This window comes from Microcebus murinus, chromosome 5, assembly GCF_040939455.1.
Source record: "Microcebus murinus isolate Inina chromosome 5, M.murinus_Inina_mat1.0, whole genome shotgun sequence".
NCBI classification, from domain to species: Eukaryota; Metazoa; Chordata; class Mammalia; order Primates; family Cheirogaleidae; genus Microcebus; species Microcebus murinus.
In genome coordinates, this window is record NC_134108.1 from 79,090,001 (window position 1) to 80,205,000 (window position 1,115,000).

General features: G+C 35.6%; 2 protein-coding genes and 2 pseudogenes across 54 annotated transcripts in view; all 4 read right to left on the bottom strand.

Moving 5' to 3' along the window:
- The window catches only part of KCNQ5 (potassium voltage-gated channel subfamily Q member 5), a 510,994-nt gene extending 257,109 nt beyond the window's left edge, over positions 1-253,885 (bottom strand). For all 4 annotated transcript variants that reach the window (XM_012754013.3, XM_012754011.3, XM_012754012.3 and 1 more), the window contains exon 1: positions 253,402-253,885. In XM_012754013.3, coding sequence (XP_012609467.2) covers positions 253,402-253,796 — 395 coding nt within the window. In that variant the 5' untranslated portion in view covers positions 253,797-253,885. The remainder of the gene's footprint in view (positions 1-253,401) is intronic.
- Positions 253,886-316,645: 62,760 nt separating this feature from the next.
- Positions 316,646-317,033, bottom strand: LOC105865445 (small ribosomal subunit protein uS10-like; annotated as a pseudogene).
- A 134,532-nt stretch (positions 317,034-451,565) lies between these two features.
- On the bottom strand, positions 451,566-929,110 carry RIMS1 (regulating synaptic membrane exocytosis 1). Of its 50 annotated transcripts, XM_076003188.1 has the most exons (33): positions 928,665-929,104; positions 844,880-844,960; positions 738,412-738,625; positions 735,822-735,833; positions 675,518-675,858; positions 671,069-671,940; positions 621,425-621,492; positions 619,191-619,301; positions 617,450-617,549; positions 612,942-613,065; positions 609,598-609,644; positions 607,563-607,675; positions 603,039-603,169; positions 602,431-602,602; positions 602,151-602,304; positions 601,005-601,076; positions 596,874-597,030; positions 596,032-596,157; positions 594,341-594,403; positions 589,208-589,297; positions 581,399-581,482; positions 571,918-571,989; positions 565,473-565,655; positions 564,291-564,403; positions 560,305-560,334; positions 548,610-548,722; positions 541,780-541,946; positions 516,938-517,173; positions 466,621-466,759; positions 464,729-464,841; positions 458,866-458,967; positions 458,108-458,247; positions 453,934-456,756 (listed from the first exon to the last, which is right to left on the bottom strand). In XM_076003188.1, the coding sequence occupies exons 1-33, from the start codon at positions 928,826-928,828 to the stop codon at positions 456,538-456,540; spliced, it is 4,923 nt and encodes a 1,640-aa protein (XP_075859303.1). In that variant the 5' UTR covers positions 928,829-929,104; the 3' UTR covers positions 453,934-456,537. The 50 variants fall into 50 exon arrangements, with proteins under 50 accessions (XP_075859329.1, XP_075859328.1, XP_075859331.1 ...); XM_076003189.1 differs by lacking the exon at positions 581,399-581,482 and having other exon boundaries at positions 453,935-456,756; XM_076003196.1 differs by lacking the exons at positions 565,473-565,655; positions 581,399-581,482 and having other exon boundaries at positions 516,938-517,146.
- A 31,817-nt stretch (positions 929,111-960,927) lies between these two features.
- Positions 960,928-962,074, bottom strand: LOC105862208 (3-hydroxyisobutyrate dehydrogenase, mitochondrial pseudogene; annotated as a pseudogene).
- Between the last annotated feature and the right edge of the window lie 152,926 nt (positions 962,075-1,115,000).

The following is a 1,115,000-nucleotide window of genomic DNA, read 5'->3' on the forward strand; positions in this document are numbered from 1 at the left end:
AAAAACTTGAGACATAACCTCCTGGAAGAATTTGCATATCATTCCTAACAAAGATGTTATGACCTTTCATCAAAGCTCAATGCCACTCAAGTTGCCATAAAAGAACCAAGTTCCTACAGAGGTAATGGTGATAGGCGTTGGGTTGAATGCCAGTAGAGAAATGAGTAACCATGAAGCCACTGGGTAATTCTATGTATTCGTGGCTGTTTTCCAGATTACTTCCTTTTCAAATGGCCCCATGGGAGGGGTAAGGGTGAGTATAAGCTATGTTTCCTAGGAAACGTTAAAGGTAAAATTTCAAGCGTCAGAATAATTGCTTTGACTCATTTGAGTCGATAGACATGGCAAATGTTAAAGGGATCCATAAAAGACACTTGCAGGGTGATTATTTAGATTTCAGTATTTGAGAATGTTTCTATCCAGAAGGCTACTATAAAGCTCTAAACCAAATTATTTTTAATTTAATTTATAAGACAAGCAAACTCTTATAATGCTTTTAGAAATGATGGTGATTCACAATATCTAATAATTGTATAGTATTGGAACATCAGAAAGGCTGAGAATCACTGCTCTAGGAGCTGTGGGGTTGGGATCCCAGGATGACCTGGGAAAGCTCTTTGATACAGTTTCAATAATTGGGAGTTTGGAGTAGAGGCAATACTTTTTTGTAGCTATGCCAAGCACTGTGCCTCACACATAGTAGTTGCTTAATTAAAATTTATTAAATGAATGAATGATCATGGGTTGCCCACCTAACCTTAGTGAGCTGCCTTGAAAATGTCTACCTGGGTAACAAAAATCATATGCATAAATACCTGTAAATCTATCATTATTACTAGGAGAACAAATTCACATAAAGAAGATATCATTTTTCTCATAAGATATAAAGTTTACCAAGAGAAGAAAACAGTGCAATATTTAGTTTAACAGGATTCTAATGTGGTGCCTGGCTCTCCTAAAGCATTGCACTGCAGATTAGATTGGGGAGGGCATGTGCCAAAATTTTCTCTCAGGCTCCTTGCAAAAGCGTCTCTTCCAATCTCCTGGTTATTCCCACACCCTTTCTGTTGAAGACAGCCAGGTTTCCTGTCTATTGCTGCAGACACTGACGAACTGGAGGAAACATTCCACCACTCCTCTTTTTGATAGCCTTATTTTACAAACCAAAAAAAATAAAAAAAATAAAAAAAGTCAGGAATCAGCACTTTTTAAAAAAGCACAGAAGTCTGATACATCCACCTCAAATGCAGCCGAGGACAGAGAAGTCTCCAGCATTTTTATGGCCACTCTTTAGCTTCCCGTGGGCTCCGCTGGCCCCACACTGCTTCCCAGCAGTCCTCGCATCAAAAAAGTCGATTATACCACTCAGCCATACCCTACTCTTCTGCTTGCACCATGCTCAGAAAGCTGTTTTACAATCTTTATTTTCATTTTTGGAGATGAACAAGGGTGGAAAATTTTACTCAATATGGAAAGTTCTGGGGTAGGCAAATGGGAAAAACATGCTCCCCCCTTCTCCTGGGAAGTCCATATGTCTATTCTTCCCATTATAACTTTACAGCGACTGTGTTCACATGGTTCCACTTTATGGGCTTAGCAATCATGACTGATAATCAATAGAATTTGTTAAGGGGCACTATACTTTTTTCTTGTTTAAACTGAAAAAAAACCCCAACCTGGATACTTTAACTCAGAGCAGATGAGGCCCAGGAAACAAGTATTTTCTGCTACTGTTGTTCTGTTTCAAAATCTACACAAGCCAGGATATAAGATATACTGTCTTTTTTAAAATGAAGAGAGGTTCCATTCAAGGTACAAACTCATGATAAAAATTGCTGTAGCATGTGTCAGTCTGCAAATTGCTTTTTGGTTGGAGGAGCTTTGCTCCTCACTGAATAACAGTTCCCAGACATTTCTACTCTTATGATTAGTAGAGGAAATCCTCTTGTCATAACACATTAGGGTTTGATACATTTACTAAAATTCTACAAATTTGCCAGAGAGGTACCTCTGTAGTTAAGCCAAGGGCACAGTTGTTTGCTACAGGAATCTGGGTGAACTTTCATCAGAGATGTGAGATAGCAATGTTCCTTCTCAACACTAGGGAAGCCCTGTGTATGTCTAAGGGCTTTGATCAATTGAGACACTACAAATTATCTGATTGAACTTGACCTGTATTAGATCTGCTAGACCAGTCATGTGACAGCAATGTCCATTGTCCTTGCTCTCCCATAAGATAACCTATAGCAACAAGAGCCTTAAAAAAAAAAAAAGAAAGAAAGAAAAAAGAAAAAGGATTTCAAAGCAGGCATAAGGGGATACTGCTGATGGACATGAGTTCTGACCTCCCTGAAGGAAGATTCTAGTAAGGTGGTGCTCCTTTAGCAAACACCCAGTAAATGTTAATTGGTTTCTTTTTTTGGGAGAGCAGGAAATCGTTGTCCATTATTCTTTGATAGTGCATATATAGCTAATGCAATTGATATAATAGCATCTTACATAAAGATTAGGCTGTAAATCTAATGAGAGAGACAAACTATTAGACATGGTAAACGTGATCTTTAATCTCTTTTACATTGACCATAAAGTGTAGTAGTCACAGTGTTGTTAACACAGCAATAATTATTATTAACTCCAGATCTGAGAACCTCTTACAGCCTATCTGCAAATGTGTGGACATTCAAACCTTTCTGGCTTCAAGAATATGGTTAGATTTTGAGGTGAATGGGAGATGGATGGGTAGAGAATTCTAGAATGATCTTGATTATAGGGATTATATTTTTCTATTTTAAAATTAAGGCTCTAGAATCTTAGTATATGTTGATATATTTCTTTATTGTGATAAGGATTAAACAAGATGGTGGGGTTGTGTCTTAGGAAGGTGTTGAATACTAACTTCAGTGGATAAATTATCAACTCAATTATTATTTTTAAAACATTCATTACATAACTGTGGACTCTATAATAATGTTGGGGCCATGTGGAACAGGCAATTTCAGTTACATGGTGTAAAATCACTTTAATTTATCACTTTTTTCTAGGCATTTTCGCCATGATTAGATAGCATAGTTATCAGGTAAGAGTCTTGAAATCATAGGTTATCTGGGCATGAAGGGTCTTTTATCCAAATATTTCTATTGAAATGTTGATAATTCTCTACAATAGCTGAATTGACACTTTTTGAATATGTTCACCCAACCATTTATATATACTCAACTATAGAATGGAATAATTGAACATTTTCTGAAGACTTTCATGCTTGATTTTGTCAACAGCTTTACTGAACTCTGGATTTAACTGCAATAATAAGAGTTACGGGTGTAGTAAATCTATCAAACAAGGAATTAAGTGTGGTGTGATTTATTCTTGGTGAGCTCATACAGACTACCACTGACACTTGCTTTTCCAAGTATTCATATACCCATCTATTAACTAATCCATTCTAGAATATTGCTTTCAATCAATATGAAGCATGCTGGCTCTTGAAATTCTCTAAAATAGCAAAATTGGTAATAGCATTTGCCTAATCTCTAGTCTTCCAGTCCCTTTCTCTTTTCCCCAAATTCCTCCACAATTGTGGACAATGGTTTATTAATCTCATTTAAGAGTTTTGTAGATACTGGGCTAGAGTTCTTTCCACTCCAACTACTAGAATTCCCTCAGAATGTGTTCTCTTTACAAAGGCCACATGGTTGGCTTCTTTCTTGATGTTCTGTGTTCTTTCCAGAGTCTTCTGATATGATGTACTTATGTGATTTGGCAGTTTTGCGAAGTCTGTCACCAGGACCCCTGATTTACTTTTAGTTAAGACATGAAAGTTTTTATCTGATAATTTCTGAAATTCAAATCTATTTGCATGAAGAATAAGAACTGAGGCAAGCCGGTTTTGACCCTGGTGTGCCCTTGTATTCTACTCACTGTCAAAGGGTGCTAGTGCTGGTACAGTTCATGACTGCCAGGCACACAAGCTCCCACAGCGACAGCCACTGCCACACACCCACAGCCCTGCCACTGTTGTCAATGGCTTGTTTTAATGCAGCCTAATAACTCCCTTCCTCCCACATAAGAGCTCTTTAGTATGAGGAGTTGCCGTAGAAATGAACAATCCTAAAAACAGTTTCAGTTATAGATGAGTAATTTCTAGAGATCTACTGTACAATATAATACCTACAGTTAACAATATAGTATTGCACACTCTAAAGTATGTTAAGTGTTCTTAAAACGAAATAAAACAAAACAAAACAAACCCACAAAGGAACACAAGGAAATTTTGGGAGATGATGGATATGCTTAGTGCCTTGATTGTGGTGGTAGTATCACAGGTACGTACATATGTCCAAATACATCAAAATGTATACATTAAATATGTGCAATTTTTTGGTGCATCAATTATATCTCAATAAAGTTTAAAAAAATAAAGAGAAATAAACAGCCCACCTTCAGAGCTAATCTGGCCTTCGCTGGGCATAGGACGCTGTGACTGCTGGCTACTGCTGGCTGAGGGTCAGCAGACCCCCTCCTGGAGCCTGGACACATGACCAGCACCAGTCAGCTGTGACTGAACTCACTTCTCTCTGCCTTGTGCCCTTCCTGTCCATGCAGGTTTCTGCATACAGGGAGGTAAACAGCCATAGTGCCCTTAGCAATTGTCTGCTAGGGCTGGTGGAGACCTTTTCTTTTTTCCTTGACATATAATAGATGTACATATTTCTGGGGTACATGTGATACTTTGATACATTCATATAATGTGTAATGATCAAATCAGGGTAATTAGGTTATCCATCACCATAAACATTTATCTTTTCTTTATGCGAGGGGGGGGGACTTTTAAAAAAAAATTGTAGCTTACCATTTGGTAACTGTCTTTAAAATGTTTCTGTAAAGTGTGATTTGCTCACTTCTTTGTGCCATCAAAACTGGATAAACTGATTTTGCTGCTGAATTAAGACAAAGAGTAGAGTTTCTAGCATGGTGCTTGGCACATAGTAGATGCTCAGTAAAGGTAAGTTTGTTTCTCTTACCACGGCCCAAGTCTCTCCTTGCTAGTATTACTTCAGTTTCTACCTTCAATAATCGAGATGGTAAGAAAGGAGAGTGCAGGGAGGATGCAAGGCTTTACATGCATTCTCACACACTATAAATACATGCGTTATAAGCAGTTGAACAGTTCTCTGCCCAGAGCTTTCTGGTGGCTTCCTAGACTCCAAGGTCCTATCTAATCCGCTCCCCCAGAGTGACATCTCTACAACTGCTCTGGGTTCTATCCTTCTGCCTGTTCCAGCCACTGTGACTTCCTTGATGGTCTTCAACACACCAGGCACAATGACACCCCAGGGTCTTTACCTTTATTGTTGCTCCTGCCTGGAATACTCTTCCTTCAATAGTGGCATGGTCCACTTCCTCACTGCCTTCAAGTCCTAGTGCAGACACTACCTTAACAAGACCCTCCATGATCACCTACTTAAGATTGTAATCTCTTTGCTCAGGCACTCTTCATTTCCCTTACTGTCTTCTGTTTGTCCATAGTATTTATTACTTTCTAATATCCTATATAATTTACTTATGCATTGTGTTTATTGTCTGCATCTTCCTATACACACACAGGCAGACAAAGACAGACACAGACATACACACAGAATATGGGTTCCATAAATGCATGGATTTTTTTTTTCTTTTGCCCAGTGCTGTATCCCCAATGCCTACAAATGTATGCCCAGCGGTAGTAATTTGCTCAATAAATATCAAATGAATAAAAAGATGGGTGAATGAAGGACTATCCACAAATGCACTATGGCAGGAGAGCAAGACACCCTTATATTTGGCTGGGATGTGTATTCATCAAGACGAGGGGGAAACAGACACTGTTATTCTCTAGGCACTCCAGAGAGCAGTGAGGCCCACATCACGTGAAAGGCTTCATTTGGCTTTAAAGCTGCTGTCACTATTTCATTATCCCCTGATTCTGAGACCAGAGCGATATACGCTTCATCACAGACTCAGTCTGGATCCCTTGTAAGCCATTATGCTCAGCGCCACCAGCATTACTGGTCTCAAATTAAAAATTTGATAATGACTCTCATCTGCTTAAGATTCGGCAGTGATTTTCCATGTTTTTTTCCTAACAGTGCATAAAACTTCTACTTTCGCTCTTCATTTTCTCCTCATCATTACCTGCCCTCTGTGCACAGAGTCATATCAAAGTACTTGTGGTTTCCCAAAAATGCTATGTTCTCTGTGTCTGTGTGCTTATTTTCCCTTATTGGTTCTACCCTATTTATCTGGGCAAGGTCCAGGATCCTTTGAGTCCCAACACAAATACCAACTTTTCTGAGAAGCCTTCCCTGTACTGCCTAGAATGCATTAATTTACCCTCTACTTCTTAGCACGCCAAGACTTAGCACCAAGTCTTGGTGATTATCACAAGATCTGTCAATTTCTTCTTGTGGTTCTGCCATATTTTAATATTTTATTTTCTACATTAACCCTCTTTATCTCTGACAATATTTTTATGTCTTAAATTTTATTTTGTCTGCTTTTAATGTAGCTATATCAACTTCCTATGGTTAGTTTTCTTGGTACTGTGTTTCCCTGAAAATAAGACAGGGTCTTATATTTATTTTTCCTCAAGAAGACATCCTATGGCTTATTTTCAGGGAATGTGTTATATTCCCTTCAAAGCCTCAGCTTGCAGCATGCACAGGATGGCCGGGACCTGACAGGGGTTCTTTCTCTTCCTAGTTTTCCTGTCTACTAGTTTTAGAACTGTACTCTTGAATCCTATGATTTTAGTGTTTATTCTAATTTCTAATGTACATACATAAATAACTTAAAGCTTAAATTTAATCAATATATTTACCCTCTTTTGGAATAATATAAGGACCTTTGAACATGTTAATTTGATCACCACCACTATCGACAACTGATATACTGTTGCCCAGCTTTTTAGGTGTTTTATTTAATAAGCAAATTAAATATTATTTTCAATCATTTTATTTAGATTTATCCATATGTTTACTCTTTTCTTTGTTCGTCATACTTTCTTTCATCTCAATTCTTTCTTTGAGGAAATTTTTCCTTCTTCCTTGCAACATTTTTTATTCTGATAATCCCCTCAAAATTTATTTGCTATTGTTTTTCAGTAGATTTTAACACTATGATAATTAGATTTTTTTCCATTTATTTGCTTACATTTACATGATCACATTCACCACTCTTTCTCATCTTTCGGAGAAGATAGTCTTGGTGAATAAAACAAAAACTATCAATTTCTTGAAATTGACAGAAAATCCCAGAGAGGATTTTCCTTTGCTTATGTGAGGTGTGAGCTGAGGATCTATGGGAACATCTAAGACATCTCTTCTGGGATAATTTGCCTTTTCTCTTTAAGTACATCTTTTAGGATAAAACATGTGTGAGGGTTTCTTGGTAATAAATTCTTCAGTTTTAGTTTTTTATATTTATTTTTTAGAATGGCTGAAAATGCATTTATTTTGCCTTTGTTCTTGAAAGACATACAATTATACTTGTCAGTAATTTATCTCTCAGAACTAATTATTTCACTGTCTTCTGTATTCCATTGCTGCTATTGAGAAGTCAATTGTTGGTCTAATTGTCATTCTTCATTAGGTTATTTGCTTTTTTCCTCAAACTTCTTATAAGAATTTTCTGTGTTCTACAGTTAGTCTATGATGTGTATGGATTTCTTTTTATTAATCTATTTTGGGATAAATTTGGCTGCTTAAACTGGATAATTGGCATGTTTCTTCAATTCTGGAAATTTCTCAACAATCATGTTCTGAAATATTTCCTCTTCCCCGTATTATTTATTTTTTCTGGAATTCTGATTAAATGTAGCTTTTAACATCTCTTTCACATTTTTCATCCCTTTCTGCCTAATTTCTTCATGTCTAGACTTCACTAATTCTTCATGCTGTCTAATGTTTTACTACACAGACACACACACACACACACACACTATAATTTCTAGAAGCTATATTCATTCTCCTTTCAAATATGATGCCTAGGTATCTCTAATGTTCCCCTGTTCCTCACTCATATTTGTGGATCCTCTATTTCTTTAAGATGTTATTTACCTATTTTATATTTTGAAACTACTTGGTACAATATCTAAAAATTTTTAATGGCCTGATTCTGTCACTTGTTTCTTTTGTGAACCCTCACTCATTTACCTCACACTCTTTGGGTATTATCTGTGAGAAGTCTTGGAGTCCTGGAGTAAGGTGTATTCTCCCAGAGAGGGTGTTCTTTTACTTGTGAGAGATGTGAGCTTAGGTTTGGGGGGAACACACATGTAAGAGGTGGCTTGTAGTTATTAGTGGGGATTTTTTTCCTCCCTCCAGTCACAATCAAGGTCAAGAAAGATTGGTTTCTTTAGTCTCTCATTTTGTAAGGTGGTTCCCCCCATCCCATTTTACTATTTATTTGTGGCAATGATTCTCAAACAGCTTTTGCTTCACTTGGCACACTCTCCCCAGCCCCCTAGGCTCTGCCTTCTTTCCCCTGCTCACGTGTGATCTATGCTGTAGGCCACCAGGCACTGGCAGAAGCACATGGCACATGCCAACTGCTTTCTCTCTGGATTCAGGATTTCTCCTTAACTTAGGCCTTTGAGGAGCTCCCTTATTTTCTAGTGAGCTCAGCTATGCATTTTTTAGGTGATGTTATAAGAAGGATTTTCAGAGTACTTGTTCCATCATGATTTTAGAAAGATAAGTCTCTCTTATAGTGTTCCAAATTCCCCATATTATAATATTTAGTACATTCTTTTGTAAATGTCAATTAATTCCCACTCTTCTAGGTGATTGTGTTCATCCTGAGTGCAGGAACTGCTTCTTACCATGTAATAATTTATTCAGCCAAGGAATATTATTCAGTTTCTATTAGTCACTATGCACTTATGCACTGAGTTAGCTGCTGCACACACAAAGGTGGGCTCAACTGAAATGGGCCCTGCACTTGAGCAGCTAACAAGTTAAAAATAATAAAAGCTAATGTGTTGAATCATTTGTAGCTTAAAAATCACCTAGTTCTGATAAATGCTCTATACTTATTGTCTCATATAATTCCTCACAATTATGTTATGAGTTTGCCATTATTGTTATTTCATTTTACAGATGGGGAAGCTGAGGCTGAGAGAAGTGACTTGTATGTGGTAAGAGAGGAGTTTAATAACTATTATGATATGCCAGCTGTGGCCTAAATTTAAAAAAATTTAAATATCTTCTATTGAGTTCATGTAATGGTTGCCTATTGCTACAAACTCAACATTATATACATGGATTCAGAGATTCACTTGAATGTATTAAAAGGAAAGTGGGGAGGTGTATCCCTGAAGATGGACTCTCTACACATAGACAATGTTCTCTTTCTGATATTATCTCTTACTGTTACTTGCAATGCTCTATTCTACTGACATCTTTCTTTCTGAGTCAGCTCCATCCTAAGTGTATTTGTTTGGTATTGGACTTCTTTCTTTTTTATTTTGCTTTCTTTTTTCCTAAAGCCTTTAAAAGGTTTTTGCTCTGAACTGCAAGAGGAGTGTATAAAATCCAACAATAGAAGACTCAAGGATTTTTAATAGAGCTTGAGTTCAGCAGGGAAAGTAGTCTTATCAGGATTTTTTATGATCTAGGTTATGTGTTGGATTAAGGAGTATCTTCAGGCAAGAACACTGTTCTAATCATTGTATGAAAACTTTTTGTCAAAGAATTCAAACCTTAGTTGTTCCATATATATTAAGAATTTTAAATTAAGTCATGTCTTCAAGCATTTACCTGATGTGGCAGGGATTTATCTCATCATATAAATACTGAGAAACTGAAGAAGACCTATTGTATATGCCCTTAAGGGTATCAGTTCTTAATATGCATTAAGAAATGACCATGGTAATCTTTATGTAATATACAGTTACATTTAATTTAATTTATTTATTTATTTTTTCTGAGACAGAGTCTCACTCTGTTGCCCAGGCTAGAGTGCTGTGGCATCAGCCTAGCTCACAGGAACTTCAAACTCCTGGGCTCATGCGATCCTTCTTCCTCAGCCTCCCGAATATCTGGGACTACAGGCATGTGCCACCATGCCCGGCCAATTTTTTCTATATATTTTTAGTTGGCCAATTAAGTTCTTTCTATTTTTAGTAGAGACAGGGTCTCATTCTTGCTCAGGCTGGTTTCGAACTCCTGACCTCCAGTGATCCTCCCACCTCGGCCTCCCAGAGTGCTAGGATTACAGGCTTGAGCCACCGCGCCCAGCCTACATTTAATTTTAGTAATGGCATCCTTTCAGCAGCAACTTATACTTTATTCAGCCTTACTTGTGCTTTTTAAGTACATATTTTAAGCACCCCCCAATGCCTCTTAATCTACCTTACTATAGGTACCAGCCTTTTGTGTTCTTTGTTCTCTCTACTTCCTTATCTTTTACAGCTGCCTAGGTGACTGCCTAATCTCCTATTATTGTCACCTGTTGGCTGCTGTGGGTTGAGCTGTAGCATGAGATTTTCCCCTAAGGTTTCAATGGAAGCTTTTCTGTTCTTCTGTACCCCTGGCTTCTATGCATATGTGGTGCTCTCTCTTTTTTTCTTTTTCTGAGACAGTGTCTCGCTTTCTCTTTTTTTTTTTCTGAGACAGAGTCTTGCTTTGTTGCCAGGGCTAGAGTGAGTGCTATGGAGACAGCCTAGCTCACAGCAACATCAAACTCCTGGGCTGAAGCAATCCTCCTGCCTCAGCCTTCCGAGTGAGCCACCATGCCCAGCTAATTTTTTGTTTCTATTTTTATTTGATTGGCTAATTGTTTTTCTATTTTTGGTAGAGATGGGAGTCTCGCTCTTGCTCAGGCCAGTCTCGAACTCCTGACCTCAAGCAATCCTCCCACTTTGGCCTCCCAGAGTGCTAGCATTACAGGCGTGAGCCACTATGTCTGCTGCCATGGTCTCTTTATGATGTTATCTCTTATTTTTGCTTGCAAATGTTCTACTCTGATGATTTCTTCTTTCTTTCCAAGTCAGCTCCATTACAAATTTTTTGTTTTATATTGGACTCTTTCTTCTTTTTTCTTTCTTTTTCTTAAGCCTTTTAGGTTTTGGCTCTGAATTTTTAAGAGGAGTCTATAAAATCCAACAATGGATGCTTCAGGGATTTTTATTGATAATAGAGCCTGAACTCAGCAGAAAAAGTAGCCTTATCAGGTTTTTTCATGTTATAATTTCTCACTTTGTTTTACAAAGACAATATACCCAGAAAAAACATGTTCGTTTGAGAACAGGAGGCATCAACTGTTCTAGAAAGAAATGGTGGGATAATTAAATAGACAAAACAGTATAAGTGGAAAAATAATCTTGTTAAACATTTTGAGAAGTGCAGAGCATAGATACTATTCTTATTTTCAGTAGCTCATCAGACAATTACTAGACACACCTTAAGGGTAGAGAAGGAAGATTGGTGAACGTAAGACTCACAATTGCTGGAAATCTCACAGAAGAGTGGGTTTCTGATGGGTCTTAGGCCTGTAATTAATTACAGACCAACAAATGCATGAGTCATAACTTGTTAGTCACATTAAAGCTCTCTATCTAAAGCAAGCTGAAAATAAAATGGGATATAGGTCTATTTTTCCCACATGAAAAAAATAAAAGGTGCCTACAAAATGAAATACCTTAAAGCTCCTACAATGATGCATATGCTGTTGTCAAACATTCCTCTATTCCTTGGAAAGACACCTCATAATCAACATCAACCCAGCAGAATGCAGAGAAATGAGTTAAACCACCCCTAGAATATGTGCGAAGTATGCTGATAAAAAGAAGAAAAGAATAACAACGATATGCCCACACATGAGCACAATTACTTTAAAACACTTAAATGTGTGAGCAGTATTGAATTTTAGAAAAATGAATACCTAAAGGTTAAACACAAGCCAAGGAAAAGTATCAAAATTTCCTAGTATTTGAATTTGATTCTCTGGGTCAATTCACCAAGAGGATATAACAATTATACATATATATGCACCCAACACTGGAGTACCCAGACATATAAAGCAAACATTATCAGAGCTAAAAAGAGAGATAGATACCAATGTGATAATTGGTGGAGACCTCAACACCCCACATTTGGCATTGGACAGATCGTCCAGACAGAAATTCAGCAAAGAAACATTGGACTTAATCTGAACTATAGACCAAATGAACCTAATGGATATTTACAGAATGTTTCATCTACTAGCTACAGAATACAGGTTCATTTGTCAAGTTAGCTCATGGATCATTCTCAAGGATAGATCATATGTTAGGCCACAAAACAAGTCTTAAAAAATTCAAAAACCTGAAATCATATCAAGTATTTTCTCTGACCACAAGGAATAAAACTAGAAATCAATAGCAAGAGGAACAATGGAAACTATACAGACACATGGAAATTAAACAATGTGCTCCTGAATGACAAGTGAAGAGAGTAAGAAGGAAATTAAAAAAATTTCTCAAATAAAATGAAAATGAAAACACAACATATCAAAACCTATGGGATACAGAAAAAGTGCTACTAAGAGGAAAGTTTATAGCAATAAGTGTTTACATTAAAAAAGTAGAAAAGCTTCAAATAAACAACCTAATGATGAATTTTCAAGAACTAGGAAAAAAAGAGCAAACCAAACTCAAATTAGTAAAAGAAAGGAAATTATAAAGATCAAAGCAGAAATAAAGAAAATTGAAACAAAAAAATACAAAATATCAACAAAACAAAAAGGTGATTTTTTGAAAATATAAACAAAATTGACAAACCTTGAACTAGACTAAGAAAAAAGAAAGACCCAAATAAACAAAATCAGAGGTGAAAAAGGAGATATTACAACTGACACTGCAGAAATTCAAAGGATCATTAGAGACTACTATGAGCAACTATATGCCAATAAATGGGGAAACCTAGAAGAAATGGATAAATTCCTAGACACATACAACCTACCAAGTTGAACTGGGAAGAAATCCAAAGCCTGAATAAACCAATAACAAATAATGAGATAGAAGCAGTAATACAAAGTCTCCCATCAAAAAAAGCCCAGGACCTGATGGCATCACTGCTGAATTCTATAAAGTATTTAAAGAACTAATGCTAATCTTACTTAAGCTATTCCAAAAAAACCAAGGAGGAGGGAATATTTCCCAACTCATTCTAAGAGGCCTGTGTGACCCTGATACCAAAACCAGACAAAGATGTGACAAAAAAAGAGAAAACTCTATGCAAATATCTCTGGTGAACAAAGATGCAAAAATCCCCCCCCCCAAAATATTAGCAAATTGAATTCAACAACACATTACAAAGATTATTCATCATGATCAAGTGAAATTTATCCCAGGAATGCAAGTATGGTTTAACATACACAAATTAATCAATGTGATAACATCGTATCAATAGAACAAAGGACAAAACACATATGATCATTTCAACTTATGCTGAAAAGCATTTGGTAAAATTCAACATCCCTTCATAATAAAAACTCTCAAAAAACTAGGTATACGAGGAACATATCTCAACACAGTAAAAGCCATATGTGACAGACCCACAGCTAGTATCATACTGAATGGGGATAAACTGAAAGCCTTTCCTCTAAGATCTGGGATAAAACATTCCCACTTTCACCACTGTTATTCAACATACTGCTGGAATTCTAGCTAGAGCAATCAGACAAGAGAAAAAAATAAAGGGCATCCAAATTGGAAAGAAAGAAGTCAAATTATCTTTGTTTGCAGACAATGTTATCTTATATATAGAGAAACCTAAAGACTCTGCAAAAAAAAACTATTAAACTGATAAAAAAAATTCAGTAAAGTGGCAGAATACAAAGTCAACATACAAAAATCAGTAGCATTTCCATATGCCAAATGTAAACAATCTGAAAAAAAAAACAAGAAAGTAATCCCACTTACAATAGCTACAAATAAAATAAAATAAAATACATAGGAATACACTTAACCAATGAAGTGAACCAAAGAAGTGAAAGATTTCTACAATAAAAGCTATAAAACACTGATGAAAGTTGAAGGGGGGGGGAAGAAAAGAAAAGTGAAAGATATTCCATGCTCACAGATTGGAAGAAGCAATATTGTTAAAATATCTATTTTACCCAAAGTCATCTACAGAATCAATGCAATCCCCATCAAAATACCATGGCATTCTTCACAGAAACAGAAAGAATAATCCTAAAATTTATACGAAACCACAGAATAGCCAAAACCATCCTGAACAAAAGGAAGAAAACCGGAGGAATCACATGAGCTCACTTCAAATTATACTACAGAGCTGTAGTAACCAAAACAGCATGACACTAGCATAAAAACAGACACATAGACCAATGGAACGGAATAGAGAACCAGAAATAAATCCACACATCTATAGTTAACTTATCTTCAACAAAGTTGCCAAGAACCTTTATTGGGGAAAGGACAGTCTCTTCAATAAATGGGACTGGGAAAACTGGATATCCATATGCAGAAGAATGAAACTAACCATTAGCTCTCACTATATACAAAAATCAAATCAAAATGGATTAAAGACTTAACTCTAAGACCTGAAACTATAAAACTTCTATAAGAAAACATTGGGGAAATGCTTTAGAATAGTGGTCTGGGCAAGGAATTCTTGAGTAATACCCTTAAAGCCCAGGTAACCAAAGCAAAATTGGATAAATGGGATCACATTAAGCTGAAAAGCTCTGCACAGCAAAGGAAATGATCAACAAAGTGAAGAGACAACCCACAGAATGAGAGAAAATATTTACAAACTACCCATATGACAAGGGATTAATATCTACAATATACAAGGAGCTCCAACAACTCAATAGGAAAAAATCAAACAATCTGATTAAAAAATGGGCAAAAGATCTGAATAGACATTTCTCAAAAGAAGACACACAGATGGCCAAGAAGTATATGAAAAAATGCTCAACATCATTACTCATCAGAGAAATGCAAATCAAAACTGCAATGATATATCATCTCATCCCAGTTAAAATAGCTTTTATCCAAAGACAGGCAATAATGAATGCTGGGGAAGATGTGGAGAAAGGGGAACCCTCATACACTGTTGATGGGAATGTAAATTAGTGCAACCACTGTGAAGAACAGTATGGAGGTCGCTTAAAAAACTAAAAATAGAACTACCATATGACCCAGCAATTCCACTGACAGGTATATATCCAAAAGAAAGAATATCAGTATATTGAAAAAATATCTGCATTCTCATGTTTATTGCAGCACTATTCACAATAGCCAACATTTGGAATCAACGTAAGTGTGCACCAGTGAATGAATGGATAAAGCAATTGTGGTACATTTATACAATGCAATATTATATAGCCATTAAAAGAATGAAATCCTGTCATTTGGAAGAACATAGATGGAACTGGAGAACATCATGTTAAGTGAAATAAGCAAGCACAGACATATCTTGCATGTTCTCACCCATATATGGGAGATAAATATTAAAAAAATTGTTCTCATGGAGACAGAGAGTAGAAAGGTGGTTATCAGAGGCTGAGAAGGATAGCAGGGAAGGTGGGATAAAGTGGGGATGCTTAATGGGTTCAAACATGTAGTTAGATAGAATGAACAATATTTGATAGGACAACAAAGTGATTCTAACCAACAATAAGTTATGGTATCCTTTAAAATTACTAAAATAGTGGATTCAGAATGCTGAATAACTAAAAGAGTGGAATTGGAATGTTCTTAAAACAAAGAAATGTTAAATCTTTGAGGTAATGGATACCCCAAGTACCCTGATTTGGTTAATACACATGGTATGCCTATATCAAAACATGACATGTACCCTATAAATATGTACAACTAGTATGTACCCATAATAATTAAACATTAAAAAAAATCTGATTCTCTTAACTTTATACAATGTCAGTGTCTCTAGCTTTCCCTGAACACATCATCTGCTGATGGATTCTCTCATTTGTGCTGCATTTAGGGGCGTTTTAAAAAACTTTTATAACATTGTATGTATTTAGAGGAAGTTTCCCTAAGATTTGCTTGTGCAAGGTCAGGCCTTTTAAGAAGAGTATTTCCTAGTTGATGCCTGCACCCTGCTTTGCATTACTAACTATTATGCAAATGAACCTTAGAACCACCCACGTCCACTTTTAACATGATGCTCTCTTTGTACAGCAGGAATAAAATTCAGAGATTAAATATATCTGTAATAGCACAGACCTTTTAAAATTTAAATTGGGGTATTTTGGATTTTGGTGTGGCATTCTATATTTTATAAAGTTATTACTTAATGGGAAAGTATACTATCTTGTGTTTTCTATTCTGTTCATTAAAAAAAATACCAAGTGCATGGGCAATTCTCTAGAGAAATTCATCCATTTCTATCCTTTTACTTTTTTTTATTAGTGAGTACACAATCAGAAAGTCCAAAAGTAATGCCTGAATTGCAGAATCACCAGCTGAAAAATGTCAAAACGTAATTTAATCTATTCCCTGGCTTTTATTCCAAGTAGCATTTTGCTTGTACTTTTACTTATAACACTTCCTTTATTCTGCCTGAAATTCTAGTTGGTCATATTCTCATTTGTCTGCTTTGGCTTACTGAAATCTCTTTCAAGAACTGTTTTAGCTATCTTTGAATGTCTCATCATGCTTAGCATATAATTGGTGTGTGGTAAGTGTTTATTAAGTGGAATCTAAGACACACGGGTCTGTATTTTGTTTTTAAAAACCTCCAGAGAAAATAATCAGAGACATAGTTGAGGAAGACGTGAAAACGGGCTTAAAATCATTTGTACTAGAGTGGAACACCACTACCTCTATTTCTGTCCTTTGTAGAACTAAAGAACCAGTCAATGGTGTAATGTTGAAGGTTCTAAGGGAAAGTGCCTGGACTGGTGTCCTGTATCCATCAATCACTAGCTGTATGACCATGATAGAGGCACTAAAAATTTCTCTAGGAATCATTTTCTCATCCCTAGGTGGTAATAATAATAGTTAACCTTCCTCATATGGTTTTCCGAAGGTTTATGTATGATACAAATATAAAATATTTAGCAATTTGTGAAATGGAATAATATTTATTAAAATTTGGCTATTGTCACCATCATCAGCACTGTCCAGCTGGATTAACACAGTTAATAATTTCGAATATGATCTTATTGACATCTTTAATTTCCTTTTGTTCCACCAACCTTCAGTCAGTCCACTGTCTATGTTTTTGCTCTTGCCATTTGTCCTTTGAACTATCAATCCCACCATCTAACATTGTACTAGAGGTTCTAGTCAAAGGAATAAGATAAGAAACTGAGTTTTAGAAAAGTAGAGAAAAAAAGTTGACTTAATTTGTATGTAAAATTCAAGATAAATAAAATCTAGTGAAAGTAATAAGGCAATTCAGCAAGGTTGCAGGATATAAGACCAAAATATAAAAATCAATAGTGTTTCCATACAGCAGCAATAGCCAAAAAAAAAACAAAAACAAAAAAGATGGAATAGAATAAGAAGACAATATTCATAATGGCAGCAAAACCTTTAAGATTTCCAGGCATCAATATAGCAAACACATGCATGTGTCTGTGACTTCCATTGTTACTTGCAGAATACCAGAATGAATGGCAAAATAGGACAAATGCATGGATAACAAGTGCTATGGTCTGAATGACTGTATCCCCCCCGCCCCCATTCATATATTGAAACTCTAACTCTTAAGGTGATGGAATTAGGAGGTGGAGCCAATGGGAGGTTATGGAAGTGAAGCATCATAAATGGGATTAGTGCCTTTATAAAAGAGACCCAAGATAGTCCCCTCACCCCTTCTACCACATGAGCACACAGCAAGATAGCACCATCTATAAACCAGAAAGCAGGCATTCACCAGACACTGAATCTGCTGGGACCTTGTTCTTGGATTTCCCAACCTCTAGACTTCTGAGAAATAAATTTCCATTGTTTATAAGCCACCCAGTTTGTAGTATTTTGTTATAGCAGCTTGAATGGACTAAGACAGGAAGACATAATATTATTTTGATAGCAGTTATTTAAAATTCTTCATAAAGACTATCACTTTCCTAGCAAATCATAAGCAGGTTTTGTTTGGGAGGGGGCAGACTGACAAAGTGATTTAGTTATCATGTGGAAGAGTAAGGTCCAAGATTACAGATGATAATTAAAAAAAAGAAAACAAGAAGAAGAGAGTTGCCCTATCAGATGTTATAAATATACAGTGATCAAGAATATTGGAGGTCATAGGGACAGATGAAAAGTAGATCTGTGCAAAAGAATATAGAGCCCAGAAGCCTTCTCAAGCATATATGGATCTTGGTATGTGGTAAAAAGGCATTAAAAATCATCAGAGAAAATAGGAAAATGGAACTAAAAGTGACATTGGGACAACTGCCTCTGGAAAAGAATGCAAAATATATTAGATTTGTTTACCATACCATACATAAAAATAGATTCAAAATGATTTAAAGACCTAAAATGTGAAAAAGAAACTTGAAAAATCTTGAAAATTTAGGAGAAATTATCCACATTACATCAGGGCAAAAAAGAATTTCATATATACATATGACACAGAACAAAAAATAATAAAATATTAATAAGTTGGCTAGATAGAAACATTTAATGCATCTATAGTAAAAGATACTGATACTAAAAGAAACAATGCTAAAAGTAAAGTGCCTGAGAGAAGATATATATTTATATATATATATGTAATATTTATAATATATGACATCATTTAGAAGAATAAAAAGACATAAAAGAGAAATAAACAAGGGTATGGACAGGAAATTCACTAAACAAGAACTTCAAGTGCTAAATAAACACATGAAAAGATACTCATTCTCACTTGTAGTCAAGAGAGTGAAAAGTAAAACAATGAAGGGAAGCTATTTCTCATTATCAGAAGTAATAAAAATTAAAATGTTGACAATATCAAGTATTGGTCAGAATGAGGGGAAATTGGAAATCCCATATGCTCCTGCTGGGAGTGCAAATTGTCAACTCAGTTTGAAGGGTGATTTGTCAATATCCAGTAAAGTTAAAAGTGAACAGAACCTATAACCTAATAATTCCACTTCTAGATTTAGATCCCAGAGAAACTCTGGCACATGGTAACAGAGAAATATACAAGGACACTTTTTACAGCATTGTCTCTGATACTCAAAATACATAGTATACCATAGAAAGATCTTGAAAATATAATGTTTATCCAAAAATGACTATAAAATTATGATTCATGTAAGGAAAGAGAAGCCTCAGCTGCAGCTGAGAGAGATATAGAATCAAAGCAAATCACATCAAATTAACAAAGGTTAGACATTCTCATAATTTAATCCTATTGCTTGCTATGACACCTAATAAAATGGCATATTTGGAGTGGTGAAAGAATGATAGTCTGAAGGGAAATAAATGAGATAAAAAATTTTATACCATGACAAAAAGTCTTTAACAAACCATAATAAAATTGAATTTAAAGGTAAAATAAATTTTCTGAAGTTCACACGAAGGTCAAAAAGTGTCTTTCCTAGCTTAGTTATTAAGTAGCCTGGAAAAATGTCACTGTTTCTATCTCCAACTCTTATGAGTAGAAATTTGACATGCACTATTGATGCCCAGATTTTGATCTCCATATTCCATAAAAGGAGCCAGGATCCCTTCAAGAGCAATTGATTCCCTGTCATGGGGTAGAGAAAATAAAATTGTATTTGAAATAGGTAGTTGTTACCAAAAAGTGAGAATACTTTCAAAGATGTCTGGGTGCTTTATTATAAATAAGGGGAAAAAGTGCCTCCAGGGGTTGTGACAATCAGAGCACCCAATAAGAAAATAAGCATCCTGTCAAAGGCCATGAATTTATAATATATGCAAAGTAGGACAATCATATGAAATATATGGAAGCAAAGACATCTAGAGATTTCCAATGATGTCTACAGAAAATACATATCTTAACTGAAACTATGTAAGTACATTGTATTTTATCTGCATCAGCCCCATCAGCCAAAATTAGATGGTGAAAATTTAAGGAGGCGGTGGTAAAATGTTGTGTATAAGAGGTAAAAAAGAAAAAAAAATAGCTGATGGTGACAATTAAGGGATATATGTGGCATAGGCTGTGAGAAACCATTTGTCCCCAAAAGACCACTTGACACAGCAGTACATGGGGTTGTGAAAAATATCCCATCCCAGTAATCACTGGCTCTGCCATGTAAGAAAATACACTCAGGTTCCTATGTTTTAATCTCAAATCTCTGGCTAAGAATCCAAATCTATAAACACATCAAGGTTCTAATTCCATAATTTGTTTATCTTAATCTCTAACCAAACAACCAGTTTGAGATGGTTATTTTGCTTCCATGGCAAATGATTTTAACATTTGATCATATGACAAATGATAGAGATGATAAAGGCATGAAATAAATTAGTATTAATTATTAAATTAAATTAAAATTGCAATTAATATTTTTATATTAAGTAAAAGTGTAGTAAGATTTATAGTTGTTTTGTTAATTTATATTTGTGATATCTTCGTTAAGAGAGGCATTTAAAGGAATTTGACATAAAGGATGTGAGATTTTAATTGAAATACTCAGACAGATTTAACTTAACCTTTTAATCAATGTTTAGATGCTTAAGGCAATCAAATTTATTAGAACTATCCATTTAGGTTTATTGTATTTACAAGCAGTGTTTGAGTGCTTCGGAAGATTTTGTTGTTTTTGTTGAGTAGTTGAAAGTCTGTTTTCTGAGTGTTTCAAGTGCTGAAAACAGATTTCTCAAATTTGTGGTTTTAATTAAAAATGTTTATGAGAACTTGTTTAAATTTTCTTTAAATATTTTCAAATATTTAGGGAACTTTAATCTAGTAAATGCATAAACAAACTGAATATTCAAGAACAATTAAAATATGACATTTTAATTTATTCATAAATTGCTAGTTTTAAAAAAGTAGGATTTGTAAGTTTACTTTGAAATCTTATGAAAAGCTAGGCTTTAAAGTTAAAATTCTATTAAACAGGATATTAATTTAAAGACAAATAACTAACCATAGATACTCTTTTTTGTATAAAAAAGCCATCTACCCCAAGATATCAAAAAGGCAGTTGATTAGGTTAAGTGAAAAAGCAAGTTACAGAAAATAATATACCATGTGATATAATTTTTATAAAGAAAAGTAAAAATTATTTTTCAATTAATATATCTCTAGTGTAAAGATTCAAATAAAAATACATATACAGCCCAAGGGATCAACTGAAATAGTGAATTGGAAATAGACTTGTGCTACTTAAATAGATTAACCATGAAGATGATGGTTGAGTAATTATATAATAAAACATTTTCATTTATAACAAAACAACTTAAGAATGAAAGAAGTTCCTGCCAAGATGTCTTGCACATTATGACTGATGAACAAACAGTGTGACAACTTGACATTTGTTGTATGCTTTCAAGTAAAGTGGACAAAATAATGTGTATTTGAGGAAAATAGTAACTGGTGATGAAATATGTTGTTTCCCATAAAACCTGGAAATAAACCATGAACATTTGCAGTGGAAATTCCACCAGGGAGAAAAGTTTACTTGCCAAAATCTAAGTGAAATGAATGTTGATTTGTTCCTTGATATCAATGACGTTATTCATGGAGAATTCAGATTATAGGATAAAATGCTCAAGTGAATCAACTGTGGTGGAGGAATCACGAAGCATCTGAGAGATTCTGTAAAGCAAAGCCAAGGAATTGTCTGACCTACTTCACTATGGTGATGTCATAATGGACTTTCTATAAAAGAATTTTGAGCAATATTATATTAACTGCATTAATCATCACTTTATGCATAAAACAAAGTTCTAAATGCCTTCAGGCTGCTTCTAAAAATGAAATTCATCTCTACCAGACAAAAGATCTTCCATCGGGGAAGACAAACAAAGGGAGTGCACTGTGGGATTTTCAGGCAATTTCAGACCAGATTCCCAGAGTATTTCCATTAATGGCAACATTATTGGAAGAAATTTATACAGCAGTATTTTTTTAAAAAATGATTATAAAACCTGCTATGCTTTTTTGAGAAATTTGTCTTTCCATTTTTTACATATGAAATAATTTAATGTTATTTTTTGTGAACTTAAATACAAATATTTCAGGGGAGTGTATAACCCAATGAAGCACATAGGCTAGAGATTGAGTTCTTGTTCTGCTCTTTAACTGGCGTAGGAGACTCAAGTTCTTCATGGGTAAAGTGAGGATGAGAGGACTCATATTTCAGTGCCTGGTTTGGGGCAGGCACTAAATAAAAGGTAGCTATTATGATTATGATTACTATTACTTGTGTTAGTATTATTCATTTGACAAAATGCCTGTTGATTCTTCTTCCCATTAAATTATTCCCATTAGACTTGAGAAACAATAAGCTTTTCTGTTTTGGTTTTAGTTATTTCAGTGATTGAAGAGAAAATAAATTTCTCTGAAAAAAAATCTCATTATATTATTTTTAAATCATTTGCAGCAAATATTTATGTTGATAAACCACCCAGGTCCCAGAATTATATTTCACTCTATTCCACAACTTTATTCCCTTATTTACTCTAACAAATTCAGTGCACATTTATTTCTTCTAGATATATGAATGAATTAACTTTTATAAAATTTTACTAAAAAATTAAAATTGTATCTAGTTTATCTAACCAATTTGATGAAATTATTCATAGTATGTATTCCAGAAAACTAAAACCATGATATTTCTTTATTTTTGTACTCTGAAAATAGCAAAGATGAATTATTTTTGATATTATTAAAATATGTGTCCTTTCACGTTGGAAGAGGCATTCTTTTTGGCTTAAAAACTTTGATTTTTAATGCATAAAGGATATCATAATTAAAATATTAAATATAATATCAGCTGGATTTAGGTTTACTTAACATGTAATAGGAACTTTAATCAAAAGATACATTTCAGAGTGTATATATTCCTAAGTGTCATGGTTTATAAGGTATTTTCTCAACTCACTCTCAACATGCTTGCTGACTGTCATTAAAGTTTAGTAAAGAAAAAAAAATATATATATATCTAGGGGAAGAATTTCAAAATATAAGCATATACCAATTAAATTGCTATCTTAGAGTGTTTCTGGTTTGAGGGACATCTCATTGTCTAGGAAGCAAAAAACCAGTTTTTCTAGATTATTTTTAATGTACTAAAAACACTCTACTCCTATTGAGATTCTCTGGAAATGTAATTAAATACTAAGATTGCTACTAACATGATTAGGGAGAAAGTACAGCTAGGCTTTTGTAAGCCAGTTAAAACCATTGCGCCAGCAGCCTCACTCAGTAATAAATCACATCTGATATCTGGAAGCAGAAATACCATGTAAGCATTTCTGTTATTTTCCTGTCCATAAAAGGTCGGAGGATTGTATTAGAGTAAGATTTTTGATGGGGTCAAATGAAATCTCACCCAGATTGTATAGGTACCCATAGAACTGCTTTATTTAGTGGGATTTGAGTTTGTTTTGCAAAATTGATGGTGTACTTCAAAAGAAGGGCACACTATCTTTGTGGCAGATGTAATACAAAACAATATGACTTTTATTTCTTTTTTTGTGAGACAGGGTTTTGCTGTGTCGCCTGGGCAGTAGCGTCATCATAGCTCACTGCAACCTCACACTCCTGGGCTCAAGCATCTCGCTCTTGCTCGGGATAGTCTCGAACTTCTGACCTCAAGCCATCCTCCTGCCTCAGCCGCCCAGAGTGCTAGGATTACAAGCATGAGCCACCATGCCCAGCCCGCAGAACCATAAACTACAATAATTGTTCTTAAACTACCCAAAGTGAAAGGTATATCTTACAAGTTACAATAAGTAAACACAAATAAAAACATTAAACTTGAATTCATCTTCAATTGGTACATTTAGCTTTAGTAATATTAATGCCACAGAGAAAATGTGAATAGGAAAATTATGTGCACATAAACTATTTATAGAGAATGAAAATCAGATCTCATTGATTGAAGAAAGGGAAAGATATATTAATTTTAGGGAGGTTTAGATTAGAAAGAAAGGAGATTCTTCTAAGCGTGTAAAGGTGCTTAAGTAGGTCTCTAAGAAAAATATGAGCACTCTCATTTCTAGACACTTAGAGAAGAAATATCATGCATATTTTTCTGATTTTGTTTTAGTGGAAGATCTACCTGATTAAGTCTACAAGGAATATGTAGGTTCTCCAACACCTGTATGAATGAATAATTCTATACAAAAATAATTTAATGCAAAATATGGATGCCAATTTCAAGATTTTTTTTTCAATTTTAGACATAGAATATATAATTTGAATACTTCCCATAGATGGCAGTAATAAAGAGTATTTCATTAGAGTTGCTTTGAATGTAGATTCGGCCTGTTCTTGCACAAATTAGATATTCCCACATTGTAAAACTGCAAAGCAAAGGTTCTAGTGCTAGATGGCCTGGTTTCAAATCCTGGCTCTATCAATACTAGTTGTGTGACTTTGGTCTAGTAACTTAACCATGCTAGACTATAAAATAGGAATAACAATACCCGCCTAACAGAGTTTTGGGGAGGTTTAAATGAAATAATACATTTAAAGCTCTTAGAACAATGTATGGCATATAGAAATTATCTACTAAGTACCAACTATTATTGCTATTTCAGAGTAGTAGTTCAAACATTTTGTTTTTGCTGAGACTTACAAAACTAATAAGGTCCACATGTGCAACACACCTTGTTGGTCCATTTTCTACAGAGTAACCCTCCTTACTCTCTCATGACAAATATCATATTGGAATGCAAGTAAGCAACAGTGACATTAGATATCACAATAGTGACAAGAGAGATCACTCTGAATCTGTTTTAACTTAAAATAAGAAATAATTTTAAAATTTCAGTACTTAGGCCAGGCGCTGTGGCTCACGCCTGTAATCCTAGCTCTTGGGAGGCCGAGGCGGGCGGATTGCTCAAGGTCAGGAGTTCAAAACCAGCCTAAGCAAGAGCGAGACCCCGTCTCTACTATAAATAGAAAGAAATTAATTGGCCAACTGATATATATATATAAAATTAGCCGGGCATAGTGGCGCATGCCTGTAGTCCCAGCTACTCGGGAGGCTGAGGCAGAAGGATCACTCTAGCCCAGGAGTTTGAGGTTGCTGTGAGCTAGGCTGACGCCACGGCACTCACTCTAGCCTGGACAACAAAGCGAGACTCTGTCTCAAAAAAAAAAAAAAAAAAAATTTCAGTACTTAATTTAATACCAGGTTAATAACAACACATATTACACTAGCATATGACTCAAACAAGTGCTGAGAGCACTTTTTTTAGAAAGTAAAAGGGAAAGGATAAAGGAACATGGTGACACAGAGGCTAGATAAGGCTATTACATTAAAATCAGTTCTTTTTCCATCTGTCTTTCTGTCCATTTATCCATCAGTCCATCCATATAGATATTCATTCTTCTACTGACAAAATACTTATCAAAAATCTATATGGAGTTGCAAAGACTTAAGAAACTCTGTCAAGAAGTTATGCTTCCCTGGAGACCTAAGTTTATTTGTTTTGCTGTTGCTCTTTGTTTTTGTTTTCTGTGTTTTAGGAAAGTTTCCCATCCTGGCAAGAGGGAGGAAAGAGTAAAATTTTCTCAAGTAATTTCAGAATGAATATTTATCTCTTTAATGATCTGTCTGAGAAAAAATTATGAGGTTACAGATGAATGCCTGCCCAATCCCAGATTCTGATAGATGAAAAATATCCTTGGACCCATACTCAGAGGAGAGGGGGAAAGAGGGAGAGGCAACTTTATGTATGGAATTACAGTGCATTACATGGGACTTAGGGAAATTTCTTTGATTTTACTCTGGCTTTTATTATTCTGTGTATAGTGAATTAGCACAGTGGCTTTTAGCTTACACTTAGGTCAAATATTGTTCTTTTTGGATTAACACAGCAAGTATAATTCAGAATATTTTTGGTTAATTTTGCTTATTATTACTACAGTGGAGTTGTTATACTCAAAGTAAAAGTTTTTTTTTTCTTTTATTTCATCATATTATGGAGGTACAAATATTGTTAGGGTTACAAATATTGCCCCTGTCCCCTCCCTCCCCCCGATATGTCCAATCCCCTGGTGGTGTGCATCACACACGTTATGGAAGCATACACCCCTTTCCTCCTCACCCCTACCGCCTCCCCACCACCTGTTAAAAAGTTTGTTTTTTAACATTTTGGTTACATTGTATATCTTGCCTCTCCCTAAGAAGGGTTAGAGTTATGCCCTCCCCCTCCAAAATGCTCATCCCATCCCTAAGATTGGGTCCCCCCCACCGAATCTCTGGTGAGCATTGCCACCATTTGAAAACCGAAGTTTAAATTAGTCAGTACCAATTTGATGGCGAGTAGATGTGGAGCCCATTTTCCATGTCTTGTGTCGCCTCACTTTGGATAAAGGGCTTAAGCTTAATCCAGGATAGCATAAATGGTGCTAGCTTTAGTGAGTAGTTATTTCTTTAGTGACTGATTAGAACACACATTTGTTTATTTAACAGATTAAATCATGAAGCAGTTGGCAGCCATGTCACCACAGCATTCACTACATAAATGTAAATGCGTTACAAAAAATGAGAACAGAAAGAGGGAAAAGCTAGCACTCTATTTCTATTTCCCCCCTCACAATTTCCTACTAGGTTTCGCAGACTCAGAAACAGACTATGTTACATGGTCAAATTAAAAACTAGAAGTCAAACTATAGACATGATACATATTTAAATGATGTCTTCTTCAAAATTAGAAATTAATTTAATAAGGAAGACCTCTTATTGCTGCAGTTTTCTTCTTCTTTTTTTTAATTTTTCAGAGTATTACGGGGGTACAAATGTTTTGGCTATGTGAATTGTTTTTGTACAGTTTTTTATAAGTGTGCCTATCATTAGATAATGTGCATTGTACCCATTAGGTATGATTTCACCCATCCCCTCCTCCTCCTCTAACCTGCTTGATTTCTGTTGAGTTTTATTTACATATGTGTCCATGAGTGTTGATCGATTAGTTCCAATTTAATAGTGAGTACATGTGGTGCTTGTTTTTCCATTCTTGTGATACTTTAGTTAGGACAATGATCTCTAGTTCCATTCAGGTTGTTATAAAGGATGTTAGTTTATCAATTTTTTTATGTCTGAATAGTACCCCCTGGTATACATATATCAGATTTTATTAATCAACTCATGTACTCATGGGCACTTGGGTTGATTTCACATCTTTGCGATTGTGAACTGTGCAGCAGTACGCATTTGAATGCAATTGTCTTTTTGATAAAAGGGCTTTTTTCCTTTGGGTAAATAACCAATAGTGGGATTGCTTGATCATATGGTAGGTCTACTTTTAGTTCTTTGAGGTATCTCCATACTACTTTCCATAGAGGTTGTATTAGTTTGCAGTCCCACCAACACTGTATAAATGTTCCTTTTCTCACCAGCATTTGTTGTTTTGGGACTTTTTGATAAAAGCCATTCTCACTGGAGTTAGGAGATATCTCATTGTGGTTTTGATTTGCATTTTCCTGTTGATGACAGACGCTGAGCATGTCTTCATATGTTTATTGGCCATTAATCTATCTTCTTTTGAAAAATTTCTGTTCATGTCTTTTGTCCCCTTTTTAATTGGGTTGCTTGATTTTTTTCTTGCTGATTTGCTTGAGTTCTTCGTAGAGTCTGGTTATTAGCCCTTTATCATATGTATAGCATGCAAATATTTACTCCCATTTTGTAGGTTGTCTATGCACTCTATTGATTGTTTCCTTTGCTATGCAGAGAATTTTTAATTTAATCAAGTTCCATTTATTAATTTTTGTTGTTGCTGTGATTGCCTTTGGGGTCTTCTTCACAAATTCTTTGCCCAGGCTGATATCTAGAAGAGTTTTTCCAACATTTTCTTTAGAATTCTTATAGTTTCATGCCTTAGGTTTAAGTCTGTTATCCATCATGAATTAATTTTTGTGAGTGGTGAGAGGTGCAGATCCTGTTTCAGACTTCCACATGTGGCTACCCAATTTTACTAGCAGCATTTATTGAATAGGGATTCTTTCCCCCCTGTGTATGTTGTTATCTGCTTTGTCAAAGATCAGATGGCAATATGAGGATGATTTTATATCTATATTCTGTGTTCTAATACATTGGTTTATGTCTCTGTTTCTGTGCCAGTACCATGCTGTTTTGGTTACTATATAGCCTTACAGTATGGCTTGAAGTCTGGTAGAGTGATCCTCCCAATTTTTTCTTTTTGCTTAAGGTTGCTTTGGCTATTTGGGCTCCCGTCTGGTTCCATACAAAGCACACAATTATTTTTTCAAGATCTGCAAAAAATGACATTAGTATTTTAATGAGGATTGCATTAAATCTGTAAATCACTTTGGGTGGTATAGACATTTTAGCAATGTCAATTATGCCAATCCGTGAGCATGATATGTTTTTCCATTTATTTACATCCTCTGTGATATCCTTCCTCAGTGAGTCAATGCTTTCAAATTTATGTACATAGAGATTTTTAGAGTACATAGAGTATCTAGAGATGATACTTTGAATTTCTGTGGTATCAATTCTAATATCTTCTTTTTCATTTCCGACTGAATTGATTAGGGTCCTTTCTTTTTTGTTTCTGGTTAATCTAGTGAGAGGTCTATCAATTTTATTTATCTTTTCAAAGATCAAGGAAGAATCTAGGTGTAATAAAGTCAGCACTCCAGTCTCTTGTGGCATTCTCCCGTGGGTGTCCCTTACGGACACACAAACACCTGGGGTTTGCTGGTTCACCCCACTATTCCTAATTTGCTGTCATGCTGGTCTCATGCAGGATGGAAGCATCTTCAGTATACTTTATGTCCTGCTATTCAGTGAAGGCACCTAGGTGGGGGAGAGGAAAACCCTCTTTCCCTTTCTTTAGGCTCTGAGCCTCTCTGGATTTTATCCACACTGCAATCTTCTCCTCTTTATCTTCTTCTTTCTCAGCTTCACAGTTTTTCTCTGGTGGGTCCCCAGATGTCTCTGTTGTCTCTCTCTATGAACCACAGCTAAGCTTCAACTCTTCTCTGATCTTCTCAGTCCAATATTCTACCTTCCAGCTGGGACGGTCTGACAAGTGGTGTCTCCAGTCATCCATCTTGGCCCTCTCCTTCAGTTTTTTCATGAAATAGAGATGTTAGTTCATTTTCAAAAGCTTGTAGTGATGACAGGGATATAGAGGGCCAAGTACTCAGGACTGGGGCACAGAGGATGCTCATTGACAGTGATCATTACTGTATGTAACAGACCAGCCAATACAATCCTGGGCTTATGTGTGTGGCTTCTCAGGGTATTTACCTGGAAGCTAGAATATCTGTTCTTTTCCAGATATTGCTCCCACATGGTTAAAACATAAAAGGAAAAGGAAAAAATTAAGAGAAAACTGAAGCAGCATCATCCTCTTCTATTGAATATTTGATTTTGAAGAGCCTATATGACATATATACTGTAGTATAAATTACAGTCATTAGGATGATATACACAAGAAATCTGCATTACTGAATCATTTGTACACTGTATAATTTTTTCCTCTGACTATAAAATTTCTACCTGGTTACATCCTAGATAAAATGGCATTCAAAGAAGTGATATTTTTTTTTTCAAGACAATGAAATTAGGATAAATCAGTTTAAAAAATGAGTGGCTTTAAATATTGGGATGCAGTTTAAGAAAGATGAGGGATTTATCATGTTTTTGTGTTGTTTTTGGCCAAGCATGTAGGGCACATCAGCATGGAAATATTAAGAGAGACAGAATACATCACCCAAGCAGCAGGATTACTAATACTGATGTCATTGTAGTCATAACAAAAATTCAGGTATCTGATTAAACAATGTAATAATTATACCAAGATTCCAAATTTTAACATTTTAAAGAAGTAGTCAAATGCAATTATAATCAAAATACCAGCACTTAAGAAATAGTTGTTCTTTGTTGTATGAACATATGCAGGTGAAATTTTGATAGGGCCATTTTGATAGTGTGTACTTTTCAAGGCAGCAATTTTGGCAAGGGAATGTTTTGATACTCCCTAAAGAGAAAACCATTAAATTCTCAACTTGAAATACCAAGTTCTTTGCACAAAAATCATCTGTGTTCCCTCCCTGACCCACATCACACCCCTGGCTTGTGGGCTGTCCAGAAGTTGTGCCGCAACCCGTGTCCAACCTTAACCTGACACTGGGCGTTGCTCACCCCATGGAGAACATCCTGAAGGCTGGCACAGGAGTGAAAAGCACCCCTTATGTTATTACCTGAAAACACTACCCCTTTCAATTTATATATAAAAAAAATTACATCTTGAAGTGACTGGATATCAAAAAGGCTGTGTCAAAATGTTCTGTCTTTATAAGTGCTATGCTTGTAAAAGATGTGCTAGGAAGCCTGCAGAGGAAAAGGCATTCATGTATTTTATTTACCTAAAGTAACTGAAAGAAAGGAAAAACTTAAGTGCAAAGAAGTCCTTATAGAATTAGAATACTTAAGAGTTGGAAAATACCTAAAAGACCATTTAGACTAAATGCTATGCTAAGATTTGAATTCTCCATGTTGCCTGATTACCTGCTGTCAGGTAAGACTCACTTGATCCTCACCTGCAATGTCAGTCTGCCCCAAGCTCAGATGCTCAGATGGAGAGGATAAAAGGAATTCCAGTTTGATACTTGGGAAGATTCAGCCTCATCACAAATCCTCTACAGATAAGCAGGTAAACACTAATACTTATCTTTTTTTTTTTTTAAATTGGAGTCTTAAGTCCTGACCAGAAAGTGGCTCTCGACATTGTTTCTTATACTTGAATCTCTATTTCCATTATCTTCCTTAGGAAGTGGGACAGCTGCCTTGCTGTCCTCAGATCCCTCAGAACACCACCTTTCCACGGGAGCTCAGCTACCTCCAGACATTATCTTTCTGATGCAGACTGCCCATCCATTTGGCTATATCTCTAGGGTTTGCTGGTTTCTGTCTTTCCTATGATTGTGTTCTACATGTCTGTTACCTTTGCCTGGTTCTTGATCCCAGCCACAACTGCAAAGTCACCAGTTACCAGTCACAGTACTCACAGAATGCAGCATGACATCTGTCTAAATCCATTTCCTCCCACTCTTTCAGCAACCACAGCTAGTGTTGGAATCAAGTCTCAGGTTGGGTCCATTCCTAGACTGTCTCTGATTAATATGCCTCTGTGTATTGCAATTAAAATAAAATTTCTATTAAGTGGTTATCCATGTTCTTGGGCTTCTACATCCCACAGCCTAATCCAGGCCACAGTGGTTAGGAGCATGGGCAGAATTTCAGCTTCCATGTGCCTCCTTGGCTAGGTGTCCTTGTGCAGGACACAGTGCACGTGACTCTATGAGTTGGTCAATGCACTACTAGTCCTGGGTCTGGTCCTTGGAATCTCAAATAACAAGTCTAAATTGCTCTTCTGCACAAGAATCTCCAATTATTTGATAGGAGCTGTTCTATTTTCTCTGCAATTTCTTTTCTTTTGGTTGAATATCTCAGGTTCCTTCAATTATTCCTCTCCACAAATATTTTTAAATCCCTTCACCTTCCTGTTGGCTCTCTTTGGAGCATGTTTCCATTTATCTGTATTTTTGTTCAAATCCATTTATCTACATTTTTTTCTCAGACAAAGCACAGCTCTAGTCCAGCTGGTTTCACCAATGTAGATTTATAATTCCCCTTATTCTACAAAACTCTGTGTTTCTTTTAAAGTACCCCGAGACCAAAGAGAGCTGTAATAGGCTGGCAAGAGAGACTCTGAGCTTTACATACCCAGTATTCTAACTTAAATATTAATAATTATCAAATTAAACAAAACCAAAGCTGTTGTATTTTCTTAAGATCATTTTTTCAAAAGAAATATAAAGAAAGCTGAGAGAAACTCTGAAAAAGCAAACGTTAAGCCAATTTTGAGTGATATATTTAATTAGATTAAGGTTTTTAGCAACTTATTTCCTTCCATAAAGCAAATGCAGATTCACACACATAATTTCAAGCTCTTCCCTCAATTCTATGTACACACATATATTTATCACACATTTATTAAAGTAATATGCAATCTATGCCTGTATCAGTTGTAGCAGTATCAGAGCTTAATTGATTAGAATAATTTCACAAAGCATAGACAGAAAAATATTTAAATATATTTTGGGAATAAGTAATTTGAGCTCCTGCAGACAAAGGGGAGGTGGTAAAAATGAAGAGGTTTATGTAGTTTCCCATATTAAGGAAAGATATTCTAACTGTATCTTGAGTGGTATTGAGAAGGCTGATGATAGAGGTTATAAAGTCAGTGCAGTTAGATCATGGCACAGTCTGAATTCAGAAACTGTTTTCATGCTTGTAAATTAACTGACTGATGATGTATGGCAGGGATTGAAATGAACTAAAGGGTTTGACTACAGTGTGGTTTGGAGACAAACCTATGTGTTTATCTATTAACAAACATCTGTATCATTTCTTTAGGGATGGCGGGTGCTGAGGATTCAGGCTAAGATCTTCATAGAGGACCTGAGTGAGATAATAATCTGAAATAAAGAGGGGTGAGGGAACTATTATGTCCCAGATCACACAATAAAGTTGTAAACAGACTCCAGAATCAGACAGACATGGTTTCAATCCTGACTCTGTCATTTTACACTGTGTGACATCTGGCCAAGTTATCTAATTTATCTGAGTCTTAACATTCCTGTTTATAAAGGGCTTAATAATAGCTATTTTGAAGTACTTTGAGAATAATTAACATTATATCACGTAAAATTCCCAGGATATAGTATATGTTCGATAAAATGGTTGTTATCTGTCTGGCTACCAGGAAAGTTGACACAGGCAGTGTGGTTCTAGGAAGTGATTAGAAGGTTTAAATCTTTAATTGATAACCCTTCTCCGCAGAAAAGCAATATTTCTTTTCCTACTGTCTTATATTAAAGATTCTGAGGACTTAAAAGCAGAGTTAAATGATTGCTACACACTGATAGAGTGACTTGGAATCCCCCTGGATGAGGGATACATACGGATAGAAGACATTTATTAGTAATCTCCAGTTGTCATTTGTAAAGTGCGTAGTCAGGAACTAAGTAAATGATATGCCCCAATTTCAACACACTGTTGGCTTTGGAACTGGGGCCAAATTTTCATGACATGTCTCCAGCTGGCATCCCAGTAGTGCTGGTTTTCTGGATGGCAAAACATCCTGTTCAGGATCCCTTATGATCAAAAGAACTCAGCATAGGGATTAGGCTGTCAAAGAGATAATGCACTGAATCTTACAGTGAGTAGGGTGGCGACAGGACCATTATTATATGACCCTGAGATAGGTTCAATATTCTGTAATGAATCCAATAATTCCACTTAGTTCCTTTAATTATGCTGGATAAAGGAGATTATATCTATGAGGTACTTTGCTTGTTAATTTTCTCTATTTTGGCCAAGAATGCCTTTCAGGATACATTTTCATGATGACTTTCAGACATAGTCACACTTGAATGACAACTCAGTCTACTGGCAGAACATCAAAAAAGAGAGTGACAACACAATGGCATGGAAAGATCTTGAGATGTAGATTTGGAGGATTTGGGATTCAGGTCTAGATTTCCGCATACAACATTCAAGTATCATGGTAACTTCAGTACTTTAGACTTCAGTTACTTCAGTACTTTAGACTTCAGGTTCTTCATCCGCAAAATGAGGATTATGATATCTACCTCCAAAGATGCTGTAAAGGTTAAATGAAGGAATGTCACTAATGTAGTGTAATCCTGAAAGGTAGAAAGTTCTCAGCAAGTGTTTTCTGGATGAAAGACATGAACTATTTCTCATAGGGTGGTTCTCCAAATAGCAGAAACTTTATTAACTACTAATTAAAGCAATGTTCAAATATTGACTCGGATGTGAAAAGCTCTATGTAATTTTTACGACTCTAGTTTTTCCATGTCCATGAAATATGCATCAGTTCTTCTGACTAAGGAAAGCAAACATTTGAAACAAAAAAAATTGAGACTAAACTTTTATTATTCAAAATTCACAAAAGTAAATAAATGAGAAAGAAGTCCAAGGTTAAACTTTCAAATGATGTGTTCTGAAAGTTTGTAGCACTTATATTTCTAAGTTAGTTAAACTTAACACCGCACTAAGACTTTTGGGACCATGTGTGTGTGTGTGTGTGTGTGTGTGTATGTGTGTGTGTGTGTGAAAATTATGTAGTGATGTTATCATTGATAGAAACTAGCATTTTCAAATAATTCTGCATGGCTTCATAAAATCAAATTCACTTAATCTTTGGCTACTGCTAATATTTTAATATTTAATAAATGTTACCTTTCGAGAATATCAGGTTATTTTGCAAATAACCAGGCTAATACTCCAGGGGGAAAAATGAGATAAAGAAAAGACAAGCAGCTTAACTGAGGCCATGTACTGACCCAGATTTTCTCAGTGGACAAACATTGCTTCTGGGGAAAGAATTTGGCAGTTTGGAATTGGCATTAAGTTAGTAAGGCTGCTCGAACTTAGGAATTTATTACATATGTTTACTAAGTGGCTTTGTGTCTTGGGTAGTACTGCTGACCCACTATTACTTTATCGATAATAAAAATGAGAGTAGTAGCATAGAGGGAGCACAGGAGGTAGCATTCATAGGTGAGTCCTATGTGTATGCTGCATTTCAGATGGATGTAGAGTATAAAAAGGGCATAGGAATAAAAAAAAGCATAAGCAAAAGTGAAGTACATAGGAGAATGATATGTTGAGATACAGGAATTTATGAAACAGGCAGGAGGGTCTAGATAGTTTTGACATTTAGACATTGAGCTCAGTGCGAGGGGAGACAGAAATCCTCTGCAACATTAATAAGAAGGGGTGGATATGGATTGAGACGCAAACTGTTGCTACCAGGGACCCATTATTCCCTTGGTAGGAGAAAGTGGTGGTCAAAAGAAAGTTCTGATTTGTATTATTTATTTCCAATATATAATACTTAAAACTATTTGTGTAATATAAATTTAAATATTTGATATTCTCAGCTGTAATTTTTTATGTTATCCATATTCAACCACCGTTTTAAAGACTTTTTTGGATAAATAAATAAAACACCCTAAAAATTAAAAACTATATTCTAAAGAAATATTTGTGGCCAGCCATGGTGGGTCATGCCTGTAATTCCAGCACTTTGGGATGCCGGTATGGGAGGATCGTTTTGAAGCCAGATGTTGAAGACCAGTCTGGGCAACACAGTGAGACCCCCATCTATACACAAAATTAAAAAATTAACCAGGCATGGTGGCATGCATCTGTAGTCCCAGCTACTTGGGAGGTTGTGGGGGGCAGAATCGCTTGATCTTGGGAGTTACAGGTTGCAGTGATCCAGTGAACTGTGATAGCATCACTGCATTTTAGTCTGGGTGACAAAGGGAGACTCTGACTCAAAAAAAACCAATAAAATACAAAAAGACAGACAGAGAGAAAGAAATATTTATTATAGAAATAGCTATATGTGGAGAAAACTAATACCTTACTCCATGAGTTGTTTTTAAAAATTAGTTTTTATTATTTTTCAGAATGGTTGTCTAGCTCTCTTTGCAGCACCAAATTTTGCATTTCCTAAGCTCTCTCGAGTCTTTTCAATAAAATGTATTGTGTTTAATAATATGTGTGTGTGTGTGTGTGTGTGTGTGTAGATATAGTATAATCATATGCAGAACCAAGATATAAATTTTAGGAATGCATTATTGAGAAAAGGCAATTGGATCAAGGAAATACTTATTTCTAAAGCAAGCATGATTTATGGTGTTAGGATGGCATATCTTGCCTTCTGAAAAACAGACTTTTTTGACCCAGTTTGAGTTCAGCTATCTGGCAACTTGTTTACAAGGATTAAGATGTAAGGGTCTCGAAAAATTGTAGTCTCTATGTGGCTATACAGTACGGGCAGAAAAATAAGTAGATCAGGAAAAGACTGATTTTTCCTAGAAGCCTGGGATCATACCTTTACTATGTTCCCATCTAACCATTTAATGTGTACCTGGTTGCTAAAAAAATACATTCTCTATACTTTTTATAAAGTATGCTTATATACACAATATCTACTGAGTCAATTAGTCTGTCATAAGCTGCTTCTAGTTTTTAGCCTATGTTTTCCAGAAAATAATATCATTTCTCTTTTTTGGATATGCTCCTATGAATAATAGAGCAAAGGTATTCAGCTTAAAAAAACAAAGAAATGTAATATTTTTAGATGTAGAAGAGACATTGGCTGGGTTTATTTTCCTAACCTAATGGAGGGAAAGAACCTCTTGATTATAAGGGTGGTAAAACATTAGAATAAGCTTAAGAGATATTCTGCAAATTAGAAAAAATGTCTTTTGAAAGTTATTTGCTGAGAGATTTGGAAAATACTAAAAAGAAAAAAAATATATAAAGAAAGAGCAGGAAAACAGTGGCTTCCAAGCGCTTTGTGAATCATAATGAGAAAGCAAGTCACTTGCTATTACCCCTCCCTGTTCAGTTATTAGTATATCTTCAGTAGATTGAAAACACTGAGTCAACTTCCTTTTTAAATACAGTAAACATGACATTTGTTGCCTCCCCACTCATTCCTCCTTAGAGAGTTTGCCCATTCACTCTCTAAGAAATAGTTCTACTTAGTCTATGACAGGACCCTCCTCAATTAGTTCAGGACCCTCCACAGCTGACTGGATCGGGGTGACAACCAACTCAAACTGGACAGTCAGGTCCCCTCTCCAAGGAATTTAGAATTGGGGCAGACGGACTGGAGTCAGTTACTTGCCTGCGGAGGTTTGGTTTGAAAGTTCACCCAGAGTCTGAGCCAGACTTAGCACCACTGCCAGCCAGAACCACAAGCAAGACTAAAGATTTAGTGGGGCTGGGAAGCCATTAGTAGGCTGAGAAGATTGCTTTGCAGGGGCAGGAAAATGGAGGAGACACAGTCAGAAGAGTAGAAACAAGAAGCTAGAGACCCCACGAGACATGAGTTACTTGAGTTGGCTTAAAGGAGTTTCTATCCTTGACAGCTGAGGGTGGATCCAGGTTTTGTGGGGCCTGAAATATATATTAATACTATTTGGGGGGCCTTTTGTCAGAAGAACTTACAATGACAATAGAAAATTCGGTACAGGGGCCCATGAAGCTTAAGTGAAGGACCCTGAAGCTTAAGCCCTGTTACTTTACTTTCACCTCTGTTTCCAATCAAGTGATTTTTGATGAAGACATCAAAAAAAAAAGAAAAAAAAAACACACACTAAAAGGCATCTTTTGTAGTAGGTCAGGAAGAATCTGGACTGGATTTTAAAGGAAACTTTTTCTAGAGACCTTTAATTAGGGATATTCTGGTGAATTCTTTCTTCTGGCAGTTCCATCTCTGGAAGCTTATGTACTCCTGGGGTTCTGAGGGCTGCACTCACAACTCATTCTTTAATTCCCCACATACCTCACTGGCCCTCTTTCTACATATTTCAATTGTGCTTCTGGATCTCTGGGAATTTATTTGTGTTTTAAATTAACTTTTAAAGGAATCTCTGATGTTTATTTTCTGTATTTGGAATTTTGCTGGTTGGTCTGCATAGTTACAACCACCTGTTTTCTTCTTGAGTCATTATTCATAAAAAAGAAAATTCATGAGGCACATGCTGTTTCCCTGTTTGGCTGGACTTCTCCAGTCTCATCATGACCTTGAAGGGTTTCAAATTGCCCAGTGGCCACTCTTCTATCCTGTCAGCCTGGGAATGCATTAGGAGGCTTGACAGCAGTACTCATGTTGCTATCTAAAAATGTGAGCTCAACCCCAAGATACACAGGATACTTTAGATAAAGCTTCCAATTTGTGTATGTCAATACTAATCTCCATGAAATGGACAAAAAAATGCAATCAAAGGGAAACTACTCAAAGTAGTACCTCCATAATATGATGAAATAAAGGAAAAATAAATAAATAAATAAATGGTTCAGAGAAAAAAAGTCGAGTGTGATCTCTTTTCCCTCCCTCCATCTTCCCAATACACACATTCACACATACACATATTCACACAAGAGACTTGAAAGGACAGCAGTGAGCTAGAAATACATCAGGACCAAGAAAAAAACAGAAATAAAAATCTTAGGAATCAAATTCATACCCCAAAGTGTATCAAATGCAATAATATTTTTGAAGGAGGAATTATCCCTGGAACAAATAGATTTTTATAGTGAAAATGGATACTGCTTGATTAAAGTTCTCATGGTAGAAAATGAATAACTGATTCTCTACAAGTCACTGATGCTGATAATTTAAAAAAGAAGAAAAAAAGATGCACTGGGCTAATTTTCTTTGTGTGTCTTGTAGTAAGTATTTTCCATTAATTGTCTCACATAGTCCTCAGAACAGTTCTATATGATCACTCCCCCCATTATTTTACAGATGTGGAAACTGAAGCTTAGAAAAGATTAAGTAAGTAAGCCAAAGTCACACTGAGTAAAGGGTGAAGCCAGCACTCCAATGCCTGCACTCCAGGCCTTTTAAATTTTTTTTTCTTCCAAGAAACGCTGAGCACTTCGAAAAGGTCCTGTTGAAATGACTGAATTGGAGTAAAGTTTAAGCAGAACTGGAGGATCAGATATTTGTTAGGTTCTGCTACCTTGCAGGTGAGACTTCAAAGGAAGACAAAATCAGTCTGACAGAGTAAAAATGGGAATAGAGCTGGGGAGTATAACCACACTTGGGACACTTAACACTAGGAGCCTCATATCATTTGCATTTTTATTATCATTGTACCCATCTCTCTTCTTTCCACTTGGCCTTGGCTTTTTAGGAAAGGACACTGTCTTCCCTTTGGTGTCCTGCCCATATCTTACACAGAGAAGAAGGTTAATAGTTGCTTATTGAGGGCAGAAACAACAAAAGGGGAAAAATATTTTTTTGGTAAACAGGGTTACACAATGATAAAGAAATAACAATATGAGGACAAACAGGTATTTAAAAATCAGGAGTAAGTGAAGAAGGCAGGCACAAACATACAAAAAAAAGTACAGAGTTTAAATATGAGAAAAATAGAGGAAGGAAGGCATTTTAGGAGAAGCAAAGAGAAAAATATATATTAGAAAAATGATGTGTGATATAGTCAAATTGCAAAAAAATGAGTAACATGGGAAAAGTAATAATAAATTATTTGTCGACCATCTCTACACATTGGAGCAAGATTAACTTTTGTTACTTATGTTTAAAAAAATACAATTTATACCAATAGATGTTTTAATACCATCGATGGGATTTTTTTTTTCTCATAGCATTATGGAATAAAAGAATATATGTAGTTAAAAGGAAAAGTTAATTATTATTATAGAATTCTATTATAATAAAACATTATTGTCATAGGAGAGAGGCTTAGAATTTTTTAATGAGGAAGTTCATACTCTCTTTGAGTATATAAACATTTTAAATTATAAATTTACATAATATATGGCATAAAGAAGCCTAATCTGAAGAAAGATGAAAACTAGAGAATAACCTTAAAAAAATAAAACTTTTTACTTTGAAATACATATAGACTCACAGAAGTTACAAAGCTGGTATTGAGAACTCCTGTGTACCCTTCCCACAGCTTCCCACAATGGTAACATTGTATATAACTTTAACACTTTACTAAAACCAAGGAATTGGCATTGACACAATCTAATTAACTAAGTTATAGAAATCTCACCAGTTTTTAATGCTCTTTGGAATGTGTGCGTTTATAATACTATGAAATTTTATTACATGTGTACATTTGTACATCCACCACCACAAACAAGATGTAGAACTGGAGAAGACTGTAGCAAGGAAGGGTCTAATAATAGAGAGATGCTCTTAAGAAAGCTATCTTAAGAAAGATAAATAAATGGAATATAAGACCAGAAGATTTAAAAGAAAAAATGGAAAATTAAACATAAAGGACATAAATGTAATAAGCTGAAAATATAAATATAGAGGTTAGAGAGCAACCATGTAAAAAAATCATAGTTTGAATGTTAGTACTTTTAGAAGATTTGGAAAAATACAAATATTTTTCTACAATGTCATATTCCACAATGAGGAAATGGTCAAACCTCCTCAAAACCTACATGTTTCCAAAAAACAGTCTTATTTTTTTTTTTTTTTAAAAAAATGAAGTGACAGAAACATAGGAACATATGATCTCAGTCACTAATTAATATTATATAAGATTAATATATTTAGTACTACACTATGGCCTTCATGTCATTATCTTTTCTAATGGCTTATTTATGAATACATGGAATAAAAACAACCAAAAGTCAAGAATGGGCCAAAGAATGTCAATTTTATCCTTGAGATAGAAAAAAAAAATCTGTCAAGTTTTTTTTAATTTTTTTTTTTTTTTTTTTTTTTTTTTTTTTGAGACAGAGTCTCACTTTGTTGCCCAGGCTAGAGTGAGTGCCGTGGCGTCAGCCTAGCTCACAGCAACCTCAAACTCCTGGGCTCGAGTGATCCTTCTGCCTCAGCCTCCCAGGTAGCTGGGACTACAGGCATGCGCCACCATGCCCGGCTAATTTTTTTATATATATATCTGTTGGCCAATTAATTTCTTTCTATTTATAGTAGAGACGGGGTCTCGCTCTTGCTCAGGCTGGTTTTGAACTCCTGACCTTGAGCAATCCGCCCTCCTCGGCCTCCCAAGAGCTAGGATTACAGGCGTGAGCCACAGCGCCCGGCCTGATTTTTTTTTTTTACACCAAAGAATTTATGGTTTTGAGGCTGTTGGTGGTAAAGGCAGGTATGAAAAGGGAACTGGAGCAATAAAAAAGAAAAATGTAAATGTTCATTTTAAGGCTGTTCCTTTGTAAATATATTTGATGGCTAAATATATTTTTCAGCCTCAGAACTTGGGAGTCTTAGAGATTAGCTTTCTTTTGTCAAGAGAAAGGCTATTTTCAGTCTTTATGATAATGAATGATTCTGTGTGCTTCATATATACATATACATACATATTATGTGGGCCTGTGTTGTTTTCTTGTTCTTGAAAGGAGACAAAGAGGACAGAAAATTCTGTAAATATAGAAAAAAAATCTCCAAATTTGGAAGAACAATGGTAGTTCTCTTCAGGAATGGAATTCTCTTCAGTTTTACCAAAAGTTTGCACTCGTCTGGAGAAAGAAGTTGGATGTCGTTATTGAAAAACGATGGTTCAAAGCCATCAATCTTAACTATGCCTTTTGAAGGGGAAGAACTTATCCAATAGAAATGACTTTGTATAATGGCTGTCATGCACTTGAAAAGCACAGAAAACTTCATGATGGCTACCTCCCTGGCAACACTGCCATGCATATATTTTAGTAGAAATAGAGAAACAGTTTTAAAGCACAGCTCAGTATCTGCAAAAATTTTCTCTATATTTATAAATGCATTTTTTCAAAGTAAAAAAGTATTTTAAAGCTAAATGCCATGGGAAAAATTTAGAATAAGTTTATTCTAAGGTATACTCCATATATAGTTCTACTAGCCTATGATTCAGCTCAAATTCTACTTTCTCCGATGACTTCTCCCAACTCCTTAAGCCGTTACTATTTGCTCTCCTTTTTGATCCACATCATTTTTCACTTAACTGTATTTTTCTTACTCACTGCTGAGGAATGTAAGTTCTATGAGGGAGAGTTCTTTGCGCATTTTGTTTTCTTATGAATCTCAAGAGTTGGTTCAATGCTTGGTACATAGTAGGCACTCAGAAAATGTTTATTGAGTAATAATGAATGTTTTTATTCTCCAATTAAGTTGCAAACTCTCCAATAGTCATGTCCATGGCATGTATTTGGGAATCCTCTCCTGCATATATAGTGGGCTATAAGTAATAATTGTCAATAATAAGGTTGGGTGATGTAACACACACTGAGAGAATTCCCATTATTTCAAGTCACAAGTCAGTGTTGTGGGTCAAGAAAACCAACATTGTTTTCTCTCCCCTGACTTGTAAAATATGCAACAAACACAAATTATTTCACTGGGTAGATGCTCATTTACACTCTAAAATCTTTTAATTTTATGATTAATACCAAAGACAGGTATCAAGGTCAGTATTGAACCAATTGCAAAGGCTTCATCTTGTAAACTTGTTTTATATATAAACTGTCCTTCTTGTAGAAGATACCAACATTAGAAGTAGACTACCAGTCTTTGCTTTGTACAGTAGTGTGGGACTGCAAAAATGACTGCAAACTGAAACTGTGCAAAGTGTTCTTAATAATCAATGGGAAAAATTATGATTGATCTATGACCTTAAAAAATTTTTTTTAAAGATCATTAAAAATTCTCTCATTGTCAGTTATAAATATATAAGGAAGTGAAAAAAAGAGTAAAATGAATATTTGTTTAGTATACCATAACTTTAAACATCAGAAACATGCTTTATTTCTTTAAGAATAGTTCGAATAGTGCTTGCTTTCTTTTCTGGTCATATAACATACTGTTGGGCAAGGCAGTCATGCCCAGCTTGTTGCCCCCTGGATGGCCAGGCCATGTAAAAGTAGCTTTGGGCCCAGAACTTTTCCTTACTGGGAGGTAGAGAGTCCTCAGAGCCTGGGCTGGGCTTGTTACCTTGTGAGGGAGTATGTTTCCCCGTTCTAGGCCTGATTTATACACCATTGTTCTGCTTAAGCATGGCCCTCACCCCCAGCTTTCTGCACTTCAGACTCCACTCGGTGAGCAGTCAGGGTCTGGGATCCTTCTACTGCAATACAAAGCAGGGTGTGTGCAGCTATATTGCCCGAGTTGGCTGTCGAGTGGATCCACTGACCATGGCAACCACCACAATGCTTGGGGCTGGATCTTGTACATTCTCTCTCTCCTCTTGCTGTACCAGTTGAGCCTGGTGTGCGTGTTATCTGTTCTCTGTGACCTCAAATCACGCACTGGTCTCTTCCCTGGGAGGCACTTATCTGTCCTCTAACCTAGGCCAGATAGCCTGGCCAGTGAACGATGAAACACTCATGATATGGAACACGCATTTTTCTCTATGACTTGGAAAACTGTCATACTCCTAAGTTTGGATTTGCTTCCAACATTTTGTCCTTCATACTTTGCTGACATGAAATCTGGGAGTTCCGTTCATGTGAAATTTTTTTGCTAATGTCACTTTCTCTGGGACATCATCATTCTTTTCATCATATCCACTTTCCTCATGTATGTCAATAGGTTCGCCTTCACCAAGTTCCTCTGGCTGAACATCTAGAGTCTGCTGAATAGTGCCAGTGTGACCATTCCCAGCATTAGCTATTTCTTCCATTGGTTTGATTCGAATTTCACTCTTGGCATTATTACTTTTTGTTTCTTTTGCTGCATTTTCATTTCTGTTGGACAAGCTCCTCTTTGCATTATGCAGTTTTGTAAGATGTCACATGGTTTACCACTGGGAGACAAGGAAACAACAAAACTGTACTCTTTGCTGCCTGTGCATGAACTGAATAACAGATCAGCAATGACCAGTCATTGATAGTCTTGAAGGAAGTGCAATAATTGGCCACTGATTAGGTGAATCTGTTATTTATATACTGATTATTGAACTGAAGAACTGGCAGTGAAGTTTGTGCTTTTTACAATTATTCACAGCTAATATACTAACCTATTTTTTGGGATCTGCTGTCACTTACCTGAACATTGGTAACTGAAATTTGTGTATATTGGAGCTGTGAAAAGTGAGAATTTCACTTTCACTATTTCACCATATTAATATTAAAAGTTTCTATGAGAAACTTTTGGAAAGTGAGTTTAACTCTAGGAAAGCATGAACTAGAATCAAAAGAATACTCATCAGATTTACTTAATTAACACAAATATTTCTATATCATTAGGTGAGTTTTAAAAAGATTATTTATTGGTTATGTTTGGCACTATATATTAAGATTTAATGTATTTTCTTGTTCTGTAACTATTGACAAATTTCCATCAGTAGGCTAATATTTTTATGAAGATTCAATATGAGGCGGTGTTATAAAGAAAACAGTTCATATCATATTTCCTTTTCCCAACTTCTCTATCATGCTGAAAAGCATCTTTATTTAAATATACACACGTACATATATATATAGCTGTCAAGGATTGGTAAAATAATAATTGGCCTACTTTTATTATTAAATTTTTACCAAATCATACATTTCCCAACTATGAAATAAACCCTTAACTAAAAGACTAAAATTCATGTAGGGAATCTTTGAATCTTTTAAGGCAAGAGGCTCCCCTCAAATAATACCACAATAACCTCAAGATTATTGAAATAAAAAATTGAGCAAGGAAATACATGCCAGGTAGGTTGTAACCTAAACCAGTCTCATGTGTGTTGACTTTTAGAAGGCCTCTATTCAGAATGCTTAAAGAAGTTGAGAAAAAAGTCAATGACAAAAACAACAGAATCACTAACAGAACAGAGCCAAAATAGAAACACCATTTGTATGCAGCTGTGCCTAATAAGGATATTTTAAAATGTTCATTCAAAATTTACATAGTAAGAGTGTATACTTTCCTCAATTCACAAGGAACAAAACCTCTCATTTTTGCTTCTTTTGAGAGGTATGGATATAAATTACAATGGTTTTACACAGAATCCCATATTCCCGTATATGTTAGTATTGTCTGACTTCTTGGTTAATTAAGTCATGATAAATTCAGATATACTGACAAATTGAGGCAACATTTTCAGTTAAGATTTTCAGAAAATAAGCCTTTAGCTAAAATCTAATTTAAAATCTCATCTATACCAGAGGGTGAAATCTGCATGGTGAGTTTTACATCTCAGCTGGTAGCACTCATTATTTCTACAGCTTAATATGCTCCTGACTCAAAACCCACTCACTTCTAAGCCCTTGGTTTCCATAATAGTGCTTTCTCCCTCCCGCCTAATACTAGCTAAAATTTCACCTGAGTGCCTTTCCAAACTGCATTAAACCATATGAACATCATTTCCTTGATGTCTTGTCAGAATAACTGAGAATACTTGACCAAACTGAATGAAATTTTTGTATTCTAGCTTTGTCGACAAATATAATGGACTGCGGTGTATAAAATTAAGATTTATCCTCATCTTGGACTTCCAAGTATTGAAAAAAAAGACCTACTTATTTTTGCTTAAATTATATTTTGTGCATGTATGTTTGTATACTGATATAGACAGAAACATAGGTTGATTACCTTTATTTGCATTGCCATTTATTTTAACAATTGCTTCTTTAAACTCAGCATTTTAGTTAAATAATGCATTTAATGGAAGTAAGACTTGATGAGGGGTTTTTAAAGTATCCAGTTAATTTTTTTTTTTTAGCTTTTTAAAAAGTATCTTTTATTGAGTATTTACTGTGTTTCAGGCATAGTCTTTACAGTTTCATATTTCATTTTTACAACTTTTCCAGGAAGTTATTGATATCCTCATGTTATGTATGACAAACCTAAGTTTAGGGAATTTAGCATACATGGCTAGTAAGTGGTGGTAATGAGATGGTAACCTACCTCATGTTTTTCTACCCTGTCATTTTGCCTACTGCAATGCATCTATTAAAATGGTGCATACATTATTTTATATGCCATTTTTTTCCTTTTATTTCATCATATTATGGAGGTACAAATATTGTTAGGGTTACAAATATTGCCCCTACTCCCCCCACCCCCGATGTATCCAATCCCCCCCGTGGTGTGCACCACACACGTTATGAAAGCATACACTCCTTTCCTCCTCCCCCTCCCACCTGCCCACCACCCGATAAAAAGTTTTTTTGTTTTTTGACATTTTGGTTACATTGTATATCTTTAGCTCTCCCTGAGAAGGGTTAGAGTTATGCCCTTCCCCTCCAAAGTGTTACCCACATCCCTAAGATTGGGTCCCCACCCCCCAAATCCCTGGTGAGCATTGCCACCATTTGAAAACCATAGTTTTAATCGGTCAGTACCAATTTGATGGTGAGTAGATGTGGGGCCCATTTTCTATGTCTTGTGTCGCCTCACTTTGGATAACGGGCTTAAGCTTAATCCAGGGTAGCATAAACGGTGCTAGCTCACTATCATTTCTTAGAATTGAGTAATATTCCATTGTTAGCATATACCACATTTTAATTATCCACTCATGAATTGATGGGCACTTGGGTTGTTTCCATGACCTTGTAATGTATCCAGTTAATTTTAATCAGAGTTTTTCATGTTCCTTAAAAATAAACTTTTAAATTCCAAGTAGTTTTAATTTGCTCTGTTTAAAATGCTACAACTGATTTAAAATATCGGTCTACTATGGTTTTTTTTATCTTCCTATCAAAAGCATTAACTTAATTTGAATGTTTAATACTGGTGAGGCTTCATGAGAACATAATAATTTACACTGGGTGAGGCTAGGTGTTGTTTCTTTGTTTTTGTTTTTTTTCAGACTATTACAGGGGTACAAACATTTTGGTAACACACATTGCCTTTGAACCACCTAAGTCAGAGCTATAAGCATGTCCATCCCCCAGAAAATGTGCACCATACCCATTAGGTGTACATTTACCTATCCCCTTCTTTCAGCCCTCCTGACCAACACCTGATGGATGTTACTTCCATATGTGCACATAAGTGTTGATACATTAGTGCCAATTTAATGGTAAGTACATGTGGTGCTTGTTTTCTATTCTTGTGATACTTCACTTTGAAGAATGGGCTCTTGCTCCATCCAGGATAATACAAGAGGTATTGTTTTTAGTGGCTGAGTAGTATATTGCTTCTTTTCTAATGTGTGATAATTGATAATGAAACAATAGCCATTGATGAGTGAATGCTTGTGTAGCATTTCCTGTTCCTCTGAATGAAGGAAGAGTATCATTATCCATGGTACAAAATGTCAATATCAAGAGCCATTTGCTCAGTGAGACCAGGGACACTCAAAATGATAATTATGGCTTTTCTTCTACAAGGCCATGTAATTATAATAGGAAAATTGTGAACTCATAAATGACACTTCTCAACCAGCATGATAAAATTAATCTACTTGCTCTGATCACCCATATAATATGGTGTTTGTGTGTGTGTGTATGTGTGTGTGTGTGTGTGTGTGTGTGTGTGTGTGTGTAGATAATGAGAGAGGGAATGGTAGAGTTTGTTACCAACTTCTTAGCAAGTCATTTAGATATGATTTCTTTATGTTTTGACATTATAAAAAAGATGAATAGAAAAGACAGCACCTCAAAGGACTAAAGCATAAAAAAAGAATCCTTTAACCTATACTCACACTTATTCGTTCTTTCAAGAATTAATGATAGACATTGTAAACTTTTTTGGATTATTTAAAAAAAAACTATGGCAGAGGTATATAGTAATATTGAGAGTTTTTTTACTAAATGAACATATTAATAGGAAAAAGAAATATTGTCCTCAGTTAGAGCTATGTAATCTGCTAACCATTTTGCCACCATAGATAACACTCTGATCATTCCACATTTAGTGTTGTCTAAATATGTGTGTAAAATGTGATTATAAGTATTTTATATGCAACATTATTTAATTTGAAATTTCAATGCAAACATATTGTAAAAAAATGATTTATTCACATTCACACACCTTTCCCTCCCTTTTTTTCTAACTTTACTAGTTGAGTCAAGCATGCTTTTCTAGTAAGTTGTAAAGACCTGTCTTATATTCTAGGAGAAATCACTTAAGATCCCAATTTAAATCTCAAAGGTAATGCAGACTTTTAAAAAAGCATTCTCATGATATTTCCATTTATTGGGTCATTGTAACTTCATTACGCAGACACTGTACCACAAAGTAGGCATTGCCATGGTTTGGTTCGTTGTGGCCCCTGTTGGAAGTGTTTTACACAAAAAGACAAATTGATTCCATCCAGAAAGTGCACAGTAAGTCATAAATACAGCTGTACTTTAAGGTTTCAGTGTATATATTAATAAATCAACTATATCTTTCTCTAAATGTTTATAAGAAACATGATAAAATATGCTATAAAATAAAAATGAATGGAAACTGAACTGTGAAGACTTGGGGATATTGCTGGACAGACACTGCTGATGAATTACTTTGGTGAGTCACATTTAAACTGAGGGTCCCCCCCATTCCCAAGGTTGCTCCACTTCCCTTCACTGGATGTTGACTGAGTTTCACTTCTGCTCTTGGACACAAGGGCAAGTGGTTCAATCTGGTTGCCCATCAGCAAGGGCTACCCTATAGAAGGCTGCAAAAGCTATTTGCCAACATACACTGAAAGTGAAATTTTCAGTGTTGCCGAAGATCCCACCTGAGGTTCAAGTTTAGAAAGAGGGCTTAGAATCACAAAATTTCAAAGCACTTTTTTTACAGAATGTAAGAGAAATTCAAAGGTGATTGGAATATAAAATATCATACTTTACTCACTTTAAAGTTTACCTGAAGGAAAAGGAAAAATTGACAAAAAGAATTGATAGAATTAAGTGTTTACCCAGTAATTTAGTTAGTAAGTCACTGTTGTGCTACTGATTGTTAACAACCAACTCTTCAAGAAACAAACCAACTTCCCCTAATCTATAGCATTTGCTGATTTCCATGGTGTAAATACTCCTACTATGGCTGATTTCAAGCTTCCCATGAGATGTCACTGAAGACAAAGTTAGAAAGAGATGCACAGTAGCTCACTATTATATAATATTCCCATCATGTAGATACAATACATAACTTCAAGAACACAGACAATAAAATGATTAAGAAGTGATGACTTTTGAGTATTTATTTTGTTTTTAATATAATTTATTATAAGTTTATATAATCAATAATTTAATAATGTGCGTGTTTAACTACTGGCTCACAAAATTCCTGAAAATTTAACACCCAGCTCTCACAAGTTGGTGTGAGTCACTTTCAGCACACCACTGGGATAAGCAGACTTTCATGTTTTTATAAATATAATGAAATATGTGCTGCTTACTCATGTTTAAATTATTGGGTTCTCTTCAATACTGTTAAAGAGTTCATTTTAAATATTATTAGGAAGGCCACAGTGAAATTTGCTGTTTAATGATCAGTTTTAGTGAAAAAAGATGAGAATAGAAAGAGTTAGTTTTTGATCTACTAATATTATGTTTATGTGTATTTACCTATGGAATAAAATATCTCCATCTCTATCTATAAATTATTTATCTCTGTTGATCTAGATTAATATAGTAAAATTTATCTGTATCGATCTACCTATGAATACATATAACTGTTTTGGAAAAAAATCTCAGTTATTTTCAAGAAAACCAACTCTGCAAAATATAATTTTGTAAAACTAATCATAATTATTTTAATGTTATTAATAAGCATAAATAATTTTAAAAAGCATTAATTTGACCCTCTAGTGTTTACAGAATAACTTAAATTTTATGCAAATGATTGTAGAGGGTGGAGAGAGGTTGGTGGGACTCAAATTGATGGAATATACCTAAATTGAAATGAACTATAATCTCCCTTAGGTAGGATTTTATATTTGCCTTATGTATGCTGATTTCTTCAGAAAGTATTATTTTCAGTAAGTTAATTGTAAGAAGAGACTATAATAGTTTAGGTATTGAAAAAACATATGGGAATAAAGCTTTACCCAGAAATGTATGACATGTTGTGTCATCCATACATGGATGGACCAGTAGCCAGAATTGTTTAGATCATAGGACTCTTTGTTGAGTTGATCCCAGATTAACAGCTGGAAATAAGCTTAGTTCCTAACTGCTGAGTGCTAATTAATACCGATAACTGTTGACACACATTACAAGAAACACAAAATTGTATTTTGCAGAAAGTATCATTGAATTAATAATTTGAGATGGACGGTGACAAGTTTAAATAGATGTTTTTGGAAACTTACAAAATAAATTTACAAGCTATTCAGTGAATCCATTAAAACTCTTCATTTGAATTGCTTTCTAATGTTTGAAGTACTTGAAAGGGTGATAATAACAACATCCTTAATCTGATAACACATCATTTTAATGTGGTGATTTCTTAAATTGTTTTAGAATTCAATAGAACTTTAGAAATTATTCTCTTTGGTTATATATGAACCAGCTTTGAAGCAATCAATTATTTTGGGGTTTTGAATATCTTTGCAAGAATCTCCCTCAAAACAACAAGTATTTGTTAATCAAGAAGCAAGTTCTTGGCCAGGTGTGGTGGCTCACACCTGTAATCCTAGCACTCTGGGAGGCCGAGGCAGGAGGATTGCTCAAGGTCAGGAGTTTGAGACCAGCCTGAGCAAGAGTGAAACCCTGTTTCTACTATAAATAGAAAGAAATTAATTGGCCAACTAATATATATAGAAAAAATCAGCCAAGCATGGTGGTGCATGCCTGTAGTCCCAGCTACTCGGGAGGCTGAGGCAGCAGGATCGCTTGAGCCCAGGAGATTGAGGTTGCTGTGAGCTAGGCTGACGCCATGGCACTCACTCTAGCCTGGGCAACAAAGCGAGACTCTGTCTCAAAAAAAAAAAAGCAGCAAGTTCTTTCTCTCTCTTTTTAATGTATAATGATCACCAAGATTTGAGGTACTTCATCCCAGAGATGAAAGGGATTAGGAGACATTTAGTTCATGCAAAATATAATTTGATCTTCATATCCTTGTCTTCCACTGGGCCATGAATCAGGAACACATATTAATAATGAACATACCAGCTACCTCAGAATCACACAACCCCAGGCAGGTAGCACCCAACCAAAAAAACCTAGCTTTTTAGAGAAGCTCCAGGCTATTGCTATGACCTGGAAAGGCAGCATTCTTTCATGTTTACATAACACATTCATCTGAGGATTTCTTGTACTTCACAAATACTCATTTGTCAATTTTCACAGCATTTTCAGGAACAAGATAAGTGTGAAAGATTATTTCCACAGGAGAGTTGGGGCAAGAGTCAGATAGGAAACGTATCTGCCAGAAGACACAATGAAACTGATGGACTGCCTATGCTGAACATATAGTAAGTTCTCAATAAATACCATTTAATGGATCTGAATCAGAGCCTGAGCTAAGGAGCCACAGCTCTGCCTCTCCTTTACATAGAAAGCAAACCTCAAGCAAATCAAAAATAAATGTCATTCTAGATCGTGCCAACTGTGCAAGCCATCTCAGAGAAGTACTTTAGATACAAACTCAAGTCCAGACATTGACTCATATTTCATTTGGGTGTACAGTAATTCTGTTCTCCCTGCAATTGGCTGATTTAAGACTGAGGCAGCCTTGTATCTATTACCTGACAATAAACTTCCTTAGAACTCATACATGCTTCTAAATAAATATTTTCTTCCTTGGGTTAAAAAAACCCTAATGTTATAAAATTTCTTGTCTTCAAAAAGTCATAAACTAGTTAAACTTACAAGAAGGAAACCAGCAAAAGTTGACATCTTCAAAAACATACTCAGTAGACCAATATATTTACATAAGGAGTATGTTTGATGCAGAAAAATGATTTGAAATGTTAGAGTGTTTAAGATTTATTTCTGAGTATTTATTATAAATTCTAAGAAGCTGGAGCCTCCCGGTCCATTTGTGAATTACTGGAAATAAATCTACTATAGAGCTAGGGGACAGAAGGCTCATGAGTGGGGAATGAAGACGTGATAGGATTGATGGTTCAAAGACTCCCATTGCTGATGCAACACTCTTGAAGAGGAAGACTTCTCTCTTTACAAACAGGGAAGGCTACATAGAAAGAAACATGGCTGCACTGTTTAAGTTTTAAATTGCTGGAATCATTTAGCCCACTCAACTTGCCCCCTTTCCCTTAGATCTGTTTGATGGGTATTTATTTAATAGGTTTTTAGCCTCATCATCAATTTTTCACATGTCAACATGGAACCTCATGGCACTAGTTTATGACTCTCCTGTATCTCTCAGATATGCTGAAGAAGAGTGCCTTTTGAGAAATCAGAAATATCTGCCTTCATCTTCCTATGCATTTTAACAGCATTGATCCTGGATCATTGCATTGGTTCACCTTCATTTACTTGAACATTTAATAATTACTTTGGGGTCATTTAGATTTAATAATTCAAATTTCAAATTCTGTTGGATATATGTCTAGTTAAATTGGCCTACCTCTCCTTTTTTTTTTCTCTTTGAATCAATACATAGTTGGCAGTTTTACAGTGGAGCAGATACATATAGATATATTTAACCTTGTTTATCAGACAGCTAAAGGCTGAAATGATGTTTTTATAAGTTGACTACTAGTCATTTCCCATTTGGGTTATAGTTTAGACTTTTAGTGATGGGCAAAGTTATTTGAGTTACAAAGCCAGGTCAGCAGTCCCCTCTCTTCATTCCAAATTACACAAGAAAACTTTAATTTTAATCTTGTTAACTAAGTATATTTGTCATTAATGAATCAGCATTAGCCCATGTTAATGTTTATCAATGTTACATTTTCGTCAAGGGTAAACTTTACCAATATTAAAAAGCTGTTGTGAGAGTTTATCATGAAGATATTACATGAGGAGGATAGTGCCGGCCTTTCAAGAGCTTAGCAATACCATCCTTGCCTCCTCTGGGACACGGACTAGACTAGTTTCAGATATTTCCTTTGAAATTTCATGGTTTTTTATTGGGGATTGTCTTTTCTAGTTTTTATGGACACAATGACAGAAATTCAAGGTTCTCTTCAGGTAGTCACTGCTTGTGATATATTATTCTGATTATATCAGCATGTTTAATGTAAGCTTCTAAGCTATTTGGTTTTCCCTAAGAAAGGTGCGACATCATTTTGGAGTTTCAGAGATGGTTTGGTTTGCAAGTCTCCATCAGAAGTGGGTGCAGAGGATAGAAACTTTCCTCTGTGGCAGAGTTAGGCTGCTTTTTCCTTCTGTGGAAGTTTCTTGGTATAATGCAAATGTAAGTGGTTGGCCACAAACATAATGGTAAACTGCCATTACCTAGGCCTTTCCTGACAGCAAGCATTGAACAAGAATCGAAATGCTGGGGATGGGGACAAGGTCACTGGGAGAGGAAATAGGGTCTGAAGAGGGACTTAATGGGGGTTCAAAAGACAAAATTTTGACTTTTATACTTTGCCTAAGGCTGATTCTCAATCAAAATGCTTTACTCTTCCACTTCTGGTAAATAGCTGTTGACCACCCTTCTATCATCACTGCCACCATTAAAAGGCTTTTTTGTAGGGCAAGAGATTTTTTCCAGAGACGTCAACCTTATAACATTCTAGGGGAAAAAAATCAGTAACTACCTTTTTAACTTTTTATTCCATCCCTTATTGTCTAGCACATAACATGGGGCAAGGCACAGGTTTTCATACATGGGGTTTTAAAGGAATGAGGCCAGTTTTGGGGTCTTCTAAATAACTTATTTATCCAAAGAATAGGATACTCATCAGAGCTTTCAATTTAATGGACCACACATTTATAGTCCTTTATTACACAAAACATTTTTGGAATTGGTTAAAATAATTTACAATAGAACCTTCTGAATGCTTTGATAGTGAGAAAATTTTTACCCTTTGAGGGTAGATTTGACTATTTTTACAGCTGAATGTCATTCAGAGCCACCTTTGGTGAGAAAGGTACACAATCAGCCAGGATAATCCCCTTTGGTTTTTTAAAAAAAGTGGTGGGACTATAAAGCGATTAGGATAAATTGTGTTAAGATTACAGTTTATAAATCGGTTCTAAAGTCAGTTCTCAAGAATAACCCACAATTGTTTTGACAAATGGTGGTGACATTAGTATAATAAGGTGAAAGTGTCCCAAGGGACCTATTCTGAAACTATATACATATAAAACTAACATGACATATTTGTTTAAATATAAGTTTCATTGTTTTATACCATATTCTGTTATAGTTTAATGGTTTTCTCTAAGATGGAGTAGTATTCATTCATTCATGTGTTCATTTAGCAAAGATTCACTCATTAACACAGTGTTGATGTTAATAGAGGGACTGGGTGAGTACATATCCAATTTACTGTTTCCTCCCGTACAGGCTACCTAATCTTTGTGGCCCTTAGCCTCCTCATCTGAGTAGAATGGCTGTAACATTAGTGTTGGAGGGCTTCAGTGAGTAAATGCATGCATTGCCTGGTGCCCACAGAAAGAACTCTACAAATGTCAGCTGTCAACAAAGTTCAACTGACAGGCAATTTTATGCCACTCACTGTGCTGGGATTAGACTGAATCATAAAAATAATAACACCAATAAATTCAAATAAAAATAACAGTGAAATAAACACTTTAGTATGCTTATTTATTTAAAATTACATGCATATAAAATCCTAAACACATTCACAGAAGATTTGTCTAGGTAACTGCACCAGTGACCGTAATATGACTTGTTATGACAACAGTAGCTAGATGACTGGTATTTTAAATTCATATATGCTAATGGCCCTGATATACCTCATTAAAGCAACGGATGTTTCAATTTGTAAGCTTTTAGCATTTAAAGTGCAAAAAGCATATTACCTTTATATAAAAATATTTGAAGTCTGAGCTGTATAGAAATAGTCTGCATAAACCTCTGTTCCTATTCTTTTGGAAATGTGACACATCCATGGAGATGAAGTAGTATTTGGATCAAGTTGTAAGTGAGCTGGTGTGCTAATAAGACCTCTTCTGGTGTTTCTGAGAGCTGAATTCCACAGTCAGAATCCAAATCTGACCCCTCGGTTGGTGATGCTCTGCCTTGATGTTCACTAGAATAAGATTCTGGAGATTCATCTTCTAGTCACAAATGACCAATGCATACAGTTATTCTTTTTACTTGTATTTGTTTACACACTCACTGTATTTACTCTGCATATAAACAGTGCACCTGAACTTCTCATTAAGTGGACAATATTAGAAGTACCCTTTTGTTTAAGAGGATGTTAAAGAATAATAAAGCCTTTCCATAAGGTTTTCCAAAGAATAGTTTGAGTTTAAGATGGATCCCACCAAAGGTATGATTTCCCAGTTATTTTGGCAGTAGCAATTATAGTTTCTTGGACTTAAATGCTTAATTAGGAGCCTTTGGAAAGTTTCGTGTCAAGCTAAAAATATTTCTAATGTACACTTTCTGCTTACTCAAAGCTGCATGGAGCTGTAATTTACAAAGGAAACTTATTTCCTTAATTGTTGTGTCAGTCAGCAAAAGCACAGGGAGCAGGCACAGAATAATCCCTTTATATTTAGCTGTGTCAGTGGCCATTAAATGTCACAACCTTCATGTAATTTACGGGAAGGTTAGAGATGTCATTTCTATAGGATTGATTACTTTACAATTTGTTTTATTTTTTAAAATTGTGTTCTTTGTGGGATTTTTATGGAGGACTTTTATTTCCATCAATATAATTTAGCTTTTATGCAATACTTAAAAGGGAAGGCTTGGGTCAGGTTTATTGGTTCATTCCCATGCTTTTGTATTATAGTTACTCACAGAAAGTTAGATTAATACAAAATACAGATACGCAGAGTTTGAATAACAGTGGTTTATTATAATTCTACTATTTTTATATTGTCTTCAGTTACTGAAGAATATGTTTCATTATAGAACAGATCTAGGGATGAATAAACTGCAGAAAACCGCACATTTTCAGGATGACTCATCTATTTACCAAGTGTGATGAGAGAAAAGGAGAAAAACAAAGAAAAATGAGCAAACTAGAAAGAACAATGCCTTGTATCTTGATAGCACTGTCTAGCTTTCAAAGATTTTTTTCATAACTATGACTTGAACCTTTCTAGAGAGTACTTACAAGGTATGTTCTTATTAGATGAGATCATTCCCTCCAAAAAGCATTGTGCCACACAGTGGTTACAAGCTCAATCTTGAGAGCTAGATAGATGTGAGTTACAAGCCATTTCTATCAGTGTGACCTTGGATAAACTATATAATGTCTCTGAGCATCAGGTTCTTCCTCTGAAAAATGAGGGTTATGATAACTGCTTTACAGATAAGTCTGGCCAAACAAATGAGCACATCGTATGCACACAGTACACGTTTAATGAATCACAGTTGTTAATTCTTCTTGTTAACACTGCTATTGCTACTGAGTCCTACAGGCAGAGAGAATACTTTCTAGCTATTATATAAAGACAGTGGCCAAAGTAGAATGGACAGCGGATACTTGAAAATTGACTTATTAAGAGAGACAGTGTTTCTCTTTCTGGAAATCATTTCAACAGATAATGTCAAAATATTGGCATGCTCATTTCCAATCCCATCAACTTCCAAATGCTTTTTCTTTTTTTAGAGTTGACACTCCTCCACCTGAAAACTTTTCAGCCTGATCTCTCATGAACAGCTTTATGCTGCGTGTGAATGTCCAGTTAAATAGGAGTTACTAATCTTATGATATTTCTTATTTATTCCACTCTTGAGTTAGTTTTGATTAAAATTACTTTTATACTTTATGTGCATTAACAAAGAGGCAGTATTGTAGCCATCAAAGAATCCATGACAACCAAGATCCACAAAAAGCTTCTAAAAGTTATTTAACATCATCTTTTTGGCACACTTGTTTTGCGCTGCATTGGAGTCGAATATCAACATCCCCCAAATGTTTCATAGTAATTAAAGTAAGGTACACAATTAATCAGTTATTGATAGAAGTGGATAGATAAGTTTTGATATCTTTTAAGAAAGCACTGAGATTCAGTGTTTAATTAGCATTATATATTCAAATGAGAGAAGGGACATTTTCATGCATACATGATTCTTCGGGAACAATCTGGTGTAATATTGGCAGAGAAAGAGCTATGGTGAATAAAAACAGCAAGGAAGAAATACAGCACTATCATCTTTAATAATATTATTATTAAATATTACATAATTAAATAATTATTATTAATATTAAATATTATGTGATATTTCCTTCACATTTTGTAACCAAGTTCTGGGTGGAAAGTGATGTGGTATATCTATGACAGCATAAGGAAGGGGCAGGTCCATAACATAGCAGTAAAGAAAGTTGGAAAAATGGGATCAATTCAGTTTGATAAAGTCCTTTCAAACTAGATACAAGTTTTGACTCAATATGCTAAGTAATAAGAGGCACCTGGCTGGTCTTCACCATCAAAGGTTCACAGTCACAATAGTTTTTATAAAACTAATGGAAATTATGACAATTTTGCAAACAGCATAGGATTTAGCTTGCAAGTTGTGGCAGCGATGGAGGTCATAGGCTAGATTTATGTTAGACTTTCTTGGCAACTTTATAGTAAGTATTGCAATGCATTACTCAAAAGCATGATGAGAAAGCTCTTCCTGTAGTGACTTGAGAGCAGGACTGACTCTCAACAGACTGAGTGCTTTAGGTGAGTGTTGCAGTGGAGGTGAGGACCAGGGACAAATATAAAACATTACCCTAGATCTTGTATAAAACAGTCACTCATGGGGTTAATGGTATGTCTATTTCAATGTAACTGTGTGTTATGGCATAATCTGCATACATTATCGGGGTGCTGCACACGAAAGATCGTACACTGCCTGGCCCTAGAGGGAGCCACCAGAATCACAGACTTCACGGATTTATATATTATTGCAACATGTTTCTGGCAAATGTCAGTCAAATGTTTTGCTCTATAAATTAAATATAGGGCTTTCCATTTGTTGTATAGAGGAGTAAGCTCCTACCTGAATCCCCTTCAAATAATGTCAAATTTGACAAACTCTGGTCAAAATACAGAAGAGCAACTATTTGAGAGATTTGGAGAATAAACCAAAGTAGGAATATTTTGAAGGGAGTAAATACCTGGAAAAAGTGACTAGCATGGGTCCAGTTTCAGATTTTCACAGTTTTACCCAGAGGGTAGGTGGAGCAAGCAGAGGGAAAGAGCCACTGGAGAATGAAGTAGGGAGCTTCATAAAGGAGGAAGCATGAGAAAGAGAACCATAAGTTTTGTGTATAAAGCCTGCTCAAGTTGTTAACCCTTGAAGCAGGCAAGTGCAAGACACACTAAAAGCTTTGTGGAAAATAGTAATGGAGGTTCTTTAAAGACACTAAAAATAGAACTACCATATGATCCAGGAATCCCACTTCTGGGTACACATCCAAAGGATTTGAAGTCAGTATGTCAAAGAGATAACTGCATTCCCATGCCAAGACCTAAGTGTACACCAATGGATGAGTAGAAGAAATGTGGTATGTATACACAGTGGAGTACTACTCGGCCTAAAAAAGAAGGAAATTCAGTTATTTGTGACAACATGGATAATCCTGGAGAATACTATGATAAATGAAATAAGCCAGGCACAGAAAAACAAATACTACATGATCTCACTTTTATGTGGAATCTAAAACAATCAAACTCATACAGGCAGAAAATAGAATGGTGGTTGCTAGAGGCTGGGAGGGTGGGGAAATGGGAAATACAAGTCAAAGGGTTCAAGATTTCAGTCAGATAGGAGGAATAAGTTTTTGAGATCTGCTGCACAACATGGTGACTATAGTCAGTAATGTAGTGTATATTTCAAAATTACTAAGGGTAAATTTCAAATGCTCTCATCACAAAAAATATTAAGTATGTGAAATGATGGATATGTTAATTATCTTGACTTAGTAATTCCCTACTGAATACATATATCAAATACCACATTGTACCCCATAAATATATACATTTATAATTTGTCGATAAAAAATAAAAAAAAACAATAAAATAAGCAATCTGAATGGTAAACTGAGCTGCCAACAATGTAGGGGAGAGAGTTTGCAGTTTGAGTCTAAACAAGATGATTGCTTAGTCAAGCAAAAACATCAACGCCCTTTAGAGTAATATAACAGAATCCAGAGTCTTCACAACATAGTCCTTACAATGTTCAGGACATAATTCAAAATTATTTGACCAAGAGCCATGAAAACATGACCCACTTTCCAAGGAAAAACAACCAACAGATGTCAACCCCAAGATAACCCAAACTTTGGAATTATAAGACAAATATTTTAAAGCAGCTATTATAATATGCTCAATGTGATCAAACAAAATATGCTTGTAATGAATAAAATGATATAAAATTTCCGCAGAGAAAAAAAACCACCCAGTATATTAAAACAATCTCCAAACAAATGGAAGTAGTATCTGGAGGAAAAAGTATCTTTTACAAATTTGCACAAAGGCACTGTATGGACTATTAGTCAAATACATATGCCTGAAAAATATCTAAAACCTATTGCTTGAAAGGCAATAGAATAGTTAAAATTAACCCATAAAAATTCCTTTTAAATACCTGGACTCAATGCCATATAAAAAGTGAACTAAAACATTAGTTAGCAATTCTAGGTAAGAAGAGAAATATACAAACCCCACTCAGTTTCATATTGTAACAAACTTCCAGAAAATACAATATATAATGGCATTTATAAAGAGAATATGAACTATATAAAGTGGTGTGAAATTAAATTCCTTATAAATTTTTGGTCAGTAACTATTTTTTTAAATAGTGTTTCTTTTAGATTATATAATATAAAATTTACAAACTTAATTCATGAAAATTAAAGTGATATAATGTGTGAGCAATGTTGTTAAATTATGTTATGATTTTTTTAATGTATTAGTTACAGAAAAGATTGTAGGGAATATTTGTGAATGATTACCGTATCTCCTTTACTGATTTCCTTTTACAAAATATTATTTTGTTTTTTCTTGAGGGAATACAGAGATCTATTTTGCTCTATTGGATGAGAACTTTCTAGCACACTGTATAAGAAGCAAAGGAATTATTCAGTTAATAGGGATGTGCACAGAAAAAGAGTTACTGTCTTGGACATCGATAATCTATTTAGAGAGTTGGTGATAGAGCGTGGTGTTTGAAGAAACTGTGAAAAAGCTATCAAAAACTTTGGTGTCATAATATATGTTATCAGGTTTCTATTTAGCCATGTTAATTCAACCTGTAGTGTAGTCTCCAAGTATTAAAGGTAACTATATATAACATGACTTCTCAGATCTCTTTTGCCAGGATGGATAATATGAATATTTTATACTGGCAAAAGGAAACCCTGTATTACTAATTGAGAAGTAAGACCTTCATTTGTGCCTTTTATATTTGGTGTTTTTTTGTTGTTGTTTTGTTTTTTTGTAGCTCAATGGATATATACCCATCTTTTTAATGTATTCATTCCCATGTGTCTTTTCTTCAATGAAGCTGAAAGCTCTTTAATATTAATAACTATATTACATGTTTCTCTGACATTCCACTTAGCTCCTAGCACAGATGTTAAGTACAAAGGCAGGGTACTAGGCAGTTAGGAGCTCAAAATTAAGAAACAATTATCTGGGTTCAGATCTGGACAAGTAACACAAACTTTCTAAATGATAGTTTCCTCATCTTTTAAATGGGAATAATATTAACAGCTACTTCATAAAGTTGTTGTGTGTTTTGTGTAGGATGGAGCAAGTAATTGGTATACGTTAGAACCTGGAACATAGTAGGAGCTCAATAAATAGTAGCTACTATGCTTATACTATTATTGTACTTTATCAAAAATTCATTGAATGAATGAACAAATGAATGGATAATGATGTAATTTTAATACACCATTATCTTATTAACTTCGAAATTTTATCTCATTTTGATCTCCAGGAGGTGCTAAGTAGTTCATTTGAAGGTTTATATAAAAGGTAAACTAAAATATTTGGCAATTCTAGATAAGAATGGAAATATGCAAATTTTCTATTCAGTTCCATATTCTATCAGACATTCAGGAAATACGATATATGACATTTGTTAAGAGAACACCAGATTATGAATCTTATGACTGGATGAATGTCACAGTTATTTGTCAGCGTCTACAAGTTGCAATGTATTATCCAAAGACAGAGGGTAGAATGGAGAATGGAAATAGAAAGATTAAAAAAAAGGCATAGCCCTGTTCTCAAAACCTTGCAAAACTTTCCTTTAAAAACTGAAACAATAAATTATCTGGTATGGATAGTGGTCCCAGACATTGCAGGTAGCTGGAGACTGTAAAATAAATCATCAAACTTATATAAAAATAAATACATATACTATTAAATTGGCAAATTCTCCTCTACTTTTGCTCTGATAATTATAATCCATATTTCAGATACTCATTTGAGGTCATATAATCATCAGCTTATGCCCAGGACCCCATTTCCTACTTTCTTATTTGTCATCTAATAAATATTTCTATTCTTAAAATTAGGCCTGCTTTGTTAGTAACCTATAGTCTGGTCAGATAATCTAATAAGGCTCTTATCATTCTTCTCATTTTCTGATTAGATGCATCTACCAAAATCTCAAGTCACATTTAAAATTGTTTTATTAGTGAAGAATGCAATGAAGGCAAAACCAACTACAAAAATAACAAATAAACAAAAACAAGACCACTACTACCAATGTGGTCAGTGGTGTGCTAGTAAATGTCTCAAGAAAACAAAATAAAACCCTGATTTATAGCATTGGCCAACTTCTGTGGCATATATTTTCCATCCATGGCTGATTTCAAGCTACCAATGTGATGTCACTGAATTGGCAGTTGAGAAGAGAATTACAGTAATATATACTATTATATAGTCATTCTGCCATGAAGACACAATAGATATAAATAACCTATATATCAAAATGGAGTAAATAATTAGGAATATATGGGGTTTTAGTGCTTATTACTGTTCATAAAACTTATTTAATTTTAATTTTATATAATTTAATTTTTAATAATGGCCATACTTAACAACTAGCTTGCAAAATTCCTGAAAATTCAATGGTTCGCTCTTTAGAGCTAGTCTGAACAGGCTCCAGCATAGCACTGAGTATAGAATAATGAATGGTTAAGGGTATGGTACATGGATTTGAAACTAAACTTTGCCACTTCCGGGTGTTACTTGTCAAATTGACTAATCCTTCTATGCCTCAGTGTTTTCATCTGTATATTTATAGTTCCTACTTGGTAGAGTTGTCGCAAAGATAAAATGAGATACATGTATTACACTTAGCACAGTGTCTGAAACATAATAATTTATTCCATGTATTATTATAAATAGCACACTGTTGATAAAATTACTCTGTTGTGATGAAAAATATGAGTGGAATTTTATTGATGAGAAAATATACTTATTTTGTGATCTAAGAATCAAAAAATTTTAGTAAATTTTGCTTCCTAGACATCTGATGGAACTCTACTACTAGAAACTGTAAGGGAAAAAATGATCTTGACCAGTATGACTGATGCAATGTTTCATTAGCTAGATTGTGGAGCAGACCAGAATTCCATACATTCTGGAATACATCTGCAGCAAGAACAAATAAGTTTCGTCTTGGGTATAAATTCTGGTTAATTGAGAGTGTCATGTTGAGAAACATTCTGAGGCTGCTTCTAGGATTGGCAGGAAAGAGAACTTTAATATATAAGCAATACCAACTATGGTTAGCAAATGGAAGGAAAAGAAACCATTACATGCATTGAACATCCTTGGTCTAGGTCTATTCTTATGGTGCCTGAAAAAAATTCATGTACTCTGTAAAGGAAAGGGAAAAAAAAAAAAAAAGAAAACAACCATCATTTGAACATATTCCTGAGTAGTTAGGGGTATTACACATTTGAAATGGAGGTTAACTAAAATATGATGGTGACTTCATAAAAAATGTATATAATTTATAGTCACAGAGCTAGAAAACAAAGCTGGCTCAATTCAGATGTTTTTTGGGAGGAGGGCTTGCTGGAAAATGATACAAAGTAGATGGGACTTGCAACAACAAAAAAAATCATTCCTGGCTATTTTTTCACGTTCCATTTGAGAGCCATACAACAAAAATAGCAATGTTGGAATATTATTTGGGATATGTGTTAATGGAAGTTACACATGCATGTTAAGAAAAGAGTATAGGCCTTGCTTTTGGCTTTCCAAGTTGTATAACAATTCCATTTCCACATAAAATATGCAAGGCCAGTAGGGTCTCGCAGAAGGCAGCCGAATCTAAAGCTTCCTTAAGAAAAAAAAATAAAATTTAATTGTTCTTATCAAGGGGCAGCTTATGTTCTGTGGAACTATTCTGTATAAAACAATCGACAAGTGTCAGACTACCTATAATCAGGTTTCTCAAATTATAAAAATCAATTCCTAGATTTTGTAGGTATCTTCCAGCATATTCTCTTTAGAGCCTCTACTCAAAAAACCAAAATCATGTATCCTATTTAGGAACATCAGAGTCAAATGAACATCCCTAATATTCAATACTGAATGTCTTACTGGAATGGGAACAAGAATTACTTTTGAGCAGTACAGGTCTTGGCAAATTATCCTAATTTTAGGGTAGCTATTTTGAAGTCAATTTAATTCTTTTTTTTTGTACACTCAAGCCCCATTTAATGAAACACTCTTTTCTTTCTTTTTCTTTTTTAAAGCTTAAAAAATATAGAAAATTACAAAAAATAATGGAACAAATACTCATGTATCCAACCCCTACATTCACACCTGTTCACATTTTGTCATTTTTGTTTCTTACATATTTATTTGCTTTTATAAAAGAACTATGGAACTTTTGACAAAGTTGAGGTCTCTTCTTTCTTCCCTAGCCTATCCTCTACCTCCCTTCACCAGATACAACTGCTACCCATAATCGATTTATAGTATTGCATAATGCTTCTTATTAAATTTACACAAGTAGTTTAACTTTATATATTATTTTGTACCTTTCTTCTTTCATTCAACTTTTTATTTTTGAGATCTATTGATGTCAACAAATACAGATATGTCATTCTTTTTAATTGCTGTAAAGTTACTATCATATGGAAGTGCCAATTTATTTTCTGTTTTCCTATGGATGGACTTTTAGGTTTTTCTAAAAGAAATACTAAAAAAAAACCATGTAATTTTTCTTCTTTAAAAATTTGTTGTTTTCGTCAGAAGAGTAGGGGGTTAGGGAGGGATAGGGTAAGATATTTTAAAGGATACAAAATTACTGCTAGATTGGAAGAATAAGTTCTAGTGTTCTATACCACTGTAGGATGGCTATAGTTAATAATATATTATATATTAATAGTTTCAAATAGCTAGAAAGAAGATATTGAATATTCCCAATACAAAGAAATGATACACTAATCACCTCGATCTGATCACTATACATTACGTGCAGCAAAACATCACTATATACCCTATGAATATGTACAATTATTGCTTGTCAATTAAAACATTTGTTTTACAAATTCTAATTTAAAAATTTAATTCCAATGCAAACAATTTAAACAAGCAAAGAACAAAATCTCTTTCAAATCCCGCTATCTAAAAAGTTAAATAAATATTAAGACTCCATCAACATTTTTGGTATGGGGGATTTTTAGAGAAAGGTAGATACATACACATATTTACAAAATGACATCCCAATGAACAATCTACTTTTTTATGCTGAGCAATATTCAGTGATTATATTTTTGTATCTTCCACAGGGAAGAAATGATAGAAGTAAGCTTAGATAATACTTTTTGTTGCATGCCTACTATGTTCCAGATGCTGTTCTTATTTAATTTTTATAACTAGCCTATTAATCATAATTACCATGATAACTGTCAAAGCTAACAATTATTGTGTGGTTTCTAATATGCCAGGCACTTACTCCACTCAGGCCCCCCAGTAGCCCTGTGAGGTAATAAGCATGTTACCATTCTCACTTTGCAGATAAGGAAACTGAGAAAGATACACTAGGTAATTCACATTAATAACAAGTGTGACCAAGACATCCATCCAGTGGATCTGGATGGAACGGCACAAAATTTCCTCTCTTAAACTCTGTGCTAAACTGCTGTCACACAGACAATGTAAAGTGGCCTGTTGAAGAGTTCATGAATATTTTGAGTCTTCCGCCTTTACTTATTGTTCCAATTTTATATCACATTGAATCAAGCAGGCATCTCTCAGGGTAAGTTCCAAGAATAAAATCTTACTTCCAAGAGCAGAATTACTGGGAACCTGTGCAATGAAGTACACAGGCACACCACAGCCTGGGTGGATCGATGCTGCCACCGGCACCAGGCGAGAAGGATCAAAAGCATCGTGCACCTGTGAACATCCTGAACTAATATGACCAAGTGTGAGCTTGTTCCTAGCTTTCCTCCTACTGGTTTTATCACATATGTGTACAGTTGGAATTACTTGGGAAAAAATGAGTGTTTGCTTGCTTTCGTGAAAATAATTTGTTCCCAAACCTTCATTCTTGAGTATTTAGTTTTTCCTTTATAGGGAAAGGCGAGGGAAGAGATGGAGACTCTTGTAGGAGACCTTATTTGGTTCTGAAAGCATTTCTATTTTTCAGTTCTTGCCAGAGATGAGCGCATTTAGAAGATGGTGTTTGTTTGACTAAATGAGATGTGGAAGGCAAACACAGAGCAAAGTTTATCAACCTTGGCACTAGTGACATTTGGAGTCAGATAATTCTTTGCTGCGGGGGATGTCCTGTGCTTTTACAGGCTGCAGAGGGGCTTCCCTGGCCTCTGCCTGTTGGGGGCAAGGGGCATCGCACCCACCCTCTCCTGCACTTCTAACAAAATCACCCTCAGTTGAGAACTGTAGAGAGTCATCTAAAACAGGGAGGACGGTTAAAGCTAGGACTGGTTACCAGAATTTGGTTAAAACCAGAAGGATTCTGCTCTCGGTTATTCTCTCCCCTCTCATTCTTTCAAACTTCTCATCCATCATTCTCATCCGCCACATCTCGTCAATTTCCATCTCTTTGTGAGTGACTACCAAATATGCACCTTCAGTCCAGGCTCTCTCCCAAATCCCAGTCCTCTCTGTCTTTCCTGCTACCTGCTGGATATTTCTCTGTGGACAACCTATTATCACCTCTAGGAAATTGAGATTGCCCTCTTCCTGATCTTCTGATTCCATTAAAAGCCCCACTATCCCACCAGACATCCAGATTAACACCTTCATTACCTTGGACTCCTGCCTTTCTGTTAGCCCCATTTTCCTCCTTTACAATTCAGGATTTCCCTGGCAATTACATATTCCTTGAAACCAGGCCCACGCCACTTCACCAAAGCCCCACTCCAATCTTCTCTGTACTCCCGTTTAACCCTAGTAAAGGAACTCTCCAATCATCGCAGTCCCTTAGAGACATCTGTAATAATGGCTTTCTTCACCTAAGGATATACAAATTAAAGTTGCTCAGCCCGCATTTGGAATAAACCACACTCTGTCCACCACACGACTTTCTAGTCCCACTTTCCCACCACTCTTTTAGAGAAACCTTCTATTTCCCATGAGCTTGCAAATTTGTCTTGTCTCAAACATCTATTCACTCTCCTTCATGTGCACTTTTTTTTTTTTTTACCAACTTTTCCCTTTGTCTTCTCATCCACTTACTGAACTTCTGCTTATATTTAATGCCCTCTTTTCTAGCTCTGATAACACCTCCTCCCCGAATGCTACTCTGATCCTTTGGGCCAGAAGCATTCTTTTTCCTGGAACTCCTATGGCACCTGTAGAATTGTTTAAACTGTTCGTGTTGTAAGTTCATACCGTAGAGTTTTGGGTATGTGGCTTATGAGTCTAAAACCTTTCCTACAGTTCTTAGCATCATGCCTTGTACATAAAATGGATTCATTAAGTATGTGCTGAATGAATGAATGAATGAATGAATGAATGAATGAGAGAGAAAGAGAGAGAGAGAGAGAGAGAGGCTTTTAATACTATGGTAAAGTCATTTGTAAGCAGAACCAAAAAGGCTCCTTTACCTGGTTTGAACTACAAAATGCCTTGGGCCAAAAATATTTCTCATCTGTCTAATTGCTGTATGAAACTCCATTTGAAAAAAATTACTTTGCTGTCTTGGTTTTTCAGATTTCAGGAATGTATCAAAATAAGCAATAGTTAGTTGGTAAGGGCGTCTTCATAAGAGATCTTGCTGTGGAATGGGAAACATGTTGGGTTTCTTGGAAGAAAGTATGAGAGCATCTGTAAGCATACATGTTTATGTATATATAAATTTATATAAAGAGATATATACATACATGTGTAATATATATTCTTATATTTATTTTATTTTGCAAGTTGTATTAAAATCATGAGCAATTTTAAGAAAAAAAATTTTAGATCATAGCAAGAACACTTGGGTGATATTAAACATAATAAACATGCTTATATTTAAGCAGATAGGCATACAAGGCAGCTGAAATAAAAACCATTTTTCAACTAGAAGTATGACATTCTTCTTTCTACTCATTATTTCTTATAATTTTCTTGTAGCTTTTGAGGTGGAAAGATTGATAAAGAGACACTGACTTTCACTATTTCTAATCCTCAAAAAATGACTTTTGTTTCTAAATTTAGCTCATTATAATTATCTGCTTTTTCCCAAGGCATTAACAAGGCCAATCAGGGGATCTAATGACTAATCTCACAGGAAGAATGACTAAAGCATTTCTGATGTCATGTATGTATCTTTTGATGGTTAGAGCAAGTTGAACTGGTATCTTTACCTTGTAAGCATGCAGTTTTGCTTTTATATCGTAAATTGGTATGTGCAAATTACAGTCTCCAGGGCTGAAGCTTTTTGTCATGGATCTATGAAGGGGGAGGTGGAAGAATGGCTTCAAAATCAGAGAGTGGCTTTTCAATCAGGAAAGTGCGATTGCTTACTGGAACACCTAAGGTTGACCCCTGAAAGCAGTTGTGATTGGGCAACTGAGTCAGCCTCCTAGACCCCAAATATCCCTCCTGTATTTGCTGACTTTGGTCTGACTTTGGATTTCTCTCTAAGATTAAACATTTCAAGACATTTGTTTACCTTATTATACAAATGACTGGTTTCATTGAGATGTTCACTCAACAAACACAAAGCATCTCAAGTGCCAGTGCAGGTAGACAAACAGTAGCGATCGATCCTAACAACTATTTCCAGGTGGACCAGGAATGAACTGAGGAATTGAATTCCCTTCCCCAGGCAAGAGGGCCTGCTCCCAAACTCAGCTTATCCAAGGCCCTCAAAGTTGCACATGTTGCACATTGGGGGTCCCATAAGCTTCTGTGAAGGGCTAATACCATGTTTCCCTGAAAATAAGACAGGGTCTTATATTTATTTTCCCTCAAGAAGATACCCTAGGGCTTATTTTAAGGGGATATGTTATTTTTTTTAAAGTATGGTACAACAAACTACATTTATTCAAATATAGTCAAGTCGTCTTCTTCTGGAACATCATCATAACTCTCCAAACCCCGAATTCCATCCTGAATTTCTTGCAACTCTATTTCCTTTAGAACCATTGGCCCCAGTCTCTCATGTCGAGCAATAGAGCTTTCATGGGGCAGATGAGAAGGGCTGCTCGTCTTCTTTACCGCTCCCCACAAAATGCATGGGTTGTGCAGATAGACTGCATAGCCACACCCATCACTAGGTCTTATTTTCAGGGTAGGGCTTATATTGCCCAAATGCTTAGAAATCCTGCTAGGGCTTATTTTATGGGTAGGTCTTATTTTTGGGGAAACATGGTTCCTTAGGACAAACTATTATTCTAAGCCAATCCATCTTTGTCTTTCTTATAAGACTATTCCCACTCTCACCCATGAGAAGGAAAGAATTCTCCTAGTGAAAACCAGATGACCATTCCTGCCTCAGTTCTAGTCTGCACCCGGTGACTCATGTTGGCATTTCCTTGTGCCCTTTGCCAGTGGAACTATGCTAGTTACTGGAGATACACGTACAAAACAAACAAAAATCCTTACCCCCAGGTACCTTACAATTTAGTGGGGAAGCCAGACAACCAGTACATTAAGTAAATAAATGAAATACATAAAGTGTAGTACGTACAAAAGTAATAAGTGCTCTGGACAAAAAAGAAAGCCGGGAAGAACAAAAGTGTTGGGGATGGTGGGTGGATGTCATCGTGTCATCCTCTTTGCAGAGTAGATTTTGAGGGGTGATAGGGAGAAAGACAGGCTGAAGGCATGGAACATTTGGAGATGTGGGTGAACATTATCCCAGGTGAAATGAGTAAAGGATGTCAGAGTATACTGGAGATGCACCAGGCAAATGTGTTTTGTTGCTTTTTGTTTTTTCCTAGCCTGCTCCTTAAGCAGTGTTTACCTGGCAGTTATGGGCTTGGTGTGGATGAATGACAGCACCACTCAGAGGTCCTTGAAGACATCGATGCTTGAAGCGGTCTTTTCATGCATCAAAATGGGAATATTATGTCTCTCCTGTCCACCTCTCAGGGTTGTTGTGAGGATCAAAGGAGACAATGGCTATAAAAGGTATGTTGAAAACAATGAAACTCTACACACTGGTAAGGCATTACTATTGCAGAATTGTGTTAGAAATAAGTGGAGTGACTATTCCTGTATCCAAACATTATTAATTGTAGTATAAATATAAGAGAGAGAGAAAGAGAGAGAGAGAGAGAGAGAGAAAGAGAGAGAGAGAGAGAGAGAGAGAGAGGCTAAACACGGGAGGATGTGGCTCGTAATCATATATATCGAGCTGTTAGCTGACTATGTCCAGATGAAGAGATACCCTTCCTTACCTACCTGCAAATCACCACTGATGGCCGGCACAGCCTTGTTCTCCTGCAGTTACTTTGCTCCTTACCAACAGACTGTAAAGCACATAACCAATTTTGGGTAAAGTATTGATTTTTACCCTAATAAGTAAATGTGTAAATTGAAAGGCAGGTTGACTTTGCAGGCTCTTAAGTTACCCAGGCAATAGAAAATAACAATAATTGCCAAGTGAAAAAGAGAAAAACGAATGAGAAAAATATTCCCTTTAAGAACACATAAAATGGCTGGGGATGGTGGCTCACATCTAAATCTCTAGCACTTTGGGAAGCCAACGTGGGAGGATCGCATGAGGCTGGGAGTTTGTGACCAGCCTGAGGAAGAGTGAGAGACCCTGTTTCTACAAAAAATGTAATAATTAGCCAGGCATGGTGAAGTGTGCCTGTAGTCCCAGGAGGCTGAGGCAGGAGGATCGCTTGAATCCAGTTTGAGGATGCATTGAGCTATGATGAGGCCAAAGCTCTCCAGCCTGGGTGACACAGTGAGACCACACCTCAAAAAAAAAAAAAAAAAAAAAAAAGGAATGTGTAACAATGGCAAAATTATTGAATATTTTGTTCTCTTTTCAAAACATCAATTTTTTCTTTATTATTTCTCAGACACTCCCTCTCCCCCCCCCCAAAAATTTACTAGATATCAGGAATTGGTAAATTTGAAGATTATTTGTATTGCTCAATTGCTTCTAAAATAGTAAGTAGGGAGCTTGCAATTAGTTTATGATTCATAATCTTCAAATATTAGCAGCTGTTTTAAAAGGGAAACTAATTCTCTGAAACAATATTAGAGTCAAACTTTTAATATTTACTTTTTTTAAAAAAACTGGAATATAGTGATTTTGGATGAAAACAACAGTTACAGGAAAGAACATTTAAAATTTCTTACTAATAGAAATAATTACAGCTCTGTCTATACCTATATTTTAGCCCCACAGGTCCCATTTTGGACTTCTGAGCTCCAGAACTGTAAGATGATAAATTTGTGTTGTTTTAAGCTCTAAGTTTGTGGTAATTTGTTACATCAGTAATAGGAAACTAAAAGTTTATAAATTGATGTGTTGCCCCATTCTCCATAAATGCTAGATGTTCAATAATAATGGACAGAAGATAAAAGTTACTTCAGAAAAAACCAGGCTGGGTTTGGTGGCTCATGCCTATAATTCCAGCACTTTGGGAGGTCGGAGGTGGGGGGTGGGTGGGTGGAGAGGGAGGATCGCTTGAGGCCAGGAGTTCGAGACCAGCCTGAGCTACATAGTGAGACCCTGTTTCTACAAAAAAAAAAAAAAAAAAAAAAAAATTAGCCAGGCATGGTGGTGTGTGCCTAAGTCCCCAGCTACTCGGAAGGCTGGGGCAGGAAGATCCCTTGAGTCCAATTGGAGGCTGCAGTGAACTATGTTGCCCAGGCTGGAGTGCAGTGGCATGGTCATAGTTCACTGCAGCCTCCAACTGGGCTCAAGGGATCCTCCTGCCCAAAGAAACAGAAGCACCTGAAAGTTCCCAGATGCACAGATTGAGAAGGCATACATTGTGGAAGCATCTTGTGCATATCTCTCCTATTGCTACTTTGTAATTTTAATACCTGGTCACCATGGTGACCATCCTTATGAACAAAGCTGGCAGATAACACACAAGGAATGGTGAGTGGAAAAAGTTCTAAGGAAAATATGCATTATTATTCTATAATTTTTATGAATCAGTGAATTCCTAAATGTTTTGTGTGAAGTGGAAAATTTGCAGAAATATAGTCACTCAAATGGCCATACATAGCATCAGAAAGCTGGCTGGGAAACAGCAATGTCTCCTGTGAGGAAAATCCAAATTGGTATTGTAGGGTGAGGAGACCTAGAAGTTACATCCGTGGTCATTTCACGGATTTGATCCTCTCTCCAGCTGGTCAGAGAAGGGTGTACGCAGGACATAGATTTGCAAATATCCTTTGGGGAGGAAAGAGGGTGGTATGGAGCTTGCTGTGAACCTAGGCCCATAGGGAAAAGACTGACCAGGAAACGAACAGCCTCTTTGGGAGTCCCAGAGAGGAGGCATGAAGGATGAAAGAGGGCTGTTCAGGGGCTGTGATTGAGAGCCTAATGCACAGACTGAATTCATTGTTCTTATTTTATTAGGTAATAAGAAGCGCAACCAAGAGCCCAAAGAGAAAAACTGGAAATCACTAAACAGAGCTGCACAGGGCAGTTTTAGCAGCGACACTAAGGTACTGCAGTGAGAAGGTACTAGAGACCCAGAATCCAAGAAATGCAACAGAGGAGTAAAATAGTCCAGGTAAGACTAAAAATAGTGCAAGTAAAATAGTCCAGGTAAAAACAATTAAGTAATTGTTTTTAAATAAAAGTAAAAGCAAAGGAGATGGAGGGATGATTTAAAAGATGAGTAATGTCAGAAACTACCAGATAGAGAGAAAACTCCAATGTATTTTTTAGATTTCCCTTGAAACTTCATGAGTGGCCACCCTGCCATAAACACTACTCAGAAGGAGAGATAAATGGCTGTGGCACTTCAGTTGTGATGGCATATTTAGCTCAAAATGTCTTCCACAGTGACAGGACATAATATGTGAAATTCAATGAAAGACAATTTGGGAGGTAGGCAAGTAAATTTGTGTCTCATTTATATGCATGCTGCAGTTGAGCGCAAGGAAAAGAGAGGATAATGTCTGTAAGTGTCCAAATGTTAGAGAAGAGGATTACAGCCTAGGATGGCTCTCTGGTATCCCTTCCTTAGAACAGCTTTCTGGGGGGAGAGGTTGGTAGAAAGCACCTTTTGTGGAGAGTTTTCAAATTGCTTAGAGAACACGAATGTTAGGTGATCATGCCGAATATTCCACCACTGTTTATAAAATATAGTTGCAACCCCTGATTCACCCCTAGCATCTGTCTCTCAGAGTTACCAATTTTATCCATCTCTTTGTCTCAACATCCCCACATAATCTTCCCTGTTCCATCAGCCTTTGAAGCCACATAGTCCTTGGTGGTATCTGCTGTCTTTTGTCCCTCTGCCCTTGCATCTGTGTCACAACATGCCTAGTCCCCATCTGTATATCAGCTTTGCTTCCAGAAGCCCAGCCCAAAGTCCAGCAAGACAATTTATACATGTCCTCACAAAATGTTCTAGCAAGTACAAGATGAACGTACAAAATGCTATTTGGAAAATGACAAATCTTATAATACTTCTAAAAAACCCTCAATTCATAAACACCACATGTGTGGCTATGGCTCTCAGCCTCTGCTTGTGATCAGAGCCAGGTCCTCACTGCAGAGGGAAATGGTACCTTTCACTGATATCTCGAGGGTTGCCTGTCCTTTTTTGTGTCTGTCTTTGATCTGATGCCAGGGAGAGCAAAAAAGCTGCCATCCTTTCTGAACTTTTCCCCTAGGCTTACTCTGTCTTCCTATTTTTAATGTGTTTTATTATCTCTCTAGTATAGAAAAATGAGAGATTCAAAATACACTGCTTATTAAAGAACATACTACTTTTTGGAATTTATACATAAACTCACAGCCTATTAAATCTACTTATAAAAATAAAAAAAGAAGAACCTGCTGATAACATGTAAAGGGTGAATAGGTTTGTTAGTAGGATCCTCAATAATCCACCCTGTCTGCATACCCTCATGTTGTCAAGGTACGTGCTTAGTAACACACCCCTGGGCATCCTGACTCTCTGGGTTTGAATCCCAGCTGTGAATCTCACAAGCTGGATAGCTTGTTCAAGTGACTTAACCCCAGTTTCCCTAAATATCCAGTTGATGATAATAGTCAAATGGGAACCACAGGTCTTCTACTTGGTCAATCTAAACTTCCACACACTATGACAAGAGGAGTTGACATATAAACTTATAAACTAAGACACATTACTGTGGTAGAGAGTGGAAGCATCTGTCCCTAGTGAGCCTATAAAAGTACATTGGGCTCCAAGGTCCCAGATCTGAAGAGTGAGAAAAATGGAGAAGTAATACCCACCTAGAAGAGCCTCATAAAAGGTGATCTGAAAAGCAATGGACAGAGGAAGGAATGAGAGCAGAGGAGATCAGAGAAGAGGCACAGAAAGAGTAAGCGGCAGAAATGAAGTATGGGGCTCTACTCCCAAGTCAACAGGCTGCCCAGGATGTGGAAATCAGGTGCCACTGCAACAGGCAGACAAACAGGAAGCTCAGGTCACCTTTGGAGAAGCTCAAGAGGCACTGGACCAAAGCTGAGATGGCGAAAATGATAGGTGAGAAGCTACTACAGTGAGTGAGATGTGCCAAAGATGTATGATGGGTCAACCCAGCCTGTTAGGCAGAGTCCCTGGGACTTTGGACTAGAAGCTGGGAGATGAGGGAGAGGAGTCCTTCCAGGAGCAAGGGGACCCATCTACAGGACCTAACAGTTTTACCAACTATTCACTTTAGATATTCCTCACTTGGGGTACTTTTGTAGTATCAGATAATTCTTACTCTTGAACACTCTTGGAAGAAACACTAAATAGCTTTGATTTTAGTAGTGATTTTGTAAAAAAAAAAAAAAAAGGGGCTTTAAATTATGTAGAATATGAATCAAGGTATGTAATATCATGATTTCATTTTAAATTCTTCATACTTTTATTTATAGATATGCTGATTTTTTGTAGCTTTATTGCTGGATGAATATTAATTCCCTATATCTATTGCACATCTTACTGGCTTCTTAGTTTTTCAAATCATGAAATAACAGAATCAATAGTAGTAAGAACTTTCCACCCCATAATGAATGCATGCACATTCGTTAACTCTCTTTTCAGAGCACGTGTCACGTCTAACAAAGCATATGCATGCATTCAACTGAAGCATTACTGTGAAATAAAAAACTTTGAAAGTCTAATCGTGTTAGTAAAACAATTAAATCTTTATTAAATAATTAAAGATTACTTAAATAAAAATACTTAAAAATTATTAAAAAATATACAAATTTATTTTAAAATATTTCAAAATTAAATATAAACATTTACTCTTTAAAAAATTAACATATAATTAATGATTGGTGTTTATTAAAGAAGTATTAATTAACTAATTCTGTTATTAAAAATTTCAAAATATTTCTAAAATAATTGATAACACATAATAAAGGTTAAGAAAACCACTTATATTGGGTCATACTTCTGTAAAATATATATCAAATATAACACCTTTAATTTAAGTAATGTATAGATTTTTGTTAAATATTAATGGCAATGTTTATGAATTTCAAATTAGCTGATGTTAGCTTTCATAAAACCGACAATTAAAATAGTCACATAGGCACTACAAACACAACTAAAATGTATAACACACAGAAAAATACTGTTCGTCGCTGTTTTCTCCTTATAATTTGCTTAGTGTAAAAAATAGTTTTTTAAAGCTATAAAAATTTCTTAATATAACAGTGCAGTTCGTATTCATAAATACCCATAAAATTTATTAAATTAGGAGATTTATGGTTTTAGTCAATAGAGAAAGCAAGTTAAATTTTTAAAACCATGCTGACATTAACATATGACTTAATGAAATTTTCTTTTTATTAATCAGCATTTCTTAACACTTAATACAAGTTTAAATAAGTATGTGTGAACGCTTATTCATAATTTTCTCAAACTCATTAGGTAGAATGGCTAATTCCATTGCTTATAAGTTAAGGTTCATTCAAACTGAGCTTAGATATTTTTTAAAAATTAACTGATCAATATAAAAATGTAAAATCCATCACAGTGTTGGTGCCCTACTGATTTATGGAAGATATTTTCTTGATTTGTCTGTAAGTATTCATTTAATGGGGCTCTTGGACACCTTGGGCCTCAGTTTCCCCAATAATAAAACCAGGAGGCTATCAGGGGAAACTTTAGGTCCTTCCCAGCTTTAATTTTGGTTCCATGATTGCACCAAGAGGTACTTTCTCAATTGTGTTCAATTTTAATGCATTTTTCTGAAGTATTACCCTAACTTCTATAATTCATTTTAAGCTGCCTTTGTACTTGTGCTGTAGCATCATGTTTGTTTCATATTGTTAGAATCTAATTATGAATAATGCACATTAAAATAAGTATTTGGCTTAAGGTATTCAAAATGAACATGCAACAGTTTTCTCATATGGATTGAATCATTGTTAAACTAGGATAAACTGAGCCTTCTCCCTACCATTTCTCAATGTGATATATAGTAGCAAATGGGAATATATGTTTACACCATTTCTATTAGTGCTGATAATAATATTAATAACCACATTAATTTGTAGCATTTAAATGTGATTTTATTTTCAAGATGAACTCTTCTATATCTACTTTCTTAGTTGTGGAAATAGGCAGACCTTCATTTTTACTTCCCCCAATATTTTACTCTTAGGCAATTCTTACTCTCATTGCCAATAAACACATCCTAGCAGGCCCTGAACAATACCCTAGATGTCTTTCTGTGTTTCTCAGGTTAGTGAAATACTTACATCTGACTCCTGTCTTTCATATGAAAGGAAAGTTTTAGAAGGACTGTTTCTCACTACTCTTTGCAGAATGTATATTGAGAGTCTGGTTTCCTTTTCCATCTTGAGGAACTTTCTTATGAAGAGAGTACTTAGCTACTTCTTTGATAGTACTAAGACAATGACAATGGAAAGACAATGGTAATAAAGAAATAAGGTAATTAATTTGTCCCTGGGAAGACAGGCCACATCCATGGGTGACCATATGGCTGGATCATAAAATGACTCACCCACCACTGGGATTCCCCTCGTGGCCAATTCTGAGCTGTTTGGGACACCACATTGTTACATAACGTGGATTTCGTAAAATCAGTACTCAACAGTCATGTCCTTGATCCCATATTTTCCCACTTGCTTTTGGGATCTTGCACTGTCTACTGTTATTTTTCAATTTTCCTCCTTTATGGGGCACTGGAGCCTTTCTTCAGTTTATGGGCCTGTTGAAGTCTCCCTGTTCTTACAAAGTTACTTTAATTTTGCTATTCCTTAAATTGTCAAAGTTGGTGACTTTTAAAGGAATTGTAGAATTGAGATAATTCTAAGATATCTTTCCTTTTACTACCAAAGGTCCTGGAAACAGTTTTCTGTGCTCATTGTTTCTACTTTCTCACTAATAGTCCCCAGTCTTTCACAGCATGGCTCTGGCCATCACACTCATGAAAGGTCACCAGTTTCCCCTTGGTCACCAAACTTGGCATCTCACCTCAGGTTCCATATTCATTGGCAACCATAAAATTTTTGTCTGATCTGACCTTTCTGACACTTTTTCTACCTATGACTTCTGTAACACTCCAAGGTGTTCACCTCATTTCTTGCCATTCCCTCTTTATGTGCTATTGTTCTGTAAATGGGATGTTCCTTAAGGAAATGTCCTTTACCCTCTGTTCTCAGGCACTTTCTCCTTTGGTAATTCCAAGGCTTCAATTATCTTCTGCACGTGAATGATCTCTTCACTGAAAATCTCTCTCTTGAGTCCTAGTGTTGTATGTCCTGCCAGCACCTTCAACTTAACGTGTCCCAAGTTAAACTCTTCATCTTCCTGTCAAACCAGCTCTTCTTTTGGGGCCGCCTGTCTCTGCTAATGGCCCCATCATCTGTCACTTAGAGGCTCAAAATGAGTCATATCAATTTTATCTTTTAAGTGCCTCTTGCATGGATCTCCTCATTTTTAAACTCACTGCCAGATGGCCCAACTCTCACCCCCCTCCCCGGATTCATCATTCAAAATTTGCTGATCCATTTTAATGAATCATCCTCCTGAAGCTTAACTGAATCATGCCATTACCCTGTTCTAAAGTCTTCCTTGGGCCCTCATTCCCTGTGGAATCAAGTGCAAATTTCTAAGCCTAACTTTGAGGGTCCTGATTGGTTTGGAGCCAATCTACTTTTCAACCTGGTTTCTCACCTCTTCCCTTTTGTCACACTAATCTACTCACAATGACTCCCATGTTTCCTGAATCCCCCCATCTCATTGCCAGTGTTCACGTGCCCTCTGCCCACAAAGCCACATAGCCTGTGTAACACCAAAGAGCCAGCTCACGCACATGCTCGTCCATGTCTTTCCCTCAGCTCCCCTTTTTGCTGCATACAACTTTATACCTCTCTTAGGGTGCTTGTAAAAAATCTGTTTTTAACCTTTTATAACATTTCTTCATTTTGCTGTGTTCTGGGGATAAAAAGTGAGTGATTTCATTGTTCTTACATGCCAGGTATGTGTTAAGTCCCAGGGTGGTAAAGTCCTCATGTACATGTCATATAATGCCTACTAGACTCTATGGGCTCCTTGGGAGTAAAAACTCTCTGATTCTTCTTTGCATCTCTAAAACACCAAGCCCTGGAAAGCTGTATATTCATATATGATCTAAAATGTTCTAAAACTGAATCCCATGCTTTATGGGCTTTAGTTACCATGGTCTACTTCTCCAGTGCACTCCTCTTCCCATGCACTCCCCTGTCTGATATTTGCTGTTTGCTTTTTGAATTCGGCTGACAAGATTCAACGTAGAAACTCATGCAAAATGATGAACATCAGACCAAATTGTTTCTTATTTAACACTCTAAGTAAGTGCTCTATTCTGACAAATTGTCTCCTACTTAAAACTCTAAGTAAGGGTATCCTGCTTTAAAAGAAATGCATACAGAAACACTCAAGAAAAGTTACTCTGCTCATTGTCACTGTGACCTGGATGGGCAGTCCCCAGTGCCTTTGTCAATTAACAAGATGAAAAAAGGAAAGACTGTGACTACACTTCTATGCTTAGATGTGTTCCACCTGAGCAAACAGCTGGATTTAAGTTTAAAAATTAATTTACTACAAGGATTTGACAAGGAAACAAAAGACCATAGCAAATACTAGTGGTAGAAGAAAGCTACCGAAATTAAAGAGTTCAATGGTATGTGCTTGAAATTACAACAGACAATACAATGCAACAATACTTAACAACTTCCTGTGTCAGGCACTGCTCTTCAAAGGAGGGAGCTAGAGTATTTTGTATTTTCTAAGTAATCTTCACAGGCATCCATAAGGTTGGTAATGATTTTATAACCCTTATTTTATAGATGAAGAAACAGGCGCTAGGCGAGCTTGAGTAACCTCCTGAAAGTGACACAGTAAGTAGTAAAATGAGGACTGGAAGCCAGGCAGCATGGCTGCAGGTGGGCAGTGAACTGCTACACTGCACTGCAGTGGAGGGGGGACATGGAATGTGCCCAATTCATCCCACTCTCAGGGGCTCCTCTTCCCCATGGGCACTCTTTTCCTAGGGTAGACAGGGCCACCACCTTGGGGCAGGATAGCTCTGCTCTGCCTTCTCCAGTTGAGATCCAACCCTTTTCTGCCCTTGTGGCTCTTCTGTGACACAAAAACCATTCTTTGTCTTCCGCCCCTGGACTTTCCTTCCATTCTGTTCCTTTCCCAAAGTGTTGTCGTTGCTGTCATCAATGGCCTTGGGCCTGGCTCTGTGCTGGGCCATGCTTTTGTTCTGGTAGCAGCCCTGCCTACCTCCTTTCTTGCTCTGATCCTGCCTAGCCCCGCAGGTTCTGGGTGACAGGGGCACAAAGCAAAACTCAATGCGGCAGAAAATCCAGGATATCCTAGCAATAGCCAGCCACTGCTCCTAAATGCCCGCCCAAGGAATAAAACAGGATACAGTCAGCCCTCTGTATCCACAGGTTCACATCTGCAGAAACAATTCACCACAGATTAAAAATAATTTGAAAAACAAAATATAAATTTACAACAATAAGAAATAACGCAAATAAGAAAACATACTATAACAACCGTTTACATAGCATTTAAATTGTATTAGGTATTTATAAGTAATCTAGAGATGATTTGCAGTACATGAGAGGATGTGCATAGGTTCTGTGCAAATATTAACACTACATTTTATATTTTATATCATTTTTATATTATTTTCTATCAGGAACATGAGCATCATTTGGTATTTGTGGGGGTCCTGAAATCTCTCACGGATGTTGGGGGACAACTGTAATTCAAAGTAAAGGATCCACTTTCTTTCTTTATTTATTTTGTTGAGATGAAGTCTCACTGTGTTGCCCAGGCTGGACTCAATGAACTCCTGGGTTCAAGCGATCCTCTCCACTCAGCCTCCTGACTAGCTAAAACTACAGGCTAAAGCTTTCACTTTTAAAGGGGATACATGAGGTGATCGTGAGATAAAGTAATGCCTATTATTAATAATTGTGAGAAGTAGAGGAAGCTGCTCATTTGGATAAAAACAGTTATATTTCTATTCCCAGATACATGCAGCGTGTTAACAAACTGATGGAAAACCTTGTAAACTCATATTACTGTCACCAAGCAATAAACTATACCTGAGTAGGATTCAAAAAATAAACATTTCCTCAGTTGGCCTAACATATCTTCAGGGTGAGACCTTCACACATGGAGAATCTTGGAAATAAGCCTCTGAAAAGAAGGTTATTTTAAAAGTTTTATTTGGTTTAAATATATATTTCTCAGACAGTTCACTTTTGTCACAGGTGGCCAATAAAACAATACCATGAACTGCAAAATCAAGTAGATGAAACACCATAGTCTCTTAAAGGTGAATAAACAGCATCTCTAGGTAAGGAATAAAAAAGAAAAATAAAAACTATGCTTGATTTCATCAGGAAAGCACTCTCGCTTGGAATGTTTCCAAAATAGTGTGTATTACATTGTAATTCTATCTTGTAAATAAATTCTCAATGGATTTTAAATAGCCCAAGCATTTCAGTCCATTTAAATTAAAAAAAAAAATGGTAATGCTTCTTATTTAAAATGCCTCTTCATTGACTCAGTAATTGTCATGACAGTAGGTACCCTGGTTTGCTGCTTATTTTGTGCTTTGCTCTCACTTGTTCCTAAAACTTTGCAATATTTCCTTACATTTAGAAAGGAAGACTGGGTGTACTTCATGTGCCACTTACTATGCCTTCTAAGTAGATCTAGCCTCTGAAGCCAGTCCAATTAACCTAGCTCCATTCTACACAAAGTTAATACGCCTCTGTGCCTCCATTCCGCGCCAGGAGTGATGTTCCTCATACAAAGTGGCTCTTTAGTCCTTTCTTATCAATTTTTATCACAACAGTTCCAAGGAACCCTGTGTACACCATTTTAGCACCAAGTTCATGACAGCATACACAGGGGTTTTGCCATTAAATGCATCCTAACATTAAATGCTTTTCAGCAGAGTATAAACCATCTTCCCTATGGGCTCCCTGTTCAATATGATTTCTTTCAGTAAACATGATTTGAGCACCTACTACAGGTAAGGCGTTTGTTTGTGCATGTAGGGAGTCCAAGGATGAGTGACAGTTGGAACTAACACCCACGGGCTCTCAATCTAGTGGGGCAGAAAGAATCATCCTTAAATAGCCCTAATACATGTCGACCGTGAAACACGCTGTTACTGCTACAAAGCTGTGGGAGTGTAGAGGATTATTTCTGAGAGGAGTCTCTTTTAAGAAAACTGTTGGTGGAATAGAGTGTTCTTTTTTAGAGGGAAAGAGATGCTTAGATGTATCATTTACAGTATACTTATCCACAAACATAGGAAAAATAAATTATGATCCTTTCCTAAGAGGGACTGTATAGAACTTGAGTAGCAGATGACATTCAAATGAGCCTTCACGATTTATTCTCTAGAATTCAGAATTTATTAGACTTCCTTAGATTCAAGAAGCAAAAGCAAAATATTCTGGGGAGAGGGGAAAAAAAATCTCCCTCCACGATTCTTCGTTTCTACCAGGAGCTTACTTTTCAGAACTGACCATCAACAGAATTTTCCTTCACTGCAAACCCAGCACAGGGAATTATGTAAATTTGATGCCAATGGTGGCAGTTTATTTAGCACACAGGCTTTGACCTTGGCAACTTCCAACTTCCCCTGCATTTTGGAGCTACTTGGGGAGATCTTTGCTTAAGTAATGCCACGTGCAATGATGCCATGCATGAGCTTTAGGCAAGAAGACATTTTCCTGCTTTTGTATAAACACATGGAAATGAACCATCAGTTTATACAAGTGAATACTCTGTACCAGGGAGAACCAGACACAGGGTATTCTTAGCACTCCAGGTTAGCCAATATAAAATGTTACCATGTTGTTTTAGTAAATAGATAGATTAAAAGATACTAACCCTTCATAGTTGTAGCTGTGGAAAATAATGTTAACTCTGTATGTCAGAATGAAAAACACATGTTTATGTTTCAGATAGTTTTTTTTTCCCCTCTCTTCACTTTAACCCCAAAGTAATGACTAAGCATGCCCAAAGAGGCACTTTATTTTTATAGCTATGCTTATGGAAAGCCAAAATGGCACCTGGATGACTTTTCTCCTCTAATTGCTCACAGTCATAATTTCTAGTATTAACATTATAGTAGCTGGGAGTGTTGTCAAAAGCAAGCATTTCCTCCTTCATTTCCAAACACAGTAAAAGAAATAGAAAATTTCCTTGCAGAACTGGAGGGTGAGAAAGTTTGATACTCTCAGGAATCCTACAGTAAGAAAGGAAAATAGATTTCTACTCTGATCCAGATACCAGAATTCCTTGTTCTCTAATCCTCAGAGGAAAGCCAGTCCCAGGGACATACCAGAATATCACAGTATATGAATTCAGTGCAATAAAATGTCCTACTATATCTAGTGTTTAGATTCCTGTACTTTGTGTTCTCTACTTCCCACTTCTTCTCAGGAAAGAATTCCTTTACTTGGTAGGTTAAGAGGAAATTCTTGGAAACAGGGATAGTTCCCTAGAGTGAGTGACAAAGTTTACCAAAAAATTCAGAAAACTAACTAAAATATTTCCTCAAGGAAGCAAGCATAAGCGATATGACACCACTATTAACGGGCATTTAGCAGTAGAAACCCAAAAGGAACGATCTGCTCTTCAGGCACAGGGAAATGACAAACATGTTCAAGACAGTAAAGCTATGTGCGCTGGGAGCTGGTTTAACTGGAACACGGTTTAATAACATATTAGCTTGAGCCCAATGCGTAATAAACATTTACTGCCCATAGTATGTAATGAAGCAGTGGGATAATGCCTTTTATCAGAGGCTATTTCTTAATCATTCAGGGCCCATTAACAGTCACAACAGAGGCAAACAGAAACAGTGACATGTGCCTCTAAAAATACTGCTTATTGGCAACTGCTCTCTGGAAGAGGTATTTTGTGTTCATTGGAACCATTAGTGTGTGAGTGAAATTTTCCAGCAGTTCACAAAAATACCCGGACCACAACAAGGGCACATCTGTGAACTTTATAAAAGAGTGAAAGTAAGGGGAAGAATTAGAAAGCAGCATACCTCTGTTATCCAGGCAGGGTGACTCTTGCTAAATGCTTCTTTGTCTTGACATTGTTAGGATTAAATAGTAGAGAAGGGCTCTATGTGCAGATGTACATCAGATGTGGTCAGCATCCAGCCCACATGGATTTTTATTTTTACATGTGTTCTCTGGGCAAGGTTTTACCTAGTCAACATAGATGTGACTCAAAAAATGTAGTGTCACCTTTACAATCATTCTTCATTTACTACTTGGCTTGGGAAAAGATCCTTGAAAGTGCCATGGCACAAGACATACAAATAATAAGTAAAAGGGGCTTTTCATTTATCAATTTACTTTATTTATTTATTTATTTATTTTTTGAGACAGAGTCTCACTTTGTTGCCCAGACTAGAGTGAGTGCCATGGCGTCAGTCTGGCTCACAGCAACCTCAATCTCTTGGGCTCAAGCAATCCTCCTGCCTCAGCCTCCTGAGTAGCTGGGACTACAGGCCTGCACCACCATGCCTGGCTAATTTTTTGTATATATATTTTTAGTTGGTCAATTAATTTCTTTCTATTTTTTAGTAGAGACTGGTCTCGCTCAGGCTGGTTTTGAACTCCTGACCTTGAGCGATCCACCCGATTGGCCTTCCACAGCGCTAGGATTACAGGCGTGAGCCACTGTGCCCGGCCTATCAATTTACTTTAAATAGATACAGTGGATCATCAGGATGAGTCACGTAAGAAACAGGAGAAAATTTATGGCTAATTAAAAGATAACAAGTTTAAAAACAAAGATAACAAGTTTTGGTGATGGTTACACCTCACACAGTAAATGGAAGCTTAATAGATATGTTTTGATTTGGTTGATGTAGACACCTTACCTAAATGTTCCACACCGAAGAAAAAGAAATCAACAAAGTCTCTGCTTCTTTGTTTTACATCTCTTCACTTTTCCCACCCTCAAAGTGATACTCTTTTTATGTCTCCTGTCTTAACTGTGCATTTAGTTGTTTGCAGTAGAATATTCAAAAAGCATACTCAACACTTCCCTTTCCTTAGATATTCCTAAGTATCACTCAATGCAGTCCACTTCTCCCCACTTCCTTTGCTACTAGCCCAAATATGGCCGCCATGGACTCTTTCCTTCAATTTCTATACCTCACTCTGCCCCTAGTCAACTCTCCATACTGCTGCCAGTAAAACATACAAAACAAACATAGATCACATCTATCTCCTGCTAACTCTTCTTTGGTGACTTAATAATTTCAGGATAAAGTCCAAGTTATTCAACGCTACTTACTTCCTTTCCTACTTCCTTCCTATAAAACAGCCATACTGAACTTCTTCCAGTTATCACTAAAGACCATGTTCTTTTGCTCTGTAGGCCTTTGTACTTGCAGTTTCCTCTACTTGGAACACTTTCCTACATCCTGTCCCAGTCTCTCACATAGAGCAACTCCTTATTACTTATTCTTCAGGTCTTATCTTAGATGTCACTTCTAGGAAGCTGATATTAGTGAGCACCAAAGAACGAGGAATGGCATGGTTGGATGCTTACACCATGCCACACAACATGTAAGAATGTTAGACAACAAAGATTTACCTCAGTGGTTTGTAATCTCTAATGAGCCTCACAGTTGCTGAGCCCAACTATTCAATAGATTTGTGGTATATCCTGGACATCTATTTCAAGATCCCCCAGGTGGTGTGATACACTTCAAACTTTGAGAACCAGGGCTTCATTTCAAAATTACTCAGGATAGGAGATACCCTGATATTAAGTGAAATAGAGAAATAATTTCTAAGTATGAAAAGATGTTGACAGTAGATGATAATTTATCATTTATAATTGAATAGACTTTAACCCTTTTAAGAGTAAAGATAACTATTGCATAAATTAATTACACCTTTGAAACATCTACTATATTTCTATACACATGGTAAATACTAAGTCAACATGATGACATTCAAAATAAAAATTTATTGAGTACTTACTATGAACTAAGTCTTGTGGTATGAATATTATATGGATTAGCAAGATGTAGCTGGTAATTGAACCCAGATTTACTGATATCAAAACCTTCACTATGTCATGACTAATTAAATAATTCAACTCTTAAAAATAGAACTGTAGGGTGCCATGATATAAAATAAACAACTGCATAAACAAATAAATAATCAGAATAAAGCACATTACCACACAGGGTGAGAGAATTCTCATTGGCAAATGTCCATGAGAGATGAGACATACATAAAATAAATAAGAGGAGAAACAAAGGCTGCTTATAGTACTGAATATTCATTATGTATAGAAAAGCTATTTTCAGACTGTAATGCTATTTGTAGATCTTACTCTCATACAAGGAAAAAGTAAAACTGAAAATTAACCAGTAAAATTAAAAGGAAGAAAAAGATTAATCCTCAAAAGGACAACATGAGGAGTTAGAGTCAGCTCAACAAAAATCTTAAGGACCAAAACTGGAGGAAAAAAATTAGCAACAGGAAAAGTAGGGCAATAAGCAGAGAGTCATAATGCTCAAACAACTTCAAACCTCTTGAGATGTCCTGCCTGAGAAATAAAACTTTGTCTAAAAATTCCAAGACTCCGAGATGTTGGGCCAATGTATCTATATAACTAGTGAATTAATTTGTATCTTATATTTCCCGTGATTTTGATTCAGCCTGTACTTTAGTAATGTGTTCCCATTCTTACTTTCTCAAGCCAGTCCCATTTTTGCTCCCTGCACTGTAAACCACTGGCCTGGAGCTCACAAAGTTTTCCTCAAAGTCCGTCTGAAGCATTCAAGAGGCAAGAGCAGCATGCTCTGTCCTGCTCTGTAAGATTCTTAAAAAGTCATGCAATGTAAGAGGAAACAAGAAACAAACAACAGTGACAACAAACAGGATAAAACAGCACTATTTTTCATTAGTCTGTACTAAATTTTTTTAGATTCTGAATGCTTATATTCATGCAAATGATGATGTAACTCACTAATGATAATCAGTACCTGGCAATTAAGTAGTGCATCTTTTCATTTCTATTAACATTTCTATATTTAATATGTCACTCTGGAAGAGCATACCAGCTAAGTTTCACATTGCCAAGGAACTTTTATATAAATTCTTTTTTAAAATTCATATTTACATTAATACTTGAAAACCTACCCCTAGCCTGCTGCACAGGTAGATTTGGTAATTAAGGTAAAAGGAGTAGTGATAGGGTAAATTATAAATTACTGTAAATGTTTGATAAATCAATTTTATAAGATGTGTAGAGATAGCTTTAAGAACTAGTAATTCCTCTTCTAGAAATCTATCCCTAGGACATAACCTGAGATACACACACACACACACACACACACACACACACACACACACACACACACACACACAATGTTTTAGCACAAAGGTGTTTGCCATTGAAGACTTTATAATTGTGAAAAAGTGGAAATAACCAAAATGTTAAGCACTAGGGGAATTCCACATGATAGATTATTACTAAGCCATTAAGAATAAGTTTTATAAAGAATTTTCAATAACACAGAATGATTATGTTTCAAAGTATAGTAATTATAAGCAGAACATATAGTGTGACCAAAAATGGGCAAAATGCATACATTCTAAAAAGATCAGAAGGAAATATGGTAACATATTAAATAGTGGTGGTACTTAATGGGATTATTGGAAAACTTTGTTCTATTTTTCTTAGTTTTGGAACTTTACCCAATAACTGTATGTTACTTTTACAACCAGTAGAATAAGATAAGGGAGCAAACTTATTTTTAAGGGCATTACTTAGATGAGGACTGACTCCTTCCTCATGGGATGCAAGTGTTGTCATTTTTTGCATTTTTGCCTATCTCATTTCTTGTGTCAACTGAGTTTACCAAAATTGTCTAAAATGATGCCTAAAACCCCTTTTATGGTTATAATTGTAGTTAAGAAATTAATGCTGTACAGTGAGGATCCCAATCAATAGGAACTCAAAGAGAAAATGCAGTTGCAAGCTTCAGTTTCTGTCTAGGCACAGAGAACATGTTTAGCATCATGAAACTGCAGAAGACCACCGAAGAAAGAGATAAAGTTAAAATCCAAGATATTTCTGTGCTCCACTTCCACCCTGACTCTTTCTTTAGGTCTCTATCACCAGTTGCCTTTCAGCAGATTTCAGGCACCAGGAAAAACTGAAGTATACTGTGAAACATTTCTCAAAAAAAGCCAGAACAGTGACATGTAAGGTCATATAAATGTGACTTATAAATGCTTTTGCTTATATTCAATAGTCTAAGTTTTATAATTAGCTATGCATTCTTTATTCCTCCCCTACAATATATCTATTTATAGCTACTATAATTATTCAAGGGAAGATTATTGAGCTTATATTACTCACAAACAAAAGTGTTATTTCTAAGAGTAAAGAAGAATCTTTTATTTCTTGGGGATCTCCGAAAAGCCACTTCAGGAAAACAAAAAAAGATGAGAAAGATCATGATATTAAGTATTTAGTCAAAAAATCAACTGAGTAAAAAGTATTTGATGGCAACAAGTAGGAGCAATATTTCCTAGTGATTTGTGCAGATATGATTTGTGAACATATTAGAAATATCTTTTCTTTTCCTCAAAAGTATATAAAACAAAGTCATTATACAATGTTGCCAAAGCTCCAGAATTCCGAGGGGAAATGTGGTAGGAACTAATTTACAGGACAGATGCACTGTCTGTGTAGGCACACTGGGCAGACCTAGCTGGTATAGGCTCTACTTTTGGAAACTGAAACCATTAAGCATAAACTCTTGGAAAAGCCTGTGAAAGTTAAGGTCTGTGGAGAAATGCATAAGCTTGGCAATTCCCACACCAGACTTTGAGAGACACGGCTCTCAGGTCCCAGCAAGGAGGCAGTGCGGTGACTTTTCCCTCATTAAGTATCTGTTCCTGGCCCAGATTTTTCTTGAATCTATCATGTAATAGATTTATACATACATTTATATATGCAAAAATTAAAATATGGAGAACGAGCCTATACATGATGACATTCCATACCCCTCTTCACTTCCGAAATGAAGTTTCTTTTAAAACATGGAGAGCAGTGGGAGCATGACAATAAGACTGTGTCCAGGACAGTTATTGATGGTGGTTGTCAGCCTGAGACTGGACTCTGAGGTTGCCTCAAGAACAAAGTCAAGTACTGCTGTTAGAGACCAGAACAATTGTACTGGTGCAATCTCTTAGGAGAGCTCCCTAATTATTTCCAGAAACTCTGACACTGGTGCAGCCTAGGAATTGATAGGGCCATGGAAGAATCATGAGGAAATAGGGGCATTCACTGCAATATAGTGGTCGTGTTATAATTCCTTAAGTTCAATGCAGAGGTGCATGTTTATTTGAGGAAAGAGTTTACAAGGAGAAATAAGTTTTATGAGACTCAGCTCTATTAAGACCAGAATGCAGTGTAACTGCTACAGTTGGGGTAGGGGATGGGAGGTCTGAGTTCTGGTCTTTGCTCTATTTTCAACTAGCAGTGGACAGACATGAGCTCTTGAACCTTAGGACGATTACTCTATGTGTACTCTAAGGCTCTTTCTAAACCAAATCACTTGATTAAGAACTATACAAAAATTTCATCCTCAGAATTATGTCTTATATTGATCTTTGTTACTGAAATGAGACTATAGCCAACACAAACAGAATTCTTTATAAGCTAAAATAATGGTATGAGGTTGGGTTTTGCTTTGCCTGCATGAGGGAGAGAGCTGAGTCAATGGTTCATTTTAACATCAGATTAAGTAAAAAGAGGATTGTTTATTTTGTTTTATAAAATATTTGAGTGATCTAAAGTTGCTATCATTGTTTTGATGCATAAAGAGCGAGAGGTCAAATAAAACTTCATTAAAAATGTGTGGCTTTATTCTTTGAAACTCAAATTGTAATTCAGAGAGTCTGGCATGTGGGTGGGAATAAAGGTAGGCTTTCTCTTATAATTATTTATTAGTCTGGTTATTAAGAGACAGGTCTAAAAAAGCACACAACAAGGTGCTAGTAACCAAAGTAAACTGTTTTTTCTTCTTTGCTTTAATATGAATTATTCTAGGATGTGAGGGCGATCTGGCTGTGACATCTGTCACCCCATTGATCGCCAGGGTTGAATTATTCTAAATGGCCTTAAAATGTAGAAATTAGACCATTTTGATACAATAAGGATAAATAAATAAAATTAGAAATACAGTTTTTCAAAGTAGACTTGATACTTCTTCAGCATCATGGGGAGGGCTGCAAATCTAAGTCTCTGATACACTGTTTGGAAGAGTTTTATGTGGTTGCTGTGAGAAGTGAATGAAAGGCATGACAAACTCTTGGCCCGGCTGGGGTCTGGCACATGGAACATGCTCGGGGAAGGGTGGTTATCATTCTCATTCAAGAACAGGACTCCAGGGCAGTCCTATAAGTAAGGACCATTATGCCAAGAATGAAATTCAGTGTCTTCCTCATACTCATGTAAAATTCTAAGTCTGGAGCCTCCATTCTGACCTCAAAAAAAAAAAAAAAAAAAAAGCCTCTAGATTGGGCTGTAGAAAATACAGGGTCTGTCTTCTTCATGGGGGTATGCAACTTAATTAAGCTTACAAATGTATTCTCTTGTTGAAGCTATGTATATACTTTTAAATTAATAAAATTACTTGGGGCATAGGGAAGATCTTCTTAAGCAGAATAGGAAAACAAAAGCCATGTATTATTATTAGTTTTTTAATTATTAGAGCATTTACTCTTCAAACCGCTCATGAGTATCACAAAATGCTTTGTATATTTTAAGTGTTTTATATCTTGCATCCCTTTAAGAAATCAACAATTTTTATATTTATTTGTTTCCCCACACTGACTAGCTTAGCATCTTACACATGGTGACATTCGTATTTTAGGCACTCAAGAATTTTGATTGAAATAATTTGATATATTGGTTGTTGCTAATAATGAATATAGAAGGCATCATTCTAACGAGAAATTACTGAGGGTTTTGAAAATTGTAAATAGCCTAACTGGATTTAATATATTGATTTTTTCCTGCCCCAAATACTAGCCAAAATTTGATCCTTATTTTATTATTATTTATTCATACCATAATCTATGGTATAGCTAATGGAATAAGTCACTATTCTATAAAAATATAATAAAATGTCTTACATTTATAATGTATCCTATCTACACAAATTAAAATCCTATTTACACAAATGTATCCTATTTACACAATTAAAACTTCAGTTGACTAAATAATATCACTATAATAATGTATTTAATATAACATTAATTTAGCTGGCTGATTTCTGATAGCATATTGGGGTACTTGTCAATGTAAATATAACAAAAAGTATGTTAAGATTTTGATAAATGGAAAAACAGTATAGTTTAGAAGTACTATGAGGTTTTATTTGATATGTTTTTCTGACTAACTAGAATAGTAATGGATTAGTTAATGCAGATAAATTTGGGATTAAATAAAAATTTACTTATTTCCATGAAGCTTTGCTGAAATTATGACAAGTATTTCTGTTTTCCAAAAAGAAATCGTAATTAATGTATATTAAGAAAACGTAAAGGCAATGATTTCATAGCAGTTACAATATTACAGCTCTGCTCTGTAGAGCTCATTTTCTTGTTTAAGCTAAGGACTCATCTGCCTGAGAATAATCTCATTATATTCAATGAACAGATTCACCATTAGCTGTTCTTGCCCTTTAATCCTATTACAGTATCTATTTGTATTTCAATTTTTGACCTTTGAAATGTCTTAAATCAGTATTTCTTGCAAAATTTAATATCACTGTCTTTAATATGACAAAAACATCTAATTATATTGAAACCTCAAATCAGCTTTCATGGGTAAGCAAAAATCCCCATCATTTTATAATTCTCATTTATGATGTGAATGCCTCTGGAATGAATAGTCTGGCCACTAGCACTGGACAGCATGCTATGTAGATGTGCTTGTAGGGCTATTCTGTCCATATCCTTTAAGTCTTATTCCCCTTAAGGACAGAGACTGTGCTATGGTCTGTGGACTCAGATCCAGAGCTTAGGGCACTCTCAGAGATCAGATCCCTAAAGCTGGCCTCATTATCACCAGCTTTATTGAATTGAGGTAACCAGTTACAGACACAGGAGTTCCTCTGGCTCCCTGTGGTCCTCGCTAGCTTTGAAATATGACACCTGCTTCACATCATTATCAGGGCCCTGGAGTGGGGTTACAGACAGTCACATAATTTTCAAACGTGGACCTGACAATGTTAAAACCTCAAATAATGGGAGATTATTAGTTTGGGGTCAAATTTTTCTTACTTTGTATAAGGGACTCAGCAATTACTTCTAAATATATTTAATATTTTGTAACTGCTTCCATAAATTATACTTAATAATGACTTGCTTACAATAGATAAATTATAAATATTTATATACTCATTACTGATTAGAAACATAAATACTTCTCTCATAAATACTTCTCTATTTAGTGTGACCTATTAGAATTTGGATGCTTTAAATGTCTATCTGTTTGGGGTTCATTTTAGGTTCCTTTTAAAGGTATACATTTTCCGAAATGAACACATATAAATACATATTTATGAAATGATTATTTTTGGTTAGTAAAAGGGCATACCATCTGTGCTTATCTGCAAAAATTAGCAGAAATAGTGATCAGAGGAACTAAAAATATAAAAAAGAAGAAAAGAAGTCAATTGCTTTTCAATAAACATTTTAGACTGAGCAACACATTACTATAATATAATAACAGAAACTTTACAAATGATAACATAGCTGGGAAAGGAAAAAGATAGCATTTGTTTTTTAATTTTGTGTAAACTTTTGGTAATAATCCCTAAAATCAGGAGTTACTCTAAAACTATCTTTGGGATATACACCAAACGCTTTTAATATAATTTCGATTCATATTTTATATTCCTCCTCTCCAGTACTTTGCGTGGCTGTAAGATAACTAGCTCTTGCAATTAGCAAGACAATTTAAAGATGAGCGAATTCTCATAAAATATTTAAATTGATGGTGCTCGATTACATAATTTACAGAATCTCTTTCAGTTCTAAAATTCTTTCACTCTCTAACTATGCATTCTTGCATGTCAAGAGGAAGATGAAAAACATTAAGATTTATGGTAGTGTAATTTATGTTAAATGGATTTTTGCAAATCCTGGCTGCTCCCTCCTGGACTGGGCTTCCAGCAGTTGGAGGGTGTAGAATCTCATCTCCTTTAGTCTTGGTGCATTTGGTTCAGGTTTTGGTGAAGCTGACAGTTCCCCCCACCCCCACCTTAAGGGCACATGACCTTGGCCTGGCACTCAGCATCATCCATCCCCCAGGCCACAGTATTTGCTTCATGGGCACGCGATCCAAATTCATTCAGTAAGACACCATCCCCCATTATTTTTTAATTTTTGGAAAAAGGATGTTTCATTTTGCTTGGATTAGGATAATTTAGCATAATGCTTCTGTCCACCAATATGCTGAAAGGGTCTACTTTAGAGTGAAGTCAATTCAGTGGTGTCAAGAGAGAGACACCAATTTAATAACAAAAATTGATTCCTTGTGTCTAGCTAGCCATGGCTGAAGTAAGTAACACCCTTGGACTTTTCAGTTAGGTGACTTGGCACATTCTCTGTTTTGCTTAAACCGATTTTACTCGCGTTTCTGAAACCAGCAACCTCTTAAGAAAGAGGTTTTTAAAATTCCAGTCATCTTCATTTTATTGCAGTGGCTGCAAAATGCCATCCTTAGCACAGGTACCCTCTCTTCTGAACTCAGTCTCTCCTGCCTTGTTTTAGTTCTTCTTATGGCAATACTCTGGTCAGTAAAAAAAAGAGATGCATACATACACTCCTCGTTAAATACTAACCTTTAGCTTTACTTGGGCATTTTAAAAAGAAAGCAATCTGTCATTTACCCAAAATTATAATATATTTAAATCGACAACTCTGAAATGTTATACAGTAAAATTATCTTCAAGGCTTAAAAATGCTACAGCAATGCCTATGTATCAGAAAGGTCCTATTCGCCAATCCTTAAAAACTATAAGCAACCAAAAAATAAGGGTTAGTAATGAATTCTAATACATTTTATTTTTAATACAGTACTTTTAAAAAATAATTTTGTGTCAGATTCGTGATTGCTTATCCCTCTCGGTTTTTGTTTTCTCTTCTTCTCTTCTTTGGTTCATTTTAGAAGTTTTAAATTTCTTGTACTTTCTAAATGCCTGGGATTTGGCTCGGTGGAGATACCACTTTTTGAAACAACCCCATAGCTAAAAGTGGATATAAACATATGTGTAACATTTCAATGTTCATTTATCACTTTCTGATGTGTCCCGAAAGCTATAAATAGGAAGCACGAGCACACACCGATGTGCACTGATATTCATATGCATATGGATTTGTGTGTGCATCTACTATGTTTTTTTTTCAAATTTCATGATAATTATTTCTTTGGAAAAATTTCATTAACTTCCATAGATCAGGCGCTGAGACTGCCACTTATTTAATAGAACTTTAAATAATTCTAACACTCCAGCAACGTCAAGAATATTCATCTACTCATTTCCTCTCAGTCTGTGCTCTCCAAATGTCAAGCAGTCAGCTCTGAATGTGGCACTCCGGGGCTACGAGTTTCAAAACAGACATGGCATTTCTCAGTATTGCGCACAAAAAAATGAGATCATGCATTTGAATGGCTGGGCACAGGGCCTGACAGAATAGGAGCTGAAATCAAGGCTCATTCTCTCATCTCCCTTTCCTGCCTTTCCTTCCTTTACATAAAGTGCACATGCGTGTACACTACACCATCACCCTTTGCCTTGGTGAAGAGATATGTTTTAGAAGAATTGTTTTTGACCTTATTCTACCTAACTCTCCTTTAAAAATATAATTAAATTCTTCTTTAATATCCTGAAAATAAATTCATAAATAAAATGATTTGCCTAAACCCATAATGCCAACAATCCCTGTAATATAAAGAAAAAAATAAGGCAAGTAATTCATAATGAAAATGTATTTCAATAGGTGAATGTTTGGGCTTGATATACTTGATTGGAGGGTATAATTAAATTGTTGGGTGGTGACACCTAAACACAGGATCCTTGCAACTGCAACTGTTGCAAATGTCTAATAATTTGGGCATGTTTTATTAGCAACTCAAATGCCACAAGCTGTGCTGCTATCAATGGCTTTTTTAATTTTTTGAAATGGTGACCAACTCTTGGTGAAGTTCTAAAACAAAACTAACTACGATTGTCCCTTGATTTATACAGTAGTTGCACTCCCCAAAAATTTAGTGAGTATTAAAATAGTGCAAAAATACTTTGTGATTATTTGCAAAATGGAGATAGGATTAAGCTCAGATGGCTGTGAACAGACTTTTTACCTACATAAATGTCCAGCATGGTATTCAAAGTGCAGTGCCCCATGCATTGCAGACAGGTATTTAGTACTTTTGATCTCTGCCCAGACATTGTGATAATCTGAAAACATTTTGCCCATTAAAAATGACTCTCCCAGGATGGAAGTGATTCTATTCCCATGGAGACTTTTTAGAATGACATGTTTAATTTTAAACCACATCTTTCATTATAATAACATTTTTTGCAACCCAGGATAACATATTCTATATTCGCCTTCACAATTCCTCTGGCATGATTGTCTGCTGCAATGAATACATCGCAAGCGTTCCTATGCATCTCTAAATATGTATGGATAGTCTTTAGGTTTTGAATTTGCTGAAATAGCCTTGAATAGAGACATTAATTACATGCTTAGCCGGAGACAATGTAATAAGGTTCCTTTGCTAGAGTAATTGGAACCCTGTAGCTATGCTCTCCCAGTTATTATACAGAAAGAAGCAACAAGTTTTAAGGCATATGAAACACCAGAGGCAGGTTGAGTTGTAACAGCATCTGAAAGTCATCTGAAAAAAATTTCTCAATTATGATAAAAAGGACATGACCCCTTATTGAAATGCTCTGATTTCATGACTCTGTGATTACCAGAATATAGCCATTTTAAGGCCCATGCTTATTTATAGATCTACTTCATTCAAGAGCTGTTTTACTTGTAAGACACCTAGAAAACATTGATTCCAAAATACTGGCACAAAACATTGTCTCTACTATTTGTTTTATAGTGCTTCAAAAGGAAAAAGAATGCCATGACAAGATCGTCCCCTGCCAAAGCAGAAACACGAAGAAGCTTGAATTTACAACCACGTACTGGAAGTTTCATGAACAGTGTTCTCAAGAAATAAGTGAGTATGGTAAAAAAAAAAAAAAAAAAAAAGGAAAGAAAAGAAAAGAAAACATGGTAAAAAAACAAAAAACCCCAAATATTTAAAGATTTTTGGTATGTAAAACAGTAGCTTTCTCCATAATTAGAGAGTCACAAATGTATTCAACAGTTTGATTTGCTACTGTGACTAAAGAATGAAGCTCAAATTAGAATTTTATACTCATGGTATCCAAAGAAGTTTATTTTCTGTGAGTCTCAATTTAGACAGTATCTTATATTAGTCTTCTTTCTATGAAAATATAGTAGCTTTCTCTGTGGTTTGAATGTGTCCCCCAAAGTTCACGTGTTGGAAATTAATCTCCATTGAAATAGTGTTGAGAGTCGGGACTGTCACAAAGGGGACATGGGGACAGAGCTGGATTAATGGATTAATGCTGTTATTGCAAGAGTGGAGACCTTATAAAGAATGAGTATAGACCTTATAAAGAATCAGCCCCCTTCCCTCTCTGATGTGTGCTCTCTTGCTATGTGATGCCTTCCACCATGCTATGACTTACCAGATGCAGCCCCTCAATCTTGGACTTTCCAGCTTTCACAACTGTGAGCCTATGAATTTCTGCCCTCTATAAATTACCCAGTCTCAGGTATTCTGTTATAGCAGCACAAAGTAGACCAAGACTCTTTTGTTGTATGTTAGTCCTTTGGAAACTAGTGTTTTACAAATAGTTGAATTTACAAAAGCCACCCACCACCCAAGCATAGGCAGGAATTGTTTGATATGACATTCTATAGTAGAGATAATGATACACCTTTCTGGAAGTCAATACTTTAAATCTTTTCCCAAGTTATATGTGTGTCTGGGATGAGGATGAGAGGAGGGTATGGGGTAGGAGAGAAGGAAGTTGAAATACTTCAAAATATGACATCCAAGGAATTTATCCAGCCTGATTTCTGGATACTAGATTAGTTGATGTTCTCACTTTCTCATCATACAGTGTGTGTGTGTGTATGTGTGTGTGTGTGTATGAGTGTATGGCTTTCTTTTTATTGCTCTCATATGCAAAGCTGCTATCTCAGGCATTTACATAAACCACTCTCTCTGATTAATGTTCTCCTCTAGCTCACCCAGTGGCTGGCTCTTTCCTAGCTTTTAGATCTCACTCAAATGACACCTCTTCTGAGAAGCCCTTGATGATTCTCTGTGGAAGGAGCCATTCTCACTCATCACCAGCCATTCTCCATGACCACACCTGTTCATTTTCTTCAGAGCACATAAACAGCTATAATGATCTTCTTTATTGAGTTATCGTTTGTTTACAGATGATTTGCTTCCACTAGTATGCAAGGCACTCGGGGGCAAAGTCTTTGTCTTACTTGCCATTCTTACCTCCAGACCTAGAACAATTTCTGGCACAACAAGGATATTAACAAAATATATTTCTTGAATAAATAAATATTAAATGCATTTCTTTGGACCTAAAAATTTTGTTTTTATCTTCATATTGAATACTTTTTGCTTTATTCTTTTAATTCCCTTAACTCTCTAAATGACTTTAATTTTCCCAAGTAGAAACATTTGTACAAGTTATTTTTCTATACTTAATCTGTAGTTCAACTTGATGTCAAATTGCATTAGCCACTAAATTCATCTTTATTGCATTCTACTTCATGTGAAGTTGGATGTGGCCACCCTGGGCTTCAGTGGCCTTATCATTTCTGCAGAGGAACTTCCATGACTTTGGTAGCTTATCTTGTGATTACAGTCATTCTATGGAGAACAAAAGAACTAGATTTCAAGGAAGAATAAAGAAAAACTTGCTAATATCACTTTTTAAGCACCAGTAGTATTGTTTTAAGAAATTGTTTTAAATGTTTAAAACAACATTTTTTTTTTGTATATATATTAGTTGGCCAATTAATTTGTTTCTATTTATAGTAGAGACGGGGTCTCGCTCTTGCTCAGGTTGGTTTCGAACTCCTGAACTCAAAGGATCCGCCCGCCTCGGCCTCCCAGAGAGCTAGGATTACAGGCGTGAGCCACCGCGCCCGGCTTAAAACAACATTTTAATGAATTCTGGAGAGCATGTCAATCTTGACAAGTTGACTCTACTTCTGATTTTATTTGGACACTGCATGATCCCCTCATCTCAATACACTTCTTCCCCTAGTCTCCTGTACTAGGACCCATCCGAGTTCACTATAAAATGGCCCTTTGTGAGACATAAGTGCATTCTGCTCACCACTCTTATCCAACGGGTCCTTGGGTCCTTTACACTCAGCCTTCAAAAAGGAAAACAAAACAAAACGACACATCCCGCCAACATACTAAATTTAACAGGAAAATAGTCCTATTAAAATATTCCTGAGATGCCTTAGATGATTTTTAACTATCAGGTACATCCTGCAAAATTTACACATTCACATTTTCAAGTATCTTTCTCCAGTTTTCTAAATAAATAAAACTTTGCCATTGAGTTAACTAAATTTGTGACCAAAATCAATTAAGATGCTAATGTCTTCAGGGGGGAAAAATCGCAAAAGACAAAGAATTGTAGAAATATAAGATTTTATTTTTAGGAAGGGAAAAGAAAGATGGAACTAAGTATCCTATGATTTGGGTTCATTTCCTGACTTTGCCACTCACTAGATATGTGACCTAATGGAAGTCTACCCTCTTCGTGTATCAATTTTCTCATTTAAAATATGAATGTGTGAATCTGGATGGGATTGGAAACCATTCTCCTAAGTGAAGTATATCAAGAATGGAAAGACAAACACTACACGTACTGACTATTAAATTGGAGTTAACCAATAATTACACATGCACAGAGGGAAGTAAAACTCAGTGGAAATTGACCAGTGGGGAGATGGAGGCAGGATGGGCAAAAACCTACCTGATGTGGACAATGAACACTAGCTGGATGAGGGGCAACCCTGCAGCCAGGACTCAAGCATTACAAAAGCAATCCATGTAATCTAAAACATTTGTACCCCCTTAATATTTTGAAATAAAAAATTAAAATATGTGAATAATATCTACCTCACAAAACAGACCTAATGATGAATAACTTACCACTTCTAATACATAAAATTGTGCTTGAATGAATTGAAAAATGAATTAAACATATACTTTATTAATTTTTTAGGTTTTTTTTTTAAATGTCAAAATACTAAATGGGTACAAATGTTTTGGTTTCATGGATACAATGTACAATTTTTTTTTTTTTTTGAGACAGAGTCTAGCTTTGTTGCCCAGGCTAGAGTGCCCTGGCGACAGCCTAGCTCACAGCAACCTCAAACTCATGGGCTCAAGCGATCCTGCTGCCTCAGCCTCCCAAGTAGCTGGGACTACAGGCATGCGCCACCATGCCCGGCTAATTTTTTCTATATATGTTAGTTGGCCAATTAATTTCTTTCTATTTTTGGTAGAGAGGGGTGTCTCGCTCTTGCTCAGGCTGGTTTCGAACTCCTGACCTTGAGCAATCCACCTGCCTTGGCCTCCCAGAGTGCTAGGATTACAGGTGTGAGCCACCGCGCCCGGCCAATACACTGTATAATGTTGAAGTCAGGGCTTTCAGTTGCCTGCCACCAGAACAAAGTTCATTATACTCACTAGGTAAGTTTTTGTCCCTAACTTCCCTCTGACCATGCCCCCTTCTTAGTTTCCATTGTCCTTTACATCCTTTTGTGCCTGTGTGTACTCATCTATTAGCTCCCACTTATTAGTGGGAACATGTGTTGTTTGGTTTTTCCATACCTGAGATATTTCACTTAGGATAACGGTCTCCAGTTCCATCCAAGTTACTGCAAAAGACATTTCATTCCTTTTATGGCTGAGTAGTACTCCATGGTGTGTGTGTGTGTGTGTGTGTGAGTGTGTGTGTGTGTGTGTGTGTGTGTGTATCACATTTGCTTTATCCACTCATGAATTGATGGATATTTAGATTGATTCTTTATCTTTGCAATTGTGAATTGCGCTGTGATAAACATTTGAGTGCAAGTGTCTTTTTGATAAAACGATTTCCACTGGATAGATACCCAGTTAATTCTTCTATCACTGATACACTTTCTATATCCATGTATTTAAATTAATTTAAGCAACATTCCACATAGTGATGTTTTCATATGCATCAAGAAAACTGCACATCCTAATATTCTTGGTTTAGGGGATTAGCCTGAAACACTGGCCTTGGGGTAGAAAATCTGGGTTTTAGTTTTAATTCAGATGAGGGGCAAATTGGGCCAATCTTTTAATCTCTAGGCTTTATTTTCCCTCATATGTTACACATAGAGGGTGGGATAAAATAGTTTTCCAACCTTGCCTGCAGATTGGTATCACTGTGCTGGAAGATAATGCTCTGGCTCCACCCTCAGAGACTGTGGTCTGGGGTGGGGCTGGGCATTGGTATTTAAAAGTATCTCCTTAGGAGTTTCTAATGTGAAGCTAGGTTCAGAAACTTCTTTTTTTTTTTTTTTTTTTTTTTTGGCCCTTCAGTATCTATGACTATTCTGTAATCAACAAATACAATAATGACAATATTTTTTTTTAGGATGGAAATTTTTTTAGTGTATATAAAATATGAGACATGGGTTCAAATGAAGTAAAATCCCACCTTAAAACTTAAAACATCATTGTAAAAAATTTATTATTGGAGCCATGAACTATAATGTTAATACAGACTTTTATCATCTAGAATTATTTGAAAAATTATGTTATAAAATACATGCTAAATAAAATATATTTTACAAGTTACCTTTAATAATGCTACTATCAGCTGAATAATTTAGTAAATAAGACTGAAAACTATTTATAATTATAAATGGTGCAGGGCCTTTCAAGTGCAAAAAGATGCCTTAGCTGGACGGAAGGAAGAGGGAACTTCCTATTCTATAAGGAGCTATTGCGGGTCAGGCATTATGCTAGGTGCTACTGTATTTGATGTCATCCCCATACTATTCTGTGAAATAGGTGTTGCTCTCCCCATCTTGCAGATATCCAAAATCTTGTTCTGAGAGCAGCAAAGAGCTCTTCCCTTGGGGCTTTCCAGGAAAAGTAGCAGAGCCAGGATTTGAACCTGGACATTCTGATTTTAAATTCACTATACCCATAACACATACTCTGCATTTTTTTCTGTATTTTTTCTAACTTTTCTTCCCCATTCATTCATCCATTCAAGCATTCAACTACCAATGAGCCCATCTACTAAACTAAAGTGACTAGTGTCAGTTTGGGGACGCAAATGTGCTTAATAAAAGCAGCAATTGCTACATTGTCTAAGGCACAGGCACTGAGGCAACCAAGAAATATTTTTGGGGAAAAAAAGGGAAAATTAGATTGGTCTGCAGAGAGCTATAAAAGCAGCACATAGTGACTCAGAACAGACATAAACAAAATCATGTTAGAGAGACAGAACGGCCCGCAGGCTGATAAGGGTGGATTAACTGGTGAATGCACAGGAAGAATGTGTCAATCAACAGAGAAGCTGGTTACGTTTGGAAGTGGAGGAACATCAAGGTCACAGAGGTGAACACAAACGGGGATGAGCAGTGACTTGGAAGAATGTGCCTTGGCATGCTGATTCCAGTGGCTTGTGCGCTGGCAGGACTAGACTGACTGTGAGGACGGATGCTCAAGTTACCCTCCTGACTCTTTGTTCTTGGTCCACGCTTTCCATACAACCTTCCGGTTACTTTGGCTTCTTACATAGACTGGCTACAGTATTAAAATCTTTTTTTTTTTTTTTTAAATAGTGACACTTAGACCTCACCAGAGATTAATTAAATCTGAATGACTGGAGGGTAGTGCTGGATATCTGTACTTCTTTAAAGCTCCTCAAGTGATTCACATATACGACATGGGATTGGCAAACATTTTCTGTAACGGGCCAGATAGTAAATATTTTAGGCTTTGCGGGCCATATGGTCTGTGTTGCAACGACTCAACTTTGCTGTTGTAGCATAAAAGCAGTTATAGATAACACTTAAATGGATGTATATGGCTGCATTCCAATAAAACTTTATTTATAGACAATAAAATTTGAATTTTGTGCGTGCAATTTCCCTCTATCACAACATTTTATTCTTCGTCTGATTTGCTTCATTTAAAATTCAGAAATGTAAGAACCATTCTGAGTTGGTGGCTCTACAGTAACAGGTGAGGAGGGGGCTGGATTCGTTTCACAGGCTAAGGTTGCAAAACCCTGGTCCACGGAAAGGACACAAATGCAGGGACTTCCTGACGCGTTCCATCGCAAACGGACTGGGATTCTCATTTTTGTGCACCAGCCTCCCAGAATTCTGTCATCAGAAGCCAGCATTCTGAAGTAAATCAATTTTAGGTCTTTGAACAAATCAAGTTTTTTTAAGCCCATGTGGCTGAGATCTAGACTCTAGGCAATGGTGAAATTGCTAAGACAAATGACTTCATTTGGGGAACTGACTAGAGAAGCAGCTGGCTTTCCTCACATGAGCCTGCTTCCCCATTACCACATGCTGCGAGCTCGCTATATTAGACATCTATTAGGCATAATTAACAAGTTCTATAATAAATCATTATTTATAGTCTCTAAGCTCTAGAGCGGTGTTGTCCGATATAGCAGCCACTCACCATATGTGGCTACTGAGCGCTGGAAATGTGGCGAGTCTGAACTGAGATGTGCTGTTTAAGTATAAAATACACGCTGAATTTTTTAGATTTGATATGAAAAAAAGGATGCAAAATCTCTCATTAATAATTGTGATATGTGATTATATACAATAGTATTTTGGATATACTGGTTGAAATAAAATATATTATGAAATTTAATTTCACCGTTTCTTTTTGCCTTTTTTAATGTGGCTACATCTCCTGGGCAGTGCTGCTCTGGAGGGCAGAGGCTGAGCTGGCCTGGACCCAGGGCCCACGGCACAGCTTGGAACACGGTAGATTCGAAGCAACTGTTTGTTGAGGGAAGGGTGTTGAGGGAAGGGTTATTCTGATGAAGGCACACACCAGCCGTGATGTGTGCACGCAGGAGGGCAACTCTTTCAGACCACAGGAGAAAGCATGAAGTGCAAACCGACTCCAAGGAGGAGGTGATGATTAAGCTTACACTTGAAGGCTAAGAGTTAATCAAGTGCCAAAGAGGAAGGAGAGATGAGAAAAATACGTAATTCTGACCTTCTCCTATTCTTTACTAACGCCCTAGCTCTGTCTTATTTTCCAGTCACTGTCCCAGCTCCATAGCGACTCCACCCTTCGCTGCTAGAAACTTTGCCCCAGACCAAAGGAGCATAGTCACAGTTCCAGGGACACTCAGGTGGGCACATGATCCTACAACATCCCAGGAGAGAAAATCGCCTGCGCCTATTCTTGTTGTATCGGTCCTCATTGGTGTAAGAGTAGAAATATTTTACAAGACAAAAAACAAAAAGCCAAGAAAGCCTAAAGCACTTTGGTATTGGTCGATCGTCTTTGGTGGTTGTTACATTCATTGGCTACTGTTGTTGCTCTCTAGCTACAATGGCCTTTGATCATTCTAACTCTTGCTTAGTTTTAAGTAGTTTGGTGCCCAGATTTACTCCTTTGATTATTTGATAAGTTGGCTTTGACCCATGGTGGTTCATTCAAAATCCATTGCCATCACTTTCTCTCTTTTGGACCAGCCTCTACCACAGAGGCCAGAAAAGTAAATCTCCAAGTTTTCAGACTTCCGTGCAGGTAAGAGTTACCATGTGACTTAGCTCTGGCTAAAGCAACATGGAGAGAAATTCCTGGAACAGCACCATTTCCCATACAAAGGCAAAGCTTTGCTGGTAGCCCCTTAGTTCCTTTGCCACTGGACTGGAATGCAGCTGTAAGGTTGGAGGTGGAGCAGCCATCTTGTGACCACGCGAGGACAAACATGAGGATGACACACTGAGAAGGGCAGACCGGACACAGCCCTAGTCCTGGATGACACTGTGGAGGCCTAACTTCTTCCAGATTTCTTATTGTATGAGAAAAATAAATCCTGACTTTGTTAAGCCACTATTAGTCTAATTTTCTATTACCTGTAGTGAATACAACTTAACTAATATACTATTATTTATAATAATTTTATATTATTCTGCCCCCCCAACCCCCCCCCACCCCTGGAAATCTCAATGACTGTGCCTCTCCTACATCGTTCATCTACTTATCTTTTCCCCTCTGCTCTCTTCCTTCTCTTCTCTCTGTCAGGTATTACTTCATCTAATTTGGAATCCAGGAAAAGTTGTATGTAGAAGAAACATAGTGCCCTGAACAGGAGTGGCGGTTTAGAATCACAGTCAGGGACACAGGCAGCGCCCTCCTTCATGCTCCCCTCACATCACAATTGCGCCCCCCCCCCACGGGAAAGAGCATCCGTGAGAGCACTGTGCTGTGTGCCCAGACCCTCGGCCAGACAAGTGGAGGATGGGAGGGCAGGTGGAATCGCCACCAGAGGTATTGAGGCAGGAGAGGTGGTGTGGCAGTTCTCGGTGTTGGAATGTTGATCTTATCTCCCTATTTGGTAAGCCCTTGAGCATTAAGGACATATTTCAGTTTTTTATGGGCTACACAGCCTTTTGTGTTCTGCGGTAAAACCCACACAAGCCTTGTCAGCCCAGCAAAATCATAAGGCTCTAGTTGGAAAAGCATTCCTCCCCACAGATAAGAAAAAGAAGCCTCCAATCCAAAAACAGACAAGTCAACAAAAGAAAATTGAAAAGGTGCCCAGACAACAGCACAGAGATATATTAATTCAGAAAAGGAAAATGTCTTTTTCCCCTCAAGCTGTTCTAGTCAGAACTTTTTAATGTAACTAGGTGACAACGGGTAATGTTGATATAACTACAAGTCTCCATTTCTCTTTCAACACAATGATATCCCCTGCTTTCTTTCTATAATTTCTTCATCTAGCAATAAATACCTAGGGTATTCTGGGTGAAATAAGCCATTTTTGTTTTTGATATAAAGCCATGTGGGATGACAGGGAGAGAGAACAGGCAAAGACACATCCCATTGACAGGTAAATTTACCTGAATATTTGTCGAATGTGTCTCACATATCGTAATTAGTTACTTCACTTCAAAGTCTAAATTAGTTTTTTTTCTAGCACATTATTGCACTGCACACCACTGCTATATTATAATGCCATTTGCCATGGAGTGTATACATCAGCATAAATAACAAATTTCACAATGTCTACTCTTATTTTAATATAAAGCCCTTGAAAATGGTGCTTGGGAATTCAGCAGTTTCCTTTTTTGATAGTCTGATTTGCTTGTCACATTTTATAGGCCAGCTTTAGAAATATTCAACCTGCATACCCCCCCCACTGCCTCCCCACACACTGAAGGACATACCTTTAGGAATTGCCCTTGTGTCCATCAGCCATAGCTGCTTTGTGAGGGTCTTCTGAACGCCTCCCTCCTTTGTTTCTGCAGCCCCTGAAGCCAATTCCTCCCCAGCATTACCCATGATTTTTGCTGTGGGTCCCTGCCCGAGACTCTGCTTCTGCTCTGCTAAAGAACCTCTGTCTTCAACTACTCACAGTGTCTATCACCATTTCTTTCTCTCAATCCTCACTCCTTATAGTTCCTGGGCTATCTCAGCTGCATTCACTGATGCATTCATTGGTCAAACATCTGATTATCAACAGGTACCATTTTAGACTCTGAAGATAATGCAGTGAATAAGGAAGATAAGAGTATGCAAGTCTGGACAGACAGCCAACAGATCAGTGAATAAATTAAAAAATAACAAAATCAAGTAAGTGTTATGTTACAATATAAAATGGGGATCAGGTGACACAGAGGGACAAAGGACCTTTCTGAAGAGGAAACATTTTAGCTGAATCCTGAATGTCAACAGCCTCTGCATCACTGACCCTAAGATCTGCATCCTGGTTAATTCATCAAAACAACAATCATAAAAAACCCCGAAGGAGTGAATTTTATAAGGCAAGTGGTGCATGCTTTGTGATACTCTATTGGTGTTTCTGAAGAAAAGGATAATCATATACCTCAGTATGTGCATACAACTCACAGTACTCTTATTCATGGGGAAGCATGAAATGAATTGCATCGTGGGATTAGAGTAGCGGGTGTGAAGATGCTGTGAGCAGATCTTCTCTAGTCACCACGTGTCTCTCTTTATCATCAGGATGTACCCCCAAAGCCCTTGTAGGAGGGTGTGTGTGCATGCATGTGCAGGCGTAGAGCTGTCTCCGTGACTGATGAGTCTGAGTAGGCAGCCCTAGAAAACCTCAAATGCATTTGTGTCTAGCTTTTCTCTGTGAAAAATGGATGCTAAAGAGAACCAATCCCAGAAACATTTGTCAAGTAGGTAACAAATGTTAAGTGACATAGCAACAAAAAAATGATTGGCAGCAAAGGGACAAATGATATAAGGTTAAATTTTAAGTCAATACCACTGGTTTGGTAGAAATTAAGATGATTTGGCCTCCCATTCATTACATGTCAATTCTATTTGGCTAGCTCTAAAATTCTACAGCTCTATGTTGTCAAAACTCAAGGTTTCAAATAAGATGTGAAGAGACTTTCTTTGTGTTCGATTGCCTAACTGGCTTATCACGCACTTTGCAAACAGTTCCTGATATTTCCAGTCTTGGGTAAGAGCAGATTCTGTCAACTCCCGGGTCAGTGCAAAAGTCAAGTCGAAAGCAGACTGGAGCGTTTTATACCTTTTTTCAAGCATAGAGGTGATGCTTTGGTTAAAAAGTCATGTTACTTCCAGACGAGGGTTAAAAGAGAATTCTGCTTTTGCAACCCCAAATGCTTAAAGTGTGGGTAGCAATATCAGCATGAAGATAAAAACAAGATTTGCTCCAGGAAATCCAAATAAGATTAATCTATCAGGCAAATGACAGTGAAATGCAATAAAGATAAAAATGCATGCCCATGAGATCATCAACTGTGAGCTATTTTTCCCTTAAAAACCATGCACTTATTTGTATGCAATTATAAAAAAAATATGAGAATGTAGCTCTAACTGGAAATTTAATTTGAGTAAAGAAAGGTGTTGTATTAGTGTCCTAGGGCTGCCAAAACAAATTACCACAGAGTGGGTGGCTTCAAACAACAGACATTTATTCTCTCATGGCCTGGGGCTAAAAGTCCAAAGTCAAAGTCAAGGTATTGGCAGTCTCATGCTCTTTCTGAAGACTCTAGGAATGAATTCTTCCCTGCCTCTTCCTAGCTTCTGGTGGGTCCTGGCAATCCTTGGTGTTCTCTGGCTTGTGGCTACATCATTCCAATCTCTGACTTGGTCTTCACATTCCCCTCTGGGTGTCCTCTCCTCTTCTCCCAAGGAAACCGTCTTTGGAGTTAGGGCCCACTCTCTTAACAATTTCATCTTAACAACTAATGGCATCCACAAAGACTGTATGTCCAAGTAAGAACACATTCTGGAGTTCTGCATAGACACAAATTTGGGGGGAAGATACTATTCAACCCATTACAGGTGTCATAAGATCTATGTTCAGATATAAACAAAGAAACTGAAAAATAAGAAAACAGTGGAAAGAACACTGGCTTCAGAGCTAGGGACCTGGAGTTGGTTCTTTCCTTTCTAGCTTCACTGCTAGTGCCTTAGGCCTGGTCCTCAGCATCTTTTACCCAAAGCCATTGCAATATCCTCCCAACCAAGATCCTGTCTTAGCCAGGATGCCTGCCTGGGTTCATGTTCTACATCTGCCATGTTTTAGCTTTGAGACCTTGAGCAAGTTAATTAACTTGTCAGGACTTTGGTTTCCTCACCTGTGAAGTGGGAGTAATTATAATCCCCTCACAGGATTTCTATGATTAAATCACTGAATCTATGAAAATCATTTACTTAGTGCCTGATCCAGAGTGACAGCTTATAATTATTATAGTTATTAATCTCCCTGTTCTATGATCTCTCCTGCCCGTTATTGATAGAGCCATGTTTCCAAAACTCAAATCTGGTATCATTCTCTTCTTTAACACTTTACATGTCATCCAGTTGATTATCAGATAAAGTAAGTTCTCAGTAGATAGAATCCCCTTATTATATGGTCCCATATCTCCCCCATGTCTCCCAGCCCTTACCCAGCAGTCACTCTATGTCCCAGGTGCACTGAGCAAAACTGTGATGCCTTCTTATGTCTCCTTGTCTTTGTGTATATGGTCCCAAAGTCTCGGATACCCCAGACCCTGCCTACCTGGTGAATTTCAACTCAGATCTGGTCTGTGCTCAGGTGTCACCTTCCTAAGAAGGCTTCCCTGAAGCCTTAAAGTGATGGGCTCCTCTTTTCTACTCTTTGAGCACATTAATCCTTCACATTTGCTTATGATTATTTATTGGCATATCTTCTTTTGTGCAGTAGGAGTTTCCTGAAGCTAGGCAAAATGTCTTATCAATACTTAAAGCTCCATCTCCTTGGAAGGATATATAACATATGGTAAATAACATATGGTTTGGAGTCAGACAGGCCTGTGCTCTGCCTCTTTACCAGCTGTGCAACCTTGGAGAAGTCACTTAGCCTGTAATTGGGGTAATAAAAGTACCTACATACCTACCAGAGTTGATGTAGTGTTTGCAATGTATAATGCCAAGAATATAGTAAAGGACACTTAATAAACACCTTTAACTAAATAATGGTAGCTGAGTACAACTGAAAAAAATCATACAAGCCTACAGATTGTTGCTGCCCAAGTTAAGTCTCCCACTCTTAACGCCTTCAGTTTAAATTTTTATTTTTGTCCTCAGTAACTCCCTTGCCTACTCTCCTTGGTCCTTATCCAAATACTCACTGCTCTCCTAGAACTCAACCTCATCCTCAGCAGATTACCTGACCTCCTACTAGAAAAAAAGATATGAGTAAATAAATAAATGACAGTTGAAGTCTTCAAACACACGCACTCCTGCAAACTTGTCTACATATTCAATTATGCTGGCTTGCTTCCTTCCTTTCTGGGTCTGAAAAAAAATTTCCTTCCACTGTTGAATGCTAGCCCCTCTTCTGTGTATCCCTGACCCTGGCCTCCTTGCTTCCTCTGTGACTCTGATTGTCATGTCCTCTCTTGTCAACATCTGCTTTCTAGCAAGCATCTTTCCTTGTAGCCTACAAATACACCAGACATCTCATCTCACATCAGACAAACAAGAGTCTCCTTTTGCTCTGCCTCTAGATGTGTTCTTGCCTTTCCCCTTTCAATTCCCCCAAACCTTCAAAGAATAGCCTAGAAAAGCATCTCCACTTCTTTATCACCCACACAGCCATCAATCCACCTCACTGTAATTAAGTGCAATCAACTTCAGTTGATTGTCTCACCAAAGTCACCTATGTCCTCTTCACTGCCAAATTTCACAGACATTTTTACAGGAACTGTTTATAGTGGTACCTCTTCTATCTATATTCAATACAATTGATCACTCTGTCTTGAAAACCATCTAAACTTCTATGCTCTGGGGTACCACTCTCTTCTAGTTTTTCTGATATATTTCTATTTTGTTAAATTTCTTTTTTAAAAAAGTATTTTTCCTGATTTATTGGGGGTATGGTTGACAAATATAAGTTGTATATATTTACGCCATACAATGTGATGCTATATATGTACATATTGTGAAATTATTACCACAAGCAAGCTAATTAATATATCCATCACCTCACATAGTTTTTTGTGGTTTTTTTTTTTTTGGTGTCATAAGAACATTTAAGATCTACTTTCCTAGCAATTTTAAAGTATACAACATATTGTCATGAACTATAGTCACCATGCTGCACAACAGATCTCCCAAACACATTCATCCATCTTTCCATCTTCTACTGAAGAGTTGTACTGAAATGTCGGTGACCATGTGACTTGCACATTGGGGCTGCTATTCTTTCCACTAATCTTCCCATCCTAGAGGATGTCCTTGAGAAATGGTATCCACTTTCAAGGTTTTTTTTTCTTACCATGATCTATAACTCTTTAATATGTCTCCCTTGAATTTTAGAGTTGATTATCTGACTGCCATTTTAATTTTCCTAACTGAATATTCTACAGGCATTTAAAATTTAGCTTTTTGGAACGTGAACTCATCATCTTTTCTCTTGATCCTCTTCCCACAGTCTCTCTTTCACAGGCAGTACAATCATCCACAGTCACCAAAGCCTAACGCAGGCTGTGCCAGGGCAGAGATTCAAGGTCGTGCCCCTTATGGGGCATATTTGAAATTTAGGGCAGGCTCGCTGTAGCCTAGGAGCAAAGTCAAAAGCCTTAGAAGCAAATTCTCTTAGCTTTTCAAAGAAATCACCTCAATGATCTCCTCTGCTTGTGTGTACATAGGGCAAGAAGAGAATTTTTGTCCTTAGGATAAGGGTAAGAGTTTTGTTGCTGTTTTTTCTTTTTGAATGCTTATCAAAAGCTGCTTCACTTTCTGTTATTCAGAGCTGCTTGGGGGGGGGGGAGGATGGAGGTGAAAAAATGTGTACATGGAGCCCAGGGCTAATGTGTGCTCCTTGGTACAGACTACCATCTGCTCAAGACTCCTTGGCCAATACCTTCATCTACCCACCCCACTTTTCCCACCCCCAACCAATAAATCACCAATCATTTTTCTTAAATAGTTCTTGAATCCACCTCCTCTTCTCCATATTGACTACACTTTCCCAAACCAGCCCTTTACCATCCATTCTTTGAGCACTACAGTAACCTCTTTGATAGGATTCCACTAATGAGTCTTGTCCTTTTCAAATCTATCTTTCTCTAAGCCATCTGAGTGACCAAATTATAATTCAAAACCTTTCAATAACTTTCCATTTCTTACAGGATAAAGATTCAGCATACCAAATGGCACGAAATCCGCTCCATGATCCAGCATTTTCAGTTTAATCTTTCCCTGCTCCCTGCTTACGGTATTCTGCAGAGTTTCCTGCACAACACATTATTTCACCTCTTCTACCTTTGGCTCAAGCAATCAGCTTTGCTTGGAATATCTGTTCCTAGCCTCCTCCCCTGGGTAAATCCTATCCATCTTCCAAAGGCTCAGGTGATGTCTGGGTTGCGTCAAGTGATCTGTTCCTTCATTTTCATGGTACCGTGTTCTTATGTTTCCACATTGCACTATATTCATCCATCCATTTCCCTGCCTCTCCCTGCTCCTGCCTCCTCCTCTTGAAGGATAAAGTCTTACTCATTTTTATATCTCTTGCACTTATCATAGTGCTTGAAACATAATAAGTACGTACTACTAAGTAAATGCTTGTTCAACTGAATAAGTGAGTTCCAGCTCTCCCACCTATTTATTATGACCCTGGGCAAGTCCCAAATTCTCTGGCACTCAAGTTATTTCATGTAAAGTTAAGGAGCTGAACTAATCTCTTAAATGTCCCTTTCAGTTCCAACATTCTATGATGCTTCTATTATATTTATTGAAAGAGTGTAATGGAGTGAAAGTTAATTTTTAATAGTCCATAATTACTAACAAAAACATTCCCTATTTCAACACTCTTCCACATGAAGATTGATACATAAAAAGTTTAACTTAAATATCTGAGTAAGTAATTGTCCATAAAGCTCTCACCTTAATGTGTTAGAATAAACAGAAGTAATTCACATTCATAAAATTTAATGACTAGAAATCTATTCAAACTCGTAGAGAAAACAAAGAATAATTACTGCGTTTTAACTGGCTATTGGGTTACGAAACTAGTCCTCGTTTCCTACCCTTGTATTCTCTTATTGTTAATAACTTGATGTTGTAGGTCATGCTTCCCAGTTTAAGTGTAACCCAGTCCTTACTATGTAGGTTATTTTTATTTTTAATAAACTTTTAATTTTGGAATAATTTTAAGGTTTATAGAAATTTTGCAAAGATAGTACAGAGAGTTTCAGGATATCCTGTACCAAGTTTCCCTTATTGTTAACATCTTACATTAGTAGGGTCCATGTGTCCTAATTAATGAACCAATACTGATATATTATTATTAAAGTCTATACTTTATTCAGATTTCCTTAGTTTTTACTTAATATCCTTTTTCTGTTCCACAATCCCAACCAGGATACCACATAACATTTATATGTCTCCTGAGACTATTCTTAGTTCTGACAGGTTCTCAGGCTTTCCTCACTTTTGATGACCTTGACAGTTTTGGTGAGCTACTTTGTGGAATGTCTCTCAACTTGGGCCTGTCTGATGTCCCCATGATTAGACTGGGGTTATGGTGGGTTGGTGGGGGAAGTCCACAGATGTAAAGTGCCATTCTCATCTCGTCCCACCATGCCGAGGTTGCGCATTGTCAATATGACTTACCAGTGATGATGTTCCTTGCTCACCTGGCTGAGGAAGTATTTGCCAGGTTACTCTATTATAAAGTTACTCTTTTCTCTTTTCCACACTGTACTCTTTGGAAGGCAGTCACGATGTGCACACTGCCCTTAAATGGCAGAGGCATGCTCCACCTCCATGAGGGCAGGCATCTACATGAATTATTTAGAATTGTTCTGCATGGGAGCTTTATCTCTTTTCTCTCATCTATTAATTTATTCAATCATTTACTTACGTCAGTATGGACTTGTGAATTGTAGATGGCTTTTGAAACACCAAATTTACATTAAATAGAAGTAAAAGGGGAACAAAAGGAACATTAAGCAGGAATGGGGACCAGGAGCCAAGCACCATAACCTTCATTAGCTTAATACCAATCTAATTCTTTTCAACTGACTTAAGTCCCTGTACAGAAACTATAGCAGAGAGCAGTGTAAATTAAAAAGTGTACTTAAATGTACATCTCAATTAATTTTCACAAACTAAACAAGTCTGGGGAACTAGTACTTGTTCAAGAAACAGAATATTACTGGTTCTCCAGGTACTCTCCTTACACTTGTTCTTTTCTGGTTAGTATGTCCTCTCTACCCCAGTGTAACCGTGATCCTCAATTCTAAAAGCATAGATAAGTTTTGCTTGTTTTTGAACTTTATACAAAATGGAATGCTGTTACATGTATTCATCTGTGCCTGGCTTCTTTCACTCAATATTTTTTTGGAAGTGATGTTGGAAAGAGATTCATCCATGTTCTTGCATGTAGATGTAGATTATTCTTATTGTTGTGTAGTATGAATATATATTGTCTGAAAATATATCACAATGTATTTCCATGTGTGTACTTGTAGATCATTTTGACTGTTATGTGGTATTTTCATAGTGTGAATATACCACATGTATTTATGTTTTCTTCTGTTGATGTGCATTGGGTCATTTCCAGTTTGTGACAATATGGATAGTGCCAGTATGGATATTCAAATATATGTTTTTCAGTGAACATATGGACACATTTATGTTGTTTTATACCAAAGAATAGAATTGTTAGATTATAGGATTTATCTATGATCGCCTCAGTTTTCCCAAGGACTTGTACCCATTTACAGTCTCACCAACAAGCTATGAGAGCTTCATTTATTCTGCATCCCTGACAATTGCCCCCTTTTTTCATTTGTGGTTACATAGAAGTATGTCATTGAGGTTTTATTTATTATTTCCCTGATAACTAACGAGAGTGAGAACCCTTCTATTTGTTTATTGCCCATTTGGATATTATCTTTTGTGAAACTTTTCTCTAAAATTTCTTGCTCTTTTTTTTTTTCCTATTGGGTTATCTTTCTTTTATTTTAAATCTGTAGTGGGTATGTGTTTATATTAACATATTCTGGATATGAATTCTTTGTTGGATATATGTGTTTTGAATATCTTCTTCTGCTGTATGGAAAGTCTTTTCATAATCTTGACAGTGTCTTTTCATAAAGAAATTTTAAAAATTTAATGCAATCTAATTTATGAAATTTTATTTTTTGGTTGCCATCCTTTGTGTTCAGTTAAGAAGTTTTTGCTTACTCTAAGTTCAGAAAGATGTTCTACAAAAGTCAAATTCAGCCTGTCAAGTGTTTTTGTAAATAAAGTTTTATTGAAGCACAGACAGGCTCATCTGCTTATATATTGTTTACAACTTGCTTTTATGTTACCATGGCAGAGAAGTCTGTAGTTGCAACAGAGACTGTGTGATCTGCTAAGCCTAAAATATTTATTATCAGGCTCTTCAAGACAGTTTGCTAACCCCTATTCTAGAAGGTTTTCTTTAACCTTTACATTTAGATTTGCAATTCATCTAGAATTGATTTTTGTGTATGTTGTGATGAAAGAGTCAAGATTAATTTTTTTTCTGATAAGGCTATCCATTTGACCTTGCAGCTCTTATTGGGGAGAAAAAATCCTTTGGCTACTACACCACAGTGTCATCTTTGTCATAAATAAGATGACCTGTATGTGTGGGTCTGTTTCTAGGCTCTCTATTCTGTTTCATTGAACAATATACTGTTTATCTTTGCACAAATACTGTCTATAATAGGTCTTACATTTGGTAATGTAAATCCACGTTGGCTATTCCTGGCCTTTTGCATTTCCATATGCATTTTAGACAGTTTAATATTTATTTTGCCAAGTGTTTTGATAGTTAGGGAAGTAGACAAAAGGGTTCCATTTTAAAAATATATTTGTTTTTTCAGATATGAAAAGAATGCTTCAAACTAAACATGAGTTTAAAATTTAAAAATATTTAGATCAGTGGATAGTTTCTATATATCCCTCTTATTTACTGTTATATTCAACAGTATGTGTTTTATAAAGTGCAACATTGATAAACTAAAATCTAGATCATCTGTGACATTGAAACAAAAGATGTCCTTGGCAATTGAGTTCAGTTTTAAAATTTTCTATTGGAAATCCATAAGGTAACCATTGCAATTCAGGTGTGGTGGGTATGCAGACATTATTCTTTCAATAAAGACAAGGATTTTTTTTTTTTTGGTAGCTTCAGAGTTCTTAGGAAAAAGCTCTCCCTGAGCATTTCTCAGTGTTTTCAAGTCAGAGGGGGCTGTACTCTTGTTATTTCTTTTGAATGCTGTAGTTCAGTGAGGTTTATTTTAAAACTAGCATTGTTTTCTTACCCAACAAGTCACAGTTAATAGGTTAAACAAAGTGGGGATGCTGCACATCCCTCCAATACATCTAGTGGATTTAGTGGAGTTTTGAGTTATCATTGGATAATGTGTTGCATAGCACCTTCCTTTCATTATCTCATTAGATAAATCTAACAACCTCAGTGGGAGGCAGATGAGGGATGGCCAATTCCCAAAGTTAACACTGTTAATGTTGTCAAAATACCCATGTCTTTATGGAAGCAATTTTCACTTCTATGAAGCCATTTATTTTACCAGAATAAAAAATCAAAATTCCCTACTTAGTGTATAAAACCACTTGATGATTTACAATGAACTATGCACAAATGTTATAAGCTGGTGTCTACCGTTCTTTTCAACAATTAGCTTTAAGACTTGCCTCATTGTATCAATACTATGTCATAAAGTAGGTTATTATAGGCTACTGCAATGGCTGATTATAAGTTTAGGTCTATATTAGAAGTTTGTGCATGATCTTTTGCATCAATATATTCTCTGCAGTAAGTCTTCTAAAAGACAAATAGTACTTTAAAAAATATAAATGTATACATGTTATATTTTTCTAACTGACAATGTAGAATTCACTAATTTAGGGCTAAATTTCATAGTGCAATGTATTTCACAAACTCAGAATAATAAGGATACTCAATTAGTGAAAAGTTTGTATCATAAAATATGTAAAATAAGTTCTTTGGAATTACGAATCATTCTACAATTTGTTGAAAACTATAGAATTCCTAGAAAAATATACAAAAACGCGTTTTTTTGCAAATGATAGTACAAAGATTCTAAAAGTCCTTGTTCCTTATCCATAAATACCCCATCCATAGATCCCATCCTCTACTCCCCTGTATCCACTTTTCCAGCTTCTCAATTCACAGGAATGATTACCTAAATCTGTTATGAAAATTACAAAAATCTTCTTTTAATGAAGCCTGAAAAAAAAGTTTCTATTTATAAATTGCATTATCATCAGAAGCCATTTTTATGGCATACATTTAAGGTATACAACATGATGCTTTCCTATACATATACATAGTATTAATAAAATGGTTACTATAATCACATATTTTAACATATTCATCGTGTTACACAGTTACCCTTTTGGTATGTGTGCGGCAAGAGCACCTAAACATGAAAAGGTACTCCACCTCACTCATCAGCGGGAAATGCAAATCAAAATCACAATGAGCTATCATCTCACCTGCTAGGACAGCTATTATCAAAAAGACAAGAAATAACAAGTGTTGGTAAGGGTGTGGAGAAAAGGAAATTCTTATTCACCGAAAAACACTTTGGTTTCCCAACAGGTTAAACATCCTCCCATTCTTCAAGTCCTTTATTGAAAAAAAGTAAGTTTAATTAAAGTAAAAATACATTAATTGCTATTTTCTTGAGTTAGAATAAATGGACGCCCTCCCATCTTGTCTGAGCCTTGAATGACTACTCACTTTGTGAGATCTGCTCTTGTCTCCCCATTCCTCTCTTCCCGGCCACACTTAAACCTGCATGTCCACAGCAAAGCAGTTTCCCACACTTTCATCCCTACTCACCCTCCAGGAATGCTGACCCACTCCTTTATCTGCTCCTCCTCTAGATGTGCAAGAACTTCTTTCAGTGCACCAAATGTATTGCCATTCTTTGATTATAATTCCCCTTCCTCTTCCTGTTCTAGATTGAGGGTCCCCTGAGGGCTGAGAGATTTTCACATTTATCTCTATATATGAATGCCTCATACAGTGTTTGGCACATTGGTGAGCAATGAAAGTGTGTGGATGAATAAATAAATGGAGGAATCTTTTCTGTAGTGGTATATTTGTTTTGATAAAGCTCCTTTAAAGGCTCATATTACTAATTTATGATTGTATGCACAAAAGAGTCCTTAAGTATCTATTTTTAGATTTTCAGCTTACTTTATGATATTCACATGGAAGAACTAAATGAATCTTAATAATAGAGAAGACCCTGTAATATCTAAGTCCACATATAACAAACCACCCTAAAATATGTAAAATGAAATTGACCCACATATATGAATAATGGTTCCTTTCTACTTGAAATAATTATTGATTCATACTAAGTTGTTCTTGATTTATAAATAGGTGATTTAGGTCATCTTACAAACTCTTTTTCAAAATAAATCTGATTCTTCTGCAGATTATAATATTTAGTGTCATTGTATTTTATACCTTTCAAAGATTATAATATTTTGTTTGACTGTATTCTTTTCCTTTCAAACCCCTAACCTTAATCTACTTGTCAAACCACCACTGAAACTTTTCACAATCACCTACTGATGTTTTAGCACCCTTAATAGAAAAGCAGAATAGGTGGGATGTCTCTTGATGCCTCCTAAGGTACCACGCCAGTCATCTTGAGAGCTAGACATACCTATCCTCTGCCTCTTTCCTTTCTTTCCATTACTTCCATTTTTGGATCACTTATAACAAAAAGACTTCATTTGATAGAACTACTAACATTTTCTAGAATTTATTTGTCCCTAAAAGAAATTTTAGCAAATTGAGCCAATTCAAAATCATATCTCCCATTTAAGTTTTCTCAACCTGTTGCTTGAGATGATAATGAGAGGGCTTCCATACTGTTGTATCTCTATGCAGATTTACAGACATCTGTTACTTTTATTGACCATAGTTTTAAAACTTGGATCTACCCTAGGCAAGTCCTCTCCAGGAGGGTGTGAGAGAAGGTAAAACACCTGTCAGCACAATGCCTAAAAATAGTTCTTAGTCTGGCTGACTTCCCACTTTAATCAAATTAACAGCTGTTGAGTTCTTTGCATCTCTGAAGTCTGTTGAACTCTTTATTCCATTTCCCCATCTTGAGACAAACCAAGAAAAAGTTTACCATTTTAACTTCTTATTCTTTATACAAATTGTTTTCAGACAAAGCTATGGGGTAAGAAGTCTCTGAAGGGGTAGAATTACATTTCAGTGTATTTTTTTTTTTTAACTTCCATATGTCGGTAATGGCAGTTTGCAATGTCCAGAACACAAGCTTACAATGCAGTTCTGTGCATTTCTATAAGAAAGTCTCAGTGATTGACCCCATGGTCCTCAACCCTGACTGCTCATGGAATCAGCCATAGAGCTTTAAAAAAAAAATCACTGCTCAGGTCCCCCTCCAGAGATTCGATCTAGGGTGAAGCTTAAGCATTCATATTTTATTTTAAAAGCTCCACCAGATGATTCTAAGGATTGAAAAATACAGATTGTTCTTCATATTTTGTGATATATCTATGATCTGACATTTGATCATGCCCAGCTTTTAGCTTGATATTTTATAATTCTATCAAACAATCCAAAACAGATCTGTTACCTTAAAGGTTGTATTTTTATTATATACATAGCATTAAACATTATATCACTGATTTTATTTCCATGATAATTTCAATAAAATAAAACCACTTTTGAAAAGATGAACAAAATTAAGGATATATGCCTTTATTCTTTATCCATGTGTTGGCATGGCACAGTATTTCTATTTTACCTCAAAATCATTTAACTCTGTTCTCTTCTTATTCTAGAGGCTTATCCTTTTCTAATCACTGCATAAGTAGAAATTGGAAAACAAAGTATTCGTAGAAAGCAGGTATTTGGGGAGTTCCAGGCTAGGGCCAGGGGTCAGTAGACTGACTATTTGGAGAGTGACTCTTTCCCACATGATGAAATGCTTCCCTCTCCTCCTCCACTGCAAGAATTGTTGGCTAAAGCCCACACATAGCTCCAACAGTAAAGTGGACAGGGAAATATTTATCAATGTAAACTGCTTGAAATAGCCCCAGACTGGGACACGATGAAAGGGAACCAAAAATTCGGTTTTTCAACTAAAACATATTTAATGCATGCACACACACACATACATACCCAGAAACAATGTTTTTAAAAACAAGGCAACTATGAAGAAACCCACTAATCCTCATGAACTAGATTTTAATACAATTAGGGTCACTCCTTTTTACCCACTCAATCTGCCTTCCTTCCAATTATGTTGGATAAAAGGTGACAGCTCCTATCCAAGGTTCATCCCTTTTCCATGTGGATTATGGGCGTCATTCTTTCTCAGACCTTGCTCTGGTAGTTATCCTCTATCTCTGTTTGTAGCATCAATTTCCCTTCCTTTACTAGAACAATCATATGACAAAACAAAGCTGCTCTAAACCTTAAGAACAAAAAGCAAATAAAAGCAACAAAAGTCACCCCACCTTAACCAAGCTCTTGTCCCATCTCTCTACTTGACTCTAAACAAAATTTCTTAAAGAAGCTATCAGTAACTATCTTATCTTTCTCACCTCCTTCTGTCTCCTCCACCTATTCTAGCTGGACTTCCTCAACTCTACCAAGAAGGCTCTTCAATTGTTGCCTGATTACCAACGTCAATAGTCAACCCTCGGGTCTCTGTGATCCAATGTCTTTGTGGTGTTCAGCCCAGTTAACCATTCTCTTTCTAGAAATCTATTCTTAGCTTCTGTGACAATGCACTCCATTAGTCCTCCCATTTCACTGCCCACTGCTTTGTTGCTCTGCCTTTTCTCTCCTTTTTTGGGGGGGAGGGAACAGTTTTATTGAGATATAATTCATATACCCACAAATTGACCCATTTTGTGTGTACAATTCAACAGTTGTTAGTGTATTCAGAGTTGGGCAAGCATCACCATTTTATAATATTTTCATCACCCCCAAAAGAAAACCTGTACCTTTTAGTAGTCACTCCTCAATTTCTCTTCACCATTTTCTCCACCCACCCACCCCCAGCCCTAGGCAATCACATACTTACTTTCTGTCTCCATAGATTAGTTATTCTGGACATTTCATGTATTAAATTTAATGATGCAATATGTGATCTTTTGTGACTTACAATGTCTTGAAGTTTCATTCATGTTATAGCATGTATTACTACTTCATTCTTTTTGATTGCTAAATAATATTTATTGTATGGAAATACCACATTTTATTTATCCATTCATCAGTTGATGGACATTTCAGTTGTTTCCACTTTTAGGCTATTATGAATAATGCTGCTATGAATATTAATGTTCAAGTTTTTGTGTGGATGTATGTTTTCATTGCTCTTGGGTAATGCTCTATGAGTAAAATTGCTAGGTCAATTTAAGTCTTTAAGAAGCTGCCAGACTATTTTCCAAAGTCACTGCACCATTTTACATTCCCACCAGTGTATATGAGGATTTCAGTTTCTTGACATCCTCTCCAACATCTGTCATTATCTGCCTTTTTCTTTATAGTCATCCTAGTTGGGGTGAAGTGGTATCTCATCGTGGTTTGGTTTTGCATTTCTCTGATGGCTAATGGTGTCAAATTCTTTTCATGTGCTCACTGACCATCTGTATATCTCCTTTAGAGAAATATCTACTCAGATCCTTTATGCATTTTTAAAAATTAGGTTGCTTTTTATTATTGAGTTGTAAGAATTCTTTATATATTTTTGATATTAGACTCTCATCAGATACATAATTTGCAAATATTTTCTGCTGTTCTATGGGGTGTCTTATCACTTTCTTGATGCTATATTTTAAAGCACAAAAGCTTTTAATTTTGATGAAATTCAATTTATTTTTTCTTCTATTGCTCATGCTTTTTGTGTCATATTTAAAATTCTTTGCCAAATCCAAGGTCATAGTGATTTAGCCCTATGTTTTCCTTTACCTCTTACATTTAGGTATTGATCCATTTGGACTTAATTTTTGTATATGTTGTGGGGTAAAGGTCCAACTTCATTCTTTTCCATGTGGTTATCCAATTGCCCTAATACCATTAGCTGACATCACCCCCTCTTGATTTTAAATAGCTATCATGTATTAACAAGTTCCTTTGCATTTTAACAGTCATTTAAATTTAACATGCCAAAAGAGAACTCTTGACTCTTTTCCTACAAACTTATTGCCTCTCCTTCTCCAGTCTTTCCCAACTCAGTGAATGATACCATTATCCACTCCGTTGTTGAAGCCAACAATTTTTCCATGATTGTTTCCTTTCCCTCGTTCATCAACAAATTCTCTTATCTTTATCTTTAAAACATATCCTAAATTCACTCTCTTCATCTCCTCTTTCCTACCTACCTTCACTTTTAAGGTGATTTCATCTAGTTACATGGCTTAAATACAATCTATATGCTATAATAACACAAATTTATATCTCTAGGTTCATCTTCTATTCTAAACTCTAGCCTTAAATATACAATGGTCTACTAGACAATTCTAGTTGGATATTTAATAGGCATCTTGAACTTAACATGTCCAAAACCAAATACTTGACCCCTAACTCTCCCTTACTGCCACCACATACCATATTTTTCTCCTCCTCTCTCCAGCAAATGGTACCACCATTTGCCTATTTGTTCAGGACAAAAGCCTTGTAATTTTCTTGGCTCCTCATGTTCACATCCACTATCTAATATTTTAGCAAATCCTGCAGCCTCTACTTTCAAATTATATCTGGAACATGACCACTTCTTAGCACTTCCACTGCTACCAACCTAGGCCACCCCACCATCATCTCTTGCCTGGTTTATTCCAACAGTTTCCAAATGGGTCTCTCTGCTTCCTTTCTATTACCTCCATATCCGTTATCTATTATTCACACAGCAGCCAGAGTGATTCTTTTAAAATATAGATCAGATCAACTTACTGTCTTGTCTAAAACCCTTTCAATGGCTTTTCATAAAATTCAGAACAAAATGTAAGTCCTTGCCATGGCTGACCAGTCCTGCATGATCTGGCACTCAGCTGGCCTCCAGATCTCAACTCTTGCCATTTGCCTCCTCCCCAGCTGTGCTCCAGCTTTAGTAATGTTATTCCAACTCTTCAAGCACATCAGCCCTAGTGCTTTTATTCTAACTCTCCAGGCACATTTCCATTCTAGGGTCTTCTTGCTATCCCCCTCTGCCTCCAGCCAATTGCAATGCTTCCTCCTTCACTTTATTTAGGTCTGACCAGAGGTCTTTCCTGACTAGCCTATCTAAAAGTAGCCCTACCACTCTTCATTCCCCTTGATTGTCTATATCCTCCACCAAACATGGGCTGCATGAGGCCAGGTTCTCTGCTTTTGACCCTTAATACATGCCTAATACCTAGAACAGGATACTGGCACACTGTAGGCCATTAGTAAATATTTGTTGAATGAATAAAGAAATACATGAATGCATGTCTTTATTATTACCATTCTAGTTCAAGCCACTATGGTCTCTTGCCTAACAGCTCAATAATCTCCTAACAGGTCTTCCAGTCTCCACTCTTGCCTCCTACAGTCTATCTCCATAGAGCAATAGCAGTTATGTTTTATATACACTAAAATCAGATTAAGTCATTCCCTTGCTTAAACTTCCCAGTGGTAACTCATCACGCTTATAATATTAATACAGTGCAAACACCTTACTTGTGGCATAGGAAGGTTGATATGAGCTGTCTCCTTCCTGTCTCTCCGTATCTTAGTCCATCCTTCTGCTTTGACAAGTACACTCCAGCTGTACTGACCCCCAAGCACCTCTGGATAACCCCCATCTTAGGACCTTTTTTTGGTACTAGCTGGTCTCTTTTCATGGAACATTCTTATTCTCATACCCTCACAGGGCTGGCTTGTTTTTGGTCACTGAGACTTCTGCTTAAATATCACCTCATCAGAAGGGGACTTTCCTGACCACCCAATTTAAACTGGTCATTTTGACTCATTGCTATGTTTTAGCTGACTGCATAACCCTTATCTTGATCTGATATTCCTGATGAATGATTGTATTCTTCTCTTCTCCTCATCCCCTGCCCACTGCCTACACATACACCATAGAATATCAGCTGAAAAGTTCAGGATATTTGTTTACAACAGCATCTCTAGCACTTCCCACAGTAGTTGGTACACAGTAGATGCTTAATATTTATTTGTTCCATCTAATGGTTTATATTCTTTCATTTTACCTGATACTAAACACCAATTTCTAGCTCGTGAGTTGGGGGAATATATTCTGATAGAATCTCATACTGTATGTTTATTTTTGTTTTTATCATTCCAAGTGAGTACAATTTAGAATTGGGCCTAATTTTCCAGTTAAACTAGCAGAGTATTTCCTCCTTATTAGAAGTCACATATTAACAATATTTGCTTAGTGTTCTGAGCATGGCCTTGGCAAATGAAGCCTTTCTAGTGACTTGGCTTACTTAGATTTTCTTGCCCTTCTCTAGGTTGCTGTTATCAAAATAATGATCATAAGACCTTATACTTGCACAGTAACTCAGAGTTTACAAAACCATTTTACAAAAGAGAGCTCTGAATCTGCTCAAAATGTTGTTTTCATGAGTGTTGTACATTGTAATGGAGACAAAATTAAAAAGAGATTGACTTTCCCAAGTATACAAGACCAGGAAATGGTGGAGCCAGAATTCGTCTCAGGTTTTAATCTCCCCAAAATGTCCTGTTCTTTCCACAACACCACATGATTACTGCTTAAGCGAGTATTTGGAAAACATGAAACATTAAAATTGTTCTTCCATGCATGACCCTCCCCTCTTTTTACTTGTCAAACCTTAACTAGAATATTATGGAATTCAAGGGAAACACTAGCTGGGGTCTTCCTTTAGGATAGAAATTATGATAGAAGCCTCAGACTTGGACATTTTTCCACTGATAACATAATTTGTTCTAGTACTAAAGTATTAAGATGGTAAGAATTCTAATACTTGTGTCAACATATGAAGAATCTTGACACAAGTCAACAGAGGGCACCAAGCATGACTCGTAACTGACACTTTATACATTTATTTAAAGGAAGGATTTATTGAGAAACACTGGAAATTTGCAAACTTTTGGGAAAGAATATGACAGGAGATGAGTATATGTGTGGGAGAAAGACGAAAAATAGGTTCTTGAACCTGTAATTTTAACTCCCACACTGTTTCTTTCAAATGTCTACACAGATAGTGTTTATAATAACTCATGCCTTTAAGGCCAACACATCCTGTCTGTGGGGCTATTAAGCCTGTTTAAAAAATAATTAATATAAGGTCTGTTAGTACTTTTCAATGTACTATGGAAGGGACACACCCAGGGCCAAGGGCACTGGGACTTTTTCAGAAAAGTAAATAAATTAAATCTTTATATGAAAATGAATTTTTATGTTTATAATGATTAAGTGATGCATTACATTGTTCACAGTTTATGGGTAACCTAAAATCTACCCTTTATCGAACAAATTTTTATTATTTTTATATGTAAACAGATCTGATTCTGGATAATAGCTTCATCAGAATAATTTTGTAGGTGTTAGTGTGTATGTCTGTGGTTACTGGAAGCTTTACTAAACTGGTTCAGTGCTGCCTGATTACTTTTATATCTTGGGAAGATGAAATCAAATGTTTAAATTAAATTCAAGTGACAATGATAGGCTAATTTAGCAGATAAAAAGAAAATATAGTTAAAATGGATGAATGTGATATACTTAAGTAATTCATGAGACACAGCAGTAAATGGTAGTTATTCAAACAGTAGCCAACAGCGTCTAGTATCACTTACTTAATCATAACACAGTATCACCCTCTCATTTGGACAATAGGTTGTGTTTATTCTATTACCTAGAAAACACTGCCCAACTTTGGACGTCAACCTAAGTTAGCTTTCTGATAGATTACAACAGTATCACAATTTTGGCCATACTATCCTACCTGTTGGTTCTGATGTTTTCAAAATCCTTCAGTGCCAAATATTGTTTAACCATTGTGAAAGCTGGTGCCTGATTAAAATGTTAAATGATGTTAAATGACCTGATCTCATATCATTAACTGCATTGTCTTTAATTAAAAAGTGTGAAAGCTCCAAATTAAAAACAGATTTTCCTTTTTTTTTCAAAAGCATTCTAAGGTCATTGGCTAGTTGGTCACAAAGCTGTTTCAAACCCAGGCCTGAGTAGTTCCAAGACCTGTGCTTTTTACCATGTGCCCTTTCTTCTCACCTCCCTGCAATTTCTCACAAAACTAAAACCAGGCACCAACAAATTTAAATCTGTAAAGCTAACAATAAAAGCAACAAAAACATTGCTTTCTGACTGTGATTCCCTATCTTTTACTTCCCTCCAGATATTTAATGTGATTTTAAAAAATTTTCATATTAATATAGGGAATGCCAACAGATATTTCAGACTGACTGGGTCCCTCTGCTAGGGTTCCCTCTGGGCAACAGTGAATGTCTCCAGCAAGTGGGGCTGAGAAGAAGGAAAATATTTGCTAGACATGCCCCTAACTGAGCTCTAGGGATGAGAGGGTTGTGTGTGGGACCCACAACTTTTTCCGCACAGGCCTCTTAGCCACTGTGACAGGAGAGGAAAACCAGACCTCTTTAGCACCTGGCCCTGGACACTTCCAGATACTGTCTAGGAATCTAGGGGATTCCTGCTTATCAAAATTTTGTTTCTGGCCACCGCTACAGATACTTGGGAATAAGAATATCCTAAAATGTAACTCCATAATATATTTGGTGAGCTGGAATATTTTAGGGTATTGCATTCCCTCTCCAATCCTCACTTAAAGATATAAAATATGAAGCAAGAAAATATGCCAAAAACATCTTTTAGAACCATAGGTTAAATGACACTAAGTGCATGAGGAATAAAATGACACATAAAGAATATTTATATTATTCAACAATCATGAAATAATAAAATATGACTTTATAACTTTATATTATAACTTTATAACCTTTATAACCTATGCTTATATTTATGATGATTAAGTCTGATTTATGTGGAAGTGTTTTATAGGTTATTAAGAACCATGTACATGTGTTAATTATTATTTATAATGTGGTTTAGAGAACACCATTATTAGAAATAAGGCTAAAGGGAAAAAATAAAATAAAAGAATAAGGTTGTCAATTTTTTTAAATTACTGTCCATTAGTCATTAAATTAGTCATAATTTTTTACCTATTGAAACGTATATAGAAAATACTTTTGTAATTCTATTGTACTCTTGCTTTTTGTGATCTTTAAAAATATTTAAGTTCTTCTTACCTTTGTATTTGTAAAATGATAGTGATAATAGCTAATTATTTTGTTAAAATACTTTCCTCAAAGGTGTTATAATTCCAAAACAAAAGAGACAAATAACTTGATCATTCTTAACTCTTAATATTTTTTGAAATTTTTGCCTTCCATTTGAAAATGAAACTTTCCAAGGGCTAACTTCACAATGTCAAATTGTACTCTGATCACATATCCTTTAATTCTTCTTAGTTCCCCAGAATTGACAAATACATAGAAAAAAAAGGCACCCCTGAAAACGAGAAAATGTAAAGAAGGATGACCGTCATCACAGATATATATGGGACAAATACTATAGTAAATAATAAAATCTGGCTGTGACTATGTACTCAAAGTAGGAATTATAAAACTAGTTACAAAAACTAAAAGCAAACAAGGTGGCACATTTCCTTTTTTCTATAAAGTTTTCCTTGCAAAAAATTTTTATTAAGTACAGATACTGCTGTACTTCAACCCTCTCCCCCCGCCCCCACTGCCCTGACTTTAAATAAGTAGACCAGATAGGCAGGTGCCTTTAGGCTTTGTTTCATCAGTTTTGACAATAAATACAGTGCTACATTATAGAAAATGAGTAGGAGTCATTTAACCAATAACTAGTGAAAAAATAACACCCGCCCCTTCTAGCCCAAAGGGTTTCCATGGGAATCCTGTCTATATTAGCTTTGGCAGAGACTTGTGGCTATTTTTAGATGATTTGAAAGCAACTAAGAATGCCTTTCACTTTTATTCCAAAGCCGAACTGTGTCTATGTTTATGAACCCCCTCACTCCACGCACACACTACACACACACACACACACACACACACACACACACACACTCCTGAAAAACCAATTGTATTTAGCTTTAACTTGGGTCCAGTTCAAAATCAAAAGCCAAGTCACTGGCTTTCTTTTTCCACATTGTTCAGGTGCTGACAAGCCTGTCTTTTTATTAGCTCTAATTGCTCTTAAAACTTTACCCAGGAGACCTTGCTACACTGTCTATTAGACCAAAATCAAAAATGCTAATGTTGCTCTTCCAATTAGAGCCTTTCTTGGTGCAGCATGAATTACGGGACTTGGTTTATTTATAAAAGTTACCAAGTATAGACAAAGTCCAATAGTTGCACACCCTCATTGTGAAGAGATAACCTGTCATCTGGAAAGACACTCCTTACGCAATTATTTGATCAGAGGAGCTCTGTGTCATCCTGGGGAAGAAATGCTGAGTGTTTCAGTATGTTCTGTTCAGTAATGGCTGTGCTTCTTCTGTCCTTTCACCTTTGTAATAGTTATCATTTTTGCACAGCATACTTCTTTTCTTCCCTTTTCTTCTTACCATAGTTTTAAGTCTCATAGGCATTTGAATTTGGAAAATAGACTGGAGTTAGTATGAGAGAGAGAGACAGAGACAGAGACAGAGACAGAGACAGAGAGAGCACACGTGCATGTGTGTGAAGCTTTATCCCTTCACATAATATTTGGACTTCTTTTACTTTAGTTCTTTTAATGTGACTATAAAATACTTCAAGTTTACTTTTCAGTAGTATTTAATACCATCTGTGGGTATGTTTAGCCAGCTAGTTTCCCTTCTGGGGAGGAGCCATCTCTAGAGGACTGGCTCATTAACAGGGTGATCATTTATATTTTCATCCAAACCATGATATTTTGAGAATGGAAGGGGCATAAACTGGGACAGTGGTAGGTAAACAGAAAGGCATGGTCACCTACCCACAGGAAACAGTCTTCCATTTATGCACAGGTAAAACCTGGGCAATGCCTCTACCAGAAATAATTATTCCAAAATGTTCTGCTGCATGATCATTACTTTATTGGGGAGCTAAATAAAAATGGGAAGAGGCAGACTGTTACTGTATGAAGCTGAACTTATATACGGTCCTCTTTTAACTTTGGCCAAGACCAGCTTGGTCTGATCATTCTTTCTTCTACCATAATGATTTTTTTTGCTAATAAATGGAGTGGCAAAGAGACAGAAAGCTTTGGAGAAAAGGAAACTTGTTTGCTAAGATGTATGTCTTTTGACCTTAGACTTAAAGATGCAGAAAGTTATGGATCAGAGTCTTTGAGTTTAGATCTCATCTCCTCACATTCCTAGAGAGGAATCTTAATGAGGAGGTCATTTATGTCCTCAGGTTTTGGATTTTATGCAACTCTGTGGCTGCTCAGTGCTGGCTCTGTGCTGGAGTGCCAGGTTAATCTGACATCAGAAGCATCACATGGTGCCTTTGACTTTCTTTGGCTTTAAGGTCTTTTGTCCAACAGAAAGTTCCTGAAAACCAAAGATTCCCTTCCTCCTTATTAAGCCTCTAGTTTCAATGATTCTCTATCATAAATATTCATATTAAAATTTCTGGTGATTGTGGATGTCGATATTCTCTTCTTCCTAACATTTAGGAAGCAAGTTAGGTCAAGCAAATTAGTAAGAACTCAGGACAGGGCCTAACTCACATGCTTCTTTGTTATAGACACATAACTTTTACAATGGCAATCTAATGTAAATGTTAATAAATGTGCAATACAAAATGCACATTCAAAGATGATTATAGGCACTGTATAAATATATTACAATTGCTGAAAATCTCATTTCTACTACTTTGCTCATTTGTGTGCTTCTTCTCACACTTTTCCTACTTGGCAGCTGATAGTGTCAAAGGCTTCTTACTATATTCTGGCTCTCAGCACAGGCTTCAGATCTCTACTGTCTTAAATTCTAGTTTGACCTGAGTACTTTGAATATAGTTAGGAGAAAATGTACTCCTAATGATCCCCCAATTCTAACATGAACTCTCCCCTGGATTATCTGTGGCTACAGACTTGGTGAAGTTATGCCTTCTCACAGGAATTACTAAAATCTTATAATAAAAAAAATTTCCTAAAATCCTGAAAAAATAAAGACCCATAAAAATAAAAATAATAGTTTTAAAATGCTTCCATATGAACAGCAAAACAGAAAAGTAATGGCTGATGGGAGAACGGAGGGCTCTGAAGATGTGAGTAAATTGCACGTGGAACTCCGTGTTCTTAAAGAAAACAAGGAGAGCTTGACTCTCAGGCCATCATCTTATGAACAATTTCACAGGGATGAGAAGGGGGGATTCTTTCTTACTTCCTCCTGCAATCCCATCCTCCTCCAGCGATCTCCACCTTCACTACACGGGAGATCTCTGGGCATTCTGAATGCCTCATATGCCTCCCCTAGCACTTAGACTGATGGCTCTGTTTATCCCCTTACCAGACTGGGAGCTACCTGAGAGCAGAAACTATGCTACTGCAGCCACTGAAATCTCTGGTCTGTGCCTGGCAAATAAATATTTCTTTTCTTTTTTTTTTTTTTGAGACAGAGTCTCACTTTGTTGCCCAGGCTAGAGTGAGTGCCGTGGCATCAGCCTAGCTCACAGCAACCTCAAACTCCTGGGCTCAAGCAATCCTCCTGCCTCAGCCTCCCAAGTAGCTGGGACTACAGGCATTCGCCACCATGCCCGGCTAATTTTTTGTATATATATTAGTTGGCCAATTAATTTCTTTCTATTTATAGTGGAGACGGGGTCTCGCTCTTGCTCAGGATGGTTTCGAACTCCTGACCTCGAGCAATCCGCCCGCCTCGGCCTCCCAGAGAGCTAGGATTACAGGCGTGAGCCACTGCGCCCGGCCAATATTTCTTGAATTACTCGGACTCAGATACTAAACTCCTCAAGTTCCAAAAAGAGCCCATTGATATGGTTCATAACTTCATAACTAATTTCTTCAATTTTCTTCTGTTCTCAGAAATGGATTTCATCAAGTGTTATTTTCCTGATCATATTAATTTTGTCATGGTGGGAAATTCTAAAAAGTAAAACAATAAAAGCCTGTTTATAACGAATCTACAGATGGTCCCTGAATGACGATGGCTCAACTTACAATGTTTCTGACTTCATGTTGGTGTAGAAGTGACGTGCACACAGTAGGGAGCATAGTTTGAGTATCCATACATATGATCCTTCTGTTTTTCACTTTCAGCATAATATTCAATAAATTCCATAATATACTCAACATTTCATTATAAAATAGGCTTTGAGTTAGATGATTTTGCCCAACTGTAGGCTCATGTAAGTGTTCTGAGCACATTTAAGGTAGGTAAGGCTAAGCTACAATGCGCAGTAGGTTAGGTGCCTTAAATACATTTTCAGCTTATGATATTTTCAACTTACGGTGGGTTTAATCTGGACATAAAGTAATCATAAGTCGAGGGGCATCTGCATATATTTTCCTTTAAAGATGCCTTAAACGAACACTGATTAAGCAACGTTATATGAATAGCATTTTCCTGGGGTGCCTTACTCGGCAAACTATGCATACTAGTACTCGCTGCTGCTATGATTAGATCTATTCACATTGTTTAAGGTCTAACATCTGAGCATGCTACATGAAAAACTTAATTGGAATGTTCTATTACAACCCATCCAGTTCTTTTTATATTAATCCATATATTATGTTAACTTTCTTCACAATATTTGATCCTAGCATAAATGAAGGTGAAATTACTTCACGGGCATCAACATTTCTCTTTATATTTGAAATGTCAAATTACATTTCATACATTTTCCAGGCAGTTTTCAATATGCAGAAGCTTGCCTTAATTCTGATTTAATTATACATAAAAATTTTAAAGGAATCCTGAAATTTTGTTTTTTGTATGCAGTCTAAACTCAAAGAAATTAAAAATAACAATTGTTTTTATTATTTTTAAATGGATTTACTTTTATCAAGTATGTGTATTTCAATTATTTGAGGATATATGAAGAGGGAATGGTAAATATGTTCCAGAGGTAAGTGTTTCATAAGTTGGTTATTAATCTTATATATAATATTTATAGGAATTAAAATAAATAAAATATAATGTATAAGAATTTAGGCAGATCACAAGATTAATTTCATCACATACCATCTCCCCAAACACCTCCCAATGACCCAAGGAATTTTGTCTTTTTTTTTTGAGATAGCGTCTCACTCTGTCGCCCTAACTAGAGTGCAGTGGTGTCATCATAGCTCACTACAACCTCAGTCTCCTGGGATCAAGCAATCCTCTTGCCTCAGCCTCCCAAGTAGCTGGGACTACAGGCATGCGTCACAACTGGCTAATTTTTCTTTTCTTTTTCTTTTTTTTTTGTACAGACAGGTTCTCACTCTTACTCAGGCTGATCTTAAACTCCGGACCTCAAGCAATCCAAGTTGTGGAATTTATAACACTTTCACAGTTACTGCTTTTTGAGAAATGATTTTAATGCTTATGTAGAAAGAGATCCTTTGGGGTCCATGATAAATAATCTCTAACTACAAAAGCCCTACAAATTACTAAAAGGTTACACATATCCTTCTGAATAATTAACAATTAAAATCATATAAGATAGCACAGGACTCTAGGGGCTTCATTTTAAATGACATGTAAAATGGAGTTCCAAAATGCTTTCAGCCATTCCAAATCCAAAATTAGCTAACACTTGTATTTGTTTAAGAAGTGAAGCGAGGAGTTCCACTTCAATAAAGAATGTAGAAAGACACAGAGGTTCCCATAGTAGGTGAATGCTAAAAGAAATAAATAAATACAAATTAAAAAGAAAGACATAGAACACTGCTTCCTCCAACAATGAACAAAAGCCAGAACATGGACCAAAGTACAACTTTTCTCGAGCCCATTAGACCATTAGAGAGTGAGGTGCCAGGCAACCAAGTAAACTAAACTCCAAAGAGTGACAAGCCCTTCATGGACAAAGTATTCTATCCTTGTCAAAGCACAGGAGAAAGAGGGGGCCTCCCTACAAATGGGTAGGAAGAAATTATCTAAAATTCTCACAAATTTGAAAAGGACAGATACAACTAATTAATATGTTAGTTGGAGATATCTAGGAACTCCAGACACAGGGGAGTCCACACTTACTCATGACCTTTATCCAAGCACCTGACTCCATCAGGTGCTTATGAGAAAGACTGGAAGAGGGAAACTAAAGAGAAGAGGTCCCCGAGTGGCACAGGCTTGCAGGAGGGGACTGGATGCTGCTGGGGGACAGGGTTGAAGCCCACAGATCCTTGCTCCTAGAAAGAAGTTTTGTTTTGTTTTGTTTTTAAAGAGACAAGGTCACTAGAGTGCAGTAGCACGAACATAGATCATAACTCACTGCAGCCTCCAATTCCTAGGCTCACACAATTCTTCTACCTCAGCCTCTCAAGTCACTAGGATGTATGAACCATGTGTCCGCCTTAAGGAAGTTCTTAAGACAGAATGCATATGCAGATGAAAATCTAGAAGTATACAAAAAAAAAAATCATAGCACTGGAAATGATAAAAGTAAAGGTACATATAAAAGATAATTTTCTTACTTTTAATAACTTACAAAGATAATTATCTAAAGCAAACATAGCACCAATACTGTGAGGTTTATAACATATACGGAAGTAAAATGGATGATAACAATATCACAAAGAATCGGAAGAAGTAAATGGAATATGTGTTGTAAGGTGAAATGGTATAAAAATGGTATGAAATTACTTGAAGATAGACTGTAATAAGTTAAACTTCACTAATAAAAAGCAAACAACCCAATTATTTTTTAGAAATGGAAAAAATATTTAAAAAGATACATCACTTAAGAAGAGATATGGGTGGCAAATGCCATACGAAAAGATGTTTGCCATCATTAGGTATTAGAGAAATGATAATTAAAACTATAATAAGATACTATTAGATGCCAACAAGAACGGCTAAAATTTTAAAAACTGTCACTAGCAAGTGCTGATCCACATGTTGAACAACTGAAAACCTCATACGTTACTGGTGGGAATGTGAAACGGTACAACCGCTTTGGAAAACAGTTGGCAGTTTCTTACAAAGTTAAGCATACATTTACTATACAATCAAGGATTCCCTCTTTTACATATTTATCCAAGTAAAATACCTACACAAAGACCTTCATGAGAATGTTTATGGCAATTGTATTCATAATCACCAAACCAAATATCCAACAATTGGTGAAAGGATAAACAAATTATTCTTTTATGGCACATCCCCTAAATGGGATAAAACTTAAAAATATAAAGGAATGATACATGCAACAAAATGGATTAATCTCAAAAACATTATGCCAAGTGAAAAAAGCCAGGCACAAAAGGATACATACTGTGTGATTCCAGTTATGTGACATCCTGGAAAAGGCAAAACTGTCAGGCCAGAAATCAGATCAGTGCTTGCCAGAAACTAGAGCGTTTAGAGGGAAGAAGAATGGAGGAATTTGGGGAGTTATGGAAATACTTCATTTCGTGATTGTGGTGTTTGTTACATGGCTATCTATGTCTTTTTAGCAAGTAAGAAATTGCATTAAATTTTTATTATTAATTTATTAATAATATTCAAACACTGACAATGGGTACACAAGTTTTCTTGTCTCTTCAGCAAGGATTCTTCTAGAATCTAGAATAATTTAGGTCGATTCTTCCTTCACTTCCTGTTCTTTGTCATTGTACCTATTCATTATGCCCTGTTTCTAATAAAACCATATATTTAATTTTACACTATCAATACCTATAAAACACAGAAACACAATATTACAGATTAATGGGACAGAGATAGAGCTTTACAATAACTTAGTCTAGTTCCTTACTTTACATGTATTGGGTATTCCAGTTTGTCGGTTTAAACTGTGCATACTTTAGAATTTACACAATTCAAGAGAGTGTAGGGATCCAATTTGTGTAAGAGACTGTGGTGGCAAACATGTGGATACAACCTAGTGACTCACAGAAATAGTCGGTATAGACTGAAGATGAATGCCCCTATGTGTGGGGCAGTGCTAGAGTATAACTATATTCTTTAGGACCTGGTTTTTATTTCCAATCTTGTTTGCCTTGAGATATAGTTATCACTCAATGTTACACTAGGTAAAAAACAAAGATCTTTATCTAGGCTATTTTCTTTGCCTAAAGTTCTCTCATCTCCATTTACCTGTTAACTCCTACGTATCCTTAGGTATTAACATAAATATCTGAGGCCATTTTTCCAGTCCTAAGAATCAAGTTTCTCCTCTTATACACTCTCAACTCATCTGCACTTTGTTTCCTAGCACGTATCGTCATCTTAGTAAAGAAATCAGTCTGTAATCAATGTTTTGTTACCTGTCTCCCAATTGTAATATAAGCTTCATAAAAAAAGAACAATGTCTTTCTTGGTGACTGCTCTACACCTAGCACTTGATTCTGTGTCTCGTTCAAGATAGGTGTTCAACAAATGTTTGATTTTTCACTGGGGATTTCCAGTCATGCCGTAGTGACAGCTTATTCCCAATGTGAAGCAGGACAGAGTAGAATAGCAAAAAGGCAAACCCAAAATCCGAGACAAAACCAAAACAGATGAAAAGCAAAAGATATACATTTGAATCTCAACACCATCATTTGCTGGCTAATTATTTGGGGAAATTTATATAAACATTCTGAGCATCATTTTTCTATCTTTAAAAATCATTTACTTGCTAATGATTTGGAAATTTATGTAAACATTCTGACCATGACTTATTCTTAAAATGAGTTTAGTAATAATGAATGAATACAGGTATATAATGTGCCTTACAGTGTGCTTAGGACACAGCAGGTGTTAAAAACTGTAGAATCAATTCACTGCTCTCTTCATTAAATCATAGTGATGCACATCTTAATCTTGGTTATGTTGCATTTTAAGAATGTCTTTTCATTTAAAAAGTCAATGGTAAAATGTACATTTTTCATTAAATTCCAGGGTAAATTATTAAGATGTACTATATGAAAGTGATGACATTTGACTGCTGTTAGCTATCAAAAATGGCAATTTCAAGTGGTTCAAACTATTTGATGATTTTTTAAATTCTAAATATATATATATTTACTTTACAGGTCTCCTTTTTATAATCAATGTGAATGTAATCTAATGACAGAAAAACTCACGTTTTTTCTTGCTCCCCCGTGAACTAAATAATAGTCTTAACTCCGTAGCACATCATTTAAGCCTTTTCAAATCTAGCTTCAACCTACGTTTACATCTGTATTTCCTAATACATTTTCCATTCTGAGCCCAAATCACACCAGATGATTCAATACCCCTAAATTCACCCTGTACTTTCCTGAGTCCATGTTTTGGCTCACACTGTACTCTCTTACTGAAGTTACCTTTCCATATTTCAATAAAAACATTTCCTATCCTCTAAAACCCAATTCAAATGCTACTTCTCACTCTCCCTCTATGTCTCTCTCTCCCCACCAGCACTTTGGATAACCCTTGTCTTGTATTAAATCAAATTTTGGACAGGTTTTTACCTTAGGCCAAATTGTAGGCTTCTTAATGCTAGGAACCATATCTTGGGCATTTCTTTCCATCCTAGTATCAGCTCTATTTAAGCAAAATGATACCTAAAATGATTTCACTGGTCAACTGGCATACTCACACGATGCCATTTTTGAATGACATAAATTGATGAAACTCGCTAGATATGTTGAAGGGATGGAAGTAGAAGGCTTGAACAATAAAAGTCCTTTTTTAGGATATTATCACAACGTACAAAATGAAGGATTCATTTTGGGTAAATTATACTCTTTTAACATCGTTGTAGCTTTGCTTATAAGGTATAAAATCAGTATATATGACCAATCATCAGGCATTTTCATTATATAACTATTTAATTCAAAACATTTTAATTTCAAATTCAGAAATTGTACTATCAAATAGAGCCATATCTGACCACATAGAATAACTTGCATTCTGAAATGTTAGTATTGCGGCTTTTTAAATCAACTGGGCTTAAAAAGCATCATACTTTTGCCACGTGAAAAATCAACCGTATTAACAACAGCTTATTACTTTTCCATAGCTCACTCTATCACCACCATCCTTTTGTTTTATTGTTTATAAAATTAATAAACCCCCAAATACATTGATAATTCATTGAGAGTTATCATACCGGAGTAAACTTTAAGTAGTTCTACATTTCTAAACCTACTGTTTTAAAATTAAATGCTTTCTTTTCTGAAAACTTAATCTCACAGTGACATTGAAATTGGTTTTCAGTACATTTCTATTTCTAAATAATTAATGCTTAAGCATATCAGATTTCACAGATTATTCATTCTTTCACTCTGGATAGAGGTAGTCCATTTAAACTCGCAAATCACTCTTTCAGGAAATGCATTTGGGAGATCCCTTCCAAGGTTTGCCAGTGACTCACATTATGGCCAAGTTTGCTTCTTTGTCCCGTAAGTTTTACCATTTATAAAAAAATATATAAAATTTTCCATGTGCTATTTGGATAGCATTTTGAAAACAAGACATACAGACCAAGATTTTATGAACTTTAAATTCCATGTTATCTGCATTTCAATTAAAATTATAATGAAGAAATATTGGGGTTTAAAAGGTTTTTGGTTTTTTTGATAATGTTGTCATTGTAATTATAATTTGGCCCACAAAATGGTGAATACTTCCTTGACAGGCTACATTAATTTATATATTTGCTTTTAATTAAATAGTGCTCTGAAGAAATAAATTTTAAAAATTTTATAAAAGAAAAATGAAATGCCCCTATGATATGTCAAAAACAACCCTAAGTTGATTGCATAAATGGAAATAAAAATATTTTTAAAAAAATATTGTCAGTGACTGTTCAAGGCATGATTATCCCTATGTGGGTTATTTGTGCCTTGTATTTTTCCATCCACCTACCTATGATTGGACCATTTCCCTGCCCATTTTCTGTGGAATGGAAAGTAGAGCATGGCAGGAGAAATAAAATGTAATGCAGTTCAAATCATTCCTTTTAGTTACTTTTGAGCAATTAAGTGGTTCAAAGTGAGATTTAACAGCAGGTATTGCCTGAACTAAAGTCTGAGGAATACTAATGACTTTAATTTGTCTACATCATTCTATGAATAGGGGTAGCAGACAATTAAGTGACTAACCAATGGCATCTAAACGCCCATTTCTGAAAGAGAATAAGTCCTATCCTCAACTAAAAAATAAAGCAGTAAGTAAAGATACCTCATAACCAGGTAGCTTTAAAATATAAACAAAAATCACTCTTTCTAATTGGCTGGATAAATTGGTATTGTATTTGAAATTTTAACATAAACTTAATCTACATACCAGAGCAAGGATTTGCCTTTAAATGAATGTGCTTTAAAGTGTTGAAAATTCCTTTAGTGGTGTATTCGAACTCCCCTGAATTGTAAGGGTCTATCATGGCAATGAGCAGTGAAGAGAAATACGAGGAGGAAGAAAATAAATATGTAATTTAGAATTTGTTCAGGATCCAAGAGTTAACTCCCTTTATTCAAGAAAGTTGAGTCATGGGCAAACCACAGGTGGTCAGGGAGTGGGTGAACCATGACACATCTGTTTCTCATAAAACCAGACTGTGCCATTCTGGAGTCTTGACTTTTTCTGAATGAAATACATTCATGTGTGAACATGTCAGAGCTGGTGCAGGAAAAATATTGGTTTTCCCTGGCACAATATGCACTTATAATTTGCCTAAATGCAATACTTGGGCCTTCTTGTTCCCTCTAAACAGTTACCACTTACATTCACTGAATTTGCCTGGTAAGTCTGTAGGGGCTGGTTTTTCTCATACCCTCAGCCGTCTGTTATGAAAATCTGTTTATAAGCTCTTTAGGAACAATTGCCTGATTTAATAAGATTTCCACCCAAACTAATTATTGAATGCATTTTATTAGTATAGGCCTCATATCTCTTAATGAAGGTAGAAACAGCAGGAAGAAACTCCTTAAATTATGGAAGAGCGAGGTGTTAAGAATTTACAGTCATTTCTCAGTTATTATGGCCAAATTTAAAGTCATTAGTGGTTCTTAAAATTTAATGTGCATTCAAATAACTTGAGGGTTTTGTTAAAATGCAGATTCTGATTCAGTAGGTCTGGGATGGAGCTCAAGATTCCCACTGATATATGGTGAATGGGGGAAAAAAAAGAAAAAAAAAAGACTGTCATTTATAACAGGCTGTCAAGTAAAGCCATTCATTTACTTGTTACTCCTTTTGAGTAAAAAGGACCTAGGGTATAGTTCCTTGACAGGAAGGCTGATATTAAAGCCAATTTGAGTATGTCTAAACTTGATTCCATCTCTTTCCCTCGTTTTTGTGAGTGTTTGCATTTAGAAATAGGTTGGGATAAAAAGAAAAACTATTGCACATCAACCGTATAAAAGTTCACAAATGGCAGCTAGCTTCCCAATCCCAACATATTTCCCCACCTCCTCTCCCTTCTATGAGATAGCCATGTCTTTACACAATCAACCCACTTTATGCCTAACAAGCCATCTTATACTTTTAGGACATGTATAGATTATACACTGAAAAAGACTAAAGATTTTTTTGATGCAGGATTTTTCTAAGGAAACAGTGACGTGAAATGAAAGTCTCGCTGACCTACAGTTTGGAAGAGCTTACTGTTTTCTTGTTCCATCTCTCACTGTGTAAGGGAAACTCACTCCTTTACTTAAAAATCTGGCATGATCTTATTTTACCAATTTAATCACCCCGTTGAAGGTATTCAGTGAATTCTTACATAGGACAGCTTTCTGGAAATGTTTTTTAAAAGCATTATATAAATACCATATAAGTAAATATTTTAAGATATGATATAACCAGTGGCAGTTCATGTGAAATGAAACTAACTAGACTGTAATGTCATTGAGGACAGGAAATATATGTTATACTCCTATTTTTATAACCCTGTATCTTCAATCATTTAGCCCAATGTTAGGTATCATAGTATCATTAAAAAAATTCAGATTATTAATGAATTATCTGACAAAAAAGTAAAATTGTAGTATTTAATGCTGACATTTGAACTGTCTTTTAATCTGCCATGATGAAATAGAAGGTACTAAAACTGAGGAACCATTTTTGACATAATTGTCTTAAAATACATAAAATAAAAATATTACAATGAAAAGCAAATACATACAAATAGTTATCAAAATATTCACTATTGCAAGGATCTGGAAACAACCCAAGTGTCTGTCAATCCATAAGTGGATTAATAAAATATGGTATATGTATACAATGGAATACTACTCAATTATAAAAAACAATGGTGATCTAGCACCTCTTATATTTTCCTGGATAGAGCTCGAGCCCATCCTCTGAAGGGAGGTATCACAAGAATGGAAGAATAGGCATCACATGTACTCACCATCAAATTGGCACTGACTGATCAACACTAAGGTGCTCACACAGTAGTAATATTCTTTGGGGGCTGGAGGTTTTGGGGGGGTAAACTCACAACTAATGGACACGGTGAGCATTGTAGGGGGGAAAGGGCATGCCTCAAATCATGGTTTGTGTGTGGCAAAGTCATAGCATGTAACCGAAATGTTTGTACCCCCATAATATCCTGAAATAAAAAATAATAATAAGCTCTATCAACAGATCTAACATGCTAGTAGTAGCTAACATAATTTTGAAGTAGTGCTGAGTTAAAATTATATTTGACATATATTCAATACCTGTGATGTAATTTCAAACTAATCTACAATTTCTATTGGTGCCAACTCCACTGTGATTTGTGGTTTAAATTCATAATTGAAGAAGATATCAAATATCATTTAGAGTTAGTGAAAATAAAGATGTATTTTTTTCTATCCAAGTTCTGGACCTTAGGTTATGAACCCCTGAACTAAACACAGGTAATTATTAGAGTTATAAAATAATATAATCCTTAAGAGATCTCAACATCCATACTCTTATCTCCTAGGGAAGGTTTACACTACAATGTATCATATTTTTTACTATAATTAAAAGGATTTGAAGTTTTGCTAGATAGAATCAAGCAGTTTCATTATTTTCAGCAACTACTATTAATACATTCATATACATGATGTATAGTATATATTAGTTTAACACATCAATGTAGTGAAATATAAAAGGATGCTGATGTGTCTCACTTTATTATCTTTGATGAGGTTTTCTAATTTTTTACCTTATTCCTATACTCAAAATTATATTGATGTAACTTTGAAAGAAAAGATGGTGCTCTAAGATTTTGCTTAGATTTTTTTTAAAAAATGCATTTAGCTAAATATTAATATAAATATACCCAATGTGGTTGTTGAAGAGCAAGAGAAAAACACAATTCTAAGTATCATCATTAAAAGTGGTGCACACCTTGTTTTCAACCATTGCTTCAGATTTAGTTCAATGACAGCTACCATTAGTATCTGTCAGCAGATCTCTGAAAGAGGGGGAAATAGTGACTCACCTTCGATCACTAACGTGTCTACTCTGGTACATCTGAACTGCCTCCCATTGTTTTTTATTTATTTATTTATTTCTCAAGAATATATGAGAGTGCAAACATTTTGGTTATGTTTTATATCTTTGCCTCTCCCTAGCAAGGGTTAGGGGTTTGCCCTTCCCCTCCACAGCGCTCACCACATCCCTCAGATGTGAGTCTACCTGCCCCGCCCCCCAATCCCTGGTGAACACCACCACCCTTTGAGCACCATAGTGTTAATAAGTCCCTCCCATTGCTTTTTGAAAGAAGATAAAAGTTTGACAAGTCACACAGAGAAAATCATACGAAAGAGAAGAGTTAGTATCAAGGAACCAAGTTTTAGGGGCAAGTAAACAATGATGGAGACTTTTAAATGAAGCGGTAATCAGAAGCAAGGAGAAGGATCTTGATGAAATTAGTACCCGGCATATATTTTGGGGCTGGGAGGGGAAGTATGTCACAGAATCCTGCCAATAGAATGCTAGGGAATTACAGAAAAGTTTCAATGACGCCGTTATTGTGGGTCGAATTGTGTCCTCTAAAGGGATATGTAGCATATCATTGCTAAGTTATCACCCAGGCATCATCTGGTACTTGTGGATGTGACCCCTTCTCTGGAAAGAGTCTTTGCAGATGTAATTAGGTTAAAATGAGGTCACGCTGGATTACAGTGAGCCCTGAATTCAATGACTGGTATCCTTAGTAGGAGAGAGAAATTCGGAGTCAGAGACACAGGAGAGATAGAGGGAAAACAGCCAAGTGTCGACAAAGGCAGAGATTGGAGTAATGCAGCTACAAGCCAAAGCATGTCAAGGATTACTGGGAACCACCAGAAGCTGGGAAAAGGCAAGGAAAGACTCTTCCCTGGAGCCTTCACAGGGAATATGACCTTCTGACACACCTTGACTTCAAACTTCTGGCCTCCAGAACTGTGACAGAATAAATGTCTGCTGTTTTAAGCCACTCTCTTTGTGGTAATTTGTTACCACAGCCCAAGGAAACTAATATAACCATCTCCTTTAAGCTGGGTTAGAAATTCACTGTGACTAGCATTACGGCAGCAAACTTAATTTCTGTCACAAAAAGCTGCTTTAATTTCAAACCGAACTATAAACTGGTTTAAAGAAAGCCTGGCTGCATTATTATTCCCATAAATGAAGACTGAAACTTAGGAAAAAGAATGAAAAAAATTGCAAGTACCCTAACTGATGCTGGCGTTAACTGGCATCATTATTGACTGAAAATCCTCAACGATTTGGGGTGTTTCCTAGAAATCACAAGGAGTGTCAAAGTTATACACTCACTTGATTTAAACATTTAATCTTTTATTGATCTGATATTTTAACACACAGCTAAGTTAGAAAGACCAAGCAATTAATAATTTGAGGTGACAAAAGAAGGATGAAGGAGCCAATAATTTCCTAATTGATCTTTTCAATTCTAAGGAGCCACTGCACACATAGAAATGGACATAGTTTCCAAAATTTCTTCCATGGCTGGATGTTTAAATGGCAAAGCAATGAGACAAAGTGCAAGAGAAACTGAGACAAAGAAGAGCTGAGTCATTAGATTAAAAGGTTCTGATAGTTTAGCAAAAACAACATAAATGTGCTCAGTAAGAATAGCTCAGAAATCAGAATTTCTGGGCTGAATTCTATTTCTCTATGTTACAGTTTATCCTTTCCTCTCTATAATCTTCAACTTTCAATCTTTAACTAATGTTCCCAAAAAAACCTTTCCCACTCTAGCTATAGGATTCCTCAGCAAGCTTGCTGTCCGTCTGCCTTTCTTACATTTTTCTATTTCATTTCTGTATATCTACCTATCAATCATCCACATTACCTATCAATCGTCTTATTTATCTATCTCTCTTATGTTCCTAATAATAGAAACATAATAGTGCCTATGCTGTGAAAAAAATATCTAGATGTTTATTTATTTCATGAGAACATCTCTCTCAAATCTTGGCTGCACACATCCATAATTCATATAGAAAGTTATATAACGATCCTCCCTACCCATTGCAAGGCAAAAATAATTTCTTCTCTAAATTCATCACAGGATAAATAGGTTATAATTCTGCATTTAAATACCTGTGAAAGTCATCAAAGCTCATCACAGATAGACCTGTTCACTCTGTCCCTACAGGTGCATGGTAGAATTGCACTCATGTGGCCATGAGACTTGATTTGGCTAATGAAATGTGAGCAGAATGAGGGATGTCATTTCTGGGAAAAAGTTTTAAGTGCCAGAGCATGATTTGCCAGCACCTTTCCCCGGACCTGGTGACTGGAAGCACATGCTAACATAGAGTTTCCATTAGGCTGGGTCTCACAGGGATTATAAGAAACCATGTAGAAATGAAGCATAAGGGAGAAATAAACTAGTTTATATTCACTGAGATTTGGAGCTTTGTTTTTCTGTTACTGCAGTAAAACCTAGTCTATCATGAGAGATACAATAACAAAAGTTAATATCACATCCAATACTTCATTTTCACCTCACTTAATAGTACTCCATAAAATAGGCAAGGTACAGGTTAGAATCACCAGTTCACCAAAGAGAAAACTAAAGCTCAGGGTCGACAGACCTGGTAAGAATACAAACAAGAAATTGAATCCAGGTAAAGCATTCTTTCCTTACAAGTTGCTTGTAATAGATATAAAGTGAACATAAGAATAGTCCTAATAGTAAGAACAGGATTTAGATTTTAAAAGGGCTTATGCTTATTGCAGCATAATCTTGGTATAGTCACTACTGGGCACAGTTGCTTAATTGAATTTGAAAAATTGCCCTTACTTTCTGTTGTCATCCATTATATTGTATAATGTGAAATGAAAACAGAATGGATTTGTGTTTACTGCAACTTTATTTTAAAATTTAAATTATGACACTGCATGGTAACGTTAGCTTAAATCCATTAAAATTCTATTAGTATAATTAAATTACATTTTAGTGACTAAAATCATGAAAAATAGTTAATACAATGCATTATTTATGTTATAAAAGATATCACTAGTTAGATTTAATATTATTTGGACTCATTACCAACAGAGAAAACCTAGAGCCTACTTACTTATTAATGCTTTTGTCTATGTAGTTAAACCTTCTATTGCGTATTTTGATCTTTAAATCTTTTAAGTATCTACCGATTGATGCTGTTATCTGATGTTGAGTGCACTTGAGATCAAGATACACTTAAAATGGTTAAAATGATCAAAGGTTTTTGAAGAATTTTGTGCAGAAGCTAGACTGACTAGTCTTAACATGCACCAATTTCAAGCTAACAGCATTACTGGTTGGTTTGACATCCTGAAAAAAGAGTTTTATATTTAAGTTTTTATTGTCGGATTTTTTTTCAAAGAAGCAAGAATATTTCAGATTTCTTTTAGTTACAATGTAAGGAGCACGAAAACCATCAGAAGTTCACGCTCTGTAGGTCTGAAAGATATCAGAACAGACTTGGAGCAAGTTAGACAGCTGCACTTTATTGAGTATATTATGTTCATTTCTGTATTTGAACTTGACTCTTAGGGTAATTCCAACTAAAAGGCATGGCCTCATAAGACCACTGCTGCTGCTTGTTTCTGAATGTCCCTGCAGTGTCCAAACTCTACTCACCTACTCATTAAAAATAGCAGAATTTTTAATAAAAACATCATTAAAGTCAGGTGCAACTTTTATTACATTTTATATGAAAAGTATTCATTAATATTAGTAACAAAAGTATATCACTGGCAAATCATAAATATAAATAACAAGATATTAGTTCATGAGCTACCTGGAAATCTTGACCAGATCATATTTAGAGAATCGTGGTTATTTATATCAGATACTGAGAAGAAAACTGATCTCCTGTAGAACAGCTGATATAAATAGCAGTAGAAAGAGGAGCAGGGAAAGAACATTTGTATACGTGAGTAGATCAAGCAGAACTTTTGCAACACTTATGAACTTTGAAAACTATTTCTAAGACTGCATTACAAAAGCATCTATTAAAAACAAGGGAAGTTTTACTGCGTTAAGTTTTAAAAGAAATACAAACATTTTGGGATCCTTGAATTGCATTGCCTTAAACATTCCAATGATCTATTACAATAAAGGATACTGAAGCTCTACCCAGTGTTCCGCCATCACTTCACCCCTAAAAAGATTCTCTACCCCTCCCCTGCATCACCCTAGAATATTTGACAACCAAGCCTAGAATTCATCTCCAAGCCAAGAAATCCTCAGTTGCTTCCCTATTGTATGAAAGCAGTTGAGAGCCAGTGGCAGATGTAGGCTTAATTGGCAGGGCTTGAGGTGGGCAGGGTGTAGGGGCACGGCAGAGTTCTTTAACCAGCTAATAGTAAGTGACTCCTAGAACTTACAACATAGGATTGCATATGCTTCAGAGTTAGGGGATAATGGAGTTAGGTTTGTCTGCTTCTCTAACAGCTGCCAGATTTCCTGTTCTTTTGAGACATATCCTTCAGAAAAGACACACACTGGCTTCAACAAATATGTGTGTGTGTGTGTGTGTGTGTGTGTGTGTGTGTGTGTGTGTGTGTGGTGTTTTCCTTTTCCCCCTTGTAGTTCTGTAAATATTCCTGAAGACTTCTTTAATTCCTACTTCAGCTGCATGGAATAAGTCAAGTTTCTTCTTATTTAGTGGCTTTATAGGGCATCAAGACCATAGTCGCATCATCTGAGGTAGGTCTTCCCTATTCTAATGCTCCAAAGTTTTGCTATTTAAAATGAAGCTCATGGACCAGAAGCATCCGCATCACTTGGGAACTTGTTTGAAATGCAAATTCTCACCCCCTCCACCTTTCTAACCTGCTACATCAGAACCAGCATCTTAAAAACATCCTCCAGGTAATTAATATGCTCACACAAGTTTGAAAAACACTGCTCTAATTGACATTTGGCCCCTTAGTCCCCTTGGTGAGAGACACTGTCATTCACCTTCAGGATTCTCTTACAGGCTGGCGACTGAAGGTGGTAAAAGTCAAGGAGCACCATCCCTTCAAGTAGACCACAAAGTATTCCTCCTAGTTGTTCATTATTATTTAAAAAAAAAAAAACACAGAAAAGGAAACGTTGTGTGATCTGATGGGACACTCGAGAACTTAAGCATGGAGCTCCCTTTGAGGACCCATTTACTGGGCAATGCGATATCCAAGTTCATGTCAACCAAGGCTGAACTCATTGCCTATTTGGCTTTCCTGAACATTCTGACCCTTGTCTCTCAACCTTAGGGAAAAGGCAAGACATCAATGACTACACTTGAACTCTTACCAGGCACTCTCTTCCCTAATGGCTGACAAATGTCTTCTTCACACTTTTAACCCCTTTCCCAGGAGAGAACCCTGTCTGTAATGGTGTTACTTGGGCTCCAAGTTTCATTATGGTGCAAGTACTGGAATGTGGCCTCTACAATCACCAAAAATCTTAGAACAGTTCCTCAGTGCCCCTCCCAAAAGATGCTCAATTACAGCATCAATAAAGTCATAATTAGAGGAAAGGTAAAAGGACTGGACAAGGAAGCAAGAGCTGGCAGGACTTAGCAACTAAAATCCTTAGGGTTCTACCTAGGGTTCAAGGCATAAAATGACATGAGCAGCTGGACCCTTTCAGCATACAATCCTACTTCCTGGAGTCTGTCTATCAATTTGCATAACTGTGCTTCGAAAAGTCTTCATCCAGCCTTTGATTCTCTGGTGAGAATTGCATCTCCCCTGTGGGCTGGATGAACACGGCTGTATCTCCTAAGTATTTTTCTTGCCTGTGCTCTCTCCCCAGCATCCTCTAAAAATGCTGCCATAAAACTGCTGCTTGTACTTGATTGTTCATTGAGAATCTCATTTTAGCCTTCCTGTGTTATAACGGCCCTCGTCAACTCGGATGACCTCTGCAGACAGCTTCAGTCTCCCGATATAACAGCTGCTCATGGCTAATCTATCATCTACAGAGAATTTCCAGTTACTCACTAGTAGGGAGGTTTCTCTCAAGACAAATTGATCCTGGCAGCCAGTCTGAGTTTCCTTCTTCTCAAAATGATTCAGGCTTGGTCTCCCTCAACATCACTCCTTCAATCTGCTTCCCTAGGAGATCATGCGTTTCCCAACATTGGGTCCTCTTATTCTTCCCTTATTTCCAATACTTTGAACTGGCACATAAAAAATAATAAAAAAAAAAAATCTTTGAACTGAAGATAGTTGGAAAACTGGCAGTGGCTCTTTGCAATGCTACTATTCAGGGAAGAGACTGAAAATTATTGAGAAGGCTATGGGATGACTGTAATAAAAATTTGGAAAAACAATCTCTCTCGTAAATACCTAAGTATCTTGGTTTGTTGGTGGCCAGCATTTGATTTCAACTGAGTGAGACCCTAAGTAGAGAACTGAAATAACTCTTCCCAGACTCCTGACCCACAGAAACTGTGAGATACATTTATGTGACTCTGAGCCTCTAAGGTTACCTGACAATAGATAACTAATATAATAGCCCAAACTTACGATGCTGTAAATATTCCTAAAATACAGAATTAATTTTATTTTTTTATTTTATAGATTTATAGTGTATGAAGCAGACTGAATGATTTCAGGTCCTGGGACCATCAAATAGTTAGCAGAACTGCTGTGGGAATTAACAACTCCATGGTCCTAAATCCTCAGCTCCATTGTAGCTACGCTGCCTTCTCTGATAGAGAAACAAATTATTTAGGGACTATGATTTTCTTGAAATGTTGTGTTTGTAAAAGTAGTTTCTGTATTATCAGTTCTGAGAAAGAATAGGTTTTAAAATGAAATTTAGTGAAGCGGCAAAAGCTCAGACTTTCTGTTATGAAATGAAAGAAGTTCAGAAGCAATAGAGATGAAGCAGAGTAAAACCAAAACAAGCAGGTGGTGGAGAAGTCATTGATAGAACAGGATGTGGTAAAATTTAAGATTTCTTTTCCTTATGTCTTATTTGTTGGCCCCTATAACACGTCATAGATGGTTGCTTCAATCCCTCACATGAAGCATGAGCATTAGATTTTCAGCAGTTACTCCATGAAAATACCTAATTGAGAATTGATTTCTATAATTTGCCCACAGTTACATCCTTTTCACAATTCTCATATTGATCCCTAATTTCTTTTTAAAATTGTTTTAAAATAAACTTTACTTTCTAGAGCAATTTTAGGGTTTACAGAAAAATTGAAGAGAAATTACAGAGTTGCCCTGAATCCTCTGTTGTCACATACATATAGCCTTCCCTACAATCAAGATCTCTAAGGCGTGAAACTATAAGAATTCTAGAAGAAAATGTTGGAAAAACTCTTACATACATTGGCCTAGGCAAAGAACTTATGAAGAAAACTCCAAAGGCAATCACAGCAACAACAAAAATAAATAAATGGGAACTGATCAAATTAAAAAGCTTCTCCACAGCCAAGGAAACTATCATGAGAGCAAATAGACAACCTACAGAATGGGAGAAAATATTCGCATGTTACACATCCGATAAAGGGCTGATAACTAGAATCTATATAGAATGCAGGAAAATCAAACAACTCTATGAAAAAGTGGGCAAAGGACATGAACAGAAACTTTTCAAAAGAAGATAGACTAATGGCCAATAAACATATGAAAAAATTCTCAACAACTCTAATCATCAGGGAAATGCAAATCAAAACCACAATGAGATATCACTTATTTCCAGTGAGAATGGCCTTTTCAAAAAGTCCCAAAACAATAAATATTGGCATGGATGCGGAGAGATAGGAACACTCCTACACTGCTTGTGGGACTACAAACTAGTACAACCTCTATGGAAGGCAACATGGAGATACCTCAAAGGGATACAGAAGAACTACCATTTGATCCAGCAATCCCATTACTGGGCATGTACCTCAAAAAACAAAAGACATTGTATAAAAAAGACATCTGCACTAGAATGTTTATAGTAGCAAAATTCACAATTGCAAAGATGTGGAAACAACCCATCAATACATGAGTGGATTAATAAATTGTGGTATATATATACCATGGAGTTCTATTCAGCCACAGAAAATAATGGTGATATAACACTGCTTATATTATCCTGGATAGAGCTGGAACCCATTCTACTAATTGAAGTATGCCAAGAATGGAAAAGCAGGCACCATATGTATTCACCATCAAATTGGTTTTAACTGGTCAACATTTAAGTGCATATATAGTAGTAACATTCATTGGGTGTCAGGCAGATGGGAGGGGGGAGAAGGGAATGGGTATATATATACACACATAATGAGTGTGGTGTACACCATCTGGGGGCTGGACATACTTGAAGCTCTCACTCAGGTGGGGCAAGGCCAATATATGTAACCTAAGCATTTGTACCCCCATAATATGCTGAAATAAAAAAGAAAAAGGAAAAGAAAAGATCTCACAGTGGAACATTTTCACAATCAATCACCCTACATTGAGGCATTATTAACACTCAAAGTCCATAGTTTACATTAGGGTTTATTCTTGGAGTTGCACATTGTATGGGTTTTGACAAATGTATAGACATGTGTCTATTATGATAGTATCATACGGTGTATTTTTACTACTCTAAAAATCCTCTGTTCTCTGCCTATTCACCCCTCCTCACCTTAACCTCTGGCAACCATAATCTTTTAACTATCTCCATAGTTTTGCCTTTTCCAGAATGTCATGTAGTTGGAATCATACAGTATGTAGCATTTTAAGATTGGATTCCTTCACTTAGTACTATGCATTAAGGGTCCTCCATGACTTTTCATGACTCGGTATCTCTTTTAGTGGTGAACAATATTTCACTGTCTGGATATACCATAGTTTATTAATCCATTCACCTACTGAAGGATATTTGGTTGTCCTATTTCCCTTTAAAAATATTTTTTTTATACACTATCATGCAAATTCTTATAACTGACCATGGAAAATAATGCAATAAATCAATATAATAGCAGAAAGAAAAAAAATCAAGAAAAGCAAGATATATCAATGAATATGTGAATTGAAAGTCTTACCAGTTTATTTGCATACTGTTTTTGATATATTGAAAAATATTTAAATGGATAGAGTTTAAAATCTAAAGCATAATATAATATTTATAGTAATTTAAAGAATAAAATTATTTTATATACCAGGATATCTGGATTCTATAATGAAGTCTCTGAGAATTGAAAGCAGCTCCAGAATTTTCTAGGTGAGTGAAGTTACAGGGGCCTGAGGCTGTTTTGACTCTGAGGGACTTGGAATTTTTTCATTCCTCTCTTGTCAACAGACTATTTTTGCCCTCTAAGGCAGTATTTTTCAAACGTCTCTCACCCAAACCATAATGAATACATTTTGTATTCTCTATCTCTTTTTCCTTTCCTCTCCTCTCCCCTCCACCTCCCACCTCCCCAACAAACAAAACGAAGACAAGTCTCATGAAACAATACCTAACCTGTAAAGTATTGTGATAGAGTAAAAATATTAAAAAGTCAATATGAAATGTAGTTTCATTAGCACTTAAGTGTTAAAGGAAAATTTCCAAAAGTAAATGACACAAAAGCAAACAAGCACAAACAAATATGCAGTTCTCCATTCACTAAATTGATATCAAGCCCTATTAATGGGTCAGGACTCACAGGATGAACAACACCTTCCAGTGCCCACCTCCGCCTTCCCTCTGGCATGCTCAGGAAGCTGCTTCTAACTTCAATCAGAGGGCCGGGCGCGGCGGCTAACGCCTGTAGTCCTAGCACTCTGGGAGCCCGAGGCGGGAGGATTGCTTGAGCTCAGGTGTTCCAGACCAGCTTGAGCAAGAGCGAGACCCTGTCTCTACTAAAAATAGAAAGAAATGAGCCGAACAACTAAAAATAGAAAAAACTTAGCCGGGCATGGTGGCGCATGCCTGTAGTCCCAGCTACCTGGGAGGCTGAGGCAGGAGGATAGCTTGAGCCCAGGAGTTTTGAGGTTGCGGTGAGCTAGGCTGATGCCCCGGCATTCTAGCCCAGGCAAGAGAGTGAAAATCTGTCTCAAAAGAAAAAAAAAAAAAAGAAAGAAAGAAAGAACTTCAATCAGGCTGGGGGCATTAAAGAGAAAAAAGATCATCTGTATTTTCTGGAAAAGTGTCACATGCGTTTATACCATATACACTGTTGACCTGTCAGAGGCAGTGCTAGCTCAGCTTGATTGCAGAATAGACTGAACACAGAAATTCAATATTTTTCCTTCTTTTATTATAAATAGTTCACTAACATTAAATAATATGTATGATGAAAGTTATGACCACCACCACTACTAAAAATAAAATGAAACTTCTTTTATTTACCACTGAACTTGATTTTCTTTAAAAGCTCTGTACTATAAATATATTTATCACCACATCAAATTTAAAATATTTAAAAGAGAAAATGGTAATTATTTCACCTTCACATATAGCCTATTTAAATTTTTTCCCTTGAAACCTTTATCTACACACAAGCATAATTTATATTACGTTACTTCTATACTTTCTCATTTAATAATACTTCATAAAGCAAGTTCTTATGTTTCTTACCAATGATATCATCTTTTTGCCAATATAATAGTCCGTATTACTATTAAACCGTAAGTTACTTAATTATGTCCCTATTATTGAACATTTAGATTGCTGTCATTTTTTATTATTATAAATAACACTACTAAAATTCTTTGTACAGAAAGCGTTTTCCTGTTTTGAATTATTTTCTTGGGATACATTCCTAGGAATCGAATTCAAGAGTCAAAGAGATTATATATATTAGGGCTTTTGATATGTTCTGACAAAAATTATCAATGTCACAAATCTTAGGTTAAAAATTTGAATTGGGGGCCGGGCGCTGTGGCTCACGCCTGTAATCCTAGCTCTTGGGAGGCCGAGGCGGGCGGATTGCTCAAGGTCAGGAGTTCAAAACCAGCCTGAGCAAGAGCGAGACCCCGTCTCTACTATAAATAGAAAGAAATTAATTGGCCAACTGATATATATATATAAAATTAGCCGGGCATGGTGGCGCATGCCTGTAGTCCCAGCTACTCGGGAGGCTGAGGCAGAAGGATCACTCTAGCCCAGGAGTTTGAGGTTGCTGTGAGCTAGGCTGACGCCACGGCACTCACTCTAGCCTGGACAACAAAGCGAGACTCTGTCTCAAAAAAAAAAAAAAAAAAATTTGAATTGGGGAATCTCTTCTTGTCTACGTGTGTGTGAATATTAAATTATGAGTTTCATGTTTCTAAAAAAAGTAATTTAAAAGAGAAGGAAAAAATTTCAGAAATATCAGTTTTTGAAGTTGTTATACTAATTATATATGTTTTGCTGTAAAAATTTGTTATTTTTTAAGTTACGTAGCTTAAGGAGATATCACAAATAATCTTGTTGAAGTATGTTTTCAGATTGACTTTTAAATATTAGTAAAATGATGTTAAATTTCTACTTGTGATATTATATAAAGTATTTATACAAATTAGAAGAAATATGAAAGCTTTCTTATTTTTCAAATCTAAAAAGACTACATTAATAAAATATGTAAAAATAAACATAATTTCGTTTGCTTAAAAAATATTTCTAAAAGTCACAAATAGTAATTGAATTCTAAACCTAAAAGAATGACAAGTTGTGTGCTTGAAACTCACTAATCCAAAGCTTTGAGTTTTCAAAGGAAGGAGTTTTAAGGAAACTAGTTTTAAGGAAAAATAGTTCCTTAAAATTAAGATTTTCTTTGATTATTAAGGGATGCATAGTCATTTTTTATAAAAAGATAGTTTAAAGATACTTTATTTATATTATGACTTACTGAAAATATGAATAGTATCCCATTTTATACAAAAAGAAATTTTAAGAGAAACATTGGAAATCATTTATTATGACAATGGTTTCAACCAAATCTTTGAAATTTATCTTTTAAAAACATCTAAAATGCAAATGATGTCAGTAATTTTTGTATTGGATTCTGCTGAAATATAATACTTGATTCTGAAGGTATGGCCTTCTCCACACATGTCCTGAACTATAATTATTTCAGGAGAACCATCCCACAGATAGTGTTGATTTTAAGCTGAATTGCAGGTTATAATCATTGATTATTATTAGGTTGTTAGTCTACCTAAGAAAGGAGACTTTTGATTACCAAGTTAGCCAACAGTGAGTCTTGTACTCATCTTGAACTCATCTTACATGAAACTCAACACAACTTATCTTCCCTACAAAATCTACTTCCCTTCCTGTTATTCACTTTTCAATGAATAACATGCCACTGTTAACATGCCCATAACATGCCACTGTTATATGTTGAGAGTGTGTGTTTGGGGGTACAGTGGGGAGAATTAGATGACTTGTCTTTTAAATTCTCAGGTCTCCAAATCAAGAAGAACTGTATCTGGAGATGATATAAATCATGAGATCCTGGAGTTTGAACCTGATTTAATAAATTAGCGGTACTTCTAGGAAGTTTTTGGAAAGGAGATTGTTAGGACTATGGTATTATGTGTGTGGACAGCATGCGAATAATTGCAATACAGAAGGTGGAGCATGGCCAATTATATTATTGCTTCCAACTCTCCGCTCTTTCTCATAACTATATATAGGCATGTGACTTTGCAGAACTTTCCATCAGAATGGAAGCATATTTTCTTCCTCACTGATGTTAGGCGTGGCCATGTGACTTTTTTTGGCAAATGAAATTTTAGCAGAAGCACACCAGAAGGGGATTAAAATGTTCTTGCTGGGTTGGTCTTTGATGCATTTACTTTGCCTTTTGCCATGAGAACACTATGGCTCACAAAGCTCCTGGTCCAAAGAGGATGAAAGAAAGGTACAGTGGATCTAGACCCAACTTGCAACGAAAAGCCAATCCCAGCTAATGGCAGCCTAGATCAGCCAAACCCTGACCAACTCCAAACAACATGAGAGGAAGAAATAAATGTTTCCTGAATGCCCCTAAGGTATAGGTAACCTATTATGTACTATTATTGTGGCACCAACTAACTACCATTCCAATCCAGGACTCTGAAGAATTAGTGAAGGAATAATAGTAGCTAGCAATTAATTCCAATTTATTCCAGAGGCAATTATTGGAAGTCATTGCAATTTAGTACTGTGTTTCCCCCAAAATAAGACAGGGTCTTATATTTATTTTTCCTCAAGAAGACAACCTAGGGCTTATTTTTCAGGGGATGTGTTATTTTCCCCTCAAAGCCTCAGCTTAAAGCACACACAGGATGGCCGAGACCTGACAGGGGGAGCTGACCTTGTTGGTGGGGCTGCCCGAACCTTTCCGGTCACCTCTGGGATAGTAGCTGTCATGATGGGGCAGATGAGAAGGGCTGCTCGTCTTCTTTACCGCTCCCCAACGAAAATGCATGAGTTGTGCAAATACGCTGCGTAGCCATGCCCATCACTAGGTCTTATTTTAAGGATAGGGCTTATATTGCACAAACACTTAGAAATCCTGCTAGGGCTTATTTTATGGGTAGGTCTTATTTTCCGGGAAACATGATACATGTCTACAAAAGTCCGAAAAGAACCAGAAAAATTGTGAAATCAAATGGCGGCCCCTCAGAAAATAATGGGGATATTCTCTGAGAGAAAGGGACACTGAATATACAAATAGTATAACTGAATTCAATATGAAAACATTTTTATTTAATATTAGGAATAAAGTTTAGATAATATGAAATGAAAATCTTACACAAACAGAAAGTGATGACCTCATAGACAGGTTGGATATTTTCTGCACTTATTTCCCCATAAATCTTGATCAAGATTAAAATGTAGAAATCTCTAGCCCAGGAGCTAAAAGCGAGTCTATGTGAGATGTTAGTGCTAAGAACGCTGTTCACAGTTCACCCCTCCTGCCCCCGTGGCAGGTCACAACTGAGACCCTTCTGTCCTAGATAGAGAATATGGTCCATCACAGTAAAAAACTGATGGTTACATTCACTCCATTTCAAGAAAGCATTTCCATGTTAAGGACTGAATTGCTATAGTAGTTACCTAGCTGACTTATATTTCAAAAAGAAATCACTTTCCTGCATGTCACAACTGATCTGAACAGCTCCCATTTTTTATATCCTCTCTCTGTATTTTATTTCTCACTGTTCTTTCTTTCCTTTAACTTCAAGAGAAAATTAAAGAGAGTATTACATTTTCCTTGTACTTATTCAGCAACATTTCATCATCTATTCTCCACTTAACATTTCTTTTTAAATTATCCAATCATCTCCCCCGACTTGCCACACCTACACTGGCAGTTACCTTTGACAAGAATTTTAAAAGGTGCCCTGTTTATTTTGAATATTAAAACTTATGAAAAGAAGCCATTTGTTGTGAGAACATGGCAATATTGAAATACAGATTTTATCTATACTTCATACATACCTGGGTTTCTCTGACAAATTTAAAGGATTATTAATTAAAAATATTTTTACCAAACTTCAATATTTTTTCTTAGATGATGTAAGGTTAAAATTTTTATATATAATAAATCCATTCATTCTGCATGTAAATTGCTCTGGGAATAAGGCATTTTAAGAAACTGTGCTAGGAAAGCTATGACTATGATGCATCCATTTTTGTTATAAACTATATGATAAATGTATGGCTGATTTTATAGATTATTTTCACTAAAAAATTCAAATGTTCTAATCTAAATTGGGAGTTCTTACTAAGAATAAAACTAACTAGATTATACTATCTTTGGTGATTAAAATAATTCTTCTAAACAGTTTTTAATTGAAAAATAATAACTTTATATTTATGAGGTACATTGTGATGTTTTGATATATGTTTACATTGTGGAATGATTAAATTAAACTAATTAACAAATCCATCACCTCACGTACTATTTTTTTGTGGTAAAAACATGTAAAATCTAATCTTTTTGCAATTTTAAAATACAAGATACATTATTATTTATTATAGTCACCATTCTGTGCAATAGATCACTAAAGCTAATTCCTCCTAACTGACATTTTATACTCTTTGATCAACATTTCCTTTTTCTCTTTCCATTCCCTTTTCCCAGCCTCTGTTTACCACCATTCTATTCTTTACTTTTATGAGTTTAACTTTAAAAATAAATCTTGTAGATTTTTTTTGTTGTTATTGATGAGACAGTGTCTCGCTCTGTTGCCCAAGCTGAAGTGCAGTGGCATCATCATAGCTCAAAGCAACCTCAAACTCCTGGCCTCAAGCTACCATCCTGCAGAGGCCTCTGGAGTAGCTAGAACTACAGGCATGTGCCACCATGCCCCGCTAATTTTTTAATTTTCTTATTTTTTGTAGAGATGGAGTCTTGCTATGTTTCTCAGGCTGGTCTTGAACTCCTGGGCTCAAGCAATCCTTCTGTCTCAGCTTCCCAAAGTGCTAGGATTACAGTCATGAGCCACCAAATCTGGCCCAAATTCCTTTTTTATACTATACTTATTCATAAAAAGTCATGTCCCACCACACATACTATTAAATTAATCAGTGAAATTCCCCTCCCCACAAACACCAGTAATTAATATGATCAAACAGTTTTGGAGAAACTTGTATAAATAAACACAGAAAAATGACTGTTCCTTGATCTCCAGGGGATATATTAAGAATTGATATATTTTTGGAATTATATATATATATATATATATAAAGAATTAATATAACTCAATGTCATTTTGTCACCAATTAGATTATAATACAGTTTGATACTGCATTAAAAATCGATTTGAAAAGATACCATGGTTCTCTACTAGGGGATTTTTAAAAATAAACTCCATTTTTAGGAAAAACAGAAAAAAATTTATAAGCAATAGATACATCCTTATTTTGGTATATAAGAAATTAATTTTTAACATACTCTTTAAGAAAGGTTATTAATTTTATCATGAGTGAAACTAACACAATATTAGGATTATGTTGAGTTGTTTATATTGTTTCCTTTCTCTAGTGCAACATGTTATAAGGTAAAACATAACTTGTATTTCTGTGCTGAAGCCTATGGTAAGTTAAACAATATATTTTCTATTTGACTTCACATGCCTCTTTCTTAACTGAGACCCACAGTGAGAGAGCACAGACAGACATTTTGTGTAAGCATGGGCTGTTGCTTATTCATGAGTGAAACCACACATCACTCAGGCTATAAAGTAATATGGGCTTCATTCAACACTGCCTCTCACTTCTCAGCCATAGCCCTCATGCAGTGTTGACCAAGAAAGAACACGATGAGCATAAATCTCTCAACAGAGCAAAATGTTTATACTTTGTCTAATGAATTCTCCATTTCTTGTGTTCAATCCACTGTGGTGCGTGTCTGAGCCCAGAGTCAGAACGCCCCCTCAAAGCAAAATGGACAGTTTTCCAAGGCACTGGGCCACTACACAAGGTTTCCAGGGAGAGTCTACAACCACTGTGATTGCTCCTTTTGTACTCTAGGAAGGATACACAAAGAACAGACTATCCCACAAGTCATAGGGGAAATTCCCAGTTGCCTTTCAGGTAAATTTAGTGCTCTGAATTATGTATAAAATTATGTCTTTCTTTGAATAAAAGAGGCAAAAGAAAAAAGAAGAGGAGGTAATCATTCTTTGGTTTAAAGATAACAAATGGCAAGAGGTAAATGCTAAGGTATCTATTTAGTACATTCAAGAGTACTCATTCTTCTTCTTACAGGTATTAGCTGGATTTTCCCTTCCTTGCTTCTAACAACAAAAGTAGTCATTACTACCAATTTTTCCTAGCATTCATGTATCATATTTCCTTGTTCATATGAAACTATTTTATATGGCTTAAATAAAAATAACCAATTCCGACTCTCTCTAAAATAATTATGGAGGACATATCTATACAATATAAACATCTATGGAGATAAAAGACTTGCAAATAAGCCTGAGTTTCTAAATAAGAAAGCATGTCAAAAGAAACTCAATTACTTCAAAATCATATTACAACATTAGCAGACAAAGGAAGTGCAGAAGATGTAATAGACCTTAATTTTAGCATAGTAGCTCATGAACTCTCATTTGAAAAATGAATTCAAATTAGCTGTGATAGGAGGGCTCTCATCTGCACTAAAATAGCATGAAAGGTTGTAAAGGGTAGGTAATGATGAATGGCAACGTATTGAATCACACAATTCTGTCGCAAAAATTGTTCCCAAATCCAACATATTCAAAGTACTTAAAATATCAAATTATTCATACAATCACTTGAGTTGAAAGAGAGGAAAAAAGGAAGAAGAGAAGGGAAGAAAGGAGGGAAACCCCCACTTTTGGCTGGGAGGAAGGAAGGCATTTCGATGGATGGGGAAAGGATTTATTCAGAGCTTTGAAAAATTTGTAGAACAGAAGTGGAGCAAAGGGAGAGTATGCTTGGTAGATGAAACAAGCACTCAGAGATGAGAAAGTACAAGGCTAGTTGAGAAAAAGTGCAAGAACCGGTGAGATGAGCACCACAGGTTCAGAAAGATGAGTCCCTGGAGAACAAAAAGGTAATAGTTTTCCATTGCTTCCATAACAAGTTTCCACAAATGTCATGCTTAAAACAACACAAATCTATTATCTTATAGTTCTGAAGGTCAGAAGTCCAAAATCAGTCAAGCAGGGATAGTTCCTTCTGGAGGTTCTGAGGGGACATTCTGTTTCCTTTATTTTTTTCAGCTTCTAGAGGTTATATGCCTTCCTTGGCTCAGGGCCCCTTCCTGGTATCCCTCCAATCTCTTGCTTCTGTCATCATTTACTGACTCTGATCCTCTTGTCTCTCTTATGATGACCTCCGTGATTACACTGGGCCCACCTGGGTAATCCAGGATAATCTTCCCATCTCAAAATCCTTAATTTAAACACATCTACAAAGTCACTTGCTAATATAAAATACCATATTTCCAGATCCTGAGGACTAGCACATTGATATCTTTGGGGGACATTTTCAGACTACCACCAGAAAGGACAGGCAAGGTAACATTGCCTGGTAGGAGATACAACTCTCCTTGACAGATTAAAGATTGGTGAGAGTCATTTAAAAAGGGAAATGGCATGATTAAAGTAATATTTTAGGTCAAGTAATCTGGAATTTAACAGGTGATACATCTATAGCAGTGGTTCTCAAAAATTAGAAAGTATAAAAATCACATTTTGAATTCAATATTCCATAGACGTTTTTGGACCCCTTCACCACCTGCTATTCTTATTTATTGGGTCTGTGGTGGAGCCCAGGAATCTGCTTTTGTAAACAATCTCTGAAGATGGTTCTAAGGCAGGCGGTCTAACATCATCACTTGAGAAAGGCGGGGCCATGACCCTTAAATGTCTTCATAAATCTACACTCACTCCTTCCCCAATCCATGTGGCAAATCAGATCAGGATTTAAAACACACACACGTACACACAAATCAAATGTATATTTTTAACCTATTTACAGACTAATTTGCAAGATTTATCACAAACCTGAAATAATAACAATGCAACAAAAGTCACCATCTTAAGCATAAAGGAAAAAAGTTACTTGCTTCTGATAAAAGGGAAGGAGACATCTGAGAATTGTGCATCTCATTTACTGGACACTTACTCTGGGCCAGGTACAGTTCTAAGCACTAAATAATTCATTTAATTCATTTAATCTTCACAGTCACAATAACTCTACATGTTAAGCATTATAATCTCCATTTTACAGATCAGAAAACTGAGGTACATAGGGATTAAATAGCTTTTCCAATATCACACAGCTAGAAAATGACCAAACTTGTACTTGGTTATTGTCTGCCTGGCTTCTAAATTCATACATTTTCTATTTTGCGGCTTTGTCCTCTGCAGGATGCTAACCCACAGGAGATTAACTTCTCTACTCATAAAATTTAAATATAAAATCTATAATCATTTAATAGATATTCCTGATTGGGTTTAAGAAGAAGAAATAAATGTCGACGCAGGGAAAAGAATGGACTAAATGGATATTGAACAAATCCTTTAATCTCCACAGTTAAATCTTAAAATAAGAAGGCCAGACAAACTGATAAATAAAATCCCTTATGATTCTACATTTCTGGGAGTTTTATGAGTATAGCAATTATGAATTACATCAAACATCACGTATCACTCCATACTGATATAAGCATGGTTTCTTTGTAGAGACCTTCTTTGTAGAAGGAATTCTGCATATTAGCAGAAACCTCTATGGCTAAAAAAATGGCTAAAAAGGAAAGAGACTAAAGAAAGTCACATGCTCAAACCCTGCCTAGAATCTGTGGGAACAGGGCAAAAAATTGCCTTCCCAATCACTTCTTCCAAATTTCAGCAACACAAACAACATGATACAGATGAGAGCCAGGGAGTAAACAAAAACTTCCTTAGAACAGGCAACAATTAAGTTGGTAGATGCAGAAACTTAAGCAAATGCACTAGTTCACAGGGAAGTCCTTTCCTGAGAATCTTGTCATCTTTTATTTTAAATTCAATATAAAAAGCATTCTAAAATCTGATTATCCATTCCATGGCAGAATAAAAGCAGCAAACCTACCAGAAAGTCAGCTGTGCACTTATAACAGTAAAAAGCAACAGAGAAGGTATTAAAACAACAAAAAGCTGACATGATCACTCAAAAGCAGAATGTATGAAGTTCCTCCCTGTGGGACAAAGGACACTTCAGAGGCCAAATGGTAGAATGGTAGTGAGCACTGCCTTCAGTTTCTGACAGACATGGTTTTGGACCGTGTCTCTAACCTTGATTCAACACTTACTGTGTCTCCACCAGAGTTTAGACTCCAGCTGTATGGTGTCAAGCCAGGAGGCCCTAAGTCTAGGGTGTCAGTCCTTGGGTAAGTGCCTTGGGAGAGGTCTAGAGACCTGCTGCTAGCACTAGAGGGTTCTGCTGAGAGAGTAACACTGCGCTGTCCAAACCCTGAGGAGATGTTTAAGGAAGCAAGAGGACCACTAGAGAGATAAGAGAAGAACCTACGAGAGATGCTCACATGGGCCCATTAGGCCACTACAGCCAAGAATAGATGCTGCCTTCACAGGGAAGGATTTCTAAGCAGGAGGCCCCAAAGTTATGACTTTAAATGCAAGGCTCTGGAATCACATAGACCTGGCTTTGAATCCAGGCTTGGCTTGGACATTTGGTACCCAGGTTTTTGACCAGTAAAATAGCTACATCATCGAAATATTGCTGGTACATGGCTGAACTTTGGTTAATTAAAATTTACTTCTGTTCTTTTATCATTTCTTAAGAAGTTTGGGATGTTCTCAGAAGAAACCATGAGAGAGGGGATTCTGAGTGTAGTTTTCTTTGGAAGCAGCAGGTAGACTGGAAACAGCAAGGGATGCCTCATGTCCAGAAAGATCTCTGCCTTTGTCTTCCACCTCAATGTGCACTGTGTTAGTCTTTCAAAATATTTCTCATGGTGAAGACAGAATAACATTTTTCCATCAGAAAACCAGGTCTAAAAATCTGAGCAAGAATTCAGATCCCTGCTGGTTCAGGGCAAGATTACAACTTTCCCATTTAAACTTCAGGTTCTAAGGATGGAATTATATCTTCTCTTTCTGTGCTCCACGGATCCTCATAAATAGGAGATGCTCAGAAAATAGTTATTGAATAAATGAATAAATAAACGCTAAATATAAACACCCCTCTTCTCAGATCCCAGTAGTGTTTTTCCTCCATTGACAGCATTTTACAACCATGTTCAAACTTTCTTAAGAGTTATTTTTAGAACACAAAGCTAAAATGTTTTAAATTTCAATACAAAAGAGGAACTGATAAATACAAGCATATACAAAAGCAGGCCTAAAATTGGACTTCTATTGGGAAGTGAGGAGAAACTGTCATTTTTTAGTCCCCCCTTGTCTAAGCATCCCAAATATGTGAAAGGATTTCAAATAAGTCCATAAGAAGAAGCAGAAGGGAAGAGTCTCAAGACCTGGCTTAGCTCCTGAATCTCCAAGTGAAAAGCAAGATAAAGAGAAGGCAGCTGCTGCTTAATGCCACCAACTGCTGATGGAAAACTGGCGAGCACAGCAGGCAGACCAGCAAAAGAAGAGGCATACGTCTGTAACATAATCAAGTATTCATACCCTCTTAGACATCAGCTCGGAGAAACTTTCTTCCTTGATCATGGATATCTCAAGGAATATAGAGTAAGTAAACGCTGGCTACTAGGGCAACCTCAGTTTCTCTGGAAAGCCACTCAAGGCAAATGTTTAGCAATATAGGGCAAGGAGAAGAGGGTTCTTCAAGCTCTTAGCTAATGTGAATATTTAAAACATACGGGTGCTCCATGGAGGAGGCATGTATGCTTTGGGGCTGCCACAGAGGGTGGAAGAGGTGCACATATAAAACATCATCCTTACCCTCTTAGAGATACGCAGCTAATGATTGGCAGTGTAACACTTGCTTGGGAGAAAGAGTCATGCGTGGTCATGCTGGGGAAGACTCCAGCTACTGTGGGTACAACTATACTGTAAAAGCTGAGTGAACAGTCTACTAAACAAATGGCCTTTAAAAAATAAAAGAATTTTTCAAACGCCTCCTTAGTGCTAGGAATATTTTTCATGCTTTTGTGGAAACTCATTCATGAGTACATAAACAAAAGTATTCACTCAATTTTTATTTCTGTGGCTGGATGAATGGTAAAAAAAAAAAAAAATCTAGAGGCAGTCTTATGGAGAGCAATTCTCAACTATTAATTTATGTTGTGCCTATTACACTTTAAATATGTGGTTAATACTAAGATCAAGAACCCCAAAGCCTGTAGCCTTTATTAAAGATTGCACCAAAAATAACTGTTCCTGCACTGATATTTCACATGTATTATTTTCTAAAATGATATCCAAGAACATGCATGAATGTTCTCCCATGATAGGTTATTGGGTGGTTAACTCCTGGAAAATCTAGATAGTCAACTATTTTTCTTTTTTCTATTTTAAAATTATTTTTAGTTGACACATAATAATTGTACTTACTTATGGGGTACAATGTAATGTTTTGATACACATATACATTGTGTAGTAATCAGACCATGGTAATTAGAATATCTATCACGTCCAAGGTTTATCATTTCCTTGTGGTGGGAACACAGAAAAATGCTCTCTTCTAGCTATTTTGAGATATACAATACCTTATTGTTGACTAGCTCAACCATTCTTCTTAAGCAAGCCATTTATAACATAAGTGAAAGAACACTAGGTGTCAGGCATCCACGTTGTCTAGATGTACTCAAACTCGATAACCAGCACTTCCTGCTACGACAGTTTATGAAACTCATCAAATTATCCAGAGAGATTCTACTACATAAGGATCATTACTCACATTTTGTCAATAAGCAGAAACAGTGCTCACAAATAAATTACAATATCTCCAACAATCATTATCACTCCCTCCACTAGAACGTAAACTCCATGGGAGCTCTGTTTTGTTTATAGCTTTTTTCCCAATCCCTGGAACATTCTTTGGCATGCGGTAGGTGTTTAATAAACATTGTGTTGATTGAATGCATAAATAAATTTAAATTGCTGCTTTGAGATGGCACTGGGGAAACAGTGGCTAACTTGGAGCAAGAAGTTTATACTTCACACTTTATGAATAAATCCCTACAATCTGTTCTCTGAAGGTTACTTTTGTTAAAACACTATTTTCTCTCTTGTCTTATCAAAGTTGAGCAGTTATCGCAAATGTCAGAAAATCTAGATATCACAAAGTGTGTGTCTGACATCCAACATCCACTCAATAGACAGTAATTAAACACATACTATATATAGCCATATGCCAGTGAACCACACGTGGTCTTACTCATGTCATAAAAACATGAAAATAATTTAATTTAATCTTATTGACATAGACCCAGCCTTTACAAAATAGAGTGCTCAAGATTAATTGACAAAAAGTAAAGCTTCTATTGAAATTAATAAAGACTAGGGAGAAGCCCCTAAAACAGCATTTCATTCACTGCTTTTGGTTTTGCAAAGGCCAAATGAATATTCAACTAAGCAAATGACCTTAAGACATGACAAGAAAATTTTAAAATGCCTCTTTGATGCTAAGAATAGTTTTTCATGCTAATATGATAGTTCATTCATAAATAAATAGATAAAAATCTATGACCGAACTCACCATACCTTACAAATCGAAACAATTGCTTTCCTTTATGAAATAGTCACTTCGTGAGGTTATATATTTATTCTCATGAACATCCATTTAAATATTTCAAAATCAATTTTAATTTTTTTCAGAACTGTGATGTAATCTGTTAAATAAACTCAAAGGACAAATTTTATTTTGGGAGGGCTGTGAAAAATCATTTGTGGTCCCTTATGATATACAATATAAATAATCAAGGTGGGGAATGACATTTGCCTTAAGAACAAGATGTAAGTATAATATATTAGAAATTTTTAATGTAGTTCATAACTTGATTATAAAGGCAAATCCAAAAGAGGAATTCTAACATATTTTTAAATAATATCAATATCATTGGGATGAGTGGAAAGCTTGTTAGGGTGACCATTGTTAAGATCATCTTGTATTGTTTAATATGTGTGTTTTGGACCTTAAAAATTTATACTTACCCTTTAAAGGTGCACTCCTAAAAGAATAATTTTATATTATCACATTATTAATATATTATTTTCTAAAGAAATCACACACAGAACCTTCTAAAATCATACATTTGGAAGTGAAACATAATTTTACTTACAGAGTTAAAATATCCACAAGCAGATACAATGTATTAAAAGTTATAAAACAATGGAAACTATATCCTTTAGAGAGGCTATGGGAAAGGATGATTTGACTGTGTTTGACTTGATCTGGTTCTTTACATTCAATTTAGGATTTTTTCCCAACAGCTAATCCTTTCTATCATTTTTCTTGAAGCTTTAGGTCTTTCTTCCAAATAGGTATACATAGTTTGTTATTTGATTTGTTTATGTCAAATCCCAGATATTAAGGCTCCTTGGTGTTTTAATATAATTTAGAAGTTCTTTAGAAAAGATGTATCATTTACTAGGTGACATACCTAGAATTATTGTCATAAGTTATTATAAATATGGTAACATTTTCTTTAAATAGGTGAACATCTATTACAAAGACTGTTTGCATTAAATAAAAGATCAGAAAGAATATGGCAAGTTTAAGAGTGCAAAAGTTTAAAGTTAGAACTAATGTATGAAAAAAATGACCTCATCAGTTATCTTTTGATCTGCTGTATACTATCTGAACTAAAAGTGCTCTATGTGAATCATCTATTTTTCATAACTTTAAAAAAAATGAAATCCACTGCATTATTTGTCTATGCTACACATAAATATCATGTTTCTTGATGTGGACTCTAGTTTAATGAGACAAATATTCTCTCATTGTATTTATCATACTGAACAAACTCCTTGAAATAGGCACTCAATTATAATCTAAAATATATTTTCACAATTTTTTCTATAACGATAAAAAATTCTAACATAAACATCAATCACAAACTTTTGAATTTTGACATACATTATGGAGGCAAATTATTTTACTTAGATATAAGATTTCTTAAGAGATGAAAATTGAGATTATATTAAAATATTCAGATTTTATGAAATAATTAGCCTTTTTAAGAACCTAGTTAGAATATTATTAGAATTTCATAGATTGGATTATCTAATTACCATTAAAATACCATAGTACAACACCAAATATTATTTTTTAAAGATATTTTTAAAATGTCATCATTTAAATTTTATTTTTTTAATTTAGATCCATCTATATTTCAAAGTAAATTGTATGTCTATCTTTTCTACATTTTAGTGAGGGACCAAGGACACTCAATATGTGGAGGCAGGAGCTGACTTCAGCAAAGTTTAGAATCTGCTTTTTCTGTTCATTCTTGTATTTTCACTTTGTGCTTCAGGATCTCATCTGAATCCCCGTACCAAGAAAGGCTTTGTAATAATCAAGGGCAAACATTTTTATTGAGAGCCCACAGTGTACAAGTCTCTGTAAGTGTGCTTAGCAGCCAAAGTTTGCAAGGCGAAAGCCAGACCACCAAGGGATTTGGCCTGAGGATTTGGGACAGGTCGGAGAACTTGGGCGTACTGTGAACGCACTCACGTATGTGGCCATTCTGTGTGCTATAAACACTGATTGAGTTCAGTGATCTCACCGGCAGGTACAGGACTCCAGTTAATCCTCTGCACACACCCTGCAATGACCTGTCTGAAATTGGCCACTTTAGGAATGAAACACACTTTCACTTGCCTTGGTTCAACGAAAGAAATATTCACTAGTAAATAATATGGCAAGCGCTTCTACAAAAACATTTAAATATCAATTTTGGCCCCAACTAAAAGACAACTAACAACAGGAACAAATACTATGCTATTTAGTCAAATCATATAATTTTAAAACTCTTGCCTACGTTTATAAAGTCCCATCTAGTTTACGAAAAACAGTTAAACTGCTCAAAGAGCCTGCATTTTTCCTTTTTGTACCATTTATGTTTGTGTGCCCATTTCCTTTATTATCTCCTGTTGGAAAACTGTTTCTACCATTAATTTGTTTATTCTAAATATGAGGGCAAAAATCCATCAGATTTATTGCTCAGACTCCCTGGTGCCCATGGATACGATCCTCAGGATATTAAAGGGAAATCAAGTTTTTGCTATTTTTGAACTGCCTTGACATTAGCAGCTATCGTTTAGAAACTGTCGGAAATTAGCTAGTATATGAAGGAGTTCTGACATATACCAGTTGACAATTAAACTGAGTCTGAGGGTCATTAGTGAAGGTACATTAGCTATCAAACAATGCCCGAAGCAACCACTATCCATACTTAGGATAAAAAGATATTTTTTCTTCCTTTGTAACCCACACAATATTAAGCCTGAGGTACACAAGCAATTGCTCCTGAGCTATATCAGAGTGAGAAGGGAAAGCAAAGTATTTAACGATATTGCATGGGATGTGCTATGAAGGCTTTTTTTTTCCAGTTTAATGGAGGATCCATTTCCATTTTGAACTCCAAAGAGGGTATTAGCCTTCCTACCAAAAGGGTTATAAAAAGCTGCCCCATTGCTACAGATCAGAGACAGAGAACTTCAGAGAAAAGGGGCACAGCAGCTATTGTGGCATTGTGCAATCATCACTATCACTTTAAAGAGCATATTGCAGGGAATCTAGGAACTTCTTAGAAACATAGTAGCTGTAATTAGATAGAGATTAAGATTTAGTAATAAGAGGACTTAAACAACCACCACCAAATAATGCACTCACCCAGAACACACTTCTCTAAGACACTCAGAATCTCCTCCATAGCAGATGTAAGGGCTCTTACAGAGGAGTAAATGAAGTCTGTGAGCAAACAGAAAAGTTGTAATTCTGCCAAGGGTAGCAGGTGAGGGCTCATAGGTGAGCTGACATTTGAGTTGGTCTTCCAAGAATGAGTGGGATTTTATCATGCATGTAAGGGTAAAGGGAATTCATTCCTGTTAGGTGAACAAGATGAAAGGGGCACAACTCAGGATGAGAGTGCCTGCTTCTCCTGAAACAACATGGGGGCCAGGTAGAGTGTTTGTGTTTAGAGTTTTGGAAATGATCTGGGAAGAAGCTAGAAAGGCAAGAGAGTCCACATGTAAAAGCTTGGGAATATCATAGGAAGTGTTTAAGTTTTATTCTACTGCAAATGAGAAGTCTTTGAACATTTTTGAGAAGGATGGTGACATAAGCCTACCTAGCCTCCATGCCCCTCTGTAAGACAAGGAGCCCATGCAGGCTTATAGTGTTTATTCTTTAAGCCTAGAAAAGACACATAACATGAAGTTAACTAATGCATACTTGACAATTAATGAATAGTCACATCAATTATTACCTTATTTTAGCAAATCTTAGCTGACAATATGGAACATTGACTGGACAAGAGAGAGGCTAGAGGTACCAGAACTTCTTAGGAGGCTACTGCAACAGCTAGGAAAGAGGAAGTCATCCTATGTACTAAGACAGGTGCTTCGGAAGGTGGATATAGAAGATATTGTAGAAACAGCATTAATAGAATTTGGTGATTGGATGTACATCTGAAGAATGGGGAGAAAAAAGCGTTGTAACTCAAATGACCTGGTAGATTGTGATGGTTTTCTCAAAGATAAGAAAGTCCTTGAGGAGGAGGAGAATGAGGGTTGGCATGGGGTGCAGGAAATAAAGGAGACAAGTATGTTTGGGATACCTTGGGTTCAAAGTTCCTATTTGACTTTCATGTGGAAACATCGGATGTGGGGCTAGAGCTTAGGAGAAGTCAGCCAGAGATGTTAGCAAGCCAAGATGTTTCCTTGGATTTCAAATGTGTAACTTGATTTCAGGAATTGCATCTCCAGCTAAATTGCACACCCGACCAACATTTTTATATCTCCTCCCTGCCATCAACATGTATTCACTTATTTATTCTGTACATATTATTGAACACCTACAATAACTGAGGCTTAGTTTTGGGTCTGGGGATACAGCAAAAGAGAGAGAGAGAGAGTTTCTATTCTCACGTAGAATATCTTCCAAGGGAAGACTGACCAAAATCAAATAAGCAACGAACATATAATAAAATTTCAAGTAGGACAAGTGTGTTGAAATAAAAATAAAGCAGAGAGGGAGAGGGAGAAGTGTTTCTCAAACTAAATATTTACTGTCTGCAGTTGAGATTTAAACAGACTAATTAATGACTTATCTCCTTATTCTTTTCACTGCAGATAATAATATGCAAAAGTCAAGTGGATTATCTGGCTCAAGGAAGAGCTCATTCAGATGAGATGGACCTGTAGCATTTTCTGGTGAATATCCTTAATCTTTATGTTGAGAGCTGTGACCCCAATTTAGTTATAACTGTGCTCATTATGAGTGTGAAGAACAGTCCCCAGAAGGGCCCACAGCTATGCTGCAAGGCAGAGAATCCATATGAGAATAACTAGGATTAGACATGGTATAGTCACAACATTGGAAATTAATTACAATCTTCACTAGAATATCATTTTTTTCTTTTAATAAGTCTATTTTTAGAAGGTAGATAGGTGATGAAATAAAATTATTTCTTACTGCTCATCCAAATCTTAATTATGACTCATTATATGGTTATGCATGAAGTTAATAAAGTCTGTCTTACTGAGGAGTAAAGGGGAGCACAGAGTGAAATATAGGAGGTAGTAAAGAAAAACTGGTTGCGTTTTCAACCTAAGAGTATACTTCAAGTGAACTTATCAAGAAAAGCTACTGGTATTCTATTAGGTGAATACATTTTTCCCCAACTGTCATTATGCTCATAATTTAATACAAAGAATTATGATGTAATTATATATACATCCATGCTGAAAATGTGTCAGAGATATGCTTTCAAAGATAGTTCCAAGAGGCTATTTATCTAAGATAAATCTTACCTATAAGAAATCAAATCTTAGATTCAAAGATTGACAACAGTGACAGACAGATTCACAAATTTAAAGCCCCTTTGGCTTTTAGGATTCAGAAATGTTCATTCCTATGTTATGCTTGTTGCTGCAGGACACTTACTTCATAGGGTGGTGACACTTTTCTCACACCTCACACTGTATTGATTTCATCCTCTCTCTGAATACTCCTTTGCTGTCTCTCGGTAAGCTCATTCTCTTCTACCCAGACTGTGAATGTTGGCATTCCCCATCATTTTATTCTAGATCTTCTTCTCTTTTCATGTTTAACTCTTTCTATAGGTAATCTATTAACTCATGATTCATTCATTCATTTATCCATTCCCTCAACAAATATGATTCAGTGCCCCCTATATGTCAGCATTGGTCCATACATTTGGGATATATGAGTGAACAAAGCAGATACAATTCCTGTCTGTAGAGAACTTACACTGTAGCAGATTTTGATTACTATATATATACTTTTGACCTCCAAGTTTATATATCTTCAGTCTCCATCTGTTCTCTGAGCTCCAGATTTACTCACTGATTCTCCACTTGGATATTTCAGAAGCATCTCAAATTCAACATGTCCAAAACGGAACTGTCAAGTTGGGGGTAAAATTATGAGTCCAGTGTTCTCTACCTCAAAAATGGCATCAACTTCCTTCCATCGGAAAAAAACCAGAAATGTAGGAGTAATCCTTGTGCTGTCAACTTCATCTGTAAGCATCCATCCACTTCTCTCTAATTCTACTGTCACCGTCCCAAACTAGGCTACTTTATCTCTTTGGAACCTTTGGCTGTGTCTCCCTGCACCTATTCCTTCTCTACTCCAATTCTCCACAGCCAGATGATGTTTAAAAATGCAAATCTAATCATGTCTTCCCCTTTAGGATAAGAGCCAAAATCCTCCACAAAGCCTGCCAGACCTTGTATGGTTTGCCTTCACTCTACCTCTCATCTCTCCTCAGACCACTATCATGTCTGATCTCTAGCTTCAGCCAACAGCTGTTCTTCCAGGTTCTCATACACTCCAAGTGCTTTCCAAATGTACAATCTTTGCACATGTTGTTCCTTTATGCTTGTCTTCAAGTGGTTAATGCCTATGTTATTGCTGTCACGACAAAAATACCACAGGCTGGGTGGCTTAAACAACAGAAATTTATTTTCTCATACTTCTGGAGGCTAGAAGTCCAAGATCAAGATCAAGATGTTGGCAGGGCTGGTTTCTCCTAAAGTCTCTCTCTCTGCCTGTAGTTGGTTACCTTCTTCCTGTGTCTTTGGATGGCCTTTCTCTGTGTGCACATGTCCTTGGTGTCTCTTTCCCTTCTTACATGGAGGACACCGGTCCTATCCAATTAGGGCCCCACCATCATGACCTCATTTAACTACAGTTACTTCTTTAAAGGCTCTATTTCCAAACACAGTCACATTGGGAGTTAATTTCCACATACTTGTTAATTTTCCATGATTCCTACTATTACTGATTTCTAGTCTCCTAAATTTTTGGAGTCAGAAAAGATACTTGATATGATTTCAATCTTCTTAAATTTATTAAGAATTGTTTTGTAGCCTAATATATGGTCTATCCTAGAGAATGTTGCATGTGCACTTTAGAGGAATATGTACTCTATTGCTGTTGGGTGGTAGGTTTTGTTCTGTACATGTCTGTTAGATCCATTTGGTCCAAAGTGTAGTGCAAGTCCATTGCTTCTTTATTGATTTTACATCTGCTCATCTGTCCAATGTTAAAAGCGGGGTATTGAAATCCTTTACTATTATTGTGTTGCAATCTATGTCTTCCTTCAAATCTCTTAATTTGTTTGCTTTATATACTTCGGTGTTCCAATGTTGTGTGCATATATATTTAAAATTATTGTATCTTCTTGATGAATTGACACTTTTATCACTATATAACATTCTTTGTCTCTTTTTACAGTTTTTGACCTAAAGTCTATATAATTTTTTAAATTTCAGAATATTACAGGATTACAAATGTTTTGGTTATATGAGTTGCTTTTGTACAGATTGAGTGAAAGTTATAAGTGTATATATCACCCAGATAGTGTGTATTGTACCAATTAGTTGTGAATTTACCCATCCTCTCCTTAACCTCTCACTTGCCTGATTTCTGTTGAATTTCACTACCATATGTGCACAAGAGGATTGATCTATTAGTTCCAATTGAGCAGTGAGTTCATGTGTTGTTGTTTTTCCATTCTTGTGATACTTCAATGAAAAGGATGGTCTCTAGTTCCTGAAATAAGTATAGCTACCCAGCCTCTCTTTTTGTTTCCATTTGCATGGAATACCTTTTTCTATCCCTTTACCTTCAGTTTATGAGTATCCTTTAAGGTGAAATGAGCCTCTTATAGGCAGCATATAGTTAAGCCTTGTTTTTGTTTTTTGTTTTTATCAATTCAGCCACTCTATGCCTTTTGATTGGAGAATTTAACCCACTTACATCAAAATAACTATTAAAGGTAGGAATTTATCAGTGCCATTTTGTTCATTGTTTTCTGGTTGTTACATTGAGAGTCAAATGAATTCTGAATTTTGGAAAGACACAATTCAGTCCATAACAGAAGCTTCCCTTGATGCCTCTGGTTAGGGTAAGCTCCCAAGTAATTCCTCTTAACACCTTATATTTGTTACAATGCACTTTCACAGTTTGTAATAATCAACACTGTTTGCCATGTACAGGATCTAGCCCCTTCCTACCTCACTGACCTCTTCTCCTACCATTCTTCCCCTCACTCACCCCATTCCTCTCTAAACAGACTATCCAAAACCCCCAAATTTTCTATTCCCTTACATAGCTTTATTCTTCTTCATATCACCCACCATAATAATATCTATTTATTTGTTTATTTGCTTGCTGTTTTATTTGCCCACCAGAATGTAAGCTTCATGGGCTCACACACTGTATTCCACAAGTCTAGTCCAGGTCCAGAACACAGAGGGCACTCAATACATATTTTTGAATAAATTAATGGGTGTATTTGTTTGAATGGCTATTTGATTCTTACCGTTTGCTCCACTAGAGGGTAATCTCTGTAGGACAGAAAGAACCTGTTATGCTCACCAGTGACTTGGCACTTAAGACATAGTAGCTGGTACATGGTTTATTCTTAGTAAATATCTGCTAAATGAATGAATTTTTTTAAAAAGCAGAAGTAGTGAAAGTTTATAGAAAACATCTTGAAACAATTTTCAGAGCATGAAGAGAAGTTGTAACATTTCTAGCTATTTCACAATTCATTTTTATTTAGCAGGGGTACACCCTCTGTTTAAGCATGTCTTTTCTGGGCCAAATCTCTGTCAGGGGCCATAAAACTGCCATCAGAGTGCTATGAAAATTACAAGAGAAGGAGAATAACAGTATTTTTATTTCTAGAAATATTTCTTCTCCAAGGACCAAGTATAATCCCAGATTATTATTTATTTGGATGATCCTTTAGCTCACTAATGAATGGGATTCCAGGACCAAATTATTTGGATGTTTTGTATGAATTGAAATAAATGTCTTAAAAACAAGGCAATAAAAGCACACATTTAGAAAAAGACTCATACTTCAAACTTAAGTATTATTAAGAAAATGGATATGTTTCCTATGCCTGTTTTGTTTTTAGAGAATCTTAAAAGGAAGGAAAACTGATCAATATTATATTTGGATTATTTATTACTTTAGCATTTGTCAAAAAATAGGTATAATTTAATAAAAACTAGATATGTAATACTTGCAAATTCTTACAGAATTATGTTTTTCTCTTTCAAAATATCCTGGTAGAAAGCTAATTGCTTGTTGAAAAGAACATAAGCCAAAAGAGGAACTACATCTACTGTCACTTTGATTTGTCTCTTCACCTAGAGAAAGTCTGAAAAATAGTGTTTGTTAATAAGCTCAAATGTAACTTTTTTCCTCTTCACAACAGAGTAAAATTCCAAATGTTATGTCTTTAAGAATATCTAACAGAAATTGCCCTTTTAAGCTCTAAATTTTTTTTCAAAATCTTTCTCTACCCTGACTCCTTTCCATTTTATAGCTTAATCCATATAAAGTATCTCTTACGATGAGCAACTATTTGGAAAAATATAACATTCATGAATGTTTTATCATATAGTTGTAATTACAATTTAAGCATAAACAAATACATTGGCATAGGAAAAAAAAAACAACCGTATCCTCATCATAAGAGGTAATATAAATAAAAAAGAGTAAAGACTATTGAATATACAAATCGAACAGTAAATTTAGGAAGAATAAGGATAGCCACTATCAAAGGATCAGTGTGGTCCTACTATGTTTTGATAAATACAGTGTAGATTCAGTGTATATTTAATTTCATTACATTGTAGTGACATGAAGATTTAAAGAACCAAGTTTTCAAATCACTTCTGGCTATCTCTGGAGCAATTCTGATCTTCCATAAATAGTATTAACAGAAAGAAAGAGGGGAACTGCATATATCTGTGTTTAATGGCTGAATCACTAGAGGTTCTTGCTTTTGAAAAAACATATGAGATCTTTGTTTACAGTCATACGTAACATCCATTTGAGCATGATTTTTTAAACTAGGCATTCTCAATATTTTGGGGGTTGGGGATAACCTCTTATTATGTGGCTGTCCTATGCACTATAGAAGGTTTAGTAGCATCCCTGGCTTCGATTCATTAGATACTAGTAGAACAGCCTTCCCAGCTGGGATGATCAAATATTAATATATCTTCAGGCATTTCTATGTCCCCTGGAGGTGCCAAAATTGCCCTTAATTGAGAACCACTGACTTACAGTTTTTATCATGATCTTTGTAAGCGACTGAAGAAATGAGCATTTACTGAGCATCTGTTATATCTCTTTGTGTTCTACATGGGGCTCAAGAGAAGACTAACATATGGTTCCTTCTCTGAAAAATCTGGGTCCATGGTAAAAGATGATATTGCTGGGGTGCAACAGAAGACATTATCATTGAGTCTAGATGTCCTATATTGCTAATAAATATGTTTGTGATTTAGAGTGTTCAGAGAAGTGAAGAGCATGAGAGGATCTTCATGGAAGGCCTGCCTTGAAGTGGGTTCTGAAGGCTACAGGGGTACTTAAAAGACAAAATTAAGAGAAAAGTGCATGTCACGTGGCATGGAGAACATATCTGTGAAGGCCCAAAGTAGAACTGCATAAAGGGAGTCTAACAGAAATCAATGAAACAAAGGGTAATGAGAATTCTTGAGGAGTTCACAGAAGGCAGTTACTTTGGAAATATGACAGTGTCAAAGGGGGAGAAAGACAAAATGTATTAAGGTTTTTAAGCATGAAATGTCCGATTTCCTTAAGTATTAAGTTTGACAGTTGCTATCTATGATATTTCACTTTGACACTTGTTTTATTTTTATTGCGAAGGTACATCCTCAGTGTTTCAAAAGCACTGTTTGGCTTGTGATTATCTGTCAAATGTTTTTTTAGAGCAACTTTTGTGAAACCACGGACAAGTAAAAAATTTGTGTTATTTTCGAATATGAGTTCCATCATGGAACCAAAATGCAGTGCAGACAGGGTGAAAAATCAATGGAGTATGAGGGGAGGATGTGGCTAATGAACACATAGTATATCAATGGTTTGAGAAGTTCCATGCTGGTGATTTTAATCTTGAAAATGAGCCACATGGGTGATCTGAGCCCAAGGTGAATAATGATGAGCTGAAAGCTGTAATGGAAGCAAATCCATCTCAATCTACATGTGAATTAGCAGCAAGGTTCGACATTACTATTCCAACAATATTGGACCATTTGAAGCAAATAGGCAAGGTAAAGAAGTTGGATAGATGGATACTGCATGAATTAAATGAACGTCAGAAGAGAAATCGTCTCGAAGCTTTCCTTTCTTCGCTGTCACCACATAAAGATGAACCATTTCTACACAACATTGTTACATGTGATAAAAATCGATTCTTTTTGACAATCACAAGTGTTTGGCACAATGGTTGGATAAAGATTAAGTGTCAAAACACAGTCCAAAACCAAATATTCACCAAAAAAAGCTAACGGCGTCTGTTTGATGGTCCAGTGCTAGTATTATCCATTACGGCTTCATGAAACCTGGTTAATCAATTACAGTGCATGTCTACTGCAACCAATTGGAAGAAATGATGATGACACAAGTGATTAAGCAGCTGAGATTGGTCAACAGAGACAGGCCAATCCTCTTGTAAGATAATACTCAACCACATGTTGCACAAACAAAGCTGCTCAAACTACAGCAGCTAGACTTGGAAACTGTCATCCACCGTATTCACCAGACCTTGCACCGACTGACTCCCACTTCTTCCAGGTTTTAGACTACCTCTGGCAAGTAAAACGATTCAATTCTCAACAAGCTATAGAAAATGCCTTTCGCAATGTCTTCACTACTCACTCCCCAGGCTTCTTCACTGCTGGTATAAACAGGCAACAGTTAAGATGGCAAAACCGGGTTGATAGTTTAGGCGCATACTTTGATTAATTGAGCTACTTGTTTGAGATATAATAAACGAAACTCTTGATTCAAAACCAGACATTTCATATTTAATGACCTAAATATTTAGGTGTGGGGTGGGATTCTTAAAAACTGTGCCTGGAACTTGAATAGGTAATGTGACTTTCCTCAAAAGTAGTCTAAGGTCCCAGATAAGCAGTTGAACAGCAGTTGGTGAGAATAATTGAAGGTGGGGACTGCATCTTCAGTACTGATGAAACATAAATAGAGGGGAGGGTGTGAATCTTAAAACGGGGAAGCACTACTGTTTTGGAGCGGAATTTGAGTTGAAGGCCAGGTCAGGGCAAAATTCTTGAATGTGCTGGCTGGTTGTGTAAATGCCACAATGTAAGCTCTGAACACTTGTCCACTTGCTCTAGAGAGCTAGCGGAAACACAATCTTTTTGATTCAGATTTTATTAAGAAGTTCTGTGTCTGATGAATGATTAACATGTACATATAAAAATTATAATTGGGATTTAGCTTATATTCTGTCCTCAATTAACTCTTAATATTATCAGGTTAATGACATAAATTTAAATTCCAGGAGATTTAAGGATCATGGAATGAATTGAACATTTAAGCATTTTATCTTGGCCATAATTTTCTCAAGGTCCATTTTTGGATGATTTTCAATATTATTCATTTCAATGAACAAACATAAACTTCATTGAATTCCCTACTGTATCCACATATAAAGTATAATAATGTCATGCAAAATTCTGAGGTAAACACACACATACAAATAATCAAGAGCTAGATAACACCTGCAGGCGAGACAACAATGATCACATAGAGAACACTTCTATTATCAAGACAATTAATACTGATTTATAGTAATTTAATTAAGGCCTACTGCTCTGACATTTAAAACAATATTTATCAACACTGGTTCTCTAGTAGGATGTGCAACATTTGTGAGATTCAAAATTTCACATTTAGTAATGGAAACAGTCAATATTTTTAAAAAGCAGGTGGTTTTGTGAATATGCATGAAAATATGAAAACCATTCATGCAGTAGCTGTCATTCCCAATTGGAAACCCTGGTTGGTACACAGGTCTAAATGGGTACACACACATGCACGAACACTCATAGTTTGTATGATCATGTTAGCGAGACATCTCTGCCCCTAATATGGAAACCAAGAAACAATTAATAATTCTTTTTCTAAAATTGTCTTAAGAATAATACAGGTAGAAAGATTATGTTGGTGTGGGTGTCTGCATGTTTATGAATATGAATGAGCATAGAAAATTATTACATGTGGTTCTAAGAATTGTTCTATTGACAAGAAGGGAAGAGATAAAGATGACACTTTATAATCACAGATGGTGTAGATTACTACAGAAAACTATTCTGTTCTTTTTATGAAAATTTGCAGTAGTCACATTCTCCTTTTTGGTTAAAATATGCTTTTGTTTTAATTCAGATATTTAGGAAGGCATCTTGATGCTTTCAAGGTCTCTATGACACCAATTTAGGTTGCCACATTAGGAACTGACTAAAATAAAAAACCTACTGCTAAATAAAGATAGTTAATATACTTTCTCATTTACTTAATCTAATATCAAAAAGTGATCTGGGAATGGGAAGAATAAGAAAGAAATGGTCAGAGATTGATATTCACAAGCTTATTAAAATACATAAACATATACATTTACATATGGACTAAGATTTTTCAGTGATAAAGATATGAATATATTCTAACATGTATAATAAATACTTTAAGGCCCACAATAGGGCCACAAGCAAAGCAAGGCCACTATCTTTATGCTTTCACTATATCCCATACAAACATCCCCATAACATTTTTTATTTCTATTATGTTTATGTGGTCACAGGTCTGTTTATTCTCCATGTACTTTAAATCTCTGAGGACTGATAGTTTATAACTCATCTCTTCATCCTGAGTGTCTACCACAGTGTTGCAAAGACAAAGTATGAAGAAATCTCTAATGGATGATTGATTCCATCTTTTTGATCCTTACTATAAAACCAACATCTTTTAAATTTCAAGTGTAACAAGATATTTTATGAAAGTAATATAATTATCAGAATCTGTTATACAGAAAATATTTTTTACACTTCACAGTTTGTAATGAAAGTATGTCAACGCTTCTGCTTTAATACAAGAGATAATAATAGCCAGATTTATAGTGACCAATAAGGTAAGATGCTTCTGTTTTGATCCACTCAACAATTTATTATAAAAAGGGAAAATGCAACTTCACATAGAGAGGCATTTTAACCAAATTTTATTTTTATGTGTTTAATATTTCTGACTTCCACTGTTTTAATTAACCAAAATTCCAAAATAAATTAACCAGCTCTTCATGCAGCAAACCTTTGTCAAATATTATTGCAAAATCAATTTATACAAACATAATACCTCATTTTAATATTTTGTTATTCTTTTATTTAAACTTGCATACACATAAAACTTCATTTTTTAAAGTAAGACAGTAATACCAAAAAGAATAATTTTTTTGTATCTTATGCTAGACTTATTTTGATAATTTATTTCAGGGAATTTGAGCCTGTTAACATCATAACAATATAACAAATTACCTCCCAGATTGAAGCAATTAGGGTATAAAATCTGACAGCTCTTTTGTATTAAAAATTAGATCTGATAATTGCTCTGTAAATTTCTCCTTTAACTTACTTTTTAAAGGGACTACAAAATCCTACAGAAGAGATTATATTTTACACACTTTATTGTCTTATTGGTTGTGTTTTATCTAAAAAATGCTTTGAAAGCAAAACCTCTAGATGTATTTTTAAGAATAGTTGTACCTAAATGCTTCAGCATTTCAATCTGCACCTGCTTAAACTTTCTTATTTTAAGAAAGCACAAAGTCAAGGAAGCAACTAGTATTTCTTTTATTGTTTGGAGGCAATTCTACCATCTACATCTTGGCAACATTTGTGAGATTCACAGTATTGGTGAAAATCATACTTATCAAACATTGACAAAAGTAGTAAATAGATTGAATAGAAGTACATATTCTAGCTTTAGCTTCTGCTGCTTAGCTTGATGACTGACAGATCCAAGGTGAATTCAAATGATCAAGGGTGTTGTTCCTCACAACTTGACTATATGGACTGAAGTGATTAAGTAGTTATTTAGTACACCGCAGGGTGCAAGTATCAATAATATCAATATCAACACCTCCTTATGTGGTTAAGGTGACTGATGTGTATGGGATTTGGACTAAAAAACTGAGGAAAACACATCAGGTGGAAGAAATATATTGAGCAAAAGCAGAGAGGCAGAAAAGAACCAAAATCATTGGAGAAACACAGACTGGTTCAGTTTATTTGGAGCAATGATACCATGAAAGAGTCAAGAAAGAAATAACTTGAGAGGAAGTCTAAGCTACTGTGTAAGCAGTGGAGCAATTCTACATTTCTAAACTGAGGGGAGACTATCATAAAATCTACAATCATGACATCTTATCTGTAAACAACTTGTACATTTAATGTGATAGCATTATAATCGTCTTTTAAATACAATAAACTTAATGAGGTAGAGAAAGACAAATGGAAAGAGTATGTTCTATGTAGTATCAACTAATCTAAGGATTTATAATGGGATAGAAATGCATAAAGATCAAATAATAGTATTTCATGTTTGAAAAGGCTTCTATTTTATTATTCTGTATTAAGTCTAAGGAAAGTGGAAACTTTACGTTTTAAATGAATGGAAATAATTTTGCATCATTTATGACAGTTATTTTTCAGAAAAGCCAAGATTACAATTTCAAAAAGCAAGAACAAGATATATGGAACAATTACGCTCATATTGCATGCCCTTTTTAATAGGAAGAAGCCCTCAAATTATAAAATTTACATTGGTATATATCTTTCCATGTGTGATTTTATTTATTGCAAAATACTTAATGTATTGTACTAAGCAAAGAAAGCTATTATTGCAGTTGCCTAAAAGAAGCTATTGGTGGGCATGCCTATAATCCCAGCTCTTTGGGAGGCCGAGGTGGGAGGATCACTTGAGGCCAGGAATTTGAAACAAGCCTGGGCAACACAGCAAGACCCCGCCTCTACAAAAAATTACACAAAATTAGCGGGGCCTGGTGGCACATGCCTGTAGTCCTAGCTACTCAGGAGGCTGATGCAGAAGGATGATTGCTTGAGCCCATAGGTTTGAGGCTGCAATGAGCTACCATCATGCCACTATACTCCAGCCCAGACTCTATCTCTCAAAAAGAAAGAAAGAAAGAAAAAGAAAAGAAAAGAAACAAATGAAATGAAAAGAAAAAAAAGGAAAAGAAAAAAGAATCTATCAATCACCTCTTGCATGCAGTCCTGCAGGGTTCTCATTGGGTAATTTCTGAGAAATTAGAAAAAAGGACAATTTATAATGACATACAGAAAACATGTATGCTGTGAATGTATTATTTAAAGACTTAAATAACGAACTTGCAAATATTTCAGATTGGTGTTTTTGGGTTTTAGAAAAAAATCCTTTTTAAAGATAAATTTAACATGATTCCACTGTCACTCTATAAACGCAGGGAGAAATATTTCTCTAAAGGTATATAAATGCACGCACAAAAAGAGAAGAAAATAAGAAATGATCTTCTGCCAAACCTAATTATGATAATGAAAATATATCTGAGAATGTGAGGTTCAATCCAGAATAGAAACTATTGATAAAGAAATTTTTAAACACAACACCTTATGTTATGTGCAGTTATCAGTATTCATAGAGAACTTAGGATTCACTTTTATTTTCATAGAAAAGCATGGTTTGACCATGTTTTTAAGGCACTCAAAATGTAGCATAAAATATTAATATTTAAAAGCAGCCACAAGTAAACCATTTATTGAATTTTTCCTTTTGCAAAATCTTATTTTAAGAGAAAAATCTCGTAGAATGAGTAGTTTTACAAGTTTCACAGGAACAGCAAATATATCAAATGTCCTCATCCTGGGTAATTACTTCCTTTGTAAGGCCAGGCACATTCTTACAATTTAGCTGAAAATTAAAGCACATCTTACAAATAGAATTGGATAAACGGAAAATATTTTTAAAAATCAGACCCAACGAAGGAATATCTAAAAACACTGGCATACATCTAAACCACGTAAATTTGCTACTCTATAGACTGAATTGGATTCGTTGCAAGTGCTTCTTTGCAGGAATTTAAGTCTGTGTATCTTGGTTCTGGCCAAATAAAATATTTTTTAAGCAATGGTTTAACTAGCTGTTTTCAGCCCTTCTGGTTTTGCTGGATTGGTACGACATTGTTCCAACCCCTCAAAAGTTAACACTTTACTGGGGAGGCAGACACTTGACTACAAAGCAACATGGAAGTGCGATAATAAGAGATATACCCAGGACATGGGCTTAATGACAAGGGTCACCCAACCAACGTCTAGAGGAGGTGAGATGGGAGCTGAGTCTAAGAGTAGAAATTAGAGTAAATGGAAAGAGGAAGAGTGTTAAGGGGTAGCATTGGCCAAGACAGATGCTGAGAAGGGCAGCACCCTGCAAGTTCAGTGTTGCTGGAGTGGAGATGAGAGTCTCGGGGTACTGTAGATGGAGAAACAACCACTGCTCCTGCCCACGAGGAGTGGTCTGCCCTGCTTAGAGCTTGTCCTCTGCGAGTGGTGAGGAGCCACTGCAGGGCTCTAGCAGTTGGGTGACGTCACCAGATATGCATCTATCTGAAACAGACCACACTTGTGGATGTGCAGAGGGCTGAACGAGACAGAGAGAGAGAGCTGAACAGAGCCTGAGGCAGGCAGGTCAGAGACGGCAGGGATGAAGAGGAGCAGAAAGACTAGTGAGGTATTTTGAAAAGGAATCAAGGCTGATTTTAAGGAAGTGAAGAGGCTGAACAATTATTAAGATGATAAATATGAATGATTTTTTTCACCTACCGAAAGTACACCTTTATGAAGTGAAATCATACTTTAAAGTTACAATTTTATTATCCAATTGCAACTTAGTCCAGGGAAACATACCCTACTTTGACAATTAGCACCTATGTTTGTGTCTGAATGGGTCACATGCCGAGGACATGGGAGAATGACATCACAACTTATCTGATGCCGCACAGTCCTCAGGGCTGAGTCTTCAAGTATTTCCACAGAGGAACAAAACAAAGGGAGTTTTTGTTCCTTGAAATTTGAAAACACATCTTTCTTTACTTGAACCATAGCTATTTATTGCAACATTCCAAACACTCACACTTTTTATCACTTGCAAAAAAAATTACCTGTTCCCTAAACCTTTTCTTTTGCTTAAGAAAAAAGAAAGAAAGAAACCTGTATTTCCTTATTCTTGGCCAATAACTTGGGAATGCCCACGTTTATTTCCCTTGAGCCACATGAATTGGTGATTGTATTTGGCTCCTACCTTTTATCTAAGTAGCCCTTCACATTTACTACAAATATTTTAGTATTTTATCTTTGTTCAACCTTACCCTTATAACGTACCTTTACTGAAAAGTCATTTGCTTGTAAAAGTTAACTTTCCTCTAAAAGAGTGTTCTAGGACAATATGTACAAATCAAGAAGAGAGACCAAGAAAATAATTTGTATTTTCTTTGAATTATTCTATAATTCTAATGTGCTGTGGAAAGAATTTAACAATTTAGTTGAATATCCTCTGTAATTGTGATATATAGTGATGTAATGGTTTATTGACTACATCAACAACCAGCCCATAATACTGTATTTTTTCCTTCACATGCATGAAATATAGCATAACTCTAAGCTATAGAATTTATAATCCTACCTATTTACGGAATTACCAAAATTTTTATTCATTTTTGACAGTGTTTTATTTGCAAAACTTCTACCATAATATTTGGTTATTTTCAGAAGTAAAAAAAAATTATCTAAAGCAGTATTTTTGAGGTTAAACCAAGTGGAATTTATTTCAGAGGGTCTGAAGTTGGAATAAAAAGCCTTAAACATTACGTGAGTTTCAGGTACTCTTTGCACAACTATGTAAAAAAACCAAAAATTGGCTGATTGCTTTTTAAAAATTTCATGCATATAAGGCTTTAATTAAGCATTCTTTTACCTTGAGCTGGTAATTAACAGTCTTCCCTGAAAAATGCACTGAAATACAATTTATTAATCTCTCAAGAGAGTCATTTTAGTAACTCAAGCTAGTAAAAATTTCCCCTCATATTTCTAGTATTAAAGTCCCACCTGGAACCTTTGTTGCTATTGTTGCTGTTGTATGTCTACAATGAGCAGAAACCATGAATGAACTTAGTAAACAGCAATTTAGTCACATGAAAGAAGAGTGAAAACAATGTGATTTATTCCTAAACTTACAGGGTATCTGATGATTCTAGGTAATATTAACAATTTTTTTTTTTAGTTAGAAAGAAAACCTTTACAGAGGTTTACCTGAGGGATAGGTTTGCTCAGCCATTCTCAATCTTTCAGCCTGGCCATTGCGATGCATGGCTTGTGCAGATCTTTACTTTCTGAAAGGTTTTTGAGGACTAGTTGCAGTTCTACCTTTGCTTGTCCTTTCGAGAAAGCATATAGAATCACAGGGGAGTGAATGGGATGTTGCTTTAGAAATAATCTTTCACCTGCTAGAATTTAAGTTTAAAAAGTCATTTGTAAGCTTTAGTTTTTTATGTACTATTTTATTGTTATGAGGAAAATTACCTATGACACATCTAGCAATTTGCACTGTGGTTCAGTACCATAGAATAGGATATTGTTTTAAAAGCAAACATTCCATCGAAATCTGATAAATCTAAAAAAAACAAAACAAAACAAAAACAAAATTGAATGGGATAGAGTTTAATGGGCCTGAGCTAGAACAGTGATGATAGAAAAGGGGTTACTCATAGTAGCATTTGTTTGAAGAATCTGGAATATGTTAAACTAAAAAAAAAATTATAGCTATAATACTTCTTGAATGCAGGTAAAGGACTGGATCCTATAACCAGACAGAACTAGGTTTGCATCTCAGCCTTGTCAGTTACTAGCTAGGGGAGCTACCTGCACATTTAAGAACTGGAATAATAATGCCTAAACATAATAATAATATGCTAAAACATATGACTTTCAAAGGCATGAAAAGTAAGTTGTGCTTCATGGAAAGCATGATGCCCAAAACATTGATTCAATAAATGTTAATCATTTTGCTCACAGTTTAATCTAATAGTATAAGTAATTAATAGTATTCAGAAATAATGGTACTTAATCCTTATCTGTACTATGCTAAATTTTCAAATTAACCAAAGTTCAAATTAGTCATTTCATCTCAACATTAAACCAAAGTGGCTGAGAACAAAAATTATGTTTAAAGGATTCTTATGTTAAATAAAACTTCAACTCATCAAATTATAAATTCTTGAGACTAATGGAGCCATCATTTGTCCCTTAATTGTGATATTTATATAGCTCACAATGAAGTGGGGGATTTGGTAATCTTCTAATTAACTTCATGATACAACCTGCCAAGTAGGAGAATGTAATTCTCATAATAAGAAAAAAATTTTGACTTACATTATTAATTTCACAGGTCAAGAGATGAACTAAGCAGTTCTTATTCAGTTGACATGAATAAAGAAATTATTTAAATCCCTTTTTGGTCATTGGAGCTATCTGTGAATCTCTAAATGACAGTTTCTCAGTATTTAACCACTGAAATCATCTTCGGTCATCATTAATTTGAACCTGAGCAGTCATCTGATAATCAGTATTTCATACCACAATGAAAACTACAGCAAAACCTTTCCCCTTCCTTTCTATAAAAACTATTCCTTAAAAGTGAATCTGAATCTAAAATTTCAAAGGTCCCACCTGATTTCATCCCTAAATCTAGATTTTCAACCATTCATGCACCATCCTAACTCTAGTTTTTCCAAAGAGCCACCCTTATCTATAGGCTTCAGCCAAAACAGCATTAGAATGGGCACTTTCTGGCACTTCCAATAAGGAATCGATATGCTCTCTAATTATGACATCGTGTTATTGGTAACTATTCTGTCTTTTTAAACATAAGCCTATTTCCAAATTTTCATGAAACACTTATTCTCCTTTCTCTATTTAAACACTTGTCAACATGTTCAGGTAATGCCTGGAATCTCTCAATAATTGCAACACAAACAAAACCAAAACTATGTAAATATGCTAATTTTTCATGGCGCTTTACATATTTGTGTTTTAAAACAAAGAATTTTATCCTGAAAATACTGACTTGATTACTCATTGAGTGGAAATCAATTGCAAACATCAAGAAACACACTTAACAGGGATTTTGTTTTATCAAGAACCTCTTTAATGAGAATTATATATATTAAGGCGTACAACTTGATGCTTTGATATATGTATACATTGTGAAATATCATGATAATCAAGCTAACATACCCATTCTCAATTATACCTCAATAAAGCTGAAATAAAAAGAACCCCTTTAATAAAACAACATAACAGGTGAGAGCCATGACTAATAAAACGTGACGAACATCTATGTAGAACTGCAGTAACTTCATGTCTTAAAATTTCAGTTTATTTTGTTTTAATATTCTTGTCTTTCAGCGTCAAATATTTCCTCATCACTCCTGCCTTGTTTATTTTTCACAGACGTCTAGGGAATTTTATCCTAATTCCTTTTAAGTTTTTTGATTTTGAAATTCATCTTGGATTACAGTTTGTTTTACCACCCTCAGCTGCTTTCTTTGCATATAGTTTAGAGAAAAGTGCTCCTCTAGGAATAAAACTAGAATTTATATTCCAAATTTCAGCAGGAGGAGGTGTGGAAATAAACAAAGTTGTGACCCCACTATGAGTTATTAGATTCTATAACTTCCACAAGGCCCTTGCCTCCTTTCCTACATCCCACCTGCTCCCTCCACAGTTCAAATGGTACCCAGAAATGCATAATTGGTAAGCCCTAAGGTATATATGAACAGTCTGAATGACCAGTGAAAAAAGCCATCCTATTAGAACTGCAGAATCAATACTTTTTGAAGTACTAGTTCACACGGAAAAAGGTTGCTCAATAATTCTTGAATAGAATGAAATCACAAAATTAAACCTTGTTTGACTTGAATGATCACCTGATACATAACTTAATGGTTTTGCAGAATGAGAAGACTATTACCTTGGCTTCATAGTGATGAACATGGAAAGATAAGAAAGTAAAGAATAATACCATGATTGACTGCAAACAAATACCAGATTTTGGAAGGGCAAGCAGTAACCTGGTTATCCTCATCTTCAAAAGAACTTATCACTACAAATACTAGTATGTCATATTGAAGCGCCAATCATTATTTAGTCCTAAACTATTACCCTTCAAACTATGAATGTACATTTCTTCTTTATGCAACAAATGTATTTTTGAAGCACTAGAAAAATAAATTTGTATACTAAGGGGGACCTATGAAATTGTAAATCCAAGTATATTTCTATTTTAGAAAATCTCCAATTTAGTATACATTTTTAAGTCCATCTTTTAATATTCCAGATTTTCCTAGAGCAGACAGCCCCTAGATAACATTAATTTAAAACCGCTGTCATATATATGATCTGTCGTTGACAAACATCCTCCTGCAGCATATAACTGTATACATACTATATATATATATAGCTTATGGAAAAATTAATGTGTAGAAAGATTACAAAAACATGAATGTGCAGGATGGATAGACACCAGTTTAAAGAGAACAATAACATTCAGAGAGCAAAAGAGGGAAATAGAATGGAGAAGTGGGGCTTCTGCAGCATCTGTAAACTTTGTTTTTTCATAAGAAAATCTGAAGGAAATGTGGCAAAATTGTAACACCATTTCATATAAGAGGAAGATACAATAATATCTATTATTTTCTGTACTTTTCAGTGAGCTTTATTTTTTTTTATTTCAGAATATTACAAGAGTACAGTGTTTTGGTTATATAAATTGTTTTTGTACAGTTTGAGTCAAAATTATAAGTGTGTCCATCACCCAGATAGTGTGAATTTTATCCCTTGGGTGTGAATTTACCCATCCCCTTCACCTCCCCTTCTATCTGCACAATTTCTGTTGAATTTTACCATCGTATGTACACATGACTGTTGATCATTTAGTTCCAATTTAATAGTTCAGTACATGTTTATTTTTCCATTCTTGTGATACTTCACATAGGAGGATGGTCTCCAGTTCCATCCAGGTTGTTACAAAAAGTATTAGTTCACCATTTTTTTTATGGCTGAGTATATCGCATTTTATTAATCCACTCATATATTGATGAGTACTTGAGTTGTTTCCACATCCCTGTGATTATGAATTGTGCTGCTAAAAATATTTGAATGCAACTGACTTTTTAACAAAATGTCTTTTTTTCATTTGGGTAAATATCTAGTAGTGGAGTTGCTGGACAAAATGGTAGGCCCACTTTTAGTTCTTTGAGATATCTGCACACTACTTTCCACAGGCGTTGTACTAGTTTGCTGTATGAGTGTTCATCCACGCCAACATCCATGCCACATCCAGGCCAGCATCTATTGTTCTGTGATTTTTTTGATAAAAGCCATTCTTGCTGGAGTTTGGTGATATCTCCTTGTGATTTTGATTTGCATTTCCTTGATGATTAGAGACATTGAGCATATTGTCATATGTTTATTGTCCATTAGTCTATCCTCTTTTGAAAAGCTTCTATTCATGTCTTTTGCCTATTTTTTTTTAATGGAGTTGTTTGATATTTTCCTGCTGATTTGCTTCAGTTCTTTGTAGATTCTGGTTATTGGCCCTTCATTGGATGTATAGCATGCAAATATTTTCTCCCATTCTGTAGGTTGTCTATATGCTCTATTGATTGTTTCCTTTGGCTGTGCAGAAGCTTTTTAATTTGATCAGGTCCCATTTGTTTATTTCTGTTGTTGCTCTGACTGCTTTTGGGGTCTTCTTCATAAATTCTTTCCCTAGGCCAATATCTATATGAGTTTTTCCAACCTCTTCTTCTAGAATTTGTACAGTTTCATGCCTTAAGTCTAAGTCTGATATCCACTGTGAATTAATTTTTGTGAGTGGTAAGAGGTGTGGATCCTGTTTCAATTCTCTACATGTAGCTATCCAATTTTCCCAGCACCATTTATTGAGTAGGGATTCTTTTCCCCAGTGTATGTTTTTGTTCGCTTTGTCAAAGATCAGATGGCAATATGAGGATGGTTTTATATATGGATTCTTTGTTCTTATCCACTGGTCTATGTTTTTGTTCTTGTGCCAATACAATGCTGTTTTGGTTACTATTGCCTTGAGTACACATTGAAGTCTGGTCAAGGGATGCCTTCTCATTTGTGCTTTTTGCTTAAGGTTGCTTTGGCTATTCAAGGTCTTCTTTGGTTCCATATGAAGTGTAGAATTATTTTTCCTAGATTTACAAATAAATGATATTGGTATTTTAATGGGGATGGTACTGAATCTGTAAATCACCTTTGGTAGTATAGACATTTTAGCAATATTGATTCTGCCAATCCATGAGTGTGGTAAGTTTTTCCATTTGTTTACATGTTCTGTGATTTCTTTCCTCAGTGTTTCATTGTTCTCCCTGTAGAGGTCTTTCCCCTACTTAGTTAAATATATTCCTAGGTATTTTATTTTCTTTATTGCTATTGTGAAAGGTATTGAGTCTTTGATTTGATTCTCAACTTGACTGTTGTTTGTGTATAGGAATGAAACTGATTTATATACATTGATTGTGTAACCTGAGACTTTGCTGAATTTTTTTAATCAATTCCACTAGTGCCTTGGCAGAATCTTTGGGATTTTCTAGATATAACATCATACCATCAGCGAAGACTGATATTTGGACTTCTTCCTTCCCCATCTGGATACACTTGATTTCCTTCCCTTGTCTGATAGCTCTGGCTAAGTCTTTCGGCACTATGTTTGAGACAGGCAATAACAGTGAGTAACCTAGTCTGGTTCCAGTTCTAAGCAGGAATGCTGTCGATTTTTCCCCATTCTGTATGAAGTTGGCTGTGGGTTTGTCGTATATGGCTTTTATAATGTTGAGGTATGTTCTGCCTATGTCTATTTGGTTAAAGAGTTGTTCTCATAAAATGGTGCTGAATTTTTTAAATGCTTTTTCTGCATCTATTGAGAGGATCGTATGGTCTTTGTTTTTGCTTCTATTTATGTGCATAGAGATTTTTATAGTAGTCAGAGATGATATTTTGTATTTCTGTGGTATCAGTTGTAATATATCCTTTTTCATTTCTAACTGAGCTCACAGAGTACTTTCTTTTCTGTTTCTGGTTAGTCTAGTGGGAGGCCTCTCAATTTTGTTTATCTTTTCAAAGAACCAACTTTTTGTTTCATTGGTCTTCTGTATAATCCTTTTGTTACTGATTTCCTTTTGTTCTACTATGACCTTAGTTATTTCTTTTCTTCTGCTGGGTTTGGAATTGGTTTGCTCTTCCTTCTCTAATTCCTTGAGATGATTCATAAAATTGTTGATTTGTGATCTTTCTATGTTTTGGATGTATTCATTTATGGCTATGAATTTTCCTTTTACAAGTGCTTTTTCTGAATCCCACAGATTTTGATATCCTGTGTCCTCTTTGTCAGTTAGTTTCAAGAATCTTTAGATTTCCATCTTAATGTCCTTGACCCAAAAATCATTCAGCAGTAGGTTGTTTAATTTCTATTACTTGCTGTTTTCACCTACAGCTCCTAGGAGTGCCTCGTTTGTGTTTACACTGGACACTCCAATGACTAGATGTCATGGTGATTGCCTCTTCACAATGAATCTCCCAGGACTCTATTAACTTTTTGTACCTGGATATCTAAATTTCTAACAGGACCAGGAAAATTTTCCTGAATTATTCCCTCAAGTAAGTTTTCCAATCCTTGTGTATTTTCTTCATCATCCTCAGAGATGCCTATGATTCTTATGTTAGCCCTCTTTACATAATGCCATACTCCTTATAGGTTTTGTTTGTTCCTCTTGTTTCTCAATTCTTTCTCTTTGACTGACTTATTTAATGCAAAGGTGTTGTCTTTAAGCTCTGAGGTTCTTTGTTCTGCCTGAGATAGCCTATTCCTAAGACTTTCCATTGTATTTTGTATTTCCTTGAATGAATTTTTCGTTTCCAGAAGTTTTATTTGAATTTTTTTTAATAATTCGATTTCCTTAGTAAATTTTTTAATTCACTTCCTGAATTATTTTTGTAGTTTCTTTGTGGTGGGTTTCTACTTTCTCTTGCATTGCATTGAACTTCTTTACAATCCACATTCAAAATTCTTCATCTGTCATTTCAATCTTTTCATTTAGGTTGCATCTGTGGTTGAGGAGTTATTGTTTTCTTTTCGGGGTGTCCGTTTATTCTGATTTTTCATGTTTCTGGAGTTCTTTCACTGATTCCTTCTCATCTGGCCTCTCAGTCAAGACTCAAGGGTGGCCAGGTGTGGTGGCTCATGCCTGTAATCCTAGCACTCTGGGAGGCCGAGGCGGGTGGATTGCTCAAGGTCAGGAGTTTAAAACCAGCCTGGGCAAGGGTGAGACCCCGTCTCTACTATAAATAGAAAGCAATTAATTGGCCAACTAATATATATAGAAAAAATTAGCCGGGCATGGTGGCACATGCCTGTAGTCCCAGCTACTTGGGAGGCTGAGGCAGGAGGATTGCTTGAGCCCAGGAGTTTGAGGTTGCTGTGAGCTAGGCTGATGCCACGGCACTCACTCTAGCCTGGGCAACAAAGTGAGACTGTCTCAAAACAAAAAAAAACAAACAAAAAAAACCTCAGGGGTGCTAGGCCTGGCTTATAAGCCTGTGTCTGGGTCCTCAAATATTGATCCCTGAGCATGGCAGGGAGAGGAGTGCTGGTCCTGAGTTGCCGATGGGATGTTCTAACAGGTTTGGTGTACCTCTTGGGTTATCTCTGACCTACTGTCTTCACTTCTTCCCAACAGCATGTAGTGATTTAGCTCCTCCTGCTTACTCTTGGTGATAGTGGGTGGTACTTGTGAGTGTGAATCAGCCGCTCTGTATTTGCTTGAGTTGGTAGGCACTATGCTTAGTTGTGGGATTGCTCCCCGGTCATTGATTGTTTATGTGGAAGAGCAAGCTGCCTTGCCTGTGGTGAGCTCTGGTCCCCCAGGTGAGGCATATAAAAGCCCCAAGCTTTAGGAGTAACCCTGTAAATCTCAGGGGGTTTCTTGATCTCCATCATCCCTGCGGTTGAGGGAAGGAGCAACGCGCAGTTCGTGGCTAGGTTGCAAGAAAGGCTTTGGAAAGCTTTGGCTGGCTCAGAAGTGGCTTTTTTGCCTACTAGGGGGAGTTGCTGGTAGGAAGGTCAGGACAAGCTCTCCAAACTGGGAGGTCTGTTAATGGAGAGAGGGGCCTAAACGCTTGAGTGCTAAGGCCACAGACTAGGATCTTTCTGTCCTTATCCAGTAGCACAGTTTTTCTGTGGGGTGGTGTGGGCACTCCCCAAATGGCCACTTTTTGGACCCCCACATACCTTGTAAAACTGAGTCAATAAATGCTGTAAGGGGCATGCAAATTGATCTCCCTGTCAGTAGATGGTGCTTGCTGGAAGAAACAAGCTGTAATGTTGTTTTGGGGCTCTGTGATTAGATCTAGTCCTTCAGGAGAAACCCTCGAATGCCCCAGGTGGTTGGTGGGGCCATGAAATTCCCAGGTGAGTCCTTATTCTCTGCAATAGCAGAGGCAGTGACAGAGTGCAATCAGGCAGGGCTGGGTTGAGTGTGACTGCCCTCAGGCTCTACAAAAGCTGGCAAGGTAGCTGTTTTGGCAGGGGTCAAAGGTCTGCTCCCAGCTTCCGGGCAATGCCATCAGGGAGGGGCTGAAGTGCCCCTACCAACAAGAAAGTCTGCTTGTGGAGGCAGCTCCATTTGAGATTCATAGACTGGCAGTCTGCAGTAAGCCTTGCTCCTCTCCCCTCTGCTCTGCTCCACAGTCTTCCTCCAGTGTCTGCTGGCAGGCAGGAGCCCAAGCCAGCCAAGCTCCCCAGTGACTGTGCTGCAGGCCAGGAGGTTCTCCACCCAGGATCCCAGCATGAGCTGAGAGTGCGGCCCTTCCGTGGGGGAAGGGGTACCCTGCCAGCATGCTATAGCTAGGACTCACACTGCACTCCCCCCAGATCTGCCCATTGACTGAACACAAAGAAAGGATGTATCTGTTACTCTATCGAGTCTTCAGAAGGCATCAGTCATCCAGCAGTTTACCTACAGACTGAGTCCTCCTGCCTATGGTGGGCGCAAACCCAGCAAGGCCTCTCTGAGGTCCGCAGTATGGACAGCCTCACATAAAGGGCACAGATGTTACATATTTATTGTGTATTATGTCTCAAGGAAATGATATATTGTGAAACAGAGAAGAGGGGTAATTACTAGAAAAAAATGATTCATATTTTACATGATTAAAAATGCATAATTTCTCACTACATCCTCAGTGACCCTGCAGTTTAAAACAGGGTGGGCTGGAATGGAACTGTCCTAGTTTTTGCTTGGCAGAAGACAGCTGGCATTCATGTGTAATGGCCCAAAGGAAGAAATTAAATCTAAAAATTTAAGTTAATCAGTGTTCTCCAAAAATCAGTGTGTGTTGGGGGGAACAATAACAAATGAAAGAGAAACACGAGATTCTAACACCTTCAGAAACTAAAACATCTGAAACTATATTTCTTTCTTTACTACAGTAGTTCCACTTTCAAAACTAAGAACCAGCTGTGAAATAACTGGTTTTGAGAAGAGTTGAAAAGTCTTAGAAATAGCTAATATAAATGTTTCTCTCCAAATTAAATCAGTGGGGTGCTAGTTTTAATACCTCTTCTTATTAGCTCATAATTAGGATTCTACATAAGCAATTAAAATATTCACCTCTCTGGGGTACTTTAGGCAGAGTCTTGGCCTACAGTGATACAATTTAACCAACCAGTAATAGTCAGTTCTGCAATTCTATGACTAGGGATTCCTTTACTCCTGTAAGATTTGTTTCAGTGTCCTATAATCTTTCTGTTTTTTCCCTCCAAAGAAAAAAACTTTTACTCCATTGTTTCCCTCCCCTACCTCCTAAAGAATGCTTTATCCCACTAATAACAGGTTTTTTTTCCCTAACAAAGGAGACTTTATGAAGTGAACCAAACAGCACTAAGTTTCCAATGACCTAATTGCCAAATCCATGGCACCTTTTCAAGTCCCATCCTATTTGACCCCTTGGCATCATTTGGCACTCCTTATCAACTCCTCTACCTTAAAATGCTCTCCTATTTCTCTCTTAAACACACTCTCCTGATTCTCTCTAACTCTCTAAACGCTTCTTCAAAGTTTCATTTGCTTATTCTCCTTTTATCTTCAATCACTCATACTTCTGAAGATTTCTCCCTTCTTCCTGTGTGTCTTCTTATTCTACATGCTTCCCCTGAGTTCTACTATTCACTCCTGTGGCTTTAATTATTATTGTAAGTTAGTAACTCATGAATTTATACATTTAAGTTCAGCCTCTTTCTTGAAAACTCAAGCCCAATCCATTCTCCATATTTCTACTAGAATTATTCTCTTTTTAAAAAATGATCCCATCTCTTGTTGTAAAATATGATGGTTCCTCTGCCTAGAGGACAAAGTCCAAGTTTGTTAGTGTTGCATTCAAAATGTTCCATGGTATGTCTTTCTATACTTTTCTAGTCTCATAAACCCTGCACCATATCACAGAAGTTTCTCACCAGCCCTCACTTCATTCTTCCTTGTCTTTGCTACATTGACCACATTTCTAGGACTAAGAGCATAAGGGTATAAAGTCTGATAAGCAGCTTATCAGGATAAAAGGACTCATTTGGAGTCAAGACTGTCCTGGGAAGTCTGAAATGCAGAGCTCATACTTTCCAGAAGAGGCCACTTGTAGCTGTGCCTAGAGAGTTCATTCTTCTTTTCATCATCTTAGAAAATGTCAAAAACATTCACGCTGATGTAGAGTGTATTTGTAGAATCTCATATAGAGAAGCCCATATTCTGGATTCCCCACTGTAAGAAGATGAATATACCTCTAGCTGAGTTATCTCCCCTAACCAACAAATTAGCTCTTGAAGTGGAGAGGAAGGAAAAATACATGCAATAAAACAGATCAGTTGCATGAACCTTGATAATCAAGGAAGTAATACTGGTGCAGGCAGATGTTTCTCACACATCCTATAAACTCCAACTCATCCTGCAAGCTAAATCTGACTTATTCAGTGAATATATTTCTTCTTCTGTGTTCCTATAACATCAAGTTTATGCCTTGATTATAGTTCATAGCATATTTATCTGTAATTATGCGATGTTATGTCGATTTTCCCAATCAGTCTGTGAGTTCTTTGTAGACAGGCAGAACACCTGGCACAGAGCAGATGCCAATAAAGGAGTGATGAACTCACTCTTAAAGAACAGCACTGCCTAGGATACAATGAAGAAGCTTTTTTAAAAGTCTTTTTGCAATTGTAGCAATGGATATATTAAGCATAATTTTGTCAAAGGAATCATGGACGCTGCCATAAGACATTCTGTATGAAGTCTCTCTCATTAAATCAACACTCTCATAAAACAATCTATTACTGAAGTAGTTAGAAATAACTAACTCTATCCACTACAAGTTTTTCAAATAGTGTAAAGCAATTGCAATGGCACAAAATATTTATGTGTGAAAATCCAAGCTAAAAAATTTGACAAAAATTTTCCCATGTAATTCCATCAAAATCTCACTTCTACTTTTTCAAAATTCACTAAAAACTAATGACATAAATTCATGTTACAAAAGAAAGTCTTACCCCAGTGAACAATGCTAATTTTCTAGCCATGAGAAGTGGAAATGCAGAGTGTCCAAGAGATTAGGACATTTGTCCAAAATGCCAGGCAGTTATCAAAAAAGTGCTGATAGCAATTCTTTTTATTTCCACATCTCTAATACTCCATTTCTATTTCTTTCTTGATATTTCACATTTATACGACTTCCTTCTCTACAATTTAGCTCTTTATTTAGCTCACAAAGTAGGCATTATACTAAGGAGGTAGAGTATTCATCTTTTGGCGTCAGTACCAGTTGCCCCTAGCAACCACCACTTGAAGGGAAACCTTATTTTCATCTGGTAACTCAAAATAGGACTGAAGGGTCAACTGCAGAGCAATTGTAAAAGGCAGGTCTTAAACTGGCAAATTGTTCAATATAAGACCCTCTTTCTTTTGGATCATTCCAAAGACACTGGGAGTTTTGTTCACAAATATTTCATAAATCACAGGGTTTATAAATTGGTTTCTAAATGATACTTATGAAAATAGAACTATACATTCCTACTTGAAATCTCTTTATTTTTGAGGCTATGGAGAGGCACATAATTGCCGCAAGCCTAACACAAACAGAGAGAAAGGTAAAGGAAATAAATATTCTTTTCAAATATATTATGCCAAGTAACCTGAAGTTATAACTCTTTTTGAAAGTCCTGATTTTTAATTTGAGTTCACACTTCTAAGAACCTATGCTAAGAAGCAAAGCCAATTTGCTGTCTATTATTAATTTAAGCTAACAAATGAAATGACTAAAGAGCTAATGATTCTGAATATTTCTGAATTATCTGATACATAACAATTGTTAAGGAAAAATTAGTAAGGAAAAAATAATGGGTATAATCTCCATTCTTTTTATGCTCTTTAAAGACTATATGTAATTTATGTACATTATTCTACATGATATTTAATATAAACCACATACATTAGCATCCTTCCTATGGAGAATGAAAAGAACTACAAAAGAACATATATGGTTCCATTATTGTTGTGGTTTAAGAAATAAAAAATACCACGCTATTAGGCCGTTTTGGCAATACATTCCAGAGTCATGGGCTGCCCTGTATTGAGTTCTGTATATGGTTAGGGGAATGGTTGTTAACAGGAGAATCAGTAGCAGTTATGTTGACACTTCGTAAGCTTTGCCACTTCCATTATAAATCTTTTGTAGGTAGATGCCTAGTAATTGGTAACATCAATGTTTTACATTGTTAAGTCAATTAAATTCAACAATATATGACAAGAAATTTTACTAGTACTCTGTCCACAACCCCAAATAAGACACACATCTCCTTTTCATGAAACACACAATTTAGTGAGGGAGAGACAGCAAATAGAAGAGTGGGAACCAAAGCACAGCAAATTAGAAGAAAGTCAGAAATTTAGAGAGAGTAACTTGGAATATGATGATGATGAGGAGGAGGAGGAGGATGAAATTACACCAATTAACATGGACAGCTACTATGCTTGATTGTACAACAAACAGTATTTGTAAACAGTACAGTTTTCATGCTTTTTGTAAGCTGTTCCAGCCAAGTCTTAAAATTCACATATTACAAATTTAATTTTGTACTCTTTAAGTGACTCTTAAATAACTCTTGAAGCAGAAGATAAATCAGTTACTATATCAGACTACTGTCAACTTACTATGGGGTTGTTTTGCTTCATTTTGTGTTTCATTTTCCTTTAGCACTTGGGGTTGCAACAAAAATTGTTCTTTTCAACTAGAAAAAACTAAATATAATTAAATTATTTAAAAACTGCATGCAATGTAACTGAATTATAATGCATTTCATGTACATAATTTTATCACCACCACAACAATAATTTTAAAACTTAGTGTGATGAGCACAGATAGGCTACTTTTTGCTTAATACACTGTAGCCACAAGTATATATAGTCTACCAATTTTCAGTTGAACACAAATTCTCAGCTACTATAAAGTCTGCCACCTCTGAAACATATCTTTCCAAGGGGACTGGAATCCTCTGGTGTGGGCCCATCACAAATGCAGTTTACTCTGTTAGCAAGGATGCTGCCTGCACTTCCCCATCCACCGGATGCTCCTTGACTTTCTGGGTCGATGCTCTCTCACCCAGTCCCCCTTGGACAAATGGCCACTTATGAGAAGCCTGATGAGTTAGGGATGTTGCCTGAGCTTGTGGAATGTCTCGTCTCTTTGTTGGAGCTTTTCTGTTTTGTTTTTCCTGTGTGAAGGAATTAGACTGCGTCCCTGGAGGAATTAGACTCGTGACTTAAGACATAGTCACTGCCTTCCTTGTCTTCCCTAGCCCTTTCTGTTCCCCTCCTGATGTTGAGAGCTCCACACATTTAGATGGATAGGAGTAGCTGTACAGTTTTTGTTTCCTAACCAGAGGACTCCACAGGGCTGTCTCTGAGAGGTTTATTTTAAACCTCAAAATTAACTGTGGACAGACCATCAGTGAATTGAGTTCCCAACTGTGAAAACATTGAATGAGTGATGAATGCTTAATGACTTCCTGTGACATTTTTAATAGTCAAAACTTTTTAATTATTTTTATAGCTATAAGGCTTTTCTCACTCTAAAGAATTGTCTTTACTTTCACGTGTGCTTTATTTTGACATGAAATATTTCTGGAGGTAATAAGTTTTTACTGAGCTTATATTTTGGGGTAACTTGGATACAATGAGAAAGCAACATGCCAAAAGACTAAAACTTCTAAAAACTCGCTTTTTTGCAATCATAGACATTTTACACTATTATAGAACATTCAAACAAATTAGATGGATAATATGGATAAATATAATAAACAATGTATATAGATAAATAAGATGCAATTTTAATAAAGGGTTTGATGAGTAACATTAAATACTTTCTAGAAACCTTTTATATTTTATTTTTTTACATATGATCATATCCCATTCATACTCCGGTAACTTATCCAGACCTCAATTATACTGAATGTTGCTAAGAAATAATAACTTTAACAGATCTGGTCAAAATTGACTGCATGTATTCTGACACTAAAGCGTATATATTCATCTGTAAGAGGAAGCTCCACACTGTCACAGGGATCCTACAAATTCTCCCTTCAGGTATATTGTAATTCTGACCAGTTTCTTCATCTCTTTGCCCAAATCATACACAATAAAAAGCAGCAAATGCAAAAGGGATAGAGATAAAGAAATGCTGGAAGTGAACCTGGATCCCAGTGTAGACTTCAATAATGGGGGCGAGGAAAGGAAAAAGCGCTTAAAAGACTAAACTTTAATACCCTAGTCACCCGGGAGTTTCTGAAGAGTCCCCAAAGATGTTGTACAAAAGAATGCTACTTTTGAAACCCCAAGAAAAGTGAAACTCTGCTGAGTATAGTTAGATTAAGACACCACTGTAACATGTATTTGGAACATTTTAAAAAGTGATCAATAAAAAGGCTAAAATTTTGTACACTGACGTTCGCATGGGTTGTGTTCAATTCTCAGGAAAAATGTTTCATTTTTCATTCCTAGAAAAAGCCAAATAAATGAAGTATCAATTTACAGTTTGAGACATAAGCAGAAGTAAAGTGTGGCTCAGGACTTTTTCCTAAACTAACTTTATATCCATCACTTGCCTAGCACTTAGAGTATAAATCTTAGAAGAAGATGCTTTCACTTTTTATCTCCTCAAATCCTCACAATGTTCTTCCCAGTCCAAATCAGATGGCCTTCCTCTGAATTTCCCAGGACCCTATAAATATGGCTGTCACATGTATTGTCATTGTCATGTCACTGTCTTGTGTCTCCACTAGACCCTGTGTTCCTCGAAAGCAGGGCCTACATCTCCCCTTGCCATTGTCTTTTTTAGGACAGTGTTTAGAACATGGTAGATACTCAATACATGTTCGCTGAAAAGATTAAATAGAAGTATAAGGCATGATCTCTCCACTAAGGCGTCCACAGCTTTCCTGGGGAAGGCAGGTAAGACACACAATAGAAATAACACTACGAGGAAAATGATTTTCCCCTCAAGTGTGTGGTACAGGCAATCGACATCAGTGTAAACACAGCAGAGAGCAACACTGGTTTAAGTATTTGGTAAAGCCTTGGAGGTGCAGCAGAATCTTGGAGTCGGTGCTATTTCTGACTGCTTAAGGTAACTCATTTCCGCTACATAAATGCAATTTATAGATTGTGTGCGTTACATAGAAGAGCTATGCAATTAAATGGTAAATTAAGAACAGGCCTAAAATATATCTAATTACAGTAATTAAAATGCACATATGCATGCACACACACGTACATATACATTTTAAATTTGAATTATTCAGATTTTCCTTACAGTGACAAAAATCGATAATCATACAGAATCGTATTATTTTAGTACTGTTGGGACTTTTTAAAGGTTTTTATCCTTATTTGACGGACTAACCTTTTTTTTCTGAAGAAATAAACATATAGAACTGAGTAACTTTAATTAGAAGAACAAAAATATAATAAAACAAAAAATTGGATCTTTATATCATAATATGTAGCATAATAATCCCAGATGTATCAAAGATTTAAAAGTGAAAAACAAAATCATAAAAGTTCTGAAAGTGAAGATGGACAAAGTATTTTATAATCTCATCCTGAAAATGAAATAGAAGAAATATCTTTTAAAACTCAGCATGAAGAAAACACCCTTAACAAAAATCAACACACAAGAAAAACTGAGAAAAGTATTTACAGCTTGTATCAAAGACAAAGGACTAATTTTTAGTATATACATACAAAACAATAAGAAAAAGAACATCAACTAGATGGAAAGGTGAGCAAAGATTGTGAATAGCTAGTTCTCAGAAAACAAAGTGCTAATAGTTAATACACGTGTGAAATGTTCTTCGACCTCACATAGTAACAAAATAAATGTAAATTTAAACTATTCTCAGCCTATCAGCTCAAAGAACATAAAAAAATTTGGTAACACACTTTGTTGGCAAGTTTCAAAGGCTTACTCTTTCTTATAATGGGAATGCTTAGGACCCCATCTGTCAAAATTTTATACACTGTTTGCCAACACAGTCATTTTATGGACTGAATTTTCAACATAGGAAAATTAATTTGTTGAAGCCCTAAACCCCAGTGTGATGGCATGAGTGGGACCTTCGGGAAGTATTTAAGTTTAGATGAGCTCATGTAGGTGGAGTCCCCACAGTGGGATTCATATCCTCATAAGAAGAGATATCAGAGCTCTCTTTCTTGGAGCATACACAAAGAAGAGGTCATGTGAGCCCACAGCAAGGTGGCAAGATAGGAAACAAGATAGGAAGAGGGCCCTTACTAAGAATTGAATTGAATTGAATCTGCTGGCACTTTGATCTAGGACTTTCCTGCCTCCAGAATTGTAATAAATAAATGCCTATTATTTAATTAAGCCACCCAGCCTATGGTATTTTGTTATAGCAACCCAAACGAAGATACACTTATAGGAAGTTATCCTCTGGATATACTAGCATATAAGTAAAATGGATTCATGTAAGTATTTTCATTGAAGTATGATACATAATATTGGAAACAATTGAATCCTAGCTAAATAAATTAGTGTAGATCCATCTGATACAATTCTATGTAGTCTAAAAGTGAGTAAGGCAGTACTATATGAACTGCTAAAGCATTACATACAGCATATATGATATGGTAACATTTATGAAAAAAGAAAAACATATCTATAGTCATAATGTATATGGCATCTCTGAAGAATACCAGAAATGTCCGGACAGTGGTTGTATCTGGAGAATACAACTGGTTGTCAGGGGAGCAGAAATGGGTGGGAGACTTCTCACTGTTAACCATTATGTGCCTTTTGATTTTGTTATGCACATATATATCCAATTCAAAAGAAAAACAAGAAAACCAGTATATGCTGGAATGCATATCATTCTGCTAACTAAAACTTGAGGTTCATCTTAAAACAGTGTGTTTCACTGGATTGAGGGATTTATTCTGAACCAACTACTAACTCAGTTAGTAGCCAGAAACTTTATCTATTACAGACAGAAACCACTGGATAGCTCTTTGGGTCCAGGCTTTAAATACATGTTAATAAAATAGATAAAATAGAGTTTGCAAATGAAATCAGAGTTTGCCTGGATTCAGTCATTCAGCACAACACAGACTGATATACCCCCTCCCCTCCATCTCATCATTTTTGTCCTTTTCTCTTTTCTGTCTGTGTTTATTTGTATTTGTTTTTGGCTTGACATATAAACAAACAATACAGAGGAAGGGACAATGTTGTATGTCAAGGAATGCAGCCCAGTGGAAATGTTTTTAAAGAACTAGGTAGAGGAGGAATACAGCAATGTCTAGGAACATATTTTTTTATGCTAGCATCATTAGTATATATTAACAAATGTAAATTTTTGTTAGTATATAAATTTAATGTGTCAACATTTGTAATATTTTCATAACTGGTGAACCAACACTTTCCAAATGACAATGCATGGCATTACATGGGATAACATGGGTATATGGTTGACTCAAAGTGTACAAGACCAATGAATTTTTTTTGCCTTTATTATCATTTTTAACTGACACATAATAATTGTCCATATTTATGGGGTATAGTGTGGTATTTTGATACATGTGTAAAATGTGTAATGGTAAAATTAGGGTCTGGAAGCCTGATATTAATGTCCAGGTGGCAGAGGCAGGTCTGTCAAAAAGACATTGATCAATGTTTTTTTGGAAACTGTTACTATCTGTCACAGTAGACAGAGTTTTCCAGGCAAAATAGTTAAGTAACAACTCAGAAAGCAACCAAGATACTTTGTCAGTGCAGGCTCTCACTCCATTACGTGGATGTGCTTTAAAATTAGCAAACGGCTAGGATCTTGTCTGTCGGTAGCCAGTCTCTGCTAGGGCAAACAAAAGCTTCAGGGCCTGAGAAAGGATTTTGAATGAACAAAGACCCTGGTACCTATGGTTGGTGGGATCATACTCATTGAGAACAGAAGAGCTGGAAGAACCATGACGGGCTTATCGTCTTTGCTTTGTAGAGACCAGGTGATCATACCATGTGCACAATAGGTGATGAAATTATACACACACGAACAGAGTATACTTATAGAGTTTGGAATCAGAAGGGCTGTGTGTTGACATTGACTATGTAGGTTAGTAAATTCTCTTAAGTCTCAGTTTCATTATCAGTAAAATAAAGATACTAAAGGCTCTCTGACAGGCAAGATTTTCCATGAGGACAGAAAATGATGATTTATGTGGAAGTGTAAAAGAAAAACTAGTTACTAACAACAATTATAAAATTAAGTTGCAGACCACGTAAATCTGAACATTTTGACATAATCACTCCACTCATCATAACTAGGCTAAGTTGCTAGGCAGTTACACAAATGGCATTCTTAACAGACAGCTAAACCAAGTACAGTTAAGATCAGCTGGGCAATAGAAAAGGTATGTGTGCCTAATAAGAGTTTGCTTTAAGGTCCCACTGAAGACCAAAGTCTAGGAGTGAGTGGAATGTGTGTGCAGATGTCTCCTCCTCTGACTGCAATATCTGAAATGGGGGATTCTGAAAATCTCAAAAAGTCTGGAGGCAAAGGCTTGACTTTGGGGTTCAGGTATACTTTAGTTTGAGGACCAATTTTAACATTTAACATCTGTATGAACTTGAATTAATTATCCTTAATTTCTCCATTTATAAAAGTGTGATAAAGACACTCTGCAGAACAGGTTGTAGAATTAAAAAAGTAAACCAAATAAAACACGTGAAGAATCAAGCATGGCATTTTCCATTCACTGCACATTTAGGCCAAGGTACACACTCTGAGGTAGCAAGTCACATACAGCTGAGGACAGAGCTGTCCTTAGAGGGGGTGTATGCTCCAGAGTGAGGCAGCAATGAACTCTTCCTTTCAACACAGAAGGGCTGGGGGCCACAGCCTCTCCTTTCTCTTTAGGAAGTGTTAAAAAAATTAGCAGAATATTATTTCTCTTCCACAATCCCTTCACCCTCACCACTCTGACCATCCACCAATTAAAGAAGCATTGACATGCATAAGCACCTCCTCATCCCATACCAACCTTCTTTCCTAATGGTAAAACAAGAAATACAGGAGTCATCTATTCTCGGTGTGAATCAGTTTAAAGAGCTTACATTCATAACTCTTCACATAGAAAACGTAGTAAGAAGAATGAAGTGGGGGTATATGAGGAATATTTTGGGGTGTGGGGCACTGGTAGAGGGCAAGGAACAGAGAACTTGGACCACCAAGAGTGAGTCGAAGCACTAGATGTCTGGGCACTGAAGGAAAGGTTAGAGAAGTGGGATGGAGGGAAGCAAGGAGGTACAGAGAGTGGGGCCAAAGGGGAAAAATGTACAAGTCTTGTTTTGTAAATTGGAAATAATAAGACAATAGTAAAGCTGGAGGAAACTTAGAAGATTATCACTTCCATGACCTGCAGAAGCAAATGCCTTTGGTGGTCAAGCAGAGAATGTTAACAAGGGAATTTTTCTGGATGTGATACAACAGATATTGGAGAGGACTATGGAGAACTTGAGCAAGTGTGTTTTCCTAAAAGCAATGTTTTTGTTTTGTTTTGTTTTAAATTAACATTGTGCTGGCCAAAAGAACATGACTAGGGGAGGAAATTGTCCAATCCCTTCAGTGTTGCTGATGGGACTCCTAAGCATTAAAATATATAAGGGGATACTTTATGATGTGGCTTTGTATAGAGCTAACTCAATTGAGGGTCTTTTCTCCAAAGACTTGAAAGCTGGACCAGTGGATGAGAAGGTATCACAAGGAAGTTAGTTCTTGCCCCTACAGGAAATCCTCAAGTCCTGGGGAACTCCAGGAGTTTTTCAGTTCCCTGTTAGGTGAAAACTCCTTTCATCCTCTGAGGCAACCCAGAAGTGAGGCCAATGTACACTTAGGGACTCCTCAAAGGAAAGTTAAAATATTTTAGAATGATTCTAGATTTGGTAAGTCAGAAATAGGCACTGAAGGTATTGAAAGGGGTTGGTTTCCAAGTTGACCCCATGAAAACTCTATCACATCTTCTCCTGAATGTCCTAAGACTGCAGCATGATAATGATAAGCTATGGGATAAGCTTAAAGGGGCACCCATGAAGGCGCAAGGTCCAGAACAAAAGCTGGCAAAACAGGTGTACTTAGGGCACACATGCAGCGGCTTGCATCTTTCAGGCCGCATAAGCCATATTACCATCAGTATTGTGAGTTGACAGCACCTGTAGTTTCCATGTCAAACATCAGTCACCCATCCTTGATTAGTTCAAAGAGAGAGACTTTGGATCCGTGTTTGAATTCCAGCTTCGTCACTTATTTGCTATCTGACACAAGGAAAACCACTTCACTCTTCAGTGGCATACGTCTCTTGGCTACAAAATGGTGATAGTAAAACTTATTTTGGAGGGTAGTGAAGTTAAGAGGTGAAGTGTAGATGCAAAGGGCCTAGCAGATAGTAATTACTCAACGAATAACAGCTCCTGCTTTTTTTTTTAATCTCTTATCATCCGTCATTATTATCGTTATCACAATAGTTATAGGCAATCATCACCACACAGCAAGCCCTCATGCTTGCTTCTCGAATCCTCTATGTTGTAATTTCCCAAACAAGCGGGACCTGTGTACTCTCTAAGGGACTTATGATAGATGCACAGGTCACTGAACATGCATCATGGTTTACAGAAGCAAGTAAGAAGATAAGCAAAGCTTTTACAGGCGGGCGACACTTTTTTACTCAAGCGCTTTGGTACACAATTAATTAGTCAGTGGCATGCCTAGCAGCTTGTGATTTGCAGTAAGTAATTGCAGTATAGCGCTCTTTCTTCCACTGCCACTTGCCAGACACCCACTTAAAGTATCAGTTCACGAAGCTCACTATAAATTGAAATTTATGTTTCCTTTTGGGTTATTTGGCAATAATCCAGCAAAGACAATAAGGAAACATAATGATAATTTATACTTTTGGTTTCATTACACTACATTGATTATTTTTAGACTTCATTAAAAAGAAATATTTCCTTGTATTTTTGTTAATGTGAATTGGGTGGGGGGGAGTTCTAGCCAATGAATTTACACTACCAAATGTTAGGCAAAGTAAGGAGAAGCAAAATTAACTTGCTGAGGCATTTTAGTGAGGAAAAAAATGTTCGTGGTTCTCCACTGTCTTTGTAACAGAAGTCACAGTTTTTCTTTCTGATGATATCTTCTTTTCATAGGCTGTGATTTTGTTTAATATGGGACAGAAGGCAAGAGTGTTTATTATTATCCTCCAGTTGGAAACAAGCACGAACACTATTCATGTTTTCTACTCGTCATACTTTTAGTATGAACAAAATGTATTGATCCAAACATCTATTAACTGATTAATGGATAAATAAAATGTGGTATATCTATACAATGGAACATTATTTAGCAGTAAAAAGGAATGAAGTATTGATACATGCTACATCATGGATGTAGCTTGAAACATTAAGTAAAAGAAAAAGCACAAAGGGTCACATATAATTCCATTTATATTAAATGCCCAGAATATGCAAAGCCATGGAAACAAAAAGTGAAGTGGTGGTTGCCCAGGAATGGAGTGGTGGTAGTAAGGGATGGGGAGTGACTGCTTATAGGCATGGGGTTTCTTTTTGGGGGTGATAAAAATATTTTGGAATTACATAGTGGTGATGGTCGTACAACTCTGTGAATATATTTTTTTTTTCCCTAAATGTAAGAACATGTTCTGTAATATCTGTGAATATATTAAAACCCACTGACTTTCACACTTTAAAAGGATGAATTTATGGTATGTGAATTATAAATCAATTTTCTACCTAGAAAATGCTTGCCTGTTACCATCATCATTTCCCAAAACAAACATTCCCTGCAAGCTTACCTTTTGAGGTTCAGTGAATTCCTGAGTGACACTACATTAGCAAAGTAAGTTTTGAAATCCTTGCATATAAATGTCAACTTGGTTTCCATAGTTTTATAAACAAAATTTCCTGCCAACTTAAAAATTTTGAAAAAAATTGCTTTGAGTGATTCATTCATTTTATTTGTTATTTTAATAACATAAAAGAAGCGCTTCATATTTTTTTGTTTTTGGAACAAACTGGAGTCAAAATAGGATTAAGTAAGAATCACATTGTATGGCTTTTTGAATGTAGCAGAAGATCAAATACAGAACATATCCAAAGGGGGAAAGAAATAATTACTTAATTGAGCACATTAATAAAAAAGATCTGGCAAATTAAATGTTGTTCCAAAGATATCTTAAACACTTACTAGAGCATCATACACATTTGTTGAGAAAATGCCAAGTTTTGTATTTTGGTCTTCTAGCAACTTAATGCAATGAAAATTTCCAGAAAAATAAAAAGAGTAATGTAACTTTTATAAAAAAATACATACACATACATGACAATTGTTATTTTTTTCTCTATTTTTAATGTTATGCATTTGGAAGTGCCATTAATGTAAGATTTTATTAATAATCAAACAATTAATTATCAAATATTAATTACATGTAGCAATGTGGGGGTTGAGAGCACAAGCTCTGGAGTTAGATTATCTGATTCGAATCCTGATAGAGGATTGTTTGTGCCCTCGGGAAAGTTTTTTGGTCTCTCTGGGCCTCAATTTCTCCATCTGCAAAATGAGGATAATGGCATAGGGTTGTGAGAATTCAATGTGATAATGCCTTTAAAATGTTTAATATGATGCTCTGCACATAGTGAGCTTAAGGTATCATCATCATCATCTTTTTCTTAACATTGCTTAATGCCCTTTCATAAAATTATTTCTTATTCTAGCAACATTTCTGATAAAGTCAATGGACTTCAGCTAGAGGAGCAAGGTCACAAACCAACTAAGCCTTACAGTGGGACACTTTTAATCTGTTTCTCTCAAAAAATTAAAATTAGAATTCTAAGAAACCAATCATCTTTTTACTAATGGGCCTCTACCCACAATTCCATAAAATATATTTTTTTTCCATAAACATAGCCAAACATAATATCTTGTTCATCTGATTACAAGCAGAATAGCTGCTATCTGAGCACTGCTGTATCACAGACAATAATGGCAGTAATTACTGGTCACCCGAAAAAAAAAAAAATCACCTAAGAACGACATGTGGTATCCATCAGTGTAATGAAAGATGACAAGAAGCAAACAAGTCTGCTCATTCAAACTTGTTTGTTGATATTTGATCTATAGTTCAACAGCATAATATCTATTCTATAAGTAATTCCTGGGTACTCACTATGTTTTGAACATGGTAGGTGACCAGAATAAATTTCTCATTCAATTGAATTCCTTAGTATTGTGCCTGGTGTCACAGACACAAATTAAGGCTAAACTTTACTTTACCTAAACCTTAAAACCTTATGTAAGGCATATTGTATTTAGAATTTAAAAACAGGCACATTCTTCAATTACAAGATAAGGTTTAGTAAAGGCAAGGCAAGCATCAGTAAAATGTTAAATGCCAGATATATTTATTTTCTGTGACATTAGACACGGAAAACATTTCGAGATAAGTTTCAGTAGTTTAGAAAAGTTCATGGTATGGCAAACAGTGATGGTACTCTTTATAACAAGACCACCCCCCCCCAAAAAAAAGGTTATTTTATGTCATTCTAACAAAAATTCCCATTCTTGAGGTTCCCAAATTGTCTGGAAACTATCCCACCTGTACCATTCCTGGAGATAATGTCACCAGAGGACCTTTAACCCAAAGGGTGGTGCTGGTGTTTCCAGGGGGCAGCCCTGAAAGGCCTGGAATTTCTCACCCTGGTTACGTATGTGTCTGACATGAGCAAGCCCTGGCTCACTTGACCACATGTCACGTGGAGAAAGGGTAGTAGCGGCTTCAGAGAGTAGTGTGGCATGGTGTGTATTTGATCCTGCAAACCAAGTTTTGGCTGACTCATTGTCAGGAAGACAAAGTGAACTAAGACCACAATTACTGAACTAATTTGAATTGGTGGCCCGATAAGATAAGCCTTCAAAATTCAAAGTGTGTTGGGGAAACACAGACATACACATGCACCTACAGATACAAAAGCAAAGCTGAAAAGAAGAGTACTAACTAAAAAAGCAAGTGAACCCAAGAGCTAAAGACTCTGTTGCCCAAAAACATTGCTTTGGAGTTAGGCCAGCAAGACACCCTAAAATTTGGTCCTGTGCTATTCTACAGTAGGCTTTTGAAGAAAAACAAAACAAAAGATCTTCATAATTCGATTTCATCTCCACATAAGAGGTTTAAAAAAAAACGATATTTCATAAGGAACCAGGATAAAATTAGTAAAACAAAGATTATGCCAAGATTTCAAAGAAAATGTCAAATTTATGGGAAGCAAAAATAAGATATAAACATAAAGAGAAACCATAGCATTTTTTAAAAAGTAACGCTGGTCAATTAATGCCACAGCTGCAATATAAAGAAACAAATATTAATAGTAAAATTTCTTTCTATTACCAGTCTTGTTTGCTATCATTTTCATATAGACATGTTTATATTCTTTCTTAATTTAGGAATGCTTGAGACGCTTACTCCATAAAGTCACTTCAAAAACTAGGAACACGGATACCAATTTGCTGCTTCTTAGACTTACCATACAACAAAAACATGCTGTCTTTCCTGTATCATCTTGGAGCATAGTCTGACTCAGTAAAATCGAGTTTATAGTAGAGTGAAGTACTTTATGATAAGACTTTTATTCTATTACTTCATGGCAGAGAAAAACAATATTTGAGCAATCCATGAGAAAAAAGAGAGAGAGACAAAATTTTCCATTCTTTTGGATGCACAGCATTCCCATCTATTTCTAGGTCACATGGTGAGGTGCTTTTGTGTCCAATATAAGAGCAGAGAATAACCAGTCCTTTTCATGGAGTGCTAAATAGGATGCACAGTAGAACAAGGCAGGTTAGTTACCTCTCATTAGCAAACTCAAAAGTTGGTAGGTCTTTGTAAGAGTTAATGAAATTAGATCCTATAATAGTACCACCAAAGATACAATGTTTTGGATTTACTTAAACAGTTACATAGGAGCAATGCCAGCTCTAAAATCAGTAGGAGACTCAGATTGGATATATATTAAAAACAAAGCAAAGACTGTCTAGTAAACTAGGTTAAAATGCCCAGTGATTTACTTCCTCAATTCTAAAATGGATCAATTTTTGTAAGCCACTGCTTCCATCTCATGAATCACTGGAAAATCCTACTAAAAATTAATAGTATAAGGCTACAGGAATATAAAACCCTAAGGCTTAGTTTAAAAGAATCTGTGGGGAAATAAGGAAGATGAATACCACAAAGGCAAAGTTTCACTGGGTCATTCTGGAAAACAGTACCCTATACCTTCAGAAAGCTGGTGTGAGAAGCACAAGAAAGTTCGCCGTTATTATCTCACTGGTAGCTCTCACTATTGTCCAGTCACTTAATCTTAACCACTGATGGTTAATCTCAGACAGCTATTGTTTGTCTGTGTAAGAAGCAAGACTGCAAGACAACGTAGGAGCAGACACCAGGGCCAGAATTGCAAACTGAAATTTATGGCTCATAGACAAAGACTGGTTTTCCACAAGAGAATTTAAAAGTGCAATGTTTTAATTTAAATATTACTACAATTCTAAGATAAATTAATACACTTTAGACCTGTTTCTCTAATTTTTCCTGGGAACTACCTTTCATTTATAACAGATGACAATTTTATACTTTATTGCAAAACTCTGAAATAGCAAGAATTAACTTGATAATTTAACAAGTAAGTTCCTGACTAAGATTTATGTGTCCCTAAGACTATTTTGGATACTCAATTTTGAAAATTAAGTGGTCCCTGGGTACCAATATATAATGTCTTCTGGGAAATATAAGCAGAGAAAGTGCTTTGTTGGTGGTGGTGGAGGCTGGTTGGTTGGTTTTGTTTGCCTCAGAAGACTTAAGCAAAGCAAAAAAAATACTAACAACTGGATGTTTTGCAGACTGAACTACATACAGTGCTTTATATAATAAAAATATCTAAAGTGTAACTTAGCAAAGAACTTTCTATAAAATAATCTTGATGTAATAATTATATTACTTAAAGTAAGAGATCTAATAGCATCCATGTTCACACACATATTTGCTCACTGAACAATCAAACATTCAGAGCTATTCTATGAAGCAGGAAATCAAAATTAGTTGATAGCAAAGCTTTACTTAGATTACCAAAAGACAATATGTCACACCTATTCCCAATCTTTTTATGAATCTCCATTAGCATCTCTTGAATCTATTCTCTAATCCATCTAGTTAAGAAACTTAATTGTTATCAATGCATTGGGAAAGTGAAAAATAATTTCCCCTAAAAAACAAAACAAAACAATGGATAATAAATAAATAGATATAACTAGATAGAAAGATTTTCCTTCTCCCCTTTTTAAAAAGATCATAGTGACACTTATAGACTGTATAGTTTCAATCTTCTTAAGTCTTTAAGGCTAAAAATGTATTAATAGCTTATAAGATAATGTTTCATTAGAATAAAATACATAATGTGCAAATGCTTTTAGTATTACATATTGTACTAAGATTGGCTGGAACTCTAGAAATAAAAAGCTGATTCATGTTAACCTCTTCATACAGCAGAAGTGGGAAACTTCTGGTTTGAGAACATTTGGTTTGATTTCACCTGGATAAAACTGCTATGTCACTATTACCACAGTCTAGAAAATAATTTCCAGTGTCTACTCTGGTGGCCCTCTCAAGTTATTGTACCAAAGTAAAGGTATCAGAGGGTTGAAGACCAGAACATAGTGATTAACCAGCTAACTTTCAAAGGCAGAAGATAAGGGTGACAATGTCAATTTCCACAGTCTAAATGAACAGTAGGGTGTGCCCTTTACTAAACCTAAAACATTTTCACTCCATGTCCTCCTTCCTTGTCTCCCCCTCACCACCCTCCTTCAAGGGTACCCCTGATGGCCTGTCTGAATCTCTCCACTCCAGGCTCCTTGCCTCCCTCCCTTTTCTCCCTGGTCCACCCATATCTTCTTGTCTCATTTTACATCTCAATCACTTTAAATGTGTTCATTTAAACCACAGAAAGAACTACATTCTACCATTTATTATACTCATTAAATAAAATTGCTTCCAATACTTTAAAATAAAAATTGGACATTTTGTTTTTCCAGGAAGAAAATACACTTGATACATTGTATATTCAGGGTGTGGTTTTTTTCCCTTGTTTCTCTTTCTGTAGGTAAATAATTGTGACCAGGAAAATAAGACGTTCCTTTATCCACTGTCCCAGCACCCTAGATCCACATGGAGGCAGAGAGCACAAAGCTGAAAGGCCCTGGGTCTCTGGAGTGGCAGTGCCTGGCTCCAGGCCCGGCTGGAGGTTAATGCTCCCTAGACCATGGGGCAGCTTCACAAAAGGGGGTTCCACAACCTCCCCACAGTGACTCTCACTATTGGGAAGTTATTTGGTTTTCCATTATCCTAAATAACTCATGAAGAACTTTCCCACTCTAGTAATCATTATTAACTCTCTGGAATAGTTTCCACATGCTTGAAGTCAATTACTGGATTACCTGTTGACCTTCTCTTCCTTAGTCATAATTGCTACAAATCATCTAACCTTCTCACAACTGCTTTTCATCACTCCTATCATATTTTTTACTGTAACACTGATATCTCTTTTACTATCACGTTTAATTATGAAACTTGAAAGTGATAAATATGAGAAACTAATTACTATTATAACAAAGAAATAAATATAATACAAAATCCTTTCTTGAGCATGATGACTTCTGAATGTGACAAACTTGTAGGTAAGGCAGGGGACAGAGCTTCCATTTTCCTCACATGAGGAAATTGAAGCCCCAGGAAGGCACCACTTTCCAAATCATGTACAGACAGAAAGTACCGACTAAACTAGAATCTAGGACTTCTGATACAAAACTTTTATACTTCTATTTTTAAAAACACTAGGCTGCATATTCATGTATATGATACAATCTTAGTGGATCTTTTTGTCTTTCTTCTGTTAAAAAAATGCTTAATATACATGAGTATTTTTCTGGGGATATATATGTGTATATATGTGTGTGTGTGTGTGTGTGTATGCATATATATCACCACAAACAAATTTATTTTCTCCCAAGAATCTACATGCCCATGTACTCTGCCGTCATGGACTAGGTTGCAAGGAAGTTGTTTTCAGGGTTACTTTTTGATACTGCTGATATACTTTGTTACATATAAAGGTGAAATTACTACATATTTTATAAAATTGATGCTATTTCCTGAATAAATGATATTAGAAAATTTAAGCCCAAGAGGCAGCATAATTTTAAAGTAATGAATATAAATGTATTTGCTGTCATTATCTTGTCTCTCTAGAAAACAAGACCCAAGTAAAAAACACAAAGGTATATGGCTTGAAATAAGGTTCATGAAAGCTTGAGTATTCCTTCTTACAGAGACTTTATCAAAATGCTGGTAACATAACTATGAGAAACCCTTTTGTCTAGTCTGACAACAGATACATCTAAGCTTTCCACACAGCCCTACAAGCCCTCCCTGTAGACTCCTTATAAAATACACCAGTAGCTGTATTCCTTTGTCTCCTAGCAAGTGACTCAATCAATTTTCTGGAAGTAAAGGCTGTCTACTGTAAAGAGCTTAATGCTTGTGTCCTTCTAAAATCCATATGTTAAATCCTCAACCTCAATGTGACTAGCACCTGTATGGAGATAATACAGATTAACCAAGGTCGTAAGAGTGGGACTCTGATACCATAGGATTCACGTCCTTATAAGCAACATGAGAGATCTCACATGCTATCTCTCCTTGCCACGTGAAGAGAACAAGAAGGTGGCTGTCTACAAGCCAGGAAGAGAGCCAGGAACTGAACTGTCTGGCACCTCAATCTGGGACATCTAGCCTCCAGAACTGTGGGAAAATAAACTTGTATTGTTTAAACCACTTATTCTTTTGTTTAATACCACTATGGTATTGTGTTATGGCAGTCCGAGATGATTAAGGCAGATTTGGAGACTGAGAAGTAGGGTACGGCTATAACAAATATCTACATAAACAAACAAACAAAGAAACTAAAAGTACTGAAGGATTTAAGAACCAGGTGATGGGTAGAGGCTGGAAGAGTTGGAGTTGCATGCTAGGAAAGGTAGAGATTACCATAAAGGAGCTATTCTTAGAAATATGGACATTAAAAGGTAATTAAAGTGAGGTCTCAGAAAGAAAACAGAAGAGCCAGAGAGAAAGCTTTCATCTTCTCAGAGAATACATAAAGAATCATGAAAAGAATGTTGGTAGAAATATGGACATTAAAGGTCATTCTGAGGAGGACCTAGACAGAACTGAGAAATAATTTATTAAAAACTGGAGGAAAGATGACCCTTGTTACAAACTGCCAAAGAACTTGGTCGCACTATCTTCTAGTGTTTTGTGGAAAGTAGAAATTTTGAGCAATAAAATTGGATATTCAGCCTAGGAGATTTCTGAGCACAGTATTGAAGGTGCAGCTTGGGTCCTATTTACTGCTTATAGTAAAATTTAAGAGAGAGGTGAATCGAAGAAGGAATTTTTAAGTGAAAAGGATCCAGAACTTGGAGATTTGGAAAATTCTCAGCTTATCTGTACTGTAAAAAATGAGAAAGCTTGTTCTGAAGAGAACACTAAGGGTGTAGCTGAACAACCATTTGATAAACAAATCATGAGTACAATTCATGAATATAATCAGCCAGTTCAGCAGACAGACACTGCTAGTTTGAACCAAAGGGGATAGAGAAAATGTGATGGAATAAAAGAAGGCTGTCAAATTTCTTGGATTGTACAGACTGGGCTGTAGAGCTATTTGGCTGTGAACATGCACTATTTTTCAAGGAAATGGAAAAATGACTCTGAAGGCAATTCATATGTCATCAGGGCTGCCACTCCTACCACAGGCCTGGGGGTTAAGCATGAGGGGTGGGCAAAGCTATTTCCTCCTTGGTTTCAGAGGGTGGGGCAGCCACAGAGACCACGAGGCAGGGCCAATTTGCAGAGCTGTGGCAGTGAATTTGCTTTGTTAGGCTTTGGATTTGCTTGGGATCAATCCCTTCATTCTTTCTGATTTTCCCCTCTTGTAATGGGAATGTCTATCCTATGCCTGTTTCACCACTGTATTTTGGAAGCACATAACTGGTCTGACTTCACAGGTTCACAGCTGGCGAGGAATTTTGCCGCACGATGAATCATACCTTGAGTCTCATTCATATCTGACTGAGATGATATGTAGATGAGACTTTGGAATTTAGACTTTAGAGCTGATGTTTGAATGGGTCAAGATTTAGGGGGTTGAAATAAATGTATTAATATTGCACATGCAACAAGGACATGAATTTTGGGAAGCCGGGGGAGGAATGCTATAGACTAAATGCTATTGTCCCTCCAAAATTCATATGTTGAAGCCCCAATCCCTAGTGTGAATATATTTGAAGACTGAGCCTTGACAGAGGCCATTAAGTTAAATTAGGTCATAAGGGTAGAGGCCCTAATCTAATAGGATTAGTGTCCTTATAAGAAGAGACACCAGAGAGTTCTTGTGCTCTCTCTCCACCATGTGAGGACACAGAGAGAAACTATCTATCTATAAGTCAGGAAGAGGGCCCTCAGCAGGAACAAAATCAGTCAGCACCTTGTTCAGGGATTTCCAGGCTCCAGAACTGTGAAAAAATAAATTTTTGTTGTTTAAGCCACCTAGTCTACGGTACTTTACTATGGCAGCCTGAGCTGACTAAGATATCTACTGAGTCACCTGGAATAACACACAAGTAGTACTCTATACTTTGGCAAATTGGGTCACCTATTATTCCCCAAAACCCTCACTTTCATTCTCTCTGCCTGGAATGCTTCTCTGTCTGCTGTTAAAATTCTATCTATGCTTCAATTTCTATCTCATGTCATGCACACAAAACCTCTTCTAAACCTACTACCCTGCCCCAAACACACATACAAACACATACACATACGCAGTCCCACCAGGAGGCCATGTCTATATCCTTTATGCCAATGCTCATATTACTAGCTTAATTTATTTTATTGCTCTAACCAAACTACAAATTGTTTGAGGACAGAAACTGTGTTTACTCATCATCACATCATTTGCAGCACTTACTACTAGTTGGCACTCAGTAATTATGTTTAGTCAATACAGTTAAATAATATTGATTTGAACTGTCAACTTTTCTTTTTAAGAAATCACTTTTAAAATTTTAAACTCTCTCTAGAATTACCGAAAAAGAGGCAAAAATAGTAAAACCCACATTATAGGGTGTTTAGGAGACTTTCTCCATACCTTTCACCCCACCTTTCCAGTGTCAACATCTTATATAAACATAAGACATTTATTAAAACCCAGAAATTAACATTATGGTATTATTAACTGAAAATTTTATTTGAATCTTACAGTTTTTCCACTAATGTCCTTATTCTGTTTCTGGATCTAAACCAAGATCCCACATTGCATTTACTTGTCTCCTTAGTCTCCTCTAATCCATGTCAGTTCCTCAGTCTATTTTTTTCCTTCAATGATCTTGAAACTGTTAAAGATTATTGGTCAGTTATTTTGTAAAATTTTTCAACTTGAGTTTTTCTGATATTTTCACATTGTATTAAGATTATGCATTATGAACAAAAATACTACCATATAAGGATATGTAATTTCAATACATCCTATTACCACCATCCTATTAGGAAACACGATATAGATACATCTTATTACTACTGACATTAACCAAGTCACCCAGAAGTGCCTTGTGGGTTTCTCCACTGTAAAGTGACTATTTCCTTCTTTGAAATTAACAAATATATTGAAGGAGATACTTTGAGACTATGCAAATATCTTATTTCTCCTCCATCTTTTATTCACATACTTTAACACCTACTGGCAGATCTTGCTATCAATTATTATTTCTGTGGTGTTTACCTAATGGTGATTTTCAATTTTTCTTCCTTCCTCTGTCAACTTTCAAAACAACCTGCAGTTGTCTAGAGAAACAAAAGGCAAAGGCCTGAATTCCCCTGGATAGTGTAAGGAAGGGTGAAGTTGGGATAAGAGTCTAAGAGATCGACACAAGTATAATAGGAGGCTTAATGGTGTCTAACTCCAGAGCAGAGACAAATATCAGGCTTGTCAGCTTTGGTGGCTGCCTTAATTTGATATATCCAGCCCATCCCACTCCTATCACTTGATGAGATCCAATTTTTGAGCTGAGCTAGCCTAATGGTTTGTTGTAGAAGCAACTGAAAATAGATGTGGGGACAGAGTAGTAGAAGAGTAGAGGCAAGGACCAGACACTTCCTATTAGAAGCTATTTCTGAAATCTTTTTTAAAAAAGTATGTCACTGATTTCTTAATGAGTATTTGCCAATATTACAGCAGCACACATCCTTTTAAAATTGTTTAACTGATTTATTTGGTGATTGATGATGGTCAATATTTTAGAAACATTTATTTAAGTCTATTTATAAACAATGAAATGCATAATTATGAAAAATGGAAACAATAACCTTCCAATTGTACATTTAGTTTGAACCCTAGAAATCAGTTCACCATTATAACATAAATATACCTAATAAATTTCTTACTGGACTTTTTCATTACCCTTTATTTTGAATTTTACAATAATGTACTCTAAAAATTTTAAGTGTAAATGTTCATAATGAAATAATTATGAGGATTTTACTTTAGTACATTAACATATTTTCACATCTTCATGTTAACATTGAGTAAACATATAGTTCAGATCACCTTGTAGTATATTTTGTAAGTATTCTGAACCAGTTCATTATACATTAGCTATTAGGCATAATTTCAATGCCTTAAGTTATTCAAAAGGAAACTAAAGAATTTTTTAAAAGGCACAGAGATTCAAATTTATAGCTCTAAATTGATTCAGAATAAGGGTAAATCACTTATTAGCCTATTCCATTTGGTGAAAAAATAAGTTGAGAGTTATAATTTTTATGTTAATGTTAAAGTCCTTTTTCATGTTATAATACATGCCTCTATCTTCTCATGTAGTTCATGAAGCAACACTGAAGGCAATTCCATCAAGGTTAAGAAACAGCCCTCCCCCGCCAATAACATAATATACCAGGGTATGGCCTCCTGGGGATATTACCTCCAGGACCACAGGGTGTGGGTTACATAACTTCTGGCACGCTATGATCACCTCACACAGGCAGCTCTTGATGATTTTTGCCAATGAGGGTAAACAAGTGGAAATTTGAAAAGGTGGACTATCCATGAAAAACATAGTTACATGGAAAGGAAGGAAGTAGTTTGATTGCTTTGGGCAAGGTTACCACGCTTCTAATGACTTCATATGAGTCTTGATTTGGAAGGTGGTTTCTTATATAATGGCCAATCTACAATGTGAATAATCCACACAGAGCTAGTTAGAGGGTTAGAAGGATGCTACTGATTCTCTTTCCAGAAATTCTCGGCAATTCTTGGTTGGCTCTAAATGATAACAATAAAGCTTTAGACTCTGTATTTAATTTAAAACACCATACCACACAAATGGATTCTATCCTCAAATCACAGTCGTAAAATGGAAATATTTAATTATTGCAATAGATAATATATAAATACTATCTTATAAAAAGGGAACTATTTTATTTATAAGCAATACTTGGTTGTATATTTTGAAAGGTTCTATTTTGTTCTCAAAAACAATGCCTTTATCTTAAAATATACAGTCTATCTGGTAAAATATCTATGTGGCTAACTACTTCATGTTTTCAGCAATTTCGTAGAGGAGATTTATAATATTAAAGACAAACAAATTTAACAGTAATAATCACAAAAACAATTTTAAGAAATGTCTTATTTCTTTTACATTTATCTAATTCACACTATTCCAACAAAGTTTCTTTAAATCATGGCCTTAAATTAAGCTATTTGATCATATTATTTTCTCAAACTGTCATTTCATGAGTTCAGTTTATTCTCCCTGCTTCTTTCATATAGCTTTCCAAATAATATTTACCAAAATTGTATTTCATTAACACGACCTGTATTTTTAACAACGTATTTTGTGTTTCACATCATAAAATTTGAAAACGACGTGCCTTTGAAAGAAAGTCTTCTTTTAAAACTGAAGTATGCATTTTAAAAGCTCCATACTTTAGTGGGAAAGTCCTACACTTAGGTCACTTTCCTAAACCTTAATATCCTTCTTTGGGAACTTGCATTTGGGATCTTTTGGACATGGTATGCCAATTTTAGATTTATTTTTGACTTACATCTTTATACTTACAATAAAAAATCTGAACATTGCTTTTTTAAAAATTTCATTTCATTTTAGATAAGTGTGACATCCTAAAACTTAATGTTCAGCAGCAATTAAGGTAAGGGGGGTGTGCGTATTTTCAGATCACTCACCTCTAGGAACTCTGGTTTAGTCTCAGACAACACTGGAGGTGGCCAAAGATACTGGAGGAGGGAGTCAGGGGGCTCAAAATACGGATAGATAGATCATATATTTTAAGACAAAAGCATTGTTTTTAAGAATAAAATAGAGGCTTTTAAAACATACAATCAAGTATTGCTTATAAATAAAATAGTTCCTCTTTTATAAGATAGTGTATATATATTATCTGTTGCAATCATTAAATATTTCCATCTTAGGTAACCCCAGTGTTGCTCAAATTTCAGTACAATAATTATGAGTGTTATAGATAAAAGTATATCGCTCAGCAAATGATAGAGATTACTTTCTTGAGTTTCTTTACATTGGACTGAGGTTACATAAAACCTAGGTAGAATTTATCACTGAATCACAAAGTAGACCCAAAAGTAGATCTCTCTTTGAGAAAATAGAAAGCAAAATTACAAATATAGATTTGGAGAATTAAGTTCAGAGCCTTGGAAGGGCTGTGCAAGTTAGAGACAGTGACAGTTAAAGCCCATTTACTTTGCAGTAAATTTGGCTTTATATATTAATATATACCCTTAGAATATGTAAACATTTTGTCATTTTATTTCTCCTCAGAGAAATGGTCTTCTGTGAATCCTAAAGTGTCAAGTACCAGATCAAAATATGTTTGGTTGTCTTATATCAACTACCTACAAAGTAATATAAGGGGAAATTTAAAACTAACTGGCATGTACTTTTATGGCTTTCTGTTCTAGGACTCAAATTACGCCTTCAAAGAACACAGCCACCTGAAGAGCAACTCATGCAACCCCCAGTGGTATGTTCCATAGGACCTTTCCTTTCAACCAGCCCCTTACTTGGCCTTCTTACACCATGTCAGAGATGGTAATCACTCATGAATTTTCTTCTTATTCCACTTTTTGGGGTGTAATGAAAATAATGTAAGGCAAACCTCTGATGAGGTAGTGCTTAGTTCCTATGAAACCAGATGAGAAGAGTCCATAGAACAGATTCTAGATAAGTTATGAGATTCCTTAGAGAAACCCTGCCATTTTTGTCAGTGATGATGGACCCTCCAATTATACTGACTATAGAATACTTCTAGGGGAGGCCAGAGAAATCCTGAAAAGAAATGGGTGGGACAAGTGAGGCCTAAACCAAGTCAACAGTGTTGTCTGGTCCTGGAGATGCCAAACACTTGGCACCCTAATGCTGTTCCCACTCCCCTGTCCTGTCCTTTCTGTGTGAGGTCAACATCACCTATGTGCTTGGTGCAGCCCCTGCTGATGAGGGGACAGCCAAGAGGCAGGAGTAGAAACCATGGAATGGTAAACGGGGAACAGGAAAGAGGAACAGGGAGAGGATGCTGGGAGATGAGCCCTTGCAAATTTCGATGTTCTCATATATATGCAGAAGACAAAATATTTTGAAACTACTGACCCAAAAGGCTATCCCTCAAGAAGTGAATTATGCTAAATACCAAGCGTGATTATAATTGCAGTGTGTAATGCTTCACATCCTTGACAAATTTTAATAAAACGAAACCTTAAGTCTCCTTAGAAACATGACTATTTTAATGATCAGGCAGCTACTATTGTACCAGGCAAGAGTTTTCTGGAACACTTTTAAAATATTTCATCTTGGAAAGTTTTAAAAAGAGCAACACAAATTCACTGATATTACTCTCTAAGCCTTTTTAAGTTCAGAGAAAGTTTGGCAATTATTCTAGATCATCATATTTGTATGATGCATATTTGTAGCTGTCAAAAATAGCCTTCTTTATTTTTCCTTTACTAATAATTAGAGCAGTTTAAACAAAACAATAACAACAATAACAATCTCCAAAAAGATGAACAGTGAGTCAGTTCTTAAGTTGCCCAAAATGTTGTCTTTGCTAAATGATATCACAAGCCCTTTCTAACTGTGAGAGAAAAATATTCTTTTAGGTACTATATAAAGAATGTTCTTTCCCAGGAGGTAATTCGAGTTTTTGATCACTTACCTCTGTCAGTTTGATTATTTGTGAATATTATTTAATTTTTAATTTTGTTTTTGTCTCTCACAGGCACAGTGTAATGTTATCTACCGAGTAGCTGCTCCACACCTGCTTTTCAATAAATAAAAACATTCCAGACAAAAGTTATTTATGGCATCACATTCCCACCACACTTTTGAGTTACTAGAAAGAATACAAAAAAAAAGGTGTTTATTTTACTATACAAGGATAGTCCAAAATTTTATTTACTTTTCCTCTTATTCCTAGAATATAAAATATCTATTCTTCATGCCTAGTACTTTTGACCATTAAAAAGTATTAAACAGTAATTGTGACTACAGTAAATAAGCTTACATGGCAACAGACTTTATTCTTCTCAGCTGCAAAATAAATAAATAAATAAATAAGGTTCAGGATATAAATGTACTGAGAAGAAAAGAAGTAATAATAAAGATTGCTCTCCAAATAGGTAAACAGTTATGCATCAGAGGGAAAGAAATAAGAAGGAAGCTCATGCCAAATATAGGTTTAGGAGAAAGAAGAAAATATGAAACAAACACAATGCAAAAAGATAAAATAAGCATGGCACCACCTCTATCACATGAGTTCATTTTGAATGTTGTACTCTCTGTTAGGTGCTGTGATGGCTAAAAAAAAATAAATAATTTGGAAGCAGTCCAGTCCTTCATTTCAGCAATCTTATTCTAAAAAAAAAAAATCTTGTTCCAGCCCATGATGAGGTTCTATTATATAAATCCAGAAAAATAAGCTGGTAAGTTGCATGGTAGGACAAAAGAAAAATTAACCAAGGTTTAGAAATACTTTAGGATGAAAAATTATGTCAATTATATGTTGTACTCCATTCAGTAAATTCCCAATGTGTGATTATTGTACTTTAAATATAAATAATAATCAACTATGTACAATTTTACATTTCTAAGAAAATAAGAATTGAACACTATATTAGTGGCTTAGTTTTTAACAAGAGGGTTAAATCTCACTATACATAATGAGTTTCCTTTGGACAATTATGTAGACATGAAGATCTTAAAAAACACTGGAAAAGAAGAAATATATTAGGATTGAGTAGTGATTAGAATTTATACTTTCTTAAACTTCATGAAAAAAAATCACATATGATATAGAAAATTTTGTCACCCACAAAAATGAGTCTTCCATAAATTTTAAACAGCACTTTTTGTCATATGCCAATATTTAGGATATAACAACTTTGGTTCCAGTCATCATTATCAGTCTGATAAGATATAGTAACACTTCCTAATTGAATAAATTCTTTTTTATCTACAATTACATTCACTTTATTTTCTGCTAGTTTTCACTGAGAATAGAATTTATTGATGCGATTTTCTGAAAACAGCACTTATCACACTCACTTATAACCTTAGTGAACAATGATTTTACAAATACAATGATGGTGAAAAAGTCAAAATAAGACAATAGTGAATTTTAATGAGGACTAAAGGGCAAGATCAACATAAAACTCAGCAGTGGTAGTTCTAGGAGACTAAAACACTACTAGGACCATCAATGTCAAGAGACATATTTGGTACTCGGTGTACTGCTAAGTACTTCTTACAAAAACAGAATGCTAAGAAACTGCAACACAAAATTACCTTTCAAAATACCACACATGTTATCATTGGCTTTTTCATTGATAAAAATGGATTATCACATAGACATTGTTTATGACAATATGCCATGTTAAGAAGTTAAGCAATTACAAAGAAAGAGAAAATTGAGCCTAGTTTTTTAGTGTCCCCATGTTCTAGAAATCTGACTGCTTAAGTTGAAAGCATAACTCTGGTCACCTCCCTGAGTGATCTTGAGAAATTATTTCGTCTTGCTACAGCTCAGTTTTCTCATGCATAAAATAGGAATAATAAGAGGTTGTGGTGAGGATAAAATGATAATAGGCTTGCATGCTTTTGGCACGGCCTCTGCTGTTGCAGGTGATCAACAAATGTTAGCTTAAGTTATTATTAATAATGTTCATAACATTTCAATGATACCAATAGAAGCTTTTAGACGGAGGCAATATAGGATCTGGCTTGGGTTTTAAAAGGTTCGCCCTGACTTCAGTGTTGAGAACAGAGCAGAGAGGACAAGAGCAGAGGCAGGAAAACTATGCGGGCGGCCACTGCAGCATCTACCGAGATGACAGTGGAGGGAAATGGCAAGCTATTGAGATATCACGAAGGCTTACTTCACTAACCGGACATGGCCTTTGTGAGAGTCAAAGATAATGCAAAATTGTTGATTGGTTGGGAGGATATTATGCTCTAAATATCACCCCCAAAATTTCATACTTGGACACTTAATCATCAATGTGATAGTATTAGGAAGAGGGGGCTATAGGAGGTGATTAGATCATGAGGCCAGAGCCTTCAAGAATAGGTTTAGTGACCTTATAAAAGAGGTTGAAGGGAGCACCCTGCTCCTTTTGTTGACTTTCTGTTTTTTCTTCCATGTGAGGACACAGCATTTGTCCCCTTCAGAGGATGCAGCAACAAAGCACCATTTTGGAAGCAGAGAACAGCCCTCACCAGACACCAAATCTGCTGGTGCCGTGATTTAGGACTTCCCAGCCTCCAGAACTGTGAGAAATAAATTTCTATTATTTAGAGATTATTTAGTCTGTGGTATTTTGTTATAGCAGCAGGAATAAACCAAGACAGGGGTTGGCTGCTAGCTTTTTCTGTTGGGGATTTTTGTTTGTTTTTGTCTGAGTAACTGGAAGAATGGCATTTGGAGTGCCAAAATACCTAAATGGAGATGATTCCACAGGTGCAGGTTTGGAATGAGGAGACGAATTTGGTTTTGTATACATTCAGGTAGAGATGCCTATCAGATGTTGCCAGAGATGTCAAGGAGGTAGGTGAATAAACAAGTGGATAGGTATGGGTGGAGATTTAAAAGTGGAGTTGCTATTGATTAAATTATATTGTAAAGAATGAGGCTCTGATGAGATGGCAAGTTGCAAGAAGACAATCCCAGTGGATGGTTAACCATAAGGCAAACTAATTTTTCCCTTAATGGAAGTTTTTAAAAACCCTTAAATAAGCACATCATACATACATTGTCTAAACATTGTTAAATATGTTTAGAAATCTAATGCTCTTTAAAGCCACAAAGTACTACAAAAAAATTTATGATTCCAAGAAATATCTATCGTAAGGTATATTTCAGTAAGAATACAAGAAGTGGCCAATACTCATCAAGAAGGAAAAAAGTTCAGTGCACAGATCACCTCAACCATTGATCCAAGGAATACTAATCATTGCTTAGTTGCAAGATTCAAACATGAAAATAACTCCCCCACAATTAAAATTGGCATGTGGCTATAATCTATAATAACTTAGCTTTATTCATTCAGCCAGCCAGTTAGTTACTTGGCACTGGGAATAAAGATAAAAGACAAAACCTGAGCCTCAAGAAGCCTAGGAGGGTAGACATCACCGTTGAGGGAGAAATTCCCATGTTTCTACTAAACACTCCAGGTGCTGAGGAAACAGAGATGGAGCCAGTCACTTGATATGTGAAGTCTTGGGATGGACTTCAGAGAGGTGACTTTTTCATATGGATCTAAAGGAATCTAGGAATTAGCAAGATTGAGAATATGGAGTGGAGGAAGCATGCTAGAAGAGGGAATGTACAATGAAAGACACTTCTCATGGGCTTTACCTCGCTCCTGTACCTGTTTTTATTTTTTAAATTAAACTCTCTTCACATCACTAAAAATGAAGTAATTGACTACTAAAATCAACAAAAATTAATATCTAATTTGTATAACAAACCCACTTCATTTTCAAAAGGTCCTACTTGGACATTTATTCTTTCAAAACAGATGTTTTAGAATGCAGACTGAATCTTCATCAGAGTTCTAAGCACAGAAGGGAATGATTTTAAGAGTTCAAGTAAAGCTTCTCGGGCTTCCCATCATACTTCCTAGCCTTCAGATGCCCAGAATATAAAAAAGAGTTATGACTCATTTCAATCTAAGTTTTGGATTAAAATGCAAACATTATGAGAGAGTTTGGTGATCATTTACATCTTAATGTGGCGTGAGCGTATCAGAAATGAGGACCTTTCCAAGGAAAGTGAGGTTGGAGTGCTCACAAAGTAAGAATAACAACTAAGAATAAGTAGACTTGGAAATATCAAACAATGTTGCTTTATACATTGCATTAAATTCTCTTATAACATTATGATAATTATACAAGTTTGACAATATACAAAAATAAGCTTTGACCATACCATAACATCATTTGCAAATAAGCTTAGAATTTCTATCTACAAAAGCTTTCAGGAAAGAATTTTTATAGTCTTGGCACATTCTGCAACTCTGAGTAAACTTCTTGAGCATCTCCTAGGAACCACTGTGGTTGAACAAGACCTTGCTTCTTCCCTTAGGCACTAACAGTCTATAAGGCAAACTCCAAAACTTTCAGAAGTAAAATAACCTCTTTCAGCCTGAGAAAGTCATTTTAACACTTATATTTCATTGAAAAAGTCTCCATTTATCAACTGGGTGAGTTAATCAGCCGATAAATTTTGAAAGATGGGAAAAAGTTATAAGTGGTTCTCTTAAATACTGAAAATCAAAACCACATTTCTAAGACTCCCTGCAATTAAAAAATGTGACAATTATTTGTTATATTTGTATAGGGGCCAAAACAAATGTATAGAATGTGGGTGGTCATTCCCCACCTCATCATTTTATTAGGCTTAAAAATCTACCTTGATTCACAGGATTTGGATTAAGAATAAAGTAGTCTGTTTTATGATGTTATAATAATGTCTTGAAGCACCTAGTGATAAAGTCAAATGTACCCCAAATGCAATGGTTAATAGGAATGATTAAGTCCAAGCCAAAGTTTCAGAGCCAGAGATAAGGGGCTCACAGTGAGTGTACATTGGGGTGGTGGAGAAACCCTCACTGAGCATAAATATCAGGAAGTTGAGTCTATGTTGTATACTGAATTAATACATTAATAAAACTAAGTTTACTTTTCATTAGGTGAAAGGGAGATAAAAGCAAGGCTAGGAATGGTATATTGAAAAAGATTCTTATATTTATTTGTGTTAAAAGTTTATTACAATTAAATGCATTAATAGTGCAAAGATGTAACAGATAAATAGATGTTAGCAGTAACTGAAATGTTCTTTGCTCAGAGAATATTCTCTTTACGGAGTAGGAAACTGAGCTTCATGAAAAATAAATCAAGCAATAAATTTTCAAACATACCAGTTGCTCCTGATGGAATACCAGGTAGAGATGCACTTGAGAACTGATCCCAGAGGGCAAACACACAATGTCCAAGTTACAGTGGGTGAGGAGAGCAGCTGTCTTTCTAAAGTAATTAAGAAGGCTCTCTAAAACTCCTGGGGCAATCAGTTCATAAAACCATACTGTTTTGTGTGGGTCTTAATCCCCAGTGAAATTTGGCTGTATGAGTGTCCAGGACAAGCAGACTAGAAGCAGCAACTAATTATACTTATGCATCCAATCTGGTAGCTGCGTGAAAGGTGAGAAGATATCCTTCATACAGACAAAAGCGGTGTTCTGCAGCCAAATTCACCTGTGCCAAATCACACCACAGCTCAATCTGTGCCAAACTGGAAAATTTAAAACACTATCCAGACATGTGCTCTGCATATATAGAATGTTTCTGAATATATACCCAAAAATATATATTATTTCTTTTTCATTCCATCTTAGTTCAGACTTTCATTAATTGCCAAGCTATAACAATAAGTTCTCAGCCAGTATCTCCAATTCCCATTTGTCTTCATTCCAGAAGATACTATGCACTGCTGTCATATCAGTCTTCTAAATTGGTTCTCCAGTAATGTCATTCCCCTACTCAAAATTCATTAATAGCTGCTCATTGCCTACTGAATCAATCAGAATTTCCTCACGATAGCACTCACAGGATGACTCCACACCTCCCTCTCTATCCTAATCTCTTACTACTCCACTTTTATGTCTCTTTTTCTCCAACAAGACAACAGTTTCCTAGGAACACTACGCACCAAGCTTGTCTCCATGTCTTTGCTCACCTTGTTCCCTCTGTCTGGAACGTGGCATCCCTCTTTCTTCCTATTCCCTGTACCTCCCTAATTCTACTTTCTCCATGAGCCTTTTCTTGCTCACTCTCAACCAGATGCTCGCTCTCTCCTCTTGGAATCTTCACAGCCCTATGGGAATGTCTAACAGTGATCAACAGACTCCTTTGTGTCATGGATATTTATGTAATTGTCTTCTCTCGGTACACTTAAATGTTGTGAGCTTATGGTTTGTAGAACCTAATACAGTCCTTAAAAACAGGAGGGCGGTCTATACATATTTGTTTGTTTGAACTGAAATGAGCAGTATTCGAGGTCTCCTTTGGTGACTGAGTGTTGGGCTATGTATATTGTAAGTCCATTACAGTTTATTCTGAAGGCCTTTGCCCCACTTTTTACCTTTTGTTGTACATAGCTGCTGAAGCAAAACGTCCAGGTTTTTTCTTTTCTTTAAAAGAAAAAAGATCCTCACTACTAAACATAAAAACAAAAAGAAGGCAACCATTGTTTATCAGAAATATGGCTGGTTTACTACTAATTGTACAGAAAATTGCAAAACTAAGCACTTTCAAATATACAAGCATACTTCATGAGGATTTAGGCAACATACATTTTTCATTGTTCATAGAACAACTGCTTCAATACCTTTACTTTTATGAAAATAATGATTTCACATGAAAATAAGTAGATATGTATAATCATTTTCACGTGTAAATATGGTAGATATAAATCAAGAATAAGCTATTTATCTTCATTTTTTATCACTGAAACTTACAAGAATGATCCTAAACTCTAAAAATCATATTCAATTTCTATAAAAGTGATTCTTCGGAATGTCCATAATTTTTTAAGTTGTTTTCTCTGCCCATGTGCTGCTTCCTTGAAGACTTCTTCCTTCTTTTCTCCTCTCCTGTTTGTAATCATTGACTGACTCCCCCTGCTGAACACATTGTTCCTCATGTCTAAATTTCCCCCAGAAAACTGACTCACAAATTTATGTGTTTCCATCCTAGGTTTCTCACCTATGCACAGTACCATCTACACAGTTGGCCCACAATAAATATTTCTTGAAAAACTAAGTAAACAACAACAACATAAAAATTGTAGTCGAATCCATGAGATAGCTATGTACATCTTCACTATAGTGACCTCTATCACTTTAAATTCAGTGTATCCCAAACACAACTTAGTTTTGCCTCTTCTCTCCCAAACCCCCAAAACTCCCCAGTTCCCTCCCCCTGGACCCCAATTTTCTCTTATTCCTGTTTTTATATCACATGTCTCAAACACAATGAAGTCATGTCTATTTATTTCCTTTTTGTTTTCCTCTAAAATGTTGATTATATCTATTATTATGCCCCTGTTGTCTTTATCTGAGCTATGTTTATAGCATGCACTCATTCATAATATCAAGTATTCATTAAGTGCTTACTACATGCTAGACACTAGGTTAAATTTTGTGTGGATTATTTTTTATTGATTAACTCAATGAGAAGATGCTACTATTTATATTTTACAGATGATAGAAGTCTTTCAATTATTTATTGAGCACAGGATATATAATTTTTCATGAAACTATCTGATGTTCAAGGTCGTATAAGTTTCTATCACAGAGTTAAATGCATAATATAATATAATTTAATTTTTTCCTAAAACAGTTTCTCTAATAAGTATCTGGAAATAGTTGTCCTGAAAAAATATTAAGATAATGTTACTTTACTTTCATAAATGAATATCCTTAGCAAGAGAATTAACTGTTTTTATATCCACATTTAGCAACATGAATTGGTATGCAGTATGGGTATTTGGTATTTGCACTGGCAAAATAAAATACTATACTCGCACATATGTTATTAAGAGATTGATGTTAATGCAGTAATTTCAAATAACTATTTTTAATAAGCAGTATAATGATCACAACTATAAAATAATGTTATTGATAAAGATAACGACAATACAGTGACAATTTAAAAAGGCATTTTTACCATAGAAGAGATGGCCCAATAAAAAAAGAGATAAAAAATATGATTAATTTAAATTTTTTAAAATAAAAAAAATAAATAAATAAAAAATAAATAAAGAGGCATTTTTTAGCTTCCTCTTTGGGGTACTAACCATTATCTTCTCTCTAAATAGCACTGAAAGAAAATTCATATCTATGGAACAAATTTCACAATCAGAAATGGAGATAAAATTCCATAAGCAGACACTAATGAAAAATCTATTCAAACAAAGGAGGATCTTTAAAGCAAAAAACTGAAGCAGTAAGGAAAGAAAGAATCATTCAGAGTAACTAAGACAAGCAGTAAATGGCATGCTCCACTGATTCTGACAACCTACAGGTTGGTTATGAAACACCAGCACAAAGGCTTCAAGACACGGAAAAAATTCAGAAAACGTGGCAGCTGAAACATATTGTAATGAAAACCCAAGAGGGAGGTCTCTCTTTTTAAAATAAATTAAAACCACTCTTAAGGAATAAACAACAGTAAACAATTGCTACTGTGATTCTTAGAATCTATGAATACCTGTGATTGTGAATGAAGGTACCGACTAAAACAGGGAATTCATCACAGAATGCTGTAAGCAGCAGCACTCAGGTGCCTGGCTTTTTACATATATCACTTTATGTAATTCTCAGTACACTTCAGTGACATAATTCTAACCATTCTCATTGAATAGATGAGGAAACTGGGACCTGAAGGTTTCCTTGTCTAAGATCACAGGCAGCAATGTATGAGGCTGTGTTCCTTCCTCACTAGCACAGTGCCTCTCTTCAGGGTTAAAACAAAATACAGGAATACAGCTTTTTGGGCATTAACAAGTGTCCCTTTCACCTTTCCAAAGGCCCCTGAAAAACCCATTGGCCAGGGTGCAGGGAGACGCAGGCTGTGATATGGATCAGAAAAAGTCAGGATCCAAGAATATTCAGGTTGGATAAGGTAGGGAACAGTATGGAGCAATAATGGGTCTCAGTTCAATTCTACTCAATTCTGGGGGATCACCACCAAGCAATTTTGGCTTTTTGTTGGGGGAGGGAAGGGAGGAAGATGAGGGATGAGAAAAGAACAAGGGGGAGGGGTAGGCGGGGTGGGGGGGAAGAGGGAGAGAAAAATGAGAGTGGAACTTGAAGTTGGAAAGAATGATTCAGAGGAATTAATATCCCACTCTGCTAAGGAAGCACATAATTAAAACTTCTTCATCTCCTGAAACATCTAACTAGAAAAGACACAGGCTAGCAAGCCTACTTCTCTCACTTTTTTTTTTTTTTTTGCTTCTGTTTCAAGCACTTTTAATGTTGCCTACACATTTCAGAATGTTTTATTTGATTTCCTTTCAATGTCCCAGAGAATATTCAGAGTGTTCTTATTTATATATGATGGTGTTGTTGACACACAGATCCCATGAAAAATAAAAATTGAAAAAAATCGAGTGTTCTCGTGTGTGTGCATTGAGACAGGAGGAGGATGTAATTAAAGGAGATGGAAGGATCTTACAAAAGCTTGTTTCTTACCCTAGCCACCCCATCAAAAAAGAAATCTGTAACTCATGATTAAAATATAATCTGAGTTTTACATCAGCATTATAAAGACTCTTATTGGGTATAAGTTTTAAAAATGTTATTGTGTTATAAAATCTAATGGAAAATTTTTCTTTCCCTTAAAAATAAACCCAAATACCACAGACATTTCCCAAAAATTCCAGCTGTCTGCTTTCTATCCTTGTGTCTCCAGAGCTATTTTATTTTTCCTCCATTAGTAGTTTAAAGGTGTACTCTTTGATATGTAATACCATTTTAAAGAGTTTAACAGAATTAAGGTTTTTCCAGTATACCAAGCAGTTTATTTTCACATAATTCAGGTTGCACATTGCAAAATTAGAATGTTTTAATTGGAAAACTTGCATTACTTTTTAAAATCTATTAACTCAATAAAAGAATAGGTTTCTAAATCAATGGAGATTTTAGTGCAACAATTTAACAAGTGTACTAGTGTATGCATGAATGTGAAATTTTAGAAGGGCCAGGTATAGGAGAAAATAATTTCTAATTTGTAATAAAGTCCAAGAGTATGTCTAGTAAAAATATTTTTACATCCTACCACACCCCATGTATTGCATTTTTTTCTCCTGTGTTGTTTTTTCCACTGAAGCAGTCATAGCCCAAGTACATTTCTTTCTAATTACAGAGTATCCATCTGTCTGTCTATCCATCCATCCATCTATCCATCCTTTCATTCACTCAATTCAACTAAAAGAGCCTTTACTTTGTACTCACCAGTCACCTGGCCCTATGTTAGGCACTAGGGGAAAGAGATGAATAAATCACTATCCCTACTTTTGAGGACTTCACAGAGTAGATTAAGAGGCAATTGGGTATTTATGGTACAATAAGGGCACAGCTACACTAAATACGTGGACAAAATGTATGAAAACCAGACCCTAAGAAGGCAGAAATCTCACCTCATACCTCTCCTCCACACAGAAGGTACAATTATGATTCACAAAACAGTTCACAAAATACTCTCTCCTGTGTTGGCTTCTGTCCTCTCCTTTCCCACCTGTCCTCTCAAACAGGCTGAGCCTTTGCCTCCTTCATCCACCCAATTTAAGCATTACCCCCTCTGATCATCCTCTTTCTTCATCTCCCCTGGGATTAGTTACAGCACATGTCATTCTCATTGCATCTCTAAGGTGAGAACACACTGATTATTTCCTGAGTTTTCTGCCTTTTAAGACTGAAGTTACTTGAAGGCAAGGACTATTTTTTTCATCTTCATATTACCAATGCTCACCATGTAAATGTGTGAGGAATAAAAAAAGCAAGCAGATAATTATAAGTAAACAATACCTTATACTAATATATTCAATTGTGTCCTTCCCTACACACATATCCCACTCCCTCCCCTACTATTAAGAACTATTCTTTTTTCCTTCTATAAAGGTATGAATTTAAAATATTTTCTCTTTTAAATAGATTTTTTCCCCAGAGGGCAAACCACTCATTTACTCTCTTGGCAGCGGAAAAATAGTAAAGTGTCAAGATGTCAGTTTGAAAATATTCTGGAATTTCTGGTTTATTTTCTTTGTTTTTTTACACAGCTATATAAATGTGGACCTATTCTGAAAATCAGCTTGAAGTACATATTTCAAGGTACTTGCAGAACTTTCTTTTTCTTTTTGCATTTAATTTGTCTAGGTGGTTGTTTAAATGTGGTACAACTATCCTGTACTTATTTTATATTGGTTATTTCAAAAATGCATGTCCATGAGTCACTGTTTTTATACACTTTAGCTAGTCAGCCAGTTCAAAGAAAAGAACATGGTTGGCGTAAATTATTAGAATAACAATTACTAGTTGAGTGATCTAATGCAGATTAAATTATAAGAAACAAGACCAAAAAAAAAGGATACTTAATTTATATCCCACATAAGTGCATTTTAATTGTTCCTTCAAACCAATGACTGTATAAACATCATTTCAGAAGAATGGAAATGGAGTTTAATATTATAAAAGAGTCAGTAAGTGTTTAAATCATGAATAAAAATATGTAACAGTTAGAAAAAAATTGTACTTGCAATGAGAGACTGTATTAAATATTAAATATATTTGGATATGCCAGTCACTAGTCACTGCAATATTTATTCAATGAACCAAACTTCTGGGATTTCATTTCTATTTGCCACCTGGTGAATAAAAATGTGTTAAGTTCATGTTGTCTGTGACCTTTTACAAAAACTTTCATTACTTAGTCATATTCTGCATTGGTGGTCGGGGTTTGATGCCAAGAACTTGCTTGTCATCTGATTGAATTTCCTTCTCACATGTAATGCTTCAGCTGGATTACACCATTCTAAATGACTGCAAACAAGGCACAGAACTAGTTGAAGGATTTTTCCATGCCCAGTTGCTTCATTCTTTAAAGAAGCATTGAGAACCATTAGAAAACAATTAGTGCAAGTATAGATTCAGTACACTTTGGTCATGTGTGCTCCAAGATTGATGGTAGTTAACAGGGCATCTAAATCGATGAACTTACGAAGTCTCACTGGGTTGTGTAAACCCTTTTCTGAGTCTGTAGCTCAGCCCATCTCTAGTCCTGCGTATATTCACAGAAACTGCACCATTGGTTGTCTTTCACTGGCAGATTTATCTAAGGTACTGTGTCTACACATAAATTTCTTAACCCAGGTCTTAGATTCCATGGTCTGTGAATTTCTGGAAATCTATGGAATCATGTACATATGCAAACATGTGCATGTTTATTTAAGGACCTGATTCACAGTTGTTTTTTTTTCCCTTTGTGACATATTTTTATTTTTATTTTAATAGATTTAGGGGTACAAGTGGTTTTTGGTTACATGGATATATTATATAATAGTTTTTTTGTTTTAATATTCTGAAAGGGTCTGTGACCCCAAAATGTTTGGAACATCTGCTTTGCATCAACAGTATGGCCAGGGATTCCTGACATATCTGCCACCAGGGTTCTCAGAATCCCTCTGCTGCTGTCCATATATGCACAGCTGCACACCTGTGAACAGGACAAAGCCTGTGCTCAAACACAGCCATCTCCAGGCTTCGTTTATTAGTTTGACTACATCAAGTAGTGCCTTGATTCTATCAAAAGTGAATTTCATTCAGTTGATTGATATGATTAAGCACACAATAAAACTGGGAGCTAAGAACTAAAACTGGGTCCTGATCCATATCATCTAGTTTGGGAGATCAACTGAATATAACCATGCTGAATATCACCACCCACATTTACCTTCTTTGGGATGTGTCCCTATATAAACATCCTTAGGCTTTTCTTTTTTCTCTTCTGAGATATTTCAAACAGAAAGTATCTGAGAATAATAAACTGAATGTCTGTGTACCTATCACCCATTTTGCTGCATTTCCTCAAGCTTAGGTCTTTAAAAAAAAAAAGGATTAAAATATTCAGATACAATGAAACTCCCATATATGCCTTCTTAATCCCATTCCCTCCATTTTCCTCCAGATTTAAAATCCCTTGTATCTATCAATTCTAAACATTAACAAAATTTATATAACATATGTATGTTGGTCCAAGCAATATATAAGTATTGGTTTCAATGTTTTAAAATACTGTATAGTTCATCTCACACTATGAGAATGTTTTTGCATCTTTATTTTTGGCTCAACATTACGTTTGAGATGTAGCAATATTGCTACATATACCTCCAGTTCATTCCTTTCAACTACTGTATGGGATTTTACCATATGATGACACTGCCAGTGATTTATTCATTATTTTCTTTATGAACACTTTTTCCTACTATCAGTGATGCTGCAATGGGCATTCTAAGAATATCTCATGTGCCCATCTGCATGATGCCCCAAGATAGCTTCCCTGGGCCCAGAGGCAAGAATGATCCTCCATTTAGTGCATAGTGCTACTGTTCTAATGCCAACGGCTCAGCCTCATCCACCCAGTATCCATGGCGTCTGGCATTATGCTTTAGTACAGAGTGGGTCTGCTGTAAATAATTATTAAATTTAATTACCACAAGATTCGCTGTGTGGTAGTTGTCAGTGTACCTGTCTCAACTTTATTACAAGACAGTTTATGTTCCCTGGGAGTGAGTCTTGTTCCATACATGTTCACATCAATCAAGCTGTCTTGCACAAGTTCTTTACACTTAATAGAGCCTTCAATATTTACTGAGTGGCTGAATAAGTGAAATAAACGAGAATTGTTATTTAATTTCATGAAGTGTGAGGTATCTTAACTGCAGTCAACATTATATTTAAGTGTTTTATCAAGCCAATCCTTGTCTACTACTTCAAGTGACTTTTTTACCCAAATTTGTTTATTCATGCTTATTATCATTACTGAGATCTAACGGGTGTGCCATCCCCATAGGAGCTTAGTAATAAGGGAAATAAATTTGCCTCATGATGGTCAAACACGTAATGGCCTATTTTAGTCCCTCTCTTTTGATTGTAAAAAGAGCTCTTCACATTCTATAGACACAGGTGGGTTTAGGTACATATACCTGTAGACTGGACGGCTGTCAAAAACCCAGGGGAGCTTGAGGAACAAGCTAATCTCTGTCTCAGGGCTATATGTCATAAGGGGCCTCTCTCTCTATCTCTCTCTCTGTAGTACGTCTTCTCTGCTTTTTTTTTTGGGGGGGGTGTTCTACTCCCTCTGTCTTCTAACCAGGTTCCTCTGCTTAACTCATGGTTTCTTCTTCTTCATAGTTTCACCTTGCACTCTACTTCACTGGCCATGACTCTGACTCTAATTAACAACATCCTTTCAATATCAATCTACTGATGATTGACTCGCCATGGGTTGTTTTTTTCATCTCATGTCTCCATAAGTTACCTACCCAGAGGACAAGGCCACATGATATAAAACATCCTTCTCTGGCCTATGAAAGATAGTAAACCTGTCCAGCTTTTTGGGTCATAGGTCGCTGTTGCAACTACTCAACTCTGGTATTGTAGCATGAGAGCAGTGATAGACAATACATAAATGACTGTGCATGATGGTGTTCCAAGGGACCTCAGGTCTATAAGATTTGAGTCTGATTGTTCTGTGCTTATGTTTACTGAGGCAGCTCTGATGCTGGTTTAGTTTTGCATATGGCTCTGCCTACAGGAAAAGAATAGGATAGTTACGTGGATTTGAGAGTTTTACAGGGTTAGTAAGCAAGAAGAACCTCTTCAAAGTGTACAAAGTAATGGTGATTCATATCTTAGCACTCACAGTCATGGCTAGATGGTGATTTGTAAATGGGACAATCCACCTAGGCAGTGTACTTGCCCTTGGGCAGCTGTATCACCTTACAATGTACATTCTTAAAGCGACTGACACTCAACCAGTCATGGCGGAATTGGCCCCAGTTAGAAGGCATTCTGAAACTCAAGCAAGCCTAGATTGGCAGAACACACATCAGCTACACACAGTTTTGAACAGGAATGGTCCAGTTAGTTGAAGGCTTCTGTGTATAGATGCAACAGTAAACTATGTAGACCAATAGATATCCATATGCTTTTTCCCCAAATGCTGGTGGTTTTTCAGACATAAGATCAGCAATAACTACAATCTGTTCTACTTGTGGGTAACTGTCATATTTAGTAAGGAAAATAAACGTATGAGAAGCTTTACTATTTTTATTTTTAGAGGTCCATATATTTACAAAGTTTATTCTTAAAATAAACTCACCATTTGTTGCTAAAGTTATTCTTTATAAGCCTGTTGATTTTTTTTTCCAAACGAAGAGGTGTTTTCACACATCTTGATTATATATGTGTGTATGCATACAAACATACTTAAAAGACAATATTCTCAATATTTAAGAAAAGATTGAGTGATAGATGGAGCTCTACTGTCAGAAATCCAATTATACAGAAATTTGAATTTAGATTAAAGACTAACAATGGACATAGGATGACAGTCCATGGGGACCATTAATACTAATGTATCTCTGCTATAATGAGATACGGGCATGCCTTATACATCTTCTTCTTTACCCACTGTCAGCTTAGTTTCACCTAGCTTTATAGTACAGGGTTATAGTACATCATAGGAATTACCTGGAGGGGAGTGTGGAAATCTCTACATTAATTAGGAAAAAAGCCTTGCAGGGAGACAAGAAGATTCTATTCAGGTTTTTCTTTCAATAACAGAAAAGAACACTATGACATATGCAAAGAAAGAAACATTGTATCAGAATTAAAATTTTCCCCTTTTCTACAGTTACAAGTTATAAATGGCAAGATTTCAAAATAATCCAAGAAACCAAGCATGCTAAGAACAAGCCAGAAATGGATGCTGTGGAGTCTGGATATCCTAGGGAATGTGGGAGTCAAGAACTCTGGGTCCAGCACAAACCCAGCAGGGACCAAAACCAGGGACTTGCCACCTCTTCTCTTCCTCTCCTCTCTATCAGGGAGGTGGAGAGAGTCTAGAAACTGGAATTCTACCTGAAGAGAGCTTCCATACCATATGTCATATACTGACTTAATAGTTATTGTTGTGTCATGAATATTAAGTTATTTCCTACTTATTAAAGTTTCACTTGGACTACCTGCAGTAAGAATTTAAGCAATGGTATTTGGCAGACAAAAAGTGCCCTAAAATCCAGGCCTTTCCAGTGTGCTGGAAGACAGGGTAATATTGCATGACACAAATTACTCTGAGGACTTATGTTCTAAGTGTCATACTGAGCATTTCTAAAACACTCTTCATTTGAAAAATTATATAGACCAACTAGCCCAAGAGCCTGATTCAGTGGATATTCACTATGATCAATTTGGCTCATATAAAACCTTGTTCCTAGAGAGGGCTCCTCAGAAAAATGTGCGTGTCCTGCTGAGAGAATGGTGATGATAGCAGTGGTGGAAGAGAAGGAGCAGAGGGGACAGAGAATAAGGAATACGCGATGCACACAGTAAAAAGTCATGTAGGGCAGAGAGGGTTACAATAAAAGGTGCATCTTGTCTCATTCCTGCCCCACAGTCGTATTCCCCAAAGATAACTTCCATCAAACAGTTCCTTTTAATCCTTCTAGAAACTTTCCATTTATTTATATGCATACCTATACAGGGTGTGTGTGTGTGTGTGTGTTGCTTATCCTCCTTATTTGTGGATTTCATATTTGCAAATTTGCCTACTCAAAATTGATTTGTAACGCCCAAGACAATACTCACAGCACCTTTGAGGTCATTTGCAAACATATGCAGAGCAGCCAAAAACGTGAGTCTTCTGCTGCACACATTCCCAGCTAACATTGCACAAGACTGAAGGGCTATTTGATGTTCCTAAGCACAAGGAGGCTGTGATGTGGCTCATAGAGAAGCTTCATTCAGGCATGAATTACAGTGTTACTGCCTGTGGGTTCAACGTTAACAAATCAACAATATGTATTTAAAAATGTGTCTTTCAACAGAAACACACATAAAGCAAGGTTATGCATTGATTGGTTGATGAAAATATTGTGGCCAATATTTCCCATGGCGCATGGGATCTAACCCTATATTTCCACTAAGAGTATTCACTGATTAGCGTTCTCTAATTCAGTATTTGCAATGACCTTATAGAATATAACTAACACAGATAACAAGAACTTACTGTGTATGTGCTTTTTCTAATTTACGAGGTAGATACTTGTGTATACTATATATTCTATTTTATATCTTGATTTTTTCCCTTAATAATTCATTTTAGAAATCATGCCATACTATGTCACACATATCTACCTCATTCTTTTCAAAGAACACAGTTTTTCCCATGATGAGTTTCGTCATTATTGATTTAACTAGTTGCTAATGATAGGGTTTTATGTTGTTTCTGGATTTTTAAAATAACATTACAATGCTTCAGGGTATATTCTTGTGCTTGCATCTTTGCAAACTACACAGATCTCTGAATTAAAGAAAATTCTAGTCTCTGTAACAAATACACAACAGCTGTGCCTGTCTTTAGGGGCCATCAAAAAAATTTAATATATTGATAGGTTGAGTATCCCTTATCCAAAATGCTTGGGACCAAAAGTATTTCAAATTCTGGATTTTTTTTCAGATTTTGGAATATCTGCATATACTTACCTGTTAAGCATCCCTAATCCAAAAACCCCAAATCCGAAATGCTCTAATGAGCATTTCCTTTGAGCATCGTGTCTGTCAGTGCTCACAAAGCATTTTGGATTGTGGATTTTGGGATTAGGGATACCCAACCTGTACTACACAGAATGTAGATCTGTGAGTTTGACGTGGCTGAACAGCAGCACCACACTAGGGATGTTTAACAAATGTCAAATAATTAGACTTTCTTTGTAAGTAAACTCAGGGTTAAATAACTGCAGAGTCCCTTTATCTGAGGGTCAGTGGAAAGAGCTCTGTGTTTATGTGCAAATCTGTTCCATGACAAAGGGAGGCCTTTTCAAAGTGCTTTTTATCTAGTAGTGCCAAATTAACCCTCTTCCCTAAGGCTAAAGGCAATAGCCTTGTGCCCAAGGGAACCCATCCTGCCTTGCATTCCCTTCCCCGCCCAAGCTGCTAGAGCAAAGAATGTAGTGGCTCTGAATCAGGACCAGCAGCGTGGTGGCTATGATGACTGAGAGAATGTTGCAGGTATTCAAAAATCGTGGAAGTAATAGGGCATATAGAAGTGTTCATAAAGATAAATGGGAGCCCTTCATTTTCTCCAGTCACTCCTCTGTTTCAAAATTATCTTAGAGAAAAAGAAAATGCCTGAGGAAGCGCACACAGCACAGTTCAACCTTTCAGCGCATGCACGTGACCCATGCAGAAGACAGTCATTTATAGGCCAACAATTTTAAACAGCCACCAAAATTATTCTCTCTCTCATAATTCACTAATAAAAGTATTGCCTTTCTAGTGATAATATTAACAATAAAAAGCATATTAAATATAGGCAAAGAAATACCAGGAGGGCAGAAACCAAATTCAAGGTAATTTTCACCACACACACACACACACACACACACACACACACACACACACAAAGATACTGTGCTTGCAAAGCTGGAGGTGGGCCTTACCTCTCAAGAAGAAGGGCAAAGATTCTCAGGAATCAGAGTCATATCTGGCTGCTCCAGCCTACATCTGTCTTGGCCCAGGTTCTTTTGGGCATATAAAAGGGTGCTAGGCCTGTTTAACATGGCAAATTTAAAGACTGTACAGATGTTTGAGCTTATCTGAATTTCTGGATGAATACATTTGCCTTGTCCTAATGAATTTACCAAGTGTAATGAAACTGTGTGTGTGCATGTGTTCGTGTGTATGTATGTAGGAGTGTATGATTTTAGACTCCTCATGTAACATTTATACATACTCTTTCCCACTCCCACTGCCTTCAATTCTGGAAATATTTCTTACAAGTTTGTCACAGTCCTGCAACTGAATGAACTAACTACTAATTTGTTTCTTATTTGATCTATTCAGTTAGTAGGGCCTTTAAAGATCAAGTCACTAATACTTTCTAAGTCCAAAAGAAACCGTTTCTTGGCTTAGGAGAAAGAAAGGCCATAGAAATTAATATCTTTTGCTGGCTATTAGGAGTTTCTAAAAGGGAGAAATATTTTCTCTGTTACCTAAATGAAAAGTACTAAAGCATTTATTAATAGAATATTTTTCATAGAACAGTTGGACAAACAATAGTATTGGAAAGGAATCTCAGCATTCATTTTTTAAAAATCATAGAATACCTTCAGTAGAAGAAGGTAGGGCAGGTCATAGACCTACAGCTGGAGTCATTTCTCCATAGGCCATGGGAAAACCTGACCACCAATGCCAACTCCAACAGTAAGTGATCCTGAGCAAGTTACTTAACATCTCTGTAGTCTCAATTTTCCCATCTAAAAAAAGGACAGTGCTAGAGTAGGTCACCAAAGCTCCTTCCAGCTCTATAATCCTGTTACTTAAACATGTCAAAGCAGTATTCCCTGCTTTAAGAATGTGCTTTTATCCATGTATTCAAAACTAAAGAGATTTAAAAATATTTCCTGATTTCTGAGCTCAGAGAGCTTGTACACACAACAGGAAATGTCTGGCTATAAATCTTGGCACCAAATATAATGCTGTTGTGAAATAAGTTATATTATGTTAATTAATTTATTCACTCATTTATCATTGAACACGTTTTTTACACGTGCCTATTACTGCAGTTATTTCCTCCTCTGAAGAGGCTCAAAGACTATATTTGGTTAGGGAGTATAAAAACTACCATTTTGTATGCCAGCAATTATATAATGAGTTTTAACACTTTGCCTCATTATTTCCACATTTATCAGATGGTTGGTGCTTAGAGAGGTTTATGATTTGTCCAAGGTCACACATGTTCAGTATGCGTGACTTCTATAAAATTTCTCATTCCCTTTACTTTGGCTACACAGTTGCCAGCCTTGGGTTATGGCTCCATCTGCTTTTTAAAATTTCTTCTGCATGCCACCGCTACAGAAAATTCTCAGACTCTCACACTCCAGGTAGTCTTCGGATAGTCATGCCAAAACTCCATCAGGGCCTTTGCTGTTGTCAACACACCAAGTTATTCATCTCCCAAGGTTGCCTTATCACACCTACCAATGCTGCCATCTCGAACTTTTTTTAACAGCCCAAACTTTTATTTACCATAAACCTAGATCTCTCTTTTTTCAGGATCTTGTTTCTCTCGATTACTTTAACCTTTCCTTTTCTAGGGGGGCCCTTTCCTGAAGCTTTTTTTATTTGTACAGACCTCTAGCTGCTTGGAAAAATAAAGGTTTACCATTCTCCCTCTCTCTTTACTCATTTATTTGTCAACTATGCAACTTAATCTGTCTCCTCCTTCTCTCCTCCAAGCACTGTTTGGTGTCTTATCTCAAACTCTTTAGAACTGCTTTGCACTTACCACCATCTCTCCCAGAGATTGCAAGATTGCTTTCCAACCAGATAACCCTGCTTTTCACTGGAGGCTCTCTAAATATCACCTTCTTTTCTGGAGTCCCCATTCCAGTTATACAGTGATACTGTGTTTCCCCGAAAATAAGACCTACCCATAAAATAAGCCCTAGCAGGATTTCTAAGCATTTGCCCAATATAAGCCCTACCTCGAAAATAAGACCTAGTGATGGGCGTGGCTACGCAGCATATCTGCACAACCCATGCATTTTGTTGCTGAGCGGTAAAGAAGATGAGCAGCCCTTCTCATCTGCCCCATCGTGACAGTTACTATCCCAGAGGTGACCAGAAAGGTGCGGGCAGCCCCACCAACAAGGTGGGCTGCCCCTGTCAGGTTCCCGCCATCCTGTGTGTGCTACAAACTGAGGCTTTGAGGGGAAAATAACACATGCCCTGAAAATAAGCCCTAGGGTGTCTTCTTGAGGAAAAATAAATATGAGACCCTGTCTTATTTTCGGGGAAACACGGTACCTCTGAGGACACCCCTAACATTGTGTGGCAGCTTTTGAGATGCTGACTGTTGTAATTTCACACTACCTAGATTGTTTTGGTTCTTTTTATCCCTGAACATCACCTTTCCTGTGAAACTGGATGTCTTCCTAACACGTGGCGCTACGGATGCCGTCCACTCCTAGATGGCTCAGTTTTCTTATAGGTTATGGCCCCTCGTCCTTTATCCTGGCTTTCCACATCGTTGCCTCTTTGTATATGCACATCTTGAGAGCTTGTTTGGAGGTTCTAGCAGGGGAGCGCAGCTACTCGTATACCCTTGACCGAACCCGAAGACCGGTCCTCCTTTAGCAGGGAAGGTCATCTTCTTCGACTGAGCACGCAGCTTCAGGAGGGACGCACATGGAGCGGTGAGGGAGGAAGGGGACACCCGCCTAGCCAGCCAGATCAGCCGAATCAAACCTGGCGATCAATGGGGTGACAGATGTCGCAGCCAGATCGCCCTCACATCCTGTAAAAGCACATCTTCATTTCTCTTTTTTGTAATACTTTTCCCCCATTGCAATCTTTCTTTGAGACTCAGTCTTCCTGTGGATGCCATATTGCCCTGGTTTTTCTCTTCTCTGTCTCTTTCACGAATCCCTTTCTCCTCTAACCTCCCCCAAATGCCAATATTCCCTAAACTTCTCACCCCACACTTTTCACCGAGCACTTTTTCTTATTATTATTTCTTTATCCAACCTCTACAATGCTAACTGATGATCCTCCGTCTTTCTCTCCCAAAGCCCAAATAGGCCACTTGTGCATCTTGTCTCTACCTAAAACAGAATTAAGGAACTTCTGCTTGGTCACATTCACACTTGTTTGAAACCTTAAAATTTTTTATTCTTTCATCTCTTTTGCCAAACAGAAGCAAATTGAGGGCTAAGCAGTCCAGCTCTCCTTTTGAAGTCTCTCCTATTCTCCCTTCCTACACATTCCCAGGGTAACCCTCCAGGACAGGCCCTTGTCATGCTGCGTTGCTGTTCCACCTCCAAATGCTTATTGTTGAGCAACCACTAACTTTACATGGGGCACTGGAAGCAAGTGTAAAAACACATAATAGATTTATGGCAAATAGGTCTTTTAAATATATTATCATGTGCTTTAGAAATCTATGTTAACATTGCAATGTGGAAAGGGAATTTGAATCAACAAGAAATGAAAAGAAAAAAATGCGAGTATTATTTGCCTTTAACATATTTTGGAGAAAAAAGTACAATCTCTCATTGATGACAATTGTGAATTATGGTATCCACCCTTCAATTAGAGGAATATTATGTTTTCTTCAGCACAATGTGATAGTTTGACGATTCTTATTTATGGTTGTCTAGGCTACCTCTCTCAGTGCCATCTATAAACTGACTTTTATTATCCACTTCCTGCCCTGAAGCCTGGAATAAAACTCCATACCCACTGGCTCTGGAAAATAGCTCTGGGCAGCATGATCCAACTAGCTTAGAAACAGTAATTTGTAAAATAACTTATCAAGTCCAACACTGGGTACAAAAGCTCTGGAACCATGTAAGGGAATCTTTCCTGCTAGAGATACTGTAAAACTCTAATTCTAATTTCAATAGAATTACTGGGGCCATTCTAACAAAAGAAGGGAATAATGGGCTACTCAAGCGTGGCCCAAACAAACTGGTAACCTGAATGACTGTCTAGAAGTCAGCATGATTGGCACATATATGACAACGGCATAGTTTTCTTTCCTAGAGTGTTTCCTGTGCTACGTTTGGAAGAACTGCAGGACTGTGTAACTAGGGTAGCTGGTTCCTCTGGGAAGATTCTAACTCATCTCATTTGGTTTATCCCTGGATGGATCTGAAACTAAAAGAACCTACCCAGCTTTCTTCTAGAGAAAAATGCCTGGATGCCAATTTGAATATTCAGACTTGGTAAGATCGCTGCCCCTAAACAAAGTGTCATTTCTTCTAGTTGTCAAGGACTGCAAGAGTAAGACCAGATGCCCCTTGTATTCAGGACCCTATCTTGAAGGTTCTAAATGAGTTCCCCAAAAGTCATTTGTATTGCCATTCATCTTCTCTGCCTTTTCCATCTGATGGAACAAAATAGAACTATAGGATTTTTATCATCAGGCATGTTGAAGAAAAGAGGCATTTTCCACATGCCTGAAGAAAGTTGAACAAATGTAAAGAAGTGTTTCCAAAGTGTTCCAAGGACATGGTATGTGGTGGGCACTCAAATACTGAATGAATGAATGAATGAGCAAATTCTAGGCCTCATGGAGGACTGGTTATATTTTCCTTTCACGTACTAGAATTAAAAAGTTAACAATATTAGAAGCTTGAAGTGTATACTAAAAATAAGCAGACCTTTGATTTTTTTAAAAACAAGTTTTTTTGGTTTATATTACTGTTCTTAAACCATTTTGGGGAGAAAAAAATTAACATCCCCAAACAAAAGGTTATGAAGAAGCATTGATTTATTTTCTATTTTTAAAAATACTTTGGAGCAAATTAAACATACTCAGAATGTTTTATTAACTAGAACATTTAGTTTAACTAGTTTAATTACTACTCTTTAGAAATTACTATGATCAATGGGAACTCCTACGTTGGGTCTCTGTGTGGGAATGCTGTGAGAAGAATGCCCACCTGCACAGGCAGCTGAACATCCAGCTCCACAATTTCCCAAGAGGTCAAGAGAACCGACAATCAGCAGTTCTGTATAGGGTGATCCTGGAGTTTACCTCGTAAATCCCTTCAATAGGAGCAGTAGTTGAATGCCGCTGGAAAACAGCCACCCTTTGCTTTTACCTCAAGTCAATTCAGAGAGATGGTTTTTGCAGCTTGGTAAATAGTAAACTAAAACCCTACAGATAAAAATTCCTTGAGGGAACAGGCTGTGTCTTATTTATGGTAAGCCTCTGTTGTTCCTACACCAGGGCCTTACACATAGCAAGAGGTCAGCTTATGGAAGAAACATTTAATAATTATATCCAACTTTTACAAATCAGAAAGCTGATAAGTGGGTCAGGCACAATGGCTCACATCTGTAATCCCAGCACTTTGGGAGGTCAAGGCAGAAGGATAACTTGAGGCCAGGAGTTCAAGACCAGCCTGGGCAACATAGTGAGACCCTTTTCACTACAAAAAAAATTAAAATTTAGCCAGGCATAGTGGTGTGTGCCTATAGTTCCAGCTACTCGGGAGGCTGAGCCAGGAGGATCGCCTAAGCCCAGGAGTTCAAGGTTACAGTGAGCTAGGATGGAACCACTGCACTCCAGTAGCCTGGGTGACAGAGCGAGACCCTGTCTCTGAATTGTCAACTTCATCCAATCCTCCTAGATTCTCTCAGGTGTAACAGAAAACAGGTTTAGAGAAACTGAAGCCCTACACTGCTTTTCCATTCTATAAAAGGTTATGGGATAGCCCTCATAAGGTCTATGCTTTGGAACAATTTCCAACTAGAAAAAATTACAGGTGGTTTTCTATCTCACACGTACCTTCTATCATGCACTTGCATTTTGAGTTCATGCTTTAATCTCCCAATTAAAGAGGAAAAGCACAGCCCTCTGGTGCCAGATTATAGATCTATTTCTTGGCTCACTGAGTAAGGAGATGCCTAATGATTTAATAGCCCATGTGGTAAATATTTTTAAGCTAACTGCTATTTACATGTTACAAACAGACTTCTTTAATATGCCTTTCTATAATAATTCCACCTGGAATAAATGTTAATTTCTAATTTATTTCTTAACTATATACAGTAGGCAACTTCCACAATGGAAAGCATAATCTTTTAAATATTATTCACTGAATATCTGAGTATTCCCAGATTTCAGAAATAATGGGCAGATATTAGAAAACCTCAGAGCAATTTTAAGGCTTCACTCCCCTTATTTAAGTTTAACTAAAACTCCAAGAAAAATAGGTTTCTTCTCTTGCACTTCTAATTGCTACATCTCTCTGTTAATTACTGCACAGTGATACGTAAACTAGGTAACTCAGTCTACTTAGGCACTATGCTCTTAAAGCATGTGAGCAATTAGAGGGTCAATGCATCTCTTAAGAACAGACAGCTTTCAGAAAAAGAGAAACGTAGCACAAAGAGGAAGAAAAAAATCAAAGCAAAACTAGGTGCAGTGTAACTGGAGGGAAAAAACAATGGGACAAATGGGAAAGAGAAAGGAAAAAATGTCCATGAAAAATGTATATATGGGAGGGGAGAAAGAGAAACATGGAAAGTGAATGGAATATGTTCATGTTAGTATGAAGAAAATAAGTATTTATTATTTTAAAGAGAGAAAGAACGCTATACAATCAGTTTGGAACAAACGTGTTCTATATTCAGCCATTATGAAACTTACATAAGGCAAACTGCTGCTATTTTGTAATGAATCTTAGGTATTCTGCAATGAAAGCATAAATTGGGAATTTAATGTTCATAGGAAATGGTATTGAGAAATTCTTTAGGTCATCAGTATGAGTTGCTACCCAATTCAAGCTAGAAAAACTCAAGGAAATTCTTGTTTGGAAAAAAAGTTAAAATATTTAAATAGTCTCATTGGTGGTAATAAGCTAGGTGAATTTTGATTAAAAGTATAGAGCAAAAATCTGGGTTTGATGCATACATAAGAGACACAAAACAAGGGGGTAGTTTCTTCAGACACTCACAAACTATCTGTGAAGAATTAGATAAAAATCCAATTAGAAGATAATTCAATAATATAATTAAAGACTACACGATCCAAGTAATAAAAGTTATGAGAGGTAAAAATGGGTAAGAAAATAAGCCAGAACTATCAGGAAAAATTTTATGGGACAATTAGAACTTAGGCTGATTAGAATTTGAAGGCAAAGGAACAAGAGTTCTTAATACTACTAAGTTATAAGTAATTCTCTGATACTAGGTTATAAGGCATATTAACTGTCATTCATTTATTCGACAAACATTTATTGTGCGTATGCTATACTGCTAAGAGCTATACTTAGACCAAATGTAGTTTTTGTAATTACTCTACCCATCTGATCCAAGGGGCCCTGGGCCCACATGTACTATCCACCATCAAGATACAGTGGCTAAGACTGTGGGCTCTCAGCCAACTTGCCTTGGTTCAAAGCCTTGCTCTGCCATTAATTCAGTGGCTGACCTTGGACAAGTTATCATTAATAAATCTCTTTCTACTTGGGTATTCTGGCCTGTTAAAGGGAGATGATAAAACTAATAGTACTTCTTGGGGTTATTCTGAGGCTTAAAAGAGTTCATGGGTATAAAGCACTCAGAACAATGTCCAACACATAATTAATAATTAAAATGACTGTTATTGGTGATAAACAATCTTCTTTCCTTTAACTATATTCTCTCTTGATTTTCCCCTTAGCCTTATATTTCCTTCTAGCTAGTGTCCAATCTCCTTTTATTCTTGCCCAACTGGCTGAACATATGGCCTAAATATGCTGCTTCCTCTCTGCACTTCTGATTCATTTTTCAACTAACAGCAATCTGCTGCTGCCCTCACCACTCCTCTGAAAGTTAACATTAATGAGGTCAAAATATCACTGAAGAATTTCACATTGCCAGATCCAAGGGTAACTCCTTGGTCTTCATCATGGGAGACTACTCTCTACTTTTCATAGTAGCTTTGAACTCTCTTGACACCCTTGTTTTCCACAACCACCTGCCATCTTTTTGTCTGGTATTGCCTCACATCTTGCTGTCTACTCCATTACACTGCCCATTTCCTCTGCTCATCCCTTAAATGTAGTATTCTCCATGTTTCCATCCCTGACCAGTTACCTTCTCTCTTTACTTACTTTCCTTGTGGTTTTAACTCCTGCCTATATTCTGATATCTTTTAAATCATTATCCAAAAGCTATTGTACATACATAATTGGAATGTCCACAGGCACTAAAGCTCAGCATTTCCAAAGCTAGACTCATTTTATCACCCCCTACATTCCCCTCAACCTGTTATGCCACCTGCATTCTTGATCTCAGGTAATGGTGCCACTGTGTATCCAACCACCCATGCCAAGAATCTGCAAATAACAAATCTACCCTCTTGTTCATCTTCCACATTCAATCATTCATTAATACATTTCAACTCTATTGCCGTATTTTCTGCCATCCTTACCACCATTGCCCAGTGTAAGTCCTAATTATCTCTTGCTTAAGTTGGAACAATTTCAAAATTGATCCTCCACTTCTAGTTTTGACCCTTCAAGCTACTATTGAGGAAGCTTGCACAGTGACTAGTCTAAAATGGAAATCCAATGACATTATTACCTGTCTAAAGCCTATCTTCCTCAAAGATCACCCATCACCTACAGTATAAAATCCCAGACTTTTGATAATTGAATCTAAATCTCATTATATTCCCCAATGCAATTTCCTTGGGGTCAAGTTCACATCATCTCCTTTTTTCAAACAACCAGCATCGAGCACATTCCCTGATACATATAAGGGCTATTAATTAAATGTTAATCTGAATTGACTGTTAAAAAAGAAGAGAAACAATGGATTATAACATTATGATTATAAAAGATCATCCTGGCACTGACTGAAAATGGAATAGAGATCCTAGAATTACCTCACAGGTGCCATAAATGGGAACAATGACCACAATTTGCAAAATGTGTATCATCATGTACAGTTAAATTTCACTACCTTTTAGATTATGAGGCAATTTCTATATTATCAAGGGTAAATTTAAGACTTTACTTCTAAACTACATTTTATTTAAGTTTCTTATTTTAGTTTTAGGGGAACAAAACAAAGACAAATGTACATATTTACACTAACACAGATTCTTCACTAAAGGATACAGTCTGTGTATATGCTTATGTTGTATGTGTATCTGTGTGAGTAAAGAAAGTATATGCACACACATATTATACAAATGTATATAATGGGAAAAGTTTAAACTATTTTTAAGTTCAGAAATTGGTGATTTCAATAATGTTTAAGAAACTCATTCTTCAAACTGACTGCAAAGGATTAAAAGAGCACCTGAAATTCTGAGACCCATTAAAGAATTTCACTAATTATGAAAAAATACAGTTGTGTGGCCAATCTGTCTCCTAGGTTGCAACCAAATAAAACTTCAAATAGCATACTCATAAATGGTTGAAGAAAAAGGAAATTAAAATGGAAACATCTACATATCATTAAACATAACTGTGAGCTGTGGCTGTTCAACAATTGGGCTTCAAGTAGTTTCACACCACTGGGCTAGGATAAAACATGCTCTGCTGGCATTTTCATCTGCCAAAATAGCCATTTGCAATTAAAAATTAAAACTGGCACTACTTCTTTGTAAGCAATTAACAAAAGGCTGCTGGCTATCTTCCTTGTTTATAGTGTTTCTTGTATCAAGCCTTCATTCTGTTTTGAAATACTTTTTTTTTTCTTTTAGGCTATAATATTCCCAGTACTAATATTTTAAGACTTTTCAACATTTCTAATTGTAATATGGTCCTCAAATACTATAGCATTATTTATATTTCTAAAAAACTGATTTGAATTGTATGGAACATTTTATATATTAGCAGAGTATAAAGCAGCATATCTTATATAAGGCTTCTGTACACTTATGGGAAATCAGTGATTTTTAAGGAATGCAGGAGCAAAAATAATTTGTCTATAAAATCTATTTCTATAGACACAGATTTCACTAACAATAGAATATATATAAAAACAATAAAGTAATTCATTGGGTCTAATTGAGTCTGACACAGAGAGTGGCCAGTAGAGTGAAATTTCATCTTCCACAAGGGAACCAGTAGCGTTTTTTGGAGATTTGAGGTGTCAGTAAGTGAATCAATACGTATGGATGGAGTTTCTTCTATGTGACAGAAACCATTCTGGGTGCTGGTGACATATCAGTGAATAGGGCAGAGAGAGCCCCTGCCTTTAAGGAATTAATTGAGGGGGAGACAGTCAATAAACAGATTCCTTCACCATGTAGAGCAGAAGCAATATCTTCTTTTAAGTCTTTAGAAAGATCGCTTTGGCTATGTGGCACAGAGGTCTTGGAGATTTAGGGATGAAGTTAAAGCAACTAGTTAGGAGGCAGCCCTCCAGCTCAGAATGAGGAAGGGAAATGATAAAAACATCAGATCACCTCCCATTCCAAATAATCCTTCCCTTTTATGATAGTATTTCAAACTTTCCACAGTATCCTCCACCATCTTGGTTGGATCACAGACAGTATGGTGTCCATTTATGAAGATTTGGAAATTCACAAGAGTGAAATGATTTACTCCAAGTCACAAAATTAACTAGTGGTAAAGCTTGGAGCAAAGCACTAGTCTCTTACTTCTAGCCCTATATAGTTTCCTTTAAATGAATCATCAACATCTTACTTCTAAGAAAACTGAAACAACTTGATAGTTCCTAAGGCTTTGACTCACTCTGAAACTCTCTGTGGAAGGCTTCTAGATAAAACTGTTTACTTAGTCAATAAGCAACCATTTACTGAGGGTCTACAGATACAAGGCACCTTGCCAGATACCTGAGATTCTGGGACAAGTAGGTGACTTTCAGTGTGGCAAGCTCACCCTGTGTGAAGAGACAGACTAAGTAGCCCACTGTGATGAAACAGTGGGGGAAGCACCACTATAATGACATTCACAGAGTGCCAGGAAACCTGAGACAAGGGGCACCTCAGTCATGCTGGCAGAGGGAGGGAACAGTTTGGAAATATGCCCAAGACGAACCAATCCTTCAGTTGCATTTTGAAGAAACTGTAGGAGTTGAACAGCCAGAGTGTAAGGAGTAGGGGGAGTACTCAAAAACAGCATGAGCAAAGGCACAGGATGGAGCAGTTCAGTAAGGCTGGGGCTCAGGGTGCATGTTAGAGGTAAATGGCTGCAGATGAGGCTGGAAAGACAGGCAGAGGTCATACAAGGAGGCTCTTGTGAACTGTCCCAAGAAATCTGCAGTTTAACACTACTGTGTCCATTTTCCCAATTCTTAATTACTTCTGAGTCCACTTAAATCACACGTATGACCCTCCCTGCTTCACCGAAGCTGCTGCAGCAAAGCCCATCAGTGGCCTCCTTCAAGCGATCCATTGAAATTTTACACAATTTTCTAGTCTTTTCTGGAGCATTAGACAATACTGGCCATAACCTCTTTCCTGTATACATCTTCCTTGGATTTCATGAAAATAAGGTCTCCTGGCTTTTCTCTTAACCTTTGGGTTGCTCTGTCAGGGTTTTCCCAGGGTTTTCTGTAGGCTCTTACTCTTCCATCCATGGCTTGGTGTTAGTGATGCCCAGTCTCTGGCCTCCACCATGTCCTCACTTGCTCTGTGCATTCTCTGGACTATCTCATTTTTTCTATTCATTGCTTTAACTATCATGGAACCAACAGACTTCCAAATCTAAATACCTGATCTAGACATTTAAACTCCAGATTTGTAAATGCATTCATTCATTCATTCAAAAATATTTTATCAAGTATTATCTGTGTGTCACAAATATTCCTGTTGCTGATCCAAGAGCCATTATAAAGAGACTGTGCCTGGTTCACTACTGTGTTCCCACCACTTACGAACTCCACCCAAATGGCTCAAAAATATCTAAACCTCAACATGTCCAAATCTGAACTCACTGCATTGCTCTGAACATGTGCCTGCCCTTCACCCTTTGTCCCATGTAATAGGAAATGGCACTTCCATTCCCAAATCAGAATCATCCTCCTCACACTACACATCAGACTGGTGAAAACAATCTACCAATTCTATCTCCTTACCATTTCTTTGATTAAACTCTGTCTTCTCATCTCCATAGTTACTGCTTTAGTTCCTCAGGCAATCATCTCTCATCTTTCTAGAACAGTCCATGGCAAATAACAGTCAACAGACATTCATAGAATTAATTTACAGGTAAAAGAATGCAAGAGTGAATGGAAATTTTGCACAATTGCTATCATCTTTTTATAGGTCATACTAATTCCATTTTGTACCTTCCAACTTATTTGCCAAACTGATGAAAGGCAGATCTTTCCAAAATTCATATATGATTATGTCATTCCCCTGATTATCACTATTCAACGACCACTCCTACCTACAGGATAAAGACAAAGTTTCATGGCCAGCATCTGAGGCCATCCAAGGTCAGGTACTTGCCTTTTGCTCTACCTCCTTCACTTAGCTGCCTTTCATCCTACAAATACTTAGTACCTAGAATTACTGCGCTGATTTTCAATTCCATATCTTTCCTCAAATTGTTTTCTCTATCAAAAGTGTTCATTCCTCCCTGCTTTGCTCATCTGAAAATTAACTACTCATTTGTCTAAACTCAGCTCACATCTCACTTCCCCTTTGAAGCCTATGCTGACCTTTCTGCTCTTATCTCTTCCACTTCCTTTTCTACTCCTATGCAACTTTGTAACCTACCTCTCTAGGTGTATCAGTAATATTGTTTTCACACTTGTTTAGAAACTTGTAGTCATACCTTGCTAGAGTCTCTTCCTTCCTCAAGAGTGGAGGCCTCTTTGCCTTATTAACTTCAAAACTAGCACATATTAGATACTCAAGTATTTATAGATGGATAAATAAATAAATAAGTAGATGATAGAGGGTCATGAAAATATTTTAGGCAAAGGGATGGAAAAATAAGATTTGCATTATAGGAACAACACTATGGTGTCGGAGCAGGGAATGAGAATGCTCAGAACAGAAGCAAGATGATCAGGCAAGAAAATATTACAAATCATCCAATGGAGAGGTATCGACAAATAGAGTATGATAGTGGAAGTAACAAAGGAGAGAAGGCAATTTATTTGAAAAACATTCATAAAGTGAACAAAGAATGTAATGACCATTTGGGCGGCCAGCAGGAATAAGTATCAGAAAATGGATGACTTCTAAGCTGGGCTCCCAGCGTAGATGACCAGACTCTTTCTTCCAATGTCATATATCTATAAATTCCCATCCATGGCATAAAACCAGGCAAAGATACTTAGGCAAAGTGATGAGTTACATGTATCTGTAACAATGTTTCCCATATAATTTCTGAGAACCACATTTGCTGCATCAATGCAAATTTGTATGTGGAACCCCATCCACACAGAAGGGGTTCCTCTACTACCACCATTATTCTTCATTTAAAGGAGAATAATTAAAAAGGGACAAAAAACGTTCAAAGAAATATGTCACCTCACGTTTGAATAGTTCATCTAGTAAACTGAAGAACAGCTGAAGGCAGGAAACATGGCTGTCTGGTAAATCCTAAAGAGCAATAAGGGCACAGATCTTCTAATTTCCGCTAATTTATAAAGATCAGAAGAAAGTATTTGAAGTAGGTCATTTCTTGCTCTTACCACCCCTCTTATCAATAGGCTAGGATATGTATTCTTGAAAATACATTTTATACCATTAAAGCATCATAACAATTACTTTTGCATAATTAATAGATATTTTTCTTTACCTGAAGTATAACTTTAAAGATACCTTTCTTGTTTCTTGGCAGTGAAGACACTGGTCGACCAAGTAAATTCATCCCTGAAGTACCTCATTAATCACAGTGCACTTGTTCTTGGCAAGAATTTTAATGTGCTACAAAAAATGTTATTAATGTAAGATTTGGGGATTCCCAGGCTGGCAGGGAATTAGTTAGTTATACCTCTCTAGAAATTGTTTTCTTATGGTCTTGTTAGACTTACAGCTCAAAGCAACTTTGCTATATTAATGTAATGTGTAAAGTTCAGTTAGTCTAAAGCTCATTTAAAATCACAAGCAGCAACTGTCAAAGATGGCCTCTTTCCCTAGGGTCTGCTGTAGCTATGCACAGTCCTCATAGAAGGTGATACTATCCATTCCCTCTTTGTCCTAATGTGGATATAGCACCCCTACCTAATTGCTCAGGCATTACAGTTTTCAGACTCTAGAAATGTATAATCCAAAACTTCACATTAGCTACATCATATTGACAAGTACATAATTTATTTCCTGCCTACCCGTAAAGACACTGCTAGACTGATAAATCCTGGTGGGTAGAAGTATCCAAACTTGAACCTTTGGAAAAAACATTTATCGAAATTTTAAAACTCTGTAAGTCCTTAAAAGCTTGTTAAACATCAACACATAGAAAAAATGTTGCATTGCAAGAAGTTCACATTCATGTTCAAGAAAACTTACGTGCACCAACCAAGGTTGTCTCTAACCTTCTTTGAATATGCAATGAATAATTTGCCAAAAATAAAGGGCTACAAATGGCATCATATTGCAAATTCAAAGGCATGAATATTCTGAGCATCATACCCTTGTAAAAAAAAAATCATTATCCATACAGTATATATTAGTTGCCAAATTGAGCATCATCATTGCTATTTTTTTTAGTATATTCTGACAAGTCAAAATAATTTATCAGGCTCATTAAGTAATTGGATTAATTATATATCAACTCAGAGGAGATGAAAAGCATCTATAGCATTTCTCCATCTATCATTTATTACAGTAACCACATCTAAATCAATGTGAATCTTTCACCATTGAATAATAAAAATTATACCTTTTGATGTAATAATGATGCAACACAACGTTCTCCTTGTGTGCATTGTAAAATGGCAAGTTGGCTGGAATATTCTACCTAATGCTATATGTTCACATCAATCTGGGACTATAAAATTTTCCAGACACCAGAGCTCCACCAATTTCCTGACTCCTACGTGGTCAAATTCCAGGTTCACGTATTTACAAAAACAGCCCCTTCTTCCATGTTATTTCAAAAAATGTTTCTGGTGTTGATGCCAATCCCCCATCCCAGGTGAAAGCTATGTATGGATGACACCTTATTTCTAAAAGAAACCTAGTTCGTGTTCAAAACTTATTTTACTAGGAAACAAGGAAGAAAGTATCAATGAGTGCCTGCAACTTTCTCTACTGATCTCCTAAGGCTGACGTCTTTATATTTCATTTCAACAAAAAAGAAGCAGATTAAAAAAAATAAATAAATAAAAAGAGAGAAGAAAGGAGAAGAGGGAGAATAAAAGAATTAGACATGATGTGACGGCATAAAAACAGCCTTAAAATGCCCAGATAAACCTAATTCTAATAGGAGGCTGAATGAATGGACTTTGTGGGAAAAACAGTAGTAAACTTTAAAGCCACTGAAAGGTTTTAAATGCCTAAGGGAAAAATAAACATTTGCTTCCAATCATTTTCTCATTAAGCATTCTCTGCTAGATGGCGAGGGCTTACTTAACACACATACACTTTGACTCGGTGCCACAAATGCCGCCTTAACCCACTGCTGGATGCCCGTCCGGGGCGGCCCATTGCGCTGCTGCTACCGCACCTTGGCCCGCGCTCCTGCACCCCGGGTTCCCCACTGCTCCCACACGCACACCCCTGGAAGCGGGAGCATTGCTTGGACCGCCCCTCTCGCCTCTTCTAGACCTTGGCCACTTTCTCTGTTGCAGGAAGGGCTGCAAGCACTAACAGATTTTCCGTTGGTGGTGACTGGGGTGGTGGCGAGGCGTGCTTCCGGGCGCACTTAAAACCTAGCAGCCCTCTCCAGCAAGTGGCAGCTTCCCCTGCTCCGCCCTCAGGACCTAGCTCTCGAAGTCTCCTCTCTCCACCACGTTTTAACCCCGCCACCACCTCCCAATCTCTCCAACATACTCTCAAGCCTCACACGGGCGCTCGTCCTTCCTTTACATTTCCCAGCTCCCGGGCGCCCCGCTCGGTTGAAGTTTAGGTATCTACGGACCTAATTGCTCCCAATTATCCGCGCAGCCTAAGTCCCGCGTCCGCCTGGCTCTCGCCCCGGGCGCCTGAAGCTGCCAGGCGGGGTTCACTCGGGTGTCCTTAGGGAGAAGGTTCAAGCTGTAGAGGTGGGAGAGGTGGGGCTGGGGTAGGGGGAAGACTCTGGGAGGAAGACCACAAGCACGTGCAAAGAAATAAAAGCCACCACGTGCGTGTGTGCCAGCGCGCGCTCGCGGGGTCCAGGTCGCGGGCGCGGAGCACAGCCCGGGGGTCCGGGCGCGGGCGCGGCTGGGGAGAGTCGGGGGCGCGAGTACTCACACGAACGCGTGGTAGATGAACGCCCAGCCGCGGGGTCTCTCCAGCACGTTGTACAGGTAGTTCTGCACCCGCCGGTACTTGACGTTGCGCCGGCAGCTCTGGCTACTCGTGTAGGAGAGCGGCTTCCCCAGCAGGCTCATCCGGGCCCCCTGCTTGCCCCGGCGGCTCTCCCTCAGGCCGCCGCCGCCGCCGCCGAGCGCAGCCGCGCGGGTGCCCAGCAGTAGCAGGCCGTCGCCCCTGGCGGCTGCCGAGTTCAGCAGCACCCTGCCCCGGCCCGACTCCACATCCTTCATGCCGCTGCCCAGGCGCCCCCCGCCCGCCGCGGCCGCCGCGCCGCTCTTCACCCACAGCCCGGCGGCGCCGCCCTCCTCTCCTCCCGCGTGGTGGCGGGGCATGGCATCACCACGGGCACCGCGAGGGGGGCGCCAGTGCCTGCGGCGGGGGCAGCGGCCTCATGTGCGCCCGCGGTTGCAAGGAGGAAGCCGGCAGCCGACGGGGCGCCCGCCGGCCGGCGACCTCCGAGCCGGGGGCGGGGAAGCAGGCAGCCAGCAAACCGCCGGGGCTTCGGGGCGGGGAAAAGGGGGGTGTGCAGAGGAGGCCGAGGAGTCCCAATTTCTAGCAGCCTTTAGCTTCGAATTCTAAATCCGGACCTGTCTGGAGTGTCACTTAGAGACGGTTTCTCTTGCCCCCTCTGATTCCCGCGGCTGCCACTCCCTCCTTCCCAAAGTGCCCTCAGGGCTGGCGAGGGGAGTGCGGGGCGCTCCGAGGCGCGCTCCCACGCGCGCACACCCAGCCCCCGGCTCCCCCTTTCTTCTCTCTCTCCACTCCCCACGCCCACACTGTGTCCGCTCCCCCCGCACAGGACCGGCCTCCGAAGCCGCTCTCTGAGGCGCGAGTTTGGTTTGGTTCTCCCAGGCGCTTTGGAGCTGTCCGGAGGGTTAAGTCTGCCCCGGTGTCCGGAGGAGAAACTGGAGGCGCAGCTCGCTGAGCTCTCCTGCCGCTAAGCCGCGGCGCCGGATCCTGCCATCCTTCCTCAAGGGGCGAGAGCGGGAACGGCCGTGCCCTGCCCTCCAGGTAGTAACTGGCCCCGGAGTGGGAGCGCCGGTGCCGCTCCCGGCGGTGGCGCGCGGGTCCCTGCGCACGGGGCGGGTCCTAGGCAGTTCAGTGGGCCGAGCCGAAGGACGCGGCTGCCGAGCCTGCGAGGCGTGGACCGGGCATCTTCCCGCGCCTCACTACAGCCTGCAGACTGTGACTTTCCATCCCAGCGACAGACAGAAAGCCCACGAGTAACTGGACATCCTTCCCGGCCCAGGGGTAGGGTGTGGGAAGGACGTAAAACTCCGAAGTGGCCCCACCGCGGTGAGCGAGCTGCCCCCGGGCTCCGCCTGACAGCAGCGCGAAGCCTGTGAGAACAAACGCGACTCCCTCCGTCAAGAAATTTCCATTTAAGTCCGAGGAAATCATAAAATTGCAAAGTCTCGGCAGTGGCGGCGGCGGCCTCAGTGTCTGAGAAAAGGCTCCTGAGGGGTGGGGGGTCCCGGACAGGGGCTTCTCGGGGTTCCCACCCCACCCCCGGATGCTGTAACTTACGCGGTTGGAGACCTGTTGCGAGGGACAACTGGCTGGGTCTTCCGCCACTGGCACCCGGGCGGCCCAAAGCCTGCGCCCTTGGCGGGAAGGGCGGCCACGGTGCCACTGGCTGTGGCCTCTGGCCTTCAGAAACAGTGTATTATAAGCACACCCAGTTAAACATCACATTCAGCCTAGGGGAACCGAAAGGATGCCAGGCTTGGGAACTTCTTCCAATAGACTGGCCTTCACCCCCAATATGAAAGAAAATCACCACGTTAAGTTGAAGGGAAAACTCTGCTTCCACAACAAAGCCATAGCAGATAGTTGCAAGGTGGTGATTCCCAGTGCCTTTTCCTTGCCTAAGGCTAAAACAATACTAAGGCAAAGTCGTCTTTCGGCTGTCTCCGCCCCTCGGAGATAAATACTCCACCAACTTCCCCCTGTACACACACCCACGCTCGCGGCAGCTGCTTTCTGCCTCCGGCTGCAACGCCACTGAAATGCTTTACTTTTACTTTTTATTGTTATCACTATTACTTGTGTGAAGCCATTTCGCCTGCTCCCGGTCACCAGCAGGACCCTGCTTCCCTTCTTCCTCCTTTGCCCCAAGCCTCTGGGCAGCGGGCGCTAGCTGGGAGCTCCGTGCAGCTGGCTGCGGTGCCACGTGACTCCGAGCAAAGCACCAACACCCAGAATCACTCTCGCTTTTCCCTAATACACTTCACACCCACGCGCTGTGGAGGTGCGAGAGCGATTGCTCCGTGCCCTGCTATTCGTGGCAGATGCAGAAAGCGCCCCGGAGCAAGCTCTTGAATCCTAGAGCTGCGCGGGGACCCGGGCCGGAGGAGGGGGGGAGGTTGCTGCTGCTATATTTAGACTCCCCGTGGAGTTTCTTGTGCAGAGACTTTCAGGGTGAAAGAGCTAGAGACTTAAAATGACTCGTGTGCCCGCTTCAAACGTCAAAATCTTGGCTTGTCTGCAGGCAGTAAAATGAAAACCACTTCCTCTTAACCAAGCTGTTTTCCTTGTTGCAGACTTCTACTACTGCTGGGTAGGTAAGGTCATTTTCGTCTCACGGGTGAGGCTGGGCTTGCACACACGGGACGTCTACGGAAGGCAGGGCACAGGGACACGTTTACCTGGAAGAAAGCCAGCTGCTTGATTTCCAAGTGATGCTTTCCTGGGAGTGCAGCAATAATACTAGTGAAAGTGTGATTTTGATTAAGCAAATGCCATTAGGCTTTTTTTTTTTTTTCCTAATGAAAACCTGTGATTGGTAGCAGTTGAGAGCTGGGACGCACCTTCAAGATCATTTCTTGTAGAGTAATCTCCATTTAGCCACACAGCCCAGAGAAAAAGGACTCGCCCAAGTTTTCACCAGGTGGTTGGTGCCAGGGTTGTTAGGAACCCAGAAACCTGGCATCCCAGGTCAGTATCCCTTCCACCAGGCGATCTGCATCTCCAACAGAGGATGGACAAAACGGGAGGCGGTTTTGTGTCCGCGTCTCTACCTACTACCGTTGGGAAGGGCTGGTTTAGCTGCAAGCCCTAAACATCCTGCTATTCTATGGCAAGGAAGAAAAGGCCGGCTGCGGCTGCGCCGGCCTCTCCTAGAAAACACCTTGCATTCTTTGCTACCTACTAACTTCCCTAAAAAGACCAGAATTAACTTCAGAGAAAATAAAGTGTGTGTGATTAAGCTTTGTTGTTCCTTTGAAAACAGATGTTGCTAGGAAACTGCCTTTTATTAGTTTGTTTTGCTGAAATTTTAAAACCCGAATATCAGAAGAAAGGGTGCGCGCATTGAGCGATGAGTAAAACGACATAGTGTATATTGTGTGCCTAATAATTCCATTAGAGCATTATGGAGAGGTAGAGGTGAAGGCAGATGTTTATTGCTAGTGTAGAGCATGTGAGTAAACTGCTCCCCCCACCCTCACTAGCCTTTGAAAAGGGTTTGCTTTCGCCTATTCATTCTCTACATCTCGTAAGATGTCTGCCTGAAATTTATGACCTTGGAAATTTATTCTCTGAAGTCTACGTGGATGTGATTTCCATTGAACATAGTTACTAGAAATATTTTATTTTAGTGTGTTTTCTACCCCATTATATTTTTCTTCTGAAAGGTACTCTGAAATAGTGTTAATAAAAAATTCTATACATGAACTAGAGATGCACAAGAAAGGTTTTGAATGCCCACCAGAGGGACATGATAACTAGATCTGGACTGGTTTCGCAAAATGTCAGCGCCTCACGACTCTCCCCCTTTCCTCCTTCTCCACGCCTACCCGTTTTCCCATTTGCCCCAACCTCCCGCCACAACATACCCTCCCATCAAATAATGTTCATGGTTCTGAGCAACTAGTGAGTGACATAAGTGCTGTGCTTTAGCAATATCGATGCACTTTAATCAAGTGTGAGGTCCCTGGGCTAATCAGAGCTGGAATAATAAATAGAATTCTTAAACCCTAGAGCAAAAAGGAAATTTACTGATAGAGAAATGGAAATCCATGGTTGGCTGCTGTTCAATGACTTGCACAAAGCTCAGCGATTTGCCTTCTAAGCCTAGAGGTAGAATTGAAGTCTCCCATCCCTGAATAGAATGCCCTTTAAGCTACTCCACCCTTCTCTTTCAATTTTATTTCCCTCCTATTAGGCCATAACCACACTAAAAAGCACAGCAGCTATATTGCATTTCACAGATCTCATAACCAATGGTTCCGTAAACATATTTACCTTTATTATTTTAAATATATCAGTATAGTGTATACCACAGTACCATTTCTTGTCAATCAAGAATTCTTATCTTTGAGAGATATGATACAAGCTTTTCAAGATGTTTCTCCAACAAGCAGAAATTAACCAGAAAATCCAGGACAATATCAGAGGTCATCTGAGCCTACGCAGACTGCATGAAGGCTCTAACACAATAGGAATCCCAGGCCAACCTTTCCCAGCAAATGAGACATTGCTCCTCAGAACAGCTTCTGCCCCAAGGATGCAGGTATGAGAGTATATGACTATAAGGAGAGGCTGGTGGGGAGCAAAAAAAATAGTGGGGAAGGGGCTCCAAAGGTCTCACCATTTGCGTTCCAGCAGCTAACAAAATTACTTTGTCTAGGAATTACTAAAATATTGTGCTGATTACAATTGTTAAAGCAAAATTGTAACAACTATTTAGCATGTGTTTACTATATGCTAGGCACTGTGGTTTACAAGAATGACTTCACTTGATTGTGACAATGGTTTCCTAAACAGGCATTACAATCATACCCAATTTATAGGGGAAGAAACTGAGGTACAGAAGAGTTAATATTTTTTTCAAGCTAATAAATAGTTGAGGCAGGACACTCAAATTTAAGGGTATTTGATGCAAAACAAACAATGACTGCCCAAAACAAAAACTATATTTTTAACTACTAATATATTAATATATCAACTTTTGAAATAAAAACCCAAGCCTATTATTGTGTATTAATAATCTTGATGGTTTCTCTTTACAAAAGAGAAATATTGAGAGGTTTCTATTGGTTTTCTTTAGAGCAGGATGTGGGATTTTATTCTAAACACAGAAATAGCTTCATATGCTTCTTAACTGTTTTGTGTGTGTGTGTGTGTGTGTGTGTGTGTGTGTGTGCGTGTGTGTGTACAGCTTTCCCTATATAGATATTTTCTGTATTGAAATTTTAAAAACAGTCCCAAATCTCATATTGTCAATTCCTTGAAATCATATTTACATTTTGATCTTTTTCCTAGTTCTATCTTCAGTTTTATTTATAAAACCCTGTTTACTGTATTTGGCTATACTTGATTTTCATTTATCTGACATGTTGGTATTTCATGCTGTCTATCTTTTAGCCAACTATTTAAACATTTCTTTCTGTAAGTAATTTGAATAGAGTTATTTGATCTTTAAAGATCTATATATTTAAAAACTACGTGAGGAGGTTGATACAAAGGATAACATCTCCTTTGAGCTATTGTACTGGAAAATTCTGTTATAATTCTGTGCCCCCTAGTGGTACTGACATTTTACCATTATTTGTCAAAGGAGAATTAAGAAAGCATCTTTTATGAAGCTCTCAAAACTTATTCATCCCTTCAATAAGCAATCATTAATCATCAGTGCCATACTAGCTGGAGTGGTGCCGAGATGAAAGTCCTGATTCATATCATACTCATGGACTAGTAGGGGAGATGGATAAATGAGCAGGTAATTATGATATGGTGATGAGTTCACAGAGATTTGCACAAAATGTTATAGAAACTACAGAGGGTTCCCTGAAGAATGTAATAGATGAGCGAAGTCTTGAAGAAAAATTGGACTTTGATGAAGATGTGAGGGCAGAGAACACATTTGAGAAAATGTCAAATCTTGAGAGCTGATCATGCTTTGAGAATGACAAGTAGTTGCATCCTATGGGAGCTCAGGTTGCTTTTGAAGGCATAGCTATTAGCAAGAGGCAGGAGAAGTAAGAAAGGGGCTCTGAGGCTAAGTTTCAGCAAGAACTTTGGGTTTTATCTTGACTTGTGCAGAAAGCCATAGAAGATTGTTAAGCAAGAAACCTATACGTTACTATTTCTACTTTCAGAAAAGCCCCTGACATGGACTGAGCACCTATGAGTGGCACACATTATTCCAAGTGTGGGGACTCAAAGATGAAAATGACACAGTATTTATACTGGAGATTAGTGAAACCTACCAATCTGTGGACAGAAGTTAAACCTAATTTCCACTTTTCAGGCATGTGTATCTACGTGGATGGTGGTATTGTTCACTTAACTAGGAAAGACTGAAGGGGAGTCAGTCTGGAGAAAGGAAGTTCAATTTTTTATTGAGTTTGACATATCTGTTGAGACAGCCCAGTGCAGATGTCCAGTCAGTGGTTGGATATATGAATCTGCAGCTCAGGGGGGAGAAAAGAATTGAAATTTGAGAATCACCAACCTATATTTATAATGAATGAATCGATAACTTGGGATTAAATTACCTGGAGAAGCATGTAGACTAGTTTAAAAAGGGAGAGGACTAACGACCCAGTCTTGGTGAGCATGAGCATTTGGGATATGGGAAGATGAAAAAGGAAGGAAAGAGACTGACATAAAGGAAGCTGAGTAATGCCCAAGGACCACTGCTACAACAGCCAAAAAAGCAGCTTCAATAGGGAAATGGTGGAAAGAGATCAAACAAGATAAAGATTTTGGACTTTGCAAAAAAGTGGTCATTAGAAAAAATTTTTTGTTTTTGTTTTCTTTCAGAATTGTAAAAATAAAAATCAGATCTGAGTAGGAAGAGAAGGAATTTGAAGGTAAGGACATGGAGATAATTATTCCAAAGGTAGGAGATAGGCTACAGCAAGCAGAAGATCTGGATTTCAGGAAGGCTCTAGACAAAATATGGTGGTGACTCACCTGAGACTTGAGTGGCTGTTATAGCTGCTCTCACAGGTCCTGAGAGTGAGTCTGCACAGGTGTTTAGATAACCGAGCTACAATTTTGATTGATAGTGTTTCATTGTCAATTATGAGATCTGAGACATTTTGGACATCTTCTATTGATCTTAAGTACTTTAATATCATTTTTAAATAAAAATCATCATATTTTATAGCTAATATTAAAAAATTTTAATTTACTTAGTATGCACTTTTCATGTTTAGTTTTACCAGAAGAAGCATGCTAGATAAACTAAATGTTATTGTTTGATTTTATTTATAGTGAAAGTCTGAGGAACTGACCAGACCATCAGGGAAAAACTATATGGAAAAAAAAGAAGCTGATACCTGCTAAATATTTAATACAGTTTTCAACAGTGCTGATGATAGCTACAGGAGTTACTTGGAGGCCCCCAGACAGCTCAGGAGTTGGCACAAGTGAGGACATAAAAGTTTCCAGAGTTTCAATTAGAGATTTGTTTTTCTATTACATATACATATTAGTTTTCTCCATAAAATGATATTAACAGAAAGGCTGTTGAAATTATTTTTGAAAAACACTGAACTAAAGAATAGTCCTGTTTGTTGAGATACTTAGAGTAATACTTTCTGCCTTTTGGAGTCATGGTTCAGCTACAAAATGACAAGACTCATGGCCCACTGGGGAAAAAGTAAGAGGCCAGTGACAGGCAGAGGTGATGGGCCTGAGGTTCTGGCTGGCCTGAGGTTCTGGCTGGCCTGAGGTTCTGGCTGGTCTGAGGTTCTGGCTGGTCTGAGGTTCTGGCTGGCCTGAGGTTCTGGCTGGCCTGAGGTTCTGGCTGGTCTGAGGTTCTGGCTGGTCTGAGGTTCTGGCTGGTCTGAGGTTCTGGCTGGCCTGAGGTTCTGGCTGGTCTGAGGTTCTAGCTGGTCTGAGGTTCTGGCTGGTCTGAGGTTCTGGCTGGTCTGAGGTTCTGGCTGGTCTGAGGTTCTGGCTGGCCTGAGGTTCTAGCTGGTCTGAGGTTCTGGCTGGTCTGAGGTTCTGGCTGGCCTGAGGTTCTGGCTGGCCTGAGGTCCTGGCTGGCCTGAGGTTCTGGCTGGCCTGAGGTCTGCAGCACTCTGATTGGGATGCTCTGGATTATGGAAAGGGTTAAGATCAAAAGGCTACAAGGGGACACTGGGCCTTACATAGAAATCTTGAAAGTAAAAAGAGTTAATCTGAGTGAGAGGCAAGGTCCTGGAAAATAGTGAAGCGAGGGGGTATTCCTTGGCATGTTTTCAAGGTTTTTGGTTTTGTTTTTGCATGTCATTTTGTATGTGAGACTGAAGCATATTGAGAGAAAGAGAGACAGAATTGAACATTTTTTTAAGGAAGAAGATATTTTCTGATGTGAATAGGAAGATTAAAAATGAGGAAGAAGCTGAAGGCAAGACCCAATATTGTTTTGGGTGATGAGAATTGAAAGTGGAGCAATAAATATGCTCAGGATTTGGAGTCAGAAAAAACTTGTAAACTGTGGGATTCTGGTTCCTGGCTGAGTTATGGAATCTCGCTGTCTTCATTTCTTTTATGTTTAATGTGGGGATAATAATATCCATATCACAGGATTAAATGAAATAGCTCATGTAAGGACCTTAGCACAGTGCTGACATATAGTAAGTCCTTAATAAATTACTACTACTACTAATATTCATGCAAATCAAGATTTATCTTAGGTTCAATTTGTGATTTAGATTGTAATTTGAAATATAGCTGATTAGTTTTTCTGAAGCATTATCTTCCTTAATTGTTAACCTTTAGCTGAGATTTAGCAGACACATACAATTTCTAAAAATGTGAACTTGTAAAAAATTCGCTTTTATGAGTAAACTTTGAGATAACCCAGAAATGAAACTTTGAGTTTTGCATATGTGTTTTTAAGTGATTATTTGTGAAGTTGAAAAGCAAGTGGACACAACTGCATCTGATAACATACCAGGCTATAGTTGTATAGATGTATATCTTATTAAAGGCTACTGGATACAACTAAACAAAGTAAACCTTAACACATATAGCTTTGTATATTATTCACTTCTAACAGCAATATTCAAATGGCAGTGGGTGTTTAACTTTCACTCAAAAATATATGTGATATTTTTGACATCTTGTAATGGGTGTTGGATTCATCACTCTAGAATATCTGTGAATTTATGATTATAAAGTTTTTCTGGATAACAGAGATTTGAGAATTGGATAAAAGCCTTAGAAGAGGTAAAAAAATAAAGCTTATAATTTCTCATACAATTTCTGGGGTTCACAGCCATGTGGAAATAATTTTAAAAACCTGGGATTTATGGATCCCAGATTTTGAGATGTTGGACTGTATTCTTAAAGGGATGAATTTTATAAGGATTCTCTAGGGGATATCATCAGGATGACTTGTACTGGACATATGAGAAAATTCAGAATAGCCAGAACTTCTTTGAACTCCCTGGAATAGGCTATGCTATTTCTCAGGCCTCAGTCAGGAATACCTTAATGACATTTCTATCAAAGGAGTTCTATGATAGAAAGGTTTGTGGTCACTATAAAGTCCTTCGACTCAGATTTTGTATCTCTGTTATGGCTTTTTCTGTTAGAAGTGTTTAAATGAGTCCTTGAACTCTCATTACATTTTTTTCATATGGCTATACTGTAGGAGCATATTTACTTGGAATAATATTTATGTCCCAAATTAATCTTCCACAGTTTGGATACTATAAATCCGAGAGTATGATTTTGTGTGTATGTGTGCATGATTTAGTGTGTGTTGATATAAACACATATACATATGTATCAATGTAATTGCAATCCACTGCTTTAAAATACTGCCCACCAAAGCATACAAACCACAGGGAAGGTCATGCAATACAAGGGAAGATTATGAGTCCAGCCAGGGCCTCAATTCTGATGAAGGGATCAGAGTCATTTCTGTACTTAGATCTCTTTCTCTGTTACCTGACTAGTACTTTGTAATGGGAAATACTCATTTTTGCTCTTCTCAGTCAACTTCAGGAATTAAAATTTTGTCTCTGTGACCCCAAATGGGAACTGGGGTCTTGTTACTGGTTTATTTACTTCTGCAATGATAACTGCCTGCCTCTCCTCTGGATGTCGTCTTGGCGCCAGCATTCCTGGGTTATACACATTGGATAACCTCTTATTTCATAATTCCTGCAGCAAAGAATACTCTCTTCTCCCTAGCAGACTATTTCCTACTCACACTTGACATTGAGGCCTTCTCCCGAGGCCTTACCTGGGTCTCTAAGGTGGTCCTCTCTCAGTGTCCAGTTTTATAGTGGTTCATGTCTGAGTTTAGGCCAAATTTCTATCTTATTTTCTTAGTGAGAATTTACTCATTCATCAATTCATCAATTCATTCAACAATTGTTGAGTGCCTACCATGTGTCAAAACTGTGGAGCAAACGTTATTCCTACCTAATGCAGCCTGTGGTTTACTGTAATTTTTCAAAAGCTTTACAATCTTTTTAGAGTATACTTAACTACATAACATGCAATAACAGAAATATTATCTAAAACTTGATAGCCCAAAACCAACTAGTATGTTTTAGAAACATTTATTCATCCAGAGCTAATTCTTTACACGCATGATGATTTTGCCCTCCAGTGCATATGTGCAATGTCTGGAGATATTTTTGGTTGTCATAGTGCAAAGTAGAGGAAAGGATGTAGGAAGTTGTTGCTGCTGGCATCCATGGGGTAGAGGAATGGATGTTGCTAAACATTCTACGATGCACAGGACAGCCCCACAACAAGGAATTATCCTACACAAAATGTCAATAGGGCCATGGTTGGGAAACCTTGGTTTGGACAAAGTCTTCAGGCCAGCCTTTGAAGGTATTGAGGTAGGGAGTTTTCCTTGCTGCCTTTTATTGGTGTATATGCCATTTGTTTCTATATTTAGAATTTTGGCTTTTATTATCTTCCTGGAGAAATGATGCTAAATGTTCACATGAAAAACATTTTTCCAATTTAAAATAAAATCTTTCACAGTATACAATACCAGGGAAGGTCCATAGGTAAGTAAACATGTCTATTTTAGTAATATTCTAGACAGTTAAAAATCAATATTTTTATACCTAAAAATTAACATCTCTTTCTACCTCTACCATGGGACAAAAATGAAAAAGGCAGCAAAAGAGCCAAGGAACAAATGAATGGTCATTTGGTTCAGGGTCAGTTGGTTATTTGAGGGCTCTTTGAGATGTTTTTTCTTGATTGCATTAGAATATAGATCCTTGAAATGACACCATGGGTTTATTCAAACTTTATCTGATTTCACATAAATTTATACAAGAGCTTCTTAGATTAAGATGGTAATAGAATACCAATCAGCAAATTAAAATAACTATGGTTTATAGCTGCCTATTCATCACTTCGCTAGAGGTATTTTGTGAGAGATTCAAGCATGGATATTTGGTCTGAGTGTTATTTTACTGTGAGTGTTTCGTTTGTGGGTTGCTACATCTTTTTTGAGAAATTTCATAAAAATACACATACCTTGTGATAATCACAACCTTAGAAGGGCTATCAAACTGACGATATTTTTTACTTCAGTAAATAATACAAGAATGTTTTAGGTCTTACGTGCTTTGGGTTAAAAAAATGATAATATATGAATGTATTATACTATAGTAGCTAACAATTTTCTTTATAACAATGGTATCTGGATTAGAAGGAAATCTGGGTTAGTCCGAGTGTGGTGGTGTTTACAGCTAATTGATCACAACCAGTTACAGATTTCTTTGTTTCTTCTCCACTCCCACTGCTCCATTTGACCAGCCTTTAAAAAAAAAAAAAAAAAGAAGAAGGAAATCTGTCAGAATTTGAAAATATCAAAGGGGCAGAAATGGCTTAATTCATTTTCTTATTGAATAAATTTACCTCTTTTTTGGTAAAGCTTGTTTTTAAGCTCTTTGTTAAATCAAAGATATATTTTCTACTGCTAGTATTTATTTTTTATGTATACACATATGCACACTCAATTGGTTATAGATACATGGGCACATAGATTCTCCAAAATGTTGGATTTATTTCCACCTTTGCTGATCTACTAAGCTTCCAAACTTCTTTGCCCTGGAAAAGAAAGTCATTTTGGAGTAGGGAGGGGAAATAAAACTAATCCTCAAATTCGAATTATGAAAGTACTCGTATTTCCTTAATACTTCTTGAATGATATTCTAATTTGGGGTTTAAATGAAAATAATTAAACTTGTGCTAGATTGTTTTCTGTTTTGAATTATACTGGAAAATTCAGAGATTTTACCTGGATTAGCTTAAATCCCTATAACTCTGTTTAACATATGAGTAAACTTGGACACGTTTAATGTCTTTTCTCCTCAATTTTCTTATTTTTGAAATAGAGACAAAAAAGTGTTACTGGGAGATGAACTAAATTATATAATAGATGCAAAGTGCCTTGCACCTAGTAGGTGCTCTGTACTGTTAAATAACACTTATAGCTGCCCTCCAGTTTTGTTACGGGGAAAACAAAAAAAAAGTACATTAAGAGAAAAAGGAGTCACAACATGTTAAGATGTTTATTTATTTATTTTAAAATATTTTCTTATAAATGAACATGTTTAATTGGCAAATCTAACATCACTCAGCTATCACGTTTTCAGTAGCTCCAAGGCTAAAGTAAATATTAAAGTCAGTAGAAGGAAACATTTTTGTACATGAATCTAAATGAACTCAGTCTCTCCCTCCTATTCTATTTTTTTTTTAAGTTTTTATTCTGATTCTCTCACCCCCACCATACAACCTTCATATATTTAACAAAGCTATTAAGTTTTAGAGTTGAAATGGAACTTAGATTCCTTTCAATCAATGCAGAAATTCTAAAATAATCCCATATTAAAAATTTTAACTCTTCATGGAAAGAAAAGTCAATATACACTTTCCTACATGCTTTCCTGCCAAATTATACTTAATCCTGCAACAACTACATGAGGTGGGCATTATCACTCTCCCCATTTTTAAGATATAGAAATAAGCTCAGAAATGTTAAGTGATTGCTCTAGATCATGGGAATTATAACAGGAAAGGAAGGAATTGAACAATGGTTTTCTGACTCCAGAGATTGTTGTCTTAACCACAGAATCATAATGTCCCTCCAAATTAGAAAACGCTTTTAGGAATAGATAGTAGTTTATTTAGAAATTTCATTAACAAAAACATTTGGGAGAAGAAAAATGATATAACAGCAAAGATGCATAAACACTGATCACTCAGGCTTTAAAAACAGGAGAGAAGAACAGAGTTACTTCCCTATTGAGCTGAACTGTTTTCTCTGGGTACAGCAAAGTACAGAAAGATAGAGATGCCCTGTTCCTGAGGATTTTGAATCCCTATATCATAAATGTATCTGTTAAGAATGTTTTCAGCCACAGATAGAAAATTCCCCCAAACACTGGTTTAAGTAAGGTTTATATGTTTCAAGCAGAGAAGTCTTGAGTCAAGAGTCAGCCAACAAGCCTTCACAAAGCCATCAAGGCTCAGCCTTTTCTGTTTGCTGCTTCCACCTTAGCTTGCATTGTTCATCCTTATGGTCATAATGATGGCTGCTGTACCTCCAGGAGTCTCAAGGGCAAAATAGACTTTGCCTTTTATTCAGAAACGGTGTTCTCCTGAGGAATTTCCACCTGTGTCTCATTGACCAGAGCTACCAACCATAACTGAAATTAAGGGAAGGTAAGTGAATTATTTTAGTTGGATATGTTGAAAATACTTGAGATCCATTTATTTAAAAGAAATGAGGAATAGATAGACAACCAGTAATGTCTGCTATAGTCCACCTCTTTGACTACACAACATCTATAGAACTCTTCTGCATGTGTGTGGATTGTACCCCAAGACCCCCCAAATCAAAGTATTGAATCTATCTCAAAGTGGAAACTTCTGCTTGAGGTACGCTCCTCTTCATCATGTCTAAATGTGCCTCCTAGTAATCCAAGGACCTGGACACTTAAAAGCAACTTGTCTGCCCTCAATACATCAGATAGAAGTGTTAAGATAAGAAATAGAAAAAGTATAATAAAACGTCTCATTTAGAAAAGAAGAGAAACGAAAGCATAGGAAAAGACAGAATGGTAGAAATAGAAGACAGGAAAATTGGACAGGAAAAACAAAATTTCTTGCTTTGTCAGTGTGTCATTTTCTAATTAGCCCATTACCCTAGCCTCTGGAAGAATCTTATGTCTCCAATTAATTAACATGGGACATCTAGGAATATCACACCTAGAGGAGGATATTCACTTTAGTAGTCCAATTCCTATTGATGCAAACATTGCTGCTGGGTTTGCATTAAGGACTAAACAGTCACAGCCCATTGTCAACCGTAATTACTGTGGTTGGTCTATTAGCTTCTAATTAATTCCATGTACTGGTAACACAGGCAGAGATCTTTCTACAGCATTAGTCCTTACTCCAGAAGATGTGAAACCTTTCTATCATCTCTCTAGCTTTTTAACTAATGGTCAATACTTTAAGGTCGTTCAAAATAATTAATATCCATTTGTAGATTCTGGTTATTAGCCCTTTATCAGATCTCATTTATTTGTTGTTATTGTTGTTGTTGTTGCTGTGATTGCCTTTGGGGTCTTCTTCATAAATTATTTGCCTAGGCCAATATCTATAAGAGTTTTTCCAACCTTCTTCTAGAATTCTTAGACGTTCATGCCTTAGGTTTAAGTCTGATATCCACTGTGAATTAATTTTTGTGAGTGGTGAGAAGTGCAGAACTTGTTTCAGTCTTCTACATATGGCTATCCAATTTTCCCAGCACCATTTATTGAATAGGGATTCTTTTCCCCAGTGTATGTTTTTCTCTGCTTTGTCAAAGATCAGATAGCAATATGAGGATGGTTTTATATCAGGGTTCTCCGTTCTGATCCATTGGTCCATGTCTCTGTTTTTGTGCCAATACCATGTTGTTTTGTATATATATCCAAAGGAAAAGAAATCAGTATGTTAAAAGGAACCTGCACTCAAATGTTTATGGAAGCACTATTCAGAATAATTATGATGTGGAATCTCAACCTAAGTGTCCATTAGTGGATGAATGTACAAAGAAAATGTGGTACAATGAAAAGATTAAATGCCTAAGGTGATAAATATCCAAATTACCCTTATTTGATCATTAAACATTGTATACAGGTATCAATATATCACATGTACCTCCAAAATATGTACAACTATTATATATTAATAAAACATTAAAAAATGAAGATATGATACGTATATACAATGTAATATTATATATCACAGAAAAGAATGAAATCCTGTCATTTGCAGCAACATGGATGGAACTGGAGGTCATTATGTTAAGTAAAATAAACCAGGCATAGAAAGACAAATACTGCAAATGGTCACTGATATGCAGAAGCTAAAAATGTGCATCTCATAAAGGTAGAGAGTTGATTGGTAGAGGCTGGGAAGGGTAGTGGGGAGAGGAGAAAGAAGAGAGTTTGGTTAAGGGTATAAAATACAATTAGATAGAAGGAATAAGACCTACTGTTCGCTAGTACAGTAGGGTAACTGAACTATACTTAACAAATATTTGTTATACAGTTCAGAATTGCTGGAAGAGAGGAATTGGAACGTTCCCAACATAAAGAAAGAGTTTATGTTTGGGATTAGAGATGTCCCAATTGCCCTGGTTTGATCATTATACATTATGTACATGTGTCAAAAACCCCACAGTACCCTAAAAATATGTACAGCTATTATGTAACAATAACAAACAAACAAAAAACCTACCAGAGAGAAGGAAACTATGCTTGGCATTGACTTCTCAGGAACAATATAAGCCAGAACACAGTGAAATATTTTCAATGTGATGAGAGAAAATACCTATCAATCTAGAATTATATACTTAGCAAAAATAACTTTGAAGAATGAAAAAGAAATAAAGTTATTGGCAGATCAGCAAAAAGTGAGAGAGTTTGCAATCAAATGCACTCTTTTAAGAAAATTCAAAAGATGTACTCTAGGCAAAATGAAATCATGTCTACATGAAAGGTACAAAAATAATTAAGTGAAAAAGAAAGTGGTAAATATGTGGGTAAATACAAATATTTTTGTACACTTAATGTATAAAAAACACTTCTTTTTGGATTTAAAACAAGGTAGAGCTATGATATCCAATAATTACATATTAAGTTAGGAAGAGGTGATCAGATTTAAAGGTTTAGTAAGATCTCATTTAATAGAGTGAAAATTATACATTCAGATTTTTATAAGTTAAATAGATATGTTGAATGTGGAAAATGTTCAGTTAACCAATAAAAGAATAGAAATAGAATGTTTAACTTTCAAATCTGTGGAGGAAAACATGAGTGAGAAAAAAATTCAATCAAATATTTAAAAAGACAAAACAAAATAACAAACAAATAACCAAAAAAGAAACAGATAGGTGGGTCACATAGAAAACACAAAAATAGGATAGAAGAAATAAATCCAAATAGAGATATCCCTCTCTTCTGAACTCTCAATATTTAAATATTTACAATAGTGACTTGCAAATGTTTTATCAAAAATTTACTATCTGAAATCAAAATTAATTGTGATTTATCAACATATACACCAGCAAAAATGTTAAGGTGTTTGTATGTTCAGGAATGGAGTTTTACAGTTCTTGCAGAAGTATCTCAACTGTTTTCCTGATAATGTTTGTTTCTTACTAGTGTTATTTTCCTGAGGGTTTAGCTTCTATATTTGCTTCTGCCAGTTATCTGGAGGCACTAACACCTAGATTCAATTTAGAAGCATTTCTACCATATTTAGCATATTATTTCTTTGGTTATATAACAGTACACATTTATTATTGAACATAGAAAGTCAAGGTAATTTGCATTCAATAGTCAAAAAACACTAGACACAACACACTCAATAAATAGCTCATTAAGCAAAGCATTATATCATTTCATAAGTTGGGTTTTAAATACTTTATGTAATGCAGAAATCTTTGATGGATTATTATATGAGTTTTAGAGTGTTTTATTGATGTTTGGGAAAATTAAATCTGAGATTGTATATGATTATCATTGCATTTCCTAATTTTATTTGCAGGAATATAAAAATAGAATTAGTGGTTAAGTAAAAAGACAAGGATTTTCAGCCTTGATTAAAAAATAAAAGGTGCACCTAAACCTTCAGGATACAAATTGAAAAATGTAAGTATTAAACAAAGATATGCTGGTCAAATGATAGTCAAAAAATGAATGGTATAACTATGTAAATACAGACCAAATATAATTTAGGACAAAAAACATTAGTAGGGTAATTACGAAGTTCAAAAAAGTTTCAACTTACTAGCAATAGCAAAGAATTACAATTTGTATACATCTACTTAATAACACAGTCTTTACCTATGTATGCATGCATGAAACGAAAATGAAAAGGATGAAAAGACAAATATGCCATCAGAGTGGGAGATTTTAACATATTTGTCTGGTAACTGAGAGATCAGGCACATAAGTCAGTGAGGGCATAGAAGATTTGAATAACACAGTAAGTTTAGCCAAATGGATCAACCATAAAATACTTGTTCCATTCAATAACACTTAGAACTTTTATAAATTTAACCACAAATTGTGCCATAAAACCAGGTTTACCAATCTTCAAACAACTGGTGTCATATAGGACATATTCTCTGACTATAGGGAAATAAGTTTAAAAGTAATTAACATAATTAACAAAAAGATTAGGCAGTCTCCCACCCAAGTAGTAACCAGACCTGATCCTCTTAGCTTTGGGATCAGACGAGATCAGGTAACTTCCAGAGATCCATACTTTTGGAAATTAAACATTTCTAAAAAACACATAGGCCAAAGAAGAAATCATAGTGAAAATTAGAAAGTACTGATAACTGAATGGTAATGAAAATGCTGCATATCAAACTTAGTTCTTAGAAGGAAATAGAAAGCTTTAAATCATTACATAAGAAAGCCTCATAATAAATGGGTTCAAGAAATTAGACAAAAAACTGAGTTCACTTTCCAAATATAGAGGGCTGGAAATAATAGGAAATGAAATGAAAAGCAACCAGATGAATCAACAAAGCCAAAAATTATTGGAAATGAATTTAAAAATTCACAAACTCTGGTAAGATGGAGCAAGAGAAAAAAAAGAGTAAAAAATACAATTAGCAGTGAAAAGGGAGGCAGAATTAGGTGTTCTGTGTAGTTTAAAATAAGTTATTGTCCAAATATTATGCCAATAAATTTAAAATATGAGACAAAATGAACAAATCTCTATAAAAATATACATCAAACTAACTTAAGGAAAAATAAGGGGGAAGAGCTTGAATATGGTATTCATTGTTAAGGAAACAGAATCAGAATCAGTGGTTAAAAGTCTTCCTTCCTGTGCATCCCCTTCAAAAAGGCTCATATGTTTTACTCGTAAAGTCAACCAAACGTTCAATAGATCACTTAATTCCAATCCTACTCAAATTACAAGAGTAGAAACAGAGTAAATATTCATAGCTCATTCTGTGAGCCTCTCACTGTCTTGGTTCCAAAACCTGAAAGGACAATATAAGAAAATTATTGTACAAACTAACTTGTGAATATAGATGTTAAAATCTTACAGAAAAAGTTAGCATTGCTTAAAAGTGATAGCCATTCTGATAGTGTGATCATTTGGCAATATAAGGTAGTTTAACAGAAAATAAGTTTCAATAATACACTATATTCACAACCTAAGGAGAAATATACAATGATCTAAATGGATACAGATGAAGGATTTGATACAATTAAACCTTCATATGTGTTAAAAGTCTCATCAAAGTAAGAATAGAAGGCCAAAATTTCCCTAATTAAAGATATTATATAAAGCCCAAGAAAATGCATAATGATAAAACTTTGAAAGCATTCCTTTTAAAATAAGCCAAAGACAAGGATTCCTGCTATCACCATTTCTACTGGCCATTTTGTCAGGGCAGCAAGGGAAGTAAAAAGATGCATAAAGTTTAGGAGGGAAAAAAAAATATTTTTCACAGATGGTATAATTTTTTTTTAATGTAGAAACCTCTAAAGAATCACTGAGTAAATTTATCAAGACTGCTGGACACATGAATCAATGAAAATCTGCAGTCATATTTCTATATATTAGCAACAAAAAGTTAGAAAATGGAATTAAACAAATATAACCTTTAGCAGGACATTAAAAAATTAAGAATCTAAGAATAGGTTACAAAAAAACTTCTCAGATATTAATGGGAAAAAATATAAAACTTAAATGAACAGCATTAAGTAAGACCAAGATCTAAATCAATAAAGAAATATAGTTAAGATTGAAGTCTTTCTTAATATCACAACATTAAAAAAATTGAAAGACAATATTATAAAGATACCAGCTTTCTTTTTATGTTAATCTATAAATTCAGTGTGATTCTAGTAAAAGTTCTGCTGATGAATTTGCTTGCTTTTTATTCTGTTATGGAACTTAACAAACCAACTGATTCTAAAATTCATATTGAAGAGGAAAGAACCTTAAATAGCCAAGACACTCCTGAAAAGAATGAACTTGGCTTATTGAGATTAATTATAAACAATACTTATGAAATAACAGTAATTTAGCCAATCAACAAAATAGAAAAGTGCCCTGAAACAGCATGAAACATATGTAAACTCAATTGATGAGTTGGCATTTCATATTCATGGGGATAAAGGAACTTTTTTTTTTGGGACAGAGTCTCACTTTGTTGCCCAGGCTAGAGTGAGTGCTGTGGCATCAGCCTAGCTCACAGCAACCTCAATCTCCTGTGCTCAAGCAATCCTACTGCCTCAGCTTCCCGAGTAGCTGGGATTACAGGCATGCGCCACCATGGCTGGCTAATTTTTTCTATATATAATAGTTGGCTAATTAATTTCTTTCTATTTTTAGTAGAGATGGGGTCTCGCTCAGGCTGGTTTTGAACTCCTGACCTCCAGCAATCTGCCCGCCTCCCAGAGTGCTAGGATTACAGGCGTGAGCCACCACGCCCAGCCAAGATAAAGGAACTTTTAAGGAAAAGGTATTGGGACAATTATGGGGAAAAATGAAATTGGATCTAAACACAAGTACAAAAATAATTTCCAATTGACATCATGATGGAGAATATCTTTATATCCACAGCATAAAGAAGGCTTTTTAAAACAAGATTTCCCCCCAAAGACGTCAATGGGCACATTAAATAAAGAACTTCTGCTCAAAATATCCACAAATTAAATAAAAAGACAAACTGAATTTGGAAGAAGATATTTGCAATGCATATAACTGACAAAGCATTAGAGTTAGAATATATAAAGAAATCACAAAAATCTACAAGAAAAAGACAATCAAATAGAATGGGTTAAGAAAAAAAAGGAGGAAAACATAACACACTGAAGGGTCATTTTATTTGAAAGAAACAGAAAGTCAGAAAATATGTAAAATATATAAAATGTTCAATTCATTAAGAATAAGGGAGATGGGCCAGGTGCAGTGGGCTCATGCCTGTAATCCTAGCACTTCAGGAGGCCAAGGAGAGAGGTTCACTTGAGCCCAGGGGTTTGAGGTTACAGTGAGCTGTGATGATGTCACTGCACTCTAGTCCAGGCCACAGGGCGAGAACTTGTTTCAAAAAATAAAAATAAAAAGGCATTCTATAAAAAAGACATTTGCACTTGAATGTTTATAAGAGCACAATTCCCAACTGCAAAGATGTGGAAACAACCCAAGTGCCCATCAATACACGAGTGGATTAATAAAATGTGGTATATGTATACCATGGAGTACTATTCAGCTATAAGAAACAATGGTAATATAGCACATCTTGTATTTTCCTGGATAGAGCTGGAACCCACTCTACTAAGTGAAGTATCCCAAGAATGGAAAAATAAACACCACATGTACTAACCAGCAAATTGGTTTTACTAATCAACACGTAAGTGGACATATAGGAATACCATTTATCGGGTGTTGGGCAGGTGGGAGCGGGGAGGGGGGCGGGTATATACATACATAATGAGTGTGATGTACACCATCTAGGGGATGGACATGACTGAAGCTCTGACTCGAGGGGGGAGGGAGGCAAGGGCAATATAAGTAACCTTAACATTTGTACCTCCATAATATGATGAAATAAAAAATAAAAAGAGTAAGGAGGATGGCAATCAAAACCATAATGAGAAGCTAATTCATATTTACTAGATTGGCAAAAGTTTTAAAATCTGTGAGCATCATATTTTGCCTAGTATATGGAAATACATGTTCTTGGTAGAAATGTAAACTGGAACAATCACTTCAAAAATATTTGACTTTTTCCAATTGAGTTGAAGATGTATCAATTGTTTGGCTTAGCAATTCCATTTTTGTCCATATTTCCGAAAACCACATGCACATGGACACCAGAAAATATAGGCAAGATTTTTTTTAGAACTAGATTGTTAAAAGCAAAAAACTGGAAACAATCCAATAGTAGACCAAATAAATAAACTGAAATGTTCCTACAATGGAATAGTAAGCACCAGTAAAATGAATTCATTACAACCACACACAATGTTACCAGATCTCAGGAGTAATAAAGCTAAATTCAAGAGGATTTTGCTCTTGATAATTCCATTTAAATAAAGTACCAAACCATGCAAAAGTAAACAATATACTGTTTGCATATACAAACATATTTGGTAACTGTTTTAAAAAGCATATTTAGTAACAAAGGAATGATACAGAAAATATGATTATGGTTATTTGGGCTGGCAGGAAGGGTTGGGAAATGAGATGGGATTGGTGAATGGCATTTAGAAGATTCACAAAATTATAGTAATACTGTGTTTTCTTAAACTTAGTTGTTGGTAAATATGTGTTTATGTGTTGCATTGCTATTTTTGTACTTTAGGCATATTTTATGCACATTTTTGTAGCTACTCAACATTTTAAGAAAATAATTAGAAAAAACTATCTTCAATAAATGCTGTAGGGGAAACTCATGTTCATAATATGATAACTGGGTAAACTTTTAAGAGTTCATTTCCTATGAGAGACATCCCATGGGCTATCAGAGTAGAACTGATTCTCACTAAGTCAACTCTGGTGTAATTGCTTCTTTTTTCTTTTTCTGAAATTCCTCAATATTTATTTTAATTATATGCTGTTATCTTGAGTGACATAAATGCCTACTTTGGATCTACTGACTTATTTATTTATTTATATTTCAAAATATTTAGGAGGTACAAATGTTTTTATTGCATGGATACTTTGTATAAAGCTTCAGTTGGGGCTTTTAATGTGCCCATCACTGGAATAGTGATCACTGTACCAATAGGTAAGTTTTTGCCCCTCATCCTCTCCCATCTTACCCTCTTCTTGGTTGTAATGTCCTTTACATTTCTTTGTGCCTATGTGTGTCCATGGTTTAGCTTCCAATTATTAGAGAGTAGTATGTAGTATTTGTGTTTCCATTCTTGAGATACCACTTAGGATACTGGTCTCCAGTTCCATCCAAGTTACTGTGAAAGACATCATTTCATTCTGTTTTATGGCTTAGTAGTACTCCATTGTGTGTGTGTGTTTGTGTGTATGTGTGTGGTGGTGTGTGTGTGTGTGTGTGTATGTATTTTGCATTTTCTTTATTCACTCATGAATTGATGGACCCTTAGGAAAAAGAAAATGATTTCTTTTCCTTTGGATAGATGCCCAGTAATGGAATTGCTGGGTCAGATGGTAAGTCTACATTTATTTCTTTGAGGAATCTCCATACTGTTTTCCACAAAGGTTGTACTAATTTGCAGTCCCACCAACAGTGTATAAGTGCTCCTTTCTGTCTGCATCCACACCAGCATCTATTGTCTTTTATACTTTTTATTAATAGCCTTTCTGATAGGGGTAAGGTGGTATCTCATTGTGGTTTTAATTTGCATTTCCTTGATGATTAGTGATGTTGAGTATTTTTTTGTATGTTTGTTGCCCATTTGTCTACCTTCTTTTGAAAAATTTCTGTTCATGCCTTTTGCCCACTTTTTAATGGGGTACCAACTGATCTTTGACAGCAGACAATAACATATACTGGGGAAAGGAAGTCTTATTCAACAAATGGTGCTGGGAAAACTGTATAGCCACATGCAGAGCAATGAAACAAGACCCATATCTTTCACCATATACAAAAATTAATTCAAGGTGGCTAGAAGACTTAAATGTAAGGCATGAAACCATAAAAATTCTAGAAGAAAACATATGAAAAACTCTTCTAAACATTGGCCTAGGCAAAGAATGTCTGACTAAGATCCCAAGGGCAAATATAGTAGCAACAAATGTAAATAAATAAGGCTTAATTAAATTAAAATGCTTCTGCACAGCAAAGGAAATAATCAACAGAGTAAATAGACAACCTACAGAATGTGAGAAATATTTACAAACTGTACATCCAATAAAGGGCTAATATACATAATCTACAAATAACTCAAACAAATCACCTGGTGTAATTTCTTAAATATTAATATCTTTTTTCAATGTAGACAGCTTCTGACCTTACTAAACCATTTTTGGTAGGGGAGAAGAGACAAATCACAGGATAATGGCAGCTCACAAATCTTTACTATTCTTGACCTTCTGAAGATTGTTGTAAGCACAGGGTTAAAACATCTCAAAGATAAAGCACAGCTTGATGTGAGTGAATTTGTTGTCTGTAGATAAGTTTAACTAGGTTAAAAGGGATTTACTTATAGTCAATGCTAAATAGGACTTAGGATTTAGACATTCCTCATCATCTTTTATCCATTTAAATAAATCTTTTTATGTTAAAAAAGATTTAGTGTTTTTAGTCAGTGTTACTAACTACCTAACATTGCTGTTTTATTTTATAGGATATTAAATAGGAACATCTTTGTCAAATATATACTCGGGTTTTTTTCTCTTCTCAATTTTATGAGTCTTTATATCTTTCCTTATTAGTGTTATCTTAGTTGTCTCTTCTTCAAGCTGTTTATAATGTATACCTCTTTGCTTAAGGCATAATTGCTGACCAAGGGGTCACATTTAAGATCCACCTCACTATTGCTTTTCAAAATTGCTGCTGCCTTGTAGAGACCTGCCTTTAGTTAATTTGTAGAGCAAGGCACGAGCTTTCTTGTGGAGGACTGCTATCACCCTCTTCATTTCACAGACTCCATATAGTGACTTTTCCAGCGCTCAGCAGGCTACTGAAGACAAGCTGAATGTTAACAGTACCAGTTATCATCTTTCCTTTTAGCTAATTCCAAACTAGTTTTAAAACTAAACAAACAAACAAACAAACAAAAAACTGATAAATTATTTTAAGTTTAACTGCCTTAGAAATTTCCAGTAGTAAATGAACTTATATGATTAATATGGAAAATAAATCTGTTTTCCTTCACCCCCAAACTCCATTCTGTGTTTTAGTTGTTTTTATGCCAAGAAGTTTTGGCAAGGTACATCTTTTTTAAAATCTCAAAAGTAAATAACAAAACACAGACTCCATGCTTGTGTGGCTGATTTTACAGAGTATTATAGCATGGATAGCTGTGATAAAATTCTCCTAAATTTTCCTACTCCCACAAGTACATCTTTAGAATCCTTCCTCAGCCGGTGGAGTGGAGTGTGTGTGTGTGTGTGTGTGTGTGTGTGTAATTTCTAAATTTACACCATTTCATGTGATTTAAATGTTCATATAATGCAAAATAATATTTAGGGAGCTCTCAGTACCCTGAATAACAACTAAAAATGTAGATAAAATGTTCCAAAAATTTCTTAAAAGCATAAGTATGGCAAAAAATAGTGAAGAATTACCTGGCCAAAATCTAGGATAAACTGAAAATTCAGAGAGTTAAGTCCCAAACTAAAATCTGCTGTTGCCCAGAGGGTATTTGTCTATTGGAAAAAACACCTGTGAAACTGAACTGTGGTTTTGGCAGCCTCCTGGGAAATGAGAACAGATTTCAAAAATCAATTCTACCCAACTGCAGAGCCTGAAAAGAACTATACTCTCAGAGTAAAGGTGAACCAGTAGTAAAGAAGTCCTTGCTTGAAAATAGACAATAGAAAGAGATGCATAAGGAATTCAGACATATATTATAAAACAATTTACACTTATAAGCTAAAAATACATATCAACAAAATAAGCTCCAGAAACAGAAAATCATAAAAATATGAAACTAATTTTAAGAAAATCAAATCAATCTTTTCATCCTAAAACTATAACTGAAATTAATAACTCAGTGAAAAGATTTAACGACTGATTAGAAGTAGCTAAAAGGAAAACTAGTAAGCTGGAAGATAGGTTAGAATAAAGTTTTCAGATTGTAGCATGAAGAGACAAAAAGATGGGAAATGCAAAAGACATGGTTAAGAGACACAGAACACAGACTAAGAAGATCTAAAATAATATGAGTAGGAATTGATTTTTTGTTGTTGTTGTTTTGTTTTTTGAGACAGAGTCTCACTGTTTGCCTGGGGTAGAGTGCCATGGCATCAGTCTAGCTCATAGCGAACCTCAAACTCCTGGCCTCAAGCAATCCTTCTGCCTCAGCTTCCTGAGTATCTGGGACTATAGGCATGTGCCACCATGCCTGACATATTTTTCTATATGTTTTTAGTTGGCCAATTAATTTCTTTCTATTTATAGTAGAGATGGGGGTCTCACTCTTGCTCAGGCTGGTTTTGAACTCCTGACCTTGAGCTATCCTCCCACCTCAGCTTCCCAGAATGCTAGAATTATAAGCGTGAGCCACCGTGCCCAGCCAGAATTGATTTTTGTACTGTATCCTCTGAGACCCAAGAGGCTGCAGTAGGGAGGTGGGTGTGGTTATAAAAAGGCAAAATGAAGGATCCTTGTAGTATTGAAACTATTCTTCATCTTGACTGGCATAATTGACACATAAACTTACACATAATAAAATTATATAAAACTAAACACATGCACAGACACATAGACACACAAATAAGTACAAGTAAAACTAGAGAAATTTGAATAAAACCACTGGATTGCATAAATACTGGTTGTGGCATTATATTATGGTTTTACAAAATTTTACCATTGAGAAAAATGAGAAAGTCTACATAAAATATCTCTGTATTATTTCTTACAACCTCATATGAAGCTACAATTATTTTGATAAAATTTGAATTATAAAAAAATGTAAGAATATGGAAATAACTCAAGTGCCTGTCAATCCATGAGTGGATTAATAAAATATGGTATATGTATACAATGGAATACTACTCAATTATGGAAAACGATGGTGATCTAGCACCTCTTATATTTTCCTGGATAGAGCTTGAGCCCATCCTCCGAAGTGAGGTATCATAAGAATGGAAGAATAGGCACCACATGTACTCACCATCAAACTGGCACTGACTGATCAACACTAAGGTGCTCACACAGTAGTAATACTCTTTGGGGGTTGGGGACTTGGGGGTGGGTAAACTCACAACTAATGGATGCGGTGAGCATTGTGGCGGGGGGAAAGGGCACATCTCAAATAATGGTAGGGATGTGGCAAAGTCATAACATGTAACCAAAATGGTTGTACCCCCATAATTTCCTGAAATAAATAAATACATAAAAATGAAAGAAACATGTAGATACATGATAGTGGAAATGCAGAATACCTAAATCAAAGGGAAAATCTTAAACACAATGGAAAAATAAAGGTGGACTACCTCCAAGAGAACAGAGCTTGACTGACAACTCCATAACAGCAACCAGGGATGCTAGTAGGCAGTAGAATAATATCTTCAAAGTTTTAAGATAGATAATGAAACAATCTTCCAAAATGAAGATAAAATAAAGACATCTTCATATGAACAAAAAATTGAGAGTGCTCGCCATCTTCAAAACTATACTAAAAAGAAATTCTAAAGGATTTGCCTAATAAGAATAAAAATGACTCCACATGGAAAACACATAAAGTAATGAAAAGTAATGATACATGTTAGTTTGTAATATATGACAAGTTAGCATATATGTTTACCAGATATAAAGATGTAGTAACATTAATGCATATAGAATAATTAAGACAGCCCAACGGAACAGAAGAGATAGAAAGAGTCATGTATCCGTGAACATTGAATTAAACAGTGGAGAACAGTAGAAAAGGACATTTTAAAAATAAATTGATGCTGTAATAATTGAGTACCTATGTGGAACAAAATAAAAGTGGAGCCCTACCTCACACAATTTTATAGGTGAATGAGGCACCTAATGAAATAGGCAAAATGATAAAGCTTTTGGAAGTAAGTTTGGATAATATATTCATGACATCTGGAAAGGAAAATATTTCTCAAATTAGACAAAAAAGGGACTAACCACAGAGGAAAAAATCAATAAATCTGGCTATGTTAGAAGTAAGAATTTTGTTCATCATAAAGTACTATAAAAATTATTAAAGGCTGGGCATGGTGGTTCATGCCTGTAAATCTAGCATTTTGGGAAGCTGAGGCAAGAGGATCACATGAGTCCAGGAGTTCGAGACCAGGCTAAGCAAGAGTGAGACCCCCATTTCTACAAACAATAGAAAAATTAGGAGGACTTGGCGGCACACACCTATAGTCCCAGCTACTTGGAAGGCTGAAACAGGAGGATCACTTGAGCCCAAGAGCTTCAGGTTGCAATGAGCCACTGCACTCTAGCCTGGGTGACAAAGTGAGACTCTGTCTGAAGAAAAAAAAAATATTAAAAGATAAGCCACAGAGTGGGAGAAAATATTTGCTAACAGAGAAAGGACTCATATCCATAACATATGATGAATTCCTACAATTCAATAAAAAGAGTGAAAAATCTAATAGAAAAAAAATGGGTGAAACACTTGTATAGATACTTATCCAAAAAGGAGTCAAAAAGGCCAATAAGCCTTTAAAAAATAATCAATGTACAGAAAATGGTAGCATTCCTATATGCCAACAACAGTCAAAATGAGAACCATATCAAATACTCAATATGGTTCACAATAGCAACAAAGAAAATAAAATACCTAGGAATATATGTAATTAAGAAGGTAAAAGACCTCTATAGGAAGAACTGCAAAACACTGAGGAAGGAAATAGCAGAGGATGTAAACAGGTGGAAAATCATACCATGCTCATGGGTTGGCAGAATCAACATTGTTAAAATGTCTATACTACCCAAAGTAATCTACAGATTCAATGCAATACTTATTTAAAATACCAACATCATTTTTTGCAGATCTAGAAAAAATAATTCTATGCTTCATATGGAACCAGAGAAGACCCTGTATAGCAAAAGCAATCTTAGGCAAAAAGAATAAATTGGGAGGCATCAATTTATCAGAGTTGGCACTATACTACAAGGCTATAATAACTAAAAAGCATGGTATGGCACAAGAATAGAGACAGATCAAAGGAATAGAACTGAGACCCAGGTATAAAACCATTCTCATATAGTCCTCTGATCTTTGACAAAGCAGACAAAAACTTATACTGGGGAAAAGAATCCTTATTCAATAAATGGTGCTGGGAAAACTGGATAGCCACATGTAGAAGACTGAAACAGGATCCACACCTTTCACCTCTCACAAAAATCAACTCACGGACTATAACAGACTTAAACCTAAGGCATGTAACTATCAGAATTCTAGAAAAAATGTTGGAAAAAATTTTACAGATATTGGCCTAGAGAAAGAATTTATGAAGAAGACCCCAAAGGCAATCACAGCAACAACAACAATAAATGGGAACTGATCAAATTAAAAAGCTTCTCCGCAGCCAAGGAAACTATCATGAGAGCAAATAGACAACCTATAGAATGGGAGAAAATATTCATGTGCTACGCATCTGATAAAGGGCTGATACCTAGAATCTATATAGACTCAGGAAAATTAGCAAGAAAATATCAAACAACCCTATCAAAAAGTAGGCAAAGGACATGAACAGAAATTTTTCAAAAGAAGATAGACTAATGATCAACAAACATATGAAAAAGTGCTCAGGATCTCTAATCATTAGGGAAATGCAAATCAAAACCACAATGAGATATCACTTAACTCCAGTGAGAATGGCCTTTAACAAAAAGTCCCAAAACAATAAATGTTGGCATGTATGAGGAGAGATAGGAACACTCATACACTGCTGGTGGGACTGCAAATTAATACAACCTCTGCGGAAAGTAATACAGAGATACCTCAAAGAGCTACGAGTAGAACTACCATCCAACCCAGCAATCCCATTACTGAGCATCTACCCAAAGGAAAAAAAGACATTGTATAAAAAAGACATCTGCATTCGAATGTTTATAGTAGCACAATTCACAATTGCAAAGATGTGGAAACAACCCATCAATACATGAGTGGATTAATAAAATGTGGTATATGTATCCATGGAGTTCTACTCAGCCACAAAAAACAATGGTGATCTAACACTTCTATTATCCTAGATAGAGCTGGAGCCTCTTCTACTAAATGAAATATCACAAGAATGGAAAAAACAAGCACCACATGTACTCACCATCAAATTGGTATTAACTGGTCAACAATTACGCACACAAATAGCAGTAACATTCACTGGGGGTTAGGCAGGTGGGAGGGGAGGAGGAGATGGGTATATCACACCTAATGGGTGCAGTGTGCACCGTCTGGGGGATGGACATGCTTGAAGCTCTGACTCGGGTGGGGCAAAGGCAATTATATGTAACCTAAACATTTGTAGCCCCATAATATGCTAGGAAAAAAGTCTATAAAACAGTGTTCAATCTCATTTATAACCAGGGAAATTGTCAATTAAAATTTTAATGAGATAACAATACTACCCCCACTTCCCACCACCAGACTGACAAGATTTGAACTCACAATACACAACACTAAGAAAAACAACTCAATTTTAAAATAGAATCTTTTAATAGCCACTTCACCAAATATATTCAAATCAGAAATAAAGGTATAAAAAGGTGTTCAACATCACTGAATAGTAGGTCAATATAAATTAAGATTACAAGAAATTAGAACTACGCATATATTTGGATCACTCAAATTAAAAAGACTGACCATACAGAATGTTGGTAAAGTTGTGGAAGAACTAGAAGTCTCATACACTGCTGTTTGTAATGTAAAATGTTTTTATTTTTATTTTTTAGGCTGCCTTAAATGTATTTTAAATCTGGAATGTATTTGCCCCCTAGTTTCACTAAAAATGTAGATTTCAGGTTTTTGTTTTCATTCTTCTTGTTTCTTTTCTATTTTTTCCAGTAGAGGAATAATGCTGACTTTCATGGCCATGTTCACACTGGAAGCATTCTTTATGTTTTTAGGCACATAAATTCGTCATTTTGAAAGGCTGATCATAGGTGCCTTTTTAATACTAAACTTTAAGTGGTTATATTGGATTATATATAACATATCAAAATAGATATTTTCCTGCATTGTACTACTCCCTTATTCTATAGAAATTAATCTGATCTAACTTATTCAACAAAAATCGAGTGAATATTACCATCAGAAAAATGAATTGCAAAGAAAATCAAAACAATTATGCCATCCTAAAGTAATATTAACTGCAATAAAAATATGAAAAAATAGGCAGATGGTTACACTCATGGCAAGAATCTACTCTGCTAGAGGCTCACAGGTTATCCACCTGTCTCCTGAGGGTTAAACACGCATTCCTGCACTTTCTCAGGCCATAGCTGAGTGTGTGCTCTTGTGGGACAGAATTGAAGTTTGTATTTTAGGTGCTGAACAAAGCATGAATCCAAGAGGGCCTTTGGAGTTCCTTTTCAATTTTCTGTTGATAGGTAATAGAAATTTTATACTTGATAAAACCCTAAAGAAAAGCCTCTCTCAGAAGCAATTTTTCCTGTATACCAAAGATTTTCATCAGCTCTAATCAATTGGCTTTTATAAATAATGACTGATATACTTTCTTTCAAGAGTTCTGCCAATCTAAATATTTTTGCAATATATTTGTTACTAGCTTACAGTACTTTTGATCACTTTATTCTTGCAGTATTCTACTCTGATGCTTCCAATTTCTTTATCATTTTGCAACTATAATTTGTTTTATACATAATTAAACACCCTTTGCATTACCACATAGTCTGCTTCATTTCTAATGTTGAGGAAATGGCTTGTGTACTTTTTAGAAAGCTATGCTCTTAAAACACTACAGGGAATCAGATTCTTGAATATTTTAATTGTCTGCCAGATAAGAATGGTCTTTAGACAGGGTAAAAGAAAGGTATGATCCTTGAGAACATAAAGAAAAACTAACTCAAGGGATTGTTACAGAGTAACTATTGCTAGTAGACAGTTTAAGAAATAGATACTGAGGCAATCCTCTTTGAGCATTTTCTTTTTGTCTTTTTTTTTTCTCTTTGAGCATTTTATACCCACACATTTTAGCAATAAACCAGACTATTAAGGATTAAGCTGTGTAATTATCTCAACATAGCATGTTTCATCATGCTTATTACAGCAAGTGAGAAAATCTAGTTGAAATTACCAAGCCCCTTGCAAGCTATCCAAAGAATACATTCCAGGTAATGTGAGAACTGAACAGCATCCATTGAACAATGAAGTCGCTTGAGGCCACGTACTTATGTGAATCTTAAGGAAATGTAGAACCCTCGGAATTAGAACAAGGGGAGAGATTACAACTAGAATAGACGCAAGAGCTTCATCGTGACTGGCAGCCATCCTAACACACACCAGGTTTTACAGTAATGAATATTTTATCAGGAAAAGAAAAATTAAGTAAGGAAGTAATAAAAGGAACATCGTTGTATGATCTGTATCCATTTTCAGAGAGTTACTGACCATGTCTCGGGTGGTGTTATTGGTTAAGGTGTCATAGGGTTGCTTACTTGGATACCAGTTTCCTTATTCTTCAAAATAATCTAATCACAAGCAGCCTTTTCTCTCCACTTAAATAGTAGTTACCTCTCAACATATATCTTTGGAAATGCTCTTCAGAATAATGGGCTCATCTATTTTTTTATGTCTTTATATATCAGTCTTATTTATTGTTTAGCTCTTTTAAATAAAAAGCCCTTTAATTTAAAAAAGCAATATTAATATCCCCCAATATTTCATTAGTGCCATTAAATTATTTTTGCTGCTTCCAAATATAACGGATTCTTAATTTATCTAAGGAGCAGGCTGAAAGGTAATAACAGTTTCAGTTTAGGAGACCTGTAGCTAATGCTAAATCACTTAGATAAAATTGTTACACACAGACCTTTTCAATAGAGAAAATAGAGTACCTTAAAGATACAATTTTAGTATGAGGACCACAAACCTAATCATTATTATTATTTCTAAGATAGTTTCCAAAGTATTTCCTGTGTCAGAATGCTTTATTAGTGTGTTTTCTCGCCACACATGGACCACAGATTGATAAATATGATGTCAGCTCTTTCCAGTTTCATAAACGCCTATTAACTAGAGTAGTTCCCCCTACAGTAGCCGGAAGCATGCAGCAGATGGCACTAAGAACATTTAGCAAAGCAGCCAAGACGAGGTCTTCCTTAATTGCTCTACAAGGTCAGAAAATTGTGTGAAAAATGAGATATACTAACTGAATACAGCCTTCCCAAGATAAGTTGCACAACAGAAATTGGAAGTTCCACACCCTGTACTTTCCACTCAGGAGAACTTATAATATTCAAAATAAACATATAGATAACACCACTTTGAGCTTCTTCCAGGAATTAGGATACTGTGATACCTTCTGAAATATGGGCTATCACAGCTATTGCCTTTTTTATTCTTAGATTGACAACATTCAATTATTTTAACTTTAGAAGTACAAAATACAGTGTAACATTTTTATTTTAAGGAAAGGGATGACTCATACAAAAGATGGCAAAGCAAGTATTTGATTGTGTCCCAAGTGTGTCGTTCATGCTTTCACTTTGTTACTTCCTTCCCTGTATTTCCACTGAAGTGGTGCAGTAGGAACTTTTATCATAGTTATACTCTTATTCTCTTCCTTGTGATTTTCTTCAGCAAACTGATATTAGTTGCAGGATTGGATTGTTAAGTTATGATATCTTTAGGTACCCAGTAATATATGATTAAACCATTAGATACCCAATAATATATGACTAAAGCATAGAAAAAAAACTGAACTCGGTTGAGTGTGGTGGCTCATGCCTATAATCTCAGCTCTTTGGGAGGCCGAGGTAGAAGGAGAGCTTGACACCAGGAGTTGAGACCAGCCTGGGCAACATAGTAAGACCCTGTCTCTAAAAAAAAAAAAAAATTAGGTGGACATGTTTGTGGGACCTATAGTCCCAAGCACGAGGATTGTTTGAGCCCAGGAGTTCAAAGTTACAGTGACCATGATCACGCCCACGCCACTGCACTTCAGTCTGGGCAGCAGTGAGACCCCCGTCTCTAAAAAAAAAAAAAAAAGACAGAACTAGTCTAATGTCTGCAATGAAAAAAAATAAAAATCAAGCAAATTTCTAAGTCAGTATTCTGCTTTTAAAAATAGTCTCTATTATATTAGATTGATTTCTTTTGTATCCACAGTGTAAATTTGCATCATATTTTTTTTGGTCAACAGGTAAATTTTACATAAACTTTTGTTTGCATCAACAGCACACATTTGTATCAAAACCATAAGGTGCAATGTATATGGAAATGTACTTATTGCATTATGGAAAATTTACATTTATAGTTCTTATCTTTCAGTAACTGAAACTTTGTTTAAGGAAAATCAATTCATTAGAGCTTTGGTCCCCAACCCCTGGGGCTGTGTGACCTGTTAGGGACCACTCTGCAGAGCTCTGCTGCCACACCTCACCCCCCCACTTCTGTGGAAAAATTGTCTTACATGAAATTGGTCCCTGGCGCCAAAAAGGTTGGGGACCGCTGCATTCGAGGATATGGATATATAAAACTTGGACATTTTTGATAAACTTGCAGTCATGCAATAATCTTACTCTATGAATGATCTGTGGTCACAGTGCTCTTTGTTGTTCCATTTGGACTCCTGGGACTGCCTTCCACACATTCTAAAACTAACAGTTATGGAATCTTGTGCTTTTAAACTGTCACTTATTTGAACATTTTAATCAAATTCTATATGCCACATAGATGAAAATAAACATGGTACCTGCTATAAGGTAGAGATGTAAAAGAGTTTTTGTCCCATTTTTTAAGTAGAAAATATGATTGGATAAAGGGAGGTAGAAGTCATTGTTTGATCAGATCTGAGAGCTCCATCTATCAAACTATAACACAAATGAAGTACTGAATTGTGAATTTAATATTTATCATTTCCTGAAGATTCTCTATCTTCAAGATCAGGTTTGATAATTTCTGCCAATCATAACATGAGCACACACATGCATATATATATAGATAGAGAGAGAGAGAAAGAACATGCTAACTTTTGAAGGAATATACTATGGACTATGCACTATTTCTAGCAGTATTTGTTAGGAGAAGAGAAGAAATGACACCATGGCTGAGCAAACTTTACTGTTCCCATCCAGAATGAAAGAAGATACTATTGGTTCACTTAGAGTTTGTCAATAGAACATTTCTCTTTTATTCTGAAGGGGCTTAATCATCTAGTACATAATTTTCCAAACCCTGTTCTATAGAATGCTGGTGTTACTCAAGATGGTAATAGGTATTCTATGCATGAATATTATCAATACCTTTCCTTTTCAGTGCATCTTTTAAAAATGTAAGAAATAGTTTAGAATATTTTATAGATTTGTTTTTATTACTATGCCACAATAAAGCTTTAAGAAGATACAACTTTAAGAAAAATTCCTGAGAATTTTCTTAGAAAGGAAAATTCCTAAGGAAGTAAAAAGAGAAAGTGCTTGACATGTGCCATTTAATCAGTGTGCGAAAGCAGAGGCAGCGTTCACCAATACCTGGGCGCTGGAAGATTGATGTTGCCCATCTGCTCATGTTGCATCCTCTGGTTTTGTACCTGTGGTACACAACAGTGATTTTTTAATGTTTAATGTTCAAACATTCATAGATTACTGAGTTCCTTTCGGGTTCTGACAATACATCATAATTTTAAAATTGTTTTGTATCCTGAGAATGGAAAAATAAGCACCAAATGTACTCCCAGCAAATTGGCATTAGCTGATCAACATCTAAGTGGACATATAGGAATAACATTTATCGGGCTTCGGGCAGATGAGAGGGGGGATGGAGGATGGGCATACACATACATAATGAGTGCGATGTGCACCATCTGGGGGATGGACACATTTGAAGCTCTGACTCCGGGGTGCGAGGGGAAAGGCAACACACATAACCTAAACATTTGTACCCCCATTATATGCTGAAATTAAAAAAAATTGTTTTGGCATCAAATTAGTTTGAGATATGAAAATCTAGAAAGCAGTTTTACAGTTGTCCATTATCCATAAATAACAAAATCTGAAAAACATTTAGAAGAAAAGAAACATGAATTTAAAAATGTTCATATATTATATGATAAGTAGTAGCTTTGTATACTTTTACTGAAGCCATTATTTTCAGTTTTGCTGCAGTTGGTCGAATATCTCCAATTCTTAAGTTCTAGTCTACAGAGGATAACAGATATTACTTAAAGATGTTTTTAAGGTCAATAACTTTTTTTGTAGAGAAGTTTTACTTTCATGGAAAAGTAAGTGTCAAGCACAGAGAATTCCCATATACTTCCTGTCCTCATACATGCAGTCTCCCCACTATTGATATACCACATCACAGTGGCACATTTGGTACAATCAATTAATCTACACTGACACACCATTATCACTCAAAGTCAATAGTATATATTAGCGTTCATGCTTGATGTACATTCTATGGGTTTGGCAAAATGTACAATGACATGTACTCACCATTTTAGTACTACACACAATAGTCTCAATGCCATAAAAATCCTCTGTGCTTTCCCTATTCATCCCTCCCTCTCACCTAAACCCTGGCAGTCACTAATCCTTTTATTGTCACCATAATTTTGACCTTTCCAGAATGTCATATAGTTGAAATCATACATTATGTAGCCTTTTTAGTTTGGATTCTTTCACTTAGTAATATGCATTTAAGTTTCATCTATGTCTTTTCATGGCTTGATAACTCATTTTTTTTTAGCACAGAATAATATTTCATAGTTTGGATGTGGCAAAGTTTATTTGTCATTCACTGCTGAAGAACATCTTGGTTGCTTCCAAGTTTTGACAGTTATGACTAAAGTTGCTGTAAATATGCACGTGCAGGCTTTTGTGTGGACATAAGTTTTGAGTTCATTTGAGTAAATACAAAAAAGTGTGATTGTTGCATCTATGGTAAGAATATGTTTAGTTTTGTAAGAAGCTGCCAAACTGTCTTCCAAAGTAGTTGCACCATTTTGCTTTCCCACCAGCAATGAATGAGAGCTCCTGCCACTCCATATCTTCACCAGAATTTGGTGTTATTAGTGCTTTGGATTTTGGTCATTATGATAAGTGTGTAGTGATATCTCACTCTTTTTTTTTTTTTTTTTTTGAGACAGAGTCTCGCTTTGTTGCCCAGGCTAGAGTGAGTGCCGTGGCGTCAGCCTAGCTCACAGCAACCTGAAACTCCTGGGCTCGAGTGATCCTTCTGCCTCAGCCTCCCGGGTAGCTGGGACTACAGGCATGCGCCACCATGCCCGGCTAATTTTTTATATATATATATCAGTTGGCCAATTAATTTGTTTCTATTTATAGTAGAGACGGGGTCTCGCTCTTGCTCAGGCTGGTTTTGAACTCCTGACCTTGAGCAATCCGCCCGCCTCGGCCTCCCAAGAGCTAGGATTACAGGCGTGAGCCACAGCGCCCGGCCTTTTTTTTTTTTTTTTTTTTTTTTACACAGAGTCCTGCTCTGTTGCCCTCACTAGAGTGCAGTAGTGTCATAATAGCTTATTGCAACCTAAAATTCCTGGGCTCAAGCAATTCTCCTGCCTCAGCCTCCGAGTGGCTGGGACTACAGGCACACATCACTATGCCCGGCTAATTCTTCTATTTTTTGTAGAGACAAGGTCTCGCCTGGGTCAGGCTGATCTTGAACTCCTGGCCTCAAGCAATCCTCTCACCTCCATCTCCCAGTTACTATTGTTTCAATGTGCAATTCTCTAATGACATATGAGGATGTACATTTTTTATATGCTTGTTTGCCCCTTTGTATAGCTATTTTGGTGAGATATCTGTTCATCTTTTTTGCCCATTTTTAAAATTGGGTTGTTATTTTTCTTATTGTTAAGTTTTAAGAGTTCTTTGTATATTTTGAATAATAATCATGTATCAGATGTATATTTTGCAAACATTTTCTCTTAGTCTGTGGCTTGTCTTCTGATTCTCATGAAATTCTTTTCCACAGAGTAGAAGTTTTTAATTTTAATGAAGTACAGTTTATCAATTATTTCTTTCATGGATAGTGCCTTTGATACTGTATCTCAAAATTTATTGCTATTCCCAAGGCCACCTAGATTTTCTCTTATGTTATTTTCCAGCAGTTTTATAATTTTATGTTTTACATTTAGGCCTATGATCATTTTTGAGTTAATTCTTGTAAAGGGTATAAAGTTTCTGTCTAGATTCATTTTTTTTTCTTTCGCATGTGGATGTTCAGTTGTTTCAGCATCATTTATGGAAAAAACTATCTGTTCTGCACCATATCGCCCTTGCTCTTTTGTCAAAGATCAATTGACCATATCTGTGTGGCTTTATTTCTGGGCCATTTGATTCCATTGAACTGTTTGTCTTTTCTTTCACCAATCTCATATGGTCTTATTTACTGTAGTTTTACAGAAAGTCTTGAAGGCAGATAATGCCAGTCCTCTGACCTTCTTCAGTACTGAGTTGGCTGTTCTTGGTCCTTTGCTTCTTTGTATAAACTTTAGAATCAGTTCACCATTATCCATGAAATAACTTCCTGGAATTTTGATTGAGATTGTTTCAAATTTATAGATGAGGTTGGGAAAAACTGACATCTTGATACTATTGAGTCTTCCTATCCATGAACTTGGAATATCTTTTCATCTTCTTAATTCTTCCTTGAAATCTTTCATTAGAGTTTTGTAGTTGTTCTCATAAAGATCTTGTACATAATTTTCCAGATTTGTAACTGAGTATTTCATTTTGGGGGGTGCTAATGTAAGTGGTAATATGCTTTTAATTTCAAATACCTCTCATTCATTGCTTGTATATAGGAAATGATTGACTTTTTGTTTATTAACTTTGTATCCTACAACCTTGCTATAATCATTTACTAGCTCCAGTAGATTTTTTGTTGTTGTTGACTCTTTATGATTTTCTATATTAACAGTCATGTATTCTGTGAACAAATCAGCTTTATTTCTTTCTTCCTAATCTGTACACTTTTTATTTCCATTTTCTTGTCTTATTGCTTTAGCTAGGACTTCTAGTACAATATTGAAAGCAGTGGTAAAAGGGAATATTCTTGCCTTGTTCCTGATCTTAGTGAGAAAGCTTTGAGTTTCTTGTCACTAAGTATGATCTTAGCTGTAGGGTTTTGGTCAATGATCTTTATCAAGTTGAGGAAGTTCTCTTTTTTTTTTTTTTTTTTTTTTTTTTGAGACAGAATCTTGCTTTGTTGCCCAGGCTAGTGAGTGCTGTGGCATCAGCCTAGCTCACAGCAACTTCAAACTCCTGGGCTCAAGCAATCCTACTGCCTCAGCCTCCCAAGTAGCTGGGACTATAGGCGTGTGCCACCATGCCCAGCTAATTTTTTTCTATATATATTAGTTGACCAATTAATTTCTTTCTATTTATAGTAGAGACGGGGTCTCGCTATTGCTCAGGCTGGTTTCAAACTCCTGACCTTGAGCAATCCACCTGCCTTGGTCTCCCAGAGTGCTAGGATTATAGGCGTGAGCCACCGCACCTGGCCAGGAAGTTCTCTTGATTACTATTTTAATGAGAGTTTTTGTCATAAATCAGTGTTGGATTTTATTAAGTAATTTTTCTGCATCTATTGTTATAAATCATGTGATTTTTTTTCTTATTTAGCCTGTTGATGTGATGGATCACATTAATTGATTGTTGAATGTTGAGCCAGCCTTGCATACTTGGAATAAACTTCACACAATCATGGTGTATAATTCTCTTTATACATTAGTAGATTGATTTTCTAATATTTTCTTGAGGGTTTTTGCATCTATGTTCATGAGAAATATTGGTGTATAGTTTTCTTTGCTTGTAATATCTTTGTCTGGGTTTTTGGTGTTAGCATAATGCTAGCCTGATAGAATGAAACTTCACTTCTATTTTCTGGAAGAGACTGTAGAAAATTTGTATAATGTCTTTTTTAAATGTTAGGTAGAGTTCACTACTGAACCCATTTGGGTCTGATGCTTTTGGTTTTGGTGGATTATTAATTATTGATTCAATTTCTTTACTAGATACAGACCTATTCAGATTGTCAATTTCTTCTTATATGAGTTTTGGCAGAATGTATGTTTTAAGGAACTGGTCCATGTCATTTAGATTATCATGTTTGTGGGCATAGAGCTGTTCATAATATTCCTTTATTATCCTTTTAGTGGGATCTGTAGTGATGTTCCTCTTTCAATTTTGACAGCAATTTATGTATTCTTTCTTTTGTTCTTAGTTAGCCTAGCTTATCAACATTATCTTTTTAAAGAACCAGCTTAGGTTTTGTTAATTTTCTCTGTTGATTTCTTCTTTTCAATTTCATTGATTTCTGCTATAATTTTTATTATCTCTTTTCTTCTGCTTACTTTGGATTTAGTTTCCTCTTCTTTTTCTAGTTTCTTAAGATGAAATCTTTAGATGATTGATTTTAGCACTTTTTTCTTTTCTAATATATGCATTCAAAACTATCAATGTCCTTCTAAACACTGTTTTCATTGCATTCTACAAGTTTTTATAAGCTGTATTTTTATTTTAATTTACATCAAAATGTTTAAAAATGTATCTTGAGATTTCTCCTTTGACCCATATGTTATTTGGAAGTGTGTTTTTCAATCTCCAAGTATTCGGGATTTTCCAGCTATTTTTCTTTTATTTCTCCTTGCATATTTTTGCCTCATATATTTTGATGCTCTGCTGTTAGGTGCATAAACATTAAAGGCTGTTACTTTTTTGAAATATTGACTCATTTTATCATTATGTAATGCCCATATTCCTGATAACTTTCCATTATCTGAAGTCTGCTGTGTCTGAAGTTAACATAGTTATTCCTACTTATTTTGATTAGTGTTAACATGATTCATCTTTCTCCATACTTTTAACTTATATGTGTCTTTATATTTAAAGTGTTTTTCTTGTAGAAAACATGTAGTTGGGTCTTAATTTTTTATTTGCTCTGATACACTCTTTCAGTTGATGTATTTAGATGATTGACATTTAAAATGATTATCGAAGAAATTGTCCATTTCCTCCACATTTTCCAGTTTGTGTGCATAGAGGTTTTTGTAGTATTCATAAATTATATCTTGTATCTCCAGGGCATCAATTGTAATTTCTCCTTTATTGTTCCTGATGGAGCTTATTAGAGATTTTTCTTTTCTGCTTTTTGTTAGTCTAGCCAAAGGTGTGTCAATTTTGTTTATTTTTTCAAACATATGAAAAAATACTCAACATCTCTAATCATCAGGGAAATGCAAATCAAAACCACAGTGAGATATCAATTAACTCCAGTGAGAATGGTGTTTATCAAAAAGTCCCCAAACAATAAATGTTGGTGTGGATGCGGAGAGATAGGAACACTCTACACTGCTGGTGGGACTGCTGCAAACTAGTTAAATCTCTGTGGAAAGCAATATGGAGATAGCTTAAAGCAATACAAGTAGATCTACTATTTGATCTAGCAATTCCACTACTGGACATCTACCCAAAAGTTCAAAAGTCACTTCATGAAAAAGACACCTGCATTTGAATGTTTATAGCAGCACAATTCACAATTGCAAAGTTGTGGAAACAACCCAAGTGCCCATCAACTCATGAGTGGATTAATAAAATGTGGTATATGTATACCATGGAGTACTATTCAGCTTTAAAAAACAATGGCGATATAGCACCTCTTGTATTTTCCTGGATAGAGCTGGAACCCATTCTACTAAGTGAAGTATCTCAAGAATGGAAAAACAAGCACCACATGTACTCACCAGCAAATTGGTATTAATGGATCAACACCTAAGTGGACATATAGGAAAAACATTTATCAGGTGTCAGGAGGTTGGGAGGGGGTAGGAGAGAATGGGTATATACAACCACAATGAGTGAGATGTGCAATATTTGGGGAGTGGTCACGCTTGAAGCTCTGACTAGAGGGCAGGGCATGGGCAATATAAGTAACCTTAACATTTGTACCCCCATAATATGCTGAAATAAAATAAATAAATAAATAAAATTGAAAAAAATTAAAAAAAATTAATTAAAAAAATACAGTGGTTATTGATATAGTATGATTAATTTTGACTATATTTGGTACTGTTTCTATTTGTTACCCTTGTTCTTTGCTCCCCTTAAAGGGTTTTTAAACGGCCAAATATCACTTTTTCTATAATGTTATACTTTTGAAATGCTGTCAGAAGGCATTTATTTTATAAGCTTTTTTGAATATTTCTTCATGGTGAAATTTTAAATGCCATAGGAATATTTAGATTTAATAGTCTATTTAAGTTTTTCAAAGTCAGTATTTGTTTTCAAGAAGAAAAACTAGATTGATAAATATGTAATTATACATAAAAATTTTGAAAAAAAATAACATATCCAGGAATTGCAGGTAAGTATATTTTATCTCACATAGGTATCAATTTCTTCTCTAGATATTTCAACAAATAGAATATTTTATAATTCTTTGAAAAACAAAATGCTGTTACATTTCAAGCTTTGTATTTGAGCAGCTCCCCCTAAATAACAGAATTTAAATGAAAATGAATTTTTATCTGTTCATAACATGAGATTTAATTAGATCTTTTTAAACATAGTAAAATTTATAGTAAATTAACTTTAGAAATTTTATTTTTGTTAAAGTTTATCAGAAATAATTCTCCTCTTGGAAATTATTAGTCTTTAGAATGATGGATAATACATTTTGTTCCATCTTTGTTACATACTTGTAGCTAGGGTTCATTTTTAAAATTCAAAACCAATTTTTACTTTATTTTGGGATGTGCTTAGTAGGTTTAACTTTTAGTATAAAAAGTTGTAATTAGAGAAGATGGAGAAATAAGTGGCTTCCCTAACTTCTATTTGTTTAACTATTAACCTGTTCTAGTAGTCAGATTGCATTGTTTTATATTGATATGAAGCTGTATTTGAGAGTAGAGCAGTCTTTTAGATCTGAAAAGATGGGCTATATCTATATTGAAATGCTTATTTTATTTGGTTTATTTTGACCTTTTTCCTTAATATTCTTCCCAAAATATTCCATTTATAAAAATGAAGTTTTATTAGAGTACATGCCAACATCACCAATAACTTTTAAAAAACAAGTTTTACAAAAGATAATTAAAGATAACTATATTTTTACATACCCACTGAGTGTGAATTAATACTCAAATTGCTATCACCATGGCATTGACCTCACATGATTATTATTAGCATGAATTTTTCAGTTGTCGTCTTTCGTATATTTTAGACATGTGAGATGAAATTTGAATTAACTTATTTTTGTGTCTTGAGAATTTTAGAAGTGGAACTAAAACCACTTTATCTTTATTTTTGTAGTCTTGAGTGGTTAATGATCTTTAAAGACTAAAGATATCTTTCTCTTATTTTCTAAGAGAAAAAAAGAATGCAATGAATGAAATGACCATTTATTGATATTTTGTAATCTGCTGTGCATAGTCTTTGAACAACAAAATATTGGGAGCAAATATGGGCCCTAAAACAGCATTCAAAATTTGCTGCTTCAAAATGTGATGCTCTAGGAGGATTCTCAAATGCCCTGTCACTTTTGATTGTGGCATTTCTTTAGAAAATTGAACAGAATGTCTGACCATGCTTTTTCATCTCTAGTGGCTCTCCAAATTGCAACTGACATCCCTGGCCAGAAAGACTCTCAGTATCTGTTTTCTCAAAGCATGTGTTTTAAGGCTCTTTTTAACATTAAGTTCAATAGAGACAAGCAAGTCATGATCTCTACCCTCAAGGAACTTACATGCTACCGAAGGAGATACATATGCAACTAAACAAAGATAATAAAGTAAGTACTACGCTCTTTATAGGAAAACCAAAGAGAAAGCTAGTCATTCTTTTGAAAGTGTTACAAAACTTTTACAGATGAGGTGTGGATTAAAGTTTGCCCTTGATCACTGAATACATTGCACAGAAAAAAAAATATCAGAGGAAAGTGGGGGGAAATTGAAGAAGTAATCTCATGCAAAGCTTTGAACTTACAAATCATACACTTAGATTGAGAGGGACCCTTTAATACAGTTATTAGACAATCAAGAAAGATACTCAGCACCGGTAGAGAGGAAGCCATAACTTAGAACAGGGGAAGGAAAACTTTTCATCTTGTGAGGGTGCATTAATTTAGCTGTAATCAAATAAGGATGCATTCAAGAAACTTCAATTAGATATACTTAAAAGTGTACATTAGTTAGTTAAAAATCTAACTACTATGTACTTAATAATTTAAAAAAAAAGAAAACAATTCGTTAATTTTAAAATTAATTAATCTTTTAATGACTTTGTTGTATCTGCTTTTTGTTGGAAACAATTTGAGTATTTGGTTGCAGCAGGGAGGTCTGCAGTTTCAGTTGATCTTCTAGATAGGTATCAGTCATTCCTGACCTTAGAGTGTATTGATGTGGGTTAGGTAGGAAAATGTAGATTTGCAACAATAAGGGGTTGAGAAGCAAGATAGCATTTTTAGGGCATGCTGCTTGCATTGACTATAAAATCCTAACCTATACACATGGAAGCCAATACTCCTAGTGTTTATCCTTAAAATTCCATCAGTAATTTTTTTTTCTGTTTTTAATGTTTGAACTCTATATCAAACTAAGGCTTCTCCACTGTTGATAATTTCAGATTACACTGACAGGCAAATATGATACTGGGAATGAAGATGGGCAACTATTAATTTTAGCTGATTATTTCTGCTAGATAACAAAGAGAGAAGCTGTGATGGCAGCCCAGGGCATTTCTGTCTCCACTGGCATTTCTGTGGCCTCCAGGCTACAGGAAAAAAGTGTCTGGAAGTCTCCCTGGTAGTCAATGCAAATATCTGTGGGTAATAGTAGGCCTGGTAGACACTAGTCAAATGCCTGACTTCTGTGTATGATAGCTAATTCTGGTTTCTTCCTAAAACTATTACTCACGAATATGACTGGATCACAGCATGCAGGCAAATTTATCACAAGGCATTTTATTTTACAGATTAGTTACGCTTCCATTTTGGTATGAACTCACCTATTTCATACCTAATTGTATTCCATAATGAACATTCCTAGGGACAAATTATCCACAAAGCTACGTAAGTATTTCTCCCTATTAATTATCTATAAAAAGATTAGTATTGAAAAGGGCAATAGATTTCAACTCTTGACTCAAATTTGTATATCATAAATTAGACCATAAACCATCTTATCTAAAGTTTTCAGTTTAGAGCTTTGCTTCAAGTGGGAAATGAAAAATTAAAGTATCTTGGAAAATTTCTGTGTTCATAGGCAAGTTTCAGCAAGTCTTACATTGAGCACAGTGAAAATGATGTTTTATATTAAACTCATGAAACAAAAAGGGAGAATCCATTGAATATTATTGTATCCAGCGTGCATAGTATGCATATTAGCTCATAAGCAAAAGGAAATTATAGCAGAAATTTATTTAAAAATTTAACACTGGGGAGATGATTTTAATATGATCAAGTTAATATGTTAAATAATGGAATGACTAAATTTGCAAAGCTCCTAATTGGATTTTTGTCTTAATATAAATTGCAAAGCACTCGTATTTTATTATAAATTAAATGGTGCACCCATCCATATAATTGTCACTTAATATTGAGCAAGCAGCAACTAGGCTTGTAACCCATAAATGTGGACTTCAATTATTGAGCCAGGTGCCTAATTTATATAACTTTATTACTCATTCATAACTCTAGTAAAAATAAAGAATGCTGTAACATTTTTGTATTTTGATATATTAGAGATAGATATTTTAAGAGGAACATTCTAATAATAGGCAACATAAACTATGAAAAAGTTTCACTAAAGAAAATAATTTACCTGTTATTATCACTATTATCATTAGTATCATAATTGTTAAGAATAATACTATAAAAATAACTAATGATCAAAAAGTGATTTCTTTCAGAGTATTATTACCTTATATAGTAAAATTAATGAACATTAATTTATCATGAAACGGGAACATACAACTAACAATTTGTCTTTATCAAACAACATATTTTAACAAATGTGATTTCAGAAATGAGAAAAAAGGCAGGAAAACACATCAGCTATATATAGTTAAATAATTAGAAATAAACTATTTTATTTTCTTAAATATTTGAAGTGAAAAGCAAAACTGAGTATTGTATACTAGTTCTAGATAGCAGTACAGAGTCAGAATAAGGAAATAGCAAATCAACCATGACTATGAGCAATTTCTCCTTTGGCTTATGTCCCAGTAGAATAGTTTTGTATAAAAGAACCTGGAAACAGGCAAAGGATGTTGCAGAATACATTTCTCTTACTTTCTATTTTCTTAACATTCCATTCAAATAATATTCTTAGTAAGCTTTTGCTCTGACATCAGCAGGGCAAATGCCTTCTGAGGCATAAGAGGGAAGCTTGCAAGGCATGGAGCTAATGAGTAAATGATCACTCTGCCCCCTACATGATGCACAGAACAACAGGTCCTGCATCAAATGGGAGACCCTTGGTTCCTGGGCTGCAATCCCCCAAGGTCCAGGCACCCTTGGTCTGCAATAAAGCAGGTGGAGATATATGGAATAGGAGGCTGGATATGTGGAGCTGAGGCCCAGGGCAGAGGCTAGGCTGGAGATAGAAATGTGGAGTCTGTTTTTCTTAGAAGGTAGTTAATAATGTAGGGGTGGGTGATATAACTCTGTAGGAATGCTTGAGTGGAATGAGAAAAGCAGAGGGTGAGGACGGAACCCTGGGAAACACCTGGGAAACACAGAAGTTACAGGGATGAGCCCAGGAAGAAAACTCAGAGGGAAGTGCAGGCTAGTTCCACAATCATGGTATTTCACAAAATGGGGAAAAGATGTAGTTTCAAGAATGATGCTCTAATCATAGTGTCAAATGATGCAGGAAGATCTAGTACGAAAAGGACTGTGGATTTGTCAGGTAGAAGTTAATTGGCAGCTTTAGCAGCATGTTGCAGTCTGGGTGGATGGTGAGTGTGGAAGCCAGAATGCTATTTTCTAAGGTGAATTAGAGGTGAGGAATTGGTAAGAAGCCAGCTTTGTCTCTGCTGGTATTGATTTGTGCTATTATTTCTACCACAGAAATGGTAGGAGGAGCAACAGAATAGCTAATGCAATAGTTCACAACGTTGGCTGCATAGCACAGTCACCTTGAGTAGGGTTCGTTTTATTTTTTACTTTCTTACACTAATGTCTGGGCCTCACCCCAAACCAATTAAATCTGAATCTCTGGAGATGGGAATCAAACATTGTTATGTTAAATTGCATTCCAGGTGATTTTAATGTTTGACTGGCATTGAGGACCACTAGATGAATCAGATAAAAATAAAGGTTTTGGAATCAGCTTTGGTTTAAATGTCAACTTCACCTTCTGCTGACTGTGTTAACTTCTCTGACACTCAGTTTCCTTATCAGACAGGTGGGCATCTTCTCCATTGGATTTTAGGAAGGATTAAATGATGTAAAGTATGTAAGACACTATCAAGTAAGACAAGTATGCAAGGCACTATCTATTATTGGGTGTTACTGTTTATGTCATTAAAGCAGACAATTGACCTGACCTCCCTTTTCCCCCCAGCTTTTGGAACGTGTGTGTGTGTGTGTGTGTGTGTGTGTGTGTGTGTGTGTGTTTGTGTGTGTATGATTCCTAAGGAGATCACATACTAATCAAGGGCTGAGGAGAGGAGAATCAGGCTCTGCCACTTTTATTCCATGTCATTATCTCAACCACTCTGCTAGTATTTATGCCTGGTAATTGACTCTTGTTTCTGTATTAGCTGTCTCAAAAACCTCTTGCCTTGCTCCTATTGTTACTGGAGTTTTACACATGCTTCTTGGGCCTTTGGTTTCTAACATCAGTCATACAACTTTATGATTTGTTCGCAGAACTTTATGAGATCTCTCAAGCCGCTGCTTATTTTCAACTAAAGCCATTTGTGGCAAAGCTTTATTGTGTTAGTAGACTATGAATACTATATTCCTTGCAATTATAGACTGCTAATAGGCACTAAGAAATGTTTGCTGGATGGTGGCACTTGTATAGACCTTGGTTTCTTACCTGGCTTTCTACCCTTGGGTCTTATCTTGCCTGCCATTGTCAAAGCAATATTTGCCCTGGAGAAAGTTAAATAGGCAAGGAAGATTTTATTCAAGCCTTTTGCAATACAGGAGAGAGATCTCAATCTGAATTAAATTATGCTAAAACAAAAGGCAGGAGAGTTTTTAAGCACTGCGTTGAGTTAGTAGAAAAGTGTTGGAGGCCATTAGAATCTATGGGATGTGTTGAGCACTTTGAGAAATTTTTTCCTGAATTCATAAATGTTCTTCTCTGTTATTATGCCATCTACGTTTGCTAATTGGTGCCCAAAGACATTGGGCTCCTTCCCTCCCTTTGAGACTGAGAGATAAGGGCACTATCTTCCTTGATAATTACCTTTTAAAGGGATGGCTCGCATATCCTTGAGAAAGACAATTTTGGATTATAAAACTGGCAAAAGGCTGGGAGAAAATATGGATCTCAAAGGGGCAGAGAAAGAATTTACAGTTGAAAGTTTTTTTTTTTTTTTAAGTAAATGTTCTAAGAAAAGAAAGGTCAGAGCCCAGAGTCAGAAAGAGGCCTGTCTAAAGTTTAGTTAAGCTGAAGGGAACATTAAGTCTCAATAGGTCACCATATTTTATTTTTCTTTGTTTTAATCTTTTTCTCAACATCAGCTTCTCTAAACTCTCCTGATTCTCATTTTTGCCCTCCCTTCATGTTCTAGTTTAAGTCAAACTTTTATTGAGCTAATATATTTTTTAAAAAATCTTAAAAAAAATGTATTTATTTAAAAATGTATAAATTAAAAATTACACACAGACACATGCACATAGACACACACATTTAGATTTGGAAGTAATCTTAAAATTAATCTCATATAACCTGTATCAAATATTTGAGTCTACTTTATAGCACTCTACCTCAGTTTAATTATCTCTATGGAAGAAAAAGTTTCAGATAATTCTCCCTTTCTTTGGTCATATCCTTAGCCTCGCAGACAACAATAAGCAAATTGAATCCAGTTCTTCACTCACATGACATTTCCTGAAGTTACTGTCTACACAGTTGAGAATTCATCTTCCTTTCTCCTGATTGTTTTCTTCAACATCTCTTTTTTTCTTTTTATTTATTATACATACATAATAGTTGTATATATTTAGCTATGGCACTCAGAAATGAACACAAAATTTCCTGAGTAAAAGCTGACCAGTTCAGTGTAGAGAATGATTAATTCACTCCTTCTGAACACTCTACTTCTATTAATGTAGAAAGAGATCAAATCCCCTTTTGGTAACTTTTTTGTTTCACATATACCTTCTTACTACATTTTATAAACCTGAGTGTTGGACTTTACATATCTTTTGTTGGGTTCGGTCCACCAATGTAGCTGGTCAAGTCCATTTGGAATATTCTTTATATTCCTACATTTCATTAACTAATTTCCCCATACTCTTGTAATCTGCTACATTGATAAAGATTACTTTATAACCTGAATCTGAGAAGATCCCTGGATTCCATTACCTGCCAGTGAGTGCTGCCTCTTAGGGCATGTTCATTCAACAAGTTATAAATTTACCTCTTTGTTGTCCAGTCTCCATTTATCTTATTTATATCCATACTTAAGATTATTTCAAATGTGCTGAAGAAGCACCAATTCAAGTCTTTATTATTTTGTATTGTTTTCATAAACCTAACTTTTAAAAATTTCAAAATGTTAATGTTTTTGTGACTTGGATACACTGTATAATGCCGAAGTCAGGGCTTTCATTGTACCCTTCACCAAGACAGTGTTCATTGTATCCAATAGGTAAGTTTTTATCCCTCACCCTCAACCCCCTGCAGTCCTCCCCCCTCTTAGTTTCCAATGTCCTTTACATCTCTTTGTGCCCATGTGTAAATATTGTTTAGCTCCCACATATTAGTAATGTTACTGAAAGCTCTGCCACTTGTCCACAAGGCTGAATCAGAAAAGTGAAGAAAAGTAATTTGAGGAGAAAGGAAAAAGAGTTTACTTTGCCCACAGAGAAGGAAATATGGTAGACCTTCCTGTCTCAAAATCCCAAATTTCCCCAACACAGGCAGAAATCCAGAGCTTTTAAAGGGAGGGTTCTTGGGTTCAGGCAATTACTGTGGTTAAATATTCTAATCCCCATCTCTGCCAAAGACAAGTCCTGTGAACTACACCAGCTGTCCACCTGGGGGGCTGGTGCCGCATGGGAGTTTTAACAAAAGATTTAACCTGTCTCAGGGATGCAAGCCAGGATGCAGTTCCCAAAAGAATAGGGAAAGTTCTAAAAAGACATAAAATTTTTTTGCCTTTTTTCCCCCTAGGCCATTCCCTCTGTTACAGTAAGAACATGTGGTATTTGTTTTTCCATTCCTGAGATACTTCACTTAGGATAATGATCTCCAGTTCCATCCAAGTTGCTACAAAAGACATTATTTCATTCTTTTTTATGGCTTAGTGGTACTCCATGGAGTGTTTATGTGTTTGTCACACACACACACACACATACACACACACACATCTACTTTATCCACTCATAAACTGATGGACACTTAGGTTGATTCCATATCTTTGTAATTGTGAATTGTGCTATAATAAACATCCGAGTGCATTTGTCATTTTGATAAAATGATTTCTTTTCCTTTGGGTATATAACCAGTAGTGGGACTGCTGCATCAAATGGTAGGTCTCCTTTCAGCTCTTTGAGGAACTCTCCCTAATGTTTTCCATAGAGGTTGTATAAGTTTGCAGTCTTATCAACAGTGTATAAGTTTTCCTTTTTCTCTTCATCCATGCCAGCATCTACTGTTTTGGGATTTTTTAATAATGGCCATGCTGACAAGGGTAAGGTAGAATTTCATTGTGGTTTTAATTTGCATTTCCCCAATGATTAATGATATTGAACATTTTTTTCATATATTTCTTGACCATTTGCCTATCTTCTTTTGAAAAAATTCTGTTCATGTCTTTACCCACTTTTTGATGGGATTGCTTTTTTCTTGCTGATTTGTTTGAGTTCTTTGTAGATTGTGGATATTAGTCCTTTGCCAGATGTACAATTTGTAAATATTTTCTCCCATTCTGTAGGTTGCTTGTTTGTTGATTATTTCCTTTGCTGTGCAGAAGCTTAAAATTTTAATTAAGTTCCATTTATTTATTTTTGTTGCTGCTGTATTTGCCTTTGGGGTCTTGGTCATAAATATTTTGCCTAGGCCTATGTCTAGAAGAGTTTTTCCTACACAAACAAATGGGAAAACATCCCATGCTCATGGATTGGTAGAATCAACATTGTTAAAAATGTCCATTCTGATTAAAGCAGTTTATGGATTCAACACAATTCCCATTAAAATACCAATGTCTTATTTCATAGGTCTAGAAAAATAATCCTAAGCTTCATTTGGAACCAAAAGAGAGCTTGAATGGCCAGTCTTATGCAAAATGAACAAATCTGGAGGCGTCATATTACCTGACTTCAAATTAGAATATAAAGCTATAGTAACCAAAACAGCAAAATACTGTTATAAAAGTAGAGATATAGACCAATGGAATAGAATAGAGAACACAGATATAAAACTGTATAGCTATGACCAACTGATCTTCATCAAAGCAGACAAAAAGATATACTGGGGAAAGGACACCCTATTCAATAAATGGTGCTAAAAAATTGGATGACATATGCAGAAAATGAAACAGGAACTCTATCTCTTGCTATATACAAAAAATAATTCAAGATGAATTAAAGACAAATATAAGGCATCAAGTTATAAAAATTCTAGAATAAAATGTAGGAAAAAGTCTTCTGGACTTAAACCTAGCTTTCAAAAATCAAAAGATTTTAAAAATGTATAGTAGATCCTGTATTTTATTCTCTTCTTCAGTCTCCTGGTAGCATTTATAGACAATATCCCAACTAAAATTCATAGTACCCTAGTATTTAAGAAAAAACATTTCATTTTTAAATACATCTCAGCCTATTTGTAAAACTTATAATTTCTATGGGAAAATTGGTTATAAATTATTTTTGGAAAAAGATAAAATTGTCATTGTTACATTCATGAACAGCCAAGAAACAGAAGGGTCAGGTGTACTTCTCTTGATTTCTTTGGCAAAGTGATGTCTTCTTTACTTTCAAATCAATTAGAAAATATTTTAAGGCATAAGCCTTCTTTAATCCCATATAATTAGTGTTCAAACATGAATTTTCATAACTCTGGAGATTTTTCTGAATTGGCATTCTATAGATTTGGTAGAATAATAAAAGTTGGAGATGATTTCTTTAAATTTTTACTATGTAACATTTTATGCATAGAAAATCATGCATGATATAAGTTATGATGGCTAAAAATAAAATACAAATCCATTAGCTAATTTAAGAACTAGAGTATCACCAATACAATTGTGCTTTTCCTTACAGCAATCTACTGCCTTCCTTCTGGGAGGTAACTTTTATTCTGAATTTTATGTTTAGCATCTCCTTCCTTTAAAAAAGACTCTTAGCACGTATGTAAGTATCCCTAAACAATATATTTAACATGTTTACTTATATAACTCATTTTGCAAATATGAAGTGGACATCAGAAATATTTACCTGGTGCTAAAATGATAGTAGATGCCCATGGGGGCCAAAATGGAGATTTACTGACTGGTTCCTCTTAGAAGATTAATTGGCTGCATACTTGACAATCTGCTTCTATTTGGATCAACCATTAGATTCAGAGATGCTTTTGAAAACTATATTAAGGACAGTTTTTCCTATACTAACAACTTGCCAAAGTTTCCTTGCTTTGGCTTTTTGAAGTTATGTGTAGTCTGTGTAATAATTTTGCTGACGTTAATAGAATATGAGAAAGTGAAAACATATTTAACTCACATTTTGATATAACAATGATTTTGATCATTCTACCTGAAAGTATAGACATGCACATTCATAGCTGAAGAATAATTGTGCCATTTACTTATAAATGATTAAGGTAACTGTAAAGTGTAAGTGCTACATTTCAGATACCCAGGCCACAGTTAGTTGAAGCCTTTTGTTTAGATTTTGCAGTCTTATGATCCTTTTTATCTTTACTCTCCCAAGTCAGCTACCTTTCTGCGTATGTATTTATTGATTCAATTTCTATTCTATTTTATTGACATCTGTCTTTCCTTAACCCACTGTTGTTTGACATCTGCCTTCATGATATATCTGTGTCTACCAGTCTCTGCTTCCTGCTTTGTCCGGATGCAGGAATGAATTTAAATTCGGGGTGTTAGGAGTCCAGATTGAAATTTTCTAAAGAAACTCTGGCCAGATCTAAAATAAGTTGTGTGATCACAAGGAGAGAGATGCAAAAACTTCAAGGATAGGGTGACTGATACAGAGATAGACAAGGAGGAAGTGAGATGTGGAGACAGGTGGGGGTAAATCTTTAGTACAAGATGAAAAAGTAGGAAGAAAATTAATTTTAAAGTTAAAGGAAATCTACACTAAGCACTTTTGAAAAACGGAGATTTCAACCATTTGAGCTGCTTGCAATCTTCACTGAGGCCCCCTGGTGCTGGATGATTGAAACTCAAGTTTAATTTGTTTTCTTTTTTATCAAGGATTGGGTTGCTGGGGCTTGTTCATAAATGAAATGATCAGGTTCTGTTTAGATAGAGCTTCCACCCAGCTTGTAATATAAATAATTGGTGATTTTGTTTGCAACTTCTTGTTTTGTTTTTATTACCTTTGTATAATTTATGCACTCATGGCATCCCTTCAAGTAGACTATAAACCTCTTCTTTGGCAGGATAGGACTCTGGCACTAGGCACTTAATCAAAATTAATCTCTTGCATATTAAATAAACATTCAGGAAAAGGTGATTGCTGAGGCAGCCAGGAATAAACTGAAGGATTGGAAGACAGGAATGGTGTTTCTCTACCACAAATTTGTCACTTAACTTTCACTTTCAGCCGCCATGATTTCCATCACCTTACATTAAACTGAATTCTATGTAGTTTTTGGGCCTCAGCTTTGAACTCCTTTATGCAGTGAAGCATACCAAAGCCCAGGAGCTATGATAGGGCTGATCCTAGGATGAAGCTTGTTGTGTCATTGATTTCTTTGGGAATCTGAGGAGAACTAGGGCTCCAAGAAAAACATACAATTTACCATTCTAAGACAAGGAGACATTTTCAAGTGTGGCTACAACCAATGTCTACTAACTCTAGCCAGGGAATCTCTAGCCAGCTGAGACTAGGAATGCCAGCCCTGGAGAATTGTGATTCCTGAATCCCAGGATACAGAGCCAGGAATCTTGTAAATATGAGGAAAAGTGATGGCCATAGGAAGTCCCTTAAGTTGGTGTTTGTCAAATTTTCATGTGTTTGCAACTCACCTTGGGATTTGGGTAAAGTGCAGATTTGTGGGCTTCTATTGAAAAGACACTGATATTGTAAGTCTGAGGTGGGGCCTTAAAATTTTCCTTTCTATCAAGCTCTGGAGTGTTGCTGCTCTGCCATTTTGGGGACCAAACTTTGAATAAAACTGCCCTAAGTGATTATTGCACCATGATTAATTAAATCAGGAAACTTGAATGCCTTCTATGAATATCTACAATCAAAGAATGGGCTTCTCGAGGGCTGCCCATAGGCTGGAGAGAGGGAGAAAAGGCACATCTGCTTAGCCTGTAAGATTGACAGAATGAACTGTGGAAATCAGTGTGGCGACAGATGACACAATCTGATCACCTTTCTAGCCAGGAACCAGTATCGTGTGTGAAGAGATGAGCAGTGTTTTTGACCTGCGGCAGGAAACCTCGCCCACAAAACACAGGTGAGAATGCCAAATAATGAGGGTCACATTGGCTGTTGCTGTGGGGAGTGAGTGACCAGATATTTCAGTCTGGGCATGCAGAAAATGTTTTAGTGTAGAGTCGAGATCAAGACTCAGGCTTTTAGGTGAGGCAGCCTGCAGTAGAATCCTGCACTGCCACTTCTCAGTTGTGTTCTTTAGCAAGAAACTTAGCCTTTCTAGGACTAATTTTTTCTATATATGAAAATAGAGATACTAATAATAACTTCTTCCCAGGGTTGTTGTTAAACTTACATCAAAGCACTTGCCACCAAGCCTGACACTTAAGGAGTGCTCTCTAAGGGTTAGTTATTATGCCTCCAGCAAGATAAATTTTTCCTTTGATGATACCTAGTGACTTCATCACAAAGAACTCTTTCTTATATGTTTTGGTGTGACATATGCAAAAAAAAAATAATTTCCACAGGGGCTGGGGATTTTTTAAAGTTATTTTGATCAGTGTATAAATTCTCCTGTTAAGAGTAATTCAGTTTCCATTTTTGTGATAACAAAGCAGTAGTTAAAGCTATCTTGGGCTGTTTTCTATAAATTTGCATTATAACTTGGAGAGAATTTTACCTCACAAATTAGTTAATTCTAGCAAAGCTAGAATGTTGGTCATTTCTGACATGGTGACTCCTGTGTATCTCTTCTGGCACATTCTCACAACCATGAGAATGACTCTGAGCTCTCAGAATGCATATTGTGTCTATTCACTATTCATTCATTCTTTCCCCTCTGAGTGTACAAAGTCTATTCCCATTGCCATGGGGATACCTACTCAGTGACAATAACCTCTTTACTTCATTTCAGTCATTTCCACAGTTACTGTTGTGTCAGGTTTATTCCGGCTCTGATACTGAAGAAAAGGGAGAAAGAACCTTATTTAATAAAGTGAAAATTTTCCCACTCGATTTGCTTTTGCATCTCTTTATCTGCGTCTCAAATTTAGCAAGTGAAACATTTGTCCCAATGGATTATCTGAAATGCACCCTTGACTGTCACATGCATGATTGATTTTAAATGTATGCCTGAATTCTTCCTACCAGATGAAAGCCCGAGGACAGCAAAACACGCTTCTTGTAAAAATGCTTTCCTGTCATCGTCAGGTACACCCGTCATCTTTGACTTAACCCTCGTATTGTAAACAAGTGGTTGCTGGCAAGAGAGCATAAACAAAACCATTCTCTGGGGCTCTATTTTCCATGAGTCTTGCCAGGGAAGGTATCTCTCTAAGACATCATTTCATTTCATTCTTTCCTGGCCCTTGGCTCTTTTTGTCACTCTTCCTGCATGCCATATTCACTTTTCCTGTATTCATTTCGAATCAGCCTCTGTGCTTCTCTGGTTACCACAGCTCAGCAATGTGTCACGGAAACTACTTAAGACTTGTCTCTCTCTGTTTATCCTACCAGCCATATCCTGTTATGTGTCTGCCTTTCAGCTGCCCTTGTGTAACAAGATGTCTTCTTCAGTGTTATTTTTCTTGTTTAAATTTTCCAACTTTGAATTTTAGTTTTAAATATTTCCATTAATTTTTTTTTAAAAGTTATCATTTTGCTAAAGGAATATAGTGTCTCTCTGTATTATGAATGATGTAATAGTATAATGTACTAAATTTAATTAGTTCTAATTAATGTTTCCAACACAAATGATCTTATGTTCATTCTCATCTCTCTTCAATAGCAGAGGGATAAAGCAGAGTATTCATGCAAAAGCTTGATTTCATTGCCTTAACAGTTTTGATATTTTTATGATTTTTGGAAATCCAGTTATATCTAATAGGTTGGACTGATTTTCCAAGAAGTTAAATTTAATATCACTGTAATATCACCTAAGTGCCAGTTCAATTGTGACATTAGTTGGAAAACTGCCATTTGTGGGCCAAATCCAGCCTAACACCTGTTTTTGTAAATAAAGTTTTATTGGAACACAGCCACACCCACTTATGTATGTATTGTCTGTGGCTGCTTTCATATTACAAAGGAAGACTTGAATAGTTGCAACAGAGATGGTATGACCTGCAAAGCCTAAAATATTTGCTATCTGGCCCTTTAAGGAAATGTTTGCCTACCAGTGGACTTCCCAATACACCAAGTCTGGCAAGTTTCTATGTTAGGTCTTGAGGAAAAGTTTATAAAATGGTTACTCATTGAATATCTCTCTCCTTCAAATATGTGAAAATTACATATTAACCCATAGGAAAGACTAGATTAGCTTCAGAGATAGCTCAGAGGTAGTGTCTGCATATAACTAGGGTTGCCAGATAAAATATAGAATGCCAAGCTAAATTTGAATTTCAGATAAACAACAAAGAACTTTTTTAGTATAAGTATGTCCCATGCAATATTTGGGACACAATTATATTAGAAAATTCTTTGTTGTTTATCTGAAATTCGAATTTAACTGGACATCTTGTACTTTTATTTGCTAAATCTGGTAACCCTGCATATAAAGGAATGAGAAAAAAAACACTGAAGGGAAGTTAAAGCAACATCAGGCATTGTGTGAGGCTCTTAGTTTATTAGTACCTTCTAGTGTATTGTCTGATACTTTTCCAGAGTTCCCCAATTCATATTCATGTTTTGAATCAGTAATGGGAGGCTTCATTCTTTACACCCAGGTGTGTGGTGCACAGATGGTCTGCTTTCAAACTTAGGAATCCATGCTGTTTATTAGCAGTTGAAATTTTCAGTTGTACATTAGGTTGCAGGAGGAAGAGCACTTTTCAACACAAAATGAAAGGGAATTACCCAGTAGGACTTCATAGGTTTGATTTAGTCACAGGAGGAGAGCAAAAAATAAAAAGTTTTCAAAATGAGTGATTGGGGAATTGGCAAGAGTCCACCTGTTCTGATACTGCTCTATCTGTAAGGAACAATGGTAGGTATTTAACCGTAATTAGAAAGCAGAGGGTGATGCTGGATATTACTAAGAGAAAGTAAGATTTGTTAAACAGAAAAATGAAATATAAAAAAATTCTGTATTAGAGGTAAGTTTTGCTTAGGCGTGTCTTAAAATATTTAACAAACTCTTGTGATGGCTATCTTTGTCATACCAATTTTACCCTGCTAATTTGATTGCATAAGAAAACACATTTATACTATATGTGTCGATAGGCACATTTGTCCCAGCTGACATTATTACTAGCTTGCTGAGTGACTTCAAGTCAATAACTCCACCTTTTGGTTCTTGATTTCTCCTCTGAAGAAGCTGAATTAGAAGATTTCAAAGGTTTTTTTCCAGGTCTAAAACTCTACTTCCATTACATTCCTATGCCCATTAAATTAGGATGTGATGTCCAGAGATAATGGCAATGGAAACCAAGTTAGAGAATTATATTAGTAGAATTTTCTGTTCTTTTTCACATTTAAAAGTTATTTAAAATGTGTTCAAAATATCAAAATTATCAAAATTTAAAAGTGAATATCAGCCCCACCTTTGCTAAATGTGACAGCATCAGAAGCTGACCACAATAGGTAATACTGGTTCCCATCGATTTCTCATAGACCTGTTTAAATCAGATGGAGCACTGGATTCATATTTTAGTATTATCTGTTTCTAGCATATTTTTATGAAATATTTGTATGTCTGGAATTCTATTACTTTCTTATAAACATTTTAGTTTCCTTGTAGTTCATAAAATTTTCAGACACAATTTTGGTTGATAGTAATTGTTCCATTATATGGTGCCTGGTTTTGTAATAGGTAGCATAGAAAGAAAATATATCTCTTGTGTTGTTTGTGATGCAGTAATCTATCAATTAGATAGAAAAAAAGTACATAAAGGATTATGGTAAAAAATTGATGGGAAAAGACCTGACCTTTCCTATGCTTAGTCACAAAAAGTTATCTAGTTAGTTCTTGAAATGATACAACTAGAGTTGAGGAGATGATAATATTGTATTCTTTGTCTTAGCATTTTAAAAATATAAACCTGAGAAAGAAAAAAAGGCCATGTAAGTATGCTAACATTAACTTATAGCTACTAAAACACTATTTTTTAAAATTAAATTTTTATTTGCACAGCTAGTACATGAAGGCATTCTACTTATCCAAAACAAAAACATATATAAGTGAGACTAAAATTGCTTTTGCCTATCACCCTAATTCTTCTGCTTTCACCTCCTCCTTTGAGTTTATTCCTCTTATTGGCTTTGTGTGTGTCCTTTCAGATAATTTAAATGCATTTTTTGCATGGATATTTAACTCTTTGCTGTATTTCACATGGCTAACAAGCTCAGCCTGCTGTTTTTCTGAAAACAAAGCTGCTTATGAAAAACCTTATGCATGGGGCTTAATTATCAAAGTAAAGGAAGGTGAGAGATGAGTCACTTCAGGAGCAAGTGTATATATGTGTGTGCATGCACATGTGTGCTTTATGTGTATATATATATATATAATATATATATTTGGTTCAAAATGTTCACAAGCAACTTTGCTCCTCAGCTTCCTTCTCCGCAACCCAGAGTGTGATAATTAAAAACATCACTAAGGTATTGTTCAGCTCGCAGTTTCTATTGATCTGTTATCTTCAGTGCTATTATAGTATAGTTGAAAAAATGTATATGTTGCAGGATATTTGCCTCCCTCCATGGTATTTAGTTATAGTTTCTGCTTATGCAACCTGATATTGTTTGAAAAAAAATGGATGCATAGTTCTTTGCTCCAAATGGATTCAACTCATTCCTGGTTCCCATAGGCCAGGAGGGAAGATCCTGTAATGTCAGCCTTTCACAGCATCACAAAATCATTCCTCTTGAGTTTTGTCCAACTCATTTGGAGTTCATCCTATTAAATTCACTCTCTTATTACTGTTCTGGGTATTACTGTAATCCTCTCATTACACCAAATTTAATGAGCAATGCCAATAATGTGTATATGATAGTCTACAACCTTTCGTTTCAGAGCTACAAATTAAGATGGGCCTTGATGCCCCTTTCTCTGATATCTCACTTTCTAATTTTTCTCAAATTCACTGCTGCCCTTGCTAAATCATGAATAAGTAGAGTTTTTAAAAATCTCTTTGAAGTTTGTAATTTCTACATTTATGGGTAGGTGAACTTTAAACAGTTTTCCTTCTCTATTCAATAGACAATTATGATATTATCTGGGTTCTGCGTCTACAGCATTGGCATTTTTGTTGTTGTTATTGTTATTTTCTTACGTTCTTTGAGTCTCCCTCCTCAGCCAGATTTGCGGTTACTCTCCACGTCAGATGAAGTCTGATGAAGGTAGAGGTCAGGCAGAGAGAAGCACAGGATCCACACGGAGCTGAACACAGAGTTCCCTGTTGTTGTTTCCAAAGCTATACGACAAATGCAAAACCAAACAAAAATAAACTTTATGAAAACATATTACATTTATACTTTCAGAGTCTAGTGGAAATTTGAAAATTTTTACCCCTTTATAACTATGTGATTATTAGACATCTTGTGTAGCTGAATTGCCAATTAATTGAGGTTTTCAAAAATAGGTCTGAATAATATTCCACCATCAAAATAACATTTTTATGCAAACACTGTCAGACACTGCTTGGTTAAGGTTTCTCCTTTCTGATGCTACAGATGTATCTGATACATCGGGTTTGCTTCATCCAGCCTCTCTGCCAGTCTTACCACCTGTGATTTCTAGTTAAAACTCTATCACACTTAGATGATTGGAAAGCAGTATAGACATGTGAGGAAAAGATTAAACTTCAGAGGCCCAAATATTCTTTAATAATTACCAAAAAAATCTTCAGAGAGAACATGTTCAACAGAACATCTAATGAAATGTTTTAACCTAGTGAGAATTAATGTATCCGTCTTGGATTTAATTTGACACTAATTGACAATCTTACAGTGCGTTAAAAGACAAAGTTAGTACGGTGTCCTTAGGAATTGGGGTTGTGGAATATATTGCTGTATATAGGTGATTTGAGTCTTGCTCTAAAAAAGCTTTGTCATGATTAAATCAGCAATTCATTCAGAAATTTAAAAAAAGATAATACTAAACATGTTAGTTTATGCCTATTTCTAAGCCAATAATGCTCCTAGAGGTTTGTGGCAGTATGTTAATATAGTCAGATATTTCAGTGGTGATTGCTTCCAGGTTTTAGGGGAGCAAATTCAAGCACTTTCTAGATTAACTGTCTAGTGCTGGTCTTAGTTCTCTAGGGTGCTAAGGAATTATGTTTATCTCTAATCTCTGTACATAGAAGGTGAAAAATACTTCGATTAAAAGTGTGTTGAAGAAAATTGCAGATAAAACAATTTTTATAGTAATAGTTTTCTCCGTTTCTTAGATGCTACTTTTGCATCAGTACTGTTATAATATTAATATCTTCTTTTTGCTAAGCCAAACCGTGTACTCCCTGTTGTACATAGTGTTAGTGACAAATAAGCATAAAATTTTTTACTTTCCTGAAGTCAGCAAGATAATCCTCACCAGTTTCCTTGTCTCTCTGGGTGGACTTGTTTTTAAGATTGAGTACATTGGTCAATGTCTACTCTGCTCTCAAGTGGTTATTTCTAAAATAATCTTTGTGAAACTATTTAATATAATTCTCTGGCTAAATGCACATAAATTCTCTTCACTTTAGCCTAAGACTATCCTATAAATTTGGAATATAGCTTCTCTGATACTGCACAATTTTAGAGCCATGCTATTGCCTAAAATTAGGCTATAATTTTCAGTACAGAATTGTATGGAAGTTTAAAAAGTAAAGAGACACACCAATTATATTAAAAAATCTTATACCCATATGCAAAGGTTGAATTGTGGACATAATTAATTAGAAAGTAGATTTATCAATATTTTCCTTATGGTGTTCTCTTTTATCAATAAATTTTATTGGAACATTGAGGTCAAATAAGTATCCATTAATAATGTATTCTTCCTTGCCTATGTATTTGAAATGCAATGTGATCATAACATTTATACATTCTTGCATGTAATAGGGTCTCCATTCTTCTTAAAATTTAGTATCAATACCTTAGTACAGGAGTCTGAAAAGATAAAGGGTCAAAGGTAAATATTTTCAGCTTTGTTGGAATTACGAGCATACCTCAGGGATATTATGGGTTCAGCTCCAGACAACCACAATGAAGCAAGTATTACAATAAAGTGAATGACACAAATTTTTTCGTTTCACAGTGCACATGAAAGTTATGCTTAGACTATATTGTAGTCTTTTAAATGTACAATAGTAATAATGAGACCCCATTTCTAATAAATAAATAAATATTTTATTGCTAAAAATGCAAATGACATTCTGAGCTTTCAGTGACTCATAATCTTTTTGCCGTGGAGGGGCCTTTCTCAGTGTTGTTGGCTACTGACTGATCAGGGTGGTGGTTGTTGAAGGTTGGGGTGACTGTGGCAATTTTTAAAAAAAAAATGAAAATGAAGTTTGCCACATCTATTGATTTCTCCTTTCAAGAAAGATTTCTCTGTAGCATGTGATGCCATTTAATAGCATTTTACCCACAGTAGAACTTCTTTCAAAATTGAAGTCAGTTCTCTCAAACCCTTTTGTTGCCTCCGTCTTAAGAAATCACTTTCTTTGCTCATCCATAAGAAGCAACTCCTCCTCTATTAAAGTTTGATCATGAGATTGCAGCAATTCAGTCACATCTTCAGGGTCCACTTCTAATTCTAGTTCCCTTGCTATTCCTACCTCATCTGTACTTACTTCCTCCACTGAACTCTTGAACCCCTCAAAATCATCCAAAAGAGTTGGAATCAACTTCTTCCAAGCTCCTGTTAATGTTGATATTTTGACCTCCACCCATGAATCACAAATATTCTCAATGGCATCTAGAATGGCTAATCCTTTCAGAAGGTTTTCAATTTACTTTGCCAAGATTCAACAGAGGAATAACTATGACATCTATAGTCTTATATAATGTATTTCTTAAATAATAAGACTTAAAAGTTGAAATTAGTTTTTGATCCATGGGCTACGGAATGGATGTTGTATTAGCAGGCATGAAAACAACATTAAACTTCTTGTACATCTCCATCAGAGCTCTTGGGTGACTGAGTACATTGACAATGTAAACAGATGTGCTGTCATCCAGGTTTTGTTGTTCCATTTATAGAGCACTGGCAGAGTAGACTTAGAATAACTCTCAAAGATCCTCAGATTTTCGAAATTGTCAATGAGCATTGTCTTCAACTGAAGCCCTAACAAGAGAGTCAGCCTGTCCTTTGAAGCTTTGAAATCAGGCATTGACTTTTCCTCTCTAGCTATGAAAGTTCCAGATGGCATCTTCTTCCAACAGAAGGTTGTCTTTTTTTTTCCCTTTTTTAAAAATTTGTTTTATTTTATTTTATTATTTTTTTTATTTTAGCGTACTAAGGGGGTAAAAGTGAAGGTTGTCTTATCTACATCAAAAATCTGTGGTTTATGTGTAGCCACCTTCACCAATGATCTTAGCTAGATTTCTGGATAACATACTGCAACTTCCCCATCAACATTTGATGCTTCATCTTGTACTTTTATGTTATTTAGATGGCTTCTTTCCTTTAACCTGATGAAACGATCTTTGCTAGCTACATACCTTTCTTTTAAAGTTTTCTCATTTCTCTAATCCTTCATAAAATTGAAGAGATTTTGAGCCTTGCTCTGGATTAGGGAATGTTGTGGCTGGTTTTGATCTTCTATCCAGACCACTAAAACTTTCTCCAGATCGGCAATAAGGCTGTTTCACTTTCTTATCATTTGTGTGTTCACTGAAGTAGCACTTTTACTTTCCTTCAAGAACTTTTCCTTTCGCTACTTGGATAACTGTTTGGTGTAAGGGGCCTAGATTTTGGCCTATCTCAGTTTTCAACCTGCCTTCCTCACTGAGCATTCTTCATTTCTAGCCTTGGATTTAAAATGGGAGATGTGTGACACTTCCTTTCACTTGAACACTTTGAGGCTGTAGGATTATTAAGTAGCCTAATTGTGATATTGTGACTCAGGGAATATGAAGACTCGAGGAAAGTGAGAGAGGGATGGGGAATGGCCAGTTGTTGAATCAGTCAGAACACACACATTTATCAATTAAGTTTGATGTCTTTTTTTTTTTTTTTAACAACTGGTAATCAATTTATTAAAACAGTTGACTGCAATGGTGACTTCAACTTCAACTCCTGGCTCAATACTGATGGAAATAATTTCCTTAACAATCTCAGGAGGACTATGCAAGTCAACGAGATGCTTGTGGATTCTCTTCTGGAAGCTGTCCCAAGTCTTAGAACCTTCACCACAAGGAATTTTTCTTGTTGTGATTCTCCAAAGTCTTGGTAGGCATCTGAACTGGTCCTTTCACTTTGAGATTCTTTTCCTTTGCCCCTCTGATCAAGTCAGCACTCACCTTCTCCAAAGGCTTTATGTTGGGGCTGGTTAGGATAATTCTAATTCAGTGAACGGCCACCTCTGGCTCCACAGGCGCTTTTCTGGTATCTTTAAAAGCCATGGCAATGGCACAGCTTCCTGACCAACTTGTTCATCTGCCAGAGTGGAAAGCGTGCGTCAGGAGCAGAAGCGAACACAACACGGCCCTGCTGCACCTGCCACTGCATCTTCCTCCTAAGTTTTATGTCTTATAGGGGCACTATTTGTGGTACCCCAAAACAATTACAACAGTTACATCAAAGATCTTTGATCAAAGATCACCTTAACAGATATAAAAATAATGAAACATCTTGAAATATTGCAAGAATTACCAAAATGTGATAAAAAGACACAAAGTGAGCATGTGCTGTTGGAAAAATGTCGCCAGTAGAGTTGTTCCATGCAGGGTTGCCACAAACCTTCAATTTGTAAAAAAACTGCAATATCTGCAAAGTGCATAAAGCAAAGTGCAATAAGATGAGGTATGCCTGTACTCAACTCTGATGTTGTACTTCAAAAGCAGCCACAGAAAATCTGTAAAGGAATTGGTGTGATTGTGGTCCAATATATCTTTATGTACAAAAGCAAGTACTGGTCCATGAGCCCTGGTGAGCTGATCCAGTAGCTTTGGTATTTGATGTGTTCTCAGAAACATAGAAGCTCCTGAAATAACGTTTTGGGCTGTCTTATTCATGGTTTTATATTCCTTTTTAGGATAGATTTTAGCATGTAGTATGTACATGTACACAACAAAAATCTACTGAATGAAAAAAATAGTTTGTATTCTATATTCAATCAAATATATTATATATATATATATGGATAAAAGTTATATTAAAAGAATATGGTAGGAGTGATGTCAGTAAAAATGATGAAGTAAAGAAGTCCAATATGTATCCTGCCTCTGAAACACTGGAAAACATGGCAAAAACTGTCAAAATAAACTTTGTCAGAATCCTAGAAAGTAGTCAAAGATTTACATTTAATCAAGAAAAAGAATTGTGGTTGTTTGTTTTGACTTGTCTGGGAGCACCCCAAAACCCAACATGAAGGAATTACCTTTATTTCTCTAATTCAAAACTCTTTCAGGATAGAGAAACACCAACATGGCTATACAGAGGGAAGTATTTAAAATATTCAAAGACAAATGAGCTACTTGATGCCCCCTAAGAAACATAGTACTAGTTGGGGGGACACACTGAAAAGCCAGGAGGAAAATCAAGAGTGATATGCTTTTGAGGAATAAAGACTTTGAAAAATTTCAGGAAGTCTGCAAGGCCATGCTCATGCCTAAGGTTGGAATCATGCTTGGAAAGCATGTAAAGACCATAAGCTGTCACCTTGACTGACCTTCAGTCTCCACTAAGGAAAATTTATAAATTTATACCTGATCCTGGAATCAAAATTTTTAGCAAACATCAGTCTATACCAATTGGGTTTTTCTATGAGGGGGCCATTTGGTATCTATTATCTATATCTATATCATCGATATCTATATATATCTATATACACACATACATATAGTTATATATTTCATGAATTTGGAAGGGATGATGATGACTCATCTTGAGCAGAGTATACTCTTGAGATTTCAGAGAAAAGCCACTAACATTATTAAAGGACAAGAAAATTGGATTTGTGAGAAGAGATGAAAATAACAGGGATCAACATAGTGGGGCAACAAACTGAAGATGGATTTAATAGCTGCAATAATGTACAAACACAGCAATTTGAGGAAATAAAAGAATAGTGTGATATTTAGAAGGCAGAGAAAGTTCTGGATTTTTATGGTTATCATGTTTTGTTTTGCTTTGGTTTCAGAGACATATTAGCAAGCTACTTAAAAAACATGTAAGTCCAGATAGGGCAGCTGTGATGGTTTTGCCATAGAAACCTCTGTGACATGACTGTCTTATGCTGCAGGCAGCATAAGAGCTGTGCCATCCCTATATCTTAAAGTGACAATGAATCTGTTTACTGGCCAAAGACAGTGACGAAAATTATTGCCACTCTTTTCTAAATATTTACCAATATCTTTGACATTTCTTCTTAGGTAGGTCAAGAAAACTGAGGCAACTAAGAGGCAATAGGCAAGGGTAGGACAGATGGGATAGAGGATATGTATGAAAGATGATAAATATTGCAACCACATTTTTGACAGTGTGGTTTTCTTTGGAAATCTTTGCATAGAATAGATTATCATCTATAAAAAGCAATTTCATTGTCATTTTGCTTCAGAGGAATAAATGGATAGATGACCACTCAAATTTTCCTTCATTGAAGTAGTAGAATCATGTTCTTCTGGTCATAACTGTCTCTGAATTCATGAATTCTAATAAACAAAAGAACTTCTGAGACAGAGAATTTAATCCTTTAATAGTCTTACTTAATTCTATCCATTTTTGTAGATGGGTAGTATCACTAACACAGATCCAAGAAAGTAGGGTGATCACAAGTGATAAACATTTTGTCACTTCCGAAAGAAACAAAATCCAGCATCAGCCTGGGAAACTATGGAAATGTATCATTAATAGTGTCACATTTCTGCTATATGCAGTATACAAGCCACTAGACTGAAGAAAATTCCCCAAGGGCCTTTCTGCTAAGTACAACAAATTGTTCCTGCCATAACATTGTCAACACTTGGATTAAAGGCAAATGTAAATGAAGAACTCAAAAGAAACATTATGTAAAACTAGACGAAACTTCTCTTTCTGGCAACATTGTATATTAGATATCCTGAAAAACCTTTCAGCTATCAAACACTTAAAATACTGGCTACAAAAGCATATCTTTCTGTATGACTAACTGAACTAGTCATAAAGTAAGGGAAAAGCTAAAAGTCAAAACTCAAAAAATCATAGCACAGTAGAATCTAGTAAAGTAAGCAATGACTGAAGCCATGACTGCTCTGATCATCTTTCAATTCTCAATGACCTAGAAATGAACCCTACACATGGTACTAAAGGTGGGAGGGGGGAAAATAGGAGATTATGCTTAATTAGTATCCTTATTAAAAAGTAACTTGGACTATACACCCTATTACAAAGCAAGTAAAGAAACTTGCCTCCTACAGATATGGCCTTAGATAGAGTGGGGAAAATCTCCTCATGTGGGTTTGAGGCCAAAATTCTCACTGCTTAGTTTCTCCAAAAAAGTAAAAATTTAGTTTAGAGCAATCCTGAATTGGAGGATCCTTTCCCATGTCTAACAAAAACAAACCCCAAACCAAAAACAAAAGTAAACTGAATCTTTCCAGGAAAGAACATTAAATGCAGACCTCAAAGTATAAAAAACACACTAACAAATATAAGCCCATAGTAAGAAAAAATTCACAGATAGATTTTTTTTAAATGTAAGAGGAAGAAGAAAGAACAGACCTGTAAAATATTCAAGAATAAGAAAGAATAAAAATGATTAGGTGAAAAGGGTAGAATGAATTTGTTTGACATGGCTAAAGAAATTTAAGAAGGATCATTAAGAGACCATCAAAAATGAATGGGCAGAGATATTGCTTCTGGTAATGGTAGATTAGCTTGATTAAGGGTGACTCTACTGCAAACTATTAATACAATTCTAAATCCTATACAAAATACTTTTAAAAAAATATTATTATTTAAAGGCAAAGGAGTAGGACAAAAGCAGGTGGAAACTTAAGGACAATCACATTTGAAAAATATAGAACTGGGAAAGGTTCCTATTTATTTGGCTTTTTCTCTAGGCTGCAGTGCCAGGAAGCTAGAGAAAACCACTATTTTATTGACTAAAGGAGTCAAAGGATGGCATTGGTACTGCCATCATGACTGGACAATTAGGAATACATGCTAAAAAGAATGAATTCACAGAGTGAAAGCCACCAAAATCTATTTTTAAAAAGTACATCCAAATCTTTGGCTGAACCCTGAATTGTGCAAGCATGAGAGATATTACAAGGAGCCTAAAAAGCTGGAAGGCTGAGAACTGAGCTGAGATTTCAGCTGCTGCGAATGCAGGAAAACTGAGCTTGTAGTTTGAGTCCAGCTGAATAAACTCCCTGCTAAAACAAAAATCAAAATTCTTCAAAGGCCATAAACAAAATTTAGCCTCTACAATAGATTATCCATAAATTTCAGTATAAAATTTAACTGATCAACACTAAGGTGCTCCCATGGTTCATTGGGTTCCAATCAGGTGGGGGTGGAGTGAGGAGGGTAAAGTCACAACTAATGGAGGTGGAGTGCACTGTATGGGGGAAGGGCATGCTTGCAGCACTGGCTTAGGAGAGGCAAAGACATTACATGTAACCAAAATGTTTGTGCCCCCATAATATCCTGAAATTAAAAAAAGACACTCTATAGAAAAGCAGTTATAAGTTACAGTCTAAAAAAATACTTATAATACTGGCTTGCCTTGGAATAAGATCAATTTCCCAAAATGCCTGTAAGCCTCTGAATAACTTCCATAAATAGAATAATTTGGAGAATAAATATCTGAATTCTGCGGAAAAAATAAATTCTTGAGAAAGACATTAAAAACAACAATTACTATATATGTGAAGAAAGAGGAAAATGTGGCTCCTGGTCAAGGGAGAATGCAGTCAATAGAAACAGGCTCCAATATGCTACAGATGTTAGAAGATGAGAACTTTAAAGAAGTCATAATAAACATATTGAAGAACTAAAAGGAAAATAGAGTCATAGTGAATAGAGAATCTCTGTAGAAAAAGGGAAACTAAAAAAAAAAAAAAGATGACCAAATGAAAATTCTAGCACTGAAAAGTACAATATTTAAAATAGAAAATTCACTGATGGGCTTAACAACAGATTAGAGATGGCAGAAGTAAGGGTTAGTAAACTGGAAGTTAGAGCAATAAAAATGATTTAATCTGGAAAACAGGAAATGGTAGAAAATAAGTGAACAGCTTCAATGACTATGGAGCAATATCGTATAGTATTGATGTATACACAGAGTTCTGGAAAAAAAGGAAGATAATAAAGCAGAAAACTTATTAGGAAAAACTGTCTAAAATATCCTGTATTTGTTCTGAGCTTTCGTTGTATTCTATGTGCAAATTGGTAAATATTTTGAGGATAATAGGAGTAAGGTTTATCATTGTTTGATAAAGAATTTATACATAAGGAAAGGAAAAATGCTATAAGGTACCCAGGGGTATTGAACTGAAATTAGAGTAATCACAGTGAATTCATTTTAAACATACACACACACTTGCCTGTTGAGAAGGCCTATAGGCAATGACAATGACACATCAGTGGCAATAAGAACATCTAGTGCCCTAACATTGGTTTGCAAATACTATTCTTTCCCCCAAATTTCGTGCTCCTTGGAGAAAAGGCTGATTCTACAACTGGGACAGGGAGAGTACTAGATGAGCCTGGACCACATTATTTTAGCAAAAAGTAATAAACTGGCAAAAAAAAAATGATGGACACATATCAAAAGGACACAGGGGCCAGATGTAAAGGGCTCCCCCTGAAGTACAGAATTTGATTTTTTTCAAAGAAGTGGATTTCTGTTTCATTAATTTTCTCTGATTGTTTTGTTACTAACTTCATTGACTTATCTTTATTATTTCCTTCATTCTGCTTGCTGTGGTTTATTTTGCTCTTATTTTTCAATTAAACGTACATATTTTTATTTACCTTGAGATTTCTTGTTTTCTGTACTGTTTCTGTTACTGTATACCATCCATTATACTACATTATATTGTTAAATATATCTCCTTAAGTTTCTCTGAGCTATGACCATTCTTCAGACTGCTTATTTTGATGACCTTGAAATTTTTGAGGCATACTGCTTAGGTATTGTGTAGACTGTCCCTTAATTGGGATTTATCTAATTTTTTTCTCATGATTAGACTGGAGTTTTGTATTCTTGGAAGGAAGATCACAAAGATAAAGTGTCATTTTCATCAAAAGGTACATACATATCAAAGGTACATACTATCAACACGACTTATCATTGTTTATGTTGAATTTGATCACCTGATTTAGGGGTTGTTTGTCAGATTTCTCTGCTGTAAAGTTACATCTTCCCTACTTCCATATTATAATCTCAGGAATAAAATCACTATGGAGATCCCTCTCTTGATTGGCTGTGCCCCTTTGACATACTTCCTGTATTAGTTTCTTAGGGCTGTTGTAACAAAGAAGTCTGAAATCAAGGTGTTGGCGTGGCCATGCTCCCTCTGAAGGATACAGGGAAGGCTCCACTCCTTGAATCTTCCAACTTCTGGTGGTTGCTGGAAATCTTTGGTATTCCTTGGCTTGTAGACTCATTACTCCAGTTTTTGTCTCTATTTTCACATGGTATTCTCCTCTCTGTGTCTATGTGTGTTCTCTCCTCTTCTTATAAAGACACCAGTCATGAGACTTATGGCCCACTCTATTCCAGTATGACCTCATCTCAATGATTTCAAGATCTACAGAACCCTATGGCCCGATAAGGCCACATTCTGAGATTCTGGGAGGACATGCATTCAGGGAGGAGACACTATTCAACCCACTACATCTCCATCATTGTGGGATTTTCAAGAATATTTTTTATTTTTAATGTACCAGCACTCCAAGATACTCGGGATCATCTGGTATATTCTCTTCCCCAGTCTAGAATCAGTCATTTCTCCATGGAGCCCTGGTTCCCTTTACTAGGGGCTGACAATAGAATCTAAGATCTGGATGCTAAGTGTGATTATTGTTTCTGGGGTGGCATTGTTTCTAGGTCCTTTCAGCTGACAGCACCAGCAAATATATGTATGTATACTAACCAGTGCATAAATGTCTATATACATTTCTGTATGTAAAGATTTGTGTGTATATTAAGCTAAACATGAATTCATACTATTACTATTAATACTTATATTTCCAATGCTAATCTATTGTCACATGGACCCCTCTGAACTTTTCCTCTTGCTTGTCTATAACCTCCCATTCCAATGATGAGAAACTTGGCTCCCACCATCCACTATCTATTTACTTGTTGTTCAATTCCTGTATACATATATAGTGATATCAGAATTGTTAACCCATACCTCAATGAGAAGTAACCGTATCAACTCAAGTAGAGTGTTTATGCATGGTTTCTTTTGTCTTTTGTCTTATAGACATCACTCATTTCCAAAGTCACTTAGGTCAGCACCTCTCCCCTCTCTCTACTGTTTCAGCAGGGTTGTTTCAGATATTTTCAGTACAATCAGGTTGTACTGAATATCTTAGGATCCCCTGACTTCCAAAATGTTTTTAAATTGGCATATATTAAGATTCACTCTTGGGTTTTAACAAATGCATAGTGTCATGTATCCACCATTACAATTTTATACAGAATAGTTTCACTGCCTGAAAAAATCCCTATGCTTTATCTGTTTAACCTTCTAGTTTTACCTTGAACTCCTGGAAACCACTGATTATTTTACTATCACTATAATTTTGCCTCTTTCTAGGATGTCAGCTAGTTGGAACCATATAGCATGTAGACTCTTCAGACTTGCTTCTTTCACTTAGCAATATGCATTTAAGATTTACCCATATCTTTCTGTGTCTTAATTTACAAAGTAATTTAAAAAAGTATCTGAATAATATTCTATTGTATGGCTATGCCACAGTTTGTTTAACTATTCACCTATCAAAGGACATCTTTGTTGCTTCCAGTTTTTGGTGATGAATAAAGCAGGTATGAACATTTTCATGCAGGTTTTTATGTGGGTAAAGTTTTCAAATACCTAGGAACACAATTGCTTGATTATATGGTAAGACTATGTTTTGTCTTATAAGAACTTTGTAAACTATATTCCAGAATGATTGTAACATTTTACATTCCCACCAGCAATAAATGAGAATTCCTGCTACTCTGCATACTTCTCAGCAGTTGCTATTGTCAGGTTTCGGGATTTTAGCCACTCTAACAGGTACATAGTGATATCTCATTGTTGTTTTAATTTGTAATCTTCTAATTACAAATGATTAAAAAACAGCAGTAATGTAAAATCAGCAGAGCACACAAAAAACAAGACATATAGAAAATAACATAAAATATAAATAAACACTCTAATTAAAAGGCAGAAACTGGCAGAATGGATTTAAAAACACATGATTCAACTATATGCTGTCTACATATAGACATATTTCAGATATATAAAGATCAAAGGCACAAAAAAGCTGAAAGTAGAAGGATGAAAAAGATATACCATTCAAACACTAACCAAAAGAAAGCTGGAGTGGCTATATTAATATCAGACAAAATAGACTTTAAGAAAAAATTGTTACTAAAACCAAAGCAGGGCATTCCTAATGAGAAAATTATCAATCCATTGAGAATATATGACAATTGTAAGCATATGTGCACTTAACAGCACAGTGCCAAAAGGCATAAAGCAAAAACTGACAGAATTAAAAAGAGAAATAGAAAACATCAATAATGGACAAAACAACTAGGGAGATCATCAAGGAAACTAAAGACTTAAACAACAATATAAACTAACTAGATCTAACAGACAGCTACAGAATACTCCATTCAACAGCAGAATATAGTTTTCTAAAATGCACATGAAAAGTTCTGCAGGATACATCATGATTTAGGCCACAAGTTTCAATAAATGTAAAAGGATGAAAATCATGCAAAGTCTATTCTCTGACTACAGTAGAATTAAAGTAGAAATCATCACCAAAAGAAAATTTTAGAAGCGAACAAATATGCTGAAAGCAACCAACACATTCCTAAGTAACCAATAGGCCAAAGAAGAAATCAGAAGGGAAATTTAAAAATAGTTTGAGATAAGTGAAAATGAAAACACAACATACTGAAACTCATAAGATGCAGCAAAAGCAGTGTATGTAGTAAATTTATAGCTGTAAAGGCCCATGTTAAAAGGGTACAAAATATCAATAACTTAATTTTTGCTTTAAAGAAACTAAATGGGCACATAAAACTATAACAAAGCAGGCAATCCTCTCATATGTGGGAATGGAATATTAAAATCAATTGATCTCATAGAGACAGAGAGTAAAATGATAGTGACCAGAGGCTGGGAAGGGTAGCAGAATAGAAAATAAAGTGGGGATGGTTAATGGGTACAAAAATATAGTTAGATAGTTAGGTAAGAAACTATTCAAATATTTGAACTATTGTTCAAATATGAACAATATTTGCTAACACAACAAAGTGACTATAATCAATAATAGGTCAGCGTATACTTTAAAATAACTAAAAGAGTGGAATTAGATGTTCCTAACACAAAGAAATGATAAATGCCTAAGGTGATGAATACCCCCAATTACCCTGGTTTTATTAATTCACATTGTATGCCTGTATCAAAACATCACATGTACCCTATAAATATATACAACTATTATGTACCCATGATAATTTTCAACAATTTTTAAATTAAAAATAAAAAAAATTATATAATAAAATAAAGTAAGCAGAAGGAAAAAAATATTATAATAAAGACTGGAGTAAAGGTAAATAAAAAAGAGAACAGGAAAACAATAGACAAAATCAACAAAACCAAGAGAGGAGTGAAGTCAGCAAGATGGCCCACTAGAAACCCCTAGCACTCTTTCCCTGACAAAGACAGCCACAACAACTACATTGTAATGACAACTGAGGGACAGCACACGTGTGAGGGACGAGTCAAAGAAACACCAGTGAGCACAGACAACCAGGATGGCCACAGAGAGAATAGAGGGAAATACTGGACCTGCCTCACCCTAACCCCCAATTGGGATCAGCTGGGAACTAGGAGGAACTTCTCTCCACTGCAAGGAGTTAAACAAGAGGACCTCAGCAACCCTCAACAAATCATTTGACACCTACAGTCTTCACAGCTGGGGGTCCCGGCTGCCCTTGTAGGCACTAAATCCATCTTAGAGAGCTGTCTGGGGTCCACACACCTGTGCTACTCCCAGTAAAGAAGCCAATGCTGTACCCAGCTCCTTGTGGGCTACTCAGTTACTGCACTACACCATCTTGAAACTGGGGCTATGGATGGAGCGTGTCTTGCTCTGGGGGTGAGTAGCCATGGCTCCCCTTTATCCCTGAGCCTAAGCCACTGTTGAACCACCCCAGCCTGGTGGCCTAGTATCCTCAAGCAGAGCTGTGAGCAGCTGTTAACCCTTCCCCATGGGGCTAAGTGGAGATGGAACCACTTCTCGCCCTACCGCCCAGGGCCAGAGCTGAAGCAATATCCTGCTTCAGGAAATCAGTACCTTGGCCACTCACAGCAGTCATGCCTTTTCAGTGCCTAAGTTCTAACAGCACCTGCATTCCAGGAAATGGCGTCTTGGCTGCCCAGAGCAGTCAGGCACCCCAGTACCTAGGCTGAAGCAGTGTTCTGTGTCCCAGGGAGGGGCCTTTTGGGATTCATTAAGTCATGATTGTCTTATAAAAGGGCTGGAGGGAACTGGGTTAGCCCTGTTTTGCCCTTCCGTCCTTTCTGCCATGTGAGCACACAGCATTTATTCCCTGCAGAGGAGACAGCAAAAAGGCAGCACCTTGGAAGGAGAGATTGGGACCCTCACCAGACACTGAACTTGCAGTGCTTTCATCTTGGACTTCACAGCCTCCAGAACTACAAGACATAAATTTCTATTCTTTACTTTTTAAAAAAAAATCACTGAATCCAAAACCTGGTCATTTTAAAAAGATCAACAAAAGTAACATAGCTTTAGATAGGATGACAAAAAATAAAAAATAAAAAAGAGAGAGAGAGAAGATTAAATGTTAAAATCAGGAATGAAATAAGATATAGAAATAAAAGGGATTATAAGTGAATATTATACTGCAAGCAATTATATACCACCAAAGTAGATATACTCAATGAATGAACAAATTCCTAGAAAGAAATAAACTATCACTAACTCAAAAGGAATAGAAAATCTGCATAAACCTGCAAAAAGTAAACAAAATATTGAATTAATAATCAAAAACTTTCACAAAGAAAATGCTAGGCCCAGTTGACTTTGTTGGCATGACTACAGTCTTGCATAGTTTTGGCTCCTGGAAGGTTGTACTTCCTCCTGTGCCTATCTTAAATGCCACCCGACTATCTTGGATCTTTTCAGTGAATGTTCAAAATTTGACTCAAGGTAATTTTATCACAATTAAGCCACAAATAGAAGCCTAGATTGAGGTTGGTGATTAATGAATAAGACAAACCTGTGTAAAAAAGGTAGGATGCAAAGTGTGAGTGACCATTATGCCATAATCTCTCAGACTTGTAGGCATGAAATTAGCAAGCTGAGGGCAGCATGAATTTTAGACCCCATCACAGAGAGATGTCTTCCTCATAGAAGAGAAGATAGTTTTGAAAATATAAAATCACCAAAACAACTGTTGTCCTATTAACAAACATGCTAGGTCTTTAGCGATAAACTATGATGGTCATGAAGTAACTTTCTGAAGCCTGTGGAAAACCTAATAACATTTTTAGGAGTAGGGAGAATGTGCTCTATAGGCATCTGCATAGTCTTTTATTTGGCATTAGCAGTGATGAAGAGGTGTCAAAAGACTTAAGATCTGCCACGCTTGGTCCTAGTTCTGATGTTCTGATATGTTGGTCTCCAAGGAGAAATGATTAACTCAAAAGTGTTCTGTGATCATCACAAACCTTTCAGGCAAACATTTACAAGTCTTTTATGCTGATAAGGCACACAGAAATACTCAGAACACACAATCAAAGGTATGATAATTATACCGCTATGTAGATTCAAGTCAGAACAGAAATAGGGAAAAAGATGCCCAAGATCATGTACCAATCTCAACTCTTACCAACAACCCAAACAGTGAATATTCAGTGCTGGATTCCAAATATCTACAGGTAGCTTACATGACAGTGCTGAAAACCATATCAAAAAAAGTTTATCCTTACAGCCACAGTGGGAGAAATATCATGGTTACTAGAGACATATGCCCACTCATACTCCAAGACAGAGAGGAACTATGGTGGGTCCCAGTAGTTCTTAGATTGAGGGTTGAGAGCCACGAATTCAGCAACCTTATTTACACTCCCATGTGGGAACTGGAGAATTATGGGCCACACTTTGATCACTTATTAGCATCATCGCTTGATTATACTAGCCATCTGAGTAATCCTCAGTCTGTGCCTCCCGTCTGCCACCTTTGCCCTTTCTGCACCACATAATCTTGAAGAGGCTGAAGGTGGGGAGGTTGGTGGTCTAGCTGGTTGAAAAATTCTGAATCAAACTTTGCTTTTTAAATCTACCACCAATAGGGTGTTTTGGTTTTGCCCAGCAGTTATTCTCTTTTCTTCCACTCTCTGAGAAAGTATCTGAAGATGCCCAACTCTCTCTCTCTCTGAAATCACATGATAAAAAACCAAAGAGAATAGGGAGAGGAAGATAGAACCAGAGAGAGAAGAAAAGTCAAGTTTGCAAAGATCCAGAGGCAAGCCAGGGCTGGGGAAAGAGAAGTACAGGAAAAGGGTTTGGGGAATTTGGAGAGAGATACCAGAACAGTGCAGCAGGCTGTCAGGGAAGGGAGCAGGAGATATGTGGCATCTAAATATGCTACTTGAACTCTACATCTCCATTCCCTTCAAGGTTTTAGGAAAATGAGAGTAAAGACCTTGTATTAAAATTAAAAAAAACTTTGCTTGTTATTTTGAGCTTTCTTAATCAAAATGTTGCTCTGAGATGGAACCATATGTATCTCTAGGTTCATAAACTGGCAGGCAGAATACAGAGAATGAAGATCTGAATTTGATTAAGGGTCAGTGAAAACAATTTAGTTCCACATCCAGGAGTCTCTTCAATAGTGTCTCTTCATTTCCATAGATTCTGCTTTTATTTATGTCCTCATCCTATTTCACTTAGAATAGTGCAAAATCCTCCTTTATTCTTTTTGTCAATCCATCCTTGATCCTACTGAAGGCTTTGTAATTTGATGCCCATGTTTTCTTACTTAGCATCTCAACAGACCTAAAGATAAGATGCCAACGCTATTTCAGCAGATCCCCTGAGCTATCTTTGTGTCTGCCCTAATATCTCTAATATCTCTCACGGGAGAAACTTTAGATGACAATTTGGCTGAGCTTCAAGCAGTGGGGTCTTTAGGGCTTTCGGCATGGAGTGTCAGCCTTTTTCCAAGGATAGTCTTTAGGCTCAAAGGGATATCTGGGATTCCAGCCAGATAGGCAAAAGAAAAAGTTGATAAGGTAGTGGAAAAAAATGTTAGAGTTAAAAAAAAATTCTATTTCTGTTGAATTGTTGCTTTGGAAAGTTCACTAAGGAGTAAGAAGTTGCTTCTGCCAGAGCATACATAGCTAAAAGCTGCAAAGAAATATCCAAAGCAAGGGAGGCATCCCATGCAGGTCTCATCATGGGCTGATGCCTTCTGAGGAATGGTACAAGCTGTCATTAAAGGAGGGGGTTTTCTGTTCTATTTTTCACTTGACAGAACCTCACATCTCACAGAGCAGAAACTGAGATGTTATGCCCAACAGACAAGCTACAGTCTAGGAAGCACAAGTTCAATTCCTCTGCTCAAGTCAGTTTTATTTCTTGCCCACCTTCCTTTCCACTCACAAACACACACACTTAACTTCACCTCTCAAGATTTTAGAGGTGATACAGAGAATTTCAAACTATTAGAAGAAAAGATAAACTGTTTTCCTCAATTTTTTTAAATGTATGGATATAATTATGGCATCTCTCTCAATATAAAATGTAAAATGTAAGAAAATGAAATGGAGCTAAAACCTGATAAGCTTTCAGTCATTAATTATTTATTTCAACACTTAACAAATAGGAGTTGAAAGGCTACTTGCATTAGGCAATTAGGCATTTTTCTGGGTGCTACGGATACAGCTATGAATAGGACATAGCCCCTGTCCTCAAGAAGTATATAGTTAGTGAAGAATTCAGGTAAGTAAAAAAGCTGTTATAGTACGTACCATATACTGTAATCTTTACTGAACTGAAGGAGCACAAATAAGAGACATTTAACTGAGTCAGGATGGGGGAACATGCTGATATTCCCCCTGAAATTTAGTTTGAGGAATGCAGTGAAGCTCAGGAATGTGTTGGTGCTGGAGATAGCATAATCTGAGGTGTCTACTGTGTACATTACCGAGTAGTCAGATCTTAGCGCAGTTTATTATTGCAGTCAATTTTATATTATATTTTTGCATCTCATCCTTTACCAACCTCTCATACACATTTTTGCCAAAAAAAGTTTTCATCCATTCAATATTTATTGAGTCTCTCTTATGTACCAGGCATTATCCTAGCATATTAGTGGTTATGTAATGAAAAAGTCAACTGTGATTTTCATGGGACATACATAGTCCATAAGGGTCTAAAACCAGATCATGCCCATAAGTAAAGCCAGCAAAGTATACTACAATAGGGAATGATGAAGACTTATTAAACCTAACAATACCTCCTCTGTCTAGAGGCATTAAGGCTCAGATTACTAAGCAACACTGTGGGGGCAAAGCAAACACATTTGCAGACCAGAAATAACTCACAGAATACCAATTGGAGACTTCTGCAAGATCAAGAGGAGTTGTTGCTTCACACTTAAAATACAGAAGGGAAGGTTCTGCAGTACAGCTTCTGGAGGAAGTTTGAATCACACAGCAGAACACTGGAGTGTATGGGAGACATGGGCTCTGAGGCTCACGCAGACACGAGCCAGCCCTTCTGTGTAAGCCTTAGTTGTTAACTCTAAAGAAGATGTCACCTGAGCCACCTCCTTGCCACTTCTTATCCCTCTCCATTATTTACTGATATTATTTTCCTGAATGGCTAAATTAGCTTCTCTTTTTTTCTGCTCTTAATTTATATTTCTAATGAAAGAAATGAATTTTAAAGACATAAAAAACAATTAAGATTATGATGTTGATGAGCTGCAGGAGGATATCATAAGGTAATGAAAAATAATCTCCAGGTAGAAGCATGAGAACCAGCCATTTCAAATTGTGAGGTCAATTTTGAAGAAATATCCTTCAATGAAGAGGAGGCACAAATCCTAAAATGTGAGAGGAAGTGGAGGAGAAGGAATGATGTATGAATCTCTGAAGGGTGCAAATTCACCCTGGAGCAATGCCAAGGAGAAGCAGCCCCTTTAGTGAGGCAGCCTCAGGGTAAAGTCCAAGCCCTACCTGAGACCAGTGGCCTGGACAGTGAGACAAGGCAAAGTTGACCATTACTTGAGAAAGAGAGCCTGGCATTCACACAGCCATGTGTTAGCAGTGTGGCATATGGAGATGGGGAACCACAGGGAGTGATAAGTTAGCTCTGGGTTAAGGACTCAGGATGAGTCCCCCAGCACCGCTCATCTTGGCCACCGTGAGAGGCAGAAACAGTACCGATAGAGAGGAAAGGAGCACAAGGATAGGAGTAGAAGTGGGGAGATTTCCTAGCTTATACTGTGGCAAGAGAGGTTAGCAGGGTCAACAGTAAGGTTAGGCTACTGCTGTAAGCCACCACAGACCCTACAAGTGAGGGAGAGATGGCATGACACTGATTTGTGCTGTTGGCATGGCATTGCTGCCACCCCTCGCTTAGGAACGGCAACTTGGGGAGTGTTGCTTACGTATTCTGTCCTCTATAAAGTCCACCCAAAAAGGCAAAACAAGTAGTAACAATTGGAGAGTGAGCATTTTCCTCCACTTTTAGAGAGTCTTCTGGAAACTTTTCTATCTCTTGATGTCAGAGTAGCATTACCCTGCCTGGGCATATATTCCCCACTCCATCTGGTAGTGATAGACTTCCAAATGCCTCCCACTTGTGAACAGGAAAGAGCCAATAAAAGTTTTAATGAGTAATTGGTTTAATAGAGCATCTTGAAAAGTAGCCACATATTCTATTAGAATAATTACAATACATTCACACAAGAGCAACATTTTGGGTGAATATATAAAGCTTAAAATTAACTAAAGAGTCATTCTATACGGTGCTGCCAAAGAATGTAGTTTTTCTAAAAACATCTAAACATAAAGCCAATTTTACATAATAATGCTTTGGGGGAGGTGCAGTTGTTGGTGGTGTGCATTTCTGTTTAGAATCTGAAAAACCAGACTTTGGGGCAGCTTATAGTCCAAATGCAGACTTTCAAGTCAGGAATATTCCTCATGCCAGTTACAATACCAGCATTCTGTTCAGTAAAGGTGATAATAACAAATAAACACATGTCTACTTTCTCTGTCCTAACAAAAGCTCCAATGGCTCCTTAACATTTGTTTTCTTCTTATTTATTCTGCTTGTAATGTACTTTTGTGGCTTTTACTGTTTCTTTGCAAAACTGATCAAAGTGCACACAATATTTGAAGACTAGCATCAAAATGTATCAGGAAGGATTTGTCAGAAGAAATGATAACATCATCTATTCTTCATGCCCTTTGAAAATTCATAAGTGTTGACTAAAACAATTTGTATCCATGATTTCTTCCAAGGTTGAAGAAATCAACATTGCCTTGAGAACATCTTTCTCTACACATTTTAATGGTCTCTATTATTGGATACTAACTTACTTCACTATACTATGCTTCTTCTCTTAGCAGATCCCTCAGATTTAACACTTATAAGTTGAGTAATTACCCAGTATATATATTGACAGATCAACAGTCTCAAACAAGCAATGAACAAACTTGCTGCATATGTTCATATCACCACAGATGCTTTCCCCCTCATTCTAGTTTTTTAAGTGCATCAAATATTAATAAATGCACTTGTGAAGGCTCTTACATATGTCTCTAAGATAATCTGACTTTGTACCAAAATTCATCTTTACTAGGTTTGCAGAATCTTTATATAGGGAAATCTTTTGTAATAAAAAATTCCTGAGGGTGGAATAGTACTGTAAACACAGATTGCCAAAGACAGGAAAGCAAAACGATTGATCTGCATGGTTTATACTCAACAAACTATATTGAATGGCATATAGCCAAAATAATGGCTATTTAGGAAATTCACAGTCCAGGCCAAGACTGCAGTAGTGTGGGATGCTGAGTAAAATGATGCACATCTGGTAAATCATCAGCCAAATCCATTGTGATCAATAGTAAGGCCAATTTTATTAGAGTCAATTTAGGACTTGTTGAAAACTCATAGATAGCTTAAAAATCAAAGTCCTTTTCTTCATTTGAAATGGGAAAATGATTTTCAACCCATAGTGTTCTCCATATACGCCGGCTTCCTCTGAGCAACTCGATGAACACATTTTATTGGACAGTATCAACTCACCATATGCAGAACATTGTGGATACAATAAAAATAAAGTCAGGCTTCAAACAATGATTTATGATAAGAAATGAAAATAGCAGATTGTTTTAAAAGTTCCAAGCTTTGAAGCTGAAGACTTGAATTTGGAGACCTGAGCTGGAGATCCCAGGTTCCTATTTATCAGCTCAGTGAGATAGGCAGACATTTAACTTCTAAGAACCTGTGTTCAGAGCTAGTGTCACCAGCCCTGTTTAATGTATGATACAAGTTATTGTGAAGGTCAGACAAAAAAATCACATTACAGGAGATTTTAAGTTATCTTCCCATGTGGTTGATGAAATGATGAATTGGCAACTGTACACTAGAAGGGCTTAATTAGACCATGCTGGTTCTTGATCAATGGTGCTTTTTCACTTACTAGCTTAAAGGTTCTCCAATGATGCTTGACTTATTTTACCTTTTGTCTTTTCCTCATGCAGTTCAAGGTTAGATGCATGAGATGAGGGAAAGCCTGCAGTTTAGAGCCAGAGGGTCTAGCTTTAACTCGATGATGAAGATAATGAGAATGATGATGATGAAGAATAAACTAACCTTTCTGAAGTGCTTACACACACTCAGGACTGCCTAAGTCTCATACATCTTGTTATTAATTCTTCACATCAACCTTATCATAATCCCTATTTTAAGAATGAGGAAACTGACTCAAGGGGGGAGGGAGAACAAGGGCAATATATGTAACCTTAACATTTTGTACTTCCATAATATGCTGGAAAAAATAAATAAATAAAATTATATAATTTTTTTAAAAAACAAGAATGAGGAAACTGAAATTTACAATGTTTATATGACTTGCCAAATTAACCAGTATTGTAAACAGTTGATAATTTGAATCCATACCATACGATTCTGGAATCCTTGCTATGTTCTGCTGCCTTCCCACAAAATGAGAACAACCAACTTAGCATAGCTGTGAGGGTGAAGATTTACAATGTCACTGTCAAGCACATGCAATGGTTAATTTGAGACTTACCAAGCCTCTACAACTAAACTTAGCCTCCACAAATAAAATTGTAGGGGGATAAAGTTGTGAAAATATCCTCTCTACTTCTCTTTGGGATCCCCGTCGAGTTTGAGTTTGAGAAAAGACAGCTCATACTAACCTAAGAATAGCTTCCTTGCACATGACACAGTATGATAGAGGGGCACTGTTCTTTCTCTACCAAGACTAGGGCAATTGCAAAAAGAAGTTTCAGAAAATAAGGTATGTTGTGTTCTTGGTCAATGACTAGGGTTTTGTTTGTTTGTTTTAAAAAACAGGGATGATGGCACACTGTGGAAGCTTTTAGTCATAAAATCCTTTCTGCAAGTATCCACATAAAGGAATGGCTATTCATCTCCCTGAGTTGTCTTTGGCTTAAGCCCAACAGACTTAAACGTTTAAAATGACTTTTTAAAATCCCTTTTAAATCCTTATTACACTATGATGCTAGACACTTTAATGATAATTTTTTTTTAACAAACCACTTGAAAACAAGACCTTTCATTGTTAACCTTGCTAGGATTGTCATAAAATTTTTAGAGGCTAATAAAATTTTTACTGGAATTTCTGGTAAGCAATCCCAAAATGTACATATATGTTTACATATATATGAACTAGTATAACTTCAATTAAATTGGGTGGAAAGTATCACAAAACATTTGAGATCTGGTAAATTGTTTTTTGAGAACAGATGTTGTTATGACAGTTTTAAAAACTTGATTGCATTTCAACGTGAATATGGGATGCAGCTTCAGTGGTAGTGTCTGAGATCTTCTATAATGAAGGTTGACATTCAGGACTGGCTGCTACAATGCCTTGGTTATATTGGTGCTATTATTATGTTTTTGCAGATAGTTGCTTTTGGGGCATTGCTTTTGAAATCTTTCTGATGTTTCGTTCTCAAGAGAATGTTTTAAATATATGTGAAAAGAACTTTGGGATAAAAGCTCTTTACTAACCAGACAGGTTAACCGGTTGGTCATTAATATTATCTTTGTACACAGGACGACAACTATTTTTTTTTTTAGGCAGAGTCTCACTCTGTCACCCCAGCTAGAGTGCCATGGCATCAGCCTAGCTCACAGCAACCTCAAACTCCTGGGCTCAAGAAATCCTTCTGCCTCAGCCTCCCGAGTAGCTGGGACTACAGGCATGTGCTACCATGCCCGGCTAATTTTTCCTATGTATTTTTAGTTGGCCAATTACTTTCTTTCTATGTTTTTTAGTAGAGACAGGGTTTCGCTCTTGCTCAGGCTGGTTTCAAACTCCTGACCTTGAGCGATCCATTGGCCTCCGCCTCCCAGAGTGCTAGGATTACAAGTGTGAGCCACCGCGCCCTGCCAGGACAGCTTTTATAACTTCACAAGGATGGTTGTGGTTTCAGGGCTGGCTTTGCATGTCAGTGGAGGAATATGACCATTTGCTTGGCATGGTATAAAGGATTTAATATCTACTTCTTTGGTTTAGGACATTGACAGTCTTTGTTAAAATGAAAATATTAATTGGTGTGTTGATATTTTAATTGTCAACACTAACACCTTAAATCAAATGCATATATAAGGTTGGCTTAGTAAAATACTCATCTAAGAATATTAAACATGGGCTGTATGCTCTTAGTTGGTATGGGGAGGGGATGAAGAAAGATTTGGAGTATGAGACAGTGCTGATGTTGAGCGATTTGGGTCAGACACCATGGTAAGAAGATGGTGGTTGGGATGAGAATACCCATTCACTTTCTTGCACGTGGGGTAGCTGTTAGCAGTGATACAGCACAGAGATGAAATGCATTAAGACTACACTTTATCTCCCTTTCCTGGAATAAGGAAGTGCCTTTAAGTATAAACACATTGTATATAATCCCTCCCTCCACCCAGGCCACTGTCTCCATGTTATCTATAATTATTCTTCGTAGTGAGCGAACATCATTCTCCCTAAATCTTGGACCCATTAATTGTAGCTTTACCTTCTCAGGCACACAGATTTGGTTTGGGTCAAACACTCCTATCACTTTTCTCTTGTACAGAGTATAGGGCAGCTGGGATGATATATGTATAGGATATGCTGTGCGAAGGGCCCTGGAACAGAAAAGAATCCCGAAATGCACCCACCCACCCAAATATTCATAAATAGTAACAATATCAGTTGTATTCACCATTGTGTAGGTCAGTATGCCTTTGAGTACCTGGGAGAAATGATGGTGTATCTGTAAAAACTTGGTAAACTCTTGATAGATTTTTCTATTTCTTCCCAAGTTAAAGGAAACAGCAGAGGGGCATAGTTATTTGTGAAGGTCAGGCTGGAGTAGTTGGGCCAGAGTGGCCATGCCCAAAAGAGAATGGAAAATATCACTGGATTGATGTTCCTCTGAGTGGATTTCTATACAGACATGCCCAAAGACCCTGTCTTTCATCCTGTTCTATTCAACAGTTTAAATAAAGGGACTTAGAAAAATGAATCAATGGCATATCAATCAAATTCAGAGATTAAAAAATAAGAAAGAATAATTAATATGTTGGATAAAGAAAAACAAATACAAAATAATTTTAAAAAGCTAGAATGCTGGGATAACTATAATATAAATAATGTAAGAGGTCTAAATGCTAAGTTATATGTTTGGGTTCAAAAGTCAAATTGTACAATTCCAGGGTAGATGATATTTGGCTTAGCTGATTGTAAGCTCAATGAATAAAGAACAGATGTGTCTGCCAAGAAAACTCCTGTGGTTTAGGCTAGGTTTATAGAAAGTATCTAAGTGGTCTTGCTGGATTTCATGTTGATTAGACCTTACCAGGAATCATCTGTTCAATAATAGTTGAGATTCCTGAAGGGTGTCTAGAGGGAGGTGTTTGGAATATCTAGTGGTCTAGAAACCATATTACATAATTGGAGAATGGGGTGTTTAGTTTATAGAATGAAGACTTGAGGGAGGCTACATGATGGGTGGTCTTTTAGTATGGTGTTTTTAAACAGACAATAGATTAGATTTTTTTCTGTGTGGGCTTAGAAGGCAGAGCTAGAACACATGGGTCCAAGTTTAAGGAGAAAGATACTGGCTCACATGAGGGATAATTACACATAACATGGAGGCAGCATCCTGGGTGGGGACATAGTTATTTGGTGTGTTTATACTCAAAGGCACTGACTTATTGCAGGAAAGCCAGGAATCCAAGGAAAAATGCAATCTTTGGAAATAGTGTTTTCCATTGCTAGAGGTGCTTAGAAATTGGCTGAAAGACCAGTGTTGAGGGATGTGGTTATATCTTGGGGTTGCTTAAGCCCTCCCATCCTGAATTTCTGTGAGGTTTCTCAAGGGGAAAGTCTGAAAAACAGGTAATTGCTAGACACCTTTTAAAAACAAAGAATATATACATAGCTTTTCATAAAATTTGTTCATATGATCATTCTTCTTTCAATTTTGATCTACTTAGTGACCATAATCCCTATGTGTAAATAAGCTTTTCTTTGACATTTGCAATACACAATTATATTTCTCTAAATACATATAGACGTTTTAGCATTTGAAAAATGCTTGCAGTTTTCTGTGCCAGAGTATTGGGCTCTTCCCACACCATCCAAACATTATTTTACTGTAGCTATGCTCAACTTGGAACAGAATTTTGAAAGTTGTATCATAAGAAGAAAGTTAACTTTACAAATGAAGAGTCTGTATAGCATACATTTTGTGACAATGGCTTAAATTTTGTGAAGAGCATTTCATTAGAGGTTGGAAAGCCCTCATCACCTGGCACAATGCAACAATGTTAGAACTCTCCAACTTTGAAGAAATCAACAGTGAGAGTGATATTTCTTTCTGACAAGGGAAGAAAAACCAAAGGACAAAGAAAAAACATAAAACATTTCTTGGGAATTAAGAGAACTGAATAAGTGATAAATACTCAGTGAGGCACAAAATGGAATAATAGGAAATCATTCCAGGAATTGAAAAACACTTAAGCCAGGAGATAGAGCTTTCCCATCATAGCCTTTCAAAGTTCTCTTCCAAGAGGGATATATTTTGAATCCAAGGCTTGTCTGGTTCTTTTGAAGTATGATTGCTTAGTTGAACAAAATGATCCTAAGATCTCTTATATGTAAAGTGGAAGAGAAGCTTTGATTTTAGGAGTCTTATCTGAAATGTACCGAATGTCACTCTAACTTAAAGGCTATTAGTAATTCCTCTGAGAAGTCATATTTCAGAATGTTCTTCTCTCACATATCCTGGTTGCTAATAGCTTCCTCTTCATAATTGCCATTATAACTTTCTCAAGAGGCTAAAGGAAGTATGAGGAAAAGTACTGTATGTAGGAACTCTAGATTCTTCTTCAGAAATATTTCCAGGCTGCTATTACTCATAGTCACATGCTTCTAATCACACAGCACCTAATCCAGTTCTTAGCATACATGGACACTCACAACATGTTTGTGGTGAACCACTCCTTGGAAGATTAAAGACTTATTGCCAGGACCTCTTGTTCACATTCAGAGTTTTGCCTCAAAATAAAGTCTTTGACTAAATTCATTGGGGAAAATAATGTGTGTCCCATGCAGCCAAAGACAAAAGTAACTTAATACCTAAGGAAGGTTGAACACGAGTTTTGTTTTTCACTGCTTTAGTGTGAGTTGCTTTGCTTAACCTTGGTAAGTCCCTTTGGACTAGTGACTTTCTTAGAACTATCACTTAGGTATAGAAGGTTTTGTTTCCCTTGTCAACGCAAGTAGGGTGAACATATCTCCACAGAGACAGTCAAATGAGATGGTGGGGTGGTGGGAAGAGAAATGCATCTTTTCAGTTTTAGGGGTTTGATACCTTCTGTGGCAACAGGAAGGGCTGAGTGGCAGCCAACTGAAAGCCCACAGGGCTCTTACCATCTTGGGTGTGGGTTAGAAATGGTCAGACTCTCTTTTGGGGTCTGCATAAGTCCCTGGGTTTGGGGACAGTTCAGGGAATAGAGGCTACTGTCTTAGATGGGGGAGCTCTTGGGCTTCCTGCTGAATTCAGGAAGGGGGCAATTGAGTTGGTGTACATATGCTTTGGAGCTACCAAAGAGCTGTGATGATACTGGCATTCCAAATGTTCTGGAGCTTCTCAACCCTGCATACATTTCTTGTGCAGGATGAAGAAGCATTGATCAAAAAATATTGACTGATGACAACAGGCCTCTTTACTCTCCTCCACCAGATGGGATATGGAGAGAAAGGGTTGTTATTATTTTCAAAAGGCCTGAAGTTTACTCATTCTTCACCAACCCCCTCTACTCACCTGCCATGCCCTTGCGGGGATGCCTGCCAGGGTCACTAGGATTCTAAGGGCCTCAGAAGCTGCTCTGGTCCTCCAGGTCCTTCGCAAGGAGAAGATGGGGCAGTCCCAGCTGGTGTAGATCACCCACCTTCCTATGCAGGCTGCCCTGGCAGCGCAGGCACCGGGTGTAGAAGGGTGAGAAATGCTCTTTCCAGGTGTTCAGGTGGGACACGTGCTTGTTATACTGCTCTGACTCCTGGAGCAAGTGGCCCAGCACAGAGCGGCTGCCTGCAACTTGCCGCAAATGCCTCAGTTGTGGCATTTGTAGTGGGAGGCATGTGCATCCCAGCACAGCCTCAGCACAGCTCTCACTTGCCCAGGCTGGGCTCCCTGATGATAGGCTGCCTTGGAGAGCGGGGGCTCCAAGTAGCACTGGGTGCGGATCCTCATGCGATAATAGTTGCAGGCGACCAGCCCTTGGCAGAAAGGATGATAACTCAGACGACACGGTGGCTCAGGCTGGGCGCACTTCCCCAGCTCCCTCTTCTTATCTTCTCAGCCAGTTCCACTTGGGCCTGCTTCCTGCTGGTGGGGTTTGTTTTGTTTTTAAGTGCATTTTGGTATTTATTTATATTTCACCTTTTAAGAATCAGAACATAAATTTCACTTGCATCACCACCTCAGCTCCACCTCAGATCATCAGGCATTAGATTCTCATAAGAAGCCCAGGACCTAGATCCCTGGCATGCACAGTTTACAGTAAGGTTTGTGCTCCTATGAGAATCTAATGCTGCCACTGATGTGACAGGAGGTGGAGTTTATGCGATGCAGTGATGGGGAGTGGCTCTAAATACAGATGAAGCTTCACTAGCTCCACTGCTGCTCTCTTCCTGCTGTACAGCCTGATTCCTAACAGGCCGCCAGCTGCTACTGGTCTATAGCCAGGGCTTGGGGACCATAGGATTATAAGTGTTAATGCCCCAAACAGGCTCGTCTTCTTGCAGGGAGAGGGTCACAGCAGCAGTGCTAGGCTACAGACCCAAATCACTTTTGTCATTTGTAATTTCAGCAGCTGCCTAGACAAATGTCCATATTCAGACTGAAGATATGTCTATGGAAAAGTCAAGCCTAATTTCATATTTCTTTTGATCCATACTTCCTTTGGTGAGTTGTAGATAGGATTCTGTCTCAGTTATTCTAGGTTCTAGGTTCTCATTTTGCCTGAATTTAAGCTCAAATATCCTTGGGAATAGATTATAGAGATAATCTATTATAATCTATGATAGATTGTAGAGAGAATAGAGAGTACTTCTGACTATTGAATTCTGAGCTCAGTACTTCTGTCTATTTATAATGTGCTGTATTAGCCTATCTCAGGAGCTCTCCCTGGATGACTAAATGTACCCCTCCCCTCTCTTTGTTGCTGTTACCTCCACTTGGATAAGGACAGGTGATCCTGGGTCCAGCTTTATGAGTGCTCTATTCTAAAGGCATGCACCTGCACAAGCATTGGAGTGAGTAGTGGTTTTTATGCTCAGAAGCACTGAGAAATTCCAGGGAAAGCCAAAAAATCCAAAACCTAAGTAATGAAATGATGGGTAACTTGCAGATGTAATTAGGAGGAGTGGGAATCAGAGAATGGGAATCAGATTTCTGCAGGGTAGTGTTAGTTGGGTTAATCTCCAGTTTGAGGGATATATATATATATATATATATACACATACATACATATATATGTATATATATACACATACATATATGATATGTATGTAGGTGTGTTTGTGCATATGTGTGAGTTTGTGTGTTTTTCAACAGAAGAAGGAAGGTAGCTTTCCTTAAATGTCTGGGGACACTGGGGTGTTTATATATAAGAAGGAGAGCTAATTAGAAAGTCTCTGCATATGGGATCATAGACCAGTAACCTTTTCATTGGGAATTCTATAATGTTTGGGTCTGTAGCTCTTATCTCTAGGCAAATTTATTTCTCAAGAATTTTGCATGCAGATTTTGTTGTTGTTATCTCTAGGATACTTCAGCTTCTCCTGAGGATTGTTCACTCTCCTGACTGAGGGAGATAATAGTTGTAAGTTTTCTCTGGGGATCTGAGAAACAAGCAGAAAAAGGGGATTGAGCACACCATTTTATATAAGGGGTTTGAGCATCTGAAGGTTTTGGTATCCACGGGGGGGGGGGCCTGGAACCAATATCTAGGCATGACTGTATTTATCCTGCCAGTTATGAGATTATATTATTGAATGCTTTTTATTATTCCATTGTTCTCTAAAATAAAATCTTATTTTTAAATAAGCTAATTAATTTTAAATAACCAAAAATTTCTAAGAAATTCAAAATGTACATATTTTAGCAGTTATATCCCTTTATAATCACCTTAATCTAGTTACCATTCTTACAAGACTTTGATATGTAAACATGACAGTTATCTACCCAGATCCTCCTTTTCCATGGACCTTGTCTAACCCAGAATGAATAGGAACCCTGCAAGCAACAGCAGTAAAAATTCTCAGACACATTGTTGTGCTTTATATTTCTTCATCAAATCCTATAGTGCAGATAAATTCAAATAAAATCAAATATGCAGCACTTCCATCAAACAAATCTGTTTTAATTTGGTAGCATACTCTGGGGTTTTGTCCTAACTTAATTTTTAAAGTAAAACTAAGAATGTGTTATAATTCCTCCACTGTGCCAGTTTGATCTTAGCTTGGTAAGGCAAATTTATTTCTCAAGAATTTTGCATACAGATTTTGTTGTTGTTGTTCAGGTTTAGGATAGAGAGAGACACTAGATTCACTAATTCACCAGCAAAACAGTAACACAAGAGTTCTAGGATATTGGCAGAGTGAGAGTTGGTGCTGAGAAATCCCTTCTTTAATTCTCATTAAAAACAATAAATGGTGGAAAATATGCATCTGCTAGAAACTAAAAATATGAATTGATTATATTCTTAAATCTATCAGTAACTTCTTTATCCATCCATTGGGGGCTTTATGATGCAATAAAGTAAAACAATTGCCAGGGTAAATATCACAGGCCCCAACAATTGATTTCCTGACTTCAAGATGGAAAATGAAACCCTGAAATCCAGGTAATGGACAAAAAATAATTATTCATATGGATTATTTCCTTTTTGTCTAAATTTAACTCTATCCCAGTGCAAAATATCATTAGGTATAAAAAAAGAGTAAATAATGACTCATGCATACTAGAATGTGTAGTCTCCCCAGAAATAAATTTTCCTCCCTGGTGACTGGCAGAAACTGGATAGATAGTAGTAAATACCAGGGGTGGGGAACCTTTTCATGTTGGAAGGCTGTATTAATTTAGCTGTAATCAAATAAGGATGCATTCAAGATACTTCAATTAGATCTACTTAAAAATGCATATTATTTTGTAAAAATCTACTATGTACTTAATAATTTCAAAAATGAAAACTATTTGTTAATTTTAAAGTTAACTAATTCTTTAATGACTTTTTTGTGTCTGCTTTTTGTTGGAAAGCATTTGAATATTTGGTTGCAGCAGGGAGGTCTGCAGTTGATCCTCCAGATGGGTATCAGTCATTTGTGACCTTAAGAGCATATTGATTTGGGTTAGGTAGGAGAATGTAGATTCTCAGCAATAAGTGGTTGAAAAGCAAGAAAGCATTTTTAGGGCATGTTGCTGAAGGCGTGGGTATTCTACTGCATTTTTCCATATTTTAATTGAATCTTTCTTAGCATCAAACAACAACTTTAAACTGTCATCTACTGAGAGCTCAATCATTTTCCATCTGTAGTTTTTTAGATGCCTTGGTAATGTCAACTAGGTGAGGCTGAAGTGCTATAATAATTTGAGTGTGATGTCTTGATGCTCAAAGTCGTGAACCTTTCATTGTATTCTCCAATTAATAGGTCCAGAACAACTGCATATTCTTTAAATGATTCATGTATATTATCCTGCTTATCAATGACCTTTGGTAACTGGGGAAAATGTTCATCCAAAATTTCCTTTTGAAGAAGAATTATTTTGAAAAAATACAACTTTTTTTTGAAATTCTTAGGTTTTTTGTGTGTCATATATTATATATAGACTTAGTTTTACCTTGCAAAGAAATATTCAATTCATTTTGATTTGACATATTGCACAGAAATGCTGCACTGCTATAGAAATCTTCTTTCAATAATTTCCATTGCTGATTGTTTCTCATAAAATTTAACTATTTGTTCTCACAGAGATAAAATTTTGGCTAACACCTGTCCCTGCAATAGCCCACGCACTTTAGAATGATATGGCAAATCCACACTGAATACCTCATCGTTCAAAACTGATGATGCTGCATTGTATTCGCACGAATATAGTTAGCAATACTTATAACTTGTTGCAAAGTGTCACTTAATATAGTACCTTTAACACAGAGATTTTGCTGATGCAAGATACAATGAAAAGAAGTGAGAACATCTGGATCTGTTAATATTTTTAAAAAAATATGTGGGTGTTTTTATCCCTTCATGTTTTCCTATCATGGAAGGTGTACTGTCTGTACATACACTTACTAAATTTACCAAATTCAGTCCAACTTCGTGACATTTATCCTGAAAGTTGTTGAAGATATCTATTTTCCATGTTCTGTTGGCAAGAGTGCCCACAGTGAGAAACTTTTTGTAGAAAAGAAAATCTGTAACCTGAACATTGGTAACCCTGTAATATTCTGACTTAAAAAAGTAAATAAATAAATAAAATCTGTTATGATCTGAATGAAATATAAAACCTGCGCTGAGTCAGTAGTATCAGTTGATTCATGCAAAGTGATTGAGTAATATGTATTTTCCTTTTGAAGTATTGCATGAAGTTGTTCTGTTAAGTTGAAGGCTAATTCACGCTGTCTATAGTTTATGCTTCTCCTTGAAAGGGGCAGCTCTTTGTACTTTGAAATGTTATTGGGGTCTAAGTGTCCTACAACTTCAACAAGGCATTCTTTCACAATTTCTACATGACTGAATTGCTTCCCTTTTTTCTTGAGTATATAAGCTACTTTATAAGTTGCTTCAGTGGCTTTATTTTCAGGTCGTATTGTTACTTGGAAAAATTGTCTTTGCTTTTTATCTTTTAATTTCTGCAATATAACCTTTTGTGCCTCTCCCTCTAATGTAATATATCTGTGGTCCTTCTGAATGTTGTAATGCTGATGAGCATTGAATTTCTTTAATGTTGATATTGCAAGTATTGCAAAGTAAGCAAATCATATTATCTTTAGCAGAAGCAAGATAATATTGCAGTTCCCAATCCTCATTTAAAAAATCTGTTTTCTTCCTTCAACTTTCTCTTTGTCTTCTTTGACATGATAAGCTGTGAAGCAGACAGAATTAAAAAATACTGTCAAGCTGTGCAACTATTCACAAATTCCACTGCAAACAGAAACACAGTGCACCACTGTCAAAAGCTGATAACAGACTGGCATACTCGACCCCCATAAACTCTTGCCAACCAGCCTCGTGTGGCAGTGGTGCCAGTCAGTCAGGGGAAGTTAGAACTAAACCATGAGCATAGCAGCCATCAGTTTAGCCCTTATGGCTTACTAATGTTCTACTTGTGCTGGTCAATCTGGGAGGATTATTTCATTGAAACTTATTTTATTCTTTGATATTTTAAATATGTTAATTTTAAAAACAAAATAAAAATATAAAAGATGAACAAAAGGGTATTAACAAAAATAAAAGGATTCGTTCTGCAAAATTTGGATTCATTCAAAAGGCTGTACTTAAGGACCTAGAAGGCGACATACGGCTTTAATGCTGCAGTTTCCCCACCCTTGGTATATACTAAATTGGAAAAGTAGCAACTGACCCAGAGACAGGTACTTTGTATATGAGCAGTACTCTGCTAAACGTCCTGGCATGAAAAATTCTACTCAAACTGAGACAAATGAAACCAACTTTATTCTGTCTCTTGGGAACATAAAATGGGTTATTAAAACATATCTTAAAAGTTAATCTCACCCATTTCTGTCTACTTTTTAAGTGTGGTTACTAGAATATTTATAATTATACATATCAACTCCCAAAAGAGATCCTATTATTTATCAATAGATAGTATTTACTATTTATTTATTATTTCAGTAGGGAAAAGAAGGCTTATTCAATGACTGCTTACTAGATAATTTAGTAATTATCTGATAATTATAATAGATTATTCAGTAAATGACACTAGTATAGTCCCACTCTAATTATCTTGCACATAAAATAATTAAATGTTAATATAGGCAACTATTTCAAAGGGATGTTCTACAGAACTAGAGAAAAGATTTATGGCATCACACAAATGGTGAACCCCAAATTGTTGCTAACAGCCTTCCAAATTGTTATAGCATTATAGCCATACTGAAAGAATCCAGGCAGACTAGAAGCAGAAGGTGAATTGGGCTAGGTAGTCATAATTACTGCATTTACATAATGTAGCCAATCCTGTGCATAGAGCCAAATGCATATGCAAAGATTAAGGCTGTAACGTGCACCTGGAAATGAACAGCCTACCACACAAAAATAGAGAATACAGACAGGACAAGCAGAGAGATTATCCTCCCAGCCACACAGTTTAAGCATCATCACTAGTTTTTCAGTGAGGAGGATTTGGAGACAGATAGCTAAAACCAATGTATATCCCCCAAAAGATTATTACATGTATAGATATAGAATACGTGGCATATAGTAATCTCAAAAGTAGAGAGTTCAAATACCCTCAAAATATTAATTGGCTTCATGTTTTTTCAACTTAAACAGTACTTCTGGATATTATTGCAGGTAGTTATCTGAAATGGTATATCTTTTCTCATTCTCGTAGTCAAGATTCTGGCACACAGAATGGAGAAAACCAATGGTCATCTTCCTCTTGGAGAATTCTGTCTTAGGGAGGCTTATTTCATAGGTCAGTGTTACTTCTGAACTGGAACCAATGATTAGCTTTTTGAGACAGGTCTTATTCATGAGAGAACCTAAAGAGTATAACATCTCTAGAATTAAATTTAATGAAAAATACATAGAACAGGTATTATAAAAATTATAATGATTTACTGAAAAAAAAAAAAAACCAAAAGAATATCTGAATCAATGGAGTGGCATACCCAATCCTGATGGGAAAAGTGAAATATTTTTAAAGTGGAGAATTACTGAATTAACTTGTATTTTTAACACCTTTATAATCCAAATTTCAATCAGCTGTGGTTTCATCTCTGAAAAATAATTTTAATGTTCTCTGGAAAAATTAGCACACAAGTAAAGACAATTTTAAACTATAGAGAATTATGATAAGAGCATTAACACTAACTATGAAAATATAGTGTGCAAAAATTAAAACAGTGACATTTGAATGGAAAAATATCTCAGAAAACTATCTTATTTTTTAACTTTAAAAAGTAATTTTAAAAACATTAAAATGGGCAAGTAAAGAGTGGTTTATTTTCTTTATGATTCAGGAACAGTTGGCTACCGACTTAGGAAGAAAATCTATTTATAGTATCTCACATCACATCAGAATAAATCCAGATGACTTAAAGACTTAATTGTGGGGGAAAAAGAAATCTTGAGTATCTTAGAGTTATTGCCTATTAAGTGTCTACAGGAGAAATAACTTTAAAGGTTTAAATTATAAGTATAAAATTAGAACAAAAGATATCAATGCATAATTGTATATATCCAAAGATATAATTTTGTGTGATTCACAAAATACATTTTATCAGTGCCTAGAGTTAGATTTAAGTGTCTGCTCACCTTTTCTGCTGGGTACTCTAGTTCAGAGCATAATCTATACATATGACCCTAAAAAAGGGTCAATATCTTTGTTCTACAAACGTCCTACTCAAAAGACCAGAAGGAACTAAAGAGAAATTGGGAGAAACAATTCACAAAAGAGTAAATATAACTGATTAACAATCATGTGGAAATATATTCAACTATACCACTTAGAATTATTCTTCAAATTAAAATGCTGAAATAATTTTCACTTATCATAATTCTTAACGATTTTTTAAATGTACAGTTCTGGAACCAGAGTGCTATAAAGAACACTATCATTTTCGATATGAGTGGATGCTATTCCTTTGGAACATTGTGTATGTTTGTGTGTATGAAAATATTAAACTCTTCATGTCCTTTGGCTTAGTTTATTTCTTCACAAAAGATTATTATAGTACCATTAAAATTATCTTAATAAAACTATTTTAATAACATGAGAAAATGCTTGTGTACTAAATTATTTTTTTATTTCGGCATATTATGGGGATACATATTTTAAGGTTTCAAAAAATGCCCTTTCCTCCCCTCCTCCCACAAGTCTGAGTTTCCAGTGTGACCATCCCCCAGATGGTGCACATCTCACTCGTTATGTATGTATATACCCACTACCCACCCCTCTCCCACCTGCCCAATACCCAATTACTGTAGTACCTATGTGTCCATTTAGGTGCTGCTCAGTTAATACCAGTTTGCTGGTGAGTATATATGGTGCTTGTTTTTCCATTCTTGGGATACTTCACTTAGTAGTATGGGTTCCAGTTCTAACCAGGAAAATAAAAGATGTGCTATATCACCGTTGTTTCTTAGAGCTGAATAGTACTCCATGGTATACATATACCACATTTTATTAATCCATTCTTGGATTGATGGGCACTTGGGCTGTTTCCACAGCCTTGCAATTATGAAGTGTGCTGCTATAAACATTCCGGTGCAGGTGTCTTTTTTGTAGAGTGTCATTGGATCTTTTGGGTAGATGCCCAGCAATGGGATTGCTGGATCAAATGGTAGATTCACTTGTATCGCTTTAAGGTATCTCTATATTGCTTTCCACAGAGGTTGATCTAGTTTGCAGTCCCACCGGCAGTGTAGGAGTGTTCCTCTCTCTCTGCATCCACGCCAGCATTTATTGTTTGGAGACTTTTTGATAAAGGCCATTCTCACTGGAGTTAAGTGATATCTCATTGTGGTTTTGATTTGCATTTCCCTGATGATTAGAGATGTTGAGCATTTTTTCATATGTTTGTTGGCCATTCTTCTGTCTTCTTTAGAAAAGTTTCTGTTCAAGTCCTTTGCCCACTTTTTAATAGGGTTATTTGATTTTTTTCTTGCTGATTTTCGTGAGTTCTAAGTATATTCTAGTTATCAGTCCCTTATCAGATGCATAGGATGCAAAAATTTTCTCCCATTCTATAGGTTGTCTGTTTACTTTCATGACTGTTTCTTTGGCTGTGCAGAAGCTTTGTAGTTTGATCATTTATTTATTTTTGTTGCTGCTGTGATTGCCTTTGGGGACTTCTTCATAAACTCTTTGCCTAGGCCGATGTCTAGGAGAGTGTTTCCAACATTTTCCTCTAGAGTTCTAACAGTTTCATACCTTAGGTTTAAGTCTGTTATCCAGTGTGAGTTGGTTTTTGTGAGAGGTGAAAGGTGGGGGTCCTGCTTTAGCCTTCTACAAGTGGCTATCCAGTTTTCCCAGCACCATTTATTGAAAAGGGATTCTTTTCCCCAGCATATATTTTTGTCTGCTTTGTCAAAGATTAGATGGCTATAGGAGGATGGTTTTATATCAGTGTTCTCAGATCTGTTCCACTGGTCAATATTCCTATTTTTTGTGCCAATACCATATTGATTTAATTACTACAGCTTTGTAGTATAGTTTGATATCTGGCATATTAATACCTCCCATTTTGTTTTTGTTGCCTAGAATTGCTTTTGATATTCAGGGTCTTCTTTGATTCCATACGAAGTGTAAAATTGTTTTTTCTATATCTGTGAAGAATGCTGATGGGATTTTAATAGGTATTGCATTGAATCTGTAGATCAGTTTGGGTAGTATAGACATTTTGATGATGTTGAGTCTGCTGACCCACAAGCATGTTTTTAAAAAGCAGGTTAAAATTCTGTTAGAGGGCCAAAAACTTTGTAAAATACTAAGTCTAGAAGAAAATACATCAAAGTATTTTCAGAATTTAGGTAATGGGATTATGTGATACTTTTCTTTTTTTCTGCTTTTCTTATTTTTCAAATTTTCAGTTATGATAATTATGACTTATTTATTTGATATAATGTTATAATAAGAAAAAGTTTTCAATGATAAGGAAAGAATAACAGATATGTTTTAAAATCCAGAAAACAGAAGCTGTGAGACATTGTTGAGATTAAAAGACTACATGAGTACGCAAGTATTGTCTGCAATATGTAGAGTATTACTTATCAGCAAGGGTTAACAAGGTTTTATCAGTCTCTATGGATTTTCAATTAGAATTAAGAAATTAAATTATTGCTACAGAGAACTACATGGGGTTCCTTGATAACCAAGTTCCACCTCTAGCACTAAGTGAGAAAACCACAATGGCGATGATAATGCCATTGTAATAATGGCATTATCATTATTACATGATAATCGTAATAATAGCAGTTAACATTTTTAAAGTGCTTACTACGTGACAGTCTTTATATGTTTCAAAATTTTAACTTATAATAATTCTATCTGGTGTTTTGATTGCCATCCTTCTTTTACATGTGAAGAAACTAGAGATCCAAAGAAGTCAAATAATTGGTTAAAGACCAGATATCTAGTTAGCGACAAATGGCCCAGATAACTTGTCTCAAAGCCTATGCTTCTTTTTAGGAGAGTGATCTCTTAGTATTTTATGATCCAGAGTCTTCTCTGTTGGTCACTGATAAACATCTCTAACAATTCTCTTTGCCATGTGTTTAATTAAGTAGCAGAACTTTTTAATAGTCTGAGTTTTCAAAGCTGTTTAAAGAAGTGACCATCATCAAAATTTAAAACTTTTGCTCTATGAAAGATTCTAAGAGGATGAAATGTCAGGCTACAGACTTGGAGAAAATATTTGCAAACCATATACCTGGCAAAACTTGTTTCTAGGAAATACAACAAACTGAAACTCAACAGTAATAATAAATTAGAAAATTATTTTACGAACCCAAATGGATAAAAGATATGACCAGACATTTCACCAATGAAGCTATATAGATGGAAAATGTACCTAAAAAGGTGTGTTACATCGTTAGCAATTAGGAAAATGCAATTTGAAATCATAATGAGAGAAATCTGGTCCAGTTCTGGGGATGAGATGGAGTAGACGTACTTCTCCCTATTTTTCCTGCTAAGTAAAGTTAAACACCCTACACGTTATATATTGAACAAACACTGGAAGTATTTTAAAAGTGGAAGGGAGAAAGCAGACTAATTAAGCTTCTCATTGCATTGAGTTCCCTGGGTTTTCTTTTGGCTTCATTTCTTTCAACGTGTGCCAGAGAATCAGCGACATGGAAACTCCAATGTGTCTAGACCAGTAAATAAATAGCCCTAAGAAAAAAGTCTGCTCTTTCAAGTCAAATAACAAGAAAAGAGACAACAATTTTTACTTCTTTTTTAAGAGACAGGGTGTTCCTCTGTCACCTCAGGCTGGAGTGCAATAGCATGATCATAGTTCATCGCAGTCTTGAACTCCTGGGCTCAAGTGATCCTCTCACCTCAGCCTCCTGAGTACCTCCACTGCAAGCAAGAACCACAATGGCTAATTTTTTAAAACTTTTGTAGAGGTGGAGTCTTGTTATGGTATCCAGGTTAATCTCAAATTCCTGGTCTCAAGTGATCCTCCTGTCTTGGCCTCTCAAAGTGCTGGAATTACAGATGTGAGCCACTGAACCCAAAGGAGAAAACTTTAGACAATGGAATTCCTCCCTACACCAGCCAAACACCGTGGATAAAATTGTGAATTTACTTACACCCTTGATAGCAACTGAGTGGGGAGCCAAAATTTCTACTTTTGTGAGTTTGCAATGCGTTGCTCCCTTCTCTACTGTGGTAGAGTCAGTGAAGGTACAGTGGAAAGCTAGAACTTTCATTCCCTCCCGAAGCTAACAAGCCTATATCCAACCCCACCCTCACAGTGTCAGTGGAGGCTGTATCAAGAGCAAGAATGAGACATTGCTCCCTCTCTATGTCATAGTGGTGTTGATAGAAGTGTAGTGGGGACCCTGAACTTCTACATCCACCCAGTTGCAAGAAAGGATCCTCTCTTGGGATGTCAACTGCGGCTAAGTGGGAAACCTGAACTTCCACTGCCACTTGGTGGTAATGATGTAGTGTCTTCTTCCCCTTTACTACTGGTACATTGCCAGAGGAGTCCTGCTAAAACAAATAATTTAAATAAGATCCAGAGTCTCAAAACCTAATAACCGAAATGTCCAGACACAATATAATATCAATACATTCGTCATACAAAGACACAGAGAAATCTTACCTTGAATGAGAACAATCACAGATGACAGCATCAAGATGAAACAAATGTTTCAACAAGCTTGAAAAAATAGAAGCAATTGAAAAAATAGAAAGTCTCCACAGAGGAATAGACTGAACAAAAAAGAAAAGAAAAATATAAAAGATTCAAATAGGTCAGGTGAGGTGGCTCACGCCTGTAATCCTAGCACTCTAGGAAGCCAAGACAGGAGGATTGCTTAAGGTCAAAATTTTGAGACCAGAGTGGATGGGTACATACATAATGAGTGTGATGCACAACGTCTGGGGGATGGACGTGTTTGAAGCTCTGACTCCAGGGTGAAAGGGGGGGAAGGCAGCACACGTAACCTAAACATTTGTACCCCCATAATATGTTGAAATAAAAAAATTTAAAAAAGTTTGAGACCAGCCTGTGCAAGAGCAAGACTCCACCTCTACAAAAAATAAAAATATTAGCCAGGCATGGTGGCATGTGTCTGTAGTCCCAACTACTCAGGAGGCTGAGGCAGGAGGATCACTTGAGCCCAGGAGTTTGAGGTTGCAGTGAGCTACGATGATGTCTCTGCACTCTAGCTGGTGCAACAGAGTGAGACTCTGTTTAAAAAAAAAAAAATAGGCCAGGCATGGTGGCTCACACCTATAATCCTAGCACTCTGGGAGGCTGAGGTGGGAGGATTGCTTGAGTTCAGGAGTTTGAAACCAGCCCGAGCAAGAGCAAGATCCCGTCTCTACTAAAAATAGAAATAAATTAATTGACCAACTAAAAATATATAGAAAAAATGAGCCGGGCATGGTGGTGTATGCCTGTAGTCCCAGATACTTGGGAGGCTGAGGCAGGAGGATTGCTTGAGCCCAGGAGTTTGAGGTTGTTGTGAGCTAGGCTGACACCACAGCACTCTAGCCTGGGCAAGAGTGAGACTCTGTCTAAAACAAAACAAAACAAAACAAAAAACACATCATAATCACATTTCTGGAAACTAAAGAAGGAAAAAAGCCTAGAAAATAGTAGGAGACAAATGACATCTTACCTACAGGGGAAAAATAATTGAAATAACAGTGGAATTCTCATGAGAAACCATGAGGCCAGAAAGAAGTGGAGCGATATTTTCGAACTGCTAAAAGAAAAACTGTCAACCCCAAATTTTATATCCAATTAAAATAACCTTGAGGAATGAAGGGGGAATCAGGTATTTTTCAGATGAATGAAAACAATGAGAATTTGTTGCCAGCAGACCTAAGGTAAAAGAATGATTAAGTTATTTTTTTTTTCTAAACAGAAAGAGATGATTAAAAAAAGGAGTTTTGAAATAAAGGATAAAAGAAAAATTGAACAAGTAAAAGTCCAATAAACTTTCCTTTCCTTCTTAACTTTTCTAAATTTGATGGTTCATATACATCATAGTGTATGTATATAATGTACATACAAAAAATATTTAAGTCTAATATATTATAAATGGGGGAGAATAAAATGATATAAGTTTTCTATACTTTACTAGAACTGGTAAAACGATGACACCAATAGATTGTGATAAGTTATGTACACATAATCTTCTACCTACACATAGCACAAAAAAATCTATATAAATAAAAACACTCTAGATAAATCAAAATGGAAGTCTAATGAATATTCAAACTTACTTTCAGGAAGACAGAAAAAAGAGAAAAACAGAGAAAAATAGAGAGAACAAATGAAATAAAATGCAAAGTGCCAGGCTTAAACACTTAAAAAAAATCAATAATTATGTTAAATGTAAATGATATAAATATATAATTAAAAGGTGGAGATTGGGAGGGTAGATTAAAAAGCATAACTAAATGCTATCTACATGAAAATAGCTTCAAATATATGAATGTAGATATATTGAAAGTAAAAGGACAGAAAAACATATTGTGCAAAGATTAAAATAAAGCAGAAAAACAGTTTGGCAATTTCTTACAAATTGAAACATGCATGTATCTTATGATGTGATAATTGTACTCCTGAGCATTTATGCCAGATAAATAAAATGTGTTGACATAAAAACCTATAAACTAATGTTCATAGCAGCTTCATTTGTTTGTAGTCACTAAAAACTTGAAACAACTCAAATGTCTTAACAAATGGTTAAAATAAGTGTGTTACTTCCATGTCACACACATCACATGTGTGTTTATACATATAACAACTTGCCTGTATCTCAAGGGAATCATGCTGAGCATAAGAAGCCAATTTCTAAAGGTTACATACTGTGTGATTCCATTTATACAACATTCTTGAATAGAGATGGATTACATATTTGTGCTTGTCAGCAGGCAGGGTAGGCATGGGGGTGTGTGGAGGGTGAATGTGGCCGGAGAGGGGTAGCATGGGAGAGTCCTGTGGTGGAATATTCTATATCTCGATTGTTGTGATGATTACACAAATCTACACATGTGATAAAATTCTGTAGAACTATACACACATGCACATACACATACATAAATGAAGGCAAACCCGGCAAAAACTGAATATGCTTTGTGGATTATACCAATGTTGTCAATTTCCCAGATTTGATATTGTAATATAGTTATGCAAGATGTTACCACAGGGGGAATCTGTATGAAAAGTACACGGGACCACTGTACATCATTTTTTGTAACTTCCTGTGTATCTATAATTATTTCAAAATAAAATGTTTTTCAAAAAAGAACTTTAGTAATGTTAGGATGTGTAAGCTCTGCTTCTGATTTTAAGTGATAAGCTATAAATCCATTAGATAATATCAATAGCTAACAGTTATTCAACACTAAATATATGTCAGGTACACTGCTATGAGATATATATGCAGTTTCTTATATAAATACCCAAATATTTGTACAAGGTATGGTAGGATAATAATCCATTTTCAGATGACAAAATAGAAACTCAGAGGGGCTAAATTGGTTTTCCACATTTTCATAGGTAATATATTTTTATATCCTTTAAGGAAAGATGGAATTTGAAATGCTTTCTGGGGCACTGAGAAAACTTGCCTGCTTCTATAAATCGTTCTCTAATCATAGATGCTTACACTTCTTATATCAGGAGCGAGACCTTTTAATTTATGATTACAAAAATATCTGATCCTATGATGGAAGGAGAAGGGACATTATTTAGAAGGAAAATGGAGAAGATGAAGATATGAGGCTATCTGAGACTATCTGGGTCCACTTTGTGATTTTGCTCAAGAAATGTTCTAGTCTTGCCTGAAGGTTAGGAGTTTCCTGAAGACAAATCTTGCGTATTGGAAGATTTCTCCTTATATTGGCCTTAATCTCGATACTTCAAGTTGAAGTACAGGAAATTTGATCAAAATTTGTCAACTCATTTGAAAGTTAGTGGGAATCAAATAGGTATAAAGCACTAAAAGGTCCAATCGATTTCACTATGTTCAATCAATATTCTTTTCATTCACAATTCAGCGGGGAGCCTTCTTTCTAACATCCATATAAGCCAAGAATGACTGGAAAAAAAAGTGTTTTATTTTACCACATACTGTTAGCTAAAAATTAACCATAGGGAGGCAGAAAACAGAATATTCAATAGCAAATATATTTCTCTTTTCCATATAAAAAAGGTCCCTTCATATATAGCATATATAAAAAAGTACGTTGTGATTTAGACATTAAGAACTTAAGCACATTTTTGTTTGATTTTTTTAATGTGACTCATATTCCAACTAATTATTCCCTTCTTGGGTTAGAGTGATTTTGTGATTGAAGTTCAAAAACAATAGTATAGCTAGATTCATTAATTTAATATACTTCACTGACTTAAATGTTGACAGTTTAGTTTCTGATCTTAAAATACTAAATTTGATCTTATACTATAATAATGAAGCCTTTATTTTTTATTCCTAAATTGTGAGATTCCTACATCTCAAACCCAAATGTCAGGAGTAATTCCTTCCCCTCCTATTTTTGGTAGAGTCTACTTATTTACTTATTTCAAAATATTACTTAATGGGTATGAGAGTTTTCATTACATGGATATCTTGTATAATGCTTAAATCAGGGCTTTTGATTACCCATCACCAGAATGGTGTTCATTGTACCAAATAAGTAAGTTTTTTCCCACACCCACCTTCCTGCCCTCCCTTCTTCTTGGTTTCTTGTGTCCTTTATATTGCTTTGTGCCCATGTGTACCCACCTATAAGCTACCAATTATTAGTGAGAACATATAGTGTTTGGCTTTCCATTCCTGAGATACCTCACTTAGCACAATGATCTCCAGTTTCATCCACATTCCTGCAAGTGACATTATTGCATTCCTTTTTATGGCTGAGTAGTACTTCATGGTGCGTGTGTGTGTGTGTGTGTGTATTACATATATATCAATATATATCTCACATATATATCTCATACATATCTATATATACTACATATACGTGATATATGTATACATAGATATGTATCATTATCTTCTTTATCCACTCATGGATTGAAGGACACTTAGGTTGATTCTACAGCTTTGCAATTGTGAATTGTGCTATGATAAACATTCGAGTGCAGGTGTCTTTTTGGTAAGATGACTTCATTTCCATTGGGTAGATACCCAGCAGTGGGATTGCTGGATGGAATGGTAGGTCTACATTTATTTCTTTGAAGAATTTCCATACTGGAAAACACTTTATTTTTTCAACAACAGATTATCTAACATTTATTAAGTGCCAGGTATTATGTCAAGTGCCAGGACACATCAAGTTCAATTACCTGAAATTTTAAATATATGACCTGATCAATTTTAAGCCTAAAAACATTAATTTGTACTATTGAATTTAATAGAAATTTAAAAACATAAATCCTTCCCATGAGGATTTTGTAATCTAGTAGAATACAAATTAACAAAATTATAAGTTGGAGGAATTCTGGAAGACTTCCTTGAGGAAATGCTCAAGCTGATTCCAGAAAGATAAGTTAATAAAAGCCAAATGAAGAAGGGACATGGAAGAGAAGGTCTTTTCAAGTAGAGGAAAAGTGTTCCCAGAGAAATTGAGACTCCAGGAGACAGTGGGGAAAATTATGAATCTTGACTGGACCAAAAGGATTAAACCACAAAGCCTCTTATGAGATGAGATTTTTTTTATTGAAGGCAGTTGAGAAATGTTTATGAGCAGGAGAATGAAAGGGGAGGTTTGCATTTTAGGAAGAACAATCTAGCACCTTACGTGTGTTGGGGTGGTAGGGAATGTGTACTAGGAGTTGGGCAGGACTAGAAGCTGGGAGATCACTTAAAAGTTATTGTGTTGCTTTAAACTAGAGGTGATGAAAGATCTACACAAAAGCAATGGCAATAGAAATGGTGTGGAGGGCCCCGGCACAGTGGCTCACACCTGTAATCCTAGCACTCTGGGAGGCTGAGGCGGGAGGACTGTTTGAGCTCAGAAGTTTGAGACCAGCCTGAGCAAGAGCGAGACCTCGTCTCTACCGAAAATAGAAAGAAATTAGCCAAACAACTAAAAAACAGAAAAAATTAGCTGGGCATGGTGGTACATGCCTGTAGTCCCAGCTACCTGGGAGGCTGAGCTAAGAGGATTGCTTGAGCCCAAGAGTTTGAGGTTGCTGTGAGCTAGGCTGACACCACAGCACACTAGCCAAGGCAAGAAAGTAAGATTTTTGTCTCAAAAAAAAAAAAAAAAGAAAGAAAGAAAAAAAAGAAACGATGTGGAAGAGCAAACCCAAAGGAAATAAAAAGTGACATTATTATATTGATGTATAGAAGGAATCAGAGAGGGAAATTCCAGTGAAGAATTCTGGCTTGAGAAATTGGATATGTAAAACTGAGATAGAAAACACAGAAGAATTAGGTCTGCATGGAGGCAAGGAGGAAGATAATATGTCCAGTTTCCAGTTTCACATATCGAAGTGGACATATTTGGTTGGGATTTGACATTACGCTTTTGAGACTGTAAAATAAATCTGAACTGGAAATACAGATAACACAGTCAACAGAATACAGTTCAGCTCATGGGGTTACCCAGGAAGAGTGGAGAGAATAGCTAAAGGCCAAGGGCAGAGTGCTGGCAACACTAACACTAGAGGGGTGGGATGAAGGATAAAAGCCCAGAAAAGAGGAGGGATACAGAGGGGTAGGAAGGAAACTAGGAGAATGTGGGGTCAAAGAAACCAAAGGAAGAGAAATTCAAAGAAGAGAGTGATTAATAATATAAAATATCATGGGAAGGTTGAATAATAATAATAATAAGGCATCCTTTGGCTTTTGCTATTAGAAAACCATCTGTGACCTTAGTGGATAGTAATTTTTATGAAGACTTGGGGATAGAAACTAGATTGGAGAGGGCTTAGTAGTAAATCAAAAAAATGAGGAAGTAGAGGCAACATGCATAGGCTACTTACAACTGATCTAAACAACCACCACCACTGAATGTTTCTTTGTATTTTTTTCATAAAAATAATATATGTTCATGGGGGGACAGAAATTCACTTGTTTAAAAAAGCAGTTATAATTCCAGAGAAAAATATTAATATTTAAGTTGCAGTGTATAATCCTCCAAAATTTTTCTATGCATGAAAAGGCATATGTATATAGATATATGGTGTACACACACCCCCACACATATACACACATATTCACTATACTACTTGCAAATTAGTATCTTGGAATCTGTTTTGATTGTTTGAGATATTATGAACATGTCAACAAAGACTTACATGGTATTTTCAGGCTCTGTGATTGGGTCATGATTAATTTAATGACTCCATATGGTTAGACATATTAATTATCTTCATTCAGAGTTACATGCTTATCCCCTTATCTTTCTGTTCTTATCTGACCTTGTTCTTTTCTAAACCTGACACACAGCCAGTATCTGGAATCTTCCGATTACCTGCCAGTTTGGAAATGTTATTTTCCTGATTACTTGTATGCCTGATTTTTTAAAAACTCTATTATCTTACTTGGCATAACTTTTGCATATGGAGCTATAAGCTAAAAATAATGCTGTCTCAAAACTCTCATGACATTACTTCATTATATTCTAGAATCCACTGTTACTGATAGAAATAAAAAACAAAAACAATCATGTCTAGAATTCTCTGTCTTTTGTATATGTTGTGACTTCCTCTCCGAAAGATTTTATAACCTTGTCTACACAATTTGTGCTCTAAAACTTGAGAATTGGGTAATCAGATGTGGCCTATTTTAACTCATGGTTATTGATACTAGTAGCCTTTCAATTTAAAGACTTGAAGTTTTTAACTCTAGAGATTTATTTTCAACTAGTTATTTGATGATTTTTCTCAACTAATTTTATATAATTTTGATCTTTAGAAATTCTATTACGTTAATCAGATGTTTGAACATCTTGAATTGTTTATCTGTGCTTGTGATGTTTTCTAGCATGTCTTCAGTCCTCCTCCCCCTTTTCTCCTGTACGTTCTGGGAGATTACTCATCTTTTTCTTTCAATCCATCAATGGCTTTTTTGGTAGTAATATATTTCACAGGTAAGAACTTGTTTAATTCTCTGATTGTTCCTTTTGTAGCTTACTATTCTTGACTTGTGGATACATTTTCTTCATGAGTCTCTGAAGATAACATTAGAAATATTGTGTTCTCTTCAAAGTTGGTTTTTATGTTAAGTCTATTTTGGTCACTCTTCATATTGAAAGCCTTCTGCAGGTTTCTGGTGCATATTAATTGTTTATTTTTTATAGAAAAGCTGGTTAAGAAAACCCTAGAATCTCTATATATGATGACAGTTCTAATTGGTAGATAAGCACTTCTTTAGATTAATGGATGGGAAGAGACCGAGGGGACTCTATATTCAAGTTTCTTATGCTGGGGAAATTTAAATTATTTTCTCGAGGATTGTTCAGCTTCTTTAGAGAAGTTCCCTCCTGCCTGGTGGAAAGAAGCCTGCTGCCCAGTGTGCTTTTCTTGGAGGTTAGAAAGATGTATGTGTGTGCGGTAGTCAACCATTCCAAATACAGACATTCTATTATCCTTCCTGTTTTTAGTCCCATGTCTAACTTTGTCCTAACTGAATCTAGCATTTTTTAGCCCGAAGTATTGCCCAGATTCATTACAGATGAATTTAGACTACAGGCCTTTCTGTGTATTCTAGGCTAGAGATTTCCTCTAATTTAATTCACCAGTTACCATTTTCCCACCTTTTTTTTTATATATTCCATACATTTGCTAAAATCTCTTATCAGTTGGTAACCCATCCCTCTTCTTTTTCTAAATAGTAGGTTCATAAAATTTTAATGTGAGCCTTTGGTCAGGGATGAGGTAAAATGCACCCTTAAGCAAGCCGTTTTCCTTAAGTGTAGGTTAATTCTGTCCCTCTAATTTATGAACTCCATAAAGGTAGGGATTATGAATGCTTTCATTACTGTATCCCTAGTCCTTACTGTAATGTCTAGTCATGTCTTAAAATACAGTTACTGAAAGAGCAATTAGGACTTGTAAAAACATCACAAAGTAATATAAAATTATGAAAATAAAACCAAATTAATTTTAATCCAGTTGGATCAAATTTTAAAATGCCAAGGAGAGATACAATCTTCTTCACATAAAATGAACATAATTTATTTTAGCTGATTGAGAATTTCCTTAGCTACTGTTGTTTTCTTTTTTTAATTTCAAAATATTAAGGGGGTACAAGTGTTTTTGGTCACATGGATCACTTTTGTAAAGCTTGAGTCATGGCTGTAAGTGTGCCCATCACAAAAATAGTATTCACTGTGCCCATTAGGTAGATTTTTCACCTGTCCCCTCCTCCCCCTTACCCCCTGCTTGATTTCCACCAGGTTTTACTTCCTTCTGTACATATGCATGATCATCAGTTAGTTCCAATTTAGTAACGAGTGCATGTGGTGTTTCCATTCTCTACTTCCCTTAGGATAATGGTCTCTAGATCCATATAAACTGTTACAAAAGGCATTAATTCATTCTTTTTTATGGCTGAGTAGTAATCCGGGGTATACATATACCACATTTTGTTAATCCACTCCTGAATTGACATGAAAAGTTTATGTCTTTTGCCCACTTTTAATGTTTTTTTTCTTGCTGATTTGCTTGAGTACTTTGTAGATTCTGGATATTAGCCCTTATCAGATGTATAGTTTGCAAATATTTTCTCACACTTTGTAGGTTGTCTATTTGCTCTGTTGATTATTTTCTCAGCTATGTAGAAGTCTTTTAATTTAATCAAGACCCATTTATTTATTTATTTTGTTGCTATAATTGCTATCGGGGTCTTAGTCATAAATTCTTTGCCTAGCCTGATATCTTGAAGAGTTTTTCCTACATTTTCTTCTAGAATTTTTATGGTTTTATGCCTAACATTTAAATCTTTTATCCACTTTGAAATAACTTTTGTGAGTGGTGAGAGATGTGGATCCTGTTTCATTGTTCTGCATGTGGCTATACAATTTTCCCAGCACTGAATAGGGCTTCTTTTCCCCAATGTATATTTTTATCTGCTTTGTCAAAGATCAGTTGGCTATATGTGGATGGTTTTATATCTGGGTTCTCTGTTCTGTTCCACAGGTCTGTGTCTCTATTTTTTGTGCCAATACAAGCTGTTTTCGTTACTATAGCCTTGTAGTATAGTTTGAAGTCTAGTAATGTGAGACCTCCAGATTTGATCTTTCTGCTCAAGAGTGCTTTGGCTATCAGGCTCTTTTCTGGTTCCAAACAAATCATACAATTACATTTTTCTAAATCTGTGAAATATGATTGTGTTATTTTGATGTGGATTACATTGAATCTGTAAATCACTTTGGGTAGCATGGACATTTTAACAATGTTGTTTCTACCAATCCATAAGCATGATACGTTTTTTCATTCATTTATGTCATCTGTGATTTCTTTCTTCAGTGTTTCATAGTTATCTTCGTAGACATCTTTTACCTCCTTGGTTATGTATATTCTTAGGTAATTTTTTTCTTTGTAGCTATTATGAATATGATTGAGTCTTTGATTTGATTCTCAGCATGCCTATTAGTAGTGTATAGAAATGCTACTGATTTGTGTACATTGATTTTGTACCCTAGACTTTGCTGAATTTATTTATCAATTCCAGGAGTCTCTTGGGGTGGAGTCTTTGGGGTTTTCTAGCCATATCAGTAAAAAGTGATAGTTTGACGTCCTCTTTCCTGATTTGGATACCCTCTAATTCTTTCTCTTGCCTGATTGCTCTGGCTAGGACTTCCAGCACTATATTTAATAGAAGTGGTGACAGTTGGCAAACTTGTCTTATTCCAGTTCTTAGGGAAAATGATTTCAACTTTTCCCCATTCAGTATGATGTTGGCTATGGGTTTGTCATGTATGGCTTTTATGATTCTGGGCTCCTTTTATGCTTAGTTTTTTGAGGGTTTTTTATCATGAAAGGATGCTTGATTTTGTCAAATGCTTATTTGTTTCTATTGAGATGAGCATATGGGCTTTGTTTTTGCTTCTGTTGATATGGTGAATCATATTTATTGATTTACATATGTTGAACCATCCTTGCATCAAGGATGAAGCTCATAGGTCATGGTTAATTATTTTTCTGATGTATTGTTGAATTCAGTTTGCTAGTATTTTATTGATGATTTTTGCATCTATATTCAAAAGGGATATTGATCTGTAGTTTTCTTCTTTTGTTGTGTCCTTTCCTGGCTTTGGTATCAAGGTGATACTGGCTTCATAGAAGGAGTTGGGGAGAATTCACTTCTTGATGTTATGAAATAATTTCTGCAGTATGGATGTCAGCTCTTCTTTATAGATGTAAAAGACAAAATTCAGCTGTGAATCCATCTAGCCAGGGCTGTTTTTTTGTTGGAAGATTTTTCATTACTGGTTCTATCTTGCTACTTGTAAGTGGTCTGTTCAAGAATTCTGTTTTTTCCTGATTGAGTCTTGGGAGGTTGTGTGTTTGCAGAAATTTGTCCATTTCCTCAATGTTTTCTAGTTTATGTGCATTTTGATTTTAATAATATTTACAGATGATATTTTGTACCTCTCTGGTATCAGTTGTAATATCTTCCTTTTCATTTCTGATTGAGCTTATTTGGATCTTTTTCTTGTTTATCTTTTCAAATATTCAACCTTTTGTTTTGTTGATCATTTGTATTACTTTTTGTTTTCCACATTTCATCTAGTTCTGCTCTGACCTTAGTTATTTCTTTTTTTCTGCTGGCTTTGGATGTGGTTTGCTTTTCCTTTTCTAGTTCTTTGAAATGTGCCATTAGATTGTTAATTTGTGATCTTTCTGTCTTTCTGATGTAGGCATTTAAGTCTATGAATTTTTTCCTTAGTACTTACTGCTTTCGCTGAGTCACATAGATTTTGATTGCTTGTGTCCACCTTGTCATTCCGTTTGATGAATCTTTTGATTTCCATCTTAATTTCACTATTGACCAAATAGTTGTTTAGCAGAAGGTTGTTTAATTTTCATGTATTTGTGTAGAATTAAGTTTCCCTTGGAATTTATTTCTAGTTTTATTTCACTGTGGTTTGAGAACATAAATGGTATGATTTATATTTTCTGTTTCTGTTTCTATTTATATATTTTTTAATTTGTTAAGACATGTTTTGTGGCCTAAGGTATCATCAACCTTGGAGAATATTCCATCTTCTGATGAGAAGAATGTATATATAGTATTGGGGGGGGTAAAATGTTCTGTAAATGTCTGTTAGGCCCTTTTGTTCTAGAGGCCTATTTAAGTCCAGTGTTTATTTATTTTTGGCTTGGATGATCTGTCTAGATCTCACAGTGGTGTGTTAAAGTCCCTAGAAATTATGATGCTGTCATTTACTTCTTTGATTAAATCTAGTAGAATTTGCTTCATGTTGGGTAGTATCTTATTACTTTAATTACCTTATTTTCCTATATGACCTCTGAGCTTCAGTTTTTGGATGGGTTTACACTGGTGGGTGTTTATTGTGTCAATCCATGTATAATGCAGCTCTGAGTATTTCTGGCAGGGCAGGTCTTGTCTTGACAAATTCCCTCAGTGTTTATTTGTCTGGAAAAGTCTTTATTTCTCCTTTATATATGAAACTTAGTTTTGCAGCATATGTAATTCTAGGCTGGAAGTTGTTCTGTTTAAGACTAAAGATGAGATCCCAATTCCTTTTGGCTTGTAAGGTCTCTGTTGAGAAGTCTTCAGTTAGCCCCATGGGTTTTCCTTTGCAAGTTATTTGATGTTTTCACCTCATGTCTCAAGAAGTTCCTCCTTTGTGTTGACTTTGACTAGTGTGATACCTGTATGTCTTGGTGATTACCTCTTTGCAATGAATCTTCCAGGTGTTTATTGAGCTTTTTGTACCTGGATGTCCAAATCTCTAGTAAGACTGAGGAAGTTTTCCTTAATTATTCCCTCGAATAGGTTTTCCTTGTGTATATTATTCTTCATCCTCAGTGATGCCTATGATTGTTATATTTGGCCATTTTACATAATCACCTATTTCTTGTAGGTTTCGTTTGTTCCTCTTGACACTTTGTTGTTTGTTTTTGACTGAGTTAATTCAAAAGTGTTATCTTTAAACTCTAAAATTCTTTCTTCTTCCTGGTCTAGCCTATTTTTAAAGCTTTCCAGTATGTTATGTATTACCTTAAATGAATTTTTTATTTCCAGAAATTCTATTTTTTTAATATGTCTATTTCTTCAGTAAATTTTTCATTCATTTCTTGAATTGTTTTTCTGGTTTCTTTGGGTTGATTTTTCATATTCTCCTAGATTTTATTGAGCTTTCTTATAATTCATATTTAGAATTGTAAATTCTTTACCTATCATTTTGATATTTTCATTTTGGTTGGGATCCATTGCTAGAGAGCTGATGTGACCCTTTGTGGGTTTCCTTTTGCTCTGATTTTTCATAGTTCCAGAGTTCTTGTGCTGATTCTTTCTCATCTGGAGTGGCTACTGCTTCTCATTTTTGGATTTTCTTTTGTTTAGATGGGGCTTCTCCCACTCATAGGGGTGTGTCTGTAGCATATGTTGGGTAAGAACCTTTGGCTTTATTTGTGGGTGATTTGATGGTGGTATAGGTTCTGGTTGGATGTCTTGGTTAAATATTTCCTTAGTGTGGTGGCTTTCTCAGTTGCTAGTTGTTTGCAAGCTGTAGTGTTGGTGAGCTATGTGTGTGGGCAGATTCCCTCTCTATCTCTCACTGAAGAAGGAGAATGGAGGTCTTTGAAATTCCTTCTCTTTCTCCATACCTGTGGTCTTCTTAAAAGTGTGAATTATATTGCTACACCCAGTTTAATCTCTGAAACAGTAGGTGATGCTCATGGGTAAGAATCAACCACACCCTATGTGATTGAGTCAGTAAATGTTGTAAAAGGCTGTACAAATTGACCTCCCTGCTAGTAGGTAGTGATTGCCAGAAAGAACCAGCTGCACTGTTGCTGCTCTAATGCCTCAGGAGAAGCACTCAAATGCCCAGGTGGTAGGAGGGACTCCGGAAGTTCCAGGTGAGTCCTATTTTCTACCACAGCAGAGGTAGGTTGAGGAGTGTGGCTGGGTGGGGTTGGGTCAGGTTAGCCTGCCCTCAGGCTCCACAAAAGCCAGTAAGGTAGCTGTCTCAGCAGGGGTCAAAGGTCCCTCCTGGGTTTCTGGGAATAGCCACCAGCTGAAGTGCCCTACCAAGCCAGAAAGTCTTGTGGGAACAACATCTGAGATTCACAATCTGGCTGTCAGAAGTTGGTTTTGCTGTTCTTCCCTTTTTCCTGTTCTGCAGTCTTTCTTTGGTGTCTGCTGGCAGACAGGAGCCCAAACCAGCTGAGTTTCCCAGCAATATGCTGCAGAGTGGGAGCTTCCCTGTCCAAGATCCTGCCCCAGGCCAAGAGAACAGCCTTCCTATGGGGGGAAGGGTGCTCCATGAATGTGCTCTGCAGCTTAGATCCATACTGCACTCTCTTCTCAGTTCTCCCCAGGCAAGCTCCCTCACCTCCTGAGATTAGTTCACAAATCTTCCCTTTGGGCCCCTCAGAAACATGATCAAGTCCTGGGGGCATGCTATCTGGCCTTTAAGCCTGACCCCTGTTACCTGAAGATCAATCCCTCACCTGCCAGTGAGAAGAGTGCTGATCCCAAGTTTTCTATTGGGTCCTTAAACATCCCTCTGTTTCAGGGTATGCCCTACTTTGATGGAGAAGCCAGGAAAGCAGCACCACAGAGGGCTGGTGAGCAGGGAGCTCACAGTCCAAGTATTCATGAGTCCACTGCAGGTTTTTAAGAGGAAAGGGTTTCCACACTCTGTGGAAGACCCAGTGTGGTGTATGCACCAACAGAGGGAGAGCAGCCACTCCTGAGAGCCCCAGCTCAATGTAGCTATTTGTTTTTGAGCAATGAAAAGGAAGCAAGCAAGACTGGCTGCCCCTTAGAATTTATATTTACTGTGTGTGTGTGTTTGCATGTGCACAGATGCACACCTGTATACACATGCATGCATGTGTGACACCATTTTTATTATTTTTCTCTGAATCCCCTTTATTTACTAGACTTTGAACTTGTTAATTATACTTTTGTCAACTTGAGTGCTTAAGTAAAGCAATGCTTATAGTTGGTGAGGAGTAGCTGTATATCACCCAGAAATCACAGTTGCCATATGCCTGGCTCCCACGTGTTTACACAAGGTAAGGTAGATTAGCAGTTCAGTTAATTAAATTATGGCTTAAAGAGTGTTGTATACCTAGTTCCTACTGCTCATTCTCATTATTAGTTCATTCATCCTTTCATCAAATAACTATGAAATACCTATTATTTAAAAAGCAAATGAGGTGGAATTTGTGTATATTTAACCAGGTAAACAGCTGTACAAAAACAGCATAGGCAAAGCAACACATAATTTTGTAACAGAATACAATCTCCACAGGCACTAAGCAACACTGGCACAATAGCGATGGGCATATGGAAAGAGAAAAGAAGAGTTATTGTGGCTTGGGCTACATACATGGTCAATTAGCCATCAGTCCTGGTAACAGATATTCAGATGCAGCATAGCAAAGCAGACCCCCATAAAACGTGGCTGAGCAGGTCTAGACAGAGCAAGTTGATTGCATGTTCCAACATAGACTGCCACAGGGACCCCAATACACCCCCTAACCCCCAAGCTAGAACTGGTTTTGAACTTGGCTTTCTTGGAGGTAATTGTGTTTGTGGACCAAACTGCAAGGGACTGGGGAAGAGAGAGCAAAAAAAAATAAGAGTGGCTGGCATAGAGAGTTACCAAGTGCATTAATGACAGAAATGGCATTTTTAAAATCTATGTTCTTAATAAAGAGGGGGTTTAAGCCTATTTCTTGTTATTTCTGATACCTGGAACTCCCTTCAGTAATTTTGGTTTTAAACTACTAGAGAAATGAACTGAGGACAAATTCAAGTATGACTCAAAGATTTCTAGGGGTTTTAACTATGGAGTTTCCACTAGCAATGAGGAAGGTGGTAACATAACAGCTCAAACTCAGGTTGAAGGAGTGAATTCTGACAAAGACACCTTCTATAAGTTAAACATTCCTCCAAATTATGGCACTTGGACTAGGGTGAGACAAATTAGAAACCTATCTAGGGTGTGAAAGTTAAGAAGGCAACCACTCCCAGAATCTGCAAATGCCACCCTGTTCTTGTAACACTCTGAGAGTGAGTGCTTCCTTAAGTTTTCTGTCTTTGGCTTCTCATTTGCCTTACCCTAGCTCTGGCCCTGCCACATTAAAAGAGTTTTACTACACCCACCTATTTCAGGCTTCATTCCCTCACCACATTCCTCAAAATAATAATGCAATTACCAAGAATAATGGGAGATACAAGACTGAACATGAGACCTTTACTCCCGATCTAAAGAGATTTGTCCTTAGTTGTTCCATTTGGAGATTTTGTCTTCTTTTTAGCTCTTGGAATCCTGTAACAAAACAGCACATGCCTATTAGCCATTTTTGGTGGCTTACGTAAGGATAGAGAACATACTTAAGCAAGTTGCATCTGACATGAAGTTGGCAGAGATAGTGAATAGATTGCACGCCAGAATCAAGATTCTAAAAGATCTTGACAGGCTGAAATGATGGGCCAAATATAATAATATGAAACTCAACAGAGATAAATGTCTGTGCTTTGGTCAAAATTCCAACTAAATAAATACAGAATGAGAGAGATGTAGTTGAAAGGCAACTCTTGTGAAAGACTTAAAGGTTTCAGTCTAACCAGTTTCAATGAGTCAGTTGTGTGGTGTGTTTAACCTAAAACTACAAATACAATTTTAGGGGCATTGTTGATAGGAGTCAATTATCTAAAATGAGGGAGATGATAGCTCTGCTCCGTTCAAATAGGGTTGCTCCCCCATCAAGGGGAGTAGATATCTCTTTTGTTTAGGAAAATCTATTAGTGGTTCCCTTGTGAATGAGACAATATGGACTTATTTAGGAGCGAGTGGGTGATATAAGATAATTTTCTGGATTATAAAAAAAAAGGGAGAACGATCTCAGGGGTGTAGCAATACAGTGGCAAGCTGGAGACTAAGGAGAGAAAAGGCTAATGAGAGCTTTCTTGCTGGGAGAAGTCTGCAAGCCTTCAGAACTGCTAGTTAATAGTTAATTGTTTTATTTTCTATACATAATTTTCTCCAAATCCCCAAATCTTCATTACAAGTTTGTTATGGTACATGTTTGTGCTTGGTAGAACAGAGGAGAGAAATTATTTTGTGAATGGATTCCAGTGGATTGCAGCTATAAGAAGGAAGGCAGCATGAGGAAATCAAGAATGGAGCATGGGGTGGGGATTTGGAGAAAGAGGTGACAAATGGCCCCTGAAACTAATCACTCCCATCCCCTGATGAATTCTTAGCAATATTGGCAGGGTGCTAGATTTCATTTGGCATTGGAGTTATTTTATGTGATAAAAGTAAAGAGTGATTCTGGAAGATTGCACAACTGGAGAAAATGGATTGCAATTTCATATTTGGGGTTTTTCTAGTGTAGAGTGAATTTTTCTTATTCGAGTGCTTTTCTCACTTGTACTTGTAGCACAGTGCCTGGGATACAGAAATAATTTGATAAATATCTATTGTGTGAATTAATAAGGTTACTGCCTTCTATATGCCAAGGATTATACTGCAAAAACAGAGATTAATAAGAGAGTCTGTCCTCCAGAAACCTGGAGTCTTGTGGGAGAGGCATTCATTTAACAAATTATTTATTGCAGTGCTTTTCTTGGCATTAAGGATACAGAGAGAAAAAAAGCAGACATTGTCTATTCTCTTATGTAGTTTACCTTCTGGCTGGGATACACAGATAAAAACATTTTAAAAAATTAATAATTTAAAATATTCAACAGTGTGCTACGGAGAGAATCAAAAAGGTGTGGAATGACAGAGATTGATGGAGAACCACAGTAGATTGGGTGATCAAAAAAGCTTTTCTGCTGAGATGATATTTAAGGTAATATATGAAGGACCTAAAGGAGCCAGCTGCATAAGACCAGGGATTGCAGGCGATCCGAAAAATGAACGTGGCTTTGTCTGAGGGCCAGGGAGAAGGCCAGCAACACTTCTGGATCTTGGAGAAAGCAGAGAGTGGTACTAGATGAGGTGAGAGATTTAGAGAGGGGTCAGAGAGCAAAGGATTTTGTGAACTAGAGTAAGAAATTGGATTTCATTCAAGCTACTGAAGGGTTTTAAGCTTGATTGTAATTATGAGGATGGAGACAGAAAATAGCCATGCAATAAAGGCTCTGATGGAAATAAGAGGCAACCACAGGATTCTGGGGGAATAACCAGTCAATGAGGGGCTATCAGGGGAGCCTTCTTGGAAGATATGATGCCTGATAATTAGGCTGACAGTCAACCAGGTGAAGAAAGAGAAAGGAAATGGAGCCTGCAGTGTGTTCCAGTCTGGAAGGTGGATAATGTATGACATTGTCGTGGAACTGCAAGGAGCCTGGTATTGATGAGAAGGAACAAGGAGAGGTGAAGCTGGAGAGGTGAGGAGTGGTGGGGTTGTGAAGAGGATTATGCACATCTTGCTGAGAAGATTGAAATTTTGCCCACAGGCTGTGGGAAGATAACATAGAATTTCTACCAGGGGATTTGTTTGCCCTGACACCATCATGAAGACAAATTGCAGAAGAGCAAACCTTCTGTCCAGGATGATGACTATGAGGCTGTAAATCCAGAGAAGAAATAATGGGGGCCTGAACTAAGACAGTGGGAGAGGAGAGAAGGAAACGTATGGATTTGATAAATAATAAGGAAGTTAAAAAAGATCTGTTGGTTGGTTGGCCACTAGATAGGTGGTAATGCATTTCACTAAGAGAGGAATAAAAAAACAACACCAAGCCTGGTGGAGGGAAGTTAAAGGAGGATAGGATTTGGTGATGAATTCAGTTTTTCACTTAGCCACTTTGAGACATCTGAAGGTGTCTGTGTTTATTATTATATATAAAGCATGTTTGTGTTTATTAGGCAGTGGGCTGTTCAGGTCTGTGCTTGGGAGTGATATTTGGACACCATAGAGATTTGAGGCCATCAGCACATGGGTGATGATCAAGACTTTGAGGAGATGATTCAGGAAAAGTGTGTAACAAGGGAGAAGATGAGACATGAGAACATAACTCAGAGGAGCTCAATATTTTAGGGGGTATCGGGAGGAAAGGAGTCTAGTCTATAACTACCACTAAGAAGGAATTCCTAAGAGGCAGGAGGAAGACAACAAAAATCTGATCCAGAGTCAAGTGAAATAAGAGTTTCAAGAAGGCAGAGGACAAGTGTATCCAATGTTGCAAAGACATCAGGAAAAAACTGATAAGTGTCTTCAAAGTTAAAGAACAAAAAGAGAGGTAGGTGATCATTGGTAAAGCTGTTTAATTGAATTGATAGAGAGTGTTTACCATAGAGGGAAACTTTCTAAAGAAGGAGACTTATCCAAGGAGGAAATATGGGAATGTTCTCCCTATGACTAGGTACTGCTACATGATCAGATTTTTGCATAATGAAAATCCAAACCTGAGAATTTTTTTAAAATTTAAAATATCATCATTAGTAATTTAAAAGATGAAGAGTATAGTAATCACTGTCATTTCATGTTAAAGTAAACAGACATAAAAGTTAAGGGGATATTGTACAAAAGCTGTATTCTTAAGGAAATGAGTGATATTTCTGATCGTCAATGCAATAAAATATTCACACACATATAATTTTAAAACAATTTTAAACATGGAGAAAAGTTGCAAAAACAGAACAAAGAACTTTTTTCTCTTGAATTTGAAAGTAAGATGATGATGTAATGCCCTAGCAACTTTACTTTAATAAGTATTTCTTACAAATGAAGACTTCACCTTACATTACTACAAACCATCAACATCAGGAAATTATGAAGATATTACTCCCATATAACCTCAGATTCCATTTACATTTTATCAATTATTCAAATAATGTCCTTTATAGCAAAAAGATCCAGTTTGGAATCATGTGTTGCATTTAGATGCCACATCTTTTTATTTTCCTTCATTTTGAAACAGAGCCTCAATATTCCCTTGACTTCATGACCTTGACACTATTTTTTATTACAAAATTTTTATGGGGGTACAAAAGTTTGTTGAAGATATTTTGTAGATGTACCTCAATTTGAATTTGTCTTGTGTTTTCTTATAATTATATTCAAGATATGCATTTAATTTCTCTTGGGAGTACCATAGAAGTGATATTGCATTTGTTCTATAGCATTTATCAGCCAGTACACAATTTGGTTTGTCCTATTACTGTTAATGTTAATGCTGATTACTTGATTAAAGTAGTGTCTGCCAGAGTTCTCCACTGGAAAGTTACTATTTTCCCTTTGTAATTAATGCATATTTAGTGGCGATGTACTTTGAGATTATGTAAATACCCAACCTCTCATTAAACTTTCAATTAATTAATTAATTAACTAATAAGAATATGGGCTCATGGATTTTATTTGATGGTACAATCTGTTCCTATTATTATTTATTTTGATGTTCAAATTATTTTGGATTTGGCCAGTGGAAGCCTCTTCAAGCTGGTTCTCGTGCCCTTTTGACATGTCCTCATCATTCTTTGAGCTCTCTTTATGGCGCAATAAAATATTCCAGGCTCATTTTGTACTTTCCCTGCCTAGCTTTGGATTCAGCCATTCTATAAGAAGCCATAATTCCTATCAAGGGCGGTGAGTATTTTGGAACCAAGATCTGGGTGCTAAGTTTTTAAAATATAGACACATAAGCACACATACTGTGATGGTTAATTTTATATGTCAACTTGCTTGGTGTGGGGGTACCCAGGTAATTGGTTAAACATTATTCTGGGTGTGTCTATGAGGGTGTTTCTGGATGAGAGTAACATTTGAGTTGGTAGACTGAGTAAAGCAGATCACACTCCTTGATTTGGGTGGGCCTCATCCGATCAGTGAAGGCCTGAATAGAACAAAAATGTTGACCCTCCCACAAGTAAGGGGGAAGTTCTCCTGCCTGATTATCTATATGCTGGGGTTCTTCCTGCTTTCAAACTCTAACTGAAACAGCAGTTCTTTCTGAGGCTCAAGCCTGCTGGTCTTTGGACTGGAATTACACTGTTGGCTCTTTTGAGTCTCCAGCTTACCGATTACAGGTCTTGGGACTTGTCAGCCTCCAAAATTACAGGAGCCAATTCCTTATGATAAATCATATTGACTCGGTTTCTCTGGTGAACCCTGACTAATGTACACACATTTATCTCTACATTTATTTATATGTCTATCTAAATATGTTTAAAACTATGAATTCACACTCATATCTCCAATTTCAAAGTAATACCACAGATTCATCCTAGTTTTCTTCTTTTCCCTGTGTGTGTACCTCCCTTCATGGACCATGAAAAGCCTGACTTCCATGATCTATAACTGTTTTCTTATTTGATCAGATTCTTTGTATCTAACAAATTATCAGTCCCTGCTGCTACCGCTGCACTGATATCCTTGCTCTGCTCGTGCTCTGACACCACTTCCCAGGCCATCATCATAACGGTCCCCTACATCCCCCACTGGAGCCACCACCCTCCATGTCACCCTCACTTCAGACACCAACGTCCTGCACTGGACAGCTGCCACTCCACGCCCTGCCCCACCATGTGGATGCCCTGGTCACCCTGCATGTTCTCCTCATCCTGTGTGGGGCTGCCTTCCTGTTCATAAACCGCCTCACTTGTTCTTTTTGGTCCATCAAACAATATGGGAAATTTGCAATAAATAATTATACATTTCCTGGTTTAAACAATTTTCCAGTTCATTAACTACATTTAGAAAAACACTTATATGAGTATGAATATTTCATAGACTCCCTCCTCTATACGCCACTCTCCAGCTTTCAGTTTTAGTATTGCCACTAAATGTAGGAAGGAAACTCATGGCCTTGAAGCGTGTCAAGAGGACCCTATATTGCGCTTGAGAAATGGCATTCTATGTCCCACTTATACAAATTGTGTATTCAAATTTAGGATTCATGGCAGCTGTGCTACTATACTTAGCAGGAGGGTAGGGATAGAAATTTAATTTCGACAAATTTCTCAACATAGCTTAAATCTTGTTTTGAAAAATGAATTATTTAAAAACAAAACATTTATTTATGTAAGTGTGCTTTTCAAAATCTCAACTTAAAACATTCACAACTTTAGTAGGGAAGGCATATAGCATGATAAATATCCTCATTTCTGGTATAGTTCCTGTAACAAATCTTTTCTAAAGAGATAAATGTTTCTATAACAAAACATTGTCAAAATCTCTTTATCTTTCTGAATTTTTTGCTCTTTCACTTAGAAAAACAATGGACAATCTCTCTTTTACTGGGCACTGAAATGCTGACATATGATGTGTAATATTTATTACTTTTCATGAGGCAACGTAAAAGTTGGCAGATACGTGCTCCTTAAGATTAAAGAAGAAACATTGCAAGTTTCCCTGGCAAACATCATGGTTATAGGAGAGCTATATGTGATTTATTCATATGGATAGAGTTGTACAGAAATATAAAAGAAAAGAAATAATATTCTGGAATGATTTTTCATATATATGTTGAATTGATTTCTATTACTAGTTTCATTTTAAGAAAATGATCCCATAATCGTATTTTACACTAAAGCATTTTATTAGAAAAGAAATAAAGAAAGCACACCTAATAGAAATAGAGAACCATCATGGAGTTTCGAGTCTTTTACAATAGGAAATATGAGTTCAATGTCTAGACTGAATATAAAAGACTACAAATGGGAAGCAGCCAATTCAGTGATTGCAAATCCTGCTTCAGGGTCACTTAGCCTGCTTCCAGTGATTTCAGTGTGTGCGAAATATCTAAAAAATGATCATAACAAGCTGCTTGTTATTATTTAAAAACTGTGGTAGATTTGGCAGTGAGAATATCATAGTTAGGAAATGCATGAGTTTTGAGTAGCCCTAAAAATTAGTAAAATTGCCTATTTATGTTTCACATATAGGCCTAATTATTTATAGGAATTGTGTGAATTAAAACATGTATAAATCAAATATAGTAACAATATTAAAGCAGTGTTCCCCAAAATGAGTCATAAAATAAGTTTAGTGGTTAACAGACAACATTTAAAAAATGAAGTAGTTGTAAAAAAATAAAAAATATCAGAATGCATCATATGTTTTAAGGGTAGTAAGGGAGAGGATTTTTTTTTTTTTTGCAAATTTTTATTTCCATTGTTATATATTGGATGTTGAAGAGTTTGTGACATAAAATGTATGTTTACTGTTGATTATATAAAAAATACTTGAAAGTTATTGTGTTTGAGGCATCTCCTAGTGAATTTTTTATATTTACTTATTAATTTTCTCACCCAAGCTTTAATTTGGTTTTCTTAGTGTGCGAGTATGTGTATTTCTCCTAAACTTGCTAAAACACTTAGTGCATATCAGGCATTAACTGTTTTTAAGTATTATAATTATCAGAACTAATTCAATAAATGTTTGTTGAACACTTATTCCATGTCATGCTCTGTGGTGGATCCTGGGGGGTAAAATAGACAATCTGTGCTCCAGAAGGTTCGTTTGTGTGGGAGAGAGCGAGAAATGAACAGATGATTGCAGGAAGCTGATTTGAGTGTCCCTAGATATAGATTGATAAAGAATAATGGCAGGAGGACACATGGGGTGGGCTTGACATTGAAAATCCTGTGCAGAGAGAGAGTGTTAGAGCTCCTCTGTGAAGCGAAGAGTCACAGCAGAGGGAGGGAGAAAGGAGAGCAAATGTGTAGACACGAACACGTTGTGTAGCAGCAGAACTAGAAGTCAGGTGCCTCTGGGGTCCAGGGCAGAGGGGTGGTGGTAAAGGGCAAAGAGCATATTCTTGAGGGTCCCATTTGCTATTTTGAGGTGCTAGTATTTTATCCTAAAGGCAATGAGGAAACATCCTTTTTGAGGACATCAGGCACAAAAGTGACATGGTTAGATCAGTCTTCCTAGTAAATGGATTGGATTGGAAGGATATATTGGCAAGGGGGTCCCAGTTAGAGGAAGAGGAACCCAGTGTGATCTTAGGAAGGTTACAGAAAGATAAACACTCAGCAAAATATGCTACAGCCCCAGAGATATTTAATAGAAACTGGGATAGAAGTACAATCCCCAAACTCTTTGTTAATTTAATGGATATATGAACAGTTGGACAGGAAGGTCAAAGGCTCAGAAGCATCATCAGAAATTTGGGAATCACAGTTTTGGAATAAGAGAAAATGACCTACAATGAGACCATGGAACATTGATCCTGAAAGAGGCAGGGAGGAAGAGTAGAGGGAGAAAGGAATATTTTCAAAGTATATAATCATCCTTTGGTCTAAGTTTGAATTTTTAATTCAGGACATAGCATTTACTTAAAGAAAAATATCCACATAGCATGTAATGTCAGGTCAGCCAACTTTACTGATTTACTCCAATTCATGTTAGTGTAAGGATTTTAGGAATGAGTTATCTATAAACTATGATATGATTCAGAAAAATTTCAAAAACAGATCTTGGATTGTTCCATCTATTTACATTTTGAAGGTGTCTATGAGTTCAGCCAAGAGTAAAGAGACCTAAATTTACAAGATTGGAAATTCAGGCTCACTGCCAAAAGGCATTTGTGATAACCAGAAAGCTAGCTGTAGGATATGGGCATCATTGTTCCTAGAGATACTTGTATATTATAGTAAATAAAAAAATGTGGCTGTCAAAAAACAGCAGTCTTTATTAAACCTCATTAGGAAAACTGAAGCAGGTTATGAAAGCTCTCAGAAAATACACTTAAAAAAAAAAACTTGCTAGCATTCAATGACTTGAAAAACTTGGTGATAACCAATATATCTTCTTAAGTTTAATCTGTCACATCTTCCAAATCTTTCCTCTCCAATAGTAACACTCTAAGACAAGCCACCATCCTATCATCCTCTCTCACCTAAACCACTCTATTAGCTTCCTAGCTGTTCTCATGTCATTTTTACACCAGCCTCCATGTTTGTTCTCAACACCTCAGCCACAGTGATTTTTTCAAATGCAAATCTGATTATGTCACCCTTTGCTTAAGGATATTTTAACACAAATTTTAAGATAGACTTTAGGATAAAGACTGAAATTCTTACAGTTTACAAGGCCTGGCATGCCCTGGCTCCATAGTGCCTGCCTGACCTTGTTCTTCATGTTCCAGAGAGGAGGAGCTATCAGAGCCTTCAGCGTGTAGGCTAGCCCGGACTTGCGTCTTTCTCAGGCTCAGCTCAAAGGCAAGGTCTCTAAGCCTCCAGAGTGGGCCAGACAGGCTCTGAGACAATATAATAGGGGCACCGAAAATTTCCTTTATAAAACTAGTTACAGTTTGTACCGACGAATCTATTTGTGTAATAACATGATTAATGTTTGTTGCCCTCATTGGACAGGAAATATCCTCCTTGGGGATGTCAGACACAGAAATAACATCATTAGATAGTTTTCTTAACAGATTGCTTGGATTGGAAGAATTGATTAGCAGGGGGATCCTGATCAGAGGAAAGGAAACCTAACGTGAGCTTAGAGGTGACAAGGGTGTGAACCAGCCCCACATTTATCTATTCCATAGAGATTCGCTAATGTGAATATGTCTTCCTGGCTGTCTTATTTTATGGACAATCTGGTGACAAACAGCATAACAAGAACATGTCTTTATTAGGAAGTTTTAGGATTAAATAATCTATATAGTCCTTTTCAGCCATAGAAATTAGAAGTAAATATGATATTAAATGTATTAGTGTTTGTATATACTCCTTGGAGTAATCATACCAAGCAATATGCTATTTTCCCTGTATTCTCTACTCTCTGTAGCTCATATTGTTTTTAATTGATCCTTGCTTTTCCTATTTCTTTGATCTTTAATAGAAGAAATTAAATGCAATATCCTATAATGCTTTCATAGCAAGGAAGAAAGAGTTTAATGACTTTGCTTATATAAATGCAATTATAAATTATTCTAACATTATCTTTTGCCTAAATTGAATAAAATAAAATTTGAATTCTAAATTAAAATTGCAGGTACTTGTGCATGTCATTATGAAGAACCCACTAAATGAGTAGCTAATACAGAATTTAATATAGTTAATAATTTTATTAATAGTTTATTATAGGCCAGGCACAGTAGCTTCCAGCTCTTTGGGAGGCTGGGATGGGAAGATCATTTGAGGCTAGGAGTTCAAGACCAGCCTGGGCAACATAGAGAGACCCAGACTCCACAAAAAAATAAAAAATTAGCCAAGCATGGTAGCAGTACACTTACAATCCCAGCTACTTAGGAGGCTGGGGCAGAAGGATCATTTGAGCCCAGGAGTTTGAGGTTACTGTTAGCTATGATCAGGCCACTATGATCCAGCCTAGCCAACAGAGTGAGACCCTGTATCATTTTTTTTTATTGTACTAGGGAGTATTTCTTGTTAGATCTATAAAGTTGTGCCTCCATCTATGATTTTTTTAAATAACCTTGACATAAAAGGAACAATACTAGATGAGAAGTCATGTCTAATTAGCTGATGGCAATGGGTTCCAGGAAAGTGGTGCAGTAAACATTGTGGTTTGTGTCCCTGGAAACTCACAAAAGGCTCCAGTCTTAGTTTCCACTTCCATTCTTCCCCACTTTCTTTCCTTTAGTCTGGATGGGCCTCCGTCCCCTGCATTAGGAGTGGAGTATGTGACAAAGGCCCAAGTCTAACAGTGCCTTGCAGGCTTGCATTCACCAGGTCACAGCAATGATTGAGAGCTGGGCAGGTGACACAGCAGAGCCAATTAGACACACTGAAGCTTTCAGTTGGGAATGTTGGAACAGAGGTAGCTCTTCTTTACATCGGACTTGAGGTGGAAGGATGTGGGACTGCTGGTGCTGCAGGTGCTGCAGGCATCTTGCTCCTGACATCTTGCTCCCATGAAGAAAGGACTCACATGAGGCACCAAATCAGAAGTCTTAGTGATATTTACTGACCTGTGCATGGAATCACATCTGAAACCATACCTGCTACCTGAACTTTTTCAGTTATGTGAACCGTTGCATTTCTTTTTATTTATTTCTTTTTTTGAGTGACTATTTGTGTCAGTCTTCTGTCATATGTGACCCATAGTGCTAACACAGGTGCTTTCAAGAGTTTCTAGAAGGTGCTGAATTTGTACCATGAAGACATGAAAATATTCATCAATTCAGTAGACCTTTTGTTTTTTTTTAACTGGTCAAGTAAAGCAGTTGAAAGACATTTAATATTTGTAAGGTGACCCTTACACATTCTCAGTTTGGAATATCTCTTTAAGAATAGCTTCTTTGTGAATCATTTCTCCAAGAAACAAAGTTTTTGTCACTTGATGAGAGTTATTGGACTGTATGACATGAGTCAATTTTAATTAGAGAATTCCCTACTCCAGTGCATCCAACTGAAATAAATGACTTGTTCTCATACGTTAGCTTTAAAAATGGCACAATTAAGCACTGCATTTAGACAAATGATAAATTGCAATGAATCTGCATGGTTGCTTTAAGGCAGTCAAAACTGAAACCCAAACACATCAAATGCCGAGGAGAAATAGGAATTGTCTGATGCTTGCTTGGGTATGCTCTTTCAGAAAGTAGAAGTAAAGCATTGCCGGTCTTGGTATGCATTATGCCTAATCAAATCTATGATGAGCAAACTGATGATATATTTCTAAAGCATAATCAAGATTTCTTAGATATAATAAGATGTACCCTCTTGTTTGGGAGGAGAAATTGGATTTAATCTAGAAGATGAAAAGCTACAAATGAATTTAATCTGGTTGTGATGTGGAAGTGTTAGGAGGGAAAGATGGATTTCAATTGTCCTTTTAAAATGAGAAATAATTACTATCTGGGAACTGCCTGCTCTGAAGGAAACTGTCTGTCTGAATAGATGAACTCCTCTGGAGTAATTACTACTAAGATTAAGATCCCTACTCCAGTGACGAGTCTAACCTTGTAAATGTCCCCTGTTTATCAGCAGATGATAGGGCTTGCCAGGGACTCCAAACACTTCCACTGAGGTCACCCTCATTCTTCAAACAGCAAGAGGCAAATATTAACCTCACCAGCCTGCCTTTGCATTTCAACATTTTGTTTCCATGTGGGAAAAGTTTCCGCAGAAGGGCAAAATCAAGGAATAATTGTGTTACAAGAGTAACAAATTTAAATGTTCTTAAATGGTTGTTCTTTTGTAGGTATGCTATAGTACCTAATTCTCACACTTGTAAACTGCAAATTGAAAGAGTAAACTGTTCTGTACAGAATCTCTTGTGCATCAACTCACACCAAAGAACTGTTCAGTTCAATGAGGCTGCCAGGACCTGTTCCAGGAGATAGTTCTAACCTCAGGTTTTCCTGGTGCCCAGTCACTTTTTACACAAACTTTTTCAGGAATGTTATTTACTGAATGACCCATAGGGAACTCATGGATCATTAAGCAAATGGTATATTTGCTGCTTCTTCTTCTTCTTCTTCTTTTTTTTTCAATTTAACTTTCTCCCTTAAGCATCATGAGGAGAGAGGATGGAAGCCCACACAGACATTTGATGCCAACTGGTTCATAAATCAAAAAACTGACTTCCGCGATTATCACATGGTTTACTTTTTGTCCCCTACTTTTAAAAATTCAATCCAGCTCTCATCTCATGTTTTTTCCACAGTACAAATATTTAGACACCAATATTTTCATTATCTGCAGTGATGAAAATACTGTCATTTATATTTTGTCTTAAATATGCAAACATTGTCAGAAGTCGGTTTAGTTATTTTTCATAACAACTCTCTGAGGGGAGTTAGCAAAAGAAATCCTTATGCTGAGTTTTAGCCCATGTGAGGAATTATTCTTATTATTTTTATTTTCATTTGAAGAGTTCAATTACAAAATTGAGTCATATGGAAGTGTCATTTTTATGCTATTTTAAAAAGATCAGACTCTTCCTTTCAAGGAAATTTTGTTCAAATGAAGAGAAAAATAAATGCACCCATATGTATATTTAGGGCTGCTAATAATTACTTTATGGTCTGGAAGAAATTGTGTCTGTGTAACAGAACTGAATTTGAAAAAAATTTTTTAAATGAAACTTAATTTTTCAAAACCTGGGGAATAAATAAGAAGTACTTATTAATGTTAAATTTTTGTTTCGTTTTATTGTCTGATTCATATTTAGTCAATGAAGCTCTTTGATCCTCTCCCCACTAAGCATTTAGTGATTTACAAATAGTGCTTACAAAGATGCAACTAAAAGGGATCCTACATTCTTTTTGTAATGTGAGAAATCTTATTGAATAATGATGCTATCTAATTTATCTATTTACAAATAAGATGTTCAAGTACAAATGTTAATTATTTTGTTTAATAAATAAGTTTAGATTCTAGCTCTTCCATTTATTAACTATGCACCTTGGGAAAATTAAATTACTTAACCTCTTAGAGTTTTATAATAGAGGTAATAATATTTTGTTATTGCATAAGGATTGTATAAGAAGTAAATGAGATCATATAAAACATAGTATTTTATAAAATGCTTGGTTTTCAGTTAGTGCTAAATAATTTATAGCTATTGATATTATTACAAGTAAAAAAATTATGAAAACAAAAGTCCATCTGTAATCCATTTTGAAACTACCATCTGTTTATAAATGATCTAGGAAACATGTAACAGTGTTTACCTTCCCCAATTATAAGCAAAGGACCTTTCAACATTTCCTTCTAGAATCTTATGATACGTTGCCTACAATAAAGGCAAACACACCTGTAATTCAATTCTTAATCATTTGTTAGCCTGTTAACTTTTCTGAGCTTTCGTTTCTTTCATTATGCAATAATATGTATAGAAGAATTGTATGGAAATTAAATGAAATGATTGATAAGAGAATGCCTGGGATATTACACATGCACAGATATTTTCTTCTTTTTATACATTTCTTCATAAATCACTTTTTAATTACACTAAGTTAGGGTATACTTTAAAATAACTAAAAGAGTGGAATTGGAATGTTCCTAACACAAATGTTAAATGCCTGAGGCGATGGACACCCCAGTTACTCTGATTTGATTAATTCACATTGTATGCTTGTATCAAAACTTCACATGTACCCGATAAAGATATACAACTGTTGTGTATCCATAATAATTAAAACATTTTTAAATAGTTTTTTTTTTATTTCAGCATATTACAGAAGTACAAATGTTTAGGTTACATATATTATATTTACTGCACTCAATCAGAGCTTCAATTGTGTCCATCCCCAAATGGTGCCAACCGTACCCATTAGATGTGAATATGCTCATCCCCCATCCCCCTTCCCACCTGCCCGACACCTGATGAATGTTACTACTATATGTGCACTGAAGTTTTTAAAAATATAAAAAAAAATAAGGGAAAAGTTGTTCTGGTTCCAGAGATGAGAGAAATTCGTAGGGCACAGCTGTCCTAGTAACAGTAGAAAGAAGTACTTGGAATCTACAAAGCACAATGAAAATATTGTGCTCAAACAAATCAACAAGAAAAACAAATAACCCCATTAAAAAGTGGACAGATTACATGAACAAACATTTTCCAAAAGAAGATATACAGGCCTGGCATGGTGGGTCATGCCTGTAATCTTAGCACTCTGTGAGGCTGAGGCAGGAGGATTGCTGAGGCCAGGCGTTTGAGACCATCTTGAGCGAGAATGAGACCCTCATCTCTACAAGAAATAGAAAATTTAGCTCGGCACTTGTAGTCCCAGCTACTCAGGAGGCTGAGGCAGGAGGATGGGTTGAGCCCTGGGAGTTTGAGGTTGAAGTGAGCTATGATGACACCACTGCACTCTAGCCTGGACAATAGAGAAAGATTCTGTCTCAAAGAAAGAAGGAAGGAAGGAAGGAAGGAAGGAAGGAAGGAAGGAAGGAAGGAAGGAAGGAAGGAAGGAAGGAAGGAGACAAAGAAAGAAAGAAAGAAAGAAAGAAAGAAAGAAAGAAAGAAAGAAAGAAAGAAAGAAAGAAGAAAATACAAATATACAAATGGTCGATAAACATTTAAAAATGCTCAACATCACTAATTATCAGGGAAATGCAAATTAAAACCACATCGTGATACCATCTTACTCCAATTAGAATAGCCATTGTCAATAAAGGGAAATAACAATAGATGTTGGTGTGGATGTGGATGTGGTGAAAAGGGAATGCTTATATACTGTTGGTAGGAATGTAAATTAGTACAACCTCTAAGGAAAACAGTATTGAGATTTTGCAAAGAACTAAAAGTAGTGGGACCACTCATTTTATTGAGTGGTCCCACTACTGGGTATCTACCCAATGGAAAATAATTCATTATATCAAAAAGACACCTGCATTCATATATTTATTGCATCTGCATTCATATGCTTATTGCAGCACAATTCATAATTGTAAAGGTATAAAATTAACCCAAGTGCCTATCACCCAATGAGTGGGTAAAGAAAATTTGATATATATGTATACACCTTGGAATACTACTTAGCTATAAAAAAAAGAATGAAATAATGTCTTTTCCAGCAACTTGAATAGAATTGGAGGCCATTCAAAGTGAACTCAGGAACAAAAAAATCGGGATACCGTATGTTCTCCTTATAAGTGTGAGCTAAACTATGGGTATGCATGGTCATACAGAGGGATATAAAAGATACTGGAGACTTGCAGGGTTGGTGGGAGGGGCATGAGGTGTGAAAACTTACTTATTGGATACAAAGCACAGTTTTCAGGTGATGGCTACACTAAAGCCCAGACTTCACCACTATATGGCACAAATATAACAATATGTATAACAAACAAAATCCACACACACCCTATAAATCTACTGAAATTAAAAAAGGGCAGAAAAGGCTGTTTTTATAAAATGCAAGCGTAAATATTAGTAAAATAACAAATACAGTATACAAGTTTTAAAATTGTAGGAAAGACTAAAATGAAAGAACATAAAAGAATATTCTATATACAAAAAGAACAAAGATAAACAATTATCTTAGACAAAAAATGGGAAAACCAAAAACAAAATGAAAAATCTGTCAATTAGTTTAGATCAAAATGACAGAAGGAGACGTCAATATTTGCCTTAAAAATGTAAATTGATGAAATATTTCCAATAAAAAAAATGAAACCATGCATACTGAGTCAAAATAATATCTACCAATAGCACCAAAAAAATATTACTAAAATAGCACATAAAGGTAGTAAGTAAATTGAGAGAAAGCAACAGCTAAGATGAGACAAAAAGAAAAATATTGTGGGATTAAAAAAAGTATTAAAAAGTATTAATCATGGGACCTAGGTGATTGTGTTATCTTGACAGAGTCCAAATCATTTTGTAGGTGTAATTTTAATGAATCTTACTGAACTGAATATATCACATTGAGATATATAAAGGGCAAAAAACAATAATTAAAAGGACATATTTACAAAAATATAGAAGTGGAGAGATTCTAATACATTTCCCTTAATCTTTGACTAATTAATGTGGCAAAAAGTAACCATTTTAGATTTATAGAATCTGAATGGGGTGATTAAAAAATAGATTTAGAAGATCCACATTGGACTTTTACTCTGCAGAGAATGCATTTTATTTTGCACCGTCTTTAGAATATTTAAAAACTCTTAGCCCAGAAAAAAAATTGAATTCTATTTCAAAGCAGAAAATGAAAATGGAAATTTATTTTTTAAAAAGGCTTAACCAAAACAAAACAACCACCTGGAATTTTTAAAAAAAGAATTCTCCTACACAATTCTTGGATGGTGAGGAAATTAAAATGGCAAAGACTTTTTAGAAATCACCAAAGAAAACACTGTATACAGAAACTTATGTAGCCAAAGCTATCATTTAAATTACTTCATTATTAAGTTACAAAGAATAAAAATAAATGATCTAAACATTCAATCCAAGAAGCTATTTTCACAAAAGCAAAGGAAGGTGGGAGGTAAGAGAAAATAAAGATAAAAGTAAGGATAGGAGTGGAGATGGCTGACTAGAGACATAACTAGTCAGACTGTCACAGCTGGAAGGTAGGTCATTGGACCTAGAAAAGCAGAGAGGAATCATAACTCAGGTGTGGGTCACAGAGACAGATGACAGAGATGACTGGGGATCCCACAGAGAAAGACTGTGAAGCTGAGAAAGAAAAGGCTAAAACAGGAGAAGACAGGGGCACAGAACAAACCCAGAGAGGCTCAGAGCTCATTGAAAGGGCAACATGGGACCAGTACTCCTCTCCCTGGCATGGTCACAGATGGATCTTCAGAGACTGGGGGATAGGCTTGCAAGCCAGGCCTAGTACCTGATTCCACATCTGAGTCATTCTCATATCAGATAACATAGACTTCAAATCAACAATGGTAAAGAAAGACAAAGAGGGGCATTATATAATGGTAAAGGGAGCAATTCATCAAGAAGACATAACAATCCTAAATACTTATGCACCTAACACACATGTGCCCACATTCATAAAGCAAACACTACTATTAACCCTACTATAAACCCTACTAGATCTATGCAAAGTGGTAAACAGCAGCATTGTAATAGTTCAGGACTTCAACACCCCACTGAAAAAACTGGAACGATCTTCCAAACAGAAAATAAACAAAGAAACACTGGACTTTAATAGGATTCTAGGCCGGGCGCTGTGGCTCACGCCTGTAATCCTAGCTCTTGGGAGGCCGAGGCGGGCGGATTGCTCAAGGTCAGGAGTTCAATACCAGCCTGAGCAAGAGTGAGACCCCGTCTCTACTATAAATAGAAAGAAATTAATTGGCCAACTGATATATATATAAAAAAAATTAGCCGGGCATGGTGGCGCATGCCTGTAGTCCCAGCTACTCAGGAGGCTGAGGCAGGAGGATCGCTTGAGCCCAGGAGTTTGAGGTTGCTGTGAGCTAGGCTGACGCCATGGCACTCACTCTAGCCTGGACAACAAAGTGAGACTCTGTCTAAAAAAAAAAAAAAATAGGATTCTAGAATAAATGGGTATAACAGACATTTGCAGAACATTCTACCCCAAAACTACTGAATATATGTTTTCTCATCAGCACATAGAATATTCTCTAAGATTGATCACATCTTAGGCCACAAAATATGTCTGAAAAATTTTTTAAAAAATTAGAAATTATGCCATGTATCTTTTCAGATCACAGTACAATACAATTGGATATCAACTCCAATAGAAACACTCAACTTAGCACAATTGCATGGAAATGAAACTACCTCTCCTAAATGATTATTTGGTCCAAGAGGAAATTAAGATGTAAATCAAAAGATTCCTCAAACTAAGTGACAAAAGGGACACACGTTATTGAAATCTGTGGGATTCAGCAAAAGGAAAAGTTCATTGAATTTAGCTAAGAGGAAAATTCATAGCCTTAAATGCCTACATCAAAAAGACAGAAATATCATAAATCAACAATCTAGTAAATCATCACAAGGAATTAGAAAAGGAGCAGCAAACCAATCTCAAACCCATCAGAAGAAAAGAAATAACTAAGGTCAGAGCAGAACTAAATGAAATTGATAACAAAAGAATTATACAGATTAATAAAACAAAAAAGCTGGTTCTTTCAAAATATAAACAAAATTGATAGACCTCTTCCTAGATTAACCAGAAATGGAAAAGAAAGGAACAAAACAAGCATAATCAGAAATGAAAAAGGAGATATTACAGCTGATAAACTGATACCACAGATATACAAGATATCATCTCTGATTACCATAAAAATCTCTATGCACACCAAGTTGAAAATGTTGAGAAAATGGCAAATTCTTGGAAGCACACAACCTCTCATGGCTTAATCAGGAAGAAATAGAGCTCCTGAACAGATCAATAATGAGCAGTGAAATTGAAGCAGCAATAAAAAAATCTCCCAACAAAAAGAAGTCCTGGGCTAGATGGTATCACAGCTGAATTTTACCAGATTTTCAAAGAAGGATTGGTACTCACACTTCAGGAATTATTTTATAACATTGAGAATGAAGCAATCCTCCTCAGCTCATTCTATGAAGCCAGTATCACCTTGATACCAAAGCCAGGAAAGGATGCAACAACAAAAGAAAACTATAGGCCAATATTCCTTATGAATATAGATGCAAAAATTCTCAATAAAATTCTAGCAAATCAAATTCAGCAGCATATAAAAAAAAATAATCAAAAACCTTGATTTTTGACCAAGTGGGCTTCACCCCAGGGGTGCAAGGATGGTTCACCATACATCCTATAAATGTGATTCACCACATAAACAGATGGAAGAACAAAGACCATATTATCATCTCAATAGATGCAGAAAAAGCTAAGAACTCATAATAAAATAAGCATAGATGGAATATACCTAAAAATTATAAATGCAATATATGACAAACTCACAGCCAACATCATGCTGAATGGGGAAAAGTTGAAAGCATTCCCACTCAGGACTAGAACTAAACCAGGTTTCCCACTGTCACTACTTTTATTCAACATGGAGATGGAAGTCCTAGCTAGAGAAATCAGGCAAGAAAAGGAAATCGAGTGTATCCAAATGGGGAAAGAAGAGGTCAACTCTCACTCATTGTTGACAATGTTATCTTATATCTAGAAAACACCAAAAATTTTGCCAAGAGACTCCTGGAATTGATAAATAAATTCAGCAAAATCTCAGGTTACAAAATCAATGTACACAAATCAGTAGCATTTCTATAAATCAACAACAGTCAAGCTGAGAATCAAATTAAAGATTCAATGCCTTTTACAGTAACAAAGGAAATAAAATATCTAGGACTATATTTAACCAAGGAGGTGAGAGACCTTTACAAGGAGAACTATTGAATCACTGAGAAAGGAAATCTCAGAGGATGTAAACAAATGGAAAAATATATCATGCTCATGCATTGGCAGACCCCAAATTGTTAAAATGTCTATAATATCAAAGCGATTTACATATTCAATGCAATCCCCATTAAAACATCAATGCCATTTTTTGCATATCTAGAAAAAAATACTTCTATGCTTTGTACAGAACCAGAAAAGACCCTGAATAGCCAAAGCAACCTTAAGCAAAAGGAACTAATTGGGAAGTATCACTTTATCAGACCTCAAGGTATACTACAACACTATAGCAACCAAAAGAGCATGTTATTGGCACAAAAATAGAGACATAGACCAGTGGATAAGAACAGAGAAAGCAGATATAAAATCATCCAATTTCAATTGATCTTTGACAAAGCAGACAGCAATATACACTGGGAAAAGAATCCCTATTCAATAAATGGTGCTGAAAAAATTGGATACCTACATGTAAAAGATTGAAAAATGATCCTTACCTCTCACCATTCACAAAAATTAATTCACAGTTGATAACAGACTTAAGACTAAGACATGAAACTATAAGAATTCTAGAAGAAAATGTAGTAAAACTCTTCTAGATATCAGCCTAGGCAAATAATTTATGGAGGAGACCCCAAAGATAATCACAGCAACAACAAAATTAATACAGGGTACTTGATTAAATTAAAAAGCTTCTGCACAGCCAATGAAAAAATCAATAGAGTGAATAGACAACCTACAGAATGGGAGAAAACATTTGCATGCTATCCAGCTGATAAAGGGCTAATAATCAGAAGCTATAAAGAACTGAAGCAAATCAGCGAGAAAAAAACCCAAACAATTAAAAAGTGAGCAAAAGACATGAGCAGAAGCTTTTGGCCAAAGACTAATGGCCAATAAACATATGAAAAATGTTTATTGTCTTTAATTATCAGTGAAATGCAAACCAAAACCACAATGATACCTCACCTAACTCTAGTGAGAATGGTTTTTATCAAAAAGTCCCAAAACAATGGATGCTGGCATGGATGTGGAGAGAAACGAACACTTACACATTGTTGGTGGGGCTGCAAACTAGTACAACCTATGTGGAAAATAGTATGGAGATTTCTCAAAGAACTAAAAGTAGATCTACCATTCAATCCAGCAATCCCACTACTGGGTATTTACCCAGAGGGGAAAAAAAGACATTTTATAAAAAATGTACTCAAATATTTACTCATTTATACTCAAATGTTTATTACAGCACAATTCACAATCACAAAGGTGTGGAATCAACCCAAGTCACTGTCAATTCATGAGTAAATTAATAAAAATGTGGTATATGTATAGCATGGAGTACTACTCAGTCATTAAAATAATGAATTAATACCTTTTATAACAACCTAGATTGAACTGGATATCATTCTAGGTGAGTATCACAAGAATGGAAAAACAAACACCACATGTACTCACTAGTAAATTGTAACTAACTGATCAGCAATTGTGTGCACAGATGGAAGTAAAACTCAACAGAAATCATGCAGGTGGGAAGGGGGAGGAGGGGATGACTAAGATCACACTTAATGGGTACAATGCACAGTATCTGGGTGATGGGCACACTTATAACTTTGACTCAAACTGTATGAAAGCCATTCATGTAACCAAAACATTTGTACCCCTGTAATATTGTGAAATAAAAAAAGATAAAAGTAGAAATAGTCTATTAGGAAAAAGCAATATGGTGGAATTGACCAAGAAGTCTCAAAAATCTCACTTGAAAGAATGATTAAAATAGTCAGTTGTGGCACAGCAAAGAAAAAATACAGAAATAAAAACTATATGAATGTTAAGAATGAAAGCAGATACAAATTTTAGAAACATATATTATGTAAATCCTGGCTAATATAAGGAGAGGCATTAAGATATGCATATATTTTCTGGGAAAATTGGCTTATATAGAAGAAGGAATATGGAATATACTAGTAACCAAGAAACTAATAGAAAAAGTTACCAATTTTTCCTTAAACAATTGGGTTCAGACTATTTTATAGGTAGGTTTTAACTCAAAGAAAAGATGATTCCTACATCATTTAATTGGTTTGTAAACATAGAAATAGAAGGAAAATTCTCAATTCTTGTTATCAAGGTGGTAAAACTTTGATGTTAACATATGATAACAGCTGCTTAGTTAAAAAATCTACAAACCTATTCTCATTTATAAACATAGCTACAGAATTCATCGTTTGTAAAGTAAATTATGTCAGAACCAGCTTACCTAATAGGAACGAAACGCACAGTGTATAGTGCTCACCATATTTCTAGGATCCAATGAAAATGTTTTTAGTTTTTTGAAAATCGGAAGAAAAAAATAAACTTTTATGTCAAATAAAATGTTTATTGTATAATATTAATTAATAAAGTCATATTTTTATGAACACAGTCTTCAAATATAGCTTTTTAATATCGTTTTTTAATGGAGGAAGGGGACCACGAAGGCAAAAGTGGCTAAGCCCCACGAGTGTCATAGTGAGTCTTGCTTACTTAAATGGTGGCTTGACAGCTGTTGTGGCTTCACAGAGCTGTGCCTGAGAAATTTCTCTGTAATTTAACTTTGTGAGAATAAGCGCACCTGTTTTGGTAGTCATTTTCTCATTAATTATTTGACTGTCCCCCCCCCATCTCATTGTGTCTCCATGAAGACTTTCTTCTTTGTAAAAATAACACAGTGGGGGGCAGGGACAGGGCAGGAGGGAGCCTTAATCTAAAGCACAACATCCTTCAACATCCTTTTGCTTTGTGCCTTAACAAAAGCCTGCTGCATGGCGGGGGGGGGGGGGGGGGGGGGGGGGGGGGGGGGTGACTCAAGTGGGTGCCCCTGAGCTGGCATCAGATCAGTGCTGGAGCAACTGGAGGTTGTGTCCTCAGACAAGCTTTAGGACAGGAAGGGTGTCTTGCTCGCTACTAGTCATTTGTTCTGAGGTGCTATATCCCTCAACTGTGATTCATCAACCTGTTTCCTCTAGAAAATTATAGGATTAAGACTGCAGAGCCTCAAGTAGAAAATACAGGGGAAGAGATAACTCTCTAAAAGGACAATGTTTTTTCCATAACAAGTCAGAGTCATCAACATCTGTCAAATCCAGGGCCATGATGCTTATTTCATCTTTGTTTCCTTTCTCCCAAATAACTTCTTTTTTTTGTCATATATATACATAAATCAAAAGATTTTCTATTTCTCCCTTCTTTCCGAAGTCCTTATGTATCTTACCTTGTTTATTTTTGGCATTGTCTGAATTCTCATGAAAGGTAAAAATTGCTACAGAGGAAGAAAGAGGATGAATCGTAGGCCCAGCCTGGGAATTATAAGAGACACTTAATCCAATTTTTGAAAGGTGAGTAAGAGCTAGTCCAGTGTTTAGGCTTTCATCTACAACACAGTAAATGAAGTAGCTGTGTGCACCTAACAAATAGAAGCTAAGTTCCTAGAAAATATGTCCTGTAGTCAGAGAAGTAATAACAGTATCTAACTTTTCAGGGTTGTCATAAACCTTAGAAAAAAATGTGCTACAAACCTTCGCAGAGGCTCGGATATATAGCAGATGCTCAAGAAACAAGAACTATTATTTGTATCAGTAGTATTGACATCAGACCCAAAGTATGTCTAATCAAAGTTGCTTTGATGTATTTCATCCCCAAGTTACAAACTTATCTCATTTAAATACCTTGCATATAGTTATCTCATTTACTAAAACTCTGCAGAGGCCAGTATTTCTATCTTTGCTTTTAAAGCTAAGAAAATCAAGATTTGGAATATTTAAGTCACTTGTCCAAAGTCACACAAGCCCCTTTATTTCAAATGTTGTGTGCTCTTGCTTACAAACCGCCTGATAGTTTTAAAATACCTGCATAACATACTTTATATATTACCTAACAGTTGTCTGAACAAACAGCCGTTTACACCATCTGCAACTTTTAAATTGATTAGTTGAAAAGATTTCATAATGACTCTCCTTTCAATCTTGAATTTCCTTTTTCCACAGAGATAATTTAATTCTTAGCCATCCACACGGTATTAAACATTTTGCTAAAATGGTAGATTCTAGATAAGATTTTATTAATATTTTAGAGTTTACCATGCGATCCAATGAGAGTTAATGTTTTAAAATCTCTATATGTTAAGTGTTTCTAAAATGAAATTGATATAATCTAACACTCTATACTTTCACATTCGTATAATGCTCCCAATAGATGCAGAATCTTCCTTTTTATTCACTAAACTTATTACCTTCCTTTTGTGTTAGACACAGATGATGTTCTTTCTGGGTAATTTTCATTGATTGCCAACCTTTAGCAATTATTTCACCACCTATTATTGCTTTCTTTCTCATCTTCGTTACATTTTAGTGGTGATGGTCAATTTTCTAACGTTGCTGAAAATGTTAGTGGTTCACATAATGAAATAATAGCTTTAAGTGAAAGCTCTGAGTATGTGAGTGGGAAATTAGGACTTTTAGGAGTTACACTTGAAAAAAGTTAACTAACAGCAAATTGCTAAATTATAGTACATTGGTTGTTCAATTACTGGAAACTACTGTTAAAACTAGAGTAAGACCTCATGTTCCACAAGCAAGGTGTGTGAAAAAGAAAAGAAAGAAAGAAAGAGAGTCATATCGCAGAATAATGTTAGAATAAACTCCAGGAAACTATACATGTAAAAATCAGGTCTATCCGATTAAACCTATCCAGTTAGTTAAAAAAAATTTACTTGTTTATCAAAAGGAAAATACTTTTATTTTATTTTATTTTTTTAATACTTAGGAAATAAGAAGCCACATGCAAGGACAAAAAACAGCAAAACAAGTCTGAGTGACTCGTAGAGTAGCTGCCCAAATTCAGCGAACTGAAGGAATAAATGAGGGCAATCAAATCATGACCAGATAGACCCCGAAGCTGAGGTAGTGAAACAGCCAATGGCTGTGCCAAGGTAGCAAAACAGTAATAGGACAGTGGCCCCAAAGTCCTGGTTGTCCATGCAAGCAGCATATTCTGATTCTGTAATGCCAGCTGCACTGCAGAGAGGCATTGTTCACACATCCGGGGCTCTGAGTCCTGATGCACAGAACTGCTCCTTGGAATTAAAAAGGAAAAGATGAACCTTAGTGATGTATATTAAAATATGCTCAATTCGGCACCTCTGCAGGGCTTTAGCAGCCCAAGCGAGCCTGCGTCATGTTGGAGGACTGCAAATGGCTCCCTCTGAGCTCTTGCATCTCTTTTCACAGCAGCGGCAGTTTTATTTGCTCATTTGATTTGTACTGTGATGCCAGTAAATACCTCATGCTGCCATGGAAGGCTAAAACCATTTAGATTGGTTCTGTCCTCTTGATCTGCAGGGACTAGCAAATAAAACCAGACACTTCTTCCTCCTCTTCTGTTTATACCGCGGGGATGTGGGGTTGTAAATTGAGCTATGATTGTTAATTAGTCATTGTCTGAATGGGAATATCATATCTCTGCCAGAAAAAATGCCTTGAAAAGGGCACTGGAAACACGAGTCGTGTGTGTTGGAATGGATTTAAGGTAATGGATCGAAGGACTGAAAGGATACACATTCTGTGGCTATGCCCCTTGTACTCTGAGAGGGACACCAAGGTCATTGCTATTGGTTAGAGCCAAGCGTTTTCAAGTTGAGGCATTAGCCATGCTCTCCCATGTTTTCAAATATGTATTATATTTTTTTCTTTGATTTTTTTTTTCTATTCCAGTTCATTTAAGGTAGCTTTTTTTCTGCCCCTTCTCCCTACAGAGAACAGTTCCCTTTATTTTCTAAGGTGGTTCTTTAGTTAACATGCATTTATCCATTGCCTGACGCTATAAATAGTTCAGTTTTACACGCCTGCCAGAAAGAAACGCAAATAGGCACACATTCTGTAACTCAGTATATTTTCTCAAGCCTTGCAGGGATTTCAGGCCCACACTGTATCCTTTCATGTATTATTTTACTTACTCACCCATGTTTTTCTGCATAATTCAAGATCACATACTTTCAGGTACCCATGTGAGAATTCTGGCATTGCTGTCACACAAACCGAAATCTTGTTAAAGGAAACTTTTGCTCCTCTGTTAGATAAACATAATTTTAAAAAACTCCTTGGCTTTAAAAAAAACAAAGTGGCTTTTGATTTCTTGTTCCAGGAATGCTGTAAATCAGGCTTCAAACAACATTTTTCTGTAAAGGGCCAGATAGTAAATATTTTTGCCTCTGTGGGTCAGATGGTCACTCAAAGGCAGCCACATAAATGAATGAGCGTGATGATGTTCGGATAATACTTTATTATGGACACTGAAATTTGCATTTCACATTATGAATTCATGTATCACAAAATATTTTTCTTCTTTTGACATTTTTCTAACCATTTAAAAATGCTCATAGGTAGCAGTCCAAATTTGGTCTATGGGTTGTAGTTAGCTAACCCTTGCTATAAATTTGTTTTTTTTTTCAATTAGACAAAGCCTGCGCAATACAAAGGCAGCTGTGATCCAACATGTAGCTATATGGAGAAAATATTCATTTGCTATGAAAAATCTGTGAGATCACCAATAAATCCCTGAGGACTAACAGTAGAATATCAAGAAACTACTTTTAATACTTTCAACTTCTTTAGCTCTATGAAGGCCGAGTGTGCATTGCTTAAAGTAATCATTAGGCAACATTTACAGATTATAACCAGTGACTTTATTACAGTGAAGTGGTTTTGGAATTAAAGTTCCTAAAGTTATGTACAGCACTGACAGTTCAGTAAGAAAGGAAAACTTTGTCAATGAATTGGCTACTTTCACCTTTTTGCATCCCTTCCAATGGTTTTGATTCAAAGGGCAGGGAGTCTTAGTTTTACTTACACAGCTTTCTTATGACTTAGTTGTATAATGAAGTCGTCAGACAGAGTGAGTAGCTCAATACAAGATTGATAGCTTGATTACAGCACGATTAGCCTAATTATTCCTATGAATAAAATGCATTTCATTTCAAATTTTTTCAGCTGGTCTCACAGTTCATGGCCAACAGGCATATTTTTAAATTCCAGGGGATACCAGTTTTGAAAATATTTCCAGACTGCCACAATATGGTCCAATAGTATTTAAAAACAATTCCATACTGAATCATACAAGCACAATTCATTATTGTTATTATATAAACAATGAGACCATTTGGAGAAAACAGACTCCTTAAAACAAGACAGTTTTTTTCTAGATAGGGTTTATTTAACCTTATGTAATTCGTACAACACAGCATTCATCTTTGCTTTCTTCCCAAGAAGCAAAGAAATTGGTATTTGAACTTGAGCTAAGCAGGGATGAGTATACATTTCCTGTTAATAGTCATTGTTGTTGGGTGCCAATTGTGGATGTGGCAATTGCAGATGGGCTGTGTGTCTATAGTATGTATCCCTTGCTTTGAACCTTTGAATAAATGATTAAACATTTCTCCCCTCCCATTTTCTGTACTTTAAGCTTATCAATTATTTTTTTAAGCTCACAGGTTTTATGTTTTCCTTAAAACCCGAGTCTGATCATATTATTTCTCAGTCTCAAAAATTCAACATCTGATCAACTTACATAAAGAAGATAAAGTTCAAACATCTTAGCCAACTGCTCTAGTGTCTCAATACTTCAATTATCTCAATTAGCCACCTTTAATTTTCACCATGCTCCTTCTTTACCATCTTTTCACAGTTATTCACTCTTCCAAATTCACCCTGCATCCCACTGCCTCCATGCCTTTGACACACCTGGTAACTTCAAGGCTGTGATACCCATCCCTTTCATAGCTGACTGCCAGGCACTGTTCACCTTTCAAGATCCAAGTCAAAACCCAACCCTTCTGAGAATTCTTCTTAAAAACTCAGTTATACTTTTCTTTCCTCAGCTAACCACAGTTATTCACAGATTGCTTTGGAACTGAATTGTGTATATGTGAGCCTCTTCTTTCTTCCAGGCTATCAGGCCATAGAGGGTAGGACTTACCATAATGTGATGCTTTGCACACATTAGAGCAAAGGGTCATGACTTCCGGAGTGTGGAAGGATCCATCATTTCAGAATCCACTGTCATCACTACAAGTGCTAGATATTTATTCAAGACCATGTATTGCAGAGATTGCTGAGGAGAAGAGAGGTGTACATGGTACCTTGTAAGTAGCTTTGATTAAGTCAAGAACCTTGATGGGGTAGAGGGTGTGGGGAACCTCTATAATTTAAAAATTTCCTTCTATGCATAAGAGCTAGGGAGCAAGACCACAGCTGAAATGGAGATTGCAATGACTTTTCAGCTCTGAGGAGGAAAAGATTTTCACTGGAGATAAAAGAATTGCACTGGGGCAAAACTATTCTCAAGGGACTAAGTCTGAGCTGAGGGGAAAGATAGACATTGTGGGAGAGCACATCATTTCCCCAACTCTTTAGAGAACCCAGACATTACTGTGACAGCCCAAAGAGTGGAAGCTTTGGAAACTTTGAGAGACAATACTTCGATGTTTATCATGGTGTTCCCACAGTGATCAGTCAACAGTGTTTGTGGATCTGTATGAAGATTTATAGCCAAAGAGAATGGACAAGTAGGATTCGGACAAGATGGAAGACACTGTTTATGGACTAAAGCTGACAGACTGGTTTCAGTTTCATGCCTGGCATCCCTTTGGAGTCTTACCCTTAGCTGTTAGGCCCTCTGAAGAAGCTGACATGTGTTATCATGAAAGAGGACATTTGGGTCTTAAAAATTGATGTGACTGACTTATAGACATAGGCCAGAACATACAGTTATTTAATAAGTTTTATTTAATAAAATTTTGTCAAATCGAATTTGAATTCTGAGTGACCAAAATTCTCATTTCAGTATAATTGCCTTATGTAAGAAGCTCTTCATCTACCACACTAAGACAGACTATTGAGATGTCCATTAGTTTCAAGATTTTTTTTTTTTTTAGCTGAGAAACAGAAACATACTCACCCACCCAAGAATACAAACTTTGGCAATTTTTGATATTTAAAAAGTAAACATTACACCCTGCTTAATCTTAAAGTTTGCACAGTGTTCTTAGTACTAGGATGAGAAGTGCTGTAATGACTTGTGATGTGGGAAGTTATACTTTACCCCCAAACCACCTGCAATCATAAAGGTTTGTGTGTGTCGAGTCTGTGCGTGTGCGTGTTGAGTCTGTGTGTGTCATTGTGTGGCTGGTCATCAGCACACAGCTGGCCCTTATCTGCTACCTCAAGTCCAGATCTGTAGTTCTGAGGAATTATCAACGTCCTTGGTGGCATAGGTGAGACAGTGTGGGCTGCACAGTGTACCTTTCCACCACAGAACACCCCAGAGTAGCCAAGGAGATCATGCCTGTAGCCTAGTTCCCCACTGGCAATACCATATTTGTTTTTTGAAATTCTGGTCCATCAGACACATTAGAATTTCAATTGAATTTCAATTATTTTAAAATTCTAATGTTCTACTCACCCCCCACACACCACATATGCACACACCAAGACAGACATGTTGGCAATGCAGTGTTTGTTTTCTATGAGAAGAGACAATTACCAGAAATATAGCTAATTCTCAAGGTTTCTAAATGTCTTTTCATTTCCATTTTTTCTGCCACTTGGCATCTAATGATAAGATAAAGAAATCTACCAGCCAGACTTATTAGTCTATTCCAGGATGTCTTTGATTTGAATTTTAATTAGCATCAGTGTAGGCTGTGTATGTGTCTTTCTTCTAATTTTCTTTCCTTGCTTTTGTTTTAACCATGCTTCTTAGGTAAACCATTTCTGCTTCTTTTCGTTTTGACAGAATATTCTCATACTGTGAATATTCTCTTCACATTTTAAGAACAATTTTTTTTAAATCCAGTTACATCTATGTATTCTTGTTGGTCATTAAAAAAGGAGTCATTCTGGGGGATGAGAGATGAGAAGCATAAGAACAATGAGGATTCGTATGACTTTAGAGTCTGTTTTTTCCCCTCTGTATGTTGAAAATAGCAGTTTTACTTTCAGGGGTAGGTAAGAAGAGAGGAAACTATCTTTTCCCAAATGGGTTGCTCAAGAAGTATTTTTTTTCCCAGCAAAGGAAAAAGCAGCTTCAGGGCTGCAGCAGTATATAAAAGCTTCTAAATTACCTTCTGCAGCAAGGACACTGTGTAGCTTTAGGCTGCTCTGGTGGGTGGCCTTCTTATACAGTAGGTGGCATATTGCTGGAGTTAGAGAAGCCGCTTTCCTTCTTCTCCTTTCCTTGGCCAGATATTTCTGGATGAGATCATTAAGTAAACAGATTCACTGATAAAGTGTTGGGTCCAACCACTTTCCAAATGCTAATTTGGATGACAGGCTGTGATGATCACAGTGGCATTTTCAGCGTGGGTCACTTTTGTCCCCTAAGTCTCAAGCTGCCTTTAGAAATGTTGTGCTTACAGGCAGGGCTGACACATGCGGGATGGAGAGAAATGCCAGCAAATCCTTTGGCTTTCTCTCTCAGGAGCGTGAGTCATGGTGGTTCAAAGAAGGAGAGACTTCGTAGCCTGCATTCTCATTGTCTTCCCGTGGCACTCCTGCAATGCACTTGGCCTTGACCATTGGCCCCCAGAGACCCAGGGCTGAAGAGCCCTTCCGCCCTGACTCCCCACAAGTCAGTTCAAAGGCATGGATGGTCACGGCTGATGCCAGAACTCTCAAAAGACAGTGAATGAAGAAAGGGAAGATAAGCAATTTCTGTCCAATGTCTAGTATGTGTCAGTACATGTGCTTGTAAGTAAAGCTGTACATATAAGCAGAGGCATTTCCAGTAGATTTGATCTAAGATAGTAATTTGGATTTAGACATAGGGATAAAATTAGAAAAGCTTGTGAGAGAGGATTGTTTATTGTATGGAAGATGGGGGAACAACATGGTGGTTTCAAACTCATAAATGGAAGAGAGAAAATTGTGGGGGTGGAGAAAAATCATCTTGTTAATAATAGCTATGTAGGGAAAAATCACTTGATTTGGAGGATAGAGAAAATCTCTTAGGAGTTGCTGGAAAGTGTGAATCAAACTCACAAAATTTTAATTGATACAGAAAGAGGAGATCTTACTTATACTTAATCAAATATTTTATTCAGACTGACTAAACCGAATAATAAAATATTACTGATGAATGGCATTAGGGACCACTGTTAACCACTGATTTGTCACCTCAGGCAGACATTACTTTAGATAGCTTTTTTTTAATTATTATTTTTATTTTGGGGGGGGGCCCTGACACCCGCACACGGTCCTGGAGGGGCCTCGTTGGCAGGAGTGGGGGTCCGGGCTGCTTTAGATAGCTTTAGTGGTTGTTTTAGAGATTTGAATATCATATTTATTTATAACCCACAGGGTTAGTGCTGTGTTGTGAAAGTTCCATACACTAACAACTAGTTTCCCAAATGAGTTCCATGTTTCGGACAGAATCCAGATTTTTCATTTCATCATGTTACCACAGATACATGTTTGACAGAGAAAGATGTTATCAATAATCCTATTGAAGACATCTTGTCTGAACAGTATCATTATTTTCATGGGAAAACTTCTGAGGCTTGATGGACTAAGATAAAAGGACAGGCAAAATAATATGTGTCGTTGGAGAAACTCAACTCCAAGTAGAAGTAGAATTCTTTTATCTTATTTGTGAAGAGGAAGCATGTGATAGGAATTGATTCCATGGTTTTCTATGGGGTTCAAAATAGAAAAATAAACATATGCACATTCATTAGCATAATTATCTGGTAGTACTGGCAATGATGTTTGTTTAGCAGATGAAAATAGAGATTCAGACCTGCAACTATACAAATCAGAATTTTAGAACATTTGCACTAAAAAGAGAACTTGGGGACAACTTAACCATTCTGAAGCCCAGGGGAAGTCAACTGACGCTTAAGTTCACATAAGTAGTGGAGAAACAGCCTAGACTCATTGAAGGATATGATAAGAACCCATTGTTCAAAGATAGGGTGTACAGGTTATGAATCAGCAAGTTTTTTTCTTCTTCATTTTCTCTGATTGCATCTAACTTAAAGGGAGTAACCAGGAAGCATTAGGACAAAATAAGTGAAGTTAAGAGCTGTGCACTTTGCTAGCTCTATTAGTGGCACCTATGTGAGATTTGGTGTGAAAAGAGGTTGACAGTCGTATCTAAATTAAAATCTTTAATTCCTGGTTTAGGAATGGAAAATTAGCCATGGCAAATAATAAGTACGTGGTTATGTAACTACTTGGGGAAGACAGTATTTTCCAAAGATGGCAGTAACAATACCTCTCATCCCATACATTCTTATAATGTGACCTTGCCACTCCCCTCACTTCTTTTCCCACTTTCTGTATTCCTTGTCTTCAATCCTTACCCCCACCCTGCTTACACCTGAGTGGTCCTTTGTGATTATTTGGTGAAAGCGACGCTGTGTAACTTTGGAGGCTAGATCATACAGGGCAAAATGGCTTCCACCTCTATTTTGGGATACTTACCCTTGGGATCTAGTCATGCTGTGAGGGAAGCTCAGGACACCTATAAGCCACGTATAGGTTCCAACAAACAGCCATGTGTGTGGAAAAAGCCTCTGAGATGACTCTGGCAGCCACCACCATCTGACTGCAGCTGCACAAGAAACCCTGAACAAGAATTGCCTAGCTGAGCCCAGTTTCCCTACCAAACAATGAGGAATAATAATGAATGATTGCTGTTATTTTGATTATTGAGGTTTCGAGTTGGTTTGCTATGAAGTAATAAAGAGAATATTATTTCTAAAAACAGGGGGGAAACGGTAGGTAAAAGAAAGTCATTATCCTTTAAAAGACAAAATTTAATTTGGAATCAGTCAGACTCACATTTTACCACACAGAGACAAATTGATTTCAAAGAAAATGTGAACTATTAGCAAATCTTGTAAGGTTCTAGCAAAACTCATAGATCAGTGAATATATAATGGGGGTCAACAACATTTTCTAAGCTTAAAGTGGATAATTATGTAAACTCAAACATTATTGTGCACACATCTTTGTATTTGCTAAAAAAAAAAAAAAAAGAAAAAAGAAAAATAGGCAAGGTGACCTTATGCATGTTTTGCACCTCTAACTTCTGTCATTCTATCTTCATCGTGTGGGTGTTCAGTTTGCTGAAAAAGCCAGATTTCAGAACAGCTTTCTTTCGGAAATGATGTTTTTAAAGTTAAGGGAAAAAAGCTTGCCACACTGTAGAAGTGGCAGCTATAAAAATAGATATAAAAATAAATTGAAAATTCATAACAATTGTACTGCAAAAGCTGCATTGAGAATTGAATTACAAAGTAAAATGAACAAAGTGGGCTTTTGATTAAATGAGTGAGCCAAAGTATTTACAGTATGATAATATGTTGGGAATGGCTTGAGATATTGCAAAATAAATGAAGAAAACACTGTGTGTACAGTGCTAGGATTGAGTTAGCATGAAATAAGAATTTTAGAAAGTATGATCTCATAACATAAGGCTAGGGTCAGAGAGCTGGGTTAATTCCTAGCTCTAACAGAAAGAACACTCAAAACTGTGCTTAGAAAATTCAGAAAAATGAGAACCACGATATGTCAAAAATTTTTGTATTAATAGAAGACACTAAGGTAGAAAACCGAGGGATTTGGACTGGGTTGTGTAAGATAAAAGTACATTTCTCCCCTCTGCCTACATCCAACCCCCGCTGTCCTCAGATACACATCAACACCATACGTTTTTAAAGAGCAAAAGTGACTCCAAGTTCTTCACTTACATCTGCACAGATGGCAACAATAATTCATTAGTTTCTTAACAATTCATCCTCACTTTCTAAGCAAAGGTTGGAGTCCTTAGTTGAAGTTCTAATAATGCTAAGGCTTTCATTGAGGTTCCTCTATTAGTAGGTATTTTTTGCTTGCTTAGTATCTACTCAGTGTGGTGAAGTATACAGAGGTCTAAAGCCTACAGACAACTATTACCTAATGGAGGAGGCAGAACTAAATTTATAAGTAATAATGAGTGCTAGAAAACCCCAAGCCATGTTAATGGAAAAAATGGACTGGCTGGGAAGTTTGAAACGTGGGTGAGAATTGACAGGCTGAGAGAGGAAGTCATTCCAGACGAGCACCTTGCTTTATGCCTGGTACACAGTAGGCACTCTAGAAATATTTATTAAAAAATTGAGCAAGCAAGGTGAAGAAACATCTGAAAAGGGAGCCTAAAACTGCAATAGGGAGTAGTCCAGCCCAGCTAGAGAAGTGAGGACGAGGTTGGATGTCAGGGAACAAACAGATCAAGGAGGCCTGGAAGGAAGGTGATGTATTCATTTTCTGTGGTAGAAAAAGTGGAAATCAATAAAACTGCCTGATCCTCAAGAGAGATTACTCTGACAGCAGAATGTGAGGTGGAACAGAAAGAGAGACTCCAGTGACATTAGCATCCATTTCAATTCTTCCCTGCCTTGGCAGGCTGGTTGCAAATGTTTGCTCTTTGTGCTCAGCTGAGTAAAACAACCTCAAAGCAAGGTGCGTGCTGTGGGGAAGTAAGGTCCTGCAGGAGTGTTATGAAACACAGCTGGAACTGGCTTTGTGGCGATTCTAACTATGTGGGTGGGGAATGCTGAGATATGGGCAATTCAGTTGGAATCAAGACTTCTAAAAAAAAAAAAAGCTTATGAGGGGGCTTACAAAATATAGCCTTAGAACTCAAATGAAGGACCACACTGAAGTTATCGCAGCACACTTGTAATGAGTATACCTTCTTTGTGCCATGATGAGTACCAAAAACCAGGGTTTCTTGTCAGAAAAGAAAGATAACCATATATCTACCTTTGTTTTAGATTGGAGGCACATACCTTATTTTAAAACCAACCAGCATAACCTTTGATAGAGTAATCCCTACACTAATTGTTTTGTATCTCTCTTGACATACTAAATGTCTGATGACATTGAGGAGGAGAACTTAATATCTGTCATTTGACTGGAAGAGCAAGCAGTAAGGTATACTGTGTGGACTCGAGATAGAGTGCTTGGATTTGAATGTGCCACTTACAAGTCCTGTGACTTTAGGTAAGTTATTTAGCTTTCCTGTGTTTCCACGTTCTCATCTGGAAATGGGAATAATTCTAGAAGCTTCCATATAGTGTTATTTTAAAGACTAAACATTATAAATTACATGTGAAGTACATAGGATAGTACTTGGCTCATGGGTAGTGATCAGTATACATCAGCTACTATTATTACTGTATTAAGTCTGTCTTTTTCTGTCCTTTTTTGCCAAAGGAAGAAACTCACTATTACTACAAATTTGTCTATGGTAGAAATGTCAGAGAGAGATAACTTAAGTGGCTTTTCCTAAGTAATACAATGGATTATTTGATAGCATTCAGAAAGTTCTTTCTTCTCAAATCCTTCTGGTAAAGAGGGCCATTTTTTTTTTTTTCTGGAACAAAGCTAAAAAAAAAATACACTTACTGAGTTGAACGAAACAGAATCATAAATAAATTAGTTGCATTTGCTTTTCCTGTTTGAGAATCCCTGAAAAATCATTTTCCTTTCCATCTGAAAGGACATCTAAAAGGAACCAGACCACATAATGACACTGAGATGTCTGTACCCAAAGTAAAATGAATCACAGTAGAAAAGGATAATGTCTGACAGGAGGTTTTGGATGTTGTTTTGATTATCCAGTTATTTTCTATATAAAAGCCACTTGTGTCTTGAAGTGGACCCTGTCATCTGAAAAGCACTTCATCTTGTGTTTTTAAAGATTTAAATGGAAATTGTTTCTTTTGGGAAACAGCCATAGGAGAGACTTGGCTGTGTTTAAAAGCCTCCATCCATTTGCCTCTGATCACGGGCGAGTTCCTCCCTGTGTTACAGGTTTAGCTTCCTCCAGAAGCTAATATTAAATACTAATCTAATCATCAAAGAAATAATCAAATCTCCAAAGCATTGTACACACAAAATGTACCAGGTATATTATATGGCTACATACAGGAAATGAGTACATGTAACTCTCAACGGCTACCTTGCAATGTAGGTATGATTTTTCTAACTTCACAGAAGAAGAAATGGAGGCTCTAGGGGTTAAGTCTCTTGTTCAAGGGACACAGCTGCGAAGGGAAGGGGTGAGAATAGTCGTTTCCACTCAGCCTCTGTGTTTCCACATCACCAGCCTCAGTGGATGTTGTTCAAGCTCTTTCATTCAAAATAATAGAAAACTTAATAAAAAAAAATGTAGGCACAGCCTTCAGAGAGTCCTGTCTGAACTTGGACAACTTAAAACAAGATTCAGAAGAAGACTTGTTATATCACTACACTTTGTGCTGCCTGGATATCTATGTGTTACGTGAAGTCACACGCATTTCTAGTTATATACTAAATGCGCTGGAAATTCAGTCTTGGGAGGTTCCCATTTTCTTGCTTTTCTTTGAGATGCCATTCCCACTATTTTGACATCACTATGACCTAGGTATATTAATAATACAAAATGAAATGACTTTTCCTGTGAAAGATTCTTAGAATGCTAGGCAGAAAGTAAAACTGGTTCTATTTACAATAGTGTTAAACTAAAAATAAATGCCCAGGTTAGCTCGAATATTACCCTTTGAGCTACCTTTCTGAGGAACAGTGTCAAATTTATGTTATTCATTATAGATTAGTTGGTGTGAGTTCCTAACAACGAACTTTTCTTTCCCAGATACATTGTTTATTTACTGACATTTGAAATTCTAAAAATATGCTATCCCTTGGCTCATGGGAAAACATAAAATAAAAATTGGACATAACCACATGGCTATGAGCCTCTCAGCTGAGCAAAGTTGAAAAAACTACATGCAAACACAACTGGCTCCTTCTTTTCCATCTCACCAACAGCTACTTTAAAAGACTCTAAGAGGCCAGGTGCGGTGGCTCACGCCTGTAATCCTAGCACTCTGGGAGGCTGAGGTGGGCGGATTGCTCAAGGTCAGGAGTTCAAAACCAGCCTGAGCAAGAGTGAGACCCCCGTCTCTACTATAAGTAGAAAGAAATTAATTGGCCAACTAATATATATAGAAAAAATTAGCCGGGCATGGTGGCGCATGCCTGTAGTCCCAGCTACTCAGGAGGCCGAGGCAGCAGGATTGCTTGAGCCCAGGAGATTGAGGTTGCTGTGAGCTAGACTGACGCCATGGCACTCTCTCTAGCCTGGGCAACAAAGCAAGACTCTGTCTCAAAAAACAAACAAAAAAAGACTCTAAGAATATAGAGAGCATAGGAAAAATGAGAGATTTTTAGTTGTTTAGGTAAATCATTTTTTTTGTTTTGATAGTATTACATAGCCTAGGATATAGTTATTTCATTCTTTTTTACTCATATAACTGCAGGCATCTACCCAAAGGAAAAAAGACATTCTATAAAAAAGACATCTGCACTAGAATGTTTATAGCAGCACAATTCACAATTGCAAAGATGTGGAAACAACCCAAGTGCCCATCAATACATGAGTGGATTAATACAATGTGGTATATGTATACCATGGAGTACTACTCAGCCACAAAAAATAATGGGGCACTAGCACCTCTTGTATTATCCTGTATGGAGCTGGAGCCCATTCTACTAAGTATTACAAGAAAGAAAAAACAAGCACCACATATACTCACCATCAAATTGGTACTAATTGATCAACACATATGTGCATATATGGTAGTAACATTCATCAGGTGCTAGGCAGGTAGAAGGAGTGGGGAGCAAATATGCACAGCTAATGGGTGCGGTACAAACTTTTTGGGGAATGAGCATGCTTGTAGCTCTGACTTGGGTGGGGCAAAGACAATATATGTAACCTAAACATTTGTACCCCTGTAATATTCTGAATTTCAAAAAAAGGCTACGAAAAAATAACTGCAGGATTCGTAGTCTTTTTAAGCACATACTGATATCAGAAAAATTGACTATATAGTGATCATAAATCATGGCTCAATACATTTAAAGGATTGAAATATTACAGACTACGTTTTTTGATCACAAACCAATTATGTTAATGGAAAGCAACCATAAAACTAGAAAAATCAATATTTGTGAAAATTAAGAAATAATCATCTAAATATATAGTATATGGTTCAAAGAAGAAATTATATTGGATTAGACAGTTTTTCAAATTGAATATGATAAAAATATAACATAAAACTTATGATATGCTGCTAAATTATTACCTAGAGGATATTTTAAAAACATTTTTCTTTTATTGTATATATTTATCTGTACAACTTGATTTTTTGAAATATATATACGTTGTGGGATGACTATATTGAGCTTATTAACATACACATTGCCTTACAGATTTCTCATTTTTTTTTGTGATGAGAACACTTAAAATCTACTCTCATAGTGATTTTCAAGAATATATTAATAATACATTTTTAACTGTAGTTACCATGTTGTATAATAGATCTCTTGAACTTATTCTTTCTATTTAAATGAAATTTTGTATTCTTTGACTAACATCATCCCAACCACCTCGCCCCAGCCCATGGTAAGCACCACTCTATTCTTTTCTATGAGTTCAACTTTTTAGGTCCCACATGTAAGTGAGATCATAGGGTATTTGTCTTTCTGTGTCTGGCTTATTTTACTTAACACAATGTTTTCCAGGGTTCTCCATGCCATCATGAGTGACAGGATTTTCTTCTTTTTTATGGCCGAATAGTATTCTATTGTGTATATACCACATTTTCTTTATCTGTTCATCCATTGATGGACATGTAGGTCTATCTCATATCTTGGTTATTGTGAATAATATTCAATGATTATTATGGAGGTATAGATATCTTTTTGAGATACTGATTTCATTTTCTTTTGATTTATACCCATTAGTGGGATTGTTGGATCATCTGGTAGTTCTATTTTTATTTTTAGAGGAAACTTCATACTGTTTTATAATTGCTGCATTAATTTACATCCTCTCCAACAGTGCTCAAGTGTTCCCTTTTCTCCACATCCTTGCCAACACTTAATTATCTTTTGTCCTTTTGATAATAGCAATGCTAACAGGTGTGATATGACTATTTCATTGTGGTTTTAATTTACATTTACCTCATGATTAGTGATATTGAGCATTTTTTCATATATCTATTAACCAGTTGTATGTCTTCTTTTGAAAAATGTCTATTCAGGTCCTTTGCCCAATTTTTAATCAGGTTATTTGCTTTCTTGCTGGTGAGTTGTTTGAGTTTCTTATATACATTTTGGATATTGACCCTTTATTAGATATAAGGTTTGCAAATGTTGAATACATTTTTGTTTAAAATATATTTATTAGAAAAGAAGAAGTATTGAAAATAGACAAAGTAAGCAATCTTGTCAAGAAATTATAGAAACAAGATTAAGTTAATCCAAGAAAAATGAAAGAAAGGGGAAAATTAAGGTAAGAATAAGAATTTATGAAATAGAAGTAAATCAATCATATAACAGAATTAAAAGATCATCATTGTTCCCATTGAAAGATAATAAAATTGATATAACTTGTCAAAACTTACGCAGGAAGACAAAACCAAAATCATTCATCTACAACTATTAAAGAAATAGCAATCAAAAATCTTCCTACAAAGAAAGCTCCAAGTCCACATGGCTTTGTCAATTAGGTTTGCAAACATTTAAAGAAGAAATAATTCTAATCTTATCAAAACTTTTTTAAGTAGTAGAAAAAGAACATTGATTCCCCCAGTCATTTTATGAGGAAAATAGAACGTTGATACTAAAACTAGGGAAGCAAAATTTTATAGGCCAATGAACACAGATGGCAAAAAATCCTTTAAAAAAACAGCAAAGAAATACAGCAATATATAAAAGGAATAATATATGTGACTAAAGTGAGTTAATCCCAGGAAGTCAAGATTGATTTGACATTCAAAAATCAATCAATATAATTTTCCATATTAAGACATTTTAGGAGGAATATTATGATATCATTTCAACAGTTGCAGAAGAAGCATTTGACAAAATTAAACATTCATTTATTCATAATTAAAAGCTTTAAAACTAAGAAAAAAGGTGTTCCTCAAGTTGGAATGAGAATATCTACAAAAAAGTTCTATAGGAAACATTGTACTTGATAGTATATTTTGAGATAGAAATGAAGGATTCCAGTATTGCCACTTTTTTTCATCTGAGTACTGAAGGTCTTAGCAATTTCAATAAAAAAATAGATATGAGTTATACATATGAGAAAGAAAATATTGTTTTTTAATAAATTATATAAATTTGGAAGAAAATATCCAATTTAATCTACAGATAAATTTTTAGTTTTAAGAGAATTTAGCAAAATTATAAAATACTATATATATATACCTTTATACCAGCAACAAATATTAGAAAATTATACTTATAAAAGAAAATACTCTAAACCCATACAAATATCTAGAAATATCAATGAAATTAATAAGAGATGTCAAACTCCTCTTTGTAGAAATTCATGTACATGCAATAATAGAAATTTTGAATGATTGAATAAGTAGAGATACATACTAGGTACATCAATTGGAGGACTTAATATTGTAAAAATGTCAGTTCTTCCAACACTGATTTATAGATTTAATATAATCTTATTCCAAGTCCTTATACATATCTCTGTGAAACAAGACAAGTTGAATCTAAATTTATATGGAAATGCAAAGTGCCAAGAGTAACGTACACATTCTTGAAGAACAGCAAAGTGGAAGAATGAGTTCTGATGGCTATTAAATCAAATTATAAAGGTACTGTTAGAGGCAGAGTTACCATGAAGCTTGCATTATCTCCTTTCAGGACACTTTAGGGTACCCTAATACTGTGTTCGCATGATTATATGTTTTTGTGCAATGTGCTAAATAAGACGATTTAACCACAGTCAGTTAAGACTGCTAGGTCTTTCTTTTCTAAATTCACGTCCATCATACACCCACTTATATTGGCAGATTTTGGAAGGGCTCTGGGCATTTTGGGGATTTGAGACATAGTTAATATTAGTTTAGTATAGCATATTTAATTGGACCCAATCAATTTCATATTTAATTACTTCATTGCTAGCCTTTGGTTTTAAGAATGGCTTCCAGGAACACTCTCCTCTGTGCTAACTCACCCATTGTTGTGAGTTGAAGTAGTGGCATCATGGGCTACACCACTGCCCGAATGTATCTTATGATCCCTGGCACCAAGAGTGTGTGAGTGGAGGGGGAGATACAAGATGTGAAAAGTGGTGGCAGAAGCTACCTGTGGAAAAGTTTTTCAATCATCAGATGTGTAAAATAACTGGAGAATTTATTTCTGTTGATGTTTAAGTCAAAATGGAAGTTCCCTTGTTTCAAAAATATAGTGGATGAGACTGTACAAGTGATGATAATTTCACTATACATTTTTTAAAGGGAACCATGCAGGGTAGAAATGATCAGAATTCTTGTGTTTGTAAGGCACAAACTTGTAGCATATAAAAATGATGAGTATATCTATAACTCAGATATGAAACATTTTGGTGAATATTTTCCTAAATTTGGCAGAAATTATAAATTTCTTTAGCAAGGATAAGTTGAAAAGCTGGAGAAGACTTTTCCAAACTCATGAAAATAAAAAATAATTTTGATTAGCTGTGCTATAGGAATTTTCTTTTCTTTCTCTCTATAGAAAATTGTATTACAAAATGATCATCCTGTAAAAGGCAGTCAAAGAATATATAGCCAAAAATTATAGAGAAAAATTCTTTTAAGAGGTGTATTAAGCAATAATTAATAATATATGTTACTTTTCTGGATTTCATAACGTTTATAGAATTTTTCAGCTTTTTAAAATTTATAAATTGTTATGTTTTATTTTCTTATTCACTTTTGTACCTAATTTTACATTCATTTGTAATTAACTTATTTTTATTGAAGGGCACAAAATTGCATAATCCTTGTGTTTCTCAATGCCTAGATTTGCCCCTAGTTCTAACAATTAGGAACTAAGAAATATATAACACTTAAGAAAGTATGAAATTAGTATAAGGATATAAAAGAGCAATGAAGTATAATAAAGAAAATAGAAATTGACCCATAAATATAGGGTCATCTGACTTGTGATAAAAAGTGGTACCCAGAGCAATTAAAAATGATAGAATTCACAATAAATTGTGTTGGAACAGCTGGGTATATATGGAAAACATTGGGCTTCTTCTCTCACAACATTCACAAAAATAAACTGTAAATATGTCATACACCTAAATATGAAAATGAAAACTATAAAGCTTTCACAAAGTAATATAGAATGATATCTTCATGATCTAATAATAGGGAATAAGTTTTGAATAGGACATAAAACCCACTAACCTAAAAGAAAAAGATTAATCAATTTAACCTCATTAACTGAAGAACATCTGTTCATCAAAAGACATTATTGAAAGGCAGCCAAGAGGGAAGATATAGATGCAACACATGTAATTGGCTATAGGTGTATATGTAGAATACATTGACCTAGAATCAAAAACAAAGAAAGAAAAATGGGCAAAAGTCACTTCACAAAAGAGGACTTTCAAATGTCTGATAAGCATACAAAAATGTGCTCAATCTCATCAGCTGTCAGGTAAAGAGGTTGGTGAAGATATAGAGCAAATGGAAATACTTTTCTACTGCTGGTGAAAGCATAAATTGGTAAAGTAGTTTTGAGGAAATGTTCAAGACCTGGTAATATCACTAAAAATCCATGATCATCAATTTAACTTCCAGATATAAATCCTATAGAAATGAATGCTTATGCATAAGATATCTGTTGAAGAATATGCATAGCAGTAATATTGATAATAAAGCAAAACTGGAAACACTCTGAATAGCCATCAACAGTATAATGCTGTATATTTTCCATTGTATAAATTACAGATTCAATTACATATTCCCACAACAGCAATAATGAATTTTAAAGGCATAATATTGAGGAAAAGACATAACAGAATGATGATTCCATTTATAAAAAAATTCAAAAACAGGTAAAAATCAAACTACATTGTTTAGGGATATACAATTTGATAGAAAAATCTCAAAGAGAATTAATAAAATGATTATAATAAAATTCAGGATAGTGGTTCCCAATGAGGGGGGAATGTCAGGGAAGGAATGGACAGGAATTTCTGGGATACTTATAATATATTTTTGACCTGAGGGGAGTTTACAGAGATTTTTATTTTTTATATTTCAATAAGCTGATAATTTATGATTTTGGTAATTTTAGGTATGTTTATTCTGTTTCATTACAATTTTTAAAATATAATACATGATGAATAAAATTGAATAATATCTCAAATAAATACTGATTAAGGAAAAGATGCTCATTATACCTGTTAAAATGAGAATCACAAATTTAAAAACTTCTGCACAACAAAGAAAACAATCAACAGAGTGTAGAGTTAACCTACAGAATGAGAGAAAATATTTGTAAACTATGCATCTGACAAGCAGTTACTATCTAGAATATATGAGGAACTCAAACAACCCAATAGAAAATATGAAATAACCCAATTTTAAAAATGGGCAAAAAAGCCAAAGAGACATTTCCAAATGAAGACGTACAAAAGGATAATAGGCATATGAAAAATTGCTCAATATCACTAATAACCAGGAAAATGCAAATCAAAATCACAATGAGATATCAACTCACACTTGTCAGAATGGCTACTATCAAAAAGACAAAAAAATAACAAATGCAGACATGGATGTGGAGAAATGGGAACCCTTATACATTATTGATGGGAATGTTAATTAGTGTAGCCATTATGAAAAATAGTATGGAGGTTCCTCAAAATATTAAAAATAGAACCACCATATAATCCAGTGACCCCACTACTGGCATACATCCCCCCCAAAAATGAGATCAGTATGTTGAAGAAATATCTGCACTCCCATGTTTAGTGCAGGCAGCACTATTCACAAGCTGTGTCCATCAACAGATGAAGAGATAAAGAAAATGCGCTATGCAATGTTGTATATGCAATATAATATTATTCAGCCTTAAAAAGAATGAAATCCTGTCATTTATGGCAACATCAATAAATTTAGAAGGCATTATGTTCAATGAAATAAACCAGGCATAAAAAGACCAATGCCACATGATCTCACTCATTTACAAAAGTTTAAAAAGCAGATCTCATAGAAGTACATAGTAGAATAGTAGTTACCAGAGATTGGGGAGGGTGAGGGGAGGAGGGATGGGGAGAGATTGGTCAATGGCTACAAAGTTACAGTTAGATAGATAGCATAAGTTCTGGTTGTCTATTGCACAGTAGGGTTAACAACAGTAGTAGTTAACAATATTATATTGTGTATCTGAAAATAACTGAAAGAGGATTTTAAATGTTCTCACCACAAAGAAATAATGTTTGAAATGATGGACAAGCTAATTACACTGATTTCATCATTATACAATGTATAAATGTAGTGAAGCGTCACACTGTACCTTATAAATATGTTTAATTACTACGAGTCAATTAAAAATAAATCTTTAAAAAGCTTGAAGATTAAAAATGAGAATCAGAGGTTCTATGTTTGCAATTTTTTTATTATTTTTTTAATTTCAGCATATTATGGGGATACAAACTTTAAGGTTACATACATTGACCTTCCCTCCCCTCACCCCGAGAGCCAGAGCTTCAAGTGTGTCCATCCCCCAGGTGGCGGTGAATAGAACTTTGACTTTATAAAAATTGTTTTTCATATCCTGTGGAAAAAATCCGTTTGACTATTCTCAGCCTATCTTTACTGAATGTCTCCAGTTTGGTGATGGATTGCCTATCTCTGTTAAACAGATAAGTGAAATAAAATATTTTCTTGTCTCAGTGTGGTACCTCACACCTGTAATCCTAGCACTTTGGGAGATTGAGGCAGGAGGATTGCTTGAGGCCAGGAGTTTGAGAACAGCCTGGGCAACATAGTGAGTCCCCATCTCTACAAAAAATAAAAAAAAATTAGCTGGGCGTGGTGGCACTCACTTGTAGTACTAGCTACTTCAGAAGCTGAGTCAGGAGGATAGGATCAGATATACAAGTACACTTGGGAGAAGTGAGAATTTGTCGTAAAATCATATTAATGTATAAGTCACTGTTATTCAAAGTGTGGTCTGGAAACCACATGAGAACTGTTTGTTGCTGGCCAGTGAGGGATGAGAAGGTTGCCTGGAATGTAAATGAATGTAAATCAACCATATCCCTAAGCATACTGTTAGTTCAGCTGACATTTTTTTTTAATAGGAGAACTATTTGCTGAAGGAAACCATGTGTTGATTTGCCTTCTGACATATGCACCTGTTTGTCATGGACCAGTACTTTGAGTAACCCTGGTATAAATGACCCATATTAGAATTGCTCCTAAAAGCAAGCTTATTTTATTCTTTAAACTACTGTAACATATGAACAAACTACAAAAAAATGAATAATACAGAAAGGAGGTCTAGAATGAAAAGAAAAAAACTTTCCTTCCTCCTTCATCTTACAGTCCACTCAAAATTCTTCACTGTAAGCAATTTTTTGTACATCAAGTCAGAAAATATTATGAGTTTATCTGAACATATAAGTATACACATATAAAATGTATACAAATGGATTTATAGTATACACACTCTTTGGTACCTTGCATTTTCATTTAATAATATCTCTTAGAAATTCTTATGTATTAGCAAATATAGATCTATTGCATTCTATTTGAGGACTGTGTAGTACAAGTATTACATTGCATATATATGTCATAATGTAACTAACTAGTCAGCCATCTATTTGTGGATATGTAACATGTTTCCAACTTTTTTTTGCTATTACAAACAATATTTCAATGAATACAATTATGCATACAGAAAATTTTGTTTACTTTTGAGAGTATGTAACATGGACTCTCTGTATCAAAATAAATGTACATAGGAAACATTTATAGCTGTTTTCCAAATTTCCCTTCAAAAAGATGGTGCCCTTGCAAATTTCTTTCCAAATGAATATGAGTGTACCTTTACCCTACTTCCTCACAGAAGCTATTACTGAATGATAACATTTAAGCCAGTCTGATGAATGAATAAAATTGTTTAGAGTTGAACTGCTTAATTTATCAGTATGGGTGAGCTTTTCTTCCTAAAGAATTATATCTCAGACTGGACGGCGGTTGTTCACGTCTGTAATCCTAGCACTCTGGGAGGCCAAGGTGGGAGGATTGCTTGTACTCAGGCATTTGAGACCAGCTTTAGCAAGAGCAAGACCCCATCTCTACTAAAAACAGAAAAAATTAGCTGGATAACTAAAAATACAAAAAATTAGCTGGGCGTGGCAGCACACACCTGTAGTCCCAGCTACTTAGGAGGCTAAGGCAAGAGGATCGCTTGAGCCCAGGAGTTTGTGGTTGCTGTGAGCTAGGCTGACACCATGGCACTCTGGCCCAGGCAACAGAGCAAGACTCTGTCTCAAAGAGAAAAAAAGAAAAATAAAAAAAGAATTATATCATAGAAGACTAGGTCACATAAACAAATTATAGGAAGAACATACAAGGAAATGGACTGAGACCTGGAAATCCATTGGGAAAAAGATTTTCTCTCTTGTGGACATAAGGGTTCTCATTTCTGTTTCTGCATATTTGTATTCTTTCTTTCTCTTTCTCCTTCAATCAGTTTTTCTTCTCAACTAAGCACACAGCTGAGATGACGATCCTCCACAACACCGGAGTTAAGGCAAAACAGTCCAATGTTTGGGTGATATTCTGATGTCAGATCCCTAAGAGTGAGAAACTGATTGGCCCAATGGGTCAATGGTGCCACACAGTGTCACCAACATAGACACAGGGTCTGCCACGCTGCCTCCTCTAGTTTCAAGGGCAAGAGAAGAGGGGTTAGTAGGGGACTAGGAAGATACTCAAAAGGCAGGGCTTTCCTACAGCGGTTATACACAATATTGACTCATCACCTAGGATGGTTCTACTCCTGATCTGTTAGTCTCCAATATTCCACTCTCCATGACAGCCTTTCTCCCTACCTTTTTTTTTTTTTTAACTTTCTCACCACCACGACAAACATGCTCTTCAAATTTATTAAGGCCTTATATTATTTGATTCTTCTCCTTCCTTCCTCTCCATCATTTTCTTCCACCACATCTCTTACTCAAACCTACAAATTCTCACCCCTTTCATCTAAAAATATTATACATGACAACAGTGAGTTAATTCAACCATCAGCTTCCTCTGATATAGAACTGGCTTATGAGCTCTGCTGGAAGAAGTCCTCCAAGCAAATAGATTGTTTAAAGCATTCAAGTTTTAAAATTGCAGCAAGATGTTCAACACTGCTTGATATCCCCAGGCCTTTATCCTTATTCATGCTCCTTCCTCACATCAGACTTTCAGCTTCTGCTTGAATCTTTGACTCCAGGAAACATCCACTTTGCTACATACAGGATGATCTCTCTTAATCATAAATCTACCTGTGTCATTTCTTTTGCTTGAAAGCACCTAAGAACTCATTTTCACACTGATCCACAAAGTCAAAAGTCCTCAGCATTTTGTACAAGGCCCTTCACGGAGTGGCTCCTGCTTACCTGCTACCACGAGACTCCTCCGTATCCAACTCATGTTTCAACCAAACCAGTAACTGTGAGACCTCAGGAGGCACCAGGCTCTGTTTTCACACTTTCTATTTTATCTCTTTGAGTGTTATCTCTTCCTTGTTCTGCTGGACTGGCTCCTCCTTACCCTCTCTATTCAGTTCGAGTGGAAGCTCTTCTGAGAAGCCTCGCCTGCCCCCTCTCCTCCCACGCCACACCTGACCCCATTAGAGTTAGGTCCTTTATTTTCATTGCACCCAGAGCACCCTTTGTTTATTTCTCCGCTTCCTCCTGAGTCCCAGTCCTATAACTCTGCACCCAAGAGCAGAGATTTTATGTCTCAAAATCTGAAAAATCACAGCTATCCCATAATACTTAATAGACGTTTATAGAATGAATGAACAGATGGGCTTACAACATGAAGAACAGGACATTCCGTTCAGTAACTGGGGGCCTGGGAGAGAAGTGGGGATGCCTATTACTCCGTATGTAAGATTCTGCTCTCATGTTTGATAATTTCACTAAAATCAATAACCTAAAACTAACAACAAAAAAGTCTCAGCCTGTTTAAGACAGGAACATCCTCTCTTCAAGTCAATTACCTTCAACAATAGCTTATGAAAAAAAAATCCTTTTAGCTCTTGTATGTGCCACATGGGATTGACTTTGTGATGTCCCTACCTTCTGGTCACAATGAGGACATAAGGGAGGTATGCTGACATTTTGCTCCAGTTGAAATTGATGTCCATATTTCCAGCATTACCTGCAAAGACAGAGTTTTCCAGACTGGTGGGCTTCACTGCAACCTCTGAAGGTGTTGACATGATGGAAGAGAGACCGTGTTGACCAGAGAAGGTATGATCAGAGCCCCATGTAGGCAAAGGAGAAAAGGCAACACAAAGGAGACCACACGCCAGGGTTTCATAAGAACCTGGGATGCTTGTTACAAAATTTTGTCGACTGAGCCCCACCTCAGTCCTACTAAATCAGAATCTCTGGGAGTGGAGCCCGTGAATCTGAATTTTAACAAGTTTCTCAGATGTTATTCCAGCCCATGAACTTGTGGGAGCACTAATTCAGACGTGACTCTCCCCAGAGCTACATGGAGCAGAGAAAGGAGCCCCAGGCCCAAGAGGGGGCATATCAGGCTCAGCAAACCTAAGGACCTTTCAACATCAGATCTCAAGTCCTACTTCCCTTGTTTGGATTCCAAATTCACATCGCACCTTCTGACAATTGAGTTCTCACATAGTTAAAATATGGGAGGAAATTGTCCAGATAAAACCAATATGGATTTTGGTCCTCTTTACCATGATGTTTCTCATTACAAATTAACCAATTTTGGTGGAATTTAGTTAATAATATCTTGTGAAATTTTTTTTCCCTATGAATTGAAATTCTAAGTCTGATCGACATAATTCTTTCAAATATGTTGAGCTTCTGGAAATGTGGGGCTGGAGGTAGACCCTGGATTGCTACCACATGGAACATTCTGGCCTCCCCCCTTAATCTCTCCTCTCCCCTCAACTGTCTTATCTTTATCAAATGTGTATAATGAGTTTGTAGTGGTTTTATCTGAAGAAATAAAATGCTTATAAAATGTCTAGCCAGGTTTTGCTGTTTTAGTCAAGCAGGGTTTAAAAAATGATGCTCCTTAAGAAATTCAAAGACAGAATTTACCTTCTATTTCTCATATAGGGATAAGGCCAAACCCTGAAACAATAATTTTAACCAGGGGTGATTTTGACACTTGGCAGTGTCTGGTGATATTTTGGTTATCACAACCAGGGGATGCTATGGACATCTAGTCCATAGATAGAGGCCAGGGACACTGCTAAACATTTTAAATCACACACAATAGTTCCCTTATTAAAAAAAAAAGAATTATTGGGCACAATGGTATGTGGGAACGCTTGGTACTTTCTGCTAGATTTTTAAACTGCTCTAAAAAATAAACTCAATTTTGGATTCTGGAGGCTGAGAAGAGTAGGGAAAAGGGAAGAATAGGAAGAGGTTTGTAAATACAAAATGACAGCTATATAGGAGGGACAAGTTCTGGTGTTCTATACCACTGTCAGATGGCCACAGTTGACAATAACATATTACTAATATGTTGTTTCAAATAGTGAGGAGGATATTGAACATGCTGAACACACACACAAAAAATGATAAATGTTTCAAGATAATAGGTATGCTAATTACCCTGATCTGGTCACTATACATTATATGCACAAAAATATCACTGCATACTCCATGAATACTTATTATTTGTCAATTCAAAGTAAAAGTTTTTAAAAGACAACAGAACAAACCAAAAAAAAAAAAAAAAAAAGAAAACCAACTCTACTTAAAGAAAAACTTATCTAGCCCAACATGTCAATAGTACCAAGGTTAAGCAGCCCTGTCCTAAAGGAAGCCATGGGTTCTTTCCTACTTCTGAGCCTACTTTCAAGTTTTATGACAATGCTAGCTAGCTATTGTGAAGGATAGCTATTTTGTGTACATATGCTTCTGAAGTGAGTTCAAATGTACTTCTCTTTTTCCATGTCAGAAGGTGATGCTACAATTGAGTGGCATATACTCTACAATATCACCCTTAAGATGAAGCCTTTTAGCTATACCACAAATATGAACCCTGCTGAGGTGAGAATAAAATTCACTTTTAAAAGAACACACTTATGTCAACAGAGGCAAACTAAATCTGAAGTCTGAGATGAGAAATTTGGTCTGACTTAGAATTTGGTTATGAGGGATGACCTACTTTATGGGGTTTGGGAGTCCAGATCTGTGTATTTCCCTTAGCACGTGAGTTTTCCAAACCCACCCATCTTGTGGGCCATATGGTGCTCTTTTGGAATGATTTTCATGTTATTTTCTGCCTTTTTAAGAAATATTACTTTTATTTTCTTTCCGTCGGAAAGTACTGAGGTCATTGAGGAAGGGTCTTTTGCCCACATGCTCTTCTTGCTAGTATTGACCTCTGAGAACTTCACTAGGACTCTTATCAGAACTATGTATCTTCTGGAAAAAACCCTATTGGTGAAGCTTAGAAAAGCATTTTATGTGACCCATTTGGGAAATGAAAGAACTACTCTTCATTTGAGGCCAGGACATCATTCGTTACCTTATGGGAAAAATACACAGATTTCTTCTGCACAGGGGTCGTAGGACAGAGAAAATAGACAAGAAATGAGGCAAGTTAGGGGCTAAGAGGCCACTTCCTGGGGAGTTACTGAACCTCAGGGCCATGGAACAAAGACACTTGACAGTGTCAACTGTAACTTGCATGGTTCAGTATTAAGAAAGATGAGAGAAAATGGCTGACTACTTTTTCTAAGGACAAAGCCCAAAAATTGTGGAAATTAACTGTTAGTAATAAAAGATGCCAACAGGACAGCAGGAGAGAATTGAGATTAATTAAATGAAATTAAGTGGAACTCACTGTACCAAAACAGAACCTGGTCACTTCCCAAAAAGCCTGCACCTCCCCACTGACTTTTCTTTCAATTTCAGAATATTACAGGGGTATAAATGTTTTGGTTACAAAAATTGCTTCTGTACCTTTTGAGTCAAGGTTATAAGTGCATCCATTCCCCATAGCGTGTATTGTACCTATTAGATGTGAACTTACCCATCCCCTTCTCCTCCCACCTGCTTGATTTCCAATGAAAGTTATTTCCATATGTACACATAAGTGTTGATCAATTAGTACCAATTTAATGGTGAGTACTTGTTGTGCTTATTTGTCCATTCTTGTCATACTTCATTTAGAAGAATGGGCTCCAGTTCTATCCAGGTTAGTACAAGAGGTATTAGTTCACCATTTTTTAAATTTATGGCTGAGTAGAACTCCATGGTATACATATACCACATTTTATTAACCCACTCATGGATTGATGGGCACTTGGATTGTTTCCACATCTTTGCAATTGTGAATTACGCTGCTATAAACATTTGAGTGCAGGTGTCTTTTTTCCTTAGGCTAAATACATAGTAGTGGGATTGCTGAATCAAATGATAGTTCTACTTTTAGTTCTTTGAGGTATCTCCATAGTACTTTCCATAGCAGTTGTACTAGTATGCAGTGTACAAGCAGTGTATGAGGGTTCCTATCTCTCTAGATCCATTTCAACATTTGTTGTTTTGGGACCTTTTTGATAAAAGCTATTCTCACTGGAGTTAAGTGATATCTCATTGTGGTTTTGATTTGCATTTCCCTGATGATTAGAGATGTTGAGCATTTTTTCATATGTTTGTTGGCTATTAGTACATACTCCCACTGACTTTTAGTTTTCCATCCATCAGTCTTCTTCTTTGGATGAAACTTTTCAGCCTCAGCATAGTACTCATTTGCTAATAAAGCTGCCCTGAATTACTTTGTTCTGTCTTCTTCTAGTAGGATACCTCCACCTCCATGTTACCTGTTGTATTTGCTTAGGACATTTTAACCATTGCATCTGCCCCAGAAATCCACACTTCGTGAAACTTATGGTTGGGAAGTTGCTTCTCAGAGGAAGTGAAATCATAGTCATTATCTGCAGGATGATACCTTCTTAGTGTTTAGTGTTTAAGGATTAGTAGAAGACCTTTCCCAGGTGATGGTTTGGTATCACCTGCCCAAAGCCAGGCAGCATATATGCCAATTTCAAAATGCCATTGCAGCCAAACAAACAAAACATTTTTCTGAAATTCAGAAAAATTAAAAAGCAATTTAAGTTTCTTCTGCAATGGTTCATTCCAGTGTCAAAAAGGGTTTAAGTTCATATCACAGAGAAAATAACTTTGAAGCCTCCTTCCCCATCTCTCTCTGATTGTCTAATCAGGCACACAAGCTGTTGAAAAATTTCTCTTTTATGTTCTCCAACGCTGTCTCCAAACCCAGTCTATGTTAGGCAGAGTACCTCCTACCATCTTCCTTGATCTCTTAAGCTCTCCGTCACAAGCTATTCTTCCATTATAATCTAGATTAATCTAGACATTCAAAGCATTTTTCAATTCCCCTTTTTATCCATTACTTGGATCAACAAAATCAGCATCTACAAAGCAATGATGGTTTTCTACTTTTGAAAGGGCTTTTTAAAGATTTTTATCTCATCTTTTTGTTAATCTTTTGCTTAACAAATTCGCCCTTTCCTTTACAAAATCGCATGCACATGCACACAGTAACAAGGCACTCTGTTCTTTTGAAAGATTATCAACTCTTACATCAAATTGTTAAAACTATATCCCCATATTTTTAATATTTTGTGGCCCATAGCAGGGAAAAGCATTCCAGCAAATCCCCTAGAAAGAGTGATTCCATCCTATAAATAGGCACTTGAAACATTCTGATCAGTACTGACTGTCAAAGCTACAGAGCTGATCTCTTTTTTTGATGGCTTAATACAACTGATTTCTAAGCAGAAAGAGAGGCATGTTTTCAGGCTTCTCTCAAAAAGAAGCTCTCTTGCCAATTCTTCACTGAGTTAACCGTGTAGATACTCAGCTCCTCCAGCCAGGAGCTCGATTGAGTGTTTGGAGAACCCAGACTGCTTGCTCTTTTCAACTCAGAGGGAGTCCTAACCTGGTTAGGGTTTTAATGACAATGGTCAGAACCCAGGGCTGGAAGCAGATGCTGGGATGCATTCTGCCTTGCCAACTGGGAAGAAGAACAGAGTGCTTTGCTACAATGCGTGTGTGTGTGTGTGTGTGTGTGTGTGTGTTGTAAAGAAAAGTATGGATTTGTTCACCCTTGTCTTTAAAATCACAAAATTCTTCAGTGCTAGATTAAGTGACACATTCAGTACTGTCAGAGTTCAGGTAGTGGGAGATAAGAGCAAGTTGAGTCAATCCCAGAGAGAGAAGGAGAGACAAACTGGGCCTTGAATAATGAGCCAGGAGAGAGCTAAAGACCTAACCATGAGCTCTTCTTTACATACTTTCAATTGTTTTATTTTGAAGAAAAATACCTAAATATTAAACATTTTTATTTTTCTACATTTAAATTCTTTTTATAGTGAGTATATAATTTCTCTTACAATGGGAGAAGAAAATGTCAATCATACATAAGACGACATAGTGATTGATAGATAGCACAATCTGAGCTCCATAGCCAGGTTGCCTGTCCTGTAATCAAATCCTGGTCTACCATTCAGGCTGTTACACCTCGGGCAAGTTGCCAGCACTCTTTCTGGCTCAGTTTCCCTATCTATCAATTGGGGATACTAACAGTTCTTACTTACTAGTGTTGTTGTGAGTAATAAATGGAGTAAAACACTTTGAGAAGTTTCTGACATAGGTGGTCTCAATACATGTTAGCAAGGATGAAGACAAGAGGAGGAAGAGGAGGAGAAGAGGTGGAGGATCCTACTCATCTCTAAAGTAACAATCCTAGCACCAACAGCCCAATGAGTGAAACTTTTCTTCTTAATGCCATTTTTTGCAGCTAACTGATAAATTATATTGAAAAGAATAAAGACTCAGATTTTTAGATCTGCTTATTAAATTATCAGATCATGAAAATTTTATGTTTATTAGTGTTCATGGAGAATTTAATAAGGATTCACAAACTCTGTAGCTAAATGAAAACTTCCATTCCCATATATTTACAGTGAAGAAATTATTTTACAGATTTTTTTGTTGTTGTTGAACTGTGTGTTTTTCCTTTCCATCAAAGTATTATGAACAGCTTAAGGTTAGTAAGTTACAGTAAACTTTGGCTGGTATTACAGGATCAACCTATTAATCCAGGAACAATTTGCTACATATATAATTAACTTTTTATTTTTATTATTTATTTTAGAAGTATTTATTGCTTTCTTCTGATTACAAAGGGAATACTGTACATTTGGCACCACAGGTTGTTAATAATCAACATAAGTAAAGGAATGGCCTTCAGAAACTACTTGTAGATGTTCATTTATAGAGAATTTGGAAGTTACTCAAAAGAATACCTATAATGTGTAATCCCTAGATAATCTCCATTAACATTAAAAAAATTTTTTTTGTATTTCAGTATATTATGGAGGTCCATTAACATTTTAGTGTGTTATTTTCTGATAATTTTTTTCCTGAAAAGTGACTCCCTGATATTTTGGTAATTTATCAAGAGATTCTTTAATATTTAAAAAATTTTTATTATAAAACATAACCATCCATAAATATAAACATTGGTTAAATATTCTCTGGCTGAGAACATATGCCAGCAAGGTTCTTCCTTGAGCTGTGGGTATGTAATAGCTGTTACCATTAAGAGCCTAGCATTTTATCCTTTCTCCTACTCCCAGTTGCATCTCCTAAACACTTCCAAGGGTCTAGAAACTGAAATGGCAACTTGCTGGAAGTGCTTGCTCTTATGAATACTTTCTGGAAGTCATTTCTTTTTTTCTTCCTTTCTTCCTTTCTGTCTTCCTTTCTTTTTATATGAACTCTTACCCCAGGTCATTTGTAAATGTACAATATTCTTAAGTGGCAACTCTTCCAGAGTTTTAAGATATTTTTCTATTGCTAACATAAAATTTTAGCACTAAATGAGCAGATACCTTTTCTGTCGACAAATAAGATGACTCCCTATTTTATGACCAAATATGTCTATTTCCTCCTGTGATAGTAGGCCTTCCATTAGCCTCATATTTAAATTAAATCAAATTTAAATTAAATTAAATTAAGTTAAAACATGTTTTATTTACTTATGACTCTATTATCCACATGTTGAATGGACCCTTAAAAAAATTAAACATCTGAGTTATAAAAACTAATGTATAATATTTATTAACAGGATATGTCAATTTAACAGTGTTTTTCTTGCCCCACTGCTAAATAACTAAAAGCATTTTGAAGACATTCATGTTCTTCTCTATTGCCACTTTGAGATTGCTGCTTTCCCGCATTTCTCTAAAAATCAAAGAATTATTTCTGGAACCATGTCACGCAGCTGTACCACTCTCTGGTTACAATGTTCTTCATGTCAATGATGAACACACTTTGAAGACTTTAATACCTGGCTCAGTCATCATCTCTTCCGCAACTCTTGCCATAAACTTGGAGGAATTTAATTTACAAAGGAAATAAACCATTCTGTAGATGAAGTGCAGTGCCATCATCATTTTAAATCAAATTATTTTCATCTTCTCTTAGTATTTCTCTGAAATGTTAAATTAATAACAATAACTTTGATGTTCTTCCCTACAACCACACCCTCCTCTGCCTCTACTTACTCATTCACTTCCATTAAACTTGCTCTTTTATTAACTGAGACCTTTAGGTCTTTGATTACTCTCTTTAATTTCAATTGATCAATTCCCTACTGGCTTCCCTGCTTTCTTTTGTGGCTTAAACACTACTATCAAACCATTTCGACTAGTCTTCCTTAATGACTTGAAGTCTTGCTTACTTGTGCCTCTGCCCTGCCTGATATGTGAAGCCATAGTTTGCTTTAATTATCTGTCTACCTTTTCTTCTCCTGAATGAAGACTTGGAAGCCTAGTAAAGATTAAAAAGGAGTCTCAAAATTTTTCAGATTGGAGGTTATATGAATGTATGATTTCCAATATTAGCTGAGTCGCTCGTGTTGACTTGAATTCTTGGAAAGATCACTTTCCCACTTCCTACCACTCTCTTCAACTCAACACCTACTTTGACTAAAATCCTCTACCCCATCCTTCTTGGCAGATGGTCTTGTCTCCTACTTCCTAGTGAAAAGAAACTAACAATCTCCCTCAGCTTCCTTCTTCCTTCCCCTTTCTTCCTTCCTTCCTTCCCCTTTCATAGGAACAAGTGTTTTCTTTCTTTCTAAAACTAATCCTACTGGTTTCTCCAAAGATTTGCCATTAATTCTTTTCTCGGTTAGTTTTTTGTCTTGTCCTCCATTAATAAATATGCTCATGTCCACTTGTTCTGAGCCATTATTAGAGTCTATAATCTATGCTTTTTGTGATCTTCAAACTTTTGTGATCTTTCAAATTTATTATATATCAATTTTGTCACCAGAAACAAAAACAAACCAATGTAATGTAATCTACTCTTTCTCCTTGGACAAACTTCTTGAAAGAATAATACCATTCTATACTCACCATTTCTACTTTATTGTCTTTAATTTGTTAATCCCATTCCACCATCTCTCTAACACACTATGCCATCCCTTTGCTCATACTCTCACCAACAATTTTCTAGATAACAAATACAATAACATTTTTCTCTCCTTCTTCTTACTTGCCTTCCTCATGTCATGAGCCACTGTGTGCTACCCCCAGGTTTGCTTCTCCTCCTCTTCTATATTGGTTCCCTGGCTGATAGCACCCACATCTATGGCTTCCAGGGATGCAGTTGCATAAATGACATCCAGAGTTTGTGCCTCTCTTGAGCTCCCAAATCAGAACTCAACTGAGTATCTCTTCCTGAGTGTGTTGCACACGCATTAGGCATCTCAAATACAAAAGGCCTCAAATGGAACTAAGCTCCACCCCCTTTAAACCTTCTCTTCCTTCTTTGTTTTCTATATTAATAACTAGTAATTCCAAGCTACAAGAGCCATTGTAGTTTATTTCTTTCCATGTTCCATCATTTAACAAATTATGTTGCTTCTGACGAACAGATATATGTAGAATATATTCCATATTCCCTCCACCCCCTTAGTCTTGACTGTCCTGTCTTAGTATAGAACAATTTGTTTTCTAACTTTTTTTAATAGATGGCTGCCCAACTCACAGCAAGTCACTAGGAGCTCTGATAGACAGGACCCTTACTGGCCATGTCTAAGTTAGCTAACCCATCTCCTGAACATGAATGATTGGTCCAAGTTGGGCCAATCAGATTATTTCCCCTGGAAATCTGAAGTATTCATTCTTGGACTAAAGGGACAGAGTAACCAAGAACTGGTAGAACTGACATGCATTAATAGGATCACTTTGGGGTAGACAAGCCATGACAATCCGTAGTTACCCTGGTTCTGTCCATAATCTATGTCAGTTGTTTAATGGTTTCTTCGGAGAACTGAGATAACTCAAAGCTTTGCAGCAAATTTATTTTCTTGTTAAATTTGGTCCATTTGTTCCTGTTGTTTGAAATCAAAATATCCTAAAACTATACTAACATTTCTCACACAGCCATTGGAGTTATTTTTCTGAAATACAAAGTTGCTCTTATTTTTCTTCTTAAATTACTTTGGAAAGACTCTATTGCTTAGTGTATAAAATCTAAATTCCATTGCTAAGCATAAAAGTCTCTTCAAAATCTTGGTTTTTCTTCCTTCCTGGTGTTAACTCTCAATACTTCCTACTGGATAGAGTAGGAATTCCAGCCCTAGCATGTGTGGGCTTTGGGCTGCCACGCCCTGCTCATGCCTCCTGCCCAGCTTAGTGTCATGTGCCTCCTCTCCCTTGTGGTGAAGCCCCTCATTCACTCTTGTGCCTCCTAAGGCAGAATCAGCACCTTCTTCCACTCTGTTCCTATAGCACATCCTATTTACTTCTGTAAGTGTTTACAACACTGCAGTATGAGTATTGGTTTACAAGCCTACTTTCCTATTAAACTGGAGGCTCCTTGATTGTGGAGACTCTTAAGGCAAGTCTGGCCAAGGAGGCCACGTGCTTGTGGAGGGACCATCATGGGAAGAAGAATGACAGAACAGAGGAGACCCTCAGAAAATTGGACAATCATGGTAGCTTTTTAAAGACAGTTTCCAGGATGTGATATACTTTGACAGAAGAGTATATCATGACCACATAAATGAAAATAAAATAAAAGAAAGGAGATATTAGAAATTGAAAGTGGTGCCTCTTTTATTTGGAGCTACAGGGTTAACAACACAGATGGAAGAAAATCTCTGTCCATGAAACATGGAGGTAGCAGGAATGTAAAAGCCTGTGGCACTAGCATGGAAGGAAGACTAGGATGGCAGCCTAGGGACATATGGGCGACATCATAGTGATGGCTGAATAAAAATGAAAAGACACTTGGAGCTGAGGCCATTAATCTTCTAGACACCAGAAGATCTTTAGTGTTACGAGGACTTGTTTGTAACCACTACGAGGGTGGCTAAAGATAAGGTCCAAATATCCCACAAATGATTTAAAAACAATGATAATAGCTGTCTGGACCCAAGACCTCTGTTAAAAATTGCAAGAGCTTGGTCAAGGCTATTGAACAGATGAGTTGAGTGAGTCAGTCCGAGTGCATGTGAATGTGACTAAGAAGAGCCAAGGAACAAAATATGTTGAACAGAGGGGTTAATTAAAATATAAATTTGGCAAGTGCTAAAATTTTGGACAGCCTTAAAACTTTTAAAATGTTGTCACTTTAATATGCTCTTAGGTTTCTACTTAATTCTTTAATTACCATCTGTTTAGTGAACAGTGATGATGAAGTAAAATAAAGTTTTCCCTAAGCTTTTAGCATTACATCTGTTTTAAAAACTTACTCACCTGTGCAAATGTATTTTATTTTTATTTACTTTCTTATTTTTTGGCTATTGTTCTGCCAAAGCCAACCATCCTTGTATTTTTTTGGCTTAACCCAATACTCTCAGCTTTGTTATGTTATTGTAAACACTGTATTAATGTTCCTGTGATGTTGCAGATGAAAACCCTAAGTCACTCTTCTGAAAATCATGTGCCGGATTTGATGATGCAAAGGAAAAGTGCTTTTAAGAGCCCAGTAAAGATGTATTCCTGGCCGGGCGCTGTGGCTCACGCCTGTAATCCTAGCTCTTGGGAGGCCGAGGGGGGCGGATTGCTCAAGGTCAGGAGTTCAAAACCAGCCTGAGCAAGAGCGAGACCCCGTCTCTACTATAAAATAGAAAGAAATTAATTGGCCAACTGATATATATATAAAAAAATTAGCCGGGCATGGTGGCGCATGCCTGTAGTCCCAGCTACTCGGGAGGCTGAGGCAGGAGGATCGCTTGAGCCCAGGAGTTTGAGGTTGCTGTGAGGTAGGCTGACGCCACGGCACTCACTCTAGCCTGGACAACAAAGCGAGACTCTGTCTCAAAAAAAAAAAAAAAAAAAAAAAAAAAAAAGATGTATTCCTGTATTTTGGCACCTTAATACCTATCAACTTTGAATTTGGTTTTAGCAGAACACACTATCTCCTTTATGAATATTTCAGTAGGGACCAGTGGTTATGTGATTTGGCATTCATTTCTCTACTATTATATTGATTAAAGATAAATACCTTAAAACTGAGCAATCATAATGCTGACCACCACTGTATTATATAAAAGGGAAAAAAAAGGTAAAGGAGATTTCCTTTTTTTAAAGATCTAAGTATGGAGATTTATTATGGGAATTGGCTTACATAAACATAGAGGCTGAGAAGTTCCACAGTTGACATATGAAAGCTGGAGACCCAAGAAAACCAGTGGTATAATTCAGTCTAAGCCCAAAGACCCTCAAACCAGGAGTTCCAATGTCTGAGGGTAGGTAGGAGAAGGTGGATGTCCCAGCTGAGGAGAGAAAGAGAGAGAATTCACCCTTGCTCTGCATTTTTGTTTGGTTGGATCCTAAATGGATTGGAGGTTGCCCACCCACTTTGGAGAGGACAGATCTTTACTCAGTCCTCTGATTTGAATGCTAGTCTCTTCTAGAAACATTCTCACAGACATCCCCAGAAAAGACATTTTACCAGCTATCTGGGCATCCTTGTAGCCCAGTCAAGCTGACATATAAAATTACCATCACATTGGTCCACACACTAACTATCACAACAATAAGAACACGTTAGTGTCATCAGGCTCTGGGCTGTAGCACACATCTTGGCCCATCAGCATGTGCCTTACCACCATGAGTGTGACCCCAGCATGGGAATGTGGGGACAGAAGAGACTGAGACATAGACTGTCTCTTGACATCACCACAACACTGAGCTAGGTTTAACAGATATGCACAGCTCTGTATAGACTTCTGTATTTTTCCAGTTCTAATCCATGCCTCTTCCTCATCATGGTAACAATAATTAATAATAATAATAAAAGTCATTTATTTTTCCACAACCTGGGTAGTAAATAGAGAAATATGGGTGCATTTTGATGAAGCATATTCACTAGAGAGGATTTCCAGCTCATCTTTTCTCTACTGAAAACCTGTACCTAGTAGAAGTAAAAAATGATTCAAATGCAATATAACCAGATTATATTAAATGCAGAGAAGTCACAAGAAAAATCAACACTTTGGCATTTCAATTTAAAAGAGGTCAGCTGGTTATTGAGGAAATGAGACATGAACCCCATAAAGACATGGAGATACACTGCAGAATATGGCCACCTTAGAGACAACATTTAGATCAATAGCTTGTCCTTGGTGCCTTTCAGGAACCCTGCTGGCCTTCCCAGTGACAGGCTCCTTTGCTTCTTCCCTAATTCCCAAGTTCTCTGTTTCCCTCAAGTATCCAATACTACCCCTTCCCCATGGTCTAATTCAATCCTCTCTCAACTGTGGTGGCGTAGTCTTAACGATTTCCCTCCCATCTGGTTTATTTCACTAATTGGTGAATTGTGTATAACTAGCACATAATGTGATTTTGCTTAGTATTGTGGCACATGTCTAAGTCTTTTTCCCTATGTAGATTGTGGTCTTTGGGGAGCAGGCGCTGTGTTTCAGACTTTTGTAGTGTCCAGTCCAAAAAAAATTCTGAGCATATGTTCAACACATACTTATCACCTGAGCTACATTTTCCCTCAGGCCTGCTAAAGAGGAGAGAAGAACATAGTGAGGAGATTACCTGGACTAACTAATTGGAGTCTCTCTGCAGAAGGGGCTGTTAACTGCTCATGCAATTCATTTGCTGACACTTGAATTTGTACCACTTTTCAGGGAATGGGGAAGAAACAGGAAGTAGAGGTGGTAGTGGGAAACCAGCAGCAAAGAATTTTGATTCTGAATATAGATTTCCATTAATTCTGATTACTTTTCCTTATGAAATTTCTCTCTATCCTAAATATGATTTATAAGCTGCTATATACTCACTTGCGTATGAAAGCATAGCTTCTTCTGACAGCTGACTACCAGTGCATTAAATTTGCAATTTGCTTCTATTTTCCCTTCTTTTTGGCCAAAGCAAATAGTTTTTATTGTCTCTATTTCCTGTAACTGTTATTACTACCATTAATCTCTCCAGTGAGTTTTACAGAGAGTAATAAGTCTACCCCTAATACCAGATAAGATGGACACTCAAAGAAATATATAGCTCCTTCAATTAAAATGCAATTTTAAGCTGATGTGTATTCTTTAGTTTAATATTTCTTTAAATTTATTTTCAAATCTCTAAGCTAAGTGAACATCATAAAAGCTAAAGTAGACTATTCAGATAAATTTAAAAATTCAAATATAAAAATGAAAGTTACAATAAGCATGTTCAAAGGTGATATGGTCAAAATATATAAAGCAGTAGACACAGAAGGGATGGCTGACGAATATTATTTGAGAATATGCTATAGCACACAGAGGAGCTGCAAGCTGTCACATGTGGGTACACCAACTCTTGTTTGCCATCCTCAATGTAGCCTCTTCTTCTCTAGCTTGTTTGAGCAATGAATGGATTTTTGTTAGAGAGAAAATAAATGTGTATCATTTCATCTGAGAGCAACTAGTCAAATTTTCAAAAACTAATCCTGACTTATACCACTTTGAGAGACTGGTATATATGTGGGAAGGTTTAAGAAAGTCAATACATTAATACTGATGGTAATTCTAGGCTACTAAAATTAATTTTATATTATTTCACATTTATTTAACATGTGGTTTATTCCAGGAATTGACAAAATGCTGTTAAAAGCATTCATACAGTAATCACTTAACAAATATCTAATAGGTGTCCACCATATTCTAGAGTCTAGCCAGGGGTCCTCAAACTACGGCCCGCGGGCCATATGCGGCCCACCGAGGACATTTATCTGGACTGCTGGGTGTTTTTGCCACCACTGCCTGTCCTGCTTAGCAGCCGACTCGTCCTGGGCCCACAGTGCGCATGTGTGGAATGTGCGCCGCACTCTCCAACAGCCCTCCAACGGTCCAAGGGACAGTGAACTGGCCCCCTGTTTAAAAAGTTTGAGGACCCCTGTGATATTATTTTATTTATTTTTTCATAATAATTTCACAAAATAAGGGCTCTTTTTATTCACATTTTCTGATAAGAAAACTGAGATTTTCAAGCTAACTGAAATTCCCCCCATGGTCAAATAATTAGAAAGTGGCAAAGCCAGAATTCTGACTTCCAAGCCCAAGCTCATAAATTAGATTCCATACTGCCTCGTATAATGCATTGAACCTGGACTTAATAAGATATATTGTAATGCATAAATTTGTTCTCATATGGAGAGAGCAAGAAGATAAGTCAAGTGAGAGCTAAGGAAAGAGATATGAGAGTAAAGTTACTCTACTTTAAAAGTTATATATTTTTGTGATATTTAGACAAAAATCTCCGAAGTTTCACTGCTTTATTTCCCTTCTCTCCATTCTACCTTAACTCATGGTGTACTGGTAATTTTTAATGACTGGCTCTATGGTATAAAAATCCCTGATTTGTAGCATTTGCCAATTTTTATGGTGTAAATAATTATACCATTATTAGCTGATTTCAAGCTATTAATGTGAATTGGGAGGAAAATGGATGTCAGATTAATGAAGCCCCAAAAATCCCAAGCAAGATCAACACAGAGGGAATACTCCAAGGCACATTATAATCAAATTGTCAAAGCCAAAGATAAAGAGAGAAGCTTGAAAGCTGCAAGAGACAAGAGATTTGTCACATATAAGGGAACCCTCACAAGAATACTATCTCTGGCAAAGCTATCTTTGGAAAGGAAGGAGAGATAAAGACATTCCCAGACTAACCAAAGTTGAGGGAGTATATCACCACTAGCCCTATCTTACAAGAAATGATACGGGGAATTCCTCATGTTGAAATGGAAATATGCTAATTAACAACATGAAAACCCATGAAACCACCAAACTCAGTGGTAAAGGTAAATACATAACCCCAAATCAGAATACTCTAATACAGTAATGGTGGTGTGTAAATCACTTATATATCTAGTATCAAGGTTAAAAGACAAAAGCATTAAAAATAACTATGGCCACAATAACTTGTAAGGGGATACACAATATAAAAAGATGTAAATTATGACATCACAAGCAAAACGCGTGAGGGGAGCAAAAGTTTTTGTATGCAATTGAAGTTGTTATCATCTAAAATAATCTGTTATAAATATAAAATGTTCTATGTAAGCCTCCTGGGGAGATATGTGTACCATCAGTTCTTATAAGCTGGCTTCAGCACACTACTCTTTATAACCTGTCACCATGGGCACCGAGTAGTTGAGAAGTGATAAATTCCAGAAGGAAATTGTTTTGAGGGTTAAGAGATTTAGGTTCCATGAACCAATGTACCGAAAATATTTTTGGTACATTGGTCTCATTTCTGAAAAAAAAATCTAGAGAGAAAAAGCAAATTTCCCTGCTAGAATTTATGGCATTCCATTCAAAACCTAGGAGAACTTTCAGTAGCTTTCTCAGGTCATGAGCTGATCTCAGAGTTTTGGAATTGAAAGCGCGCAGTTTATGGAGCTGAATATCCAGAAGCCAGAGATAGACCTTTGACATCGTCGGGGATGATCTGCGGAATTAATTCTCCCAAGGGCCAATTAGGGCCTTTAGCATCTATTGTTAGGGAGGAACAAGTAACGAAAATAGGGGATAAAAATATTCCTAGAAGCTCATCTATGAAGAGCTATAATTTATGATGTATATTCAATGTTCCCAATGAGAGCTGATCCTGGGATGAGTGCCACACCACCGCTGGCCTCTGCGCGCTGGCACAGTGCTGCTCTGCTGGAAGGAACTGCTCTTTGCAGAAACTTTCATTTCTCTGTTGTATACTGCCTGAGGACTCCGCCAGCCAGGAGGGGGTGTAGGCACAGGAAGCATGGACACCCTGAGCTGACGCCCGAGGGTAGGGGAGGTAATCTGTGAGCTGCCTGAAACTTACCCAAGCCTCACCCCCTAACTAAAATAAAAACCAACACTACTTGTTCCTCCCTTAGTCCAAGCCATTCCAGAACATCTTGGATCCCCACCATGCTCTCCCTAGAAAATTCCATTATATGAGTAATAAACCTATTCATTCCCTCTGGGTGCATTTGCGTCACCATCAGTCTTGATGCCCAGACCAATATTGATTGCAGGATGGATCGCTCCCTCAACAGGACAACCACAAAACACTAAAAAAAAAAAAAAGACTGTTTATTAACACCTGAAAGAGACCAGAAAGCCTGTGGAATCTGTACAATCACAGGAGGGAACATCTCAGGCTTTCTTACTGGTTTCTAGGGTGGGCAAAAAGGAAATGAGAGAACAATGAGGCTTGAAAGCTACCAATAATCAAACATCAAAATGGGGTCATTATATTTAAATATTAAAATAGTCAAATACAGTTTTGCTTCAACTTAACATGTAGAAGGGTGTGGGTAGCATATAAATAGATAATAACCATTTGTATGGGGTGATAAGGACATGGAAGTTCACTATGCTATTCTATTTTGGTATGCTTAAAAATTTCTATAAGTTTTTAAAAAGTCTAGTCCAGTCTTGCTATGGTTTGGTTTGTCTCTGCCAAAACTCATGTTGAAATTTGATCCCCAATGTGGCAGTGTTAAAAGGTGGGTCCTAGAGGAAGGTGTTTGGGTCATGGGGGCGGACCCCTCATGAATAGATTAATGCCCTCCCAAGGGGGTGAGTGAAATCTCCCTCTTGCAGGAATGGATTAATTCCCAAGAGAGCAGGCTGTTAAAAAAGAGCCTAGCTTCCTCAGTTTCCCTCTGTTGCTGCTTCTCTCGCCGTGTCATCTCTTTGCACATACTGGCTCCCCTTCTACTTTTTGCCATGAGTTGAGGCAATTTAAGGGCCTCACCAGATGTAGCTGCCTGATCTTGAACTTTCCAGCCACTAGAATTATAAGCTAAATGAGCTTCTTTTCCTTATAAACCACCCAGTCTCAGGTATTCTGTTATAGCAACACAAAAAGGACCAATACAAGTCTACAACCTCTCATCCAATTTAAGCTTCTCTCTCTGAAAATGTGGGCCTAATTTAGGCTGAGAAACCTGCAGTAGATATAAGGGGGTGATCAGCTGGTCACTTTCTTTTCCATATCTACACATTTCTCAACTTCTCTCTGTGTTGCTTTCTGGCTGCTCCAGGGATGCATTGAAAGCTGGGAAGAGGACAGGACTTAGAAGGGTGTAATCTAGCATGAGTTGCCCTCCTGGGTGTGGGATGTATCCAAATGCTGAGTTTTGGGGCATTTACTATTGGGTATTCACACCAGCTTTCTGAATCCTTTCACTTGCGACCTCTTGCAGCCCTAATTCCTAGGTGAAGTGATACGGTCTCTGGTTGGCCATTTATAACCACCCTCCTCTTCTGTCCCACCGAACTGGATAACTCTAGTCTCTTTCTGGCAAAGATACCTTACCTATGGAAGGAAGCCCTCTAGAGCTAAGTCTTTATCAACATGATTCAAAAGCAGTTATTGTTGATGCATCCACCAGCTCAAGGGACACCCACACTAGGAGTGAAATTCCTCACCCCATGAGCACTGTCGGTTCTCCCTGCCCTGAGGGACTCTGCAGATTGCCTTCCTCCCTCAACTTTCCCAGGTGAGAGTTAGATGCCATACGTTATGTCCTCCCACCCTAGCTAACCATGGCATTATCTACACAAACTGGGAGCTCACAGGGCCCGCAGATTTCCGCAGCTTGCAAACATCCCTGGGGAATGAGTAATCAGTTTCCCCAGTCTTGGCAAGTGCCCATTCCCCACTACGAGTGGCTCTCAGGATGTGTCCTCATCTAGCTTGTTGTGGGGGAAAAAAATCAACCCTCTTTTCTTACCCCAAAAGGGTGACACTCTGCACTCTGGCAATGTCCCCAGAGAAAATCTTCACTCTCAATCTTCCCACAGTCAATTTTCTCTTTTTGTAAATACCCTAGATGAAGAGTGTTGTGTTAAAGGTTACCACACTGTGTTTTGGATTACCCTTAGCCAGTTTTGCCTAGATGCCCTGGCATCTCCTTTTAGAATATACAGATAATTAACACGCTTCCTTATCAGCTTTGGAGCCTCAGCCAAAGTTCTGAAACAACAAGGAATTCACACTTAGCTCTTCTTGCATTTGCCATCATTTTAAGGCAATGTTACTCATGACATTTCAGGAAAAAATGCAAATATATTACAAAGTGTTGTTGGTTGTTTGTAAAACCTCTCAGGAACCAATAAAAAAATCATATTTGGGCTGATAAACAACAAACATTATAAGTACCCAACACTAATAGAGAGACATGGGATATTACAGAAAAAGGCTCGTCATTTGCATCTACAAATTACTAGACTCAAGTGATTTTCAAGATTGAGAGCCAAAGAAATCAACGGGAGTTGGGAAAAGGCTACCTGTTACTATTCTGCGTATAATTACCTAGAAAAATCTTTGTCGGATCGTAATACAGAACCCAACTTTTTTTCACGCGGGATACAGAAAACAAGGACAAAAATAAAAGGATTGCGGAGGAAGATGCCAGTGCCCAGCACTCAACGATATTCTTCTCTAACAGAAAACGCAGAACCTACTGAAGGCCCAGGTACTATTTATGACAAGAGATAAGCCTGAGAAATGGACCCATTTAATAATCATTCTTATTAATAAAAGGACTTTTCCATCACCTTACATAGAGCTTATATCCTAGATTTATTAACAGAAATAAATAGCTTTTTAATAAATGATTGTTTGAAAATCTCAAGGTATTTTATAGGTATACATATATTTATAATCCTTCTTAAGTTCTGCCTTTCTGCCGTGAGTCTTAAACCACTTAAGCCACTCGGTTGTAGGGTTGGCGGGGGACTCGTCTTCCTGCTGCCATCTGGAAGGCGACGCTCACTTTGACTCTGGGGATCCGAGTCTGAGGTGAACCATCTGGATGCTCCTCACCCTCCCGGAGATGTGTTAGAAGGTACTTGGCACAGAGGACAGATTTACATGGAAGTGAAAATAATAAGGTGAGAAATGAGACGCCCTTTGCTTCCAGACTCTGCTCCCCAGAGCGGGCAGGGGCCGCTCCAGAGACCCGGGCCGGGGAGGGCCTGCAGTGCGGGTGTTTTTAACCACCCAACCACCAAAGTCAGAACATTAAAAAAAAATCTCTTTTACAGGTTAATGTTCTGATTTCCTCTGAAGAAAGCATTTTGCTTTTGCAAATAATAATGACGATAATGATAACATTCATAACAACGATAATAAGAAGTTTAATACCACTGATATGGTTCAACTCTCTCATGTCCCAGGTGAGAAGAGGGGGTTCTGAGGGAGTGACTGTGGCCCAAGATTGTGGCAGGACCTGAGCACCCGAGCCCTCCAGCCCCTGCATGTCCAGTTCTGCTGACCTGAGGGCTCCCTCCCTCCTCTCGTCCCCCTGCGGCTGGTTCAGAGACCCACGGGCACCGCACCTTGTGAGGTGGGCAGGCTTCCGTGTGAGTCATTCCTCCTTCCTTCTGCCTTAATCCCTCTGAATGTCAGCAGAAGCCAGGAATAAGCAACAGAGTCATTTCCAAAAACTAATCTCTCTCATGTGCTGTCTTTTTTGTCTTGTTTTCTTTGTAAATCTGTCACTGAATAATTCTTCCTGAGCCTGCTCAGATCACTCCGAATCTCTGAGCCCGTACTGAGGAAAGACAAGAGAGCCAAGTTACCCCTGTGCACAAGGATATGTGGCTTCTGGCATTTTGACATTTCCAAAATGTATTCAAATTGAAATCTTCCCAGTTGAGCAGTGAGCTCCAGAGGCCGAGGAGGAAGGGGAGCTGTAAATCAGTTCAGGACGCCTCGGGTTTCACTGAATAGATTGTTCTATAGAAATCGATACAACATGCGTGCCAATCAAATGAGATAACGTCTGTGAACAGTTTGAATCATTTATTAACTCTAAAGCACAAACGAAAACAAGACACTCTCAGACACTGGTGGGGGTGGTACTGGGGTTAACGATAACTGGGTTCCGGTCCTGGGTCTGTCCCCAACCACTAGGAACTCAGAAGGTCACTTTCCCTTTCTAGGCCCAGTCACTTTCTCTATACTATACCTTATAGTAGTTGCTTCCAGCTTTAACATTTTAGGAATTGCTCACATTTAGGGAGTTAAACTGGATTTCTGGCACTACTATTTTGGAAGGCTGATTTTGACCTAAGCATATGCAATGCTAAATATAATGCTTCAGCTGCATTTCTGTCTCTGTTTATGACTTCCTTTTACTAAGCCGAGATGAGCCTGTTTGGTTCAAAGCTAGACAGCCCGGGTGTGCTGAGCACGTTCAAATTGTACTGCCTACAACAGGCAGCCTTTCTGGAACTGGCTGTGGAAAAGCAGCAGGAATCTCAAGCAGGGTTGTGGTCATAATAACCAGATAACTTCAAAGGTAAAGGTTGCACGAACTGAGGGAAAATGAATGAACATTTGAGTTGAAATAGCTCTATTTACACAGACCCCATTGGCTGCAGAATGTTTGGGAGCAAATTAAATTCAATGGCATAAATGCTGTAGGATAAAAGTTAGCAATCTCCGGAACTGTGGCTGCCATGGAGCTATTAGGAGGCCATCACTGGATGGGAGATGTCCAATTAAAATGAACATGGATGGGGGTATCCACAAAACCACAGACTTGTGACAGCCACAGAACTCTAGTAACTGAGAACTGTTGCTCAGCTGTGTACACCTGTCAAACAGTGAGGATCAGGCCCACCTGAAGAGGAGGACAGAGCTTTGGTGGCAAATCCTATAAATTGGTGACCAGGAGGCTCCTGCTCCTCAGGGTACTTGCTAATTGGCTCTAACCATGGTCACCTGCATTAGTGCTTGTGAAGTAAACAGCAAAACATGTTTCTTGGCTATCCAGTGACTTGTAGACAGCTTTTTCAGGCCATAGAGAGTCTTCCACTTATGGGGACAGAGGTTAATGTGTGACAATGAATTTACAGAACTAGAAAAGCCACCAAGAAATATAAAGTACAGACCTAACCCATAAAAAATTGTCATTTAATCATGAGTTTCATGGAAGGGTTATACGTTTCTCTCCTCTCTTATTCCCTGACAAGCTAGTTGGTCAGTCAGTGAAAAGGTGAGGCGACTCAAAGGTGTTCCCAATCTATCCACCTTAAATAGGGAGGAAAAACTGAAATGTTGTTGTGAATTATAGTTGATGAGCTGGGAATAAGAGCCTCTGCATGGTGCCTGGTGGTTTTCAAAGCATTCCCACAAACTATCCTTCACTTTTCTACCTTCTTTCACAGATGTGGAAAAGATGTCAAATGACTTATGCAAATCCCTCAACGAATTGCTGGCAGGTTGTGATGAGAATGTCAACCGGCCAGAGAGAATCCTTTCTTCTCTTGGGTAACACCTTTTCAGCTTCTCTAAGCCTCAAAGGGGGGTGGTTTTGAAATGATACTCAAGTGATGCTTAAGTTTGAGCAGCTCCTTGAGCTGCTAAAAGAAACACTTTTTTTTTTTTTTTTTGAGACAGAGTCTCGCTTTGTTGCCCAGGCTAGAGTGAGTGCCGTGGCGTCAGCCTAGCTCACAGCAACCTCAAACTCCTGGGCTCGAGCGATCCTTCTGCCTCAGCCTCCCGGGTAGCTGGGACTACAGGCATGCGCCACCATGCCCGGCTAATTTTTTTTTATATATATATCAGTTGGCCAATTAATTTCTTTCTATTTATAGTAGAGACGGGGTCTCGCTCTTGCTCAGGCTGGTTTTGAACTCCTGACCTTGAGCAATCCGCCCGCCTCGGCCTCCCAAGAGCTAGGATTACAGGCGTGAGCCACAGCGCCCGGCCAGAAACACTTTTTTATAATAAAAATAACACCTCTATTTAGCGTGATGGTATTGGTAATAAAGATGATAATAATTCATTAAGCACTATGTGTGGAAAATCATGCTAAACACGTTTGCAAGTATAGTTTAATTTACTTCTTATAATTTTACCTTTTCAGAAAGTAATATTATTTTTTCATTTCCACGGTTTTAGGGGGTAAAAATGGTGTTTTGTTACATAGATGAATTGTGTAGCAGTGAAGTCTGGGCTCTTAGTGTACCTGTCACCAAATAGTGTACACTGTACCCAACAGGTAATTTTTCATCCTCCCACCCTCCCCTAAGGCTCCAATGTCTTTTCTGTCTCTGTCTGTCTACGCATACCCACAGCTTAGCTGCCACTTACAAGTGAGAACATGCGGCGTTTGGTGGGAAGTAATATCATTTGCTCCAATTTGGAGGTGAGGGATCCGAAGAACAAAGTGTTTAAGTTACTTGATAAAAATTACAAAGCTAGTAGACATTGTTGAGCTTGGATTTGTCCCCCATGCACCTTGCGTATGTGACTGTCCTGGTATCACTGTGCACACATCACCAGGTCCCCTGAATCCCACCCAACCTGAAGTCTTACCTCATGCCCTCTCACCAAGGATGATGTCACCCCCACAAGAGGTCTGTGTCCTCCACACTATGGAGAATATATATATATATATATATACAAGGCTCTATGTGATCCATGACAAGGCCCTGAAACAGTCTTGCGTAACAGCTGAGAACATTGCTTTGCATCAGATAGACCTGAATGCAAATACTGCCTCAGCAACTGACTAGATGGGACATCTAAGTCACTTACTTAAGCTTTCTGGCGTTTAGTTTCTTTTTCCATACTTGTGTACATCACCTTATAGGGATGGAGGGAACATAAAAATTAGATGCGGTAACTATATAAAACAGCTGGCAATTACTGATTCTTAAATATGATGATTATGTTGTTTCTGCTTCACTGGGGTTTTCTGAAAAACTCCTTGTGTCTGCTCAACCTTCTCTCAGCCTTCGCTAAGGGAGGGCAATTCACTCAAATGATTGCTGAGAACCTCCTCGTTATTGATGGCAGACACCGTGCCAGGCACTTGCAATGGAGAAATAAACAGAATCTTTAATCTTGAGGAAATGACTGGAAGGAAGTGGATATCCCCCAAATAATTGCAGTAAAATCTGTAGGCAGTCAAGAAAAGTTCAGTGTACAGTGAGCAAGATAAATAAACAGCACATCCAAATCCTGTATCCCTTCCAAGAGGAGAAGATGGCAAGACAGCATTTCTTTCTCTGTCGTCCTTAATGGGCTCTTAAGACAGAGCAAGGATGTTATCTAAGGCTGACCTAGTGATTGCAGTCCCACGTTAGCCCACAAGATGAATGGTGAGACTTCTTGCCCCTGCTAAGACAAGGGCTCCCCACAGAGGACAGAAGTATGGGTTTGGAGGTTTCTAAGTCCTGTTTGTTGCTCCTTAGAGGCCACTTCCTTCATTGTTGAGGATTTCTATTCAGATGAGCTCTGTCAGTGGAGAAGATGGGCATGAACCCTCTGGTGGCCATTATTTGCTTTTGCTCTGGTCACTGAAAATACACGTTTTTAATGTAAAATTCTGCTCTCAGCTCCACCAAGCAACCAAGAACCCAGACAGCTCCGATCTCTCCTGCAGCAGTTTCCTTGGCAACCAGGACCCAGCCAGAGAGCTCGCCAGCCCACAGTGGGACCAAGTGAAAGCCTGCCGTCCTGTCAAGCACTCTCAGCTTTTAAACAGTCGGAGACCACCCTGAGACTGTCTCTTCCACACAAATGCCTGCCCAGGTGCCATCATTTTGTACTTGCAGGGCGCCTTTCATCTGGGCACATCAAAGCCAGAATACTTTCACAGCGTGGGCCTTCCCTTATTGAGATAAACGTCATCATTATTCACGCAGTTCCTGTAAGGAATCAAGAGTGAGAAAGATCGAAGGGTTTCTCCATTACACTCTTTTGTCCTCATTTTTCCCCCCCTTTCCTTTTTTTTTTTTTTCTTTTTAACCGACGTCCATGGCGCTCCTTTGCAGTTACTCTTTTATTTGTCAGTGAAAATGCCACGCTAAAAAGGCCAGAGTCGAGATCACAGGATATTGTACGGTTCCCCAGTCACTACAGCACCATTGATCTTTCATGGTGATCAACGCCAAAGCCAACTGACATCCGAGTCAGGTGCTGCTGGGTTACTGGGGTGGGTGGGGGTGGGGAGGATCGTCAGCAGAGAGGGACCACAAACGGGGTGAGGCTGCCTCCTCTCCTCTCCCTCCTCACCCCTGCTCATACCTGGGGTGTTCGATGGAGCTTCTAATAATGAGAGAACCATCGAGGACCCCTATTTTAGAAAACAAAACTTACCAAACCGACTTAGAGCAGGGCGTCTCAAACCTTAGTTGCTATATGAATCACCTGGGGATTTTGTTGCACAGCAGAGTCTGGTTCAGTCACTTGGGGTGGAACCTGAGGGTCTGCATTTTCCACGAGCTCCCAGGTGATGTTGATGCTGCTGGTTAGAGTCTTGGACTTTGGCAAGAACTCAGGATCCTTGTTTGATATACATGTATTCACGTGTGCCTGGACATGTGGCAAAAGTGGGTGAGAAAGAAAAGTACACCTTTCATTCTTGTAGGGTTTTATATATTTTAAAGCACTTTCATAGACATCGATCGTAGGCAAGCAGGGTAGATAGATTATAATCTCATTTTTTTCTGTCCAAAAGCACATAGCTAATGAGGTTCCAGATCCAATTGTTCATACCTGTTCACCACAAAAGACTAATCCTATTAGAATGTTTCTGTCATTGTTATTGTAACTTTATCATTATGATAGCATTTGTATATAAATGAAGAGTATTATGACTGTTATTAGTAAAACACACACACACACACACACACACACACACACATTGAAATGTCCTAAATCCAAGTGGGTCCAAGGAAGTTTGCTAGGAAGTTTGTTCCAGAGAGTCACAGAAGTGTTCACAGAGATATCTCTGAGAAAGGGCATTTTTTTACCAATGATGCCTCCGCAGAAACTTTCACATTCAAAGTCAAGCGAGCTTTGCTGCTTTGCCCTGATATTTACTGGCTTCTCTCTAGAGTGATTGAAATTCCAGGCCGAGCGCGGTGGCTCACGCCTGTAATCCCAGCACTCTGGGAGGCCGAGGCGGGTAGATTGCTTAAGGTCAGGAGTTTGAGACCAGCCTGAGCAAGAGCGAGACTCGTCTCTACTATAAATAGAAAGAAATTAATTGGCTAACTAAATATATATATATATATATATATATAATTAGCTGGGCATGGTGGCGCATGCCTGTAGTCCCAGCTACTCGGGAGGCTGAGGCGGGAGGATCGCTCGAGCCCAGGAATTTGAGGTTGTTGTGAGCTAAACTGATGCCATGGCACTCTAGCCTGGGCAACAGAAATGAGACTCTGTCAAGAGAGAGAGAGAGAGAGAGAGAAAGAGAGAGAAGGAAAGAGAGAAAGAAAGAGAGAGAGAAGAAAGAAAGAAAGAAAGAAAGAAAGAAAGAAAGAAAGAAAGAAAGAAAGAAAGAAAGAAAGAAAGAAAGAAAGAAAGAAAGAAAGAAAGAAAGAAAGAAAGAAAGAAAGAAAGAAAGATTCCACAATGCTGGTGAGAATAATTAGAAAGACGGTCAGGAAATAATCAGCCTCCAACCTGTAGTGAGTTGAGAGATGTTCACCACCCCAAAATAAAAGTCCACCTGGGATGTCAGAATGTGACCTGACTTGGAAGAAGGGTCTTTGCGAATATAATTAAGATCAGGATCTCAAAGATGAGGTCACCCTGGTGTAGGGTGAGCCCCAAATCCAATGTCGAGTGCCCTTATCAACGAAGAGAAGAGAGAAAGGCACAGGGAAGTTCGTGTGAAGATGCAGAGAGAGATTGGAGTTAAGCTACCAGAAGCCAAGGAATGTCAGGAGGCATCAAAAGCTGGGAAAGGGGAGGAGAGATTCTTCCCCGAAGACCTTGGCGGGCAGCATGGCTCTGCTGCCACCCTTGATGTTAAATTTCTGGCTTCCAGAACTATAAAATAATAAATATTTTCTGGTTTAAGCCAGCAATTTTGTGGTGATTTGTTGTGGCAACCCAAGAGAACTAGTACACAGCCCCCAACAAAGCTTCTGATGGTTACGCATGGTCCAGCCCTGAGAAGCCCCTCCCATGCCTCTGGGCAAGGCTTCTGCCCTCCTGTCCAGGGCTCTTGGTCTCAGCTGGGCAGGTCTGTGGTGACTCAGCTTGAGCACAATGACCTCTGTCCCAGGGTAGGGCAACTTACTATTAGGTAAACGCAAATGATAGGGATTTTCTTGCCACACACATTTGGGAACTGACCATGAACTTAAATGCAATCTCGAGGAAGATGAGTCAAAACTCAGAATTCATTCAACGACCTCTTGATGAAGTTGATGGAGGGAAAAAAGGAAAATGATTTGGGCATGTTTATAATTATGAAACATACTGTACGCAAACAGATATTTTTATATCATAAGAAAGGCTACTTTCCCACAAGTTTTTTCTCCTTAACCTTAAGTTTTAGTCAAGCCTTAGTCTCAGTCCCCCTCTCTTAAGACTTCCACCGCAATCTTGTCCCCTCAAAAGGTCCCTCTGTCTTTCGCGTCCTCCCCTGGCTGCATGAAGCACTGCTGCCATCTGGTGGCGCCGATGCGCCACCACACCCATTTGTTTTCTAAGGTTCCAGTTCTCACCAACAGAGGGCTCGGTTTGAGGCTCCTGATCGGAGGCCGAAATCCTTGTTTATAGTTTTGAGCCCCTGGCATTTAGCTTGTGTGGCAGAGTGAGATTTCTTTTAAAAGTGAATATTGAAAAGAATCATATAATAGAACTTCAGTTTGCCTGGTAAGAATGAAGTGGAAATTCACCCATATTACACAGCTTCCCAGGAGGTGAAAACATACCGCTGGATATACTATTTTGAATTTCTGTTTCTTTTCTAAGTCCTTACCCACCTTATGTTGCAGTCATAGCCAGCAGGCAGGCGTCTGGGGTGGGAGGATGAGGAAGGTCAGAATTTCAGGAGGCCAGCCAATACTCCGTTTGCTGGAGAGAGAGGTCACCTACCCCTAAAGTGGTAGAACTTTTGGTTTCAGGTTTTTCTTTCTTTTTTTTTTTTTTGGTGTTTTTTTTTTTAATTTAAAATTTTGAAATTTTAATAATTAGGGAATTAATTAATGCAATTAATTTTGCATTAATTTTGATTTTTTACAATATTGCATGAAATGTTATTTTTCTTGATTAGTGATTTTTTCTGGAGCTTTCTCAAATATCATTCTCTAGGCAATTAGGTGACCTTGTCTCACCCTAATCACGACCATATCTGGAGGTCAAGAAAGGTAGAGAGACTTACAAGAGCACCGAAGGGTGGTACCTCAAAATAGTGGCTTTTGATTTTTTGGTGTTTTCTTAGAGACAGGATATTGCTCTATTGTCCAGGCTGGAGTGCAGTGGAGTGATCATAGCTCACTAAAACCTCAAACTCCTGGGTTAAAGGGATCCTCCTGCCTCAGCCTCCTGAGTAGCTGGGACTACTCCCAGGTGCCACCATGCCCTGTTATTTTTAAAAATTTTTTGTGGCGATAGGGTCTCACTAAGTTGCCAGGCTGGTCTTAAACTTCTGGGCTCAAGTGATTCTCCCACCTCGGCCGCCTAAAGAACTTTTGTTTGCTTGTTTGTTTAACTCTCTAACAAGTAGGATTTTGGTAGCCTAATTTTTTAGGAAAGCGGGTTTATATAGCTCAGAGTCATAGTTGGTACGTGGTTGCTATTAGATTACACGAATTTCTCTCTCTTAGTCTCCATCTAACTTTTCATAAAAGTGGAATTTGCCTGACTGACCTGTACCAACATCCCTCTTGTCCAGCCCCCAATAAAATTGTTAGGCAGATTGAAGCTCAGAGCTCTTGTTGGAGCAAGAGTGAAGGTTCTGGGACCTTCCTGCTTGTCCTGCCTTCTACCTCTTCTACCACTATCTGGAGACAAGCTCCAAGAATTTTCTTTTGTTCTATAGAACGTAAATTTGAAAAACCTTCATTGGGTGTTCCAAATAAAAAGAAATGCATTTCTAGAACCTAACTCTACAGGTACCAATGTATTGATTTTAATCAAATGAATCAGAGATCTAAATGGTTGAAAAACCGTGACTGGTTTTACCTGGTGCTGCTCTTAGTAGGTAGAAAGACCCTGGAAAGGACAGCCACCCACAGGGTTCTGCTTTCAAAGCCTGGACACTCAAACTTTCTCCTCAAAGTGAGCTCTGTAGGCCCTCTCACAACCTGCAGCTTCAGAGATCTGAGCCCTTACTCTTGGAAGGGCTGTTCTTGCCTTAATGCTCTACTGCTGCCATCTTGAAATTCTTAAGATTTTTTGATTGAGGGGTCCTGCATTTCTGTTTTGCACTGGACTTCCCAAATTATGTAGCAGATCCTGCCTGGGAGTTTGTTAGACACGCATAACCCGAGGCCTCACCTTAGACCTCTAAAATTAAATCTGTATTATAACAGGATCCCAGAAGCACTAGTCTCAGCTACCTACGAGGTTGGGATGGGAGGGCTCAGAGGAGTGAGCAGCAGGTTGAGCCCTGGCAGAGAACACAGGGGAAGATCTGCATTCTCCTCCTCAGTGTGCAAGAATGGAAAAGCTAGAGAGTCTGGGGGTGGGAGGCACTTGGGAGATGGTTAAATTGTGCGGGAGAGAAAGAGAGGAAGTAGAAATTGTTTCACAATACAGGAAGCAGCCTCTTAAAAATCATTTCTTTCATACCCTAGTGACCTATCATACATTTTTGAAAAACTCAATAATAACAATAGAGTACAAAAGGGAAATTGAACAATGGCCACTGCTTTTGACTTTGTGAGACAGTCTGACCACTGTTGAGCTCCGCCATGGAATGAGAAAAGAATCCTCACTGATCAAGGGCAGGTTGCCCTTTGTTGCCTCACTGTTTCTAGAAATTTCACCTCTATTTCCTTTTTCAGCTCTCAAATCTCCTCCCCACCCCACCCTGACGTGCACACTCTGCTTTATATCATTAGGGGGGTTACACATTTACAAAGGAACAGATTGAAGAGACTTTGACTTCCGGCTGTAGCTGCTTTCAGAAGAACAAGAAATCTCTGAGGAAAAAGCTCCAATAGGCCAACTGCTAGAAATAGTGGTGGTGGATTTATAGAGTTTAAGTTAACTTATAATTTAAAAAGTATGCTGTTGCAATAATTTATGAAAAAAATTAAATAGGGAATTTTTCTGGTGGAGACTTGGTGTTATAGTGTACTTCCTATTGGTTATACTTACAATTTTAATGAACCTGATTCTTACACTTCCACTGTAGTAATCTCCACGTTGGTACACAAAAGTTGAGAAATCAAAACAACATCTTTGATAGATGATAAAATTAGATAAAAGAAAAGCAGAAGCAACACAAAAATATTGCTTTTGGAATACAAGGTAGGGAATAGCACATAAGAAAATCTCGGTTGAGGCAACAAAAAAGTATAGACTTGACTTTGATTCTCAACTGAAAAAAATAGCTATGGATCCCTTCAGCATTATAATTGTAGCTGTTTTGGGAATGTGAAGTGAAATTTTTGTGTTTATCAGGAGACCGAGTTTTACTAGGTTGAGAAACAGTGATCTAAGAGAACGTGAAATTCTCAAATTTTCTGCCATGAATTCATTCTACCATCTTGTGTTTTGCACACATTTTATGTGCCAGGCACTAATGTATTGGTTCATGTCATTATTTTAAAGTAGAATCATTTCAAAAGGATTTACAAAGAGTTTTAACAAGTCATTTCATAATAACGTTATTGGAATTAGGCATAAAAACAGCAAAAAATATACTAGCTGTGAACTCTTCTATGGTTAATGTGAGAGTATAATTGTTTTACAGTGTCCTGGTGAGCCAGGGTAAATTAAGACCATATAATGGATTATACTATTCCTACAATGGTCTCTGTCAGGAATTCAGAAAGTCTATGAACTTGGATTTAAAAAAAAATGCATTTCTATTTTCTTCTAACCTTTAATTGAAATTTAGCATTTCTTTCCGTTGTCATTGTAGGCAAAAAAGCACAATAGCATAGCTGTTCCTGTGACCTTCCTGTCAATAAAAATCACAGATATTTTTATATTATATTACAATTGTAACAAATATCTTCATTTATGCTCATCGTGACTTCAGAAATACTGTAATTATTGGGCCTGCTACTAGATTTTATTTAATACCTCAGTAAAGAAGACATATATATTGCTACATCATGGATTTGTTTTGAAAATGTTTCTAACTTTTCCAAAGTAATTGGTTTTCTTTTAATCCTATGTATTTTTTAAAGGAGTTTAACATCATTATTCCAAGAAGGAGTCTATATGCTTCACCAGTCACCAAAGGGGCTCGAAGCAAATAAAAGGTTAAGAATCCCATAGTAGAAGAAAGCACAACCACCCCATAGAAATTTTTTTTACTATTATTAAATAATAAAATGTAAAACAAACAAAAACATAATGTGCATCTATTTGCAAAAAGAAAGATATTGAGAAATAAGATATGGAGAAATAAGATATGGATAAAAAAGATATGGAGAAATATCTTTGGCAAAAATATATAGCTAATGCAAGAAGAATCTTTAATTAATACTCAATGAAAACCAAAGGCAAAACATTAGCTAAAAATGTAATGAACTTATGATGGAATGAACACGGTGCAGGAACTAGCTACTGCTGTCTAGGTGCTTAGTTTCTGGTGATTTCACTTTACTATGTGTTGATAGAATTTAGAAAATGTAGAATAAGTAGATCATATAACTCATAATAATCAGAAAAGCCATAGCCATGTCTCGTGGGACATAAATAGGGAAATGAGTGCTGGAATGAAAATACTTGCAAAGAAGGATGAAAGAGATGTTCCAGCCTCTGAAAGAAGAGGTCTCAACTGGGCATACAGAAAGGGAGAAAGAAAAAGATAGTCATTTCAGTGAAAGAACGTAAGTTCTTCTCCTCCTGAAGATATTGGTGATGATTCAGTGATCTGAAAATAGACGTGCAGATAGAGCATGGGCTGGTTTGTTAACTAAATCATCCAGGAAATAACAATGAAAATAGTGGTAAGAGAGCCTTTCTGCTAGGCTGAGTCAGAGAGGGTGTTCTCTGCCTGCTTTTAAGAGGTGGTGCTCACCAAATGCAAGAGGTGGTCTGGAAAAAAAGTGAGCAACCAGCTCCACTGAAGATGCATAGAGTATGCTGAAGAAAGCATCTGTGGGATGGGCCATGAAGATTAGCATTTCTATGGCCTGAGCAAAAGGTAAACCTTCTCTGGTCTTGTCAGTGTAGGAAAGGAAAATCATATCATTGGTGGGAGGTTGGATAAATCAGTAGGAAATGAAGGTTAGATTTGCCCCCAAATTTTTGTGTTCATGTGCAGTCTTTACATAGTTAACTTTGATGAATATTAGTGTTTGATGCATAATAGTTAATTGCTAACATTTTTCATTTTTACTCACCACTACACTAGTGAGGGATAGAATTGCTAACATTTATTTAATACTTAATATGAATTGAGGTTTTGCCCTAAGAATTTAAAATTTACTACTTACTTTAATCTTAAAATAACTCTATGAAGTAGGTACTATTATTATTCCATTTAACAGATATGTTGTATAGTATTTTATGTTAGTTCAACTCTTAACATAACTGTGTTGTAGGAGCCACTATCCCCATTTCAGGAATTCCCGGATGTGTGAGCAAAAGTAAATTATCAACTTAGCCTTAGAAACTCATATATATCTCCAAATAAATCAATTGCTATGTATATTATTACAATAGCATATTCCTCAAAATACCAGTCTGGGGTCTAAAAAATATCTAAGGTACCAAATGAGTGGTTCCCTAATTTGAAAGACAAAAGAAGATGAGTGTCATCAGAATGTGGGGTGTGGCGTGGTTGAGTGTGGCCAACTTTGAGAACTCTTGTTCCATCTTCTCCAGGTTGTGAGAGAAGAGAAAGAATGGATCTAGAGTAGACACAACCTTTCCAGCATTTTTTTCTCCCAGAGAGAATCATTCTCCTTCTTCTAATAGCATCCAGATTGCCTTGAAGGAACTACCCTAACTTTACATAGTTTGGGTGGAACAGTCTGGATTTCCCAAACTCAGGGCTGGACTCTTGACACAGGCCTGCCCACCAATGTATTTCATCTGTCTGGCCAGAGATACTGGTTCAACATTAGGCATGACTCAAGATGGTCCAAGAGGGTCATGCCTGAGATTTTGCTGGGATTATGAGATGATTGTGTGTTTTCTTTTTTCCTCAGAGGTTGCTAAACTATGAGTTGGGAGTCAGGGATAGACAGCGGCTATTTTACTATGCCTTGGAATTACCTATATGAGTATGATGACGACAAAGAAAACATCAAAACCAGGACAATAGGAGTGGCAGATTCCTAGTGCTATCATAGATACGCTACTCAAGTCTGTAACAGAAATCAGAATCAACTTATAGAATTTTCACTAATGTGAGTTCATCAGTTCCATTTTCTGGTTTATTCCTTCTCAATTGTATATCTGTTCTGTATATCTCAGGAGGTAACCAAGATGGTGTTAACTTAAAGGGTAGAGGGATGACTATTGGTGTTGTGTAGGCATGCAGTACACCGTGGTCATGCCTCATGCAGTTCTTGGCACACTGCACAATGGGTGTATAACAACCTGCCTCTGCTGAAGAAAGTGTATTCCTAAAGAACAGAACTTATCTAAAACAGGTAAAAGTACTAACTGCCTGGTTAAATGGTGATCCTATTGCTTGGATTCAGTTGAAGGAAAGAGAGGACATCTTGTGGCCAGTAATTTGGGGAGGCTCATGAAAATGATCTGAAGAATAGGTAATCCCAAAACTCTTTTTGGAAGAACTGGTATGCATGTTATAGGATTGTCATCCTGTCTGCAATATTGTCTTCTAAATTTTACATGTGTGTTAGTTGTGCTGCTCAAAGCAAGAGGAAAGTACTCAAACTAAAAAAAGCATTAACATCGGTACAAAGAAGATGCTTCGGTCTTCATTTATTCATTCATTCACTGGGACAGTCACTGTGACAGAGACTGTAAATTGCTCATCAAAATCCATGTTCTCCTCCTCATATTTCTGGAGAAACTCCATCCTTCCTTGCACTTAGATGAGGCCATGTGTTTGAATTCCAGCTGACGGAATATGAGTAGAAGTGATGTACACCACTTCAGAACTTGCTCATAAATATCTCTTGACTGTGATCCTCCATTTTTGTTTTCCTGTTCTAGATTGCTACAATGGGACCAACTTCCAGGAGGCCTCAGAAGTCATGTGTTGAAGATTCCAGGGCCCCTATCTAACTAGGGTCCTAAATACTGTGTAGAAGAGGACTATCCGTGTTCAACTGTTCACCATCCCAATACTGTTAACCAGGAAGAAGGAAATTTCTGTTGTGCTTGAGCTATTATACATTTTGGGGTCTACTCTTTACAGTTGTTATACTATCCCCAACTGATACATTTAGAAAAAACCAATTGAACACCGAGTATGTGATAAGATAGGAATATAATTTTAATTAAAGGAGTTCTGTGATAAGAGCTAGAAAGAGTTATAAACTCCTCTGGATTTTCAGAGAGATTAAAGAGAACACTGCATGATTTGCTCCTGCCTATCTTCCTAGCTTCTTTGATCTCGGCACCTCATTTATAGAGGCTGTCTTTCAGTTCTTAGAATTTGCCACATTCTCTCCTGACTCTGGCTTTGCACGGGTTTCCTTTGCTTGGAATGTCTTACAGTTCCCTCTCTCTTTTGGGTCTCAACTGAAACTTTACTTCTTTAAGAAAACCTTCATAGCCTAGCCACACTATTCTGTCAGCATAGGCTAGATAATAGGTTCCACTAGGGCAGGTCTCCTTTTCATTTTATTTAATATGATGTGGTTGGTTACTTGGTAATTTATTGTACAAAATAAATACTCAATATGAAAAATATGTTGGCTGAGTAAGGTCTGAATGGAACACATCCCCTTCCAATGCATCATGGACTTTCCTTAATTATTCTTTCACTACATTTATCATCAATCTCAAGAAAAAAATCAAACATTTTGAAACTTGGAAATGGTGATGCACAACAGAAATAAGATGACTTTGGATGTATATGATCAAATTTTCTGGATTTGTTTAATTTGAGATGATACTTGATTATTGGGAGATGCCTTGTAAATAGTTTGGAACTCAGACCCATTAATTAGAGAATTTGTAGTGCTGCAGATTAGGATGGAGGCAATAATTGAAACCTTGGAGTAGATAAGATCATGGAAGGAGAATAGAAAAAGACAAAATGGTCAGAATCTTGTGGAATAAAGTTAAGGATTGTTAAAGAATCTGTGTTTTTTTCAACTTTGTACCTTAATCAGTGCCCAGCACAAACATTATATTATATATAGTGGTTGCTGATGAAGAGGAACTGATGGTGTATTAGGTTTTGCTCTAATAATGCTATATAACAAACAACGTCCAAATCTTAGTGGCTGGTAACAAAACCATTGTTTCTTGTCCACAGATTCGGAAGTCAGCCAGGACAGCTTTATTTTAGTCTGGGAAGTGGGTTCAAGTCTGTTCCACATGTCTGTCATTTAAAGACCAGGTTGAATGAGCAGTGCCTACCTGCTGAAGGCCCTTCTTATGGAGAATAGCCTCTGCTTGTGTTACATCCACTACCTTTCCTTGACACATGCTATCTGGCAAGCCCACAGTCAATGGGACAGGGGTAGTATCTTCTGCCTACTCTACTGAGGTACTGCAAAGCAACGTGGCAACAGGTATTGGTGTATGGTCCTATTAGAAGTGAAGAATTGGAAACAAAATCCAGTCTTCTTCCAAGTTGGAGAAATAGGATGAGTAGAGGGGAGAAAAAAATTTGAAAGGAAAATCTTCCATGGCGGTCGGCAAAAAGGCTGTTGGAATTTGTTGGTGGTTACATAGCAGTTAGGAGAGTGTTTCAGCAAAGTGATGAAAGCCTCAACTAGATAGATGGCAATGAGAATACAGTTGCCAGATTTAGCAAATGAAAATAGAAGATGCCCAGTTAAATTTGAATTCTAGTTAAACAAATAATTGGAAAATTATATTTAATTTGAATTGTTATCTGAAATTCAAATGCATTCTATACTGGATCTGGCAATCCTAAATTGGGGTCATGATTGAATAGTAGATGAGGTATTGGAGGCAAGGTAGAAAAGACCACTTTTGGAAAGTTTGGTGATGAGGGAAGGAGAGTCCTGTTAGCAGGGAAAACCTGGCCCTTGATACCAGAGATATCACAAGTACACCCATAGTGTGTGTTTGTGTGTGTGTGTGGGGGGGGGAGGAGAGTGCAATGCATGACATCAACTCATAAAAATATCGATATATCATAGCCATGATATTGATCATTCTTGGTTTACACTTAACATATGGAGACTTGGATATTTGTGCTCTCTTGAGAGGTACCTGAGAGGCTCAGGATGGAAGGATGTAGGGTATAGGGGCTGTGCAGGGGACTGAGAACTTCTGAGCTCCCCTGAAGAGAAGGGATCCTGCATATAGATTAAGAGTTAGGGAAACTATTTTTGGAGGCAAATAACATGAAGGGCATATGGACTGATGCTGGGAGATCCAAAAAGCTCCATGGGGCTGGGATTCAAGCCTGATCAATTCAATCCTAAAATGTAGATTTTTATAACTGGTGCAGGATTGGGAGACACTGCCATATTAGGACTGGAGATAAGAAGTCAGATAATTTTAACTTAGAACCAAAGGATTAGTCTTGAACCTAGCTAAGCAAAACTTTGCTCTATCTCCTTTATTCATACTGTTCCTGAGAGTTGCATTTGATGTTTTATTGTTTAGTAATGCAAATGGTGAGTAGTCAGAGGAGGGTGCAGAGGAGAGAGTTAGAGGAGAAAAGTCTAAGAAAGAGAGTTCAGGGAATGGAGAAGAGCCCACCTATCACCTTTGCCTATTCCCTCACTGCTGTGATAATGGCAGAGCCACCCAGGCAGCATGTGGGAGACTGAACTGGCCAGGCGCTGCCTTAAGGCAGAAGAATGGTTTAGCTTAGGATCATTTCTGACCCCATGGACTCTTCATTCTTAAGGATCTAGCTCAATTGTCAGCAGTTAGTGGAAGACAGCTTAGCAGGGCAGGCTGCTGATTTGGTCAGACCTTGGCTCCTATCCCAGCATAATCACTAACCAGCTGTGCGACCTTTAGGTTGTTGCTTAGCTTCTCTAAGCTGCAGAGAAGCTAAGTGAAATAGGGGTCATAAGAATACTTACTTCCTAGTACTGTTGTGAGAATTAAACGTTAATGCCATAGCTCTTAGTATGCAAATCAAATACAGTAAGGACTCACTCAACTTTGTTAAAGACAGGTTCTTGGAAACTGTTGACTTTAAGTGAAATAATGAATGGCAGGTCCTAGAATAATGCCATTTCATTCAACTTCATTTCGTTATAAAGTTGATGAGAAAAAAATTAATTTCCATACATACCATTTTGCTTAGAGTCACAGTTTCCAAGAACCTATTAAATGTGGACATACTGTATATGCTATCATAATTATTTCTCTGTATATAATGATCTCTTTCAATAGACAGGGAGCTCCTGTAAGACAGGGTAATTTTTTTTTCATTTTTATATTCTAAGTATTAAAACTTAATATGTAGTACTTAACAAAGCCCTTAATAATGTTGGATCATATATCTCAGGCTGGGATTTCAAGAAATAAGTTGTCAGAATCAGCAAGAAACCATGAAGACTTTAGCAAAACTGCTTTTTCTTAGGTTATTTCCCCTCCATCATGTGGGCCCTGAAACCCTAACACCATGTGGCTATATCCGATTTGAAGAGAGATTACTGCTTTTCTGCTTCTGTCTAAACAAAGAATTATCAAGCTGTCTCTTGTTACCTCTCAGTTTGGTGGCGTACTTGTCCTCTGCCCTCACCCAGTTATGAGTGCATGCATGTTAAACAGCTTTACTCTGACCATTTGTTTTAAAGTAAACTGATCAGTTGTTTTTGCCTCCTGTTGACCCCGCCTAACAGATAACCTCATATCTTGTAGACCAAACAACTGGATGATTTAACAGGGTAATAATATTCAGTCAGCTGTTTTAAAAACTATAAAGAACTGATGGTGTCATGGCTCAAATTGCTTTATCGTCTCAAATGTGATGTTGATCTAGCCGTGTTCATTTTGCTTTACAAAGTTGCAGCTGATGTGGTCGATAAAAAGTTAAGAGCTCTAAGAAACTTGTGACTATATCTTAATAGTTATTTTACTGTAATGCAAAATTAAATTAGTGCTTACCAAGTATTTTGTGAGAGGTAGTGATTATGATATATATGGACACACTTTTAGATAAGAAAAAAATCATTTAGAAAGTTAATGATTTCTATTTTATTATTTTTAGAGGAGACTTATCTATCTATATTTGAAGATATGTTTATTGCCCAAGATAATTTAGAATAAATGTATTGCTTGATTTTTTTCCCTTTAAGTTGGCCTCCTCTAAAGCAAAGTTCTACAAACTAGTCAAGAGTTCAGAAGGAAAAGATGGAAAGAAGAAACAGATACTATGACAAGAGACGCAGGAATCAATATTCTGATATGTCACATAACTTGAAATGGTTTGGCAACTGGACAACAGAGTTGTCTCTTTTATTAGCACATTCAAACAGCAGCAGAAAAACAACCTTCCATTTGATTCTTACTGAGATTTATTGTTTTTAATAATGCCACTTTTCAGAAATATAGTCATGTGCTCACTTAGACAGGCTGACAAAGTGAAAACTTGTATGTGATGCAAAGTACCCTTTGGGCCATAGATTAAGACATAAATAGTGCAGTGACAAGTCAAGTCAAATGCCCGCAGCAGACAACACACCCAGTCCCCCCTTCCCGTGATCTGGCTCCCATTTTGCACCATAGAACCCACAATGGAAATCTGGCAAAACATAGAACACAGATGGCTACTGACTGACATGAAAAGTAAATTTTATTAAACATGTTTACATACATGAGTTGGAAGTTCATTTAAAAGCACAGGGGAGTGTTAAGACAAGTGGTCAAAATAGAAAGATACTACCCAATTATAATCAGTTTGATTGTTGGCCACTAAGACAGAACGGAATCTAGTAGAAGTGCACCAATGCTTCAGTTCTTCCTGCTCAGCATGGTGAGCAGTGGTCAATCTGTGCCCTGTGGAATGATGGGCAGATAATTCTGGCATGTGTAAATAATAATAAATAATTCACTTGGTGCAGGCAGTATGTCTATGGATTAAAACCTAGTGTGTACACAGTGTCTACATGTGTTACAGCCCCACAGTAGGAATCTACACCAAAATATTTATTAGAAGGAATTTGGTCCGTACTACGTCACGTTTTCCGGAGGGTAAAAAATAAAGTCCATCTATAGACATTTCACCCCAGACCCACAGACTGAGTCTGGCTAAAACCTGCAAAATGTCTATAACAAAAATGGATGGCTTAGATTTCTTGGTTATTTCAGTATAGTAATTAACAAGCAAACTGTACAAGTACATGCAACATACAAGCTGGCCTATGTGGAACTAACATACATTATTAAATAACCTTTTGTTTCTTTTCTTTTTAATTTTTTTTTTTTTTTTTTTTTACAAAACGTGCATGCAGCTTTGAACAGTTCCAAGTCATGCTGCTCTATTTGTGTAATCACAAAAGTTGAGTGACCCATAAAAGGAGGGAGAACATATCAATGCACCTGCAGTGTCTGCAGTTTGTAGCACATGTACAGAATGTCACAAGGGAAATTCAAGGCCAAGAAAAACTAAATGAAGAAAATGCAAATTGAAATTTGACTTTGTTTTATTTTCCCCCCAAAAAAGTAAGATACTTTGCATTAAAAAATCAAGCTTTGTGCTTGCATCAATCTCAAAGAAATGTAAACTAAAATTCGATAAAAACATTAGTTTAGTGCAGAATATTTCAACTGGAATTTCCAGTGGAATATTGAACAGCTCATACCATGCTCTTTCCAGGGCAGATGGGTGTGTCTACACTGAGGCATGGCAGAGAAGCCTGGGCATAGCTGAAAGTGTCTTAGGCTCAAATCCATTCCTAGTCACCATTTTGGGAAGTCAGAAGTATGGTTTATACACATAAGCATATATATTTTTTTGATATCAGGAAGAAAAAGGCATTACAAGGAGTGTTCTCAAAGTACAATTATGCGGTTAGTTTTACTCCCCAGCATTATTTGCAGATTGATTTCTTTAAAAGTCTTCCATGCAAAACAATGGAAAACATAAATTAGTTTTCTAGAATGCAAACAGATATGCTCTTCATTTAAAAAAGTAATTTGGAGATTATTTATTTTGGAAGATAACTTTTTGTCTCTTGGGTTTCCACACATAAGACTTTGAAGAATTATAAAATGAAAGCCAGTGAAACCCTTCTTTGGCCTCACGTTCTCTAGCTGTTGAACACTTTGGGGAGATGCTACAGAGACTGCTTCAGCCCTTTTTTTTGGGTGCTTTTGGAAAAAAGAAAGGAAGAGTCTCTGTTAGCATCATGAGGCCGGTCATGACACAGCCAAAAAACTAGAAATAACAATTATGGTGAAAACAAAACAACAACTCTAGAAACCAAAAGCTGACAAACACAAACAAAACACACAAAAGAACAAAACTTCTCAAACACCAGGGAAATAACACTGCTTGTGGTCTGTGCAGAAACGTGTAGAATACAACTTTTCACAGAGTGAGAGTTTCCAGTTTGTTCAATTTGGTGTGTGCGCATGTGTGTGTGTGTGTGTGTGTGAATTTAAAGTTTCCTCTTTTTCTGTTTGTTAGAAGCATCAGTGACTCTCACTAGCACGTTGATTCTTACTGTAATTTGATAGACTGCCTTGTTCTGTCATATGAAGCCATGTTTTAAACAACATTTGGGACATATTATTGAAAAACTACTACAGGCAAAACACAAGTTGATTGTCTGTCTCCAACAATGCTTTTGATCATGAAATATCTGGTTCAGATTATTATCCTGAAAGGTAGAGTTTTATTGGAATGACTCTGGTATGAGTTCACTATGATCGAATGCAGGGAGGCCCAGTTGAACTTTCCAGAGATGATTGGGAAGCCCGGCGGGTTAGGGGAGTGAGCGTGGGATCCACCAGTGAGGACGGTGGGAACAATTTATACCATCCGATTACCATGCTGGACAGATCGAGTTCTTCCAACAAGATCTGAGCCACACCCATAAAGCATTTGTGGTCCATTCTGCCATAGTCTCCCCAGACAATCACCTGCAGAGACAAAGAAACACAACGCAACTTGAACTTCTCTCTTTTTCACATTTGAAGTGTCCAAAGCAACTGTTCTGTAAAAGTGGGCCAGTCGTCGAAGGAGAGGAAATTAATACAACTAATACCATGGAAGAAACATGGTAAGAAAAGAAGAATTACTAACCTGAAGGTGCTCAGAGACACTTCAAAATTTTTAGATTTGATGGAATGTGAGTAATATTTCCCTAGTCAATGAGGGGTATTATCTACATAAGCCGTGTTAAGGAAATAAATATATAAGCTTATTCTTCTATGAATTTAGTACCTTTCTTGTGTTAACTACTATCTAGTAAACAATGTGCATATTCATAGACACATAAAAATGAAAATTTGTCCAACCTAGGAGGGCAAAACAAGCGATCTAACTCAGTGTACCATGGAGTGTGTGTACAATGAAGTATGTACAAAGAATGAGAGTATTCATTTGATTTCTCTTGTATTATGATCTTGTTAGTCTTGTTAGCGAAGGGGCATATTGAAAAATAATTGTGAGCTGGTACCTTTTGAGGACTTGCTTGCCAATTTTGATTTGATTAGACAATTAATAAGTCAGTGAGCTCACTGACAATTACTACGACCTGGGTCAATGTTTACTAGTGTCAGACAACACTTCCACATTACACATACTCTCAGGTTCTATTTTCTAATCCTTCTGTCTTCTGTAAAGGTTCTCAACTGAAATCATTCACCTGCTTTTACACAAGCATAACTGGTGAATCCCACCTTTTTGATTTACTGAGTAACTTTGCTAAATTACTTAATTTTTTTAACTTCAGACATAATCTTTATTTATTGTACATGGTGGTTACAAAGTCTAAAAGAGGTAATATGTGTAAGCACCTAGAAATGCATCTGGCATTCAACCAGAACTCAGTATTTGCTGGTCCCTGCATACTTCTCTTTTCATCTCCCCTCTTCCTCTTTGAATCTCATGTCTGGTGCCTAGTAATGTTCAATCAACTATTGCTACCATCGTTTTCTTTGATATAGCTCTACTATTTATTTATTTATCATCTATCTGTTGAGGAGAGAGAAAGGGTAGGAAATAGGACAAAGGCAGAAGGAGAGGATGGAGGGAAGGAAGGAGAGAAGGAAGAGAAAATAAAAATTTTGTTTTCTATTAGATTCATCAGATTTTTTAACACTAAAAATATTTATATTATAAATTAACCATTTAGATATTTTTCCTAGTCAAGAATATTATACCACATTTATCTTTATTAAATTTTATTCTCTTTGCATTTGACCACCTCTTTAACATATGGATACTATAGATATTACAATGTGAAAAGCCGAACAAACTGTTACTGACCTGAAGAACTTTACCCTGTGGACTTTCATCAAAAACCAGGGACTGTTGATACAAAGGATCAAGGGTTTTTCGTGCAATTCTTGTCTTCTTCTTGGCTATACAGGCTCCATTTTCCAAAAGATATACCTTGACATATGGAGCTGAACAAAAGTATATTAACGTATAAGAAGTTAATCTTTAAATTCAACTGCTTTTTATTAGAGAATGCCTTACTAGGGAACTAGAGATGTTTACTGAAAATTTCCCATTGCCTATTTACATAATTTAAAATTTTCATTGCTTCATAAAGTCTATTCCTTAATACCTATATGTTCTCATTACTGCCGTTTCCCTAACTTCAAGTAAATGTATACAAAGTTATTGTAAGATTTTGACTTATGTGGGTTACAACTGGCATTACAATTAATATTTTAAAGCTCATTGTTTCCTTTTCATAATTAGAACTAAATTCTTTCTTCTTTTGCATTCATAAATGTGCAGAAAGAAAATGACATATACTAAGAAACAATCATAACTAAACTTTTTCAAACATGACAATACTCTACCTAATACTTTCTGACAATAACCATGCAAGGTAAACACATTTATTTTAATAGAATCAAAGAAACAACTGCATTTTTAATCAATCTGATGATGGAAAATACAGCACATAAAATTCAGATTCAGCAAGTGTTTTGAGGTTTTTTTTTTGCCTATTATAATTATTATTTTGCCTATTTAACATTCTCTTGAGCAAACTCAGTAATACGCTTCCTTACCAGGTGTAGATTTGGACCCAGGCTTCTGAGTGAGGCTTCGTGCTCTAATAACTTCAACTTCTAATTGGCCCTTTTTGTCCTCCATTCCAATCTGTATATCCCCTGCAAGTGGAGGGGAAGCAAACATGTTTCAGGTCTTTGTAGTTAAAAAGAACCAGGGGCCCATAACGGACTCCAAATTATCTTCACAATTTTTGATTAAAAAACTCATATTTAGACCCACCACTCCACAACTCCACTTTTCATTCCCAGCCTCCAAATCAAGTTTTGAAATGTTTCTCTTATTTTTTCTGGTACTAATCCATTTTATGAGATTCACAAATTGAATCTTTTTGTCTTTTGAGTTTCCACACATAAGAAAAAAAAATTAGCTACAGCAACACTGAAGTACTTACATGATCTTGTATTTGATAAGATTTCTTATTCTTATTTCATCCAGTATATTTACTTATTAATAAATATTGTAATTATCTATATTTCCATTATATAGAGAAAGCCACCATTACTATTGTATCTATCTAGTTACCTATTATTAGTCATGACCACACATGGTCATTTTATGGACTACAGGAACTACTACACGGATATGTCATTGTCTATTTAACAACACCCTTGTAGAAGGGAATATAGGTTATTTACATAAACTACATTTATGTAAACAGCACTATAATTAGCAGTTTTGTTAGAATTCTTGCACACATGGCCAATTATTTTTTAAATATAAAATTTCAAGATTTTTAATTTTCATATCCAATTGTGTGGACATTCAAAAAGTTTCATGCATATACCGCCAACGATCCTCCAGAAAGGTTGTATTGGTTCTCACTATCCCCAGAAATATATATAGTTTCATGTCTTGCACTCATTAATATTGGTATTATCAATATGTCTAATTTTTACCACTCGATGGCTAAAAAGTTGTGTTAATTTGCATTTATTTGATTATTAGGGAAGCTTATGTGGCCTATATGTCATTTGATATAAAATTAGATTAGCAACTAGAATGAGTTAGAGTTTTTTCCTTTTTATTTCATGGAAATGTTTGTTTCATAATTTTTATGTCTTTTGAGCTTGTATTTGTTAGAATTCATTTGTGAAAACACCTGGCCTATTTAGCCCCATTTTTTGGTGGGCAGAATGTTAAATAGCAATGGTTATAGTTCTATTCAGGTTTTCTATACCTTCTATTTCTTCTTAAATTCTTTTTGGTAGGTTATACTTTTAAAACTAATTTATACCTTTTGTAACAATTTGGATGCAACTGGAGACTATTCTCCTACATGAAATATCATAAAATTGGAAAAACAAACACCACATATACTCACTATTAAAATGGAACTAACTGATTAGCACCCAGGTAAACAGATGGAAGTAAAACTCAAGGGAAATCATGCAGGTGGGAGGACGGAGGAGGGGATGGGTGAAATCATACCTAACAGGTACAATGTACACTATCTGGGTGATGGACACACTTATAATTTTGACTCAAGCAGTACAAAAGCAATCCATGTAACCAAAACATTTGTATGCCCTTAATATTCTGAAATAAAAAAATAAAATTCAAAACATAATTTAAAAATATTTATCTCAAATAAATTTACAAATTTTAAGCATTTGTTTAAGTGATATCATTTAGCAACTTGCTTTGTTCACTCAATGTTTTCTTAGCTATCCATCCATATTTATGTAAGAGATCTACTCCATCTCTAATTTCTATGTTGTATTTTATTGTATGACTGTCATATTTTATTTACCTAATTTCCAATTGGGGTTCTTTTGTTGTTATTGTTGTTGTTCTTATTTGGTACTGTTACAAAGAATGCTGCAAAGAACTTCTTGAGGATACGTAACTGGAAGTATTGCTCAGTTATAGTATATATACATTTTTACTTTTATTAGACACTGTCATATCACCTCAATTGGTGATTGCACCAAATTAAACTTCGAATAGCAGTGTATGAGGATGCATATTCCTCAAAATCTTTGCCTCTTAATTATTGAAAGATTTAAATTTTTTAGTGAAGCTGATGTGTATACACACACACACACACACACACACACACACACACACACACACACTCTCACACATGTATTTTGTAGAAACTCTATCAGACTAAATGAGCTCCATTTTATTCCTAGTTTGCTAATTTTTTAATCATAAATTAATACTGAATATTATCTAACATTTCTTTTTCATATATTAAGATGGTCATTTTTTCTTTTTTAGTAGATCAATATGGTGAATTATATTGATTTTCAAATTTTTAACCAACCACATGTTCATGGAAAAAATCTACATTTTTTGTGATATTATTTTTAATATTGCTGAATTTGTTTTTCCTGGGATTCATAGGGACTTTAGAAAGCATGGCTTGATATTTACTTTTGGTTTTGGAAATTTCTAAATGTATATATAATTGATAAATTTTATTATCTTAATTTTTTTATTTTATTGATTTTTATTCATTTATTTATTGTTATTGATATAAATAGATGTACATATTTTAGGGGTATATGTGATAATTTAATAAATTCATATAATTTGTAAAGAACAAATCATTGCAACTGGGATATCCATCACATTAAATATTTATCTTTTCTTTATGCTAGAAACTTTTGAATTATTCTTTCTCATTCATTGTATTTTTAATGGTTTCTGACCTATACTTTCTCTTTCCTTGTTCTGGCTTCTGCCCTATAATTTCTCTTTCTCTCTTCTAGGACTCTAATTTTATATATATATATATATATATATATATATATATATATATATATATATATTTACTTTTTTCTGCCTCTTAATTTCTTATTTATGTTTTCCATTATTCTGTGTCTATGATTAATTCTGGATACTTTCTTATGGCTTTATCTAACTCCAGTTAACTAATTCTCTCCCTGTTCTGTCTAAACTGCTGGTAACTCATCCATTAAATTCTTAAGTACAGTTATATTTTTCAATTCTAGAATTTCCGTTGGGCTCTTAAAGCTTTTACTTTTCTGATGAAATTCTCAATCTTGTTTTTTATCTCCTTGAACCATGGAGACATAATTATTTTTAGTCTAAATATTTAACTCTAATACCTGTATTCATTTCTGGTTTGTTTCTATTATCTGTTGTTTCTGCATTTTAAAGAATCATCTTTTTTTCTTGTGTGCCTGGTAATTTGTGATGGATGTCTGGAAATTTTACTTATAATACTGTTTTTAGAGAAAATTAACACCTAAGATGTTATCTTTCATCAGAAATTATTTACTTTGGCTTCTGTAAGATGTTTCCAGTCCCAAATCACTTTAACCAAAATCAAGAACTGAAGTCATTAGAATCACACCTTCTACAGAAGCCCAACTACTTCCAAGTTATTGATATTTTGTTGCCTTTCTTTGTTAGGTAATCTTTTTCTTCTTGGCAACTTGAGATGATGTCCTGAAATTTCATTAAATTTTTCCTTGTTTGTTTGTGTATATTGTTCAGTTCACCACTCAGTGTGCTCTTTCAATCTTTCAGATTTCATGTTTTTCTGAAATGGTTCAGCCATTGTATTTTTCCCCCCAAATTGTCTCTCTATTCTCTCTTTAGGTTCCTATTAGAATGAGTTTGAACTTTCTGGTTTATTAGTCCAATGCCTCAGATCTCTTCTACATTTAAATTTACAATTTACATTATATATATAATATATACACATACACTGTGTTCTTGGTGATTTTCTATAGTTCTTCTCCTTGCATGTCATTAATTCTATGAGTATACTATTTAGCTCATCAATTGAGTTTTAAATTTGAATCATGACATTTTTCATTCTCCAATTTTCTTTTTTAAAAATGTATGCTTGTTTTTGTTTAAGAAACTCCTTGTCTTTTTTCTGTGAATTACATATGATAGTTTGGAAAGTGTTAAATATCTCTTAAAATGTTAAATTTAAGTGTTAAATATAATTATTTCTAAGTTACTTTTAGTTAGTTGAATCATTTCCATTTGTTAGGTATGAACTCTGTTTATTTGCCAGGTTAGTTGATTGACTTTGTTGCTCTAGATGTTCTCATTAGTTTTATAATTCTGTTTTAGAGCTCAGTTCCTAGAAGTCTTTTGTTTTCTTTTTATTCTTTTAATGTTTTTTAAAGATTTTTTTAAACATCACAGACATACATAATTTAAAGAGCAAAACTGTTCTATAATAAGACTTGTTATTATTATAAATAACTGACTCCCATCCTCTCCCTCAACTTCTTGCCTTCTAAAAGTCATTGCTTTCAAAGTCTCAATGCATTTATCTGATTTTGTGCTTTTGGCATTTGCTTCACTCTTTTCTTTTTTCAGTTTTATATATTATTATTTACTTCTAATTTTGATATCTTTACTGCTTTCCTCCCCCTACTACATACCTGACAATTTCTGGCATCCTGTTCTCCTAATAGTAATGCTTACATTATTATGATTATGTCATCTTATCTACAGCTGTGTGAACTAGAATACTGTCATGACTTCTCCTTTTTTAGACGGATCTTACTTTTCTCTACACTTAATTAGTACCCTTTAAAAAAGTATTTGCTTGTATTTTTACATACATATCACTAATTCAAATCCTTAGTCTTTCCTGGTTGTTTACCTCTTCCATAAAATCAAACACATTAGGTGTTCTACAGATTTTATCTTACAAAATCTTACATGCTACAGTTTGGACAAATTGCTTTTAAATCTTGCTGCATCATTCTTTAGTTTTTCCTTCACTATCATCCTGGGTTATCCCAATCATCTCTCTCATGGGGGAGCATTTATCTACTGGAGCTCATCTTCTTTTTTTTAGTTCACAATCAAAAAAATTCATTTAGTTCATTTTGCTAAAGTAAATCTTCCAGTAGCTTTCAGAGGGATGTCGGAAATGAGAAAAATATTTTGAGATCTTGCTTGTCTGAGGATGTATTTATTCTAGCCTTAAACTTATTTGATAATTTGTCTGGATATTGTATTCTAGGTTGGAAACCAGTTGTTACTCAGAATTTTGAAGGTAATGCTAATAGTCTTTTGGCTTCCAGTATTATTATTGAAGAGTCCAATGAGAATCAGAAGAGCACAAGGAAATTCTGATTTTTGGTAATTTTCATAGAATTATTAATATTTTTCCTCTTAGGAAACTTGTATGACTTTCTATCCTCAGTGTTGCGAAATTCCACAATGATGTGCCTTTGTGTTGATCTATTTTCTCTCCCTGGTTCCTTTCAAGCTGGAATAACATGTCTTTTACAAAAATACCTATTGCACAAACTATACGTAATTTTCTCTAATTGTCATCTTTCTTTCAACTTCACTTAGGTTATATTTTCCTCTTAGAAGCCTTCAATTCTTCTGGCTTTTGTTTGAACTTTGGAAATTCTTTTCCATTCCAAGATTATAGAAACATTAACTTAAGTGTTTTCTAGTACTTTTTAGTATCTTTCTCCCCCCTCCTTTTTCATTTCTATAATTCAGTCTATGATATTACTGTTTTTGTAAGTTATGAAGTAGGGAGGCAATTTTATTAATTATTTTTCATTCAGTTAAACAGTTATGCTACCATCCTTTACTGAATATTGAATAGGCCATCATTTATTTCCATGCTATGAAATGCCATCCTTATACTACATTTGGATTTACTGTAGACTCTCTGTCTTGCCATGGTTTCTGGTAATTCATATATTTATGACTAATGTTATTTCATTTTGTATAATGTCTCAAATTAGAAAAATGCACTGGAAATTAGAATAGTTGCTTGCAACTGGCAACTCCCTATCTAAAATGTTGCTTCTCACTTATATGACTATTATGTTATTTTAAATGACCCTATTGACCATAAAACATTAATTTTCCTATAGAAAAAATGATTCTTACCCATTGCAGGGGTGGCAAGGGTTTGGCGGCCAACAAGCTGGGCTGGTCCCAATCCATCAAGAAAATCACTGAATTGACTGTCAGCTCCTAGTCGCACTCCAGGAAATATTAAGCTATCAGCAGAAGGATAAAAACCAAAGAAACAAAACATTCAATCTCCTAGAATTCTTTTCATTAGTTTCCACTGGACTAGGTTTGATCATGAAACATAAACACTACTTAGACAATCTGTTTACTTACTTATTCTTTGCACTGCCTTGAGCCAAGCATATGAGGCTCAACACTGTTTGAGAAACAGTATGAACTCTCAATTTAAGACCTGATTCTCTATTTAGGAGGACTCAGTTTTTAATGTATTAAGTGTTCTGGACACTTACAGAACCAAATGCAAATCCTTATATAAAGTGTAAGATGAAAATTTTTATATCATAAACCTTACATAGATAATTGCTTATGAACATGAAGTAACATTAATGCTAAATTTTTAAAAAGTGGCTAATGATTTCTTGAATAAATACTACAGCATAGTACAAGTTCTTATATACAATGCGTTTAATTTATTCATCATTGAATTAATTAAATGTTTAAATTACAAGAGACTTTTATGTGGTCCAAGTGAAAATTAATTGTTTAAAATACGTTTGTATCTAGTCACATTCTAGTAATATGACTCCCTGAAAGCCCAAGGATATAAGCTACACAAGAGCAGTGACTGTGCTCTTCTTGTTGATAGACGTAATTGTCTCTGGGTAATGAGAACCATGCTTGTTATGTGACTTGTTACTTTTGTATCAGAAAATAATGTCTCTAGTCCTTCACTGGCACATTGTTTTGTACTACTTCATCAAATATTGATATTTTGTCAAAAGTTTATCTACATCTTTTTGTTCTTGGCTATATCTTTTTGTTCTTGGCTATATCTTATATATCTGGGAGCATGCATACCAATCATTTGACTGAATAAATAATCATGCATACTGATCATCTGATAAAATGCTTTTTAATGGAAAGATTATCAGAAACATTAACTCGGCCTAATTTTATTTAATTTCCAAACAAAATAGAAAAATGGGAGTAAAAAAATTATGAATTTTAGATTGGTATGTGAGGAATCTAAATGGCAATGAATGAATACCTATGGAAAATCTGTACACAGTCTGTCTCCATGGAACTCATCATAGCATAATTGCTTATTTGTAAGACCCACTATCTTAAAAAAAGTTTAGTTTTACCAAAATATTCTCAAGCATAGGAAAATGCAGGTTTTGTACAAGATCCATATGAAATGGTAAAAAAAAAAATAAGTAAACAAAAGAAAAATCTTGTGATTTTTTCAGAATTAACTAAAACTCCTTAATTGGAAAAATAATGAGGAAGATAGAACCTGAATTTTTTTCCTCGGGTAACAATGCAACAGTGATGTTTTAAAAACAAGAAAACATTAAGTTATTTACATGTATGAGAGTGTTAGCTTAGGACCCAAAATAGCTTGGAGAAAATTAAGAAAATGGGACATCAGTTCCTCATTTCTGAATTTTAATTTCAGATTTTGGTGACAGGGCCAATGAGTTTCCCATATGGAAGAATGCATAAAGTGTAGCATTTCTACACCAAACATCTAATAAGGAACTATTCTGGGCTTTACTAGATGATGGGACTCAGTTTATTCATGTTAACTCAGCAGTTCTTCATCCCTTTGAGAGGTGTGAGTGACCAGGTACAGAGGCATGCCTATGTATACTTATAACAGGTCAGGCTGCTTTAAAACGATGGCTGAGCTTCTGGATAAATAAAAAAGCTGCAGAGTAACTATTAGTGGCTTTGTTGTTTTCCCGATCACTACTACACAATCAATGGTTCTAGAGCCTTGCAGACATGCTGACATCACTTACTTCCCCTCAGAGCTGTAACTGTTGATGCTGCCGTCTGTGGACTCGCGACTTGGCTGCCTTACCATCTTCCTCATTTCAGCTGCCATGCCTGTCTCTGTGCTTCTCTGGATGGTGCTTTTCAACTTCTTGTGGCCCGACTCTGATGGGAGAGAGTAAAAGAAACTTTTAAGTTTTATTTGGACAGTTTTCCCCTATCAACTGATCCTGCAAGTACAATAGTTAATTTTACATATAATTAAAAATTTAATCACAAAAATAGTAGTCTAAGAAAATAATCTACTTCATTAAAATCTCTTTGCCAAAGTGTGCTCGGGCTAAGAAGGGTAGCAGCAGAGGAAGGTAAATTATGGCCACAGTTCGAGACTGCCCGAATTTCGACGAATAAAAACAAACTCGTGGTATTATTGCTACTGACAACTTCAATGAAAACTGGAATCTGGCACAAGACCGTTATGTAGAAAGATAACGGTGAGTGATCTAATAGGTTTCTCCTAATCTATAATTCTCCAACTACATGGGAATAGACGTCCTTTGAAGAGAAAGGGACATTTGAAACCAAGCATGAAAAATACCGGTTTGATACCATCAGAGATCAGCAATCACCATATGGAGAAATAGTAATATTTTATTTGATGAGTTTTGCATCACTTTAACATAAACTATGTCATTTGAGATGGTATGTAGGTAATGCGGGTAGATACAACAGGTATTATTCTAATTCCATGCAGCTATCTCATGGTCTTCTGACTCAGCTGCATGACTTCTGACTGGCAGTTTTAAGGTGTGCACCCCCATTTGCACTGTGAATTATACTGGCTGGTCACTTTCATTGCAGTTCTTTAAGTTCAGAGCGACTTCCTTGAGCCACTTTGAAAAGTAGTAACCATCATCCTATTCACAGCACAGAAATAAAATTCTAAAACCTTTATTTGATTATATGAATGAGCAGTATCAATAGGTTAAGACAAACTGTTAGACTTTATCCCATCTACATATTCTATACACATTTCTGGTTTTCTTTCTATTTTTTGTATAGTATCATTTAATACCTATTAATAATATACAAAAAAATGCTCTCTCTATAATTACTCACATAACTATATGCATATATACACATAGACTGTTCAATCCTCATGAAACCTCTGTATAGCAGGCACCTAAATACACTCTTAGATAAGCCATGTGAAAAACTGCATTTTTCCTCTGACTTTTGGTCACTGCAACGCTTTTGTAAATGTCTAAGCAAAGATATAATAATTATACTATATGGACTAAATGTTCATGCTTCCCATACATTAATAGGTTTATTACATTTTCATTGTTTTTATTCTTAACATTTTTATTGCTATTTTTGTTTACAAAGGTAATATAGGTATATTATAAAATATTGAAATATTACAGATATAGCAAATGTTGAATATCCTCTATAATTTTACCCCTATAAGAAGACAGTGATTAATAACTTGGGTGCTATTTTTTTCTTTATACCTATACATGCTTCTTCAGTTGGCTTCTGTGATCCACACTCTCCATTTTTCCTCCCCTGTCATTGGTTGCTTCTCCGCAGTCTCTTCTGCTGGAACCTCCTCCTCCTCCTTCTCGAGAGTTTAGATACAGGAGAGTCCTAGGCCTCAGCCCTTATATCTTTTTACTTTTTTCTACACTTATTTCCTGGATGATCTCAGCCATGGTTTTAAAACCATTTATATCCTTAGGCCTCCAAAATTACACAACAATAGTCCCAACCTTTCTCCTAAAGGCTGGAGTCTTTAATCTAATTGCTTTCTAGCTCCATTTAGAGATCTAATAGACATTTCAACATTAACATATCCAAAACAGAACCCTTCATTCTCCACCTCCATCACTCTACCACCACCTGTTGCCAAGTCCTCCTTCCCTTCACTCAGGTGATCAGGCCTAAAACCTGTAATTATCCTTGAATCCTCTTTCTAACATACCCCACATACAATCCATCAGCGAATCCTCTTGGTTTACCTTCAAAATGCACCATAAATGTGATCACTCTTCCTCCTCTCCACTGCTCCAAGACTACTTCAAGTCATTATCATCAGTCAACAAGACCACTGTAATACCCACACCATGCTGGTCTCACTGCTTCTATTCTTTTCCTCCTTAGAATATTCTCTACCTAATAGCTACGGTGAGTCTTCAAAAACATAATATGAATATATCATTCTTTTGCTCAAGATATTATAATGGTTCATCATCAAAATTAAAAGGAAACTCCAAAATAGTTATCATGGCCCATAAAATGCCATGTGATCTGGTCCCTGAAACCTCTCAGATCTCTCATTCCATGTGGTTATGACTCTCCGGCCACACTTGGTCTTTCCTTCAGCCTCCAAACATGCTGCTTCAGGGCTCTTTTTATTGTCTGTCTCTTCTAATCTTGTTTCCTTGCTCCCTTACTTTATGCCTGTCTCTGCTCTGATGTCATCTACTCAGAGAGGCTTTTCCTGATCCTCATCACTGTCTGTCCCCTTGCCATGATTTATTTTTCTTCATAGGACTGCTTCATCCACCAACAAACCCTTATCTGCTTTTTTGTTGTCTGTTTCCCAATTAGAAGATAATTTCTACAAGGGCAGGAACATTCTGAGTATTGCTCACTGCTTTTTCTAGCATCTAGGACAGTGGTATAAACTTGCTAATACACATACTAATGTGTAATTTCCACATTCCATTTAATATAATGTAATACAAACACGTACATATTTATTCTTTTTAATGATTGCACTGTTCCATTTTATGGCTGTGTGGTTTCAAAATTAAACCATCTCTTTATTGATGGGCATTTGGATATTTTCAACCATTAACAGAGAGTTTTTATAGGATAAATTCCTAGAAGCTGAACTGCTACTGAAAGGGTAGGAATCTGTTTACTCTAAATAGCTATTTTTTAAATTGCCCTTTAGAAGCATTATAGTAAGTTACTCTCCCACCAACATTAACATGGATGTTCCCATTTCTCTATCTAAGGCTCAGGAATTTTCTACCTTTTCCATTTTGGGTCTGTCTTGCCTACCTGGACTGTCATTGTAGAATGCGTACACTTACTGAAGGCAGGGAATTCATTTATAGCCATTCTGAATGCTGTTTAGTTCAATTTTGGTATTTATTCATTTATATACTAAACTTCCTTCCTAGAGTTAGTTCATTTATGAAGTTTCTGTGGTAGAAACATTGCATTCATGCCCACAGATGGCAAGATCCCACTTGAGGGACAGGGGCAAGCCCCATGGGTGTATTATCGAAGTACTGAGCCAAGTAGAATTATGGCAAGTGTATACTCAAGGCAGCATGAGGCAATAAGGCCAACATGGAAAACAAATTTTATTTTTTTGTATTTTATGTTTTTGAGATGGAGTCTTGCTCTGTCAGTTGGGCTAGAGTACGGTGGAGTCAGCCTAGCTCATAGCAACCTCAAATTCCTGGGCTCAAGCAGTTCTTCTGCCTTGGCCCACTGAGTAGCTGGGATTACAAGCCCGTGACACCACACCCTGGCAAATTTTTGTTTTCTATTTTTAGTAGAGATGGGGCTTGCTGTTGCCCAGGCTGGTCTTGAACTCCTGACCTCAAGTGATCCTCCTGCCTTGGCCTCATGCCAGAGTGCTAGGCTTATAGGCATGAGCCACTGTGCCTGACCTAAAAAGAAATTCTTATTGAAAATAATCAGGATTATAGCTAGAGAAATCAGAGCAAATGTTAAATCCAAATGGTGAGGTGATGCTGGAAACTGGAGGAGAAACAGTTAAGAGGATCAGCAGTGTGGGGGTTCAGGTTAGAGTGTTAGTTCATTCAGTTTTTCACCCATCCATCCAACCATTCAACAAATATTTACTTAGCACCTACCATGTGTCATACACTACTTTAGGTGCTGGGGGTATACCAATGAATGACAGTTTTCCTGCTGTCATGGAGCTTACATTCTAATGTGTTTGCGCATGTGTACACGAAAGACAATGAACAAATAAAGATACAATATGGCTGGTAATAAGTGCTATGGAAAAAATGGGCAGGATAAAGGGGATAGAGAATGATAGGCGTAGACAGCAAGGTTTTATTTAAAAAGCAGTCAGGGTCTCTTTAAGCAGGGTGTGGAGGAAGTGAGGGCATAAGCCATGAGGAAAGAGAGAAGTAGCACACGGCAGGGACTGGTCCTAAAGATTGGAGGTTGAGAGGGCATGAGTAATAATGGTCCGGAGAGGGCGGCTGTCTTGCCAGGGGTGCACAGGTCTCCAGGCTTCCTCTCCAGTCTTTCCAAGGTTGATGCTGCCTCCAGCCAAGAGACTCTGTCACCAGTGATCTCAGGGCTCTGTGCGTGGCTGGCAGTCCAGATGACTGTGGAGTGTAGACTGTTAATACCTGATTTCTCTTGCATTTCCTAACACAGATTTCACATGGTTGTGTTCATTACATGTTCGTTCAATGAATGAAAAGAAAAAAATTTAAGGTGAATAATCTTTATTGATTTGTTTATATTTTTCAACCAGAATATCAAGTTTCTGTAAAAAATGATGTATCTACAGGTTGTCCCAAAATTCTTAGAGTGCTTTTAAACCTTAATAACTTCTAAAATGTAAATGTCATACACTCTGAAAAAAATCATTTGAGAGGTTACTGATTGAATTTTCTTTTATACTTAATTCTGTGAATTTGAATAATATATTTTTAATTTTAAAGTTTTTGTTTAATCCTTCTGATTGAAGATGGCAGATGAACTGATACCTAGCTATTGTCTTATTCATACCCATAAAGGTTCATGAAAAGAGCTTTGATGGACTAAACAATATAAATGCCCAGGTAGAAGCTGAATAGATAGTTCCAACATTGAATTTGTCTTATTTAAATTCTTAAGGGCTCTACTATTAGTTTGGAATGTGAGGACTGGAAGAAATATTGTTTTATAGATGTGGAAACTGTAAATTTGGAAAAATATAATTCATGCAACAAGTTTGTTCAGCACTTAACTCAGTCCAGTCTTTTGTAGATGCTAGTGACACAGCAATGAGTGAAACAGATAAAAATCCCTGCCCTAATGCAGCTTACATTCTAGTGGGTATAATGACTTGCTCAGCATCATGCTACTTAGAGCAAAAGCTGAGTTAGAAAACTGATTTTCTGAATCTCAGTCTTGTAATTATTCTGTTATGCTACCGTTTAGGAAAACACAAAGTCTGGTCTTATTTTGCAAATAGAACAATGGTTTAGCTACACAGGTATTTTCATGTATACATTCACACATGGGCTTATAAGTTCACTTGTAAGATTTTGTTAAATAACACATCTATTCTATACAAGTATAAATATAATATGTAATTATCTGCATCTATCTTTCTACATATGCTGTAATTATATGTAATCACATACATATATTTTACATACATGTAATATTTTAATATCAATATAATGCATTAAATATATAAATATCAGAAAATGTGGTTGTTTTTTAAGAATACCTCCATTATTAATAATTATTTGTGTGCATTAAAGAATCATTAACCTTATAAACACATGAAGTCTACTATCAAATTATAACATGAAGCCTTTGATTTGAAAATACTGTTCCAAATATTCTACGAAGAACAAAAAGATTAGAAAACTAGTTCATTTTAATATTTTCTAGTCACAAATACATAAAAAATGTAGCAAAATCCATAATTAGCAAAATCCATAATGTTTTGGGCAACATTTTACCCATATTCTAAAAGAGCAAACTTTCTCTCAAAGTGCTCCAAAAGGTGAACTTTCTCTCTTTGCATATTTACATTATATTTAGAAATATCCACTGACTTATTAATTCATTTTTTAAATACCTATTAAACACCAAGAATCTATGATATAATAGGCATCATTCTAGGTGTTAGATACAACAGTAATAAGACAGGATAGGCCATACAGTAAACATGTATTTAATGCATCAGGACCATGAGCAACAGGTCAGAACTAGAAATAGATACACAGATAAATAGATAGGATATACTGTCATGCAGACACAATTAAAATCTATGATGCTAAATGTAAACTTAGGGAAGAAATAAAGATAAAAAGGGTAAACAGAATGGAGCCTGGAATATTCTCATAGTTAAGAGAGAGGTTCAGAAGAAAATCAAGACTGTTGCAGAGGCTGAAAAGAAGAACCTTTTAAAGTAGGGGGAAAATAGGTAAGAGCAATGGTACAGAAACCAGAAGAAAAAAGTGTTTCAAGAAGTAAAAAAACAATGTGTTCATTACTAATTTGAGTTTTAGTAAGAAAAAGACATAAAAGTGATCATAGTCCTTGGCTGCATTGAGATCACTGACTCCAAGAGGAGTAAATTCGGTGAAATAACTAACTAGTAACCCTACTTTAGGCACGTAGTCATTTAGGTGCCTAAAAGGAGTGGCCAGCCAGAAGAGAGAATGAGAGATGAGTAAATAGAGACAGCTCCTATGACTATTTTGAAAAGGTTTGTTGTCATTGAGAGGTAGTATCTGGAGAGTCACATAGTATTAGGGGAGGCTCTCTATTTTTAAAGGTGTGATAGTAGAGCTTTTTTCTAGGTGGATGGGAATGATTAAATGGACAGGGAAAAACAACATTATTAGGTCTCATATTATTGGTTGGAGAGATGAATAAAGATAGATAACATCAGATAAATCATCTTCTAATCAAAGCACTCTCTGACCAATTAGTACCAATTTAATGGTGAGTACCATGTTTCCCTGAAAATAAGGCCTACAGATAAAATAAGCCCTAGCAGGATTTCTAAGCATTTGTGCAATATAAACCCTACCCTGAAAATAAGACCTAGTTATGGGCATGGCTATGCATCTGCACAACCCATGCATTTCGTTGCAGAGTGGTAAAGAAGACGAAAATAGAATGACAAGAAATCAGTGTGGAAACTTTGTGAAGGCTAGCCTGCAAGAGGTCGTGATTTGGGTGAAGAATTCATGGGATAAAATCACTGACAGTGTTGTTACCAATGCACTCCGAGCAGGTTACATGGATAAGAGCTGCTCATTTAATGAGAGCTCTGTTGCTTGACATGAGAGATTTGGGCCAATGGTTCTAAAGGTAATAGAGTCGCAAGAAATTCAGGATGGAATTCGGGGTTTGGAGACTGATGATGATGTTCCAGAAGAAGACGACTTAACTATATTTGAATAAATGTAGATTGTTGTATCATACTTAAAAAAAAATAACACATCCCCTGAAAATAAGCCCTAGGGTGTGTTCTTGAGGAAAAATAAATATAAGACCCTATCTTATTTTTGGGGAAACACGGTACATGTGGTGTTTATGGTGTAAGGCAGGTAGAAAGGGTAGGAAGGGATGGGTAAATCCACACCTAATGGATGCTGTGTGCACTGGCTGGGGGATGGGCACACTTGTTGGGCAGTGCAAAGGCAATTTATGTAACCATATCCCATAATACTCTGAAATTAAAAAAAGATTTAAAAAGAAATCACAAGAAAACTAACGAATGAACAAGAATCTTCATGTGTTCATTTTTTTAATTTTAAAAACCTTGTATCTATCTATGTATCTACAGACAAATATGTCTGTATATGTGCATACCTGTGTTAATTTATGTGGATCTTAGGTGCAGAGGGTTGTTAATGACATTCTTCAGTTACTGACATGTTACCACTATTGGATCCACTAAGACCCCTCTGTCCTATTTATATATCTACCCATTCATTTATTCATTCCATTTTATCAGCATATTCTACTGTCATTCCTCTACCCTACTGGCAATTTAATGTATTTAATGTATAGCTTTTTATCTGAATGTATTATGCAAAATGTGTGTTATATTATGTGCTTGTATTTTTAGTTTACATAAACAGCATTGCATTATATCTTTTGTCACTAAGTACCATTTTTACTGTTTTAGAGATTTATTCAGGTTGATAGAGAATATGCGTAATTGATTGCATTAAAAAAAAAAGGAGTTTTTGATGCCAAAATGACTATACGATTCCATAAATTAACTGGAGAAATCAGTAAAAGAATATCATCTAATTGACTAAACACTTTGGATCCAAAAGATAAATGCAATAATGGCCTATTAACTTACAAAGCATAGAATTAAGTATAATATTTTGGTTACTCTGAAAGTAACAACTGGGATCAGTGATAACATTTATTTTTTTATGTGTATGGTGATCAAATTCAGTTTTTTAAAAAGAAAAGTTGTGATTAATATGTTTCATTAATTTTGTCCTTTATTTACTTACTCAACAAACTATTTCCTGAGTGCTTTGTGTCCCAATTCCGTACATACATGTGAAAAGAAAAGAAGCCCTGACATCAACCATCTCATGACCTAGTAAATGTGGACAAGTAAAGGTCTAATTACCATGCAGTGTAAGTGCTAGGAAGTGGGTTTATTTTATATGAATTTAACTTTATATATTTATCATATGTAAATTCAATAATATGGAGAAAGGAGGAGAAGGGCAGAGAGAGAACCAAACAAAGATTTAAGTGCGAGTCTGCTGCTTGCAATGCCTCTTAATGAACACGTAACTTGGAGAGACCATGAGGTGAGAAATGCAAATCTTCTCTTCTTTTGTTTCAGGGTTTGAAAATAATTCTTGTGTTTATGATGATTTCTATAATAGGCTGCCTAAAAGCAAACCAATGGCTATCTGGTATTCAAACAAAATAGCATCAATGTAGTCAAACTGTAAAATCTGACAGTCTTGAACTTATTGAGATCATATATTGATATTGCAGGAATTTTCATAGGAAACTATGACACTCTGTGTGGACAGTGAAGGGGGACAGAGTTGTATAGCTGTATTTCAGGCCAGGAGAGCAGCATACTTGAAGGTCCTGAAATGAGAGAGAATATGGCCCCTTGAAATAACTACATTTCCTTAATGAGATGAGTTAATTTAAGGGTGAGTGAATACAGTGTGGTGTGAAGCAGAGAAACAAGCAGTGGAGGGATCACCCAAGGCCTTTTACCCAATGCTCTAATGCTCTCCGTTCATGGTTCCATATTATTTTGGCTAATGTTGATTTATGGTTCATGCTGTTCTTAATGGTCTCAAGGTCCTGGTCTTCCCAATACTAATATTCCCCATATAAAATTGTGTGTACTTTGTATTATATGCAATATGATATAGTAATATTGTCATAGATATCCAACAATTATTCTTTAAAAGAAAATATCCAACAGTTACTTCTTTGTTATGTCAGATGCTTCCAACGTTGTGGTAACCATGTAGTCAGAAATTTTTATTAGTCTGCCTTAATAGTGACACAACTTTCTTTAGTATTTAAACAAATAAACAAAAATGTTCTGCTTGTGTTGTGCCAAGGTTTTTTGAATATGTTTCATCCTAAGCCAGATAAATAGAACTTGTAAAAATTTCATAGTTTGGAGGATTATTTTTAGAAAACTGCATGAGAGTTCTTTGACTTTTATGGTTTTTGTCATTTTCTCTCACTTATTCTCCAGGTTAACCATAAACTCCACTATTATCTTTCCATTTTCCAAAGAGATTTATAATGAAATAAATATAGTGGCCAACAAACTAAAAATAGTATTATTCAGAATATTTTTTTGTGAGATGGATGGAATAAATTTCCTTCATGATATTTTCCTTCAAAAGAATACTTCAAATCTTTTCCAGTGATGTACTTATCCTCTTTTATTCCACTCCCATAATGCAAAAGAGATAAAATGTTTTCTTTTGCTGCCATGCACTTTAAGTTCTTTACAGATACTACTTGAGAAAAGAGATTCATCTGTTTGAACACTGACATTTATATTTTTTCTTCAGCTCGTCTACAGTGGCCAACAGCTATTCTTTTGTAAGAAACCCTTATGATAAACTAACAAGGATGCCAAAAAACACTGCAGAGGTTTATAGTCACTGAAACACACCACCTGTATAGCATCTTGTTTTGGCCAAAGCTAAGTAAAAGAGGAGGAAACATTCAAATCCTGAATCTCTCACTTCTGTAAATTATTTGATTTCACAGCTTCAAGAGTTACAAAGTGTTTCTGGTGTTAGGGGCTGAATTGTAACCGCCCCACCCCCTCAAAGATAGATGTTGAAGCTCTAACCACTATACCTCAGAATGTGACTTGGAGATAGGGACTTTAAAGTGGTAATTAAGTTAAAATGAAGTCATTGGGATGGGCCCTAATCCAATTTGACTGCCTTTATAAGAAGAGGAGATCAGGACTCACAGAGAGGCACCAGGGGTGCTTGTGCACAGAGGGACCACCCTAGGAAGAGGAAGAAAGACAGCGCCCACCTGGAGCCAAGGAGAGAAGCCTCAGAAGAAACCAAACCCACCCACACCTAGATCATGAACTTCTAGCCTCCAGAAGAGTAAAAAAAATAAATATGTGTTGTTTAAACCACGCAGTCTGTGGTCTTTTGTTTATGGTGGCCCTAGCAAACTAATACATCTAGGGAGTGGATATTATTATTTTAACACTCTAAGGTCCTCATATTACTTAATGAATGTGATGACTTAAATGCAACTTAGAGCGTGTAAGGGGATAAATTATCACCTAAGTAGTGTGAGGATGAGATCAAGTCCCAAAGGATGAGATGGGCTTGTTTTTCCAGGTTGCCTTGATTAGATTAACCCTTTGCACTCGCTTGCTTTTTTCTCACTATCCACTCGACATTATCCACACTAGACATCCGAGTGCAAAGGGTTAAAAGTGATCTGAAATATTACATGGGTATACCTAAATCATTTATTATTATTAACAACTCTTCATAATCAGAAAATAAGGTCTCGGATTTTATTTTTCCAGTAGTAGTAAATATATCACATATAGTTTAAATCGGTTTCTTTACTCTGCGTTAGTATGAGTTAATACCTCAGATGAGGCTGGATTTCATTTATTAAGTAAGAATCTAGAATATCTCTTTACTATCTACCACCCTATTTATAAAAATAAAACAATACTTAAGGCTGACACCCAGAAAGAAACAAATGTTTTCTTGTAGGTTTTATATATTTTTTAAAAACTTGTATTTAAACTCCAGGTTTAAGGGACTCTTTCCTCCTATCTGATCTTATCAGGGAGTCTAGTATTCCAAGTGGCAGTTGGATAGGAAAGGGTTTGAGGGGCAACTCTGGAATCAGAATATCTGGATTCAAGTACCGGCTCCAGCACTTAGTAGTTCTGTCCCTGCAGGCAGCCTATGTGGCCTCTGTGTGCCTGACTCTCCTCATCTATTAACAGAGGGGATCATGGTACCTAGATTCTAGAGTTATTTTGAGTATTAAATGAGATAATGCATAGAAAGCACTCAGGAAAGTGCCCAGCACCAATTTAAAGTTATTCTCTATTATACAACAAGAACTCAAAATATCTCACACACATTAGGTCTTCAAGTAGAATGATGCAAATTCCCCTTGCTCTATTCAAAGCATGTGTTCTTTCTAGCCTCACATTTAACTCAAAATGCCATTTAGAATGCAGTAAACTTAAGTTATAACATCTCATGTAGACTGCTCGTGCCCCCAGTATCCAGTCTTACCCTTTCTTTTACTGGTACAGTTTCCCCCCTTGTCCAAGCTAAGGACTAACCACTTTTCTCTTCTTTCCCCTCATCTTGATGGCATGGGGATGTGATGGTGGGAGCTAACAGCAGCTACTTTGGGTCTTGGGATGGGAGCATCTAATACAGCTGGCAGAGCTTGGGCCCCTGAAATAATACAGTCACTATAACAGCCACAGACTGGACTGCCCACTGGGACTATTATGTGATACTCTTGATTAAGCCATTATATCTGGGGTTGTCTTGCCACAGCAGCCTATTTTATATCACAGCAGATAGTACTCTACATAAAACCAAGTGTGGATTTTTAAAATAAAAATGTAATTCATATATAAAGTCATCTACATATAGCCAGCTGATCTTGGACAAAGCAGACAATAATAAACACAGGGGAAAAGAAGCCCTATTCAATAAATGGTGCTGGGAGAATTGGACAGCCACATGCAGAAAATGAAACAGGATCCACATCTCTTACTGTTCACAAAAGTTAAATCAAGATGGATAAAAGACTTAAATGTAAGGCATGAAACCCTAAGAATGTTAAAAGAAAATGTTGGAAAAACTCTTCTAGATATTGGCCTAGGCAAAAAATTTATGCAGAAGACACCATGGACCAAAAGGAGCCAAGAGGCTGTGCCCACCCAGGGTCCGTGCCAACCCAGAGCCCATGTTCCTTTCTGAATAAGCTTTCAGATCCCTAGGATACTAGACTTTCCTGACTAAATGGCCCTGAATCCACAGCCAGGACTGTTCTTTTTAGGGTCATCCTCCCGTGGACGAATAGCGCCGCCAATGTGTAAGTCCAAGTGGGTGTGGACAGAGCTTGAGGGCCCCATCCTGAAAGAGCCCTCAAGGTGCAGGATGGAGACAAAGTGTGGCAAGAGAAGAAAGTGGGTGACTGGTCCCAGCAGGATATGGGGTAAGCTAAGGACAAGCACAGAGCTCTGGGCAGTCTCAGAATTCTAAACCGGACCTCTTAGATCATCACAAAGGTATTTGTAGGTAGGATACTAAAAGACCTTTTATTTAGAATTTTGTTGGTTTGGTTTGTAACTTTTAAAAGACAAATAGTATGTGGGCTTCCATTTATTGCCCAGGGCCTAAGGCAATCCTAGAATCTCTCATGCATAAAACTGCTCCATGCTTCATAAGCAATGAATTCTTTATTTTGATCCACTTGAAGGAATTACCATTAGAACAAATCTGTGGGGTATTTTTGTTTGGGGTTTTGATCAGACTCGACAGCTTGTGATATGTTTTTGATAATAAAAATAATAAGGAAATTTTACATGAGTAGCAAAATCCTACTCTCTTTTATAGAGGTTTTCCTCCTATCAGTTCAGGAAACTTGGGGACAAAGAAGATATGTAATAGTAACAGTTCTACTGGGTGTGCCTATCTCTGAAGAACCAATACTCACTTCTTTCTCTCTGGGGAATGACCTTCCACACAAACACAATGGGGACTATGAAACCTAACGACCCAGACAGAATATTCCTCATGGAAGAGAGGTGGGACAATAACAGGGAAGCAGAAAGAGTTCGGTGCACTTTGTAGAATAAAACTAGGATGTGCTACCACATATTGTAATGACTGGTGTAACAATCCTCACACAATTGGGTGATATTTCTCTACATATATTTAATAGAATGTGAAGGCATTATTTGCTAAGATTTGATTTAAGCAGAGATTCAGAAGAAAACTAGGGTCAGTCCTTCCAAAACTATAAAATTGGAAATCTTAGTCTTTTTTTTTAAAACTCCAGAATTTTCAGGAGAAAGAGTAAATACAGATGCACTAACTGCCATCTCTTTTTTCTTGCATTTATAAAATCAAGAGGTAAGAAGTACAGGTGGTCAGAGAGACATATTTACTACTGCTGATTTAAAAAAAAAATCGAGTTTCTGTTTTATTAATAGGGACATTTGTATTTTTATTGGCAGACAATTCAGTAGACAAAGGTTACACATGTGTTCACTAGCAAGCTTCCAGGGAGCAAGGCAGCAAACACTGCAGAGATCCGATATAGGCTATAGCTTAGTTATAAATCAATCAAAACTCTCAGCCCCTATCCTACTCAAACATTGCTCCCTCCACCTCCAGAGACTTAGGAGATTCTACGTCATTGTAGAAGAAGCCAATTCAACTGTAAAAATAAGAACTATACAAGTGGGCTTTGCTCTCCCCAAATATTATCATCTGGAAATGTTTCACTCTCATTTGTTATATTATAATTGGAGGCTTATTTGGATTTAGGATTACCAACTACATGTGGCGGGTACAAGTTAGTTCATCAGCATAATTTCTAACATACAACTGACATACCTATTCTAGAGGGATGGGAATTAAAACAAACGAACAAAAATAGTAGTATTTATTTTCTGAACCTTCAGAAAGGTAATTTATGGTTTATGAGGAGGGAAAAGGTATCATGATTATTTAGTAGGCATAGAAAGAGTTAAGATAGTAAATTCGGGAGACATTTTTCAGAACCTAAGGGAGAGGATAGTGGATTAATTAAAGAGAGACAGAGACAAAGGGAGAGAAAATCAAAAACACCAAAGTTTATGAGGGAAAAAGATCACAAGAGTGAGGATGGCCATCAGCACAATGTGATTCTGACAAGCTAGTGTTTTTAAAGAAAAATACTCTGACTACTTCACTTCAGGCTGGCACTGAGATCGACCCTACCTCGGAATACAGACGTTGCAGTGTTTGGGAAAACAGGCAAATGAAGTAAACCATGCTAATTTGAGGCCTGGCCACACAGGCCTTGGTAGTAATTTGGGGGTAGTTTTTGTGCCACTGATTAAGAATGATTCCATAACTGGGAAGAATATAACTTGTGCATAAAATGGTTAACTTGAGCCTGTGTGCTTAAAAGAGTTGGGAAAATGCTGGCTGAATGTGGTTAGAATAAGTGTTACATAACTAAAGAAAGTTGCGTATCTGAAGAACAAGAGAAAGCCCTTAGGAAATAAAAAGAAAATGCTTGGTGGTAAAAACTGGTACAAAATATTAAAAATATTAGGTCTTTAATTTTCATCTCCCTACTTATCTTTTGAAAATTAGCTGAACAAGAACTTGAAATATACAGTACAATAAAATCCTGAAAAGTATGCTGGTGAAGGGAAAGTCTTGTGGATTAGGTTTACCAGTCTTCAGCACTGTATTACCTGTAGGAAATTGACTAAATTATTTCAAGCACAGTATTTCATGATTCTGCAAGAGAACAATGAATGTGATTAAGTAGATTTCTAAGCATTAATACAGTGAAAATGTTAACAAAATGAGAGGTAAGAATGAGGCATATATTATCCATTCTAATTTGACATCCTTAGCAAAGTCAATTACTTTCTGTTTCTCTCATCTTTCCAGACTTTGCATAGTCTCAAGGCATTGTCCTAACTAGATTATAAATAGTGACAGTCCTCATAGTTTGAAGAGTTAGAGATGCTTTCAGTGTTCACCACACAAAAATGTTTGATTCTGGTTTAGCTACACATTAACAAGTGGGAACAAATGAATGTGGTCAAGATTGTAGAGTTGATAACTCCTCTGGAGAAGGAAAACACTGTCATATAAACTAAAAACACACCTGCCACTTTTTCATTAGAGCAGGTGTAAATTTCTAAGAATATTAAATGTTTTACTTATATTTTGAAGCTTATGCAATATTAAAGCAGTACTAAAAATAAACATTGAGCTGAAGGCCCTGAAATTCAAGTGACAGGTGAATTAAACTTACGTATTTTAGAATAGAACAGATCTGAAACTTAGCACCAGAACTTTAAAAATAAGTGATCAAATCCAAACTCTGCTTAAAGAACTTAAGGTGCAGTAAGATCAAACCCTGGCCTGTGGTTACATAGCTCCTCACTGACACAGTGAAAATTAGAGCCTCAACTTTTCTACTCCTGAGTTTCTGACTTTTACTGTAGATGAAACTTCAATTTCCATTTTGTTTAAAAAAGCATAGTCTTATTATGAAAACAGTAGACTGTGTCCTTTATACCCAGGATTGTTTGTTTTAGAAAGAACACACATTGTCATACTCCACTTGTTCACACTTTAACAGGCCAAGTCCAACCTCCAGTGACTTCAGCATCTTTCTGCTTCAATAAATTGTTATGTAACAGGTGGCACAACCTGGCTGCAGCCATATATAGTGTCCCAACAATGGATAGGAACCCAGGCAAATTAAACACATTCCAAAGAAATAACTCTTAGCTCTGTCGTTCTCCTTAGAGACAGGAAGATTTTGTTTGCAAACCTGATTCTGAAGTACTATAGTGAAAGCCTCTCCACAGTGCTTCTTGAAATTGCCCCTAAAAAAGTACAAAACGAGCAAAAATACTGTATGTCTCTAGTACCCTAAATTCTTGGTAAGTTGATTTCAGCTGTATTTCTCTACAAAATAAATGTACATTTTTTGGAAAGAAAATAAGCAGTCAAGTTCTAAGTCAATCTGAGAAAAAAAGCATTTTTGTGGATTTGAAAGCTTCATTTGTCATTTGCTAACGTTAAACCCCCAAAACTTAAACAAATTAAAATAAACCCTGGAAGGCATATGTGAATAGAATTATCTCAGGAGTACATTAAACAATTCTGGTAAGAAACTATGGTCAATTTTGTAAAACTTAAATACCATGGAAATATATATCAGCAATTTTAATTGAAGAATGAGATACTTCTCTTTAACCTTTGTGTTTTCCTCGAGGACACTGCAATATAGTTGCAGCAAAAAGATTGATATGGTATGTCATTATCACCAACATGCATTTATGGCGTGTCCAACAGAGACTGTGAGGTCTGATATGGCAATTTCAAACAGGCTTCCAGAACCACAGAGCTTGAAATCATTGGCCCAGTATATCAGCTCCTTGTTTTGGAACAGCTATTGATTGCTGTCCTATTAAGACTGCTGTCCCTATTCTGTTGTCCTTCACTCCATATTCTGACCTGCTGTGGTTTCAAGCTAATTTAAACTGTCCCCTGGTTAGACTGCAACCCACAGTATAATAATTATATTCATAAAAACTCCACTAATTGCAAAATGTTTTCAACTTGTTGATGAGGAAACCAAGGATGACAGAGAGTTAAATGATTTTGCCAAGATCATTGACAGCAGATGGCAGAACCAGAATTCAAATCTGGAGATTGTAACTCCAAGTTGCTGAATGCTTTGCACTTTACAAGGCACTCACCAGGTGAACGCTAAGGGGCTCATCTATGCACACATCAGTTGGTCTAGTCTTGTTTGTTGCCTCCTACCTAGTGCTTTTGAATCCTAGCAGGTGTTTCCTACACTTGACCTCAACAGATTACAATTTATCTCCCCCTAACTCGAGGCTTCATCTGATTCCTGACTCTTTCCAGCTTTCTGGTTGTCCTGGGAAGAGAATTTAGTTAACTTTTAAGGGTACACTTATCACATTTCAAATGCACATACAAATAAACATGAAACTGTAAAATTCAAATATGGATGAAGTTTCAAGTCTTAAAGTTGTCATAAGAGTGCTCTATTGGAAGGAAAGACAGGATAAGCATTTGTGTTACACATCTTAGCATCTGCAGAAATCACATTTCTCCAGGAGAATGCTTATGAGTGTTTTAATAAAAGTTTACCAGAATAATAATCCATGAGCCTTTTTCTAGGACACATATTTTGACTTATTAGCACTTGTAAGTAACCCTAGGATGGCACGTAACTTTGGGGAAAATGCACAGAGATGAAATATCAATTAAACAAATTTGTATAAGAATCACCCATAATAGACCTTTCCGATCACCCCTCCCACACATGCACACATACACGCAAAGAAAGAGAGACAGAGAGAGAAAGAAAGAGAGAAAGAGGAAAGGAATAACAGCTTTCATTGTTATAAGCACTTCAAATGTTTTTGATCCAAGTTGACAAATATAGTTTAAAAATTTTAGGTTTTTCATGTAAAAAAAAGTCTCATCTTTTTAGGAGAGAGCACATATTCCCTCACTCGCATTTGTTTTTTACTTTCATAGGAAGACAGATTTCGTCCATGCTTCTTCCCTTTCAACTAAATCCTTATCTACACCAAACCTCTCCTCCTCCTTTTCTGTAGTAGGAGAATGGTATCCCTCCTTCCCCTTTGCAGCATTCCTATCATACACTTCTACTTTTCTTCTCTACTTTCTTTTCTTTAATTTTACTCTTTAAACCCCAAACTTCCCAAATTTCTTCTTTCACAAGCTGCTTATTAACATATGTAGGTCTGCCTTCTATACCCTATTGTTTTCTCAGATCTATGCATACTCATACCTTTATTTCCCAAATATATATTAAGCACTTAAAGGGTATTGTTATATGGGCAGTGTAGATTCAACATTAAAAGGAGCTTACAACTTGGCTTGCAATGCCATATAAGCAATTCTATTTCAGTAGGATCAGAAGTATAAAACATGCCTACGTGAGAGGTAGGACATGGGGGAAGTCAGCATCTCTGCTGGGGTGAGTTAAAGGAGGAGATACTTGAGCTATAATTTGAAAGCTAAAGAAAATTTGCTGGACAGATGAGGAAGGGAAAGGGCATTCAAGGCTCTGGGAGCAAATGTCCTGGGAGCCTCTTCATTAAGTAATCATAAGTTATACTTCTAATTCATTATTATCTACAATGTCTTGAAATAACTGCAACCTATAGTCTTTATCTATCTTACTTAAATTGTGCCTTCAAAGTTCATAATAAAATCACTGGCCTTTTCTCAGGGCTAATTCTGCTTGAATCTCTGGCAGCAAGATCCCCAAATACAGGAGAAAAGCAGGGGGACCATCAGCAATGTTCCATGCCCCATTGGAAATCTGGGAAAACCAGTGAGGAAATATGGCAAAGAGAGGAACAGTTAAGACCATATGCTATTATGGTTCTTTTCTTAGCTCTTTCAGCATTTTCCTCTTTATCTTTTAGTTAACTCTTCTTTCTTCGTCTTGAAAATAGTTTCTCCCAAGAATTCAACTTTGACGAATAATAATTTCTACAGCTTTCTCTGCAGATTTCCCTAACTCTCTTGACTATGTGGATATCATCTTTATGTGAAATAACTCACATGGTGGTATCTCCAATCTCAGTGAAATTGTTTCATGAATTTCAACTCTTAATTTCCAGTAGAGTTCTGGCTATTTCCACCTAGAATCCTAGCAACATTTATAGTTTATGGTACTTTGGAGTTTCCCAATATATCAAGTGGGCTAGGCTGCAGTCCCCAGTTCATCAGGGGTTTCCATCAAACACACATCTGGAGGTTGCTGCGAAGGTATTTTGTAGGTATGATTAGAGTCCATAATCTATCTCCTATAGTCCTTCCATTTTTATTTCAGTTGGTCTCCCCATATTGAGATTCTTATCATTTAAGTTGGCTTTGTATAACCATGACAGAATGATTTACATAGAGATGGCATGTTGATCTCTTGCTCCAATTTTAATGGGTCTTCCATAGTCTAGCATGTCATTTAAAGTGTTCCTATTTTTGATTCCCACCAACTTTGCCATATTTACCTTTTTCTTCTCCCTGACAATAACATTATGCTCCAACCAAGCTGGTTACATCCTGTTCCCTCTTCTTGAGCTGACATTTTCTGCCTCTAAGTTTTTCCTTATATCATCCCATTTGCCTGGGATGTCCTTTTTGTCTGTTTGTCACCAATCCTTCAAAATCAAATCAAAGCATCTCTTCTTACAAACTACTCTGACCAGCCTTAGTTATAGTTATATTGTTCCCTAAACTCCTATATTGATTATTTCCCTATAAATAAATTGGAAATTGACTATGAATTACTCTATGAACACTTAGGTTAACTTAATAAACTTTTAATAAAAATCTTTCACTTATATGTAACTTGTCATCTGAATATACATGCTTCTAGTTTTCTCCCCTCAACACTCTTCTGTCAGAGTACTTTGTGAAGAGTGGTACCCAGCAAGTGTTTATTGAATGACTAGGTGACTGAATTTTAATAACTAAAATGTAGAGCATTAACTGTGTATAATTTTCATAGAAATCCTAAGAGGTCTTATTAATTGGTCAGCCAGGTAAATAAAATAATTCCAGACAACATTGATTCTGTACTTTTGGTTTCATACCAAGTTTATAATGTGAGGGAGAAAAAAGGAACTTATTTTACTTACATTAAAAAATAATTTCTCACTGCTTATAAATAATAAGCACAGATAAGAAGCAAGAGGACATTTTACTGCATTAACTATGAAGATGGCATAAAACCAAATAGATTTTAAGAATACTTCAAGACAAATAACTGAAACTAAACTGGGAATTAGGGGAGGGAAAGCTATAAATCACAAATGTATTATAGCCATCCTAAATATATTTATGCCTTTATTCCATGGATAAGCCCTGCTTCTGAAGTTAAATGTTAAATGAAACTAAACATTAGGAATTAGTTTCATATAAGTATTACTCAGAATATAAAATGAAAACATAATACACAAGAAATATGCAGAAGACTCTTCTTTGATTATTTATAAAAACCTTCATATGCAAAAGCATCCTCCATCAGATTTTGATTTAGAGTCCTAAAGATGTAAGAAATGAAATTACTGACAAATACTGATGTTACCATGCAAATGTCATGTTTAGTCTTTGGAGAAAAGCACTATTTTTGAATACATATTTATAATATTTTCATTTTCTAGAGAGTTCTCAGAGTGGCTTGGTACAAACTCTAATGATGACAATAGTACACTTTCAGTTTCAACCAGTTGTCACTGTTGGTGACATCAGTATATGAGTGAATAAGAAAATGAATTATGAAAGATATATCAGATTATACTTCTCTCCATAAATTATCTGAAAGCACAAAATAAATCTATTTTTGAAATTTCATTAAATTCTTAACATATAGGTTTTCTTCTGATTTAAAAAGTTACATTTCTCTGGTTCTTGCCTGAATATAACAAAATAAAAGGCAAAATTACTGGAGCCTAAATACAAAATGTGATTTATAATTTCAAAATGCAAAGTAAATATACTTTTGAATTTCCAAAAGAAATACTTACATTACGTATTTGATTTAATTGTTTGTAAAGGGGCTACACTGTGTATAATATAGTTGACACAATTTTAAATAGGAATAAAACTGCTTTAAATAAAAATATAACTTTGGGAAAACATTAAGATGTATGTTTTGGTACTAATGAGTTTAAACATTGCTCAATTCAAATTCAGCTTTAAAAATCTGTAAGTCTAGCTTTAAAGTTAATCATATTTAGACATTATAATTTTATAAATAAATATACAGATGAAACATCCTTCTATAATCCACTGCAGAATTTTTACATTTTTGCATTTTCATTTAATTATTGATAATCTTCAAGCATAACACTATCTTTGTTTGAGAACTGTTACACATCACTAAGGCTTCAGACAAATAGAGAAATCTGGCTTTTGGTTTTGGTTTTATGAAAAGTTATAAAATTAACAAACTCCTCTTAGAACTTAGTAAATACATACATAGAACATAGACTTACCTTGTGTATCTTGAAAAAATTAAGAATCAGCATGAAATTGTTCTCAGGGGAAAACTGAACACCAAAGAAGCTTTGACCTGGTTTAAATAACTTGTGCTGTCTCTGGCTGGAATATCTATCTGAGCTCTTTGTGAAGTCTTCTCTCCCTCTCTCCCTGTCTCTCTCTCTTTCCCCTCCTCCTTTTCCTCCCTCCTCCCCTTTCTCAAACACATACACAGTGTGATTAAATTGCTTCTGTGGAGAGTGTTTTTTCTATAGCTTATTATAAGACCATGAAGTGCAAAATCACTAAGTAAATTCTCCATGTATCAGCTCATAAATTTGAAAACTGCTAAATAGACACAATTTGAAAACTGCTAGTCAAATAATTTTAAAGAAAGTATATAAAAATATACATTTAAATGAAATGAAATGAAAATATATTGCTTACTTTATTAAATACCATATAGCTTCCCTAATCATGTAAGAAACATCAGGAAAGTAAAGCCTAGGGATAATCCATGATTTCCAGGACAAACTCTTCTAAATGGTTTTTATATGGGGAAGAGGAAGGTTCCATATCCATCTCTTGCATTGCACTCACTTGGAACTTGTAATACACATTTAATACACTAAAGCTTTCAAAATTCTCACTTTCGGCTGGGCGTGGTGGCTCATGCCTATAATCCTAGCACTCTGGGAGGCCGAGGCGGGCAGATCACTCAAGGTCAGTAGTTCCTAACCAGCTTGAGCAAGAGTGAGACCCCATCTCTACTAAAAAATAGAAAGAAATTAATTGGCCGACTAAAAATATATAGAAAAAATTAGCTGGGCACGGTGGCCGCATGCCTGTAGTCCCAGCTACTCGGGAGGCTGAGGCAGAAGGATCGCTTGAACCCAGGAGTTCGAGGTTGCTGTGGGCTAGGCTGACGCCACAGCACTCACTCTAACCTGGGGAACAAAGTGAAAGACTCTGTCTCAAAAAAAAAAAAAAGGAAAAAAAAAATCTCACTTTCAAGATGCACTTATTAAATAGGTTTTAGCTGCTTTCCCTAAGCACTTTCACATCCCATCCTCCAGTCAGGAGATAAACACTAGGGCATTGGAAGTGGGAAAACACTGTAAAAGAAAAGGTTCTGACTTTTGTTGAGCATTTTTACATGCTCTATACTCAGTACTTTACACACATTTTAATTAACCCTCATCATGTTTCTCTGATACTGGTATTCCTATATTTTAAAGGCATGAGAACCGAGGCTCAGAGGGTTAAGTAGTATTAATAGTAAGTGGCAAAACTCCATACCATCAACAGCAAAAACAAAATCTCCCAAACAAAAGCAAATTTCTAAGGCCCAACTCTTCTAAAACCTATGTAAGCTCTTCAAGCTCTTTCCATAACACCATATTGTGGGAAGGAATATGGCGGCAAGAGAACACTTTACCATAGCAGCATTTCCCTGATGGCTCCTCCTCGTTTCCATAATGGCACTGAGGAATTAAAAGGATTAGAATCCAGGGTGTTCTGCTTTTTCCTCTTCCCTTCAGGGGAGTGTTAACAGCATGAATGGGTAAAATGCAGTGGAGTGATCATATTTCCTGATTAACACAGGATAATCCTGGTTTATGCCCGTTGTTCTGGCATATTATTAATAGTGTCCTCTTACTAATCTCATATATTCCAGTTTGGATGATAAATTATATAGTCAATGTATATATATAAGAAGTAGACCAATACAATTTATTTTTATTTTTTTATGTATTTATTTTTTCTTTTTAAACTTTTGTAATTTTTTTATTTGTATAAATTCAGAAGTTACAAGTGCAATTTTGATAGATGGTTATATTGCACAGTGCTGAAGTCTGGGCTTTTAATGTAAATGTCACACAAATAGTGTCCATTGTACCCATTATATAGTTTCTTAGAAACTACATAGATTGTATTGTAGACCAATACAATTTAAACTAAGCTTGCCTCCAAACAGTTGCAAGTGATATTTTGGTATTTCAATTAGACTCTTATTAAAATTGAAATGGAAAGGAATGGAAAAGTTCAACTTAGTGGTATCTGGTAAATAATGTATCTGCCTCTTAGAATTTGAAATACTTACATAGGTTTATAGAGGGCAGCCATATCCATGTGGAATGCCACAATGGAGTGTCCTGGACAAAGATGGAATATTCACAACGTTGAGATCCTGCCAGGAGACTCCAACAAGAAATAGAAGGCACAGATAGAGGAGGAAAAGAATGGCTTCCACAAGTGAATACTGAAAATTTGGGGCAAATTAGGAGAAGTGGGAATAATGTCATAGAACTTGTGACCAGGCAGAGAGCACCTCTGTGCTATAGAAACTCCACTGGCTGGGCACCTTTGTGAAAAGCCTACACTGCACAACTCTAGGTGGAGACCTGGAGTAGAAGGCTACAGGAACAGATGCTGCTTGTTTCTGGGCCACGTCCCCTTGGCAGTTGCTATTCCTGTAGGTAAGAATGCTGTCTTACTGCAAGCATCTGCAACTGTCTGCTGAGGGCTCCTTCCAATTGAGTAGTCATCTGGGCCAACATGGCAAGCAGGCCTCAAATGCAGGAAGTTAATGACTCTGCTAGTAATCCTCAGCCAATGACAAATAGGAGTTCTTGGATAAATGCTACCGTTTCCTCAGAGAACCCCAACTGGCCACAGCAGTAATCTGATAATTAACACACCTTCTATTGACTTTCTTTCTCTGTCTCATTTCCTCATAATCCATACTGGTGCTTTCCTGGGACTACTTCTCAAATAAACTACTTACACTCAAATCTTTGTTTCAGGGTCTGCTTTTAGGGGAGCCCAACTAATACAATTGCCAAAGAGAAGCTTACTATACTTTGTAAGGCTGGAGAGCTATGTGGTTTAGCCAATATTTGAGAAATGTAGACAAGTTTTTATTAAGTAGTTAATTGATTAGTATCTTTTTTTTAAAATTTCAGAGTGTTACAGGGGTACAAATACTTTGGTTGCATAAATTGACTTTGCACCACCCGAATCAAAGCTACAAGCATGCCCATCTCCCAGACAGCATACACTACATTCATTAGGTGTGAGTTTATCTTTCTCTCCCCCTCCACCTGCCCGATACCCAATGAATATTACTTCCATATGTGCACATAAGTTTGATCGATTAGTACCAATTTAATGGTGAGTACATGTGATGTTTGTTTTTCCATTCCTGTAATACTCGATTAGAAAAATAGGCTCCAGCTCCTTTCAGGATAATACAAGAGATATTAGTTCACAATTTTTTTTATGGCTGAGTAGTACTCCATGGTATACATATATCACATTTTATTAATCCACTCATTGATTGATTAGGATCTTATAAAGATTAGAATGATATAACTTTTACTTGATATAAATCATAAATGACTAAGAAGTCATGAGCAGCATGTGAGAAATGCACTTATAGCAGAGCCTCCTTCGTATAACATTCTCTATAAAATGATAATTTTTATATGGATAAGCATCTTGACTATTTTTAAAGGTATAATAATAATACCTTTCAACTAAGAAATGTATCCCAGTGATATATTTACTTGTCATAATGTATAAGAAAGGGCACTAGGCTATTATGAAAGAGTGTAACAAAGTTAACAATACACAAAACCATACAGAAAACAAAAACTATGACACTGGCAATCTTATGGCAGAAAAATAGGAAAGCCAGAATAGAGTTATATTAATTGGAGTAGGAGAGAGGGTTTGGCCTGTTGCCGGGCTTGAAAAGGCAGAAGGAAAGGACCAGAGTGGAGGAGCTGATGCCAGTAGACTCATCTAAAGACAAGGTTATGTTCCATGGTAGGAAGTGAAGATGGCACCATAAGTCTTAAAAGGAAGGAGTGTTAGGCCCACGGGAAAGGGAGGCTGCCTGGGTGAGGTTACCTCTCCTCCCTCACACCACCTCCAAGGACTAAATCAGATAACCTTTAAAATCTGTTAAAGGAGGCCTGGCAGGATTTGGGAAGGAGCTTCCTAATTCCCCAGTTATCCTCTTAACTAGTTTGTTGATGTCTGAAATGTTTGTATTTAGGGAAACCGTGTTCATTACACAACTGGAAATAAAATGTAAACACTTGGTCAAAGAACAGAGTATGAATGCGTTTCAGCACAAAAGCAACCTATCTGGTATGCTTCCTACCTTTTATGTATTCTTAAATAGTGCTTAATGAATAACATTTCTTAAAAAAGGAGTCATTGTCAATGAAAAGGCATACATACCAGAATCCTTTTGAGAAGGTAGTTTAATAACTTGAGTCTTTATATTTCAACTCCAAATAATTCTTTTCATCCTAACTTATTTCCTTGCATCCACTCTTGCCTTTTCCCCCTGCCTCAGCCCCATTCTCCAAAGAAAACAGGAAAAGCTTTAAATCAAATTATGCCACACCTTTGTTTAAAACCTTTCAATGGCATCCTACTGCATTTAAGATGAAACCAAAATCTTAAACATGGTCGCAAGGCCTTGTAGGATCTGGCCCCAAGTTGCTCTCAAGAATGTTCTTGCATCACTTTCTCCCTATACTCTATGGTTCTGACCTTCTTTCATGTCCTCAGAATTAGTATTACATTTTTTATCATAAGTTTTTGTCCATAATATTCCTTTTGCCTGAGTTTCTCTCCTTCCCCCTGCACTATTCCTCTCTGCCTACCTTACTCTGCCTCATCCCTCAGGTCCTGGAGTAGACCTCATGACCAATAGTCTAGTAGGACTCTTGTGGGGCTCTATTCCTCTTTATAACATTTAATTTACTTGAGATGACTATCCTATGTCTGTCCTTTTGTTACACTATATGACCCATGAGAGTAAGAAGCATGTCTATCTTGCTTATTACTGTATTCTCCAAGCCCGGCCTAGTGCCTGGCATGTATCAGATTTTTAATGAACATATTTTGAAGGAAAGAATGAGCAGGGACTTGATCCAAGGTCTTCTGGCCCCAAATTCCATAATCTGTGTTACATCGCCCAGAACACAAGGAATTGACAACTGAGCTAATAGAGAATATAATACAAATAAAGATAAATAAAGAGTTCGTTAGAAACCAAACTTTGGCAAGGGTTCTACCCATTTATTTTTAATTTAGTCAAAAATATAAAAGTATCAAATGAAGCATTTTTATATGCAGTTTTATGTGATGTACAGGTATATTAAACAATTGAGGATAAAATTTGTGGTATATATTTATGAAATTCACTTTTTAATGGCTATATTTTGTTTTTCTTCATTATACATACATATACATTTAGTGTCTAGCTTTGTATTTATAATTGTGTTTGTTCATTTTCTTAAAGAGGGCTTTCTATAAACTTTAGATCCTACAAAACCTAAATCTGTCTATGGTAAGTAATATAATACTTCCCCAAAAGATGTTCAGGTCCTAGTCTTTATAACCTGTGAATATGTTATGCTATGTTATATGGCAATTGGGATTATGCTTGCAGATAAAATTAAGCTTGCTAATCAGTTGACTTTAAAATAAGATTAGTTTGAGACTGCAGTGAACTATGATTATTCCACTGGACTCCAGCCTGGGTGACAGAGTGAGACTCTGCCTCTAAAAAAACAAAATTAAAAAAAAAAAAAAAAAGGAGATTATCCTATATTGTCTGGGTGGAGGCAGTGTGATCACAACAGTCCTTATAAGAGGAAGAGAGAAGCAGAAGAGTCAGAGTGATGTGATTTGAGAAAGACTCGGTCAGCCATTGCTGGCTTTGAAAAATGCAAGAAGGCGGTAAGCCAAGGAAAGTAGGCAGCCCCGAGAGACTGGGAAAGCAAGAAAATGGATCGATCCTCCCTTAAAGTCTCCAGCAGGAATACAGCCCTGCTGACGCTTCCATCCACTTTGGATTTTTGATCTCTGGAATAAGATAAAGCCAGTAAGTTTGTGCTAATTTATTATAACAGCAATAAGAAACAAATACACTGCCCCACCAGGAGATGACTCAAAAAATTATCACTTTACAAAAGAGAGTTCCCTGAAATTACCTATTATTTATAATAACCTCATGATATGAATCCTGAGAATATTATAGAAGGTTTCAAAAAAATTTTGTTAAAAAAAACTCTACCATTTAAATAGAGGATTTCTAAGGATAGGAAATGTATCTACTATAAACATTATGTTTATACCTAAAGAAAATAGTCATTTTTAAGTCAAATATTTACTAAGTACTAAAGAACTATACACAAAAACAAAACATTGTCTTTATCTCTATTATGTTTAGGTATTTGTGCTATATCTACAGATACATATAGCAAAAAATATATGTATATATAGTATATGTATGTATATATACTATAGTATATATAAATATATATATATAGTGTGTGTATATATATATATATACACACACACACACACATAAAAACACATAGATATATTTTCTTCCCTTAATAAGACTCTACAGAAACCTACATTTAAATCCAAACAATAGCATGGATATAATATTTGGTAAGTTGTTTAAGTTTCCACTTATGTAAGATGGAAATTGCTCAGTTTGCTGGGAGGAATGAAAATGATATAAGTAAAGCACCCAGGACAGGATCTGACACCTAAAAGGCCAATAGCTATGACATTAACATTATAATTTGGTATTTATATGTTTATACCTTGAATAACATTGTACTGCAGACTTTGCATTTTCTCACAGATAGAGATTCTGACTAATATCATTTCCATATATGCTTGAAGGCTGATGCTAGCAGGAAGACCATTTTACATACAGACAGAGTTCTCTGGTCAGAAGGTATGTGATAAAATATACCATAAATTAATATTATGCAAATGCAAACTTGAAAATATAATAGCATTAAATGTGATTATTCAGAGGGTGTTTATAATCTATTATTTGATACATATCAAAAGTAATAGAAAAGCTGGATGCTATTTGTTGCTTTTCAAGGTGCGGTGAGGGGAGGGATGAAACATAAGAGGATAGCTATCTCTGCTTGGGAATTTGAGATGGCCACAAAATTTGAACTTGGAGAATGATCAAAACTGATTTGTAAATTGTTATGTTTTAGCCTCATCATTTCAAATAAGGCAAATAAACTTACCAGATAAATTTTATATATTTCTAACTTGTGTTAGAAATCTATGAAAACGATTGCATATTAAGTTCTATGCAAAGATCTATGTAGTTAAAAGGATACAAGATGCTTTCAGAAAGTTGAGTAAAATAAATGTTTTACACATTGAGCCAGTTTCATGATTTTTAACAATAATTCTTCAGATATGTGCTCATGAGAAAAGAGTTACTTTGAAACATAACAATGTATATTTGAAACTCAACCCTGGGAAGCACTTTGACTTTGTGATTTATGTATTATAAGTGTTACTTTTTTCACATGACCTTTGAAGGGAAATTCTTGTCAAATGGACAGAAGCCTTTGGTATTTTACACATTAATTGAAATTAATGCACACAAAATATAATAATAAATTAGTTTCCTTGCCCTAGAGAGGTTTTGGAGACTCCATGGGTACTACATTTTAATTTAATAAGCTTTGTTATTTATGCTATGGCATGAAAGCTCAATATTAAGGTGGGTCATTGAAGATGTACCTAACCACCTTTGTGATAATTCGAGAAGGTCACTCTCTGGAAAAGAAGATAAATTTCTCAGAGGAAAACAGCCTGTTGCATGGCAAGAGTGATGCCATACTTAAGTGAAACCACCATAATGACCAATGGTTAACCCCTACATATCAATATGCTCTGCAGTAAAGTCTTTAAACGATGCCTGTAGTATATATAACGCCTCATAAAGATGCTTGTCTAACTTCCCCAGTGGTCATAAGTCTTGGCAAGAAAGTCTGAAGTTATAACAATCTGCACATGCTTTACCCTAAAAGCTTGCTATATAAAGAATACTTTCTGGAGAGGGTGTTGGGAGATCTACCATCTTATGGCTGCCCAAGATATCATTTCTGTTTGTAAGTCACTATTAAATATTTCCTTCTGAGAAGTTGAATTTGTCAGCCTCTTCCCTCAGCCTCTCACCTCCCCTGGCCTTTGGGGTAGCAATACATATACCTGCTCACTGAAGTACACTGCTCTTTAATGGTGTAACTTAAATGTGAAGATGAAGCTTAGAGAATACAGAAGAATGTGTGGTGAGAATGACCCTTAGGTAGCTTCTTTGAGGTTGTCCCATCTGATCTGCAATTCATGGCTGAGGCTCTCTTATGCACCCTGAGGGCAGTCAACGTATTGAAAACCTACCTATGGCTTTAGGTACCACATAGGTAGAAGAGCCTGGTGTGCCTGAAGGTCATTGTGCCACTAAATTTCCCATATTGATCCTTTTCCTCCTCCTCTCCCATCACAGTGCAAAAGGTGTACCCTCTCTCGCTGGATGTGATCCCTCCTGCCTTCTCAAGGACCAGGTTCTATTGGTTACATTCTCTCTTCATCTTTTCATACTAAAATCTTCCTTTCATTAGAATACAAGTATTTCAGAACCCATATTCTTCCTCGACAAACTTAATGGCCTCCCTTTTTGTGTTTGTACCTCAGAGAATAATATTTAAATAGATTTCTTCTTCCTCTGTCCCTGTATAATTCCTAGTAAGTTTAATATACTGCAAACACAAGAATTTCTCTTGAATTTATCAAAGCATCTTTTGCTAATCAGAAATTCTGGAATCTCAGGAGGTGCTTCTAAATATTTCTTCCAGTTTTCATACAAATTTAAGCTTTATTTTGCATTAGAAAAAGACTCACTAAGGGTTTTCAGAGATAATGATATCACAGCAGAATTGTAAAGATCTTTCCATCACTTTTATTAATTCACCTTGCCTGTTAGACATAGTCTTTGATTATATTTTATTGGATTATAATTTATGATGCCTATGTTTCTTATATCACTATCACAGCACAACCCTTTTCTTGTCTTTCTTTTCTTCCTTCAATTCTATGATGAATTGCAAAAGAAAAAAAACCAAATTCATAGAACTGTGCAAATCAAGCAATTAATAGGTTTGATATTCAACTGTGTTGTACAGACAAGGTGGTGATATTGTTGAAATGAACTATTATCTAAAGGAGTAGCTATGTTTTAGGGAAATCAATATATGATGTGTGAAAGGGAAACATGATGGAGTTGAGCACTGCCCTTAAGTAAAAAGTGTTAATAGTTTTTTTTTCAGTCTCTCAATCTCTATAAATAATTGGAACCAACACATTTTTGTATTTAGAAAAAATGAAAAAGGTAACTAATACTTTTAGTGCAATTATTATCAATTACCAATTTCAGAAAAGTGGTATTATGACTGAGATATTGTTATTAGCAAGGTTGGTTCCAAGTTTATAGAAATGCTAAATGTTGAATATTATATATGTGTAAAGAACAAGAAGGTTTTGATCAAAGTCACTGTTGTACAAAACAAGTTATAAAACAGTCTGTGAACTGTACACTTGGAAGTATTAGAGACCCCATATAACCCAATCCTATTATTCTGCTGCTGAGAAAAATGAGGTTGAATAGGTGAAGAAAATTATCAAAGTCATGCAGGTGGCATCTGGCAGAGAGAGGTCTAAAACCCAGGCCTCTTGACCTTTAGAACAGGACATATTCTAATATAGGTAAACATACATACATACAGAACAATCCCATAAGTCTATTGTTTATACTTTAAAATATTCTACCCATAAAGTTTCCAGCACAGGGGGTGGTACAATTCTCCGTGTACACGCATCACTCAGCAACAGAACTGGTCCTACATCCTAGCAAGGGGATGGTAGAACTGCAGGATGCCCTCATTTTGCTACCAGAACATTTCAGCTCAAAGTGCTGGAACCACCTGCCCTCTAACTGAGCCTAGTTGAGGATTAAACATCAAAGCAATCTAGAACCTGAAAGGCTACAGAAAAGCCTTTTCTCCAGGGAGGCACCATAAGAAAGAATCTTTATTCTTTTAGGCTACAGTCTAAATTGAACCCTGCATGAATTACTGAATTAGTTCAGAGAGTTAGATTTTGGTGCCAGATGAAAAGTTTGATATCTCTGCTCTTTAGTTAGGTGTGCTTTATTCTATAGTCACAGACTGCAGTGAAAACTCTGTGCTCTTTCACTCACGGTTATATATGTCTAGGCTTAAAATTCTGTATTATGTTCGTAGGGGGAATTAAGCAGTGTTTTAAAGGACATTAAAAGTTACAGGATAAACATGGAATTTAGAGAAGAATGCTCTTCTATACTTACTGAAATATTTTGGGGAATTTTATAGTAAAATAAACATGGGCATATGGTAAGTGGAAAGCTAGTCTCATGATTTTAAGATAAAATTCAAGACTTAATTCTCCTCTTTTAGCTGGTGTGTCAGGTTATGCCCTCAGTCTTTCTGGAAATATGCACAGACTTTCTTTTGTCCTTTGAGGCCCATTAGTAGAAGAGTTTAAGAAACAAATAACATTATTCATTAATTAATTTTTACCTACCTCAGCAGTACATTTCTAAATTCAAGAAAGCAAACCATATATTATCAAGTCTTTTTGGAGATTAGTGATTGGGAGTCAAAGTAGTTCTTAGTTCACGTATTCCACAGATAGGAAACAACATGTTCTGAAGATAGCATTAAGGCCTGGAGTCAGCATACGGTGGACATATCTTGGAGACATGTTCACTGATTGGATATACAATGTTAACCCTTTTTTGGAGTGTCACTAGACAGCTTAATATATTGGGCTGGGATCACCTTTAAGATTATGTGGAAGAATTAATGTCAATGATGAAATCCACTCTCTATTTTTTGAGATGTCTGAGCCAAATAATTATCTAGTAAATGTCAACAGAATCTTCTGAGAATCAACACCAGGAGTAATTATTGTTTGATAGACATGTCAAAAGTGTGTTTCATCAGCCAATCTTATTTATGACTCAATTATTTTTGTGGGAACAAGAAGGAAAAATGGGATATAAATAATGGGTTTAGAACTGGAGATACAAGAAAATGATGAACAGAGAGCCCAAAGATTCATTTAACTATAGTAATGAACTACTGTGAAATTATAGATGGGAGACATATATGTTTGTTAAAATGTCATGCAATCTTGGAGGTGACTATCCAGTATCTCTTGACATGGCAACAGTCTCTAACTTGAGAACATAATTGCTGCACAATGTCAGTGTGAAAAACTGACTGCTTATCATAAGGGTGTTTTCAGCCATCTTCATGGCTGAAAAGAATAACACAATTAGACTCTTGTATATAAAGGTAAAAGACATAATCAAAGGGCAATAATTTTAAGAATTAAAATTCTTTCAAAGCCTAAATATATTATAATGCCATCATTTTCTGGGTTATTTTTGCTTTAGTAACTTACTAAATGTGAATTCTATAAGTTTTTGTAAGAAAATACATAAATTTTCTTATTTTGAAAAACTATGGTTTAGTTGTAATAGTGGCATAGTAAATCTCCCATGAAAAGCTAATTTGTTAAAAAGGGTATGCTAAATTATAATACTTGAAGGGATTTATGTAGAGGTACTGAAATACGTAAACTTTATAGACAACATGAAATCATTATGGATTGACTAGAAATAATTGCATGTCCCTTTAACCCCTTATTTGCATTTTGTAAAAAATTATAAAGTGATACAGCAATGATTTAAAAAAAGAAAATAAAATTTTAGCTAAGTATACAAAGTGAGAGTATTCATTCTTCTTTCTACATTGTATTGTTTACCATACCAGATGATGGCACTTTGGGCAGGCCTCAGGTGATATGTAGACTTACTTCTTGGACCAGACTTATGTTCTAGACTTATGTAACTAAATAACTAAAGAGGATGTCAAGTAAACTGGGATGTGGCTACATGTTTTATGGGTTTACAAATGCAAGGTGAATAAAACTAAATATATCCATAAATATCTTTATTTTCTAGATAGCAAAATAATACTAGGAAAAATTACAAATAAATCAAATCCTCTATAGTTAAAACAATCAATAGCAACCCTCTCACTCTTAAGAACTAACTATGCATGGGATACAAAACTTCTAAGGAACAAAATGTAAGAACTATCCAGTGCCAGACTGCATAACACATTTTACTTTTTTGTTAAAGAAGTGCTATGTAGTCATTACAATTATTTTAACTACAGCAAATACTTAAGAGATTAAAAATTGGCTTAGTGTCAGGAATAAATTTAACAAAATGTAGTTCTAGCTTAAGAGTTGGCAACAGAATTTTCCTTAGTGTGAAAACCATCCCCAATGAGAGGCAGAATAACTTAGTGGTTAAAAGGACAGACTCTGTTGTCAAACAGCCTAGTTTAAATCCTATCTCTGATGTCCGCTAGTCACTTAATCTTTACACCTGAGTTTCCTCACTGGTAAACAAGAAAAATCATAATAGAACATAACCTCATAGGCTGATTATAAATATTAAATAAATTAATATTTATAAAACAACTTGGAAGAGTGAATGATATACAAACGTACATGTCTGTTATTTGTAGACATAGACAAGTCAGGAGAAGTGATAGAGCAGCAGATGTGAGGGAGAGAAGACATAAAAAGAGAGTGAAAAATAATGCGTGTTTTGTGACATGATTACTTTTCCATCACCTTTTTTCCTTCAATACTCCCCATTACCAACAGAATCGTCATCAAAATCTATTAAACTCATAAAGCCTGGGGAAAAGCAAAGTGTTTTGTTTTGTTTTGTTTTAAAAAGCAAAGAAATGGCTGAGATTTACATAGTCTATGTGGTATGGCACAGAAGGAGCTGGACTCCAAGAGTCAGAAGCGGCTAGGAAAATTCAAAATTGAGGAATGAATAGAAATCTTGGGGCCAGTTTTGGAATCTGACAGGCTTTGTACCTGGGATAAAGAGGCTCCCAAAGTGCATTGGCAATGCAGCATAAGAAAGCAGTTTTAGAGTAACATAAGAAATGACCAGTATTTTCAGACTCTACTTTAGAAAATAATTTAAACTCTCAAATGATTTAATTAGTTATAATGAAAAATTTATTTAAAGTCGTGTGTGTGAGAGCCAGTTAGTGGTTTGTGTCCTTCCACTGTACAGAATTCATAGTATAGTGAGTGGCTGCTCAGCCAGGGATTGTACTTCCCAGCCCCCGCCCCCAGCATCTAGGCAGTGCAAAGAATATTAACAGGAATGATGTGTGGCACTTCTAGAACAAGGCTTTCAAGGATCACATACACTTTCTCTATTATATTAAGGCATAAATGTAATGTACCTGAACCACTGCACAGAGGAGAGCTAATTGCCAACCATAGGGACTTGCCTCAAACTGTTAAATGAACAATAAATAGAATTTTATTGAATTTGAGCCTTTATATATTTTAGGGTCAATATTCATAGCAACTAGAATTATGTTAACTAATATACTAAGTTACTTGAAGATGATAGTATAGTGTGATGGCTAAGAATATAAATTCTACCTTTTGAATGCTGAACCTATCAATTATTGGCTATATAATCCTGGGAAAATTATTTAATCTTTCTGAGCTTGAGTTTCCTTATCTAAGAAATGTTGATAATAATGGTACCTGTTTTAAAGTGCTAGAATTGTGCCAGTCTGGTATATAGTAAATACCCAATAAACTCATCCTTTATTAATATCTCTAATTAGGCTTAGCCCTGTGGATAAATGAATCAGTGAAATAAGCAGAACAAATGAATCCAGTTTTCTGATAGGTATACAGAGGCATTTTTTAAGATATGAATGAACACTTTTCCATCTCTGCCCCAATACAACCAACTTGATCTTGGTTTAGGCACTATTAGGTGACCCCTGTGGATAATTTGCCTCGTACTTTCCTCACAGCCACACTACCTTCTCCTGTAGGAGCAACAGTGTTTTATCCCAGTGCCTTACTACACACAGTTCAAATAATGTGGACCAAAGGGAATCTCTTACATGTTTGTACACACAGTCTTTTAATCTCTTCTTCCCTCATTTCCCTTTTCCACCTCCTTTCCCCCCATTCCAGAGAAATCTTTTTTTTTTTTTTTTTTGATAACATCTTCAATCCTCAGAAAGCAGCAACATGGTGCACAGAAAAACCAGCACCATTCTGTATACGACATACTACTTTGAGAGAAGACTGCATAATTTGAGATTTGGTCTCATATTCATATACTCCCTTCTCAATAGGAAAACCCAGTGGAATTTACTAAACTCACAGATGTCTAAAAAACTCATTTTTGTTAAACCAACGAGGAATGAAATTCGATTGTGTTTGAGTTTTTGCACACTTTTAGGTAGCACTGTCCATCAGGTTGCTGGATGCTGTGCAGTGCAACGGTGCAGACTCAGGTGGCTTGTGGACAGTGTCGCTTCTGGTGCCAACTTCAATTACACGCCCCATTTATAGCACAGACTGTGGCCCAACTGCTGGGTTCAAATTCCAGCTCTGCCCTCAGTAGGTGAACTCAGGCAAGTTATGTAACCTCTATGTTTCAGTTTCCTGATGAGTCAAACGGGATGAATAAAGTGAGGCATATCACTAAAGAAGAAAAAATAGTGGTAGTGTGCTTCAGCTTAGTATAAGGGGATACAATTATGCAGATATACATTTTGTAATTTTCTCCCTGTAAAGGAAAATTAAGTCTAAAACTAAATATTTCTCTAGTTATATCAACTTCTGTAGAAATGACAAAATGCTAACCACTGATGCTGGATATTCTGGATATTTATAGGTAATTACACATTTAACTAGCTTATAAAACAGCACTTTAAATATACTCAGGCCATATGGTATAGTGGTTAAGGACAGAGGCTCTGGGCACAGACAGACAAAGGTTCAAATTCTCTCTGCCATTTACTAGCTGTGTGACATTGGTCAAATCATTTAATTTCTCTCAGCTTCTATTTTTCCCTTGAAAAATCCAGAGATAATCACTGTCCTATGTCATAGGCTCTTGCAGCAACCTCATAGGGTTGTTGACAGGATTAAATGTGATCATGCACAGCATGCAGTTTACATAGGACCAGTCACATAATATGGGCTGAACAAGTACTAGCCATTCTTATTAGCTACTATTAACCACTTAATAAGCAGAGAATGAAATAAATGTTTGGCATCACACAAACATGACTGACATAACATAAGATGACACATAACACGTGTCATAAACATGATTGCCAGTAATGAGTGGGAATAAACACATAAACATGATTTCCAGTAATGAGTGGGAACAAAAACAGTAGCCACTTAAGTTCAGCAGGGAATAATTGCTGGTTTCAGGTCCTAGTTACCTAAATATTTAATGGTGGACAAAAAATGTAAAGCTGAAAACAGAAATAATGGCTTTTTTTATACGTTGGGGAGGTGAGTAGGATATAACTAAGAATAAATAAGACAAATGCTGTATTATATGCTACTAAAAACAGATTCTACAAAAAATTAAAATTTCAGGTGCCATGCATGTAAAATTTGAAATATTTGTGTTTCTTTAAAATTATATTTAATTCTCACAATTATTTTCTGGATGGGAAAGAATATGTTAAAGTTTATGGAAACTGTGAGAACTAAAGAGCAGGTATTTATATTACATTTAACTTTAAAAGTCATTTTCTTTAGGAAGCCTTCCTCAGTTAATGCATTCCTAATCTTTCCTAATCTCTTCAGGCTGTTATTTTAAAAGCTTTCGATAATTTTGCACTCACAGGATGGTGAGCATGAAAGGGATCTGTAAACTGTAAAGTTCTATAAAAAGAGGATTGTTCTTTGCCTGTTGATATCCTGCTTAGTAAATGAGCTTGCAAACTACCCCAGGGCAAGGAAAATGCTTTTATTTCTTACGTACCAGGAAGAGTGCTCAGTGCTGAGTTCTACAGGACATAGGCTCTTCTCAAAAGCTTAGCTAAAGGGCATGCAATGAGTGTCAACCGTAAAAATATAAAAGCAGAATAGAAGAATAGACAACTAGCATTACTTTTAATAACGTCGCTAAGCCATTTACAGAGTAAAATAAAAAGCTGTGGGCTGAATTGTGCTATCTGGGGCAGCGAATCTAGGACGTGTTGAATATGAAGAGGAAAGCACAGGCAGAGGTCTTGAGGAGACAGGCTGCTGCCTCCAGCACCACTGGCAAAAGGGAGCCAGAGCTCTGTTATTACAGAGCCACTTTGATTCAGGCACCACAGGACCCATCATTCACGCCACACACACCTTGGAAATTAAAATCAATACTTGTAATTGCACTTAGACCAAATTCAAACATCCTGGTAAAGATGTGCTTTATCAACCTGGTCAATGCATTTATTGCCAACATCAAAATATTCAAATTTAGGCATTTATTCCCTCACTTTTTTCTGTGTACAAAAATTAGATTAGATTTTTAAAATTAATTACATGATTTAAGAAAGTGAATGATTTTTTTTCTCATAAAATATAATACTTTTCAGTCTTTACTTTGAAAGAGACAATGAAGAATGATCCATGAGAAGACAGAGTTATTAGGCAGTATAGAAAGCCAAAGAACTGAACCTACAGTAAACTTTTATTTTGAAGGTAAACTGATCCTACTCTGATTTTGCTAGTTATATCAGCCTTCTCAATACATCTAATATATGCATCAGTTAGTATGCTTTCTTCCCTGATTTGCTGAAGATCCCAGAATCTTATACTACTCTATAAATAATCTCCATGAAATTTTATGTAAACATTTCTTAAAATGACAACTTCTCATTTTTTTTGTTTTTCCTTTTTAAAAACAACTGAGTAACAGCTTGTGTGAATTTCCTGAGGTAGAAACTGTAAATAGGAGCTAGCATTTTTGGCAGCAGGTTGAATCATCTAGAGTTGATTAACTATCTTGTGGCTTTATTTTTCCTGTGGGTTTCCAATCAATACCCTTTCCTTTTAAAAAACCCTCTCTCATTAGAGGCTTTACATCTATTTTCAGTTTCTGTAATGCAGGTAGACAGATCAATTCCTTATTACAGTTTCAAATTTAGAGTGATAAACATATTAAGAGGTTAAATAATTTTTTATATTATCCAGTTAATATACTTCTACATCATTACATCATTAGATAATAGCAACACGTTTCAATGCAACTATATGTCTATTTATAAATGTAAATTTATTATATATAATTTTTAATCTTTTTCATTTGAAACTTTTCTAAGTATGATTATTTGCTATTTGTTTGCTTGTTGGAAACTTTATAGTTGTGAATTAAGAGCACAAGAAATGTGGTATTTCCATTTATAAAAACATCCTAGGGTATTCAGTTTGGATCTAGAATACAGAATGTTTTCATCTCCTTTTAGTCCTAAGAACATAAAGTCTGCTAAGCTTCACTAAAACTATGACTAATCATTGTGTGTACCAAATTCTTTGGTTATAAGAAAAGAATCCTTACAAGGTAAATTATTTTGTAATAAGTACCACAATGTATTGGCCCAATATCAGAAGTTTATTTCTCAAATAAGAATTTGCTAGCTTATTTAAAAAGCAATTACAGCAGATCCCTTATCCAAAAGCATCCTCTGTCTCTATCCCTCAACAAAGACAGATTTCCCAAAAATATGGGCATTTTTTGCATTACTTATTATGTGAAGTAACATAATGTAGAAGAATGTTGTAAACACATAATATCTTTATCAATACTTATCTATTATACTTCATAAATGCAAATTTTTATCTTTCAGAAATTTTCTAATAAAATATTACTTTATTTGACTTTTACTGTAATGGTAAAGTAGTTATCATCAGCACCAGATTTTACTGTTTCAAAATCTTAAAATGATACTTATATACTCTTTGTCTACAGAAGAGTTAATACTTAAAAGCCAAAAGGTGGAATTAACTGATGAAACATATCCAGATAAATGTTCAGGTGCTTTAAGAGTGATATACAAAATGAGAAAGAAAGGGAAAAGGAGGTAGCAAAATAATAAATAAGTTACTTCTGTAGTAATCCCTCAGTATACTCAGGGAATGGGTACCAGGACCCCCTGTGTATACCAAAATTTAAGTCAGCCTTTCTTAAGGAGAGTTTTTAACTCCTAAGAATACAGAAGTTCAGATCCACATTTAGTTGGAAAAAATCCAAGTATAAGTGTACACTCGCTGTTCAAACCTGTGTTGTTCTAAGGGCAACTGTACTTGTTAAAAATAAAAAAGGATTCTTCCCACCCTCTTTCCCTCCATTCCTTCCTTGAGACAGAGTCTTGCTCTGTTGCCCAGGCTGGAGTGCAGTGGCACAATCCCAGCTAACTACAGCATTGAGGTCTTAGGCTCAAGTGATCCTCTCACATGAGCCTCCCAAGTAGTTGGGACTACAGGAATGCACCGCTATGCCCAGCTAATTTTTTAAATTTTTTGTAGAGATGGAGTCTTGCTATGTTGCCCAGGCTGGTCTTGAACTCCTGGCCTTAAGCAATCCTCCCACCTCAGCCTCCCAAAGTGATAGGATTATAGGCACAAGACACTGTGCCCAGCTAATTTCCTAGAAATAACAAAACCCAACATAGAAGGAAAATTGCCTTTAAAATTTACCCACTAAGAACAACTCGTCACAGTGTTAAACTAAATACCATATGATCAATTAATTAGCATCTGAACATGACATTTTGACTGAGCAAGCATCATACTCACTCATCCAAAAGATGTTTATGATAATTCTACATTAAAGGCACTATTGTGCAAGACCAAAAAAAAACACCTGACACATGGTTACAACCCTTGAGAAACTTTGAAGTTCATCTTGTGACAAGACCTCTACAGATATTTATGGGTCAAAAGAAGTATTTAAACAACACTACATGAAAACAAAACAAAACAAAAGCCTAATAGGACTTAGGAGAATTACTTTTGGTCCCGGTAAGAAGTCTATTCGGGCCGGGTGCGGTGGCTCACGCCTGTAATCCTAGCACTCTGGTAGGCCAAGGCGGGCCGATTGCTCGAGGTCAGGAGTTCGAAACCAGCCTGAGCAAGAGAGAGATACCATCTCTACTATAAATAGAAAGAAATTAATTGGCCAACTAATATATATAGAAAAAATTAGCCAGGCATGGTGGCACATGCCTGTAGTCCCAGCTACTTGGGAGGCTGAGGCAGCAGGATCGCCCAGGAGTTTGAGGTTGCTGTGAGCTAGGCTGACGCCATGGCACTCACTCTAGCCTGGGCAACAAAGTGAGACTCTGTCTCAAAAAAAAAAAACAAAGAAAAAAAAAAAAGAAGTTGCAATTCGAGTGGGGCTTGAATGAAGTGGATTTTGACAGGCAAAATGACAGATTAAGTTAAACATTCCCACTAGAGAGATTAGCACCTGCAAAGGTGCAATGAAAGAAGCTTTAAGGCCTGTTTTGTGAACCTCAGGAAGCTAAGTCTGGAGTGTAGCAAGAAACGAAGTTACACATTTGAGAGATGGGAAATAAATAAAAAGTATTTACTCATGTCAAATAAAAAGTAGGCGTTTATAACTAATATTTTTCTGTCATACACAGCTGATTGGTTTCACATCTGCATAATACCTATGACCCACACCATAAAATTATACAAATACATTCATGTCTATGGACTTTCTGTGACCTTAGTAAGAATGTTTTAGGAGAATTGGATGGGCAGAATTCAGATTAGAGTGAGAGGAAGACTGAGTACAGAAAACTCTTAAAAGTTTCCTTGGTTCAAGTAAACTTTTGTGTGCCTTGCACAGGCTTTGTGCTAAGTGCTAGGAAGGTAACTGTCAGTGAAATATAACAGATACAGTCCCTGAGCACCCAACTGGGGAGATAGAGTTGAGTGAAGTGCCTTTACTACTGTATGTAAGCAGCCAAGTCAGAGGTCAATTTTTAGGGCAAAGCTGAAGATCTATAGGGTCTTATCCACGGAAGCATAAGTCTTCATTCTGGAGATCACTGTGTCTAGTGAGAGATAAACAGGCTCATGGTATGAATGTAAACACGACCAGAATATGGAAAAAAAAATAGTCATGGTAGTAGGGTAAGTTAATTCTTGACTCTGAGAAGCAAAGAATAATAATAGAAATGATCACTGTTCACTAATGTCACTTTCTGCTTTTCAGGTACTAAGTTCTTGGCCTAGAACAGAAGTTAAGAAACTTTCTCTTTAAAGGACCAAATAGTGAATATTTTTAGGTTAGTGGGCCAAGTGGTCTCTGACTCTGTAGCATGAAAGAATGTACATCTACAAATGGAATGAAAATGAATAAATACGGCTGTATTTAAATAAAACTATTTATGAACGCCAAAATTGGATTTCATATAATTTTCACATGTCACAAAATATTATTCTCATTTTTATTTTTTCAACCATTTAAAAAACATAAAAATCATTCTTAGCTCATGCACCATAAACAACAAGAAAAACAGGCTTGGAGCCCAAGTTTGCTGAGCCCCAAACTAATATAATAAAGGTTAAGTAACAGAGCAGAGGAGGGAGGAGCTGGTAAAGAGAGAACTTTGATCACTCTCTTGCAGCTTATCCCTAATTTGGGATCAGCATACTTCTGGGTGTCTATAAACACCTTTCACGTGTGTGCACAAAGTGGCATATATGAGCAAATGTAATTTACTGAGGCCAAGACTGACAGATTTCACCAGATCATAGAAGGTAGACTTGTCAGGAAGAGCTCTGAGAAACTCTGACTTAGAACTAAAGTGTTAAATCTTAAGAATTTGTATTCTACTAACTATATCTAACGAACAGATAAAAATATGCTCTACATTAACATCCCTGATTGCCATTTATGAATGATGTCACTGCTATCTGTCCTTTACCTATTGCCCTTTTATTTGGTTCCTAAGAATTATTAAGATTGCTAATTATTATTATGATTATTGATCCCTCGCTATGTGTCAACTGCTTTGATAAACTGCTTATGAAACATTTCATTTAATTTTCACAATAGTTTTCTGAAGTAGGTACCATTTATGATTCCATTTTTCTAGTTGGGAAAACAGGTTCAAAATGGCCCTTTAACTTTTCATTTTCTTCAGGAGTCTTTTCTAGATCCTCTTTCCTTGTATTCTACATCTCCTTTCTAAGCAACTTCATTGATTTCAATTGCCATTTATATGTTCAACATGGCCAGAATTGGCAAATATGACCCTTTGCCAGTAATCACCTTCTTAGTAAATGGCAACATCATATATCCTTATCTCAGACATTCTTCTCCTTTCTACTGCCCACAAACTTTCAGATACAAGAGATACAAAAGATTTTAAGATCAGTCTCTTGAGCCCATCTAGCTATCCAATCCACCCTGGTACAAGGACAAGGTACAAATCCCTTGAAATGGTGTCCTAAATGCACCTTTTTAAAAAGTAAAAAATGACAAAGAAAAGGCAAGAAAATAGAACAAAATTAAATATTATAAAGCTATGGTTGTTTTAAAAAGCTATATAAAAAAGATATCTCTGTCTGTACACACAGTTGCATGGGATTACAGCAAAGTGGTTAAGAACATAAATCCTACTTCAACTTCTAAGATTTGTGTGGCTTCAGACAAGTAATGGAACCAGTAAAATGGGAATAATAATAGTACCTCATAACTGTATTTTGTAGCCTGGAGGAATTAATACATGCAAAGTAATTAAAACACTGGCTGGCATGTAGTAATTGCTCACTAGCAATTATTATTGTTAATGGCTTTATTAATAGCAATAACACAAATGCATGAAAAGATTAGCCAATAATATACTAATATTTTTCACACTGAATTTGAAATTAGTGGTGATATTGCAGGAATTTTATAAATCTTCTTTTTGCCTTTCTGGGCTTAAAATGTAAGAAACATTAGAAAAATACATCAAAAAATCTCTTTAAAACCACTGTATTAAATAAGCATGCATTAAAATTGGTTATCTGTTTGAAAATAATCAGTTTTATACTTACATCATTAACTACCTAAAATATGTTATGACATCCATTCTGAATGTGATCTCATGCTTAACAATTATCTTAGTACAGTTAAAAATAATTGTCACCATATGCAATTAATTGAGTACTTATTGTTGTGCTTTGAAGGCACTTAATAAATTTAGTTTCCTTTTCCAAATCCTGAAATACAAATTAATCATAAAAATTAATTCCACTCAAACCAATATATTTTTTTTCTACTAGACTAACCTAAAAGTATATCTACATTTTAGCTGAGCTCAAAATTTATAGTACAGAGCAAGGAAAAGAATAAACACAGAGCAGCTGGAGTATGTTTGAAAATACTAATCCTTATTAGGGCATCTCTTCGGATGATGAGTTACTACAGCTGAATTGAATCTCTATTAACAGTAGTGAATTCCTGAGCCAGACAGCAACAGTAAATAAAAGAGCCCATGCTTACATTAATTTGATGGTTTTGCAGACTTGAGAATCATTTCTGGCACCATGATTTTGTGTTCAGGAAACAAAGAACATGAAACATTACGTTCCTCAGAATGTTTTTCTTGTGCCATTAAAGAATCAAATAAATGAGGCATGAATACAAAATTCAGATTTCAGCAAGAGTTTGATCCAGAGTAGCTTTCAGTTTCTGAAAGTTTTTGGGGGCCTGCATCTGTTATAAAAAGTTTTGGCTTACACTGTTAATAATCAGCAGAGCCAAGAAAACATTTGCTAGAATGTTCAGAGACTACCTTAGCCTTCCTTCACTGCAGCTATACGCTTATTTTTATGAGGGAAAAGACAGTCTTCACAAAGTAATACTGAACTTAAAATACAGAGAATATTTTGGTAAATTATACTGGTGGGAAGAAGAAACAAGTCCTAGGACAAATGTAAAATATTCATTTTTCTCAAGGTAAATAAAGTATACTCTCTAAGCAGGTGTTCATTTGCTTTATTTTATGACTTGCTTTCTTTACCTATGTGACTTTTGGGAAGCAATTACTTACTCCTACTACTCTGTCAATCACAGAGTCTGGTACAAGAAAAATACTTAATAAATGTCAACAGAATGAAAGAAAAATGGACGGCTTTTCATTTGATGTCTTTCTTTCCTGATGCTAAACTTCCTGAAGAGAAGTAAGAATCGCCTCTGTTTACCCATCTTTCTAGCGGCAGCGTCATCTTTCTGAGCAGCCTTTAGGGATGGTGTGGGCAGCCTCACTCTGTCCCACTGTAGATCCTCTAGCCCCATTCCTTGGGGCTCCCACCCATCGCAACTCCTGTTCTAGTGCCTCCTACCCTGACAAGGGCCCCATCTCAAATCCAACCGGGGGGAGTCATTAAAGCAGAGATGGATGAGGCAATGGTTACAAGAAGGAGCTGAAATGAATGACAAAATGGAGAGTAGAATGGGCCCCAGCCCATGCTGAATTCTCTCCCACACTTTGGGGCACACTCTAGCTTCAGCCCTTCCTTACTAGTCTACCCAAACTGAAGGTCAGGGATAGCCATAAATCAGTCCATAAATCAATGATCTATTCTTATTCCCTTACCCCATCAATCTTACTGTAGGATAACGAGCCTCTCTCTAAAATTCTTCCCTCCATGGAGACTCACTCTGTTTCTCCTCCTCTTTGGTCATTCTTTTTCTGGATCTTCACCCGAGCACCCCAGGTCTTTATCCATTTTTTTCCCTTTGTCCCTCATCATTTGTTTCTGAAGTGGGATTTCACCTTGGAGTCTGTTGAGTCTACCTTCAGTTCATTCTTCTTCCTGAACAAGCTCACTCCTTTCCATTTTCAATGCCACTTCCATTTCACCCATTAGTCAACACATGACCTTGCTTCCACGTGCTCTTCCTCACTGATTTTTTACACCTAGTTCAAGTGTAAGCTTCGGGGGGTACAGCTGCTTTTCAATCTGTTCTCTTGTTTAAAAGTTCCCCATGAAATGGTGACCTAAGTCCCTTACAGAGCTTTTAAGGCCTGATCTTGACATTTTCTTTAAAACTATTTCCCAATAAAGACCTTTCACATACCTTTGTTCTAGCCAAATTGTGCTCATGGACTAGGAATAATTTATTGATATATATATTTGTGGGCTTTGTTTTCCTATATTTTTCTTTCTCCTTTCCATAAAATTATTAGCCTTTTAATAATTTCCACAAAATTATTTTAAGGTTCCTTGACTCAGGGATTTTTGCAGGAAAACAGAGACAACCAGAGGGCAGAGACTCCAGCCTTTTGTAAATGCCTAAACTGTAAAATAGATAATGCTAAATGTGCCAGATGAGGAAGAGAGAAGGAAAAGGGTTTGAAGGGTGTCTAAACCAGAAGTGTGGGAGCTGGAGCCTATAGGGACCCAGGCCCTGCTCCATGCACCCTGGTGCAACACAAAAGGAAAGGAAGAATATGTGAGGAGCATAATGTGAATAAAGGTCTTTTTATAAATATAGATTCAGATTCTACTCAGAGTGTTCATCATTTTCAAGTCATTGGAATTTTTCTGTTTATCTGTATCTATGCAAGCTACTTTTCTTACAAATTTGTACCTATTATTTTGCTAATGGAAGTAGCCCCAAAATTTTGTGCTTGCAGCAAGTAGATAATGAAGTCAGAAAGCTTCATCTAGGAATTCGGAGTAAAAAAAAAAAAGGTACTGGTGAATGTTGAAATAGTAGGGGACACCATCTAGAGTTAGAAGGTCTTGAAGAAAAGGAATTGGACAGGGTAGAAAGAAATTTTGATGGTGGAAAAATGTTGGAAAGGTACAGAATATCTACCATGAAGGAAGCATAGCAGTTTTCTTTTTTTTTTTTTTAGTACATTACTAGTAAGTCATAACTGACTTTTAATTATTTAAAAATTGTAATTGTCTTGCAATGTTTTCCATAATTAGAGTCTAAACACAAAAATCCTGCTAGTATTTAGAAAAAAATGATATTAACCTCACAAAGTATTCTTAGTTATTAATGACATAATAAATAATATTTTTACTCTATGGTTAGGACAAAATCATCTACCAATTCTATGTGTGCCCTCATGCCAGGAGACTGAAATCCTTGACCAATTTGTCTTCCTCTTCCTTTGGTAACATGCACAGAGTTTTATTTTGTTTAAAATTTTATTTTACATTTTCTTATTTAGTTCTTTGTCTCATATGTATTTCAAGTATGAATTATTTCCTTCCACTGGGGATGATATTTCTATTTTAAAAATACCCATGTACCTGGTACAGTTCTGCAGATATAGCTACTCAATGGTGTAAGATAAAGTAAATTGAGTAATTTCTAGTCCATAAAGTTGATATTTTACATTTATAGATGTGTTCTTCATAAAATCTAAAAGTTTTAATCAGAAATTACAGTCTCACTTGTAATAAAATTATTCAATTTAAGATGTGTCCTGAGATGACCCTTTTCCTTATATTGAGGAAGGGTATCCATGAAAATTAAAGAAATCTTTCATATGGTTTTAGGATCCACATAGATTCCTCCCCTCTCCCCCAATATCCTAGGTAAGCACTCACAATTTTCAACATTTAATAAATTACTGTTCCTTCTGCCTTGGAAAGTCCTTCTCTTTGTAATCTTCCTAATTTATCTATGTTTTTATACTTAGGTCTCACCTCTTCCAGAAAGCAGCTCAAAAGTTCATGAGAAAGTGAATCCCATCCTTTTCTGTGCTCTGTGCCAATCTGACACTTGCATAATTGCCTTTTCAGAGCTGAAATATTTACATGGGGTTTGTTTTATTATTCTGTGATATCCTTGAGGGAACACACACACGTACATAACTTAAGAATACATGGAAAAGCTCTGGAAATGTAGATATGTGATTAGTTTTATTCACGTAGACACATGGATATTTGTTATTTTTATGATACTTCTTACCATAATTTCAAGAGTGTTATTTAGGAATGAGTTTTCATAGATTTGTAGACCATTCCCAATAATATCTTTATTTGCAAGTGAAGAGAGGATGACCACTGGTGGAATATTATGTAGTTACTATATGAGGAGCCAAATCTTCACATTACACAGGTTGGGCCACTAACCAACACAGACTAAAATATTCTTCATATTTTAAAGTCCAGCCCTAAGTTTACCTAGAACTTCATTCAATTCCAAAATATTTGTAGCTCAGGAAATTTTTCTTAAAATTTCCCTTTTTTCCCTACTTCATACCCTTAAAATTGAATTCAGCTGCTATTTGTTGAATAGGTTTTTAGCTATAAGCTTGCTTGGTTGAAGGCATTTATGAGCAGCACCTAGGTTCATTGTTGGAAATCTTTCTGTTTATGCCACTCTTCTAGTTTAGAAAATAATATTTCAAAAAGTTATTCCTACTTTCATTATGAATAAATGGTAATGGAGGAGGGGATTTAAAAACTTAACATTATTTATAATTGAAATATTCAAAGGATATACATAATTGAAGAACACAGTAAATTATATCTTTTATGTATAAATAATAATGTATTCATTTTAAAAATATGTTTTACTTGATTTCATATAAAGATCAAATATATTCCTTAACAAAGTTTTCTGATTAAAAACAGAAAAATGATCTGCTTAAAACAGATCATGCTAAAAAGAGCTAGTTAAACTTTATTTTTAGTGCTTCACATTTATATCTGTCATGTGTAATAGCAGAGGGGAGAGAACCTATAATCCAGGATGTCTCATTATAAAAAGGCTCACTGTAAGAGAAGTCCTTAATTGAAGTTTTTTTTTTACATTAAACTTAAACATTTATATTAAAATCATACATTCTATTTCACACAATATCCAACTTGTTTTAATAGATAAGTAATGCTGTTTTCTTCCTGCAGTCTTTGATCAATTGACAAGATTAAAAAATCTGCCATAATTATCCATTCACTTGGAGGGCTCCCTGACATGCCTTACCAGTCTGAGATTAATGGTCTTATTTCATAATGAAGACATTAAAATCAGTTATACTAGTTTTTATTAAAATTCAGTACACACCAGATAGTCTTTCTGAGGTGATGAGAAGAGAGAGTAGAGAGAGTTTAGGGAAAATTTTAAAAAGGGAAAATTATTCTACAGGTTTATGACAATAAAAATTGTAGTATTACTGAAAGGAAGGGCTGGAAATTATGAGATATGGAAATACTGAGCTTGGTTAAAGTGGGAAATAGAAGAGGAGCTTTCTTATTGGAGATTAAAATGAAGGACTATTTCTTAGGGGAGGAGAAATCCAGAAACATAGATTTAATGATGACAGGTGAGATTTTTAGAATAAGAAATTCTGAATTTTTGGTGAATCTCTATAGGAGGGATGAAATATAATCATTGATGGAAGGAAAAAATTACTAATAGAAGATATAAGAGGGAGAAAAATCAGGTTATGCACTAAAACAAAGAAGAATGATAACTGAGGATTATCAATATTTGTTACTTGCTTTAGAAAAATCAAGAATGAAACCTAAAGACCAGTTATCAAGTGAAAGGTAAAATTATGATATAGAAAGAGAAACAAAATTTTACACTTGGAAAGTTCACAGGAGAACATCTAGTTCAACCTATCATATAAACAAACTGAGTCCTAGAGAGAAGTCAAAGTTCATTCACTAATTCACTGTGGGAAAGAAATATGTATTTTGCATTCATGGCTTCATGATCTAATGTTCTTTTTGTACCTGTATATTGCAACCAAATCTCTGGAAGTAGGGTATTTCATGGAAGTTATTTATAATGCAACTCTGGGAAGGTAGATATTATTTTAAAGTTAATACATGACCATAACTGGAAAATTTAAACTAACAAAGGGCTGAATGTTTAGACAACATTTCAACATATTACTTACAAAAATAAATTACAAATATAGTTACTATGCAAAATTATTATTATGTTTTATACTAAGAAAACTTTATTCTACTCAACTAGAAAGAGAAAGAGAACAAGCCAAAAAGATACAGAGAGAGAGACATGGGAGAGAAAGAGAGACAGGGGTGAGAGAGAGAGAGATAGAGACAGAGACAGAGACAGACAGAGACACAGACAGACTATGGGGGAAGAAGATAAACCATCTCCTAAACCTGTAGCCTCTCTCATAGGAAACACTGGTTTCCTTAAATGACATTAAAGAACATTTCCATTTCATCTTAGTGATGAAATATTTTGAAGTCTGGTGGTCAAAGCCTTCTCCACACTTCACATTGTAAAGCACAGTTACCTCAAAACCAGTAACCAAGACCATCATCATGAAAAAAAAAAACAACACAAATAAAAATGCCTCTTACTCCTAAAGAAACCTGATCCTAAGGAAGACAAATGATTTTTCTTCACAATAAACGGAACAGCTCATCCTACTGGATGACAGACACAGATCTATCAGAAGGGTGCTAGCTAATCTAGGTTCATTCTAATCCTACGATTTTAAGATGACCCTAATTTCCTTCCTCTAATTTATTTGTAAATATATCCAGTAGAATATATAATTTTAAATAGGTACTTTTTAAAGAATGCCAAGTGAGATATAAAAAAGGATTTTATGAAAGCTTTTTGGTATAGATAAATTTTGTGACAAGGCTGTTGCTATTAGGAACAGAAAACGGAACCAAAGTTGGTTACAAGAGGAGAAACAGGTGCTGACAACTTAAATTGGTTGACTATTTCACTTACCTTTTTACACAGTATTGAGCATAGTAATGGATTATCTAATGTGTTGGACCAACATTATATAATTTTAAGCAGTATGTATTTTATAATGCAAAAATAATTACTCTCTGTCCACGCACATACACACACCCTTAGGACATAAAGCTTTTAAGATTCATAAGCAGTAGAAAATATTTGAAAAGCAAATTTATATTAAAATATTCTTCACATAAAACCACCAAACCATTTTTCTAAAGTAAAAATCATTGCTGGGTTTTTGCTTGCATTGAAACTATAATAAGTACAGTTCAATTATTATCTTCACATAATACCTTGAAGACTATATTTCAAGTTGCACAACTGACCTTCTTTTCTATAAAAAATATAGATATACCCTAAATTATAAGTAATTGAATTATGGAACATTTTGTAAAAGAGAATCCTGTTGCTTTTCTTGCATATAAATCAATTTGGATCTTTAATACTTCTTTGCATTTCCTTGCATATTTGTAAATATGGCCTTTATTTTTTTAACTTAAAGGAAAGTATCTGACCACTTTATTGATTAAAAAATGAATCCTTGTTAAGAGAGCTGCACAGGAAAAAAATAAACTCATACATATAACACATTTTCAGAGACAGAAAAGTAAATTTTCTTTGCAAAAAAGAACCAAATATACACCACAATCCATCACAAGCCATAGCACGAAGATCAGCTTTTGTCTCTCCAGCAAGGACTTGAGATGTTTAAGTGGAATTCACATCACTCACCTGTTTGGCTAAGTTGAGATGTGCTTCTACTCCTTCGAGATACTATGGCAACCACTTTGGCACTCAGGCTGGATCTCCGTTTCTTTCCACCTGCTCCAACTGTACCCACAGCTGTGTCTGACTGGCTGCCGTCATTATGCTCCAGTGTGTACATCTCTCCACTGACACTGGTGCTCTTCATGATGGCTCTTCCTGAAGTCCCCATCCGTCTGCCTTGCATTTTGGGGGTAAATGAACTATATTTACAAAGTAAAAACATATATGCATCCATAAATTACAGGTCAGCATAACTGAAACTCTATATCTAATTTATGAAGTAATCCAGACACACTTTTAGGGGGAAAAGCCAGTTGAATATCAGTCCTATAGCTACAGATACTTTAAGATCACATTACCAGCCCCCAAATATTTACTAGGTATATCTTAAAACAGTGCTATTTCAAGATGGAGTAATAAATAGACTTTTTTTAAGATGGTAAAAAGAAACTCAACCAATGTTACTTATGGGTAGGTAAATGTTACTGACCAATTTTGTAAAAACTGTAGTTATTATGACACCAGAGAAAATCTAAAGTATTTAAATCAGTAAGAAAAATTCATATACATCCTTAAAAGAAAAATACAGAAAAACTGATGCTCTTTGTATTTGCCACAAGTTTAAGAAATGAAAATAGTTATTTTGTTCTAATTTCCCTTTGGGATTTCAACTAACAGACATTTTTTTTTTTGCTGAGGCTTAATGAGCCTAAGTTACACTGCTAAAGAGGCAAAACAAACAAAGTGATTTTGGATGAAGTTTTCCCTCCTTGTTCCTTTGTCCTTTTATGTTCCATCTCCTCATAAACTTCCGCATCTCATTTTTCTCTTTTAGTGCTTCCACCTCCATGCCTATGCTGAGACTCCTTTTTTCTTTTTTTTCCTATCAAATTTATTTCTCCCTGTTCCAAAATTGTACTAGTTTATCTGAATAGATTTATTCTCTCCTCCAGTGAAAACATTATTGCCAAGAATCTTAGGCACCATGGAAGGTTAGCAGGGAAAAAAATATCCTTTTCACTAGCCAAGTAAACATAGGTCTGAGAGTTGAGGAGAGGTAGGGCAGGCAAGTGGGGAGCATGAATAGTTCTTAGAGTCTTTTAAATTACATCGAATATGCAGCTATATCATCCATCTAGACTGGTCCTTTTGGTCCAATAAAGACATGGGTTGATCTATCTGAAATGACGCTCTTAATTTTAGGTTTCCTTGAAACATTTGCAAAAACTGACTTATGTGACCCTTACTACCATCTTGATATTCTTCATTTTCGATTTTCTGCTTTGAACTACAAACTACACATTACCTAATACAGAATCTTTTAACAGTGATGACCTTTAGTATGAGAGTCAAAATAAATCCTAATAAAATTACAAATGATAAAACAGTCTTGGGATTATGTAACATGTTTGTGGTCACATATGCAATGAGTGTTAATAAATCTCAAAATTGGTATGAGATTTGTTCAGAAAGGTGAGAGGGAAACATCAGGAAGGCATATAAGTTATGGAAAAGAGACAAGACTGTTCCTAGGATCCTTCGTGGATTGTGAACTGAAAATTGAGGCCTCTATCTGATAAGAATAATTTGGAACTTTTAATCCTTAGCTGCATTACTTGAATTGGTCCACATCAAAATTCTAATAAAATATTCTTATTATTTCTATTCCAATCAGCTTTCTATTAGTTCAAAGTTTTAAAAGTCATTTGTGACCTGATAATTTTGCTATACATTTTATCCAAACTCTTTCAAAACATTAATGAGGAAAGTATTACACATGACCAGCTCAAAACTGATTCCTATGAGATTTATATTTCCAACTCCAGTAGACTTTCTTTCCATATAAATATTACAGTCAATTTCTTCTGTGTCCTCACTAATTTATTTGAATGCATTATCTAAATCTGCCACCCCTTCTTAAGCCACCTCTTACTACCTGCTTTTTCTACTTCTTTAACTTGCAGAATTCTGTTGGAGGATCTGCAGAAACGTCAGATCTGGCCAATTTCACAGTCACAATGTCCGTCCTCAATCAAACACCTGCCAACTCCGAAATCAGTGGTTTTTCATCCCTCATCAACCTTTTTAGCATACTCCCTACAGCAGTTATTGAAAACCTCTCTTCTGATGATTTTATTTTTACAGTAAAGTATGGACCAATTAGCATGTAGTTTTTCTCCCCATTATTTCCATAAAAATAGAATTTTATTCCAGCTCTCAATTTGCATTTTAAAAATCAGTCCACAAAAAATACCATTGTGAAATTCTGGACGATGTTCGTTAGATTATAGGAAGTTTAAAAGTACAGGAAAATGTCCTCTATCATATTTGTATCATGAAATTTTATTTAAGATGAGCTGGGAAGATGCAAAACTTTTTTTCATGGATACTGAATTCCAGTAGTGAAATGTTCTACAACGTTCACAATAAAAATTCTGAAAAAAATAGGGAAATATGTATAGTAATTATTATCAGTCAGAAGCAGTTAAGTTATATTAAAAATGATTGTGTGAATAAATTACATGAGGTGATTTTTTTCCCCTCAAAATACTGGTTTAGATGCTGAAAAGCATTCTTATATGATATGAGGACATGTATAGCTTCTGACAGAAGCTACAATATTTCAATGAGAACATGTTAAGGCATTTTCAATTCTCCTAACTGAAGAGGGTTGGTTTTGGTGTATCTAATCAGTCAGATTAACATAATCAATCTGAAGGTCACTGTTTTAGCACAAATATGTCTTCTACTCCCTCATTCTTAGCTTTAATTTATTCTGTTTCTGTTGCTTGAAAAACCAGTCCTAACATTTACATGTGTCTCAATTCTTTAAAATGCATCTTCAGGCTTTATGCTTTATAAAGCTTTTCAGAATCTTTCTAGCATTATGACTGTTGTCTCCTGGCCCTTCATTTTCTATTTTGTACTGGTTAAACAAAGATTCTGATATTTTATATCAGCATGCAACTTATGCATCACTAAATTTGCTACAGTACCCTTCCCATTGCTGAATGGACTGTTTTGAGTAGGGAGTGAAAAAAATTTACCAGCAAATAGACTGCAATACAACCTGTCTTTAAAAATCAAACAAACAAAAAAGCCATCCTTCTTTTTGATTCCTTCTCTTCCTGCAGCTACTGACTTCTTGCTGAAACATCTCCTCAAGGAGTTGTCTCTACCTTTCTCCTCCTATTCTCTTCTGAAGTAATTTGAATCAGCCTTTGTCCCTACCACTTCACTAAAACTGCCTTTTATCAAAATCACCAATGACTCCACATGGCAAAATCCTGGGGATCACTTCTCAGTCCTATCCTTTTGACCTCTCAATATGTCATGCATTTGTCAAAGTACTTTATCTCTTGATCTTGAAATACCTCATTCTCATGGATTTTCCAAACCTGTGCCTCACTGGAAGGATCTCGGTCCTCTTTTATTACTAAATATTGGAGTTCCTTACTGCCTAGCTCCTTGACATGTATGTTTCCAAATGAAACTTACTCTCTAGATGTCTTACCTGGTCCCGAGATTTACATATTATCTACATGCTGCAGATTCCAAATGTTTTTCTCCTTCCTGTACTCAACCCTGGACTCTAGATTTACATATCTAGCTGTCAACTGACATACCTACTTAGATATATCTAGTAAGGCTTTCAAAGTATTCAAACCAACAAAAAACCCTGCTACTTCTTTAATCTTTCATATCACATTAAAGATATACATTCACCCAATTGCTCATAGTAATCATTGCTTCAGAGTAGGAAAAAAATATATCCAAACTTGGAAGTAAGGGAACTAAGACAAAAACAGCACCACCACACACACATACAAACAGTTGCCTGTTACCATATCTTTTAATGCCATGCCTGAGCATTCCATAACAAGGCCTCCTAAGTCATTTGACTCTCTAGAAAAATGTGAAATTTCGGACTTAATATTTACTCTTATAACTATGGTCCAAATATTTTACAACTCTGTGAATTAGATGTTACTTTGGAAAAAAAACTGATTTTTTTCCCCCAAAAGGGGCAAATTATTACTATCTGGCAGATGGAATAACCAACAGGTCATGGTTTTCTTAACTCAGAGTACATTATTTAGTTTTGAATCAAACTTTGTAATCCTATTCTAGCATTTTTTTTTTTTTTTGTCAATGGCTATACATGTGTGTACATAACTACATGAGTTTCTTGTATCATCTTTGGAACCAGCTTGTCATCCTCTTGGTTTTCTCACTAATGAGTTAATTGAAACTTCAGCATTTACTGTTTTTCTGATGATTATGTTTTAGTTTTGAGAATTATGTTTTGATAGTGTTGGAAGTCTCACCGATGATGCTCGACTGTACTCCCTACTTGAGCTGTGTTGGCCAAGCAGGGTGTCTCATGAGGTCTCTTAGCCCAGGGATGCCTTTTCCTGGCATCTAGATTTAACCTTAAAAGGCAACAGCATAGTTTTCTGTTTTCTTTCTTTTGACTCTGGTTTTCTATATGTATTTTATTTGTTTCTGGTTCTTGTTCTTGGCAAATTTGGCTCTGATTTTTATTTGCTTGTGATTAATAATACATCCCCAACTTGTGGCAGCAACAATAGGGAATCTCTCTATGGATGAAATCTGTCGGATGGCAGACCAACAGATTTCAATGTATCAGGGATATATGGAGAGTTGGGGGTGGCAGATGACAGAAAATCTGGTTTGTTAGTCTTTTTGCATGTCTGTTTGTTTGCATACTACCAAAAGCTTACATCACTCAAGAAAATGTCTTGTGCATACCAAAAGAAAAACAGCCCTTTACAGTCTAGACTTAGGTTTATATGTTAATTTTAGGCTTGTGGCTGAATGGTAACACTAAAGCAGTATTCTCTTTAAATCTCTTTAAATCTAAATCTAAGGGAACTAAATCTCTTAGTTCTCTTTAAATCTCTCACTTTGTGTACACCCTAGAGATAGCTGTCCCAGCAGATAAATATTAGATCCCAAGGCATCTTAACTTTAATAGAGCACTTGTTATGATTGATCTAAATATTACAGATTAATAAGTAGTTATATAATTTGAACACAGAGAACTAAAGAATCCCCAGGGGAGAAAGAAACTGAATTTTTAATACTTTGAATACTGCTAGCCTTCTAAGAAAAATTCATTCTCAAGAAATTGCTAAGTCAGAACAATTTTAAGAATCTAAATCCACAAACAAAGTGAATCTTTGGAGATATCAAAGTAGTGTGATAATTTTGTTTTAACAACAGCTTTATGAAAACCACAATGAGATTTCTACGTCACATGTACTGGGATGGCTGTAATAAAAAAGAGACAATAACAAGTGTTGATGAAAATCTAGACAAATGGCAGCCCTCAAAATTGCTGGTGGGAATGTAAAATGATACAGTTGCTTTAGAAAACACTTTAGCAGTTCAGTTAAACTTAAAATATAAGTTAACTTAGAGTTAACCATGTGAGCCAGCAATTCCATTCCTAGGTATATACATAAGAGAATTGAAAACATATATCCACATAAACTCATATATGAATATTCATACCAACATTATTCATAACAGCCAAAAAATGGAAACAATCAAAATGCCCATCAACTGATGAATGGAAAGACAAAATGTGGTATATGTATACTCATACAATGGAATATTATCAACTATAAAAAGAAATGAAATACTGATTGATGTTACAACATGGATGAAGTTGAAAACATTATACTACATGAAGGAAGCCAGTTATAAAAGCCTACATATTGCATGATCCCATTTAAATGAAATACCTAATGTCCAAATCCATAAAGACTGATAGATTAGTGGGTGCTAAGAGCTAATAAAGAGGGAGTAGGGAGTGACTGGTAATGGGTTTTTGGGTTTATTTGAAGGATGATACAAAAAATTCTGGAATTGGATAATGGTGATAGTTGTACAACATAATGAATATGCTAAAAACTACAGATTTGTACACTTTAAAAGAATGAATTTTATAGTATGTGAATTACATCTCAATTTTTTAAAAAACACTTTTATGTCTCCTTCCAGATTTTATAAGTGGTATGTAATATAAGCATATAATTTTATTTTTTAAGATTTAGGTTGGTTTTCTCATGGAAGAACAAATTATTCCAGAATTCCTAAACTTCCCATATTGATTTTACTTAATGTATATGCTAACATTTCTTCCAATAATGTTTAAGGTTATGAAAAATGAAAATGATATAATTAAATCAAACTATAATTCTGAAAAATACTCTGGATCAACAATAATTAAGATGGTTGAAGTATCAGCTTAAACATAATTTCCAAGGGAAATTTAACTTTAAGACCTACCATTAATATTACATTTAATTAATTAATAAAATTACTTGGATATATGGACAATTTCGAAGTAAGTTAGGATGTAAAAACTTGATTAATAGCCAATGAAAAAATATACATATATATGAACATTAAAAAAGATCTCTAACTTTTATATGTTATAAAGTGGCTTTACATTTGGATGATGTTACGGTTAGTCTTCATTTTTGCAACTTTGAGACAATGTCCCAGGGATACCTTGGGTGTATGGTGTTTTATTATGTGTGCTGTGTAACTTACTGGGCAGCTAAACTGCTTGCATATACAGCCTGTTATGCTCAGTTATCTACCTCTGAGTTTTGACTATGAAATAGAAACATTTTTATGTTAAAAATGTTATTAATATGAGTAGTTGATTCTAAACTAGAACAACAGTGACAAAGATATGTAAATAAATACTCAAGATATGGAATGGATGTATTTTTCTTTACCAAAGAAAAAGGTGGAAATTGTTTCTTACCATAAATACCTGAAATGTGAATGAAGATAGTAAAAGACAGAACTTGGGTGGTTACATTAAGGTATAAAAAGTTTGAAGAAACATGAACTATTTACCCTGGTTTATTGTACCTATCCACAGTAAGTCTGAAGAACAATTAAATTATACCTTACTACCTGGCTACATTTGATGGAAATTCTCATAATAAGAAAGGTCTGTGAATCTTTTACTGATAAAATATTAATGCAAGATTGAAATTTGGCTTCTCTTAGAGTGAGTAATTGATCTTAGAATATTTAGTTGAGAACAAATTTCATTTAATTGGGAATGGCAAAACAACTATTAAGTAACAGGAGGTCCTTATGTACAGCCAACATTTAAAAAGCATGCACATGAAACTGATCTGGTATTTCTTCTATGCACAGGATCTACAAGCAGCAAAGAAGGCCATATCCCAAACTTTAGGAGACTTTGGGGTCCTCATTCTGATAGGTACTGAAGGCAAAGCCTGGTGGTAATAACACTTGGCTCATGTCGTAAATTACACCTATGATTTGGTATGATATAATTAGGCATAAATGGCAAAGGTGGTAAAAAATCTATATAGATTCAACCAAATCAAGTACTCTACCAGTATTGACACATCATTATTTTATGTATTTTTTAAATGAAGCTTGCTTAGATTTGTCACTTTTGTATTTTTAAGAATTTTTAATTTTTATGGATATATAAATATTTATGTAAATATTTATGGAGTACTTGCGATGTTTTAATATAGGCCTACAGTGTGTAGTAATCAGAGTAACTGGGGTATCCATCACCTCAAGCATTTTTCATTTCTTTGTGTTGGGAACATTCCAACTCTACTTTTAGTTATTTTAAAATACAAAATTTGTTAATATCTATAGTCACTCTTTTGTGCTACTGACTATTACATCTTATTCACTTCATCTAACTGTATTTTTGTACCCATTAACTATTCCCTCTTTATCCTCCCCTCCTCACTACTCTTTCCCACCCTCTGGTAACCATCATTTCTACTCTTTATCTTCATGAATTCAATTTACAAAATTTTTAAGAAAGAAAAAATGCTACTAATTAAACTGTGACAGGGCATCAATTGTAAAATATGTACTTATTGCAGAGATGATAAAATACAAACAAGTAATGCACATGGACTCAAATTATGATAATAGACAATTGATAAACTCAATTCAAACAAGAATTAAACAAACTGATAAAATTAAAACATCATGAACTCACTTTCCCTAATAGACTAAAAAGACTTTGTGAACTGTTCTCAAAGTATATGGATAAAAAAGTATAAAAATTAAAAAAAGAGACTGTGTTGTATCTAGATACACAAGTGATGGCTCATATAAGACAATCAAATATCAAAAGCTTAAATTCTTAAGCTTTTAGTTGCCTGATTTTGGTTCATTATTCCAATGTAAGGTGGCTAGAAGAAAATTTTGGAATAAGACAAAAAGATAAGAGCCTAAAAAATCTTTCAGAAAGTGAGGATGCTTTCTGAAAAAACATGAGGGGCTATGTAAAGATGTTTCCCACTCTTAAGTTAATGACAAACTGACTGAAAGACAATTGTAATTGATTTTTTTCAACCTATCTGTTGGCCATAGTCTGATCAACCTGATCTGAGTTGTAAAACCTATCAGGATAAAGTTGTTCATAGTATCATTTAAGCACCTGTATAACCTGTATTGACATCTTCCTTTCTTCATTCTACAATGTTGGAAATTTATATTCAGTCCATTTACTTTTGATGCAATTACTGATACAGCTGGAGTTAAGTCTACAACTTGTAGTTTACTTTTAATAACCTCATTTGTTTTTTTTTACTTCTCATTTTTGCCTGACTTGTTTAATTAGGTATTTTTATTATTCCACATTTTCTCCATGATTAGTATCTGAATTATGCATTTTTCTTTTATGCTATTAGTGACTACCCTAAAGATTAAGGCATATACCTTGATTTATTAAAATCATCCTTAAGTCAGAAAATTTACCACTTTCAAAATAAAAGCAAGGACTGTACAACAGCTTAATTCCATTTACACCCTTCCCACTTTTCATCCGGGTATTATATATATTTTTGCTTCTATGTATGTTTTAACTACCACAAGATGTTATCATTATTGCCTCTTTACAGTACTCTTTTTTTATTTCATTATATTATGGGGGTACAAATGTTGTTAAGGTTACGTATATTGCCCTTGCCTCCCCTCTTCCCTAGAGTCAGAGCTTCAAGCGTGTCCATCCTCCAGGTGGTGCACATTGCACTCATTATGTAAGTATACACCCCTCTCCTCCTCCTCCTCCCACTTGCTCGACACCCAAAAAATGTTTTGTTGTTGTTGTTGTTGTTTGACATTTTGGTTATATTTTATATTTTTGCCGCTACCTAGGAAGGGTTAGAGGTATGCCTTTCCCCTCCATAATGCACACCACATCCCTAAGATGTGGGTCTACCCTCCCTACCACCGAATCCCTGGTGAACACTACCACCATTTGAACACCATAGTGTTAATCAGACACTACCACTTTGATGACGAGTACATGTGGAGCTCATTTTCCTGATCTTGTGTCACCTCACTTTGGATAATGGGCGTAAGCTTAATCCAGGATAGTATAAGTGGTGCTAGCTCGCTGTTGTTTCTTAGGATTGAGTAATATTCCACTGTGAACATATACCAAATTTGAATCATCCACTCATGAATTGATGGGCACTTGGGTTGTTTCCATGTCTTTGCAATAGTGAATTGTGCTGCCATAAACATTCGAGTGCAGATGGCTTTATAATAGAATGTCTTATGCTCTTTTGGGTAGATGCCTAATAATGCTATTGCTGGGTCAAATGGTATTTCTATTTTTAGTTGTTTGAGGTATCTCCAAATTCTTTTCCACAAAAGTTGCACTAATTTGCAGTCCCACCAGCAGTGTAAGATTGTTCCTGTCTCTCTACATCCTCACTAGGATTTGTTGTTTTGGGATTTCTTGATATAGGCCATTCTCACTGAAGTTAGGTGGTATCTCATTGTGGTTTTGATTTGCATTTCTCTAATGATTAGAGATCTTGAGCATTTTTTTTTATATGTTTGCAGGCCATTATTCTGTCTTCTTTAGAGAAGTTTCTGTTCATTTCCATTGACCATTTCTTGATGGGGTTGTTTAATTTCTTCAGTTCTAGATAGATTCATGTTATTAGACCTTTTTCGGAAGTGTAGAGAGCAAATATTTTCTCCCATTCTGTAGCTTATCTATTTGCTCTAATGATAGTTTCCTTGGCTGTGCAGAAGCTTTTTAATTTGAACAGATCCCATTTGTTTATTTTTGTTGCTGTGGTGATTGCTTTGGGGGTCTTCTTCAAGAATTCTTTTCCTAGGCCAATGTCTGATAGGGGTTTCCCAACATCTTATTCTAGGATTCTTAAGGTTTCATGCCTTAGGTTTAAGTCTGTTATCCATCTTGAGTGGATTGTGACAGGTAAGAGGTAGGGATCCTGATTCATTCGTCTGCATGTAGCTATCCAGTTTCCCAGAGCCATTTATTGAAGAGAGATTCTTTCCCCCATTGTATGTTTTTGTCTGCTTTATCAAAGATTAGGTTACTGTATGCTGATGGTTTCATCTCTGGAATCTCAGTCCTATTCCAAATATTGGTGCTTCATTCTTATGCCCATACCAGGCTGACTTAACTATTATTGCTTTATAGTATAGCTTGAAGTCAGGAAGACTGATGCCTCCCAGTTTGTTCTTTTTACTTAGAATTGCTTTGGCTATACGAGGTTTTTTCTGGCTCCGTACAAAGTGAAGAATTATTTTTTCTAGATCTGAAAAGAATGAATGTGGTACTTTGATGGGGACTACATTAATTCTGTAGATCACTTTAGGTAATATTGACATTTTAATGATACTGATTCTACCAATCCATGAATAAGGTAGATTTTTCCATCTGTTTACATCTTCTACAATTTCTTTTTTTTAGTGTTTCATAGTTCTCCTTGTATAAGTCTTCCATATCTTTTGTTAAATATACTCCTAGATATTTAATTTTCTTTGGGATTCACAGTATTCTTTATTCTTTCCTCAAGTTTAGTGCTTCCAACTGGACACACTTTTTTCAACATGAAGAATTTCCTTTAGTATTTTTTGTAGCGCAAGTCTGCTGGTGATGAATTTCTAGTTGTTTTATCTATCTATCCACCTATCTGTGCATTCATTTTCCTAAAGATATTCTTGCTGGGCAATATTTATGCTCTTTAGTAAGCATAAAATGATAGGTTGGAAGTATCATTTTTTTCCTTTCAGCATTCTTTCTTTTGGTCATTCTACTGACTTTTGGGGTTGCATAATATGTTGAAATTTTAGATACAATCTTTGCCTTGCTTTCCTGAATATCTGTTTTTTCCCCCCTTGAGACTATTTTAAGAACATTGTCTTTAGTTTTCTGTACTTTGATTGTGATATTGCTGGATGGTTTTTTTCTTCATATACTTTTGGGATGTAAAGATTTTGGATTTGTAATTTGATGTCTTTTATAACTTTTGGAAAATTGTAAGCCTGCGTCTCAGTATTCAAGTAGTGCTTCTGCCATTTCCTCTCCTTCTGGGGCTCCAATTCCTATGTTCACTGGACCTTTTCATCACATTCCACATGTTTCTTATGTTCTCTTCCAATATCTCTCTTTCTTTTCTCTCTGGACATTGATTCATATACTTTCTACTGACCAGCTCACTATCTTGGTTTTGCTGTTTTTGATATGCCACTGCACCCACCTATTAATTTTTTTGTTTTCTTTTAGTTTTATAATTACCATTTAATTGTTAAAATTGATTCCAGGTCTCTGCTAAACACATCTGCCCTCCTCTGGTTTCTTGAACATATTAATCGAGTCTCTATTTGCTAACCCTTTTCTTAGTTTTTAGTCAGGTAATCTTTTTTTTCCTTTTTAAGTTTGACTCACATATTTTAATTAGATGTCTAATAATATGGATAAAACCTGTAGAGGCTCTGGATGATGTTATTTTCCTCCAAAAGGGTAAAATTTTCTTTGGGTTGACAGAAAGATTTCATCTGTTTCCTGTAGAGAGTTGGGTTTAAAGCTTTGCCATAACTCATAGAATGTAATGGTTATCTGTAGAGTTTGGTCCTTCTGAGGCATGTATGAGAAATCAAAAGTGTTGAACTCAAATTCATCTCCCCAGCACCAGGCAGCTGATAAAAGCTGCACTTGGCTTGTTAGCCTTTCAGCTGCTGCTTTTTGTTTGCTGTCTTGGTATCTTCCCTGTGCATGCACAGCTCACTAGTAAACAAATTAGGAAAATCTGTAGTAAATTTTGATGCCCTCAACACATAATTTTCAGCTTCTCTGTCAGTTCCTGAACTATGACATCTATTTTTCTCAGTCTAGTAAGACCACTGTTCTCTGCTTAGGCTCCATTATCCTATGTCACCAATTTGGAAAGTACCTCCAGAGGAAACTGGGGTAAATTTATCTCTTAATTTGTGTTCTTTCCTTGTTTCAGAGATTGAAGCTCAAATTTCTGCCTGCTTTGTCGCTCCCAAATGCCTTCCAGCAGTTTTGTTGTTCATTGCTTGTTCTTGTTTGCCTTTTATAGATTTGTATGTGGGAAGGTAGGTGTGATACAAGCTATACCATCATGCCTGGAACTATGACCAGATTCTATTATTGCTTATTTTTGAATAAAGGTAGAATTATAAAGACCAATTATATTGTTATCAAAATCTTCATAGGGTTAGAAACGAAGATTACGTTATAATTGTGCTATAGCAGTTTATTTCTTTATGAATTATACTGAATGGCTTTTGCCACATGGATTCCTATATACAGTCCTCTAATACTCTGCGTCTGTCATTCTATGTGATGCTCTTCCTGTGTTGATGTTTGCCACTCTGGAGTATAAAACATTGTTTCAAGGTGCTCCAGGGCTAAATCTTTCCCTTGTCCTCACAGATTCTAGATAGGAATTTTGGTTAGGCTTTTTAGGGCTACGCTATTTATTTCAGAGCACTCTACATTCTATTCAGTAGCTGAGTAAGCCAGCATCTACTACTGGCATTTCCCTCATTTTGTTCCAGATTTCACTGATTTCTTATAGTTTGTAATTTAGGGATGTGGATGTCTCCTAGTTTCATGTTAGAGGAAGTTTATGTCTTATAAAATTAGAAAAGAGTAAAACTATCCTGTTCTCTGTAATCTTAAATCTGTGATCATCAGGTCTATTTGAAAAGTAAAATCAATAAGACTTGATAACGCATTTCAACATGCATTCTCAATGAAGCAGTACTACCCCGAGAGGGGGATAACTGATCCTTGGTGAAGGTAGAGGGAACAACAAAATCTTAAATAATACCATGGTTAATGGTCTTCCATAGGGTTACTGTATATATAAACAGATACAGTGTATCTGTCAAATTAAAATTTCATGTGGGGAGGGTGATTAGGAAAAGAATATCTAAAAGATCGTATGGGGGTAATAATGGAAAATAAGATTAAGAAACACTGGACTAGGCCGGGCGCTGTGGCTCACGCCTGTAATCCTAGCTCTTGGGAGGCCGAGGCGGGCGGATTGCTCAAGGTCAGGAGTTCGAAACCAGCCTGAGCAAGAGTGAGACCCCGTCTCTACTATAAATAGAAAGAAATTAATTGGCCAACTGATATATATATAAAAAATTAGCCGGGCATGGTGGTGCATGCCTGTAGTCCCAGCTACCCGGGAGGCTGAGGCAGTAGGATCACTCGAGCCCAGGAGTTTGAGGTTGCTGTGAGCTAGGCTGACGCCACGGCACTCACTCTAGCCTGGGCAACAAAGCGAGACTCTGTCTCAAAAAAAAAAAAAAAAAGAAACATTGGACTAGAAGGAGGACAGGGGAGAGTTAAAAATTAGGGTTGCCTCCAGTTTTTTGATTTGGAAACTGGCTGGATAGTAGTGTGGAAAATATAATTATTTTGTTCAAAACTAAACAAACCAATAATATTTTTATATTTATGCTAAGAAATGTTGTTTCAGATGTGTTAATGACTACAAATAGCCAGTTAAAAAATATATCCTCATGTATTTCCAATCTATTATAAATGCAATTATATATATGTATATATAATTATAATCAATTTATTCAACCCACCTGTTGGGCACAATTTGATCACCCTGATCTGAGCTGTAAAACTTATTGGTATAAAGTTGTTCATAATATCATTTAAATATCCACATAGCTTGTATTGAGTTCTTCCTTTTTTTCATTATACAGTATTGGAACTTATATTTAGTCCATATACTTTTTTCTTACTGCAATTGCTGTATATTATTTTTAATTATTATGGGTGCATAATAGTTGTATATTTTTATAGGGTACATGTGATGTAAGGAATACAATATGAATTAATCCAATCAATCAGAGTAACTGGGGTATACATCACCTCAGGCATTTAACATTTCTTTGTGTTAGGAATATTTCAATTCCACTCTTTTAGTTACTTCAAAGTAAACCCTAACTTATTGTTGATTATAATCCATTTAATCTTGATGCAATTACACACACACACTCTTCAATAAAAGCTGGTGCATACCATTCAGTGACTACCAAAACGTGAGGGCACTTCAAGGTCAGTGCTTTCTTTGTTCATTATGCTGTATATGTAATACGTATTTGATTAGCAAATATTAATTAATCCACACTTGGTTATCATGGCTATGCTTTAAGACAGCCTAGTTGAAATCAAGGCAATCATACATTAAAATGAATAAAGAAACATAGCTTTAAAGGACGACTTTCTACACAAATAAAAGGTAAAATGAAAAATACTTTAAATTTGACAGATATCAAAAGTAGTATAAAATCCGATAACCATACAAACTGAAGGAGCAAACTTGGAACGAAATATATTCATCTGGGCAATCTCTCTTATGCTTTGTAAAGCTAAAATGCTAAAAAGCAATAATAAGTATTTCATCTACCTCATATATTAAGTGTGTAATTAATAAACAAAATATGTAGTAAAAAAAAGACTAAGACCAAAATAGACCAGTCTGCTGCTTTTTCTTTGAAATTGTAATTTCTTCTTAGTATACTATCCTGAAGACTCACTACAAATTTCATAATCCTTCAGCCAAATTATGGCACTACCTTAATTCAAAAATAGTTAATTATTAGAGAATTAGAACAAGATCTCATATTTTAATTTTTCCTTGGAAATCACAGCAGTGGGATTTATTGTGCCACATATTTTGATTTACATTATGTTTTCTAAGCAGCAGTACCCCTCTTACTTTAAAATAAACTATTTCATAAACTTTCCATATATAAACAAATACTAGTAGAACTGCTTTAGTTGAAGTTGCCGGAGTACTGCAATCTAAGTATTTGCCTCATCTTTTAGTTTTTTTCTTGCTCCATAGACAGTTTTTCTCCTGGTTATAATGCAACTCTTGGACACAACAGGTTCATAAGTATACAAGCACTCCATAGGCACAACTTTGAAAACCTCCACTCTAATAAAACTGAACTCCTTAAGAATAAAAGACAATACTTAAATTAATCCAGTGCACCATGCAGCAAAGTAAATATTAGTTATCAAAATCCAAATTCTGAAATCTGTAGTGCCATGTTATATGGTAATTATCAGGACCATCTGACTTTTAAAGATAACTTTTAAAAGTATAAAGTAACTCATCTAATACTTTACACCATGTATGCAGTAACTGAGTATATAGCATAATGCTATACTTCCCAAGCATTCTAATATACACTATTTTATTTTATTCTTACACCGTCCTATGAGGTAGGAGTGGCAGGTATAATTTTCATTTGTCAGTTATACACATATTATTATTATTATTATTATATATATTAAAATCTACTTAAAACCATAGAGCTAGGGATCATGTCTTTTTTTTTTTTCTTTGCACCAGATAGTTACTATTTAGTACCATCATATACTCGTTCACCCAGTAAATGATAGGTGAATGAGTAAACAAATGAACATGTGACTAAACAGAAAAATAAATCAAGGTCTATAGAAGTTGTACACTTGCTGAAGCTCTCAATATTGGTTAGTAACAGCACCAAGCCATAGCTGACTAAATCAAAGATTGCCATCTGAGTCCATTGCAGTTTCTAAGGGCAGGCTGGCAGCCCTCAAACTCTGATTGCAGGATGCTCTTTATTCAGTGATCACTAACTGCTCCCTTAATCTCATGCCCACTCCATTCTTCCCCCTTAAATTCCAATATCCTCTGAGTCCCCAGAATCTCTTCCTCATTTCAAGCTGTATCTGCCTTTACCCTCACATTAGTTCTTCATTTCCCAGCTTCCATTCTACCTCCTGACTCAAATGGTCCTGTCTGTTGGAGCTCTCTTTCTTCCTGAGAGTCTTCCAGTCCTCAGCTCCCTTCACCTTCTCCCTCTATGTCCCCGATTATTATGTTCTCAAGTACCTTAGATCTTACTTCTGGTTCAAGATCCAACTCTTTGGTCTGTCCTGGCATTTTCCCCCTAACTTGGGATAAAGCCTCTATGGTCATGATTCTTTTTACTTTTCACACCTACAAGTTTTTCCTCATTTATTAATTTCTTTTAAAATATTATCCTTTTAAAGTGACTAAATTTTTTTAAAAATCAGGAATAGTAACACATCAAATGTGAACTTCTGTTTCTGGAAATGTGGTGGATGATATATTCTGAAAACTCCTTTCACTTCCAAATGCCTAGAGATGCTGGGAAAATTACAACAAATACCTGTTAAATACAAACCCGAGCTCACAAAAAAGAAAGGCACATCTCCTTAACCAAAGACCAGAAGGGAAATGAAAACAGGTTTGTAAGTGGATGGTGAATGTTCTGGAAGGTTTCACAGATAAGAAAGTTAGAGCCCTGTGTCCAGACTCAGTGAGGAATTAGAAATAAAATCCCCACGAGCCAAGACCCTTAATGAATGAACACATTTAAAAAAGCTTGTGTTCTCATATAGACAAAGTAGTCTTCCAAACAAAAAAAATCTCTCTTTTAGGCATAAAGAGATTTACTACCAAATATAAAAGACTTAAATTACCAGGAAGATAAGAAAATTTGGAACTTGAGCCTTATTAAATAATCTCATCAAAGTAAAAATGAACAGAATAATAAAGAAGTTGACAAATCCTCATCATAGTTGGAGGGATTTTAGCTGAGCATTCTGAGTAATAACAAACTGACAGGTAAAATATTAGTAAAGTAGCAGAAGTTCTGAACAGTGTGGATAATAAACTTCAAGTCTTGGATATATGGATAACTCTAACTTAACATTTAGACATATCTATTCTTCTTAAACCACATCTGTAATATTTACAAAATGACCAAAAAGTACCTATGAATCAAACTTCAAAAACATTCAAATAATCAGTACCCAAAAAACCATACTCCGACCACACTGCCATTAAGGCAATTAAGTTAGAAATACATAAAAAATTATAAAAAATACTCCATACATTTGTAAATTTAAAAATTACTTCTAAGTAATAGTGAATAAAGGAAGTAAAAATATGATGAAATTTAAACATACTTAAAATTAAACAAAAATGAATGTATTAAAACCAAAATTGGTGGGATAGAGATAAAGCAGCATTTACAGAAAAATGTAAGACTTAAATGATAATATAGTATTAGAAAAAATAGAAAAACGAATATTATTTCTATGAAAGAGCAATATATAGAAAACATAAAGATAAAAGATACTATCCATGACAGCATCAAAATATATGGTGTGTATGACCATATCTACAACAGCTATGCATAAACTGTATATAGAAAATTTTAAAACTTCACTGAAGTATATGGAAAAAATAACATTTGAGTCATACAATGTTGGAAGACTCCATTTTCTAAAGATGCTGATTCTCCCTAAATCAATGTATACATTTAATATAGTTACAACTCAAGCAGTTATTCTGGAGAACTTAATATCCTTATTCTAAAATTAATATATAATAACAAAGGACAAAAAACAGCCATGATGCTCCTGATAAAGAATAAAGATGATATGGGGAGACTTGTACTACTATGGTATGTATTATGAGTTATATCAATAAGCTGTATTAATTATGATACAGTAGTATTAGTAGGTATAGACATTAGATTGTGAAACGTAGGCTAGAAACAGGCTTAGAATTTGTAAAGACTTGACAAGGGACAGAGCTAGTATTCAGATCAGTGGGAGACTGGGCCTGAATATGGAGATGGGAATTGGGTCAGGAGGTCAAGGGGATTCAGCTATAATTGTAATATTTGACTTTTTAAGCTTGTTGGTAGGTACATGAGCATTTATTATTATTGATATCCTTTGTGTAATCTATATATTGAGCTACAATTACAATAGAAAGTTTAGGTTAAATGGAGGACAGTGTTTTGGAGCTGGGCTGGCAGGCTCTCAATTATGGCTCTGCCACTTACTGGCCATGTGAATTCAATAAAGGTTGCTGCATCTTTCTCTTTATCTGTAAAATGAGACTACTAACAATTATATGATAGGGCTGTTTAGCAACAACAATATTGCATGTAAGCCACCTATCAGAATACCCGGTACACATAAAAGATACTTAATAAATCACAATATTTGTAATATATTTAAAAATATAATAGCATAGGTATTACAGAGTTATAGCAAAATTTGTGAAAGTGACACATGAAATAGGTGAAGTTTAGGAAGCATTGGTTCAGAGTGAAAGGGTATTGTATCCATTCCAAATAATACTTTAATTGTTGCAGAAGTATGAGTATTTGCCCATAGAATAGGTATTTAATGTTGAAAGCCAGAGTTAATGCCTGGGGGCCATTAAAACCGATTAGTTACCAATCCACATAATACTGACTGCTATGTTTATAATCAGCAGTTGGTTCTCCACTATGCAAATATGAATATATAACGACACATTTATAGCACATGAGGACTTCCTCAAGGCCACCGATTTGAACCTTTGCTTTTGATATGTTGCAATTACCAGAAGACCAGTTATACTAAGGATGTTTAAGGCTGTGTTAGCTATTAAATGGCAAAATGACTGGTTTAAAATAAGGACCTCAAATTGTTACCAAAAAATCTAACTCAATTCTAACAAAGGAAATAAAACTACAGGGATTTATACAAATAACGAAATGTTACAATGTACTTTTAAAATTCCATAAACAACAATGTATAGTTATTTTCCCCCAAAGGTAGCAGTCCCTAAGATCTAATCACAAATGATCTTTTCTACAAATAAACCCACCTGGTAATATAACATATTCCTGGTTTGTATTGAAACCAGGTTCTTCTTGTTAGGAAGAACCTAACCAGGAAAAGCTACTCATCTGTCCCAAGGTGAGTTGACTATTATTAAAACTGTTGCGTTACTTATATTTGTAGCTGAAGCAGTATTTTTATTATGTCATGAATATGACAATGGTATAATAATTGATGTATGGTATGATGATTGTTTTAGTCATATATTAGAAAGTGTGATGTAGTAATTTATAAATGTATTTTCCATAAAAGTAGACTCTTTTTAAAGGGCACATGTCACATTCTTTGCATCTCTTTACAGCTTTAATCTATTCATGGGAAATATTTGTGGCGATAGTTCATGGATCTAAAACTATTAAAACTAAGAAGATGGTATCAAAGAAGACTCTAGGAGATTACTAAAATAGATTTTTTTCTCATATAGTCACTACTTTTTTTTTTTTTTTTTTTTTTGAGACAGAGTCTCGCTTTGTTGTCCAGGCTAGAGTGAGTGCCGTGGCGTCAGCCTAGCTCACAGCAACCTCAAACTCCTGGGCTCAAGCGATCCTCCTGCCTCAGCCTCCTGAGTAGCTGGGACTACAGGCATGCACCACCATGCCTGGCTAATTTTTTATATATATATATATCAGTTGGCCAATTAATTTCTTTCTATTTATAGTAGAGACGGGGTCTCGCTCTTGCTCAGGCTGGTTTTGAACTCCTGACCTTGAGCAATCCGCCCGCCTCGGCCTCCCAAGAGCTAGGATTACAGGCGTGAGCCACAGCGCCCGGCCTATAGTCACTACTTTTAACCATGTTCAGATTTATCTGTCCTTGTCATCTAATTTCCATGATACTTTTCTATCTCTTTTTAGTACTTTTGTAGATCTCAGTAAACTTTGTTTTTCCATAGTATAATATGCAGGTATGCAAAATTAGGTGTGGGTAGCTAAAATAAAAATAATTCCTCTTGATTACATCTGATGTCAGTAGGCATAATAATTGGTGACTATATAAAAGTTTCATTTGTTTATTTTGAGCTATAATAATAGCAAATAATTAGTCATTTCAGTACTTTCATATGCTATCACAAAACATCGAAAGATTATTTTTAAATTTTATCTTGTATTCCCTTATTGAACTGAAGAACTATTGTGAAATCAGGGGCATTTGAAATTATTCTCTGTAACATTTTTCAAATATATTTGTAATTTTAAGATTGATTTTCCAGAAGATATCAACTTATATCATTGTTCTCAATCACAACTTAAAATATCAAATGATTTAACCTATACTGTTTCTAAATCCATAAGTAAATATAAGAACATTTCCTTCAGTATAAACGTATTATTATGCTTACTGACATCACATGCCAAATTTTAGTAAATGTATAGTTGCAACATTACTGTTTGCCTACAGGATAACTTCTCTTAAGAAATCTCTCATAACTTTCAAATTATGAATGTGGAAAAAAATGATAATTGATTTTAATAACAATGATAATATTCTCTTAGAAAGGGATGATAGAAGAGATCAAAAACTATTTGCATCGATTTTTTCTTCAAATTTGTTTACTAAAATCCACCTAGCTATAGAAAGCCAACTTTGGTAAATCCAGGAGAACATATGTTATAAACTTAAATGCTGCTGAAAAAATGCAGGTTTTGATAAAGCTTCTAAATTATATAATATAATTATATAAATATTATATAATTATATAATATCTGAGAGAAATTTTAGAATTGCATTCACACTTGCTTTAAAGCTTGATTTTGTATAAAATACCTGAAATTTGTCTGCCTGAAAAGAAACAAATATATGATAAAGAAGGAGGTAAGTTCAGAGCTATTCCATGAAAACTCAGCTCCTTTTTGGAGTGAATATCTTCGTTAGATGTAAAAATAAACATAGAGAAGTAAGAAATGTAAAATGATTTTTCCTGGCCTCTATTATATGTGCATTTTATTATAAATTATGCCACATCTACTAATATGTACTGTGCATATTTTGTACTTGGATGCAGACATTCTTTGAGGAATATTGAAGCCAATACTAAATTCAAACTGTAAGGCACATGCAGAACAAATGTGAAAAACTAAGAACCTTAAATCTTTGTCAGTGTTTATTATTTTGAGGTATTATGTATTGATTTTGTATTGTGAAAATCATCCCCAAGTTTGTGAATATGACATAAATTTTTTGGAATAACTCTGAATGTATTACATCTACAAAAAGTTATTTACTTTAATACAAACAGTATAGTGTATTTTCTTTTTCTACAATAGCTTTCCTATATACTTGAACTTTGGAAACATGAGATATATTTTAGATCATTTTGAGTGAACTATTCAGTCAATCCAGAGAGAAAACCAGGTGAACCACTTAAAGCTGAGTAGCCTGCCCTGGGTGGCAGCATCCAGAAAAAGGGATGCCAGATTTCAATTCATATAGAACTGCTGTATCATCATTAGCATCAGCCTTGAGAGGACAAGATATTTGTTGCATAATCATCGTTATCCCAAACACAAAATATTCAAGATATGGCCCAGGAATCAATCCTTAATACTCCTTGAAAATCATTTTTTTAAGAGATTGGTCATCCATATATATTTATATTTTTCAGCTTACACATGTCTTGTGCTTAATTTTATTTGCCCCCAAATAGGCTTTTTGAAGTGAATTTAATAGCTCTTTATCTTTTGGGCAGAGGAGTGCTAATTATTTAAAAGATACTTTCCCCAAACTCAAGAACATATGCAAAATATTAATAGATGTCCCTATGGAAAAAAAAATCCAGAATCAAATAATTTGGTAAATATTGACATAAAGATAGACAAGACAACCTCTCAAAACCTTTAAAACAGTAAGAAAGTGTAGGTGAATCATGAAGAGGAAAATGTAGCAAGCGGTGTTTGGAAAAAATAAGGATGATATTTTATGTAATTTTATATAATGAAGATAAGATTATTTCATATGGTTTCCTTTTATAGTCCTTCATGAGAATACTGGGTTCTTTGTTGACTTTTAAGACACTTAGACATTGTCTTTAGGGAATGCTTTAATGTATTACAAATCCTTTTTTGACTTCAAAATAAAGTCCATTCAAAGCAATGCATAATAAAACATTTCTTGTGTCATAGAGCAATTTGAGTGAAGACATATACAGGGAAAAAATATAAAAATAGGTTTTAAACACTCAAATAGATTATAATCTCCTTGAGTATGTGGCCTAAGTATTATGCTTTTATTTAGTTTTAGAAAATAATGAAGTCCTTACACATGATAGGAACTAAAAACTGTACTGCTTATTGTTTCTTACACATAAATAAATTCTATCATCATAATTGCTAAGTCTTGTTCATGTTTTAGTTATGAACCTGAATAAAAGTATAAAATTTATGTGTATGTTAGTCACTAAAAAATAAAGAAATGTAAAACAAAAGTATATTGAGAACAACCATTCTTTACAGTATTAGCTATGAGGGCAGAAGATATTTGGAGCTGAAGAGCCTCCAATCCATATTTCACATCACCTACACACAGCATTTTGATGATTTTATACTGTTGACATTTTGTTCTTTTTTTCCCCCATATTTTTTCCATTTGAAATCATCCTCTCTAAAGTTATTACTACACGATTGATGATGGAAACCAAACAACTCTGTGATGTGTGTAGGATATGTAGGGAGAATAATGTATATGAAAGGGTAGCTAGCTTGTAAATGTCAGAAGACTTGTCTCTTCTCACGGCTCACTTTTTCTCTCTATTCTTCCTAATTATTCTAAGAAGATCAAATGTGTACCACATACAGAGAATCACCGACATAAAGTATGGGATTAAAAGAAAAGTAGCTCTTCATGTTAGCTTAAGGAAAACTTGTTTAGCTATTACCTTTAGTGCCTAAATTTACAAAATCCACGTATATAAAACAAACTCTTTGTTTATATGGGTTTTAAACAGCAAAGAAGGGAAAAAGCTGAAAACAGAGAAGTGTCTAGAAAAAACTGATTTATCGCTAAGAAATTTATTTGTACTCTTTTTAAATCCACCCCTCTCCTCACCACTTTCACAAATAAGAAAAGTTATATGAATCAAGGAATACTCTATCTTTTGCCTCTTTTTGTGATATAGTTATAATCAGTGCTATTTGTTGAGGTAGCATTTTCCCCACAAAGTAACATTGGCTCCATTGTACTAATGTAGTTTCCTCCTATCCTCTTTGTATAAAATTATGGTTCCTATTGTTCAGCTGCCTAAGGTTTCTCTGTTCTTTCTTTTCTTCCTAAAAAATCATGTAACCAAATTTTTCCTGAATATAAATTTTTGAAGAATCCTGTTATCTTGAAATTTCAAGAGAATCAAAATGGACTCCTAAGTTATTCTGTGCAACTGGTTAGTAATGTAATTTTTATTAATCAGTAATACTTTAAAATGTAGGACTCAAGGTACTTGGCTCTATAGTGAATGTAAATAAAAACTACTTCATGATTTATGGTTTTATGATTATCTAGTGAAGTGTTTAGGGATTAAAAAAGTGAAGATCCTTGGTTAATGTCCTATTTATTGATCTTTGTTAAACTCCATAGGTTTTAAAATATAATACCTTATTAAGAATATAAAAAAAGGAATCTATTAGAATAATTCTTACTCATTGATTTTAAGCAGTTTAATATGACTATATTCTTTAGTTCTTATAATTATTTCTAAAATTTTAGAGAATTTTATATTCTATTAAAACCACATGCTACAAAAGTAGAGATATAAACATTTTATATTAAATCTTCATCAGTTGGAATTGTTCATGTAGATTATTAGACTATGAAATTGTCAAATAATAGCAGGATGCTTCAACAAATAAATCTGGTGTAGGGATAACCAGAAAGAAGGAATCTTCAAGATACATTTTATTATTGTATATCACCAAAATTTGTGATAATATGAGACTTTCAGAGTATTGTAAAGATATTTGTTCCTGTTTTTAACATTTATGTTTATTGGGGCTCCCATCAACCCCAAATTCCTTCAATAAAACATTTATTTCTGAAAACTAGTTAAGAACAAATACAGAATCTGCTTTGTCCATAATCAGTATTCTTTACTTTAGATATAGCATTTGGATGTCTGAGGTTTTTTCCCTTTCAGTAAGGAATTTGCCTTGTAAGAACACAACACTACTGGTAACTTAAACTTGATGCAAATATCTTTCAACTCACATTAATATAAACTAGGGATGTATATTTTGTTATCACACCTATCGTAACCTACCCTGAAAGCAGACTGACTATTATGGGACTAAAGAAGAGGTAGGCAAGCTATATCTACATGAATAAGTCACTTATTCTCATAACTTTCATATCACAATGACATTTTTGGGCAGTTGCAATAGAGACTGTCCTGTAAAACCGGAAATATTTACTATCTGGCCCTTTACCAAACAAGCTATCTGATGCTGTCTGAAGGGATGCTCTGTGGATTTATTCGTATTAGAAGAAATTCCTGTAAATGTGACTGAGAAACCTCTAAAACGATGACTTTGGTTATAAATATATCTGATAATAGACAGTACCAAACATTCTTCGGGTGATACTACATGGTAGTTGATAAAATGCATAACCCACCCAGTTATTTTAATGAGATATTTCTACTACTTGACCTAAACTGTATTCTAGAAAGAATATTCAGAAAGCTAGTTGCATTTGTATACTATGGGTAAAGGTCCAGTTTATATAAACAGTATTGCCAACTCACCTGATTCTACCCCTGGGGCGCTCAGATTGCTCTGACATAAAGCTTGTGCTGCTGAGGCGTGAGGCACTGCTGGTTCGGGAAATGGCGGACACATCACTGACATCACTATCTGATGATTTGGCAGAGACGTTATCACAGCTTCTGTACTGATCTCTATGTATGTTATACTAAAGATTAAAAACAAGAAAGCGTGAGCTCCGTTATCAGATCGTGGTAAAAAGAGACACAGATGGTGAGATTAGTGACTATTTAGCCAACACCAAATCAGGGTATACCTTTGTAACAGTAGGTGTGGAATCTAAAATAATACAAACACCAACATAATATATGATTTCCAGTATAAAATGATTAGATCCTTTGAACGGCAAAAAATGGCTTAGGAAGACTGAATTATAAATTAAACATAAAAATTAAATGCTTTTATGGAAAGTTCACTGAATTATTTGTACATACTTAAAAACTTCAAATTGTATTATTTATTTTTTTCTAGCACATGAGCTTCAGTCTTTTTTCGCTTTTGTTTTCATTACTGCCTGTTTTATTCACCTTGTACTGTAGTCATGGTACAGGCTGAGTATTCTTAATATGAAAATTTGAAATCTGAAATTCTCCAAAATCCAAAACTTTTTGAGTGACAACATGACACTCAAAATAACTGTTCACTGGAGCATTTTGGATTTTGGATTTTCAGATTAGGATGCTCAGTTGGTAAGTATATAATATATATAACACAAGTATTCCAAAACCTGAAAAAATCTGAAATCCAAAATACTTCTGGTTGTAAGCATTTTGGATAAGAGATATTTGACCTGAATAGTCTGCTGCCCTCTATCTATACCTGTTGATTCTTTCTAAAACTATTAAATTTACCTACATACTTTCTTTAAATTTTTTAAATTCTTTGTAGAGATGGGGGCTTGCTATTGCCCAGGCTGCTCTCGAACTCCTGGCCTCAAGTGATCTTCCTGTCTTGGCCTCCCAAAGTGCTAGGATTACAGGTGTAAGCCACTGTGCCTAGCCTCAATTTACCTATATACATTCTAAGACATCATACTCTATGTCTCAAATTTCTTCAAAAAACATAACTTTTCACAAAAAAAATGGCTGATACCAACTGAGTAACAGAGGCAATGATTAGACTTTACCTTTCTTTATATCATGATTTCAGTAGCCAATTTCAGATTTTAAACTGTTGACTAATGTCAAAAGTAAAATATGGTATTCCTATTAAAATTCCAATATAACTTGTATCTTAGATTTAAATGTATCTTTAAATTTGTCTATGATTTTGATTCCCTAAAATTTTAAGGGTCATCAGGTAAGAGATAAAAACATGCAAATTTGTTAAAGCAGTTAATTTGCCCTTCTATTTCACTGTTTTATTGTGACAGACTACACAGTGAATAGCTTATGTATTATACTTTTTAATATATTTGATAAAATTATAATAAATAGTTTATATAATTAAATATAATTTTAAGATATCTAAGTGGTTCTCTTACTGGAAGGAAAGATATTATAATATAACTTCTTATATAAAATAAAAGAACACATAACTAAACCCTTGGGTATGTAAGTTTCTTACCAGGCAATGTAATTTATGAGTAATAAAGGTGTGAAAATATCAAGTGTTTATTAAACCTGTAGAAAAAGTCATCCATCCTCTGATGCACCACATTAGAGTTGTTTTAATAAATCAAACTGTCTTGCATTTTAACACTAAATTTTTAATACTGAATTATAATGCTAAAATCTGGATATGTACCCAAAAAAGTATAATACATTTTTTTTTTTTTAAACAGGGTCTCACTCTATTGTTGCCCAGGCTAGAGTGCAGTGACATCATCGTAGCTCACTGCAGCCTCAAATTCCTGGGCTGAAGCCATCCTCCTTCCTCAGCCTCCCGAGTAGCTGGGATTACAGGCATGTGCCACCACACCTGACTAACTTTTAAAATTTGTTTTATTTTTGTAGAAATAGGGTTTCACTATGTTGGCTAGGCTAGTCTTGAACTCCTAGCCTAAAGTAATCTCCCCTTGGCCTCCCAAAATGCTTGGATTATAGGCATGAGCCACCGTACCTGACAATAATATTTTTAAAATAATCCTAGAGAAAGATTTCATGTTTATTTATAATAATAATCCCTCCTATGGGAATAGTTTAGGCCTAAAACACTTAAATGTTAGTTTTAATTCTTCACCTCTCATGTGTATGTGTTGGTGAAATAATTTCACATTAAGCATGAAATCAATTCTTAATATATAGGATATCTATAAAATTATTTTTCCAAAGGCTTTTTTCATGATCATGTGATTTATACCTTCGAAATCCATATGCTAATTTTAAATCAAAGTAAATTCATGTATGTTATTATATCCAGACCTGGGATATTCATACAACTTCATGTTTGATCTAAAATTAATATGATTTAATATAATGTATTGGAATAATGTGACAGTCTGCTCTACCAGAAAATTCTATCAAATCTAAAATCATGATCCTGACTGACATGATTCATTTCAATCAGAACTGTTTTTAATTTACACAGTAGATATGGTAAAAGCTTAATATGGTCATAGAGTGGGACTTGAATTAAAAACTGTTGCTGTGGTACAAACACAACCCCTACACTACTGATTTTTTTAAACTATTGTGCTAAAAGAGATATATTATGTAATTATTATACTATTTTCAAATGTGTTGAAATGATAACTTGTCCATAAGAGAATATAAAATAACTGAGGTTTAATACCTAAAAATTTATCTAGCTATAGGATATACATTTTAGCATTGTGTTAACACTCTAATGCTCCCCTTATTTAGTAACATCAACATTAATCAGTGTAGACTCAAACACCAAAATATGTCAATGTACATAAAATATTTCCTCAATTAAAGAAATCTTCCTTTACTTAAGCCATATCTTCCTATACCTTTTTTGTATATAGACCTTTGCTATTCCAACAAATAGACATAATGAGGGATTAAAAATTTTGTATGTCATAATAAATTTTTCTATACTGAGACAAAGAACAATCTGTCACTCTGACATAATCGCAGTTTTCTCCATATTGGTTATTTGAAGTAAATGAAATATTTTTACATTTGCTTTTTACTATTACACTTACTTTTTTCAAAAATATGTTAAAATTTTTGTCGCTTTGACTTTTCACTAAGCATGATCTGTTAAATTTCCTATTTAACAATTTAATAGTTTAATGGAAATACTTTAATTATATTTTGAGAAACATACTATCCTCAGGAGGAATTTATACTGATGATACAGCAGAGAAATGTCACTAATGTGAGGGGAGGCTCTAATAATAGGGCTGCTATTTTTACAACTAAGTAATAATAAACACTGCAGCTACCTATAAAACCCATTACATCAATCTTGGTTGCTATTCCTGGGTTACCTAAACATAAGCACTCTTTAAAATGTGAGTGCCTAAATGCGAATTCACCTTCCAGTTATGAATTTCATTTTATCATCAAGGCATGTGACTGTATAACCTCAATGAAAAAATAACATAGTGACACATTTCAAAGATGCCAAAGCAGTTTTATGTTGTTTTTCAAAAGCAAAGTTGATGCTAATTCCATACTCAGGATGGATGTTAGGGTCATTTGGTCTTTTAAAAAAGGTACCAAATTTCAAAAAACATCTTAGGAATTACATTCATCTGATAATATTTTGCCCTGAAAAAAATTTAGTTCTACTGGTGGTTGGTTAAAAGTATTTTGAGAATGACTAACTAATGTCTAACTTGGCAGAATTTTCAACTAAGGTATATTGCTTCATCCAAAAATGGATTAAGACACTAAAAAAGAGTCAGTAAAAGAATAAAATTCAAAATTTAATGTATATTAATGACAGTATTGTCTCTCGATTATAGCAAATAAAAATAGGTCTTTGTATAATAAATTATCAGATGCTTGGTATAAACAGATAAAAAACAAAAAAAGATAATTACTCAAGTACTGACAGAGATTTGAATTAACTAAAATCGCTACTGAAAACTATTAAAAATTCTATTCTAAGAATTAGTTCATAATATAAATATTAGAGCTGTGGGGAGTATTTGTCTTTTACTTCAGGGGTCCCCAAGCTATGGTGAGTTGTGTAATTATTTCATTATATATTACAATGTAATAATAATAGAAATAAAACACACATAAATGTAATGAGCTTGAATCATCTCAAAACCATCCTCCTCTCCCCAGTCCGTGGAAAAACTGTCTTCCATTGAGATGATCCCTGGTTCCAAAAAGGTTGGGGACCGCAGTTACTTAACATATAAAAATAGACTAAGAATTTGCTATTTTATCTTATGTATTTTCCTATCCTATATTCTTACAAGTTTTTTGTTTTTTTTTTTTTTTTTTTTTTTTTTTTTTTGAGACAGAGTCTCGCTTTGTTGCCCAGGCTAGAGTGAGTGTCGTGGCGTCAGCCTAGCTCACAGCAACCTCAAACTCCTGGGCTCAAGCAATCCTCCTGCCTCAGCCTCCCAAGTAGCTGGGACTACAGGCATTCGCCACCATGCCCGGCTAATTTTTTGTATATATATCAGTTGGCCAATTAATTTCTTTCTATTTATAGTAGAGACGGGGTCTCGCTCTTGCTCAGGCTGGTTTCGAACTCCTGACCTCGAGCAATCCACCCGCCTCGGCCTCCCAGAGAGCTAGGATTACAGGCGTGAGCCACCGCGCCCGGCCTCTTACAAGTTTTTAAAGTGCCATATCTTTGATCTCACATTTATTTATGTTATAATTTAAAGTAATATAGCAGTACCAATTTACGCAGTAAGAGCAATAGTAATATATTTGAATGTAGTGGGCTTTTAAAATATTCAAACGCAATGAAACAAAGGGTACCTGTGCAAAGGAAGGAGTAAAGATAGAATATGCTAATTTAATTGTATGTAAATAAAAGCTGTATGAGAACCTTTGAATCAAGCTTCAGTAATGTGTGCATTTCAATGATATAAGAAGCAGAAGAAAGTGGTACCTAAGTTCTGAATCAGGTGTTCTAGGCTTCATCACCCCACAGTGATGCTCTGCTAATTTTAATAAAATATTTAATAAGTCCCCTTCTTTCTTATGAGCCTCAGATTTCATAATTTTGGTAAGTAGGTGAACTTAAGTAGTAGGTTATTTTGAAGTTGTTTTCAAGTTCTAAATGTTATGAGTCAGGGAATTTGGAATCTCCCAAACCTACTTTTGGTTTATTATAAGTATTATGGGTGGTTTAGACTTCTGAGCACTTCATTTTATAGATTTTTGATCCACTGATTAATGATTAGAGTCCTAGTTCAGAATGATCCAGAAAGGCTTTCAGTGTTTTAACTTGAATCTTTACTTACCTCGTTCTTGCTTCCTATACTGGCCCTACCTCTCCTTGCTGTTCTATATGACCTCACCCTTTGACATAATGCTAACAAATCAATAAAACAATTCCAGCCTTAATGAAGTATTTCCATTTGAAAGAACCTTTCAAACAATTTCATCCAACTGTGGAGAAAAAAGAAAACCCTCAATAGTTATCCTGCCTTCTAATTCTTACTGCATTTGTAGTGAAAGAAAACAAAAAAATGATAATGACATCCATGAAGAAGACAGACAAGTAAGCTGATTAGGTGGTAATATCATAAAGAATAAGCTGCAGAGAAGCTATACCTGTACAGAGCTGGAATTGGAAGCTCTATGGAACATCAAGATATTTTGCTTCCTGGGTTTTTGTTTCTTTGTTTTACTGATTTTACTTTTTGAAAAACTGTTTCAGACTCTTAGGGAATTCAACATCACTGAATCCCAGTGACTCTCTGCATGTCTCAGTTGGAAACCCTTCTGCATCTAACCTAACATGTATAGTGACTGACTGCATCCAACATGAATGACTCCTGGATACTCTGGGTGATAAATTATATTTTGTAAACATTTCTATTTTTTGTATTAGTCACTGAATAGCTGGCTATATAACAAACCACCTCCATTATTTAAAATAAGTAGGTTTTTCTAGATCCATATTTTAAGCTAACAATATTGATTTAGTGTGGTTTTATGTTCTTTTGATTTCTAATACTTGCAAAAGAGCTTCATGACATCAAATTATAACAAATGTTCACCTATAATGGCTTCTGATACTTTTATAGTATTCTTTTTAAAATATTTTTAAATGAACCAGATAATCTATGTAAACTTAGTTCATAAAGTATAAAATTCTATGATAGTTTAATTAAAATTATTAGATATTAGTTAGCAGTTTATAAACTCTTTAGTGTTTCTTTGGAAAAATATTAAAATATAAATTGGCACTTGAAACTATGTAAATTTCAGTTTTTAAAAGTTTGCATTTAGTTACTTAGTAAAGACAGAGCAATAAAAAATCTCACATGACATAATTTTTATCATTCACTAACAAAACTCAATAGTCAATATCAACCTAAGTAGTATTTAAGAGTATAAGTATATCTTAGTATTTTAAAAGTGATATTTAAATAATATTCAAAAAACAAAATGGCTTCATATATCTTGATTATTTATGTCAATTTGACTAATGATAACCAATAATGATTTGATATCAAATATTTACATATTTTCTTTTTAGAAAAAATATTAAATCCTTGTTAATAAATAATAAGTCAATAAAGTTATATCTTGTGAAAATATCAGGAGAAGAGACTTTTTTCAGGCTTTGGTAGAAATTACGATGCAAGATTATCATTTAATGATAACTTCTCTTATGTAACTTGGTGCTGGCTAATGCTGCCTGGTACATACACTATACATTTTTAAAAGGGAAACTATTGGTTGGATACTACTAATTTTACCTTGGAATATTGCTCGCGATCAAGTTCTTGACTAGAACCAGACCCTGTTGTCTGCTTAAATCGATGCACTTTCATTTTCATCTGTCTTGTTCGCTCCTCCACTACTAAGCTTGCTGCAAAAACACACAATGGAAGCCTATTAAAACACATGAAGCACCTTTTAGGAACTGAATGGTTTAAGATTTCAATGCTTTCTGAAATGACTTCAATTAAATGAAATTTATAAATAACACATGATTAATAAATTAAACAAAATGCAGCATATACAATACTAGCAACCATTAATCTAAAGATGAACATGATTCAAATTACACAGAATGGCGAACACAAATGTTAGTAACAAAAGATAAGTACCCTATTTCTTCATGTGATACAAAATATTTTCAATTCCCTTCATAAATGATTATGTAAAACCAAGTTTAACTGTGAAAATATGTTTGCAATTTAATCAACTGTTGCATGTACATATATAGAGAAAACAAATATGCGTACTTAACACATCACACATATATGCACATGTTTACATGCATGCACACACCCACTTAACATACTTAGCTAATGGTAGTCACCTAACAATTGCTTTAATTGGTAAGAATCCACTCTTTTGAGGCACTTATTAACTCATTAATTTCTACCAGTGTATCCTCATGAATATCTGCCAGTCCTAAAAATGGACTTACTAAGGGAGAAAGAAGATTAGCTTTCTGTTTCTGATGGCTATGTTTGAACAACATATATAAAATTCATAAGTTTAAAAATGAGATTTACAACTTTTAACACTTTAATTTTAATATGTAAAGAAATATATTCCACTTAAGCCCTCGTTAGTCTCCTAAGTAGCAGGTTCGACTTTTTAGAGGGCAAGGATTACAGCCTTCAATAGAGTATGAGTTATTTTAAGTCAAAATCTATCATAACCAACCCAGCTTTAAAACTCTGCCTTTAATTTTTGCATTTTTACAAGTGAAGGAGAAAAAAAGAGCTAAAGGTACAGTGATGTGCAGAGTAACATTCAAAAGCTTATGCCTATGTTGTATGAGATTTTAGATTACTTTCTACAAGTTACCTTTTGCCAATTTCCCAGACTACTCAACCTTCAAAACCAGTGCTAAGATTTTTAAGGGGTGTGTTGCTAAAAAATTGCTAAAAAATTTTTTTGGTGACTGTTGTGTTGGGACTTCAGCCAGGAGGCCCTGATGGTTTAAAAGTTAATGGAAATGTTGGCATCTCTGATTGACTTGCCTGATTTTATCTCTTACGTGTAGTTTATGAAAGCATTTGCTGACAAATTTTTGTATTGCAATGATTACAGGTGGTCTATCATCCTTGATTAACAAACACTAACATTCACTTTACAAATGAAGTAAAAATGTAACTTTAGTTATGTGTTCTCATATAGATTAGTAGTCTAAGAAGAGATAAATACATAAAGTTTGAAATTTGTGGCTAACTGTTCATGCTCTAATCATAGTTTTAGCACTCAAGTTTTAAATGTTTCACTTGTTTAAGTAATTTAGACAATCTCAATCCTTAATGTTACAGTTATGTGAATTAAGCAATGACACACACTCACTTCGAAAATGTTGACTTCAGAGACAATAAATGGTGACTATTACTACAATTAGAGGATGGTTCAATGGAGAACTTGAGAAATGTAGTTTCAGAAATTTATTAATAATGACAACATATAGGGAGTCAAAAGAGTATTATAAAGCAAAAGGCTATGTGAGAGTAATTAGAAACTGGGACAAAGTTATTGAAAAATGTGAGTTATAGTTATAGAAATGCATATGCAGTATAGAAAAGGTACAAATATCTGCTCTCTGCCTTTTGCCTATGGTGTGAGTACATCTTAGTACATGCTCAGTCATTTGGTTTGAGATTTGAGTAAATCAAGTGTACTGTAACTGGATGTACTTTGTAATTAAAGCTTAAAACAATGCAAAGTCATTTTACCTTGTAATAAAAACTGACTTAAATGATTTTAGATTAACTATTCTCAAATAATATTAATTTTAAGAAAATTTTTGACATTGATTAGCCCATAGCTTTGTAACTTTTACTTTTAATATCATGCAATTCTTAGGGTACATGGTTACTTAGACACTGATATTATTTCCCATGAACTACTGGACTGAAGCAATCTGAAACATATGCAGCGACTGAACCTTGCCAGGACATCTCATTTCTCTAAATAGGATTACTCGGTTTACATATGGCTGCGCGTAAATCTTTATTTGGCAAAACTTAAAACTAAATCATAAGAAGACCGTGATAAACTAACTAAAATGAATCTCAAAATGGTTTTAAATGACTTCATTTTACCTTCCAAAAATGATTATTATATTTATTCCTCAAGAAGTTAAAGCTGACACCTTTTAATTTGTTAAAGATGGAAAAATCTACAAATTAATTATGACTCAAAATCACAAGTAGACCCCCTTGGCTCTCTATCAGAAACATAGTTGCTATGCTACCTTCATTGCTGGCTCTCAGAGTCCAAGAACAGAAGCAAAATGCCAACAGCTTACCATTTTACTTACTCATATCAAAAGGCCAGATAATTGCATAATATTGCATATATATTTTGAAGTATTTCTCCTTATATCCTGATGGCATGTGTCTTACGCATATTCTGAAATAATTGTTTATACAAGTTATTGTGTTTCAGCGAAAAATTTTTCCATAATCCCTGAAAAACTTCCAGTGTGACTGTGGACATTTAACTTTGCTAGAGATTTTGCTTATTTTATATTTTATTTTCAACTGTATATGTGAAATGAAATGACATTATTTCTGGATTATAGATGTGTCAATCTAAAGATGAAGGCAAATTTATTAAGTAAAATAAAATATTTATCATAAATTTGAACCAGAAGGCATGATTCCACTAATTCATATGATTCATGAAGAGAATAATAGTAATGATTAAGTAAATTGAATCCTTGGAATCTGATTAGCTCTCAAGTATATTACTGTAAGTAAAATTAACCACAGCCCGGAGAACTCGAATATCTTACTTTGAAAAGAATGATTACCAATAATCATTTAAAATTTTTCATATTATTTAACAATTTTAATCCAAATAGTTAAATTAAAATATGAAATAAAATATTTTCCAATTTTCCCACAGACACTAGTATTAAATTTACATTTCAAGAACATTCTAAATGTTGGAAGCATTGGAAACTAATAACATCATTAAAATGTCATTCATTGGAAATCAAGCAGGAGAGGGAGAGGAGGGGATGGGTAAATTCACACCTAATGGGTACAATGCACCCCATCTGTGGGAGGGGAACACACATAACTTTGACTCAAATGGGACAACAGAAATTTATGTAATCAAACTGTTTGTACTATCATAATATTTTAAAATTTAAAAAAGAAAAAAACAGAAAAAAAATGCCAGTTGCTATTCCTTGATAGAAAGACAAAAAAGGGAGTCTTTCAGATTTTTATTTTTAAAAATTTCTTAACTGCCACATATTAGCAGTTAATAACATCTTAATGTTCTTATGTTACTATGTTAACATGAACATAAGAATGTATTAACATATTAGAGAATTAAACAATGTCTCCCATTTCTTACAACAAATATAATTATCATGTAATTTCATTTAGTCTTTTAATGAAAGTTTAGCTTATATATAATATAGTCAAAAGATAAGGATGTTTACTGTAGACTATATTTCAGCTATAATTACAGAAATTGTAATAGTATATAAACCAATTTATCTATCCTAGTTCTTCAGATGTAATTAACACCGCAATTTTATAAAAATGCTTTTCTTGGGAGGGTTGAAAGGTTGACATTTTTCACTATAAGCTACAAGCTGAATGATGTGTTTTATGTTGAGTAAATTGTACTTTATAAAAAGTATATATTAATTTACCAAAAAATTTCATTGAACAAGATCCATCTTCTTTATGACAACTTTATTCTATATACATTTTTCTTTTCAAACCCTGGCATATATTTTCAGATGAATCTATATATGTCAAAAATCACCTCCATGTTAAAATTAAGAATAAAACTGTAACATATTTTTTAGAGTTAAATTAAAACTGTACTTGTGAAATCTCATTTACTGTCCTCTAAAACTCAAGAAAAATTCTGATTAGATTATGCAGGGTAAGAAAAGGAAATATAATTTACAAAGTACTGCAATTTATTTACAATTTTTCTAATGGAAACTAGTACTAAAAACAAAGATTCAGATTAAAATAATTGTCTCTTTTCATGTCATATGCTTTGCTAAGAATTCTTACTTTAGTATTATAATCTTTAATGAACCCATGAACAAACTAAAATCATTTTCAAATGGTATGTTTATGCCTATATGTATTTTTCTAGATCTATACTTTTTATAATATTATTAAAAAGAACTTAATAAATCTTCCCTAAAATATCATTTGAAAATACCCAATAATATAAACTCCTCCAAAAAGAGAATGTTATTTTCTGGAAAAGTTTTTTACTTATCACACATTTGTAATTTGCCTAAAAATACTGTAACTATTATATTCATGTATAATTTAGAACCATTCTAATTTATACATTAAACTTGCATAAATATATTTGAAATATTATTTGTAAATTTACATTTATATAAAAATGAATTGTTGCTGTTCTTGAAATTCCTTAAATTTTTCATATTTCTGTGCATCCCCAAATTAACATGAATTTGAAATTTCAAACACTTGTGTTACTAGGCAAAAAATAATCTATGTTAAAATATTAAACCTTCAAATATTTTTCAAGTATTCTAGTTGAAATATGACTGTTAAAGACAACAGAGATAAGAAGAATTTCTATATTAATAAATATATTAACCTAAAATATTATAAACATTTTTTAACAAGTGTCAGCTAATCTATGTGTCAAAAGTGATATGATAGCATCTGGACAGGATATTTAAGCCTGTCTGGATAACTATAATGGGCTACCATATTTTATGAATGGAAAAATAAGTGCCTCTGCTTCCTTGCTTGATTAGCAACACAATGAGAGTTCCATGATTGTGGAGCCATGCTCTTACTCCAGTGCATCTCTCAGGAAGAACAATGATAAATGACTGCATACTTGAAAGTCTCAGGTAGGATGAAGTGTATAAATGAAACATCTACAATGTGTCAGTTATTGAAAGTAGTGAAAAAAATTCCTTCTATGAAGCATTTTATTTTCAGAAGGAACTTCATTGACAGTGGCACTCGAATACAAGAAATAGTATGATATAAATATGAAACAATATAATACAAAATATAGAGGTTAAAAAGTAATAAATGATGAAAAAGATTTAATTAATTGGATCTATAATCAGTATGAGCTATACCAAAACTGAATAGGGATACAATTTAATTTATAAACTAGATCTTCAATTATTCTATCAAGAAAGATGGTCTAATACTTAAAAATTCAGAAATGGAACACTAGTGTCCACTAAGAGTTTTTTAGACTTTAGAGGAATAGGAATTGTTTATATGAATGAAAATTCTCCACACACCTGGAAGCAATGTGGCACAATAGTAAGAACCTAGAAATGGGAATGACTAGGCATAGATTACAGTCCTAGATCCAACACCATTCATCAATTCATGTTCAATGTTCCCTTTGATCAATTCCTAATATAGACCTATGTTACAGAATTTTTATTTGTAAAGAGAAAAGACTGCTCATAGTAACTTCCAGCTGTTGTAGTCTATGATCCTTTACCATTTCAACAGGGTATTATTAAAGTTTAATTTTTTTTTCATATTTGCAAACATGGAAAATGACAGTGACTTTGTCTCTTGCTCTTGTTACCTAATTTCCAGAATTTTAAAATTTGCTAATTTACCAAAACCATAGGAGTTAATGAAAAAAAAAATTCACCAGATGTATTTTACATCATTATTTTTCACTGCAAGTTTTTTTCCCAATTAAATAACAAAATCCTTCAGTATCCATGGAGGATTGATTCCAAGATCCCCGATACCAAAATCCACAGATGTTCAAGTCCCTTATATAAAATGGCATAGTATTTGCATATAACCTATAAACATCCTCTCATATACTTTAAATAACTTCTAGATTACTTATAATACTTAATACAAAGTCAATGCTATGTAAATAGTAGTTATACTGTATTGTTTTGGGAATAATGACAAGAAAAAGTCTGTTCATATTCAGTACAGATGTAAACAATGATTATTTTCTTCTGAACAGTTTTGATCTGTGGTTGGTTGAATCCATGGATGTAAAATACATAGATATTAAGGACCAACTATAATGTATTTCTTTCAAATTTATCCATATTGTTGGAGTCATGCAAGTATAGTAAGAAATTCTGATATAATGCTTACCCAATCTCCATACCCCCTGACATACACAGTATACATAATTAAATGTTTAAAATATTTTGACTACATAGACATGCCCAAATTTTGGGAAATTCTCCTGGAATATAATGCATTTTAATTTGCAAGTGTAAAAATGTACCAAGTTGGTTCCCTTGTGTCGTTGTATAATTTCTCTTGGATTTTAAGGATTATGCTATAATAATATAAACAATAAAAGAAAACATCTACCCAACATGACAAACACAAAATGCAATAAATAGCAACACGTATTAAGTGAAAATACCACATTGCATTAGAGACTTAAAAAAAATATCTTATGTTTCTTGTAGATAGTTGAAATGGAATATTTGCATAGGTGAAAGAGGCAATTTGTACATATAACCACTCAAATCCCACTGCATTCAAAACCACAAGACCATGTCTTGTTTTAGCATGCTTATTCCCACTGAACTGTCTAGAAACAAAGCTCAGGATTTCCATTACTTCTCAATATCAGAATTGCCAAGGCCAAGAATAACACTGAAAATAGTCATTGACAGAATAGAAAGGAAGGCTCTTGGATGAATCTGTCATTTACTTTTTCCTTTCGTACTATACAAAGTTAAATAGCTGTTAAAAACATGTTCAAGTTGTGAGAGGGAGCACCGTCTTCCTTAAGAGGCACTTCAAATACAATTTTTGTGAAGAGTCGCCTGTGTAATTAAGGCTTCTCTGGGTGATAACAAAACTAGTCACTGAGTGGAGTCATGTTGTTTATCCCAAGTGATTTCTAGTATGTTAAGCCACAATTTTTATTATTCCAATAACATTAATGGCTACCAAATCAACCTTGAAAGTCTTGATGTGGCATAACTTCACTAAATTCAACTTTGATTTTTGAAAACTCTTCGCACGTTTTTACAATATTTGGGAAACATATACAACTTTAGAGAAAAATACATCAAACAGCCTGTCCATGGTTAGACATCTGCCTGCCTTCTATTTTCCTCTGCACTTTCCCCCCAAAGATCAGGAAGAAAGGGGTAATGATGCTCTCCCTCAATTACATATTTCTTGCAAGTTGAGGGTTGGTTAATACATGTTTAATTCTTTGCAGCTTTTAAAGCCTATGACACTATTATAAATAAACATATTTGAATCAGCAGAGTGGGAAAATAGGGTTAAAACCATAACTTCTGAATTGTTCTATCTAAGCTGCCTTGTCCTCTGGGTCCCCAAAGTTTAAAGAGAAGGCTAGAATAACTATATGGGTTTATGCAAAAAAAAAAAAAAGAAATGAATAAATTAGATACTTTTACTAATGAATCTCTAATAATTATTCATAAATATTCATAAAAAGTGTCAGGAGAAGCAATGTCCTGGAAGATTAAGAAACTTGTACCTTTGAAATCTAAATATACGATAATAGGAAATGATCCATCTGGCTTAATGTGTACCTACTAAATGATAAAAAAATAAAATTGAAATCCTTATCTACTCAATGATCGTTAAAATAATACTGATTCTGAAAAATATACAAATTAGTTTACTTATTTTAGCAAAAATCTAGTACATAATCTGTTTATGTTTCACAACCATAGTAAACTATTAAAATGTTTTTAAATTCCATTTATACCATAACTAATGTAACAGAAAATTACTAAAATTAATTTTTTCACTCTTTTACATAAATTGAACCTAATGAAAGTTAATGCTCATAGTCTCATAGAAAATATATTTTGCATAACTTAGCATTCAAACTATTCTTGCCAACATTTAAAGAAGGAAAATATAGGTAATTTATTTGAGAATTTATTATAGAAACCTGGTACTTAAAAATACAGTTGACTAGACACAATCCTTAAATAGCCCCTATAATCTGGTTATAATAATTACTACATATTTTGTTAGTGAAACAGGAAAATAAAAAGCAACACAAAGCTATTTACATCTTGTTCCTGTTCAAATAATTTAATTACTTAAACTCTAGTTGCCTTTCATTCTCCATGTATATAAATTACACACTTTTTATTATATAGGAAACTCATATTTGTAGAAAAGATAATATATATTATGATTCAAAATTCTTCCAAAAGCTAAAAAGTTAATGCACTTAAGAAATACTGTCTAAAGGCATATAAGTTAAAAATTTATTATGACAATAACATTTTTTTCTCACCTTGAAGTCATTTAATTTCTGGTTCAGTTTTGATCTTCTTATATCATTATTTCGATGCCCCCAAACTACATTCATGGGCTCTTTAAAACTGTCCAAGAAATGTAGCAGAGAGGGAAAAATTGGCTTACTTTTAGAATGAATAATTTAAAATAGGCCTATACAGCAGTTTGTGAAGTCTAAAATGATACGGTCTCTCAGATTTCAACATAAAAGAGGGAGTTAAAAGGTAAATGAAGTACTATAAACATTTTTAGTTCCTCAGTTAACTTTGCAAGATGAAAGATGTGCTATCTTTATTCAAATACACTGGCTTTGCTCTTTCAAGGTGCATGTTAATTTGAGGGTCCAGCCAGGCCCCTGGGATTTAGCTGAATGGTAAAAAATTGTGACATCAGGGGAAGGCAGGAATTCTAAGTGGGCTTCTCCAAGATCCTGGTTGTGAGCTGTGATTGTTACAGCAACATAGTGCAGGGGACAGAACATGGGCCGTGGAATCCAAATCTGCTTCTGTCTCACAGCAGCTTTGTTACCTAAGGCATTCTAAGTCCTCTACTTTATTTTAATCAAACAGGGATAATAAAGCTCTCCTTGCAGTTGTGTATATATTATTATAATCATTCACAGTAGGTCTCAAAAAATGCTGGAGAGCCTATTAAACAATGTGATCAAGAACAAGATCTTCGGAGGGAGGTCTGTGTTTATTACAGTTCCCTATTCTACCACTTACAAAATGAATGATAAGAGATCAAGTTTGTAATCTTTCTAAGTTTTAGTTTTCTCAGTGGGAAAATGAGATATTAATAGTCTCAGCCTACAGTGAAAATACCATGAGGTAAATACATAACATTCTTAGTTGAGTCATTGACATATATTCAGTGCTCAATAAATTCTATCTACCATTAGTAATGTTAATAGTGTTTCACATTTCTTTTATGTCACTTTACAGACATATGCTGGAAAATTAATAGACTGGTCCTTTATATTTAGGGTGATCAGCCATCCCTGTTTGCCCAGAACTGTCCTGAAAGTCTTGCATCTTGGGAGACCTCTCAATCTCAGGCAAACTGGGACCACTTGTCTGTCCCATAAGTTCATCCACAATTTATCAAAAACAAACCCTGACTAATGAGCCCTTATCCTGTCCAGTCAGCTAGGAATGGTGTACCCTAGTCTTCCTTTCCCCAGGGAGCACTCACAATAACCTGAAGTCTCCATTATAACATATCCCAGAAAAGACAGACTTCAGCTCACAGCAGCGGAATTTCTATGCTGTGATCTTTCCCTTTCCTTTGGGATATATGAGCCTAAAATTGAAGTTAAATACATTTCTTGAACTTGCTTCTACCCTTTCTAGGTTTTGAGAGCCACTTTTGGTGGATGAACTATGCTACCTTAAATCCCAGAGGGGAGTCCAGCATCCTTTCCTGCTCTTTGCCTTGCTGGATGCATTTGGGGATGTGCCTCTTTTGTTGTTTCTAGTCATGTGGTTTATTTTACAAGGCATTTCTGCAGCCTGTCTCTAAGGAATAGTTGACAGGGTAACAACACTTCTCATCTGGGACACACTGACCTTATAAAAATGCAACAAATTGACATGCACTGTAGAGAGGCCATAAATGTGCAAACTCTATGTAGACTTTAGGTTATACCACTTATGATTTTGTTTTGTTTTGATTAGCTAAGTATAGCTTTTGGCTAGTAATAACATCTATGGGAGGGCTTTAAAGGAAGAATTATTTTCTTTCTTTCGGATAAATTAACTAGGCAATGGCCCATTCCTATGAAATTCTAATGCTTTTATCATGCAAATCCAACTAAATTCTTCTGCACTTAAGTACAAATACAGTGGCCAATTTTGTGCTATTGAATCTAAAGCTGTGTTTCTGATACCTGAATTAAAAATGTAGGATGGCTAGAAACTTAGGCAAAACCTAGGGACTGAAACATCTTGATCTCATTAAATAATACCTGATTTTGTATTAATATCTATTTATTGCCTAATATGTCAGATACTATGCCAGTATATCATGTGCCTGGATATAAATATAATTGCAGTATATTTTTATAAATTCATATTAAAATAACAATTGAATATTATCTTTTATTTTATTTTCTTTTTTTAAAGCTAAGACACATAACACATACCTAAATAAATTAAGAGTTAGGGATAATATATTTGGGATTTGTACTTACTAAAATAGGATACATCAATGTGTAGTGGAGGGAGGTCAAAAGTAAGAGACCTGGAAATGCAGTCTACTACTGATCAGCAATGTGAATGGGAAAATCTCTTAATCTCTCTGAACATGAGTTTCCTCATACATAAAATAGAGATGATGCTATTTGCAGGACTAGCTTTGAGGGTTACTGTGGGCAACAAATTAACACAATCATGAATCCACTTTCAAACACTGAGAAAATGTACTTTTATTAAACTATACAGAGTTGTATATTTTTAAGTATTACTGACATTATATTAGGCTGAAAACTCATGTTTAAATATTTAATTATAAGGTGAACAGTAACCTTAAATAGGAACATGTATGGACAGCACATGAGTGTGGGTTGAGGCCTACAGCCTATTCGAAACTCAAGTGCAAAATTCAATAAGAAATGTGATCCAAAAAGACAGTAAGGAGATCAGCAATGTATTTTCCTTTCCTATGTCTTTCAGAAAGGTAGGTTTAATGGGTATCATAACAATATTGAGGCCAATAGGAGTAACATTTAAGTAGCTGCTTCTCAGATGCATGGCTGCAGCATGGGCCAGAACATTCGCTAAGGTTATTGCTAAGTGGAAGGTAAAATCCAGGGATTTTCTACTCCTTTGCACCGGGATATTACCCTGAATAGAAGACAAGAATTAAATCCTTTTTCTATGAGAGCAACAAACAAACAGAAACAAAGAATATGTTATTATTTTCCAAGGAGAATTGTTTTCTAGTTGTCAGTCTGAATAAATACATTTTGAAACAAAATTATTACTAATATTAAAGTGATCTTTTCCTCTTTGATATGAATGCACATAAGATGAAATAATTAATACCAAATGCCCTATAAATCATTTTAGGGAAATAACTGCCTATTTAATAAATTTTCTCATTATTTTAATAAGTGCAGTTATATATATAACTCTCATACATTATTTTTAAAAGTAACAATATTAAATGGTTAAAAAGTTGTATTAATATTTACCTTTTGTGGAAGAGTTATATTTTTCTTGTTCTTCAATGAATTAAATGCACATAATGATGGAAACAAAAGAAAGAAATCAGCAAATTTATAGTTAGACATGGAAATGTGAATTAACACAAGGACATGAATAATAAAAATGCATAACATATAATGTGACATGACAAACTGCAATGACAAACCATGAGGAAGTCCCAAATATGGTACTAAAATTAATCAAAAAAATGAATACAGCAATTTAAAGATTTAAAATAAACCAAAAACATTGGGATATTACTATGCTTGGAACCTGAAAAGTATATTCCATAGTATTTTTTCATGCCTTTTAAGAATTGTATACTATTGCAATATGTTTCACTAAAACATTTTAACTTTAATCCATTTGATTTTTATTGTAAAAATATTTAAAAGAATACTTAATATTTATAACAAAACTTTTTGTCATTTCAAAAATGATAGTATTTCAGATGATTTGAAAATTCCTATGATAAATGAAAAATAAATTTCATTTTTTTACTAAATAGTAGTCATTTTCTTTGCACTGTGAAAACTATTCTGTAACTTTCTCCACATTAAAAAATGTAGTCTAATTTAAGTAATCCTTTCCTCCTTCTCAAATTAATAGTATTAAAATATACCAAAGTAAAATTACTTGTATTTTAAGGACTATGTTTCTTAGATATTTCTTAAAGCTTTATATTCACCTCCTTGTTGGCATACTATTTACTGAGGAACAATGGCTTATTTACGTATTTCTGAAGGGGAGTATCATTAGAGTTTTAGGTGGCAGTTATAATAATTGAACACATAAAACATAACTGAAACATCACTAAGGGTTAGTTTATGAATAATCTTTAAAAACTTCTTCAAAAGACATCCAGTTGAACATTAAAAAAAAAAATCACATGGCTCATTTTAGAAATCTATACATTTTTATACAACCAATTATGTTGCTTTCAGCCTCACTCTACATAGGGTTACATTGGAATACAATGTTGAAATACAACAAGAGAAATTTCATGGACGTCTTTGCTTTCAATTACTACATATTATTAGAGTTACCTGAATTGTAAGGCTACTTTTTCAACTACTTTATCTCAAAATCTATATTGTGATTTTTCTCTTTGCTTTTCCCCTAAACCTACTTTAACATAATCAGCCTCTACATAGCAAATAGGATAGCATTCTTAATTTTTAAAAGAAACTTTAAAATACTTTTTTAAAAATTAAGCAAACATGTCTATTTAGACTATTAGCATTTAAAATAAGAGATTTTGCTTTTATTGTGTAAAAAGAGAGTAGTAAATCTGATTTAAAAGAAAAAAAAACCCCCAAAACCCTACATCCAGTCAAAAAATCAAATTGTCCTGGCATACATACTAAAAACAATAATGTAGATAACTGTATCCTGAAACTGTATATGAATAAAATTATTTTATAAGTACATCAGAAAGTTGTATAAATATCCAGGAATCTAAACCATTTGAAATATTTATTCTTACCCACCAGCTGTTTATCAACTGAATTATTTTTTTTAAAAAAGAAAAACACACTTTGTTAAAGATAAAAAACAAACAAAAAGAAGACTGGAAGGAAGTCAAGAACAGTAAAGACTTAATCAACTGTAAATAAACTGTAGCCAGCATTAACCTTCACAGGAGATAGAGCTAAAATTTAACAAATAATATCACAACAAAAAAAAAATGACATAATTCTACACCCTTATGAACAATGAAATTAATCTTAAATAGAACATTCTAAATCCTATCTAACTCATAAATCAAATTAAAAACTGACTTTTAAAAACATTTTAGGACAAAGCTGTCATGTCATGTAAACTGTTCAGTTTGAAATAGATTCATAATAAGATGATGGCAGACAGTATGATATTTAACCAAAAGTCCCAAAGCACATATTAACATCATATATAACACCAGATCTATTTGATTTATAGAAGAACACTTTGATATAATACCTGTTTGTTAAGCACATTTTGAAAAAGCTGTATATATATATATAACTCTTAGGATCATATATTTCAGGAACCTCAAATGACCAAAAGTATTTATTAGTTATTTGTCATATTAAATATCAAAGTAACTTCATCAATGTCATCTCAGTCATTCCCTTCTTCCCACCTCAATTCAATCCTTACAAATTGATGATTTCCCTGAAAGACAACTGTGAATACGAATATCATAAACAGTAACATTGATATTAACAATAAAAAATGTGCTTTTCTAAAAAACCAAAATCCAATATACACTCCAATTGATTTAATAGAAGCAGTTCTTATTTCTACAGAAATAACTATACTCTCACTTTGCGAGAGTTATGTACAATACCCATATATGGTTTTGAACCCATAGAGTGTTTTATTTGCAACTGGAGGAAATGCAAAGAATTTTAGGACCACATCACTTTTTGAATGCCAAAATTTGGCCAGTAACACTGAGTTTGTAGCTAAACACCAAAATCTGTAGGGTTTTTTTTTTGTTTAGTTGTGCAACAGGAGTTCATGAATAGTTTAAATAAATACCAATTTTTTTTAAAAAAATCTAAATTTTAAAACAATTTCATCGGGGTTATTGTTAGAGTTTTAATAACATTAATTATGAATAATCTTCTCAAAATGTATCCAGAGAAAAGAAAATAAATTTTGTTAAGCATGTGTATTGATAATTCCAATGAATTAACTGCTATTTTAGAAAAGAAAGTCAGAGTTTCACAATGCATCATATTTTTCTGATAAACTAAATGGATACCCTTATAGCAACCCTGAAAACTAATGTACGATATATAACAACAGGATGTATTTTTTAAAAAATATAAATCCAGATTTTATTGTCCCAGTATTACTCTATTAATAAGTTGATACCTCTTAAAATCTATACTAATTTTTCTATAATGAAGTCTTCTGCATGGCAAACAATGCCACATTAGTCTTTGAAACAATGCATTTATCTTCTTAAATCTTTAACATTTTTGTAGTACATTCAATAAAGTGCTTCAATTAAATGAGGAATAGAAGGTATTCAGAACCCTGATTATAGAATGAAAGTTTTACATCAGCGACAATCAACACTGTTGAAAAAATATTCAAAATGTTAACCTTTCAGTTGTTTCATAGGGATGAAACTTTTCAATAAATGTTTTAAATAGAAGTTCACTGCATTTACATTACAACCTTGAATTAAAAATTATTTCAGTAAATTGCTTAACACATTTCTGATACAATTATGTGATAATGAATACTGGTAACAAATCATTTCAATATTGAGAAATGAGATAGCACTTTGGGTCCCATGAAGAATCCTGACTGTTTTAAACCAGTATTTAAATCATCTAGCTCAGGTAGTTTAGAGAATTTAGTTTCTACTATCAAACTGCATACATTCATTCTTTCTCTCTTTCTCTCTCTCTCTGAAAATAAAACATAATGTACCTATGCATAAGATAAGGAAATCTTTAAGCAAAATGAGCTGTTGAAAAAGATATTAAAATATGTGCTCTAAGTCATTTTTTATCATCAAACTTATATAAAAATACAAGATATTGCCAATCAGGTTAAAATTTAAAAACACCAGTAAAACGTTCAATATGATCAAGTGTTTAATTATTTTTAAAATGTTTTAAAAGGTATAGTAAGTATTCTCTTAAAATTTAAAAACCTCAGTACAATTTTATGTGTTATTTTCTTCCTTTGTCCTTAAAAAACAAAACAAAACAAAAAACTGTTTCCAGGCTTCCATTCATTCTGTTAAATGACACTCACCTAAAATTCATTCATTCATTCAATTAGCAAAAACTGAGTACATGCCATGACCTATTGTAACTAGGTGCTGGGGATAAAATTTCAAGGAACTTAAAATTCTTAGAATTCAGCAGATTACATATAATCAAAATACTATTCATCTAATAAAAAAGAGTATAAAAGAGGAGGTTCGTAATCCAACATTTTTGGACAATGATGTCTCTTTATTGGATACCTTGTTCTATACTGCTGCTTCTCACTGGCACTTGTGGCAGCTGTCTTCCCCTGCGATTGCTGAATGATGTGTCTGCTGGAGGAGACTGGGTTGGACTTCCCTGTCGATGCATTCTGTAGGCAAAAACAAAGCGGGCATGAAATGGTAAAATTCCAATATGGCCTGACAAAAATCTTTTCCTCTTTCCTGTTACTATTAAAATAAACATAAATCCCTTAACTGGGCCTTTGGAAGCAAAATCAGATGCTTTTTATGATATGTGTAAAGGGAATACTACAAAAAGGGGCGAAAAGAGACAGGGCAATGTCAGCCATACACAGTTCTGTATGATGAATATCCTGAACTGAGCAGAATCCGATTCACTTCTTTTCATTAACTTTCTATGGAGTTGTACTTTCCGGGCAAGTTATTCGTTTTTGGTAGTACTGAACCAAATATGTCTAATTACAGCCTCTGGATCTTAACAATGTGGATAAATTAGTTAAGAAAGGCTGTTGTTTAAATTGCTACTATTAAATTGGTATATACTCTAGAACTATTTATAACTGTTAAGAAAAATTCTAGCTATAGACTTTTATAAATTACTACTCACTTATACTTCATTTTTAAATAGAAAAAAAAAACCTGTGATAGATAATTAAAATAACCTTGGATACATGTCATAAAATATACTGGTACAAGGATTGAAATTACAAATGAAATAGGAGAAGTGTGCAGATATATTACTACTGCCCAAGATTAAGCTGACTTCCATCTGCTGGTGTTCAAACATTTTTTTTTTAAATGTAGAACTTTAAGATTTTAACTCAAAGATTTTACTGAACACACAAAAACGGTTGTATTTTTTTTAATTTCTCTTATACTTTTCCAGGTAATTTAACATAAATAATTTCACATAATTAAAAAATTATATATGAATATGCCACAAACAGATGAAAGGACATAACACAGCCAAATTTAATTTTCAATGATAGCTAATTGGCAGAAACTATAGAAAACCACTAGCACAGTGAATATAAATGCAAGTAATAGAGGATGTGGGAGAGGTTTAAGTGTCACAAAGAAAGAATTAAAAGTTATGGCGTCATAATGAGTGAAAGCTTCGAGTGCTCAGGAAGGTACGACACCACACCAACACCCGGAGGCAGGACATGAATGCTGGGCTGGACACTGAATAGCGACCTTGTCAGAAGCGGAGAAGATGGCGCCGACCCTCCAGGGGCAAGGTGGTGCATAGAACACAGTGTTCTGACACTAGAGTGCTCACTCGACCTTGAGCGAGTGGGATGTTTTCCCCTAATGACTGGTTGATCAGTCGCTCTTGGGGCTGCGTGTCCCCTTCTAGAAAGACATGGTGGGAGAACCCTAAAACATTAGGGCCAAAAAAGATCTTCAGTCAGCAGGTTCACATTAACTTTGATACCAACATATTTGTCCAAGGAAAACCTGGTTACTCTTACAAGACAGTAGTTTTAAAGAACCAGAAGAAAACCCATCGCACAGTTACTGAAAACGAATTAAAATCAAACTGAAAAGTTACAATTGGACGTGTGAATGCCATGTGGTTTTAAAAGGGTAATCTAGGTTGCTCTAATGTAACAAACCTCTTTTAAGTTCCACAAGGGCAGAGTAGAGACTTTTGTTTTTTATGGAACTCTGTCCCTATTGCCTAGAGATAGCTGCACAGAGAGCAAGAGCTCAATAAACATACGTTGATTGAATGAGTGAATGTAATTAGAATGATGAGTACTGGGATACTTCAAGTACTTGCATTCAAGAAGAAATACTGTAGAATTCTGCATACATTTTTACAATGTTCATAATTTTAATCTGTAATAAGCACATCTATGCCAAACAGATCTGAAAAGAAGGATGCTTTTTGAGGTTAACTTAAGCAGACCAAAAACCAAAATAATATAATAAGATGGAGAATGTTTTACTAATTACATAACTGATTAAATGCAAATGGCTGATAAATGGATAAAAGCATGTTTTCTCAGATATAACAATATCTGTAAAAATATTGTCCATATATCGATAGTTATCTTAATATGGTGTTCAAAATTATTATAAAGCTACTTAATGAATTAAGAATTAATTTTTTATTTTTTTTGAGACAGAGTCTCACTCTGTTGCCCTGGCTAGAGTGCTGTGGCATAAGGATTAAGAATTTAAAATGGATGTTTATATACATGTACATGTTTAAAATAAATATATGCTTTTGCTCCTTTCATCATTTTAAAAATGTATCTTTTTTTTTTTTTTTTGAGACAGAGTCTCACTTTGTTGCCCAGGCTAGAGTGAGTGCCGTGGCGTCAGCCTGGCTCACAGCAACCTCAAACTCCTGGGCTCAAGCAATCCTCCTGCCTCAGCCTCCCACGTAGCTGGGACTACAGGCATGTGCCACCATGCCCGGCTAATTTTTTCTATATATATCAGTTGGCCAATTAATTTCTTTCTATTTATAGTAGAGACGGGGTCTCGCTCTTGCTCAGGCTGGTTTTGAACTCCTGACCTTGAGCAATCCGCCCGCCTCGGCCTCCCAAGAGCTAGGATTACAGGCGTGAGCCACAGCGCCCGGCCTAAAAATGTATCTTAAATAACATGCAATATTAAAATACCTAGTATGTATTATTTTGACAGAAGAAATTAAATAACACCTCATCCCTTTTGAAACAATGCTATATAATTCACTTATTAAGTCACTTACAGTATGTGAAAATAAAGAACACATGCTTATTACCAAAAGTGTATCAATGAATGCTTTATTAAACTTGTATTCAGATTGATAATTTTTCTGTTAAGTAAAATGATTTCTACAGGCATAATGATGTTGATTTAGGGTATCTTCTACATTTCATAACAATAAAATGGGAAAATGTCAGGCTTCAGACAACAAATAGCTGCATAGCTTAGGTCTTTAATAAAGGTACATTCTATCTTCTTGAGCTATGAATTAATGCTTTATCAGACCTAATTCAGACCCTGAAACCCGAACTGTAACCTCAATTTCCAAATTAATATGTAAAGGAACTGACAATGTTCTACATATTAAAACTGTTCACTCATTATAAATTAACTTTCCATATTAACTCATCTGTATAGAATTAATTTATATGGGATAGATTACATGATCAAGTCCTTCCCAATGATAGAGTTTTATCTATTACTCTTTAAAAGTCATTTTCATGAGAATAAACTTCAAGTAATGCTTGCTCAAAATATACTTCCTATATATAGTTTGAAACTTAAATTATACATTTTCTACCCTGGTTCTGAGAAATTTCATGGGATAGTGCAATTTCACTGAAATTTGGCTTCATTCCTCAATGCAATTCATAAGCACTAAAAGAACAACTTGAATGTGACTTAAAATGTAAATAATTTAGGTGAACTCTGTGTGGCATCAAACTAAATTGCAAAAGTATAAAAAGCAATTACAGGGAAAAATAAATGCCTTCCTGGGTGAATATTACACAGCTTGATGATGTGACTTAGTGTTCTATTTCCCGAGCCACAGGGTTTGCAGTGCCTGAAAACAGCCTGCAGTGTTTAAGGTTAATCACTTAGCATAAGATCTGTTTTTTCTTAGACCCGAACTAAAAGTTCCTCAATAAGAAAACAGTTCCTGCCACCAACCACTGTATAACAAAAATGAGAGCACAGACCAAAGGAGAAGCACAGAAGCACTTTGCCTGAGGAAGAGAGAGGAATGGGCAGCCAGGTTGAATTACAGGAAGAAAAACTGGAGAGAGGAAAAAAGCAGAACTTGAAGCAAAAAAAGCAAGGTTTTGCAGAAGGAAAATAATAGAAGCAAGTATAGTTTGCTGTGGGCAAGAGGAAAGGAGAATTAGTCAAATTCTGAGGTATGGGAGGGAGTGTGAAGTTGAAAGAAACAAGGCTGTTGAGCCTTGATCTTTTCAATGAAATGAGATGTGCCAAGAATGTAAGGATTTAAAAAGAATGAAAGAGATTTAGAACAAACATATGAAAGAGAGAGTGAATGAGGAATAAGTAAAATGACAGTAACAGCTATTCTTTATTGAGCTGCAATGTGAGGCCATATGTACATGTCAGGCACTGAATGTATGTGTGTACATATTTCATACAAGTATGTATGAATATAGGTATGCATGCATATACACACATACATACATGTATGTGCTTTTTTGTATTCTCACACATAGCAAAATGTTATTATTACTCTTTTACAGATAAAAAAACTGAGGGTCATAGAGTGACTTGCAAAAAAGCAAAGAGCTAAAATGTGGTAGAGGCAGATGCCCAGAGGTCTGTTGAGTGCCAATCCTTATTCTCTTTTCTGCCTAGTGAGATAGAATATGTTTCTGTATCATGAGATGAAAAATGGTAATTTCACATCTCAGGTATACCATTAATCTTGTAACCCAAAATATTAATATTAATATCTGTATAAGTATCAAATTATTTGGCAGGACTTGGTGGAATTGTGCTATGGGAGTTTGCAGGATCAAATATATGGGCAATGGCATTTAAAGAATACCTACTCTACTATATATCCTAAAAATAAATAAGGCTTGTAGAGCTAAATTCCAATTCAAACTTAAGTATGTCTGACTTTGGTCCACCATCTCCAAATGCATATCTAAATATTTACTGTTGAGTTCAATCCATGCCTGTTCTCTTCATCTAAGACCAGTGCTTTGACTTGGACTCAACTAAAACACATTTCTCACAAAAACCTCCAGGTCTTTAGTAAGGCATTTGTATTGATTCAAATGAACTTGCAGTAAACTCCTCCTACTGATGCTTAAAAATGACTTGTTAAAGGGTGGACATGCATGTGGTATTTAAGGTCAGGTTTTCAAAATGATTCCTCCTTTGATGACCCCTTACAGGCCTGCACAGGCTCTTTCTAACAGCAACAGTACAACATAAAATGTGTATTTAAGTAATAGTCAAAAAAAGCCTTCCCCAGTTAGGATATAGAGTGTAGGTTCCACAAGAAGTCAAGTCAATAGAATGGAATGCAGAAATACTGCTAGCAATTTTCTAGCTGAATGCACATGAAGGTGGAAAAATAGACATTTACTAAGGAGTTTTTCCCCCAATATGTGAGTACTGCTTTAAATGGCTAGGCACAAAAGACATAAATCACTTCTGTTTGTTTTCAATCTATAAATGGTCATCATATCTTTCAAAGTATTTTCTTATAGGTTTATTCCTCATAAGGCCAAGTTTGTTGAGGCCAACAAAGAGACTTTAAAATTATGATAATTAAAAACCAAATTCTGTCAGAATCCAATGCATGACTATATGGTTATGACTCCTTCTGGGAAGTTATTAACTCCCAAAGGCTAAGAATCAGTGTCCAAAGCATTCATACTGTGACTTCAGTTTACCTGTAGCTAGATGTAAACTCATGGTATCTTCTGAAGAAATGAGAGCTAATATAAGCAGGAAAATCCAGGCCAATACTTTTATAACTAGCTATTCAGTAATTCACTTAAAAATTGGGCTTCTAATTTATACTGTAATAAAAACCAATGAAGAGTTTTAATTATGATCAAATAAACCTACACATCTAAAAGGTTAGAGCTTTCTATTTTAAAATCTACAAAGTAAAGGCAGGAGTAATAAGAAAATGGTCCTTAGAATAAACATTTGAAGATTGCGGGCAATCAACTCTGTGCTATTCTTATTGGCAGAAAAGAGGAAATGTGTTTATCCACAGAGTATTTTCAGAGTTGCAGAGACAGATGCTGAAATATCATTCATCTGGAGTTATGCACCTTCAGTTGACTCTGGAATCATCTAGCATTTTTAAAAAATATTATCCTATTGTAAAAAAAAACAAAAAAAACCCTTGATCATTGATATATCCTAAACATAAACCTGAACATAGAAGTTACTCAACTAGTATTTGTTAATGAAAGAATATTGATTGAAATAAAAAGAATATAACTTTGAGAAAAAATTTAATCATGTCAAAATAATGGAAATTGTGTGTATGGAGAGAGCTGGGAATGAGGGTTGAAGACTGAAAATTTTTCTAAGGAACTCAAATCATTTACAAAGATAGTAAAGAAATTGCAATCAGCTGAGTTGAAATTAAAGCATGTGAAAATAGATATATAATTAAATTTGTTTCCTTACAAGCTATCTATCTATCTGTTTCATTTCCTTCCCCAAAACCCAACTCTTTTTTTCCATTCAACAATTTTTTGGGTCCCCTGTATCCTTATTCCATTGCAAATCATGTTCCCTAAATAGCCAATATCTCCATGGACCATTGGCCAGGTGTAAATTTCATCCCCCTTTATCCAAGTCCTTGACATGTCTCACACTTACTCAACTCAGTGGTAATATCCTCTATTTTGTTCCTTGAACTTAGCATATAGTTGGCACACACATGTTAACTGAATGAATCACTGAACTGTACAGATTCTATCTCAACCAAGCCTATTGGGATAGCCAACTCGGTGTCATCCATCTACCCCTGGATATTTTGATGCCCTTCCAAAATGTTGTCAAAGTGATCTATAAAATGAAAATCAAAACTGATCCTCTGCTGCCCATGTTTAAAGCACACCAGTGGCTCATGGATGAATAAATAATTTGAAATCTACAGCATGGTATTAACATGGCATAGTTATGTCATTCATTTAACCTCTCAAGATTTCTCCAGTTCTATTTTCAGCACTCTTTCTTATCCCCTGAATCCTGTTCTCCATTCTAAAATCGGTATAGTTTCCTCAAACTCAAGAATATATTTCCAGTCTCAGTGTTTTCTCACATTGTTCCCTTTCACGAAACACTTTACTCTTCACAAATATTTTATCTGCCAGGATTTAGCTCAAGTGACATCTATTTATGAAGCATTTCCTAGTTTCATCCTTACCCCATTCCTTTCTCTGTGTTCTCATTGAACCTGTACATATCTCTTTAATAACCGCTATGACACTTGAATAGTCTCATTAACTTACATCTATGTCTCTGTCCATGCTGTCAATAATTGCTGGATAAATGAATGGGTGAATGGATTTTTTAGGTGCTTTCACAGCTATGTGAAAAATGTGTCAATATGTTACACATAAAAATGCTCAAAAACTCTCTGAAATTAGCCAAATTGCAAACAAAAGGTTAGTAATACCTTATAGTTTTTACATCAACTCAGCATATCTCTTTTGTTGTAATATACAAGTACAATCTCAGATTATGCATTTGTAGAAAAGAAATTTTTTTAAAAGATAACATTATTCAGATAAATGACACACTCAAACTATTTGTACATCCCAGGTCCTATATTCATTGGTAACCTTTAAAAATGATCTCAGAAACAAAACATTAATGTCCTAATATGCATAAAGGAATGAGAAAATTTTTAATCTTCATTAGTAATCAGAATGATCACTAAGAAATATATATGAGATTTTTTTTAAACCCTAAGATTTAAGAGCTTTCTTCAAATCAACCTTCTCTTATTTCTTCAATGACACATTCCCATACAGGGGTAGATTTAGTTACATGAATGTATTTAAACATCACAATTTGTGTTTAAGAACTGCTTATGTGACATGAAGAGTAAGGGCATCCCAAATATATTAGTGAAACAGGAGATGGCAGCACAGCACAACACCAAGCCTACCTTTCTGTATCAGAGGCAGTGCCTTTCCTAGTCTGTTTTTGGATGCTAGATCTTTCAGACTTTCTGGAGTGCCTGTGGAATGAAATGTTAAAGAAATACAAAACATATGATGAATAAAGCTACATTAATATCATACAATGATAAAAGCAACAGACATGAAAGATGGCAACTGTCTTACCTAAATGGTTTTGTCAGTACTTTTCAAAATTAAAAAAAAAAAAAAATGAAACTCAGAACGGGTGCCGTGTGGAAGATATAAATTGCCCAGTAGGAGACACGAGAAGCTGATAGTCCATTGGTCTAGACAGGTTATGTCTACAGCAGTGATATAATATAGACTCCCGCTGAGCAACTCTGCCTCCACTCATTGGTGAGTAAACAAATACAACGGTGAAATGCAAAGATGATAAATGTGGTGATGGTGATGGTTCGGGTGCTGAAAGACCTCAAAGGGATGAAGTGCCCTCTACTTTTACAAGTTGAAACTTGATACTACAAAAGATTTTTTTTTGTTTATTTATTTCTGCACAAAATTATGAAGGAAAGAGACCAAAAATGCTGTAGTGAAAAATGTTTGACATAAGTTAAAGTGTTTATATCAACTATTAAAATTATTTTTAAAATTATCATAAAGATGCTTTCTGTAAACCACATACTGTTTTTGAAAAAAGCACATAGCATTTTAATCACATGTCACAAATCAAAGAATCAATACAGTCCTCAATTTATTCTACTTTCCAATCATATTATACATATGTACACTGAACATTTGAAACTTGAAATGCATTTTCCCATAGAAATGATGTTAATATTCAGAGCTTACCTCCCCAAAGCAGCTTACATGTGCCTATGAAGCCCAAAATGTCTGGACTACTATATTTGAAATAAATAACATAAAATATTGTGGTAAAAAAACTGACACTTATAAAAAAAGAGAAAATGTAAGAATATATAGGTTTATATTGAATATTGATTGATTATCTACACTTCATGCTTGTTTTTCTTTCCTGATGTCCTTTTCTTCCAACAATACTGAGACAACTGTCTGTCTTATTAATATCAGGCATCCTACCTATGTGTCCAGCATATGTCAGGTTCTCTCAGGAACTAGGAAGGCACATGAAAGTAAAAAGTCTGCCTTCACAGGTTATATAGACTGGGGCTGCTCATCTCTCCCTATCTCGTCTACTTTTGCTAGAAACTGAATTTACACTATTTTGCCCCTCCAATTCAGGATTTAAGCTATGTGTTCTTCAGCCTTATGTTACTTGGATAGCCCATTTCTATGAAAAAAGGGGAAAACGGAGATATTCCCACTTACCACATTCCCTTACTAGTTGGAAATGAGGGTACTTGATATATTGAAGGATAACTCTATGCCAAGCATTGAGGGTGGTATGAACTTATTTAATCTCCATGACAATCCTTTAAGATGGTATCATCTCTATTTTACAGATTAAGAAACAGGCTCAGGGAAAGGGCACTCAGTCAGAAAGTAGCAAAGCTAGGATTAAATATTAAGTAAGTCTGTCTAGCTCCCAAGCTGTCTCAGCAAAAAGAGTGGAGGAGGTAGATTCTAGATTCTGACACATGCCCTCTGGGTACACCTTTGTTTAAGATGGAAGAAATCATGAAATCTGGGACAGGCCTAGGAAAGCACTAATAGATGAATCTCTGTCTGACATTAAGGTTCTTATTTATGTTATTGCTCCTATAGTCAGGAGAGATTGTAGGGTGGCAGGAGAGTAGCGAAGTATAGGACATGACTGAAATCAACGGGAGATGGTGAGTGGGAGGGGAAACGTGTTCCTGAAGCACAGGGAAGGAAGGCATAAGTATAACAGGAGGATGAGAAGAAAAAGGAAGGGAGAGAGGTAGGGTAAGTAGGTCTGCAGGCCTAGGAGGATCTCAAAATAAAAAAGTGGTATACAGTTATGAGAAATGTATGCTTGGTCCCAATAGGGCTCCAGACAGCTGCCCGGGAGAGCAACTGTTCCTTTTCTCAGAGAATCTTCAGCACAGGGAGAGGAGATGGGAGCAGAGAATCTCAGGCAGACCCATGAAATTCAATGTCATTAAGGGTTTTCACTCACTCATTTATTTATTCAACAAATACCTGTTGAGCCTGTATATGTTCTAGGCATTGTTTTAGGTGCTTGGAATATGTCTGTGAAAACAAAAAAACAAAGATCTCTACCTTCAAGGAATTTACATTTTGCTGGTGGAACATAAAAAAATAAACAAAAAGAATCTCAAACAACTACATTATAAACTATGGGAGAAGGTGATAAATGCTAATGACAACAATAAAAATGTAAACTAGGGCAAGGAGGATCAGAAGCATAAGGGTGAGGCAGGGGTTTAGGGGCAGGTGTTGACTGCAATTTTAAGTAGGGTAGTTGGGAAGGACTTATGGAGATGGTGACATTTTAGCAAAGACTTAAGGTGAGGAAGTTAGTCATGTATACATATAGGGAAAGAACATCCCAGGAAAAGGAAATAGCAAATGCACAGACTCTAAGGCAGGTGTGTGTGTACGTGGTATATTCAAGGAATAGTAAGGAGACCGGTATAGCAGGAGTTGAGAAATGAATCAGATTAGAAAAGTTCAAGGGAGAAGGTAGAGGGACTGTGCAGGAGGTGAAGGGACTGTGCAGAATCTGGTGGGCTTTTGTACAAACTGAACAATAACAGGGTTACAGGCATCTTTCTTCTTATTCCTAGTAATCTCTATTAATCTTTCTAGACCCAACTGAGATTTCACATCTTCTGTGAAACTTTCAAGCTCTTCCTCCTCTTTTCATCTCCTAAAACTTAAATGGATCCATATACTAGATTGATTATGACAGTTAATTGATGATGGTGATGAGGACAGTGATGATGGCACTAATGATATTTAACATTTACTAAGTGCTTTCTCCGTGCTAGCATCATATTTTATCTGTATTATTTCATGTAATCTTCTTGCCAGTCTGAAGAGGTAGGTATTACTTTAATCCTTTTTAAGGATAAGGAGATTGAGAATTATAAAGGTTAAATAATTTGTTCTAGCTCACATAGTCATTAAATGTTGAGCCAGGAGGTACACTGAGAATCCATAATCTCAGCAGCAGTAATCACCTTGCATCTCTGGCATAAACAACACGGGACAATGGATTCTAGAGTCAGTCTGGGTTTAATCTCAGCTGTTTCTGGCCAGCTGGGTGACTTCAGTCAAGTTGCTTAACCTCTCTGTGCTTCAGTTTTTTTTTTTTTTACTTGCAAAATGGCAGGTAAAAATTATATTATCATCTTGATGAAAATAATATTATCATATTCTAATTTTAAATATATCAATATTACTTAGTACTTATAGTTTTTGTAGAATTATATAGAACTAGTATTTGTAGTAGTTTTAGCCTTACTTAGAACTAGCAAGTGGTGTGCTATTAAAGTATTGTTTTAAATAACGTGTATTTGTTTCTTGAAAGCAAATACTCTTATTCCTCTATAAGAGTATAAAACGCAGAGCCAGTGCTCCATAATTGGATGATAAATATTCATGCAGAGGCTCATAATCAAACCCTTTTGTTTTTAACCCCCTTATTAAGGATTATTTTTTTCTCTTCAAATACCACTGAAATTAACTTTCATTGAAGATACTTCTAAAGATGTCTACAAAGGATATGTCTTTATAATTCTTCTAAAAATTAACACAATCCACAAATTGAGCTAAATGATAAGCATTTAATTGTGTTAATTTCATGTAAAGCAAGAATGGAGAAGGAAATAGAAAATTCTAACTTTTTTTTTACCTCAAATCCTAAATTATAGCTAAAAATATACTGCATATTTGAATCCAGTTATTTTCTAGAATAAGTAGACGCTTGAGATGTGTAAAATAGGAAAAGTTAGAGAATCCATCTATATTCATGTCTATACTATTAAAACTATTGATTATGGAATCACAAAATGGACTGCAGTAAAATGAATTGCCTTCTACCTTACACTACACTAAGTTCCTCGTGGACCTTTGTTTGGGTTATAACTGTAACATCAACATCTAGCATAGAGTAGTAGCTCAGTAAATGTTTGTTGAATGGAAGGTTTAAAAAAGTAGTATTTTGAGTATTATCATAAAATTTGAGAGCCTAAAAATTACAATAAGCAAAAAACTAACTAGGGCTATAAAATCCAGTTTACATCAAATCAAATAAATGTAGAAATAAAATTTTACATTGTTTTCTAGGCTTCAGCAAAATATAGAATACCATAAATTAAGCATGCCCTCTGGTTCATCACCTAATGTATAACAAACTGTCAGTCACTATTGTGGGTCCAATGTATGTTTTACTATGATGCAACAAGGCAGCATAGACTCAATTTTAGAGTCTATGGGACATTAGAATTCAGCTAGTCCATCTACAGTGAGCTATGTTTACAGATGAGAAAACTGAGTCCAGAAAAGCTTGAGTCACTTTTCCAGGGTAATCTAGGCTTTAATGACTTGGTGAAAATGCCATCGTTTCCCCATGTGCAAAGTTCTCTGTTGACTCTCTCATACAGTGTTGACTCTGTCATACATTTTGAATGATTTGATTTTTATTGAAAAGCTATCTGGGCAGAAGTGAACAAGACACAGGTCCACTTCAGTGTTTCCCTTATGTCTTATTTATTTTTGGTTTTAACATGCTTTTTTTGCCCTATTAAAATTTTTCATCTTTATATTATTATTTATAAAGAACATTTTTTTAAACATGTAAGAATGAGAAATCCTGAATTGTTTCCTTTATATGCAATTTAATAGCTGTGCTTCTTAGTTCACAGGGCACAAATGAAATTGTTTAAAAGTTATAAAAGGGCCGGGCGCTGTGGCTCACGCCTGTAATCCTAGCTCTTGGGAGGCCGAGGCGGGCGGATTGCTCAAGGTCAGGAGTTCAAAACCAGCCTGAGCAAGAGCGAGACCCCGTCTCTACTATAAATAGAAAGAAATTAATTGGCCAACTGATATATATATAAAAAAAAAAAAAATTAGCCGGGCATGGTGGCGCATGCCTGTAGTCCCAGCTACCCGGGAGGCTGAGGCAGAAGGATCGCTCGAGCCCAGGAGTTTGAGGTTGCTGTGAGCTAGGCTGACGCCACGGCACTCACTCTAGCCTGGACAACAAAGTGAGACTCTGTCTCAAAAAAAAAAAAAAAAAAAAAAAAAAAAGTTATAAAAGTACATTCAAATGTAAGGTAGAAAAATTATATTGTTATTAAATCAAAGCAAGAATAATAATCAGAAAGCTGGGGATACTCCTAATTAAACATTAATTCTTTTGAAGTTCCATTTTCAATTGTTATTCTCTTTATTTCTAATAATTTAAATGTAAAGATTTATAAAATGAACTTATGAAAAGAGAGATAATCATTAAAATCTATTTCTGTGCTACTTTCCTTTACTTTTCAGTACTTAATTTCAGTTAGAACTCCCTGAAGATAGTAGTAAATAAAGCTTTTCTAAAGATATTATAATTCTATTAAAAATAAAATTAATGTTAATAAAATAATAATATTATTTAAGACTGTTTTATAATAAAATGAAAATATAATATGTTCTGCTTTGGGGAAAATGTTACAAAAATTTACCACATAATGTTTTCATTTAATTAGAACTAACACTGATATCATAAAAATATATCTTTCTAAATGCTAGCTGACTACTTAGATGGCTTGTACTATATGTTAATGTGGTACGCAATTCTATCATCCTATTCACTCTTATATTTGGGATGGAAAAAATTAGATTTTAATAGAGTTAACCTAAATAAGAAATATTCATATGTTAGTAATATGTATGCATGTAATTAAGATATATTTACTCCCCTGTGTGTGTGTATATATATATATATAAATTATAACCTTTAAATAGACTAAGTATTTTAGTACATGGGTACATTTCATTCATTCAAATAAAGGACAATTTTGAAAAGCACTGATAATAAAGGACACTATGAAGCAAAAAGAAATATTAAGTAATACACTGAATTTATAAGTGGTTCTATGCTAACTCCACATATATGTGGTAACTGACATGAATTCTGGAAGTGAAAAAGTATGTGATTTGTTTATCCCAGAAATATTTTTAATGGAGAAAGAAGATTAATTTACTTTAAAACAAAAGAAACCACTTGATACTGTTGGTCAAGGATTCTTATAGACAAATAATTGCTACTAAGTACCAGGTAAGGGAAACTATACAAATTTAATTATGTGCAAAAGGAATTAGAGCTAATTTAGCAGAACAGCTCAGGAATTAATCTTAAATATTGTGGGATACTTTATTTATTTGAATAATTTTAAGTTCTGGAAAATAGGATTATTTAATCTAATATTTTTAGTATTTGTGTCATGCACCAATAAATTACACCCCTAAAATATTTATATATTGATGCAAAAACATTCTCAAGCAAAACACTGGCATTAGTAACTCCAAGCCAGTGATGTGTCAAAATATATTTCAAAATATGCCCAATGAGAATATTTCATTTTCTTGAATAAAAAGCATTTTCCAAAATAGTTTAAAGTTGATTTAGATAATAATAATTTACACTAGTTTTTCATATTTAGGGATGATTAATTAAACTGTAAACATTAAATTAGAACCCCAAACCTTTAGGGCATATTGAAATACATTTTTTTTTTCCTAAATGGCTACTCACAAATTTTGGTTAACTTCGATCTACAACTAGATCTAAGTTTTGTTAAGATTCATAGAATTATGTACATACAGGTTCATAAATATTACTTTTATGTATTATAATAATGCTATTTATAAAGAAATACTGTGATATTGGAATGATGATTTTTAAAAGTCTTAACATTTTTAGAAATAAAATTACAAGGAAATTTCACTACCATTTTAAAGTCAGAAACATTTCCCAGGGTTCCAAATTGATGTATTTTCTTCTTCATAATTGTTTTAAACACCCTACAACTTCTAGAAAACATTCCTAGATCCTGATATACCTTCCTCCATGTTAATTCCAAATAAATCCATGGTACCATCTGAGATAACATCAAGACTGCTTAGAAATTTTAATGTTTATTAAAATTAAATTATGGAGAAATGGTTCATTAAAAATTGTGTGTGTGCACACATGCTAGCACATGTCTGTGCACACATTTATGCTGTGGGAAATAAGAAAGGAACTAAACTATTTGACTGAACTAAGCTGTTTGACTCATTTAAAAACACTATAGAGCTCTCTTAATCAAGAATTTACTTTTTGTACTACAATGTTATTTTCAAAATAAACATGGCCCTGATAGAAGATATCCAAAGGTTAATTGTATAAATTGTCATTGCCTTTAGAATATTTCCTAGCTAAGACAAAAGTTGTCAACGCCCAAATTCTTATGAACATTTGTTATATCCAAATCTGATGCCATATTCATTTCACTTAGAAATTGGTAGTAACCCCCAAATGAGTAAAGGTAATGACAGGTGAAATGCAAGTGCTCATTAAGTTTTGTCAAGTGGTTGACATGGTTACCGATGAATTTAGTTGATATAAATAACTTCTCTCCTATTTTTATGAGCACACATTCTTAAATGTTAATAAAAATTTATTATATATAACTTTCTATTCTCTATAGTAATAATTCATAGTATTATGCCATTGAAAATATATTTCTTTTGGTTGAACATAGGACTTATTTACAAATAAGTCATCACAAAAAGCAAATTATGTATTTAATGAGAACTGTCTTTAATAATCTTATCTAAAAGGACCTTTCTGATCCTAAAATATCCTTACAGTTATACATACAATCTAAGAAATTAAATAACATAATTAATTCATGTTCCATTAAATGAAGCAAATGACATCTAATGTATGTAATAACTGAAACCTATTGTTTGGATTTCCATTTTGTTTAATCAATGCTTAGATAAAGTTACATTTGTATTGATCACAAAGACCATCTTAAATTGTCCTATACTCAGTCATTAGAGAACATAAAACATACTGTTTTATTTTTTTTCAAATAAATTCAAAGACTTTCCAGAATTATCTTTTCTAAAAGAAAATTCTAAATTCCTTGATGGCCAGGATTTTGTTTTTTAAACACTATTGTAATTCTAGCCATTAGAATAGTATATACAGTGTGATTACAAAAAGTGTTTATTAAATGAATGAGTAGCCATATAGATGTAATTTTTATTTAATTTATACAACTTTTTGGTATTCTTATTTGAAGTCTTTACTTTTATAATAATTTTTAGATTGGAGATTTACTAATTTTTCTACTCTCAGGAATTCTATTCTAGAAATCAGATAGTAGCAGAAGGAATTTATTTTCAATTCCAAATATGTAAATATAAGTCATAGTAAGAGGTAAATGTCTTAGAGATTAAAACATGCTAAAATATTCTTAAAACTTTCATAAAATATCATTTTGTGGTCTTTTCCAACATTTGTTAAAATGGCATTAATTTTTTTCTTAGAGACAATGCTTAGATTTTTCAAACTAAAATCCTGAAGGTACCTTGCTTACAGATACAAAAATAAATTATATCACTCTTAACTAAAGCTACAATTACTCTGCTATACATACACACTTTAAAAAAGAAATTAACCTGTATGCTCATATGCTCTTATGGCTAGTTGTCCTGTTTCTGAGATACCATATCTACTCATCTGCTTAATAAATATTACCAATGTGTTGGCTGAATTTCTGCTCACACCAGAAGCATCTCAAACACCCAGAAACATTTTGTGACCAGTCAGGAAAAATATTTAAAGATTATGTATAACACACACCATAAAATAGAAAAATTGGGGTAACTGCAAATTGAAAAGAATAAAGTAATGGAAAATGTATGTTGTGACACTTCTGATATATCAGCATAAAGTAGATTCAAAGCACTGATGCTATTTTTAAAAACCTACCTTGTGGTTTGACCCTGGCCTTTGACAATATTTTGTTTAAAAACATAATAATCACAAAATATGTAAGAACCAGGAGTCTTACTTTAAATTAGACATTTTTAATATATGTCAAAGCCTAAACTTTATTAATAATGAATTTACATAGCGACAAAACAAGACAACCTAAATTAAACCATCAGCCAATATAATAACACAGCATAGGTTCTGTGATTGATTTTAATATACTCTAAAGCACCTGAGAATTTTTATTTATTCACATGTAAAAAAAAAACTCTGTATTTAAATTTGTTTTTAGAAATTCAAAACACTTAAATGCTCTTCAAAACAGAATCTTTCAGTGGATCCTGATTTCACTGTGCTTAAACTATTTTGTATGCTACCGACATTCAGCACATTCTGAGGTGCTTTATTAGAGTTGGCTGCAATTATTGATGGAATCACAGTATATCTGGTTCTGGCTCCTGAAAGGAAGCACATCATAACCAACATTTCTCTCGGTTATCCTTCACTTGGTGGCCTACAATCCTCTAGAAGCCACTTGTCTGTGAGGAGGAATTCACTAGTACCTGTCATTCTCCGGAGATGCATGCTGGATTTGAATCCTGGGACTAGGAGGTCGTCTCCTATCTAGGGAGGGGGACCATCTACCCCTGTTTGCCCAGTGAACAAGACAGGAAAAAACAGGACATTTAGTAACTTCTAAAATAAAAGAATATATGGAACAAGAGGACTGGAAAAACACCCCAAAAAGGCAAAGTGTATATTCTTTGCTCCATAATTTAATGTTTGCTTTTATAATCTTAGAAAAATAAGTTATAATACTATAAGAAAGTAAAATCTATGATCTCACAAGTGAATAAAGAAACAATTTATTGGTAAGATGTTTGGAATCTAGTAAGTGTAATTTTGTTCTTCTAAAATGTGCTGTGTGTACATATATACGCACACAAATAAATATGAATACAACTTTAATTTTTAAAGATGTATCTTTAAGATTATCTAGTTTATGTTTGAATAAAATAAGTTTAATAAGCCACCAATAATTATATGACACCAGGCCTTGAAACTGCTAAGTGGCAAAGGTGGGGTGTGTGAATTTGATACAAAGTGGAAACACAATTAAGTGGAAGAAATAAAAATGCTTTTCAGTGTGGAAACAATGATATGAAAAAATAATTAATAGAAAACTATCAGTGAAATCTTAAGTGTTCTTGCCAAAAACCACAAGTATAGTTACTGAACTTTAAAAATTGTAAGTAAAAAGCACTGATGAATAGGAGTGGAGAATATAGATAAATGAAATGGTAAATTAGCATTACCTTTAAAAATTCTACTAGTCTTTATTTGCACAAGTATCTCTCAATTGGTTAAACAGTTGCTTTTTATTTCAGATTTACAATAATACTTCTCTTGTGATTAACACTTAAAAGTTTGAAAAACTGGGTCATTCTTTTTATTAACATATCTTTAGATTCTGTCTGTGTATAATCACAAGTTACAAATATCCAGTTGAAAACTGAAAAGAGGTGATCGGGGACTGAACAGGCCAGATTTAGAAATTTTTATATATTAGATATGAGGATTTTAGCATGAAAATTTCTCAAGGGGGTGAGCACAACAGCTCACTTCCTACCATGTGGCCTGGTTCCTAACAGGCCACAAACCACCACCAATGTGCTATCCCAGGGGTTGGGGACCGAATCCTTAAAGGACCTATTTAGGAATACAATTTTATAATTATCCAAAGGAGACTAGTCTTAACATCTAAAAAGAAAAGAAAATCATCTTTCTTGCTATTATAACTTGGTTAACTGGATTTATCAGAATATCCAGATAAATGCAACAAAGAACTGTTACCATGTGACCAGGATATCTGAAGTCTGCAGATATTTAATTCTGAAAGTCCTTTGGAAGCCTTTGTTTAATCAGTCTTAGAGAGGTAAATTTGGCATGATCCCATTTGGGCTTTGAAGAAGCCATGAAGCAAGTGAAGATATTCAATAGCAGAAATTGAGCAGAAGAGAAAACTGTGTAGCATGTACTCATGTGCTATGTTACATCTTTGTAAAATAAAAATACTTTGCATTAATTTTAACTTACTTATTTTAAATTTAAATTGTTGGTCAATCCAACCTGAATGCTTTAAAATGTTTCTTTTCACTTTACTAGCTTTTGTTCTAGATAAAATAAATATTTCTAAAATAAGTGAAAAATAAACCTACAGTGTTTTCTACATTAAGTTATACTCAGTTGTGTTAAAATTTATGGTGTTATTTGAAACCCTAAAAATAGAGTTAATATTTTTTCTGTAAAGTAATAAGTAACATTTATTCAACAGGATTATGAGTAACTTTGCTTCCTAGGGCAAAATTCCAGTCCTTGTGTTTATTTAAACATAAAAGTAAAGAAAAAAGTGAAGAAAAATGCTATAATTATGAAACATGCCGTGAAAGCTACAAACGATAAAGGAGTACATTTAGAAACAAGCAATTGTGAACGGAAGCGATTAAAAGATAATTTTTGAACAAATATTTGGCTTAATACATGTATATCTGTACACTCAAAGTCCTTCTGAATATGCTGATATGTAGTACCAATATAAGAAATCTGTTTGCTTTTTTCCTCACATATAGGCTATAATGAGAGCAGGGTCATTTAATGTATATCCAAGTGTTTGTCCTAAGAATAGACATTTCTTGATTTTTAATAATACATCTTTGTAAGTTTTAAATATACTAGCATAGTTTATATGATTTTATAATATCTGTAATTTTCTATTTTTTTCTCCTATCACTCAGAAGGACCACAGAATCTTTATCCCTCTCCTCTGTTTATTGACAAAATACATAGAGCTTCAACTTCCATTTCTATTTTCATAGCACAAGCTAATGTGGCAGGCTATTTTGGAGATTTTAATCATAAAGTTGAACTAAACCAGCTCTCTCTTGATTTCTCTTTCCACAACAGCCTACCTATAAGTTCTACTAGTAATTTTAGTAAATTATTAGTGCTTTAGTATTAGGCATTCCGAATTCATTAATTCAGGAACATCTATTCATTAGGAGCCCATTCCTTTCACCCTGCTGAGAACATAAGAAGAAAGGTCATTCCGTAGCCTGTAGGATTGAATGAGCAGGCTGTGAATTCCCTGCAGAAGGAAGTATAGTATTTATTTGTTTTATTCTTTTCTGACAAATGCATCCATTATGCATAGCACAGAATAAATAATAAATATTTATGAATATATAATAGATAATAAGGAGATAAGGCTATGTGGGAATCCAGGTAAGAAATAACAAGAATTTTAAGAAATTAACATTAAGCAATTTAATGATTCTTATGTTGTGGCTTTCTCCCCATCCCCCAGCACTGATAAATCTTAAAGCAAATGTTTTTTGTTTAAATGTGTAATTAATATCCATAACTGTGTATATAACACATCTTTTAATGGTGCATATCTTTTGGCAGAACATGGCTAAGCAAGTTAATTATCTAAAAAAGAAATTACATGGAAATGTAAAATATTCATTCCATAAATAGTATAAATAAAAAACATTTGTAAGGTATTATAACATTAGAAACCAAACCAAATGAGATAACTGATTATACAAGTATGCATTTTTATTGTCTATTCTCATTATTCATTTTAGTCCTTTAAAATCATTTCCCACAATACTGTTTTATCCTATATTTTACTTATTTTAATTAATATAGATGCTTATATAGCATCCTTGAAATAAGATTTATGATATTGATTTTGATTCAATTTCAAGCTGTTGATTTTTAGGTAAAAATCTCCTTTCCCTTAGGTTTGATGTTTCCATGTGTAGGGAAATTCACTCAAGTAATCCTTTCCTCACTGCATCCCAGTGAAGGAGGAGTGGCTTATATGATAGGTAACTTTATGTTAAAGAATCAAGCATTAAGTGCCATAGCCCTTTCTGATTCCTCTTTCCAAATCAGGCTGCTGTAAACGGGGAACACCACAAAAACAAACATGCAAAGCAGCCATGAAATGTGAGTTCTGCCAGGTGGAAGCCTCCGTGGTTCAGTGAATTTGGCTGACTCTTGGGTTAGTTATTACGAAGCTTGTAAACCTAAAGCCACAGAGCACAAACTTGGTCATCATATTTATGGTGATAATTAGATCTTCTATCTTTCTAGTAGCTCACAATTAGATTCAAATTTTTTGAATTGACAGGATTTATTGTCACCTAATACAGGGTATTTTCTTAAGCCCCCCCCAAATTCAAAATGGAGAATTTACTAAGTAAAAAATAATAATTAATGCTGTCATTAGAGATGGAAAAGGCAAAAAGCATATGATCCTTGCCCTCAAGAGGTGTACAATATAGCAGAAAAAACAAAACATTATAGTAGTCAGTAAAATATAGTATATTTTAATAGAAATATATAAAATTACATGGGTCTTTTTTTCTGACCAGCAAAAGAAAGACAAGTGAGTATGCATGTGGGAGGATTTGGGAGGGCGGGGGGATTAAGAAAGATATGGTATTTAACCTGTATTTTTAAAATAATGAGTAGAATTTCTAAGCAGACAACAAAGGAAGAAGACTTTTATTTTTAATAAAAAGAAAACTTAAGATATAAAGTAACAAAGGCTATTAGAGCTGATGAGAAAATTAATGAGAGTAGGGGAGTAACACTGGAACTGGAGAAGGGCTATCTATAATCAAGGTGAAGGATCTGTTCTGGGAAATTGATAGGATTTATTGACTTAACTGAATTTGAAAAAGGAGTAGGAAGAAAAGTGTTTGCAGATTATGTGGTTAGTTATATGTCAAAGCCAGAAAATGAGAGCAAAATCTAGGAAGAGGGAACATTTTGCTTTAAAGAGATGGGAGAGGAGATAATAAAATTGATGCAGATATGCTCAGGTACCTAGTGTCTGGCAACCATTTAGATATTGGGGCCTCATACTAAGGAGGAAAGGTCTGGCCTGGCCAATCACTGTGGAGAGTTGTTTCCATATGTATTAGGGTGGGGGCCTTTGATAGAAATATAATTTAAGGGACAGGACAATATATGTGGGTCAAAAGAGCAAAACAGAATAGAGCTAGGGAAATACCTTGCTTTATGGAACTGGGGAGGAAGAGAAGATTGCAATGAAGACTATTATAACAGAGGCTTAAGAAAATCTATAGAGGTACATAAGTAAGGAGAAATTTGAGTGACAGAGTGGCTAATGTAAAATGTTCCAAGACACTGCTTAACAATTAGGGAGCCAAGATGATCCACAGAAGTGTTTCAGTAGCCACAGAGTGTTGGGAAGGAATTAGGAGTCAGACTGCAGGATTTACTGGTAGGTAAAAAATGGAGGCAGTAGGTATAGAACCATCCTTCATGAGCCCTCAGTAAGGCTATGATTACTTTGAAAGATCAAGGAAGAAGACAAAACATTCAAGAAAAGTAACTATTCTCCAATGGCTCTAAAAACCAAGGTCTCTGAGCATTTAAACAATAATTTTTTTAAAAACCTGGGAAAGAAAAGGTTAATAGCAGGCCTGTAACTCACTCCTTCCCAATTAGGGAAGCAAGGGGGGATGGGTTTTATCTAAGAGATTATCTCTTCTTATAAACAAGGCCAAAATTTCTTAATTTATGAGGCATGACTGAATTGGGGTAATTCACTGAATTATGGTAATCTCCATAAGCATTCTTTTAAATTTGTGTAATCAACAGAAAATAAAATGGAGGAGTTCCTACAGCAAAATGGCTTCTTTTCCAAATAATGTTTTTTATTAAATACATGCACTACTCAAAACCTGACTGTTAACCTGGGCCAGATCATTTATTAAAGAAGAAAGGTGGATCTGATGGTTTCTAACTCCTTCAGGAAAAGAATGCTGCTCCTTTATCTTTTGAATCATTAGTAAAGTTTGTTTTTGAGTCTGTACTGACACCTTCATTCTTTGTGTTAACAAAAAAATTTGTTTTAAAAGTTAGTGAGGACACTTCAGAAAATGCCATTAAATTGGTGTAACAGCATATAAATTCTAATCAAAATGGGTTACAATCATCAAATCAGTTAACCTTAATAGTCCACAGAGCTACAGAAATGTTACTATCTTAAGGATATAAAATCAAGTTTCAGAAAATGTTCTCTAACATTTTATCTACTATGAACATTAGGTATTAATAAAATAAGGCTTATGATCAGTCAGAGAAATTAAGTAGCCTGGAAAACCCTCTACTCTGTGCATATCTTGCCTGGGGACCTTAGATGCATTCCTCAAAGGGAAAAAAGCCATCACTCTTGATATTGTTATGTTCTGCTTCGAAGATGCTTACAGGTGTGCGTACAAAAGGGTATTTGTAGTCTCAATACTCCAAATCAATAAGCATCTACAACTTCTGTGGTTTACTTAATGAAAACTTATCTTGATTTTCTTCTTGGCAATAAAGTGAATTCAATAAATTAAAGATCATTGATAATACAAATCCCTGTCTCCTTGATTTTTGTAATGGAAAAATTTTTCATTCAGTAGATAGAGTGAATATAGGGTTTCAATCATATTTTTTCTTCCTCTATTAAAGATAAGTACATTCATTTGGACTTTATAACAACCTGTGTAAGAACTGTTGCGAAATTATTTGTCTACAGGCTGACCAGTTTTAAGGGTATGATTTGACAGATTAAATTCACCAAGGAATAAATTTGTTAACTCTGTGGCTTCAGTGTCACAAGGGAACATATGCTAGATAGGATACACCCATCATCATAAGAATAGACCTACGCTGTCAACATGAAGGAGTCACAAGCCACATGAAGCTGTTAGAGCAGTGGGATGTGGCTAGTCTGAATCAGGATGTGCTATAAGTAAAAAATACACTAAATATGTAGAATTGCTATGAAAAATGAATGTAAAATATCTCACTAATAGTCTTTATATTAATGTCATATTAAAATGATAATATTTTGGATATGTTGGATTAAAGTATTAAGATTAATTTCACCTTCTTACTATGGCTACTAGAAAATTTAAAAGTATACAGTGGCTTGCATTATATTTCTATCAGATAGCACTGATCTGAATGATATTAAAAATATTAGGATGGTGCTATAGTTAGTAGATTGGTGTTATAGTCTGTAATGAGAAAATAATAATAATTTAAAAATAAAAAGAATTTTCTTGCTACTCTTGTAATTATTTTGGGGGAGGTAATAATTGACCAAAGAGAATAATAAAACAATTTTAATTGCAATTTTAGAATAGTCTATTGGCATTTCCACTAAAATTTCTATTACAAATATGAAGAAATACAAAATATAAATCAAATTTCATTTTTTCTATTACAAATTTACAAATATAAAAGAATACAAAATAAGAGTAGATTCTTATAAAGACACTAAAAAATTGGTAGGTATTCCTGTACTTATTGTTCAATTCCAGAAGAAAACACCTCATAAATAAATAAATAGAATCAGACTAGAAAGATTGCTAAAGAAAAGCTTTAAGTAGACTCTAAAGAAGGAGAAATGGGTGACATTAGTTCAACTAAATATTTTTCTTCCAGATTTGTAAAGAAGTAGTATGCAAATTTCATCTGAATGACTTCTAATTAAAAGAGATAGCAATTATAACCAAGATTATTAATTATAACTATTTACTGGACTAGACATTTCCATTACAATGGAGAAGTTGAATACTTACAATTAGGAGACAGTGTAATACATAATCAATGAATATTTAAAATATAACTATAATTATTAATAAAAAGTTTTAAGCAAAATTACATGTATGTATACATATGTGAATTTATTGTTGTAAGGCATCAAGAAATCTATCATTAACATACTATTTTTGTTGTCAAAATATAATTTAATGTAAAACATTCTCTATATCAAAGAATAGGTTGATTAAAAATGAATATAGTTGCACAAAGGAAGTATTCTATTTAAGTAGCTATTTGTTTTGAGTTTATAGAAGATTGTTATTAAACCTATAAATGCTGTTTATCGGTAGTACTAATAGAAAAGTGATCCTCCTCTTCAGATAGCTCACTGGACCTTAAAACATTATCAGCATACCGAAGGCTCCCTGAGAAGTGTGTAAATAAAATGACTGAATAGCAACAAAAGGGGAAAAGCGGCAGCCAGAAGCAGTTACAAATTACATCACATCATTTGCAACAACATTCATAGAAATATGTGTATGTGTACCCTTGGGCTTATCCACATGCACATATCTCTATATATACATGTAATAACGGAGGGGGTATGTAGACCATTAGCAAAGTGAACATGAATGAATTAAACCTGTGAGACCCTCATGAAACAAAACAAAGTGATTGGGGGAAAAAAAAATCACTGGTACAAATGATAAGAAATTAAGAAAGTCTTTATTTTATACCTTTCTCGTTCTGGTGAATGCAAACTAGTATCTGGTCTCAAGCAGTTGGTACTAGCACTCCTAGCCCTGTCAAGGGAGGGCTGCAGTTCACTAGTGCCAGTGCATTGCATCCAGTGGTAGAAGAGAAAGACAAAGGAAACAAAGAAAGGAAGACCATGTTAGAGAGTAAAGCATAAAATAATGTCCCTTTTACACAAAATGTAGAATCACTGGGATTCAGTTCATAAGGGTGTGAAAGAGTTGACAGAATGACAGTGCAAAATTTTGTTTAGAAAATGAAACTAAACAAAGATTATGCTTAAGTTACTTTGCATAATTTTTAAAAGGATCTCAGACTGAAAAATGACACTAAATCACACCTACTCATGAAAAAAACCGGATACAGGAAGCACTAAAACAAAATGCCTAAAACTTCATTACCAAGAACAGATGCCACACCAAAACAAAATGAAGGACATTAGAGGAGAAATAATTTTACGACTCAACTCTTTTGGTTCACAACACTAGACAAGGGAATTGAAAGATATAATTTTCAGGTGTTCTTACCTAACCAATATATCATCAGTAAATCTCAATACTGTTGAGTTAAAGCATTCATGATGAAGGGGAAAGTCCTGTCTAGTCACTGATTTTGTCTTAGTATATGCAGGCAGAATCGAGCTCCACAAATTAACATTATCCAAAATTAAAATAAAATAAAATGAAATAAATAATAATTAGAATCAACATGTAAAACAACAGATAAATGACAAAGAAGGCAAGTAAATTTTTGATATCTGAATTAGATTTCATTTAGAGAATTCTAGTATTAGTAAGTTTTAAAATTAAAACAATTTTTAGATATCATTTATTTAGTATTTCTCATTGTATAATTAATTCCAAAAGAAAATGTTAATGCTTCTTTATTAGAATGAAAATTTTCTATTTTTAGTAGGCAAGGGATTAGGGATTAGTTTATAACTGGACACACTGTTACGGCTCTTACCTGTAAATAGTCCAGTGAGAACTGTTCTGTAACAAAGGCATCTTGGGTGGTAATGTTTTATAGTGCCTAACAAGGTATCTGAAATGTGGCAACACGAACATGCAGGAGACAGAAAAATATGCATGAAGCAAATTTTACTAGGATATTAAGAAAGTAGGAGGCCTATAAAGCTATATAGATGGATCTTTTTTTTTTTCTCTCAGGAAAACCACAATAATTATTTGAAGGCAGGATTATAATTATTAAAATATGAAATTATAGACATCTGACTTCATAATTAAGATACTCAAAATTATAATTTAATTATCTTAATTAGAAAAATATCTGCTAACCAAACTCTATGAATTATTATTAACTTAAATTTAAATTTACTAGTCCATCCTTGATTTACTATTATGCCTGCTTCTAGGGGAGTAAACAACTCTTAGGTAAAAGTGCAAATCAAATGATTTATGTAATTTGGGAGTTAAAATATGACTAAAAGATTTAATTTTCTGATAACAAGTAAAGAATTGACCAGTAATCCAGGGACAAGGTTGGTCAATGTACTGGACCGTAGTAGAGAAAGGAAAGAGGAAAGGCCAAGAAGTGATTGCAGAGGAGCAAGTTCCTTCTCTGTATCAGCTTCTGGATCCAAATCCAACCACACATAAAATTTACCACTGGAAATTGAATGAGATGGCATTAGATGCAAACCAGAATATGAATTTGGATTGGCAGAAAATGGCATAAGGAATATCCAACTTTACCTGAATTCCTTTAAAATCTATGAGGGTTTCTGGACTATCTACACCATGAAGGGAAAACTAGGTCCAGCTAATTTTTTGATAATTTAATAATGTTCTGCAAATTTAATTGCTGGTTTTGGAAATCCATTGTCTACCTAAGCTTACATTAAAGTATGATAAATAGGGAAGGAAATAAACATTTATCAAAGACATGCTAAATATCAAGCACCCCACTAGTTTAGTCATGTTTATGTTAATGGTCAAATCAAACCAAAACCTTAAAGCTTAAGTTTAAAAATGAAGTACCATGGTACCAAAGTACCATGTTCAAATACAAATTTAGGACAAAGTTTACTGAACTAAAGATTCAGCCTACTTTATAGACAATAGTGTCTTCCTTTCAACACTTAATCTTAGGCAAATATCTCTAGTGACAGGTTGCTATAAAATTTTCCTACGCAATTGTTTCAAAAGTGATTTTTTTTTTTCCAGGAACATTCTAACAGGGATCAATGTAGAATAGGAAATAAACTGGAAAATAGCATGAAATTTATAGTCTGAATATCCAAGTTCCTATTTTGGCTTTGCCACTTATTGGCTGAGCCTTGGATAATTCAGGTCAAGTCCCTAAGCTACATCTAAAAATGTGAGAAATAACATCCACTTAACAGGAGTTCTGTGAGAATTAAATGAGATAACATGTATAAGGTATCTAGAACACAGAAAGGCAGTTATAGCACTTCTGTACACCACCACTTCTTCAAGACATGTTTAATTAAGGGTTTGACAAATAACTTGGAAGCAATATGATATAATTTCTTTAGCACATGACTTTAATATACTGTGTATATTACATTTATAGGGAAGACTTTAATTTGCAAAGTTTCCAAAATCTATTTGAGTCACAAACTTTTACTGGTGGAATATCTCACAGGACTAACTGTCATAACATATTTTTGGAAAAACTAATTTGGTAGAAATATCAAATAGACCTGGTTTTGAATTCCTGCTCTATTATTTGTCAAATTAAACTTTCTTAGCATTTTCCCCTTTTTAAAATAAGTATAATAATATTTATACTATATCATTGCTGTCAGAATATTGAGATAAAGTATATTAAATACTTAACATTGTGCTTGATATTCAATAAATGTTATTTTCCTTATGTTTACTGGAGAGTAGTAAATACTCAGATTTTATTTTTAAAAGTCCTAAGTGAACTTGATGTGATGTAGCTTGAAATCTTTAAATTTCAGCCACAGATAGTTATATTAATAAAAAATTTCTGTAATTTATATGAAATCAAACTACATTATTGATGTATTCATATAAAGCAGCGGTTATTTATATGTACGTATCTTATATATTTTTTAGTCAGACAAAAGTAAAATGTTTTTATAAATACCTGAGTATAAATACAGAAGAGATTACATATACATATACTTGAACTTATGTTTTCTCTATCTCCATACTTTTGGTATTATACATTAGGGAAAGAAAGCAAAGGAAGTTTTTGAAAACTTAGGAATAAAATCATATTTGTAATTATGGTTGTAATAAAAATTACAATTAGCAGTTGTTAAGGAATCAGTTAAATTAGACCATTTTTATACTGCTGCTATAAAAAATATCAGGAAGAATGAAGAAAGAGAAGACACTGGTGACACATGTTTTGGATCTACACTTTTAGTTAGCTCTGCTCCCTCTTCCCATCTTATTGTAACATGGCGTGATCTGCCTCAGCTGAGCTCTCATTCATTTTTAAATTTTATACCTATAAATATGATTATTTGCCTAAATCACAAAATTCAAAGTCAACATACAGATTCTGTCTATTAAACAAATAGAAAATATGGAGCTCAAAATTATTAGCAAAGCATTAATCTTAAGGATAAGACTACAAAAGTGTGCAACTATTAGTATATCATATTTTGTGTATTCTGATATTTCACGTTTACAAGTACAAAATAAAGAGAAGAAAAATATCTTTAGCTATTATATTTAGACTACTGATGTGAGTATCCTAGAAATATTCACACCTTGGATGGCAGGCACACAAAAGGTACCTCAATAAATATAAAGATTTTGTGTGTGTGTCTGTTTTGTGTTTTTTTTTTTCTTCTTTTGCAGTCATAGTCATATACAGGACTATTAGAGAACTTCCAGAATTAGTAAACAAACCATCCATTCTCATTAATAAATTATTTGTCAGGAAGAATAACTAATAATAAGCATGGACAGTTTAGCATTATAAAGAATTTGAGTTGATTTTTACAATCCTTATGATTTTATATTTTTCTTCATATGGCAAACAGAACTAATATTTTCTCAGTTTTTACTGTGGCACTCTAAGCAAACATGGCATTAGTTATCAGGAGGGTAATTTTAAACATGTAAAAAGTTCAAACTATTCTTATAAACCCAATCATGTTTGCATTATTGAGCAGAACCACATATTCCACAGATACAATGAATCTTGCATTGGTCTTTGCATCCCAGGTATTGCAGTTTTACCTTTTTCCTTCTCTTTCCTCTTACTTTTTACTGGCTAAAATATATAAAAATTTGTGTGTTGTTTTCACTGACTTACTACTTTGTTGTCTTTTATATTAACTTCAAATTTAAAAAAATATATTTATAGACTATACTCTATGAATAATCCTTAAGAAGTTTTACTTTGGATATAAAATTCAAAGTGTAATGAGACTAACAGAAAGCACCAGGCTCTAGGCTCCAATTTAGAGGAGAAAATTATGTTATCTTTTCTCTTCCCTTCTAAAGAGTTATCCTCTTGTCACATGCCTTTATGAGAAAGTTTGTACTGCAGTATTTCTGAACTGGTGGGTTTGGGGCAGTTAAGCAGTTATTAGGTCAAACATCCTCACTCTTTATCAAGAAGGAAGCCAGGAAGCCGAAGCTCAGCCATTAAGGACGAACTGGCAAAGATGTTACTAAAAGTGAACAGAATATAAACAACAGTGGATTTTGAAAAGAAATAAAAAGATAAAACATCAAAATGACAATCATGAAAACAATAATAATGCCATACACAGAAGATCAGACTTCTTGTGACTAGACAGGAATGTGACTAGACAGGAGGTTGGGTGTGCTCACAGTGAGCATTTTGAATTTTAATTGCAGAAATCGGTTCCTTAGTTTTAGGACTGTGAAAACAGTTCCACAAAGGCCCATCAGCCTCTCGGTTTTGAATGTACAGACAGCAAAGTAGTCTGTTGGATCAGAACTGAAATGCATTTGGAACCTTTTCCATAACATTCAACTAAACAAAGCAAATTTTGAATACTTGGGGAGTTTATTTTACCTATTAGTAAAAATACCACTAAGGGAGAGACGGAAGAATAGCAGAATGGAAAGAGAGTCATCACACACAAGTTACCATAACCAAATCCCTGTATTTACCTGGTAGTATGTAGGCATTCTGCACTTCGTCCTCGTTTTGCTCTGGGCAGCATAAGAAGCTCACTGCACAAACAGGATGGGTGGTGAGTGAAACAGATAAATTATGACACATGGGTTATGCCAATGGTATGCCAATGAAAACATGAAAAGGGAAGAAACCAGATTGTCTGCACTAGCATATTTGCTTGAGAAGTTAAACAAAAATAAACATGACAGCATTTAAAAAATTTAAACAATAAAATACAAACATTATGGTAGAAGTCCTAGCTGTTGCTGATTAGCTCTTGTATTTCAAAAAGATTTTATAGAATATTAAAACAAAACAAAAATAAACCTTCCCCAAATAAGATAGAGAAATCTATTTCAAATTACAGACATTTGAATATTTTAAAAACATATTATAAATTTGGCCTTTCTGATACTGATGGGAACCCTGAAAGTTTTAAATTTCTTTTTAGCAACTTAAAACACGATAATTTTCTTGGCCTTTATAGCCACTGAAAATGCAATATCATGTTTCATATTAACCAACTAAGAATATACTTGATTAGAATTATTTATTTTAATATTGATACTTTTTCTATATCCAAATTCATTTCCCTATATTAATTGGCCTGATCAGGAAGCCTGTTGTTTTCCCTCCTCACCTAAATTCACGGTAGCCCAATGAATGCCGACAAAAGTGGCCCTGACTCAACTAAACGCAAGCTGAACAATCTGGAATCCTATTCCTCAGAGCAGTTCCCTGTCCTGGTACCCACTGTGATTCCACTCTTGAAGGTCATGGCCCTACTTCCCAGAGAAAGGTGACAATGTAGGCAAGAAGATCTGCTTATGTCCTGTGTACTTGACTCCATGGTGAAAAATCATTCAGCACTACTGTCACTCCCCTACTCTTCACCAAAAGTTTCTCCACTTCAAAAGCCAGAAGAGAATATTCAACAAGGTATTATAAAACCATAAATCAGATCCTGGGCATGTGGTCAGACTAACTGTACAGGTATATGATTATGTTGGAAGAAAGTCTGTGGGCATGTAGAATAACAGATTTGTAATATAGATTTATAGTAATTATTTCTATAAAATATTTGTTCATAAATAAATGAAGAACTAAAGTACATATGCACACAAGAAAGTATCCATCTCAATATTTTATATTTCATGAACATTTTGTGGAAAGAGATTTTATGAAAAAGAGGTATATAACAGAAACATTACTATTATATTAATTATTACTGCAGTTCTTATAGAAACTCTACAAACATTAACTGTCTTTCAGATGACCCGTATCCAAATGTTTTTAATTAAATACAGAACATAATTTTTATAATTACATAAATAACATCCCAAACACTGTGACCCACAAAAGATAAAATATTTGATAATTGTTTAGTTAGACTCCCTTCTATAATTTAGGTCACTAAGTCAACAACAAGCTATGCCTTTCAAACTGGCTAAATGCAAATTTTTATTTTGTAAAAAAATATTTATAACAATATAATATTAGCCAAATATTTCCTAGAATTATATTTCTACTAGCATATTTTAACAATTGTTCCTTGACAGAAGTTCAGTGTTCAGTGATGAAATACTTTTACTCACTAATGTACTATGCCACAATATCCATATATGTTAAAACAGAATAAATAGGAACAAATTCACAATGTTGAGATCATAATTTGAACAAGTACCTGTCTTGTTCTGATAAATAATGACTATCCACATCTCTGGATCTATGATCAACTGGAGTTCGGGAGGCATCATGGTGTCTGGTTGGAGAACGTGACCTTCTTGTTGGATGAATTTCATCTAAACTCCTAAGATGATTACAAAAATGTATGTGTGTCAAAGTGTATCATCTTCACAAAACATTAAACTAACTAAAGGGAAGGAATTTATAGTTATCTTCAAATAGACATGGCTTGAAAAGTGTTGGCATCATAACCAAAACTTATTTGATCAATGAATTAAATGTATTTATTCTCTGAGTGTCCTGCTTACACTGCATTTCTTCAACTTTCCTTTGCACCTCTGTCAAAAAAGGACAATTTTCATCTGCATATTTAATTATAATTTCATAAGTGTGTTTCAGAATAAAATGAAATAGAACACTATATGTTTTATGTTTTGTACCATTTAAAGTGTTTCAAAGAGATAATCCCTAAACCTCCTAAAAATCCATTCTGCCTCTTAACCTTATCGTCTTTGTCATTTCTCTCCATAGTTCTGATTCATCACCATACAACTTATCCTAAGAGGAGAGAAAACTAGCAAATAGAATACAAGACAATTACTCAAAAGCTATGCTTGGGACATAAACTCTTCCACTCTGTGGGGAATTTCTTGAGATTAAAGAATAGATTGTTGCATAAATTGGGTAAACTAAAAAAGCATTTTGCCTACAAGTGATTCTGAAAAAAATAATTTGATTGACCAAACCATGATTTCATTTCAGTTACAGTCTTACAGCAATTTACATGGTATTATAATAAAAATGTACTGTCAGGGATACTAAGCCCATTTTAAAGCCTACCTCTGTAATGGCACATTTGGTAAACGTGAACGCGGCCTTCCCTGATCATCGCCGCGATGAGGAGATACTGAACGTGAGCGGTGATGAGTTGTTCTTTGCTGTTCTGGCACAGTTAATGTTGTAGATTTACTTTCTCTAGCACTAGACCTATAGCCTACTGGTGAGAGTACACACAGAAAAAACTTAGTCAGTATGCTTCCATAATGCAAGCACTAAGATGGAAATATCAAATTATATTAAAGCAGCCATCGACCTATTAAGAATAAATGCCATGCAATCAGTATTATTAACCCGATCTTCAAAAGTATTAAGTATACGTACACAGAGTGTAACATATACATGCATAAGAACTGGTTACAGTTTAGCTCAAAGGTGCTATGGAGATACCAATATGAATATGACTATTGATGCCTCAGACATTATGATGAAATGGTGTACTACTTTAATTTACAGAATGAATGAGTTAGTGACTTTTCAACAACACAAGTCAAGCACTTAACAGTGAACTAGAGCTAACCTACAAGTCAATGCTTAGAAATTTCGTGTCTCTTTAAACTTAAATAAATTCTTTATTTGAATTTTTCTACTAAAGGGAAAATTATTTTAGTTGAATTGCTGATGGCTTCATTAATAAGAAAATAAAAATTATATCGTATCAATTTTAATGAAGAAAATAAAAATATCACTCCAGTTTTAATCAACAAAAAAGAGTGGCAGATCTTCATTCTTATACTGACCATGAATTGTGCAAACCACAGATAACACTAAAATTTTAAGATGTAAGTATTGTATGCATGGAGATGACTATGACAATAATGTAGAGAAAATTAACACTCCTAAAGAAGCAACCGTCTACTTTGGACATCTAAAACTATTCCATAATTATGTTAATTATTAGCATAATTAAATTAATATACAGTTAACATAATTGTAATTAAAAATAAATTTTAACAGCCACTTCTTCCTTGAAGTAAAAAGGTTTATATTGTCTCTGATTTGGTTAAGACAAAACAGTAATCTTAAAACCATAATAGTTTAGAGTTTAAAATTTTTTCACAAAGGCTACACTTTTCTATTACTGCAAGAAAAATAAAAAATTATGTGGCCAGGCCGGGCGCTGTGGCTCACGCCTGTAATCCTAGCTCTTGGGAGGCCGAGGCGGGCGGATTGCTCAAGGTCAGGAGTTCAAAACCAGCCTGAGCAAGAGCGAGACCCCGTCTCTACTATAAATAGAAAGAAATTAATTGGCCAACTGATATATATATAAAAAATTAGCCGGGCATGGTGGCGCATGCCTGTAGTCCCAGCTACTTGGGAGGCTGAGGCAGAAGGATCACTGGAGCCCAGGAGTTTGAGGTTGCTGTGAGCTAGGCTGACGCCACGGCACTCACTCTAGCCTGGGCAACAAAGCGAGACTCTGTCTCAAAAAAAAAAAAAAAAAAAAAATTATGTGGCCAAAGAAAAAAATAATTGTATTTTCAACTACATAAAATGTAAACAAACCATGAAATCTTTATATTTAACTGGGCAGCTAAAACTGTTATTCATTTTTTACTTCATAACTCCTACATTGTTTTAAACTTATGCCATGAAACTTTACTTAAAGGCAGTCTAATATTCCCCAGCAGTTTATTTGTTGTGAATTCATGATCTTATGGCTAAGTTTAATGTATGAGAAATGACTTTAAACATTTCATCAAATGCAATTTGACAATGCTGAGACCAAAGAAGCTCAACCATTTTGTCAGTCTGTGAAGACAACAGTTTAGTAACCACAAATTGCACAATTTATACTTTTATATACTTTAATTTTTTGTCTATTATCAAAAATAGCAATTAAGTTATTATTTTGTTTTGTGTATAAAAAGCTTTTCTTAAGACTAGAAAGAGACCAACTAAGTTAACAGGTAGTGAATATGCTATGTAGCTATTATAAAAAGGTTGTTTTTAAATATAATTTATCCAAGGTTTGAATTATTTACTCATTGTAAATTATAATTTGGTACCAATTATACCATAATTATGGAAGGCCAATATTGACTTGAGGGCACTATTTTAATATTTCAATGAATATTCAAGGTATGTAAGTAGATTTTGTATAATTAATTATTATGAAATACATTTTAGAGAATTTTGGCATTTTTTTAAAGTGTGTAATTAATTTTTTTTCCTTTTATTTCATCATATTATGGAGGTACAAATATTGTTAGGGTTACAAATATTGCCCCTGACCCTCCTCCCTCCCCTTGATGTGTCCAATCCCCTGGTGGTGTGCACCACACACGTTATGAAAGCATACACTCCTTTTTTTGGTGTTTCGTATTTATGTAGAAATTAATTCCTCTTTTATCCTATTACTAAGAAAGGACTTTAGGGAAATAAGTGATATTCTAAAACTTTTTATATATTAACGACTTTTACTGTAACTTTTTCTAGAATTCACTAGTAAGTACTGAATTTAGATACTGAAGGCAATGTATATTATTTTGGTGACTCAAAGTCATTTTGAATGTCATCTATATATTATAATACTCAAAGTTTTAACATTTGTCTCTATACTAAATGATCGCAAATAAATATGCATTTATATTTCTTTGCTTTTTACAATAATTTGGTTTTCTTCATGTGTTTAATTTATTATTGACAACATGTAATCTACTTTCCAAACCATGAATGGGATGGAACTATTTTAGGCTCATTTCAATGTTTTAATTGAGGCAGAATTAGAAATTTTTTTTCCCATTTTCTGACTTGAAATAATACTCTGAAAATATGAGGCTGCCAGATGCCTCTCCTCAGATGAGGGCATTCTGTATATGATTATTTTTATTTTTAAGCAGCTAAAATTATTTATTTTAAATAATGATAATGTTATGACTATAAGGTTAATAAAATGTAGCTCTGGTTGTCTCGACTGCTTTCAGAACCTGCTATATTTCCCTAAGCGGCAAAGATAGTAAATATATCAAACAAATCTTAGAATTCTGTGCTCTAAAGATGTAAAGTAGTAGAAAGTTTAAAATTTACCAGTGGTAGAACATTTTGAGTTGAGCTTTTCAGCTTCTTTAGGGCATATACAACCAGAAACTTTGAATATTTTCTTTGAATTAAAGGGAGCAAATAAAGCCTGATTTTAGAGAACTCTCCATAATTTTCTCCTAATTTTAATAAAGTTGTATGCATCTCGCCAAATTGTGAACTTAGTCACTAGTGTGGAATCTATCAATTTTCCCAAAACCATTGCCCTCAAATGGGGGTATTCTCATCTGAAAAATTACATAAATTGAGGGGGAATTTGTCAACATTTGTCTTGAAGAATTGCCTGCAATAATTCATATTTGTATGTCCAAGGATTGCCTCTTTAATTTCGTCTTATTTGAACATTCACAAGCTTTTCATTAGTAAATTGAGAAAATAGTATAGGATTAGTGCCAAGAAAGTAAGCCCTTAATATTCGATTTTATACATTTTCCTGGCAAAAGTCAGATGAGAAACAGATTTAAACTGCATAGCACCATAAAACTTTACTGAATTATACAATGACAAAAATAGGTTGAATTTAAGTGAATACTGAATCTTTCTAAAGCATTTTCTTATTGTAAAACTACACACACATCCTAGGTATAATTAGTGGTGGACACATCACAAAAAGCATTAAAAGTTATAGCCATGCCACATGCAATTTTAAATCCTGTCATGCATCTTTCTCAGTATATTCCATGGAAGGCTACATTATTATCAGAAATGAAGGAAGAAAAATCATAGAAACACAATATAAAACACAGGAGAATGGAATTTTTATTTAATAAAATTAACCATATCCTTTCAAAATGAAATCCATATTTTCACTTATGCACGGAGCATTGTGAAATAATGATTTGTTTCATCTAACTAGTCATACTGCTAAGGAAGAATCTGACTAAATCAAATAAGTGGGGAGGCTAATTAGTAAAGACAACTACATTTAAAGCTTTCTTAACAATTTGAAATGCAAGTCACCATGGAATAATATAATACTGATTTATCTGTCTTATACATCTTCAGTTTAGTATCGGTGAGAAGTCTAGAAGTTGACAGTGAACACAAGCAAAGCAGCACAGTGAAGCAGGGCCATGCTCTTCACCCACGCACCTGGAGGAACTACTCCAATACCATCATCAACCTCATAATCTGAGATGTCACTATCACTGATTCGCTGAGATCCTGCACAACAGTAAGGCAAACAGATACCTCTGTGTCTGGTTGGTTTATGAAATTTAAAGGACACGGTCAAATTTTTAAAGAAGCTAATTACATTACTACTCAGTACTTCTGAACAAGAATAATACAAAGTCAACACTAAGCTATTTTTTAAAGAAACGTTTGTTCTCTAAGGGTAATATGTTCTCAGTATTTTCTCCTTATAACATCACACTGAAGACAAAACAAAGAGACTTTATAGAGTAGTATTTTGACATTTCAGATTATTCTTCAATTAAAATATCATATTAAAAGCCCATAGAAAAGTGTATATAGTAAAATATTTTCTACACAATTAAGTGTCCTCTGCAGTTCAGAGAGAACGAGGCTGAGAGAAAAGCTCCGAAAATAGTTTTCTTGGCTGGAGTTCTATTGAGAGCCCATAATATGGAAAGGGCATCAGAGCCTTTTATAAAATATTTATGTTTAGCATGCAAAATTAGTCATTATACTTCATTAAACATTAATTTTCTGGAAATGATTTATCAGGGAATCACTAACATGAAATATTCAATTATATGAGAAAAAAATTTGGTTCCAGATTACCAAAATGAGGCTTCTAGTTTCAGTTGTTAAATTAGACATTTAGTCATTACTCAAAAACATGGCTATGTACAGATAAATCATTTTTCCCAATTACTGGATAAATAACAGCAAACATACTTTCTAATGTTTTAAACATAGTTCTTGTAAATAATACTAAAAATATCCATGAACTATAAAGTTATTAAGACCCTACACATAGCAACCCATCAATGACGCTGGAAATTATTCTGTGAGTTATGAAATCAAGAACACAACCAGTCCTGTGTAAGAATTACAATTCAGAGATTTTCAGCTTTAAGCTCTGAAATTACTTAACTATGCTGTTTATATTATTTTCATTGTGAAATAGAGAAAATAATTTTGTTGAATTTCTTTATATAGATGAATAATTTTCCAATACTTTGATCTCTAAAAAAAACATCTTGAATGTTGACGTTGTTTTCATCATTACAACATAATTACTTTCTGGTAACTAAAAAGGCCTTAACCTACTTTGTAGTTTTTTGCTAGAACTTTCTCCATGAATGTGTCGCCTTGGCATGAAAGGTGATGGCTGAGGCAGAGGTAGTGAAGATTCATCATGTGTTTGCAGTTTATACCAATGTGGTTCATCATCTAAAAGTGCTGTCTCCAACTCTATGAGGATCTGAAAGGGTAATTCTCAAATAAGTCAAGTACCTTTACCAACATGTAACATAAAAGCAATCATAATTAATAAATGTCACAAGGACTTCATTAAGTATTTGAATTGAATGTTTACAATATACATCACCTCTCCAAGAAATTCACTTTCTTCTTCTTGCACTCTTGGTTGATCCCATACAGTTATTTCTAACATTCGTTCTCTAAAATCTCTACGATGTACATGTGAATAGACAAAAGTTTGATTCCATTTTGGCTCTAGTACTTTCTTTACTGTTTTTGTCCTCCTTTTACTTTTATCACTGAAAAATAAGTATGTTTTGTAAATGAGAAAGCAAAAACAAGTATATGCTGCCATCTACTGTATTACATGTGATACTGCCACTGGTAATTTTTACTATTTTTAATTTATAATAACTTCAAAAGTCTAAAAGACTGTAATAATACTCTAATTTCATTTACAATATAAGCAGTAGTTAAGATAATGACACACACAAAGGTATAGTATAAATGTGTCACTATCAAAGATTAATATATGAATAAATAAGGACATTTTTGAAATTGGCAGATTAATTTCAAATAAGCATAAAACTGAGGATTTTTTTTTTCAGATACAGTGTAGTTTATTCCTCAGAAAGAGTTATCTAGCACATTTTCAAGGCATGTACCAAAAGAGGAAATTCTACTTTTTTTATTAGTTTAGATTTTTAGCATATTTTTTCTAATATTATTCACTACCTTCTATCTGGAAGAAAATACATTTTTACATAGGGATTCCTGGGACGCCCATCTACTCTAGAGGGTAGATCTGTTGCTTGAAGAACATTTACAATCAACTGGTGTCCCACTTTATCATACCACAGCTTCACCTAAAAGCAATGTAGAAAGGAATTATTTTTTATAAAAACCATGAAGTATTATAATTTACATAAAATAATATTAAAATTATATTTGAAGAAAGAATTATAATTTAGCAGCATTAAAGATATTTCTGAAAAGAATACCAATTTGAAAGTATACCCAGTTAGCACTTGGCTTTTCTCTTTGAGCACTTTAAACATAACTTACAACTGGTAGGCCTGTAGTGTACTCTCATATATCATACTATAAAAATAAAAATAATGGTAAAGCTTTCTTAAAAAACTAAGAGGAGAGCAGGATATTGAAATCATTATCCTTGTTTTTAAATGCTAAACATGAGTTTCGTGATTGTAAGTGTCTTAATTATTATAGCGTGGCTAAGTGCTTTTTCTAGTGCCAAAGGTAATTCAGATAAAATAATAGTTTCGATATTAGAAATATTAGGTCATTAAATATGAAATGTCTAATTTAGAATCAAAAGTTTAGTTTATTATATCTCAAACAAGAAGTAGTATAATTAATCAAAATATGCGCCTAAACTATTGACACAGTTTTGCCATCTTAACAGAAGCTTGTTTATGCCAGCAGCGAAGAAGCCTGGAGAGCAAGTGGTGATGAAATCTCAAAAGGTGTTTTCCACAGCTTGTTGAGAATTGAATATTTTACTTGCAAGAGTGGTCCAAAGCCTGGAAGAAGTGATAGTCAGCTGGAGCAAGGTCTGGTGAATACAGTGGATGACAGAGAGTTTTCAAGTCCAGTCCCTATAGTTAGAGCAGTGACATGTGGTTGAGTGTTGCCTTGCAAGAGGATTGGCCTGTCTCTATTGGCCAACCTCAGCTGCTAAATCGCAAGCATCTTCATCATTTTGTCCAACTGGTTGCAGTAGACATCGCAGTATTGGATTGGCCAGGAGGAGGGCCTGCGCGCCGTGCTGGACGCGCTGCTGGCCAGCAAGCAGCAGTGGGACCGCGACCTGCAGGTGACCCTGATCCCCACCTTCGACTTGGTGGCCATGCACAGGTGGTACAAGGAGACGCGCGCCCGGCACCAGGCGCTGGGCATCACCGTGCTGGGCAGCAACAGCATGGTGTCCATGCAGGACGAGGCCTTCCCGGCCTGCAAGGTAGAGTTCTAGCGGCCCACGACGCCGCCACTTTTTTTTTTTTTTTTCTCATTAAACTTTGTTTTAATGGGTCTCAAAATTCTGTGACAGATTTTTGGTCAAGTTGTTTCCATTAAAAAGTACTGATTTTAAAAACTAATAACTTAAAACTGACACACAAAAAGAAACAAAAGTGGTCCACAAAACATTCTCCTTTCCTTCTGAAGGTTTTACGATGCATTGTTATTAACAACCAGTCTTTTACTATTAAACTTAAATGGCCAATTGAAACAAACGGTTCTGAGACCGTTCTTCCACCACTGATTAAGAGTGGGGTGGCAGGTATTAGGATAATACCTGTACTGTGGATAATACCAGCACTGGACCACCAAACAGACACCATTAGCTTTTTTGGATGAATATTCAGTTTTGGTATGTTTCGGCACTTCATCTTTATCCAACCATTGTGTCGGATGCTTGCAATTGTCAAAAAAGAATCCATTTTTCATCACACATAGCAATACTGTGTAGAAATGGTTTGCCTTTATGTTGTAGCAGCAAAGAAAGGCAAGCTTCGAGATTATTTCTCTTCAAATGCTCTTTAATTCATGTGGTACCCATCTATACAACTTCTTTACCTCACTGATTTGTTTCAAATGTTCCAATATTGTTGGAAAAGTAATGTCAAATCTTGCTGCTAATCACACATAAGTTGAGATGGACTTGCTTCCACTATAGCTTTCAGCTCATCATCATCAACCTTGGTCTCAGGTCGCCCAGGTGGCTCATTCTCAAGATTAAAATAACCAGAATGGAACTTCTCAAACCATCGTCATACTATGCATTCATTAGCCACAGTCATCCCACACACTTCCTTGATATTTAGAGCTGTCTGTGCTGCATTGGTTCCAAGACGGAACTCATATTTGACAATAATACAAATTTTTTTTTTTTTTTTTTTTTTTTTTTGAGACAGAGTCTCACTTTGTTGTCCAGGCTAGAGTGAGTGCCGTGGCGTCAGCCTAGCTCACAGCAACCTCAAACTCCTGGGCTCGAGTGATCCTTCTGCCTCAGCCTCCCAAGTAGCTGGGACTACAGGCATGTGCCACTATGCCCGGCTAATTTTTTTATATATATATATCAGTTGGCCAATTAATTTCTTTCTGTTTATAGTAGAGACGGGGTCTCGCTCTTGCTCAGGCTGGTTTTGAACTCCTGACCTTGAGCAATCCGCCCGCCTCGGCCTCCCAAGAGCTAGGATTACAGGCGTGAGCCACAGCGCCCGGCCTAATAATACAAATTTTTGACATAACCATGGCTTCACAAAAATTACAAAAAATTTGAAAGATAATTGCAAGCCAAACTGTGGGTTTGAAAGACTGAGGGGCAGTTTCACAATAAAAATAAAACAAGAAGTGTCAAAGAGAAACGTCACAAATATCAACTGTCAAACTTAGTACTTAAGGAAATTGGACATTTCCCACTTAATAACCTAATATGATATACAAGGAGTTGGAAAAGATCAGGAAACAAATTTATGATGGGCTTACTTTACAGCAGGCACTGCTAAGTGTTTTCTGGCATTTTTCTCATTTAAGTTTTATAGTTAACCTATAGTAGGCTAATTTTCATGAGAAAAGCGGGAAACAACAAAGGAGGACATAATACATAAATGAGACCTTCAAACTATTTGGTGAAGATCATATGATATTTCTACTAAGATTTTATGATAGTTAGACATAAGAAAATGGAGAAATAGCATGCTGAAATATCACTGTCAAACTCCTAAGAATCAGAATCTGAGCAATCAGTACAGTATTCAAGCTGGCAGTGGTGTTGACACCTTTAACAATGTTAAGTTTAGTGTTTTTTTCCTTTAATTTACAAGTTACTTTTGATTTTATGGTTGAATAAAAAATATAAGCATCTGTTCCTGATGAGTGTATGTTGGAACATACTTAATAGTCATTATAACAAAATAAGCTAATTTAACCTGAGATTGGTTTGTTTGTTTGTTTGTTTGTTTTGAGACAGAGTCTCACTCTGTCACCTGGGCTAGAGTGCCCTGACATCAGCCTAGCTCACAGTAACCTCAAACTCCTGGGCTCAAGTGATTCTCTTGCCTTAGCCTCCTAAGTAGCTTGGATTACAGGCACAGGCCACTACGCCTGGTTAATTTTTCTATTTTTAGTACAGACAGGGTCTCGCTCTTGCTCAGGCTGGTCTTGAACTTCTAAACTCAAGCTATCCTCCCGCCTTGGCCTCCAGGAGTACTAGGATTACAGGCATGAGCCACCACACCTGGTGGAGGCTGGTTTTTCACACTAAGGAACAGATTACGAATTCAAACCTGGATCTGTATGAACCCATCTCTATGGCTCCCAATTAATACTAGAGATGTGTTTTTCACAAAACCAAGATGGATTTTCATCCTTTTTAAAATATAAGTGGAGAGTATGAGAGATCTACACCCATACTGAAAAGAAAAAAGATGGCAGGGCAGATAAAATAAACACAATGTGTATGCAAAATCATTCAATATACCAAAAGTAAAAGTTACAACCAAGACAGCTTTTGAAAATAGCAGTAAGCTCACATTCCTCTTCATTGTCTCATTAAAATCAAGAGAAGAGCAGCAAAGAGCAACTATGGAAATCCACATATTATCAAAGGAGCAAAAGATCACTATTTGTAGAATAATTTGAAGCCAGTTATAATAATTTGAAGTCTTTAAATTATTAATAAATAATGAGGCTCTTCATAATAGTAAACCATAGTTTCTTTATTCCATCTTCCTTCTGATCACATAATAGAGTGATAGTGAGGAAAATGGTAGTTTTTAAACAGTGCTATCAGTGGCAATGAAAAGTTTCACTGAAAGTCTTAGGAAGTTAAAAAATTTTTTTTTTTAATTTAGATTTCTCAGGTTCTAGGCTCATGAGGTTGTTAACTACCTAGAACATGACTTTCTAAAATTATTATGTATAAACAAGCATTTATCTTAGAAACTTTTATGTATAAATAGCACACCAAAAATAATGGATTCTTTACCTGTGTTATAATTTGTCAATTAATGCTCAGAGCATCTGGCACACTGTAGGCACTCAATAAATATTTCTGAATAAATATGTGAATAAACAAATAACCAAAAAATGCACGAAACACTCTGTTGGAATAGATTATGTTATCAAGTGATGATGTATTTATTGTGGGCTTCAAGGAAAGCCAGATATTTTTAAAGATAGGCTCACTCAGTGAGCAAATACTAATGGTCTCCAACATGTACAAAAAATACATACAGAAAGTTGCCCTGGTAAGACTTGTGGGGCATCTTTCAGAGCTCCAGGACTTGTTGGAGAAATAACAGAAATGGAAGGCCTTTCCATCTTCTGAGATTCAAAGGAACTTGAACCTAAAATAAAAATAAAAAATAAAAATCTAAGTAGTATTTGCAAGTATAGGAAATAAATCATTTTTATAAAAAGTTAAATACATCTGTTATTTATATAAAACCATAATACCATTGATAATAGCACCTAATTTTAATGGAATAGTTGTAGAAAGTTATTATTCATCATCTTTGGTTAATTGCATATTTTAAAGATATGCAAAATGATGTAACAAAATGTTGTTATTTGTTTCAACTGGAAAGTATTGATCTACATTTCTGAAGGGTTTTGTACTATATGGGTTCTTATATAACTTCACATACATGTAAAAGCATCATGCTTCAGAGATAAGGAAGATGGCACTTGTTAGGTTAATTATCTTGGCTAATAGGCAATATATGATGAACTGTCCTTACTGAGAAATTAAAATGAATGTATATGTAATTTATGAGCCACACATAAACCTAGATTTCATCATTGTTTTAAAATCAGATATACCATCTCTCTTAGGTTTGATTTTCTAAATGAATCTCTTGAAACTCTGAGATGCTACTTCTAGTAATTCACAAGTATCTTGTTTCACCTTCACATGGAGGAAGCTGGCTCTCCTCTCAGTCACTCCTATGAGGCTCTGCACTGTTAAAATGTACCCTGACACTAGAGCAGTATAGAATATCTATAGAATGCTATTACCCTAGGAAGTATAACCTTGAACTCATAGCCATTCAAATTTAGTAAATCTTCATTGAGAAATAATATTTATGGAGCACTGCCTAAAGGTATGCAAGCCATACATTTTTTCAATACTCATAATTAAATCTAATTTAAATCTTATGCCATCATTTTATGTCTTCCAAAGACTTTTAACTTGAGAAACAGCTCTATAAAAGTCTTTGTTATTATGTCTCTTTTACCTGATATATTTAGAATTATTTTTTCCTTGCGTCTTAGAACAAGAATATTGCTACTTCTAATAAGCTGTTTGTTTCTAATATTATAGTAATCAGGTTTTAAAAAAATCATATTAATACTATAAGTTATGCAAATAGTCCCATTTCCCTCTTTGCATTGGTCACGAGAAAGCTCAAAGCCAAATTTGGGACCATCTCTAGGAGGCGTGCAGAACATGGTGGTATGCATTTTTATATGCTAACCTGTTCTGTTTGCCCATTTATCCTACTCATATATTTTCTTCTCTCTTCTAATCACCATTTCTGGTTTTCCCCTAAATCACCTTGTACTTTCTATTTCTACAAGCTGGGTTCTGTAATAACACCTGGTGAATCAAGTCCGAGTATTAATCTAATCTCCATTCATTGCAAGGCAAATGTTGGAGTCATTTCTACATTATCATTGAAAACTTCATTATTTGTCTATATATTATTACACACAACATCATTTTCTGTCATCCAGAGTGAATTTAATTCTCATACAGATAATTCTTTCAACCCTCTAGTTTTAATCTCCGGACCCTGTTATGTTCAGTTAAGTTTATTTCTACTCCACCCATTCACTTCCATGATCATGCCAGACACCCTGTGATGCAGTATTGCAATACGTGCAGTTCCTTCACTAGACTCCTCATGAGACTGAGCTGCTTACTAATCAAACCCAATAATCCAGTATCGTATAATAAATTTTATGTAGAGCAAACAGAACTATTACTGGTATATTAATTGAATTCTGTGAGCATTCTGTTGTGATGTAGAATAGCATTGACAGTAAAGATTTTTGGAGAGCCACAAAAAAAGAGTTAGAAGAAAAATATCCGAGTAAAATAGAACTTCATTGGGTTTCCAATGATTGCCAACTTCTAGTATCAGTGGAGACATCCTTAGAACAGTAATAGAAGTTCCTTATATCAAATATTTAAAGAAATGGCAAATCTTCACTTTTCAATTAGTTCAATTACATTTTATAATAACAAAAGAAATCTTATACTCACTGGACTCCAGTGGAGGGTGGGAGCTTTCAGGAATCCGGGGAATGTCACTAAAAGAAACAGTTTATGGTGAAAATCTGATTAGCTAAACTACTCTGCCTGAGGCAATCACAGTCACCTTATGTGATGTAAAAACTCCTTTTGGGTCTTTACAGGTGTGGAAATGACAGAAGTTACTATTAATATTAAGGCAACTACTAATGTACATGAATGTCAAACACCACACAAAAAAAACTGCAATAAAAATAAGTTTTTATATATTTAATAGCAAAACATTTTAACATGACAACAATCAGATTAATATTGTGGCTAAAATCACCACAATATTTTTACTACCAAAACAGCAGGTTTTGGAAATAAAAAAATGTTAAAGGTAATATTTTACTTCGGTTCTAGAAAATCAAAATGACACAAATTTTACAAATCAGTAATATGCTTTACAAACACATCTGAAAGAGTTTACTGAATGAAAGGGATGGAAACATCTTAATAATAAAATGATATGGTGAATATCATGGGCAAAGTTAATGAAATGAAAAGAATGAATTGCTTTGTAAATTAAAAATGTTTCAAGCTTGCAACAAAAAAGCCAAAATGTCTTATATATGTGAATATATAATACATATACACATATATACCCTTTATAGAGATTCAAATCTCTATACTGAAGTTAGCTAAATATATGGCTATTTATTATATGGTTAGAAAGTGACTTGTGAGAACACCCATTCCTGCCACACTTACAAATTACTCTGAAGAAATATTTAATATAACCTCAGCTTAATCCATTACCCACTGTACCTTAAGAACCCTGGATCAACTTAGCTTGGATATTGTACTGCATAGGACTACTTTACCTCTCATTTTCCAAAGATATTTTAGTATTAATTTAAGGAGATTAACAGTATGCAAATATTAACATGACATATTAAAGCAGACTGGAGTGAGCTAGTACCAACAGAATTATCAGCATATTTAAGAATTTTTAATCACTTACCTTGGGACCTAACTGAATTTGATTTTCTTTTCACTTTTCAGGGAATGGAAACAAAGACACCTTTCCCTGATTGTTCTTTAGACTCCTCATTTTCACTTTTTTGTGTAAATTAATCTTCCTAACCACCTACAATTTATACTTCTTATAGATAACAATACACACTATGCTGTGTATTTTATAAAATATATTTTATCATATATTTTTATATGACTAACATTTTAAATAAAATAAATCATTTATATGAATTTATAATTAATAGACTAATTTATATTATTTAAGACACAAGAAACCACTTATTTATCTTCTGGTATCTTCTTCTAAATTCCTCTAAGCAAGTAAGAGTAAATTGTAAAAAATCCAGGAACAATCTTTTTTCAGGTAGTATGACTTCTTCAATAATCAATTTCATAGTCCATTACTGTATTAGAATTTGGAACTCTAAAGCCAGTTACAGACTTTGAATTTTATGAGTCTGTGAAAGAAGAAAGGTGAGGAAGTTGTTGAAGAAAAATTTAAGTGATTTTTGAATCACATTTATTTATATTATTGCTTTAGTAATATTTTTAGGCATAAATTTCTACTTGATGTTTACACAAGACTTCTTAATTAGTTCTACTCACAAATTAGGTGGCAGTGTAATATGAATAACAATTATAAGCATAAAAGTCAAGGATATTGTATTTGGTGGATTCACAAAAATGGTCAATACCTCAAGATGGCTGATGCTTCTTAGGCCATGCTGATCAACATGTATGTAAGATATATTTGGAATGATTCCTGAAATCACTGTGCCACTAAGTTATGAATAAATATTTGCATTCTGTTTTAAATTATATTTGCTAAACACAGCTACATTTAACATAATTATAAAAACATAGCTAGAATTATTTTTCTAGGGTTCTAATAATATATCAACCAGAAAGTTGATAATCAAAGTAGCTTTGATTATCATTCAAATATAATTTTTGTATTACATATTCCTTTGCATTCCATAATCCATGATCCTTTAGGGTTTGGCTATGTAGATGATTACTTCTTAAGCAGTTTTCATACAAAAGTAAAAATAATGTTATTCCAGTCTACTTTAATTGTCTGCAACTTTTGTTAGTCACCATGAATCAATGATATTTTAGCTAATTACTTTTAAACCACTATACATGTGAAAGTATGTGGCAATGTGCACAATGCTTGATTTTAAATTTTATTTTTTATACTTTTGATTCATTTTCCAATCTACTTACCTCTTTTTCAGCCTCTTATTTACCTCAGCACTAGAACATATATCATGGAAAACTAGCATAAATTATAGTGTTGTTATTTTTAAAAAATCTACATTGAAATGTACAATACTTCTGTAAATGTCTTCATTCTTAATAATCACCACTTAAAATTGGTTTCAAGTTTGCCCTTATTTTAGAGTTTTATATATTAATATTATTCTTTGGTATATGATCATACATTTTCATTCTTTGAGAATTATAATAATTAGACTTTCTTGTATGTTTTGCATTGACATATATCCATGAGGACAACAAAAATTTAAGGTTATCACTCTTTCAATATAAAAAGTCTTGAATTAATGGCTCTATAGTATCTTGGAGAATAGGGAAAAAAGAGTTATTTTCAATAATACATTCAAACATTAAGCTAACTAAAATGAGACGTTCAAAATGTCTTCCAAAAATTATAGACTGGCAAAATAAATATTTATTCTGGACTTTAGGGGTTTGCCAGAAAAAGCTAACAATATGCAGAATGCTATACACAGATATAGAGAATCTCCCATTGTCTGTAATTAAACTATGCTGAAAATTGAGGTTTTAAAAATATCACACCAATTATTATGATGAATTAAAATGTTAAAATATTTAATACTTCTTGCTTCATTTTAAATAAAAGTTGAACTACCCATGGGTAAAGATATAGAAAAAATATTCTATCCTCAGTGGAATAATAAAAAAGTTCATGAAGACATATAAAGTTATTAATATTTAAATATTATAAGAGGATAGTGGTTTCCTTAAAGGAAATACCACTTATTAAATCAGAATTACTATAAATAAATAGTTCTGCCATTAAAAGAAAATATTTTAACTTTATATTTCACTTGTGAAAAATACATATCAAAACTTTTTGGTATTACACTTGTTAAATTGTGGAGCTTCTAAAATGTAGTGGAGAAAATCAGTTTAAATTATTAAGAAATTTAAAAAATCTAACATGTATGCCCATAATTGATGAAAAAACTATCCATGTTAACATGTACTGTATGAATGTATAAAATTCTTTTTAAAACCCTGCTAATACATGTAATTTACTAAACTTAAGAAGTAAGTTTTTTTAGCCTTACCCAATAGGCCTTGAAACAATAATTTCAACTTGAGGTTCTGATTTTGATTCTAAAATAATGTTGTAAACTTCTTCATTTGTAGCTCCCGGCAGGGGTTTACCATTCCATTCTAGAACTTCATCCCCTTGAATTTAAAAAAAAGGGTATTTTTTTACCTTATATATTCTGTTTATTTTTCTTATCTTTTCTCTTTTTTAACAAAGAAATGCAAAACATATACAAATAGTTTAATTGTCTAGGCTCTGCTCTTAAAAGCAAATTTATTGCCATATAATGTCAGCTAAATGGTTCTAAACACTTTTTTTTTCTTTGCTTTGCTTTGCTTTTTTTTCCCCCAGAATATTACTGGTCACTGGAAATAGTACAATACAAAACTACCTTTATATTTTGAGATATACCAGAAATAAGATAAAAATAATCTCATGCTATGGGATGGAATTAGCACAGCCTATTTGGAAACATTAGAAAATAATAATTAGCAGCATGCCCTCTATATAATAAATGTAGGCGGCTCTATATATGAAAGATTCTTATTAAACTGTACATTAAATCCTGTTTTATTTTGGTAGAAACAGCAATTAACATTTATTAGCATGAAGTTTCCAATTATAAGTCATGCTTCATTGTCTTCACCAGATGCACAACAGAATAAAAATGCATGAAAGGATTTGAATTCACACCCATCGCAGGTAGCTATGGCAAAGTTACAAGCAAGCAGATGTAAAACTGTTGCATGACAGTTAACCCCCTTCCAGATGTTCAAAACACATATATTCTCTATATAATCTACATTGTGAACATTAAAGTACAAATAGAAAATATTTTAAAATCATAAAAAATTAACATACTACTTACTAGTTTGTTAAATATTCTAAGATTAATCAAGGAGAGTAATATGATATTGCATTAAAATATGGGCTAACAACTTAGAGTTGTTATATCAACTAGAGTCTAGAGTTTTCACCATTAATCATTTGGAAAAACATTTGTTTTCATAAATATTTAAGCAGTTTTAGATCCAAATGGTTCCTGCCCAGGGTCCTTCAATTCAAAATGGTAGGCTCAGCTGAAACATCCCAGCCTCAATAACACATTGAGGTGTCTTTATTTTTTCATGTTTATGTTTTTCTCAGTGTCTAGAACATTTTGGTAGCTAAATAAGTGGTGAAATATGTGGTGAAATAGTGGGTCAATCACCATCATACATTTTAAAGCTAGATATAAACATAAAATCTTTTAGTTTTTAGCCAGGTCTTTTTTAACAAAAGTAGAAAAAAAATGTTTTACTAGTATTATCTTAAAGTAATTCTTTTTTTTCCTAGGTGTTTGCCTACTCAAAGTAAAAAGTAAATATGTGAAAAGCACATGATCCTGCTTTGGTTTTGTGTAAAATACTATATAGTTCCTATGAATATTTAAATAACTTCTAATAGTTTGCCCTATTCAGTTACTTAGAAATGTTTTTCAAATAGGCAATGAATACACTTCACTGTAAAAGAAAAAAGAAATAAAATAATTGCAAATTTATAATATATTAAAAATGTTTTCAAATTGTTTTGACCAAGAGAAAAAATAAAGTTTACGTTGTGGCCCAGTACACATATACAATATGACTATGAATATGTGTATGTATATATCCATTTACATATATACTGGAAAATACTTTATGAAACAATACTTACCCTGGTATTTTCTTTCTTTTTTTTTTTTTTTTTTTTTTGAGACAGAGTCTCACTTTGTTGCCCAGGCTAGAGTGAGTGCCGTGGCGTCAGCCTAGCTCACAGCAACCTCAAACTCCTGGGCTCAAGCAATCTTTCTGCCTCAGCCTCCCGAGTAGCTGAGACTACAGGCATGCGCCACCATACTCAGCTAATTTTTTTCTATGTATATTAGTTGGCCAATTAATTTCTTTCTATTTATAGTAGAGACAGAGTCTCGCTCTTGCTCAGGCTGGTTTCGAACTCCTGACCTCAAGCAATCCACCCGCCTTGGCCTCCCAGATGCTAGGATTACAGGCGTGAGCCACCAAGCCCGGCCTACCCTGATATTTTCTATTCTATTATGGTATATTTCAATTTTTTAATGATGGATGCAAACCATTACATTGATTTTACTACCCATGAGTTGCAACTAACATTTTATAAAACCACTGCATTATAAAATTCTCCTCTTTCTAGACATCAACCTGGAAGCACAACTTTTAATATTATGAAATTATCTTAATACATATGCTCATTTATTTACAGATAAATAACTCCTAAATCAGAATGTGATCTCTTTAACATTATTTATATATGGATAAATTTCTTCAGGCAGGGATGTAGACAATGAGGGTACAAAGATGAATATGATACTTTCTCTGTCTTTAAGTTTGGTGGCAGAGAAATAATACAAAACGAATAAAATATGTTATATACAATGACAAGTTCATTTGAGGAACAGAAGTAGAGCCAGGTGGTGCCAAGGAGGTAGTAATGAGTTATTGCTCCCAGTGGGGTATCAGGAACCACTTTAGAATTAAGGCAGCTTCAGATGAATTTTGAAAGATGGAAAGGAATTCAGGTAGAGCAGAAGAGCAACGAAGTAGACAAGAGGCCCCTACCACATCTTGTAAGTGGGAAATAGCTTGCCAGGGACCTATAGACCAACTGGCACTGCTGGAAGGCTGAAAGTGTTAGTAAAGAACAAGGCTACAGAGCTTTGACATGAACAAATGATGACCAGGAGACAGTGAAGGATCTTAATAATAAGGATAGAGTCAGTGTCACTTTTGTGTTTTCAATGGTTAAATCAAGCAGCAGTCAGTGCAGTGCACAGACTTAAAGGGGAGCAGGACTGAAGAAAGGTATGGCAGGATTAAAACAAGATTGCAAATGTTGAATAAAGGTCACACCAATAAAAAATAAATAGCACTGTAGTTTTATAGGCCAATGATGCCGATAAGCAAATAGAAGAAAAAGTTCCTAAATAATAATGTAAATCGAATAAAATATATGATTGAGTCTACAAAAACTTTACTTTCTTCAAACACAAATTGCTTAAAGTGAAATGTACACGTGTCTTGTATAGTTATTTAAGCTGAGCTTTTAACATTTTACATTTAAGTCCTCAGGCTCTCATCTCGTGGGGGTATTTAATAAATGAAATTAATCACTAAGGGATATTTTAGAAAGAACACACCTTTCTTTGACTTCTTAAGTAATTGTGCATTAAAACACAATGATAATATCAAAAGTCACTGTGTTTATAATCTGATCTGAAAGTTCAAGCTTTAAAAGTATTTAAAGTTATATTACATCAGCCAACAAGGAATTCTATACTTTCTGAAGCTTATTTTTGAATCATTAGACAGAGACTCAATTTATTAACAGTCATACCTGACTGAGTTATTTTTTATTGAATCCTAACTGGTCCCTTATAAGAAATAAGAATGTACCATACTTCCATACATATTCAAAGCTGTATGGAGAAAAATTCCTCATTAGGGTTTTTCCCCTATACAATACCTTCATAACAAGCTTTTGTCAAAGAACAAAACCTAAAATGATTTTGAACTGATATTCTGGTAAATAATTACATACAAAAGTCTTTAAGAGTCCTAGAATATTTTTCCAAAGTTCTCAAGAATTACAATCTTAAGGTTTAAAAGTTGAAAATATAGTGTGAAAATGTCCTATTTCTATGTGTTATAGGTTATTAGTCTTTAGTTCTACAGTTCAGCCAACTGTTTTCTTTATAATTGTTTGGCAAATGCATAAAAAGATACTCTAACAAGATTTCTACTAAACTACAGTAGAGTCAATTGGAAGAAATATGTAACATGATTTTATCTAAAATAAAAAGTTAACAATTTACCAAAAATAGATTTTAAAATGTTACATCTAAATATATGATACATTTAAATATATTAAATGATTTTATTGTGCTATGTTAAGATTTCAAGGCAACATAAATAAATTTCCAAATACCAAGAGGTAGCACATGCACAGAAGTACAATATATTCACATTTAAAGTAACAAATATTTCATTAAATAATCTGTATAAGAAATGTGATTATGATTATTTTTTTTAAGAAATGCTGTTCTTGAATAAGTCTGCTATCACTATGAAAAGCTTTAGTAATTACTATGGCTTAAAATATGAGCTAACTAATTAAGTTGTAACATGGGATTTTTTTCACAAAGCTAAACTGTTTTAAATTTGAAGTTTTGTAGCACTATTATGAAGCCATCTATAAAATGAGTAATTATTCTCTATTTGCATCTATTTATTTTTATATAAAAAAAGAGATTCATAAGTCTCTCTAAATTGCTGCTGATATATAGTTACTTATTATTGCAATTGGTAAGTACCCATATCAGGAAAAAAAGTATTTATTCATGCATTAACATTAGTGAATATAATTGACATATATAAATATATATATATATAACTAAGCCAAAATTTAAAACCACCAACTCAGTCATAGAGAATACATTGTTTAAATGTTAAAAAAAAAGAACTTTACCTGCTCTTAGATGTCCAACTACATCTGCTAGGCTACCCTTCTTTACTTTGGTGATGAAAGCACCAAGGCGTCCTAAGTCAGTCATTTTTCCTCCAACAACCTGGATAATTACAAATTTGTAAGTTCCCAAGACTCATTTAGAAACATAAGTTTATTAGTTTGAGGAATTAATCCTACATTATTTTATGATGCTTTTAAAATTGAGTATGGGAATATTAATGAAATGAAACATACTTTTGATTAAAGGAACTGGCAGTATAGTTGTGAATATAAAACATCTCATTATATTTGAGATATGTGTCCTACGAAAGTTAATGTGCTGATTTCTTAAAGTGACCTAACAATAAAAGGGCACCATGAATAATGCATATATTTGGAAGACAGGTGCCAGGTCTCCCCTACTTAGTATCAAACAGCAAGTGTTTGACACTACATTATGGTTCATTTTTCTTTATTTTCTCAATTTATGCCTACCATTTGAATGATTATTTCTATATGAAGATAATGCCCCATTGTCATATCACATCTTGCTCTCTTTTACACATTTGTAGAAGAATGTAGGTCTAAGATCATTGAAATTAAGGATTCAAATCAAGAACAGGCCACTTTGGGAAGCTATTTACCATGGTGGAAAGCTTAATAGACTAAATGTATCTCTGCAACTGACCATCTCATCTGAAATATATATCTGTGCCCTTATAAATCTCACAGTCTGCATTACATTATTGAATATTTAAAACTTTCACATGGCATTTCCACTACACCTAAAATTAAATACAGTGTACATCTGAGAAGTTTCTAGGTTTAATTTATCCTAATGCAGGGGGCCCAAATATACATAATTAAAAGTGAAAGGAATATTACCAAAGGTTGAAGTTGATGCACAAATCTTAGGGACCTATCAATTAGTAGAGGTGATCAGAATTATTTCATAGCAAGAATAATTAATGGTAATAATCAATCAAATAGCACTATTAACAGCTGAAATTTTTTTTAGTTTAGTCAATGGTTTTGAAGAGATCAAATTATCACACAACTGAAATACAATCTCTTGATACATAATAATGTTAAAGCAACGTCTTTGAATGCTTTTTTAAGTTTCTTAAAGCAAATAAAACCATATGATTTAATACACATTTACCTGCCAACACAGAATACAAGATATATATATATGTATATGTGTATGTGTATTTATGTATATTTTTCTATAATAAGGAATAATCTTTTAGAATCTATCAGCTTCTCATTGTATTTGTTAGAAGAGAATTAATATTTATAAAAGATAAATTTTACTCTTTTGGTATTACTATAAATACTACTGTAATTATGAAACAATCCCTTTAATGATGTTTCATGCTGCTGCTCAAACTATAATAAAGTTCTGCATTATCTAACTTTACTACTTTCCACTTAAACATTTTTAATGTAAAAAATCATCCCGAACTTTACCTTCAGAAAAAGATAAAAAAAAACTAAAAAACTTTAGTTTTCCTATATTTTATTGAATTTCCCTAATACATCTATATGCTATATTAATAAAATTATTGAAAAATATTAACTCAGATAAAAATACTACATATATCATAAGACATCAATATAATAACAAGATATATTCACTAGAAGAATTTCATTTTAGAGAGCAGGAGGAAGAGATATTTAAAAATCACTGTCAGAAACTTTGTTGAATGCAGTCCATACTGTAATTCACCCTTTAAGAAACATTTTAAATAAACATACTTACTTTTAGACCCAGTAATGCACCTGATTCTTTGGGCATAGTTGTTCTCTTGTTAAGAATAACACGTCCAATTAATCGGTCCCCCTCTTTAGATGGCTGCCACGTTACAGGATGCTATGAAAACATATAGAGTTGAAAAAGTCATATATACACAATGGAATCCTATTCAGCCATAAAAAGAATGAAATGCTGTTGTGGCAACATGAATGGAACTGGAAGACATTATGAAAGCTAAGTGTAATAATCCAGGAACACTTAGTTAAACCCACGTGTTCTCACTCATATGTTGAAGCTAAAAAAGTTGATCTCATAGAAGTAAAAAGTAAAACAGAGGATATTAAGGGCTGGGAATAGTAGAGGGAAGGGAGGGAAAGGGAGAGATTTGTTAAAAAACATAAAATTACACCTAGATAGGAGGAATAAGTGCTAGTGTTCTATACTACTATAGGCTGACTATAGTTAACAATAATATATGGTTTTAAATGGCTAGGAGTAGAATATTGAATGTTACTGATACAAACAAAAGATAAATGTTTGAGATTATAGATATGCTAATTAACCTGACATGTTCACTATACATTATATGTATTGAAACATCACTATGTACCCCACAAATATGTAAAATTATTATATGTCAACTACAAAATAAAATTTTAAAAAGAGAAATAATAATGAGCAAATGGCATAGAAACTTACATTATTGAAAATATCAACCTAAAATATATTTTAAAATACCAAGGGGTACATAAATAAATTGTGGCAATGGAATACTATTTAGCAGTAAAAAGAAGAGAGTTATTAAGCCACAAAAAGACCTGCCACTAACCATCTTCTCTGAAATACATATCTGTATCCAGACAGGGAGGAGTCGTAAATGCATATTGTTAAATGAAAGAGGCCAATCTGAAGAGGCTATATACTGTATGATTTCAACTATAAGAAATTATGGAAAAGGCAAAACTATGGAGAGAGTAAAAAGATCAGTGGTTGCCAGAGGCTCAGGAGGAGAAAGGAAGGGAGGGATGAATAAGTATTTCATACAGAAATATTCTGTATTTCATACAGAAACTATTCTGTATGAAATTGGAATGGTAGGTACATGGTATCATACATGTTTCAAAACCCACAAAATATACAACACAAACAGTGAATTGTAATGTAAACTATGGACTTCAGTCAATAATAATGCATCAATATTGTCTCATCAATGGTAACAAATGAACCACACAAATACAAGATATTAGTAACAGGGGAAACTGACATGGAGAGGGATAGAGGGATTGAGGAGGTATATGGGAACTCTATACTTTCTGCTTCACTTTTCTGTAAACCTAAAACTACTAAAAAAAAAGCCTATTAATTTTTTTAAAAAGTAAACAGCATGCTTTCTTTCCTATAGACACATAATTATTAGTTGCAGCATGACGTAATTACCTCAGCTAAAAGACACTCTAAGCCAGGAACAGTGGCTCATGTATGTAGTCCCAGAATTTGGGGAGGCTGAGGTAGGACAGCTTGAGGCCAGGAGTTCAAGACCAGCCTGGACAACACAGCCAGACCCTTTCACTCAAAAACTAAAAAATTTAGCCAGGTGTGATGGCACATGCCTGTAGTCCTAGGTACTAGAGAGGCTGAGCCAGGATTACTTGAGCCCAGGAATCTGTGGTTTGCAGTGAGCTGATGGCACCACTGCACTCTAGCCTGGGTGATAGAGCAAGACTTAAAAAAAAAAAAAAAAAAAAAAAAAACAAGCTAGAGGAAATTCTTTATTTTAGTGGACTCTATTGTTGGTCTATAAAAATTTTCACTTAGAACTATACTTCATTTGCAGTAGAAACATATTAAATATTTCTAAAAGTAGTTAGTAACTAAGTACATCTTTAAAAAATGGTTCTCAGGTTCTGAAATGGAATTATTGAAATTTAAAAACATCTGCTTACATAAAGAAAAATGATTCTGTATTAATGTTCATATGCTCAACCATATAACATCTTAATCTCATTTCTAAACAGTCATTCAATAATTGCTTTTTACTTCATTTAAAATTTGTTATAATCATTCAGTGATAACAGATTTTTTCTTCAAAACTGTACTGTCTTGAATGAAGTCAATATTTGCTCTAATAAAATGTCTAATGAAGCAGAATAAGATTACTATCTATCACATATCAGACAGAGGACAAGGGACAGTACACATATTTTCTGAACACCAAACCACTCACTTCCCAGAAAGCTTACCGAACTAATAGGTGATGTTTCCCGGCTGTGCCACGTGGCAGGATCCAACCAATAATAATCCAAGTCACCTGCACAGAAACAAAAGAATGAAAAGTGTAATGGTGTTAAAGTGAAGAATGTATCACTTCAAGTATTACTTCTTCAATCTATAAAGGGTTACGATATTATAATGTGCAGTGTGTACATCCCAGAAGAATGCACACCTAGGTTGCAAAGGTTGCAACTTGAATCACTAAAATGAATATATGCTACAAATGAACTTCATACAATGAAAGGGCTACCTTTTCTCCCTTATAAATCAGCCTAGAAACACACATGAAAAGCATGGGATAAAACAGGGTTAATCTGCCCCCTTGAACCTCAAAGAACTTTCCATTGCAAGCCACAGTGGTGCTGCCATCTAGTGATGCTGGCTAAAATTCACTGGACTGAGGTAAGTATTAAAATTTAGTGTCACCCTTTCTATTCTTCTGAACTAGATCACATCTTTCAAAATTATTCTCTGGTCTTCTGTAATCAACTCTAAAATATGACATACCTTTTTAGGACATAGTGATGAGTAAATTAAGTATCAAGGATAACTTTTAGCAAAAGAATGCAGACAACTGAGAGAGTATTCAATTTTACTAAAGCCATACAACAGTTTAAAAGTCCTAGCTTTGTAAACATAAGTTTATAAACATTTATTTTTTTAGTTTTTTGCTTAAAAATATGATGCTAAAGAAAGCATCCGAGAAAAAAAGAAAAATAATAATGAAAAGTATCAATGTTTTCAGTATCTGTGCAAGATCAAAGGCCAGAGAAACAGTGGGTAACCTTTATGAAAACAGCATATTAGGGAAAGCAGGAGAATAAATTAACTTTTATATTTTAAATATCAGATGAACTCAAAAATTTCTCTCTCTATGGATCTTGAAAGAGAGAAAAAAACTAAAGATGGTAAATAAAGCATGCCAGCTAATAACAAGATCTCTAACTGTAGGGAAAATATGCTTGTCTGATACCTTCACATGTTGTAAGTAAAGAATTTTACGTAAATGGGAGACATGGATGATATAATCATTATAAAAATGCTAAAATAATTTTATTTATGGTTAAAATTTGGAGGCATAAAAATCTATACACTTCAGTTTCTTAGGAACTGCTTCCTTTTCCCTTTTACATATCTTAAAAAGATTGAAGACAAATGTTACATACACAGGTACTACAATAAATACTGAAATGTTCTTCAAATATGTCATGTAGATTACACTAGTTTACTCTATGCAGGTTTAGAAATTGCATTAGCAAAAACTATATTTCGTTAAAATTTACTTCACATAAAGTCCATATCTTTCTCAAAATCACACACTTTAAAATGTATACATGGCTTGGGATTGTATTAATAGATTTATAAACTTCTACTGGACCACCTCGGTTAATAGAATATAGAAAGTTGCAAAAGGAATTTTTTTCTCTTTTATATTTACTGTTTATAAAGATTCACACTCTTATTTTTAAAGTAGCTCTGTCTTTAGTATTATGACACCTGTTCCTCCTGAAAGAAAAACTATTTTTAACATTAATAAAATTGAAATTACTAATAAAAATGTTATGATTCAAAAGGTAATTATTATAATTTGTGAAAATTTATCCCTAAAATTTCATATGCATAATATTAAGACCTGATGAATTCTTAAATGCTGATTCATTCTAAAACTGTAATAAATTAATAGAACCACTGAGATATTTGTGAGGAGGTAGACTGTATTTCTTTGAAGAAAAATTAGTCATTTAATTGAAAACTGCTTTAAGAAATCTTTGAAGTAAAAAATGACAAAAATTCATCCTACTTTAAAGACTTCAAGAAGACAAAAGTTCATTGTATCTCTCAATAACTTGATTTAGGTCTTAAAAACTATATCCTTTGGGATCCTTCTCTAGATCATGACCCAATTCCTCATATAGTGATTCAACTCTGTTTTACCCACCTTGTCCTAAGTATATCTAGATATACATATCTGGTGAATATTTACTGTGCAAAATGTGTTCCTTATAGGAAAAGAACCAAAAACTACTGTTTCTGATAAAATGTAATGGTTATACTCAGTACTTTATTACAGAAACACTGTTTTCAAACAATAATATTCTATCATTTAAAAACTTTGTGGAATAATAATGTTGAATGGAAAGTCTAATTTGATTGATATGTTATTGGATAGATACCTAGCTTGCCAGGTGATTCCAATGTACAGCTACCAATCTTACATCACCTTGTAATAAATATAGATACTGCATCTATTGAGATGATCATGTGACACTTGTTTTTGCTTCCATTTATGTGGTGAATCACATTTGTGGATTTATATATGTTGAACCATTCTTGTAATCATGGGATGAAGCTCACTTGATCATGGTGGATTATTTTTTTGATGTGCTGCCGAATTTGATTTGCTAAAATTTTATTGAGAATTTTTGCATCTGTATTCATAATGGATACTGGTCTGTAGTTTTCTTTTCTTGTTGTATACTTTCCTGGTTTTGGTATCAAGGTAGCACTGGCTTTGCAGAATGAGTTGGGGAAGTTTCCTTCCTTCTTGATATTCTGAAATAATTTCTGCAGTATGGTACCAATTCTTCTTTATAGGTTTGATAAAATTCAATTGTGAAATCATCTGGTAAGGGACCTTTTTGTTGTTGTTGGAAGACTTTTTATTACTGCCTCAATTTCATTGCTTGTAATCAGTATGTTTAGGAGTTCTATTTTTCCCTGATTAAGCATTGACAGGTTGTGTGTTTCCAGGAATTTGTCCATTTCCTCAACATTTTCAAGCTTATGCACACAGAGATTTTTATAGATTTCACATATGATATTTTGTATTTCTGTGGTATCAGTGCAATTTCTCCTTTTTCATTTCTGATTGAGTTTCTTTGGATCCTTTCTATTCTATTTCTGGTTAATCTAGAAAGAGATCTATCAATTTTGTTTATCTTTTCAAAGAACCAACTTTTTGTTTTATTAATCTTCTGTATTATTTTTTATTTTTGATTTCAGTTAATTCTGCTCTAATCTCAATTATTTCTTTACTCTTCTGGTTTTGGGTTTGGTTTGCATTGTTTTCTAGTTCCTTGAGATGATTCATTAGATTATTGATTTTAGATCTTTCTGTCTTTTTGATGCAGGCATTTAAGACTATGAATTTTCCCCATAGGACTGCCTTAGCTGAATCCCAGAGTCTTTGATAACTTGTGTTGCCTTTGTCATTAAGTTCAAGGAATATTTTTATTTGAACCTTAATATCTTCCTTGGCTCAATAATTGTTTAGCAGTAGGTTGTTTAATTTCCATGACTTTGTGTAGAATTGAGTGTTTCTGTTGGAGTTCATTTCTAATTTTATTCCATTATGGTCTGAGAAGACACAATGGTATGATTTTGATTTTTGTGAATTTGTTGATGCCTGATTTGTGTCCTAAGATAAGATCAATCTTAGAGAATGTCCCATGGGCTGTTGAGAAGAATGTATATTCAGTAATTTTGGGGTAGAATGCTCTGTAAATGTCTCTTATGTTTACTTGATTTAGAGTCTGGTTTAGGTCCAGTATTTCTTTATTTATTTTCTGCTTTGAGAATTTGTCCAATCTAATAGTGAGTTGTTGAAAAAATTCAGCATCCCTTTATGATGAAAACTCTCAAGAAAACAAGCAAAGATGGAACATATCTCAAAATTTTAAAAGCCATATATGACAAACCCATAGCCAACATCATATTAAATGGGGAAAAGTTGAAAGCATTCCCAATCAGAACTGGAACAAGACAAGGATGCCCACTGGCAACACTTCCATTCGACATAGTGCTAGAAGTCCCAGCCAGAGCAACCAGGCAAGAGAAAGAAATTAAGTGTATCCAGATGGGAAAAGAGGAGGTCAAATTATCACTTTTTGCTGATGATATGATCTTATATCTAGAAAACCCCAAAGATTCTACCATTAGACTACTGGAATTGATAAACAAATTCAGCAAAGTCTCAGGTTACAAAATCAATATACACAAATCAGTAGCATTCCTATACACCAATAAAGATCAAGCTGAGAATCAAATCAAAGACTCAATACTTTATACAATAGCTACAAAGAAAATAAAATACCTAGGGATATAGCAAATATTTAACAAAAGAAGTAAAAGATCTCTATGAAGGAACTACAAATCACCAAGGAAGGAAATTGTCGATGATGTAAACAAATGGAAAAACATCATGCTCGTGGATTGGTGGAATTGTTAAATGTCGATACTACCCAAAGTGATTTACAGATTTAATGCAATCATTATAAAAATACCAAAGTCATGTTTTACAGATCTAGAAAAATTAACTCTCTGTTTCCTTTGGAACCAGAAAAGAGTGGGACTGCAAATAGCCAAAGCAAACTTAACCAAAAGAAAAAAATCCGGAGGCATCACTTTACTAGACTTCAAGCTATACTACAATACTATAGTAATCAGAACAGAATTATATTGGTACAAAACTCGAGACATAGACCAATGGAAGAGAACAGAGAACCCAGTAATAAAACCATCCACATATTGCCCTCTGATCTTTGACAAAATAAACAATAATATATACTGAGGAAAAGAATCCCTATTCAATAAATGGTGCTGAAAATCTGGATAGCCACATGTAGAAGATTGAAACAGGATCCATGTTTCTCAATACTCACAAAAATTAAAATATGGATGAAACACAGAAATCTAAGATATGAAACCGTAAGAATTGTAGAAAATGTTGAAAAACCTCTCCTAGATATCAGCCTAGGCAAAGAAGCTTCTGCACAGCCAAGCAAACAATCAACAGATCAAATAGACAACCTACAGAATGGAAAAAAATATTCACAAGCTATATATCTGATAAATAGCCAATAATCAGAATCTACAAAAAACTCAATCAGACAATCCTCCCCAAACTCAATCAGACACAAATCAGCAAGAAAAATATCAAACAACCCCATTAAATAGTGGGCAGCAGACGTGAACAGAAGCTTTTCAAAGGAAGATACACTAATGACCAATAAACATGTGAAAAACTGCTATACATCACTAATCATCAGAGAAATGCATAACAAAACCACAATGAGATATCACCTAATCCCAGTAAGAATGGCTTATATCAAAAGTCCAAAAGGAATAGATGCTGGTATGGTTGTGAAAAGAAAGGAACACTTGTTGGTGAGACTGCTAACTAGTGCAACCTCTGGAAAATAGTATGGAAATCCCTCAAAGAACTAAAAGTAGACATACCATTTGATCCAGCAATTCCACTACTGGATATCTACTCAAAGGAAAAAGTCATTTCATCAAAAAGACACTTGCATTTGAATGTTTATTGCAGCACAATTCACAATTGCAAAGAAGTGGAATCAACCCAAGTGCCTATCAATTCACAAGAGGATTAATAAAATGTGGTATAATGCGTATCATGGAGTATTACTCAGCCATAAAGAAAAATGAATTAATACCTTTTGCAACAATCTGGATGGAACTGGAGACCATTCTCCTAAGTGAAGTGTTGCAAGAATGGAAAAACAAATACCACATGTACTCACTATTAAATTGGAATTAACTGATCAGCACCCGTGTGCACAGCTAGAAGTAAAACTAAACAGAAATCATACAGTTGGAAGGGTGGAGGAGGGGATGGGTGAAATCATACCTAACAGGTACAATTTATAGTATCTGGGTGACGGGCACACTTACAACTTTGACTCAAGCAGTGTAAAAGCAATCTATGTAATCGAAACTTTGTACCCCCATGATATTCTGAAATTAAAAAAGAAAAAGAAAAAAAAATATGTAAGGAGACATGCCTCATTACAGAGTGCCCTTCACTGTGACTGTGAGGAGGGGGAAGTCCTGACTCCGGTCTTCACAGCTTCCTTGACAGAGGCTGTTTACTGTAAGGGAGGCCAGAAAGCACCTAGCCACCACTATTCTTATGACTACCTTGTGTTTTCAATAAAAACCTACATGTGGAAAAAAAATAAAATAAATAAATAAAGATGCTACAGATTTTGCACTTAAAAAGGTTTTGGGGTATTTTTTGCCAATTTTGGTCATACATAGTTGTCAATTCAACTAAATATTGCTAACAAATGTAAATGTAAAGAAAAACACATTCAATATTTTAGCATATAAGATCTGTATATATTTTAGTATATAATTATACCTCCTTCATATTCTAAATAGTTTCTAATAGTTTTCACATTACTAATTCCATTATCATCCACTAAAATATAACATTTTTACTTAGAGACTTACAAAAGATAAATTCTAAAATCTAAATATGTAATTTTAAACTATGTTTGTTTCTTCTATCCATGTAATTACTAAGCTTAGAAAGACATTACTGAACTTTTGAGTAGTCCAATTTGTCTTTATAACTCATATTTCCCTATTATTGATGTAATAAGCAACACTCATAAAAACTTGCTCTGAAAGTATTCAGAATCTAGTATTTCATTAATACTAAACATTTTCAGTGATTACTTTTAAAGATATTGACTGCCAGGTGGCATAGCTGCAAAATGCTATTCACTTATGGAATCAATATAAAAGCATCTTGGTTCAAATATTCAATAAAACTTTCAACAAGCTAATTTACTATTATCATTAATTTATAATCAGGAAATAGATCACCTGCTTGAGTCTACAGAAATGTCTCAAGTTCATAATTAGCCAAGTTCAATAAAGTATTATAATTTTGAGTATTATTTTTACCAAGAATTTTTAAAAACTTTTATCCTATCCAAAGTGGAAAAGTTGGTTCATTAAACTTAGTAAACACACAACTTTCAATGCACAAATAAAAGTCAGCTAAATGACACACAAGTCTTCTGTAAATAGAACTAGTTTTTCCTAAACCCAGGTCATTATGATTAAAGTATGTAACAACACATATACATACATCTCTATAATTTAAAATTTTGTATCTTATGATATCAAGCACAATGGAGTCCAGTAAAACCAATCGATGTCAATTGAACAAAAATACCTTCAAAGTAGTACAGATGCATGATTGAGTATGAGTATATTAAAATGATAAGAAATCCATACCTCTAATTTCATATATTAAATATCCATTTAACAATTAAATGACAGCTATACTTGACCAATTGGAGTGTGTACCTAATGTGCAGGCAGTAAAGGAAAGTTTGTCTACACCAAAGCCTTGATATATTATAACATTTGAATTTCTTGCCCATCTCCAAAGGAAATATAGAGCATATTTTTAACATCATTTTAATTAATGGTGATAAAAGATGGAACTCAAATCAATTCTAGGATTGAATCACAGTAACTCTACATTTCAAAAAATGTATGTGTAATTTTGCTACTTGTCATCTCAAAAACTAAGTTGTTCTTCCTACCTAGAATGGATTGTTGTCATTCAAAAAAATGTGAATTTCACAGACCAAAAATCAGAAGAATCATCTCTCCCAGATATTTTCTAAACTTCTTAAAAATATTTTCCCCTTCTATTTTTAATCCTCTACAGCAGGATGTGATTTGGAACTAAGTAAAATTAGCTGAATACTAAGCTACTTTATTATAGCACAGCACATACACAAATTAAAATGCTGGACAAAATATGTTTACTGAATTTTTGTATGCAAGGCATACACAAAAGTTAACTCAGTTCTAAAAATGAGTTTTTCAGTTGAGACAAGGTAAGGTATTTTTAACAAGTACCAAGATTAGCATATATGAGTTAAATATTGTTCTGGTTATGTTTTAATAAAAATATATACATTATAATTCATTTTAATATTTTTCAAGGACATTCATTTGGGAAACAGTCTTTTAATAGATAGGAATTAATGTTTAAAGTCTAATAACTAAGATAAAATCTTAACTCTGGATTACTATAATGAAAATACTACTTTGAAATAGTTTCCTCATATTTTAGAAGTCTATTTAAGATAGTTCTATGCCTGCAAAGGGAAAGTGTCCTTCCCTCCTCCCCTAAATTATAATAATAGTGGAGGGAACTTAAGAATAACTCAGGAATAATTTGCTATACAGCAAAGTCCTAGAAAGCCTAATTTCACCTAAGCTAATTAATAGTCAGGGATAAGAAACAAATATTATCTAACAAGACTTAGTGTCTAGCCATTAAAATAATGTGGGATGATGTACTTGTTAAATGTAATCATTAATCATATAATCTGTGGAATAGTAAAGCATATTTTATAAATAATTACTATGCATACTGTTGGAAAATCAGTAAATTGCATTTCATGATTGAATTATTGTCATTCGTGACTAAATTGTGTCAAAGTTCCTAGTATAGTGAAAATATTGAAAGTGAAACACACTTTTTGTTGATTTCATTCAAAGTCCAAGTCAATAGTCACTCCCCAAACATATCTGAAGACAAACACTACATAAAATTAGGTAACAGCGATCTGCATTTCTTAAGCTCAAAGCGGAAGGCAGGGCTAGCAGTCTCTACAAAACATTGGTCTTCAGCAAGAATTTCTCTAATAATTCTAAGTAACTTAAAATCCAACTTCTAGTTTTGGTCCAGGACAAAAAAAAAAAAAAATATTGTTCCTTATAAGAATGACATTATTTCCAGCCTTCAGGATCTCAGAATGGTTGTTTCCAAATACATGTTAGTAATTTCACTTTGGAAGGCAGCTATGTTCACCATTAAAGGTGCACAACAGGAATAACCATCAGAGACATGCAAATCAAAACCACAATGAGGTATCATTTCAAACTTGTTTGGATGACTGTTATAAAAAGTAAGTGTTAATGAGGATATGGAGAAATTTGAATGTTTATATACTGCTCATGGGATTGAATGTAAATCTGTACAGTCACTATAGAAAACAGTATGTATATTTCTCAAAAAATTCAGAAGAGAACGACCATATGATTTAGCAATACCACTTCTGGACATTATATACAAAGGAACTGAAATAAGGCTCTCAAAGATATATGTGCATTCTCCTGTTCACTGCAATACTATTCGCTATAGTCAAAACATGAAAACAATCCAAATGTCCACTGGCAAATGAATAGAATTTTTAAATGTGGTATATACATACAATGTAATATTATTCTGCTTTAAAAAAAGAGAAAATCCTGCCATTTGTGACAACATGGATGAATCTGGAGGACATTATGCTAAGTAAAATGTGCCAGATACAGATGGAGAGATACTACATGTTACTACTTATATGGGAAGTCTGAAAGAGTCAAACTCATGGAAATAGAGTAGAGAGGTGGTTGCCAGAGGTTGGGGATAAGCAAAACAGGGAGATATTAGTTAAAGGGTATAAAGTTTCAGTAATATTAGACGAATAAATGTTAGCAATCTACCATACAGCAGAGTATTAGAGTTAACAATGCTATATTTCATACTTAAAAATTTGCTAACAGGGTGAACCTTATGTTAAATGTTCTCATCACAAAAAAAAAAGAAAAAATAAATAAAGAAGGTGGGAGGAAACTTTTGGAGGTGATAGATATGTTTATAGCAGAGATTGTGGTGATAGTTTCATGAGTGAATTATTATCTCCAAAGTCATTAAGTTGTAGACATCAACTACATTCAGCTTTTTGTAAGTCAAATATACCTTATTAAGTTGTTTTTAAAAAAGCAAAAAAAATTCGCTTTTAAAATTCTCATTTGTTCATAATACACTCTGCTTCCATCATAGAACCAAAAACATCACTCTCTCTCTGGTATATGAAATTGATATATCATATAAATTGAAGTAGTATTTATTAAGTTGATTCAAGTAAATGCATCAATTGTTATTAAGTTAACGGTGTGACAAAGATGTTCATATTCAGAAATGATTTATACTCAATGGAATCTCCAGAGTTGAACTATCCCCTAGAGAGAGGTTATATATTTGCTTGAAGGCCTGCGATGCCATCTCTATGTTTTATAATTTTAGGGCACAGGAAAGGAAATTCAGTAGCTGGTCCAAGAAAGGTGTGGTAGAGGTAATATTTTCTCTGATTATGTGCATTGTTTGCTGAATTTGAGAGCTAATTTTTGGGATGACAATATCACCACCACACAACTCTACAAAGCAGTTGTATGGAATCAGGATTAAAATTTCTGGGTGAACTGTGAGTTCAGCTATGCATCTACGGAGATAACTCCTCTAATATCCCCTCCTTTCAAGGATAGAATGAGATCATATACATGAAGCACCACAGAAATGCAAATCATTAGAGTATACAAATATATACTAAAAAGCACTTTCAAAGATAACAATAAGCATTTATTTCAATTCTAATAGCCTGTAAAAATTAAGAAAAGACACTTTTTCTTCCACAGTTTATTTGAAACCTTGAATAATCACAGACCCTCATTGTATTTTAATTTCTCCATTAACACTTTTATATCTTCTCGGATATTATGTATTTCTTATATAACTTGTAAAAACCAGCAACTGTGTAGTAAAAAGATCACTGTACTTGGAATTGGAGATTTATTACTAATCCTAAATATGATACATTAGGTGCATTATCTTGGTAATACCTCTTCATCCCTATGAACCTTGTCCTCCTCTGTGAAATGAGGATAATGCCACTTTAAGTTTCATGAGACTTAAATGAGATATGTCAGCTTTGTGAATGGTAAAAGACTTTAGAAACAGAGTTTAGACATACAATTAATTACACAGTTGAGATTAAGAATATGAAAGCATGGTGTTAGAAATCAGATCAACAGTTAAAAGCTAGAGTAACAAAAATATATGTAATATATCAGTAATCTTTGCAAAATATGCTTTGAAATGGACTTAGGAAAATGTGAAAGTCCCTCTGTTTATTAAAATTATTAATTAGCCTGAATACTCAAGAGAACTCTGATAATGTGTTCTTGAAGCCAGCCTTTATTACACCTCAAAATTATTTAGCACAGACATTAGTTTTAGAATATATTTTAATATTTTTTCTAATAGGTTGTAAGATTCCTAACTTCTTGAGATTCCTTTTTGTAGTGTATATTATTAACAAAATTATCTAAACAATAACAGGATAGTCTTAAGAAAACAACTACTGTTAGTTTAAATATGCAATGGGGTCACAGTTAGATGGAGGGGCTTTGAGAAAGCACAGAAAACTTGGTGGATTTACTTTACAATAGGCTAAAAACAGACACTGAGAAATTAAAAGGAATTTAAGATAATAAATATTATTCATTAGTTTAATTCTTCCTAGTTTTGAAAGTTATATAAATTTACATAAATTTAGATTTTTGAGACTGCACGAAGCTTCAGGACCCAGAATCTCTCAAAACACCATGATGCGCCGGGGCAGTAGCTCATGCCTGTAAACCTAGCACTCTGGGAGGCCGAGGTGAGCAGATTGCTCAAGGTCAGGAGTTCAAAACCAGCCTGAGCAAGAGCGAGACCTCGTCTCTACTATAAAAATAGAAAGAAATTCATTGGCCAACTAATATATATAGAAAAAATTAGCCGGGCATGGTGGCGCATGCCTGTAGTCCCAGCTACTTGGGAGGCTGAGGCAGCAGGATTGCTTGAGCCCAAGAGTTTGAGGTTGCTGTGAGCTAGGCTGATGCCACGGCACTCACTCCAGCCTGGGCAACAAAGCAAGACTGTCTCAAAAACAAAAACAAAAAAAACACCATGATGCTCAATGACATATTTATCCTTTACTTCTACACTGACCTTATGATACAGGGCTTAGAGAAAGCTGATAAATTAAAATTCCTAAAAGCTTTGAACAACAACAGAAAACACACACACACACACATACACACACACACATGCATGCACTCACAACTTTGTGCCTTAGAATTATAAAATAGGGATGTGGTCACAGTCTTCAGGAACTCTAGACCATATTGCATTAATTGTACTAAATGAAAATAAAAATACATCTGAAAAAAGTCTCCAAGGTCATTGATAATAGGGCAAACAGCTTTCCACATAAAATATTTCAGAGAGGAATAATTTCCTATGTAAATAGCCTGAGGCCTAATAACTGAGAAATTTCTCCCCCAAAATCTAAATATAGACTAGTAAGGTACCCTGGATAACAGATCACAAAACTGACGATCTTAAGGGATTTTTTCCCTGATACAATGACTCTTCATTAATTTGGGAGGTGTTGTACACAGGAAGGAAATATTTTATTGCAACTTTCCAACTGACCAGGCTTCCACATTGACACTGAGTATTCCATTCACGTGGGAGAACAGGTTGTCACGTGCAAAGCCTCGGAATAACCAGCCAGGAAACCCTGTGGAAAAAATCGGGGTTTATTTGTTTTCATTGTTTGGGGACTGGATGTTAACCACAGGTTTAAGAAATTGTAGTGCTGGGAAAGTTCACAGCAGAGACATTACAAGAACATATTCTAGATGTAATAAATATCTTTGATAAAGGAAAATGTTAGTCTTTATCCAGGCCCAGGCAACACTAGCAAACCAGCATTAACCTGCAATAATATTCTGAATGTCAAATCAATTTCCACCTGCCTCTATATCCCAAAGACAAGGAAATGAAAAATATGGAGATGGATATGTTATAATGGTTTTAATGATATAAATACCAAGAACAAATGTCAAATTATAATAAAGATAAATTTTAAGGGTATACAGAACAAAATGGAAGTACTTCTGAGATACTGATACTGCTTATCATTTAAAAATATATTATTAACCTACAAATATTAGAAAATAAGTTTACACTCTAGCAAACATTTTTGGTAATATAAACATGCTTTGAAACCAGAGCTCTCTGAAAATAAGTTACTGTAAATATTGGGGGTTTTTTGGTCTTTCTTTTTTGTTATATTTATATATTATTGTTTTTATTTTAGCTATACAAACAAATAACTTATAGATATATAAAAGAACTTTAAGTTGGAAATCCCTTGACTGGCAGCGGGAAATTACTAGACATAGAAGTTTAGAGAATATTTATTTTATGCCTCAGTACTTGAGAAAACTGCTAGGTATCCATATTCATACACCTTCAAAATTATAGCCATAGGAAACTAAGTTGCAAAAAAGAAAATAAATGCAAAATCTGGTTGATCTAAATCTCTGCCTCAGTGCAAAAATGGTCAAGCTTTATAAAGGCATGTCCTTTCAACTGTACTCCAACTCCATATAACATAAGTAAATACTTCAAATAAGATAAAGCACAAAAGGAAATACAGGTAAACAAGCAACATTCACAAATACATATAAATAGTATATACATTTCTTATTATAAAGAAACTAATGTGGTCAAAGATTAGTTTACAGACTCAAGAAAGGAATTATCTTCGAGAATTTCTAAATATTTAAGATTTGGATAAATGGGTCTAAAGTTACATTTCTAATATAATTATTTAAAAATAATCTTCATCTTAGATTAAATTTGTATAACAAAAATCCGTTCCTTTAAAAAGCAGGAAGACTCATTGACCTAGACTTAAATTGCTCAACATTGGTTTCTTAGCTTTGTCACAGATGCTCTCTTGAGAAGGAAGAATGGGATGGTCTTCTACTCAGGAATTCAAGATAACCCAATTTCCAGCTTGCCTGGCTGTTTAAATTCATGACTCTAAAATTACTGGGTCCATTGAACTGCCTGAAAGCACACTTCAGAGTATATCCTTGAATATACTGTCCTTCAGTATTTTTGAAATGTTTAACTTAAAGCAACAATCTTTATAGAGGCCTCTGTGAAGGATATGCAGTAAATCAACTTAGATTTTCTAAAACAGACCTCTGAATTCATCCACACTATCAAACAACCATGTACCCAGACCACACTGTATTTTTAGATAGATCTTCTCCCACAATTCCTTTTACTGTATTGTCCTTACCATTTTTACACAATGGTGTTTAATCTATGGATCATGGTGATGATTTGCTCATATTATATAGGTGCTGCTAATTATTTTCTTTATCAAATGACATAGAAGAACCTCCCTCTGGAGTTGGCATCAGGAATAATTAGTGTGTACTTAAACAACTGTTTATATTATGGATGTTGTACATTTTGCAACCAATGGTACTCTTCTGAAAGCACGTGTTAGAATTTTTATGGTTTAATATGCAGTCTAATTTTCTACCCTTATTTTCTCTCACTGATCTTTTCTATGTATTTACATTTATTTCATATGGTGACATCTTTCACATTTTGATAGCTACCTTAAATAACTTTTGGTATTAAGGTAGGTTTTAAATGGGGAATTAAAATCAGATTAAATGAATATGCACAAGACATAATTTAATATATTTATTGTAACTCTATTTTATTCAAAATATAGAATTTTCCATCCCTTCTGCTAAAAATACCTTTAATTCAAGGGAAAACAACTTAATTAAAATGTGTTGATATACAGATTATTAGCTTATCCATAGCTCAAACAGCAGAATTAATTAAACAGAAGTTATCTTAACCCATTTGGTAATCTTGTCAAAGGATGCAAAGCAAGTAAAAAAGGCTTCTCATCTGGCAAAAACCAATATCACAAAATCTAAGTACCTAGAGTTTATTTCCAGAAAAATCCACTAGGCCCTCACTCATAATTTTACAGTCACAATCATAAAAGAGCTTTTCTAGTATTCAACCCCCAAAACATTAAAGATACATACTATTAAAAAGAGAAAGTGTTGGCACAGACAAGCACATTGACAACAATAAGTATTCACAAGAAAGTAGACAGGGAAATATAAATAAACAAATACAAAAACAAACAAAATGATTAAAAATCTACTTGCCATCAACACTGTGATACTATTGTGTGCAGCTCTAGAAATACCAACCGTCTAACAGTTATACATGAACACAACTGGATTAAAAGGCAACATACTGATGTTAAAACAATAGCCATTAGGCCACAATAAAAAAAAAATACAGCATGTAAAATTTTCTGAAAACAGGGATAAAATCCCTCCTTTTAAAGCCTTCCTGATTTAAACGACAAAAAGTTACATCAATGACAAGAAAGGTTTTAATTAAAATAGTGTAATAGCAATAATAAAAACAACAAGCTAGCTGGAAAATATTTAGCACATCAGAAAAACTCACCTATCCAGAATGAAGGATTTGAAGCTAAGTTTTTATAATTCCAGAATTAAATCATTATTCATCAATGCAACAAAATCAGAGACATACAGCAACTGTTTATTAAGTACTGCTTGAAAATCATCAAGATAAAATGTATAAACATTAAATGAACTGTACGTGTTAATTCTTATTTTGTCCTTTTGCATGTTCTATTTCCTGACATTTTGTGAATGCAATACAAAAAATGGACAAAGGTCAAGTGCTCTTTGCATAATGTCCTCCACAAAGAGTAGCTGAACTGTCTTCTAAAGATTCTTAACCAAAATTAATGTCTCTTAAATTAGAGCAAAGCAAGTGAACAAAACTACTTTTTCTAGAACTGAACTAAATTGTGAAATTAAGACATATTTGGTGAAAATTAAAATTGTATACAACTAGCACTGATACCTAAAACAGTGACATTAAATGCAAAAATTAAAATTATTTGAAAGATTTTATAAAAAGATCAAATTGGATATTATTTCAGTAATGTTAAAAATAGTCTATTTTTCATATATTTTTTCTAATACAAAAAATCACATACACCCTGTCTCTCACATACACACACAAACACACACACATACACACATACACACACCAGATCTTTAGGGGACTACAATCTTTAATGTAATTATCATTGCATCTCATTTTAGATCAAACACATGGATGTGTACTTAGTTGACAAGCATGAAAACTGTATCCATTGCAATTTAGCTTTGTTAAATCAGCCAGAAAAACTATGGAGAGTAAAAATATTAGATTTAAAGGACTCTGTATAGCAAACTCAAAAGGGATAGTTTCAAGCAAAAACTCCAAAAATACTCTCCTCATTACAAACCATGTTTCTTACTAATTCTCTAAAAGTTCTTTCAGATTAAATAAGTTTTTTGGCGGGGGGAGGTTAATTCTGCGTTTAATTTTTCCATCACTTTTATGTCCTCACTGAATAGTTCTGATTACAGTAAAATCTCATAGAGTATAACAAACCTTACATAGAGATCTCTATAACTAAATGATCTAAAACAAGACTAGCCTCTAAAGTCAGAAAAATCACAAAATATTTGTCAAAGAAGCCTATTGTCAAAGGAAACCTAGTTTCTGTCAAGCCATTCTGAAGAGAAACAAGCCCTAGCCTGCCTTTCAGATGAAGATGAAACAATGTTTGTCCATACAAACTACAGCAGCCCCTATTCATTCAGAAACCATTCTATGTCATATTTGAATCTGCAGACATTCCTAATCCCTTTGCTTGTACCAATGTACCTAACCATCATTTATTTATTTTTTTGACATTTAAGCTTTGGGTAGAATTTTGACTATGACATAAAATGACATAGCCCATGAAAATATAAAATGTTAATTAAGGTGTTTAAAGTCAGAGCATTTTGAAGCTGGTCTTGGGTTTATTCACTAACTGTAAACAAGAAACAGTGTACCTTCACATGGGCAGGATTTTGGCTACCACTGAATGTCAAGTAGTTTGAGTTGTGATCTTTAAGGCAAGGACTATAACCTGAGTTATGTGAGACCTTTTACATGGCCCATAATTACATTTAAGGGGTCTACACACTTTTTAACATTGTGTACACTTTTATTAATATAAGTCTAAGTATTTTTCTGCCAAGAGTACATTGCTTTCTTTATTTCTCTGAAGGACCTCTGATCTCTCATCAAATTAAGAACAAATGGTTAAAGGGTCTCGATGAATGAGTGACTCAGACTAGAACATTGCTATATTGACTTGGTGCTTTACCTTTAGCTCAGAGAATTAAGCTGTCTTGCAGGTCCTCAGCCTAAGCAGTATGCTTTCATTATGATCCCTACTTAAGCCAGGCACTTAAAAAATCAAGAAACCACATTCAAAGAAGGTAAGCTTTGTGAATACACTCAGAGAGCAATGGAATGCACCTCAGAAAGTACTTTTGTGAGGTATCAAGACTCTAATGAGTCATATTTCTAAAAAGTCTTTAATATAGAATAGGCAAGAAAAATACTATATACAAATGTGCTAACATCTCTTTCCTGATGAGTGCCTAAGATAATTTCAAAGATGTGCTAAAAATGAAAATGTAGGAAATATAGTAAACTTTACATAATATAAATAAGTTATTAGAAATCTAAATAAGTTATTAGAAAACATAATACTAAAATAAAAGTAAAAATTTGAAGGGGATAAAAAATTGTTCTGGGGCCGGGCATGGTGGCTCATGCCTGTAATCCTAGCACTCTGGGGAGGCCAAGGCAGGAAGATCACCTGAGCTCAAGTATTCAAGACCAGCCTGAGCAAGAGTGAGACCCTGTCTCTACAAAAAATTGAAAAATCAGCTGGGTGTTGTGGTGCGTGCCTGTAGTCTAAGCTACTCAGGAGGCTGAGGCAGGAGGATCCATTGAGATCAGGAGTTTGAAGTTGCTGTGAGCCAGGCTAATGCCACGGCACTCTAGCCAGGGCAACAGAATGGGACTCTTGTCTTTAAAAAAAATTGTTCCAATCTGAACCTACTCAGAAGTTAAGAACAAGCTTTAAGGGCTAAACATTCTTTAGAGGAAAAAATAATCGTAAGGCTAACAGCCTCTTGTTACAAAAAAAATTCAAAGCTATTTAAAATATATGATACATGTTATACTATTGAAAAATATTGATTAAAACCCACCAGCTATCACAATCAATATGCCCCCTTTTTAAGTCAACTTTGAAATTTGTTCAATGTGTAGAGTGCATCACAACATGAATTGATTTCCCAGGTCTTTAAAACTCATACAAATCATCTATAACCTTCTCAGACACAACTAATTTAAATTAACTAGGCAGTCAAAATTTTTGGTTACATTTCTATATATAACTGACCTATACATTATTATTATGACAATTCCCTTCATAAAGATAAAAGATGGCCTCCTTGAAGGAGGCTATACAAAATCTAAATCCATTTCACTAGCCTTATAGGCATGATAATAAGTATTTAAATGTCTTTTGACTATTAATATTATCATAACATAAAATAATTATTAATTCTTTCATTGATTTCTTTTATTGACAGGCTTCTTCCCACTCTACCTGGTTTAGAAACTGAGAACAGTAAATATTTATTTTATTTATTAAACATGTTTATTGACTATCTGGAAAAGAATATGAGACAATACATACTCGCCATTCACTGAGATTAATTTTGTCTGTTTTTGAAATAACTTCTATCATTTCTCTAACAGAACTGTTGCCAAGGAACATTCACAGGTAATACTTTAAAATTAAAATAGCTCATTCTCCTTGAAGATCTTTCTAACTATGCACTAATAAATAACACCATATGAAATCAGGAAGTTGGAAGAGATCTGAGAAGATAACCTCTGCAATGGAGATTCACTTTACTAACAAAGTTATTGCCCTCATAAATACATGTATAGTAACTATAATTCAGACTGGTTCCTCAGAACTAGGTGGAGAAATCAATCACATTGCTTTTATTTCATCTCTCATGGACATATGTGTGGCAGCAAGAACCACCATCACCTCAGATTTCCTCATAATGGTGGGTGTCTATGGTTAAGAAGAGACAGTAAGTACGAACATGAACACAAGATTCATGATCTTTATCAACTAGCAGTTAATTGCCACTCTGTAAGCACATGGTTCAATTTACAATAAAATCCTTCCATCCTCACTAGAGAACATATTTATTAAATAACTAGTCTTGACTCATAAATGTTAACTAGCATTTGATAGGCAGCAATTTGATTCATACTCTTGCAAGTGGGAGATGGCTGCTTCTTTTCCAGTTGCCTCAGATCCTTTGGGTTTTGAGCTTCCTTGAGCAGAAAGTGAATCTCTTGAAATACATTTGCTGAGACAAGAAGATAGGAGCTTTCCTCAGCTGCCCTCAGCAGTACCCGCTGAACCTGGGAGGGAGCAAGGGAGCAGGGAGGAGAGCTCCTGTCCCTGGCAGGCTTTCAGAGAGTCCCAGTGCCTCTCTGCATCCAGGGCCTCATGAGGCTGCACGCAGCACAATGTGCAATGCTTCTTTTCTCTCACAAGGAGTACAGTCTAACAGCAGGTGCCCTCAGGACAGCTCAAATGTGCTCAACACCTATTTGGCAAAATAGTTACAATGGAGCCAAGAGATTTACCCATTTAATTAAAAAGAGTCATAATCTCTCTTCCAAAAAGCCTTGCCTGCTAAAATACCACAAATAAAAGGAAAATTAAAAGCCCTATCTCCCACCCTTCCCCCATATTAAGAAAACTACAGAGCTTTAAAACTTTAATAATGTCTTTCTCTACATGGAAATCATCATTAGATGATCTTAAGCACCTGCAAAATGTGATGCCCTTCCCACTGAGAATAACAGAAGAGACTTTTTCCAAACTGGCAGAATAGAAACAAGAGCCAAAAAAGGGTTAGTTACTCTTTACACCCAAGGTCAAACACCCACATCCTGACCCAAAAGACTTCACTCCCCTTTTCCTTCTTTGTGTCTGACCTCTCTGTTGCCCTTATCTGAACGGTTTTTCCTTTAGTCTGTGGCTTTATGTCACATAAAAACACAGGTATTTCCACAATGTGCTCTACAATAGTACTTTCAATTAGGAGAAACCAGGCCTTGGCAGCCTTTGTCTAAACACTTGAAAAGAACAACCTATATAAACTTGTATCTTTGTATTTTTAAGAAGATTAAGCTCTCAAGACTTCTAATTTTAGTGAAACTCAGTAAACAGGAGAAACAAACTGTCTTCGGTCCATCAGAAAAGGAAAATATATACTTTCTGAATTAATTGTGCATTATACATAGATCAAGTTGACAGTTAAATACTATTTAAAAAGCATATAATTTAATGTACACTTCAGATATACATTTAAAACATGAAAATAACTTCATATAATAAAACTACTCATCACTGCATTCTAAAATATTTATGTAATTTACATGTTCAAAGCAAAATATTCCTTTTTCTTCACCGATAGAATCTAAATGAAACAGTTTAATATTTTACTCTTTTGGATAATTAAACAATAAATTCTACTAGTGTTACATTTATTCATAAGATAAATATTATAGTTTAGTTTACCTGTTCTTGAATGCAACGTATGAAGTAGTAGAAACTGCAGAAACCCAGCAAACATAACAGCAGCATCAGAGTGGTTAAATAAATACTACTGGCATCAGATCACTAAATTCCAGCTAGCAATGGCAGCAAATCCACAGCACAATAAAAAATATCTACCAAAATACAAAATTTTACATAAAATTCTCTGTGATCCTTGCATTCTAAATCAAAACCAAAAAAGCCTGCAGTGTCCATTATACAACGGTGACACTAAACAAGGCCATAAGTGCTGCTGTCATCAAAACATATCTCTGCAGTGTACAGATTCCCATTGATTACAGCATTAATCTATAGTGCTCTGTGCTATACTAAAGTGGTTCCCACTGTAGCAAACAGCAGAGCTCTGCTAGCTCCATAATTAACCATTTCCTAAAACAAGGCACAGAAGCTGCTACCCTCCTGCAGTCAGAGACAAAATGCTGTGGTCCCTTAAAGCTAAGAACAGGAGAAAAGACTCAGGCAAATGCTCAGGAGCTCCTCCCGTTAGTCTCCCAGTGACACTTCACTGCAATATCCATGGTCAAAGGCGACAAAGTTGAACAGATGCCTGCTAACTTGGGGACCACAGAAAACTCACCTGAAACGATTTAGTTCCATTATCATTCACTGGCAATGGTCCTGCCAAGCCCTGTGTAACAGATCATTTTCTCCGCAGTTTGCCTAACTGAGAAGTCTCAGCCCAATGACAACAACTGGCACCAGGAAGCATAAACCAGGAATACAGGAGTGATTGCTGGGAACACAAGCAAAAGTGCTTCTTCAAGCTGTTCCGGTATGGCCAGCCTAGTGCTAATGGTGGCTCCTCTCCAGAGGGCAAAAGGACAACCTCAAATAGGTTTAGCCAGAGAATTGGGGATGGGGGGAGGTGGCTCATATTTCTTATATTTTTAAAGATGCGTGTCATTGATGGCTGTAGATGCATATTCATAGTATAGTAGGTTTTTTCTCACTGAGACACAGAATAATTATGCTCTCATCAGGTCACCTACACCTTATCCACCTCATATCTCGTATCACAAAACAGCAGCAACAGAAACAACAAAATTACTTTATCTGAAATTGCTACTCTCTCAATGACATTTTTATTGTGGTATATCACTCAGCTTCCAGAAACAGAAAAGAGCAATGATACACTTTTCCAATCCACTAGGGACTATTTACTGAAAAGTAGAAGCAAACCGCTTCTAGTTTGTTTTAGAAAATGAAATGGTCAAATGATAATAGAGAAGATTAAGAACATCTTTCATTTATTTAAAACAAATGCACTGTGTTTACTTAAATTATATGTACTTGTCAAAAATAATTATCTCGTAAGAAAAAATAATACTGAACAATAAATCATCTCATCATCACCAAAGCAACCACAAAATATCAGCCTCAAACAAATTGAGTAATTTGAAAATTTTTTTCATTCTTAAAAAGAACACTTTTTAGGCTCCATTTAGAATATATATTTTTTTCTTTTCCCAAACTTCCAAGTATGCTTTAAACTGGCAAATTGCTTCTGGGAAAAGAGCAAAGGTAAATAAACATTAACTTAATGCTTGTTATGTGCCCAATATTGTGCTAAGTTTATTAATTTTATTGAATTCATTATTTCTCACAGGCATATGGCAAAATCAATATTACTTACTCCATATTACAGATGAGGCTCAGAAAAGCTAACTATCTTGCCCAAGGTCACATGGTTTAAAGCAGAAGAACTGGGATTTGAACTATTTTCTGATTTAAAAGCCCATGCATGAGCTTTTCACCACACCATGATAGTTGGGAGTTATTGCAATTATTTTGGTGGATTACCTCAAAGTTATGCCAGTTTTTTTAAAGTACTAGTGTTGGTGCAGAAAACTATGGTGGTGCAGAAGGGAACTTCAATCATATATTTCTGTTTAGAGCCAGTGAGAAATTTCCAGTGCAGCAAATAGGGCTGAAGTCTTAGGTTTGCTGCACTTAAGTGTCTTTCTGGCACCATCATAAAGAAGATATACAAATGTCATGGTCTAGAGATAGACCTGCTGGCCCAGCAAGTATACCAAAGAGAACCAATAGGAGTCAAAATTTTCAACACAAACTTACTAATTTCCCCTAGTTGAAACTGGTATCATATGATTTTCTTTGACTGGAATTTAAGAATCCATAGATCATATAGGCCTACGTAGGCTCAAGTCAACTGAAAGAAAACATTTGTATGCATGAGGCTATTATTGTATCTGAGTTTTCAGATCTTCCTTATATTTCTCTTTTCCTATTTCTTGTTTATCACCTGGTATGGGCTTATTTCAAATTATAAGATCATTTCAAATGCTATTAATCTAATATTTATCCCTCATTCCAACTCATGAATTATATTAATGAGTTCCCTCAAGTGCCTTGATATAAGGAAATTTATCAAATGATAACAAATTATATTTCTAATAGAAAGTACTTAATAAATCAACCAGGGTTTATTAGGTAAAATGGTATTCATAGCTTTTAAAATTACAGAATCCAACCAGAGAATCAATATTAGAAGAGGCTAATGTTCTTACTCTAAAATGTTCTCTCACCTATTTCTGGGTACCACATACTACAAGATTTCATATATAGTAACAAATGTCATTCAGTGGAGCCACTACCCATGTACAAGCAGGGAAAAAAATCCTAATTTCATTTTATCAATTCCAAAATTTATGTTAACAATATTTACTTATTTAAAACATTTCTACAACTCTGTCCATCTTGAGCCACATGCATCATTCATCTGGATTATATATTTCACAGCCTCAACTCAGCTGTGATTCCACAGCCACATAAAGACCAACACATTAATTTCCCTTGGGAGAGAACACATAAAACTAATATCAACAATTGCAATTTAGAGCTTGCTTCACATATACCATTTGACCTTGTGGTATTGTGGTCTAGGTCAAGGCCTGTGTTTGTGGAAAGGTTTCAGTTCCTTCACAAAAACTCAGGATCCATTATTTTGAGAAAGTGGCACAAGCTTCCTCTTTTTGAATCAATTTTCCACTAGTGATGACTGTAATTTGTCATATATCTCTCATTCTTTGTATTAGCATGAGCTACTTAAGCATGGAATACACTGACTACAAAACAAAACTCAAGCAAAATTAAGCAACTTGCTATTGTTTTCTTCTGATTTTCACAGAACATTGACTTCCTAATTTTTAAATCTTCCTTGACTTGGCTATTACACAAGAATATAAATCATAAATATAATGAATCATTTTATAATCTTTAAGACTATGTTGTAAACCCTATAATCTCATTTCAGAGAAGCAGACTAAAGATAAAGTTGGTAACTGGAAACTTTGCTTCATTTAGAAAATGGAATAAAATCTCTATGCACCTGACACACAGAAAATGGAAATATTTATACTGGAAAAACAGATATAGAGGGAATATTAAATATAGATTTGGGTATAACTAAAAAAAAAGAAGCGGGATGACCCTTGTCTGTCGCTTACCGGTACCTGCTCGTCGGGCCTCGATTTTTCTCTCTTCAGAAGCAATAGACCTCACTTCTTCCCACCCTTCTGAAGAGACAGGTATCCCAGGTGCACACATGACAGCAACCTTGCAAAGAAATCCAGCCTGGGAATTTTCAGACATGCTGTTTAAACCACTCTTTGCTGCTCAAGATCTTATCTAAGAAGAGTGTGAAGTGCCACCTCCATCACTCCGCTTAAAGCACTGAACAACAGGAGCAGCAGAAAATGGAAACTGAAAGAAAACATTGGTGTAAGCGTAAGAAACTCTCTTTGCATGACTGACTCAGGTCATTGCAGGCACTGTGCAGCTACCCGAAGGATTGCTTGGATAAAATACCGTACACAAGCTTCGGTGGGCCTGGTGGCGTGGAGACTGGTAGCATTTACTGAGGAGAAGCATATTGGCATCTCTGTTGGGTTTTAACCAGATCCACAGGATTCAGGAAATAAGCTCTCTGCCAGATGACACTATGCTCCTAGCCATTCCTTCTGTTTACTTATCGCCCAAATTACTCTAACTAGTGTCCTTTCTCCTGCTGTGAGCTTATTTGTGGAGAGGGCTAAATAAAGGATGTTTATGACAATGAAATGGCCATTAGCCCATAGAATGATTTCTTAAAACATAACTCTTCTGCTTTTGTTCAGTACTATTAAAATTAATTAAATGGAAGCATTTCTTATTATTATATCTTGACTTGAGAAGAAAAACACTTTCTTTCTGAAGAAATATTTGGAATTAGGCTGTCTTTGTATCTATTATATATTCTTTACATAGTATTTTTCTACTATTACAACTTTCCTCTTCCTATTGTTGTAAAAGAGGCAAATATTTACATATGTACACATACGCATATACACATATATATGTATGTATATATATATATATTTTGCTCTGGGAGTTTTTCCTACTATATGAAACATAGTACAACATTGGTAAACATTTTGAGAATATAAAGAGCTGTACCTTCTAATAGATGAGATGTATATTCCTACTTTATGAAAAAAATTAATTACATTTATAAAATTATTTATATTTGTCTTTACCTTAACTTCAGTCTTTTCACTAAAACAGTTACATGTAATTTTAACTTAAGCATATTTTTATGCAGATATAATTATTACTTTTTGGGATTTTAATACAGAGTATGTTGTAAATAGCAAAAATAATGCAATCACTCTGAATCGCATATATTTCATATTTCCTAAAGCATATTCATGTGCTTCAAAATGAATATGAGAGGTAACAAAGATGGATGGCATTAACAAGAGAATCAACCATTTATAGAAAGAGACATAGAGTATATGCCAAGATTGGCTTAGCTTGAAAACTAAATTTCTAAGTCACTAACCTAAGGCTTCTATTTTACCAAACTTTTTTTAAAAATTAAATTTTGGTACCAATAAGGCAGCAAGAAAATATAGATGAAAACCTATTCCAATCAAATGCTAAGACTTTTAAGGTTGGCGTACTAATCACACCTTAGAAATTCCTTTTTATTCCTCCATAGCCCCTGTAATTGAATATACAAATTACAAACCTCCAAGTACATTTTGGAGTAAAAATCAATACTATATTAACTTTCTAAGTTCCACATACCACCAGAATAGTACTGAAGTACTGTACAATAAATGCATATATTATTTCCAACTCTTCCCAAGTACTTTCAAAAGTTGAAAAACATCTCTACTCATCTATAGCTGACTTACTTAGGTAATGTGATCTGCTGCTAACAATCATATCTTATAAAAAACATATTACCATATAGATAAATATACCAAGCAATTTTAAATAATGAGGATGTCTAGATAATATACCTTTGATGAGATGTAGATCCAGCATATGATTCTTTATGAGGTTACAGAATGAAGACTGCCCAGGTGGAACTAAGCTGTATCGGCTATGTGAGCCCTCTGGATTGTATTAATGTACTGGCACTTAAGAATTAATAGCAGGATAAACTCTGAGCAAAAGAAGATTAATACATTGTCTTTTAATCGGTACATTTATAAATCTAAGATACTCTTAATAATACCAAGATTTTTAATATTTACAACCAGTAATAGAATAGCATATTAAGTTCAGGTTCAAGCACTTCCTGAAAGGTTTTCACTGACTAAACCCAATACACATTGATCTTTTCACTGTCCATTAACTTCCCTTTAGGTCTTCAAAGGAGAATCAGTCCTACATTGAACTTTATGCTTTTATTCATTGCAAGTTCCACTGATCCCTGCATGCATGCAGTCATAACTTCTTTTATCTAAAAATTCATAAATAGTGACTGTACTAAGAACTCGAGTAAAGGGAAGAAATATCTAGACAAGGCCTGTGCCTTGAAGGTTTAAATGATATTATTATTTCCATACTACAGATGAGGAAAGCAAGGCTTAGATATGATAAATGACATATCAAGTCAGCAGCAGAGCCAGAATTTGAATTCAACAAGAACAGTAACAATCAAAGCTATCAAGAACATTGCTTTAGGTCACCACTTCCTTAAATTTGGGGACTTTCACCTAGTATGTAGTACAAGGTTGTATTCTTGGTGGTTTGCGATTAAGGCAAATAAATCTACACCAAGTAAAATACATAGTATGCTATTGGCTTAGATGCTTCATGAGACTCTAATATAACTTTGCCATGCCTTGACCTCAGAATACCAGCTCATGAAGATGTTAGCAGATGGTTTACAATAAAAGGGCCCCTAATCAAATACATTCAGGTCACACTGCATATTCCACTCATTTCTACAACAATAACAATGCCCATTACCATTAAAGGTGGTAAGAAGCCCTGCATTAAGGACAGGCCAAATTTATTCGAGCATAAACACTTATTTATGGCAACACTTACTAAATCTATTATTGCTTTGCAGAAATACTAGTTGGAGAATTATTTGCATTATTAATACTGTTTATTCTGATTTGTTAAGATATCCTAAGGAGCAAGAAAGGGATAGAAATATTGGATGGATTCCATTTTATAGATTCAGAGTTGATGTTCAAGACGATGCTGTTCCTTTGGGTAGTTTCTTTAACAATAAGCACTGTTTCATGTCCTGATTTATCACTAGGATATCTGTGATTCTGTTCCCACAAAGCACCAGCCCAGCTATCTCCTTCCTGACCCACATGGATATGCTTTTGTGTCAAAGTCTTCCATTTATTCAATTCTATATAACCACACTGAAGCAACTGTCCTGAAAAAATAAAAAATAAATAAAACAAACAAAAAAAGCCCAACTGGCATATTCTAGGAAATTCTCACTGTATATATCTAGACACAGAATTAGTCAATATTCAAAAGACAACTTTGTGGAGTAAAAATAGCATGAAAGAAGACATGGTTAGTTTTGAAGACATGAAGATGAATAAAATATTAGGATTTGGGAAATTAATATATTTTACTTCAATCTTTTTCTGGGATTGAGAGCTTCTTTCATACTTGTAATTTCTTGAGTCATAAAGACCCAACTTATCTTTTATCATGATTTATAGGTTTCCCACAGGTGCTTTGGACACTAGAAGCAACTCTGACTATAAAATGTCCAGCTGGAAAAGTTTAAAAGGTGAAAAAGACTCAAAGTATTTGATGCTATCAAAGGGCCCAGGATCCCAACTCACTCTGAAATTCAAATGAACTGAAAGGCATAGGAATTAGTGTTTTCAACATTTAATAATGATATTTTTTATATTATATGAATATATCATATATGAATATAATATATGAATGTGAGCATCCAATGAATGCTTCTATTCTTTGTTTTACAGTGTGTTCGAGGACAAGCATGTTTGAAAGGGATCTTTAAGGTGAATTGGTTAGTACAACTTGCTTTGATCTGTGTTATCTTTTAAGGTAGGGAGCCCTAGGGCTTCCAGACCCTGACCCAACCACATGGAGAAATTGAGGCAATTACTGAGTATGGAATAAAGAGGGTCAGAATAGCAAATATGCCAACATGTCAGACAGTGGCAAAAAACGATCAAGGGTTGAGTATAGAACTTTTCAGAGAGAATATTTTTAGGGGGGTAGGGGAAAAGATTTGGGGGTAAGAAAGGGAGATCAAAAGAGAGAGAAAAGGTAAGTTTGTCTGTGTTTAACTTATAAAACTGACTCATCTACCACAGAATTGTGGCTTCAATTTATACTCTTTGACTGATCTTACACATTTCCTATAGGAGACCTAGCAAAGTAGCACAATTTGATATTGAATCCTTTTCATGGTGAGGAGATATTTAAAAGATAACTGGAAGTTGACCATTTCAACTTAAAGCTGGCACAAATGCTTTAGCCATTACTGTATTTATCTGTAAAAGATAGACATGTCGGAAGAAAAGGAAATCCAAAGTCAACATTTTGGCTCTCTGAGCAACATTTTTTAGAGTTTTCCTCTTCTTTGTAACTTAAGTAATTGGTTCTAGGGGACTAGGAAATGTTTGAGCTTAAAGCTAGACAGGAAAGGTATTACAAAATGAGGCATCAATGACCAAGGACTAAATTTAATGTTAATTTCTGTATTTTGGATTATACTACAATGTAGGCAACATAAATTTAGTCTACAAAATCCACCTAGGGAACAGAATGAAATTTCAATTTCTTTTACAAGAGATTTACTGTTTTTTTCAGCCAGAGTTCAGACAGAAACAAGGTTACTCATTTATCTGAGCTGTGTGAAGTGTTATATCCCTCCTCCTATTATTGTAGAGAAAGCACTGTCATGGTCCTTGCCTTATACAAAGATGACAGTTGCAATTTCCTGCATCTTATGAGAGTAAGGCTGTCATGGCCCTGTGTGGTTTAAAAACCCAGGCTCCCAGCCATTACAAGCCTTGATTCATCCAGAGATGTTTGTCATTCCACATACTATGGATCTGGTTTTCTCATTTTATTTCTGTCACTTGGGGATTCCTCTTTCATACAAACTCAGTTATGTCTTTTTTTTAAAGTTATTATCCATCATTTATAAGTTTTTCAAAGTGAAATTTGGTTTTGGTTTTTTGTTTGTTTTTAATTTCTTAGCTTAGGCAGCCATATAACACTATGGAACTAATTTCAAATGGTATCCTAGTTTAGCTTTTTTCCTTTGCTATGTTGGAAGTTTTAAATATGATTTGTAAGTTCAAAAGCTGTTAATGGAATATATTCATTTTTCTTTATAGAACTACAATTCAAATAAAGCTACTGGGTTAATGGTGCCTTCTTTATTATCTTGTTGCCCAAATTCCTAGCTTACAAGGTATCATCATGGATGTAAGATATTTTTCCACTGGAAAAAAACAACAAATTAAAGAAGTTAAGTAGAATATTAGGCAAAATATGACAAGAATGTTTTCTCAAATCTAGAGAAAACATAGTGGTGAGTGGCTGAAGCAATCCAGCTACTAAACGGGAGACCAGGTATGGGTAGAGGCAGCTGGAGCCACAATATCCTGTCCTACAGAGAGTGAAGAAGTCAGTCCCTGCCTGAAGCTCCACCAGTTAAGCAGGCTCAAAGTAATTTTAGTCAGTCTCTCAGGGTTGCCACTGGAAATGCGCTTGCAGCACTTTGACTTAGAAACAAAACACAGGCAACTATGGGAGAGAAAAAGTCTATGCTATATACCCAAACCGAATATCATTCAAGAAATGTTAACTAAAAGCATTTTACTACCCCTAGACTCTCACTGAGAGAAGGATATGGCCTAACAAGAAGAAAAGGCCATAAAGGATATGGCCTAACAAGAAGAAAAGAGAAGCAGAAAAGTGAGAAGTAGTAATGGTGAACAATGAAATCAGTAAAATATGCTAAATATGTTGGTAAAGAAAAATGAACTATAAAAATAATAACATTAACATCTATTTATATAAATGTTTAAACACAAGCTGGACAATTCCAGATAACAATACAGCAGAGCTCAAGTCCAGTACTGGTCCTGTTAATGGCCTGTTAAGGATGGGCAGCTCCACTGCCCTCCCTGCTTCCCCCGTCCATGGAAAAATTGTCTTCCGTGAAACTTACATATGGGGGGGGCAGGCAAGTGACAGGAGAGCAAGGGAAGGTTCATCTGTATTTACAGCCACTCCCCTGCCCATTGCTTGCATTACCGCTTGAGCTCTGCATCTCCCCCATTTCGAATACTTTTTTCAAGTCAAATGTGTCCCCAAATAAATATGCAACTTTTTATGGGAAGCTCATATTTTGTATTATGATACAAAATAAAAATTCTCATGGAAGAACCAGCACTTCATAATTATGAAGAGTCAGGTTTGAGATTTGACAGAAATCCTAAAAAACAATAACAATACTCAGGTGCCAATCCAGAACAATTAAATCAGAAGCTCTAGGCTTTGAAGTGATTATAATGTGCACTGAACTAGTATTATACTTCTCAAGAACAGGTATACATTAAAATAAATTGGAGGCGCTGCTCCACATTAACTAAATCAGAATGGCTTTTGGTGTGACATTGATACCTAATTTTTAAAAGCTCACAGGGAATTTTATAAATGCATCCAAATATGACAATCACTGATCTAATCCAACTCTCTCTCTCACTCTATTGCCTAAGGCTACCCAGTTCTTGACAGAACTAGGATTAAAACCTGTTCCCTTGACCTGTAACCCCTGCGCTCTGTGTTTTTAGACAACACAGGGCCATAACAGCTTTACTTTCCTAAGAGGCAGGAAATTGCAACTGGCATCTTTGTATAAGGCAAGGACCATGACAGTGCTTTCTCTACAATAATAGGAGGAGGGATATAACACTTCGCACAGCTCAGATAAATGAGTAACCTTGTTTCTGTCTGAACCCTGGCTGAAAAAAACAGTAAATCTCTTGTAAAAGAAATTGAAATTTCATTCTGTTCCCTAGGTGGATTTTGTAGACTAAATTTATGTTGCCTACATTGTAGTATAATCCAAAATACAGAAATTAACATTAAATTTAGTCCTTGGTCATTGATGCCTCATTCTATAATACCTTTCCTATCTAGCTTTAAGCTCAAACGTTTTCTAGTCCCCTAGAACCAATTACTTAAGTTACGAAGAAGAGGAAAACTCTAAAAAATGTTGCTCAGAGAGCCAAAATGTTGGCTTTGGATTTCCTTTTCTTCTGACATGGTTTCCTTTTCTTCCACAGGTCTGTAAGCTTACTGTTCCCAGAACAGTGTGTATCCCCTGTCTGTCATTATTCATGCCAGTCTCCCTGGCCAGAATGACACGTTGTTTCTTCCTGCCCAAATTTTACCCCAGCTTCAACATAAAACCTTACTACTTCACATCCCTCCTAGCTCCTGTAACACATATTATATATACATCCTGTGTGATGGCATGGATATAATATTTTGGAGCACTTGCTGTGTATCAGGTATGAGGCACACAGAGCCATGAATACATTTCCGATTTAATCTTTACAACTCCTGCGTGGGGTAACAGTAATTATTTCCAGTTTCCAAAATGACAGAACTTGAGGCTTACAGAGGAGGTTAAGTAACATGCCCAAGGTTATTAGTCTCTGGCTGTGCCTAAAATTATTTGTGTCCTCATGGTCTTGGATATCAAACTGTCTTCATAAAGTAACTACTCAATGAGAACCTTCATAATCTTATGTTTTCTATAGATAAACAACAGTGGAGACAAATGCCAAGCATCAGTATTCATCAGGTATGTATACAAACATATACAAGTCTTAGTCTCTTTCTTCCTATGAATTTTATTGTTATGGTTGAATCATATTCCCTCCAAACTCATTTCTTGAGGTCCTAACCCCTAAGATCTCAGAATGTAACTATTAAATCTATAAGAAAGGGAGAAAGGCCTGGAACAGATCCTTCCTTCATATCCTTCATATCCTTCCTTCATAACCAACTCTGCAAATACCTTGGTCTCAGACTTCTAGCTTCCAGAACTGTGAGAAAATAAATTTCTGTTGTTTATGCCACTCAGTCTGCAGTTCCCTGTTACAGCAGCCCAGAGAAACTAATACAATCTATCTCATGCGGTACACAGCAGCCTCAAAAGAGTTCACTGGAATTAAGATTAGATCTGACCTTTGGAATGAAACAGGTGCTTTTAAAAAAGATCCAACTACAAAAGTTAAGCTCGGTAGGTAGAACAAGATATTCAAAAAATATGGCTACAGGCAATAAATCTAGAATAACAGTAAAAAGCAGAGATACTCCATAATGTATGAAAAGGAATGATATGCAAGGTCATATCTGGATTTCCAATATAGTAGTTGACATTAATGAAGTCAGTTTCTAGGGATACAGCTTTTTTCTAACTCCAGGACAGGGATTAGTGAGGAAGCAAAAGCTTTATTTCTAGAGGGACTTAGGCAACAGAATCAGACTCATTCAGTAGGATCCAGGGACATGGATCTAATAACCAAAACTAGATACAAATCTGGGACCTGGTCTCAGGAATATGTTAGAAGCTAGATTGCTAGGATTGGACTCAGACTGCAGACAAACAAGTAGTAGAACTGACTAAATACTACTCCTCAGAAGGTTGGGCTAGAGCTGGGGACAAAATGAGTTTCAAGCTCTCCCAGCTGCAAAGAGAAAAAGGCTACAAGGGCAGGGAATCAAGATCTCAATATCCACAATTTTTCCCTCTTTGTTCAATAGTGTGTGAAAGGAGAGAATTTTTGTTTGCTGTTGAAATCTCTCCCAGGTCTGAGATTCTGTTATTCTGTTAAATTGAACCAAAAGTAAGGACAATGTTTTCATTCACTGGATAAAATGGGTCAAAAACACTGCAGTATGATTCTGCATTTTAAAAGGATACTGAAGAACAACTTACTGAGATAAAATAGGTGACAATGAAACCTTCAATATCAAAGTTTTTTTCTAAATTAACTCTGAAGCATAAATGTTTCCCCTTAAAATGACTTTTAGTGACACATCTTTTAAAACATCCTATATTAAAATGGTAAGCATATATTACATGTAAAATGTGTATGATTATATTTGAAAATGCAGCCCTCTTAATTTAGTTTCTCCTGATTCAAGAATAGAAATTTCTCTCAGATGTAACTAAATGACTAATATTTCTTGCTATGGACTAATTTGGAAGAAATATTATTGGATATAATCATGTTAGATTTATAGACTTAATTTCTTTCCTTTTTATAGAACTTATGTTTAGTCATAACTCCTGTTTTAGAACCAAGGAGATTTTTCAGTCGTTTATATATTAAGCAGAAATTGAAACTAAAAATTCAGCCTCTCATCATGATGATTTCCAAATTTTTCTTAACTCATATTCTTAGAAATTAGAAATTTTAGCATGTTAGCTCAGACCACACACACACACACACACACACACACACACACACACACACACACAGAGTTATTTGTGGTCTATCTCTTCTCAAGATTTAACTCGCACAGATGATTAAAACAGCTAATGTCCATTCCATATCCACTGTAAGAAGAAATTAGTTCTTCTAATTTCTTCTCTCTGTCTCTCTGTCTTTCTGTCTCCCTCTGAGACATTTAAACTAAAGTACCTAACACTCAAAATCAAGCATCTCTCTCAGTAGTTGAGAAGAATTAAATTTATCTTTCCCTCGGCAATGCCAGACAGTGGCAGCTCTTCTCTTTTATGCCTATTCTCAACCCTGTCTTTTGTAATACCAAAAAAAAAATCGGTCCAGGTAAAACTGTTGGGCATTAATGCTAAATGTCAACCTGTCCAACTGTCGACCTGCTGTTCTATAGCAATCTCTTTCTTCTGCTTAGATTAACAGAGCAAATTAAAGAAGACACTACATGAAAGATTTAGTTGAAAGTTAAGAAGTGGAGGTAGAGGTCTCTAAAAGTATGTTCATCAGCCTATGAGGGAAAGGGGTCAAGGTAGATGTACATAAAAGGAAAAAGCATGAAAGAAATGAGGTGGGTTCTTTACAGAGAGCTACCGAGGAAGGCAGGAGCTTTGTTCTAATCAACATATTCCTAAAGCATGGTAAGTGTCTGTCATGTAGTGGAAATGCAAGGAAAAGTTTATGTAGAAAGAGAAATTAATACAAAAGGCAAAGCCAGTGTTGTTATAGTTCCATGTGGACCCACTATTGTTTTGAGGTTCTGATTGCTAAAATATGGAAGGCCCCAAATATGATTGCTAAAATATGGAAGACATTGAAATTGATTGCTTGTAAATGAGTTTATTCTAAAAATTGAAAATCAATAAGCAGCTTTTATAATATTATTACATGTAAATATTCAAGAACCAAATAAAAATCAATAATATGCAGGAGTTAAATTTCCCTTTCTATAGATGTACTGTCAGGGTTCCTGTTCACTCAGAAGAAACTATACTAAGTTAATAGTCAAATGGACCATATTAATTACTTAAAATTATGTCACATTTTTGCTTGCTTCATATTTGAACCATAATTTTCTTTTGAACAGTTTAATTTTTTATCAATTTCTAATTTCTCCTTTTTACTGTGGAAAGAATATACAGCCTTTCTTCACCAAGTCAATGATGTCATGTAACTCATTAGTCATTGGATAATTCTTGGAATCCATGACATTCTTCCTAATAAACATAGTCTTTTTGGAGCCTCCTGGAAATGATCTCCAGTTTTAATTTGGACAAACTGCTTTCTGCACACCAATGTCATCCAGGGATTTCTCTGTACTGGATTTCTAAGTTAGCTCCACTATTTCTTGTTTATTTGTCCCAATTTTATGATTATTATTCTCAGTTTTTTTGAAAGTTATCCTTAAATAACTTTCTCAGAAGAAGAATGAAGAGTAGATTTTCTGAAAACTTGGTGTTGATTGATGGTTTAGATCTGTATAGGACTGTAGTTTCAAAATGACTTTGCTCAGAATTTTTCTCTGTATATTTTGTTTTATTCTAATTTTTTAATTGATACATAATATTTGCACACAATTATGGGGTACGTATGTTTTGTTACAGCATAAGATGAGTAATGATCAAGTCAGGGTATTTTGAATATCCATCACCTTGTACAGTTATCATTCCTATGTATCAAGAACATTTTAAGTCCTCTCTTCCAGCTATTTTGAATTATAAAATACATTGTTATTAACTATAGTCATTCTACTTTGCTATCTAACATTATATCTTATTCCTTCTATCTAATTGTTTGTATCCATTAATTGTCCTCTCTTATCCCCTGCCCCACCACATACATACTCTTCCCCACCTCTGGTAACTATCGTTCTACTGTCTACCTCCATGAGATCAATTATTTTAGCTCTTACATATGAATAAGAACATGCATTGCTTTTCTCTCTGTGCTTGACTTATTTCACTTAACATAATGACCTCTAGTCCTACCCATATTGATGCAAATGACAGAATTTAATTTCTTTTTATGGCCTAAGAGTATTCCACTGTGCATATATACATTTTCTTTATCCATTCATCCATTAATGGGCACTTAGGTTGATTTCATATCTTTGCTATTAAGAATAGTGCTACAATAAACTTGAGATGCAGGTATCCCTTTGATATTCTGATTTCCTTTCCTTTGGATAAATACCCAATAGTGGGATTGCTGGATCATGGGGTAGTTCTATTTTTCTGAAAAATCTTAGAATTTTGGAGGCATTAATCAATATAATTCTAGATTATATTATATTTTAATATTTAAAAAAATATTTTACCGGCCGGGCGCTGTGGCTCACGCCTGTAATCCTAGCTCTTGGGAGGCCGAGACGGGCGGATTGCTCAAGGTCAGGAGTTCAAAACCAGCCTGAGCAAGAGCAAGACCCCGTCTCTACTATAAAATAGAAAGAAATTAATTGGCCAACTGATATATATATAAAAAATCAGCCGGGCGTGGTGGCGCATGCCTGTAGTCCCAGCTACCTGGGAGGCTGAGGCAGAAGGATCACTCGAGCCCAGGAGTTTGAGGTTGCTGTGAGCTAGGCTGACGCCACGGCACTCACTCTAGCCTGGGCAACAAAGTGAGACTCTGTCTCAAAAAAAAAAAAATATTTTACCAGAATATCTGTGTGTTTGGTTTGGAAAGTTGCCCTGGGGATAGAAGTTAGGCATTTTAGGGTGTACTAAACTTGTCCAAGATGTGTATCATTTTGTTCTGCCTGTCTTTTAAGCACTCTTCTGCTCTTGAATTATCTCCAACTCCTGAGCTCAAGCAATCCTCCTGTCTCTGCTTCCCAGAGTGCTAGGATTACAGGCATGAGCCACCATGCCCGGACAAGATCCTTTTAATATGAGTTGTCATTGTACAACTTCCAGGGTCAATGTGTCTTGGTTTAACTTGTCTTTTGCAGTTCATTCTGTTGATGTTCTTCCTGTCTCATAGACTTTGTTCATTCATGTTTAATATTGGGCACGGGGTAGCTTTTTGTGGGTAGTCAGTGAAAGTTTCCATGTAAATCTTTTTAACTAGGCTGCTCTAGTAGACACGGTGTCTCTGACATTTGTGAACAAATAGAGTATGTAAGCTAGGAGCCTTTACTTTAGGGTGAGTAAGGAGTAAAGCTCAACTTTAGGATGGTAAGGGTAGGGGTCCTAGAATGGGGAGGCACCTACTTCAGTTCTATGGTTTTAGCTCAAGCAGTCCATAGAATTTCTTCTTGATTTTTAATTAGAAATTAAATGTTGGGCTTTCACTGTGTATAAGGTGGAAAAGAGGATGGGGGAATGATAAGAAGAGTGAAGACAAAGAGTGTGCTACAGTTGTTCTGTCAACATAAATTGAATTAATCTGCCAACCTCAAGCTCTCCACTCCTCACTTCCAATTCCATTGATTCTGATGTCTCTGAGCCAGAAGTCTCCACGAGATGTTTCATAGCAGATACTTTCTCCTCCACCATCACACCATCTTGCCTACTTGGCAAGCTCTTATGCCCAAAAGCAGGATACAACTTTCTTTCCATCTTCTATAAACATCTCATCTACTTACAGTTCACCTCCTTTTCTCTTCACTTTTATGAGTATTTTATTGGGGTTTCACAACATAAGAAAAACAAATTCTGAGATTTGACAGCTATATGAAGACAAAACTCCTTTTAAGTCATAATTGTTTTAAGGTTAAAAATGTTTAAATATCTGTAGCCAAATTCTTACCACAGACCCTGAGTTTATCTTTAGGCATCCTGTCTCTCTATAAAGTCCCCAGATACAGTTCTCTGGCTAGCCAATTGAAAGTGCCCTGAGGGCAGGAAGCATGGCTAACTCCATATCTATCTATCTATCATTTATTTATCTATATCTATATATTTATCTATGTATATGTATGTGTGTTTATTTAATCTCTGTACCTCTAGAACCTAGCACAGAGTATCTGCAATGTAGTAGGTTCTTATAGATGTTTATTAAACCAATTAATACATGAATAAATGAACAGCAGCCAAATTTTTGAACTGAAAACTCTCTCAAGGTTATAAGAAAAACCACTAGGACCATGAAAAACATGCAAAATGAATTGTTTGCTCTCAAGAAAGGGAAATAAATTAATAATGTCTGGTCAAAATTACAAGTACTGTGTGAGCAATAGGCATGGTACTGCTGTAGCCCATAGAGGATACTCCTAATACTTTTAGTTTAAGGACTAAAGAACTATACAAAGCATTGCATGAATAAGTTATATTTAAAGAATTTAGTACCTGATTTTTGCAAGGGTTCTCAACTTTTGTTCCTGATTCCCCAATGATTAAGTTGTCAGGTACCCAACTTAGCAGGCAATTGTTCATTGCCCATGACCTACAACTGATCCCCTGATACTGTCTTTGTCTTTAGGGGGAAAAGTTACACCTGTTATTAACAAATTAACTGCTATATGAGTTGTATTTAACTCATGCTAGTTTTGAGCCCAGTGCCTCATGAAGCAAAACCTGCGCAAAACCCTGCAGTTGGTTCATGAAAATCTTACTTGTTCATGTTCTTATTGTTACAATTAATATTAACAAATTAATTTTAAAAACATGGATTAAATAAAAGTCAATAAATATCATTTTGCATTACATTTTTCATTAAATCAGAAGGGATTATTTTGTTTTCGAAGTTTTTATTCTATTTCATAATAAAACACCGTGGCCCCAAAGAAAAACAATTTTTTTCTAGTGTGGCAGTCAATGTGTTAAGGATTCTTGGTATTAGTCAACTACTTATTGTTTTATGCCCTTGCAGGTATCATTTCTTAGACTAATTCAAATACCACATGCTTCCCAAAGAACTGCTAAATACCACCGAGCAGTAACAGTTACACACGAACCAGTCAGCCCTTGTTATACAAGTTAACATTGGAAGTCATTTACAAAGCATTTTAAAAGTTCAAAAGCACAATTAATTTGCGTTGTAATTTTTCAGTTTACTCAAAGTCAGCAAGAAGGAAAAGACAAAGGAGGAAGGAAATCCTGTTATTCAATGTCAGGCTCTTCTTCCAACGCATTTGGTTTAGGACTTACACATTAAGCTCCTTGTAAATATAAGTGGCTTGCACCCTTGGATCAAGGCAGCAATGTTTCTATGTTTTTTTCCCAGAATTGGCACCATTTCTTTGTCTCTTCTACATTGACATCATCTTGGTTTCCTTCTCTACTCTTAGTCCTCTTCACTCAATTCCTGAGGGGCACAGATCTTCACTGGGCCTTAACCCAACAGATTGTATTACACGTTTCATTTAAATTCAACTGCTATATTATAAGCAAGATTTAGTTCACTATTTTCTGTTTTTCTTCCATGTACAGAGATTTATATTAGTTAATATTTATAAGTTAAGAGATAAGAGATGTCTAATTTTTCCCACTTGGCAATAGCAACATGAGCAGCATTCATTTTTAAAACATGGTAGTTGACCTCAATTTTTAGATAAGCCCACTAGACAGAGGTGACTGTTAATCTGTGTGTGTTGATGGAATTAAACTATATGTAAAAGATTATATTGAATATTAAAAGGCTGTGTTATCTTTCTGATGCCACTTTGACCAGGTTGTCTTTTTTGTGGAATAGTTGAACACATAGCAAAATTGTATCAATATATCAGGGAGAAATGGCCCTTTGAGGTATTTTATTTTATTTTATTTTTATTTCAGCATTTCATGGGGGGAGGTATTTTATTAAATTGTATTATACTGTGTAATTATTCTTTACTGCTTATTTTTCCCAATAGAATGTAAGTTCCATGTGGTGGGGGAGCATATTCATTTTTTTAACATTAGTAAATTCATAGAAAATGCTAAGCATATATTTGTTAATAAATATAAAAACCAACTCAGCATAAATGTAAAATATGAATAATTATATAAATGAAAAAAATAGTATACATATCTTAAGTAGTAACTATATGCCAGGTAAATTGCTACATTTTTAATTTATATGTGTAAATGATAAATTGAACAAGAAAATGCCTGGAATCCAGTCAAAATGCAACTTTAGTCTTTTACTGCCCTTTTAAATTTTATTCCAAATAAAATTATCTTCCTCCATCCAAATAATCTTCCTCCATCCTCAAACTTACAATTCTCTTTTAAGAAATCTCTTTCCAAATCTTCCTTTTCCTTCTCACTCCACTGGAGCCTGTCAGATACAAACCTGATTCTCTTACCTTTTCTTTTTATATTATAGATATGGTTGATTATCTCACACTCATTACGATCTTAGATAGTAATGGTGTAAGTACCACAGGCAAAATCAAGACAGGAAGAATAGTAATTTAGCATCCTATTATATGTGCATCATCTTATCCAAACCACTCAACAATTTTATGAGTTAGATACTTTTATCTCCATTCTGCCAATAATAAAATGAAGATTTATGGAGGTTAAGTAACTTGTGTAGGGTCACAGGGTGCTGGAGATCAGCATGGTTGGTTCCTCAGATCACCCTAAGTAAGCAACAGTGGGGTTTGGTAATAAGGTTATAACTATCACAGATGGTGTCATTTCTAATTAGGTTTGAAATAGGAAAATGTCTATACTACATTGATAGAAGGTATGTTCTTTATAGTTAGTGTTTTATTTTGTAAACGCTGAGTTGAGATTGGTTAAAAGTTTTAGAGTAGGATGACCACTTTGACTACAGTATATCAAAAAATTTACTTGAGAATGAGATTAATTATAATTTAAGAGAAAACAAGTTGTCTATATCACGTAAATGCATATGTGATGTCTCTGTGTTCCCAGATGCACAGGTTTAACACTATCTTCAAGGGTGTGTACATCCCAAGTGGTCACCGAAGTCTTCAGAATGATAAATTACCAAGGAGGAGAGATAGCGTTTACAGACAACAGATTCCTTACATCACACCAACTCTATCCCTCCAGTTACCCATGCTGATAGGCAGGTTTTCTTTCATCATCCGTTACTATTGTATATAGTTTTGGAATTCAATTCTGTCTGATTCCATGCCCACATGATCTGTAATACATATTTAATAAGAGCTGGTGTAAACACATATCTATCCCATCAAGAGCTATGCGGACACCAATTGAACACATCTATTTACATTTTTATTTAACATCTACTATATTACTTCAGGTGAAAAATGTGTTCATAAAACATGAAAGGCATGAAAGGCAGTCAAGAGAGTCCACTCATCATCTGATTTTTAAAAGCCAGTACACAAAATACAACTTACCAAAAGAAGTCATCAGAACATGAGTGCAAAGAGACAAATTGATCCCATATACATATCCTAAAGATACCTCTTTCAAGTTGAGCTACAGTACTAATAATCATAGAATAAGCTTAATCATTCTTATATGTACCATGAGATAGTCTGTGTGTGTGTGTATGTGTGTGTGTGTATGAGGGAACATATGTACATGCAATTTGGAGAGAGAGAATGAGGAAGAAAAGTGGTAATTTAATAAAATTTATAATATTTAGTTTATAATGGTAGTAATTATAAAGCTAGACAAAAACTGTAAACACTGTCCCTCAAAATACAAATTCACTAAGAAATTCCAAAGGACCCCAACACTACCACAAGGATAATGATAAGCACCATCAAAATTAGGAATGTGGCCAGTTTAAATATGAAAGATCAGCAACAAAGTGAGGAGAATCTTTAAAACAGATACATAATTTTAATATTTAATTGAAGTATTTTCTAGACAAGCACTATCTAATGGGACTTGTTGTGGTGATTGCTTTTGAGCACTTGAAATGTGGATAATGCAATTGAGGAACAGAATTTTTAAGTTTATTTAATTTTAATTAACAAATATAAATAGCTACATATGGCTACGGTATTGTATAGTGCAGATTTAGATGGAAAAAAGGCCATGCAGTATTCCAAAACTTTTCAAATATGAGCTTCATATCTCAAAGTTACTATCCAAAACACAACACATAACATCTTACATGATATAATATTTGTGAAATATACAGCTGACCCTTGCACAACGTAGGAGTAAGGGGCATGGAACCCAACACAGTTGAAAATCCACATATAACTTTGGACTCCCCCAAAATTTAACTACTAATGGCCTGCTGTTCACTGGAAGCCTTAATGAAAATATAAACATATTTTTTCTGTGATATGTATTATATACTGCATTCTCTTCTTTAATAGTGACTACCTTTAATTTAATGTCAGACACTGCTCTCTAAGCACACTTTATGCATGGCTCCATTTAATCATTTTTCTATTTCAAAATATTAAGGGGGAACAAATATTTTTCGTTATATGTATCACTTTTGTAATTCTTGAGCCACAGCGAGAGGTATGCCTATCCCCACTTGATTTCCATTGAATTTTACTTCCCTCAGTGCATTTGTGCTCATTGGTTAGTTCCAATTTAATAGTGAGTACATATGGTGTTTGTTTTTCCAATCTTGAGACACTTAACTTAGGAAAATGGTCTCCAGTTCCACCCAAATTGTTACAAAAGGCATTAATTCATACTTTTTTATGGCTGAGTAGTACTCTATGCTATACGTATACCACATTTTATTAATCTATTCATGAATTGGTAGGCACTTGGGTTGATTCCACATCTTTCCAATTGTGAATTTTGCCACAGTAAATATTCAAGTTCAGTTGTCTTTTTGATAGAAAGACTTCTTTTACTTTGAGTAGATCCCAGTATTAAGATTGCTGGATTAAAGGGTGGGTCTACTTTTAGTTCTTTGAGGAATCTCCACACTGTTTTCCATAGAGGTTGTAATGTTTTGCAGTCCCATCAACAGTGTACAAATATTCCTTTTTTTCTGCATCCACACCAGCATTTATTGTTTTTGGATGTTTTAAAAAAAGCCATTCTAGGCCGGGCACTGTGGCTCACGCCTGTAATCCTAGCTCTTGGGAGGCTGAGGCGGGCGGATTGCTCAAGGTCAGGAGTTCAAAACCAGCCTGAGCAAGAGCGAGACCCCGTCTCTACTATAAATAGAAAGAAATTAATTGGCCAACTGATATATATATAAAAAATTAGCCGGGCATGGTGGCACATGCCTGTAGTCCCAGCTACTCGGGAGGCTGAGGCAGGAGGATCGCTTGAGCCCAGGAGTTTGAGGTTGCTGTGAGCTAGGCTGACGCCACGGCACTCACTCTAGCCTGGGCAACAAAGTGAGACTCTGTCTCAAAAAAAAAAAAAAAAAAAAAAAAAAAAAGCCATTCTAACAGGGTTAAGGTGATATCTCATTATGGTTTTAATTTGCATTTCCCTGACAATTAGTGACACTGAGCACTTTTTTATATGTTTATTGGTCATTTGCATATCTTATTTTGAAAAGCTTTTGTTCATATCTTTTACCCACTTTATAATGGGGTTGTTTATTTTTTTCTGGCTGATTTTCTTGAGTTCTTTCTACATTCTGGCTGTTAGCCTTTTACTGGATATATAGTTTATGAATATTTTCTCCCATTCTATAAGTTGTCTATTTTCTCTGTGGATTATTTCCTTAGCTGTGCAGAAGCTTTTCAGTTTAATCAAATTACATTTATTTATTTTTGTTGGTGGTGTGATTGCCATTGGGGTCTTATTCATAAATTCACTGCCTATGCTGGTATCTAGAAAAGCTTTCCTACATACATTTTCCTCTACAATTCTTATAGTTTCATGCCTTGTATTTAAGTCTTTTATCCATCTTGAATTAATATTTAAGAGTCCCGTTTCATTCTTCTGCATATGGCTATCCAATTTTCCTAGAATCATTTATCAAATAGGGCTTTTTTCCCCCAGTGTTTGTTGTTGTCAGCTTTGTCAAAAATCAATTGGCTGTTGATGGGTAGATTTATTAATATATGTGAATTCTCCATTCTGTTACATTTGTCTATGTCTCTATTTTTGTAGCAATACCATACTGTTTTGGTTACTATAGCCTTGTAGTATAGATTGGGGTCTGGTAATGTGATGTATTCAGATTTGTTCATTTTCCTAAAGAAATGCTGTGGCTCCACAGGGTCTTTTCTGGTTCCAAACAATGCACAGAATTATTTTTTCTAGGTTTGTGAAGTATGACATTGGTATTTTGATGGAGATTGCATTAAATTCATAAAGTACTTTGGGCTATATGGACATTTTAACAATGTTGATTCTGGCAATCCATAAGCATGATATGTATTTCCATTTTTTGGTGTCATCTGCTACTTTTTTCCTCAATGTTTTGTAGTTCTCCTTGTAGATACCTTTCACCTCCTTGGTTAAGTATATTTCTAGATATTTTATTTTCTTTGTGGCTATTTTGAATAGTATTGAGTGTTTGATTTGACTTTCAGCTTGACTGTTAATGGTTAAGAAATGCTACTGATTTACGTACGTTGATTTTGTATCCTAAGATTTTACTAAATTTGTTTATCAAATCCAGGAGTCTGTTGGTGAAGTCATTGGGGTTTTCAAAGTATAAGATCATGTCATCAGCAAAGAGCAATAGTTTGACCTCCTCTTTCCCAATCTGGACACACTTTATCTCTTTCTCTTGCCTGATTGCTCTGGCTAGGACTTCCAAAACTATGTTGAATAGAAGTGGTGACAGTGGGCACCCTTGTCTTGTTCCAGTTCTTAGGAGTAATGTTTCAACTTTTCCCCATGCAGCATGATACTGGCTGTGGGTTTGTCATAGATAGCTTTTATAATTTTGAGATGTGTTCCTTTTATGCCTTGTTTGTTGAGGGTTTCGTGTAAGGGTGCTGAATTTTGTCAAATACTTTTTCTGCATCAATTGAGAAGATCATATGCTCTTTGCTTTTGCTTCTGTTTATGTGGTGAATCACATTTATTCATTTCCATGTGTTGAATCACATTTATTCATTTCCATGTGTTGAATCACATTTATTCATTTCCATGTGTTGAATCATCCTTGCATTCCTGGGGTGAAGCCTATTTGGTCATGGTGGATTACTTTTTGATGTGCTGCTGAATTCTGCTAGTATTTTATTGATGATTTCTGCATCTGTATTCATAAAAGGTATTGGTCTGTGATTTTCTTTTTTTGTGGTGTCCTTTCCTAGTTTTAGTATCAAGGTGATACTGGATTCATAGAATAAGGTAGGGAGAATTCCCTCCTTCTCCATCTCATGGAATAATTTCTGTAGTATGGGTACTAGCTCTTATTTATAGGTCTGGAAGAATTCAGCTGTGAATCCACCTGGTCCAGGCCTTTGTTGGTTGGAAAATAAACTAAATCTGCTTGGATTTTGTTGTTCATTATTGGTCTGTTCAGGAATTCTATTTCTTTCTGATGGAATCTTGAGAGATTGTATCTTTCCAGGAATTTGTGCATTTCCTCTACATTTTCTAGTTTACGTACATAGAGCTTTTGATAGTATTCATTGATTATGTTTTATATCCTTATGGCATCAGTTGTAATGTCTCATTTTTCATTACTCATTGAGGTTATTTGCTCCCTTTCTATTCATGGTTAATCTAGCAAGTGGTCTGTCAATTTTGTTTATCTTTTCAAAAAGCCAACTTTTTATTATGTTGTTTTGTTTCTGTATTATTTTTTTGTTTTCCATTTCATTTTGTTTTGCTCTGACCTTTGTTATTCCTTTTCTTCTTTCAGATTTTGGTTTGGTTCACTCTTCTTTTTCTAGTTCTGTGAGATGTGACATTAAGTTGTTAATGTGTGATTTTTCTGTCTTTTTGATATAGGTATTTAAGGGTCTCTATTTCCCCCCGAAGAATGCTTTTGCTGAGCCCCATATATTTTGAAAGCTTGTGTCTCCTTTGTTGTTAAGCTCAAAGAATCTTTTGATTTCCATTTTAATTTTTTGACTCAACAATTATTTAGCATCAGGTTGTTTAATTTGCATGAGTATGTGTAGGTTTGAGTGTTTCTCTTTTGATTGATTTCTAGTTTTATTCCACTAAGGTCTGAGAGGATACATAGTATGATCTTGATTTCTTTTGTATTTGTTGAGGCTTGTTTTGTGGCATCAGATATAATCAATCTTAGAGAATGTCCCTTAGAATGCTTCTAAGAAGAATGTATATTCAGTAATTTTGGGGTAGAGTGTTCTGTAAATGTCTCTTAGGTCCATCTGATTTAGAGTCTACATTAGGTACAGTATTTCTTTTTTTATTTTTTGCTTTCATTATTTGTCTAGTTCTGACAGTGAGGTATTGAAGTCTTCAGCAGTTATGATGCTGCTATTTATTTGTTTGCTTAGCTCTAGTAAAAACTGCTTTGTATATATGGGAGCTGCTGTGTTAGATGCATATATATTCAGGTTCTACACAGGGAGGAGGCATGCTCAGCCCCCAGTCACAGGATACAACATTGGGGAGCTTCTGTTCTGTCTGCTCCCTTCCTGGCCCAGCAGGGGTGATGCAAAGGCTGCTGCTGGAAGGCTGAGTCCAGAGTGGACCTGGTTCCATGCACCGGAATGATCATGATGGCATTGGTTGTGGAAACCCAGGATCGGCAGCCATCAGATCTCTGCTCCACCTGCTTTCTGGTGCAATGTCTCTGCAAACACTCTGAGCAGCTCCCTGATCAGTCCAGAGGTTTGCAGAGGAGGAAGAAGACCCCTTGCAGCTTGAGCTGCCTACAACTTTTACTGCTCTCCTAAAAAGCAATACTCCCTTGAGTTGCTTCTATTCTGCTGTCTTCCCCTCCTCCCAGCACTGTGAATTATATTGGGACCCCTAGTTTAATCTTTGAGTTGGTGGGTGGTGCTTTTGAATAAGAATCGTCCATGGCCTGTTTGATTGAGTCAGTAGATGCTGTGATAAGCTACACATTTGTCTCCTGGTCAGTGGTTGATGCTTGCAGGAAGGCATCAACTGCAGAGATGTTCTGTGCTTACAATAGGCTTTAGCCCCTTAGGGGAAGCACTTGGATGCCCCCAGCCATGGGACGGGCCCTGTAGCTCCCAAGAGATTGGTTGTTCTCCACCACTACGGAGGTGGGTGGAGGAGCATAGCTGGGCAGGGTTATTTTGGGTGAGCCTAGAAGGCTCTACAAAGTCTCAGCAGGGCTCAAAGGTCATATCCCAAGCCCTTTGGAAAAGCTTTTGGGAGAGGAGCCAAAGCAGTCTCTCAAAACTGGAAAGACTGCTGGTGGGGAAGGGGCCATCTGTAATTCACCAGCTAGTTGTTGGAGTGTGTTTCACCCCTCTCTCACTACCCCTGCCCAGAAAAGCTCTTTTCAATGTCTGTGCAAATGGTTGCCCGAACTTGTGTTCAGCAGCAATGGCGCCACAGGCTAGGAACTTCACACCCACGGACCCACCCTAGTCCAACAGCCCAACTTTCCTGTAGAAGGATGGGTGCTCCACCATATCACCACAACTCAGACTTCTACTGAGTGTACTCTTCGACTGTACTCTCATGTCAGTTCTGCCCATGTGGGCTCCCTTGCCTCTGAATTCAAGCTCTCAAATCTCTCCCTTGTGCCCTTTAGCAACCTGCTTGTGTCCTGGAGGCAGAGGATTCAGTTGGCATGTCTGACCTGCTGGTGTGCATCTCCAGGGAGTGCCAGCAGGCTGGGAACTCCAAGATTGGATGTCCCTGGGTCCATTGCAAGTCCCCAAAGGGAAAGGTGTGGGCCCTACTCTCCATGGAAACTCCAGACTGGAGACATTGCAGCTGATGAGAGGTGGCCCCTACTGAAAGTCTCAATCTGCCCTCCTGGCTGTAGTGGGCAGAGAGGGGTTGGGGGAGAGGGAGACTGAATGGAAGAAAGCTGGGACCCTGGCTCTTCCAGTCCTCCTACTTAGAGGGAAACCTGCACAGAATGCCCAAGCTCTGTGATCATGACCTTTCTCCACACAATTCAGTGGTTGTAGCAGCGCCCAATCTCACAAGGGTGATAAAGCTTCCAAACAATTCAGTAGCCTGCTGATTACTGAAGGTATATGGGATTCCCCCTTACTCTTTCACTGGGCTCTGAGCCTCATTGGGTTTGATCCTCGCTGATCTCTTCTCCTCTTTTTCTTTTTCCCTTCTGCTTTGCAATTTCCCTCCCTGAAGACCCCAGCAGGCTCCACACCTGCTCCTCTGAACTACACCTGAGCTGTGCCTGTTACCCGCTCTCTTTTATCTGTAACCCTTCTTTCCCTCTGGCACACTCCAGCAAGTGATGTCTCTAGTCAGCTATCTTGCCCTCCTCCTATTTACTGTATTCTTACAATAAAGTAAGTTAGACAAAAGCAAATGTTATAAAGAAAATCATAAGGAAGACAAAATATATTTATTAATACTATTTATTAAATGGAAGCGGATCATTATAAAGGTCTTCATCCTTGTCATCTTCATGTTAAGTAGGCTGAGAAGGAGGAGAAAGAGAAAGGGTTGATCTTGGTCTCTCAGGAGTAAGAGAGGCAGAAGAGGTGGAGGAGGTGGAAAGGGAGGCAGGAGAGACAGGTACACCTGGTGTAACTTTACAGAAATGCATAATTTCAGTCTGACTTTTTTGCTTTTTCATGTCTCTAAAAATGTTTTTATAAGGTGCCAATCCTTTTGACACTGTTTCATTTAGTTTCAGTGCCTGTATCATAGAGGGTCCATGTCATAAAAGAAGTCAAAAGTAAATAATTGGAACCCTTCTGCCAGATTGTCTAAGGTCAGTATGTTTTCTGGCACTGTTTCTTCTACATCTTCTTCCTTATCATCTAGCATTGGTTCAGAAGCATTCATCTCCATCAAGCCATCTTCTGTTAATTCTATGATGTGGTGTCTGTTAACTCTAGAATTTCTCCAAGATCTATATTTTGAAACCTTTCACCCTCTCACAACATTTTTTTCCCACCATATCCACAATCTCTTTGATGATGTCATTGATTGTCATAAATCCTGTGAAGTCATGCACAACATCTGGATACAGTTTTCTCTATCAAGAACTTATTGTTTGGGGATTGATGATTTTCAAGGCTTTTTCTATAACAATGATGGCATCTTCAATGGTGTAATCCTTACAGAATGTCATTATGTTCTCTTTATCATGGTTCTTTTCCACAGCATTGGCAATCCTTTCCATAGCAGACCATGTGTAACAAGCCTTAAAGGTCCCCATGACCCCCTGATCTAGAGAATTCGTGTCTGGGGGCATGTAGACCACTTCAATGCCTTTGATGTTGAACTCAGAGTTCTGGATGGCCAGGGGCATTGTCCAGTATCAAAAGAACTGTAAAAGGCAGTCCCTTACTCAAACCTCTTTCTAAATTTATCAAACCATCCATTGCTATCATTAAATTCTTCACCTTTAGGTCCTTCACTTTCTGTTTGCTTTAAGTCATCATATAATGACCTTGCTTTTTCTCAAATCATATTCGAGTCTATAGGAATGGGCTTCTTATAGCAATCCTGTGCCCATATAAAAGCTGCATTTTCAGTACAAAGTAAAAAGATATTTTGCCAAAAGTACAAAGTTTTCATGCCTTCTGGCTAGCTGCAACAGTGGCTTCATAAATTTCCTTTTCAACAATGGTCCTTACACTTGAAATGGCAGGCAAGCACAGCTGCAGACTTCCATCTATGGTACATATCAAGCTATCAAGCAATTCAACTTTTTTGGTAATATCATTACTTTTCTCTGCTTCTTGGGAACACTTTGAAGCATCACTAGTGGCACTTCATATGGGCCCCCTGGTGTTATTAAAAGTATTGCACTAAATATCATGAAAAATGTGTGAGGACCAAAAGAGATCACTCTTCTCCGCTCATAAGGAGGTGATTAGGAGTTGATTAGTGTCACTCAGAGTTTTAAGCAGATACTTACAACACTTAAGTTCACAGTAGAAGGCTATGAAATTGTTAACAGTAGTACCCTATGTACTGCAGTTAATTTTATGCACTTATTAAATATTGCATCTTTAGGTGTGTTTACATGTCTCCCAACTGCAGATGGTATCATGTGTGGTCTGTACGAATTTTGTGTATGTTTTGAGAAAATTTAACTTTTCATAATAAATCTGTGTATATTTTATGGTAGTAAATGGTACAATAGACTAGTATATGCATATATTTTATGCATTTGTGACATATCTAACTTTTTCTTAGGATATATGTAGAGAGATATATATATATTTCTAGGCTACACAATTCATCTGTGAGTTTTTTCAAACCATCTCAAATCTCTAAAAAAATTTTTGATATAGTTATTGAAGCAATCCACATAAGTAGACCCGTGCAGTTCAAGGGTAAATTGTAATTTCTTCACAAATTGTGAGAAAGATTAATTAGAAATCTGAAGAAAAAAATCTGCAACCTTTGTCACTGGAATATTACACCACTGAAGTTTTTCTTTTGTTTGGTTTTTTAAAAATGTTTCATTCTCTTTCTAAGGCACACTTTTCATTTTCTAGAAGTTATTTTTCCCGGAAAAATAAATCCACCCTCAAATAATATTTTAAAAACATAAGGATTGGCTAGTGAACTTCCCGGAATGACGGGACACAGAAGCACTAAGAACGCTTGCCACCTAAATTTGAGCTTGCAGTTACGTTTTAAAATTCCACAAACTAAGTAAATAAATAAATTAAGTAAAACAAACAAAACGAAAACCTTCGATTGGCCATAACGCCGCCGCCTGTGGGCCTGCCAAGCCTCACGTCTAAAGCGGGCTCCTCTCAGCCCGCAAAGGGCCCCGCGCGGCGGGCGCCGCTCCTTACCTTTCTCGCTCACGCTCTCGCTCTCCAGCTCCACGTCCTCGCAGCTGGTGTACTCCGGCGTCGACACGCCCTCCTCCTCAGAGCTGCTCACCGACATCTGCCGCTTCTTGCCGCCCCTCTTCGACCGGTGCGGCTTGGGAGGGGACGGCCGCACGGACTCGGACTGGTCCGAGCTCAGCGAGTCGTTCCGCAGCATGGTCTCCACCTTCTCGCGCTTGGCCTTCCGGATGAGGACGGCCGAGCTGGGGTCCAGGCGGCTCTGCTTCCTGAGGGGCTCCTGGGTTTTGAGCTCTGGGGCTTCTGCGGGGGCCGGCCCGTGCCTGGGCGCCGGCGGGCTGTGGTTCGTCAGCGGCTTGGCGCCCGGCGGCGCCCTGGCCTCCGCAGTCCTCTCGGCCGAGTAGGCCCGCGGCGAGTCCGGCGGCGAGGCCCTGGGGGCGGCGGCCGGCGCGCGCTTGCCGCCCTTGGCCTCGGGCGGCGGCGCGGCGCCCGCCTCGGTGCGCGGGAGCGCCACGTCGCTGTGGCGCCGCTCGTGCCTCGCGCGGGACACCCGGGCGTGCATCCGCATCTGCTGCTCCTCGGGCGGCGGTTTCACCGGGTACCGCGCCAGGTTCGGGTCGCTGCGGTACCTGGTCTGGTATTCCTCCTCTTTCCTTTGCTTCTCCTCATCCGCCTCTTTGCCCTCATCTCGTTTCTCAGGCACGTCGGAGTAATCCTGTGACCGGCCCTTTTCAAGCCTTCGGGTTTCCCGCCTTTCTTTCCGCTCCCTTTCTTCCGCAGCCCCCTCCCCGGGCTGCACCGTCTTTGGCACGCGTTTCCGCTCGCCCTTCAGGGCTCCTTTGCCGTTCTGCTCAGAAAGCCCTGGAGTCTTCTTTCTGCGGGACGTCAAGGAGGAGAGCAATTTACAAAACTTAAAAGCCAGGCCTAAGAAACACTTAATTTTTCTTCCTTCTCGTTCCAGTCTTAAATCATTTCGATTGCAGTTATTCCTTACAATTCGATGTCAAATTAATAATCAAGATTGTAAAGAACCACATTAAATCTGTACATCGGGTTAGATTTTTAAATGCAGCTCAGCTCCCTTGCATCGCAATATATTTAGGGACGTAAAACATTGGTTTCACATGTTAAATTTTCCATAAATTAACGAGATGAATTTTAAAAGTCAATAATTCAATAAATGAAAAAGTTGTGTGCTAACCACTGCTTGTGACTTAAAGACTTAAACATGTTTTAGATAAAAATAATATAAATGTTAATAATACAGGAGCAAAAGATAATATATACATATCACTTCAAAACTAAATACATAGTAGATATATATTTGGATAATATATAGACAATCTTTCATTATAACTGAAATGTTTACAGAAATGTGAATACAAATGTGTCCATTTCAGAAATCAAATCTAATAGCACTTCTTTGATAGAACTAAAGTAATTTTAATTGAAAAGGTGCACCACCAAAGCACTTTTTATGGAGTTGACTAGGACCATAGCTTTCATTTTACCTTCCTCAGGTAAAAATAACAGAAATATTAAAATTTTTGGAATTGTTATTCATTCTCCCTCACTTCTCCCTTCTCCCTCTTCCTTCTTGCAGGATACAGTCCAAAAGAAGAAAACAATTTTGAGTTCTACTTTTCTTTCCATGCTATTAAAGGCATTGGCAAAGATAAAAGGAAAAGAAAGGGTGTGGCTATCTCTGAATCCTGTAGATGTATCATTCAGTTATTCCTTTCAGTCCTCTGTACAATTGAGTGCACCTGATTTTGGAAAGTTCCAGCAATTATACCAGAAGTTACAAAAAGTAGGTGCCTTGACTAAATGTTCTGATGCTGTCTGATCTAGTGTGTAATTAAAATGGAGGCAGGCTAGGGCTGTTTTTGGAATCCTAGGGTCACAGAGAGGGCTCTCCAGAGGTGACATCATTTGATTGGAAGTCCAAAATTAGATGTCATGAATGAAAATCAAGAAAAAGATACAAGATGGGAAAAAGTAGTATAGTTTCTGTTGTGGGTTACCAAAGTAGCAGTTGCTAAGATACATTGTGGGATGAGTTTGAGGAGAGGCTGGTGATGATAAAGAGAAAGGGTGTAGAGGGTTTCAAATGGCACAGGAAAACAAAACAGAACCATGGTAAATTCTGCTTGAGACATTGAGATCACATTGGCCCTTTGAAATAAAAGGGATTCTGATCTAAAAGTGGAACTGCAAGGGTGCTAATGCAATTTTACAATGTAAGGGATTTGATATGAACATGTATTAATCACTATCAAATATAGTTTTCATAAGAGTGTGATGACTGTATTACAAACATTTAGTAGCTCATTAGGCATAGTTGCTTTTGTTAGAAGTTTATATTGAGTCAATTTACTTTTCTTGAAATGCTGATAAATAATGCTTACCTTGCAGAGTTCATGTGAGGATTAAAGGAGACACTATCTGTGAAGATGCTTTTTGAAAGGATAGGGTATTATGCAAATGAAAGGAGTTCTCCACTTTCTCTAATTCTTGCTCTACTAATTATACTTTTTCTCACCTCTACTTTTAATTGTTTTGTTTCCACTAGGTCCTGATCAGTGTACAAAATAATTCTTCAATAATTTAAAATGAAAAGACTTCTTATTCTTTCAATCTTGCTTCTCCCTGAAGTTACCCAACCCTTTACTATCACTCACCTCTCCTCCTGCTCTTATATTCCCCAATTCCTCTTACTTTCCTATGTATCTATATCATTAATAAAGGTATTTCCCCTAGCAATCTTCTTCAAATTTCAACTAAAAAGTCAAAACAAAAGTCTCTATTCAGTCCTCATTCTTGACATTTTTGTAGTTTTTTACCATATGTCAAAAACAGAACTCTTTAGAAACTTTACAGCCCCAAATTCTCTATCTTATTTAAAGATACCATCTTTTATCCATTCCCAAACTGAACCTTTAATATATTTTGTCTCTACCCCACACACAACAGTTTGTCACCAAAATCTATTAATTCTACCTTCACTGAGTTTTCTCTGGTATCCTTTCTATCTTCTCTTCAAATAGTTTAGGCACACTTGTTCTCTCTTCCTGTGATGTCCTCTTCTACTCTACCTCCTCTACAATTCCTGAATATCTAATAAAGCTTAATTCAGAAGTCACTTCCTATTTCCTGGAACTCCCCAAAGTACCCTAATGTATTTTCTAGCTTTGATCAAATCAGCATCTGGGTTACTTGCCTAGGTGTCTGTCTTCCCTAGGATATTGTGTGGTCTCTTCCCTAGGATGTCTCAGAAAAGGGACCATGTCCTAATCATCTTTATATGCTTTGGTTCCTGGCACAGTGTTTACTTACAGTAAATACACAATGATTACTGATTTGAATGATAGCTACATTCATCGAATGCCTACTATGTGCCAGCTTGTGAACACAAGTTCTCCTTAAATACCTCCTATACCCTGAAAGGTGAGTTATTACTTACTATTGTGACAGAGCCAAGACTAGAATCCAGACTTGTTTAACTCTGAAGTCCTTGATCTCATTATATGGGCTTTGTGTGAAAAGGGGATCAAAAGCCTTCCTAAGAGCTTCCTCTCCCACCCAGTGGGATGAACAAGGATTACACAGGCAAAAGCAACCAAGATGACTTCAGGTCCTAACAACAGTCAAGTGTCCCATACCATGAGCCTCATGAAGACCAGGGCTATGTCCTCCTTGTTAACACTATTTCCTACTGCATAGTGTCATGTCTGGCCATAAATATGTTTTTGGAATGAATGAATCAGGAATTGAAGTATTAACCCCTGTTTCAATCTTCTGTAGCTTTCCATTATGCCTGTAATAAAATCTGCAAAGCTTAACCCGTCCCCTCACTACCTCACCAGCCTTCTGTGCCCCACTTTCCCTCTGCCACTTGCACTCTAGCCAATGGCTATCCTTTAAGAGGTCCTCACACTGGGCTTGTTCCTTCAGGCCACATGCCTGTGCACCCTGGAGCACTCTTTCCACCCTGCTGGTTAATTCCTGTACACTCTTCAGAGCTCAGCATAAAAGAAATGTCCTAAAAGAAGGCTTCTCTGATGTGCCCACACACCCTCAAATAGGTCAGGTTCCTCCGCCATTTTCTCTCAGAGCATGCTTTTAATTAAAAAACTAGTTCTTTAAAGGAAAAATGATCTAAGAGCTTTTCTGAGTTCAAGGTTGGAAGTCAGTAGCTCAATCAGGTGACTTAGCTTATGTTACATAAGCATGTAACATATGCCTGATGTGAAAGAAAAGCTTTCTAACAAAGGTCTCCTAAGGAACACCTTCTAAAGATAGACCAAGCACCTCTGGCCTATTGTCTTCCATGTGAGGCCTCAGAAGTACTTCCTTCCACATATTCCTCTTAATAGAAGTTAAATTCTTGAAAATGGGTTTGCTCTCAAAGCAAAACCTGGCCTTTCGCTTACAGGGTTAATGAACCATTACCTCTCTCTCGGAGGTTCACTTCTAGACCTTGATGAAGCTTGCTTCTGCTCAGGCCCCACGGCTTGCTGTGAGGGTTCAACCCCTTTGCTCCTGTCTGGTGGGGCGCTCGGAGGAGCAGTGTCCTGGGAGGAGGCAGCTGCTGTGCTCAGGGGTGTCTGAGACCTCGATCGCTCTTGGAGTCGTGCCTTCTTTTCTCTTGGTACCTCAGACCCAGCGCCTGTAGCTGTATCACTCAGGGTTCCATCCTGACTTGGCTGCTGAGGGCCACTTCCAAAGAACCACGCCCCAGATTTGGTTAAGATTTCTTGTTGCTTTCGACATAAATTGCATACCCACATAACCTATTTGAAGAAGAGAGAACAATATAAATTTTCTATGCTATTTGGAAATAATTTATTTCCCATACTTAAAATATCTTTAAGAAAACAAAAAAATGCTCTTCATCTTCATATTTTTCCTTGACTATTTCTTGTGAAAATGGTCTTCCCACAAGTCACGGTCAAGTATTTGAATGCTTGGACTGGGACCCATTTGAAACCAGAGTACCTCTGGTTTCATTTCTAATTTGACAATTCTGAGTTCCCTTCATCATGTATCTGTAATATTTTCTATAATTGACGCTGAAGTTTTATTTAAAATATTAGTTAGTGAAAAATGTCCTAAGCAGGGTAATTGATTAGAAAAATATTACAAGGAGCTATAGAATTAATATTTATGTACATAAACCTGAGTATCTCAAAGGATTTAATAGATGCCTGTCTTCTTAATAATCATCCCACTATTAAAGTCAATATCAAAATATTCATGTGGAACAAACAAACAAAAATATTAGGCTCAAAATAAAAAGCTATATATATTCTCTAGTTTCTTAGTAATGAACAAAGCTCAAGAGTATTTTATGCTCTAAAATATATTTACTATAGCAATACATCTGAGGTTGGGTTTATTCATATGTGACCACACTCCAGTGTAATGTTTCCCTAGGAGAGTTATTTTGGAACTGTCATTTAGAAACATATCCATTGATAAATTATAAGATGTGTCATCACTTAAACTTATCTATCTGCCCTCCTCTTGATGACATTTAAAATGAATGTGATCATGAGATGATGATCATAATAAAAATAAGGAATAATAGTAATAACATCTAGCTGTCACTGGGCAAAGACAGGTGCCAGCAGCCTCATGAGCCTTCTCATAAAATATCCTCATTATCTCTGCTTCTTTGTGCTGTGACTTTAACTCACTGCCTCAGTTTCTTTGCCCTGAATTTCTCTGAATGTACTTCATGATTTTTATGTTTTATTTTTTGTGCTTCAGAAACAGCATTCACAGGAAAAGTTAATTACCAAATTCTAGGCCCTCATTTTCATAATAATGACTCAATCAACAAATACTCAAAAATATTACATAAGGATGAATAAATCTTAGATATATTAAGAGCAAAGCCATAGGAGAGAGTAAAAACAGCAAAACAGCATTTAGTAGGCCAAAAGAAGAAAATGTACTACTGAAAACATTCATGTGTGTATGGAAGAAACTATAACTGTAGCCATGGAATAAGAAAAGTAAAAGCTAAAATGTGAATAAGAAAAAGAGGGAGGAAATTAATACATTTTTTAAAGGAAAATATTGTAGATGAACTGTTAAGAACTGCTTTCCAAGCAAGAAAACTCAAATGAATTAATAATATGGGGAAAAAAACTAAGATTTAACAGAAATATTTGCTATAGAAAATGTAAGGCTGGGTGCAGTGGCTCATGCCTGTAATCCTATCACTATTGGAGGCTGAGGCGGGCGGATCATTTGAGCTCAGGAGTTGGAGACCAGCCTGAGCAAGAGCGAGACCCTGTCTCTACCAAAAATAGAAAAAATTAGCAGGGCATAGTGGCACATGCCTGTAGTCCCAAATACTTGAGAGCCTGAAGCAGAAGTATTGCTTGAACCCAGGAGTTTGAGGTTGCTGTGAGCTAGGCTGATGCCAGGGCACTCTAGCCAGGGCAACAGAGTAAGACTCTGTATCAAAAAAAAAAAAAAAAAAAGAAAAGAAAAATTAAGATTGATGAGCGTTAATCCATCCCTTTAAGCTTCCCAGGTCATAAAATAAAGTGGATGAGGTTCACAAAAGAAATTATATGTAGCATCTGCATGAATTATTATAATAAATATCACAGAATTCACATTTACTCAGATATTGAACAAAATGAACAGCATGAGCCTTTATCAAAATAGTTTATGAAATGTAACTTCTATTTGAAGTGCCAAATAAGGCTATATTTTGCAGAATGTATCACCCTCTCTTTGACTGCATAAATAAAGCCCCTCAGAAGTCCTGATTGCTTGAACATATCAAGGATAGCACTAAAAGATGCACTATTCCAAGGTGAGGACTCTTTCATGAACAATGACACTGGATCTCCTCTATCCAGAACCCTGGGCGGGGACATGGGATGTATTTCCTTTTTAATTGCTTCTTTAGCTGACAAAATAGTGATAAGAAGGTCTCAAATCATGTAGTTCACGAAGAGTGGTATGAAATTGTTTTACAACTAAGTAGACATTAAATTTGTATTTCTGACCAGGTGTGATTGCTCACACTTGTAATCACAGCACTTTGGGAGACCAAGGTGGGAGTATCACTTGAGCAAAGGAGTTCAAGACCAGCCTGAGCAACATAGCAAGACCCCATCTCTATAAAATACTTAAAAATTAGTGGGGCATGGTGGCACACGCCTATAGGCCCAGCTACTTGGGAGGCTGAAACAGAAGAGAGGACTGCTCCAGCTCAGGAGTTTGAGGGTGCAATGAGCTGTGATTTTGCCACTGCATTCCAGCCTCAAAGGCAGACTGTCCTCCCCCAAAATAAAATAAAAATGTATATTTTTTAAACTAATAATAAGCAAATTATTGCTCATCATCAAAAGTAGATCCTTTTCTACAAAGATATCAAGACATATTTAAGATAAATATGCATTTTCTTTAAAAAAACACAGGAATACAATAAAATTTACAATTATTAGAAAGTTTCCAAAATTGAATTAAGCTCCATAAAGAGGCAGAAAGGAGCATAATACAGATAGGAAGAAGGATAATATTGTTCCTTGTACATCTGAATATTTTCTAGAAGATTGTTATCGCAATCTTATTTTAATTGCTTCACATTTTTAAGTGTTATAAAAATGGGTCAGTGAAAACTAATGCCAGATTTGGGCAAGTTCCAAATGTTGAATGTGTGCAGAATTGCTACATAAACAATAAAAGCAAATAAAATATATTATTATTAATTAAAGTTAAGTTTTATAATTAATTTAATTTCCAATTTATTCAAAAAGTTACAATAGGCTAAGTAAAAGCAGCAAAGGTACTTTAAATGATATTTTTAAAATACTGTTTATTCATTTGTTAGTGATGCTTCATTAATTTTGTCTATTTTTAACATTTAGGAAAAATAATGCCAAACTTTTTCTATATCTTATTTCCTTGTGTACCACAAAATTTTAAAATTTTATTTTTAAAATTAACTATAAGTGTGGTCAATCTATCCTCCAAATTAAAAACAAAATTAATTATAAAAATGTTAAAATATTTATTTTTATTAAAATATCACCTCTCCATCTCTATTTTAATAATATGAATTATTCATACTATGACATTTACCACTAAAAAAGAAATTGCTTATATGAGTTATAAAGTAAAAAAAAATTTGAGAGATAGCAATAGAATATTGTCATACATTTCAACACTTTCTGCCAAACATTACAGACATGTACAAAAATGAGCCAAATACTAAGAAACAACACAGTTATGTTTAAGATTCTCTTCTTGAACTTAGTATTAAGTATTATATTTGCCTGTGATAATCTAAAAGTCGTGTGGGAAAATTTTTCAACAGATTCTTTAAAAAAGAATAAGGTATAACTTTGTCCACAAAAAAAACGCTATTTATTTAAAACACACAAACACACTTGTATTAGCAGGATTATACCCTGATTAAATACCCTGGGATGTGTTCTAAACTAATCTAAACTAAAGAAGATGTATGCAATAACTTATCTTAACAATTCACAGATGTTAAGCAATCAAATACAAACTCGAATGAAAGACTATTGTGATGTTACTTGACTTCTGAAACTCCATGCCATGCATCAGAAAAATGAAGAGCAACTTAAAGTTGTATTTTGACCTTTTGCTGTAATAGCACTTTTAATTCTGTCTTTTCCACTTAATTCTTAAGCAATACAGTAAGCTATTTTATAAAACCCACAGGAATTGTTTACCCAGAGAAATAAAAAATGACAACACTCCTACTGTATATATATGGGTGTGTGTGTGTGTGTATATATAGAATTCCATAGATAAAACCATGAGTTTGGCAGGAAAGAGAAATGGTATTCAGGTGTGAGAAATACTTTGCACTTGCCCTCACATGAAATGTTTAAAGATCCAGACACACAAAGCAAAATAAATGTGCCTGAGATTTACTTTTGATGATATTACTATGGTGATTCATGATAAGGTTGAAAATTCTTATATTAACACAAATGTCTTACTAATGGAAATCCATCTGAAGTATTTACTATTATAACATAAAGAATAAATATAAGCATAAAGATATAAAAAGGCAAAAGATGTTGTGATTAAATTGTCATTCTACATTTTTACAGATAAACTTAGAGACTTATTTTCATTTAATATAGTATATTTTTAAAAATTATTATAGTACCATCAAAAGATTATTATACTACGAGCTTGGAAACCATGAAAAAGAAGACCGGAAACCTTAGAGTTGCTACATTTTCTGAATACTCTTTACTCATTTTCCTTACGTTATTTGAGGAAACACTCACTCCAGCAGAAACTGGGAACAATATTATCCAAGTAATATTTCAACTTTGTTGAAAAAAAGAGAATGAGTTCTCTTTAGTTCTTATGTGTGTATGTGTCTCTGTGTGTGCATGTCTCCTAATCTTGTATTGTTACTGTGCTATTTCATAGGTTTATTTTTTCCCTTTGGAAGTTTATAAAATGCATTATGTGGATTTATGACAGATAAAATATGATATACAATGTTTCTTTTACTTGTCCACTATTAGCATTTTAGTTGAATTTTCTATGCAAATTTAAAAGAACTGAGATTCCACTGTAACTTTTGTACTCTACTTGTATATTCAATATTACAGTATAAGTAATTCTATGTGATTCTAAATGTTTCTACAACATTTTAATATCAAAGATATTCTATAGAGATGGCATATCATTTACAGAACTCTTAAACTGCTTACAGTCTTTAACATTAACATAGAAGTAGAAACTCTGAAGTAGAAACTGTGTTGATCAAGCTGTTTTCATATTTAAGTTCATTTAAAAATATATTGGAGACATTCAAATTATTTGGTGAACTTCTAGAACACATTTAAGGCTCTTCTGCTATAATCACTGTGTGGTAACAGTTAAGGCTTTTTATATTTTGCAAAATTGCTTCTCAAAAGGGTTGCTAAATTATAACCAAAACCTGACAGTATCAGTTCTGCACTTTAAAATCTAAATCATTTAATAATGCCCCCAAACTCTATACTCTCACAAATGTTTCAAATTTAAAATAACATAGTGAGATTCCACTTAAATAATTGTAAACTTACAGATCAACAAAAAAGGAACTTCAAGGAAGGGAGATGCCAACAGATTTCCAGAAGTTTCTAAGTTTATGGAAAAGGGTGGAAAGTGAAAAAGTGAAATGGAGGAAGCTCAAACCAGGGATGAAAAGGGCTTTAAACAAGAAGGGAGCTAATCTTCCCATGAGAAGCTCTAGATTAGAAATGGCAGATACTATAGCAAGACAGAGAGAATGGAATTTTAAAATAAAGAACAATTTTAATGTCTTCCTTAGAAAAAAAATGTTTATTTTACATATGCACAATGACCGGTAGTCCATAAATCTGATACAGAAATGTTGTTGGCCTGTAAAGAGCCCTTGTTATTCTGGCAAATGGATTATCTCTGTCCTAATAGCCAACTCCCCAGGTGTCCACTAAAAAAACACCTCCCACATCTGCACACACAAACACACACTGAGAAATCTCAATCATTCATTCTAACCTCTTGTTTTGGTTTTCTCCCCTATACCTGGTTAATCAAGCACCACTATATTATTAAAATAAAAACTACAACATTAAAGAGAAAGGCTAAAATAAACATAAAGAAGAATTGATCTTAGAAGAGTAAGAGATAATTCCAGGAATAGGAAAGAAACCTTAGAATAATTTCTAATTAGTGTTTAGGATGGCAGGGAAAAAAAAGAACCTTTGAAAATTAATAAGACTGTTACAATAAAAAAGAAATCTAAAAGACAAGATATATGAAAAAGTCAAGAGATTAAAAAAAAAAAAAAACACGAACATTAATCCAACTAATATTAGTTCCAGAAAGAGAGAACAGAATATGGAGGGGAATACATGTTGCAAAAATAATAGAAGACAAATTACCAGAGTGGAGAAGTCATAGCATTTTAATGCAATGATTGTAAAATGAAACAACCAAGATACAAAATCATTATAAGATTTAAATTACCAAAAATAAGGAGAAAAGCCTAAAAGTTTACAGAAAGAAATAATCAAGTCCTAGACAAAGGAAAAGAAAACAGAATGGGATCAGACTTCCCATCAGCAATACTGGATGTTTAAAGAAAAGAAATAAATACCTTCAGTGTTCTTAGACAAAATTATGGGCGGCTGTGATTTTATATACAGGCAAACTATCAATCAAGTGTAAAGGCAGCATAAAGAAATCTTCAGAATCTGGAAGAACTTGAAAAATTTACCCTTCACATATCCTCCTTAGCAAAACAAAGTCTACCAAGAAAGAAGAAATGAGATCCAGGAAGCAAATGCTCTTTTGCAGAGTAGCAAGAGTTAAGAAAAGCCCAGGATAAACAGCCCTCTTCAAAAGCCTAATGAGAAACTTAGAGCAGGAGGAAGGCTACAGGAATGAGAATTCCAGGAATGAAAACTAAATAAACCAGAAGAAAATAGCAACAACAAAAAAGGGATCCTGCCCAAATGCATAGTGCCATTCAGAACACAAAACAAAGCAAAATGAAAACTTAGTAGGATAAGGGAATTTGATTAAAGGGAGAGCCCGTTTGTATTTAAAGGTAAGAACATTCTCCATCAAGTGGGAACAGTGGTCATGATATTGAACCCCTACAGTGGGTATGAAGCAAAATCCAAAACTACAGTGAACAATAAATGTATTATTTTAAGTTACAGAAGTGACCCATAGAGGAAATAAAATAATGATTGGCGGTGAAGGGACAGAGGGGTGCCTAAATAAAGTTCATTTTTATCTGTCATAGCAGTAGTATGTGAGCTGTGAAAAGTTGATTAACCCCAAATATAAATGCTTGGTAGTGCTGTGTCTCTCATGAATAGACTTGAAGTTAGACAACAATGGGCAGAAGACTATTGCTTTTTATTTTAAACCTTTCTTTCTATTTCATCTTTTATACATAGTTACAGTCATATATAGTTTTATGCATAGTTATATATTCATCTTTTAACTACATTCAAGATATATGATTAAAAATAAAATGATTACATGATCATTTACCATTTATTGATAGTTTTATCATTTTATTCCTTTAAGTTGTACCATAAGGATAAACATTTTTTCTAATGTTTTCCATATCTGTTAGCATGTAAACTGTCCATGTCTTTTGATTATATATCAATCAAATTAATAGTATTTTCTTACCACTTTCAATTGATTGATTAACCCCTTGATATAATTTTCTTATTCCTTGCCATGAAGATTGCTTTTCATTTTTATATAGTTACTCTATTATTCTCTTCCTTTGTAATCCTTCTGTTGTAATTTAGCTCAGAAAGTGCTTTGATAAATATTCACTTATATTTTCATCAGCTATTTATGTGGCTGAACATTTGATCATTTTTTCCTTGATCCCTCAGAATTTATTTTGATGTATGACAAGAGTCAGGGTTGTATATTGATTTTTTTGTCATAGCTAACTTTCTCAAAATGATTTAATGAATAATCTTTTATTTTACCATTAATCTGCAGAGTATGGTCTCTAGAGTTAAACAGCCTACGTTCTCATCTCAGATCCACCAATTACTTGCAATTTACTCAGACCTACTTGCATAGCCTCCCTAAGACTCAGTGTCATCATTTATAGACTGGAGATTATAATAGTTCCTATATAACTGAGCTGTTTAGAGTATTAAATGAGATAATCCATCTAAATTGCTTAGCACAGTGCCTGAAATATAATGAGTGCTTATCAGTGTCTAATAATATAAGAATTACTAATTTTTGGTAATCACTAATCATTACCAGCACCATCATTATCTTATCAATCATAAAATCTTTTTGAGGCTACAAAGCCTCAAGAAATCCAGTAAGAAAATTATATTTTGTTCCTATAGAGGTACAAATATATACACACTTGTTAATTCAATAATATCAATTTTATTACATTACTCAAAGTCTCTACATTTTTTAGTTGATTTTACACAGGCTGTCTAATGGTGTGTCTCTCACTGTTCTTGTTTCTATAAACGTCTAAAGTTTTTATCATCTTGATTCTGTGCAGGTCATGGCATGTGAGAGGCAGCAATGAACACTGAATAATGACAAAGGGAGCAGGCCCTAGAGGTCGACGGTCTAGGCCTGAATCCCTGTTCTCTCACCTTCTTGCTATGCCACTAGGACAGGTTTTATCATCTCTCTCTGTGCTTCAGTTTCCTCATTTGTAAAACAGGGAAAATAATAATAAGGATGATTTCATAGACTCTATGTGAGGATTAAATGAGTTAATATATCTGTGTTTGACACAGAGTAAATAATATTAATTTTATTAACAACATAAAACTTAATGCTGATATATCTTCAAACTAAAGGTAAATATTCTTTTTTTGCAATATAAAGTGCTACCCTCTGTACATACTTTTGATTTCAACATAAATTTTGAGTGCCTGCTATGTGCTAAGTGCTGTTCTAGGTCTTAGAGATGCGACAGTGAACAGAATGGATGAAAATCCTGCCTGTGGAGTTCATTACAAAGACAGACAAAAGCAAAATGTAATAGTAAACATAATGTCGCATGCTACGTAAGTACAGAAGAACAAATGAAAAGGGAAAAGGGAAAGGGCATTCCACATGATGGTGAGGTTCACTTTAAAATTGACTGATCAAGGAAAACTTCACTCAGAGTGATATTTGAGCAGCAGTGAGCTCTGCAGGTATCTGGGTGACACATCTCAGGAAGTAAAAACAGCAAATGAAAAGGACTTTGAGGGGGCCTTATACCCAGTGGTTTCAAGGAGCAGCTGGAGCCAAGTAAGTGAAGAGTTGGGTAGTATGAGATGGATTCAGTAAAGTAACAGAGGTCAGACTGAGTATGTCTTTGTGGGCCACAGCAAAGACTTTGACTTTTATGATGGGAGTAATGGTGAGCCATTAGAAAGCTTCGAGCAGAGAAGTGACCTGATTATCTTAAGGTTTTAATAGGATTCCTCTGGTTGCTGTATTGAGAATAAAATGTGGGGAATCAATTGTAGAATCCCCCATTCCTTTAGTTTAACTTTTTGTGCCATTTTGTTGGAGGTGTACCTCTTCTTATATACAGCATGGGACTGGATTGTATTTTTTTTATCCAACCAAGAATCCTTATGTTCTAATGGCATCTGAACATGCACCAATCCTTATTCCTATGTCCTGTCTCACATTATAAGGTGATCCCCACAACCATCCAAAGTAAATGCAGACACCCATACACTGGATCCCATCCCTCTGCCCAGGGAAGACTTCATTCATCATTGACCCCTTTATTTTCCTATGTCTTCAACCTTGTCTTCTCTATTGCTCCTTTCCTCTTGGCACATAAGCACAAAATCATATAAAATAATCAAGACTCCTTCCAATAAAAGCAATTTGAACCTATTTCTTTTCTAGTCCTTTCTTTCTCTATCCTTTTTAAAATCAAGCTACTTGTCTAACTAACCTGAACTCACACCCTCTCCAATTTCTCCTACTTCATTTATTTCTTGCCATCTTGAAATCTGACTCTCATCCCCACAATTATTTTTCACAGATATTAGCCATCCCTTACATTGTGCCAATTCCACTTAGGCAGACATTTTTGCCCTCCTTTTATGGAACTCATTTGAGTATATGCAATCTATGACCACCCCTCTTTTTTGGTTTCTAAAATTTAATGACAATTTTCTTTTCTGGTCTTCTTCCTACTTGCATCACCTCTTCTCATATTCCTGGCTAAATGTTGATGTTGCACAGGGCTTCACTCTTGCTCCTCTACATTTCTTACTCCATTAGTACCCATGAGAGATGTTAAAAGGGTCTCCAAATATTTTGACCTAAACCCCTTCTGAAGAAAATTTTTGAGATGGCTTATATAACACATATTTGTTTAACAAATTATATTCATGTCTACTAGATCAACATAGTATTGCATTATAAAACATCCAAAAAATAGAAATTAAAATGAATAAGATAAAAATATAAATAGAATTTTAATTTTATTTTAAACCCAAATAGATTATCTTGCACTATAAACTGCTGACCTTTAGCTCAGACACCTTTTATTTTTATTTATTTATTTATTTTTATTTTTTTGAGACAGAGTCTCACTTTGTTGCCCAGGCTAGAGTAAGTGCCATGGCGTCAGCCTAGCTCACAGCAACCTCAAACTCCTGAGCTCAAGCGACCCTTCTGCCTCAGCCTCCCGAGTAGCTAGGACTACAGGCATGCACACCATGCCTGGCTAATTTTTTCTATATATATTAGTTGGCCAATTAATTTCTTTCTATTTATAGTTAGAGACGGGGTCTCGCTGTTGCTCAGGATGGCTTTGAACTCCTGACCTCAAGCGATCCGCCCGCCTCGGCCTCCCAGAGTGCTAGGATTACAGGTGTGAGCCACCGCCCCCGGCCTAGACACCTTTTAAAACATCCTAATCCACATATCCTCTATCTACTGCATGTGGCTACTTTAATGTCACACAGAGACCTCAATGTTAAAATATATGAAACAAAAGTAAGCATGCTTCCCACAAAACTTGTTCTTGTCCTGTATTGTTTGTCTCAATTAATGGTACCACCATTCACACAGAGATTAATCTAAGATTGGTCCTAGCCTACACTGTCCCTAATCCTTTGTCAAATCTTCTTAAATCTGATTCCCGAATAGCATGACCTGAATTTATTTCCTCGTGTCTATTACCATTGCACTGCCTTATTTGAGACCATCATCTCTTTCTGTAGGGACCTCTGTAACTGTTGTCCTAACGGATTTTCTTCCCTCTTTTATTGCTCCTATAATAAACCCTCCATACCATTTCTAGATCTTTCAAAATTTAAAGTTGCCAAAATCACTTCCTGTATTCAAGATAGAATTAAAACTCTTTTGTTTAGTACACTGTGGTTCTTTCCCACTTTTCCAACCTCATCAACAACTGTTTCCCATGTATACTCCATACTCCAGTTTTCTGAACATTGTGCCAATCCTAGAATTTATCCCATATGTCTAGCTATATTGTCTTCTTTAGTTTTTGTCCCATATCCAAATGGTTATATTATTTTATAATATTTGCATTTTTCATATCTGATATAATATTTCAGGTACTCCTTGATGATATAAAATTTTCACATGGATATTATCCCCCATAGATATGTATTACAAAAAAAACCAATATAAGTATTTGTTCAATATACCATTCCTAAAATTTGATATCTTATTTTACTACTTTCAATGGCCTCTCTTCTTAAATTCAATAATAACATAAAAAACAAACTATTTTGTTTATATTCTGTTATCATGTAGGGATATCAAGCAAGAATTATAATATCTTACACAGTACAGAATTTAGACATATAAACATCATTTTTGTAGAATTCCTACACCGTGTTTGAATTTGTCCTTAAAGTGAATTATTAGAGAAAAGGCATAACAGTGTTTTATGGCTAATTATTTTAAAATGATATAGTCCCAAATATTGAATAAACAGGCATACTTAAAATTGCACACATAATTATGTGTGCATAACACATTGACATAATTATGGTCAATATTATTTTATTCTGGTTTCTAAGTTTCTTCTAGCACCAACTTAGCACTTAGAAATAGATATGGACCTTTTTGAGACTATGTTCAAATGCTAAGCTTCATAGATGTGCAGAGCTCAAGGCCTGGAAGAGACTAGCTATTGGGAGTATTAAGCTGAACAAACAACTCAGGATAAATATTTTTTTCAAGTCAAATGGAATACTCATCAAGATAGACCACAAGAAAATATTCTCAATACATTTAAAAAATTGGGATTTCACAGATTACATTTTTCTGACTGACAAAAGCACAATACAATTAGAAAACAACAGCCAAAGCAAGGAAATAGCCTAATCTTGCAAAATTAAGCAAGACACATCCAGATATGCAAAAAAGAAATCACAAGAGAAATTAAAATCTGTTTCAATCTGTTGTATAATAAAAATATACCATATTCAAATTTGTGAGATGCAGCTAAAGCTCTTCTTAGAAAACTATAGCTTTAAACACTCTACTGCAAAATAAATAATAATAAAATTAATCATCTAATTTTCTACCATAAGAAGAACAAAATCAATTCAAAATAGGATTAAGAAGAAAATAAATAACATTGGAGTGGAAATCAATCAAATATAAATTAAGAAATCAATTAAACCAGAAATTGGCTCTTTGAAGGGATTAATAAAATTAAAGAACATTCCACTTGACATACCAGAGAGAAAAATAGATAATATCATTACCAAAATAGAGGACATCACTACATATTCTAGGTTCATTAGAAGACAAAAGGAAACAAATATATGGGAAAGAATGAAGAGCAGCTGGAAAATATAAATGAATATTGATGGTAAACAATAATAATTTAAAGGCTGGGCACAGGGGCTCATACCTGTAATCCTAGCACTTTGGGAGGCTGAAGTGGGAGGATCATTTGAGCTCAGGACTTCAAGACCAGCCTGAGCAAGAGTGAGACCCCATTTCTACTAAAAATAGAAAGAAATTAGCTGGACAACTAAAAATATATAGAAAAAATTAGTCAGGCATGGTGGCACATGCCTATAGTCCCAGCTACTCAGGAGGCTGAGGCAGAAGGATTGCTTGAGCCCAGGAGTTTGAATTTTCTGTAAGCTAGGCTGACACCATGGCACTCTAGCCCAGGAAATAGAGTGAGACTCTGTCTCAGAAGAAAAAAAAAAAGATAATTTAAAATATTTATCATGTAGAATAAATCACACAATAATAAAATAAATGGTTTGGAGAGGATAAATTGGGTTAATTTGTTAAAGGCTCTTATATTTTAAAGGCTCTTATATTTTCTAGGCAATAATAAATATATAAATATACATTAAGCAATAATAACATAAAATTGTATGAATAACAAAAGAATAGCAATAGAATATTAATAGCAAGCTAATGGAGGAATGGAATTCTAAATACAACTAATTCAAAAGAAGGTAATAAAGAGGGAAATAGAAAATATAAAGTAAGATGCTAAATTTAAATACAAATTGAGTGCCACTAACATAGTATGTAAACAAATTAAATCTTCCAATTAAAAGAGTTATCAAAATGGATTTTATAAACAGCCTAACCCAATGATTTCCTAATTAAAAGAGGCACTCCTAGAACCCAAAAGACACTCCTAGAAAACCCAAGAGACTCTTGGAATTGAGAAACAAATTTAGCAAAGTTGCAAGTTATAAATCAATGTACCCAAATCAGTAGCATTCCTATATACCAGTAACAGTTAAGCTAAAAGTCAAATCAAAGATTCCACACCATTCATAATCACCACAAAGACAATAAAATACCTAGGAATATACTTAACTAAGGAGGTGAAAAATCTGTACAAAGAAAACTACAAAACACTGAGGAAAGATGACACAAACAAATGGAAAAACATACCATGCTGATGGATTGGCAGCAACAATGTTGATGGATGGATCAACATTGTTAAAAGGTCCATACTACCCAAAGTGATTTACAAATTCAATGCAATCCCCATCAAAATACCAACGTCATATTTCACAGACCTAGAAAAAAATAATTCTATCCTTCATTTGGAACCAGAAAAGAACCTGAATAGCCAAAGTAATCTTAAGCAAAGGAAAAATCTAGAGACATCACATTACCAGGCTTCAAGCTATACTACAAGGCTATAGTAACCAAAACAATGTAGTATTGGCACAAAAATAGAGACATACACCAATGGAACAGAACAGAGAACCCAGATATAAAACCATCCACATACAGCCAACTGATTTTTCACAAAGCAGACAACAATACACACTGGGGAAAAGAATCTCTATTCAATAAATAGTTCTAGGAGAGAACTGAATAGCCACATATAGAATAATGAAATAGGATCCATATCTCTCACTGTTCACAAAAGTTAATTCAAGATGGATAAAAGACTTAAATTTAAAGCATGAAACTATAAGAATGCTAGAAAAAAATGTTGGAAAAACTCTTCCAGATACTGGCCTAGCTGAAGAATTTATGAAGAAGAACCCAATGACAATCACACCACCAACAAAAATAAATAAATGAGACTTGATTAAATTCAAAGCTTCTGCAGAGCTAAGGAAATATTCCACAGAGCAAATAGACAACCTACAAAATGAGAGAAAATATTCACAAGCTATGTATCCTGATAAAAGGCTAATTATCTGAATCTACCAAGAGCTCAAGCAAAATCAGCAATAAAAGAAACAAACCACCCTATGAAAGAGTGGGCAAAAGACATGAACAGAAGCTTTTCAAAAGAAGATAGACAAATGGCCAATAAACATACGAAAAAATTCTCAACATCACTAATCATTAGAGAAATGCATATTAAAACCACAATGAGATATCACCTCACCCCAGTTAGAATGGCTTTTATTAAAAAGACTAAAAACAACAGATGCTGGTATGGATGCAGAGAGAAAGGAATGCTTATACACTTTTGGTGGGACTGTAAATTAGTAGAAACTGTATGAAAAACAATATGGAGATTTCTCAAAAAACTAAAAGTAGACCTACCATTGGATCCAGCAATCCCACTACTGGGTATTTACCCAAAAGAAAAGAAGCTATTTTATCAAAAAATACACTGACATGTGAATGTTTACTCCAGCACAATTCACAATTGCAAAGTTGTGGAATGACCCCAAATGCCCATCAATTCATGAGTGGATTAACAAAATATGGTATATGTATACTTTGAAATATTATTTAGCCATGCATAAGGATAAATTAATGCCTAATAATTTAGATGGAACTGGAAACCATTATCCTAATTAAAGTATCTAAAGAGTGTAAAAACAAATATCAGATGTACTTGCTATTAAACTGGAAGTGGAACATGTGCACAGAAGGACATAAAACTCAGAGGAAATCAAGCAGGGGGAAGTGGGAAGAAGGGGATAGTTGAAAACCTACCTAATAGGTACAGTGAACACTATCTGGGTGATGGGCATACTTACAACCCTGACCCAACCATAACAAAAGTGATCTCCCACAACCAAAAACATTGTATCTCTGTAATATCTTGAAAAAATAAAGGAGTCACTCCCAGAACACAAGAATTAGCAAAAGATAAAGTAAAAAGCATGAGAAATATCAGGTAAACATTAAACAGAAGAAAGTTAGTGTAATTACACCAACTATACTATAACCACCAAAGTAGACATGATGCACTTACCTTTTCTGAAGATAAAAAGAAGCACTTCATTATGATGAAAGATTAGTCCCTCCAAGACACTAAATTCTAATTTTATATGCATTGACAATGTTGAATAGAAATGGTAGGAGTGGTGATCCTTGTCTTATTCCTGATCTTACAGGGAAAGCTTTCAGCTTTTCACCATTGAATATGATATAAGTTGGGGATTTGTCATATATAGCCTACATTGTGTTGAGATACATTTCTTCGATATCTAATTCATTGAGACTTATTATCATGAAGGATGTTGAATACTGTCAAATGATTTTCCTGCATAAATTGAGATGTTAATGATATGACTTTTCCTTTTATTCTGCTAATGTGGTATATCATATTCATTGATTTGCTTTTATTAAAATATTCTTTTATCTCAGCAATAAATCATACTTGACCATGATGCATAGTCCTTTTAATGTGCTGTTGAATCTGAATTGCTAGCATTTTGTGGAAAATTTTTATATTCATGTTTATCAGGGATATTGGCATGTAATTTTTTTGTACTGTTCTTACATGGCTTTGGTATCAAGATAATGCTAGCTTCATAAAATGAGTTTGAAAGTTTCTTTACTCTTCAATTTTTTGGAAGAATTCGAAAAGAACTGGCATTAATTCTTTAAATGTTTGGTAGAATTCACCAGTGGAACCATCTGGTCCTGAGATTTCTTTGTTGGGAAGTTTTGATTACAGATTTTATCTCCTTATTTGTTATCAATCTGTTCAGATTGTCTATTTTTTCATGATTCAGTCTTAGTAGGTTGTATGTTTCTAGACATGCATCCATTTATTCTACATTATCCAATTTGTTGGCATATAATTATTCATAACATACTTTTTTAATCCGTTGTGTTTCTGTGGTATCAGTTGTAATGTCTCTTCTTTCATTTTTGATTTTATTTATTTGAATCTTCTCTCTTTTTTCTCTTAGTCTAGCTAAATATTTGTCAATTTTGTTTATCTCTTCAAAAAGCCAACTCTTAATTTCATTGTTTGTTTTTCTAGTTTTACTAGTTTCTGCTCTTATCTTTGTTATTTTTTTCTTTCCACTAACTTTGAGCTTAGTTTTTTCTTCTTTTTCTAGTTCCTTGAGGTATAAATTTAGTTTGTTCATTTCTAATGTTTCTTTTTTTTATGTAAGCATTTATCATGATAAACTTCTCTCTCTTAGAACTATTTTGCCTGCATCTCATCAATTCTGGTATGTTGTGTTTCCAATTTTAGTCTCAAGATATATTTTGATTTTGTGATTTTTTTCTTTGATCCATTGATTATTCAGAGCATGTCATTTAATTTCCACATATTTGTAAATTTTCCAATTTTCTTCCTGTTATTGACTTCTAACTTCATACTATTGTGATTGGAAAATATACTTGATATAATTTCACTCTTCTTAAATTTCTTCAGACTTGTTTTGTGACCTAAACCATCATCTATCCTGGAGAATGCTCTTTGTGCACATAAGGAGAATGTGAGTTCTGTTGCTTATGAATGAAACATTTGCATATATCTGTTAGTTCCATATGGTCTAAAGTATAATTCAAGTCCCATGTTTCCTTATTGATTTTTTGTCTGGATGATCTGTCTATTGTTGAAAGTGGAGCATTAAAATCCCCTACTAATATTGCATTGCTTTCTATTCCTCTCTTATTATTCATTCATTAACTTTTGCTTTATATATTTAGGTCTCTGATGTTAGCACAAATATGTTTGCAATTATTATATTCTCTTGAAGAACTAACCCATTTATCATTCTATAATAACCTTCTTTATCTCCTGCTACAATTTTTAACAGAAAGTCTATTTTTTTCTGATATAAATATTGCTGCCCCTATTCTTTTTTTATTTTCATTTTTTTTTTTTTTGAGACAGAGTCTCGCTTTGTTGCCCAGCCTAGAGTGAGTGCCGTGGCGTCAGCCTAGCTCACAGCAACCTCAAACACCTGTGCTCAAGCAATCCTTCTGCCTCAGCCTCCCAAGTAGCTGGGACTACAGGCATGTGCCACCATGCCCGGCTAATTTTTTCTATATATATTAGTTGGCCAATTAGTTTCTTTCTATTTATAGTAGAGACGGGGTCTCGCTCTTGCTCAGGCTGGTTTCGAACTCCTGAACCTCGAGCAATCTGCTCGCCTCGGCCTCCCAGAGTGCTAGGATTACAGGCGTGAGCCACCGCGCCTGGCCTTTATTTTCATTTTTATAGAATATCTTTTTCCATTCATTCACTTTCATTCTATGCATGTCCTTTTAGGTGAAATGAGTGTATTGTAGGCAGCATAAAGTTGGGTCCCATTTTTTTGTTTGGTTGGTTGGTTTGTTGTATCTATTTATTCACTATGTTTTTGGATTTGAACTTTAATTCATTTACATTCAAGGTAATTATTGATAGGTAAGGACTTAGTACTGCCATTTAGTTAATTGTTTTCTGTTCTGGCTGTCTTTTGGATTCTTTGTTCCTTTCTTTCTCTTTTGATATCTTCCTCTGAATTCTGATAATTTTCTGTAGTGGTATGCTTTGATTCTTTTCTCTTTATATTTGTGTATCTACTATAGGTTTTTATTTTGTGGTTACCATGAAGTTTACATAAAACTTCTTATGGTTATAATAGTCTATCTTAAACTGATAACAACTTAACTTCAATCACATTGGAAAACTGTACTTTAAATCCCTCCCCATTTTATGTCACAATTTACATCTATTTGTATATTTTATCAATTAACTATTATACTTACGGTTGTTTTTAATATTTTTGTCTTTTAACCTAAATATTAGAATTATAAGTGATTTATATACCTCACCATTACAGTATTGAATTGTTCTGAATTTTATTACTTACTTATATAAGTGAGTTTTATACTTTCACATGTTTTCATGTTATTAATTAGTATTTTTCCATTTCAGCTTAAAGAACTCCTTTTAGCATTTCTTATAAGGCAAGTCTAGTGGTGATGAACTTTATCAGCTTTATCTCTTCTTTATTTCTGAAGGACAGATATTCCAGGTATAGCATTCTTGGTTGGCAGTTATAATATTTTCTTTCAGTATTTTGAATATATCATCACACTTTTTTCCTGGCCTTCAAGGTTTCTCCTGATAAACCTGCTGATGAACTTATAGACATTTACTTCTATGTAATGAGCCTCTTTTCTCTTGATGCTTTCAAATCCTATTTTTGTCTTTGGTTTCTGTCAATTTGATTATAATGTATCTTAGTGAAATCATCCTTGGGTTGAATGTGCTTGGAAACTTTTGACCTTCAGGTGCCAGGATGTCTATATATCTCCCCAAATTTGTGAAGTTTTCAGTGACCATATATTTATATCTTTATTTTATTTTATAATTTCATTTATTTATTTATTTTTCTTTTAGAGACAGGGTCTTGCTCTGTCACACTGGCCAAAGTGCAGTGGTGCAATCATAGCTCACTAAAATCTTTAACTCATGAGCTCAAGTGATCCTCCTGGCTCAACCTCCCAAATAGGTAGGAATACAGGCCCATGCCACCATGTTCAACTAGTTTTTTAACATTTTTTGCAGAGACAGTGTCTTGCAATGTTGTCTCAGCTGATCTCAAACTCCTGGCCTCAAGTGATCATCCTGCCTTGGCCTCCTAAACCATCATATCTTTAAACAAGCTTTCTGCTTTTCTCCATCTCTATTCTCCTTCTGAAACTCTCATAATAAGAATGTTGTCAAAAAAAAAAAAAAAACAAGGTTGTCAAAAAATAAAAATAAAAAAAGAATGTTGTCACTTTTGAATGGTGTCCCATGAATCCCCATAGTCTTTCATCAGTCCATTGTTTTCCTCCTCTGGATAAATAACTTCAAATGACCTATTTTTGAGTTCATAGATTGTTTCTATACTTGATCTTAGTAAAAACATCAATAAGCAATTCAAAGATCCTTTCTTTTGTGTGATCAAGTTTGCTGTTAATGCTCTATATTGTATTTTTCATTGTATTCATTGTATTCTCCAGCTCCAGAATTTGGTTCTTTTTTATAATTTCTATTTCTTTTCTGAACTTCTTATTTTGTTCATATATTGTTTTTCTGAGTTGACTGAATTTTATATCAATGTGAAATAATCTGTTATAGCTCACTGAGCCTCTTTAAAACATTTATTTTGAATTCATTCAGGCAACTCATAGATCTCCCTTTCTTTGAGGTTGATGACAGGAATATTACTGTGTTTACTTGGTGGTGTCATGTTTCTTTAATTTTTCATATTCTTTGAAGTCTTCCATTGTTGTCTCCACACTTGAATAAGCAGTTGCCTCCAGTATTTATAACTGACTTTGGGAGAGAGAGAGAGAGAGAGAGAGAGAGAGAGAGAGAGAGAGAGAGAGAGAGAGAGAGAGAGAGAGAGAGAGACCTTCACCAATTAGCCCAATAATTAGGGATTCTGAGGCACTCTCGGATCTTTTCTATAGATTTGCCTACTCCACACACTCCATTATTCTTGCTCCCTTTGTGTGGGATTCTTAGGATTGTATGTCTTCTTTCATCTCTCAATTCTAGGCTAGGTTTTGAGAGCCTTCCATTTTTTCCCCTAGGGTCATGCTCTTAAATGCTCAACTTTATGTGCCTTCTCCCAATTCCACAGAATTGAGCCACCCTTTTATGCAAAATGCTTACACTTGCTGTCTTCATGGGCATACCTGGAGATTCATTTGGGGTGCCCATGGGCCAGGGAGAGTCTATAGGTAAAGTGTTCCAAATGGCTCAAGGGCAGGTTTCCTGATGGAGTCCGTAGAGTGGTTAATAGAGTCCACAACCTCTTCCCTGGTCCCAGCCTCTCTCAGCCATTCAGCTGCGCTTATTATCTCAGTAATCTGCATGAGGCAAGAAAGAAATGGGCCTTGGGCAGCATCCTGCACAGGTGGGGGCACCAGGAGTTCACACACTATGTTCTCACTTTTCCCTGTGGGATAAATTGTGGGATAAAGGTCTTTCTGGGCACTGAGCTGTGCCATTTTGGGGAAAGTATAATGTGGGTGAAGTGAAACTGTTCTTCTTACCCTCTTCAATGTGTCTATTCTTGAATTTCTTGCTCCAGTGACTATGCAGACTCCAAGATACTCTCATTTGTGGGTAGTTGTCAACATTGATACTGTTACTGGGAGATGACAGTAGATAGCTTGTATCGTCCCAATTTGGTGATTTCACTCATTCAGTTCACCAGTATCTTTCTCCTTTGTTAATTTCTAATAGCATGTTTGTAATACAATTTGCCTTCATATTAGTCTTTAGCTTTCTTGCTATTTCTGTGGTTCTTGTTTTCAACTCTATTAAATAGCAACTCCTTGAAAGTTGGGTCTTATTTCTTGTCTTTTCATTCTATATAGAAAATATCATATGGTCTAGGCAAAACTAATGATCAATACATTTATGCTGAATTCTTTGCTTCCTTTGCATTTTACAATTATACAATCAATACATCCCTCAATTTGTCAGTTGTCAGTAAGCATAACAACACACTGCTTCCTAGAAGAAACCAAATATTTCAAGCAAAAGAGAAAAAGGGAAACATATTTCTTTTTATAAAACCTGTAACTTTTTCTACATGTAATTATCCTTCTAGCATGCAAATTTATAGTTGTTCCATATAAAGCTAGGCCATGTATCTATATCTATCTATCTATCCATCTCTCTTTCTATATATATATATACATATGTATTCTTTCAAGGAATCAAGCAATCTGCCAAGATAATTCATCTTACAGAACAGCAAAGATATATGAAGTACTATAATCACTTGCATATTCAAGCTTACAATTAATTCTGTGTATTCATTAGGTGAGAGTTATGCTCTCAGCAGTGTCTCATCCTGCATCTTTTATACCTGGTGGACATATAAACAAGTTTTTTTTATGCCTTGTACATTTCAAATTTGGAATCATTTAAACTATAAAAAAAAGTTTCTATAGGATTACAACCACCTGCAAAAAAAAAACACATAAATGCACCTGTTTGTTATACCCATAACAGACTGGCAGACCCTATCTATAATCCTCTGTAACCTATCAAGATAATGATAACATCAAATAAAACAACCAGTCAATCAAATTAGCCCTGCCTCCCCTATCTCTTACTCAGAATGTTTTCTAAGTTTTCCCGGGAACCATTCTCTCTTGGCACAGCAAGTACATAAACCCAGTTTTGTTTGACTGACGGTGTGTTGTGGATAATTTTATCTGATTAATTTTATAAGGTAATAACATGTTTTGATTATATTGCATAATTTATTGTAATAAATTTATAAATTATTTACTTTGGTATTTTTAGAGCTAATAGAGATTAGAAAGTGGCCATGTAAAAAATTCACTTATTTTTTTACTATATTTGTTATGAGAATAATATAGCATGCAGTTCTGATGTCAAGGGTCTAGTCTCTATTGAGGAGAAATGTTCTTACTGGTTGCTTTAGAAATCAACACATATTGTGATCCAGGTCTAGAATTTAAAGATGAAAAAAATCAATGAGTCCAACTGCCTTATTTTGAAGATAAATAAATCGATTCAAAGGGATCATGAATTGCCTAAGCTCTCACAATGCAATTAGATATGAGGTTTTTGGGGGGGGAAATAGGGGAATTTATATGTCTTGCCTCCTAACTTAAGATTTCACTTGTGCCAGAATCTCCATGAATACTGAGATAATATCAAACACATGCAAGCACATATGGGCACACACATCCACATCCACGGCAGATATACACTGCATAAGAACACTGGGAAAATCTGTAATATAAACCCAAAGGTAGTGATAAGGTTGAGAAAAGAACCATATAAAGCATGCAGATTATTCCATGGAGAGGAGCATAATATAATGGCTGAGAATGACCTCCATCACTACCAGTTGCTGTGATCTTGGACAAGCTATGTGATTTCTCTGTGCCTCAGTTTTCTTGTCTGTAACATAGGCATACTAATGGTCCCCCCCCATAGGTGTGTTGTGAGAGTTAAATTAATTAACATTTGTCATTTACTTTGAATAATTCTTGGCATAGTAAGTGTTATGCAAATGTTGGTTAGGAAAATGAAATCTATGGGGTTTAAAAATGAGCATTTCCTAACCAACCCATGCTATCCTTCCTTATAAACTCTTATCTTGTATGCAATAGCATATTATTCCAGGACTAAAGAGGAAAGAAAGAGAGAGAGAGGGAGGAAAGAAAGAGAAGTGATATTACACTTCTTGGTTACCGCAGAACAGAGAATTAGAGACAATAAACCACATTGCAGTGGCAAGGATTAGCATTTGATATGAGGAAGAAAGTGATGATATTATAAGATTCCAAATGCAGTGCTGATAACTAGGGTTGCAAGTTCTTCCTCCTTCTACAGAGTATTCTCAGTGCACTAATCTGAGTAAGTTGTAATGAAGGGTTTACAGAAAATCAGAAAACCTCCCAAGACTCCTTCTTTACTATTTTCAAGCTCTGATATCACATCTTTACACTTTTATCCTGATTTCATCTGGTTACTGTTCCCATTAAAATAAAATATATGTCTTTCCAACTGTAAGTCCTCAAGTGCTTTCAGAAATCCTAGACAAAAATTTTTCAACTGAATTTATGATTGTCACCATGGTCCATATAAACCAAATACAACAATAATTCTGCCTGTCATTGTTAGGTTCCTAATGATTAAAAGACAGGGGCTTCAAATGGCAACAATAACTATAATACAGACCATGTGACCCTTCACCTTAGAGCGATGTCCTTAATTTCAGGAAAATAACATGAATGGAAGCCTGAGAAGTGGAATGGAAAGGAAAAGAAAAAGTCAGAGAAAATAGAAATGTAGATAGTAATGGGAAAACTAAATGATTAGGAAATTACTATCTCATTTTTTTTTAATTAAGTGCCTACAAAACTAAGCTGTGACATTAGATCACCTGTAAGGTGGACATTTCTGGCTATACAAGCTTGAGAGATTTCTACACAATAAAATGTATTTATGATTAACTAGGGCAAGGGGGTCAAATATTCTTTCATTTAATTCATAAACATGAGAAAAAGTCTTCATTACCCATATTTCAATATCTTTAATATCTTGTGTCCTGACATTTCATGAAGACAGGAAACACATCCTTTGGAGTTTACCATCCCAAACTTTTTACTCTACTCAGGAGTTAAGTATACTTTACTCCTTGTTTATTCTCTGACAGAGTGCATATGAACTACTTTTCTGAAATTCAGGACCACTGATGCTGTGGCAAGAAGTAATCCTGAGTTATAAATCTTTGTAAAAATAAATATGGATTTAATGTAAGTGATTGTGTTGATGACCAACTGCTTAAATAACACCTAATAGGTGCATAATGAATAGTTGTCATTGTCTTTTTTGTTACTGTTACTGTATCTTAAATTGGCTTGGACAATGATATGCTATTTCAGGAATGTTGGCTTGTATCAGCTGCTATAGTAGAAGACACCTGGAAGCCATGAATTAGTTCTCAGAAAACTGTAGCCCAGGACATATTTACTCTCTGTTAAATCCGACCTTCCCTTTCTTAATTTTATTCAAGAAGTAGGGCTTTATCCAGTAATGTAATTTGTTAAAATGGCATGCTTCTAGCAGGAAACATATGGAAATATGATAACGTAGATGAGGTATTTATTATGTCTGGAAATTAATTAATCTTTTCCATGGTCTGGAGCCATCTTCTGCTCAGATTGGAGTTTGCTTTTCACTGGCTACATTAAACATCAACTGAATATCCATACAATACGATGGAAGGAAGGCTGGTTCATCACTGAGGTTTCAACTAACACCTTTCTCTAGCTGCCCACTGAGTCATAACTCATGATCACAGAAGCTGTGAAATACTGCACACATTTCCACATTCCACTGTTGACAGCCTCTTGACTCCATCTCTACTTCTATCAAGATCTCCTATTCTTGGAAACATGCCACTTTTCCCAAATAGCAGTGCTATATGGTTTAAACTTTATAATCCCAATATTTTGCTTTGAAATCTCTTTATGATGGCAGCTCCCATGAATTAATTAAAACTTATTGTCTTTACCCCTAAACTATGCACTTAAACAATTTCCTATTTTGATATGCCTTATAGATTAAAACAGAAACAAGACTAACTCTACATCCCAGTTTTCTAAAGAGTCTTTCTTCTTCTAAGAAACCACTGCCAGCCATATATCCAAAAAGAAATTTTGTATCTTTCTATGCATAGTCTTGAGATAAACATTATATTCAAGAGAATTTTATGAGTAGCCTACATGTTAGAAATAAAAGTAAACATCTTTCAATTAAAAAAGAAGGAGAACATAGACACACCATCCACCATTAACACTATATTTTGGACATTATTTTATCTACTACTTACCGACATATTACAACTAAAATTACCATGGTCATCAAAAGACTTCAAAATAGGCTTGAAAAATAGCCTATTTAATAAAAATTTACCCTGGAGAAAGCTGTTTGCATAAATTCTATTGCTTATAAATTAATATTGGCCTAGTTTTCACTATGTATTTCATATATGAGGTAAAATTTTGATCCCCTTTCTAACTCCATATATATTATTGCTAGTTGCAATGTTTACCGGAAATGTCATCTATTTTCAAGGTTTTATAAAGTTTTTGTAAAGTATTCTCCTGTTGTTTATTTCACACCTAACCTAATCCTTCCTTTACTGTGCTTTGTTTAGTTACCTTGGAAATGATATCATAACAAAGCAGAAACACCTGTCACCGCAAGATGATTCCTGCTTAATTTTAAGCCAGAGTTAACCTCATTTCTATACACAAAATGGAAAATGTTATTTGGCAGAGATTTCACACTGAGAGAAGTCTGTAACCACTTATAAAAAGCTATCTTTTATCTATGATCTGGGGGTGATATCTGATAGACTTTAGAAACAATATATTAATAATTGTCTATTTTTCTCAGGAAATGGAAAGAGGTCATATGATAGATAAGGAACTTACTCTGTAACCTGGTAAAATACATACTGGCTGTTCTACTACTTTCTGTCAGAATATCACTATAAAATAATAACACATATTGCATATTTTGTTCCAAGGAATAAAGAATGTGTTTTCATTTAAAAAGGTACCATAGGAGAAAAACTCAGTCTTTGGAGTTAGGCATACCTGATTTACTACTTTGTGAAATGTAGTAAGTCAATTTACCTTTCTAGGCTTATGTTTACTCTTTTATAAAGTAAAGATAATAATATTTAACTTGATGATTTTCTTTTCAGCTGGAAGAGATAATTTATGTTAAGTGGCAAGCACAGTGATGATACTTAGAAGGCCAAATTAAGTTTCCACTCACATACTCATTTTACAAATTTTAAAACAGTGATCTTTTGTAAGACACCATAAAAAATTCAAAAGACCCCCTAGCAACTAAAGAAAATGCAGACTGTCACTTTTAATGGTCGTTTTCAAAGCATGTTATAAAATATTTTATCAAAAGAATGCAAATTATAAATATTTTTATTACTAGAATGTTAGAACTTGGAAGAAGTTAATAGGCCACCTAATTCAATGCCTATCGCTTCTCAGGAAAGGAACCTACATTTAGATAACTTACCAACAGTGACACATATGACCAACAACAGCTTAGCTGAGGTAAAAACAGAACACTTTTATCTAAGTCTAGTGGTTTATCATTTTTATCACCAGGCTCCTTTATGCCTGCACTAGTCAAAGCACATTACATTCTGAAAAACGTATTTTTAAAATGTAGCACAAAAGAATTTTTATTCATTATCCTTAAATATCTCTTTAGAAATTTAGAATTTCACTATTTACTCTTCCATGGGTTATTTAAATTGTGTGTAAAATTTACCTAACTTTATAAAATGTCAAAATGTGAGGAAAAAAATTATTAGGGCCCTCCTCATTCTCTATATGAAGGCAAATTTTACTTTTTTGAATACTAAGCACACTGGCCACCATTCAACACTATTATTCTTAGGGAAAATGTAACTTTCTAAGGAGATGTTTACTTCAAACTGCAGCCTCTAATTTACCAAATGTAACAATAATGGGTTCTTATATGTACTAGATACTTGACTTAAGTACACAAAACATGGAAGCATATTTATATTTTTGTAGGGGGAGGAGAGAATTGGGAAACCCAGTAATATAGAAAGTCCTTTTGGAGTTATTCTGTGTTAAAAGCATGTTGATGGCTGCCATGGTATTATATCATTAGTGTAGAGGAGGAGTTGATATTTTTACTTATATCATCCCTGCCATATATTCATAGACCATATCTCTTCTCAGTGAATCTTTATCCAAACTCCATAACTATGTTATTAGATGGCTAACTTTATAGATCTGTTGGAAAACATCATCTACTCCTAGAGGACATATGGAAAGGTCTATAAAAATATTGTTGGCAATGTTGGAATCTACACCCATCTAAAAATACAAGATATGTACAGTCTACTGCTCCTCTATTAGGTAAATTACCAAGTTTTTCCCCTACTATCCTGAGGAAGATGAGAGAACATTACATTAAATGACAAACACAGTGCTTAATATTTATAGGGAACATAATGTTAAGTGACAAAAACAGTGCTTGATATTTAGAGTGAGGACAAATTAACTTTCCACTCATGTACTCATTGTACAAATTTTAAAACAGCGATCTCTTATAACACACCATAACAAATTCAAAAAACCCCTTAGCAACTAATGCAAATGTAGAACAACACCTTTAATAGTAGTTTTAAAAGCATGGTATAAAATATTTTATCAAAAGAATGCACTGATCTCTCTCTCCTTTTAGGTTTGTTCTCAACTTTCTTTTCTCACCCCAAAACCCCTTAGGAAGACTGTGTGCTTTTCCTAAGAAGTATCTCTTTACACTGATATGACAACTGGAGAAGAGTTATAGTTGAGTACCTACTATATAAACGTTGATGTCTCTTAAGGACAGAAATACAAATATGAACTAAGATTGTCACTAATCCCTGATAATCCAAAATTGGAAAATGCAGCTCTAGATGCCTTCATTCTTGGTCTCAACACCTGTGGACTGTTAGAGGTTTTACAGCACTGACCTACATAACAGGGGTCTGCTTTTGTGTTGTGTTGGAGAAATGAGTGTATTTTTCCCTCATAAACTGAGACAAAATAAAAATAACAATCATAAGGAGTGTAAGGCATTCTGTTTTAAGTGTAAGAATCACACCAGGTGGAAATATTTAACCATTATGTATCACGCTGTATAATGGGAACATTTCCTCTTCCTAATATTTTGTAATGTCTGCTAGGTAAAATATTAAAGTATTATTTAAAAAGCCTAAATGTGCTGAAATCCCTTAGAATGATTATATATCTGGATATTCTCTCTACAGACTGTTCTGTCTCTTCTCTATTTAACTGTTACCTCATAATGTCTGATTTTCAATTTTGTTACTACTAGGCAGATAGGTTTATACATTATCTAAAATAGTAATGTTTCATGTTGATAATCATAAATTTAAAAACAGTAATGTAAAGTGAAGAAACAATTCTTGAGAAAGGTTGATAGTTCAAGTGATTTTTTAAGTCAAAAAAGGTCACAATACAGTGTAATCACTGTTTTTTATGGATTACTAATTAGAACAGTTTGCTAAACTAATATAGCTTAATTTAATCAAAACTCAGATGTCCACAAGAATGAGGAACATTTTTCTTAGTGTAGTAGAAATAGGGTTCCCTGTCTGTTTGGACCAATGCTACATTTATCCCACAAAGTTAAATACAAAGAAATTAACTTGCTGTTTCCTTCACAACTACTCATGTAATACCTTAAATCAGCCTTCAAACTTTTTACCTCATCGAAAATTAAGGACTTTAATGAATTTTAAGCTAGAACTAGTTTCAGTAACTTGGAAGAAAGTAAATAAAAACACATTTCCTGGACTAATTTGAAAAAATAAGAGATTGATTTGCATTTGATATGTGATCTTTTAATAACTTAATAAAACAATAATGCACATACTAGGGAAAGATATTCCTTTGAAAAATACAAAAAATAAGACTATATAGTTTAAAAACTGTAATCTGATATTTTCCTTCCATACGAAATCTATGATAGTTTAGTTCATTCATTTAACATTCAACATCTATTATTTACTGCCTATTATGAGCCAGGTATTTATTAGGTCCTAGGTAAACAACGAGTCTTAATTACTATGAACCTTATATTCTAAGGTTCTAAGGTGGGAAGAAGCACTAGTGGGAACTGCAATAAAATACACTGACAAAATGCACTGTTAGGTAGTGCTATAAGAAATGTAAATCAGAACAAAAGGCTCAGGCAGGGCAGGAGCAGTGGGTATGGAATGCTGTTTTAGGAGTTGTTAGGAGGGACTTCTCTAATGAAGTGTCAAGTGAGCAGAAATACAAACTTTGGGCTAGACTGGTGTATAAAGGAAGAATCATTCCAGCAATATGAAACTGCACGTGCAGAGGCCCTACTTGGTGTTCTCACGAACAACAAAAAAGCCAGTGTATGCAAAGGGCATGATGTGAAGGAGATTGTATGAGAGAATGAGATCAAGTTGGAAGAGGGGTGGTGGAGAGGAGATCGGCTTTTATAGAGCTTTAATAAAGCCCAGACTGCCCTCATATGTATCTTTCTAACACTATGCAGACATACACACACATAAATTCAGAGAGATATGTAGAGAGGTATATCTATATCTATATCTATATCTATATATATATGTGTGTGTGTGTGTATGTGTGTGTATGCACACACACACATTTGTGTATGTGTACATAAGAATTTGTATTTAACAAAACATAACCCTGCTCATATGTAATTTCCCTAGGATTTAAACACATAAAAGAATTGCTCATGATAAACTCATTTAAAGTATTCATAGGTGCTAACAAATTGCCCTTCAAAACAAGCAGTGATAATTTACACTCTTACCAGCAATGTATGAGAACGACCATTTCTCACAACCTCCAGCAACACTGGGTGTTATTAGTCTTCTGAATTTTTGCCAGTCTGATCATGAAAATGATTTTTCATTGCCCATTATAGTTGATTTTTCATAATGTTCTTTGCTATTTGTAATGTGCCTTATGCAAATCTGTTTATATTTTTCTATTGGGTTATTCTTTTTTTTAAGAGTGCTTATTTAGTTGTTTTATTTTTGTCTCCCTTGTTCTTATACCAATTCTCTGATTTTAACCAACATCAGTAGCCAGATGTGTATCCTTCTAAGCTTTCTCTTTCTTTGTATTATACAAATACACACATGATTGTTGATGTTCATTTATTTGAAAAGTCCAGAAAAGGAAAAGGTAAATTTATAGGGTAAAAAAGTAGATTAGTGGCTGCCTGAAACTGAAGGTGGGAATGCGTATTAATTGTAAATGGGCAAAAGGGATTTTATTGAGGGGAATTAAAGATGTTTTAAAACTGATTTATGGTGATGGTTCCAACACTCAGTAAAGTTAATGAGAAATACTGAGTTGTACATTTGATATAATGAGTTTCATATGTCTATTATATCTAAATTAACTTGTTTTACAAAAATATACACATTACTTGGTAACTTGTTTTCTCCAAATAAAATTATATCATGGATATTCCTCCAAGTTAATAGCTAGAGTCTCAAAATCTCCCTTTATTGTACTTTCTATACACACATGTATATACACATATGATTTTGCATTATTAAGATCATATACACTTAATTTTTGAATAAAAGTTTGCATCTTAATTTCAAGACAGAAAAACAAAACAAGAAAGCTCTAAAATTAAAAAAAAACCAATGAACAAATTTTAGACTGGAAAATATATATGTATACATATATTTATAGTGCATTTAATAGATAAAACACTAATATACTTAACATACAAAGAATGCTTACAAATAGACAAGAAAAGGACAACCCAATAGAAAAAAGAGCAAAGGTTATGATGAATAAATAATTCTCACAAAATCAAACTCAAATGGCTCAAAACATGTGAAATAATGCATAATTTTAACAAGTCAAACAAATACAAATAATTAAATGAATAATAAAATGTCAATTTATATGTATTACAGTGATAGAAATTTTTAACAAGCATTAACATTTATTACTAGTGATATGTGAGAAATGTGTACTTTTAAACATTGCTCAATTATTAAAATATTTTTGGAAATCAGTTTGGAAAAACCTATTTTTGGGGGGGAATTTACCTCTAAGGTATAAAACACTAGTAAGAATATATGCACAAGGATATTTACTGTGGTGTTTCATAGTGTAGATAAGCTTTGAAACAATAAGAATGTTAAATAAATTATGGTATATAACACATATTGGGTTGTACAAATTTATTTCATATTTAGACACACTACTAAATTTCTCATTGATTTTCACTCTGGTATACAATTTTATAGTCAGCAAAGAGATACATATTTACCTTTTTCTTTCCACTTTTATACTAGTTATTTTATTTTCTTATCTTATTACACTAGCCAAAATATTCCAGACTAAGTTAAATGATAATCAGTTAGCATCCCAGGTCATGATTTTTATTTGATATGGTTTTAGTGTCTCATCTGCAAGAATAATAATTGGTATGAGGTTTTGGTAATTGTTCCTATTCATATATAGGAGATTATATTATATTCCTAGCTTTCTTATTGTTTCTTTAGAAAAAGACAGAAAAATCACAAACTAAGAACCTAATGTTGTATCTCAAGGAACTGAAAAAACAAGAACAACCAAACCCAAAGCTAGCAGAAGACAAGAAGTAACAAAGATCAGAGCAGAACTTAATGAAATTGAGAACAAAAAACAATACAAAGGATCAGTGAAACAAAAAGTCAGTTCTTTGAAAGATGAACCAACCTGATAGACCATCAGGTTAACTAAGAAAAGAAGAGAGAGGATTCAAATAAGCTCGATCAGAAATAAAAAAGAAAACATTACAACTGATATCACACACATACAAAAGGTCATCTGAGAATATTATGACCACAAACTAGAAAATGTAGAGGAAATGGGTAAATTCTTGGAAACACACAACCTATCAATCAGTAATAAAAAATCTCCCAACCAAAAAGAGCCCAGGACCAGATGGATTCACACCAAATTCTACCAGACCTAACAAGAAGAACTGGTACCTATCCTACTGAAACTTTTCCATAAGATCAAGAAGGAGGCAATCCTCTGTAACAAATTCTAGAAGCCAGTATCACCTTAATGCCAAAGCCACAAAAGGACACACACAAAAAAGAAAACTACAGACCAACATCCTGATGAACATATTTGAAAAATCCTTAACGGAACAGTAGGAAACTGAATACAAAAGCAGATCAAAAAAATAATTTACCATAATAAAGTGAGTTTTATCCCAGAGATATAAGGATGGTTCAACATGTGCAAACCAATAAATGTGATTCACCACAGAAACAGAATTAAAATCAAAAAGCATTTGATCATCTCAGTAGATGCAGAAAAAGCATTTGCTAAAATCTAGCACCCCTTCATGATAAAAAACCCTCAACAAAATAGACAAGGAATATACCTCAAAATGATCAAAGCAATATATGAAAAACTCACAGCCAACATCATACTGAATGGGGAAAATTTGAAAGCTTTGCACATAAGAAGTGGAACAAGGCAAGGAACCCCAGTTTCAACGCTTTTATTCAACACAGTACTGAAAATTCTAGCTAGACAAATCAGGCAAGAAAAAAAATAAAGGGCACCTAAATTAGAAAAGAGGAGAACAGACTATCCCTCACTGCTGATGTGATCATGTATCTAAAAACCCTAAAGATTCCTCCAAAATACTCCCAGAATTGATAAATAAACTCAGTAAAATATCAGATTATATAAAATTAATGTACACAAATCAGTAACATTTCTGTACATTATTAACAGCCAAGCTGAAAATCTAAATGATGAGTATACATGGTCATACAGAGTGATGTAATGGACATTGGAGACTTATGAAAGGGAAGGGTGGGAGGGGAATGAAGGATGAAAAATTACATGTTAGGTACAATGTATTCTATTTGGGTTACAGGTACACTAAAAGGCTTGACTTCATCATTATAAAATACACACTTGTAACAAAAAACCACTTGTATCCCCTAAATCTATTGCAATTAAAAAAAGCTGTCTTTTTTTATCAAATGTTTTTCAATCATCTATTGATTTGATTATATAATTTTCTCCTTTACTTGTTTGATACTCTAAATTATAATATATTATTAGATTTTCCGATGTTAAACCACCCTTATCTTCCTATAGGTAATGTTACTTGATCATTTTGTTGCATTAAATCTTTGAGTGATTATTTCAGAAAGGGTATGTAAAAGGTAAACTTTCTGAATATTTTTATGTCCAAAAATATGGTAACTTTATACTCACAATTAGATCCAGAATTCTAGTTTGGGAACATTCATGTTTCTTTGTTGTAAAAACATTGAAGATACTGCTCAATTAACTTCTAATCTTTTTTTCAATGATAAATCAGATGACAATTTCATGTCATCTGATTTTCACGTCTTTATATGTAAATTTTTTCATTTTTTTTCCTGAATCTATTCAGGATTCTTCCTTTCATATTTATTTATTTATTTTTTGAGACAGAGTCTCACTCTCTTGCCTGGGCTAGAGTGCTGTGGGGTCAGCCTCGATCACAGCAACCTCAAACTCCTGGGCACAAGCGATCCTCCTGCCTCAAACTACAGGCATGCACCACCATGCCCAGCTAATTTTTTCTATATATTTTTAGTTGTCCAACTAATTTCTATTTTTTTTTAGTAGAGACGGGGTCTCGCTCTTGCTCAGGCTGGTCTCGAACTCCTGAGCTCAAACAATATGCCTGCCTCGGCCTCCCAGAGTGCTAGGATTACAGGCGTGAGCCACCGTGCCCAGCCTTTCCTTTCATATTTAAAGTAATAAAATTTCACCAAGGTGTGTCTTTGTGTAAAACTTTTTTTTTCAATAATTGTGCTTAACAATTGGGGAATATTTTTCTCTAATTTTGTAGTTACGTCCTCCATTTTCTGTTTTCTCATCCTCTGGAGCTCCTATTAAATGGAGTTAGACTTCCTAGACTAAGTATCTATGACTAATTCTTCTAACATACTATCTATTAATATTAGTTTATTTCTTTTTATACTGTGAGAATATCATGTGTTTATCTTACAGATCACTGATTCAGTTCTTGCCTCTGTCTGCTCTATGGGCTTTTAAAACAAATTTTTGCAAACATTTGTTTTGATGAGTTCATTCCAAACTCATCCTTATCCTCTCATTGTCCCTTTCCTCAGCAGATTGTTTTTATTTGATGTACGCAAATCTCTCTTTGAGTTACGTCAAATCTCACTGAAACATGTCTGTTAATTCTGGAGTAAATTTCTTCTGACATTGTATAGTCCATAGGATTATTTCCTAAACGTCTCCATCTTCTAAACAGAAGGGGGTCACTGTAGGATCAGTGTAAATGGGTAAGTGCATTGCTTGGCTTCACTTTCACCTCTTGGGCATGTTATACACGTCGAAAATGGCAATGAACACCCACCCCTATCCAAACACACAAAACATCTCTCAGATTTTCACTTATCAAAACAAACTTGCCTATTCTTAATTTCCTTCTGATGTAGCTACTTTACTTCTTTTCTTCTCCTATGTATATTAAGTTACTTCAGGCTGTCTGATTCCCTCAGACCCTGACACCCACACTAAGCATTCCCTCTCAGACACTGACAACCACATGAAGCACCTCCATCAAGTAAGTAAATTTTCTTAGAGTATAGTACACAAATCTTCCAGCATTAGAGTATTAGCTTAGAACTTGAGTCAAATACTCTGCTGCCCTTTTTCCTTACAGGGACACACATGGGAATAGTTTTAGGAGGTAAAGTTCATTATGCATGATGATCTTGATATTTGCGCCGAGTTTCCTCTTTATAATATTTATATTGGCTGTCATTAAACATAATAAACTCTCTAGCTTTTATATTTGTAATAATTTTCCATTGTTTGTGTTTTGAGCTGACATATTGTTTGCTTTTGTTAATTAACTTTTTTGGGCTTTTTATTTTGAGGAGTATCTAAAAAGTTAGGGTGTGTTACTGACACCTTTTCCTAAAGTCTAGCTCTATTGTGAATTTGTATTCAAATTCTTTTCCTGTTATTTAAAGGCATTTGGGGGAGGTGTTTGGATGTATGTTCTGTTCAATATCTTGATCCAGTCTTCTGCATTATTTATTCATTATTATTATATTAACCACAATTTTGTGTTTGAACTAAACAAACTCAAACCAAATGTCACATTCTTGAAAGCCTTCCTTAATCTTTCCAGGTTAAGTTAGTCAGTCCCTTTCTCTTTCCCATTTAACTCACATGTAGAACATCTATAGCTTTTATTAGTATTCATTTATTTATATTTGTCTATCCATTAAGTGTGTTGTCTGGTAACTCGGAAAAATTTTCAGTATTTTCTTTTTTAGAACCTAATTATTAAAAATCCAATTTTATTGTTATCACTATAAAATGTGACAATAAAATACAAAATAGACTACCTATTCATAGAAATTTATAATATGCATCATGTTAAGCACATTACAAATACTAGTAATCATCCCCACAACACTATGATTAAGGCATATTATCCCCCTCTATTGTTGAGAAACTGAGGCTCAGTATGGTTAAGTAGATCATCCTAAGTCACAAAACTCATGAGTAGAGAAGCCAGGTTCTAATTCTGGTGTACTTCTAAGCTCAGAGTCTTAACTATGTTTCTCTGCATTTTTCTGGATAATAACAATATCAATATTATAGTATACTAAGTTCTCAAATTCCCAACCCAAAATCAATCTATATAAGCTAATGCTATAAGAGTAATGATAGAAAGCTATGTGCAATACTGAGAATGTGGGATAAATTAAAATCCACATATATATGCACACATATATATATTCATATGTATACATACATATGAGAAAAATTAATATTATTAAAGTATATATTTGTTTTTCTGTGTGAAGATAAGGCTTAAACATTAACCCATAAAGTGAACCTATAAACAACCAGGACCATCATGAATAAATTATATGGAAATTCTGAAGGTTTATGATTTAGGATACAAATCTTTCCAAAGCATGTGACCCACCTGCAGTATTATCTTAAAAGAAAGATGCTGAGAATGATAACTATAATCACCATAATTACCATTTATTGGAGGCCTAACACATGCAAGGCACTGTATGTGTACTATTGTAATTCTTCTAGTAACCCAGAAAAATTGGTATTACTAACTCCACAAACTAAAAAAAAGTGAGCCATTGAGAGTTCAAATAGCTTTTCTGAAGGTATCCAGTTAATAAGTATGCAGCCGGTATCAGAGTCCAGCTCTGTCTGACACCACATCCCACCCTCTTGAACTATCTTTCATTCCCCCTGGGGACAGATAGGAGAAACTGGGATCCCTACTCTGTGTTTGGTATCCTGCTAGGGAACTTGCCCTCCTGCATTTATTTACTCCATCTAGTGAGCTGGTTGCCACAACTGCCTACTGGCAAAAAAAATTAGGTGAAGAAAACTGTCTTCCACAGCAGAGGAGCTGAGATTTGAAACTACTCCAAATGGAATAAATTGGACTCCAAATTCCATATTCTTCTTTCTCCAGAGAGTCGTCACAGTAAGGAGCCGATATATTTGCCCATGATGCAACTACTGAGAGCCGTAAAAAGTCAAGTTCAACTGCTATGCATAAGACAGCTAGACCATGCATGTCATAGGCTCAGACTCCTATATTTTTGAATTCTTATGTCTATTTTTCCAGTTTTGACTGTCCTCTGAATGCCAGATGCATTTCACCCAGGACACCTGCTAAACTGGAACAGCCTCTCTCTTTTTCTTCTAATGCAATTTAAAAAACCTGAAGATTAACAATAAAAGCCCATCTTTAAGAGCTATGAATAAACTAGAGTAAATAAGTCTCTCTTATGAATGAATAGCATGAATTTAACTGCTTTGCCATGGTCAAATTATTTTTGAAATTCCACATTATCTTTTTGCTTACTTCCCGTTTCTTATCTGTTTTTCAGAAAGATGAAGTTGGTAGATGGCTAAGGTTTGGATAGACGTGATGTTCCTTATTACTAAATCACACTCTGTTTAGGATGTAATATGACACTAGACAATACTATTTGTTAGGGTAGCATGGGTCAGTACTACTGAGAGTGTGATCTGTGGACCAATAAAGGCATCACCAAAGAGATTTTTAGAAATGCAGAGTTTGGGGCTCCATCTAAAACCTACTGAATTAAAATTTATAGGAGTGGGGCAAGAAATTTGCATTACACAAGCCCCTCAAGTGATTTGTATGCAGTGGCCTAAAGTTTAAAGTGACTAGATTTGAATAACAGCATCCTCCAAGTGAAACATGGAGCAAGTCAAGCATGCCCAGGAACAATAGTGCTGTGACTCAGTTTCCTTGTCTGTAATATGGAGATAGTAATAAGGATGTCTTGATGATTACATAAAAATATATGGATGTATGATACACACACACCACTGAGAACATTGGAGCAATATTATGTGCTCAATATATATTAGTCCAAAAATGTCTGCCTCCACAATTGATGATATTTTCAAATGATATGTTTTGCAAATTAACTGAAATTATTATATTACTGACATTAATTGCTGCTGATGTTAATTTAGTTACATTTAGATCATTATGCTCCTATTTTATCTTTAGAGAGAAACTGGTCCACTTTCTACTCTGCTCAGTATAGGAGGATTCTAAACTCCCTTGTTGGAAAATGGAGATTGATGAACTTCTCCTTGCTAATCACAATTTGTATTATCAGCAGATGTGGAAGATAGTTCTCTCTCCACTAAAAGAAGGCAATGCAGTCAAAAAGATATATTAAGAACACCACAGGTAATTAATCAATGCCTGGGAAACCAACTTGATCAATTCCTATTTCCTTCTTAGAACGCCCACTCATTTTTAACTTTGTTCTTTCGGAACTGTCAAATTTCTTTGAAATAAAAATATGAAATATTTCATCTTTGGGGAGGTTTAAAAAATATTTTGCCAATTTTCTTGTTTTGTAAAGAAATGATCTTCTTTTTATCTATTATTATGGGCTAGTAAATATTCATTCCCAGCATCTTAGTGTATTTTCCTCAAGGGATATCAAAATTTCAATCCTTTGACCTTTTGTAAACTTCCCAGTCTCGAAACCATTACAAAGGGGTGCAAGGCGAGAACTGTGGTTAAGGGCCTATGCTCTGCAAAAGCAGAGGCAATGTTAAAAATAATAATAATAACCAGCCAGTGTCCCCTAGTTTGCTTTCCTATAATTGCTACTCAGGAGTCACATAGCTGATGATTATAAAGATTCTTAACTTTCTCCATAGAAAATATTACCCTTGTTAAACCTAAAGCTAGTTTTTCAGATATCTTCCACGCCCTGCATTCCAGTGGATCTGCTGACTCACCCAGACCAGTGGCCCATACCAAAAACTTGATTCAACAGGTATTGTGACCACTACCCAGGAACTAACTCAATGTAAGAAGTGAATTTCTACACCTCTATGATTTCGCCAGGAACCTGGCCAATTAGCAGACTTAATTGTCTAACCCACTGCCTACCAAACTATCTTTAAAAACCCTTTCTCCCAAATTCTCAGGGAGATGGGTTTGAGAAATTCCTCCTGTCTCCTCGCTTAGTGCTCTGTGATATTAAACTTTCTCCACTGCAATCCCGACTGTCTCAATGTATTGGCTCCTCTCTGTGCAGTAGGCAATACAACCCGGTTGGGATGTAACAGTATATGGGACTGAAGTGTTTCTCTACAAAATAAATGCTATCATATGTATTCCACAATATGTTTAAAAACAATGTTGTTGGTGGAATAAAAATGATAAATGAACAAAATAATGAAGGCACTAAACTACAAAATGTACAGTAACAGAATCCTGTTGCTGTTGCTTTAATAGAATTTAGAGGACCAAACAGCACAATATCCCCCAAACACATATCTCTAAGGAGATTATCTATCATCACGACCTGCTTCTTATTACTTCCATAATCAGTTTCTACCTTGGTATTTTACTTTTAAAATCAATGTGGAATACACACAATTTATGCTTAGCTGCACAGTGGTAGCACTGATAAAATATTGACCTAAAATAATCAAACCACACAACAAAAGAATGAATATATAAATAAGGTAAAATATGCTTTTGTCTGAAAACTAAAGCTGATATACAAAATAATAAATTTTTAAAAAGTAGCTAGGAATGGCTTGTACTACATAAAAGTAAATGTCATTAAAGTACATGCAATAATAAAGGTTCTGAAATAATCACCTCGTCAGAGAGTTTGGGCTGACAGAAATAATTGATGCATAAAAAGAAAAAAAAATAATTTGAACTTCAAAACAGCCAGCAAGATAAAAAAGAAAGAAATATTTTTTCAAGAATAACTGAAACAAAATCTGTTGAAATTTCTAATAATTAAAATCAACTGGTTAAAATGTTTTTTAATTCTTTCTAATTATTTTGCAAAACTCAAAATGATCTTTTTGTGGAATAATGTAGGCACAAAAGAAAACTTATAAAGGAGGAATCATAGAACAGTCATGCAGCATAACATGTGAACTTAAATTATAAGTAACAAGTAATGTAGTTTTGCACTGTGAACAAACCAGACCACATTTTGCTTATTATAAGCCATGGATGCTTCTTGATACTATTTGGTCAGGTAGCCTTAAAGCAATGGTTGGCTGCAGTTACCATTTTACTACACATATTACAAGCTAACAGAGCTGAACTGTCCATTTTTTAAGCACTTTGCAATGAGTAAAAGAAAAATGGTTTAATTAATTTTAAAAGAAATAAATCAAATAGGGACCCAACTGCAATAAATAAGCATTACTGGTTAAGGCTTACCTAGTTTTTTCTGTTTTACTTAGAACCCAAGTCATTTGCAAGAAAACATGAATTAAAAAACCCTTATACTTCTAAAATATAATTTTTCTGATATCAGACATTTCTTACTATTTTTATCTGTTCAATAGCTCTGAGAAGTAGGTGTAGGTTAATAATATCATTCCTAGGTTTACAAGTAAGAGAAGTTTACAAGTTCAGATAAGCTGTGATTTTGTTTTCTAGATCATAGGGCTGCCACTCAAACCAAGATGATCCAACTCCCAGTGTGTCACAGTTACTACCACCCCACATGTGGCCTTCTCTTACATCCAATGAAATCATTTACTCTATTATATAGTGGAATTTATAGGCCATTTGGAAACATAGATTCACAGGCTGTGAAGTAATTATGGAATACTGTGATGCTGCACAGATAATAATATCTTATAAGGATAGATTGATATAAATGATTCTTTAACCACCTATAAACTTGCCATCAGTCAGTTTAACTTTTCAAAGATCATTTGAGAGCAAGATGAGTAAAATGTCACAGACTTCCCGTAGTCCAGAAGGGTGAACAGCGAATAATGAAAACAATTTTGGTTTGTGGGACTTTAAAACAATTTTTTTAGAGAGAGGGTCTTGCTCTGCCATCCAGGCTGGAGTGCAGTAGCATCATAGCTCACTGCAACTTCAAACTTTGGGGCTCAAGCAATCCTTCCATCTGAGCCTCCTGATAGTTGGGACTATAGGTGTGTGCCACCATGCCCACCTAATTTTATTTTTAGTTTTGTTTGTTTGTTTCTTTGTTTTGTAGAGACAGGGGCTGGCTATGTTGCCGAGCTGTGGAAACAATTTTGAAGAAACCAATTTCAAATGTGGAGGAAATGGCTATAAAATCTTTTCAAAGGCAGTAATGAAATGAGAGCAATAATTATGCTATGTTACAGATTCTAATGAGTTAATTTAATGTCATAAAATAATCTATAATTGTTGCATGCAATGTGGGAATAGTAAAGATAGAATATTATACTCACAAAGGAAGTTAAGATCTCAATAGTGTATATGGTGCTAAGGAAGGAAGAAATATTTCCACACAGAAAAAATCTGATCTTAATAGAGTCTTGTAAGTTTGGTTCATTTCAAAGATAGTTAAGGAATAAAACTAATGACAGTGTTGTGGTAGAAAACTAGTTTAAGATATTAATCTGTGCTTGCCAGTCCTAGACTTTTAAAGTCATAGTCAAATCATGCTATTTTCTATTTTTTAGTCTCAAGGACTTTTGTTGTTGTTGCTGTTACCATAAGAAACACATTGTGAATTTTAAGAGAGGAATCCTGGAAAATTCCCCAGTCTTGAAGAAGTTGGCAGGGTGGCAGCTGGGGGATAGCGCAGACTCACACGTGGCTAGCTGGCAACACCCTGGCATGTGGAAATACCTTTAAGGGGGTGGGTGTGTTGTGGGTGTAGGGATACCATGTAAGGGCAAACACAAATCAAAAAAAGTAAAAAGAAAAAGAGAGAAGGGAAGAAAAGGGAAGAGGAAAAAAAAAAAAGTAAATGAAGAAACACATTCCCTCCTCCCTTGCTTTTCCTAAAGCATTTACTGTGTTTCCCCGAAAATAAGACCTACCCATAAAATAAACCCTAGCGGGATTTCTAAGCATTTGCACAATATAAGCCCTACCCTGAAAATAAGACCTAGTCATGGGCGTGGCTATCACGCACAGGTTGTGTATCTGTACAACCTGGGAATTTCGTGGCCCAGTGGTAAAGAAGACTAGGAACCCTTCTCATCTGCCCCATGAGAGCTCTATTGCTCTACATGAGAGATTGGGGCCAATGGTTCTAAAGTAAATAGAGTCGTAAGAAATTCAGGATGGAATTCAGGGTTTGGAGACTTATGATGATGCTCCAGAAGTCGACTTAACTATATTTGAATAAATGTAGATTGTTGTACCGTACTTAAAAAAAATAACACATCCCCGGAAAACAAGCCCTAGGGTGTCTTCTTGAGGAAAAATAAATTTAAGACCCTGTCTTATTTTTGGGAAGCACAGTACTTTAAAAACTTGTAAGTTCTTTCTCTGTCCTTTGAAATGTATGTAAAAGCTAAATAAGCCTCCAGCTTTAAGAACCAGTATTGTCTTTTTTATTTCTTCCTTTTATTTCATCATATTATAGGGGTAAAAATATTGTTAGGGTTACAAATATTGCCCCTGCCCCCCCTCCCCCCTCCCATGTGCCAGAGATTCAATCGTGTCCAATCCCTTGGTGGTGTGCACCACACATGTTATGTAAGTGTATACCCCTCTCCTCCTCCCCCCTCCCTCCTGCCCACCACCTGATAAAAAGTTTTTTTTCTTTTTTGTTTGTTTGACATTTTGTTTACATTGTATATCTTTGCCTCTCCCTAAGAAGGGTTAGAGAGTTATGCCCTTCTCCTCCAAAATGCTGCCACATCCCTAAGATTGGGTCTCTCCCCCTCCCCAAATTCCTGGTGAGCATTGCCACCATTTGAAAACCATAATTTTAATCAGTCAGTACCAATTTGATGGCAGTAGATGTGGGGCCCATTTTCCATGTCTTGTGTCGCCTCACTTTGACCAGTATTGTCTTTTTTAAGGACCTGGAGCCATCTCTTTGAAATGCAGCCATCAAGGAAGATAGTGCTCCTGTCTCTGTTTGTGTGGAAGGGTAGGAGCCTAACTTCTGCAGGCACCTAGCTCCACTTTGCAACTTCTAGCCCTAAAGATAAGATAAGCTATTTTCCTGATAAGCCAACTAGCTAACACAGATAGTCACCCCAATTACCAGATGAATTTAGGACAAACTATGTGTGACCAGTGGTCCTCTTACATGAGGACTAGTTACTATTTATCTTGAGAATATGTATGGAATGGGCTGTATCCACTGGGCTATATGTAGGAGTGAGATTTCTTTCTGTCATTGCAATCTCTTAGTAGACTGCCTGTGGTAGGCATCACATTCTGCCTTCATGCTTATTCAATTATAAAGTGTTGTCCTTCTCTGGTACTTTCATGGAGAGGATTTCTGATTGGAAGAAGGTTTTATTTATTTATTCAATTTCATGTATTTTTACTCTTTATTATTTCCTTCCTTCTGCTTGCTTTGTGCTTAATTTGTTCTTCTTTTCTTAGTCTCAGTGTCTTAAGGCCATTTATTTCTTCTTTTCTAACATAAACACTTAATGCTATAAATTTCCTTCTAAGCTGCATCCCACAAATTTGTGTTTGTGTGTGTGTTTCTTTTGATTTGAGACAGGATCTCCCTCTGTTGCCCAGGCTGGGGTACAGTGACGTGATCATAGATTATTATAACCCCAAATTCCTAAGCTTGAGCAATCCTCTCATCTCAGCCTTCCCAGTAGCTAGAACTATAGGAACCATGGACCACCACTCTAAGCCAGTTTAGAAATTTTTTTTTTTTTAGAGATGGGGGTCTCCCTCTGTTGCCCAGGCTGATCTAGAAGTCCTGGCCTCAAGCAGTGCTCCCACCACAGCTTCTCAAAGTACTGGAATTACAGGTAGGGTCACCGTGCCTGGCAAGATTTTATTTTTTTTAATTATTATTTCTCCAAAAGCTGGACCAGAAGAACAGGGCCTCTGCTTCATCAAAGATCCCTGTACTATGAGTAGGCCATAGAACCTACGGAGAGTCTCTCTGGTTGCCAATGCAGACTTTGTAAAAAGAAAATCAAAGTTTCAGGACCACACCCTTAACTTCATATGCAAAAGAGAAAATAAAAGCCTCAGGGACTTGTGGAGAACTAACCCCATATATCATTTGTTAAGGAAATTCCTTGCTTACCTCCCCTAAGCAAAGGCACGCAAATTGTACCTATGCCTAGCACCTAAAACTAAAACTTATCCAGACTGTACGCTAATCTTACAGGTAACACAACTGGAGATAAGACAGAATCAGACATCCCAGGGGCATCTACATAACTGATCTTTCCTTCACTCGATTTTTCCCTTCTAAATTTCCCCTTATTTTATTTAAAATGTAGATTTGCTGGGTCTCACAAGAATGGAACTACTTTGCCCTTACAGTCCCTCTCCTGATCCCCTACCCTCCCTTACCTTTGCCTTTTTCCTTCTCTCTCTATGCCTTTAAACGCTGAAGGTACCAACTTCCCCTTCGGAAAAACAGCCACAGCTCGTCTGCAGTTCGTGTTTTTCCCAGGTGGGTCCTCAAAAATCTTGGCTTAGGAAAACTTCATTTATTGAGATTTTTTTGCCTCAGTCATTTACCTGAGTCAACAGTGTGATGACTGGAGGGGCCTTTACAATGCTTTCCTACACAACTCTGAGGTCCTGGGAGGGCTGGAGGATTAAACCTCAATGATTACTGAGACTGCATTCCTTGATGGCTTCATAGGATGGGTTCTCACAGTGAGAATCAAGTTAATGTAAGTAAATTAAGATGATTCAAGTGACTTTATGTACTCACTACACAGTTCATACCTCTGAAAGTTGAAAGATAGACTACATTTCAGCAGAATACTTACACATGATAGAATACACACAGTTAAGGAGGAGTGAAAAAACTCCTTCATAGCAGGTACTAATGTTAGCCCACAGGGAAGAAGAATGCAGATCACAGTTGGAGAGGTGAAACTGAAGCTCATAAATTAAAAGCTACCCGACATTATTTTTATTTTCATATAAAATATTAACATCAGTAATGCCATCACTGAGCACCAAAATATATGGAAAAATACTCTGATAATGGGGAAATATGCATTGGGATGGGTGTTTCCTCTCAGACATAAGGGGATTTAGAAGACACAAATACAGAGAAGCTTTGAGAAGGAATTTTTGATCTTCATTCTCAAAATTATGCAACCTAGAGGAGCAATCCAGAATTATGCTTTTAATAAATAATAGTATGCTGATTTTTATAAGATGCTATATATGGATGAAACATGGTAGTCAAAGGAAATCTAAGTATTTACATTTATTTTTATATTTTCCATCACTGAAAGACAACCATCTCACACATAAAAGAGAAGAGGAAGAAGTAAATTTGGCATTTTTAAGTTTATAATACTGTGAAACTAGGAAAAGATGATCTTTCCAAATGCATCTGAGGATGCCTTCTCTTCCTCTCTTTCTAACATGTGATAGTATCAATTTTATGTAATTTTAATTCTTTGACTGGAAACAAAGGATATGTATTATGAGAATATTATCAAGGAATTATGTTTCTGTTTTGTTTTATAGTAAAATATAACTTATTTTTATCCAATAAGAAGCTTATATATGATTATTATTAAATATGGAGATTTCTCATTTATTAAAAGCTAATAGTAAAATTTATGCATCAAGCTTCTTAGGATAATTTCTATTATTAATAAAAAGGAACTTCAACTGGACTGTATATTTGGGAATCTATGATTTAATAAATGAATGATAGTTACATATACATATACATACACATACACACAACTTTTTAGGTAATTTGTATAATGCATTATATATTAGAAAATTACTTCATTATATATTATTATATAATATTGTTATATATTGTTATATATGTATAATATATAATTTACTGAATACTTATGTTATTTTGCTAAATCTCTGACTTAATAACCTTATTTGATATTACAAACCAATGAATAATATATTATCATACACACACAATTTTAATAAGTGAGAGATAGTAAATAAAATCAATAATACAAATGAGACCTACTGCTTGTTTTGTTCCACTTAGGACTGACTGGCAGTACTGACCAGAAGAGAGAGCTACTGTACTACAACTGGGGTCCACAACCTACTGCCTACAAGCTAAATCTTGCCTGTCATCCATTTCCTAAGGCCCAGGAACTAAGAGAAAGATTGTTAGAAATGCAGATTTCTTGGCCCCATCAGAAACTTAAGAATTAAAATTTCCGGGGATGAAACTAAGAAACTTCATTTAAATGAGCTACTCTAGTGATTTGTATGCACTGGCCTAGAATTTAAAGTGACCAGATTTGAGTAACAGCATCCAAGTTGAGCATGACCTAGAGACCCAATTTCCTTATCTGTCACATGGAGATGGTAATCAGGTTGTCTTGACAATTAAATAAAAATATATGAATATATGATATACACACACAACTGAGAACATTGACTGCAACAACATTATGTGCTTAATATATATTAATTCAAATATGCCTGCCTCCATAATTGGTGATATTTTCAAATGATATATTTTGCAAATTAATAGCTATGACATTTTTAATGGTAAGAGAAAAAATAAAAAACACTAATATTTCATGACACATAAAAATTATATAAAATTTCAGTGTCCATAAGTAAAGCTATACTGGATCATAGCTACATCAATTTGTATTGTCTGTGGCTGCTTTCATACTATAAAGACAAATTTGAGTAGTTAGGACAGAAACTGTAAAGCTTACAAAGCCTAAAGTATGTACTGTCTGGTCCTTTACAGAAAAAGTTTGCTGACTATTGTAAAATAGGAAAAATCAGATGATTAAGTAATTGCCTAAATGTAATTCGATGGGGATTTGAAAGAGGAAAGCACATGATTACACACTCCTGAAAATGTATCCTATGTTACATCTATATGTAACACTGCACAGTAAAGCTGTCTTCAGTCCACTTCCGGTCTTCTTGGGTTTCAATGATGGTCTCTTGATCTAGTTCTCTTTCATCTCCCTTGACTTCCACTCAGAATTAGTTTCCGATATGACAACATCCCCTCCCCCAACATTGGTATTGCCATATCTTGATGACTCCTGGTACCTACCTGACAAGGACCCTCACAGTCTAAGTAAGCCAAACAGTAAGGGAGTTGGCTTTGGGTACTACCAATTCCCTGCCTACAAGATTGAGGAAGAGATAGTTCAGGTGAGTGGCCAATCATTAGAAGATGGGCTGGATTTGTGGCTAAACCCAGGCTTCCTAGCATTTACTGTCATGTTCCTCACTCTTGTCCAGACTGCCTGAGTGGTCATCTCAGCTATGTCACAGGAAGCTACGTTATGTAGGAGTAGAAAAGACTTTTACAATTCCTAAACAAGCATATACAGTGATTACATATTTATATTGTCATTAAGAATTACTCCTGTTAGCCATATTCTCTAGTTTTAAAATATGCTAAAACATTTACATTAATATAATTTGGAATGAAATATTTTAAAGATAATATTATTTAATTCTAAAAATATGCTATTTCTAATAAAACAGTGAGTTGAAATAATGGATGAAATCAGATTCTAATAATACTATACTTTTTGAATAATATGTTATTTTATGTATGTCTAAGAAAATTCAATGGTCATATTTGGTTTTCAATCAAACTTATATGTCTACCAAAAGTATGAATAAAAGTAAAGTAATTTATTTCATTTAATGATAAAGTACTGAAGTGCATGATTAAGTACATGATTAATGATAAAGAACTGAAGTGTACAAGAAGTGCATGATTAAGAACATTCATGAAACGGGAACTAGATTACTTGCAAAACTTGAATGAATGGTATAAAACACTGAAATCTAGCTGTTCCCATTCGTCATGCACAGACCATTCAGTGCTGAATGTGGTGTATATTTGGACATGGTTAAACAGAAGAGCTTGTGGGAGCTTCCTTTTATTCTGCTCAACTCAAGTAACTTCTAGAAACGTGTGAGGAAGAAGAGGACTGAGCATCCTTTTCATTCCACATAAGCTGAGTAAAGAAGGCAAAGCCAGAGATCATAGGTTCAATGAGACAGCTCTGTAACAACAGTTAAGTTCTAAAGATTTTGTTTTAAGGAAAGAGATATGCTAAATTATAAAATTATGTTTTAAGGCTTCAAACATTGGAATTTAAAAAAAAACTGATTTTGGGGAAAAATATACAAAGAAGTGCCATTCATTCATTCAAAGTTCGCTGAGTGCTTACTATACTTGCAGCGTGTGGTAAATGCTGAGCAAAGCACCAAGAAGATTAAACATGTCGAGGTCATCCAAGCAATTAGAGCAAATGAAGGAATTAACACATGTTCAAAAATAAAATATGATATTTAATATTTACTTTAAAGTCTGTTATAAGCAGTATAGACTTTTTATAATGAGAATTTGTCTTATATGAAATTAACTAAATTATCTTATTTTAAAAGTCACAGCTCTGAGTCAAGTGCCCTGGATTTTCACCCACATCCTGTCAACATTTTGATGTATAGAAAATCACTAAACTCCTCTGGCCTTACTTTTCATCGATACCTATAAAGAATTTGCCTGTAATAAATCCTGTAATACTGTGGGGATAAAATTCCACAAAATAATGCATGTTGGAAACTACTTGCAGAACATTTAAAAATGATATACTATGTTAAAAGCAAAATATAAAATTATATTTTTGGCTCACTTACATTTACTAAATTGTGCAAAGTCAAATTCTGATTCCCTCATTTTCTCTGATCATCACAACATCTTACTTCACCAATGAGAAAGTAGCTATAGTTCAACAATATGTTTACACAATCAAATTTTTTCTTTTTAAAAGAATTTTAAGGACTGTTATCTAAATTTAATTCTTATTTTTGTACCTTTATAGCATTTAAAAAATTAGGAAATCCTCTTGAACTGAAATTTTGAGTAATTTTGATAAAGTTGAACTTTTAAACAAGTAATATGAGGCCTTGACTAGAATAAGAACCCCTCCCCAAATTTAATAACTGTTAGTCTTTATGCTGACATTCTAAATGGATAATTTTTTTACCACTAAAAAAATTCTAGAATAGTCAGCAAAAAAGAATAAAAAATACTCTTTTTGGTGAATATTTTCAAAGATTACTTTAGTATTTTTTTTGTTCTTATATAACCACAAATAATTTTTTCCTCTAGAATTCTTGATATTTCCAACTCTACAGGGCTGATTGGTCCAATAGTGAAATTCAGTAATGCCTTTGGATCCTAGTTATACCATAATGGAAAAAAAAAAAACAAATATTCAAATGATATTAAAATGTCAAAAAATTAATTTTGAAGTAATTTTCAAATAGTTGGTAGTACTATACCAGAAATGCTTTATGCAAGACACTTTCTGATCATTTCATTTCTTGCCCTAAAACACATAAACAGACACAAAATAATATTTATAGTATGTTAATTTTTAATAATGGTAATATTTAATGAACTATTACTATGCCAAACATCAAATGAACATGAAATATTTGTTCTCTAAGGCATCTTAAAATTCTTTTAAAAAGAAAAACAAATATTTCATGTTCATTTGATGTTCTCTAAGGCATCTTAAAATTCTTTTAAAAAGAAAAACAAATATTTCATGTTCATTTGATGTTTGGCATAGTAATAGTTCATTAAATATTACCATTATTAAAAATTAACATACTATAAATATTATTTTGTGTCTGTTTATGTGTTTTAGGGCAAGAAATGAAATGATCAGAAAGTGTCTTGCATAAAGCATTTCTGGTATAGTACTACCAACTATTTGAAAATTACTTCAAAATTAATTTTTTGACATTTTAATATCATTTGAATATTTGTTGTTTTTTTTTTCCATTATGGTATAACTAGGATCCAAAGGCATTACTGAATTTCACTATTGGACCAATCAGCCCTGTAGAGTTGGAAATATCAAGAATTCTAGAGGAAAAAATTATTTGTGGTTATATAAGAACAAAAAAAATACTAAAGTAATCTTTGAAAATATTCACCAAAAAGAGTATTTTTTATTCTTTTTTGCTGACTATTCTAGAATTTTTTTAGTGGTAAAAAAATTATCCATTTAGAATGTCAGCATAAAGACTAACAGTTATTAAATTTGGGGAGGGGTTCTTATTCTAGTCAAGGCCTCATATTACTTGTTTAAAAGTTCAACTTTATCAAAATTACTCAAAATTTCAGTTCAAGAGGATTTCCTAATTTTTTAAATGCTATAAAGGTACAAAAATAAGAATTAAATTTAGATAACAGTCTATGAAACAAGAATGGATATCATTAATAAGCCAGAAACATTGAGAAATTTTGTGGAAAACATAGCACAGATACGAATCAAGTCGAGTAAAACAATAGTCAGTCCATGGTCCAACACAGATAAAGGGAAGCCTGGGAAGTAAATGGGATTCCCCAGAGATCCCTATGCTAAATGACACATGATCCTAGAGCAAGGACAGAGTAGAGTGTAGTGGGTGAGGGCAGAGAAAGCCTTTAGTAACTGTGCCATGGCTCTGCCCACTGCCTTGTGGCTGCAGATTTCATTCCTTTAATTGCCTTTACCTGGAAAATATGGCATACAAATTATAGCAGGGCTTTGCCTGGTGGGATTCCTAGGTAGAAGTGCTGTGCCAATTAAGAAGTGATGCTTTGCTCTGCTAACATGAAGCTGACTCCACAAACCCAGAAGCCAAAGACTTCTCAACATTCAACACATATTTTTTGAGTGCCTGTGCCAGGCATTGTTGTTGGCACTGGGAATACTGCAAAGAATAAAGTCCTCTCTTCATAGAACTCCTGCTAAACAAAGAAACAGGTATGTGTTTGTGTGCGTGTGTGTCTGTATGCGTATTTTTCCCCCCATGGGGATGTACTATGGAGAAAATTAAACATGGATGTAAGACATGAGATATGATGTATGATGTTCTGTGTTTGGGAGTTGACTGCAATTTTATATAGAGTAAATATAGAGGGCATCCTTGATAAGATAATATTTGAGCAGAGATAAGAAGAGTTTGGGAATGAGGAATGTGAGGAATGTTCCAGGAAAAGGAAAAGAAAGAGCTATGCTAGGAACCCTGGGCAGTTTTTTGTTTAGTATGAGCTAGGTGAAGGAAGAAAGCAGTGGGCAGAAGGCAGCGGGTGGGTGGGAGAGTGATGGGAGACGATGTGTGTATGTGTGGCGTACAGATCAGGTAGAGTGTTGGGTACAACTGCAAGGGTCTTAGCTTTTATTTTTATGAGATGGGAAGCTATTGGAGGCTTTTGAGCAGAGACATGCAAGGTATAGTCTGATTTACACATTAAAATCATCACTCCAGCTGAGATTAGTCTTTGAGAGTGGGATAGAGGGTGGAGAGATGGGGAGGAAAGGCCACTTACAGATTCAATGCAATAATACAGACTTGATGGTGTCTTGAACCAAGCTGGCAATGAGGACATGAGGGGGAGAGGTTGCATTGTGGAGATACATTCTAAAGATGGAGCAAACAAGATTTCTTGAGGGATTGCATATGACATAGAGAGAGACAAAAAAGAGAAAGAAAGAGATTGAGAGATAGAGAAGCTGTGGGATAAGCTGGCTTGGAAGGTTAAAACAGGAGTTAGATTTAATGAGATGTTTACTAAACATCTCCAGGTTAAGGCCTTGCTGGTGGTGTCCTCCCCTATTTATTAGAACAATTAGAACTCTCTTATAGACATTTTGAAGTTCAGGGGCACCTGCAATTGCTGGAGAAAAGTATGATTCATGGAAAAAGTGTAGGGAAAGAAATGTGAGTACCCTGAACAATACTGAGAACACTGACAAAGGAACACAGGATAGGAGTGTTAGAGTAGGAGTGGCACAGAGGGACAAGACCAGAGAAACCCTGCTCTGAATTCCCTGCTGCCTGGCATCTTGCCCACAGCATCATTCTTAATGCCTTTCAGCAAACAAGACAGATGGGACTCATAGAGAATAAAAGCTTTCCTCTTTGTCTAAACGTGAAATTTAGAAAAAGGACCAATTTCAAATTCAAAGATGAACCAATGGATGAAAATTACATTTGAAAAAAGTAGGACTTTTCTGAGGAATCAGAGCAAATATTTCTTTAAGAAACAGTCATATTTATATTGTATTACCAGAAGTTACAGAAAATTACATAAAATAGAAAACCTGCAATTTACATTCTCAAGGAGTTTTGTGAAGACATTGCTTCCATGAACAAAGGACAACTGATAATCAGCAAATTTTACTTTCAGATGATTCAAGACTTGCCTGGAAGGATAATTACATAAGAATAGATTTGACATTTTGAAAAATATCAGTAGTGGAAAGTGGTGAAGATTATGAGAAAAAGTATGAGAAGATAGGACAAGTAAATTCATTATACGTTTAATAGAAAGGAGAGGACAAAGTAGACAGGTAAGAAATGATGATCAAGGAAGTAGTCAACTTAGATGAAGAAAGATGTGGCTTTAGATTAAAAGAACACACGAAGAACTAAGCAACATTGCTAAGACACTGACAATTATCCATATCTTTGTACAATTTTTTCTTTTATCTTAAGTACAAAGAAACTCTAAAGATATCCAAAACAGACTCATCAAAATTACTCTTCTTCTTAAAGAATAATTTTGAGGTGGAAATACAAAATATGCTAATTATATAACTTCTTTATTTTAGACAATCCCTGCTACCTTTTATATACCATGTCCAACAATTTGTCTTAATATTCCAACTTTTGCCCTTCAAAAACTGAAAATAAAACAAAGACATACAAAAATAGAATCAACCATAGATAAGGAAATAAAAGACATAATAACTAGTAGTTAACCCACACTAAGGGCAGGAGTATAGTCTTCTGGTTCTTCAATCTTTATGAGAAGAGAGGACACTTAAAGAAAAACTAGAGAACATATTATCCTGCTAGATAACAGAAATAAAAGACTAAGTCAGATGACAGTGTTGTGTTTCCCAAATAGTTCAGTGGTGATGGGGTGGTCCAAGGACAATTAAAAAACAACTGAACTGGGCTGGGAGCAGCAGCAAAGGCTAAGGCTGTTGTGGAATCTCTGATATAAATTGCACAGCAATTAGGTCTTGTAATCTAGTGTTTGAGAAAGACATGCTTAATAAACATTAGGGAGTATTCCACATTTGAGTTGCTCTTGCCCTTTGGTAAACAGCTCTTCATCAATTGGAAAAGGATTAACCAAGGATATTTTGACATAAAGAAAGGTATGAACATATGAAAGTATAAAAGAGAAAGATTTATTAAGGGAAGTTAGTAGTCATTGTTAGCTGATAACTTAATCCGATCTGCATTTGATGCATACATCTCTACAAGAGTCTCCCCTCAAATGGTTCTCTGAGATCTATTAATAATAATAATTCAGGCATCTCTAGAAACTGTAAGTTTTAAGGAGAAGTAAAATATATAGATTCCAGAAAATATATTCTTATGGAGACCACTCATACACCAGTCTGACATGTAAATTAGCAAAGTAATTATAGTAAACATAAAAGTTTTAATCATATCTAAAACTAAAAATACAGCAGCAAAAACAGGCAAATGTTAAAGAATTTGAGTAAAACAAGAAGCCTTAAGGATATGTATCCCAACTATTAACCTAGGGCTTGACTTACTGCCCTCTTTATAAACCTCCTATGGTATTGTCCATCAAGTGCATCTTCTCCTTTTGATTGTTCTGCTTGCTTTAACTTGTAATGAAAACTATTATAATTGTATGCTTGGCTCATTGCCTGACATCATTGGTCTTCTGCATTTCTATGTAGTTTAAAAGACATAGGCATTTTCAAATTTCCTAGAAGTAACTGAAGAGTCACAAGTAATAATATTTCCCTGTGGAAGATATACTTTTCTATTTTTGCCCATATAATATGCTGCAACAGCATTTTATTAGTCAATAAAAACACTTGATTGATTTTTTTGAAAATTAAATCTTTTAGAAGATGTTCATAAATTAAATGCTCAAAATTATTTTTCTACATTATAAAGCCATTCAAATGTCATTTTGAAAACAAAATATTTGCTGTTGAAGTCTATCATGTATGAAAAACTATTGCATATACATATTACACAACAAAATAAACTGTCTAATGAATACATTTATATATTAAAAGCCATAATATAGGAATATATGAAAACAAGGACTTTTCAAGATCCAGGTATCTAACTTTAAGTTATGGCAACAAGATTTTGAACATATTTTTAAAGTGTCTAAAGTATCTGTAAAACTACTCTAATAAATTTGGAGCATATTTCACAAAGTTTTAAAAATATCTCCCAAACTGCTCTAATAAATAGAAAATGAGGAATGGCCATGTTCTAAGTAGACTTGTAGCTTAGAAGCAAATAGGCACAAGCTGTTCTTTTTACTGAGAGGTTTGATAGGGGTGTTGACTGAATTATCAAATAGTTTTCATCCTGTATATTAAGATGAAGTTTTAGGGAATTCTATTTATTCTTTAATATAATATTCCATAAAAATGTTATGCATCAATATAGTATTATATTTATACTATAAATACATACATATAGACACAAACTTTTAAGTTATATTTATTAAATATTAAATTTGTATAAGAAATGGTTTATTATACACATTTATATTAACCATTCAACCTAACATAGTCATGATAAAATAGAACTAAAAGTCCCTGAATAAATGAATGAACAACTGAGTTCATGTTACCCAAGGAAAATAATTTGCTGTTAATTATCATAATTAATTTTGGTGGTTGATTGGTTAAATAAAAGTAAGCTTAGTGATTAAATGCAATTGATTTTTCTTAAATACCAAATAACTTTCATATTAAATTGAACAGAAAGAGAGCATCTTAGCATGCATGACCATCAAAATTGCATTTATTGAAAAGATTGACAGAGTAATTCTTAGATAAAAATAATTATATATAAGACTCCTGATAGGATGAAAAACTACAAATGAATAAATAAGTGAATGGATGAAATAACACAAAACTATGAAGAATCTATTTGCGTAGCTCTTCTAGGATGGTGATGTGAGCATCTCTGCAGACCTCCCTTCTCCAGCAAAACAATTATAACTGATAAAAATTATTTTTTTTAGAACAGCCATTTAAAGTATCTGGAAATTTTACAAGGGCATATAGCAAATTGAGAAACATGTATTAAATAATTTCTACTAAGTTTCTATAAGTAAGAGTCTGTGGCACTTGAGCCACAACAATCTCCCTTCCTTTTCCCCTCTAAATTCATCAAGATGGAAGTTCTATTCTAGATGGGTTCAGCCAAGAACATGGGCTTTTTCTATCACCAGTTCTTAGTCAAGGGCTATAGTATCTATCACAAAGGGGAAGGCTGCCAAAATTTCTTATCACTACTTTCAGCTCCATGTTGCAAAAGTTCCATTATAATAGGCAAGTGCAGTTGAGTGGTCAGGGGCTCCCTTCCATCACCCAGCTTTCACTTATAGAGTTGAAGCTTTACCTCAGAGGCTACACACTGCAGGGAAAATAGATTACACTGAAATAGTACAAGCTATTCACTAAACAAATAAAGAATCAGACAAGCAAACAAAAACCAGCCCCAGGAGTGGGGATGGTGATCAGTGTCCAAATTTGCTACAATGGCTAAAAACTTTCTAAATTTGATGAAAAACATTTTTCTACATGTCTAACAAACTCAATGAATTTCAAGCAGGAGGAACACAAAGACCTCTAAACCCAGACACATATACATCATAGTAAATGTCAAAAGGCAAAGACAAAAAGAAATTCTTAAGAGTAACGTGAGAAAATCTACTCATCATGTCCAAGAGAACCTTAGTGAAATTAACTGCTGATTTCTCATCAAAGATATTTGAGGCCAGAAGGCAGTGGGATAATATATTGAATGTGCTGAAAGAAACAAACAAAAACAAAAAAAGCCTGTCAACCAAGAATCTTATGTCCAACAAGGCTTTCTCTGAAAGTGAATTAAATATACTCCAAGATAGAGTTCTTGGCTAGAAGACCCACTTTATAGAAACACTGAGGGAAATTTTTGAAGTAGAAAGCAGCACCAGATGATAATATAAAACAACAACAAAAAAATAAAGAATGCTGGTAAAGATAATTAATAATTACATAGGTAAGTATAATGTTACTTAATATATTTGCCAAATTTGCCAAATTTCTGAAACATATTTTATAACTGTATTAAATGTTGATGGGGGGGGGGACAAAATCAAGTCTGTCAAGGACTATAAACTTCCTGATTATTGAATGTTAGAAAACATTTTCAGAATATTTAGTAATGCTAAGTGCAATAGATTGAAATTCCTTAAAAAACAGTGTAGCAAATTTCAAAAACAAATTTGTAATAAAAAATTCACAGCTTTCTGAATTATCTCACATAAAAGATTTTGCAACTTGATGGTTTAGTCCCTCTACAATAAGCACAGAAAAACCAGACAAGAGAACTTGAGAAATCTAATCAACCAAGTTGCCAAATTAAAGTTCTCCTCTTGATAAATTTTAATATTTCCTTATTATTATATTTATTAAGTTTCTTGTATAGATCTATATTATCTTTCTGGAAATAATCTCTAAGAGAACTTCTGTCCGAGAAATCCATCAAAGTATCTCAGAAGAAAAAGTGTAAAAGTGAGTCCAGGCAAACTCTTACAATCATTTTTTCAAAGGATTGAAGGTTGTAAATTAGGATCATATGCTTCATCATGCCATGAACTAAATATGGATAATTCTGAAATTTTTCATAATAAGAAAAAATATTTAATGCAATCATGCAAATCATTTTTTAAATGATTATGATTTTAGTGGCTTGCTTGCCTTTATCTAATCCTAGCAAGAGAATAAAACCCCAAGTCATCGCTGTAATATTTAAGAGTACAGTCTGTGAGTGCAAAGTTTTTAATGCTGTTGAGAATCAATCATCCCACAGATAACACCTTTTGACAAGCTGATTTTCAAACTCAGTCGCAATGTCCTATCCCAGCCAACTCCCACCTTTTATACGTTTTTTTCCAATGGAAATACATTTGTTTTATCAACACATTATCTAGGATAATGTCTAAAAACAAACACCAGTGGAAAGTTATAAGGAGATGTTTAAAAAATTGTAACTTTGTACTATGGAATGTACTTAACTACTAACTTTGACAGTCAATATTTCTGACATTTCATTTTGACACTTCTTGCTTTATGTTATTATGAAGATACATCCTCAGTCTTTCAAATGCATGGTTTGGCTTGTGATAATCCTTCAACTTTTGTTTTAGAGCAATTTTTGTGAAACTATGGATAAGTCAAAAATTCGTGTTATTTTTGAATATGAGTTCTGTCATGGAATCAATGCAGTGCAAACAGCTCGAAATATCAATGAAATGTTTGGGAAGGAAGTGGCTTATGAACGCACAGTATTCCTGTGCGTGACCTGAGACTGAGGTGGATAATGACAAGTCGAAAGCTGTAGTGGAAGAGAACCCATAGCAAACTATGAGTGAATTAGCAGCAAGGTTTGACATTACTATTTCAACAATATTGCACCATTTGAAACAAACTGGCAAAGAAAAGATGCTGGATAGATGGGTACTACATTAATTAAATGACCATCAGAAGAGAAACCATCTCAAAGCTTGCCTTTCTTTGCTGTGACAACCTAAGGGCGAACCATTTCTACACCACATCATTACATCTGATGGAAAATGAATTGTTTTTGACAATTGCAAGCATTCAGCACAATGGTTGGATAATGATGAAGTACTGAAACACAGTCCAAAACTGAATATTCATTAAAAAAAAAAACAAAAAAAAAACTAATGGTGTCTGTTTGATGGTCCAGTGCTGGTATTATCTACGACAGCTTTATGAATCCTGGTCAACTGGTTACCATGGATGTCTATTGCAACTAACTGGACAAAATGATGAGGATGCTTGTGATTAAGCAGCTGAGACTGGTCAATAGAGACAGGCCAATTCTCTTGCAAGACCACATGTTGCAAAAAACTATGCTGATCAAACTACAGAAGCTGGACTTGGAAACTCTGTCATCCACCGTATTCACCAGGCCTTGCACCAACTGACTACCACTTCTAGGCTTTGGACCACTTTTTGCAAGGAAAAATACTCAATTCTCAACAAGCTGTGGAAAACGCCTTTTATGATTTCATCGCCACTTGCTCTCCAGGATTCTTCACTGCTGGCATAAGCAAGCTACATTAAGATGGCAAAATTGTGTCGATAGTTTAGGCACATACTTTGATTAATTGTACTGCTTCTTGTTTGAGATATAACACACTAAAGTTTTTATTCAAAATAGGACATTTCATATTTAATGATCTATAAATGTAGAGCCTTATTATTACCTTGATATTAAAAAAGTATTTTTATATGTGATATTTAAAAGGTAAATATGTACAGATTTCACATTTTGAAAGAACAAGCAAATGAAGGGGTTCTGTTTTTTTCAGAGTCATGCTGATACTTACTGTAAAATATTCTTAACTTATAAAACCTAACTTTTTGTGAAAATATAAATTAGAAATGTAGCAAGTTCGTTTTTGTTGCTATATTTATAAACCAATCCACCCCCCCAAAAAAAAACCCAAACAATATTGATGAAAATTCATGGGAAATCCCAAAGGAATTGAATTTTGAAGATTCAATTCAGCCAGCTTAGTAGCAGCAAAGGGTTAATGTTATCAATGGAGCTATCTAAACATAATTCTTTGTCACCAAATAAATAGTAAAACAAAGATAAAAGCAATTTAAATAGACTATAGGGAGTTTTACAACATCTCTATATATTTAGGCTTAGAAGAGGGATTCCAATAAAGTAAAAAAAAATCATAATTTCACCAATGAGAGTGTGCCCTTGTGCAGAATAACTTCCTATTATAAACCATTACATATATCCATTGCAAAGTGATTCTTTATGGCAGCCACTTACTTTATAAGCAAATACACAATCTTCCAAGTTATTATTAGATGAGGAGATTTAGGCTAAGGGTGAAGTTTTAAAATAAAATATTCCTTGGCTGAAAAATATATTATAATTAATATCATTTTAATGTATAATTTTTATACTTTAGCTATCCTTAAGACCTCATATCAGTATTTCATATATAGTGTCTTCAATGCTTCATATCTAATATTTTAATTATATTTCTTCACCAATTTAATGTACCAAGTAAAATTCATTATTATTATATAGATCAAAATAAAGATTGCTTATAAAAAAGTTTATTTACTCTTATTTCTCTTCCCTTCCACCCATAACAAGACCACACACACACACACACAGACACACACACACAGACACACACACACACACACACACACACACACACACACACACACACACAGACACATTATAATTTCTCTACCAAAAATAAAAGAGCTCAGAGGAATAGAGAAAGGACTGCCAATTAAATAGTTTGTCTAATACTCAGTTATTCTCTCTAACATGACTGTGACAAAATCTGGCTTCAGTTTCCCTGGTCTAGAAAAGCAATTCATTGAACAACCTCAATAGGCTAAAAAGGTTTTTTAAGAAGTTATGACAAAGTACTTAAAAGTAAAGTAGATGTATGCATTCTAATTGCAATGAAAAAAACTAATCAAAAGTGATTGTCTTTTACAGGTTTTTCCCTCTATTTTTAGTGCAAGAACCACAAAATCCACCTGTATCTTCACTGCACAGTAATCATAATAAGCACAAATAGCCTGCTGTCATGGGAAGTGCTGTCAAAGGGATGAGTCTGGCCAACCCTACAGGAGTAGCTGAAGTCTTACCACCAAGGCTGCATAACACCAGCATTATTATTTACTTACACTTTTATGCTTTAAAGGAATTTAAAATTATCCACATTAAAAATATAGTCTCCTCCAAAGTACTAATACCAAAGTAATAATACTCATGGAGCCACAGGTGTAATATTCTAGTTATAGTTTTTAAAATATACTATTTTATTGCATTAAAATTGTATCTCCTAAAATGATCCCACATGCCACCAACAGTTCAGAAAAAAAATTAGTGAAAATAGACTACCCTATATAATTTTTCAACCCGATTTCTTTTTCATAGAAAAATTTGATGAATATATGCTAGCATCAAGTTTAAAAACACAGATCAATGTTCAATTTAATGTCATGCTTTCTAATTATGCACTGCAGTGCATCATTTATGCTTTAAAAATATTGAACAAAGGCAGCTGAGTTAATATATTGAACCTGAAATACTCATTCCCTCAGTCTCATATTGGGAGATTAATGAGCTGTGAGGAAGTTGTAATTTACACCAAATCATGGTGTATAATATGTATATAAAGGAGAGGCTGACTGAAGGTTCCATTTGGAGCCTATCTTCCCAACTACAAACAGCCTCTGCAGTTTCTACTGCTGATAAGAGTTAAAAGTGACCCTTCCTTTCCCTAAGGAGAAATTTTTTCACAGGAGAGAAAAGAAAAGGGAAAAATGTGGTTCAATATGACAACTCTGCTACTTGTGTTCTACAAATAATCATATTTTGAGCTCTTGATTGAAATTTGATCCATTCTCCCTAAATCAGTACTTCTGCAATAAAGTTTCAAATCACCTGCCTGTGCATCTAGTGCTGAGAAAGGTAGAGCCCATAAAAATTTATTGTTCCTGAAGGCAGGTAGAAAAACCATCAAAATTGAAAGAGTTAAGAAAACAAATGAGCTCACAATGATATAAATCATATTAAAACCTCACTGTCTTCATGAACTCAGTCTACCCTATTAATAGAATTTACCTATTAATATAAAATTCCGTAATGCTCCTAGATGTTCATCTTATTTTTTTAAATGAGAACTGGAAGGAGCTCTTCCTAGCATTTAATTTCACTGTGCCACATTCACTTAATAAAGTTCACAACAATATTATAATAAATGATAGGAAAGAAAGCATGGATTCTAACCACTTTGTCCTCCTTTGGGAAAGCATCCAAGGAAGCAGAGTAGAGAAAGAAGAAAAAGAAGAAGAGAAAAACAAAAATGAGCCATATATTAATAAACTGGTTTTATGAAAACATTATGTGTTTCTTCAAAGTGTTAAAACACAGGTATTTTGACATTTGAAAATATTTGAAAACACTTGAAAAGTAAATGTTTACTCTTCCTCAAAAAATAGACATTATTCAACTCTTCATTGAAAATACACATATATGAGTCCTGCTATATATATTAGATACAAGAGTTGGGCACGATAATTTCTGAAATTTTTAGAACTGAATTAGTAAATATACATTTAAAATATTCTTCAGGAAGAAAGGTTATTTCTCTGCCACGTGTAGTTTACCTATTATTGAAAAGAAATATTTTATTAAAGTGCATACAATTGTATAAATAATTTTATTAAATCACAGTTAAAATATTTATAGTCACAATCTGAAAAAAAATCTAAGAATGAAAAATGTTTGTAATAAATAAGAACGAGAAGGGAAATATGTCAACTGTTTTAGTCATAAATTATTACACAGGCAATGTTTATTTTTGATACACATTTCAACATTTATGTTATAGGAAAAACAAACTGCATATGATGTTTTTGTCTTATGCTCAAATTGAAATATCTTAAGTTGTGCTTTGTTTTATTTTGTTCCTTTAAATATTTTCCAAAATTGGATGGGTTGGGTAAGGATGGGTGAATTTCAATAGGTCTGAGCCTCCTCTCTGATGCCTAAGTACCCCCACACTTAATTCTCTTTAAACACCTTCTCCTTTCAAAAACCTGAGTTTGACCCTCATGATTTTAATATCTCAATAATTAACTGTATTAGGATTGGCTTGCTTAAACCTATCATGAGAAGTTGAGAGCATTCAACAGTAATGGGTGCCTAGCCAGCTCTAACACTCAGCTGATCTGCACCTGTTTGTTCACTGCCAGCATCTTTTCAGATTGAATAGTGCCCTTACTATGTGGGTTGTTAAATATTATCACCTCCAGGTTTTGCCTTTGAGAATATATTCCAGAATAGTGTATTTAAGAACACTAAAGAAGGGGAAATTAACCAGTAGATCTTGGGTAATTTTATCTGCCAGACATTACCTTAATACCCACAATTGTTCTAGAAAGGATTTAAGGCAGCATATGAGGATTAACTCTAACAAATCACTTTAGGAAGGAGAACAAAAACTTACATAGTCTAAAGAATAAAATCTAAAGAAAAATTAAATGTGCATATAGTAATGACCTAGATTTTAATTATTTTATTTAATTCTCATAACAACTATACAAGATAATTGTTAGAATTCAGTTTCTTAGATAAAGAAACTGGTGTTCAGAAAAGCCCATTATCATTCTAAAGCCACAGAGATAATAATAATCTCACCTTAAAGTATGAAATATATTGATTATATTCAATGCCTTAATTCTACTGTAAGAGATGTTAGAATATCTTACTTATACCTCAACTAAACTACCAAATAATATAATGTTGATTAGGAGGTTTGTTTTAATTTTAACTGTGATCTTCCAAATTAGGAGAATATCAAAAGGGCTTAAAAAAGGTTTCCTGTTACTTTTAAACATGAGTTTGTATTATATTAAATTCTATTCATGATTAGATAACATAAGAAATTATTTAAAGGAACACTAGGAATTCTTTAGCTGTATGATAATTGTAACTTTTGCATTATGCTGCAAATCTATATCAAAGAAAACCCACATTTTCTTATAAATAATTCTACTGTATTAATGTAGAGACTATGATAAAGTACAACATTAAAATGTATTTTGAACTAAATAGTTATTAGAATTATTCTAGTATTTCATAAATAATAATACTGGGTCCTACTGTATTAGCATCTTAAGGTTTCAAAAAATTGCCTTTATTTAAATCACTCACTTAATAGAGGAGTATCTCTTATTTAGCCCACAAAAAGAAATTGCACCAGGTAAGAATACATCTCATAGAAAAATGAGAAGTGCAAATATCAAAATTTCAAAAAGCATATTTTGACATACTCCTTAAATTTCTAATTGATTGCCACGAGACAAACCTTGGCACTGTATTTCTTTAATGCTAGTAAATCTAAAATTACTCTCATAGAGGCTAATCCATTACTTAACATATGACAGTTTCATCCTGCATTTTACCTTTGTTCAATCTGAAAGCGAATGTTGCAGAACCTAAAAGTAGTTAAAACATTTTTTTTTACAAGAAGAACTGGTCATAACTTTTAAGAGTTCTATAATTCATGAAGATGCTAAATCTTCATTTACTGTATTCTTCAGAAAATAAATTTACCCTTCCAGGTAATCCACTGTTGACTTTGAATAGAAATCATGCATCAAGATCCACACACATGGAAAGTATCTTTTTATGAATCCCTATCCCACTACCCAGATGAATTTTACAAAAAACAAGAATAAAACAAGGGAGTGGCATGTTAATGTGTATATTTACGCACATGTCTGCTTTCTAACATGCATGTGTTCTCATGCTTGGGAGGCATAATGGTTTTTATTCGCATCCACAGTGTGCCTTATATTCACGGAACACTCACGTTGTTGGATCGCAGAGACACGCGGCCTCCGCAGCGGGCACAGAACTTGGTGCGGCAGTAGGAGCAGAGATGGCCGCACCCATCAGCAAACTTCGTTTTATGGCAGATCCCACACGTTGGTGCATCATCTTTGTGCTCGCCTTGATAACGCCGCGCTTCTTCCCCTATTTTTCTCACTTGTTCCTTGTAGCTTTCAAACTGTTGATGCAATCTCCTGGGCAAAAAGAGAAAACGGTAGCAAACTAAGTAAACGATACAAGGCAAAAAAAAAAAAAAGAACTACCAAATAGAGTTATTCCTAACAAAATGGAAATGTAGCCATTTGAACTAAAGCAAAACCTCCAAAGCTATTCTCCCCATTAATCTTACCTTCAAAGGTAAGATATGCATTAGCATGAATTCCACTAGTCCTGGCTTTGCTAACTAGCACTGAACCCTGCAAAAATAGAGTCTATATAAGCGCTGTTTGTCCCCAGAAGTGGAATTCCTGTATCTACTCCGTGCCTCTGCTTCGTTTAGACAAGTGCCTTTCAAAATATTTCAACTAGGAACTTAACACTTTACAATGTGTGCCTATAACTGAAGCAAAAATTACAAAAAATATTTAGCCTAACTATATATGATGTACTCTGACATTTTCTATCCTATTCTAAGTTTAATACTTAAAACAATTCAAAAATAAGCTTGCCACAGTAAATCGATTCCATGATCTATTATTTGAGCACGATGCACACTTTGAAAAATACTGTTTTAGACTACATTGCTAGGCAATCTGTCTTCCACAAATATCTTCTTCCTTTGCTTCTATTCCTGGAGACTACTTATCTATTTGGCATCAAGCATCTGATTTAATACAGTATAGAGAAAGTTAGCTTACACATTATATTTGAGCTCACTAGTCCTTCAGTGTCACTTTGAAAGTTATGAGCCACACTTTGCAGATACACAGATTTTTATATATGCTCATTTTTCTTGATCTCAATCAGGTTATGTGTATGAGGGATGCTACCACTCTTTATTGATAACTAGTGGCGGTGGGACAACTAAAGTTGTTGAGCCAAACCATTTCCCATAAGAATATTCACACTTAATATGATTCTAGTCCCCTCCCTTCTCCATCAATTCAAATCCTTCAATCTTAAATGTCTACAAGTAGTTTGCTATTCTGAACAGAACACTGTGACGTCCAGTGAATCCCCCAGTGAAAGGATGTCTTGACTTTGTAAATGAGATCAGAGAGAGCTGTGCTAAGCCTAGCCAGTAGTCATTGGCCATTTCACTGAAAAAGAAACTCCTGGGAAATGGTTGATCAAATTCATCTGTGTATCTGAGAGCTAGTTTGCTGGATTCGAGTGTTCGCTAGGATGAAGAGTACACTGATGCTATTCCTAATTCAGGCAGTTAGCTTGATACTCTCCATCTAAGACAACTGTTGGGAGCTAGTACACCCTGGAAACACAGTCAAATAAGCTAGGTCCAAGCACTGTAGCGTTTGAGGTACTGGGATTTCATTATATTTTCCCCTTAACATCTAACAGCTCTTGAGCAGAACTTTAATGATTACTTTTAAAATTCTTAGATCCCCTTCCTGCTTTTCCAATTGACACCTTTGCTATTTAATTCCAGCTATTAAAGCAAACATACTAGCATTAGCACATAATGTAGGTTAGGAACTTAAAGCCTTCCTAATGTAAAGGCCAGCTAATATCATCACTTCATAGGGGAATATATGTGATATTTTACTTAATGAATAAAATTAAGAATATTTGTTCAACTTATTAGTTTATTTGATACATTAAATTTTATATTTTAGTACCATTAATCTAGGAACAAATTGGTAGAAAACAACTGTGAATATCTATAATTTCAAAAGTTACGTTACAAAATAGGATTGGAGGTCTTATTGTTTTTACTAACAAAAATAATTATTCAGGAATATAAGTAAGGAAATATCTCTCATCAAAGAGACAGAAATAAACTCTAAGAACAGAGAGAGTATATGAATAAATATTTATTGTGAGAACCACCAAATCAAATCTATATAAGTAAATATAAATGAGAAGGAGAAAGCTAGGCTAAGGAAAACATTTTCCCTATTAACTTGATCCATAATACAAAACATAATTTAGTATAAGTGTTGGCAAACTTTTCAGTAAAAGACAAGATTATAAATATCTTAAACTTTGAGAGTCATGTAGTCTCTGTTGCAACTGCTCAACTCTATTGATGTAGCAGGAAAGTAGCCATAGATATTATATAAATGAATAGTGTAGATATGTTCCAGCAGAACTTTATTTACAAAAATAGCTGGTAGGTCAGATTTGGCCTATAGACTGATTTGTCAACTCCTGATTTAGTATATGCTTTCTACTAAGATATAATGGTTTGAAAACCAAAGCCTCACTGTGTCTTTAAATTCAAACATAAATGAGTTTTATATATTTTAAAGGGACCAATCAAATGGGAATATATTTCATGAAATATTTGTACTGCATATATATACAGGGCACTGACCACTGATGTAAAACCTCACTTTACTGCAATCTCATAGCATTTTGTATCATCATTCATAGAACACTTAATATTTTTTAACGTATATTATTACTATTTCTGGACAAGACATCTCTCTTTTGCCAAACAGTAAAATGTATTAGACATCACAGTTTAGTAAATAATTAAGATATATTCCTCCTTAATAGTAGCAAATACAAGTACATATTGGCTGAATGGAAAATTTACATATATATACATATGTATTTTTTTAGGCCGTTTTGAGAAAAAAAACAAAAAGAAATTACAAACAAGTTAATATAAAAGACAAAATATCCTAAAAAATCATACTTCCGCAAAACACTGAAAATCCTAAGAATATGATCTAGGTTTTTTTTTTATGATTTACATATATGTTATACAATACTCTTCTGTATGATTTGTGATCCTTGTATAGGTTTCCTAAGTGCTCATGCATCTTAGACTGCAGGGTCTCCTGGCCGGACTGTGACAGGTTTGCAGGCAGCAATAGTGCCATCTCTAGTAGGCTACAGCACATGAGTTGGTAAGATGAGGCTTCTCCATTGAGGTGAGGGTGAGGTGTCTAGTTTCTCACTTTCTCCATAGGAGAGCTTAGAGTAGTTCCTAACGAACACAGCCACCAGGGGGCAGTGTTCTCCTAGAGCGACTGGCCTATACCTAAATGGCCTGCAGCAGCTCTTTGCCAATTGTTTCATTCCAAAGCTCGGGAGACCACTCACACAGGCTTCATTCCAAACTCTACCAGGGCTGTCCTCCTGGATGCTGGCCCTTGGTTGCCTGCCTGCACCTATCTGTACCCTCCCATCAAGTGCGTTAGAAATCCCTTACTGGTTTCAGCCATAGGCCATGTTTATACTACTGGTTGAGACATCCCAGCAGGGAGTAGAATGAGAGAAGAACAATCGTGTTTCTCAGCCTAGAACTCCCTTACCTCTTGAAATCTTCCTTTTTAGGTTTTCCTCCTTTATTTACCAATAGGATTCCCTTATTCTGCACTGAAAGAAAAAGCCCAACTCAGGTCACTGTCAACCTCTCCAACTTATTCCTACTGTAATCCTTCTTTTTACAAGCAAACATTATAAAAGAAAGGAAGGAAGGAAAGAAGGAAGGAAGGAAAGAAGAGAAAGGAAGAAAGGGAGAGAGGGAGAAACAGCATTCGTTACTCCCATTTTCTTAAATATACCTATTCCATGATCTGCAATGCTCTATTAAATTGCTCTCTTAAAAACCAACATTAATGCCTTCTTCTCAATTCACATTCCCCTTACATTACTCTGATATCTCATACTGTCAAGATGCTGTCTTCATAATAAAATATGCCTTTGGAACCAAGATACTGGTAGGGAAACCATAAACAGCATATTTATTTTTTGTATCTGATGTTTTAATGCCTTAATCCATATCAAATTTGTGACAGTGTTCCATTATGAATAATAAATGGAAATACATATTTTATTATACAATATTACAGTAAATGTGCAACTGCAAATGTAAAATCTTTTTGTGAAATTTATTTATACATTTCAGTTTTAGAATTAGCAATATGTTCTTATTGATTAGTAAGGTTGACAAAATGTTTGATGACAAATCACATATTTAAATTGTCTATATAGAAAATGGAGAGTGTTATAAAATATGCAATGTTATCAAAAGAAAAGTATTGATATTGAAACTTGGGTTTTCACCCTGGATATGATGTTTTCCATTGTTTCACTATATATAATCATCATTGCATTATCTTAATAACTGAGCATTTAATTCAAGAAACTCTAAGATTTCATTTGTATACAAATTGGGAGATCAATGGTACATATTTTGAAGAAAATAAAGATGAACGCCTAAAAAGCTAAATTTCATTTTGTCAATGTCTGAAAAAGTTAAATAACATCATATGAAAGCAAAATAAATAATTTAAACAGGCAGCTATTGATGACACTCTTACCAATTAATAAGTATGTGTTGAATGACTGAATGATAACAGGGCAATGCAGAGAAATCTTTGTAATTAGCACAGCACCTCACTTATTTCTACCTTGTGTTTTTCCTTTTCTCAACCCTAAAGTAGTCAGAAACTGGAAGAAAATTCCACCTTTCTTCCTGGCTTTCCTTTGTGAAGCCTAAGCAAATAGAGTTGGATTTTCCCAGAGGAGGAAGGGATGAGAGCTAGTGTTTTAAAGTTTTAAAAGCTCAAGTGGTGGGTACTGAAGAAAGATGAGGGCTTTCCCTGAGATAAAGACAGGGGTAGTTGCATGTAGCACCCTGAGATGGAGGACTGCTTTGGGATGTACATAAGTGATGTGAGGGCATGGGGACTGAAAGCAGTAAGCATGGCCTATGCTTCCCTTCTCACTCTTGACATACAGATGGGCACCATCCTGTGTTCCCTTCATCAACTTGGGCATGTCAGCACTATCAAGAACCAGTGAAGTTAGTGACATGGAGATCAAAGACAGGAGAGTTCTTTTGAGAATGTTGGACAGAGCAAGAGCCTCCAAATGATATGGGGGATGTCTAAGAGGGAGCCCTGATAATGACGGAAATTCAAAGTTTTGCTGGTTTGATAAGCTGGAGACTTGGTGGTCTGATAAGCTGGAGTCTTACTTGTGAGCACTTTGACATCACACTCTACCGTTGACCTTAGATTCACACTAATATCAACTCTAAAGTGCAATTCTTGACTTCAAGGAATGTACAGTCTATTTAGAAAGTAAGTTACCTGGAAATATAAATTAGTAGTTTATGGCAACATGTACCAAATTATAAGGAAAGAGAATAAGTCATATAGTTTTGGAGTAAAAAAAAAAAAAAAAAAAACACCTGTTTCTTGTCTCCACAGCCCAAATGTTTTTATTGAAAATATCTCTTTGATTCCACTCTGTAATAGAGGAGTGGTAAAATTGCCATGAATATCAGTGGCGGAATTTTGTTTTTAAATGATGGTTGCAAAAAATGGCCCCTTGTATCAGAGTTGAGTCGAAAATAACAAACATCCCAGTCTTTTGAGCAAAAAGATTAAATAATGGAATCTGGGTGCTATGAAATTGTTGGAAGGGGGATGGAAGTGGGGTCTTGGCTTGATCTCCCAGAATGACCCCCAAACAAAACCACAAACTGGCTTCTCAAAGTTCTTCACTCAGGAAGCTGCAGAATCAGAAAGCCACTGTTAAATGGCTGGCACTGGTATTCCGCCACCTCAGGTGAGGTGCCTGATCTGGAAGCCACCACCAGAGCCACATCAAGAGGTCCCAGGCAAATGATGCCCAGTATGTTGCTGGGCTCTCCATCTAACTCAGTTTCAATTCAAGTCTCGTGCAAGTACATCCGACTGGTGGAACCTAAATCACATCAGGGATTCTAGCTGCAGAAGTTTGTGAAATTTAGTTTGTAGATATCTGGCTTCTTATTCAGACTCCCTAGAAGGATTTTGGAACAGATATTGTGAGTCAGCCTTCCATTTCAGCTACAACCCTCTGATTTATGCCAAATTGCTTAATTCCTTTCACTGTACCTCAGGTGAGCAATACCTGAATCTAAGATTTCCCTTTCCCATTTATTCTCTCTCTCCCCTTTACTCTCCTTGTTTCCTTCATTCCCTCCCTCCCGCTCTTTTTCCTCTTCATACACTAAGAATACACTGCTATAAGAAGCATTTTGCCTCCACCGGGAATATTTTTTGTTAGATCCAGATCCCATAAGCAACTACTAGTGTCTGCCCAGTCCATTTTATCTAGTAAAAAGGCTGGGAGGACAGCAAATTCAGGTATAAGTGAGACTCGGATACAAGGCACATATGCAATCAAACAAACAAAAAACCAAAACTCGCTTTCTGTAGTGATTCAATGCATAGCGCAAATCCACCACCTGTGACAAAGACCCTCATTATTCTTAGCTTGGATTATTTTATCAGCTTTCTACCTAGGTTTCCTGCCAATGGGGTTTCTTCACTCTAGTGCATCTTTCATACTGTCCGAATGATCTTCCTTATAAACTGAGTCAGTTATGTCAATCTACTGCTAACATATGATCTCTGAGCTAGCTCAGTTCCTTACGCTGGAATATAAAGCTCTTACTTATCTATCAGCATCTCTCACACGTCTTCTCATGCATGTTATGCTACAGTTGTATCAAACTTTCTCACTAGTTACCAAACACAGTAGACTCTTCCAAAAATCAATTCAGCAAACATATATTAAACTCCAGCTGTATAACAGGCACTCCTTGATGTTTTGGGCACACAAAGAAAACAGTATAAGAAGATACTGAGTTTCAGTTATGTTATTACTTTAAGGCTTTTTGATAAATATCAGAAAATTATCTTTTTCTCATTTTTTCCTTTTGTATATGGGAACTATCCCCCCACACGAGATTTGCTTTTTCTACTTCGAAGCTAATATAATTTGGTCATGAAAACAAAACTTTATTTTGTGTAACAGAAGGTAACCTAGGCTCTATTCAAAAAATTAATGCAGGCTTATAATAGTTTTTTTTCTTGTTGTTGCTTAAAGGGACAATTAGTCTTGGTTAAAATATGTTAATTATATTTTTGCAGCATGTTCATATTACATTATACATATATTCTTATTTTAAATACAAGTTACTTACAGATGACAGGCATATTGTATCCTGCAAAAGCAGCTGATTGCAGTTGCAAATGTATATATTTCAGGTGTTACCACTTTCACAGTAGTGTAAAAGGAAACTTTCACCCTTGAACTTCCTTTTGCAACTTGAACCCTTACCTGAGTATTATTTACTTTCACTTATCAATAATTTTCTAAATTTACTTAGATTAATTTTTCACTTAACACCAACTGGAGGAATATAATGTGCTATTCTCTACAGGAGCGTGTTGACTGTCTTTTGAAAGAAGTGTAAATCATTCTATCCTTCACTTTTGTTTTCTGCTTCAACCTTTGTGAATCATTCCTGAAATATAAGAAATCTGGTTGTACAAGCTTGAAACCATGGTCTCACACTTTTTGCCAGGACTTGGGGTTCATCACTTTGGCATCATATAAACATTGTTTTCAGGGTGAGACAAGATAAAGGGAGGATTCCAAAACCCCAGTGTTGAGGGGAAATATTTAGTAAGATACAGACACAGGAGAAACTGTAAGATTAGTGGGTATAATTTCCTCATTTTATAAATGTGAAAACTTAGGGACATGGTTTAAATGATCTATGTAAGGTCAGAAAAAGCGGTTTATGACAATGAGTTTCTCAATTTCCAATTTTCCACTACAGCATTCTATCTTCATAATACTCTTTTTAATTATGGCTAAAGGAATTGAAAGTTATTGCTTTGTAAGGGGTGTTGCCTTGGTATTTTCAAACTTAATATGCATCAGAATTATCCAAGGAGCTTGTTAAAATGCAAATTCTTGGACAAACCTACAGAGCTTCTGATTTAATAGGCTTGGGATAAATTCCAGCAACCTGCCTTTTTAGCAGCCAATTCGGGTGATTTTGGTGCAGATTATCTGGGGACCACCATGTGGCAGAGACTCCATACAGTAAGGATAAACTTGAAAATGAAGCCCTTTTTTTTTTTTCAGACATCTTTCATCTCACTTCATAAAAATAATCTTCATCATATAACTAAATTTTAAGCATCAATGCAAAATTTGAGGCATTACCTGTATGAAATATGCTGAAAAAATTTCAAATTACATTATGTAGATATTTAACCTGATATCATCATCATTGTTTAAAACTTACAATTTTATGAACCATAGATATGTGCATATTAGTATATGTAAGCTTTTTAAACAAACATATATTGTTTCAGGGGTCACATTTTAAAAATTTCAGTAATTTATAAATTTAACCCAGATGTTATTGAATAATCTTTAAAAATTGCTACAGTTTCAAACAATTATCAGTTTGTTTCTAAAAGCATGTTCGGTCTTTACTTTAAAATGAGTATACATTGTACTTACTATAGATGTCCAGCAGATGGCACTAAAGACTTTATTTTTACATTTATTCTTTCAAATTTAAATTATTTTTCTTTAAAACATCTAATGTGTTAAAAAAAATAGTACAATCAGCAGGGGGTGTAACTTATTAGAAAAATGTGTTTTCAGATTTGGCTGAAAAAGAACAAAAGAGAAATTTATAAAATGTTGCAATTTCTGCTCTTTTGTGGCAGGCTCTCATTCTACATGTCCTTTAAAAAAATTATATATTAAGGGATTTGTTGTATATTTTTCTATTGTTGGATTGTTGGTGGAGTTTTTGGTCCCCTATTTAGCACTGTTAAAAACGCAGTTCATCCAATCAGCATCCCGCAGTGTTCTGAAAGCACTGTGAGATGACACTTAGGAAAAATGAGAGCCCAACTGATGATTAGCTATGAGTGTCTTATAGTCTGTTACTTTAGTCAAGCATTTATTTTTAATTCTGTCTTCAATTTACCATAGGAGGCCACTCCTGAGTAAGCATTAAATGAAGACATCTCAGGACATGGAGGCCCACGAGCACAGATTTAAATTTTTGCTCTATTCTATCTCCCAAGAAATACCCTCACTGTGCTCCTGAATGTTGTGAGGTGCTGCATGTGTTGGGTCCTAGAGATATTTTTTTTAGATTATGGAACAGTTTCATTGCTTTCTAATATTGGAGGCATATTGGGGGTCTGAAACTGAAAACCTGGTACAAGACAGGGTCATTTTAATATTTTGACAGAGAGGTTATCTCATTCAGAATAAAATTCAAGAGAAGAAAAAATAAAATGATGAGAAACCATAACGTAGGAGTAACTAGGAATGAAATTTTTAAAAGGAATGACATTAATTTTTAAGAAAATAATCTTAACAGGTAATATTGAGGCCACCTATATAGTATATATGTAATCGATTGATATTCAATAAGTCTAATTACATTCCGTGTAAACTTTTCCAAAATGTGTCATTTGATCATGTTAATCTACCTAATACATAAAGGGTAAAATCCATGTGTTAGCAATTTAGAAGATGTTGGTGTCAATAGATATGATCATGCCAAAGTGTTAAGGAACCAGTTCATACCTGCAAATTCTGGAATGCACAACACACTGTAAACCTTGCCTTTGCTATATTCTTAACTATTTTCACCAGACTTGCTTTATTACCATAGGAAGAGAAAAACAAAACCAACTTCACTTCACAACTGGACACTTTTTGGAAGGGATTAAATATAATAGTCACTCAGGCATAGGGCTAGGGCTGGCCTGCTCAGGATCAACTCCGGTTCTATTTCTTAGCTTCATGACTATGCAGAAATGATTTAAACTCTGTACTTCAGTTTCCTCATTTATGAGCTGGTGATAATAATAGCAAGTGCATAGGATTATTGAGAGGGTTAATTGAGGTGAGGTAATCAATGTAGAATGCTTAGCACAGTGTCTAGCACATGATAAAAGCTCAATAAATATTAGCTATTATTATATGTAGACATAGATAATACATGAGGGAAGAAAGTATTTTGCTTTTAAGTTTCTGAGTACACTTAGCTGATAACTTTGGAAGGCAGCTATTATTGGCAGAATTTCCTGGCATATTGATATCAGTATGAGTGACTCAGATGATCTATCAATAGACCACTGGTGAGGGGCAAAAAGGTCACCTTATAAGATGAAAGTCAGAGTGAAAGATGAACCCACAATAATGATTCGTTTTGTGGGAAGTCCGGGAGATACAGCCACCACTAGGGAAGCACACAGAATTTTGTTTGAAAAATTTTCAGCACTTTTTTTTTTATGATCATTGCTAATTCACAACAAACAGAAAGAAAAAAAAGAAAAGAAATTCTGAAATATAAAAATTTAGAAAGAGTATTATCATTAGGCTCTTTTGAACTGAAAAATGTAAATTGCTCAAATCACAAGTATTTCCACTTCTCTGAAATACTGGGTGAATGAATAATATATAGAAAACTTCTAACATGTCAAAGACTTGTTTTGCCTTTTACTTTTAATGACTGAGAAATTTACATACATTGAATGTATCCTTCTTATTAGTGAGTTAACTGAGTTTTGTAGCTTTTTCTTCTTTGGGATGATAAACTACGATCTGGGATGTGGTGGCTAAAGGTTACTATTCATTCAATGTTACTTGGACAAGGAATCACTATCTTATATTTTTAATATTTGATTAGAATGATTCCTTTAAATGCCAATGGTCCCATGAAGCTCTTTAAGCTGCTTTGTTTCCCAGAAATCACAGAGCCATGAGGGGATAAATGAGAAACGCAATGTTCCCTAATTTGTAAAACATCTAATGACTCCGTCTCCATGGACAAATTCTCCTGTTGATCAAGTCCGTGCTTACCCGTTCTAGTGACCAGGCTCTCTATACAGCCACCTGTAACATTCCAGTCTTGTCTGGCCAGAGGCTCTGCATCACCCACTTATCCCTAGTGAGGGGATAATAAAGATATGCCAACCCTACCCTGTGTGTAGAAGGGAACTATATTACCTGCTTTTTGCCCCCAGGAAATGAGAACACAAGCACATTTCTTTCGTTTTGGATGGAATCCACATTACTGCCAATACTTGAGAAGAAAGCAGAACCCAGTGTTTCTGAGGCCAAATTTTCTGAATTCAAAACACTTCTGGGCTCTTCCTTGTACTAGCCTTGTGACCGGGAAGGTTATTTAACACTCTAAGACTCCATGTCTTCATCTGGCAAAATGGGAATAATAATGCTTATCTACTTAATGGGGTTGTTGTGAAGATTAAAATAGCCAATACATGTCTTCCCATAGGAAAAGTTAAAAAGAAAAAGAAAAATAGCTAATATATGCAAAGCACTTAGGGAGGTGTTGAACAATTAGTAAGTACTCAGTAAAACACTAGCTATCTTTATAATGCATGAAGGAAATAGCAAAAATCAGATAAAACATTGATTTTTGTTCAGTGACATGTAACATTATTTAATGGATTGAAATATATACATAGGATTTAGAACTAGGAAATAAAACATATAGATTGAGTTCAGATTTTTGAAAGCAACACCATCAAATATTCTACTTTTAAAGCCTAAATTGAATAGCTGAGGAATAGTAAATCCAAAAAGTTTCCTCTTTTTCATTTTTAAAAGCCAAGAGATACAAGCTTCCTGAATCTCACTTGCACAGTATACGGAATTAGTCAGCCATCATTAGGTACAGTATTTTCTAAGGCATTCTGGAGTGCATTTCAAGACAAGTGACAAGATGTAATTTCCTTCCCATTATATTTGCTAATGGTGACATCTGTTTTCATCCTTTAATTAAAATATATTGTTAATATGCATATAAGACCTAACTATCATCTAAGTAATATAACAGGTGTTGTAAATAACTTCAGCTCTTTTATTCCCATGAAAGGGAGATCATAAAGCAAATAATTCAAATGTAACTGCCAATATAGAAGAATATGGAAGCTATAATTCTAGAGAACTATCAGAAATATTTTTTAATTTATACACATGCAGGTGTACTCTTTATCTGTCCCATGCAACCTAGAACCCCTACCACTGCTTAATCAATTCCAGACAACCTCTACCTCACCAGCCACTGCCTGGTAATAATCAAGTCTATTTTTAAAACTTAATATCTTTTATTTAATTACTAAAAATGTGTTATATTCAGCTTTCACTAAACACAGTGCACACAAAGCTCAGAACAGTCCATTTTACCTTTCATAATATTGCATTGTCTACGAAAAAATTTGAATATCAAGGTACTTTAAATTTGAACTGCATTTAGTTCAGTAGAATACATAAGAATTCTGGACAGAAAATCTTGCAGTTTTTTGTCACTGTAATGATCCAATTAAATTAAACAATTCCAAACTCAACAATCTGATCAATTTTGCAGCAATCGGTCAAAAAAAGGCACTTTGCTATACTTCATTTATGAGCAACACCCTATTTTATACATATTTTTGGTATTTCTCTAGAGTATTTGCTTTATCCCATCTGATAAATCATCTCAGCCTTAAAAGCCAGTTCTCATCTTCTATTGTCCAACTCAGTAAATTAATAGACAATCACTAAGTATTTAGAGTTTAATTGAACTGAAAGCTATTCCGTGGAGTGGCCCAGGAAAGACACCTTGTAACCCTAAGAAGAAATCTGCTCCTCTCCTGTCTCTTGAAGTTGTATTGCCCTTTGCCCCTCTTCCAGTTAAGCTTGGCAGCATATTGAAAATAATTGTAGCTATAGAAAGTGAAGTTCATATTTACCTTCTTCTGAGGAGAAGGAGTCACTGAAATGGCAAAATGTGAGCAAAGACCTGAAGGGGGTGGGGGGGGGCAAGTTATGAAGAGTCGGGATTGGCAGAGAAAAGGGCGAGTGTGAAGCGCTGAGGTGGGAGCCTGGCCTGGGGAGTCTGAGGCAGCCAGTGAGCCCCTACGGCTGCCAGGAGGACCAAGGGCAGAGGAGGAAGGGGGTAGGTTGCATTGGCGCCCTTGTCGGTCAGTCATCAGAAGGCTTCGGCTTTTACTCTGGGTGACTGGGAAGTCACTGCAAGAGTTTGAGTGGAGGAATCAGATGACTGAATCTGTGTGTTCACAGGATCCCTGTGGCGCCTGTGCTTGTGATAGAAGCAGGTAAGGGTGAAAGCAGAAGCTGGTCAGGTGGCCTGGCGACCACCCAGGTTAGAGATGACAGAAGTTCGGACCAGAGCTGAAAACAAAGGTGGGGAAAAGTGTTCAGATACTTCTCCCTTTTATCTTGCCCTAAATCTTCCCAGAGCCTGTGCAGGTATGCAAATTTGTACGCTCAGGACAATAACATGTTTTGTTTTGTTTGCTTTTACAAAAACCCAATTCTCGGGTTGGGTTTTCTGTTTCATGCTGTGCATCTTTCCTCCCCATCAGAGACAATTATTGCCAAGTCACACCAAGTGAAGGACGTCAACTTTCTCTGGCTGAGTGACACCAAAGAAAATTGTCTCTGATAAACAGAAAGGGATGTAGAAATATGACAATATCTTGTCCCGTAGTTAAAAAATACCTAAGTTTATTTGATGCTCTGTTGACATAATGGATCAAGTGCCCACTGGCACCTACCCAACTTGTAAAACCTGCCAATTACTGCAGCATGAATGGAGACCTGGACTGGTACATTCAATCCCTTTGAACTGACCTGAAATTTCATTTATTTTATATGTTCTAATAATATTGTGTAGGCAATCTGAATACACAGTAACCACCTGTATGGGAATCTTATGTTAACCGTTAAGGTGTCTTCAGTCCCTTTGTGTTTCTTCTTGTTCCAGGACCAAACCTCAGTGGTCACAAGGTTTTTTTAGAGACGGGGTCTCGCTCTTGCTCAGGCTGGTCCCAAACTCCTGAGCTCAAACGATCTTCTCGCCTCGGCCTCCCAGAGTGCTGGAATGACAGGCGCGAGCCACTGTGCCCAGACAAGTTTTGAGTCCATGATACAAATAAAAGTGAAGATTATGTTAAATGGTCATTAGAACACAGATTCTATGAAGGAACAAAACCAGCTCTAACTCTCAAGATTTTTTTTTTAATAATTTTTTAATTTGTTTTGTAATAGGGTCCATGTTCTCTCAGGTAGTTATACAAATCTAAACTGTGATGTCCACATAAGGTTAGTTTTCTCAAGTATATCAAACACCTTAGTATGTACAGTGTGTATATGTACATCTATCCGTGTGTGTGTGTGTGTGTGTGTGTGTGTGTATGTCCATGCACGAGTACATAACTTTGTTAGATGATCAAGGATATTACAGAGCCTCGAGGTCTTTTACTTCTTCTGTTTTTTTTTTTTTTTTTTTTTTTTTGAGACAGTCTCCCTCTGTTGCTCAGGCTAGAGTGCAGTAGCGTTTTCACTGCTCACTGCAACCTCAAACTCTTAGGCTCAAGTGATTCTCCTGCCCCAGCCTCTCAAGGAGCTGGAACTACAGGTATGTGCCACTACACCCAGCTAATTTTTCTATTTTTTGTGTAGACAGGGTCTTGCTCTTGCTCAGGCTGATCTCAAACTCCTGATCTCAAACAATCCTCCAGACTCCAAGCGAGCTAGGATTACAGGTATGAGCCACTGTGCCCAGCCAAGGTCTTCACTTTAATATGCATTTTCATTGTATAATGCTATAAATATAGATATGAAAAGGAGTGGGAAGAAATTAGTTCAGATGCCAAGGAAATGCTCTTTTGAATAAAGAGCACTTTTTTGTTTTTTGGTTTTTGTGTTGTTTTTGCTTTTGTTTCTCTTAAGTCTAGGAGAAAGCCTCTACCTAATGCAGTTAACAGGTAATGAACTAAAGAAAGGCCCATTATAGCAACCTGTCTCAACTCCCTGTATATTCACAGTGAATCTGAACAAACGCCTTTGGCCCATCCTATTTAGGAAGCCCAGGTCTCAGGTGGCAGCACCAGGAAAGCAGCAGGGCCTCTACATAGTGAGCTCTGGGCATGGCTGCTGCAGCTACCACCAATTTTGTAAGGACAGGCATCCTTGCCAACATGACAAGAAAAATCTTCATAGTAAAAAGACGACCTGCAAGGGAGACAATACATGAAGTACTAGGAATGGGACTGGGAAGAAAGAGAAGTGAAGAGAACTGAGTCTAACTACAGGCAAAGAGAGAGGTAACATTTCATATTAATTACTCACATCTAAAACCTGGTGTGTACAGTATGTCTCCTGCCTAAAAATAATTTAAACAGCCTGGCTAGGAGCACCGCTAATTTGTCACTGTGTGCATCCTGCTGCTCACCTTTCTATAGTTATCTGTGAAAAGGCATTTTAAAGGCTACTTTAACCACATCATCCAAGCATCACCAAGTGATTGGATTTGCAGGCTTCATTTAGAAATATCCTAAGTGCCCAGGATACACGGATTGTTATAGTTTCTAACAGAATGCTTTCAAAACCCAGAGGTTACCCGGTTTTGTTTGGGTTTTGAATACCGTTATAGTAAATAGAAGCCCGAAGACATAATGCATGGTGGAATTGTTTTATAAATTCCAGAAAATTTTGCTATCACCATAGGGGAAACCATCCCCTTCCTTTCACTTCCGGGTCAATGAAGACCCAGGGAGGTGTTTCACCCAAGGCCATCACCACCAGATAAAAGCCACGGTTTGAACAAAGGCTTTGCCAACAACTTGCTGAGTAAAGATGAGCAAGTGATGTAGTCTGTCTGAACCTTATTTTCCTCATCTATAAATTGAGGATATTAACTGTTACCACTTAGGGTCTATAATCCAGGATTTTGAATGACGAATTGATGTAATGAGGCTGAGAATTGAAAAAAAATGCCTTTGCACATCTTATATCTTCCTGGTTAGAGCTGGAGCCCATACTACTAAGTGAAGTATCCCAAGAATGGAAAAACAAGCACCACATATACTCACCAGCAAACTGGTATTAACTGAGTAGCACCTAAGTGGACACATAGGTACTACAGTAACAGGGTATTGGGCAGGGGGGGAGGGGTCGAGTATATACATACATAATGAGTGAGATGTGCACCATCTGGGGGATGGTCATGCTGGAAACTCAGACTTGTGGGGGGAGAGGGGAAAGGGCATTTATTGAAACCTTAAAATCTGTACCCCCATAATATGCCGAAATAAAAAAAAAAAAGAAAGAAAGAAAGAAAAATGCCTTTGTCCCGCAGAGAACAGACCACAAGCAAGGCAGTCCAGGAGAGAGGTAAGCTACATAGCTCTTTCAAAGAGTGTTTATGCTGAAAGTGGTAAAGGGAAGTCAAATTGAGGATTGTTTTTAAGCCACCACACCAATGTACAATATTATGTTAGTAAGTGTCTGGAGCACTCTTCGTCTTTAACCACTTACTAGCTCTACGACGTTAAACAAATTACCTCCTTGAACTCTGTTATGGACTAATTGTTTGTGTTCTCTCCCATCCCCAAATTTATATGTTAAAGCCCTAATCCCTACTGTGATAATATTTAAAGGTGAGGTCTCTGGGAGGGGCCACTATGATGGAATGAGAGTCCTTACAGGACTAGGAAGAGAGACTGACCAGAAATCTCTCTTTCTCCACCATGTGAGGGTACAGTGAGAAAGTGGCCATCTGCAAGCCAAGAGAAGAGCCCTCACGAGGAAACTCAGTTGGTGGGCACCTTGATCTTGGACTTCCCAGCCTCCAGAACTGTGAGAAATAGATTACTATTGTGTAAGCCACACAGACTATGGTAGTATGTTATGAAAGCCCAAACCAACTAATATACTGAGTTTTTTCATTTGCAAAATGAGGATAATATTATAATATTGGCTATTCTGTAGTATTGCTGTGAGACCTAAATGAAATAAGCCAAGGAAAGGGCTTAGCACAGTGTCTGGTACATATTAAAGTGCTTAATAAATAGCAGCAACAATTAATGTAATTTTAAATTTTTTTCAAGTCATAATGACTAATATATGGGTCAATTCCCAGGAATAATAATTTTAAAAATCCTTACAGCTTGCCAGTGAATATTTAATATTACAAGAAATGTAGGTCACATATAATTATGCATGAACAAAACAGGGCACATACTTACAAGGAACTCAAGAATGATTATAAAAATTTATCTTTAGTGACATCACAACTTTAAAGAGTAAGCAACATAAATTCTAGTTTTTCCAATTATTGGTTATTTGCACATAGAGCAATGTTTTATTTCTTTGTTTTCCTATTTGGATGGATTTTTAAAGGTCTAGTAGTCTAAAATGAATGGCCTTCATAAAAATAATTTGTACTAATTGAAACAAAAAACCTTAGAACTATTAGACAGAACATAAAATTATAGAACTATAATTATAGATATATAATTATAGAAATATAGAATTATAATTTGTTTGGACTTTTGTGTTATTTAGAGACACCTGCAGAAAGGATTTCTAGAGAAATGATGAGAATTATAGATGTGGGGCTGGTGAACATCCTGTTTTTATTTTTCTATTTTTTAGTTAAGCAGAATAATAATTTTTGAACTTCCTCAAGCATAGGCTGCCAGGATAATATCCCTTTACATCATAGTCCATGTAGAAGTGAAAAATTAAATTCACCAAGACCAGAGTGTGGCATAATTAACATCTCCTTTTCCAAAGGGTATTACAAGTTTCCTGTTAAGATGATTTCTGAATGGGCAGACTCTACTACTGGAAGGATATCCACCCCCAACCCCCACCATTTCCTGTTTGAAAATACTCAAAGGGGTAACTACAATTGCACAACATTCATTAATTAGCAAACTTCATGTCTATGATATCAGTGATGGACATTTGATTATGTTAATTACATCCAGAAATCAGTTTACACCCTTGGCAAATGCTTATTGTTTATAGCAGTGGCCATCTAAAATGCAGAAACAATATACATTCTTTCTTTACCGTATCTCAATCATCTTTAAGATGTTGGCTGGCAAATAGACACAATGTTTTACTCTCATATGATTTTTAACAGATTGAATCTAAATTTTAGTGATCTTGTTTTTGCCTAGATTTAAACAAAAGATAAGATATACCAAGAAAATAAAAATTATGAATATCAGCTATGTAACACAATCCATTATGTGATTGAATGCTGCTGTGTAGTTTTTATTTCATGAACTCTTTAGCATATCTAGTTATAACTCTACTTCTCTCTTAAGAGAATAATGTAAGAAGCAACAGGAGAGTGGATGAAAGGATTTGTCCCATTCCCTTACCAATAAGATATGGGACTTAGGGGTTCAGAACCATTTTTGTGTCATGGACCCCTTTGGCAGTTTGTGGGTCCATTCTCAGATTAATGTTTTTCAGCATATATCATAAAATACATTACAATTATAAAGAAAATAAATTATGTTGAAAACATCATCTTCAAAATGTTAAATATTAAATAAACTAATTTATGATATAGAAATATGTATGGTCATTTAAAGTTTTTAGACACATAAACAGAATGCCTTAAAAAAACAATGGGATAGAATATATTGATGTTTATTTTAGGGGTCAAAGCAACTGCTTATAAATAGTGATAGTCACAGACTCATAGAGTTAACATATGAGAAAACTGTGGTCCAGAGAAGTCAATTACACAGATAAAGACAGAGCCAGATAGAGATAGAGCCGAACAAAACCCAGGCCACTCACTCATCAGTGGGTTGAAGATTGAGTTATGTTAGATTGACCAGAAAACCTACTCCTTTTGGATAGTCATTTGACCTGGACACCAGAGTTAACATGCTTTCCTTTGTGAAATTTAATATGGCATTTTTCAACAGTGGGAAAGCAATCAGATGCTCGGTATTAAATGTCATGTGAAAGAAAAACGGTTGAGAAATAAGTCTGATATCTGGCTATAGAGATCAAAATTCATCATTTGGCATGAGAAGTATTTTTATCTCTACCGAGTTTTTGGCTTGTACTTTGAATTCATCTCAGTGGAAAATTCATTTTGCATTCAGTGTTTTTCTTTTTATTCTGTTAGCAATGAATCCCAGTTTTAACCTTCAAGTATTTGTTCTGATTTCGTTGAGATAAGTGTTTAGCTCTGGCAAGGATATGATTTGCATTTTATTTGTATGAAGAGCCAATACTGATTCGCACAAACAAGAGATGTTTAGAGTGACAAGAGCTAAGACACAAAGGATGAGATTTCCAGTTTAAATTTTGCAGGTGCTAAAAAATTGAATGGATGACAAAAATACAAATAATGCTCAAGAAAGGAGCACAGGTTTAAAGAGACACTGTTGAGTATTTCTCACCATTTTTTTTTTTCACAGACAGAACTCACAAGGCCCTTCTGAAAGCCCCCAAAGATACTTCTTTATTGATTTTTCCCTCTCAAAGTTTGAAAAACAATAAATATTGTTCTACTTTTCTTGGAGGACCAGGGAATAACAAAAAATGTGTTTGGCTTACATTCTGGTCAGCATGAGAGCTCTGTTTTGCTCACTGACATATCCCAAGCAGCTAGAGCAGTGCAGAATTTCAATAAATGTTTGTTGAATGAATGTCAGTGATCTTTCTAAACTGGAGGAAGATAGTTCAAAATATTTCCAGTTACCACCCAGGAATTAAGCTATTGTAGAAAGATGCTGAGACTGGTTTTCACTTTCCTGGGCTAGGTGCTCACTGAGGGTGGGAATCTTTATTTTATTCATCTTTACAACCCCTCACACCTTGCTTTGCACTGTGGCTTCCCACAGTAGGTGCTCCCTAAGTGTTGAGTGAATAATGGATGAATGCTGTTCTTGTGAGGATTTTTTTCTTCCCAATCATTACATGTCTCTACTTTCCCTAACTGATATTTGCTCATGCTGGTCTCATCACCTAGAACCCCTGTGTCCTTTCACCACTTATCCAAATTCAAACCAATTTTCAAAGCTCTTTTTGGAGCCCTCCTCCTTCCTGAGGCCTTCACTGATCCCACCCTCCCTGAATGACTATAGAATTTCAGTCTGTATGTCATTCATCCTGATCTTGTTTCATGTATTTATGTCTTGTTTGCAAAATGCCTTTGTCTTCCCCTCATGCCACATCATGGATTCCCTTTATATCCTTCACAATTATAAAAATATGCTCTGCTAATAGTCAATGCTTAATGAATATTAAAACGTGTGCATAACAAAACACACTTATTCTCTGAGACAATGTTGAGATGGATCTTAGGTGTAATTTAATCTAAATTCCCTTCTGACCCCTGAAACCCATCAACAATATCTTGACCCAGAGTTCTTCCAGCTTCTGCCCATACCTTCCAGGAAGATACAGGAATCACCTTGTGTGGCATATAATTCCTTATGTACAATAATTAGTGTATTTTTATACTAGGATGAACATATGTGCACTCTCCATTTCTGTAACTGGATTTTACCCTTTTGGCTTATTCAGAATAAACCTGACCTTTTTTTTTTCGATATGACATTCATCCATATATTTGAAGACTGTTATCTGCTATGTCCTCTCTAAGTCTTCTTTTCCTTAGGCTATGTCATTTATCATTTGGCATGATTTTTTTATCCCTTCACCACCATGAGAATTCCCCCTGAAAATACTTGAGATATCTATTTCATTATGAAAGTAGGACACCTCAAACTGGAATCAATTATTTAGATGTAGTCTTACCATCCCTTATCTTATATACTATACTTCCTTGTATATCACATTAGATTTTTGTTGGTCATAATCACACAATTGACACTTATTTGAACTTAATGGCCACTAAAACCCCTGTGTCATTTTTGCATTTCCAAAAGCTAAATTGCTTATAATTGTGTGGTTGTTTTATCTAGGCCAACAAATAGGACCTTACTATCTTACCTGTTGCATTTTATCTTGCTATATTTGGCCACCTCTCCATACTGACAAAAATCTTTAGGACTATGAATATCTTATCTAACTTACTATTTCTCTCATATTTATATCTTATGCAAATGGAATAAATATTCTCTTCTCACCACAGGAGTAGGCAAACTTTTTCTGTAAAGGGTGTGATATTTAGGTTTTGCAGCCCATACAGACTCCATCTTGACCATTCAACTTTGCCATTATAGTGGGAAAGCAGCCATAGAGAATACAAAACAAATGAGGGCAGCTGTGTGTTCTAATAAAACTTATTTGTACATGCTGAATTTTAAATTTTGTGTAATTTTCATGTTAGAAATTATTACCCTTCTTTTGATTTTCTTCAACCATATAAAGATGTAAAAGTCATTCATACCTTATGAACTATACAAAAACAGGTAGAGGACTGAATTTGGCCCATGGGCCATAGTTTGCTGACTCCTAATCTAAAACGTTACTAAAAGTGAGATGTGAATGCAGGACATTTGTCAAAGCTCCTTCACATATATAGGAAATCTCCCTCCAACTTGGTCCTTAATATCTAAGGCTTAGCAATAAAATTGACTGGGGAACATTTAAAAATATAAAAGCTAAGGGTCTACGCCTAAAAAATATCTGGCTCAAGGATTCAGGAGAGAGGCTTAGGAGTGTGTTTCTTATGTAGAGCACAAGTTCTAAAACTGGATTTTGTTGTTGTTAGCAAGAATTTTTAAATTTCTTTTGGAGAGTACCTTTGTTATGAATATGTACTGAGAACATAATATGCAGCAACACAGGCACAGTACTTGCCCTAATAGACTTCATTGTAGAGTTACATTTTGTGGAAATCATTTATTACAATGCCTTTCCCTCAATCAGCCATGAGCTCCTGAGGGCTAATATTCATAATCAAAGGTCAATAAATGCTAATTAGTGTAATGCTATTAAAAATAATTCATATGCTTTTCTATTTTATGAATTTAAAATGGCAGATTTCAACCTACCTTTTTTATAAAATGATCCAAGAATTGTCTAAGTGTGTGAATTTTTACACTCTCTTACTCACCAATGTAGTATTAGTACCTGGAATCTTGCCTACCATATACAACACAGGTTATGTGAGTATGTTAACTGAATAAATCAATTAATATAAGAGAATTATATGCAAGGTGCTAAAGGAAAAATGGGAAGATCTGATAAGCAAAAGGAATATGTCCAATTAAGAATTATACTGAGCTTTTGATAACGTGAGTAAAGCGCAGTACATCTTTTCCAAGGAGTGAAAATTCTCATAGTTGTTCTGAGCACCATAACTGCACCCTTACCTTGCCCCAACACAAGCAGATGAAACCAAATTAAATCAACCATGGATCAGAAAAGAAAAGCAAGAAAGCTTGGATGGATAGAATGGGTCCTGACTGCTCTACTGATAAACTTTTCAACCTTGAGCCTTGGTTTATCGGTAAAAAAAAGGAAATCATGTTAATTGGTCCTATGGTCAAAGACACTGTAAGAAAAAAAGAGATAGCTTCATCTTTCAGGCGTATGAGGGAGAATGAAGGTTTTGAGCAGCAATGTGCAGACCACGGGTTGGGCTATATTAATGTATGAGCTTAGGAAACAAAGCATTGATTTTATATTCAAAAGAAATAGAAACAATTGTGTCATTGTCAGAAATCTTGAGACATATATTTTTTACTTTACCACTGCCACAGCACTAACCTGAGCAGTCGATGCTTCCTCAAGTAATTTCAATCTGATTTTTATCACAAGCACTATTGCGTTTGCCCTTACAGGCTCAACAAACCACCGGAGACCTCTGTTAGAGAAGTTGGCCAGTGACCTACAGTGTTTTAGCTCTGTGAAGGTTCAGGGACTTCATCTGTCTTCCCCCTTTGCACTGTCACAACCCAAACTGCTGCTCTTTTGAATTCCTCCACCAATAGCAGCATTAACAGCAGCAAAGCACCTAGGTGCTGCCGGCATCTCTTAGAGCAGTAAAATCAGCAGCAGGGAAAATTAGGTCCAGCTTCCTATTCCTCCGCCAGCTCAGTACAGTATTAAATTCATGCTTCCACAGCATGACAGCATTACATTCCCTTCCTTAGCTGTCACACCCATTGTTAGCCTTCCCTGCACTTCCACCATGCTTTAATTGCATTACTCCCAAAGACCTCAGCATCTCTAGATTACTGTCTTTGTTCCTCATTATTTCTGGAGCTTTCTTCTTTCTTAGTTTGTTTCAGTTCAGTTCCCTTCAGCACTCCCATAGGCTCATGGCACCTCATAAATTCCTTGTAGGAATTGTCTCTTCTTGCTCATCATTGGTGATACTGTTGCATTTCTGGCCACATCCCTTCAATCTTCTCATTTCCTTGAACTCTTTCTCTCTTATTTACTTCCCCCCAGCCCTCCACTTCTCCCAGCAATATTGCTGTCTGCTTTCTCTCCCAGTCCTGCTTCTGCCTTTGAAGACAACTGAGGAGACCTACAATTAGCAGCTAAGAATAAAGGAAAAATTTCATCTACCAGTACTTAAAACATGGTGACTTTTTATGAGGAAAGTTGTTTCAAATTGTCTTGCATAGCAACCACCCATCCTATGTAAACTGAAAATTAATTAAAAAGCTACAAAGGTCAAAAGAAAAAAAGAGAGTTGAGGCTGGTTTCTTGGCAGTGATTTGGGAGGCAGATGGAGCATAGTGGAATATCACTGTATGTTAGAACATGTCTTGTTAGATACTATGGATCAAAAAATGGCCCCTTGCCCTCTGGAATATTTTATCTTCTTCCAGACATGAACATTAGTAAAAGAAGAAGGTGCACTTGCCCAGCAGTGATATTAGCCAAATCAACTCTTGCTATCAAAAGAGTGGCAGCCTTTCACTTAAATCACCTTCTATTGCATGATTCCTGGACATAGAAACAAGAGTTTGGGCCAACTCTGAACTTCTAGTGATAATGTAAATTATCCATCTTTCTAAACTCTCAGTTACGCCATCAGCAAAATGGAAAGATTGACCTGACAGATTTTATGAGAAATATAAAAACAAATTTTAAAAAGTACTTGACCCACATTAATGGAGAATACAGTAGGATCTGATTTTTTAATGTGTATCATTTAAAAAAGGTATAGTGATAACAGCTAACATTTAAGAAGACTCAGTATGCTCCTGGCAGCATATCAAGTATTAATGTTTTCTATTCATTAATTCATTTGTTTTGGACAAATCTATATTGAAAATCTGCTATGTGCCGGTACTATTGTAAGCACCAGGAATATCATGTTGAATAAGACACAGTCCCTGAACATAAATGGTATACATTCTAGATGAGGACAGAACATGTAAACAAATAAAGCTATCAGATAAATAATAGATGCTATAATCACTGAGTAAGAGGTTGGAGAGGGACTAGGAATGTGGGAGGGCTATTTTAGATAAATTATCCTAAAAAGGCCTCACTCAGCCCCTCTATAAGCAAGTGAATTTGAACAGAGATGAAAATAGGGTAGGCGAGCAGGTCATGTAAATACCTAAGGGAGGATATTCTAGGGAAAGGGAGCAACAACCACAAAGGCACTGAGGCAGGAATGAGCTTGGTGTAACTGAGTAACAGCAAGGTCAGGGGGGCAGCACCATCCAGAGTAAGGTGCAAGAACCTGAACACACACCAGGTGCCAGATGGTGTAGGGTTGTATCATCGATGACAGATAGCATGGATTTTATTCTCAGTGGGTTGGGACCTGACTGGAGTATTTTAATCAGGGGAGAGACATGGTCTAATTGAAATATGTGCAGGATCACTCTGCTGCTGTTGGGGGCATGTGAAATCTGTATGCAGTCAAGGGTGGGCACAGGGAGAACAAATATAAATTGCCCTGGTGAAGAGGAAGGAATGTGGCTCAGACTAGGATGATAACAGGGAAAACATTAGAAATGGCCAGATTTAGGACTTAGCTTGAATGGAGAGACCATGAAATTCACTAATGTATCAGAGGCAAGGTATGAATGAAATAGAAGATTCCAAAATGAATCCTAAATTTTGGACCCCAGCAACTGGTTAAGTTATAGAAATTAGTAAGTCAGGGGAAGAGTTTATTTGAGGGAGAAAATTCAAGAGTAGGATCTAGGATATGTTAGGTGTGAGATGCCCACTAGATATCTGAATAGAAGATATTGAAAAAGCAGTTATTTATGAGTATCTGGCCCTCAGGAAAGTGGTTTAATGGTTTAGAGTAGAGATGCACATGTAAGTCTTGTTTCAGCTCACATTGTTCTAAGATGTAGGAACTATTATTCTTTTCATTTTCTAGACAAGAAAACAAGCTTGGAGAAACTAAATCATTTGCTTCTGAGCACAGAGAACAATAATAATGAAAACAAAAGAGAAGAAGAATCTAAATAGTTTCTTTATAAATAGCTGTACTAATATCTGGGTTGGCCAAGAGGTTATATCTAAGTATAGTCAAGAGAAAAAATTGGAAAATGTATGATGTCACAACAAATTTGGATATTGACTGAGCTCCAAGCAGAACATTAATTGTAATATGGAATAAGCTAAAAAAGGGGAATAAAAGAACGGTTCCAGTTTTACAGTCAATGAAATGCAAGGAGCTATTTCATCAAATCACAGATATATAGCAGGTCCAATCTGTTAAGGATGTACCTGGAAAGCAATGAAGAAAATTTAAAAAGCCAAACATTTTAATCTAGGCTAATTACAGATTTATAAAGAACATTAAAATCTATAAATATGTCAAAAAAATAATGAATCATTTATCATACTTCTGTGCCTCTGAAATGCACCTAAATATCTCAAGAAAGGAGGTTTCTAAATCCTTAGTACAATCTGAGGTTCTCCATGATCTTCACCTGCATATATAGAAACACCCTTGAGAATGAGTTGAATGAAATGGAAAAGTCACTTGTTCCTGTACGTAATCTTGGAGTATTTCCAGCACAATATAAATTCAGTTGGATTATCAGTATGCCACATCCCGCTCCTCAGCTTCTCGTTCTATTGTTTCTCTCTCAACATCATATCTGATTCCTATTCATAGCATATCTGGTTAAAACCACGGCTTCCAGACTCAGATAGTCTGAGTTTGAATCCCAACTCCACTACTTACTGCTATGTGATCAAGGCAAGTCACAGAACCTTTCTGTGCCTATGGAAACTTTCACCTGTAAAATGGATATAATAATTGAGTCCTCTTCATAGGGTTACTATGAACCTTAACTGAGATACTAGAGGTAAAATCCTTGATAAAGTAACTGCCATAGAGTAAGGGATCAATAAAAGTTATTTCTAGTATTTTTACACGGACTTAGAATTTGACGTGTCCCTTATCTCTTTTTGCTCTAGGACAGGAAGAAACAACTAACTAACAAAAAGATTTAAAAAATCCTAAAAAGTAAAATTATCAACATTAGTTATTTTTAATATTTTAATATTTCAAAGGATTTTTTGACAAACCTTTTGAAATTTCTATTATTAAAATTAGGTAGCATTATTCTTGCATATATGTCTTTAGTAGATCACAATGGGATATTGTGATTCAACATCCCATAAAATAATTCCTTCTGCCAATTTACTGGTAATCCTGGGTGCAGGGGAGAGATGAGCCTTGGCAAGAGTTTGGTACCCATTAGGCACCACAAAATCACTCTCAGGCTCGGGTTTGGTGTAAGACCTGCTGGGCTCCACATGGCTCTCTTTCTGCTCCATGTTAATCTACTGAAGATTTCCCTGATGTTCCACCAGGGCATGTTTTCTAATAACAGCTAATTAATAACCAATCATATCACTATCATTCAGATTAACAACATAAACAAATATTTTAAACAAGAGGACCTCAAATAAATGCTTTCATACCATTTCTGTCTCCTATATACTGAAAATGAGTAACAATATTTTTAAAAGAGGTGACTATAGTATTAGATGACATTCACCACACCTATACTACAGCAAACACATGTCTGCAAAAGGCACACACTAGCGCAAACGGGAACATAACGCAGGTGCTGAATGTCCAAACCCTGTCCCCAAATCAAATTCATCATTTTAACTTTCAAACAGAGCTTCACACCTGTATTTATGCAGGAGACTACTAGGTGGTCCTTCAGATCCGAGCCCGCCCTAACCATATCTTAAATCCATTCTTAGCTGCTGGGAAAAAAAAATGTTTTTAAAACTTCATCATCGTACAGATGAAAAACAAAGAGCAGCTCTTTCTTTGCCAGTTGAAGCCAAGTGAGGTTAAACTGCTTAATCAAGGTGACACACCTAGCTGTGATGGGAACTACACTGTCACAGCCTTGCATTCACAACTGCCTACCAAACGGGCTCATTCATTCCCTTTAATTTGGTCCTTCTTTTCCTTCCTCCTTCTTTCCTTTCTCCTCTTTTCCCCCTCCTTCCTTCTTTTCTCTCTCTTTCTTTCTCCCCTCCCTTCCTCCCTGCTTTGTCCTCTCTCCCTCCTTCTCTCCTTCTCTCTATTTCTCCTTCCTCCCTCACTTCTTTCCTCCTTGCCTCTCTCCATCTCTCCCTCCACCCACCCCCCTTGGTTTCAGCTAATTTGCCAACTTCTTACTATATTCCTAGGACTATTCCAGAACTATAGTGGTGACAAGCCAAAACCCTAGGAGTCCTTGCTCTCTTAGTTTCCTGTCTAGAGAACAGCAGGACCATTTAACAGGCTGCTTGAAATAGAGTATAAGGTATGCATCATGGGGAATGGCAGTCCCTGAAGGAGCAAGCAAGAAAGAGGACTCTGAAGAAATGTAGGGGACTCTCACAGGAAGAAACACCATTTAGACATTTGCTTGATGGATGAAAAGGAAAAAAAAAAAAAACTAAGAGAAGAGAATGAGGAAGAGTACCCTGGGAAGAGGGAATAGCCCATGCAAGTGTCCAGATGTGAGAAACTTCAGGGAACTGGAAAGAACTTCAGGATAGCCAAACTGGAGAGGGGCAGAGACAGATAGATAGGAATTTTGCCTCAGGATAAATTATATCTTGAGTCTCACTCAAACCCAATTTAGGTGATATTTAAAATGAGATTTTGAGCTTACAAGTGACACTTAAACAGATTAAGACTTTGGAGGTGTTAGGATGGAGTGAGTGTATTTTGCATATAAGAAGAACATGAATTTGGGGGGCCAGAGGGCAGAGTTTTATAGCATGTATTATGTCCCCTAATCCCCAGTACCTCAGAATATGACCATACTTGGAGATAGGATTTTTACAGAGACAATTACATTAAAATAAGCTCATTAAAGCTGGACCTAATCCAATATGACTAGAGTCCCTCTAAGAAGAGGAGATTTGGACACAGGCAGTTAAAGAGGTAAAGAGGGAAGATGATGTGAGGATTTGGAGAAAAGACAGTGATCTACCTGCCAAGGAGAAAGGTCTAACTAAGGAACTAACCCAGCCACACCTTGATTCTAGACTTGTGGCTTCCAGAACTGTGAAAAAATAAATTTCTGTTGTTTAAGCCCCCCAGTGTGTGGTACTTTGTTATGTCAGTCCGAGCAAACTGACACTGATTTTAGTTTATACAGGTAAAACGAACACAAACTAATACAGAGATGAGATTTGAGAAACAAGCAGTGGCTAAATCATTAAAACACACATTAAGAAATGTGGACTTTCACCTAGAGTAAAAGTGAGCCAGTTGCCTAGTAGGAGACATCATTATAGTTAGAAGGTCCCTCTTCTGATCTGTTACATACAGACTGCTGCCTATTCTATCCAATCTTCCTCCCAGTCTTATTACATCCTTGTTCAGCTTCTTACTAGCTAACAACATTCATCAGTTCCTCCAGGATTTGAAGGTACATCCAAAATCCAGCTCTGGCTAACATCTGCTACTCCGATTTTTAATTCACTTTGTATTTCCTTAGCACAGTTTGTGCTACGTGATTTTCACTTATTGTTTCAGGTATTGTCACAGATGCTGTTGGTGTCCCTCCCATATTGCCTTCCTCTACTTCATCGGAGGCCACAATTCCCAACTCCCCCCACTTGCATTTCTTTACCTGAGGGCTTTCTCCGAGCCTCTGAAGCCCACTTTGCCTAAAGTACAGAGCAGTAAGGAAGTCAAGGGGAATTACCACTTCTTCCTCCATGACTGATGGGGGTGTGTAAATATATACTCCTGTTCTCTTGTTCCATTCAGGAATAATTCTGAGGCTGTGTTTTCACACTCATTCCCAGTGCTTCTTTACTAGAATTAAGTTCATTCTTTGCCTTCCTTCTCTAACCTGTTGTTATGGGTTGAATCATGTCCCTTCAAAAAGATATGCTGGAGTCCTAACCCCCAGTTCCTCGGAATGTGACCTTATTTGGAAATAGAGTCTTTATAGAATAATCAAGTTAAAATGAGTGGGGCCTAATCCATTATGAATTTTAAAGAAGGGAAATTTGGCCATGGAGACAGACATATACAGAATGAAGATGAGGTGTAGACTCACAAGGCGAACACTTTGTCGAGAAAGAGGGTTGCAGTGATACATCTACAAGCCAAGGGACACCCGCAATCACCAGAAGCTAGGAAAATGGTATGGAAAAGTTCTTTCCTGGCTCCTTCAAAGGGAGCCTGGCCCTCCCAACACCTTGATTTACAACTTCTGGTGTGCAGCACTGTGTGACAATAGTTGCTTTAAGCCACCTGGTTTTGGCAGTTGTTAAGCACTTTGTTGTTTAAGCACTTTCTTAAGGCAGCCCTAGGAAACCAATATACCTGTCTTCTCTTGTTACCACTCTCCTACTAGAGGTTCTTTTACCGCCCAAGTAAACTATTTCCACTTGAATGCTTATCTCAGGGTGTGCTTAACTAAAATGTATTTTTCCAATTAGATTTTGAGATCCTTTAGAAAAAATGTTGAACTTTCTGCTATTTCTAACCCTTTGGAAGAAAAGTAGGGAGGGAAAGAAAGAGGGATAAAAGGAGAATGATTCAAAAAGGCCAAGTGGATCCAAGTAGTTTGTTGCACATAAACATAGATAAAGGAAAAAATAATCTAGACCAAATAAGTGGGACTATTACTTGGAAAAGGCCAGTTTATGTTTATGTCACAAGGACAGAATTGTCATACTCAGTTGCTTCATTACTCCTTGTTTCCCTTTAATAAAATAAAATATATTAGGAAATGAAGAGAAAAAGTCCAATGAAAAATTTCTGGACATTTTCAAAGTGCCTAATTAAATAGATACTACATAAACTTAAATGCTGCTCATTGTAGGCTACTCCTCCATAACAACAGTCCACTGAGGGATTTAAAGTAACATAAAATGGTTTCTTTCCTACTCTGAGTAAAGGCCAAACACAAGTTATCCTTATAGCTCTTGCTGACATAGCTGTGCTGAATAATTATATTTATGCACATTGCCATGAATATATTTATGAGAATGCAATTGTTTCTGTCTTTAAAAACAATTAAGGACTCCTTCTAAGGGAAAAATAAAAATGTTACTGTGTTGTAAATCCTTTCTAGAATTACTGGTAACAGATTTAAAATATTAAAAGCAAAAATACTTTTACTTGAACTTTGTGAATGTATATATTGACCAACTTTGGCAGCTCTTTTCATTTTAGAGTCAACTCTTCTTTGTTAGATGCTGAACCAGGCTAAGAAGAAAACTAGAGGAATGTCCAAGAACAAAGGGCACCCTCCATGCCTCTCCTCTACCCCTACCTCCACCTTTTCTGCACCTCAGGTATGGGCTTTGAGAAGAAAGAAGCACAGTGAGAAGAGAATCAGAAGCTAGAGAGCTGGCAATGCATGGCAGCCAAGTGAGTGTTCACCTCACAACACAGAACAGACCAGTTTATCAGTGGACACAAAAGAGGTTGTTAATTCACCCTTTATACATATTCTAAATGTAAGCACAGGCTTTTGGTCACTAATAATAAGCAATGACCAGCCTAAAAAACTGTCATAAAAATATTAAAAATTTTTGCTGTGATATTTTAAGGCACATCTATGAGCCATGATATTTCCAGTGAAGCTTCACATTTAAACCTATTAACCTAAAATTTAACACTGCAGTATAGTTTTGAAATAAAAGATATTGTTATAGTTTGTACATGGTGGTACTATAATAATGTCAATAAAGATATACCACAAGTATTCCACAATTCATTCTGAATTATTTTAGTAGGTGAGAGCTATTTAGAACCAAATTTTTCCACAGTAACTATGGAAAAAAGATTAACTGGGATGGTCAAATATTTGATTATATGAAAGTCTCTAGAGTTCTAAATAATCACATACCTCACAAAAATCAATTTTTAAATATACATATCTATCATATACCTAATTAAAATGCAAATATAAATATCAACATCCATGTCTCAGAAGATGATAGTTACATAAAGTATATTGGGACAAAGAAGAAAATTTTCTTATTAAACAAATAATTATTGAGTGACAAATAAATACAAGGAATTGTTCCAAGTATATGTGGGATTTGGACTGAACAAGATTAAGACTCTACCTGGGAGTTGAGATAAGCCTTGGTCACACATAATTTCAACATGAAGGAGTATATATATTTAGTAATTTGGAAAATTACAGCAAAATCAGTGTGGAATCTAGAGGGGGAGAATTACTACCATCTTGGCTGTTCTGGAAATAAAACACTGAGATGTAACCTTTTATTTGGATGTTAAAAATGGCTTTGATATTCATACATGAATATGGATAGAAAGGAATTTGAGGGATGAGAAAATGTACTCTTCGTGAGAAGAGGTGTACAAGCTGTGATCTGGTAAAAGGTGGTCCCACATGGTCAGAATGATGGTACTTAGTAGTGGAGAGCAGAAAATAAGGTACAAAAAAATAGTCAGAGGGCAGACTGGGAAGGTCTTGAAGGCCAGGGCAGAGTCAATGAGGAGCTGTGGCAGGTTCCTAGTGGTGGGCGAGTGGCACATTTACTGCGATGCAGATGGAAGTTTGACCTGGAGGTAGAGTACAGAATGCACTAGGATAGAAGGTGTTTAGGTCAGGGGCTGTACTCTCAAGCACTTCTCAAGGCTAGGAAGATACTGTAAAAAGCAGCCTTACTGAGGTCCTACTTCTAGCCCACACAAAGTTTGGCTGGTCCAACTCTGTCAAATACTCCAGTTATCCCAGAAAAACTGCAAATTCAGATTTTAATGTAAACTTTTCTAATGTATAAATGTCAAATAATTCAAAAGGAAGTTTTGATTGATTGATTGATTGAAAGCTGAATTCAGTCCAGGGGCTGCCCTGTTTTCAACAGGACCACCACTAATAAGTATCTAAGAACGATTTCACCACAAATTCATAAGGCCTCAAATTGGATAGTGGCATTATCATAGGTTTCATTATTCTTTCATATAGTTTAAACAATCAATAAATGAGCTTTTGATACATAGTAGTTAACAAGTCTAAGCCAATATAATTTAGAAGGTATTTAAAAATACCTGGTAGAAGCATGTCATAGTTATATGAAGTTTTGAAATTTACAGTTTGCATGAAAGAAATCTACTTGAGCTATGTTATATTATATATCATGTATATACCTTATACCTGTTCCCAATGATAATTATGAATTTAAAATTAGAAATAAGTTAAAAAGATAGTATGGGTGATTGATATGCAGTTATGAGTGAAGATTTCTTATAAGAAATTAATATCACTATTAATATGTTAAAATGATTGATTAAAGTAATAGCCTTGTTTTAATCCTTTAAACAGTCAAGAGGCTGTTTTTCTTCCACAGTTAGTTCTAATAATGCAAACATTTTCAATCCTTATTATATAGATAAAGAGGTCAGCTGGTACTACTTTAATAAATATTTTCAGACCAAGGGCACTGCTTTTGAGGATTACGTGAAGCAAAAGGATCTTCCTGAAACTCTGTGTCAAGTCTCATGTTCAAATTAAGCTTTTTATTAGGTATGTTCACAGAATTACAAATGCCTTTGGCAAGAAATAAGATGACAGTCCTATTGTCAATAATTCAAAAAAGAGGTCTTAAGGGAGGAACCAGAACCTAGAAAAGGAGCCTGAAGGAGGAAGAAAGGAAACAACACTTTCTCTCTGGACCTCCCTCTTCTCTGCATGGATTTCTAGGAGCTCAAGCACATCTGAAAGTGCGCCTGCAGGGCATGGGAGAAACAGGACTCTCAGGTGGAAGTAGCCTGATAGCAGGGAAGGCAGACCAACCCTAGAGGGGCTTCCAAAACAAAGATGACTAAACTCTAGTTTGTAAACTAGGTAATCAAGATGCTTGTCACTTTCCATGTATTAGTTACCTGCAATCTTAGAACTTTTTGTAAAATTGTGTTTAAATGATAAAGATGGGGGTCCACACTGAAAAGAAGATTCATGCAGAAGGTCTCTCTGAGGCTGAGTCCGAGGGTTTCAGTGGTGATGTGTGAGATATTCCAAAAGGGAAAGTGACTTCCAGGAATCAAGATGAAGGTCAGAAAGTCATACTGTGAAGTCTTTTCTCTACATAAGTTTTATAAAATCAGGTTTTTTTTTTTTTTTTTTTTTTTTTTGCTGGGGAGGGGTTTTTTTTAAGAGGACCAGTGGGTTTCTCCAACAACTTGGTATCCAATTTCAGGGGAATCAAATAAGTACCTTATAAATCCGTGAGATTGTTGGAAATATTTTGTAAAGAAATACTGATTTATTTTCCAAGTACCTGTGCCACTGTGCCTTTACTATGTGGGGAAGCCTCTGTGTGGGTGAAAATGTATGGTCTTAAACAGCCACAATAATACAATAACCTCTCTTCTGTCTGGTGCCTGAAAAAAATGACTACTTTTACCAAAGGTTACCATATTTCCAGATTGCCTAGGACAATTTCTATTGGTGTTTCTTGCCAAAAGTATACCAATCTGGATAATAAGTTGTATAGCTGCAGAAACTTTCAATAATAGATAAGGTTATCTACATGACAGCCACATGTTAAAGAAGCTGACCCTGATGAATTTACTGCATCCGAACATTGCTAAATACTCTCCTCCTGTAAGATGATATTTGCAACAATTTTGTTGGTATGCTAGTGTCCATTCCCTTATATTTGGCTTGTGTACTGGTTATATGGTTAGAGGTGCAGAAAGCAGTGAATTTAGGCCATGTTACCTCAGTACCAAATGAAATCCACCAGTTTAGAGGGCCACACTTGAATATGTGTTTTTGAAAATTTCTTCTTAAATATAGTTTCATAAAAAGATCTACAGATTACTTTGCATGCTTTTGTTAGTGTTAGAAAATCAATATAGCTTATAACTTATATTTTTCTTATTTTAGCTGCCACACAATTGAGAATAATTTCAGAATCTAAGTGTACAAATAAATTTTTCTTAGGTATACTTTAATATCTAATCTGTATAGTTTGGATAATCTATTTACTTATTTATCCTTAGTTTTCTTATTTCCTATTATGTTTAATTTACAAGCAACTTCAACTCCTTTTGTAACTTAAAAAATGCTAAATAAATATTATATTAAATTAAGAATTGAAATAAATATTCTACATTAACTTCTCATTCTAAAATAATTATCACATTTGTGAGTAGAGGACACATATCAGAACTTAAAAGGCTGGCATGACAGAATTAAGCTTATAGGCAAGAGAGTCATTCACATACCAAAGTCAAAATATGAAAGGAAAAATGTCACTTGTTCTAGTTTGGGAGAGAAAACTCAGAATAACTATTTCAATTATGCATAATAATGCATAAGGCATCCCTTTACAATACTTCTGAAAATGTCTTGGGGCTACTCATGGAAATACAAACTGTGTGACTATGGACAAGATAATTTACCTTCCTGAGTCTCAGTTTCTTTATCTTTAAAAGAGGGCTAAGATCTCTCTCATGTACTTGTGAGAACCATATATAATAATATATAAGGAGCACCCAGGAGTGTGCCCTGAACATAGCAAATGATCATTAAGTATAACTATTATTCTTATTTGATAAAGAAATAAAAAGCAGTTCCTTAAAATTCACAAAAACTATATCCCAAGACCTCTGAATTCTCCAATTCTCAAATGTCCCTCTATTACTTTATCAAGAAAATAAAAAATGGGGACTGGTTTTAATACCCACTGAAATACTTTCATGTATCATTGCTTGATTACATTTACAGAATATGGTAAACTTATTCATGTCACATATATTAAACACTGTCAAATCTGATGTTCTACTCTAAGTTTTCTAAGCCTGATTTATTTCCTGGCTCAAAAGCATTATTCTCTTAGACCTCTTTGTGTTCTTTTCTATTCCAACACTAACCTTTAAAGTAGGCTTAATTTTCAGGACCATTCTTCACAAAAGAATGGAATATACCTTACTTTGGGAGAGTAATTGCATATGTCTTTATGAACAAAGTCCATAAATTTTCAGTAAGATGCCAAGAATACTCTGGGTAGATGGCAAGCCTCCCTCACTCAGTTTAGTCTTTACTCCTGCCCATCTCATCTCATTGTGAAAGGAATCCAAATCTGTGCCTCCATAGTGAAAAATCACCACAGGAATGGGGCTGGTTGGGTGATTTTCATAAAGAGTGAAACCAACAGATACTCCTCCATAAAAGCCAATGCTCTACTGATCCTCTGTTTTCTTACTTAGAAATTTCAGAAACACAGAAAAAAATTAAATAGGCAACACAGATAAGCCATCTAGAATGTCGGACTGCGGGAGACTATGGTGCAAAGACTTCTATGTAAGCTATCAATATGGACACGAAAGCCATGGGGAAGGAAGGAGTACAGTCTGAAGTGGCTCTGCTCATGCTGAGGAGCAAAGGGATTGTGGACAATTTAGAGAAGAGCCAGACCTATGCTAAGGCTTCTTTTTTTTTTTTTTTTTTTGAGACAGAGTCTCACTTTGTTGCACAGGCTAGAGTGAGTGCCGTGGCGTCAGCCTAGCTCACAGCAACCTCAAACTCCTGGGCTCAAGCAATCCTTCTGCCTCAGCCTCCCGAGTAGCTGGGACTACAGGCATGCGCCACCATGCCCGGCTAATTTTATATATATATATATTAGTTGGCCAATTAATTTCTTTCTATTTATAGTAGAGACGGGGTCTTGCTCTTGCTCAGGCTGGTTTCGAACTCCTGACCTCGAGCAATCCGCCCGCCTCGGCCTCCCAGAGTGCTAGGATTACAGGCTTGAGCCACCGCACCTGGCCTATGCTAAGGCTTCTTAGGCTTTGGGCTAGACCCTGAAAGAAACTTTTGTAGAAAGAGCCCTGGTTCTTGAACCTAATTAAACTTAGAACATTCTCTTCAGGAAGTAGGAGGCTATCTTTCAAGAAGAGGATTAAGATCAGCTTTTCCTGTCTCTCCAGCCAGCAGGCCATCATAAATGGGTTGACCTTCTGTTCCAACGTAGTAGACCTAGTGCAACTGCAGTGGCCATCTCACTCAGAAGCAAATTTTCTCTCAGAAGCAAATTCACCACTAGCTTGTTGACAAACCTTTGCGGTTTCCCTTTTGATAGTAGGAGGGCAAATTTACAAACAACTGATTGAATAAAGTGTCTCACATACCATGATTATGTTTTCGTCACATTATTAGTCAAACAATAATTTAATCAACAAGGAAGAGAATAACATATATGTCAAAAATATAGATGCTTTACATATAGCATCTCATTTAGTTCTCTCTAAAACCCAGTAAATTGCATGTTATCTTTACACACAAGGAAACTAAGGTTAAATGATTCAACCCAAAGTGGTATAGAGCCAACAGGTGGAAAAACCGAAATATAAAATCTAGGTCAGTCGGATTTCACAGTTTACAATCTTTGCAGCCCACCATTACCCTACAGAGAAATGTAAATGATGAATATTTTTTAATTTTAATAGATGACAAAAATTGAAAGTAGGATATCAATGAATGGTCAACCAAGGAAGTAAGCCTGTGGAGATAAAAAGCTAGACATGACAGTTTCCAGGGTTCCCCAGGTACTCTAGTCTCGTTCTCACTGTTACTCTGTTACTTCTACATCCTTCCCCCTGGAATTCTGCAAGATATGCTAATATCCCTTAAGCAACCCAGCTGGGTTCTCTGACTTACAATGGAAAACATGCCGTTACACACATGTGTTACTGAGACAGCAGGTTCTTAACTGGTAACTCAGCAAGCTGGAGGAACTCCAAATGCCTCCAATATTGTGGGACCTCACTCTCAGCTTGAGTGAGGAGACAAAATTGATATTTCACTCGAGAAAACGCAGCTGCACGGTGGAGAAATTCAGTACAGGTTTAACCACTTGAAACTTAACCATGTGCACCACTGTTTTAATATTAAATAGGTTTAGTATTCTGAGAGATTTACTATATATTTCAAAATTTCAGCAAAGCATAATATAGCATAAAAATTATTCATTTGTTTCCACTTTGCTTACATCTAGCCCTAATCTGTCAGCATCATTTTAAAACTTCTCTGATCACCTAATAAATTTACTGTTGATCACCTTTGGGTGTACTAGATTGAGAAAACAGCTAAATGGCCACTAAATTATACAATACTTTGCAAAATTAACCACTTTTGTGGTTAATTAGACCAGAGAAGAACAGTACACTAAAATAATTTATAATTTGTGTTAATATGCTTTTTATTTAGACAGAAAATAAATTACTAGGATCTTACCATCCCCGGGTGTCAGTGACTGCTATTGTCTTGTAGCTGACACCAACTTGAGTGAGGCTTCGCAGTGTCATGAGGCTTTGCAGTTCTCACTGTAAGAGGAGTGTTCCCAGGTTTATCTTCTAAGGGCCACAGACTAATGTCTCAGGCCCTGGCTTCCACAAACCACAACCAGACATCATCACATGGTACAAGCCTTGAGAGACAGTGGTTAGAGCACAGCCATTGTCATCAGACCACCCGGATTTAAATTCAGGCTCTGCCACTTACTAACTGTGTGACCCTGGACAAATTCCTTAACTTTTCTGAGTTTCAAATGAGTTAGCACAATACATCCCAAATGCACAGTAAACTTTCAGGTCCTTCCTTCTCTTCCCACCCTTCACAAAACAGAAAGAGACTACTGCAAAGATGGTGCCTTGAGAAAAGGAAGATTGAGAAAAGTTGGGACTAGAAACTAAAATCTCTGGGGCCAAGTACAAAGGGGTTCCTATTCTTCATAGGCAAAAGAAGACAAACCAGTTTCTGGCCTTTGTCAGAATGAGCTAATGAAGAGTGGGGTTGGGAGGGGACAAACAGGAAGTATCTTTTGGAGGAAGTATTGAGTTCATATAGTGATTGTTCTCTCTTCAGCACCACCCCCCCCCCATGTCACACTCTTTCTATAAGACAAATGGGTCTGACAATTCCATCCGCCAACTTGGGGACTGCTGATTACCTCTTGTCTCAAAGGTAGACCTGATGTCACTGGAGCTGGAGAAAGGGGCAATAGAAAGAATGTTTGCAGACTGCCTTCCCTTCGTTTGGGAAGGAAAGATAGCTAGAGGAGGGATAAAACAGAGTTATTCCTGGATGTCCCACACTGGAGCACTGTGCAGGTGCAGGGACCCCTAGAGCCTTCTAAAAGTCCACCATATAAGCCCCATGAAAAACAGGCATGTGGACGTTCAGTTCACAGGGGGAACTGAGGGCCAGTCAGTGTGAGTCGGAGAGACAGTGAGGAATCACTAAGGGTATCCAGACACGCCTGCAAGCCCCAGTGACGGCAGGACAGAGCAGGGAGAAAGGAGGCAGGTGTGTGAGGGCAGATGGGACCCACACCCCAAAGCCCACGCCCTCCACTGCAGGCCTGGGGCCCAGGGTCCTACACTGAGCAGAGGAAAGAGCAGGTATGGAAGGAAGGAACTTCAGGCTAGATGTGAGGTGGAAATATGAAATTGTTAAAGAGGATGAATAACTTACTCCCAAAACCAGTTTATTCTCACTAAGTTAAAGTGACTGAAAAGTGACAGAATTGGACCAAGATGGCTTTAAGGGAGATGGATTTGCAGCAGGGAAATCCTGCTGAGCCTCAAGGCGGCAGTTTTCACTGAAAAAAAGAGGAATAATTTGATGTCTAGTCCTCATGAGTTGAGACTTCTCAATCGCAACAGTTTCCTACAAAAACAGATACTACAATCTCCGGCAGTCCAGGCCACACTGCACATATCTGTGCTCAGGGTCACGCCACCAGTCACCACACAGGGTCCACGCAGCAGAACCGTGAGATTTGCAAACTCTTTCTTAATCACTATTTAAACTTTTAGCCTCTAAAAAAAATCATTCTCCTTTACCCTAAGTGATTGTCTAAATTTCGGGAAGTAGAGTTAACAGGTTCTCTTTAATTTCTTTGACCATACCTTCCTCATGGATTCCTCAATTTTATACTTAGAAAAGTACCTTGGCTCAAATAAATAAGATAACTGTTACAAGAGTAATATATATTTACTCACTATGTATGGAGGTTAAGTTTATACTTATCATATTAAATAAGTGCTTTCTCTGGAAAAAAAAAAGCTGTAGAAATATTAGTATAAACTTCCAAAAATAGATAGCAAGGATCAATAGTGGAAGCACTAAGAAATATTATTGCACTTATTCTTTTTCCTTAATTGTCTTTTACTATTTCTTTTCATATTAAACTTAGTATTTCTCCCCAAAGGCAATATGTCCACAAAGCAAAAACTATACCCAAAGTCTTTTTAGGGGTTGAGAGTGAGGTATGAACTTATTTTCTTTCATGATGTTTGCTGACCTTACCTTGTACCTTAGTATTACGTGAACCTAAGGAATCTGGGGTACTGCTCTTTCTCTGCTACTTACATTATGAGATGACACTCCTCCCACTTTCTGACTGATACCACACTTAACGTAAGAATGCCGCTGTCTTACTGCTATTGAACTTGCTTGCGTCTGAAATAAAACCATAATTAGATGTCGCAACTTGTGATTCTTCTGTAATAAAAGTTCTCAGTCCTCTCTGCCCTCATGGCAAACCTCAGAGGTGGTGAGTTTCCAGATACAGGCTCTGAACTCTTGAGATTGGTTCCTACCCAGCCAGCAAACATATAAGGAAAAAACCTGCATGCCCGGTCCCCAGCCTGGGCAAGACAGCAAGCAGTTTCCCAGTTCTTGTGTCCTTTAAAGGGCCCAGGATGCCAGGATTTGGATATTCTTGCTTCTTGGATCCCTTATCTTGATTCTGGATCCTCTGCACTTGGCCTTTGATCTTTGACCTTGGCCTTGTATCTGGCACTGCATCCTCCTGAATCTTCAGCAGAGGCCTGGTCTACTCTGAGCTCAGCCCCTGGAGGCCCTGCTCTTAGCCACAGCCTAGGCCCTCTGCAGCAGCAGCTCTCCACCTGCTCCGCTGCGTCCAGTCTCCCACCCTTCCCAGTCCTTGCCTGCAGCTCTACCTCTTCCTCCTTCTCTCACCTGCCAACACTCTGGATCACGAGGGCAGGACAGCGGCGGCAGGTCCTGTGCTAAAAGCCTATGCTGATAGGGTCGGGGGCTTCTACAGACTGCAGTCCACCCTTCCTCAAACATTTGAACTCCACTGAGAATTTGAGTAGCTTAATTTCAAGCATGAATAATGAATTTCCTCTCTAGTCTCAATCTATTTTTCACGTCTAATGTTTTAAAGGTAAGAACATAACTTTGATGAGAGAATATCCTTTTTCACTCACATTTGTATATCTAAACCTATTTCCTAGCAGGCTGTTGATGAAACACTTCACCCACCAGGACTAGACGCTTCATTAGGGTGGTGTTACCCACTGCTGTAAATGCAAGTTTGCTCTTTCTCAAACTTTTTTTTTCCATTTCATTTTGTTTTCTAAATCTTATAGACATAAACTAAATAAAATCTACCATGTAACTCTTGGGAAGGCAACATTTAGGCTACACTTTGCTGGAAGTCCCTGATGAACAGAAAAGCATCATTGTCAACTCTAAAGGACAATGTGCAGTTGGCTCAGTGCTCAGGACTCAGGAGACTCAGGAGATGCTACCAGGTTGGGCAGAAAGGAGCAGAGGCGGCGTTGGCTGAGCCCCAGCAAAAGAACTTCCGTGAGAGGAAAGTAAGCACTCAGACACCAATGAAGCTGGTTATTTTAAAATGTTTCCTTGGGAAATCCTTTCATTTTTTAATGTAAGGGCTCTGATTCAGGGCTGGATTTTTACACTGAGTCAAAATAGCTCTTGTTATATTAATAATGTTTGCCATATGAAGATTTTTTAAATGTTTATTTTGTGATCTATTGTCCACCTTTCCTACTTGAAAATATTACCACACCAAAAACCATGCATACATTTTCACCACTGTGGATGGATCATCAGAGAGTTTAGGTGTCTTCACAAATGTGCTATTTTAACCAAAAGGTGACAGACAAAAGCTTAATGGACCATCTTCCCTAACCTCAAGAGTATCATAAGACAAGTCCTGAGAGATTAATTCAAGTTACATTCAAGGCCAACATAAAGAGATAAAATTTCTTACTTTCTTGAGAATCCCTTTGATCCAAATGATATCCCCAAAGGACTATAATTTCATTTGAGTAATGTGATACAGTGATATTTTGGAACTATAGACTTTACATAACGTCCCTTCAAACTAAGAATCCTTATAAGTCTAAGTCTGAAATTTACCCAATTGCAAAAGGATACTAAAATATTTCAGAATCAAAGCAATCTTATTTTCAAAAAGAATGTTTTAAATTAAAGAAATATGGCCTATTACCTGTAAGACTTTATTTATCCTCCCTACTTTTCTAGTTTCTAAAACTAGAATTTGTACCCATGATACCATAATACAAATACATTTTTTTCTCAGTCTGTTATTTTACATTTCACTCCTGATTTCCTATGGCCTCAACACTGACTCTTAAACCTTGAAGTTTCTATTTTAAGATTTGAGGTGGCTTCATAAGGATTTCTCCAGACTCTTCCAACCAAGCAGAAGGCTGAAATAATTAGCAGCTTGGAAGTCTAGAGAAGGAGTTGTCTACTATAGTGTTCTGAATAAAGCCTAAGAGACCCTCGTAGAGCCTGTAAATCATGGCTATCATAGGAGGCCCATTGTCTTTGAAGTGATTAAATATCACTAACAATCAAGGATATCGTTCTTTTTGCAAAAGGAGGCAGAACTGAGGTGTTTCTAGTAGTTCTCTTTCAGGTGGATATATTGCTGTGGACCCTCTGTTACCTGCTTGGTAACTGCAACTAAGAATCAGAACATGAATATCAAAATTGCTCTTCCTGTATAGACAACTGCCACTTTAGAATCTCCAAAGTGCACTAATGTACTAACTAGTAATTTCCATTAAAACATATAGGTTAATTCTGCTTTCAAGAACTGAATTTGACTCCAAGGCCTACGGCAAGGGATTAGAAGTACTCAAGTTGACCAGAATGAGTATGAGGCTACAGAAATTTAAAAACACTGTAATAAATATAAATGGCAAAAATTCAGATCAAGACACATTGTAGTTTTACATTTTCATGTTAATAGTATACATGCTTTCTTCTTATTCTCTAAAATACATGTTTTTGCCTCTAACATTCTAATTTTACTGCTAAAAAGTCATTCTTTCTTTCAAGACAAGCAGAAATCTAATTTTACAAATGACATTCAGTGTGTTTATGCATTACTTAGTAACCATTTGTGAAGTCTGCATTGTTAGGTATAGTCTTTCACATCCACTGTTAGAGGTAGGGCTACAAAACCCATTGCTGTTCTGGCCTCAGGCCCTACCACTCTCTTCATTTCCTCCTCTCTAACCATGCTGGTGCCCTTTCTGTTCCTAGTAATCACCTGGAATACTCTGGCCTCAGGGATTTTTCACTTGCTCTTCCAGCTGCCTGAAACCCTCACTTACATATCTATTTGGTCTACTCTCTCATCTTGTTCAAGTCCTTGCTCAAATGTCACCTCTTTACTGAGGCTTGCCCCAACTACCCTATTTGATTATACAAACCCTTCCTACCTTGTGGGACTTCTGATCCCATATCCCTGCCCTTTTCTCGACCATTTATCACCTTCTAATACAATATACAATTAGCTAACTTGTTTTGTTTATTTTCAGTCTCTCCCCAATAAAATGTAGGCTCCCTGAGGGAGGGATTTTGTTTTTTTTTTTTTGTTTAGTCTGTGTCCCAAACACCTAGAAATGTTCCAAGCATTCAACAAATAATTGTTGAATGCACAAACTTGTTTTGCTAGTAGTAGTAATGAGTTTGAATCCACCACTACTTACTCGTTGGAATACTGGAAATGGAAGCAAATCAAAACAAACTGCCCAATAAACCCAAAGATTTAGGTAAATAGTCCCAAGCAGTATCCAACTGACTTATTCAGTGATAGATCACATAACAAGCACAGAATTAACAAAGACTTTCTGATTAGGAAGATGAAATTAAAAGCCACTTAACCCAACAATGTAATTAATACTAACTTCTAATTTCTTTTGGAGGCCTAGTCTAAATTTTACCAAAGCAGGAAATTTAGATTATTTGTACATCCTCTAATTTACTCCTTTCCATATTGCCGACATGGCCCAAATAGCTGCAAACTAGCCCCCGCAGTTTATAGATTTAGTAGGTAAACTTTTGAAAGCAGTTTTTCTGTTCCATTAGACCTCTTTCTTTATTACACTGTGCTTGAATCTTTAAATTTAGGATTACAAGGTATTTAGTTCAGGCAGATTAATTAACTGCTTAAGGCTGGTGAAAATTAAAACAAGGTAGCTCAGCAATGTCTAATGTGATCATCACTTCTATAATTACTCTAGCACAGAAGCCTTCCTCTGCAGCATCTATCAGGCCTTCAAAGAAATTGTGAAACTGAAAATTCCATGGTTTGCATTTGGAATTAATTTGGATTGTTGAGTGTTACAATGGTACTTCTCAGAAACAAAGCTCTAGTAAGTAGTTATGTCTGATGAGCTTATTCAAACAATCTCAAAACTGCAATGGGGAACAAAAAGAGAAAATCAATCTTTGCAATTTAAAGGGTCACACAAAAAAGTATTGAGCAGCTAAAACAAGAAACCTGGAGTTTCTCTAAAAAATATGTACTCTTTCTTTAACATAGGTCACTGTAAATCACACAACATTTCATTTCAGGCTGTATAAAGCCAGATTTTTGGTCAATCCCTTATCATAATCTTCCTACAATGAACAGAGGTACTTGAGTAATCATTTAATAAGCAGTATTCACTTTCCTGATCATATGACTTTGAAATTTAGTTTTCAAATTTAAAGAAACAAACAGTCTTTTCGGCAACTTGTTTGTATATTTTAGTTTTTTTCACATCTATTTTACGAAAAGAGTCAAGCCATCCTCCTTATCTATGTTTTCAAACTTTTCCACAGCTATTGGCTCCAGTATCTAGATATGGTCAAAGTTCTTCCCTGTCGACACCCATCCCATGTTAAGAATAAAATCTCCACGCTATCTTATTCTCCCACCAATTTCCTGGTTAACACACACACAAAGAGGAAGATGAGAACAGCATTGGGCAGCACTTTCCAAACGGAACTGACAGTTTTATAAATGGAGAAACTGAAGCTAAAGCTAATAGCCACCCAAGCTAGTCCCAGGAGTTCAACCACTTCCTGAGAGTACAAAAGAGATACATGAGCACCAAATCAGTCACTTATTAAACCAATTATCTGTGAACCAAAATATTTTATTTTGCTGCCACATTAGCAGTGGTAATTTTTTTTTTTTGAGACAGAGTCTCACTTTGTTGCCCAGGCTAGAGTGGGTGCCGTAGCATCAGCCTAGCTCACAGCAACCTCAATCTCCTTGGCTCAAGCAATCCTGCTGTCTCAGCCTCCCAAGTAGCTGGGACTACAGGCATGCGCCACCTTGCCCAGCTAATTTTTTCTATATATATTAGTTGGCCAATGAATTTCTTTCTATTTATAGTAGAGACGGGCCTCACTCTTGCTCAGGCTGGTTTTGAACTCCTGACGTGGAGCAATCAGCCCGCCTCGGCCTCCCAGAGTGCTAGGATTACAGGCGTGAGCCACGGCGCCCGGCCAGCAGTGGTAATTTTTCAAAAAGAAAATTGTCTTTAAAATGATACCAAAAACGCATACACACTATAAAGAAAAATTTCTATCATCCAAACATGAAAAATGTATTTCAAAAATACCAAAAATGAAATTGAAACATGATACATTAAATCAAAGGGTTTTTTTTTTTTAAAAAATCTTAAACATCAACAAATAATTCAAAGGCCCAAATGGGGGGAAGGAACCAAAGAATACATATGGAAAATTCAAAATAAAAATGTTGTAAATGGCCAAAAAAAATCTGGAGAATATTTATATTCACTAGTAGTAGTGAAATAAAAGTGAATGAAAATAACAAAAAGAATCACTTGTTACTGATAAAGCTGAAAAATATTTAAACAACATACAATGTCCTGTGCAGCTGGAGAATAGTCACTCTCATGTACATGAAAATTGGCACAGTGTGTCAGAAGGACATTTTGTCAGTATATAGCAAAAGCTTTAAGCTTTTGTAATTTATTTGAATTTATTTTAACAAAATAGCACTGTAGCTTGTTGTATAATTACAAAATACTGAAAGCATTTTAAATAACTTATAACATATTTTATACATGAGATAAAATATTATGGATTTTCCAGGCTGTTAAAGTAAAATAAAAATTATTTTCTTCAGGTCTTAGAGCTTTCAAGATAATGAATATGCTTGGTGAATCTCCAAGAAGGAGCCAAAGATCCTCTACTTTTTTTTTAAGACAGGTTGATTGAATGAAGTATAATGTAATATAATGAGATGTAACATAATACAAAACAATTCATCATATGTTAATGTATAGTTTGATGCATTTTGACAAAATATGGAACATTATTATAATCTTTACAAGTGCCTTTATGTAATCAGTTCCCTCTCTCTCCCCCAAACTCTGGCAGCTACTACTGTTTTCTGACATTATCATTTTTGCCTTTTTCTAGAATTTCATGTAAGTGGAATCCTACAGAATGTAGCCTTTTGAGTCTGGCTTCTTTCACTTAGCATAATGTTTTTGAGATTCATGAATGATGTTATATGTATCAATAGTTTTGGTTTTATTGCTCAGTAGGAGTCCATTGTATAGGTCTACCATAATTTGTTTATTTATTTACTAGCTGATAGACATTTGAGTTATTTCCAGATTTTGGCTATTATGAATAAAACTGCTACAAATATTTGCATATAGATCTTTGTGTGGGTATGAGCTTTTTTATTTCTCTTGGATAAATATTTGAGAGTTTGACTGATGGGTAATATATTAAGTATGTATTTATCTTAATAAGAAACTTTTTTTCAAAGTTGCTTACCATTTTATGTTCCCAACATCAAACTTTGAAAGTCTCAATTGCACCATGTCTTTGTCTGCAGTTATAACTATCTTTCTTTTTAATTTTAGCCACTCTAGTGGATGTGAAGGGTATTATCGTTGTAATTTTTAGTTACATTTATCTAACACGTTTATCTTTTTATATGCTAATTTTCCATTACTTTCTTTGGTGAAGGATCTATTCAAATATTTTGTCTATTACTGAGAGGTTGTTTGCCATCTTAATATTGAGTTATTTTTGGTACACCTTTTACTGAAAATGTGCTTTATAATTTTTTCTCTAATTTTGTGGTGTACAGTCATTTTTTGAACAGTGTCTTTCAAAGATCAGAAGTTTTAATTTTGATGAAATCCAATTGATCGATTTTTTTCCTTTTATGTTTTATGCTTTTGTGTCCATTTCAAGAAATCTCTGCCTAATTAGAAGTAAACACAAATTTTCTCCTATATTTTATTCTAAGTTTTGCGTGTTAGCTGTTACATTTAATTTTATGATCCATTTTGAGTTACCTTTGTGTATGGTATGAAGTAAAGGTCTAAATTCTTTCTTTTATTCTTTTACATACGTATATCCAGTTGTTTCAGCACTATTTGTTGAATTACTTCAGCACCTTTAAAACGTTCTCCACACTTATTTAATAACAAAACCTATTTACTTTTGAGCTTTTATTAATATCTCATACAAATACACACCACTTTTTGGTGAATGCTTGTATAAAGATATATATAGTAATATATATAATTATATATTATATGTAAGTATAATATAATTATAATTATATATAAGTAATATATATAATAAATATATATAGTAAAATATTTAAATGTTAATGACACATTTTAAGTGAAAAAAAGCTGGAAAAGCAAAAAATGTCTACATGTACCAAATATACATATATATATATGTAAAGGTTATTGAGTTGATAATATTATCAGTGATTTTAATTTTCTTTTATATGTTTAATTGAATTTTCTTTTATTAATGTACAAAGTATAACAAATATTTTGAAATTTTATTCATTAATATTCTTTATTTTTAGTGCCGTGGCGTCAGCTTACCTCACAGCAACTCAAACTCCTGGGCCCAAGTGATCCTCCTGCCTCAGCCTCCTGAGTAGCGGGGACTACAGGCATGCGCCACCATGCCCGGCTAATTTTTTCTATATATTTTTAGTAGGCCCATTAATTTCTTTCTATTTTTTTTAGTAGCGACGGGGTTCTTGCTCTTGCTCAGGATGGTTTCGAACTCCTGACCTTGAGCAATCCTCCTGCCTGGTCCTTCCAGAATGCTAGAATTACAAGCGTGAGCCACCACGCCTGGCCTTATTAACATTCTTGGTTCAGTGCTTCCCCAGAGTTACATCTTTATTTAAGAGTTATGAGTGGAAGGAATAATTACATCAGCAAATAAAGTTGGGATGCAGTGACTCAGGCAGAAAAAGGATAAAAAAGGTCTAGTTAGTAGTACCTCACTATTTGCTAAAAACAACATCAGGTTATATTTGACAATTTTATTGCTAAATTGAATGTTCTCAAAGGAATAGGCTCACAATTTTAGAGTTAAACCAAATGTTCTCAACAGAACACATCCTTAAAAAGAAAAAAAAAAAAGTCAGTGGATGATTAAGGCATAAACTTTCATTGTGCAATAGCATCCAACTTTCCTGTTGTTCTAGCTTTGACCTCTTCCCTTCACACACTCACAGATCATCAGAACTTTCTGCTAGTACCATGTAGTGTATGAAGGACATCTAAGAATCATGGTTTGGTTTTTTTTTTTTTAAAGATTTCCCCCTAGATTTTAAGGTCGGAAAAGAAAAACGACAACTGTTAACACTTCTATTTCTTTATCATTTCCTTTTCGCCCTTATTTTATATCAGTGATGGTTTTGGCAGGGCGGAACTTGCCTTTTCAGGAATTTCTTATTTGCATTCACAATATCAGTGATGTAAGTGATCTTGCAAGTGTGTGTGTGCGTTCTATGACTATGGCATTATACACCACAGATTCTAAGATAAATTGAAGCATGGCAAAAATTATAATTAGTACCAAGTGGGTGTAGTGCAAGAGCTAAAAAAGCAAAGTAGAAGTCAAAATTCATTTTCATATCCAATTCAAGAGCTGTCTGAAGCTAGCTCTTGGGTGATTGCTGATTCTTAAAATTCTTTTGAGTATTTTAAATATTAAAAGGGTATTGCTTCTTCTACTCACTACTTTCACAGAATGTTCTTTTGACCAAGTATATTGGGTGGTCATTTTATACCTTACTCAAATACTACTTGGAGAAGTCCTGGGAACCCAGTTTTAAGTGTTTTACTATATCCTACATGTTAAGAGCATTTATAATATGAAAGGTAAAAGTAACTTCATTAGAAATATTCCTAAAGACAGATTAGATTGTTGTTCATTTGTAATCCCTAAGCATAGTATGTTAGCTTTAACAGAAGAAAAAGTTAGGAAAGAAATGCAATATACAGAGAAAGCACATGCTACATATCATTATTAATAATTTAGAAAAATTGGAGGCACCCTGTATGTCTGTGGATATAGAATTATTGAAATTAATTATAATACATCTAAACAATGACATATTCTCAAATTTTAAATATAATGTGGTAGAAGAAAATTTATTAACTTAAAATTTTCCTATATATAATACTTGATTAAATCTATATGTCAAAATCAGGAGTAATTTTTTATAATCTTCTTTTATTTCTCTAGAGTCTTAACAAGTCTTTGTACATAACATTAGTAGAAATTCATGAGAATCTTAAAGCACTACATATGGAATAATACTTCTATAAAAATATGTTGCCATAGTCTTTCTCCAAAAGAGGGCAGCTCATGTTCAGCAGGGTTTCTTGTCTCAACCATAGGAAGTGGGCAGCAGAGACCTATTTCTACCATGTTAAGACACTTTGGCTTTCTGTAGTATCTTATCTGGGTTGATAAGGTGAGATTTCAGTAAATTTGTGATGAAGCTAATGACAATGTTGTATATGTTCTCATCTTAAGATATACTCTTTTAGAAAAGATATTTTCATGATACCAAGAAATATTATAAAGTAAGACTTGGGCCTTGCACCTACAAGTGTTATAAATAAAATTTATCATGGGGAGAAGCTGGATAGCATACTGGTTTAGAGTTGAATTTGAGGGTTAGGTCAGCTTTGGTGTGAATCCTTGCTCTGTCATTTATCTGTTTTGTGCCTGCATAGCCCTCAGTATGAGCTCAGGAATAAATATTCCTCCATAATAGGGATCCATACTCCCTGGTAACACATATGTCCCTTATCACTATTTTTTGTTCAATGAATGCTTGGATGTGTGGCAAGGGAACTGGCTTGAAGGGGGTGGGGCCATGTTTTATTTCACAAGAAAGAGTAATAATAGCAACGATATAATTTAAAATGTGTTAGTAAAACAGACATCACACACATATAAAGTTTAATCAAGCCATGAAATTGAGGTATCACCTAAGAAAAAGAGTTGGATCTCATTCTCTGACTTTTAATAAATAAGCAATCTCCCTTAATTTTAAATCATTAGGGTAAAAACTATTACTTTTCATATTTGGAATATATATCCAAATAGCTTTTGTGGATTTCACATGTACTGCTTTCTTATAAAGCCAAATAATTTTTCAAAACCTCTCTGAATTATCCAAAGGTGAATTAAAATATAAGATGATTTGCTGGCATCACTATGTAAAAAGTGGGAATGAATGTAAAGGTCACAAAATGGCACTGGTTGACTTTAGCAGGTGTAGCCAGGTATTCAGGTTTCTCTCCATGGTCAGAATGCACTGCTCTTTGCTTTCATTAAGTGGGATTCCAGTCAGAAAGACAGAACAAACTATGTTTGTTTGTTTTTTTTTCAAAATGGGAAAATCATGTGCATAAAGACCATCTAGAACTACTTAAAGTGTGTGCCCATTTGTGCACAAACACATACACATATAAGCGCCCAAAAATACATAACCATGAAGTGCATACATTCTAAAAAAGTATATTAGAGGTGGATTTGTATTGTCTATAAAGTGAGCAGGACAATAAAGAAACAGCTGAAATGACCCTCAGACAGCAAATAGGCTTTTTTGGGGGGATGGGGTGAGTCTAAGAGTTGTTTAAAAAACAGTATTATTATTAATAAAACAAATTATATCTTTTCCACATCTAAAAGGAATTTCTAAAATTAAAGGTAAAATTCAAATTAACAACTTGATTAGAAAAATTATGAGTCAACAAAAGTAAGGTGAAACAACAAAATGGTCTTTTACCTAACAATCTACTATATATTAAATTTATTTTTACTTTCCAGGGTTTGTTTAGCCATTAGGTACAGTGCATGATGGCACTGATATTCTTTACCTGGTAGATTCTGTAGCTTGCTGAGACCTCCCATCCCAGAAGTACCCACATACTTTACATAGTAGTAATAATAATGTATGAAAGAGTTCAGATCTCACTTTCAAAATGTTACCTGTGTCCCCCGAATATATTAGTCAAGAGCCCTGAATTCTAGTTCAAGAAATTCTCTAACTTCACTCCAGGCTTAACTCTCAGGGCTTAGTGTTTCTCAACTGTTAAATATGAGTATCGGCCTATTTGCTGGAATTCAAAATCCAGACAGACATTTTTAAACATCAGATTATTGTCATGCTGCCTGGGAAAGTATGTGACTACTGTTTAGGTAGTCTCACTTAGCTCCAAATTACTGATGGTTATAAACCATACCTACATACCGGGGTCTATCTTCACTAGTCTTCCAATGGAATTACCATGCAAAAGGAAAATGCATAAGAAACGAATGTAATTTATAGAATTGTAGATATAACTTAGTTTCTACTCTTCATTTTGCAGATGAAAAAGCTAATGTCTATAGGTACTAAGCACCTTCTATCCCATATCAGAGAGGCTATTAGTAGCAAATCCAAAATACTATTTTAAAATGTTCCTTGTGTTAGTAATAAAATCTATGTTCTGTGACCAATACTAATTTGCAGTCTCTGAGTATTAAGTTACCAGTGTTGGCTTAAATTCTTTAGTTATGCAAAAAAGAGTGAAAAAACGTAAATCGAAGTATGGTGATAATTTGTATGATCTGGTATTTCTTTCTCCTTCCTTATTAAGCCTGCCAACCACAGAATGCTTTATTAATTATACCAGTTTTTAAAAAGTACAACGAATGCTTTGAACCATTGTACTGATATTAAATAAGTCTATTTGACACAATACACACTGGGTCAAAACTTCATTTGGGCTATTAAAATTAATCATAATCTTTTGGCATTTCAGAATATTCATTTTAAAATGCAAATGAATCCTGCTCAAATCACAGAACAAGATAGAGTGTTTGAAAAATATATATATATTGTTTCCAAACTCCTTTAGATGCTGGATCACAGAGGGTCTTGGTGCCTGGGAGGCAGGGGCACTTGGGAGGCATTTAGTGACAAGGATCTTTTTCTGAGTTGTAGTAAAATGTTTCAATATTTTACAATATGGCTCACTTGCAGATGAAGCCATCGGCCCTGTCTGAATACCAAGGATCATTCGAACCTACTAAAATGTCAACATACTTTGATCAATCCATTTACAGTTTCTTCATACTGTCAAAATGAATGTCAGGTAGAAAGGAAGATCCCCTTAAGAAAAAAATTAACATTTATTTCTGTATTTGTAAGATTAACAGAAATATACCTCATATTTTTTGCTTTTCATTGCTCAAAAATATGTAAGAATCATGAAACTGCTTTCTATAATACTGACATCAATCATGACAGTACTAGTAATAGACATTATTCAAAATAGACATGTTGCTAACTGACTCCTGTACTTCTGAAAAATACTGGTATTTCTTCTTTTCAGAAAGCACTTCATGAATGGTGGTTTCTGGGGAAGAAATGATCACAAATGAAAGAGCATTCAAAAACCATTTTGAAAGTGTTAGGAAAATTCAAATCAAAGGTCATTTTCATGTTGAATTTTCAGTAGAATGCTATTTTATATATATTTTTTCAGAATATCACTGCTCATTAAAGGAAACAATTCTTTTAAGTTACAAAATGTAAGATTATTAGGAGACACCAAAGAGAGATCCTTTAAAACAACCACTGCGTAAAAATACTCTTACAGCCCAGCCGGCTCCAGGCAATAGGAAAACACCTCATTATGGCAACTTGAAGAAATCCCAACACAATCTACGTCAGAGCCTTGATCCTCGATACTTTATTCCCAGAAGGTTCTTGTAAATCCCAGAACAGCAAGAGATGCCTTCCTTATTCCCAAAGTACTTGCAGTCTGAACACTGTCCCCTTGAGGAACAAAAGACACAGTTGGAGCTCTCCATTACCAACGCCATGTTCACCACACAACTGTTGCTTTGCCACATAACTCACCTTGATTTTTTCCCCCGTTCATAGCTCTGATTAATAAATGCTTAAGGAAACAAGTAAACACTTATTTTAAAACCCCATTTTTTCCCCATTTCAATATGATTTTATAAATGACAAGTACTTAAAACTTAACACATCTCTTTTAATTTGAGCTTATTTATTTAAGGTGTTTACGCCCTATGGTGTCTTTAAAGTGACATGAGCATTTGAAGGGTATTCTTTAAAACATTATACTGAATTCTGATAAAATGTTATCACAAAAGTTTTAAATGCTGTCTTTTTTTTTTTTTATGGTTCTGATGTGACAAGGTTTACAAATGACCATAGATTATCAAAAGCCTACTTGAAAAAGAGACTTGCTGTTCATTTTTAGAAATATCTTTATAATGTCACTGTGGTTAATGTATCTGGGTTTTTCTTATCTCTATTGCTTAAAACTTCCTCACTGAAGGTTTCCACAGTGTCTCTTGAAAACTGGGCGTAGGGAAGTCATATGTTTTTGCTTGTCTATTCAAGAGACAACTGAATCAAAACTTTTGCTCTCATATCCCAGAGAGGCTGGGATCATGTTGGTTACATCAACAGCCCAAGAAGCTCTTCCATTGTGCATGTTGGAGTGCCCAGTTTTCTTAAGAGATGAGCAATCCCAGGTGTAGTTCAGGGCATATTTGTCACCTGATACCAAGTGCTAAAGGTAACCAACTGTGGTTTCAATCAGCATATTGAAATGGCTTCATTTCATTTGAAGCAATTGATATCTGTCTCTCAAATGGACCAACAATAAGAACTGTGAGGTAAAAATTAGTTATTTTATGATAAAATAAGAACATTAAAAGGCCTACTATTGACTAGCCAAAGCATTGTCTCAAAACAAACAAACAAACAAAAATAAACAAATAAACACTGATGGATAAAAGAACCAAAGGAGTACAAGGAAATGTTTGGAGGTGATATATTTATTACCTTGATTGTGGTAATGGTTCCATTGTCTGTGAGTATGCCCAAACTTATCAAATTATATATATTAAATATGTGCAGTTTTTTTGTATATCAATCACTCCTCAATAAAGCTGTTAAAAAAAAGATTATCTCAAATGATCATTTAGGTTTTGTTAATACATTCTGCACATTGGTTACTGCTCTTATTTATCTTTAATCCTTTGCGCTCTTTTCCTAAGACTGCACAGGGTGACAAACTGAAATGCTGTGCCTCAGAATCTCAAAAGTCCTGGATTCCATTTCTCATTATGAGAATACCAAAGTGTTTTTAGAATACCCAACTCTTTTTAATGCCTGCCTATACACGCCCCCAAATGCCACCAAATCGTGACAGTCACTTCCTTCTCCCAATGCCACCTGCTCTCTGAACACCCACCCACGAGCTGCTAAATTCCTCCTGTCACCTCAGCCACATGCCAACATAGAATGCTGCCTGCCACCCCCACCCCGCAACCTCCAAACTGCCTTTGGAATAAGGAAGCAAATATACATAACTCAGATCACAAAGGGACTTATGATGGCAAAGGGTTCCGTGCCAGACAGCTGGGAAGAACATCATTTTAATATGTACAAATCACAGCTGTTGTTTCTGATATGAATGTGATACTTCCTCAGAGATGCTGGTTGCTAAGTTCGGGCTAAGATGTATTTATTGATCTGAAAGTAAAGTGGAAGTTGTACCTTCCACTACAGCATTAAAAATTCCCATGTTGCCTACTTCCATTTCTAGCTTAAGAACAATTTTTTATGTGAGTGAAAACTTTAACATCTCTATACTTTAGATGGCTTCAGCTTTTTGAATAATGTATCTAGAAATTGCTCCATTCTTTAAACCATTTACCTACTATGCACCATGCACAGTGAAGATATAGTATCAAAGATGTGGTCTCTGCTAATATGGAGATTATAATTTGCTCTGAAGCTCATTTATAACTCAATAACATTTTATTGGGTTTCTTTCAGGGTCAAGCTTATAGAACTGAGGCTGGAACTAGATCTGTTTATTTTGTAGGCTTTAGTACAAGTTTCAAACAGAGGCTGCAAGGTCAGGAACTATACCTGTCTTTGTATCTCCAAAACCTAGCATAGTCTTTGGTCATGAATAAATGAATGCATGGATAAGTGCAGGAACGCATGAATCAACATACAAACAGATCTGTGAATTCAATGGGGAAGATTTCTCCACAGCAGACATTCCTGACATTATTGCAAACCAGGAAACTGTTGCCTTTCTGTATTGTTCCATTTGACTCTTCTTTATCTACAGCTCTTGGAAAATTAAGGGACTCCTTAACTAAATTCTAGCTTGTAAGCAGATAAGAAAGTAACAGGTCTTCTTACATGGGAACTTGGGAACTGATAGTCTGAAGCTACTTATGATGCTCTGACATGGACTATGGGTCTCACAGAAGAGAGAAACACACAATCACTCACTCTTTGCCACAACTATGCTAAGAGACCAGCATGAAAGATTCAATCTGGAGCATGCTGCCATAAACTGTTAGCAGAATTTTGTAAATTTGAGTATTTCAAGTGCCTTTCAGAGTATTATAATGGATTCAAATCCACCCAATAACAATACAATAACTATTTACTTATTTACTTAAACTTAAAGGAAGTCAGATCTTGCTTTATTAAAAAAAAAAGTCCTTATCTACTCAAAAGTATAGCTTAGTCTTATCTGCTCAAGAGTATTACTGAGATAAATATAGTCAGCTTTAGTCAGTTTCCCTTGTGGCTCTTCCAGAACTTAACACACTGCAGCCACTAAATTTGGAAACATATCCCAAACTTTACTGGTTATAAACCTCTAATTTGAATGACCAGAACTGAAGTGGGAAGCTACTCTTTCTCTTCTTCCCATGAGTTAATAATTGAGCCTCTTGGGAAGTCACTGAAGGAACCTGAAGTTTAAAATGACTATTTTTTATAATTGCTAAAAACATTTCATAACCTCACAAATTCAAATACTAATTTTATACCATAGGCACATTTTTCTAATTCATCTTAAAAATATGAGATAAACATTGGGGCAGAATCTCTGATGTGGTATTATGGAAACAACAGGAGAGGAAATTGGATATTGGTCTTTGGTTGGGTATTTGTCTTAGGTAGATAAATTGAAGGAGGGGATTCATTGACTCTTAAAAATCATTAAAGCAATGATATATAAAACATTGAATGTTAGGCCCTTGTATCTTCCATAACATATCTAAATTACAGCTTTTTATTACATTCTTAATCAGATTTACTCTGACATAGCTGGGAAATTATCAACTCCTACCATTTGTAGGTATCTGATATATTATTTTAATAATAATCCCAAGAAGAATAACAAGATAATAATAGGTAACTTTTATTAGACCCTTATCAGTGTGAGGTATTGTTAGAAGTTCTTTATAGAGATTCTTCTTACTACAGCCTTTGATGTAACTATCATTACCATAATCTCTTATTACAGATAAAGATATTGAAGCACAGAGAGGTTCCTTGGCCAAAGTAACACAGCCAGTTGGTGGGGGCAAGAAATTAAACAAAGCAGTAGGGCTCCTCCTGGCTCTTAACAACTGGCAATAGATGACTACTTGAGAACTGTATTGGAAATGTTACTGGAAATTATTAGTTATGGTTTATAATGTCCAAGCCAATGTATTTTAAAAAGTTTTTGCAATCAATTAATCTCTTTATTTTAATTATCTAACAATTATATATCTTAATTATGCATCTTAATCATGCAATTAAGCTCTTATGTAAATATGAGCACACACCCTCGTATTTACACACTTGTATAACATCAAACTGAGAACTGGAAGATTTGGAATCAATCTCAGGTTATTAACTTAACTTGTTAATAAGTCACTTAACATCAAAAGCTCAGTTCCTTAACAACAATAAAAGTCACTTAAGTGATCTTTAATATTTCTTGCAGCTCCAAATTCCTAGACTTCTGTTGTCTCTTGAAATTTGTTCTACCTCCTTGATAATGACTCAGATAATAAAGAAGCAAGTCCATAATTTTACAGTTCCTCACTTTAAGAAGAGTGTTTTTAAAGTGATTGTATAGAGCACCTGTTCCAAGAAAACATAATCCCTGAGAGCCGCCAAAAACATTTCCACAGTTGCCCAGTCTGAGACATACTGATTCAAAAAACTCAGGCCTTATACTATGAAAATGTCTTTTAATTGTAAATCATCCCCACAAAAGAGAAATTTACTCTTTATTACTAATAAATGGGATTGACAGATTAGTAAATAAATATAAAGTACATTCAGTTAAATTTGAATTTCAGACAAACAACCTTTTAGTATGTCCTATCGAAGGACATAAGTTTTTAGGATAAGTATGTACTATATGAAAAGTTTTAGAGACATACTAAAAATTATCCATTGTTTATCTGCAATTTAAATTTAAGTGGGCACCCATATTTTTTTCTGGCAACCACACGAGTAAATGAATCATTCATTTTAGGCGAAAATCCAAAACCAAAGGAAAATATTTAGAACTTACGAACCACTGAGCATGCATCTGAGAAATGCTGGCCTAAGGTATTATTTAATTTCCTTCATTCCTTAGACATTTGTGCCTGCCCGTCATCAAATTAAAGGCTAAATTGCATTTCTGGTTACTATTCAGACATGCTATGGGTAGTAAAATCTTTTAATAAATCTTTCTCTATTAATCAACCACCACAGAGTTGTTCTTCTTTAATCTCCTGATAGGTTTTCTTTAATGACTGTTATGCTAGTAGAAAGGAAATGTCCATGCAAAATAACAAAAAAGGAGCAGCTGGCAATTTTGGAGGTAAGAGATGGCCAAAGAAATTTGTTATTTAAAAGAGACATGTGATGTGATAAGGTCCAAATCACCTAAGTGTAGACATAAATGACTATTAATTAGGTAATAAACATAAAAAGATTACCTGCCCAGGGTAGGGCAAACAATAGGGAGGAGCTTATTTGGTGAAATGAGAGCAAAGTGTGTGTGCAAAGCTCCACTCTGCCACCAAAGTCACCACAGCGTAACACATCACTAGTCAGGAGGGCTTTAATCTTGATGGTTAGTGAATGGAAGATAACTAGGCAGCAATGATTTATAAAAAGCCCTACATTTAAGGGGAACAATGAAGTAAAAAGATGAATCCTGGAAAAAGTAACAGCCAGTACCAAGGAACAGGAGGATCAGGCAAGCCTGGAATGTTCATTTACTTTTTCATTTCCTGGAAAATGTCCCCTTATCTTTTAGGACTCAATTCCAGTGTCCCTCTTCTGCAAATCTTTCTCAGCCTTTTGTCATCCCATCTGCACACAACCCGGCAGACCTTGTTAGTTGTCTCTTCTTTAGAAGGTCATAGTACTTTTGATATACCCTACACAGCTCCCACAGAGCTAGAGTCTTATTCAGTTGAGTCAGGTGTTTGCACGTCTGTTTTCTGCTATAGGGCAAACACAATGTAAGAATAGGAGCTATGCCACTCATAAGGGTCCCTAGACCCTTCCAAATGAATGCATTGAGAATGGAAATAGTCATGTGAGATAGAAGATAATCAGACACACATATCACAGAACTTGACATACAAGATCTTTTATTCAGATTCCACTCTTTCACACTCTGCTGTTTCTAATTATGAATTTATTTTATACATTTCGCTTAATTCAACATTTCTTCTTAAGGAGTTGGGATGGAATCTGATCGAAGTGCAACACAGCATTTTTATTTGTAGAGGATTTATACAAATAGAACTCCTCTTAAACAAACCCTCATGAATAAATATAAACCCATGATGTGCCGGGGTTATCCTGTCTTTTCTTCCCAGACACCCTTTCCAGCTAAAATGAAAGAGCTCAGCACTCTAGGACAAGCCAGACTCCAAATCCATATATATATAGGGATAGCATGAGTACTGCAGAGAGAGCTCTAGGAAGCTAAAGTCTATTTGAGGAATCTAGATATTCACACATGAAAATCTGAGGAAGATCATGAGTAAGTCATAAAGTACTTCTCACTGACAAAGAGTCAGTTCTATGCTGTATTTTTAGTTCTCTCATATAGTCTATGCTTTCTGTTTAATTCTGGGTGATTTGTTGTTTCTAAGACCACACAGAAACACCCTCACACATACACACATTTCCATGAATACTTGCCTCCCCACAAACTCATACCCCTAAACACCTCTCTCTCTTATACACCTTTTATACACCTTTGCTTATGTTGTTTTTTAGACCCAGCATTCCTTCCCATTTCTCTTCCTCCAATATACATACATGCATCATTGGTCTCCAGTTTGACTTTTTTTCTTTTTTTTTTTTTGAGACAGAGTCTCACTTTGTTGCCCGGGCTAGAGTTTCCGTGGGCTGTGGCATTAGCCTAGCTCACAGGACTACAGGCATGTACCACCATGCCCGGCTAATTTTTTCTGTATATTTTTAGTTGTCCAGCTAATTTCTTTCTAATTTTAGTAGAGATGGAGACTTGCTGTTGCTCAGGTTGGTCTCAAACTCCTGAGCTCAAACAATTCTCCTGCCTCAGCCTCCCAGAGTGCTAGGATTACAGGCGTGAGCCAGTAATGGCCTCCAGTATGATCTTTTGCAAGAAGACTTCTTTGAATATATTCCCCATTGCTTTCTCTTGAAGTCAATACTTTATCATCAAACATTTGCTTATGTACTCTAATTATTTTATGTATGCTTATTTATTCTTTCCATCTCTATTATTACAGCTTTAGAAGCAAAGGCTTTCCCTTCTCTGCTTTTTCTCCCCATTAATAACACAGGGTACACTGCTGTACATTTAATAAATGTTCAAGTAATAGGCATTTGAGCAACAAAGAAATTACTAAATCAAAATAAATAGATGTTAAAATTTCAGGATTTTACCACAAATGCATCATACTGACATTCAGAGCAGCTTTTACCTCTGCCTGGTAATAACCACCACATACCTCAAAAGCTGGACCATAATGCCGTAGGTTTGTTTTTATTGCTTCCTGAATGTTTACCCATCTGAAACTTTTCCCTATCCAATTATTTCCTGCAGATTTTAGTTTACATCAACTCAAAAGAATCTGAATTCTATAATTACTTTTCCATATTGAGGAACATTTTCTACATTTTTAATCTCAGTTGCAAGAATAACACTTCCATATTTGGAATCACTGGCAAATTATACCCGAATATAAACTGCTATTCTAGGACATAAATGAAAATACTTTGTTGAGTGGATGAGTTGGGACATAAAGACTATGGTAGGGTCTCTGACAGAAGTATTGATTAATCATTTATGTACTGCTAAATATATACAGGAAGTGGTGGAACTAAAATTCCCACACTTTCATCAGACAGAAAATCAGAGGTGATATCTCTTCTTTTAGCACTTCTTTTAATGTAGCCTCAAGCTGTCATCTTATAGTTTGTTCTTATTGCTATTTATGGCCATCTGTGTAATCTTTGGTCACATGGGAGTGATCACGGGTAACCTAATGGTTTGCAAAGGAAAGTTCCATAATCACAAGATATAATGCAGCAAAAATTACCATGCAATATGTTGTATTTATTTTACTTATTTTTAATTCCAAAAACAAGATGTCAAAGCCTTCACATGAGACTTGTTAGAGACAGAAAATAAACAATAGAACCAAAGTTGAAAATCTACAGATAGTATATTTCAACTGTTTCTATGCTCTTTACTTTGTATGCCCTCTTTCCCATTAATAAAACAGCAAGACAAAGAGTTTGAACTAAATCTCCTTTCATTGATCTGTGATCTATTCTGGTGAAAATAAGAATGGAACAAAACTTAGCAATTGAAAATAACATTTCTTAAATTTTGCTTTTCTAGGTACAATTGAAAGTAGCATTTCTTAAATTTTGCTTTTCCAGGTACATGGTGTAATTGTGCTTAAAGAGATCATATGGATTTTGGATTCAGAGATTTCTTTATATCATTTAATATGTCAACAAAAGTGAATATAATGTATTAAAAATCCATTTAAAAATTGAGTACATTTGCTGTAATAATTTAAATGTAATTGAGTACTGTGTCTTTTAAAATTCAGAATATTTTATTATTATTGGGATGATGTACAAATACCTGGCAAATTGATACAAAAAAAAGGGGGGAAGGGAAAATGTCATTGCAATTATAAATATTAACATAACATATATAGCTTCCATTGTGTTTTGATAAATTAGTTTCAAATATCCATTATGCTAGTACTTACAGTATAACAGCTTAACTAAAAGTATAGTTAAAAGTCACAAGTATATTCTGCTAAAATTGTAGATAAAGTCTCTGTAGTAATTAAAATAAGGAAAAGTCTTTCTGGATAAAGTAAAATAATTTCAGTAACCAATAATCACACCAAAGAGTGGTCCAAGACTGACAGCATCACATTACCTGAAGCCTATTAGACATGTAGAATCTTGGGTATCACCACATCATAATGAATCAAAATCTGCATTTTAACAAGTACCCCAGGTGATTTGTATCTACGTTAACAATAGAAAAGCACTGGTCCACAATATCTTGAAATTAAATAACATGCATATGTAAGACATGGTATGGCCCCGAATAAATTTTTGACATGGCTAGATTTTTCTTTAGTGCTCCATAGGCATCTCAAGTCCTTATTTGCTTGTGTTCTCTCAGGGCCAAATCATATTATATAGCTCTTTCTCTACATGCAGCTATCATTCTTCAAAACATACCATTTCTAGTTCTTATTTACTCTCATTTTCTTTTTTTATGTGACAATGTTAATTGATGTATCTACCTGCTTTGCCTAAGCATGACATCACTCAACAGATATAACAGGGGTAAATTATAATAGTTACATACTCTGAATTCTTTAATATCTTAACTTTGGAAAGAATAAAATGTCAGGAACTAGAGAATTTGGGCATATGGAAGACATTTTGGTATCCTTCACTCTCCCACCTTTATTTTACCACTTCAAAGATTTGGGGGCTGCCTTGCATAAAATCTTAGTTTGCTCAGGCTGCTATAAAAATATCATAGACTGGATAATTTATAAACAACAGAAATTTATTCTTATATTTCTAGAGGCTGGGAAGTCCAAGAGCAAGGTGCGGCATATTTGGTGTCTGGTGAGTGCCCTGTTCCCCACAGAAGGCACCTTCTTGCTGTATCTTCACATGGCAAAAAAACAAAGCAGTTCTCCTCAACCTCTTGTATAAGGGTCCTACTCCCTTCACAAGGGCTCTGCCCTTATTAATCAGCTTGTAAAGGCCTCATCTTTTACACTGGCAACTGAGTTTCAATCTATGAATTTGGGGGGGAGGGATGCATTTAGACTACAGCATGTAGAAACTATTATTATAACATGAACATTACATGGAGAGCAATTTATGCAACTCTTAAAATCACAAAAGTGTTTTCATTTGTGTTTTTTGCATTTGACCCGAATGTTGCTGAATTTGACCAAAAGCTCAGTGGCTTTATTGAAACTCTTATATGTAAAATGCAGAAACAGAGCTGGCAAGATCAAGCCACATTATAGACAATTACAAAATAAAAATCCCTCTTTGGATTTTGCTCATTGTTCATTGAAGTTTTAAAGAGTTTCCAATTAAACTCTTAAAACTTCAATAAATAAGAAGATAAATGTATAGCAACTTCATTGTCCATTTTCTTCAGTATCACTATGGCATATTTCTGACCATGAGAGTAAAGCCAATCTTCAACTAGTTCTGCAAATCTAATTGAAGGATGGGTACACAGAGGTGCTCAATACATGCATGTTTATTGGATCTCCAGCTTTACATAGACTCTTCTTTCCACATGCAGATAATCTAAGAGTCTATATGTTTGGTAAATAAATATATATTTTGAGTACTTCTGAGTACTTTCAATCTCTAACATATTTTAAGAGATATCCTGTTTTAATATAAGGAAATTCAACTAAAATAACTGAAAGATATCTATACTTTTGTTTGTCTTTTGAGGAGGGGATTTGGCAGAAAGCTGTGTTGACTCATCACCAATGTGATAATGCAGAAGCTGAGAAAGGAAGCATTTCATTTTCCATCATGTTGAAAATGCTATTGATTTAGGACAAGACTGTCAAACATTACTCAGCTTCCATTGTTGGCCTATCTGGCAGATTGTAGATTCCCAAATTACACATGAAATTCCAAGTCACAAAATATATCTAGGTAGGTACAGATATTAAAATAAAACATTTAAAATAAAACATAAATCACACAAAAACACATTTTTGTGTGATTAAGTTATAGTAATCAAATAATTATACAGACCACTTAGGTCAATACATTTTATAGTTTGAAAAACATAAATGTTTATTTCTTATTAAATGTTATTTTAGCAACATTACAGTAGGAATATTATGGCCAAAAGGTTAAGAATTGCACTGGGTTACATGTTTCTCTTTACTAAATTAATTAATTTAATTAATATTGCATGACTATAAAAGATAAATTATTGTTGACTACTTGACTAATTCAAATAATCATTATACGTAACACATGCAGTCAGAATTCAGAATATGTTTCCCTGCATTTAATAACCATTTGATATGCTATACAACCTACTGTATATCAGTTTATTTAACCTTTTCTTCCATCTGAATCCTGAAGATAAGTAATTTTGCTTATTGTTCCAACCAAGCAAAGACAAATACACATGGAAATGAAAACTGATGTCTCTGGTATACTTAACGTCTCAACAGCACAGCAAGAGACAAAAATCAAGCCCACTATTACTGATGCTACCATGAACATCTATGAGATAAGTATCTCAAAATCAGACAAAATAAATCTGACAATCCTTGAGTTTCTAACATCTTCTCTAATCCCATAAAAAATCCATAAACAAAAATTAAAGCAGTTGTTATTAGATTAGTTAGAACATGGGATAGAGTCTCACGTGATATTAAAGATATCAGAAAGAGAGATGTAGCATAAAAAATACTTGAGGGGCAAGTAAAGGAAATTCAATTCACAAACTTAACTATACATTTCCTTTAAAGCTGATTAATATATAAAAATCATATTTCATAGGCTGATGTTTGTGATAAGTAACTCAATGAGTCACTAAATTTGTGTTATTGGACAAGTAGTTTAGCCTCACAAAAACAGTCTTCTCCTCTATAGAGATAATATTTTAAGGATTCAAAGTTTAACAAGTTAGCTTACACAAAATTTTCAGTATAGTGCCTGAAAGTATATGATGTCATGTGCTTAACACTGGATTCTTATTAAATACTATTTAAAATATCTTTATTTAAATCTATGAAGTAAATATATATATTAGGTTTAAAATGAAATGAATTTAAATTTCAGTATTTTATACAAATAAGACACATATACAGTATAAGCATACTACATAACAATTCTATCTCATTCAAATCTGTGAAATTCTTAACTCACTAAAATATCATGGAAATGAAAAAGTGTTATAAATTTAAAAAGATTCCAAAATTTTATTTATATCTTGCATATTTCAAGTAACATAGTAATCCCTGAAAGTTTTTCTTTTTCTTTCTCTTTTTTAAAATATTGACTAGATTTAGCCAGGCATTGTGGCGTGTGCCGATAGTCCCAGCTACTTGGGAAACTTGAGCCCAGGAGTCTGAGGTTGCTGTGAGCTAGGCTGATGCCATAGCACTCTAGCCTGGGCGACAGAGTTAGACTCTGTCCAAATCAATCAATCAAGCAAGCAATCAATGTAGCTTTTAAAAAAATAAAATATTGACTAGAAAATATATTTTATCAAATCAGATCATATTTTTTTACATTACACATCTATAAATTTAGATTTTTTTGAGAGTGGACTAATACCCCCAATTATAAAATATTGCAATAATTTAAGTTATTGTAATTATATATGAATTATACATAAAACTATCAAGTGTATTAAAAACTTCGATTACATTAGAAACCTACTGTGCTATTTATTTACAACACATAAGTATGACACTGTTTTATATCATAAATTAGACCTAAAATGTACATGTTAGCTATCAAATTCAACATTTTACAACATTTTTCTTTTCTTTCAAAATGTAAATGAGTCTTTTGCATGATTTGGATAAGTTAAATCACATTGAAAACCTCCCCAGATACAAGTAAACTACCATTTTTTTCTTTGTTAATTTCTCTTTAGACAGCAAAATAATTCAAAGATCACTCCAAATAGAGCTGTGCTTTATAAAAATAGCCTGCAATTCCCAACCGTTCCCATAGATGGAGGACTCATGCATGGGTAACCAGCCAAGGGAAAGAAGGGACTAAAGTCTGCACATTTACCTGTATCGGGATGAGTGTGTGTTTAATGGCACTTATAAAATTCTTCTTTCAATAGTTCATATTAATTTTAGAATACATTATTAAAAGAAAGCTTCCTCCTTTCTAGTCAGTCTTTTTGCCCACTGTGTCCTACTGTTTGAGGATTCATTCGTTTAAGGCATTACTTTTATCTGCACCAAATATGTTCTTGAAAACAGGCTGAGTATAAAATTTTCACACAGGGAGAGCCTATATTCCAATATTTTAAATGGAAAAAAATTATCAAGAATTCCCAGCTCATCCAAAATGCCAATTTCACTAAATATGACTAAAACCCTCTTAAACATACATGATTCACCAATATTTTCTGCATAATATTAAAGCATTTAGGACACTAATTACCTAATTATTTAATACTTAATGAACTAATTAGAAGATATTTTGCCTGAAGTTATCAACAATACACTAAGGTATCTCCTGTTAAGTTTTCCTACACTGCAGCAAATAGGTTCTATAATGTACAAGTACACAATGTAGTAGAATATATTAGGAGGACAGATCACTTGCTTTTCCTCATGAGCTTTTGCACTTCCATATAAACGTTTCATTTCATGCAATAATTTGGAGCAGACAATAATAATAATCCCTCATGTTGAACAAGGTAAATATGGGACTCCATCCTGTTGGGAGAACAGCTAAGCCACTCCTGCAGCATGCTTCATATCCTTCCACATTTATCTGTAAACAACTTAAACATTTTTCTGTCAATGGCAGCAAATTGGCTTACAGTGGGTTTTCAGTTTGTGAATTTTATGTAAAATTTTTTTGAAAGCTAATATAGTTTACAAGTTAAAATGTTACGCATTAATATTATTATTTTATTAATAAATAACACAGTTCTCTCTACTTCCACTCTAAGCTGGGTTGGGTTTTATTATCTTTAGTTGTCCCCTAATATCCATTCTTTCCCTCTTTCATAGCAAGATAGATAACTCATCATTTTACCTGGGCGTATGACTGCTTGGAATAAAGTTTATATTTCCAAACTCACATTGCATGGAGGTGTGGCCATGTGGCCACTTTTGGCCAATGGGGTACATGCTGATGTGTTATGTACCACTTCTAAGAACGCTTCAAAGGTGAGGATAAGTTCTACATTCTCCCTTTCCTCCTACCTGCTTCCAAAACCTAAACTTTTTGGGATTTTGTTACACCAGTTCTCAGAATTATAGAGGCTGTGTTACAGCTCAGCACAAACAAGACATGTCCCTACCCTCAAAGATCTTACAATACAATGGGGAATGTCACATCAGGAACAAAAACCTGTGCAATATATGTGAATTAATATGCATATGTGAGGAAAAAAAACAACAAATAACCAGATTTCAAAGACTACATAGATAAAATCCCACCACTCTTACCCCACTGCAAAGATGTAGTGCCCATACTCCCACAGAGCAGAGATTCAACACAGAAACCAAGGAGAACAAGAAAGGGAAATATATTTAAATAACTTTCCAGTTATTTTAGCTAGATTATCAAGGTGAAATAATGTTCCAGAATACTAAATCTACAGCCATTCAAATTGCATTACAAAATCAAAAATATAAATGCACATTTTGATGAGTCTCTGTTTTGCATTACCTATATCACAAGATTTCCTCAAATAAAAAATGTAAATGAGTTTACTATAATAACCACCATAACATATGCACAGGTCTTTATATATAACAAAATAATGTCACAAGTTATATGTAACAAAATAATGTCACATATTTTTAATTTTCTTATCTGAGTCACACTTGAGCATTGGCAAGTGAGCACAGCAAATATTAGTGACTTCCTTTGCTGACCAAGGTTTGTGGTGACTGAAATATGTAAAGGAATCTCAGCTATAATAACAGTTTAATGCTTAAATAGACTTCTAAATGAAAGGCCAAGAATAGTTTCCTGAGAGCATACATGTACCTGTCCAAACACCTACAAATCTGATTCCACTCAAAATTCAAGTATTTTCATCCTAGGAGTTCAGAGTTTCCATATCTCAGCAAATGAATGAATTAAAACAACAAAAAAGTTTTTGAGTTTGAAATTATAATAAAATCCATAACGTTTGCATTTCTCTTACTCTATGGTGCATCCACACAGGGCAGGAATCACACTGCCCTCTCTTAGTCGGTCTTATCTAATCAAGCAGGTCATCTAAAGAGCCAGCCAGGCCTTCCTGCTTAATGGCTGTGATTGTTCATTCTATTTCAGCATATTATTTATTTATTTATTTAGACAGAGTCTCACTCTGTTGCCCAGGCTAGAGTGCTGTGGCGTCAGCCTAGCTCACAGCAACCTCAAACTCCTGGGCTCAAGCGGTCCTCCCTGCCTCATTCTATTTCAGTACATTTTCCATCATCCATTAAAATGTTTAGCAGGATGGTCTAAAATACAACACATAATTCATTAAAATTATATATCCTCCATTTTTACGGAGAATATCTGCTCAATGGAACAATGATCTCTATATTGCTAAAGCAAATGGTCAATTCTCAGTCCTAATCTGCTCACTCTCTTCCTCGAGACACTCTTCACTTGGCTTCCAGGATACTACAGCCTGGGTTTCCTGTGCCTATCTCTAGCCTCTAAATGGAAATGCCCCACTGCTCACACCTGGGATCGCTGCTGTTTTCTCCCAGTGCTCTCATCCTTGGTAATCTTCCCAGCTCACGGCTTTAAATGCCATCTGTGTACTGATAATGCTCAAAATATACCTTCAGCTCAGGCATCTTCATAAACTCTAGATTTGTGCATATAAATGCCTATTCTATGTCTCCATCCATGATGTCTAATAGGCATCACCAACTAATCTTGTGTATAATTCAGCTCCTAATATTCCAACCCTGCCACCTTAACACACACACACACACACACACACACACACACACACACACACACACACACTATTCCTTTAAAAGTTATCACCAACTCAGTAAATGGAAACTCCATTAATATATTTGTTTAGGGCAAAAGCAAACAAAAAACTTAGTCATTCTTAACTTTTTTCCTTACACCCCATATTTTTTATCTGTCAGGACATCATTTCAACTCTACAGGACATCCTTTCATCTCTACTTCCAAAATATATCTAGAATTCAACTAATACTTAAAACGCAGACTGCCGCTACCCTTATCGAAGGCATTACCTCTAATCTATATTACTTCCAGACGCCCCAAGCCATATCCCTGTTCCTACCTGCACCCCTATGGGCTATGTTTAGCCCAGCAGCTGGAGTGATCAGGTTAAAATATACCTCACATCATGTCACTTCTCTGGCCAAACTCTGTAGTATCTACCCACTTCACACAGAATAAAATCCAAAGTCCTTCCCTTAGCAAAAAAGGATCTGCCATTTTGGAACTTCTTTGGCCTCATCTCCGGCTATTTGTCCCTTGAGGGACACATGCCTCCTCAGTGTTCCTTGGACAGTTCCAGGCACAGTTCCACTGTGTGGATATGGCACTTGCAGGCCACTCTGCCTAGAATGGCTCACACAAAATTCTTTCAGGTCTTTACCAAAATGTCACCTTCTTAGTTAAGTCCTTTCTTAGACACCAATGTATTATTGCAATACCATACAGCAATACTCCCTGAATTTTTGCTCTTTTATTTTAATCTTTAAGCATTTTTTACAAAAAAATTTAAACACTATATATTGCATCTATTTATCATGACTCTTCTCTAATAGAACATAAACAACAGTAGAGCAGAGATTTTACGTGTCTCATTTACTACTATACCTCAAGAATCAAGAATAGTTTCTGACAAATAAACGCTTCTAAATATTTTTGAATAAATAAATGCCACCATTACAATGCAATGTGTACATCTACCATGTTAATTTTTTTTACCTTACTCTAATTTTAATATCTGTTTTCCATTTTGTGTATTATTTTTGCATATTTAATGTAACAATTTGGCTCTTTCACATCCAGTTGGAAAGCTGGAAAGAATGACATCTACAGGGATACTATCTACCATCTCAAGAAGCAAAGTGCAGCTTTAGCAGACCATCATAACAGCAATTGCATATCACTCAATCACAAAAACCAAATCATTACTACGACCACTGTTCTCACTGACAATATATCTCAGCCTTCATGTGCTCCATTAAAATGAAATTAAGTTTTGATAATTGAATTAAAGTATTTAAATATAAACATAAAACTGGCTAAAAATGGACAATAAATACTAATAGAAAGAGATGGCAGCCTGCTCTGTTAAATCAGTCATATTGAGTGCATGTTGTCTCTACCCAAGTCTATGTCAGAGGTCTCTTTGACTACACCCTAAAGGGTATGCTGGTACATATATTTTTCTCAAAAGGCAATCGTTTAAAATTTTAATGGACTCAATTCAGTTAATAAATTCAAATATTTTAGTTATGCCCATGAACACATTAGCATTTCTTCATTAGAGCAAAAATAATCAGGACCCCATTGTATGAGAATTATCAGGGTCCCATGTTACTGGCACATACTCATCAACTGGTTGTCAAGAATGCTTTATTTTTACCATAATAGGCATTTTCAAGGGTTTTAATTTTCATCCACATTATATAATCATCTACTTTGTGTTCACATAAATGTACAACTAATGTCTCTTCCAAATATTGTGGATCATTCTCTTCTCAGTTAAAATAACACAGTTATTTTAACACTGCAGTTAAAATAACACTGCAGAGAAAAGTGCTTCTAGAATAGGAGAATAAGGGCCTCCAAAAATTCTATCCTCCATAAAAGCAATGAGAACACTGAAAAAATTTGTCAAAATCAATTTTTTGAAAACTCTGGAAATTAACCACAAGTTTGCAACAATCCAAAGAGCAAGTTTGCAACAATCCAAGAAAAATGACTAAATCTTGGTAAGAACAATATGCTTTACAGCATTTTCCTTTGCTCTATTCTCATTCCTTTCTTCCTAGCTCTAAATAGCCTTCAAAAACCAACTACCCTAGAAGCAAGGTATCTGTAAAAACCAGAAGCCTTGGATTTAGTTTTCAGAAAAAAAGCAAACTAGAAAACGAAGAGCAAATTAAAATGAAAAGAAATAGAAAGAATAAAATAAAGATAAGAGCAGAAATAAATGAAGAGTAGGAAAATAATGTTACCCTGACAGCAAAAGCAGACAGAGACATGATCCAGAAAGGATACTACAGACCAATATCCCTTATGAATACATGTGCAAAAAATATCAATAATTAATTACCAGCAAACCAAATCCAGCAACATATAAAAAACATTATATATATGACCAAGTGTAATTTATCACAGGAATACAAGGATGGTTTAATATCTGAAAATCAATTAATGTAATACACCATATTAGTAGAATAAAGGACAAAACCCATATGGTCATTCTAAAAGATGGAGATAAAGAATTTTTCAACACCTAAAATAGTTCATGATTAAAAAAAATTCAGTAAACTAGAAATAGGAAATAACTTTTTCAATCTGGTAAATGCCCACTATGAAAAAGCCACATAATGACTGGAAAAAGACCAAATTCTTCCTTCTATGACATGAGCAAGATCAAGATACCTACTCTCATCAATTTTATTTAAAATTTTAGTAAAGGATATAGTGTAGGAAGTAAGTCAAGAAAAAGAAATAAAAAGCATCCAAAAAGAATGAAAAGGAACAGTCAAAACTATTCCTACTTGCATATGACATGATCTCTCTACAGAAAATTCTAAGGAAGCCACTAAAGACGTATTAGAATTAATAAACAAGCTCAGCAATGGTGCAGGATACAAGATCAATATGCAAAAATTCATTGTGTAGTTTGAACATCCCTAATTTAAAAATCCAGAATTCAAAATCCTCTAAAATCCAAAACTTTGAACACTGACATAAAGCCACAATGGAAATTTCCACATCTGACCCATGTGATGTGTTATAGTCAAAATTCAGTCAAAACTTTATTTCATGCAAAAAATTATTAAAATTATTGTATAAAATTACCTTTAGGCTATGAATATAATTTGTAAATGAAACATAAATGAATTTCATGTTTAGACATGGGTCCCATTTCCAAGATATTTCATTATGTACACACGAATATTCCAAAATCCAAAAACACCCGAAATTCAAAACACTTCTGGTCCCAAGCATTTCAGATAAGGGATACTCAACCTGTATTTTTATACTTTAGCAATACACAAACTGATTCAAGAATAAAAAGAGAAATAACCCAATTTAAAAATAGGCAGAAAAAATGGCAAAAAATTTGATTAGATATTTCATCAAAGATATATCATGGCCAACAAACACATGAAAAGATGCTCAATCTTACTATTTAATAGGGATTTTCACTTCAAAACCACAGTAAGATACTACTTCATACCCGCGAAGATAGCTAAAATTGAAATAACTAATAATAACACGGCAAGGATGTGGAGAAATTAGAAACCTCATTCATTGCTTGCAGGATTATAAAATAGTGCAGGCACTTTGAAAATTAGTTTACCAGTTCCACAAAATGTTAAACATAGAGTTATCACATAACCATTTATATATGAAAACATATGCCCACACAAAAACTTATACGTGAACATTCATAGCAACATTATTCATAATAGCCAAGAACTGAAAGTAACTGAAAAGTCTATCAACTGATGAATGAATAAACAAAAGTGGTATATCCATAAATGGAATATTATCTGGCAATAAAAGCCAGATGAATGAAAGAAATGAAATAGTGACATATGCTATATGCTATCACAAGGATGAACCTTGTTATGCTAAGCGAAAGAAGCCAGGCACAAATGACCATCTATTGTATGATTCCATTCATAGGAAATGTCCAGATTCAGCAACTCCATAAAGAACGAAAGTAGATTAGTAGTTGCTGGAGTTAATTGTAGGAGTAGTATATGGGGAATGATTATTAATAGGGGTGGGTTTTCTTTTTGGGGTGATGAAAATGTTCTGTAATTACATAGTGGTAATGATTACACAACTCTGTGAATAAACTAAAAACCAGTGATTTGTATACTTTGGAAGGGTAAATTTCATAGTATGTTGGTTATATATCAATAAACATGTTATTTAAAAAGAATAGTACTGGGTCGAAGCTCCATCGAATCTAACATTTAAATGAAGGAGAAATTGAACCAAGAAGAAAAGTGATGGATCTAGACTTATAAATGTTGTTGCTCTCTCCTTAGGCAAATTGCCAGCCTTTCTTCTGGATTCTCAGGGCTCTCAGTCCATATTTTTACACAACAATCACATTATATTGTCATCATAGGTTCCCATGTCTGTCTTCCCCATTACTCTAGGCACTGGGAGGGTCACATGATCTGTCACCTTCTATCTATATAGCCTAGGCATTTAGCACAGTAAACATAAAAACTGGACATTCAATAGAGAGCTGGTGAATAAAAGGATTAAGTCAGAATAATCAGAATTAGAGTAAAAATATTCTTCATTATAAATCCTGTACCTAGTATGAGATAATATTTATAAATTACATTGCTTTTTTTCCTTGGGCAAAACTTAGAGTTCAAAGATTTATTAGCTGTCTCCAGAAAGGCATAGGAAACATTGGGGTTATTTTTTAGGCACTCTCTAAATAGGTTTACTTGGCCCAATATATGTATCACTAGCACACCAATATATAAATAGATTTATATAGTTATAGTGCTTGAATGGGATTTTAAGAGTCATTGGGATAAAATTTCCCATAGTAATGTTTAAGAAACCAGAACTAAACCAGTAGTTTGCACCACATCACCTGCGTAGGCACCGAAAGAGGCATAATTTAAACGCGGGTATCTTGATTTTCAATCCAGCGATCCCTTTGCAAAACATGTCCTAAGAACAAATAACCCTGGAATGCATGCTTTCATAAAATGTATGCTCTCAGCATACAATTTAACCCAAACACCTTTAATTTACTGGCTTAGCTCATAATACTAGTAATATAACAGAGTGATCTTTTCTAAGACGTAATTTGGATCACGTGATTCTGTTGCCTAAAAGGCCTCGAAAGCTTCACATCACATTCCAAATACAATCCAGATTCTGTACCAATCAATGCCAAGGAGTTTTATGGTAACCTTGCTGTGCATATCTCTCGAACTTCACCTTACAGCACTATTCCTCTTACTCACTCTCGGGTCCTCTCAGGTTCTAGCACACATCAAGCTCTATCTCTTCCATGCCTCAGAAAATATACCTAGGTTGCTCCTTATTCCACAAGGCTGCCGTTCTGTTATTTGTTTTTAAAGGCTAGTTAGTAATCCTTCAAGTCTCAACTTTAATGTTAGCCTGTTAAATAGGTGCTTCCTTAAAAGCCTAAGTCAGTTGCAATAGACTGAATATTTATGTCTCCCCAGAATTCACATGTTGATATCCTAACCCCCAGTGTGATTGTGGGGGATTAGTAGGAGGGGCCTACAGGAGGTAATTAGGTCGTGAGGGTGGATCCCTCTTGAATGAGATTGGTGCCCTGCTCTCCAGCACGCGAGGACAAAGCAAGAAGACAGATGTCACCAGAAGAAAGCTCTCACCAGAACCCAACCAGGCTGGCACTGTGATCTTAACTTCCAGCCTCCAGAACTGTGAGAAAGACATTTCTATAATTTAGTAGCCACCCAGTCTATCATACTTTGTTACAGCAACCTGAACTGACTAAGACATCAACCTTTCCATTTACTGTATCTTGTGTTACTTTCTCAGAACTGAAATTTCTTAAATTCCTCATCTACATGTTTTCTTAATTATTCTTTATTCCCACTAATCTACATGTCCCATGTCAGCAGAGGTCAAATCTATTCATCTAATTCTCTATTTTATCCCTAGGGTGAAGCTCAGAGTAGCCATTCAATAAGTGTTTCTTAGATGAATAATAAATAAGTAAAAGTTGTGCTAAAGAGCCACAACAGGCCCTGGATTCTAGAGGTACTTTTAACAAGGCAAGGAGTAGAATGACATTACCCAATGTCATTTCTACATTTGATGATGGTTCTAGGTTACTTACTTGGCTGAATTTAAGGAAATGAAAATAAAATTTTCTCAAATGGGAAATGATTCTTTTAAGCTAAAGGAAATAAACTATCTCCCAGAAATTGATTAACCAGAAAAAAAAAGTACTGGCTAGCTCTGTATTAATTTCTAAGTGGTAGAGAAAAGAAAAGATGATCTGCAGTTCCATTCATTAAATTGTTTAAAATCTAGTTGAAGAAAAACCATTGTGGGCAGTTAATTAAACAGTTAATTAAAAGAACAAGGTTATATATAGTAAATGGATATATCTAATTAATATTTGCCCACTTTTGTCAGAGACATACATTAGGGATACAGTGGAATAGCAGTGATAATTTAGGTACAGAGCCCAGGTGAGTTCTCATCACACACACACACACACACACACACACACACACACACACACACACACACACACACACGACTTATACCTACAAGCAAAATTGTAAATCTAATAATCTTAGTAAGCTCAAAAATAGAAGTGGACATAGAAAGAAATGGCTAGGAAGATGGCTGACCTGTCATTCATGCACTCATTCATCCACCCAGGTATTCATCTGCTCAGGCAAGCAGGCAGGCATTCTGTAAAGTGCGGTGGAGAGTAAGACAGCCATGCAGCCATGACCACTGCCCTATGGGACATATGATCAGATGCCACAGAATATAAGAAAGGAGAGCTTTTCAAGAAGGAAAACTTTACTTAGTGGTATTGAGTGTTGCAGAAATATTAAGGAGAACTAAAGCAAGCAAAGGGCCATAAGAGACACAATGAAGAGACTGACAATGAAGAGATCACTAAGAACATCAGGAAGCCTATGAGATCATTCCCTCCACACCCAATCCACCATACAATCACCCCCATAATCACTTTAAGAGTTATTTTGAATCCTCCTTCATCTTTGGCCCTACTTCAGTCACTGAGTTGTGGCCATTCCCTTAAGATCTGCCCACCCTGTAAACTGACTGCTGTGGAGAAAAGATAAAAATGGATATTTCGTTTGGAGCTAGAAAGCATACCTGTGACCCTGCTGGTGCAAAAGATGGGGAGAGAGGTGAGAAGAATAGCAGCTTCAGACACACAAGTTCTGCTATAAGCAAGGACAATTACTCCACTGGGTCTTTATTTCTTTATGGGATTTCTGATATGGACTTAGCCATTTTCTTTCATTGGATGAAAGGGTAAACAGCACTCCAGGTGAGTTCTATTTTTTTCCTGTGCTTCTGACTTTGAGCTTCTTCATCTACTAAGCACTCTTATCCTACCCAATCCTATTTTTGTTGCATCCTGCCTGATTCTGCCCCGGGTTACCTGTTCACACAGCTCTGCGGGGTCCACAGGCATTACTAGTGATCTTGTTTCTGAATGCACACGCTTTTTGCCTTTGCTCAGTGAAGTCAGACTTTGTCACTGCCAGCTCCTCAGGCCGCCACGCATACTTCCCTGCCTGGGTGATGTGCTTCTGTGAGCGCTATAGCAGCTTCTGCGCACTCCCACCCCATGCAACTTTCTGGTCTTTTGTTCTCACCAGTCCCACTGAGGTATTTTTAAACATTTTATCATTAGGAGGCTATTTTGAACCTTTTTTTTCCCCTTTCCAGACTTCGAGGGTTTTGTTGCCAACTTTGACAATAATGTTGGGACAGCTGTTATATCACCCTTCATATTCCATACATTTGCTAATGACATTATTTCTTCCTTCTGTTGGAGCCTTAGTGATAGCTGCTCTCAGGACAGCATTCAAGCAACTTTTTAGTAAGTCCTGATACTCCCTATTTCTTGACTTTTTTTTTTCTTTGTGGTCTTAACCTACTGCCAATTATAACTTTCTTGTTGGTAATAACTGAGACTGCATTTAGCCGCAAAATGAACTGGCGAGGGTCGGAAAATGAAGTGCTATATGTAGTCTTGGGGCTCTCTCACTGACACAGTGGCAAACCTTAACACATTTCTCCACTACTATGTCTTTAGTTTCAACTTTTTAATGACTTTTTAGTCATTTGAGCAGCTTATACCATAGGAATATGAAGATTATAAAAGGAACATTTTCAGGACTTCCATGTCCTAATTATGCATCATTTTTTGGTGCAATTTTCTGTACCCCATTTTGAGCAGAATAAGATCCTTCTACTACCCAAAATACCAGAGGGATGTTACTGGTTACTGATAGTTATGAAACTTTTAAGAATATGAACTCATTATTATCTAGCCCTAGAAAACTGTTGATACTGGCACAGACATCCATAATGTTTAGGATTTGATCCAAATGTGAAATAGAAATGATAATTAGATTAGTGAAAGTTTTAGACTATATCAATCCACAGGAAGAAACACTTGCTGTTTTCCCCCATCATTCTTTACTGAATCCTCATTATTTAGGAAAACTTTGTTGTTTATATAATACAATAACTACTTCCCTGACCTCAATAAGAGCACATTCTAGTGCATATGAGGGGTAGTAACAGGGAGTGAAGAGAAACAGGCATCAATACCAATAAATGCTAATATAATTAGTTCTACTATGGCTACATGAACCAGGTATTGTAGATCATAAAGGACAAAATGTTTTTTATGGGGATGAGATTATATGTGAACTGCATTGTAATATTTGTGTAATATTTTTCATATATGGAAGAATGGAAAATACATTTCAGGACTAGAGAAAAGCAAAGTAAAATGTATAGATGTGCAAGAAAGCATGACGCTGAAGACCAGAGCATGACAGGCGTGTTCAGTGAGGTTCAGGTGATGAAGTGACTGGAAATGCAGCCTGTGGTCGAACTGTGAATGGCCAAGTACAGTAAGCTAAGGAGGACAAGTTTCTTCCTTTTAGCTAATTCCGATAGAACTATCAAAAATGCTAAATGCTCAAAGCTGAGGAAGTAGCATGATAATGGAAACAAAACAATTTGATTTGGCAATTCGAAATGTATTTGTGGCCAGAGTGTGCAGGTTTCAACATGGTTGCAAGAGCAGCAAACTATAGTAGTTTTAGAAGTAGCCCCTTCCTTTGATGAGGGGTGGTAGTAAAGAGAAAGAAGATAAAGTACCAACACAAGTTGGTGGATGCCTTAGAGGAAGGCTTATTCTCTTGTTCATTTGGAGAGGTAATTATTTAAGATGGGAAAACTTTAAGTGCCACTATGAATTGTAGAAAAGACTATTGTAGAGAAGAGAAACTGAAAATGAAAGAATGTAGTAGCAATTATTTCACAAAATCTCAGAAGTGATGATCTGATCAGTTATTGGTTTTCAAAACATAGTATTATATGTATCTTCTAGATATATTTGATAAATACACTTATGTAACTTGAAAATTTGTTGTCAATTTTCAGTCAATGAAAACTAACTAATCTATAGGAGAAAGTTTGCACAATATTATGATTTCCAACTATATCCTAAGGACATTTTTGCTTCACTTAAGAATCTGAACATTTTCCCACTTGATTTATATGATTTATTGATATATAAGATTTATGATATTAACATATCATATATTGATATCCAAGAAGATAGGGTAAAGTGCAAGCTTATACTGTTCCCTATGTCCTGATCTGTTCTCAGAAATTGGTTGAAATGAATAAAAAGAACAATCAGAGAAAAAAGTTTACAGATGCTAAAAAAAGGAATATCAAAATTAATATCTCAAATTTTGAAAAATATCTTTTAGAGAGTATTTCAATACAAATTGTAATAAGAGGATAGAAGTTGACATTTAACTATGCTTCTCAAGAATAGTGAAATGACACTAAGTGGAGGAAATTATGAAAAAATTAACAACACTGAATTAGGAGAGAGAAAGGCTGGAAGCACAGGCTGACTACAATACATGGAAATAATCACTAAAGACATATTGTCCCAACACTAGCAAACATCAGTAGTAGGGCTGGCAAAAAATTCACACAGCCCTGCCTACTTCATGCCACACTAGTAAATAATAATGCTTAATTTAAAAGCATTCAAATATTACTAAAGATAGATAATTTTTAAAATTACCAAAGAACTATACTTTCTTATCTCAAACTCCAGACTCAGATGATTTCAAGCTGTTATAATGTTTATGCACTATTAAAACCATCCTGGGGGGTTAGGATTCTCACCAATTTATTTTACAGAATCAGCAAAATCCTGATAGGTAAACTTAACAAAGGTAGCACAGAATACATAATTTATAGAACAAAAGATACTCATATCCATATTTTTGTCTGAATATCTGTGTATCTGTTTGTCCATCTCACCAACTAATAGCCAGGGCTATGAATATTGGTAACACTAGTAGCATTCTCATTCAAGTCAGGAACAACACAAGGATAATCAACATCATCATTATTATGTAGGATTGTTCTGGGATTCTTGTCCAATGTATTTCAATAAGGAAATAAATAAAAAATGTAAAAATTAGGAAATAAGAAGTAAAGTTACTAACATTTGGTGTGATTATATACCTTGTAAGAATAACAAATGAAAATGAAATTATATATCGAAAGTAGATTTTGATTAGGTGATCAGTTATAATATATAGAAAAATTAAAAGTGTCCCTACAGTCAGAGAAAAATACTGTGAAAAGGATTCTATTTAAAAGTAGAAAAAAGACCACAGAAAAATCCTAACTTGAATTGTGAGGGGCCTATTAAAAAGAACTAATAGAACTAATTCAATAGACATAAAAATAAATAAGAATAGTGAAATGATATCCTTGATCTGGAATTAGAAGACTCATTATTTAAAGAGCCAAATTCATTTATAAATTTAGCATTAACCTAATGTATGGGAGGTTCCCTGGAATTTCACAGAATTATTCTAAAGTTCATCCTCAAAAAATAAATATAAGATGGAATATATTTGAAACAGTAAGGAAGTGAGGGGCTATTTGCTTTTTTAAAATATGAAAGTATATTTTAAAGCTATAGTACTTAAAACAATATGGTACAAGCAGAAAATTGACCCAAAATGAAAAGAGACTCTAAAAATTATCAATATACAGATAGATATGTGATAAATGTTGAATTTCAAATCAATGGGGATATGGATTTACTCATTTACTCTTTCCTTCAGCAAAAATTTACTGAGCAATAACCATTCACTGGGCATTATTCTAGGTATTAAGGAGGGACCAGAGAACTCCTGCTCTCTTGGAGTTCACCTCCTAACGGAGGACATAGGCCAGAAACAAATAGACACAGGATTTAGTGAAATTGGTAATGTGCTCCATAAAAAATGACACAGAAAAGGGAGAAAGAGTGAGAGACCAATGGTCTAGGCAGGGGTCCTCAAACTTTTTAAACAGGGGGCCAGTTCACTGTCCCTCAGGCCATTGGAGGGCCGGACTATAGTTTTTAAAAAACTATGAACAAATTCCTATGCACACCGCACATATCTTATTTTGAAGTGAAAAACAAATGAGCAAAACACCTGCATGTGGCCCATGGGTGGGCCGTAGTTTGAGGACGCCTGGTCTAGATGAAAGCACCAGGAAACTCCTTCTGAGCAAGGAACCTACACAGAAAACTGAAAAGGGGAGAAGACAGCCACCCATGCACACATCCAGGGTAGTATTAAATAAGTGGTCAGACTCTGAAATCTAATGCAATAAATATTCTAAATTTAAGAAACAAATATAGGCCAGGCACAATGGCTCACGCCTGTAACCTTAGCACTTTGGGAGGCTGAGGCAGGGGAATCTCTTGAGGCCAGGAGTTAGAGACCAGCCTGAGCACAAGTGAGACCCTGTCCCTATAACCTTAGCACTTTGGGAGGCTGAGGCGGGAGAATCTCTTGAGGCCAGGAGTTAGAGACCAGCCTGAGCACAAGTGAGACCCTGTCCCTATAATAAAACAGAAAAACTAGCCAGGTGGCATGCACCTGTAGTCACAGCTGCTCAGGAGGCTGAGGCAGGAGGATTGATTGAGCTCAGGAATTTGAGGTTGCAGTGAGCTATGATGACGCCATTGCACTCTAGCCAAGGTGACAGAGTGAGACCCTGTCTTGAAAAAAAAGAAAGGAAAAAAATATTAAAAATTTACACAATGTAGGTGAATGTTTCTAAATAATAAAGGGCATTTTAAGCATAACACCAAGTTGAAAAGGGAGGTCCAGAGACCAGCAGATCCCCCTCTGTCTAGAGCAGCCTCTCTACACTGTAGCATTAAACACTTCAGAGGTCACATTTTCACTGGTTGTTCTGGACAAGAACAAATGGCATCTTCTTTCAATTCCTACGTACTTTTATATTATTCTACCATTTAAAGTTTCTAAGAAGAGCAAGCCAGTTTATTTGTTCTTCTCTGAAATAGAATGGCATGGTAGTAACCACAATGATAGGTTTTTTTAAAAAAAAGCCACTTAGATATATGTTTTACCCATTTTGACTTCCTATCAAAGTTTATTTCACATTTAAAAATTCCGAATTTCTAAAATAAGAGCCAGCTTCTTTTATAAGAACGCGTATATTCACGTAAGAGTTCTTGCTGCTCCGTAACTATATTACAATTTTCCTCTTCTCTTGTCACCACCCTACATAGAAAACACACCTTGCTTTTTGAGATGAGATAAAATTATTTTCACGGTTGCAGTTCTTATGCAATAACACCTCCTTCAAAACATCTCATTCCCCAAAGTGCTATTTAAGTTTTGCAATGATTTTAACATTCCAGCCTAATTATTTAGGCTTTAGAGAAGAAATTAATGGAAGGGACAACCATTTAAAGCACATGAGTTTTGTTCACACTTCATTAAATATTTTAAATGGCTACTTTATTTTATGGCTTTTGCATTCCTTTTGAATTGTAGCTGGCTTGCTTTTTATAACCAGGAATTTGGAATCTCTCTTCAAAGATCTCCTGTCTGGATGTAAGTATCATCTAGCTTATAAATATATCATCTTTATTTCTATATTCTATTACTCTAAAGTGAAGCTAAATTTGAAAGCTCATGTCAAGGTATAATCATTTAGGGGCAGGTAATGAGATTCTACATTAATATGAAAAAGTTTATTTTATCTCTAAAATTATATGTAAGTGAACTTTGCCTTCCTTCAAAAGTAATTAATTTACTTCAACATTACACATTCTGTGCAGAGCAGTCATTAAGAAATGTTTCAGACAAAATGTTGTTATTGCTCTAAGGAGAAAGTGATTTATCTAAACAAATTTAAAATTCCAATAAAACCACACTGATGAAAACTGATCTGTTATTCCATATGCAAACTTTATTTATGATTATAGAGCATTTACTACCTCTGATTAGTTATTACCTATCAATGATAAGATCTATGAATTAATTTCATTATTAATTTGAACTTTATATCATTATCATCCAGTGCAATTTTAATGGGCAGATTATAAAGTAGCTTAACACCCCTTTTTTCCCCTCAGAATTGTTCCTCCAACAGCATGTGGGTCTCCAAGGTTATCTTGCCCTATTTTATTTCATCTCTTTCCCTACAGAGGTTTATGCCAAGCTGGGCCCGTGTTCTGTACCTTCCCAGTCCCTCTGTACAAGGATATCAAATATCAGCCAAGTGATCAGTGGCACCATGACTGGGAGATATTGTGGGCTCATGGATGAGTTTGTCATTTTCTGCCATCTACATAAATAGTACAGCGAAAACACATGCATTGAAAGAAGAAGGAATAAAGCATAGATTATGAAAGATAGCTTTAGGTCCTAATGGTACTTCTTGAGCTACTCCTGAATCCCATCATTAAATCTTTTCTTAAGCTATTCTAAATTTAATTTTGCAAGTTGTAAATTTGAAAAACATACTAATCAAGGTACAGAGCTTAAAAGTCTAAAACACAAGCACTTAGCATTACTTGGAAGACAACGTTTTAATATCTTCATATGGTTTTTAACTTAGATGCTATTTATAGCCAATATGATTATATAAAAATAGGATTGACTTAATATCATAGTATATGTTCAAAACAAAATTTTAGGTTTGATGGTGTTATAGACTGATGTTTGAGTTTCTCCAAATTTTATTATTTGTTGAAGTCCTAACCCTCTCTGTGGCTATATTTGGAGATGGGCCCTCTAAGAAATTAATGAAGGTTAAATGAGGCCGTAAGGATGGGGCTCTGATCCCATAGCACTAGTCTTTATAAGAAGAGACAACAGAGAGCTCAAGCTCTCTTTCTTCTCATACACACCCAAGGCACATGAGGAAATAACAAGATGGCAACCATTTACAAGCCAGGGGGGTGCCCTCAACAGAAACTGACCCTGCTGGCACCTTGATCTTAGACTTCTAGCCTCAAATTAGAAAATAAATTTATGTTGGTTAAGCCACCCAGTCTATAGTATTTTGTTATGGCAGCCCAAGCAAGCTAATATAGAAGGCAGCAGCTAGACCACACTCAATAAACACACACACACACACACACACACACACACACACACACACACACACACACCGTATTACAGATGAAAAAAAATTAAAACCAAAGACAGGGATGCTTACTTACATTCCTTACTTACATAAGACAAGATAGTGGTTTATAATTTCATACTCATCCTCAGGAGTACAACTGAGGAAGGAATGGTTGAGGAATTAACTTAAAATTTGGAAATTCAATTTGCAAACAATAATTTCTATTATAAATTAAATGATTTTTCTTTCAGTTTTCAACAGTGCCTTTTAAGTATGAGATTAGTCTTTCAAAGATGGCTCAATGGGCCTCTTCTATAGCACATGCCTTTTCTTCCCTGAGAAGTATGGCTCACCCTCCACGACAGGAAGAGATCTATACTATGGAGCAAACTGTGTAATCCTAGCCTATTTCTTGATATGTTAATGGATGTAACATAATTCAGAAAATTTATTTCTTTCTAAAAAAGGCTATATTTCATTTTTTTAAATGAAAACTATAACAAAAACAGAACAATGGCATTTTTTCCTAGGCAGTGTCCCTACCTTCTATTTCCCTGGGCACTAAGTATCATAGTTCAGCTTTGAAAAAAGAAGTATGCAAAGCAATAAACATACATAAAGGGAGAAATTATAATACATCATTTATGTGTAAAATGCAATCTTTATTTTACTGGCAAAACTGGAACTGCCAATTCCAGTTTATTTTTTCCTTTATTACAAAAAATAGTTGGTGATACTGACAAGTCCTTTTGGGTGGTTATGATGGCACACTGGAGCCTTGTGAGTCACCTAAGTCCAAAGAATACTATTTGGAGAAGGCTCAGGAATGGAGTGAGAGTCAGTGAGTGAATGAGGGTATCTATTAAACCCATTTCTTAGACAATTAAAAAACTATTTATTTAGGACATGACAAAATGTTCCCATTATATTATCAAAATGACTTGTCAAAAGGATGCTGTTAAAATATTTTCTAACAATAAATGCTGTGTCTTATATTTTATGCTTTTATGCTGATATCTTCTATTGGTACATTTATCCTTCCAATGACTATTTATCCAGTAGTTTCAATGTAATTATTTGAACTATTGATTTACAACAGTTGGCTTATCAACATATGGTAATGCAGAGAAGCAAAAGGGCTTTCTACTACATGTGTTTGCTCGAAGTATTTTCTCTTTTTTTCTAATAAAATGTTTTGCCAAACCCCAAATTATTTTGGTTTATCTTTCTGAAGATCGATGTTAAACTAATGACATTAAATTCCCCACATAAATTCTCCATACTGAAAATGACAAGGGAGATAAAAATAAACAAAAGTATCTGGGGGAATTCCTATTACTATCTCCTACAAGCTGTCTTGATAAAACAAACTATAACCATCACCAATTGTTCTTCACTCTCACTGACTTACAGTTTAATGTTCTTGAATTGTGGTCACTTGAAGGTCTATTTTTAGGAAATAAAGCACTTCTAAAAGTCATAATGAAAATGTTGACTATCAAAATTGCTTGAATATCATTCATTCAATCATTGACAGTGTAAAATATCATCAATTTGTGACTATTTAATAGAAATAAATATACACCATGTACATATCTGAGCCATAATTTTTGAAAGAAATCTGATTTTTTAAATGGTAAGGAAATATCCACTCCACCATTATATGAAAATGTAGACAGAATTCCCTACATATCGAACTATATAAACTTTATAAGTACAAAACAATTACAAACTTGGAAAATAATGACAATTTTTAATATAAGTTTAACCTGCATGTTTATATAGAGCTTTCACTGTTTAGAAGCTGCAGTGGACATATTCAGCTGGTTTGTTGTTGTTTTGTCCTCATGTTTGTGCTTGTTTTGTCCTTATGTATCAAAGACAGGAAGAAGAACCAGAGACCTTTTGCTCCGTGATTGATTTCTGCCCAGGAAGTCTTCTGATTTAAAAAATATTCACCAAGAAGTCAAGATGCCAATCACACCAAAATAGCAATGCTCCTGGTTATGTTCCTATTCTGCATGTCATGAACTCTGGGCATGAGAACAAACAGACGTCAGCAAAGATTCCACCTGGAGCTTTCCCTCTCCTCATAGTGTTGAAAACAAATAAAACAAAATTTAAATAAAGTCACAGACCAGAGAGGCCTTGAGAGACCTAGTGGCAAGTTAATATCTGAGACCCATAGGCAAATAGTCTTCTTTTTTCTTTTTAAAATGTTGGGGACCGAGCCTTAAAAAAACCTCTCTTAACAGAGCATTCTGGTGCGATAACTCCCTGAGCATCAATAAGCAGCTTTACCTATAACTGATCAACATCTCAACAGATTTTATTAAGTCCAATTTCTCCTTAACAGTCTTCTGAGTGTTCAGATAAAAAGAATCTGATTAAAATGCATTTGTTCATTTAAATTCTAATTAGCAGTCCTCTGAAAATAAAATGTGATTATTTGAAAATTAAAAAAAAGACGAAAGCATATTCTCTGGATTAGCCTTGGTTGTCATGCATAACATTCCTGGTGCAAACAAGCACTTCTGCCAGCCAGGGAAGCCACCAGGTTTTACCACAAATTCCCTGGGTACCACTGGCAAGTGTTCTAATCAGACCTTTCTGTACCTCAGTGTCTATGTTCAATGAGTAAAAATGAATACTAAATACACTATACTTTGGGAATACTGGTTAAAGACACAATCATTTGTATGACCTAAAAATATGTACAGGATGTGGATTTTAGTATGCACTACTAAAAAAGGATATAGTCAAGTAGATGGTAAATAGTACAGCATCAGGCATTTTTAAAAACACATTCAGATGTTCTGGGGAAACTGACATATAATGCTGTTACAAATTTTAAGGTTTTGGCTGGGCGCGGTGGCTCACGCCTGTAATCCTAGCACTCTTGGGAGGCCGAGGTGGGTGAATCGCTCAAGGTCAGGAGTTTGAAACCAGCCTGAGCAAGAGGGAGATCCCATCTCTACTAAAATAGAAAGAAATTAATTAGCCAACTAATATATATATATAGAAAATATATCTGGGCATGGTGGCTCATGCCTGTAGTCCCAGCTACTCGGGAGGCTGAAGCAGAAGGATTGCTTGAGCCCAACAGTTTGAGGTTACTGTGAACTAGGCTGATGCCACGGCACTCTAGCCCAGGCAACAAAGTGAGAAGCTGTCTCAAAAAAAAAAAAAAAAAATTAAGTTTTTTTTTTTTTTTTATTAAAAATACAAATGATTCATATAGTCTTGAGGCAATTTCAAAAATAAAGTCTGCAATTTTAAAGGAAGGAATTTATAAAATTAAAGCAGTTACCATATACTTTTCAGTATGGCTTAGAGAAGGAAGTCCTAGATAAAATAAATAGAATACAGTTGAGGTTGGTCATTTTGACGTTTTAAAAGATCCATTGGTCTTTCTGTACTCATTTTGGTTTTTAAAATGCGTTTTAAAGCATTCTTAGATACCCTTTCTAAGATATGATAGCATTCTGTTATCTTAATTGTTTTAAAATACGTTTCATGAAGTCTTATAAGACTATGATCTGATATTATTAACAGATGATTTTATTTGATAATATCACTATCAAACTTGGCTCAGTCCTTGCTGTGCCTTGTATGACCTGGCCTAATTCTGCTCCTCTACCCTTACCTCAGGCCACTCTAACACTCACAGAAGTGTTCCAGGGACACGTGACTTCTGATCACAGAGCTTGCTGTCCCTCCTGCAAGGGACACCCACATCCCAGATTTTCACAGACTGCGTCTCTTCATTTTTTCAGCTCCCAGGTCTCTGTTAGAGGCCACCTCTACAAGTAGGCCCCTGGCATTCTCTAGCATTGCGCCTACTCATTTAATTGTACTTCTCATCACAATCTCTAATTATTTATATGCTTATTTATATGTTTTTCTAATATGTATTTATATAGGTTTATTTGGATGTCACCCCTACTTGAATATAATTCCATCGTAGGAAGGTCCTTATGTTTCTTGTTCGTTGTTGTATTTCTGTTACCTAGCACGGTTCCCAGTATGCAGCAGGTGCTCAACTAATGTACTGAATGAATCAGTCAATCAACGATTACTACCAAATGTAACCAAGAACCTATAGCTCATAAATTCTTATCCATTTGGAATATATTGATTGTAATTGTTTGCAAACATCTTGTTTGTAATTAATGTTTCTGATGCCATTAGATGAAACACATGAAGTATAAAATGTGACTTCACCTTAAAAGAAAACAGGCTCTTGGAGCAAAACAAAACTCAATGCAGGCAACGCCATAGTGAATGAAGCCTCACTCATGCAATTAAATGTGTTGTATATTAGCTGAACACATCAGTATTTCATTCCAAATGATAGGGTAGATGTTGTTAGGGAAGATTATTGGAGTTTATGGAACTTGAGGCAGTCATAATGATGACAATAACAGTTACCAAATATTGAGCACCTGTGACATGCTCATCGCTCTACAAGAGAAGCATTATTTCTAATCTCAGTCATTTTAACTACAAAGTAATAAATGATTATTGTAGCAGTTCAAGCAAGAGTGGTGATCAAGTAGAATGGTCTCCTTCTCCTCCCCAGTCTCACATATATAATGCACCACTATTGACAATAGTGTGTGTGTATACTTCCATATTTATTCCATTGCATATATATATATATATATATATATATATATATATATATATCTCCTTCAGTGTCAAGCATTTATTGAGATGGTTACAAACTGGTGTTGACAGTTCAGCTGCTCAGTGCCAGGGTGCCTTTTGCTAGGATTGTATCTGTGCTTTATAAGTTGTTTAATAATTGTTTAATAATTTGAATCAGTCCTACTTAGGCATATCTATATCTATATCTATGACCTTATTGTCATATTAAAAACTGTACCCCACATGTATATGGTAACATAGAAATTATGTTATTCACTTAAAAATCTATTGTGAATGTTTTCTAGTAGCAAATATAATAACCAATAGCAGTTAAAATGGCTAATCTTTATTACAAGTTTGCTGTGGGCTGGTCACAATGCTATAGTTTATTTATTTCAACAATTCTCTAGGTTCATCCATTGGATAGGTGAAGATGTTTGATTCTTTTCAACAGCTCCAGCGAATCAAAAGAATTTCATAATAGGGCAACATCATAATTTATTTAGCCATTTTCCTATTGGTAGACATTCAAGTTTTCCCAATTTACTACAGTAAATATCTCTGCACATACATTATTACTGGTTATCTTATTTCTGTCCAAAACAGTCCCAGAAATGGGATTATTATGTCAGTGAGTATATACAGTTGAATTCCAAAAAGAACTTCCTAAGTGACGGATCTGGGATTATGAATTTCAGTTTCATGGACTCCAAAAATTTGGATAGGTAAAGCAGAAATTGGATGGAATTTTGAGTGAAAGAATTAAGATGGGCAAGTACATAGCAGCATAAAACAACATGATTTGCTCATGTGGCAATGGAGGATTCAGAGTCAGTAAAGCTGGTGGTGTAACTGGGGGGCAATTAGATATAAGAGGGGTTACCAAAGGCAGGGTAGCATGGATCTTGATGCCAAATGGAAGAATTTAAATTTGCTGCCATAGAAAGCAAAGAACCATTTATAATTATTATTGTACCATTTGCAATAATGGGACAAATGATTAAGCAGTATTTCAGAATTGGAAGGAAAAAAAACAAAACAAAAAAACAAACCTCCAGCGATCTGCTGACCCACACATATTTGAGCATGGTGTTCTTTTCCAGACCATATGGACTTTGTTAGTCTTTGTTTCCTCAGAAACTTCTTGAGTAACAGAACTAGAACAACTCTCACTGTTCAGACACAAATGTTTTCTCATCAACTCAAAATTGCTACTATTGTCAAGTTTGAGAAATATAACAACAGGAAAAGCCCTCTAAGGACACAATCAATGATACACCACAGGCAACTTCCTATTTCCAGCTCTTTCTTCTCACATACTGAAGCCAGAGACTCCTCAACTTTGAACCTCTGACTAATAAGTCCACTCTCCTCTCTGTCTGAATATCTTTGTTTTCAGTCCTAGCAGACCCTCCTCTAGTGATAATGGTACTATGTATCCCCAGTCTACAGGTAAGTCCAAGCAATGGGTGGTCTTACCATAGCATAAAATTTCAAGCTTCTAAATCCTTGTGGCACTTGGTATTTGCTGTGGACTGAATGCTTGTGCTTCTCAAAATTTGTATGTTGAAATCTAATCCCCAATGTGATGGTATTGGGAGGTTGGGCCTTTGAGAGGTAATTAGGTCATGAGGGTGGAGCTTTCATGACGGGGGCTAGTGCCCTCATAAGAAGAGACACAAAAGAGTTGCTTCCTATGTCCCTGTTCCCAGCCACGTGAGGACACCACAAGAAGGTAGCCATCTGTAAACCATGAAGAGGGCCCTCACCAGAACCCGACCCATGCTGGCACTCTGACCCCAGATTTCCAGCCTCCAGAACTGTAAGAAATAAATGTTTGCTTTTTGAAGCCACACAGTCTAAAGTATTTTTGTTATAGCAGCCTGAACTAAGATGACATTTTACAGAAGCCCTAGGTTTTTATAACATCAGTTCTAGCATAACAATTGTTCCATGATAATCCGTCACCTCCACCATACACAAAATCACACCCCTTTGCATTTTTCTCTTTTACTACTTTTACTTCTCTGTCCATCCTGTAAATATTATTATTCTCTATGGGTCCATTGTTTACCCTCCTCAAATACTCTGTAAATCATACCATCTACTCTCAGAACATCAATATCACTTTTGAGCCAAGGACCCCCAAATTTCCAGACTCAAATTCTCTCTGGAGTTGCAGACCCATGGTTATGACTCCCCGTTGGACATCTTTACTGAGTTGAAAAAACTCTCACATACAGCAGAACCCTCGTCTGATTGTTTATGGCTATTTCCCATTCCCACTGATTGGTATCTCATTCTCATTACCCGTGCCCATACTGTACCAGTGCCTAAACATTTTTCATGTCATGCCTGGACACAACACATAGAACTTAGTATTTCCCAAACGGAATTCCTTAATTATTTTTACTGCTTCTTATCTGCTGCACATCTTTTATTTCTTTCTCAGTTTATGGTGTCATTAACTTCACTGTCCAAATAAGAAACATCACAGTCATTTCTATTTTCTCCTCATTCAACATCTGTATCCAGTGATCGTATCTAGTTGTTCTCTCTTCAGATTTTTATCCATATCCACGCTCTCCTCCCCATCACAAGACATGATCAGTTTCTTGATTCACATATTGTCATCCCTCATCTGGTCTATTGCCTTAGCCTTCTATCAGCTTGCCCCAATTCCACCATCTCCACTTTCTAAACCTTTTCTCTTAGCATCTAAAGTTACCTTTATAAAACACAAATCTTAGGTCATTTCAAATTCCATATAAATGTTTCCAGATTTCATCCAACAGAAACATTTAGGGATGATACAGTTTAGATGGGAAATAAGATAGGATAATAGTTGAGGTATTATTAAAACAAATAAACTTCCTGTTATAACTCTTTCTTTGTGCTAAACACTATGGGCACCATGACAAAAACACCTGATACATCTGTACTAGAAAGATGAAGCATTAAGGAAAAAAAATAGCCAAACTAGTTCGGGTTACCAGATAAAATATAGAGCATCCAGATAAATTTGAATTTCTGATGTACAACACATAATTTTTACTAGTATTATGTATTAGTTATACCTATACATGTATTAGTAACATGCCTAATATATATGTTAATATATAAAAATAGTACATGTATTAACATTATTATTATAATTATGCCTAAATATTGGATAGGCATACTTTTACTAAAGCATATTATTTATCTGAAATTGAAATTTAACTGAGGGGCTCGTGTTTTATTTGCTAAATCTAGTAATCCTAAGTGTAATAAATAATGCCATATGCTAAAGTAAACATATTCAAATAAGAGAACTACTACAAAGTAGAGAGAAGTAGAGAGATTAACCCTGCCTGGGAGCCCTAAGCAATCTTTGTAAAGTAATGATACCAGTTAAATTGATTAAGTGGAGATTATTAAGTAGGTTGTGTGAGTGTGTGTGTGTGTGTGTCCATGCATATACATGTGTGTGTCAGACAGCGTGAAGGGTATTCCAGGTAGAAGAAAGAGCATTCCCAAGGGCAGGAAAGAGAGGATCCACAGAATGTGTTTGCAGTGGTGTGCTGCAACAACTATTTCTCTGGAGAAAATAAAAGAGAGAATAAAGGAAACACAAAGGGAAGTACTAAACACTGATTTATAGTGTTTGTCAATTTCCATGGTGTAAATACTCCCACTGGGGCAGATTTAAACAATAAATGCAATGCCACTTTACATGAAGTTGGTAAAAGTTGTGCAACATAATATTTCCATCATGTGGATATATTAATAATATATAATGGATGTGAGTAACTCCAGAGCATAGAAAGTGACATTTAGCAAAATAATTAGGAAGTGGTAAGTTTGGAGTATTTATGACCTTTATTTTAATATGATTTATCTCATTTTAAGTTTATATAATTTAACTTTTAATAACTCTGTTTAAATAACCAGCTTGAAAAAATTTTTGAAACTTTAACAGCTGACTTTCCCAAGCTATTATGAGCTGTCTCGTGCACACCATTGTGTGTTGGTGAACTATAAGATTGTGTTAGTGGAGTGTGAAGTATTTGTGTGAAGAAGGGAGATGATGGGAGAGCAGATGAATAGGGCAAGGGGGGGCTTGGACATTCCTTTTATACAACCCTCATCAGCTTATATATGGACAGATAGATAGTAGATGGATAGACAATAATAATGATAATAAGCAGATAATAGATAATAGACAGATAGACAGGTAGACATGAAGGTTTACCACCTTATCTTAGAGTGTCCTGCTGGACCCTATGCAATTAAATAAAAGGAGCAATTGGAGTCAGAGGCCTGAGTAATAACCACATCATTTACTGGTAACTAACTAGTTTAAGCATTAGGTTTCTCAAAGCAAAAAAGTATAAATAATAATGTCTTCTCCTCTGGGGATAAAATTAACTGAGGTTTAATGTGGCAAGGGCTTACAAACCATAAATTGTGAGATACAAATCTTAGTATTACTGTGGTTTCCACATTTTTCCAAGAGCTTGTACATTCTCTGCTTTTGTAAAAGGTAGAGACAGACCCTTATTTCTTATGGCGTAACTCCAGCAGTACAGTTTTTCTTCCTTTCTTTCTTTCCTGTTCCTTCAGAGATCATCATTTTAAAACTAGATTTGAGTCCTTCTGGGCATGTCTACAGCCTTTACCTCCCATCTCCCTTTCTGTATCTCCTTCTATTTCATCCAAGAATTACTTAGTGTTTTAGAATAGAGAGATGTTTTTAAGCCCTTTTGCCTTCTTCTGAAACTGAGATAAAAACATATTGCAGAAAATCAGTATCATATCAAAAATACAGTCTCCTTGTCTCTAATACATTCTGGTTCTAGCTGTTGAAATAATCAACAATACTTATAACTTATTATAAATCAATTTGTAATCAATTGGTAAGTAAACTTAACATCTTTTAGGTGTTATGGCATATTACCAAAAGCATGCAACAACCTATGAGAATCACGTGACAGAATAAAGAGGTAAGCATGCCATGAAATACAGACATTGGATTTTAGGCTTAATCAGATAGGTAACAGCAAACCAAAATACATTTTTGAGTCAGACAATAATATGAAAATGAGACTTAAGAAAGAATATTTTTTAATGTATAAGCAAGATGGCTTGCTATGTAAGTACCTGCTTCATATTTATGCTTAAAATTTATACACAATTTATTTTCTCTAGGTTTTGTTTAGTTAGTAGGCATAAAATTTGTGCAGGAAAAACATAAACCAATCCCTTTGGCCCACATCTGAACATTCAGAACAGTCTGGAGAGAAAACACAAAGTACATGGCAAGTGGTCATTTTTTCTTATTGTATGTTCTGCAACATCAGTCTTCTGGTAACCACTGCCAATGACTTATTTACTTTTAACTGAGAATTTTCTAGCCTGGCTGTAAAATTTGAAATTCTCAAAAGAAAAAAAACAATCACAATCCATATGTCAATGTTGAAAGAAAAGAAAAAAAGAATCAAGTTCATGTCAATAACAACAAAAGCTCTTTTGTTCCGATTATACAATACTGGCTTGCATAACTTAATCTTCAAACTTAGTATTTGAATGAGAGATAGAGACAAAAGACATTGTGAAAACAAGAGTATGAGCATTTTGGTATCCAAGCCCACTTAAGAACTATTGACCCTCTTCTACAAGAATTAGGAAAATATAATAATAATACAGAACTAAAACAGAACTCATAAACTCACATATCTAAGACACACACAAATAAGAGGTGAAACACGATGTGTGTTCTAGGTAAGACAGGTGCAACCAAAGCCGAGTGAAGAAAAAATTCTGCTGGGGTGCTTGGTCAGGTAAGTTTTGGAGGAAACTACATTCGAGAAGAGACTGAACCACAGGTAGGATTCTAGCTGGTAGAGAAGGTAGGGTGGGTGAGAAAATTAGATACAGAACAAGTAGGGGTAAAATCTCAGGGTGAAAAAAGGAGAAGAGGACATCTTCGATAAATAGCCAATAATGTAGTTTTGTAAAACATAGACCAGGGAAGGCATTGTGGGGGATAAGACAGCCAGGCGCTGGACAGTGTAGGGTTTGTACCTTATGCATGGGCCATTGGGCCCATAGGCCTCTCTGAGAGGGCAGCTGCTTTGACCAAAGCTGGGTGGAATGAATTAGGCTGGCAAAAGAATAGGAGACCAACAGGCCAATTAAGTTTCCAACTCTTTGCAAAAAGGAGAGCCTGAAATATGAGGACGGCAGTGAGAATTGACAGAAGGAACAGATGTGAGAGACGATTCAGAATTAGACCTGATAGGACATAGTGACTATTACATGTAGGGAACACAGGAAGTGAGCAGTGGAAAATGATTCAGGGGTTTCCCATCTGGATGACTGGGAGAACGGAAATGTCATAAAAAGAAGAGAGAAGGTGAAGAAGGATGCATGTGTGCAATTGTGCTTGTATTTGTTGGGGTGTGATGTAGAAGGAGATTCTGAGCTCAGTTCAGTTTTTATTCAGAGCAAACAACATAATATTTGAGCACCCTTGTGTACTACACAAGGTATTGTGTTGGGTGCTGTAGAAAGTACAGCATAAGATCTCATTTTGTGGAAAGTTAAAAATTCACTTCTGTTTAATCTTAATTGAAAAAAATCCTAAATTTTGTGTTCATAACATATAGCCAGACACACATTGAAATATAACTCAAAGTCACTTTTTTCCAAGCCTGAACATTTCTCATAAATATGGCCCAATATCTAAGTATCACAGTAAATGACAAGGTCTCATAGTAAATGACACGCAAAGGACCAGCCCAAGTATTTTAACACTTTTAATCCTTCAAAGGATAATAGAAGGTGAAAATACTGCTTTGGCATTGCATGGAAATGCAGAGTTAGAAAAATCAAAGGGAAAAAATGAAAGTGGCCTTTATTTTCCTGATCCTCCATATTCTCTTCTACTTAATGTTTAGCAGCTCGATTTGCCATTATCAATAAGAGAGATAAGTGATTTCAACTTGAAATCATTTGTCAATTGGCACTCATTTAAATCAAATCATATCATAGTTCAAACTAAAAGAAAGCAATTTATATCAAGTTCCAATGGTATATAGCACAGTATTATGCATTATACACACCAAAGACTTTCATATAATACAGCCTCTTTCTTCAAGAGGTGAGCACTGCAGGTGGGAAGACAAGAGAAAAGAAATGAAAAAGTGAACGATTTTTCTTTGAAAATCAACTTTTCTTTGAAAGGCAACCAGAGAAAACATGTCCCAAGGCAGCATATAATTTACTGCCAAATGACTAGCCCTCTTTAAAAGCATTGCTGGATTAGATATTAACCCCCCTTTCTCCAAGCAAAACAACTAAGAGCCTCCTTGATTTTATACATAAGGAAACTTAGATGGAAAACATTAAGGACAACAATTCCGTACAATCTCTATCAAATTTCAACTTCTCCATGAATTTGTTCTAACTTGGGGTAAATACTACAAAGAGTATGACCTACTTGCTGATTATATATTATGATTACCATACGAGAATCAATTATTTGAATCAAGAACCCTATGGCATTCTTGTCTTCAAAACCCTTTAGAGCCTAACTCAGGATTGTGCAAGAAAAGAGCTGTCAGTGGATCCTGACTTGAATTACCAGCATTTAGTGGGTATAAGTATTTGAGTATTAGTGAGTATGTGTACGTGGGCAAGTAATTTACTTTTATGTGCCTCAGTTTCCTCAAATGTAAAATGGAGATAGTAATGGCAGTTTATATAGTCTTGTGAGGGTGAAATGCCTAAAACAAAATAGTATTTAACTGCAGTTATCATTAACAGAGTTGATACAAAATCAGCAAAAAGCTAAAATTTGACATTCTTCTGCTTGAATCTTATGCATAACTTAGGTATGTGAGAAGTTTTGAAAATGTAGATATGTGCTCTTTTCATTTTTGATGCTTCCATATGGAATGGTTCTCTCTGTTATGTCACAGAATCTTCCTTCCTGTGGATTTCTCTAAGAAATCAGAAAAGAACTACACATTTTAGGGAATGTAATTCCCTAGAACTACATGCCTTTCCATTCCTTATTTTTCATTAACTTTCCTAAGGTAATTCACAGGCTCAAACTCTCAGGAAATGTTTGTCTTTCCTCTTCGTTGTTCCCTTCACAACTACATTCATTTGTCACCAAGGCCTGCTAGTGTCTCCTTCCAGATGTCTCAGTCATCCATTTTTCCTGTAACCATTGCTATTCTTCTTATTTTTATTAACCATATCTGATCTATTTTAATCATCTCTTAATTGGTCTCTTTCTCTACAGGAATGCCCTGTTCACATCCATCATGCACAGTCTGACAAATTCATTACCCTGAAGCATCTCTTTCACCCGGGTAGCTCCATGTTCAGAAACTTTCATGTCTTCCTTCAGAGGAAAACCAGTTTCTGAGCCGGACTTCAAGGATATTCATAAACTGACCCCAACCACCTTTACAGGATAGTATTCCTCCAATTCTTTTGGCAAATATGCATCTCAAAACAGACTATATATTTAATGCCCCCTTTGCCTGACTGCTTCTTGCTCACTTCTGAACTTTTACCCACATTCATAATGTTTAATATTTGTTATATACATAATAGATGAGTACATTCGTTTCTCCACCATTATCGTTTCTCACTGAATAAACAGCAATTCACTGCATACTTTGCCCAAGGTCCTAGGCATGATCTTTTTTTATTATTATATTTAATACCTTCTTTCTAATACCAGTGCAGAAGTAGCCAGTGGGTACAGATCTCCTTTGACTATAAGCTTCCTGTTTTTGCACAACAACCATCTATTTTCTTGGCACAGGCAGATCGTTCTCATCCTGGACAAATGACTCTGTAGAAGAGCAGAGGAAATAGCAGTGATTCACAGAGTAACCAGGCTGAGTCTTGAGGCACAGCAACTTTCGAATAATAATATTGCCAATACTTATTTCCATTTGTATCCTCTGTGCATGAGTTTCAAAAAAGGGGTCCAATTCGATGGTATTCACATTAATTTTGACTTATAAAATGATGACCCATCCTAGCTAACCTTCATTTTTACTGAGCATATCAGTGGTACATATCAGTAATTCTAAATCAGGAGAGTATGGCAGAATCACTTGGGGAAGTTTTCCAAATACACATCTCCTGGTATTCATATACAAAAAGAGCATCTGATCCGTGATAGGGTAGTGTGAGATAGGGTGTATCCTTTTTAAAAGTGTTCCTATATCTTTTGACACCACTCCTCTCAATATGAAACACACTGAGATAAAAAGATGCAACCTATGTTTTAACTGGACTGGCCAAAAATATATTATTTTCAAGTTGGCCAACATGAGTACACTGTAAAAGCTTGGTAAATATTTGTTAAATGAATGAAATAAAGAATAATGTAGAGAATGTCCACTGCTACTTTAGTAAGAATATGTGAATAATATTTACATAGAGTATACAATGCTTTATAGAGTATACAATGCTGTCATGTACATGCCTAAAATCTCATGGATTTTCAGGTCTAGAGTCCAGCTATCTTCCCCTGTCCTGTTGAGTGACCCTGGGGCAAACCACTAATATTTTCATGTTTTGTTTTCCATACGCTGGCCAAGTACACACATCATCAAATCGCAAGTTATTGCCCCATCATGGAGTTTAATGAAAAGCTGCCATTAAATAAACTCAATCCAAAACTGCTTGGGCTTGTACAACCTTAGTTTCTTCAGGACACCGTAGAAAAAAAAACCATTTCTTTGTTCCTATGGACAAAAATCATTTTGTCTAGGATTGGGCCAGCCAAACTAGAGGGATGGGGAACCACTGAGCTGGCTACTTGGGGCTGGCCCTACACTTAAGGTAAAGTGACCTTTAGGATTCCTGGTAGAATTAAAAAATTAATAAAGAAGAGGATTCAAGACATAGGCTCTATAAAGAAAGAGAAAAACTTTCATTTGGGTCAAAATCTTCTGTTCATTAGAATAGAGAACACAGACAGTATGCAAGGGGTAAAGACCTTAATATTAGGGTCATCAACAGAGAAACTGCTCAAAGCATCATAACAGGACCCAGTTCAGTCAATATGAGATGACTGGTAAAAGTAGTTAATGACTAGTCAAGTTCCACGAAACATAACTATTGCATATATTACTACTGCAGTTCTACTTTTATAGAACTAAACCCTTTTAATAGACAAGAAATTGAACAAGGCAGTTTCTCTGAGCGTTCAGAAAGAGAAAAACATAATATTATCATTAAAATAGTTACAGCAGAAAAAGGAAGACTTTGTGAACTGGCATAGAACAATTTGTATAAACCAGCAAATCATATAAAAAGAATGAAGACTATAAAAGCCACACAAATTTTAAAAATTCTGTCACTTCCTAATTATAACCATGAATTGGAAATGTCAGTGTTCCTAGAATTCTCTATTTTCAAGTTACTGGCTGTACTGACGTTATTCTAAAAGGCAAAAACATTTATTTTTAATTGGACCTTTTATTTTTCTAATATCAGTGGAATACTGATTTTGATCCCTACTGCAGTTGGTAATAGAAGTATAAGCTGTGACATTGAAATATCTCAATATATATGAAAAAAAATTTAGCTAAGCAAAAAAATAAAACTCATCACAATTTTGACATAAACATGTGGCTAAAAATAGTACATAAAGGCCTGTCTCTGAAAAATACCTTCATTCATGGTAAAATATATGGCAAAAGATCCTTTGCATATGAAAACATGTTCTCTTTCTTCTTGACTGAATTTTTCTCAGTAAATAAGATATCTTTTTAAAAGGCATAATATTTTCCTCTAGTGTATCCAAACAGCTACAAAATTATTAAATCTGTCCTAATAGAATATAAGAGTGGGGAAAAAAATCACAAAAACCAAACTTACTTGAAATGGAAAAAAGCTAAAAATGTTTTCATCTTTATTCAGTTTGACTTTTCATAATATTTTACCTTCAATATTTGAAGTTCTATGCAAATATACTTAAAGTACTAAAGTTGAGATTTCTAAAGTTTTCAATCATATATGCCTTTTAAGATACAACTGAGTGCATAATAGAATGCTTAAGGCTTCATGAGAAAATGGGTACATCATATATATTACACATTCAGCGAACGGTGGATCTATTAAATGTATTAGTGATTGATTACACATGATTGGAAGCCCCCACCCCTCAGTGCACAGCACAAATTCCTCTTCTCTCTCATTGCTTCCAAAACCTCATGGCTAAATTACACTTACTCCATCTCTATTGCAACCAGTAGAGTCCAAACCACCATCCTGTTTTGCCTCAACCACCACAGCTGTCTCCTGAAAGTTTCTTATGCCCCTATAATCTATTCGTTACACTACATTGGATTCTCCCTTCTTTGAAGTGCTTTAGGGACTTCTCAATATGAGTCTTACAGAATATCTGAAGGCTTGCAAGGCCTCCAAGATGGAACCCTTGTTTCTCTCATCTGTTGCCCTCTTTCTTCTCACTTACTTTCTATGGCCTTCCTTTTGTTCCCCAAGTGTGCTATTTTCCACATAGGGACCACTGCACATACCATCCTCTGTGCCTGGAGTCCCCTTCCCCTGGCTCTTCACAAGGCTGATTTCTTATCTTTCAAGTTTCTCCGTAAATGTTTTCTCTAAGAGCATTCTTTGAGCACACTCTCTAAATAGCTTCCCTGGCATAGTTCTCTATAACTGCACTCAGTTTAGACCTTTGTTCAAAATGAACAGCGTTATCATCTATATTTGTTTGTTGTTTAGATTTTCTCCTCCCATACCCTAAGATTTACAAGGACAAGGACTCTGCTTCATTTATCATACCTTGTGCCTAGTACTGTGTTATGCACATAGCACAGACTAAATACTTGTTGCAGGGAAAATAGATAGGATAACTCACTACAAAGAAAGCAGTGAGTTGCTTCCCCTATTGCATACTCTTCCACCAGTTGAAGAAATTTCATTCTCTCCCCTTAATGCTACCTTCTCATCCAAAGCTGATTTAAAGGTGAAGGCAAGACCACATGGCTCAGCAGTAGCAGATGGGCAAGAACCCAAAAAACAGAGGAAGGTGAGCTAGTTTCCAGAATTTGTAAACTTTTGAAAGAAATCATTATATTCATGGTGGGGGCATGTCTGAGCTGGTGACAGTCTTCCAGTGGGTCACGCATTCATCTATGCTGTTCCTGACATTTCTGCCATTCACCACTGCAGATAGACATAAAGGTATGAACAATAACTTTTGTTTAATCTATTATCTGGTGCATGAAACACTTGCAATGTTAGATGTATGATTATAAATTAGAAATATTTTTAAGCATAAAAATATGTATTTCCCATTCTGTGGGGAAAGACTATATATATATTTCCCAGAGTTATATTTTTTAGCACTCAAGGTTGACTATTTTTAAAATTAGGTTAAATGTAAGCTTCCATATTACGTGATTAAATTCACTTTGGTTACATATATATTGGTCCTCAGAAGTCCCTTTGTTATGATTAAGTCTTCACAAAGGTTGGTATTGCTGAAAAAAGCCATGTCCTTGAGATCTGAAAAAGTATACCTATTAAAAGAAAAATGTGGATGGCAGCCTCCTGTCAATTCAAGGCTGACTCATCTGAAGCTGGGAGGAAGGGGAAGGGAAGAGTGTGTGACAAACATGTCCATGTCAAAGCCTCAACACAGATGGTACTCAAGATGATCCAGTCAAGGACGTGGGTTATCATCACACAGAAAGTTAATTTCTATAAAAGAGGACGCAGAGGGGACAAAGAATGGCAAAGCAAAATCCTGTGGCTAAATTACTTGATTTTTTGTCTGGAACCTAAATTCATTATTTGATGGATAAAGAGAATGAAACTGATAATTGATTACAAGACCTACAAATAGCTGAATAACGAAACAAGATAAAAATAAATACAAATAAACACTGTGTCAAAACCAGGTTATCAGGTTATCAATTTTTGTAAAGGTGATCAGAGAAACCTAATAACCCCAAATCATGAATGGTAAATGAATTACACAGAACTGACGTTTGAAAGTGTGGTACTGGCATAGAAATAGACATATAGGTCAACAAAATAGAATTAAAATCAGACATAAACACATACATTTATGGTCAACAAATTTTTGATAAAACTTGATATCCATATGCAAAAGAATGAAACTGGATGCCTACCTTACACCATACATAAAGTGAATTTAAAAATAATCACAAATCTAGCTATAGGATCTAAAAGTATGAAACTCTTAGAAGAAAACATAGGAGTAAATCTTAGTGACTTTGGATATTACAATGATATGTTAAATATGACACCAAAACCACAAGTATCCATATAACAAATAGATCAACTGAACTTCATCAAAATTAAAAACTTGTGCTTCAAAGGCACTATCAAGAAAATGAAAAGACTAAATAGCAGAAAATACTGTAAATCATTTATTTGACAAAGATTGAGTGTTCATTATATGTAAAGAACTCTTAAAATTCAACAATAAACAAATAACTCAATTAAAAATGAGCAGAATGTTTTGATATTCCTCCAAAGAAGATATAGAAACCAACAAGCACATGAAAAGACATTCAACATCATTATTCATTAGGGAAATACAAATCAAAACCACAATAAGACACTACTTCATACCCATTAGGATGGCCATAATATAAAAGACAGACAATAACAAGTATTAACAAGAATTTAGGGAAATTTAGGGAAATCCTCTTACATTGCTAACAGGAATGTAAAACAGGGCAGCTACTTTGAAATATAGTTTGGCTGTTCCTCAAAGAGTTAAACATACAGTTACCATATGACCCAGCAATTTCATTCCTAGAGAATTGAGAACATACATCCACCCAAAAACTTGTACCTAAATGCTATTAGCATTATTCATAATAGCCAAAAAGTAGAAACAATCAAAATGCCCATTAATAGGTATATGAATAAATAAACCATGGTATGTATATCAATACAATGGAATATCATTTGACAATAAAAGGAATAAAGTACCAATACGTGATACAATATGGATAAACCTAGAAAACATTATGCTAAATGAAAAAAGCCAGACATAAATAGACACATATAATATGATTTGACTTATATGAAATATCCAGAACAGGCAAGCTCATAGATATAGAAAGTAGATTAGTGATTTCCAGGGGCTGGGTTTTGAGGAAAATGGGGTAATGACAGCTAAAGGGTCTGGGATTTCTTTATGAGGAGTGATGAAAATGTTCTGGAATTACATAGTGATGATGGCTGCCCAAATTTTTGAAAATCACTAAATTGTACCTTTTTAAAAGGTGAATTGTATGGTATGTGCATTGTTTCTCACTTTTTAAAAACCACACAATCATCAACAAAAACAAAAGACAAAGAAACACAAAACAACCCCAGTACTCGACTATGATCCATATGCATTTCTGGATTCCATTCATTCCTGATAATGTCACCTTCCACAGAAATACAAACATTATTTGGCTAAGCATAGTTTTTCCTTGGCTATCGTATTATTTTTTCTAGATATTTACCTTCAAATTCTAACTTTATCAATTCTAGTGTGACCAACCATCCCAGTCTGCTCACGTCTGAGGGAGGTTCCCAGGGCATAGGACTTTCAGTGCTAAAACAGGGAAAGTCCCAGAACCAGGCAAGTTTATTTTTGCATGACCTTGCATGATTTACTTGCATGATTTACTTAAGTTCTCCATACTGCTGTTTTATATTCTTTCCTTCTAACTCTCCACTTTTTCCTTACTCTATTTCATTTGCCTTATTTTTTTTTATTTTAAAGTAATTGCTTACAAATAAGTATATCTTTTCTAAGTCTCTCCTAAGTTTGAGATGGAACAGTCAACTGTCTTCTGTATGTTCCAATTAGAGATCTCTTTGGCTACTGATACTCAAGTCTAATGGTGAATCTAAAGCTGCCTTAGTGTCTAAATTAACTGTCTTCTTGATTTTATCATATCCATTTAATCCCTTGAGCTAAAATGAGTTATCTTATCTCCTTTCCTTTATTATCACATCTAATGAATCACTATCCTCTAATTATACCACATGTGAAATTTTTCACAAATCTTCTCTACCTTTCCTACCTGTTCTCACTAACATGCATGACTTAGACCAAAGAGTAGCCAAGTGTTTCTCAGACTTTTTAAATCCATGATAACTTTGAAAAACACAAAAACCCCAACATGTTATGTCAAATTTAAAAATAAAATACAGTATTAAGAGTAAAACCAAAGACAAGACACGAGTTCCTTTTTTCTCCAAATTAAGTAACTGTCCTATTCTTCAGAGATTCTGATGCAGCACTTCCTGCCTTCTTTCTCTATTTCAAACACATACTCACCCACACACACGTGAATTCCCACCCACCCTTGACTTCACACACACAACTACAAACTCACATACTGCAGTGAATTCCCTATGATCTCAAGTGGCCTTGGCATCACTGTGAATATAAATTTAACTTTCTCATATTAGAAGCAAGGCTTAGTCACCCTTGACAGTTTCCAGTCCCCTACCTCCTCCCAGTTCCTTAAGGTGGTCAATCCAGATATACACCTTATAAAACTGCCTCCTGGTGACCACCCCGCTATGGGACAGCTACATACAACCTACTTGACTCACCCCACTGACCTCTATGGACTGCCCAGATAAGCCGCAATGACCTCCTCTCAGTATGGCATGCCTCCATGGGGCTAGTGCTCTCTTACTCTAAAGCCAATAAGAACTCCTCAAGGGAAACCTGCTTGAGTAACACTCCCGACTCCAGTAAAGGATCTGGCCTGTGGGTCCCTCACTCTCTCTGTCTTGCTCCCCACCTGCTGGTTGAACGAGCATACATTTCCCAGACAGTTCCCCACTTGCTGTTGGCCCTGTGAGGTGTATTACCTGTACTCCCCTCTTCTCTCTGGGATCTGTCAAGTAATACTCTGCTTCTGTTATTTAATGTGTTTTGTTGTGTTGCCTCCTCTGTGTCTCTCCTGACTGACTCACCCTAATCTAACTCTCCTCCTGGTCAGGACTACCCTAGTGAGTGGCTATCTTGGTAGGAATAAACTGGATACCAGTCAGAGGAGAGCCACAGGGGCGTCTGCCAACATAAGCAAGTTTCCTGCTAGTGGGACACGTAGGCATTAGGTTGTACGCCAGGATAAAGAAGTATCTCATGAAAGGCGCATTGTAAACATCCCTGACCAACTTCCCTGGAGCCCCATCAGTGCAGATCTAGAGTTTATAGCCACTCTCCAGAGAGACCTCAAGACCAAATTAGAGAAAAATGCAACACATAACTCAGAGGCTCCGCAGTGAGTACATGCTTTAAGTTGCTTCAGCACAACCTGACGATGGGGGCTTGCAGTAACTGTTCTCAGGAGAACTGTACCCCAAACATGCCCACCTACTGAACTATTCATCTTTCAAAATCCATGCTAGCTACTGCAGGCTCTGTAAATCCTTCCCTGACCACACCAATCCAAATAGAATAAATCCACACTTCAAGTGTTTCATTATCATGCAGTATTACAATTATTTGATTATATAACTGTCCTCCCCTTCCCCAACTTGAGAGGAAACCCTTAAGACAAAAATCTATTTCATTTGTTTATCTTATACCTAAGAAATAGCAGGCCTAAGACGCACTAATTTTTTGACATATTTACTACTTTGATTAAGTCATGACAACTCATGATGCAGCATGCTTGAAATATGACTGACATTTTTAAATAATAATTTAAAGGGAATATTTGGATGGTTTGTAAACATAGTTATCAAAAATATAAACTATATTGACATGTGTATCCATTGCTCTAGACTTTTATAATAGAATGTACTAAGTAACATAAGTATAGTCACCCTGCTTCCTGTCTATCCACCAGTCACTCTCTCTCTCTCTTTCCCTACTCAGTTAAGCTTACTGAAAAAGTAATACATTCTCCATCTTCTTTTCTTGACTTCTGATTTCCTCTTCAAGCCTAGAGAAATACAGCCTTTCCACTCACTTAGATGTTGAAAGTGCTGAGGCACCAATGACCTCTATATGACCAAAACAAAAGCACACTTCCCTTAAGTTATTTCTTGATTTTCTGCTGAATTTGACACTGATGGGCATTCCCCTTTAACTCCTCTACTACCTTGGTTTCTGGTTCTTCTGATTCTTTAACCATTGTTTCTTAGCTGCATTCGGGAATTCTCTTCCTTCACCCAAGTATTGGTTTTAGTTAGAGCTAAAGTATTGGTTAAGTACTGGTTTTAGTTAGAGCTCTTTCTGTTAATTTTTTCTACGCTTCAGGTTCACAGACCCAACTGTTTGCTGGATCTACACCCTTGGATAACTTATAGGTAATACAAAATCACTATATCAAAATATGAAATTACCACTGTCCACCAACCCCTAGATCTGGTTCACATCTTTAATTCAACTTCTTGGTTAGTGGCCCTTAATCGCCCAAGCCATTAATAAGGCGGTCCCCCTAAGCTCTTTCCTGACAAATCATATTCAGTTGATAATCAAGCACTGCCCATTTTACTTCTTACTCAGCTATTGAAATGTCTCCTTCTCATACCGTCTATTACTCCTTCTTCTAACTCAAGATCTTATTATGTCTCCCTGAACTATTGCAACAATCCATTCATTGATTTACTTGTCTCCATTTTTGCCCACATCACATTCATACTCCATTTTCCCCACTTCTGCCAAAGCAAGAAATATATATTTCATACATACACACACATATATATTACAAATCTGATCATATCATTCTCCTAATTAAAATCCATTAGTACAATCCTCATAACTAAATATAATATTTATTATATTTTATATTTTGATGCAGTTATCATATACGGAAATCTAGGTTCTGTCCTAAAATACCAACCTGGGATACACACTTACATATTCTATTCTCTTCTATTCCATTCAAAATTAAAAAAAAAAAAGGTCCAGTCACTAGCCTGTCTGAGTTTTAGACCCATTAATAGGCCATGATTTAAAAATTTATTTAAAAACACAGACCAGTGGGCTCAAGCCCATCCTCAATCACTCCCTAGAAATTTATTTTTGCCCTTTCATATTGATCTAGAAAGGTATTTATGTGGATATGGACAGCTACATTCACAAACACCACTTTCTATAAAATAAGAAATACATGGAGACTTTAAATTCTTCAAGTCCCCTACAGAGAAGTTAAGTATTTTAATCAGAAAAATACAGAGCAAAGAGGCTGTTAGAAAGGAAGATCTAGAGAAACAACAGTTGCTTCTTTGCCACTATACTCAGAAGGAAAGTTCCACTAGGTACAATGTAAACACAGTTCCACAACTTTAAGTTTGTGGAAAGTAAAAACAAAATAAGGAAAAAAAAATTATCTAAAGTCTGTTTGGAGAGGAGGATAACAATTGGCACTTCGTATCCAATTTAAAGTGAACTTTGGAATAGGTGGGACCAATTAACATGAAACCTGAATACATGAAATAAAACAGACTTTAAAATCAGTGTTAATTCCTCAAAGAATTTTCCCAGAAATTACTTGAATCCTAATATAAGTAAACTGTTTTGGAGGTCCTAGAACATAAGATAGAAAGTGGGGACCATAAGTTTTCTATGAATTATCAAGAGAAGTTCCATCATAGGAAAATGCTTTATAGTGAAAACATTTATAGAAAAAATATGACAACATCATTAAGTATACTTTCTTTCAAGTTTTTACTTTTTTCAATGTAATTATAAATCATGTTTACTATGTTTCAATCAAAACTATTTTTATTCCTTGGAAAACACTGATTTAAAGTAGGAAATGACATTCCAGTATACTCATTGAAATAAAATCTATAACACCTATTGAGACTCCTGAAACTTATTTATCAAAATTATATATCCTAAAACATAAATAATTCTAAATTATACATTACTGTATGTAGTATACATTTAGTATACAAAATATAAGCATTTAAGTGACCAATTGAAGGGGAAAGCAAGAAGAGAGAAAAAAAATCAGTCAAATAAGTAAACTCTGAGTTTCAAATGTGGATGAGACCCCTTCAGTTGGTTGTTTAATCACTCGTATCTACACTTAAGAATATAATAGTAAAATAAAAGAAAACAAAACAACAACAAAAACAAACAAACAAAAAACTAGATGGACAATCCAGTTCTTAAAATTGTCCACTACCTTTAAATAATATAGAGTGAGGCTCAGCGATGGACTACCTACGCATTTCCCTATGTACACACTCCAGCACCCCAAGTGTACCTTGCCTTCCTACTTCCCCATAGTCTTATGTTCCAGCCCATATACATTCCAAATCCAAAAACAAAATGAAAACCAGAATTGCTGTCACCTGAGTCCTAAAAATGTGGCCCTTTCCTCTAATTAGTTTAATCCTTTCAATATGATATTAGAAACATCACTTAACAAAAATTCTAAGCCAGAGATGATGTTTCCACACAATTTTATCTAATTCATTTGTAGCCTTTTTATTATACATACACAAGAGTAGCCAGAGTATTTACTCCCACATGCATTGTGAATTAATAAATCTGTAACCAGTGATCTCTGTTAAGAGACGACATTTCCAGTCAATAAAACCAATGCCATACTCACGGTGAAGGTTGGTGGGGCTGGGTTTCAGCATTTCTTGGTGTTTTGCAGACGGCAGGCTTCGCCATGTCCCTGACAACACACCTGGGGCGCATGATAGACAGTACAATGCACTATTAATTATAAAAAGGGTAGAACACATCTGGAAATCAAACACGGTACTGAAATCACAATCTAAAAGAAAGTCTTTGCAAGCCCCTTCAGTATTAACCTGGGGGCCCTGGCAAAGCCCCTGGAGTTGGAAATCTTTGACTCAGGATTCCAAAAACTCAGTTATACCCACGTCAAATCTGTCCTAGCTTTTCTTTTAGCATCAATAAAATGATTCTCAGCAGCTTTTCTCATAGCAGAAAAGCTCCTGAAAGCTTTGGCCTCACCATATGAAGACATCTGAAAGATTAAAAATAGAAACAGCTGTTGCATTGATATGTTAAAAATTGAGCAGGATTTTCTGTGGCGCTGGGTATTTAACTAAAAGATATGGACTTTTGTTTTACACCATTAATCACCACACAGGTCTTTCTGTTTATGCAAAAAGATCTGAGACGCCTCGAGACGTCCCCCTTGTTCAAAATTCCCTTCATACTAAGAGAAGAGGATAAGATGGAAGGAAATGCTCACGTATAAAATGTGCGTGTGTGTAAAATGAGAAGACACTTCCAAAATGTGAAAAAAACAGTAAAATGTCTTTGTGTCTTAAGTCCTCCATCATAATAAATACAGAGAGTACATAATATAACAAAGCTCCAAAGGGCAGGAGGAAGAGATATTCTTGCTTTCATGTAAACAGGGCTTACAGAGCATTGGAAAGATTCATTGGCAGAAATCAGAAAACACCTCCATCCAAAGCTGTACTTGGATGGCTCAGATATTCCTTCCCCTCAAAAGATTTAAAACAAACACAGCTTTGAATGGGGAAGCATTGGTTATAAAACTGAGACTCCACATCTTAGACTTTGCTCAGTGGAAATGCCCCTGAGGACCCAGAACTCTTCAAATATGAATCTGGTTCTTAAGAGGTTTCATGGAGATTCAACTACACTGCTTAAATTTAAGGTCATTCATGTTATTCCAGAAGTGGATCACTGGTGAGGCAGTGGTAGATAAACTGTTTTCCCAGAGCTTAAAGCTGCACGGCAAAATTCTCCACTTCTGAAAGAAATGATACAAGAAAACGTGGACACAACGCACAAAAACGTACACACACACACACACACACACACATACACACACACACACACACACACATACTGCTCATTCCAAACACGGTCAAGTAAGACTTCAAATTCAATATGTAGCGTGACAAGAAAAGAAAATGGTGCCATATCAAAGCCTCAACACACCTTCACCCTGGGATAAAGTAAAAAAAAAAAAAAAAAAAAAAAAGTGGTGTATGTCAAGAGCTGATGCTAAACTCTCAATGTATCCAGGGGTGGGGATCCTGTGGCCTTGGGACCACATGTGGCCATCTGGATCCTTCAGTGCAGCCTTTTGACTGAATCCAAATTTCACAGAACAAGTCCTTTTAGTAAATGGATTTGTTCTGTGTAGTTTAGGTTTGGTTGAAGGGCTGCATCTGGGGATGTGGAGGGCCACATGTGGCCTTGAGGCCACAGATTCATGGTCAAAAACATTCACAGGAACCACAAAGCCTTGTGTTCTTGCTCCAGTTTCCTGTGGGAAGCATGATTGTGCACCAGCATTATGAGAACATTTTGGAAGGCCGTCATTAGGAAGAAGTAATATACTAGAATTTCTGAGCTCTGAAATTTTAATCTAACTTACACAAGGTATGATGTCCAGCAAGCTAAATTTCACAGCACTGGAAACTCTTTAGCAATTCTCACTCAACTAAAAATAGCATATGCAGCATGTTTAATCTACTTGCACTGGTTTGTGACAATATCTGAAATATCACCAACTTGGAAACATTTTTGAAGAATTGTGTCTATGAGAAATCTTGATTCCTCTTTTTCCCTCTTATAGGTATTTATACAAAACTTTGAAATAAAAAAAATCTACCACTTAGAGTATATATATATATATATATATATATATATATATATACATTGAAGTAACTATTTTTCTAACAAAAGCCTACAGTAAGGGTAGGCTTCTAAGCAAACCTTTTTTCTTTCTGATTAAGAGGCCATGTCTTTGTAAGAAAACTCTTATTTAGTCTCAAGTACCTAGTAGTTTTGGTTTAAAATTGCAATAGTTGGTATACTGGGTCTATCTACACATGCTATAGAAGCTTTGTGATTAAAAACTTCATTTGAATATCTGAACTTTAAAGTTTTATTGAGTAATGAGAATAAATACATTAATCTTCAAAAACAATATATTTAGAATTAATTTAAATGTAGTGAACAAAACAGGAAAACAACACATTTTCCATAGTAACTTATATCCTGACACAGGATGAATATTCAGATCTAGAGTGATATAGCTTGCTCTTAAATCTTCATTTTAAGAAGGAACAACTGTTAATATTTGTTTCAGATTGCTAATTATTCCACTAATTTTGGAGGACTTTAAGCCATAGTAATATATATTCCTACAATTTCTAATTTGACTTTTTAGCTGAAATTTCCCCTAGATGTAAGAAAGAAAAGGAAGAAATTACCCTACACTCAGAATAAGATACATTAAAAATATAATACACCCACAGGATTTTTGTTAGCCTTTGTGGATTATCATTCCTTTAAAATTATAATTGAATTGCATCACAGTTTTGAGGGATAAAACCTTAATAGTTTTGACAGTTGTAATGTATAGAAATTGTTTAACTCAGGCAATTTCCATGATCTTCCCTGCATTAGACTTACTGTGATAATATAAGCCCTTCATACCTTAGGAAACACAACAATCATATTTCAGTATGTTGCAGCTCTTAAGAGTCTATCTCTATATGATTCATTCTTTCAGCCATACAAAAGAAGACCACAAAAGCTGTCACAGTGCTGACTTCCCAGAATTATCACGAAGATTGAGGAACTAGGAGTTCAAAGGGTTTGACCTCTTATTCTTTGCAATGTCTTTCATTACTCAGGGCCTTATCAGACACGGACTCTTACAGTCTTCTAACTGCATGTGAACATTCCCTCTTCACTCAAGCATCACGGAAGATTTATGCAAATAAGACATTCTGCAACCACCTCAGGGGAATGCTTGTCCTGACTCCGCCCTCCGCACTGCTGAGTTTTATGAATGACTGCAATCAATGCTATGAATGGTTGCCAACTGCCCACTCAGCCACTTCTACTCTTCAGTGCACGTACACACGGGAGAAACTCACATTGCCACAAGCCTGCAGATGAGGCTATGGCAAGGCTTTCATCTCTCAAAACAGGAACTAAATGTGCTTTCAGATACTTAGAGTATGTGAATTAAAAATTCTAAGTGCCTTCAAGAAACACAATTTACATAATTACTTTCTCTATTTTGACTTTCCATTTTGGCGCCTGCAATCACTACCCTCAATCCCCCCTCCCAAAAAAAACACCACTATTTTATGAAAATGTATCTGAATTTGTGTTTTAAATGGTTTTATCTTTCATGACTAATGCAGGAAACTAGGTACTGTGCAGTGAGCTGCCAAGTAGTAGATTATGGCATGTTTACAATTCTGTTCTCAATCTTAGGGGTTTTGAATTTTCCTATCATCAATGGAGACAATTGCATCCAAACTGTGCTGGGGAAATAAGTGTCTTTGTGCCTGTTTCCCAAGTGTTACTGCACTAGCCCACATTGGTCCTAAAATACCTTAGCGGCAGTTAAAATAATATAAGTTGGAGCAAAGAAACGTTTTTCAAATATACAACGTTTTTCAAATATACAATCTTCTGATTTGCTGATCACCAATTAAAAGTACATACAAACAGGGAAAAACGGATTAAGAAAAGACTTCAGGGGCTCTACAGCTGGCAACCTTGCCTACTAACCCCCTCCCCATTCAGTGCTTCAAGCCATTCTTTAACAATGCATTAGCCACAAAGTATCCAAAATATATGCAAAATTCCTATCTCCAGTCAGATCCTTTCTTCTTAACTCCAGAGTTAGCCATCTAACTGACTCCACAATATTTTCACTTGAATAGGTAATAAACCTCTCAAAATCAACATTTCCAAAATAGAACTCTTTGTGGTTTTCCCCCAAAACCTTATCCTTCAGCAGCCATCTCCATCTTGGTTGATTGTAAATATGTTTCTCCAGCTGTTCAGGCCAAAACCTGGAGAATTTGAGAATTGATTCCTCTTTTTCTCTTACACCCTGAGTCCAACTTCCAGATTTGCTGTATTTTCTAAATATGTGCAGAATTGGACCGTTTCTCAACGCCTCCACTATTGCCACCCCGTTCTGAGCCAATACTGGCTTTTACTTGAATTTTCACCATAGACTTTTAACTGGTTGTCCAGCATCTATCTTTGCCCTCCTCCTGGGGTCTATTCTGAACACAACAGCCAGAGTGACTCTTTTGAAAGACAAATGAGATCTTGTCACCTCTGCACAAGATCATGCAATGTTTCTGCACTTTACTCAGAATAAAATGCTAGAGTCCTTAGGATATTATCTGGACTTCCATGACTCTTAGAGCTTATCCCCTACTTACTGTCTCAAGCCCCTTCTTGCCTTGGGGTCTTTAGACCAACCTTCCCTTCTGTCTGGAATACTCTTCCTTGATGTTGGTATGACTAAACTCCTTGTCTTTTTCAAGTCTTAGCTCAGATGTGAGCTTTTGATGATTGCTACCCTGATCATTCTACTTACTCCTACAGTCTGCTCCCCTTCACCACATCCACATATTTCCATGCACCCTTTACCTTGCTCTACTATTTACTGAAATTTATTGTCTCCCACTGCAGAAATATGAGCTTCCCAAAAGTAAAAATCTTTGCCTGTTTGGTTCACTGACATAAGCCAAGAGCCTTATATGTATAATAGCCAAGCCACACACTACATATTTGTTGAATGAATAAATGTATAAAAAAAGCCAGTTTCAAGCTCAAATAATTAATTTAACGTGTTAAAACACAGTGATTTAAAAATAGATTCTAGGTAAAACTTTTATAAACTGTAAATTAAATTATGACCGAATTTTATGATTTGAATAATCATTAAATTTGCTTTCATATGATTTGACTAAGATTTATTCTCTCTCTGAACAAGAAAAGGGTATTTCATTGCATGTAATTTACTTAGTGGAAAGGACTTTTTAATGTCAATTACTGCTTTGAACCCATGAGATACTATTTAACATTTGGTATACTAATATTTTATCAAATAAAACTTTAAAGTAATTGTATCTGAGAAAATTTTTTAACAGTAAAGAGAAAAAATTAATTCCTTTACCTTACTTCTGATTTTTCTAAACAAGATAGGAAAGTAAGAACTTCTATTTATTTACTTAATATCTATCATGAACCAAAATATACAAAATATAATTCATTTAATCTTCACACCACCCTCCAAGGGGAGATGACTGTCCCATTTGGCAGTTGAAGAAACTGTGGATCTAAGAGGTTAAATTATTTTTCCAATGACAAATGGCAAAGGTTGATACTATAAGCAGCCAGCATTTGACTCAAAGTTGGTTTAGCATTAAAGATAATGTATTTTCCACTATTCCATGCAGACTTCTGACTTTAATGCTAAAAAGATGAATGGAAACCAATTCATAAAACCAATCAATTCAAAAAACCAATCATAAAGTTACAGAGTCCAGTATCTTCAGGTATGTTTCCATATCATTGATTTCATGATATAGGTATAATATTGAAAATATTCAAACAATTCCACATAATCCAGTATTCTTTGAACATTATTCTACTATTACAAGACCACACTCTCCAAATGTAACAGTGGAAAAATGGTGATAACAAAATATTGAGTTGGCCAAACTAGAAATGTAGAGACACCTTAAGACCAATAGGGATACTGGAATACTACAGAATGTAAAATGCAAGACTAGTTAACTGGTATATAGAGAAAGGGTCTATGTAGAAAGAATAAAGAAAGCTGAAAAGATAAAATATTCACTTGTGATACAAAGAGAGTGCAATTGATACAAATCTCTTCAAATATATTTTTCAAAGGAGGTCTTCAAAAGTAATCTTCTCATTTCCATTCACAAATTCTAAAAGGAAAAGCTGGAAAATAATATTTTAAAACTCATTTTACATAAAAAATTACATATTCATGTCACTCTAACAGTGAATAAATGACTATGATAACTGTTACCCACAAGATGAAGATGGAACAGTGAAAATCCTACAACAGAAGGGAAAAGTGAATGTTAGTGTTTTGAATACCCCGATGCCTTAATCACAAATCATCAGGGTCTGTTATAGCACCAGTGTGCATTCGGGGAACCCTCAGAAGCTACATCAGAGTAATTTTTATTTTACAAAAGGCATGAAAGGTAAAGTAGATTCCTAATTATAAGAAAAGGGACACCAGCTGGCCATTTTGCACAATGAGTGATGAGGATTGTTGACCTTCCCCTAAGGAGGCCAGGAAGTTATTCACAAAACAAGACAAAAAGGCTAGGATTCTAAAATAAAGTGATAACAAGGTAAAGATGTCCTACAGAAATTAATGGGAGATTTTAAGTTTCGGAAAAACAAATTTTTCAAAGACTGATAAGAAAAGAAAATAATAGGTAAGAAGTCAAGTCCTTGTTCTTCTCTTGAATCACTGAAACCTACCCCGTTTATCATTCTTTAGGTCTCCAGAATGCTAATAGGATTGATTCTGCAGGACTCTAATATTATTTCCAACATTTTGGCAACATGTTCAATTAACCTCTTTTTATCCATACTGCTATTTTTGTTAACATAATCAATTTCTTTCTCCATTCCCAAATTCTTGAAATAATATACTTACCTATGGATTTATACCTGCCATCATTCCCTACATACTCTCTCACATTCATTTTTCTACTTACTAACCTGCACTCATTCTCCAAAAACCAGGTGCTGCCTGCAAATCCAACACAACTTTAGAAAAACCTAGAGTACTACTGTGTTTCCCCGAAAATAAGACCTACCCATAAAATAAGCCCTAGCAGGATTCTAAGCATTTGCACAATATAAGCCCTACACCAAAAATAAGACCTAGTGATGGGTGTGGCTATGCAGCCTATCTGCATAACCCATGCATTTCATTGCAGAGCAGTAAAGAAGATGAGCAGCCCTTCTCATCTGCCCCATGAGAGCTCCACGGCTTGATGTGAGAGATTAGGGCCAATGGTTCTAAAGGAAATAGAGTTGCAAGAAATTCAGAATGGAATTCAGGGTTTGGAGAGTTGTGATGATGTTCCAGAAGAAGACAACTTGACTATATTTGAATAAATGTAGATTGTTGTACTGTACTTAAAAAAAAAATAACACATCCCCTGAAAATAAGCCCTAGGGTATCTTCTTGAGGAAAAATAATTATAAGACCCTGTCTTATTTTCGGGGAAACATGATAGGAATTTCCTGCTGCTAAATCTTCAATGGAGAGAGCACCCTATTCATTCCATCCATAAGGGAGGAAAGAAAACAAAAAACAAACAGACAAACATAAACTTCCCAACAGCTATGTAGCAAGAAGTAAGGAATTTCCAGAGGAGGAACAACAGACAATGTAGCAGAGGAAGGCATGAAAAGAGGTCTGAAACTGTGTTTTAAACTCTCAAAAGGAGAACAAAATGGATGGAGCTCAAGTGGAAGTGCAGTGGGTTGATGAGAAAAAAGGTGATGTGAAAATGAAGATAGAGAATGTAGACAATTGCTTCAATGGTAGAAAGAAGCTAAACTGAGAAAAGGAGTGATGCAAGAAAGATGGTCTTTTTAATACATTTGGGGACAATTCTAGATGAGTAATTACTCATGCAAAAGGCAGAAGTTAAAGCTACAGGTGAGAGAGGAGGGAAGTAGGAATGAATGGAAGGTAGGGGAGGAGAATGAAAAGTAAGGAAGGGGAGGGTAGAAGAGTGGATATAGAGGGATGACATGAGATAAACAGGGAGGGGATTATTTCTCCAAATGTTACCTTTCATTTGAGCATAATTGCCATCTCCATTTTCTCCCAAAAAGATTCTTGCAGGATAATGCTGCAAGAAATTCATTTTGGAAGGGTTTAGGAGAATGAAACTCATCTCTTCACCTCTCCTCATATCTCGAACTCAGCTTCTAGAAGCAGCACCTTTGGCTCACTCCTTCTTCCCTACTCCTACCTGTGCCAGAGGTGTGTGGGGTGGAATATTTGAGGGAGCTTTCTCCTTCCGACTATCATCCACTAATATTAATAGTTATGTTTTCACTAGTGAGAGGGTTTGCCACAGCTTAAAAGCAGGAAGAAGTTGGCAGTTTCTTCTTTTGCTTGTTGGGTGCAAGCAAGAAAAGGGACTTCTTTTCACTTCTCCTTGAGGGCCCAGCTTACTGCAGTAAGTGCCCCAGGGCAGAATCTGCAAGCTTCTAACTCTAGCTAATGGGTTTCCCTGAAAATAAGACCCACCCATAAAATAAGCCCTAGCAGGATTTCTAAGCATTTGTGTGATATAAGCCCTACCCCGAAAATAAGACCTAGTGATGGGCGTGGCTACGCAGCCTATTGCACAACCCATGCATTTCATCACGGAGCGGCCCTTCTCATCTGCTCCATCATGACAGCTACTATCCCAGAGGTGACCAGAAAGGTGAGGGCAGCCCCACCAACAAGGTTGGCTCCCCCTGTCAGGTCCCAGCCAATGGTTCTAAAGTAAATAGAGACGTAAGAAATTCAGGATGGAATTTGGGGTTTGGAAAGTTACGATGATATTCCAGAAGAAGACAATTTAACTGTATTTGAATAAATGTAGATTGTTGTACCTTACTTAAAAAAAATAACACATCCTCTGAAAATAAGCCCTAGGGTGTCTTCCTGAGGAAAAATAAATATAAGACCTTGTCTTATTTTCGGGGAAACACGGTAACTCTCTTTCTCTTTCTCACTAACCATGCATATTTGCATTACTTAGGTAAATAAATCTGAAGCCTGCTCAGAAACTTAGTCTTTTAGAATTAGAGTTTTTTGTTTGTTTGTTTGTTTTGTTTTTTTAAGAAAACTCCTTTGGGAATGACAATCCACAGTAATTAGGGAGAACATCAGGAAAACTAAGAGGACCTCTAATTTTCTTTAGTAAGGTAGAAAATATATAGTCTGGATCAGTGGATTTGGCTTGTTTTGTTCCTTTGGCATCTATGATAGTGCTTCTGTGAGAAACATAGCACCATGGGCTCCAGTTAAATAAACAAAAGTCCCAGCCATTTTATTTTGCACTAAAGAAAGAATGTTGATCTAAAAGTCAGAATGATAGTATTATAGGATAGGATAGGAATAATCGTGGAACTAACATAAGCTATCTTAAAGATAAAATTGTTTATAGACCTCAATACTTCATTTCTATTAATAAAGACTTCCGGCACCCCTCACAGCTAATTTATGTGCCTTACAGCCCACTGGTCTAAACTGCCAGCTTTGTCTCAGGGCAGGTGTATTGTGGGCCCTCCATCTAAGCAACAATCACTGACTCGAATGAGTGAGATGTGTGAGGCTGTGTAGTAGGCAATATTGCCAACTTGAATGGGAATATCAACACTCTCAAGGAGAGGCATAGAACTAAAAATGGTCTTAATTAACTTGAAAAAAGCAATTCAGCAAAACTAGATGAATTTCAAGAAATGTAAACCTATTTTGATATGAAACCCAAGCAACAACAAAATAGGAAAATAATAGTTAATAATACTAAAATTACTGAGTGCCTACAGTGGGCCTGGAACTGTGTTCTGAATCCCACATCCCTGTAGTCATGTCATCTGGTCACACATCATAGATTGTTCGTGGGGCTTTGTGAGTTAAAAAAACTGATAATGCTACACAAGTTACAAAGTTTATTTTTGAAACACCACAGTTTCTTCTTAGAAAAGCAACTCCTCATTTCAAGATCACATGATACCTGTGAAGTATTTGGTTTTGAGCAAATAAATTATTTCATTTCACTCAAGTTTTAGCAAGAGCCACACAATTATATTAATGATTTGATAGTTCAAGTTGTAAGCACTAGGCTTTATTTCACATCCCCTTGCCACACTTCAACATTGCACAAGAGTATGAGATGGCTGTCCGATAATGATCATCTACACGCTCAAGGTAAAAAATAAAATTTGGTAGTAGAGGGGGAAATGGATGGTATTTGTAAAGATAACACCAGCACTGCTTTACAACTAACCAGTTTTCTGCTTTTTATTTGTATCACAAAACCACAGCTCTCTGAATAATGATTTTAGGGTAGTTCTATGTATCTAAGTATGCCTTTTCTGCACAAGGCATTCATTCTCTTCCCTCATTTGGGAGCCAGATAGCTAAATAAATATCTACTGAGAGGTCCATAATGGTTCCTTGGTGGGATTTAAATGGATTTTAAATAGATAAAATAAAATGGGAAAATGAAACTTAGAAAAGCATTAATAAAGTATTTCAGGCATTGCTTTCAATTAATTGTGACTACTTTCTCAGCTGATTCACCTGGCTAGAAAGTTAGAGACAAACTGCAGCCAATCAGATATGAAAATGTGTTTGACATGAACTATTATGTGAAAACATTAAACTGCCATGTGAGAAATAGACACTATTCATTTTCTACGGCAAATGAACATTTCTTTATTTTGTCAAAAAGCCACAATGCCTCTTTCACTTAAAATATGACAAAAGAATGAAATCAAGTCAATTTGAAACTTCTATGGCAACTTTAATACTTGAATATGATTGCTGCTTTGTCTTAATATCTTTTGTATTTAGAATGAGAAGAGAAAATAAATCTTGTAAATAACTTCTTTCATCCTCATCCAAACAGATAAAAATATAAATAGATACTTGGGAAAATGCTGAGTAATGGTATAACATTTGGAAAGGTAATCTAGTGAATTGGATTTCTCACTCCTCACTCCCAAAGGTGCCCATGTTTTAAGTACTCTGCTTTCCCCTTCACCTAACAAGACTGTCATTCCTGTGGCCCTCACCTGGGCTGATGGTTCCTGAATTGTCCATTCCAGACAATTCAATTCCATTCACCTTCTATTATCTATCATGCTTTAAATCAATATATACCTAAAAACTCCCGAACAGACTGAACACTCAATTCAACAGTCTTCCCCCTCTCAAACTTAAACACCTCCAAAATTCTACATAGTAGCCAATTAAATCTCCCCCTCACTGATGTTTACCACCTTGATGCCACTACAATCTTTCACTCTCTCTAATGGCCCAAAAAAATCACTGAGTACACTGGCTAGTCCTTTGGAAGACTTCTTGAAATTGCCCTTTCTTATTAATACCTACTACTTCCAAATTTATCTTCTTTCTTCAATGAACTGCTTGAGTGTCTTCCTCAAGCTTCATTTTCTCCAATTCAAAGGTCCTACAAAAGGGCCTCAGATTCCCTACCATAACAAATACACACACAGCTATCTGGGCACCAAGGTATTTTAACCATACATTTCCCTTATTCACTAATCTCTTCCTTCTAATTTCTAACATTTTTCAAATTGGGTAAATCTACTTCACATTTTCAGAACATCATTTTGTCAATTTAATCTCCCTTCCATATCCCATCTTTCTTACTTCAAATTGTTTGCCTCCTTCTCCCTCTTCTTTACTATTTTAGCCCTTTCAAAACTCAACTCAAATGTGTACTGAACTCCAGGAAGACTTCCAGGCTAAGTACTCTCATTAATCCTTCACCAGCCTCTTCTAAAAACATAGCTCCTTATATGGGCATGACTTTGTTTAATAGCAGCAGCCCAACTACTGGGAAAAAGTTCAAGAAATGTCTACTTTGGAAATAGGACATGGAATGGTGGTGTGTTCCAAAGCCCCACCGGGAAGCCCTGATGATTATAAGATCTTTAGGAATCATTACATAGTGGTTGGGTGTTATCAATGAACAAATACTTACAAGATACCTGTTCTGTGCCATGTACCATGCCAAATGCTATGATCACAAACTGAAAGCAAGTCAGTCTGCTCATCAATAATAGTAGCAATAATAATAACTTACATTTATTGAACACATATGATACGCTAGGGACTCTTTTAAGCTCTTCATATGCATTAATTTGTTTGATCCTCACAACTCCATGTGGTAGGAAGGTTAAATAGCAACTACTTGACAGGATTTACAAAGCCTTCTTCTGTATAAGTTGCCATACTATTAGATTCACAAGCTGAACTCTTATTACTATACCATTTCATTTCCCTGAATTTGCTTAAATTAATTTTTAATTAAAATTAATTATCTTCAAATACAAGTAAAAACAACAATATCAAGAGTAGGAATCTAGAATTAATAATGTAATAAAGACTCTTTTTCCCCTAAAATGTTAAATATAAAGTATATTTATTTTATAGAATAAAATTCTAGTCTATTACATTGTTAAGATGTATCTATACTGTCATATCATTTAGTGTTTTCTAGGGTCAAAAACAATTTTATTATTATATATATCTAATGTTCACCTTGTTCTTCAGTATCACTTCCAGAGGTCCACCTAGTCATGAAATTTGTTTTGCATAAACTTCTTATTTATCAATCCATGTATATAGAAAAACATTAGAAGTTTTCAAACTCTTAAGAGTAAAATCTGTCATCCTTCTTTCAAAGCCATTAACTTCAATAACATCATGCTTCTACTGTAAGCAAACCTAAAGCCACAGAGAATACACTAGCCTTGAGATAGCTAATTCTACTGTTAAAGAATTCTGACTATTGAAATATTCTTTTATAAATATTTACTGGAATCTGCCTCTATGTAACTTGCACACATCTATTCTAGAATTCTGCCCCTGAAAAGCTTTATAGAATAAGTTTGCTGCCTTTCTAAAAAGAACATATCTGCATATATTTGACTTTGGTAATCGGGAACCCTTTATCCTCTTTTCACTTCTCTCTGTCACCAGTATATAACTATCTCCCACTATGCATTTATTCCAGAAACCTAACAACTCTAAGTGAATTTCTTTTGGTTAATAACGCCTTAAAAGTTGACTCCTTTCGTTGTGCAATATTCACTTCAGGTTCACAAGAAATAATGCAAACTCAGATTTTGTAACTCTGTCTAATAGCCAGGTCATACAAAAACGCCCACTGACAGAAGTGAAATTCAGGGGAAATTAGTTATGAGTGGCTTCCAAACCCAGTCACGCATCAGAATCATCTAAGGAGGTTTTTAAAGGGAAGACTTCCTTGGGTCCCAGTCCAAACCTACAGAGCTTGAGTTCAGGCTCAGGAATTTTCATATTATTAACTCCTCTGGGTGATGCTAATGTATTTAGACAGGTGTGTGGGCAGGTGTTGATGAAGTATGAGCCATTCAATCACTTCACTAGATATGAGTCCCTTCCTTAGAGAAAGCTAAACCACAAGAAGTCTCTATAACGTGGACCACATTATCATAAGCCCTCATAAAATAGCTTTCCCTAAACTGCATTTTAATGTTGTGCCCTCAGCTTTTATGACAGGTCGATATAAGAAAAAGCTGTATAAAGTTGGCTTCTGCCTTTACTGTAAAATAGTATTGAGGTCATTGACTATTACATTAGTTTGATTCCTTTCTGTAAAACTCCATATTAATGTTTTTTCAAAATTTAGCACCAAGAAAGATGTTATTCCTCTTCTATTACAAATATTTATCATAATTTGTTTGGTCAGGGATCCAAGGAAGCTCAGAACAAAGCTCAAAGTTTATCACAACGACTCTGTTGACATAGTAAGTTCATAATCTCAATTTTTTTCTTAGTCATAAATTTCAATTTCTATTATACTAATGTTTTATGTGAAATCCCTTCAAGAGAAGCAAAATAAAATAATAGAAAGAAAGAGCTTGAAACCTAACAAGATTATTATCAGTTTTTATATTTTACCAGAAAAAATTAAACACTCCATTTTTTAAAAGTTTGGGAATTCTAATCTCCCTTACATAGCATACTCTGGCACCTCATAGATATATTAGTAAATGATAATTATGATGATGATGATGATATCTTGCTGAAGTAGAAATGTTACACAAAATTACTAATGGCATTTATGAAAGAATATCATGGAAACATTCCATAGGAATTAAATAAGTGTTACCACACAGAAACAAAATGGTTTTGTGGTCAAAGCCTCTAAAACAAGTATAAAATGTATTAATAGCATTTTCTAAGGAATAGCATTCATTTTTGGTAACAATGAGGCGACACTTTCTAATTGCAATATATGAGAAATATGCATTTTCTAGAGTATATAATCAATGCTCAGTAAGTTATCCCAAATGACACTTTAAGTAGGGAATATTTTCACCTGACCACCATGTTGGTCTTCAAGTATTACCATGTTTATGTAAACACATGCAACTACCTCACATTTTGGTCCACTGAGTAAATATCTCGATGGACCCAATATCTCAAAAAGTTTGTCTTCAAAGGAAGACAATGCAGTTTTAGAGTACATACTTTTTTCCATTATTAATTACTAAGAGAGATGACACACACAAACAATTAAAAAAATTCTTTAATGTCTAAGCATTCAACATAAACTCACCAAAGAATCAAATTTTTGCCTAAACTATTCTTTGCGCAAAGCCCAGAGTTTTTGGTTTTTTATACAGATTTTCTTTTTTGTTGAGATACAATAGTTATATGTACTTATGGGATACATGAGATGTTCTGATACATGATACAATGTGTAATGATCAAATCAGGGTAATTGAGATATCCATCACTTCCCATACTTGTCATTTCTTTGTGTTGGGAACACTCCAAATCTTCTCTTCTAGCTACTTAGAAATACACAATAAATTCTTAGCTATAGTTGCCCTAGTGTGCTATCAAACACTAGAACTTATTCCTTTTATCTAATTGTATATTTATATGTGTTAACCAACATCTCTTCATTTCCTCCTCTTGCAGACCTTCCTAGCCCCTGGTAACCACCATTCTATCTTTGCCTCCATGAGCTCACGTGTGATAGTAAACAATGTACATACATAAATGATAAGAAAACAACTAAAGAGGCATAGCAAATTCTAATGTACTTCATTGCAATTCCTAAACTAGATATGTGGGAATAAAAATGTAATCATTGCAGTAAACAGATATCTGTCATGCTAATAATAGAATGGAAATATTACAAACTCAACATTTTTACTGTTCATATACACATTTCATATATGCATTTTTCAGGAAAATAACTGTATATCTTCTTTTGCCTATAAAGAACCTACAGTGAAATACTGTCCCTAAAATTACATAATTATCTCATTGAAAACTTCTATTTTTTCTCTTATATATAAAATTAAGTAGTAAATCAACTAAAAATACAGAACATTGGCAAGAAAAGATAAAGGTGACACTGCATTCATCTATGTAGATCACTCATAATTTTACTGCGATGTAACCTAAAATGATCCCCTTACCTATTATTTATTTAAATTTTGACAATAAGCAAAAAATTACTGATCTCTCATTAATAGTAAAAATTTAAATATTGAACTTCATCAAAATTTTTGAAATTTTTCCCCAAAGACACTCCTAAAATTATAAATATGCAATTACAGACTGACAAGAAATATTTGCATTACATATCTTACATGCATATTACACATAGATAGGTACATGTGGACATATACATATATATTACACATATAGTACTTGTATCCAGAATCTATAAAGAATTCTTATAAATCAAGAATAAAGGCCGGGCGCTGTGGCTCACGCCTGTAATCCTAGCTCTTGGGAGGCCGAGGCGGGCGGATTGCTCAAGGTCAGGAGTTCAAAACCAGCCTGAGCAAGAGCGAGACCCCGTCTCTACTATAAATAGAAAGAAATTAATTGGCCAACTGATATATATATAAAAAAAAAATAGCCGGGCATGGTGGCGCATGCCTGTAGTCCCAGCTACCCGGGAGGCTGAGGCAGAAGGATCGCTCGAGCCCAGGAGTTTGAGGTTGCTGTGAGCTAGGCTGACGCCACGGCACTCACTCTAGCCTGGGCAACAAAGCGAGACTCTGTCTCAAAAAAAAAAAAAAAAAAAGAATAAAAAGCAACCTATCCTGTGACTCAGAAATTGATTCCTAGGTATTTACCCAAGAGAAATAAAAACATAGGTCTACAACATAGTTTGTACAAGAATATTTATAGTAGTTTTATTCATCATAACCTAAAACTGGTAGAAACCCTGATGTTTCTCAATAGAAGAACTGATTGAAAGAATCATAAATATAGTCATACAATAAGATGTATTGCTGATACATGCAATGATATGGATGAATTTTAAATACCTTTTGAGCAAAGAAAACAAATACAGGAGTTCTTACTGTATAATTCAATTTTTTAAAAGCCCAAGAAGAGGTGGAAAGTAATCAATGATAATAAGAATCAGAAAATGGTTGCCTCTGGGTGGAGGGTGTAGATATGTGTGTGTTGGGGGTTGTAATGGAATGCTTTATATGTTGTTCTGACTAGTGGTAGCATAGGTACATGCAATTGTTGACATTCATCAGAGTTAGCAGTTAGGATTTGTACATTTTGTTGTATGTGAATTATAAGTCAATAAAAAAGTGAAAAATAAAATAAAAAAATTATTAATTGTACAAAAGAAGTCAAGATTCTTCTAATTTAAGAATATGTCATCTTTCATGCAAGTAGGATATAATTTAATGTGCTTTATAAAGCAATTATTTCAATAAACAACTACGTAAGTCAAACAATGCACTTTTTCAAAACAAACACTTCACTCCTTCATACCATGTTACAATCAGAAGGATTAATAAAATATAGTATATGTATACCATGGAGTACTACTCAGCCATAAAAACAGATGAATTAATAGTGTTTGCCACAATCCGGATGGAACTGGAGACCATTCTCCTAAGTGAAGTATTTCAGGAATGGAAAAACAAACACCACATGTACTCACTATTAAATTGGAACTAACCAATGAGCACACATACGCACAGAGGGAAGTGAAACTCAGTGGAAAGCAACCAGGGGGGAGGTGGAAAAGGGGAGGGGAATAAACCAATCTAATGGGTACTGTGAACACGATTTGGGTGATGGGCACACCTAGATGGCCAGGACTCAAGCATTACAAAAATGATCCATGTAACGTAAAATATTTGTACCCCCTTAATATTTTGAAATTAAAATAATAAAAAAGAAAGATAAATGTAAATATAGTTAAAGCTAGGAAATTGTTTTATGTAGGAAAATTTTCCTCAAAATGTATTATTACACATACATGAAAATCTTAAAGGGGCTTTTAAAGTAGAGTTCAGGTAAAGGACTAACCATGGTATAATGTTAAAAATCATTACCCATTATTAATTATATGTAGGTTATTTAAAAGGTAAATTTGCATCCAGTATTTCTCAGAAAATATTACTTAAGAATTGTACAAGCATTTATTGTTGGGAAAATCCTAAAATTGATATTTTGAAAAACTCACTGTACATTATATGTAGAACAGAAAATATGTCTTATACTGTATGTCTTAGAAGGCAAATGACATTTGTTTTCTAAGAAATCCTGAGCATTTGTTGCAGTTTCTATGAGCAACATCTCATAGCAAACGTTTTTAAAGATTATTTTTATTAGAAACATACTGAAAAATACAAAAAATCATGGAAGTCACATCTGATCCTATTAATTTAAAAATTATATAAATGAATGGAAGCTGCCCACCACTATATTCTAAACCTCTTTAATCTACCTATTCTCCAGCATAAACAGTTTAAGATGGTAAAGGCACTGTTGTTGGGAGGAGCATGAAGATAGTCTCAGAGCTGTAATTTTTGAGTCCTTGTTAGAGCTGTTGCAGTGGTTTCAACAGAAGAGCAGGTGCATTTGCTTTGGCTTTCCTCCTCATTGAAAACTCAGACCTAATCCGATTGAGAATCCTGGAGAGTCAGCTGGAAGTCACTGAATTAAGCTATTTCAATGTACCTTTATCCTAAGAGGTAAGTATGTTTTTGTATTTAGGAAAAAAAACTAATTCTGAAAAGAAAAAGTACAGTAGTAATGGGAGAGCATGAAATAACAGAAAAAAATAATGAGAAGTCAAAATGCTAACATGCTTTCACAGACAATTTACATCAGTGGATCTACCTCTCTACCTTTAATGTTCTTTTCTTCTCTGTGCTGATTAAATTATTATTCAAAAATATTCACTCTTTTTTCACCCCTTCCCCACTGGCCCACTTCTTTGTTATCAGGTTTAGCTATACTGTTTGCTTTAGCCTCATGGTAGCCAAAGTTTATTTACTTCCCATTTGGGGCTTGCTCTTGTGACTTACCTTGGACAATGAGGTGTAAGCAAATGTGACACAAGAAAAGGACTGATGTGTGCTCCTCCACTGAGCTGTATCCTCTTGAACTGCTGTTACTATGAGACAAACCTGAGACACAATTTGCAAATCTGAACCCATCCTACAGGTTGAAGCCAAAGTCTTGCCAAGCCTAGTGTGGGTCACTTCCATCCAGCCAACCTAAGAACCATGAGGAAGCCCCACTGAAATCAATAGGGATGTTCCAGCCATCCCAGAGACACTTCGGAAATAAACACCATGCCCTGATATTTATATGACTGATTTCTCCTCTCTCCAGAATCATTGCTTAGCACTGTGGGGGTATCTACATATACAGTTTCAAATATATCTTTCCTCCCACTATAGCAGGTTCAAACTGCCTAGCATGTTCTTATGATGCCCAAGTTCCAATTTTCCAGGTATTCCCTAGTAGGCACCTACCCTAGGCTGCTTATTCTCTGAGGATAGGACACCATCTTCCCCCATCAACTACGTACCTCACTCAGCATAGATTCTCAAGGTCCTAAAAGGTTCCCTGACTTTAGCAGAAGTGAATTCATAATAATGTCAATGAGAATGATCAAAATCTCTATGAAGGGTGGGATTTTGTTTTATTCATTGCTGTATCTCTATTTCCTAGAAAACAGCCTGACATATAATAGGTACTCAATATGTATTTGTTGAATAAGTGAATAAATGTACTGGAACTTTATTTCAATATGGACAATGACTGTATTTAAGAGAGACCTTCAATACATTCGCCCAAAAGACAGAGTTATAGAGACTTTTGGCATGGGGTGGAGGGACAGGGGGACAATCAGAGGAAAAATTGTAGATTCGCAAGGCTTTTCCTGAAGCTTCATAAATCATCCCTTGCAGGTTCCTCACCAACTCCACATAATAGTACGTAACACTGTACATTACACATCCCAAGTCAGGGTCACGCCTGCCCATGATGGAGCTGCACCCATCTTCTAACACTTCATCTAATCTCCTCCCACCAAACCTGGGTAGAGAAAAAATGACAACCACACAGCCAAACCTAATTGCCCAATTTTCATCTTACTAGGGAGCAAGAATATTGTCTTATAGAGACAGTGTGGTAGAACAGCAGGTCAAGCAGAAGACTTGAGTTTGATGTTTGGTTTAGTACCTGCCTGAGTAGAAAATTTTAGGTAAGCAACTTTTTGAACCTCACTATTTTCAAATGCAGAGGGCATAAAAATATATTTCTGGACTATATCTGGGAAGGTTCTTAGTAGCAAATGAACCACTGTGCATAAAATGTATGGAGGACACTCAAGCATTATGAAATTGTACAATATTGTTTTTTAAAAATAGTCTTTTACCCTACTTGAAATATTGCATTGGAAATAGAGGCACTCCAAAATTGTTTGTTGAGTGTAAGAATGAAGTTGAATGAATGTCATCATTATTACTCATACAGTGATGGTGATGTTGTCAGCACTAGGTGGTTCTGATAGCAAGAAAAACGAAACAAAACAAAACCTCATGTAATAAAGAGCTAACCAAGCCAAAGCCAATATATTAATAGGACTTAAGTAAAAAAAAATTAAGGATAAAGATCTCCCTTCATCATATTATCAATCCACCCAAGGAAACATACTCTAAACAGTCCCTCACAGATGAGAATAGGGAAGAAAGTATAAAAACAGCATCTTAATCTTCATGTGTGCTTATTTTGATTTCTCAAGTCTTCCAATCTTACCATAGTCAACTAATCAATAGTGTATTAGATTTTTTCATGCTGATTTTAAGAAAGAATTTAAATGCCAAGTTTTACAGCTACTTACAGAATGATTCCTCATTCTAAAGGTTATCTTATCTTAGAATGCTGGCTTTTTTGTAAAGGCAGCCCAGTAAAATATGTAAACATGAAAGACAAACATGCACAAAAAGGCATGCTTCAGGCATTCTTCCTTTTGAGTTTTCTTTTTTTAATTTTAAGAGGAAGTTATGTTATTTCATCACTTTGAATAAAAATACATCAGACTATAGTACTTAAAAACAAGCTGTAAAAGTAGAAGTTGTTTTAGTAGGAAAAAATATTTCTGGAGGGAAGCTTAGATAGCAAGTTATTTTAAAAGTACATCTTGAAATGCTTGGACAAATCTTAGTTCTCAAACACACATACAAAAATTGTTGAAGGGACTTCCAAAATTATTCTAATGACTGTGCAACCACAGTTTTCTAAAACGTTGTTGTTTTTTCAATTCACATTTTGACTTAGTTCACTTTCCTAATGATAGGCTCAAATGTAAGATGCTCTACTGTTAAGGAAGCTAAATATTCAATATCCAAGCTCTTGGTTTCTTCTTTCTAGAATTATTTTCTGGGTTGCAATTTTTGACTAGTATCTGATGTTCCTCCTACTTAGAGGTTCCTATTATAAGTGCTTCCTTAGCTCATTTTTTAAAAATTAAAGTATAATCTACATGCAATAAAATTCATCCATTTAATAGTTTCCAGTTAGATGTGCTTTGATCTATGCATATGGTCCTGGAACCACTGCTACAGGAAAAATATAGAACATTTTTATCACCCAGAAATGTTTCTTCATGTCTCCTTGTAGTCAGTCCCTCCCCCCTTTTCTCACCAGACCCCATGACAATCACTGATGTCTTTTTAATCTCTAGAATGTTGTCCCCTCTAGAACATCAAATAAATGGAATCATGAAAGATGTAGTTTTTTTTGTCTTTTTTTACGTAGCATAATTTTTTGAGCTTTATATGTGCTGTTGCATGTGTCAGTAGTTGGTACCTTTTTATTGCTGAGTAGTGCTCCATCTTATGTGTGTGTCGTGACTTGTTTATTCATTTATCAGATAATGGCCATTTTACTGTGTTAAGTTTTTTGGCTTATTATGAATAAGATTTTTATGTGTATTGAGGATAGATCTTTGCAAACGTATATATTTTCATTTTTCCTGGGTAAACACCTATGAGTGGAACTGTTGGGTCATATGGCAAGTGTATGTTAATTTTATAAGAAACTGTCAAACTGTTCTTCAAAGTGGCTATGCCATTTTACATTCCTGCCAGCAGTGTAGGAGAATTCCAGTTACTTTGTCCTTAAATGTTAAATGGAAACCATATAATTAATCTCTGTATGTAATGCCACATGATGACTTGAAAATTCATAACCATTTGAGTTAAGGTAGTTTAGCATTTATGGAGATTATGAGTTTGCCTAGCTCATTTCATTCTTCCTGTATTTTTATTATCCTTATTTTCAGATAAAACAACAACGACAACAACAACAAATGCTGAAGCTTAGAGAAGCTAAGTGCTCCCAAAACAAGTGACAAATTTGAAATGTTATCTGAGGCTGTCTGATTCCAAAGCCCACTGCAGTGTGTAGGAAACAACTGGTAGTTGCCTACAAAAATATATGTAATGATACATGGCAAACAGAGCATACAGTTGTTCTCCCTTATTCGTTTTTTCTCCTGTATTTTGGAGAAATAAGAGGAGAAGATAATTATATGACTTAAAGGACTTTCTTTTTGTTAACTTACTGTACCCATTCCAGGGATCTAGGAAGTGATGTTCTGAAAGAAACGTATATCCTAATACAGGGAACTATGACCAAAGTTGCAAGTCATATGCATTCTTCATTCCTATTCCATATATACCTTGAATGCATTAAGATATTGCATTGAGAGGCATAAAAATAACCCATAAGCACTTAGATGGACAAATTCTCATACTATAAAAATGTATTCAGCAGAGTTTGAAATGCACTTGTCTAATCACCAGGAACAAGGCAGCCCTTACATATGATGGGTGTACTTGTAGCCCTGCTAATTGTCCCTTGCCTCTACTTTAGGCAGGCCTGAATTAGCTTATGTCCTCACTCTATTTATAGGTTTGATGAGTAAACTTAGATTCTCCTTAACGCATAAAAACTAAAAACATAAGGGAATATGATTTGGCAAGGTCAGCATTCCAGAATCTTTACACAGCCCCAGAGTAACCCTGTTCTGACAGCCCAGAGGCGTTCCCAGGTCACTTCAGCCTGTAGTGTTCTTTCCTACCTACTGCTCTAGATCAGCTCTGCCCACACCTGCTGCCCAACCTATTCTCATCTCCATCAATGAACTTATTATGGCCTGGGTAATACTACTAGTAATAATCATAAAACTTATATTTCATACACTCATGTCAAGCACTTTGTTAGAGCATTAAAAATACGTCATTTAATCTTTGCAGCATCTTTCTGTGGTTGGTCTTATTGTCTCTAGTTTACAGAGGGGGAGACTTGAGTATTAGGAAGCTATGTAGCATGCCCAAGATAAGATAGCTACCAAGTCAGGGTTCAATCCAGGCTGTCTTACTCCAGACGCTGTGCTCCCCGCTATCCTTCACTATACCCTGCTAAAGAGCTCTGGATCTTATCCAGTGGCTGTTGCAGTTTTAGCATAAATATGTGTCCCAAAACTCAGGGCTTTTTGTCATTTTGTAAGCTTGCCATGCCTCATTCCTCATTCCTCATCTTGGAATGCTTATCTAAATCTTTTCTGCCAGCGTATACTTTAAATTTTCTCTGAAGCCAAATTCTAGAGTTACCTCCTCTTGACTCCTTCTCTAACCCATATAGAAGTTTTGTTTTCTGTGTTCCTGTGACATCTTTAACTGGCTCTTACTAGGTTGTTTTATAATAATTTGCTTTTAAGATTGGCTCCTTCAGTAAACTAAGGAATTCCTGAAAGCCAAAACCTAATCTCACTTATCTTGCTGCACCATTCTAGTTCAGCTAATGTATGCTATATGACTAATAGCTCCTAAATCTTCGTGGTTTAAATACCAAAGGTTTATTTCCTACTTATCCTACAGGCTCATATTGTGTATGCACGGGCTGTGTTCCACATTGTTCTCATTCCAGAAGGCTCTACCATTAGTATCATCATGAATGCCCAGGGTAAGTGGAGGGAAAAGTGGCAAATTGACCAGTGGCTCCTAACTGTTTATACTGAGAAGTATTAAATGCCACTTTTCTTCATATTTTGTTGACGAAAGCAAGTTGCATGGCCATGCCTAACTTAAGAGAGTGGAGAAGTATAATCCTAGCAAGTGCTCAGAAGAAGGAAAACCAGAACTATCTTAGTAAGAACACTAACAATTAGATCATTTGATATTCTCAGGATTTAATAATACATATAGGATCTGTTTGATGGTTGCTAAATAAATGAACTAAGTGGACATTTTTAACTTATGATGTATAAAAAAATAAAAATTGTGACTACTTGCCTATAATATTGCTTTTAATTGATGCCTTATAAAATGAATATCATTATTTACTATAATACCTCGAATACATGCAATTTTCCATCTTGAATGTATTCACTTATAATTCTTTAACAAGCATTTAGTGAAAGATTATTTTGTGGAGATTAGTGTACTAGGTACTAGTTAGTATAAAACTAGTTATAAAATATAAAGCCTGTATACTACATAATTTATGGTGTTTATATAGAATATCTACTACAAACATATGTAACACATTCATATATAATATATATGTGTATGCAAGTGTATGCGCTTTTGCTGATTTTTTAAATGACAAGTAAAAATTATATATGTTTATGATGTACAACATGAAATTTTGATATATGTACACATCATGGAGTGGCTAAATCATACTCATTACTTCAAATACTTACCTTTTTTGTAGCAAGAACACTTAAAATCTACTCTGAGTAATTTTTGACTATACAATATATTGTTATTAACTGTAGTCACCATGATGTATGACAGATCTCTCAAATTTATTCCACCTGTCTAAATGAAGTTGTGTGTCCTTCAATCAACATCTCCCCAATCTTCCCATGCCCTAGCCTCTGATAACCACCCTTTTATTCTCTGTTTCCATGAGTTTGACATTTTACATTCCGCATATAAGTGAGATCATGTGGTATATAACTCTCTGGGCCTGGCTTATTTCACTTGTCATGATGTTCTTCAGGTTCATCCATGTTGTCACAAAGGATAAGAATTCCTTCTTTTTAAGGCAGGATGGTATTCCATTGTATGTATGTGCCACATTTTCTTTATCCATTTATCTGTTGGTGGACACAGGTTGATTCTATATCCTGGCTATTGTGAATAAAACTGCAATGAACATGGGAGTGCAGATATCTCTTCAACATACTGATTTCATACCCTTTGGATAAATGCCCAGTAATGGCATATCTGGATCACATGGTAGGTCTATTTTTAATCATTTTTGGAACCTCCATACTGTTTTCCAAAATGGCTGTTCTAATTTACATTCCCACCCATACTGTACAACGGTTCCCTTTTCTCACATCCTTGCCAACACTTTTTACCTTTCATCTTTTTGATAGCCATTTTAACAGGTTTGAGGTGATATCTTGTTTTAATTTACATTTCATTGAGGAATAGTGATGTTGAGCATTTTTTCACATACCCAACAGCCAGGTGTCTGTCTTCTTTTGAGAATTTTTTTTCTGTTTATTTTTTAAATTAGGCTATTTGTTTTCTTACTACTGAGTTGTTTGACATCCTTTTATATTTTGGATACTAACCCCTTATCAGATGTATGGTTTGCAAAAATTTTTCCCAAACCTTAGGTTTTCTCTTCACTCTGTTGATCATTTCTTTGCCTGTGCAGAAGCTTTTTAGTTTGATGTAATTCCATCTGACTACTTTTTGCTTTTGTTGCCTATGCTTTGGGGTCATATTCAAAAAATCTTTTCCCAGACCAATGTGATGGGGCATTTTCTTCAAGTTTTCTTGTAGTAGTTTTACAGTTTCAGGTCATATGTTTAAATCTTTAATTCATTTTTAGTTAATTTTTGTATATGGTGTAAGATGAGGATCTAATTTCATTCTTCTATATGTGACTATCCAGTTTTCCCAGCACTATTTACTGAAGAGACTGTCCTTTCCCCATTGTGTATTCTTGGCATCTCTGTCAAAGATCAATTGACAATAAATGCATGGATGTATTTTTGGGCTCTCTATTCTGTTCCATTGGTTTATGTGCTTGCTTTTATGCCAATACTATGCTGTTTTGATTATAGCTTTGGGGTAAATTTTCAGATAAGGTAGTGTGATGACCGTGGCTTTGTTCTTTTTGCTCAAAATTGCTTTGGCTCTTTGAGGTCTTTTGTGGTTTCATATGCATTTTGGTAATGTTTTTACTATTTCTTTGAAAAACCTCACTGGAATTTTGAAAGGAATTGCATTGAATCTTTACATCACTTTGAGTAGAATGTACATTTTAAAATGTTAATTCTTTCAATCCATGAATAAAGGGTATGTTTTCATTTGTGTCTTCTTCAATTTCTTTGATCAATGTTTCATAGTTTTCAGTGTATAGATCTTTCGCCTTTCTGGTTAAATTTATTCCTAAGTGTCTTATTTTACTTTTTTGTAGTTATTGTAAATGAGATTGTTTTCTTGATTTTTTTCTCTGGATAGGTCATTGTTAGTTTACAGAAATGGTATTGGGTTTTATAAGTTGACTTTGTATTTTGCAACTTCACTAAATTTGTTTATCAGTTCTAAGTTTTTTGGTGGAGTCTTTAGGGTTTTCTACATATAAGATTATGTTATCTGCAAACAAAGATGATATAACTTCTTCCTTTTTTATTTAGATATGTTTTATTTCTTTTGCTTACCCTGCTCTGGGTAGGGCTTCAAGTACTATGTTGAATAGAAGTGGTGACAGTAGGCATCTTTGTCTTGTTCCTTATCTTAGAGGAAAAGTTTTCAACTTTTTACTGTTGAGTATGATGTTAGCTAAGGGCTTATAGTATACGCTCCTTATTGTCTTGAGATACATTCCTTTATATCTAATTTTTGAGAGTTTTTTTAATCATGAAAAGATGTTGAATTTTGTTGAATGCCTTTTCTGCATCTATTGAAATGACCATATGGTTTTTGTTCTTCATTCTGTTAATGTGGTATATCATATTTATTGATTTGCATATGTTGAAACACCCTTGCATCCCAGGAGTAAATTCCACTTGATCACGATGAATGATCCATTTAATATGCTGTTGAATTTGGTCTCCTGGTATTTTGTTGATGATTTGTGCATCTACCATTTCATCAGAGTTATTGACCTATAATTTTCTTTTCCTGTAGTATCCTTATCTGGCTTTGATCAGAGTAATTCTGGCCTTATAAAATGAGTTTGGAAGTTTTCTGTCTTCATTTTTTTAAAGCATTTTAAAAGAACTGGGATTAGTTCTTTTCAGCAATGAGCTATCAGATCCTGAGCTTTTATTTTATGGGAAACTTTTTATTACTGATGTAATCTCCTTACTCACTATTGGTCTGTCCAGATTTTCTATTTTTTTCATGACTTAGTCTTGGTAGGTTGTAATTATCTAGGAATTTATCCATTTCTTCTAGATTATCCAATTTGTTGGCATATAATTGCTCATAGTGGTCTCTTAGGATTCTTTGCATTTCAGTAGTATCAGTTCTAATGTCTCTTCTTTCATTTTCTTTTCTTTGAACACAGAATATTTCTCCATTTATTTAGATCATCATTGATTTTTTTCTGTCACAATTTTGTGATTTTCCAGATACAGATTCTGTACATATTTTGTTCAATGTATACCTAAGTATTTCAAATTTTTGGTGCTATTGAAAATGGTATTTTTATCTCAAATTTCAGTAATAATTGATTTTGTATATTAACTTTGAATCCTATGACTTTGTTATACTTTACTAGTTCCAGAAAGTTTGTGTATTTTATTTATTTGAGTTTTCTCTCCTTTTTTCTTAGTCTACCTAAAGGTTTGTCAATTTTGTTTATCTTTTCAAGAAACCAACTTAGTTTTGTTGATATTTCTATCGATTTTTCTAGTCTCTATTTCATTTATTTCTACTCTGATCTTTATTATCTCCTTTCTTCCACTACTTTGGGCTTAGTTTATAATTTTGTTTTTCTAAGAGTGTGTGTGTTCAATAGATAATTATTCCTTTATTCATTCAATTTGTTATTGCACAATTATTGTGTGTAATGTATGGTCCTAAGAGGCAGTGAGTAACACTGACAAAGCTCTTGTTCTCATGGAGAAACAGAGAATAGAAAATAAGCAAAGAATACCTAAATTAATAAAATAATTGTAGGTAATAAGTGCTGGGAAAAAAATAATAAAGCTGAGCTTTGTGAAAACGTGGCTGGTGAGGCAATGCTTTGTGCTGGACATCTGTTTGCCCAAGAGATCCAATGTCTACACCCATCCAGAATGCTCTGGGGCGTGGAAGGCCCACTCATTTGAATTGCATCAGTGGGATCCCCTCCCTCTAGTTCTGGGTTGGCCTTGCCAACGGAAGGCACCCATAGGAAACCTGAAATGTGGAGAGCTGGATGAGGTATTCATCTCCACAGCCTGTCAGATAGTATTCAGGTGCCTGTCCCTCCAGTACTCTGCCCCTTTACTGAGGGCTGCAACCCTCAGTATCTTTTCTTTCCACATAGCTCTCTTTCTGGATTTCAGTATTGTTTTTTTCTCCTTATTCTTTCAGGCCTAGGGAGGCACAGTCCCCCACTGTTACTGGCTCTGAGTTACTTCACCATTTCTTGCTGCTTGTCCTAAATGCTGCCCATATCTTTGCAGTTAGTCCCTTTATTAAACTCTTTCAAAATTACCCATTTAATCATGCCATATCTTTCCTATTAAGACCCTACTAGTATAGCAGACAATTTAGCTAGAAGTCTTGAGAATTTACACACATTATATTCAGATATATAAAGAAAACATAGCCATTATATTTTTCTGTACGTGAACAAACCTTCTGTGGGACTCCACTTTTGAAGCTAGTTACACGACATCATCTAGATACACCACTGGAAGTCAGGAGGATAGTGTTGAAAAAGAGCTTGATTTATAACCCAAGGACCTGAATTCCAGTTCAAACATTGTAATATTTTAGTTGCATAGTCTTAGACCAGACATCCCACAAGATTTCTATACAGAACAAATGAAATAAAGTCCACATATGTTAGGAATGGTTTTTATTCCTATTATTATTAGACCTTTAGACTATTTTTCAGAAACATTCTCTAGCCTTCTAGCCTTATTGCTCATCATTTTGTCTCCCTTCTCAGCAGTCCCACTACTCTTCTGCCCCATATCAGGATGGCAGTCTCTCTTTCTCCCCGCTGACTCTCACCTCCCATCAACTCCACATTTTCCAATAGTACTCCGTGTTCCACAACATCTTCTTCAATCTCTGCCCTCCCTCACATCAGAAGTAAGCGAAGTGTCCCAGAATACTTGCAGTTTGACCCCTGCCATGTGCTGGCTTGTCCTCTATTCTCTACACCATGCACTAGTAGGAGGCAAAGACCACAAGAAAAAAAAAGGTGCCTCTTCTTGTCTGCACAGTTCTATGCTTATACTTCTATTTTCTAGCAACCTTTTCTTTTCAAAAATATATACGCAGCATTCACTTGCAAGTCTTAACCAATACAGAATCACATACACACGTATAAACTATTTTTAAACGTTTCTTCTAGTTAAATTTTTGTAACAAGATGCATTGTGAAGATAGAAATAATAATGGATGCCTCTCAAAATTTATACTAATCATAATAAGATTTTACTAAGTAATAAAAGTAATGTTTAAAGAGTTTGCAGGCACCCTTTATTTTATGCATTATATTTTATGTACACATATGCTCCAAGAAAATTAAGAAAAATAAAATGTTTAATTAAAAAAATTAAGGAATTTGGTTTCCTATATTATAAGTTAAGAATTCTAACTAAATAATCTATTTTTATGTGTTGAGTAATATAAAATAATTTAAGTCCATCAGTTTGTAACTACCTATCCACTTGATAGGTTTAGACCATTTAAGACTTTGAACTGGCCATTTTACCTGTGAGGGCTGCAACTCAAAAAATGGGTCACAACTTTAGTGTTCAAATACTCCATCAGAAAGCTGATATGCTCAAATGACTTAGGAGCAAATAACCATGACAGCTACAGTTTTGACATTTATAATAATTAACTGCTGCTTTTGAGAAGGAAAAATAGCTTACTGTCTATATTATATGGTACATGCTGAACAAAGTTTAACTGCCCTTAAATAACCAGCTTGCATTATACTGCATCCACATTAACAGCCAGTCCTTTGATATGTACAGAATCACTGCATGATTAGAATTACTGACTATTAAAGCAATGCTAATTTTGAGCATAGGTAAAATTCAACAAATTAAAGAGGAAACTTTGTCCTTTTCCAAGAGTGGCTGGCTCCTCATCCTTGTAAAGCATTTTTCACAGAAACTGCAAATTCTAACCCCTCTAAGAATGCTGAGTCTGTGGGCAAAAAATATATAGTGTAATCCAGCAGGAAATATGTGAAGTCATTCCTCCTCCATAACCTTAAAATTAACACAAATCAATAACATTGTTCCTAAAGGAATCTTGTTCTGCTTGTTCACAAATATCACAAGTTTTGAATAGCTAAGCATAGCCAGAAAATATAACCAACTTTTAAAAATAGTTAAAAATTTAGGGTACAATGTCACCTCTAAATAGCTTAAACTATAAATGGAAATTAATTATCTACAACTCAGTGGTAAGTAAAGTTTTCTTTCTTTCTTTTAATCAAAACATGCCAGTACTATTTTAGGAATAACTATGGTATATGAGAACATGTACAACTAGCCTAGACAGTATCTTGACTCTTTAATATACAAGTTATATTTAGGTTTTGACTCAAAATTTGAACTCACATCTGATCTTAATAAACATACCTTTCCCTTTTAGTATACATTTCCCCCTCTTAAAACACAAGTCTTGAAATAGCTATGATTAGTTTTAATATTTGCATAAATTTACATTTAATATTTTTGTACATTTTTCATTTGAAAGTAGTTCTCTAAATCAGTGCAAGTATGTTTAGATACAGCTATCAATAAATAATCAGATTCAGAAAAATGTCATAATTTATAAGCATCAAATTTTTATATGTGGTATTGTTTTTATTCTTGACTACAGGCTAATTTTTTGTAACTTTTGGTATCTCCTCACAAAATACCAGGTAATTTCTGATAACATAACACTAGACTATACATTATAAGAAAAACCATTCAGGATTCTAAAGAAGCTACCTGTATATGTCTGTTGCTTGACAAATGTTAAAATTAGATGTAGCATAAAACTACAGTGATAATATATAACACATCCATAAAATATGTTGCAGCAAAATAACAAATTATTTTACTACACAAGTTTGGATACTTTGACATCCAAATAAAAAATTCCAAATGTCAGAATATATGTGCAATGTATACAAACTAAGGAAAGTGACCCCTGTTAAAAATGATATTTAACCAAACTAACCAAATTTAGAATGATCAATTTTAGGTGCCATTTACAACCTCTTTATGCAGTCTAGTCAAGAAAGGATTTAAGAGTTTATTTTTAATCCTCATATTAGTAACAGAACAATAAGTGCAGAATTAGTTGCCTACCTGACTCAGCTTTAGCAGATGGGAAGTTACCTGTGCTGCCCTTACACATAGAGAGTGGACAGTTGTAATGTGCTATGGTTAAGGCCATGACAAGGAATTCCACAAAGATCTACATAATAAAAGAAGAAAGCCCAGAAGGAAAGGAAAGAGCGATAACTTGAAAATCAGTGTATGCACATAAATCTACCAAGGACTCATTTTTTCAAGTGTAAGGTGTCAACTATTAGAAAGAATAGTCTTATAGAACTGGTATTGAAGGTATTGAATTTAGGAGTGTAGTGACAGGAAGTGAATAAATTTCCTGTGTGAACCTAGTACCCCAATCCAGATCAGGAAGCCTGGGCTTGCTTCAGATTGGGTGCAGGGTCAAAAGCTATAAAGCAAGAAATCTGAAAGACAATGTAATGTCCTCCAAAAACCAAGCAGACAGTTCAACCCAATTTTTTTCTTTAATTTATTCTTTTATTTCAGAATATTACAGAGGCACAAATGCTTTGGTTACATATCTTTGCACTACCCAAGTCAGAGCTGCAAGCGTGCCCATCTACCAGAAAGTGCACACCTCACCCATTAGGTGTGAATTTACCCAGCCCCTCCTGCCCCTCCCACCTGCCTGACACCCTATGAATGTTAGTAGCTTCCATATATGCATGTAAATGTTGATCAATTAGTAGCAATTTAAATAACCGAAGTTTTAATCAGAAGAATCTGGGCAGAGAAGCAACAATTATGTATGTGGCGAATGGATTCAAGGCAGACATAACAATATGGAGGAAAAGGCTCAGACCCACAAGAAGGTGATGCCATGGAGGCAAGGGCTGACTTTTGTGCAGCAAGAAACAGAAGAAAGGAAATGGAAGCTCAAAAGAAGCCCTCTGTCAATCAGACAAAAGCAAAAAATAAAATAAGTCTTTGTTCTCAACCTGAAGATGTCACCTCAAATTTAGAAGTCTTTAGTCCCTATCCTATAGATAGATTATACAAATGTTCTGTAATAAAACTGCTAGATAGTATTTTAGAATGTCTCCAGGCAAACTCTGGTTTATATTTCCTCTTTTATAGATCCATAATTATAGTTAAAGTAGCCACTATTATTTACTGGGAATCTAATATGCATGAATCTCATGATCTCATTTAATGAATAAAGTGATACTGTTTTAAAAATGTCAAAAAAAATTTGAGGAAAAGTAGGAAAAATCCATACTTATCAAACAGAGATTATGTAAAATAATTTAGTTAAAATGTTTTCAAAAGTTTAACCTGATAAGCAATTATCAAATTACTAAGTATTGATGGAATACTTCTATTCAATTTTTCTAGTCAGCAAAAATAAGGTACAAGTAATGTGAATAAAACATAGTGTGAAAAAATAATGAAACAATATATGTAATACACTGCTATGCCAATAAAAGCAGGTGGTGATGGATATGTTATTATGATTGAAACTTTTGTAAAACAAATGAGTATAGCTAGAAAAAATGGGGAAAGATATATTCAATAAAATGCAAACTGGTTATATCTGAGTAGTGGGTAAACTTTATTTTCTCTCTCTTGGTCTAGGAACTATAAATTTATATAATAAAAGTCACTTTGGTAATTATAAAAACATTTATTCATGAAAAGCACGAATGGGCAATTATATAGGTTTATCCAGTCAGTAAAGTACTAGACTAAATCTGCTCTGAAAGGAAAAAAAAAATTCATTAATACATAATGATATAAGGCAGGAGGAATTCAATTTGTCACAGTCATAGACCTGAACAAGCCAGCCTTAAAGATCTCCTCAACTTGACAATGCTTTAGACAAGTTTCTTCCAGACTATGGGTCTCTGACCTTCTTTTTCTCAAAGTCTTTACTTTAGAAAACTTACAGTTATAAATTTTTTATTCTCTCCTTTGAGATGTAAATTTTTTCCCAACCTCTTTCCAGTTTTACAACCCAGAAACGTCTTTCTCAAGGATCTAGGAGTAATCCCTTTGAAATATAATCATCACAGAAGATACACACTGAAGACACCATCCTTCATGAAAATTGCCTCATCTAATGCTCACGGCAACACAGCAAGGTAAATATGATGATTACTATCATTCAGATAAGTAAATTAAAATAAAAGAACTTTATTAAATTGCCTAAATTCACACAGATATGTAGCAGCACAGAGGGTATTTAACCCCAGGCCCAGTAGCTCCATTTGCCATTATGTGGTTAGTTTACACTGAGTTATTCATCTCAGAAGGCCAAATTATAGTTAGTATTATTAACCAGTTGCTGTGGCTAGAATGTCCCTTCCAAAATTCATATTGAACTTTAATTGCCATTGTAACAGTATTAAGAGGTGGAGCCTTTAAGAGGCAATTAAGTCATGAAGCCTCTGCCTTCACGAATGGACTAATGCCATTATTGTGAGAGTTCAGCCCCTTTTTTCTCTCTCTGTCTCACATGTCCTGGTCCTCTGCCACCCTCTCTCACTGTATTATGCCTTCCTCCAGGTTAAGACACAGCAAAAGGCCCTCACCATATATGGGCCCTTGATCTTGAAATTCCCAGCCTCGAACTGTGAGCCAAATAAATCTCTATTCTTTATAAATTACCTAGTCTGTGGTATTTTGTTACAGCAGCAGAAAACAGACTATGATGAAATACTGGTACCAGGTGTAGGGTTTTGCTATAACAAATACCTGAAAATGTATAATCTGCTGCAGAACTGGGTAAGGGGAAGAGGCTGAATATTTGGAAGGGTAGTCTAGAAAAAGCCTAATTTTCCATGAGTGGAGAATTAAGGGTGATCCTGGTGAGGGCTTAAAAGAAGAGGAGAGCTGTAGAAAAAGTCTAGAACTTCTTAAAGATTACTTAAATGGCAGTGATCAAAATATTGACAGAAATATGGAAAGTAAAGGCCATTCTGATGAAGTGTCAGGTGAAACTAAGGAACAAGGTATGGGAAACTAGACTAAAGGTTATCCTTGGTACACAGTTACAAAGAACTTGGCAGAACTATGATCAGTGTCCTAGGACTTTATGGAATACAGAACTTAAGAGCAATGAATTAGGATATCTGGTGGAAGAAATGTCTAAGCAGCAATGCATTTCAGCATTCAGGATGCTGCATCGCTTCTTTTAACTGCATACAGTGAGATGTGAGAGAAAGCAAATAACTTAAAGACAGAATTTATAATTAAAAGAGAAACAGAATAGAAAGATTTGGAAAATTTGCAGCCTGACTATACAAAGAGTGAAAAGGCATGTTTAGGTAAGCGAACCAAGGGTGTGGCCAAACAACTGTTTACTAAAGAGATTCGTATGGATAGATGGAAGCCAGATCCTTCTTCAAGATAATGGGAGAAAGATCCTCAAAGGCATTTAACAGATCTTCAAGGTTGCCCCTCCCATCACAGGCACAGAACTCTAGGAGGACAGAATGGTTTTAGGGGATGAGCCCAGGGAACCCTCTATGGGCTCACTGCCCAGAGCTCCCTCAGGATTTTGTTCCCTGTATTCTGGCAAAGCACTCCATGGCTACTCCACCCACCACGCCAGAAGGTGTAAGCCATAAACATTAGTGGTGTCCATGTGGTGCTAATTCTGCAGACACAGAGAATGCAAGAGCTGTGCAATATGGATTCCTCCACCAAGATTTCAAAGACTGTCATGGACAGCCTAAAAGCCCACACAGAAACCTGCTGTAGGGGTGAAGCCACCACAGGCAGTCCCTACTAGGGCAATGCCAAGTGAAAATATGGGCTCAGTGCCACCACAGAGTTCCCATTAGCACAATGCCTAGTGGATAAGGAAGAGCGAGCCCATGTCAGAGACACCAAAACACTAGGCCCACCAGCATGCAACTCCAACCTGGAAAAGCTATAGGCACAAGACTCTAACCTCTGCCCCAATGTGCCCTGGATGTGGGACATGGAGGCAAAGAATATTATTCTCCAATTTTAAGACTAAATGTTGTTTTCCCTGTTGGATTTTGGACTTATGTGGGATCAGTTATCCATTTTTTCTAGCCTATTTCTCTCTTTTGTATATGTCAATCCTATGCCTGTCCCCCCTTGTACTTTGGAGTAGATATCATGCTTGATTGCACTGGTTTATAACTGGAGGGATTTGCCTCAGGATGAATCATGTCTTGAGTCTCACTCATATAAAATTTAGATTTTGGACTTTCGAGTTGATGCTGCAATAAGTTAAGATTTTGGGGGCTACTGGAATGGAATGAGTATATTTTGTATGTGAGAAGGACATAAGCTTTGGGAGCCAGGAGTGGAATGCTATGCTTTAAATGTCCCCTCCAAAACTCATGTTGAAAATTAATTGCCATTATAATAGCATTGGGAGTTAATACTTTTAAGGGGTGATTAGGTCATGAGGGCAGAACGCTCATGATTATACCAATTCCACTGTCATGGACTTTAAGCCCCATTTTCTCTGTTTCCTACACGCTTGCCCTCTCTTACCATGTGATGCCTTTTACTATGTTATGACCCAGCAAGAAGGCCCTCACAAGGTGTGGCTCCTCAATCTTGAAATTCCCAGCTCCAGAAATGTGAGCCAAATAAATCTCTAATCTTTATAAGTTACCCATTCTGTGGTATTCTGGTATAGCAACAAAAATGGGCTAAGACACTAGCCCATGTTAGTTTGGGTGGAAAAGTGCTTGCCTCCTTTAAGCCTAGACAGGCAAACTGATACGGAGATGCCAAGAGTTACACTGGCTAACAGGAAAATATCCACCATCAGCTGGTGAGGCCGAAGAGGGGAGTCATAGGGTGAGATCTCAGGCTCCTCCAGATCCCAGGAGTTCAAGGGCAGAACCTGGCAGTGCCAGAAAGCTAACACTTCAGTCTTCCCTGACCATGAACCACTGAACCACACCATTGCTCAGCTGATAGTTAAGAGAACTGGAAAAGGGATTAGAGAGTAACTTCTAATTCTACTGTACACACAATAGTTTATCTTCAGCAAAGGTGGGTGCTACAGTGGTGCTGAGTCCGTCTTACAAAATGGACATTTCCCTGGATAGAAGAGCAGCCACTAGAAGGCATTATATTAGTCAAAGACAAATACGCTTTTCCATAACTTCTCTAATCTACCAGACAATTCTCTAAATTCAGCTGTTTGAATTTAATTCCAAATACAAAAATCTAGGGCAGATTCTGTAAAGGAAGTTCCACGTTCTTTCTCAAGATAAATCTGTTCATTGTTCTAACTACTATTTCCAAAAGAAAGAACTGAACTGAACATCCTGCCTTGTGTGGGCATTTTATTGCCTTTCTTGTTGCTTGTTTTTGCTCTAGGTGATATAAGTAGGCAGCTGGTTAATTACTCCACCAGGTTCAGAACTCTTCCACCCATACTTTGTAGATATCAGCCCCTTGTAACCATCCCTCACAATTTCCTTTTCCTCTAGCTTGGGACTGTATTCTATGGGAGACCAAAGGTTATAGTCACTGGGATTTCTTTCTGAGTATTTTCTTTCTGAGATGTGAACTGGAGAATTTATCTGGTCGGCCTCTAGCATGAACAACCATGATCAATTTCTCAATAGTTCATATTTTCAGTTGTGATTCCTTGATGCTCACAATGAAGGATTACTTCAAGAAAATTTCTATTCCTGTAATATTTTAGAGGAAATGGCAGAAATCATGATAGGAAGATTTCAAAATTTTGTTCACAGTTAGAATCTACATTAAACTTTCAGAATCATGGCTTTGACAGCATAGGAGAAAGTCCATCCAGTTCCCACAGCCCTGGATCACAATTTGTATTTGTTCACATTGTTAAGGGCATATCAGGCTGGGTCTCAGTCTAGACAGGATGGACACAGCAATAAAATGGGAGAAAGGCAAAAAGCAAATGGGCCAGAGGGAAAACATACTCTGATGAGCTCTTTTCTCTTTCCAGCAAGAGAAATCTGTTTTCCTCCTTTAATTTACTCGTTTACCATATCTAAACCAAGCTATATTTTTCTAAGAAAACCCTATGCTTTTTAAGGCAATTTTGTGGAGATTAATTATGTACTTATATATTTTTCTTATCAAAATGAAAGTAGCACGTCTGTGAAAATATATTGTGCTAGAAAAAATAATTCATAGCACTTAAATCAGGTAAGACTGTGCTCTGACATACTATTAATTGATACATAAACCATCTTTTCTTGCTTATAGAATACATTATGGGGTTGGTGGAAAGGGAAATCCATTTGACCAGTATAAATCCATGTGATTTCATAAAAATATTCACTCCTCATCTCTGAATTCAAGAGTTTTCAATATAATACCAACAGAGTCTCTGAGAAGCAAGAGCAAAGGGTTAATTCTTTAGTTAGATCTCTTGTCTCAGAATTGCAAAGAAACCAACCTATTTGGATATCTTAGGCTTATTTCTCTCTGTATACCCTTTTTAAAATTCTTATTCACTCAAACTGCATTTACTTTGTGTTTTTATTCAACCTGTTTACTTTATCATTGGTCCCAATATCAAAAATAGTTTAATTTTACAGAGCTTTAATTCTGAGTTTTTTCTCATCCTCTTTATTAGAGGCAAACATGAACACACATAACAAAGATACATGAATTCTAGATGGAAAGGTGATTTTTCTACAAATACAATTAAGGGGCATTGTGAATAAACATACTGGAGCTTTTGTGAGCTCCAATAATCAGACAGGTATACTAGTAAAACAATACTGTGCTTGAGATGCTTAATATTAAACAGCAGGAATCTGGTGTCATTTGGCAGTTATTCCTAACATTTAGAGTCTGGGGTCAAAGTCTCCATTAATTATTTTTTTCTTCAGTTAGGCAGCACTAATATAATCCAACTAACATCAACTCCCCTTCCTTCCCACAGTGACTAATCTATAAATCTCAGTAACACTAGCAATGCCCACCCACAATATGATTGGTGAAGTGCTATATTTAGTTCAAAAGATAAACATGATAATTAAAAGATAATTGTTAAGTAAAAACTATTGAAAAGTGCTAGCACTACCACATAGAACAGCACTAGAAGTCTTTGAAGTGGCAAGCAGGGTAAACAACTAGGGAAGGTGACCAAGTACAGTAGGGTATTTTTTGGTAGATAATTGTAATATTTGTAAGCTGAAAAACTGTGATTCATCACAACCTATATCCAGTGTTAACATGTTGCATATTTATCTCTCTGGCTTTTATGTTAGGTACCAGTAGTTTTCAAACCACTCTGTCTATAAACTTGAAAGCAAAGACAACACTTATGTATTTTAAATGATTTGCTAAAGCAAATACCAGAGGTAACACAGGGTCAAGTCAACAGAAAATTGCACTGGCGAATTACTGAAATTAAATTTTAACTGAATTAAGCACACAATGCTGTTCACCTTTTTACTCCCACATCCCAGATCTTCTGTAGAGAGTTGAGAGAGAACTTAAAACAGTACTTGTCACAGAAACTTGAGGATATGAGCTAGTTCTTCAGGCACTAATTAAAGTATATTTTTACTTGCAATCATCAAAGGTATGGATTTCCCATAAATGTTCATTAAGACCTAGTGAGAAGTTCAAGTTGGACTTTTGTTTTGCAGATTGTTTTTTATAGAATTATTAAACAATTAAAAGAAATATATTAAAGCATTCCTAAGATTTGAGATTGTTTCCAATAACTAGTCATTTGATGGATGCAGGTCTGGATAACTGTATTAGAATGGAAATCTGTTTGGAAGATAGGCCTATGGAGCTTTTTGAAGCCAAATTCACATAGTTTTTTGTAATGCAATTTTGTTTTTGTGTGATTCAGGAAGGGCTGATAGACATTTATTTGAGGGGAGCTAGGCACCTCTTCCCCATAGCACCTCTTTTCCGTGCCACTGGTATTTGGTATTTGGTCTTAAAAAATTCAGAGGGAGATCATTTATCAATCAATCAAGTCCATTTCAGTTTCCAATGTAATGCTGATGGTCAAATACAGAGATTCATGTTTCTCCACAATAGCTGAATACTTTGTCACATAATTGCCATTAATATTCATTGAACAAATACTATAGAGCACCCAATATGTGCCAGGCACCATAGTTAGCCCTGTGATGCAAAGATTGATGGCTCAAAGCACTTCGAAGTTAACTTCAAAGGCAAGAAAATTTCCAGGAAAACAAAGTGAGGTGATTACTGCTGAGGAGAAAACAGACAGACCGTTAGGACATATGAGAGGATACCTCACGTAGAAGTGGAGTCAGGGAGGGTTCCACAGTGGAGACATCCTAAGAAATTAGTCTATTTCTCTTTCACAGTTTTTCTGCCTGTCACCGCTTCCTGTTCAATCCTTTTTCTCTCCATCCTCCACTTTACTCCCCACTCTCCCACTTTTTCATAAGTATTTAAAAAACTAATGATCTCAATGACCATATGAAGTACATATCACTAAAATATAATTTCCTTGAGGGCAGAGATTAGTGTTCATGTGGGTCATTGTTATATCCTTTAATGCCTACAACAGCACCTGGCATATAAGTATGTGCTTGACAAATGCTTATTTTAAAAAAGGAACATTAGTAATCCAATAAAGAATCTTTATTTTCCTTTTCTCTATCCTTTTTATAATTTTATTCAAACACATCACTTTTATAGAATTTCTTCCTCAAAATTAACATACTTCCATAAAATTGTATTTTGTGATTTTCCTATTTATAAATGATTTTTTAAAAAAAATCCTTGGCATGTTGTAGAACATTTGAATGCTAAGATATGTATCTTAGAATCACACTTAATAGCCATCAATAACGATTATGAATTTACTATTATTATTAGAAGATGAAAAATTATCTAATTTGTCTGTGAAATGGCCATCTTTAAATTCCTCTATAAATGGTAGGGCCTACTCATTGCAAAATAAGGTTCCGTTTCTTTGGGCCAATTCTTAAGATATTTCTACTCTTTTATATTTCATAAGCATATGTAAATTTGAGTTTTGATATAAATGCCCTGTATTTAAGTATGTAACATTAAGCAAATATTTTTCCTGAGGTCTTACATGATCCTTTTAAATGCAAGATAATTTGATGAAATTATTAGGGCTTCTTATTTTTGAATTGGAGAGAATGAAATTACTTAGGGTAAATGTATTTGAGTTTGGTATTTTACATAGCAGTTATACATGAATACATGAAAATATCATTACAAAAATCTATTCCAAGCATCAAAAATACTACTGTCAACAATATGTAATTTAATTTTATAGGGATTTATTTCTATTTTTAGTGGCTTCATAATATAAAAGGGTTAATATGTAGCCAGTCTTCACTTTATAAATTTAGTAAATACTGGTCTTTGTGCTTACACTGCTTCTGCTTTTAATCCATTCTGACTTTTCCAATCCTGACCTTTACTTTAATATAATCTAAACACTTATACCAGATACCTTCAGATTTGGGTTGTGCTAACATCATTTCCATTTGTAAATCTTCAGGCAAGTTTTAGAGTGTAGGAAGAGGATAAATTTCATTTTCATGATGAAAAAGGAATTCTGAGTTTACTAAAGAAAGGAGAGATCATAGAGGGCAAAGACTAGGGCCAGATTTACCCCAAAATCAGTCAACTATGACATGGAAGAGCAGTAGACAAGGAACCAATGGTGCCTGGATTCTGGTCATGGCTCATAGTTATCTAAGTAACTACCTGTTGGGCTTCAATTTTCCAGCTATAGAACAGTATAACTGACAAACTAATCTCTAGGGCTTTTCCACAAGAAATATAATTCTGATTCTATGAAATGGTCAGAATTTCATATCAAAAACGATACCAAGTTTCAAGGAGTTTCAGGTTTTATTATAAAAATCTTATTTGTTAATCACAATTTTGTTATGTTAGTTTACAAAATACTCTAAAATAAATTAAGATGGAAGATATGTTTAAACAGTCTTCCAATATATCTCTAAATGTTAATTAGAACTTTTCTTCATGATATCACTTAGCATGATTTAACTGTAACTCCTCTGTCCTCTTCTCAATAGGCACAGAGTGAGAAATAGTATTATTAGAAATGAAAATATGACAAAATAATGAACTATACACATTTAAATAGACCATTTAGTTTGTTTTCTTTTATTAAGGCAATTACTTTTAATAAATCAATACTTCCCTTAAATTCTGTTTTAAAGTGGCCACTTGAATTCACAAATGCTAGATCCCTTCATCTGTAAAAGATGATGTTCTTAGTGAGGCTTATATAGAAAAAAACCCATAGGGACAACTTTGCATATCCATAATAAAAAAGAATAAACTGAAGAATAAAAATTTAACTGCACAAAAGTGACCTTGTTTTTCTGGGGGAAATTGTAAAATAATTATTTTAAAAGTAAAATAAATATATCTATTTATAAAATATATAAATATTATAAATTATAATATTTTAACAGTTATAATGTTATAAAAACAAACTCATTTTATATTATATTTCTTCTAATGACAAATTTGAAAGTTTTGAAAGTATGCATATAAAAGTGTAAGAAATAAGTACAGTGAATAAATGATTTATTGTAGATAGTTGTAAACATGATAAAAGACAAAATATTTTTCTTTTTTACTTATCCGTATCTCCATGCATTCACTGCTTCACTGCCATACACTTGTTACTTTCTTCTTTCAGCATTTACACAGTGAAATCAAGTCTATTTCACTCTGACAATATTTGTCAGCATCTGACTAATGTTATTGACCATTACAATATTACTCATTTACTCAACTATAGAAAAAACTTTTCAAAAATAGACTGAAATATTCCATTCTTTCTCTGACAATTGGAATAGATATTTCATACCAAAGTTTTACAGAGTGCTGGGACACACTAGAATCATTCTTATTCTTTCTCATGCCATGCCAGCACCATTAATTTTAATATTAAAATTAACATATCACATTTAACATAACTTTCATATCTTTAGTTGTCTCAACTGAACTTTTAGAATATTTTCTCATAATTTAGGGTCTTCAAAACCTCCCTCCAGTGCTAAACTGACCCAGATCTTTTATATGTTGTCTTCATTCCATCCCAAATCTGGATGGGAAGATTCCCTTCCCAAAAGGGAAGAAGATTTCAAATCTTCTTCCCTTTTGATTAAAATGGACTTTCATGGGAACCAAGTTTCCTTTGAATAATTTCCTGCTTAAATACAAGAGGCTTTTCAGAAAATTATGAAAAGGCTTTTCAGAAAATTATATAATAGTTTTCTGCTTTACTAAAAATGTACTCACTAACTTGTTAAATGTCTTTTTTTTCTCCACAATAATCTTTATTATCATTTTCTCACACTTTTCTCCATTTGTATATAAAGCAAAGTCACCTTTCCCCAAAATATTTTTTCCATATAAAATCCTTATTTTAAGTTGGCTATTTCTCCAAATAAAATGCACTTTGTTCTTAATCTGCCACACAGGAGTTTTAACAGAGGGAAAACAAAGGCATTCTGCTCCCATGCAGTCACTTTTATTCTTTGATTACCTTTCATCCTCCTTTGAAGTTCCAAGGTGATAGTCATTAACTCAAGGAACCAATAATATCCCAATATTGATCAAGTGCCAACTGTGTCAGCACTATTCCTGACCCTAGGGATGCAGCATACATGAACTGAAACAGCCTGAAGCCCTGCTCTCATGGAGAGTACTCTCTACCAGGGGAGAGAAACATAAATTGAAGAGTGACACAAATAAACAGAAAATATAAAATGCAATCAAGACAAGAGCTAAGGAGAGCTGCCACAAGCTATTATAGCTGGCAACAGGACCAGCAGCAAGATGCTGCCATTTCTCCCTTTACTTCCACTTATCATACTAAGTCTAAAAATGGATCCTTTCTGCTACAAAAAATTGGCACTCTGTGGACACGTTTTTCACATATAGTAATTCTTGATAACAGATTAACTTTTTCGGAATTTTTCTTGCTTCCTCTCTGCTTTTCTCCAGGAAACATCTCATTCAAAACAAGCTACTCTTGGAGTCAGTAGTTTTCAACATTGTATGCATGTTAGAATAATCTGGAAGTCTTCATTAAGCCCGGGTTCCACCCCTAGAGATTCTAATGTAATTGGTGCAGCCTGGGAATCAAGCATTTAAAAATCTAATGTGCAGCCAAGATTGAGAAGTACAGCTCTATGTAGTGTTTTCTAGAAATTCAAGGATTTGATGGAAAAAACAGTGTGTCAGCTGGTTTTTAGTAAAAATGTTAGAGTTAATAAAGAATATATAGATATAAATGTTATTCATAAGTGAAAGTTTAGTTTATACACGTTCTTCCTTCTAATTCTCTATAACTTGGTAATTCATATTGATTTTAATACACCCTCCATAGGAAAATTAGATAGAAGTTGGCAAGATCAATTCAAATATAATCACTTTAGAGGATATGTGTAGAAAGATGGTCTTAGAGCAAAAGGAAAAACTATCAATAGAGAATTGGCTAAATAAATGTTGTTATATGAATACAGTGAGATAATCATTAAAATAATGATGTCATTCTATATATGCTAAATGAAAGGAAGATCAGTACATACTGTTACATTTTTTTAAAAAATCAGCTTGAGAACAGTTTGAATGGCATTATTTCTCTGTTGTAACTATATGCGTTTATATTAATAACTATAAATTTATATGTAAAAATAATGTCTGGAATCATCACATATTTTTCTGCAGAATGTGACTAGGGCAAGGGGAAGAGTTTCATTTTTCATTCACACACTCACATATTGTTCAGCTACTTAAAAGAATGAGCATGCATTCCTTTATTTGAAAGAAATAGGATTCTGATTTCTGCAATTTCTGTAGAGCACACTAACTTTCTAGGTTATGAAGAATATGAAGAAAATTCTATGACTTCAACCATAAAGCTATAGAATTTTGCAAAAGACCACATAGTTTCAGAAATAAAATTGGCCAAGTGGCAATTTATAAATGCATTAAATTTCTTACCTAGCAATTTAATGTCATTTTAAAAATGTTATAAGTGGGTCTTTAATTTTTATTTTATTTTGGTTTATTTCTTATACAGTGAATATTTATCTTTATGTTCCCACATGGTTACCCTTTTCTATGCTCATCTTTCCTTACTGCATTTTTGTTTGATGCTCTTATTTATTCTTTTTTTTTTTAAATTTCAAAGTGTTAAGGGGGTTCTAATGTTTTTATTACATGGATACCTTTTATAATTCTTAAGTTGGGACTTTTAGTGTGCCCATCACCCAAAGAGTGTTCATTATACCCAATAGGTAGGTTTTTACCCCTCCCCCTTCCCCTTTATGATTTCCAATGACCTTTATTTCTCTTCATGCCTGTATATGCCCATTGATTAGTTCTTTTTTTATTATTTCAGAATATTACAGGGGTACAAATGGTCTGGTTACATATATTGCCTTTGCATCACCCAAGTCAGAGCAGCAAGTATGCCCAACCCCAAGACATCACCTCATCCATTAGGTGAATTTACCCATCCCCTAATCTCCTCTCCTGCCTGCCTGACACCCTATGAATGTTACTCCCATATATGCACATAAGTGTTGATCAATTAGTACCAGTTTCATGGTGAGTACATGTGGTGCTTGTTTTTCTATTCTTGTGATAGTTCACTTAAGAAGAATGAGCTCCAGCTCCACCCAGGATAGTATAAGTGGTATTAGTTCATCATGTTTATGGCTGAGTAGTACTCCATGGTATACATATATCACATTTTATAAATCCACCCATGTATTCATGGACACTTGGGTTGTTTCCACATCTTTGCAATTGTGAATTGTGTTGCTATGAACATCCGAGTGCAGATGTCTTTCTTATAAAGTGTTTTTTTTTTTCCTTTGCGTCAATACCCAGTAGTGGAATTCCTGAATCAAATGGTAGTTCTACTTTGAGTTCTTTGAGGTATCTCCGTACTAATTTCCATAGAGGTTGTATTAGTTGGCAGTCCCATCAGCAGTGTAAGCAGTGTAAGAGTCCCATCTCTCTGCATCCATGCCAACATTTATTGTTTTGGGACTTTTTGATAAAAGCCATTCTCACCATAGCTAAGTGATATCTCATTGTGGTTTTGATTTGCATTTCCCTGATGATTAGAGATGTTGGGCATATCATTTACAAAAAAATGAAAGAATTTGTTACCAATCTTATACTAAAAGAACAACTAACGGGAGTTTTTCAGGAAGATAAAAAGTAAAATGTAAATGGAAAGAAAAGAAAGAAACTTTTCAAAAGATGACAGAATAATGACCGAGAAACATATAAAAATGATTTTTATTTTAATGTATGAGGTTTTATGATAACAATGCCAATACGGTTCTCCTCTTTTTAAGTAATGATAAAGTCCAAAAAATAAGAGCTAGCCATTACTTGGTATGTGGGCAAAATATTAAGGAGGGTAGATTTCTCTAGCAATTAAACAATATCCTTCATTACTATTCAATAATATATTTCCCTACCATGCAATCAAAGAAAAAAATCTACCAGATATTCACACACACACAAGTTCACAGTCTCATACTCCATAATGAATCCCCTTAAGAATTTCAATGGATTTTGTCTAATCAGTCAATTAATAACATCTGCCTTTATTCCACCAAAACTTGTCTTTCAATTCTAATTCACTGTGACTCTTTATTCATCACAGGATACACCAATATATATTCAACATTGTTTGAGTTTATTATGTAATGCAGTTAGCTGTAATAATTTTACAAATCATTGCACAAAATTGTGCAGTAACAACTAAGAAAACTGTGAATCAGTCAGGTCTAAATACTTCCAATGTCTTTATCCTTCAGAGTAACTCTCTTAGGTTTATATAAGTAGCCATGCTCTGTCAGTTTATAACAAAAGGTTGCTGAAAGTAAGCATAGAGTAGTACACAGATATTGAAGAACTTTCCTGTCTACTCTCTATTTCCCTATCTTAAAGTAAAAATGTATGGGAAAATAAATTATTGATTGCCATTCATTTATTTTAAAATTTCTTCTGCCTTATGTCTCTATCTCTAATCAGTTTAAATAAAGTTCATCTTGGAATGGTAGTAGCTTGGAATGGCAATATGGCAAAGTGAAAAGAACACTGGCTTGGGATCTAAACAGAATTAGGATATATATCGGTTTGCCACTCATTGGGTATATGAGTTTCATCCAATTTTCTAATATTTGAAATGAATTTAATAATACCTATGCAACCTTGTATCATACACCCAGCACCAAAGTTATAATCTGTGCTAGTCTATGGTGCACTGAATTAATATTATATCCTGCTTATGTAAAGTGATCTCATGAATATATGTAGTTAAAATTCACATCATAACCAATATAAAAGTTAACAGGCCGGTGTTAACTTAAGTAGAAGTGTTTGGGCTGCTGTTATGTCTTGAATTCTATAAAAGCCTTACTCATTAACATAATTGAGGAATATCAATTATATCCTTTGAGTGGCAGTAATATTTGGTCTTTGATTTTGCTGATGAAATGAGAAAATGGTTTGGGTTATTTTGTATAATGCTGAGCGGAGATTGATGTGGATATCTAAAGATTACAGTAGTTTTATATACATGACTTTATGGTTGTGTTTTAATGTGTGTTATATACTTTCATACGTGACAATATTGGATTTTTAAATTTGTGTCTACATTTTTAATGTGAAACTGAGCTGGAGGACACTTGTATAGGTATAGATGGAAAAGTTCTCTAGAGGAGAAATATATTTTGATTTGAACAGTCACAGTTCACATCTAAATTGACTGAATTAATTGGACACCTTACCAATTCTCCACTTAACAGATTAAACATATAGTAGAATCTATGGTTGCTGCAAAACAACACCAGAAATGTAAGCTTTAAAACTACAAAGATAAAAGAGGGTATGTACCTTTGGGAGTAACAACTGGAATGAGAAATAGGTGGTTTCCTGAGTGCAGAAATGTTCTGTTACTTGACATGCTTGGTGATTACAAGGGTATATTTGCATTATGAAAATTCATCAAGCTGTCTACTTTTAATATGCAAACTTTTCTGTATACTTCAGTAAAAATATTTTTTTGCAAAAAAGAAAATATCTGTAAAATAATGTAGGAGATAAAACAGCATGACGGGCTGAAGTCATAATCACTCAGACTAGTGCTAATGCTTAGTTTTGAATGTTTATACTAACCCTTATTTTTTACTTGGATGTCTACATTTTTCTCTATTTCTTCAAATTACAGCGTATAGTAATCCAGTCATTAATTTAAACAGTTGGACCATTTTGCACCCTTGCACTACTCACAAATTCTGTTCTAGGACACTGTAATTGATAATATCAACCAACATCATTTTAAAAATTTCATCTAAGTGGTCAGTTTTTACCTACCACATCAAACAAATATTCCAACTTAATAGAACACCCCAATTGTTTATTAAATCATTTTTCTCAATGGCATTTACACTTAATTATCTATTTTGCAGCCCTTTAACAACTATTTGTCCCATCAGTTTTTCCCCCACAATTCATGATTCAAATGAGAAGGAAAATAACATTTAGTTGAAATATGCTTGACTCTCTCCTGACTTCTGTTCTCTTTAAATATCTATGAATTCTTATTATCTCCATTTTACAAATAATAAGTGGAGCTCTGATACAGAGTTTATCGCATTGACTTCTCTACATTGAAGCTAGGGAGACAGGAGGAGGGATATATAAGCTCAGGCAGAGGCACATTTAAGCATCCGAATTGACAACTCCAGTTATTGAAAGGTATTATATTATAATAATCCCAAAAAGAAAGACAATGAGAAAACGCAAAAGTAGAGTTACTTATTTTCTCAATTATTCCTAATTAACCCGTATCGCTGATAGAAAAATAGTCTATATTCCAGTTTCGAATAAGCAGCTATTCATACATTGTTGTATGCACTCAAGAATATTCATTAACCACTGACGAGGTAACCACTTCACATGCCAAGACATTTTTGCACAGTCCCACTGAGGAGCTCAGACTCTCCTACAGAACAGCCTTGAAAAGGAGGAAATGTAACATCTTAAGATAAATAATGTGTTATTGGTGAAGGCAACACCCACAAAAAAGATTTCTAGCAATATTTTCTTATGTATAAACAAAATAAGAGGAAAATTCAGAGATAGGAACAAATCTTTATGCTTTATTGACTTGTGATAAATGATCAGCTCACAAGTTTTACGTCCTTAAATTCCTTTACAGAAACTAAGCTGAGAATAAATCCTTGCAGATGATATTACCAAACTGGTTACTGGGTCAGCAAGGCTTGTTTCCACTAGAGGCAAAGATAGAAACTTGGCTTTCTTTATCGTGAATGTTCTTTCAGCTCCAGTTTACCAAATGTTCTGTAGAGAGCTGAAGACATTATAAGTGTTTTGTGTTCTTCATCATATTATAAGCTCTAACATGGTTCCCAACTAACATGTATTTAGATGGTAGAATTTATTGAATAGTAAAATAATACTATTTCAAAGTATGAAACATGTAAGTGCTTAGTAGGACAAATCTACAATCAAACAATTTAGCAGAAAGTGACATAAAATAAGAATACAAAAGCAAGGCAAGACAGTTGAGAAAGGTCTTTCAGGGAGAATATATACAGATGATTAGCTAATTACTAAAACAACAGAAGAGTGGAATCAGTCTTCCCTTTTTATGCAGAAAAAGCACTAAAATATCTCTAAGTATTCCCAACCACCATTTTAAATAGTCACGGAAAGAGGAATTGTACTCAGTAGCATGTTGAACTCAGTAGCATGTTGACATATGGAACTTGTGACCATTATAGACAAGGCTTGAGGAGATTGAGAAAGACTATGCTCCCTTCTTACCACCTTGTACCATGAGGAAAATCACCACATTGGACAGTTGTGGGATCTGAAATTCCAACATCAGAATACTAACTCCTTTCAATTAAACAAAAAGAAGAAGATTGCATAATTTTAATTAGTTATTAAATATTAATGCCATTCATGAATTTATCATATGTTAGCCTATTAAGGGTGACTAGGGGTTGACCCCTAAAGGAATGGTGAACAGTTCAGAAAATGGCTTAAGTATAGGACCCTGACTGTGGAGACTGTGTAGAACACTACAAGTGAAGCAAGAATGCCTTGAAATCTGGAAGAGTACGGTAGAAGTTAAGGGAGGGCAGAGAGGTCCTGAAGGCAGAGGGAGGAAAGTCCTAAATATCAATTTCCCTTATCTCACAAGTTATCCTAGGGATAGCCTTTGGCTTCCAGCAAAGAAAACACTAATATTTTTTCAAACTATTATTTTCATAAAGCACGTACTACATTTTAGGCGCATTCCCATATTTTATTTTATTCTCCATGGAGTAGGGATCACTACTACTGCTGGATATAAGAATAAATTTAGGCTGAGAAAATTAAGATGACTTACCCAGGGTGACATGTTTGGCAGGTAGCAGACTCACAACTGGGATCCAAGTCTCTTTACTGTGACTCCATTTCTACTTCCACCAAACCTCAAATACCTCTTCCCATAGCAATGACCTAGTCTACCCTTTTTTCTCCTCCTCTTCTTCCCCCTCCTGCTTTTCCTCTTCGTCCTCCATTTTATATACCTGGCTTCCTCCCAAAAGGATTTGGGGGAATATTATTTGGCCACAAAAAGGAATAAAGTGTTGATATATACTACAACATGGATGGACCTTGAAAACATTATCCATAGTAAAAAAAGCCAGACCCAGAAGGACAAGTATTGTGTGATTCCACTTACATGAGGTGTATAAAACAGGCAAATTCATAGAGACAGAAAGTAGAACAAAGGTTACCAGGGAATTGGAAGAGGGGAGAAGAGCAAGTTATTGTTTAGTGGGTACTGGGATTTTGTTGAAGATAAAGATATAGATATAGTTGAGTATAGATACTAATGATGGTCATATAACATTGTGAATGTATTTAATGCCATTGAATTGTATGTTTACAAATAATAAAAATGATAAGTATTATGTTACATATATTTTAGCACAACAAAAAATGATTTGAGGAAGGACTGAGAAATTCATACAACACCATTATGCATATATGCATGTGTGCATGTGTATGCGTGTGTGTGAAAATTGGAACTCTATGAAAATAAGCACAGGAAGATAGACTGAAATTGGGTAAGCATACATAATGTAGGCCATTAGATCCCATATGAGTGTTAAAGGTAAGATGTGAATTTTGTTCTGATTTTCTTGGTTGCCAAAACAAAAATTTACAATATCTATAAAATAACGAAAACAACTGCTTGGGGTAAGTACTAGTTAAAAAAAACAACAACAAAAAACAGAAATATCACTAGAAAGTCTTATAAAGAAAATACCACATGATGTAGTGGCTAGTTTTCCAAACATCATTTGCATATAAAAGACCAAAACAGGTTTCTTTTGGGTTGCTATTTGTATAAATGACTACTTTTTTATATTTATGGCTCCAAGTAAAGAAAATGCAATATAAACGCAAATTTTAGATTTTGAATGATTCAATACTTGGATAGAAAAAAAGCCTTCTGTAATTTGCTGTCTCTTTTTCATATGCAACTTTGGCTTCAATGCTTGCTAATGCAATAGGTATACTTCTTACATGGCCAAAATGCAATTCGATGAACGTGATTCTACAAGAGGCCCAAATTAAGTCCATGTTTGTGAATCACTACGCCCAACACAATTATCTGAAAATTTTAATACTTGCACTGGAAAATAGGAGTGTGGAACTTTAACTTTTCTTTGACAAGAAAGTAGCTGAAGAATGGCTTGTATTGAAGATTAGCGTTTTGGTTAACAACCTCGCTGGCCTCAGTGAGAACAGGGAGAGACGTGCCTGCTTAGTTGTATAGATGTCCTTCTACACAGGACTTGCAGAACAATCACTTAGCTTTTTATTAATGTGAATTACACATGCAAATCATCACCCGCTAAGCTGAACTATATATGTCCCAGGAAAAGCAAATATGAATACTTATTTTTAGTTACAGTACCTTATTTGTTTGTTTAATAAACAGTGGGGAAAAAAATAAAAAAATAAAATAAACAGCGGGCACCTCTTTCTTAAGTTCTTAGCAAGAAAAAACATAAATATCAACTATTTTTTATGTGGCAAGGCCAAACACAAAATACAAAACTGCAGTCAATTTCATTGTATAAACAGGCTCCTTTGGTGCTAGCTAGTTAAGGTATAGATCTAAAAGTCAACTGGAGAAAGCAAGTAACTTGAAGGTGGTTTTATGCAGCATTACTATTTAGTCTCAGAACATAATGCCTCATTTTAAAAAAATGTGGAATGAGTTAGTTCTCATGTATAAAATTCCCATTAGTTAAAATTTGCTTACATAAACTCCAAGAGTTTACTCATATAATTATTTGGGTAGAAAATCATTTTATACTACATGTGCCACTGGGTTTTATTGGTCATATTTTTAAAATAAACTTGTTATTTTGGAATAATTTTAGGCTCATAGAAAAGTTGAAAAGTAGTAAAGTGAGTTTCCATCACCCTTCACCCAGCCTCCTTTAGTGTTACACTTAACAGATATTACATAAGAAATTTACTTTGTTATATGGGTATTAACGAAACTACAGACTTTATTTGGGTTTCACCAGTTTTTCTATTAACACTCTTTTAGTGTTCCAGGATCCAAGTCAGGTTACCACATTGTATTTAGTGCCACTGTTGTTGTTTTTTTTGAGACAGAGTCTCGCTTTGTTGCCCAGGCTAGAGTGAGTGCCATGGCGTCAGCCTAGCTCACAGCAACCTCAATCTCCTGGCTCAAGCAATCCTGCTGCCTCAGCCTCCCAAGTAGCTGGAATCACAGGCATGCGCCACCATGCCCGGCTAATTTTTTCTATATATCTCTTAGTTGGCCAATTAGTTTCTTTCTATTTATAGTAGAGACGGGGGTCTCGCTCTTGCTCAGGGTGGTTTCGAACTCCCGACCTCAAGCAATCCACCCACCTCGGCCTCCCGGAGTGCTAGGATTACAGGCGTGAGTGCCACTGATTTTTAAACCAAGTATTCTTAATGTGAATTAATCTTTTCTCAAAGACTCATGTTTCAACATTATAAGCATCAATTATATTAAATCATAATTTACTGATTCCTTTAGGGTTTGTTGAAATGAGTTGTACTCTGAATCTTATAGTAACTGGCCCAAGACAGCTATAAATTTGAGTACATTCTCCTGCTTATGGTGTCTTTAATGTCTGTTTCCTCCCCTGGTGGTAAAATATTGTTGCTGTGTTGGTCATAGTCAGAGTTGAAGCTGTCATGGTGATGGTTGATGTCATTTATGTTTTTCTATCATCCATCAATTGTGATTTTTTAGTACAAAATCCAATAACATATTTTCAATTTTTGTTCTTAACCTTTTTGTATTTTTTGATACTATTAAATAGCTCTTTCATTCTTTAAATTTCTTTTTTCTCTTGGAAAAGAGAACATCAATAACATTATAGTCTCTGGACTTGCCCTCTGGTTGGCTCTCACCTCCCCTTATTTACCTCAATCTCCAGCTACTGCTCCTCATTCTCCCATGATAATATAAATGTGCCACAAGGTTCCACCCTGGACACTATTTACTTCTTTCTTATACCCACTCTTTCCTTGGCATTCTCACCCAGTCTTGTGAGTTCCACCATCGGCAGTGCAATTATAACTTCTAAATGCCAGTCTTAAATTTCCAATTGCCTTCTGGATAACTTTACCTCGATGCTAGTTCCCATCTTCAATTCAATAAGCCAAAACCAAACTGATAATCTTGACACTCATACTTGGTCCTTTTCTTCCTGTGTGCTCTGTTTATCTTTATGGTAGCTTGTTCCCCCAGGTTAGCCTAGGTCAAAATCTTTAATTTCCTCAACTTTCACCTCTCCTTTCTTCAATGCTACATCCAATCAGTTATCAACATTTATTGACTGAATCACTATTAAATTTCATTAATTTCCCCCACCTACCCCCTCCCATTGACACTATCATTAATAGCACCAACCATAGCGGGTGTTTATAAGTTATAAAACAAATATAAATTTCCCCTTGACTATGCTATTTCGATACTTCCTAACTTGTCTATTTTTCCCAAACTCTTGTTTCCCAACAACTGGACACTGGGATGCATAATTTCTCTTCCTGAAGCCCCCATCTATGTCATTCTTTTACTCAAAAACTTTTGGTGTGCCTTTTCGTCCCACTCCACTCCTTCCCACCTAAGAATAAAAGGCCTTTGCTTGGCATTAGAATCCTTCTATCTGGCCCCAGTCAGACTCCCCAGCCTTACTGCATCCTGTTTGCAAGCTAGAAGATGAAATGGACTATTTGCTGTTTGCCTGTAATTCCTCATTCCCATGCTTTTGCTTATATGCTTCCCTGTGCATGAAGATTCCTCTTTCCCATCCTTGTGTTCAAATACAGCTCAGCCTTCAAAGTCCACCTGAAAGACATTTCTTCTTAAAAGACTTCCCCTGGATCCTCCATCTGAAAGTAAACTCCTCTGCTAAACTCTTTTTGTGTTTTAGCTATGCCTCTATTGTTTCATGTATCACGTTTTACCCTGCTTTTAAATCGCTCCAGCAGGGTTCTTACTTCCTCTACAAAATGACTTAAAATTTCTTAAGAATACTGTCTGGTGCATCTTTTGATCTCATAAAGTGTTGGAATATTATAGGTGCTCTCTTCTCCCTAGAAAAGTCCATAAAAAGTCAAAGCACATGCCATGAATGTATGTACCCACCAACCTCTTTGTTGCTTCTGGGAAACAAACCCTTAATCACTGAAGATATTTGCAGTGGATGTGGTCTTTTTCTCCACTACCACTTATATCACCAGTTTCAGCAATTTCAATGCACATGTAGATGATTCACCTGACCACTGGTCTCTTATGTGGTTAGGCAGGTCCACTGCCGTAACTTAGCCAGCCACAGTCCCAATCACCTGGTAGACCTTGCTATCACCAATTCTCAATTTTAGACATTCCACTTTTTCAATATCACTTTTTCTTCTGCTCTTCACCCACTCTAGAACCCTCTTCACAATTAGTTAGCCCAGAAGTACCCACAATTCATTGACGCTACCCCCTCATCCACTGAGATTTCATGGACCATGATTCACTATAAACATAAGTGTGACTTACACCCTTAGTGTATTTGCCCTTTTATCATGTGTTCTTATTCACTTGGCAAACTCCAACCCTGGTTAAGTCCAGTTTTCCACTTATCCCATGGCTACAATCAAACAGCTGAATATAAAGAAAATCACACACCCATGCTAACGGAATTCAAATTACATTTCTGGTTTCAAACCTCAAATAAATCCTCAGTATTCCCAGCAACTCTGTATATTTTTCTGGCCAATTCATTCACCCACTCTCTGAAGCTATTGTTCCAAATTCTCTCCTTTTTCCTCTAACATTGCTACTTCCTCATTGCTGTCAACTATCATTGTATTACTGGGAAGAAAAGCAATTAAAACTTCCACATCTTCCCATAACTTTCCCATCTACCACCTTCTGTGTCTGCACCCATTTAATTTACCTCTTTTCAGTTACATCACACCAACTATTCTTGCTCATAACTATAGCCTACCCCTCCTCCTTTCTGTTCCAGCTCATCCCATCTTGCTTATGCAAGGACTTGATCCTATAATTATTCCCCTCTTTGGTACATCATCAGTATTTTTCTTTTAAACTCTTAATTGGCTCATTCTCAACAGCACATACATTTGTGATTGTATCCCCCATTAAAAAAGACTCCAAATAATAACCCATATTTCTGTTCCCTTCATATCAAAACTCCTCAAAAGAGTTATCCATTTCTGTAGTTTCTGCTTCTCTCTTGAATTCACTCCACTTATGTTTTTGTCTTCCCCACTCCAAGAAGCCTCCTATTGACAAGTGTACTAGTAACTGCCACATTGTCTAATTCAACAGGCAACTGTCAGCCTTCATCTTTACTACACTTCTCACAAACACTTGGCAGGATTTTTTCACTCTCTCTTTCTTATAAGTGTTACTTCACTTGGATACCAAAACTCCATGCTTTCCTGGTCTTCTTCAATCTCATTGGTCACTTCTTCTCTGTCTCCTCTACTGGTTCTGTTTCTTCTTCTCTCCATTTAAATGTTAGCAATTCCACAACTCAGTCTTCAACTCCCCACTCTTCTCCATCCCCCTTGGTCTTGGTGATCTAATCTGAGTTCCATGACTTTCTAAACGATCTATAATCTGACCACTCCAAATTTATATCTCAGCCCCAGTACTTCCCGGAACTCCCAACTTGAATATTCAATTACCTACTCAGTATGTCAAACTGTATATCTAATCATTGTCTCAAAGTTATCATGTGTCTAAAAGAACTCTTGGTCCAATTGGACCTCCTCTCCAAGTACACAGCATCAGAGCAAACAGCAGCTAAATCATCTGGTTGTTTAGGCCCCAAAATAAAACTACTCTGGACTCCTTTTACTCATGCCCAATCAAACCTATAGGGAAATTTTGTCAGCTCTACCTTTGAAATGTATCTTGTGCTTGGTCTCCACCTATCAACTCGCCTTGTCCTCATTCTGCTCCAGTTCAAACTCTAACCATCTCTCATGTGAATTTCTGCAATAGACTGCTGAATGGTCTCCTTGGTCCACACTGGTCTCCTCCTCATACAGTCTTCACACAGAATCCTGTCACTCCCCTGATTCAGCACTCCACTGGCTTCTCATTGTTTGGAATATAATCCCTTCCTGAAAATTTCGTCCCACCAGGTCCTACATGACCTTCCTCCATTTCTCCAGTCTCTTATCCTAGTCCTTTCTCTCTGGCTCACTGAACATCCATCACACAGTCTTACCTGCTAATCTGAACATGTAAGCACTCAGCCAACTCACACCACGCTCCCTGGCTGTTCCCTCTGCCGGGAATCCTCCTCCACTAGACATTAACACTGTTGGTTCATTTCTCTACTTCACGCAGGTCTCTGTTCAAATCAGCCGCTCCTCAGGGAAGGCTTTCCTGACCATCTCACCTGAAACAGCAGCTCCTTCGGTTCTCTGCTCCCTTGCTCTGTCCTCCCCATGGACACCCTTATTTGATATGATCTAGATACTCAATAGTAACACCAAATGTTTGCACAGCACTTCTGTGCCAGACACTATTTTAAGCACTCTACATATATTAACTCGTTTAATCTCAAAACAACTCTGTGAAGTATTTTTCTTATGATCGCTTTACAAATAGAAAAACTGAGAGACTAAAAATTTGTCATGGTCACTCAGTAAGCAGCAGAATGATAGCAAAAGTCTCTACTCAAATACTGAACTGTAAACACCTTTAACTCCATAATACTACACTAACTCACTAGAATGTAAGTGCCATGAGGGTAAGCACTTGGGTTGTCATTCATCTCATTGATGTCACTGTAATATTCCCTAAACTGTAATAACTTGATAAATAAGTATTAAGTGGATGAATAAATGAGTGTTTCTGCTTCTGGTTGCCCTCCCTTCCTCTCCTAATTGACGGTAACTAAGTAATTAAATAAATTACTTAATTACATCACCATCTAGACAAGTTGGAATAAACGGGGTCAGTGTGAGACCACAATGGGTTTGCCTATGAATAAAGTCCTTGAGATAAAATTTGCTGAGTAACATCCTTTTTGAATTCCCAAGACATTTTTTAAAAAAAACATATTCCAGGTTCCTTATTATTCTAGAAAGGAATGATCTCCAGATTAACAAATGAATAATACACTCAGAAATCTAGAGCAATAAAAATTTTATACGAGTAATTTTAAAATCAGCTTAGAATTACTCAAAGGTAGGGTGAATTCTTAGATATATGGATATCAGTTGGTTCAGGTGACTCATTTACCACTGGAAGAAAGTTGGCAGTGAATTTTCAAAAGGAATACAGAAAAGCAAAATTTTATTATTGCTCAGTGGAACAATGGGTTTGGCTATGAGGTCTGTTAGAAAATGTTCTATAACCTTGGGAATACCTTGTAAACATCCCTTCAATACTCTAATTAAAAAAAAATTAAAAAAAAAAGAAATAGTCTTTGATTTACTTCAGGGATAATTTTAGCAGGCTTCACTAAATTTAATTATAATTTCAATCTTACTTTATAAATAACTATTTCAACTTTTATATCTTTTCTTGTTGGTCAAATGTATAATTAATTATGTTTATTAAGTTAAAGATAAGTTTAACTTAAAATTAATTTAAAATTAAAGTTTAATTTAAAATAAGTTAAATCTTTACTGTAGTCTGTAAACATAAAGCAACAAAATCTATCTGATAATTAAATAAATGTAAATTAAAAGAAAAAAATACTGTAATTAATTAAATCATCTTTTTGAATGCTAGCTACTTTAGTTGGCTTTTGCAGGAAACAACTTGCCTATGAGGTCGAGAAGCTACCCCTGAAGCTCATTCCAGCTTTTCCAACACTAACCCACAGAACTCTGAAACTCTGACATTAGAAGTGAGGAATATCTATTCTGTGTCCTAGATGTTGCCATTGATCTCAAAACTAATTTTCCTCCATACCCATTTTTATTTAGTTTATTTATCAAACAATTTGAGAGTGCTCACTCTGTGTTTGGCATTCTTTTAAGTACTTTATAAATATTAACTTATGTAATCCTCCAAACAGTGCTGTGAGAAGAGAAAACTGAGGCACAGCGAACCTTCGCGACCTGCCTAAAACTATGCTGTCTCTTTGACAGTCTCGGTAACCACATTCTGTTCTCATATGTGAGGGAAAAGACACGAAGTCTGTGAAGCAAGAGATACTTAGGCATTCTTGAGTGAAAAAGATTCATAGATCTTTGAAAAGAAAGCAGGTGAACAGCTGTAAAATAGCTTGGACCACTTAGAGCACACACATTCCATGATGCTGGCCTTTTATTTACATTCAGAACTCCTGTTTAAAGAAAGGCAGATTATATCATATGTCACAAGACTGATTTCTTCTGAATCAGCCTGACCATAGTTGAGAGAAAGTGGAGACAAAGGTGAATATCATATGTGACAGAATTGGGGAAAGAAAGGAAAAACAAATGTGTAAATATGTATCATTAGCATATCTTCTAAACAGAAAAGTTACCAACATATAGGTGGACAAGAATTCAGAATGATAGGAAAACACTAAATAATACACACATATAAGAATGAGGGCCTTGGGTGTTTATGCATAATTTAGGGATCTTTTTCCCTTGTGGAAATTGGTGTCATCATTATAAAAAGCAAGCTCCTCAGCCAGGATTAATTCAAAGTAGTATATTTGCTTATATACTTAAACTTACTCAGTGAACAAATATTTGCTGAGTGCTCATTGTATTTAAGGTACTCTGATAGTGATTCAAAAAGCACAAAGGTTATAAACTTAGGATGACCCTGGCCCTCTTACAACTTAAATCGAACAAAAGAGGCCTTGAATGTGTAGTATGTTTTATGTTTTCTACTATGTGATTTGTTTGGATTTGAGAAGCTAGCCCTAAAGAATTAAGTTTCCCCCCATAAAGAGCAAATAATGAATTATGGTGCCTTGGATAAATCTCAAAGCTGTTTGAAAAAATGAGATGGAGGCTAAAACAATTTCCCACTTAATTTTCATGGGTTTTTTTTTTTTTTTTTTTTTTTTTTTTTTGGTTTTTGAGACAGAGTCTCGCTTGTTGCCCAGGCTAGAGTGAGTGCCGTGGCGTCAGCCTAGCTCACAGCAACCTCAAACTCCTGGGCTCAAGCAATCCTAATGCCTCAGCCTCCCGAGTAGCTGGGACTACAGGCACGCGCCACCATGCCTGGCTAATTTTATATATATATATTAGTTGGCCAATTAATTTCTTTCTATTTTTATAGTAGAGACAGGGTCTCGCTCAGGCTGGTTTTGAACTCCTGACCTTGAGCAATCCGCCCGCCTCGGCCTCCCAGAGTGCTAGGATTACAAGCGTGAGCCACCACGCCCGGCCAATTTTCATGGTTTTATAAACTAAGAAGTCCATACTTTATAAGTATTAGCTTGCATCGGTGTATAAACATATCTAAATTAAACTAAATACAAATTCTAAAATGTCTAAATTACTCTAAATATAAACATCCAATATTTAATTTGATATTTAATCTCATCTTAGTTCTACTTTTAATACTGAGAACTAATTCACCCTAACCTTTTTACTTAGGGGTCAGAGATTTCTCATATTCTTGGCTCTAAAATCTCTGGCCAGGTATTAATTTTTAAAAAGCCCTTGTATCCAATCCACTGTTAAATTTTTTGTGGACAAAGATCTCTAACTTTCTGTTTATCAGAAGAAATGTCTAGTTTGGCATTCTAAGTTACCTCTTAAAAGCTTCTGCGTATTTGCAACTGCCAAAAAAATGAAAAATATTGTTTATAGTAGAAGCATAATCTGCCTGGTATATGGCAAGCCCAGGATCATATTTTCCTAGTCACAAAGTAATATAAAAGTCACTCTCACAGATGAAGGGAAAAATATATATATTGCACATTCATCCTAAAATGGGAAAAACAGAAATGAGATGCTCAGAGCCTCTGCGTTTCCTAAAATGGGCAGTAAAAAATTGAATGCAGTTGGTCAGCTGTCCTTGTTCCCCACCCTACCACCAACAGCTGCTCTTACCTACTCTTCTGAAGGAGTTGGTCAGTAGAGCTACGATCAACTCTTTAGCTATCAGGAGGTCATTTTCTACCACAAGTGAGTTGTGGAGAAAGGCAGCATCCTTCTCACCCTAACCCCAGCTGTGTAAACTCATTTTCCCAAGGGAGTCCTCAGGCATTCAGAGCAATATGATGGGTTTAGGCTCAGGGCTCAATGGAAGGCCTGGAACGTCACAGACTGGGAAAGGATTCCTACATCTTAAATACCAGAAAACATGGGACACAAATCCATATGTCAAAATCATTCCTATACATTTTCTTTACTTTTCCTCCTTTATTCCTTAAAGGGAGATCTTGAGTCAGTTCTAAGCTCCTATGAATAGTCTCTTAGCAACCATTTTAAATAGGATTAGATGCAACTGTTCTCTATTTAAGGGTGTTACATTATGAAAATCCCAGTATAGACAAAGAGAGACACGATGGGGGACAGGAGGAATATGGAATATATTCTTCAAGCACATTTAAGTAGATTTAAAAAACTTATAAAAAGATAAACTGATTTCCCAAAAACAACATTATGGTCTACAAAAATAATTTTAGTGTCTGTCAAAATATATTTGGTAGTCTGGCCTCTCCCCTTCACATCCATGTGAATTTATCCATTTGTCTATGGATTGAAGAGCTAAGCCTAATTATCACCCAGGAACATTTTTTATAAGACTCTTGTTTAAAATAATTTGCAATGTAAAATTATTTACTGGCTGGGCTCGGCGGCTCATGCCTGTAATCCTAACACTCTGAGAGGCTCAGGTAGAAGGATCACTTGATCTTAGGAGGCTGAGACCAGCCTGAGCTAGAGCAAGACCCCCATCTCTACCAAAAATAAAAAAAATTAGCCAGGTGTGGTGGTGCACCTGTAATCCCAGCAACTCGGGAGGCTGAGGCAGGAGGATCACTTGAGCCCAGGAGTTTGAGGTTGTTGTGAGCTATGATGATGCCACTGCACTCTAGCCAGGGTAATAGAGTGAGACTCTGTCTCTAAAATAAATAAATAAATTTATACTACTAATCTTTTAAATGACAAAATATTCCATATATTTCAAATAAGTCTTTCAATGTAAGCCAGATAATATAGAGTTCAGAAACCTCGGGCTAAATAAGCATTATCACATGTGTGGTAAGATTTAGTAATCGGATCAAAGGAGCCTTTGGTTGAATAAAGAAAAAGTGAGTCTTAGTCCATTTCTTTTAAAAAGTTCAAACCATATCTAATTGCAGTCAATTATTTTCAGAACAAAGGATACTATGTGAAATTTAAGAAGATTGGAATCCATTTTTGCCTTTATTTTTACCTAGGATTTTGAAGGAAAAGTATTTGTTTTTTGTGTGCAAAATCATGCTGAAACATCAAATCCTTCTTTCCCTTGACAGTGGATTCACAGTAGACAGCAAATATCTTTTTCCTTTAAAATTCTATTTATTTTACTAATAGATTTTTCTATTGGGCAACATGATTCAGTACCTGACACATAATACTTAATAAATATTTGTTCAATTAAATTGAGTGTTTAAGCTTGTATTTATTTCTAAGATCTAATATTTGCCAAATGTTTCATCGGAACCTCTTGAGCACCTTCTTAACCATTAAATATGTTCCTGGACATTGAATTAAGTCACTGCTTTGGGAAGATTATGGAATCATCTCTGGGAAGAATGCCATGGCATTTTAAATAAATATGTTAGCATATGAAGAAAGAGGCATTAAACACATAAAGGCTTTACAAATAAACAAATTATTTATTATAATTTAATAGGAATTATGATAAGCAACAGCAATAAAAAGGTAGAATACTTAAATTCTATTCTAATATTTTACATAGCAGTGTTTTATGTTTGTTTTCTTGTAGACACAAAAAAGCAAGAAATAAAGAATTTGGAGAAGGAAAAAATGGTGAAAAATAAAGAATTGATTTGGGTATCAAAGATTTGTTTTCAAATGTTTCAATAACAAAAGAAATTTGGACTAACTGAAAAGTGTGTCACCTAAAACAACATAACTATTCTTGCCTCTTTGAAACACATTCTTATATTCCATTCCGATATAAGTTCGCAGACTGCAGAAAAGGCAAGGGTCAGTTTCAGTTTTTACATTTTCTTCTTCATTTTCAGATTTCTTCAATACCTAATTCCAAATTCTTCTCTCAATTCAATGGACTAGTTCCAGGATATGCACCTGAAGATTTAATAAAAATCTGATATCCCTGGGAGAGCAGCAAAAATTTGAGAAGATAGGGTGCCCTTTTTGAAACTGAATACTAGAGTTTTTACATTGGTGAGAAGAGAGAATTTCCTCCTTTCAGTAGAGGTACCATTGATAGGAGGAGTTCACTCCCAGTGGTCTTAATTGGAGATAGGACTAGGTCAAATATACGAGATATCAAAGGTAAGATCAACAGCAAGGTCAAATTCAAATGGAAATCCCATAAAGACCTTAAATAGGTGGTTCTTGCTATATACTGATGCACCAGGGCCAGGCAATCTTACACTTTAAAAGCACCAACAGATTTTTTACAAATTAGTGTCCTTCAATACTTCATCTTTAGACCGATGTTTGTTAAAGAAGCAAAGATTTCAGAATTTTTGCACGTTTCAAAGCTATGGTGAATGAGATTTTGTGAGAACAATTCTAGCCTATTTCTGTAGAGGTGATCCATGGAAGAGAAAAATCTTTAATTTAAATGAGTGTTTATACTTCCAGTGCTACATCCAGCCGGCCAGAGTGTGAGGATCTAAAGGAAACTTCTTTCCTTTGCTACTGTCGACTGACACAAGGAGAGTGCATTTGCATCATATAAGCACCTAACTTAAAAGAAGTTGCCATGTATAGGTGATAGAGAGATAGATAAGAAAATTGTTTACACAGTGGGCAAGAGTTCATTCATCATTCCAGTTCTCTCTGCATGTATTTACTCTGGGTAAGCATGAGAATCTTCCACCCATGGGGAGACTTAGGGCATGTACAGCTCTCATCCACAGAAGACCTCTCCAAGTTGCATGAGACTGTGGTATCCAATGAATTCAATGACACATGCAACATCTTTTATCCAAGATGGCCCTTGAAATATAAGCCAACTACATACTCTGGAGCTCCGTGGAACCACATCATTCAATGCCAAAGGGCAAACTGCCCGTGTAGGACAGTATAACTATAGTGTTTGCCTTCAATATGGCTCCTTCCAAAGGGGTTTTCAAAGGTAATTTCAACAATACTCAAGTTTTGCCTTCTATACTGCCTTGCTTTGAGAACCTAATGCCCAAATTAGATTCAACTCCCCCATAATCTTCACTCTGGCAGAGCTTTAGTGAAAAATTCTCATCCTGATATCCCTGTATCTTCTTCAAATCTAGACTCCCTCTTGAAGCCAGATTGATAAATCTCATCTCATATCCGGAGCTGCTAGCTCTTCCCAACTTCTTCTTCACTGTCCACTAGACCAAAGGATAGTGAAAATTAATTAACCTCTGGCTCACTGTAAATTCTCAAACCACCATAGTGTACCTTTTACACACCTTTTCTGATATCTAAATTCACTTAGAAATAACCCAACCCAACTACCTTCCTTTGTCCCTGTGCCTGCACTCTACGAGAGGCACAGAGTATATATGTAAAAGTACTCCAGAAATAACACTTGGGTGCTACACATCACCACAAACATATATGAAGTATCTCTAAAAACAATTCTGGATTACAAAGGATACAGAACAGAATGGAGGGAGTAAGTGCTTTGATAAGAACTAGAACCTGAGCAGAAAATAATAAATTCATGACGTAAAATTTAGATGATATTTCATAGTGACAGTAGCAGGCATCTGGTCGAATTTTGCAAACATGGCCCTAATCAGCATAAATACTTCACTTCATAATCTTAAAAATCTGTTAAAAAGAACTCTAAAATCATAGGAAAATTGTATATCATTGATAATTGTGAATTATCAATGTAGAATATGAGACTTCGTGGTTCAGTTATAAAATTTAATATTTCAAGAGATCGGTAAGCATAATGTGGCCCAGTGTGTATTCATGTACTGGACATTGTGCACCAACTGGCCACCACTGACTGTGCCAGACTCTATTGCCAGCCCAGGGATCCCACAGCCAGCATATTGACTAAAATATGTCCAGTCCAAGAACTCACAATATTTCACTGTGTTCCAAAGCCTCCAGAGTCAGACAAATCCACTAAAACCTTTGTTTTACTTTGTTCACCTTTCTCCTACAATAATGTATTTTTAAAACATAGAATGTTCATATTTTCCTGTAAACCTTAGACGGCCTGCTTATCTAATAGACATTACTGTCAAATACACAGTTATTTTTAATTTTCTCCAGACCAGGGAAAAAGTGTGTGCAGAGAAGTGTCTCTCTCTAATTTTCACAGCCTTCCAGATAGGCTTACTATTGGAAAGTTCTTTCCCTTGCCAAAAGTAACTTACCCCTGCTGCCTTGAATCTCTAAACAGTGACCTGGAGAGTCGTGCTGAAATCCTCTGACCATTCAGCTCACAGCAAATAATCAGTGTTTAGAAAGAGGTGGGCAGAGAGGAGGGCAGACATTACCACACCAACAATATGGGGAGTGCCAGGAAGTATATTTTAGAGTCCAAATTGCATTTAATCAAAGGTTGAGTCTATGGTAATTTTTTTACTGATCCAAACAATATAAATTTTATTATCAGCATTACCAATAATTACAAACCACTTCAGATAAATTAAAAACTAGCTCTGACATGTACATTAAAAATAGAGCTTCCTGAAAGTAATAAACTCAGCAATAACTTACAGAATCTCATAATTGTTGTTAATTTTAGTGCACCTCTGTATTTCCTGATGCAAGCCAGAGCCAAAACATTATTTTAATTAAGCAATTAATTAATTAAAATGAACGAGACATTCTTGAAAACTCAGAGACCCTAGGGGGTTAGATTAGAGAAAGTGGAATCAAGACTAGAATCCAGGAATTCCTCAGATAACTTATGACTTGGATGTCAGTTTACCCTACAGATGTCACAAACTCAGAGTCAACTCTTCATGTGTGTCATAACGTATGTCATCAGAAAAGACATGCCACTAAATGCATTCTGTGGTATTTATCCCATAATGTTAGTAAAAGACAATTTCAGAAACATTAAAAATTTAAGTATGGAAAACTGCAAGGACAGTAGGATGAAAATATTGCTATATGGGGAAATCAAGAAAGTTGAGATTAAATGATTTTTTTTTTTACTTTCTCATTTTACCCTCTAATCATCTCTTACGGGTTTAAATACATACTCGGCAAAACAAACATTTTACTCATTGACTTTGGCTGTGTGTCTTAATTTTCTAAACAAAAATATATGGTGGTAGGAGAAACACTGTAAAAATGTTAATTACCAGATGAAAAGGTTCATTTAGGCTTGAACAAAACATATTGTAACATCATGCTGAAGGGAAAATAATAGGGGGTGCTCAGTCTTTACCAATGACTGTGCAGCCAACGCAGCATCCTCTTCCTTTCTAAATGTGCTCTTCTGCCTCAGCCACAGTTACTGTTTTGTCTGTGATGCCTCAGAGCCTATAAGTAAATTAAATACCTGCATGCAGCCACCCACATAAAGTTAGAGAAGCTGACTGCACCTTGAGAGGCCAACTCTTCAAGAAGGAAAAGTCAAGGAGAGGAAGCTCATAGGAGGAAGATTCTACCTCCTATCTGCACAGCTCCTCTGCAGGTCTCCCCTCCAGCAACCCTGAGGGTGATGGCACAGAGGGTTGGATCTATCCAGCAGGGGAAAGCCCAAAGGCCAAACAAGAAAAATCACTTCTTTCCAGAATTGACTCGCATTATGGAGCAAAGGGTGCTTCATTTCTCTCTTCTGGGAAAATTCCCCACTGATGCTCGCATATTTCTGACTCCTGTAATGAGGAGGAGTAGAGAGGAAAGAAGGAAAGAAAGAAGATAAAGTGCCAAAGTTTCTGCCCAAATTATGCATTTATTCTTCCCTAAAGAAATAAAAACATCAAGCAAAAGCCAAAGAGTCTCCCATCCAAGTACTAACCCAAAAGAGCAAAAGACATTCTATAATAAAGACATCTGCACCCGAATGTTTATGGCAGCACAATTCACTATTGCAAGGATGTGGAATCAACCCAAGTGCCTGTCGATTCATGAGTGGATTATTAAAATTTGGTATACGTATACAATGGAATATTACTCAGTTATAAGAAATGACAGTGATCTAGCACCTCTTATATTTTCCTGGATAGAGCTTGAGCCCATTATCCGAAGTGAGGTATCACAAGATCAGAAGAATAGGCCACACATGTACTTGCCATCAAATTGGCACTAACTGAGCAAAACTATGGTGCTCACATGGTATTAATATTCTCCAGCAATTAGAGGGTTGGGGGGGGGTTAAACTCACAACTAATGGACGCAGTGAGCATTGTAGGGGAGAAGGGCATGCCTCTAACCCTCGCTTGGGTGAGGCAAAGACATAAAATATAACCAAAATGTTTGTACCCTCATAATATCCTGAAATAAAAATTTTTAAAAAGCCAAAGAGTCCCCTCTTTTGGGTGGGGGAAGGAGGGGAAACATTAGTCCCACTTGAACCAAGAGTTCAAAAAGGTAAATGGGAACACACCGCATGCCTTTCACATCACCAAGTCCTCTTACTAACCATGTGGTGTGAAGATTCAGCAATGCCTATTATGATAAAGGCAAATATGCGAGCCCTCTTACTCCCAAATTTGAAGGAAAATAAATTAAAGAGCAAATCTCAGAGTTACACTCACTCTTACAAGTCACTGCCAGCTTAAGTCTAAAAGAATTCTGGAAATAATTTTATGTTTTAGGAAATTTTCATTAACTGCTATGGAAAGTATACCCAAATTACCAGAGTTTCACCAACAAAACACAAGTCTTTATTATGTGCCCTTGATTTTCTAATGAGTTAAACGCAGGCAATTTGACATATATATGGTATTACAGAAGTATGTGTGTATGCTGTGAATTAGAACTTGGTAGTGATGACTAGATGTTTTTATTATACATTTGATAATTTTTGAGTACTTTTATTATACCTTTGATCTCAGCAAAGGTGCAGAGCTGTGATGTATATGTCTTTTTAAATTTTGGAAAATTAACCTCACCACTCCTAATTTTGTATGAACTTATCAGTATTATGTCAAGTGTTTCCCATATAAGTCCACATTAGACTTATTAAATACATTTAAACAATATTTTTGAAGAGCTTTTTTTTACATTTTATATAGCGTTTATTTTAAATATTTACTCAGAAATGCTATTGTTTAAAGGCGAAAATCTGTTAATTTTTTTTAAAAAAAGGCATTGCTGTACCAAGAGTTCGAATATTCCCAGTTGGAGGTATTTCTCCATGCTACAAACCTAAGACAGGGTATTCTTTTCCATTGAAGACAGACCATATGAATTATGTATGTAAATCTCCATGCATTCATCTGAGATTATAAACTAGAGAGGTGAGCCAAAATGTTTCCTTAGTAAGACAACACATGTGAAGAATTAAATCTGTAGTTATAATGCAGGGTAAATCTATTTCAAAGTGCTGCTAAAATAAGGTTTATTACCCTAGTTCAACAGAAAGCACCCAACTTCTGTGTGTTCCCAAAGCTTAGGTAACTGCATTGTGCTAAAATCACTACAATGAATAAGAGTATTCTGGCTTAGCACAATGTAAGAACCAAAGCTCCATTCGTGATTCAAAATTCCTTTATATAGCATCAAAACAGCAAGTACTGTATTTTCGAGCTGGAACAGTGTTCATGCAGTGTACATGCACCTGTCTTTATACTCAAAGATATGTGGATACTGGGTGCATATTACTATTTAAATTCATAATATTAGAAAATAATCATTATTATGGCCAAAAGTTGTAAATGCTATCTATATATGAGGAGTTGTGCCAAGTGTGTTATAATACCATTGTTGTCTCACGTGCTCGCCCCAACCATGCCCGTTTCACAGATAAGACAACTGAGGGGATTAAAATTAATCACAATCACATAATCAGTGGTGGAGCTCTAGATTCAAACCCAGGTCTCTTTGATCCTGAAATCCACACGCTCAAGCACTCCCTCCCTGCATCCCATAGTAATTACTATTACTGGTGGTAAGAGTTTACATTACAGAATCTCTCATTCATTACCTGTATTTTATTACCTGGCTGTGGTATTAATTAAGTTTGTTTCCCAGTTTCATGCAACATCTACTACTTGTGCTGTGTAACCTTGACCTAAATTACTTTTTTCTCTATTTTCTTATCTGTAAAGTAGGGACAGTATTAATAACTGTCGTACTAACTGCACAGAGTCAGAATAAGAATAAACAATCAGTGTGCATGTAAGCACTTTTTGCTGTAGGTGCAATGTCACTTGATGATAATACTTTGTGTAAAGAAAACATACTGTGCATTAGAGGAGAATTTGTTGGCCAATTAGATGGCAGAAATGAGAAAGAAGGAAGGTCCAAACAATACCCATATTTTGGACTTAAAATAACTTTAAGAAGGGCTGTGTCCTTTTTCTAAGACAGAAGCCATTCTTCTAGATACTCCCTAGTCATTTCCATGCCAGGATTTTCTAGATATTTTCAGCACATTCTCAATTAGCAATCTCATTGTCACTTCAGGCAGGACTGAGAGCTAGGAAAATAGGTCTGAGATCTTATTCCCATGCTGGAAAATTACTAGAACTCTCTAGGACACACCAGAGTGTAGGCTTTAAGAGGACAAGGACTCTGTCCCTACGGCCTAAATCAGGGCCTGCTACATAGCAAGTGCTCAAAAATATTGGTTAAATGGATGAATAAACCTGCACAGCTTTAAAAGGAGGGTGTTGGAGTATATTAGTTTTCAGATATTTTCTTTTGCTGCAGACTCATTTTTTTCATCCAAATTATAAAATATAAAACAGATAAAGGCAGAGAGCTGGGAATGACACAGCAGTATAGAGCCTAGATGCCTAGAACCTGCCCTCCATGCCTTCTCCTTGTCCAGTCACCATCACTCCCAAGCACCCTGGGACAACAGCACCAGAGACAGTGTGAAAACCACTCATCTGGGTGCCACAGCCCTTCTAACTTAAATTGCATAGGTCTAAATGTTGATTTCTATCTGCAACAAGTTAATTCTTTCTATATCATGGAAAGTAAACTAGGTCCTTTTTGGAATAACAGGGAGCTTACTAAAATATTTCCTCTTAAATTATTCTAAATTAAATTTCTGAAATTAGTGCTCACCACATATGCTGTGTATTCTCCTACATTTCCTATCCTTTCTTGCAGTTGCTTGGTCCTGGCCAATGGTCCACAAGCAGTAGTGACGTATGTTAATTTTACCTTCCCTACACCTCTCCTCCCTGCCTGTGGCCATGTGTTCCAGGGATCATTGCTTCAAGATGGAAGAGGGCCACACAATCCACATTGAACTATGCAAGGGAGAAATAAAAGCTTTATCATGTTAGGCCACTGTGATTTGGAAGATACTTATCTTAATTTTTCTGACAAAAACTAACTTTAAATCTAGTGGAGATATTTAGACTAAATTACTGAATAGATCTTCTAAAATGTACTGCTCTTTTTTCCCATATAGAAAGGAGTCTTCAGAGTTTAATGCTAAACTACACACCGAGGGAAGTGGGAAGGATTGTTTTGGAATAATGGCCTAAATAGAAAGAGGGTATTTCCCAAAGACCACATGCCATAGTTGCCCCAAACTTATGTCACTGAATTAAAATCCCATTATTGCATATGTTCAATATTGTTTGAAGTTCCAGATAAATTGTGTGTTTGCAAAAAAAGTGGAAAGAAATCTTATAGAGTTAAAGATTTCATGAAAGCAAACCTTTTAAATTAAATGTCCCAAATGAAGTCATTACCCTACACAATTCTTATTCATTGCCTCACAGGCATTTGCAAGTATTCTATACATAGATTTGTAATTTAAGATTTGGATGCTGCTGTAAATCTCCAAAAGAAGCCTACAATCTGGACATTCTTGCCAATTGACTTATATATTGCATTTTGTTAATAAATCTCAGATTTATCAACATCCTATTAGTTAACTTGGTATTTATCTTGTGACTTCCTTTAATTTGGGAGCAGGTAAGAAATATTGGCTTTCCCAAATTTGATATTTTGATTTTAAAATCACTGAGGGGATGATGATGCACTAAGCTGCCCAAATGTCTTTTTCAAGACTGGAGAAACTACTCCTCCGGATGCCAGCATGCTCTTAGCTGTCAGACCTCCCTTTGAAATTGCCTTCTGCTGAAAACAGCCACCTCTCCTGAGGCCAGGTCCCATTTCCCAGGCAGCCTGAATCCAGTGACTGATCAATGAAAGATATTCCAACTAGCTTCAGAACTCCCAAGGGACTGACTTGCACCATCGCTCAGCTTCTCATTTTCTAACCTGTTGGCTTCCCTTCCCACGTAAGTATTGATCCTGAAAGCACTTCCTAATAAAATTCCCACACAATAATCTCCATCTTAGAAGTCTGTTTAGGGGGAGGAAGGGTCTGACTCGCAACAAATACAAATTACTCTGCAACCCTGAGATAGGAAACACGTCAAACTAGTGTGGTCAGAGCTTTTCCTATGACATTGTGGGCACCAGACTGCCCTTCATAGTAAAAGATCTTGAAGCAAATCATGTCATTCTTTATTCCATATCCCCAAATGCTTTCAGGTTAAAATAAACAAGGGCAACCTGGGAGAAGAGACAGACACACAAACAGACTAGATAAAGGATGTATGTGAACAGGGAGGGACAATTTATCTTGAAGGCAGAGTGCTAATGTATGGAGATTTCATATACATGCATGTGCTAGGTCATAGTGTAGATGCATGCTTAACTCTTTAAGAAACTGCCAAACATTCTTAAAAAGTGGGTGCACCACATTACACACCCACAAGCAATATATAAGAATTCTAGTTGCTCATTATCTTCATCAATATTTGATATTTCTAGATTTTTTTTATTTTAACCATGCTAGTAAGTGTGCTTTATCCTTGAAATAAGGTTCTCTTGGTTTTTGTTCTCTCTGGCCACTTCTTTAATATTTTTGCAGGGCCATTGTCCTCTTTCAACTTTTAAAAATGAAAGATCATTAAAGCGTATTCCTAGGCTTCATTTTTCTCTGAATTTAATCATACATTCTCACCTTCATGGCCACCTGTGTACAGATGACTCATAATTACATTTCTAACCCATCCTCTCTTCTGCTTTCCTGACCTTCAGTCTACTTTATATCTCTGCTTAGATTTTGTAAAGTTAAATGACCAATACTAAACTTGGGATCTCCCTTCTGTCCCTCCAGATGCTCCCAAAACTTGGTGGCACAAGTCAGAAATCAACCAATATTCAGTCCACTAAAACAACAACAGTTGTGGGTTTTTCTTCCCAAATCCCTCTCAAATCTAAACATTTTGTCATAACCACCAGAGTTCTTGTTCCTAACATCTTTTAACTGGACTTCTACAATAGCTACTCAGCTGGTGTACACACACCCTGGGCCTTCAGCTAATCTGTTCTTGTTACTGCAGCCATAATGATCTTTGAAAAATACTAATGAGATTATATCATACTCTCTCCAAAACCCCTTGGTTCTTAAAGATATATTCTATAACATGACCCAGAAGGCCCTAGCACGTCTGGTTTCTGCCTACCTGTCCAAATTCCTCTCAAACCACACTCTACCTGGTTTTCTCCTTTCTCCTCTTCCTCAGCTCTATTTTCTTCCAGTTCTTGTTCCACCTCACCTCAGAGGCTGTCCTTTCCTCCTAGCAGGTACTTTCCCCCCTTTGCCTAGTTAACTCCTTCTCATCCTCAGATCTTTACGATCATTTCCATGAGAGCCATTCCTGGATAGCCTGATCTTAGTCAAATTTCCTGGTTTGTATTATTTTATCAAAATATTATATATTGTCCTGGGCTTCAATGAGCATAGATTTTAATTTTACATGGTTGATTACTTAAATAAAATGTACTTCCTTCTACACAAGGCAGGGAGAAGATAATTCCATTAACTCTAGCATAATGCCTGGCATATCATAAGTGCTCAATCTAGTTTTGTTTCAAGAACAAAGGAACGGAAAGCATTCATTTTCTTTGGCCCTCTGATTATTTTTATTTTACATTCTAAAAAGAATCTCATTAGTATTCGGCCAGTCAGTAAGTCATCTGGCCTTGGATCAGGTGCCTACCATTAGTCCAACTAGCTGTGGCCAGTGAAGGATCTTACAGATGTAGGGCTTCTTCCAGAATGGCCACTGGGCTAAAACTTACAGGAAGTTTTTGGAAGTGGGTACAGAAGGTAACACAAGGCATGTCTAGATAATGTAAATTCTGTAAATGAGATAAAATTAACTTCCTTAAAAAGACTTTATAGGAAGCATGTTTTAAGTCTTTAGGTGTATGGGTATGAGAGACCATACATGTGTGGGCACAGGTGTGATGGGGGTGCATATATGTGTATGCAGATGTAAGTTCTTAGATGCATGTATTAGTAGCCATTCTGTCCTATCCCACTAACACTTTTCTTGGATCACTTACCAAGAGTCTAGCTGAAGTCAAACCTCCAGAGGAGTAGGAAACAATCTCTTCTCCCCAGAGTAAACAAAAACCAACTGACTTTTCTAAGTTAAAAATTCAAAATTAGTTTAATATGTACATAGTTCAATAGCGTAGAAAGAAAAGCAATGCTTTTTAAAAATTATAAATAAATTACTGCATATTGAAATGGTATCTTAAATTTTAACTAAAATTAAAAATAAAATGATTGCAATTAAGAAATATTGATACAGCTTAAACATAATTGCAATGAATAGCATTGTAAAGAGAATCTTTAAATAAAATATTTCTTAGTCCCTGGTAAAAATCCACTTTCTTTGAATAACAATCAACATAACCAAATTCAAAATCAACAAAGTAATTAGAAGTTCCTGTGGAGTTTTCTATAACAGGATATAATCTTAAAGAGCAAGCAAATCAAAGCAGAATTGAAAAAAATTAATTGCTTGAATTTGTTGGTAGTTAAATTGGAACCATGTGGAGAGAGAATGGCAGTGGAATAAAACACTGGACTAGGACATAGGAGATCTGGAGTCTTACCATAGCTCTCTCACTAATAATAAAACCCATAAAGAGTCTCTGGGCCTTAGTTTTCTATTCTTAGAGTTGGAATAAATCTTTGGTGGCTAAAATGTTGATTGCCACCTTGATTGCTAACTCTTATCAGTTGATAGCCTAGAGCACTATGTTCAAAAAGGTTCTGAGACATCTGATACTAGTAATGGTATTCTAGGTACAGGTGTTTGCAGGTGAACCGAGTATTTTCCAGGGCTGGACTAGACAATCATTTAGTGTCCATCCACATCTCAACTCAGTTTACCTCTGAAATGCAAAGATCAGTGCTTTTGTGTCCTATGCACACAGACTACAATTTAGTTAAACAGCACTTGTTGAGGTCCTATTATGTACTGGTCACAAGACCAGACAATGGAAATACAGAAATGATTAATATAAGATACTTGTCTTCAAGGACTTTAAGTCTAGAAGATGACTTAAGTGAGGTGTATTTTCTAATTAAAAATATAATCAGTACCATGTGTTATGGTCATACACAGCTGATCTAATTCTAAATATTAGATCAGAAAACATATACAGTAGTATGGTTTGAACTGTCACTGAAGTTAGTGATGTTTTAATTCAAAGAGAATGTTTCCATTAAGCATGTCTGTCCAGAGGATTACTTTTTAGAATATATTATTTACATCCTCCCACACTGATATTCAAACACCTTAAGAATGCTGTCCTTTAAAAAGCTATAAGTAATAAATCAAGATACAATAGACCATCAGAAAATTATACTTTAAATTTAACCTTGTAATATCCAGTATTCAATATATTTTTCTTATAAGTTCTGGTCAACCTGATTCTCCCAATAACCACAAGCACTCAGCTCATGCTTTGCTTTGAGAGTTCACTGACTGAATTCCCATGGTTAAAGTAACCATCTCACTCCGTCCTCATATTCCTCTCTTAGGTGACTCTATCAATCCTCATCCTCTAAATCTATTCATTCACTCATATGCACATTGTTTTTTAAATGGGCACCTATTCTACCTCTTCCATTCCAGGCATTATGCTTATATCAGGGATACATATAAGCATGATCCTATTCTCAGCAGTTTATGCTGAATCGAGAGGAGACTGTTGAGAGAAAAAGGTTATAAAAAAATGTGCATGGAGGACAAATATCAAAATTGAGCTGGGAAGATGTACCAGATGAGGTGTCACTTGAGCTACTTTGAAAGACTAGGTAAAGACTAGTTAGATTAAAAAGGAAATTTCTGACAGGGAGGACAGCATGAGTAGAGTCACCAATCTGTGAAGTTGCAATGGCCACTTGAGAGCTAGTTCAGCAAGACTGTAAGGGAAAGGTATACATACACATAGAAAGGAGATAGCAAGCAGCATCCAGATAATGAAGTTTGAACTTCACTCTGAAGGCAAGGGGGGTTTATGGGAGAGACATGACCCAGTGAATTTTAGAAAGATTCCTCTGACAGCAGTGTAGAGGTCAGATGATAGAGGGTCTGACTGGTGGCAGGAAAGTGGATCAGGTTGTTATTGCAGGCATCGTGTAGTAATAATGAGAGCCTACTGAGGTTATGGCAATGCAATTAGAAAATACAGGAGAAACTCAAAGGATTCCAAGACCACACCCAGATTTGATAGTGGATTGAATGGTGAGTTTCAATGATAATGCTACCCACACAAAGACTAAAGAGAAGACATTGTGTTTAGGCAGAAAGTAAAAAAAAAAAAATTATAATAGGACACAGTAAGTTTGAAGTGCCTATAAACACCCAAGTAGAGATATTTAACAGGTGGTTAAGTACATAAATCTGGAACTTGGTAAAAAAATTTTGAATATAATAATATAGATTTGGGAATAACTGACATATAGTATCCTTGAAACCACTGTTTGAGACTGACCATGAAGTGCATATATAATAGGAGGAGCAGAAGGTAGAGAGAGAGAGTAGGACTCATGGGAAGATCAACATTTGATAGTCAAGTTTTTAGGTTTTTTCTTTTTTCTTTCAGTACATATGAGCCTCCTAGAGCCTTCAACTATACTGCCTTTATGAAAGGCAGGGACTAGATAGCCACTTGACTGATTATCAATCATGGCTGCACTCCATCATGACTATTTCAGCTGTATGGAATCCCTTTATAATGCTTGTATCTGAAACAATATTTATACCATAGTTTCTTTTTCAGATCAGCATCAAGTTTTTACTCCAGGTTGCTCTATATTAGGTGGCTGGATTTGGCCTAGAGATAGACCAAACTGGAAATTTGAAATTTCATCCTCATTATAAGAAGATTATAAATTGGAAATTTCATCCTCATTATAAGAAGATTTTACTGTATTTTATTTTTCAAAATTACATTTTATGAAAACTGTCATGATGTTCATGAAGAATATAAAAGTAGAATCTCTTTATAATTTTTGCTCTTACCAAAATTTTAATATCGAAAATAAATGAGACTGCTCATTTCAAAATCTCTTTATTCCAAATACCAGGATGTAAAATGTCTCTATTTTTTTCCCAGAAAAAAAGGAGTTAGGAAAGAAGACTTAAGCTCCAATATATTACAATACAGAGATAGCTAAGGAAGATAAATCTGCTAAGCTGGGTGAAATATAAAAGGAAAAGCCATTTGGTTACTTTACTTTTGTTTTCATTTCTTTCTACCAATACACTAAGTAATCTTTCTGACCTGGATAGAACCTCTAAATGTGGATGTATGCTACAATATATTTAAAGAAAACTGATACATTGATTTATACATACCCTAGACACTTCATGTAAAATCTGCCTAATTTTTCCAAACTGTAAACCATATAGACTGAAAACCAAAGAGCTAGCCACCTTATTAAAGAGTTTCCTGTTGCATTTGTTAAAAGCTATGTTTAGATGACAAGAACAATAATGTGACACACAGTGCTTTTATAACAATAACGTACACCCTTAAAATATATTCTTGAGTTAAGAATAGTATTCAAATATTGATTAATACCACTTATGTACAGAAATGTAAGTTGAAAACTAATAAAATAGACTATGTAAAGTCTAGCAAATACAGCAAGAAAACTCCATCAGTAACTACTACTCTATTAGTTCTCACTTGTGAATATGTATATTATTCATGAGAGTCTATTAAAAGAAACTAAATAGTATAAGACATTTATATGACAGTACGGATAATTGGTTTTCAACTCACATGCATTTTCTATGTAAATATAATAGCATTTTCCAGGCAATAATTACCTGGTATAATTATGAGTAACACACAAAAATATACTAAATAATGTGTAAATCACATTAATAATACCAATAAGCATGGTATTATTTTCTATATTACATAAAGATATCTGTTTAATTCATTATGCTTCTTTAACATAGCTAATATTCTAATTAAATACACTGATTACTTATAAATTGCATGAAATTATTTTCTATAACATTACCTTATTTTACTATCTAAACCTCAGAGGAATATAAAAATACTACATTCTAAAATCTATTTCAATGGATTTTCACACATTAAATATATCTTCTCTAAACTGAAGGCTGTTCTTTGCAAGGCTCAAAAGAGAATTTTCATGAAGAGAGTGCTGTGTATAGTTGCAATTCATAACTACTATTATTTGAAAAATGTTTTGAAATTTTAAATTCAGCTTTGCCATAAAAAGTAGCATTCCACTGAAGCTCCATAAAAGATAACACCTCATTTTCAGCAAAAGCATTCCCATTTACCAAACAATAATCTTCAAGATTCTATTTCTACAACTTGTTTGCATTACTTATTGATAAGATATATGTTAAGACTGTTAATTGCTTGATTTTTTGAAGTTTTAAATGAATAATTTGGTGCAAAGAAAGCAAGACTTATAAAGGGGAAGACAATATAATTTCTTTTTTAAAAATTTATTTACTTATTTATTTTTCTCTTTTTAAATTTCAGAATATCATAGGAGTATAAAAATTTCTCATCCAGACGTAAGACTCAAAATTGAGAGAAAGGGGTTCTATCCATAATTATAGCAGGAATAAGGGCAAATTAACATGTACAGTCACCTTCCTTTTAAATAATTTTATTTTGTCTTCAAATAAACATTCACGTGTACAGGAAGTTTTCAGAAGACAGCAATAGAAGTAGGAAAATCTAAAGTCAATTCTGCAGAATAGTCCCATCTTGCTGTCCACAGAAAACTGAACTACATCAAAATAAGTGTATATAAACATGTAAGAATGTGAGAATATACATACAGAAAACCTAAGGCTTCCAGCATAGAGTCTTGAAAAAAGTTCTTAAATACATGCAACTTATTATAACACTCAACAGTAAGCTGGCATGAAAGAAAAACTATTACTTCACGGTTATACGGCCCCTTATTTAGCTAATTTTGAAAACGAGTAATTTGTTAAACCCAGTGACACTAAAATCACAAGTTTATTTCTCCAATTTTTTTCTAGTAAAATATGAGGAAATTACTCTAAGTTAATTTCTCTTCTCATTTTTGAATCAGGGTTGCCTTTTAGATATTTCAGACATTATCATTTTACCCACATTGCCTTTTGTGCTAAAAACACTTATGAGCTATTTAATGAGAAGTAGAGAAGAATATAAAAAAGAAGTAAATATAACCTCAGACCAAGCCTTGAACTCATTTAACCTTTTAACTCCTTGCCAAATTCTCACACTGGTAGCTGCAACTCTGGCCACACTGCATTGCTAGCATGATACAATGGATGAACCTTCTCCAAGAATTCATCTATCTCCACAAGCTCCCCCCGTGCAACCCCCCCCCCCCGGGCGGTAGTCACAAAAATCACAGGAAAAGATGATCTTCAGATTCTTCTGTGGTTTTAAAAAGTACACATAATAATGGCACCTTGATTGGGTACAGTAATTTGAAGGATCACTATCACACTAAAACCTCATAAATTAGAAGGGCAGACATTAAAAATTCCGCTTTACACATAAAGAAACTGACACTCAGATGGGTCAATGTGCCAATGTTTAGACCTATAAAAGGTGATGGTGTAAAGACCAGAATCTAGTCTAGTGTTCTATTCAAGTTTCTGATGCTCACCTCTCTTTCTGATCATGGCAGTTTTAAAATGGTAGGAACTAAGCCAACACTGGGCTGTAAGCAGAGGATTCTTGCTTTATTCTGCCAAACAGCCCAATGCCTGGCCCAATTCTAGCACCTGAAACAGTGGTCTTGTGGTTGAATTAAAGATTGCAGGATATTTTATTAGAAATGGCCTATCAAATAAATAAAATTCAGAACAATAGTAGCAAGCAAAAGTAACCTCATAGTGGAGGAGAAGGGACGGAAAATGCTAAAGCATTAGGGAGAACCACGAGCCAAAGAGCAGGCAGATAACGAGAACCCCAAGCATAAACAAGGTGAGAGTCACATGTGGCCAAAACTGGAGAGCCCAGACAGAAGTACTCAGAAAAGGGTGGAAATTGCCACGAGCCACGTGAAGTCTTTCTCTTGCTCCCTTGAAGTTTTGCTCTCTGGACTCTAGGATCAAATGTCATGAGCAAAAGGTCAGGAAGGTACCTAGCTAATTCTTGAAATTTCACTAATATTAGAAAACTAATAAACACTGTCAGATTGGACTTCTAATCAAGAGGTGAGCCTGGAGTGAGTAAAATTCGTAGAGACCAGCCAAAATGCCTGACAAAGACAGTAAAAGAGGGAAACAAATCATAATACTCATAGCTTGATGCACTTTTTAAACAACTTAAAACAACATTCAAGATTGGAATCAGCGTGCACAGGCTCTGAGTTCTACTGCTCCAGTTGCCAAGTGCCTCAGGTAAATTTACTTCGACTCTCAGGACTAACTCATGTCACTAGACCAAATGTAAAAAGTTGTTTAAAAATAGAAACTAGTCCATCAAGATAAATGAAATGCAATACAGTGGACTTTATAATCCATGGTACAGCAACCTCATCCAACTGCTTATTACTGGTGAGGGAGAATAATAATTTGATTTCAGGAATTCATATTTGATATCATTCCAGGAAGCTCACTATACAGGTTTACGCAAATTGTTCTTCCCATTTAACAAACTGAGCAAATAATCTTCCCAAAATGTTATGTTTCTATTATTCAAGTCAGCAGTAACACAGCCAGCCCACCCTGGTTTCCACATTCTTCTTCTATTATAACTTAGTAATCTATTTCCTTAAACAATGATGCCTCTCTCACTTCTTATTAAGAAGTAATGCATACAATTAAAAGAAAGTCAAGACAGGTCGACAAAATTGTGAACTAATGGTTATGTCTCTTACTCTCCATCCTCTTTAATAACTTCTCACATCCTTCATTTTTTAGGCTTCCTTTTTCTCTGTCTTCTTCATGCTCAGTTAGGAACTTAATACTGGGCATGCACATTAACTATGATAAGTTTGTGTTGAAAATGGAAAACTCCAATAGTATTCAGGGTTAACTTTCTCCTAAGTTTAACTATAGTCATGAATGGTGTGAAGGAGACTATTCTCCAAGTGAAACCTTAGGTTTTCTCTCTCATTTTTTTCTGCCAAAACAGCATCTTGGAATAGGTGGACACCTTTAACACACTTGCCTTTTTCTTTCCCTTCTCACCCATCCCTGCTTCAGCAATATAATTTGGGGTATAAGATATGAAACAATCTTCATAAATCTCAATGAATTTATGTTACTTAAATACATGGAGATGCTAACCTCATCCCTCTCTAGTTTTCGCTAGTGTACTTTTCCTTTTTTTTCCCAGTTGCTAATTGGGCTTTCTCATAATAGGCCTTCTGGATACATTTCAGGACACAATGTTAAACTTGTCTGGAGGAAGAAAAAGAAAAGGGAAAGCTAGAGTTTCAAAATTTTTTCTCCTTCTACTTTCCATCTCCCCTCCACAAAGGAGGTAGCTATTGTGGATGATTAAAAAGTAAATGTTAGGTTACCTGTTAAGAAGAGAGAGAGGAGACCAAAGTCAATGCTTTTAATAGGTCAACTTATACTAGGAATTGCAAGATTTGTAAGGAAAATGGAACCTCACGCAATCCCAATTTAATATTCTTGCCAATAATTACATAGTAAGTGGCAGAGCTAGAACTAGACCCCCAAATTACTTAGATCCAAAGCTAATGGTCTTTCCACTATACTATGATGCTTTTTATTATCCTGAAACCGGAGACAATTTCCTTTCCCTCAATTGACAAGAACACTCTATTAACAAGTGTAGGTGAAGTTCCAGGCCCTCCTATGATTAGCAGCTGATTTCTCAATCAGCCTTATCTTTTGCCAAACCACTTCTTCAACAGACACTGAGGAAAGACCGGAAATTCATTTAAAGAAAAGATAAATGAAGCAGAAGCTTCTTCTTGGTAGAAATACAGTGTGGTGTATGGGAAACTACTTGCACTTAGACTAAAAGGTGTGGGTTTGAATCCTGGTTGGGCCACGTTATGAGAGTCATCTTAGGCTATTACTGGAATTCTGTGAGTGTAGTGTGAGGATTTGGAAATTATATTATCTGACTTAATGTTTTGCACAGGATATTCTGGGAATCCAAACATTTACACATATATTAAATGTGATTATAATTCAACTATTTGTCATTAGATTAAATAGCTTAGAATAATAGCTGGCGTGAGATAAATGCTCAATAAATAGTAGCTATTTTAGTTAAATATTCCGACATGGTTCTTTATTCTCATCCTCAAACTATCCCCTTAACTCTCCATTTTTTCCTCTCTTCTCTTACTATTCTGTACCTCCCTTCCCTATGAAGCTGTTATAAAAAAGGAATAAGATTTTAGATCTAATGAGATCTTCTCTGATTTAGGTTTCAGATAATGCAGTTTTCAGCCCATGTATTATATTGGCTCAAGATGTCTAGTGACAGTTACTTGAAAGAGTATTCATTGAGAAAGTTAGGTTTCATAAAGCCTCCAGAACACATGTGTATACACACTCACATCCAAAAACTCTATTAATATTTTAAAAAGACCTCTAATTTGCAGATAATTAAATCAATCATTAAATATAACTTGTAGGAGTCAACTATTTCTGGTTATTGGCAATGGTATTTGAAATGAGTGTACTTTGCCAACACAATGAATTATTTTTATAATAAAGTACTTTCAATTTCAAATAAAATATTTCTAAAATCTTGATGAGAAAGTAGTTCATTTTTTCCATTTATACATATTTAAAGACATTCTCAAAACCGAATTCAAGTAGTAATTTACAATCAAGGCTGATGAAACTTACAAATACATTTTAATTGATATTTGGTAATGTTGCTTTGCCATATTCACCCATCAATTTTCTAACTTCTCTCTATTAATGCCTATTCTTATGTGAAGAAAGAGAGCACACACAGTAGGTAGCTCGAGGATATGGTGATGCAACAATAACAAAAGTGAATTTTAAACCTAATTGCTCTGTTACAAGAACTTTAGCTTTGCAGGTCCCTTTGTGAAAGTAATTTCTCAGATATGTGATATCATGGATCAAGCATTACCACAAAAACTTTTCTCTGATTTAACAAATATTTTAAAATCCTGTGAAAAGCATATTGTCTTCCAATTTATTTTAAAGCAAAGTTTTAAAAAGGTCACCATCTATGGCTATGTGTCATTAAATCCCTATATATGTGTGTCATCTGAATACACCCTATGATCTCCAGTTTTTAAGACATAAAGTGCCCCCTAGGAAAAAAGTTCAGCACAGTTTCACTAATTGCAGACAATATGACATGCTTACATGGCAGCAAACTGGAATTCCAAACACTCACCAATCGGTCACTGCACAAAAGGCCAAGACATTAGCAGAGGAGGCTGATTGATAAAGTTAATGCAGAGGTCCAGAATTATAGAGGGCTGTTGTATAACAGCATCACATACTGCAATATCTTGTGAATCCGTGCAATAAAAGAACAATATTTGCAAGCAAGTGGAAAGCAGTCACAGGAAAAGCAGTGGAAAAGATGTGTTAGAAATAAGCATTTGGACAGGGCACCTAATTGTTATTTGTCCACATAAGCCCATACAATCTTATAATTGCCATCCTTTGGCAGTTAGCAGATTTGGAATTCTGTCCTAAAACTCACCCACTCCCACTTAAATAAAATCTCTCACTTGAACCCATGCTTGAAACAGCCAATGAAAAGGTTTGACAGCCACTACTTGCACTGTGCCTTCTCCTTCCTATCCGGACTCTGTAAAGCAGAAGCCCATATTTTCCACTAGCTGCTGGAGGCCTCCATCCACCTGCTGTCTGCAGCAAAACACCAAAAAGAACAGCAGCAAACCTGTAAATCCTGACCAGCAGAAAAGGTGTTCAGGACAGGTCGTAGGGGCTGCAATCAGTGAGGACAGACGGACTGACACCCAGACAGACAGACAGCAGCACCATCAGACACCATCCATTACTTCCAGTCTCAGAAGAGGGGAAGCCTGCAGCACCAGGGACGTCATTCTTCCACTAGGGACAGGCAGCAGATTAACGAGGTTCTGCCTCCTGCAAGCCTGCAGGCTTAAAGTATTTGTTTTTTGGATGAGAAGGAGCAGGGAATTCAGAAACCTGCTGCTCTTTATAGAACCAGGCCAGCTCTGGCCTTCTGAGTTAACAGCCCTTTTTCTGAATGTACAATGAAAGGACAGGACTGGCTGGATTTCTACTATTTTACTGTAACTCTATAGCCACATCTCTCCCTCAATATCCCGCACGCCCATCTGGGTGGCAGTTACCAAAGATGGACCCCTCAGTCTGTGAGTGCAGCCTCCCTCCACTCCTCTCCTGTGAGGCACTGCTGCACTGAGGGAAAGTAGAAGAAATCCTCCTCGCAGCATCTTCTCTTCAGGAGGCAATCCTAGGGCCAGGGGAGAGGCCATGCTCCGTGTGCTCTGTGCCTGGGAGTCACCCCTGCTCCCTTCCTACCCCTTCTTTGCTATCAGCTAACTCCAGATGCAACAGGTCCCATTGGCTCTTCATGCCAATCCCTTGCCCCCAGATACACCTCCCAGCCTAAGCGGGGAACACCAAGAAATCAGTCCCAGTCAGCCTCTGAATTCCCCTGCCCCAGACTGGAACACTTTCCTGAATACATAAAGACTTCCCCAGGGAAGACAGGCTTCAAGTCCCCTTCAGCTCCACTCTGTGGACAATACTAAGGAGCATGGAGAAACCTGTCTCTCTGCCCGTACCATGTAAGCAGTTTTGTCTGAGGCAAGCAGCAGCACAGTGTCACACACCCCTGCACCACCAGCAGCGAGCCCCATCTTCTCCCCATCCCCAGGAAAATGGGGCACCAGGCAGAGATCCCTTGAAGGGGCGATGGGCTCCAAAGAAGGGAGTGTGTGTGCAAGTACTCAATCCCTTACTGGACTGCTTCCTCCAGGAACAGGGCAGGCCCCAGAGGTGTCTCTTGGAAACCAGTAAAGAGGAACCTCTATTTATTCAGGCCAGAGTCCTCGTCAGCTTCTCCCATGATTAAAAACTTTGTATTGCCATTGGCGTTACATATGGGTAAGGAAATGTGCCTTCACACAGGTATTCTGTGCAGAAGACTATGAATAAAAGGTTAAAGAGAAGCTGGGGAGGCAGTTACCAAAGATGGCAACTGCCCAAAAAAATACCCAACCTTGATCTCTGAGATGAATGAGTACCAAAATGAACACTAAAAATAAGCATTTTTTATTATATAAATACAGGCACCTTTCATCGGGGTAACCCGGACCTGCTAAACAACTCCAAGAAGAGAAGAGGAGCTGTCCTCAGCACCTCTTCATCCCACCTCCCGAGTCTTCTAATCACCCCGGGCCACCTAACCTGCTCCCAGCCCAGGGGCCTTCCACTTGGGGCGTGGGGAGATCTGCTCCTCTTAGCTTCTGCACAGCCCACTACCAGGGTGGCCCCTGTCCACTCAATCCTCCTCTGCACCCCAGTCTCAAGCCATCCTCTCCCGGCTGCTGGGCTCCTGGCTGTGGCATCCCCTCGTGCCTCCGGTCCCCCGCCTCTTCCCCGCTCACGCCCAGCGCCCCTGGCCCCAAGGCGGGGGCCTCCGCCCGCACCCAGCACCTCGCCCGCCCCTCCCCCACACTCGGCCGAGGGGACCGGGCGAGTGAGCGGTGAATGGACGGATGGAGGCACGGAGGCACGGATGGCGCGGCTGGGGGTGGCTTACTTGAGCATGGCTTCTTCTTTTTCCTCCTCTTCCTTCTGCCGGTCCATCACTGCCATGATAATGTTCCTCTCCTCCTCGGTCAGGTGGCTCAGGTCGGGCAGCTCTTGCATCGGGGGAGGCACCGTGGGTGGGCGAGGACCGCGGGGCCCCACGGCCGAGGACATTTTCGTGGCCTGCCCGCCCCCTCCGCTCGCTCGCTCGCTGGCTCTCACCTTTCGGATGCACGCCCAGCGGCTGCGCCCCTGCTTCCCCTCACAGCGGAGCCCTCCCGGCGGCGGCGGGAGGAGGAGCGGCGGCGGCGGCAGCAGCGGAGCCGGGGAGACAGCGAGCCCAGTCTTTCATGGTTGTTTGCATCCACCCAGCCCCGGATGCTGCCTTTGTTTTGGTCGCCCTGGCGAGGCTCGGGGCCGCCCGGCCGCCTCCCGCAGCCCAGCCTCGGCCGGCGGGGGCGGGCAGGCGGGGGCGCGGCGGGCGCGGCGAGGGGGCGAGGGCTCGCGCCGGGCTCCGCCGATGCGGGCGTCTCCGGCGGGGCGCGCGGGGCGGGGGCGGGGCTGGGGCTGGGGCTGGGGCGGCCGCCGCCGCCGAGGCTGCTCTCCCGGGCTCCGCTGCCTCCAGTTTGGGGCTGCGGGAGGAAGAGGGAGAGTTTGGCTGTCAGTTAGGCGGAGTCTCCGAGGCTTCGCTCCCGGGAGATGCTGCTGCTGCTCTCGCAGACATAGCTGCCAGCCACTCAGTTCCGGAGCCGCTCCGCCCACGGGCACCCACCCGCCCGCTCCCCGGCCCGAGCCTCGCGCCCCGGCCGCTCCCCCCACACTCGCCAACGTGCACACCGCAGCGCTCTATCCCCAGGTACCCCTCGCCCGTGAGTCATCCTCCCTCTCCCGGTCCCTCGCCTATGTCATCCTCCCCAGCCCTGTTTTCCATGGGATGCATTAATCATCATCATCCTCGCTACCATCTTCATCACAGAGCATTAATATTATTTAAGCACCCACAATGTTCGGAACAGCAGGATGGAACACCCTCTGGATGCATATTTTTTTTTCTTCCTGCCACCATGTCTTTCTTATTTACTAGTTAAGTGTTCCCACCCACAACAATGTAATTTTTTAGATAATTTTGATACACACAGACACACACACACACAGACACACACACACACACCCTCCAACAGCCTGGGTTTTCTGGGTACATTGTACTAATAGTCAATGCAGTCTTTCTTGACCCGTCTCCTCTAGAACTGTTCTGCAATGTATCCTAATTTCCCCTCAAGATGCCTCGCAACATGATAATTCTTTAATTTGTCATTTTGGACTCTGGGTAGCCCCATCGTATCACATAACTGCACTTTTCTGGTGCTTGCAAATGCATTATCTACTCTAATTCCTCTAGTGATGCTCACTATCATCATGTACTCACTCACATACAGTACAGAGGTACTTCAGTAGTCCCTCTGTACTACTCAAGAAACGCTGATCCCAGAAAGGAAAAACACCCAACGATGTCCTGTTGTATTTAAGGAGCTTCTGCTCAATGCCTGGCCCAATGATAGGCATTACAATGAGCTTCTTTTGCTGATAAAGGCAAAAATAAATAGACAATCCTTTCAAAATAGGTAATGTTATCAGCTTTGAAACCTGGAGACTGAATTTTGTTAGTATAATTATAAAATAATCAATATAGGGAAGGGTTCAAATTTAACAATTTCCTAATGACGATATCTTAGCAATGATGATGAGAGAATTGATATGTTTCTCTCCTGGGGAATCATTTCAATAGTTCCAGAAGGAAGTTAGCATTCATTTTTTTTTCCTTCCAAGCCTAACTTTGTTAATGAAGATCATAATGATGATATTTATGAATCTTAAAATCTTTAAGTTTAAGGAAATTAAGAATTTAACTAGTTTCCATTAAATGCAGGAGTTGCTTCTACATAGACACATCTATTTGAATGCTCTCAGTAATGGAAGGCTCACTAGCTCTTAATTCCATCCCTATGCCTAACTCCCTCCTTTAACTGAAAATCTTTCAAATATTTGAGGCAGCTATCATGTCATCTTCAATCTTCTGCAGAGTAAACCTTTTCAGTTTATCTAACCCGTATAGCCTCATTTTAAACACTTGTCACTTGCCTTTGAACACACTGAATTTTCTTTTTATTTTCTTTCCAGACTAGGTATCAAGGATATGTGTAATCAAGAACAGTTTCTGGCACTTAGTAAGTGCTCAATAATGCTGTATGATAATCATTTTTATTTGCACAACTTAACATTGATATAACTTTTTGGTAGCCATTTCACTTATGAGGATGTTATTGAAATGAACATATAGTCCACTAAAACTTCCAGTTATTTTTCATCAGTGTTGCTGCCTAGCTGGATTTTGTCTTTTTTCTAAATAAGCAATTGATGAAAATATAATTGTGTTTTCTTCATTTTTTAATAATTGTACGTGTTTCTCTTAGTCCAGCATATATTCAGGAGAAAATAAACTGAGTTAGAATTTTGGCTCTGCCCATGATTTTATGATGTTGGCCAAATCACTTAACATCTCTGAACCCCTGTTTCTTCATCTGTAAAATGGGAATAAAGATACTTACATCAACACAGAAGTGAAGTGTTAAAAAGAAGACATATTTGAAATATCTATGTGCTTAACATTTTATAGTTCTCTTTTTCTTATTTCTTCCTCTCTTCAAGATATATATTAGGTCATCACTCAATTATTAATGCAGAGAGGGGAGGAGAAATGTACATGACATATTCATTCTACCAGACGCCTGTCTCTCTGATAGTCAATGTGCAAATGCAACAATGCAACAGACAAAGGCCTGGTTCTCAAGAGGTTTACAATCAAGTTGGTTCTCATGAAATTCTTCTAAAGTACAAATAAAGGAATTATAAAGCCTCAGTAGACATTAGAACTGGCTGGGTAAAGCTCCTGAAGACAAGGATCTAATGAACAATTAACGATGGTACTTTAATTTGCTCTGGCTGTCATGACAAAATACCACAGATTGGGTGGCTTAAGTAACAGAAATTTATTTTCTCACAGTTCTGGAGGCTAGAAATCCAAGATCAAGGTGTCGACAGGTTTGATTTCTTCTGAGGCCTCTCTCTTAGGCTTGTTGCCTGTCTTCTTTCTGTGTCCTTACATGACCTCTTCTCAGTGCCTGTTCATCCCTTGTGTTTGTCCCTCTACTTATAAGGACATCAGTCCTATTGGATCAGGGCCCCACCTTTATTACCTCACTTAACCTTACTCACTTCTTTAATTTTGACACTGTCTCCAAATGTAGTCACATTCTAAAATACTAAAGTTTAGGATGTTAACATGTGAATTTGGGAGGAAACATAACCCAGTCCACAACATGTGGTTTCCATTTATTAGAATTACTTTGGGAAGTGGTGATTGACAGGTATTATCTGGATGACTTAATGGAAAGAAGTCTGTTTCCCAATCATCTTTATGTTCATAGATACTTCTCAAGGCTACATGTGTCTATGTGAAACCAGAGAGTGAATAAACAAGTAAATGAGTTGACCAATAAATTAGTAGGTGCCTCGGTGCAGCCATTCCTTCTGTCAGGAATCTCCTCCATTAGGAGGGGTTCAAAACCAACTTCTAGAATTCAAGAGAAGTGTCTTTACAAATTTATCTCCAGAAAAGCAGGCCTTATCTTCCCTTAGATAAGCAAGCAAATACTCCAAATAGGTATACCAAAATATGTGGCTTCCAGGGTTACTTTCTGGAGATACTCTACAAAACATAATCAAAGAATGTGAGAAAATGTGCATAATACCTCCCTCCTAGAAATTCAGAAGGCATCTTAACAAATTTAAAGAATGCTAAGAGGCGGTTATTTACTGCCATAAAGAAATCTGTTTTACTTGGTTTGGCCTGGTATGTCCCGAATGTATTAGACCATAGATCTAAGTTCTCCCCAGATGGAGGAAACATGCTTTAGAATTGCTTTAAGAAAATCTCTAACTTACAGGCCTTGTATACAAAGATGTTAACTATAAAGACATGAAACTTTTAATGTGGTTTTCCTTGTTCAGCCAATGATATCTGAAGTAAAACATCTTAAATCTCTAGTCAAAAGATCTATATCAAATGTCCTTAAGGTCAACAGTAACATTACATTTAGGATGCTATTCAGAAACTACATAGACAAAGCTCCTAAAAAGTGAGTTTTTTAGCTCTTTTCCACTGATACAGTCAAATCATTTCTCAAAATAATCTTAAAATTGGACACCACTGCTTAACTATTCATTTAATTTCATAGCTGAGGTTGTAACTTCAGAGTGGAAAATTATTGAACTGGTGTCAAGTTTAAATCTTCACACTACCATTTGACAGGTATGTTGGGTTGAATACTATCCTCCAAAAAACCATGTCCACCCAGAAACTTAGCATATGACCTTATTTGGGGAAGGGTCTTTATAGATGAAATTAGTTGAAATGAGGTCATAGTGGATTAGAGTGGGTGTTAAACCTAGTGACTGGTGCTCTTATAAATATAGAAAACACAGAGACATACAGAGAAAAAAGGCCACATCTGAAGACTCAGAGAGACATGAGAGGCCACGTGGAAACAGAGGCAGAAAGTGGAGTTATGCTGCCACAAGTCAAGGAATGCCAGAGTCACCAGAAGCTAGAGGAGGCAAGGAATGATTTGCTCCTAGAGACTTCAGAGAGAGCATGGCAGTGATGACATCTTGATTTTGGACTTCTAGCCTCTGCAATTTTCAGAGAATAGATTTAAGCCAAAATATTTATGGTCCTTTGTTATGGCATCCCTAGGAAGCTAATACAACAGCTATGTGAGTTTCAAAGAATTAGCAAACTTTCCTGAGCCTTATTTTGCTCATCTATAAAATGAAAATAACAATACCGACCTTCCAGGGTTTTCATAAGGGTGAAAGGTTGTGAATATGTGCACAGTGCCTGGCACATAGGAGGATCTCTATTCATTCATTCTTTCAGTATATATTGACCAAGCACCTGCTTTGTGCTAGGTGATGAGGATATGGTAGGGAAAAAAGCAGATAAGGTAATGACCCTTAAGAGGATTGACAAACAATGGCCCACAAGCCAAATGCCTATTTCTTTTTTTTTCTTTTTTATTTTTTATGAATAAAGATTTATTGGAACACAGCCACACCCATTATTTATGTACTATCTGTAGCTGCTTTCATGCTGCAATGGTAGAGTTGAGCAGATGCAACAGGGACCATATGTCTCACGAAGCTTAAAATATTTACTATCTACCTCTTTACAGAAAAACATTTGTTGACCCCTGCTCTAGATGCTGACAGTACAGGTGCAGGAGACAGGCATAAATAAATAAACACACAAGAACAGTTAGGGTATGATAATTACTCTGGAAAATAACTTTCCAGATATAAGAGAGCATCTGTGGGAAGATAAGTAGTCATGGAAGTCCTGAGAAGGGGTTCTGGGAGTAGAGATTTGATGGATAAAAAAGAAACTAGCCTAAAAAGAGCTTAGCACAGAGTGTTACAAGCAAAGGAAAGTGCTAAAGACAAAGCCCTGAGTCAGGAAAGGGCAGTGTTCTGGAGAAACAGAAAGTAGGCCAGTGAGGCAGGATCATTGCAAGGGGAGGAGAAAATGGCAAGAGATGACCTCATAGAAGGCCTGGTCAGCCAGGACAAGAAGTGCTGGCTTATTCTTGTGCAATGGGAGGCCACTGAAGAGCTTAAGCAAGGAGTTAAATGATATGCTTTATATTTATGAAAAGATTACTCTGCCTGTGGGTGGCAGGAGAATGGGTGGCAGCCCAGGAGAGTGAAAACAGAAAGTCTGGCTAGGAAAAATTAAAATGGTTTGGGCTGGGGAGGTGTAGTAGGAGTGGAGGAAAATGGATACATGCATGATGTGCTTTGTGAGTGGCACCTAGAGACATGCTGACCGATGAAGTGTGGGGTGGTGGTTCCACATACTGAGATGGGGAATTTGTGTGTGTGTTGAGGAAAGGAACGAGTGGTGTGGTAGGGATATCAAGAGCCTTTCATCATTGCTGCTGTCATCATCATCAAAATTCCCAAAAAGAGAAATATATTTGAATTTAATTTGCTAAGCGATCCCTCTGACCAAAACAGTTTTTTTTCCTCTAATGTTCAGAAAATGCAATAATTTTTCTTTTGAAGATTCATTTTTATCAAAGATTGGCCTGAGGGCTGAAGGGGTCTTTGTTGCTCTCTTGACAATGAAAAAAGTGAAGAGATTCCATTAATGTATAATTGACGGCAGCTTGGGTACACATGCACATTCATATACGAGTTAAGCACAAAGTACTAGTTAATTTCTACTTTAAGAAATAAGCAAGTAATGCATTCATGACTACAGATTTTGTACACATAGTTGTAATTATTTATTTTTGATTTCTAGAGAGTTTTGTAAGGAATGATTTTGGAATATCTTCAACACCTATTGACATGCAATTTTGGCTAGCCAATGAACTTTAATCCTAGACTTTTGACTTAAGTTATCATCATATCCATCTATATATTTTGCACCACTCTTTTCTGAGTACCATCATAATCTATTCTATAAGCATGGTTAATATATAAGGTGATCATATGTCCTGGTTTGTCCACAGCCGTCTGAGTTTGTGCCTGTTGCACTGGCATTATTGTCAGAAGTATCTCCTTTCACTTACCAGTGTCCTAATTTGGATGATAAATTATATGGTCACCCTCTTTATACACAGTTATAGTAATTTGCAAAAATATAGTCTTTGTGGCTTCAAAGAACATTTGGCTCTCAAGAGATTTCACTGAAAGTATTTGGCTGAAACTGGATATCAGATTTTGGCTCAGATTCAGCCACATACCTATTTTAATCTGATTTTTGGTAAGGTTCCACTATTGTCATTTATTTCATGAGGAGTTCAATGTGTGGGAATGTTTTTATCCTTGGACCTAGAGCAAGGAACATCACATCATCCTGTTCTTTTCTGGTGGGGTCAAATCAGCTTTGGATATAGTTTTTCCAAGCAATTAATATTTTTAGTATTCTTTTTTTGAGTTATTTCTTTTCAGTACTTGTATCCTGATTCAGAATCAAGGTTCATGGCTTCTTTTGCATTCTTCTGAGGCTGATCGCCTTTCGTATTGGCCAAACTTAGCCCGCTTAATTAGCAATGTTTTAGAATAATTTCTCCACATTCCATTCTCTTCCAACTTCCTTCTTTGCACTGAGTAATTTCTTGCAAGTTCTTCATTTTGATTTTATGTAAAATGAAGAGTCTCCATCTTAGATGCCTTAACTATTTAATGCTTTATTCTTCTGAGAATGTTTTCTGTTAAGTTTATGCTGGGTGGACGGAAGTGCCAAAGTCTTGAGGTCATTCTCCCCAGTACAGTTGTTGAGTGCGATCCTCTTCCAGTTATGATCAATCTCTATCTTAGAGTATGACAAATTGAATGGACTTTAAAATAAATGTTACTTTTACCTTCCTCAAAGCTAAAACACTTCTAAGTGGTAAATGATTTGGATAGTAATGACTAAGACTAAATTATCTTATAAACATCAAATTTTTTAACAAGTGAAAAGCATCTTTTCTATATTTAATATTTATCAACTATATTTTTATTAAAATAATATTTTATTTAAGCAGAGAGACCCTAAAAATAAGATTTAAATAAACATTCCTTCCTAGAATGCTCTGATTTGAACCCCAGGAAACATTTTTGCCTATTTTTCTATTTTCCACTCCCTAATTTTAGATCAGCAACCCAACCCCACACAGGCCAACCCTGGATAAGCCACTCACTTCTATCCATAGGTCACAGTCTCTAAAGACGAATAGGAATCTTGACAGAAGAATACAGGGACTTGGCTCCTTCTTCTGGCACTAATCAGCCGTGCAGACTTGAGCAAGCGACTAAATCTCCCTGAGCTTGATTTACATCTGTAAAATGGAGGCAATTATATCTCCTTTAAATATCTCCAGCATTTGCATAAAATAATAATATACTGAGCCTATTATGTGTTCCTGGTCTGTGTTAAATGTTCTACATGCATTATCATATTTTCTTCTTCTAACAATGGGTCTGCACTATTAACACCCTGTGGAGCCTAATTAGCATGACCAGTGTAGATCATTGTCCTTCAGCATTTTCTATGTTCCATAGTATCAGGAGATAGAGCCAGTATTTTCCTTGCTTCCTCAAGTGCAACTTCCAGATTATTATTCTCTCTCCATTTTGTATAACTTTTTCTAGTGTGTACTTTATATTCCTTTTCTTAGCTCACAGTCTTCCTTTCCACCTCAAGATATGCTCTCATGGAAAATATCTTTAACATCCTCATAGATGATCCTTCTAGTACTTTGACCTCTGCATATCTCAATTGTCTCAAATCTACTCCATTCAGCATCTTTCATGCCCACTCCATAGACTCTGAATACCTACAAACTGAAACATTTCCAAAAATGACCAATTTGAACTTACCCTTATTGACAAGTATCATGGCATCTACAACTCTTTGACAAATTGGACATGCACAATCCACTAATACATTATTTTTTCTCTGTTTTCAGCCTAATTTTAGCTTTCCTTACCTTCATATTCAGCTGATAGTCCATAATTACTTCTTCAGTAATATAAGATTCAGATTTCTCCCCATCCATGCATTTATCTCTCTCTAGTATGTTTGGAAAGGGAAGCAAGCAGAGGCTGCTCTCCCATGTATTCTCTCAGTTAGGCTACTTGCTTCCTGCTATTCCTCTGGGCATCTCTATCTTCTCTTGGCCATGGCCAACCACACACTTTCCTCCAAGTCAACGGGAACTCAGAGATTACAGACCCTCAGAATCATGCCTTACAATGCTTCCGAACCATTATAGTGAAATGGTAGGAAAGGCAGAGCTGTTTTCCCTGACATTGACTCATTTTCCTCCACCATCTCCACAGGGTTAGGTGGGTATCTCAGTCTTTATCAAGGTGGGTGTCGTAGTTCATTTTGGCTGCTTTAACAAAATACCATGGACTGGATATCTTATAAACAGAAAAAAAAATTATTTCTCACAGTTCTGGAGGCTGAGAAGTCTAAGATAAAAGTGACAGCAGATTTGGCATCGGTGGGATCATCATCTGGTTCACAGAAGGCATCTTCTGGCTGTGTCCTCACATGGCACAAGCAGCCAACAAGCTCCTTTGGACATTTTTTATGAGGGCACTAATCCCTTTCATGAGGGCTCTCTTCTCACGACCTATCACCTCCTAAATACCTCACCTCTTAATATCACAATACTGGGGATTAGGTTTCAACATACAAATTTGGGGGGAACTCACTCAGACCATAGCAGTGAATATATAAGACTTTACCAAATGTATAGGAGGAACCAAAGCAAATTACAAAGTATAAGGCAAGGAATTTAAATTTAATGCTATATATGACTTTATTTAGTTCAAGGTAAAAGTGTCAGGCAGTTAAATTCTTCCCAGCTCATTACCCCATGGAAGCTTCCATTTCTAAAGGTATTTTCTTTCCCTGGGGTCTATTTCTCTCTACTTCTTCCCTCCTTTAAAACTTAGCAGTTCAAAGCTCCACTCATCTCTCTACTGGCTGAATTTTGCTTCTACTCTTATTTATCATTGGCTACACTACCCCAACTCCCTCAACTTGGTGTGTCCCCAGGGATCCAGCTAGATAGATTTTTGCAATGAGTTATATATTTAAATAATAATATGTAATGTTATATTATCCCCCTGTAGGCCAGGGTGCTACAGATAGTAGTAAACTTAAAACCATTCATCAGCCACACATGCACATGTGGTTTCACACACATACACACATACACACACACACACACAGACACACACACACACAGTTTCACAAAACACATTCTTGTCAAAAAAGGGTGCTGGTTGTCTGAATTCTGGTTTCAGCTTTGATGATGTCATGAACAAGTTACTTAACATTCTTAGGCCTCGGTTTCCTCTGAGGTAAAATTAAGGATTTCACCAGTATTCTCTAAGGATCTAGTTGTCTCTAACATTCTAAAGCACAAAGGGGTAGTAAACAATACATGACAGTAAGTATTTAACAAATAGTTTAAGATTTTTTTGTGTGTGAAATAGGAATATTATATAATGAAATTATATGTGCTGGAAAATCAGAAATATTAACCTAGTCAATTTACTACAATCAAAACTGATAATTTAACAACACTATTAGTCATTGGGGAAATGAAAATTAAAGCCATAGAGAGATATCACTACACATCTATTAGAACAGTTAAAGTTAAAATAGTGATAATAGCAAACTCTGGACAGGGTGCAGAGAAAATGAATCTGTCATACATTACTGGTGGGATTGTAAAATGTTATAGCTACTTTGGAAAATTGTTTGGTGATTTCTTATAAAATTATACATACACTTAACATATTACCCAGCAGTTATACTCTTGAGCAGTATTCCAGAGAAATGAAAACACATGTTCATACAAAAACCTATACACAAATGTTTATAGTGTATATATTAATAAAGGCAAAATAATCCAAATGTCTTTCTGTGGGTGCAAGGTTAAAGAAATCCTCGTACATCCATACCTATGGATTACTACTAAGCAATAAAAATGTAATTAACTATTAATACATACAACAACTTCAATGGATCTTAAGAAAATTATGTTGAATTACAAAAGATAAGTCCAAAATGATACATGCTATATGTTTTTATTCATATAACATTCTTGAAATAATAAAATTATAGAGATGGAGAACAGATTAGGGTTGCCAAGGGATAGGATGAGGTAATTGAGTAGGTATGAATATAAAGTTACAGTATGAGGCATTTTCTTTGTGCTGATAAAATAGTTCTGTATCTTGATTTTTATGATTATTACCTGAATCTCTACATGGGAAATAATTGCATAGAACTAAAGCTCACCACATTACCCCCTCCATATAAATCTATTTTAAAATGCTGAAAATGGAACAGGTCTATTTAACAGAACTGTACAAATGTCAATTTCCTGATTTTGATATTTTACTGCAGTTATATAAGATGTCACCATCAAGGGAAACTGAGTGATGGTACAAGGGACTCTATCTATGATTTTTGTAATCTTCTGTGAATCTACAAATATTTTCAAAATAAAAGCTAAAAAATTCTGACATCTAATTTCTTATTTACAGCAAATGATGGTCTTATCTATTAAATACATCAATGTTACCCTTATCAATCTGTGTCTTTAGGGGTTTATCTCAGCTTTTGGATTGAGACTCAGTTGCCTAAGCCAAGCTATAAACTTTCTTTCTCCTCACTACAGTGTATAGCATTATGATGACCACAATGAATGATTCAAAAGTTGGCATATAGTCCTTTTCAGGTAGACAAATTTTATGAATCAGTGTTGAAAATATAATATCATTTTATTCTACATTGGAACACATTTTGTCCATATAATATTGAAGGTATACATTTTACCCCTTCTCTGTTATAGTACTACAACATATGCAGTAAGTGTGGTCTAACGATATCTTAACTTCCTGCATGTTTTCCTCAATCCACAAACTTAACTTTATATTTTTCAGTAGACTCTACTTGATTTTTCTCTTGGAATCTATACTATAGTGGATGTTGTCATATTTCACTGAAATCCCCCTTCAGAATTGAGGTGCTTATTACCCCTAATGCCAAGAGTTTGGCTGAACACAAATTACAGCTGTGCCTTGAGACTAAGAAAGCTGTCTTACCTTATTTTCCTTCCTATCAGGAAGACTTCATTCAATGGCTAGACAATGCTGCAGGAGTATGAAGATTCAGCCTCTTTATTTGGTATAAGGAAGGGGCTATCTTAACCTTACAGTTACCTCTGCAATTGGTGGAGTTCATGTTTGTAACTGTGGCAGTTAAATTTTCTCCCTGTCCAATTCATACTTCCTTGCTCCCTCACAGGTATTCTCAAAGGTACACCATAATAATTCTCATGCATGCTAATCATAGAGTTTTAGAATATGTCTTCCTAGGAACCTGAACTTTAGCATTTACTACCAGAAATGGTGCAAGGAAGTAGACTCAAAAATGTAATTATGGAACTTAATCACCTGCTGGCCAGCTGGTAATTAAGAGCCCATCCCTAGCAACAAGTAGAATATGTATAGCTCCTGTCACTGAGCAACAATGCAATTGTTAACATTTTTACTGGTAATGAACTGGGATGGGACACCAATGGATAAGACTGCACTTATGAGTTCAATGTCACAGGCATTTAAGAAATATGGGAGGAGTATAATTATAAAGACTATGGAATTGGATGGCTGCTGCTGGGTTTGATTGATGCACTGGAAAAAGATGTTGAGTGGTTTAGAATATTTAAGTCTAGGAGGATCTCACTCAACAGCTATACTGGGGAGAATGACCTCAAGACTTTGGCACTTCCATCCACCCTGCATAAACTTACAGAAGACATTCTCAGAAGAATAAATCAGTAAACAGTTAAGGTTGATTTACAATTAGACTTTACTATAAGTAAAGTCTTTACTACTACTCACACTATTACTTCACAATTGAGACTTGTCAGACTTTACTATGACTGTTAAACCTTTCTTGTAGTCACTGATTCCATTTTTTTATTTATGAGGCTTGGCACCAATTGTTTGAGTTTTCTTAATGAGTCTGGCAGATGAAGTTGACCAACCTCCTCAAGCTGCTTGGCCACACTCAGGAAAAGGAATGACAACAATCTTTCAAAAGCAAACTTGGATTTAGTTATGGGTTCTTCTGTTCTATGGCATCCTGCCCTTGCTTCAGCAGTCCCACTTGGCTGGCTTAGCCTAGGGCCCCTCATTATCTTTTGACTTCTACTTATTCCCTGGGTCATAAGCAACAGCCAACATATTGGCCTCCAGCCACCAGGCACATTGTGTCTGATGACCTTATAAGCATTCTCCTATATTCCAGACTAAGGCTTCTATTTTTGAAAACTTCCATTTTTGGATCTTTATAATCTGCAGCTTTCCAAAACCCAACTATTAGAGCTTCTCTTATTTTTACTTCCACAGGGGGTCTCTCGGTCTCTCGACCCCTCCTTCCTTTCCTTCCTCCCTCCTCCCTTTCTTCTCACTCTGTCCCTCAAATGTGAATATTTTTCAACTATTAACTTTAATTACAAGTAATAACACAATTTCTAAGGTAAAACTTAACTACTAGAATATCAGAATTACCTTTGATATCTTTTAGGATAAATATATTGCCTCAAGCCAACTCATACTTAAATTATAAAAATATATTTTGTAGAATATTTACTCGCATCAAGAAAAATTCTCAAACCAATTTTATGCCCAGACTACAAAAGCCTAAATATCATTTTCTCAGTAATGTTTTTGGACTCAGCAAATGAAAAATAGAGTAGAATTTACTCAAATATGAATGTTTCCAAGAATGGAACTAACACAGTTTTTTCCTTTCATATATTTGTAATAATAAGGTAGACCTGTTTTTCCCAGACAAAGAGATAAATCTTCCCTATTGTGCTCCAAACATTTTCTAAGAACTATAAGGAAACCATTGTTTTAATGCCATGAGGGTATAAAGATAATTTTTTTCCCTTTCCTCCTTGGTCCTTCTCCACAGGACTCAATCAAGGCAGAATAATATGTTGAACACCAAATGTTAGTAAATGTGAGCAGTTTGACAAAAGCCAAGTTGACCTGACCCAGCAAAAATGAAAACAATATGCTGTCCTGGTCTCTCTTACTCAAAAGAAGGAACTGGGGCAAGAGGTAATGGTGTTATTTACACTTTACCCGTTTTAATAATCAATAGTCCCTGGCTTGATTTGATCAATACCTACTGAGAACCTGTGATGTCACTGACCAGATAATGCATGGTGGCAATCCATGAAAAGACTAAAACTATATAGGGACTTCCAGTTTCAATTTGTCATGTAAAGAACTTGGAACTTGTCTCTCTCATCTTCACAGTAAGAATAAAGCAGAAAAAAAAAAAAAAACAACCAGAAAAATATGACTATTTGACTTCTTTTAGATTCATCAGAGAACTGGGGTTGCAGGGCAAATTTACCACCCTGAGATCTGAAGATACAGGTGAACACAGAAAATCACAGCCAAGATCAGCCTATTGGCTGCAGAACTACTGGAGCCAGTAACTGGTAGGAAACTTTAATGGTGACTTTGACAAACCGCTAGAGGCTGAGTGTGCACTAGTGTAAGAATGGGGAACTCCTGGAGGCTGTGGTCTTAGGAGGAGCCCCACACTTCATCAGTTTTACCTCCAGGAGACACATGAGGTTCTCACAGTGAGGAGCCAAGAAAAATCCTCTCATGGTTCTGAAAGGATGAGAGGGAAAATAATCATTTTGAAATATGCCCGAAGCGTTCTTCATAACAAAATGCTAGTCTCTAGGGAAAAGACTTCACCATAGGCTTATCCCACCTAGGGAGAAGGGTATTTATCCAGCTCTAGAACCCTTTAGCCTTGCAATCTCCCCTCCATGGGGAGTAGAGAAGCTGGGAAACACTTGTGAAGATCACATCGTCGGGAGACAGGACTAATGAAAGACTGACTTTAATCACAAGATCATAGAGAACTCCCCTCCCATATAATTTTTAATCTGTGTCATTCCTGAGTGTGGCTTTGTCTCTTCTAATTGTGTGTCTTCTTGCCTTTCTGTACACTTTACAATTTCTTATTAAAAGCCAGACATAATAAATTGGGTAAGAAGAACTGAGGAAAAACGGCTGGGCATGGTGGCTCATGCCTATAATCCCAGCACTTTGAGATGCCAAGGTGGGAGGATCAGTTGAGGCCAGGAGTTAGAGACCAGCCTGGGCATGAATCCATCTCTACAAAAAATAAGAAAAATTTTCCAGGTGTAGTGACACATGCCTGTAGTCCCAGCTACTCAGGAGGCTGAGGCAGGAGGATTGCTTGAGCCCAGGAGTTTGAGGCTACAGTAAGTTATGATCACACACTGCACTTCAGCCTGGATGACAATTTTGTGTTAATTGTGGCTGGGAGTTGGGCTGTGTTTACTGTTGGTTGTGGCTGTACTAGCCAGGCTTCAAATTCCTCTAGAATCCTCATTTTTATTTTCCCTTTTTCTTTGGGTTTCCCTAGGAACGACTCCTTAAATAGTGTCTGTGCCTTGTACCTTTTTCAGCTTTTTTTTTTTTTTGTCCACTTTTGTCATATTGGAACTCTGTTTCTTTGGTGATAAATTATATGGGAGGGGAGTTCTCCATGATCTTGTGATTAAACTCAGTCTTTCATTAGTCCTGTCTCCCGACGATGTGATCTTCACAAGTGTTTCCCAGCTTCTCTACTCCCCATGGAGGGGAGATTGCAAGGCTAAAGGGTTCTAGAGCTGGATAAATACCCTTCTCCCTAGGTGGGATAAGCCTATGGTGAAGTCTTTTCCCTAGAGACTAGCATTTTGTTATGAAGAATGCTTCAGGCATATTTCAAAATGATTATTTTCCCTCTCATCCTTTCAGAACCATGAGAGGATTTTTCTTGGCTCCTCACTGTGAGAACCTCATGTGTCTCTTGGAGGTAAAGCTGATGAAGTGTGGGGCTCCTCCTAAGACCACAGCCTCCAGGAGTTCCCCATTCTTACACTAGTGCACACTCAGCCTCTAGCGGTTTGTCAAAGTCACCATTAAAGTTTCCTACCAGTTACTGGCTCCAGTAGTTCTGCAGCCAATAGGCTGATCTTGGCTGTGATTTTCTGTGTTCACCTGTATCTTCAGATCTCAGGGTGGTAAATTTGCCCTGCAACCCCAGTTCTCTGATGAATCTAAAAGAACTCATATTTTTCTGGGGGGTTTTTTTGGAATTATTAACAGGGAATTAAAAATAGCTGTGATTAATATATTAAGGGCTCTAGTAAAAAAGTAGACAACATGCAAGAACAAATGTGTAGCATAAATGGAGAGATGAAAACTTTAAGAAAGAATCAAAAGGAAATGCTAGACATATGTACTGTAACAGAAATGAAAAATGCCTTTGATAAGCTCATTGGTAGACTAGATAAGGCTACAGAAAGAGCCAGTAAATTTGAAGATATGTCAACAGAAAATTCCCAAACTGAAATGCAAAGAGAAAAAATAATGGAAAAACATCAGCATATTCAAGAACTGCGGGGCAATTTCAAAAGTTGTAACATATGCATAAATACTAGGAAGAGAAGAAAGATAGAACAGAGCAGAAGAAATATTTGAAGTAAAAATGTCTGAGAATATTCCAAAACTAATGATATACATCAAACCATAGCTCCAGGAGGCTCAGGGAACTTCAAGCAGAGTAAATAACAATAACAAAGAAACAACACTTTGTTATATCACATTTGAATCTGTAGAAAACCAAAGACAAACAAGGATAAGAATTATAGCAGAATTCTCATCAGAAAACATGCAAACTAGAAGAGAAAGGAGTGAAATAATTAAAGTGTTGAAAGAAAAAAGACAACCATCTAGAATTCTACATCCAGCAAAATGATCCTTCAAAAGTTGAAGAGAAATGAAGATTTTTCTCAAACAAACATGGAGGGAATTCATTGCCATAGACAAGTTCTGCAAGAATTGTTTTAAAAACTTCTTCAAGAAGAAGGAAAACTATATAAACCAGAAACTTGGATCTATATGAATAGAAGAAGATTAGAGAAGGGATAAATGAAGTTAAAATAAAACCTTTTATTTTTATTTTTCTAGTTGTCCTTATTTGCTGAACATCACTAATCATCAGGGAAATGCAAATCAAAACCACAATAAGATATTACCTCACTCCCGTTAGAATGGCTATTACATATATATATATATATATATATATACATATATATATATATGGCTATTATATATATATATATTTATATATATATATCTAAAAGATAACAAGTGTTGTGTTGGTGAGAAGGTACAGAAAATGAAACTCTTAAACTGTTGGCAGGAATGTAAATTAGTGCAGTCATTAGGGAAAACAGTATGGAAAGTCATCAAGATATTAAAAATGGAACTACCATGTGATCCAGCGATCCCACTATTGGATATATATCCATAGGCTATAAAATCAGTATGACAAAGAGATGCCTGTACTCATATTTATTGCAGCACTATTCACAAGAGCCAAAAGAGATGGACTCAACCTGAGTGTCTATCAATGAATGAATGGATAAAGAAAATGTGGTACATATACACAATGGAACATGATTCAGCCATAAAAGAAATTTTGTCATTTGTGACAACATGGATGATCCTGGTGGACATTATGTTACGTGAAATAAGCCAGGGAGAAAAAGATAAATGCCACATGATCTCACTCATACGTGGACTCTAAAAAAGGTGATTTCATAGAAGTAAAGAGTAGTATGGTGGTTACCAGAGTCTGGGATGGTTAGAGGGAGGATGAGGAGGTGTTGGTCAAAATCTCAGTTGGGGTGAGGTAAGTTCAAGAATTCCACTGTACAGCATAGTGACTATAATTAATGATGATATATTGTATTCTTGAAAAATGCAAAGATATAGAATGTTAAGTGCTCTCACCACACAAATAAGTATGTGAGGTAATGCATTTGTTAATTAACTAGACTTAACTATTCCATGATGTCTATATACTTCACACATCATATTGTATATGATAAATATATGCACTTTTACCTATTGATTAAAAACAGTAAAGGGATTAAAAAAGACATATAATGCTAATATTAATCAAAAGAAAGCTAGAGAAATTATGTCAGTTTCCAAGCAGAGTATATTTCAGAATAAGAAAAATTATCAGGGAAAAAGAGGAGCATTACATAATGATAAAGGGGTCAATTATCCAAGAAGACATAACATTTCTTAGCATGTATGAAACTAACAACGGTGCCTCAAAATACAAGAGAAAAAATTGATAGAATTTCAAGGAGAAATGGACCAATCCACTAGTACATCTGGAGGCTTCAACACCTTTTCTTCAGTAATTGATAGATCTAGTAGGCAGAATGTCAGTAAGGATATGGTTGACCTTAACAGCACTATCAATCAGCTTGATCAAATTGGCATTTATAGACTATTCCTTTCAACAACAGCAGAATACAAATTATTCTCAAGCTGATGTAGAATGTAGACTGAGATGAGCTACATTCTTTGCATAAAACACACTGTAACAAATTTAAGTGAGTAGAAATTATACAAAGAATGTTTTCAGATAATTATGGAATTGAATAAGAAATCAATAACAGACAGGTGGAAAATATCAAGATATTTAGAGATTGAATGACACATTTCCAATAAAAGATGGATCTAAGAAGTCAGAAGAAAAATTAAGAAATATTTTTAACCAAATGAAACTGAAAATACAACATATTAGAAATTGTAGGATGGAGCAAAAAAGTGCATAGAGGAAAATTTATAGCATTTAATGCATATATTCAAAAAGAATAAAGACCTAAAATCAATAATCTAAGTTTCCATTTTATGAAACTACAAGAAGAAGAGATATTTAAGCTTAAGGCAAACAGAACAAGATAAATAAAAATTGGAGAAAAAAAATCAATGAAATACAAAATAGTAGAGAAAAATCAATGAGCCCCTAAACTGGTTCTTTGAAAAGATAAATAAAATGGATAAACTGCTATCCAGCTATTCAGAAATAAAACAGAGGGAGATAAAGACAGACAGAGAGTGAGAGAGAGACAGAGAAGGGGAGACAGAGATTCCTAGAGTAGTAATCGCTGCTGAGCCCATGAACATTAAAAGGATAATGAATAAACATAAACAACTTTATGCTCACAAATTTGATAACTTAAATGAAATGGATGTTTTACTTGAAAGTCATAAACTGCCAAAACTTACACAAGGACGAATGGATAATATGAATATGCCTATATCTAGTCAATAAGTTGAATAAATAGTTTCTTTTCTTTCAGAAAAGAAAGCACCAGGCCCAAATGGCTTCATTGGTGATTTCTACCCAAAACTTAAGGAGGAGAGGATATCAATTCTTCACAATCTATTCTAAAAAATAAAGTCAAAAGGAATACTTTTTAACTTACTCAATGAAGCCAGCATTACCCTAATACCAACACTAGGTAAAGACATTATAAGAAAAGAAAACTACAGACCATTATCTCTTATGATCACAGATGCAAAAATCCTCAGAAAAACGGTAGCAAATCAAATCCCGTAATGAACAATAATAATTATACCTAGTTGGATTTATTCCAGGTAAGCTGAATCAATATTCAGATATCAGATAATGATATCTACCATATCAACAGGGTAAAGAAGAAAAATAACATGAACACATCAATTAATGTAATAAAAGCATTTTACATGCTTTTGGCATTTAGACTTTAAAGATGATTCATGAAAGAAATATTAATAAGTTGGACTTTAAAAAAGTGTCATGACAAAAACTCTCAGCAAACTATCAATACAGGAAAATTTCCTCAATTTGATGAAGCACATCTACCAAAAAAATAGCTAATGTCATAATTAATGATGAGAAGCCTGATGGTTTCCTTCTCCCTAAGATCAGGAAGAAGGCAAGGATGTTCCATCTTACTACTTCTGTCCTAAATGACACTGGAAGTCATAGCTAGTAAAATAAGTCTAGAATATAAAATAATATGTTCTCATCTCAGAATACTTAAAAAACTATTAACATATACAGCCTGGGAATAAGAAATAAACCAGTCTTTGTTCACAGATGACATGATTATGTAGAGAATGTCAAAGAACACACCAAAAAAATCTCTCTAGAATCAACTAGTGATCATGTAGGTTTGTAGAACCCATTGCTTTCCTATATACCAGCAATAAACAATTGAAATTAAAAAAATTTAAAAACCATTATAATAGCACCCAAAAAAGAGAAATGTTTAGGTATATAAAATACACAATATGTATAGAATCTGTATGCAGAAAACCACAAAACACAGAAGAAACAAATAAAATGAGATCTAAATAAACAGATATTCCATATTCATTGGTAGAAAGATTCAATATTATGATGTAAATTCTTCCCAATTTTATTTTATATATATGTATATATATATATGTGTGTGTGTGTGTGTGTGTTTTAGAACATTACAGGTGTACAAATATTTAGATTACATGTATTGCCTTTGTCCCACCTGAGTCAGAGCTACAAGTGTGTCCATCCCTCAGACAGTGTGCACTGCACCCATTAGGTGTGAATATACATATCCCTTTCTCCCACCTCCCACCTGCCCAACACCTGATGAATGTTACTACCATATGAGCACATAAGTGTTGATCAATTAGTACCGTTTGATGGGGAGTTCACATGGTGCTTGTTTTTCCATTCTTGTGATACTTCACTTAGTAGGGCTCTAATCTATCCTGGATAATAGAAGAGGTGCTAGATCACCATTGCTTTTTGTGGCTGAATAGTACTCCATGGCATATATAAACACCAATTGTATTAATCTGTTCATGTATTGATGGACCCTTGAGTTGTTTCCACATCTTTGCAATTGTGAATTGTGCTGCTATAAACATTCTAGTGCAGATGTCTTTTTTATAGAATGTCTTTTTCTACTTTGGGTAGATGCCCAGGAATAGGATTGTTAGATCAAATGGTAGTTCTACTTTTAGCTCTTTGAGGTCTCTCCATATTACTTTCCATAGAGGTTATACTAGTTTATAGTCCCACCAGCAGTGTATGAGTGTTCCTATATCTCTGCATCCATGCCAACCAACATTTGTTGTTTTGGGAATTTTTGATAAAAGCCATTCTCACTGGAGTTAAGTGATTTCTCATTGTGGTTTTGATTTGCATATCCCTAATGATTAGAAATGTTGAGCATTTTTTCATGTTTGTTGGCCATTAGTCTGTCTTTTTTTGAAAAGTTTCTGTTCATGTCCTATGCCCACTTTCTGATAGGGTTGTTTGATTTTTTTCTTGCTGATTTTCCTGAGTTCTATATAGGTTCTAGTTATCAGCCTTTTATCAGATGTGCAGCATGTGAATATTTTCTACCATTCTGTAGGTTGTCTATTTGCTCTCATGATAGTTTTATTGGCTGTGCAGAAACTTTTTAATTTGATTAGGTCCCACTTATTTATTTTTGTTGTTGCTGTGACTGCCTTTGGGGTCTTCTTCATAAATTCTTTCCCTAAACTGATGTCTATAAGAGTTTTTCCAACATTTTCTTTTAGAATTCTTATAGTTTCATGCCTTAGGTTTAAATCTGTTACACATTGTGAGTTGATTTTTGTGAGAAGTGAGAGGTCCAGATCCTGTTTCATTCTTCTACATGTGGCTATCCAATTTTCCCAGCCTCATTTATTGAATAAAGGTTCTTTTACCTAGTGTATGTTTTTGTCTGATTTGTCAAAGATCAGATTGGCCATATGAGGGTGGTTTTATATCTAGGTTCTCAGTTCTGTTCTATTTTTAACTCTTTCAATCAGTATCCCACAAGCTATTTTTTAGTTACTTACAAACTAATTTGAAAGTTTACATGGAAGGGCATAAAGCCTAAAATAGCCAAAACAATACTGAAAAGAAGAACAAAGTCAGAGGACTGACATGACTCGCCCTGACTTCATATATACTACAAAGCTCCAGTAATCAAGGCAGCATGGTATTGGAAATGCATAGAAATGTATAGACCAAAGGAACAGAATATGGAGGCCAGAAACAGATCCACACAACTACAATAAACTAATCTTTTACAAAGGAGCAAAGACAATTCCATGGAGAAAGAATAGTCCTTTAAACAAAGAGCTGTGAACAACCAGGCATTCATAGTAAAAAGAAAAATTAATCTAGACATCAACCTTACACTTTTCACAGATATTAACTCAAAGTCAATCATAACTCTAAGTGTATAATACAAAACTATAAAACTTCCAGAATAACACATAAGAAAAAATTTTACTGACTTGGGGTTTGATAATGAGTTTTTGGATAGCACTAAAAGTATGATTGATAAAAGAAAAAAAAATTGATGTTTTTTAAATTAAAACCTTTTTCTTTGTAAACAAAACACTGCTGAGAGATTGAAAAGATACACCACAGACCTGGAGAAAATATCTGCAAATATACATATCTGATTGTATTAGACTTGTATCCAAATATTTGCAAAACACATATGCAATCATATTGGATTTATATCCAAAACATGCAAAGAATGCTTAAAACTGAATACTAAGAAAATAAACAACTCAAAAAATGGACAAAATATTTGAAAAGGCACCTCACTACAGAAGATATACAGATGACAAAAAAGCATATGACAAACACAATTTATCATTAGAGAATTGTAAATTAAAACAACAATGAGCTACACTACACAACTATTAAGGAAACTAAAATCCAAAACATCTGAAAATTCTGGCAAAGATGCAAAGCAATAGGAATTCTCATTTCATTTCTGGTGAAAATGCAAAATGGTGTAGCCACTTTGGAAGACAGTTCTGACAGTTTCTTACAAAGTGAAATATAGTTCTATTGTATAATCTAGCAGTTGTTCTTCTAGGTGTTTACCCAATTCAGGTGAAAACTTGTGTCCACACAAAAATCTGCATGTGAATGTTTATAGCAGGCTTATTCATATTCACCAATAAGTGGAAACTGCCAAAATATCCTAAATAAGTGAATGGATAATTAAATTGCAGTACAATGGAATACTGTTCAGCAATAAAATGATGTGAGACATCAAGCCACAAAAAGACATGCATGGACTTTAAATGCAGATTATGACTAAGTTAAAAAAGCCAGTCTGAAAAGGCTGCATATTATTAATATATGATTATAATTATGACATTCTATAAAAGGTGAAACTATAGAGACAGTAAAAGATCAGTGATTGCCAGTGGGAAGGGGGAGTATTAAAGAGGAAAAGCACAGGGAAATTTTTTGTGTAGTGAAACTATTCCATATGGTTCTGTAATGGTAGTGAAATGAGCCGATATATTTGTTACAATCTATATAGCTGCTAATATGTGCTAATTAAAAAAAGTATTTAGGAGCGTGAGGGAAGTTGCTAGGAAGAAATGTAGATTGTAATAAGGGACTCTAACCATATTACAAATGTGTGAGACAACTTCACTGAAGACAGTGGAGTAAAAGGTGCTAGTGTAAGTGACTTTCAAAATGAGTCCAGTATGTAAGACTCAATGTCATCATCTCTAGTTGATAAAGTTATTTCCCACGGGGGTATAGGTTAATAATCCTCATACTGCTACACATGTATACTGGAATTCAGCAATTAAGTACTTGGATGGCAGAATGTGAGAATCAGGTTTCTCACTGTTGGAATGATAACTTATAGTAATAAGTTATTATTAGATAAATAAGATGAGGAGTACGAATAATCAATGTGGTAAGGTCTCTCCTCCTGGTTTGCAGACAGCTGCTTTCTCACTGTGTCTTTGCTTAGTGGAGAGGGAGAGTAAACTCTGGTCTCTCTTCCTCTTCTGATGCTGGTGAGGGCACTAATCCTGTCTTGAAGACCCTACTGTCACGACTTCATCTAAACTTAATTACCTCTCAAAGGTCCCACCTCCAAACACCACACGTTGGGCACTATGGCTTCCACAGATGAACTTTGAGGAGACACAAGTGTTCAGTCCATTATACGATTAATAACACCCAAGGTATAGAATAGTTCTTGAGGCCATACTGATATAAATAAATGATTGATTGAATAGTCAATAAATGAAGGAGAAAGATCTTCCATGCAGAAGAATTTCAAATAATTTAGGTAGGTACTTCGCCCTCAGCAAGAGGAGCATAAACATCCATTCTTTCAGAGTGGAAAACCCATTGTGTATTTGGGAAAAACAAGTATTGATGCCTGGCTTCTGGACTGAGCTTGCATTATTTAGCCTACTTGAGGTTAAGAAAAGTTGGGACTGGGTTTGAGAGCCTTGAATATAAGAGGAAGGACTAAGGGCTTTGTTTTATAAGTGAAGGCTTCTGGGTGAAAGATACAGAGTGGTCCCTTAGGGAGAAGGATGTGGGGATATCAGCATGAATAGAAGAGGAAGAATCACGTATGTGGCCAGTGCCTTATGTTTTATACATGCATGAGATGACAAGGATATGAATAAGGATGGCACAGTGGGACTGTGGAGAGAGGTGAACACGAGAAAGAAAAGGCAAGAGGGTGCAGAGGTTAGGGAAAGGTAAGAGTTTGTGGCATACTACTTTTTAACTTACCTAATATCGACTCTCCCTTTTTTTTTCCTTGTGAGCTGAAAACTCCCATTCTGTTGAGGGTCACAATGCTTCAGTTAGAAATACTTCTCATATTCCTCTACCTGTAGGAACGCCATGTAGCACAGTTCTATCCAATGAGATATAAGCAGCAGTTAAATGGGGAATCTGTTGCTTACTTGATAAAATGAGTCAGTCTCTGCTAGCATCTTCCTTTTGTCTTTTCCCTTCATCTTTCCCTTAATATCTGGAAGGGACATAGACATGATGCCTAGAGTTATAGCAACCTTCTTGTAAACAAGAGAAAAGAGGTCATATACTGGGGGAGGTAGAAAGAGGCACGTTCTTGATAACATTGTAAAGCTATCTCTAAACTTCATTTTATGTGACAGAAAAAAAGAAAATAGTTAAACTAGCGTGGATGGATTTCTTTTACAATCATAGTTGAAAGAGTAAAAGGTCACTTTAAGAGTTTAAGCTCTTATTAGGAAATAATGCCTCGTTAATTCTCAATCCAGGGTATTTGGATAAGAAGCAGAAGAGGGCTCTACTCTTGGGAGGGAAATCTTTCTAAAATAGATGTATCATGGCTTAGAATTGAAGCCAGGGCACCATACATCATTAGATATATTATATTTTCATTTAGGTTGTAGAAGAGCCTAAAGGTGTTTTGTGTTCTGATAGTTCAGGTCCACAGCTCTGCTATAGTAGGTACCACTTCTCAAACCACTTCAAAATTAAGTAAGTTGTCATGAGTCCATTTCCATGCAGTGGTGGTGAACGAGCTCCTCATCAGATGAGCTGAATAGGGGACCCCTATGAAGAAAGGTCTGGTCTACCTGCCTGACTGCAATGTCACCTGAGCCTCACCCCCATCTGCCAAGTAGAGCATCGGTACAGATTTGCTACAGATATAGATCTGGCAAAGGAAGGGGATACGGAATGGCTTATATAAATCTGATTCAGTTCATATTCTCTTTCACCTGAGCTTCTGGGGCCCAGCAATAATCATCTTTCAATTCTCTGATTGCAGCCTAGCAATTTGTAAACATTTCTGCGAGGACAAGGAGCATGTCCTAACAGCAGCTATCTTTTATACCTTTGCACAAATTGCACTAAGTGCATTGAATGAGATTTTGACTATTTTGCAGTTTTACTTCAATCTGTTGGGACTGCAGAACTGGACAAGCAAGACACAATGCACCACTCATTAATTAACTCAATAAATATTTGCTGAATGCCTGCAATTTGCCTGGCACTGCTATAAGAGCTGGTGACACAGAAGTAAACAAAGTATGCGAAAAACATGTCCTTATGAATTATATATGTAGACAGATGAGATAGGAAGTAAATAAATAAGATACACATATATATGCATATATAATGTGTCAGAGATTGTGTGTCTGAGAAACATACTATGAAGAGCAGAAAGAACGAATGTTGAAAAGGAAAGAGTAGTAAGTTCAATGTTAAATAAAAGGGTTGTTGGGTAATAAGTCCTCCTGATAAGATGATGATTGATGGCAATCTGAAGAAGTGTGAGAGTGCCATGCAGATAATCAAACATGATGAATACATTATGAACTTTTCTAAGGAAGCAGACACTGGTTCTTTTTATCAACTCAAGTGATTAAAGCAATACATTTACTCTGGAAAAGGTATTGACATTGTTCTTCTTCTTTGTAGGTAGTCATTGTGTAAAAACTATTTTCTATTGCATACTTCCCATTTGAGATACATACTGCTGTATCAAATGAGTTAAAGAAAGTCTCAATATATTATGTAAGAGTATGTGTTGTAAGAAATAAATGAAAGTAATATGGGACAAAGAAGGGAAATGTGGGGAAAGAAAGTGATTCACAGACATAATTTTGTGTTCATGGTGCAAACTTATTTTTTCTTAAAATTTTCCTGTAATTATAACTATATAATCCTACAGTAAGGGAAAAACATCAGATTATTGTTAATTATATTAAGTAAGCTCTAGAAGTATATTTAAAATAATCACACTTCATTTAAAGCTGGTAAAGTAAATCATTGCACAGCTCAGCAGGATGAAATACCTTTGTGTGTGGCTTTTATTTGTCACAGCAAATCTGCAAATAAATGGAGCCAATGGTAGGTAAGCAGGTCTGTGAAGTCCATGGAGTTTATCTTCAGGGTCACCATTATCCAGGCTCCACCTGATTTCTAATTTGTTCTTATTTATTTCACAAATATGTATAGCATTTACTGTGTGTCAGTTACTAAGTAATTTTTTTTTTTTTTTTTTTTTTTTTTTTTTTTTAGCAAATGGGGTTTTGTGCTGTCTCCCAGGCTGGAATGCAGTGGCATGATCACAGCTCACTGCTGCCTCCAACTCCTGGGCTCAAGTGATCTTCCTGCCTCAGCCTCCAGAGTGGCTTGGACTACAGGCACCAGCCACCATGCTTCGCTAATGAAGTGATTTCCAATGATGATGATGGTGACAATGGTGATAACAATAAAGGCTACGGTTTTTTATGTCTGTCTAAAAACCAGTATTGTGCTTCATTTGATCTCCTTAGCAACTCCATGACGTGGATGCTAATATTTCCTCATTTTTCAGATCAAGGCACTAAAGTTTAAATATGTTATGTCAGTTGCTTACCATGACAGAGCTGGAAAGTAGTAAAGGCAATTTGCAAAACTAGATCTGCCTGATAATATCAATTTCAATCACATATGAAAAGGTAAAGTACAAACAGACTTATGGGACAGAGGAACAGTTAAATTATATTTTAGGCAAGCTCTACCGTGAAGGTAAACTGGAATTAGCCATTTTGGAATAATTTGGGTATTGGATAAGGGAGAACAGAGAGAGATGGGATGCATGAATTTGAGAGATTTTCAAGGACTAGCCAGGCCCAGGCCCGGGTGCTTCTGCAAGAGGACAGTCCCAGGATCTCTTTTGGAAGCTGGCTGAGTCCAGTATTGCTCTGCTCCCTCAAGTTTCCTTACTGAAGGTATGCCAAACACCTCTTCCTCTCCCCTTGTTGTAAGCCTCTGTGTACTAATTTCCTATTGCTATTGTAACAAATTACCAAAAACTTAGTGGCTTAAAACAACAGAAACATATTCTGTTATAGTTCTGAAGGTTAGAAATCTAAAGGTTAGAAATACATTTTGCATTTGGCTAAAATCAAGGTGCCAGCAGGCCCATGTTTCTTGAGGCTCTAAGAGATAATCCATTTCCTTGCCGTTTCCAGCTTCCAGTCCAAGAGTTCTCCTGCACTCCGTGGCCCACAGCAGTGCGTGGTTCTGATGTCTAATGTCTGCTTCCATTGCCACATCTCCTTCTCTTATTCTCCTATCTCCCTCTTTCCCTTATAAGGACCTTTGTGATTACATGGGTCTTACCAGTATAATCCAGGATAATCTCCCCATCACGAGATCCTGAATTTAATCACATCCGTCAAGTTTGTTTTGGATCAGTATGTGCTCACCTTTGGTGGGGGCCATTATTTTGCCTACCTCACTCTGCCTTAGCTGTATTCTTGGGGTTTTTTGGAAACATTTGACACTTAATAATATTTCCCCAAACCATCCCCTCCTCTCAGATATCTTAGAATACATGCTGGGCCATCCTACTATTTCCCTACTTTTGTTTATGAGGTTTTAGTTAACTGTCCTCCAAGAAGTTTACATTTAAGTGCCCCTGATGGATGGCTTTTTAAAAGACGACTTCTTTAAAAGCAAAAAGTGTCCTCCATGTGTTATTCTTATCCATATGTCTCTCCCTGTCTTATCCTGGAAAATCAAATCCATGGCCAAACACCAGTTAAGTGTCACTAGGTTAAAATGGCAAGTCAACAAACATATTTTGTCTTTTGATTAATCATTATCAGACCTAATAAGACCATCTTAAGACTGAAAAACTCATTTAGAAAAAAAAGGAATGCAAAAGGAAATTGTGTCTATTCCAATTGAGAAGAACAGAGAAATTCTTAGGCCCTAAACTGCATCAGATATTAAAATAAAGGTCACTAACTGCACATCCTGGTGTGTAAGAGGAAAGTGGGCACTCAGCCAAGACCTGCCATCAACCCTGCATGGTGGATAATGAAACACATCAGAAATTTCTTAGTCAAATGATCCGAAGTGTGCATGCTCATGATAAGTAATTAGAAGTCTTAAAATTCCAATGTGGAATGAAGCACTGATGCATGTTACAACGTGGATAAATCTCAGATGCATTATCCTTAGTATTTAGGTCATTAAATATGAAATGTCCGATTTCAAATCAAAAGTTTAGTTTATTGTATCACAGACAAGAAGCAGTACAATTTATCAAAGTATGCGCCTAAACTATCCACTCAGTTTTGCCATCTTAATGGTAGCATGCTTATGCCAATAGCGAAGAAGCCTAGAGAGCGAGTGGCGATGAAATTGCAAAAGGCATTTTCCACAGTTTGCTGAGAATTGAATATTTTTACTTGCAAGAAGTGGTCCAAAACCTGGAAGAAGTGCTAGTCAGTTGGTGCAAGGTATGGGGAATATGGTGGATGACAGAGAGTTTCCAAGTTCAGTCTCTGTAGTTTGAACAGTATTGTTTGTGTGACATATGGTCGAGCATTGTCTTGCAAGAGGATCAGCCTGTCTCTAATGACCAGTCTCGGCTGCCTAATCACAAATATTCTCATCATTTCATCCAATTCATTGTAGTAGACATCCTCTGTAATCAACTGACCAGGTTTTATGATGCTGTAGTGGATAAAACCAGACCAGACACCATTAGCTGTTTTTGATGAATATTCAGTTTTGGATTGTGTTTTGATACTTCATCTTTATCCAACCATTGTGCTGAACCCTTGTGATTGTAAAAAAGAATCCATATTTCATCACATATGACATTTATGATTGTCAAAAAGAATCCATTTTTCATCACATGCAACAATATGGTGTAGAAATGGTTCACTTTTAGGTTGTGACACCAAAAAAAGGCAAGTTTCAAGGCAGTTTCTCTTCTCATGCTCATTTAATTAATGCAGTACCCAGCTATCCAGCTTCTTTACTTATTGATTTGTTTCAAATGGTCCAATATTGTTGAAGTAGTAATGTCAAACCTTGCTGCTAATTCACGCATAGGTTGAGATCAATTTCCTTCCACTATAGCTTCCACTTCATCATTATCCACCTTGGGCTCAAGTTGCCCATGTGGCTCGTTTTCAAGATTAAAATCACCAGAACAGAACTTCTCAAACCATTGACATACTATGTGTTCATTAGTCACATTCTTCCTAAATACTTCGTTGATATTTTGAGCTGTCTACTCTGCATTGGTTCCATGACGGAACTCACATTCTAAAATAATACAAGTTTTTGACTTGTCTGTGGTTTCACAAATATTGCTTACAAAAAACCAACAAATTTGAAAGATAATCACAAGCCAAACCATGTGTTTGAAAGACCTAGGATGTACCTTCACAATGACAATAAAACAAGAAATGTCGAAGTGAAATGTCAGAGATATCAACTGTCAAGCTTAGTACTTAAGGAAATCAGACATTTAATACTTAATAACCTAATAAAAGAAGCTAGACACAAAAGAACACATACTCTATAATTCCATTTATATGAAATATCCAAAAAAGGCAAATCTGTAGAGACAGAAAGTAAATGAATATTTGCTTAGGGAAGGGGAATGACAGTAAATGGGTACAAGAATTTTTTTTGGAGTGCTGGAAATATTCTAAAATTAGATGGTAGTGATGGTTGCATAGCTCCATAATTACACTAAGAATCATTGAATTATATATTTTAAGTGGGTGAATTTTACGATACATAAGTTATACCTCAATAAAGTTGTTAATGACAAAAAGAGTCCAATATATTGCTTGTCCACCCAACATTTATTTCTAAATATATTTTATTTAAAAAATCTGTTGTATAATGATGTTTGGTATGAGGTATTTCACAGTAGAGAAAAGTTATAAGCAGCTTATATGTTCAACAATAAGGATTAGTTAAGTAAATAATGGTATAGCCATGTGATGAATTCTGCGTATACAAGACAACATGATGTCTAGAAAACTAATGAAATGAGAAAATACTCATGACATACACCAAATGAAAAATAGATTACCAAATCTCTATGATCTATGAGCCCAAGTTTTTAAATGATGTAATTGTAACCCATGTATATTCACACACAGTGTATGTTGTTAACCCCTTGCACTATTCCTAATTCTCCTCTCATTTATTTGGACAATTGGAAGGATCTGTTGTAGTGACTATGACAAGTGTTCTAATTCTGAACCACTTGACATCAACCATCAAGGAAAAACATCCTGCCATGTCCTAGTACAAAGTCTTCTGAGCAAAAATGGCAGTAAATAGAGAACAGAAAAAAAAATATGTGAATTTTTAATTGCTAGGGTTGTTGGCATGGGTTGATATAAACCACTGGGAGAAAAAAATGCCTAAAAGGGAATCCAAAAATTCCCTTTCGTGCAGTTCTAATTTAACCAATTTATACATGATGCAAAATCTTACTCTGACTGTAGCACATAGACTCCTCCCTGTGAGCCAAGGTATTGTCTACTTCTATCATTTATTTTGTTTGTGAGTTTTTCATTTGTATTTATTTTCTGATTGAACGTTGTTATAAGATACTAGCCTCTGACCTAGAACCATAGGAAATAGGGCATACATGTTTTAGTTACTACAGACACTTAATTCATTCAGTATATGTTCTTGGACTCCTCTCTCTGTTTGTTTCTTGAGAAGTTCTCCATTAACCTATACATTTCTTCTTTAAATTTACTAAGTTCTCTCACATTATTTCTACCAGTTTATGCTGGTAGTATCCCCTCTTCCAACGCAGCAAGTTTTCCATGTGATTAATAGCGTCTTTCCAACTTATTTACACAAAGATTACTAGAAATAAATTTAAAAATTTAATAGTGCTTTCTTCTGAATGGCAGAATTACAAGAGATTTTTATTTTTCTTTATATTGATTGGCATATGCCAAATAAATTTTTCATTTTGCATACCTTCTAAAATCATGTTTTACATTTATAATCCAAGAGGGAATACCAATTCATTTCTTACTCATATTTCCTTTGTTTCTTCACATTAAAAAAATCAGTCAGTAATGGTCTAGCACAGTTTCTTAACCTTGACACTATTGACATTGTCGCCTGGATAATTCTTTGTTGTGGAGAATGTCCTGTGTATTGTAGGATGTTTAATAGCAACCCTGGCCACTACCCACTACATGCCAGTGGCAATATTCCTTTGCGACAATTAAAAATGCCTCCAGACATTGGCAAATATCCCCTGCAGGGGGTTGGAGGTGGGCAGAATCACCACAGATTGAGAATCACTGTTCCAGTGGTTCCTTCTATGTTCCTTCTACACTATTTCCATTGCATATCTTTTTTTTTTTTTTTTTTTATCAGCATAGAAATTTATTTCAATTCAAAATAATATGGTTATATTTAGAATAATGTAATAATTATCTAAAGCAAATATCATCATTGGCTCTGAAACAGGTCTAAAGATGTCATTCTTTTGAAGTCAAAAAATATGTAGTAAGAATGTACAAGGAAGCAAAAAATATAAAAACAAGTCTGCTGAGTGTTGGGAGTTGTAGGGGATATTCTAAGACACCATAACTGAGTCCACATTATAAACATGCAGCAACAGGTTCTCTTGCTTTATCAACTCCCTAGAAAATAAAGCAGTAACCTCAGCAATGCCGTAACCACTTGGTTAACAGGACAAACTTCCTGAGGGACACAGGTTAATTCACTATATTTCTCTTCTCCTCACACCGATTCTTTTCTTTCCTTTAAGATGGGTTTCATCCTGTTGACAAAATATTTGGTTTATTTGTAAGGTAAATAATATCCTGATTGAAGTATCCAACGATTTAAGTGAAGATGCTCAGGGATCAAACTTTTTAAAGTTAAGGTCAACTCAGCTAGTTAGCAGAGACCATCAGTGAATGTAGGAAAAATTTTTTCAGATAATATACATTTGCTAAAAAGACAGAAAGAATAAGCAGTTAAAAATGGGTGAAAAATCCTAGGGACTAGTGTGACCTAAACAATCAAAAGCAGACAGGTGACCTTTGATTAAATCCATTTACTTGCGGAGTGAGCTAGAAGGAGGCGCCAAGACAGAGTTTGGTTCCCAACAGTGTCCGTGGCCCAAGGGCACACTCAAAAGGTCTCCTCTTCTCATAGAAACTGGAACACAGATGAGAAGTCTTTCTTTGAGTAGCCCTTTGCACACATCGTCCTGTAGAGCTGATGGGCCAGACTGCCGAGAAGGATTGGACTCTTTGTGCTGGTAGCAGAGTCTTGTGCCAATCCCAGATCCTTAGCCATGAGTGTTGTTCCAAATCCACCCTGATAATTATTAGCTGAGGGAACTCCCTCCATCACTCCGGGTACAGGATTATAAGTATCACTTGACCAACACCGTCCTGAGCTCATATTTAGGATTTTTGCCAATAGTTTTGGGTCAAGCCCTAACCTGATTCCAAGATTCATAGCTTCAGCAGTTCCAATCATACTAATAGCCAACAGCATGTTGTTGCAGATCTTTGCAGCCTGCCCAGTCCCAACAGCTCCACAATATACCACGCTGGAGCCCATGCATCCCAGCAACTCTTGGGCAGCAGCAAATTCATTTTCGACTCCTCCCACCATAAATGTGAGGTTCCCCAACCGAGCTGCTCCTACACCACCGGAAACAGGGGCATCCATGAAAACTGCTCCCATTTTCTCAACTTCTTTGGCCAATTCTTTTGAAACTGCAGGATCAATAGTACTGGAATCTATTAATAATGAGCCTTTCTTCACTTTTTTTAGAATTCCATTTTCTCCAGAATAAGCTTCTATTGCATTGATACTGGTGGGCAGCATTGTAATAATTCTGTCAGCTTTTTCAGCTACATCTGCTGTTCACCCGCATCTTCAAACTCTTTGCATGCCTCAGGGAACACATCATAAACAATAAGCGGATAGCCATGTTTCATGAGATTTTTTGCCATTGGATTTCCCATGTTGCCCAATCCAATAAATCCAACTGGAGTCTTAGAAGCCATTGACCTAGAACACACCGCTGCAAGGCTGGCGGCTGGCGGCTGCAGCCGGCGGCTCCAGTACCGGAGGCCGGAGGCGGCCCCTCGGAGCCGCAAGGAGGCTGCCATGCTGCCTCCGCCCCGCCTCCCCGCGACGACCTCTGCCGCCTCCCGGCTGGCCCACAGACTGCCTATTTCCATTGCATATCTTTGTCTCTTCAGTTTCTCCCAGGAATGTGGAAGGTAGAATTTTTTGTGTGTATGGCCTGATCTCTATTATGCAAATGTCCTTGTGGGTCCCATGCTGTTTTCCTCTGGAGATCCAAAACCCTGTAAACAATTGTCTGAGTAAATGCTTAGAACACAGGAAACTTTTGTAATCTCCAGGTATTTGATATGCCTTCTCCCAACCCATTCATTCTCCAAACTTGGTATTAAATCAGTATTAAATCACAATATTAACATCAGCAATTAGTGAGAAATGAGGTTCCTGTTGCAAATTACAATTCACTACATATAACTGTGAAAAATTTTCATATGTGTATCAGCTGCCTTATAGTATACTTACTGTTAACACTGGTTTCTGTGTCATTTATTTATTTATTTATTTATTTTTAATAGAACTATCTTTCCAATCCTGTTTCAAAGTGAAAATTTTACCTTGAGGTTCTGAGGTCATCATGAACTTTAGGGGAATTGACAGAAAACTTCCACTTGTTATTTGAACATTTGATTAATAGCAATAACTGTTTTTTCTCCAAACATAAATAACTGGCTTGTGTACTCAGAAGCACAAATAAAATGCTCATAAATTTAGTTTTAGCAATTTTAAAACTCAATTGCTCGCTAAATCAATAATTCACAGTACATCTGTAATAATCATCATTGCATAATGATCCACCAAAAAAATCTGTCTCCAAGCTATGCACTGATTTTAAAAATACTTTCATCATCTAATAATACAAATGGTAGGCTAAATTCACTTCCTTTGTAAATACTGAAATACCAGATGCTTTCTATAACTAAACAAAAGCATAACACTTGAATAATTTATCACATGACGTACCTAATTTTCATTGTTATATTTGAGTTTTGTAGAATGATAATCATGATTTTAGATGTGCCCCACACATCCTTCCCCCTCTGCTCTGCCTGGCAGAAATCTAGTCTATCTTTCAAAATGCAGTTTTATTTCTTCTCTGCCTTTGTGAAATTCTCCTTGACTACCAGGGACAGAGTTCGTGGTTCCCTCTGATGTTCTTATAGCTTTTTGCATCTATTGACACTCTTATTACAGCTGGGCATGGTGGCTCATGCCTGTAATCCCAGCGCCTTGGGAGGCTGAGGCAGGAGGATCACTTGATGCCAGGAATTCAAGACCATCCTGGGGAACATAGTGAGACCGAGCTTCTACAAAAGATTTTCTAAAAAGTTAGCTGGGCACAGTGGTGTGTGCCTGTAGTTCTAGCTACGGGAGAGGGAAGTGACAGGATCCCTTGAACCAGAAGTTTGAGGTTGCAGTGAGATATAATTGTGACACCGCACTCCAGTTGGGGCAGTAGAGCAGAGAGAGACCCTGACTGGCTACATGGCATTTAAATAACTTCTTCCCATGTTGCTTTTCCCCTTTGGAACATATGGTGTGTCAGAGGGCAGAAAATTTCATTCTTCAATAAGCATTTATTAACCACCTAATTTGGTATAAGCACCATGCTGATAGCTAGAGAGATGGAAAAAAAGTTTCTACTTAAAAGTTGCTTACCATTGAGAGGGAAGATAGATAAACAATTACAATTCAGCAAGAAGAGTACCTCGATGCGTATGGAAACCCCAGAGTGTATGGAAACAAATGGGTTGAGCATCTCTGCCCAGAACAGATTCAGGAAAGGATTACTGAGAGAAGTAGCAGCTAAACTGAATTTTGATAAATGAAAAGGCATCATCTGAACTGGGGGTGGGGGGAGTGGTTAGTAAGAAAGGTTGGGATGGGATCACGTACAAGGACTAGAACATGTGTTTTGGGCATGAGGTGCTAGATGTCAGGGGCTATGCTGGTGGTCTTTCTGCTTTATCACTGCCTGCTGATTGCTTGTACCCTGGAAATTATTAGCAAACTTTCTAGAGGATTCTAGATTCTGATTCTCATGAGTTTTATTGACAGTGTGATCTCTGTGTTACCTCAAAATGAAAGAAAAGCAGATAATTAGTCTGGATATAGAGATTTAGTACACAGTGGAGGGAAAAAGGTGGACATGGAGGAAGTCCATGTTTGATAAAAAGAAAGTAAAGATAATCTGTTGAGGGTAATCCATAAGGAAAGAATAGTGATGAACTGATACAATAACTATTGTGGGAATGGGAAGTGGAGATGGCTGGAGACATGGACAGGATGCCTGGGAAAGCCTAGCAGAAGTTACAGATCATGCATGTCTGGTGCTTCCAATCTGCATTGATGTGAGCATTTTCTTCAACACTATCTAGCAGCCTGAGGACAGGAGCAGACAAGATAGAGGAACACATCAGTGCAGTGTATCTTTTCTTCATAAAGATCAGGGACAAGAAATTTGTGGATATTGACAAACAGGTATTAAAAACCAAAGGCCAATTTATTCTTTTCTCCTACTCTTCTCTCCCCGATCCATTGATAGGAAATATAGACACAAGTTGCTGCTTAATAGGAGCACAGATTGCTGCTTATGGACAATCAACTCTATCCTTAACATAGAGGGGAGACTAGCAGAATGGAAACAAGAATGATGTGTCATCTTTCATCATTCAGTAGAATATAAGCCAATGATCTTCACATTTAAAGGAAATAATGACACCTTTTAAAGTCATTGTAAGGTTAAATATATTTATAAATATAAGTAATAGACACACTCCCAAAAAGTCACAAGTAAGCTGAAGTTTTATCAAGAAAATCCCTTAATACATCAGAGATGCCTACTGTTGAAAACGCTCCTCTTTGAAAATCTAAGCCAGGCATTGGCAAACTTTTTGTGTAAAGTTCCAGATAGTAAATATTTTAAGCTTTGCAGACCATATGGTCTTTGTTGTAACTACTCAACTCTACCCTTGTATCAGGACAGCAGCTATAGACAAAATGTAAATGAGTGGGCATGATTGTGTTCCAGTAAAGTTTTATTTACAGAAATAGGTGGTCTTCAGATGATAGTTTACTAACCCCTTATATAAACTAAAGTTTTGTGTATCTCATTTCTGTAAAATAAGTAGTCATGCTCTCATTTATTATTATATACATCTTTATTTTTATGTATTTTATGTATTATTTTTATGTATTGTAATGTATTTCTCCATGTAATTATAAAAGACAGAGATGGCATGATTCAGTAACACATAATGAACAAAAACATTCATAGTTAATTTATCATTAGCAAAATGCTTTTTGGAATCTCTAAAATTATATCTAGAAGGCCTATACCATAATAATTAGAAGAAATACTGAATTTGAAATGACTTGTTTTCCAGATGGAATACTACTCCTGGAACTCTGGAGAAATGTTTTATAGAAGCAGCATAATTACAGATAGACAACACAACATTACCCCAATTTTTAGGGAAATGGTCCTTAGCATATGATGACAGCTTGAATATGCTCCTTTTTCAGAAGAAAGTGGAAATTATTATGCCTTAGAGTTAACTGCAATAGCTTTTATATTTGATGTGGGAATAATTTAAACAGAAGTTCAGTAATAGTTATTACAGGTTTTTTTTTAAAAGAATCATGTCTATTAGCATGCTTTATCTTGATTTATTCCTTATCTTATAGTCACAACAAGAGTAACCAAATGTCAAGGCAAGAGAGGGGCTAATTGCTTAAAGAGTATGGCGCAGCTCCAGTCCTGGGACCCTGGTGCTGAAGGTGAGTGTGAGCTCTGCGGGGAGTCTCCTGGTAGAGACAGTGAGAGTCCCAGACTCCCTGAAGCAAAACAGAAGCCCCTGGGACCATAGCCATCACCAGCTTAGGAGAAAGCAGAGGCAGGAGAGAAACTCCTTGGGGAAAGTTTTCATGAGCAATATTCTCATAAGAAGTACCAATAGTCAAATATCTAAACACACACCCTGAAACGCTAGTTGAAAGCTTAGTTGTTCTAAGATACTTGCTCAGAATTGACCTAATGCCAAACTACTTACCATGAATTGTATCATCATGGGATTAATGTATTTAAAAAAATTGTCATATTTATTCATGGACTCAATTTTTAATTTCAATTATAATTTTTTTCTCACACCTATAAAATAGAGTGGACATATAGTCATTCTTCAAAAAGGGAAAAAGTATGAAGGTAAACTAAGACCACATCTTACATGACAGTTATGTTTCCTCTCTTTTGCATCTTAGCCATTTATTTATTTTATATAGGGATATACATAATAAAATTATGCTGGCTGAAAAAAATTAGCCATGTATGGTGGTGCGTGCCTGTAGTCTGAGCTGCTTGGGAGGCTGAGACAGGATGATCACTTGAACTCGGGAATTGGAGGTTGCAGTGAACTTATGATCATACCACTGCACTCCAGCCTTAGAAAAACAAAAAATGAAAACAAAATAAAAACCAACTAGGATCAATATGCTAAGGCATCATTGTCAAGGGCTCTAATAGGTAAAGTGCACAGAATATAAGAATTGGTGGGGAAGGCTGGCCCATCTGGAAATTCTAAGAAAAGATCCAAAAGAAATGATAGAGATAAAAAAAAAAACACTGTAATCGAAATGAAGAATGCCTTTGATGGGCTCATTAGTAGACTGGAGACAGCTGAGGAAACAATCTCTATGCTTGAGGATATCTCAATAGAAACTTTCAAAACTGAAAAAAACAAACAGAAAAAGAAGTAAGAAACAACAACAACAACAACAAAAAAAACCCAGAATGCCCAGAACTGTGGGCCAACTATAAAACTATTAAAGGTATAAGCTACATCTAATAACAATACAAGAAGGAAAAGAAAGAGAGAAAGGAGCAGAAGAAATATTTAAAGCTATAACAGAGAATTTCCCCAAATTAATGTCAGACACCAAACCATAGATATAGGAATCTCAGAGAACACCAAGTAAAATAAATGCCAGGAAAACTATACCAACCTATATATCATATTTAAACTGCAGAAAAAAATCAATGAAAAAATCATGAAAAAAAATCATAGGGGAAAATTTACCTTAGTAATAAGAGGATCAAAAATAAGAATTACATTAGAATTCTTAGAAATAATGCAATCAAGAAGAGAGTCGACTAAAATATTGAGGTATTGAGAGAAAAATGCTACCCACGTAGAATTCTGTACTTGAAAAGTAAAGGAGAAATAAAGACAAACAAAAATATGAATCAATTTATTGCCAGTAGACTTTCCTTGTAAGGAATGTTAAAGTTTCTAGAGAGAAGGAAAATGATATAGATCAGAAACTCAGATCTACATAAAGAAAAGAAGAATACAGGAAAAGGAATAAGTGAAGATAAAACAAAAACTTTTCTTTTTCTTATTCTTTATTGATCTAACAGAATTTTTTTCAAAATAAAGCATCAATATATTAAATTACATATGATTATTTATATATGTATATACCTTGTGTGTATTATAATATGTTTATGCATGCTTATGTATAAGTGAAATGAATGATGGATAGCAATGATACAATGGATAGGAGAAAGGAATTAGTGTTATTAATTTTTTAGTACTCATACCACCTGTGAAGTGGTATACTGCTATTTCAAAGTCCACTCAAAGTGGACTTGGATTACTTGTACATATGCACATATTAAAAAGGTAAAAGTATATCAAAATACTAAGAAAGTAGAGAAAATGGAATTACAAAACCTCAATTAAAATTACAAAAGAAAGAAATGGCATACACAGACAATCAAATATTATCCAGCCATATAAAGGAATGAGGTTCTGATATCTACTCCAAGCTGGATGAACCTGAAAAACATAATGCTAAAGTAGAATAAGCCAGTCATAATAAGACAAAAATTGTATGATTCTATTTATATGAAATATATAAAATAGGCAAATTCATAGAGACAGAACGTAAATAAGAAATTATCAGGAGCTAGTGGGAGTTGTTGCTTAGTGGTTACAGAGTTTTTGCTCAGGATGATAAAAAAAGTTTTGGTAACAGATTATGGTGAGGGTTGTACAATACTGTGAATGTACTTAGAACCACTGAATTATACACTTAAAATAGTTACAATCACAAATTTTATATACTATATATTTTACCGCAATTTAAAAATTTCATTAGAAAGGAAATTGCTGGATTTGGCCATTTGAAAAGAGGGAGAAGTTACTTTTCCCCCCTTCCTGAGAATTTTATGTAATCATATTTGAAGGAAAGTGAGTCCTTAGCAAGAAATGGCTCAAAGGAAAGTTTTTCTGAGAACTATAAAAAGAGGCTCACAACACATTTTCAATAGCAATTAGACAAAGGAGGAAATTCCCAGCACAGAAAAATCTAAAGCCTGAAGTAGTTTCCACTACAAATTGCATTTCCCTCTTTGTAGAACACCTAAAATTAGAGCTACTCTTAAATTATATAAAATTTTATTTTTTCTTAACATGCTCTGAGTGTGTATATCAATAAGGCTTTATAATCAGTACCACTCAAGAAGCTATCTTTTTAAATTACCTGATTGAAAAAAACAATTGTGAAATTTTCAAAATCATCTTTTTTTAAATTTGTGTGGATTTAAGGGGTACAAGTGCAGTTTTGTTACATGGATATGTTACATAGGGTGAAGTCTGGGCTTTTAGAGTAACTATCACCCAAGTAATGTATATTTACACCCGTTAAGTATTTTCTCATCCTCACCCCTCCCCCAGTCCCACCTTCTGATTCTCCAACATTTATTATTCCCCACTCTACATCCACTTGTACACATTATTTAGCTCCCACTTACAAGTGAGAACATGCAGTATTTGACTTTCTGATTCTGAGTTGTTTCATTTCAGTTCCTCCATGTCACTACAAAAGACATGATCTCATCCTTGTTATGGCCACTGTGTAGAGATATCATATTTTCTTTATCCAGTCATCCATTGATGGACATTTATGTTGGTTCCATACCTTTGCTATTTGTTTTTGATAACAAGTCATGTAGCAAAGCAAGGAAGAAAAGAACTTAATAACTGTTCTGAGACAATGTCCTTTATCTGAGAGAAGACAATTTTAAAAATCAGTTTCATATAGTTGGAGATAGTATTGTTATGGTGTTTCCTCCACCATTTCCACTTTTTCTCTTAAAGAAGTAGTCGGCTCAAGAAGCTGTATAACAGGGTGAAAAACCGAAATAACGTACAAGTCTCTATGGTTCTTGCTTTCCAAAAATCTAAGCTCTTAAGAGAACATCAAACATTTAAAGAATATGAAAAAGGGAGAAAAAAGTTTGCAGACATAGAAAGTCTAAAAGACATGAAGATAAAAGATCACAAAGGCATTTCCCCAGGTTAATAGTTAGAAGCAAGAGGGAGGTCTATGGTTCTGAAGATGAAAGAGAACCTTTATCTTCCTTCCAAAGCAGTACTTTCGGTCACTGGTATCCTTCTAAGGAGCCTTGGGTCCCAGTAGATAACCACTGGACCTGAGGAAGAGAAATAGGTAGACACGGGTGATAGAGGTCACCATAGCATCTGCTAGATCTGAGATGGAGGACAAGATAATGTCCCTCAGTGTGCTTCCCACTGAAGTCTTGGCTCTGTTTAATTCCCCAGACTTGTCTCTAAAAGTCAGATGCTAGATTTCCTATGAGTTTAGTAAAATGGTAGCTTGAAATCAAATATTGAGTTATAAAAAATAAAAAGTGACTTGCACAGCTAAGTTGGTGGACTATGATTTATGCTCACCACAAAAGCAAGCACATGCATGCCCTACTTAATTACAAAGCTGAGTAATTGCTTTGGTGGTGAGTCTAATAAATTAAATGCCTGCAATGTGCATAATTATCTTTTCTATAGAAATGTGCAGCATGTGGCAGGAATAATCAGAAGTTTCCTACCTGATTTCAGGGTGGCCATGGACTTCGTGATTATGATGTCACAATTACATTTTACTTCAAAAGAACTGAGGATTTTTAGAAATAAAGTATTTGACTGTCTTTATTTACTCAACAGATATTTATTAACGACTGCTATATAATAAACATTGTTGTAGGTTTGGGATACCAAGTAAATAAAACAGACAAATATCCCACCCAAATGGAAAGGGAGACAGATAATAAACAATAAGTGTAATTAATGACAAGGTAAATATAGTAAATTAGAATGTGATAAATGTGTAGAATTCAAGAATGGGTGTTTGGGTAGATTATAATTTTAAATAAGATGGCAAGCAAGGACCCATTCAGAAGAAGATGAAGGAGTGAGCCAAATAAAAATGTAAGGCAAAATATTGTTGGCAGAGGAACTAACTGGAACGACAGCCTTAACGGGAGTGTTCCTGGAATACTCATGGAACAGCGTGCGTATCGAGAGCAGAAAGAGGGGAAGGACAGTGTGGCAACCAGAATAATGTCCCCTGAAGATGTTCGTGTCCTAATCTCTGGGACCTATGAATATATGATGTTACAAGACAAAGGAGAATTAAGGTTGCAGATGGAATTAAGGTTGCTAATCAGCTGACCCTAAAATGGGGAGGGTCTCTGATCCTTTAGAGAGTTTAGTGATTTTACAAGTTGGTTAAATGTTTAAAAATACAATTTGAGTTCTCTTTTTTTCTTTCTAGTAGTTATATTTATAGTTATCACACATATAGTGCACTGGATTATGCAGGTGGGCCCAATGTAATCACAGATTCTTAAAATTGGAAGACAGAGGCAAACCCATGAGGTTGCTATGATGTGATACTGATTTGAAGATTGAAGAAAGAGGTCGTGAGCCAAAGAATGGATGCAGCCCCTAAAAACTGGAAAAGCAAAGAAACTACTGTTTGTCCTCCACAGAGCCTCCTGAATGAAATAGCCCTGCTGACACCTTGGTTTTAGTCCAGTGAGACTGGTGTCAGACTTCTGACCTAGAGAACTGTAAGAAAATAAATTTGTGTTGTTTTAAGCCACTAAGTTTGTGATAGTTTGTCAGAGAAGCAAGTGAGAAATTAATACAGATAATGAAAAATAAGGTGAGAGAGGTAAAGAGAGTGAGATTTTTAATGGCTCTGAATGGCATTGTAAGGACTGGGCTTCTACTCTGAGTGAAGAAAGGAGCCTCTGCCAGTTCGAACATGGGAGTGATGTAATCTGACATGTTTTCAGAGGATTCTTGTGGCTGCTGTGTTGAGACTAGACGTAGGAAGGCGCAGGTAGAAGAAGGGAGATCTGTTGGGGCTATTGCAATAATCCAGGGCGGAGATGAAGGGGGCTCATACCAACAGGGTACCATTGGTGGTCATGGGAAGTGTTTGGGTTCTGGCTTTATTTGGAAGGTGGAATCAATGGGGTTTCCTAACAGATTGGATGTGGGATGTGGGGGAAAAAGAGAAAAGTGAAGGATGACTTCCAGGTGCTTAGTCTGAACAATTATAATAGAAGGAAAGAGATACCATTTACTGAGATGGGGAAAGCTTCAACTGGAAAAGTTCTGGGGAAATAATCATGATTTCAATTTTGGACAAGTTGAGTTTGAGCTACTTATTAGGTATGCGAGTGGCAATGTTAAATAAGCAGTTGGATACATATGTATTTAGAGTTCCAGGGAAAGGTTTATTCTGGATATATAAATGCAGGAGTTAGGCTTATAGATGCAGATTTCAAGGCATAAAATGAGATCAGAAAGTGACTGGTGTTGATAGAAGAGAAAAGGACCAAGTATTGAAACTTTTGGTGCTGTATCTATTCTTGAGTTACAGAATTTCCAGCATCCAACATTAGAAATTACTGTGATAAGTAATTCTTTTATTTTACTTTTGAATAGAGCCGGCTCAGTCAAATCTGTCTCAATTACTCAGCTTGCCAGATAGTAGACATGGGGTTCAAAGAATCCAAACTGCAAAATTAATAAAGATACGAGGGCCAAATTTTTGACCTTTGAAAGAAACATTGGTGCAAATAAGCACTCCCAATATAATTTTTGCAGGCTACTCTGCCTGTTTCATTACTCCTCTGCCTCTTTCTGCACACCTTGGCTCTAGATTCTATGATGTGCATATAGCTTTTATCTGATGCTGAAAGCCAAAGTTAGTCCATTTTGCTAATGTACATCTATGAAAAGTTTGCCTATTGAAAAATTGCCATGGATGGACAAATTTCCCAGTTTTTAAAAAGTGATTTCAGAAAAATATTTTAATCATGAAATTTTAGTGTTTGATGTGGAGTAAAAATTAAGTCCAAGCTTCCTATTTTTAATCCCTGAGGGAGAGATGAAGTTTTTTGATTCACAATTATTATTATAATTTCTTAAATATCAAAGATGGATGGAAAGCATTAATTTTCTCTGATCCTTTAGAGAGTTTAGTGATTTTACAAATTGGTTAAATGTTTAAAAATACAATTTGAGTTCTCTTTTTCCTTTCTAGTAGTTATATTTATGGTTACCACACATACAGACAAAACTAATTTAGAAGACAAAATTTTAAATCATATACAAAATAAATGAAGATTTTCACTTATAATAGTCTCAAAGATAAAGTAATAGTTTATGATTAAAACTGAAGTTCTGGAATCTAAAATTATTACAATTACGTCCAACAAACCTTTAATGTTTTTAAGAAGTAAGATTCAGGAAATTTTTCTCTGTACCCAGTTACTCTGATGGACATGTGAAATTTGCTGTGGTCAAATGTGATAGTGGTACTACTTATAAAAGCATTTTGAAATTTTTTTTTAAAAAAGCACAAGGGCAACATATGTGACCTAGACATTTGTACCGCCATAATATGCAGAAATTTTTAAAAAGGCACAATTATACCCTGAGGGATTCATCATATGTTTTTAATACAAAAAATAATTCTCTAGGGTCATTAAGATTGAGGCAGAAGACTATTAATAGAAAATGCATGTTTCAATAAAACTTTATATACACTTAAATTTGGAGTTCTTATAGTTTTCAGGAGTTATAAAAATATTCTTCTTCTGATTTTTTAAAAATGATTTGAGCACGTAAAAACCATTCTTAGCTCACCAGCCATACAAAAGGAGGTAGTGGGTCAAATTTTGTCTGAAGGCAGATTTTGCCTACCCTTGATCCAAATGCTGAAGTTCACAGCTTGGACAAATGTCCTTATTTTGTAAATTCTTTACCAATTCCTTTTCCAACCAAAGCCTGGGTTCCTAAATTGGCTTGAACCAGGCTTGCTGATTCCTCCCAAGCTAGCACCAGTGTGCATTGTCACAAGCATTGTTCCTTTCTAAAGAGAAATCTCTTAATATGGGCAGACTTATTAGAAGAACAAGCAAAACAAAGAGAAAAAAAATGCTCTCAGCCTACCTGTCAGTCTGAGGTTATGCTAAAAGCAGTGACTAAATAGTTTTAGGCCCAAAGTTAATTTCTGTCTGCTCTATATGATTTATTTTTTTAATTTTAATGAAAGGTTTTATGTTATATTGGTTAGATATTATTTTAATCTATTATTCCTATCTATTGTTTTCTTTTAAATTTCGCTTTTGCCACTTAACATGTTTAAGCATTCTCCTAATTCTGCTGCATCCAGATGTGCTAAGTATGACATGTTCATCATCAATTAAGTTGTTGATGAAATATTAAATGGGGCAGAGCCAAAGGCAGAGTTAACCGAACCCTCTAATCAAGACCATAAATCAACTTCACGACTTATTTATGTATGTCCACAATGTACATGAGAGACTTTGTCTAATGCTTCAAAATGCATGATATTTTCCTTATTTTTAAAAGCAAATGAAATTAATTTGACTAATATGACTTGTTCTTAGGAAATTCATGATGTTTCTAGTGAATGCCTTTTATCAGTTGTCACTGGCCATCTGCCTAATAAGCAGTTCTAGAATTTTACTGAGAATTTATGTTAAATGCATGTTATGTTTAGCCAGAATCTACTGTCTTCCTGAATTCTGAAAATTAAAAATTTGTTCATCTTACGTTCTGCCACCTCTTTCTTGATCCACGACTCCATATAATGACTTGAATTGATTACATAATTATATCTGTAAGCATTTTCAGTACTTTGGAATGAAATTCATCAGCACCTGGAAACTCAAACTCATTTAAAGTAGGTAGGCATGTTTTTGTTTTTAATAAAAATCAGCTGATACAAGCCAAAATCATTCCCAATCTGCCTGTAATTCTCAATATTTCTTCTTGCTCTCTACTCAGACTGCTTCTTTTTTTGCCAATCTCTAAAAAACTACCTTCTTTGTTTCACAGAGTGATCTCAAAATTTAAAAGGTCTGAATAGTTAACGTTTTAAAAGTTTAACTTTTGTTCCCTTCACATGCCACCTCAAATATAATATAGAATCCATAAAGAACAACTTCTCATTTTTGTAGAATTGAAATATAATTTTATTACAAATTGGACTTTGCGATGGGGAACATATGGTAGATGATTATCTGCTTCATCTCTAGGGACTCTATGATAATCTCTCAGACTCCCATAATGTGAAAACTCCTGGTAAATCTTAAACTCAAAATATTGACATTTATTACCTCCTTAAACATCAGTTTCTCTGTTTCTGGGCTACTGCGAGCATATGATGTCCCTGATCTGGCTCCTGACAGACTGTGGTTCAAGGAAGTAGGAAAACTTCTCACATTTAGAGTTAACCTCAATCCGCACAGACTCAAAGATTTGTGATATTTAAGACCAAGATATGAGGTTTTAAATCCACACTCTTTGAAACAGGGTTCTACCTTTTCTTTTTTCTTAACTTTCTCTAGATATTATAAATATGTCCCTCTATTTAATTACTCTAGGTATTGTAAACATATCAGCTTTTCAAACACTTGATAAATGTATCAGGACTAAAAGTTATCAACATTGCACTTGTTTAACTCACTTTCATTAAGACCTCTATTTCCAACCCTTTATCCACCCTTCTTTTTAAAAAACATATCACTTTGGTAGGTCTAAACCACCACCTTATTCCTCAAAATGCATTCTACGTTTACTGACATGTAGGTTTCCATTAGCCTTGTAGCTCTTCACACATAATGCTCTGACCACACAAAACACAGCTCCTTGGGAATTGAGCTCCTTGGCACAATCATACACCAACATGTGCACTGAATTCTGATCATCTTACCTCCATATAAGCCATTCTTATTCCCCATCTACTTATATTTCTTCTTTTTTCTTACTGAAACCTTTAACTATATCATATATTCCATTAAACTTTCATAGATTACCTGTTTGTCCATAAGAATGTGAGCAGAGTGAAGGCTAGTTCCTGTCCCCGCTTAGAATAGAGCCTAGCACATAGTGTGCACTAAATAAATCATTGTTCAGTGAACAAATGGCTGAATTGAATACACATACCAGGAAGCCTTTTGTGTTGGGTAACAAGTTCCCAGCAGGTATTCTCTTTTTTAAGTGTTCTCGTTCAGATTATGCCAGGAGTGATAAAATAATGTAATAGACTTCTAAATTCCTGACCAACTGAGTTTCTCACCAAGCATGTACTTCTGGGCTCTCACCTTAATCCATTTGGATCCTGCCAGGGAAACATACACTGGAATAATGTCCCTTCCATGACATACTCAAAACAGTGAAAGCCTTACAAATTCTTAGGTATTTCAGCATAGGATGAAGTGCTCTGTGTATAATCAGTGTTCTTCATGATTTAGCTATAGGTATGTGGTCTCCAAAGTTCTCTACTTAAAGGAGCGTGAAGAATTCTGTCTCTACTTAAGATATAGAGAGTGTTATGAAAACACTGCTCCTATCTTAACCATAAAAAATTCTAGATAAAATTCAAAATCATTATTAAAAAAAATCTTATTTCTCTTGTTTCTCACTTTTTTCTGAGTGAAATTCACAAAGAAAATCATATAAACTGAATTCCAAAGAGATGTTGAGGAAAGATGGCACATACAAACCCCTTACCATCAACAGAATGTCAGAGGAAAAGGTGACAACCATAGGAGCAGGTAAGAAGAGCACTGAAATATTAACAATTCTTAAAGATCAAATGTGAGCTAGCATAATACTTTAGAATCCTCAAGAGCCTCAAAGTGGAATTCTAATCTCTTTTGTATAAACTTCCACCAGGTGCTAACAAAAAAGAATGGGACCAGGGAAAAAAGACCTGAGAAAGCTCCTCATATTGGTTGTCCAGGAGTGCAGAGCCTGGCAATGGTTAAAGATGCAGCAGGAGTAATAACTGGAGAAGCTCATTCATGATCAATGAATGCATGACTAAGTATATAATAGCTAGTTCCTGACTCTTCACTGGCACAAGCCGAAAGATGTCTGCCACTGGGAAAAGATGTCCCCTACTTCTTGGTCCTTGGCAATAGTAGAATGTGGCTGTAGAAAAAAGTAGAAAGATTGCTTTGACCCATTATACATTGACACTAGACAAAGGCCATATTCTACTGGGAAAGAGCAGAATATTTGTTCACATTAAGGACTCCAAATGACACAAGGCAGAGTTTGGTTTACAAGAGAAAGTGTGAAAGCAGGAAACCAAATGCACACTAAACATTGCACTAAGTAAGAGTGAAAGGCTATCTGCTATAGATAGAGACCCTGGCACACTGAGACTGCCCTACCCATGAAGTTCAGGTACACTTGTCTGTCTAATACTGATTCTTGAGCAGGAGAAACAAGAACTCCACTCTCCGCTCACACACAAAGTCTTGTCCTGAATAATAAGCAATAGCAATCTACTGCAGTGAAATGGAGAGAGCATAGAGAGAGACCTGCTTTAGTGTCTTAGGTGTGCAATACCTGCTGACATTTGAAGGTGGAGGAGGATCACTGAAAAACATCCTGTGGTAGTCCTGGTCTCACTCAAAGCATAAGATATCAGCAATTTACCACTGGCGTAATTTGAAGTCTATGATACACAAAAGATAACTATGACAACAAGAAAACATCGACCCTGGCTTTATAGCAGCACAATTCATAATTGCAAGGCTGTGGAAACAGCCCAAGTGCCCATCAATCCAGATATGGATTAATAAAATGTGGTATATGTATACCATGGAGTACTATTCAGCTCTAAGAAACAACGGTGATATAGCACATCTTACATTCTCCTGGTTAGAGCTGGAACCCATACTACTAAGTGAAGTACCCCAAGAATGGAAAAACAAGCACCACATATACTCCCCAGCAAACTGGTATTAACTGAGCAGCATCTAAGTGGACACATAGGTACTATAGTAATAGGGTATTGGGAAGGTGGGAGGGGGGTGGGTATACACATACATAATGAGTGAGATGTGCACCATCTGGGGGATGCTCATGCTGGAAACTCAGACTTGTGGGGAGAGAGGGGAAAGGGCATTTATTGAAACCTTAAAATCTGTACCCCCATAATATGCTGAAATTAAATAAATAAATAAATAAATAAATAAGTCCAGCCCAGTCTAAAAAAAAAAAAATGCTAATCAGATTGACTCAACCTCCCTACATTAAAGGCTTAAAAAATGAATTTGGGACATATCTACAATTCCCTCATTTTTTTCTGTTTTATTACATACAATGTCTGTTATTTAATCAAATATCCTAAGATGCACAGAAAAGCAAGAAGAAAGGATCCATTCTCAATAGGTAAGACAGTCAAAAGGACCATATCCAGATATAGGCCAGATATTAGAACTATCTACATGGTCTTCAAAGTAATTATGATCAATATGCTAAAGAATCTAGTGGAAAAGGTAAAAAATATTGATGAATGGATGAGTTTTAGCAGAGAGTTGAAAGAATCAAATGAAATGTCTAGAAGGTAAAACATGATAACAGATGTGAGGAATGTTTTTGAGGTGCTTATTCACACTAGATACAACACAGGAAACAATCAGTTGGCTTGAAGGTAAGTCAATCAAAAATTTTCAAGCAGAAATAAAAAGACACAATAGAATGGAACAAAAAGAACAAAGCGGTTGGAGCTGTGGTATAATATAAAACTAACATACAAGTAAATGGAGTCTGAGAAGGAGAGAGAGTGAGAAAAAGTGGCAGAAGAAATATTTGAAGAGATAATGGGTGAGCAGTTTCTAAAATTAATAAATATAAGAAACCATAAATCCTAAAAGCTTGGATAATCCAAAAAGGAGTAAATATAAATAAAAACTCGCTAAGGCACATGATAGACAAACTGTTGAAAACTAAAGATAAGCAGAAAATAAAAAAGACATATTATGTATGGTGGGACAGAGAATGACAGACTATCCATATTTAGAAGCTATAAGTCCCAACACACAATAGGACAGCATTGCTGAATTATCGACAGAGAAAGAAGGAGCTGTCAATTTAAAATTCTACATCTAGCAAAAATAAATTACAAAAAAGAAAGTGAAATAAAGAATAAAGCAAAATCTGATTTTATTGCCAATAGACATAGACTATAAGAAATATTTTTAAAAATTTCAAAAAGAAGGAAAATGATTATAGATAGAAATTTGAATCTACACAAAGGAATACAAACTTGAAAAACATAAAATTGGAATAAATTTAAAATGTACTTTGCATTATTTTTAATCCTTTTAAAAGATAATTGGGTCTGGCAAAGTCATAACATGTAACCAAAATGTTTGCACCCCCATAATATCCTGAAATAAATAAAAAATATAAAAAATGATAATTGACTTACTAAGGCAAAAGTATTGACATTATATTATGAGGTTTTCAAAAGTTTTACAAGTAAAATATATGATAAACATTGTATAAAAGAAGAAAGGGAGAATATGATAAATATATATTGTAGGGACCTTATGCTATACATGAACAGATACAGTATTATTTGCAGGTAGACCATAGTAAGTAAAAAAATAAATAAAAATTATATTTTAAATCCTAAAATAGCCATTAAAAGAAGTATAATTAGCCTATAAATGAGACAAAAGGGAATCATAAATGTAATCCAAAAGAAAGTAGGGAGAAAGAAAAAGGAACAAAGAACAAGTAGGTCAAATAGAAAAATGACAGCAGAACAATAGGTTTAAACCCAATCATATAAAATTTACATTAAATGTAAAGGATCTCAGTATGTCAGTTAAAAGGCCAGGCACAGTGGCTCACACCTATAATCCTAGCACTCTGGGAGGCCAAGGTGGGTGAATCCCTCCAGGTCAGGAGTTCCAAACCAGCCTGAGCAACAGCAAGACCCCATCTCTACTAAAAATAGAAACAAATTAATTGGCCAACTAAAAATATATAGAAAAAATTAGCCAGGTATAGTGGCGCATGCTTGTAGTCCCAGCTACTCGGGAGGCTGAGGCAGGAGGATTGCTTGAGCCAAGGAGTTTGAGGTTGCTGTGAGCTAGGCTAATGCCATGGCACTCTAGCCTGGGCAACAAAGTGAGACTCTGTCTAAAAAAAAAAAAAAAAAGGCAAAGATAAATATACAAAACCCACTTGATGGTTATGAAACCTACTTTGAAAATGAAGATATACATAGATTGAAAGCAGAAGAATTACAAAAGATATAACATGTACATCTAATCAGAAGAAATTCGGAATGTCATTATTAACATAAGATACGGTAGTCTTTAGAACTAAGATTAGAATCAGGGATAAATGTGGATATTACATAATGCAAAAGGCACCAAGTTCATTCTAGAATGAAAACAATTCTAGATGTGTCTGCACTTAATAGCAGCACTTCAAAACAGATACAAAAACCTCTAGAAATGAAAGCAGAAATAGATAAATCTACAATTATACTTTGAGATTTCAATGTAATTCATCTGGTAATTAATAGAACAAGTAGACAAAAATAACAATTAATACAGAAAATTTGAACAATACTATCAACCAACATGACTGAATTTACATTTACAAAATTTGCCACCCAACAATAGCAGTACACACATTCTTTTGAAGTGTTCATAATAATAGTCTGAGATAGACTATTTTCTGGGCAATAAAAGAAATCTCAGTAAATGAATAAGGATTAAAATTATGTAGCATATATTCCCTGAGCACACAGGTATTAAGCTAGAAAGATAAAAGGAAAGAAAGATATTTAGAAAATCTTCAAATGCACACTTTAAATAAATAGTAAATGGTTCAAAAAATAAATTACTAAGAGAAAAAATATTTTGTAATGGATGAACATGGAAACACAACATACCCAAGTTTGTAAAGTGTAGCTAAATGCTTGCAAGGAAATTCATAGTATTAAATAAATACATATTTAGAAAGGAAAATGGTCTCAAATAAATGCTCTGATCTTCCATCTTAAGAAATTAGGGAGAATAACAAGGTTACTAAACTGCACAAGCAAAAGGCATAGAATAAGCAAGATAAGAGCAGAAACAAATGAAATGGCAAATAGAAAACAATTGGGAAAATCAATATGACAAAAAGTGGTTTTTAAGATCTATAAAATGATAAGCCTAGAATGAACAGGATATGAAGAAACCACCAATTAACAATATCATAAATCAAAGATCATAACATATACTGCAGATAATAGAAAGATAATAAGATAATTTTATGCAACGTATGACATAAATTAGACAAATTAAATGAAATGAACAATTTCCTTGAGTTATATATATTACCAAAGCTCACACAAGAAGAAATAGATTATCTGAAAACTCTATGTTTATTAAGTAAATGGACTTCACTGTTAAAAACCTTCCTCCAAGGAAAATGCAGGTTCAGATGGCTTCATCAGAAAATTCTACAAACATATAAGGAAGAAATACCAATTCTACACAAATTCTTCCAGAAAGCCAAAGAGATGCAACACATCTTAACACGTTTTTCAAGGCCAGCATTACTCTGATAGAAAAACAAGAGAAATATGTTACACAAAAGAAAATGAAAGAGCATCATTCTCAGGGACATGGATGTAAGTATCTTTAACAAAATATTAGCAAATTGAGTTCAGTAATTTATAAAAAGAATAACATATAATGGCCAAGTGATATTAATTTCAAAAATATAAGGTGATTTTTTTCTTGCTGATTTGATTGAGTTCTTTGTAGATTCTGGTTATTAGCCCTTTATTGGATGTATAGCATGTAAATATTTTCTCCCATTCTATAGGTTGTCTATTCACTCTATTGATTGTTTCCTTGGCTGTCCAGAAGCTTTTTAATTTAATCAAGTCCCATTTATTAATTTTTCAGATAATCTATTTCTTTTCCCCAGTGTATATTGTTGTCTGCTTTGTCAAAGATCAAATGGCAATATAAGGATGGTTTTATATCTGGATTCGCTGTTCTGAGCCATTGGTCTATGTCTCTATTTTTGTGCCAGTACAATACTGTTTTCATTACAATAGCCCTGAAGTATAGCTTAGAGTCTGATAAAGTGACACCTACCAATTTTTTCCTTTTGCTTAAGGTTGCCTTGGCTATTTAGGCTCTTTTATGGTTCCATATGAAGCATAGAATTATTTTTTCTAGATCTGTGAAAAATGATGTTGGTAATTGAATGGAGATTTCATTGAATCTATAAATCACTTTGGGTAGTATAGACATTTTAACAATATTGAGTCTGCTGATCCATGAGCATGATATATTTTTCCATTTGTTTACATCCTATTCAATTTCCTTCCTCAATGACTCATAGCTCTCCTTGTGGAGCTCTTTCACCTCCTTAATTAAATATATCCCCATTAAAAAGTGTGCAAAAGACATGAACAGAAGCTTTTCAAAAGAATATGGACTAATGGCCAATAAACATATAAAAAATGCTCAATGTCTCTTAATTATCAGGGAAATGCAAACCAAAACCACAATGAGATATCACCTAACTCCAGTAAGAATGGCTTTTACCAAAAAGTTCCAAAACAGCAGATGCTAGTGTGGATGTGGAATGAAAGGAACACTTATATACTGTTGGTGGGACTGCAAGCTAGAACAATCTCTATGAAAAACACTATGGAGATTCCTCAAAGAACTAAAAGTAGATCTACCATTAGATCCAGCAATCCCACTAATGGTATTTACCCAAGGGAAAAAAAGCCATTTTACCAAAAAGATACTTGCACTCAAATGTTTATTGCAGCATAATTCACAATTGCGAAGATGTGGAATCAACCTAAGTGTCCATCAATTCATGAAAGAATTAATAAAGTATGGTATATGTATGCCATGGAGTATGACTTAGCCATAAAAAATGAATTAATACCTTTTGTAACAGCCTGGATGGAACTGGAGATCATTCTCCTAAGTGAAGTATCACAAGAGTGGTAAAACAACCACCACATGTACCCACTGTTCATTTGGCATGGTTTTTATGCTACCTTTGAGAGCCTCACTAATACGAAGAACTCTCAACCATTCTAAAATGAGATTTCATTTAGAATCTCACTTTCAATGATGAACAGCAAATGAACAATTCAATATGAAATGATTCCGCAAAATATTAATAAAAAAATTTCCTATCAATTATAGGGCACAGGAAAAGAAGGATCCTAAATGCCATTCTGCACAGAGATAGCAAGATGCGACAATGTTTCTACTGGTCAGAAGCAAACGTATCTGACGTAGTTTCTCAATTAAATTGTTTGGGATGGACTCTCCTTATTCTATGAAATGTTTTTATGTCATTTGTCCTATTTTGTTTTAGAAAATGTCACTGTATTAGCATCCTTACATGGCAAACATCTGATTGGCAAATATAGTTATTTCCATGTTTTGAAGAGTTGGGTGTGGATGGATTTTTTACTGATTGTAAAATTTCACAATTGAAAACTCTGTTAGGTTTTTAAAAAAATGATGACCATTTAGAAGTTGAACAAATTCAGTAATTTGACTTAAAAGACTAGTTTTTTCCAAAGCAACAATCTATTTTCATGGCTACTGTACAAAATAAATTGAACATAGATTTAAAAAAAAAGAAATACAAGGTTAGTCCAACATTCTAAAATGAATTAAGGTAATTCACCACATCAACAGACTAAAAAGGAAAAAAAAAATCTATATCTCAATACATCCATACACCCAGAGAAAGTATTTGACAAAACTCTTTTTTTTGAGAGAGAGAGAGGGGGAGAGTCTTGCTCTGTCACCCAGGCTGGAGTGCAGTGGCGTGATTGTAGTGTACTGTGGCCTAGAACTCATGGGCTCAAGCAATCATTCCACCTAAGCTCTCAAGAAGCTGGGATTACAGATGCAAACTGCCATACTGCACTTAGCTACCTTTAACAAAGTTCAATATCAACTCATGATTAAAACTATTTGTAAGCTAGTAATGAAGAGAATTTGTTCAACCTGATTGAAGAAATACAGTGGAAATCTATTGCCCACATCATACTGAATTGTGATAGATTAAATACTTTCACTTTCAAAATTCAGCATTGCAGGAGAGGTCCTAGCTAGTGTGACAAGAAAAATGATGAAAAGCATACAAATGTGAAAGGAAGAAGTATATATAAAATACCAAGGAACCTATAAAAACTTATCATACCTAATAAGTAATTTTAGCCAGGGCACAGAATTCAAGTTCTTAACAGCAAAATCAACTGTATTTCTCTATATATGAGGACTTGATACTTTCTGGACAGCCTTGCAAGTGATAGTGTTTGCTTTTATCTTTCCTTACTACTCTTTCTGAGTTTTATTCACTTAATCATTTTTTTCTTCTACTTTTTTAAGATTAGTTCTTCTTTTACTAAGTTTCTTAATTTTAGTACTTAATACATTTGTTTTAAAAATTTCTGTTATACACCTTGAAGACCATAAATTTTTCTTTGAATTTGGTTTATATGGGTGCCATAGGTTTTCATGTTAAGTGTCCTCTTCTTTTAAATTTTGTAATGAATCTGTAAGTTTAGTTTTGATTATTTGCTTCTGAAAAGCTTTTTATTTGTAGGAAAAGTCACTTTATTGTTTGCTTGTTTATTTTGTCTTATAGATTGCTGTCTATAAAGTTTATTACATTTCTTTTTAAAATGGAGTATATTACAACAACCAGAACCAGTATCAAGTGCTATTTCTCAGTAGCCAGAATAAACACCTCTAGAAATCAGGAGTAGATATATTATTAATCCTAATACTCTACCTGCAGATGTTTTGCCTCCTGTTTTTGCATTCTTGGTCTCTGTTGGTTTGGAGGGTTTTATTTCTAAAGAAGAAACACTTCTATAACAGATACAAAAAAAAAAATGTCCCTGCAAATTGGAAACAAACAGAAATATAAAACAGCATAATAATGCCTCATTGATGCAATATCTTGGGCGATGGAGCAATTTCACATAAATAAAATTTCAGCCTGCTAAATTTACCTATTCTCTTAAAAGTTAATAATTTAGATTATTAGATGGAAAAATATAATATGGCCCCTGTGCCTGTTTTTGAAATACCCACAGCATTTTGAAATACCACAGACAGGGCTAGCAGTATGAGCCATGGAGAACAAGCCAGGGAGTTCCCCTCCATTCCCAAGGCCTGCCTCCCCCACTGCTGGTGACTTCCCACGTAGATATTAAGCAGTGACTAAGTCCTGGGATCTGCAGTTCATCCAGTCAACTTGCATCCAGCCAACTGCCAGGTTGAGATGGCTGGGCTCTACAGATAGAGAAAGACAGACAGAGAAAGAAATATTTTTACATGGATTGTTATTTAAATTTGTAATTTGATTATAAAATTTATAATTTACATATGTAAACAAGTTAGTGAACAAATAAAGTTAAAAAGTAAAGTTAAAAGTTAACAGCTTTCCAACTTTTAATTTAACTTTTAGCTTAAACTCTGTACTTAACCCTATACTGAATTAAAATAGTTATGTTTACTCTTCTTGTGTGTAAAGCACAAATATACATACAGCATATAAATAGATATATAGTACATTGTGATATTAAAAGTCAATGGATAGGTGATTAGTAAAAAAAGTCTTAAAAGGGTCCCTAGAGGGGCAGTAATAAAAAACTAGTTGAGAAACATAGGCTTGGGCAATAGTTCACTCAATAGTGAACTATTGCCCAAGCCTATTACTGTTAAGCTCACTCAATAGTGAGCTTAACAGTAATCAACAGGTAGGGCTTGCCTTTTAACTTATCAGATGTTTCCTGTTCTACTAGGGCCTGGGACAAATTTCCAAAACTGAAAACTCACGAAATAAGCCCCTGGTCTTTTTGAACTCTGGAGGTTAGAGCACCTAACTTAGAAAAGAAAGACTTTACCTAGAAAGAGAAAAATGTAAGCTCTAAACTCTGAATTTGAAAAATTTTGAATAAACAGATAGGGCTTTCCCTTTCAAACTGCTAGAGCTAGATATATCAGTGTCATGAAGATCTGCTAATTTTAATTCTACAAGATTGCATAGATTCTCCTTTAAGATTCAGTGTTCTTCCAACTCCACTCATCTTCTAGGCAGATTCAAATGATGCATGCTATATTGCTTTCATTCACAATTACCCAACTCAAAATCAATCTAAAAATAGTTAACACAGCCTCTCATCTAAGTCTCCCCCTCCAGAATAAGATTGGGTTTATGAATCTCATTACTGATTGCTTTCTGATATTGGAAACTTTTTGTGGGACTATGGTAATTCAAAATTGGTTTTCAGTGGTTTAGTTGTCAGGCTGTCCAACAGTGAGAACAAAGCAGAATTTTGGTTGTCCTTGTAACAGGACTATAGAGAGCTGGGTAGAGTTCACGAACCATATGTGTGCTCTGGGTGGACCAGAATGCTCCTCAGTACATTGAGAGTCTTGTTACATGAGCTCAAGTGACACGGACTCATGTGTTCATGGGTTTTAAGACAATTATTTTTTCTACAAGTCATCTGTTTTTTTAATATTTGCTTCCAGATTTCTTGTTTTACTCTGAATGGCTGAAATTGAAGTCTGTCTTCTAGGTAATTGGGTAGATCACTGCAAATAATTAAGTGTTAAACTGGACTAGAACGTTTATAGCATTTTAGAGTAGGGAATGAACAATGAGGACTTCTTGTGGGAGGTGAAACTTTAGCTCCATCTTGAATAAGAAATATGATCTGGATGAGAAAAGCTCAGCATTCTGGGAGAAAGTTGCAGCAAGAGCAAAGGCAAAAAGGGAAAAACCAGCAAATCCCTTTAGTGGATACTAATTAGCCTACGCTAAATGGGGGGAAGGTTTATTTTAGCAGGTAATGATATGAAAAAGAAATGTCAGGATTGGCACAGAATATGACAGGCCTTGAATTCCTGTTAATTTCTTTGCTGTTTGTCTTCTATTTGAGTCTCCAGGTACATCACAACAGAAGATAATGTTTAGTCTTTTTGTATTTTCCTCTATGAACTCTTGATATTCTCTTTCTCTTTATCATACTTCTTAACATCATGCCCTATGATGGTCTAAAATTTATGCTAGTCTTTCTTATTTCATCTGCTAGCCTACATTAATTCTTCTTCTCCCATTTTAAATCTCCACTTTTAATTAGGTAGTAAAAAACATGAAAACATAAATTGTTGAAATTTTTAAAGCAGCAGAAATTAGGGAGTGTGAAGAACATTCTCTTTAGAGGAAACTACATTTAAATATTAAAATATCTTGTGGTATATTTGTCTTGCTTAGGTATCAAGATGATGCTGGCCTCATTAAATGTGTTTAGAAGTATTCCCTCTGCCTTATATTTTAGACTAGCTGAAGAAGTATTGGTAATAATCCTTCTTTTAATTTTTGGTTGAGTTCAGCCATGAAGCCATCTGGTTCTGGGTTTTTCTTTGTTGGAAGGTTTTAATTTTTTTAATCTCTTTATTTGTTAGTATTCTGTTTAAGCTTTATATTTCTTCCCATCTCAAACTTGGCAGGTTAGAGTTTTCTGGGAATTTATACTTTTCCTCTATATTATTCAAATTTGGGGGGACATAATTGTTCATAATACTCCCTTCTGATTATTTTTATCTCTGAGGCATCTGTTGTAATTTCCCCACTTTCATTTCTGATTTTATTTTACTCTTATCTCCTTTTCTCTTCTAGGTTATCCTACCTAGAGATTTGTCAATTTTGTTCATTTTTTCCAGAGAACCAACTACTTGTTTCGTTAATTTTGTCTATGGTTTTTCTACTCTTTATTTGACTTATTTCTCTTCTGATCTTTATTATTTTCTTTCATCTGCCAACTTTGGGTTTAGTTTTTTGTTCCTTTCCTAGCTCCTTGAGGTATAATGCTAGGCTATTTATTCATAATATTTCTTCTTTATTAATATAAACATTTATTATTATAAACTTTAGACCTGTTTTTGCTGTACTTCATATGTTTTGATATGTTATATTTCCAATAATGTTTATTTCAAGATATTTTTTAATTTCCTTTTTGGTTTCTTCTTTGACTCATTGGTTGTTCAGGAACATATTGCTTAATTTCAACATATTTGTAAATTTTCCAAGATTACTCTTGTCATTGATTTCTAATTATATACCATTGTAGTTAGAAACAATACTAGATATCATTTCAACCTTACTGAATTCCTTAAGACCTGCTTTTTGGCCTAAAACATGGTCTACCCTGGAGAAGTTTTATGTCCACTAAAAAGAATGTATATTTTGCTGTTGGATATAAAGTTCTATATGTGGCTGTTAGGTCCATTTGGTGTAAAGCACAGTTCAAATTTAGCATTTCTGTATTAATTTTCCATCAGGTTTGTACCCTCATAATATTCTGAAATTAAAAAATAAAATAAAATAATAAACACAAATACAAATAAAAAATAAAAGTTAGTAAAACCTAAAAAGCCACTGATGTTATTGATTAAAATCAAGATAGCAACAGAATGTTGAAAAATAATAAAATAAATTATCACAAAGAAGTATATCTCAAAAGGTAACATCTTGCGGTTTTAGGGCCCTTCCAAGATTGTTTTCACATAAGATGACAAGTCTTTAGACCAAACTGTCCGACATTCTACTCACTTTTTCTGATTTAAATGCATGTTGAAGGCCTCCTACCAGAGCACTGGGATTGGATCCAATTTTTTAAAGCTGACTATCCTGTCACCATCGTCACCTACATGTTGAACATGACAAGTGAATCAGGCTTACATAAAATGCTATCAAGTAAAAAAAGAGAATTGCAATAATAGTCAAATAATTTTTTTAATTGTTGTTTTTTCCATTGTAAATTATGCATTAGCTGGCCCTTGGTTTACCTGAGACATTAAGGACCCCAAAGACTCGATTTCCAATAAAATGTATTATATGTAGAGTTTTATATATAGTCATCAGTGAATCACTATAATAATACACTATAATTTGTATATTGCTTCATAATTAAAAGATACTTTCATACATGGCATCACAGTTTTTTTTTTCATCCATGGAAAACCCTGTTGAACAGGCAGAGAAAATATTATTATCCTCCTTTGTACAAATTAGAAAACTTAATCACAGGAGCAATATAAAAATGTCTCAAAGTCTCACAACAAAGTGACACAGCAAATGAATACTACTTTTGCTTGTACATACTCAGACTTGAGAATTCTGGAAGTCCAGAAGCATAGGAGAATATTAGAAGAGAAGCATAAGTCAGACCTGAAGAAAAGGGAGGAGCTGGGAGCTAAACTCTAAGAGGGTGCAGCTGTTACCTAACACATTTTAGAAGTGGTTATTATTAAAACATCCACTGAGGTTAGTAGTAATGAATCTGGCTAATATATAATACTTAAGAGTCAGATCTACATCAATTACAGTTCTGAGTTAGCTCTTTATATAGCTGAGATCCAGGCAAGGAGGCAGAGATAGGGGGGAAAAGATTCTAGAAAGAGACTGAAAAGCATAAGGAAAATATGTGAAGCCCAGCTAAATGAATTGCAAATCTATATTTGAACCTGGCCCATAACAATTCTGTGTTAATTGGAAAGATGGTCAAGTGAGGAATCAGAGCAGAATCAGAGTCTTACAGACTGACAGCAGTCAGGAAATGTTGCAACCTGGGACTACATGCATGTAGGAGGTGCACCTTGGGGCATTAGATTCTCATTTTAATTGGTTGAAAGAAAGATTTGATAGGAAAGAAGAAGAAGCAGTGGTGACAGATGATCTGTTCTCAAACTGGGGGGAGTGACTTAATTCCAGCTTAAATGAATATCTCTCATCTCTCCTCTTCCATAAGGTCAGGATTTAAAAAGTGGAAAGTTGGTGAAAGATCTTCTCTGGTCCCTTGTTCAGCCACAGTGAATCTGATGTTGCATAATTCCAAGAAGTATCCTGGTTTTTACTATGCAGGTAGAGAGTGTCACAGGATTGAGATTTAATAAAAGTGTCATGTGTTTTGGCACAGAGAAGTTATTTTTCAGATAAATACACTTCCTAAATTATTAATAGATGGGTGATTTTTTTTTCAGCCATGAAGTCTACTATTTGATACTTTGATGTTTTTACTCATTAAAGAAGTCATAAGTTGAGTCTAAAGCAAGAATACTTAACCTTAAATGTCCTGGAGAAGAAATTGAAACTACTGAAAGGGCTCAGCAAAATACAGGAGTTTGGACATAGCTATTTCTTAAATATTGTGTAGGTAATGTTCGATATTAATGCATGCAAACATAATAATCACAGGACTATTGTTGAAGTGGTATAATCTTTGTGGATATGGTCAAATTCAGAAGCAGAGCAGTCTCTTGGATGTTGTGGGCCACGGTGGGAAGCTGTGTGAGGGCTTACCACCCACTAGTCCTTACAATTCTTATGGGCAGGTAGAACAGACATGAGCATCATCCTTCTAAATTACAGAAGCCCATGAATGAGAATTTCAGAAATAAAAGTATGCACTATAGTTTAAAGTACTGCTTGGAAGATGTAAAAAAAAAAAGGTTGACTGGAATTTTCAATTACAAGGTCATTGTTAGGATGACCATGTAATTTATTTCCAAACTGGGAGACTTTTGAAATTGAAATGTAGTGCTATTCATCATTATGCCAAGACAACAGATGTACATTGGGATTGTCCCTGGCATACTTGAAATATAGTCACTCGAGGCCTTCATGATCTTCACCAGAACAAGATTCACATAGTGGGTTTAGAAGATTTATTGGCTAATAACAATGACAATACCCAGCACACAGGAAGTACTAAGTATTATCATTTCTAAGTACTTTCTACAAAGTCTCTCATTTAATCTTCACCGCAATCTTAAGAGCTAGACATAGTCACTATATCCATTTTACAAATGAAGGTATTGTAGCACACAAAAAAAAGAGAACTTAAATCAAGGTCACAGAGCCAGGTGGTATAAGATCCAGGATTAGAGCACATGCTTTCTGGCTTCAGGGCTCACCTTACTAAACACTATGCTACCTATTAACTAATTATCATGGGTTAGAAAAAGATGAGATGATTTGGGGAGCAGTGGAGAAAATGCATATTTTCCTATTTTTTCCTTTCCTTGACTTTAATAGAGAAATATGGGGGATGCAAGTATATGTTCATACTAAAGTTAAGGATCCAAACAAAAAGAGGTAAAGTTATAAAATATAAGGGAAAAAAGGAGCAAGATCCCCTTCCTACTGATCTTCTCCATGACTTGGACCAAGTGCTCAAATGAAAGAGTTCTTTAGTACACAGAGGATTTTGCACATGCCCTACAACTATGAATTCCCAATGGAGAAACATTAACAGTAAATCCTTTACTTAAGATCATGGTTATTACATTTGTGTTATAAAATCTCTTATCTAGGCCGGGCGCTGTGGCTCACGCCTGTAATCCTAGCTCTTGGGAGGCCGAGGCGGGCGGATTGCTCAAGGTCAGGAGTTCAAAACCAGCCTGAGCAAGAGCGAGACCCCGTCTCTACTATAAATAGAAAGAAATTAATTGGCCAACTGATATATATATAAAAAAATTAGCCGGGCATGGTGGCGCATGCCTGTAGTCCCAGCTACTCGGGAGGCTGAGGCAGAAGGATCACTCGAGCCCAGGAGTTTGAGGTTGCTGTGAGCTAGGCTGACGCCACGGCACTCACTCTAGCCTGGGCAACAAAGCGAGACTCTGTCTCAAAAAAAAAAAAAAAAAAAATCTCTTATCTATAAAGTACATTTGTTAAATGAATTTTAATATAAATTATCAATGAGCATTTAGGTTTTAGTGATCAGTATTTTTTCTTTTATACTTGATTGTTCTAGGTGAAAGGAAATTCTCTTTCACAGTAGAATCACATAAAATAATATCATTAAGTATTCTTTTAATAGATATTCAGTTTAAAAAATGCAGTAGACTATATTGAAAATGCATTTATATGCCAATACACAAAGCTAAAATTTATATATATATTGTGGATACTTCACATTTGATGAATATCAGAGGACTGAATAAAATGTTTTCCCTTTGCATTTAAGACAGTCCTAAAATTTATACCCCCGTAATATGCTGAAAAAATGTTGTTCTTTTTATAAAGAATTTATTTGTATACAAATACATAAATAATTTGTTTGATACATAATTGATAATAATAGACAAAACATACCTAATAGAGAAATTCACTCATTTGCACATTCATTCTTTTATTTAATGATTACTGAGTTTTGTCCTATAGGGATATAACAGTGAATCAAACAGGCCAAGTGCCTGCTCTTTTGGAGCTAATATTCTAGCAAGCAATTAGCAAAGATGATAAAATTGGTAGATTTGTAAATATGTCTGTACTATCCAGTATTTATTCAGTCGTGCTTAGTCAAGGAGGCAAAGACTTCTCAATTGGATCACCCATGTATATGTAACACAGGGTCAGATTCTTATTCCATATGGAATTTTACTATCACATAGAAAGTCTTTTGCCTCTCTTCTCTGCTGCCTAGATGTATTGTATATTCTAATAACTGATCTCATAACTGAAAACCTATTCGCACCTCATGTAATTGGATTTAAAAAGTAATGCACAGAGTAAAAGGAATAAATTCTGGTGTTCTGGCCGGGCGCGGTGGCTCACGCCTGTAATCCTAGCACTCTGGGAGGCCGAGGAGGGTGGATTGCTCAAGGTCAGGAGTTCAAAACCAGCCTGAGCGAGACCCCGTCTCTACTATAAAAATAGAAAGAAATTAATTGGCCAACTAATATATATATACAAAAAAAATTAGCCGGGCATGGTGGCGCATGCCTGTAGTCCCAGCTACTCGGGAGGCTGAGGCAGGAGGATCGCTTGAGCCCAGGAGATTGAGGTTGCTGTGAGCTAGGCTGACGCCACGGCACTCACTCTAGCCTGGGCAACAAAGCGAGACTCTGTCTCAAAAAAAAAAAAAAAAAAAAAAAAAATTCTGGTGTTCTATTGCACAATCGGGTGAATACAGTTGACAATGATGTATTTTACATTTCAAAATAGCTAGGACAGAGGACTTGAAATGTTCTCACCATACAGCAATGATAAATGTTTGAGATGATGGATTTGCTAATTACCCTGATTTGATTATTATGCAGTGTATACATGCTTTGAAATATCATACTGTACCCTATAAATGTGTGTAATTTTTATGTATCAATTCAAAATAAAATAAAACCAAAATATATGATTGGTGTTTTAGAATATATATGATTTTATTTCTTAGCTCACAAAATCAAAGGTTTGGTTTAGTCAGAATCAATCAGATCTTAGGGCCATAAAAAGAATAGTACTTTGAGAAGAAAACAAACAATAAGATCAACAAACTCCATGTAACTCTCCCTATGGAGTGATATGAGTAGAGATCACATAACTTCATGTATATCTTCCCTGATAACCAGTAACCGCACTTTCTTTCTAGGCTTACCATCCTGTAGCTTCTCGCATCCCAAGGCTACTTTTCAAATTTTGAGGATTCTGCCTCTTTTGACACTTTCTCTGCATTTACTACATAGCTTGTTTGCTTTCTATAAATTTTCTTATGTTTACCAAAACCACTAATGCATGACTGACACAGTTTTGAAATGTATATTATTCAAATTCTGGAAACTAACTTTTCATATATCTGGTTCCCAGATCTTGCTTTATCCTTAAATGTTCCTTTTAATATTTTCCAGTTATTCATTGGAAGGATTTATTTCAGCAGATATATTTAGAAATTCTAAAAATTAAAGGAAACATTGTAATCCAAGCCTATATTGTTTGATTTAGGGATTCTAAATAAGTCTTAACACTTAGGAAAGTGGTAAATTCGTGTCAGGACTTCAAGGTGGGTAATGCAGATACACATAAGATAATCTTTAAAACAAATTGAGTTGGATCTATGTTTAAATTTAGGGAAGAGAGTTACTTGGCTACTTGGTGCAGGTATCCTTGGTGGTGGCTGACTGCAAATAGCTAATCTGCAGAATGGGTTGAGGAGGAGTCAGTGGTGTACCCCAAAACTCTCCTTTCGATTCCTATACATCTTCTTTTGCTTCTGAAAAACCATCCTTTCAGTTCCTATACATCTTTTTTTTTTTGCTTCTGAAAAGCCATCACATCATAAATTGTAGACATAGATAGTTAATGGAACTGAAGGTGAAGATGTTGGTGGTGACCTCAAGGATAGCTTGCAACATACTAATTTCCCTTTAGAGAACATGAAATTCCTGGTATGTCATGCTGGTGGCTACGAGAAGCCACCTTGATTTCCTCTGGACACCGAGTGAGACTTATTATTTTGTGATCTGTCTGAGCTGGTGTTGAGTGAATGACAAGAACAGTGAGTTCTTTCTAAGATGGGGACTCTTTGTTGTGGTGAACTTTTCGTAATAGATTTTAAGGGCTTCACTCTCAATCAGTTCTGCTCAGTATTAGATTAGAAGCCATGAGGCAAATGATTTATAGTTTTTCCAAATGAATTAAAAACAATATGTGTCTGACATATTTTATCAACAAGTCAATTACTAGAGTTGCAAGGGTAATTCTTTTTTTTTTTTCTATTGTAAACTTTTTTCATGGTTAGGATCATGCCTTCTACTTTTCTTCTATAATTGTTTCATTTCTTCTCCTATGCCTATGCTAGCACGATGTTTATACATATTAGGGTTTCAATATGTATCTGTTGAAGAAATCATAGCTTCAGAAAATATCCTGAAGGCTTCCAGTAGTGATATTTTAGGATATTGAGCTTGTGCTTTGGATAAAAAATTGTTTAGTTTCTCAACAATTAGTTCTTCACTTTTCTGAAGTCAAAAGGAAAAAGACTACCTTACAATCAATTCCAATTTTCAAACTTTTCCCACACTTCAATATGTGAATTTCAGTTGACAGTTGGTTCGTGTTTTATATCCTCTTCATTGCAAGCTCTCCAAAAGGTGATATCCAAAAATATAAAATTCAATAAAAGATGTGTGAAAAATAAATGCCACTTGATTTCAGTATTTACTTTGTGATGGGATTCTCACTTATTTCTTGAAGCAGATTCCAGTTTTCTAAATGTTGCATTCCCAAAATAAACATGTAAACAACAAGAGGAAGATGACAAATGTGCAGCCTTGGAGTTGGAGAAACCTGAAAAGATGGATGATATAGTTTAGACATGAAGAACTCAGTCTTGAGCTCGTAGAAACGTGTGTTACTTCAAGGCATTTATTTCTAAAGCAAGTGTCTTCTTATATTATAGTTTTGCATACATGGATTCTCTTAAAATGCAGACTTATCATGAATATGATAATAATAGGAAATTGAATGTCTCTGGGTAAAAAACCCAAAGCAAAACTGTTGGCCATTCAAAACATATAAGCAATGTAGAAAGAAAAACATAACTGTGGGCACACACACATTCAGGCTGTGCCTTTATCAAAAAAAGAAAAAAGAAGCTATTTCTGGGATGCATGGAGACAAGTCTATGCAAAAATATGCATTTTTGCTCTTAGACTTCTCCATGTCATCTCCTGGCTTTTTTTCTCTTCCATCCTCTAGCTAAACAGAGTGCCAGCCTCAGGATTTTACACTAATACTGCCTTCTTCAATCTTTGCCCTGTACATCAAAATTATCCCTCCATTTAACCAAAAATATTTGGGAAGAACCTAAAGGACTGGCCTGATTATAAGTGGGGATAGAAATAGGGAGAGAGGCAGCTGGTGGACAGATCCTCCTCCCACATACATTTAAGTTTCATAACTTTCTAGAACACTCACTCCAGACCCCATAGTTTTCCACACTCTATATTAGCATGTAAAAAAAATTGTCCAAAATAAAAAGTATCTGCAACAGCACCTAGAACTACACAGTAGACACTCAATAAATATTTGTTGAATGAGTAAATATTTGTGGAATTGATAAGTGAATAAAAAGTATATCCAAATGTAATGGGAAAGTGCTTTTATTTGAATGGCCCAGAATGATGGTGTTAGCAGAAAAAAATGAAGCTTTAATTCCCAAGTTCTCAACACTTGGCACATCTATTTCAAGTATATTTCTCTTTTTAAATGCATTTTTTCAGATTTGTGACAAATGTCACTCACACTTAATGTAGACATATTAAGTACTTTCCCCTTTGATGGAAAACTTAATATTCCAGAATTTGGGAGCTTTAAAAAACTTTAGAAATAATGCTAGTCAAATTCCTTATTTTACCAATGAGGAAATTGGGACCTGAGGTCTCAATGCTACTTAATGATAGAAACAAGATTAGCATGCAAATCTCCCAAGCAACTGTCTTGAATTTTTTAAATGTTACTATATGTCAACATGAAAACACAGAGATAATAATTAGAGGATATAGTTTAAGGAAAAAGAAGTACGAATGAGATTTTGAAACTCCTGAAAGACATTTTATCACTTATGAAGTTTTCTTCAAGATTTGCACTAAAAATACAAGTTCAGTTTTTTTATTAGCAATTAATCCAATTTAGCAAAGTTGGGAGTAATATTATGCAATAGTGATTTCAAATCTATGAATGACTAGCAGGGAAAAATATGTGTAACTCAAAGGAATGATGGTATCTTTGGCTCACAAATTATACCATACAGTCACCACTAGATTGACTTCCTATTTGGGCAGTATTATGCCTTCAAGCAGTTATAAACATTGAAACTTATCTTTCCAAATCTGTTCAAATGCTCCCATCATATTGAGTACTGACATGCAGCTTCATTCTCTCTTTTTATCAAGAATGAGGACATCCGAACTTAAGATAAACTCAAAGTTCTAGCCAAGGGCTGTAAATTTTACTTCTCTCAATTCTCCATAACATTCTTTATAATATCCAGCTCATAAATAGATATTCAAAAATAGTTGGGTAAATGAACACATATAGCAATGTAAAATCCATAAGAATGATTGTTGAAGCTGCCCCTGCCAGTCAAAACTTTTATATTCATTCAACCAAACAATTTGAAAGATTAAAGAATCAGCTCTTTAATCTTCATAATTCTAGAAATTTTATCTACACCAACTCTGGACTGCCATCAAACATCGACCACTGGCTTTCTGAAAAAAAATGTATTATGCTCTGCCTACAATTTGATAACACAAAAGGCACCAATAGAAGAACAAAAAAGGGATACATACCTCCTGGTTTCCAAGGTTTCAATAATCCAACAGTGCACAATGTGCTTTCATCTGTTTTCCATGTTGAGTGTCCACATAAAAGTTTACTTAAATGATGTGTCTGTGGCAAAAAAGTAAAAATAAACGCAAAAAGTATTACTATGGCTTTTCACCATTAAACATCAGTAAAAAGAAAAAATATAAATATAGTAAAAATTAAACTCACCTATCACATTCTCCTTATAAATAAGATTTTGACTGTTGCCAGGAAGAATATTGATAGTCAGATTGCTTTAGGGAAGATCTTTCCTGAGTCATACTTGCCCTAGCAAAGCAAAATGCTTTATTTAAATAATGGTTTTCATAAATACATAATAGAAGGCAAAAGTGTGTTTTTGACTGGAGTACATAAATACTCATATAACTTACATTTAAAAAATCTGTGCACCTGTGTTAAAATTAGACTTTATTAGTGAGAAAACTGACTTTTTTTACAACTAATTAAAAATAAAATCTTCATTTGTAAATAACTTATATCACATGCAGAAATCAATGGCCACTGTCATTTTTGTCTATTGCTCAGCATCCTTTTAATTACAAAGTTATATAGGTTTTAAGAAAGGTGAAAAGTAATAATAGGATGCTATAAAATTGAGAAAAAGATTGTATAGAACTGTAAAAAAAATTAGATAATTTAGATACCTCTAATGAGATTTCATGGCAACATTATTATCTATATAAACACTTCTCTATGAATCAGAAAGCTACCTAACTGGAATGTCTAAAAACAAAGGTAAAGTAAAGCAACAAGAGAGAATAATCACATCAATGATTTACAAAGCATAAATTGAAGCTACTATTACTTGCTATAAAAAATATACTGCAAGCTATAATGATATACCAGAGAGCAAGTGAGTAGAAACAAAGACCAACTCTTTGTATCATTTAAAAGCAAATTTTAAAAATAAATGAGTCAGGACTTTCACTTCTAGTCAAGATAGAGTAAAAAGGACTAGATTTACCCTGCCATCTGAAATCGCCATAAGAGCAGACAAAACATCCGAAGAACAGTTTTCAAGAGACCAGACATCAGGCAACAAAAAACAATGATCCCTAAAAATGGGATACTAGTGAAGTGAGCCTATTTTCTTGAGAAAAATTTCAGGATACAATTAAGGGAGAGTTAACCCAAATAGAGCCTGGAAGACTTTCTGAGTTGACAACATTGAGCTGAGATTTCAGGCACAAAACAGAGTATGCAGGAGAAAGAAGAGAACTTCATACAAAGAGAACTCTGGAAATCTGTAGATGGACTTCATAAGTATTCAGCTGAATACTAACCAACACATGTATGTAAGAAAACTATCTAAAGTTGGGACAGTACTTGTTGCTCACACAGGACAGAAAATAGTACATGTTCTCACCAGCAGACTAAGAAATCTCATAATTCTCAGGGCATTGAGTCAAGTACTCAGAAGTGTCTTTAATAGCAGTGGCGAATAATTAGCCGTAGACTAACCATCAAAATGGTCATGTCTGAAAATATAAACACACCATGAAAGCATCCAGCTCTTTGAAATAACCTAAATACATACAAAAGAACTCAACTTAGGAATAAATATTTGTATACCATAATTCTCAGCACCCAACAAGGCAGAATGCACAGTATCTAATATCCAATCAAAAGGCATACAAAGAGGCTGGGAAATATAACTCATAAGAAGGGGGAAATTCAACCAATTGAAACTGCCTCAAAACTAGCATAGATGTTAAAATTAGTAGATAAAGTCATTAAATGACATTAAGACATGTTTTGTATGTTCAAGAAGTAGAAACGTGGATGATACAAAAATTCAATTTAAGATTCTAATGAAGAAAATTATAATGTCTGAGATGGAAAATGCAAAGGATTGGATTGATGTGAGATTAAAGTCAGTCACTGCTGAAAAAATGATTAAGAGATTAAAAAATATAACAATAGAAACATTCTCCCAAAGAAGTTATATATATGGCAAACAAGCACATGAAAAGATGTTCAACATCACGTTGACTAGAAAATACAAATTAAATCCACAATACAAATTAAATCTTAATCCACTACATACATACATTTAGAATGTCTAAAATTAAAAAATAATGAACCCTACCAAGTTTTGGTGAGAGCCCCTGGGACTCTCATACACAGCCAGTGGGAATGTAAAAATGTTAAACCACTTTAGAAAGCAGTTTGGCGATTTCTTAAAATCAAATATACCCATACCTTGTTATCAGGCCATTCTACTTCTGTGTGTTCATCCATGAGAAATGGAAGTGTATGTCCATATGAAGATTTGGAGTTGTACTCCAATGATCACAGCATATTTATTTGTAATAGTCACGAATTGAAAATCACTCAAATATTCATCAATAGGTAAATGGATAATAAAATTTTGTGTCCATAAAATGGTCTGCTACTAACAATAAAAACAATGAACATCAATATGTGTGATAACATGGATTAATCTCAATATAACTATGCTTACTGAAGAAACCAGACCAAAAAGTACATATTGTATAATTTCATTCATATGACTCTAGAAAATATCAACTAACCTCTAGTGACACAAAGCAAATCAGTGACTGCCTGGGGACAGGTGGAGAATATTAAATAATGACTTGACATTGCACTTTCTCATTTCTAGGTTATGAGGTTGACTAAGATTTAAGGTCCTACCTACAAAATACAGGTAGAAGCAGGCAAATGCAGCAGACCTGGCTGGGAATTCCAATAGGATAAAAAATAATCATACCAATTGAAAATGAAGACTGACGCTTGAGACTATGAATATAGCCTTGCCACCGCCACCACCTCCCCACCAAGCCTAGTTCAGCAATGGCCACATTCTTCCAAGTGATAATGACAGAGGAAGGAATTCACTCCAAAGATCAGAAGATCATCTTAAAGATCATCATGGAAAATATTAAATTGTCTTTTTTTCATGTAATCCTTATCTGGTCACAGGAAGGACCAATCTTTGCACCTTCACACATTAGCTGTAGTATTGTTTTTTTCATTCCTTTGGGGCACTACCACCAGGCTTGTGATACAAGGTTCTTTGTGAGTTGTTCCTTGCCTACCTCTTCAATCCCATACCAAACCATTTTTTATTTATCCCCCAAACCGCACCTATTCCCCTAAAGAACCAAGTTTATTTACAATTCTTTGCATTTGCATAAAGTCCTTTATGAATGCTAAGTAATTTGGATTCAATATGAAGGCAAAAGAATTTTTGAAGCATGTCAAGCTGGGCAGTGACACTGTTATATATGCATTTTAAAAAGGTGGATCCAGACTAGAGAGGAGGTTGTGTGGACAAGTGGAACCATGTATTCTAGGTGTATCTATAAGACCAATTTATAGGTTGCCTGTGGTATACTTCCTGGTGGGAATCATGTGATAATTATGCCAAACCATCTCTTACAAGAAGAAAAAAAGGACATTTAGGTTTGAGATGCATATTTTTATAGGTGGAAAAGTGAAGAACCTCCTGCTCAATGGCCTCTAAATTTTTCATGTGGTAGCAAGTTGTTAGCATAAAGTTTCAGTAAAAATTTTGGAGGCTTGAAATGATTCTGAAGAATTATGAGAAAGCAAATAATTATTTAAGATTTCCAGGCTGAAATAGAGTTGGTGGCCATGAATTTTTATTGCAAGCAAACAATACAACTGTGCACACTTAATTAAATTATTTAACAGCTTAAGTATAAAAGCAGAAAAGACATAGATTGTATTGATTTAGCCTTAGGGATTGGCAGGGTAAGCATAGTAGAATTGCCAATATTTTTTTTTTATGAATAAAGAGATGGCACTTGAAATTTATGGAAAGTTTGGAGAAGCAGAAGCGGAAGGGGGGTGGGGTAGAGAGTGGATATGACTAATGAAATAAGCTTCAGGGAAAAGTTCCACACAGTTGGTGCTGAACCCACACACTGGCTGAGTCTACTTCACCTGTCTAGTTTTCTCCCAGTCACTGTAATCTGGCTTCTCTCTTACACTGTTATTGCAACTGCTCCAATGATGCCCTCTTTATTAAAGAAACCTTCATTTTTGCAGCCCTTATCTTTTCGGACCTCAGGAAAACAAGACCCTTGTTTCAAGCTTGAAACCCACATATAAAATTTCATTTAAAATGTTTTATCTTGGATGTTTGAGAGATACCTCAAACTCCCCAAAACTTTGCCAGCCAAATCTGACCATTCTCCTGGGATTTTAATCTCAGGAAATGGTACCATTGTTCATCTGGGGACCCAAGGCTGAAACCTGGGACATTTGTCCTCACCATGTAAAGTCAACCAACCTCTAGTCCTTGTCAGTTATACCTACTAAATATCCCTCAGTCACATCCTGTTCAGTATTTAAATTGATTGGCATCTCTTCAGCAGTGGATGCTACTGACCATCCCCCTTAAAAGGCAATTTTATGCTTGACCTCCATAGCATAATACTCGATTGCTTTTGCTTTTTCCTCCTACTCATGTCTTCTCAGACTCTTTTTGAGAATCATTTCCTTATCCACCTCTCAAATGTTGATTCCTAGGCCATCTGCTTTTCTTATTTTTACACATATTCTGGCTACTCATTACCCCATGTTGTCTATTACAATTTATGTTCCCAAATCTATATTTAAAAGTCATACTGACTTTCTGAGTTTCAGACTCTAACTGCCTGTTGGTCATATTGGATTTCTCATAGGCCCTGGAAACTCAGTATCACTAAAACTGACATCATTGTCATGATCTCCAAACCCGCTTTTTTTTCAACATCCATAATTTTACTACCATCTCTTTCCTACTATCTTGCTACAACTTCCTAATTAGTCTCCTTGCCTCTAGTCTTTCCACACTGCAGCCTGAATTATTTTTCTATAATGCAAATTTGAATCTTGACTATCCTCCTTAAAAGTGCAAAGTGGCTCATTGTTGCACGTAGATTAAATTTCAAATTCTTAATATGGCTTAAAAAGCTATTCATGACTACTCCTGCAGTTCTTTCTGACATCATCTTTCTCCATGCTGTGTTCCAACTAGCTGACCTCCTTTCAATTACTGATTTTCTTTTATCTTGTGCTTTTGCATACCTCTTTCTCTCTTTACCTTGTCTCCAACTTATTCTCCACAGCCTCTTATACAGGACTTGGCATATCATAGGGCATAAAGGCATATATTACATTTTATATAACAAATAAGTATATGGATGTTGACCTTATTAGCTTATAATAAGAGTTCATTTTAAGAGACAATTCTAGATGAACCAAGCAGACTGCACATACCTCTTTGCTCAAAAATAAATCTCTTCTAAAATGTCAGTAGAGGAAAAAAATGGGATATAAAACTACAAGGAACAGAAAATGAGAGCATCAGCAGATGAGAGCCTTCAACCATTTTTAGAAGATGAAAAGCAGGCAGAGGAGAGGCGAGTGACATAGAAGAGTAGAGAAGCTTGAACATAAATACATACAGAAAGGATTCAACAAGAAGAAAGCCGAGTTGTTCACAGGACCCCAGAATGTCTCAGAATTTCCACAGGCATGATGACTGTGAAAGGCAGGGGTGAAAGATAGGGAGCTGGAAACAGGGGAATTGGTAGCAGTCCTGCTAGAGGAACAATTAGACCTCCAGATCCTTAACACTGTCCTGAACAGTCAGATGTCTGCCCAGTCCCATTTGAACATGGAGATTTATATTATCTTTTCTGGAAAAATTGAACTATACAGAAGTGGACTCAAGGGCAGTAGAAGAGCACAGAAGTAGGTGTGGATCAACAAATATGGGGGTTAATTTTTCAAGCAGCCATCCTAGAAAGTGAAATCTCCTACTTCCCTTCCTTTACTTATCTCCCTGAACTCTTGCAGCCAAGCTTGTATCATGAAGGGCAAAAGGACGATGGGTAGAAGAGCCTTTCTGAGGCTTCCCTTTGACTGTGCTGACTATGCTGCAGTGAAATCCAAAACCCAACAAACCTACTATGCACACAGTGCTTCCAATCAGCTTTTTAGTGCCTCACTCTAAGAGAAACTGAGAGCCAAGAATCCTTTGATATTTGAGAAAAGCCAGAGATGAAAACATGCAAATTAGGGAAGCAAAAATGGACCCAGATTGAGCTCAGGAGTTCGAGAAAAATTAAAATAGAAAATTAAAAATAGAAAAATTAGCCGGGCATGGTGGCGCATGCCTGTAGTCCCAGCTACCCTGGAGGCTGAGGCAAGAGGATCACTTGAGCCCAGGAGTTTGAGGTTGCTATGAGCAAGGCTGATACCACGGCACTCTAGCCCAGGCAAGAAAATGAGACTCTGTCTCAAAAAAAAAGTATGGCTAAAGGTAACAGCTAAACTTTACTAATAAATAAAAAATGAAATAAGAACGCTAGTTATAAATATGAAATCAAATGCCAGAGAAACAGTTAAAAAAGTTAAATGTGATTGTTTTTTTGGATCAAAACTAGAGGATAGGGCCAGGGTGCAGCTGAAGACTGTCATTCAGAACACTGTGCCTTTTAAATTGTATGTAAGTATTAGTTTGGCAAAAATTTTTAAAAATATCATAAAAATTATGGGCAGTTATTTTTAAAAGAAAAAGGAAAAAAAATGTGATACTTAAGAACTAGCAGTAGAAATGATAATGCATTTTATGTTACAGCAGCATTTACATCCACAACTGAATTACTAGCTCCTCTGCATGGGGGAATTTCAGTTGGGATTTTCCATTTGCTTTGACAAGCTCTAATGTTTTATTCTGCATAGAACTTGTGCTGAGCCCTGTGAAACTGTTAAGCACCTTACCGAGGTCAGAGGCAGGTGTGGCAAGGGAACTCCAGATTCTAAGAGGGAAAGGGAATTAGGGACCTCCCAGAACAAGCACACACAGGGAAGGCCTGTTGCTCAAAGAAATGAGAAATCGGATTAAAAATCCTTCATTGAATGGGTTAAAGCTCTCAGCCATCACACTTCATTGTCACCTGCTGTAAGAAGATCACACTAGGTGAGATCAGCCCTTTGAGCTGGAATTGTGTGTGTGAGAGGAGAAAGGGAAGGAAGGGAGAGGCAATTTCCTTGGGTCAGATTTCTATTCTCAGATAAGCTACCTTTATTTTGACCATACTCAACTACCTCTTTTTCTCATTTCAAACATTTACTGCAAGTCCCTTGGGGATACTAAGCGTTTCCTTTATGGGTACCCACTGATATTTGATACAGAATTTTATTTCATTACAATTGATAAATTAAAGAGCCCATGAGTTATACCCTTCCCGAAGACTTACCCCCGAGCAAGTCCTGATGGGTTTTGCTCTTCTAAGTAAATAGGATCGAAGCTGCATGGTGGGATTATCTGCTGCACAGAACGGAATCTTGCAAGCAGTCTGAGCAGCAAGGTCAAGGTAGAGGGCTTCCAGGGACTGGGCTTGTTGGTGTCTCACTGAAACCCTTGCCCTAGTTCTAAATGTGCGTAAATGGAGAAATGGGATTTGGTACACATGATTTTGCTTCATAAGCAACCTTACTAGAGACAAAAGGGTACCAGGTCTTTCTGACCTTTATATCATTTCATGGCGTAAAGGCAAAGCAGGTGGTAAGAGCAAGGGCACAGTCAGGAGCTCCTGCTTCAGGGTAACTGATGCTGTAACAATGTCCCTTCAGAGATGGGAAGCAAGTATTTTGAGCCCTTTGCATTTCTATTAAAAAGAGAGAGTATTTTTGACTGTGCAAAAATATTCTTTTAGAGTTGCCTACCTAAAGGGAAGACCTTACAGAGAAGACTGTACTAGAGTGAGGCTCTTAGTAGTTCCTGGAAGGTAACTGGAAAGCTCCTTGCTTTGTTCAGGAAGCACGTGGAAGCTGTGGATTGGATTTAGACTGTCGTCATTGCCCTATGGTTACAGAACATTCTCTTCCTCACAGGCATTCTCTAGACCCTTCATATTGCAGGGCTGAGTAAACCTATCACATCTGAGTGTTGATGACAAATTTTTTTGTCACCTCACTCAAGAGTAGACTGTTTAATTTAGGACAAGAAAGAAGGCCAAGAAATGATTGGATTTCCTGCCCTGATTTATGGAGGGTTGTTTTCAGTCAGAAGGTCGTACCCAGTCCCCATGGAATTTGAGATTTCATACTTGCAAATTCTAATAATATACACTTACATTTTCAGGGTTACAAAATAGACTACTGTGGTGCTTATAGATATTCAAAGTACTTTTAAAATGTAAATTTAAGAGAAGCTATAATTTTTGAAAGGTTAAGAAGAGTACTTAAAAGAGTAGCATGCATCACCTCGGAAAGGATTTCTTGAAGAATCAAGTTTAGAGTTTAGATTCAAGTTTAGGCACAAGAGTCAAACTTACTGAAGGAGCAGAGAGAGACAAATCTAGACATAGGGGATATTTTCAGAAAAAACTTAGAGGCGGGATAGGTGACCCATGTAATACAACCGCCTATAATACCCAGGGCCAGCATTTTACAACACCAGAAAAGATGTCATAAATACCGATGATTTGGCAGCAAGAGCAGCCCCGAGTGGCTTCTTCAAGGTCTATGTAACTTTAGTTCTCCCTCTCTTGTCACTTTCTGCTTCACCCATTCAATTTATAGGCAGCAATAAGTCATTCCTCACCCCTTTCTACCCCCCTAAGTAAGTGGCCCTATGACTGTCTTAGGGGTGGAAATCATGATCAGAAAGATGAATAAAAAAACAACAGAATTAAGTATATTTTTAGTTAAGTGTCAGGTTGATAGCTTTATGCTCTTTAAATAGATTTACAGTTTTGCAAATAGATCATGGCAATTGCCCAAAAACAAATGAGCACACGACAGACTCAAGAAATTCTATTCTTTAGCATAGGATAAAGACAAAACAGATCTTGTGGCTGTAAATGGATGAATATGCAATAAAAATAAGTGATTTGATCCGCCTATGAGTGGCATTGGGGCAAGATTTTCTTTATAGATGCACCATGGGATTTGATGAAGAGGATCATAAAATGAAGACTACAAATCAGTGTGGAGTATAATGGGTAATGTATATCTTTGTCACCAGGAACATCTTCAATCACCTTTAAAACTAAAGACAAGAATTGGGTAAAAATGAAATGGAAAGAAATCATAATTCCTATTAAATATTATCCTTTCTAAAGTTAGTACAGCAAGCTCTTAGTACCTGTAGGTGTTAGAAAAGTTGATGGTGCAATCATCTCTGCCTCTCAGAAAAAGCCAGTGAGGCCACCAGCTGCTTGCCCTCTGCCAGTGGCAGTGTCATGAAAACAAAGGCTTGATCCACAAAGCTGGCTAGGTCATTTAAAATATCTACTCTTTCAAAAAAGACACATACAAAGACTTTTATAGTTTCTTATATTTTTATAAGCAGCAGGATATTTAAACCTGACCCACTTTTTTTTTTCTGATATAATGAATTGTCAGCAATAGCTATAAGATTAGAGGCAAAATTACTTTTATTCCTTGTTGTGTCAGGAAAAAAAATCAAATTATTTGAACTTTTACTTTCCTTTCATATACCGGCAACTTCAGAAGGTCACAGGTTGGCAGTGTATTAGTTCTGTTATGTAAAATTGAATCTGTGAAATACATATGTATGGACTTTTTTTGAAGTCAGATTTATATTGTCCCCCAAGTACAGAAGCTTCCTATTCCCTTAAAGGAGAGAATGGAGGAGTTGTGATTACAGAGAAAAGAGCATTTGATTCAACTTCATAAGACCTGAATTCAGAGTCTTAGAACTAGCGGAGATCTTAGAGATCATCTGGTGCTAGAAACCCCCCCACACACACACACACACATTTTACAAATAAGGAAACTGAAAATTCAGAGAGGTTAAAATCAGGGGTGGGTAGAGATAGAGCTAGAATCCTGCTATAAAAATCAGTACCTCTGTCCGTGAAGAGCTCTGTTGCTCTGGACCAGTCATTACCTTCCTTAGGTATCTAGTAACAGGGAAATGGAGGAGATCAGCTTCCCAGCTTTCAGGGTTAAGGTACAGAAACTTGCATATTGTGTAATACAAAAGAGTATATATTTTTTTAAAAAAGGGCCGGGCGTGGTGGCCCACGCCTGTAATCCTAGCACTCTGGGAGGCCAAGGCGGGAGGATTGCTCGAGGTCAGGAGTTCCAAACCAGCCTGAGCAAGAGCAAGACCCCGTCTCTACTATAAATAGAAAGAAAAGTAATTGGGCAACTAATATATATAGAAAAATTTAGCCGGGCATAGTGGCGCATGCCTGTAGTCCCAGCTATTCGGGAGGCTGAGGCAGGAGGATCACTTGAGCCCAGGAGTTTGAGGTTGCTGTGAGCTAGGCTGACGCCATGGCACTCACTCTAGCCTGGGCAACAAAGCGAGACTCTGCCCCCCCCCAAAATAAATAAAAAATAAAATAAATAAATAAAAAAGGAAGAGAAATGCTCAACCTAAAGGGAATTGAAACAACATCAACAATAAACCTATGTGCTGGCCATTCTTCCCCAACCCCACCACCCAGGAAGCAGATGGTACATCCACAGGCCATATTTCTTCCTGGAGGTGCAGAGCCTCACCCAGATTTTCCAAGGTGCCTTCAAGTTCTACACACATGACTCTTTCCAGTTGGTGCTCCACCAGGACACACAGCTCTCTCTGGTTTACGTTGTTCCATATCATCCCTTAGTGCTTCCCAGCTTTTCCTTTGGAAAGTAACAGAAAAACAAAGCAGCAGACAAGTCATCAGTCTGCCATTGAAAGTGAAAACCAAATAAGGCTTTACTGACTGACCTTCTACTCAGCGGCAGATATTGCACAAAATACGTTTTGCATATATGATCACAATAAATTTTCACAACAGCTGTGTGAAGTGGGCTCATTATGTCGTTTTGTAGCTGAGTGACTAAATTTCAGAATGGTAGAATGACTTCCTCAAATTTACCCACCTTGAAAATGGAAAAGTCCATTTTCAAACCCACATCTTTTGTTGTATAGTTCAACATTTTTTCACTTAACCATAATTAATTTTTATTCCAACAAAAGCAGTGAACAGGACTCCTGTAGAAAACCTATCTCATACAATGAAATGAGTTGTTCAGTCTTGTTTGCTTCCACAATGATGGACATAAATGTAAGGTTTAACTTGCAAGATCATAGGTGCTGGTAGTTGTAGGTTTTCGATATATCGTGCTGAGTAACAGTTTCAATATTTTATTAGTTGGCAGAAGGCACACCAACATACAACCTTATGTGATATTTTAGTTTCTGAAGTTCTACACAATTGCTTTTGTGTTATATTAAGAAATATTCTTCTATAAATGATTTTAGTGATTGAGTTTCCTTTTTAATTGTTAACATGAGGGATTCTGACTAGGAAACTTGGAAAGGCTTCACTAAGGAAGTGAAATTTTTGAGTTGGGGAATTAAAAAATGTTTAATTACTTGCAGTTTCCCACCTATTACATTAAAGTTTCCTTTCCTCAGATAAAGTTTCCTGTCCCTTTTCCCAGGTAAAGCTCTGTAAACCAAAATTTTTTTTTTTTTTTTTTTTTTTTTTTTATTTTGGCATATTATGGGGGTACAGATTTTAAGGTTTCAATAAATGCCCATTTCCCCCCCTCCCCCCAAAAGTCTGAGTCTCCATCATGACCATCCCCCAGATGGTACACATCTCACTCATTATGTATGTATATACCCACCCCCCTCCCCCCTCCCCCCTCCCACCTGCCCAATACCCTATTACTGTAGTACCTATGTGTCCACTTAGGTGCTAGTCAGTTAATACCAGTTTTCTGGAGAATATATCTGGTGCTTGTTTTTCCATTCTTGGGATACTTCACTTAGTAGTATGGGTTCCAGCTCTAACCAGGAAAATATAAGATGTGCTATATCACCATTGTTTCTTAGAGCTGAATAGTACTCCATGGTATACATATACCACATTTTATTAATCCATTCTTGGATTGATGGGCACTTGGGCTGTTTCCACAGCCTTGCAATTATGAATTGTGCTGCTATAAACATTCGAGTGCAGGTGTCTTTTTTGTAGAGTGTCACTGGATCATTTGGGTAGATGCCCAGCAATGGGATTGCTGGATCAAATGGTAGATCTACTTGTATCGCTTTAAGGTATCTCCATATTGCTTTCCACAGAGGTTGAACTAGTTTGCAGTCCCACCAGCAGTGTAGGAGTGTTCCTCTCTCTCCGCAACCACGCCAGCATTTATTGTTTGGAGATTTTTTGATAAAGGCCATTCTCACTGGGGTTAAGTGATATCTCATTGTGGTTTTGATTTGCATTTCCCTGATGATTAGAGATGTTGAGCATTTCTTCATATGTTTGTTGGCCATTCTTCTGTCTTCTTTAGAAAAATTTCTGTTCAAGTCTTTTGCCCACTTTTTAATGGGGTTATTTGATTTTTTCTTCCTAATTTTCGTGAGTTCTAAGTATATTCTAGTTATCAGTCCCTTATCGGATGCATAGGATGCAAAAATTTTCTCCCATTCTGTAGGTTGTCTGTTTACTTTCATGACTATTTCTTTGGCTGTGCAGAAGCTTTGTAGCTTGATCATGTCCCATTTATTTATTTTTGTTGCTGCTGTGATTGCCTTTGGGGACTTCTTCATAAACTCTTTGCCCAGGCCGATGTCTAGGAGAGTGTTTCCAACTTTTTCCTCTAGAGTTCTAATAGTTTCATATCTTAGGTTTAAGTCTGTTATCCAGCGTGAGTTGGTTTTTGTGAGAGGTGAAAGGTGTGGGTCCTGTTTTAGCCTTCTACAGGTGGCTATCCAGTTTTCCCAGCACCATTTATTGAAGAGAGATTCTTTTCCCCAGCGTATGTTTTTGTCTGCTTTGTCAAAGATGAGATGGCTATATGAGGATGGTTTTATATCAGGATTCTCACATCTGTTCCACTGGTCAATATTCCTGTTTTTGTGCCAATACCATATTGTTTTAATTACTACAGCTTTGTAGTATAGTTTGATATCTGGCATATTAATGCCTCCCATTTTGTTTTTGTTGCCTAGAATTGCTCTTGATATTCGGGGTCTTCTTTGGTTCCATACGAAGCGTAAAATTATTTTTTCTATATCTGTGAAGAATGCTGATGGGATTTTAATAGGTATTGCATTGAATCTGTAGATCAGTTTGGGTAGTATAGACATTTTGATGATATTGAGTCTGCCGATCCACGAGCATGGTATGGATTTCCATCTGTTTACATCCTCTGCTATTTCCTTCCTCAGTGTTTCATAGTTCTCCCTGTAGAGGTCTTTTACCTCTTTGGTTAAATATATTCCTAGGTACTTTAATTTCTTTGTTGCTATTGTGAAGGGAATTGAGTCTTTGATTTGGTTCTCAATTAGATTGTTGTTGGCGTATATGAATGCCTCTGATTTCTGTGTATTGATTTTGTATCCTGAGACTTGACTAAATTCATTGATCAGTTCCAGGAGTTTCTTGGTTGAATCCTTGGGGTTTTCTAGATACAATATCATATCATCAGCAAACAGTGAAAGTTTGATCTCTTCTGCCCCTATTTGGATACCTTTGATTCCATTTTCCTGTCTGATTGCTGTAGCCAAGACTTCCAGCACTATGTTGAACAGAAGTGGAGATAGTGGGCAGCCTTGTCTGGTTCCGGTTCTAAGTGGGAATGCTTTCAGTTTTTCCCCATTCAGTATGATGTTGGCTATGGGTCTGTCATAAATGGCTTGTATCATTTTTAGGTATGTCCCTTCTATGCCTATTTTCTTAAGTGTTTGTATCATGAAAGGGTGTTGAATTTTGTCAAAAGCTTTTTCTGCATCTATTGAAAGAATCATGTGGTCTTTGTTTTTGCTTCTGTTTATGTGGTGAATTGCATTTATAGATTTACGTATGTTGAACCATCCCTGCATCCCTGGGATGAAGCCCACTTGGTCGTGGTGGATTATTTTTTTGATAAGTGTCTGGATTCGGTTAGCTAAGATTTTGTTGAAAATTTTTGCATCTATATTCATTAGGGATATTGGCCTGTAGTTTTCTTTTTTTGTTGCATCCTTTCCTGGTTTTGGTATCAGAGTAATATTCGCTTCATAAAAGGTGTCGGGGAGGTTTCCGTTCTTCTCGATGTTGTGGAATAGTTTCTGCAAGATAGGTACTAGTTCTTCTTTGTAAGTATGGTAAAATTCAGGTGTGAAGCCATCTGGACCGGGACTTTTCTTTTTAGGGAGATTTTTAATTGCTGTTTCTATTTCAGCTGTTGAGATTGGTCTGTTCAGGGAATCTATTTCTTCCTGGTTGAGCCTAGGGAGGCTGTGTGTTTCTAGAAATTTGTCCATTTCCTCCACATTTTCCAGTTTGTGTGCATAAAGATTTTTGTAGTATTCATAAATTGTATCTTGTATCTCTTTGGGATCAGTTGTGATATCTCCTTTTTTATTCCTGATGGAGCTTATTAGAGATTTCTCTTTTCTGCTTTTCGTTAGCTTAGCCAATGGTGTGTCAATTTTGTTTATTTTTTCAAAGAACCAACTTTTTGTTTTATTAATCTCCTGAATAGCTTTCCTGTTTTCAATTTCGTTTAATTCTGATTTGATCTTGTTGATTTCACTTCTTCTGCTGGGTTTGGGGTTGGTCTGTTCTTCTTTTTCCAGCTCTTTGAGTCGTTTCATTAAATTGTCTATTTGTGATCTTCTTGCCTTTTGGTTATAGGCATTTATGGAGATAAACTTTCCTCTCAGAACTGCTTTAGCTGTGTCCCAGAGGAGTTGATAACTTGTCTCTCCATTGTCGTTTTCTTCATAGAAGTTTTTTATTTCTGTCTTGATTTCTTCATTTACGAAGTAATCATTTAGCAGGAGGTTGTTTAATTTCCACGTTTTTGTGTAGAAATGTGAGTTTCTGTTAGGGTTGATTTCTAGTTTTATTCCACTGTGATCTGAGAAGGTACATGGTATGATTTCTATTTTTTTAAATTTCTTGAGATTTTCTTTGTGTCCTAGGATATGGTCAATCTTAGAGAATGTCCCGTGAGCTGATGAGAAGAACGTATATTCAGTGGATTTTGGGTAGAATGTTCTGTAGATGTCTGTCAGACCCAATTGTTCTAGAGTTTTGTTTAAGTCCAATATTTCTTTATTAATTTTCTGTTTGGAGGATCTGTCTCGTGCCGTCAGTGGGGTGTTGAAATCTCCGGCGATTATGGAGTTGCTATTAATCCATTTGCTTAGCTCCAGTAAGGTTTGCTTTATGAATCTGGGTGCACCTAAGTTGGGTGCATATATATTTAAAATTGTTATCTCTTCTTGTTGGACTGTGCCCTTCACCATTATATAATGACCCTCTTTGTCTTTTACTACTTTTGTTGGTTTAAAAACTAAATCGTCTGAAATTAGAACTGCCACACCAGCCTTCTTTTGGCTTCTATTTGCTTGGAATATTGATCTCCACCCTTTTATTTTTAGTCTATATGCATCCTTGCAGGTTAGATGTGTTTCCTGAAGACAGCATATACTTGGCCTGTATTTTCTTATCCATTCAGCCAGCCTATGTCTCTTGAGTGGAGAGTTTAAGCCATTCACATTTATTGAGAGAACTGATAGGTAAGGTAGATTACTGATCATTCTGTTGGGTTGGATGTTGTTGCTATGATTTCTGTCTTGAGCCATTGTAATATCTGGCCTTTAATATCTTTGGGTTTTGGTTGTTTTTATATTCGTGGGTTATTTTTATGATGTTCCGTGCATAACGCTGTTTTAAGTACTTCTTGTAGGGCTGGTCTTGTCTTGGTGAATTCTCTGAGCCTTTGCTTGTCTGAGAATGTTTTTATTTCTCCTTCATATATGAAGCTTAGTTTTGCAGGGAATAATATTCTAGGCTGGGCATTGTTTTGTTTCAAAAGAGTGAGAATGGGGCCCCAGTCTCTCCTTGCTTGTAAAGTCTCATTAGAGAAGTCTGATGTTATTCGAATTGGCTTTCCCTTGTATGTTACTTGCTTCTTTTGTCTTACAGCTCTTAGAAGGGCCTCTTTAGTTGATACTTTGGTTAGTCTGATGACTGCATGTCGTGACGTCTTCCTGTTTGCGTTGAATCTCCCAGGGGTCCTCTGAGCTTCTTGAACTTGTATATCGAGATTTTGAGCAAGGCCTGGGAAATTTTCCTCTATTATATCTTCAAACAGCTTGTCCAACCCTTGAGTGTTGTCTTCTTCCCGTTCCTGTAACCCTATGACCCTCACATTAGGTTTCTTCACATAATCCCACAGCTCTTGTAGGCTTTGCTCTTTTCTCTTGTTTCTCTGCTCTATTTCTGTGACTGATTTATTTAATTGGAGGGTGTTATCTTCAAGCTCTGAGATTCTTTCTTCTGCTTCATCTACCCTGTTCTTGAGACTTTCCACTGTATTTTGTAGTTCCTTGAATTGATTCTTCATTTCCAGGAGTTCGGTTACACTTTTCTTCAATGTGTCTATTTCTTTTCTCATATCCTGGAGATTTTTTGTGGTTTCTTGGTGCTGGTTGTTGAGTTGTTGTTGCAGCTGGGTGAGTGTTCTTATGTTCCACATACGAAATTCCTCTTCTGTCATATTGGTTGCCTGGTTTTGGTCGGTGTCCGTTTCTAGGGGGCTGGTGCTCCTCTTTGGGGGTGTGTTTTCCGTTTGGTTCTTCATATTTCCTGAGTTCTTTCGCTGATTTCTTCCCATGTCGATCAGTTGTTGTTTCTTTCCTTAGGTTATTGTTTGGGTATTCACACACCTTGTTTAGTTTCTGAGGCGTTAGGTGGTGCCTGTGGGTGAAATTGGACCACTCCCTGTATATTGAGTCAGTGGGTGCCGTGGAAAGGCTGTGCAAGATGCCGTCCCTGTCAGTAGGTGGCGTTTGCTTGGAGGAACAGGCTATGGTGTTGATTTTGAGTCCTGTTATCAGCTCTCGTTCTGGGCGGAGCTTGGTTGGGTAAGCCTGCCCTCAGGCCGTTAGCAGGGGTCAAAGTTCTGTTCTCTGCTGTCAGGGCGGGGCTGGAATGGTCCCGCTCAGCCAGAAAGTCTGGGTGTGGGGGTGGGGCTGTCTGAGACCCGCAGTCTGCAGCAGGCCTCGCTTCTGTCCACCCTCCCCAACTCCGCAGCTACTCCTGGGCCTCTGCCAGCAGGCCAGACCACAAGCTACCAGGCCTCCCCGGACTGTGATGCCGGCGGGGAGGTTCCCTGCACAGGAACGCCACCTGGGTTGGGCGCACGGCCTCCTCCTGGGAGGAGGGTTGTCCTCTAGGGCGCCAATCCGCCCCTGGAGGCACACAGCCTTCAGTAGGCTGTTTACGTATAACCCTTCTGTGCCCCGGGCAATGCTAGCCCTCAGTGCAGGGGATCTGGTCTGCAGGTCCGACCTCTGGGTCCCAGAGTTCAAACTGTATTCCCACCAGGGAGAGGATTTCCGGTCCTAATTCACCCACAGGGAGCCCAAGCTGGGTCTATGTCTCTCAGCCTCTGAGTCGGCACCGTTTTCCTGGGAACACGGTGCCAGCAGCACCTGGGAGGGCGGGCGGGGTCCCAAACGGGAAGGTCCCGTTCCCTGGAGGTGCCTCCGGCTGCTGGCTGTATTGTCTCTCTGGGCAGCCGCGGGTAGGGTCGGCGGAGGGGGGGAGGAGGCAATATGGTGCCTGCCACGCGGCTCGGGTCTGTGCACACGGAGGTGCCCGGAGGAAGTTGGGAACCTGGTGCCACGTCTGCTACAAGCTCACTGTTGGCAGGCGGCGGCAGTCTCTGGGCTGGTGTCCGCAGGTCTCTCCACCCGCTGGGGAGCCCACCAGCAGTCCCGAATGCAGGGGAGGGGAAACAGCAGATCCACCTACCCTTGCCGCTGGTCTCCGGGCTGCTCCGGTGGTCTCAGCCTCCAGTTCTCCTCCGCAGCCTCCTCCCGTGGAGTCTCCCGGGGTCTCAGGTACCCCTCCTTCCGGCCCTTGTCCGCTGTATGCTCGTCTTCTTGCTTCTTTCCTCTAGTTTCTGCTAGAATCTGTCTTTTTTGCAGAGACCCTCTGTCTGGCGGTGTTATTCGTCCGCCATCTTGCTCCGCCCCCCCCTAAACCAAAATTTTATAAACACAAAAAACAGAAAACAAAATAAGAGCCACTGTTAGTGGAATCAAAATGTATTATTTGCAATATCAATATTTTAAATATATCTTTCATAAATGAAGGAGCTATTTTCTACCCTGAAAATGTGAATCTTTGCATACTTGTTCTTAAGAATGTGGGGCACATCTGTAATATTGGAGACTTTGAATATAAATAGAATATTCAGATGAGAATGAGACATTGAAGCAGAATACATGTTTTTCTGTATCAAAACTATACACCAACTTTGATGGTGGTCCCCACGTAATTTGTTGAGTACTCATCTATTTACATCTTTGTTTTGTCCTCAAATCATAAATTAGTCAGGATCCTTAATAGATACTGGTCTAGGCACATGGATTAAAGCCTGTAAAAGAGAAATAAAAGGGAACTAAAAGTAAACAGAGAAGACACTGATACACTCCACTAACTTAAAATCCCCTAAAAGTTCTGTACTGATAATGATCTGGTTCTCTGAACCATCCTATTTCAACAAAGGCAAAACTAAATTACCTCTACCCTACTGCTTCACTCTGATTTTAGGCTTATATTATTCTTTGTTGTTTTTTTTTTCTGTTTTTCTTTTCACTCCAAGATTTCCCTGTCTTGATGTCTTTTCCCTGTCTTGAACTGGTAACCTGATTCTGACTCCTGGTTGCATCCTTGCTATGACAATTTTATTTCTACAAACCTTGACCACGGCCTGTGCCTGGACTCATTAAATCAATCCCAGTGAGATTGGTAACAGAGGTCTCATAGCAGAGAAAGGTACCTCTCTGGTACCTATGGTTTGAATGTGTCCCCAGAAATTCTTGTGTTGGAAACTTGATCCCCAGTGCAGTGGTGTTGCAAGGTGGAGCCTAATAGATGGGAAGTTTGGGAGTCATGGAGGCACTGTACTCATGAATGGATTAATGTCCTTAGTCCACGAATGGGTACTCTCTCTCACCCTTGTGATACCTTCTGCCATGTTATAAAGCAAAAAAGAAAGCCCTCACAAGATGCCAGCACCCTGGACTTCCCAGCCTCTAGAACTGTGAGGAAATATTTCTATTCTTTATAAATTACCAAGTCTAAGGTGTTCTGTTACGGCAACACAAAATAGACTGAGATGCGCTCTCTAATTGCTCCAATTCAGCTGGCTATTATATCTCTGATCCTAGAAGCACTTGGGCAAAGCCTTTCACATTTTCTTCATTAGTTGAAATATCTATTGTGTTATGAATATAATGTGGAGTATAATAGATGTTCAATGAAAACTGGTTATTATTATTTTGACATTTAATTAAATTATTCTCCAAACATATTTATTGAATAACTACTAGGGGAAATTTTTTAAAAATGTGTTTCAGTAAACACTGAACAGAAGGATAGATATGGATATAAAAGTACATAGGACATGAACTCTAACTTCGAAGAGCTTAAAGTTTGGTAGGTGTAACTGCTGTGAAAACAAATCAATTACAATTCAAAATTAGATTTAAAAAACGATAACAGAAATGAACTCACAATGTCATGAGTAGGCAGATGAAAACATAGTTAATTTGGGGGTTTTGGGAATGTTTAGTCAAAGAAGTGATGTTTGAGTTTAAACTTAGAGAATGAAAATCTTTTGATAACAAAGTGTAAAAAAGTCAAAACGCATCATGTACCAGATTCGATGAGGGGTCACTGGGACTGTGCAGAGGGCTTTAGGGGCTGTAGTAAGAAATAGGTCAGAATTGAATGTCACCTCTGCTCTGACTCTTGTGGACACAGAGCAGAATGAATGGCCTGCTTTGCAGAGTATATAGTACATCAGGGAGTATCTATTACATTAAACCAAGCTCTGTCCTTTTCTGGCACACACCGTAAATTGCAAACACTTGTAAAATAGGGTTGTAATCCGGGAGCTCCCTTGAGCTGCTGGCTCCCTTTACCAAAGTGTAAGCTTTCCTAACGGACAAGGAAATCAGAAGTTTGGTCTCAGGCTTTGGCCTAGGATCTCTCTGGAACATCTCTGCCAGACAGGTAGGTCTTCCTGCATGTGCTGGCTCCCCAGTGGGAGCTCTGCTGCATGGCATCCCTGAGCTCCCATGTGGAGCCATAGTGCACTTGCTAGTCAACACCCCCACATCTCTCTAGGAATGGAGATCCAGGGAGGAACAGATCAGAAAGGACCCTCTTTTTGCCACTGTATTCCTTTGACGTCTGTTACTTTAATACTCTAGCCTGCGCAAGCATGTACAAATATCTTTACTGAAGGGGTAGAGGGATTTTAGAAAGGAATTTTCCTATAAGATAATATGACGTAAGGTTTTAGTTACTGTAGACTTCCCCTTAACTCAAATCCTAAAACATTTGACATAACGGCGAGCCAAGTGAGAGCGCCTCTAGAAAACTTTTTGGACAGATTGAGAAAGGTGTTTACAAAATGGAGAGGTTGGGAACATAGTCCACAGCTCTGTATTTCATCATGGGTCATTTTTTAACAATCTGTCTCCTCTGTAATAATCCTAAAATGAAACAAATAATGCTAGTAGCCAGAAAATAAATGCAGAATGCAAAAATTTTTTGTTAAGCTTCATATACATAATCATGTTAGCAAAAAATAAACATAAATTAATATATTACAAAAGAGAAAAATGCAATGAATTACCATTTTAATTACATTAATATATATTTTGAAAAAAATTCTGTCTACATATTGGTCTGTCACAATAATGAATAACATTATAATTTAGTGCAATTAAATAACAAATAAGGACAAAAACAATTTTAAAAAATAATCAATTTCCATTTAAAGATATTATTAAAAGTAATTTTATGAGTAGACTAAAATTTGTACTTGCTAAACAAATGTATTACTCCTTGTAGTTCGTACCTGTTTCACTGTTTAAGATTTTAAAAACTCCAAGTGATCACAATGAACAGAAGCAAAGTAACTTGTGTTCTGTTCCTTTGCCGTCATCATCACTGTGCTGTCATTGTTTATTTGGAATCTACTACTTAAATGCAGGAATCTGTAGTATCACAGGGGTTGGAGATACAGACCATACTTGAAGAGAGTGCCAACAGTTCCAAACTGTTATGAAGTTACCCTCAAAAATGAATCACTGTAGCTGAGTCTATGTCTGTCAGGGGGCAAGTGTATAAATGGGAATTCTCCAAATTTATGCTCATATAGGATACAATATTTGCTGAAGGATAAGTAATAATAATGTGCTACTTTGATGCTTACTATGTATTATTAATGCGGAGAACTCGAGCAAGTGTTTAGAATTTAGATCAACAGTTTTTTTTTTCAGGAGATAAGGAAATCAGCTAGAGAGAAGACCACACATATCACACATATCTGGGAATAGTGTGGTGTGGAGGGTTCCAGAAGGGATTTTTGGAGAGATGCTCTATGGAAGAACCAGTATTTGTTTACCCACAATGACATGCCAGTCCCTAAGAAGGAATCAAAAGCTGTATTAGCTAATTAAAAGTACATTACTCCTTTCCTTCTTTCTTCTCTTCTTTCCTGCACTTCCCCTCCAAACTTGGAGAAGCTAGAGAAATAGCAACAGTGCATGGGAGAGTAAGAGGAGAAAGATGAAAATTGAAATTATAACACATCCTAGTACTTTCTGCAGGTCTCTAATCTGTGGATCTAACCTGGGCTCTAAAAAAGGGATAATCTCAGAATAGATTTAAATTAGCTAGAAATTTTACTAGAAATGGATTTGTTTTTTACATCAGTGAGTGACTTAAAATTATGACATTAGCCAAGTGCTAAGAGGCTTGATGGAACCTATTTCAAAACAATGATAGAGAAAAATAAAGGGTGCACTGCTGAGCTCAGACTATCAACAAGCTGGTGACAGTATAATCCTGGCCATAAACTACACTAGTTTGTCAATGATATCAGAGGCTGACAAGCCTTCTTTGATCCCTCAAGACCATTATAGATCTTTGACTCCATTCAAAACATTTTCAGATATGCAGGGTCTTCCTGCTTAACGCCCCTGACCTCTACTCCACCAACAAAACCTCTTATTTATTTATTTTTTTTAATTTGAATTCTGAACTTCCAGCTCTCTTACAACCAGATTTGGGAGGCAGATAGCTCTGTAGTCTTCTGGCTCTGTGCTCACGTCCTTAATGATTCTGAAAGCCCCAGATCCAAAGCAAAATGGTCTTTTTAGAGGGAAAAAGAGAACACTTTGTTTCTTTCTCTCCCCTTTATTTTCCTGCAGTGTCCTTCTTTCCCAATCCACCTCATGCATGGCTCCATGCAAGGAAGAAAGTCACTCCAGGTTCCCTTTGCCATCTTTTCTCTTTAGTCCACACTTCTTATCTGGGGGCTGAGGTTCAGTGCCAGGCTCAGCTCCAGCAGCAGCTAAGCACTCAGCCCACTTTCTCTTCCCTGCTTACTAATGCTTTGCTTAAGCTCCTCTTAGTAATTCTCTTTCCTGCTTTTGTGATACCTGGAGTGTTTTCATTACCTCAAGGAGTATCATGCAATTTTCAAAAAATTCTCTAAGCCAAATCACTTTAATTTAAATAACAAATCTGCGCTTTACAGCATTTTAATAGGGGTAGTATACTGCTCAATCAGTTTGAGGGGTGTTATGACACAAGTGTGGATACTGATTTGTTTTTATGGTTGTTTCCTTCAATTTTTTTTTAAAAGCTCAAAATATCCATCGAACACATTCAAATGTGGAATGAATGAGTCTGGAAGATATTGCTAGTGCTGCAGAGACCAGTGATGGCAGAGTAAATACAGAATGGGGCCAGAAAGGAGGAAAGGAGGACAAAAAAGACCTTTGTTCATGGGAACTGTTTCAAGTTTAGATATGAATTTGCTGCCCCATAACTATTTAAATTTAGCATTTTATACTTATGAAGTATTGTTCTGAGCACTTTTTGTGTGCATTATTTTATTTAATATGTACAACAGCCTTATGATGCATATACAATTATTATCCTTACTTTACTGATGAAGAAACTGAAGTTTAGAATAGTCAACTGAGAGACAGTTCAAGGCATGTAAATAATTCTGAATCCTCCTTTTCTATACTGAGTCCTTACCCTAGAGATTTTTCCATAATATGTCACCTATTTAATAATCAACAAAGTAAAAATATTTCTAGTGAGCCTATTTTCCTTAGGGGGGGGGAAAGGAAGATTGTGTACCTTATAGCTACCTTTTATGTAGCACCTTCTATATATCCGGAACTCATATAATTTCTAAGCATCTCAACTGTCCTGTAGTTAAGCAGAAGTGTGCTCAAGCCAGCTCATGACAGCTCGTGAGAGTGAACTGTTAAATTTTCAGAACACTTTGAACCAGTTAATGAATACAATCACTGTTAAAAATTAAATTGTATAAGTATACATCAAAAATAAATTGTATTAACAATAAAAATACTAAATCTTAAAAACCTAACACTTCCTAATTATTTTAGTCCATTTTCTATAAATTGTGCTCTTGGGGTTATTTATATTTTTGGTATCCAGATGGTGGAAACACGTTACAATGATGTGCTATGGCACTTCTCTTCCCAACTCTGTGTTCAGTGACATCACATAGCGAACTTCAAATTGGCCATGGTGGGAGTCTTCATATCATGGAAATCAGCCACACTACAAAAGGCCTTAATACACTATTTTGTTGATTGTGTAGATCCAAGACAGTGATGCCACTGATGTAGATTAAGTGTAAAAGTGTTAAGAGTACTGCTGCAGACTACCCTTAACCTAATTTTCATTAAAACAGAAAATATCTGCCCATTTTTTGCTTCTTTGTGCCAGTAGCTATTGTATTGTGAATAGCACAAAAGATTCAAGAAACATTCTTTCCGTATATGAAAACTATTATTGGATTCAGCAAAGAAGCCATTCATGTCATTGATGAATGAGTGAAATTCTAGTTTAAGTCCTTACTGTTTCATGTTTGTGTTACTCATTAACATAAATAAAAATATCAGCCAATATTCATGTCAGAACTACAGTCATTTGTCAATGACATGAAGAACTTCTTTGCTAAATTGTATGGTAATCAAGAATTTACTCATAGTCTGATATTGTGACACTGTTTTCATGATTAGATTATAAAAAGGATAGTGGATTTGTCAGGTTTCAGTCTGAAATGTCAGTTCTTGGTGCGTTCATGGCTGAGGAATGAGCAGACACACCCAAGTAAGGCAAGGATGATGTGAAATTTATTGAGTGGGAGCAAGATAGGATTATAGAGCACTAGCAAGACTTAGGTTTACAAAGCAAGATACATACACCATAGATGAAGCCTGTACCCTTTTTGTTGCACAGAAAAAGAGAGTTCAGTTATGGTCTGAGTTTTGTTTTATGATGTCCAGATAGGGACCTCCCTGTGGTTCAAACATCACCATGGAACGACTCTCACTGGACAGTTGGGAGCCACATGACCTGAGTCTTACTGTGCATGTGGGCTCCAGGTCACTTTCCGGACTCTATGGTACCCATGTGGCTTGGCCCATGGGCTAGAGAGTCCTCTGCATTCTTTTGCAGCTGGTTCACCAAGTTCTGATTGGCAGATTTGTAGGGTGTTCCCTCCTACCCCAGGTATAGCAGTTGCTCTGGACAGGATTAAGGTGAGGCAGGACCAAGATGGGGGTCTGGGGCCCAGCTTGTCTTTCTTTCCAGGTGGAGCAATTGGTTCAAGACAAGACACCCACTTTCATCCCTGGGATACCTGAAATCCCTTGGTATCTACCTAAGACATTTATAAAGAAATAGCAAGTCACACAGAAATTAATATAATTGCTTAAAATTTGCAATGAAGGAGATTGCATACATTATTATTTATAAATTGTTTATACCAAAAATTTATAATAAATATACACACATTTTCCCCAGAGAGCCAATGTTTAAAAATTCGCCAGCCCACCACTGATATGAGTATTATTACCTGCAATTTACAGATTACAAAGAGCCTGGGGTTCAGAAATCATAGGTACTTGCCCAAGGTAGAAACTCTAGTAAGTGTGAGAGGTACAACTGACTAGCACTCAGGACCACCTGACTAAACACATACTCTTTTCTTCAGTATTTTGATTTAAGATTAACACCTACATTTGTGATGGTGACTTTGCCTTCACTTTTAGGTTTGGATCTACAAGGCCAGCAATCATCGCCTTGCCCCTCTCCACCTCCACATTGCAGGTGTTCAACTTCTGATGAAAGGGAACCGGCTGCTTGCCTATCCTTTATGTCCTCTCCCCACCATCACCACCAGGAGAGGAGCGAGTCAAATGACTGTGAAAAGAGAATAGGTGTTGAAATAGAGGGAGATTAATGTTCACATCTGCATTTGACTACTTCCTAATGTGTAATTTTAAGCTTCGGTTTCCTGCCTTTTATGATAGCTGTCTTAAACATCAATATGTGAAAGCTCTTGCTAGACACCCAGGTACAGGTAAGAGGAGCCACAAATTCAGATGCTCCCAGAGACCGCGTAAGAGAATGAAGCTGCTGTAATGTCCTGTGGCTTCCAAATAAACTTGCCTGCGGATCAGATTAAAGTTGGGGTCCTCTCTGACTAAAGTAATCCCAAAATAACAAAGTAGAGGTTAGTTTTCAAAAACACATAATTTAGAGAAGGATCCTAAAAGGGTACAAAAATCTAAGTAGGATTTAGTGCCATCAGAATGTCAAAAGTATCAACAATTTTTCGTAATTAAATTTGTGTGTATTTTTCCCCTTAAACTTGGAGACAACAGCTTAATTCTGATGTACATTTTTAAACTGACCTGGGCTTTTTCAGCTCCTCTATTTCTAACTCCACAATTCTGCCACCTTTTTGCTTCTACAGGCTTCCGGTAACATCTTCAATGAAGCAAAGAATAGCAGAAAATCCATCTACTACTGTAAGGTTTTATACTGAAACTGTCAGTTCTTGGCACGTGCATGGCCGAAAAATGACTAGATGCACCAAAGTTAGGCAAGCATGAAGATGAGGTTTATTGAGGAGAGAAAGATAGGATTATAGGGCAAGATCAAGATATAGGTTTACGGAGCATGGTACACATGCCACAGATGATGACTAGGCCCATTGCCGCAGCAGGACAAGCAAAAGGAAGGACAAAGAGAGAGGTTGGCTCTGGCCTGTGTCTTATTTTATAGCGCCTAGAGAGAGACCTCCCTCATGGTTTGAGGTCACCAGGGAACCAATTTGATTGGACAGTTGGGAGTTACATGACCTGAACTTTAACTATGCATGTGGGTTCTAGGTCACTTTCTAGGCTTTATGGTCCCCCTGCTTCTTGGCCCGTGGGCTAGAGAGTCCTCTGCATTGTTTTGCAGCTGGTGTGCCAAATTCTGATTGGCAGATTTGTAGGGTATTTCACCCCCAGGTATGGACAATTAGGGTGGGCAGGACCAAGACAGGGGCAACAGCACCCACTTTCGTACCTAGGAAACACAGAATCCTTCACTATCTACTTAACACTACTTCTATTTACCAGTGACAAAAGCCCCAAGTTTTATTCAACAGTCTCTATGTGGCTTTCCCATTCCTTCCTCTACTAATGTTTCAAAAGAAAGAGAGGATTGAAAAAAAACCTTACAATATGCTAACCTGTTTTAAACTGTGGTAACTTTTCAAACTTGGGACTCCATAGCTCTTAAAAATTTCACTAAACATTCTATGTATGTGAAATTAGACATGCAATGAAAAAGTACAAAAATGTACTTGCATGGCTTAAAAAACAGTAAAAAAACAAACACCTATAGACTTTATATCTTTTGTGTTTTGGCCAAGATAGAGTAAAAGGGACCAGGTTTGCACACCTGCCTGAAACAACCACAAACACAAAAGGAAAAATATATAAAAACCCAGTTTTTGAGAAACTGTGCATTAGGACATGAAGGGCTATGATCCATGGGGGGCAGGAATCAAATGAGGTGAGACTTAAACTTGTCCCAGCACAGTGTTGTGAGAGAGTTTCTGGGCCACAGTAGAAGGAGGGGAAGACAGGGGAGCAGGGAGGACTCCCTGGGTGGGGGAGACAGAGCTGAAAGTCCGGGGAGACCAGGACAGCGGAGTTCACGGGATAGAGTACCAGGGAGTACTGCAAACAAATGGAAAACAAAATTTTAAAAATGATACATATCATTGACAGTGGAGACAAATAACTGGGAATAAATCTAAGGAAAAATTCACTGTATTTCTAATGTGTATTCATTGTAAACTAATATGTATTATTGAGAAAAATGTAAAGACCCAAATAAATGGAGAAATATACCATATAAATTGATTGGAAGACCCAATATTGTTAAGATGTCAACAACTTCATGTCACCAAAATGACTAAAAAGAAAAAGGAAACAGAAAGAAATAGATACTTCTAAGTGTTAGTGAGAGTGTAAGGCAATCAAAACTCATGCACTGTCATACACACAAGGCTGAGTGATAGAAGCAAGACACAACAGAAATCACTCCATATGATTTCATTCCTTCCAACATATATACAAAATTAGTCTGTGCAGTTACCTTTGGTGGAAGTAACTAAAAGGGAAGATAAGAAAGTCCTCTGGGTTCTGATGCTCTGTTTTTCGGTCTTGGTATGGGTTATATGAGTGCTGTCAGTTTATGAAAATTCATAAAACTGTATACTTTAAATTGGTGCACTTTTCTGTTATGTATGTTATACTTTAATAAAAAGTTTTAAAAATATTTGATATCCAACATATCAGCTCCATAATACTCTGTAGAAATGCTACCCCTCTGAAGCTCTAAAACTATAAAATGTTTTATAACCACAGAACAAAAATAAATAAAGCTAACATACTCCTCTAAATAACAGCATATTTTAAATTAATTGCTACAATGGCTGCTACATTGACAAATACAATTTTATAAACCTACTTCAGTTTTTTGACAGTCTATTTTCTCTTTCCAAAATTGCTTCTTTTCCAATTATAAACCACTAAATACCTACCGTGGAGTGTTTCAGAAAATGCATAAAGGTAAAGGGAAGATTATGGAAATAAGTTGTACAAAATTCAATATTTTTGCATGTATCCTTTCAAATATTTAAGTGTATGTGTATAAAATTGTCTATATTTATAAATATATATAGTTCTGGCCCTCCTTCCAAATATTAGATGGATATTCTATATTTCATTTTATGTGCTGCTTTTCTACAGTAATCATTATGATATGAGTATTTATTTATTTATTTGGAGACAGAGTCTCACTTTGTTGCCCAGGCTAGAGTGAGTGCTGTGACGTCAGCCTAGCTCACAGAAACCTCAAACTCCTGGGCTCAAGCAATCCTTCTGCCTCAACCTCCCGAGTAGCTGGGACTACAGGCATGTGCCACCATGCCTAATTTTTTATATATATATATATTTTTTTAGTTGGCCAATTAATTTCTTTCTATTTATAGTAGAGATGGGGTCTCGATCTTGCTAAGGCTGGTTTTGAACTCCTGACCTTGAGCAATCCATCCACCTCCCAGATTGCTAGGATTACAGCTGTGAGCCACCACGCCCTGCCAAGTATTTAAACATAATTTAAAACTCTTCTTAAAAACAATTTGAATGGATTCATAATAATTCACATATGAATGCACTAAATTTTAGTTATTCATCTTATTATTTGGAAGCATTAATTTACTTCCACATATTTTATTACAAGGAACATTGCAGTGAACATCTTTGCACATACATCCTTATTAATACTGTTTACTTAGGATAAATTTATCAAAAACAAATTATTAGCTAAAAATACATGATTTTTCCAAGACTCCTCAAAAAATATATGTTGCAAAATTATTTCTAAAGAATTGAGACCAGTATGCGTTGTCAGTAACTGTGTATGAGAATGGTAGTTTCCCTGAACCCTTGCTTAAAATGAGCTTTTTGCATTTGTTTTCTATGTTTGCAGAAATTATTAGACAGACAAAAATGGATTCTCACTTTTCTAATTTTTTATTATTCAAGAAAATGAATATATTTTATGTGGTTCTTAGCCATTTGTGTTTCTTTTAAGCACTGTGTATCAGGGTGGGCTAAACTGCTGTAACAAATCGTAACCATGTAAAGGCTGAAATAGAGGTTTATTTAGCACAATGTCCAATAGGGACTAAGTTGGCAGGTGGACACATGCTGATTGAGAGACCCAGGCTCCTGTTCTCCTGTGACTCTGCCACCCTCTAAAGCCTTATTTTTGAAGTTGGGTCACATCACATGGCTGAAGAAGAAGGAGACCGGAGACATTCACTCTTTGAAACATCCTGGCCTTGAAGTGGTACCTCATTTCTGTTCCTGTTCCACTAGAGAGAACTTAGATATGTGGCCATGAAGTGGGCTGGAAATGGATCTAGCCATGTGCCAGGCTACACTTCTGCCACTCTTGAAGAAAAAGAGAATGATTTTGTTAGCCAGCTGTCAGTCTCTGCCATGATGTCCTTTGCTTTTTGTAATTGGGAAATTTAGTGAATTTTCTTCACTAATTTTTTATGGATAAATGACAAAAAATGTTTCCTGTATATATTACAAATATGTTTTTCAACTTACCATGTTTTTGCCTTTGAATTACAATAATGCACAGAATGCTTTACTTCTTATAATAACAATATAAATTATTTACTTTGAATGTCTTGCATCGCTTTTATATGTAGAATTTAATTTCCCCTCTCAAGATCAGTAAAATAAATTTCTGTAGTGTCTTTCTTTTTTCTTAATAGTTTTATGTCTTCCATTTAACTTTTTAATACTCTAGAATTCATTTTGATAAATCAGCATTGTTGAGGAACAGTCATTTAACTAAACACAAATTTTCCCAGCATAGTTTATTGAATGATTCTTCTTCCAAATATTTTATCATACCGTTTAGCATAAACTAATTGTTTACATATGCCCTGTCTATTTCTAAGCTATCAAGTCTGCTCTGTTTGAGCTGCTACATCTTTTCTCAGAACCACATGTTTCTAATTAATGTAGCTTTTTATTTTTATATCATAAGATATTTCTCACTCATAAAAAATTGTCCCAAATTGTTATGACTATTTTTGTCAGAGTAAACTTGAAATCACCATCTAAATTTCCAAAATATATTGATATCTCTATCTATCTATAATTTATCTATTATCTATTTTTCTCACTGAGATTCATATAGAATTGCATCAAATATATAAATCAATTTAACAAGTATAACATTAAAATATTCAATCGCTTTAATTCAGGAACATATATGCCTTTCATTTACTGAAATTTTTAAGTTTTTTTTAATATTCCTTGATAAAGGCTTCATGTTTTTTCTTTGACTTTTTATGGGAGGAAGATATCATGTTGCTTACAGCCACATGTAGTTAGCAACAAGTACTTAGATAAAACAATAAACATTTATTGAGTGTTCATGACGTTTCTGTGTTGGTTTCAGAGATTACCAAAAATAAAAAAGTATAGTGCTATCCTGAAAACATTTTTAGGTCCAGTAGTTGAGGCAAAAATATTAACACATTCTTATTACATAACACTTATAGGATCACCTAAAGGAAAGATGCATTTAGAAACCTTTCTGTAGGATATCTCTTTCAAAACTTTCCTTTCCATTTCTTTACATGCTAGTCCATGCAGCAAGTACTTTTGTGTCTACAGGAGACTCTGTGTTACCTTCCCTCTTTGATGCTCAAGAGAAGTAGAGCATGCTTCCGTCCTTGGGTAGCATGCAACAAGCAAATGAACAAGATCAAGGCACCCACAGCAATGCTAACACGTTTGTAAATGATGGAAATCGCTCAATGTTTTGTAATTACAAATCCATCCCTCATAAATATCAACTTGTAAAAGCTGAATAATTCAAATGAAGATAGAGGTTAGAGGTAGTCATTATTCTTCAGATATACCGTTTAACCTATTTTGTTCTTAACCTCCATACTTTTTTCAATCACTTTTTATCTGATGATTTTTCAAATTGAATGAATTTTTAAATCTTCATCTTATCCAATTATTTCCCCCTTTCCCATAATAAGCAAGTGCTTGATAAACCATGATAGAGAAAATGAAAACAGATATAACCATGGTAGAGATAATGAAAGCAGATATGTGAAAACAGTGTGAGGTGGTTTTTAAAAGGCAGGGGGGCGGGGGAACCAAAGCAGGAGTATGCAGAGTCTCTTGCTGCATTGCCCTGCTCCAGCCTCCTGAGAAACACTTGGCCTTGCTCACTTACGCTGACGCTTGCTCATATGGGAGTGAAGTTACATTTTGCTTCTGTGCACATTCTCCAGCTTCATATCTGAAACCCTGACTGAGAGCATGTGATCGGGTGCAGGCTCAAGACACCGAATTGCCTCCTTAATGAGATCCCCTCAACTTGAGCTTTCCTCAGAGCATGTCTATCAATGTCTATCAAAGACTAGACATCAGTCATGTCCATAAGCTGTCTCTAAAATGTTGCTTACAACACCAACTAGCTAATGTTAATGATTTTATTCAAGAGGCTTGCCTGCTTAAAAGCAGTGTAGTTAAAACCAGCACCTCTGTAGCCAAAAATGAACAAAAATATATCTGCATTTTAAAAGGAGATAGTATTATTCAGAGTTTTTATTTAAAATTATTCCTCAAAAAATTTTCCTAAAATATTGGAAATATCTTTCGAGAAGCTCATACTGATGTCCAATTTCCTAAATTAATATTACAGTTTTGAAAAGGCAGGTCGTGCTCCTTAAGAGATCTTTTATCCACAGCCTTAACTCCTGACCTGGAACCCAGTGGGTGCTCAGTAAACGGGAAATTGAATTTAATTAAGCTCAGACAGTCTCAATCTCTCAATATAGAGTTTTACGTTACAGTTGAAAGTTAACTCTAAAAACCAGGAAATAAAGAGCCATTTTCAACCTGGTCTCATACAAGTGCTTTTTAAATTTTTAGTAGTCATAGTAGAATTCTAGACTAAATCATAATTTTTAGAACTTTAATAAAAATACAGTCTCAGGCTAGTATTATCTTTATGACTACAAAAAGGCTGCAGATAATATATTCTCTTGAGTCTGTGACATTAATATGGGCTCTTTAACCTCTATCATGGTACATTTAGAGTTTCCTCCAGGGAAAAGATGTAGATGTTTTCTGTTTCCTGCTCTGTCTCCATAAAAACATGCCGGTGCATAATAATGATGGTGTTAGTACTTGTGATATAGCCATCAGCTCTGAAGGGATTAGTAACCAGGGAAAAGGAGTCTCTAAATGAGTTGTAATGGTGATCATGAACAATCAATTAAAATAAAGGGACGTGAACAAACAAAAACCTTCCACAATCATATCCGGAGGTGGGAAAGCGTGATGAACTATCTTTAATTGAATTTTTCTTCTTTAAATGGTCAGGTTTGGAAGGGAGTAATACAAAATAAAAAAAAATTTAAAAAAAATGAAATCTAAAGCAAGTTGAATTTATACTGTGCCTATGGATTTCATGTCTGAGGCAATCAGGCTAAGATGTGGAGTAGCCCAGGCAGCCTCTCAGCAGGCTGAAAGGACCAGGGACAAGACAAAAGTCACCAGGTTGCACTAGGTTGCACCCCTCTAATCCAGCCTGCAGCTACGTTGCCTTCCTTGGCCATCACTCATTCTTAGCTTCTGTCCTTGTCTCAATCAGCTTCCTCATAGCACTTCCTGTTTAACCACTCACATTAACCCTACCTGCATCCCTTCCAACAAACCACTGCCTTTGCTATGGGACACATCTAACACTCACCCACCCTGTTTCTCCCATGGCTCTTGTTTTGTCTCTGATTTCGTCCTGCCACGCCCCTTGTCACCATGTCAACACACAGATGACCCAAGCATGATGCGGGTAACTTTTAAAGACTAAGACATTTTATGTATAACCCCAGCTAAGAAATCAAGAAAGCTTCTTTACTCCTTTTTTAAGTCTCCTTACAATCCTTGGTGCTTTTAATAGGTTAATTTATCTTCGAAATATTTGTCACTGAATCATGTTATGGGCTAAGTGAGATTTTACCCTACTTGCAAGGTAACAGGTCAGGCTGATACAGTTTCATGGGTGCTGCTGGAAGACTCGAGCCTCCTCTGTCAGAGATAAAGAACGTCATTACTCATAGCCATAGCAGTAGCCAGAATAGCAGCATTTGTTCCAGCTTCCTCAGCTCCAGTTCCCACAGAGTGACTTGAAGAAGACTGGGTGATACTTGCCCATGCAGTGAGTTGTGTCTCCCAACACATGAGACTCAGTCACCTGTGTTGCTTTATAGAGTACGTTTGCAAGAGCTCACATTGGGCATAGTTTGTAATTACAACCTATGAAGAGCACTGCATTTCTGTGTTGAAACAGTTAAAAAGCACAAGAATCATAAAGATGAAGAAATACAGCTTGAGTTATTTCAATGATGACATTCAATGTGACTATCTGGAGTTTTTAACAGTGTTTAAATTTTTTTTTACATAGAAGAGACATTTGAAAGCTGCTGTAATTAATCCTGGGGATAAAACATGTTGACATTTCTGGAATTTATTGTGAAATGAGATTTTACAAATTTCTGTCATATGTATTCTCATGTTTAAAACTTTTCCCAATAACTGGAGTATCTGCTGCTTAATGAAAATGATACTTTTTGAAATTAAAACTAATGAAAAGTGTTTTTTAATGACGTGTAAGTGAAGATTGATTTAATCTATCTATACTGTTTATTGAACAGTACTATACTGTTTATTGAACAGTATAGATAGCAAGAGACCAATTGTCACAAAGTCACTGACAAGTTTGTAAAACTGAAGTCTTGAAACAGAAAATTTAATTTTATTATTCATTTCTGTGCCAGGCCAATATGTGAGTACAAGTTTTTCTTCTTTAAAAAAATGTATTATTGTAATTAAATAGCATTAAATTATTCCTTTTACTCTTTTCTGTACTTTTATAGTATTTTATTTTTAATTAAAAATTTTACTGGCATGATTATATATATATGAGGTTAAATAAAAGAAAACCTTCACTGTCTGCATTTCTTTTCTGACCATTAATTATTTATTTCATTTTATGATTATTACTGAACATAGTTTTCATTGTACAGAAGACAGGCATGATAAAACAAACAAACAAAGCTGTCTTTTCTGGGAGTCACATGTGCTATTTAGTATAGGGCCATCAACAATGAGCCAGCACAGAAATTATGGAACTATTTGTCTGGAAAAAAAAGGAACTGAGTGTTAACAAAATCAAAAGTGACTGAAAATAATAGGATAGTTTAGGACTGTTAAGAGCGCCACTCTTTAGAATGAAATAGGAATTTTGCAGCTCATAGACAGTATAGTTACTGGAATGATCAGACTGTTTGTTTACCATACCCCAATAAGTCAAACCTCCTCATTAATCAGTTACATTATACTTCCTTGTTCTAGCTGTCATGCAAGAATCCTTGACTCAACCTTTCCCTAGAACCTTGGTTACATCAATTACCAAGTTGTTAGTGTGCTGTACATATATATTCTATTAATATATGCTTAATTTCACTTAATTGTCACAGTCATTTCAATATGCAATTATTACACCCATTTTAAAGCTCAAACCATTTATTATTATTATATTTTTTATTTTCAAAAAATTAGGGGGTACAATTTTTTTGTTACACAGATAAATTATATCCAGGTAAAGTCAGGGCTTTCAGTGTACCCATCACCAGAATAGTGTACATTGTACATGATAGGTATATTTTTGTCCTCCCCTGCTTCTTAGTTTTCAAGTCCATTACTGCCGTTTATGACCATACATGTCCTTCATTTAGCTCCCACATGTAAGTGAGGACAGGTGCTATCTGTTTTTCCATTCCTAAGATAATTCACTTAGAATAATGGTCTCTGGTTCAAATCATTTCATCAAACATCCTTACCTTGAGAAGTTAAGCCAGAAATAAAGCTTTTCTAAAGAGTTTTCCCCAAAAATGCACTGCAGCTTCTAATCACACATTAAAATAGCTGAGGTAGAATTCACTAAACTAGCGTAAATAGCTATATATAGCTGGTATATCGTATGCCTCCACAGGACTTATATTCATTATTAGAAAAATATTACTACAGAAGTGAAATTATACCTATTATGGATATAGGTAAATTATACTTATTGTTAAATGGATTAAAGTTAAAGAGAAAACCAAGATCACACATAGATTAGATTTCTTCTCCAATATTCCTAAATATGGTGTTTTTATCGAATCTTTAGCTTATAGATATTTTTATTGCTTCTTTTGTCACATAAAAATTCATGAAATATATATCCAACATAATTTTCATAAATATGACACTTTTAGGATTCTAGTAAATAAATTTAGTGATTATGCTATATCAAACTTATATATACGTTTGATATATCAAGCACCATATCAAGCACCATAATTATCACTTCTTTATTATAGCATGAAATTTCATTCTACATGGAGGGCTGAGGGAGTGGGTTGATTTGCTGCCTCCTCTATCCCTCTTTAATGAAAATGAAGATATAAAATATGTTCTTCAAGTGCCTGAGAATTGCAAAGGAAGATGCAAAATACCTGCAGATATTGACAGATCCTAAATCTCTTAATCTAAGTGAGAAGAGAACATTAACAATTAGATATATCTTCCCAATGAACAGAAAAATAAGAAAGACTGGTTTCAAATATTATTCTATTAATACCAGATTTATATTGTATTTTATCTTTAATTACAGTACTTCAACTAGAAACAATGGTAAAAATAATCCAGAAAATCAAGGGAAATGGAAATGATTAGAAGCCTTAGGATGGGATAAAACACTACTAGAGCTCTTTAGTAAGCAAAGAATAGCTCTAGATACAAGTAGGGTTTTAAAGGTAACCTCTACGCTGTAAGGAATTTATCACAGTGCTTTAGAGCCCTTCTTTTCTTATAATTCTACCTCTTTACAGTTATATAAAATAAGCAATATTAAGAAAGATCTAGATCTGTAGTCAGTCTTGAGACTAGACAATCAATCCTACATATGCCAAGCATCTCTCAAAACGTTTTCAAAGGTTCTAAACTATCAGGCAAAGAAGTAATCCTTCAAGGGAACAAAACAGGAGAGGAGAAATGTGACCAGTCTGTCACCCTCATTAACACCTGTGCAGACTAAGTCCTTTTTAGACTACTTCAATAGCCTGACTTATTTAGAAGCCTCTTTTTCAACAGTTTCTCTCTCTGGGACACATACATCCAACACACACACACACACACAAGACAGGTAGGAAGGAAAAAAAAAAAGTTTTTTTAGATCCACAAAAGTTCAGGCTGGAAAAAGAACACATGACTCAAGTTAATTTGTAGACAGTCCCAATGCCATCTCTTCAGACCACTTGGAAATACAATTGCCTGGATTAGTGTCTTTTATGGGCTGACTTGTGCTTCATCCAAAATTCATTTGTTGAAGTCCCCAGCATGTGACTGTCCTTGAGAATTTTAAAGAGTCCTTAAAGAAGTAATTAAGTTAAAATGAGGTCAATGGAGGTGGACTTATTCAATATGACTGATGTTCTTACAAAAAGAGGAGATTAGGACATAAATAAACACAAAGAGAAAACCATGTGAAGACACAGGAAGAAGATGGCCATCTACAAGCCAAGGAGGAAGGTCTCGGAAGAAACAAAACCTACCAACAAAAACTTGATCTTGAACCAGCCTCCATAGTTATGAGAAAATAAATTTCTGTTGTTTAAGCCATCCAGGAGACTGAATGTTATTATGCCTGTGTGATGGCAGCCCGAGCAAACGAATACAGTGTCCACGCACACCTATCAAGGTCCAGAAATGCCATGGCAATACACTTTACTCATTCTTTCATTTACCAAAGGTTTTCGGAGGATCTGGCATGTGCTGTGCTAATTTTTCAGGCCACACATATGAATAAGGAAACAAGGTCTTCCACATCACCCCCTTTCTAAATTTTCATGGGAAAAGCATGATGCTACACTGATATCAGTGAAAAACCCAGGACTCTGCTTTCAAATGACTGATTCACCCAGAACACTGGCTTCCCTCTCCTCTATGTTAAGAAGCTTCCTCCCCTAATCCCTTATTTGAATTATCCATAACCACAAGCAGCAACCCTGCAAGCTTTCTGACCTTTAAATAAACATCTGAACAGATGTTCACCTCACTAATAAACAAGGAAATGCAAATGGAATAAAACAATGATATGTGATTTTTTTTTTTTTTACCCTTCAGATTTACATGCTTTGAAAGTACAGGTTGTGTTTAAATTATCTGCAGAAGCACTCTCAAAATATATCAGTGTGATACTAGTATTCCTTGAGATATTATAAATAATACACAAAAGAATGAATAACTTTATTTTTCAAACTGTGGGTTAAAGAAAGAAAAATGGTATTATACTCCTCAGGGTCTTTAATCTGCTAATGTGCCTCAAGAATCTCTCAAACAATGATTGCAAGTGTTAGCTACACATTAAAATCACCTGGCAACTTAAAAACATTCTGATGCCTGGGTCTGCCCCCCAGAGGTCTGCGCTAATTGGTATGATGTGTGGCACCGGAATCAGGGTTTTTAAAGGCTTCCTATGTGACTTTAATGGGCAACCAAGGTTGAAAACCTCCACATTCTGTAAATGGAAAGTGATAGAGGATGTTGAGTTTCTCAAAAGCATTTTAGTTTTTTTTTTTGTTATTGTCTTCTTTATCAATCACCTACTAGCAGCTTTTAGGGTAGCATTATTTTGCATAATGTTCTTGGTGTTTGCATAACAGATTAGAAAAAGGTTTTCTTTGGCTTGGAGAAGGAATTACTGCCATTTTAGAAGTTGATGACAGTCTCTTTTGTGGTCCCCCCTGGCTGTCATTTCTACGATGTTTAGACCTATCAGATGCATTCAATATTGTTGATAATGGGATTTGATAGTTTGATTATGATCCTTGGTACAGGTGCATGTCTAAAGCACTCTAACATTTAAAATCTGCAGATGGTCCAGGACTTTTATTGTTTAAAGGATCAACACACTTGAGATTAAATCTATTACACTACTATAAAGGAGAGATTGGACTGATAACAGGTTTCCCCTGACCCAGAACTAGTAATGTGGTCATTCCATGCTTCACCCTTCTAGTTAAGCTACTGAAATTACAGATCCCTGCTACCTCTATTTCCTCATTCAATTTTCTAATGTTTTCAACAACCAAGCAAACTACTAAAGAAGGACTTACAAATTCTGCATAAGGAGATCTTTGTGGTCAAGCTCATTCCTTTAAGTCTTGCAATTCTCAGTCTACTGTGAGCACAAAAACAGGGCTGCCACCTTCCTGTTCTTCTATGCTGCAGAAAATACCTTCTCCAGTCACATACTTATACTCCAGATCTTTGTTTCCACCAATCTTCGCCATCTCTGTTAATAGTGGCAACATTTATTTACTTAGTTGCTCAGGTCAAATGTCATTCTTGATTTCCCTGTCTCCATATAATCCTAACACTCAATCTATCATCAAGTGCTCTACTCTAAAATGTAACTGGAATGAGCTGAGTTCTCATTATTTCCACCACTAAAGCTTTAATCCAGGCCTCTCCTGGACCACTTCTCCACTCATAATATTCACCTGTCTCTAGGCTCTGTTCATCTCCTCAGCTCATTATCTACATAGCAGCCATTTATATTTGTTGTTCTTCTATTTAATACCTATTTATTCTGCACATATTATGTGATAGTAATAGGTACTCTTCTAGGTCCTAGGAATAAAATAATGACTCAAAAATAAAAGGAAAAAATTCCTGCCCTGGAAGAGTTTCCATCCCAGTAGGAGAGCTAGACAATATACTAAATAAGTAGAATATACTTACATTAATGATAAGTGTAAGAAAAATATAATGCAGAAGTAAAAGGATATGAAATGTTGGAAAAGGTAGAAGTAAGAGTAAAGTCTGAGATAGAGTATCAGGGAAGTCCCTTTTACTAAGGTGACCAGAATTATCTTTCCAAGGAATCATTCACATTGTACCACTCCTGTGCTTAAAGTTTTCTCTTGGTGTTCACTGATAATAAAGCCAAACACCTCAACCATGGTCTACAGGGCTCCTTATAATCAGAACTCTACCTACTGTTTTAACATCCTCTCATGCTCTCCTTCTCATTTTTGTGCTCCAGCCAAACTAACCTGCTCCCAGTATTCACACATGCCTGACTTTCCTACCTCTGTCCTATTATTTAGGCTTTAGTTCCAAATTTAAGCTCTTCAGATTAGATGCCTTTACCTAGTTATCATCAACTATTCTATTGCATACCCACATATCACTTTCTGAAAATTATTTTATTTGGTTATTTATTTGTTGAGTGGATCAGTAGATTTATTTTTATGGGGACTCTGTCACAAAAGTTTCAGGGAAAATACCCAGAGGACTCCTGGTATAGAAATTCTTATCATCTGCAGTATTAATTTCTTTTTCAGATGTAGCTCAATGACCATAATTTCATGCTTCTACTTGCTCATTGTTCTTTCTATTAGTGCCTCTATCTTAAATGAAAGTATTATTTTGTGCTCACCTAAACTGTACAGGAATTTCTGTTCAATATGAAATACAGCATTCAGTGTCTAGAACCAGTAATAAATATATTTCTCATCCTTATGACTCTATTGCTACATGGAGAACCTATGAGTCTCAATATCATTCTCTGTATTCGTTTCCACAAAAATAGAATAAATTTTTCTACTTAGTGGTAATCAAATAGCCTGCTGATAAATTAACAGAGAATTCAGTGCTTAACATGTTTAGAACCCTCTAAACACCGAAGCACTAATTCTCCCATTTTGTAATCTTCCAGCAAGTGTGGTGTTGGGAGTATCTCAAGCCAATTTTAAACATTAAAGTTAATATTACTCAAATGATCTCACTTCTGTTCAAGAAAAAATTGCTTCCTAGCAATCTGACAACACATTGCTAAATTGAATGTGGCATCTCTCTGGCATATTTACCAGTTTTTAAATCATAAACCAGACAAACTGGACTTTAAAGCAACACAATACAAACTAAAAAAAGAGCCCCACACCCTTCTGATTTCTAACCTGTTAAAAGAAATTAAATAGATGTTGGCATTTACATAAAGCTTAATTGGACTTTTAATTTGCTTCTAAGAATCAGATGCAGTCTTCGATATGTGAAACCTAAGAAGGAGGATCAGAGTTAATGCTTCTTAATCCAGTGCAAATTGTTCACAAAGATACTGAGGTAGATAAGTAATTCTGTAGATAAAAAACACCCCTTATCCCTCCTTGGAGGGTAGAATTTGTTCAAAGTAAGTGCATCAGTCATCTTATTTTCCTGCTTATCTTTTATGTAAAGGAATTTTCCTCCATTTTATATATATATATTTTTACCAATATAAAGCTTCTTTACAGAAACTTTGAGAATAAGCTTCTTTTAGAATGAGCTTCTTAATATTGGCACTTCGTTGATCATGTCTATTGATCAATGTGAAATTGGAGATAAAGCAAATAATTAATTAGTGTTTTTAAACAGAAAACCAAGCTCAGAATAATATCAGTCTCCCTGAATGCTATCTTATTTGGCTCTGTCTCTGTTACTCTACTTCCCGGTGATAAATTTTGCTGTATTTGTAAATCATGCTAAAGTGACATGAACAAAGTAAAGTATTTATATGAGATAACCTCTCACAAAAGAGGATATTCATCTAAGAACAGACAAGAGAGTGGAAATTTAGGGAGAACTCCATCATCCCATGAGTTTGGTGATCATCTCATCAGACCTTTATTTTCTATCTGTTTTGACTTTCTTCTTGTCCATTCCTGGGTTAAATTACTCCTTCTGGGCTGCTATTATAATCTCAGCAACCACATACTCATGTTGTCTTACCACAGCTTTTAGATTAGAGAACAATCTTGGCTCAGAGAGGCAGCTTGGGTCATTCAAAGCTGCAATTTTAATGTCAACTCACTGGTGGGCTCCAGTCTTACTACCTCTCTGTACAAGAATTACAACATCTTTTCTTTCAGTTTTTAAAAAAAATTTCCACAGAATGAAAGGTATGATATTAGTTATCAGATAAGTTGATGAATGTCTGTAGTGGAAATGAGTATATTTTGCAGCCCCATTTCAAAGTTAATGATAAACAAAGCAAGCAATGTGCAAAAATAACAGTGAGGTTTGGGTTCTGTTCAGTAAAAACAAGTTAAATCCAAATTTAGGTTCTTGCCACGTGATTAGCCAAGCTCCAGTTGTTCCTAGGTATTGCAGCACATATGGTCTGCAAGATCACCCACAGTCTTCAGGCCCCCTGTTAGATGACCATATGGACTGGCTGAAGTCCCAGGGAGCAAGAGGGCTACACAGGCATTCCATTGCCCAGCATTGCAGAGTCTTTTTGCCTTGTGCATTTTTACCAAGGTATATTTTCCCTAATTGTAGGTTTTCTTAAAAGCCCATAATTTGATACATTTTAAAACATTTTGATTTTCAAATTACATTTAAGCTTTTCCCACTGACTATAACAGATACTATTTCACTGAACAGCAACAACAATATCTAGTCAACTAACACTAAAATAAAGTTTTATAATTTTAATATTAATTGAAGATTTTTTAGGCTTGCCAAATTGTGATGTTTCTCCTCACTTAAGTGTTCAATTAAGTATTCTTTGTGAGAATCTCATTTAAAATTATTTTGTATCAATTAAAAAATCCAAATACAAATAGCTCATATATTTTATTTTTAGCCTTTATAGTTTTATAGTACCAATGTAATTATATATATTATATGTTATATACAAGTATATATTATATAGAGGTATGTATATTATATAAAGGGGTGTGTGTATCTATGTGTCTATCCATCTATCTATTTGTATTCTGAGCTTATAGAGTAGAAAGAAGTAAAATGATTTAAAGGTATGCTATGTGTCAGGCTATTTTTGTACTTTAAATATATTATCACATCTAATTTCTGCAAGATAGGAAAATTAAACATAGGACAATAAGATTTCAGAAAGTTTGGACTGAATCACAATTTGTTATTATTTTCTTTTTTTGCTCTTTCATCCTTCAAATAATGTAGGAAGCTGTATGATATTTTATAAATTTATAAATTAGTGGTCAAATTGGTCTTTAAATGGACACAATTTTGAGGCAGGGTGAAAGAGTGGGTAGAACAGTAACTTTTAAATCAAATCAGACCTGACTTCTAATCTTGCAGCACAATCTTGATCAAATTATTTCATCTTTCTCATCTCTAAATTAGACGTAGTAATATCCACTTGATATGGTTGTCTTGAAGATTGATTGAAATCACTTATGTAAAACTCTTGACCCATGACAATAAATCCTGGCCCCTTCCTCTTGTTAGTTGTAATATATGACAATTTACCTGTAGTCTTGGAAAGTTAATTTCCTGCAAACATCAGGATAATAATTTCTGTCCTCAGGGTGATTGTAAGAATTTTAAAAGAGTATATGTGTAAATTAAATTTAATACACAATGAATTGTCATTTCTGCTGCTGCTTAGGAAAACAATGGAATAAGAACTGGGAACTAGGAACCTAAATCATTGTTTAAAAAGTGCTATCATTGTGGATATCTAGAGTGAATTACAAGTAGTCAGTATTTCCCTATCCCAACATTCAAAATAAATGTCCTCATGTCTGTTTATGTAAAACCTGGAATGACAAATTTCAGAGGAGTTATTTGAAGGGTTAGGGTGAGGCTGTTCTATCAGTAACACTTTTAGATTAAGAACTGCAAGTACATTGCTCCAAATGGTTATTAGGAGAAATCTTGCCCTGTATTAATACCACCTGATCATTGACAAGTTGAAACCAGACTAGTCTGCCCCCAGACTTTGGCAAACTGCCACCCTCATAATAAGGTTTGCAGAATTTAATCACAATTTTGATGTGCAGACGAAACGTAATATTTTCATCCATACATGATTACATATTCTTCAGAAGTCCTCACCTTCAGTCATGTCGTCAAGTTCAGTCATGTTGTCAAATTCACTCATGTTGTCTCAGGGAATTATATCCTTTCTTTAACTGCCAACTGCTGGTCCTCATTCATAACTGGTGGAATTTGTGACTGGCAAAGTGTGCCGTCTGCTCTCGGCCAGAGCTGGGTGAAGCTCCCTGGCTGATCGGGTCCCTTCTCAGCTCTTATTGCCTCAAGATCTCCAAGTCTGCACACTTCTTCCATTCCAGTGTCCTACTCAGTCATTTACCTGCAGCTTTTGTTTTCACAAAGGACTGGATGGTTGGTCCTCTACACCTCGACTTAGCATCCATGCCTCATGGGAACTTGGATAGTTTGAAAGAACTGAAATGATTCATTCACATCTTTAAGTGTTCACTGAGATTTCAAGTCGATGTTACCAGGCCCCAGGTTGTTTAGGAGAAGCTAAATTACTTATCTCTTTCCAGAGTTCAAAACTAGTAGTGCAGGCTAGAATATCCCCACAGACATCTGTAATGAGACCCTTACTTATTATAAACCCTTAGTGACCTAAGCACATAGCAAGAAAAAAATGGAACATATAAATCTAGTTAATTCTCTCTCTCTCTCTTTGTGCCTGTCCACTTGTACAGTAAACCCCAGGAAAGAGCTTGAGTTGCCTTTTATTATCCCTGTAGCAAATCCTTCTTCTATCTAACTATAAAGCCAGTTTAAACCCTTGATAATGATAAATGAGACCTGCAAGAATTTGGAAAATCCTTTTCCAGAAATATAACATAGCTTGAAAGTATATTGTTCTGCTTTGAGTGTCCAAAGCTGCATAATATGTATGTTTTTCTCTCTACATTCATATTGTGAGAGTCTTAATTTCTCTCCCCTAACTTTTTCTCCCAAAAGATAGCTCTGGACAATTATTAGGGTGACATTCCTAGTCAGTAAAGCACAGTAAAAGAAACATATTAATAATTGTGTTTAGATATTACCCCTAGTAAACATAGTAGATCTTGGTTTAATAAGGGGACGGCCTGCAAGCCTTTTTATTTATTCTTATTTTAATCCAGCAGGTCTAGCAAGGTTGGTTAATAAAAGAAACTACGCAGAAAGGCATTAACATTAGATATCATTTCTTTTCCTATTACAAAATGAAATTCAGCACTTACTCTAGAAATACTCGTGAGTATCTACTGTGATCCTGGCACTATACTATTGCTAGTGACACAGAAATGCAAGTCCTGCCCTCCTAGTCAACGAACTTGCCATCTATTCGGAAGGGGAAAGCAGTCCAAATATAATGAACGTAAATGCTCTTGTGGAATTCTTAAGTCAATATCATGAGAAGCACAGTATGAGAGAATATAATACATTGTGTTAACTTCTATGCCCTCTACTATACTAAAGTGCTTTAAATTCAATTCTGTTGAATTCATTTGAATGCTCCCAAGTGTGCCCAAATCAAGAAAGAAAGTTCTCAGAATTGAATAACAAATAACTAGGAGCAAATAACTCTTATAACAAATAACAAATAACTCTTACCATTTCTAAGATTTTTAAGATTCTATCCATAGAAATATGAACATATATTGCCTTTGCCCCACCTGAGTCAGAGCTCCAAGCTTTGTACCTCTGTAATATACCTCTGGAATAAAAAATAAAAATAAAATAAGATAAAAATAAAAAATGTAAGTATGGCACGTCAGCCTACTATGTGACGTTAAGCGTGCGCACACACACACACACACACACACACACATTATTGAAACTACATTATTCAAACTTTTCTTTTTTATTAGAAATTCTTTTCTATTAGCAAAAGTTGCTTGCAATAATAAAATTGCTTGCAATAATAAAAATTTGGAAATTACCTAAATTCCATAAAAAAATGTGAATAACATTTTCTTATCTTTCCTCTTTGTTGGATCATGTTATGAAGCATCCCCTATTCTAAAACATCACAATAAATCCTTTTTTAAAAAGTATGTGGTTCCTGAATATGGTCACATCTACCTTTCTAAAATTTTTTAGACTATAATGCTATGTTTTTGCTTACCTGCTCTTAACTGCACTTGAAGAAAAGGGGAGCTGCAAGAAATATTTACCTGAACTATAGCTTTAAATGAATCAAGAGAATCAAATTCACAGTAAGAAGAATCCACATTCTGACCAGCAATTGTCGAGCCTACCATGTGATATTAAGCACACACACACACACACACACACACACACACACACACACACACACACTCTATTGGAACTACATTATTCAAACTTTTCTTTTTTATTAGAAATTTTTTTTCTATTAGAAAAAGTTTTACAAAACCAAGGCGCATTCTTGCAAATTTTCAACCTCAGAGTCACAAGAATCTTCCAAAATAAGAAATTTGCTTAGGATTCCATTTGTTTTCACACTTTCCTAATTAAAAACCTGCCCATGTACTGCAGCTAAATTTAGATGACAAACACAAGTCAGGAGTATTTTAAAGTTTTGATTTTCATTTTGAGGCTTTTGAATATATCTTTGTATAGGAGGGAGTTCTTTGGGGACTTTTCAGCAGCAGTCCCCAACTTTTTAGGCACCAGGGACTGATTTCATGGAAGACAATTTTCCATGGACTTGGGTTGGGGATGGGGGATGGTTTCCGGATGATTCAAGAGCATTACATTTATTGTGCAGTCAAACCTCTCTGCTGATGATAATCTGTATTTGTAGCCACTTCCCAGCACTAGCATCACCGCCTGAGCTCCACCTCAGATCATCAGACATTAGATTCTCATAAGGAGCACACAACATAGATTCCTCACATGTGCAGTTTACAGTAGGGTTTGGGCTCTTATGAGAATCTAATGTCCCCACTGATCTGACAGGAGGTGGAGCTTATGGGGTGATGTGAGTGATGGGGAGCGGCTATTCATTATAAATGCAGATGAAGCTTCACTTGCTTGCCCGCTGTTCACCTCCTGCTGTGTGGCCCAGTCCCTAAAAGGCCAGGGACCATTACAGGTTTTGGCCCAGGGTTTGGAGACCATAGTTTCACAGCATATTATTTTAGAACATTTTTTCTATCTCTTTTCAGGTAAGGAAAAAAAAACAATAGGTAGCAGCAGGTTCCTGTACTGTAGCAAGTTATTGTTGCAAATCTTTTTATTCCCAAATCTTCTGGTACAGAGATTTCATAAGGAGTAAGAATGAATCAAAATTGGCAGAACACAAAGTACATAATCATGGAACCTAGGCAGCTCCAGAGGCATGCAGCACTTCTTGAAAAAATGTAACCAGAGTTTCAGCATTTCACACTGTTGCTACTCAGAGGAAAAAGGCAAATTAGCTCAAAGGAATCCCTTTGAGATGAAACCTATTGACAAATCTTTGCATCTGAAGATACATAAGTATAAACAATATACTTTTCTTTAAAGCTAGTAAGTAAATTTGGAATCTGATTACTGCCAGTTTAAAGAAAGATAGAATAATTAACTTTTACAGCCTGGGATTTGCTTTCTGGAAGTTTTAATCTCTGTATCACAGAGATGTAGCGCTTTAATAATTTAATTTAATAATTCTCAAACTCCCAGTCTATTTTTTATACTTAAATATGAATATTAATGTTAAATGTCCATTAAATATTTTATTGAATTGTTTTGATAATTAGGTATGGTCTTAAATACAACTGAATTTAATCACAGTTTTTGTCACATAAAAATTTCCTTAAAAAATTTCATTTTTCAGAATTTCTTAATGTAGTATATTTAACAATAGGTAAATATGGGAAATTCAAAGTTTGGAAAGAAAAGCTGAGTCCCAAGAAAAGCATAATGTATGTCACCTTCCCAAAGGAACTGTACCAGTTAAGTATTAAGAAACAAACAAGTAAGGCAGAAAATGTTTTTCTAGTGTCTAGAATGCTTACTATACCTGGATGATTAAAAGTGGTGAGTCTATAAAATCAATGATGGGCCAAATCTTAAAATGATTTGAGAAATCTAATTCCTTATAACACATTTATTGTTAGCTTAATATATTTAAAAGTAAAAAATTTACTATTCCTTTTAGCATTTTTGCACCCTCTGGCTAGAATTAAGAAGAACATAAAGAACTCAAACAAATCAGCAAAAAAAATGACAAACAACCCTATTAAAAAGTAGGTAAAAAGACATGAGCAGAAGTTTTTCAAAGGAAGATAAACAAATGGCCAACAAACATATAAAGAAATGCTCAGCAACACTACTCATCAGGAAAATACATATTAAAATCACAATGAGATACCACCTTACCCCTGTCAGAATGGCCATTATCAAAAAGTCAAAAAACAATAGATGCTGGCATGAGTGCAGAGAGAAAGGAACATTTGTACACTGTTAGTGGAACTGCAAATTAACACAACGTCTATGGAAAACAGTATGGAGATTCCTCAAAGAAATAAATGTAGACTTACCATCAATCCTACTACTGGGTATCTACCTAAAGGAAAAGAAATCATTTTATCAAAAAGACATCTGCACTCGAATGTTTATTGTAGCACAGTTCACAATCACATAGATGAAGAATCAACCTAAGTGCCCATCAATTCATAAGTGGATTAAGAAAATATGGCATATATAATATATATTCCATTGAGTACTACTCGACTATAAAAAGGAATGAATAATGTCTTTTGTGGCAACTTGGTTGGAAGTGGAGATCATTATCCTAAGTGAAGTATCTCAGGAATGAAAAAACAAACACCATGTGTACACTCTAATAATTGGGAGCTAATCAATGGGCACACATGGGCACAAGGAGATGTAAAGGTCATTGGAAATCAAGAAGCAGGGAGAGGGGGAGGGGGGTAAAAACCTACCTATCATCTACAATGAACACTATGAACTTCTAGTACAATGAACTTCAGGTGATGAGCACACTAAAAGCCATGACTTAAGCATTATAGAAGGTATCCATGTAACAAAAGTATTTGTACTCCCTTAATATTTTGAAATAAAAAAGTAAAGAACAACAATACTGAAGCAGACAGATGCAGCTACTTGTCCAATCACCTAAAAATCCAGAAAGACATGGTTACCTTATGATTCAAAATATCTGCCTCCTCAGACCACTCTGGCATTCACCTCTGTGTCACTTTCTCTCACAGAGAGAATAATCTGGAATAATCTCTCCTCCTCTAAGCATGTCTCTGGAGATGCCACAATTTCTTTCCCCTTCATCACTGATGTCACCCTGATGCCTCCAGAGAGAGGAATATGAGTCACCCAAAGGTCTCCTGAATGGAAGCCACAGGGACAGAGGGCAGCAAAACTGGAAGGAGCACAGGGTGGGAGAAATGTCAGAGAGAAGCAGTCACATTTTTTGTCCCTACGGCTCATTCTCTCCCCTCCTGATCTTTGTGTTTTTAACTCTCCTAGGATGTTGGTATCATGCAAAGAGTAGGTACACTTGGTTTTGAGTTTCAGCTCTGGCACAGACCAATGGACTGAACTTTAAGAAACCAACTGACCTTTCTTTCTCTTCCTTTTCCATATGGTGCACTGATAAAAATCACTGTTTATTCAACCTCACTGGATTTGTAACCAGATAAGCTTACATGGAAGTTCAAGTATTTTATAACCAAAAAGTCCTGTCGAGGTCCTTAACTTGAAAGTGGAAGCTCACTGCCATGCAGAGCATTTCCCTCTACTATGCACGGCTGCTGAAAGGAACAACGTCAAGATCAAACCATCACTAAAAAAAAAAAAAAAAAAGAAAGAAAAAGAAAAGGAAAAGATAGTCACAAAGTGCTCAAGAAATGACCCATCTTATTTAGGAGGGATGTTTCTATTTAACTAAAAAATATGTAATGTATCTCCATATTGCTTTCCACAGAGGTTGGACTAGTTTGCAGTCCCACCAGCAGTGTAGGAGTGTTCCTCTCTCTCCACAACCACGCCAGCATTTATTGTTTGGAGATGTGGTCATCTACCCAAATGATCCAATGACACTCTACAAAAAAGACACCTGCACTCGAATGTTTATAGCAGCACAATTCATAATTGCAAGGCTGTGGAAACAGCCCAAGTGCCCATCAATCCAAGAATGGATTAATAAAATGTGGTATATGTATACCATGGAGTACTATTCAGCTCTAAGAAACAATGGTGATATAGCGCATCTTATATTTTCCTGGTTAGAGCTGGAACCCATACTACTAAGTGAAGTATCCCAAGAATGGAAAAACAAGCACCAGATATATTCTCCAGCAAACTGGTATTAACTGAGTAGCACCTAAGTGGACACATAGGTACTACAGTAATAGGGTATTGGGCAGGTGGGAGGGGGGAGGGGTGTGGGTATATACATACATAATGAGTGAGATGTGCACCATCTGGGGGATGGTCATGATGGAGACTCAGACTTTTGGGGGGAGGGGGGGAAATGGGCATTTATTGAAACCTTAAAATCTGTACCCCCATAATATGCCGAAATTAAAAAAAATGGGAAAAAAAAGAAAAAAATTATGTAATGAGTTTCCAGAATTATTCTATTACTGAGCAATGGTGAGTAAGAATTACTTTGGCTTTCTTTTCTCTGGGCTTCATGCAGATCAGTAACTTCCTGATGGCAAATAACCAACTAGATCCTCTGATTATTACCTATGATGCATTTACTACCAGTTGTTGCTAGGACTACTTATCAGATATTTAATACTATTCATGTAGCCCAATACAGTTGTAGGTAACAGTTTTGTCATATTTGTTTAATTGAAACCCCTGTACCTGAAAATATATTCTGGTCTATTAAACAGATACCTGGAAAATGTCATCACCTACACTATCTAGTAGGATGAATTCCTCTGCAAAAGGATAACCTTGTCCATCATACCTGGTTGATTAAATGTGGTGAGCCTATGAAATGAATGACTGGCCAAATCTCAAAATGATTTGAGAAATTTAATTCCTTATAATACATTCATTGTTAGTTCAGGATCTTTAAAAGTAAAGGATATACTATTTCTTTTAGCATTTTTGCATCCTCAAGTTTCAGAGTCACCTTTTCCTGACCTTGTCCCTATCTTACTGCGTGCACATATACTTATTATGAAGAGTGAAATTCTTCTGTCTTCAGACCAATTGAGATGCAAGAACGGGTAAGAGTCACACTTTTGCTATGGCACAAGACAAAAAAATATATGATAAATGCTGATACTAAAGCTTATGTGAGTGAGGCAAAACCCCCATATCCTTGACTATAGGAAACCCAAAAAAACATGAAAAATTTGAGGTTCACATTAATTAAACTTCTTAATTGCTATAGACTGTTTATGTTCTCCCAAAATTCACATGTTGAAATCTAATCTCTAATGTGATGGTGTTTGAATGTAGGGCCTTTAGGAAATGATTAGGTCATGAAGGCAGAGCCTTCATAAATGAGATTAGTACCCTTATGAAAAAGACCCAGAGAGCTCCCTTACCCCTACTGCCATGTGAGGACACAAAGAGAAGATGCTATGAACCAGGAATTGGGTCCTCACCAGACACCAAATCTGCCAATGCCTTGTACTTGGACTTCCTAGCCCCCAGAACTGGGACAAATAAATTTCTTTTGTTTCTAAGCCACACGGTTTATGGCATCATGTCATAGCAGCCCAAACTGACTAAAATGTGAATGCACTGGCAGTTAAGTCCTCTTGCAGACCAAAAGCCTGCATGGCCATGGGTGTGGCCACCTTAACAACCATGCTCTAGGCACTACCATGCAATTGACAAGTTGTCTCACAGTCCCTACCTGGCGCCCCCTCTCTGCCAACTCTCACCATCAGGGCTACTTCGGGGGATATGGAGGAGACAGAAAGCGAGAGGGAGTCACTCAGTCACAGGAACATTTTTGGAGGCTTTCCAGTCCTCTGTGGATTCACGTGGAACTAAGGGACAAAGATGGTTCTGCTGATTCTTCTCTGCTTACATAATTGTTAGAGCCCAGCTGAATCCTTACCTCCTCTCTGAACCCTCCCCTACATATTCTGTGTTACCCTGATTGGGTTCTTCCCTCAAATCTGGCAGCATATGTGCCTAATTCCTAATTTAGGCCATGATTTCACTACCTTAAAACTTTCTCAAATTATCTGTATATATCTGTCCCCAACTAGCCTGAAATAATTTGAATGCAATATAATCTAATCCAGTGTCTCTCTACTACAACTTTCTGTTGGCATTTGGGGCCAGATAATTCTTTATTGTGGGCACTTGGCCTGTTTATTGTATGATGTTTAGCAGCATTCTTGGCCTCAACCCACAAGATGCCAGTACAATCCCCAGTTGTGACAATCAAAAGTGTCTCTAGACATTGCCAAATATCCCCTGGGGGGAAAAATTGCCCTTGGTTGAGAACCTCTGATCTACCCTGACGTTAGAAATTACTTGGTACTTGGTATTAACAAATTTCTCTTTGACATTTGATTTTTATCAATCATAATGTCCATACTGAAATAGTGCAGGCTAGTTGTTTTTGCGTATTGTCAGATCACTACAGCCTTTGGGGGCCTACAGCCCCTGGAATGGACACCAGAAGGTCGAGTCCAAATCCCTGGGAAATGTTCAGGTTTTTTCTTCTCCTAATCCAAGGACCCTAATGGTAAGAAAGACAAGCCAGAGATGATAAATGACCCCTTAAAATTCAGAGTAGATTCCCAATCAACTCAGCTAAGACTGCTTGGTCTTGAAAAGTGAGATAAAGCCTTTGGAACTGTTAGTGGCACAAGCCTCCCTGGATATTACTACTGCTGGCTCCATACAATTCTGCTCCATAAGCTGTCTGACCTCAGCTTTTGCTGCTGTTTTGCAGACACCTCCCTCCACTGCCCACACACAATCTGCTTTAGAGTACAGCCTTGGCCTCCATCACCAGTGATACAGTAACCTACCATGACCTGGAGCTTAAGATGAGGTAGCCCCCGGTCAGTGCTGCTGGCTGCTGGGCTCAGGTGGCTCAGCTTTCCAGTTATACATTCCAGAATTGAATCCCCATAAAACTCAATACTGACTTAAATGGTGTATCATTCTCTGATGAGTCGGTTAATGGCTGAGGCCCAGGAAATTTGTTAGATCTTTTGTGACAACCATGTGTCCCTGGTCGATCATTAAGGTCAGAGTCAGCGGGCTATTTGCTCTATCCCACTCATGAGCTCCAGGCTCCTGGAGTCCCAGAATCTCTTTGCAGGTTCTATTCATAGTACCCTTCTGTCTGGACCCTTAAAACTAAAGATATATCTGTTCATTCCTACTCCTGAACACTCTTAAGAAAGTAGGTCGGTTTGCTGTGTTTTAATTGTAAAGCATCTTGTGAGTCTTTGTAAAAGAAGCCAATTTAAGTGCTTGTTGTTGTTAGGGTAATTATTTCCTAAAGAATGCACACACTTTGGCTTTGCCAACCAAATCACTCCATGAGACACGTAACTTAAACCACCATTTTATCGTATTTGTTGAAATTAAGTAACAGGAGGAGAGCTTATTTTAACTGTTTCTTTAAAGCAGACTGGAAAAGACAGGCCAGAGCTTTTATGTATAATTCCCATAAATGAAAATTTGCTTTATGATACATCATTTTTCCTTCCAAATTATTATTTTCATATTAAAATACATGCACACGTGGATGTAGAATGTTGAGTGATAATATATAGCACACTTAAACTTCTCGTAATGTGTTTTGTGTATTTTCTTTTTAATGATGCCATTGTCTTCTCATAAGAAAGAAGAAAGATATAAAAACTAGACTCAGAAAAAAAAGGCTTCCCCAACTCCAGCTTACCCATTTATTTTTTCTGGTCCTTTCTACATGGTCATAGATGTCTAAATCAAGGGCTACATAGAACGGCAGATTTCTGCTCCTCGTGGCCCACTTCAGTCGATTGCTTCTGGCCGAGAATGGACCGGTTGGTATATTTCATGACATTAGAGGTCTCTGTAAAGAACAGTGCAGAGAAGAAAAGGAAAAACAAAAGAAGGAACATATTGATTAGCTTGACACAAATTATCCAGAGAAAGTTGCTGCGTGGATAGCAATAAACCAAGTAATTGAAAAGAGCCCTTAACATCTTTTAATCTTATAGAAATTTTTAGTGTAGCAGATAAATGTGGAAAGAAAAGGATTTTTAAACTATCTATCAAGACTTTCTTTTTTCTTTATTTTTTTTTCCCTATAATATCTTAGGGCTTTGTATAGCACAGATTACAGCTGCTTCTTTTTTTTAAATTTTAATATTTTAAAATTTCAGAATAGTATGGGGGTACAAATGTTTTGGTTATATGGTCTGCTTTTGTACTGCTTGAGTCAAAGTTATAACTGTGCCCATCACCCACATGGTGTACATTGTCCTCATTAGGTGTGATTTCACACATCTTCTTCTCCCACCTGCATGATTTCTGTTGAGTTTTACTTCCAGCTGTGCACATGAGTGCTGATCAGTTAGTTCTAATTTAATAGTGAGTACCTGTGCTGTTCATTTTTCCATTCTTGTGATGCCTCATTTAGGAGGATGGTCTCCAGTTCCATCCAGATTGTTGCAAAAGGTATTAATTTATTTTTAATGGCAAAATAGTACTCCATGGTGTACATATACCACATTTTATTAATCCACTCATGAACTGATGGGCACTTAGGTTAATTGCACATCTTTGAGATTGTGAATTGTGCTGCAATAAACATTCTAGTGCACTTGTCTTTTTGATAAAATGACTTTTTTTCTACTGGGTAAAAAAGGTTCTTCTTTGTGCTAAGCCTCATTTTTCTGATGATGATGGGGTCCAGGGCAGGCATACTATCCTAAAATATTTTAAGCTGAAAAATTTTGAGAAAACCACAGAAGCTGGAAGGTCACTGTCCACAGAGCAGATCATAACACTTAGGAAGGATTTTCTGACCTTCCCCTGAAGTGAGTCATAAGACTCTCTTGTGAGAGGTGTCTACCTGTACCTGGAGAGAAAGAACATCCTTATTTATCTCGGAAGGAGAAGAGACACAGCAAGGAATCTGAGCAAACAGGCTGGCTGAGTTTCCCCAGCTTATTACCGTTAGATCATACCCCCTTTGTCCTTTGTATTTCTCCTCCACAGTCCACTGTTCATCAAACCTTCTATAAAATATAGTCACATTTAACTGTTGGTTCAGGTCTTCATTTCCTTATGAAGGCTTCTGTGTCATGTACAACTTATATTAAAAATATCTGTATGCTTTTCTGTTATTAATCCATCTTTTGTTATAGGGTCCTCATCCATTAACCTAGAATTGGTGAGAGAAAGGTATTTTTCCTTCTCTATGCTGACATTCATCCACCTTACAAAAGTCTTAGCGTGGTTCATGTCAATTACCCCTCCATGTCGTTCCCATTGTGCTAATAGAAAGTGATCAGAAGTAGTGTGGCTGGGTTTAAAATAAGTGCTTTTTAAACCTTGGGAGTTTTAGGTTAGTGTCCATCATGCATTCATTCCAGCCAGGAAGAAAGGATGTCAAATAGAGGAGTCTAGACTATTGTATAATCATTCAGGCTTAGAGGGGAAGCAAAATATTTTGGCCATTTCATAAATATTATCTTATTTGGAGACATCATGGGAAAAATAGAAGCAATATGATCTTGCTTAACCACAAGGCTCAATAACCAACCTTTGAGGTCTTCATTGTGAAGAGTAAAACGACAGACATTTATAGACTTTATATTTAGTTAATAAGCATCAATGATGGTACTTTTCACTTAATATAACTTATTTTACATAAAACTAAAATTTTAGTTAAATTAAATTAGTTAATTTTAGTTAAATGCCACCATTTATAGTGTTTATGTGCCAGAATCTGTGCTAAGGGCTCTAAGTGTATTCAAACTAGGAGCTGTGTTAAAAGAAGTCTCTCTAGAGTTACTGGGTAAAATATGGAATGGCTAGTTAAATTTAAATTTCAAATGAATAATCATAGCTTTTTATATAAGTATATCCCAAAATTTGCCTGCAATATACTTATACCAAAAAAAAATCCATTGTTTGTTTGAAATTCAAATTTAACTGGGTATCCTATATTTTTATTTGTTAAATCTGACTATTTAGATCTTGAACATTATAGATTAAATTCAAAATATGGTAGAATTGGGTCCACATCCTTTCATAGACAGACACCAGACTTTCTAAGTACAAAAATATTGGATCCATGACTCATCTATTTACTTACATAAACAACAACAACCCAAAAAAAAAAAACCAGATGGAATCCTGAATACCCGAGTTCACATGATAAGCCCATACAATCCCTATAGGCACATCTGCATCACACTGTGAGCAGGTAAAATTTGTTTTCAAGCACAAGAAACTCATTGGAAAGTGTGAATGTTTTATTGTTCAAGACTAAAACAAGCTGAGGTATTAATCCCACAGTAGGGAGCTTGGCAATGGGATCTTGGTATTTTTAAAAAATCTACTGGCTCAAATTCCCTGTTTTCTGAAAGTGCCCAGATGGGTTCTACTATTATTTGTCTGTGGCTCCTTTTTCTAAGCTCCCATGGGTTGTCTAACCCCCCTACCTCGGAGTGACACATCCTTCCGTTAGCTGTATTAATAGCTCCAGTCATATTACATCAACTCCTGCTGCTAGAAAAAGAGGCTGTTTTTATCCACTATGTAATGATTTTGAGATTTCAAAAGACAATCATATTTCTTTTACTTCTAAATTCTTGAAGAACATCTCACTGTATTCCTCATATATTTGCCATACTTACTAGACAGGTAGTATCGCTCTAATATTGTTTTCTCTAAATAAGGGCAATGCTAACAATATTTTGTTTCAAGCTAAGTGTTTATCTGTATAATCTCATTTTAATACTTCCTAAAATCTTGGGAGGAACATAGCACAGTTGTATAGTAACAGAACAAGTGTTTAAATCTAGTTCTGTTTTATTGGAATCTACTATATCCCTATAGCATTAGCTCCCACTTTTAGGTAAAATATTCACAATGGATTAATATGTGTTAAAAAAAAAAAAGATAAAACAAAACTTCAGCTCCTATGGATGAACTATTGTAAGAGATGTGAACCATGGCTAATGACCTCTGATACTATACAGGAATGAGCACAGGTTTTGGAGTACTGAAGACCTAGATTAGAATCACATCTCTATCACTGGGGTGGGAGTAAAGAGCAAAGAGATTAATTTACACATTGTTATGGGCTGAATTGTGTCCCCCCAAAATTCATATGTTGACATCCTAAGCCTCAGTACCTCATAATGTGACTGTACTTGGAGACAGTCTTTACAGAGTTAATTAAGTTAAAATGAGGTTATTCATGTTGTTTCTAATCTAATATGACTGGTGTCCTTATAAGAAGAAGAAATTAGGACAGCCTTCTACAATTCAGAGGAAGGCTCCAGAAGAAATAAACCCTGCCCACACTTAGATTTCAGATTTACAACCTACAGAACTGTGAGAAAATAAATTTCTGTTGTTTAAGCCACCCAGTCTGTTGTGCTTTGTTATGGCAACTCTAGAAACCTAATACAAACAGGTTTCCTAACAGTTTAGATCAGGATTTTTTTGTTTTAAAAAAGGCATAATCCCTCTGGGTTTGATAATTAAGTGCCTAGCATGAACTTTGAGAAATGAAACCACTTAAGGAATATAAGAACTATCTCTTTCATTTAAATTCACAACATGAAATATCGTATTCATGAATCATCCTTGGCAAATTCATTAAGGATCTGTTAGGTGCAAATACACTAATCAATAACACATTCCCAATGTTTTGCTTCTGATTGAGAATGAGAAGATAGTGTTGGTTATTATCCTCAACTGATACCTATACACTGCGTCTTTGTCGATTCTGCAATGCACATTTTAAAATAAACTTTTAAACTTACTTATTTTATTGTAGAACAGTTTTAGACTTAACAGAAAAATTGTAAAGATAGTACTGAGAGTCTCCATGTCCCCCAAACCCTGTTTTGCCTATTATTAACAGCTTACATTAGTCGGATACATTTGATACAATTAATAATTAACAATGATACATTATTAACTAAAGTCTATACTTCATTCAGATCTCCTTACTTTTCATAGAACATCATTTTTCTCCTCCAGAATCCCATGCAGCATATCATATTACATTTAGTGATCATGTCTCCTGAGGCTCCTCTTGACTGAGAAACTTGAAGTTTCTCAGACTTTCCTTATTTTTGATGATCTCGAGATTTTTGAGGAGTACTGCTCAGATATATTGTAAGATGCCTCTCTACTGGAATTTGCTGATATTTTCCTCATAAGTAGACTGGAGTTATGCCTTTTGGAAAGGAAGACTACAAGGTAAAGTGTCATTTTGATCACATCCTATTAAGGGAGTGTACTATCAATATGACTTATCACTGTTGATGTTGACCTTGATCACCTGAATGAGGCAGTGTCTATCAGATTTCTCCACTACGAAGCTATTCTTTTTAACCTCTCTCTCTGCAGTATTTTTTGAAAGGAAGTCCATGTGCACATCTCACACTTATGTAGTGGTGAAGTATTCCCTACTTCCTTGAGGGCAGAGTATCTACATGAATTATTTGGAATTTTCCTGCAGATTTTTCTATATTCCCCATTTATTATTCAATCAGTTATATCAGCATAGACTCATGAGTATTTATTTTATACTTTGGACTATGATACATGATTACATTACTATTATTATTATTACTGTTATTGCTCAAATTGTTCTGGCTTTGGCCATTGGGAGCTCTTTCAGTTGGCCTTGGCTATATCCCCATTATTGTGTTTTCTTGTTGCTTTTTAAAAAAAATTGTCTAAGCAGTGTTTGTTATCGCCAACTGGTGCTTTGAATGTTGTATTTTGTTCATTCTATAATGCACATTCTTTTAATCTCTGAAGTTGGTGTAACTAATAATGTCCTTCAATTATAATTGTTAGTGATATTTTTTGTTCCTTAATCATACATAAAATAATAGTGTGCCTTTCAATCAATGACATCCTAGATTCAATGAAAGTCAGAAATTGCTAAGCAATAAGAAACAATTTTCTAAGTTAGCGTTTCCAATTCTTAGTACCCTTGCCCTATCAATCTTTGAAATTTTACAGAGATCATTTTATTCAAAGGTTGTCATTGTTTTGATATTTTCTGTTCACTGTAGACACATTGCTTTTTCTCTCTGTTGATCATTTGAACATATATTCATTGATCTGTTAAAACAAAGAATCTGTGTTCAGATACAAGAATATCAGCAATGGTCATTTCCTACTCCTTCAGCTAATTCTATGATTTAGGTGCTTTTAGCTTCCAATGGTCAATTTTAATGTTATCCTTCAAGAGGCAAAACGCATAGGACTGGAACAGTAACAAACACAAAATATTTTTTAATATGTTACCACTGAAAATTGTAGAAAATGTCAGATGGGTAAAAATTTGAACAGCCAATTTTAATCTTTCTTGAATAGCTTCCCACAGGAAAATTTTATAAGGTCAAGTAAAAAGAATTTTCATATCTCTAATAAAATATCAATCTTCACATCATGTGTAGGAAATTAAGGCTTAGAGAGATTAAGTATAACTTGTTGGCAAAACAGTAATCAACATGTCCACTCTGATACATTAATAAATCCTTATAAACCAAACCATATGCTAGTATTCTATTTACTCACCAAAAATGTAAGGTAACTAGGCATATAAACAAATAAATCACCCAGCCTATCTGATGCTTTTAAAATGGCAAAAATGATGCATACTTTTCCATAGTATTAATATTTGTCATAAAACATGTTTAGAAACTCTTCTAATGAAAACTAGTAGCTACTTAAGGGTTGTCCTTCAAACATTTATGATAAAAGTGTACTAAAATTGAAATCTCTATGAAAAACCACTCCATCAACATTCAATGATATAGTGCCTTTGCAAAAATGCAATCTGATAAAGAAAAGCAAAATTTTATACAATGATTAAATCTTTTCACTGAAAAACAAATGACTTTTTTATTCCTTTATTTATTTATTTTTTTTTTTTCATTTTCAGTTGGCCAATTAACGTTTTTTTTTTTTGTTTATTATTTTTAGTAGAGACGGGGTCTCGGCTCTTGCTCAGACTGGTCTTGAACTTCTGAGCTCCAACGATCCACCCGCCTCGACCTCCCAGAGAGCTAGGATTACAGGCGTGAGCCACAGCGCCAAAATGACTTTTTTAGTACTTAAATAGCATATTAAATTTCTTGAGTACTTTATATTCATTAATTGTTCCTCTAAAAACCCAACAAGAGAGATGGTTTAGGTAATTTTCAATAATGTTAGTTGGTTCCAAATTTAGGAATAAGAAACATGGATGAAGGTAATTTGGCTAATGCAAGGAATGATGAGATCTGCAAAATACACACCTGAAAGGAAAACAGTCTCTTTTATATTATTATCAATTTTTCTGCCATCTTAGAATACCCTATATGGAACACTCCAGAATACATTTTTACCAGAAGTCATTTAGCATGTTACTTTTCTCAATTACCACACAATATATGAAAATTTCTGTCAACTCCCTGCCCTCAAACAATTAACTAATTATTGTGCAGAATATGTATGATACCAAATTGATTCCAATAATAGCAGTAGAAATCAATGTTAGCCAAACAGAATATATAAGGCGCTAGGTTATTTTCTTTTAATGGTCTTAGTTGGCTCTTAATGATTTTAGCTGGCCCAATTGCATTTTGTATGTGTTATTGATTGAGATCACCATTGAATCTAATACTGTGTATAGGGTCTTGAGATATTTTTTATGATTACATCTGGCAAATTCTATTGTTTGCGTGCAATAGTGATTGACAAAATCCCACAGAACAAAGAGACAAATTTCAGAGTGTAAGAGACTTTGAAAAATAAGAATGAGTTTATGTTTTTATTTGTATAGGTCTCAAATCAGATTTTATTCTAGCTGTTTAATCCTAAAAATTAAAAACATACCTGAGACAGTTTTTATAAATAATATATACTTCTAGAGAAAAATCTGGATTAATTATTCAGCACAACTATTTATAATATAACTGTGTACTTAAGATAGCCCATTTTAAAATTGCTCTAATAAGCATTTTGCTAATAAAGAACAAGTTATTATTAGATGTGAAGGCATATTGTCTGTGAATATTTGTATTCATGTCTTTGGAGAAACATGCTTTAAATCAGTGAAAAGTACAGATAATAGAATTCTGTACATGGTTTATAATTTACTTGATATAGAAAGTGAATGTGCCTTAGAGAAAAACAAACTCTATTTCACCATATATCTTATCATTATTAACTAAAAGATTTACTCTTTGGATGAACCGCTGGAAGCATTGAGTAGAAATTTTTAACTATTCTGTGCCTAAGAATCCCCTAGGACACTTGTTAAAAAATCAAATTGAAGACCAAAATTGTACAGCCACTCTGGAAATCAATTTGTCAGCTTCTTATAAAGTCAGACATTGCACTTCTCATGTGACCCAGCAATCACACACCTAGGGATTTGCCCTGGGAAAAAGACAACCTAAGTTCTCACAAAAACCTGTGCACGGATGTATACAGTAGTTTTATTTATGATTGCCCAAACCGGGGAACAATCCAAGTGTCCCATAATGGGTGAATGGATGAACCAACCCTGCTCATCCGCACAGTGGAATTCCTACTCAGCAATAAAAAGGGAGGAACCGTGATACACACAATAACTTGTATAACTCTCAAAGGCAGTATGAGGAGATGAAGCCAGTCTCAAACTGTAACGTATTATATGTTTCCATTTATTTATATTCTTGACAAAAACAAAACTATAGTAATGGAAAACAGACTAATGGTGATATGGGTTAATGACAAAGATGTGATCACAAAGGGATAGCATGAGAGACTTTTTAGGCATGATGAAACTATTCCATATCCTGATTGTGGTGGTGCTTACATGTGTTAAACTTGATAAAACTTTATACCAAAAAAATCAATGTTACTACATGTTAGAAAAAGACAATTCAAGGCTCCTACCCTCAAAGTATTTGAGTCAGTAGACATGAAGTGGGGCCAAGAAATTCGAATTTTATCCTATACTCCCATGTGCATGTTTAAGTGTTCTGACAAAGGTGATCTGTACTTTAAGAAATGCCACTTTAGAAGAAAATGCATTGGATTGAAAATTAGGAGATTAGAGTATAGAATCCCACCAACTAATAGCTGCATGACTTTGGGTACTATTATGAGTTGAATTGCGATCCATCAAAAAATAAGTATTGGAGTCTTAATCCCCAGTAATTTAGAATGTGACCTTATTTGGAGATTGGGTCTTTACAAAGATAATCAAGTTAAAATGAGGTCATTAAATTCAGCCTTAATCTGGTATGACTGGTGTTCTTTTAAAAAGGAAAAAGTTTGGACACAGAGACGTGTATACAGGGAGAATGCATGTGAATGCAATAACAGAGATTAGGCTAAAGCATCCACAAGCTCAGGAATGCCAAAGATTGCCAGCAAACTTCCAGAAGCAGGAGAGAGGCATGGGACACATTCTCTGTCACAGCCCACAAAAGGACCAACCCTGCAGACACTTCAATTTCATATTTTTAGCCTCCAAAACTGTGAGACAATAAATTTCTGTTGTTCAATCTGCCCAGTTTGTGCTACTTTAAAATGACAGCCCTAGGACATAATTAAAGGTGCTTCACTTAACCTCTCCAACCTTCAATCTCCTCATTTATTAATATAAATTGGAAATAATAGCAACATTCTTATCCACCTCACAAGGAATTGTTGAAATCAAGTGAGATAATACCTATGCATTAGTTAATAACTGAGTTAAGAAATCACAAATACCAATGACTTAAGCAATATAAGAACTTATTTCTCTCTTTCATAACAAAAACACACTGAGTAGGTAGGCCCAGAGTTGTGTGGTGATTTGATACTATCAGGGACCAAAGATTCTTCTAGATTTTTGTTCTTTTGTTCTTAGAGTATGAATCTTGTCCTCATACTTGCAACATGGGTGCTAAGTTCCAGCTAATACATTATAGTCTCACACAAAACAAGTACAAATAGCAAAAGAAACAATAGCAAAACGAGAAAACAAATATTTCTCTATTTTGCCAAGAAACTTTTCCAAAGTCCTACCCAGTAACTTCCAGTTATAAAAATTCTGCTTTATTGGGTGCTACTAACTTATCTGCTAGAGAGTCTAGGTAGTTTACTTTAGCTGGTAGGATTGAAACTCAACAAAATTATAATTTTCTTAGTAAAGAAAGAGGGAATGCAGAATGGAGAGGAAATGACAATCTCTGTACCAGTACATAAAGACATTCTGTAAATTACTTCACATTCTACAATTGGAAAACAGTATTATTATGTTATTTTCTTCTGAGTGTTTCTTTAAAAACATACCTCTACCAGAAAAGATATTCACATGTAAGGACATGTTCTTTTCAGTCAAATTCTATCTTACCCTCTAAGTCAGTCATTCTCAAATATTTTTGTTTCAGGATCCCTTTACACTGTTGAACATTATTAAAGAACTCAAGGAGCTTTTGCTTATGTACATTGTATCTATTGATATATGTACCGTATTAGAGATTAAATTATTAGATTAAACACTAATATGTACCATAGTAGAGATTAAAACTGAGTGGTCTCACATACATATTTGTTAATTCATTAGAAAATAATAATAAGCCCTTTATATATTTACATAAATACCTAATTTTTACAAAAGATAACTATATTTTCAAAAAAAAGTGAGAAGAATGGCATTGTTTTACAGTTTTGCTAATCTCTTTCATGCCTAGCTTAATAGAAGACAGCTGGAATCTCATAACCGATCTTCACTCAATCTATTGGGATATGTTGTTTTGGTTAAAGTACATGAAGAAGATCTGACTGCAGACACATATGTAGTCAGAAAAGGAAAAAGAATTTTAAGAGCCTTTTCAAATGATCATGGATATGCTTTGTTGATACTATACCAAAAGTTAAAAAGTAGTAATTTCTTAAAGATCACTTGCAATGTTTGAATCTTAAACCATAACAATCATCTTTCACATTCTATTCCATTAAAACCAATTGGTCTACCTTTCACTCTGAATGGATCTTTTATTCGTGTGATTTTTTTTTATCTCACAGAACCCCTGAAACGGTCTTAGAGACACATATGGGTCCCCAGATCACACTTTGAAAATAATTGTTTTACACAAATCATTAGGATTATTCACTTTGAAGATTGGGTTGCTAAAATTCTGCAATTAATAGAATTTTAGACATGGAAAAAAATCTATATCAGCCAGGCTTCTCATTTTGTAAATGAGAATATAGGCATCAAGAGCCTCTGTCCCGATTATATTGGCAGTTCATTCACTTATTCAAGTATGTATTGAGCACTGGTATGTGCAGAGCTAGGAACAGAAACCAACTGCTCAACCATTGCTCTTTCTACATATTGCATGTGCTCTACTGTCTACTAATGGGACCTCAGATCTAACTTTTGTGTTTATTAGTACTTTATTACTTTCCTTCCTGTGTTTAAGCTTTTACTATTAGTCAGTCAAATTGGTGTTTTATGACAAAATGCAACTCATTGTCATAAGAATTGTTATTCTTAAATTACTAGTAGAAAGTTTACATGTCTTAGGAACTTTGCTATGAAATTTGATGTTAGGACTTGGGAGGACTGTGGCAGACATTTACTTCTCACTGCAGACCCATGTGCTCCTCCTGACTTGCCAGCTACCATTCAGTCAGGGGGTCCATGTGATGTGTCACTTTTAAACCAAAGTATTTAAAAGCTGGTGTACCACAATCATCCAGCTCCTTTTTCTCTTGCCTAGGCATACATGGAAGACTCAAAATGAGGTGTCAAGCCACACTTTGGAATGAATCTGGATTTTTTACTGGGAGGCCGAGGTGGGTGGATTGCTCGAGGTCAGGAGTTCGAAACTAGCCTGAGCAAGAGTGAGACCTCATCTCTACTATAAATAGAAATTAATTGGCCAACTCACATATATAGAAAAAATTATCCGGGCATGGTGGTGCATGCCCGTAGTCCCAGCTACTTGGGAGGCTGAGGCAGGAGGATCGCTTGAGCCCAGGAGTTCGAGGTTGTTGTGAGCTAGGCTGACGCCATGGCACTCACTCTAGCCTGGGCAACAAAGTGAGACTCTGTCTCAAAAAAAAAAAAAAAAATACGAAGACTCAAAATGAGGTGTCAAGCCACACTTTGGAATGAATCTGGATTTTTTACTTACTGCATATGGAAACCTGATTCAGGAAGAGGGTTTGAATGAGAAATAACTTTTGTCATGTTTAGCCACTGAGAATTTTTTTTTTCTACATCATAGCCTAACCTTTCCCAACTAATATAAGGACAGAACTAAGAAGATTAATACAACATGATTAGAAATAATCAAATGTACTGTTTAATTAAGTGTTTTGAGCCTGACAACAGTTCTGATTCCCAGTCTAGCTGCTTTCTGTTCTCTTCTGGAGGAAGGAGGGAAAGAAGATGGATCATAAACCGGAAGATCATACCTTCTACAATGAATGAGGTTAAGCAACAGTGACCCCCGTGTAGTCTTCAAAATAATCAAGAAGTTAACCAAAAGCAGGTATGTTCATAAAACCACAGATTTCATTTAAAACTCTTACTTTACCTTTTAATAGTATAGGAATTCTCATTAACTGTCCCAAATTTATGGTAAGGATGAGATATTAGCTAATCATATTCGGAACAAAACAAATAAGCCACACCACCTGCTGGCTAGCATTAGAGCCATAGCTTCTCTCATGAAATTTTGCCTCACATCATCTGTCAAAGAAGAAAACAGTTTTGTGTTCTTTTGTGAAAGAGGAGTTAGCATGATTTGGGCTTTGAACAATAGCCAAACGAGTTCCTGAAACAAGCAGACCACCAATGTTCACTGAATGAATGTTTTTACTCGTGAGGGAGTCCTGAAGGTAATAAAGTCATCTACACCTCTCAAGCTGAGTTACTGAAATATGCTCTATTTTGAACTATTTTATGTAAAATTTAAATAACAGTTTAAAATTCTAATTTTCCATTTGTTAATTTCTTATTGCTACCGTAACAAATTACCACAACTTTAGTAGCTTAAAAACACAAATTTATTATCTTATATTAAACAGTTCTATAGGTAAGAAGTCTGCCATTGGGCAAAATTTTAGGTAACTGCAGGCCTCATTCCCATTTTGGAGGTTCTAGAGAGAATCCATTTCTTTGCCTTTTCTAGCTTCTAGAAGCTTCCCATATTCTTAGGTCTGTGACCCTCACACTCCATCTCAAAGCCAGCAAGTTTGCATCTCTCCAGCCCTTCTGTGGTCATGTCTCCTCTGACCACAGTGGGGAAAGATTCCCTGCTTTTTAAGAACCTGTATGGTTAGATTGAATCCACCTGGATACTCAAGAATAATTTTCCCAATTCAAAGTCTGTATCTTTTATCATATCTGCAAAATTCCTTTTGTCATGTAAGGCAACATATTCACAGGTTCTAGGATTAGGACTTGGACATCCAAGGGGTGAGAAGAGGACATTCTGCCATCCATATCTTATAAAGAACCTGTTGCACTGGAAGAAGCACTTCATCTAGAACTCAGAGACCTCTCTATAGACATGCTCCTCACTTCAGTCCAAATATGGGCAAATATTTAACTTTCCTGGGATTTGCCTAGGCAAAAGATAGACAATATCTTACCCGGTTGAAGATAGAAAATTGGACAATATAGATTCATATGGGTTCTCTTGCTACAAAATCTTTGATCATATTATTCTAATATGGGAACTTAAATCTACAATTGAGAGAAATATATAGAGATAACAATCATTTGTCTATTTTGCTGGTAAGTTTCCCAGCATCTTCTTCTTCTACTTGCTTAAGCTTCTAAATTGCCCCCTGCAAGTAATCTTACTTACCAAACTTGATCTTCTCATGTTGCTTTCTCTTAGGGTAATATTCTGTATCAGACAAAAGGGAACTGTGATAAATTAGATGAAGAAGGCAATTTAGCAAATAGTTTAACAAGCTTGTTTATTGTGACTTAATTATACAAACAGAAGACCTGCTGGGGTGACCTGGATGGTAGTAATTCCAATAGATTGGCAGTCACAGGACTGGTTTAACACATCATCAATGGATTCGTCAGATCTTATCAGTCTGGCTGCCAGTGCTGTCAGGAGGACAGATGTCAAAGTCAGACCTAAGTTTAAATCCCTTCTCTTCCACTTATGAATTATATTTCAAATAAATTCCTTAACCTCTCTGAGCCTCACTTGCATCATCTGTAATAATATCTAATTCACAGGGCTGTTGTAAAGGTTAAGTGAGATAATGCATATAAAGTGGTTAGAATCATACCTGGCATAAAAGTCCTTTCAATAAATAATGACTATTGTAGATATTTTTATTGCTCCTGCTTTACTATATCGACCAGACTTCCCTGTGGACGGATGCACTGAGGTCTCTCAATTCTGCCACATTCATTCACCAAGAATTCACTGGGCATCTATTTGTGCAAGGCACTGGGATTATAGAAGGGAGAAAAATAAGACAAAGTGCCTTCCTTAGTGGAGCTTGTATCCTACCAATGGGAGAGAGACAAAAACAAAACAAAACAAAAAGAAACAAACAAAACAATGAAATAAACAAAACAGGCACACACCACATTATTTCAGATTGTGACAAGTGCTATGAAGGCAATAAACAGAGTTATATGACCATGAGTAGCTGGGTGGAATGGAGAGGAGTACAGGATGGTCAGGAAGGAGCCAGCTAAGGAGATGGCATTTTAGCTGCTACCCACAGGGTAAAGCTGAGCCAGGAAAGTGAACAAGTATAAGTGTCAACAAACCTAGACAGGACGGAGTATAGCATGTTTGAGAAACCGGTGTCTTACACGGTCAGAACCTACTACTTGACAGGGAAAGTGGTAGGAGATGACCCTGGAGAAAAGGGTGGAGCCAGATTATTCAGGGTTCCAGGCCTGGACTAAACACTAAAGATTCTAATCTGAAACAATGAGGAATTGTTAAACTATAGCATACAAGAATAACATACTTTTCATACATTTTTGTGAAATTATAGCTGCAGAGTGAATAGATTTAGGTATAGAAAGCAAGGAGGAGATGGGTTCATAAGAGTAGAGTCAGAGAAACTAATGGATTATTTCAGCATTTCTGAGGAAAGACTGGGGGTTAAACACAAGATAGGAGGAGTGGCTGACAGATCAAAGATACATATTTGTCATAGAACAATGATATTTGCATTATCTTGGGAAGGTGAAGTAAGCTTTCTCCTCCAAAGAGAAGTTTCAAGGATCCTTTGTAGGTTTTTGGCTCAAGTTTGTGGGTGGTTGGCAGAAGAATTTACTCCATTAAATAAGGAAGAATGTGAAAGGTATAGGTTTGGAGGGTGGTTGGAAAAATAGGGATCTAAAGTTCCATTTTGGAAATATTTTTGAGCTATTAAACCTGATAACAACATGAACATGGAGTTGGTGACAGAAGTTGTCTGAGTGGGAATGACAATCCATTCCTTACAACTTTGTGTGTCTTCTTTGTATGTATCTTGGGCATAGCTCTGTCACAATGACTGGATTGATTACTCAAAACTCATTAGAGCTCCTTGGGGACATCTTTATATCTCTGGGCAAGACTCAACGCCTAGCCTAAAGTAGTAGCCCCCTGAAAATGCTCTCCAAATGAACGAATGTATTGGTGCTTTGGACTTTAGCTTAAATCTGAAGATTCCATTCTCTATTAGAAAAGCATCTTGTTTGAAGATAACTAGGGTCTCCTCCAATGCCCCCAATAATTTATTTATTATTGTTTCTTTCCTTTCATGTCTACCCAATTAATGTTACCAGCATTTTATCAAAAAATCCAAAATTATGATCTGATAATGAGAAGGAAAATTACTTCCCTGTGGCCCAAGAAAGAGATGATTAAGGAGAGTAGAGTGCAGGGAGAAGGCTCTAGAAATACAAGTTTTCCACTTGAATCATGCAACTGGACAGAATGCTGTGCCTCTCTAAGCTGGCAAGTGTGGTCCTTGCAGTGAAGGGTTAGGAATGACCCCTGTGGTGAATAGTCTTAGAGAGACATAGTACATTTCTCTAAACATTAACTGGAGAAAAGGCTGCTTGAAATAAGAAATCATGGTAAAATCAGTGTGGAAAATCTTGACTACATGCAACCCTTTTCATGGATATTCACGATGCCTACTAAAGGCTCTGGGAAATCTCAGTGACTCCTGTTTAACTCTGATTGACACAGCATTCCCCAGATTTATTTGATCTCACAGTACTTTTTATTTTTAATGACACTTTTCAAAGTGCCTTAGAGCTAGTGTTTTTGGAACATGCATAGCTGTCACAATAGTGTCAGTGATTGATGAAAAGGCAGACCCAAGCCAAGAATGTACACGCTTTAATGCAACCAAAGGATATAATAGATATCTCTGCAGAGCAGGAACACAAACAATGCTCGCTTCACAGCCATACAAAAGGGTCAGGCATCAATAATTCCACCTGATTGGAATGAGCATCCCATTAAGCTCCTGAGAGCTCCTAAAGTCTCCTGCACACTGGCAGCCCGCCTGCCTGTTTACCAGGTGAAGCACAATGCAGCTCATTCCTGAAGGTTCAGCACTTAGGTGTGCAACTGACTCTTCTGTGATGCCTGAGGCCGACACTTGCAATCCAGCCTCTGGCCTCAGATCAATATTTCTCAGTGTTAACTCAGCAGGCTCATCTTTTTTCTTTGTTGTAAGGCATTTCTTACACCTAAGCAGAGCAAATGCTCCTCACTAACACTTCAATAACTATTTGAATGGCTCAATGAATGAGAGGACGGTACTGTTCTAACTAACAAATCAAAGTCGTCCACCTTCCTTTAAATCAGATGGCTTAACCCCTTCTTTCATCTGTGAGAAACTGTGCTCATATTAAATTGACTCATGTTGATGAACATGATTTTCTCTAGCAGTGTATAGCAGTTTCCTCTTTTCGGGTGTTGTTATGGACTCATGACCTTTCCCAAATGTGATTGGTTCAAATGAATGATATCGATGGCTTCTGTTAGATATTCACATTATGAATACTCAGAAACCAGCAGTGTTCACCTCTTGTTTTACCTTCCTAGCGCTGCCACGCAGCTCTCCCTCTGTCGCTCTCAAAGCTTCTTGCTTTCTGCTAATGGGACGTCAGCTCTTATCTAGGCTTATCTTGTGCCATGACATAGAGTCGGTTCCTCTCTGAGTTTTGATTTGATTTTTTTTCTTATTTTTTAGTTGGAGAATGATATTCTAGACCAAAATATTCAGCTAGATGTGAACGAGGGTAAGCGCACATGATAAGTGGGGCAGGGACAGAGCACCTGTCACCCTCTCGTGACAAAGCACATCAGCAAACATTTCCTCAGAAGGCCATTAGCCATGTTGATGCTTCCAACTACTATCTATCCATTTTTACTGAGTTTTTATATACTCACAAAAGCATGTATAGCACATGTGTAAGATGTGAAGAATATGTCCATTTTAAACAATGAAACCTCCTAAAGACTCTAGGGTCATAAAATCTCCTTGTGTGCTCTTTCCTGATCTCAGCCCACTCACCCTTCAACATCTGAGGTAGTCACTATCGTGAAGTTGGTGTTTATCACAGCCTTACTTTTTAAAAATAGTTTTACCACATATCCATAGCAATGTATTCCTAAACTGTGCATTGTTTAGCTTTATGTATTCATACATTTTATAGGATATATATAGTCTCCTGTAGCTTATTTTTTGCTCATTATTGTTCTTGAGATTTATCCACATTGGCACATGCAGCTGAAGGTCATCTATTTTCACCACTGTATAGATAGTTTATTTATTCCCAAGTGAATGAAAATTTGAGTTCTTCACCAATGTTTTATTCTTACAAGTTGCTGTTAGGAACATTGTTGTACTTATCTCTGAGTGTGCATATCAAATACTTTCTCTTGGGTATATGTCTGAAAATGGAGTTTTTCCAATAAAATATATGCCCATTTTTAACCTTTTTCAGTACAACCACATGCTTTAGAATATATTTTAAGATTTTATGTTCTTACCAGTAAGGTATGAAGTATTCACTTGCTTTCTATTTATGGCAATACTTGTTCATCTTTATCATTTATCTAACTAGGTAAGTGTGAAATGGTATCTTGTGATTTTTGATACACACTTTTCTGAACATGGGTGAGGTTGAGCATCTCTTCCTATGCTTATTAACCACTCAGGGTTCCTCTTCTGTGAAGTCTTAGTGTTTCATAGGTCAAGTGTTCCAAACTGGTTCTTAGTTCTTTAGGAATGGCTTTGATCTTCCACATAAATTTTAGCCTCAGCTAGTCAAGATTGCTGAGGTGATGTAGGATTTTGAATGGAACTCTACTTCTCAGCCTGAGAAGAATGGTTACATTATATAACCATATATCATTTATCCATAAACACATGTCTTCATTTTTTCAGATCTTCTTTCATGACTCTCCAAAAAATATAAAATTTATAGTTTTCTCCATCAATATCCCTTGAATGTTTAAGTTGAATTATTTCTAGTTACTTAACATTTTATTTGGTTTTTCATGATATGTTTTTATAAATTACATTTTGTCTTTTTGGTATTCAGAAATACAATTGTCCTAAGATAATTTATAACCAGGAATGTTGTTAAATCATCTCAATAATCCTAAGATATGAACTAGGAATTCTTTTGAGTTTTATTACATAGACAATTATAATAGCTATGAATACTTATGGTTTTATTTCTTCCTTCCTAGTTCTTTTACTTTTATTTCTTTTTATGCCTAACTTCACTAGCCACAGAAATTAAGTCAATGATGAATACACATGGTGATATCATTCTTTTATTGTTCTAAAATGGAATACTTTGAATAATTTTTATGAATTTGATGTGCCTATAGATTTATTTAGAGATACAATTTGCCACAGAAATTTCTTTATGAATGAAAAGACAATTAAAAATAAAAATATATTAAAATGGCTCTCAAATATATGAAAATGATGTTCAACCTCACTCATGATTAAAGAAATGAAAATTAAAATATTTCTTATCTATCCAACTTGTGAATATTAAAAGTATGACAATGTAATTGTGGTAAGAATACTGAGAAATAAGAACTGCCACATACTGCTGCTAAAAATGCAAATCTGATCTGCAAAATCCTTTTTGAGGGGCTTTTGGAAATACCAGTGATACTAAGTGTGCACTTATATTTTGACCCAGCTATACTACTTCTAGGAATTTGCCCTGAAGATACACTTTCAACAATATAAAAATATACATGCAGCACTGTTTTGGATAAGTTATTAATATTAATAATGACCTAAATATCCACATATATGAGAGTGGACAAATAAACCAATGTAGATTCACAAAGTGGAGTTCTCTGAAGTTGTCAAAATAATGAAATAATCTGTATGAATGGATATAGACTTATTTCCCAGATATACTGTTAAATGATAAAAGTAAAGTACAAAAGATTATCTATTATAAGCTACCTTTAAAAAGAAAGAGAAATAAGAAAATGTATTTGTATCTATTCATTGGTAAGAAAAAAAAAAAAAACACAGAAAAGATGAACCAGAAACTAGTGAGATTAGTTACTGAGGCAGGCTGATAAGGGCTCCCACAGATTTGCTCATACCCTGATCCCCAGAACCTGTGAATATTACTTTGGTTGGGAAGAGGGTCTTTATAGACAGGATTATGAATGTCGAGGTGGGGAGATGATCCCAGATTATCTAGGTGGGCCCTCAATACAATCACAAAGGTCTTCCTAAGAAAGGCAGAGGGATGTTTCACACAGACACCCAGAGACAAGGTGATGTGAAGGCAGAAGCAGAGATGGGAGTGACGTGGCTACAGCAACGGGACTCTTACAATGCTGGGCAGCCACCTGAAGCTGGAAGAAGCAAGGACTGATCTTCACCTAGAGCCTCAGGAGGCAGGGCAAGGCTAGAAGAAATTCTGAGATGGGATTGAAATCAATGGCATCAGGATGAACTCATGATTTTTAATTTACATTTAAATATACATTCATAAGTAATGTGTGTGTGTATGTAAGCATTAATATTAATATGTATTAATTGTTTTACTTTCTAGCTCAGTTTGCTGATGGAGACCTAAAAGCAAGAATACCCCAGTGGGACTGAGCACAACTAGCACTCAGGTCTTTGTTTCTAATTATCATTCTCCAATAAAAGGAACTAGAGCACCTTGGAGAAATGGCTGATTGATGGACTGGATTCAGAAAACACAAGATGAGTCTGGAACATCTTTTCAGTCTAGAAAACAAGAAAGTACTCCAAGAAATGATGGGGACATTTTGAAAGGACATAGTAGCCAACTTGATGTGGCACCCGATGGCCAAAACTAGGACAATTTGATAAATAAAAGATATAATAAGAGAAATGGGTTATAACCCAGAGAGTAAAACAAATATTCACAAATCCACATTGAATATAAATAAGTAAATGAATGAATAAAGGGGTGAGAAATGGAAGCTTTTCTTCACAGCAGAATTTTAATTATTAGTCATAGAAATAATCTTGGAAATAGAAAATGACAATTTTAGCAAATACTATCATAATAATTTTTGCAGCAACCATGATTGATGGATATTCAAAGTAGTGGGCAAAAAGTATGATGAGAAATAGAATATTTACAAAATTAAAAGAAAATTTCCATAATATATCTATTTATTTAGAAAGGGAAAAATTGTAACTATACAATAAAAATACCTAGCATGCACTACCTTAACCAGTTGTTTATACATAATATCCTCATTAATGAGATGTATAAACATTACAAACTTCCTAATATGATGTACAGAGATGGTTTATCACTTGTGTGGTATTCTTGCTAAAAGTGCAAAACCTGAGTTTAATCCTTGGGAGTCATAAAACAAACCTAAATTAAAGAATATGCTACAAAATACAGGCATACCTTGGGACACTTGAGGGTTTGGTTTCAGATCACTATAATAAAATGAATATCACAGTGAAAGAAATCATATGAATATTTGGGTTTCTCAGTATATATAAAAGTTATGTTTACTCTGTCTATTCAGTCTGTTCAGTGTGCAATAGCATTATGTCTAAAAAAACAATGTTCATACCTTAATTAAAACATACTTCAATTCTAAAAGAACACTAACGATCTTCTGTGCCTTTAGCATGATGTAATCTTTTTGCTGGTAGAGGATTTTGCTTCCATGTTGATGGCTGCTGGTGGCTGCTGAAAGTTGGCGTGGCTTTAGGAATTTTTAAAAATAAAACAACAATGAGGTATGCCACTTTGAACGACTCTATCTTTCACCAAGATTTCTCTATAGCATGTAATGCTGTTTGATATTAACAGTATTTTACCCACAGTAGAACTGCTTTTAAAATTGGAGTCTCTCCCAAACCTTGTCACTGCTTTATCAACTACATTTATGTAATATTTGAAATCCTTAATCGTCATTTCAAAAATGTTCACAGTGTCTTCAACAGGAGTAGCTTCCATCTCAAGAAACCATTTTCTTTGCCCCTCCCATAACAAGCAACTACTCATCTGTTCACGTTTTATCATGATACTGCAGCAAACCAGTTACAACTTCAGGCTCCGCTTCTAATTCTAGTTCTCTTTTTCATTTCGACCACATCTGCAGTGACTTCCTCCACTGAAATATTCAATCCTTCAAAGTTATCCATGAGGGTTGGAATCAAGTTCTTCCAAACTCCTGCTAATGTTGATATTTCAGCTTTCCCCATGAATCATGATGTTCTTAATAGCATCTAAAATGATGTATTCTTTCCAGAATGTTTTCCCTTTACTTCCCCCCTCCCCAGAAACCTGAGAAAAATCACTATCCATGGCAGGTATAGCACTATGAAATGTATCTGTTAAAATAATAAGACTTGAAAGTCAAAATTATTCCTTGATCCATGGGCTGCAGAATTGATGTTGTGTTAGTAGGCATGAAAATATTAATCTCCTTGTAAATCTCCATCAGAGCTTTTGGGTGATCAGGTGCATTGTCAATGAGCAGTAATATTTTGAAAGGAATCTTTTACTTTTCTGAGCAATAAGTCTCAACATGGGCTTAAATTATTCAGTAAAACATGCTGTAAACAGATGTGCTGTCATCAAGGCTTTGTTGTTCCATTTATGGAGCATAGGCAGAGTAGAATTAGCATAATTCTTAAGAGCCCTAGGATTTTTTGAATGATAAATAAGCATTGGCTTCAACTTCAAATCACCAGCTGCATTAGCTCCTAACAAGAGAGTCAGCCTGTCCTTTCAAACTTTGACGACAGGCACTTATTTCTCCTATCTATGAACGTCCTAGATGGCATCTTCTTCCAGTAGAAGACTGTTTTGTTTCCACTGAAAATCTGTTGTTTCATGTAGCCACCTTCATCAATTATCTTAGCTAGATCTTCTGGATAAGTTGCTGTAGCTTCTACATGAACATTTGCTGATTACCTTGCAATTTTAAATTATGGAGGCAACTTTTTTTCTTTTAACCCCATGTACTAACTTCTACTAGTTTCACAGTTTTCTTCTACAGCTTCCTCACCTCTTGTAGCCTTCACAGAATTAATAGAGTTAGGGATTTGTTTTGAATTAGGATTTGACTTAAGGGAATGTTGTGGCTGGTTTGATCTCTCATCAGACCACTCAAACTTTCTCCATTTCAAAAATGAGGCTGTTTTACATTCTTGTCATTTGTGTGTTCACCAGAGTAGCACTTTTAATTCCTTAAAGAACTTTTCCTTTACATTCACCACTTGCCTATTTGTCTGGTGCAAAAGGCCTAGTTTTTGCCTATCTCAGCTTCTGGCATGCCTTCCTCACTAAACTTAATAATTTTTAGCTTTTCATTTAAAATGAGACATGTGCTACTCTTCCTTTCATGTGATCATTTAGAGATCATTTGTAGTGTTGTTAATTGGCCTAATTTCAATATTGTTGTGTCTCAAGGAATAGGGAGGATCGAGGAAAGAAAGAGAAAGACAGGAAAAAGCTGGTCAGTGGAACAGTGAAAATAAACACAACATTTATTATATTAAGGTTACAGTCTTATATGGGAGCAGCCCATGGACCCCCCAGTAAAAATAGTAACATAAGGATCACTGATTGTAGATCACCATAAAAGATATAATAGTAACTAAAATGTCTAAAATATTGCAAGAATTACCAAAATGTGACACAGTGACAAGATGTGAGCATGTGATATTGGAAAAAAGGCATCAATGGGCTTGCTCAGGGTAGGGTTGTCACAAACCTTCAATTTATAAAAACATAATATCTGAGAAGTGTGATAAAGCAAGGCACAATAAAATAAGGTATGTCTGTAAATTGGCAAAGTATCAAGGAAAAAAGTAAGAAATTGTCTCAGACTAGAAGTGACAAAGGAAATATGACAACTAAATTGGTGTCTGATCTTTGATTGAATTCTCGTTCAAAAAAATTCAGTGGGACAATTAATGATATTTGAACAAGGTCTGTAGATTACTGAATAAGTATGGTATTGATGTTTATTTCTGGGTTTTGATAGCTACATTCTAGTTGTGTAAGATCTTAACATTTGGAAGGGTATACAGAAATCCTTTGTACAATTTTTGCAAGTTTTTGGTAAGTCTAAACTTGTTTCAGAAGGAAAGAAAATTTAATTGAAATCTAAACTTCCTACTTATTCATTTGCTTGTAATTTTTATTGAAATATTAAATACTGAATTTTATCCAATCATTCCGTGTATCTATTGTGATGATAATATTTTTTATTTCATCAGTTAATATCATAAACCTTATTATCTTTTAACACTAATCAAAACTTGCACTCTTGAGATAAAACAATGCTGTCATTAAGTATCATCTTTTCAAATATTGTTTTATGGGTTCATTGCCTTGTTTGGAATTTTTGTGTCTGTATTAAATGAGTGAGATTGGATGTCCTATTTCTTTCTCATACTGCTCCTGCTTTTCAGTTTCAATTTTGTAATATCTTCACAAAAGGCATTGAAAGGTTTTCACACTCTTCTTTGCCTAAAGTTTGGGTGTTACTGTATATAGTCTGTTTTATTTTCACAAATAGCTTTCTTCCCAAGCCCTACACTTTCTGGAGGGAGTATACTTTCTGACCTCACTAAATTTAGTATTGGACACATGGACTTGCTCTGGCTAGTGGAATGTAAGTGGATGTAACAAATGCCACTTCCAAGCAGAAGCCATAATGCAATTGGATTGCTATTCAGAGTCCTTCTTACTCGTGTGTTCTCCGTGGTGAGGAAAGCATACACAGGATAGAGATAATTCCTTTGGTCTGAGTGCCAGAATTAGAAGACACTTGTAGGAGACATGATTCTATTGCACAGCTAGGAAAGAGCTACAGCAAAGTTGGAGCAATAATAATAATAACATAAAAATGTAAACGAGAAATACAAATATATTGTATAAGACACTGTTACTTTAAGATTGCTTGTACATGGCATAACCCAGCAAATTTGACTCATATTCTACATCTTAAAAATTTTGTAGAACTTACTGATAAAATGATTCAGGCGTTTTCTATATGGGAAAGTTTTTAAGTATGGATTAAATTTCCTTAATGGTTAAAAGACTACATTTTCTATCTTAAGTCAATTTGATAAAAGATAGAATTCTTAAGATTTCATCTATATTTACAAATTTATTGATATAACTTTTTAATTACCTTTTATCTTTCTAATGCCAGTAGAACTTAAATACCAAATTGTATTTCCCCCACATTACAGATTTGAGCTTTCTTTCATTCTCTTTAGTTTTGTTTCTTTCTTTCAAAGAGAGGGGTAAGTCTACATAGAGATTTGTAAATATTACTACTTTTTAAAGAGCCATTCTTTGGCTTTGCTGATTTTATGAGGTAGGGAGTAAGTGTTAGATGACAGTAACAGGGAAATTCCAAATAACAGTTACTTAATAAATGTAGAATTTTATCTCTGTCTCACATAAAAATTCAGAGACGAGTTTAGGTCAACATAGTGGCTTTAAAATTCATGAGGACCTTAAGAAATCAGGCTCTTTCCAATACATCATTTCATCTTTGTCCTCATGGTCCAAAATAAAGAAAGAAATAAGTAAGAAAGGAGCAGAGAATATCCAATAGCTCTCTTTTAAGAACAATTCCCAAAAGCTGCCACAAAATCCATTCACTAACTTATCATTGGCCAGAATCTGTTCCCATAACTACACTGTGCTGCAATTATAGTTATTATTCTGGGCCACTGTATGCCAACCATAATATTGAGTATTATATTAATAAGAATAAAAAAGAAAATAGATATTAGAAGGAAACTAATACTTTTGCAACATTCACCTTTGCTATTACATATGAATTTTCTATTACAGTTCTGCTCTTATTTTCATTATCTTTCCTTCTACAAAAATTTAAGTTATTCTTTTTTCTCTCTTTTTAGCTGTGAAAGTAGCTAATTAATATTCAGAATGAGAAGGAGGAGGTTGGCACAGTTTTTATTTGTATCTTGTAGTTTAAAAATATATGATTAGTCTTACAACTTAAGTTCTCTCAATTGTATATGAAAATGGTATAAATGTTAGCTCTCTAACATCCAAATTTGTCCTTTTGTTCTCTTCCAAGTATTATAATAATTTATTATGTGCCAGAAAAAAACACTGGTCATCTTTGAGGTTTCAAAGTATCACAAGAATGGAAAAACAAGCACCATCTGTACTCACCATCAAATTGGTATTAACTGATGTCAACACTTAAGTGCACATATAATAGTAACATTCATCGGGTGTCAGGAAGATGGGAGTGGGGAGGAGAGGATGGGTATATTCACACCTGATGGATGTGGTGTGCATCATCTAGGGGATAGACAGGCTTGAAGCTCTGACTCAGGTGGGGCCAAGGTAATATATGTAACCTAAACATTTATACCCCTATAATATGCTGAAATAAAAAAAAATAAAAATAAAAATTTGAAAAAGAATTTTAATTTTTGTTTTCCTATTTTTCTGTATTTTCTAGCTTTTCAGTAATAAAAATCTGTTGCACTTTAATTAAGAAAAAGATTTAACCAAAGATAATAAGAATCACAGAAATGGAAATTTTAAATAAAATATTAACAACAGCAATAACGTCTACCCAATGAGTAAACCAACCAAAAAAATTTGAGATACATATTAGAAAAAATAAAATGAATTAATAAATATAAGAAAATTGTCATGATTAGCTTCAAATAAAAATACATTAAATTCAAAATATCTTGGTACATATATTAATTAGTAAAGAAAATAAAGGTAATGATGATGTTAATGATTGCAAAAGATACTAGATCATGTTGATTGCCTAATGTGTCCCTCTTGCTTCCTGACTACCCTGAATTATGTCAAAAATATCCTGTAGCCAAGAAACCAGTCCTTGGGCCATACTGCATTTATTGGACGTCTACAGTCACAGCCAAATCAATATTTTTCAGTCTCATTACTAACTGAAATGCTAATTAACAGCCACCTAAGTGTGCCTCATTATTAGTGTATTTACTCAGACAGAAAATTAGCAAATCCCATTTACCCAAATCATTACTATATACTCATCCAACACCTAATCAATGACCATCTCCTTCTACTTTTCCTATACGAGGCCTAGCATCTCTTAAGTTAGAATTCCATTTCCTAAAGTACTCTACATCCTCTGTCATTATTGACTAATTTAAACATTTGCCATTATAACCTGCAGAATACCATTGGAACTGCACACAGAAAGCTCTGAGAATATATAAACAAATGATGTGTTTTCTGGGGAATGCAAATCAAATAGGAACTGCTAGAAAAATAAAGGGAGCCAAATCTGGAAATTATGAGAAAAATGTAAATTTTAACTTTATATCTTGGAAAATACTGCAGGAACATTATTAAAACCAATTCATGGAAAAAGATACTGTAAAAAATATCCTGATTTTATATAAAACTCAGCATATTAACAGAAAAAAGTACTTAGCAGGATGTTAGACCAATTAGACACGTATGTCTTGACTTTTTAAATTTTTCATAGAGACATACAAACTAAAAACATTCTTGCCAAATTCATTGTATCACAGCTTCTGCCTACTGCTTTGTCTCTTTCCATCTTTTCAGCATCTATCTCTAATGCTAACATCCTCAACTTTTTTTGTATCTCTCAATTAAACTTCCTGAGAAAATCCATGAGTCACTTGGTCTCAAAGCCCCTGCCTAGCCTATTACTCTACTTTCATTGCATTGATATTCACATCCAATTCCATCACCTGTGAGCAAGGCTGAGGTCATGCAGCACCAGGCAGGCAGCCCAGTAAAGGACTGTCTAGGGAAGCTTCCCTCCCTGGAAATGTGCAGGTTTCCTCAGAAGGGAATTGTGAGCCTGGCAGCCATTTTGAGGCTGGTTTTCCTGGTGTGGGTGTGTGACCATATTGTTGGCCAATATTCCTTAAAGGACAAATCATCAGATGAAACAAAGCCCAGTCGAGGTAAGAGTGTCCCTGTGCAGACATCCTTATGTTTGACATAACTCATTTGAGATAAAGGAACACCTATCATTCTGGCCTATAATATTTAGGGCCCATGCATTGAGAACAGGAGTTTCTAGAACATTTTGTCAGAAGGTTGATATGTGCTTTCTTTCTCTCTCTCCATACATAGATAGATTTTTCCACTCAGAATTTGTTAATAAGTGTGATACTGTGATATAATTGCTCCTAACATCCATGTTTTCTCCTCTCTGCAGTGTTGAAATAGCTGTGGAGGAGACAGAACTAGTATAAATTAAATGGGATAAACTTCTTTCAATGACCCTCTAGATCTGGAATGGCAAATACATTTTATGTCTTTTAGTCAACAATAGTTTATCTCTAGTGATTATCTAAAGTTCTAAGTGGAAAAGGATTCTGAAGCCTTACCTAGGTTCAGTGGGCAAAAGGGTGATGACTATTTAGCAAGGTATGTCATGGGAACAAAAGGAGAGAGTGGCAGCTTATGTGTTTGATTTGACACCCTGATTGAGATGACGCTTCTGATTTAGTAACTAAGATGATTTCATAGTTACATTGAAAGGAAGAACACTAAACTAGCCAGAGAAGACTGGATTTGGAGTCAGATTTTGTTTGAATGTAGGCTCTACTACATTTATTTATTTTTTCATATCTTATTTTTAAAATATTAAAAAATCTTACTTTAATCAAATATATTCTTAAAATTCAATTTTTTTCAATATTTCATGAGCAGCTACTGTGCATCAGTCACTGTTTTAGGTAATGGTAATAAAATACTGAGCAAAAAAAGACATAAAACCTGCCTTATAGATAAGGAAAACATTAATCAAATGATCACAAAAATAAGTGTACATTATAATTGAGGATAATCATTAGGAAAGAGAGGTACTGGATGCCTTAAATGTTTACATTGAGATGATATAGCCACTTGCAGTGTGATCTTGGACAAGTTACTTCCCTTTTTTGAACCTCTCTAAAATAGAGGCTAAAAATATGTCATAGGGATTTGTAAACTTTAACTGACAATACACCCAGTTGGTGTATTTTATTTATAATATTTATAGATGGATAATTTATACCTATAAACACATGTATCCTATTCAGTAGGTATACATGAAATGGTTTATTAATTGTTATAGATACGTGTAGACATTCTATTTTTTATTGCCCATATATATTCTATGTTTTGCTGATAATCTATGTCAGCGGTGCCAATGGACAAAGAGAATTGGTATAATTCCAGGAAACAAGATTTTTACCAAGAAAAGGGAAAACTGATCGGCACTGATAATCACACAAAATTACTAAGTGGAAAGAGGGCACAAGAGCGTGTTGCAAGATTGCAGACCAGCCCAAAATATCGGGAGAAGAGGATATTTGATATGTGCAATCCCCTTCCTCCTGGAAAACAAAGGCTTTGATCAACTCTACAATTAAAATAAGATGACTAAGGCACTGATAAGGAAAAGAGTAAACTAAGATAGGACATCTGGCAATCAGGGCTTGTTGACCATAGAGTCAGGGTAGGAATTATTGAGCAAGTAGAGACTCTCCTCATAACCCTGGGGAGTACTGACCATGTGAGTACAGATTCTGAAGGCAGATATTATAGCTTCTAATCTCAACTTTGCTAATAACTAGTTGTGTAAACCTAGGGACGTTATTAATCTCTCTGTGATCAGTTTTCTCATCTGTAAAGTGGGAAACAATAATACTTGCCTCACTGGGTTAAATGAAATAATACAATTAAAGTACTTAGAACAGTGCTTGGAACATAGTGAGTACTATATAAGTTTTAGCTATTATTATTGTTGATATTGTTATTACTAAAAACACATTCATAGACTCCTTTAGATGAAAGCATCACAATGGGAATAAAGGGTGTTTTTCAATGAGAAATCTAAGTTGCTTTCCACCTGTGATTTCTAGTCACCAATTTAATTTAAAATTATATCAATTATGAATGTTTTCAGCTGCAAGTAATAGCATATCTAAGTAATTGTGGCTTTATCAATGAAGATATTTAATTATCTTACATATAATAGAAGTCTAGTGGTAAGAGCTTACAGATTTGGTGTAGGAGCTCAACAATATCATCAAAGACTAACGCTCTTACTAACCGTCTCCTCTACCAATCTCTGCTTCTTGCTTTTTACTTATGATCACGAGATGGCTGTCACAGCTACAAACATAGCATCTGACAAATGGGGGTGGAATTTTCATTGCTGAGAGCTAAACAGGTTGCCATTCTATAGAAAACTGGAATTTTACTGAAGAGGAAAAAGGGATACGGCTGCTGGGTAGACAGCTAATAATATCTAACATTATCTTCATGGTTTTAAAAATGTTCTGAGTTACATTTTTTAATACAATTAAATAACTATCTGTAGCAAGTTAAAGTCTATATAATATTTAGATACAAAGATCATAAGGGATTTGGATTAAAAAAAAGATAGAAGAGCTGTCAGTGCTTCAGTACTTGGGCAAGTTTTTCACAGTGAATTTTAAATATAATTGTGTGCATAAAAAACAAATTTATTTTCAGAAATGCAAATGAAGCACCTGGAATACCTGAAAATAATATAGCTGGGTTTCTTACATTATCACCCCCAATCATATGTATTATCTGGGTTATCAGAAGTGTTCTGAAGTGATATTTAAACTCAACTTGTCCTAGATCCTCCTCTAAAAATCTGCTCTTCTTTCACTGCCTCCTTGTATAGCAAAATTCCAGAAAGACTTTACTTCTCTATATCTGCACTTTCACTAATGATGTTCTCTCTTGAACACTCTCCAGTGATGCTCTTAACACCACTGCTCTGCCTAATCTCTTGTCAAGATCATCATTCAATTCCATGCTGCCAACTGCAATGTTCACTTTCTCTGACACAGGTCACCGCATCTGCCTTGAACACTTTCTTCACCTCCTAATATGCTGGCTACCCTGCTAGTCCTAATCCTTCTTTCCTGGATCCTCCTTCTTTCTCAAATTCTGAATTTTGGAGAGCCTCTTTAGGATCGTGTAAGGATAAGTCCTTTGGATCTCTTCTGTTTTTCAACTGCATGCACATTCTAAATGGTGCTTCCAGTCCTGGTACTTTAAATACCATCTGTAACGCCAAACACCTGCCCCAATTAAATCTCCACTAAGACCTTTCACCTGAATGCTAGCCAACAGACATCTCAGATTCAGCATACCCAAAGCTAGGCTCCTGCTCAGCCCCACCTCACCACAAAACTTGCTCTTTATGTGGGTGCTTCCAAGATCAGTATTTGTTGTTGTTGGTTTTTTTTTTTTTTTGATGTCTTTTTTTGTGTGTGTGTGAACTCTAACAGATGCTTTTTATTAACACAAAGGGAAGAAGTCAATAGGAAATTTAAATTTATTCTACTGATTTTTTAATCTTTTTTTAAATTGTTTCTTTTATTTTATCATATTATAGAGGTACAAATATTGTTAGGGTTACAAATATTGCCCCTGCCCCTCCCCATGTGTCCAATCCCCCAGTGGTGTGCATCACACACATTATGGAAGCATACACCCCTTTCCTCCTCCCCTCTACCGCCTGCCCACCACCCGATAAAATGGTGTTTTTGTTTGTTTGTTTGTTTTTGACATTTTGGTTACATTGATAGAGACAGTGGCTCTGCACATTTTGTGCCAGGCTCAGGTTGGGAACTTTTGCTAGGGCTGAGACTCTTGGCCTCTCATGTTCCATCTTCCAAGAGGTATCATAAAACCACGTTCATCTAAGTTTCTACCAAATCTCCTGGCACTCTGGGAATATGGTTCTGGTCTACCAATGTATCCTAAAGCCCATTGGAAAAATTAAAAAAAACAACAACACATGTTACTATTTGTCATTTAGGATATATTTTAAGAGGTAATGACTATATAGAGATGTATATACATACAGACATTATTCTATGCTTTCTCTTCCTATGTATACTCTTTCTATATTTACTCTACAATTACTTTGTCTTTAAAGATTATTTCAATTTTCCCTATGAATGTAGGGGTAGAGGACAGAAATATAGGTATTTCAAATATATCTGTAATTTTTATTAGGAAAATTTTAAACATATGCAGAAGAGTAAAGATTATTATCAACATAGCCAAGTTTATTTCATCTCTAACCTCCTCATTACCTCCCTAGTCCAAATCACTTTTGAAGCAATTCCCAGACATCAGATCATTTTCTCTAGAAACATATTAGTATATATCTCTAAAATATAACATTCTTTAAAAATAAAACCACAGTACTATCAAAAGATTTTTAAAATACTACAGATTAACCTTTTTATGACTTCTATATCTGATTTTTGTATTATATAATTACTAAATAATTCTCAGAAATATATATCTTTTCTTTTTTAATGAATGAAAAGAAACTAATAAGCTAAATACTAATAAGCTAATACTAATAAGCTAATTAATAAGCTAAATAATCTTTAAAGACCAAGATCAGTATTTGATTCTATGCTTCACCCAGCTACTCAGGCCCTCAACTTTGAAATCATCCTCGACACCTCTTTCTTCCTTAGCCAGTCAATCAGCAAATCCTGTCGGCTCTGTGTTCAAACCTATCTTGACTCTGACCACTTCTTATCACCTCTACCCTACCATTCTGCTCCAAACCACTGCAATCTAACGTTCATCTTATTACTGTAACCGGTCTTCCTACTTCTTTCCTTCCCCTTACAATCTCTTTTCCACACAGGAGCCCACTGCTTCAAAACTATAAATCATTTCATGTCACTCCTCTGTTGAAAACTCCCCAATACCTTCTGATCTTCCTCCAAGTGAATCCTAAGCCCCTACAGTGGCCCTGAGGCCCTGCATGATGCAGCCCTCCACGCATTTCTTGTCTCCTCTTCCTCCATCCTGCACCTTACTCAGTGCATTCCCGGGACTCTGGCCCCTCGCGGTTACTGAATGTTCCAAGTATGCTCCTGCTCTCCCTGGATGGTATCTTTTCTCAGATAACCATGTTTCTCTTTATCTCCATTTTTCTCTCCAAATACCCTCCCATCAGACAGGGCTTCCCTAACCATCTGTCTACATACTACTTCTCGCCCTGTCCCTTTTTATTCTGTTTTACTTTACTCCATAATCCTATAACCAACTGTCATATATATTTGTTCATTTATTGTATGTGTCCTCCCACCAAAATGTTTGGAACACAAGAGCAGGGACTGTTGCCTGTGTTGTTCACTGTCGTACCCAGGGTGTGGAACAGTGCCTGGCTACTAGTAGGTGTTCATTCCATACGTGTTAAAGGTGAGTGTATCAGTGAATGGCTGTTTGCTGAGTAACTCCTTTTTTTTAATGTTGTATAAACTTCACACAGTTTTTTTTTTTATTAATTTTTTTTATTTTGGCATATTATGGGGGTACAGATTTTAGGCTGTTTTCACTATTGTAAATTAACATTTTTAAATAAGTTTCTTTCTTTCAAGTATATAATGAGAAAAACATTTTGTTTTGTGATATGTATGTTTTAAAGTATGAAACTTACTTTGTCAATTCCATTAGATATTTGTGTTGTATTTTTACCAACATTGTTTCATATATTAATGTCTTCTTTAAACTGAACTGTTGAGAGGTTTTGTTTTAAAAAATTCATGTTGAAATTATAGTGCTTTGAATTAGATCATCTTTCTTATGTGGGGGCCATTTACCTGTATCCCAATATTTTAATAATCTAATTGGAAATTATCCTAAGATCCAATGCTGTGATTTTTCTGAATATACCAATTAACACCTTGAAAACACAAGGAACTTCCTATTTCTGTTAAGACTGGCACTATTATATAATTTTTTCCTGTTATATATAAAATATTTTCATGAACTTGTTTTAGCACAAGTTCACATTAAGATTGTAGCCCTTGTACAAATCTTAATAGCTTTAAAACACATACACATAAACACACATCATAATGTCTAAACATATTCATTAAGAAAAGTCTTTAGAAAATGATGGAAATATAATTGCAGACAAAGCTTTTGTCTTCTGGCTATTAGTATATCTCACACATACTAATAAAAATTATTGAAGTTAATCAAATGGAAAAGAATTGTAAAACTTGGTTTAGAGTGTCTTTTGTGTATCCTCCTCTCCCCCGTCCCCTTCAGTATCTATTTTCTTGCTTATATCTGCTTTCCAAGGAGAACCTTCTCTTTGATCACAACTGGATGAATCAGCTGACTTTACAAAATGACTACATTTCTATATATGGAACATATTCTCCATATAGTGTGCATCTTTCTCTCTCTCGCCTCACTGGGTTTCATTCCTCTTCTTGTATTCCTTAATCCTTCAGCTTCCATATTCTCGCTATTGCCCTGGATCTGGTGGTTACATTCTTTGCTGGTTGTCTTCTCACATCTCTCAGCATTGCTTAGAAATAATATAATGGTGTTCTCTTTCCTCAGTCTCTGACCTGTGTTATTTTCCTTACTTTGTTTTAAGGTGATTTCATCTAATCACAAACTGTCATCTGCATAGTAAATGATCACAACAATTTGGGTCTCAATAGATAACTGTATTCATCCCGATGACAAATGACAAACTCAAATTCATTGAAAGGTTAAGGACATTATTTGTCTTCTTAAATCTTTTCTCATTTCATTTTTCTGATCTGCGTTACTCATTCCATTCTTCTATACTTCTCCAACTTACGTAACTGGTATAATTTCCCCCTTTTTCCTCTTTGTCTTCAACATTATCATCCTATAAATAAGAGTTATGAACAATTGCTTATTAATAACAGTTTCTTTTAAATTGGTTAATGTTTAATTATAAATTGTACTGTTGGGTTCAAATCAAAACATAAAATTATTTGAAAGACCATAACTGCAAATAAAACAGTGTACAAATTATAGGCAAAAATTAGTCTTAAGTTACAACACTATCAAAGTAGAACAGGCTAAAATAAAGTGTTCAAATGTTATTGATATATTTTATGCTTAGCTCTAAAATCTATGCATTCCTTTCATCTTGTTAACTGGAACATGTTTTCGTATAAACTTTCATAATTACCTGCTACCCACTGGGTTTTAAAGCGTGTTAACTAATCCCTCTTGATTGTATAGCATTTAGAGTTTGAATCCCTATTTACACCCTTAAAAGTGTTGAACCTCACACTAGCACTGGGAGATAAACATCATCATTCCTCACATAGGTACACACATGGGGAAGATTTTCTTGGTCGTGTCACATAGCTCAGAAGGGGTACCAAAACCAGAACACAGGTGTTCCAACCCCTGGACAATTGATAGGTTTGACTTTCCCTTAGATGTCTCTGGAGGTGATCATTCATAAAAATAAACACAAAAGCATCCACGTGGTCATTCAGGGATTAGGTGTTCTACAATGGCATGGCAAATAAACACTGTGCATTTTATTTCTCTCTCCATGTATGCACAAGTATATATTTGTATATGTCCACTTTGCTTCGCAGGAGTGTGATGTGAGTTTGCTCTCCTCAACTGTTTAGTAGCCTTATCTTTATTTTTCTGGAGAAAGAGATGCTAGGGAATGTTTGGAGATTCCAGTGTTCAAATTATAATTCTTACTTCAATTAGGTAAGCAGGTTAGATTCTGTAAATGTAGCATAAAATGAAAAAGGTAAGCTGAAATATCTTGGGCTTGTTGTTTTCCTCCCTGGACCCCAACTTCCTCTTTTAATAAAATAAAGGATATAGACTCATTCGTAATAATAATAATATGATGATAAAACCAATAATGAATTGAGTATTTACTTTAGGCTAAATACAATGCTAAATCTTTACATTCATCATCACATTTGACACTCACAAAAATACCTTGAGAAGGAGACTACTAATATCTCTGTTTTACACATGCTGAATGAAACCGGTTCAGAGAGCTAAGTGAGCTTCCTAAGAAAACACAGCTGATTAGTGGCAGAGTGGGATTTGGCCTTTGATCTGTTCTTTCCCAAAGACTGTACTCATAGGTCCCAGGCTGGGTGCCCCTCACTGCTCCACCCTCCATAATTTCTAAGGTCTCCTGCAGCAAGGATGTTTCATTATATTTCTTTGTATTAAACAAACAAGAATTTTTTTTCTATTTTCTCATTACCCATTGAAACATTCAGGACTTGTTTCCTTAATTATGAAATCAATATTTATTATTTAAGTTAAAGAATTAGCAAGAGACCAACAAACAGAAAGTCACTGAAAGTTCTTAAATTGATGTTGGATGTTGCTAAATTAAGAAATCCCATCATTCATGGAGAACTTCGCTAATAAAATTTCAATTAAAGCAAAATCACATAGTTTTATTGACTGCAACAACAAAAAATATACTCCCAACATGTTCTCATACAATTGAATAACATTTCAACTATAGATGTTTGTAATACATGCAATTGAAAGTTTAGATTTCTTTCCACAAATGTTTAAAACACACATTTTTATTATTATTTTCAATGGAAGAATATTACTATTACATTTTAATCTTAAAAATGTCATGAATCAATAAATCATATAAAACATTTTTTTCAATATGATGTTTAAATTAAAGAAAACTGATTTCAAAAGTATTTGGGATTATTTTTCCTGCTGAAACTGACTCAAGAATAATAGTAACCAGAATTAATATCTCGTTAGCCCTTTGTTTCTAAATAACTAAAATCAGATTCAGAGGGCTAATACTTCCAGCCTTAACTCTGAAGTCATTTTGGAATGTAATCTCTATTTTCATATATTTTTATATATATACTATTAAAATTCTACTATTAAGGAAAGAGAAATATTTTTAAGAATATAATTTGATTTACCTATACCACCTTAAATTTTTGCTTGAAAATAAAATTTAATTAGACATATATGTTAGAGAGACAAGAGAAACCATTAGAAATAAACAACAACAATAAAATCTAAGTTGATACATACCAAAATTTGGATTTGGTGCATTAGTTTAAAGCATAAAAGAGACAAGAAATTCATACTAAGAATTCTGAGTTTCAGTTTACAAATCAAGAAAGCATAAAATAGTGAAAATATGGACCAAATCTACCAATTAATAATTCAAGGTTCAAATTATTTTTATTCATAATTGCTTTTGAAGAATTTCTGTTGTATTGATACTTAAATATGATATTCAATAGTAAATAAAAATTTGTCCCACAAAATATGAATCTATCTTAATATATGAACCCATGTCAAACACTTAAAGCCATTGTAAAGTGCTGCAGCAGACCAAGAAAGTAACATAGTTGCTTATAGAAGATGCTATTAATGATTAAGAAATACTTGAAAGATATCTTTTCAAGTATCTGGGTCTCAACAGCTCCTATTAGCCAAAGCCCCATCTATTAGGTTCTCAAGTCATTTTTTAAATCACTAATTTAGGCCTGACCCCAAATTTCCATCTGGTTTCAGCCTTTTGAGAAAGGGTTAGCCCACTTATGAGTCTTAGGGGTAATTGGCTGTGTTCACACAAGGTTCAAACTAGACATGGATCTAAGGAAGGCCCTTGCCCTTCTTCCTGGGCATGATTCTACTTACTTTTTCTCCTTATCAGGATTCAAAAGTCCTGCAAACTCAAGTCATTGACAAAGAATTTCCACTCACATATCCCTGAACCTTCCTACTTCAACTAGAAAGATAATTTTCAGAAAAAGAGCCATGATGGAAAAAGATGATGAAAAGGAAATGTGTGCTACTGGAAGTAAAGGTACCTGGGAAATTCAGAAGCTCAAGACAGTGGGGATTTTAAGCAACAGCATCTGGTAGAAGCAAGTGTTTGTCATCAACCCTGAGTGAGCAGGCTGGGAAAGCACCCATACCTGTAGCAGCTGCCCCAGTTCAGAAATCCTTTGACAAGGATTCCTCAGAAGGTGAAATGTGATTTTTATCGGGTTATTATGTGAGATGGATGGATAAGTTAATCTCCTTCACTATAGTAACTCTTTTATTATCTCTACATATCCCAAAAGAGCATGTGGTATACCTTAAATATACACAATAAAAATTTATTAAAAAAACAAGGGAAAATTCAAACTGGGAAGCAAGAGTTACAGAATGGAGGGATTTCAGAGGATGAGACAAAAGAAGAAATATGAGTCTCAGGAACAAGAACTTCAAGCAGAACTTTATAGTTGAGAGAGGAAAGGACACAATAGAAAGGACCAACTTAAGTAAAGACATTTTGGCTTTTCCTAAAGAATTTTCTTCATCATCTCTTCCACATTGTTTTTTTTGTTTGTTTGTTTGTTTGTTTGTTTTTTTGCATAACCCCAATTCTTTCCACAAATCTAAATTTTAATAGAAAATAAGTATGGATTCCAAATTAGAAAATGTTTCTACATCTGGATAAAGGTGAATTTTGTCCTTGAAATATTATGTTCTCTTTAGTCTAATCAAAGACTGAGTAAAATCTTCTTTTGAAAGGAAACCACAGTAACAGTCTCTTTTTTCTACACAAAGGGGAATTCATTCCATCAGTCTTGATTCATTAAAACCGATTGAAACTGTACCTACTTTGTCTCTGTTGACCTTCATCTTTGAATGAGGCTTTGTAAGCTCTTAAATGAATTTCTCCTGAGATTTTTGGTGTCAGTTGCAATTTCCAGGAATTAATAAAAAAAAAAAAAGAGAGAGAGAATACTTTGAGAGAGAATCAGAAACAGAAAATTGAGAAAGCTCCATGTCTTTTTTTCCAGGATATTACTGAACAGTGGAATGAACACTGAATGAGAACCAGAATTTATGCTGAAGTCCCAGGTCTGAAGCTTCCTAGCTATTTGACCCAAGGCAAGTCACTTAAGCTGTCTGAGCCTTTGCTTCCTCCCCTGGGGAGTGAAGCCTATCATGCTCACCAATTCAAAAAGTAAATAAAATACAAATGGTTAATAAATACATAAATTGTTCAACTTAATTGGTAGTCAAATATTAAAGAAATACAATCAAAATATCTATTGAATAGGCAGCGATCTCTCCAAATACTCAGTGTCAATGAAGGCTAAATGAGACAGGCACTTTCACACTCTATTAGAAACAAAATGTAAGTGTGTACCAGGACACTTAAAAAACGCTCATTTAATTTGACCCAGCAAATCTCTTTCTAGGAATCTATCTCGAAGAAGTCATTTAAAAAAACACGGAATACGCTTTATTCACAATGATAGTTATAAAAATTATAACAGTGAAAAGTTTGAATCTTCCCAAATATTTGGAAAAAATTCAGGAATAAAACTGACCATAAAGTGCATACAAAACATTATAATACAATATATGCATATCAACAAGTACATGTGTGTGGTTTAGAAAACAATTTTAAGTGGTCTCATCAGCTGCTGAATATGAAATATGAAATATTATATTTCATATATGAATATGAAATATTATATTCTTTTTATATTCCAATTATAACTCAAGTCCCCAACAGTGTGTATGTCAAAAGTTCATCCTGCTCACATAGTTCCTAGAGCTGTTCTGGGAGTTCCCGACATCACCGGCCCACACTTGCTCTGGGCGAGCCTCTCAGCTGTTTCCCAGCTCCCTTGGCTCCCACAGCCACTCGGCTCCCTTGGATGCAGATGGTGTTCCACCAGAACAACCAGTGACCGTGACTGAAGCGCCCCTCTGGCCCTGTGGAAGAGACGCTTCCTCCTCTGTTCCCCCAGCACAGCTGAGAAGAACTGTGACTTTTATTGTGTCTCTCTGAGAGCTTAGGGTTAAGAGAAGTGCAGCCCAGAAGGCAACTGCTTACTGCTACTGCTAAAAGTGGCCATGCTGAGCATCCCAAGCTCGACCTTGACAGCTCATCAGGACCCAACAGGATCACACATGGCAAGGGGCTCTCAGCCTTTACCAACAGGACTCTCTATACCTAAGAAATGAAGCATAACCAAGCCCACCACCCGTGTGTTCACACCCCAAGAGAGAAGATGCTGGCCTTCATGACTGCCCAGGCTGATTGGGGAAAAAAAATCCATTGCCTTTGGGATAATCTTATTTTCTACTAATGCAGTCTGTTTGACTCCTATAGCTAGGACCAGAGCTTAGCCCACTTCTCAAAGTTTAGGTAAGTGTTCAATCTTAAATTACACCAATAGTTTAGTCAATGTGGTGCTCTGCAAGGTCATTTCAGCACTTTGTTTGGAAAGGCAAACAGATTAGATTTGAATATCCCTCCCACCCTAGCTCAAATTCTGGTCTCCAGCAAGTTCTGGAGGGGAGTCCAGAATTCCATCTTCTGGGGCACTTCTGTGACATGTGACTCTCATCTGCACTTGACTTCCATTGCAGTTCCAAGGGGACATCTACCAGGCTTAGCACTGCACACAAAATGGGTGGGTACAAAGTGCCTTTTCCTATTTTTCAGAAATCAAGAAGATTGTTAGACAAAAAGTGGAGGGAGACACTATCTAAGGTAAGACCTGGCAAGCTAAGAGACCATATCACCTGTAAAGCTAAAAATATTTACTCTCTGGCTCTTTGAAGAAAACGTTTACCAAGTCCTGATCCAAGGTCAGAAAATGTAGCCTGAGGTTAGGAGCCAGAAAGCTAGCTCCCTAATGAATAATTCAAGGCAACTAAACTGAACCTGCACCAGAGAATTATTAGACCCAATAAAAGGGAATCAAGAAAGAGAGCAAGATGAAAGAAGGTGAAGTCGGAGATTCAGCAGCTCACTCTGTAAACACCAAACTGACTTCACAGGGTCAGATATGGGACTGAGAGAGCAGATGAAGCCTCCCTACAAAAAGTGATGATATGCTGTTCTGAACACCAGGTGACCAGGATAAGAGAGGATTTCAATGATGCAATTGACAGAAATCTGTCTGGCGGAGTTCTGGAGGGGAGTCCAGAATTCCATCTTCTGGGGCACTTCTGTGACATGTGACTCTCATCTGCACTTGGCTTCCATTGCAGTTCCAAGGGGACATCTACCAGGCTTAGCACTGCACACAAAATGGGTGGGTACAAAGTGCCTTTTCCTATTTTTCAGAAATCAATTTAGTTTATATTTGGCACCTGTCTGTCTGCCTTTATCCCGAGGTTGGTTCTGCATCCCTCCAGAGCATCAACTTTGCACATGGACAAGAGATGGGATGAAGGGGGTGAAAGAGGTCTAGACCCCCAACTGTTGTTTCACACAGTTAGCCATCGAGTCGTCTTTTATTTCTGTCTGCAAGTTCATTACAGATCCAGCGTCAACCTCTGCTATTTTTTCTCAACTGTCAAGCATAAAGGAGTCATTCTCTTTCCCTACCATGTTGGAGAACTAAAAACTTCATGAGGCCATCTGGTGTCTTATTTTCCTAGGCACACTGTAGAAACTATTTCTTGGGATTTGCTTGATCCCAGAGATCTACTAAGAAATCAACTAAGAAAATGGGCCACGAGTCCCCCCTTCTCTCCGACCCCACCATCCTGCCAGGGGTTTTGTTCCCACACACACCTCTGGGGAGGGAAGGGACAAAGCCCACTTCTCACAGGCAGCCTCTTAGTTTTCCTCCCAAGTGACCCCTCCCCTTAATCAAAGGAATACTGGGGGGTTTCCCCCCTAAAATTTGAAGACAAAAAGACTGATTCATCATGTTTCTTTTCTCACATCTATTGTTTGCTAACCTTAGTCCTTTCTATTACTGGCAGGGTCTGAACTCTTGAAACTTAAAGCCAGAAATAGCTCTTCCTCTGCTGCTTTTTGCCAATACATTCTTTCCCTAAAGCAATGAGTCTGGAATAACTTCTCACCTCAAATTGAGGATAGAAGAAGAAAAGGGAACAGAAAGTGGCAGGGAAAAATTAGTTTAAATCTGGTTAATGTTTCAAACACATAATCCCACTGAAATCAATTGCTCTAATTCTTCCTCTCTAAGCAGTGGACTATGCCACAGATCATGGGGCCAAGAATCACTGTCTTTTACAATCTGTTTATCATGCACACACAGCTCCCCAACATAAACAACCCTACAGTGAAATGCCAACAGCACACAGGGAACATTTTTGTAATATAAATAAGAAAGCAAATTAATATCTACTTATTATGATATATATATATATATAGAGAGAGATATGATCTATATCAAGATGATATATATATTTCAAGATTTGCTCTAAATCGGTAAAAAAAAAAGTAGAAAATTGGCAAAGGACACAAAGTAGTAATCTACAAAGAAACAAAACAGATGGCATAGATAAATGTATACCAAAAATATTAACAGTAAATAAAGATAAACTATCCTAGGGCTATGAAAAGGGATGCCACTTCAGAGGCCCCCATCCCCAGTCTACTAATGCACAATTTCAAAGCTGAAGTTTGGAAATCTGCATTTTGAGTTAAGCACCCACACATATTTCTAGAGCCTACTAAAGTCTAGGTCCCACTGGTACTGAGGAAATTATTCTTCCTCAGGAATATTAGAGTCTGACTAAATCACAATGACAAATGATTCTAACCAGGAAGCTAAACTGTAAATTCTCTAAGATAGGACTCAAAATACTGCTAGAAAGCAAAAATCACCATTACCACCACCACCAGCAGCAACAACAGCCAAACAACCACATCTGGAGATGGAATCCTACAGAGAGCACATTTTGTTCTCTACCCCATTATTTTGTATCCAGGATGCCAAAATGCCAATATATTCTGTACTATGTACCCTCTAACCTCCTTATATTTTTTCTTAACATTAACATTTTTTAAATAAAATTTTTACTGCTACTATTCATTTTTAAATATCTACATGCTGCATATTCTCCTTATTTAAGAAGATTTCTTTTGCCTCAACTTGGAAAGGATAAATAATCATTTACTGGTTTTTATTTTAGGTCTTTCGGTTTGTACACATTGCCTTGATTAATTTACAGAATTCAACTGACAGCACAGAAACTATAGTAGCTGCCTAAATGAACATATGCTTCACATGAAAACCAAATATGTGCTCAGTAGCCCTGTTGGTGATATCTAGATGCAGAAAAAGTAGGTAACACAATGAGGGTATTCCATAGATAAATGTGGGTCAAACACAACCTAAATGAAATTCTCTGGAAACAAACTTATTTAAAGTGGCCCACTCTGTGATGGTAATTTGCATTTGCATTTATTAAGCAAATGTAAACAAGATATGCTATAAAGGGAAGGAAAATGAGAAATAGTTCTACCACCACAAGAAGACTCCATTTAGAGCAGTGCCATCATCTCTTGGCAAAAGTATCTTGTTGGCTTCATTTTGGAGCAGATTGCTTTGATATCCCCTCCATTCCAAAAATTGGGTGCCAAGCTCTATAACTGGTGCATTAATGCCAATGTTTGTTAACTGACCAGAAAATAAAAAATAATCACATTCTAGCAAACCGTATCTGTGTTATCAGAGCAGCTCCTGGCCCTAAACCTTAATTGGAAAGTCTCTGTAAAAGTTTGTAGGAAAGTTCTGGTTTGGAAGATAATAGAATAAGCAGGTATAATGTTTAGTACCTTTCCTAACCTGCTCTGCATCCAAATACTACTCCTTCCCATAGTTAAATAACATTTTTAAAACTTCCTCTGACTGCATAGGTTGTGTGGTATCATAATCATCTGTTTAGATGTCTGTCTCAGCTCCTCAATCATGAGCAACTTGAAGAAGCCATCTCTGGCTAGAGATGCTTCTACTGTGCTAGATGCAATAGTGGTTAGATGCCACTATTGCATCTAGCATAGTATTTGCTTAATAAATGTTAAGTAAATGAGTAATTCCATAATCAAGGAATAATAAATCTATGCTTATGTATTTATGCCTAGCCAGACTATATAAAAATGATGGAACAAACTCTTTATTCATGGTGTAAGATGGACAATGTCAATAGCATATGTTAATTCTATCAGATATCAAGTTCAGTTAATGAGATCCACACAGTGTGGGTACTCATTAAATATTACCAGTTGTTACGTTCTTCCATTTGCACATGGTGAAGGAGTTCTGCACAGTCTTTTAGAGGTAATCCTCATGTGGTTGGCTCAATAGTAACCACCACTGAAGACAGCTTTAGTCTTTCTTTATTCACCATAAAGAATCTTCTCTCATCAAAAGCAGCAGCAAGAGACACAGATTTTTACTAAAGATGTTTTCAGTAAGTTTTAGAGAAGCTCTTAGGAGAGGTGGTTTGAATGCACACCCCAAAGCAATCAGCTTAATTAATATTGTGTTACATATCTCTTCTTCCCAAAGTCCCTCTTCTGCTACACTGCTAGCCAGGATTCCTGTCACTCTCTCGAACTTTCCACCATCTCCATGGCATCACTCTCTGTAAACCAGTATCTTCCGGAGGCCTTACACATATACCTTCCCATTAAAAGCACAGACTCGGGTCAGCCTTCACTTAGCCAACCTCTCTCGAACCAGACCCTGCAGACAAGCCATCCTTTAAGTAAATAAAAATACCATCACCTCATGTCTAAAATCTCTCATGAAGTAGCAAATAGTCAAAATACAGTTGATGACAGGTAGAAAGCATTTCACTCCAGGTATCTGCAGAGAACAAATAAAAAAAAACTTATTAAAATTTAGAATAAATCTTCAACAAATTCTAAATATTCAAAAAATGATGAATACATGTTATTTTGGAATTTGTTTTCTGATTCTAATACTCCTGTTAGTCCTGTCCCAAATCTACAGCATTCTTTAAGATATCTTCTTGAATGTGCTTTAGAATAGGCAATATCACAGGAAATGAGGCAAGATGTTTATTATTGTATAATTTATTCAGTTCAACTGTGTTCTTGAATGCAGCGTTAGGTGCAAAAAATGTGATCCAGTGTTCACGGATAGTAATCTTGATTGGTGAGAATGTGTGTCTGTCTTATTATCCTTTGTGTTTTTCCTTATTTTAAAATTTTCTTTTTGAAATTACTTATTTTCTTGACCATTTCTGGGTCAAACACTCCTTCCAGCTCCTGTTGTTTGCTTCCCATGCTGCACAGTAACTTTCCTCTCCGTTGTCCTTTCGTCTCTCTTTCCTTGACACTCCTTTACAAATCCTCTCCTTCCTCTTCCTGCCCGTCATCTGTGAGCCGTTCTCCAGTCTCCCTGATGAGAAATCCCAGCAAAAGGGGCCCAGGTGCAGGAGGCAGGTGCCTGAGGAGGTGAGCAGAGCTGGAAGGCAAGAGAGGAATCCTGACCACGGCTTAGTCATTTATCTACATCTGGGTCCCTAACACATGTGTGCTCATCTGAAAAGATGCTCTTATCAAAGCTGGGGAAAACAATTGACACCGATGTAAATATCTGTTATCAAGAGTTATTAAAGTATGAAGCACTAGGGGGTAATCGTCACAAGCAGTAAAAAAAAATCAAAAAGTATTGGAATGGCAAACCTCAGTAGCACAATCCTTGCTTATTACCAAAGTGATCTCTCTTAAGTGTACTCTGAGTCTTGGAAGGAAATGACTCCAGAAACTCCAGACCAGGGGTCCTCAAACTTTTTAAACAGGGGGCGAGTTCGCTGTCCCTCAGACCGTTGGAGGGCCAGACTATAGTTTTAAAAAAACTATGAACAAATCCCTATGCACACTGCATATATCTTATTTTGAAGTAAAAAAAAAACGGGCAAAAACACCCGCATGTGGCCCGCGGGCCGTAGTTTGAGGAAGCCTGCTCCAGACACACCAGCACTAACAGGGAATTAGAGCCATCTGCCCCGCCCAGCCAAGCAGAAGTCAATCTGGGCAGTGTGCACTCTTGACAGTAAGTGATGTTAAGCCTATTAGCATATCCTTATTCAAGGACAATCTAGTACTACCTTACAAATAAAACGCATTAAGCAAATAAATATCTCAAAATTGATAACATTTAATAAAAACAGTGTCCCAGTAGCATTTTAAAAGCACTGCTGAGGGAAATGGTTTTTTTTTCTTTTATCAAAACCGATGAAGCAAAAATTTCACTGGACTAAGTTTAAACAGTCAAGGAAGACTTTATGCAAGATTGTTGCAATAGGAGAGACCACAATGCAGTCTGAACTCAACTCTGCCAAAAAAGGGGCTGGAGAGTTTTTAAGGGCTGGGGAGAGAGGGAGGCATTGTAGACCCATCTGTCTTTGCTAATTGGCCTTACTCAAAGGAAAAGTATACTTTCTCTTATCTTCATGACAGAAAGTAGTTTTCCCACTGGGAGCAAAGGCAGTTAGGCTCTTCCCCTCCCACTGATAACTGGGACTTAGCTGATCTCTGATAGCCACTTGCACTGTCTTCCTCCATGATTACATTTTAAAGGGAAGGCTCCCAGGTCCTTAAGTAAGACGTTCCTGAATTGCAAAACTGGAAAGAGGCTGGGAGAAGAATAATAAACATTTCAAAGGGACAGAGAAAGAATTTGCAATTACAAGTTTTCTAAAGTAAATGCTCCAGGAAAAGAAAGATCAGAGGTCTAGTGTTGGGAAGAAAACTGTCTACTGTTTAGTCAAACTGAGGGAAACTTTAAGCCCAACCTAGTCACAATATTTTCAGGGCTTCTTTGACTCTCAGTGTTCAAAGAGAATAATTCATGCACTGTTTAAAAGAAGGGTAATTAGGGCAATGCTACCCCTATAGCAATGCCTTCTCTTAATAAAAAGTTTTTTTAAGATCATTGACAATAAAATCCCATTTGGAATTTATTATCTTCAAGTTAATTAAAAAAGAAAATGTTTGTTTAAAAAAGAACTAATCTCCAATAACATGCAAAAACCTTGCAATGGCATCCATTATTATTTTGAAACATTCCTTGGTAACAGGGTTGATTAGTGCTGAAAAAGGAGTTCATTGTATTATATAACTTTGTATAAGCAAATAATAAAGACATATCTAAATATGTCTTACATATGTCTTTATTCGGTACTTCAGGTATTCCTAAAATACCAGAAAGAAACACTCAATTTGGATGGGTAAAAATGTCATTTCCTCCTTACTCAAGCTATTGTTACCTTCCAAAAAATATTTTAAGTTCCTATTATAGGCAAAGAATAATACCTCATAATTTAGTAGAGTAAGAAAAAATGAATAAGGCAACTCTTTGCTCTTTAGTTTACACACTACTAAAATAGATTATGAAAGTCACCAAGTAGCTCTAATACAAGGTAGTTTGAAATTAGTGCCATAAATGAATGTGAATTGCTACGGCATTACCACAACAGGAAAAAATTAAATCTTGTTATGTGTTTCTCTTTCTGTTCACAAGTGTCTTGGTCAAGTACTAAAAGGCTGCAAGTAACATAAGCCCCCTCAGTTTTTCAACAGAAAGAGTGAAACATTAGCAAGTATAAATTTATCTCATGGAACCCAAGGCCATCCTTCAGAAACAAAAGGATTCAGAAACTGGATAATAATGAACCCCACATTACTCTCTGTCTCTCTGGAGTGCCATGGTCTCTTATTTCTGCTTCTCTCCTTTCAATTTTTCTCTTTTTCTGAAAAATTGCTTTCTCTGCTCTGACATGCACAAAGCCAAGCATGACTGACACAGACGTTAATTTGTATCACATCTCAGTTCAAGAGCTAATAAAGACTGACCCACATCTCAGAGACCAATATCCAAATACCCTAAAGAGAGCATAAGAGGCCTGCCTTGGACCAGATGTCCATCTCAGTCCAAATTTGTGATATTGTAATATAGTAAGAAATATATATTTAGTCTCTACCTCTGGTTGTAGGTGGGAGGACTGGGAGAATCTTTTGTTCTACTGTTTGGTCTTTGACCTGGTTCCTGACACAGAGGTCCTAAGACCTGAGTGATAGGAGTATCTGACACAGAACACCTAAATCCCCTGGAATTTCCTGGGTGATAGGAGCATCTTTGGTTCTAACGAGATGATGCTTGGGAATGGGAATCTTATAATATCAGTACTCCTCAAAATTCTCAAGGTAACTTAAGGGAATGTTTGGTTCTGCAGGGCAGATACGATTACCCAGATCCTTATCGTACACTGGTCTGGAGTAGCAAGGGAAGAAGAGAAATGCAATCCCCAAACTATGGCATTTCAGTAGATCAGCCCCTTGTGATTTCCCAGAGAGATAACATTTGCCTTCCTCATGAGGAAGAGTGAATGAGGGTGAGGCTGGAGGCCAGGCATGTTGATCCAGTGAAGGTTGTCACAGCACATGGTATAAGAGAAGCCTCCTCAACACCAGGTCTCCTCTCTGAACCACCTATTTTCACACCATTGAGGAGGAAGGGAGTAACAGGAAGGCCACTAACACTGATGGACAGACCTGGTAGAATTAATCCCAAAATCCTGTGAACTTTTTCCTTCTCCCAGAGTTTTGCTTCCTCAGAACCAATAAAGAAGTACAACATATTCTTGAATGAAAAAAAAAAGTCTGTGTTATAGTACTATTCTTTTTAAAAATTTTTCAAAAGTATTAAAACCATTTGTACCAAAGGCAAACAAATAAAAATGAATTAGATAAAGGATAAAGTTGCCCAGAGCTGGCTCAACTACTTTGTGTGCTGGTTAAAGAATAAGAACATTGTATTAAACAATTTTCTTTTTTAAAAATATTACACACACTGGAATGAGAGACTAAAGGTCCATGGCATTCAGTCAGACACAGCCACACAGTACTAATACAGATGACTGCTTCTGTCTGATTCATGAAGTATATTTTAAAGGTCCTGAGAATTTCCGCCATGGAAAAACCTGTTTAACTTTGCTTAACCTGGCCTTTTCCAATGTTATTTGAACAAAGAATCCATTTTTGTGTGTGTGTGGTTATCTCACAGTGATTAGTGCCTATGGAACACAGTCTGTGAAAATCACCCTAGATCTAAAGTTTCAAGAAAATTAGAGTTGGGTCGTGGTGTTAAATCAATAAGCATACATATTTTACTCTACAGATAATTCCTAGTAAATTAACAAGTATTGGGTCTCACTAACCATCCTGTCAGAACCTATTAAAAATTTCCAGACTAGATTTGCAACAGCCAGCTGCAGAAGGTGCTCTCTTGGTATTAAGAACTCTTTTTCTTAAGAGGGGGAGATTTCTACCAGATGTGTGTGCATGTGTATGTATGTGTGCGAGTGGGAAAGAGGGAAGCCAGGGAGAGAGATTATCTATGTACCACTCTAGAGATTCTAGGCTTGCTTGCTCTTTGGGGGTTATCTGTGTCATTGCTTCTTCCAACTATTCACTGAACATTTATTTTTAGCTGTCTAACTTTGCTAATTCATTCTACTTCTTTTCCAGAAGTGCAGATCCTAGAGATAAACAGGCAAACATAGCTCTACCTCTGCCCTCTGTAAGTTCTCATAAATAACCAGGAGAATTTTCTTTTTTTCTTTTTTCTTTTGTTCAGCTTCTATTACCTGATGACAAAAATCATTAACACTCCAAGAAAAGTCACTTATAACCCAAAGAGACTACCACATTAACCCAATATCTTTCTCCTCTTTATCAATTCTATATTAATTCTTGTGATGAAAACATGAGTAGGAGCAAAAAAGACTACGTTTGTCAAATAAGGTTTGGTTCTGTTTTGTTTTTGTTCCGTTATACGACTTGATGTAACTCTGATCATAGCTCTATTCCCATCTCAGTCTGTCAGAAAACCTATGCCCGTTTCTCAAGGTTTCTCTCATTTGACATCTCCTTTATTTAGCTTTTCCTGATCATTTCCTCTAGGTCCCTCAAGATGTCAGGGACACAGATTTATTTCCCACTGAAGATACTTTTGTTCACACTTTACAGTACATTTAACACATGTTTATTATTATTGTTACTATTATTAGGGGTGGTTTAGGAGGGCTGATAGAAATTTAGGGGGGAAAGCTAAAAATTCCCCAAGCCTTGGCAATACCATCTACCCCTGGATTTTAGTACTGACTCTACCACTAGCTTTCTGGTTAATCCTGGGCAAGTCGTTCCCCTTTCTGGGCTTCTAACAATCTCATATTTCAAAATTCCTTTATTTGAGTGTTATAACTGCTAAAGTGACAAAAAGCCTCTGTAAACCTTTTAATATATAAAACTGAAAAAAGTTGAAGCGAGAGTAGCCTTCTAGACATTTTCCCACATAAATGTATATAAACATAAGAGCATTTTAACTTGAATTAGATCATGAAAGCTATCCCATACTGTGACTTGGTTTATTTTATTGACTTAAAATTTTGACTTGAGTACAGAAATAAATCTCCCTCAATTGTTTTACCTAGTGCATTAGAAGAAAGAACAATAATTTAACAATCTCATATTGATTAAAATTTATTTTAATAGATTTAGAGGGCACAAATGTTTTGTTGTTACATAGATGAATTGCATAGTGGAGAAGTCTAGGTTTTTGGTGTACACATCACTTGAATAGTGTACATTGTACCCAATAGGTAATATTTCATCCTGCACCCCACTCCAAACCTCCTCCTTCTGAGTCCTCCTTCCAGTGTCCATTATGCTCCTCTGTATGACCATGCATATCTGTTGTTTACCTCCCACTTATAAGTGAGAACATGCGGTATTTGTTTTTTTGTTCCTGAGTTACTTCACTTAAGACAATGGCATCCAGTTCCATCCAGGTTGCCGAAAATATATTATTTAATTCCTTTTTATGGCTGAGTAGTACTCCCTGAATATACACACACATATTAGGGAGTACTATTCATATATACATTTACATTACATTTACATACATTTACATCTTTTCTTTTAATTTCAAAGTATTATGCGTGTACAAATATTTTTGGTTACATGGATCACTTTTATAATGTCTGAGTCACAGTTATAAGTGTGCCTGTCACCCAGATAGCATTCATTGTACCTGTTAAGTAGGTTCTTGCCCATCCCTTCCACCCACCTCCCCTCCATTGGATTTCCATTCAGTTTCAGTTTTTAATTCCCCCTGTGCACATGTGTGCTCATCACTTAGTTCTAATTTAATAGTGAGGACATGTGATATTTGTTTTTTCCAGTCTTTAGATATTTCACTTAGGACAGTGGTCTCCAGTTCCACCCAAATTGTTGCAAAGGGCTTTAAGTTATCCTTCTAAGTGGCTGAGTAGTATTCCCTGGTATACATATACTATGTTTTGTTATTCACTCATGAAATGGTGGGCATGTGGGTTGATTCACCATCATTGCAATTGTGAATTGTGCTGCAATAAATGTTTGAATACAGGTGTCTTTTGATAAAAATGACATCTTTTCCTTTGGGTAAATATCCAGTAGTGGGATTGCTGGATCAATTGATAGGTCTACCTTTAGTTCTTTGAGTTATTTCCATACTGTTTCCCATAGGGGTTGTACTAATTTACAGTCCCACTGACAGTGTATAAGCATTCCTTTCTCTCTACATCCACGCAAGCATCTATTATTTTTGGACTTTTTAATAAAAGTGATTCTAACAGGGATAAAGGGATATCTCATTGTAGTTTCAATTTGCATTTCCCTAATGATTAGTGATGTTGAGTACTTTTCCATAGGTTTATTGGCCATTTGTCTGTCTTCTTTTGAAAATCCTCTGTTCATGTCTTTTGCCCACTTTTTGATGGGGTTACTTGATATTTTCTTATGGATATGCTTGGGTTCTTTGTAAATTCTGGTTATTAGCACTTTATCAGATATATAGCTTGTGAATATTTTTCCCATTCTGTAGGTTATCTATTTGCTCCAGTGATTATTTTGTTGGCTGTACAAAGGCTTTTTAATTTAACCAAGCCCCATTTATTTATTTTTGTTGTTGCTATAATTGCCATTGTGGTCTTCATAAATTCTTTGCCTAGGCCAATATCTAAGAGTTTTTCCAACATTTTCTTCTAGTATTCTTATGGTTTCATATGTTAGACCTAAGTCTTTTACCCACATTGAATTAATTGTTAGTGGTGATAGATATGGATCCTGTATCATTCTTCTGCATGTGGCTATCCAATTTTCCCAACACCACTTATTAAATAGAGATTATTTTCCCCAGTGTATATCATTATGTGCTTTGTCAAAGATCAATTGGTTGTATGTGGACGGTTTTATATGTGAGTTTTCTGTTCTGTTCCATTGGTCTAGGTCTCTTATTTTTGTGCCAATATCATGCTCTTTTGGTTATTAAAGCCTTGTATTATAGATTGAACTCTTGTAATAAGATGCCTCCAGATTTGTTACTTTTGCTTAAGATTGCTTTGCTTATTCTGGCTCTTTTCTGGTTCCAAAAGAAGCATAGAATTATTTTTTCAAGATCTGTGAAATATGACATTGGTATTTTGATGGGGATTGCATTGAATTTTTAAATTACTTTTGGTAGTATGGACATTTTAACAATATCGATACTATTGATCAATGAGCATGATATGTTTTTCCACTTGTTTGTATTACCTAAAATTTCTTTGTCAGTGTTTTTTAGTTCCTTTGTAGAGATCTTTCACTTCCTTGATTAAGTATATTCCTAGGTATTTTATTTTCTTTGTAGCTTTTGTGAATGATATTGAGTCTTTGATTTGATTCTTGGCTTTACTGTTATTGATGTATATGAATGCTACTGATTTGTGTACATTGATTTTGTATAAGACTTTGTGTAATTTATTTATCAGTTCCAGTAGTCTCTTGGTAGAATCTTTGAGGTTTTCTAGATATAACATCATATCATCACTAAACAACAACAGTTTGACTTTCTTTTTCCCCATTTGGATATGCCTAATCGCTTTCTCTTGCCTCATTGCTATGGCTAGGACTTTGAGCACTAGGTTGAATACAAGTGGTGAAAATGGGAATCCTTGTCTTGTTCCAGTTCTTAGGTGGAATGCTGCTTTCAGCTTTTCCCCATTCAGTATGATGTTGGCTGTGGGTTTGCCATATATGGCTTTTGTAATATTGAGATATGTTCCATCTATGCCTAGTTTGTGGAGGGTTTTTATGATGAAATGATGCTAAATTGTGTTGAATGCTTTTTCTGCATCAATTGAGATAATCATATGATCTTTGTTTTTATTTGTTTATGTGATGAATCACATTTATTGATTTATATATGTTGAACTATGCTTGCATCCTTAGGATGAAGCCCACTTGGTCATAGTGGATTATTTTTTTATTTTTTATTTTTTTAGACAGAGTCTCACTTTGTTGTCCAGGCTAGAGTGAGTGCCATGGCGTCAGCCTAGCTCACAGCAACCTCAAACTCCTGGGCTCAAGTGATCCTCCTGCCTCAGCCTCCTGAGTAGCTGGGACTACAGGCATGCGCCACCATGCCCGGCTAATTTTTTGTATATATTTTTAGTTGGCCAATTAATTTCTTTCCATTTATAGTAGAGATGGGGTCTCACTCTTGCTCAGGCTGGTTTGGAACTCCTGAACTCGAGCAATCCGCCCGCCTCGGCCTCCCAGAGAGCTAGGATTACAGGCGTGAGCCACTGCGCCCAGCTTGGATTATTATTATTTTTTTAATGTCCTATTGATTTGTTTTGCTAGTATTTTATTGAGGATTTTTGCATCTATATTCATAAGGAATATTGGTCTGTAGTTTTCTTTTTTTGTAGTGTCCTTTCCTGCCTTTGGTATAAGGTGATACTGGCCTCGTAGAATGAGTTAGGGAGAATTCCCTCCTTCTCAATGTTTTGGATTAATTTCTGTAGCATGGATACTAACCATTCTTTGTAGGTCTGATAAAATTTGGCTGTGAATCCATCTGGTTTGCAAATTTTTTCCTTTGGAAGACTTTTTAGTGCTGCTTAAAATTTCTTGCTCATTATTGGTGTTCAGGTGTTCTATTCTTCCTGGTTGAGTCTTGGGAGGTTGTGTGTTTCCAGGAATTTGTCCATTTCCTCTACATTTTCAAGTTTATGTGCATAGAGATTTTCATAGTATTCACAGATATCATTTTGTATCTCTGTGGTATCAGTTGTAATATCTACTTTTTAATTTCTGATTGATCTTATTAGAGCCCTTTCTCTTCTATTCTTGGTGAATCTAGATAGAAGTCTATTGATTTTGTTGTTCTTTTTCAAAGAAAAAACATTTTGTTTCATTAACTTTCTGTATTATTTTCTTGGTTTTGATTTCATTTAGTTCTGCTATCACCTTTGTTATTTCTTTTCTTCTACTTGCATTGGGTTTGATTTGCTTTTCTTTTTCTAGTTCCTTGAGACATGTCATGGGATTCTTAATTTCTGATCTTTATGTATTTTTGTTGTAGGCATTTAAGGCTATAAATTTCCCTAGGACTGCTTTGGCTGAATCCCAAAGATTTTGATAGCTTGTGTCCCCTTTGTCATTCAGCTTGAGGAATCTTTATATGCTACAATTATACCTGTATGCATGGGAGGGGAACCCCATCTATACAAAAGAAAATCTAAAAATAAGAAGCATCAGCTCTCCAGAGGATAAGGAATCATTAAAAGAACTCCAGAAGTTTAAAAGGACACCCCAAAAGGGAATACCAGCTCTCTCCCAATGGATATGACCAAAATGAAAATGTTGAAGTGACAGATAAAGAATTCCAAATATGGATTGTAAGGAAGCTCAACAAAATTTAAGAGAAAATGGACAACCATCCCAAAGGAACCAGAGAAACAATTCAGGAAAAGAATGAAAAATTCACTGAAGAGATAGACACATTAAAGAAAAAGCAAATAGAACTTTTGGAAATAAAAAATTCACTTAAAGAGATACAAAACATAGTGGAAGGTTAAGAATAGACTAGACCAGGCTGGAGAAAGAATATCAGAGCTTGAAAACAACTCTTTCAAATTAACTCAGTTAGTCAAAAATAATGAATAGAGAATTAAATGGAAAGAACAAAGCCTACAAGAAGTATGGGATTATGTGAAATGGCCAAATATAATAATCATATGCATCCGTGATGGTGAAAAAAAGAAAGCACACAAGGGCTGGAAAACCTATTTGAGTGAATAATTGAGGAAAACTTCCCCGGTCTTTCTAGAAATTTACACATCCAGATTCAAGAAGCTCAATGAATACCAGGGAAACTCATAGCAAAGAGGCAATCACCAAGACATATAGTCATCAGACTGGCCAAATTCAATGTGAAGGAGAAACCCCTGAGAGCTGTAAGTGGAAAATATCAAGTATCATACAATTAAAATGCATCAGGCTAACTGCAGACTTCTCAACAGAGACCTTACAAGCCAGAAGGGATTGGACCCCCGTCTTCAGTCTTCTTAAATAGAACAACAGCCAGCCTAGAGTTTTGTATCCTACAAAACTAAGTTTCATAGACAAAAGAGAAATAAAGACTTTTCCAGACAATGAAACACTGAGGGAATTTGTCAAGATTAGATTTGCCCTGCAGTAAATATTCAGAACTATGGTATACATGGATCAGCTCAGTGGTCACCTACAAGTGTAAAACCACCCAAAAGCTAAATATCAGAGCTCATATAAAACAATAGTATAAGAGGAAAACAAAACAAGTTACTATCCAACCAGATGAACAGAACACTATCCTACATATCAGTTCTGTCAATCAACATAAAGGGTTTGAATTCCCCTCACAAGAGACATGGACTGACTGAATGGATAAAAAATACAAGCCAAGTTTCTGCTGTTTCCAGGAAACAAATCTAACATACAATGACTTTTTACAGACTCAAGGTTAAAAATATTTCACACAAATGGTAACAAAGAAGAAAGCAAATGTAGCCATTCTTGTATCAGATAAAATAGACTTTAAATCAACAATAGTAAAGAAAGATAAAGATGGTAATTATACAATGTAAAAGGAAGCAATTCAATAGGAAGGCATAACAATCCTAAACATTTATTCACCTAACACATTCTTACTTTCAATAAACATTTTAACTCTACCACTTCTGGTTAATTTTTATATTTTTTGATTTACCATTTATATAGGGTCTATTGCTCCTCTTAGATTTTTATTTTAGCCCTCAAATCCTCTAATACTTGGGTTTCTACTGTTTGACATGCTCGTTTCTTTTTTCCCTTAGTTGCTATGCTGCAAAAATTTCCCTCCTTTACAATAATCCATTTCTTTACTGAGTTATCCTTGATCCTCAATTCTTCATTGTCCTTGACTAATTTAATTTATGAAACAAATTCACAGTATTTTGAAAGAATCTCCCATCAGACCAGGTTGTTCGCCAGCCACAAAACGTTGGGGCCAACAAAGTTACCTACTAAATCTTGATAAAGATTGGAGAGATCTATTAATAAAATTTACTTCCTTCTGTTGGGCAACACATTTATGTAGCAATAATATTTTTTATTCCAAATTTATTACCAATTATGGGTATGTCAGATATTCTACTTTGGAACATGTTTCATACAAGTTTACAGAAAAAGAAATTCCAATGACTTCCACCAAATTCCTTTTCCATGTCACTTGACAATGAGGCACTAAAAATAATTACAATACGTAGATACATCCTGAGATTATGAGCTGTAGCTAAATGTAGAAATTAAGAGTATCAAAAGTTCAAAACAGATGAATTAACCAATCTTTGAATAAGCTAAAAATAAATAGTTGCATAAATTGTCAACCAAAATACACACATAATTTTTATTAGGGAAGGACTACATTAATAAGTTTGATCTATGACCTTACTTAAAGGAACTCATTTGTTATCAATATGATTTAAAATATCACAAAAAGATACATTATTGCCATATAATCCTCCTCTCAATATGTGCAGAAAAAGCATTTGATAAAATTGAGCACTCTTTCTATGATAAGAATGCTTAAGAAAATTGGCATAGACAGGACTTACCTAAAAATGCTAAAAGCCATATACAACAAACCCACCGCCAACATGCACTGAATGGGGAAAAATTGAAAGCATTCCCACTTAGAACTGGAACCAGACAAAGTTATCCTCTATCATCACTTTTATTCAACATAGTGCTGGAAGTCCTAGCCAGAGAAATTAGACAAGAGAAGGAAATCAAGGGCATCCAAATGGGGGCAGAAGAGGTCAAACTATTGCTCTTCGCTGATGATATGATCTTATATCTAGAAAACCTGAAAGAATCTGCCAAGAGACTCCTGGAATTGATAAATAAATTCAGCAAAGCCTCAGGTTATAAAATCAATATACACAAATCTCTAGCATTCCTATATATCAACAACAATCAAGCTGAGAATCAAATGAAAGACTCAATAACTTTCACAATAGCAACAAAGAAAATAAAATATCTAGGAATATATCTAACTAAGGAGGTGAAGACCTGTACAAGAACTATGAAACACTGAGGAAGGAAATAGCAGAGGACATAAACAGATGGAAAATAATAACACACTCATGGATCAGCAGAATCAACACTGTTAAAATATCTATACTAAAGAGTCATCTACAAATTCATGCAATCTCTATTAAAATATATGTCAATATCATTTTTTGAAGATCTAGAAAAAATAATGCTATGCTTTGTATGGAACCAGCAAAGACCCCATATAGCCAAAATGACCCTAAGCAAAAAGAACAAATTGGGAGGCATCAATTTATCAGACTTCAAGCTATATTAGAAGCCTATAGTAAACAAAACAGCATAGTACTGGCAAAAGAACAGAAACAGACCACTGGAATACAACAGAGAACCCAAATGTAAAACAATCCTTATATTGCCACCTGATTTTTGACAAAGCAGACAAAAATATACAGTGGGGAAAAGAATCCTTATTCAATAAATGGTGCTGGTAAAATTGGATAGCCACATGTAGAAGAATGAAAGAGGATCTGCACCTCTCACAAAAAATCAGCTCACAGTGGATAACAGATTTAAATCTAAGGCAAGAAACCATAAGAATTCTAGAATAAAATGTTGGAAAAACTCTTATAGATAATGGCCTAGGCAAAGAAATTATGAAGAAGACCCCAAAAACAATCACAGTAACAACAAAAATGAATAAATGGGAACTGATCAAATTAAAAAGCTTCTGCACGGCCAAGAAAACTATCATTAGAGTGAATAGACAGCTTACAGAGTGGGAGAAAATATTTGCATTGTATACATCCAATAAAGGGCTCATAACTAGACTCTACTACAAAGAACTCAGGCAAATCAGCAGGAAAAAATCAAATAACTCCATGAAAAAGTGGGCAAAGGACATGAACAGAAATTTTTTAAAAGAAGACAGACTAATGACCAACAAACATATAAAAAAATGCTCAACATCTCTAATCATAGGGAAATGCAAATCAAAACCACAATGAGATTTCACTTAACTACAGTGAGATTGGCTTTTATCAAAAACTCCCCCAACAATAAACGTTGGTGTGGATGTGGAGAGAAGGGAACACTCATACACTGCTGGTGGGACTGCAAACTAGTACAACCTCTGTGGAAAGTAATATGGAGATACCTCAAAGAGCTAAAAGTAGAACTACCATTTTATCCAGCAATCCCATTACTGGGCATCTACCCAAAGGAAAAAAAAAATGCGTTCTATAAAAAAGACATCTGCACTAGAATGTTTATAGCAGAACAGTTCAAAATTGCAAAGATGTGGAAACAACCCAAGTGTCCATCAATACATGACTGGATTAATAAAATGTGGTATATATATACCGTGGAGTTCTACTCAGCCACAAAAAACAATGGTGATCTAGAACCTCTTGTATTATACTGAATGGAGCCCATTCCGCTAAGTGAAGTATCACAAGAATGGAAAAACAAGCATTACACATACTCACCATCAAATTGATATTAACTGATCAACACTTATGTGCACATATAGTAGTAACATTCATCAGGTGCCAGGCAGATGGGAGGGAGGAGGAGAGGATGGGTATGTTCACACCTCATGGATGTGGTGCACACCATTTGGGGGATGCTTGAAGCTGTCACTCGTGTGAGGCAAAGGAAATATATGTTATCTAAACATTCATACCATCGTAATATGATGAAATTTTTAAAAATTCAAAATAAATAAATATAGAAGCAGAGGAGTCTCTTCTGACATGCCAAATATGAGGTCAATGGCACCAAAGCAAACTATAAACTCACCTAATCATTCCAGTTTTATCCCTCCTCCTTACTTTCACATTACAGACCATGAAACAAATTGACAACAGCAAAAACAAAAACATACAGGTTATCTGTCACAAGCATATTAAGAACAACAAAATAGGCCTGTTTGGGTTATTATAAATTATCAATATAATTAGCATCATGAGAAATAGAATCACTTCAGAGTAAGACTTTCTCATGAGGCAAGAATTGTTTATCTAATTTGGGGAAGATATATATACACACACACACATATATATGTATGTTTTATAACATTTGTTCGTTGTTCATATATTGGTAAGCTTTTACAACACTCTAATAAGTCTTTCTTTGCCAAACAGGAACATTCAAAGTTCTATAATGAAATTTGAAATAATGAAAGAATATATTGACCTACCAGATTCCTATGAATTTTAAAAACAGATAGAATACTTATATTGTTCAAGATTTTTATAATTAGTTTACAGTTTATTTGAAAATTTGAAGATTTTATATGAGCAAGAGGTATTTCAAATTCATAATGCTTTTACTTTACTATAAAGTATTAAAAATTAAAATCAGTAGCAATTATTTGATAAATATAAATAAATTATTGTATTATTTAACATTTATTTAATAATCTAAAGATTTCAAATATCTAATTCAACAACCTATGTTTTTCCCCAATGTGGAGAGATTGAATGTAGAAAAGGATCTATACTCCATGTAGGTCAACTTACAGATATTCAGGCACAGCTTGCTTTCATATTAATATATGTTTTCAGATAAATATTTTAATTCGACAGTTTTAAGAGCCCTGGATGACTACATTTATTATTATTATTATTTCAATAAAAACTTTATTGGGATAAAATTCACATATTATAAAGTTAATTTCTTTAAATTAAAAAATTTAATGGTTTTAAAATATTCACAGAGTTGTACAACCATAATTGTAGAACATTTTCATCACCCAGAAATGAAATCCCATATCAATGAGCCATCATTCCCCATTCTCCTCTCCCTCCAGTCACTGGCAATCACTAATCTACTTTCTGTCTCTATGAATTTGTCAATTCTGGACATTTAATATAAAAGGAATTATATAATATGTGACTTTTTGTGTCTAATTCCTTTCACTTAGCATAATATCATCATGTTTATCCATGTTGTGGCTTGTATCGATACTTCATTCCTTTTTATGACCAAATGATATTCCATTATGTGAACATATCACACTTTTATTTTTCCATTCATCAGCTGATGAATATTTTTGAATTGTTTCCACGTTTGGCTGTCATAAATAGTACGAATACTTGTGTACAAGTTTTTGCATGCCCATATGTTTTCAGTTCTTTTCTATATATGCCTACAAGTAGAATCTCTGGGTCATATGGTAACTTTGTTTCACTTTTTGGTAAATTTCAAACTGTTTTCCAAAGTGATTCCACCATTTTACATTTCTATCAGCAATGTCTGAGTGGATTCCAACTACTCCACATTTTTGTCAATATTTATTGTCCATCTTTTTTTCCTTTTATTTTTAATTGACATGTAATAATTATACATATTTGTGGAATATGGAATGATACTTTGATACCTTTATACAATGTATAACCAAGTCAGGGCAATTAGCATATTCATTTCTCCAAACATTTATTATTTCTTTGTGTTATGAACATTCAAAATCCTCTCTCCTAGCTTTTTAAAAATATGCACTAAATTATTGTTAACCATATTCATCCTATAGTGCTACAGAACACTAGAACTTATTCCTCCCACCTGGCTATAACTTTATAACCATTAACCAATATCTCCCTATTATGAAGGGAGACCCTTACCCTTTTCAGCCTCTTTAACGACAATTATAATCTATTTCTATGAGCTCAATTTGTTTTTAGCTTCCATACATGAGTGAGAACATGCAGTATTTATTTTTCAATGCCTGACTTATTTTGCTTAACATAATGTTCTCCAGGCTTATTCATGTTGCCACGAAAGATAGAATTTCATTTTTTGTAGCTGAATAGTATCCCATTGTATATATATGCCACATTTTATTTATCCATTTATCTACTGTATCTTTTTTATTAAAATCATCCTAGTGGTGTGAAGTGTTATCTCATTGTGATTTTGATTTGCTTTTGCCTAATAATTAATAGTGCTAAGACTCTTTTCATGTGTTTATTGATCATTTGTATATCTTCTTTGGAAAAGTGTCTATTCAAATATTTTTCCTATTTTTTTAGTTGGGTTATTAATTTTTATTGTTGAATTATAAAAGTGCTTTGTATATTCTTGATGCCAGTACCTTATCAGATATATGATTTACAAATATTTTCTCCCATTATCTTTTCAATACTTGATGGTATCCCTTAAATCACAAATGTTTTAATTTTGATGAGTTCCAATATATCAATTTCTTTTTCTTTTGTCACAAAATAGCTGTGCTATTGATGTAGTATCTATAAAACCATTGCCTAACTCAAGGTCTAGAAAATTTACTCCTATGTCATCTAATTTGAGCTCTTATATTTGTGCCTGTTTTCTTTCTTTCTTTTTTTTTAGACATTCAAAATCCACCCTCTTTTTACTATGAGAGACACAGAAATACACAGAAAATTAGAACATATTGTAAACATACATATATTTACTAACCATACTTAGCAAGTGTTAACCTCTTATCTTCTTTAAGTCTATATTTTTAAAAATAATACTGCACTGATTAGATGAATTCTTCTTTGCACCCCTCTCCAATTACATTTTCAGTTCTTCCTCACCAGAAATAAATGTTCTAAAGTTAATATTTTTCATATTTACATCTTAGTACTATTAATAATTTGCATCCATAAATAAGACTCTCCATTTGTTTTCTATAAAGGAGGAGAGCTCTAACTAGATAGCATCTAAGGTTTTTTTTTCCTAGCTTTAAAATTATGTCATCTCATGTTTCTAAATACAAAATTACCATCTTTACTTGAGTGTCAACACCTCTCATTCTGTAATGAGCACTAATAACCATAGCTAGAAATCTTTTAGTTGTTTGAATTTTTCCCACCTCCTTTTTTAACTGTTATCAAATGTGTCAAAATCACTTTTCAATCATCTTTTGAAATGCTTACTGGTCTCCCTGTGGTTGGAAACATGATTTAATTCCTTCCACTATTCCTTTACTTTTTTTCTCTCTCTCTACCAGGAAAGCCCTGTCCTTTCTGTATGCTATCCAAATCTCATTCATCTGAAATCCTATAGCACTGTACTCTATTATACAAATATGTATCCATTATATAAATACATACATTTTATACAAATACTAGACGTACAAGTTTGCCAACTTAAAAAATCATACATTTTGTTAAGGTAATTCCATACTTGTCTTTAAAGCAGGTGCTCTCAGATGCTGGGGCATGTATGTAATTTTAATATCCTCAGCATGAGAAATATGATTTTAGAATCAGTTGAAAATCAGTAAAAGTCAAGTTAATGAATTTGGCCCGCTGTATCTTCAGGTTTTAAAAAAGTGTATCAGTGAGAGACAGGTATTCCCATGTGGTTTTGTAACTCACTCTGAAAGCAAATCCAAATGACAGCATTCCAAAATTACTATGCTATGGCAGTTTCAATGGACCTAGTCAATAGTTTGCCAAAGTGACCCTTTGAATGACAATCTTCTTTTGAATGTATAAATTATGTTTTGTATTTTAATCACCCTGATTTTCGACATATTATTCAACAATTGTTTTATATGCTGTCTTCTCAAAATCAAAGATTGTAAGTTCCCCAAAGACAGAATTTCTGCCTCACAGGTTCATATTCTTCACAACGCATAACAGCTTTATTTCTGATAAAGTGGACATTGTGGATTTGCTGAAAGAATTCAATGCAATGTGTACAGTGCTTCGTCAGATGATTCAAGAATCAGAAAGATGGGTCACATATTTTAAATGACTCTTGATTTCGTTATGAGATTTATATAATGATTTTGCATTATAAGATCTAAAACTCCCCAAACAACAAAGCCAAAAGCAATTTTAAAAATGAAATGGTAAACTGCATTTGCAGAATTGCTTTTGGATATTGGAATATATATGAATTAATGGCAAATACTGAAGTGGTAGGTTTAATATTATGGTCCCAAGAGATGTTATGATACAAGCAAAACTAATCAATTTAGATTATTCAGTTTACTTATTATTTTCACTTCAGGGGAATTCCTGAATCATTAAATTTAGTAATTTATAAAGCCACTGTGGGTCTCTGATTATACTGCTTACCTAGTGAAACAGTAAACAGATTACCAAATTAAAAGTTCCCAAGGGGGAAAAGGCTAAAATATTCATCTTTTAAATTTTAAATGTTTAATCAGGATTGCTAGCTATCTAAGGTAGGCTTAATGAAATTCCATTATGTAACTAAGTTTAAGTATAGGGCATGAAGACTTTTTACATTCTATTTTTAAAAACAGATAGTTTTATGATATTTAAAAGTGAAGGTTTGTATGGACATAAGCATTAGTTCTTAAAGTTCAAGGATAAAGCTGAAAATATAATTGTATATTAAGTGAGTGTTTTCCTAACCTTCCCACATCTATGCCCTGTTCTCTTTAAGGAAGTAGATTTATATATCATGAATTCTTTCCTCAAGTGTTAGTCACTCCATGGAACCCCTCCTACAGGATGGGGCTCTCCTCTCTTAATAAACCTTCTGGACCAGAAATAAAGAATCCTCAGAATTATGTGATGACTCTGGGTAGAAAGTGATGCCATGAAATAATTTCTCATCTAAACCTTATCTTTTGAAGTCTGGTGGTTAGTCAAGTGGTAGGTTAATGTTTATGCTTATGAAAGTTGATGTGGTTTTCAAGGGAGTAGGGTAAGGGTACCATGGAGTTTAAAAAACATGTCTAATAATATGTTTTTACAAATGGGAAATAAATGACATGAAATTCATAATGCAAGCAGAAAAGTTAAGTTCTATAAAATCTTTTTAGTCCAGTGGGGTAATAGCTTAAAAAAGGTTCTAATATGCACATTAAGTCATCTAGAAATAAGTTTTTTAATCCTCATAAAGGTTGCTTTTTATATGATCACTTGGATTAACTCTACACTTTTTGTTTGTTTTTTGAACGCTCAAATGTGAAATACTTATACAAATAATCCATATATATTTGGTTTAGTCTGCTAATATTTGAAAACATCCTGCAAACAAAAATATATTCACAATACTCTTCACTCTTTTCTGCATTAAGGAGTTATGCTGCTTTATTCTAAATGAGGGATCCTTAAAATACTCTTCTAATGAAAACTACATTGTGGATGATGCGAATGAACAGACTCTCCAAGAATGTGTAATAAACTTTCACCTGCTCTGCTGTTATCCATACTCTGGGAGTCTATACTACACTTGATTTACAGACCACAGGGTCTGTGAGAAGGTGTGCACTGAAAACGCAACTTCCACTCTGAGTCCAATCCTGTAGTTCATCTACTTCTATTTGATATTTATGCATGAAATAATATGACACATCTATGCATTTTAAATAACTTCAGCTAAACCTATGACAGGACACACAAATATTGCCCATGAATAAGGCATTTGAATTATTTACATGCTAATTTCAAGATCAACCAAAACTTTTTATTAAACCAACCTTATTCTTTATGCCTCCTCTCACTTGACATAGGCCGAAAATATAAAGAAAGAATATATCTGAAGTCAAACTAATCCATATTTATTTCAAATGTTTGTCTCACATGAAGATATATTTTAAGCAGGTATTTGACTTTTATTATTTAACTCCTCTGGAGGATGTTGTTATCCACTCCTTGTACTTGGCATCAAAGCAAATATCAGTTAACAGGCTGACTCGGATCTTTATGTTATATATGCCGCATATGATCAGTTTGGCATACAACACATGTTTTACGTTATTAATATTTGCAGCAAATTCTTATTTAAAAAAACTTTAGCATGTAACCTTGTCGATTTAAGCTCTATCTTTTAGATAAATAATATTTCCATTTACCATGGAGAAATAGGACTTTAAGAGGAGCTTGTCACAGAAGTTCAATAAATACTTGAAATTGAACTGATTCTAAATTAATTATACATTTTCAGGAAAAGTGGTAATCCAGAAGTCTTTTACTTCTTTGAACCAAGGAAGGTAAGAACCAAAAAATTGCCAGACAGAGCCTAACTCAAACTTTGCCTGATTCTTTGAATTCAGGATTTATTAATACTGCCTAGTATGTGTTACTAGGCAACACATGTTCCCAAGGAGTCCATAGTCTAGTCAAAGAGAAGTCAAGTGGACCCAACCACATCTTCTCATGATGTGTGCTGATAACAGCCAGTGTAGAATGCTAGAGAAACAGAGGAAGAGCACATATGCAGGTCTTATGAGAAGAAATGAGGGTGATTAGTCAGGGAGTTCTTCTGAGAGTAGCTGATTCTTAAATGTCTGAGTTTTGGAAGATAGAAGTGGGAGTGAGGGAGGATGCTACTGCCAGAAGCAATAGCATATGTAATAACTGAGAGAAGAAGGAGGGTTTGCTCCAGGAACTCCAGATAATTCAGTATGGATAGAATGAGAGGGGCTGGAGAAGAAAGTGGGAGTAGTGAAAGGTATGAACTTATTTTGCTACTTTTAAAGAGTTTGGAATTAATCTTTAAGGTAATGAGAAATCATTGAAGGTTCGTAAATGAAGGAGTATTGTGATCTGATTTTCAAAGTCTGAGGAGCACCCTAAATCCTTGCCAGTGTGGACTGGGAGAACAAAAGGAGTTACAGCCACTAAACAATGGGATAGTGGAGCCGTTTAGATCTTTACTGTGAAGTTTTAATAGTCTACTTTAAATACAAAGAAGCTCCTTCATGTTAAAACTTCTAGCTAAATTTAAATACCACGCATCTTTCCCAACACTAACATATTTAGCTGCCATTCTTAGCCCTCCGTGCTTGCTTCTATCATGTTGGTAACTAATATTGGACAGATACACCACTGCTCTCACTGGCTGCTAAGGAAGATTGTGGGAAGTATTTCCCTGGAGGAAGAGCCCACGTCATGGCACCAGACAGTCTTGAATCAAATCTTGGCTTTGGCAGCTTTAGCTGAGTTTCCTTGGGAAATACCTGAAACTCTCTGAGCCTCAGTTTTCTCACCTTCCAAATGGAAAACAAAGTAGCTATCTCGAAGGGTTATGAAAATTGAAGATCATTTATGTAAGGCCTTTGGCACAGAATAAGCCCTCCATGAGCAGTATACATATTTATTGCTAAGGACAAAATGGCATGAGCAAATTTCCTATCTTTTAGTGATTCTTTTCAAGACCAACAGACATTGGCAGGAGCTCACATGAGAGGACTGAGGCCTGGGACTCTCCTGTCACTCTGATTCTAAGTCATTAGTGCTTCTGAGGAGCTAAGCAGCTGAGCTGCTCCAGAAACCTATGCAAAACAGTCTTGGTTTTAACTATGTAATCAACCTGACAGGACAATGGCTGAAATAAATGTGAATGCCATGGCCAGGTGGCCTTGGGGATTGTGGAGTGCAATTAACCTGCCCATTCCCATTCCCAGAACGCTCCACAGAGAGGTAGTTGCCTTGTCACTGGCTGAATTTGGTTCTGGCTATTAAATCCAAGCAGCATTTGTGCTCCCTAGGTTGGTCCGGATCAGTGCCACTTCTAGAGATCAGAGGGGACTAAATGAAGACTGAAGCACTGATGGCCCTTGCAGACCTTTCAGAACTTCCAAAGGAAGCCAGTTTAGAAGAAGAGAGTAGGCACTTTTCTCCTATTTTCATATGAATATAATGATGAGGCCCACCCCTTTCTGAATATGATGAGGATGTAATCCACAGTCGAGGCAGGAAAATCTGGTTAGAGAGCAAGTGGGGGAATTGCATCAGCAGTAGTATAGGGTGACAGCTTTGGGTAGAAGGTACAGGACGAGAGAAAGAAGGATTACTACCTAACTGGCTTCCGATTAACATTCATTTAGTACTGTTTCTTCATTTCTAAAGGCAGGAAAATCAGAAAAAAAAAACTCTTCCCTCCATAGCTGCAGCTGGCATTTTTGCAGTGATCATTAGTAGAACATGTTGGCAGTGGAAATCAGCTCCAGCCTTTGCAGAGCTGGCTGTCATCTGTGCCAAAAGCAAATAGGAATAGAAATAGTAACACCAATATTGTTATTACCGTACCAGGAGTCAACTAGCTATTCTGTTCCTGCAGCCTTCCTAAGTCGTGCATCATGTCTTTG

Bases quoted from the DNA above. Each gene is read 5' to 3' on its own strand.
- RIMS1 (XM_076003188.1), bottom strand. From the start codon at position 928,828: ATGTCCTCGGCCGTGGGGCCCCGCGGTCCTCGCCCACCCACGGTGCCT. The intron at 738,626-844,879 runs GTGAGTATGGCA...CTTTTTGCCCAG, and splicing joins CAGCCCCACCAACCTTCACC to GAGATTGCATCAACAGTTTG. The intron at 603,170-607,562 runs GTATGTATTTTT...CATTGCTTTTAG, and splicing joins TCTTACCAGGGCAACTTTCT to GTGAAGCTGTGGTATGATAA.